General features: G+C 35.7%; 10 protein-coding genes and 1 long non-coding RNA gene across 23 annotated transcripts; 5 read left to right on the forward strand and 6 right to left on the reverse strand.

The window, feature by feature from the left end:
* Positions 1-34,392: 34,392 nt before the first annotated feature.
* On the reverse strand, positions 34,393-745,874 carry sano (CABIT domain-containing protein serrano). Of its 12 annotated transcripts, none has more exons than XM_073957405.1 (12): positions 744,090-745,873; positions 667,634-667,673; positions 561,167-561,189; positions 484,428-484,458; positions 419,183-419,216; positions 278,143-278,179; positions 183,619-183,671; positions 143,215-143,460; positions 63,646-64,735; positions 59,398-60,813; positions 54,812-55,763; positions 34,393-35,037 (listed from the first exon to the last, which is right to left on the reverse strand). In XM_073957405.1, the coding sequence occupies exons 9-11, from the start codon at positions 64,269-64,271 to the stop codon at positions 55,319-55,321; spliced, it is 2,487 nt and encodes an 828-aa protein (XP_073813506.1). In that variant the 5' UTR covers positions 64,272-64,735; positions 143,215-143,460; positions 183,619-183,671; positions 278,143-278,179; positions 419,183-419,216; positions 484,428-484,458; positions 561,167-561,189; positions 667,634-667,673; positions 744,090-745,873; the 3' UTR covers positions 34,393-35,037; positions 54,812-55,318. The 12 variants fall into 12 exon arrangements, with proteins under 12 accessions (XP_073813506.1, XP_073813510.1, XP_073813516.1 ...); XM_073957409.1 differs by lacking the exon at positions 143,215-143,460 and having other exon boundaries at positions 278,143-278,203; positions 744,090-744,168; positions 745,617-745,792; XM_073957415.1 differs by lacking the exons at positions 143,215-143,460; positions 278,143-278,179; positions 667,634-667,673 and adding an exon at positions 561,723-561,788 and having other exon boundaries at positions 54,812-54,913; positions 744,090-744,168; positions 745,617-745,874.
* LOC141386722 (uncharacterized) lies at positions 575,780-585,853 on the reverse strand. The gene is made up of 3 exons (XM_073955643.1): positions 585,795-585,853; positions 578,404-578,488; positions 575,780-576,058 (listed from the first exon to the last, which is right to left on the reverse strand). Exons 1-3 carry the CDS (start codon positions 585,851-585,853, stop codon positions 575,780-575,782), a joined length of 423 nt encoding a protein of 140 aa, XP_073811744.1.
* A 173,665-nt stretch (positions 745,875-919,539) lies between the features above and the next one.
* Positions 919,540-930,895, forward strand: Jheh3 (Juvenile hormone epoxide hydrolase 3). The gene is made up of 4 exons (XM_073989331.1): positions 919,540-920,111; positions 924,652-924,851; positions 929,735-929,939; positions 930,016-930,895. Exons 1-4 carry the CDS (start codon positions 919,923-919,925, stop codon positions 930,799-930,801), a joined length of 1,380 nt encoding a protein of 459 aa, XP_073845432.1. The 5' UTR covers positions 919,540-919,922; the 3' UTR covers positions 930,802-930,895.
* Positions 930,896-957,055: 26,160 nt separating this feature from the next.
* Jheh2 (Juvenile hormone epoxide hydrolase 2) lies at positions 957,056-977,792 on the forward strand. The gene is made up of 4 exons (XM_073988714.1): positions 957,056-957,433; positions 963,513-963,712; positions 976,573-976,771; positions 976,846-977,792. The coding sequence occupies exons 1-4, from the start codon at positions 957,239-957,241 to the stop codon at positions 977,626-977,628; spliced, it is 1,377 nt and encodes a 458-aa protein (XP_073844815.1). The 5' UTR covers positions 957,056-957,238; the 3' UTR covers positions 977,629-977,792.
* An 8,376-nt stretch (positions 977,793-986,168) lies between these two features.
* Jheh1 (Juvenile hormone epoxide hydrolase 1) lies at positions 986,169-1,003,387 on the forward strand. The gene is made up of 4 exons (XM_073990400.1): positions 986,169-986,891; positions 986,963-987,162; positions 987,360-987,570; positions 1,002,507-1,003,387. The coding sequence occupies exons 1-4, from the start codon at positions 986,682-986,684 to the stop codon at positions 1,003,323-1,003,325; spliced, it is 1,440 nt and encodes a 479-aa protein (XP_073846501.1). The 5' UTR covers positions 986,169-986,681; the 3' UTR covers positions 1,003,326-1,003,387.
* A 14,713-nt stretch (positions 1,003,388-1,018,100) lies between these two features.
* Positions 1,018,101-1,020,453, forward strand: LOC141387562 (microtubule-associated protein RP/EB family member 1). Its single transcript, XM_073957448.1, has 3 exons — positions 1,018,101-1,018,622; positions 1,018,699-1,019,236; positions 1,020,202-1,020,453. The coding sequence occupies exons 1-3, from the start codon at positions 1,018,487-1,018,489 to the stop codon at positions 1,020,350-1,020,352; spliced, it is 825 nt and encodes a 274-aa protein (XP_073813549.1). The 5' UTR covers positions 1,018,101-1,018,486; the 3' UTR covers positions 1,020,353-1,020,453.
* On the reverse strand, positions 1,020,354-1,021,870 carry LOC141387561 (coiled-coil domain-containing protein 130 homolog). 2 transcript variants are annotated; one of them, XM_073957447.1, is made up of 3 exons: positions 1,021,774-1,021,870; positions 1,021,068-1,021,669; positions 1,020,354-1,021,008 (listed from the first exon to the last, which is right to left on the reverse strand). In XM_073957447.1, exons 2-3 carry the CDS (start codon positions 1,021,638-1,021,640, stop codon positions 1,020,472-1,020,474), a joined length of 1,110 nt encoding a protein of 369 aa, XP_073813548.1. In that variant the 5' UTR covers positions 1,021,641-1,021,669; positions 1,021,774-1,021,870; the 3' UTR covers positions 1,020,354-1,020,471. The 2 variants fall into 2 exon arrangements, with proteins under 2 accessions (XP_073813548.1, XP_073813547.1); XM_073957446.1 differs by having other exon boundaries at positions 1,021,732-1,021,802.
* Positions 1,021,871-1,035,098: 13,228 nt separating this feature from the next.
* On the forward strand, positions 1,035,099-1,039,423 carry MetRS (methionyl-tRNA synthetase 1). Its single transcript, XM_073957462.1, has 9 exons — positions 1,035,099-1,035,373; positions 1,035,537-1,035,658; positions 1,035,756-1,036,390; positions 1,036,552-1,036,755; positions 1,036,819-1,036,923; positions 1,036,985-1,037,618; positions 1,037,715-1,038,232; positions 1,038,293-1,038,872; positions 1,038,936-1,039,423. The coding sequence occupies exons 1-9, from the start codon at positions 1,035,271-1,035,273 to the stop codon at positions 1,039,083-1,039,085; spliced, it is 3,051 nt and encodes a 1,016-aa protein (XP_073813563.1). The 5' UTR covers positions 1,035,099-1,035,270; the 3' UTR covers positions 1,039,086-1,039,423.
* Positions 1,039,424-1,060,797: 21,374 nt separating this feature from the next.
* Positions 1,060,798-1,061,674, reverse strand: LOC141405767 (uncharacterized). Its single transcript, XM_073990453.1, has 2 exons — positions 1,061,583-1,061,674; positions 1,060,798-1,061,514 (listed from the first exon to the last, which is right to left on the reverse strand). The coding sequence occupies exons 1-2, from the start codon at positions 1,061,637-1,061,639 to the stop codon at positions 1,060,888-1,060,890; spliced, it is 684 nt and encodes a 227-aa protein (XP_073846554.1). The 5' UTR covers positions 1,061,640-1,061,674; the 3' UTR covers positions 1,060,798-1,060,887.
* A 12,934-nt stretch (positions 1,061,675-1,074,608) lies between these two features.
* LOC141386587 (uncharacterized) lies at positions 1,074,609-1,075,778 on the reverse strand. Its single transcript, XR_012408409.1, has 2 exons — positions 1,075,674-1,075,778; positions 1,074,609-1,075,613 (listed from the first exon to the last, which is right to left on the reverse strand). It is a non-coding gene; the product is annotated as an uncharacterized lncRNA (long non-coding RNA).
* A 10,068-nt stretch (positions 1,075,779-1,085,846) lies between these two features.
* Positions 1,085,847-1,086,751, reverse strand: LOC141405319 (uncharacterized). The gene is made up of 2 exons (XM_073989526.1): positions 1,086,429-1,086,751; positions 1,085,847-1,086,367 (listed from the first exon to the last, which is right to left on the reverse strand). The coding sequence occupies exons 1-2, from the start codon at positions 1,086,483-1,086,485 to the stop codon at positions 1,086,029-1,086,031; spliced, it is 396 nt and encodes a 131-aa protein (XP_073845627.1). The 5' UTR covers positions 1,086,486-1,086,751; the 3' UTR covers positions 1,085,847-1,086,028.
* Between the last annotated feature and the right edge of the window lie 9,069 nt (positions 1,086,752-1,095,820).

Here is a 1,095,820-nt window from a genome sequence, read left to right on the forward strand (position 1 = left end):
GAGAAATCATTAAATGTTTACGTAAAGAAGGAAATTCATACAGAAAAATTACAGAAAAAGCTCAGAATCTTTAAAAACAATGGTGGAGGATGCAACTAAGTGAACTTCAAAGATAAAAGTCGTAGCAGAAATCCAAAAATTGGACCTGTAATAATAAATGCGTTGTTCGATGATTAAAAAAAGATCATTTTACCACATCTTTACAAATAAAAAAACTACTTAAATATTAATTTTGACGCATCAACAACTCATAAAACCCTCTGTGGTGGCCACATTAGAGCTCACAGTGTCAGAAAAGTATCATTTTAATCGACAAATTATACACTTCCCGCGTAGTGGTGTAGGGTTTAAAAATATTCAGCAAATAATACAGTTTGCTAGAAATCATATCGCTTGGCCTAAGAAAAATTGCGTACCATTCTTTGGTCTGATGAAATCAAATATATTTTTTTTTGTTCCGATAGAGGAGTTTATCAGGGTTGAAGACCTAAAAATCAATAATATAACCCAAAATATACTCTGAAGGCGGCTAAATATGGCAGAGGTAACAGCATGGTGTGTGGGCTTATTTTCTTACTATGCTGTGGGGTCTCTCAGGGACGTACGCAGGATTTCATTTCGGGGGGGGGGGGCCAACTTGACCAAAAATCATGAAAATTAAAAATGTTGTGTGTCGTTACGTAAAGCTATTTTAAAGGGGTTTTAATTGATTTTATGTATATTCAATATTGCCACAAAATATATACATTCAAAAGAGAGAGATCACAATATTTTAGATACAAGATTGAAATTTGGAACTGATTATAATATATTAGTCCTTGTATGAACCATATCAGACCACGTTCGGCATAGTTTCCTTACAAAAGTTTTTAACCAAATTCTCCAACAGAACTGAAGTAATAACTAAAAAATCTTTCAATTTGATATTACCCATATAGATGTACGTTTTGGTGTATCCCAGAATTTTCAACCACATTAGCTCTTATTTGACATTTTGGGTTCTAAATCCCGCAGCGAATAGTTTTCGAAACATTTTCTATATTCGAGGCTATTGGCATAGTTTTTAAAAATATCGTCAGTAATATGGATTTTGGAAATCATTTTGTTGGGAGAATTTCCATGCAAAAAGTGGTGAAAATAGATCCACGTTCGAACGCAGGGATTGCATTCGCGAATATGTCGATTAGATATATACAGTGTTTGGAGGATATAAACAGTTCGATCCGACGCCGTTTCTTCTGTAAAGTACATATATCACACATTAACTTCAGTGCCATTAAAAAAGTCTTGTATTATTGTAAGAAAATAATATTCTTTAATGTCATAAAAACACCAAAACTTTACTATTTTACCAGAAGTGATAGAGTCCGTGAAAGGAGCCGGGCGTTGCAATCTATGACTCATAGACTCCGAATCCAACTCGCAGTATTGTTTGAGACTACGCAGAAACATGGTCGAAAAAATATCCCTAAAAAGAGCTCGACAACATTTTAGCTAAATTCTGAAGAAATAGGTTAATTCGAAAAACTCCATCTGATACATCAATGGTTGTTGTTCCCGCTTATTTCTATCTTAATTGTACGACTAGATGTTTATGGACTCGATGACCTTTAAAACTTTCCAACGACCAATCACTTCTGTCGGCACAGCGGAGACAAACTGATGAAAATTCATAACTTTTGTTTTCTGTAAAACAAGTAAAAAGTAACAGTCGGGTTTGCCTACAGAGATATACCTTCAGCCTGTATGGGTTGAGACTTTCATATATAGACAGAGCGAATACGGGCTACATAGCCAATTTTTTTCTATAAATTGTGTAGCCAAGAAGTTTCAGAATTTCGTCTCCTGTTTTCGACGTATAAACTTTCCAACAATAATTTCGAAACATTTGGGGTGTATAACTTTACGATTGTTGGCGTTACGAATCAATGCTTATGTTGTGCTCAAAAATGTGACTTCTATGAAAGCGCAAAAGTTTTGCACTTTTGTGCAACCGATACCTGAAAGTGTCGACTGATATAGTCCATTTTGGAAGTGGACCTAATTTTGGAATTCAATCCTGACATACCATGGACTTACGCACTAAAAATACAATATCGCTGTAAACAAGACCGCAAGAAGTACCATTGGTCAAAAAGTGCAATGGCTCATCGAACAGCCCTTAAACTACACTAATGTTGAACTTTTGTGAGGGATGTATCCGAAGATGTTGTCCCAAATAGACCCTCTTGGTACTTGATATATGTACGTAATTTTAGGATGTTTATACTTTCGGTCAAATCGGATAATTGAAATTTAGTGTTGGAGGTATCTGAAGGAGTGAATCGATATAATCCATATTCGAACCTACTCTAGGTATCGCAAAAATCGAATTGGACTTTGCTCAAGATTTAAAGGAAACATTTTGAAGTCTGGTGCCCTAATGAAGTTTGGACAAAATATTGCGCGATCCAAAATTTGGACCAAATCTGCTGATCTGTTCGAGAGTTATAATGAGCACGAGCCTGGAACTGGAATAAATCGAATCCAAATTGCTTGACGCGGGTTTCGTCAAAACATATGATTAGTCTAAGAACATTTTTTCGATTAGGTACATTTTTATCGTGATGGTTCAATATCACGGTGCTCTTGAAGCAACGTTAAATGAAAGGAGTTTACAACTGGGAAGTTTTTGAGGATTCTGAAACAGCAATGTTCATAGATGAGAAAAATCCAAAAACAAGAAAAAATCGCTGGATCGCTGGAAATAAGTTCACATTTTTAGGTATATTTTAGGTTTTCGCGATTTTGCTTGGAAACAGCTAGTCCTATCGACATGGGGCTAAAGAAAATGTTGTAACTTTGAAAATTTGTTTGATTTGTTCCTAGGTTTTACCATTTTTGAGATATAGAAGTTCAGGTCACATTTTTGGGTTTTTGTTAGGTTTTCACGATTTGCTTCAAAACAGTAAGTCTTATCGAAATGGGACTACAGAAAGTCATATAGCTGTGAAAATTCTCTACAAGATTGGGATTCGTAATTTTTTTACTCGGTTGTACCATTTCTGAGATATATAAGTTTAAGTTAGAAAATTGTAGTCATGACATTGTTTTATAAGGAGACGATACACTCAGTGAATTGTCCCAATTTGAACTTCTATATCTCAAAAATGGTAAAACCCACGAAAATATCATATAAAAACAATATTGTAGAGAATTTTCACTGCTACAACATTTTCTTTACTTACATTTTGAAATGGCTTTTGGTTTCCCAGCAAAACCGTCCAAACCTAAAAAAAAACCCTAAAATTGCGATTTTTTTATTTTCTCATCTATGCTTCTTTCATTTAAAGTTGGTTCGAGAGCACCGTGATATACAATACAAATAACAGCATATTTTAATACAATACCATATGACCAAAGTTTAAGCATTAATTTCGTTTACGGTTGTTTGTTACTGATAGGAAAAAATTCAGATTGGCATGCTATTTATAGCAGATATTTGGTCTGCTCCTCTACTTTTGAACATGGTAAAACCGGCAAAAGTAGTAAAAGTTGTAAACTGCTCCCATATGCATTGTATGGTGTCTGAAGTAAAGGAACGCTTTTCGAGTAAAAAGTGGTAAAACTTGAAGATTCTTGCACGTAAAGGAACAGAGCTATTATCACTTTATAATGCACAACAATACATTTTTCTCCATTATTTTATTCCACTGTTTAGCAACAAATTGATATAAACTAGGAATACAAAATTTTGATTAAGGCAGTAAAATAATTTTCTAAATGGCAAGGCAATTCGATTAAAATTGACCGAGTTATAGCAAAATCGGGGAAAGATATATATAGGGGCTATATCCAAATCTGAACCGATATGGACCAAAGTTGATATTTTTCATTCCTATACCCTCATAAGTACTCGTGCAAAAATTCATCAACCTAGGTCAACGCCTTCTATTTTTGTCCACATTTGTATGGAAGCGGCAACATTGTGTGTCGTACATATTGTCCAATAGACATTTCATTTTATGTACTTCTAATCCGCACAATACTGAATTTGTAATAGTTTTCAATACAAAATGAGTTTAAAGCCTCAAGACCTTTTTATTCATTACAGAATTTCAAAACACTGACATGACAACTTGTTGACAAAGTACATTTTCAGTACAGAACCTTCAGAACAATATCAGTTTTCATTTGAAATTTCAAAAACAAAAATTATTTTAGAGAAAAAATCGTACTAATTTGTTAAAGCAGCTAAAAAAATTTTGTCGAACCAAACCATTTCGGGGGGGGGCCCGGGCCCCCCGTGCCCCCCCCCTGCGTACGTCCCTGGGGTCTCTATACAGTATTCAAAGTGTTTTTGAAATCACCAGATTACATTAAAATTTTGAAAAATATAATTCTTCCGTATGCTGAAGGGGGTGTGCCTCTCAAGTGAGTCTTCAGCAAGGTTAATGACCCAAAAATGACGGCAAAATAAAAAAGGTGTTCCAGGATAATTAAGTTAAGTTGTTAGAATGGCCCATACAATCCCTTGATTTGAACCCGATTGAAAAATGTTGGGGAATGAAGTTAAAAAATCAAGCAGGGGAAAGTGTCCATCAAATTATGGCGACCTTTGGCAACTTATACAGGTTGCGTAGGACGCGATACCAATAGAGAAGTGCCAAAATTTGGTCGACTCGATGCCCAGACGATGCGCTTCCGTTTTAGAAAACAAAGGATCGTCTACAAAGTATTAATGACACTGAAACACTTTATCTACCATTATTTAGTAAAAACCTGCATTCATTTCTTTCAAGTTGGGTCCTTATTAAAATATGTCATGAAGTGTCCTTATTATTTTTCACACACCAAACTACGACAACTCGCATAAAATATAAAAGATAAATAAAACATGGTTACAAGCAATCGAAATATTTTTATAATACTTTTCTTAACATTTTAAGAAAACAATAAATTTTATAAACTAATGTAATTTTCCCTTTTTTAGTCAGTTTTCAATGTAATCTTGGTTATGGATTGAAGTGTCCTTATTATTTTTCACACCACTGTATTCTTGATCAGGGTAAAATTCTTAGTCGATATAACCATGTCCGTCTGACCGTCCTTCTGTTGAAATCAATATACAGATAGCAATTTTTAAGATATAGCTTTGTAATTTGGTATAGGTATAGGTTCACGCCTTCATATAGCCCCCATAGAACGGTACCTCCCAATTTTCGGTATTTTGAAGGTTGTGGCCACAGCAACCCACCGAAATGGTTGAAATTTGGTATTTAGTCTTTGTTGGGGGTAAAAGCCTTTCTCACTGAAACTCGTCGGTATGGCCCCACGTTTCTGAAGGTTGTGACGTCAATATCCCACCAAAAGACTGAAATTGGTTATTTAGTCTTAATGGGGTTATAAAATATTCCAGAAGGGAGTTATCAGTATAGGTCCGCCGGTTCCTACATTCCCCATAGAAGCGTTCCTCTTGATTTTCGGAATTAAGGTTAGAAACATTGCTTTACCGAACTTGCTGAAATTTGGTATTTAGTCTTCTTCATAAGCGCATATAGTCGCAGCTTCCACGCAAATTAACTTTTAAGGCCAATATTTTTTGCCAAGTCTAAAAACATTTCATGTTATCTATAAGCATTTTATTTGTATATTGTACAACCACAATTCGCGAGTTATAAACGGGTAAACTTTGTCTTCAACTATGTTAATTTTCCAAAAATATTGCTCACATATACGACCAAAAATGTACCTTATCGAAATAATGGTTTTAGACCCCTAGTATGTTTGGACGAAATTCGTTTCAGACAATTTGGAGTCGATGTTTGTCCGTCCGTCTGTCTGTCTGGCCAGCTGGTGAGCGCAGTAAATCTCGATGAACCAATTCGAACCAAATTTTGCAATCCGTAATATTTTGCCCAAACTTAGTTTAAGTTCGAAAATGGGCTATATAGGTTCACACCCCTATGGCACCATGTGTAGTAAGTAGAGCGCACGATAACTCTCGAATCGATTCAAAACCTGGACCTCTTAATATTTTGCCAAAATTAATTTTAAATTCCTACCCCACAAAAGTTCAACATATTTGTTTAAGTGCAGTTTAGGATCTGTTGGAATATCCTTTGGTAATTTATACCGAAGCTACTCCTTGTGGTCCTGTTTACAACGATATTATTTTTTTCGTGTGCAGGTCCATACATCCTGACGTAGTGGTCCAAAAGCTCTATATTATACGGTGACCAACTGAAATGATTGAATAGCACGATATCTATCGAAAAGAAATAACTCCAAAAATAAGATCGACTTTCAAAATGGTACCTCCATCGCAACACGTTTTTGTTTTAATTCAAATCAATACATACACAGGCTGAGGGTATATTTCTGTCGGCGAAGCAGACTAATACTTTTTACTTGTTATACCCTACACCACTATGTGGGGAGGGTATTATAAGTTGGTTTTGACCAAAAAGTTTGTAACGCATCGAAATAATGGTCGTAGACCCATACTTATATACCAAAATTAATGTCTCGACGAGCTGATTCGATCTGGCTATGTGCGCCCGTCCGTCTGTCCATCTAAATCTTGTAATCACGCTACAGGTCGCAATTTGATTTTGATTAAAGTAGAAAATATCACCTTTACAACGATGTATAGTAGGTTGTCGTAGGTGGTCAAACAACGAAGATATCGCAACTTTTCATTTTTGCGATTTTAATTATAATGTCGAATATTACAGCTTTGGTTGCGGAGCTTCCAAAAACAAAGCCTGACTATGAAAGTAGAATATCCCAACTTTACAATGATGCAAAGTAGGTTGGCGTAGGTGGCCAAATAATGGAGATATAGCAATAGTCGGTAATTCATCCCATTTTTCAATTTTTTTTTCGAAATCGCGCTACCGGACCCAATTTTGATCGGATCTCCACGAAATTTTCGGGGTTAATGGGGGTCCCACAGAGGAAGAAGCCTATTGATTTTGATGATGGTCGGATAATATTCAGGGGTCGGAAAGGGCAAAAACTTATTTGGAGAAAACTTATTTGGAGAAAACTTATTTGGGGGGTAGATGGGGGCCCACAGAGGATGATTTTGGTGATAGTCGGATAATATTTAGGGGTCGGAATGGGGAAAAACTCATGTGAAGACAAATTCAAAGTTTTATTCTTTGTGAATAAATCGGCTTCTAGTAGGGGTATTCCAATGGCAAAGCCTGTCAATGGAAGAAGAAAATATTACCTTTACATTGATGTAAAGTAGGTTGGCGAAGGTGGTCAAACAAGAGAGATACCACAATAGTCGGTAATGCATCCAATTCTTCCATTTTTTGCAATCACGCTACAGGTCGTAATTTTGATCGGATGGTCGCAAAATTTTGGTTGCTTATGGGGGTCCCAGAGGGAAAGAGGCACCAAACATAATAGGTGGTAATCGGATTATATTCCCTAAAATAAATGTTTACAAGTGAAAAGCTTATGCACAGGGGTAGTGGTGTAGGGTATCACATGGTCGGCCCCGTCCCGACTATAGCCTTTGCTCACTTGTTTTTAAACCCTACACCACCCTGTGGTAAGGGTATTATGCGTTAGTGCATTTGTATGTAAGATGTCTAAGGAAAAGAGATAGACCCATAGTTCCTTCTAGGGATATGCATAGAATCACTTTCTCAGTCGATTTATGCATGTCCGTCCGTCCGTCCGTAGCAACGTACAGGTCGCATTTATTGTTCGATTTGGCTGAAAATTGAGGAAGATCATTTTTTTAGCCTAATGAAGAACGCTATTGTTTTTTGGTGAAAATCGGTTCAGATTTGGATATAGCTCCCATATATATTTTCGGCCGATTTGAGGTATTTGATTCACCAAACACGCTCTATCTGTCCAATTTTGATGAAATTTGGAATGAGTGATGGAATTAGGTTCATAGATAAATGTGCCAAATTATATCGAAATCGGTTCAGATTTGGATATAGCTCCCATATATATTTTCGGCAGTTTTTTGGCATTTGGTGCACGAAAGATGTTATATATGTCCGATTTCAATGAAATTTGGAATGTGTGACGGAATTTGGTCTAGAAATAAGTGTACCAAATAATATCATCGGTTCAGATTTGGATATAGTTCCCATATATATTTTTGGCCGATTTTTGGTATTTGGTGCACGAAACACGTTATATATGTTCGATCTCAAATTATATCGTAATCGGTTCAGATTTGGATATAGCTCCCATATATATTTTCGGCCGATTTGAAGTATTTGATGCAACAAACACGCTGTATCTGTCCAATTTTGATGAAATTTGGAAATTTTCGGCCGATTTTTGGCATTTGGTGCACGAAAGACGTTATATATGTCCGATTTCAATGAAATATGGAATGTGTGAAGGAATTTGGTCTAGAAATAAGTGTGTCAAATTTTATGGAAATCGGTTAGGATTTGAATATAGCTCCAATATATATTTTTGCCCGATTTAAGGTATTTGATGCACCAAAAACGCTATGTATGTCTAATTTTGATGAAATTTGGAATGTGTGACGGTGTTTGGTCTATAAATATATATGCCGAATTTTATCTGTTCACATTTGGATTTAGCTCCCATATATATTTTACCTATTCACAGTGGTGTAGGGTATCATATAGTCGGCCCCGCCCGACTTTGATCCTTTCCTTACAGGTTTTTTTTAGGATGACATTCACGGCAACACCCTAGCAAGTACTGCAACGAGAGTATGCCATTGTATTGCCACTAATGGCAGGAGGAAGCACCCTGTTGCAAATGTTGAATGTTATTCCATCGCGTTGCATTTATATTCGCGGGACACACTTTCGGTGCATAGCTTACCGAAATGTGCGATCAATAAGGTTTCTTTATCTGCATCCTAAGTGGATATTTTTTGGATTTCAGTCATTCACAAATGCCATTGCGAACATACCCGATGTAAAGATCGTACAATCGTCCGCAAACGTAACGGTCTCAAGGCCGTGTGCAACCCTTCAATGCTGGGAATGGTAGAGATTAAATAGCTACGGAGCTATCACGTCACCTTGGGGAACTGTTGTTTCAATCTAATAGATAATTCAAGGTTTAAAACGTGACGTGAGGGTAGTCTGCTCGAAGTCTTCAAGTAGTGTGGAGTCCTCAAAAAAGTCTAGCGCCAACAACACTGCCTTATCGCAAGAATTCTTCTGGTTAAGTCCTCGACTAAGATGCATTACCATGGAGATTCCGTCAGGATCCAACGGTTTGGTTTATTTTGCGTTCCCAATGACATTTGAAAGTGTGGGACAGTTCTTTGAAACGGCGATTGGTCAAATCTTTGAAACTACACCATTCCCATGAGCATACCATGCCCACGTCTTCAAATATGTTGGCATAACTTAATATATTTGCTTTTAAATTCCATACACATGTTCGAAATCGGTGTTACAAAATATAGTAATTTGCTTTCGTTGTTTATTTTTTTTCAGTGTATATTAAAAATGTACTCTGTGTCTTCTATTTACATCCTAAATGATAGAATAAAAAACGACGTCTATAAATTTGTCAGAACATTGAAAATGTTTTTCCCATCGTAAAAAGGCAATTAGTTGCATTTTAACATCATATTATAGGATGGATGCCACAGAATGAAGAAAAAAAACAACGATGTTGCATGTTATGCCAAAGATTATGCCATATCGGCCAACAGCTACATAACAACAGTCAATAACAACAACGATAATAAGCGGTCAACACATTTTTTGCCCCAGGCACATCCTTTTCAAGTGAAACATTTCAATACAGGCTTTTTTCGACATTCGACAGCTTGACGTCATCGTTGTTGTATGCGATAGAAATGTTGTAAACGCAGCAGCATAGAAGAGAAAACCAAGGGTCCAAATAATGTGTAGGTACTTTTTTTGTGCATAGCAAAAGGATATGATATTTATATAGCATAAAATGCTGGCATACATACATCTACGTACATACATATGTATGACAATGTCATGAATTATTGTTTAAAATTTTCAAATAATATTTTGCACGCATTGGAAATGATCGGTATGTTGCTTTCATGTTTATTTTCGATGATGTTAGGATGTCACTGTAATTTTGGGTATACATCTACTTCTATGTATGATATTACGACTTGAATTCTAGTGCAAAGGTTTCCTTAAATAGCCACCTTCTTCAAGCGAAAGATGTATTTGGAAATCCACTTTAATGTACAAGCGTATTTTATGATACCTTTCGATTTTAGTAATTTTGAAGGTTATATAACTTTGAAGACAAATAAACCCCTCTAAAGTTGACGACCACCGCAAATGTTCTAAGAACCATGATCTGTGAATCTACTACTGGAATGTCCGGAGTCTTACAGAGTAGGTAACTGCCTGATGTACAAAGCTGATTGTATTAGTGGAAGTTCGATGGAATCGCGCAGACGTTGTTGTTGTAACAGTATTTGATATGTTTGAACACACAGAAAAAATATTTTTTTTTTAAATAGTGGTGGTCAAATTTTTTATTTTGGCTGGCACCAAATAATTTTTGTGGCGCACATATTATTTTAAAGGCGATAATGTATATTGCCAATTTTGATTCTGTTCACCATATAAAACAACAAATCACAAAATCTTGATGTTAATATTTGCATAATTATCTGATGGTCAATCCAACACAATCTGCTTAACTTTTTCATTTTGACATATGAAGTGTCAAAAACTAGGAACCTTGCCCGATGCACGCACAACACCTGTTCACTGGCAAAAATAAATATTCTCTCATTAGTTGTTCTGTCGCTGAGTAAAAAGGTTGTAAATTTTGTTTAATTTTCATTTAAAAAAAAAAATGGTATAAAATTAGTAAAAACGGATTTCAATGAAAAAATGACGGTATTAATGACTACAATTAATTTGTGAATGAAGATATGAACATGTGCAGAAAGAAACATCAACAAGTGACAAAAAGATATCAGTGCCTGAGTGGTGTTTCATTCACTTTCGCTTCTTAAAAAAGAATCTCAGAATGTTTCGTGCAAATTTTGTACGTTTAGTCTATTAATAACACTGTGCTACAGTGAAAATTTGCAGGGGTTCTGATGCATAAATTCGGTATTGTGGGAGTCCATGGAAGACGAAAATACCTTTGGTTTCTTTGGGTCACTTCGTTTTTTATTTTATAACGGCAAATGTAGTGAAAAACAGGGTTTCTTGGTTTTTCAAATTAAAACGGTCATAACTTCTTTTTTCCACAACAGAATTTTACAGACTTACAAATGGTTATGTTATAGTGATTTAAGTGTGACGAAAACGCAATAAAAAACAGGAAAATGCTTTTCCTCGTGCTCTAGGCTGCGTGGGAGACACCAAACTGCGCAATGATTTACTTTAATCAAGAAGGAAATTTAGTTAGCTTTACAAAATGGAAAAACCAAAAAGTTAAAACACTAAAGATGGCATAACTCACGCATTTTTCAACCGATTTCATTGGTTTTCCACATTTTGTAAAGCTAACTAAATTTCCTTCTTGATTAAAGTAACTCATAACGCAGTTTGGTGTCTCCTACGCAGCCTAGAGCACGAGGAAAAGCATTTTCCTGTTTTTAATGGGTTTTTGTTACACTTAAATCACTATAACTCAACCATTTGTTACCTGATTTTTAAAATTTATGGCTTGTTCGAAAGACATTATTTTCACCTTTTAAATAAAAAATAAGCTGCAAAAGTCCGTTGTGGAAAAAAGAAGTTATGACCGTTTTAATTTGAAAATCCAAAAAAAACATGTTTTTCACTACATTTACCGTTATAAGATCAAAAAACTAAGTGACCCAAAGAAACCAACGGTATTTTCGTCTTCCATGGACTCCCACAAAACTGAAAATAGGCATCAGAACCCCTGCAAAAATTTTTTGTCAACTTTTGTAACAGTGTAATTAATTTGTCAACAGTGTAATTAATAGAAATCGTATGCAAGTGATCGAAATAACAAGGAAAAGAATGTATGTATAACATAAAGTTTATGTTATTTGTTACTTATTAGAGGTAACCACAACATGTTTTCGGCGGCTACCACGCCATTTTAAAATATTTCAAAAATTGTATTATTAGAATATGATAGAGGTAACCATATATCTATAATATATTTTTTTTTTTCAAAATATGGTGGCATGAATCAAATTTTTCTCTGTGTGCAGTTCACTAAAGTATTTCTGAAATTAATGCGAATTGTGAGCTTACTACTGAAGGGAGTTAGTTACAGAGGTTGGTGCAAACAGCTGTCCCAAATCCGCCAATTTACACCTCGAATCATAGTGTTTTGAATTCTTTGTGATAACTACCCATCTGTTTGGTATAAAAGCCAGCGATAAGATAAGACACAATTGGAGACTTCCTTCAAGGTGTTTTTAGCTCATTGGTATGCACTAAAGGTGGTAAACTATCGTTAGTCGGACTATCGTTCTGGTCACTGTCCTAAAGCTTTGTTTATTTCAGAACTAGAAACAATTATGTTTTAAATAATTCGAGACAGATAACCCAAATAACTTGGTTTGGTGGCCGACTTAACATTCGTCTTACGACAGCAATCAAAAAGATAGTCGGACTATCGATAGTTTGCCAGCTCTAGTATGCGCCCCTTATTCTGTCGCTGAGTTTTAATGGCGTGCAGAAAGTACTATTAGATACGTTTTTTAAAGACAGTTCAATATAGTGTTGTCCAATAATGGCTTAGGAAGATATTTTATCATGCTTCTCGGTCAGGAAGTATGGACTACCTGTAGGTAGTACAGAGTATGCCGCAAAAACTTTCAGCAAAATTGGCTGACATATGACCGTCCAAAGTAAAGAAACCGTCGTGTGTTGTGTGTAGAGGCGCAACTTTTAACACGTTTTATCGAAATGGCATTTTTAAAGTCGATGCCAACGATAGCTCGAATGGACCGATCTTCATATATTTTGGTGAGCTTATATTCTTGATCAGAATAAAATTTTAAGACGGTATAACCATATCCGACTTTCTTCCGTCCGTCCGCCTGTTGAAATCAAGAAACAGCTCTTAATTTTTAAGATAGAGTTTTGTAATTTAGTATATAATGCCTTGTTCATACTGGTAATTCGCTCTCTATTCGTTGTTCGAGCCCAAATTATGTATTAATTACTTAATTTTCCATACAAAATTCTGAGAGCGAAGAACTATTTTTGTACATTGTTCAATTTAAATTACTCTCCCAACGACGATAAAATATGTCCCATCTCTAACAAATGAGAGTATTTATTGAAATATGTACAACATCTCCTTAATATAATAATGTGGAAAAACCCACAAAAAATATTTGTTTGTATCCGAAAATAACGAAAGTCTGGGTTAAACTCGTAAAAACCGATTTTGAGCTATATCTCAAAAACAAGAGCTGATGGAGAAAAACTGGGGCCGGATTTGAAAATAACTCGCCGATTTCATCTAGAAACAACTGCAACTTCGGTTGAAACAAAAGTCCTGTTGACCAGTGTAATCGATGGAACGATTATTATACATTCAAAGCGTAGTTTATTTCGTCTTCTCTTTCATTGCAGTTACATTTCTTGACAATTGTTTTAAATTCGCATAAAATTCTAAAAACTAAAATCAAATACCTTCCTGAAAGTCTGTATATCAAAAGGTTATTTTGGTAGTTCTCTCTCTCTCTCGTTAATTTTGAAAATAGAAAATTTTAAAAATGTGTTGAAAACATCACAATTTTAAGAAAAAACAAGTAAGAAAAGGCTATAGTCGGACGGAGCCGACCATGGGATACCCTATACCACTATCCCTGGACAATCGCTCAATAATTGTGAAAATTTAATTATCAAATATCAGAGATGTAATGTATAATGCTTATGACCAAAACCAAAAAGTTATTTAGCATGACAAAGACATTTTTGTAGCAGGAAAGGAAAATTTAGTTCACACAAACTAAAATGTAATGAAACCCACTTATGTAGTACTACTACTTCCGTTGTTTAACTGCTACGTTATTGAAATTTTTACCAATTTCACACAAAAGTTTCAGTCCATTTAACCCGCTAAGTATTATCTGATCTTCACGTTGGTTTGTACGCTTCTTCTTCATCATAAACTCAAACTTTGTTTAAAATTTTGCGGGTTATTATTTTGACCTACAGAGCCGATACAAAATTGGTTAAAATTTTGTTTTTGGTCCATTTCATCCCCTGAACATTTCACGATCATCACCAAAAACTAATCATTTCTATTCTGGCCCGAACCCAACCTCCTTAAAAAATTCGTTACAATCGGTCCATAATTGCGGCCTTAAGCTTTTTTACAATTGTTAATGGACGGAAACACATCGCTAAATAATTTTATCTTGTCCAGATATGAATTTTTGCATACCAAATAAGCGGTCTAGGACAAATATTTCGTGGTGTTACATAAACTTTTGGAGAGACAATATGTAGCATGGGATAAAAATGTGGTTCTCTACACAGAACCTATTATATATTAGGCAGTAGACCAGTTATCTGGCAAACACTTTATTGCAATTTACATCAGAGGAAAGGTCAGTAGTTTTATTCCATATGTAGGCTTCTTTGCGAAATATATATGACCTCAAGGAATTAAAACATCGACCAAAAATAGAATTTTTATATTTCTCATACAAAAGTAATGGTCCATTTCACCCGCTAAAGAATATCAGATCATCATTCAAAATTGTAGGCGTCTTTTTCGACCTATACTCTTACCCAGTGCAAAATTTCGTGACTATTGATGTATAATTGCGACTTCTAGCGAGTTTATTATTACACTACAAACAAATAACGCAATATATTAGGCTGTAACTCTGTTATCTGATCATGCACACCAACATAATTGGCATCAATTGAAAGGTCAAGCGTTCCACTTTCAAGTATATCTCACTTGTCCGGAATTTCACTTCCAGGAATTAAGATATAAGCTGTATATTAAAAATTTTCGTAATTTTCACACAAAAGTTTTGGTCCATTTAACCCTCTAAATATTATCCGATCGCCATCTCCAATTGCATGCTTCTCCATTGTGATATTCTCTTACCTTATTCAAAATTACGCGTTGATCGGACTATTATTGAGACGTACAGAGCCGCTAGAAAATTGGATAAATATTATGTTTTTGGTCCATTTCACCCACTAAATATTTCACGATCATCACCAATAAGAATAGGGATCTATTCTGATCTGAACCCGACCTCCATACAAAATTTCGTGACGATCGGTCCATAATTGCGGCCTGGAGCGTGTTTACAATTTATAATGGACAGACGGACGGACGGACGGACGGACGGACGGACAGACACACATCTCAAAATCGCTTTATCTCGTCGAGATATGAAGATTGGTATACCACATTGGGGGTCTCCGACGAATATTTCGCGGTGTTACATGAATTTTTACCAAAACAAACTTATAATACCCTTTTCCACATTGTGGTATAGGGTATAAATAGAAAATATGAATGAAAAGAATAGAATATAACATAAAATAGATGTTTGAAGGAAAGAAAATAATTTTTCCAGTTCATATCAACTAATTTTGAATGTCTTTTGTCTGAAACTTCCTTTAAAATAAACAAAAAAAGTATGAAAATATGAACTATGTTGGAATGAAGTATGTACTATGTCGTATGAACGACTTAATTCGTATACGTAATTGTGAGAGCGAACAACGTAATTAAAGTACTGCTATGAACATGGCATAAGTCTCTATTACTGCTAGTATGTTCGGTCCACGTTTTGATATAGCCCCCATAGAACGGTGCCACTCGATTTGCGGTGTTTTGAAGGTTTTAGCCACATTATCACACCGAAATGGCTGAAATTTGGTACTTAGTCTTCGTTGGGGGTATACAACTTTCTCCCAGAAATTTGTCGGTATAGGTCCACACCATCATATAGCCCCCATTGAACGGTACCTCCCAATTTTCGGTATTTTGAAGGTTTTGGCCTCAATATCCTATCGAAGGGGCGTAAATTTGGTATTTAGTCTTCCATGGGGTTGTCAAATATTCCAGAAAATAATTATCAGCATAGTTGCACGTCTTCATATAGCCCCATAGAAGCGTACCTCCCGAACTTCGGTATTTTGAAGGTTAACGATATTGTTATACCGAAATAGTTGAAATTTGGTATTAAGTCTTCTTCATAAACGAAAGGAAACTAATTGTTCCATTTTACTTCAATACAACTCGTGGTGGAGGGTATACAAATTCGGTCCGACCGAAAGTTCACAATTTTTTTGAAATAGTTTTTTTTTGTTCCTTTTCGCTTAAAGACAAAATATACGATGATCGGCTTATCGTTTTCGAGCAATCGTTGGCACAGCAAAATGCTTTTACAAAAAAGGGGTTTCTCAGATAGTCATTTACCACAAAACTATGCAAAAACAAAAAAATTTCAAAGTAGTATAAGATGTGCTCTTTCAGATGAAAGAAAGAACTACTTAAAATATTGGTAGTTTATTTGAATACAACAAAATCATGAAAAATGAGTTTTTTTGTCTGCCCAAATAGGGTTAACCCCTTAAGAACAACAGGCTGCAAAAAATGTAAATCTGTCCGAGGCATGTCCTTAAACTGCACTTTTGCAAAAAAATTGCAATTTTGCGTATGAGGCGAACGATGTATTCCAGATACGGACCTGACATATTTTTCGAAGAAATATTACAATTGGCAAAGTTTGGACCAAATCGGTTACTCCATTCGAGAGTTATCGTGCGTATCATTTGAGCGAACAAATATTTAACTTTGGTGGTGGAGGAACCCTAAGAATTGACAGATATTAGCAATCTTCGAACTTGACCTAAGTTTTGATCAAATATTACGTTCGACAGTAATCGTGCGCACTGATGAACAGACTGGGCTAAATCGACTCCAAATTATACGAAACAGATTTCGTCCAAATATTCTTGGCCTCTCTAACATATGTCCCAAATATATTTTGCAGCAACCATATATATGTTTGCAACAGCCCCAAACAAAACATATGTTTGGATGCAAACAAATATATGTTTAGGTTCACACAAATATTTGTTTAGATGATATACATATAAATACAAACCCAAAATCCGCAAAAATACATACACATACACATTTATAAATGGTGGTGGTTTTTCTTTTATTGAAATGCATAGAAATACAAAACACAAAAGCAACAACAGACTCGTAGATACATAAAAATTCCAAATTCAAGAAATAGTGTCACATTTTTAGAAAGAAAAATAAATAAAAACTATTAATTATAAAATATAGAAACATCGTTGAACGCTTCCCGGTTGTTGTAAAATAAAACACATTCTCCTCAAAATTGAAATCATTAACGGGAAATTGGCATCTGGAATCAAATGATTATATAATGTAATAAATAGGTACATTCATATTTTAAATATATGCATGTATATGAAAAACGTACTAATATTGCATATTACCAATATTTAATGCGATTTCATCTTTGTTCAATAAAATATTTCCACTCACCTATTTGATTTAATTATTTAATTTATGGGCATTTAATTTACTAAAAAACGCCAATACTTTAAGAGAATACAAACCACTGATTTATTCACTCACGTTACCGTCTTCACTCAACGATTGTCTTGAGGAAACTGAAGAAAAATTAACTCTGTCTTTCTCGCAAAAAGAACAATAATAAATCGTACCATTCTTTTCTTTTCCTCTTCGCTTTCTAGGTGGGTTAATTGTGAGTTACATAAAAAAGACTGCTTGTGAAAGAATAGATCGCAACAATAACAACATAGAGCGAAACACACGTGTTTGGCCGCATACACACCACCAAAGCAAAAACGTCTACGTCTTCTATGGCACTAAACACACAGCTCTTAGACAAAAATCCTCTCTCCACTCATTAAAAATATGTTCATAAAAAATATGTTGGTACCCAAACAAATAAAATTGAGATATGTTACAAAATGTTGCAAACATATATTTGTTTGGACCCAAGCATATTTCTAACATAAATTGTTTTGCATGTATCAAAAGGTGTATAACCTCCGTAGCCCTTCTCAAGTTATAACCTCTTTGCGGAGTAACCCATATATTTAATATATCTACTTCATCTCTTAACTTGCTATGATGTGCTTTTAAAATCAATATCACTGCTAAACGCTAGAAAAACGTAAAACAAAAACCTGCAAAACAAACCTCGTCTCATGTAAATGGTCACACTTTGCTATCTCTCCAACATTAGCTTTGGCTATTTTGTAATCTTCGCCTGGTGATCAATACAAAAATGCTTTTAACACAAACACCGATAACAGGCTGTTGTGGTGTGGCGAGGACATCACATTCGTTTCTCTAATGTCAAGATACGAAATACTGAGTGTTCTATGTAAGGATTGAGCTACACAATCTGCAACAGAGTCTTCTTCATTGTAGCAATGCTGTTGTAAATGGCCACAATTGTTTATCGTTTGGGTCAGTCAGTGGACAAAGATGGTCGATGGTCGTCGCGTATCATTCTATTTTGCCTAAAGATAAACACGCAATTGCAAAAGACGACGACAACAACAACGACAAAGTCAAAGATTTTGCAGATGTTCCTTTCTATGGGTATTCATTCCCAGGACAAAACCTCCATGGTAGATCGATCGATCCGCTGTCTGCCGGCTGCATGTACGACTTTAAGGTACATACATACATATCTGGCTAGCGTGAATACATGCAATTACTTACGATATCAATTATACCTAAAATGGGCAATGATAACAGAAATCGAATCGCCAACGACATCAAAGATCAGTAAACTGTTAGCAGTGCCTATCGATCGATAGACCGACCTAATGGGAGTTTAAATATTTAAAAATAATTTTTTAATTGACCATAAATACCAGGTTATGTATCACATCATAAAAATCGTAATTTATAGGCGCCAAATGTATTGACATGTTTGTAAGTCTGTGATGTACATTAGGATTATGACTTTTTTAAAACCTCGTATCCCTGTATCATATTTTGATAGTTTTTTTACCTAAGATTTGATAAAATTTTAATAATAAGGCGATTCAATAAAAAAAAGCTCACGCACAGAGCTTTTTACGAGCTTTTTTCACAAACTTTTGAAGTCCCTATAAGCAGATATATGCCTGGAAACAAACATTGGAGCCACACGACATTACCAAAATGGCATAACCTTTTGTTTCTCACTAAATTTATCATCTCATTACATACATATATCTTATTATATATAAGAGCTTAGTGATGAGTAAGTGACTGACTGGCTGACTGACATATCATAGCGCAGACGAAACTGCTGAAGCTAAAAAGTTGAAATTTTGACTACGGGTTACTGTTGGCGTGTAGAGGTGAAATAAGACAGGGTTTTTGGAAATTCGTCCTAGAAGGTACGAAAAGTAGTAAAAGGTACTAAATATGGTACCCATTGTATAAACGGGAAGAGCTAAAATTCTGAAATTTGGAATGGAGAGTTAGAAAGATTTACTAAAGGGTTTTTGGAAATTCGAACTATAAGTGTACGATAACACTATAAGTTACTAATTTTGGTACCAATTGCATATTTTTAACGGATAAAGCTAGAATATTGAAATTTGGGATGGAAATCATGCTTGGGAAGTGGTTTTGGAAATTCGTCCTTATATGAACGAATAGTACTAAATGGTACTAAATTTAGTACAACTTTGATTTGAGTCAATGGATAGAGCTCAAAACCTGAAATTTGGAATTAAGTTTACTGATGGAGTATAGTACTAATTGGTACTAAATGTGGTACAATTTAGATTTGGGTGAATGGATAGACCTGGAAACCTAAAATTTGGAATTAAGGTTACTGTTGGAGTGTAGGATTGAGGAAGTTTTGGAAATTCGTACTTATGGGTTAGGAAAGTACTAAATGGTACTAAGTTTGGAACAATTTGGATTTGGGTGAACGGGTAGAGCTGGAATCCTGAAATTTGGAATTAAGGTTACTGTTGGAGTGTAGGATTGAGGAAGTTTTGGAAATTTGTACTTATGGGTTAGGAAAGTACTTAATGTGGTACAATTTGGATTTGTACTAAATGAAACTAAATTTGGTATAACTTGGTTTTGGGTGAACGGATAAAACTGAAATCCTGTAGTGCGATTCTCTAACTCATTTTTTGAGTTACCGACAATTGTCGGTAAAATTAAAATGCTTATAATTTCGGTAATTTCCGATGTTTTTCGGTAAGTTAGCGACGAATAAAAAGCAGTCGTAAAGTTCTACCGATAGCAAGAGTTATTTGAACTTTTCATTCATAATTTTGCGTTTTAATTTTACCGATTTTTGTCGGTAACTCAAAAAATGTGTTAGAGAATCGCACTACTGAAATGTGGAGTTAGGATTACTGTTGGATAGAGGAAGTTTCGGAAATTCGTACTTATGGTTTAGGAAAGTACTAAATGGTACTAAGTTTGGTACAATTTGGATTTGGGTGAACGGGTAGAGCTGGAATCCTGAAATCTGGAATTAAGATTACTGTTGGAGTGAAAGTACTAAATGGTACTAAATTTGGTACAATTTAGATTTGGATGAACGGATAGAGCTGGAATCCTGAAATGTGGAGTTAGGATTACTGTTGGAGTGTATGATTGAGGAAGTTTTGGAAGTTCGTACTTATGGGTACGAAAAGGACTAAACTGTACTTAAGTTGGTAAAATTTGGATTTGGTTGAACGGATAGAACTGGAATTGGAATTAAGATTACTGTTGGAGTGTAGGTTTGAGGCAGTTTTGAAAATTCGTACTTATGGGTACTGAAAGTACTAAATGGTACTAAATATGTTACAATATGGATTTGGGTGAACGGATAGAGCTGTTGCAGTGTAGTCGTACTTATGGGTACGGATAGTATTAATATTGGTACCATGTGGATTTGAGCGAACGGACAGCGCTGGAATCCTGCAATTTTAAATTTATTTATAAAATTCTGATTACTTTTGGCCTGTGGGATAGTTTTGGAAATTCGAACTTATAAGTATGAAAAGTACTAAATGACCCTAAATTTGGTACAATCTAGATTTGGATGAACGGATAGCGCAGGAATCCTGAAATTTGAATTAACATGTGAGTATGAAAAGTACTAAATGGTACTAAATTTGTTTCAGTTTGGATCTGGGTGAATGGATAGCGCTGGAATCCTGAAATTTGGAATAAAGATTACTGTTAAAGAGAAGGATTGGGGTAGTTTTGGTAAATCGTATTTATGGGTACGAAGAGTACTAATAATATAGGTTAGGTTAGGTTGAAAACATACATACACATAAGCCATGAAGTAGGCCTGTTGTGCGCTCTAGACTAGGTTTTTGAAGAAGGGGACTCTACTGTATTTTGTTTAAGGAACTCTGTTCCCTTAACAAAATCCTGTAATTGTTTCAGGTCGTCTACAATTACCTGATTAAGATCTGGTATTGTGTCGTTCCCTAAAAACTGGGATCTGATGTTTGCGAAAGCGGGGCATTGGCAGAGAAAATGCTCCAATGTTTCGTCATCTTCTCTACATGCCCTGCATACGCTGTTGTTTGCACAATTAATTTTGTGCAGATGAGCTTGTAAACCCAGATGACATGTAAGGACACCTGTAAGTCTACTCAACTCTGCCTTACCTAGCAGTAATAGGTTTTTAGTTTTTTCCTCATTTGGGTCTCCCCATAGGATTTTTGCGGTTTTCCCTAATTCCTCTCTATTCCATAGGGATAAGTGGGCATTTTTTGCCCAAGTTTTTAACTCTAGTCGAGACGCGTTTAGTGGCTTTGCGTTCTCTAAGTTTACTGTTGCTAATTCCCCTCCATTTTTTGCCAGAGAATTTGCAATCTCATTACCTCTATTCCCCGCATGTCCCGGTATATATTATACGCACCGAGCCATGTTGAGAATAGCTGTTGATCGAATTTATACAATCCAAGACTGTTTGTGATTTTACTGTCTTGGATGTTATTGCTTTGATTGCAGTTTTACTATCCGTAAAGACGTTTACAGTAGTTGGTCTCGTGTTGGCATTAAGCCAGTTCAGACACCTTGTAATCGCTCGGATCTCCGCTTGATGGACCGTATTGTGATCCTGCAAACGAAGAGATATTCCGGTCTCTGGTTCTTCAATAAAAAGACCCAGTTCCGTTCTCCCACCTAGCATGGAACCGTCTGTATAACAACAGTTTCCAGTCAGCATTTGTGCTAGAGTTCCGCCGATCCACGAGTCTCTGTCTGGAATTAACGCCTCGAATGAGGCAGCTACAATTGTTTTAGGTATACGGTCCGATACAATGTTATCTATTGACTCTCCCGTTGTTACCCGTAGAATGTTTTGATGGTATGTTACGTGGTCCTTACTGATCCACTCGTCCATCGCTTTAAGTCGGATAGCTGCGACAGCCGCTACATACCTTATCTGGATTTCTATTGGGTGTATATATAGAATAGTTTCTAATGCCCTCGTTGGTGTTGTCCTCATTGCGCCGCTTACACTTAAACAGCACATTCGTTGGACTTTCAGTAGTATTTTAATATTACACTTTTTATCCATAGCTGTCCGCCAGACTACTGAAGAGTATGTTAGAATAGGTCTAACTACGCTTTTGTATAGCCAGTGTGTCATCCTAGGATTAAGACCCCACTTGGAGCCTATAGCCCTTCTACAGGTTGACCAACATCTATAAACTTTGTTAGCTCTCTCTTGAATATGTTCTTTCCATTTAAGTTTCCTATCCAGGATTACTCCCAGATATTTAACTTTGTTGGGAATATTTATTGTCTTGTTTAGGAAAACTGGTTCTTCAAAGTGTCCCAGTTTTGTTTTCCTAGTGAACAGACATATTTCCGTTTTTTCCGGGTTTACGTTAAGACCTCTTGGTCTAGCCCAGTTGTACGCTAGTTTTAGGGCTGATTCAGCTCTTCTGCGTAGCAAGTTTGGATTCTTACCTCGAATGTTTCCATCTTATTTACCATATCATTTACCATAATCTCGGTTTGTGTATGGGTTTTCGATAGAAACTTTTTTATTTTTGATACATCATTTACGCTGTCTACCTGTTCACAGAAGAGTTTCCAGGAATTGCGCTTTGCTGTTCTAGTCATTTTGTTGTATTCTTTAAGTTTTGTGTGATGTTGTCCAAGAATACAGGCAAATTTTTAAGTCGAGCTCTGTTGTAAAGCCTTCGGACCTCTTTGCCTTTGTTTCGAATTTCACCTATCATCCAGGGTTTTTCGTAGGCAGATTTCCTCTCTCGAAGGGGACAACTTTCTTCGAATGACTTTACTAAGACCTCCGTTATTCCAAATTTTATCCACTTGGCTTTGGATTTGTTTCGGAAACTTATAGATTTCGGCGGTGGCCGTGTTAGTTCAAATCTTATATACCGATGATCTGAGAAGAAGTGCTCTTTCGAGACCCTCCAATTCTGCACATCGTTTATAAGATTTTCGGAACATATTGTTATATCTAATACCTCTTTCCTAATCTTGTTAACAAAGGTGACTTTATTTCCTATGTTAAGGGTTATTAGGTCGTTAGTATTCAAGAAATCTAAAAGGGCTTGGCCCCTTTTGTTAGTATTAGTAGTACTCCACGCAATGTGGTGTGAGTTAGCATCGCTACATACTAATACTTCGTTACCTGTTTGTTTTGCTTTCCTCACCAACCGCTGCAGCTCCGACGTAGGTGGTAGTGTCGGCGAGTCGAAAAGTAAATATACTGACGCAAGGTATATGTTGCCATTCCCCAGCTTCAGCACAGTTGTGTCCGATGTTGACAACTCTGGAGAGAAAAGAAAACTTAAGTTTTTGCGACATATTATACAGGTCGAGACCCTGTATTTGCATAAAACAGTTGGTAGTTAATATGGTTTAGTCCAGAGACCTTGTTCTGAATAGTCCAAGCCAATATGGAATAGTCCAAGCCAATATGGATCTTACCTGTATTAATTTGCTCCATCAGGGCCATGGTTGCCGTCTCGCTCCGATGGAGGTTTATCTGGATGACCTCAATCATTGGTCCTCCAGTAAACGGGCTTCTTGAGAGTCTGTGATTACAGCATCGACTCCCTTTTCATTTTTGCTGGGAGGCAAAACCTCTTCGCTGTTTGGTTTGGCTTCCTCGTTTTCGCCGATTACCGCCTTTTTACCTTTGAAGCGGACAGCGTTGGAGATGTAGATAGCCCTGCCCTTAGTCTTTGTCAGACTGACCATGGGGAGATGGTCAATTCCGACCACAAGGAAAGTTCCGTCCTCTTGCTCCTCCCTGTGGAAGATCTCCCATCTCTTCACTTTCAAGTCCTTGTTTTGGCGACCAAAGACTTCGAGCATGCGCTCCGTCTCGAACTTGCTGCACCAGCCTCTGATGAATACCGAAGTCTTTGTTAGTTGAGGAATTTGGTCTTTCCTCACCAACTTTAGTTTGCCGCTTTCCCATGGAGGTTTTATAACAATATAATTGTTTCACAATGATCCCAGGTGGGACAAGGGAGACTTCTCTCATATCAATGAGTGCACCCCGATTCATATTCATATCCTAAGACACCACTTGTAGAGAAGTTTTACAAGGAAATACTCAAGAAATGTCGCCAACATTACTGAGGGGTATTTTGCCACCGTTGAAAATTTTATGTTGGCTGGCCGGGGAATCTAACCCACGACCTTCTGCGTGCAGGGCGGGTGTGGGTGGCACACTAAGGGTACTAAATTGTACTAATTTGGTACAATATGGAATTGGACGAACGGATACAGCTGGAATCTTGAGATTTTGACTTACGATTACTGTTATTATTTTATATTAATGTCAGTATAGGGTTGAGGTATGTCGTTATCGAAATACGTACCATAAGTGTACGAATATTACTTAATGGTACTCAATTTGTTGTGGAATCTGTATTTTTTGGAAACTGTATTTTTGGAATTAGGGTTAGTATTGGCTTTTTAAATGAAAATAACAAGTCGGGCGGGGCCAATTATATGATACCCTAAATGCGTGAAATCAGGCGAAAATATTATGGGAGCTATATCCAAATCTGAACCGATTTGGATGTAATTTGGCTCATTTATTTTTATACCGAATTCAGTCCCACATTCCATATTTCATCGAAATCAAACATATATAGCGTGTTTGGTGCAGAAAATACCTGAAATCGGTCGAAAATATATATGGGAGCTATATCCAAATCTGAACCGATTTCGATGTAATTTGGCACATTTATTTTTAGACCGAATTCAGTCACACGTTCCAAATTTCATCAAATTCGGTCGTATATAGCGTGTTTGGTGCAGCAAATACGTTAAATCGGCCGAAAATATATATGAGAGCTATATCCAAATTTGAACCGATTTTCACCAAAAGCAATAGTGTTCTTCCTATGCACATAGGTTTCATTCAGGAAATTTTTGGCCAAAACCCTATTTTTGAAATTTCGAAATTTTAATTTTTTTTTGCACAGAATAATAAAAAACACATCAAGTCATCTGAAAATAATTAGTTTTTGTAAATAACGTTAGTATTCGTTGATTGGCGCAGTACCAAAGTTGACACTTTTTTATGTAAAAATAAAACAGACTTTGTGCTGTAAAATATACAATTTTTGTTGTATTGCGTCGTTGCATAAATATACAGAAGTGAGACCAAAGTTATTATGAATCGGGAAGCTGTTAATGAGTACTTTCATAACATTTACAAAAAGAACGATGAAATTTGTAAAATTAGCGTAATAAAATCAATGTTTTTATATATATTAAAAATTATTTTTTACAAATACTTTTTAAATATTCTTAAACTTTTAAAAAAATGTCCAAGTTTGTCCAACTCCAAATTGATTTCGGAAGATAGCTGGGGGACTGAACTAATAAATTGAGAAATAAATTCTTGCTCAAATTTGCCACAGATAAAATAAAGTGGATTTTTTTATTTCAAGATAGGAGAATTTTTTGTAAATACCTGTTGTGATTGTACGTAGTATCCAATTGAAATTGAACGGTAATACCCACATCTATCAACCAATTTTCATTAAAATTCATATTTAAGGGTTTCAGAGTGTAAAATACAAGTATGTATAATTTTTTGAAAATATGTCAATTTTTTGTCATAGCCCCCACATAAAAGTACCGTCCGATTTTAGATATTTTTTTGATTTTAGCGGCACTTTATGACCGATTCGGCTGAAATTTGGTATTTTGACCTCTTGGAAGATATGAATCCTTCGTACCAAAAATGATTAACATAGGTCAATGTTTTGGTTTAGACCCCACACAACGGGACCACCCTGTTCAACAAATGTTGGCAGTTTTTGGTCATTTTGGTCTATAAAACGTATGAATTGCTGTTTGTACACATTTATTATAAATAATAATTAATTTCAATACTAAATGGACGTTGAAATAGTTTTGGCCAGAAAATTTGGATTTGGGACCATTGTGCTATGGCTGAAAAATATATTACCCAATTTTTTGCTGAATCGGACAAAAAATGCTGCCTGTACGTTGCGAACAAAAATACATGGACAGACGGACAGAGTGATTATATGTATATCCCTAAAAGGAACTACGGGTCTATTTCGTTTCCCTTTGTATGTTAAATACAAATGCGCAAAGTCATAATACCCCTTACCACAGTGTGGTGTAGGGTATAAAAATTGGTATTAGTATAACAAAATTTTCAGTGTTCGCCATTTCCATATTAAAAATTGTTTATTTGTTTTTTATACCCTTTCCGCATACGAAGTAGCGGGCACTTTCCTAGTATCATATATGATTTTATTTCATATATCATATCAATTAAAAGTGGTTTGTGCGGGACCTTTTTTCATCATTTAAATACAATAAAAGTTACTATAGTCAATAATTGGCAAAAAGTAATTCATCTTTCGACAGGTAATATTTTTTTTCATAAAACCATTTTCATTTCGTAGTATTTTTTCAAAAAAAAAAAAAAAAAAAAAAATCTTTCAAAATGGTTTGTTCGTGGCCCTTTTTAAAAACCTTAATAGAATAAACGTTATTTTAGTCATTAATAGGCAAAAGTTCATTTATTCCCGCTACAGGAAATTATTTTTGAGAAAAAAGGTCAAAAAGTCATAACCCTAAAAAAGTCATAAATCTACGGCCACTCTGTTCAGCATATCGACGGCAGAGGTGGGAACAGCGTTGAATGTGATGGTCGAATTCCGACCACAAACTACCCCAAAATTCTAACAGTCACATTCGACAGTATGTTCACGTCGTCCGCGCATGCCACAGCTATCTGTCACAAACGGAGAGGTAGGAACAAGGTCCTCAAGTCCCTAGCCGATAGCACTTGGGGTGTTAGCCACATATAACGCACATCGTAATTTTGCCCAAACGCGCATCAAATTCCAAGAAGGCTTAAATGACTAAAGTTCAGTTTGAGGCATATTGGAAGATTGTTTTGACATTTTTACCGAAGGTTCTCTTGTTGTTGTAACAGCATATGATACATATGTTTGTAAGTTCGTTTTTCTGCTTAATCAGGCTTTGGCTCTATCTTCAGTTCTAGGAATGCTGCTGCTTCTATCAGTTGTAACCACAAAGTTTCTGGAGTTAGTTGAGTAGGTTTTGCAGGGCAAAGGTGCAGTGTTTCTTGTGGGTCAGAAGTTCTGCACGGTGTCATCAATCCTTGCCCTGTGGGAATGTAGGCGGCTGCACCATCCCTAGCGTTGTCGAGCCGAAATTATTCTGGTTTGTTGTGAAACCTAATAGTAAGTTTACATTTACGAAATCCACTCGATTTCAATTGTCAATTCCATTGATTAAGCGTCAAACGAAATCCAATGGATTTCAGATGAGTTTTCATTTGACGTATACGCAAAGGAATTGACAGTTGAAATCGAAAGGATTTCGTAAATGTAAACCAAGCATAACGCTCTTCAGCTGCGATAGTTGTACCACATTCACACGATAGTTGTTTATAGCATTTGCGACTGCCCCTGTGTAAATGTCACTCAATCATCAAGTCCCTACTGACATGCCTGGATATGCAAGTACTGCAAAAAAGCTTGCCATTGTGTTGCTATACTGGAAGAATCTTTGCCTCTTCATGTAGATGGTTCACTGATGACATGAGGAGGCACACTTTTGCAATTTAGTTTAGCAACTCTACGCCAGTAGTAGGGAGTATCCTATTCTCATCACGACGACGACTCACTGGTTCCTGTTGTAGATTCTCCCATGGGCGAGTTCAGAGCAGCCTCTGAGATGTATCCATTCCTGGCAACTATTGCTTCCTACCGAAGTTTGAGTGTGGTGTTTGCGAATGTGACAAACCGACCACATCCATAATGGTCCTCGGTTTTCTTCCGTCCCGGCATGTCCAAAAGAATCCGAAGCAGGCATTCCGGGATATGCTGCTTCCAACACAACAAAAAACGATACAAATTCAAACACATCGCTCATTTACTCCAAGAGTGGCATAACTCAAAAAATGCGCTTTTACTTTATTTTTTGTATAATAATTATTTTCAGAAACAGGATTTTCTGAGATGTGTCGCTCATTGAGTAAATGAGCTATATATACAAAAAGGTGGCGGGCGCTGGCCGGAATACGGGTGTTGTGTAGTTCCGGGTAAATCCAATATCGATGAACCCGCAGCTGTGGGATTCGGATACTCCTTGTGGTCCTCTTTACAGCGGTATAAAATTTTTCGCGGGAAATTGTATGCAACCAGGCTTAGTGTTCTTATCTGACTGGTAACCAACTCAAATACCTAGTGGGTACTATATCTATCGAAAGGAGTAACTGAAATTGTTCCAACCTTTGCACATCGTAATATTTCTTAACATAAAACATGTTTGAAGGTTGTCTATATCGGACAACTCCTTCGAGTATCTTCCCCACAAAAGTTTCAAATTTTCGCTTCTGGCAGGTTTGAATCTGGCGCCGCATAGCTTACCACGGATCGGCCTATTGCATTGTAGGTGGTCAACAAGGTTTTTTGTCAGCTCCCCAAGTGCTGCCGGCCAGCGACTTGAGCAACTTGTTCCTAGCGCTGATCTTATTGCAAATAGCTGTGGGTTGAGCGGACGAATTAAACATGCTATCGAACGTTACACCCAGTATTTTGGGGTAGTTAGTGTCGGAATCAGTGCACCATCGACCATTATGTTCAGTGGGAGTCTCATTTCAGCCATACATGTGGTGAACAATGTGGCAGCGGATTTAGCGGCGGATATTTTCACATATGTCATCGACGATATGACCCGACGCCAAGATCGTAAAATCATACGCATACATTACGATCTCTATGCCGTCTGGAGGTAGAGAAAGGTAGAGGGAACTCCCTGTTTCACTCTACTGGTTTTGGACTTCTGTTTCTGATTTCTGAACTGAAATTGTTCCAACCTTTGCACATCGTAATATTTCTTAACATAAAACATGTTTGAAGGTTGTCTATATCGGACAACTCCTTCGAGTATCTTCCCCACAAAAGTTTCAAATTTTCGCTTATGTGCAGTTTAATGATGGTAGACATTATAATATCCAAAGGAATGACTCCCAAAATTAGATTCAGCTCCAAGATGGACTATGTCAGTCGTCTTGTTCAGTTACCTCCCACACAAAAGTTCAACAGGTTTGCGCTTTATTCCAGTTTTACGCTACTTTTCGGATCTTGTTGGAATTTTTATACCGATACATATACATAATGTTTAGTTACAGGAACAAATTTTCTGTAATAGCTACCTCAGTAAAAATCATCATATGTATGTGTTCGGGATGCAACTTTACTTTTGAGATTTTGATTTTTTTGCCAGATTATACAATCGATTCCTTTGGCCACTTTAATAGCTCAAATTATCAAACATTTGCCAAATTAGACAAATACGAGTATATCCGACAGATAATGTGTTCGCATCAATTAGTTCCAATAGGAAATCGAAATCACCAATCAATTTCAGCTAAAATGTTGTACCAATTTTCCATCGCTGCTTCTTTGTGTCGATATCTAACAAATTAACAACAATAAAATAATTAACCAAAAACACAATGCAATAAACAAAAAAACAAAGAGCACTATCGCCGCGGTGCATGGAGATGGAAGGTTTTTTTTTTGTAAGGAAAGGAAAAAACAGCAAAAAAATACAAATAATTAAAGCGTCAATACAACTTGATTTGACCATAATTGGTGTTTAAGTGCATACAACAATACCAATAACACTTTAAACGTGACAACAACAACTACTAATATTGGCAACAACAATAGTTTTTGGAGAAAATTGTGTGCTATGAAACAGCAACAACTTAAAAACAGAGAGGCTGTAAAAATGCATTTGATTTGGTGATGTTATTTTTATGGACTTGAAGACACTAAACGGTGACTTAAACAGTTACTTTGGATCGGATACCAAGGTGGCGGCGGCGATTCGATTGTCAACATCATTGGCACCAGCAGCAGCGTACTATGGCTAAACAGCATTTTTGTTTTTACACAGTTCTTCGGCACTACTTTAAAAGCCTAAAATATGTGTTATTGTGGTATTTGACCCTCCTTCAAAATATAGAAGCGCGTAGCAGAAATTCTTAAGGCATGTTGTACATACAATACATACAGTGTGTCACACATCACTTTGCACACTATAAATAGGTTGTTGTTGTAGCAACTCATATATGTTCGTTCGTGTCTTATTTCAATTATCAGGTTCTGGTTCCTCTGTATCCAGACTCAAGAATTCTGCAACCTAGACTGGTTGCGTCCATAAGGAATCAGGAGACAGGTGAGTGGGGTTAGCTGGGCAGCTAAACAAATGCAGTGTATCGTGTGGTCCCAATCCACATGCTGGGCATGTGTTGGATGTCTTGGCGTCAATTCGGGTCCAATACGAATTGAGTCGGCTGCATTGTACGAATCTTAACTAGGCTGAATCCACTCGTGTTTGCCTTGGCAGCTGGCGTTCTTCTGCTGCGATGGATGGGGCTGGTCTCCAAGTACGACATTCACACGGTATCTCTGTACTGCCTGCGCAACCATGTCAGTGTGAATGCTATCCAAGCCTGCCTGATAGGCTCGTGGGTCTAGAGGTTCTTTTTTAAACCTTTGGACCTCTCTCTAGATCATGAAGATCTCTCCTGACGTGCCTGGGTGGAGGAAGCTTATCCATTAAATCGTGACAGGGATGCTCACTGCGATAGCACTCAAGCAGGTACTGCATTGACAACATCTTGTTATGTTGACGCACCGGTAAAGTTTTCGTCTCCTCATGAAGATGGTGCTGCCGGCCAGCGACTTGAGCAACTTGTTCCTAGTTCTGATCTTATTGCAAATAGCTGTGGCTTGCGCGGACGACTTAACATGCTATCGAACGTTACACCCAGTATTTTGGGGTAGTTAGTGGTCGGAATCAGTGCACCATCGACCAATATGTTCAGTGGAAGTCTCATTTCAGCCGTCCATGTGGTGAACAATGTGGCAGTTGATTCAGCGGCGGATATTTTCATATTCCTCAGATGCAATAACTGCACTAGGTCAGCTTTGTAGACATTAAACCTATCACATATGTCATCGACGATAGGACCTGACGCCAAGATCGTACAATCATATGCATACATTACGATCTCTATGCTATCTGTGGGTGTAGAATTTCAGAAAGGTAGAGGTTAAACAATTGCTTACCAAACGTTTCAAATATGGCTGGTGAGCAGTCTTCTCTATATCCTCGAACAGCTTGGCATGGTTGACGGTATCGAAAGCCTTCGATAGGTCAAGAGCAGCCATGACTGTTCGGTCGCACGGCCTTTTCTGGTTCAGTCCTCTACTGACATGTGTGGTTATGGTGTCTAATACTGCTTTTCCGAAATCCATGTTGAATAGGGTTATGACTTTTTGACATTTTTTCTCAAAAATTATTTCATTCCATTTTATTATAAAAAAAGGTTCCACACAAACCACTTTTAAATTTTTTTTGAAACAATAATATAATGTGAAAAAATTTTTTTCTCAAAAAATTATTTCCTGTTGCACGAATGAATGACCTTTTGCCTATTAATGACTGAAATAACTTTTATTTCACATAAATATTGAAAAAGGTCCTGCACAAACCACTTCTAATTTTTTATGATATATGCAATAATGATATACATAATATAAAATAATATATATGTAATAATACGACGAAAAAATAGTGAGAACAGTTATGTCATTTTGGTTGTCGTGTGCCCCTATATCTTGTTTTCAGTTAAATAGCTGCTTATAGTGACTTTAAAAAATGGTCAAAAGTTCTGAAAAATAAAAATTTTAAAAGCTTTTTGTGCGGAAGCTCTTTTTATCGAATCACTTTATAAATAAGATTTTACGTAATCTTATGTAGAAACTTATCACGCTATGATACAGGGATATGAGGTTGTAAAAACGTCATAACCCTAATGTTTTTTTCATCTATGAACATTGTTGTTTAAGAATCCGCAAAAACTTCCCATGTGTAAGCGGTTTTCATTTAAAGTTAGTTAAAGCGCACTGTAAATGACACTGTTTTATAAGGACGCGATACAGTCAGTGCATTGTCTGAATTTGAACTTCTATATCTCAAAACTGGTAAAATATCATAAAGGTCTATCTTTTCGATAATTTTCTCTGCTACAACATTGTCTTTAGTACCATTTCGATAGGACTCTGAAAAACCCTAGAAATGTGAATTTGGACCGCGATTTATTAAAAATCCCTCCGGCGATTTTTTTGTTTTTTGATTTTTTCATCTATGAACATTGTAGTTTCAGAATTCGCAAAAACTTCCCAGGTGTAAGCACTTTTCATTCAAAGTTAGTTAAGGAGCACCTTGTGTGGTATTCAAAGTTGATTTTGAACACATAATCAACACATTACCAATTTAAAATAAATGTTTATTATTGCACTTTTTTGTACTAAACCCGGAATTGTGGCAGCTTGTGTTTGATCATCTGATGCATCTACCTTTATTATCATTTGATTATGAGAACTTTGGTCATGCTTACATTCCACTTCCATATTAATAAAAACACACAAACATAATTAAAAGTTTTTATAATTTTTTGTTTATTTTATTTTTATCATAAAATATTTGTTTAATACACATAAAATGTTTATATATTTTTTATATATGTATGTAATGCTAAAATTATATAATGATCAATTATTAATAATACATAAACGACGACTGAAACAGTAATATAATCATATTTTTATTTTTTAATGATAATTTTATGAATTTATTAAGCATATACAAAATATGCCATATATGAAGTCTATATTGCTATAAAATAATAAAAACTGAAACTTAAAAACAACAAATTATAAAATAATAATATTGAATAAAATACATATAATATGGACATGTGAGAGATAATGGAGAAAAATGGAACAAAATTATTAAGGAAATTAATTTAAAATATTACTAAAAAGAAATTAAAATTAATAATGACGAGTTTGATTTTGTTTCTTAAATAGATTATTTATGATTTCTTTGAAAATGAAAATTTTGTTTTTCAGTGATTTTTTGATTATTTGTTCGATTTGATAGCGTATTAATATTTATGATAAATATTGCAATTATGTATTAAATATTTATTGCTTATTATTGGGTATTATAAGAAGTGGAAATTGAAGTTTATATTGAAACAGGGTGTGTAGTTGTGTATATCATATATTGAAGTATTTATGTAAGAGTTGTTTTATTTCTTTAATTACTTTGATTTTATTGATCATAATTGAAGTTACTTTTGATAGTCTGATTTTAATTACATTCTATGTAGAGTGGCAGCATAATAAAGGGTGTACCGGAAAAATGAGTGCATAAAAATGGAAAACGAAACGATTTTCACACTCGATCTTTTTGGAAAAATTATTTAGGGCAACTTTGAAAGTATGGTAAATATGGCATTGATTATAAAGGGTGAAGGCCGGGAAGACTATAATTTCGGATCTCGCCACAGATCATCATCAGTTCCCTTGTTATTTCGTTTGGAAATAATTATTTTACATTAACTCCTTCAACAAAAAAAACTTACCCCAGTGCCAATTTTTAATATTTCAGAAACAGAACAGAAGAATAATTAATTTTAAAGGCCGCATACTGGTCGGCTCTTAAATAAACAAATTCGATATTTTTATATTAAAATACAATTAATTTTGATGTACTCATTTTTGGGCACCCTAATAATTTCAAAATGTGTATGTATGCATTAAAGAAAGCATTTTTTTTGGACTTTTATTACTTTATTACTTGGACTTTTAGAAAATTAAATAAACAATTTTATTGCTGATTTTGAATGACATACCCCTGAAACTTATTGTTGTATCTATACAAAGAAAAAAAGTCGCATATATCCTAAGCAAATCTTAAATTTTATAAACTTAACTATGCAGCTCAGAGTTTAAACAAAACAAATTGTTTTTTTAGTTCTTTTCTAATCTTATCTAAGACAATGAAAGCATTTCTATGCATTCTATATAATTTTTCTTTTCTTTTTTCTCTTGTATTTAAAAAAACGTATTAAAATAAAATCACAATTTTCAAGACTTGATAAATGTTAATGAGAATTCATTTTTGTTAAGCATTTATTTTTCGTTTCATTCATAATTTTTTTTATTTACTTATGAGAGGAAATCTTTCAACTTCAGTGTAAGTCTATTTTAAATTTCCAACTACAGACTTAAGACGAAATTGGGATTTCCTCATTTCGTTTATATATTTTTTCATTTTAGTTTTTTTTTTGCATTGAACTTCTCTCTCCAATATGAAATATTTTTTCTTAGAGAAATATTTAAATGGATTGTTGGTTTTCAATTAGAAATAATTGCAAGCTTAATAAAAACAAGCTTTATTGCAGGACTGTATTAGTAATATGGGAATAATGGCTATGAAGGTTTTGAGGGAGGGGGGAGTTGCAATCTATATTTATACAGACATACATATATAACAAGTATAATTTTTTTATTTCAAACAAAAGGCACATTTACTTTTTTGTAAAACAATTAAAGCTTTCTTCAATTTGATCTATTTGAAATTTTGAACACAAATTTTGTGGATAAATTTATTTTGTAATCGTTTGTCCTTCCATTGCCATAAAGTTTTCCATGGATATGTTATTCAAAAGGTCTGCAAATAAATAAAAGAGAAGGTGATAAATTAGTGTTGATTGGAATAATAATTAATTAATTTAAGTGTTCTGTAAAACAAGTCAACGAGTGGCATACCCTCTGCTGTGCGGAGAGTAGAGGGTTTAAAGAACTTAATTTTCTATATAAATTTATGAAAACTATTTTTAACGATAATGATAAACTATAGTAAATTGAGTGGGAAGAAATTAATATTGAAATAGTTTATGCAAAGACAAGTATGAACAGCATTAAGTTCGGTGCCACGAACTGTATTGAAGTAAACAGGAAACCGGATTATTAATATACTAAGCTCTTTCTCTACGTTAGGGCTTATTCCGTTGAGGAACAGAATATTTTAACTGATAACAATCACTCCTTATTGATAATTCTATGCTTGGAGGTTTTTCACCCATTCGGATTCCAAAATACCAAGTTACATCCACTTCAAAATTGGATGTAATTGGATGTAATTTTTTGAATTACAAATTGAATGTTTCGATATACAAATGGAACAATTTGCATTACAAATGGAATAATTTGAATTGCAAATAAAACAAATCAAATAATAAATAAAATAATTCGAATTGTAAATGCAATAATTCGAATTACAAATGGAAAAATTAAAATTACAAATAGAATAATTCGAATTACAAATGAAATAATTCGATTTAAAAATTGAGTAATTCGAATTTCAAATGGAATAATTCGAATTACAAGTGGAATAATTCTAATTACAATTGGGTAAATTCGAATTACAAATGGAACAATTCGATTTACAATTTAAACGTGAACAGTTTTTATAATATTATTTTCATGACGTAGAGGAGGAGGTTTATTGATAAGACCAAATTATATTATTAATAAAGTGTAGTGAAACAACAAAATAAAGTGCGTCATTTTCCGCGTGATCAGTTTCGAATTACACATGGAATTCTCAAATTACAAATAAAATAATTCGAGTTACATCTGAAAAAGGTGTAGTGTTTTACACTCTGGAAAAATGTTCGGACTTATTCTCACTCCTGAATATCTCGTGTATTTTCTGCTCGCGTTTTTTCTGCTCTTTCTTCTGAAAATACACTTCTTCTCCCTCTTCATCCGATATTTTTCTTTGGAGCCTGGCACTGAGAACGTCTGCAGTTGACCAGAACAAAATAGTTTTGGCCTGTTGCAAATCTCCTCAGTGTATGTTGGCTTACATTTCCTAAGTATTTCAGTCATGGTGGTGGTTTTGGTACCCAGGTATAGATTTTGCGGCAGTTTGAAAAGAGTGGGCTATTCATTGCCAATGCGCTTCGACATTGTCAGGACATGGAGTGCCGTCTTCTAGCATGCGAGTAAGTTCAGCGGAGTAGGTCAGGGCTATCTTAATGTCATGGCCAGGGCAGCGATCATATGCTCACTCTAGGCGTTCGTAGAAAATATCCTTGGTCTGTTCGTCTTTCTTTTTGGTCGGGGCATGGACGCAGATGAGACTGATGTTAAACAATTTTGCTTTTATACGGATTGTGGCAATTCTCCCATCAACCGTAGTGAATCTGCATTTTAGCTTTCGCTAAATCCAACACCAAGCTTATGTTTCATTTCATGGCAGTTATGTATAATACAATGCGTAATCGTTTGTGATCTTTACGTTTGCCCGAGTCCATCGCACTTCCTATAAGGCTATAATATTAGCCATGACTTTACCAAGTACATAACGCTCATTTAATCAAAGAGTGGCATAACTCGAAAAATGCGTTTTCTGAGTTAGCAATTTCATTTTTTATGACTTCTACTTTATCCTGTGTCAAATTTTCGTACTGATATCTCTAAAACTCCACGAGTTACAGCTCATTTACTACGAGTTTCGCATAATTCAACACAAAAGTTTTTTGAGTTTATGAAGCACTAATACACTTCAAATCGTGCTTGATCTTGCACAGAAATTTAGCACTGATATCTGCTAGATGTTTGCAAAATATGTCCTTAGTATTTTATTTATTTATTTTAGTTTTTGTGTAATAATCTTATTAAGTGGGGAAGACAAATTTTAATAGCCAACTTAAAACGCGTTTTTCTCGAAACCGGATTTTTGGGATGTGTCACTCTTTGAGTAAATGAGCGATATATCAGCGCGCAAGCTGCATCTACTCTGCAAAGAGTCCGGTTATTTCAGGTGTAGATTCGCAGATCATGGAAAACCTTAGCGAGGGTCGTCAACTTTAGAGGGGTTTGTTTATCTTTTTCTTCTTTTTTTCATAGTAGGTTGCTCTTTTGTGGGTGCCAACGTGCCGCCAGGCAACATAAAATTTTCAATGGTGGCAAAATACCCCTCCGTAATGTTGGCGACATTTTCTGAGTATTTAAGCCATGTAAAACTTCTCGAAAAGTGGTGTCTTAAGACACGCCATTCGGACTTGACGATAAACTGCAGGTCCCATATTATTGAGCTAATATGAACCGGGATGCACTCATTGATATGAAGGAAGTCTCTCTTGTCCCTTTTGAGATGTTTGTGTAACAATTATTAATGCGGCTTTAGACCCGAAAAATTGGGTTAATATTTAGACTTCTCCAAACAGTTCAGTACCAAAAGAGGTTTCAGACAAGATGTTTGTGGAACAGTTATAGGTTGCTTTTGAATAGGTGTGGGCTACTAGTCCGATGCCCAACCGAAGTTTTTTTGTTCTTATGATCAATCATATGTTACAATGAATTAAGTTGTATACTCCCAACGAAGACTAAATGCCAAATTGTAGCCATTTCAGTGGGATATTGAAGCCACAACCTTCAAAATACCGAATATCGGAAGGAACCATTCCAACGAGGACCAAATTCTGAATTTCAGCCATTTCTGTGGGATGTTGAGGCCATAACCTTCAAAATCCCGAAAAGCGGTAGTTACCCTTCTATGGGGTCTATATGAAAACGTGGACCTATGCTGATAATTCTCTTCTAGAATATTGTATACCCCATCGAAGACTAAACACCAAATTTCATCAATTTTGGTTTGATAATGACCCTGAATCCTTCAAAATACCGAAAATAGGGAGGCATCGTTCTAGTTTGGCTAAATGAAAACGTGTACCTATACCAACAAAATTCTAATGGAAACCCAGTAAGGAAAGGATCAAAGTCGGGCGGGGCCAACTACATGATACCCTACACCACTGTGAATATGTAAAATATATATGGGAGCTATATCCAAATCTTAACCGATTTCGATATAATTTCGCGCATTTATTTCCAGACCAAATTCAGTCACACATTCCAAATATCATTGAAATCGGACTTATATAGCGTGTTTGGTGCAGCAAATACGAGAAATCGGCCGAAAATATATATGGGAGCTATATACAAATCTGGAACGATTTCGATATAATTTGGCACATTTATTTCTAGACCGAATTCAGTCATAGATTCCAAATTTCATTGAAATCGGACATATATAGCGTGTTTGGTACAGAAAATACGTGAAATCGGCCGAAATATATATGTGAGCTGTATACAAATCTGAACCGATTTCGAAATAATTTAGCACACTTATTTCTAGACCGAATTGAGTCACTCATTCAAAATTTCGTCAAAATCGGACGTATATAGCGTGTTTGGCGCAGTAAATACGTGAAATCGGGCGAAAATACATATGGGAGCTATATCCAAATCTAAACCGATTTTCACCAAAAGCAATAGCGTTCTTCCTATGGCTAAAAAATTTTAGTCCCCAATTTTCAGCTGAATCGTACAAAAACTGCGACCTGTACATTGCGAACAAAAATACATGGACAGACGTGCAGACGGACGGACATGCATAAATCGACTCAGAAAGTGATTATATGTATATCCCCAAAAGGAACTATAGGTCTATTTCGTTTCCTTTTGTATGTTACATGCAAATGCACAAAGACATTATTCATTCATTCATTCATTCATTTATTCTTTCATTCATTCATTCATTCATTCATTCATTTCGGGTTGATAATGACGTTGAAACCATCAAAATACCAAAAATCGGGAAGAACTGTACTACGAGGGGAACTAAAAAACTTTCTGGGCTAGGCAACACGCAGTGTTGCCAGGCGTCATTTAACATTATTTTTGGAAAGTTTGACAGTTTTTAGCCTATGCGTGCTCAGGACAGTTTGACATATGACCATGTACTGGGTTGTTTAAAGTGACTTGAAAAAATCACTTTGCAAAAAATGGAATTTAGTTGTAAATATTTTCGTCCGATAATTTTTCACAACTTTCGACGTCGATAATCACGGCAAGAGTGCATCGATCTAATTAAATCTTTGTATGTCGATGAAGGAGCATCCTATAGCACTATGAAAAACTGGTTTAATGATGGTTGGTTCCACCAACTAACATTTGATATTGCATGAGCACCTGGCCGCAAAAATGAATTTTTCTCGCTAGATCCAGCAAAATTAGTCAATCGCTCAAAAAGGCTCTTGTGGATTGGTGCAAAGAAATTTTGAATAAAATCGATTGCGGTACTTCAAACGACGTTTAAAAGATCGTCACAGACGACGAAACTTTGATCTATGCTTAGGAGCCCGAAACAAAAAAGTAATCGACCGTTTGGGGCTTTGAAAGCGAGCCAAATCCAACAAAAGTTGTTCATGAAAGAAGACCTTCGAAACAGATGGTGGCCTGTTTCTTCGGCAAAACTGACCGTGTGGCGACTACACGGCTTGAGACATGTAGGACGGTTAATTTTGAGTGTTACACTACAGTTTGTTTGCCTGAAGTCTGCTGAGAAATTCGAAAAATTAAGAAAAGAAGACGAGACGAAGGTGTCTCAATCAAGCCACTGTAAATAACCCAACATATGGTCGTAGTCAAAAGTCAGCGAAATTTAAGACTTTATGAGTCGGTGTAACATCATGGTCGCCGCGATCCAGGAAACAAACTTTACCGTCACATATAGCTTGCAACGGTGCCATGGTTACATCGTTTTGCTGAAGGATCGTAAAAGAACCGGAGGAGAAGGACTTGCCGGGCTTATACACCATTCTATCTAGTACAGATCTATCTCGCTTGAGCTTGACTACCGTGAGCCATACATGGAATTTATTTTGGGTAGCAGTGGGGACTGCCGAGGTGGACTTGCTTAATTTGTATAAACCGCCGATGAACAGTTATGCCCTGCGTTGTATGTCTGATAATAGTTCGCTTATGGAGGGCAATAACTTTCTGGGGCTAGGGGACTTCAATGTTCATCATGAGATTTGGCATTCCGTCCTAGGCAATGACCAGAGGGGTACTGCGCTGGTCGAGCAAATTGATAGCTCCAAATTTTGCTAGGTGAAAGAAAACTCCGACACGGATAAGAGGAGATTCCTACAGCTCGCCAGATATCGGCATTGAGACAAATAATGTGACAAATGACTTGTCGTGCCATCCCGTAAATTTCCTTAGCTCAAAACATCTTCCTATAACAGACCGACCGACTTAATAACCTTTGGACTAGCAAATGAGCGTTATGAGCATCATCAACTTACTCTTGAATGGACAGGGTAGTAGGCGAGCATAAGCGGAAAAAGTGGTCTAGCCACTAGCCTGAAGCAATGCAATGAAGACTTAAGATAAAAACCTAAAAATTTGAACTGAACGTCTATATCTCAAAAATGGTAAAACCTACGAAAAAACCTAAAGGTCAGTCTTATAGAGAATTTTCACAGCTACAACATTTTCTTCAGACTCATTTCGATACGACTTGCGGTTTCCAAGCAAAATCGTGAAAACCTAAAAAATCCCTAAAATTGTGAATTTTGATCGCGATTTATTTAAAAATCCCTCCGGCGATTTTTTCAATTTTTTTTATTTTTGTTATCTATGAACATTTCTGTTTCAGAATCCGCAAAAACATCCCATGTGTAAGCGGTTTCCATTAAAAGTTAGTTAAGGGGTACTGTGCATAATATTGTTTTATAAGGGGACGATACAGTCAGTGCATTGTCCCAATTTGAACTTCCATATCTCAAAAACGGTAAAACCTTCGAAGATATCATAAAGGCCAATCTTGTGGAGAATTTTCTCTGCTACAACATTTTCTTTAGACGAATTTACATAGAACTCGCGGTTTCCAAGCTAAATCGTGAAAACCTAAAGAACCCCTAAAAATGTGAACTTAAATCGCGATTTATTTAAAAATCCCTCCGGCGATTTTTTTTTGTTTCTTGATATTTCTCATCTATGAGCATTGCAGTTTCAGAATCAGCAAAAACTTCCGAGGTGTAAGTACCTTCCATTTAAATTTGTTAAGGCACACCGTGTCTACCTTTCTGAAATTCCACACACTTCATGCGGCAGAGGAATGGTAAGGTATGTGGATAATTGTATGATTTTGGCGTCGGGTCCTATCGTGGATGACATATGTAAAGGTTAAATGTCGACATAACTGAACTAAAGAACTGCATTCTTCCATCTGAGGAATATGAATATATCCGCCGCTGTAGCCACTGCCACGCTGTTCACCACATGGACGGCTGAAACGAGGATCCCCTAGGTCTTATAAGTCGATGGTATCCAGGTTCCGACCACAAACTACCTCAAGATATTAGCTGTAAAGTTCGATAACATGTTTAAGTTGGCCGCGAAAGCCACGGCTTTCTGTTGCGACAAGATCGGAAGTGGGAACAATGTCTTCAAGCCTATGGCCTCTTACAAAAGAATACCTCGGTCTGTGGTAAGCTACGCGGCGCTTTAGTGGTATGCAAATGTAAGCGTTACGAAGCTGCAGAATATTAAAATCTGCCAGAATGCAGCCCTGGGGACTGCACCAGTGGACCATCTTCATGAGGAGACGAAGAATTAACTGGTGCATCAGCACAACAAACTGATGTCAATACGGTGACTTCTTCTGTGTTACAGTGAGCATCCCTGTCTCATTCTAGTGAAAGGCTTTCCCCACCCCATTCACGTCAAGAATGATCTTCATGATCTGGGAAGATAGGTCAAAAAGTACAAACGAGGACATCTGGATCAACGAGCTTATCAGGTAGGCCTGAATAGCAATCACACTCAGGGTTGACGGATTTTATTCTACCTCCATCGCCAAACCGAAGATTCGTCAGTTAACGTTAAAAGTTATACTGCATTTAGCTTTTTAAACCCTCCACCATAACAGCCTTGACATTTATGTATAGTTGTGACGCTATTCATTTTCTATCACAGTATCTGCTACTATATATCGACGCCACCAGACAATAGTATGCTAATTCGACTTAGCATGTTTTCAAGTTCTTTACATTTTTATATTTATCGTCCTTTAACTTAAATTCTGTCAAATTTTGGTAATGATCGGACAATCCGAACAGAAGTTATAAACAAATATTTACTTAGCATAGTACTGAAGGTCAAAGAAATTTCCAAACTTTTAGAGCTTGTCCTGCAAAACTCGCTTTTCAGAATTAGCATGCTATTATTTGGAGGTGTCGATATGCGAATATGCATTATTTTAATTTAAACCTAACCTCAAAAAGGGGTAGAGTAGAAATAGCTGTGTAACTTCCCAAAAGAATAAACCACATACAAATTAGATAAAAAACATAAAAATATTGAATTTCGTTTCATTTTAATGAAGTAGTTGAAAATGAACAAAAACAAAAGACTTAAGACACGAACTTCATTTTCATTTCTTTGAAAAATTAAAGTAATTTCTCCAAATTCATTTTACTTAGTTGGACTTGTGGTACGTTTTATCCTCATTCTCATCTTTGTCATGGCAGTATTCTTTATTTTCGTATCGTCGTTGTGGTTGTGTTGAAAACAAACATCAAACAACGACAACAACTTCGCTAATATGTTAACATTTGCCATACCATGCCATTCATTGTTGGTTGCATCCCACCATCAACCAAGAAGCAACAACTTAGTCAACCAAGGAAGTGGAAAAATAGAAAAAATAAGACAAAATTAATGGAAAAACATCTCAACTCATTTGCGTTCTATTCGAAAACAAATAGAAAATCGGGACAATGAGACACGATTCAATTTACAAAATGTTGATTTTCAATATTCTACTCTTTGTCTTTTACTCTTTCGGTCTCTGTGTGTGTGTATAAATAAGATGGTGACTGAGTTTTGCCTTATGTCATTTTAAGATTTTATTTATAGACTGTAGATCGTGAAGAAGTAAATAATTGATGGTCTATGTGTAACAAGAATGAGCGAATTATTTTAAGATGAATTTTTGAAATAGAAAATGTTTAAAAAGAGATAAATCCAATACAATTTATTTATTGCAATAATAGTCAGTATATAATAGAATGCATTGATATTTTGTAATGGACCCGGCAATTTTTACAAAATGGAGAGTTTTAATTGGATTAAAATTAGATTAACAAGAAAAATGGACCTGTAAAACGTCCCTTAGGTCAAACAAGTTTCAAGCTATGAAAGTGCTTAAGACTCTATCTTAATTCTATGATGCCATTTTATTTGATATTTTCCGCATTTTGCTTTAGACATTGTCCAGCAAAAATACTCCTTACAAAACCCCCTACTAACCCATTATTTTAACAGTGTAGTAATAGAGCCCACAAAGACTACAAGTAGTAAAAATCCGAATTAACTGCACTTTTATGGGGAAGGTGTATGAAAGATTATCCTTAAATATTTGAGCTTTCAGAGCATAAATCTCGGATTGTTGTGGCTCGCCTAGAAAATAATTATATTTTTGTAGTCGTGATTGCAAGACCTACTCGCTATTTACTTAAATTGGATTTAAGTGAAGGTGCGTTGAACATTTGTGATTGAATAGTCCATCCATCAGTTTGGTTCAAGGATGGCCACCAACAACAACTTTCCTATGCCCGCAGGCGTACGAAACACACGTACACTATAAACACAATCGTTAGGTTGATGCATTGTTTACGTTTCCACTCACACTAGCGCAGGTTATAATCTGCAAATGTGTGTTTTTGGCCATCCCTGGTTTAGTTGGTCACCGTATTATATTTTGGCCTTTCGGTGCATTACGGCAGAATGCGTTTTTATCCCCAAAAAGTATAACGTTGTAAACAGAATCACACGGACTAAATTCGATAAAAATTTAAAAACGATCTTCGTATAGTCCGTAAACTGCATTTAAGCGAAACTTATGAACTTCTGAGAGGTATGTACCTGAAAAGGCAATCTAATGCAGACGTTCATGCAACTTGATACACGTTTAGAAGAAATATTGCGATTTCCAAAGTTTCGTCTATATTGGATACTCAATTGGCAAGTTGTCGTGCTTGTAAGTCATTCTATTTGGTGCTACGAAAAAAAGGGATTCCAGGGAATACTTTCGGTAATGATTTCAAAACTATCCCCGAAAAGTGGACATTACTTATCGATCCAGCAAAAACCCCTATTATTAAATAACTGATTTTTATAGGGTTTTTTGGTAGTCTTAACTACTTCCAAATTAAGCTAATAACTCATTATTTTCACAACAGCATGTCCATTTTTCAGAAAATATATATTTTCCTCTAAGAACTCGATTTAGAGTTGAAGTTTTCAATTTTTTTTTAATTTCCTCACAAATAATATTTGTTGCTTTCAAAAATTGTTTGTTTCGGATTGAAAGGGTTTTATTTTCATAATCAAAATCACTCACGCATACAGTGACTGTCACTGAAAATAATGCAACTTGGAAACGAGTTGAGATTTTTTAACAATTCAAAAAACAATTTTCTAGGCTAAAAAGTCTTCGTTTTTAAGACGGCATACAAAAATATCCCGATTACATTACCGTTATACTAAAATTTTACCGGAAAACTAAAAATGGGCATTTTTAAAATGAGCATTAAAAATGATGCACCACAATAATCGATTAATAATTTTCAAATTTTTCGCTCTTTATGCCATTATAGTAATCAGAATGGTTGAATAATTGGTTCCCTATAGTTTTCATTGATTTTGAAAGAAAAAATGATGTTCCTGAGGTAAGTTTGGCATGATTGTAATTAATGTCCCTTTATAGGCAATTTGACTAGAAATTTCTAGTTTTAGAAGTTATTTTCCAAAAAATGACTATGGGAAATCATTAAGGGTTATGTCTAGAGTACGTACAAACAATCTAATGATATATGAATTAGCCAGACTTGCCCTATATTATACTAGCCTTTAATGGCGTTGCCCTGATAGAGGCAAAAATCAGGACATAGAACAAAATTTTTTGCACTTTTCTCTGAAAATAGTTTTTAAAAATATTGTTAACAATGTCTTTCTTATGAAGCGTTTTGATAGCGACAGCTTATTTATTTAAACTCAGCAGTGGATTTCTGTAAATCAATTTTTGACTTCCCGCAAAAATCGGTAAAATTAAAATTCTTATAATTTCGATAATTAACGAAATTTTGCGGTAATTTAACAACCAAAATAAAGCTGTTCCTAATTTTGCGTTTTTATTTTACCGATTTTTGTCGGTAACTCAAAAAATGTGTTACAGAATTCCACTACAGGTGTGTTGGCTTCTTCCACAAGTAAAATATCAGTTTTACGCTAGATATGCTGATGTTCATCTGAACTATGAATTTTATACCAAACAACGCCCGCAAAAATGCAACAAAATTGAAAAAAAATCGAAAAAAAAAAATTGGAGAGATTCTATGAAACTCGTCGAAGGGCGTAGTATTGTTTGACTTAAATGGCAACAATGGGTGTTGAAATTTTTGTTTTTATAAAAGCAAACATGATCTCAACATTGTTAACAATGTTTCTAAAAACAAATTTCAAAGAAAAGTGCAACAAAATTTGTTATATGCCCTGATTTTTACCTCTATCACGGCAACGCCATTAAATACTAGTATAATATAGGGCAAGCCTGGCTGACACTGGACTTTCCAAATATCATTAAATTGTTTGTACGTACTCTAGACATCACACGGTGCTCTTGAATCAAATTTAAATGAAAGGTGCGTACACCTGGGAAGTTTTCGCGGATTCTGAAACTACAATGTTCGTAGATGAGAAAAATCAAAAAAAAAAAAAAAAAAATCGCCGGAGAGCTTTTTAAACAAATCGCGATTGAAGTTGACATTTTTCGGGGTTGTTTGGGTTTTTGCGATTTTGCTTGGAAACCGCAAGTCCTATCAAAATGGGAATAAAGAAAATGTTGTAGCTATCAAAATTCTCTACAAGATTGACCCTAATGATATTTTCGTAGGTTTTACAACTTTTGAGATATAGAAGTTGAAATTGGGACAATTCAAATTCAATTCAATTCTGTATCGTCTCCATATAAAACAATGTCATGACTGCAATTTCCCAACTTAAACTTATATATCTAAAAAAATGGTACAACCTAGGAAAATTACATAAGCCAGTCTTGTAGAGAATTTTCACAGCTATACGATTTTCTCAGGTCCCATGCCTATAAGACTTGCCGTATTCAAGCAAAATCGCGAAACCTTAAAAAAAAACATAAAAAACATAAACATAGGACTTGCGGTTTCTAAGCAAAATCGTGAAAACCTAAACAACCCCTAAAAATGTCAACTTGAATCGCGATTTATTTAAAAAGCGCTCCGGCGATTTTTTTGTTTTTTGATTTTTCTCATCTATGAACATTGTAGTTTCAGAATCCGCAACAACTTCCCACGTGTAAGCACCTTCCATTTAAATTTGATTCAAGAGCACCGTGATCACCGTTAATGATTTTTCATAGTCATTTTTTGGAAAATAACTTGAAAAACTAGAAATTTCTAGCCAAATTGCCTGCAAAGGGACATTAATTACAATTATGCCAAAACTACATCAGGAGCATCACTGATAACGATAGGGAACTAATTATTCTACCATTCTGATTACTAAAATGGCTTAGAAAGCGAAAAATTTGGAAATTATTAATCAATTATTGTGGTGCATCATTTTTAATGCTCATTTTAAAAATGTCCATTTTTTGTTGTCCGGTAAAATTTTAGTATAATGGTAATGTAAATGGAATATTTTTATTTCAGTCTACAAAATTGTTTTATGAATTGTTAAAAAATCTCAACTCGTTACCAAGTTATCAACGTTTACATTTTTTATTTCAGTTGCATCATTTTCAGTGACAGTCACTGTACATTGACAAATATTTCAAAATTTACTAATACTGTCGTGCATGACCACAGTATATGGAATACATAACTTTGTCATTCCCCATGAATAAAATACATTATTGAAATCGAAATACAGCCCGCGATATGTCACAAAACTTATCCCCAAAAATCAGTACAGGTCCATGTTTTAATATAGCCACCATGGAACGGTACCTCTCGATTTTCCGTATTTTGAATTGCTGAGATTTAGTCTTCTTTGAAATTTCTTCTGAAATTTGTCAGTACAGATTTACGTTTTGGTATAACCCCCATAGAACCGTACTTTTCGATTTTCTGCAATTTGAAGGTTTTTGCCTAATTATCCCATTGAAATGGCTAAAATTTTGTAAATAGTCATTGTTGAAGCTATAAAACATTTCTCCAGAAATGTGTCGGTGCAGGTCTACGTTTTGATACAGCCTCCATAAAACGGTACCTCCCGATTTTCGGTAGTTTAAAGGTTTTGGCCACATTATCCAGCTGAAATAGCTGAAATTTGGTGTTCAGTCTTTGCCTTTACATGTTGACGTTTTGATATAGCCCCAATAGAACGGTGCCTTCTGAGTTTCGGTATTTTAAAGGTTTAACACATTATTTAACTGAAATGGCTGAAATTTGATGTTTAGTTTTGCATAAACTAGAGAATAGAGAATTACGTTATTTTTAAGGTTTTCTATCGGGGATTTTAATGTTACTGCACGATTTTCTGTATATTAGAAGTTTTAGCCATATTATTCTACTGAAATGACTAAAATTTGGTATTTAGTCTTCGATATGGGAATTTAACATTTCTACATGGGGTCTATATTAACCCATCCATTTTTGGAGGATTTTTGCCATTTCAACGATTTTAGCTTATTTTTCGTACCAAAATAGCAGTAATTCAACATTTGAGGTTCCAATAAGGCGGACATTTTCTCCACGAAAAATTGGTTTAAAATTACACCTATATCTCGGTGCCTAACGATTTTTGCTACTTTGAGGACTTTAGCTACATTTTCCGTCCAAAATAGATCCAATTCGCCTTTTAAGTGGTTAAACAACTTCTCCACAAAAAATTTTAGACAAAGGTCACATTTTGGTTGAACCCTCAAACAACGGTTTCTCCCGACCGAAGCTGCTGTAATTTTGTACAGCAGGCTCTTAAGGCCTCGCCTGCTTGCCTTGCTTTCCCTCTTCATTTCTGGCATAACAAAAATAAAAGAATAAAGAAGGCCGAGCCAATTTCGAACTAGGTTGCCCTTTTCTTCTTTATTCTTTTATTTTAATTATGTCAGAAATGAAGCAGGAAAGCAAGGCAAGCAAGCGAGGCTGCTTATGTACCCAGGTCTTTAGATTGGAAGGTAAATAATACGAAGGAATACACCCGATGTGAAGATTTTTAAAGGATTTTCTACTGAGGTATCTGTAACTCGGTATTTCGGATTCTCATTGGGTGGAAATTTTCCACGCATCAATATAGTTTCATATATTGGTATTCGAGGTCTGATAAAAACATAACCGTTATAACCTGATCAAGTATAATATTTATTTATTCATCAATAACTATATTGTCCCCTTCAAAGTAATCCCCCTAAGATACAGTTCACGTATGCCAACGTTTTTTTTTCAATCCTCGAAACACTACTGAAATGCGATATGTGGTATAGCCAACAGCTTCTGTTTCGATTTTTCTCTTATCTCCTCAATTCTAGCAGAACGCTTCCCTTTCATCTGTGTCTTTAGTTTTGAGAAGAGAAACAAATCAGGGGGGGCCAAGTCCTGTGAATACGGTGGTGGAGGTATGATATCGGTTTTGTTTTTGGCCTAAAACTCACGCACAAGCATCGATGTGTGAGCTGGTGTATTATCATGTTGCAAAATCCTGACTGTTATACCCTCAGCCTTTAGGCTAATGAGGGTATATACACTTTGATACGACCAGAAATGTGCCTCATCGAAATAATGGTTTTAGACCCCAATTACATATGTTCAAAATTAATGTTCAACATTTTTCAGAAAAATGTTGATAACTTTCGAAGGGAGCAATCGATTTGGTATAAATTTTGTACATTTTATTATTTCTTCTAGATATGGATCGGGTTCGGATATGGACTATATCTATATCAGTTTAAGACCACCTCTCGCATCGTTTTGATTTTTTTTGCGGATTGTTCTTGCGGCCCGCCTTTACCGAGGACAAAGCCAGACTTCCTAAAATAATTACCAAAAAACTCCAAGAAACCCAGGCGGCATCAACTAAAATGTCAAATCCGTAAGATAACTGTCGCAGGAAGTTTTTGATTTTGATACTTTCTTAATTGCTTTTCCACAATTCTGTGCGTTTCTGACGAATTGCTTTGCGCAAACGGCGCATAACTTCAAGGTAGTATTCCTTATTGACCGTACGACTTTGTGGCAAGAATTTGTGATGCAGGCAAAACATTCATTGAACGTCATTGACATCTTCTCGGCCTTCCCTAAACCGGCCATACCACAATTAAACGGAACATACAAAAATGCACAGACAGTGTCTTTTATATGTAAGATCAAATTAGGCTCAAAACCCGATTTTCTTGAAAATTTCAAAGAATATACACGGAACACCCGTGGTGAAAATAGGCTATATATTTTTTTGAATTTCGGAGGGGGCGGGGAACTTTCGCCAAAGTCCTACCTTTTTAAAAACAATATTTTAACACGCCCACTTTTTTAAATATGTTTTATATCTAAAACTACTTTACCATTTTTTTTTTTGAAAATTTCAGAGAATGTATAGGGATGACCGCAGGTGAAAATGGGTTAAATATTAAGTTGAAATTCGGAGTGGGAGGGGTACCTCCACGCTCACTTTTTAAATATGTTATATATCCAAAACTACTGAACCAATTTTTCTGAAAATTTCGGAGAATGTACAGGGAGGCCCGTGATGAGGGGGCGGAGAACCTCTCCTATGTCCTATTTTTTAAAAACGCTATTTATGCAAAACGGAGGAACGTATCGGAGAGAAAATTAATTTGCGAGGCAATAGTGGTTGTGTCTCCGACCCTAGGAACTCATTTGGAGCCTAAAGACCCGACCACGCCCACTTTTATAAATATGTTATATATCCAAAACTACTTATCCAATTTTGTTGAACATTTCAGAGACTGTATAGGGATGACCAGTGGTGAAAATACATTAAATATTTGGTGAATTTCGGATGGGCCGGGGGAGGATCCCCGTCGTTTTAAAAACGCTATTTATGCAAAACTTGCCAAAGTATCGGTTAGAAAATTAATTTAAGAGGCAGCGGTGGTTGAATCTCCGACCCTCAGGAACTATTTGGGACCTAATGGCCCGACCACGCCCACTTTTTATATCTCTGAAACTACTAAACCAATTTTCGTAAAAATTTCAAAAAATGTACCGGCATGACCCCTTGTGAAAATAGGCTGCATATTTTGTTGAATTTCGGAGGAGACCCTACTTTTTAAAAACGCTATTTTTGCAAAACTTACGAAAGTATCTGTTAGAAAATTAATTTAAGAGACCACTGTGGTTGAATCTCCAACCCTAGGTACTTATTTAGGGCTTAAAGACCCGACCATGTTTTTTTTAATTATGCTATATATCCAAAACTACTGAACCGATTTTCCTGAAAATTTCAGAGAATGTACAGGGATGACTCTTGGTGAAAATAGCATTTATATTTTGTTGAATTTCGGAGGAGGCGGGGCACCTCCCCTACGCCCTATTCTTTAAAAACGCTATTTTTGTAAATTTTGCGAACGTATGAAATATGACGATGACGTTACTGACTACTGCAGACTCTGTGAGGATGAGGAAGAGGTGGAGACGATCGAGCACCTCCTGTGTCGATGTCCAGCTAAGGCTTGCAGGCGACATAGATTAGTGGGTGTTCACTTTCCACCATGTCTAACCTTCTATTCAACTGTGGAACCGGCTCAAATCTACAACATCATCAGAAATCTGAAGTGGCTGGGATAGCGCAACCTGAACACGTGAGCCGCATTTCCAAATTTCTTCCAACCATCACCACCCAAACTTTTTCTTCCTTAAAACTACTTTTCTTTTTCAATTTTACTCAATTACTTTATATACGTTTTCATTACTTCCTTTTTTATTTTTTGCTTCTCTTCTCTTTTTTTCTACCATTTTTGGCTTTACAGAACTTTCCTTTTATTTTCCTTAGATGATCACAACCCAGCAAAATTTTATGGAAGTGGTTCCATGAGATGCCATGATTTCACTGGATCTTTTGTATTGGTTCAAATGAAGTCGTGAAAGATCCGATTTTTTCATTAGCATTTGAACCCATTCGAAGGAAGTCGTGAAAGATCCGATCGTTTCATCAGCATTTGAACCAATTCAAAGGAAGTCGTGATAGATCCAATATTTTCCTTAGCATTTGAACCCATTCCATCGATCCAATAGAGATGAATTTTGTGTTTTTATTTTTACACATGTATATATTCTTTTATTGATCTAAATATGTACGTTTAAAGCAATGTAAGATTTATTATGCTAGGAAGTCCCAATCATTGAGCTAAAAGTAGAGTCGGACTGTACTCTTTGGTATTAGTCGTGTTCCTATAGGTGCCTGAGGTTACCACTTTTTACCCGCAAAGTGTTTTCTTACTTTTAAAAGCATACAATTTATATGAGAGCAGTTCACCACTTTTACCATGCAACAATTACCATTTTTAAAAGTAAAGGAACATACCAATTATAAAAGTTTCCTTGCCTGCTCTATAGAACCCTGCTCAACAAGTCGATTTGTAGATCCCAACAAAACAACAAACATTTCCAAAACGTTGTAAAATAAAATTCACGAAATAGTAATCTGCAGTTGGAGTCAATGTCGAAATCTGCACTGATGGGAAGTAAAATCCTTTTGTAAGATGAATCAAAACCTGTTGCGAAGGAAGTAAACTCTGTTGCGTGCAGCGGCGGTGTTTAGACTGCAACAGCTGGGACGGCCGGAAGTCAAGTTTCTCACTTAAATTTACAACCTGGCGCTTGCCAAACACATCGTTCCCGATGTCTAGAAAATAGGCCAGGTACTGAAGCCCGAAAAGGATGCCAGCAAAGGTGAATCTTACAAACTGATTTCGTTTTTGTCGCCCGTAGCAAAAGCACCCTTGTGGCTATAGTTCTTCCAGCATCATAAATAACTTTCCAGTTGCCGATCAATAGCATGGGATCCGTAAGCAGCACAACAACTGCGCTGAAGGCCATCTCCACACATATTAGCCGAGGACTCACTCAGAGCAAGCCGTGCTCATAATCTAGAAAGAGAAGTCTAACGTTACAAGAGAGAACCTCTAGATCAACAAGCCTTTAAACCAGGTTTAAGTAGCATTCACACGAATGCAGTCGCAGATGCAGTAAACAGTTATCGTGTGAATGCGGTCCTTGGAGAACATCCTCCATCTATCGCAGCTGAGAAGCGCCAGCTGTCAGGACAAACCAGAGTAGTTTTGGGTCAATACTCTCGGGGTGGTGCAGCCGTCAAAATTCCTAAAGGGCAAGTACTGATGACACCGTGGAAAACATCTGCCCAGCATACAGCACAGGCCCCCACGACACACTGCTCCTTTTCAATTGCCCTACCAATCCTGCTAAGAAACTTAAGTTTGCAGCTTTGTGGTTACAAACCGTATAAATAGCGAAATAGACACATTCTTACGACTGATAGACCCAGATTCAGATTAAGCAGAAAAATGAGAATACAAACATATTAACTACTGTTATAACAACGAGAACAAACTGCAATTATAGATGTAAACTTTATGATGATAAATAAATACATCTTTGTGTTTATTTCAGCTTTAGTCCATATTTTGTTGTATTCAAGTATTTGAATAACAACAAAATGTTTTACAGTGGATATGAAATTGATTAGTTGCGGGCGGAGGGTCGGGAATACTATAGTTTCAGTTGTCACCAAACAACTTCATCAGTTCCCTTTTCCGCCGACTCTGTATCGATAAACAGGTCAATAAGCCCATCCAGCAAATTAAACAAAATGAGAAATTTGCTATATGGCCCTAAAACTGATTACCCTACAATTTGAGTCGAACTAAAGAATTTTATATCCACCACTGTTTTTATGTCGTCTTTGCATGATAAATAAATTATAGTTATTTCATTAATTCCTTTGAATTAATAAAATAAAAAAAAATGAAAATCATTTTTCAATACAGCATTTTCCATTTTCCGAACAAGACGTGAAAATTACATGCGAAAGGGTTGGTGAAAATGACATGCCAAAGATTAGTGAAAATGCTATTCTTGGGAATTGGTTAAGATGGCATGCCAAAGGATTGGTATAGATGCCATGCCAAAGAATTGTTGAAGATGCCATTCCATCGAGTTAGTAAAGATGACATGCTTAGGATCTGAAAATGAATAGCATCTTTTGGGGGTCACGCTCTTGTAAAAAGAATGAGTGAAGATGCTGAAAAAATGACATTCCATTTCACTTGCACCCATTCTTGAATAGCATCTTTGGCATCGAACATTTTGCTGGGAATGGACCGGAATGTCTCCGAGTGACGCAGTCACAATTTAGTGACTGCACATCCCCAAACCTAACCTAAATATGTTATATCACCAAAACTTCTGAACCGATTTCCATGTCATTTTCATCCCTGGCCCTTGGTGGAAACAGGCTATATATTTTTTTGAAGCGGGTTATCACCTGTGCCCTATTTATTAAATGCTTCAGATCGATTCATGAAGGATTTAAGAAGCCATTTACGTTTAGATTTCAGACAAACCCTTCCCGTTATACTATTGCAGCAGATGAAATAAATAAATGCCTCAAGTCATCAGTTCCTTGCATTAGCGATGCGAGAAAAATATAATTGACTTAAGAAAAGGTAACAGAAAACTGTTGCAAGGGTCAGCTGCGCGGACTGGGTCAGCTAGTTTTTTTATATATGTAATATATGTAATAGACATATTTACAAAAATAAGAGAAAATTGCGAAAATCGAACATACCGTAACTCACGAAATTTGAAAATAACGGTTATTTTTTAAAATCAGACCTTGTATACATTATAAACCAGCCGAGTTTACGTATTTTAAAGTTTTTTTTCAGATTCTGAAGTGTTTAGCTAAGCCATCTCCACATAGTTTTTTTCGCAAACTGCAAGAGGATTAGTCGTGTCCCCTTTTCTTTCGACCATCCCCAACTCTACCCGCTAAAAGTTCATGCAAACAATATTAGATTTGTTCTCAACCTAGTGATGATGCATGTTAAAACTTTTGGGACTCTTTCGGTATTCCGTTTATGTTTTTATGCGTTCTCACATAAAAATACCCCTATTAATATTTTACAATATGTTTCTTTCTAAGAAAAAAAGAGGCCATAACCGAAACCCCAATAAAGATCATAGAATAGAACAACAACATGATTTAAATATGTACGCCATTATAATTTAATGGCCGGTAATAATTCATAGATCAAAATCAACACCTCTTTAAGTTTTTTTTCTGGGGTTTTTGTTCTTTTTACGACAGCAACAAAAAGTTTGTTTACGTGATTGGCATTAGTTTAGTTTATTGGCTGGGGCTCAGCACCACATGGGGCAACTATAGAAGAAGATGATTCACTTCTCTCTTAAGAATATTTGTTTGTTCTTAATCTGGCCGTCATTAGGTTTGTTGTTGGTTATCTTATTGTTGCTGTTGTGGTATTCAGTTGGATTTGCAAATTTACTCACCTTATAAATATGCACTCAAGTAATTCCTTCCTTCCTTCATTCTTTGCTGTGAACACTTAAACACTGATGTTTTCGAAGATGGTGGTGGCGGTGTTGTTGGAGCTGTTAATGATGGCAACATTTAGTCGAGAAAAAAGATGAAGAAGAAGAATTAGAGGTATTTGTAAATGCTACAACGAGGAGGCTAAACGATGACGATGGCGATGATGATGACAATGATGAGGTGGTAAAGCTGCGAAGCTGAGGCTAATAATGGTGATCTGTTGTAAATATGAGTAGGCGTTATAGGCTCAATACGTCTTGGTTATGCTAGTGTGTGTCGTTGTTGTTGTTTATTTTGCTTTGTTTTTGTTTTTAGGTTAATGAACAGACAGACCAGCCAGCAGACAAACTTTATGACAAACGTACACTACGAATGCCGCCAGTCTGTCACTTTGATAGCTCTAAAGTTCTAAACATTGCCGACATGCAATTGCTCTCTGCAATACTTCTTCTGCCATCTGATGACTACAAATACAATGTCGCCTGCTGACGATGATCAAAGTGATGGATGTAAAGTTTCTTTTTGGACTTTTCTTTGGATGGCCTTAGATCCCAGACTAAATTCGATAAACTACGAGGCCTCGATAGACGTCTCGTTTTCTTTTCGGGTAGCTTATTTGAATCACCCGATGTACGACCACCACTGCGCGATGAATCGAGGGTGCCTTCACGTGGATTGTGGGGGTGTGATGATGAGTGCAGCATGCCCGTCAAACCGCCAGTTGTACTGGAGCTTTTACTCAACGGTAGCGGTGCTGGATGGCAGTTGATGTTGTTATTGCTGTTGCTACTACATTTAAGTACTAGATCGGGTTGTGCGACTATGGATTGACCTTTGGGATTGGTTGAGATCGGCGGTGAAATGGAGGTGCTATCGGGTGTCAATTGCAGACTACTAAGACTTTTGTAACTAAAAAAATAAAAAAAGAGAACAAAGAATTATAAAAATATTGTGCAGGATTGGAAGGTCAAGATGCATAGCTTAATAGCTCCTTATCGTTTTAATTAAAATATAACTATGAAATGTCTTCCACAAGTGTTTTAATAGTTCATTCCGTTGTCCCACAAACTCCTAATAAAGTACCCAAATAAAGGTTTGGAAATGGAAAATATTTCAATACTTAAAACTGTACTTTAGTTCAGAAGTTTTCTTACCCCTTTGAATGCCTTAATGACCCGTTTCTGGAAGACGATTGGAAACCAAATTCGTCCGAATTACTATCTACCAACCCTTCTGAATATCTGGTAGCAGAAAGACCTGCCGAGACATCATCACTGCTGCAGCCGCTCGCCACATGCCTGCTGGTCGAATACACGAAGTGATTGCCAAGGCGACTGAAATTAGCAAATGAGGGTGATGAGCTTCGTCGTGCTAACAGCAGTGACCCCAGAGTCAGGGAGCTGACACTGGAAGTTAACAGGTTGTCGGTTAGCATAAGCCCAACAAATGGCTAAATCCTCTAAAGAGTTGCAATATTGGAGCCGGTATAAGTGAATTGTGGGCAACGGTTAAGTCACTCTCGATCCCTGGAAAGAAGGAAGATAGGACCTCAGTCATGTTTGGCGATGTTACGCTGACTGATCCGAAGAGGTGTACAGGTTTTTTCAATCGACATTTTGTCAAGTACCCCGGGAGGGATAAGGCGAAGAGAAGAGTACTACGTAGCATTAAATATCATCCTGCAGAGGATGAATCATCAGGAACGCTAAATCAACCCTAGTGTTGGGCTCTGATGGAATCTTCATGCTAATGCTGAAACAGCTGGATATGACTGAAGTCGAATATCTAATTAATGTTCTCAATCTGTCGCTAGCCACCTATGTACATCGTTGCAGAAGTCTGGAAAATAGACAGGGTGGTCTCGTAACTAAAGCCAGACAAGCATGCCAGCAAAGGCGAATCGTACAAACCGATTTCGACCGATGAATGTCATGGTCGATGGTTGCAGAATTCCGACCACGAACTACCCCAAAATTTTAGGGGTCACATTCGACAGCATGTTCTCCGGCAGGTCCTCAAGTCCAAAGCCGGCAGCACACTGGATGCAGATAAAGAAACCTTGTTGAGCTCATATAACGCGATATGGTGGTCTGTGGTAAACTATGCGGCGCCAGTTTGGTCTGCGAGTATAAGTGCAACTCGATGGAAAACTATTCAAACATGTCAGAATACCGCCCAGAGAACTGCAACAGGATGCCTCCTCATGTCTTCAGTTGACCATCTACATGAGGAGCCAAAGATTCTTCCGGTACAGCAACACAATGGCATGCTTTCCTTGCAGTACTTGCTTAGGTGTTACGTGATCAGCTAAGGAGCGTCAGCTTCCACGACAAATCAGAGTTGTTTTGGCTCACCTACGGCCCGCACAACACACTGCACCTTCTCAACTGTACTGCCAAACCTATTCAACTAACTCCAGTGGATCTATGGTAACAAATAGCTGTGGCTTGCGCTGCATAAATATGACACCGTGGTTTAGACCTAATACTTTGATGTAGTTAGTTGGCCGAATAAGAACACCATTGACCAATCCAGCGGGGGAGCCTGATTTCAGCATGGCTTGGGGAAGTCTTCTCTATGTCCTCAAACAAATTGACATAATTGACACTGCCAAAAGCCTCCAATAGTACAAGGGTTATCATGCTCTCTGTTCAGTCCTCAACAGCTATATGTGGATATAGCGTGTAATGCTGTTCTGATAATGCGCATTTTCCGAAATAAATGGTGATGTTGGGAAAGTGGAAAATAGCTTCTCATCATAGGAAGGAGTAGCGCCTCTAGAATCTTCGCTTCTGGCATCAGGTCTGTCTGTACGATTCGACTCTGCTTGCATCCTTGTCTGGCTTCACTAGCGGACCACAGTGCCAACTAACTGATGAGCCCCCTGAGGTGACTCTTATACGTCATAGCACACTTCTCTTCGCCATATCACTCTTGTGTGTTCTATAAACTACCGGATATAATAACACTAGCACCTTTTTGGATCTGTAAGTGCCAGCCGTTCTATCACCTCGCACCTTTTTTGGATTTGTAAGTGTAAGTCGTTCTATCACCCTTCTTTCCCAAGTTCCATACTGATTAAAATGTTCCCCACAATTTACTCAATGTTGTACCAATGGCGCATTGTTAATAACTCTTAGGTCTTCAGCGTTTGCGCGACGAAGCTTATCACGCTCATTTGCCAGTCCCGACACTTTACCTGGTCTAATTCCCAGTCTAACTCTTGGGTCTTTAGAGTTTGAATGACGAAGAACATCATTTGTTGGTCGCAATTCGGGTTTTGGACCTGCAGGTACGTATGTAGCGAGCTATTGCACTTGTGACGTTGACCTGGTAAATTGTCTCAGCTTCCTCGGGTAGGAATTGAGGAATTGGGCATTTCTCTGAAGCGGTGATTTGTAAATTATACGAAAGCTTGCCAATTAGGTGTTACTTAGTTCAGAAAAGTACGGGAATCGGAGATTATGAAGTCGAGTGGTCGGAGGCGATTATGGGAAGATGGACTGAGCGAAGCGACTCGTCAGGACTCGTCATTCATCAGACCTGGTGCCGCAATGGTGGTGTCTGGCGAGCTGTGGTAATCTCAACTTATCCTCACGGTATCAGACGGTTATTGCCCTCCAGAAGCGAATTAATATCAGGCTTCAAACGCAGGGCACAACTATTCATCTGCTGTATGAACAAATTAAGCACCACTACCTCGACATTCCCACACTTCACTGATACCCGCGTACATTCACGAGATTCAAAGTCATTACGTCTTTCATTGCCCACAGAGAAACTCCGTCAGCAACAATGAATTGGGCATTTCTCTGAAGCGGTGATTTGTAAATTATACGAAACCTTGCCAATTAGGTGTTACTTAGTTCAGAAAAGTACGGGAGTCGGAGGTTATGAAGTCGAGTAGTCGGAGGCGATAATGGAAGATGGTCTGAGCCAAGCGAAACGACGGGTTGCCAGGACTCGTCATTTATCAGACCTGGTGCCGCAATGGTGGTGTCTGGCGAGCTTTGGTAATCTCAACTTATCCTTAGGATATCAGACGGTTATTGCCCTCCAGAAGCGAATTAATATCAGGTATATAAGGCAGGGCACAACTATTCATCGGCTGTATGAACAAATTAATCACCACTACCTCCACATTCCCACACTTATAAACTTATAGCCGCGTACATTCACGAGATTCAAAGTCATTACGTCTTTCATTGCCAACAGAGAAACTCCGTCAGCAGCAATTAACCATGTCTTGAAGTAAAATATTAAATGAACGAACCTTAGTAGCTAGTCTCCCAAAAGGCCGACCCATCATTCATTCTATTGATAAACAAAAAAGCATTGACTAAAAATTCCAGCATTGCAGTGAATTGCAGTTCTATTGCGTTAGTTGTTCACACTATTCTGTGCTAATATTACCCATCATATGCTACATATCAAGATTACTTTTCTACAGAAATCACTAAGAGGTGCCTTCACTTCACTACAATTAAAATATTTACATTTTACACATCTTATGCTTGTCTTGCTACTACTTCCAACTACTTACCGAATATGAAACAGTGGCGATTGCGGTTCCATGCCACAATCTTTATTCAAAATGCCAGCACTTAACGGTGCTCCACCCACTACACCATTCAGTGGGGAGTGATGATGATTGCTTGGTGTTAATACGCGACCATTCGACCCATTACCATGGTGCGGATGATGATGCGTATGATGATGGGCCGCTACAGCTGCCACAACGGCTGCAGACGCCGAGGCGTTAACATTAACCACCGCCGACGCCTGATGACTATGATGATGGCTGTGATGTTGCGGATGATGATGACTACCATTAGAACTGCTTGTGTTGGTGTTGCCACCTCCACCGCCGCCCATGCCGCCTCCATTGCTGCTGCTGCCGGCACTGTGGGTATTCTTCAAGTAAAGCTTTGGTAGTGTGGGTCGCTGTCGTTTTTCGGGTAATTTTTTACCCGGAATTGTCTCGATAGGTGGTGGCACTGGCTTAATGTCCTCCTGGACATGACTGTGTTGGTAATGATTGACTACATGACCACTGGTGGGTGTTGGGTGATTGTGCGAATGATTCGGGTGGTGGTGATGATGCACGGCGGCGGTGACGGCCGGTGGCAGATGATGTGAGTGCGAGTGATGATGATGATGACTGTGATTGCTGCTGCTATTGTGACTGCTGTTCGTGTTGGTGTGCTTATTCGATTCTAGACTACTATAATTGTTGTTGTTATTATTGTTGTTGTTGCTAATGTTGCCACCGCTGTTATTTAAACTGTTGTTATTGCTATTCGAATTGTTGTTGCTGTTGTTGTGATTATGGCCATTTGAATTCGGGTTAACACGTATCAGACTACAGTAATTACCGCTACTATCGGTATATTGGGACTTAATTGTGGGCGTTTCATTGATGGGCTCGAATCGTGATAAAGCTTTCGTCAGTGGAGCCAAACCCCGCACATAGTCATATATGTGATCGATATCCTTATACTCTTCCGATATTTCGGCGGGTGGTGGATTTTTACTGTATGAATCACAGCTGGCACTACGTTTCAGAATATATCCATTCTCGAGCAAGCCATTGGCCACATATGCCACACCGGCCGCTGATGGCAACATAACCACGGGTAATTTATTACGACTACTAAATTTCGAGTCCTTTTTCTCTTTTTCCGACAGCTTAATATCGACAACTTGCAGGCGATCACGGGCATCGCACAGCAAACGCTGTGCCTTGTCCAGAAAGCGTGTATATTCGATAAAATGTTCCAGCTGATCCATGTTTTTGGCTCGTTGCAGTTTGATTTTTGCATTTAGCGGAACTGGCACCAGATCGTTGTCCTTTTGCAGGGGCAGAGCAAAGATGCGATCGATTTCAACACAGCCCAATAGACGCATTTCGGGAACGAATGGTTGTTTCAAACCTTTTGGTACGCTACCGTGTACTAATCTGTAAAGAAGAATGGAAAGAACAGAAAGGTGAGGGTCAAGTTCTTAAGAATATTGTAAAATATAGACATCTAAAATCAGTCTCCTTGAGGGCATATATGAATGGTGGAACTAAATATGCCAAGAACAGATAGTTTTACAAATAAGTAGCATTTTCGTAGGTATATAATTTTTGCGTGGGCAAGTCCGCGCTTACAGGGATAATAAGCTCTAAAAATAGGTCAATGTATGAATTTATAGGGCTTGTGGAGCGTTATGTCAGAAAACATGGACTTTCCATGGACGACAAGGAGTACCTTCCATCGTCGAATAGCACTTAAACTGCAATTGAAAGTTTGTGAGGGAGGTACTTAAAGCAGTTGTCCGATATAGAACTCCTTGGAACTTGATTCATGGTTGGAAGAAATTTTACGATGTGCAAAGTTTCTTCGAAATCGGATACTCAATTCGTAAGTTATCGTGCTCATCAGTCATTATTGATAATGCCGGTATGGTATTAGTGTTTTTTGGCCAATATCGCAGGAAGTATGGAATAGCACCCGAAAAAAATGTACCGTCGTAATAGAACAGGCTCCTAAACCGTAATTTTACGAAACATTTTTAAAAGATATTAAGATGTGCAATGTTTAGACCAAATGGGGTACTCTCTTTGAGAGTTATTTTAACAAAATATTTAAACTGTGAAGTTCTGGGGATACCCGAAAAAGAGGATCGAAATTACATATCTGCGCAATTGATCTAATTTTGGAAAAATATTAAGAAGTGCAAACTACTTCGATTGATCCGTTCGAGAGTTAACATACGCACCAGCCACCCGAATAGCCAAACCGACGACAAATTGTCCGAAAAGGATTTCGTGTAAACAAATTTGGGTTCAAACAAGGAAAAAGGTAGTTAAGTTCGTCCCGGCCGATCTTTTAATACCCTCCACAATAAATAGTCTAAATTAAAATGGAATAATTAATTTCTTTTCACAATTTTAGGTGGGAAAATTTTTCCTAATTTGTCTAAACTAATCTAAAAAATTTGTTCAGCCAGTTGAAAGGTACCACCTACGGGGCTATATCAAAGTGTGGACCTATCTTTACAGTGTCTGGTGGAAAAGTTTTGCGACTGCAGGGGACCTCAAATGTCAAATTACGGGTAATTCTGTCAAACAATGTACCTAAGACTCTCAAAATACCAACAAGTAAGAACGGCGTTAAGTTCGGCCAGGCCGAAATTGTTATACCCTCCACCATGAGTTGTATTGAAGTAAAATGGAACAAATAGTTTTCTTTCGTTTATGAACAAGACTTACTGCCAAATTTCAGCAACTTCGGTAAAACAATGTGGCTAACCTTCAAAATACCGAAATTCTGGAGGTACCGTTCATGAGGGCTACGCTTCCATGGGGGATATAGGAACCCGCGCACCTATACTGATAATTCTCTTTTGGAATATCTTATAACCCCATGGAAGACTAAATAACAAATTTCAGTCTTTCGGTGGGATATTGAATTCATAATTACGAAAATCGTGAAGTACCATTCTATGGGGGTTATACCGAAAAGTGGACCTAAACCGACGAATTTCAGTCAGACAGACTTTTGCCTCCAACGAAAACTAAGTACCAAATTTCAGCCATTTCGGTGTGATAATGAGGCTAAAACCTTCAAAATGCCGAAAATCGGGTTCTATGAGGGCTATATGAAGGGTTGAACCTATACCGACAAATTTCACACGGAACGTTTAATACCCAAATTAACACAAAATAACAAATTTCAGACATTTCGGTGGAATATTGAGGCCTCAAGCTTCAAAATACCGGAGATAGGGAGTTACCGTTCTATGGGCGATATACTAAGGCGTGAACCTATACCGATAAATTTCATGTGTACAAAATTTCAGCCATTTCGGTGGATTATTCTGGCCACAACCTTCAAAATACCGAAAATCGGGAGGTACCGCTTTATGGGGACTATATGAAGGCGTGGACCTATACCGACAAACTTCTGGGGCAAAGTTTGATGCCCCCAACGAAGACCAAGTGCCAAATTTCAACAATTTCGGTGTGATAATGAGGCTAAAACCTTCAAAATACCGAAAATCGGTATAAAAATCGGGAAGTATCGTTATATGGGTCCTATACCAAAACATGGACATATGTTGACGATTTTTAGAGAAGATATTTCGTGACCATTGAGAACCTCAAATGTCAAATTACAGTTAGTTCGTTAAAAATTGTAGCTAAAATACTCAAAATACCCAAAATCGGGAGGTACCGTTCTATGGGAGCTATACCAAAAAATGGACCTATGTCCATAATTTTTGGAATATAAGTTTATTGATCACTAGGAACCTTAAATGCCAAATTATAAATGATTTGGTTTGAAAATGTTACTAAATACGTCAAAATACCTGAAATCGGGAGGTACCTTTATATGGGAGCTATACGAAAACGTGAACCGATATAACCCATCATCGAACTTGACCTGCCTGCAAACAAAAGACGCATCTTCTCAATATTTTAGCGTCCTATCTCCGTTTTTGTGGATGCTAGAGTGATTACCACAAACGGACGGACTATCATGCATAGATCGACTCAGAGTTTTACCCTGATCAAGAATATATATACTTTATAGGGTCTAATCATTTGTGACAAACTTAATATACCTTCAATACTATGGTGGAGGGTATAAAAAACATTTTTTAGAAATACTGTTAAAACAATGTCGTATTAGAGGTCAGTTATAAAGGTATTATTCCCCTTCCGTTTCCAAAAAACCCGAATACTAAATGTAAATATAACAATATTATACATGTATTTTCTCCCTCAACCCCTCCCACTTACCTCACTACTATTGGCATTCGCTTAAGCAGCAGATTCTTCACTGTATGTACCCCACTAATACTATCCTCCTTAGCTATGGGTGAAAATTTCGCTTTGGTATCGAGTGGCAAATTAATGATCTCATCCTTGATATTCCTGCACTGTAACACTTTGCCATTATCATTCATGGTGGTTAGCAATTCACCAGCATGTATGGTCCGATTCATTTGTGGACAACGAAATGTTTCACGCACCAGCACCCGACAATTGCGCCGTTTCGATAGCTCCAATACCGATTCAATGCATCTCGTAGAACGGCCATCTTCACTGAGTAGCTCAAAGAAACCGGGATATGTTTCGGGTATAAGAACTTTAGCACCAACATTGGTCGGTTTGCGACCCTCTTTCAGTTTAATTGGCTGGGCTAGAATTTGATACTTTTTGCCGGAACTCAGAAACAAGGCAGTACTCTGAAGCGAGGGTGCCGAAAGCGTGGGTACTCCCAAATTTTGATGTTGACCTTTGACAATTTTCGCTACAGCCGGTAGTTTTTGTTTGGAAAAATCACGCAAATAAACCGGCGGCGATGTTGCTGTATCCCCAAAACGGGATGCGGCCAATATTATTTGGCCATCGGTAGCGGCCATATCGCGATTAAAGAATGATAGCAGTTTGTTTCGCGCAAAGTTAACATTAAATGAGGTGAGTAAATTTCATGGATTTTGCGTAGTATCGGCGTCCGCAGCACTGGGCGTGGACACAGCAGCAGTTACTACCGCAGGGCAGGAGGATGAGGTGGAGGAGGAGTAGCAGGAGGTGTTTTGGTGTTCTGCGATGACAAGGCTATTGGCGTTCAAAATATCTTGCTGGGTTTCGGGGTGATTGCTTCTGCTACTCGTCACACTTGGATAGGGGACTGGATATTGAGGATTTTGGTTGTTGGCGGCGGTAGTTGAGGTTAGGAAACGAGAGGATGTTTGTATGGCGTAATTGAAATACTGCATTCGGTTTGAATCTCAGTAAACAGTTGAGATATATTTACGCAAGCGACTAACTTCCGTGTTGTTTGAAACAGGATGTTGAATTTGTTGGTTATTTATCCTTTAGTATCCTGAAAAGAAAATAAAAAAAGCCACTGTTATCGAAAATATTTAAAAGAAAATATTTAAATTTTATTATATAATCTATAATTTTGTGGAAGGCTAAATTCAAAATTTCGCTTTCGAAATATTTTAATATAAATAGAGTAGAGAAGAAATTCTATAATTAAATTAAATTTTGTTGGGGCCTAAAATTTAAGGCGCCACTTGGAAGACCAGTCCAAAATAAATTATTAATTCTTCCTCATTGTTTCATTGAAAATTAAAATGTTTATATACGCAATTAATTATAAAATCACCACGAAGTGCTAATATTTTCATTATTCAAATTATTGTCGATAAATTATTTGTTTTTAATTTTTATTTTATTAATTTGAATATTCATGCGGAATATTTACAATTAATGTACAGCTGTTAACAGGTGCAATTAATAAAATTAAATTGTAAATGAGTCGTAGAGGCAATATGGAGGAAAAATAATTACAAATTACCAAATGCATTTAAGATTCAAAATACATTGATTAAATCTCCAAAACTCGTTTGGGAATATACGTAATTCCATAAAGTAAAATGGATGGTCAGATAAAGAAAATGTTTATCTCACCCATCCACCTAACACTGATCTATCTCACTTGAGCCCGCACATGGAATGTACATGAAATAACACCCCAAACGAAACTGGACCGCAATTTTTGGGGTGTTTTTCAATTTAAAAAATGGCCCCAATACAAGAAGGCCCCAAACTAGGAAATTTGGCCCCAAACAATATTACATTTATGCCCCAAAATTTTATTGGGGCCAAAATGCATTTTTGAAATTGATGTGCATTTGGCAAATGCATTATCACCCCAAACACCTATAATGCAATTAGTCCCCAAAATATCCACTTACGCCCCATTTTTTAAAAAATCGCGCTATTTTTTACAAAAATATTTTCAAAGTTTGACTAAATACAAAGTTTTTCTAAAAAATTGCAAATACTTTAATAAAACCGAAAAGCGCCACAGGCGAAAATATTTTTGACAAAATCGCGCGGTTTTTTACAAAAATATTTTCACAATTTTAGAAAATGCAAATTTTTCTAAAAAATTTCAAATAATTTTTTAAAACTGAAAAGAGTCGCAGGCGAAAATTTTTTGAAAAAATTCCGCGATTTTTTCGAAAATATTTTCACAGTTTTACATAATAAAAAGTTTTTCTAAAAATTGCAAAAAAATTATAAAACCGAAAAAAATATTAAAAAACCGCGGTTTTTTACAAAAATATTTTTGGTATTTAAAAAAATACAGAATTTTTAAAAAAATGCAAACACATAAAAATTTCCCGTTTTATTTATTTTTTTCAATTTAAATAATTAATATACTCTATGTACGAAATGTCTTCGTCGAATACCGTAGTCTGGTAAAATTCCGAAAATCCGAAATGCTACAGTTATAATTTAATTTTTAAGTACTTTTATGAGATCTGGAAGATTTTGTGGAAACTTCGGTATTGTTTAGCACTTAAGCCTTCCCAAATGTACAATTCCGTTTGTATTCTAAATTCTACTCTAAAATTTATACTCTAAAATATATAACTCTTAGATCAATAGAAAATAATGGAAAATTTCGAAAAGCAAAAAAAAAAAAACTTTGACATTAAGAAAAAAATCGTTGGGAGTTATATCCGCTTTTTTTAATTATGTGCGCTCGTTTTCTTCATAATAACTTTCGAAAATTCACCACCCTGTTAAACACTAGATTGCATTTGGGCAATAAACATGTGCAAAAAGTCCTCAATGAAAAATGCAATTAGACTCCAACATTATTTAGTACCCGATTTGATTTTCAAATTTTCGATTTACTTCTTGTAAAGACAAATTGGCCCCAAAAGTTTTGTCGTTGTTTTCCATATACCAGTTTGGGGCCTATTTTCATTTTCAATTTGGGGTGTTATTTCATGGAGCCTTATTTCTGTTCGCCGAACATTAGGGTTATGATTTTTTCACATTTTTTATCAAAAACCAGTAAGGAAAGGATCAAAGTCGGGCGGGGCCGACTATATGATACCCTACACCACTGTGAGTATGTAAAATATAAATCGAAGCTATATCCAGATCTTAACCGATTTTGATATAATTTGGCACATTTATTTCCAGACCGAATTCAGTCACACATTCCAAATATCATTGAAATCGGACTTATATATCGTGTTTGGAGCAGAAAATACACGAAATCGGCCGAAAATATATATGGGAGCTATATCCAAATATGAACCGATTTCGATATAATTTGGCTCATTTATTTCTAGACTGAATTCATTCACACATTCCAAATTTCATCGAAATCGGACGTATATAGCGTGTTTGGTGCAGCAAATACGTGAAATCGGGCGAACATATATATGGGAGCTATATCCAAATCGGAACCGATTTTCACAAAAAGCAATAGCGTTCTTCCTATGGCTTTAAAAGTTGTAGTCCCCAATTTTCAGCGAAATCGGTCAACAAATTCGACCTGTATGTTGCGAACGGACGGACGGACGGACGGACATGCATAAATCGACTCAGAAAGTGATTCTTCCTTTTGTATGTTACATACAAATGCACTAACACATAATACCCCTTACCACATAGTGGTGTAGGGTATAATGATTTCCTGTAGTGAGAGTGAATGATTTCAAATTTTTCATTTTTTCGATTTACTTCTTGTAAAGACAAATTGGCCCCAAAAGTTTTGTTGTTGTTTTCCATATACCAGTTTGGGGCCTATTTTCATTTTCAATTTGGGGTGTTATTTCATGGAGCCTTATTTCTGTTCGCCGAACATTAGGGTTATGATATTTTCACATTTTTTCTCAAAAATGATTTCCTGTAGTGAGAATGAATGAACTCTTGCTTATCAATGCCTAAAATAACATTCAAAACTTTTGAAAGGCTGTTGGACCTTGAAATTAGGTCCAAACTACCAATTACATCATTCAGTTCTGCCCAAGATGTCTACACTAAAGGCAAATCGGTGGAAACTGAACGATGCCGTCGGGTTGTTTTGAGAGGAATATGGAGTACTCAAACTTCACGTTAGCAACCTTTCCAGATATAGAAGGATCCTTTAATTCACTTATAGGCATAGTGATTTCCTATTATCAAGTGGATTGACGAAATTCTAAACAGCGGGGTAATCGATATCGAAGTCTGTCACCATAGGCACACCACAAGGTGGAGTTCTGTCACTACGACTACGGCTCCTGGTGAACAACAAAATGCTCTAGGTATTTCATAAACTTCGTATCAAAACCATCGCATATGCCGATGAGTCAGTTCTGATGATTAGTAGAAAATTCCCACAAACTATATCGGATCTCATGCTATGAACTCTAGTTAAGTTACCGGGATGGGCTGAAGCACCAGTTTTCACGAATAAGAAGAAAATTGACACTTTCGATTTACCAAAGCTGAAATGTGTCACCTTGGAACTCTCTTCCATAGGCTAACACGAAAAAGGAATAACTTAAAATAGGGATAGGTAAGTCGACTTGCGATTAATCGATTAATCGACTTTTTGCAGTCAAAAGTCTGAAAATCGTAATCGACTATTGTCTGGAGGGTAAATCGCATAATCGATTATCTTTTGATCGATTTTCGAGTATGCCCATAGATTGTTGACTTGGCGGGTTTACACTTTTAGCGGTTTTACAGTTTCAAAAATCGACGAACAGTCGATTATAATTGATTTTCTGCGGTTATGAAAAAGTCGAGTTTTAAGACAACTGAAATAATCACCATACCGAAAAATGGCATTTTTAGTTTTAGACCAAAATCGAAAAGTCGAAAAATAGATTATTGCTTTCCATTACCTATCCCTATCTTAAAACGCACCTCGAGTGGACTGATTGCGCAATAGCACTGATAGGCAAGTGTTGGAAACTGTCTATAGTTATAGAATAGGAAAAGGGATTGCAGGAACGCCCCTTAATCAACCATATTTTTTTTTTGTTGGATCCCGGGTCATTGCAACATTGCACTATAGGTCAAACAGCCCATTTTACTGGCCAAAAGTCAAATTTTGCATGTTGTCTTTTCACTTCTTTTGTATTGCATTCTTGTAAGAAACACATCAAAGCAAATAAAAATTTATTTTGTTTTTGCATACACAATTATACCGTTACTTGTCAAGCTGTCAAATGTGAATTTTTGAAGTGTTATTAACACGTGTTAATAAAGTATGTTTATTGTAAACGTTCAAAGTGAATAAAAAAACAAATTTTTAATATGAGCAACGAATTGAATAGTAAGTATATGATATATTTTTACCAATTATGTTTATATATCTTCATTTTTGTGTATAAATAGACATTAAATGCGAGTTGTCTTACGTTAATTAAAAAAATGAAAATATGTGAGGTTATGTAAGCTTTTAAAGTTTCGGCAACGTTTGGCAATGACAGTGAAAATTGAATTTTGTTGTCTGATTCATGCTGAATCTAGGAAACCATGTGCGGATTTGCGTAAATTTGCGTGAGTTTAATAATATACCTTTTTTTAGGTAACCATATTTTTAAAAATATCGATTTATTTGAAGTCTGGATTAAACCACGCTCCAAAGAAAAAAAGCAAGTAGCAGTGTTTAACCATATTGTTACCCAGATTGGAGTGGAAAGCATGCCCGTTGATTTAAAAGATAAAGTAAGACACTTTTGCAAATACTTATGTTTGAAGTGGGAAAAATGTGGCAGAAATACTTTGAATTTTCGAAATCAGAGCACCGAATGGTTTAAAAGTACTCTAGTATTGGAACACAAACCAACCGCAGGGGAAAAAAATGTGACGACTATCGGACGTCCGTGCCTTCAATTTAGTGAAAAATCGAATCGTGGAAAGAGGAGACAGGCGGCAGACGTCTCGAAGCGATTGGGCGATGAAACGGACCTCTTGGTATATTCTGCAGCAGCATCAGCTAGAAAACAAGGAAATGCTCCTTTGGCAAAAGTTTTAATAGAAACTATAAAAAGTCCATCGAGGCCATCAAAGTTAAAGAAGTTATTTTCCGAAGAGAGTCAAAAGCCAACAAAATTGACGGCAGACGAGGCACTGACCTTTTTATTGGACAATAATTTTACAAAGGACCAATATTGTGGCATACGGCGAGAAAGTAAGCTGCGGAACTGCGACATTTATCCGCATTACAATGAAGTTGGTGCTGCAAAATCAAAATGCCGACCAGTGGGCATAGAAGTAGCTGAAACGTTGGTAAAAGTTCCATTGCAATCACTTTTATTTCACACTGCATCAAGAATTGTAGAGATGCAAGAGGAAGTTATTAATCTCGTTATGAGTTCATTAAACACCAACTTCATAAATGCTGAATTGATTGTAAGTTACGGGTTCGATAGCAGTACGGGCCACGCCCAATATAAGCAATCGTACGTTCAAAAAAATACATCACAAGATTTCGACTCTTCACTTTTGGCTACAACTATTATTCCTCTGAGAATGATCTCTGCCGGAAATCTAATTTGGAACAATAGCACACCTCAATCGATTAGATTTTGCAGACCCTTAAAATTAGAATACACAAAGGAGACGACTGAAAACATTTTAACTGAAAATTTCGATTTGAAAAAGGAAATTGAGAATCTTCAAACCATACAAATACAACTTGGAGACCAAAAAATTGTTTGCTTTACTTTTAAATTATTTTTAACTGTCATAGATGGAAAGGTGTTGAACATTTTGACTGGGACTAAATCTAGCCAAGCTTGTCCCATTTGTGGTGCAACACCAAAGAACTTCATGAAAATGTCAAATTATACCTCAAACATATTTCGAGCTAAAGAATCAAGCTTAATGCATGGAATAAGCCCGCTGCATTGTTGGATACGATTTTTCGAATTTCTGCTTCATTTAAGTTACAAATCTGAAGTAAAAAAATGGCAAATTCGAAATGAAGACGACAAGCTATCAGTTCAGAGAAGGAAAAAAAAATATACAATCCGCATTTTGGGACAAGCTTGGACTCCGTGTCGATAAACCTAAAGATGGTGGATGTGGCAGCACAAATGACGGGAACACGGCACGTCGAGCATTCGTAGACCACGAAAGCCTTTCTGAAATCACTGGCGTAGACGTTAATCTAATATTTCGCCTCAAAATCATTTTAATTTCGTTATCATGTCAGTTTCCCTTGGATTTAAATATGTTTCAAACATATTGTTATGAAACAGCTGACATAATATTGGAGAAATATTCTTGGTTGCCTATGACTGCAACAGTTCATAAAGTGCTTATACATTCAAAGGAGGTAATGGAAAACTGTGTACTTCCATTAGGGATACTTGGAGAAGATGCTGCCGAGTCAAGACATAAATTATACAAGTCGGACAGGTTGCACCATGCTCGTAAGAGCAGTCGAATGAATAATATCTTAGATATATTTAATAGAGCCATACCTCGGATCCTTTAATATCGTCCATTAGTTTAAGCAAGCGTATGCAGCAACGAAAGCGTTTACAGCTTCCACAGGAAGTTATACAAATGTTAAAATGTGAAGAATTTGAGTATGGAATGCAGTCAAATATAAATCCAAATGTAGATGAAGTATACGAAGAGAGCGACGGTTGTAACGAAGATAGACTTCCTTCTTATGTAAATATTTTGAATAACATAGATTTAGATAATGAAATTGATCTCACTTAAATGTAATATATGTAATGATATTTAATATTTAACTGTTTTAATACAAAAAAAATCAAATAATATATTATTTATGAAATACACCAATAAACTCGTTTTTGTCGCCAAGGGGTTAATAGATTGGGGCCTTAAAGGATTAACTTCATTATAAATGTTGCTCCATAATCCTATCCGAAGCCAAAGAAAGATTTTCTGGAGGAATCCAAATACAATTTTTGAGTTTAGGACTTTTGGCCAGTAATATTGGCAGTTTGACCTATAGTGCGTGGTATGAAATGAAATGGCAAATGAACTGGCTCGGATCAGAGTCACAAGATGTTACAATCGATAACTCAGTCAAGCCACGTTTGTGCCAATTCATTCGGCTGGTGGAACAAGTCTATCAGGACAAGGCTAGCCAGATTTGGGTTTCCAATATAATCTGGCTATTCCTCTCCAAAATCAGGATCACATCTCTATTTTCTCTGAAGAAGAAAGATCTCAAATTAAAAGTTGGTATAATTACGGACCAATGCAATATTAGATCAATGTTTTACAAATGGGAAGGGAAAGAAAGTGCTAACTATTGCAGGCTATGTTAAGGTTCAGTCAGGTTCTTTTTGCCGATGGTATGAATTGATTGCAACGAGTAGAGTCTACCGCAACACTCTCTTAGTGCTCTTAGAGTGCAGTAGTTATGATTACAGCTGCAAAAGTGCACTTTTTTAAACTGATCCCTTTAATTAAAATGACACCAACCAAACTTAGAATATTCGCCTTTTAAACATATAAAAAATGAAAAAAATGTGATGTGTGATGCCTCCCTTATTTGACCACCTTCGGATCACTGAAAAGGTAAAATTTTCCTCTTTCATTATTAGGCTTTTCTATGACTATTTCCCCATATACATTTTTTGCCTGTTCCTCTCCTCTCTCTCTCTCTGGAACTTTTATCTCCAATAAAATTTTTGTGACGATCAAAATTGCGACATGTAGAGTTATTATAAAGTTTAGATGGACAGACGGACACACATAGCCAGATCGATTCAGCTCCTCGAGACATGGGGCTGCGACCATTATTTCGATGTGCTACAAATAATAGTAGTACGTGATTTAAATTACCAATTAAAATTAGTACATTTATTTAATTTTGAATTGCTAAAATTCTGAGGGTCACCTACATTTTCGTGTATAAAGTGACACAAAATGTTGTTACCCCAAATTTATCCCATTTTCCACAAGCCAAACTAATAACAAATCATTAATGATTTGCAAAAAAAAAAAATATTGAAGATCAAATCCACAACAATGTCCTAATTGTTTTCGATATTTTTTACACAAAAATTGACCTTGTTACTCGAAACACAATTTCTGTGTTGGCGAACACAAATATTTTATCTGGAGCTAATTGGTTAACAATAATTAAATCACTTCGTTTCTTTTCTTCTCTCTAAAAATAAGCCAATGTCACAATTTTAATGCCATAATGTTTTTATTTTGGCTATTCTTCAGAAATGACCTCGTCAAAAAGTAGAGCGTTAGATTGACTAATAAAATGGGACCAATCGAAACGATAACTGTTGTTTCTTTTCGAAGTTTTCACTATTTGAGTGTACGCTGTTTTTTTTTAAGATACGCTGGCTGACAAGCTGCATGTACGCAGCAATATCATTTAAGCCGTTTAGTTTAGAATTTGATCAAATCTTAAATACAGACGTCGTATCAAACATTTTTTTCTAATTGGTTGCTTGTGCTGTTTCGAATGTTTCTTAAATTTGGGACAATAAACAGCAGACACGTTCTTACGGCAACTTGAACAACCAGCATTCAAACAACAACAACTACATTATGATTATCATCACGAATATAGAATTGGCAAAGTTGCAGATCATCATCTTTTCCAAAATGTGCTGAAAGGGGGAAGAGGGGGAATAAAAACTTAAATGCTATCACAACAAACATCCCGAGTAGATATTAGAGAAGAAAATAAAGATGATAAAAATGGTGTTAGCGTGGTGGTTGAAGTAGATGAGAAAATAATAACATAACTTGCCCCAACTCGATCTTAGACACACTCACACTCACTCACCCAGTGGCCTGAAGATGATATGCTATTAAGAAGACCCCAAAAGAGATATTTAACGCTAACGAATAGAATTGTAAATGGGAATTGAACAAATAACCAGATACTGGACTTACATCGGTCCATTTCATAGCATTTCTCTGCTCTTGTATTCTGTAATTCGCTAAATCTTGTTTCATTGCATTGGCCAGTTGACTGGCTGACAGACTCTCCACGTAATGATGGTCATGATGATGATGATGACGAAGATGGTGTATGTCACGTTCATGCGATTTATTATGGTCACAAGGCAAATGATGGCAAATAAAAGTCATTTCATATTTGTAACAAATAAATTCATGAAACATCATCATAAAAATGTCGACAGTAAAAATATGACGAAGATACAGCGAAAAATGTCCCATGATGATGTGGGTGATGGACAATCAATCGCAAGGGCACATGAGTGTAATGTAAAATGCAATTATTTCTCAATTTTATTGAATTAAAAGAAATTTAGAGCAGTTGCTCCGCGCTTGCTTCCTTTTCTTATGCTTGGATTCCGATGTAATGGGGCTGGATTCTTTTTCTATGAAAATTTGAAATGAAAAATATTTCCTTTATAATTTTTTTTTTCACTTGATAGAAACAGAATTGAGCCCCTGTACTCAAATGAAAATCCAACACAGTCCCCTCAAAATGTTCGATGCCAAGAGACCCGCAATAGATCCAAATCATTTTCAGATCCTAAGCCTGGTATTACACCAACCCCATGGAATTGCATCAAGATGCCAAAGGGTAAAGATGCCATTCCACGAAGTTGATGATATAACATGCTTTGAAAGCACGTAAAGCAAGGAACTCCAAAGGGTGAGGTAAATTCACCACTGCACAGTGGTCCCGCCTGTATGGAAAGGAGTGCCTAAAATAGTTCTAATCGAGCTACCGCATCAAAATTTTAAACATAGTTTTATAACGAGCCCAAAAGAGAGAAAAAATTTTAATGAATGTAGGTCCAAATTTGGGTGTAGCCCCCATATAAAGGTACCGCCCCCATATAAAGGTACCGCCCCCATATAAAGGTACCGCCCGATTTTTATATTTTGACGATTTGAGCCAAATTTTCCAATCGATTTGGCTGAAATTTTGCATTTTGTGTTCTGAGGGAACAACATACCTCCTTGCAACAAATGTTCGTTACAAGTCCAAGTTTAGATATAGCTCCCATATAAACGTTACACCCGATATTAGGTATTTCGACTATTTTAGCCAAAGTTTCTTATCGAGTTGGCTGTAATTTTGTATTTTGACTTTGGAAGGAACATCATACATGCAAAAAAATTTCAATATAGATCCACGTTTAGGTATAGCTCCCATATAAACGTACCTCCCGATATTCGGAAATTTGACGATTTTAGCCAAATTTTCTAACCAATTTGGCTGTAATTTTGCATTTTGAGTTCTGAGGGAACAGCACACCTCCTTGCAAGAAATTTTCAATATAGGTCCACGTTTAGGTATAGCTTCCATATAAACATACCTCCCGATTTTCGCAATTTTGTCGATTTTGCATTGGTGGTATAATGGGAATAACTTGCAGGGTGGCAGATGGGGGTAGCTGGATTTTTTTTATCGTAAACTAGAGACTTTCCCCTGTATTTAAAAAAAATATATGGACTTTCCTTTACGGGGCCAACATTAGTAAAACTCAACATATATTTATAGTAATGATATTAAAAATAGCACAAAAAGTCATTTACAAAGAATTTATTTTTAAGGAAGTTAGAAAACGATTTATGATTTTTTTTTTCGTAAAAACATTGTCAATGCCATTAACTATAAGTATAATTTTAGAAATTGTACATTTCCCTCTTCACAATCTCAACTTCTTCGACTCAACATACTACCGCTGTAAATTGGCAAAAATAATATTGGATTATAAAAATTTAATATTTATTTCAATTTCAATCAAATTTGTAGCCATAAATTTTTCGATTTTTGTCCAGGGACGGAACCACCGTCCACTGCTTTGGTTCCTTATTATCAATGAAACCCTAATCAAACACGGCCACATGTGGATGAAGGTGGTTGCTTATGGAGACAATGTGGTAATAATCGTCTCTGGGTTGTTTCCGTCCATGCTGAGTGATATCATGAACGGAGCACTAAAGTCTCTGGATACTTGGGCCACAAGCTGGGCGTAAGAATGAACCCAAGGCACTCTGAGATGTTGCTATTCACTACAAAAACAAAAATGCAATGCTCAATTTTTAACTGCTACAAGGTCAATAAATAGCGATGTGGCCATTAGGGATCACGCCAAATACTTGAGCATTATCTAGACTCAAAACTCTCACAGAAACGTAACATGGAACTTCGTGCTTATAACGCAACCGTTGCATACTACACATGTCGCAAAATGTTTGGGAGCCGTGGGCCCTTAAACACAAAATTGTGTTGTGATTGTAGCACAGCATAATTAGACTAATATGTATCACTAGTGTGGTGGCCAATTTTGGAAAAGAAATCAACTAAGCAGCATGAAAAGATCGGCATCCATCGGGGTAGTAGGGACAGAGCGGGCTTTTTCGATTGAAGCCCTAACCATAATGATGCATCTTCTGTCAATAGATATAAACGTCAAGGCAAATGCGACGCCCAGTCAGAATGATGTCAAGTCAGTTGAAGAATAATAACCGACGCCTAGCTGAAAAGCTAGCGTTCTGGCAAGAGGACGCTATCGAATGATTTGAAACTAAGTATTCTAGGTCACGTTCACAGGTCACAAAACTATCCCTACTGCCTATAAAATCGAATCTAGCAACAACTCCAGCCTATGGCAATGAAATAATTTAACCATATCATTGCAGGATTAGACCTGGCAAATCGCCAGACCTGGCAAGTTGTGCAGAAGACTCAAGAGAAGCACATCGACAATTTCACCATTAGGTCGAAGATGGAAGAAGGAGCGGGATCAGTTGTGTACTGTGAAAATCTGTTGCAGGGTTGTTAAATTTTGTTGGGTACTGGGTACTGCAATGTTGAGGAAAATAAGATAGTTGATGAGTTAGCAAGATGAGGTTCTCAGACTTCTGACTGGTCAGTAACCTCCCTACTCTCACTTAGCAAGCCAGAGGTCCGGAATGCAGTAGGTGTTATTATGACAAAAAAAATGGTAGGACAACTGCATTGAGTACTTCAGGCCCTGAGAAGAAAGTCTGAAACGATCGAGCATAATCTCTGCCGATGTCCTAGTCTGATGAACAAAACACGCAGGTTTTTTGGTGGCTTCGATATTACATCCCTCTCACTTATCTTTCATAGAACCTCTGGCCATGATAAGATACTGTAGGTGGGCGGGTCTTATTAGGTCTAATTAAGCTCCATCAGCACCATCTGTTATGACTTCTGGTGATAAATGAAATACTTGTGTGTTTCGACCGGCTGAATACTAGGGTTCTAATATTTTTGCAAATATCAAAAATACCACCGCATAGCCGCGTAGAGAATGAAAAACTACTATGAAATACGGTGTCATTTTTTCTCTATCACAAAAAACAACCTTTGACAATATTGGCACAATTCTGGGCCATCGCTTGACATGGAAAACGCTACGTCGGTGATAGTGCTCCACAGTAATTTTAGTTGGTGTCTGCAGGGTTTGTTACAGCTTTTAGGCCTAAAAAAGTATGGACTTGTCCCAAAAAATATACCGTTGCAATAGGGTCCACGAGGACCACCTTCTGTAAAAAATTCAAACCCACCCGAGACATGTCTTTAATCTGTACTGCAAAAATGTTTTGAAATTTTGTGAGATAGTTACTTGAAGAATGTAGTATGTAGTCCGTATTCGCCTATTTCTGTATAATATACTACGAGAAAGACATTTTGTACCAAATCGGTTGATCCGATCCAGGTTTGGATAAAATATTTTGAGGACCAAATTTTGGTCCAAGTCGGTCCAGACTTTTCGTGCGCTCCATTCAGCAAGATTGACGGACGGACGTACATGACTAAATCGACTCCTTGGGGTCTAAAAAATTTATTTCGATGAGGTACATTTTCATCGGTTCAAATTGTGAATGCTGAGGGTATAAAACTCCATTTCTCACAATAAAAAGGAGAGACTTCCCTTATTTTAATGAAAGCAGGTCAATTCTTATTTTATGTAATTCATACTGGATCTCCTTCCTAACGCCGAGTCTGTGTGAATCTCCGAGACTTATAGAGACATTTTTCACAGTCCACGGTGCTCTTGAACCAACTTTAAACGAAAAGAGCTTACACCTGGGAAGTTTTTGCGGATTCTACAATGTTCCTAGATGAGAAAAATCAAAAAACAAACAAAAAAAATCGTCAGAGTGCTTTTTAAATAAATCGCGGTCAAAGTTCACATTTTTAGGGTTTTTTAGGTTTTCACGATTTTGTTTGGAAACCGCAAGTCCCTCCAGCGATTTATTTTTTATTTTTGGATTTTTCTCCTCTATGAACATTGTTGTTTCAAAATCCCCAAAAACTTCCCAGGTGTAAGCGGTTTTTATTTAAAGATAGTTAAGGCGATAAAGTCAGTGTATTGTCCCAATTTTTATATCAAAAATGGTTAAAAATATCATAAAGGTCAATCTGGTAGAGAATTTTCACAGCTACAATATTTTCTCTAATCCGTTTTCGATAGGACTTGCGGTTTCCAAACAAAATCGTAAAAATCTAAAAAACTTTAAAAATGTGAACATTGATCGCGATTTATTTAAAACGCGCTCCGGGGATTTTTTTGTTTTTGATTTTTCTCATCTATGAACATTTTAGTTTCAGAATCAGCAAAAACTTCCCAGGTGTAAGCTCATTTCATTTGAAGTTGGTTCAAGAGCACCATGAGTCGCAATACTCAGAAAACGTGGGAAAATTTAGCTGAGAGTTTTTTGGTAGATTTCTTTGTCATACATTGTACGATGTTGTGAAAGGTGGACGGACTAGTTAACCTCTGCATCCCCGTGGCAACTAGTTGGAATTGATCCAAAATATTGGCACAAGCGGAGAAAAAACATATGAAAACTATGCCCTATGCACTCTGAAGGTCTGCGATTCAATCACTGACCACAAGATCAACATTTTCGGCTGAGTTACATTTCCTGAGTCTTTAAGTCATGAAAAAGTTATCCAAAGTGGTGTCGTAAGACACACTGTTCGGAATCGACAACAAGTAAGAACGGCCTGGACCTGTATCGACAATTTTCTGGAGGAACGATTTATACCCCCAAAGAAGACTAAATACCAAATATCAGCCATTTCTGAGGAATATTGAGACCACAACCTTCAAAACACCGAAAACCGGGATGTACGTTCTATGGGGGCTATATGAAGGCGTGGACTATACCGAAAATTTTCATATGGAACGTTTAGTAGCCCAAGTGAAGACGAAATACAAAATTTCAGCCATTTCGGTGTGATAATGAGGCTAAAACCTTCAAAATACCGAAAATCGGGTGGTACCGTTCTATGGAGGCTATATCAAAACGTGGACAGATATAGCCCATTTGCAATACCAAACATCCTAGGAGTAGTAGAAACTTCTATACCAAATTACAAAGCTTTATCTTAAAAATTGCGAGCTGTATCATGATTTCAACAGATGGATGGACGGACAGACATGCGGACATGGTTATATCGACTTAGAAATTTACCCTGATCAAGAATATATATAATTTATAGGGTCTCCGATAAATATTTCAATGTGTTACAAACGGAATAACAAATAATTATACCCTCCATACTACATATGTATGGTGGAGGGTATAATTAGGTACCATATCATTGAGCCAATATGAAACGACGTGCACTCATTGATATACGAGAAATCTCCCTTGTCTCTTAAGAGATGTTGTGGGAACGTAGCGGCCACATAGCGGAATCTTATTCTTATCTGTGCCGCCCATATGGTCATTTTCACCCGAGCCAGTCCGTAGTATATTTCCACCCAACTAAAATCAAGTTCTAGGATGGACCATATCGGTTCACGTTTTGCTATACCACATATCGGATTTCTGGTATATTTGAAGGTTTAAGCTACAATTAAAATAATTCTTCAATGAAGAGCCCCCGAACCGTTTACCTCTCTATTATATCTAATAATTTCGGGTAACCAATCAGGTTTAATGTGATCTATTGGAACTCCTGTTAAGTTCATAGTCTACTCCATCTATGATCCACTCATCTATTCACTTTAGTCTTAAGCATATGAGCCGAGCCGCTTCACGACCTGTAGGAATTTCTATTTGCTAAATGTAAAAAATTGATTGAGGTACCCTAATCAAAGTAGTCGGTACAGTACGAACAACACAATCGTTTCTATATCGACACCTCCAAATAATAGTATGCTAAGTCTAAAAAGTGAGTTTTGCAGGAGAAGCTCTCAAAGTTTGGAAATTTTTTTGAACTTCAGTACTATGCTAAGTCAATATTTGTTTATAACTTCTGTTCGGATTGACCGATCATTACCAAAATTAGACAGAATTTAAGTTAAAGGACGTTCGACACCTCCAAATAATAGTTTGCTAATTCTGAAAAGCGAGTTTTGCAGGACACGCTCTAAAAGTTTGGAAATTTCTTTGACCTTCAGTACTATGCTAAGTAAATATTTGTTTATAACTTCTGTTCGGATTGTCCGATAATTACCAAAATTTGACAGAATTTAAGTTAAAGGACGTTAAATATAAAAATGTAAAGAACTTGAAAACATGCTAAGTTGACTTAGCATACTATTGTTTGGAGGCGTCGATATATAATTATATAATATTGTATATATTTCTCTTTCATAGATGTTCGCCAGACTTCTGATGTATATTTTTGATCGGACGTGGATAATCTGCCAGTGTGTTAACACTATATTGCACTTTACAGGTTGGCCTACCTCTGTGAGCTTTGATAGCGCTTTGTTGCATGTTGTCTTCTTATTTAAATTTCCTATTTAATATTAATTGCAGATAGCTTATCTTATTTAAAATACTGATTGTTTGATCCATAACTAACAATATCTCCTTCGTCCCTTCGGGGATGTTTTTATGAAAAAAAAAAAAACTAATTCAATGATTGAAGTGTTTCACTTTTGTTTTGAAGTTAGACCCCTTCTTCGAGATATATTTTTAAGGCCCATTGCTATTACATGGAATTCATCTTTATTTTTTGACGCATTAAATTTTTATTCTTAAATAACTTTCTCCATATTACAAGAATATATTTTTGTTGTCGTGTTATGACAGTTTTCACTCTCATTGAATACAAAATAAGGACATTGGGTCAAATGCATATGTATTGGTGCATTACATTTTTCTATTTGGTTCCAGGTTTCTTCACTTTTAAGAGCTTGGCACCATGCATGTATGTGTGTGCATGTGCATTTGCTCTTCGATGGCAGCATATAAGTGTACTTGAATATTGAAAATAAAATAAAAAGAAGAAAAAATGGATTTGGTTGTGAATTTGGGTTAAATTGTTCCCATCATTAAAGTTTAACGAGTTAATTTTCTGCCCCTTATTATGGCGATGGCGATAGATGCTCTGGTTTCGCGTTACCGCTGCAATTGAGACCAGTGAATGAATTGATGGTCGTTAGGTCGCTGCTATAAACCAATCTACAAACTTGCCGCCTTTTCCTTATTTAGATGTAATGTTGGAAGTGCAAATGCATGAGTAGTAAATCTTGGATGGGATTCATGTACTTGGTAGGGGCGAAAAAGGGGGAGGGGGTGAATTAGAGGACACAACGGCCTGCTTACACACGTTTTGTGAAAATTAATTGCTTATAGTATGAAAAAAAGAAAATCGTTCCTTTTTTATTTATACCACATTTGTGGCACCAGGGGAAAAATAAATTAATTTTCTCTTTTTCATCTTTAGTAGAGCACCGAGGAGACCTAAAGAACAGCAACAACAATAAGCAATTGCAACACTCACATCTACATTTAGTAGGAAAATTGTAGTTGTTTTTGTATTTTTTTTCTATTCCAGCTTTTCCCGTGAAAAGCCTTGTCGGTTGTGTTGACGTTGTTTTTTTGTCTCGTCTTCCTTCGCCGTAATTTGTGATCGTAAAAGGAATTGTGTGATGGCAGGCAGCATCAATGATGTTGTGATGTGATGCAGGCGACAGGGTAAGACGTTAAAAACGTCATTTCTCACGCTCTTCTCCTATTAGTCTTTACAAGCGACAATTGCTACTTAGGGATAGTTGTTGTCGTTGATATTCACTCTAGAGTAGTAGGGGTATGGAAGTATCATTCCTTTAGAAAATCTATTACAATTTTTTATGTTTTTTATTTCGTTTGCGTTTCTTCTCGTTTGTCTGTTTTTTTGTGACAAGTTATATATTGATGTAACATGAGCGGAGGTGTTAGATGGGATGAAGAGAGTTCGGAAAACATTAAAGTGTAGTTCGAAACGATGATGAGTTAAATATCCCAAAATATCGGGGAGATTTTGCAGAAATCGATGGAGTTTCGCCCAAACTTTCAGAGATTTTGAAAATGTTGTTTAATATTAATTTTAATTCATTTCTCGTTATAGTCGAGTTTAATGACCAATGATGCAAGTGAAGAAGGAAAGCCGAAGATTCGAACACACACAACCGTCACTATGTGACATGTTTCGCCTTTAGTAGAGGCTCTTCAGACATATCGTCTATGGAGCGGCTTCGCTATCATCAAACTTTTTCCCTTTCAAATGCAATTTGTTTTTTACAACGCTGAATATTTGTTCAATCATTGTATGGCTGTCATGACTGGGATTTGAACCCCAGCCTGGCTTAAGCTGATTTTATTTTTTATTTGAAAATTTTGCCTATTAGGGCGAAGATCATTTTTAATATTAATTTTAATTAATTTCTCATTAGAGTCGAGCTTAATGACCAATGATGCAAGTGAAAAAGAAAATCCGAAGATTCGAACCCACACAACCACCACTATGTGACATGTTTCGCCTTTGGTAGAGGTTCTTTAGACATATCGGCTGTGGAGCGGCTTCGCTATCATCTAACTTTTCCCTTTTCAAATGCAATTTGTTTTTTACAACGCTGAATATTTGTTCAATCATTGTATGGCTTTCATGACTAACGCTTAGCGTAGTCTTTGAAAGTTATGAGTTTGGCTCTGAACACCAACACGCCGCGACAACACTTTTTTTCATGTTTTCAAGGACGTGGATTCAAGGCATCAATTAACTTATAATACATAATCTAAGATATAGAACCCTATACATTTTAAAGATTCAGGATCAAGAACATATCACGTTATACATTCACCTATCATTGACGTCTTAGACGAAATAATAATACCTACGCAACTGTTTTCTCAACGCTAACATATTTTTCACAATCTCCCCCCGGCCTCTCTCTTGAAGGCTACAGAAAACACCACACAGCATAATTTATGCGAAAACGTGACATTTTCTAAGCTACTGGACAAAATTGATGCTCTTTTTTCCATCAGCAGGAGTTTTTCAGCTATTTGTGTTACTTTCAGGCAATCTTCTTTATACAAATATACACACACAACCACACATTTCTAAACTCCTAATAGAAAAATGAGGAGGAGGATGGTTGGTTGGGCTCCGGTACAGTATGCCCCTTATATTTTGTGGTGGCAAATGTAGTATGTCCCATGGTGAAGAATACTTTGCTGTTTCGTTTAAGTACTTGCTAAAGTTTTTCCATGATTTGCCTTGCCTTAGCCTTTAATACCAATTTCTTTTCTCATCATCGCCTGATATTAACCGCCGTTCTGTGGTATTGGTTTTTAGGAGCAGTAGCTAAGGAGCAGCAACCAACCAGTCATTCGTTCATCGTTTTGTTGTCGTTCATGTCATTTGTTTGATGACACACATTTTTTAATGCTGTTCATGCTGCATCGGTATGTCTGTCGGTTTGTCTTTCACCGTCATCATCATAGTTGAAGTCGTCGTCGCCCTGTGGCATATTGGAAATTAAAGTATCATGGTGGAATGTGTGGGGGTTGTGGAAGGTTTTATGATCGAGAAGTTTAATTATAAATGGCTTAATTAATTTTTGTCATTTTTGTGATGGTGGTTGTAGTTCATGGAGGAGCTATAGGTTTTTGGGGTTAGTTTTCATTTATGTGGTTAATAATTTTATTAAATTCGATGAAGTTGAAACTAATTTGTGATGGGGGATATAATTATGTAAGGATACTTTTGAATTTACACTCGAACTTCTCTATAACGTATGGATAGAACTCTTTTCCAAGCTGTTGTTATCCACTGGCATTGATGACGAAGAAGGCACAGAACAAATCCAGCAGTAATCCGGCAGGTCGTGTGACCAAACTGTCGAAGTCAAGTCACCAAGTCAAACATTGCCAGTTGTTCGAGGATATAGAGAAGACTTCCCTTAGAAATACGAAGTCCAAGGTGAGTAGAATAAAACAGAGAGTTCTCCAAGGCGGTGTGATTCCTCCGAAGATGTCTAACCATAGAAATCGTAATGTGTGTGAATGATTGTACGATCTTGGCGTCGTGTTCTATCATCTGAGGATAAACATATTGATCGATTATGTCCTCATTCGGACCACTAAATAACCCAAGATAATGGGTCGTCCGCGCAAGCCAGAGGTATTTGCGTCTAGATTAGAAGTAGGAACAAGGCTCTGCAACGTCGATACAATATCTACTTGTGTGTTACAACCGTGAGCCACCCTACCACGGTCTAGTGAAAAGGCTTCCCCCACCCAGCCACGTCAAAATAGATCTTCATGATCTGGAGAGAAAGGTCCAAAAATATAAGCAAAAACTTCTGGATCAACGAACCTATTAGGCAGGCTTGAATAGCATTTACACAAATGCAGTTGCGCAAATGGTACAAAAATACAGTGTGAATGCCGTACTCGGAGACCACTACCTACCCATCGTAGCAGAATAAAATCAGCTGTCAAGGCTAACACGAGAGGTTTTAGCCCAGTTAAGATCCGGACGATGCAGCCGCCTAAGATCATATTGATGACACGATACCCAACACATGCCCAGCCACAAACACAGGTCTTTTTAGTTACATAAGGCGCTTTCAATGATGTTAAGTCTAAATCCATCCCTAAAACTATCAACAGCACAGGAATTCCCTCTATCCAAGTGGAATCGATTGATGAGATCCTGAATTAGCACACCGCAGGGTGAGATCTCTTCCCCAACTCTGACTTTTGGTAATAAATTGCTGGGTGTTTCGAATAACTGAAAACTACAAGCTAGTCGGACCTGACGGAAGAGTCTCTGAACTGTCAGGCCGGGACATGACAATGGTCTTAGAAGAAACCCGGAGAAGACGGAAGTCGTACTATACACCAGAAAGATCACATCGATTTCCCGCCGCCAGTTTTCGATAGAATTGCATTAGAACTTTCTCTCGAAGCTAAATACCTCGGTACAACTCTGAAGCTGGAAAAGAAATATCGAGGAGCGAATAAAGAAATGCCTTATTGCACTCTACTTCTGCAAGAACTCCATTGATAATAGTTGGGAACTTAGACCACAACTCATACACTGGTTGCATGTAACCGTGGTTCTGCTCATCTTAACCTATGTTGGACTTGTGTGGAGGCAGGCACTTTGGAATAAAGCATTACTCTCCAAACTTTCAAGTGTGCAAATGGCTGCGTCAACTCTGATTTCAATATGATCATGGATCTCCTACCTTTGGATGTCCAGTGTTAAGCTGAAGGACGGCTATTAGACTCCGAACGTCAGGAACGTGGCGAGTTTCACTTTTATGGATATACGTACGTCTTAAACTGTATTGATAGTCAGCTTGAATCGGGCGACAGTAATCATATGCCCACATCTTTTAGGTTTGCCTCACCCTCAAAGTTGAGACTTTGGGGCTGAAGGTTATTCTCCTCAGGACGTTCGGACAATATACTCAGATGGATCCAAGATGGAGGATCCTGGCACTGGCACATGTGTTCACTTATTAAACACTCTTATAATATTGACGATAGCTGTAACCTCTTTCAAACAAAGATTCCTGAGGATTTAAACCGAGGCTCACAGGACCCGTTCTTGTTTTTGTTTTAACAGCTCTAGTCTCTGGGTTTATATCCAGTTCTAGGAGTGTGGCTGCTTCGATGTACTGTAAGCATAAAGGTACTGGAGTTAGTTGAGTAGGTTTAACAGGGCTGTTGAAAAGGTGCAATGTGTCATGCGGGCCTGCGCCGCAGGGCAGATTTTTAGTATGCTGTCATCAATCCTTGCCCTGTAGGAATTAAGTCGGCTGCACCGTCTCAGCTTAGCTGCGCTAGATGGGGATGTACTCCGAGACCGCATTCACACGATAGTTGTTTATGGCACCTACGACTGGATATGTGTGAGTGATATTTAAACCTGCTTCATAGAATTGCTGATCTAGCGGCTCTTTTATGTAACGTTGGACATCTTCGTAAATCTTGATCCCTCCTGATATGCCTGGTTGGTGGTCCAATCCACCATATGGTGATTAGGATGGCTCTCACGGTAAAACCAAAGCAAATACTGCAACGAGACTATGTCATTCAGTTGCTGTACCGGAAAAATCGTTGTCTTCACATGTAGATGGTCCACTGAAGACATGAGGAGGAACCCTCCAGTAGTTTTCAGGTCATGTTAGAATATTGTCTGTCTCGTTGTACTTTTATTCGCGAAACACATAGCGCTACACAGGTTGTTACAAACCGACGTATCGCGTTATATGTTGTCAACAAGGTTTCTGTACGCCAAGTGCTGCTGGATAGGGACCTGAGAACCTTGGTCCTACATATCAGCAGGTGGCAGAAATCTGTAGTATTCACGTAAACAATGTGTCGAATGTTACCATAGTATCTTGTTCTGCTTGAGTCCACGACCAACATGTGTGGAAATGGCAGGCAGCTTTGTTTTTGCCCTGTGTTGCTTACAGAACCCGTTTGATGATAGGCAACTGGATAGCTATTTCTAACGATAGTGGGAGTAAAGCCTCAGAATCTTTGCTACGGGAGACAAAAACGAAATCGGTTTGTAAGAATCACCTTTACCGGCATCCTTGCTTGGTTTCAGTAGCGGGACCACCCTACCCATTTTCAAGAATTCGGACCCGCGACTGTATATGCCGATAGTCAGACGCCCTAAAGGATTCAAATCATACTTGATTACAGAATGGCCCTGTGTAATATGCGCAATATCGGTTTTGCTTAGCTGAGCTCCAGGACATAATAATATAATGAGAACGAATTAGAAAATGAACTAGCTCTGGGTGGTTCTAAGTCGACCGATTTACCAATTGATGAATTTGTTTGGCGACAAAGTGTTACTAAATCACCAATCTTCGAGAGATCTTCTTTGAGAAGGCGCACCGCCAAAGCAATCTGGCCAAATATTTCTCTTCTCTCACTCGATAAGTTAGGAATGAAGATCACTGTGGGAATCATGACGGGTCGCTGTAGCATTATATCTCTAAATTCACTATGGGGTGACTATTGTAGATAAAGATACAGAAGAGATCGAGACGGTCGGGTATTTACAGTGCAATTTAATGAATAAATGTAAATATTTGCTGAAATTGTTGAATAAAACTTTAGGTAATAATTTCGGAATGTAGTTGTGCTAGAAAAATGTACGAAATGATTTATTTTTGTAAAACTTTGTGACATTAGCTGTGTTCCTTTACTTACCTGAGGTTACCATTTGTTACCATTTTTAACCTGCAAAGCGTTCCTTAACCCCGAAAAGTGGCAAAACTGGAAGCAATTTTTAAGAGAGTGAGAGTGGAGAGAGAGCGAAAATGGCTTTCTCTGCTACCACAGACTACCAGCAAAATTTCTGCAGGTAAAAATGGCAGAACTGATTTTTCGACTTTTCTTTGACGATTATTTCACAATGAAAAAGAAAATGGACGATAAACAGAAGAAAAAGTCGAAAGCTGACAAAACTAAATTAAAAACTGTGAAATAAAAAAACCGAAAATTGATTTTTTTATGTTTCTTTTTGACATTGCTGCCAGATATACCATTTTTCCGTTCCTTTACTTTTCTGGTAAAAATGTTCATGAGAGAGCAATTTTGACGCTTTTCTCTTTTACCACCCTTACCATTAAAAAAGTAAAGGAACAAAGCTATTGTTGTAACAAATTGCTAATGCATCTACCTTAGTAAATGTACGATTGGTGGTGCGAATAGGGTTTAATAGTTCGATTTTTTCATTCACGAGCAAATACTCGATCGAATCGAATGTCGTAATTAGACCCCAGATCTCAAAATTCATAAAAAGCCTCGATAGAAGCGGATCAGTACTTGTCCGGTGCTCTTATGTGGTACAAATTATGCTGGAGGAGTTTATGCAGATGTGAATACATAGTTACTCTTTTATGCCCAGGAACTCTAAAATATAACTTTACAAATGATCAAACGTCATCTGATTTCAAAGCTAGTGAAATTTACGATTGCTCAGATTGTTTTATAAACTTTGAATCGCTCGTTACTTCATTTTTGAATTTATAGATTGGAGGACTGATTCAATTGCTTTAATTTCAATTTCTCACATACCATCTCTGGATGTGCTATCGACCTACTAGAAATAAGCAAATAAGCCTCCTGACATACAATTACCACATACACTCACCTAAACTCATTCACTTGGCACACATGCATAATTATGCCACAAACATCAAAATAGATTTTGCGATAAGGTTCCTTTGACTTAAATCAGCCACACATTCTTAGCAATGTCACAGCGAATCACAGTCGGATGGTTAGTGATGCGTTTTGACATTGCCATTGTGGTTACCCTCTCTGCGCTGTGCTCTGTGTGGTGGTTTTTAGTAGAAAGTGGCACAATATTTGTTTGTGGTTTGCATTTCAAGATTTGCGTTCTTATTCATTTTTTTCTTTCTTTCTCTTCTTATGAGTTTAGCTCAATGTTTATTCAAAGAGAGATGTCTTCTGACTGGTTGGTATTTCAAGTTTTAATATTTAGCATTATTTTTCCTATTAATTTGTTGGCATATGTGTGTCTCTGTGTGTTTGTGGGCATATCTATTTGTTTGAAATTACTTTTGGTAATTGGCTTTTGGCAAAAGAATGCAAAAATTAAATGAAGAACAATTTAATCACCCGAATAATTCTTGCTGGCAATGACACTGCAATGCACTGCACTGTAATGACAATGGCTGCCACTGTAATTATGGAATTTGAATACTTTCCACATAGTCTTCCTCCTTTAGTTGCTAAATACAAGCGTGCTAAATAAATTGGAATCTTGATAGAAATCTAAAAGATTTTCTTCTTTTTTTTACGAAAGTTATTTGTGTCGTCTTATTATCAACAGGGGAATGCTTAACCGGCGTTGTCGACTGGCTATTGAATAACTGCAGTAGTCTGTCTTGCATGTCTTCAGAACTTACGGTTAATCAGAGGTGTTGTGAACATGAAAATGTGATTTATTTATGTAAATATTCCGCAATCATTTTAAGATAGGTTGACTGATTAATCGTTTACGGTTGGTTTTATTGCAAAAACAACAACAATATTTGCATAAATTTCCTACTTAGGTGTAAAAAGATTAAGGGGGTAATAAGAGAATGACATGGCTAGTTTAAACTTATAGAACCGCTAAATCAAATGAATTAGTGAAGTAAAGTTTGATATGAACAAGGATAAGGTGTATGAATTCTGAACCGTTGTAGTAATATGTATGTGATTTCCTTCACAACTACAAAATGCAAAAAATAGGACTTTCTATGTCAAAAACGCAAGCATCTTTAATAAGGTGAAGAGAATATATTTTGGGAGGGACAATATATCACGGAATAACTGCTCCGAGATCTTTTTTTTCGGTGCCGGGATAGAGAATCCACATCTATCTTCTCCGTACATCTTAGCCGCATTCAGAACTACTGCTGTAGGAATTATGCTTCTGCTTCCTGCGTCAGAAGATCTCCCAGCTTATCTCTAACTTCGTCGTCAGAGAAACCCCCGTAGTTTCCCCAACAATAACAAACGCAACACTTAACACCACATGCTGTTGTTTGCTACCCGAAAATGTATCGTTACTGCAATTCAATTGCAACTGTCTCCGCAACAAATTCAGCACAATTGTAGACTTTATGAGGCGGAGGAACATCATCGCGGTAAACAAAGGTCACCGTCGCCTGTAGCTTGAAACGTTGCGATGGTTACAACGTTTTGCTAAAGGATTGTACAGGAAGCGGAAGTGGAGGACTTGCCTTCGTTATACAGCAGTCCAGTCAAGTACAGACCTATCTCGCTTGAGCTGGACTCTAGTGACCCATGGAATTAATGGGGGTAGCAGTAAAGTTTGGCACTACCGAGGTAGAGCTGCTCAATGTGTATGCACCGTCGACGGTATATACACCTGCGTTATATGCACGACATTAGTTCGCTTTTGAAGGTTAATAGGCATCTGGTGCTAGGGAACTTCGATGCTCATTATGAGCTTTGGCATTCCGTCCTAGGAAATGACCAAATGGATATCAAGCAAATTTATAGCTACACAATTTGCACTGTGAACGAAAGCTCTCCTAAAAGGATAAGAAGAGATTGCCACAGCTCGCCAAATATCACCATTGTGGCCAGTCTGATAAATGACGTGTCTTTTTGTGTCATTTCCTTTGGCTTAGACAATATTCCGATCATCGACTCCACTAACAGACCACCCTACTTCTCATCCTCTGACCGCCGTTTTTTCCTGAACCGTGGAAGAGCTGATTGGCAAGTTTTCAGAGAATTAACCCTTCGGACAGTTGTCTCGGGTAGCTGGGAGAATTTTCCGGGAAATCATAACAGCTGCAGGCGCTCGTTACATACATGCTTGTGAAATGTCTGAAAGCAGACCACATTTTCCAGCAGGGGGGACTGGAGCATGATTAGCTTCGTCGTACGAACCCTGAAGACCCTAGAGTTAGAGAACTTACACTTGAAGTCAACAGGCTAACAGGCGAGCATAAGCGGAAAAACTGGCTAGAGGCAATGCAACATTGGTACAGTAAATTATTGGCAACGGATGAATCCTTCTCGAATCCGGGAAAAAAATATGAAAGAACAGCTGTTACTTTCAACAGCGTGACAGTGACAGATCCCTTTCATTTTAAACGACAATTTATAGAGCATACTGAAAGTGATAGGACGACGAAGAATGTGCAAAGGGTTGGGCTCACACAGAATCTTAATGGTAATTCTTAAGCAATTTGGGGAACCCGGAGTTGAATATTTGACTAGTGCCTTGATCTATCGTTAGCCACCCTTATTGCACCTGAAGCCTGGAAAGTTGGGAGGGTGGTCCCATTACTAATGTTTAGCAAGGATTCCAGTAGAGGCGAATCGTATAGGCCGATATTCGTCTTGTCATCAGAGACAAACTTTCAAGAGGCACTACTCCTCCTCATGATGAGCAGCAGTTTCCCAATATCAGCATAGATTCTGGAAAATGCATAGCACCACCACAGCAGTACGCGCCCTATCGACAAATATCAGTCAAGGCGGGGTGATATTTTCTACCTTTCTGAAATTCCACTTCCTCCACACGGCATAAAGATCGAAATATATGCGGATGATTGTTCGTTCTTGGTGTCGGGTCCTATTGTCGATGACACATGTGATAGGTTAAATATCTCCATAGAGGGCTTAGTGCACTTCTTCCATTTGAGGAATATGAAAATATCCGCCGCTAAATCCACTGCCACACTGTTCACTACCTCGGCATCAGAAATGAGGCTCGCACTGACCATATTGGAATCAACAGACCGGTCTGTGGTGCGCTATGCGGCGCCAGTGTGATATGCAAATGTTAGCGCTACGCAATGTAAGTATATTCAAAGCTGCCAGAATGCTGCACTGAGGACTGCAAAAGGGTGCCTCCTCATGAACCAGTGCTTTATTTTTCATGGGGAGACGCAGATTTTACCGGTACATCATCACAACAACATGTTGTCGATGCAGTACCTGCTTGGGTGCCACCGCCGTAATCACCCCAGTCACGATCCAGTGTGTGCTTTCCGCACGCTACTTCAGGAGAAATCTTTATGATCTGCAGAGATAGGTCCAAAGGTACAAGCTAAAACCTCTAGAGCAGCGAGCATATCAGGCAGGCGTGGATAGCATTCACACCGTAGCTGATGCATGCTGTACAAAGGTACCCAACCATCGTAGCAAAAAAACGCCGGCTGCCAAGGCAAACACGCGTGGTTTTAGTCCAGTTACGGACGATGGGCCCTAATTGATTGGACGCAGGCAGTTTAGGTTGCAACATTTTTGAATTTTTCAAATACTGTTGCAACAACAACAACTTTGGTTCGTGACCGTAAGAGGTTTCTGTACATATTCTTTCCAAAAAACTTTTTTACGAGCTAAATTTCCCAATCTTCGTTTATGACAAAAACATCAATTCGGTTTATTTTTAGGTCTTTCTCAAGGGGAGTCCTTAGAAAAAATTATAACTTATATAAAAGTAAGTAGAAAAAAAGTATCCGTCGGCTTTGCCGACAGAGGTATACCCGCAGCCTGTGTAAATTGAAACGCCTTTTTCTCAAAAAAACATATGTGTTTAGGAGGGGTCTTCAGAATTTTGGGCGTATGAATTTGCCGACAAAGATATGGATTCGGATAAAATCTCAAAAGTTTGTAAGTGTGTCTTATTTTATACATATGTCATTCCTCTCGATAGGACCATTCTATCAAGAAATATGGACTTGCCCACGAAAAACATATCGTTGTAAACAGGGTTACTAGGAGTACCTACCGTAAAAATATTAAGAGTATTCTCACACAGACCCTTAACCGCTCTTAAACAAAAATGTTGATCATTTGTGTGGTTTGTACCCTAAAGAATGGACCGATATGACCCACTTTTGAACATAAACTAAGTTTGGACAAAATATTTCGAGATCCAAATCGGTAGCTCCGTTTATGAGATATTGCGCTTACTATTTTATCAAATATTTTCGAACTTTTGTGTGGGAGGTTCCGGTGTTTGTGGACCTATTAGCACCATCTTAATATTACGAAGTCCAAAGTATGGACTAAATCGGTTACTGCCTTTTGTGGGGGAGGTACCCGAGGGAGTGGGCGGATATGGCCCATCTTCGAACTTAAACTACGTTTGGACAAAATATTAAGAAAGCCAAATTTTGGACCACATCGGTTCGAGAGTTATCGTGAGCTCCAGCCAGCCACAGCGATCAGTAAATTTTGCGAGCTGTCATTGCGTTTTGTAAACATTTTTCTCTGCACAGAGGAAAGCGATGAAGTTAAGCCAATGGGGGAATACTCCAGACTTAAGCAATCATAAAATATGTTTTGAATTTATTTTCCTCCACTAGAAAAAAGGGGTCATGCCATATCGTGCATACTCATCTTCTTTTATGCGCGCACAGAAAGGCATCCCTATCAAACCTTCTATCTTTCTTTAGAAATTGATGGCAAGATTGAATAAAAGTGAATTCCCTGCGTTTAGTACCTCAGAAACCAAAGTTAAACATACGTTACATCCCACAAAAAAGGTTGACCTCAAGTGTAAGTTTTATATTTAATATGCACTGCATTGCGTGGGGTTTGTGGTGGTCGCGGTGTTTGTTGTTGGTACACTTACAACACAATTTTTTTCTTGGTTTTCTTCTTCTTATTTACTTGCTTTTACAAAGAATTTTAACGACAAAAACAAGCCGAGCCAAAACAAAGTGTACGAGTATGATGGAAAGGAGGGATAAGCATTTATATTGTCGTGCATTGCATTACTTAAGTCTATTTTACACATGTTGCTTCTACAAAGAAGTAACAGCAGCAGCAACAACAACAACAGAAACGACAAATGTGCATTGCAACGCTTGAATATGCAATATATTCTGAGCCCATATGTCTTTGGTATATTGTCTCCTGCTTCATCTCCCAACTCCCCAGGTATGTTTTAATTTTACAGAAAAAAATATACACACCTTTTCTTCATAGGCTCGTGAATTTATACATGAATACATGCATACACGTTCATATGTATAAACATACATACATACTTGTATATGTTGCTTGTTTTGCGAAGCAGCAGGCATTATTCATTTTAACATTTTCAGATGTTGGTTGTTTCATTTCATTCCCCCGTTGATGTTTTTCCTTTTGTAGTTGTTGAGAGTGTGGTAACAACTGCATTTCAAAAGGCAGGATGGCTGGAATACGTGCTACATGTTCCAGAAACGCCCTGCCGCCTACCCTATTCGAAACTTTACTTTGGTAACTGGTGTGTGTTTTTGTTTTTTTTTTTGCATTACTATTCCAAAGCCCTGAATTTAAAAGGGGATTTCAAAAAGCTTCTTAACCTCAACTTACCTTAAACTACCTTCAGCCTGTTTTTCTTTCTTAAGACTCAAGATGCCTATAGATGACGATGATGGACTTGGTGTGGGTGTTCTTTCTGTTATTCAGTTTCCATTCTTTGTAAGTAAAAACCAAGTCGTTTTTTCTTTCCTTTGCTTTAAGTATAAAAAACAACTCAAGTGGTAGACGAGAAATAAGCTTGGCTAAGTCGTAGCTTGCCAAGTCGTGTTAAGTTAAAAGTGAAAATACTGGGGATACAAGGAGCTTATACAACGTATTCATTTCATCATTAATCACAGAGTAAAAGAGGATTCGGCACACCATTCATGCAACTTGATGTGCGCGACAGCAAAAAAAACGACGACAACAACAACAAACAGCCATCCATGCAACCAAAACAAAAAGCGAAAAAAACGAAACCCTAAGAAAGAAATTCGTGTGCTCTAAAGAACTTCAACAACAATATCTTGAGATTCTGTTGGGTTTTTTTCGCTTCTACGGCTTTATGTTGTCTAAAGTGACGTAGGGAAATATAATAGCTTGTATGCTCATTTAATATTTTTTCTTCAACATTCTGTTTATTTGTTATTTACACAGTGGTACAAAGAAGAGTGTGGTTGATGGTGAGAAAAATTTGAATTAATTTAGGGGATGTTCGTGAAATAAATGTATATACGTATGTATGTATGTCCCTACTGGAAATGCATACGAAACTACAAGTAAGAACGGTTTTAAGTACTATGTTTTATACCCATTCCGAATTCGAAATATTATGATACAGTTAGTCAATTTGGACGATGTACATATGTACCATCTTCAAAATTCGTAAAGTCTGGAGGTACCTTCATAATGGGAATATACAAAAATATGTACCAACATTGTTCATTTTCTACCCATTAAGAATCCGAACTAACAAATTGGAGTCACTACAGTAAACTAATCTTTTTAAAGACTTCACATCGAGCGGCATCGTAGTACATTTTAATCTGAAAACCCGCAATACTGCTTCTATTGGGTCTATATTAAAAAGTACATCTATACCCACAATTGTTTTTGTAACAGTGTTTTTATTATATGTAAGTTCATACTTCTGCTTAATCTGGCTTTGGGTCTATCTCCAGTTCTAGGAATGTGGCTGCTTTATGGGATGTAACCACAGATCTTTTGGAAATAGTTGAGTAGGTTTGGCAGGGCAGTTGAAAAGATGCAGTGTGTCGTGCGGGCCTGCGCCGCATGCTGTGCAGATGTTCTGCACTGTGGCATCGATCCTTGCCCAATAAGAATTTAGACAGATTCAACATCCCGAGCGTAGTTGAACCAAAACTACTCTAGTTTGTCGTAGTAGCTGACGCTCCGCAGCTGCGATAGATGAAGAATGTTCTCCGAAGACCGCATTCACACGATAGTTCTTTATGGCATCTGCTACTGCATCCGTATGAATGCTATTAAAACTTGATATGCCTGTTGAACTAGGGGGTCTCTCTTGTAACTCTATTTCTAGATCATTAAGATCTCTCCTAACATGCCTTGGTGGGGGTCCTATCCACCACATGGTGATTAGGATACATCTCACGGTAACACCCGAGCAAGTTCTGTAACGAGAGCATGCCATTGTGTTGCTTTCCAGTACATCATCTTCTTTCATCTTTGCCTCCTCATGTATATTGTCCACTGAAGACATGAGGAGGCGCCCTGTTGCAGTTCTCAGGGCGGCATTCTAACAAGTTTGAATAGTTTGCTATCGTGCTGCACTTATATTCGCGTACCAAACTGGCGCCGGGTTTCTTTATCTGCACTCTAAGTGCTGGGACTTGACGACCTTGTTCCTACATCTCAGCTGGTCGCAGGTAGCTGTGGCATACATGGACGGCTTGAACATGCTGTGGAATGTGACCCCTAGAATTTTAAGCCAGTTTGTGGTCGGAATTCTGCAATCATCGACCATGACCATGACAACTTTGTTCTCACCTCTGTCGTCCATTTGGTAAACAGAGTGACCGTATAGTTAGTGGCGGATATTTGCATATTCCTCGCGTGGAAAAAGGTGGTAAGATCGGTCAAATAGGAGTTTAGTCTTTCACAAATCGGGGAAGGTACCTGACGCCAAGGTCGTACAATCAACCGCATACGTTACGATCTCAATGTCGCCTGGAGGGGGCGGAATACAGGAGAGGTAGAGGTTAAATAGTTCCGGAGTTATCACCTCGCCTGCCGATATCTTCAGACAGCGTGAAGTGCTTGACAGTATCAAAGGCTTTTGATAATGTATAGGCATGTGTTATGCCCATATTGAATACTAAATACCGAATTTCAGTAGGTGGCAGAGGTCCGCAAAATGCCACTCGCTTTTAATGCATATTCGCGATTTCGTGCTTTTTTCATTGCTTGCTATTGCCATCTCTGTTTAATGCTATTGCTTGCTTTGCCTTTACTTTCATGAGTGTGTGCCAATTGCACACACACAACACACTACAAGAGCTCGTTGCCTTTTTTTGCACGCTGCCTTCGAAAAAGCACGTTGCATTACAAAAAGCAGTAGATATTTCTGGCCAAATTTACATGTTAATAAACATAAAAAAATTAATGTTGAGACAATAAAAACAATTACTAGTTTAGTTTATCCTATTATTAAAGAAACTCAAAGAAAAAGCGAAATTTGGCAAATGTATTCATTTATTCAAAGAGAAGATGGTACGACACTGTGTGGTGGTATGCAGTATTGTGCATACTGCATTTGCTAATCGTGTGAATACAAATGTAAAAGCAAGCAAGCATGCACTAAAGCAGTGAATCATTTTTTGGGGTGAATCTGCTTTTTGCATATTCATATTTTTTATATGCAAGGCACTGCACTATTCGCTTTTGGGAAAAGGCAATAGAGTGTGCCTTTTATATGCATTTTGCGGACCTCTGGTAGGTGGGATAATGTGTTAAAACCTTCAAAATACCGCAAATCGGGAGGTACCGTCCTATGGGGGCTATATCAAAACATTGGCCTATACTAACATATTTATAAGTGCACAACTTTAGCTTCAAAGAAGACCAAATACCAAATTTTAGACATTGCGGTGTGAAAATGTAGCTCATGCTTAAACCTTCAAAATACCGAAAATCCGGAGGTACCTTTCTATTGGGGCTATATCAACAAGTGGACCTATACCAAAAAATTTTGTGGGGGAAAGTATTGTAGTCACAAGTAAGATTAAATGGCAAATTTCAGACACTGCGGTGATAAAATGTGGTTAATGCCTTCAAAATACCGAAAATCGGCGGTACCGTTCTATGGGGGCCATATAAAAACGTGGACCTATACTGACAAATTTCTGCGGGAATGTGTTGTATGCCCCAAAGGAAACTTAATACCAAATTTTAGCCATTGCGGTGAGATAGTGTGACTAAGACCTTCAAAATACCGAAACTCGGGAGGTACTATTCTATGGGGGCTATATAAACACTGACAAATTTCTTGTAGCCCCAAAATAGGCTAAAAGCAAATTTTAGACATTGCGGTGAGAAAATGTGGCTTAAACTTTCAAAATACCGAAAATCCGGAGGTGCCTTTTATTGAGGACTGTATCAAAACGTGGACCTATACTGATTAATTTCTGGGGGAAAGTTTTGTAGTCACAAAGCAGACTAAATGCCAAATTCTTCACTTCCTTGAGACAATGAAGTAGAAATCTTCAAAATACCGAAAATCGGATTGTATCGATCTATCGGGGCTTTATCAAAACGTGGACCAAATTACTGGGGGAAAGTTTTATATGCACAAAGACTCTAAATGTCAAATTTCAGGAATTTCGGTGAGAAAATGTGGCGAATGCCTCCAAAATACCGAAAATCGGAGTTACCGTTCTATGGGGGCTATGTTAAGAAGTGGACCTATACCGACAATTTTTCTGGGACAAAGTTTTGTAGGCCCAAAGAAGATTAAATACCAAATTTCAGCCATTGCGGTGAAAAATGTGGCTTAAACCTTCAAAATACCGAATATCGGGAGGTACCTTCTCATGGGTGCTATATCAAAACGTGGACCTATACTGACAAATTTCTGCGGCAATGCGTTATATTCCCATTGAAGACTAAATACCAAAATTCAGCCATTTCGGTGAGAAAATGTGGCTAACGCTTTTAAAATGCAGAAGATCGGTAGGTACCTTTCTTTTAGGGATATGCCAACACTTGGACTTATACAGGGGGAAAGTTTTTTAGCTCCAAAGAAGGCTAAATACCAAATTTCAGACATTGCGTGTGAAAATGTGGCTAAGACCTTCAAAATACCGAATACCCGGAGATACCTTTCTATTGGGGCTATCTATATCAAATGTTTGTAGAAGACCAAAGAAGACTACATTCTAAATTTCAGACATTGCGGTGAGAAAAAGTGTCTAAAACCTTCAAAATACCGGAAATCGGGAGGTACCGTTCCATGGGGCTAATATCAACACGCGGATCTATATTGACAAACTTCAGGAAGAAAGTTTTGTTGCCACAAAGAAGACTAAATATCAAATTTTAGCCATTGCGGGGATAAAATGTAGCTAATGCCTTCAAAATAACGAAGATAGGGAGATACCGTTTTATGGGGGCTATATAAAAACGTGGACATATACTAACAAATTTCTGGGGGAAAGTTTTGTAGCCCCAAAGAAGACCAAATATCAAATTTCAGACATTTCAGTGAGAAAATGTTGCTAAAACCTTCAAAATACCGAAAATCGGGAGGTACTGTTTTATGGAGGCCATATCAAAACGAGGACCTATACTGACTAATTTCTGGGGGAATATGTTGTAGCCTCAAAGAATACTAACTTCAAAATTCAAGCCATAAGATAATGTGAGATAAAGTGGTTAAAACCTTCAAAATACCGAAAATCGGGAGGTACCATTCTATGGGCGCTTTATCAAAACGTGGACCGATATAGCCAGTTTTCAAGCATCCTTAGACTAAAATTAACTTCTGTAACAAATTATAAAACTCTATTTTAAATATTGCGAGCTGTATTTTGATTTCAACATACGGGCGGACGGACTGACGGACATGGTTATATCGGATTAGAATTTTATGCTGATGAAGAGTATTTATATTTCAGAATGAAAAATTTAATTGTACCCTGCAGATTATGGTGGAGGGTATAAAAATCCTTCTCGGCGGTTTACTTCAAAGTGGGAAGGCCAAGATTCCAACGGAACAATTATTTGACGGTTATGATAAAACATTTGCAAGTCTACTGTAGATCAAATGTATGCGGTATGACAGCCTTGGGCAGAAATGTCGTGAATTTCACATTTTTTTAAAAACAAAATACCATTTTCAGAGCCCCTATTTCCTGCAGCCTAACGTTTTTTAATAATTTTGATGGTCTTTCCACACAAATGAGTACACGCAGAGAAAAAATATTGTTGGAACAATCATATTCTAAGAGCAAAATAGTGTATTTTAAAATTCTTAAAATATGTATTGTTGGCGCAACAATATATTTTGTGTCATCGTGTTTGCTAATAAAAAATATATGGTTGAAACAACAATATATATTTGCAGATTTTTAAAATACACTATTTTGCTCTTAGAATATGATTGTTCCAACAATATCTCTTCTCTGTGTGTATGTTTTCTGTGATTGGAACTTGGAGCTTATTTTCCCCCAAAAAATAAAGCTTCATTTTTATCCCTTATGTATATTTGTTCCAGACCACTATGTTCGGCTGTTCTAAACAAAAATCGTGTTGTTTTCACTTAAAGTACTCCTTTAAAGAGTAAAGTAATCTGAAGTGGAAAGGCAAAAAATTCTGTTTCATAAGATGGATTTTTGGCTTTCCTGAACAACCGGCAGTACTTTTTTTGGTGCAACTTATTATGTAGTTCTTAAAGGTTTCTTGTAAAGGCACCTGTACAAGTTCCAATACTGTCGAAAGGACTTGTAGTGGCTCAAATTCTACAGAGTAGATTTTGAACCGAAATTATTGTTGCACAAAGACGAACAACAATATTACCTTTTGCAAACTACAACAAACACAACAAGTATTCTGACGATACTTACGTTTTGTTGTCTGTAAACAAAAGAAAACACTTTAAATAAATTCAAATTGACTCTGGCGGTCAAATATGTTGCTTTATTTAAACACAATAAGGTTTAAAGAACCACAAACAAAATTTATTGATCTGGCGATCTTCACTTTAGCACTTCAAGAAGAAGAGTGAGGTTTTTTTGATGCTAGAGATGGGAGGATTGGCGATGACAGGGAGTTATCGAGATCGAGAAGGTCAACCTCCATATCGTCATCGAGGGGGTTGGACCGATTCCCAACATGCCGGGCCCCTTGCACTGGTGCAACCATTAAGGCATTGGCAATTTTTTCCAGTACTTTGAAAAGTCTATCCATTCCGTCCGGCTGATTTTGATTGGATAGAAGAACTTGCGACTGTTGTTGCTCATTTTGTGGTTGCTGTTGTTGGCCGTTTTGTGGATGCTCCTGTTGCTTTGCTTGAGCCTCCTGCTGCTTGGACATTTTGCTTTTCTCTCGCTTTTGTTGTTTTTGCTTTGCCTTTTGTTCATAATATTTGGCCTTTTCCTGGTGATGTTTAGCCTGCTGCTCCAATTTCTTCGCTTGGTCCTGATGTTGCTGGGCTAGCTGCGCATTAGATTTTCTTTGTAGACCACTAAGAAGTTGTTGTTGCTGCTGTTTTTGCGCCGCTCGTTGGTCTTGGTATGGATGGGCTCTTGCCCCAGATACGTGTCCGGCTGCCAAATTACCACCTCGGTTTCTTGTTCCCATTGTTGTCCCCAATGAACGATGGAGCATGATGTTATGGCGAACTCCGCACATTCTACAACTCCCTGTCCATGTACAGTTACGGACAAAATGACCTTGCCCTAAGCAATTGATGCAGTACCCATAGGAAAGCACTACACCTTCCCTCTGCTCTACAGACATCAGCCTGAAGGCGGCACAAAACCTTAGGTGATGGCTACCAAAGCACACCATGCACTGCTCGTTTTTTATCATGTTCATGACGATATAGCTATAAGAAATGTATAGAAAAAAAAACAGAAAAAACCCATGGGAAAAGTAGGCGCCATTGAAGGCATATTATATTAGTCAGAGCCATATCATTTTACACACATATACATCTATTACTTTTCTACTGACAATCACGGACTGGAAGAACACATAACTTTACAATGGGACGAGAAATTATACCTGTTGTAGTTTTAACATCAACTACTCTTACGTGATCATCGTGCCCTTCATGCACTTTTACCACCCGTCCCATTTTCCAGTCATTCGGAGGCAGCAGCTCATCCTTAACTAACACCAAGTCATTTTCCTCTAGATTTCGCTTAGGATATTGCCATTTGTACCTCTTATGCAATTCCCGTATGTATTCCGTTTTCCATCGTTTACTGAATGAGTGATGAAGAGCTTTAACTTTTTCCCACCGATTTATCAAGGATAAATCATCCGCTGGCATCTCTGGGGCAAATATAAGTGGTCCCCCTCTTAGAAAATGAGCTGGGGTTAAAGCTTCCAAATCCTCTGGATCTTCAGATAATGGCGTTAGGGGCCTAGAGTTTAAGACGCTCTCTATCCTAACCAAAACCGTCGAAAACTCCTCAAAATTCAACTTAATATCTTTCATAACTTTCTTGAAATGTGACTTAAAACTCTTTACTCCTGCTTCCCATAATCCACCCATATGTGGAGCGCTAGGGGGAATAAACTTCCATTCGAAACCATTGACTATATACTTTTCCGAAATTTCTTTAGAAGATTTTTTTAGAAATTCTTGGTACTCCCTCATAAGAGCACTATCGGCACCTACAAAATTGGTTCCATTATCAGACATAAGACATCTGGGCAACCCTCTTCTACCTATAAATCTAGTAAATGTAGCAAGAAATGCTTCGGTAGATAGTGCTGAACACGCCTCAAGATGTATTGCTTTCGTCGCAAAACACACAAATATACATACATAACCTTTTTGGTATGGTGAATTTCTCAAAGTGCCAGATTTAATCTGGAAAGGTCCCGCAAAATCTGCTCCAACATATGTAAATGGAAGCGAAAGAGAAGTTCTCTCCAATGGCAGTGCTGCCATTATCTGTGATTTTACTTTTTTCTTGTATCTCGTACAAATCACACAGTTATGTATAAACTTCTTAACTGTTCTTCTCACTCTCGGAATATAAAATTGTCTTTGCACTGTGGACATCATAAGTGCTACATCTGCATGCATCAATGTTTTATGGATGAAATCCAAAAATATCTGACATAAATGAGAAGTATTGGGCATTATCATGGGAAATCGTTCGTCATATGCAATATTGGCATTAGCAAGACGCCCATTTACTCTAATTACCCCATTCTTATCCAAAAATGGATTCAATGTACGCAAAGGGCTCTGTCGTGATATTGGTTTTGACTTTTCTAAATCACTATATTCCTGTGGATAATGAAACCGTTGTGCCAATCGGACTAAAACTATCTTTGCGTGGTTCAATTCATCTTGCGATAGCAGTTTTCTATTTTCTAAATCTGAATTCTCATCTTTTCTTCGTTTATTTTTCATTCTATACATATATCCAACTATCCACAAAGTCTTATTGTAAGAAGAAAATTTTGTCATCATTTCTTTATAACCATCTTCCTCTACAATTGGTGCACAATGTACTTCAATGTTTCTCTTTTCTGGTGGATCTTTTAAAACAACATTATTTTCTGGCCAATTATTGCCAGGACTTAGTAGCCACATTGGGCCATTCCACCATAATGAACTGTTAGATAAATCTGCAGTATTAGAACCTCTAGTTCCAAGATCTGCAGGATTGCATTTGGTAGAAACATGTCTCCATGTTGCATTTTCAACATTTTGAAATATCATAGCGGTTCTATTCGCAACATACGTATTCCAAGTGGATGGATGTTTTTGCAACCATGCCAATACAATTGTAGAATCTGTCCACAAATGAACAGAATAATTATCAACATTCAATTTAGAGACGACATATTTTACCAAAGATGAGAGCAATACGGCACCACAAAGCTCTAATCTTGGTAAACTTACTTTCTTCAACGGAGCAACTTTACTTTTCGCTATTAACAATCTTACTGAAGAATTTGTTTCTGTGTTCGTACGAATGTATAATGCGGCACAACATGCTTTCTCATAAGCATCACAAAATCCATGTAATTGTACAGAGACCTCTAGGCAATAATTAATCCATCTTGGGATTTGAATCGAATCAATACTTGAAAATTGATCCACGAAATTTTTCCATTTCATATAAGTCGATGATGAAACTTTATCATCCCAATTAATACCTTCTAACCAAAGGTCTTGCAACAAAATTTTTGCCTGTATAATTATAGGCGTTAACCACCCTGCTGGGTCAAATAATTTTGAAACTGTTGACAAGATTTTCCTTTTAGTTATTGGGCTAGCCACCTCTAGTGACTGCGTACTATAGGAAAATGAGTCCGTAATGGCATTCCAACGAATACCTAAAGTTTTTGTTGAACTCATTTCTTCGATTCTTAAAAATTCTTCATTCAATAAATCTTCTGATCGGACATTTGAAAGCAGACTCGGATGATTTGCCGTTATCTTTTTCAACGGAAATCCAGCCGAACTCAACGTAATCATTAATTGTTTTTGTGCCTCCAAAGCCGAGGCAAGTGTATGACCTCCAGTCAATACATCATCAACATATATCTCTTTATTTATTATTTTAGCTGCAATTGGATATTTTTGTTTTGACTCTTCTGCCAATTGCAACAATGTGCGAATCGCCAAATAAGGTGCACAGTTAATACCAAATGTTACTGTACTTAATTCATAATCTTTAATTCCACTTCGACAATCTTTTCTAAACAATATTCTCTGGTATTGCCGATCAGAAGGATGAACAAATATTTGTCGGTACATTTTCTCAATGTCACCGTTAAACACATATTTATACAATCGCCAATTAAGTATTACAGCAACTAAATCAGTTTGTAATATTGGCCCTGTATGTAAAACATCATTTAATGAATACGAGCTTTTTGTCTTACTCGATCCATTAAACACCACTCTCACTTTTGTGCTAGTACTTTCTGGCCGAAAGACAGCATGATGCGGTAAGTAATACGAAAAATATTTTCCATCATTACAAATTTCTTTGGAGCTTGTGGGTTTCATATGTCCCAATGACAAATACTCATTCAACACATCATTATAAGATTTGTCAAGGTCAACATTTTTTCGCAACTTAACTTCCATATGTTCATATTGCTTCTTTGCTTTAAATCTGGACGAATCTAAATGTAATTCTTGTGGAAATTGATCTTTGAATGGTAATTTTACAACGAATCTTCCGTCTGCTCGACGGTAAGTCGTATTGACGTAAAATTCCTCACAATAATCGTCTGATTCTGTTGAAATAGGAACCTGACTAATTTCCTCTTGTTCCCAAAATTTTTTTAATAATGAGCTTATGTCATCCTCAGAATTAGTTTCTACTTGTAAGGACGCTAAACATATCTCATTTGCCGTTACTGGCCCATATATATACCATCCATATATTGAATTCTGAGCAATCATATTACCCAAAATATTCTTTTTAACTCCCTCTAATATTATGTATGGGATAACATCACTTCCAATTAGCATATCTACTTGCGCTGAAATCATGAAACCTGGGTCTGCTAACTTCAAATCTTTAATGCTTCCTAGGTCTTTTATTTTTATTGTTTGAGACGGCAGTAAACTAGTTAAATTCTTTACTATTAAAGCCTCTGTTTCAAACTCAATATCATTTATTTCTGAACACAACGTCAGAATACACTTTTTATTTGAATTAGCTACGACTGTTCCACTCAGCCCGCTAATCTTGAAACTTGCATTCTCAGTTTTAATACCAATTCTTTTAACTACCTTTTGAGTAATAAAAGTTCTCTTTGAGGCGGAGTCAATGAGAGCCCTAATTGTAAATATTTCCCCAGAATACTTTACTTTAACTAGAGCTGTGGGCAGCATAATGTCATCGTGACTCACTGACACATGTGTTTCCACATTAGAAGGTTGAGCTGCCGAACTAGACGAACATGGCATTTCTTCAACAACATCATCAGTAGTAACAAGAGCATTTGTTTGACGTCCATTTGTCGAACGGAAAGATGTTTGATTATCTCTTGCTACTGTTCTTGGCTGTGAAAATCTCTCTTGCACATTATTTGCTAAATGCAGTTTGGTATGGTGCTTCTTCTTGCAAAACATGCACCTATGTACACTAACACATTCTTGAGAGATATGTCCGCTTGTCAGACAATTATTGCACAACCTCTTTTCTCTGACAAATTCAATTCTCTGGTTTACATTCAAACTATTAAATCTTGAACAATTCTTTAATATGTGATTTCTACTACACATGACGCATCTATTGGATGACGTCGATTGCGCATTTTGATGCGCTGGAAAACCACTATTGAAGGAAGTGGAAGCTGCTTCATTTCTAAGACAATCTATTCGCTCAAGCACTCTATGTCTATTTTTTAGAAAATCTTCCATTTGTGACCATTTGGGTAGCTCTGAATGTGATTCGAGCGATTGTTCCCAAATGGTCAATGTTTCAACTGGAAGCTTAGTTGAACATAAGTATATCAAAATTGGGTCCCACTGATCTACTTTTATATTGTGGGCTTTCAAAATAGATAAACAGTCGCTAACAGTCGATTGTATTCTTTTGATGTCTCTACTCGATTCAACCTTTGCTGCCGAAAGATTGAATAAAATCTTTAATTGATTGTCTACGAGAACTCTCACATTCTCATATCGCACAGACAATGCTTCCCATGCCAAGGAAAAATTCTGATCTGATAATGGATAACGATCCACAATTCTCCCAGCTTCACCCTTTGTTTTGTTACGCAAATGGTAAAGTTTTTGAGCTGGCGTAAGTCTTGGATGATTACCATATATGGCCGTAAACATATCTCTAAATGTTGGCCATTCTTCATAACTTCCGTAGAAGTCTTGAGTGTCACAAGGTGGCACTTTAATACAGATCTCCGACATATCAAATGTTGTATTCGGAGGATAGACAGCTGAGCTGTGAAACAGTGATGGATTTGTAGCATCGCCTCTAGCGGTGTTACCTTGACTTTCAAGTTTTCTTTTCTTCATAATTTCCATTAAATTAGCTTTTGTTATTTCATATTTATCTTTAACTGCCTCAAACAGTTTTCTCGCTTTCCTTTTATACTTTTCTTCTTCTTCATCTTCTGCTTCTACCAAATAGACACTTTCAAATGCACTGCGTACATTGTGCCAATCTTCATCTATGGAATCTAACTTGGTTTCTATTAAAGAAACCGAAAAATCATTTTCAGGAGTCTTTCCCACCTTCTCACACGTTTTCATAAGGCTATCAGTTTCGTATTCGAACCTAGCACAAACTATAGAATCCATTTTTAGTAATATTAATTTATTTTGTATTATTTTATTTATTATGAAATGTATTTTATTATATTTATTATGATTTATGCACTTATTTATTTATTTTATTATGTTATTTATTAGTGTTATTATTTATATTACGCTTGTCAAACTATAATTATCGCTTTATTTATTTTTAAATAAATAAAGTGTAATTATTTCGTGATGATTTTAGGTGTTTGCAAGGTAATTTATGCGTTTTCTCAATAAATAGTTTAAATTATAAACTTTTATGAGAATTCAATATTTTTTATTATTTTGTAATTTTTTATTTTGTTTGTTAATTAATTTATTATATTTTATTGAATTAAAATTTATTTTGTATTGAATTTATTAGTTTTTATATTTATTATTACGAATTCAATAATTTGTGTTACGTTCTATACGTTACGTTATACAACCTTACGTTACGTTACGCTAACTACACAAATTTTCAATTCACACTTTGTGAGCAGTAGTCGATATGGCAACAATTGACTACTGACAGATCGATCAAACACAACAATAAAGAGATGGCAATACTCGTTTATGTCGTGAATGACAAATGGAAATAAATGAAAACAACAAATGAAAACAAATGTGCAAAATGCAAATAAAATGATGGAAAAAAAAATGAAAAAAGTGAGAGTGATGCTTTTAATGGTGTTTATGTATGTGTTATTATTTTTTTTAAATTGTAAAACCCAATAAACACACTTATATTTCAGTGTTTGAAACCAAACAAATGATTTTTTCTTTTTGGAAATGACTGTGTTGGTTTGTTGTGTGTGTCAATCACAGCAACAAATAACAAAAAGCCGCCAAATACGAACACAGACAAGCAAACACAAATTCTACTTTTTTTCTTGACAATTTCTAAGCAATTTTTATGCTTTTTTTTTTGGAAAAAATTTTGGCAAATCAGCCGATTCTTTATTTTAGGACTCGAAGGACCATGTACAAGTTCCAATACTGTCGAAAGGACTTGTAGTGGCTCAAATTCTACAGAGTAGATTTTGAACCGAAATTATTGTTGCACAAAGACGAACAACAATAGGTGTGTTCGTTTACGCAATAATTTGTACAAATTTGTACAAGTCCAGTAACTTCTTGTAAGCGACTAAGGTCTTTTGCATTGTACTGAGGAGTAAACGAACAGCATCCAGTAAAAATTTGTACAAATTCTGAGTAAACGAACACACATAATATTACCTTTTGCAAACTACAACAAACACAACAAGTATTCTGACGATACTTACGTTTTGTTGTCTGTAAACAAAAGAAAACACTTTAAATAAATTCAAATTGACTCTGGCGGTCAAATATGTTGCTTTATTTAAACACAATAAGGTTTAAAGAACCACAAACAAAATTTATTGATCTGGCGATCTTCACTTTAGCACTTCAAGAAGAAGAGTGAGGTTTTTTTGATGCTAGAGATGAGAGGATTGGCGATGACAGGGAGTTATCGAGATCGAGAAGGTCAACCTCCATATCGTCATCGAGGGGGTTGGACCGATTCCCAACAGCACCTTCATTTCAATGAAGGTAAAATCCCTATGTATGCATCATCGTCATCATCATAGTCACCGTAGTCGTCGTCTCAATTGAATGTGGTCGTCATCTTCTTAGCAGACTGCACCACCGCAAACCTTGGACAGACGGACATGCAGCCAGCCAGCCATGTCACCGTGACTAATGATGTCCACAACATGTGGAACCAAAATGAAAAACATTTTTTGTTCTCCGTTCTGCTCCATTCGATTCTGAAGAATTACTCCAAAAGACCGCAGTTGTTGAATGAGAAGACAGTTGGATAGATGCAAAAAGATTGACTGACTGCCTGTATGACTGGATGGATGGTTGGCTGAACAGAGTTGGACTATTCACATTTTACTTTTCAATTTCTTTGTTTATTTTTTACTTTTAGCCTCTGAGAATAACTGAAGTAAGCATTTGTTTGCACATGCAAAACAATTCTGACAAAGCTCTTGAAAAGTTGCAAAGTTATGCTTTTTTCTGTTTTGCTTTGGAGTGCGGATTTTACCCACAACAACAGTTGTTATCCCTTGGCTTTTGTTTTTTGTTTCGTTTTCCAATTCATTTCTGGCTCTATTTTCATTCGATCCTTTGAATGCGAATATGAGTGTGTGTGTATTTTGTAATTTATGCAAAAACATCTCATGTTCAGCATAATTAATTACACCGTGACTTTATACACAATGTTACATAAATGTATGATGCTATACGAGTTAATTAGGGTGTACCGTAATTTAAAACCAATAAAAATCTTTAAGTTGGACCGGCCCGAACATTTTATACCTTCCACAATAAAATATTCTGATGTAAAATGTAATGATTTGTTTCCTTTCCTGTGCACAATTTTAGGTGGAGCCCACGGATGCCCTAAATGCCTAAAATAGGTCAGAAAATTTATAAGATAACTAAAATTGGGTACCGTAATATGGGGAGTATTTCACAACATGGACCTATGATGACAAGTTTTTGGTGGAGAAGTTTTGTGACCACTGGGAACCTCAAATATAAAATTAGGATTAGTTCAGTCACATGTAGCTATAATCCCAAAAAACCGAAAATCGGGAGGTACAATTATATGGGGGCTATACCAAACCATGGACCTATGTGGAAAATTTTTGGCAAAGAATTTCCTTGTCCAATGTAGCTAAACCCCTTAAAGTATCGAAAATCCGGAGGTTTCTTTATATGGGGGCCATACCAAAATATGGATCTATGTTCAAAATTTTAATGGAGAAATGTTGCGACCACTGGGAACTTCAAATGCCAAATGTAGCTAAAATCTTCAAAATACCTAAAATTGGGAGGTACCGTTATATGGGGGCTATATCAAAACAGGGACCCATGTTTTAATGGAGAAGTTTTGCGACCACTGAGAACTTCAAATGTCAAATAACATGTAGGTTGTTCAAGAAATGTAGCTAAAATCCTCAAAATACTGAAAATCGGGAGGTACCGTTTTATGGGAGCTATAAAAAACATGGATCTATGTTGACAATGTTTGGTGTACAAGTTTCTTGACTGCAGGAAAACTCAAATGTAAAATTAGGGTTAGTTAAGTCACAAAATTTAGCCAAAATCCGCAAAAAATCGCAAATCGGGAGGTACTATTATCTGAGGGCTATACCAAAACATGAGCCTATATTAACAATTTTCGATAGAGAAGTCTTGTGACTTCTGGGAATCTCAAATGTCAAACTACGGAAAACAAAACGTACTCAAAATACCTAAAATCGGGAGGCACCTTTATATGGGGGTTATACCAAAACATGGACATATGTTCACAATTTTTAATGGGGAAGTTTTTGACCACTGAGGACTTGTCATATAGTTCGGTCATAAAATGTAGTAAAAATCCTCAAAATACGTAAAATACTCAGGTACCGCCATATGGGGGATACACCAAAACGACTCAGAATTTTACTCTGATTAAGAATTTATATAATTAACGGGGTCGCAAATGATTATTTCAATGAGTTACAAGCGGAGAAACAAACTTAATATACCCCTCTATGGTGGAGGGCATGTAAATGTGATACGAATGGAGGAATTTTCGGACTTCATTCTGACTCCTCCATATACTTATTTTTTACACTACTACTTTTCCATTTGTCAATTTTTCCTGCGAAAAAAAATTCTCTTCCTCCTATCCTCCCAATACATATCTCGCGAGGTAGATTTTGCTATTGATTGCAGTAGCCCTATATATGTATACCGTAGCAGCACGACTTTCCAGGCCATACAATGCATCCTTGGTGGAATTATTCTAGAATATCTACAGTTATGTAACAAGAAGACAGTGTGTTCTTCTATCGTCTTCTGAAAGTAAATCTTTTCGTCATCCATAAGACGTTCCGGTTTCTCCCAAAGGACCTTTCCGAATTCTAAAGGCCTCGACACATAAAATGGCATTCTTGCTTAAGTCATATCTGTTAAATGACTAAAGACCAAGTTCGACCTAATTCAAATGTGATTCTGAAATCTTTTTATTAGATCGAACTTGGTCTTTAGTCTTTTATCAGATATGACATCAGCAAGAATGTCATGCTTCTTATGTGTCGAGGCCTTAATTTTGTTTTTGTGGCAGGCTAAGCTTGGTAACTAGTATATATGTATATGCAATTCATTTGATAAATGCAAATGCGAAATTATGTTAGTTAATTGAAAATCCAAACTTTTCCTATAGCCCAACTCTTGTTTTCTAATATATTATTTTATTTTAGAATTTTTATTTTTTAATATAGCGTCACATCCCAATAAGAATGATTTTTCTGCATGATGTTCTTGTTGTATCTCTAGTGATATGTACATAATGATGTTGTTGTAGTGTTGTATTACATAAATTTTTATAAATTTTTATGTTGTACATTTTTGTTAGCAGCGTCTGTCTGATGTTGTAGCTGAAACAGAAAAAAAACACGAACATTTATTGTGGGCGGTAATTGTTTTACTGAACATCGTAACTCTTCATCATTGTGTGTTACTGCGTGTCACTTCACACATACATACAAATATTTGCGTTAAGGCGTTAGTGCTGTACACCGTTTATAACTCTATTCGACTCGCCAGGGGAATTTGTAATGCTGTAAAACGATTCCCATGAAATGTACTTAATTTTCAAATGAACACCGGGAAAAAGCCTACAGGGATTAAAACTGAATTGAACCCTAGCAGCATTCAAAAGTTGACACCACCTACAATAAATGTTTCATGTCGTCTTTTTTGTTGTTTTATTCATTGCTATTTTGATTGAAATTTACATTTTATGCCAGGTTATGTGCAAAACTTGGGGATAGTCAAGCCCAATAAAGGTTGGAACTAATCTGATGACATTAAAGGAAGGTGGGATATGCTAATGAAGTCAAAATTTTAAGTACATATTGTTAAGTATTAAATTAAATTTATTTTTCGAAGTTATATCAAAAAGGGTACACATTAATAAGGTTATTAATATTAACACTGTGCTACAGTGAAAATTTGCAGGGGTTCTGATGCATAAATTCTGTATTGTGGGAGTCCATGGAAGACGAAAATACCTTTGGTATCTTTGGATCACTTCGTTTTTTTTATTTTATAACGGTAAATGTAGTGAAAAACGCGTCTTCTTGGATTTTCAACTTAAAAAGCACATAACTTATTTTTCCCACAATGGACTTTTTTTATTTAAAATGTGAACATAATGTCTTTCGAACAAGCCATCATTTTTAAAAATCGGGTAACAAATATTTAGGTTATGGTGATTTAAGTGTGACAAAAATGCATCAAAAAACAGGAAAATTCTTTTCCTCGTGCTCTAGGCTGCGTAGAAGACACCAAACTGCATAATTATTTACTTTTCTCAAGAAGGAAATTTAGTTAGCTTTACAAAATGGGGAAAACTAATGAAATCGGTTGAAAAATGCGTGAGTTATGCCATCTTTAGTGTTTTAACTTTTTGGTTTTTCCTTTATAAAAGATTGGTAACTTGTGCGTAATTATTAAGTAGACAAATTAAAATTACAAGCATACGCCCGAAGGTACCAACTTTTATAAAGGAAAAACCAAAAAGTTGAAACACAAAAAATGCCATAACTCATATATTTTTCAACCGATTTCATTGAATGCGTTTTTGTCACACTTAAATCACTATAACTTAACCATTTGAAAAGAAGGTATGTCCGTTTTAAGTTGAAAATCCAAGAAACCCCGTTTTTACTACATTTACCGTTATAAAATCAAAAAACGAAGTGACCCAAAGAAACCAAAGGTATTTTCATCTTCCATGGACTCCCAAAAAACTGAATATATGCATCAGAACCCCTGCAATAAAATTTTTTCAACTTTTGTAGCACTGTGTAATTTTGTCTCTAATTATAATTCATTCTTATTTTCCTTCTTTGGAAGTAGGCAGCAGGACCTGAAGAAACCCGGTTTATGGGGTATATGCATGAGATATTTAGGAGTGAAGACATTGTGCTCCAAATACAGAGGCGTACGTTTTCACCACATGTCATACGAAAGGCTGGTCCATATTAATGAACATTAGAACTGCCAAATCCACCATCAAACCAATTTCAAAGTTACGAAAATCCTTTTGAATTTTCTAAAGAACTCGATCTATCTTTTGTTAGCTATAAGGTTGATTTCAACAGCCAGAGGTTGATATCTGCACAAGGCTTATGTGTCTCTGTAAAATGGTTGTAAGAGATTTCAGAAACTACAACTATCGATTCGTTTACTCCCTCCGATACATTTGCTTCTGCGCTTGTTTTGCTATCTGTGATTCGTATAGTTTGTTTACTATTTTCAATCAACAATCCAATTTTTGAACAACTCGTTCACCTTCGACCACTGACCCGTACAACCCGACTGATAACCTTCAGCCAGACTATTATAATATGGAGTATAAAAACCGATCGGCGCATACCATCAACCCGATCTTGAGCCTACTATCATAAGCTGACCGCCAATTATACGATATCCGCCAAATTACCCGCCATAAACCACCCCACAAACCTAATACATTACTTTCTTTTTTTACAAAAGTATTCCAATCATTTTCGAGTCGATACCCGTCGAGCCGATTATTACCTACCTGAGTAACATAACTCATCGACATCTAGCCAACCTTATCCCATCTGACTGATTAAATCATCAATCATAAGTCGTTGCACCAAACCAACTGTCATACCGATCGACACGCAGTCCACTAATACAAACTCATCGACATGACTACCATGACTAGTTCGAAGGCAGAAGACCAACTTGATCATAATCCTGCTGTACCAGCTCGATTGTCCATAATCAGAATACGGTCGAACAGAACGTTCAACTGCATACAGTTTCAACAAACTTATCTATCTTGGCCACCAATAGCGATGGTAGAGCAATATTCAGGAGGTTTAATCTCACTCCATTCCTGTTAGAACTCAATACATTGGATGTATGATACTATGGTCAGTATTGTCGGGGCATATGGATGTGTTGTAGGATAGCATTCGCTCTGTACCATGTCAAACCAAGATAATTGGATAGTGTATAACGCGCAGTTTCGATCCTCGTCACATGTGATGTCAAAGGCACTACGCAGAGTGAGATAAACACAATGTTGTATATCAAACCATTGAATGTCGTAGCCACAAGCGCTTTAAGGCTTAGGGAGATGAAGATGAGAGGCGAGTTGCGATTTTGGACAAGCTTCTATCCTTCACCAAGGAGGCTTTCTGGTTCCTCTGGAGTGATTGCATCTATTTTAATTAAGAGTTTTGATTCTAACTAGAAGTGACTGAACCCATGGAATACCACTTCCACAAAGCTTGGCTTAAACAGATAGATCCAAAATGGGAGAGGTCACTTGAGCTAGACTTTTTTCGTGGAGCTCGATGTTAGGAGATCATATCAATTGTATCAGTTGTACACAAGGCACAAATGTTACATATTTTAAAGGCCCTATATTATACAAGTGAATTTATTATATTAATTGGTTTTGAGGGTAGGGCTGTAGTCTTTGTCGACAGCCAAGCGGCCCTCTTGGCACTCAAAGAGTCGTAGAACTTCTTTCTTGATTTTAGTCAGCAAGTTCTGGACCAAAATTGCTCTAAGGTTCATTACGAGACACTGCTAAGTAAGATCAAGAACGTGTTGGTGAGATGAAAGCAATGTCGATTACTGTAGTCTTTGTAAGGGCGAAAGGAGACAGAGACCGCCAGCACCTACTATGTCAATGTCCAGTGCGAAATAACTGAAGTTCTTTTGGGCAAATATTTGCGGTGACTAAATGAAGGTCACATTAGGCAAATATTTTCTCCAGCGACAGTCAGTGTGCGCTTACTGAACGCAAGTGAGCATAAATTTCAAAGCATTATTTACGCTCACTTGGTATTTGCCTAATGAGACTTTACCTTAAGACTCATACCAATCAAACACGGGCCCTGCATATACTAAGTTTTATCTCTGTTATCTGACCACGTACATCAGCATAATTCGTCTTCCGAATATGATATAGGGCGGCGGAATGTATCTTCCAAGAATGAAGATATAAGATGTATATTAACAATTTTACCAATTTTCACACAAAAGTTTCGGTCAATTTAACCCGCTAAATATTATCTGATCAAATTGTTAACTTCTTCCTTAAATTGCAAACTTCTTCCTTAATGTAAATCCCAACATTACTTATTATTGTGTCCACAGAGCCGCTAGAGAATCGTATAAAAAGTTTGTTTTTGGTCCATTTCATCCCTTTTATATTTTGCGATCATCACCAAACCTCCATACAAAATTTTGTGACGATTGGTCCTTAACTGCGGCCTGGAGTTTGATTTCAATTTTTAATGGACGGTCGAACTCATCTCTTTATCTCGTCGAGATATGAATTTTGGTATACCACATGTGGGATCTACGACGAATATTTCGCGGTGTTACATGAAATTTCGAAAAAACAAACTTATAATACCCTTTCCACATTGTGTGTAGGGTATAAATATTTTCAATACTTTTCAATATCTTTTAATTTATGGTTCTGATATGGAATATCCTTTCCTCAAAAAGTCTTAGATGTTTATGGGGAAAATACTCTCAGCTACAAGCTTTAAACCAGGGGTGACCAAGAATAGAACGACAAAAAAATTACTATATTTTAGAAAACACAAGTATTGCAAATTTATTAGTAAATGCTTGTTTGACCAGCTGTTGAACAACAACAAACTAAAACATTTGTTCTCCTTGTTACGCTTGTTGGTTATAGGCATGTTATTTGGAAAATGTATATGCGAATTATATACAACCAAAATAAAATGATTTAAAAATCTTTAATGATTTAAAAGACTGTCAAATACGTTTTTTCTCTCTGAACACACAAACGGAAAAACATTAGTGAAACAAACGATATTCGCACTTTGCTGAAGCACCTGAGATCGAATTATTGATTTTGCAAGACAAGCATATTTACCACTGGAAAATTCTTAAAAAATCCATCGACCAATTTGCGAAGACAGAGAATTTCGGCGCCCTATTAACAGTAATAACACCTGCCGATAATAATACAGTACGGCCAATAAAATTACAGAGGTTAACCTGACTGCTTATTGTAGCTAAAGCGCCACATAAGTTTGATGCTGCTACCCAAAGACCAAACCCAAAAGATCATCGAAAGTTCTTAAAGAAGAATTTATCTCGAACAATTGTACTACATGGAGTAACCTAGAAAAACGAGGCGCTTCGATTGCTGTGAAGAAGGTTATATTAGAGCCAACCACTCATGTATGCAACTAAATAAGTGATGTCACATTTGCCTCTAGTGAACAATCTTTGCATAGCTACTTATTTGACGGAAGTTTCATTCTCTTTTTAGTACCACAGTAGTACGAGTCCACACCGATTCGTATTAGCCAAATGATATTGGACCAATTTTTATTGCCGAGTACGACACCACTTGTACGGAAGTTTTACTCGGCAGAAATACTCAGGACATGTGGCGAACATTACGCTGAGGTGTATTTTTGCCACAGTTGAAAATGGGATGTTGCCTGGCCTTGCCGCACTGGGTATACAGAATGCAAGGCGGATCACAGTAGTAACTTGTCAGAATTATTAAATGTCCTAAATAGGGATTGATGACGTATGGCAAACAGTTTAGCTTTTCTCTGAAAGTATCTGTAAAGTGCTTGAAATCACACGGTCTCGGCTTAGCTTGACCTGCATTTCTGTGCATTTTGGTGTATTATAAGGGATTTTTATAATGCTAAAGAGTACAAATAAATTCTAATCTTTCCCTTCTTCTCATTGCTTGACTACGAAACCTTCCACTAAATCTTAATTTGGTGTATCAAATTAAAGCAACAATAAAAATAACCTATTTTTTTCAGAAGAAATCGTTAATAACACCATTTTTTTAAACGAAAGCTTAGCCAATAAAAATTCTACCTAATAACCCTTTGTGACCGCTACCTATATCTCAATATTTATCAGATAAATAAACTCATAATTGAGCGAAGTAATCCAATAACAATCAACTTATAGTTTTATGGCACATTTATTCACCCCCTCCGCCAAAAAATAATATCATTTCCATTTCTCCTCACAGAATTTGGCCTTTAAATCGATGGCCTCGAATTTGATAAACTTTGGAGGTGGGGGATCATTTATAACTTTCTTTCATGAATTAGATATTGAATAGCGATGCGGCGTGGTGCGGTGCGGATGGAAAATGTAAATTTCATTGTCGTTTCATTTAAAGTCATATGACACACTTACTTCAATTTTTTGTTTCCACTTCTTTACGGTTTTTGGGGTCAATAAGTTAACAATTCCATATCGAATGATAACAAACCGAGTCCAAAATACACACAGGCAAACAGTCAGAGGAAACAACTGTTCCACAAAAAAAAAACTTACAAAGAATCAAATTTGAACTTTTGGGAGTAGCCCAACCCAAAAGAGGAGACATACCACACCATAAAACTAAACAAAAGCAACAACGACAACTTTGAGGCGAAAAAATTCCCATTGTTTTGTTTGGAGACAGTAATGAAACACCAACAACAATATACTAAGGGTTTTCCCTATTCCCGCTTTACTATCTGCAATGAAGCGCAACAACACCACTGCATACCAACAATTGTTGTGACATGGTCATAGACAAAGTCATGGCAGAAGACAATAACTTTCGTTGCCAGATTTGGCATAAGGCCCACAAAATCAAAAGCGATACTTTGTATGATACCCACTCACACACACACCCCTGGCTTCCTCCCGCATAACCATTTCTTTGTTAATGGTCACAAAAGAAGAAATGAATAAGAAAATACTTATCGTTTAAAAAGACACCTTCTCCTCATTCAAATTCTAAACAACAGCCAACTATACTATGTATGTGTGTGTCTGTATGTATGAGTGCATATTCTGTCGATACCATCCGCTGCCGCCCATCTAAACGTTCCGATCTAACCGAAAAGGCAAGTGTCACACAAACTGTTAAGCATGAAATTGAAAACAATAGAAAGAAAATCTTGAAAATATTTATTGAAGCTTTCCTCCATTGTACAAATGTGGATATGTATGTACGTCTGTGGTTAGGTTAGTTATGTTGGCTGGTAATAAATCAGTGTTGTCAAGTGTTTTGGTATTTAGTGAACACGCCAAAAAATGAATTGGTATAGAAATTATTCTTTTATCTTCCCAATAATTGGTAGATTCTTCAAGGTTAGAATATCCTCCCCTGAAGTAAATCAATGCCACAATGCGTGGATTGACTAACGGTCAGTAAGCAAAAGTCGTCCTTTAGTTTTCGATATTTTCTACAACTAAAAAGTCATGTTATGTTATGTTATCCTCCACAAGTTACTCTGGCTTGGCAAAGGGGTTCAAAATATTAGGGGGAGAGAAGTACCCTCCGCATTCTCGAAAGGAAATTAGATGTAATCGAAAAGTTCGTGCGATAAATGGAATGTTTAAAATATGACAACCAATGACTTCGCGTACCGAAGATGAGGAAAAATGTATAGGTTCTAAACCCATTTTCGGAAAAAATTGGGACCAAAGTAAAATGCTTCAGGATGTCCCTTCAATTATTTTCAGGCGAAACAAAGTAAGATATTATCGAGTATTGCAAAATCTCATGTATTCGGCAAATATGGAAACGACTGCGATAGAGACGAATTTTACTATAAATATTATTAGGCATAAACAACAACAACTAAAATGTTTAGTACTTAGTGTCACTGAAGTGCTCAGTTGTATATATGTTTAGTTGTTGTTGTATAGTGTCACGATCGTGACACGCACCCATCTCTAATGCAAGAACCTGTAAAGAAAAAGTACGTTTGAATCTCAAAGAAATAGAGGTCTTAAAGGACCATCGGCTCGGGCAATTTATCCAAGGCCATTGAAGTTTGTGAGCTTGATGGAAGTATGGAGTTGTGACAGTTTTATCTTCCGATGATAGAACACCGAAATGACTTTAAGGACATAAGAAGATTTACAAGCGGCAGTAACAAAGAATAGGTTGGCTTTTCAATAACTTAGAGGTCTTGATTGTACCTACCCCTCAGCCATTAATCCCTTTGGGCATTGTGTCCGTTTAAAAAATGTTATTAACCCATTTCGTCTAAGAAAAAATACTTTTTGTGGGAAATTAGGACCCAGTGATGTCAAAAAAAAATTAAAAAAAATCGGATTTTTCGTTTTTCCGGAAAATGGTGTTCCAAATTTCGAACACTGGCTCTTATCCTACATGTATAGAAGTTAAAAAATATTGATTTATTTGCTGTTTCATTGATTTATTTTATAATTTTTATATGAAAAAATGGTTGAAAACTTTTCCCCGAACTGTGTCAGTACTGGTCCACGTTTCGGATTACCTCCCATAGAACGATACGCCCGATTTTCGGGATTTCAGGGATTTAGCTGCATTATCCTACAGACATGGCTGTAATTTAATACATATTTAGTTTTCTTTGGGACTTCATAACTTTCCTCCAAAAAATTGTCAGTGCGGTACCTCACAATCTTAGGGGTTTTCAGGGTTTTAGCAGCACTATCCTACAGAAATGACTGATATTTAGTATTTACTCTTCTATGTGACTATAATAACTTTTCCCCACAATTTGCCAGTACATTTTTTCCACGTTTTGATATAGCCACCGAAATATAGGATAAGCACCAGTGCTCAAAATTTCGAACAGTCAACTTTGCACATATGTAAAGTCGCGCTTGCGCATGTAAATCATGTTCCTTATATTTTGTGAACCGGTTACATATATTGGCAATAATTCCCCATGATTATTTTTTAATAATATTTTTTTTGTCTAAGTCTGGAGTTTCCCCCATTGGCTTAACTTCATCACTTTCCTCTTTGCAGAGAAAAATGTTTACAAAACGCACTGACAGCTTGCAAAATTTTTACTGATCGCTACCAATATCATGATTTCATCCCGGCGAAGGGAATTATCAATTGGCTTTTCAGTTTTTGAAATGATGATTTTTTTTTTTTTTTTTTTAGTGAAAACCTGAACTCTTTAAGCATCGAGTATTCTCATGTTAATGAGAATGATGCTCACTTTTCGGCTTTCCCAAAAAACACCAAAACAAAATATTTGCAAGCTGACAGCACGATTCAACTAAGAAATCATCGATTTCTGTTAAGTTGAAATAACATCAACACAGTTACCTGTGAGTATGTCGTTGGAATTTTATTTACAAAATTCCGTTTTGCGCGAGCCTTCGCTGTTTTGTGTTTGTTTTGTTCTTAGTTGAATCGTGCTGTCAGCTTGCAAATATTTTGTTCTGGTGTTTTTTGGGAAAGCCGAAAAGTGAGCATCATTCTCATTAACATGAGAATACTCGATGCTTAAAGAGTTCAGGTTTTCACTAAAAATTCATCATTTCAAAACTGAAAAGCCAATTGATAATTCCCTTCGCCGGGATGAAATCATGATATTGGTAGCGATCAGTTAATTTTGCAAGCTGTCAGTGCGTTTTGTAAACATTTTTCTCTGCAAAGAGGAAAGTGATGAAGTTAAGCCAATGGGGGAAACTCCAGACTTAGACAATCATATGATTGAATCTTCAACTAAAACAAAACAAACAAATTTTTTTTTTATATATTTTTTGTAAATTAATTAAAAAGTATCCAAAAATATAGGTTTCAAAAATGTACCTCTACCATCGAGGGAAGGGGGTGTTTTCAAGGAAAGAATTTTTTTATTTGCTGACAGATAAGACATAATATATATACCAAAACTTGTTTAAAATTTTATTCATAAATATTTTTTTTTTTTAAAAAAGTGATTTTACTGTTCGAAAAATCGAACACCATGTACGAAATGGGTTAAGGTAAGGAGAATTTTGAACGGATAAAAATCTTCAATCGCGTTCCAAGGCCGTCTACTGATAGAAAATTTGAAGTTAAAGATGAATATAAGATCGTATGGAACCAACGCGTAGCCAGCTATCAATCTGTCCAAGGTTCCTAAATACCGGACGGAAGTCCCGCAACGCAAAAAAAGCATAATTTTATAAAAAAAAAACAAGTAAAAATGGTACTAAGTTTGCCCGAACTTTTTATACTCTCCACCATATGTTATACAGAAATTAGATTTCAGCAATTTCGGTGAGATGAGAAAGCTGAAATATAAAAACAACCGAAAATCGGGAGATAGCATTCTATGGGGTCTATATCAAAACGTGGACCGACGATTCAAAATTCAAATTCAAATTCTGCAGAATGTTTTATACCCCCAAAAAAGGCCAAATACAAAATTCCAGTCATTTCGGTGGTATCGAAAATAGGGTGGTACCGTTTTAAGGTTGCATTTTTGTCCGAACTAGCTGTAATTTGTCAATTGAGGTTCTCCGTGCTCCCAAAAATTGACAACATAGGTCCATGTTTTGGAATAACCACCATATAACGGTACCCTCCGATTTTAGGTATGTTGAAGATATTAGCTAAACTTTTTGACAGAACTACCTATAATTTGACATTTGAGGTTCATAGGGGTCACCACAATTCTTCACCATAATTTGTCCATATAAAGTTAGCTCTCGATTTTCGGTAGTTTGAGGATTATACCCAGCAAAACAAGTCCTCCCAAAATCATGGGTTTTGTAAGGGATTTTTGGCAGCCGTAACTACTCGCATGTCGCACTCAGTTTGCAGTTATTTTATGACCACTAGAATAACTAGTTATTCTGTGGCCACTAGAAGTTGAAAGAAATTCTATTTTTAGAACAGTTGATGTAGAGATTTTTTTTAATTTCATCACACTTCTTACTTTTATTTTACTTTATTTTATTTCGCTCGCTGTGCGAGTTGAACACACGAACCCTCTGATTTCTAGCCAAAGACACTACATACTATGCCACGCACACGAACATTAAGGGTTGCTTAAGAACTTAAATGTGCAGTGCACATGTGCACCACGAAGTGTTATTTTTTAATTAAAAAACTCGCGTGACGACAGTGAGCGTTGAACACACAACCCTATGATTTATAGTCGGACACACACTCACTGTGCCACCGTCCTCATTACTTAGTCAGGAGCAAAGTAAGTAGGTTTGCCTTGTAATTTTTTTAAGAAGTATCCCATTACTTTTCAGATTACTTTTAATGGGAAAATAAGCTTGTTTACATTATTTTGTAATGGGTTACGTAATGACTAATGGATCCCAATTTTTGCTGAGTAGCTACATTTTTTAACCGAACTGACTGTTATTTAACATTTGCGGTTCCTTTTGGTCAAAAATTTCTCCACCGAAAATTCCCAACATGGCCCATGTTTTGGTATAGCCTCTATATAAAGAACCCTCCCGATGTTAGGTATTTTGAAGACATCTGAAATTTAATATTTGAGGTCACAAAACTTCTCCGCCACAAATTGTCAACATAGGTCCATGTTTTGGTATAGCTCCATATAACGGTACCTCCGATTTAATTTTTTGTGTATACAAATTCATATGGGCAAAATGTGCCTTATCGAAATAATGGTTTTAGAGCCCAAATATGTTTGGATGATATCGTTTTCAGACAATCTGGAGTCGATTTAACCATGTCCATCTGTCTGACTTGCTGGCTGGAGCGCACGATAACTCTCGAACGGATCAGCCGATTCGGTCCAAAATTTGGCCTTTGTAATATTTTGTCCAAACTTAGTTTATGTTCGAAGATGGGTCATATCGGTCCACTCCTGCGGGTACCTTGCCCACAAAAGTTCAACATTTTTCGCAAAAATTATGCGCACGATAACTCTCAAAGGGACTTACCGATTTGATCTTTCTTTGCACTTCATAGTATTTCTACCAGATATATATATCAAGTTCCAATATGGACTATGTCGATCCACATTTTCGGGTACCTTCCACAAAAAATTTCGGAAAAAGTGCATTTTAAGACCTCTTCTCGAGTCGATTTGATTTTTCTTGTAGCAACTTGTATTTGACGCCCCCTTTACAACGGTACAAGCTTTTTCAGGGGCAAGTCCATACTTCCTGAGATAATGGCCCGAAAGCTGTAAATACCCGCTATGGCAGGGTTGATTCGTTCCAAAATTTTGCAGTCGTAATATTTTGCGCAAAATTAAAACAGGGTACCTCTCCCACAAAAATTCAAATTTTTTCGCTAAAATGGTGCGCATGATAACTCTCGAAGGCAGTAACCGATTTGATCTTTACACATCGTAATATTTCTAAGAAACATAGATCCGGTTCGAATATGGACGATATGTGAATTCCTTCGGGTACCTCATACACAAAATTTCGGAAAAGTGCAGTTTAGGACCTTCTCTCGACTCGTTTTGATTTGTTGCACTCAATCTCGAAATGTTGCTTTGGATCTCGAAATATTTTGTTCAAACTTAGTTTATGTTCAAAAGTGGGCCCTATCGGTCTAGTCCTTGGGGTACCACCTACACAAATGTTCAACATTTTTGTAAATACATATGGGGATTTCTGAGTGAAATCGGACACTTTTTCAAGATGAGGTTTTTGATTTCCTTTATTTTTTGCTGTGGTGATGCTGCTGATTAACAAAACATTTTAGTATATTTTCAGATTTTTTTTGACTAACGGTTCCAGAGATATCGCGCCTTGAAAAAGTCAAATTCTGTAAAAACTACATGCAATGAAATACTCATAACTTCTTTAATATTGGTCCAAATTGAAAAAATCTTTTTTTGTATGTTTTGTTGTTTTATCAGCTATTAAATAAAAAATAGCGAAAAAAAAATTGCACAGTGGGCTTGTATGCTATTTTCGCGATTTAATATTTAAAATCAATTTTTGAAGATGTTCGACCCCTTCGATTTTCTTTAAATTTTTTTGTATTAAACTACGTTCAATTACAAAAATTTTAAGTCCTATGTGGTAATGGGATTCGGACGATTACTATTTTTTCTGAATTTTTTAAAATTTGTCAATTCAATTTTTCCTTTATACCTTTGTCCAAAATTTATTATTTTATTAAAAAATTAAAAGTTTAGTTTATAAATATTTGTTTTGATTTTATATTTATGAATTTATCTCAAACATCTTAAAAACTGCGTCATTTTTCGATTTTGAAAATGCATCAGCGAAAATTCCATTAAAGCCCATTGTGCATTTTTTCTATTTTTTATGATAAATATATAATATATAATGATAAATATGCACTCTTAGCTTCAAAAATACAGGAAATGCAAATTTTGGACAAAGGTATTAAGGAAAAATTGTATTGACAAATTTTAAAAAATTCAGAAAATATAGTAATCGTCCGAATCCCATTACCACATAGGACTTAAAATTTTTGTAATTGAACGTAGTTTAATACAAAAAAATTTAAAGAAAGTCGAAGGGGTCGAACATCTTTAAAAATTGATTTTAAATATTAAATCGCGAAAATAGCATACAAGCCCACTGTGCAATTTTTTTTCGCTATTTTTTATTTAATAGCTGATAAAACAACAAATCATACAAAAAAAGATTTTTTCAATTTGGACCAATATTAAAGAAGTTATGAGTATTTCATTGCATGTAGTTTTTACAGAATTTGACTTTTTCAAGGCGCGATATCTCTGGAACCGTTAGTCAAAAAAAAATCTGAAAATATACTAAAATGTTTTGTTAATCAGCAGCATCACCACAGCAAAAATAAAGGAAATCAAAAACCTCATCTTGAAAAAGTGTCCGATTTCACTCAGAAATCCCCATATGTTTTTTCAGGAATTTTTTTTTTTTCAATTTACACCGGCTGAGGGTATATTGCCGTCGGCAAAGCCGACTGATACTTTTTTACTTGTTTTCTCTACATTTTCGGGCAAAATTGGATGTCCCTTGGCATTTATGGTTACCATTGGTTTAAACTTCTCCATTATAAATTGAGGACATAGGTCCCTGTTGTGATATAGTCCCCCGATTTCAGGTATTTTCAATTTTTTAGATGACCGAATTAGGTAAAATTAACCCCCTGTTAAAAACATATTATTTTCACACAAATTGTCAAATTTTGTAGGTCGATTTACTCGCTTTAGTGCAAATGTAGAGCGCCGACGAACGAACAAGAATTAGTTTCAAAGAAACAAGGGGTAAACATTTGGAGTATCCAGATTTTAATTAATTTTTCTATATACATTCAGAATATTTCATGATGGAGAGTATAAAAAGTTCGGCCCGGCCGATCTTGATTTTCTCACATATCAGTGAGTGTACCCCAATACATATCAGCCCAATGAAATCGGACCTACTTGTGGATAAGTTTTACAAGACTGAAATTGTCAGGAAATGTAATCTGCATTATGCTGTGCGATATTTTGGGATCGTTGAAAATGTTGTTTGGGAATCGAGCATTCACTTTTGAAGTTGCTTGTGGCATTATAATTACGATTCGACTTGCTCACTTTTCATTATACCGACGGGTACTGAAACATTCTTGATTGGCAATTTACTTTACACCAACATTGTCATTTCTGTGACTAAATGCAGTATTTACGCATGCAAAATAACATTTGGGCTTATAATCATCTTAAAAATGTAATGGGATTGGAAATTATTGAATGGCTTGTTTAAAAATGGTTACAACAGTCAAAATTCATTATCGTGGGCGTTATTAAATTTAACAATGTCTACCACAGGGCTCCCAATATTATGAATGCTCACAATGCCATAAATTAGAACATATGCAGACTAAAAATAACAATAAGTTAAGTAATAATAACAATTAAAAAAATAATAATAATTCATATAATAGTAATTTAAACGTTGTTGGTCTTTGAACTCAATTGTAAGACTCATCTTCAAAATATTTCCTCACCAAATCTTAAAATTCATTTTAATTTTATAAATAAAACGCTAAAATTTGACACATTTTTGAATTATTTTTGTCTCAAGCTACCCCTTTCTCATCAAAGGAGAAAAGAAAAAAAGAATCAAAACCATTCAAATGAATGGCAATATCAACACCACAAGAAACAGTCGTCATATGGATACTTTGTTGTTATTCTTTGTTGTTTCGTTACGCCCGATAAAAGCAGCCAAGAATGCTCGATGAATTCTAAATGAAGAGACAAAAAGACACACCATATCAATAATAATCAGACGTACAGACCGGGACAGACCAGCAGCAATCATATGAAATTTCTTAAAACCTCACTTCTTCGGTTACTTTTTCAAATATTCAAATTATTAGAATTTAACCTCAATTCCAGTGATGTTTGTTGTTGGTTGTGGTCTCGAGCATATGTGTGTTGCTTCTTTCTGTGTGTCATTTGGGGAGTGTGTTGTGTGGAGTGCATGTCCAAAATACTCTATGGAAATTATGATGTGCCGGCACATCGGACATAAGTATTTTTGACTTCCTGTGTTGAGGTATATTTTTTATGGGTGACCACAAAAATATATTAACAAAGAACATAAATTCTGTCTTTCTGTGTGTGTTCTTTGTAAAATGTTTAATTGTTAGAAGAAGAAGAAGCAGAACATGACGATGAACACAAAATATGGGAAAGGTTTGTATAATATATTGTTAACAATGCCAGAAATATACGTTATTTTTATGAATGATTTGTTATCAAAACCCATAATAATAACAGTGGTCTGAGACATGCTTTGCACAGTGTGTAGGATAGTAGAAAAGTGTAGACCATGGGAGAAAGGGAGTTATATTTTACAGTTTACATTCTGAAATTACTGAAAATCCTTTGCTATGAGCTAAACTTTTAACATGTATATACATTAGGGCGGCCCAAAAAACGAAAAAGTTCTTTTTTTCATTTTATCCAAAAACCTTATATATGAAATTTTATGGCGATCGGTTAACGTTAACCCGTGTCAGCAAAGGGATCTTTGCTTCCATAGTAATGTGTATAGGGCCAAAGTTGCATTTTCACGAAAATTCTCTAAAATCCGAATTTATGGTCCAATCGATAAACATTTTTACCACTTCATTGTTGTGGCTAAAAACGAATCCTACAAAAAATAGTGAAAATCGGATCGGATTTTGGTATAGCTGCGATAGTCCGATTTTATGTATTTTGGGCCGAAATCTGATCGATTTTCGCAATTTTTTGTATGATTCGTTTTTAGCCACAACCGAAAAAGTGTAAACGGCAATAAGGCCGTGTTGATGGTACGGATCAATTGAGGAAGTCGAAAAGGGTTCGATAATCATAAGGTCCAAAAGGCCCGCGATCATACTTCCCGATGGTCACAAAGCCCTAATTAAATAGGACAGAAATCCATTTTTTGGGTTGATAATAGTAGGTTTTTTGGGATTTTGAGTGCCTTCGGTATTTAAGACTTTTACCCATGGACAGATGTAAAGTTAGCTACGTGTATGGAAACGGCTTGACGTTATAATAAATTTCAAATACAATTCAATTCAAATTTTCTGTAAGTAGCGGAATTTAAAACATTCACCCCTGGAAAGACTAGCTAGGCGTTAAAAATTATCCCCACTTTGTAATTGTGAGGCGGATAATGACTTTATCAACCTCGGAACAAACCATAAAACAAACAACATCGATTTTGAATAAGAATAATAGTGTGCGACTGATGATACGTTGGATTACTGAGCAGTTGTAAAACAAAGCCACACCTCGCCAAAAACAGTGTCAAAAATACACCTCAGCGTAATGTTGGCGACTTTTCCTGAGTATGTCAGCCATGTAAAACTTCTCCATAAATGGTGTCGTAATCAGAGCTCCGAAATGCTTGCCCGAATTCGACTACATACATATGATCCCACAACTTCCTCGAAGGGACAAGGACAAGGGGGGACGATTCATATTGGCTCAATGATATGGAACCTACTTTTTAATGCCGAGTCTGAACGGCGCACAGTGTTGTGCCGTACTTGTAAGGGCATAGGAATGAAAAATTTCAACTTTGGTCCATATCGGTTCAGATGTGGATATAGCCCCCATATATATCTTTCCCCGATTTTGCTATAACTCGGTCAATTTTGGTCGAATAGCCTTCAAATTTAATATGTAATATTTTCTAAGGCCACTGAGTAGCTCTACCAGTTTTCACAAAAATCGGTTTAGATTTGGATATAGCCCCCATATATGTTGTCCCCGATTTTGCTAACTCGGTCAACTTTTGATGCATAGCCTTCAAATTTAACATGGTATGTTTCATCAGGCCACTGTTCAATTTTACCGATTTTGATTTGATTTCGAAAAAATTGGTACAGATTTGGATATAGCCTCCATATATAGCCTTCAAATTTAACTAGGGATGTTTTCTTAAGCCCTTTTTAAGTTTCACCGATTTTGACAAAAATCGGATTAAATTTGGATATAGCTCTCATATATATTTTCGCCCGATTTTATGTATTCGATGCACTAAACACGTATGTCGCCACCATTTGTTAATTTCTATAGCGGAAATTAAACTACGGATACCAAAAAATTTGGTCAAAATATTAGAAGATGTGGGCGTTGTGTTAACACGAAATTTTTCCTAATTTTGGAAAATACTTCATTTTTGGAAATTTCTGGAGAAAGAAATTGATATTTTTTGGAAGCAATAGCAGATATTGTGTTCATTGTTTTGTTAGGTAGGTAAGATTGTTGTCTTTAAGAACCGTTTCAATAAATTACCGTAGCGTTTACACGAAGTGTGCTATTTTAGTTTTCCTTAGGTACTTAATTTTACTGAAATTCCAAATTTAGTGGACTAGAACTTTTTGGGAACAGCACGGAACAATATTATGTTTTCACAGAAATATGTCCAAGAGTGTCTTCTTTCAGCCCATATATACTTGTGTACCTGACACGTACGCTTTTCCTTACCGTTTTCCGATAAGAATTATAGCTTTTTTACACAAATGGACATTTTATTTTATATTGTTATATGAGTATTTTGGAAACCCAAAAAGTATTTTTTTTAATTTTTTTTAAATTTTGTTTTTTGAAAAAAAAAATGTTAAAATTTTTTTAATTTTTTGTATTTTTATGGTTTTTTTTGGTGCTTGACCTTTTTTAATATAGTGGAATATTTGAATAACACAAAAAATTCATATTTTAATGCGAAATATGGAAAACCTAAAAATTTTAACTCGAAGCACTAAATGCCAAATTACATGCAATTTGGGCCGATAACGTTGATGAAAACTTAAAAATGCATGAAATCGAGCGGTACCGTTATATGGCCATTCCAAAACGTGGACCCATGTCAGCAATTTTTCATGGAGAAGTTTTTTCACTACTAGGAACTGTAAATGCTAAATAGCATACATATTGGGCCGAAAGCGTCGATAAAACCTTGAAATTTCTGAAAGAATGTGGTACCGGTATAGTGGCGCTACGGAGGCAAAACGTAGACCGATGAACATAATTTTTGGTGAAGTAGTTTTTTGACCACTGGGAACGTTAAATGCCACATTACATCCAAAATGAGTGGAAGATGTTTTTAGCCTCTGGAAACACAACAAATCAAAAATTCGGATCTGTTAGTCAATACAAAGTAATGTAACAAGATGAAACTACTACTAGGGTTGTGTGTTAACAATATAAAAAACAGTTGGTGCTGTACATGTAAGCGTTTAAACAACCCTTAATCTTCGTACGCAGTGTGTGGTATGGTCAGCTACTAATCAGAAGTTCGCATGATCAAATCAATAAAATAAAATAAAAATATAAAGTGTGTTGAAATTGAAAACAAATTCTACCTCAACAGATCTAAAATATAACATATGTATTTTTTAGGTTATTTATCATATTCTTGTAGTCATAGAATAACTAGTTATTAAGTGCGAGTTGCCTTTGTTAAAATATGGGTTATAAGGGTTTTGTAAGTAGTTACGATTACCAAAAATTACTATAAAACCCCATTATTTGGTAATGATAAAATCACAAACTACAACCAATTCTTTAAACCGTATTTTATAAACCTGCTTGAATCAAAATGGAATGACAAACTTAATATTCCCTCCGAATTCGAATCATGTAAAAATAAGTAAGAATGTATCAGTCACCTGTGCTGACGGAGACACACCCTCAGCCACTGACCAAAAAAAAAAAAACCAAACCAAACCGTATATAAAATATTGATTTTGTATCATGAGTTTGCTTTAAAATCTGTAGGTACCGTAATGTGGGGCTGTACCAAATCATTGACATATACCAAACATTTTTAGTAACCAAACTTCTTCATAAAGGACTCGAAATATTAAATTACGTTAAACTAAGTTTGGAAGATATTTTTGAAAAAGTTTTAGAGTTATATTGCACAATATCCACTTTAGTATGTGCAGGCAGGGTTTTGGAGCTATTGGGCCATTTTCTCGGGAAGTACTGACTTACTCCGGAAAAAAATTGTACCGCTGTAAATGAGGCAACTAGAACAACCTACTGAACAAAATAATCAAAACGATGCGAGAGAAACTCTTAAATTTCACTTTTTCCGAATTTTTGTGTGGGAGGTACCCGAAGGAGTGGACCGATATAGACCATATTCTAACCTGATACATGACTGAATGAAATAATACGATGTGCAAAGTCTGTACCAATCAGATACTGCGAGAAGTATCTTGCAAATTTGCCATTTTGTTGGTGCCGTCAGGGTTTCATGGAGCGTTTAGGCTAATATCTCAGGAAGTATGGACATGCGCAAGAATAAAATTGTACCGTCGTAAAGGGAGCCGCAAGGACAACCTACTGAAAAAATTCTGAAACGAATTTCGATGAGGCACATTTTCGGTCGTGTCAAAATGTATATTCCCTTTCTAGCCAATAGGCTGAGTGTATATCTATATGCAAAGAAGTATTCATAACTTCTTTAATATACATAGGTCCAAATAAAAATAGTTTTTGTGATTTTCTGTTTTTATCAGCACGGTGGGTATGGATGTAATTTTCGCGATTTAATATTTAAGTCCAATTCGAATAGATATATTTTTTTAAATTTTTCAAAATTTGTGAAACATTTGCTATTTCACAACAAAAATAAAAAGGGATGAAATTTGGAAATTAGTCTTCCTTGCGGCTACAAAACTTTCCACCAGAAATTTGTCAGGTACACCACGTTCCCATAGAACGGTACCTCCCATTTAAAGGGCTTCAAAACTTTCCACCAGAACTTTGTCAGTTTCAAGTTTTGAAATTATGTATTTAGTCTTCTTTGAGGTATTTTCAGGGTTTTAACCGCATTATCCTACAGAAATTGGTAAAATTCCGTACATAGTCTTCGTTTATAAAAAATTTCTGCAGATAATTGTCGTTATAGGTCCATCTTTTGATATACTAGCTCCCTTAATACCTGCCTTCCAAATTTCTTTATTTTGAAAGTTTTAATCGTATGAAATGACTGAAAATTAGCATTTAGTCTTCATTTGCGCTGAGAATGATCGGTACAGATCCACGTTTTGATATAGCCCCATTGAACCTACCTACCTCGGTATTTTGAAGGTTTTATCCACATAAACATATAAATAGGAAAATATCAATCAGCCAATCTTGTACAGAATTTTCACTGCTACAAAATTTTCTTTAGTCCCATTGCGATAGGAAAACCTAAAAAAACTGAAAATGTGAATTTTGATCGCGATTTAATAAAAAATCCATCCAGCGATTTTTTTCTTGTTTTTGAATTTTTCTCATCTATAAACATTGCTGTTTCAGAATCCGCAACAACTTCCCTGGTGAAAGCGGGTTGCATAACCATTGTAATACACTAGCGGTCATCTGAATAGGTTTGAATTTTTTCTTTTTATATGTTAAGGTATCTTCTGATGCAGGGACGTACGCAGGATTTCATTTCGGGGGGGGCCCAGCCTGACCAAAAATCATGAAAATTAAAAATGTTGTGTATCGTTATGTAAAGCTATTTTAAGGGGTTTTTGATGACTTTATTCACGAGGGGCACTAAAAACCTTCTGGCCTAAGCAACACGTAGGGTCGCCAGGCGTCATTTGACATTTTTTTGGAAAGTTTGTCAGTTTTTAGCCTCAGCATACTCTGGACAGTTTGACATACGACCATGTATTGTGTTGTTGAGGCTATTAGCATAAGTTTTAAAAATATCGTCACTAATATGGATTTTGTAAATTCTTTTGGTGAAAGAACTTCCATGCAAAAAGTGCGAATATGTCGAATAAATATATACAGTGTTTGGAGGATGTAAACAGTTTGACCCGAACATAACGCCGTTTTTTCTTTAAAGTGCATATATTACACACTAATTTCAGTGCCAGTAAAAAAGTTTTGTATTATTGTTAGAAAATAATATTCTTTAATTGCTTAAAAACACCAAAGCTTAACTATTTTACCAGAAGCGATAGAGTCAATGAAACCCAACTAAACATTCAGAAAGTTACATTAAAAAAATTATCAGGAGCTGGGCGATGCAATCTACGACTCATAGACTGCGAATCCAACTCGTAGTACTGTTTGAGGCTTCACAAAAACATGATCGAAAAAAATCTTTAAAACAAACTCGGCAACCTTTTAGCTATATCCTGAAAAAATAGGTTGAGTCGAAAAACTCCATCTGATACATCAAAGGTTTCCAACAACCAATCACTTCTGAAAATTAAAAATGTTTGATTTCTGGAAAACAAGTAAAATTAGCAGTCGGGTTTGTCTACATATATAGACATATAGAATACGGACTACATAGTCAATTTGTGTTCTGTAAATTGTAAAGCCAGGAAGTTTCCGAATTTCGTCTCCATTTTTGGACGTATAAATTTACCGACAATAACTTCGAAATATTTCGGGTGTACAACTTCTCTATTATTGGCGTTACCCACAAAATTTATTTGAAGTTGTTCTATGTGAAGTAGTGATTGAATAGCTTTTTTAGAAGCAGTCTACGCAGAGTCATTAAAAATGCATTCCGTTCTTCACATTTTGACAATGTCGGATTTGAATCCATTTCATAAAATTTTCACATTTTAGCAATGTTTACATTTATAATAACTTTTTGCAAAGAAAATTCTCAAGAACACAAGAAGCGATTTATTTCATGGTATTTTAATTACACTATGCAACACTGAAAATGCAAACAACTTCTAGTACGCATTTTTTGAAAGTACGTATTTAGACTACAAAACCCCTAGTAGGGTTTTGTCCTGTCAGATCCAGTTCGGATTTTATGGCCTCATCTAAACCGGGCTAAATCTACACTTTTTTGCATTTATCAGGCCTTTATCTCAGAAACGAATAGGAATTTGGCCTTGCTGTCTTTGGTAATATTGTAGCCCTAAACTAGTAGAGCACATCCTTTGAAAAAACCACATAAGAAAAACTCCATCTAGGTCATCATAATCTATAAAATATAGAACATTTTATATAATTGCTGAAATTCTGGTCAGTATCGGCTAAACTATTGGGAGTTGAACCAAGTAACCTTTAGCAAAAATCTTCCCAATAAAATTCCCAACCATTCTTTAGAACATTCTGAAACTCGAAAATGCTTATTTCATGTTGTTTCAGCGGTATTTTGCATCATATCTTTTACAACACGTATTTCAAACACAGTTCACACCAACAGTTTATTCTCGCATTTCGGATTTCACCACATATTTATAAATTGGTCATTGAAAAATATTATGAAAACAACGTGATAGAGGCATTTTACAGCAATAATATGTTCTGAAGTATTGTGTATTACATTCCAGGGAATATTTTTCCAAAAGGAAATATTCAGAAAAAATTTACGGTTTTGGAGATACGGTGCGAAATGTATAAAAATTGTAGAATTTTTGCATATATTTTGAAATTTGAGGCAATAAATGTAGTTTTTCGAGTTCATTATTTTTCCAAATATTTTATTCTTGTCTTTATCTATAAATTCGCTTCAGAGGTCAGAAAAAGATTCGCATTGGTTTCAGAGATATAGCCCCGAATTTCTTTAAAAACTCAATATTTTACCATGTTTAGATGGGGCCATAAAATCTGAGCTGGATCTGACACAACAAAACCCAACTAGGGTTTCTCGTCGTTGGGGCCCGTACTTTCAAAAAATCCTCAGTTCGAATTGTTTGCACAAGATCACCTTAAAAATGTTGCACAGTGTTACTCAGCAAAATGCTTGTATCCAAAAGATAATCATAGGTGCAAGAAATATCAGACTGCATATCTGTTTGTAGCCAAAAAAATGGTTAAATCATGAGTGCAAGTAACTAGGTCTTTTTAAGTGAAAGAAGTCATGATTTTTACAAGGGCATGGTGCAGCTAGGATGCAATCAATTTTAGATGTTTATCACTTATTTTGCATGATTCTATGCAAGAAGCGTTTTAAGATGTTTTTTTGGTATTTTTAAGTAATAAGAGCTAACTTTTTAGAATAAAATTATTTGATTTTTATTTGCACTCAGTCGCTTTTTAAAAATGATATATTTGAGATATTCCATTGTTTTATATTCATTATACTTCAATTTCATTAAGACTATCGAACTGTTATCAAACTACTGTTTTTTCAAACAAAAATTTTCTACAAAAAAACATGACTTTGTTAGTAATTTGAAAGAAACTATAGAAAGAGGCCATACATATTAATTAGAAGTTACCACAACTATTTTAAATACTCTTTTCCAAATGGCCCTGAGGTCTCACATCAGTGCAAATCCTCGCTTAATAGATTTTAACTTCTCCCATATCCTCAAAATGCATGCTTTCGAATCAATTTTTAAATTAATCGAAAAATCAATTCAAAATACATTCCATGGAAATATACATTCACTACAAAAAACTAATGCAAAATGTGCGCTTAAGAAGCAAATTAGACAGTATCCTCACTGCACCATGCCCTTGTAAGACTTCTTTCACGTAAAAAGATGTAGGCGGAAATCACTTGTACTCATGATTCAACTACTTCCTTGGCTACAAACATTTTGCTGGGTATGACCAAAAATGTGTCTTCGATGAAAGCGCAAAAGTTTTGCACTTTTGTACAGACGATACCTGAAAGAATAGACTGATATAGTCCATTTTGGAAGTGGACCTAATTTTGGAAGTCAAACTAGTTGGTTGGCGTAAAATTTAGAGCTTTTGGACCAATCCTGATATAACCATTGACTTACCCACGAAAAATACAATATCGCTGTAAAGAAAACCTCAAGTAAATCGATCTATATTCGAACCAGTAGGTCTCGAAAAAAACCGAATTGGACTTTGCTCAAGATTTTAGAGAAATAGTTTGAAGTCTGGCAGGGGAAGGGTCCAAAATATTGCGAGATCCAAATTTTAGACAAAATCTGTAGATTTGTTCGAGAGTTACAATGGTTTGGGAAATTGCAGTCATGACATTGTTTTATAAGGAGACAATACAGTCAGTGAATTGCCCCAATTTGAATTTCTATATCTCAAAAACAGTAAAATTTAGGAAAATATCATAAGAGAACAAGAATTCTCATTGCTACAACATTTTCTTTAGTTCCATTTGGATAGGGCTTGTGGTTTTCAGCAAAACGGTAAAAACCTGAAATACCCTTAAAATGCGTTTTTTTTTTATTTTCTTTCGTCTATGAACCCAGGTGTAAGCTTCATTCGTTTAAAGTTGTTTTAAGGGCACCGTGATATACAATACAAATAACAGCAGATTTTAATACAATACCAAGTAACCAAAGTTTGAGCATTAATTTCGTTTACGGTTGCTTTCAGCACGATAATGAATTTGTAATCCTTTTGAATACGAATTCCAAAACACAGGCATGTCATAAGGAAGGAATTCAGTTTTACTGGAAGTTTCTCTCAAAGAGCGTATTCAAACAAAAAATTTTAAATATTTCTTCAGACAGCTTGTTGATAAAGTACATTTTTAGTACAGAACCTTCAGAACAAAATCAGTATTCATTTGCAATTTCAAAAACAAAAATTATTCTAGAGAAAAAATCGTAATAATTTGTTAAAATAGCTCAAAAAATTTTGTCGGACCAAAACATTTCGGGGGGGGCCCGGGCCCCCCGTGCCCCCCCCTGCGTACGTCCCTGTTCTGATGTGCTCGTATTGCAGATCCATACTATTTACTTTTTGAGAGTCCTATACTATGCCAACATTTCCAAGAAAAAACTTGACTGTGTTGCCATATTTTCGGAAAATATCCTAATTATAATAAAAAATGTACAAAAAACTGTCCAATTATTGCGATCATCAGAATAGGTTTGAATCAAATAAAATTGAAAAATTGTACTACCCATGCAAATATTGCGCAGTTGTTTGGTTTAGTTTAGTAAAATGGAACATTCTGATAAATCCTACAACAAATTTGGCCCGCTTTATTAGGAACGTGGGTTCAATTCTCAACATGTAAAAGTTACCAAGAACTTTCAGATAAAATCAAGAAATATTCAAACAAAAACGTTTTATAAACTTACTTTAAATGACTTTTTGGTTTCGTTAGATCTCTTCAGAGCTTCGAAAATTGTCTGAAAGCAAATACCAAGTGTAGCCATATTATTAGGATCGATAAATTAGAAAGGTCATTGAAAATAGTTGGTATTTTAGTTCAAGTTTCATTTTTTAACTATCCTTGCAGTACAAATTTATGCATTATCATGCTCACAAATCCACCATAGTTGACCACATGTATCATAAATGTTCGAAAATTGGTCTGGAAGAATGTTTCTTCGACGACAATAAAGTAGAAAATTGTAATTCAAATTTAACTCAAAGGGACATGATATCACCGACTTTTATAGTATAGATCCCATCAGAAGATACCTTAACATATATAAAAAAAATCAAACCTATTCAGATGATCGCTAGTGTATAAGGAGGCGGTACAGCCAATCCATTGTCCTAATTTGAACTTCTATATCTCAATAACGGTAAAAACTACGAAGATATCGTAAAAATCAATCTTGTATAGAATTTCCATAGCTTTAGTCCCGTTTCGATGGGACTTGCGGTTTCCAAGCAAAATCGTGAAAAATGCCAACTTGAATCGCGATTTATTAAAAAAGCGTTGCAGAGATTTTTTTATGTTTTTTGATTATTCTCATCTATGAACATTGTAGTTTCAGAATCCGCAAAAACTTCCCAGGTGTAAGCATCTTCCATTTAAATTTGGTTCAAGAGCGCCGTGTGTAACTAGTGGAGGGGTTAAAGAAAAAGTTTAAAAATGTGGTTTAGTGAGCTGCGCGACTGTGTAACTCCCTAAATCATGTTCGAATACTGCACTCCTTCACCTGAATTTCAAAATTTTCTCCAGTATGTTTTTTATCCCATACTGACTGAGACAATTAAATCTATAAGAATCTATAATGCCACCAACTATGGCTATTAAAGTGACCATTTTTGCACATCGTAATCGGGTACCCACCACACAAAAGTTGAAACCTTTAATAAATTTTAAACTTAATTTCGGATAGTTCTCGCAGTACTCAATACAATAATGCAGGTAAGTAATGTTTTGGAGGTTATATCTCTATCGGCAAAGCCGGTTGATACTTTTTTACATGTTCCTTGCTACTCTTTTTAGATCACTGGAGCGGAAAACTCTAAGTAACGATTCTTTTTCAAATATTATTTGGATAAACGTTCATGTTTACTATTTTATGGTAATTTCTCTTTGTTTGTTGTACATACATATGTATGTATGTGTTTCTTTACTTCCAGCTGGATGATATTAATAACTACTGTCTGTCATTGTTGATGTTGCGGTTTTTGCATTTTAATTAATTTCTTCCCGGCCATATTTGATTGTTCTTCTTCTTATATTTCTTTAGTATTCCTTCTTTATGTGAGAAGAAGAAGAAGAAGAAGTAGAAAAGAAGCCAAATAACAAAAGTTATTTTTGGGGAGTCATTTGGCATTAAGGGGTTTACCGGCTATTTTCAGCTTTGCTTGGATTGCCTGAAACTGAAGACATTCACAACTAAAGAATTCCTTCATTTATGAATTCTCCAGCGTGATGACGATGATGATGACAACTAATGTATTCTTGATGTTCTAGGGGTTCTACGAAACATGACAACTCCTTTGTTTCTGAATATTATGTGGTATGGAATGGTTTGGTCTGTTCTGTACTGGTCACGGGTATAGATGATTTTATTATGAAATTTTTGAAAACCACCAGCAACAACAATGACAAAATTTTAATTTAATTTTCAACGGAAAGTATTATGGCCAACAACATTTTAACGGGCTTTTTCTTTGTTTGCGGTTTGTTGGAGTTACCTTTTTAGACGGTATTTTTGTGTTTTGTTTTTGGTTTTTATTGTTGGCGAATCGTGTTGTTATTATTATTTTGATTATTCTCTATAATTTTTAATTTTGTTGTTGTTGTTCATCAAAATTCATCATTCATTGTTATCATGAAGAGTTTGTTGGCGTTTACTAATGTTGGGCCTTTGTTGTGATAGACGATTATTTGCTATTTGTTGTTTTAGTTTTTTTTTTGCATTTTGTTGGACAATTTTTGATTTTTTCTTGTTTGTTTTTGTCTTTTAATTCAGACCAATGAACGACCTTATGACGTTTTACAATACTTTTTTGTTAATCTTGAATTTATAATCCCAAATCACCGCAATCAATCGTTCGTTAGGCACAACGATGATCATCAAACGTTAGTACGCCTGTTTCGATTGTTATCGTCGATTTGATTTATTAAATCAAATTTATTTCATATTCATGTCTTCTTTGAGATTTTTTTCTTTGGTTTGGATTCGATCGATTAGTTAAATAAATATTCCCATGGTTTTGTAGTTTTTTTTTTTTGTGTGGGGGTGTTATTGGTTTGGTTTTAATTTTTTGGAAGTTAATCAAATCTGGAGGTTGATTGGTATTGTTGTCATTTGTCGATTCTAATGAAAGCTTATTCGGAATTTGTAAACCAGTGATATGCAAGAATTTTGTTTCAAGGTTGAAATATTCAAAAATGAAAAATGTGGGTTGGATACATTGAATCTCTCTCTGCACAAAATTTGGACCAAATCTGTAACTCTATTCCATAGTTGTCGTGTATGTAATAAGATCAGCGAGAACTACCCAACATAAACATAAGAATTTATACGGGAATAGGTCTTAAATTGTACTAAGGTCTAAATATTTGAACTTTTGTATGGGAGGTACCAGAAGGTGTGGACCGGACTTTATTTTGGGAGGTACCAGAAGGAGTGGACCGGACTATATCTTCGAACTTAAAGTTTGAGAGAAATATTACGATGTGCAAGGGAGCAATGTCACTCACTCGTTTCGATAATTATTGGGCATTTTAGTTGGTGACCGTTGGATGTTTGGACCATTACATCAGGAAGAGTGGACAACGAAGAACATTATATTGCTATAAACATTCAATTGCCAAGGAGTTCCTGCGGTAAAATATTTCCAAACTCTACCCGAACAGGCCTTAAACTGCACCGGTCAATTCGTTATTGTACTCATCAATTAAATTAGTTTTTGAAGCTGTTGGACCATTATCTCAGAAATTATTGACTTGCCCTCGAAAAAAAAATTGTACCGTTGTAATAGGGCGAGGACAACATGTTGTAATAAAATTCAAAATGACATGAGAGCTGGTCTAGAACAGCACTTTTGCGAACTATTAAGAAATGTTTTATAACAGGAGTTGACCGATATAGTACATTTTCGAAACTGATTTGCGATGTACAAAGTACGGGGACTCCCTTCAGAAGTTATCGTGCACACCAAATTAGCCAACCCTTTAGAACTTTTGTGGAAGAGGAACCCGAAGGAGTGGGCCGATATGGCCCATCTTCGAGTTTTAGCTAAGTTTGGACAAAATATTACAAGTGGCTAAGTTTGGGGCAGAATATCTCCAAGGATGTTTCCAACTTTGTCGTCACAATACGGGACACCCCTGCATTCTCCCCAACAACAACAAACTCAGCATCTTACACCACATGTTGTTGTTCAACACCCCGGAAATACATAGTTCGTGGAATTGAATTTCAGTGGTCTCCGCAAGAAAGTCGGCGAGATTGTAGACTTTGTGAGTGGGAGAATCATCAGTGGAGGAGGACTTGCCTTCCTTAGACCCTAATATCTTCCTTGGGCTAGGCTCTAGTGACCCATACATGAAATGTATGGCGGTAAGAATAATATGTGGTAGAGTTGCTTTATGTGTTCATACCGCCAATGAATAGTTTTGCCCTGCGTCATATGCCCGTTATAAATTTACTTTTGGAGGACAACAGCCGTCTGGTGCAAGCGGACTTCAATGCACATCATTAGGTTAGGCATTCGGTCCTAGGCAATGACCGGACCGGGTACATTGATGGGCTGATAAATGAAGTGTCCTGGCAACCCGTTATTTCCCTTGGCTCAGACCACCTTCCTATCATTGTGTCCTTTAAAAGGCCACCCAACTTCATAACCTCTGACCACCGTACTTTTTTTGAATCACTAAAAATCTGATTGGTAAAAATTCAGAGAATTTATAAATCACAGCTTCAAAGAGCTGCCAATTTCCTCAAATCCTCGCTGAGAGAATATTTCGAGTTATCAGCACAGATGCAGCCACTCGCGTACATACGTGATGGTCCAAAACTGAAATTAACCAAATGTTTCTAGCAGAGGCTATGGGACTATCAAATGAGGGTGATGAGCTTCTTCGTACGAAGCCTGAAGACCCAAGAGTTAGGGAACATACTCTTGAAGTCAACAGGCTAGTAGGCGAGCATAAGCGGAAAAAGTGACTATACCACCTGATTGATTGTGGGCAACGGATAAATAACATTCGAATCCGGGAAAGAAGGATTATTGAACGGCTGTTACAAATCCGAAGAGGTGCGTTATTTTAACCGAATTTTTCGGGACATCAGCACAGATGCAGCCACTCGCTACATACGTGCTGGTCGAATACCCGACATGAACCAAAATTTTCTAGGAGAGGCGATGAGACTGTCAAATGAGGGTGATGAGCTTCGTCTTACGAAGCCTGAAGGCCCAAATGTTAACGATCTTACTCTTGAAAACAACAGGCTAGTAGGCGAACATAAGCGGACAAAGTGGCTATACCACTTGATTGATTTCGGCAACGGTTAAATAACATTTGAATCCGGGAAGGAAGAATGATTGAACGGCTGTTCAAGAAGTGTACGTGTTATTTTAACCGACAAATTATAGAGCACCTTAAGAATGATAAGGCGAATAGGTGTGTGCTACGCCGTATAAAAGCTATCTCAGCCGAGCAGGTTCTACCACAATTTTCTATAAGCCATGTTGCGGATGTCATCCGAAAAACCAAATCATCCAAATTGTTGGGGCCACACGACATTATACGCCATTTTCAAACATATCAGTCGAGGACTGAACAAGAACAGGCAGCACAAGCTAACAGTTATAGTGGACCTTGACCCTTCGAGGCATTCGGTATCGTGCTATGCCCAACAGTTCGAGGTAAAGAGAAGAGTTCCCTCAAGCCGTGTTTGAAACGTTGAATTATCGTGAATGAGAAAGTTCCCCAAAAGAGGTGATATCTCCTGGACTTTTTTAACTTCAACCTTTCTGAAATTCCGCCACCTCCAGATGGCTTGGATATCGGAATGTATGCGAATGTACGGATTATATGATCTTGGCGTTGGACAGTTCTTCGGTCTTAGGAATATAAAAATATCTCCCGGGACGCTGACAAGGCAACTTTGTTGAGCTCTTACAAAGCTATGGGAAATCTTCACACATGCCGACGTGAGGACTGCAACTGAACCATCTTCATGAGGAGGCGAAGATTTTACCGATGCATTAGACCAACAGGATGTTGTCGATGTAACTGCTTGTGTTATCACCGTAAGCATTCCTACGACAATGTAGTCGACAGGCTACTTCCACCCAGGCACGTTAAGAGAGATCTTCATGATCTAGAGAGGTACAAACGAGAACCTCTATATCAACGAGCCTATCAGGCAGGATTGTATAGCATAGGATTTTATTGGCATAGGTGTGCCAAACTCGAAGACCACCCGCCATCCATTCCAGCAGAAGAACTTCAGTGGTTGCAAAACTTTTCCAACAAAAATTGCCACATGGGTTAACGTTTGGTATATCTCCATAAAACGGTACCACAGAGAGATCAATACTTGTCGACACAGGCCCACGTTGTGGTGATAGATGTTTTCAAGGTTTTGACTGTCCGAATTTGCTAAAACAGCCTGTGCTCAGCCTGTGTTCACTCCAGCTACTACAAATGGTGCCATAGGGGGTTTACAGCATTCGGGCTATTCTCTCAGGAAACTTGTACCGTCCCTGAAAATCTTGTACCGTCATAATGGGGGCAGCGAATACAAGTTGCTAAAACAAAGATCAAAGCGATTCTAGAGCAGGCTTTAAACAGCATTTTTCCGAGATTTTGTGAGAGAGGTACGGGTATGTGTTGACGTATATAGTTCATATTCGAACCTGATCTATGTCTCGTAGAAATATTACGATGTCTCGTAGAAATATTACGAGATGTACAGAGTATGGTCCAAATCGAGAGTTATCGTGCGCACCATTTTAGTGAACAGTTTTGAACTTTTGTGGGGGAGGTACGTAGAGGAGTGGACCGATATGGCTCATCTTCGAACTTAAAATAAGTTCGGACAAAATAATAGGATGGCCAAATTTTGGACCGAATTAACAGATCCGTTGGAGAGTTATCGTGCACTCCAACAAAGACATATGGTAGGATATTTTACAACTGTCGGCCTATTGTCTCAGAAAGTATGGAATTGCCCCTGATAAACCTTGTACCGTCGTAATGCGGACAGTGAATACAAGTTGTTACAACAAAAATCAAAGCGATTTGTGAGCTGGTCCTAAACTGAACTTTTTCGATATTTTGTGTGGGAGGTACCCGAATGTCTAGAAGAAATTTCACGATGTACAAAGTATGGACCAAATCGGTTACTCCCTTCAAGAGTTGTCATGCGCACAATTTTTTTGATTCGAATTCGCTCAGACATTTCGTTACTAAATTTTGTCAACCACTTCATACAACTTTCGTTCGTTACGATTTCGGATCCGACATAGGACGTAGCGTCCGAATTTCGTACCGACCTCGTTACGATGTCGATACGATTGGATTGCTGGGTACCCTCGTCAGTTTAAAGGCTGAGAGTATAATCAGGCATTTGGGGCATTTGGGGCATTAGTACTTTCGTAACAAAAACAAAGTGAATTATTCCAAGAAGTTCGGCCCGGCCGAGCTTTACACTTTTTTATTTGTTTTTATTTAGAATACGATGGTTTTCGATACATCTTCCCACATTGTGTGTAACTCGTTTGTGTGTAGCTCGTTTTTACATGCCTTTCGTTTGGAGGCATTCTTTTTCAGTATAATGATACGAATAAGCCAGCGAAATCGCCGTAAATATGACAATGTCGGGAGTATATAGCTTGTCTATAGAACTTTCGAGGAGTTTAACTTTTTTGAAAAATCTCCTGAATTAAAACTCTATATGTATTCCATATGCCATAGACATTTTAAAAAATCAATAGAGGAAAAGAAAGTTTTTTGTTTTGCTGGAATGGCTCACTTAATGGAACATTAAAATAGTTTAGAAGTAGAAAACAGCGTATTTCAAAACAAACAACAAATCGAATAAACCTGATTTGCAAAAGTTTTGCATAAACTCGGTTCAAATCAAATAAAACAAAAAACTCGTATAAATATTTATAATAAGAGAGTTTTGTTTTTTTTTTTGTCGAATTTGGATTTCTGCAATTTATTCATTTCTTATCTCTCAATTTGGCAACTTAAAAAAATTATCAATAATTTAGCTGAATATAGAGGAGGCGTTTTATTTTTCAAACCCAATAATTGTGGGTTTTAAGTGCTCTCAGTTTTTTTCAGTTTTACTCCATGCCATTGCAAAAAATGTCATCAATAAAAATCGAAAGTTTTTTTTGTCACAGTTGAAATTTGCCAAAAGAAAGACGAAAAAAGTGTTTTCAAGTGGAAATTTCACTTGGTATTTTTTGGTTTATGTGTTATTACTTAATTTTTTATTTTCATTTGACAGACTGGTTATTGTTACACAAAACAACATAAATCCGTTGTGATTCAGTTGAAATATTAAGAAAAGGAAGAAGAAGCGGAAAACGAAGCGGAAAAAAGAAATGTATTGTAATACTTACAAATGAGATGACAACGAAATTTCGCTTTCATTTTTTTTTTCATTAATTTGACTGGCGACAGTTGTTTTGTTTTTTTTTTCGTCTTCTCCTACTTGATATTGCACACTCTTACTCACACACGCGCTCGTTCTTTTTTTGTGAGGAGATTTTCAAATTAACACTTTGATGTGGGTTTTGTTGTTGTTTGTTGTCGATTTTTTATTGTGATTTTTTTAAATAACGGCACATTAAATATTTCATAATATTCTGTAATAATAAGAAAGCAAAAAAAGAAAATAAATTAAAAAAAAAAAACGCAAAAACACACACGATGAGTGATATACAAAGAACTCATGGCTGAAGTTCGTTTGTTGTTTTCACTCAAAATATTATGTTATTTGTTGCTGTTGTTTGTTTAATTAAATACACATTGTTAAGGAATTAAAAACAAAAACACACACTAGAAAAAAATCTAACAAAATAAATGAAATTGATTTAGAAAAATTTATGGCGCTATTATATCTAAATTAAACATCACTTTCTCGTACAAAAAACAAAAATATTGAAATATGCTTATTGGTATTGCTTGAAATTTTTGGTCAGACTCTTTAATTGACATAATTCTGTATTCTTTTCTTCGTGGTGATTAACACTTATATCTGTTCTTGTCTATTGGCTTTTTCGTTAGCATGTTTTGTTCTTGTGTTTGTTTCTTAAGTCTTTTGTTTTATGAAGCTTTTGGGGTACATTGCCATCGGTTGGGAATTGTTATGGAAAAATTAATTCTTTTTAAGTTGGGATAATTCTTTTATCATTTAAATCTGTACCCGACCAACATTGAGTAAATTGTTATTGCTTATTGCTTTTGTGTCTTAAGCCTTTCCGTTAATTATTATTTTTTGTTTTTTTTTCAGATATTCATTGCCATTGCCACATATTATGAAATTCTTTCACAATTTTTAGAACGGCTGGACCGGTTTGGATAATTATTTTTTTAAATGTTCGTCACAACCCAACTTATATTTTTATGCAAAGAAAATTTGACTAGGCACACTTTTACACCCACTTTTTTGAATTTTAATATTTTCTACAAAACTACTGAATCTACATACTTTGTTGAATTGCGAAAGGTCGGGGTACTTCCTTATACCCTATTTCGTTGGTAATGGCACCAGTTAAGAACGACTGGACCGATTTGGATAATTCTTGTTTTGAAATGTTCGTTATAATTCAGCTTAGGTTTTTATGCAAAGGTTGCCCCCGATCAAGAAAAACGATATATTTACAAATCGACGATTCCAAACAATAGTATGCTAAGTCGACTTAGCATGTTTTCAAGTTCTTTACATTTTTACATTTTACGTCCTTTAACTTAAATTCTGTCAAATTTTGGTAATGATCGGTCAATCCGAACAGAAGTTATTAACAAATGTTTACTCAGAATAGTAGTGAAGGTCAAAGAAAACTGTAAACTTTGCAAAACTCACTTTTCAGACTTAGCATACTATTATTTGGAGGTGTCGAAATTTCCCTAAATGCTGAGATTCAACGGTCCGTCAGCCATGAAAAACTGAAACATATAAGACTCAATTAGGGGGAGAATTCGACCTAACCATTTTTTAATTTTTATAATTATATCGCTTTAGGATAAAGACAGATGACATAAGCGATAATAAATCCTAAACAGCGTCAATGGGCAAAAAAATCCGACAAAGTCTGTAACTACTACACTACATTCCTCATATTTTAACTGCATTTGGATGCAATCCAAAGAATCACATCCACTTGTCACCTTTTAACAACATCCGGATGCAGTTCAACGGAGTCGTGAAAAAGGCACTCCAATCCTCACAATTTAACAGCATCCGGATGCAGTCCAAACGGAGTCGTGAAAAAGGCACTCCGTTGCCTACATTTTATTAGCAGTTATTAGAGATCCCTACAAGAACATAAATCAGATTGTACATCTCTACATTTTCCAAAAAGAGATAAGCGTGTTAACATTTCCAAAAATTTTTTAATATAAAATAAAAAATATTTAATTTGCGAACATTTTTTCGGTAAGAAAATTTCCCAATGGAGTGCTGTTGGATTACATGTCGAAATCTTAACTGGTGATGGGAAGACAGTATCAAACTCATTTGGCAGATGAAGCAAGAACAGTTCAGCTTGGATTAAATGGAGAGCGGAGGAAACACGCATGGTTGCGATTGAATTCAATGGAGAATTTTCATAATTTGTGTTAATGCAATAAAGTTCTTAATATTTTTGTTTTACACAAATTATTTGTTCTCGGATATTTTTTAATAGCTTGCACACATTCCGCAGAATGTATCAAAACACGTGCTTTGGACTGTATCCTATTCTAACCCCAAAGGTTTAGTTAAAATGCAATGCCAAAGGGTCAGTTAAAATGCAGTGCCAAAGGGTCAGTTAAAATGCAGTGCAATGGAGTGCATCTTTCAGTAGTCACGCTCTTGTAAAAATCATGAGTGAAAATGCATAATTTGATGCACTTCCAAATCACTTGTACATATGATTTAACTGCCTTTTTTATTAATGTGAAGTTGGAATTTGTATGCGTCTTTTTATTCATAAATAAATAACATTTTGAAAAAATATGATTTTGTGAGGAGTACACCAAAAGGTGGACCTATGTTCGTAGTGTTGCGAATGTTAGTGATACGAGGAGCACTAGAAAACTATCTGGACTAGGTAACAGGCAGTGTCGCCAGGAGTCATTTAACTTTTTTTTTGAAAGTTTGACAGTTTTTAGCCTAAGCGTACTCAGGACAGATTGACATGCGACCACGTGTTGGGTTGTTTACAGTGGCTTGATTGAGACTTCCAAAACATGGCATTTAAACGCTTTTACAGCATATTCTGGCGACGAAAATCGCTGAATATGGCTTTCTTTCTTGATGTGCTGGTATCAAATGATGGCATTGCATCCCCAGTCAGGGCTGTACGGCGCATCACCCATCAATTCCACGTTTTGTCCGGTTTGAATAGAGATGTGAGAGCTCGCATTGACATGATACAGAACGATTCGTCTTCTCTTGTTCGTTTTTTGAATTTCTCAGGAGACTTCTGGCAAACAAATTGTAGTGTAATACTCAGAATTAAACGTCCTACATTTCTCAAGCCGTATAGTCACCACACAGTGTATGGGAATATAAAACAATGTCTACACGGGACTAAGTTAAATCTAATTCCGTAACAATAGCTTTTGTAAGGATCTTCCCTTTGAACACAAAAAAGTCATTTAAATGCAATGTGTTCAAAAAATGTATTTAAACCCCAAAAAATCTTATATCGGAAGGTACTGTAATATCGGAGCTATACTAAACCGGTACCACACACATAGTTCAATGCTACTGACTTGGCAAGACTATGGTATTTAATATACGTTACGGGTACACAAGATTCGCGACAGAGAATTGTCGGTACAGATCCAATTTTGGTGCTGCCTCCATAGAACGGTACAAACAACATGAATATTTCGAAGAGATAGAAAAAGAAATACTAGGATTTGCAAAATTTGGACCATAATTGAATTAATTCTCTTTACTGTTTATTCCCTTCGTGAACGGACATTGTTAAAGCCGTTGTTGGATTTGTTAATGAGCCTACTCCAAAAACCTCAAGCGTTTGCTTGGAGATCCTCTTAAAAGACATACTCGTTGTCTTGGATTGTTTCGAAATATTTTCCTGATGTATTCCTTGCGCTACTAATTTTCTTCTTCTGGAGTTACGGAGTTAATGAGAAAGAAGCACACATTTCTAATATGGATTTATCGGTCGACTCATACGGGTACTTTCGAAATTTTACGGTAAACTTTTTTTTCGGGTGTAAGTACATACTTCCTGAAATATTTTCCCAAAAGCTCTAAAAACCCTGTCGGCACAAACTTAAATGATTGGTGAGCATGAAATCTTACGAACTGAGTATCCGATTTTACCGAAACTTTGCATATCGTAAAATTGTTTCCAAACGTACATCAAGTTATAAGAGCATCTACATTGGAAAGATTTTGCGGATACTGCCCTCACTAAAGTTGGAGGATCGTTTACAAATTTTTACCGTAAGTACTTGTTGTGGTCCTGTTTATAGCGGTATTATTTTTCATGGACAAATCAATGCCTCCTGACATAATAGTCCAAAGGCTCTAAAAAATTCACTGTGACCAATAAACGTGCATCATAACTATCGAATAAAGTGATTGATATTGATCCAATCTTTGCGCATCGTAAAATTTCTTTGAAACTTAAATTATATTCAAATATGAATTATATCGATCTATTTACTTCTTCTGGTACCTACCCCACAAAAGTGCAAAATTGTTCGCAAATTTGCAGTTTAGGATCATGTCTAGGATAGTTTTGAAATTTTTACAGTACGTAGCCCTCGTGTCTCATATTACGACAGTATAATTTTTATCAGAGGTAAGTCAAATAGTTCAAATTTTCTCTTAAAGTTTGTCCTCGATTTTTTTGAATCCCAACTTGCGTCAAATTCGAAGATGGACTATATCGCTCAATATCTTAATGTACCTTCCCACAAAAATTCAATCATATAGGCATAAGAACGGGTTAAAATATCTTCGCGTATAAATTTTAAACTTTTTCGTGTTGTTCTGGCAGTATTCATTACTACAGTAATGTTTTGGAAAAACAACCTAAATTTGATTTGCTTGCTGACTTTTACTTATTTGTATATAAAAACGAATAAATCAAAAACAATAAAAAATCATTGTATATGCTGCAAAATTATACTGGATTCACACCTATATTTTAGGACTAACATTTGTGAGTAATGCCTTCATTATTCCTAAAAATCGGCTCTGAGGATAGTCGGTAAGCAACAAAGCAACCAAAATTATTTTCAAAATAGGTTTTGTCAAAATAGCAATAGACGCATTTATTCCTGAGTTGCGGTATAGTTCCCATGTGACGGTACTCCTTGTTATTATTTGTGAATATAAAACCTAGAAAAATTATGAATATGGGTCCAAATAGTCGTAAAACCCTATAAAAGGCCTTTTGGATCCGTGAGGGTGTAGATATATTATCAAGATCATTTTCGATTTTTTATCGCGGGCAGGCACCACTAGGGAGTCCAAAACCGAAATCGGTTACCCGGTTTTGAGTTATAAAATCGAAACCGGTTTTCGCCAAAAATGTCATTTTCGGTTAACCGAAAAAAGGTTAATTGTGTCGGTTAACCGGTTTTAAGAAAATAGTAATATTTTTAATATTAAACTAGCAGACCCCGGTCCGCGTTGCTGGCCCGTCGTAATGAGTTTTAATGACAACTTTTTATCGACTTTATGCTTGACAATTCAAAAATAGGTATTTTCTACCTCACTTCTTCGGTTCTTTGTCAAGCCGAGAAGGATTTCAAATTTATCAACAGATTTTGTCTGTAACCTTTCTTTTCTGTTACGGACTTTGTCGGATTTTTCGCCAATTTGTGCCTTTTAGGATTTAATATCGCCCATGTCCCTGTCTTTATCCTAAAGCGATCCCATTATAAAAGTTAAAAAAATGGTTAAATTGAATTCTCCCGCTTATTTAGACTTATATGTTTTAGCTTTTCATGGCTGATGGACCGTTGAACCTCACCATTTAAGTACACCATTTAAGTACATATATAGTTTTTCTTGATCGGGGGCGCAACCACCGTTGTCTCGAAAACTAATTTGCAACCTGATGCACTCATAACTTTGGCAAATATAGCGATTATAAAATAATAGGCCCCGAAATTCGTTTACAAATATATAGCATTTTGGACCACGGGACATTCCTGAACATTTTCTGAAAATTAGGTTCAGTAGTTTTGGAAAAATAAGTTTTGAAAAGAGTCGGCGTGGTCATCATCGGCGTGGTCATCAGATATAACATATTAAAAAAGTGGGCCTGGTCCGGTATTTTGGCTCCAAATATGTACCTAGGGTGCACACAACTTCATTGCCTACCAAAATGTATGCTGAAACCGATATAATCATGAGTGTGGCTTATACATATAGCGTTTAACAGAAAGGCATGGGGAAGGTACCCCACCTCTTCCGAAATTCATAAAATATACATAACAACGGCAAACATTGAGCTTTTGCTACAAATTTTATGGAAATCCCTTCAGTAGTATTGGAGTTATGACATATTAAAAAAAACAGGCGTGGTCGGGCCTATAGGCCCTAAAGAAGTACTTAGATTGTAGATTAATCCGTAAATTTTTATTCCGATACATACATAATTTTTGCAAATATAACGTTTTTTTTAAATATCGCATAAGGGAGGTACCCCGCCCCCTAGGGAATTCAATAAAATATGTAACCTGTTTTCGGGGGCGTGGTAAACTTTTCTTTCCAAAAAACCTAAGTTGGGTTATGACAGCATTTGATTTTTATTCATAAAGGTAAAGCGTTTTTTTAAATGTGCCTCTTCAAAATTCAAGAAAATATGCCTGTAGATTCCCTAACATTTTCAGGAAAATCGGTTCAGTAGTTTTGTAGATGAAACATATTTTAAAAAGTGGGTATGGTCAAGTCTTTGGTTCCTAAAAAGTAGGTAAGGTCGGAGACACAACCACAATTGTCTCGCAAATTAACTTCCAAATAGAAACATTCGTAATTATTGTAAATATAACATTTTTAAAAAAGTAGGGTACAGGGGAAGTACCCCGCCCTTTCCGAAATTCAACTGAATTTGTAGCCTATTTTAAGCGGGGGTCATCATTCCCTGGCAATTTCAATTCTTGTAGAAATGATAAAAATTTAAAATTGAAAAAAGTGGGCGTAAAAGTGGGCATGGTCAAATTTTCTTTGCATAAAAACCCAAGTCGAAAATAGGTCCAGCCATTCTCAACTGATGCCATTACCAACGAACGATAGTTGATTTTTATTTATAAAGATTTAAAAGTTTGGACAAATCGCGATTTTCGTGAAAATCCCTTCAGTAGTTTTGTAGATATAATCTAATTAGAAAGTGAGCGTGGTCGGATCTTAAGACCCAAAATTAGTACGTAAGGTTTGAGACACAATCGCCATTGACTCGCAGATAAATTCCAAACCGATACATTCGTATTTGTTGCAAATATTGCATTTTTACAAAAATAGAGCATAGAGGAGGTACCCCGCCCGATCCCAAATTCAACCAAATATGTAGCCTATTTCAACAGGGGGCCATCACTCTACGTTCCTTGAAAATTTCAGGAAAATCTATTGAGTAGTTTCGTAGATATAACATATTTATAAAAGTGGGCGGAAAAGAGGGCGTGGCCAATTTTTCTTTGCATAAAAACCTAAACTGGACTATGACTAACATTTCCACAAAAAATTATCCAAATCGCTCCAGCCGTTTTCAACTGATTCAATTACCAACAAACGACAATTGAGTTTTATATATAAAGATTAAAATTGTGTTCTTGAAAGTACTCGTAAACTAAACTTAACTACCACAAGGTACGGGCAGAGTTGTAAATATCAGTAGTGGAATTCTGTTCGAGTTGCCGACAAAAATCGGTGAAATTAAAATGCTTATAATTTCGGTAATTAACGAAATTTTTCTATAAGACAGCGACCAAACTGTAGTAGTCGTTAAGTCTTACCGATATCTAGAGTGCTGTCAAATTTAATTAAACCTTTTCATTCATAACTTTTAATTTTACCGATTTTTATCGGTAACTGAAAAAATGAATTAGAGAATCCCACTACTGATACCTTTAAATTTGAAAAATATCTTGTGTAAAATGTATAGTTATGCTAATCGACATACACTCCGGTTCATCTGAATAGAACCAACCAATATTTGCCTACAAATGCCGTTATATCTGACGATAGGAGTGAAATTGTAAATTATATTTTTGTGGACATGTAGAGCATATTGTAGCCAATATTTTCAATTTCTAACATGTTTCACATATGCGTTCTAACGGTACTTTTTTCTCGCTTTATGAAAAAATGCTAAAATATTAGCATGTTTTAATGGTTCACCAGGATAGAACCAACCTAAGAATTTGAACAAATCCTTTGTCAGATGTGGCAAACTTTTACAATAAACTATTTATAATTATAGAAAAAGGCCGTGAGTGTTGATTGCAAACCAATATTGCGCAAAAAATTGTATTAGGGTCTGGAAATTTGTTGAAAATCGATGCTTAGAGCTCCAAAAAATATTTTTATGAAGGATTCGGTAGAAACAATTTATAAAGTAAAAATTTTATGCTGAATTATGTTCAAAATTTTCAAGACTACAATAAAATTTCAAAAAAGTCACATTTGATAGGTTTATAAGTACGAAACGGAGGAAATATGGTATAGATTACTCAAAATTCTACCTTTCGAAACCAAAAGTTGGTATTTTATGTCAGGAAAGTGAATGCAAATCGATGGGTTCCGATCAGTTTCGTTGGCTGTGGACACCAACAGGTCTAAAAAATAAAAAAATTCCTACCGGCGAACGCTTCATGTCAACATCAAGGTCTTTGATTTAGAAGATACCACATGGTATGAATAGCACAGAAAAATAGGCGCACTTTTTTGTGTAATAACGGATCAGAATTTTTTTTTCGATACTTATACCATGAGTAAAAGATGAATAAACATCATAACCATCAAAATTAATCCCTTTCTTCTCGAAAAAAGTAACGTCTGCCTTCTCCTATCGCTAAGTTGTTTCTTCACATCAAATGTCTTGAAATCTTTTGAAATTCCTTGGATTTGCTGGCGACATAGAGCGCTTGGCGGTGGGAATTTTTTATTTTATAGACCTGTTGGTGTCCACAGTTAACGAAACTGAGCCGAACCCATCGATATGCATTCACTTTCCTGAGATAAAATACCAATTTTTGGATGGGAAAGGTATAATTTTTTGTTATCTTTACCATATTTCCTCAGTTTCGTACTTATAAACCTATCAAATGTGACTTTTATGTAATTTTATTGTAGTCTTGAAAATTTTGAACATAATTCAGCATAACATTTTTTCTTTATACATTGTTTCTACCGATTCCTTCATTAGAATATTTATTGGAGCTCTAAGCATCGATTTTCAACAAATTTCCAGACCCTAATACAATTTTTTTCACAATATTTGTTGGCAATGAACACTCATGGCCTTTATTTATAATTATAAATAGTTTTTTGTAAAACTTTGCCACATCTGACAAAGGATTTGGGTAAATTCATAGGTTGGTTCTATCCTGGTGAACCATTAAAACATGCTAATATTTTGGCATTTTTTCATAAAGCGAGAAAAAAGTACCGTTATAACGCATATGTGAAACATGTTAGGTATTGAAAATATCGGCTACTATATGCTCTACATGTCCACAAGAATATAATTTACAATTCCACTCCTATCGTCAGATATAACGCATTTGTAGGCAAATATTGGTTGGTTCTTTCCAGATGAACCGGAGTGTAGTTCAATTGAACGATCTATGAAAAAATCTGCGTATACTTAATATCCCAAGGCAGTTTGAATGACGTTACTCATACGTTTTTGAATTAGTACAGTAAACTAAGAACTTGTCGAATTTAAGGCTGTTAAGGGTAACGATAACAAAATACATGTTTGATTCCGCCACGATAATTTGAGGTTCTCAACACATGAGGGAGAATCCATTCTTAATAAAATGCAAACTTGATTCTTTTGGTACACGATTTTATATATGTAAGGGTTTTTACAATTTTTAGAGCACAATTTCAGTCTTAATTTTACTGTCCTCACTTCGATGTTGAATGTTAAATAACAGGGATATTATGAGATAATTATTTAATAAAGAAGTCGTTTTACTTAATTTACCCCTTTCTGCACATTTTTAATCGAATATATAAATTATGAGCAATTTTATACCTATTTTACAAAACCGGTTTAAACCGGTTAACCGGTTTTGAAATTTTTTTAAAATTAAAAATGTCGGTTAACCGAAAATCATTTTGTTTGGAAAAAACGGTTTTTTTGGACACCCTGGGCACCACTCAATGTTGGTAACATAGGTACTACTATCAGTCTTCTCTACATTGCATCAGGGTTATGACTTTTTTACAACCTCGTATGATATTTTGATGAGTCTTTACCTAAAATTAAATAAAATTTTAATTATAAAGTGATTTGATAAAAAAAGCTTCCGCACACAATGCTTTTAAAGCTTTATTTATCAGACCGTTGGACAATTTTTTGAAGTCACAGTAAACAGATATATAATTGAAAAAAGCCTTAGGGCCACACGACATAACCAAAATGACATAACCGTCATTCATTCGTGCAATAGGAAATAGTTTTTTGAGAATATTTTTTTATTTCATATTATTTTTTCACAAATATAAAATTTGAAATGAAAGTATTTGAATATTTAAATGGAGTGAAAATCATTTTAAGCATTAGTAGACAAAAGTTCATTCATTCTCGCTACAAGAAATCATATTTGAGAAAAAAGGCCAAAAAGTCATAACCCTAGTATACATATTCCTGATTGTATTTTAATATAGTTTAATACTTTATCTCTACGGGCCAATTCATATTTTTTCCTACATTTCGTTATTTTCTTCTTTGCAATTTATTTGAACAATTTAAAAAAGTTTACTTTTATAACTGAATTCGAATAAAATTAATTTCTTAATTGATATTTAAATCAAGTTTTTTTTTCTTAATTTACAACTCTTACTGTCTCAATTAACTAGCTAAATATTCAAATGAAATGTTTTGTTATTATTGTTGGTATTTGTTGTTGTTGTTTTTTTTTTTTTTGTAAATAATTTATTTATAAACGATCTACTTATTCATAAACCTGTTTATAGGCGATTAAGCAATACACGAACCTAATATTGCTTATGGCAAAGCAAACAGTACTTGATTTTGCTAAATCTGTGTGTTTTTTAATAATTATAAAGACAGTCCGCCAGCCAGATGTGGAATCTATTAACTGGTCATGTTTCATTTAACCTACAATAACTGAATGAATGCATTCGTCCATCCATCTATCTATCTCTACGATATCTCTTGATGAATTTGAAATAAAAACAAATATAATCACTTACCGTTTTAATTTTTCTTAGCTTTTAAATTATTTTTTTTTATTTTTTATTAAACATAAATTATTAATGTTCTTTCCTGATTATTGTTTATTAGTAATTTGCAAAAAAGCAAAACTTTTTAAGATTCTTAAAGTTCTTCAAGTAGTTTTTGACAAGTTCTTCAAGTGATTTATAATTGCAGAGATTTATTTCAAGCAATATTTTTAATTCTTGTTTATTTTAAGTTTTAACGAATTCTAAGTGTTTATTGTTCTTTCTTTTGCATTGATAAGTGTGTTTTTATTAGGTGTGGCAAATAGCTTAATGGCGTAAAGGAATGTAAAAGTAAGTGTTTATAAAAAAAGTTTTAAAATGTTTATGGTGATTGTGGCAATAGAAGTTCATGAAGTTCATCGTGGAATAGGGCAATGCCCCACGGATGTGTTGGTAATTATTGATTCAAATGAATTCTGCGTTGATGGGCAAAGTCAAAAATATTATATAACCGATATTCTTTTGAGTGCAGTAACATCAATATGAACTTATTACCAAATACGACATTCAAGGTTATACTGCATTCAGTAGCAATATTTTCACACGACGATTGAAAGGGAAGAGGAGATATGACTCTTGCACAAAAAGACGAGCAGAAAAACAATTACTTAAAAATGTTTACGTACGGGATCGAACGGAAGTTAAAAATTGCAACAAATATGGTTTTGTAGTAGAAACATTAAGCTGTAGAGACTATTATTGAAATTAGTTAACAGATATACATACTTAAGGCTGTAGAATATCACTTATCCAGTAGTATCGAAAACAATAAGGCCATGTAATTAATCCAATAGAATTTTATTAAATGTTATCACCCCATCAGAATGTGATCAAGACAACAATAGGTCGTCTAAAGATGGGTTGGTTACCAGCCAGTCAGTTTAAGATCGATTAGTGAATAGGTCCCTGGGGACATTTTTAAATGAGATGTATGTCCGACCTCTATATGTATTTCAATGAAATTTTGTGGAGAATCGTTTAAAAATGTGTATTTTTTTCAAATGTTTGTGATAGTTAGCTATTTTAGCGGGTAATGTCTTCGTTTCAAATCAACATATATTTCGTTATGTATGCAACATAACATTACTCCTGCTTCATAAAAATTATGAATTGAAAGCAGACGAAACCGTTAGGAGTCGACCACATAAGCAAAAAACGGTAGAAAACTCATGGGTATGATTCCCACGATACCCCTTTTTATTAGATCTGACTTACAAATTCCTACCTCAAAAGTGAAATAATGGTTTTATTTTCAAAATTGGGCATTTTTTTGGTACATTGGCGTTATGAATTTTCTTGTCAATGTTGGCAGAAGGTCTTCAGAAAAATATGTTGTGTGATTATCTAGTAGAAACACATCAGAAAAGGCTCCAACATATAAGTATAATAATCGAACATATTTAACCCAATTAGCGCCGAGAATTTTTTTGCGATAAAACATAAAATTTTATATGAAAATTATATTTTTGGGACATTTTAAGCATTTTTGATGAAAAGACTTGTACCTCTAAAATGCAATTTTGAAGTGTATTATAGGGACATTTTTACATGTCAATCCTTGGTTTTTGATAGGGAAAATACTTACTACATTCATAACAAATGCCTGATTTTATATGATTGCAACATTTATGATTAAATTTATATCGCTTATTTAAATTTATCATCAAAAGTCGTAAAAAGTTGATGTTTTTAAATTGCTTGCTTTTTAGGCCATATGCGTGGAATTGTATAGTCCAAATTATACTTTATAAGCATTGAATGACATGTGAAAAAATGACAAAAACTTGCGAAAATATCCGAGTTTTACGTCAATTTTACCACCATTGTGGCGTTTAAACGACCAATGGCTTTATGTGGGTAAAACGAGCGAGGGATGTATTAAAAAAATACATTTATTAATTATATTAACTAATTAATTTTATTTTATGTTTAAAACATATAAGCATTAATAAATACAAAATGGCGTTTTCATATACAATTTGCTTCAAGTAATTATAGGTACCTGGGGTAGGTCCCCATATAAGGACAAAGTTGTATTCACTAATCGAAAGGTTATGAAGGGGGCGACTCACTTAAAGGCAAATACATTAGCTAAAGAGCTAAAAGGTTCGAAGATTTGTCATATCGGCCTAATCCTTCAGGTACCTCCGCCACAAAAGTTCAACAATTTTAGCTCAATGGTGAGCACTATAACTCTCGAAAATAGTAGCCGATTTAGTAGGTTCGAATATGCATTATATGGGTTCTGTTCTTTGGAACGACGATAATTTTTATACCCTCAGCATTTATGCTAAAGAGGGTATATACACTTTCACACGGGTAAAATGTGCCTCATCGAAATAATTGTTTTAGACCCCAAGTATGTTTGGACGAAATTTGTTTCAGACAATTTGGAGTCGATTTAGCAATGTCCGTCCGTCTGTCGATCCGTCTGTCTGTCTGGCTGGCTTGTGCGCACGATAACTCTCGAACGGATGAACCGATTTGGTCCAAAATTTGGCCTGCAAAAAAAATTTGGCCTCTATCCCACGGCAGCCGGTTCTCTGTACCGGATTGACCCGGGACCACACAACATCAGCGTTCCGGCCAGCGGCTGCCACCTCAGTGTACATGTGTTTGTATTTGTTTCGTTTTTCTGTGCTGGGAGCGGCATATCCCGGAATGTCTGCTCCGGATTCTTTTGGTCCGTGCCGGGACGGAGGAAAACCCAGGACCAATATATTTGTGCTCGGTTTGTCACATCCGCATCTTCACCCATATCCAATCTTCGGTGAGATGCAATAGATGCCAGGAGTGGGTGCATTTAAGGGGTTGCTCTGGACTTGCCCACGCGAGGGACTACGATAGGGACTTTGTTGTTGCATGCTGCGCGAACACAGCTCCCAGTGAGTCGTCGTCGTCAGATTACGAAACTCCTTCGTCGTCGGATTACGAAACTCCTCCGCAGTCCCCCCAACAGCAGCCGCACGCGCAGCATTTAACACCAGCCGTTGTTGTTCCAATCACAGAAAATGCATCCTTTTTGCAATTTAATTGCAATGGGCTCCGAGGTAAGATCGATGAAATAGTGGACTTTATGAATCGGAAGAAGATCAAGGTCGCGGCGGTGCAGCAAACCATGCTGAACGACCACAGCTCAGTACGTTGTGATGGTTACAACGTAATAAGGAAGGATCGCACCAGATATGGAGGTGAGGGATTAGCTTTACTTTTGCACCAGTCTGTTCAATACAGACCTATCTCGCTTGAGCCTGCCTCTAATGACCCGTACATGGAATGTATGTGGGTAGCAGTCAGGTGTGGAACTGCCGAGATAGAGTTGCTTAACGTATACATCCCGCCGAGAAATAGCTGTATATCAGATTATAAGCCTGACATTAGCCCGCTTTTGGAAGGTCATAATCGTCTGGTCCTGGGGGACTTTAATGCGCATCATGAGATGTGGCATTCGGCCCTCGGAAACGACCAGAGAGGTATAGCGCTGGCTGAGCAGATTGATAGATCTACGTTTTGCTCAGTCAATGAGGACGCCCCTACCAGAATTAGAGGTCTGACAAATGACGTCACCTGGCAACCCGTCATTTCCCTTGGATCAGACCATCTCCCCATAATTGTCTCCATCAGCAGACCACCCGATTTCATCACCTCTGAATGCCGCACATTCGTCAATCATGGGAAAGCTGATTGGCCGAGTTTCAGAGAGTTCACCAATCACCGCTTGAGAGAATTGCTCAATCCTTCTGATGTTCGGGTAGCGGAAAGGACGTTCCGCGACATCATCAATGCTGCAGCCGCTCGCCATATACCTGCTGGTCGAATACTCGAAGTAAGACCAAATTTCCCAGCAGAGGCGACGGGATTAGCAAATGAGCGTGATGAGCTTCGACCCCGACGACCCCAGAGTCAGGGAGCTGGCACTGGAAGTTAACAGGCTGGTCGGCGAACATAAGTGGTTAAATCATCTGAAGAGTTGCAACATTGGAGCCGGTATAAGCAAATTGTGGACAACGGTTAAGTCACTCTCGAACCCCGGAAGGAGGGATGACAGGACCTCAGTCACGTTCGGCGACGTTACGTTGACTGACCCGAAGAGGTGTGCAAGTTACTTCAATCGACTGTTTGTCGAGCACCCCGAGAGTGACAGGGCGAAGATAAGAGTGTTACGTCGCATTAGATCTCTTCCTGCCGAGGATGAACCACCGCAGTTTACAATGGATGATGTTGCGAATGCCATCAGGAATGTTAAATCATCCAAAGCGTTGGTCGCCAGTCGTATGTGGAATTCAGGAACAAGAAATCCAAGCCCCGTAGAGTGAAACAGGGAGTTCCCCAAGGAGGGGTGATATCTCCGGAACTGTTTAACCGCCCCCTCCAGACGGCATTGAGATCGTAACGTATGCGGATGATTGTACGATCCTGGCGTCAGAGAGAGACTGTGAGAGTCTGAACTCCTATTTAACCGATCTTACCACCTTTTTCCACGCGAGGAATTTGCGGATATCCGCCACTAAATCGACGGCCACTCTGTTCACCACATGGACGGCGCAGTATAGAAGAGAGTTGAATATCAGGGTCGATGGTAACAGAATTCCGACCACAAACTGCCCCAAAATTTTAGGGGTCACATTCGACACCACTTTCACGTCGTCCGCGCATGCCACAGCTTTCTGCGATAAACTGAAATGTAGGAACAAAGTCCTCAAGTCCCTAGCCGGCAGCACTTGGGGTGCAGATAAAGAAACCTTGTTGACCACGTATAAAGCGATAGGTTGGTCTGTGGTAAGCTATGCGGCGCCAGTTTGGTCGCCGAATTTATGTGACACGCAGTGGGATAAGATTCAAATTTGTCAGAACGCCGCCCTGAGAACAGCAGCAGGGTGCCTCCTCAAATCTACAGTGGACCATCTACATGAGGAGGCAAATATTCTTTCAGTACGACAACATAATGAGATGCTATCGTTGCAGTACTTGCTCGGGTGTTACCGTGAGAGCCATCCCAATCACCATCTACTGGCCACCGATACACCCAGTCATATCAAGAAGGATATTCATGCTCTAGAGATGACGGTCCAACAATATAGGAGAGAACCTCTAGATCAACAGGCATATCAGGCAGGTTTGAACAGCATTCACACGGACACAGCATTCACACGGAACAGCATTCACACGGACACAAAATAAGGTCCGTCCGTCGGGCAGTCAGTCTATTGAAATCAAAATACAGCTCGCTTTAAGATAAAACTCTATCTGAGATTAATAATTTGGCTTAGAGGTCTATTACTCCTAGGATGTGTGGTATTGAAAATGGGCTATATCAGGTACAGGTTTTGATTATACATATTCCACATAGAACGGTACTCGCGATTTTCGGTATATGAAAGATTTTAGCCGAAATGACCGCAATTTTATATTAAGTCTTTTTGGGGCTGTAAAACTCTCTTCGAGAAATTTGTTAGTATACATAGGATCACGTTTTGGTATAGCCCCTATATAACCGCAACGCCCGATTTTCGGCAGTTTTATGTTTTTAGCCTCATTCTCACAGCAAATGGCTGAAATATAGTATTTAGTCCTATTTAGTGTTGCAAAACTGTCTTCCTGAAATTTGTCAGTGTAAGTCCACTTTTTGATACAGCCCTCAAAGAATGTACCTCCCGATTTTCAGTATTTTGATGGTTTTACCCAAATTATCCTACTGCGATGACTGGAATTTAATACTTAGTATTCGGTATGGATATAAAACATTCCTACAGAGAATTGTAGCTATATTATATTATTCGTCTATTCGTGTTGTTCTATGGCGTTGAAGTATGGCGGTACCTACGAGGGCAGTTCGGAAACTTCTTAGCCTAGCACAAAAAGTGCGGTGTAAACAGAAAAAAGTTAAGTGTTTTGGAAACTTCCATCTCTGTTATGAACACGTGTTAAATTTTGTTTCGATCTGGCAACTCCTTCATATAGAAACAGGTGTTCAAAAAAGACGCCTCCGCATTTTTTTTTACAATGGAAAAATTAGAAATGCGTGCTGTCATTAAATATTTACATAAAAAAGGTTTATCGAGACAAGAAATTCATAATGATATGGAGAATGTGTTAGGTGAAAGTGCTCCTTCATATGCAACAGTAAAAAATTGGGTTGCTGAATTTAAACGTGGTCGTACAAGCCTTGAAGATGAACCACGTAGTGGATGCCCAAAAACAGCAACAACAACAGAAATTGTAGCCAAAGTGCATGTTATGGTATTAAATGATCGACGAATAAAAGTGCGTGAAATTGCTAATATCATGGGCATCTCAAATGATCGAGTCAATGTAATTTTGCACGAAGACCTACAGATGAAAAAGCTTTCTGCAAGATGGGTGCCGCATTTGTTAACAGTCGATCAAAAACGCATAAGAATGAACATTTCTCAAGCTTGTTTGGATCGTTTTAAGCGAAATAAAATGGATTTTAAGCGTCGTTTCATAACTGTTGATGAGATATGGATCCACCACTATACTCCAGAGACAAAAGAACAATCCAAACAATGGACTGAAGCTGGAGGAAGTGCCCCAAAGAAGGCAAAAACAATTCAATCGGCTGGTAAGGTTATGGCAACGGTTTTTTTGGGACTTCAAAGGTATTTTATTGATTGACTATCTGCAAAAGGGTAAAACAATAAATTCAGATTACTATTGCTACCTTTTGGATCAATTAAATGTACAAATTCGAGAAAAACGTCCTGGCTTACAAACACAAAAAATAATTTTTCATCAATACAACGCACCAGCGCACAAGAGTGTTTTAACAATGGCTAAAATCAACGAATTAAAGTACGAGTTGCTTGATCACCCACCTTATTCTCCTTATTTAGCTCCCAGTGACTTTTACTTGTTCCCAAATATAAAAAAATTCCTTGCTGGCAAGCGTTTTACCTCAAATGAAGATGCAATTACAGTTGTAAACCACTATTTTGAAGACCTTGAGGAACACTATTTTAATCAAGGGATAGAATTGCTAGAAAAGCGTTGGACTAAGTGTATTGAAGTTTCAGGAGATTATATTGAAAAATAAAAATATTTTTGAAAAACTAACTATTCTCTTTCATTGATAGGCTAAGAAGTTTCCGAACCGCCCTCGTAGAGTGTTTGGATAGATAGTGTTTGGTACGACAATATTTCTTTTTACGGATTTCCCTTCAAACATAACACATTCAACATAATCTCAAACACATATGTACATACATATGTACATCTATTATTATCAACTAAATGGAAATTTGTGATAACTACCTTGAACTTTATTTCTTTTTTAGCAAATAGTTTTACGATCAGTTTTGTGGACACTAAAACAGAGTTTATTTTCATTACAATGACCTTTGTACGCAAATATATGGTTATCTTAAAAATTCTCTTACTATTTTATGATTTCTTTTAACCTCTAATAAAAAAAGACAGACATTAACTAAAGGCAATGACCAGTGATTTGGCTAAATGCTTATAGGCTCATAAAATAAGTCACCTTCACATTTGCCGGGAGAGGACAGACAGATTATTCACTTATTTGTTGTTTGAAGTTTAAATGTGAAGGTCTTTGAATTTTCTTCTTATTGTGTTTAACGGGGATATTTTATTAGAAGTCACATGAGTTTGGAATGTTGTTAATACATATAATGACGCTACTAAAAATATTGATTAACTGTTTATGGTAATAACTATTTTCAGTATTACGGAATTAAGAAAAAAATCAGATGAATCATTTACTTTTTTTTTGGAATTCGCCTGGGTGGTGGATTGCTTGCTAGCTTCTAAATATAAAACCTATATCAGTTATTTGATTTAGTTTTTGTGATTTTGTTTTTAATATATTCCGCATTGTAGTCGTTGTTGTTTTTCTAGTTTCCTCATTAGTTTTGGTATTAAGTTGAATTTCCATTTGCTGTTGATGTTTGTTTTTAGTTTTGCGTAGAAATTTGTATCGTGTTTGTTATACGGTTTGTTTTAAATTTATGAGAAGAAATCAATTTGTTTATTTTTTAAGCATATAAAACAGTTAACATTTTTTGATTTATTTCGTTGTTTGGGTTCATGAATATTTTAGGGTATTTTTTTAAATTGGAAACTATTTTCTAAATTTCTTTTAGATTGGCCTATATTTCTTTTTTGGTGGAATAGAAATGAACTGTTAATTTTTTGTGTAAATTAATAAGTAATGTGAATATTTGTTTTCAACACATTTGGTTGATAAAATTGTAGTTTGCATATGAGTCTGAAAAAAATTTAATGTGTTAATTATTGGCTCTCAAATATTCAATGTTAAGTTTTCTCAACTTGAAGCCATATTAAAATGAGATCTATGGAAAAATTTAGAGTTTCTATTGGTATTAAATAATTTGTATAATTGAGAAAGTGTAAGGGTTAAAAAATACAAAGATCGAATCTGGGAATTATTTTTAAATCAGGCAACAGTTTTTGTCCAGGTATAGCGTCATAGCTTTATTTAACTTTCGGGTTGAATTTTCTATAAGGTTGGAGGGGGTTATTGGTCACTGGAGCACTGAACAATAAAAATTTTATTTAAAGAACCGTCCACCGAAAATCCATCCTCCCCCAAATATTGTCTTTATGTGGCCCCTTGGTGGGATATTTATCAATTATATTATAAAAAAAATAATCATGTTTTTATTAATCTCAAATCTCTTCCGCCAAGTCAAGGTTTATTCCTTGGACAAGTTGAATATGCTAATTAAAGAATATGAATTTCTTTCAAACACGGTTTAATACCAATGAGACGTCGATGTTTTTAACCTACTCCGAAAGTTAAATACCTAGTTGCAGCCACATCAAAAGAAAAATTCTTTAAAAAAATGTCACATAGGGCGGTATCGTTTACCTTGCAATCTGAGAACCCGCTATCATAAACTAAACAAAACATTTCAGCTATTTCGGTTGAATAATGTGGCTCAAACCATTCTATGGTGGCTACTCGGTTCTCAGTGGGAATGTTTTGTACCTCCAACGAAAACTAAGTACCTAAATTTCAGCCATTTCGGTTAGATAATGTGGCTAAAACCTCCAAATACCGAAAGTCGGATGGTACCGTTCTATGGGGGCTATGTCAAAACATTGACCTGTGCCGATAATTTTCTGCAGGAATGTTGTATATTCACACCAAAGACTTTGTATGGAATTTTACCCACTTTTGTTGGGAAAATGCGACAAAAAGCCTGAAAATACCGAAAAAAGGAGTTACTGTTCTGTGGAGACTATACTAAAAGATGAACCCATAGTGACAAATTTCTTTGGAAAAAAGTAGACTTATTACCACATTTCGGTCATTGCAGTGTGATAATCAGGCTAAAACCTTCAAAACGCGAAAATCGGGAGGTCGCGTTCCATGGGGCCTATGTCAAAACGTAGTCCTATACTGACAAATTTCTGGGGAAAATTTTTGTAGCTCCAAAAAAACTAAGTACTAAATTTCAGTCATTGCGGTGTGATAATAAAGCTGAATGCTTGAAAAATACGAAAATATCAAAACATGGACCTGTCCTGACTAATATCTTGGGAAACGTTTTGTAGCCCAAATGAAGATTAAAACCAAATTTCGACCATTTCGGTGGCCCACGTTTTGATATATCCCCCATTGAACCGTAACTATCGATTTTCGATATTTAAAAGGTTTTACCATAATTAGTAAAACCTTTTAAATATCGAAAATCGATAGTTACGGTTCAATGGGGGATATATCAAAACGTGGGCCGGTACAATCAATTTTCAATACCAAAATCCCTAAGAGTAATATACTATTTTTTTCATAGATTCGTGATAAATGAGCTCGAAAACAGGTGGACCCGATCTTCATATATTTTTGTGTGCCTCTTAAGAACCTTGTCTTTGAACAAGGGAATTTTAAATATATAATATAATAATGGTTGACTGTGAAAATCAGAATTTAATTTTTTTTAAGAAAAAAAAATTGGACAGTTTTTGGCCATAAGTCCCAATTTACATTAGGCGAGTTTACTTGCGGCAATTGTCAGTTTGTAGGTGAGAGAGGGGGCTGAGAGGCAAAGGGTTACCATATGCCTCACCTCTCTCTCCATCAAACTGACAATTGCCACAAGTAAACTCGCCTAATGTAAATTGGGACTTAAACTGTAAAAATTAAAGAAAAATCGCACGTTTAAAGATTTTGATGTCCCTTATAAGCCCACAAAAAATATATGATCGGTGCAGCCGTTTTCGATCTGCAGTGGAATGTTACAATGCTGCTAGAGTTTCGGCAAGACGGGAATTCCCGGGAATGAGATAGAGAGCCCTTTATAAGGATGCCAATGCGTATTACCGACGCTTTCAGATTCGACGAGTATTTAGCAGTGGGAAATATTTGCTCTTCTTAACAAGTTCAGTGGTTCGAGTCGAGGTACTGCCAAAAATTCTCAATGAGAGAGTTTCTTTGGACACATATATATTAGGGCCAATAATTATCACCCTGCATTAACCCTTTGTAAACAAAACCAAAAATTTTCTACTTCCCAGTTGTAAGCACTTCTTATATAAAGTTAGTAAAGGCGCATCGTGTAAAATATTAAAAAAACAAAACCAAATTAGAACTCGTCATCCTGAATAAAAAAACGTCGACCCTAAAGATGCAAAGAATACTTCAAAAAACAAATTAGAACTCGTCACCCTGAATAAAAAACGTCGACCCAAAAGAGATAAACAATACTTCCTCATTGATATGGAACCTCCTTTGACATAAATATGAACTACTAGGCTGGTTGTTTAGGCCGCACCCTCCTAAAATGTTTAATTATACCCTCAGCCTTTAGGCTAACAAGGGTATATGAAGAAAAGACAAAATTTTTTAGTTTTCCATAAAAAAAAATTAAAATTTTTTTTTAAGCTACATGAAAGATTTCTGGTACATAGATTGGGAAAAAAATCCCATTCTTAAATCTTTTCGAGATACTAATTTTGGTTGTTGCGCGCAAAAGTTATGGCGGTTTCAATTCTGATAAAAAGAAGATTCAAATGAAACCAAAACTATACAAATCCGTTTAGCGGTTTGCATATTATAGCAAAAAACAAAAAATATGTTGATCAAATTTATAAAATTTTTGTAAGAGAAAATATTTATTAAAATTTATTTTGTGAGTTATTTGAACAAAATGTAAGAAAAATAGGTCGGAGTTTTTCTTCTATTTTAGTTAAATTTCACGCAATAAATCACATTTTTTATTCTAATCACTTCTCGAAAACACGCTAACATCTAGCAGAAGATATGGATATCTTTCAAATAAATGTTGGGTTCCTTTAAATGGGGTATAATCTTCGGGTAATGTTCATTTTGAAATGCGTGTAAATCGCGAAATCCTCAAAATCACTTGATGCGCATGCGGTTTACCAATACAGCGAATTCTTCTCTTTTAATTTGTACACATTTGCCAGGATTTACTTTGGCCGCTAAGATGTAGCATCGTCTGCAGTTTAGTGTATAACGCTTATATTTTGCACAAAGTGCATGCACTTTTTATGCGCATCCGATTTCACTATCAACCGTGAAAAAATACATCGATCTAAACATATTTCAATAAAATCCATAAAGAACCGTGGATGTAGCATCACACAGTATTTTTTGGATAAATCGGATACAGCTCCCATGCCACTAAATTTTTCAAACCGCTGTTTTCGCACAAACGCGAGTGATGATTCACTTTCTTCATTGAAATGGAAACGATCCACATAAAACGCGAATTAGTCAGCGATATTTTAAAAAACATTTTTCGCAAAATTTTCAATTTTTGCAGTAGCCATTTCCGCCGTTCTAGTAGATGGACTTTTACGATCTGTGATTCATATGATCCGAATCGTCGAAAAACTAAAATATCGCGGGGTACCAGCACACTCAAAACGATATTCTAAATACTGTACCCAAAAAATAGGTTTTTTAGAAAAAATATCGCACTAAATTTTGGCCTTTGGCAGTAGATTACTCTGCTGCTGTGTGGGCTACTTACTCAATATACATATCAGATTATGCGAAATCGCGAGTTCTTTAATCCTATTATTGGTTTTTCGAAATATCCGAATGCGCGTCCCAGTTACATAAAAAATACAAAAAAACACCTGAAATCCGGCTTCAAAATGTCAGCATCCATAAAAGGTGGATGCAGTGGAAATTTTGAAAAGTGATACATTAGAAGTGTAATCTTCATTTTGTATTCTCCTACTTTTACTTTGGACAGATGTCCGTCATTTGAATGGTTTAATCAGAAATCGAATAGCAATGTAAAAAACCTGTTTAGCTTCAACGTGTTTTTACCTATGTTTTTTCCTTTACGCGGTCGTAACTACCACGCAAATTAAATTTTTTTGCTAAATTTTTGAGCTTTGTACAAAAACATCTAAATTAATCCAGCAATAGTCATAGTTACTGGTAAACTACAATAGTTCGCGTATTATAATAGTGCAAACCTTGGCTTCATGGAAACTAAAAAATTTTGATACGGCAAAAAATGTGCCTCATCGAAATAATGGTTTTAGAGCCCAAGTATGTTTGTATGTCTGTATTTCCGATTTGAAGCAAATTTTAGGTATCGTAATATTTTGTCCAAACTTAGTTCAAGTTCGAAAATGGGCCATATCGGTCCCTTCCTTCGGGTACCTCCACCACAAAAGTTCAAAATTTTTCTGTAAAATGGTGTGGACGATAACTCAATTTGGTCCAAACTTTGCACATAGTATAATTCCTTCCCGATATAGATCGCGTTTGAATATGGACTATATCGGTCCCCTCCTTCGGGTACCTTCCACACAGAATTCTGATAAAGTGCAGTTTAAGAGCTCCACTCGAATCGTTTTGAATTTTTTAGTAGGTTGTCGTTGCGGCTCCCTTTATCTATCTATACATCCTGAGATATTGGCCTAAAAGCTCCAAGAAACCCTGACGGCACCAAACAAAATGACAAATACGCACGATAATTCTAGCACAGAGTTTATGATTGGTACAAACTTTGCACATCGTACTATTTCATCCAGTCATTTATCAAATTGGAATATGGACTATATCGGTTCTCTCCTTTGAGTACCTCCCAAACAAAAAACCACGTACTAAAATGGCTATTCTGCAATATAACTCTAAATTTTTTTGAAAAATTTCTTCCAAACTTAGTTTAACGTAAATTTATATTTGGAGTTCTCGATGAATTAAAACTTTGCTTGCTGAAAATTGTTGGTATATGTATGTATGTATGACAAGGATTCAGTAAGCCTCACATTACGATACCTACAGATTCCACGTACATATATTGAAGAAAAATCGTGATACAAAATCAATAAATTTTATTTACGCCATAATTATTATGTTTTTTTTTTGGTTCCGTCAGCACAGCTGACTTATACTTTTATACTTGTTTTGATAGATTTTAAGTTTGCCAAAGTTTGAACGAAATTGGAGTATCTTAACATGTGCCACTGGGGTCTCAAAGTTTCAATAGTAATTTGTATGGGGCCAAGGATGAATTTTTACGAAATTGCTTTAAAGGCCGTAATTATTGTCCAACCGATGAAACAAATTTACCATTTAATTTCTGTGGCTAAAAAGTAATCCTACAAAAATTGTAACAAATCAACAGAATTTTAATATAAGGCCATATTACGGGGTCCAAATTACCAAAAATTGGCTAAATATATGGTAACATGCGGCGCCTTCGTCACTGGGGTGGCTACGCCAGTGCCGATTTTCTCGAATACTACAAGTGCTATAAAAAATCCGTTAAAGGCAAAATTGTGAGTTTAATGAAGATCTATCATCTCCCAAAAGTTGGCAGTTGAGTCATAGGTATGATAGCGGACGCACGCTGTTTTGTGTTTTCAGGGTATTGGGAAAAATAATTATGGTAGGTATGTTTTGCGATATCTTCTTTATCTTTTGTGATATCAAAAACATTTTTTGTACCGTTAGAAGACAACTACTGAATAATATTAATCCCAATAATTCGCATGAAAAAAGCAATTACAAATGTCAATATATTAATATTATGAAGAATGTAAGGGGTGGGGCGCCTACGCCATGATAGGGCTGGGGTGGATTAATGTTAGAAATTTGTAATGTTTAGATTAAATTCTTTATGCCATAGATATACCACACTATAATGTGAATTTAAAATCAAATATTATCCTAAACGTATCTTGTTTTATTAATATTATGATTTTTGTACCTAAATTCAAGGTAACTAGTTCAATTAAGCACTAGAATCTGGTTCTTTTTGTAAATTTCAGAATCATTTTTGATTATTCAATAGAAAACATGTTCTTTTTTGCATAATGTTGATATTTAAGGCAGAAGTATGGTGAATTACAGTTTTAGAGTCCGTTGGAGAATGTTCAATATCGATGGCGAAGCTGCCCATGGGTGGGGAGGCTTCGCCACTTCTTAGACATTTTGTAAATTCTAAAATATAATATTTTAAAAACAAAATTATAACCATTTACATATCAATACTGATAGTCAAGATATGCTTATATTTTTACCAAAAATAATATTTGGAAAAACTTTCAAGGTGTCGATATGAGAACATTTTGAACAAAAACGTGGCGAAGGCGCCCCATGTTACCATATTATTAGAATCAATACCTTACCCGATTTTCATAAATTTTTGTAGGATTCGTTTTCTAGCCGTTTTCAATTTACTGGTAAAAATTTCTCATCGTTTGGACAATAATTGTGGCGAATAATGATAGCGAAGCCGCTCATATGTCTGATGAGCCTCTACCAAAGGCGAAACATGTCACATAGTGGTGGTTGTGTGGGTTCGAATCTTCGGTTTTCCTTTTTCACATGTAAAAATCACTGGTCATTAAGCTCGACTCTAACGAGAAATTAATTAAAAATAATTGTTGCCTTTAGAGCAATTTCGCGAAAATTCACCTTTGGCCACATACAAAATACTATGGAAAATTTGAGGCCCCAGTGGCACGTGTTAACATATTCGAATTATCTCAAACTTTGGCAACCTTAAAAACTGAATATTGTAGGTGGGTGCCGCCTAAAAAATCCAACATCGATTTTAATGAACCACAGTGTAATATAAATAATGACTTTTTGACCATTTTTTTAATGATTTCCTGTAGCGAGAATGAATGAACTTTTGCCTATTAACGACTAAAATAAAGTTCACTCCATTAAAGTATCGAAAAAAAATATTTCCAAATTTTATATTTGTAAAAGATTTTATGAAATAAAAAAATGTTTTTTTTTCTCAAAAAATTAATTATATTAATAACTAAGATAATTTTCTCCATTTAAATATTGAAAAAGGTAACGCGCAAATCAATTTTAATTTATATGATATATTAAATAATGTTATGTATAATATAAAACTATGTACATATGTATGTAAAGACTAGCATGTGCCCGCTACTTCGTTAGCGGAAGTGACACAATTATAAAGAAAATCTCAACATTAAAACTATTTTTTAATAGAAATTATTTTTGTTATTTCTGACCGATTTCTGAATTTAATATCCTAATTTTGTCTTCAACAGAAACTCATATGTTCAACAAACCAAACATTATTGAAAGAATTTTTGTTTTAATTTGAAATTGAAAATCAAAATTTTTACAAATTCATCGTTTGTAATCATTTTTTGTCTAACTGGATTTTAACGAAAGAAAATCTTTTGTGCGACACCTATTATGCGAAAACAAAATTATTAAAGAGACGTAAATCAGGATCGGTTGGTAGCTATAAAAATCAGTTGGTAGCCATACATTGTCGTTCCAATATATATTGGTTTACGATAATAACTAAACTACAAAATTTGAAATTGTTTGTGTTATTTTACGGTATTAAGAAATTATAGCATTTAATTTGACAAATATGTTGCCAACTAAGTACATAAGTAAGTAATAACAGTGAATAATAAGGATTTTTGTTATTGTTATTTTTTGTGGTTCCAGGAAGAATTTTGCAAAACCCGGCCTTATATCGCACATTTGCACCAACACACAGTACGAAATTTGGGAAGTTTAGTGGAACTTTAAGGGATTTTCAAAGTACATGAATTTAATTAAACTTTTATTGAATTCGTTAGCTAAGTACTCCACTGCAAATGGTCCATACTCAGTTTGCCGATTTACTTCACGAAACGACTTAAAAATGCACTTAAAGTTGCACTTTTGTTTTTTAATTTTTTTTTGTAAGAAATGTATTTTTGATTCATTAAAAATATGGAGTGGCGCGGACAAATGGTAAGTCAGTATGCCATGGTTTATTTTTCTTAATATTTTACAAAATAATTATGATATTTTACACTTTAAAAAAATGCAAAAAACCCTTATTGTTTTCGTGCAATTTTAGTCGGAAAGAAGTGATTTTTTGAAGTTTTCAAAATTTGTAATTTTTTATTTTCCGTGGTCATTTCAAAAGTGAATTACGTACATTCACATGTTAAGATATATATAATCTGAAAAATTGGATTCTCCTCTGTTCGCAAAGCTATAAAACTGGTGCGGTATCGCGCGGTCTTTGGAGATATTCAAGATTTTCTAAAAAGACATCGGGAATTTCATTCAGCTGCATTTTCCAAAAGAGGAAGGTAAACGCGACAATGAACGCCATTGTTGACTGTGTTTTGAAGAAATGGACTCACTAATTCTAACAATGATAATTTCTGTAAAATTAAGAGACCTCTCGCAATTTTTCATAATTTTGACCTCTAAATGTTGGTGATTTACATATAGTGCAACATTTTTAGATGCTGCGGTGCAAATACCAAAATACGTTTAAAATTGTAATGCAGTGCAGACCTGAACTTGACCTGAAAGACATTATTAACAAAATTAATGGTGCAGACCTGCTGAATGGACCAATAAACATTGTAGATACAAATGAAAACAAAAAATATTGACTTTTGTTAATTTTCTCGTTTAGAGTTAAGCTTGATGATCTGAAATTATTTGCAAGTGAAAAAGGAAAGCCAAGGACTCGAACCCACATAGTCACCAAATTACGTTACCTGGTTTCATTGGTGGTAAAGCAATGGCTTCTCTGTCCTAGAACTTATCGTTTTTCAAATGCAAATGTGTTTTTGTACATTAACGCGGATACTTGGCCACAGAAATGTCAAAGTCAGCGCAAAAAGCGTTTGTCATGAAGAATACATTTCTGTGGCCAAGTATCCGCGTTAATGTACAAAATCACATTTGCATTTGAAAAACGATAAGTTCTAGGACAGAGAAGCCATTGCATAGTCGATACGTCCGAAGATTTGCTTTACCACCAATGAAACCAGGTAACGTAATTTGGTGACTATGTGGGTTCGAGTCCTTGGCTTTCCTTTTTCACTTGCAAATAATTTCAGATCATCAAGCTTAACTCTAAACGAGAAAATTAACAAAAATCATTAAAAAAATGATCTTCGCCATAAAAAGGCAAAATTTCAAAAAATAAAAAACAGGCTGAGCCCGGCTGGGATTTGAACCCACGTCCTTGAAAAACATATCAAAAAATGTTGTCATGGCGTGTTAGCGTTCAAAGCCAACTCATAACTTCAAAGTCAGCGCAAAAAGCGTTTGTCATGAAGAATACATTTCTGTGGCCAAGTATCCGCGTTAATGTACAAAAACACATTTGCATTTGAAAAACGATAAGTTCTAGGACAGAGAAGCCATTGCATAGTCGATTCGTCCGAAGATTTGCTTTACCACCAATGAAACCAGGTAACGTAATTTGGTGACTATGTGGGTTCGAGTCCTTGGCTTTCCTTTTTCACTTGCAAATAATTTCAGATCATCAAGCTTAACTCTAAACGAGAAAATTAACAAAAATCATTAAAAAAATGATCTTCGCCATAAAAAGGCAAAATTTCAAAAAAAAAAAAAAAAAAAAAAAAATATTGACATTTTACTCCTTAATAGATGTGTAGGGTTGTGGGGCTTCACCCAGAAGTGGAACAGCTTTTGTGTGAGGAGGTTTTTTATTCGCTAAAATCTTAAAATTTACATTTGCATCAAAATCGGCTGCAATTTTTGTCTTTAACCTTTAAAATACCCAATATGAGGGAACCCGGCATGTGGGAGCTATTCCAAAACGCGAACCTATATTGAAAATATTTTGTACATAAGTTTTCAATCCGCTGAAAACCCAATATACCAATTTGCATCAAAATCGATTGAAAAATGAATGTAAAACGTAAAAACGGCAGGCACCGTTACATGAGCGCTGCAGGAAACCGCGGGTCTATGTGGCCCAATTTGAGCCCCACACTGTCCACTAATAAAAGAAACATTTGTGCAAAATTTTAGGAATCTACACCTTTTCATTTAAAAGTTATTAGTAAAGTTCCGCTAAAGTGCTCATATTTTGCAGTGTGCAACAGTGACCTACTGGTAAAATTTCAAGCTCCTAGCTTTTACATGAGCGCTACAGGAAACCGCGGGTCTATGTGGCCCAATTTGAGCCCCACACTGTCCACTAATAAAAGAAACATTTGTGCAAAATTTTAGGAATCTACACCTTTTCATTTAAAAGTTATTAGTAAAGTTCCGCTAAAGTGCTCATATTTTGCAGTGTGCAACAGTGACCTACTAGTAAAATTTCAAGCTCCTAGCTTTAGCCGTTTTAGCTGGGCGTTGATGATGAGTCAATCAGTCAGTCAGTCAGTCACTTATCACCAAACTCAAATACATATATAATAGATATGATAATACATTTAGTGAGAAGCAAACGGTTATGTCATTTTGGTTAATTGGTGTGCCTTAATTTCAGTTAAATATCTGTCAATAGTGTGCAAGATTTGTTTATCGAATCACTTTACAATAAAACTTTTATGTAATCTTAGGTAAAAACTCATCAAAATATCATGCAGGGATACGAGGTTGTAAAAAAGTCATAACCCTAATAAATAACCGAGTATGTATGGGGGTTTCTGAGTGAAATCGGACACTTTTTCAAGATGAGGTTTTTGATTTCCATTATTTTTTGCTATGGTGATGCCGCTCATCAGCAAAGCATTTAAGTATAATTTCAGAATTTTTTGACTAACGTTTCCAGAGATATAGCGCCTTGAAAAAGTCAAATTCTGTAAAAACTATGTACAAAAAAGTACTCATAAATTCTTTAATTTTTGCCAAAAAAATCTTTTTTTTTTGTATTTTTTGTTGTTTTATCAGCTATCTAATAAACAATAGAAAACAAATTCTGCACAATGGGCTTGGATGCAATTTTCGCGATTTAAAATTTAAAATCATTTTTTATCAATGATTGTACTCTTCGATTTTCTTGATTTTTTTTGTAAACTATTATTAATTACTAAAATTTTAAGACCTATTTGGTAGTGGGATTTGAAAGATTACTATTTTTTTTTTAATTTTTTAAAACTTGCCAATACAATTTTTCCTTTATACCAATGTGAAACATTTGTTACACTGTGCAACACTGAAAATGCAAACAACTTCTAGTGGTCATTTTCTGAAAGTACATATTGAGACTACAAAACCCCTATTTTGGTTTTGGGTTTTTAGATCGGTTTTGGATTTTGTGGCCTCATCTAAGCCGGGCTATAACGAACCTTTTTCCATTAATCCAGGCTTTATCTCAGAAACTAACAAGAATTTTGTTTTGCAGTCTTCAGCAATATTGTAGGCCTAAAGTAGTAGATTTTAATTGTCAAAGAGGCGAACTGGGAAAAACTGCATCTAGCGCATCAAAATACATCATTTCTGCAATTATGGCCAATAAAAGCTAAACTATTGACAGTTAAACAAAGTAACCTTTTGTAAAAATTGCCCAAATAATGTGCTCAGCAATTCTTCAAAACATTCCGAAACTGTAAAATATATATTTCATGTTGTTAAGGCGGCATTTCATATCATACTTTCTACAAAACATATTTCAAACAATGTTCACACAGGATGTTTATTCCCATATTTAAGACTTCAATGAATTGTTGATATATTTATCAAATATGCTAGAAATAAAGCGATAGACACATTTTACAACAATATAATGTTCCTTAAAATTGTGTACTAGTTTCCAGCGAATATTTTTCTCAAAGATAACGCTACGAATAAATTAGCGGTTTAGGAGATATGGTGCGAAATATATACAAATTATGGAATTTTTATATATTATTAAATTTGAGGCAATAAATGCAGTTATTCGAGTTCATTATTCCTCCAAATATGTTGTTCCTGTTCTTATCTACAAATTTGCTGCGGATGTCATGGAAAAATTCGTATTGGTTTCGGAGATATAGCCACTATTTGCTTTAAAAAATCAATATTTAATCATGTTTAGATACGGCCATAAAATCTGAACCCGATCTAACAAAACAAAACCCAAAGAAGGTTTTTGTCAATATGGTCTGTGCTTTCATTAAAACCGCATTATAACTTGTTTGCACGAATTAACCTTGAAAATGTTGCACAGTGCTATTTTACCAAAAAAAAAAAAATAAATTTTTCAACATTTGGGAATTTATCTTAAACATCTTAAAAAATTCGTCGTTTTTCGAATTTGAAAATCGTTAAGCTGTTATTGTACCAGCCGGACAATAAATTAACTAAATTGTTGATCAAAAGACTACAATTATATGAATGGGCATCCTAGACGAGTAATCTACCAAATTTTAAAGTGATATTTTCATCAGAAAATAACTATTTAAATACGAAAGAGGATTTGAATTTGAGATATTAAGTGGCCAAAGTTATCGCGGGCACAAAAAGCTTCATTCAGTAATACGCACTAATGCTGGTACAGTAATTGCAAAACCATTCTTTAAATCGCACAATGAAGACGTTTTTAAGATTTTTAAGCTATATTCCTAAATAAAACATTAAAAAAATATTTATAAATGAATCTATTTATTTTGTTGGTAAAATAAAATAATAAAGGAAAAAATGTAGTGACAAATTTTAAAAAATTAAGAAAAAAAGTATTCTTTCGATTCCCACTACCAAATATGTCTTAAAATTTTAGCAATTAATCGTAGTTTTATACAAAACAAAAAAAAAAAAAAAATCAAGAAAATCGAATAGTACAATCATTGATAAAAATTGAATTAAATCTCGCATCCAAGCCCACTGTGCAATTTTTTTTCTATTTTTTATTAGATAGCTGATATAAAAAAAAAACAAAAAATAGAAAAAAGATTTTTTTCTATTTCGACCAATATTAAAGAAGTTATGAGTATTTCTGTGCACATACTTTTTACAGAATTTTACCTTATCAAGGCGCGATATCCCTGGAACCGTTAGTCAAACAATGTCTGAAAATATACCAAAATGTTTTGCTGATGAGCAGCATCACCACTGCAAAAATAAAGAAAATCTTAAACCAACTTTTTAAAAAGTTTTCGATTTCACTCAGAAATCCCCGTAGTTATATTAATTAGGTAGGTTTTTTTCAGAGCAATATCCATTAAATAATATTAAAAATACTTGCGTAGGTTGCATTTATGATACGGTTTACGAAAAGATTACACTATAATGATGAACATATAGTATTAATTTTGAGTTTAACGCGGTTTAATAAAAATTTCAAATAATTTCAATTCATTATTTTTGACATATAATTGACACATAAATCACTTGTTTTTAATTTTTCTGGTATGTTATTTATATTTTATTTTTTGGCAGTTATTTTTTTCCATAACATAAAAATTCAACATTTTTTTAACAAAAAATAGTTGTTATAATAATATTCCAAGTTATTTGTTGGGAACACAATGCGTGCATGCACTTTGCATACAATTTATCGTACACATTCATTTAATTTACTTCTTCTTATTTATTTATTTATTTTTTTTTGAAAGAAAGTGATGTTTAATTTGATTGTATTTAAGCCATAAATGCGCTTTTGTTAAATTTTTTTCCAATTGGTATATTCCTTGGGGATGGTGAAAGAGTGTAAAACGCGTTTGTTGCTTAAGTCTTTTGTTTTTTCATATCGTTCACTTCAGCTTGAGCTGGTTATCAGCTTAATTTTTTAACTTGTTTGCAATTTTCATTAAACTTATATTGCCCATTAAATCTCAAACATAATTTAATGCAATTTTTGTCAACATCTTTCTGTGGAGATAATTTACACTTACAATAAGGTATTTAATAAATCTTTTATTTTTCCACAATTTTTATGAGATTCGCACAAAGTAAATTATTTGATTTTTATGTGTGTTTTCAATTTTATTTTTTTTTTGCATTATTTAATTTTTCAACAAAATTTCTCCCATCACTCACTTTATTGCCTTTAATTTCTTCGCTACGACTTAACTCGTCAACTTATTATTTTCTTCTTCTTATAATTCGTTTGACACTCTTTAAATTCTTTTACACAAAATTTCCGTCCGGTTTTTTAGTTACCGCAACCGCAATGAATGCTTTAATACACATTAATAAAATGGATTCTGAGTGAAGACTAAACCGACAGAACAACTGCTGACATTAGTTTGGCTGACTGGTTGGTCGGTTGGTTTGTTGGCTGTTTGGCAGACAGATAAGGTATTAACATTTTTCATTCGTTGTTGTCTTCTGCTTCTGATTATTCTTCTTCGTCGTCGTCGTTGTTAATGTTGTCGACGTAGTCGCTGTCGTTTGGTTGCCAGCAAACAGCGACAACAGCGGTGACGACAACAATAACAAATAACACCAACAACACTTTTGGAGGGGGGAAAGGGGAGGGGGGGTTATTGTTGTTTTAGTTCTGATGATTATTAGCTGTGATGATAATAATGATGATGTTGATATTCTTCTATACAACAACAACATAAACTTCAAATAACATAACACACATCACTAATGTTTTATACACTGGCTTAGGAACGCGTTTAAAAAATCGTAACACGAAACATGTACAAGATTACAACAAATATTACCAATGATAATATTGGCCTTACATTTGATGACGATTAAACAACGGCGATGACGTCGCACCAATGCGAAAAAATACCAAAGCACAAAAAACAAAACAACATTCAACCAAAACAAACGTTTATGCGCTTTAGGAACCGAGTGTCGTACGTTGTCGAAGTGAACCAAGTAAAACACAAAATTATAATGCCGATAGCAAAAGAATCAATGAAGCTTAACCACCGCACAACGGATGCCAAGCTAACGTTCGATCAATACACTCGCTCACTGGGCTCATATGTTGATGACGGCGACGACGTCGTGACTGAGAGAACCCCTGCGTTGCGCCACTGCTTAGGAATGTCAAGTGATGTCGTTTTCATTTCATTTATGATTATATCTAGCCATAGGCTTTGTTGGCTATAACCAGCAGACACATGGCTTTGTTGTGTTATTTTTTTGTGCTGTTTTATAAAAGTCGTCAAACTTTTTGTGTTGCTATTTTTGTTTTGTCGTGCTTTTTTCGTTTTATAAAACTGCTATGCGCACGCTCAGCAGCAGATACGTTTCGTTGAAGTTTAGCGTCACTGCTTCCTGGTTTATTCTCTTGGTTAAAACACTCTCTGTCTCTCTTTTGGTCTGTTAAATGTTGTTAACAGTCGACTGTTAACAAAACCAGTCTTTTGTCATAAATTGTTTTCTTGTCTTGTGTTTTGGTTTTGTTGTTGCTGTCTTTATATTTTTCTTCTCCCCCATTAAGTCTTGTATGGTTGTTTTTTTTTTCGTCAGTCGTTTATTGCAATGTCGTTGCTATTGCTCTTATTGTTGCTGTTGTTGTAATTTCTCAGTTTTGTTTTGAGCTTGAATTTCTAAGCAATTGTTTGATTTTGTCGATAAAAATCTTAATATTTCATTTAACACGGCTGCTGTTGTGGCTGGCTGCTTTCTTTGGACCATCTGATATGGATGCACATACGCACAAACATTCACACACATACTCACATAATACATATGCTTATATTCCTAAATAGTAGACTATTTGTTTTTGGACTAATCCAAATTGTTAACTCACTCTTGAAATTTCCATTTAATTGCAGTTTTGTTCACTATCAGTGTTTCTCAAATATGAATTGTTTGCAGGCCGAATATCATCGAATTAGTAATGGGTAGACACAGTATCAAGAAAATGGCTATGTGGTATCCCTTGCATGACTATGTGGTATCCGAATTTTGACATTTAGTACAGATATTTTTTAAGAATATATTTTCGAAATATTTACTTTTCAATAAAAAGTGTTTTATTGTAAAATTTTATTTGCAGTTCAACGGTTAGTTGATAAATTTGAGACCTTTTACGAAGTGATGAACCGTTTCTTTAATGCATTACAAATATTTTTTTACAACCAAAAATATGTACATTATTTTGCTCCCAAACATATATGTACATATGTTTGTTTTGTTTGCACCCAAGCCTATATGTATTTGTTTCTGCCTAAACATATATTTGTTTGCAGGACCCAAACATATGTTATGTTAGGGACTGTTGCCAACATATATACATATGTATCTTTCTTGCAAAATTTGGGCAAGATCCAAACAAATATTTGTTTGGGGCTGACTGTTTGGATCCAAACATAATTTTTTTGTGTCCAAACACATATATGTTTGCAACACTTTGTAACATATCTCAATTTTATTTGTTTGTGTACCAACAAATGTACCTCAAGACCTAAATGGTCTGTATCGGACATCTCCCTCACAAAAGTTCCAAATTTATGCTGGTGTGCAGTATAGAGGCTGTTCGAGGATAGTTTTGAACTCCTTGTAGTCATGTTTAATGGTTCAAAAGCTCTAAATAATCCTTCTGTAACGAACTTAAATGGCCACGATAAGTCAAATAAGTGACTGACATTGGTCTAAATTTTGCACGCATTGGTATTTTGGTGGATCAAAGCAACATTCCTGGTATACACAGAGGTTAGTTTTTTTTCTGTTGACTTGAAGTTTGTAAGGTAAAAATTTAAATTTAGTTTTTAATAACACATCTGTAAACAAAAGCTTTACAAAATATGGTTGATGCCGGGAGCAAGCATAATTTAGCAACTGTTATGATAATTAATAATTAAAATATTACTTTAACCATAATTTAAATTTGTTAATTCACCTAAATTACTAAAATTAAAAAAAATCCATTATAGTTTTAAGTTCACTTGTAAATGTTTTAAATTCTTTGTTGCATTGCATGTTTTTTATGAGTCTCAATAAACTTTAACTTTAACTTTTGCAAATTATAATTTTTCTCTCAAAGGTACATATAGTTCCAAGAAGGTCCGTATCGGACAACAACTATGGAAGTCTTTCTCACAGTCTTTATAGTTCTGATTACAATTTGAAATTATAACTCTGATTAAAGTTTTAGAAATTTTGAAGAAAATTGTAGAGTTATCTTGCACACTAGCCATTTAAGTATGTGCCGGGAGGGCACAGGATGTATAGACTATGGACTGGTATGGGGTTTAAACCCACTATTTCGATGAGGCACATTTTTGGTCGTATCTTTAGCCTAAAGATACGGAACTAGCCCTTATTTGACATTTACAAATAGTCAACATAGATCCACCGAAAATAACCAACGTAGATCCACAATTTGATATAGCTCCCATATAAAGGTACCCCCTGATTCAACACATGTTTATAGTATAAATTTATGTTTATGGTATAAACTTTATACCCTCCACCATAGTATAGAGGGTATATTAAGTTTGTTTTTTTTTTCGTTTGTAACGCATTGAAATATACATTTGCGACCCTATAAAGTATATATTCTTGATTAGGATAAAAATCTGAGTCGATATAGCATTGTCCGTCTGTTGTAAGCACTCTAGCGTCCGCAATAATTGAGATAGAGCGCTAAATCCACGTGTCATTTTTCCATAGGCAGGTCAAGTTCGGCCCACGTTTTGGTAACGGTACCTCCCGATTTCGGTATTTTGAGGATTTTAGCCACATTTTTGAGCGAACTACCTGTAATCTAACATTTGCAATTTCCTGTGGTCACAAAATACCTCCACCAAACAATTTTCAACATAGGTCTTCGTTATGGTATAGCCCCCTTATATCGGTACCTCCCGATTTTGGTATTTTGAGGATTTTAGCTACATTTTTGACCGAACTACCTGTAATTTAACATTTGAGGTTCCCTGTGGTCACAACAACATCTCCACCTAAAATTGTCAATATGGGTCCATGTTTTGGTATAGCCCCCCAATAACTGTACCTCCCCGTTTCCGATATTATGAGGATATTAGCTACACTTTTAAACCTCTTTTTTGCCATTTGTGGCTCATAACGGTCACAACACCTCTCCACTGAGAATTGTCAATATAGGTCCATGTTTTTGGTATAGCCCCCATATAAAGTTACTCCCCGATTTTAAGTGTGTTGAAGAGTTTAGATACATTTTTAGCTACCGCCCGATTTTCGGTATTTTGAGGATTTTAGCTAAATTTTTTGACCGAACTACCTGCAATATAACATTTGAGGCTAGCGCCCCAAAACAATTCCACCAAAAATTGTCAACATAGGTCCAACTTTTGGTATATCACCCATATAACGTTACCTCACGATTTTCGGTATTTTGAGGATTTAACTACATTTGTTGACCGAAGTATCTGTAATTTGACAGATACTTTGGTCACAAAACATCTCCCAAAAACTTTCAATATATGTCCACGTTTTGGTATAGCTCCCATATATCGGTACCTCCCGATTTTCGGTATTTTGAGGATTTATCTACATTTTTTAAACAAGCTACCTGTAATTTGACATTTGCGGTTGTCTGTGGTCACAAAATATATCCACCTAAAATTTTAAATATGGGTCCATATTTTGGTATAGCCCACCCCCCTATAATGGTACCTCCTGATTTCCGATATTTTGAGGATATTAGGTAAATTTTTAAACCGAACATTCTCTTTTTTGCGATTTGAGGTTTACAGCGGTCACACCACCTCTCCACAGAGAATTGTCAATATAGGTCCATGTTTTTGGTATAGTCCCCATATAAAGTTACTCCCCGATTATAGGTGTGTTGAAGAGTTTACCTACATTTGTTGGCCGAACTATCTGTAATTCGACATTTAAGATTCCCAGTGGTCACAAAACTTTTCCACCAAAATTTGTCAGCAAATGTCCACCCTTTGATATAGCCCCATATAAAGTTGCCGATCGATTGAAAACAGTTTTATATAAATTTTTTACCTTATTTAGGCAAAATATCTTCACCTAAACTTGTAAAAAGGAAACAAATAATTATTCTAATTTAGTTCAGAATATATTATGGTGGAGGGTAGAAAAAGTTCGGCCGAACTTAACACTTTTTTACTTGTTTAAATTAGATTAGATAATTTAGGCACTTAGGGTATAAGTGGTAAAAAATTTTGCACCTAAAATTGTGGACAGGATACTTTCCTGTAATTATACAATTTTAGTAAAGAATATTTTATATTGGAGGATATAAAATGTTCGGCTCGGCCGAACTTAGCGACTTTTTACTTTATATTATTGAGATGAACACAATGAACCACATATCTCGACATGAAGTGAAGTCTGCAACAAAGGGCAGCTTTGCTTTCTATAGCCTATACCCAGCAAAATAAATTGGGAATCGTGCAGTGTATATTAGTGCTTTCACAGAATTTTTTTAAACAGTTCTAACAGAGGCGTGATAATGGCACGGCATTCCAAACATTTTAAGGGATGACCCCCACTTTTAAAGCCGAATTTAAGCCATTTTTCATGATTTTTTCCAAGAAAACTGTAAAAGTTTTTTAGTAGATGTTTTTCATCTGAAAGAGCACATCTTAATCTACTTTACTTGTTGAAAAATATTATGTAGTTTTGTGGCAATATTCTGTCTACTAAACCCCGTTTTTATTAAAGCGTTTTGTGGTGCCAACTATAGGTCGAAAACTAATAAACCGATCGTCACATATTTTTTATAGGCTTATAAAGAACATAAAGACCTAGTCCTTCATTGATCGATTTTTTAAACAAATTTAGGTTTTACAGAAATGGTGGAACTAAAAAGTCATAATGTAAATTTTTGGCTTAAAAACGGGCATTAAAAAAATAAAATCGATAGATGAAGGACTAGTTTTTGATGTCCTTGATAAGCCCACAAAATTATATATATTCATTAGTTTTTGAGCTAGAGTTGGCACAGTTTTCAAAATGTAATTTCTATGCTATATAAAAATCACAACCAGTCGATCAGCTTGAAAGTTTTACCTCATATTCTATGCTATTTATACTTTAAAATAAGCCAATAATTTTTTTTTTGATTTTCTGAAATTTACAAGTGATCCCTTAATCCATTTCACCCATAAGTGTCATAAGTGCCGAAATTTTCCATCGTTATACAACCGCTAATGTGTGCAATATTGGGGATTTTTCTTACGTCATTTACTTTTTGCGTCCTTTGCAGCAAAAATGCAGTGAAATTACGTCACCACATTGCCTGCGTGGGTAGATATGAAATGTTTTTATTTCGATCCATATGACATTGACAGCTAGTGTAAACAACCTCTTAACAAACCGAAGCGATCGTTATATATTCTTGTGGGCTTATTTAGAACATAAAGATCTAGTCCTTCATCGATCGATTATTTAACAAATTTTTGGTTTCATATAATGGATATAACGTTTTACAATGGTGTATACTCTACCTATATCTTAATTTTTAATAATAGAAGTTTTAATACAACCGAGTAACATCCATTCATTTTAGTTTTTGGTTTCCGATGCAATTCGTTTTAACCAATTTGGGAATCTCTGTCCAGTTAAGATATTAAAGACAATTTTATGGCCCTTGTTTGGAGTTTACTAAAGCATCATCCTCAGTTATTTTTATTTGACTTAATTTTAATCAGACCATTTATGGTTGTCGAACATTCCCAGCTCTCATCGTTCGCACACAAAAACTTCTATAAATTCTACGATTCCCCTTTTTGGTGGCTCTGTTTTTGTTTTAATTGCTTGAAAAGTGAAATGATTTCATTTCATTTAATTTCTATTCTTATCTTTCTCTCACTTAGTCAGTCGACTTAGTTTGTAGTTGATGATGCCGAAAAGTGTAATATTTAATCATGGTTTGTGTTTTACTTTATGACTTGAGGAGGAATAATAATAAGCAAAACAAAAAGATTTCGATTCCGATTCTGTAACTATACCAACAGCAGAAGTTACAGCCACAATGGTAGCGGCAGCAGCAGCGGATTGTATTTAATTTAGTTTTGTTTTCTTAGAATAATTGTGGGTTTCGTCAATATAATTGTTATTTTTCTCACCGAATTCATTTCACGGCAAATTGCGGGTTGCATTACATTAACATGGGTGAGAACTTCTTGTTGGTTTTTCTTTTATGTAATATTTTTGTGTTTTGTTGCTGTTGTCGTTCTTGTTGTTGTTTGATTGTTTGTTGTATATTCGAAATGAACATTAAAATTCTTGAATTCTTACCTTGTGGTAGCTGCTTGCTAACCGTGTGGAGATTTTCTTTTGTGCTTGTAGTTCTGTAAGACAAAGAAGATAAGAGAGAAGTGGTGAGGGCAAGATAAATGATAAGTATAATTAAATTAGTAATTTAGTTCCAAATATAAAATTTCGAATTAACTATGCTTGAATGCAATGAAAGGGTCAGAGCAGAAACAACAAATAAAAATAATAACATTTCCTCAGGGAACAAGAACTGTGAGATATACAAAAATATTTTAAAAATAATTGATTCTAAAATGAATCACTAAAAAATTGGTGCTGTCTTTTGTGTGCAAGGTGTCTTTGTTCCGGCGGCTCACAGGAAAACAGTCATGTAAAATATGGAATTTTGTTTTAATTGATCCCTCTTTTTTTGGGAAAGGTGCAGTAATTCCAAATTTCCAATAAATTTACATACATATGCATATATGTATGTTAATATTATTTTCATCACTGCTAAAAATCCAATTCTTATTCATTGGGAATACCTCATCAAATATGTATTAAAAACTTTGCATTCAAACTAGTTACAATGAATTAGTACGTCAATGACGATGAGGCCGATAACTTAATGAATAAAACCACAAACGAGTTCTTGGTCATGATCTCAATACCAACAGGCAATGAGTCAAGAATGTTTAAAAGAACAAGTGAAAATAACGCAGAATTCTTTTCTTTTCAAAATTTCCATAATGAATTTGTTGTGTTCTGATAACCTCAATAAAAGCTTTTAATCATTTGGGATCATACACGGAATAAAGCCCCGGAGTGAAACAAAAGACAAACACTTTAAATGTAAGATAACCTTATACAAATACTTGTACATATGTATATATGTAAGCCTCGGGATAGCAAATTAATTTTGTGTAAACAATTAAGTGTCAACTTAATCTTTGTCATATTGACAAGTTACAACCAAAAATTAATGAATATACAAATTTTAAATATGTAAAATCGAGAGATATATGGGTTTCATACCAATATATGAACCAATATTGATGCGTGAAGGTTTTCTACCCATTAAGAATCTGAAATACCAAGCTACAGCCTCTGTTGTAGACAAATCCTTTAAGAGACTTCAGATCGGGCGGTATAGTTTTCCTTCCAATCTGAGAACATGCAATACGAAATAACAGCAACTTCGGTCGGGGAAAAACCTTTAAATGGAGGTTATACCAAAATGTCAACCTTTGTTTGTCTACAATTTTTGTGAATAGATTTTTTAAAGTTTTTTGTTGGAGAAATTATTGAAAAATAACTTCGGTGGATAATATCCACAAACAAGAAGCAAGGGAATTGATGAGATTCTGTGGCGAGAATCGAAAGTATAGTCTTCCCTGCCTTATCCCTTGGAGAACAATGCCAAATTTTCTCCACTAATAAATTAGTTGTTTAAAACAACAACAATGTGATCAAGGCAGGCTACTTTGAAAAACAAATTTGCAAAAGCTATCGCAATAATAAACGCCACCAATGATTATTTTAAACTTTAATTTTAAAATAATAGCTGTTTTGTGAGGGTCCGTGATATTAGACTGGTTTTAACTCAAAGGGAAAAAATCGATGTCGGATTTTTTTATGCAGCACCCCCTTAAAGTCGTTAGTTATGTCGCGCTACAGACCACATTCATTTTCCAATCGATGAAAAAATTTTACCAGATAAATGCTGTGGCTGCATAAAAAATCCGACTTCGGTTTTTTAAAACCACCCTAGTGGGTATACCTAACTTTTCGCGTGGAAATTTTCCGATCTCTTGGAACCTTAAATGTTCAATTACTGCTATTTTAGCGTTTTAGGTAAGAATATCAGGAGGTACCGTTCTATAGGGGCTGGATCTATACGTAAAAATGTCTTGGGAAAAGTTTAGTGGCTTCAAAGACGACTAAATACAAAATTTCAGCCATTTTCTAAAAGGTTGAAGATACTGAAAATCGGGCGGTACTGTTCCATCGGGGCTAGACCAAAACGTGGACCCGTACTGACAAATTTCTGGAAGATGGTTCGGCAGCCCTAAAGAAGACTAACTGCTAAATTTCGGTGTGATAATCTTGAAAATACCGAAAATTGGGCATCACAAATTTCATGGGTAAAGTTTTGTGAATAATTTTTGGTAGAAATGTATTTTAGCCTCCAGAAATACTAAAACCAACTTACACCTAATTAAATTGACGCGTCGCGTTATGCGGAGCCTTAAGTTGGGGCTATATCAAAACGTGAACCTTTATAAAAAAATAAAAATTCGCAGCTTGCCGGGCTCATGAGGTTTGAACCTGAATGAAGTGGATGAATTTTCACGATCTGTGGGCTACATAGTCAATATACATATCAAATTATGCGTAAACGCGAGTACTTTAATCCTATTATTGGTTTTTTGAAATACCCTAATGGGCGTCCCAGTTAAATCAAAAATTCAAAAAACTCCTAAAACCCGGCTTCATAATGTCAGCATCCATAAAAGGTGGATGCAGTGGAAATTTTGAAAAGCGATACATTAGAAGTGTAATCCTCATTTTGTATTCTTCTACTTTTACTTTGGACAGATGTCCGTCATTTAAATGGTTTAGCCAGCAATCGAATAGCAACGTAAAAAACCTCGTTAGCTTCAACGTGTTTCTATCTATTTTTATTAATTTACGCGGTCCTAACTTCCACGCAAATTAATTTTTTTTTTTTGCCAAATTTTTCAGCTTTGTATAAAAACACTTCATTTAATCCAGCAACAGTCATAGTTACTGGTTAACTACAATATTTCACGAATTATAATAGTGCAAAACTTGGCTTCATGGAAACTAAATTTTGTTGGTTTTCACTCATATACACTCATTAGCCTAGATACTTAGGGTTGTATTTATTGAAAAATGATTCTGGAAAGACAGATACTAAGTTGACTTTGATTTTAGAAATACATTATATCTGCTAATTTGCAATAATGTTCGTATACATAGAAGTTTTTAAACTCTACCTTTGTCTAGTCAATTTATCTGATATGCCTGATGAGCTGAATAACCACCAGTGCACAATAGTTCAGAATTGTTTTTTTCCTGGTCAAAACTCTATAAATTTTGAACACATAGAGATATTATCCGGTGTATCAAAAGCGATAAAATTTGGTCTAGTAGTTGCAGTGCAGGGACGTATGCAGGATTTGGACCGATACAAAGTTTTATGCTATTTTAAAAAAATTATGACGGGTTTCTCTAAAATAATTTTTATTTTTGGAAATTACAAATGAGAACTTATATTGTTCTGAGGATGTACTGTAATGAAAATGTACTTTATTAGCAAGTTCTCTAAGAAATACTGACAAATGTTTTGTTTGACTACTCTTTTTGAGAGAAACTTCCATTAAAATCTGAATTACTTCTTTCTTCTGTAGTGAATATAAAGGTTTTGAAGCATTAAACTCATACTGTATCCACAAAAATACGAGTTCAGTATTGTGTGGATTAGAAGTGCATGAAATGACATGCCTATTAGACAAATGTACGACATATCAAGGGTTTTCCATGGAGTTTGTCTCGAAAACCAATTAGAAAGTTGTTTTACTGCCTTAATCAAAATTTTGCATCCATATTTTGTTTAAATTTGGTGTTAAATAGTAGTAGAAAATAATGGAGAAATGGTTATTGTTGTGCGTATCCTGATTTTTTCCTATCATCAACAAAGTTGTAGCTGAAAACAACCGTAAACTAAGTTAATGTTCAAACATTGGTTAAATGGTATTTAAATCTGATGTAATTTGTATAGTGTATTGTACCCTCAGCCTTTGGGCTAACGATAAAAATGTACCTCATCGAAGTAATGGTCTTACACTTCTCTTATGTATTAACGAAATCCGCTTCAAATGATTTGGAGTCGATTTAGCCCAGTTTTTTATTTTGTCCAAACTTTGAGTCATATCGGTCCACTCCTTCGGGCACTTCCCTCACAAGACTTCAATATATTTCGCTAAAACTATGCGAAAAACAAGTAAGAACGCCGTTAAGTTCGGCCGGGTTGAAGTTGTTGTACCCTCCACCGCAAGTTGTATTGAAGTGAAATGGAATAATTAGTTTCCTTCGTGTATGAAGAAGACTTAATACTAAATTTCAGCAATTTCGGTAAAACAATGTGAGGCACCATTCTATGGGGGGCTATTTCAAAACGTCGATCTATACCGACAAATTTCTGACGGAAAGTTTTTAGGCTCAAAGAAGACTAAATACCAAATTTCCTATATTTCGGTAAGAGAATGTGGCTAAAACTTAAAAAATACCGAAAATCAAGAAGTACGCTTCTATGGGGATATAGGAAAACGTGGACCTATACTGATAATACTCTTCTGGAATATTTTGTAACTCTTGGAAGACGAAATAACGAATTTCAGCCATTTCGGTTGGATATTGACGTCACAATCTTCAGTATTACGAAAATCGGGAGGTACCGTTCTATGGGGGCTATATCGAAACGTGGACCTATACCGACGAATTTTATTCAGAAATGGGGCAATTTGAAAGCGTGGACGTGTACAGACATATTTCTGGCGAACATTTCTATATCACATTGAAGACTAAATACCAAATTTCAGCCATTTTGGTGGAATATTGAAGACACAACCTTCAAAATACGAAAAATCGGGAGGTTCCTTTCCATGGGGCTATATGAAGGCGTGGACCTATACAGACAAAGTTCTGGGGAAAAGTTTTATACCACCAACGTAGACTAAGTACCAAATTTCATTTCGGTGTGATAATGAAGCTAAAACCTTAAAAATACCGAAAATCGGGAGGTACCGTTCCATGGGGGCTATATGAAGGTGTGGACCGATACCGATACAATTCTGGGGGAAAGTTTTATACCCCTAAAGAAGACTACGTACCAAATTTCAGCCATTTTGGTAGGATAATGAAGCTAAAACCTTCAAAATAGCGAAAATCGGGAGGTACCGTTATATGGGGGCTATATGAAGGTGTGGACCGATACTGACAAAATTCTGGGGGAAAGTTTTATACCCCTAAAGAAGACTACGTACCAAATTTCACCCATTTTGGTAGGATAATGAAGCTAAAACCTTAAAAATACCGAAAATCGGGAGGTACCGTTCTATTGGGGCTATATGAAGGTGTGGACCGATACCGACAAAATTCTGGGGGAAAGTTTTATACCCCTAAAGAAGACTGCGCACCAAATTTCATCCATTTTGGTATGATAATGAAGCTAAAACCTTAAAAATACCCAAAATCGGGAGGTACCGTTCTATGGGGGCTATATCAAAACGTTGACCGATATATCCCATTTTCAATACCAACCATCCTGCAAGTAATAAAAACTTCTGTACCAAATTTTGACTTTCTATCTTTAAAATTGCGAGCTGTATCTTGATTTCAACAGACAGACAGACGGACGGACAGGCGGACATGGTCAAATCGACATAGAATTTTATGCTGATCAATAATATATATACTTTATAGGGTCTCCGACGAATATTTCCATGTGTTACAAACGGAATGACACATTTAATTATACCCTCCATATGGTGGAGGGTATAATAACAATCGAAGGTTTCAATCAATTTCTTCGAAATATTTAATAGGTTCGAATATGGATTTCACCTAAACTTTGAACATACTAAAATTTCTTCCAGACATACACATATCAAGTACCAAGAGGGTCTATATGGCACAACATCTTCGGCTACCACCTTCACAAAAGTTCAACATAAGAGTAGTTTAAGGACTGTTCGGTGACTTTTGCACTTTTATCGAAGTCAAATTTATGAGCACAACATAAGCATCCATTCGCAACGCCCACAATCGTGAATTTTATACCCCAAATGTTTTTATATTTTGGTCGGAAAGTTTATACCTCCAAAAAAGGACACGAAATTTTGAAACTCTCTGAGTATACAATTTTGGTTTTGTCGTCCGTATTCGATCTGTCTATAGATAAACGTCTCAACTCACACTGGCTGAGGGTATATCTCTGTCTGCAAACCCGACTGATACTCTTTTACTTGTTTTCAGAAAAAATAGTTATGAAGAAGCGATTAATTTTTGGGCATAGTCCTTGGAAAGTTTTTAATGTCATACAGTCCATAAACATCTACTCGAACAATTAAGATAGAAATAAGTCGAAACAACAACCATTGGGGTATCAGATGAAGCTTTTTTGAGTTAAATTATTTTGTCAATACTTTTTGCCGAACTTTTTTTCAAAGATATTTCTTCAGCCATGTTTTTGCAAAGCCCAGAAAGCCCTACTGCGATTCGGAGTCTATGAGTCGTAGTTTGTATCCCCCCGACTACTGATAAACAGAAAACATTTTTTATTTTTTCTTCATGTAATTTTCCAAATTTTTATTTGGCTTGCACGGACTCTTTCACTTCTAGTAAAATAGCAAAGTTTTGGTGTTTTTATGACATATGAAGAATATTATTTTCTCACAATAGCTGGATATACAACCAGATTTGAAAAAATGTGCCGTAGATAATTTTATATTGGAAATATTCGATACGGGTCTAACCTGCACTTGCAGATTCGAGTTATTCTTCTTTTTGTGGTATTTATTTCAATTAATTAATAATTGGTATACAAATAACATTAAAATGTTTTTAGATAGAATCAGAATCAGTCCTCGTGGTCAAACATATGTTCAATTGAGTCATCCCAATATTCGTATGGTTTATAGGACTACCCCACCCAGGAATGTCAGGAGGGATCTTTATAATCTAGAGAGAGGTCCAACGGTGTAACAGAAGACCACTAGATCGGCAAGACAAACAAAATTCAATAATTTAATTATATCAATATACAGTACAGTTCTTACATATCAGCTTGCAAATTTTACATATCTTTTACTCTTTGGCGGTAATCCAAAGCAGATTTAATTTCAAAGCTTTGAAATTTTATTTTAATTTCAGTACTTTTTAAATTGGAATCAAGTTTTTTTCAGATTTCTGATTTCTATTTAAACAATTAAACTCTTAATATATTTTAGTTATGTTTTTTATGAAATTATTTCATCATTCGTAATAAGATGTCCGTCCATCGAAGAGAAAGATATTAAAAAACACGCAGATATATCACAAAACGTCATAAAAATGTCACATAATAACCGCCAGAGAAAATCTATGGCTATGCCAACATAAAAAGACGAAACGAAGAAGAAAGAAATTCAACGACGGTAGCCATAAAACAACAAAATGATGATGACTTTAATATTCTGAAAACTGAACCGTTTTTTGATAATAAATCTTTGGAATTAAGTCAAGAAAATTTAAATAATAGCTACCGTTTATGTCAGCTTTGCTTTTGCTGTTTGTTGTTTTTTTATGACAAGTGACCAATTAACACGTGCGTTGTGTAGGGGTCAATAAAACCGTTGTATTTTTTTAGCACTTTAACCCACTTCCGATGCGGAAAGCACGTAAACGCTTAAACAACGGTTTATTATGCAGTTTTTTTAGGTTTCGATTCTGTGGAAGCAATTTATTTTTACCTCCAACGGAGACAATTGAAGTGACAGAAACAATGATGAAGAGGTTCTTTGAATGCTAGAACATGATAAATAATTTGTGAAATGACATAAAAAATATTGTTGTATATAAATTATACAATTTGTGACACTCCGTTTGAAAGGCGTCATGGAGTAGCTGTGATGTGAGGTGATCGCTCTCCAATCCCTTTTTTTAATAACATTTCAGATTTTTATACATTTCCTACTAAACTTTTGACGTCTTATCTTCTCTTCTAGTGTAGGGTATATTACATATAACAAGACTAAACTTGCCTGTTTCTTTTAATCTTTTCTTAAAGATTTCCTTGAATGATAACAAAGTTTAATGGTAGCAATATAAACTTCTAGATGCTGTTTCCCTTTCTCAACATTTCTACCGTATTTCAGTGAAGTTTTGTTTTCTTTAGGTCTGTTGTTGTTGATTCAAGAATTCATTTTCATTTATCGCTTTTGGCTATTTTAATATTGGGTATTGTTTTCAGTTGATTCCGACGTTGTCTCAGTGAATGTTGGATGCATTCGATGTAAAATGAAAATGAAAGGTAGGTAGGTATATGCTGTTGAAAAAAAACAACAACAACAAAAACAACACTACCACAGCGAAGCAAATAAAAGCAAAATTAAACCAAAAAACAAATATTCTCTAAAAGACGTTGAGTTCATCTTTTTCTTCTTGAGCAGCACATAAAAATAACACCAGCAAATAATCAATTGCAACTGAAGAAGGCTTTAAACTGTTTACTACTTACTGCAGCATCATCATCGGCAGCAGTGGTAACAGTTTCATGACCAACTACAACAGCAGCTCCATTGTGGGTTTTTGTTGTGATTTCCGATGCAGCCATGGCAAATGAACTTCAATAGAATTGTTGTCTGCTTTCAAAAACAGGGCTTCTACTTACAGAACTCCCTTAACCCTTATGTATTTAAAACAACAACAATATACATTCATTTTGCCTGAAAAATTTTACTGATATCATTATCCATTGCAATGTCGTAGGACATGCAAAGTTCTACATTTGCAAAAAAAAAAGAAAATAAAAATAGCACGAGTATTCTGAATTGTTGTGAACCTTTTGGGAAATAGAGCTTTTCAGTATTGTGCCCTTCCTTGTTAATTGAAAAGAATAGAGATTTTCGAAGGTTCCTATTTTGATAAAGGTTTAAGTAGTCACATTTTTTTCATTGTTTACAGTAGTATAGCAGATATATTTGAGAAGTTCGAAGGAACAGAACTTCGAAATTTAAATTTAACTGACTAAGATTCTCAAATTTTTGTGATCACCGCTTTCTAAAATACGTACGAAATTCAATGTTAAAACCAATTAGTTTGCGTACGTTACACAGTGGAAAAAAGTACCGATTCAGTGCGCCAAAAGTAAAAGTCTATGTTTTATTGTATGTTTGTCCATAAATTCGATATTAACAGCTATAAATTGACAATTTTACTTCATTTATTAATATATTTGGTAAATTTGTATTTTTACCGTAGAATGGTACCTATCGATTTTCGGTATTTTAAAGATTTCTACCACATTATCCAACCGAAACGGCTAGGATTTGGTATTTATTCTCCGTGGGAGTTATGCATACACTCCTATAAACATTTTCGGTATAGGACCATGTTTTCATATAGCCCCCATAGACCGGTACCACCGATTTCGGTAATTTTGGAGGTTTTAGCCATATTATCCAACCGATATAGCTGAAAGTTGACATTTAGTCTTCGTTGGTGGTATAAAATATTCCGACGGAGAATTTTCGGCACAGGTACACGCATGGATATGGCCCCCATAGAAAGGTACCGCTCTAATTTCAGCATTTTTACATAAAAAATGATATTAATAAAAATAGTAATAAAATAAAATGTTGCAGTTTGTTGCATCTAAAATTTTACAAATTAGTTAAGAACTATGTGTACTAACAATAAAATAAAAAATCTACGCGCCATCCCGCGACATCCTTAGTAATAGCTTTAACAAAGTGCTCAATTTGGAAAAAATCGGATGTCACATGTTTAAGTGTAAAATCCAAGCTGCAATAAATAACATCTTATATTCAACATTTTTTTAAATCACCTGCTACACGAAATGTTAAATTCAATATAGCTTTAAAATTACTTTGTAGGAAGAGTGCATGCGACGACCACAAATTTACTACTAAACTATATTATGAAAATTAGTTAAAAAAATTTCAACCAAAAACGGACCGTTATTCCGCTTAGACTGATGCAAAACAAAATATTTTAAATGCCGTTGCATTCTGTGGACACCTTAGATTAATACTGCAACAATAATTTTTAAATTGGCGTATGTGATTTTTTTTACTTTTGGCGCGCTAGATCGGTATTTTTTTCCACTGTGCGTTACTCGTAAGGAAGAATGTTCATTGTTATTTTAGAGACGACGAAATTTTTGAAAATATGTGGTGTATTTGTATATGTTTACTCTGCAACTTTATTTTAGTAACATTCTTATTGCTAAAGATCAAAAAGGTCAAGAGTAAATCTGTTTCAGAATATTTAGTGGATTTTGTCTGTGTGATTTTCTTGAACTGCGTAACCGATTCAGCCCAAATGTCGTACAGCCATATATTTCTACCAAACCTAGCTGAAGTTCGAAAATGGTATATCGGTCCACTTTGTGGTATGACATAAACATAACGGCAGCTACGGATTCCACGTATTGGAAATATTTTAACCAACAGAATTAGCTCCTTAGATCATGTTAGCTCGATTAGTTCAATTAATTAAAAAACTTTTATAAATAATGACCTTCACTGAAAGAAAAATGCTTCGTTGTATCAATGAACGGGTTTCATTGATGCTATGAAAAGTTCCATTAATATAACGAAATGTTTCTTTCATGCTATGAAACTTTACGTTATTTAAAATTTAATGATTTTTGGTTTCATTGTATAAACGAAACGGATTTCATTGATGTAATGAAACTTTTAATTTTTGTAAAGTTAAGAAAAATATGTACGTTTTGAATTCAAACTAAATAGAATGGGCAAAAAAGAACTAGTACGCAAACCATTTTTCAAAAAAATGGCGAAAAAATTATAAATTCGATGTTTTTGGTTTGCTCCAAAAATTAATGAAACAGTTTCATTAAATAAATGAAACATTTTTGAAATCCCTAATACTATCTTATCTAGTATTATATTATGTATAGGTATTATCACCTTTTTACATTTGTAATCTTTGTAAATCTGTTAATTTATAACATTTGTCTTCTAATTATTTTGTCTTTTTAAACAAATTATATTTTTGACAATCACAAAAAGAACAACATATTGGCTACATACATAAATATGTATGCATGAATATTTACAAAAACTAGCAGAAGCGGCACCAACTGTACACAAATTCGCTACTGTCGCCGACTGGCGTTGGTATACGTAAATATTCATTCGCATTAAAAAGAATGCTATTCTCAGTTCTTTGTTATTGTTTGTATTGTTGTTCATTGAATTCCAGATGTGCTTGTGTGTGTATTTATCAAGCAGAAAACACGTGTAAGCAAAATTACTTTCTCTTTGCAAAACAACCACCGTTTTCTTAGCTACATCAAACGATGATCAAGAACTTTGTTTTAGTTTGCGCTATACCACAATCAAGGGTGGATGACAAAAGTTATTTTACGTCTGGTGTTTTCAACTTCAAAAAGTGTGATGCGTTTAATATGAAAAGAAAATTTAAATATTGTTTTTTATGTGTTCAGTTGTTATTTTAAGTGAATTTTCATTTATATTTTTTCTTTGTAATGGAAGCATGCAATAGAAAATCTAAAGATGAGTGGAATGGCGGCGAAACTGCTATCATTGACCAACGAAGCACCTCAAATTTAGAAAAAGGAAATCTTGTATCCTAACAACGTGGAAATACACATTGAAGTGCCTAAAGTTTGCTGCATAACGGCAAAAATTAATGTTTAGAAAACTAGATAAATTACTAAAAAAAATTTATGTTTTTCAATTTTGCTTGCAGATGACAACGCCCAAAAGGATAATTAACTTCGCTGAAAGTAAGTATGAAGTGTTTAATGTTAAATGAAAATTCAAATATTGGTTAAACTATTTTGTATAGTTTTTATGTCTTCGTTTTTTTTGTCAATTTTCATTTATATTTGCAATGGAGATAAAAAATAGGAAATCTTATGATCAGTGGAATTACGGAGACTTCCCGTGGTCAATAAAGCACTACTCCCTTAAGAAACCAAATACTGTATCCCAACATCATCGACGTTCACAGGGGATGACACAGCGACAAAAGTTGAAGGTAAGTTATTGTTTAGAAAACCAGTTAATTTGTTAACAATTTGTTTATTATTTCAATTTTATTTACAGATGACAACACCCAATACAATTATTAATGTGGTTAATGCCTGAGGAATTAAAAAAAACTTGTTGTATTGTAATTGCTATAAAACGGAATAAACATATTCAGCATTGACTTCATTTTTGTTCATTACGTGAGTATGAAATGACTTCATAACATGAATGAAATCGTACGTTACATCAGTGAAATGTGTCATTGATTTTGAACCAACGTAAGGCTTCATTGCATAAGTGAAGAAGTTTCATTACAACAATGAAAGTATTTCATTGCATTAATGAAAAAGTTTCGTTACGACAATGAAAATATTTCTTAGCTTTAATGAAAAAGTTTCATTGCATCAATGAAGGATTTTCATAGCATTAATGAACAAGTTTCATTGCATTAACGAAAAAGTTGCATTGCATCGATGAAGGATTTTCATTGTTTCATTGCATTAATGAACAAATTCGGTAATTTTACTTCAATTAAACTCAATGAAACTTTTTCATTTATTCAATGAAGCTCTACGTTGGTTCAAAATCAATGACATATTTCATTGATACAACGTAGGATTTCATTCATATTATGTTGCTTTTTCTTTCAGTGTTCGTCCTAATAAGGCTGAGGTTTGAATTTGGGTCCTCTCCAACGAACCGACAGTGTTGCCGAGGTCTTAGCGTTCTAAGCCACTGCAAATCTATCATATCAAACTTCCGAAATGGAAGGCATTACAATTCATGAAGAAAAACCCCCTTCGATTTGTACATGTGTATGTCTAAGCGTTGCAAAGAAAGCACGGACAGACACAACGCGGAGGTTGGACATCGATGTCCACATGTACAAGTCTTCCATTTCGGTTACAAACACAACAGATAGCCACAGCATATTCCACTCAACTGGCCCAATTGCTTAATGAAAGCACTCCAATACTAACGAAGACAACGAAGATACCACAGATCCAATAAAAGAAGTTGGTATTGAATGTATACCGCCCGACCAAGATGAGGTAAAGACAGCAATAAACCGGCTAAAGAATAATAAGGCAGCAGGAGCCGATGGCCTAACAGCCGAGCTGTTCAAATCCGGAGGTGACACGCTGATAAGGTGTATGCATCAGCTAGTTAGCACCACCTGGGAGAAAGGCCGCATACCCGACGATGGAACGTGAGCATAACAAAGTCGCACTGAACTGACCTCAGTTGTGAAGAAAAGAACCACGCCCGCGTGTCGTCTTGGAAGTCACTGCAACTACACTTCTTGGAGATCATTTCCGCGATAATTCTTGGAAATAAAAAAATATTTTTTTATTTTTTCTATTTACTTTTTTATATTTTTATTTTTTTAAGTACGCTTATTTAGAGAATTTATTTTTTGGAATTTCCGCCTACATTTGTCATTTTAAAAATGTGGTGTTGTTATGTTGCCTGATTTGGGAAGCGAACCCGGACCTTCAGAGAGCAAAGCGAGTATGCTTACCAACACTCCACCGTCTTAATAAGGCAAAAATAAAAAATAATTTCAGCATGAGCCAGGCTGGGATTCGAACCTGGGTCTCCGACAACTGAGTGTCAAGGTTGCTGGCGTCTTAGCGTTCTGAGCCACCATCAACTTGTCAAAACTTTAGTAGACAATAATTGACGATCAAAAATCTTCTGATATAGGAGAACAATTACTAATGACGTAGGAATAAAATATTTGTGAACATTGAAAAATGGGATTACCAAGCAGGACTATAGGAAAAGTTTGGAGTTTCAATTAACTGACATAATTTCGCATATGCATTTATCTAATGAAGTGCGATATATGTATATACTAGTTCCCAAGCTTTGCCTTCGTCTGCCACAAAAACAACATTCAATACGCCTGAAGATCGGCTTAACCACCCATGAAACGTAGCGTAATGTTTGAATGCGTGGGACTTCGGTAGACTCCTAATTTTTCAATGTATATAATAGGTCTAATAAGCTCAACTCGAAAGAGAATTAATTAAATATCACTTTAAATGACGTTCGCCTTAATAAGGCAAAAATAAAAAAATATAAGCATTTTAATTTTACCGAATTTTGTCGGTAATTCAAAATATGTGTTGGAGAATCGCACTACTGCATAAAATTCTATGTCGACATAACCATGTACGCACGTCCGTCCGTCTGCTAAATTCAAGATACAGCTCGCAATACATAAGATAGAGCTTTATAAGTACAGAAGTTTCTATTACTCTTAGGATGTTTGGTGTTGAAAATGGCAATATCGGTCCACGTTTTGATACAACCCATACCTCGGTACCTCCCAATTTTCGGTATTTTGAAGGTATTTGCTTAATTTTCACGCCGAAATAGCTAAAATTTGGTATTAAGACATCCACCTTCCCCCAGAAACTTGTTAGTACAGGTCCACATTTTGATATAGCCCCCATAGAATGGCACCTCCCGGTATTCGGTATTTTGAAGGTTTTGGCCTTACTAAATGGAAATGGCTAAAATTACTTAGTCTTCTTTGGGGCTACAAAACTATCTCCCACAAATTTGGCAGCACAAGTCCACATTTTGATGTAGCCCTTATAGAACGATGCCTCCCGATGTTAGACATTTTAATAGTTATAGCCTCATTATCACACCGAAATGGCGGAAAATTGGTATTTAGTCTTTTTTGGGGATTCAAAACATTTCACCAGAAATTTGTCAGAACACGTCCACGTTATGTTAACGAGGCAAGCAATAATGCACTTTGTACTACACACGCAAACCTCACCAAGACATTCACAATATTTATCACAAAATCAGCCAGTTCGCGACGTGAACATTTTGGGGACCCAAAAATTTTTGTATATGAATATAAACAATTAGAAAAGTGTCATGTGGCTTTGCCGACTGATATATACCCTCAGCCAATGTGAAGTGAAACTTTCACATACGGACAGATCGAATGTATTTAAGGTCTCTTCAAAATGTTGTGGCCTTTTTGGACATTTGAACTTGCCGAAAAAAATGTGGATTAGGAATTAATTGCACTAAGACACAAATGTTGAACTTTTGTGGGGGAGGTATCCTTAGAGAGGGCCGATATGGGCCATTTTAGAAGTTAAACTAAATTTTGACAAAATATTAGGAGATCCAAAGTTTGGACCAAATTGGTTGCCCCATTCCAGTGATATCGTCCTAGCATTTTAGTGACATTTTTTAAATATTGGGGAGAAGTACCGGAAGTTCCGGAAGTTCCGGACCGGTATTGCTCCATGAAACTAAGTTTGGATATAATATGACGAAGACTAATGGTCTGTTCCAGTACTGCACATTTCTACACATTTTTACTATTTTTTTCGATAACATAAAGGAAAAATCGGTTATCGGAGTAAAAATGTGTAGAAATGTGTAGTACTGGAACATACCATAAGTGTTGGGCTCTACGACTGATACAACTTTTGGGCTGTTTTATTAAGAAATATGGACTTGCCCCTGAAAAAACTTTTTCCGTCGTAATGGAGGTAGCGAATGCAAATCGCTGCAACAAAAATCAAAGTGATTCGAGAGCAGGTCTTAAAGTGAACTTATCCGAAATTTTGTGTGAGAGGTACCGGATGGAGTGGACAAATATAGTCCATATTTGAACTTGATCAATATCTGGTAGATATATTAGGATGTGTAAAGTATGGACCAATTCAGTCACTCCCTTCAAGCGTTACCGTACGAACAATTTTTCCGAACATTTTTGAACTTTTGTGGGGGAGGTACCTGAAGGAGTGGACCGTTATAGCTTGTCTTCGAATTTAAACTATGTTTGTACAAAATATTACGAAGGCCAAATTTTGTACCGATCTGGCAGATCCGTTCGAGAGTTATCTTGGGCTCCATCCACTACACACGGTGTAATAGGGGTTTTTCGCATCTTTCAGGCTATTTTCTGGGGAAGTATGGACTTGCCCCTGATGAAACTTGTGCCGTCGTATGGAGGGCAATAAATACAAGTTGTTGGAACAAAAAACAAAGCGATTCGTTAGTAGTAGGTCCTAATCTGAACTTATCCGAAATTTTGTGTGGGAGGTACCCGGAGGATTGGACCGATTGAGTCCATATTGGAACCTCATCTAAGTCTAGTACAAATTTCACGATGTGGAAAGTATGGTTCAAATCGGTTACTCCCTTCAAGAGTTATCGTGCGCACAAATGTTCCAGCCAGCCAGACAGACAGACGGACGGACATTGCTCAATCGACTCCAAATTGTCTGAAACACATTTCGTCCAAACATACTTGGGGTCTAAAACCATTATTTCGATGAGGCACATTTTGCCCGTATGAAAGTGTATATACCCTCGTTAGCATAAATGCTGAGGGTATAAAGATTATTTCGAAATTTGCCAATGATAAAAAATTAAATAAAATTCTAAATATAAAAAAACAATAATATTATAAACAGTCAGCTAAGTGATAGCACCCAGCAAGCTCCTCCATCTTTCCAGCCAGTCGCTCTTGCAAGTACCACTTTTATCTGCCGGCTTTTCCAGGCTGTATCGTTTTTATTTGGTTGCATCTTAATACTGGGGGTACTCTGATCATCTTTCACTGGCTTTTTATTCTTACTTGTATCGAACATCTTATTCCTCCAGCTTAGAAAATCATCCTTCTGTGGCGGCTTCACTTTTCTGGCCTTGGGCATTTTCTTCTTCCCATCCTTTTGTTCTTTGGTTTTCATCCTTCTTTATGGATTTGGCTTTTTTGCGACTACCTTCACCAGAAGATCCTTCTTCCTCCATCTCGACAAATCTCGACCATTCTCCTTCACGTGAGATTTCCCTTCTTCTTTGCTTTTTGCTAGATGTCTCTTATCTGTCATCTTAATACCCTCGCTGGTATATACTTACGTAAATTCCATTGTCCAAATACTAAGGTTCAGACTTGGCTGCTAGACACACTTTCTTGAAAGCTGTTAACCCTCTGATCTCTATTCTCTCCAGCTGTTCGCGTTCGGATGCAGCCAGAAGTCGCCCTCTCTCTGCTTGCCAATTTGTCACTAAATTTTTCAATTAATTTCATCCGTCCTGCTTTTAATGCCTGACCTACTGATTCCTCAGCCTCACGCAAAGCATTCTTGACTTGTTCATTTAGACTTTTGGCAGGTAAAACTACATCTTCTTTATCATTTTTGAACTACACCATTTTTACATGTAATTCGAAGAATTTCAGTTGTAATTCGAAACATTTAATTTCTAATTTGATTATTTCATTTGAAGTTCGAAGCATTTCACTTGTAGTTTGAGAATTCCAATTGAAATTCGAATTATTTCATTTGTAATTCGAATTATTACATTTGTAATTCGAATTTTTCCATTTGTAATTTGAATTTTATTATTTGAAATTCCGAATGAGAAACTTCGATTTACAAATAGAAAAAATCAAATTACAAATTGAAACATTCGAATTACAAATGAAATAATTCGAATTACAAATGAAAAAATTCAAATTACAATTGAAATAATTCGAATTTCATTGCCTTGTCCTCCGCTTCCTTTATCTGCATGTCCATTACCGTGTCGAAGCATATCATTCGCTGGTTGTCCAATTTTTTCTTCAGGCCAAGGACTTCCAATTTGGCCTCTTCATATTTAAAGTTTAGATCTCCAATCACGCCACACTGAGCGCTCACCTTTGTTTCGAGGCTTACATTAGCCTCTTCAGCTCTCTTCCAGTCAATTTTAAGTTTCATATTCATGACTCTTAATTTTGCCTTTTAGCCTCCGATAATTTGTCCTCCACGTGCAGGTTTTCCAAATCTCGGTTCCTGTCATATTCTGTTTCCCTTTGACAGATGCGACCAATGTTCATTTTTTAAGGTTTGTTAGGTTTTTCACGATTCTGCTTGGAAACTTATGGTCGGATTCGGCAAGAAACGGGACTAAAAAATGTTGTAGCTGTGAAAATTCTCTAGTGGGCCACTATGATTTGTTCCTAGGTTTTACAACTTATTTAAAAAGCCCTTCAGCGTTTTTTGTGTTTTTAGATTTTTCTCATATATGAATATTGTAGTTTTAGAATCTCCATAAACTTCCCAGGTGTACGCTCTTTACATTTAAAGTTGGTTCAGGGGCTCTGTGAATGTAGTTCAAAATAATAATTGAAATTCGGAAATTATATTTAAAATTTATATGTTTTATTTGAAATTCAGAAATTCCTTTTGAAATTCAGAATTCGTCTATTGAAATCCAGATATTCTATTTTATATTCAGAATTGATTTTCACTAATTTCTGGTAATGGTACATCTATTTTATTTGAAACAATTCGAAACCTTTCCCTGCACCACTGTTTTTACAGTATGCAATTAATAAACCTTATGGTCCGCTTTGTTTTTCGACTGCACAAACATCGTACTTTTATTTTGTTGACATTTTGTTTTCCTTTTTTTGTTTTTGCTAGTTCTGCTCAAATTAGAAGAAACTAAGAAAAACCTAGTAGAACCGAAACCAAATGAAATATTTTTTTATCCAAAACTCAAAAATACAACAAAAAAGGTTTCAAATGGTGAATCGGAATAAAAACAAAAATAAGTTACAGCGCGCGTAAAGGCATCACGTCACGTTTCACGAATTCGCGGTAAACATGTAGCAAAATGATGCAGCAGCTCAGGCCGAAAAAAACAACTGGAGAAGAAGAAAACAACGCAGAAGATGATGAGGTCTTAAACCGATTCAAAATGCTTAAGGCATTCGCGTATTTTCAGAGCTATTCAAGTGTTGTTGTGATTTGCTTTTTGTTGCTATTTTTGAAAACTCAAAAGTTAACCAACAAAATAGACACAAAAAACTGAAAACGTTCAAAATTTCAATGGTTCTCTAAAATTTGCAGAAAATCTAAAAAAGAACAACTTTGTCTAGCATTTCATGGCCCAAGTCTGTTTTATTGCCAACACTTTTGGTTTTGAGGGACAAACAAACCAAGAAAAAATGTCCTTTTCCACTAAGATGTACTGCAAATGTTGTTGTAGTGATGCGACCGCTGCTGCTGGCTGCTTCATGCCACGACAATTCTATCGGTTACTTGGTTAAAGTGTCTTCTTTTGTTACAGCTGCTGGGATTTTTCTTTTTGTCGTCGTCGTCTTCTTCTTTTTTTTCGTTCTCTCCGCATTGTGGCAAACAATGGTAATTGTGGTTAAATGTGGGATTTACATGACATTAAAGAAAATCAAAATACTACGACAAAAACCAAACAGCAACAACAACAACAACAACACCATCCCATCCGACAAACAAACGAAACAAAACATCCATTGTAATCGGTAAAATGTCTTGCAGACTTCTTTTGGGGGCAAACGAGCCATCCAGCATTTTTGGGTGTGCTTCAGATGTTCTTGTCATTTTTGTTACATGGAACATGGAAAACAGGGAAGGGAGACGCAACGCTATAGCCCTAGACATATTTTCTAATGGAAAGTGGTATTTATCAAAGGCATCATACAAATGTAATCAGGTAATAGTGTGACCTAGGGTTTGAGGCAATTGTCGTTTCAACCTCTCAACACTAATTCATAGATGAATGCTGTTATCTAGCCTAAGTATTCTATTGGGTACTTATAATTCATTACTAGTTGGTATTAAATGTACATTGTCAAATATAGCCCAGATTTGAATTCAACGTTCGTGTTCGTATACATATTTGGGGATATATAAGGATCATGCAAGAAAACACGCGGCAACCTGTGGATACCGTGTCTTAGTCGATGCCGAGCAATTTGATTGGAATCCGTGAGTGAAACGAAAAACACTCGACTTCAACTCCTAAAAATACATTCTTTTGAATATATCAGGTGGATTTAATTTAATTTAGAGGAAGTTCCAAAAATTTAAAAATCTGATTTGTAGCGTAAATTCTTAGCATTTACTTTATTTAAATCAATATTACAAGAACGACTACTATTTTCCATGTTTATTTTGCTATCGTTTTTGTTGTACTCTCTCGCTCTCATATTTGTTTAGATCATTCAGTTTTAACTGAATTATTCTTCTACATTGTGACGTCATTCATTATTATCCCTTCTAATTCTTGCATTTATTACCTCTGACCCATTTGTTGGTTACATTCATTCATCTGATTGTATGTGTATTTGCGAATCGATTGAAATTTCACTTGACTATTATAGAATATCCTAGACTTAGGATTCTAAAGCTATACTTCAGCGAGTGAGTATAAATATCGGAGAATATCACGTGGTTGAATGAGTTTTAAATCAGACCGCGAACTAAAACCGTCAGTTAGAACCGAAAAATATTTGTACTCTTCTTCTTCGAAAGTTTACACTGTGAGGTAACCGTAGGGAGGGGTGGTTTTATTGCAATTTTTGGGAAATAGTCCAAATTCAGTGTCTACGGCAAAAGGCAAAAGTTTCAAATAAAAATAAAATCAACTGTCCTCGAACTTTTCTTTGTTCAAATGCATTTTAAAAAGGAAAAATTTTCAAATAAAAATAAAGTCATCTGAGCCAGACTGGGGTGTGAACCCACGTCCTTGAAAAGCAAAGGAAAAAAGTGACGTGTTTGCGTTCAGAGCCAAACTCATTAATTTCAAAGGCGGTGCTAAGCGTTTGTCATGAAAGCACGACTAAATGGGAAAATCCTCATTGTTGTTGTAAAAAAAAAACAAAATGCATTTGAAAGAAGAAAAGTTCGAGGACAGTGAAGCCGCTCCACATCCGATATGTCTGAAGTGCCTTTACGAAACAGGCGAAACATGCATGTCACATAGTGATGGATGTGTGGGTTCGAATCGTCGGCTTTCCTTTTTCACTTGCATTATTGATCATTAAGATCGATTCCAACGAGAAATTAAAAAAAATATTTAATTTTTTGGGAAAATGACAAGTTTTATGAGGATTCCGAATGCTTAATCGGCTGTCCTTTCAGATTAACAACATAGTGGAATTTTTGGTCCATTTTAACATAAAGTGTTGAAAACTACTTAGAAACGGACGATGAGTCTCTGAATATCCAAAAACTCGATTCTTAACCTTAACACCAATAAGTAAAAGAACACTGTAAAAACAAGTTAAGTTCGGCCGAACCCAACTTTTTATACCCACCACCATGAAGTATTCTGAACTAATATGGAATAATGAGTTTTCTTTCTGTTACGGAAGTACAAATGCCCACAATTTTAGATGAATACGTTTTTTATCACTGGCAACCCCAAATAACCAATTATAGCTTATTCGGTCAGCTAAAAAATAGAAAGTACATGATATCGGGAGGTACCTTTATTTGATATTCGTGGCCCTACGTCCACAACTTTTGGCGGAGAATGCCAAATTACAGCCGATTTAGGACGAAAATGTAGGCAATTGTTTCCAAATACCTGAAAACGTCGAAATACTCGAAATCGGGAGGTACCGTTCTATATGGGCTATTTCAAAACATCGACCTATGCCCAAAATACTTCAAATAGGTCATAACCGCTACATGGGGGCTACGAGTATACAAAAACATGTTTACTACTGAAAAGCTGCATTAGTTCCAAAACGTATGAGTATCATCATAAAATCTAACGTGTGATATTACGTATACGCTGTTAGTTCATATAAAAGACGTGGGCCCCTGGAACCAGGGATGCCAACTGTTCCGAGGTAAAAATCGCTACAGCCACATACGCACCATAGGCCTGTAGCGATTTTTACCTTAAAACAGTTGACATTCCTGCTAAAACAGTGGTTTTTGTACTTCAAAAATCACCACAAGTAGCGGGAAAACCACCAACTTGGCACCCCTGCCTGGAACTGCAAAAAACTTAAAAAAAACTACGTTTAATTAAAAATAAATTCCGTGAGTCTCCATTGGCAATAAATGTATATTAGGGTCATGTAATATGATGAAAACCGATGCTTAGAGCTCCAAAAAATATTCTTAGGAAGAAATCAGTAGAAACAATGTTTAGTCCAAATTTTAGACAAAATTGTGTTCAAGATTTTCAAGACCACCACAAAATTAAAAATAATTCCAATTTCTGCCTTTCCAATTCAAAAAATGATATTCTATCTGAGGAAAATGAAAGCAAATCGATGGGTTCCACGCAGTTTCGTTGGCAGTGGATATCTACAGTTCCGAAAAGTTACGAAAATTGTAGATGACAAAAGACGTTTTGGAAATTTCCAGCGCATATGTTTAGGATTTTGTGTGGTTCATAAACAGTGAACCCAAATATTCAAATGGAAGACCCAATCAGCACAATGTACAAAATAGCAAGAATATGATCGTTGTATCTCGGAGCTGAAGCTAATTTTGTGAGCCATTCCTTTCGATAGGATTTTTAGAGCTTTTGGGTATTATGTTAGGTGGCATAATCTATAATAATTGTTGTTCCCAGAAGGGACAAGAAAGACTTCACGCATATCAATGAGTGTACCCCCAGCGACAATTTTGAATTTTTGTGAGGGAGGTACCAAAAGATGTTCTCCAATATAGACCTTTGTGGACGTTGATGGACGTTTAGAAGAAATTTTACGATGTGCAAAGTTTCTATCAATTCGTATATTTAATTGGTAGCGTAGGTCAAAAGAAGAAGTCGTCAGGCCTGCAGTAATCGACATTGATTTCATACCCCCAACAATTTCTGGATCCAACACAGCAGTGACCCGTGATGTAAGAAAGAAGTTCTGTGACTCGATATAATTGGCCAGATAAGGCTCAAGACTATGCAACACACAAATTGTTTTGAGGCTTTTCAGAGTTGGCAGATTGATGAGGGAAAGTTAATATGTTGATATATGATGGAAGGTTATAGAACGAAAATTTAGGCTTCGTAAACAGAAAATCAGGAAATTCTTTTAAACGGACTAGAGCGATCTACGTGGGTTATATATAGGATCGAAGAATATTCCAGTATAGGGCGAACAAGCGTCGTGTATAAATTTTTAAACCCTTTTCCATAATATGGATGGATGGTATAATTAAATTTGTCATTCCGTTTGTAACACATCGAAATATTCGTTGGAGATCTTATAAAGTATATATATATTCCTGATCAGCGTAAAATTTTAAGTCGAAATAGCATGTCAGGACATGTCAGTCAGTCCGTCCGTCCGTCCGACCGTCCATCTGTTGAAATCAAGCTACAGCTCGCAATTTTTAATATAGAGCTTAATAATTTGGTATAGAAATTTCTCTTACTTCTAGGATGTTCGGTATTGAAAATCGGCTATATCAATCCACGTTTTGATATAGCCCCCTTAGAATGGTACCTCTCGATTTGGTACATAGTCTTCGTTGGGAGTTTAAAACTTTCCACCTGAAATTTGTCGGTTCTATAGGGGCTATACAAAGACGTGGATCTAGTCTTCGTATAGCTCCTATAGATCGGTACCTTCCCGATTTTCGCTGTTTTCAAGGATTTTTCCTCAATATCCCGCCGAACTGCCTGAAATTTGGCATTTAGTCTTCGTTGGGGGTATAACATTTCCACCTGAAATTTGTCGGTATAAGTCTACGTCGGTATAGGTTCATATAGCCCCCATAGAATTTAACCTCCCGATTTTCGGTATTTTGAAAGTTGTGACCTCAATGACTGAACTTTGGTTTTTAGTTTTCGTTGGGTGTATAAAACATTCCACCTGAAATTTTTCGTTGGGGGTATAAAACTATCCTATTTGTCGGTATAGGTCAAGGTGTAAATATGCCCCCAAACCTCACCGAAATGGCTGAAATTTGACAATTTGTGTTTGTTTGGGGGTATAAAACTTTTCATTTGAAATTTGTCGGTCCACGTCCACGTCTTCATATATACATATATAAAACGGTACCTTCTGATTTTTTGTATTTTGAAGGTTGTCGCCTCTATATCCTTCCGAAATGGCTAAAATGTGGTATTTAGTCTTCTTTCTGGAAGGAAACGAAATAGACCCATAGTTACTTTTGGGGATATACATATAATCACTTTCTGAGTCGATTTATGCATGTCCGTCCGTCTGTCCATGTATTTTTGTTCGCAACGTACAGGTCGCATTTTTTGTTCGGTTCAGCTGAAAATTGGGAAATATAATTTTTGTAGCTATAGGAAGAACGTTATTTATTTTGGTGAAAATCGGTTCAGATTTGGATATAGCTTCCATATAAATTTTCGCCCGATTTGAGGTATTTGCTGCACCAAACACTCTATATACGTCCGAATTTGATGAAACTTGGAATGTGTGACTGAATTCGGTCTAGAAGTAAGTGTGCCAAATTATATCGAAATCGGTTCAGATTTGGATATAGCTGCCATATATATTTTCGGCCGATTTGACGTATTTGCTGCAAAAAACACGCTATACACGTCCGATTTTGGAATTTGGAATGTTTGATTGAATTCGGTCTAGAAATAAGTGTGCCAAATTATATCGAAATCGCTTCAGATTTGGAATGTGAGACGGAATTTTGTCTAGTAATAAGGGTACCATATTATATAGAAATCAGTTCAAATTGATATATCAAGCTTTTTGTAGAAAATTAACTTATGTTGCAACTGAGGTATGGTGTATTGTAACTCGCGATCAGTTTTACTATACCATAACTTTTGACCGCATTTCGGTAAAATAAACTGTTTTAGCCCGATTCACCGAGGGGTTTCTTAAAATAATAATTTGAGCGGAAGCTGTGGTCGTCCTAATGTAAAAAAATCGGAAAAAATCGTTGAAGGAAACGAGTTTCATTATGTTATTTTCCAATTAGTGGTTTTACAACACAATGTAGAGCATAATGCTCAAAGGAGAAGTTACAGAGTACACTGCAGAGTTGAAGTTTCAAATGTATGATTTTTTAATATAGCCACTGTATCTACCTCAAACGGATGCTGACATTTTGAAACCTGAAAAATGAGGTTTTTTGAATTTTTGCTCTAATCGGGACGCGCATCTGGATCACAGTAATCTGCGCCCAAACACGAAATTTTTGTGCGTAAATTTTTCTCAAAAACCTATTTTTTTTGGTTTAAAACTTACAAACGTCATTCGATTTCCGTGGAAACCCGCGTAAATTTAGTTTTTTTACGTTCTGAATCTAACAAGCCACGACGCGTAAAAATTCAACCACTAGATCGGCGGATATGATACCCCTCAAATTTCGAAAATTTGCAAAAAATTATTTTGAAAATATCGCATATTAAAACGCGTTTTGGGTGTGCCAGTTCTACTTAAATAAATAGATCGATACGCGTGTTTAAACTGTGCGAAAACATATATTTAAAAACTCTCGTAAATCCAGAGATATAATAGATTTTTTCTAAAAATTGAGTGCGATGCTACATCCACGGTTCTTGATGGATCGCATTGAAACGGCATAGAATGATGTATTTTTTAATGGTGATTATTGAAATCGGATGCGCATAAAATGTAAATGAACTTCGCGGAAATTATGACCATTTTACTGTATTTTGCACTAGAGTTGTACAATCTAGTTCATTTGAAAGATCTAGTTCAATAGCTCAGCTCTTTAAACTGAACTAGGTCAGTAATCTAGTTCATAGTTCACTGTCCAGTTCAATCATTCGGATAAAAATCGTTCACCGGCTCTTAATCGGCCGTTTGATGAAAACGCATACAAACGCCAAATACAAACAAACAAAAGACTAATATAATTTAACTAGTCCATAACAAAAATATTACATTTGGTCTGTTCCAGTACTGCAAGAATCTACTAATTTTTACTATTTTTTCCGATAACACAAAGGAAAAAGTGTTATCGTAGTAAAAAATAGTAGATTCTTGCAGTTTCTGGAACAGAGCAATTTACATAGTTTTATTGCATTCTTAAAGAAAGATTAATTAATTTTAGAAAAAAAAACATCCTTCATTTAGGTGGCTGGCAAAAAAATCTTATGTTGTGTGTGTGTGTAGAAATTGTCATTGTGAAAAAGCTTTGTGCGTGTGTGTTTCTTTTTTTGTTTTCCGATTTTAGGTAATCGATTCGACATATTGTAATATGTTATGTCTCTATGTTTTTGTAGAAATCTTCATTTCCGGACAGCTATTCCATGTACCTTGATCCAAAACATAAACAAACTGATCACATTACGAAGGCACCCCTTAACATAGACGACGCCGTCACTTTATGTATTTGTGAACGACATGTTGAACTAGATTGTAAATCGTTCGTTGATCGTACGGTCACCGACTGATTATAGTTCAGTGAACTATTGAACTATAATGAACTATATCGACTGATCTAGTTCATACGCTCTTTTCAATGAATCGTTCAATTGAACTAGTTCGTTCATGAACTATACAACTCTATTTTGCAGCCTAATATGCAGCAGATGCTACATCGTGGCCGCCAAATAGAATTTGACAAACTGTACATCAAATAAGAGGGATTGATTCGCTGTGTTGGAAAATCGGATGCGCATCATGTCATTTTCATAATTATGCGGTTTATATGCGTCTCAAATGTTGTAATATTCAATATAACATTATTTTAACGTTATGCCACAATTGGAATTCCTTGTGATTTAATATAAGGTTCTAATAATATTATCCAATAGGAAAACTATAAGCGAAAAATTTGTTACAACGGAATGTAATCATTATTGCGTGAAATTTTGACGAAAATGCCCAAGAACTCAAAAATTTTTCTCCAACTTTTCCTATAAAACCATAAAAAAAATAAAATTAAAATAATATGATTTTAATTTTTTCGTAATATTTTCTTCGTATTTTTGCAAATAACATGAATACTATGCTCCAACCTTCACAACTTAGGTTTCATTTTATTCCTCAAAATGTCTGGATGCTGTTATAACTTTTTATATATTTTTCGTAACTATGAGCGCTATTGATTCAAAAATATGTTTGTATATACGTGAAATTATTTAACAAATTTAATTTTTCGCGAATCGATTGAGACTTTGCGATTATTTTTTGCATCATCACTCTTCTTCTTCTTCTTTATTTGCCATTCCGTATTCGGGTTTTAGCGATCATACAATTACATAATGATAATTTGGTATATTTAACAAATCAGTTTATTAATTTATATATAGGTTTCTGTTTTTAGCGGCATTCAGAAGAGTTCTTTCATTATGGTGTCCAGTCCAATCTTGAATGTTTTTGAGCCATGATGTTTCCCGTCGCCCTCTTGGTCTTCTCCCATCGATTTTTGTTTGGATAATAATTTGCAGAAGCTTATATTTTTCATGCCTCATAATGTGATCAAGATATGCGGTTTTTTGTGTTTTTATATTTTTTATTAATTGGCGTTCGACTATCATGCGTTCTAACACTTCGTCGTTTGTAATGCGCTCGGTCCATGGGATCTTTAAAATTCGACGATATATCCATATTTCAAACGAGTTCAGTCTTTTTTCATCTACAGCTTTCAAAGTCCATGTTTCCGCAGAGTACAATAAAACGGACCATATGTAACATTTTACAAATCGTATTTTTGTAGTAAGACTTATGTCGTGGCTAAGTAAAACTTTGTTATGTTTGAAAAAATTGTTTCTTGCCATTTCTATTCGGCATTTAATTTCTCTTGATATGTCCCATTTATCGTTGATTTGAATACCGAGGTATTTGTAGGTTGTCACTCGCTCTATTTCATCGTTATTTATCTTTAGTGGCGTATTATTGTCGGCATGATTCCTGCTTACTACCATATATTTTGTTTTCTTAACGTTGATTTTTAATCCGTATATTTCGCTATTTTGTGTTACTGCGTCTATTAATTTTTGTAGTCCAGCTATGCTGCTTGCTACTAATACGGTGTCATCAGCATAGCGTATGTTATTTATTAAGGTGTTGTTTAGTTGGATACCAATATTCTTTCCACGTACAGATTCTTCGAATATTTTCTCGGAATATATGTTAAATAAAAGAGGGGACAATATGCAGCCTTGTCTTACACCTCTTGAAATTGGAACATCGTCAGTTAATTCATTATCTACTTGAATGTTTGCTATCTGTTTCCAGTATAGGTTTTTAATGCAGTTTATGTCACTGTCTTCCAATCCGATTGAAAGTAGGATCTCTATCAATTTATCATGATTTACCGTATCGAACGCTTTTTCGTAGTCTACGAAACATAAGAATACATCTTTTTGTACCTCTCGACAATTTTGTATTAATACTTGTACAGCTAGTAACGCTTCTCGTGTCCCCATGCCTTCCTTGAATCCAAATTGTGTTTGTCCCATGTGTGCTTCGCAGATCGAATAGATTCGTCTATGTATTATTTTTAAAAATATTTTAAGAGCGTGGCTCATTAGACTTATTAGTCTATAGTCGCTGCAGGTCTTCGCATTATTTTTCTTGGGTATTGTAATAAATGTTGATTTGAGCCAATCTTGGGGATATTGTCCTGTTTTATATATATTGTTGAATAATTTTAAAAGAAGCTTGGTGTTATTTCCGTCTATTAACTTAAGTACCTCGGCAGGTATTTCGTCTGGACCCATTGCCTTTTTATCCTTCATTGACATAATAGCTAGTTGTAATTCATTCTCAGTAATGGGTGTCCCTGTAAAATTAATTTCATCCCCAGAGTTGGATAAGGATGTTCGTTGGTGATCGATAAATAATTGCTTAATATATTCTTCCCATAGTTTTTTCTTTTCTGCAGTTTCATAAATTGCTACTTTATTATCATTGTAGATAAATGTTGACGATCTCTTTGGATAAATACCAGATGTCTCTTTTAATTTTTTATGGAGATTGAAGTCGTCATGAAGTATTTTAAGTCGTTCAATTTCCTGACATTGCTTATTTATTTGCTCATTTTTTGCAGCACGTGTTGCGATTTTAATTTCTTGGTTTATCTCCCAATATCTTTCATAGTTTACATTTCTGTGTTTACTTCTTTCTTTCCGAAGTGCTCGAATTTCATCCGTTATCCATGGATCTTCTTTTTTGCGCATGTTGGTTCCGATTATATTTTTTGTGACATCTTTTATGGATTTTTTCACTTGGTTCCATAGGTTCTCGACATTACATATTGTTGCATTTATTTCAGTGAGGTCGGCATTTAATTGTTCCTTTATCGTTTGTTTCGTTAATGGGTCATTCAGTTTTTCAATATTGATTCTTGGTTCCGGCTTTTTCTTGCGAGTGGTAGCAAGTTTAATTCTTAAATTGCACATTAAAAGGTTATGGTCTGAGGGGACATCAGCACCAGGATAGGTAGAACATTTTGACACACACGTACAGTACCTCTTATTTATCAAAATGTAGTCTATTTGGTTTCTTACTATGTTGCCATTATTATCCTGAGGTGATTTCCACGTATAAAGTCGCCTAGGGTGAAGACAAAATAATGTATTGGTGATTTTGTATTTATATTCTTGGCAAAACTGAATCAATTTCTCTCCTCTTTCATTCCGTTTTCCCAGTCCGAATTTGCCTGTAACTTCAGCTGTTACTTCTTGCCCGACTTTGGCATTAAAATCCCCTTGGATTATTGTGATGTCGTGCGGTTTTGTCATTTTCAACAATTTTTCCAAGTCGTTGTAGAACTGTTCTATTTCGTCGTTATTGCTATCAGAGGTGGGTGCATAAACTTGTATTATGTTTATATTAATTGGTTTTCCAGATATTTTCACCATCATGACCCTATCTGATATTGGAACCCATCCAGCAACGCTGGCAGCTATTTTGTTCTTGATCAGAATTGCGACACCTCTTCTATGAATTCCTTCCGGGTTTCCGGAGTGATAAACTTTTATATCATGAGATACAAATTCTCCATATTCCGTCCACCAAGTTTCACTAATGCCCAACACATCTATCTGTAACCTTTTCATCTCGTTTATGGTATTGTCCAATTTCCCAAGTTCGTAAAGACTTCTGACATTCCACGTTCCTATGTTTAGTTTGGTTTTACCTCCGGGGATTCTTAGCACCCTCGAATTGCCGGAGACTGAGGGCCGTTTGTTATTTCCTGTATTCATTGTAATTGTATGGTTTTCAAGGGATTATACTTCAGTGGTTTCCCGTTGCCTTCTGAAGGGTTTATAGTTTTCCTTCTTTTTTGTTCAGCCGTTCCTCTGGAATACAGACGCTGTTTGTAGCCGCCCAATATGGGTCAGACGCTACCGATGAAAATGGAATGTGCTTGGCTTGCTCCAAACCGATATTCACATTTCGCTGTGTGTGTGCCGCTTTCGCAGTTTCTGCTACGCCACCCACTCTCCAAAGGCGACCATATTAGTCGACTCGACATCTGCCCGCCAGTGATACTAAGGGACCAGCTGCCGTCCCTTAGGCTAGATTTTGGTCACCCCCGGGTATTTTATTTCCCCGGTGTCCTGTATGTTGTTGAAACACACCGAACGTCCCCAATTCGCCAATGGGAGGGTCCCGATGGAGGATCTAGCAAGCCCCACACGGGTTGCATCATCACAAAGGTTACTAATTCGGTTAACGATAATAGGATATAACAGCTAACTATATTAAGCCGCGATTTTTTTAGAATTTTTTCTAATTATCATAATTAAAACGGTCATATCTTTTGCGCGCAACGATCAAAGTTAGTAATCATTGATGTAGTATTAAAATTTTATTTTGATTTTTTTGAAATGGAAAAGACAATTTTAGACATTTTTCCTGATATATCTTCTATATATGTCTTACATATTCACAGTGGTGGTCGGCCCCGCCCGACTATGATTCTTTCCTTACTGGTTTTAGTTAGTCTTCATTGGTTGTATTAAACTTTCCATAAGAAATTTGTCGGCGTAAGTCCACATTTTCTTATAGCCTCAGGAACGGTCCCTCCCTATTTTCGTTATTTTGAAGGTTGTGGCCTCAATATCCCACCGAGATGGTTGCACTTTGCATTAAGTCTTCGCTGGGAGTATAAAACATTCGAAAAGAGAATTGTTGTTATTGAACCGCGTTTTCATATAGTCCCCGTTGAACACTTCCTCCCGATTTTCGTTATTTTGAAAGTTTTAGCCACATTATTTAACCGAAATGACCTGAAATTTGATCTTAAGGTGTGACCAATCCACCTAATCTGCTTTTTATGGGTTCCTGGTTTGTTAAGTTCCATAGTTCTATGTTACTTATGGTGTTGGGCCAGAATATCCTGCATATGATCCTGAGGCATTTGTTTATGAATACCTGTAGCTTTTGCGTGACGGACAAGCCAGGATATACTGCCGTATTTGATTTTATACAAGCTTCAAATATCATCTGCATAGTCTAAGTCTTCGAGTTGTCGCGAGAGACCCCATCTTATGCCTCTTCTCTGAGAGCAGACTTCATTCATTATTTCATCCAGTACAATTGTGAACAGTAGGCGTGATAGAGGGCATCCTTGTTTTACTCCCGCGCTTGTGAGGAATGGTTGGTTGGCATTATCGTACATCGCTTTTATTATTCGGATTATTAATATAAAATTATTAATATAAAATTAGTTTTATTAGTTAAGATATTCTACTCCTCCAAGGAATAAGCCTTAACGCGGAGGAAGAGTTTACTTATTATTTTCATAGACCAAAGGAAACGAATTCTTCTTATTTACTTCAACAGTTTGACAAAATAATTTATTTCTACAATACAAATTGTCAACACATTTTGGTGTATGTTTTGGTTTTAAGCATGTTTAAAAACTCTACTGTTTCCTTCTGTTTTGAATTATCGTATATTGAGGTGTATGGCCACAAAACATGCATAAGCTTGTATCTTAAGTCTTTTGTTTAGAGTTTTCGATTATTAAATAAATATTCACCATTAGTATGGCTGAGACTATTTTTCCTTTATTGAAAGATATTTCTTTGGAAAACATTTTCACTTTCTATTTAGAGGGATGGAGACCGAGAGAGGGTGCTACAAATACAATATTTTTGTGTAAAGCAATAAGAAAACATACAGGCAGGCAGGCAGGCTAAAACTCCCCTTTCAAAATGAAAAATTATGTTCGGCGGCAACGTCTTCTACTATTTTACAAATTCAACCCGCATAAAAGTGTGAAATTTTCACTTCTCTTCTAGATCAGTTTTATGCTGCTTCCCATTCGAACTACATATAATAAGCATTAGTGAAGCAATCATTTGTTCTTCATTTGTTTGTGCTGTGGGGTGGTGTGGTGCGGTAACTGCCCCATTTCGAAAGTGTTAACAGCAATTGTTACTTGGGCTATTTGGTATTATTTGTTTCTGACTGTTCTTGTTGTTGGTGCTGCTGTTGCTGATATTACAATGACTCTTGTACATAATTTTTTTCTCTGTGTGTATATGTCTTTAAAATTTCTTTTCTTTTGATAGACGACGAGAGAGTACCAGGTAATTTGTTAATGTTCCATGTGCCCTAGGGTTATTGACAAGCCATCTTTCTTAAATGTTTGTCTGTTTTTTGATTTTGTTTGGCTATTTCTTTCAACAATGAAAGGTTCATTTGAAATGCAAAGTAGTACGTGTTGATGCTGTCGCTTGTGGTGGTCTGGTTATGAGCTTTTCAGATGTTCTATATTTGATTGTTGTTTTAGAGTTTGTCTTGTGGATCTTCTTCTAAAGACAAACTGCATGGAGGTTATCTTGGAATTGAGAAAGAAATAAAGAAAGTCAGTAATGACAAGCATTATTGTGTACTTATCTTTAAACTGTTCTATATAGTTCTTTGTTTATAATTAATTATCCAAATGTGTTGAGCAACACATGTAAATTTATGTATGTACATTTTTAGGTTGACGGTACTGTTGAAACTCTTCAATAATAACCCGCTTCCCTGCCACACATTTGAACCAGCACAAATATGTGTGCCTTCATTAACAATGGCAAATAACCGAAAACATTTTGGACATGTTTCATTTCGATTGACTTGCATTGTAACTCCATATCCGTATCTTATAAGTATAGTGAACACTGTCGTAGTCTTTTTTAATACAGTGGATCCGTAAAAATATTTTGGAGATTATCACAGGGTTGAATAGTTGAGTTTTGAAGTTGAATATAGAAGTTTGTTTAGAAAAATGGAATTAGTGCTCTAACTCCCTGTTTTTATACCCTATACCACAATGTGGAAAAGGGTATTATAAGTTTGTTTTGGTAAAAATTCATGTAACACCGCGAAATATTCGTCGGAGACCCCCAATGTGGTATACCAATCTTCATATCTCGACGAGATAAAGCGATTTTGAGATGTGTGTCCGTCCGTCCGTCCGTCTGTCCATTATAAATTGTAAACACGCTCCGGGCCGCAATTATGGACCGATCGTCACGAAATTTTGTAGGGAGGTCGGGTTCATATCATTATAGATCCTTATTCTTATTGGTGATGATCGTAAAATATTTATCGGGTGAAATGGACCAAAAACATAATATTTATCCAATTTTCTAGCGGCTCTGTAGGTCTCAATAATAGTCCGATCAACGCGTAATTTTAAATAAGGTAAGAGTATATCACAAAGGAGAAGCTTGCAATTTGAGATGGCGATCGGATAATATTTAGAGGGTTAAATTGACCAAAACTTTTGTGTGAAAATTGTGAAAATTATTAATATACAGGTTATATCTTAATTCCTGGAAGTGATATTCCGGACAAGTGAGATATACTTGAAAGTGGACCGCTTGACCTTTCAATTGTTGCCAATTATGTTGGTGTGCATGATCAGATAACAGAGTTACAGCCTAATATATTCCGTTATTTGTTTGTAGTGTCATAATAAACTCGCTAGAAGTCGCAATTATACATCAATAGCCACGAAATTTTGCACCGGGTAAGAGTATAGGTCGAAAAAGATGCCTACAATTTTGAATGATGATCTGATATTCTTTGGCGGGTGAAATGGACCATTACTTTTGTATGAAAAATATAAAAATTTTATTTTTGGTCGATATTTTAATTCGTTGAGGACATATATATTTCGCAAAGTAGCCTACATATGGAAAAAAAACTACAGACCTTTCCTCTGATGTAAATTGCAATAAAGTGTTTGCTAGATAACGGGCCTACTGCCTAATATATAATGGGTTCTGTGTAGAGAACCACATTTTTATCCCATGCTACATATTGTCTCTCCAAAAGTTTATGTAACACCACGAAATATTCGTCCTAGACCCCTTATTTGGTATGCCAAAATTCATATCTCGACGAGATAAAGCGATTTAGCGATGTGTGTCCGTCCAATAAAAATTGTAAACAAGCTTAAGGCCGCAATTATGGACCGATTGTAACGAATTTTTTAAGGAGGTTGGGTTCAGGCCAGAATAGAAATGATTAGTTTTTGGTAATCATCGTGAAATGTTCAGGGGACGAAATGAACCAAAAACAAAATTTTAACCAATTTTGTAATAACCCGCAAAATTTTAACAAAGTTTGAGTTTATGATGAAGAAGAAGCGTACAAACCAACGTGAAGATCAGATAATACTTAGCGGGATAAATGGACTAAAACTTTTGAGTGAAATTGGTAAAAATTTCAATAACGTAGCGGTTAAACAACGGAAGTAGTAGTACTACATAAGTGGGTTTCATTACATTTTAGTTTGTGTGAACTAAATTTTCCTTCCCTGCTACAAAAAGGTCTGTCACGCTAGATAACTTTTTGGTTTTGGTCATAAGTATTATACATTACATCTCTGATATTTGATAATTAAATTTTCACAATCATTGAAAAGAAGTTCCGTGGAAAGCGATTGTCCAGGGATAGTGGTATAGGGTATCCCATGGTCGGCTCCGTCCGACTATAGACTTTTCTTACTTGTTTTGTAACTTATTTTTGTTCGTTCGTATATATTCGTAATAATTATGGCATCCATAGCTCAGCCCACAGATGACATACAGACTTAACATTTCGTAGATGAGTTCCACATATAGTTAAGAATTCCTCATAGAAAAATCAGCGCTCTCCATTTGCGATAAGACAAGTAAATCGATCTACAAAATTTGACAATTCATGTGAGAAGAATACAAATTTATACAAAAGCAGGGGGTAAGATGTGAGACGGGTCATCTCTTGAAAACTTTAAATCTCGGAACGAAGGAAAACCCAGGACCAATTTATATGTGCTCAGTGTGTCACATCCGCATCCACCACACTCAAACTTCGGTGAGATGCAATAGATGTCGGCAGTGGGTGCATCTCAAGGGTTGTTCTTGATTCGTCCATGCGAGGGACTATGTTGCTGCGTGTCACACAGTGCGTGAACACAGGCTCCAGTGGGTCGTCGTCGGCATACGAATACGCGACTCCCCGCAGTCCCCCAAGCAGCAGACGCACACGCAGCTCTTAACACTAGAGCTGGAAAACTACCGATAGCCAGACTATCGTCTTGATCGCTGTCGTAAAGATTTGTTTATATCGGACTCAAAAGCAATTATGTTTTAAATAATTCGCGACAGATAACCCAAATAAGTTATTTTGGTGGCCGACGTAATCTTTGTTTCACGACAGCAATCCAAACGATAGTCAGACTATCGATGGTTCGCCAGCTCTACTTAACACCACCTGCTGTTGCTATAATCCCTGAAAATTCATCCTTTTTGCAATTTAATTGCAATTTACTCCGAGGTAAGATCGAGGAAATAGTCGATTTCATGAGTCGGAAGAATGTCATGGTCGCAGCGATGAAGGAAACCAAGCTCAACGACAACTGCAGCTTACAGCATTGTGATGGTCACAACGTACTGAGGAAGGATCGCATCAGAAATTTAGGTTTGTGAATTAGCTTTCTGTCTGTCTGTCTGTTTAGTACAAACCTACCTCTCTTGATCCTGGCTCTAATGGCCCGTAAGTGGTAGCAGTCAGGTGTTGAATTGCTGAGATAGAGTTGCCGAACGTATACATTCCGCCATTAAATAGCTGTACTCCACGTTATAGGCCCAATTTTAGCCCGCTTTTGGAAGGTCATAACCGTCTGGTCTTGAGGGAATATAAAGATCATCATGAGTTGCGTCATTCGGTTCTCGGAAACAACCAGAGGAGTATAGCGCTGGCTGAGCAGATTGATAGCTCTACGTTTTCCTCCGTTAATGAAGACGTCCGTACCAGAATTAGCGGAGAGTGTCATAGTTTGCCCGACATAGCCATCGTGTCACCTGGTCTGACAATTGACGTCACCTCGTATCATCTACTCATAATTGTCTCCACAAACAGACCCCCGATTTCATCACCTCTGAACGCCGCACGTTCACAGTTCTCTGAGTCTGAGGTCGCTAGAGATCGTACGACGAAGCTCAACACCCTGATTCGCTAATCCCGTCGTCTCTGCTGGGAAGTTAGAGCTTATTTCAGGTATTCGACCAGCAGAAATATGGCGAACGGCTAATGATGCCTCAGAAATTCCCCCCTGCTACCCGAACACCAGAGGGATTGGGAAGTTTTCTGAAGCGTTGGTTTGGTAAATTCCCTGAATCCTTCTCTCAACGGCGTTCAGATAATAAAAAGTCGGGTGATCTATTTATGTAGATGAGGATAGGGAGAGGGTCCTACCCATGGGAAATAACGGTTAGCCAATTCACGTTATTCGTCAGCCCAGCTGACACGATGCAAATATGTATGCTCATCAGTGATTTTAGTTGAGGTTTTTTGAATTACCCTAAAAGATGTTGCCTTCGTAATAGGGGTTGCGAGGACAACCTGCTGAAAAAGTTGAATTGGTCCGAGACATGTCATTAAACTGTACATTTGCAAAAAAATTAAGGTACCCAAAGGAGTGGAATGACAAAGTCCACATTCGAACCTGATCTCAGAAATATTACGATGTGTAAAGTTTGGACCACATTGGAACGCCTTCGAGAGTTATCGTGCGCACCATTTCGAACTTTTTGGTGGCTCGAAGGAGTGGACTGATATGGACCATTTTCGAACTTAATCAAAATTTGGACACAATATTACGAGATGCTAAAAAAAAACAATTCAGCTTGGACATAATATTACGAGGTGCTAAAAAAACAATTCAGTTGTTAAACGCGACAGCCAGTCAGGCGGACAGAGCAGAGTCATTCAAACATACTTTACCATTACCTCGATGAGACACTTTTTTGATGGTGGTTTTACAACAACATTTGCTGTTGTATTTTGTAGCATATTGTGGAATTTAATAATAAATATAATTGTTCCACAATCATTCCAGAAGGGACAAGAGAGGATCTCTCATATCAATGAGTGCACCACGAATCATATTAGCTCAATAATATGGGACCTATTGTCAATCGTAGAGTCCGAACAGTGTGTCTTAAGACAGCACTTGTAGAGAAGTTTCACATGGCCGAAATACTCAGGAAATGTCCACTTCATTCCCCATCTCATTTTCTTATACTGAGAAATTTCTAAAATTATGCAAAACTGTTTTCTTCATAAACCACTGTTTTCGGTGTTAGCTTGTCTGCTTGACTTTTTGTCTCTCTCTTGTTGTTATTTTTTTTTTTCGTTTTTGTTCAACAATCCATCCGCCCGTCTGTCAGCGCTTTTATTCGTAAACAGAGATTGTCAAAAATCGTTGTACGTGAGTAATGATTTAATTTGAAATGTGGGTCAAACGGCTGTTACTCGGTTTAGCCGAAATAATGTATAATTGATTCATAGCCATTTCATTTCACTTCTGTTCACTTCACTTCAATTCATTTCATTTTCAATTTTGGTATTCTTTGTTTTTGGCACTGGCGGTGTGAATGTTTAACACGGCTTCTTTGTCCACTGTGGCAGCTTAAAGCCCGAAAACAACAAAAAAAAAGCAAACAAGAAAAAAAGAACAAGAAAACAATAACCAAATCAGTTAGAATTTATGTGGCTGGCTCTGTGTGATATTCGGTTAAATGCTTGTTAATAAATTAAAGACCATGATTTTACATGTCATATTTAGGTCTTTGTAATGCAGCAGTATTCATAAAATGGTTGTTGGTGTTTTGTTTTTCTGGCTGCCGCTGCTGCTGTTCTATATTACCTACATACATACATGTGTATGTGTTTCCTTTCCATTCCATGTTCATATGTATGTATGTATGTATGCTGCCATCATGCATCTCTTTATGACAAAGACATTTTGAAATGGCTTGGCCCTAATTTGAAAGCATGTTTACTTCAATTTTGTGCATGTTAAAGATGCGGGAGATCAGAGCGTTTGTGGGGGAAGACATGGTCTCCACAGCAGTTTTGTGGAGCACAAACAGTGATGTTTTTTTCTAAGAAACAAAGTGAATCATCTGACAGAAGTGCAGAAGAAGAATGCCAATGACTTGACTGGACATAAAATGCGTTTAGGTAAATAAGTTTTCGTTGCTATCGATTGAATAGCAATAAAATAGCAAGTAAGAACGGCTTTAAGTTCGGCCGGGCCGAACTTATTATACCCTCCACCACGAGTGGTATTGAAGTAAAATGGAACCAATAGTTTCCTCTCGTTTATGAAGAAGATTTAATACCAAATTTCAGCAATTTCGGTAAAACAATGTGGTTAACGTTAAAAATACCGAAATTCTGGAGCTACCGTTCTATGGGCGCTATATCAAACGTCGGTCTATACCGACAAATTTCTGGCCTAAACTTTTTAGACTCAAAGAAGACTAAATTCCAAATTTCCGATATTACTCTACGATAAGTTGGTTAACACCTAATAAATACTGTTAATCAAGAGATACGTTATGGGGATATATGTAGGAGATAGGAAGACGTGGACCTATTCTGATAATTCTTTTCTGGAACATTTTATAACCCCATGAAAGACTAGATAGCAAATTTCAGTCATTTCGGTGGGATATTGACGTCACGTCCTTCATAATTACGAAAATCGGGAGGCCCCGTTCTATGGGGGCTATATCGAAACGTGGACCTATACCGACGAAATTCAGTCGGAAAGGGTTTTACTTCTAACGTAGACTAAATATTTCAGCTATTTCGGTGGGTTGTTGTGGCCACAACTTTCAAAATATCGAAAATCTGTCATTTCAATGGATTATATTATTATAACCTTCAAAATACCGAAAATCGGGAGGTACTTTTCTATGGTGGCTATAAGAAGGCGTGGGCCTATACCTAAACATTTCTGGGGGAAGTTTTCGTACCCCCAACGAAGACTAAATACCAAATTTCAGTTATTTTGGAGGAATATTAAGGCCACAACCTTCAAAATACCGAAAATCGGGAGGTACCGTTCTATGGGGATGTATCAAAACGTGGACCGATATAGCCCATTTGCAATACCAAACATCCTAGGGGTAATAGAAACTTCTATACCAAATTACAAAGCTCTATCTTAAAAATTGCGAGCTGTATCTTGATTTCAACAGACGGACATGGTTACATCGACTTAAAATTTTACCCTCATCAAGAATATGTATACTTTATAGGGTCTCCGATGAATATTTCGATGTTACAAACGGAATGACACTTTTAATTATATTATGGTGGAGGGTTTAAAAATAAACATTTTTATTAATTGTTTGTTTTGTTTATTGTTGAAGTTCAATCTCATTTTCGATTGTTTGAGTGGGGTATTCCCCCATTGGCTCAACTTCATTTATTACCCTCTATTACAGAGAGTAATGTTTTTCAAAACGAACTGACAGTGTTGCAAAATTTTACTGATCGCTACCAATATCATGATTTCATCCCGGCGAAGGGAATTATCAATTGGCTTCTCAGTTTTTTGACATGATGCCTTTTTTAGCGAAAAACCGAACTCTTTAAGTGTCTAGTATTCTCATATGAATGAAAATCACACTCACTTTTCGGCTTTTCCAAAGAAACACCAAAATCAAAATATTTTGCAACATGTCAGCACGTATCAACTAAGAATTCTTCGAATTCTGTGAGTTGAAAAGAACACCAACACAGATGCCTGTGTGAACTTCAACAATAAACAAAACAAACGAAAAACAGCCGAGGCACGGGCGAATTGGAGCTTTGTTAAAAACAAAATTCCAATAAACAACCACACAGGCATCTGTGTTGGAGTTCTTTTCAACTCACAGAATTCGAAGAATTCTTAGTTGATACGTGCTGACATGTTGCAAAATATTTTGATTTTGGTGTTTCTTTGGAAAAGCCGAAAAGTGAGTGTGATTTTCATTCATATGAGAATACTAGACACTTAAAGAGTTCGGTTTTTCGCTAAAAAAGGCATCATTTCAAAAAACTGAGAAACCAATTGATAATTCCCTTCGCCGGGATGAAATCATGATATTGGTAGCGATCAGTAAAATTTTGCAACACTGTCAGTTCGTTTTGAAAAACATTACTCTCTGTAATAGAGGGTAATAAATGGAGTTGAGCCAATGGGGAAATACTCCACTCAAACAATCGAAAACATTTTTATTAATTTAATATATTTTATTTAAATTTTTTTATTTAAATATTTCTTACAATTAAAAATTATAATAGACTTATAGCTAAAAACACTAGCGACTATGGTTATCGGCTGGTACATTTTATGTTTTATGGTTTCGTTTAATATGCTTCAGAAAATAGAGGTTAATCATTCAGTCACTAGTAATCACCGCACTGCAATCCAAAGTATAATGTATTTTAAGATTTAGTGGACATTTTAAGGGTTTCTGAAAAGTGGTGTCATGCTTAAGTGCTCCATCTGTCATTTGATTTTTTTGAGATGTAGTCACCTTTCTCGCGGTTATTCCCAAAGTCACCCACTTCCGCTGTAATGGGCGTTCAAAATACAGGGAAACAACTAACTACAAAAATATACACATATAAGGTTTAATAAACGACTTCCTAGAACATGCTAGGAGCATTTCTTTAAGGTGGAACAAATTAAATTCAATTAAACTATGGAACAAATCAACAAAAATGTATTTTATGTTATGTTGACAATTTCTGGTGGAAGTGTTGTGTGGCCACTTGTTACCTAAAATGTTAAATTACAGGTAATTCGGTCAAAAATGTAGCTAAAATCCTCAAAATACCAAAAATACCAAATGAATTTTAGAAATTTTGTATCAAAAATGATTTCCTGTAGCACGGATTAATAAAATATTGCCTATTAATCCGTAAAATAACGTTTATTCCATTGAAATATAAAAAAGTTCACGCACAAATCGATTTAAAAAAAACTATTTTTTCTGAAAAAACGTATGAAATGAAAAAACATTTTTTCTCAAACATTATTTCCTGTTGCACGAATCAATAAACTTAAGCCTACTTATAAATAAAATAAGGTTTATTCCACTCAAATAATGAAAAAGGTCATGCACCAACCATTTTGAAAAAAAAAATGTTTTTATTTTTGTAAAAAATTATATCTTTGAAAAAAAAAGCGATCACGAAAATTTTATGATTTTCAGATTTAAAGAAAATTAGTGAGAAACAAATGTTACGTCATTACGCTATTATACAGGGTTATGAGGTTGTAAAAAAGTCAAAACCCTAACCGTTCTTGACCTGCCTATTGAGAAAAGACGCTCAGGAACAAAAATATAGCACTCTAGCTCAATTATTGTGGAGCTAGACGGACAGACGGACATGGCTATAAGGACGCAGAGTTGCTGCAAAGGTACGTACCCGATTAAACTTTGCAAATGAAACACGAACAGATACAACACTGAAGTTGGACATCAGCATGATCCGCAGTATTCTTTCCAGATATATATCGGGTTCCAATATGGACTAAATCGGTCCACTCTTTCGGGTACCTCGCACCCAAAATTCGGAATAGTAAAGTTTAAGAGCTCCTCTCAGATCGTTTTGAAATATCATTCAACGGGTTGTCCTTGCGGCTCTATTTACGACGGTGCAATTTTTTCGAGGAAAAGTTCATTTTTTATTTTATTTGCAATTAACTCCTTGAGGAGCATGGGGCCTTTACAAGCTATTCTATCATTCGCAATCTGTTTTATTTCGTACCATCTAGTACCGCTGCTCTCTACTTCTTTCATCAGACTTCTTTTATAAGTGGTGTTTGGCCGGCCCTTCCTTCTGTGCCCCTTGGGATTTCAGTCTAGGGCTTGGCGGCATATCTCATCCTGTTCTTTTCGTTCTTGTATGTCCAATCCATTGTCACTTGCTTCTTTTTATGGTTATGGGAATCGGTTCCAAATCTCATTTTATATAAGTCTTCATTACTTTGACCACCATATTTTTAAAATGGATCGTAAGCATCTATTTGTGAAGCTTTGCAATTTGTTGTTCAAGGCTGCTGTTGCTAGCCATGATTCGCAGCTCTACAATAGTACTGACAGTACGTTTCATTTGAATATGTTGATTTTTGACTTCGCTAATATAACCGTCGGGGGTCCACCGTGGTGCAATGGTTAGCACGTCCGCCTTGCACTCAGAAGGTCTGCGGTACGAATCCCAGGCCAAGCAACATCAAATTTTGAACGGTGGCAAAATTCATCCTCAGTAATGCTGGCGACATTTCCTGAGTATTTAAGCCATAAAAACTTCTCTACAAGTGGTGTCGTAAGACACGCCGTTCGGACTCGGCGATAAAAAGTAGGTCCCATATCATTGAGCCAATATGAATCGGCGTGCACTCATTTATATGAGAGGTCTCCCTTGTCCCTTCAGGGATGTTGTGGGAACATATGTATGTATGTATGTATGTAATATAACCGTCGAGTCCCAGATGTTTCTTAATTGGAAGAAAGCTTTACCAATTCGGAATTCAATGTCAGTGTGTGCACTGTTTTTAGTCGAGATCGTGCTTCCCAGATAGCAGAATTTATTTACGAACTCTATGTATTCGTTGCCAAAAAAGGGATTGTTGTTTGATGGTCGTATTGCTAAAGCCTTTGTCTTTGCGATGTTAATCTTTAATCCGACTTTAGTTGAATGGGTAACTAAGCCGTCAACTTTTGACTGCATATCTGAGTGTCTGGTGTATAGTAGACAAATGTCGTCCGTATAGTCCAGATCCTCAAGGTGACGGCTTAAAGTCCATTGGATACCACGGCAGTTACCTGCATTGTTTCCTTCATCACGTTGTCAATTACAAGGAGAAATAGTAATGGCGACAGTAGACACCATTACATCACATCCCATTTAGAACGAAATGGATCCTATAAACATTGTGTAGAATCCGGTACTGGAATCCATCATACTGTGATTTAATGATGTTTATTAGCTTCGATTGGATACCTATCGCTTGTAATGGCTCCCATATTTTGTACCGGAATATGCTATCAAAAGCAGTTGTATAGTCCACGAAAGTCATATATATATATATATATATATATATATATATATATATATATATTGCTTTGCATTTCTACTGTTTGCTCAGCGATGATTCGTAGCGTATTTAAATGGTCTACGTATGACATGTTTACTCGGAACCCTCTTTTCAAAGACTTGCTTCTTTTTCATTGTTATTAATTCTATTAAGAAGAATTCTTGCAAGTATTTTGGATGGTATGGAAAGAAGAGAAATCCCTCTATAGTTTTTGCACTGAGAAAGGTCTCCCTTGTTCGTCAGTTTTATTGGAATGCCTTTTAACCAGTCGCTTGGTAGTTTTTCATCTCTCCAAATTTTGTGAAATAGTGGGTAGAAAAGCCATGATATTTTTGCGGGCCATCGTTTTTTTATTTCTGATAGGATATGGTCGTATCCGGCAGCTTTGTTGTTTTTGAGTGGTTCGGTGCTGAGTTGGTTGGTGGTTGATATGGATACATCGGATATGGTGATGGACTTTGAAGGATATTGCGGGGTGTCGTATAGTGTTTCCATGAAGTGTGTGCGCCAACGAGAGATTTGTTCATCAATGTTCGTTAGAACTGTCCCAACCTTTGATTTGATGGGGCGGTCATGTGGTTTACGTTTGCCTGATAGCCGTTTTGTTATATCATAGACCACTTTAGTGTCATCCCTATTGGCTACTTCGTTTAGTTGTATCGCAAGTTCATCAGCGTATGCTCTTTTGTCTCTTCTACAAGCCGATCTTGTTTCCTTGTTTTTTTATTGTGTATAATTTTTTAAGTTCAATTCTTTTATCCGTCGATTTTTCATTATTCTTTGATACGTTCAATTTTCTTCGATCTTCTATTAAACCCAAGTTGGTGGGCTCATGAATTCCTTTTTTCGGGTGTATAGTGTACAAGTACGTTTTCGCATGTTTGTAAGATATTATGTTTTATATATTCCCAGCATTCTCCTACGCCTTTGTTTGGGTCATTCTCATGCTCTAAAATCATATTAAAATCGTTTTCTACGGCTTCTTTATAACAAGTTTTTCAACATCAAACTTTGATGATGGACATTTTTGATGTATTTTTGATGGCGCTTACTTTCATTTGCAATATCGCGAGAAGTAGGTTGTGGTCAGAACCAATGTCAGCACTACGTTTTACTCGTTCATCACAGAGATTATGCTTCCATTTACGGCTTAAGCAAAAGTGGTCAATCTGGTTTTCAGTCCTCCTATCTGGAGATATCCATGTCGTTTTGTAACTACGATTGTGCTTGAAAAAAGTACCACCTACTACGAGACCATGTCTACCATAAGTTTCTAATTCCATTCTCATTTCGCAATCTTACTCCAAGCCTACCCATACAGTGTTCATAGGTAGTATTGTCTTTTCCTACCTTGGAATTAAAGTCTCCCATACATATTACTATATCTCCCTCAGGAAGTCCATACTTCCTGAAATAAAAGTTCCAAGAAATTTTGACGACACAAACTGAAATGTCATGCCCGCAATAAAACTCTCGCAGGGAGTTTCTGATTTGTCCAAACTTGGCACATCATATTATTTCATCTAGTCATGTATCAGGATGGAATATTGACTATATCGGTCCCGTCCTTAAGGTACACAGAAAATTTGGAAAAAGTGCAGTTTAACAGCTCATCTCGAATCGTTTTTAAATATTTTCCCAAAATTTCTTCTTGCGGGCTCTCTTACGAGGGCGCATTTTTTTTTTTTTTTGGGGCAAGTCCATACTTCCGTAGATAATGGCCCGCAATCTCCAAAAAAGCCTGCCGGTACTAACTAATGTGGGTAGCACGTAAGAAAACCCTCGAAGTGAGAAACCGAAGTGGTAAGAACGTTGTTCATCGTATTATATCATACGGCCTGAGAAATTGGCCGAAAGACTCAAAAGACCCATATAGACGTCAGACGTGTTTGCTTCTTTTCTTTAGGTCCGAGACTAAGCGTATACCTCTGTCGGCACAGCTGATTAATACTTTCTTACTTGTCTTGACAGATAAAAAGATTAGTCGGGTTTTGGTGTGCACTTCGTTTTTACTATTCGAAAAAGTTGATCAAATAAGAAGGTTTTGCTCACTGTTTTCTTCGACTGTAATGGCGTGGTGCATCATGAATTCTTGCACAAGGTCGTACGGTCAATAGGGAATACTACTTTGAAGTTATACGCCATTTGCGTGAAGAAATTCGTCAGAAACGCCCAAAATTGTGGAAAAATCAATAATGGATTATGCACCATGTCCGCTGGTGCGTTAACATCGATGCTTGTGGTTGAGTTTTTGGTCAAAAACGAAACCGTTATCATGCCTCAACCGCCGAATTCCCCGGACATGCCACCCCCGCCAAGAATATCAGCCTTGAACTTTACAAGCACATCCGCCCTTCGAATATTTGTTGATCATAGTCCTAAAAGTGTTTAAAATATTGGTTTTATTTCTTCAGTATTTCAATCGTGTTCTACAATAATTTTTAATGATACATGTTTTTATATATTCTGGTTATTTGAAATTTGTTTTCCCAATATGCTGAAATTAGAAAAAAATTGTTCCTTGACTTCAAGTTCTGATTTGGATTCTTATTTTTTATCCCACGACCTATTTCATATGAACTTTGTTCATTGTGATTCAGACACACACACACACACATACGAAGAACTAAACTTCATAGAACATTAGCAACGACAAATCTGAAAAATTAAATTCTTGACAGGTACTGAATATAAATGAGCTTCGTTTTCTTTCTTAGTTACTTTTCTTGCGTCGTTCAATGTGGCCATTGTAACGTTTTGTAACTACTATCGTGGGGCGTGCAACGAAAGAGAAAAAACACAATTCAATACAAAACACAGTTTACCAAACCATAAACGAACTAATGTTTTAAGGAAATCCAACCACCGCCCGAATGGGCCGGCACTTGTTGCTTCTCTTGGTCAGTTATTGGCGGAGGGGAATTTATGGGTAAGCGTAAAGAGCTTCTGTAATAAGCCGCTATGTTTTATTCCTTAGAACAGACGCTTAAGTCATACACAATATTCAGTTATTGCCAACAAAGGTCCAAAATGTTTTTCTTTTTAACGAACAGTCGATCAATGTTGTTGTCATATAGAAATGTCAGCACGTATGACTAGGTGTGTATGTGTATGGGAGCCAATGCATTCGATTAGTTCCTTAGATTGTTTTACTGTTTTTGTTGTTGTTCATTTGTTTTGTTTTTAGCTTAACAACAATGCGTTGCTGATAATTATGAAATATTCATATGGTGTCGGGCATAAAGGTACTTGTATCCACCCCTTTTTTTATTATCTTTTATATTTTATAATAAATGCTAAAGTTTTTGTTGTACAATACTTTGTTGTTACCTTCTGTCATTATTGCTGTGAAGTTCTTTTTGTTCTTGCTTTTATGTGTGTGTTTTTTAAAGTTCCTATCTAAAGAGGATGTGTGTTCATTACGTTCAGTTATTTGTTGCATTTTAATTATAATCAAAGAAAATTTCCAATTGCCGTTGCTTAGAATAATAGAGGGAAAGATTTAAAATGAGGGAAAAGAAAACTCATTAAGATTTCCATAAATACAACAAAATGTACATTCAATCAAATGACCGCAATAAAGAAAAAAACCTGTGCCAGTTCTTAGAAAGTGTGTGAGGTCCACCAGTGATATATGTATGTATATATGTAAAATATGGATATATGTATGTATGGATATACGTATGTATGTATGCATATAGAGGTACGTGCCTCAAAGGAGGCGAGTTGAGTTTAGTAGGGTGGTGTTATAATCACCATTGTATTTGTCAAAGCCTAGTCTATAATTATTGGATGTTGATTTCTTTATGTTCGACACAATTGTGTTTTCCTGTCATGTACAATAATAATCTTTGACGAAACGAAAGACTTAAGTCACAAACACGACAGGTGCAGTAATCTGTGGCGGCAACATATTGAAATTCATAGCATCTGTTGGCAATTGAAAATTAACTATGACCAGATAATATGAAATGAACTTAAAATAATACTAAGATAGAATCTTGAATATATTTGATGTAAAATAAAATATCAGAACAGCCAAAATTATTTAAAGCGGATGGTAGCGTAAATGATACAAAAACCAGTAGACATGAAAGAGCTGGAAATAGGCTTTTCCTAGAGATAGAAAACCTCATTGTCCAAAATGTCAATAATGTCAATAACGTTATTTTAAAAAATGTCCATTTGAAGGCCGAGATCATTTAAAATTAATTTTTATTAATTTTTTGGTTGGAGTTGAGCTGAATGATCGACAATTTTTTCGCAAATGAAGAGGGAAATCCGAAAACTTTCCCACACAATTACAAAATTACGCGACGGTTCCGCTGTTAGTTACGCAACTCATCAGGCATATCGGCTGTGGAACTTATACTTATACCGAGGTTATTGTAATATTGTAACTGCGAATATTGTAATTAAGAGACTAAGCTTGCCATTGAACTCTGCTTTTTCAATGAAATGGGTTTTTTGTAGCGATGGAGATTTTTCCGTTTCAATCTGCATGGCTTTCATGACAAACGCTTTCTAGCGCAACTTACGGAAGTTAAGAGTTTGGCTTTGAACGCTAAATCATTCGCTTCCGCGATTCGTTCACTTCCTGTGATTCGTTCACTTTATGCGATTCGTTCGTTTTAAGCTTTATAAGATCGTATTTTATCGTTCCAGGCGGAATTAATCGAAGGGCCCCAAAGAGACGACTGCTATACCAAGTCGCTTCAACCGGACAACACCAAGTATCATAAACCTATCTACAATAAGCCGAGTGTCTTCAACACGATTACACATGGCCGATTAACATCAACCCAACTACAACAAGCCGAGTCTCTTCAACACGACTACACCAAGCCGAGTATCACCAGTACGCCTACACTAGCCGATTCATTTAGCACGACTGCTATAACAGGGGCCCTATTCCACGAAACAAGTTATCGCTTTTCACTTTGCACTTATCAAAAAGTAGCTATTTTGAAAAGTGATAATTTTTTTGTTCCACAAAATTACTTTTCAGTTTCTCTTTATACTTAACAAATTTTAGACTTACTGTTCTCTTTCCCAAAGTTTTTGTGCCCTTTTGCTTAATTTTTCCGCCACCTTGCTAAGTCGTTCCGTTTGCACACACAACACTATTTTGATGTGTTCAAGAAATATGGAAACATAATTTACCACTTATGATAAGAACTCATAATGGTAATAAAATATTTATTTACTTAGGCTGCCGGAAATTCTAGTGGAAGACTTATTTTTAATTATAAAATTTTCCAACGCATCGACATGGGCCGAAAGTATGTACAAAAGCTATTTGTATAGGCCCCATACAAATTACTATGGAAACATTGAAGCCCCAGTGACACGTGTTAACATCTTTTAATTGTGCTCAAATTTTGGCAATGTTAAAATCTAGCAAAACTAAACATTTTAGGGGGGTGCCGCCTAAAAAATTCCGACATCGATTTTTTAAAAGCACCCTACTGTCCACTATTGTTTCTTTAATTCTCATATACGCAATATTTATAGGATTTTTACCTATTTGTCTTTATAATGTGTATTGTCTAATGGTTGACTTTTTTACCCAACTACCACTCTCCTCGTCGAACCGGCTGTCTCAAATAGTACTACCAACTACAATTTGCATATTTTTGTAAAAAATCGTTCGCATACTCCAAAAAATAGTAACAATTGTACCTAAAATGAAGATAGTCAAAAGAGAAATGACGTTCTCTGTCTTCTCTTCTAATCAAATTTATCCCCTCAAAAGCTAGCAGCAGGCTTGCTCATACTTTAGCTGGCATTACTATTAGAAAAGTTCGGGAACATAACTTCTAAATGGCATTAAACTCATTTGGGTCTGTTTTCCATAGATTTCATAACTTTAAATAAATTATTACGATGCCGTGTTTGCAACTTCATAATCGTTGCATAATAGTTTCTACTTAACTTCCTTAATACGTAATATTCTTAAGGCAATTTTAAATAACAAATTATATGGAGTTAGCTTCATATTGTAATTGAAAATTTGCGGTACGCATCAGAATTATAACTCTAGTACACAAACGTTTTTCTCGCTACGCACCGTAAAAGCTTTTAATCAATCGACATAATCAGAAATTTTAAAATAAACGGGCGTTTACCATTTAACGCATTACGGTAAGCGTGCGCGTGAGCATGCAGTGATTTTAGGTGCGATCACACGTTGCTTTCAAAAAGGTGTAATTTATAAGAAGAAGAACATGAAAAAAAAAAACACCCATTAAACTGAACAGCTATAAGAAACCAACAATTAAAATCTTAAATCACCATTATGTGTGGCTGTATTACGAACAAAAAAAACTTCACTTCACTTCAACAAAATATCGGATGATTTGCCAGAAACGTTATTAGATTTTTATCTGTATCGATCATTTGGAATATTTGCAACGCACCTTTTAATCTGATAATGCAAAGACGTGTTACGAATAAAATAACAAAACTCAAATGCTCGTCTTTTGGCCAAGCCTGTTAGAGCTGGAAAAAATGTTGCTTCAAGCATAACTCATGCAACCGCCGAATGTTCAAATATGTTAGTGTGATTTGTGCTACACATCCTGCTAGCTTGCCAGTCGTGTTGCTCTCTTCATATTCCATCCTTCCTTTGCCTCCCATGTATTGACTTGAAGACTTCCTTTTTGTCATAAACAACCATAAATTTGCAAACCATTCATCATCGTTAAAGATGTGAATTAATTTTGTTTATGTTCATCCACTTTATTGAGGTTTGGTTGTTGTTTTTCTGCTTCTTCTTCTTTCTCCGTTGTTGTTGTTATTGCTGTTCATAATTTCACAGCATGACGCCTTTGAGATTTTATAGTTCGTCACATACTGATTTATTGAAATCACATTTATACTGTAGCCGATGCGAAACAACAACAACAAAAAACTGGTATAAATAACCAGGTCTGAAGATTTTTATTGAGTCCGGTGGATGCGGACAGATGGACATCGAGTTGGATCGTGTGATTTTGCATAAAGCACTGAATTTAATTGTTGAGATGTTTGTGCGAACAAATGTTTCGATTGAAGCGCGGTATCAACATTTAATGCAGAGGAATAGGAACGTAAAATAATGGACAGCTTTAAACCGTTATTTTAATTACATAACAAGGTCATTTGCAAACATAGGGTTCTTTCTGTGAGAAGATAATGCAAGAGTATATTATTGTATCTAAAGACATTTGTTGGGTCCATAAGGGGTGGATATGGGGAATTGTGTAAGCACGCGAACCTGGAAAGCTTTGTAGTTGCGGACAGTATTTGCCGGGTGAGGTGTAGACAAGCAAGAACGGAGATAAATTCGACCGGGGCGATGCACCACGTAAGTAAGATGAAAAGAATTGTTTCTTATCGTTTAAGAAAGTATTAAGCTCTTCCGCCACCTAAAGGCTCATTTCTAGGAGAACTGCAATATGCTAGCTGAAGAAGGTTTCAACAAGGTTTAATATCAATAAGAGAGACATCGATGTATAGTATCCATTCATAATCCGAAGTGCCATGTTACAGTCCATTGCATTTGGACGATACGTATACAATAGAGTTGCGACCTTTTTACAACCTCGTATCCCTGTATCATGTTCTGATGAGTTTTTACCTAATATTAGATAAAAATCTTAATTAAAAGTTGATTCGAACCATCAAACCATAAAATTCTAAGACGATCTAGCCATATCCGTCTGTTTTAATCACTCTAGCGTCCGTAATACTCTAAATAGACCGCTTAAGTTCTATCTACATATATAGCCTCCATATAACGGTACCACCCGGATTAAGGTATTTTGAGGATTTTAGATACATTTTTTGACCGAACTAGCTCAAATTTGACATTTGAGGTTCCCAATGGCCAAGAAATTTTTCCACTAAAAATTGTGAAGATAGCTCAACGTTTTGGTATAGCTCCCAATTTAACGGTGCCTCCCGAATAAAAGTATTTTAAGGCTTCTAGCTATATTTTCTGACCGAATTAGCTGAAATTTAACATTTGATGTTCCCAATGACCAAAAAATTCTACACTAAAAATTCCCAATATAGGTCTAAGTTTTGGTATAGCCCCCATATAACGGCACCTGCCGATTTAAATCGTCAATATAGGTCCATGTTTTGGAATAGCCCCCATACACAGTGGTCCCACTTGTATGGAAAGGAGTGCCAAAAATAGTTATAATCGAGGTACCGCCTCAAAATTTTAAACATAGTTTTATAACAAGCCCAAAAGAGAGAAAAACAATTTTAATGAATGTAGGTCCACGTTTAGGTACATCTCCCTTATAAACGTACCCCCGATATTCGGTATTTTGACGATTTTAGTCAAATTTTCTAACCGAGTTGGCTGTAATTTTGATTTTGAGTTCTGAGGGAACAACATACCTCCTTGCAAAAAATTTGCAATATAGGTCCACGTTTAGGTATAGCTCCCATATAAGCGTTGCTCTCGATTTTCGAATTTTGGCGATTTTTCAGGCGAGGTATAAGGGGAATAACTTACAAAGTGGCAGCCGGGGCAGCTTGATTTCGTTTTATCATAAACTAGAGAATTTCCCCCTGTATTTTAAAAAAAAAATATGGACTAACGGGCAAAATTTGTAAAACTCAACATAAATTTATAGTAATGATATTAAAAATAGCACAAAAAGTCATTTACAAAGAATTTAATTTTAAGAATTTAAAAACATAGCATAGTTTATAATTTCACTCATAAACTACGAGTGCTTTGCGGATCTAATTTTCGTTTTTAAGGCACCGCATACAAGTCTCAAATTCTTCGACTTAACTTGACATATTACCGCTGTAAATTGACAAACATAATATTGGATATTAAAAACTTAATGTGTTTAGAGAATATTTCTTTCAACCGCAATCAAATTTGTCGCCAAAAACTTTTTAATTTTTGTCCACGGGCGGAACCGCAGTGCCATATAACGGTTTCCCCGATTTTCGGTATTTTGAGGATTTTAGCTACAATTTTTAACCGAACCAGCTGTAATTTGACAATTGAGGTTTTCAGCGGCACGAAACTTCTCCGCACCACCCCCCCCCCACCCAAAAGAAAAACGTAACATTTGTCAATGTTTTGGTATAGCCTCCATGTAACGGTTCCCTTCGATTTTCGGTATTTTCAGGATTTTAGCTTAACTTTTTCACCGAAATAGCTGAAAACTGTCATTTGAACTTCTCAGAAGTCCCGAAACTCCTCCACGAAAAATCGTCCACATAGGTTCATGTTACATCCCCCATATAAAGGTACCAACAGATTGAAGACATTTTTATACCCACAGCATTTATGTTAACGGGCAAAATGTGCCTCATCGAAATAATGATTTTAGACCCCAAGTATGTTTGGACGATATTCGTTTCAGAAAATTTGCAGTCGGTTTAGCAATGTCCGTCCGTCTGTCTGTCTGGCTGGTTGGTGCGCACGATAACTCTGGATGAACCGATTTGGTCCAAAATTTGGATTTCGTAATATTTTGTAATATTAGTTTAAGTTCGAAGATGGGCCATAACGGTCCACTTCTTCAGGTACCTCCCCCACAAATTTCGAAAATGTTCGGAAAAATTGTGCGAACGATAACTCTTAATGGTAGTAACCGATATGGTCCATATTTTACAAATCGTGAAATTTCTACCAACATATATGAGGTTGCATTATGGACCCTATCAATCCACACCCTCGGGTACTTCCCACACAAAATTTCGGAAGAGTTCAGGTTAGGACCTGCTCTCGAATCGCTTTGATTTTTGGGGTAACAACTTGTATTTGCTGCCCCTCATATGACGGTACAAGCTTCAGAGGGGGCAAGTCCATACTTCCAGAGAAAATAATCTGAAAGGTGTAAAACAAACTCCTATAACACCGAGTGTAGTGGTTGGAGCGCAAGATAACTCTCGAACGGATCGGTCGATTTGGTCCAAAATCTGGCCTTCGTAATATTTTGTACAAACTTGGTTTAAGTTCGAATATAAGCCATATCGGTCCACTCCTTCAGGTACCTCCCGCACAAATGTTCAAAAATGTTCGGAAAAATTGTGAGCACGATTAGTAGTGTAGGGAGTGAGTGTTTGGTCCACACTTTACACATCCTAATACATCTACCAGATAAAGATAAGGTTCGGATATGGATTATATTTGTCCACTACTTCGGGTATCTATAAGTTCACTTTAAGACTTGCTCTCGATTCACTTTGATTTTTGTTGAAGCAACTTGCATTCGCTGCCACAATTAAGACGGTAAAAGTTTTGTCAGGGGCAAGTCCATACTTCTTGAGAAAATTGCCTGAAAAATGTAAAAAAACCCCCTATGGCACCATATGTAGTGGTTGGAGAGCACTATAACTCTCGAACTGATCAACCGATTTCGTCCAAAATTTGACCTTCGTCATATTTTGTCATAGTTTTAATTCCTCCGAATATTTAAAAAGGTACACTTTAATGGTATGCACGATATCTCTTGAACAAATTTGGTGTAAACTTTGGATCTCCTAATATTTTGTCCAAATGTAGTTTAACTTCTCCTTTGGAAATTTATACCGATGCTATTCGTTGTGGTCCTGTTTACAGCGATATTATGTTTTCCGTGGCATACTGGTCCAAACGTTATGCGATGACCACTGAAATGTCTATGATTGATTTCTATCGCAAAGATATCACACCCAAAATAAGGTCCTCTCCCGTAATGGACTATGTCGGTCCATTCCTTTAAGTACCTCCTCTGCAACACTTTTGAACTTTAATCCTAATCCATATTTTCGACGGCAAGTTTAAACCAGTAAGGAAAGGATCATAGTCGGGCAGGGCCGACTATATGATATCCTACACCACAGTGAATATGTAAAATATATATTGGAGATATAGTTCAATTTGAACTGATTTCTATGTAATATGGTACACTTATTACTAGACAAAATTCCGTCACACATTCGAAATTTCATCAAAATCGGACGTATATAGCGTGTTTGGTGCAGCAAATACGTCAAATCGGCCGAAAATATATATGGCAGCTATATCCAAATCTGAACCGACTTCGATGTAATTTAGAACATTTATTTGTAGACCGAATTCAGTCACATATTCCATATTTCATCGAAATCAAACTTATATTGCGTATTTGGTGCAGCAAATACATGAAATCGGGTGAAAATATATATGGGAGCTATATCCAAATCTGAACCAATTTCGATATAATTTGGCACACTTATTTCTAGACCGAACTCAGTCACACATTCCAAATGTCATCAAAATCAGAAGTATGTAGCGTGTTTAGTGCAGCAAATACGTCAAATCGGCCGAAAATATATATGGGAGCTATATCCAAATCTGAACCGATTTTCACCATAAGCAATAGCGTTCTTCCTATGTCTAAAAAAATTATATTTCTCAATTTTCAGCTGAATCGGACAAAAAATGCGACCTGTACGTTGCGAACAAATACATGGACAGACGGACGGACGGGCATGAATAAATCGACTCAGAAAGTGATTATATGTATATCCTCAAAAGGAACTATGGGTCTATTTCGTTTCCTTTTGTGTGTTACATACAAATACACAAAGACATTATACCCCTTACCACAGTTTGGTGTAGGGTATAAAAAGGCCACGAAATACTGAAAAGACCCTAAATACATTCGATCTGACCGAGGATGAAAATTTAAATTCACATAGGCTGAGGGTATATCTCTGTCGGCAATGCCGACTGATACTTTTTTACTTATTTTACCTAATTTAGGCTTTTGGGGTATCCGTGGTCGAACAATTTGTACACCTAACAGGATACTAATTATTCCATTTTAGTTCAGAATATTTCATGGTGGATGGTATAAAAAGTTTGGCACCGCCGGATTTAATGTTCTTTACTTGTTCTATCGTCTCTTTACAGGTACTTCTACTTCACATATTTATAGGTTGGCGTTTTGCTGGGAGGAGAGTACATATTTTTGCACGTGAAATGTTTCTTGGAGAATGGAAGCACTAAGGCATGGTAGTCTTCCCACATATTATATCTGCAGTTGTGCGTGTTTTTGTGGAGTAGCAACGGTGTTTCAGAGGGTGTTGTTCACTCGCGGATATCATGCCAGCTCCCGGTGAGTGTAGCTTTGTTAATTGTTTGTGTTGTGTTGTCTGTTGCCGAGGTCCCTGTGGGCACTTTGTGTTCGTGTGGACAGCATGTTAAGTGTTAGGGCCACTGATCCAACTGGTAGTAGTCAGTGGCCACAAAGTTTAACCGGAGGCAAAAATCTGGCATCAAGGGGCGCTGATTTTCCGATCTAGCCTTGCAGCTGATGTAGGACCCCTTGTGGCGGATTCCCCGTGGCAGTGGTTCGATCAAAATCGTGGGTAGAGCTCCGGCTCAAATGTGGAATTGCATTATCAACCGAGTGACTGACCTCTAGAAGGGCGGGTTACATTCCTAACAAAGGAGGGGTTCAGATGCATATGTTTTTGAGCGAATTGGTACTCTCACTACAGCGGAGGCCGTTGGTAATCGCATTGTATTCGCCCGCTGTTAAGAATACCATGAAAAGGACCATTAAGTTATACGATATCATACTCTAATCTATCTTTAAGTTGCCGATGCCCTGTTCAAACTCGAAAAAAACCGACTCTAGATTACAAAGTGATCTTCATTAAACTTCTTATTCTGACCCAGTTGTTAAGATAATCAATAACAGATAGAAAATATCTGCAACATAAACATAAACACAGAAACTAATGTAGTTTGTAATAAAATGCAGTTTTCTTGTGTTCCCCCCTTTATCTGTTTCATAATAACTCTAAACATAACGACGATAATAATAATCGACTATTAAACATTCCATTTAACTAGTAATCTAAAAGCCTATTGTGCAAAATCATTTTCACATTACAATAAATTTTCCTGATCTTTTATAAAGAAAATATTGGCCTTGAACTTGGCAGCAGGCAGAAAGCACTAGGCAAGGTCATGGACCAACAAAGCACAATAGAAATGTTTGTTGTTGCAAGTGGAAAAACGTAATACTAATGGGAAAAAGCCGAACAAAAACTAACAGCAAACGGCGCTGCAGCACCGTCAGCAGCAGCAGCGGCAACGATGAACATTGAAACAGGCCAGCAATAAAGCGAAAGAATACAGAAAAACAACTTGACTCCAGCAAAAATATCAGCTGCAATAACGATCAGTATTCGTAGCAGCAAAACAAAAACTGAGACACAGAGCAATGATGTAACAACTTTGATTTAAATTACTTCTTTTTTGCTTCCTTCATTATTGACTCTCTTTCTATATCTGACTGATGGAAGACGGCAAAACAAAACAAACTCTGCAACTTACCCAGTAGACAAAGCCACCGATCGATGGACTGACTGACTTAACAAAGCCCAAAACAGCAAGTGAAACACCCCAAGAAGACCAAGGCAGAAGCGAAAATAAACAAAAACTCTGCAAATCACCTTAGAGAGTGAGGTACACATACACACATAGGAAACTCAAAACAAAGCCGGCGACTGCAAAAACAAAATAAGATCTTTAATTCGTACATAATTTAATAAAACGCTTAAACGATTAGATACATTAGGTTACCATAATAATATTTGAGATACAACAATAACAAATACAACGTAAACATAAAATAAAGTTAATATTACGAATAGAGGCAGAAAACAGTCAGTCAGCCAGCCAGGCAGCAGTCAGCATGTGGCCAAACAATAACAGGCTGAATAAAAAATCTTAAGAGGAACCAACCCCACAAGCCAATGAGTTATGACCAGAGCATTAGATACGGTCTGTATGGCATAAAACGTGGAACATGAAACTAAGTTGCACATGTTCCTAGCAGGGTTCCTTAACTTTTAGAAAAGTTCTTTTAAAAGTGAAGAATAAAATAGAAAGAATGACTAGAAATTTTATCTTTTTATTTTTAGACAAAAACTTTTTTAAAATTTTAGAATGGAATGGTAGTGAGATTTAATGAGAGAAAAATATATTAGCATTTTTTTCGCACAAAGTTATGTTTAATGACTTTCAATTCTTATATAATAATTTGAACTACATCTCCTAAATGTCCACAAAACAAAATTTAACGTTGATACATGAGAATTTTTAAGGCATATATGTATTTCGGAGACCAGTTGGAATATTGTTTTACTTTCTTCGGGGAGAGAGACCAAAACATATAAGAAAAGCCCCTGAGATGTGGCTAAAAACTTCAGAATATATATTTTGTTTCATCAACTTCTGTTGCACAGTGTAATTTATATAAGGCAAATTTTACCCCAAAATAATGGATTCATAAGCAACTATTATTGACAACAATAGCATTCGAATGATAAACATATCCGGTCAATCGGTTCATTAAAATCAGATTTAATATCTTAATATCCGCTGTTGTAAAGCTCAATAAAAATAATTTTTCGTGATTTTTGCTTTTAAGAAAACTACCAAACTTATTGGTCAATGTTTTCCATCTTAAAATTTTCATCTTAATCCAGAATGTACTTTGGGTGTTTTTAGGGTGACCGGATCTCCTCCGAAATTATATTTTTTCATACACTTTGTTTCTATTTGATGGAGCGCAAGATAACTCTCGAACGGATCCCCCGATTCGGTCCAAGGCTTGGCCTTCGTAATATTTTGTCCAAACTTAGTTTAAGTACGAAGATGAGCCATATCCTTCATCTACCTCCCCCACAAAAGTTCAAAACTGTTCGGAAAAATTGTGCGCACGATAACTCTTGAAGGGACCGATTTGGTTCTCACTTTATACATCTTAATATATCTACCAGATATAGATCGGGTTCGAATATGAGCTATATTTGTGCACTACTGCGGGTACCTATCACACAAAATTTCGGATATGTTCACTTTAAGATCTGCTTTCGATTCACTTTGATTTTTGTTGAAACATCTTGCATTCGCTCCTGCATTACGACGGTAAATGTTTTTTCAGGGGCAAGCCCATACTTCTTGAGAAAACAGCCCGAAAGATGTAAGGGCCTTCGTTATATTTTGTTCAAACTTAGTTTCAGTTCGAAGATGGACAATACCAGCCCAAAACTTCCGGTACTTCCCCCCAATATTTAAAAAATGTCACTAAATTGGTATGCACGATATCTCTTGAACGGGGCAACCAATTTGGTCCAACCTTGGATCTCCTAATATTTTGTCAAAATTTGGTTTATCTTCTACAATGGCCCATATCGGCCCTCTCTCCCCTCAAAAGTTCAAAATTTGTGCCTAGGTGCAGTTTAGGGTCTGTTCGAAAATCCTTTGGCAATGTGTACCAATGCTGTTCGTTTTGGTCCTGTTTACGGCGATATTATATTTTCCGTGGACAAGTACATGCTTCCTGGTTTACTGATCCAAAAGTTATACCTACTGAAATGACTAGTGGGCGCGACATCTATCGAAAAGATATGACTTCCAAAATAATATCCACTTCCATAATGGACTATGCCGGTCCATTTCTTCAAGTACCTCCTCCGCAACACTTTTGAATTTTAATTCTAATCACATTTTTGTTGGCAAGTTGAAAATACCCTAAATACATTCGATCTGTCAATAGATGAAAGTTTCAATTTACATAGGCTGAGAGTTTATCTCTGTCGGCAAAGCCGACTGATAATTTTGACTTGTTATTAAACCAGTGTGCCGTGACAACTTCTTAAGGCCCCCACTCATTTATCAGTCTGTGCCGTCAGTCCGAAGAACCCTTTCTGTTGTTTGACTGACAAGTGTGTAGCACGAATCATCAGTCAAGTCTAAAAATCTTTAATTTATCCTCCAAAAGTGAATGAATTCTACGTTTTTTGTGTCCCCACACCAATATTATTTTCTGTTTTTCAAAATTGTTTATTGACAATTTGAAAATAAACACAATTCACCCAGACTGTTATATATTTGCAGGCTTATGTAGAACACAACAATGCCCAATAGAAAATCGAATCTTCGATGACATTTTCGTCGACGATTCGTTGATGAAATTTCCGAAATTGTCGTGCACGACACTATGCATGACAATTTCTGGCAATGTGTCACCAGAAAAAAAACAAAAATACTCAAACGAAATATGCTATGAAATATTTGTACATATATCTAGAAACTGTTAATATTTTAATACGACTGAAATCGTTCAAACATTATGTGTTGAATTAAAAATTCGCGACATTTGTCTAAATAGCGGGAGGTAAGTGAAAAATAGTATGGTTGACATACATATTATCTTTAAAACAATGCTTTTTGTTTGTTTCTTTAACACAGGATTGAATAATCAACATAGAATTGGAATTTTCATTTGGAGTCTCATATATTGGAACGCGATCCTGGAAGCAATTAAAGGGAAGTGTATAAATGACATATATACATATATTTATACTTCACATGATTGTGCATAATGTTTTATTCTTTGCAGAATTCGCTTAAAGGTCTTGTCGTCCTAGGAGTTGTTGTTCAGAGAGTCTTGGACCGTTCTGGATTATAGACTACACAACCGCGGAAATGCTTTTATATTCCCAGTAGAAAGTGTCTTTAAGAAAACATTGATGACTCGTGCACGACACTTCCAATTCGTTGAGGACTCCTTGCAGACAGCCCTTTGGGATCGTTGATGACATTTTCACACAAGTGTCCCAGTATTCATGCACGACAACTTGGGCGACAGGGTAAGCGAAGCTGTCGTCGATGACGACTTGGAAGACAAAAAACCGTTATTTCGTTGACGACAGCTTTACAGACACTGTCTTGCTATTTGTCATTAACGACCCTACTAAAGACAATTTCGTTTTGTTGTCGTGTGTCAAATTTTTATTTTTATTACATTATAAAAATACGTAATTTTACATGTTTTGTCTTATGCTTGGTTTATATCTACGAAATCCACTCGATTTCAACTGTCAAAACCACAGGTCAAATGAAATCCAGATGAGATTTCATTTGACGTTTGAGCTATGGAATTGACAGTTGAAATCAAGTGGATTTCGTAAATGTAAACTTAGCATTACATTAATAAGAATTAGTTCCTAAATATTCTCCGATCCACCTTTTTGGAACTTATCTGCGCCTCATTTTCTCATCACAACCGACGTCCTTTATTTATGGATTCTGTAAAAAGAAAACATTATGAATCAATGATGTACCATAACCACTAATGTAATCTATAACCTTACCATATACCACTACCGCATCTTTTAAAACCGCTGGAATTTTCAGAATTCTCCATGACTTCAACCTACATACACGTTTTAAAAAAATAAATTTAATTATGTATAAAGTTCCTTAATATAATTGTTCTGACTTACCATTCTTTGACGTGATTTCATTGACTTCATTTCAGAATTTGATGAATTTATTATCTTGCATTTATTACAAAATGAAATTTTTATGTTTCAATCTACATATATGTGAACAATTATTTCATAGCACGCTTTTTAATTTTTTTGGGTTTGTTGCCACGACACATTGCAAGACATGGTCATGCACCTTGTCGTACATGACAATTTATAAAATTTCATCAACGATTCGTCGACGAAAATGTCATCGAAGACTCTATTTTCTATTGGGTTATGTAGTTTATTTTTACATGTACATAAAATTTATATTTTTTTTATGTTAATAAAATTTGAAAAACATACATATGTAAATGAAATTATCTTTTGTGGGGTCGTTGGTGACAAATTGCAAGACACTTTCTGCAAAGGGTCGTTAACGAAATGTAGGGTTTTTGTCTTCGAAGTCGTCGTCGACGACAGCTTCGCTTACCTTGTCGCCCATGTTGTCGTGCATGAATACTGGGACACTTGTGTGAAAAAGTCGTCAACGATCCCAAAGGGCTGTCTGCAAAGAGTCGTGAACGAATTGGAAATGTCGTGCACGAGTCATTAATGTTGTCTTAAAGACACTTTCTACTGGGTGTAGTCCTTCATCTATGTATGGGTTTCATAAAGTATTAGGTGCTACGGAAATGGTGTACAGTCAAAATTTGCCTTAAAAACGGACAACAAGTAAAAATGTAACGAGAATTTAATTAAAAAGGCGTTTAGTTTACCGGGACCGGCCTTATATTCCCTCCACCACGAGTTGTATTAAAGTAAAATGGAAGGTACTAAGCTTTCTTTACAACTTTATATCCCTGTACCATATTTTGATGGATTTTTCCTAAGATTAGATAAAATCTATTTTATAAGGCGATTCGATAAAAAACTTTTACGCATCAAAATCATCAAAATTTGTGAAGTCACTGTAAACAGAAATATAACAGAAAACAAGCTTTAGAGCAGAGTAAGGCAATGGACCCTCATTAGCGTAAATTTACTCACGTTCACAACCTGTGTAGACTCTAACTGGTGTTGAGATTGAATTAATTTACGCTCACGGGAGACCCATTGCCTTACATTGCTTTAGGGCAATGATCGGCATATATCAAATATATCAAACCGAAATATGATCATATATTGATGCGTGGAGGTTTTCTACCATTTAGAATCCGAAATACCAAGTTACAAACACTTCAGTGGAAAAATCCTTATATATGAACTTACATATCGTCGGTGTCATGCCTAAGTGTTCCATACGCTATTTTCCCGTTTTAAGATAATCGAATTTTAAAAATTGCGTTACAACTGCATGGAGCGGACTAACGAAAATATTTATATGTTTGACTTGAATTAGTGATAATATTATATAGAAAATATTTGCAAAAATTTAGAGGAATATCTGTTAAAATAAAAGTTAAAAGTTAAAGAGAATAACTTTTTAAAATAGAATTTTTGTCGATTTGTTCCATATCCACACTTATGACACAAATATAAAATATTGTTATCACATGGAAAAAATCGACAAACAAATTTTCCCATCTTTGCCACAATAAATTCTAAACTTCTAAATCGAAAATTAAAGTTATGTTATTAAACTTGTAAGTTTTTAAAATATTAATTTCATACCTGCAGAAAACCTAAGCTTCCTCGTCGAAACGTGGATATCTCGATAGAAAAAAGCCGACCAAAAATTCAGAAAGAGCATAGTGGAAAACCCTAGAAACCACCCGAATCTCAAAAAGTCAAAAATTACACCGACGATATATCTACGATTTTTGTGGACACGTTTTTAACTACTAGAAACCTTAAATTGCAAATTAGAGCTATATTGGTCGGAATGTTTTCGGCTACGTTTTCCTCAAAGTATCTAGAATCGTTAGGTATCGTGATATGAGGATATCTGGCGGATGTACTTGGTAAGTACAAAGCTGATTTTATGGCCTTACAGGAAGTGAGATGGAATAGGGCAGTCGTAAGGATCACAAACGACGTAGCTGCCATGAAACTCAAAATGAGCTAAATGTTGGATTATGGTAAATCGGAGGCTTAAAAATCTCGTATCCGAGTTCACTCCGGTTGATGAGAGATTTGCCACAATTCGACAATTCGTATAAAAGCAAGGTTTTTTAACATCAGTCTCATCTGCGCCCATGCCCCGACCGAAGAGAAAGATGAAAGGACCAAGGATAAATTCTACGAGTACCTAGAGAGAACATATGACTGCTGCCCTGGCCATGACATTAAAATTGTTCTAGGAGATCCTAAAGCTAAAATTGGGAGGGAAAATATCTTTGGTCCGACGGCCCGCAAGTTCAGCCTTCATGAGGTAACATGCGACAACGGAATGATGCTGATCGATTTTGCTGGGACAAAAACATCACCTCGACATAAACAAGCCGACTTGAATATCGCCAGATGGGAAAACATAAACCATATTGATCATGTTGTTATAGACGGAAGACACTGTGTTACATGTCCGATCGATTCGAGGAGCAAACATCAATTCGGCCCATTTCTCTGTAGCAGCCTTCATGTTAATGGAAAAGTGCGATTTAACACAGGACAGAACCTGGATGTCGAGAAGCTGCAAACACAACATATAGGACAAGCCTACTCCTCCAGTGGCAAAGAATAATCCACTCTGGAAGAGGTCATACGAGATGCTAATGAATATGTAACGGCGGTGCTGGATTAACGTGGATACCTGCTTTGACGGCTTAATCCCATGGTGGTCTCAACGCCGGGTTGGTTGCAAGCGACCAACCAATGCCCCCTGCACCATAGTGAGGTGCCAATTGAGTTCAAGTGTTTGGCCCTGTTTTTGTTGTTCGGCATGAAAGGCGTGTTAACATTTCCAAACATTTTTATAAAAAATAAAATAATTTGCGAAATTTTTTTAATGGAGTGCTATTGGAAGCTGTCGTAAGCTTTACTGGCGATGGGAAGACAACATGCAACAAGTAAGAAGGGCGTTAGGTTCGGCTTAGCCGAACTTGTTGTACCCTCCACCACGAGTTGTATTGAAGTAAAATTAAATAATTAGTTTCCTTTCGTTTATGAAGAAGACTAAATACCACATTTCAGCAAGTTTGATAAAACAATGTGGCTAACCTCCAATACCGAAATTCGGGTCGCACCGTTCCATGTGGCCATATCCAAACATCTATCTATACCTACAAATTTCAGGCGGACAATTTTTAGACCCAAAGAAGACTTAATACCAAATTTCGGATATTTCGGTAAAACCTTCAAAATACCGAAGATCAAGAGGTACGCTACTACGGGGGATATAGGAACCCGCGGACTTATACTGAAAATTCAATTCTAGAATATTTTATAACCCCATAGAAGACTAAATAACAAATTTAAGTCTTTCGGTGGGATATTGACGTCACAGCCTTCAGAATTACGAAAATTAGGAGTAATAGAAACATCTATACCAAATTGCAAAGCTCTATCTTCAAAATTGCGAGCTGTATCTTGATTTCAACAAACGGACGGGCAGACGGACATGGTTATATCGACTTAAAATTTTATCCTGATCAAGAATATGTATACTTTATAGGGTCTCGGATGAATATTTCGATGTGTTACAAACGGAATGACAAATTTATTTATACCCTTCATATTATGGTGAGGGGTATAAAAATATAAATACATATGTGCACTTCCGAATGCCGCGCTGAGAACAGCAACAGAGTGTCTCCTCATGACTCCAGTGGACCATCTACAGGAGGAGGCAACTATTCTTCCAGTACAGCGACACAATCACATGCATTCGTTGCAGTATCTGATTGGTTGTTCCCGTGAGAGCCGTCCCAATTACCATATCACTCTTTTACTACAAGAGTGACACATCTCAAAAAATCCAGTTTGGGGAAAAACGCGCTTAAATTTGGCGATTGAAATTTGACTTACCAACTTAAAATGATTATTACACAAAAACTAAAATGACTACATGGACCATATTTGCAAATAGCTAGCCAGATATAAGTGCTAAATGTTTGTGCAAGATCAAGCAAACATTTGTGTTGAATTATGTGAAACTCGTAGTAAATGAGCTGTAACTCGTCGAGTTTTTGAGATATCAGCATGAAAATTTGACACAAGATAAAGTAGAAGTCGTAGAAAAATAGAAATTGCTTACTCAGAAAACGCATTTTTTGATTTATGTCATAGGCAAGGATCGACGGCACTGTGCAAATCACAACACATGGCTTCTTTTCAACTGTCCAATCAAATATGTCATCCGTGAAAATTCGGGTGAATCACCGATGACATATACAAGGGAGTGACACACGCTTTCATCAATTCATTGTCATGGCATCTTGTACCAGTTTTTTGTCATAGATTTTAGCACCAGTTCATTGTCATTACATTTGGCACCAGTTCTTTGTCATGGCATTTTGCACCAATGCTTTGGATCCGGATTTTCAGCAATCACGAATAAATTTTTCAGTCCAATTGTGTAATTTGTTGAACTAATAGAAATACAATCACAGATGACTTCTGTAATCAGGGGGTGAATTCTTGTTCTATGAAATTTTAAATGAAAAATATTTTCTTTAAAATTTTTTTTTCATTTGACTTTTTTTCCTTTATAAATTTTACATTTTCATAAATACAGAATTGAGCCCAAGATATTATTTTTCTTTCTTTTTTTATTTAATTCTCAAGATTTTGTATTATATTGTTTTGCGAAGGCATATTTGTTTCCTTCGATGTATGCAAGATATTTTTTTAAACTTGCGTTTCGCTTTTTTCCAACAATAGCTGAATTATGTGCCAATACCAGCGTCAGACTCATCATTTTGGAAATCTAGAAATAATTTGAATTCTGTTATGATATCTTTAAACAACTTATTCTGTAATGGTTATCATGTTTTGGCGGGTCTCGTTTATACTTAGATGTCTTTTATAAACAACGTTTTGTTCCATTTCCAAACGCACCGATGTTCTAGTTTGCTTTTCCAATTTTGGATGCAATGTTTTTTGAAGTCATCTTCAACTTGGTCTTTCAGAGCTACGGCCTTCCCTTGGGCCGTCAAATGGATTTATCTATCCGGTTGACATGGCCCAGCCATAATTTTTTTATTGGTATGTTCCAATACTGCAAGAATGTACCAATTTTCGCTATTTCGATATCATAAAAAATGTTTACCGTAGTAAAAATTAGTAGCTCTTGCAAGTTCTGGACCAAACACTATATATATGTCGATCGGCTTGGTACAGCTCGTGGTTCATACGACATGGTCTCTTTCATACTTCTCTGTAATATCCTCAAAACGAAACAGGTTTCCTAACACAATATATATTTTTTTCTTTTGTTTCATAACAATTTGCATAGTATTGTTAATTAAAATAAGTCAATTTTGCCTCTATCGATCACTTTCATCTGATTTTGACTTTAATTTTCACGTTAACAGTAACTTTTGCAAGTAAACAATTATTCGGATACATGATTATTTGATCATTTATTGTAGGGAACTTATTAATTTATTTGAACTCATGACAATATTTTGACAAAGATCGGATTTTTCACCACTTCAATTGCACTCATGAAAATTCAATGAAAAAGAACGGATCTTTCACGACTCCATTCGAACTCATGATAATTCGATGAAGAAGATCGGATCTTTCACGAGTTCAGTTGAACTCTTGCCAGGGAAATCAAGATTTCACATGGAACCACTTCCATTTAATTTTGCTGGGTGCACCTTTGGAGGCAAACTTTTTGCTGGGTTATTAACAATATTCTGACAGCGCAGGATGATAGAAGTCCAAAAAATAGAAAACACGATTCTCGCCGTTTTTCCATATCTCAGGAAAACAAAGCCACACATCTTTCGGGGTCCATTACCTTGAAATTTGATAAGATAGGGAATAAGGCGATACAGGCATCATCTCTTTTTTGGTATTCTATCACGCTGCGGTGTCATGGTTACATGGTTATTAAAACATGATTCAAAAAATTACCCTCAGTGTATTTGTTATTACAACTAAATTCTTCTCAGTTATGCTATAATTGTTACACAGTTCTTAGTTTTCATTTTCTTCAAATTGAAAATTGTCTAATCACGGATGTGCCAAAAATTTTGCACCAGAAATGGCATTAAGATATTTACCAACAAAACATCTGACAAAGCCGCTTTAGTAAAAATAAAAAAAAAAAAACATTTCAATGTTACTTTTTTCACTTCTGATATGCGACAGCAGTAACAAATGAAAATATCAGTTAAAGAAAAACTGAAAGTACAATCACCGAGATAGTCAAGCATATTACGGGTGTCTGCTGCAGCACGAGTCACTTAAACCAACAAAAACATATATAGATAAAAGTAAGCTAGCACACACCTTTGATTACAAGTTGCAACAGCAATTTGAAGTTTAAGACACACACATACACAAATGTCGGAACTTTTATTTTCTAAGAGCAAAACAAGGCAGCGACAGCCTTAGACCATTGAACCTATCTGGGCAAGTGCATCTAGGTAACAATCTTGAAGCGCATGTGTACAAGAGGAATCAAAGTACGTAACCATGTTTAGACTCAGTTCTAAATGGTTGTCTAACGAAAATGGTGTGCTTTTGGCAGTTCAGCGGCAGCAGGAGCAGCCATAGTAATCATTATTAAACATTTTATTGTCCGTTTTTGGAGTAACAAAATATTTATTTTGGGTTTATTCAAGCTTTCGTTTTTTTTTTTGCTTAACAATTTCAACAAAATATCATGTCGTAATAAATTTGCTTGTTAAATAAGTTGGGTTTTACTTTATTTGCAGTGCTATCTGCATCCCCAATAAGCTTTTGGTAAAATTTGATAATATTTTCTATTCACTTTCGTGGTATGTTCTGAGCAAAGATCTATCTATTTATGTGAATAAATTTGTTTACATTTATTATTTTTAATGGGATCATGTGCCCATATAGGATACATCTGATGTGGATATTCTGTTCAAATATTTGATAACAATTTAATGATATTGACTGGCTTTAGATATTTAAAGTAATTGATCTTCTTTAAGAAAGTTAAGTTTGTAGGAGTTTCGCAGTATTAAAAAATGTGCATTAAGGTTAAAAAATTTTTCTTTAAATTTAGAATATCAGCACAATGAGTTCCCACTTTTGTATCCACATAAAAGTCAGAAGTTTTTCTTCAATATTGGTCACTTTTCTTCAAATAATTCTGTCTGAAGATTTTACTAAAATGATCAAAATACCTAAAATAGTACGGTACCACTATGTGTGGGCTATACCGAAATGTGGGCCAATTTCGGGCGATACCGCTATATGGGGGGATATTGTAAAACATGGACATAAGTCCACAATTTTTGGTAGATAAGTTTTTTGACAACTTGGAACCCTAAACCCAAATTATAGCTAATTATACCCTCCACCATAATATGGAGGGTATAATTAAATTTGTCATTCTGTTTGTAACACATCGAAATATTCATCGGAGACCCTATAAAGTATACATATTCTTGATCAGGGTAAAATTCTAAGTCGATTTAAACTTGTCCGTCCGTCTGTTGAAATAAGATACAGATAGTAATTTTTAGGATAGAGCTTTGTAATTTGATATTGAAGTTTCTATTACTAGGATGTTATTGCAAATGGGCTATATCGGTTCATGTTTTGATTTTTTAGTATTTAGTCATCGTTGGGGGTACAAATTTTCCACCTGAAATTTGTAGGTATGGGCCCATGCCTTCATATTGCCCCCACAGAACGGTACCTCCTAATTTTCGGTATTTTGAGGGTTGTGGCTTCAATATTCCATCGAAATGGCTGAAATTTGGTATTTGGTCTCAGTTGTAGTATAAAACTTTAACCCAGAAATTTGTCCGTACAGGTCCACGCCTTCATATAGCCCCCATTGAACGGAACATCCCGATCTTCGGTATTTTGAAGGTTGTGGCCACAACAATGGATGGAATTTGGTGTTTAGTCTACGTTGAAAGTAAAAACCTTTCCGACTGAAATCCGTCGGTATAGGTCGTCGTTTCGATATAGCCCCCATAGGACGGCACCTCCCAATTTTCGTAATTCTGAAGGTTGTAACATCAATATCCCACCGAAATGACTGAAATTTGCTATTTAGTCTTCAATGGGGTTACTAAATATTTCAGAAGAGAATTATCAGTATAGGTCCACGTCTTCCTATATCCTCCATAGAAGCGTACCTCTTGATTTTCGATATTTTTTAGGTTTTAGCCACATTATCTTACCGAAATATCAGAAATTTGGTATTTAGTCTTCTTTGAGTCTATAAAGTTTACGCCAGAAATTTGTTGGTATAGATCGACGTTTTGACATAGCCCCCCATAGGACGGTACCTTCCGAATTTCGGCATTTTTACGGTAAGCCCCATTGTTTTACCGAAATTGCTGAAATTGGGTATTTAATCTTCTTCATAAACGAAAGGAAACTTATTGTTCTATGTTGCTTCAACACAACTCGTAGTGGAGGGTATAACAAGTGCGGCCCGGTCCAACTTAACACCGTTCTTACTAGTTTAGTCTGATATTTCCCAACCTATAAGTTGACGTGCCTGATAATAAAATACGCATCTTTTCAAAATTTCAGTGTCCTATTTAAATTTTTCTGGATGCTAGAGCGATTACTACGGACGGACGGCAAGCATAAATCGACTCAGAACTTTACCCTGATCAAGAATATATATGTTCGCAAATGCAAAAATACGATAAATTGGCGACTAAAGCGACATCTCCGTTTTTTGATCATCTTCGTCAAACTACTTTAAATAATTTTTATTTCTACTTTCATTTTTAGGCTTTTGTTTTGGAATACCTCTAATAAGAAGGGTGACGTAGCCCAGAAATTATCTTGGTACTTCTTTAATCTCAATTGGACACTGACTTCTCCGTGGTGTCACATGCTGCCTTTAACACCAGTTAAAGGTAGTGAGCTTACATGTGCCGCGCGTTCAACTAGAAGAACGATAAAAAATTGGGTTGGACGTTGGTTATAGAGGAGTTAACATCCCCGTAAACATTTTAATGTTCGGGTTCTTTATAGAGAAGGTGCAGGTTACGCACTTGCAGATGTACAAAGTACACGGCCGGTATTACTGCCATACAGGGAATACGATGGATGAGGAAAGCGTCACAACAACACCTAAAAGTGGCACAACGTATTATAGCTGTCATGACATAAAGCATGAGTTTACTTGCGGATTTGTAGTTAGTCAGAGGTTAAAACTTCTGTTTCCAGTTTCACCACAGCGAATGAAAGACTTGCTACAATTCGGGTAAAGCGAAATTTTTCAACATCAGTATTATTTACGCTCATGCTCCCACTTAAGACAATTGCGAGCAGATCAAAGAAATATTTTACGAGCGCCCTGCCCATGACATTAAAACTATTTCAGGAGATTTTAATGCCAAAACCAGTAAGGAAAAGACCAAAGTTGGGTGGGGCCGACTAAATGATACCCTACACCACTGTGAAACATATACATATATTAGAGTAATATATAAATCTAAACCGATTTCAATATAATTTGGCACATTTATTCCTAGACCTACCTACTTCCGTTAAAAATTCCAAATTTCATGGAAATTAGACATACATGTGTACATTGCGTGTTTTGTGTTTCAAATGCCTCAAATCAGCCGAAAATATATACGGCAGCTATATCCAAATCTTAACTGATTTCGATATAATTTGGCACATATATTTCTAGGTATAATTTCATAACACATTTCAAATTTCATCGAAATTGAACGTATATAGCCTGTTTGGTGCTTCAAGTACCTGAAATCCAAATCCATATCTGAACAGCTTTTCACCAAAGCAATGGAATCGGACAATAAATGCGACCTGTACATTGCGAACGGACGGACAGACATGCATAAAGTGATTCTATGTATATCCCTCAAAGGAACTATGTGTCTATCTCGTTTCCTTATGCATGTTACATACAAATGCACAAAGACATAATACCTCTTACCACAGTGTGGTGTAGGATAGAGATAGATAGAGTTCGCAGGGGCAAAATAAATGTTCGTTAGCAGTACCAGATTTAAGCATGGGCAGCATTCATCTATCGTGTTGGATCTACGATACGGCACATAGGGCTACTCTACAATCAGTAACAACGCGTTGCACGAGAGAGGTATTGGGAGAACCCGCTAAAAATACCAAGGCTTCGATGGAGTACACAAGTGGAAGGTCAGATCGAAAAACACGATATTCGACAATGGAAAGGTAAAGTAACATAGGGGAATGGAATCTTTTCTTAGTTCAGCGTATAGGGGCAAGTGTTCTGTAGAGGGTCAACTACGAACGAAAATACCTAATCCTAAATACGAGGGCTACTAAATAATTTTTTGCCTAATAATGAAAACGCGAATATCTCAAAGTTATATGTTTGGGTACCAACATATTTTTTATGTTAGAACATATTTGTTTATGGGTGGAGAACATTTTTGTCAAAGAGAGTAACAACAGGGCTCTCGGAGCTTCGGAATGTTGGTTTATAATAAAGAGCTGTGGGCATGGTATAATAGGAGACGCAGACGTTTTGTAATGTGTATGCGTAAAACACGTGTGTTTCGTGCTATGTTGTTGTTAACCAACATAACAAGCGAAGAGGAAAAGAAAAAAATTTTTATTAATTATGTTGGTCTTTTTTCATCAGTGTTCTAGAGTAAGTAAGTATAGGTTCACGCCATAGAACGTACCTCCCGATTTTCGGTGTTTTGAAGGTTGCGGCATCAATATTCCTCAGAAATGGCTGAAATTTGGTATTTAGTCTTCATTGGGGGTATAAAACTTCCCACCCCCCCAGAAACTTGTCGGTACAGGGCCATGCCTTTATATTGCCATCCTAGAACGGCACCTCCCGATTTTCGGTGTTTTGAAGGTTGTAAAATGACTGAAATTTGGTATTTGGTCTTCAGTTGGGGCATTAAACGTTCCATATGAAATTTGTCGGCATAGTTCCACGCCTTAGTATAGCCCTCATAGAACGGTACCTCCATATTTCCGGATGGCTACTTAGTCTTCGTTGGGGGTATAACACAATCTCCCAGAAATTTGTCAGTATATGTCCACGGGGTGCCACCGTGGTGCAATGGTATGCATACCCGCCTTGCACGCTGAAGGTCGTGGGTTCGATTCCCCGGCCAGTCAACATCAAACACTTTTCAACGGTGGCAAAATGTCCCTCAGTAATGTTGGCGACATATTCTGAGTATATCAGCATTGTACAACTTCTCTACAAGTGGTGTCTTAGACACGCCGTTCGGACTCGGCGATAAACAGTACGTCCCATATCATTGAGCTAATATGAATCGGGGTGCACTCATTGATATGAGAGAAGTCTCCCCTGTCCCGCCTGGGATGTTTGTAGAACAATTATTATTATATATTATATATATGTCCACGCCTTTATATAGCACCCATAGAACAGTACCTCCCGATTTTCGGTATTTTGAAGGTTGTGGCCACAGCAACCTACTGAAATGGCTGGTAAAAACCTTTCTGACTGAAAATTGTCGGTATAGGTCCACGTTTCTATATAGACCCCATGGAACGGTACCTCCCGATTTTCGTAATTCTGAATATAATTCTCAATATCCCACCGAAAAACTGAAAGGTGTATTTAGTCTTCCATGTGCTTATAAAATATTCCAGAAGAAAATTATCAGTATAGGTCCGCGGGTTTCTATATCCCCCATAGATGCGTACCTCTTGATTTTCGTTATTTTGTAGGTTTTACCGAAATATCGGAAATTTGGTATTTTGTCTTTCCGCCAGAAATTTGTAGGTATAGATCGACTTTGTGATATAGCTCCCATGGAACGGCACCCCCGAATTTAGGTATTTTGATGTATTTAGGTTAGTCACATTGTTTTACCGAACTTGCTAAAATTTGGTGTTTAATCTTCTTCGTAAACCAAAGGAAACTAACTGTTCCATTTCCTTTAGTACAATTCGTGGTGGAAGGTTTAACGAGTAGAGTTGTTAAAAACTAGTTCGTTTGAACCTAGTTCACTATATAGTTCAATGGACACCGGTCATTTGTATGAACGAACTGCGAATAATTTATATAATCTCTTTGTTTTAATGATATGACTCATACGCAAACGAACTATGGTACTGAACTAGCTCACTAGATTTAAAAACTCTAATAACGAGTTCGGCCGAACTTAACGCCATTCTTACGTGTCTTTTTACGTGATAATTTGTAATAATAATTACGAAATGTTACTAAATGCTGTCTTTTTACACAAAAGTTCAGTAAAAGAGAGCGAAGTGAGAGAACAATTTTGACAGTTGTTTGCTGAGAAATTGCTAAAAGTTGCTGAGAGAATTTTTCCCAGCAACATTAAGAAAGTTCGATCAGCTGTTTTTTAATCATGCTAATGGTCAGCTATCAAATGTTTATCTGAATTTTTTTTGGAAAATATTGGTACAGCTATGTTTATTGTATATTTTATTAATATATGCATTAATTATTTTTTATTTATTTTGCTTAAAATTGATGAGCTTCTTCATTGCTTTGTAGTTAGTTTTTCTTACTTACATTGGCGCCAATGTTTTTGTTTTGGTAATCAACTGTTACCTTGCTGAAGTTTACTAAATGCAGTATTTTTACTTGTTTCTCTATTTTTGTATCAAAGAGTAAAATCTCTCTTACTCTCTGAAAAGAAGTTACTGAATAATTATTACTGAAAAGGTAAAAAGACACAACTAAAATTGTTTTGTCAAAAGTATTCTAGTTCTTCAGGTCCCATTGTGTATTTTGGAATTACACGGCGTTTATATTATAGACTTTTGCAGGGTTAACCTTCTTTATGAGGATTTATTTGAAATATAAGCAATGGAATTGACATCTAAAACCCAGTCGGTTTGTTAAATCCGGTTATATATAAACATACATATGAAGAAAAAATAAATTTTTTTGGGATATTCCAAACTTATATTTTTATAATTTTTATAACATTAATTTGAAACTTCCCTTGTGAGCGTTTACGAAATGGGAAGAATATTTATAAGGTAGCCAAAACCTCTCAACTGAATGACATTGTTAACAGTTATAAAGTTTTGATTAGACATTTTTGTACCAACACATTTAAATGGTTCAAATGGCGTTGTTTTTTCTACATATTTAGTACAAGCGTCACAACCTCAGTGTTCATGTTTTTTGTTGTCTGTAAAATCTGTCTAAATGATTAATTTAGCAAGAAAGGTTACTGCCAGCGTCAGGCCAACTTCATCAGTGGAGCTATTGTTTGTTTGGCTTTGTTTTGGGTTTGGAACAGAAACATTTAATTCATCAGAAGTTATTACCATTGTAGCGGGCAACTTACCGGTACATGGGTGTAGGTCCCTCCCTGCCTACCATATACACACTTCTTGACATACACATGTAGGTATGAGTTTGGTGTCTGTGTTCAAAATTAAACGAGATATTGTACGATTAAATTAAATGACATAAGCACAAAAAGAGCAACAAACATTACCAAATGTTTTTGTTGATTCGTGTATTGTCTGTTTGGTTTTTTGTTTTGTTTTTTGGTTATTCATAGGGGAGTATTGATAAATTTGATATTTGTCGCTTTGTTGTTTAGCATCAGCCACAACGGCAGCCGGCAGCAGCTGAGTAACAAAGTGTCAAAAAAAAAAAACAAAATTGAATGAATGCAAAACGTAAGTCATTCATTCATACACTCAGTTAGTTAGTTATTTATGTGAGTTGCGTTATTTTATCAATTTAACCATTCATTCATTCAAAGGTATCACAGCATTGTCCAAGTGTTTGGCTGCTGTCTGTCTGTCTTTCTGCGTTTGCCTGTCTATTGTGATCACACCTCAAAGAGCCTTATCTGCAATGACTTAATCAAAAAACCGAAATAAAATTAAAAATCAATTTAAAAAATATTTTTGATGATTATTTTTTGTGGGTGCCACCACCATAATGCTTTGATTCAACTATTATCGCATTTATGGCAACTACCAAAATAATAAAAAATAACGAAACACATTTTTTATTATTTTACCATTTGTGGTACTAATTGTTTGGCGATATCTGAAAAAAGGTGTTCCGATGTGTAAACTATAAAGTTCAAGTGTGAATGTCAAATATTTCTAAAGGACAACTGGTGTGATGTGACATACCATCACAGTGGTAGGTAGATGCAATGGTTAGCATGCCCTATTGGCATGCTGACCTTGGATTAGCTGGGTACTCAGTCCAGGCATTCCTTACATTTGGTGGGCAATTTATTAAAATAAGACAATATTAGTCATATTAAAGGAGGGCTTGGAATCTCTCTAAAATGTGTTATTCTTTTAATAAATATTTGTTCGGTCTACAACATCAGTAAATATGTACCAAAAAGCGTACCACAACAATGACATAGAGAGGGCATAACAAGTTGCCTATAAAATTTCAATTAATGCGGAGGAAGTACTTTTCCGATTCTCCGTTGCGCATTTGATGTTATTTTTGCGTGCTGCAAATACCGTTAAAATCAATCGGCCGGATTAAAGCCACTGATAGTGAATAATACCGGTAGCAATTGTTTTGTGTTGATATGTATTTTCCAATATGCATACATACAAACGCCAACACATTAGTGGACCACAATCAAGTGGATTGTTGACCACACAGATTTGACTACTGCTAACACTGTAAACAGTAGAGTGAAATTGGACAAAAAGTGAAATTATAATTTCACTTTGTCTATTGTTATGATGGGCTTTTGTCATATTGTTGTTTTGTGTAAATGTTGTTTTTTAATATTTTTGATACAATCATTCAGCTTACTGGTGCCCATTTTGGCATTTATGTATATCGAACATAAGTTGCATCTATCACCCTTGGAATAGTAAGTTCAGATTTTTGCAGTCGCTACCATGCCCGGCATGCAAGCTGTGGTTGGAAGTTCGAGGCATCGACAAGACAATGTCGAGTTTTCTACAGCCGCTAACTTTTTTCTTTTATGTAAAACTTTTCTACACATCTGAAGTAGAATTCTTCTTCGAGGTCATATATACTTTTTATACCCTCCACCATAGGATGGGGGTATATTAAGTTTGTCACTACGTTTGTAACTACTCGAAACAATCATTGTAGACCCCACAAAATATATATATTCTTGATCAGCGTGCAATTCTACATCGATATAGCCATGTCCGTCCGTCTGTCCGTCTGTGGAAATCACTCTAGCGTCCGAACGGATTGACGTAGATTGATGAAATTTTGGAAAAATATATTATATGTACGTAGGACTTTTGGTATTGAAAGCGGGCTATGTAGGTCCACGCTTTCGTATAGCCCCCATACAAAATGACGCGTGACGCGTCGTCGTTTTAAGGAATTTTTAAGATATTTGTCCCATTTTACCACCGAATTGGTTGTAATTTGGTATTTTTTGTCTCCAGAGGCCAAAAAACATTCCTACCAAAGTTGGGTTATATAGGTCCACGTTTTGGTATAGCCCCCATATAAGGCACCATATAAAGTACGCGTCATTTTAATATATTTTGAACGTATTAGACCCATTTGACCACAGAAATGGTTGTAATTTGGTATTTTGTGTCTCCAGAGGTCAAAAAACATTCCTACCAAAGTTGGCTTATAGGTTCACGTTTTCGTATAGCCCCCACATATGGCCCCTTATAAAGTACGCGTCATTTTAATATATTTTGAATGTATCAGACCCATTTGACCAAAGAATAGGTTGTAACTTTGTATTTTGTGTTTCCAGAGGCTAAGAAACATTTCTACCATAAAATGTTTGTATAGGTCCACCTGTTGATATAGCCCCCATAATACGATATCTCCCGATTTTCGATATTTTGAAGGTTTTAGCTCATTATCACACCGACATGGATGAAATTTGGTATTTAGTCTTCTTTAGGCTTATAAAACTTTCCCCCAGAAATTTGTAGGTATAGGTCCACGCCATCATATAGCCCCCATAGAATGGTACCTTCCGAATTTCGGTTTTTTGAAGATTGTGGTCAAATTTGTGGTGGAGGGTATAAAAAGTTCGGCCCGGCTGAACTTAACGCTTTTCTTACTTGTTATATCGACGCCTCCAAATAATAGTATGCTAAGTCGACTTAGCATGTTTTCAAGTTCTTTACATTTGTATATTTAACGTCCTTTAACTTAAATTCTGTCAAATGTTGGTAATGATCGGACAATCCGAACAGAAGTTATTAACAAATATTTACTTAGCATAGTACTGAAGGTCAAAGAAATTTCTAAACTTTTAGAGCTTGTCCTGCAAAACTCGCTTTTCAGAATTAGCAAACTATTATTTGGAGGTGTCGAACGTCCTTTAACTTAAATTCTGTCTAATTTTGGTAATGATCGGACAATCCGAACAGAAGTTATTAACAAATATTTACTTAGCATAGTACTGAAGTTCAAAAAAATTTCCAAACTTTGAGAGCTTCTCCTGCAAAACTCACTTTTTAGACTTAGCATACTATTATTCGGAGGTGTCGATATATTTTTTCATCATGGGAGCTGCATTATATCCCGGGTTTACTGTTCCGTGCAAGTATACAGGGAGAAGGCTGGTCAGATTTGGAACAACGAACCTGGCTGTAAGGTATCAAAGGCAATCTGGCCCAACGTCTCCAAGCGGAAGACTACTTCTCTATTCTCTATGAGAAAACCCGACCTGAAACTAATGGTTTGAATAATCACGGGACACTGCAGAATAAGATCAATGACTCGCAAATGGGATTGAGATGACTCCACGGACTATTGAAGATTATGCGAAGATGAAGAAGAAACAGAGACGATTGAGCACTTATTATGCCGTTGTCCAATGCTCGTGACCAGGACAATTCAAACAATGGGTGAACATACAAAAACATCTCTGACAACATTCTGCCAAGCCGAGCCGACAACACTGCTTCTTCTCGCCAAGGGTCTGAAGTGTCTTCAACATGAACGAAATACTATCTAAAATAATTTTTCATTGTCTTTCAATCCATAGTACTTACTTAATTATTCTTATTTCTTTCCTCTATACCTTCTATGAAAATTATTTATTTTCTTTTCTCCAACCCACACTATAGGATGAACACAATGGACCATAAGGTCTCCGAGTGGAGTGGCTGTCCAAAACGACAGCTGCGCGTCCTTTAACCTAACCTAACCACCTACTGTTCCGTGCTCTTTTGGTGCGTGGCGGTATAGAAAAGAACAGCGGTGAGTTGTGGATGTATGGAATGTGTGCATTTACGAGACTGCTTAGGTCGTGCCACTAGGACTACTTTCATATAAGTAATGTCGCAGTTTGTTGCTCCAAAACATCTCCCAGTTTGTCTCCTACCAAGTCGTCGAGTTTGTCATTTCCGCAGTCTCCCAACAGCAACAAAAGCGACGCCTAAGATATACACCAGTGTCTCCAGTACATACCTATTTCGCATGACTCTAGTGACCAATACATGCAATTTATGGGAGTATCCAAAAGTATGGGACTGCCGCGGTAGATTTGCTTAAAATATACATACCGCCCATGAATTGCTGTGTCTTGCAGTATATACCTGATATTAAGTCTGTTCGATAACCCAAAAGTTTGTACAAACTTTTACAACATGCTGTTACCGAACTTGTTCACTAAATGAGAAATGGGAAGTAGTTGCAAGTACTTACAAGAAGTTGCAAGTACTTTTTACTTGCGAAGTTATCGAACAGACCTATTAGCTCGCCTTTGGAGGGCAAGAACCGTCTGGTTCATCATGAGTTTTGATATTCTGTTGTCCTAGGTATCCTACAAACCGTTTTATCGCTTGGCTCATGCCACATTCCTTTCATCGTCTTCGTTAAGAGGCTATCCGGCATCAGAACCTCTTGATTTGGAATTGACCAATGTCCACTTGTCAATCCCTGTGATCCTCTGTAAGCTGAGCTGACCCAGAGGTTGTACCGTTACCGCAAATGAGCGTGATGAGCTTCGTCGTACAGGGAGGTAAAAAAGCCCTGTAAAACTGTATGTCCCAAACATATTTTGCAGCAAACATATATTTGTTTGCAATCAGTCCAAAACATAAAACATGTTTGGGTCCTGCAAACAAATTAATGTTTGGGTGCAAAAAAAATTTTGTTTGGGCGCAACAAATTTATGTTTGGGTGTAAACAAACATTTGTTTAGATATATGTACTAAAAAAAACAAAACCATAAGTTACAAAAAAACAAACACATGCACCAGTGGGCGCTTACTGAGAGCAAGGGAACGTAAATTTTAATGTAAAATACATTGAAATGTATGCTTACTTGCTCTCAGTAAGCGCTCTCTGGCTATCTCTAACATATACACACATTTATAATTGGTGGTGGTTTATTGAAAGGCAAACACAAAAGCAACAACAGACACATAGGTACATAAAAATTCCAAGGAAATACATAACAGACTTTAAACAAGTAAGAACGGCGTTAAGTTCGGCCAGGCCGAACTTGTTATACCCTCCACCACAAGTTGTATTGAAGTAAAATGGAATAATTAGTTTCCTTTCGTGTATGAAGAAGACTTAATACTAAATTTCAGCAATTTCGGTAAAACAATGTGAGGCACCATTCTATGGGGGCTATTTCAAAACGTCGATCTATACCGTCAAATTTCTGACGGAAAGTTTTTAGGCTCAAAGAAGACTAAATACCAAATTTCCTATATCTCGGTAAGAGAATGTGGCTAAAACTAAAAAATACCGAAAATCAAGAAGTAAGCTTCTATGGGGATATAGGAAGACGTGGACCTATACTGATAATACTCTTCTGGAATATTTTATAACTCTTGGAAGACGAAATAACGAATTTCAGCCATTTCGGTTGGATATTGACGTCACAATCTTCAGTATTACGAAAATCCGGAGGTACCGTTCTACGGGGGGCTATATCGAAACGTGGACCTATACCGACGAATTTTAGTCAGAAATCGGGCAATATGAAAGCGTGGACCTGTACAGACATATTTCTGGCGAACAGTTTTATATCACATTGAAGACTAAATACCAAATTTCAGCCATTTTGGTGGAATATTGAAGACACAACCTTCAAAATACGAAAAATCGGGAGGTACTTTTCCATGGGGACTAAATGAAGGCGTTAACCTATACCGACAAATTTAAAGGGGAAGTTTGAGTACCCACAACGAAGTCTAAATACCAAATTTTAGCCATTTCAGTGTGATAATGAAGCTAAAACCTTCAAAAAACCGAAAATCGGTAGGTACCGTTCTAAGGGGGCTATATGAAGGTGTGGACCGATACAGACAAAATTCTGGGGGAAAGTTTTATACCCCTAAAGAAGACTACGTACCAAATTTCAGCCTTTTTGGTAGGATAATGAAGCTAAAACCTTAAAAATACCGAAAATCGGGAGGTACCGTTCTATGGGGCCTATATCAAAACGTGGACCGATATATCCCGGACAGACGGATATGGTCAAATCGACATAGAATTTTATGCTGGTCAATAATATATATACTTTATAGGGTCTCCGACGAATATTTCGATGTGTTACAAACGGAATGACAAATTTAATTATACCCTCCATATGGTGGAGGGTATAAAAAGAAAAAAACAGAATGAAATTATTTATAAAAAGTCACACTTTAAAAAAAATTGTTTAGAAACATCGTTAAACGCGTCTCCTTAGTTGTGAAATAAAACACATTTTCCTCAAAGTTGAAATCATCAGCGGGAAATAGGCATCTGGAATCAAATGATTACATAACGTAATAAATAGGTACATCCGTATTTCAAATATACATATGTATGTTTGTGTATGGAAAATGCATTGATGTAATTACCAATATTAAATGCCATTTCTTCCTTGTCCAAAACAATATTTCAATTCACCTTTTAGATTCAATTTTAACATTTCTAATTATAAAATGTATTGGGCATATAATTACTAAAAAGCACAATTTCTTTAAGAAAACACACTGAATTATTCACTCACTTTTCCGTCTTTACTCAACGATTGCATTTAGAAAACTGAAGAAAAAGGGACATTTATTTCTTTTCCCCTTCGCTTGCTACGTTGGTTAACAACAGCAAACACGAAACACACGTGTTTGGCCGCATACACCCCACTATTTATTATAAAAGAGCTTTTCGCAGCCGCGAGAGCCCTGCTGTTACTCTCTTTGACAAAAATCCTCTCTCCACCCATAAAAAATATGTTGGTACCCAAACAAATAAAATTGAGATATGTTTCAAAATGTTGCAAACCAATATTTGTTTTCACACAAACAAATTATGTTTGGATCCAAACTTATATTTGTTTGCAACCAGTCTCAAACAAATATTTGTTTTGATCCAAACATGTTTCTAACATATATTTTTCTGTGTGTAATAACTCTGAACAGCCCAGGTTTAGGGAACTTACTCTTGAAGTCAAGAGGCCAGTAGGCCAACATAAGTGGAAAAAGTGTCTAGACCACCTGAAACAATGCAACATTTGTACATGGTTAACTAAAATGGGTTTAACAATTAAATTACTCTCGAATCCGGAAAGAAGGATGATAGAATTGCTGTAATTTTCCACTTCATGACAGTGACAGATTTGACAAGGTGCGTGCCTTATTTTAATTATTTTAATCTGACAGGACGAAGAGGAGTGTGCTACTCCGTATGGGAGCATTCTCAGCCGATGAGACACCAGTACAATTTATGATATGCGGTGTTATCCCAACATTAACATAAATTTCGGAAAATACACTGGTACAACAAGAGCATTACACGCCATATCCACACATGTCAGTGGTTATCTGAATAGGCTGTGTGACCGACTATGTGTGTGGTACTTTGTGGAATTCAGAAACAAGAAGTCGAAACCCCTTTGAGTGAATCAAGCAGTTCCCCAAGGTGGGTGATATCTTCGAGACTTCCTCCAACCTCCGGACGGCATACTGATCGTAATATATTCGAATTATTGCACGATCTTGTCGCCAGGTCCTAACTTCGATGACATCTATGATAGATTAAATGTCTAGAAAGGTGAGAAAGTCCATCTAAGAGAAAGTTTTCCATCTAAGCGAATATGAAAAGATCCGTCGATAAATCTTTTTCCACACTTTCCATCACTAGAACGGCTAACTACGCCCAAAATATTGGAATAACGTTCGATAACATGTTTAAGCCGCTCGCGCAGATAATTAATATTTACGATGATATCAGAAGTAGGAGCAAGGTTCTTAAGTCGCTGGCCGGCTGCTCTTGTGGTGCTGAAAAAGAAATATGGTTGACCTCTATAAGGCAACAGGTCGGTCTGATTAGGCGATTATTTTACCGGTGTACCAGAAGAAGATATTGTCGGTGCGTATTTTTTTGGGTGTTATCGCCATGACCACTCCTGCCACAATCTTGGACAGGCTTCTCTACTCAGGCACGACAAAGATATAAATAACGTATAGATCAACGAGCCTATCGGTACCAGATAACAGAAAAATCATACACGAATAAACATATTTGAGTTCCTACAAAAACATATCGCTCATTTACTCAAAGAGTGACATAACTCAAAAAATTCGTTTCTTAAGTTAGCAATTTCTATTTCGTCTGTTTTATATTGTGTCAAATTTTCATGTCGATATCTATAAAACTCAACGAGTTACAACTTATTTTCTAGGAGCTTGACATAAATCAACAAAACAGATTTTTAAATTTATGAAGCACTAAAACACTTCAAATCATGCTTGATCTTGCACAGAAACTTAGCACTGATATCTGGTTAGCAGTTTGCAAAAAATCGTCGAAATACTTATTTTATTTTTTGTTTAATAATCTTTTTAAGTTGGGAAGTCAAAATTTAATTGACCACTTAAAACGCGTTTTTCTCGAAACGTCATTTTTTGAGATGTGTCATTCTTTGAGTAAATGAGCGATATGTACGTTGACATCTATTTGCTTAAGAGGACAACATATGCTCACATCAGCTTCAAACGGGAGCTGTACAAAATGGGCCTACAAACAAAAGTTATTATTACACAATGTGGTGTAAAGTATGACGAATTTTATTATCTCCGAATATTTTTTGTGCTTAATTTCGTAACAATAAATCTTTAAACCCCCCATTGCATAAAACAATCCTTTATTAATCTTTAATGGGAATCGGAAAATATCGTATTTAAAGTAGCACCGCATTTATTCACTCACAATCATGCAATTTGTTTTCATATGTAAATTTAATTCACATCATAATGACAAACATACACACAAAATTGGGTAATCCCCAACGATGTCTTCCATCTAAATGTATTACAATTTTGTTTTAATTTCGATTTCCGAAGAAACGAAATTGTGGTGATACACCTCCGCAAGACACAATTTGAGTACGGATCTCAATATAAAGACAAGGTAAATGATGATGATGATGGTGGTGGTGGTGGCGATGGAGTACCACCAGTACACACCCATTTTCATTGTCATAATTATCATCAACAATGCCTACCAAAGACATTGTCACAATGGATCAGTGTTGATCGTCATCATCATCGTCGTCGTCAACCATTTATCCCCACAAGGAAAATGAAATGTAAACGTCCATAAATCAACTTTAATGGCACAATGTGACAATTGCATCGCAATGCAATTCACATTTCATTGAATTGCTTGTAATCATGTAGTGCATATTAATATTCTACGTTTCATTCGGTACTCTGTCTGTCTATCACTCCACAACATGGCTCTGGATGTGCCTGCAGCAAGCACATAGGCGGCGCAGGCGGCCGGAGCAGTAGTTACAGTTAAACGAGTAAATCGATGACACGAACATATAAATGCTTTTTGATTTGATTGCGCTGGCAGAATTATGGCTTAAATCGCCATCGTCACAATTACCATGTTCAAGCACAAAAGGCAAAACAACGTTGGATTACCAGAAACGTCAACGACATATTCAAACAAAATTGAAATATTGCAACGGCATTGTCATCTACAGTTATTATGAATATCAAGGTGGGTTCTGCAATTATGTTCGGTCAGATGTGTCATTTAATTGAGTTTTTTACTTAATCTCTAAAGGGATAGTATAGGAAATCACCTAGGTATAGTTCAAAACTTGGTAAAATCGACTAAAATGTCTCAAAATCATAATTTAAAAAATAAAATTATATTTATGAAATTAAAATAGACTTTGTTCATTCTTCTAGAATAACTCGGCGTGCTTAATTTATATATTTATTATATTATATATATCTTCTATACTTATAAAAGAGTTCAGTAATGATGACTCACTGATTCACTGACTCACTGACTGACTGACTGATAATCAACGCCCAGACAAAACGGCTAAAGCTAGAATCTTGAAATTTTGGGTGAGGGTCACTCTTGGTCCGAAGGTGTCAGATAAGGCTGGATTTTTGGAAATTCGAACTAGAACTGTACTAAAAGTACTAAAAGGTACTAAATATGGTACCCTTTGTATTAGGCAAACGCGAAGAGCTAGAATTCTGAAATTTGGAATTAAGTTCATTGATTAAGAGTTAGAAAGGTGTACCAATTGGTTTTTGAAAAATCGAACTATAAGTGTACGAAAGGTACTAAAAGTTCCTAAATTTAGTACTATTTGGTATTACGTGAACGGATAGAGCTAAAATCTTGAAATTTGGAATGAAAATCAAGGTTTAGAAGATGAGTTGATATAAGGAGGTGGTTTTGAAAATGTGTACTCATGTGTACGAATAGTACTAAATGGTACTAAATTTGGTACAATTTGAATTTGGGCGAACCGATAAAGTTGGAATTCTGAAATTTGGAATTACTATTACTGTTGGAGCGCAGGTTTGAGATATGGAGGTAGTTTTCGAAATTCGTACATATGGGTACGAAAGGTACTAAATAGTACCAAATAAGGTACAAATTGGATTTGGAGGAACGGTTGGAGCTGGAATCCTGAAATTTAGAATTAGGATTACAGTCAGGGTGTAGGATAGAAGTATTTTGGAAATTCGTACTTTTGGGCACGAAAAGTACTAAGTGGTACCAAATTTGGTACAATATGAATTTAAGTGATCGGATAGAGCTGGAATAGTGAAATTTGGAATTAAGATTACTATTGGAGTGTGGGATTGGACACTTTTGGAAATTCGTACTTATGGCAACGAAAAGTACTAAATGGTACCAAATTTGGTACAATTTGGATTTGGGTGATCAGATACATTTGGAATCCTGAAATTCGAAATTAAGATTACTTTTGGAGTGGTGGATAGAGGTAGGTTTGGAAATTCGGACCTATGGGAACAAAAAGTACTAAATGGTACTAAATTTGGTACAATTTGGATTACGGTAATCTGATGCAGCTGTAATTCTGAAATTTGGAATTAAGATTACTGTTGGCGTGTAGGATTGAGATAGTTGTGGATATTCGTACTTTTGGGTACGAATAGTACTAAATAGTACCAAATTTGGTACAATTTGGATTTGGGTGAACGGATATGGCTGAAATTCCGAGATTTGGAATAAGGAGTACTGTTGGAGTGCAGGATTGATAAAGTTTTGGAAATTTTTAATTATGGGTAGGAAAAGTACTAAATAGTACTAAATTTGGTACAATTTAGATTTCAATGATGGGATACATTTGGAATCGTGAAATTCGGAATTAAAATTGCTGTTGGAGTGTTGATAGAGGTAGGTTTGGAAATTCGTACTTTGGATACGAATAGTACTAAATGGTACCCAATTTGGGTTTGAGTTATCGGATGTATCTGGAATTCTGAAATTCGGAATTAAGCTTATTGTTTAAACATAGCACTGAGGTAGTTTTGAAAATTTGTACTTATGTGTACGAAAAGTACTAAATGGTACCAAATCTGGTACAATTTGGATATGGGTGAACGGATATAGCTGGAATCCTGAGATTCGGAATAAGGATTACTGTTGGTAAGTAGGATTGATAAAGTTTTTGAAATGTTTAGTTATGGGTACGATAAGTACTAAATGGTACCAAATTTTAATTTATGGGATCGGATACATTTGGAATCCTGAAATTCGGAATTACGATTACTGTTGGAGTGTTGAAAGAGGAAGGTTTGCAAATTCGTACTTTGGATACGAAAAGTACTAAATGGTATCAAATTTGGTACAATTTGGATTACGGTGATCGGATGCAGCTGTAATCCTGAAATTTGGAATTAAGATTACTGTTGGCGTGTAGCATTGAGGTAGTTGTAGAAATTCGTACTCATGGGTACGAAAGTACTAAATGGTACCAAATTTGGTACAGTTTGCATTTGGGTGAACGGATATAGCTGGAAGCCCGAGATTTGGAATAAGGAGTACTGTTGGAGTGTAGGATTGATAAAGTTTTGGAAATTTGTAGTTATGGGTAGGAAAAGTACTAAATAGTACTAAATTTGGTACAATTTGTATTTCAGTGATAGGATACATTTGGAATCGTGAAATTCGGAGTTAAAATTGATGTTGGAGTTTTGATAGAGGTAGGTTTAGAAATTCGTACTATGGATACGAATAGTACTAAATGGTTCCAAATTTGGATTTGAGTTATCGGATATACCTGGAATCCTGAAATTCGGAATTAAGCTTATTGTTTGAACATAGCACTGAGGTAGTTTTGAAAATTTGTACTTATGTGTACGAAAAGTACTAAATGGTACTAAATTTGGTACAATTTGAATTTCGGTGGTCTGATGTAGCTGCCATACTCAAGTTTGGAATAAAAATCCCTGTTGAATTGTAGGATTGATAAAATTTTGGAAATTTTTAGTTATGGGTAGGAAATGTACTAAATAGTACTAAATTTGGTACAATTTGGGTTTGAGCGAACGGATAGAGTTGGAATCAAGAAATTTGAAATTAAGATCACTGTTGGAGTGTAGGATTGAGATATGGAAGTAGTTTTTGAAATTCGTACTTATGAGTACGAAAAGTACTAAATTTGGTACAATTTGGATTTGAGCGAACGGCTAGAGCTGGAATCTTGAATTTTATAATTAAGATTACTGTTGGGGTGTAGGATTGAGGAAGTTTTGGAAATTCGTACTTATATGTCGAAAACTACTAAACGGTACTAAATTTGGTACAACTTGGATTTGAAAGAACGGGTAGAGCTGGAATCAAGAAATTACGAAAACTACTAAACGGTACTAAATTTGGTACAACCTGGATTTGAGCGAACTTTTGGGTTAGTTTTGGAAATGCGTACTTATGCTTACAAAAAGTACTACATTTTGTACAATTAGGATTTGGCTGAAATTATAGCTCTCGAATCCTAAAATGTGGAATTAGGTACACTTAGGGGTACGAAATGGTTCCATGTATTGGATGAACGGATAGATCTGGATTCGTGGGATTTGGAATTAAGATTACTGTTATCATTTGCTTATATCGTCCGATTTAAGAAATATGTGCAATAAATATACGAAAAGTTGTAAATGGCACAGGATTTGGTACAATTTGTTATTGTGTAAGCGAATTTTGAAATAATAGGAGGAGGTTCGTATTTATGTATTTACATGTAAAGTACTAAATAGTTCTATAATTGGTTTTGGGGGAACAGATATAGCTGGAAATGAGGATGGCGGTTGTTGGGTTAGGCTGTATTTGCACTGAGAACCTCAATATCTCAAAAAATGTGGATTGCTCTTGATGTGTAGGCGTGGTGAAAATCGAACTAAATTTGTACGTATTAGTACACAAAATGTTTCCACCATTCTATATTATATATTGTTTATTTGTTTTGTATATTTAACGCATACGAAGTAGCGGGCACTTTGATAGTAATATATATATTAATATTAATTATATATTTTGAAATATTAATTAATATCAGTGTTTTTTGGGGACAAACCGCCTGGGGACACGTCACGGTAATGAGTATTTTTACTTTGTGACAAATTTTTTTCATATAAATATGCAGAATATTTAATTTTGATTTTCGAGCCTCGTTTAAGGGCATTTTGTTTCACTTATTCCGTTTCTTAGAATTGCAATTTTTTCAATATTTTTAGCCCTAAATGCGTCGGGACACAGAAACAAGTCTTTTCGGAATATTGACCCATATATATTTTTTAATTTCGGCGTAGCTGTTAGAATTAGATTTATGGCAAAAGATTCCTTGCAATTATTTACATTACCATTATTATAGATCTGTTTCAAACTTCAAACATACTAATATTTCAATGAACCACCTTAATATTTGTGGCACATCCATCGATGATGATTAAACATCAATGTCTTTTGTCGTGTCGTTAGTGCAATGTTAATGGGTGTTGATAGCAGGATATGAAAATTGGGATTATAAAACATGGGCTTGACTGACATAGTAAAAAGAATATTAAATCAAAATATGGTATACTCAACCTATAGTGTGTAGACAATAGGTTTGGAAAATTAATGTTTAAGAACTAGTAATTCTTCACTCTTAAGGAAATAGTTCTGAAAATATAGCGATTCTTAATACATAGCTGTAATGGTTTGAGGAACGAAAGAAGGAAATTTCTTCTACTTGAATTAATCCCAAAATATAACTTTCAAACCAACTATTGGAAAATGCAGCCTCCATTGAAACATCTGGCAACGCACAGTGGACGCTGTCATTGGTCCATAGAAATATAGTCAGAGTCAAAAGAAAGTTTACACCTAACATTTTATTTTAAATTTCATTATTTCACTAAATACACATAAAATAAGAATGCATTTTTTAAGGTATTTAGTGGTGAATTAAAATCCAGAAAATATTAGCACTTTCAAGATTCATTAGATACTAAATGAGGATTTAACAAAATAACCCATAATATTACGAGTCAAAAGAAAGTTTACACCCCAGCAACGTGAACGCCTGGTTACATATGCAGCCTCGTCGCCTGGCTTTCTTGCTTGCTTCATTTCTGACATAACAATAAAAGAATAAACAAGTGAGCAAAGGTTATAGTCGGGACGGGGCCGACTACATGATACCCTACACCACTACCCCTAGGGCATCAGCTTTTCACTCGTAAACATTTCTTTTATGGAGATACTAAAGTTTTCACATATCTGGCTTTTATACCAAATGACTCAAGGCGAAAATAATTAATCAGAACATTGGTGGCGTTTTTTATTGGGATAGCTGATACAATTTTGTTATACCCTACACCACTATGTGGGGAGGGTATTATAAGTTGGTGTTGTCCAAAAAGTTTGTAACGCATCGAAATAATGGCCGTAGACCCATACTTATATATACCAAAATGATTGTCTCGACGAGCTGAGTCGATTGGGCTATGTGTGTCCGTCCGTCTGTCCATCTAAACCTTGTAATCACGCTTCAGGTCGCAATTTTGATCGGATCGTCACCAAATTTTGGGTGTTGATGAGGGTCCCGGAGGGGAAGAATCCTATTGATTTTGGTGATGGTCGTATAATATTTAGGGGTCGGAATGGGCAAAAAACTTATTTGGAGCAATAGTTAACATTTTATTTCAAAGCGAATATCTCCGCTTTTGTGTATATTTTGGGTATATCAAAAGCAAAACCTGCTGATGAAAGTAGAAAATATCACCTTTGCAGCGATGTAAATTAGTTTGTCGTAGGTGGTCAAACAACAGTGATATCGCAATAGTCGGTAATGCATCCCATTTGCCGATTTTTTTTTGTAATCACGCTACATGTCGCAATTTTGATCGGATCGTCACGTTTTTTGGGAGTTGATGAGGGCCCCTCAGAGGAAGAAGCCTATTAAGTTTGGTGGTAGTCGGATAATATTCAGGAGTCGGAATAAGCAAAAAGCTTATGTGGAGAAACGTCAACGTGTTTTTTCGTATGCGAATATCTCCGCTTCTTGTAAGAGTACATATTCCAAAAGGAAAGCCCGCCAATGAAAGAAGAAAATATCTCCTTTATATTGATGCAAAGTATGTTGGCGTAAGTGGGCAAACAACCGAGATATCGCAAAAGGCAGTAATATATCCAATCTTTCCATTTTTTGTAATCACGCTACATGTTGGAATTTTGATCGGATAGTCACGAAATTTTGGGTGCCACCGTGGTGCAATGGTATGCACTCCCGCCTTTCACGCAGAAGGTCGGGCGTTCGATTCCCCGGCCAGGCAACATCAAACATTTTTCAACGGTGGCAAAATACCGCTCAGTAATGTTGGCGACATTTTCTGAGTATTTCAGCCTTGAAAAACTTCTCCACAAGTGGTGTCTTAAGACACGCCGTTCGGACTCGGCGATAAACAGTAGGCCCCATATCATTGAGCTAAATATGAATCGGGGTGCACTCATTGATATGAGAGAAGTCTCCCTTGTCCCGTATGGGATGTTGTGGAACAATGTTTTTTTGTTTGTAGTCACGAAATTTTGGGCTAGATGGGGCCCCACAGATGAAGAAACCTATAGCTTTTGGTGATAGTCAGTTAATATTTAGGGGTCGGAATGGGGAAAAACTCATGTGGAGACAAACTTTAATTCTTTGTGAATATATCGGCTTCTAGTAGGGGTATTCCAACGGCAAAGCCTGTCGATATATTACCTTTACATTGGTGTAAAGTAAGTTGGTGAAGGTGGTCAAACAAGGGAGATACCACAACAGTCAGTAATGCATCCAATTCTTCCTTTTTTTGCAATCACGTTACAGGTCGTAATTTTGATCGGATGGTCACGAAATTTTGGTTTGGTGGTAGTCGGATTATATTCCCTAAAAGAAATATTTACCAGTGAAAAGCTTATGCACAGGGGTAGTGGTGTAGGGTATCACATGGTCGGCCCCGTCCCGACTATAGCCTTTGCTCACTTGTTTTTTTTTTCAAACTGGTCTGGCTTAATCCCATTGCTGTTGTTTTAATTTAAAAAAAAAAACAACAAATTTATTACTGGAAAAAGTTTGGCATTTTTCGCCAAGGTGTAAGGTAGGGAAGACTAGCTTCGATCCTCGCCACAGGATCTCATCAGTTCCCTTGTTTCTTGTTTGTGGATATTTTCCACCGAAGTTATTTATCTTTCAACTTTTTACACCCAAACATCAATTGTCAGCTCGAACAAAGAAAAAATTTCAATGCGAAGTTTTTCTTTGGCAACCTCACACAACCCCGACGAATGTGTTTGCAAAACCAACCAAACCATTTCCACTGTTATGTGTCGTTGAATTTCAACGAAGGCAACATAACAAAATGTTTTTAAAACAACAACAATGGGATTAAACCAGACTATTTTGAGAAAACAAAATTGTATCAGCTATCCCAATAAAAAAAAAATCCACCAATGTTCTATTTGAGAAACACAGGCACGGTTTTTATGGTTGGATATGGCTGTGACAAGCTACCAACAACATTTTGTTATGTTGCATTCGTTGAAATTCAACGACACATAACAGTGGAAGAGGTTTGGTTTATTTTGCATACACTTTCGTCTTGTGTGAGGTTGCCAAAGAAAAACTTCTCATTGAAGTTTTTCTTTGTTCACCTTTATATGTACTTGGAGCTGACGATTAATGTTTGGGAATAAAAAGTTTTTTGTTGAAGAAGTTATTGAAAAATAAATTCGGTGGAAAATATCCACAAACAAGAAACAAGGGAACTGATGAAATCCTGTGGCAAGGATCGAAACTTATCTTCCCCGCCTTACCCCTTGGCGAACAATGCCAAACTTTTTCCACTAATAAATTAGTTGTTTAAAAATATTAAAACAACAACAATGGGATTAAGCCAGACTAGACTTTGAAAAATTAATATTTAATTTTATATTTGACTGCGGTCGACATCTACTTGGTACTAATTGAAAGCCTCACTGGTTTTCTTGGTTAGCATTTTACATGTCTTTAATACACCAAATAGAAGCAGACGTATTTGTCATTAAGTTTCATCTCTGGGAATATGTCCAACAGAAGCATAAATTGGAAATTTAGATATCTCAGCGGCTTTTTCAGCATCACAAACATTTCGCCAATTTTGGTAACACAATTCGGAACATTTTTAAGCTCAGAATGTCTTTATTGCTGAGATACTCGACAGTACAATTCAAATAAAAAAGCACAAATTTTTTGTCCACATAAGTTTTTTTGCCCATTCCGACTCTTGAATATTATCCGACTATCACCAAACTCAATATGCTCCTTCCTCTCTGGCAGCCTTATTACCCACCCAAAATTTCGTGACGACCCACAAAGCGGAAATTTGTGTTAAAATTTGATCAAAAGCCCTAGAAAGGTCATTTATAATCGGATTGATATAAAATTTTGCACAAAGCATATCTTCTGTACAAGGGTTAATCCTATAGAAAATAATGAAAATCGGTCCAGATTTAGATGCAGCTTCCATACATTCGCATCTGATATGATATAAAAATGCACCAAAATCACTGAAATTTGACACATGCAACCTTAACCTCAAACAATCGGTACAGTCCCATATACATATATTTCATTCCAAATGTTATTTTTTGAAACTTACTTAAATTCACATGAGAAAAGCCGTGAATATTTCTGAATAATGCAAACATATTTGATAGGTGTTGGTTTAGTATGATAAATAAGAGTCCCGGTTATAAGGCGGAACAAAATTTAGTGTGAGTAAACCTTGCAATTCCATATAAAAATATTTCATATTTTAGTTGAGAAAAATTAGATTTTTTTCGGAATGGCGCAAATATGCGTAATTTTTTATGATTGAATCTGATATTTGAGACTCAAGCGCATAAAACATTAGAAGAAACTATTGTCGGGAAACGACGGGGAAATAGACTTTTTCACTATTGAAATTGTAGAAATCTTAAAAATTATCAAAAAAAAAAAAAAAAAAATTCATAAAGAGGATATGTATCACCATTATTAAAGAGCAAAGATGTAAGATCAATCTGAAAATTTTAAATGCTAATCTTGTTCGGAGACTGTACAAAAACAATAAATCTTGAAAAATATAAATTTTCGCGAAAATAATGTAATTTTAATGTTCACCTAATTTCTTAGTTTTCGCAAATTTAGTTGTTGTTTTCAGTATGGCTGTGTTCAATCGACTGCTGCATCGGATTGGTTAATCTTACAAAGTCGAGGATGGTTATAGCAAATGTAGAAATGTGTCTGGTTGCCTTTTATCAACAGTTTTTTTTTCATAAAAACACGATTTTCATATTTTGAGTTTTGAGCAACTTTAGGCCTATGTTTCCCCTCTGTGCGACCCTATCAAAATTGCGACCTGGATGGATTTCCGATTGTTGCGATTTCTCCGTTGTTTGACTACCTACTCCAATTACTTTGCAATAATGTAAAGGAAATCTTATCTTCTTCCATTGAAAAAATACCATCACGGTGCTTCAAAATACGTTTATAAGATTGGCACAGGTGACGAAGCTCGGATATATGTGTATGAGTCCGAAACAAAACAGCAAATGACCTTGTGGGTCTTCGAAGGTGAGCCAAATCCAACAAAAGTAGTTCATGGAAGAAGCACGTCGAAGCAAATGGTCGCTTGTTTCTTTGGCGAAACTGGTCATGTGGCGACTATTCTACTTGAGCAACGTACGAGGTCAATTCTGAGTGGTACACCATAATTTTTTCCCCGAAGTCTTCGGAGAAATTCGAAAAATGGACATTGTGCACCATGACAATGTGGGCTCTCACATATCGATTCAAACCAGCGCATTTCACCGGGCAAAACGTGGAATTGATGGGTCATCCGCCGTACAGCACAGACTTGACACCCAATTACTTCATTTTTTCGCACATCCAGAAAAAAGGTTTGGTCAACGATTTTCGTCACTGAAACCTTCAATAGCACCTTCTAGCGACGATAATCGTTGAACAAAAACCATATTTTGGAGGTGTCGTAAACCGAGTGAAAAAAGCATCGACAATAAGTTTGACCGCTTACGCCTCATGTCTATATCAGGGACGTAGTCAGAAATGTATCTCGACACCGTCTCAGATTTCAAATGATTATTTGATTTTGGTGTAGATCGCTAAGATCGAAAAATATTTAGTTATCAAAATTAACTAAATTTTTTGCATGGAATTCCGATGCATTTTCCTTTTGTCTTGACCGGTTTTTTACACACGGTAGTCCTTTTTTGAGAGAATGACATCTCACTTGCTAATTGAAATAACTTATCTTTCAATGGATCTTTGGACCAAATATTTTGGCGGTTTTGGGTAATCTCTTTCGGAAGGTCATAACTTTTGAAATAATATGTGATTTCGATGGATGGATGGATTCATTTTAATAGGACCTCTGTTGTATTGTGATAACATCCTGCTCTCACAAAATATACATTTTCATAGCTCTCCTCAACAAGTTTTATGTTCATTTTATACAAATTTATTTGTATAACGAAAATAGCAAAATTTGTTTACCAAAGCTAAAGTCGTACAACATGATTATATTTTTGCGTTCTGTTGTGGTTTGAAAATTATTAATTTTTTTTTTTTTAATTCTAATTTACATATCATCATTATTATTTCTAATAATACCACGCAAAGATGATGAATTCATAAATTTCCTTTAACACATCAACACATGACAGACACTCGATGTCCAACCGCACTTCAATATTAGCCACGATTTATTTGATCATAAATTTCTTATTATTATCTATGACAACTATTACCGCATGTTAACGTTGTTCGCTTACACGCCGTCCGTCGTCTTCCAATGGAGTAGAAATTATTATGTGGAAGAAGATTGACAGAAATCTGTCAGGGTATTGATAGGTGTCTCCACACTTGTTTTTTTTGTGTTATGTGGTATTGGCAGGTGTTTTTAGCCTCAACAAGTATGGATGTGCATTTTTATATAGGGGCGTTACATGAGCACGAATTGAATATGCGGAGAATTTTAATTTAATACTCATAAATATTTTTTTTTTCAATTTTCGTAAATCAGTGACGTGGGGAAAAAAATAATAACGAAGAACTTCCGCTTTTGGACAAAGAAAAAAGAATATCTAAAGAAACATTCAACAAGAGGAACTTTCGGATCTCCAAAATGATTTTTGCAAGACATAACTCTAATACTTTGGTGTGCCGCTATTTTACTTTTTCAATTAAGATCAGTTGTGGAGTACTAAAAAAGAATATCTAAAGAAACATTCAACAAGAGGAACTTTCGGATCTCCAAAATGATTTTTGCAAGACATAACTCTAATACTTTGATGTGCCGCTATTTTACTTTTTCAATTAAGATCAGTTGTGGAGTACTAATATTCATATTACAATATTCATAATGAACAGTTGTTTTTCATTCATGGGGCTACCTAATTAATTTTACAATTATAAAAACAGCTCGTATATTTTACACATTTCATTACATACTACACCTAAAAAAATTAAAATTTCATGTCGTGTCACTGTGATTAAAAATTCATTGATAACACTTACCTTAACAGCTTGTGTGGACGACAGACTGGCTCCTTGGCTAGAACGATAAAAAATGTTATAACTAACAAAATAAATGTTATTATTCAAAGAAACTACTATAAAGCTAATAAACTTTTAATGTCTGTTGTAAAAATTCAATTTAACAAAAAACTAATTAATAAATACCCCAAGGTGTCCGACTTCAAGCCAATGCTGACGTTTCAACTAGAAGCTTATTGGAAATGCATAAACATACAGCTAGTAATGTTGATGCACCGTAATCGATGATGAGTAATAAAAGACTTTCTTTGTGAGTATAAAGTAATGGAAGATTAAGCTACCACACTAAGCAAAATGTAAGGAATTCAGCATTGTTGGCTAGGGTATGCTATCGAAAAAGAATTAGAATGGATCGCTTTTTATGCCATTTTGAAATTAGACTATCTCGCTCTAAAAAATAAATAACTGAAATTTGGCATTTTGTCTTCTTCGGCATATGTTCATGTTCTCATATAGCCCCATAGAACGGCGCCTCCCGATATTCAATTAATTGAATATTCAATGCCAAAACTTTCGTATTTCGTCTTCATATAGCCCCCATACGTCCCGAAGGATGTGGCTTTAACATTCCACTGAAATTTGGTATGTTATCTTCGTTGGGGGTGTATAACTTTCCACTTCTTCATGTAGCCGCCATTGAAGGGTTCCTCCCTACTTTCCGTATTTTGAAGGTTGTGGCCTAAATATACCACCAAAATTAGACATTTTTCGGCATAGATCCACGTCTTCTATAGCCCCCATAGAGCGATACCCCCGATTTTCGGACTTTTGAATTCATGTTTTTTGTCAAATTTTCGAACCGAGATTGTTGTAATATGTTTTGTTCCAGAACCAGCTAGAATCTACTAATGATACTATTTTGGATACCATAAAGGACAAATTTGTTATCACAGTAAAATTTTTAGATTCTTGCTGAGAAACTGTGTGTTATCAGACGATACGAAAGCTTAATGCCTGAAACCGAACATGTTGCGTAAAATCTGTTCATTCTTTCTTAAACAGGGGCTGATCTCTTCTTCATTATTCAATTGTTGGGCGCTGAAGATATTGAAGAACTATCTGTAACTCTGAATGACTAACCAAAAGCTCTCAAATGTATCTCTACTCAGCATTGCTCGAAGCACCAGTGCTGTGAGCGTGGGATCAAAATTATGCGAGACTTATACAACTCCTGCTGTAAGAAGGACAATCATATTTATAGGCTCTCGGGGCTGCGGAATGCTGTTTTATAATAAAGAGCTGTGTGTATGGTTTAAGAAAAGACGCAGAAGCGAAGAAGTTAGGGTAAAAATGTGTGCTTGTGCTGTGGTGGTGTGTATGCGGCTAAAAACACGTGTGTTTCGTGCTTTGTTGTTGTTAATCAAAGTAGTAAGAGAAGAGGAACAAAAGAAAAACAATGGTATGAATTATGTTGTTTTTTTTTTCTTCAGTTTTCTAAATACAATCGTTGAATAAAGACGGTAAAGTGAGTGAATAAATCAGTGTTTGTGTTTTTTTTTTTTTTTTAAGAAATTGTCCTTTTTATAATATACTAGCGGACCCGGCGAACTTCGTCTCGCTATTAAGGAATAAAATTTCATACAAAAACTCAATTTTCGATTTTTCCAATTTTCCGACTTTTCCAGAGGGATTTTCCAAAATTTTCTTCCGCAAAGACCTTCTCCTCGAAAATGCGAATAACTGACAAAAAATTTTACAAAAATCGGCCTAGCCGTTCTCATTTTATGAATTACTATACATTTTTTACACCATTTTTATATATATAAGATATAATTGTTCCACAAACATCCCAGATGGGACAAGGGAGACTTCTCTCATATCAATGAGTGCACGCCGATTCATATTGGCTCAATGATATGGGACCTACTTTTTATTGCCGAGTCCGAACGGCGTGTCTTACGACACCACTTATAGAGAAGTTTTTCATGGCTTAAATACTCAGGAAATGTCGTCAAAATTACTGAGGGGGAATTTTGCCACCGTTGAAAATTGTTGCTTGGCCTAGGATTCGAACCGCAGAACTTCTGAGTGCAAGGGTGACGTGCTAACCATTGCACCACGTTGGCCCCCAATTGTCCTTTTTAGTTAATTAAATAACCAATACATTTTATAATTGGAAATTTTATAATTGAATCAAAAAGGCGAATGGAAATATTTTAATGGACAAGGAAGAAATCGCATTAATATTGGTAATAACATTAATACATTTTTAATATATGTACATGCATATATTTGTAATATCGATGTACCTATTTATTACATTTTATAATCATTTGATTTCAGATGCCGATTTCCCGTTGATGGTTTCAATTTTGAGCAGAACTTCTTTTATTTTACAACTAACGAGAAGCGTTCAACGATGTTAAAAGTTTTTATTTATTTATTTTTTTTTTTCTAAAAGTGTGACGCTATTTCTTTTATTTGCAATTTTTTATGTATCTACGCGTCTGTTGTTGCTTTTGTGTTTGGTATTTCTATACATTAAAAAAAAAAAAACACCACCATTTATAAATGTGTGTATGCCGGTGTAAGACAATGGGTATCCAGTGAGCGTAAATTTACTCTCGGTCACCACAAGTTAGAGTCTACACAGGTTGGGAGCGAGAGTAAATTTACGCCCACTGGAGACCCATTGCCTTACTCAGGTGTATGTGTTTTTGTGGATTTTGGGTTTGTATTTATATTTTATCAAAACAAATATTTGTTTGCACCCAAATATATATTTGATATTGGTTTACTACAAAATATGTTTGGGATACATGTTAGAGAGGCTTTCTTTTCATTCGTGTATGTATAGGAAGATTATTTACATGCCCTGCAAATCAAGCTTTTTAAGCAAACCCAATACGAAGACATGGTGACTTCGCATACGTGGACCGACTTGGTTCATTATGGAAGTGGATCTTATTTTGGGAGTCATATCTTTTCGAAAAGTAACGCGCCCACTAGTCATTTCAGTGGTTCATCGTATAATTTTTGGACCAGTATGCCACTAAGCATATATTTATAAACGGAAAACATAATATATTTCCAAAGGATCTTTAAACAGACTTTAATCTGCACTTAGCTACAAGTATCGAACTTTTTGGGGGGAGGTACCCTATGGAGAGGACCGATATGGGCCACTTTAGAAGTTAAACAAAAGTTGGACAAAATATTAGGAGATCCAAAGTGCATACCATTTTAGTGACATTTTTTAAATATTGGGTGGAAGTTGTGGACTGGTATTGCCCATCTTCGAACTGAAAATAAGTTTGGACAAAATATGACGAAGGCCGAATTTTGGATCAAATCAGTTCGAGAGTTATGGTGCTCTCCACCCACTACATATGGTGATATGGGGTTTTTTATACCTTTCGGGCTGTTTTCGCAAGAAGTATGGACTTGCCCCTGAAAAAACCTTTTACCGTCGTAATTGAAGCAGCGAATGCAAGTTGCTTCAACAAAAATCAAATTGATTCGAGATTAGGTCTTAAAGTGAAGTTATCCGAAATATAGTCCATATTCGAACCTGATCTATATTATTAGGATGTGTTACGTATGGACCAAATCAGTCACTCCCAACTTTTCCGAACATTTTTGAAATTGTGTGGGAGAGGCACCTGAAGGAGTGGACCGATATGGCTTATCTTCGAACTTAAACTTAGTTTGGACAAAATATTACGAAGGCCACAGTTTGGAGCGAATCGGTTGATCCGTTCGAGAGTTATCGTGCGCTCCAACCACTACACACGGTGTCATACACCGACGTAGCCAGGGGGGGGGCCCGGGGGGCCCGGGCCCCCCCCGAAATGATTTTCGATCCCATAGGATATTAGCTTATGCTACACATTTTTTTTAATTCTTGAATAAAATTTTAAAATGTTTTCAATGTTTCAAGAAATATGTAAAGTATTTGGATGAAGAATTACAGAGAATTATTTAACTACATTGGTTTACTTATGTCCAACATATTTGAAAGTATAAAGACTAATGAAAACGTTAGACTTTTTGAGCAATTTTCCGCATAGTTGACTGCAAGTGTTACTGAGTTCAGAACAAAATGCTTATTTGTATTTGTTGAACGTTTGTTGCATATTACGTGCAATACTATGGCTTATAAATTCTTGCGATCTTTTGTTTTTGAAATTTTTGATAAGAGCAATTCAACAATGAAAGATAAAATCGTTTTTTAATTTTGTGGTTTTAAATTTTTGTACATAGTTTCTAACACGTTTTTTTAATGAACTATATTAAACATCATAACAATTACAAATTCTTTATTATGTTTGAAATTTGCAAAAAAAAACTATATCAACCATTTTTTATGATATAATTCTGTTCCACCACAGTATCGCCCGTTGAGATTATTTGAAACTGGTCTCTTGCTACAAATTAGTAAATGCCTATTGTACAAAAAAGGATTTTTCTTTCGTATTTTTATGTTTTGTTCGACCTTTCGAATGATAATAAAATCAAGATTATTGAGGTTAAAGTTTATATTTTATTTATTGCATATTATTTCCAATATTTCGAAATTACATTGAATTTCATCTTCAGGGATTTTTCTGTCGATTACTCATTGAATTGTATTTTGGAAGTACTTTCAATGGATACACATTTCTAGAAATGTTCCTTTTTTCTTCTTCGCAAAGGACTTTGTGACGACAAACGAAATCAAACAAGTGACCAAAGGCTATAGTCGGGACGTGGCCGCCCATGTGATACCCTACACCACTACCCCTGTGCATAAGCTTTTCACTGGTAAGCATTTCTTTTAGGGAAAATAATCCGACTCCCACCAAACATAATATGCCTCTTTCTCTCTGGGACCCCCATAAGCAACAACAATTTCGTGACCATCCGATCAAAACATAGACAGTTCGACTCAGCTCGTCGAGACATTACCCAGCAAAATGTTCGATGCCAAAGATGCAATTGAATCATGGGTGAAAGTGATCTGGCATGTCATCTTTTTAGCATCCTCATCGATGAATTTTATATGAGCGTGGACCCCAAAAGATGCTATTCATTGTTGGATCCAAAGCATGTCATTTACACCAATGCTTTGGCATGTCATTTTCACCAATGCTTTGGCATGTCATTTCCACCAATGCTTTGGCATGTCATTTTCACCAACCCTTTGCAATGACATTATCATTACGACAAGAGTTTTAACAACGTTGGTTGTTGTTTCGAGTCTCCGACAACATCAAGCCTATTTTAAATAATTAATCTTATAAATTAAGCAAATTTGTATACATAAAAACACAAACTTCATCTCTATTGGATCGATGGAATGGGTTCAAATACTGATGAAAAGATCGGATCTTTCACGACTTCCTTTGCATGGGTTCAAATGCTGATGAAAAGATCGGATCTTTCACAACTTCCTTTGCATTGGTTCAAATGCTAATGAAAAGATCGGATCTTTAACGACTTCGTTTGAACCAATGCAAAAGATGCCATGAAATCACGTCATCGCATGAAACCCCTTCCTTCAAATTTTGCTGGGTTAATTTTGGTATATTTTTGGTATTTGGGTCTACGACCATTATTTCAATGCGTTACAAACTTTTTGGCCAAAACCAACTTATAATACCCTCCCCACATAATGGTGTAGGGTATAAAAAAACTTGTCGGAAAGAAATTCTTCGTCGTCAAAATCTCAACAAGTATCAGTCGGCTTTGCGGACAGGAATATACCTTGAGCCTGTGTGAACTGAAACTTTCAATTATGGACAGATCGAACAAAGGCTACACAACCAAAATCCCTTAACCCAAAGCTATGTATTAGGAGATTTTCAGAATTGTAATATAGATTTTATCATTGACCACAATTGTTGCGGTGAAGGTACCTGAAGAAATGGACCGGACCAACATAGGTTAATTTGGAAGTAGATATTATTTTGGGGATCATTCCTTTTAAAAGATATTGCGCCCACCAGTCATTTCAGTTCTTCACCAATGTGGTTCATTTGCGAGCTAAAACTAAGTTTGGACAAAACATTACTAAATCCAAAGTTTGGTCCAAATCTGTTGCTCCATTCAAGAAAAATCGCACATACCGCTTTAGCTAAAATTCTTGGAATTTGAGGGAAAACACCAGAAGGAGTAGACCGAAAATCACCATCTTCGAACTTTATATAAGGCTCGCAGAAATATCGCGATAAACAAAGTTTATACCAACGCAGAATCCGGTTCGAAAGGTGTCGTGCGCACATGGGAGGTGCCGTAGGTGTTCTTTACTGCTTTCGAGCCATTTCTCTGGAAGTATGGGCTTGCCCCTGATAAAACTTGTACTGTAGTAATAGGGGACCCGAGAACGCTTGTTGCAAAAAAGCAAAGCGTTTATTTATTTCATATTATTATGTACTTATAACTAAATTATTAGCATAAAGGAAGTGAAACCATATTTACTAATTATCCAGAGGGGTCTTAAACTGCACTTCTCTGAAAATTGTAGAAATACTCTGTGGAAGGATATCGAAAGAGTGGATCGATATTGTCCATATTCGAAGTTGATCAAAATTTGGACAAAATATCACGAAGGCCAAATTTGGGACAGAATCGGTTGATCTGTTCGAGAATTATCGTATTCTCCAGGCAGCCACCCAGATGGACGAACATAGCTAGGTGGACTCCAAATTTTCTGAAACACATTTCTTCCAAACACTCTTTGCCCTTAAAACCATTATTTCGATGAGGCACATTTGAACTAAAGGCTGAGAGTATAAAAAATGTAGATTGGGGAAAATTGTGTTTATAAATTTTTGATAAAAGAATGTACACATGATAGACCTTGGATTGGCGCCAGAATTTCATTTTAAAAGAATTCAAGACTGGTTGCCAGAGTTTTCCTAGTTCCTGATCAACTTATGAGAAGATCCACGATAGGAAACCAGAATTTCTATAAGAGAAGTCCGACGATTGTCCCGCGATTGGGTGCTAGAATTTCATCATGGATAGACTCACTATTGCTCAGCATTAGTTCTCTATCAAGAAAACCACTATCAGCTTTCAGAAATTCTTTGCGATAAGATCTACAATTGGACACCAAAATATACTTTGGGAAATAACTACAATTGTTTTCTTTATGACAATAACAGCGATTGAATTTCCGAAATTGACCATATTCTGACAGTGCAGCGTGATAAAAGACAAAAAAGAAGACACGTGTCTTGGCGTTTTTCCTTTATTTATATAACTCCTAAATATACCTGTAAATATAAAAAATACTACTGGATAACGTCATGATATCCGAACGTTCCCTCTGCATAAAATAAAAGAAAATGTCCTCAATAATCCATGTAAACAAAAAAGCCAAATCTTAAGATATTTCTAAGGTATTCCGATTGTACACTCCTTATTTTGGTCTTACCGAAGTGATATCACTGAATTACATAACATTCACTGTAGTTGTTAGTTATTTGATAAATGATACACCCAAAAATATATGCGATTATTAAAATATCCATTGTTTTGAACATATATTAACTCTGATATATTATCAAAAAGACAAGGGACATTGGTCAAGAAGTCTTACATCATTTTAATTAAAATATAGCAATGAACATTATTTCATCAGTAATATAAGTCTAAAATATAGATTACGTCTTTGCTAAATAAGAAATTTTCGCTAACATGAACTTTCAAAATTTTGGTCAGGTGGGCCCCCCCCGAAATGAAATCCTGGCTACGTCCCTGGTGTCATAGGTTTTTTTTGCAACTTTCAGGCTATTTTCTCAGGAAGTATGGACTTGCCCCTGATGAAACTTATATCGTCGTATAGGGGACAGTGAATACAAGTTTTTACAACAAAAAACAAAGCGAATCGAGAGCAGTCCATATTGAAACCTCGTCTGACTAAATTTGGACAAAATATTACGAAAGCTAAATTTTGGACCGAATCGGTGGATCCGTTCGAGAGTTATCGTGCGCTCCAGCCAGCCAGACAGACGGACGGACATGGCTAAATCAACTCCAAATTGTCTGAAAAGTATTTCGTCCAAAAATACTTGGGGTCTAAAACTATTGTTTCGATGAGGCATATTTTGCCCGTATGAATGTGTACATACCCTCGTTAGCATAAATGATAAGGGTATAATTACAACAGTCGAGGTACGATTTCGGTGTCGGTAGCCTAAACTTTCGAAAAGTGTAACCAATGTGAAACAAATACTTTATAGACAAATGTGAGGTTCTTGTTTATGTGAGGGTTGTTATATCAGAGTAACCTGAGGTAATTTGACACCTTGTCGCAAATTGTATTCATCAATATATCTGTGACATTTATACCAAAGTTACTCGGAAAATGTACGTGGAAATTACATACAACAAATCTACATAAAAAATTAAATATCGTTCGTTGGTAATGGCATCAGTTAAGAACGGCTAGACCGATTTGGATAATTCTTTTTTAGAATGTTTGTCATAACTCAATTTACGCCCACTTTTTTCAATTTTAATCTTTTCTACAAAAACTACTGAACTGATTTTTCTGTAATTGTAAGGAAATGTACAGCGATAGCCAGCGGTGAAAATAGGCTACATATTTTGTTGAATTTCGGAAGGGACCGGGTACTTCCCCTATACCCTATTTCGTTAAAAATGCTATATCTTTCTGAATAAAAATACAAATATCATTCGTTGGTAATGTCATCCATTGAGAACGGCTGGACCGATTTGGGTAATTCTTTTTTTGAAATGTTCGTCATAACCCAACTTAGGTTTTTATGCAAAGAAAATTTGAACACGCCCACTTTTTTTCAATTTTCCATTTTAATAGGCTACATATTTTGCTGAACTTCGGAGGAGACAGGGTACTTCTCCTATACCCAATTTCGTTAAAAATGTTATATCTACAGTATAATCTCGATAATTCGGACACCACATGTTTCGGCGGTGTCCGGATTATCGAATTGACCGGATTACCGAGTACTAAAATAACATATAATTTTATACGTTTAAATTATTAATAATGGACTTTTACTAGATAATAACCTGGCATATAAGGTAAACAATTCATATTAAGCAAATATTATGGGTTGCGACTATTTTAAGACTGGAAGCAGCTTCCCTGGCTAGCAAATTTACGTCTTATATTCCTCCAGTGCACTATAGGTAATTCGCCCAGTTTTTGAGGCAAAAAGTCGATTTTGCAACTTTTAATAATAATAATTTTTTAGTTGGCATTGAAAAAAGAACATGCCAAAATTTATTAATATGAATGATATTTTTTTAAAATAGCGTCATTATCGCGGTTTAAATTGTCGTCAAAGTGAGAATTTCGAAGAAAAACTAAAAAAATATATATTATAAGGCATTTTTCAATGTATTTAAAACCGCGGAAAAATAAACCAAATATAAATATATGTAAAATGGAATAGATTAGCAATTGCGAGAGGAATTTATTTAATATATAATATAGTTTAAACATTTTGGGTTGCGACAAAAAAACACCAAAAGTCAGAAATAAATATTTTATTTGTCTTAAACTCACTTCATATAGACTTATACTGAATTGGCCGTGTTTGGCCGTGATTTTGCCACCTCGAACACATTACTGAAAGTCTTCTGCGTTGGTATTACTAGGTTTCAAAACCCGATTTTGCCCGTTTTTTGATATTTATTAGATTTTATAAGGTTACTTCTCAATAAAAAGTCTTAAAATTGTGTAAGTTTGGTTTGAGGAAATAAATAATGAATATAAAAAATATTGTTGTTTACAATTTCATTTCAAGTAAAGTAGGTAATGGCGACAAATTGTCCGTTATATCCGTGGTTTTCTATAAACGGTGCGGCAGTAGTAAGCTTTATATTATCTCTCTTTTACATATTAATCATTGAAACCATTTAAAGGAGTACTAAACTCGTCTTTATTAACATATGTTCAAAAAATATACAACATTGTAATAACAATTCGTTTAAAAATCTTCTCGCGGGGACAACATTTTTGTTACTTAATACCGTGGTCGTTTTCAACAGTTTGTTGTGTATAAGAAAACTATTGATAATGGCATTGGAAGGAATAGCGTTGTAGTTGCTTATAACCGTTGTTCCTTATATCCGAATTTATCTGTAAAAATCATTGTTTTATCTCACTTTTACACATAAATAATTTAAAAAGTTAAAAAATCCCTTTACTCCGCTGTTATTAATTTTTGTCTCAAAAACAGGGCAAATTACCTATAGTGCAGTGTAGTCATCTTAAACTTCTCTACAACTGGTGTATATTCTTAAAAACTTTTTACCCGACAAATTTGAGCGTGAAAAAATAGTAACATGGTTGCCGCCTTCTGATTGGGTTGTAGGCCGACATTGACATTTCTTTCAATAAACTTGTATGTGTATCTCATTTTTCACAGCTCGCTATTTTACTACTTTTTCCATTCAAAAAGTACGGGAACACACATATTGTTTTAAGCTGGGTACACATTGTCAATGTTGAATGACAGCTTTGCGGTTGCTTGCTAGTGTGGCCGTTCATTTTTGTCATTCATCATGCAACCACAAAATATTTTGTGGTTGTTGGACAGTTATCGATAATTGAGAAAAGGGCAACGTAGTTCGAAATAGACTCGGCCTTATTTATTCTTTTATTTTTGTTATGTCAGAAATGAAGCAGGAAAGCAAGGCAAGCAGTCGAGGCCGCTTATGAACCCAGGCTTTTACGTTTTAAGTGATTTAAACATTTCTAGGTAAAATATCCTCAAAATACATTACATGCCCCCATGGAACATTCTCACTATTAGGGGCTAATGAACTAATTCCTTTAGAGGAAAGCACCACTCAACAACGATTTTTCAGGGAACCAGGCTAAATACTGTTGCTTATCATAGCCAGTCATCAATGGTTGAACGATAGGAAAATTATTTGACAGATTCAGATGGTTAATTTCATATTGACCAGTTGACAGTGGATATCTAGTAAGTCGAGATCTGAGCTGAAAACTTTGAAAAACTTACATTTTCTAATATTGACGTCCGGATTATCGAGGTAAGAAAAATGTGTAATGTCCGGATTACTGAGTCTACAATGTAAAAAATTCTAGTGTCCGGATTACCGCGTTGTCCGGATTAACGAGTGTCCGGATTATAGAGACTATACTGTATATAATAAAAATCAAATGTCGTTCGTTGGTAATGGCATCAGGTGAATTATGCATAAAGGCCATGAAAAGTTGTCATTAAAATTCATTACGACGAGCCAACAACGCGGACCAGGGTTCTACTAGTATAAAGATTATACCAAAGAAATTTATTTTTAAGTAATAATGAAAACAAAAATATCATAGAAAATGGGATAAACTAATGAAATCGGTTGTGCAATTTTTTGCATTTTAACTTTTTTGGTTTTTATGTAAGTCCGTCCTTTGGTTCATCAGTAAAATCGCTCTAGCATCCTCTACAATTGAGTCAGGGCACTAAAATTTGGAAAAGATGGGTATTTTGTTTGCCGACAGGTCAAGTTCGAAGATGGACTATATAGGCATATAAAGGTACCGCCAGATTTCAGGTATTTTTACTATTTTAGCTACACTTTCAGACCAAATTAGCTATAGTTTGGCATTTGGGTTTCCCAGTGATCAAGGAACTTCTCCACCAAACATTATAGACAAAGGTCTACGTTTTGTTCTTACCCCATATAACGGTTTTTTAATCCGTTGTGAAATAAAAGTTATGCCCGTTTAAGTTTGAAAATCTCATAAACTCCGTTTTTCACTACATTTCCCGCTATAAAACAAAAAACAAAGTAACCAAAGGCATTTTCCTTGTCCGTGGCCCAACACAATACAAATTTCAAATCAGAACGCCTGAATATTTTTGATCAACTTTTGTATCACAGTGTAATCGATAGATCGATAGATTTTTAATGTCATAGGCTGAGAGTATGTATATTTCTGTCGACAAGATCGAAGCTTTCTTACTTGTAGCATTTCTCATTGTTGAGGTTACCCTGTTACTTTTGTACTTGTTTAATTCCCCAATAACTCTGCCACTTTCTGCTTAATATAGGGTACTTTGCTACTTCCATAGGGAACCCAGCAGCAGCAACAACACCAACTAATTACGGAAGTGACTACAAAAACGTATTTATTAAAGAATGTTGCAAATGCCACTAACCCACTCGACTCTGTGGGTTATTGTTTATTCAATAGAAATTATGTGACATGTGGCGCCACAAGTGATTGTCTTTCCAGGCAGGTTTTTATGTAATCGCTAAACATAAAATAAATAATGTTTGTATCGAGACAACATTAATTAATTTTTTTTTTTCAAAGAGTTTCTTTGAAATACAACTTAAATTAATATTCACCTGTAGCGCTGCCAGACGGAGGCAATGGCTGAAAACATTTTTATCAAGATGTTGAATAGAAGCTAAAATTTTCCAGTTAAAGAATACTTTCTTTAAATTATTATATGTTGAGTTCATGTTACTTCATGTTAATAGTGCTAATTGATGGAGTAAAATTGGAAAAACTTTTTTGTCATACACATTTCTATGTCCTTCGCCGAGTTTTTATTTTTGTATTTTAAAACATGGAAATATGTAATTATAGATTCTCTAACATATATTTTCTGGTAAAATGCCCGTATCTCAATCGCAAAGTGCATAGTGTTTAAAATTTAAAGTGATTTGAAAATCGCAGCCACACAAATCACCGAAAGCCATTTTCCTGAAAATTCTTCAAACATATCGCTCATTTACTCAAAGAGTGTCACATCTCAAAAAATACAGCTTCAAGAAATAAAAATATCAATTAAATAGCTTGATGTGCATTATAAAATTCTGCGCAAAATCAAGCATGATTTGAAGTGTTTAGTGCTTCATAAACTCAAAAAACGTTTTTGTTGATTTATGTCAAACTCCTAGTAAATGTAACTCGATGAGTTTTACAGATATCAACACGAAAATTTGACTCAATATCATGGTAGAACAATATAAGGTAACAGCAATACCCAACTGACTGAACTGGGCTGTAACGTTAGTGTCAAATTCCATACAACATTTAATATATTTATTTCTATTTTCGATGTACATTAGGGATATATATTGTTTGAGGAAAAAAATTATCATCCCAAAAAAACTATTTCCCATGAAGACTTCTTCATATCAATGTCCAAGTCCGAACGACGTGCCGCACACTAAAACACCGCTTATAAAGGCGGTGAAAAATTTGTTAATATGTGTGATATTTTGTTAAATTTGAAAAAATTATAGCCCTAATAAACACGTGCTTCTTTGATTTCAAAAATAAAAGATTGAAACAGCTTCTCCCTTTTCAATGAATTTCCAGCTATCCCAATCATATTTGCAAGAATACTACTATCTGTGAGAAATTATGCATTTAGTGGAATGATGTGGAAACATTCAAATTGAAAATGTAACATATACCGGTGACACTAACATTACAAACAAAAACAAATATCTATGTGGTTGTTGTTGAGTTGTATTTGATGTAGTATTTACTTTACCTTATTTGTTCTACCATGACTCAAGATAGAGTAGAAGTCGCAGAAAAAACAGAAGTAACTAACTCAGAAAACAATTTTTTTAATTATGCCACTCTTTGAGTAAATGCGCTATATGTCCTGTAAATTGATTCATGACACTACGTACTTTTTTGTGTTTAACCGTGACGTTTTGTTATATCCACATGATTATGACATCCGATTTGTTTCTCAATTCCTTGGTTTATCTGTTAAAAAAAATTAAAAACAACAACAAACCGCTTCTCTTTGTCTCTCATACATCATGTTTTTTATATAAAGCAATTAACGTTCTTGGCAAATTAAATATTTGTTGATACAAATTCAATCATTGGCATTGAATTTGTTTTTTCTAACTGTCATTGTTGTTGTTGCTGCTGCTGCTGTTTGTTTCCCTTTAGTTATCATCGATAATTATACCGTGCTAGAGGATTCAAATTATAGGTGTTACCTTGAATTGTATGCAATCAAAATAATTTGATTTCATGGGTGTAGTTCACAATGTTCTCTGCACTCTTTTTATTTAGCTGTTTTCCTACTTGATTGCAAATTCAGTCTAGGTTTATTGCCGTCGTTGTAGCTGCTGATGGCAATAAACTCCAGCTATCTATTTACGTACATATATACTTACATACGGGTGTAATACAAGCAATAGCATTCAATACAAACCAAACTATTTATAATGGTTATAACACCCAGTCGAAAAGCTAGCAAAAAACAATTGCTAATGTTCGTTAACAGATATGGTTACAGAGATATGACGTTTTTTGTATGTATGTATGTATGTGGATGTAATTTTGTTACTTTTGCTGTGCTAACATTGCATTTGTTTGCAGTATAACTAATTTGACTGAAGTATATAGTCGACAGGCCCCTCTGCACTGATTCGTAATGCTTTAATACACGAACAAATATTGCCACTGTCAATGCTGCCAAAATCAAACTGCATGACAAATTATTACAATGTCTAAACAAAGAAATCACGAATTCTATAACATTAAATTATGGCATGTATGCATGTTTGTATATGTGAATGTACCAAAGGGCTACATATAATATTGTGGACAAATATTATATACGAGTATGTATATGTATACAAACCACAATGCCGCTAGCTTGAAAAGCACCACCATATTTTTTCTTTTATCTTCACTTTTTTCAATAATTCTAAAAAAAAATATTATATTAAGTATACCCCCCACCATAGTATGAGGTTATATTAAGGGGTTACCCTTACTTATCACTTTGTAAAACTTTAAAAAATTTTTGAAGACTTTTGAGAACATGTTCTACATACGCGCCTTTCTCGAAATGACTTTTTTGAAGTCGGTGCCAACGACAGCTCGAAAACGATTTGATCAATCTTCATATATTTCAGTAAGCTTATTAAATACATAAAAATCTTGTCTTTAAGCGAGACAATTTTTTTGTTTTATTTTTTTTTATCGATTTTTTGACTAAATAAGGTCCATTTTTCCATTAAAACCGAAATGTTGACTTTGACAGTTCACAATTTTTTAACATTCTGTTTCGCTTAAAGACAAGATTATTATGTTCTGTAAACGCACACAAAAATATATGAGGATCGGTCTGTTCGTTTTCGGGCTACCGTTGGCACCGCAAACGCTTTTACAAAAAAGGGTTAAGCAGACAGTCATTTACAGTTAACTTTGCAATATTTTTCAACAACAAAAATTCCAAAAGTAGTTTAAGATGTGCTCTTTTGGATGAAAAAAAATCTACTTAAGGGGTGACCCCACTTGTAAAGCCACAAAAAAATGCAAATTTCATGATTTTTTCCAAGAAAACATCTGAAAGGGCAAATTATAATCTAGCCCAGCAAAAAATCGGATCCATTAGTCATTACGTAACCCATTACAAAGTAATGTAAACAAGCTTCTTTTCCCATTACAAGTAATCTGAAAAGTAATGGGATACTTCTTAAAAACATTACAATGCAAACCTACTTACTTTGCTCCTCACTAAGTAATGAGGACGGTGGCACAGTGAGTGTGTGTTTTAATTAAAAAATAACAGTTCGTGGTGCACATGTGCACTGCACATTTAAGTTCCTAAGCAACCCTTAAAGTTCGTGTGCGTGGCATAGTATGTAGTGACTTTGGCTAGAAATCAGAGGGTTCGTGTGTTCAACTCGCACAGCGAGCGAAATAAAATAAAGTAAAATGAAAGTAAAAGTGTGTTGAAATTAAAAACAAATTTTCCACATCAACTGTTCTAAAAATATAATTTTTTTCAACTTACTTTTCAACTTCTAGTGGCCACAGAATATAATCATAAAATAACTACAAACTGAGTGCGACATGCCCTTGTAAAAATAATGGGGAAGAAAGGGGGTTTGCGAGTAGTTACGGTTGCCAAAAATCCCTTACAAAACCCATGATTTTGGGAGTTTCTAATTTTTTTTTACTTACTTACTTACTTAGCTGGCCCATTACAGAACATTTGTTCTATAGGCCGAACTAAGAAGAGATCTCCATTCCTCTCTATTTGTTGCTTTGCTCTCTGGAATACCGCGCCTTGTCATCTCATCATCCACTTGTTTGCGCCATCTATTCCTTGGCCTGCCAATTCTGCGTGCACCGCCATGTGGCATGTATTCATACGCCTTTTTAGTGGGTTCATCATCGCTCATTCTTTTGATATGGCCTAGCCAACGCAATCGCTGCATCTCGATACGTTTAACTTTTTTTTTAATTATCCGATTTCAATATGTCATTTCGAAAAGAACAAGTTTTAAGTTTTTATATTGCATACAAAACACAATAAATGTTTCCGTTTCAAAGCTCATATCTTAGACAATATTTTTCCGATCGACATGAAATTTTACCACATATTTTATGCTTTTTCTACTTTAAAATATTTCAAAAGTTTTTGGATTTTCTGGAATTCACAAATTAAATAATAAAAATACACTGTGCAACACTGAAAATGCAAACAACTTCTAGTGGGCATTTTCTGAAAGTACATATTAAGACTACAAAATCCCTAGTAGGGTTTCGTGTTTTTAGATCGGGTTTGGATTTTATGGCCTTATCTATAACGGACTAAAACGACACTTTTTTCAGTTGATCCAGGCTTTATCTTAAAAACTAATAAGAATTTTGCTTTGCGGTCTTCAGCAATATTGCAGTCCTAAAGTAGCAGAACTTATAGGTCAAACAGATGAACAACGAAAAACCGCAAATAGCGCATCAAAATTGATAAAATATAGGAACAATTACATAATTTCTGGAATTATGGTCAGTAACTGCCAAACTATTGAGAGTAGAACCAAGTAGCCTTTCGCAAAAATGTTCCAAATAATGTCCTCAAAAATTCTTCAGAACATTCTGAAACTGTAAAACACTTATTTCATGATGTTTATGCGGCATTTCATATCATACATTCTACAAAACATATTTCAAACAACGTTCACACAGGCTGTTTATTCTCTTATTTGAGATTTCAATGTATTATTAATATATTTATCAAATTGTCGTTGAAAAATATGATAGAAACAACGAGATAGAGGAATTTTACAACAATGATATGTTCTGAAGAGTTGTGTATTACATTCCAGCGAATATTTTTTTCCAAAGATAACATTAAAAAAAAATTGTCGGTTTTGGAGATACGCTGCCAAATAAATACATATCACGGAAATTTCAGATATATTATAAAATTTGAGGCAATAAATGAGGTTATTCGTGCTCATTATGTTTCAAAATACATTCTTTTTGTTCTTATCTACAAGTTTGCTGCGGATGTCGTGGAAAGATTCGTATTGGTTTTAAAGATATAGCCCCGATTTTCTGTAAAAGTCAATATTTAGCCATGTATAGATAGGGCCATAAAATCTGAACCCTATCTAACGAAACAAAACCCAAAGAGGGTTTTTGTCTATTGCGTCTGTACTTTCATAAAAACCGCATTTGAAAATGCTGCACAGTGATATTAAAAATAAAAATAATATTAATTTCTTTGAACAAATTTCCAGGATTTATCTTGGTTACTCTTTCGTATCAAGTGGACACCAACCTTTAACGCCCGTTAAATATAGTGATCTACCATGTACTCCGCGTTCACCCATAAGAACGATGGGCGTCAGGCTAGTAATTTACACTCATAAAAAACATTTCGCATTTTGTAGTTACCCGGAAGTAATTCTGGAGCATAAATTTACGTGGAAAATAAATGTAGGGAAACGGCCCAAAAGAAGTCTAAATACATTGTATTCCAGCACGAATTCCTTTGGCAAGAGCTAGACTGAGTCCACAGGTCATACATTGGAGTTTTATGGTCATTGTACCCACAGACGTATGCAAACGACATTTTTTGACATTTTACTTGCTAAAGTACACATTTTGTCCTCTGGACCCCCGAAATAGTGTCGAGATGCATTTTTGGCTACGTCCCAGATTGTACCCCCAATTCTTACCCATGTAGCTCTGGTATGGAGGAATGCATTGAAACATACCACTTATTTACATAAGCTACATAGATTGACATCACTGCCAAAAGCTCTCCACATGCTGCCAAAATACGCTAGATCTTGTAGTGCATCTAAGTGTGCTCTTCGGCTTAAAGACCTTAGTTAAAATAAGAATATAATATTATAATATATTCAGTGATTATATATCACTACAAAAACACTTGGAGGAAAAAATAAAATTGTAACGATATGTTGGGTTTCGGGATACTGTATGAAAATGAATGGGCAGATGTGATGAAGGATAGCGGATCGAAATCACACCCTTGTGTCACTTCATGCAGCTAGTAGAACAAACCTAAAATTACGCACGACTTTTGTTTCATTCGATTTCGTTACAATATCGGCGAGTTATTTTCAAATCGAGAAACGGTTTTTCTCCGCCAGCCCTTGGTTTCGAGATATAAGTCAGGACCCTATTTTACGATTTGATCATAATAACTATTTTTTGGGCGTGTTTTAAATATGAGTTTGTTAGGATCCAAAGAGCTTATACCAGACTTTGTAAAAGTTGCGTACTTTGTGTACCTCAATGTAGAATCACGCCATCAGAAAAAGCCATGGATGTCACATATTGCATGTCAAAATGTGTAGGAGCTCTGCGGCTATCTTCTTGTAGAAATAATATGAGCTATTTTGGCGAGGGTCTTGGAAATTACTTGTTAAATTCTAGACCAGCGTTGAAAAATTTTATAATTGTAGACTACAACAAACCCAGAGGTTCTCCAAATTCCTAATTTTGGCAGGAATATGAAAAGGGACACAATTTGTGAAAAGATTTACTCAAAAGGAAGGTCCTTAACTGAAGGGATTAAGGATTATTACATGCTTCAAAAGGACAATGGTGCTAAAAATATGGGTTTCTTTCAAGAAATGCCCATTTGATCAAACAGAACAATTTAAAAGTCGATCAGAACCACTTCATATTAAAACGTTAGTGCTTTTTCGAGCTTCTGAATGCTTCAGAGTTCACGAACAGTGGTTATGTCTCTATAAGTGCTAATTAATATCCTTCTGAGGATTGTAAATACAAATTAGTAAAATTTTGTTAAAATATACCTTTTGGTATTCGAACCGTATATTTCCTTTTGTATGCAAATATTACAAAGTTTTGGTTGTTATCACAGAAGACTACCTTCCTGTCTATAAAATAAAATAATTTATTTATTATATTAACTTTTAGTTAATACAATGTTAGCAGCATTGGCTACAATGGTCATCAACAACAAATAAAAATATCCATTTGTTGTTTTCGGTAAGCTACTCGTATAGTTCTTTTTAACCCTTATAAATTTTAGTTTAAATGCAGCATACTAATGCTACTACCCAGCAAAAATTCGGATCCGTTAGTCATTATGTAACCCATTACAAATTAATGTTAACAAAAACAAGTAAAAAAGTATCAGTCGGCTTGGCCGACAGAGATATACCCTCAGCCTGTGTACATTGAAACAATTTTTTCCCAAAAAAACGCATTTATTTAGAGAATTTTGGGCGTTTGAAGTGACAAAAATGTTGATTAGGATTAGAGATCAAAAGTTTTGCGGAGGAGATACTAAAAAGAATGGATCTCCAGCCACTACATATGGTACCATAGGGGTTTTTTACAACTTCAGGGATGTTTGCTCAAGAAGTATGGACTTGCCCCTAAAAAAACTTTTACCATCGCAATTGAGGCAGCGAATGCAAGTTGCTTCAACAAAAATCAAAGTGATTCGAAAGCAGGTCTTAAATTGAACATGTATCCGAAAATTTGTGTGGGAGGTACCGGATGGAGTGGACAAATATAGTCCATATTTGAACCTGATCTATATCTGGTAGATATATTAAGATGTGTAAAGTATGGTCCAATTCGGCCACTCTCTTCAAGAGTTATCGTACGCACAATTTTACCGAATATTTTTGAACTTTTGTGGGGGAGGTACCTGAAGGAGTGGACCGATATGGCTTATCTTCGAACTTAAACTATGTTTGGACAAAATATTACTAAGACCAAACTTTGGACCGAATCGGCAGACCTGTTCGAGAGTTATTTTGCCCTCCAACCTCCTCACACGGTGTCATAGGGGTTTTTTGCAACTTTCAGGCTATTTTTGCAGGAAGTATGGACTTGCCCCTGATGAAACTTATACCGTCGTATGGAGGGCAGTGAATACAAGTTGCTAAAGCAAAAATCAAAGTGATTCGAGAGATGGTCCTAAACTGAACTTTTCCAAATTTTTGTGTGGGAGGTACCCGACGGAGTGGACCAATTGAGTCCATATTAAAACCTGATCTAAGTCGTACACGCTCCACGATGGGCAAAGTATGGACCATATCGGTTACTCCCTTCAAGAGTTATCGTGCGCACAAATTTTCCGAACATTTTCGAACTTTTGTGGTGGAGGTACCGGAAGTAGTGGACCGATATAGCTCATCTTCGAACTTAAACTAAGTTTGGGCAAAATATTACGAAAGCCAAAATTTGAACCGAATCCGTTCATCCGTTCGAGAGTTATCGTGCGCTCCAGCCAGCCAGACAGACAGACAGACAGACGGACGGACATTGCTCAATCGACTACAAATTGTCTGAAACACATTTCGTCCAAACATACTTGGGGTCTAAAACCATTATTTCGATGAGGCACATTTTGCCCGTATGAAAGTGTATATACCCTTCATAGCCTAAAGGCTGAGGGTATAATAAATACGTACTTTAATCCATACTAAGTAATGAGTACGGTGGCGCAGAGCGTGTGTGTCCGACTACAAATCCGAGGGTTGTGAATTTAACGCTCACTGTCGACACGCGAGTTTTTTTTTTGTTAACAAAATAAAGAACAGTTAGTGGTGCACATGTAAGCGTTTAAACAAACCTTAATATATCAAATAATGGGATCAAATCCAGCAAAGAGAAAAATAAAATTAAAATTTGAAGTGTTCTAAACTGTTCTAAAACTAGAACATCCCAGCAAAATGTTCGATGCCAAAGATGCTATTCAAGAATGGGTGCAAGTGAAATGGAATATCATTTTTTCAGCATCTTCACTCATTCTTTGTACAAGAGCGTGACCCCCAAAAGATGCAATTCATTTTCAGATCCTAAGCATGTCATCTTTACTAACTCGATGGAATGGCATCTTCAACAATTCTTTGACATGGCATCTATACCAATCCTTTGGCATGCCATCTTAACCAATTCCCAAGAATAGCATTTTCACCAACCCTTTGGCATGTAATTTTCACGTCTTGTTCGGAAAATGGAAAATGCTGTATCAATTTTAATTTTTTTTTATTTTATTAATTCAAAGGAATTAATGAAATAACTATAGTTTATTTATCATCATAAAGTTTAAATCTATAATTGCAGTTTGTTCTCGTTGTTGTAGTTAATATGTTTGTATTCTCATTTTTCTGCTTAATCTGACTCTGTGTCTATCAGTCGTAAGAATGTGGCTATTTCGCTATTTATATGGTTTGTAACCACAAAGCTGCAAACATAAGTTTCTTAGCAGGATTGGTAGGACAATTGAAAAGGAGCAGTGTGTCGTGGGGGCCGGCCTGTGCTGTATGCTGGGCAGATGTTTTCCACGGTGTCATCAGTACTTGCCCTATAGGAATTTTGACGGTTGCACCATCCCGAGCGTATTGACCCAAAACTACTCTGGTTTGTCCTGACAGCTGGCGCTTCTCAGCTGCTATAGCTGGTGGATGTTCTCCAAGGACCGCATTCACACGATAACTGTTTACTGCATCTGCGACTGCATTCGTGTGAATGCTACTTAAACCTGGTTGAAAGGCTTGTTGATCTAGAGGTTCTCTCTTGTAACGTTAGACTTCTCTTATGAGCACGGCTTGCTCTGAGTGAGTCCTCTGCTAATATGGAGATGGAGATGGCCTTCAGCGCAGTTGTTGTGCTGCTTACGGATCCTATGCTATTGATCGGCAACTGGAAAGTTATTTCTGATGCTGGAAGAACTATAGCCACAAGGGTCCTTGCTACGGGCGACAAAAGCGAAATCGGTTTGTAAGATTCACCTTTGCTGGCATCCTTTTCGGGCTTCAGTAGCTGGCCTATTTTTCAGACTTCGGGAACGATGTGTTTGGCAAGCGACAGGTTGTAAATTTAAGTGAGAAACTTGACTTCCGGCCGTCCCAGCTGTTTTAGTCTAAACACCGTCGCTGCCCGCAACAGAGTTTACTTCCTCCGCAACAGGTTTTGATTCATCTTACAAAAAGATTTTACTTTCCATCAGTGCAGTGCAGATTTCGACATTGACTCCAACTGCAGATTACTATTTCGTGAATTTTATTTTACAACGTTTTGGAAATGCTTGTTGTTTTGTAGGGATCTACAAATCGACTTGTTGAGCAGGGTTCTCTAGAACAGGAAGGAATCTTTTATAATTGGTCTGTTCCTTTACTTTTAAAAATGGTAATTGTTGCAAAAATGGTAAAAGTGGTGAACTGCTCTCATATAAATTGTATGCTTTTAAAAGTAAGGAAACACTTTGCGGGTAAAAACTGGTAACCTCAGGCACGTAAAGGAACACGACTAATACCAAAGAGTGCAGTCCGACTCTACTTTTAGCTCAATGATTGGGACTTCCTAGCATAATAAATCTTACATTGCTTTCAACGTACATATTTAGATAAATAAAAGAATATATACATGTGTATAAATAAAAACACAAAATTCATCTCTATTGGATCGATGGAATGGGTTCAAATGCTAAGGAAAAGATCGGATCTATCACGACTTCCTTTGATTTGGTTCAAATGCTGATGAAACGATCGGATCTTTCACGACTTCCTTCGAATGGGTTCAAATGCTGATGAAAAGATTGGATCTTTCACGACTTCATTTGAACGAATGCAAAAGATCCAGTGAAATCATGGCATCTCATGGAACCACTTCCATAAAATTTTGCTGGGATACAGTGGTGGCCAATACATTTGCAACAAAATTGCACGTTTTAGAATATTTTATTTAAAATATTTTTGTGAAAGTTGAATAAGTTTTTTTTTGCAATTATTTATAGTTCATTGCTTCAAATATAAGAAAATAAAAAGTTTTGGAAATACATTACATGCCTTAAAGTTTAATAGTCAAAACATATGCAATTCAATCAAATCAATCCTATGCTAAAATCCTGAATATTTTGTAAAGTATAATTCTTTTATATGATTCAAACCATTTGTTTTTATTTTGGGAAGATTAAAAGTGAACGAAAATTTGAAACCGATATCATTCATACGCACTTCTTCGGGGGAGTGGCGAGTCGTACGGGAGAAGCATGGACATGGGTCCAAGGGTCAAAAACGTCAAAAGTAATAGACATTTCTTTACATTTTAGTTGTCAATTTAATAAAATTCTAAGTCTAGAGTGCAGTTGCATCATTTATTAGCAAAAGGCAAAAGTTTGGGTCTCGTAAAACATAGGTTCGTTGGAATTGGGTCCATATCAGACTGATGCACTTGATCTATTGAAGGTATAACGGGGTGTATCATTTTATATTCTTGATTCTATAAAATTAAAAAGTTTTAGAAAGCTCATCAGATTATAATTAATCACAAACATTGAGTATATAGACTCTTCCAAAAAAAGAAAACGCCAGTGAAAAGGAAAAATCTTTCAAAACGTATAGTACCCGCCACAGCCCATTAACAGTATATTATAACTATCGTGTTTTATAAACTTCTGAGTGAATTTTTGATTGTATTCTTGTTTTTCGAACAATAAATGACTTGTTTGCCATCTAATTCCATTATAAACACATTTTTAAAAATTGTTGGGATATCCCTCAGGCATACTAGTTTTAAAATGTTTTTTCTTTTGGTTACCATTATCATTTGATGAGCTTTCTAAGACTTTTTAAGTTTGCAGAATCGTGAATTTCCAATGATCCCGCCCGTTACAACTTCAATAGATCAGTATCCATTATTCTGATATGGTCCCAATCAGTACGATCCTATGTTTTTCGAGATCCAGACTTCTGACTTTTGCCAATAAATGATGCAACTGCACTCTAAACTTAGAATTTTATTAAAATGACAAATGAAATGTGAAGAAATTTCCATTACTTTTGAAGTTTTTGACCCTTGGACCCATGTCCATGCTTCTCCCGTACGACCCGCCACTCCACCGAAAATTATACTATTCTCCTGTGTTTGAAACATTTAAATATTTTGCAACAAATATGCGGAACTTTAAAACTTAAGCAACTAACAAAAAGTGTAAAAATTCTAAACAAAATTTCACACAAAAAATATCACACGATTTTAAAAGAATTCACAGAAAAAACACCAATAATCTCCGCAAAAGATTCCCAAAGCCTTCAGCCATAAAAAACGAGCAAACGAACGAAAGAACATTCAAACTAATGGACAGGGAACCAAATGCAATTGAATCGTTTAAAAAGGGTTCTAAAATCTTTAACAACCTTTTGTCGTTTTGCCATCATCGTCGTCTATTGTGGAGAGACTTCATAGCATTAGTTTTGTTAGATGGGCTAAGCGACCGACTGCGCGGATGGATAGCCAGTTCGCGTACATAAAAATTACATTGTTTCGAGAATCGTTAAAACAAAGTTAATGTTCGAAATTGTTGTGTTTACGGAAGTGATTTAAATGAACCGAAATAAATTTAATGATTTCTGTTCGTTCAGCTTTTTTTGTATTCTTTCTTTCTTTTCTTTTGATTCTTTTTATTGCGTTTGCCTATCACCGCCAGTCAGCCAGCCAGAGAATCGACCAGCACCTTTTTGAAATGGCAATGTTTGCAGATTTGTTGTTGCTTGTGCCCTACAATGACTGGCTGAAAGAGGAAAGGTTCCAAATTTTTGTACAAAGAACTTTGGAATAAAAAAGGAAACAAAAAATTAAGCCCTAATGCAAAAAATGTAAATAAAAGAGTGTTCTTTGGAAATATTCTAACAAAGATAGACCAACTGACAAACTGACTGAGTGACAGACCCGCAAAACGGCATCGACAGTGGCGGATGCAAAATTCAACAAATTGCAAACTGCTGCAGTTCTGAGACTTTGTCTAACAAATGAAAAAAAACACGATGGTGGTGGCGTTGGTGATGTACTGCTGGTTGCTTGGATGGCTGGCTGGCTGGATGGTATGCAAAAGGTACTCGACCAAAAGAAATCTGTTTTTGAACTTCAGCTTGAATCGAACCGTGAAGATTTAGATGATGATGGCAATGAAAGGAAATGGCTAAAACGTATTGCCACTTTTACATAGCCACACACACACTCAGCGAAATACGCCAGCTGACGTAGTCAGACAGTTGAGAAAAGATACTACAGTCAAGAATATCGATGGTATGAAGTTTGTTATAAAAAACAGCAACAAATAAAAACGAAGACATTTCAAGATGGATTGTTAAAATCAAAGCAGAAAAAATCCTCAAAAAAAAAAGAACAACTTCAATATCAATGTGAACAACAGAACTCGAAACACATAAAGAGTTCTGTTTTTATTCCATTTCATACAACTCTTGAAATAGTGTTGGATTGAATTCTTTTGGTTATTCCGACTGTCGATAAGAACACACAGTGTATTTAGAAAGTTTTTTCATGGTATATCTGTAATCCAAAAAAAACAAGTAAGAACAGACTATAGTCGGACGGGGCCGACCATGTGATACCCTATACCACTATCCCTGTGCACTAGCTTTCCGGGCTAGCTGTTATAAGATGTGCATTAGAAATTTTACCAATTTTCACACAAAAGTTTTGATCAATTTAACCCGCTAAATATTATCCGATCATACCGTTGACTTGCACGCTACTTCTTCATCTCAAACCAAAACTACGTTTAAAATTTCGCGCCGATCGGACTATTATTGCGACCTACAGAGCGGCTACAAAATCGAGCAAAAATTTTGTTTTTGGTCCATTTCATCCCTTTAACATTTCACGATCATCGCCAAAAACTAATCAGTTCTATTCTGGTCCAAACCCGACCTCCATTCTAAATTTCGTGACAATCGGTCCATAATTGCGGCCTCTAGCTTGATTACAATTTTTAATGGACGGACAGACGGACGGACGGACGGACGGACGGACGGACACACATCGCTAAATCGCTTTATCTCGTCGAGATATGAAGTTTGGTATACCACATGAGGGGTCTACGACGAATATTTCGCGGCGTTACATGAATTTTTGGGAAAACAAACTTATTATACCCTTTTCCACATTGTGGTATAGGGTATAAAAAAAAAAAACTGTTATGACTGTGAAAATATGTGCCTTTAAGAAACAATTTGAGGTGGAGATATTTTACGAAATAAATAAAGTCAGAAAATGTACGTAATATGTGTTCAATCGCGCAGCAACTTTATATGGGGCCCACAACAAAGTGTGGACCTATGTTGGAAATTTTAGGCGGAGAAGTTTTTGTGAACAATGGGAACCTCAAATGTCAAATTTCAATTAATTCGGTTAAAATTGTAGCCAAAATCCTCAAATACCGAAAACCGGGAGATGTCGCTGTATGGGGGCTATACCAAAACATGGACCTATGTTGACAATTTTTGGTGGAGAAATTTCGTGACTGCAGGAAAAAATGGAAAATTACATATAGCTCGGTCAACAGATGTTGCAAAATGCCTAAAATCGGAAGGTACTGTTAAATGGGGAAACACCAAAACATGTGCCTACATATGTTAAAATTGTTTTTGTGGAGAAGTTTTTTACCACTGAGAATCTCAAATGTCAAATTACAGATAGTTCGGTTAAAAAATGTAGCTCCAGACAGTTTTTCGAATTACAGATAGTTCGGTCAAAATTTCCGAAAATAGAGAGGCACCGTTATATGGGGGCTATACCAAAGCATGGACCTATGTTGACAATGTGTATAAGGGGGCTATCCAAAAACTTGGACCTATGTTGACAGTTTTTGGTGGAGATATTGTGTGACCACTGGGAACCTCAAATGTCGACTTACAAATAGTTTGGCAGAAAATTGTAGCTAAAATCTTCAAACTACCGAAAATTGGGAGGTACCGCTATATGGGGGCTATAACAAAACATGGATCAATGCTGACGGTTTTTAGTGGAGATGTTTTGTAATCACTAGGTCAAAAATTGTACCTGAAATCCTCAAAATACCGAAAATTGGGAGCTACCGTTATATGGGAGCTATTCCAACACATGGACCTATGTTGACAGTTTTTAATGGAGATGTTTTGTGATCACTAGGAACCTCAAATGTCAAATTACAGGAAGTTCGGTCAAAAATGGACGCTAAAATCCTCAAAATACCGAAAATCCGGAGGTGTTGTTACATGGGAGGTATACCAAAACATGGACCTACATATGTTGAGGGTTTTTGGTGGAGATGTTTTGTGACTACTGGGAACACCAAACGTGAAATTACAGGTAGTTCAGTCAAAAAATATAAAATCGAGAGGTACCGTTATATGGGGGCTATACCAAAACATGGATCTATGTTGACGGTTTTTGGTGGAGATATTTTGTGAATCCCAAACGTGAAATTACAGGTAGTTCGTTCAAAAATGTAGTTAAATCAACAAAATGCCGAAAATCGTGGGCTACCGTTCTGGTTGGAGGGGGGAGTACCAAAAAGTTGTCCGATATAGCTCATCAAAAATATAGCGCTCAATTATTGCGAATGCTAGAGTGATTACAGCAGACGGGCATAGTCTTAGAATTTTATCCTGATCAAGAATATATATGTATATGGAGGGTATAAAAACAAAAAAGTCGCCGGTGCGCTTTTTAAATAAATCGCGATCAAAGTTTAGATTTGTAGGTTGTGTTTAGGTTTTCACGATTTTGCTGGGAAACCGCAAGTCCTACCGATATTGGATTGGAGAAAATGTTGTAGATGTGATTTTCTACAAGATTGGCCTTTGTGATATTTTCGCAGGTTTTATCATTTTTGAGATGTAGATGTTCAAATTGGGACAATGTACGGATGGTATCGCCTCCTTATAAAAAAATGTACTGCACGGTGCGCCCTTCCTAACTTTTAATGAAAACCGCTTACACCTGGGAAGTTTTTGCGGATTTAGAAACAGCAATGTTCATAGATGAGAAAAATCCAGAAACAAGAAAAATCGCTGGAGGGATTTTTAAATAAATCGCGGTCAAAGTTCACGTTTTTATGTTTCTCTTTAGGTTTTCACAATTTTGCTTGAAAACGGCAAGTTCTATCGAAATGGGATTAAGGAAAATGTTGAATTTTTCCAGCAAAATCGTGAAAACCTAAAAACCTACAAATGTGAACTTTGCCCGCGATTTATTTTAATATCCCTCTATCGATTTTTTTCTTGTTTTTATGTTTTTCTCATCTATGAACATTGCTGTTTCAGAACCTGCAAAAACTTCCCAGGTGTAAGCGGTTTTCATTTAAAGTTAGTTAATGCGCACCGTGCCCTTTTTTATAAGGAGGCGATACCATTAGTGTATTTCCCCAATTTGAACTTCAATATCTCAAAAATGGTTAAACCTACGAAAATATTACAGAAGTCAATCTTGTAGAAAATTTTCACAGATACGACATTTTCTATAGTCCCATTCGATAGCACTTGTGGTTTCCAAGCAAAATCGTGAAAACCCAAAAAACCCTGAAATTCTGAACTTTGGTCGCGATTTATTTAAAAAGCGCTCCGGCGATTTTTTTGTTTATTAATTTTTCTCATCTATGAACATTGTAACTTCAGAATCCGCAAAAATTTTCCAGGTGTAAGCACCTTCCATTTAGAGTTGGTTCAGGCGCACCGTGCATAGTATAAATAAACAAAGAAAAAAAAAGAAAAACAACCCCCTCTGAAGTTGAAGACCCCCGCAAACGTTTTAAGCTATGTGATCTCCGAATATGCACCTGAATGTCCAAACTCTTTACAGAGTACGTGCAGTTTGCGCACTGGCGGATGTACTTGGTAAGTTCAATGCTGATATTATCGTCTTACAGACGTAAAGGTCTCGGACTTATGGTAAATCGGGAACTTTAAAACCAGATTTACATCGGTTGGTGAGAGAATTGCCACAATTCGTATAAAAGCAAAGTTCTTTAACATCAAACTTATAGGCGCCCATGCCCCGACCGAAGAGAAACATGAACAGACCCATGACATATTCTACGAGTGCCTAGAGAGATCAAATAACCGCTGCCCTGGCCATGATATTGAGATTGTTCTATGGGATTTTAATGCTAAAATTGGGAGGGAAAATATCTTTGGTCCCACGACAGCCTTCGTGAGGTAACATCCGACAACGGAATGTGGCTGATCGATTTTACAGCGGTTCAGATTCTAACAACTCGATATACACAAGGCTACGTGGATGTCCCTAAATGGGAAAACCACAAACCCGTTGATCATATTGTTATAGATGGAAGACACTCTTCCAGTGGTTTCGCTGCTCAAATTAAACGGACATCTACGTTTAATTTGAGCAGCGAAACCTCGGATCGGACCATTTCATTATAGCATACCAGGTACGCACTCGTCTTAATGAAGCGGAAACAGTGCGATCTAACACAGGACGGAATCTGGATTTCGAGAGGATGCAAACGCAACATATAACAAGCCTACTCCGCTGAGCTGACCCACATTTCTGTCCCGAAAATGTGGAGGAGAAATGACAAGGTATAGATCACTCTCTTCAAACTGCCGCAAAATTTATACTTGAGTACCAAAAACCGTCAGCTAAAAATCCACTACTGAAGATAGGAAAGCGGCATACAGAACAACCCTGCGGTCATTAGAAAAAATATCGGTAGGACATGAGTGAGGGAAAGCGTATTTGCAGGAGAAAGAAGAAAGAGCAAGAAAAACGTGAGCGTGATAATCTTGAGATGTCCAAGAGTTAGAATTAAGTCAGAAAATTTTACTAGACTAAATGGTATGGTACAGTCAGATTCTCCTGCAAATATGATGTACTTGACCTTGTAACTGATACAGATGCCGGGGAGCATTTCATCAAGCTCTTTATATTGAATGTAGGCGGCGATAAATATACCCCAAAACCAATCCCAAACGACGGCATTGAGTGTTTTCCACCTAGCCAAAGTGCAGACAGACAGCAATTAATCTGAAAAACAATAAGGCAGCAGGAGCTGCTGGGCAGCCTGCTTAATTGTATAAGAAAGATGTCGCCTTCTTGATAAGGACTATGCACCAGTTGATTAGCAAAATTTGGCTGGAGTCCCGTCTCACTTCGGATATTCGACCAGCAGATATATGGCAAGCGACTGCAGCAGTGATGATGTCTTGGAACTTCCTTTCTGCTATCCGAACATCAAATGGGTTGTGCAGATCTCTGAAGCGCTGATTAGTGAACTCTCTGAAACTATGCCAATTAGCTTTCTCATGATTGATGAAAAGTAATTATGGGGAGATGGTCAGAAGCAAAAGAAACAACGGGTTGCCAGGTGACGTCATCTGTTATATGGTTATATCAGGCGAGCAGTGACACCCTCCACTAATTCTGGACGTCCCTATCACATTGACCGTGAAAAACGTAGAGGTATCAATCTGTTCAGCCAACACTTTACCACTCTGGTCATTGTCAAGGGCCGCATGCCACAACTTCTGATGAGCAATAAAGTCCCCCCAGACCAGACGGTTATGACCTTTCAAAAGCGGGCTAACGTTGGGTCTATAAACTGGAGTACAGCTATTAATGGGTGCTTTATATACGTAAAGCAAGTCTATCTCAACAGTTGTACACTGGACTGCTACCCCAGGCTGATAGGTAAGATAGGTCTGTATTGGATAGACTGGTGCTAATCCTCCACCTTCACTTCTGGTACATAACCATCATAACGCTGTAAGCTGCAGCTGTTGAACTTGGTTTCCTGCACGCGACGACCGTGATATTCCTCCGACTCATAAATTCCTCTACGAGTATTTCCTCGATTTTATCTCGGAGTCCATTTCAACTAAGTTGAAAAAGGATGCATTTTCAGAGACTGGAAGAGCAACGACCTGTGTTCAGTGCTGCGTGTGCGATTAACCCACTTCCGATATCTACTGCATTTCACCGAGCGTATTGGATGCGAATGTGACAAACCGAGCACGTTCAAATTGGTCCTGCGTTTTTCTCTGTCCCGGCACGGACAAAAGAATCCGGACAGGCATTCCAGGTTATGCTGCTCTCAACACAGTAAAACGATGAAAATACCATTATACATACACCGAGGTGAGAGCCGCTTGCCGATAACAATCCGATGGAAAAAATTGGCGATTTTGAGAAAATTGTCAATATAGTTCTACGTTATTGGTTCCGCGGGGTTAAGGTACTTCGAACGTTTTAGTCATACATATGTATGAATTTTTTTTTAATTTTGTGTTCTCAGAGGATAGAAGAACTAGATCCACATTTGACTATAGCTCCCATATAAGAATTTTATTTTTTACTCATCAGTTTCCATATTACACCCTCCACCATACCATGGAGGTTATATTAGGTTTGTTTGTCTCTATCATCGAAATAATCATTTGCGACCCCATAAGGTATATATTCTCTTCGGATCAGGGTAAAATTCTGAATCTATCTCGGTATGTCCTTCGTAATAATTGTGCCATAGACAGGTCAAGTTCGAATATGAACTACATCGGCCCACGATTTTCATAGCTTTCTTTGTTATTGGCTAAGGAAGTCTGGACTTTCCCTCGAAAAACCTACTGCAACAAGATCAACAGGATGGGATAAACGTCTGAGTGAATGGAGGGGATCGATACAGTCCATATTGGAGTTTGATCTGTGTCTGGTAGAAATATTACGATGTGCAACATTTAAACCAAATCTATCGCTCCCTTCGAGTGTTATCGTCCGCACCATTTTAGTTATGTCTGAGTTTAATTTTACCCGAAAATATGACATAATAATATAGGAAGCCTTTCAGTGTCTCTGTTGTGACATCCTGCAAAAGGTCATACGAGACATATTGGGAAATATTGACTAATCTGCTTCAATAGAAGTTCCAAATATGTATATCCTCATACATATGAGCTACAACTTCCGGAATATTAGCAAGTGTAAGATTTAATATTATAGAATCTTTCGGGATACACTGTATAAGCAGTATCTCTAGTCGATTTTTAGTTAAAGAAGTTCCATAAACATCACAAGTTTCCATAGTACATCCATATATATGGCTTGTGTTTGGGATTTTTTCATTCTTTTCGGAAATGTTCTTCTGTTCTGTTTACTACACTTTATTCCAGAACTCTTCAGCGTTAGCAGATGATGGTGGTGTTGTTCTTTTGCAGAACTTCGTCGTTTACTGTGGCCTTTCTGTAGTTTTTGTTTTGTTTGCCAAACAAAAGTTGAAGGTGTAGAAGGCAATGAACTCTTCCAGTTCAAGTTGGGGCACACATATTCTGCTTGAAGTCGTCGTCCGTCTACCAGCAAGAAGAACTGAGCAAAAACAAAACTCCATAAAGTGGAGAGAAGAACGTTTCAAAATGTAATGTGATGATGTTGTTGTTGTTGGTGGCAGCGGTGTTGTTAGTGGTGTTAGCAGCTAGCTGTTGCTCACTCCCCTTGTGTATGTGTAGAATAAAAAAATGCTGGCAGTGCACAAATCTTGCTAATGTTTGTTGTATGGGCCAAGTCAAGAATTGTGATTTCTTTTCGTCTTCCATTTTCACTACGATGTCGTAGTCGTCGTCATCGTTTTCCTTGCCGTCTCGTCACCATCATCATCATCAGTAGCACCATTCAAAGCCGTCACCATTATTGTCTTCATCATCACCAACATCAGCGTCGTCATCATCATCAGGAAATCTGTGTTGTTCTTTTGTTGTTGTTTTTGTTACTAAAAAAAGAAAGAACCTTTTTTTGGTTTTGGCCCAAAACGAGTTAAAGATAGAACATCAAACTGTTGTAAATGTTCTTTTTTGTTGTTTTTGCTGTTCTTGAAGTTTTTAATTTTAATTCTGCAGCTGTTTTGTCTCTGTATCTCTGTGAGTGTGTGTGTGTATCTGTATTAGTTAGTGCCGTGAATTGTCTGATTGTTTCCTTAGGTCTTTTTCCGTTTTATTTAGTGCCAATTTAATTGATTGATTTTTATTCTTACTCAAAGTGATGTTGTTGTTGTTGCCGTATTTGATGCCATTCAACTAAAGTTTTGTCGATCCAGAATAGCTACGTTTCCTTCGTTTCTTTGCTGATTAGCTTTGATTTAATTTAGTTTTTGCTCCATTTGTTGCTTTTTTAGTCGTTTATTTGTGTTGAATTGCCATGTTCTAAACTTTCTTAAGAAATTCATTAGCAATTTTAATTAAACGGAATCTTTTGTTTTTCCATTTTCTACGGATTGGTTGTAAAAGTGAAAAACAGCTTACAAGGCATGGAAAATGGAAAAGACTTCTCTTGGGAAAAAAGTAAAGTACAAATAGGTATATGTACATAACTACATACAAATTTAGCGGGAGAGACGCTCCTATAATAAATTATGTCTGATGGATTATAAAATTCGGTATTTGCAGGTTTTACTAAAGTTGTAAATTAATTGATTTAAATCAGGGTATGCAGTTTTTAAACATAGTTACCCAAAAGCCTTGTTTATTATTGTGCAGAAGTGGGCAACTCTGTATAAAACAGGTTGAGATTCGTCGCCACCTGATTCTGGATGAGGCGTCCATTACCACTAAAGCTGTCCCCAATCCCATGACAGCTGGTTCTCTGTACCGGATTGACCCGGAACCACACAACATCAGTGTTCCGGTCAGCGGATGCCACCTCAGTGTACATATGTACATATGTTTGTATTTGGTTCGTTTTTCTGTGTTGGGAGCAACATATCCCGGAATGCCTGCTCCGGACTCTTTTGGTACGTGCCGGGACGGAGGAAAGCCCAGGACCAATATATTTATGCTCGGTTTGTCACATCCAAATCTACACCCACATCCAACTTTCGGTGAGATGCAATAGATGTCCGGAGTGGGTGCATCTAAGGGATTGCTTTGGACTTGTCCACGTGAGGAAATACGACCGGGACTACGTTGCTGCATGCTGTGTGCACACAGCCCCCAGTGACTCGTCGTTGTCTGATTACGAAACTCCCTTGCCGTCTGACTACGAAACTCCCCGCAGTCCCCTTAACAGCAACCGAACACGCGGAATTGTTGTTCCAATCCCAGCCGTTGTTGTTCCAAACCCAGAAAATTTATCCTTTTTGCAATTTAATTGCAACGGACTCCGAGGAAAGATCGAGGAAATAGTAGACTTCATCAGTCGGAATAATATAAAGGTCGCGTCGGTGCCAGAAACCAAGCTCAACAACAACTGAGCTAACAGCGTTGTGATGGTTACAACGTACTAAGGAAGAATCGCAGCAGAAGTGAAGGTAAGGGATTAGCTTTCCTATTGCACCAGTCAGCCCAATACAGACCTATATCGCTTGAGCCTGTCTCTAATGACCCATACATAGAATGTATGGGGGTTGCAATCAGGTGTGGAACTGTCGAGATAGAATTGCTGAACGTATACATCCCACCGATAAATAGCTGTATCTCAGGTTAGTCCTCTCTTGGTCATAACCATCTAGCCTTGGGAGACTTTAATGCGCATCATGAGATGTGGCATTCGGTCCTCGAAAATGACCACCCCCTCAGCGCTGGCTGAACAGATTGACAGCTCTACGTTTTGCATGGTCAATGAAGACGCCCCTACCAGAATTAGAGGAGACTTTCACAGTTCACCAGACAACCAACCATCGTGTCACCTGGATTGACAAATGACGTCACCTGACAATCCGTCATTTCCCCTGGATCAAACGAATACTCGAAGTAAGACCAAACTTCCCAGCAGAGGCGACGAGATTAGCGCATGAGCGTGATGAGCTTCGCCGAGCCAACCCCAATAGCCCTAGAGTCAAGGAGCTGACACTGGCATTTAACAGGCTGCTCGGCGAGCATAAGCGGAGCAAGTGGTTAAATCATGTGAAGAGTTGCAACATTGGAGATGGCATAAATGAATTGTGGGCAACGGTTATGTCACTCTCGAACCCTGGAAGGAGGGAAGATAGGACGGACATCAGTCACGTTTGGCCTCGTTGCGTCGACTGACCCGAAGAGGTGCGCAATTTATTTCAATCGGCAGTTTGTCTAGTACCCCAGTAGTGACATGACGAAGAGAATAGTACTACGTCGGATCAGATCTCTTCCTGCCGAGGATGAACCACCACAGTTTACAATGGATGATGTTGTAAATGCCATCAGGAACGCTAAATCACCCAATCTCCATGGTAATGCTGAAAAAGCTGGATGAGCCGGGAGTGAAGTATCTCACTAAAATTCTCAACTTGTCGCTAGCCACCATCATTGTTCCCGAAGTCAGGAAAATTTGTCACCTGTAGCAAAGACCCTTGAGGCCTTAGTCCTCCCCAGCGTCAAAAAATAGTTATCCGGTTGAGGATCATCAGCATGGATTCCGTATGTAGCACAGCACGAAAACAGCGGTGCACGCCATCTCCACACATATTTGTCGAGGACTCAACCAGAAATCGCCGTGTGATAGAACAGTGATGGTGGCGCTTGACTTATCAAAAGCCTTTGATACTGTTAGACCCTACACGCTGTTTGAGGACATTTAGCAGACAACACTCCGGCCAAGCTTGAAACGTTGGATAATCAATTATATGTGTGGACGATAGTCGTATGTGGAATTCGGGAACAAAAAGTCCAAAATAAATAGGGAGTTCGCCAAGGTGGGGTGATATCTCCGGAACTGTTTAACCGCTACCTCTCCGGTATTCCGCCCCCTCTAGACGGCATCGAGATCACAACGTATGCGGATGATTGTACAATCCTGGCGTCGGATACCTACCCTGATGACATCTGTAAGAGACTGAACTCCTATTTAACCGACATTACCACCTTTTTTCACGCGAGGAATATGCAGATATTCGCCATTAAATCTAATTCCTAAAATTCTTGGGGTCATATTCGACACTATTTCACATCGTCCGCGCAAGCCACAGCTATCTGCGAAAAACTGAAAAGTAGGAACATGGTCCTCAAGTCCCTAGCCGGCAGCACTTGGGCTGCAGATAAGGAAACCTGGTTGACTACATATAACGCGATAGGTTGGTCTGTGGTAGGCTATGCGGCTACAGTTTGGTCCCCGCTATTATGTGATACGCAATGGGTAAGGATTCAAACTTGTCAGAATGCCCCCCTGAGAACAACAACAGGTTGCCTCATCATGTCTTCAGTGGACCATCTGCATGAAGAGACAAAAATTCTTCCAGTACAGCGACACAATGAGATGCTTTCGTTACAGTACTTGCTCGGGTGTTACCGTGAGAGCCATCCCAATCACCATCTGGTGGGTAGGCCCGACACACCCAGGCACATCAAGAAAGATATCCACGAGGAAGAGGTCCAACGATACAGGAGAGAACCCCTAGATCAACAGTTATATCAAGCAGGTTTAAATAGCATTTACATGGACGCAGTTGCTAACGTCATAAGCAAATATAGTGTGAATGAAATCCTTGGAGTACATCCCCCATCTATCGCAGCTGAGGAGCGTCAGCCTTTTGAAGAGTTTTGTTTGCAACTGACACCAATTTTGTTTTCATTCTGGTTAACAACAATCCGGTTTGGTAACCCATAATTCCTCTGTTTTGTTATATGTATTCTATATGTATTGTCTTAATCTAGGATTACCTACCTAAACCATAGTTTGCAGTTGTTATCTTGTTAATATAAATACAAAGCCTGCGAGATATTTTCCAGTTAACTATCTACAATATCAATGAACGGAAGAGGAAACTTGTTTTCATTTGAGAAAGTAAAAAATAGAAAAATCCAACATCGTAACATAGATTTCTGATTGAAAAAAAAGAAAACTGAAGAAACCATGTTGCCTCATTCGATTTCGCATAATTGCAGCATACAATATCCATAACAAATTAGAGGTCCTGTCAATCAGATGTGAGTCTTAACTTAACAACTTGTTAAAATGAACGCTAAGACAAACGACTTCCGTTCGACAACATCTGGAAAGAACAATTTAATTTCATAGCGGAAGCAGCTAAAACTACACCTACCCACCACTAGAATTTGCGAATCCACATATAAATGTATGTATTATAAACAAACATCATTAAAGGTGACTGGGTTTGGTTTGGGATTTCCTTTTCACATTGCTGAAGGAGAAGGAAATTTGTGATTAAAGTATTATGTTCTTCAGAAATACGAAGAGTAAGGATCATAAGTTAACTTCGTAGGGTATAATGAATTAGGACCATTGAGATAAACAATGGATGGAGTTAATAACAGACAGGTATGGAATAATCTAAAAGTTTTACCATGTTACGTTTTGCTACTCTAAAGGCTTTATCAACAAACTTGTAAAATTTGGTCTCAAATGATACATAATTATACCCTCAGCATTTATGCTAACGAGGGTATATACACTTTCACCCGGGCAAAATGTGCCTCATCGAAATAATGGTTTTAGACCCCAAGTATGTTTGGACGAAATGTGTTTCAGACAATTTGGAGTCGATTGAGCTATGGCCGTCCGTCTGTCTGTCTGTCCGTCTGGCTGGCAGGTGCGCACGATAACTCTCGAATGGATCAACCGATTCGATCCAAACATTGGCTTTCGTAATATTTTGTCCAAACTTAGTTTAAGTTTGAAGATGGGCTATATCGGTCCACTCCTTCCAGTACCTCCCCCACAAAAGTTCGAAAATGTTCGGAAAATTTGTGCGCACGATTACTCTTGAAGGAAGTAACCGATTTGGTCTATACTTTGCACATCGTGAAATTTCTACTAAACTTACACGAGTTTCCAAAATTAACTGAATCGGTCCACTCCTTCGGGTACCTCCCACACAAAATTTCGGATAAGTTCAGATTAGGACCTGCTCTCGAATCGCTTTGTTTTTTGTTGCAACAACTTGTATTCATTGTCCCCCATACGACGGTACAGGTTTCATTAGGGCAAGTCCATACTTCCTGAGAAAATATCCTGAAAGATACAAAATGCCCCTATAACACCGTGCGAAGTGAATGGAGCGCAAGATAACTCTCAAACGGATCCGACGATTCGGTCCAAAATTTGGCCTTCGTAATATTTTGTCCAAACATAGTTTAAATTCGAAGATGAGCCATATCGTTCCACTCCTTCAGTTACCTCCCCCACAAAAGTTCAAAAATGTTCGGACACATTGTGCGCACGATAACTCTTGAAGGGAGTGACCGATGTAATCCATACTTTGCACATCCTTATATATCTATCAGATATAGATCAGGTTCGAATATGGACTATATTTGTCTACTCCTTCTGGTAACTCTCACACACAATTTCGGATAAATTTACTTTAAGACCTGCTCTCGAATCACTTTGATTTTTGTTGATACGATTTGCATTCGCTACCTCCATTACGACGGTAAAGGTTTTTTCAGGGGCAAGTCCATATTTCTTAGGAAAACAGCCCGAACGGTGTTAAGGGTACCTCCCCCACAAAGGTTCAACATTTGTGCCTTAGTGCAGTTAATTCCTAATCCACGTGTTTGTCGGCAAGTTCAAATATCCAAATAGGGCCACAAAATTCTGAAGAGACCTTAAATACATTCGATCTGTCCGTAGGTGAAAGTTTCACTTCACATTGGCTGAGGGTATATATCTGTCGGCAAAGCCGACTGACACTTTTTTACTTGTCTTGTATACAAAATATTTGCAAATCATATATAGTGGGTGAAAATTTTCAAAATTTGCATTACAACTTGAAGAGGTATCAGTCAGAGATATACCTTCAGCCTCTATGGACACCGGCTACACAACCGAAATTCTATTCCCCTAAATGTGTGCATTGTGGCGGTATTCAAAATTTAGCGGTATTTTTCAGAATAAATGCTTACGCTTGATTAATAAATTTGATTCAGATTTTTAGTAGGTCACATTCGGATTTAAAGCTTTTAGACTATTATATCAGGAAACATGGGGCTGGATTCTTGTTCTATAAAAATTTGAAATGAAAAATATTTCCTTAATAATTTTTTCATTTGACAGTTTTCTTCTTTATAAAATTTTCATTTCATATTTTCATAGAAACAGAATTGAGCGCAGTTGGGTTTTTCATTCTAAAATTTAACACATCCAATAAATAATTTGTGTCTTGTTTCTATTTTTCGCTACATAGTACCGTTTAAAATATGGGAAGTATAAAGTTTCACTGTACAAATTTTAAAGTTCATAGAATTTATAATATGTTTATTAAATTCAATTGTTATGTACCCTATCACATATTATGTCATACTCAGTTTGGCAAGTAGGTAATCCCCGAATTGAAAATATATTCTTACAAATAGATTCGTATTCGTTTAAGTACATACAAACGGTAAAAAAGTGTGCCTGGAATTGGTTTCCCTAATGTTTAATGAGACAATTTTGAAATATTACCGTATAAACAAAGTGTTGGCTGAATAGCGGCGCTTTGAATAAACTTTGTAAAATTTATTTTTATATTCCAGCAAATTTTGTATGGTATTAATATTATTGTTATGTATGTATTTATTGTGTGGGGGTTGTCTAAAAAATTGGTTAGTAATTTTTAAACCCTTCAATATCTTAAGGCGCTGAGGCATCAAAAAGTAATGTGTAATATATAGTAGTACTTATTATATTCTTGATATATATTTCTATGTTTATATTTCAATATGTATTACTTGAATTAAATACCGAATAAAAAAATTTATATGGGTGGCAATATCACTATATAGGCATATGTTGAAAAGCTTTGAATATAAATAGCTTTGTCACTCTTCAATAATTAAAATAGTGCTCTATAATTTGGTACAGAAGTTGTTTCCTAGGATGTTTGATATTAAAAATGGGTTAACTGGTTAGCCATAGAACGATACCTCCCGATTTTCGATATTTTAAGGTTTTAGCCCCATTGGCTTAAAGTTGGTATTCAATCTTCGGAGGGGCTATAAAATTCTACCGAAGAAATTTGCTCGATGTTCGTTATATTGAAGATTTTAAGCAATTTTATTTAACCGAAATAGCCCCTATATTTCTAAAGTGTTAGCCAAATTATCCGACCTAAATGGCTGAAATCTGGTTCAATGTAATTTGTGGCGCCAGATAACATAGAATTTTTCGGTTGCAAATATACCTCCACCGTAATGTAGACAACATTTCCTGAACCATATAAACTTTACAAGTTGTGTTTAAAGACTTAATGTTTGCATCGGCAATAAAAAGTTGTTCCCATATCATTGAGATAATATTAATCGGAAGGCACTCTCCTTAGCCTATGCGGGGTATATGTCGGGCAATATTTTGTATGGAAGTCATCTATCCACTGTAAACCTCAATACACGTTTCATAAAATGGGCACCACTCTTCTGAGGTCTATAGAATTTGAGTTTTTAGACCAATTTCTCAGAAAGAATGAACTTGACCCAGAAATAATTGTACTGTCGTAACTAGGGCCACATACACAACATGTTACAAAATTTTTAAAAACTATCCCAGACGAGTCTTTAAGCTGTACTCTTTCCAAACTTTGTGTGGGAAGTACACGGAAGAGTGATCCGATATAGTCAATATTCGGACATAATCCGAGTATGTAAGAAATAATACGATGTACAATGTTTGGACCAAATCTGTTTTTCCCTTAGAGGGTTATCATACGTAATACCCAGTTTAGTTGGTGCCGACAGGCTTTTTGGAGCTTTGGGCCGTTCATTTGCCTACAGATATCAAACTGATCAAATTTGTGTGTGGGAAATCACACAGTGGTAAAAATGGGAGTCGGAATTGGTTAGTTACCATATTTACTTTACGTTTTAAGTTCACTTTCTAAATATTGTTTTTCATGCCTGTAGCATCTCGCTACTTAATCTCTGTAGATTTGGACACTGCCAAAAGTTTGCCACAACCATTTTATCTTGATGACAACCTTGACCAAAAAAAATTCCGTCAATCTGGTAATTAGATAAATAGCCAAAAAAGTTAAGAGATAATGATTCTGTTAAACCAAAATACACTTGATCGATATTTTAATGATTTGGGTGTTTGAAGTTTTTTACTCGTTTTTTCTTTTACAGCATGTTTCTTTAAGTTGTCTGTGTAAACAAACAAAAATTCCCAACCAAAACCCAAAGGGTGTAGATATCAGGAAACGGTAACAATTTACCAGCTAATGGTCTTTACTACTACTTCCCATACTACTTTGTTAAACGAGTGTCAATTCAATTTGAAAACAAAAAACAATTTTGGTTTATGTCTTTGCCACTGTTTCTAATCATTAGCGGCTTTATTGTCGGTGCTGTTAAACAAGTCATTCTAAATGAACAATAATTCATTATTGGAACTTGAAAAGTTTATTTTTATTTTTTCAAATGAATTCTGCTGTTCTTATCACCCCACTAATGATGTTTTGAAATGTTTGAAAGAAGCGTAATTTGGATAAGTCTGTGGGAAAATTTTTTTATTAAATTTTATAAGAGCAATTAAATGGGGCCACAACCTGCGTCGAGGAAGAGACCGAGAAAGAGAAGGAGGTGTCAGTGAAACACCTTTTTATGAATATTTTTCAACCTTGTGAAAATCTTAATGGGCACAGTGGGCTTCATTTTTATTGACGAGCCAGTGAATTTATTGGAATAATATGTACATCTGTTTTCAAAATGGTATTCTAACACACTAACTATGAACATCATAGCCTTCACATAAACAAATGTAGATCTAGTTCACAATGTTCCAATATTCAAACGGGCATTGGCCTCCACTGCATATATAATTGTAAATTTGGAAATCTACAACAGACGTATGAATACTAGGATGACATTTTTACAAACTCCTATCCTTGCATCATATTTTGATGTGTTTGGGTATAATAACAATTCACACTGAGAGTTTGGCGCACTGTGGTTCAGAAATCTATTTTCCTGACCAAAACTCCAATTTTTGGTAGCCACCGATTGCCAATTTCCATATGCGATTCGATAGTAAGTATATTACAACTAAGGAAACCAAAAACTTAGGTAAACATATTGGAAGGTATGGGCGTGGTGTGCTTCTAAAGACGACAATTTTTTCGCAATTTTGGAAAATACGTCATAAATTATCGTAGCATTTAAAAGAAGAGAGCTATTTTAGTTTTCCTCAGGTACTAAATTTTATTGAAATCCCAAATTAAGTGGACTAGAACTTTTATGGAACAGCATGGAACAAAGTTCCTTTTTCACAGAGTGATACCTCAGACCATATATACTTATGTACTTATACTTACGCAACCGTCCGTTTAACACTTTTCCAATTTATTGAAATTAGATGGGTAAAAATAAGAGTTTTTATAAGAGTTATATGAATTTTATTAAAACCCAAGAAGTATTTTTTTAACTTTGGATCAAAATTAAAATTTTTTGAAAAATTTTTTTTTAAAAGAAAAATTGTAGATACAATTTTTTCCAAAATGTTGTTTTTTAATTTTTTTATGGTTTGTTTATTGGTGTTTGACCTTTTTTAATAGTTAGAACATATGAAAAACTCAAAAACACTCATTTTTTGATGAAAAATATGAAAAACTCAAAATTTTAACTTTGTCATTGAATTCCTCTGCAACTATCCAGGACCAATAGGGACATGGATGTGCTTGGTTTATCACACCCGCATACACCACACTTAAACTTCGATGAGATGCAATAGGTGTTGGGAGACGAGACTTCCGTGCAGTCCATTCCGACAGCAGCCGCACACGCGACAGCCGTTGCTGGTCCAATCCCTGAAAATGCATCATTTTTACAATTTATTTGCAATGTACTCCGAGAAAAGATCGAGAAAATAGTGACAGTGCCAAACTCAACCGCAACTGTAGCCTACATCGTTCTGATGGTTACAACGTACTAAGGAAGGATCGCACCAGAAGCGGAAGTGGAAATCAGATTCCTATTGCATTCGGTCCTCGAAAATTGCCAGAGATATATAGTGCTGGCTGAGCAAATTGATAGCTCTACGTGTTGCACGGTCAATCAGGACACCCTTTCCACAATTAGCAGAGTTTATCGCAGTTCGGCAGATATCGTATCACATGGTCTGGCAAATGACATCAACTGGCAACCCGTCGTTTTTCTTTGGTCAGACCTTCTCAACATAATTGTCTACATAATCAGAACGCCCGATTTCATCTCCTCAAAACGCTTATGATATTCGACAAGCAGACCATATACCTGCTGATTGGGTACCTGAAATGAGACCAATTTCCCCAGCAGAAGCGACGCGATTAGCAAATGAGCGTGATGAGCTTCAAACGGTACATGTGGCAAAATTATCTGAGGAGTTGCAACATTGGAGCCGGAATAAGTGAATTGTGGGCAACGGTTTAGTCACTCTCGAACCGTGGAAAAGAGGACATCAGTCACGTACTGCGAATGTCATCAGGAACGCTAAATAATCCAAAGTGTTGATCCCTGATGGAATCTTCATGGCAATGCTGAAACTGCCCGATAAGATTCAAGTATCGCACAGAAGTTCTCAAACCTGTTGTTCTCGAAGTCTAGAAAATGGGGAGGGTGGCCCCTCTACTGAAACCAGGCAAGTATGCCAGTAAAGGTTCGTTCGTAGCTAGGACTTTTGACTCCTCCCCAGCGTCCACGCAGTCGACCGTGGAATTCAGGAACAAGCCCCGTAGAGTGAAACAGGGAGTTCCCCAGGGTGCGGTGATATGATGAACTGTGTAACTCCTACCTCTCCTGTATTCCACTCTCTCCAGACGGCATTGAGATCGTAACGTATGTGATATTGGCATCAGGTATATACCCTAATGTAATTTGTAATATATTGAACTCCTATTTGACCAATCTTACCACCTTTTTCAACGTGAAGAATACGCAAATATCCGCAGAGGTGGGTACTACCCAAGTTTCTAGGGGCACATTCGACAGCATATTCACGTCGCACTATGTTGCGAGTTCATATTAACTGTTGCCAAAAATATAAGCAGTTATCGTAGGTGCATCAATTTCGGTACACGTTATTGACTTACAATATCCAGGACAAAAAACTGGGATGGTCGGTCCACGTTTTGATAAAGCCCCCATAGAACTGTACCACACAATTTCATTATCGCACCGATATGGCTAAATTTTAGTACTTAGTCTTCATTAGGGGTATACAAATTTTCCCCAGAATTTTGTCGGTATAGGCTCAGGCCTTCATATAGCCACCATAGAACGGTACCTCCCTATTTTCGGTATATTGAAGGTTGTGGTCTCAATATCCACCCGAAATGACTGAAATTTGGAATTCAGGGGGGTAACCCCTGAGTGGCGTGGTCACTGAAAAAGAGAAATAACATGTTCGTGCAAATATATGCAGCTGGCTCCTTTATGCATTTATGGTACTCACTTTTCACAACTCAAACAACAAAAATGTCGATATACACTTTTATACACATTTTTTCGCCATCAACTAATTTTAAAATTTACTTCACAAAAGTGATGAACTGAGTACTACATGTTTGGGTAACTGTAAACACCATATAATCAGTATTTACATACAAACAAAAGTGTAACCAAGTTTATTACAATCCAGGCAACTTAGAAATTATTTTTGTAGCGACCATTACTTTAAATTTTTAAATATTTACGCATAATATAATTTATTAATTTTTGGAAAAAAAAAAAACAAAAATACGGATTATCTACAATTGCAGGATTTAAAACCTCATACAGAAAAACTACTGGGAGGTACTTGGTTTTTACCATTTTTGGCCACGATCGTGACACTGTGCGTCGTCCGCGCATATCACAACTATCTTCCGCATGCTGACATGTATGTAGACACAAGGTCTCAAGTCCCTAGCCGGCAGCACTTGGATTGCAGATAAGGAAACCTTGTTGACCACATATAACACGATATGTCAGTCTGGGGTAAGCTATGCGGCGTAATTGTGGTCCACGAATATAAGTGCAACGCAATAGTAAAATATTCAAACCAGTCAGAATGCCGCCCTGAGAACAGCAACAGGATGCCTTCTCATGTCTTCTGGACGTATCAGTACCAAAATTCAGATTCCTTCTAACTTCTATGTTTTCTATCAATTCCCATCAATAAATTTGTACTAAGAGGTACTTGGTTTTTACCATTTTTGGCCACGATCGTGACACTGTGCGTCGTCCGCGCATATCACAACTTCCCATCAATAAATTTGTACTAAGAGGTACTTGGTTTTTACCATTTTTGGCCACGATCGTGACACTGTGCGTCGTCCGCGCATATCACAACTATCTTCCGCATGCTGACATGTATGTAGACACAAGGTCTCAAGTCCCTAGCCGGTAGCACTTGGATTGCAGATAAGGAAACCTTGTTGACCACAAATAACACGATATGTCAGTCTGGGGTAAGCTATGCGGCGTCATTGTGGTCCACGAATATAAGTGCAACGCAATAGTAAAATATTCAAACTAGTCAGAATGCCGCCCTGAGAACAGCAACATGGTGTTTTCTCATGTCTTTGGTGGACCATCTACATGAGGGGACAAAGGTTTTTCCAGTACAGGATGCTCTTGTTGCAGTTCTTGGTTGGGTGATACCGTGAGAGCCATTCTAATTACCGTATGATGGATAGGACCTCCCCACCAAGGCAGGTCCGGAAGGGTCCTTATGAGAGGTTCAACTTTACAAGAGAACCCTTAGATCGGCAAACCTATAAAGCAGGTTTGAATAGCATTCACCCAGATAAAATCGTAGATGTCATAAACAACTATCATGTGAATGCGGTCCTCGGAGACCATCTTCCATCTATCGCAACTGAAAAGTGTCAGCTACCACGACAAACCGCAGTAGTTTTTGCTCAACTACGCTCGGCTGCACGTCTTCCTATAGGGCAAGGATTGATGATACCGTGCAAAATATCTGCTCAGCATGTAGCACAGGCCCGCACGATGCACACTGTACATTATCAACAGCCCTGCCAAACCTACACAACTAACTCCAATATCTCTGTGGTTATAAACCATGGAAGCAGCCACATTCCTATAAATGGAGATAGACCAAGATCCAAATAAATTGACGAATTTTTTAGTAATACTAAAAATAACTGACAGGTTAGGTGGTACTTGCTTTATTAGCCCAGTCAAAATTACATTAAATTTAAATACCAAAAAATTCCAAAGAGCTGAATTTTGGTGGAGATGTAGGGATATCTACATGTAATCTCCTTAAAGTTTCCATTTATCCCATCGTGTATTTTTGATTTCCTATCGTGTTTGAGTAAAAAAAAAATTAATAGAGAACTAAAACAAGTAAGAACGGCGTTAAGTTCGGCCGGACCGAACTTGTTATACCCTCCGCCACAAGTTGTATTGAAGTCAAATGGAATAATTAGTTTCCTTTCGTGTATGAAGAAGACTTAATACCAAATTTCAGCAATTTCGGTGAAACAATGTGAGGCACCGTTCTATGGGGGCTATTTCAAAACGTCGATCTATACCGACAAATTTCTGACGGAAAGTTTTTAGACTCAAAGAAGACTAAATACCAAATTTTCTATATTTCGGTAAGAGAATGTGGCTAAAACTTAAAAATACTGAAAATCAAGAATTACGCTTCTATTGCGATATAGGAAGACGTGGACCTATACTGATAATACTCTTCTGGAATATTTTATAACTTTTGGAAGACTAAATAACGAATTTCAGTGGGATATTGACGCCACAATCTTCAGTATTACGAACATCGGGAGGTACCGTTCTAAGGGGGCTATATCGAAACGTGGACTTATGTCGACGAATTTTAGTCGGAAATGGGGCAATATGAAAGCGTTGACCTGTACAGACAAATTTCTGGAGAACAGTTTTATATCACATTGAAAACTAAATACCCAATTTTAGCCATTTTGGTGGAATATTGAAGCCACAACCTTCAAAATACTAAAAATCGGGAGGTACCTTTCCATGGGGGCTATATGAAGGCGTGGACCTATACCGACAAATTTCAGCCATTTCGGTGGAATATTGAGGCCACAACGTTCAAAATACCGGGAGGTACCGTTCTATGGGGGCTATATCAAGGCATGGACCGATACCGACAAAGTTCTGGGGGAAAGTTTTATACGACCAACGTAGACTAAGTACCAAATTTCAGCCATTTCGGTGTGATAATGAAGCTAACACCTTCAAAATACCGAAAATCGGGAGATACCGTTCTATGGGGGCTATTGAAAGTGTGGACCGATACCGACAAAAGTCTGGGGGAAAGTTTTATATCCCTAAAGAAGACTTCGTACCAAATTTCAGCCAATGTGGTAGGATAATGAAGATAAAAGATTAAAAATACCGAAAATCGGGAGGTACCGTTCTATGGGGGCTATATCAAAACGTGCACCGATATATCCCATTTTCAATACCAACCATCCTGCAAGTAATAAAAACTTCTGTACCAAATATTGGCTCTCTATCTTTAAAATTGCGAGCTGTATCTTGATTTCAACAGACAGACGGACGGACGGACAGACGGAAATGGTTAAATCGACATAGAATTTTATGCTGATCAATAACATATATACTTTATAGGGTCTCCGACGAATATTTCGATGTGTTACAAACGGAATGACAAATTTAATTATACCCTCCATATGGTGGAGGGTATAAAAATGAATTTTGCTACGAACAGCTTGTTTTGTACGATAGCAAACCCCATCCCTCCACCAACATTCAGCACTGCGGAAATTTATATTATGTCCGTCTTATGTCTAATATATGTATGTACGGCTGACTTAATAATATAAAATTTCCACCAAAATTACTAATAATTTCCAATAAAATATGCTCATATAAGTAAGAAAAAATTTCCAGAATTACCAACTACAATTAATTATCATTTTCAATGTCATTGGCAGACAGTGTGTTATAAACTATTACTAATTGATACATAATTAATGCCATCAATAATTGTACAAAAATAATTACAGGCGCATTTTATATTCTGTACGCCCCTTAGCAATTGGAAAGTCCAAAATGAAATATTGGCAATTTATAAACATCTTTAATTAAATCCAAAACATATATCTAAAATATATGAATGTAAATGTATGATTAATAGAAAAACTATTTTATTGCTTTTTGTATTTTTTTGTGTGTCTCTTCCCTAATAACTGCCAACTTTATTTGAAAAGTTAATGATGTTTAGCTAATTATTGTCTTTTAAGCAATAGATTATGGATATGAACATGGAACACATGTCTGATGATTACCCCATAGGTGGAGGATAAGCTTTTGATCGGGGAAAATATTACAACAACTACAAAACATAACGAACAATGAAAAACTAGTCATACATCATTTGACGACGACACATTCATTGAACAACATCACATCACTTCATGTCTTGATAGGGATGGAAATCATGAGACAGCACTAATGTACGTACGTAGGTATACTAAGTGTCCAAGTGTTGTGTGACCTTCAGAATGTTTGTTGTTTAGTTTTTGACATTGTTCAAAGCTATGACAGACAGACAGGCAGTCTGCCAAACAACAGCTACAGCTGCTGCTGCGGCTGGAAGATAGACAGGCAAGATAGATATACCTCACTGGTGGCACTTGGGTCCATCAGTATCTGTCCGTCAATAATCTAAAGGTCGCTGATGTTCACTTCACACAAGTTATTGTCGCTGTTGTCTAAACGAAAAAAAAACACACTGAAACTGAGGGCTGTATATGAAAACAAACTTAAAACGAAATGAAACACTGAAAAAAGTTGTTATTGTTGTTAATAATCTAAAAATAGTTAATTACACATTTACATTACATGACTTGAAGAAATTAACCAACAACCACGTGTTAAACGTTTCTATATGAACATACATACACATACTTACCTACATACGTACTTACATCTAAGTGGCCAAACAAATGTCATAGTTGTTATATTCTTTATGGCCACTTTAAGTATTGTTAATAACATTATTCATGTCATAGCTGTCGATACATGTTAAGCTTTTATACCCTACTCATCTAATTACACGTCGGACACATCAGCGGTGATGCTCATTAAATTTGGTCTCAGGTCCACATTGTATATAGAGATGGGAAGAGGAAGTATGGAATACTAGCAAAGAGCCCGCTACTTCGTATGCGGAAAGGATATAAAAAAAAAACAAGAAAAAACTCTTCGGCGCGCACTTCCTTTGCCTACTTATACGTATTCGACTCGTTTCCGTCTCTGGTCCTAACTGATTGCCAAAAATAAGCAAAAGTTTTATATGGCTGAAATACTTAGTAAGTATATGTAAAAATTACGCGGAGAACTTCAGCTTCTGCAAACATTGATTCGGATCTCCTCCTTGTAGCAGCAACTATTAACATATATGTATATCTATAGTTACTACCTCTTCGACTACAATGCTGATTATGAAATGTAAATGCGAATAAAAGGGGATTTTTGGGATATGTATATTTTGGAGCCTATTAAAAATGTTTATAGTGGTAGTAATGTATTTGTCTGATATTTGTAAGAAAATTAGAATAGAAAAAGAAGTTATTTCTTACACAATTCATTGAATCTATCTTTTGAAATTGATGAAATTTATTTATACCAACAAATTGCCCGCTACTTCCTATACGGAATAGATATAAAAACAAATAAATAATAATATTTAATATGGAAATGGCGAACACTGAACATTTAGTTGCACTAATACCGATTTTAACAAGTAAACCAAGGCTTATAGTAGGGACGGGGCAGACTATGTGATACCCTACACCACTACCCCTGTGCATAAGCTTTTGACTGGTAAAATTTAAAATATTAAAATTGGGATAGCTTAGCGCCTTTGCTCTGAATGTCTTCATTAACACAGGTCAATTTTGTTGAAACGCATTTAAGTGCATCGTCAGTACAATTCAAATAAAACAAGTTAAAAAGTATCAGTCGGCTTTGCCGACAGAGATATACCCTCAGCCTGTGCAAATTGAAAGACTTTTTTCACAAAAAAACTTATGTATTTAGGGGGTTTCATAATTTTGGTCGTATGAAAAATGTTGATTAGGATTAAAGTTCAAAAATTTTGCGGAAAAGGTACTTAAAGGAATGGATCGACATCGACCATGGGGGTGTCATACTTGGTTTTTACACCCTTCGGACTGTTTTCTCAAGAAGTATGGGCTTGCCCCTGAAACAACTTTTACCATCGTAATTGAGGCAGCGAATGTAAGTTGCTTCAACAAAAATCAAAGTGATTTAATAGCAGGTCTTAAAGTGAACTTATCCAAAATTTTGTGTGGGAGGTACGGGATGGAGTGGATATTTGTCCACTCCATATTCGAACCTGATTTATATCTGGTAGATATTATGAGAATGTGTGACCAAATCGGTCACTCCCATCAAGAGTTATCGTGCGCACAATTTTTCCGAATATTTGTGAACTTTTGTGGAGTAGGTACCTGAAGGAGTGGACCGATATGGCTTATCTACGAACTTAAAGTAAGTTTGGAAACAATATTACGAAGGCCACATTTTGACCGGAATCGGCATTTCCGTTGGAGAATTATCTTGCGCTTCCACACGTAAACATGTTGTCATTGGGTTTGTTTTTCAACTTTCAGGCTATTTTTCAGGAAGTATGGACTTGCCCCTGAGGAAACTTTTACCTTCGTATAGGGGACGGTGAATACAAAATGTTACAACAAAAACCAAGGCGATTCGAGAGCAGGTCCTAAACTGAACTTTTCCGAAATTTTGTGTGGGAGGTACTCGAAGGAGTTTACCGATTGAGTCCATATTGGAACCTCATCTAAGTCTGGTAGAAATTTCATAATGTGCAATGTATGGACCATATCGGTTACTTCCTTCAAGAGTCATCGCACGCACAAATTTTTCGAACATTTTCGAACTTTTGTGGGGGAGGTACCGGAAGGAGTGGACCGATATAATCCATATTTGAACTTAAACTAAGTTTGGACAAAATATTACGAAAGCCAAATTTTGGACCGAATCGGCAGGTCCGTTCGAGAGTTATCATGCGCTCCAACCACTACACACGGAGTAATAGGGTTTTTTGTAACTTTCAGGCTATTTTCTGAGGAAGTATGGACTTGCCCCTAATGAAACTTACAGCGTCGTATAGAGGACAGCGAATACAACTTGAGTAAACAAAAATCAAAGCGATTCGAGACCAGGTCCTAAACTGAACTTTTCCGAAATTTTGTGTGGGAAGTACCCGAAGGAGTGGACCGATTGAGTCCATATTGGAACCTCATCTAAGTTTGGTAGAAATTACACGATGTGCAAAGTATGGACCAAATCAGTTATTCCCTACAAGAGTTATCGTGCGCACAAGTTTTGCGACAATTTTTGAACATATGTGGGGGAGGTACCTGAAGGAGTGGACCTATATGGTCCATCTTCGAACTTAAATCGAATCTGGACAAAATATTTGGATACCCAAAATTTGAACCGAATCGATTGATCCGTTCGAGAGTTATCGTGCGAGTAATGATAGTATTATCATTACGAATATAAAAATTATATTTATTCATTTTATAATTTAATTTAATAATCTATTTATTTTCTTAAAAAGCTAAATAGCTAAATATCATTCCTTCTTCCCTTTATTTACATTAATTCAATTATAAACAGATATAACACACATTTTATTATAAATGATTTATGTATTTATTTGTTCTCTTCATTATTATAATATCAATACTTTGTATAATTCTACTTATCGACATATTTGAATTTACAATTATTCATAATTTTCATTTCCTGTAAAACATATTTTCCATATTTTCATATTTTGTCACTTTTCAATTTCCCTTCAAATAAATAAGTTGTTTTGTTCAATAAAATAATTTTAATTTTGAAAAATGTCGAATTTAAATAAAATATTTTAAAAACTGATAACAAACGGATTTATCAATTGGATTAACCATCAAATACATTACTGGCGCAGTCGATATAGGATGAACCGTTATTTCTAGAAGCTTAAGCTTTCGTGGATAAAAGGAAAGAATCAAGAAAATTCCAAATATTTTCAATAAAAATTTTTGGAGGGAAAACGAACGACCCAATCGGATGGACCTTAATTCAACAAGCTGAAGCTTTCTTAAATAAAAGGAACGTATCTTTAATTCAAAAAGCATAAGCTTTAAAGAATAAAAATACAAATCAATTTATTTTCAGTTTTCAATATCAATTTTGGAGGGAAAATTTACATTCGAAGAAACGAATTAATCAATATCCATTTTCAATTTCAATAGCAAATAACGAATCAATCAATTTTCAAATTGTTTCAATTACCAATTTTTGGAGGAAACAGGAAATAAATACATATATCAAAATGGAATCATCAAACAATCAAAATAACAATAACAACATCCAAACATGTTTTGTGCTCTCAATAAATGATGTTCTCAAGGATGCACAACGAATTAAAGAATTTAGAGGTGATAATAGTTACGCTCTTACGTCTTTTATAAGAGAAGTTGACACCGTTCTTGCATTGGTTGAAAGCAATGCTGAGGCAAGTAAATATATATATTCAACAGAATTATATTGAACAAAATTCAAGGAGAGGCTATCCATGTCTTAAGATCTTTGGGGCCTAATCCGATTTGGAAGGAAACCAAAACTGCATTAATTGCAAATTTCGGAATAAAGGAGACATATCATCAGCTTTTTCAAGAAGCTTTTGGAACCCAAAATCATGGTATAACAAATTATTATCGTATTTTATTATCAATTTTGTGCAAGATAAATGAAAAATATGAGTATGATAGTGATAAGCCAATAGAGTTCAGCCCTGCAAATGCAGAACAAATTATTTTAAAAACTTTTATTAATAATATTAATGTAAATTTGGCTTCAGTTTTAATTAATAGAAACGTCACTAAGTTAAGAGATGCTTACATTTTACTAGAGCAACAGGGTCTAATTAGGAATAGCGGTCAGAAAACATATAATAGCAATACTCATAACATAAAACATATTTCCAAGACATATCCCAACACACAATTCATACCACAAATCAATAATTATAATAATTTTTCGAATGCAAATTCAGGATTTAAATACAATTATCAAAAAAGAAATATACAGGGAAACTCCCATCAATTTTCAACTATGAAGATTAGCAATAATAGAAATCATAATTCTAATTTTAATAACCCGTACTTAGATCAAAATAGACCAGCAAATGCAATTTTTTCGAATAGGAATAATACAAATTACAATAATAATAATCAGCATCTCAGCTCACAAAATCATAGTTTTCAAACGAATTTTCGAAATAGTTACAACAATAATCTTAGATGGCAAAAAACCAATTTTAACAATCACAATAATTCCCATTACCATAATAATAATAGTGGCAGGTACAAAGAGTCAGTACCCATTGAAATGGATAGGGATAATTATCAGTACCCAGAGGAAAGGGATAATCATTTTAATTTTCATTTGAATGCTTCGAAAAGGCACTTCCCAAGCAGTATAAATAACGAAACTGGTGGAATAAACAATATTGTCAGTAGCCCTTTATATAATACCATTGATTTAAATATAGAAGAAAGAACGTATCAGCAAATAAGTCATATGAATGATGACTTCAGCTACTTGCATAACAATAATAATTCTTCGCCTGAAGGCAAAGGACCTGAATTTACTGACAGCATTTCTTTATCTAAAGATAAAGAAACTGAAGTTCATGACAATGTTACTTTTTCTGAAGATAAAGCAACAGAATGTCTTGACAATGTTCCATTCTCGGAAGACATGGGTACTAAACTTACGTACGATTTGCCTATAGGGATATTTAATGGCAGCATTCAGAAAGAAGATCTTAATCAATCAAAACATTGTAGTCAAAGCGAAAATAAGAGAGACGAGAAAATACAAAATCCACTAAATAAATACAATAAATACATTATTTCTAAAAATTTAAAAACAAGTGAAAATGAAGCACGGAAAAACATTGAATCGTCACATTGCCCTTATGAGTTGAAACATGGTGATTTGGATTTAGATAAATCTAAAAATGTATTTAACGAACACATTATTTCAAAAAATAATGTAGAAGTTAAACAAAATCTCGATTTAAATGATTATAGCACCGAATTTGTTGATAATAATTCATTAAATTCAGACAATAAATGTATAATTTATGGCAGAGATTCAGAAAAGGGTACAATCGTATATACAGCAGAAAAATCATTAAGCATAAAAGACAAAATGAGTAAAGCAATAGAATATTATAATAACAGCTTTCACTCAGTTTCAAAAGAGAAGAATTTTGCAAATGAATTTGGAAAGTGCAACAAAACAGCGATTTACAAGAAAACTCTGAAATATAGGAAAAATAATGTTAACAAGAAAAACTTAAATATGGAAATTTATAACGAAAGATTTATAATGATACGATTCATAAGAAATTATAAATCTGTTAGATATAAGGAAGAACCTAAATTTAGATTTAGTAATTTAAACAATGTTCACAATAATAATATAAGAAAACGTGAAGCCAAATATAAGTATTATGTAATATATGACAAATAAGTTCAATATTTATATTATATGAAATCGTTTAGAAATAATCTTAATAATGTATAAGTATTTTTTATTGTACTACACAAAAAAAAAACGACAACATTATATTATTGTTTAATGGGGGAGAGAAGTAATGATAGTATTATCATTACGAATATAAAAATTATATTTATTCATTTTATAATTTAATTTAATAATCTATTTATTTTCTTAAAAAGCTAAATAGCTAAATATCATTCCTTCTTCCCTTTATTTACATTAATTCAATTATAAACAGATATAACACACATTTTATTATAAATGATTTATGTATTTATTTGTTCTCTTCATTATTATAATATCAATACTTTGTATAATTCTACTTATCGACATATTTGAATTTACAATTATTCATAATTTTCATTTCCTGTAAAACATATTTTCCATATTTTCATATTTTGTCACTTTTCAATTTCCCTTCAAATAAATAAGTTGTTTTGTTCAATAAAATAATTTTAATTTTGAAAAATGTCGAATTTAAATAAAATATTTTAAAAACTGATAACAAACGGATTTATCAATTGGATTAACCATCAAATACATTACTTGCGCACCAGCCAGCCAGACAGACAGACAGACGGACGGACATTGCTAGATCTACTCAAAATTGTCTGAAACGGATATCGTACAAACATACTTGTGGTCTAAAACCATTATTTCGATGAGGCACATTTTTGGTCGTATCAAAGTGTAAATACCCTCTTTAGCCTAAAGGATGGGGGTATAAAAATGGAAAAATGGGACGTAGGCCACCTATCAGTATACTTCTTTCTCTCCGAGACCTCCATCAACCCCCAAAATTGCATGAGGATCCGATCAAAATTCCAACCTGTACACTGTGGTCCCAGCACGCGACATAAATACAAAAATCGATGTCTACAAATTATGATTGTAACTATTCAAATCTATCGTAGGCACATCAAATTTTAGTATTCCGGCTTTCTTTTTACAACTTCTAACAGTACTTGCTAAAGCAGAGCCACAGAAGTGAGCATTTCCATTTGAAGAAATTGAGATATTGAAATTTTCATTAACGTAGTGACAGGTTACAAGTGATATCACAAAAAAAAAAAACGGAATGTGTAAAATTACTGTAGTAAGAAATGGGAGTTAAAGTTAATGGTATTGTTATTGTTTTTAATTGATAACATCATAAAGCTGTATCTTTATTTTGTAGTAAAATTGATCTCTGTTGAAATGTACTTTTGTGAGTGTTTTTATTTAATATTGTGAAAAGAAATAGACTTTTAGTAACTTGGATCCTCGCGGATCCTCTAGTTATTTTTATTTAAATGTTCGTTGAAGCATCCAGAATTAGAAAAAAATTATCTCGTCTGCCGAAAGTTGCCGAGCGGTATTAAGTTTTTATTATACCGAGTATACTCGGAGTTTTGTGAGTGTTTTCAAGCAATCGGTGGTCTTATTATATAAAAAAGATGTTTTTAGGATTACAGTATGAATGTGTGTTTTCCCATTTGTACACGCAGAAAAATTTATGTTAGAAATATGTTTGGATCCAAACAAAAATATATTTGGGGCCGGTTGCAAACAAATATATGTTTGGATCCAAACATAATATGTTTGGGTCCAAACAAATATATGTTTGCAACATTTTGTAACATATCTCAATTTGATATGTTTGGGTAAAACATATTTTTTATGTTAGAACATTTTTTTCATGGGTGGAGAGAGGATGTTTGTCAACGAGAGTAATAACAGTGCTCTCGCGGCTGTGGGTATTGTATAATAGAAGACGTAGAAGCGAAGAAGGGGGCTTTGGTGGCATGTATGCGTCAAACTCGTGTGTTTCTTGTTTTGTTGTTGTTAACCAACTTAGCTGGCGAAGAAGAAATTATATGAATTATATTTTTTTTCATTCTTCAGTGTTTTAGTTGCCTTCGTAGAGTCAAGACGTTAAAGTGAGTGAATAAATCAGTGTTTTGTGTTTTCTTAAAGAAATTGTGCTTTTTAGTAAATTAAATTAAATTTTATAATTGAATCAATAAGGTGAATGGAAATATTTTATTGGACAAGGAAGAAATCGCATTTAATATTGGTAATTACATACATACATACTTATGTATATTTGAAATATGGCATATCCATATTTATTTATTACATTACATAATCATTTGATTCTAGATGCCGATTCCCCGCTGATGATTTCAACTATGAGGACAATTTGTTTTATTTTACAACTAAGGAGAAGCGTTCAACTACGTTTCTACATATTTTTCCTTTTTAAAAGTGTGACTATTTACAAATTATTTCAATCAGTTTTTCTTTTATTAAAGTGTGTTATGTATTTCTTTAGAATTTTGTATGTACCTATGTGTTTGTTGTTCTTTTGCCTTTCAATAAAAAACCACAACATTTGTGTGTATACTATAGAGATAGCCAGTGAGTTCTTATTGAGAGCAAGTGAGCACACATTTGAAAGTGTTTTACATTGAATTTTACGCACCCTTGCTCTCAGTAAGCGCCCACTGGTGCATGTGTTTGTTTTTTTTGTGCCTTTTTGGTTTGTATTTTTTTGCACCTAAACATATATATCTTTGCACCCAAACATAAATATCTTTGCACCCAAACATATATATGTTTGCACCCAAACATATATTTGTTTCCACCCAAACATATATTTGTTTGCAGACCCAAACAAATATTATGTTTGGGACTGTTGCAAACATATATATGTTTGCTGCAAAATATGTTTGGGACATATGTTAGAGAGGCCGTTTTTTGCGTGTATGTTGTTGAAATATGGTGTAGCATGATTACAAGGTTTAGGTGGACAGACGGACGGACACACATAGCCAGATCGACTCAGCTTGTCGAGACATTCATTTTGGTATATATATGGGTCTACGCCCATTATTTCGATGTGCTACAAACTTGTTGGCCAAAACAAACTTATAACACCCTCCCCATATAGCGATGTAGGGTATAACAAATGATCAATATTTAATATTTGAACATTTGAAATTTTGTTGTATTAATACCAATTTTAATTGATATTTATTTTTATTTAAGTACTATTGGTACCACTTTGGTTCGATTTTCAAAAATTCAGCCATACACATCAACAGCGCGCCACAACTTTTGAGGAGTTTTTTTTAAGGGATAAAATATTCTTGTAAGAAATACTCGCAAGACAAAATTTAGTACCCTTTAATACTTTTCGTACACTTAAATACGAATAAAAAAAAAACTACTTCCATACCCTAAACCTTCAACCCAATAGTAATCCTTATTCCAAATTTCAGGAAGCCAGCTCTACCCGTTTACCCAAAAACAAATTTGACCAAATCCTACAGTCCAACAATAATCCTAATTCCAAATTTCAGGGTTGCAGCTCTATCTGTTCGCTCAAATCCAAATTGTTCCAAATATAGTACTTTCGACCTAAACATACCTAAAGGCACGATTTTTCAAAACTACCTCAATCCTACACTCCAACAGTAATCTAAATTCCAAATTTCAGGATTCCAGATTTATCTGTTCACCCAAATCCAAATTGTAAAAAAATTGGTACCGTTTAGTACTTTCCGTTCCCTTAAGTACGAATTTCCAAAACTACGCGAACCCTACACTTTGAAAGTAATATTAATTCCATATCTAAGAATTCCTGCTCTATCTGTTCGTTCAAATCCAAATTGTAATAAAATTAGAACCATTTAGTACTTTCCGCGCCCATAAGTATGAAATTCCAAAACTACTCAATCCCACACTTCAAGAACACACTTAATTTCAGGGTTTCAGCTCTATCCGTTCACCCAAATCCAAATTGCACCAATTTTAGTACCATTTAGTACTTTCAGTGCCCATACGTAATGTTAATTTTAAATTTCACGATTTCAGCGCTATACGTTCACTCAAATCCAAATTGTACCAAATTTAGTACCATTTAGTCCTTTTCGTAAACATAAGTACGAATTTTCAAACCTTCCTCAATCCTACTCTCCAACAGTAATCGTAATTCCATATCTCAAGATTCCTGCTCTATATCTTTACCCAAGACCAAATTGTACCAAACTTAGTACCATTTAGTACTTTTCGTACCCATAAGTACAAATTTACAAAACTTCCTCAATCCTACACTCCAACAGAAATCGTAAGTTCATATCTCAAGATTGCTGATCTACATGTATACCCAAGTCCAAATTATACCAAACTTAGTACCATTTAGTACTTTTCGTACTCATAAGTACAAATTTCCAAAACTTCATAAACCAAACCCAAATTGTACCAAATTTAGTACCATTTAATACGTTTCGTACCTATAAGTATGAATTTCCAAAACTCCCTCAATCCTGCACTCCAACAAAAATCGTAATTATATTTCTCAAGATTCCTGATCTATATGTTTTCCCAAGTCCAAATTGTACCAAACTTAGTACCATTTAGTACTTTTCGTACTCATAAGTACAAATTTTCAAAACCTCATCAATCAGTAATCTTACTTTCGAATTTCAGGATTCCAGCTCTATCTGTTCATCCAAACCCAAATTGTACCAAATTTACTACCTTTTAATACGTTTCGTACCCATAAGTACGAATTTCCAAAACTCCCTCAATCCTATACTCCAACAGAAATCGTAAATCCATACCTCAAGATTCCTGATCTTAGTACCATTTAGTATTTTTCGTACTCATAAAAATTACATTACAAAAATTCATCAATCAGTAATCTTACATTCAAATTTCAGGATTCCAGCTCTATCTGTTTACCCAAACCCAAATTGTACCAAATTTAGTACTATTTAATACGTTTCGTACCCATAAGTACGAATTTACAAAACTCCCTAAATCCTACACATCAACATGATGTTAATTTCAAGTTTCCAGTACTATCTAGTACTTTTGGTAAACATAAGTACGAATTTCCGAACTTACCCCCATTTCTCATTCCTACACTACAACAGTAATCTTAATTGGAAATTTCAGGTTTCCAGCTCTATCCGTTCACCCAAATCCAATTCTAGCTCTTCCCGTTTGCCGAATACAAAGTGTACCATATTTAGCACATTTTAGCACTTTTCGTACCCTTCTAGGGCGAATTTATTTCTAGAAAAGTTTAGCCTTATCTCAGCCTTTCTAGCTTCAGCGTTTTTGTCTGGACGATGATATGTCAGTCAGTCATTCACTCATCAATAAGCTCTTTTATATATTCAGATTTAATCTAATAAGAATATTCCTTCATATCTCGTATATTCTAGAATCAAACAAATTTGCTGAAGCACGCGTTTTGAGTGGGGAGCCGGAGTTTACGAGTGGGGTCGGTTAATGAGTAGCAATGGAGGTATGAATATACACCCTAAGTATGTTTGGACGAAATCTGTTCAGAAAATTTGGGTTCGATTTAGCCCAGCCAGACAGACGGGGCTGGGCGCTTTAATTCTCGAACGGTTCAACCAATTTGCTCGACACTTTGTACCGCGTAATGTTTTGTCTAAACTTATGGTACGCACGATAACTTTCAAATTCTAATATTTCCCCCAGACATACACCAGGTTCAATAAGGTCTATATCGGTCGACTTCTTCAAGCAAGTTGTCCTCTATCACGCCAGTAATATTTTTTCAAGTGCAAGTCTTCCTGAGATAATGGCCCAAGACCTAAAAACTTACCGAAGCTAGTATAAGATTTGGCAGTAACATTACATACATTTTGACGACTTTACTCATTTTTATACCCTTTTCATTGTCTTTCTGTTTATAACACATTGAAATGTTGGTCGGAGGCCATATGAAGTACATTTTATTGATCAGTACAAAATTCTAAGTCGATATAACCATGTCCGTCTGCCCGTCCGTCTGTTGAAATCAAGATACAGCTCAAAATATTTATGAGCCCTATCATAAATATAATTATTTTTTACACAAGTTTCAATTACTGCTAGAATTGATTGGTATTGACAATGAACTATCGGTTCACGTTTTGATATAGCCCTTATAGAACGGTACCTCCTGATTCTCGGTATTTTGAAAGTTGTGAGCTCAATATCCTACAGAAATGGCCGAAACTTTCGTTGAGAAACTTGTTGGTTTTGATATAGAAAGGTCCGTTCTGATTTACGGTATTTTGAAGCGTCATTATCAATGAAATTTGGCATTAAGTCTTTGATGGAGGTATAAAACATTCCAGAAGGATTTTATCACTATAGGTCTACGTTTTCATATAGCCCCCATTGAAGGGTACCTCCCGATTTTCGGCATTTTGAAGGTTTTAGCCATATTATCGAATTGGCCGAAATTTGGTATTAATGATTGTATGGAGTTACAAAATTTTCCCTGCAAATTTTTCTGTACAGGTCCGCCTATTGATAAAGCCCCAATAGCACGTTACCTCCCGATTTGTCGGTATTTTAAAGGTATTTAGTCTTCTGTGATATGGTAGGGGTAAACATGTCTTTAAAGAATTGTAGGTATAGTTCCTCGTTTTTATATTCGGTACTTTGAAGGATTTTACCACATTATGGAACCAACATGGCTTAAATTTGGTATTTAGTCTTCGCTAGGGGTATACAAGATTTCCATCAAAAATTTTCTATATATGACCACGATTTAATACAGTCCCGACATAATTTTGCTGCAAATTTTTGCTTCTTTTTTATATCTACCACCACAGGCTGAAGGTATATTTCTGTCGGCATAACCGGCTCATGCTTTCTGGCTTGTTTTCTTTTGATTCACTTCAATTACTTATAAATATAATTACTATGTTTTTTAATTGTTTATTTTTATGTTTAATTGTTAACAAACGTGCTATAAGGCATATTAATTATCCAATAAAAAAGTAGTAACAATTGACATTTTTTAATTTTTCGCAAATAGTTTTCAAAAATAAACATCTGCAAAAATGTTATTGAATTTTAGAGAAACACATCCATAAAGATTTACTTACTAACTCACAGCCTTAAGGCTACGTAGGGTGCAATGTACTCTATGATTAAGTAATAATTTTTAAACGCATCATTAATCAATTTAAAAAAAAAACATATGACGATTACTAAACGATTTAGACATAAATTCAAACATTAAAGTTTAAACGTTTTTGATAAATGATCCCTGACTGATTTGAGTCATCAAAAATAGCAATCAGGTCTAGAAACATAGATAGTTTTTCTAATTCACAAGTTTCAGTATTATTTGGCAGGTGAATAAACTCGAATTAAAATATTAATCAAAAAAAGATTACAATCAGTTGAATCCACTCCTTGAATTCCAACTAAAATATACATTTTATTGTTTCTAATTAGATGTAGACTATGGCGATTATTAAAACTTTTTTACTTCAGAGGTTTTTTCAATTTCAGTTTAATTTTTTTTTCCAAAAATTTAGTAGAAAACTATTCTTATATTTATAGTGTTTTTATATCTACTTCATACTTATTTAGATTTATATCAATTAAAATTATATTTTAACCTGATTCATATGCAAGATTAGTTCAATAAAAATCCGTTAACTCTAGTTATAGGCCAAACCTTATAATCTCTAGAATATTGTTAACATTTTTCTGTTCTTTTAGCAAAGCCATGTTAAATAAGAAAATCCCCAGTCATCATTTCCGACAAGAATCGTTTATCATCTTCAAACATTTTTACCGTTTGCTCACATTTGACCTGTCTTAAAAAGACGAATTGTCATTTATTTGAGAGTTTGTGACTTTGTTCCTTATTTCTTCCATTTGGCTTTTGCCTCTTCGTTTTAATTAACCGTAAATGGTTATTGGCTTAAAGCATTCGTCATAAGCATTTAGCGAATTTGCAAACACAGAGGCATTGGCATTCTGACGATTTATTCTGCTATAAAGTGACGGAATAGCATCTACTGCTGCGTAAATATTTCTAAGATGATGCCAACCGACTTGTGGCAATAATTTTCTGTTTGTACTTTCCTGTTTTGTATGATGACGATGATGAGCTGAGCTGAGATGTATGCTACCAAAGTCAAGGTCATGACCATAGTGACCAAATGGTCAATTTGTTTCTAGCCAAACGTGAATGGTTTAGAGAGAAAAATTGTCTGTTTGATGGCAAAATAATTAATTAGTTTTTAGAATATTGGCATAACTCTGTCAATAGCATCATATTTAGCAGCAAAAGATTGTGTGGTTCCGCTTGTTTTAAAAAATAAAATTCATGCAGAATTATAAGAAGAAATTTTTTTCACTTCGTTTAGTTGATCATACAAATTATTATATAATTAATAAATTTAAAAATAGATAACTTATAATTTAATACTCAATTAAGATAATTTAGTCGTAATTCAATGTTGGCAAATATTTGTTGGATGAAAAATTGTTGATGCATAAATTCTCATTATTGGAAGATTGAAAAAATAAAAACAATTATGTCATTCTTATTTTATATTACATAAATAAAGTTGCTTCCCTTATGAATACTCGTCGCACAGTGCAAAATATGGGAAGTTTAGTGGAACTTTAAGGAATTTTGAAGTACATAAAATTAATTAAATTTTTATTGAATTCGTTAGCTAAGTACTCCACTGCAAATGATCCATACTCAGTTTGGCGATTTACTCCGCGAAACGACTTAAAAATGCACTTAAAGTTGCACTTTTGTTTCATAACTTTTTTTCAAAGAAATATAATTTGTATTCATTAACAAAATAGCGTGGTGCGGACAAATTTATTTTTCTTAATATGTTACTAAACAATTGTGATATTTTACTCTTTAAAAAATGCAAAAAACTTTTACTGTTTTCATGCAATTTTAATTGGAATGAAGTGCTTTTTGAAGTTTTCAAAATTATTTTTTTTATTTTCCGTGGATATTTCAAAAGTTAGTTCCGTACATTTCCGTGTTAAGATATGTATGATCTGAAAGCTTGGGGTCTCCTCTGTTCGCAAAGCTATAAAACAGCTGCGGAAACGTGCAGTCTTCGGAGAAATTCAATTTTTTTTAAATGACTTCGGAATTTTCATTTAATTGCATTTTCCAAAGTGGAAGGTAAACGCGGCAATGAATGCCATTGTTGAAGAAATGGACTCACTAATTCTAACAAATGATGATTTCTGTTAAATTAAGAATCCTCTCGCAATTTTTCATAGTATTGACCTGTACATGTTGGTGGTTTATATATAGTGCAACATTTTTGGATATACGTTAAAAATTGTAATGCAGTTCCAACCTGAACTTGATCTGAGAGACATTATTAATAAAATTAATGTTACGGAACTGCTAAATAGACCAATAAACATTATAGCTACAAATGAAAACAAAAAAAAAATATTGACATTTTACTCTTTAATGGATGTGTAGGGTTGTGGGGCTTCACCCAGAAGTGGACCTATGTTGACAGATTTTATGTGAGGAGGATGTTTATTCGCTAATATTTTAAAATGTACATTTGCATCAAAATCGGTTGAAAATTTTGTCTTCAACATTTAAAATACTAAACATGAAGGAACCCATCATATGGGGGCTATACCAAAAACGCGTATCTACGGTGCTTATATTTCGACAATGGTTTTCTATCTACGAAGAACATAAAATGCCAAAATACAACCAAACACATTGGAAAATGTGTCTGTAACATTTAAATAGGTCCCATCTACCGGTACGTTCAATGGGGGCTACACATAAACGCGAACCTATATTGAAAATATTTTGTACATAAGTTTTCTATCCGCTGAAAACTGAATATACCAATTTGCAGCAAAATCGATTGAAAAATGAATGTAAAACGTAAAAACGGCAGTCGGCGTTACATGAACGCTACGGGAAACCGCGGGCCTATGTGGCCCAATTTGAGCCAAACAATATCCACTAATATAAGAGACATTTTTGCAAAATTTTAGGAATCTGCGACCTTTCCTTTAAAAGTTATTAGTAAAGTTCCGCTAAAGTGCTCATATTTCCCACTGTGCTTCGTGGAGAATAGTACAATTTGCAGGTATTGTTTGTACGAGTATGTATATCCAATATAGAAAGACATACAGAATAAATACTTGTATCGTTCATTTACTAAAAACGAAAGGTACCATTCAATGAGGCTACATGAATTTAGGCGAGTGCAATATCCCGAGCGTAGTTGAGCCAAAACTATTCTGGTTTGTCGTGGCAGCTGAAGCCCCTCACAGCTTAACGCATAGCTTACCACAGACCGACCTATCGCTTTATATGTGGTCAACAAGGTTTCTTTATCTGCACCTCAAGTGCTGCCGGCTAGGGACTTGCGGCTCTTGTTCCTACTTTTCAGTTTGTCACAGATAGCTGCCGTCGACCACGACATTCAACTCTCTTCCAAACTGCGCTGTCCATGTGGTGAACAAAGTGGATTTAGATTTTGTGGCGGAAATCTGCATATTCCTTGCGTAGAAAAAGGTGGTACGATCGGTTAAACAGGAGTTCAGTCTCTCACAGATGTCATCAGGGAAGGTAACTGACGCCAGGATCGTACAATCATCCGCTTAATGTCCTCAAACACCGTGGAATGCCTGACTGTACCAAAGGCTTTTGAAAAGTCAAGCGCCACCACCACTGTTCTATCACACGACGGTCTCCGGCTGAGTCTTTGACAAATATATGTATGTGGAGATGGCGTGCAGCGGTGTTGTCGTGCTGTGCTGCTTAAGGGATCCATGCTGATGATCGGCAAATTGATAGCTATTTCTGATACTGGGAAGGACTAAGGCCTCAAGGTTCTTTGCTACGAGCGACAAAAGCGAATTCGGCCTCTTCAGATGATTTAACCACTTGTTCCGATTATGCTCGCTTTTAACTTCCAGCGTCAGCTGCCTGACTCTGCGGTCATTGGGTTTGGCTCGACGAAGCTCATCACGTTCATTTGCTAATCCCGTCGCCTCTGCTGGGAAGTTTGGTCTTACTTCGGGTATTCGACCAGCAGGGATATGGCGAGCGGCTGCAGTAGTGATGATGTCTCGGAACGTCCTTTCTGCTACCCGGACATCAAAAGGATTGGGCAGTTCTCTGAAGCGGTGATTGGCGAACCCTCTCCAACTCGGCGTTCCTATGATTGACGAATATGCGGCGCTCAGAGTTGATGAAATCGGGTTGTCTGCTAATGCAGACAATTATTGGGAGATGGTCTGACCCAAGGGAAATGACGGGTTGTTAGGTAACGTCATTTGTCAGGTCACGATGGTGACACGATGGTTATGTGTGGCGAACTGTGACACTCTCCTCTAATTCTGGTAGGGGCGTCCTCATTGACCGTGCAAAACGTAGAGCTATCAATCTGATATAGCCCCCAAAGCACGGTACCGCCCTAGTTTCGTAATTTTTAGCCGCAAAAATGGCTGATGTTTTGTATTTAGTCTTCATTACGACTACACAACTTTCCCTCAAAAATTTTCAGTACTGGTCCAATTTTGATATAAGTCTCATAGAACTATATCTCCCGGTTTTCGGTATTTTTAATGGTTGAGCCTCATTCTCACATCGAATCTGTACGACATCCCAGAAAACCAATCGTACCGACATCTTAACGAAATCGAAACAAAATTCGGACGTTACGTCCGATGTCTGATCCGAAATCGTAACGATATCTTAACGAAAGTTGTATGAAGTGGTTGACATAATTTCGGAACGAAATGTCGGAGCGACATCGTATCGATTTCGTAACGAAATCTGATGAAAATCCTTGGGAAATTCGGAAAAGAAATTTCTTTCCGACATTCGTTCCGAAATCGGAACGAAATCGGTACAAAATCTGAACTATTTCCGCCCCGAAAAATCGTTTAGAAATCGGAACGAAATCTGAACGACGTTGCATCCGAAATTGTTCAGACGTGTCGGACATCCGACATTTAGTTTGCTGGGATACTACGAAACTCGTGTATGTGTTTTCAAATTTGTTATTGTTTTGAAGCAAAAGCAAAGATAATAATACATATTTCGAAAACTAACGTTTGGATGTGTTTCGATAGCGCACATTTCTGTTTCGACACACACAAACAGGCTGTTAATCTTCTTTGGGGCAACAAAACTGTTCCCCAGAAATTTGTCAATAAAGGACCACGTTTTGATACAGCCCCCACAGGACGGTACCACCCGATTTTCGATATTTTAAACGATTTAGGCAAATTATTTAACCGAATTGACTGAAATGGCTGGGAATAGAACGTTCCTACTGAGAAATGTGTGTATAGGTACAAGTTTTAATATAGGCCCGATATATAAGGTACAACAGATGTTCGGCATATTTTTGCAATTTTGAGCTTTTATCTTGTTTTCAAAATGTGGACCCATTTTGATACCTCACGATTTTAACTACTTTGATGGCTATATCTACATTTTCCAATGAAAAGATCTCTGCTTTGCTTAAGTTTTCCAATAATTATAAAAGTTATTTTCAGAAATTGAAGGCCTACGTAGGTCCACATAAAACGGTACCACCCGACAGAGGTTGGTGTAATTTCGTATTCGGGTTCTCAGATGGCAACGACACTTTTTAAAGGTTTTTTTACTGAAGTCATATTTCCGATTCGAAATGGTTAGAAAATCTGTGTAGGTTCATATTTTGGTATAACCCCTGCCGATTTTACGTATTTTTAAAGAACAAATATGCCATCGTATTTCGGATTTTGAATCGGTAGAAAACATCGATGTCTCATTAGAAAGAAAGTTATATACTTCAGAATATTCCACTTTTCTTAGAAATAAGCCTTGCAGTGAGGGAAGAGCTTAGTACTTCCCATTTTCCCCCTTCTGATATTTTGCCTTGGTACTTTGTGTTGCTAATACTGAGGAGTCTATTTAATAGCCGCGATTTATATTTAATAGCTTTTCATCATTCCTTATCTTAGTACAGGGTGAAGTGACCTTATATGCCGCGATTTTCGTTGATTGGTGATTCTAGGTGAGATTCGAGGATGGTGGTCATTATATCGCGGGTGTCATCAACTTTACTGAAGTTAGTTTTTCTTCTTACTTTCTTTTTCAGCAACCAACATAAATCCTGACATGTTAAATCCGATCGGGATCGTTGCTAGGTATCGCCTACCCCCTTACATCACCTCACAACACTGTAACAAATTACATAGTACCTTCATTGTTGTTCAGAAATTGGATGACACAACATTAAAAAGTCAAGTTACTTTCAATACTTACATATGTAGCATACATATGTACATATTTAGTGCAACTAAAATAACTACAGTTTAAACGTTTTTTTATAAGTTAACAATCAACAGCTTCTTTATGTTTTAAGTATAGAAAAGCCTAAGTAAAACTAATTTCATATATCAGACAGAAATCTTGCCATTTGGAGAAATTTATTTTCAAAATATTTCACTTTCAGTTGGTTTGTGATTTTCACTTTCATTATTATAGGGTGTGGTGGTACGTGGCAATTTTTATGGTCAACTACTTAATTTGCCAATTTACAGCAGCGGTCTTGTGTTCATGGACATTGTTAAGATTCAACAAATTACGACTACAATTAATTAATACAACAACAAATACTCACTCAAACATAATTGACTAGGTAATTATTTTGTTACTATGCCAAATGATTTCACAGACCACTTGTCACCACCACTATGTAGCCAAGGAATAAAAATGAATGAAACACACAAACACCAAGTAATTCAGCAATCATCTTTGGATGAAAAAAATACTACCATGCCACAATACGAGTATTAGTTGTACATACCTGTAATGATCAGAAAGAAATAAACATTGAAATGTAAGAATAAAGTCAGCCAGCTTACTTTAAGTCAACAGCAAAATATAATTACTTAAAACCGTTAATAAAAATTAAGCTGTGGATTTTAATAAACTAAATTAACACAAAAAAATAAAGAACAAAAATTAGCAGTCATATTTTCATTAAGGTCTTCAAAATTTGACATAGCAAATTGTGATTATAACCGCACAAATAAAGTCAAATTATAAAAATAACAAGACCGACCCACAAGATTTAACTCGAACACAAATGTTTGTGACAAAATCACTGAAAAAAATACACACTCACACAAAATTACGCCTACAAATTGCCACAAAACACGCCAAGTATGACCCCAGAAGTACCTTTGTATGTAGCTAAGCTAATCGTACAGAAATAGTACTTTTCATAATTACCAAAAACGAATTCCAGTGCTAACGGATTGTTGTAATGAAACTAACATTTAAATAAAGGTATGAACGCATTACGATAGGCACATGAGATTCAGAATGAAATCGAATCCGGTTATTCGAATACAGCAGCCAATCGTTAAAGTCTAATTTTGGTTGGCCTGCCAAATCGTCCTCTTAATGGCAATTAATTAAAATTAGAAATGTGTTTTAGCAAAAATTATAAATTTAAAGAATTCATAAAAATTGTTGAATGAAAAGCAAAAATCAAACAAAATCAAAAATCCAAAATTTAGTCTTCGGAGAGAAGTCTCCCTTGTCCCACCTGGGATGTTTGTGGAACAATTATATAATATTTTGTAGAAACGAAGTTAAAGTTCGAAGATGACAAACACTTTTCGCTAAAATGGTGCGCACGATTGCTCTCGAAGGCAGTAACCGATTTGGTTCCTATTTTGCACATCGCAATATTTCAACGATACATAGATCACGTTCGAATATAAACTATGTATGTATGTATATCAAATCCTCCGGTACCTCCCACACAAAGTTTTAAAATAGTGCAGTTTAAGTGCTGTTCTCGAATCGCTTTGATTTTTTTGAAACAGCTTGTAATCGCAGTACCCATTACGATGGTACAAGCTTTTTCAGGGTCATGTCAATACTTCCTAAGAAAATAGCTCAAAGGCTGCAAAAAAACGCAATGGCGCCATGTGTAGTGTTTGGAGGGCACGATAACTCTCGAACGGATCAGCCGATTCGGTCCCAAATTTAGTTTAAGTTCGAAGATGGGCCATATCGTTTCAGTCCTCCAGGTATCTTTCCCACACAGAGCTCCGAGCGGGAGTACTCGCACGAGTAGAAAAAATAAATCGAGTATACTCTATTTTTACCCATACTCGCAAAGCATATTTCAGACTTGCTCGTTTTTACTCGCGAGTGAAAAGTGTTTGCGAGTAAGAGTACTTGAAGAGTACGAGCTTTGCAAGAAAAAAAGAGTGTGAGTGAAAATGCTCTAAATAGAGTACGAGTTTACTCGAAAAGTAAAATCGAGTATACCACCCTCTTCCGAACCTCCGATCACCCTCCTTCGAACCTCCGACCACCCTCCTCTGAACCTCCGATCACCCTCCTCGGAACTTCCGAACCTCCGACCCCTCCACCGAACCTCCTACCACTATCCTCCGAACTTATGACCACCCTCCTTCGAACTTCCGACCACCCTCCTCTTAACCACCGTTCATCCTCCTCCGAACTTCCGACCACCCTCCTCCGAACCTCCTACCAACATCCTCCGGACTTACGACCACCCTCATCCGAACCTCCAAACAACTTGCCCTTTTACCTTCAGTCCACAGCAACATCAAAAACTGTTCGCTACCACACACACACGAACACACAAAAGGTAAAAAATAAATTAAATTTTCCTAATCGATTTTACTCTTCGAGTAAACTCGTACTCTAGTAGTATTTTCGAATATTTTCACTCCCACCCTTATTTTAAACCAGGAGTACTCGCGAGTGCTCGCAAATAAAACAAAAGAGTGGAGAGTAAACTTCTTTTAAAACTCGTATTCTTCGAGTACTTCCACTCGCAGGTACTTTTCACTCGCGAGTAAAAACGAGCAAAGCGGACTATTTGCTCGCACTCTTCGAGAACCCCCACTCGCGAGTACTTTTCACTCTCGAGTAAAAACGAGCAAATCGGAGCTCTGTCCCACAGAAGTTCAAAACTTCTAGCTAATTCTCGAAGGCAGTAACTGATTTGGTCCATACTTTGCACATAAACCAGACATAAATCAGGTTCAAATATAGACTATATATTAGGGTGGGGCGATTTGAACACCACCACGGGCGCCTGGATTTCCATAAGTCTACGGTGAAAATCGAGCCCCCGGATTTCGACTTCTTTTCAAGGTTTTTTGGATATTTTGGCATATATGTAACAGACAAACCACTGAGATTTTCGATCCAACACAAAGACAAAAATTGTAGCCAAGACAATAATTAAGAACTCTCTAGTACATCGCAAAAGCATTGGAACTCTCCTTCAGGCAGTTATGGGCCCGAGAAAGTGCACATTTTTCGGAAAATATCGATAAATTACACTGTGCTACAAAATTTAACTCAAAGTCAGTGGGTGGAAATTTCCTTTTGGAGATGAAAGCCCTTGGTTAGTGTACTAAGAACGCAAAAGGAAATTTTCAGGATAGGTCAAGTTTCTGAGATATGGTTTGGCCAAAATATCCTTGAAAAAAATTTCAAGTCAAAATCCGGGGACTCGATTTTCACCGTAGACATATGGCCTAGTGGACCTTTTTGCTAAGTACAATCCCATGAATCAGAAACTCCAGGCGCCCACTATCACTTTTTTCCTTCCATACAAATCGCCCCGGCCTACTATATATGCCACCTCCTTCGGGTACACAAAATTTGGGAAAAGTGCAGTTTGATTTTTCGAATCAACTTGCATTTGCTACTCCCATTACGACGGCACAAGTTATTTCAGGGGTAGTCCATACTTCCTGAGGAAATGGCGCGAAAGCTGTAAAAAAAACTGATATATTGCCATGTAGTAACTGGAGCCCACGACACTGATATTTGGCCTTCGTAATATTTTGTCCAAACTTAGTTTGGACCATATTGGTCTTTTCCTTACGGTACATCCACCACAAAAGTTCAATTTTTTTGCCCAAGTGCAGTATAGGATCTGTTCGAAGATCCTTTGTAAAATTATACCGGTTTATCGAAAATAAATAACTCCCAAAATATGATCTTTTAATCCAAATTTGTATATTTTTGTCGGCAAGTTCATACGTACAAAAAGGGCCACCAAATCTGAAAACTCTCTAATACATAATTATTGGGGAAAACGATTTTGTTTGCGTAGCCGCTATTCGATTTGACATTGTCAATAGCTTCATGCTCCAATTCACACAGGCTAAGCGAATATCTCTGTCGATGGTTTCCGAGTACGGCATTCACACTGTACCTTTGTACTGCCTTCGCAACTGCATTAGTGTGAATGTAATCTAGAGGTTTTCGCTTATACCTTTGGACCACTCTCAAGAGATCATGAATATCTTTGGTAACGCGCCAGGGCGAGGGAAGCCTGTTTACCATACTGCGGCAAGGATGCTCACGGTGGTAGCACCCAAGCAGGTACTGTACCGACAATATCTTGTCGTGTTGATGTACCGGCTAAACCTTCGTCTCCTCGTGAAGATGGTAGCGCCAACGTTTGCATACCACATTGGCGCCCCTATTGCTTAAAAGGTTTAAAAGTTTCTTTGTCAGCACCCCCCAATAAGTGGTAGCACTTAAGAACCTTGTCCCTATTTCTGATCTTGTCGCAAATAGCTGTGACTCATGTTGTTAAAATATGAAAAATGAATGTCCTTCGTTGGATGGCATACGAATTTTGGTGCACGACTCCGTTTGAGCTGATTCAGAACCTGCCGTCAAAATACTACATTGCACGACTTCACTGTGCAGCGGTAAGCATATGTTCTGAGCCTACTCATGTAGCGTCTCTGTTAAAATAAAGGATATGGAATTGTTTCCTTCGCATGAGGAACTTTTGCATCTACAGCTTCCTATGTTGCAGGTGCAACTCGGATCACTAAGGTTGTGGATATATGTATGTATAGAGTTATTGACAATGAGTTTTCATTATACCTTGCAGTGATTGGAAACGTGACAGTTTTCTATAAATAGCGACAATGTTAATACCATGTTGGTTGGGCCATTGTGATAGATCGTTGCACAAAACCGTTCTCCCAATTTTTCAACAAAGCATTGACGTATCATGATCCCTATTGGATTTATTATAAACCACTTACAAAGGCTATTGCAAATATGACCCTAACCCACAAAAATTCACAGGTCACATGTGAATTTGAAATAAAATATTTATTTTTGTTGGACTCTTCAGCTATGAAACTAAAATGAAAATTTCATGAATTATTTCATTTTAGTGGATTTTTGCATTTCCTCACATTCAGTGGCACTGTAAAAGCTAAAGTAATACCAAAAAAGTTTCGGTCACCTTCATAATGCCACACAGTATTCTGCGGTACGTGTATGTAACTAAATACAAAAAATAACCGTTAGCGATAATAAGGTGGCTTAAAAATTGTAACAAAAGCAGCAAACACATTGTCACAGTCATCACCATCATCATCAGCGTTACCATCAGTGTTGTGTCAGTACCATTGCCAAGCACATCTGACGCCAGCCAACCACCTTCGCCACCAGTAACGTCCCCATCATCCGCAACACATGATGTCCCCAAAACGACAGAAATTATTTTCAATGTGTATGACATTAACCTAAAAGTTGTCGTCGCTGTTCGTGGCCATTGCCGTGGTTAGTTTTTGGTTACTACACACCAAATGACGATTAGCCAAAGCTTTTCATTGTACAGACCTAGATGACCAGAGCAATTGTTTTGGTCTCTAATGCTCATGTGATTGTTGTTGTTGTTTAATAGAATTCGACCATAAAAATCTTTCCCTCTCCTTCCCACACCACAACACAAAGGTTGAAATTAGTTTTAATAATGGCAAAAAATTATAGCACCACATTAGAGCAGGCGTATGGAAGTACTTAACTAACTGTTGTTGTTGTTGTGGTTGCTCTTTGCAGACTTTATGGTCGTGAAATGCATAGAAAAAACCAACACCACAAGTAACAACAACAACATAATAACAATTATTGTTATTACATTTGAGCAAGAAGTGTTTAGGTGCTCAATTAAATCTACAAATTAATGCGATTTTAGTTGACGACATACAAAAATGTTTTGAATTGTTTCTTCAATATAATTACTGCTACTATTAGTTGCTATACAATATTTGTGGTAATTATAAATTATATAACATATGCCCGTTTTAAATTCGAGTGAATTATGCCTTTCAACAATCATCCGCATAATAGGATTTAATGCCGACCCTGCCTAATGTCGAGTGGAAAACGATTTTAAAAAGTTCCGTTTTATTCGACAATACTAGAAATAATAAAAATAAGTAAGTTCGGCCAGGCCGAACATCTTATACCCTTCACTATGAGTAGTATTGAAGTAAAGTGGAACAATTAGTTTCCTTTCGTTTATGAAGAAGACTAAATACCAAATTTCAGCTAACCTTCAATATACCGAAATTCGGGTGGTACCGTTCCACGGGGGCTATGTCAAAACGTCGATCTATACCTACACATTTCTGGCGAAAAGTTTTTAGACCCAAAGAGGACAAAATATCAAATTTCCGATATTTCGGTAAAACCTTAAAAATACGGAAAATCAAGAGGTACGCTTCTATGGGTATACTGATATTTCTCTTCTGGAATATTTTATAACCCCATTGAAGACTAAATAACAAATTTCAGTCTTTCGGTGACATCACAACCTTCAGAATTACGAAAATAGGGAGGTTCCATTCTATGAGGTCTATATCAAAAAGTGGACCTATACCGACGAATTTCAGTCGGAAAGGCTCTTACCTCCAATAAAGACTAAATGCCAAATTTCAGCCATTTCGGTGGGTTGCTGTGGTCACAGTCCTCAAAATACCGAAAATCAGAAGGTACCGTTCTGTGGGGGCTATATGAAGGCGTGGATCTATACCGACAAATTTCTGGGAGAAAGTTTTATACCTAAAACGGGGACTAAGTACCAGACATTTCGGTGTGATAATGAGGCTAAAACCTTCAAAATACCAAAAATCGGGAGATACCGTTCTATGAGGCTATACTATGGCGAGGACCTGTACCGAAAACTTTCTGGGGGAAAGTTTTATATCCCCATCGAAAACTATATACCAAATTTCAGTCATTTCTGAGGAATATTGAGGCCACAACCTTCAAAGCACCGAAAATCGGGAGGTACGTTCTATGGGGCTATGTGAAAACGGGGACCTATACCGACAAATTTCATATGGAACGTTTAGTAGCTCAAATGAAGACCAAATACCAAATTTCGGTAGATTATTGTGCCACAACCTTCAAAATACAGAAAATCGGGAGGTAACGTTCTATGGGGACTATATGATGGCGTGGACCTATACCGACAAATTTTAAATGAAACGGCCAAATACCAAATTTTAGCCATTTCGGTGGAAAATTCAGGCCATAACCTTCAAAATACCGGAAATAGGGAGGTACCGTTCTATGGGGGCTATACGATGGCGTGGACCTCTACCGGCAAATTTCTGGGGGATAGCCTTTTACTCCCAACTCCCACCGAAGACGTGTTATAAAATTTCAGACATTTCGGTGTGATAATAAATCTAAAACCTACAAAATACCGGAAATTGGGTGGTACCGTTCTATTGGGGCTATATGATGGCGTGGACAAAAAAATGAAGGCCAAATACAAAATTTCAGCCATTGCGCTGGAAAATTCAGGCCACAACCTTCAAAATACCGGAAATAGGGAGGTACCGTTCTATGGGGGCTATACTAAGGCGTGGACCTGTACCGACAAATTTCATATGGAACGTTTAATACCGCAAATGAAGACCAAATACCTCTTCTGGGGGAAAGTTGTATACCCCCAACGAAGACTAAGTACCAAATTTCAGTCATTGCCGTTTGAGGCTTAAACCTTCAAAATACCGAAAATCGGGTGGTACCGTTCTATGGGGGCTATATCAAAACGTACACCAATATAGCCCATTTGTAATACCGAACATTCTAGGAGTAATATAAACATCTATACCAAATTGGAAAGCTCTATACGGACGGACGGACAGACGGACATGGTTATATCGACTTAGAATTTTACCCTGATCAAGAATATATATACAGTTGAACCTCGATTATCCGTGAATCGATTATCCGGGAACCTCCATTATCCGTGATAGAAAATAAATGTTGGACTTTGTTACATTTCCTCTATTTTTCGTTATTAACTTCATTACCCGGCGTTTAAAGGACACTTTCCAATTAATTTGATTATGCAAACAAAAGGTAAACAAATAAAAACTGGAAATTCTCCCGTATTACACAATTTGTGTATTTATGGTATCACAAGAACCATGGGACAAGGTCAATTCAGATGAATCTGATGATGATGATATTAGGTAACTTTTAAAATTTTAGTGGATTGCAAACTTAAAAAAATGCAGATTTTCATATTATTGTACGATTCTAAGCCACATTTACTTCAAAATATGTTCAAAAACTTCATAAAAGCATTGCCTCCACCATCACGGATAATCGAGGTCCGACTGTACTTTATATTGTCTCCGATGAATACTTCGATGTGTTACAAACGGAATGACAAATTTAGTTATACCCTCCATATTATGGTGGAGCGTATAAATACTTTATTTGTGAAATTTAATAGTGATTCATGGAGGTTGGACATGTTCAAAGTAAAAATTAAAATGTATAGATCAGGCAATCGTATATGGAATTTTTCATGAGCGAATATCCGATAATTGTATGAGGGTCATAGTGGACGATTTTAATAAAAGTGCTATGTTAGCATTAATGAGACATAGTTTGCTTTCTACCCATTCAGTATCCGATATGTCATGTTACAGTCATTCCATTTAAACGATGCGCTTACAACCTTCAAAATACGTAGAATCTGGATGTCATTTTATATGGTACTACCATCTTAAAATCCGAAAATTCAAGTCATAGTCACTTCAGTTGAAAAATCCTTCAAACAACTTTACTTCGATTGGTATCGTTGAACCTTCTAATCTGAAAACCAGCAACACCAAATTACAGCAAATTCGGGCGGGAGGAATCTCTATATGGGTTTATACCAAAATATGGGTCTAAGTCTACAATTTTTGGGGATACGTTTTCTAACCGCCATTTTCTAATCCCTTGGAGACTTAAGTGTCGAACTGCTGTTTTCTAAAATAAATTATAACCTAAAATCCTCAAAATAACAAAAAATCCTCAAAAAATATGCCAAAATTGGGGGCTATATTAAAACTTGCATCTATACCGACAATTGTCTGTAGGAGGAATATTGTATTCATATATCGGAGACTAATTCCCAAATTTCAGTCAAATTTCAATCAACCTTCATAATACCGAAAATCAGAAAATATAGTCCCCATTTCCCGAGTAGATTGAAAACCTGAATATGTACTGACAAATTTCTGGGTTAAAGTTTTGTGACCCCAAAGAGACTTAATACAAATTTTCTGCCGTGTTTGGTGTGATAATGATACTATAACCTTTATACTACCAACAATCGGTTCTATCGAGTCTATATCAGAACGTGAACCAATACTGACAAGTACAAGTAAATATCAACCATTTCGGTGTGTAATGAAGCTTGACAATGCGAAAACGGGTGGTGCCGTTCTATGGAGTCTATATCAAAACATGGAGCTGTACTTTCAAAAGCTTTTGTTTGTCAAAAGTTTGGTTATGTTGACTTTGAATTTAATGCTTATCATGAATATATTTACTTTATAGGGTCTACCATGAATATTTCGATGTGTTACAAATATAATGACAAAGTTAATTATACGCTCCATCTTATGGTGGAAGATACAAAATATGAGTCTGTTCCCGTTAAATACCGACATATTTATTCATAGGGTTAGAATAAATGCTGATCACAATTTATAAAGTTTTTGGGGGAAAGTTATAACCCATTCAGAACAGAAATGCATATCATAAATATATCTGATTCTATTAGGTGTATTCCACCGATGTAACCTACAATTCAAATAAGTTCGTTGAGTTTGCTTAAAATCATTGCTAACTAAATTATCGTCAGTCGTCAAATACAAAATATATAGCAAAGGTAAAAAGCTATCATAACACTGTGCGACAACAAAACTGAGCAGAGTATGAATGTAGAGCTAAAAACATGAGACACGTGTATCGGCGTTTTTAAAGTTTACATCGGAAAGTAACCATTTCTAGTTTTTTTTTCGAAATATTCGAGTTAAGATATCTTAGAATTCTTGCCTTTTCGGTATATAGTGTCTTTGGCAACTTCACAGAGAAGGATGTGGGGAATATTTTTGTTAAAAATTTTAACCAACATGCGGTCCATCAACGGTCTCCGCAACAATATCAATGAAATCCTTTATGAATCGGATGAAAATCAGGAACGCCGAGATCCAGGAAACAAAGTTTGTGGGACTGTTGAGGTAGAGTTGCCTAATGTGTACATTTTTTTGCATTTTTCTCAAAATGATTTCCGGTAGTCCGAATGAATTGACTTTTTCCTATTAATGGCTAAAATAACATTCATTCCATTTTATTATAAAAAAAGGTTCCGCATAAAAAACCACTTTGATTTTTTTTGTTTTTGAAAAAAATACTATGAAATGAAAAGAAAATTCTCAAAAAATTATTTCGTATAACCAAAATAGCTTTTATTGCATTTAAATGTTGAAAAAGGTCCCGCGCAAACCACTTTTAATTTTTATGATATATGAAAAAAAGTTATATAAAATATAAAATGATATATATGTAATAACACGATGATCATATTAGTGAGAAACAAACGGTTATGTCATTTTGGTTATGTTGTGTGCCCCCATACCTTGTTTTCAGTTAAGCATTTGCTTCCAAAAATGCTTAAAAAATGTCAAAAGTTCATAAATATAAAAACTTTAAAAGCTTTTTGTGCGGAAGCTTTTTTATCGAATCACTTTATAATTAAGATTTCATTTAATCTTAGATAAAAACTCATTAAAATGTGTTACAGGGATACGAGGTTGTAAAAAAGTCATAACCCTAGTGTACGTACCGCCGATGGATAGTTTTGCTATTCGTTATATACCAGAGGGTCCGACCAAATTAATACCTCCACATTTGCACAAACCAAATTTCCCAGCAGATGCGGCGGGACTAGCAAATAAGCGCGATAAGCTTCGTCGTACGAACCCTGAAGACCCAATAGTTGGAGAACTTACTCTTGAAGTCAACAGGTTATTAGAAGCCTGGTCCCGCTACTGAAGGGCAAGGTGAATCGCCTTCTCTCACTCTTGTCGCATGTAGCAAAGATTCTGGAGACACTACTCCTCCCCATGGTGAGAAGAAATTTCCCAGTTCCCCAAAATCAGCATGGATTCCGGAAAATGGACAACAGCATAATAAGCCATATCCACACATATCAGTGGAGAACAGATATAGTGGGTCTTGACCTATCGAAGCCCTTCGATACCGTCAACTATGTCAAACTGTTCGATTGTATAGAGAAAATTTCCCTCCAGCCGTGTTTGGAACGTTGGATAATCAATTATACTCGTATGCGTGTACGTCAGTCGTTTGTAGAATTCAGAAATAAAAAGTCTAAGTTAGGAGAACTGTGAAACAGGAAGTTCCCCAAGGCGGCAATTCCGATGACTAACTACCCCAATATATTTGCGACAAGCCACAGCTATTTGCGACAACATCAGAAGTAAGATCTTGTCTAAGGTGCTGACAAACCTTGTGGTAAGCTATGGCGCCAGTGTGGTATGCAAATGTTGGTACTACACAGTGGAAGAATATTCAAACCTGCCAGAATGCTGCGCTAGGGACTGCAATAGGACACCTGTGGGCCATCTGCATTACGAAGAATTTACCGGAACCTCAATACAACAAGATGTTGTCGATACCGTACCTGATTGGGTGTTAAAACGTTGTGCATCCCTGTCACGACAGGCTTCAGCTACCCAGGCACGACAACAAAGATCTTCATGATCTGGAGAGACAGGTTCAAAAGTATAAGCGAGAACCTCTAAATCTGCCTATCAGGCAGAATAGAATAGCATTTATACTTATATGTACAGTTGAGCAGGATGTGCAAAGAAAGGTGACCATCCCCATCCATCGCAGCAGAAGAATGCTAGCTGCCAAGGCAAATACTTTTCCCAAATTTTGTGTTAGAGGTATCCGAAAGAGTTGACCGATATAGTCCATGTTCTAACCTGATGCATGACTGGATGAAATAATAAGATGTGCAAAGTCTGCACCAATCACCTAGGAAAAAATTGTACCTTCGTAAAGGAAACCGCAAGGACAACCAACTGAAAAACTGAAAAAATTTCAGGACGATCCGAGAGAAGCTCTTAAACTTCACTTTATCCGAATTTTGTGTGGGAGGTACCGGAAGGAGTGGACCGATATAGTCAATATTTGGAAGGAATAATACGATGTGCGAAGTTTGGACCAAATCAATTTCTCCCTTCGGGAGTTATCGTTCACACCATTTTACAGGAAAATTTTGAACTTTTGTGGGGGAGGTATCGTAAGGAGTGGACCGATATGGCCCATCTTCGAACTTAAATTAAGTTTGGACAAAATATTACTTGACCCAACATTTGGTTCGAATCGGTTGATCCGTTCGAGAGTTATCGTGCGCACCAGCCAGACAGATAGATGGACATGGCAAAATCGACTCCAAATTGTCTGAAACGTTTCGTCCAAACATACTTGGGGTATAAAACCGTTATTTCGATGAGGCACATTTTACCCTTTCTAGCCTTAAGGATGAGGGTATAAAAAGGTTTATGTATATGATCGTTTTGTTGGTAGTATTTTTTTGCAATTTGTTAGAATTTTCAGGGTCAGCACACCCAAATTTCTCGACGCGGTTGGTTAAATCATTTTTAACCCTTTCGACCCCAACCTTGCTTATAAGCAACTTCGATTTTTAGCATGGTTTAATTTGAAACTGATATGATTTTCTCATCAAAACTCGCATTGGTTTGGTTAATTGAAGTTCTGAGAATAACGATCGACCTATTTATTATGCATTATTCACTATGAAGTCTAGCAAATCGCGCACTCTAAAAAAATAGTGCATAAAGTAAAGTTTAAAAAAAATATTTTCAAATAATAATTTTAAAAAACAAATTCGCATTGTTTTTACAAACAGGTATAGTTATAAAACAAAAATAACATTTTGAAAAAATGTGGCATTGTTCCTTTACAATATTTTTTTCTTTTTTGAAGTTGCTTATAAGCAACATTGGGCCACGGTGATAGTGAAAACCATTGAAATCGAAAATATGAAAAAACCACCTAAACGGCTCTGGAAACAAATATGCAAGCCATTCTGGAGTTCGACTGAAACAAGTCTTCTGATGAAGAGTGCGAAGATGAAGAAGAGTTTATGTAGAATGGTTTGAACGAAATTTTGGAGAGAGGTGAAGAAATAGAGATCAATTTGCTAGAAGATAGCACCATTGAACTACGTGTTGTAAAGTATCCAGAGAGAGTCGAGCGTCATGTTCCAGTTCCAAGCGCCGTAGAGTTACATACGACCTGCCAAATTCGTCATTGGGTGGTATGGGAGAAAAAGGTCGACGTCGTTTTAGCAAAACGGGAACACCTGTGTCAAAGTGTGGTGTTCATCTATGTTCAAATACAAGTAAAAATTGTTTTCTTGCCTATCATACTATGGTATTATTGATATAATATATAATATTATATCAAAAATGATTCTTACAGAATAAATAACAAGCAATTTGTATGTTCTTATAAACTTGTTTTAATTTATTAATGCCATGAAATACTACCTCAACGGCCCGTAGTTGCTTATAAGCAACTTCCAATATCTGGTTCCCCAATAACTCCCGATGTTTCAAATCTTCAAAAATCCTCAATTTGGAGCTAACAAGCTTTGCTATCACAAAAAAATAATTTTTAGACATTCGGTTCTGGAGCGGGGCCGAAAGGGTTAAAAAATCCAAATAAGCCCCCTCAGTCATTGTTTTCTCCAAAATCAGAATGTTACCAACGCATCTACGTATGTATAAAATGTTTGTTTTCCAGGGCTTTGAGAGTTTTTCGCAATACATTTTGGGACCAATAGTATAAGATATTTTCGTCTCATCAGAAAATTCTCTGCTGCAAATCTTTTTATTTTGCTAAGAGAGCAAAGACTTTTTCCTAGCCACTCGTGATGAATACTTTCTGCAAGGTAGCAATTTTTTGATTTTTTCTAGTGGCACGCTTAATGCAGAATCGTTCTCAGTTAGGAAAATCAATTTTCTGAAACTGTTTTGGGGTGTATCGTTCGTTATTCTTCTTTCATTTCGCGGGGTCAACACTTTTGGTCTGCCGATTCTCGGGCTGATTTACCATTTTTATAATTGGAATAGGCCAAATGTATAAAATTTTCCGAAGAGCGTTTACCGGTAATTGGGGTTTTCCTCATATATCGTCTTTGTTGCACGCTACTAATGGCAATATGTTATGACGCGTCAAAAAATTACATCACCAGATACCGTAAAAGTCATAAAAATCCTTAATTGCAAAAATCGAGGGGAACTGCACGATTTTATTCATTCTGCAATTATTTAGTTGACACCAAAAAATAGCTATCTGTACATTTTGCCAGTTTTATTATTTATTGCCTTGATGTTGTCTAAACAGGTAAATCAACTCATATGTACAAAAAACCCAATATTATTGAAAGAATTTCTTACAGTAATTATTGAAAATCTAATGTTTTGAAAATACATGAAAATACATTTGCAATAATTTAGTTCACTACTTGTATATAAATCTGACTGATTTCGATACACTTATTACTAAAACAAATTTCTTCATACATTCCAAATTTTATAAAAATTGGACAGATATGGGGTGTTTGGTGCAGAAAATACGTGAAATCGGTCGAAAATATATATATGAGCTACATCCAAATCTGAACTAATTTCGATATAATTTGGCACATTTATTTTTAGACCGAATTTAGTCACAAATTCCAAGTTTCATCGAAATCGCAAATACGTGAAATCGGCAGAAACCGATTTTCACCAAAAGCAATAGCATTCTTCCTATGGCTAAAAAAATTATATTCCCCAATTTTCACCTGAATCCGACAGTAAATGCTATTTGTTCGTTGCGAAGGGACGGACATAAATAAACCGACTCAGAAAGTGATTCTATGTATATGCCTAACAGGAACTATGGGTATATCTCTTTTCCTTTTGTATGTTACGTACAAATGCACAAAGACATGATACTCCTTACCACAGTGTGATGTAGGGTATACAAATAACCCATATTTGCCGCCTACTGGTGAAACGAAGGTAGAGTGTTAACATTATTTTGGGTTATTGGACATAACAGAACTTCATTGGAGTCAGTGCTGAAGCTTTTTGACGCTCAATTATGGAATCTCCAATTCTTCAAAACACATACACATACATGTATTGAATGAATAACTTATTTTTTTTTTCCTAAAATATTTTCTATAGTCCGAATATAATATAATACGATAATGTACAATATTTATCCTGATTATTGGTATTTTGCGATCACCAGACTAAACAGGTAACTTCCGTTTATTTTAATACCTTGTTAATATGTTTATTAATACTGGGTTTTATGTCATAGAAAACTTACATACAGTTTTTGGTGTTTTTGTTTTTTTTTCACCACCAGTTGATAATGCTGGCAAAAAGTTGGACACCCCACAGTTTTCGAAGCACATTTAATATTCTGACACACTTTGTTATCAAACAACCTTACAATGAAAATGCAGAACACTAGTGTCGTTGTTCTCGTATAGCAGAAAAGTCGATTTTTTCATGTTTCTATATTACGCGGCGGCACTAAACTACGTTGAACATGAGCATTTGATTCCCATGCAACAATCATATGGAACAAACAAACACATTGCAGTTGAATTCATGAATGTGAACTCGTTGATAACAATCGTTACATTTTCTTTTTTATTGTATTTCGGGTGTTTTCGCTTTTTATCCACTTCTTCATGTGAGTAAATATTTAACTTGGAATATTTTCTGGAAATTATTCAAATTCACAATGGCAACACATTCACGCAACGTTTTTTTTTTCTCTCGATGAACAAGTCTACCTCCTTTTTGCTCCACATGTGTTAGACTATTTTTATTTTTTTGGCAACAGTTGAAATGTTTCCTAGTTTTACTACCACAAAAATGGAACCAAAACGGAAAGCAGGCAAAAATAACAAAACTCAACAACTCCTGTTTGAGCATTTCCCCCCCTCCTTGGTATCAGTCATGACAACACCCTAGATGATGGTGTGTTTGTTGTTACACATATGAATATTATTCGCAGAGTGGGTAAGTGGGTATTGCCTACAATTTTAGCCTAGTGGTTTGAACAACTCAACCGACTCCTGTGCCAAAAATCTACTTTGGTTACGTTGTGTCATATATGAGTAAGTATGAGCTATGAGTTGTGTGCCAAGACAAAGAAACAACAACAAGAATAACAGTTACAACTTATGTTGCCAACAAGAAGTCGCTCATAATTTTGGTATTTCTTTTGTTTATTTCTCTATCGGTCCCAATGAGGCATGTCGATCGACATGTCAATATGTATAATTCGCCAACCCACTTCTGAGATTCTTGTTTGTGTATCTAATACATGATTGTGAATAAAAATGAAAAATAAAAAAACATTTGTTGTTTCCATTAACAAAAAATAAATAAAGGATTTTGGTGGTCGGTTTTTCGAAACACTTTTTGTAATAATTCATGGTTTGTGTGAGCTTTTGTGTCAAGAGTAACGCAACTTGTGATATGTACAAACAATATGTGGACACGAATTTCTTGTATCAAAATAATATGTTAGATGTATAGACCAGAGCACCATAAAGTTCGTCCATATACATATGTATGTATATGTACATTTATCCCAATGACCTGAAACTTATATTACCAAATAATTTTGATTCGGAATTAATTAAGGAAATGGATTGTGGAAAACATTGATTTTTTTAGACTTAAATTATATGTGGCCAAAGTAATAAATACATACGGACATCTAGTGTACAAGTTTGTTAGCTAATATTTTTGGCAACCTATTTACTGATATGAAATATGACTAGTGGCAGTTTTATTACAACTTTGCTGGCAATAAAAGTCCAATACAACTTGTCTCGTTTTTATTAATAATATATGACCTGCTTTACGAGCCCACATTGTAGTTTACAAATGCTATTTGTTTTGTTTGTTGATAGCACCTGCCGACAATTTTCATAAAATATCGTTTTACATGAGCCCGTCTATATGCATACATATGTCTGAAAATATGGGCATCATCCTGTTGATCTTTTAAATGACATTCAAATTTCAAAGATAATATTTTTCAAAAAAATATTTTAAATGTGTACTTGTACTCGTCTCACGAAGCTGGTGTCGGTGTCATATTATTTGTATACCCTCCACCATAGTATGGAGGGTATATTAAGTTTGTTTTTCCGTTTGTAACGCATTGAAATACTCATTTGCGACCCTATAAAGTATATATATTCTTGATCAGGGTAAAATTCTGAGTCGATCTGTGCACGTTCGTCCGTCCGTCTGTGGTAATCACTCTAGCATCCACAAAAATGGAGATAGAACGCTGAAATGTTGGGAAAATGCGTCTTTTGTTTGCAGACAGGTCAAGTTCGATGATGGGCTATATCGGTCCACGTTTTAGTATAGCCCCATATAGCGGTACCCCCGATTTACGAAATTTTGACGTTTTTAGCTACATTTTCGGACCGATGTAGCTATAATTTGACATTTAGGGTTCTTAAGTGTCAATAAACCTATATAACAAAAGTTGTGGACATAGGTCCACGTTTTGGTATAGCCCCCATATAACGGTACCCCCCGATTTACGGTATTTTGACGTTTTTAGCCAGATTTTCAGACCGATTTAGCTATAATTTGACATTTAGGGTTCTTAAGTGTCAATAAACTTATATAACAAAACTAGTGGACATAGATCAATATTTTGGAATAGCCCCCATATAACGTTACCGCCCGATTTCAGGTATTTTGACGATTTAAGTCGCATTTAAAGACCGAATTAGCTATAATTTGATATTTAGGGTTCTTGGTGACCAAAAAACTTATACTTATAAAAAATTATGAACATAGGTACATGTTTTGGTATAGCCCCATATAACGGTACCTCCTGATTTTCGGTATTTTGAGATTTTTACCTACAAGTTTTAACCGAATTATCTGTAATTTGAATATTTGGCATTTGAAATTCTTAGTGGACACCACACCTCTCCACCAAAAATTGTCAAGATAGGTCGATGTATTGATAAAGCTCCCATATAAAAGTACCTCCCGATTTTCAGTAATTTGATGATTTTAACTATAATATTAAACCGAACTAGCAATAATTTGACATTTGAAGTTCTTAGTGGTCACAACACCTCTCCATAAAAAATTTTCAACATAGGTCCATGTTCGGATATAGCTCCCATATATTTTAGCTAAAATTTTAAACCGAACTAACAGTAATTTGACATTTGAAGATGGTAGTGGTCACCACACATCTGCATCAATAATTTTCAACATATCCCCAATGTAACAATACTTCCCGATTTTCGGTACTTTGAGGATTTTACTTAAAATTTTTAACCGAACGTAGGCCCATGTTTTGGTGTAGCCCCAAAACAAACCTCCCGATTTTCCGTACCTTAGCTTTATTTTTTGGACGAACTTTCTGTAATTTAAAATTTAAAAGCCAACAAAAATTGTTCATTTAATTTCATATTTTCGTATAGCCCACATACCTCCGAACTAGCTGTTAATGACATTTGAAGTTCCCACGTTATGTACCGATTTTCGGTATTTTGAGGATTCTAGCTACAATTTTCAACCGAATTAGGAGTTATTTGACATTAAAGGCTCCCATCAAAAACTGTCAACATAGGTCCATGTTTTATTATAACCCCTATATAACGGTACCTCCCAATTTCTAGCCCACCAAAAATTGTCAACATACATAGTTAGATATAGGCACCATAAAAAAGGGCCTACCGAATGAAACATTTTATGTACATTATCTGACATTTTAACGTACCCACTTACAGTTGGGGACACGAATGAAAACTAATTATTCCATTTTAGTTCAGAATATTTTATGGTGGAGGGTATGAAAAGTTCGGCCCGGCCGAACTTAACGCTTTTTTACTTGTTTTTTTATTTTTATTATTACTTAAGCCTATAGATTACAAAAATCCTTACAGACAAATATCTATATAAAGAATTTATTAACAAGATTATTTATTAACAAGATTATTAATTCCCCAGCAATCGGTCTTTGCAAATATATCGTCAATATATTAAAACAAACGACCAAGGACTCGATATATAACATTAAAGATGCTAAGGAATTTAAACAAAAGATCAAAAACATACACATTGAATCGGACGAAATACTTGTCTCATTTGATGTGGTATCTCTCTTCCCTAGCATTCCAGTGAATTTAGCGCTAAACACTATTGAAGACAATTGGGGAGTTATAAAATCTTTCACATCAATACCTAAGGACCTTTTCATGGATATATTGACGCTTTGTATAAAGGATACAAGATATTTCATATTTGACAATAAATATTATAAGCAAAACAAAGGAATGCCAATGGGATCGCCGGCATCCCCAGTGCTGGCAGACATAGTAATGGAAAAACTATTATACTCGACAATAGAGAAAATGCATAATAAACCTAAAATTCTTACCAAATATGTTGATGACATATTTGCAGTAATCAAAAAAGACGACATCAGTGAAACGCTAGACATCCTCAATTCATATAATTCACAAATAAAATTCACGATGGAAATTGAAAATGACAACAGATTACCCTATTTAGATTCGATAGTTATCAAACAGGAAGGCAAACTAAAATTGGACTGGTACCAGAAACCCACAGCGTCTGGGAGACTGATTAACTTCACATCGAAACATCATAGAAGAACAATAATAAACACTGCTTCCAACTTTATTAAAAGAGTGCTAGACATTAGTGACTCAGAGTTCCATATCAAAAATATTGACAGAATCATAGAGATCCTCACCAAAAACTGTTTTCCTATTGAAACAATAAACAATCTTATAAAACGAGCAATAAGAACTGACACCTCTAAAATGCAAGAAATAAACCAAAAGATATACAAACCGATGACATATGTACGGGGTTTCTCTGAAAGAGTAAAACATTCTAAAATATATGACAACACCAAATACGAACTAGCATTTAAATCGAATAACACAGTCAACAGTTTATTCAGCAAATTGAAAAACAAAATAAATGACGAGGATAAATCCAACGTAGTATATCGCATTAATTGCAAGGGCGACAATACCAACATATGCCAAAAGGTATATGTTGGTACCACTAAAACCAAGTTAAAGACCAGAACATCATCACATAAATCTGACCATAAATCCCGGAACAAACCCCTGGAGCAAAAAACTGCGCTAGCGGCGCACTGCACCCTCACAGGACACGTCCCTGATTTCGATGACGTCAAAATATTAGCTCAAGAGAAAAACTATCACAAACGCTTCACTCTCGAGATGCTACACATAATCAACACACCTACAAACAAACGATTAAACTATAAAACAGACACTGACAATTGCGCTCAAAGTTACAGACACTTAGTAAATAAATACAGATTCACAAAACTTTAGTTAAAGAAAGTGTTTTGGGCAGTAAACATCCATTACTTCCTTTAAGTAAGTTTTTATTTTTATTCCTCTTAAGCAAACCTTTTGTAATGTGCAATTATTGTAGTTCCCTGAAGATGATTGGAGACTCCAATCGAAATATTGGAAATAAAGAAAACTTGAAAACATAGAACATCAAGTCTTTTTATTTATAAAAAAGCCTGTAGCCGAACAATACTAAAACAAAAGAAATCACAAGAAGGCAAACTATTGATAAACAACAAACATTATTAACAATTTAAGTATTTAGGAGTAATATTATTATATTTTTGACCGATTTTCAGAAAGATCACTGAGATGATAAAACTTATTAAATTCGACAAAGATTCGTCGCAAAGTTATAGTTATTAGCATAGTTAGAGGTGAAATAATTTATTTGAAGAAATTGATAATGACGAGTTGGCCTGAAAGGAACGTTAAAATAAATTCGTTCCAAAATAAATTCTGATTTTATCGTCTTCTGAGTGACATTTAGTACGAATGTAACATTTAGCATCGTGCGTCTACTTCTTAAAGTAGGTAATTTAATCAAGCTTAAGCGATATTCGTAAGATGACAATGTCTGTGGGTTCCAACCTCGATTCCTAAGACAAAATAACAAAAATTGCTTTTGTACAGATTAAATATAATTGAAGTATGAAAATGTATGGAATATGCTGGATCCCAAACTATTGATCCATATCCCAAAGGAGAACTAACAAACGAGATGTATAGCTGTTTAGTAACAACTGGATCAGAAAATTCCTTCCTCCAACGTCTGATAAGGCCACGGCTTTTATATGCTCTAATTGTAATCAATGAAATGTGTTCCCTGATGTCCAATCTACGATCCAAGAGGATACCAAGGTCATTGATACTATCGACAGATTCTAACATATTTTTACGATGAATTTTAAATGAGCGTGGTATGCTATTCATTTTTGGATCCAAAACATGTCATTTTCACCAATGCTTTGGCATGTCATTTTCACCAACCCTTTGCAATAACATTATCATTACGGCGAGAGTTTTAACAACGTTGGTTGTGGTTTCGAGTCTCCGACAACATCAAGACTATTGTAAATAATTAATCTTATATATTTAGAAATAAAAAACATAAAATTCATCTCTATTGGATCGATGGAATGGGTTCAAATGCTGATGAAAAGATCGGATCTTTCACGACTTCCTTTGCAAGGGTTCAAATGCTGATGAAAAGATCGGATCTTTCACAACTTCCATTGCATTGGTTCAATTGCTAATGAAAAATCGGATCTTTTACGACTTCGTTTGAACCAATGCAAAAGATGCCATGAAATCACGTCATCGCATGGAACCCCTTCCTTCAAATTTTGCTGGGTATGTTTACATCATCCGCATACATTAGGACATTAGAATAGTGTATTATATTTGGTAAATCGTTGATAAATAATGTAAACAATACTGGTCCAAGGTGACTACCTTGTGGTATACCAGAAGTTACATAAATTTTATTCGAAGTAGCACTACCAAATTTTAAAACTTGTACTCGATCGGTTGAGTATGACTTTGTCTAATTCAACAATAGACTACTGAAACCCATGCAATGTAAATTTTGTATCAATAAACCATGATTTACTTTGTCCAATGCCTTGCTGAAGTCTGTATACCCGCAATCAGTCTGACCCTTTTTATAAAACCAGCATTAACACGTGTATTCAATTCTAACAAATTTGTTACTGTAAAATGATTTTTTCAGAGCCCATGTGGGTATTTTGATAGAACAGAAGATACTTGAAAACATAACAGTTCAGTGATAAGTTTTTCGAAATTCGAGTAGATTATGAAAGTAGAGCTAAAAATATGAGACACGTTTTAAAGTTCACGTCGGAAAGTAACCAAAATAGGTGGGGCAAGTTCCGCCCATTTTAAAAATTTTCGAAATATTAGAGTTTAGATATCTTGGAATCCTTGCATTTCAGGTATATATTGTCTTTAGCAACTTTACTTAGGAGGGTGTGGAAAATATTTTTGATGAAAATGTTAACCCTCACGCGGTTCATCAAAGGGGTCTTTTTTGTCCTTTTTTCGAAAACCTTTCAAAAACGCATTAGAAATGTGATCGTATAAAATATAAAATAAAGAATATTCTACAAAATTTTACTATAGGTCTCAGAATACACCAAATCTGTAACTATTGTCTAATCGCCAGAAATCTCTTAAAATGAAAAACACGTTTTAGGGTTAAAGTCGGACTTCATCTGAGTTTATTCAAAATTGCCCCAAAAATATAATATGTATTAGAGAGATGATGTCAGAGACAAACATATTCTTCGGCAAATTTCACCAAAGAAATGAAATGTCTATTTACATTCTATAGCATTAAAATATCAGTATCATTTTTGCTGAAAAAACATGAAAATATTTCCCAATTTTCATTTGGAACATTTCCAAAATTCCCAAAAAGTAAAGGATTTTGTTAGATTTTGATACAGCATGGAATTATGTAAAATTAACAGTCCAAAAAGAAAGCAAATTATTTCAACCTAAAATATACAATTTTTTAATCTAATAATATAAGGAAATATCAATAAGATATTTATATTTTTCAATCACAACGACAATCTGTATGAAAATTTAAAAATTTGGCTCTAAAACCTATATATCAAAAACAAGTGCTGCTAAGAATGTTATATGTTATGGTTACATATTTCTTTTATTCAGAGACTCATAATGAAATTCCATTTGAAACATTTCTTTCTTTAACAATATTCCCAAAAAGTAAAGGATTTTGTTAGATTTTGATCCAGCATGGAATTATGTAAAATTAATAGTCCAAAATGAAAGCAAATTATTTCAACCTAAAATATACAAATTTTTAATCTAATTTTTTTAAGAAAATATTGTACGTAGATATATGGTTTATTCTGATTTTCACAGTGAAATTTTGTGTAGAATCTTTCTTCTATTGATACTTTTCACTCAGAACCAAGTTTTATATTACTTACATGCATCAACTAGAAAAAAGAAGGAAAAAAATTTTCATCAAAAAAATTTGGAAATATTTTCATGTTTTTTCAGCAAAATTGATACTGATATTTTCATGCTATAGAATGTAAATAGACATTTCATTTCTTTGGTGGCCTATAGTGAAATTTGACGAAGACTTTTGTCTCTGACATCATCTATCTAAAAAGCTGTTTTGTGGGACAATTTTGAATAAACTCAGATGAAGTCCGACTTTAACCCTAGAACATGCTTTCCATTTTTAGAGATTCCTGGCGATTAGACAAGAGTTACTGATTTGGTGTATTATGAGACCTATAGTAAAATTTTATGGCGAACAATTTTGTAGAATATTCGGATTTGATACGATCACATTTTTAATGAGTTTTTGAAAGATTTTCGAAAAAGGACCAAAAAGACCCCTTTGTTGAACCCCTTGAGGGTTAACATTTTTAGCAAAAATATTTCCCACACCCTCCTCAGTAAAGTTGCCAAAGACACTATATACCTGAAATGCAAGGATTCCAAGATATCTAAACTCGAATATTTCGAAAAATTTAAAAGTGGGCATAACTTTCCCCGCCTTTTTTGGTTACTTTCCGACGTAAAATTTAAAAACGACGATATACGCGTCTCATATTTTTAGCTCTACTTTCATAATGTACTCGGGTTTTCCCATCATTTTGAAAAAAAAATGAATTTTGTTGCACAGTGTAATAATACATAAAAAGTCATAGCCCTAATGTATACATATAATGTTGTAGCCATAATACAAGGCGTTTCTGTTAACGAAACACAATCCTAGAAGTTGTCTAGAATTGAATTAAAGTAAGTTTGATCTATCAATGGAATAAGTAGATCCACTGTATATTATACCTACATCCTTGGGAACGTCAAATTTATTATGCTCGACAAAATCATTTTAGAACCGTTAACACTGTAAAACCCAAAAAATAATAACTGGTAAAATCGGGCAGATTATGAAAGAGGACCGAAAAAAAAGAAGACACGTGAATCGGGATTTTGAAAGTTTATACCGGGAAGTAACCTAAATAGGGGGTCTAATATTTCGCTTTCTGAACTGTTTTGGAAATATTCGGAGTAAGATTCCTCGTAATCCACGCAATTTAGGTATATTGTGTCTTCGGCAATATTACTGAAAATCCAACATCAACTTTAGTAAAAAAACCCGAAATTTGATGTTGAATTTATTTTGCACTTTACGAGGGCAGTTCGGAAACTTCTTAGCCTAGCACAACAAGCGCGGTATAAACAGGAAAAAGTTAAGTGTTTTAGAAACTTCCATCCTTTTTATATGTTAAATTTTTTTTCGATCTGGCAACTCCTTCATATAGAAACAGGTGTTCAAAAAAGACGCATCCGAATGAACATTTCTCAAGCTTGTTTGGATCGTTTTAAGCGAAATAAAATGGATTTTAAGTGTCGTTTCATAACTGTTGATGAGACATGGATCCACCACTATACTCCAGAGACAAAAGAACAATCCAAACAATGGACTGAAGCTGGAGGAAGTGCCCCAAAGAAGGCAAAAACAATTCAATCGGCTGGTAAGGTTTTGGCAACGGTTTTTTGGGACTTCAAAGGTATTTTATTGATTGACTATCTGCAAAAGGGTAAAACAATAAATTCAGAGTACTATTGCAACCTTTTGGATCAATTAAATGTACAAATTCGAGAAAAACGTCCTGGCTTACAACACAAAAAAATAATTTTTCATCAAGACAACGCACCAGCGCACAAGAGTGTTTTAACAATGGCTAAAATCAACGAATTATACTACGAGTTGCTTGACCACCCACCTTATTCTCCTGATTTAGCTCCCAGTGACTTTTACTTGTTCCCAAATCTAAAAAAATTCCTTGCTGGCAAGCGTTTTACCTCAAATGAAGATGCAATTACAATTGTAAACCACTATTTTGAAGACCTTGAAGAAAACTATTTTAATCAAGGGATAGAATTGCTAGAAAAGCGTTGGACTAAGTGTATTGAAGTTTCAGGAGATTATATTGAAAAATAAAAATATTTTTGAAAAACTAACTATTCTCTTTCATTGATAGGCTAAGAAGTTTCCGAACCGCCCTCGTATAATCGATATTGCACTGACCGGCCGTCTGTACGAACTGATTGAAGTAGGTGGATACAATTTTGATAGAATTAATAGTAGGTCTGTACAACTTTTGATACTGAAAATGGGATATATAGGTCCCGCTTTAACGGGTGACGCGTCGATGCTTTAAAAAATTTTCGAAAAAAAAAAAAAAATTTTCGAGGTATTTTGGCAGAAAATTGTCCATAGGTCCATGTTTGGTATTTTTAAGTTTTTATCGACATCTTCGGCCTAAATTGATTGTTAGTTGGCATTTGGATTCTAAGTGGTCAAAATACTTCTTCCAAAATAAGGACTTATGTAGGTCCACGTTTTGGAATAAGTAGACCCATATTTGGCGTGTAGGGTTCGGAGTGGCCAAAAAACTGCTCCACCTCTACATTTTCAGTCTTAATTGATGATATTTGGGATTAAGTATTCCCGGTATTCAAAAAATTTCCCCACCAAAAATTGTTGGCATAGGTCCGGGTTTTGAAAAAGAACGGTATCTCTCAATTTCAGTTATTTTAAAGTTTGACCCAATTTGGATGTATTTTATAATTCCTAGTGGTCAAAAATCTCCACCAAAAATTGTTGACATAGGTCTACGTTTTTTGAATAGCCCTCATATACAAGGGTGGGTACCACCTGATTTCAGATATTTTACAATTTTTATTGTCGTTTTCGGCCAAAATTGGATTTAATCTGGAAAATTGGGTTTTAAGTGTTAAAAAACAAGTTAAAAAGTATCAGTCGGCTTTGCCGACAGAGATATACCCTCAGCCTGTGCAAATTAAAACACTTTTTCACAAAAATTTTGGTCGTATGAACCGACAAAAATGTTGATTAGGATTAAGTTCAAAAATATTGCGGAAAAGGTACTTAAAGGAATGGACCGTCATAGACCATGGGGGTGCCATAGGGGGTTTTTACACCCTTCGGGCTGTTTTCTCAAGAAGTATGGACTTGCCCCTGAAACAACTTTTACCATCGTAATTGTGGCAGTGAATGTAAGTTGCTTCAATAAAAATCAAAGTGATTCAATAGCAGGTCTTAAAGTGAACTTATCCAAAATTTTGTGTGGGAGGTACGGGATCGAGTGGACAAATATAGTCCATATTCGAACCTTATCTATATCTGGTAGATATTATGAGAATGTGTAAAGTATGGACCAAATCGGTCACTCCCATCAAGAGTTATCGTGCGCATAATTTTTCCGAATATTTTTGAACTTTTGTGGGGTAGGTACCTGAAGGAGTGGACCGATATGGCTTATCCACGAACTTAAACTAAGTTTGGAAACAATATTACGAAGGCCAAATTTTGGCCTGAATCGGAATTTCCGTTCGAGAATTATCTTGCGCTTCCACCCATGAACATGGTGTCATAGGGTTTGTTTTTCAACTTTCAGACTATTTTTTCAGGAAGTATGGACTTGCCCCTGAGGAAACTTGTACCTTCGTATAGGGGACAGTAAATACAAGATGTTACAACAAAAACCAAGGCGATTCGAGAGCAGGTCCTAAAGTGAACTTTTCCGAAATTTGGTGTCGGAGGTACTCGAAGGAGTTTTCCGATTGAGTCCATATTGGAACCTATTCTAAGTCTGGTAGAAATTTCATAATGTGCAAAGTATGGACCAAATCGTTTACTTTCTTCAAGAGTTATCGTTCGCACAAATTTTCCGAACATTTTCGAACTTTTGTGGGGGAGGTACCGGAAAGAGTGGACCAATATAATCCATCTTTGAACTTGAACTATGTTTGGACAAAATATTACGAAAGCCAAATTTTGGACCGAATCGGCAGATCCGTTCGAGAGTTATCTTGCGCTCCAACCACTACACACGGTGTCATAGGGTTTTTTGTAACTTTCAGGCTATTTTCTCAGGAAGTATGGACTTGCCCTTAATGAAACTTACAGCGTCGTATAAAGGACACTTGGAACCTCATCTAAGTTTGGTAGAAATTACACGATGTGCAAAGTATGGACCAAATCGGTTATTCCCTACAAGAGTTATCGTGCGCACAAGTTTTGCGACAATTTTTGAACATTTGTGGGGGAGGTACCTGAAGGAGTGGACCAATATAGCCCATCTTCGAACTTAAATCGAATCTGGACAAAATATTTCGATACCCAAAATTTGAACCGAATCGATTGATCCGTTCGAGAGTTATCGTGCGCACCAGCCAGACAGACAGACAGACGGACAGACAGACAGACGGACAGACAGACAGACAGACGGACGGACATTGCTAGATCTACTCAAAATTGTCTGAAACGGATATCGTACAAACATACTTGGGGTCTAAAACCATTATTTCGATGAGGCACATTTTTGGTCGTATCAAAGTGTAAATACCCTCAGCCTTTAGGCTAAAGAGGGTATTTACACTTTGATACGACCAAAAATGTGCCTCATCGAAATAATGGTTTTAGACCCCAAGTATGTTTGTACGATATCCGTTTCAGACAATTTTGAGTAGATCTAGCAATGTCCGTCCGTCTGTACAAAAAACATCTCCACAAAAAAATATGGGCATATATAAGTCGGCATTGTAGAATGGCTGTTTATAACGGTACCGCTCGATTTCTGGTATTTTGAAGTTTTTATCAACCTTTTCGGCCCAAAAAAGGATTTTTTTCGCATTTAGGGTTCGAAGTGGTTAAAAACGTTCCCACTAAAAATTGCCTACATGGCCCGCATTTAGTATGGCCCCATATGGCAGTACCAACCGATTTCAGGTATTTTGAAGTTGTTATCTACATTTTCGGACAAAATTTGATGTAGTTGCTAAATAGGATTGCCAGTTTTTAGTGGTCACCAAGAATTCTTGACATTGGTACTTTCGTGTCAGAAAGAAAACTAATTATTTCATCGGGCGTTATCATATCTTTATCGATAGCCATAAATTGGCCAAAATCTTGAATCAAGATCATAATTGCATTTAAAATTCTAATTGTCTCCATACTTATGGTTAGGACTTTCCTTTCAAAATTATTATTAAAAACCATTCTAAATCCTAATAAGATCAAAAAATAATTCTGGACCTTGGCGTCTTCGCTGTTAAAAATTTTTATGTGACCTTCATGTAACTGTGCTGCACGATTTAATATACATATTTTTGTTTTTATCTTGGTACATTTGTATTTATTTATTTATCTTGGCTAAAGCATACAAAAAGAACTCTTTCAACTTTGTTTCTCCCAAAAGTTTACGAACGTTGATAAAATACGGAAGGCCTAAAAACACCACAACTTCCCACATATGCACCCACGAATCTACATACAACAATACCAATATTAAAACTAATTGAATAATTGCATCATTTAATTACCCAATCAATGAAAAGTTTAACATTTGAACTCTGATAATTTCGACATACCGCAGATCGATCTGGATTTCTTTGCCATTGATCACAACATTTATTTTTGTTGTGTAGAAAACAATAACAAATCAAGCCAGCAAATAGTATTTTCTTGCATGCCTTTTCAGCAACTTGAACCTGAGTCATAATTGAACTCGTGGACCATGTGTTCGGTTAACTAGCCGCCACCACCACCACCAGCAGCATTGGCAAAAGTCATGTTGGAGCTGCTGTCAAACTGAAACCAGTCGCCATAATGTCATTGGGTTATTGGTAACGTTTGGTTTGAAGAGGTTTGTGAGTGTCTGTGTGTTTTACTGAAAAAGTAATTTGTTTGTGTTTTTTACTAACAATATTGGGCAATATATTAACCCTAAAAAGTTTTTTTTTTCAATTTATAAAAAAATGAACATAATAATTTTGCCATTGATTTTGTTCGATGTTTTAAAAATATTTGGGAGAGACAATATAACAAACCAAATTGATTGTTTGTGTTGCACACCTGGAACCGTTTGAATGCATGTCGTTCCATTTATTCATTGTGGAATTTATTTACTCATTTTTTGTCAATAAATTTAATACATCAATGTAAATAAATATTGAAACGGTGGAAAGAATAAAATTAGAATTATTGTTAAGTTGTTAACAAATATTTTATTTAACAATTGGGGCGGGGCATACCATTGATGCTGTCGAAGCTAACACATATTATGACCTGCAGCATAATGTCCGGAGTTCGGTTAAAGTTTGTGTAACAATTTCAAATATTTAAAAAAAGACAAATAATTAAATCGAATTCTCCCTTAATAAAAAAACAAACGCTCGATTACTCTGGGGGAAATATATCTTCTACTAGCTACTGCACCTGCATTATTCAGCAAAAAAATTAAAGTATTTCTATTTAATTTAGTTCCCATTTATCAAAAGTTTCTACGAAGCATTCAAAGCGTCTTGTAAAAAAATACATATTTATAATAAATTAAATAATTTGAGTCCCATAAAATGTAACATTAGAAATCTGCCAGTCACGCATTTTTGCCTAAAAACAATATTAACTTAGCCAAAATTATGTTTAATAATCCTAAAAGGTTATTATCCTTCTTTAGGGCCACTCAAATCAGTTGTTCCTGATATTCATGCCATCATGATTAATATGCCACAGAAAAAACGATAAATTCGAAAAAGGATGTTTTGCGTGTAGCCCCAATAAATAGCACTCCACCTAAATTGCCACTACCACATTTCCACAACTCTTAATATGGCACCCAGCTGTGTAGAGGAGTTTAATAAACTCAGCTGAGTGTCAGCACGCTATTCAATAATTTCTTAAAGGCATTTCGATTTGGTGAATTGTCAAAAAATCCATATAACGCTACACTACAAAGGCGAGAATTTTGAATACAAACAATTATGAATAAATACCACACTTTATAGGTGTGTTATAAGACACAGCCAACATTTGCTGTCAATTATATTCATATGAAAATTTATCAGTTTAAAATTATAATTCATTTTATAATCATTCGGGAGATCTACTGATTCCTGTTTTATATGCGTGAGGAATTGAATATACATATTTCAAAATATTCCAAAATCTTTCATTATAAGGGGGAATAGTTTGAATTTATTCCTTTGGGTGCCACCGTGACGCAATGGTAAACATGTGCGTCTAGCACGTTGAATGCTGTTCACAGGGTGAAATATGGAGGTACCGTTATATGGGACTGTACCAAACTATGGGCCTATATAGCCCATCTTTGAATTTGACCTGCCTCTGGAAATCTTCATGTGAAGACTTAATACCAAATTTCAGCCATTTCGATGGGATAATATGTCTAAAACCTTAAAAATGCTGAATATAGGGAGTACCCGTCTGTGGGGGTTATATCAAAACCTGGACCTCTGTCCACAAGTTTTGGTGGATAAGTTTTTAACCACTGAGAACCATAAATGCCATGTTATGCAATATAAATGTCATATTAGGCCGAAAATAAAATAAAATAAAATAAAATAAAATAAAATAAAATAAAAAATACCTGAAAACAGGTGATACTTTTATATGGGGGGATATATCGAAATATGGACCTATATCTACCATTTTTATACCCTCAGCCTTTAGGCTAGAAAGATTATATTCACTTTGATACCACTAAAAATGTGCCTCATCGAAATAACGGTTTTAGACCCCAAGTATGTTTGGACGAAATTCGTTTGGAGCCGATATAGCCTCGTCCGCCTGTCTGCCTGGTGCGCCCGTTAACTCTCGACAAATTTTGGGTATCGTAATAATTTTGTCCACCGTGGGGTGCCACAGTGGTGCAATGGTATGCACACCCGCCTTGCACGCTATAGGTCGTGTGTTCGATTCCCAGGCCAGACAACATTAAATTTTCATTAAATTTTTCCTGAGACTTTTTCTCGCAAGTTCATCTAGGCGGACGATATGGCGTTCGCAGTTCAAAACTCTAAGTTTCATATTTTGGAAAAGGCTTTAGAAGATGATCTATCAATAATCTCATCCTATTGCCGAAAATGGGATATAGCTGGGTGCCACCGTGGTGCAATGGTATGCACACCCGCCTTGCATACATAGGGTCGTGGGTTTGATTCCCCGGCCAGGCAACATCAAAACACTTTTCAACGGTGGCAAATACCCCTCAGTAATGTTGGCGACATTTACTGAGTATTTCTGCCATGTAAAACTTCTCTACAAAAGTGGTGTCTTAGAAACGCCGTTCGGACTCGGCGATAAACTGTAGGTCCCAAATCATTGAGCTAATATGAATCGGGGTGCACCCATTGATATGAGAGAAGTCTCCCTTGTCCCTTAAGGGATGTTTGTGGAACAATTATATATTATATTGCCGAAGATGGAGACTAAAACCCAGTCTATCGAAAACAGAAGTATGTTGCTTCCACCTCACGCATATTGATGCAGGAAAAAAACTCACAGTTCGCCTCAATGGCTCTGTTCTCTCCCATAACTTCAATCCAAAATACCTGGGAATAACTCTTGTCAGATCCTTTCGTTTAAACAACACCTTGATAAAACAGCCCAAAGAATCAAATCTAGAAACATCCAGAAACTCGCAGGAACGAATTGGGGTGCCTCGGCCAACTGTCTTTGAACATCTGCATTGTCTCTGGTATACTCAACAGCTGAATACGGAGCTCCTGTGTGGCTCAATAGTCATCACGTAAAACGAATTGACACCCAACTAAACTCCACCATGAGATTGATTGATTGACAAAATCAACACCGATAGAATGGCTTCCAATGCTATCGAACATTCAACCTCCAAACTTAAGAAGAAAACACGCTCTTCTCCAGGAGTATAACAAAATCACCAAAAATACCAGCATCTCCCTCAATCGAGATTTATCAATAGCATATGAAATCCAAAAAACAGAACATTTTAATACACAATTTCGGGTCGCAGCAGTCCTCTTTTCAACCCACAAAACAGAACAAATGAATTCGATCTACAACGCAAACCTTGGAGTAATTCTAATCGACTCCGCTCTTCCACATGGCCTTGTTAAGATAACGGGTTAGTAAGGGGTTTTCTTAGGAGTATTTTTGCTGGGATATAGTACATTGTCAATACCAAAATCTCCACAGACCTACAATACATTTGACCAAAATTTTATTCACCTACTTCTATCCGTTTGGACGCTGGAGTGATTTCCACAGTCGTGCATACGTGGCTATATCGATGTAGAATGCACGGTGATGAAGAATAAATATACGTTATGAAATCTAAAATGATTATTTCGAGGAGTTAATAAGGGAATGACAAACATAATATACCCTCAATTTTTTGGTGGGAGGGTATGCATATTTTTGTTTTATTTTTGGGACAATCCACTTAGCAATCACAGGGACTTTTTTTATTGAAAATGTCAAAACAATCCTTGTGCAACACCTTAAATTGCACTTGCGCGAAAGATTTGAACTTTCGTGAGGGAAGAATTGCATAGTCCATCTTCGAATTTGATTTAAACTTGAGAGAAATATTATGATGTGTAAAGGTTGCGCCAATGTGATTCAATCCTCTAACCATTCTAGTTGGTCACCATTGTATATTTTAGAGCTTTTGGTCCATTATCTCGGGAAGTATGGAAATGTCCACGAAAAACATTATATCGCTGGAAAAATTACCACCAAAATACCATTACCACCAAAATACCAACGGTGGAAAAACTCCCTTTGCGTAAAGTTTGGCGACATTTCCTGAGTATCTAATCTTTCCAGAGTACCTCCGTTGTCACTTCGGGGATGTTGTGGGAACATACATATGTATGTGTACCCTAGTTAGTCTAAGCTTGAGGGTATAAATAGTGCATATTCTGTTTAACTCGGATGTTAAATAAATGCATGATTTGTCTTAAAACATACCAATATTAATAATATGAACCTATGAATGAACTGTATTCAATGTACTTTTAGAATTATGAACTCAATTATCTTATTTGACATGTTCTCCCTTTTGATTCAAATCTAATTTTTCCTTCTTCTTTAATGATAATTTTATAACTCATCCATATACAACAACCAAGGCAGGACATTTTCTATGAGAACTTTGCCACAGATGGCCTACGCACACTACTGCACTTATAACGAACCAATTTCCATATATGAAGAATGAGACAACCGTGTGAATATTTTCCTTTGGGAGCCCAGTCAACAACGAATTTCAATTATTATGCCAACATGAATATACCTCCAACACCTTTATTTGAAATGTTATAGGCCAACCACAATGGTCAATTGCAGATTGTGGAAAAGACAAAGGGTATCATTCATAAGTATGAACGCGACTCATTTTCTATAAGTTGATGTTTTTTTCGTTTTTGCGTAGATTGGCGAAAACCAATCTCAGACTCATAACCTTTATTCTGCCTAGACTCCTTCAAGATGTTTCGTCAACAACAATAAATGTAAAAAGTGGGGAAAAAATAACAACGACTGACTGTCCAAAAACAAACATCAAAGCAAAACCCAATTCCCAGAAGTAACCTATCGATCGAGCAAGCAAGCGACAGACAGACAGACCGGCAGACCAACAAAGAATCCATTGGCACCAACAACAACAGCAACAACTCCAATTCACTCCAGGCCATAATTCTCCAAAGTACGAGTACACTGGTAACATATTGAAATTCAATGTGAATATCCATGCGACTGACGACTACATGATCGGAGATGTCAAAGATCTCTGGGTCAGTAGAATTTTTGTTCACACAATATTCAAGAAGAAACAACAACGGCTACAACAAATAAGCGAAAACACACATTAAAACCGCAAAACCCAAAGATGAAATTTCTTTTGGAGATGTGGCTTTTTTTGAAATATTTTTTGTTGGGGGGTATTTTTGTCTTCCCTGCGGCCGATTGAATTTAAATGTGTTTGTTTGTGTCATAAACACCATGGCAAAACAACGGTCATCACCATAAGCACACAAAAGAAGCCCAAGTGGCCGACTAAGAAGTGATGATGATAGAGATGATGTTGACGATGTTCTTCGGCTGACAATGTGATGCTTGACCACAATAGAAATCTATGGAACGGAAACGACCAAAAGTATAACCTCTGTCTTTGTGGGTATGTGTTGGTGGTGGTGGATATGTTGTATGTCGTCAAAAAATGTTTTTGGTATGTTAGTGTCATTGCATGCAAATAATTACCCGTGAGAGTATGTTTCAGATTTCATTATCCCACACCCATGTGAAAAGGCAGGCACACAGACAGACAGGCTGACTGACTGACGGCAAAGAACACAAGAATCCAGTCGAAATATTTGTAAATTAATTTTAATTCATACCAAATTACAATGTGACCCACAAAAACGTTGACCACAATACAATGATGTTTGTTGTTGATGTTGTTGTTGGCCAAAAGAATATTTGACATACCACAAACCATATCATTTTCTTAGATTATCATCTGTTTCATTTTTTCGTTGAAAATTGTTAGACTGAATATAAGAGTGGGTGGAATAAATAGGAAGAAAATATGTATTTGTCTAAACTTGTTAATAAAAACTTCAAAATACCTTTTTTGACCACTAGGAACCCTATGTAACAAATTATGTCTAATTCGGTCGGAAAGTGTAGCTAAAATGTCCAAAATACCTCAAATCGAAGGTACCCTTATATGGGGACTATTCCAAAATATATATAATTCGATCAGAAAATGTAGCTAAAAATATAGCCCATCTTCGAACTTTGCCTTCAAACAAAAGGCACTTGATTGCAAAATTTTCGCGTCTTATCTCAGTTTGTTTGGATGCTAGAGTGATTAACACAGGTGTTCGGAAAAACATACATACATATATTAATACAGAATTTTACCCCGATCAAGAATATATATTAAGGCGACCCTTATTTTATTTTCATTTTTTTTTTTTTTTTTTTTTTTTGAATGGCAAATCCTCTAAAGTTTTTCAATTCATCCAAAACCTTAAATATTCAATTCTTTGGCGAACGGTTAAAGATCTTTATTTGCATAGTAGTTTGTAGGTTCCATTTAATGTAAAACATTCCCCACTTGAATATACAACTGCTCAGAGCTGCAGAGAACGAAGAGGAATCAGCCTCTTATGTCGTGTACAAAAATTTTGTCACTTTCCTTTTTGTATCGAAATCGTAATATTCTCATCTCAAATTACCTCCCTTCGTTGTGGCCATGAAAGAAGAAGCAGATGATAATAACGAAACAAATGTAGGTTAATAACCGTATTTATTACATTTTTATTGTTATTCATACGGTCGGTCGACATACGGTCGACTTGTTGTCTGTCATTACATTGTCGTGTAAATAAGGAAAGTAAATGCGATGAAAACAGTTTCACTTTCCTTCAGACTTTCGCACATCTTTTTTTTCGTTTTAAGTAAATACATACATAATGGTAAGTCAGTCAGTCAAATCTGAATAGGTACTTACGTGTGTATGTCAATGTACAATAAAATAAATTTATTGTTTGACATACATATATGTGTATAACGTTAATGTAATATGCAGTTTAATATAAAGTTGTTTATTTTAAACAACAATAAAAAATAATAATTTTATTTACCATAATTATTACAAGTCTTAGAAAAATAATTTATAAAACCATTGTATTTGATCAAGTGATGTATACGATTTCAAGGCAAGAATACTCGGGTCAAACCCTTCAGCTTAATGTTAGCTTACATACATGGGGGACTATTGCGAAAATACTTGTTTTTGGGGTCGAAATCGGCAAAGTGCGAAAATGGGTTTAAATAAATATTTTTAAATAAATATTTTTATTTTTTTTTTGTTAAATTTAAACGGTGCCACATATCGATCTGAAAGTCAACAAATCTGCTCTCTGTGTAATTTGCAAGAAGTAGAAACAATTACACATTTTCTTGGTCGCTGCCCGATTATCAACATGTTGAGAAAAACATATTTTCAGAAAATTCAATTAAATGAACTTAAAGTTATTTTCGTACTAAATGGTGGTGAAGATGTTTCCTGGTATCGACTATACAAATATATAAATGAAGCTTTAAAATACAGACAATTTTTAATAAACGAATTTAATTACTAGTTATAATTAAAAACTCAAACTTCCAGCAAACGATTCATAAGGATCATGCTGTAAAAATCTTGTTTGTTCAAAACCAAATATTCACTTTAGTGTAAGATTTTCATTTGTAACGTTTATGAAAAAATAAAGATACAAATACAATACAAAATAAATATTTTTCGGCTACTACTGTTTTATAAGACTATTTTATGCATATGTTAGCGGTGGGCCATGTATTTTATATATTTTTTAAAAACCACGGGAATGACAGTAGTCACACGGAAATTACATTTTTCCGTTGTATTTCTAAAAATTTTTTTGAGTGTGCCATGTTGTAATTGTTGATATGTTTAATAACACTGTGCAACACTGAAAATGCAAACAACTTCTAGTAAGCATTTTTTGAAAGTATATATTGAGACTACAAAACCCCTACTAGGGGTTTGTCCTGTCAGGTCCAGTTCGGATTTTATTGCCTCATCTAAACCGGGCTAAAACTGCAATTTCTTGCATTTATCTGACCATTATCTCAGAAACGATTAGGAATTTAGCCATGCTGTCTTTGGCAATATTGTAGTTCTAAACTAGTAGAACTTATATTTGAACAGACAACATAAGAAGAACTCCATCTAGGGCATCAAAATCGATAAAATATAGAAAATTTTACATAATTGCTGAAATTCTGGTCAGTATCGGCTAAACTATTGGGAGTTGAACCAAGTAACCTTTTGCAACAATATTCCAAATAAAGTTCTCAGCAATTCTTCAGAACATTCTAAAACTCTAAAATGCTTACTTCATGTTGTTTCATCATATATTTTACAATACGTATTTCAAACACAGTTCACACCAACGCACTATAGGCAATTTGACCTGTTTTTGAGGCAAAAATTAATAGCGGTGGATATGTGGGCTTTTTATATATTTTTAATGCTTTATATGCAAAAGTAGGATAAAACAAAGGATTACACCTTAAAATTCGGATATAGCGAACATCGGTTATAAGAAACTACGTTTATAGCGAAGAAAGTTTTGTGTTTCCAGAGAATTTTTCTGAACATTTGTACACACATTCAACTTCTTAAGACTATCACGATTAAAACAAATAAAAATTTTTAACCCGCGAGTAATTTTTTTTACAATTTGTTAGGATTTTCAGACCCGCATTTAGGCACAAGCGCCAAGCGACGAATTTAGGCACTGTTTCAAATATTTTAACATATGATATTTAAAAGTAAGCTTTAATAAGAATTTTACAGACGAAATTTTCTTTTTCCTACTCCCTATTCTCATTTTACCTATTTTATTCGTTCCAACCCATTGAACGCGGTTAAAACAAAAGAAAAACGGTTACAATGAACTAAAGTACTGATCCGCCGATTTTTATAAACATTGATATGTTTAAAATATTGATTCGCGAAAAGATCTTTTTATATATTGTTTTTTAAGGGACCAAATAAATCACGCTATCATGATTCCTAGTTAATACATATTACGGCTACAATTAACAAAAATGTTGACCACAACACGTCTGTACATTTTTAGAACACATGGTGAATTTTTCTTTATAGAAAATGTCTTTTTAGTTCAAATCGGATGCTTTTTTGCTTTCTTTCACCAAACAAAAAAACTAAAATTTTTTTTTGCTGCAAGGAGGGCACATCCAAAAAAGTGATATAACTCAAAAAACGCAAAAAATCGCACCTTGGTAACTATGTAGTTGATTCAGAACACTTTGTTGAAGATATTCCCGGTGGCAGAATTTCGGACAAAGTTGGACAATTTTGTAAAAGTCTATAAAATAAAACTATAATTTTGTAAAAAAAAAATAATTCTTATATTGTATCCTATATGACGATTTCTTCTGTTGTAACAAACATTTTGAAGAAAATTATTTCTTAAAACAGAAAGTACACACCGCCACCATTCCACTGAATATCATATCATTGTATTTGATTATTATCAAACTCTTACAAATTGCGTTTAAATTCTGCTCTGAGTTTTAATCTTTTTTAAAATTTTTTGTTTTGTCTTCGAAATTTCGATTTTAACTTCGAATTATACCGCGATTTTTGAATATTTTTGAAAACAAATTGCACATCCATAGAATTTGACATGTTCCTTCTTCGAAGCAAATTAGAAAACTCGCGTTATTAAAAGTGTAAAAATCGACTTTTTGCCTAAAAACCTGTCCAAATTACATATAGTGCAACGGTTTATTCTCGCATTTCGGATTTCACCACATTATTGACTTCTTTATTAAATGGTTGTTGAGAAATATACTGAAACAACGTGATAGAGGCATTTGTATTGTGTATTACATTCCAGCGAATATTTTTCCGAAAGAAAATATTAAGAAAAAGTTAACGGTTTTGGAGATATGGTACGAGATGTATACCAATTATGGAAATTTTTGATATTTTATAACATTTGGGGCAATAAATGTTGTTTTTCGAGTTCACTATTTCTCCAAATACTTTATTCTTGTCCTTATCTACAAATTTGCCTCAGAGGTCCGAAGAAGACTCGCATTGGTTTCAAGCTAACATCAAATAGCTTTAAAATGTCAATATTTAACCATGTTTAGATGGGGCCATAAAATCCAAGCTGGATTTGGCACAACAAAACCCAACTACGGTTTTTGTCGTTTGGGTCTGTACTTTCAAAAAATCCTCAGTTCAAATTGTTTGCACAAGATTACCTTAAAAATGTTGCACAGTGTAATGCTATAATAAATTTATTAAATAATTATCATAGATTGAATAATCTCAAAATTTATATTGAAAATGTCATTCCCGTGTTCCTTTTGTCATTACCGTGGCTAGAAAATACCCACGGTAATGAGCACACTGTAATGATGGAAACGTGACTATTCTTAGATTTAAATGTGCAAATCTTAAATTTTTAAAATAAAATATAAAATAATTTAATACAGATTAAAAAATTAACATACATATACCATCAATTTGGAAATTATAATATAAATAACGGAAAAATACTCAGCACGGGAATGACAAATTTTCGGGAACATACATACACAAAAACACTAAACACTTCAACAGTTCTCAAACAACTTCACTTCTCTCGATTATCTTTAAAACTAACGGGAATTGTCATTACATTGGCAGATTACATATAACCAAACCCGGTTAAAAGCATTTATTCTTAATAAACACATTGGCGCACGGAAATGACAAAAAATTAGGGACACGAATAAAATGTCTCAAAATCATAATTTAAAAATAAAATTATATATGGCGAAAACCAAAAATCCTTTGCAATTCCATTTGAAAAAAATTAAAAAATTTTTTTGCGAGCAACAATTATTGGCATAGAGGTTAAGAAAAAAATTCTGGTTTCAAATCTGTTCGCGTTCACAAAATTGGACGATGCGCGCAAAAGTTATAGCGGTTTTTATTCTCATATAAAGAAAAAATATTTAAAAATATCTTATTTGTTGTTATGAGAAAATGTATGCATAAATCGTTAACAGCATTCCATATCTATTCGTAGATGTTAAATAGTTATTAAATTTATTATTTTCGCGGAAAATCACTAAAAATACAAACACTCAAAAAATAAATTAAAAAATATATGTGGAATCTAGACAATGCGTAGAAAAATATGATACCAAATTTATAGAGATTGGGTACATAAATGGCATATTATAGCAACAACAAAAGAGAAAAACTTATTGTTGCAAATATATTGTTGCAAATATATTTTTTGGTTTGATTCGAAAAATTAGAAACAATATTTGGGAGTTCTCCAACTATTTCGCTAAAATCCCATACAATAAAACTGTGGTACAAAAGTGGACAAAATTTTTTTGCAGGATTTCTGATGCACAAATTCGGTTTTGTGGGAGTCCATAGAAGACGAAAATACCTTCGGTTTCTATTGGTCACTTCGGGTTTTGATTTTATAACGGTAAATGTAGTAAAAAGTGGGCTTTCTTGGATTTTAAAATTTAAACGGACATTACTTCTTTTTTTCACAGCCGATTTGCACATTATAAAGGGGAGAGTTATGCGTTTCGAACAAGCCATAGATTTTTAAAATCGGTTAACAAATGGCTAAGTAATATTGGTTTAAGTGTGACAAAAACGCATTAAAAACAGTAAAATGTTTTTCCTTGTGCTCTAGACTGCGTAAATGACACCTAACAGTACAATTATTTACAGTTAGCAAGTAGGAAATTTAGTTTGCTTTCCAAACTGGGAAAAACCAACAAAATCCGTTGAAAAATGAATGCGTTATGGCATTTTTTGTGTTTCAACTTTTTGGTTTTTTTCATATTTTCCTTCTATTCTATTGCTTGTTCGAAACGCATTACTCTCCGCTTTATAATGAAAAACAGTGTGTGCAAATCGGTTGAGGAAAAAAGAAGTAATATCCGTTTAAAGTTGAAAATCCAAGAAAGACCATTTTCACTACATTTACCGTTATAAAATGAAAAACCGAAGTGACCCAAAGCAACCAAAGGTATTTTCGTCTTCTGTGGACTCCCACAAAACCGAATTTATGCAAATTTTCACTGTAGCACAGTGTAATTAATGTCTACTGCTAAAACTTCATCAAGAAATATGGTTTACCATCGTGAAAGGTTAATTGCTTACTGTGATAACTTATAAGGATAGGAAATTAAGTGTAATATTGAAATTACAATCATTCAAAAAATGTAGAAATTAAAAATCCTATTATTCGCGAATTAGTAAAACTCAGTTGATGCACATCCGTTTTTGGATACAGCGAATCTATATCTTTCAATATCTATGCATATTTCGATGTTTCACTCTGCGGTCAATGTATGTCGTCAGTTGCATCACACAATGCAAAAAACATTAAAGTGGGTAAAAAAAATAGAAGAGCAATTACTAATGATGTAGGAATAAAACTTACCACAGTATTTGTGAACATTGAAAATGGGATTACCAAGCAGGACTATAGGAAAAGTTTGGAGTTTCAATTAACTGACATAATTTCGCATATACATTTATCTATTGAAGTGCGATATATATACTATTTCCCAAGCTTTGCCTTCGTCTGCCACAAAAACAACATCCTAATACACCTGAAGATCGGCTTTACCACCCGTGAAACGTAGTGTAATGGTTGGATGCGTGGGACTTCGGTAGACTGCTAATTTTTCAATGTATCTCTAAAAGGCCTAACAGCTCAACTCGAAAGAGAATTAATTAAAAATCGCGCACTTTGCATACGATTTTGATGCGCATCCGGTTTCAGTAGCACCCATCAAAAATACGTCTATATACACATATTTCAAACAGATTCTTCGAGAACCGCGGATGTGCCTCCGCATTCTATTTTTGGTAAAAAAACCCATATTACTCGCGAACCTCTGTAATTTATGACACGCGTTTTCGCAAATATTGTAATCGTGTATAAAGGATTCCATTTACGTAAAAATTTAAAGAAAATCGCGGTTTAGTACGCGGATTTGTCAAAATAAATTTTTGCTGATTTTCCTATTTTCAGGGTATCTATATCCGCGGTTTTAGTGGATGGATTCGATCGCGGATGGGGTCATTAGATCCGTCGCGTAAAAAACTAAATTCACGCGGGGTAAAAAGGAAATTGAATGGCACTTGTAAATTTTTAACGCAAAAAATAGGTTTTTTAAAAAAATTCACGCATCAAATATTGGCCTTTAGACTCCAATTACTAGGATGCTGTAAGGAGCACACCCATGAGATATGCATTAAACAACGTTAAATCGCGAGTTTTATAATCCTATTATGAGTTTTGAATATTATCTTGTTGCGCGTCCGAATTATTAAAACAATTCAAAAAACCCCGAAATTCCGGCTTCAAAATGTCAGCATAAAGTTTAGGTGGATGCAGTGGATATATCGAAAAATGATACACTAATATCATATTGCCCATGAAGTATTCTTTGAGTCTTTCTTTGGGCATATGTCTATAAAATGTAAGGTTAAGCCAGAAATCGGAAGGGAGCATGAAAAAACTTGTTGGCTTCAACCCATTTTTACCTATTTTTCTACATTGATTCCAACACAGCTTCCACGTAAATTAATTTTAATGGTCGACCTTATGGAATTCCTCCTAAAACACTTCATTTTAAATAATTTCAATCATACTATATAGAATATGTTAACAGTTCGCGAATTCTGAATGGGTGAAACTCGTATTCATCGATTATAAAATATTTTTGGTTTTCACCATATAATAAATTAAAATAGACATTGTTCATTCTTCTAGAATAACTCGGCGTACTTCATTTATATAATATTTTTTTTTTTGAAATATTATTGAATATCGTTGTTGAGCACAAAACGACTGCACCTTTTTTTTTTTGGATTTTCGACCCTCATTTAAGGGCATTTTGTTTTACTTATTCCGTTTCTAAGAATCAAAATGTTTTCAATACTTTTAACCTTTAATGTGTCGGGACACAGAAACAAGTCTTTTCGCAATATTCAACCATATATTTTAAAAATATTCCGTCTGTTCAAAATTATAGAAGCTGTCCTACGTACAAATTTTCGACAATAGTCATATGACCTTTATAGTTGTAATTACTCACTTAGCGTATGAACATATCGCTCATTTACTCAAAGAGTGACACATCTCGAAAAATCAAGTTTCGAGAAAAACGTGTTTTAAGTTGGCGATTGAAATTTGACAACATAAAAAGATTATTACACCAAAACTAAAATAACTACTTGGACCATATTTTGCAATCAGATAGCCAGATATCAGTGCTAAATTTCTGTGCATTATCAATTATGATTTGAAGTGTTTTGTGTTGAATTATGCGAAACTAGTAGTAAATGAGCTGTAACTCGTCGAGTTTTAGAGATACCAGCATGAAAATTTGACACAAGATGAAGTAGAAGTTGTAGAAAAATAGAAATTGCTAACTCAGAAAACGCATTTTTGAGATATGTCGCTCTTTGAGTGAATGAGTGATATGTACTTGAAAGTTGGAAATCAAATGTGCATGTGCATTTCGAAAACTTTACACATCTCAAATTTTTAAAAATTATGAATTAGTAACATAGTCGTCATTTAGTGTACTTCTATCTTTGTTTTGACAGGGAAATTATGAAATGTATGGTTTAGGCCCAAATCGAGTGGAAAAAATATACACGTTTGCTACAACCCATTTTTACCTACACTAGTGAACTTAACCCATTTAAAGCCACTAATTGTTTAAATGATGCAAAAGTCTCAAAAATATCCTTTCGTTATACATTTAAAGTTTCAAGCAAAATGAAAATTCTCGGCGCTATTTGGGTTAAGGCCCACCAAAATGTTATTTCACTGGTCGAATATCCAAAATAAGAAAAATTTCCGAGCAGAGTTGACGTTACTAGCAAATGAGGAGACCGAAGAGTTGGGAACTTACTCTTGAACTCGCGGAAAACGTGGCCAGACCATCTGAAGCAATGTAACATTGGTGCGGTGTTAGGAAAATTTTGGGGGGTGCGCGTGTTATTTTAAGTGGCACTTTATAGAGCGCAACGAGTGTGATAGACCGAAAAGTTAGCTCTACACTTTACAATGGCCAATGTTGCACAATTCATCCGTAACGCGAAATCATCAAAATCATAGAATCTTAATGAGTATTTAACAATTATCCTTAGCCTATTGGTAACCACCCATATTGTACCAGCAGCCTGGAAAGTTGGCAGGATGGTCCTGCTTCTGAATTGTTTTATAAGGGGGCGATACAGAATTGAATTGAATTTGAATTGTCAGAATTTGAACTTCTATATCTCAAAAACAGTAAAACCCACGAGAATATCATGAAGGTCAATCTTGTAGAGAATTTTCATAGCTACAACATTTTCTTTAGTTCCATTTTGATAGGACTTGGGGTTTCTAAGCAAAATCGTGAAAACCTAAACAACCCCTAAAAATGTCAACTTAAATCGCGATTTATTTAAAAAGCGCTCCAGGGATTTTTTTGTTTTTTGATTTTTTTCATTCCATTCCCAGCCGTATGTAGAGAAGACCTACAATCATGTTTGAATCGTTGGATTATCAAGTATAAGTGTGGAAGCCAATTTTTTGGAAGTTCAGAAATAAGGAGTCTAACACCCGTAGAGTGAAACTAAGACTGCCCCAATGCGGGATTGTATAACCTCTAACTTTCTGAAATTCCATACCACCCAGACGGCATAGGTATCGTAATGTTTGTGGAGGATATAATTAAATTTGTCATTCCGTTTGTAACACATCGAAATATTCATCGGAGACCCTATAAAGTATGTATATTCTTGATCAGGGTAAAATTCTAAGTCGATATAACCATGTCCGTTTTTACATCGGTATAGGTCCACGCCTTCTTTCTTTTGAAGGTTTTAGCTTCATTATCACACCAAAAAGGCTGAAGTTTGGTATTTCGTCTTCGTTGGGGGTACAAAACTTTCCACCAGAAATTTGTCGGTATGGATCCACGCCTTCATATAGCCTCCGTAGAACAATACCTCCTCATTTTCGGTATTTTGAAGGTTGTGGCCACAGTAATCAACTGAAATGGATACAATTTTGTATGTAGTCTTCGTAAGGGGTATTAAACTTTCCCCCAGAACGGTACATCCCGATTTTCGGTATTTTGAAGGTTGTGGCCACAATAATCCACCGAAATGGCTGAAATTTGGTACTTAGTCTTCGTTGGGGTATAAAACTTACTGCCGGTATAGGTCCACGCCTTCATATAGCCCCCAAAGAACGGTAGCACCCTATTTTCTGTATTTTGAAGGTTTTAGCACACCAAAAAGGCTGAAATTTGGTATTTCGTCTTCGTTGGGGGTACAAAACTTTCCACCAGAAATTTGTCGGTATGGATCCACGCCTTCATATAGCCCCCAAAGAACGATAGCTATCGATTTTCGGTATTTGGAAGGTTGTGGACAGAATAATCCCCAGAAATTGCTAAAATTTTTGGGTGCCACCGTGGTGCAATGGTATGCACGCCCGCCTTGCACGCAGAAGGTCGGGGGTTCGATTCCCCGGCCAAGCAACATCAAACATTTTTCAACGGTGGCAAAATACCCCTCAGTAATGTTGGCGACATTTCCTGAGTATTTCAGCCTTGAAAAACTTCTCCATAAGTGGTGTCTTAAGACACGCCGTTCGGACTCGGCGATAAACAGTAGGTCCCATATCATTGAGCTAAAATATGAATCGGGGTGCACTCATTGATATGAGAGAAGTCTCCCTTGTCCCGTATGGGATGTTGTGGAACAATGTTTTTGTTTAATTGCTACAATTTGGTATTTAGTCTTCGTTGGCGTATAAAACTTTCCATATGAAATTTTTCGGTATAGGTCCACGCCTTCGTATAGCCCCCACAGAATGGTATTGTGAAGTTTGCGGCATCAATATTCCACCAAAATTGTTGAAATTTGGCTTTTGGTCTTCATTTTAGGTACAAAACTTTCCATATCAATTTGTTGGTACAGGTCCCAGAGGTCCGCAAAATGCATATAAAAGGCACACTCTATTGCCTTTTCCCAAAAGCGAATAGTGCAGTGCCTTGCATATAAAAAATATGAATGTGCAAAAAGCAGATTCACCCCAAAAATTGATTCACTTCTTTAGTGCATGCTTGCTTGCTTTTACATTTGTATTCACACGATTCGCAAATGCAGTATGCACAATACTGCATACCACCACACAGTATCGTACCATCTTCTGTTTGAATAAATGAATACATTTGCCAAATTTCGCTTTTTCTTTGAGTTTCTTTAATAATAGGATAAACTAAACTAGTAATTGTTTTTATTGTCTCAACATTAATTTTTTTATGTTTATTAACATGTAAATTTGACCAGAAATATCTACTGCTTTTTGTAATGCAACGTGCTTTTTCGAAGGCAGCGTGCATAAAAAAGGCAACGAGCTCTTGTAGTGTGTTGTGTGTGTGCAATTGACACACACTCATGGAAGTAAGCAATAGCATTAAACAGAGATGGCAATAGCAAGCAATGAAAAAAACACGAAATCGCGAATATGCATTAAAAGCGAGTGGCATTTTGCGGACCTCTGATAGGTCCATGCCTTCATATTGCCCATAAAGAACGGCACATCCCGATTTTCGGTATTTTGAAGGTTTTGTGGCCACAATCTTCAAAATACCGAAAAGCCGCCTCCGATATGGCTGAAATTTGGTATTTAGTCTAAGTTGAAAGTGGAAACCTTTCCGACTAAAATTCGTCGGTATTGGTCCACGCTACGATATTGCTCCCACAGAACGGTACCAATCAATATCTCACCGAAATGACTGAAATTTGTTATTTAGTCTTCCATGGGGTTATAAAATCTTCCAAAAAAGAATTATCAGTACAGGTCCACGTCTTTCTATACCCCCCATAGCAGCGACCTCATAATTTTCGGTATTTTGAAGGTTTTACCCACATTATCTTACCGAAATATCGGAAGTTTGGTATTCAGTCTTCTTTGGGTCTTAAAACTTTCTGCCATAAATTTGTCGGTATATATCGATGTTTAGATATAGCCCCCATAGAACGGTACCTCCCGAAGTTCGGTATTTTGAAATTGCTGAATTGGCATTTAGTCTTCTTCATAAATGAAAGGATACTAATTGTTCTATTTTATTTCAATACAACTCGTGGTGGAGGGTATAACAAGTTAGGCCCGGCCAAACCTAACGCCGTTCTTACTTGTTAATGGGCTACCAAAAGCATGTGTCATCTGTCCCGGTTTTACTAGCTACCCCAAATCTTTGGTGAACTACATAGTAACGGGTCAAATGAAAGGCAAAGTTATTTGCTGCGTTGACCATAAGTAAATTCTTATTTAACTCTTGCTTTTGTTTGGCATTCTTATCTGTCGTATGTTTCGGGTGTCACTTTTGCGCCAAAAAGAAAAAAAAAATTGTTAAAAAATGTATACAATTTATTTTATTGGGTCAATCATGACATAATTTTTGGAATTACAGCAGCAGTGGCAAACCAAACAAAAAATGACAACATATGTTTGCCAAGCCAAAACCTCTTAAAGCCACAGTATCAACGATACGTACATGAATATGCAAAAATAAACAGATGTTTCGATGACGTGCCTCTCTGTTTGAGTCCTTCCACATTCTGTGCAACAAGAAAACATATTAAAAGAGTAGTATGCAATTGTGAATTCTAATAATTTGCAGCGGAATTTCGATACCCTGGAGTAAAAAGGGCAAGGCATTTTTTAAGGAATTATGTAGATTCTAAAAGAGGATCTCAAAGCGTAACGTTTCATTTATAAACTGTACTTACCGCTTTATAGCTTTTATGAGAAATTAGTTCTTGCTCCTGATATGCCATTACCTTGTAATGCATAAGCATTTATACATGACTACCAATTCGTAGATGGGTCACTAATTTTGCAATGAGCAGGTTTAAAATAAATTCCAAATCCATATTCCAGCATGTGGTGGAGTTACCCATAAGTAAATTTGTATGCCAGTCTCTTTGTATGACACCATAACTTTTTTGTTGAAGAAAAAATGTAATTTTTGGCATCATAAACAAATCCGCAGCAAAATTTATCACTTTTCCTGCTTTTTTCTGCCTAGTTCTCTGCTATGATCTGCATATTGTGCATATACTTTTTGTTGTTGTACCCAGTTTCCAACAAATTATTATCCGACAGTTTTATGAGTGTTTAGGAGGAAAATTGTGGTTTCCAGTTTGAACCGCACTGATTTTAAAGTTTTTGCATAATCCCAAAACTACACTGTTTTCAGGGTGTTAACATCAAATGTGAGGGACAAAGGATTTCCAAAATTCACCGCCGCGTCATCTGCAGGCGTTTACTCGCTGTCTGACAGGCAGGCAGGCAGTAATTCCAGAAAAGAAAGGAAAACAACGAAACATTTGTTTTGCTTGCATTTTTCCTGCCATTTGTTACTTCAGACTTTATCGCGTCATTACAATTTGAGGAGTTGTCTACAGCACAAAGAAAGCTTTTGTATTTTGTTGTTTTTGTTACAAAAAGGGTGTCAAACATTTGCATGGAATGCATTTTACAAATGAAAGTGAAATTAAAGTATGGCATAAATTGTTTACTTTTTTGTTGGCCAACGATATGCGTAATGTGTTGTTTAAATTTAAAACATTTAAAATATACATGAATTCAAGTAGGCGGCTTAGTTTTAACTAAGCGGTAAGCTTCTGAATTACCTTTATGGTAAACAATCAGTGGGCTATTGTGTATTCAAGAGAAGAGTCTGTTGAACCATTCAATTTCATAGAGCTTTATAAGTTTATAGTTCTTCCTATTACTCCTTGTATGTTTTCTATTGAAAATGGTTTGAATATACTTGTTTTTGCGTAATACTCGTATGTATAATTTTTTACATACAACTGAACATTTTTGTAGGATGCAGGGGTGGTACCTGGCCACCATTTCCGACAAATGTAAAGGGGAAGATTGGGTACCCCCAACGAAGTTTCAATACCAAATTTCAGCTATTTTGGGGTAATATTTAGGCCGCAACCATCAAAATACCGAAAATCTGGACGTACAGTTCTATGGGGGCTACATGAAGGCGTGGGCTTATACCGACAAATTGAAAAGGGGAAGTTTTACGCTCCCAAAAAAAATTATATACCAAATTTCAACCATTTCGGTGGAATATTGAGGCCACAACCTTCAAAATACCGACAATCGGGAGGTACCGTTCTATGGGGGCTGCATGTAGGCGTGGACCGAGACCGACAAAATTCTGGGAGAACATTTTATACCCACCACGAAGACTAGTACTAAATTTCAGCTATTTCGGTGTGATAACGAAGCTTAAACCTTCAAAATACCGAATATCGGGAGGTACCGTTTTATGGGGGCTATATGAAGGCGTGAACCTATACCAACAAATTTCAGGTGGGAAGATTGGGTACCCCCAACGAAGTTTCAATACCAAATTTCAGCTATTTTGGGGTAATATTTAGGCCACAACCATCAAAATACCGAAAATCTGGTGGTACAGTTCTATGGGGGCTACATGAAGGCGTGGACTTATACCGACAAATTGAAAAGGGGAAGTTTTACGCTCCCAAAAAAAAATATATACCAAATTTCAGCCATTTCGGTTGAATATTGAGGCCACAACCTTCAAAATACCGACAATCGGGAGGTACCGTTCTATGGGGGCTGCATGTAGGCGTGGACCGAGACCGACAAAATTCGGGGAGAACATTTTATACCCACCACGAAGACTAGTACTAAATTTCAGCTATTTCGGTGTGATAACGAAGCTTAAACCTTCAAAATACCGAATATCGGGAGGTACCGTTTTATGGGGGCTATATGAAGGCGTGAACCTATACCAACAAATTTCAGGTGGGAAGTTTTATACACAACGAAAACTAAATACCAAATTTCAGCCATTTTGGTAGGATAATGAAGTTATAACCTTAAAAATACCGAAAATCGAGAGGTACCGTTCTATGGTACGTGGTCCGATATATCCCATTTTCAATACCAACCATCCTGCAAAAAGTAAAAACTTTTGTACCAAATATTGACTCTCTATCTTTAAAATTGCGAGCTGTATCTTGATTTCAACAGACAGACGGACAGACGGACATGGTTAAATCGACATAGAATTTTATGCTGATCAATAATATATATATACTTTATAGGGTCTCCGACGAATATTTCAATGTGTTACAAACGCAATGACAAATTTAATTATACCCTCCATATGGTAGAGGATATAATAAGCTATTACTTACTCCTTCAAAATCCATTATAATATATTTCAATACGTATTAGTTTCGCGAACTTTTGAATATATTTACTTGCAAGTAAATTGTAAGTTGTATTCACAACAAAGAATATTAGTCAAATTTTCCGACTTTTGGCTATTTTTAACATTAAGGTCCATGTCCTAGCTGTCAGAGTTGCCATATGTTGTACCAAAAATTTGACATTCAGTTTTTATACCCTACACCACTATGTGGGGAGGGTATTATAAGTTGGTTTTGGCCAAAAAGTTTGTAACGCATCGAAATAATGGTCGTAGACCCATACTTATATATACCAAAATGAATGTCTCGACGAGATGAGTCGATCTGGCTATGTGTGTCCGTCCGTCAGTCCGTCCGTCCGTCCGTCTGTCCGTCTGTCCGTCTGTCCATCTAAACCTTGTAATCACGCTACAGGTCGCAATTTTGATCGGATCGTCACCAAATTTTGGATGTTGATGAGGGTCCCGGAGGGGAAGAAGCCTATTGATTTTGGTGATGGTGGGATAATATTTAGGGGTCGGAATGGGCAAAAAACTTATTTGCTGAAAAAGTCAACGTTTTATTTCAAAGCGAATATCTCCGTACCTATAAGGGATATATTAAAGTCAAAGCCTGCTAATGAAAGCAGAAAATATCACCTTTACAGCGATGTATGGTAGGTTGTCGAAGGTGGTCAAACAACGAAGATATCGCAATAGTCGCTTATAGAACCCAACTTTTCATTTATTCGATTTTAGTTCTAATGACGAATAGCGCAGCTTTTGTTGGATACTTTCCAAAAACAAAACCTGGCTATGAAAGTAGAAAATCCTGTCTTTACAATGATGCAAAGTAGGTTAGCTTAGGTTGCCAAATAACGGAGATATCACAATAGTCGGTAATACATCCCATTTTTCCACTTTTAAAGAAATCACGCTACAGGTCGTAATTTTGATCAGATCGTCACCAAATTTTGGGTGTTGATGGGGGTCCAGCAGGGGAAAAAGCTTATTTATTTTGGTAATGGTGGGATAATATTTAGGGGTCGAAATGGGCAAAAAACTATTTTGGAGAAAAAGACAATGTTTTTTTTTCAAAACGAATATCTCAGCTTCTATAGGGGGTATGCCAAAAGCAAAACCCTCTAATGAAAGCAGAAAATATCGCCTTTGCAACGATGTAAACTAGGTTGTTGTAGGCAGTCAAACAACGAAGATATCGTCATAGCTGCTAATAAAACACAACTTTTCATTTTTGCGATTTTAATAATAATGACGTATATGACAGCTTTGGTTAGGGACCTTCCTAAAACAAAGTATGACGATGAAAGTAGAAAATCCCATCTTTACAATGATGCAAAGTAGGTTGGCGTAGGTGGCCAAATAACGGAGATATCGCAATAGTCGTTAATACATCCCATTTTTCCATTTCTTTGTAATCACGCTACAGGTCGCAATTTTGATCGAATCGTCACGAAATTTTGGGGGTTAATGGGAGTCCTATATATGAAGAAGCCTATTGATTTTGGTGATGGTCGGATAATATTCAGGGGTCGGAATGGGCAAAGAACTTATTTGGAGAAAAAGTCAACGTTTTATTTCAAAGCGAATATCTCCGCTTCTATAACGGGTATATCAAAAGCAAAACCTGCTGATGAAAGTAGAAAATATCGCCTTTGCACCGATGTAACGTAGGTTGTCGTAGGTGGTAAAACAATGAAGATATCGTAATAGCCGCTATTAAAACACAACTTCTCATTTTTGCGACTTTAATAATAATGACGAATAGCACAGCATTGGTTGGGGACCTTCCAAAAGCAAAGTCCGACTATGAAAGTGGAAAATCCCATCTTTACAATGATGTAAAGCATGTTGGCGTATGTGGCCAAATAACGGAGATATAGCAATAGTCGGTAATACGTCCTATTTTTTAATTTTTTGTAATCACGCTACACGTCGTAATTTTGATTGGGTCGTCACGAAATTTTGGGTGTTAATAGGGGTCCCACAGAGGAATAAACCTTTTGATTCGGATATTTTTCAGGGGTCGGAATGTGATGGTTGATGGTTGGCATACATCCCACTTTTCTATTTTTTTATTTGAGTTATTCTGACGATGCACTTATACGCGTTTCAATAAAATTGACCTGTATTAATGAAGACATTCAGAGCAAAGGCGCTAAGCTATCCCAATTTTAATATTTTGAATTTTACCAGTCAAAAGCTTATGCACAGGGGAAGTGGTGTAGGGTATCACATAGTCGGCCCCGACCCGACTATAGCCTTGGCTCACTTGTTTTATTTTGGGCCAATGGGTAGATCCACTGTGCGCTAGAACAAATTCAATGAAACATTTTTTTCAGTGTTGAGTCTCTTTTTAAACCAAATAATAAATTATTGATATATTTTATATAGAAAGCAAACAACTATTCTGTATTGTTTTAATTACATTTAATATATCTTATATTCAGTAAAAACCTACCGACCCTTTCGTATTTGGAGAGGATATCTCCTGTTGTTTAAACTTAAAACTATATTTAACCTAAAACTAACTACAAAAACCTACGTCCAACCTCCACGTAACGCCCTCTGAGTGAAACCAAATCAATAGAAGATTCTTCGCCAAAAGGGAGTTATATGAAGAATGCAACTTAACCTTAATGAATTCCAGATGCAATATGCATGTAGAAATCTGCACATTATGTATTATTTAGTTTCATAGACAAATTAATACCAAGTGCTGATATGTAATTTGTTTTTTCCCAAGGAAAACCAATCTGTTCTCTTACGATATCCTGAATTAATGAGTTGGAGTGAATAATAAATCTATTCACATATTTTTTTATTCTTTCCATTGAATACACAGATAATGGGGTTTCTCCCGCAGTTTTTCATAAACTATTAGAGAAACGCTTATTGAATGCTTGAAAATGCTTCCCAACACAAAACCGAAGGACCTTTCTCTATAAGATTTCCATTTTCTTAATAAGGATAGATGCAATTATAAACCAGATTTGAAGGGCTTAAAGTAGAACAGGACTAATTCATGTTTTATATAACAATAGCTTCGTTCTCACTGCTAACGACTTACTATTTAAAATCTCACCGAAAGAAACTTTTATACGATATGTATTCCCTATGAGGCTTCGAGCATTCTCATTGAATTTAACTAGTTTGTTTGAAATGAACACCTAAATATCTGGGGCTACTAAAGTAAGATTTCAATGAAGCAATAACAATATGAGGTGAAAATTCCAGCTGTATCAGTTTATAAAAAACACCATTATGATATGTACGATCGAATGCCTGTTCAACATCTAGACCAACAGCCACTGTACTAAAATAGGCTTAATGCAAGGAGACATCCTATCATGTGATCTCCTCAACATCTTGCTGGAGAAAGATGTTCGAGAAGCGGTAGTGATTATAGGTAGCACCAGTTTACGCAAAAACCCACATATTACTTGCTTCTACCGACGACATTGACATCATGGGTCGAACATCATGGTAGTTAGCAGTTAGTAAAAGATTCAAAAATCTCACTATATAATATCACGGTTGCGGTTGATCTTAATCACCACCTAAGAAGCAGTAATTTGGTGTTCAAATTTTATAATGCTCAACAAACTTAACCGAAAGCAATCGTAAGAAAGTAAAACTTTTTCTAAATGTCCTAAAATGCCTTAAAATAGAACAAAACTATGTAATAGAATGAATTCTTATTTTCGGTCTTTGTTGTTTTTTCATAGTAAATTGTTTGAATTCCAGCCATGACTAACTTCAAATTAAAATTGTATGTAGGCTAAGAATTATGCTTTAATCCGGCATTGTATACAACAATGTATGGTTTTTGTCAAAAGCAATTTTTATCAAATCTGTTGACTGCATTTTAATAAACTGCAAGAATAAATTATTTCTGCCTCAATTAATGGAACCAAAGGAGAAAAAACTACTTTGCATACAATGTAATCGTCGCCGATCATAAAACTATAAAAAGTAATGAATTCTTTAAACACACACAAAAAATTTTCAAAACAAAGTTTGTTTTCGTAAACGAATAATAGGATGGTTTTCATTTGTTTTTTTTTTCGGGGCAGTAATGTAATCTCATATTCGCCTATTCTTTTAGCTCGGGTTGTGGGAAAAGTTTTCGTGCTATTCTATTTACAAATTTTTCTGGAAGCCACATTCGCAAATTCCAATGTTTTAGTTGTTGATCACGAAATTGTTTTTCGCTCTATTTTCTTACGCAATTTTGCTAGTAGTTAAACATACCTGGGGCCATTTGGCTCTGAATCGTAGATTTTCTATCCCAGAAATATTAAAAGTTTCTCTTTCAACAATTGTTTAAACAATATACCAAATCTTAGTATTGGATAATAAAACGTGTCTTTATTTCAAACTAGCAGACCCCGGTCCGCGTTGGTGGTCCGTCGTATTGAGTTTTAATGACAACTTTTTATGGACTTTATGCTTTACAATTCAAAAATAGGCATTTTCTACCTCACTTCTTCGGTCCATTGTCAAACCGAGGAGGGTTTTAAATTTATCAACAGATTTTGTCTGTAACCTTTCTTTTCTCTTACGGACCGTGCCGCATTTTTTCGCCCATTATTGCCGGTTAGAATTTATTATCGTCCGTGTCCCCTGTCTTTATCCTAAAGCGATCTAATCATAAAAGTTAAAAAATGGTTAAGTAGAATTCTCCTGCTTATTGAGACTTATATGTTTAAGTTTTTCATGGCTGATGGACCGTTGAATATCACCATTTAAGGAAATTTGTAAATGTATCGCTTTTCTTGATCGGGGGTGCAACCACCCTTGTCTCGTGCACTCATAATTTTAGCAAATATGGCGATTATAAGACAATTGGCCCCCGAAATTCGTCTACAAATATATAACATTTTGGACCACGGGACATTCCTGAACATTTTCTGAAAATTGCATTAAATTAGGTTAAGTAGTTTTGGAAAAATAATGTATTGAAAAAAGTGGGCGTGGTACGGTAGAGTACTCACAACCCCATTGCCTCCCAAAATTTATGCTGAAACCGATATAATTATAAGTTTGGCTTATACATAAAGCGTTAAAAAAGGCGTGGGAAGGTAACTCACCTTCTCCGAAATTCATAAAATATACATAACAACGGCAAACATTGAGCTTTTGATGCAAATTTGATGGAAATCGATTTTTACAGAAAAAAAATAAATTGAAAATTGAAAAAATGGCGTGATAAAATTTTCTTTCCATAAAAACCTAAGTTGGGCGCATTTTCAACTATGGCAAAGGGAAGTACCCCGCCCCTTCGAAATTCAAGAAAATATGCATCCTATTTTCACCGGGGGCCATCACTCTACATTCCCCGAAAATTTCAGGAAAATCGGTTCAGTAGTTTTGTAGATGTAGCATATTTTAAAAAGTGGGAGTGGTCAATTCTTTGGTTCCTAAAAAGTAGGTAAGGTCGGAAACACAACCACAATTGTCTCGCAAATTAAGGGCCTGTTTATTTATATCGATAAGAAAAAGAAAACTAAAGATTGGGTGTGTTTCATGCGCACACATTTTCCTTTCGAAATATATAAACAGGGGGTAATTTCCAAACCGATACATTCGTAATTATTGCAAATATAGCATTTTTAAAGAAATAGGGTATAGGGGAAGTACACTCCCCTTCTGAAATTCAACAAAATATGTAGCCTATTTTCACCGGGGGCCATCGCTGTACATTCCCTGAGATTTTCAAGAAAATCATTTTAGTAGTTTATGTAGAAAAGAATAAAATTGAAGAAAGTGGGCGTAACAACCTAAGTTGTGTTATGACGAACATTTCAAAAAGAATTATCCAAATCGGTCCAGTCATTCTCAACTGATGCCATTACCAACGAATGACATTTTATTTTTATTATATAGATATTTCCTATCAAGAGTATATTTTAAATTATTACCATTTATTCTTTTTATTTTCTTTTTACCCTAATATACAAAACTCACATACATATTTCCAGCAGAAACAATCAAAAGCACAATTTCAAAGTCACACCCTTTTTGTATAGACGCTGAAGAAAATTGAACGAATATTTTGCCCCCCACAAATTGAAACTCGGATTTAACATTGTGGTGACATTAGTGTTTCTTTGGCTTTTGGCTCGCTTCATTTCAAAGGCGCAAACGATGATTAATACACACATATACACACCAAAGGTTCCATTGACAAAGCGAATTATACCCCCATACACAATGCATATACGTTTATTTTTTCTTTAAATTATCATAATAGTACGGCACTAAGTGAGTAAGTTTGCATGTTCATACGAGTATAAACATACAAAAACTTTTTGACTAGATTGAATGAAAATGAAATAAAAAAATACAAATCAACAAACCACAATCAAGGACAAAAGATTTCGAAAAATTGTTGCTCAAAGACCAAAGACATATTTTAACAATGAACTTAAGAGCTTAACAAAGCGTCAAAAACAAAAACAACTACAAACAGATTTAAATCCTGCTCTAGGCTGAGTTTATGAACCAAAACAACTCCAAAAGACTATAAGCTTATTTTTTGAAGGCATATTAAAAAGAAAATTGCTTTCCGAAGCACAAAGTCACAAATTGGCCTATAGAACAGTAACAACAAAAAGCGAACGGAAGGACGGACGGTCGGACGAATAGCGCGCAATAGCTTTGCTACATCAAACCGCCAGCGGTACAACTTGGAACTGTGACACTATCAGCAAACTGACAACAAAAAGTCAACGTTTAACATAGTTGCCGCTCGACGACGACTAGGTGACTTTACAGTGATTTATAAGCATTACAAAGAATTATCAGCCGATTCAGACAAATATGTTGATGGGATTTATTTACTTTTTTTCTCTTCCAATTTTTAGTTTCGGATGTAAATTGTATTTGAATGGAAGTACACAATGAAAGAGGTAGGTTTTATGTGCTAGGAATATACAACAGAAAGTGGTACAATAGACTGTTACGGCATTTTACCATGTAATTTTTGAAACAAAAATTTGCGAAAATTTCTATTTTTAAATCTTAGTAATCATTTCGATTTATAATTTATTTAATAATTATAATCATGTAATTTTTTTAAAATGGCATGATATAATCATCAATTCGTTCATAAAGGTGTTGGATGCATGTGACACATAAAATAGTGGGTTAACATAAAGCAAATAAATGGATAAGATATCAAAACACAGCTTGCGGTCGAACACAATAATCGAGGAACTCCACCGGGAGGGGTGATCGCACCACTACTATGGCTCCTTGCTATCAGTGATATATTAATTAATCTTGACCCATGGTGGTTGCATTTACGCCTAATTCTGAGATGTTCATCTCTTGTTTGTTTCCGCCTGAAATGAGGGAAGTCACTGTATACTTGGGCTAAGTAGTAAGCCTAGGTAAAACTTAGTTGGTAATATTCACCACAAACTCCAAATATATATGCTTTAATCTGCCACTTCTACGGGATCAAGAAATGTCTCAGCCAGATCAAACCAAATATTCGGGTGACATTAACCACATGCGAATTTACATACACATGTTAGTTTATGCAGGATTTATTTCGGTAATTATAAATTACCATGATCCAAATTACAATAAGGTAGCAGGTAATTATCGTAACCACTTTCTAATATATATGTCGGTGGAAACCCCAATGTATTAGTTTTTGAGGAAGAGGTGCACTTACACTGATAATTCTCTTCAGGAATATTTTTCAGTAATTTTTTTGACGTCACAACATTCAGAAATACGAAAATCGGGAGGTACCGTTCTATGGTGGATATATCGAAACGTGTGCCTATACCGACGAATTTCAATCGGAAATGTTTTTAGCGCCAACGTAGACTAAATAGCAAATTTCAGACATTTCGGTAGGTTGTTGGGGCAACAAACTTAAAAATACCGAAAATCGTGAGGTACTATTCTATGGGGGCTACATGCAGGCGTGGAGCTTTATCGACAAATTTCTGGGAGAAAGTTGAATACCCCCAACGAAGATTAAATGTCAAATTTCAGTCATTTCGGTGGGTTGTTGTGACAACACTCTTCAAAATACCGAAAATCGGGAGGTACCGTTCAATTGGGGATATTAAGGCGTGGACCTGTAGCGACAAATTTCAGGGGGAAAGTTGTATACCCACAACGAAGACTAAATACAAAATTTGAGCCATTTCGGTGGAACACTGAAGCCAAAACCTTCAAAATATCGAAAATCGGGTGATACCGCTCTATGGGGGCTATATCAAAACTTGGACTGATATGCCCACTTCCAATACCAAACATCCTAGGAGTAGTGGGAACTTCTCCACTAAATTAAAAAGTTCTATCTTTAAAATTGCGAGCTATATCTTGATTTCAGCCGACTTACGGACGGACAGACAGGTTATATCGATTTAGAATTTTTCCCTGATCAAGAATTTATATACTTAAGTATTTAGGGGGGTTTTCAAAATATTGGGCGTATGAACCGATAAAAGTATGTGTTTACGTCAATGTAAATAAAAGAAAATAGAAAAGAAATAAAAAGGCAGTATTTTCGTTTTGATGATATTTGACTAGAAGTCAAATGGATTTTATTCAATAAATAAAATAGGGTTTTGGTAACGATATTACCTTGAATATTTGCAACGATCTTGCAGGAAAAGCTTACTATAAAGCGCCCGTTTCAACGATCCGATGGAAAGTGAAAGTAGATGATGAGAGGTGGGGAAATGTCAAACAACTCAACGAAAGAATTATCGTTAAAATCTGCGATGTAAATGTTACAAGGGTGTAACAATAAGGAGCTTGCAGATTTTGACGATAATGTAGACCACAACAGATTGGCCGTTGTAAATGAAACTAATAATACAAATAAACTATTTAACTTAAACATTTGGCGCCCACCTTTCAACATCGTAGGGATGTTGAAACAAAAATAATACAAATTATTTAAAAATTTTTTTTTTCATCAAATTCATTTTTGTTTTGTTTTTTCTTGTTTTTAATTTCATTTTTTCAAAAAACACTTATAGACTAAACGATGGGCCATTAGGGACCCCCGGGCCATTAGGGACCCCGCGGAAACTTATAAGCTAAACGATTGGGCCATTAGGGACCCCCGGGCCATTAGGGACCCCGCGGAAACTTATAAGCTAAACGATTGGGCCATTAGGGACCCCGCGGCAATTATGGCCATTTGGGACCATTTTATTGGCTGGGCCATTAGGGACCCAGTCATATATACATATATATGTATGGTCATTAGGGACCATACAGGTGCGTTGGGCCATTAGGGACCCCGCGCTATAGGATCATTAGGGATCCTCAGCTGCTGCATACCCCGGATAAAACCCAGCCAAATATGCTATACTGGGCCAAGGGTAAGCCTGGAAACATCTGTACTCGGCCGGTCATTATTTTGCCATACAGCTCTGGACCCAATATCAATGCCACACGTCCCACTATATAAAATTGCGGATCTGCTAGAGGTAGACCCAGGTAAGACTCCTTAACCCTCTCCGGCACTGCTTCAGGAGGCGTCGAGACATGTGCCAAGTCACAGACCCGAGCCGTCACAGCAACCGATTGTGCAGGATCGTGCATAGAGGTGATGGTAAACCGACAATAAGAAATGTCGTCAATTTTGGAGCAGGGAAGCTGTAGACTGTGCACTAAAGACACACAAATTTGGCTTTGTCTAGCACATTGGTCAATAATACCACGGACGGGGATAGACGACTTAGCAGTCACTAAGCGAACTACCAGGCTGGGCGAAAGGGGAACCACACCTACTAGTGGTAGGCTTCCAAAGGAAGTTGTGGTGGAAGCGATCGAAAGACTGCTTCCTACGGACGGACGAGAAGCAGACTCATTTTCCGGACGGACCCTGGGCTTCTTATGTGGTTGATGCTTACGATCAGGACGAGAAGTAGGAATTTTTGATGGCGTATGGTTGCCATCGTGTAGCAAGGTATGATGCTTGTCGTTACAAATACGACAACTGCTCCTACTTCTACAATCCTTTGCCAGGTGAGACTGTGCCAGACAGCGAGTACAATAGCTATACTTCACCACTGCCCTATGCCGTTTCTCCACAGGTAATCTTCTGAATTTGTTACAGAAACGTAGTGGATGTCTACCATCACAGACTCTGCACTTAAAACTAACCAGTCTATCAGAAGTCGGTGGGGCTGCAGTGACAGTCGACGCTGTGGAAGGTGTTGGTGGCAAAGGAACCACATTTGGAGGGTTAGGAGCGACATTACTCATCGAAATGTCAATGATCTCGGGAACAATGGACTGGGACGCTACATTGACAACTGGGCTGGGGACGGAGGAAGGCGTCACGGCGGGAACTGGAGTGGAAGGACCCGTGGCTCTATCAATTTCCGCCATCAATTCGTCGTAGTCCTTTAGTCCATCAGCGAAAAATGACATTTTGTCCATATTACTAAAGAGAAAAACTAGGTTAAAGATATCGAAAGTTATTCGGTCAAGACGACCAATTTAGTTATAGGCCGCCTTACAACGGTGTTCTCAATGCGAACGTCGGCGACGCGAACATGCCCATCGGGGCCGGGAAATACGTTTTCGACCCTACCTAGTTTCCACGACGTTGGAGGAAGAGTTTCGTGCCTAATCACGACGATATCATCTTTTTGAAGGTCACGTTGCGGAAATTTCCATTTATACCGCATGTGAAGACTTTTTAAATACTCCTCCTTCCATCTCAAACAAAATTGATGAACTAAAGCCTGAACTTTTCGAAACCTGTTCACTATTGACAAGGGCTGTTCAGTGATTAGGGGTTCTGGAGGAGCGAGCAAAGGGGCACCGATCAAGAAGTGTCCTGGAGTCAAGGCAACGATGTCAGTAGAACTATCTGACATAGGACAAAGCGGTCGAGAATTCAGACAAGCTTCGATTCTCGCTAAGACAGTAGCCAATTCTTCAAAAGTGTAGCGGAGAGTACGAGCCTGCTTTCGAAAATGCAATTTGAAACTTTTTACTCCAGCTTCCCAGAGTCCACCCATGTGTGGAGCCCCAGCTGGAATAAATTGCCACGATAGGCCTTGAACTGCATAATTTGAAGAAACAGTTCCTGAGCATTCTCGAAGAAACGTCCTAAAATCTCTTTCTATTTCCCTGGAAGCCCCGACAAAATTCGTACCATTGTCCGACAATACGGACCGAGGACAACCACGACGAGCAACAAACCTATGAAATGCTGCCAAGAAATTTGCAGTCGATAAATCTGAGACTGCTTCCAAATGAATCGCTTTCGTAGAGAAGCACACGAAAACGCAAACGTACCCTTTGGTAATTTTACAGGCACGACCCGTAAAAGATTTGACATCGAAAGGCCCAGCGAAATCTACACCAGTTGTAGTAAAAGGCCGATTAATCACGGTTCGTTCCGGCGGAAGCGCAGCCATAACTTGGCTTCTAGATCGCTTCTTTTCTAATATGCAAACTCTGCACCGATTAATCACCGAACGAATCATACTTTTCAATCGAGGAACCCAATATTCAATTCTAAGAATCCTCAACATCAATTGATTTCCTCCATGAACGGAAATCTTGTGGACAAATTCCACTAAAAGCTTTACCAAGCGACAATGATAGGGCAGTATTATCGGATGCCTTTCCGTATACGCAAGAGTAGGTGAGTTAACTAATCTTACATTCATACGAATTATACCATAATCATTCAAGTAGGGGTTAAGAGGAACCAAAGGACTCTTGCTATTAAGCGGATTTCTTTCTAATAAATCCCTATATTCGTCCGCATAGTACATTTTTTGTGCGAAAATTATCAATCTAGTACGGGCGAAATTGATTTCCGACGAAGCAATAGTGGTGTCGGTGTAAACAAAATTACTTCTATGTCTTGGATGAGTACGATGGAAGAATCTAAATATATACGAGACAACACGAAGAGCTCTACCCAAGCAAGAGAACCTAGCAAGAACGTCCTCAGAGCTCGTAATGAAAGAGGCATGACTTTTCACCGAACGCTTTTCATTATCGGTTTCAAGTGCCGACAGATCACGAATTGACCATTGAGATTTTTGATCACTAAGCCAATGTGGCCCATGCCACCAAAGAGAGGAATTGGCTAGATCAGAAGGAGCAAGACCGCGACTTCCCAAATCAGCGGGATTATCCTCAGATTTAACGTGGTACCAATTGTGATTACCAACGTTTTCTTGGATACGACAAACGCGGTTAGCTACAAACGTAGTCCAAGTCGAAGGAGTTTTTCGTAACCAGGAGAGGACTATAGTTGAGTCCGTCCAACAATAAACCTGACGAAACTCAATATCAATTTCCCGAACTATAGTTTTTAGAAGCTCAGAAGCCAAAACAGCACCACAGAGTTCTAAACGTGGCAGAGAAATTGATTTTATGGGGGCCACCCTAGTTTTACACGATAGTATTTAACTTAAACAGTATGGATAGGATTAAACCTCGAAAGTTTGAACGAAATCGATTGCTACGTCTATGAGATATCGCGCGTACCATTTAAGCGAATATTTGCGAACTTTTGTGGGGGAGGTACCGAAAGGCGTGGACCTATAAGCACCACCTTTGAATTTCATCTAATATTCGAAGAAATATTACAATATCCAAAGTGTGGACAAACGCAGTATTCGGTTCGAGCTCTCCGGCCACTACATATGGTGCCATAGGGGGTTTTTACAACTTTCGGACTGTTTTCTCTAGAAGTATGGACTTGCAACTGAAAAAAACTTTTACTGTCGTAATTGAGGCAGCGAATGCAAGTTGCTTCAACAAAAATCCAATTGATTCGAGAGCAGGTCTTAAAGTGAATTTATCCAAAATTTTGTGTGGGAGGTACCCGAAGGAGTGGACAAATATAGTCCATATTCGAACCTGATCTATATCTGGTAGATATATTAGGATGTGCAAAGTATGGACCAAATCGGTCACTCCCATCAAGAGTTATCGTGCGACAATTTTTCCATTTGAACTTTTGTGGGAGAGGTACCTGAAGGAGTGGACCGATATGGCATATCTTCGAACTTAAACTAAGTTTGCACAAAATATTATGAAGGCCACATTTTGGACCGAATCGGCAGATCCGTTCGAGAGTTATCTTGCACACTATCCACGGGGTCATAGGGGTTTTTTTTGCAACTTTCAGGCTATTTTCTCAGGAAGTATTGACTTGCCCCTGATGAAATTTTACAGTCGTATTGGGGGCAGAGAATACAAGTTGCAACAAAACAAGTAAAAAAGTATCATTCGGCTTTGCCGACAGAGATATACCCTCAGCCTGTGAATATTGAAACAATGTTTTTTCCCAAAAACGTATGTATTTAGGTGGTTTTAAAAATGTTGGGCGTATGAACCGACAAAAATGTTGATTAGGATTAAAGATCAAAAGTTTTGCGGAGGAGAAGGAATGGATTGACCATTAAGGAAGTGTGTCTCCAGCCACTACATATGGTGCATAGGGGGGTTTTACACCCTTCGGGCTGTCTGCTCAAGAAGTATGGACTTGTCCCTGAAAAAAACTTTTACCATCGTAATTGAGGCAACGAATGCAAGATGCTTCAACAAAATTAAAAGTGATTCGATAGCAGGTCTTAAAGTGAACTTATCCGAAATTTTGATGAGTGGACAAATATAGTCCATATTTTAACCTAATCTATATCTGGTAGATATATTAGGAGTTACCGTACGAACAATTTTTCCGAACATTTTTGAACTTTTGTGGGGGAGGTACCTGAAGGAGTAGGCCGATATGGTTTATCTTCGAACTTAAACTATGTTTGGACAAAATAGTACTAAGGCCATATTTTGGACCGAATCGTCCGTTCGAGAGTTATCTTGCGCTCCAACCACCTCACACGGTGTCATAGGGGTTTTTTGCAACTTTTATGCTATTTTCTCGGGAAGTATGGACTTGCTCCTGATGAAACTTGTACCGTCGTATGGAGAGCAGTGAATACAAGTGGCTATACCAAAAATCAAAGCGATTCGAGAGATGGTCCTAAACTGAACTTTTCCGAAATTTTTTGTGGGGGGTACCCGAAGGAGTGGACCTATTGAGACCATATTGGAACCTCATATTAATCTAGTAGAAAGTTTACGCTATACAACGTATGGACCAAATCGGTCACTCCCTTCAAGAGTTATCGTGCGCACAAACTTTCCGAACATTTTCGAACTTTTGTGGGCGAGGTACCGGAAGGAGTGGACCGATGTAGCTCATCTTCGAACTTAAACTAAGTTTGGGCAAAATATTACGAAAGCCAAAATTTGAACCGAATCGGTTCATCCGTTCGAGAGTTATCGTGCGCTCCAGCCAGCAGGACAGACAGACAGACAGACAGAAAAAAAATGTATATAAGCTTTTTTGACAAACTTTTAAAGCAGATATATAACTGAACATAAGCTTTAAAACCACACGACATATCCAAAATTGCATAACCTTTTGTTTCTCACTAAATTTATCATCATATAGTTACATACATATCATTTAATATCATACTAATTTGTTGAGATTTTTTTCAAAACAAATTTTTACATTCTTGACAAAGATTGCTGTAATTTGATATTGCGTTTAGTCAGAGGAGAGGAAGAATGACGATGAGCTCTTTTAAAGAGTGTTGCTACTGCTGCTGGTGTTTCTACTGAACTGGTTCTAACTTGGTATTTTGGAATGTCAATTGGTAGAAAACATACAGAAAAATATCACTATAAAATGATTATAATCAATTAAGATAGTATTCTATTCCAAGTTCGGCCCGACCGAACTTATGACTGCTCTTACTTGGTTTGTGCTAAAATATTTTTTGTGCTGTCACAAATATGTTCATACTTTACGCAAATTCTGCATATTTATTGTTTGCCATTATGCCAAAATTTAAAATATAGACACGTATTCCAAATATAATTTCAATGAAACAAATTTTTCTCCAATCAGAAATTTTCTACCTTCTCCAACAACATATACACAATCCGATGTCACTACTTACCCTACAAAATAGTTCCCCTATAATTAAAAGGTACTCAAAATCTCCATAACTGAAATTCATATTTTGACATTCCACTATTCAATTTGACAATTTCACATTTATCCTTGAAATCTGTTTGCGTGACTGCGTTACTGTTTTAAGTAGATTCATTTCCAGATCTGTTGATGGTCAAAAAAGTCGTCATTAACTTGTGGTCGCTTACAGCCATTACATTGTCCTACATTGACTTCATTACGATACTGTGTAATGTGACACATTTGCCTGCCAAATGGCCAGTTATGAGACATTAGTTTTTCTCAATGGAAATTTATTGAACGAACGAAACAACAGTGGTCACCATACGGCCAGGTTTGGTGTTAGTCTATTTCCAGGAATTATCACTTTCAAAAATTAGTTGTCAGTCTAGTGTATCCACCACAATATTCCTTATCTCTGACAGGCCTGCCATACCTCACTCGTGTTTGAGTATCAGTGTTTCTTTTTTGTGCAATTCGTAAGCAATCGAGAATGTTGCTGCTGCTGCCAGGCTAGAATTTTTTATTCAAATTGTGTCAATTACGCCGACAGGCAACAGCAGCCAAGTTGTCGTTTGGTTGATATTGTTGGTGTTGTTGTTAGTACGAGTATAGCTTGGGGTTTCCTTTGCGTTTTTTTGCTGCTGTGTTGTTTGAAACAGTTCTAAAGTTGTAAAGCAAAATGTGTCTTATGTGTCGATGACAAACTGTTAGAACATGTTACCAAATGGCCTGTCACATATCTGCTCATGTGCATTTATACTCGCTTGGTTCTGTGCGCGTGTGTTTGTGTGTGAAAAGAAATAGTAAAGTTTTTGTTGCAGAATTGTCCAAAGATTTACCGGTATTATTAAAAATACACGCTTGTGTCTTAAGTCTTTCGTTTTTGAATTATTTTAAAATTCCGCTTTTAGTGCAGTGAACGTGTGTCTGTTGGCCTGACTCTAATCTCTGAGCCTGTACCATGCGATATGATTTGAAAAATAAAAACACATATCTTAACTAGTTTTCCATTTACGTCTACTCAATGCCAAGTTGTTGTTGTTGCTGTTATTGCTGCTGCCGCTGAGCGCCATTGCCGGTGAATATTTTTCCGTCATTTTCATTATTAGTTTTGTTTTTATTACTGCTATTGGCTTTGACCAAACTAGATTAATTGCCATTCCACGGTATCAACAATGATAGCAGGGATTTGTTGCAGAAAACGATATCAAAGCCCAGAGCACAAACAGAAATTTCGTTGCTTGTTAGGTTAATGTCAACAATTGCCTCGGGATATTAACATTGATTTGTTTGAAACAACAATTTTTGTTTTATTTTGTCTCTCTCTCTCTCGGGTCCAATTGTAAGATAACCAAATGAATTGAAATTGGAACAAATCAAATTGCAATGGAAAATGCGGGTATGGATATTGGTCATGTGCTAAGGTATGACTAAGTTTTGATTTGTGGCTTTCACACATTGGCTATGTACTAATGTTTATAACGAGAAAACAAAACTTCATAAGTTTTTTATTCATACACTAGTGGACCCGGCGAACTTCGTCTCGCAGTCATTAAAGGTACATTGAAGTTGATTATTTGCCCTGCAATTCATTTATTGTCGTGGTTATTGCGAGCCGAATTTGAAATGAAAATACTTAAGTTCGAATACATTTTATATTTGTTGTTATGTATGTATAAATTTTTTTTATATCTTCAAGCACAATGGAAGGTATAATTAAAGTTGTATTCCGTTTGTAACACTTCGAAATATTCTTCGGAGACCGTACAAAGTATATATTATTGATCAGCATAAAATTTTTAGTCGAAATAGCCGTTTGAAATTAAGAAACAGCTCGCAGAGCTTTTATTTTGGTACAGAAGTTTATATTACTCCTAGGATGTTGATATAACACATTTTCAAGGCTAAATCGATCCATGTTTTGATATAGCCCTCATAGAACGCCACCTCCCGATTTTAGGTGTTTTTAAGGATTTTAGTCACATTTTCTCACCGAACCGGCTTAAAAATTTGGTATTAAGTCTTCTTTGGAGCTACATAATGTTTCCCCATAAACTTTTCAGTATAGATCCACGTTTTGGTATAGCCTCCATAGAAGGTACCTCCCGATTTTCAGTATTTTGAAGATTTTAGCCACATTATCCTACCGAAATGACTGAAGTTTGGTATTTAGTGTTCGATATGGGTAATAATTCATACCGAGTATTGTAGGTATAGGTAGTGGGACAACAAACATTATTCATTTTAATACACTCCACCATAAGATGTTTGCCATTCCGTTCATTCATTCATTCATTACAGCACTACATTTTGTCTGAGAATAAAGTATATACATATGTATATTTTTGATCAGCATACACTTCTAATTCGATTTAACTATGTCCGTCTATCGGTCTGATGAAATGAACATAGAACTCACAACGAATTAAATTTTATTTAGTCATTTGCAGTAATCCTAAGATAATTTTCTAACTGAATTAGCTTTAATCTCACATTTAAAGTTTCCAGTTGTCAGAAAACTCCACGAAAATTTGTTGGCATACATCCCCATTTCGGTATACCCTAAACATTTGTTTAAAAAAATTTAGACATTGGTCCATATTTTCTTCTGACCGAAAGTGCAGTAATTTGGTATTGTGGATTGTCAGATTGGAAGGTACAACCATGCCGGTCGATGCGATTCTCAGTGGGTAGAAAACCTCGACACAGAAAATGATCAATATAGGTTCTTATTTTCGTATATATCCCAATTGAAGGAACCTCCAGTTTTTATGACCTTTGAAGGTTGTACGCGCATCGTCCAAATGGAATGAACGTAACATGGTATTTCGGATTCAGAATGCGTAGAAAATATTGGTGTCTCATTCGTATTAAACCTGGTTTAAAAGAAAGTTAGCAGTTAGCATATTCCACGGCTCCTGGAAATAAGCCGTAGAGTTTAGTATTTTCAGAATCGAACAGAAACTAATGGTTCCGTTTTATTAAGGTACAACTCGTGTTAAAATTAAATTAAAATTTTCGCAATTAATTTGCACAAAGAATTGTTTGAATAAAATGAAAACTGACATTTATTGAATTAAATAAAACAATTTTTTAGAAAAATTGACATAGAGATCTTTTAAAAAGTCAATAGCATGTGGTGCATTTTCGCCAAAAAACTGTAAAAAAGTGACACGATATAATCCGAACGCAAAAGCTGGAGAGAAATGTGTGGAAAAATTGACATTCTTCAAAAAATATTTTTGCACATTTTTCGCAGATTTTCGCGATTTTTTTAGGTTTTATCCTTTTCTGCCATGAGACCATTCCGAATTGGTGCGAATTGTCAAAATCTGTTCAGCCGTTCTTTAGTTATAAGCGTATATGGTCATATACATATGGTAAAAAACCAAAAATGAATCCGAGTTTCACCCATACAGAATTCGCGAACAATTAACATATTGTATATAGTTTGTCTGAAATTCTTAAGAAATGTATGTGGACCATTAAAATTAATTTTCGTGGAAGTTGTGTTGGCATCAATGTAGAATAATGGGTTGAATCCAACAAGTTTTCTTATGTTCCCTTCCGATTTCTGGCTTAACCTTACATTTTATAGACCTATGCTCAAAGAAAGAATCACAGAATACTACATGGGCAACATGATACTACTGTATGATTTTTCGATATATCCACTGCATACGCCTAAAATTAATGCTGACATTTTGAAGCCGGAATTTCGGGGTTTTTTGATTTTTTTTTTTAAATAATCCGGGCGCGCAACAGCATAATAGGATTATACGTAGTTTAATGTATAACTCATGAGTGTGCTCCTTACAGTATCCTAGTAATTTGATTCCAAAAGTCAAAATTTGATGCGTGAGTTTTCCGAAAAACCTATTTTTTGCGTTTAAAATTTACATGTGTCATTCAATTTCCTTTGAACCCGCGTGAATTTAGTTTTTTTCGCGACGGATCTAATGAGCCCTTCTGCGATCGAATCCATCCACTAAAACCGCGGAAAAAGATACTTTGGAAATAGGAAAATCAGCAAAAATATATTTTGACAAATCCACGAATTTCTTTAAAAATTTTTACATAAAGGAATCCTTTATACGCGATTATAATATTTGGGAAAACGCGTGTCATAAATTACAGAGATACGCGATTAATATGGGTCTTTTACGCACAATGTAATGTGGAGGCACATCCGCGGTTCTTGAAGAATCTATTTCAAATAGGTGTATATTGACGAATTTTTTAAGGGCGCTAATGAAACCGGATGCGTATTAAAATCGTATGCACATTGTGCGACTTGTACCCACTTTAAGGTTTTTGCATTGTGTGACGCAACTGACGGCACATAGGTATTGAAAGAGATTGATTCGCTGTATCGAAAATCGGATGCTCACAACCGACTTTAACTAATTCGTGAATAACAGGCTTTTTAGTTTACATATTTTTTAAATGATTGTAATTTCAGTAAGCAGTTAAGCTTTCGCGATGGTAAACCATATTTTTCGATGAAGTTTTAGCAGTAAACATTAATTATTGTATGGAATTTTAGCGAAATAGTTGGAGAACTCCCAAATATTTTTTTCTAATTTTTCTAATCGAACCAAAAATATTTGGAATAATATTTTAACAATAAGTTTTTTCTCTTTTATTGTTGCTATAATATGCAATTTATAAAGCCAATGTTTATAATTTTGGTTTTATATATTTTCGGTATTTTGAAGGTTTTAGCCTCATTATAACACCTAGATGGCTGAAAAATGGTACTTAGCCTTCGTTGCGGGTATAAAACTTCCCCCAGAAACTTGTCCGTAAAGGTCCACGCCTTAGTATAGCCCCCATAGAACGGAACCTCCCGATTTTCGGTGTTTTGAAGGTTGTGCCTTCATTATTCCTCAGAAATGGCTGAAATTTGGTATTTAATCTTTGTTGGGGGTAGAAAATTTCCCCCCAGAAACTTATCGGTACATGTCCACGCCTTAGTATAGCCCCCATAGAACTGTACATCCCGATTTTCGGTGTTTTGAAGGTTGCGACCTTAATATTCCAGCGAAATTGTTGAAATTTGGTATTTGGTCTTCACTTGGGGTATTAAACGTTCCACATGAAAATTGTCGTTATAGGTCCACGCCTTAGTATAGCCCCATTTAACGGTTCCTCCCTATTTCCGATATTTTGAAAGTTGCGGCCCTAATATTCCAAGGAAATGGCTTAAATTTGGTATTTTGTCTTTACTGGGGGTATTAAACGTTCCATATGAAATTTGTCAGTATAGGTCCACGCCTTAGTATAGCCCCTATAGACTGGTACCTCCATATTTCCGGTATTTTGAAGGCTGTGGCCTCAATATTCCACCGAAATGGCTGAAATTTTTACTTAGCCTTCGTAGTATAAGAATTTCCCCCAGAATTTTGTCGGTATGGGTCCACACCTTCATATAGCCCCCATAGAACGGTACCTCCCGATTTTTGGAATTTTGAAGGTTGTGGCCACAGCATCCCACCGAAATGTCTGAAATTTGATATTTAGTCTTTTGTTGGAGGTAAAAGCCTTTCTGAGTGAAACTGGTCGGTATAGGTCCACGTTTCGATATGGCCCTCATAGAACGATACCTCCCAATTTTCGTAATTCTGAAGAATTTTTAAAAGATATAAGGTTATAAAATATTCCAGGATAGAAATATCAGTATAAGTCCGCGGGTTCCTATATCCCCCATATAAGCGTACCTCTTAATTTTCGGTATTTTGAAGGTTTTACCGAAATATCGGAAATTTGGTATTTAGTCTTCTTTGAGCCTAAAAACTTTCCGCCAAAAATTTGTAGGTATAGATCGACGTTGTGATATAGCCCCCATAGAACGATGCCTCCCGAATTTCGGTATTTTGAAGGTTAGTTAGCCACATTGCTCTACCGAACTTGCTGAAATTTGGTATTTAGTCTTCTTCAAAAACGAAAGTAAACTAATTGCTCAATTTTACTTAAATACAACTCGTGGTGGAGGGTATAACAAGTTCGGCCCGCCCGAACTTTACGCCTTCTTACTTGTTAATTTATTTTTTAGAGGTTTATACGGACTCTGAGGTAGTATAATTTAGATTTGCTCCCAGATTTTTTTTTTAATTTTTTTGATTTTCCGGAAAAATAAAAACAAATTTTAGAAATAATGGTACATCTACAGTTGGATATCAAATGCTGTTACGGATAATGCATACATTTTTGTTAATACAACAAATAAAAAATTTTAAAATATTTTTCTTTATAAGAGAATAAAAACCGCTATAACTTTTGCGCGCATCTGCCAATTTTGTAAACGCGAACAGATTTGAAACTAGAATTTTTTCCTTTACATGAATTGAAGATGTGCTCTCAAAAAAAATGGAATTGTAAAAGAAATTTGGTTTTTGTAAAAAAAAAATTTAATTTTTTTCAAATGAAATTGTAAAGGAAATTTGGTTTTTACCATATCCCAGCTAGCATTTGGAAGACTGCCTGCTCTATTGAGTTCTTCTATAAGACTAACTGCCTGTTCATGTATGTCGCACGGAAACCTGTACGAAAGGAAAGCAGTCACTCACTTCCGTCTAAAAATGCGTTCATGTATTTCGCAAACTATCGTGCGACTGCCGTTACGTATCCTATGCGAAATACTACTAATTTGAATGTACATTTGTACAACTATGTTCCATAAATGAGAGCCAAATGAGAAATGAAAACAAAATCCACATATACATACAAATATTGGAATATGTGTGATTTGTTTTGTTTGAAAAATAAAATGTGTCGGTATTTTGAATTATTTTATTTAATTGATTTCTTCAAAATAATGAATGAAACCGCCATTATAACGTGTCTGTAAAATTTTTATTTTGTTTCAAGAATGTGTTGCATAAATTTGTTTTAAGATTTTTGGTGTTATTCGCGAGTTTACGTTCTAGTCGGCAGCTACAAAGCAAGTGAGTGATTTTGACATTCTCTTTCTATAAGAGACAGTCCTTTCGAAATACATAAACCCAAATTTAATGGAAAAGTGTACGTTTACGTGTTATTTCGTATGGCTTGTCGGTCGCATAGATTTTCGTTTCGAAGGTGTTTACATGAACAGAAAATGATTTTTTTCCACTTCCGAAGCGCAAGAAACCTTTCGGTCGACATACATGAACAGGCTGTAAATTCAAGATGGTTTCATAAAACCAAAAAGGCGCTTCTAGCGCTATGTATGATTGATGTATATATGTATGTGTTAATATATGTACCCAGCTAGCATTTGGAAGATTGTTTTTTCAAAAATCATATTGCGGAGTCTTTTTAGAGTCCCTGTGGTGATCAAAAACTGATTAAGTCGTTTGTATGATCAGAAAGGGACTCGAAAGTGACTCCCTGTAGTGATTAAAAAGAGTTCAATTTAAAATACAACAATAAATGTGTAGCAATCACAAATTAGTCATTGAAGTGTTTAAAATGTGACCATTTTTTGTTATTTATTGTCACATTTTGATCATCTGGAAGATTGAAAAGTGCTTAATCAAAAAAGGGTCATGCAGGTGTTTGAAAAGTGATTATAATTATGAATCTTCTGATCCTATTTTGAACAGTTAGGTGATTAAAAACTGATTGCTTTGTTTTATTTTTATTTGGTTGTAAATAAAAAATAAAATTCTCATATACACTTTCTACAAAACTTTGATATAAATGTAACGTATAATATTAAGTGTATATACAAACACAACACATGTTCAGGTTTTGCCAAGTGAAATGAAGAAGCAGTATACTCACCGCCCAACATAAAGGATAATTAAAAGTCATAACAAAGCAGAAAAAAAACGAAGGAAAGGAAAGAAAAGGAGAATAAATGGAAAATTCTTTTAGTTTATTTCGTTTAATAAAAATAGTCATAAATGACTCCCTAAAGATTCATAAACGATTATAAACATGACCCAAAAAAGACTCGAAAAAGAGTCCCAAATTATTCAACAAATCACCAATAAATGATTGAAATGCGAATCGAAAAAGACTTTATATACCATCAGAAAATGGGCAAAAATGACTCGAAACTAATGCTGAGAAAGACTCATTTTTGATTTGCTTAGACGAGTCGCCTGAGGTTATGTTTTCCTACCGACAAAGGAGTCATTTATGATTAGAAAATGAGCTCGTATTCTAGCTTTTTAATCGTGCAGTCGGATCAAAAAAGACTCGAATTTGATTAAAATTTTCAAAAAATGCTAGCTGGGATGTATGTTTTCAAAATATTTGTATGCTTACACTTACCTTGAGTTGTTTTTTATATACAACGTTAAGTTATCTGAAAAGTAAAGAAAAATCATTATTTTATTATATAGCATCTTCAGGTCAAAAATTTCGTATTATATGCTTAGATTAAAAATAATGGAACGGAACACTTATTAATTAAAGCCAATAACATTTTGATGGATTTACACGGTGCTCTTGTACCAAATTTAAATGGAAAGTGCTTACACCTGGGAAGTTTTTGCGGATTCTGAAACTACAATGTCATAGGTGAGAAAAATCAAAAAACAAAAAAAAATCGCCGGAGCAAATTGACAATTTAAAGGCTTTCTTAGGTTTTCACAATGAAGGAGGCTATACAGTCAATCCATTGTCCTAATTTGAACTTATAGAAGTCAATCTTGTAGGGAATTTTCAAAACTACATATCAATAGGTCGTGCGATTTCCCAGCAAAATCGTGAAAACCGAAAAAACCCTTAAAAAAGTCAACTTGAGTTTTTTAAAAAGCACTACGCCGATTTTTTTTTTGTTTTTTTATTCTTCTCATCTATGAACAGTTTCGGAATCCGCAAAAACTTCCCAGGTGTAAGTACCTTCCATTTAAATTTTGTTCAAGAGCACCGTGTTAAGCCAATATCGGAATACCAATCAGGCAAAACGTCGAAAATACAAGTAAAAATGATTTTATAACCTCCACCACGAACTGTCATTTGTCAAGGCATTTTCACCAACTATTTGAAACAGTTTAACAGCCGTGGACGTATTTTCAAATCTCCGATTGGTTCCAATGTGATGAAAAGATCGGATCTGTCACGACTTCCAATGCAAAGGTCCTATAATATCATGGCATCGCATAGAACCACTTCCTTCAATTTTTGCTGGTATACAGTTAAATATTAATTTTTTCTTAATTTAAATATTTTGTAATGCGCGTTTTCAATTAGCACTGGGAATATTCAAATTTTCCCTATTTGTTTTTAAAAATTCAATATTAATTGTTTAATACATATACAAATCCATATTTCTCCTCGTTAACTAATAGAAAGTTATGTTTAAAGTTGATGTCTAGTATAAATGGAAGTTCCCAAAATGAACGAGTAGGTAGCACCTGAAGTGTTGCCTCTATGAAATCTCTTAAAGCCACTCTTCAAAACGTCAACTTTCTTTGAGTCAACGACAAAATATTTACAGCAATTACAAGCTGTTAAAACTGCAATGCATCATAGGCGATTGGTTCTGGTAAACAAAACATAGACTTTGCTTTATATTTTAACAGGGGTGGGGCAGAAAGAAGTGTTTGCTATTTAAAAGGCCCAGTCAGCAGTAGTGAAGAAAAACCCCATAAGTTATAATATAATTAAAGTCATTTGAAGCACACTTCAAATTGATGTGTTTTCAATGGTGCGAATATAAACAAGTCTCTGCATGAAGTTGAAGTTTATTTTTGTATTATAAAGCAAAGCAAAGTGGTTTAATTGAGTTTTTTGTCTTGTCTTCGTTTTTGACTGGTTTGCCTAAATCTATTCATATGTCTGTGGCTTATGTCGGTCTGTCTGCCGGCCTGCTCATGTCTGCCTAGACTTAGTTCCAGACAAAGCAATTCAACTGAAAGCGAACAGAAGGAGTCGAGTTGTTATGTAGTCGGCAGACAGACGAATATACCTACTGACATTCATAATTTTAGGCCTTTATTAAGAAAACGCTTGTTAGGCGTTTAACACAAATTTTGCCTTGAAGCAGTATAATGTATCTTATTACACTTTATTTTGGTATTTCTTTTTTGTTTTGTTTTTAGTTTTTTTGAACAGCATCATGAAATTGGCGATCATAAATCTACACATACTTGGGTGTATAGCATATGACTTCAATGAAATAAGAATCAGTTGATTTCAAAAGAAAAAAACTAAAATAATAATTCCGATTACTAGACACGAATTTTAAGGAACTAGACAATTGACTTCTGGATCTGAAATATTAACAAATAAACACTTTGATTCAAAAATATATAAGCCGTTATAAGAGTTAAGATTTATAAAAAACGTTGAGATATCTTACTTTCCGAATAAAATTTTTATTTTATTTTCATATTCTTTTTAGATGGTAATAATATCACAACCATAGGCTGTGTATATGTTGGATAAATTTTTCAAATATCTTAAAAAATACAAAACCACAATTTTAGCTTGTGTGATTTTAAATGAAAGTATTTATGTGTACCTGAGTACACGTTCAACAATGGCTTTACAATAAAGCCGATGATGAAAAATTGTTTGGTACATTTTTAATTAATATTTGAAACGCTCCCTTTAAGGTGTTTCCCACATTCAATGCTAATCGTTGGAAGCCGTTTACATGATTATTTATTGAACATAACAATTAACTAGTACATTGATACATTCACCCATAGATCATATCCAAAAACTATTATTTCGATTATTTTTTAATGTAAACCAATTTCGAGGAAGTAAAAAGGTGATACGTTCGGTCTATCCTACACTTTTGTAACGTTTTTTCCTTTCACATAAGTGGATAAACTAATTACATATTTGAAGATTTTCAGGAGTTGGGTTTAGTCTCATAGTAGAGTAGTAGTCTTCTAAACCCAGAAACCCCTAAATATAAAATTTACGTTAATTTACTTGGGAAATCGGAAAATTTGGAGAGATTCAGTTTTGGAGGAATGTATCAAATCGAATTGTTCGCAGTTGGAAGTTTCTTATCCACTGAAAACCTAAAATGACGAACTAACGTGGTTTCGGTGTTAAAATATGGCTAATGCCTTACCAATAGGAGGAATCGCAAGGTTTCGTTAAATGGAAGTGGACCCATGTTGAACACTTTTTGCAAGAAACTAAACAAGCTAACTACGATTGAGACATGTTACTTGAAATATTAAACAATCTTAAAATTTGGCTGTACAGAACTTTTCTTCCATAAGTCGAACTAAAAAAATATTTTCATTTGCAACTTTCATATACTTCTTCTTTTTCCAATTGTGAATAACATGTTTTGAGATATCATTCGTTATCCAATCGGAATTTTGGGCTTCTTCTTCTACCTCTTAAATACTTCTCTATATTCATCGTTGTACAACTGGCCAGTGTATTTTTTGTATAATTTTTCTGTATTATTTTTCTTTACTGCCTTATCTGCTTGTGTACTCAGACGTCGGTAGTGCGATTCTGTAACTCATTAACTACAGAATTAACGACGAATGTCGGTAGTTAACGATAATTTTCGGTAAGTGCTATTCTGTATACAAACTTGAACGATTTTTTCGGTAAATTATGTCGTTGACTACCGAAACTGATTGTTAAGCTAACAACCAAAAAAGTGGTTGTTACGGCTTAACGACAGTACATTATTGCAATATTTACCTGATTTCTTTTAAGAAAGACGTTTTTATTTGAACAAATGTTAATAAGGCCGGTATTCAAGGTAAATTCCGCATTATTGACCTATGTTGACAATTTTCGGTGGATAAGTTTCGTGACCACTGGGAACCTCAAATGACAAATAACAGGTGGTTGCTTCCAAAAAGTAGTTAAAATTCTTAAAATACCTATAATCGGGGGCAATACCAAAACATTGACCTATATTTACAATTTTTAGTGGAGAGGTGTTGTGACCACCAGGAACCTCAAATTGCAAATGACAGATAGTTCGCTTGAAAATTGTAGATAAAATCTTCAAAATACAGAAAATCGGGATCCACGAACTCATGCCAAATTTTAAACCTCATTCTTCGTCTAGTTCTTCTTTTAATTGCTCTAATCAGAATTTCCTTACAAAACGCCATAACCGAAAATATGATCCTACCTTTGTAATTAGAGATAAGACAACGCCTTAAATACATACATACAGGATTCTACCACATTTATATTTTTATATTACACACACATGTGATGTGAGCTATAAGAAGTGCCCTTCTGAATGATGATTCCCATTACATACATCTATAAAATATAAATTATGCACCTTCTGTTGCTTCATTAGATTGCAGGCAAACGTATTGCTCTAAAAGACAAGTTCCTGTCCACTTCAAAGACATAAAATGAAGATATTCTGTATTTTTGGCTTGCCGATCTATTACATAGTTGCTAATGACATATTTATTCATATCCTGGAATAAAACCACCAAAATCTATGTTAATCATGTATTGTTCATTTTCCTTCTAGAAGTACTCACACACACATTTGATGCTTTCATGCCCACGGCAGCGGGTTCCTTCGTACCGGATTGACCCGAAACTACAATAGTGTTTCAGCCAGAGGCTGCAACCCAGCATCAAACCTAAGCTTCTACGTAGGTTTATATGCTGCTACAACCACAACAACAGCATTTGATAGTTTAGAAGTTGAAGGTACCCTGGTGTAACGCATTGTTGGGGTACTTGCCGATACCTATTTTCGGCACATTCCTCCAAAAAGCAGTCCTTTTTTCCTCCTTTAGGCGATTTTTGCTCTATAGTTGCGAAGGAATTATCTTTTTAACACAAAAATTCATTAATAAATATTGAAATATAATATTTGACAATTTCTACAATCGCTAACATAAAGTTACAGAATAGCGCATTCTCTAATTCAACCGAATATTTTCGTTAATTACCGACGTCGGTGATATTACGGTGCTATTTAGTCATTAGTCGGACATAATTCGAGGCTGTCAGAAATAATATGATGTATAACTTTTGGACCAAATCGGTTTCTACCATCGAGGCTTACCTTAAAATCACCCAGTTTAGTAGTTTGCAAAAAAATTCAAAACGATCAGAGACGAGCTATTAAACTGCACTTTTCATACAATTATGTGTGGGAGGTACCCGAAGGACGGGGCCAATATAGTCCATATTTCGACCTGATACACGACTAGATGAAATAATACGATGTGCAAAGTTTGGTCCAAACTCAGAATCTGCCTACGAGAGTAATCTTGCGGATTTGCCATTTTAGTTGGTGCCATCAAGGTTTCTTGGACCTTTTAGGCTATTTTCTAAAAAAGTATGGGCTTGCGCCAGAAAAAATTTTACCGTCGTAAAGTGAGCAGCAAATACAACCTGCTGAAACGATCCGAGAGAAGCTTTTAAACTTCAAATTTTCCGAACTTTGTGTGCGAGGTGCCAAAGAAGTGGGCCGATATAGTCCATTTTCAAGCCCGATCTATATCTGGAAGGAACTAACGGTGTGCAAAGTTTGGACCAAATCAATTGCTCCTTTCGGGAGTTATTGTTCACAACAACGATCCGAGAGAAGCTTTTAAACTTCCCTTTTACCGAATTTTGTGTTGGAGGTGCCTGAAGGAGTTTGCCGATTTAGTCCATATTCGAACCCGATCTATATCTGGAAAGAATAATACGATGTGCCGAGTTTGGGCCAAGAGAGTTATCGTTCACACCATTCTACAGAAAATTTTTGGACTTTTGTGTGGGAGGTACCCGAAGGAGTGGGCCGATATGATCCATCTTCGTACTTAGACTAAGTTTGAGCAAAATAATACGAAGTGCAAAATTTGGTTCGAATGGGTTAATCCGTTCGAGAGTTATCGTGCGCACCAGCCGGCCAGACAGATGGACGGACATGTCTAAATCTACAACAAATTTTCTGAAATGAATTTATATCCAAAACAGTTGTTTCGATGAGGCACATTTTTGGTCATATCAAAGTGTATATACCCTCGTTAGCATAAATGCTGAGGGTTTAAAAAAAACTTTGCTGGAACAAAAAAAAAGTTGGATATGTTTAGAGCATTATTTTCTATTGTTTTTTTTTCGATTTTTGATGCTGCAACAGATGAATACATCAAAGAAAGTGTAGATTTATACGTATACATTGTTTCTGACAAAATAACAAGATTTGAAACGTAAATTTTGACAATTACAGAACTTTGATTCATTTATGTAAAACAAGTAAGAAAGGCGTTAAGTTCGGCCCGGCCGAACTTGTTATACCCTCCACCACGAGTTGTATTGAAGTAAAATTGAATAATTAGTTTCCTATCGTTTATGAAGAAGACTAAATACCAAATTCTAACAATTTCGGTAAAACAATGTGGCTAACTTTCAAAATACCGGGAGGTGCCATTCTATGGGCGCTATATGAGGCATTGACCTGGACAAATTTCGGGGGGAAAGTTTTATACTACAAACGAAAACTAAATACCAAATTTCAGCTATTTCCATGGGATATTGAAGCCACAACCTTTAAAATACCGAAAATCGGGAGCTACAGTTCTGTGGGAGCAATATGAAGGCGTAAATTTATACCTACAAATTTCAGGTGGAAAGTTCTGCACCCCTTACAAAAACTAAATACCAAATTTCAGCCATTTCGGTGGAAAATGAAGCCACAACCTTCAAAATACCGAAAATTGGAATGTACCTTTCTATGGTGGCTATTTGTGGACTATACCGACAAATTTCATATGAAAAGTTTTATACCCCCAAATGAGGACTAAATACCAAATTTCATCCATTTCGGAGGACTATTGAGGTCACAACATTGAAAATACAGCAAATCGAGAGGTACCGTTTAATGGGGGCTATATAAAGGCATTGGCCAATACCAACAACATTCATTCAGAAAGTTTTAACCCCAAATGAAGACTAATCACCATATTTTAGCCATTTCGGAGGAATATGGATGCCGCCACCTTCAAAATACCGAACCATTCTACGGGGGCTATATGAAGACGTTAGCTTATACCGACAAAATTCTGAGGATAAGTTGTATACACCTAACGAAGACTAGGTACCAAATTTCAGGCAAAATACCGAAAATCTCGGGTTATCGTTTTATGGGGGCTATAATAAAACGTTAACCGATATAGTCCATTTGCAATACCAAACATCCTACGAATAATAGAAACTTCTATACCAAATTACAAAGCTCTATCTTAAAAATTGCGAGCTGTATTTTGATTTCAACAGACGTACATCCATCCATCAAAATCTCTTTAATCTGAGGCTAAGGGCAAAAGCGAGTTGCTGTTATTGCATATGTACGAATGTATGTATATCGACTTTGAATGAAACACTGAGTGAGTACGACACCAACAATGAATGCTTGGTGCCTATCTTTGTAGAATATCATTTTCATTTTCAATAAACTATCACGTTTTTGTACTTAAGTTGACATTTATTTGCGTCAAAAGACCACTAAAAATCTAACCCAAAAGTCAAAATTTGTGATTTTGTGATTTTGTGAAGAAGACACAGAGGAGAACAACATTTGCAAAATTGTGTGCTTAGATTTAATGCAAGCTACTAAAATATTAACATGGTTAAATGCACTGTGTTAATTTTGGACGAACAAAAATGTACATATATATGTTCAATTATGTTCTTCATTCATTTCCATTTTGCTTTTTATATCCTCAAAAGCCCTAAATGTTGAGCACCCCAGCATTTAGTGGAAAATATTGAATGCGAAACGAGAACAAAGTTTATCATCAATTTAATGTCACTTCCAATGCTGCTGCTGCTACTGCTGATGCTGTGGTGCTGGTGGCTCTTACAGCTACGTGACATTTTTGAAAGGAAAATTAAATAAAAGATAAAGATCCCTTTGTGTGTGCACAATTTTCTCTTTTCCATGTAAAGTTCTTCATCATTTTCTTGTGCCACAAAATGAGATTTTTTCCTTTGTTAATGCCACAGATAGGAAGGATTCATGCACATGACGTCTAATGCAGTGTCGCGTCATAATCCTCTACATCCAATGCTACCGATTATGATGCCTTGGCCTAGTGGAACAATAACGTTGACTATCTTAAAGAAAATTGTAGAATATATTATGCTGCCGTTGAATGCATACAAAACGTTTCTGGGCTGCAGCACAGTGGTAGTGCGTGACGATTACTATTGTTGATATTAGTTCCCAACAAATTGGGAAGAGCGTGGAATATTTTGGCTGGGGAATTATTATCTCTGTTATATTAAATTTCTTAACTTTGTCTATTGTAAACATACTGTGTATAACATTTTATGCACATACATTCACTGTGATTTGTCCGCATTGCCTTTGTATGTCTGTATTAACTTATTTGCATTTTCTGTGTAAGCCTTGACTTGGTTTTGGCACTCCTTCTACTGGAACACAACAAACAAAAGCCACATAGAGACACGAAAAAGAAAAATCGATTTCGATGCTTATCACAAACTCATGCTGCTTAACCTGACAGCTTGTCATAATTTTGTGATATTCATCGTATTCATAGTTTGGAGGCTGGTTTTTGTTAGTGAATCGTTTGTAGAACTATAAACGGTTGTGTACACCAAGATGACACCATTGAATTTTGTCTACATGTTGAAAAATTAAATTTTATTTTTTGAAATAGAGATAAGTATGAAATCTTAATTTATTGAATAATAGGAAGAATATGTCAGGACATTATTCCCAAATCAATTTAACGCCCAACTGTTAGGACTTATTTCCGATGTTGGTAATTTAAAATCGAAATAATGGTTTTAGACCCCAAGTATGTTTGAACGAAATCCGTTTCAGACAATTTGGAGTCGATTTCGCAATGTCCACCTGGCTAGAGCGCACTATAACTCTCGAACGGATGAACCGATTTGGTCCAAAATTGGATTTCGTAATATTTTGACCAACCTTAGTTTAAGTTCGAAGATGAGCCATATTGGTAAAAGTTTAAATTTTTCAGGAAAAAATTATGCGCACGATAACTTTCAGAGGGACTAACCGATTTTGTCCATACTTTGCACATCATAATATTTCTACCACACATAGATCATGTTCGAATATGGACTATCGGTACACTCCTTCGGGTACCTCCCACAAAAAATTTTGGAAAAGTGTAGTTTAAGACTGTAGAGACCAGCAAGGTAATTTGGTAACTGATACAGATAGTGTACTCAGGATATGGAAAGAACATTTTTCAAAACTGTTGGTAGAAGACGACGAAGATACCACAGTCCCAATCCCAGAAGATTGTATTGAATGTATACCGCCCAGCCAAGATGAGGTAAAGACAGCAATAAATCGGCTGAAGAAGAAAAAGGCAGCAGGAGCCGATGGCTTACCAGCCGAGCTGTTCAAAACCGGAGGCGACACGCTGATAAGGTGTATTCATCAGCTAGTTAGCACCATCTGGCAGGAAGAACGAGTACCCGACGATTGGAACCTGAGTATCCTGTGCCCCGTCCACAAGAAGGGAGATAAGACTGTATGCTCTAACTATAGGGGCATAAGTCTACTCCCTATTGCCTACAAGATCGTGTCAGGGATATTGTGCGAACGACTAAAGCCTATGGTCAACGAGATAATTGGATCATACCAATGCGGCTTTAGACCTGGCAAGTCCACCATTGACCAGATATTTACCCTGCGGCAAATCCTGGAGAAGACCCAAGAGATGCAGATCGACACTTACCACCTTTTTGTCGATTATAATGCAGCCTTCGACAGCCAGCTGCGTTCAAAGGTATTCCAAGCCATGTCTGAATTTGGTATCCCCGCAAAGCTCATCCGGCTTTGTAAAATGACTTTAACTGACACGAGGTCCTCAGTTAAAATAGGAAAGAACCTCTCCGAAGAGTTTGGTACCAAAAGAGGTTTCAGACAAGGAGACAGCCTTTCGTGTGATCTCTTTAACATCCTGCTGGAAAAGGTTATACGAGAGGCAAACGTCACAAGAAGTGGCACAATCTACACCAATAGTCACATGTTACTTGCTTATGCTGATGATATAGACATCATGGGACGATCAGTGGAAGAAGTAACTGATACCTTTATGAAGGTCGAAGGAGAATCTGCTAAGGTGGGTCTGGCGGTAAACGGTGAGAAGACGAAGTTGATGGTATCGACGCGCAATGCGTCCATTGAGCTCGGACCGACTGTGGAAGTTGGTTCCTATAATATTGAGGTAGTAAAAGACTTCGTCTACCTCGACACATCCGTAAACACAACAAACGACAGCAGTTGTGAAACAAAAAGAAGAATTGTATTGGCCAGCAGATGCTACTTTGGTTTAAGTAAGCAGTTTAAAAACAAAGCCACATCTCGTCAAACAAAAATAACGCTCTACAAAACACTGATACTACCCGTGCTGATGTATGGCTCCAAAGCCTGGGTACTTGCGCAAGCAGACATGGCAGTGCTTGGTGTGTTTGAGAGAAAAATTCTTCGAAAGATCTACGGATCAATATGCGTTGACGGTGAATATCGACGTCGCATGAACCACGAGCTGTATCTGCTATACAACGACATCAATATTGTTAAACGTATCGATATGCAGCGATTGCGTTGGCTAGGCCATATCATAAGAATGAGCGATGATGAACCCGCTATTTTTGATGTAACAACTTGTATTCGCTGCCCCACTACAACGGTATAAGTTTTTTCAGGGGCAAATCAATACTTCCTGAGAAAAAAGCTCGAAAGCTGTAAAAATCCGAAAAGGCACAATAAATAGTGGATTCAGCGCATGATAACTCTCCAATGGTTAAACCAATACGATCCAAAATTTGGTGGTTGTAATATTTTGCGCAAACTTAAATTAAGTTCTATGATGGGCCATATCGGTCAACTCCTTTGGGCTCCTCTCCAAAATTAGTTCAAAACTGTTCGCTAAAATGTTGCGCACGATAACTCTCGAAGGCAGTAACTGGTTGGGTGATATTTCTACGAGACATAGATCAGGTTAAAATATGGACTTCGTGTACCTCCCACACAAAATTTCGGAAAAGGCAGTTTAGGACCTCTTCCGGAATCGTTGTGATTTTTCTTGCAACAGGTAAAAGCTGTAAAAACCCCTATATCCACCATTTGTAGTGGCTGGTGCGCAGGAAAACTCTCGAACTGCAGTATTCGGTTGGTCCACACTTTGCATATCGTAATTTTCTTCGAATATTAGATAAAATTGGAAGGTGATGTTTATAGGTCCACTTCTTCCGGTACCTCCCCTAACATGGTACGCGCGATATCTCACAAACGAAGCAACCGATTTGGTCCATACTTTGTATCTGGAAATATTGTGTCCAAACTTAGTTTATGTTCAAAAATAAGCCCTACTAATAAGTCCACTCCTTGGGATACCATCCACACAATTGTTCAACATTGTTGTTTAAGCGCGGTTAAGGGTCTGTTCGAGGATCCTTTGGAAATTTTTACCGAAGGTACTCCTAGTGGCCCTGTTGACAGCGATAATATATTTTTCGTCTAAATTATATTGTTATCAACTAAAATGACGGGTGGGCGCGATATCTATTGAGAGGAATGACTCCCAAAATAAGACCCAATTCCACAATGGACTATGTCGATCCATTCCTTTTGGTACCTCTTCCGCAAAACTTTTGAGCTGTAATCCAAATCCAAATTTTTTTCGGCAAGTTCATATGCCCAAAATTCTGAAAACCCCTTAAATATAAAAGTTTTTTTTGGGTATATATCTCAGCACAGGCTGAGGGTATATATATATATCTGTCAGGAAAGCCGACTGATACTTGTTTACTTGTTTATTATACTTGTTTACTTGTTTTTATCAGTCGGCTGTGCCGACAGAGCCATATCCGCAGCCTGTGTGAATTGAAACTTTCATCTATGGACATATATTGCCCATTTTCGAACTTGGACAAAAAGTTTGGACTGAATCGGTTGCTACATTTTAGAGATAGAATGGGGTGGACCGATGAGCACCTTCTTCTAACTTTATCTAAGATTAGCAGAAATATTAATCATTCCAGACGGGACAAGGGAGACTTCTCTCATATCAGTTCACCCCGATTCATATTAGCTAAATGATATGGGACCTACTGCTTATCGCCGACTCCGAACGGCATGTCTTAAGACACCACTTGCAGAGAAGTTTTACATGGCTGAAATGCTCAGGAAATGTCGCCAACATTACTGATGGGCATTTGCCACCATTGAAAATTTGATGTTGTCTGGCCGGGAAATCGAACCCACGACCTTCTGCGTCCAAGGCGGGTGTGCATACCAATTTTGGACCAACGCATATTTATTTGCCGCGCGCCACAGTCGCTTCGACGCCGCTTTCGTGCCATTTTATAGGGAGGTATGTATATTCGTCTTTTTCGCTTAACTCCTTGAGCATAGGGCCTAAACAAACATCCTACAGGATGATCTGTCATTTGCTATTGCTTTTATTTCGCTCCATGATTTTCCGGTGAATTCTTACTCCTTCAAAAGACTTCTTTTCCGTGCTCAAGACGAGGTGAAGACACCAATAAATCGTCGGAAAATAATAAGTCTGTAGTTGCTGATTATTTACCAACTGAGCAGTTTAAGATTGGATGCGACACGCCGATAAGGTAAAGACAGCAATAAACCGGTTAAAACATGATGGCAGCTACTCCTGCTCTGATTGATTGAATTTTGACAAATAATGTTGTAGAATATTTTGATCTGATACGATCACATTTTAAAGGAGTTTTTAAACGTTTTTGAAAAAAGGGACCAAAGAGACCCGTTTAGTGACTCGCATGAGGGTTAATTTTTTTCATAAAAAGATACCTCGCATTGTTGTCAGTAATATTGCCAAAGACACTTAATACCTAAAATGCAAAAACCTGTAGAAATGGGCGGAATTTACCACGCCTATTTAGGTTACTTCCCGACGTAAACTTTCAAAACGCCGATACACGTGTCTTTTTTTTCGGCCCTCTTTCATAATCTGTGCCGGGTTTCTTGTAATTTAAAAAAGGTTTAATTTTGTTGTACAGTGTTTTTATAGCTGTTTCATGATCTTTATGAATGATCTGTTCCTTGAATGTTCTGATATTGTATAAAGTTACTTACTGAGGACGATTTTTGTAGTTGATTGTTTTCTTGAATTTTGAACGGTTTAGTATTTATGGACGGACCAGAACCCGAGAAAAAAGGGTAAAAATATTATTTGTTTAATGTTGTTTTGCTCTTCACGGTGCTTTTGAACCAACTATAAAGGAAAAGAGCTTACAGCTTGGAAGTTTTCATTCAAATATTCATAGATGAGAAAAATCAAAAGACAAGAAACATCGCCGGGGCGCTTTATAAATAAATCATAATGTAAATAAATCACATCAATAAATCACATATAAATTAATCAAACAACAAGCCCTATCAAAATGGAGCTAAAGAAAATGCTGTAGCAGTGAAAATTCTCTACAGGTTTGTCCTTTATGATATTTACATAGGTTTTACCATTTTAGATATAGAAGTTCAAATTGGGATAATTCAACGACAACCGCTTACGCCTGATAAGTTTTTGCGGATTTTGAAACAGCAATGTTCATAGATGAGAAAAATCCAACAACAAAAAAAAACGCTGGAGAGATTATTAAATAAATCGCGGTCAAACTTCACGTTTTTATACCCTCCACCACCATATGGAGGGTATATTAAGTTTGTCATTCCGTTTGTAACTCATCGAAGTAATCATTTCCCAGCAAAAAAGTCCTCCCATAACATTGAGGTTTTATAGTACTTTTTGGTAGTCGTAACTACTTACAAAACCCCCTACTAACCCATTATTTTAACAAGGGCATGTTGCACTGAATAACTAGTTATTATATGACCAATATAACCACTAGAATATCTAGTTATTTTATGGCCACTGGAAGTTGAAAAATAAGCTATAAGTTAAAAAAATATATTTTCTATTTTTAGAACAGTTGAGGTGGAATTTGTTTTCAATTTCAACACACTTCCTATTTTTTATTTAATTTTTTTTATTTTGCCATCGACTGGATTTAAACACACGAAGTTCTGCTTCTGCACACGAACATTAATGGTTGTTTCAACATGTACATATGCTTACATGCGCTGCAGCAACTGTTCTTTGATTTAAAAAAAAAATACCTGGCCGACGGTGAGCGTTGAGCACACAACCCTTGGATTTGTAGTCAGACACACAAGCTCTGTGCCACCGTACTCATTACTTAATAAGGAGTAATATAAGTCCCAATTTACTTTTGGCGAGTTTACTTGCGGCAATTGTCAGTTTAATGGAGAGAGAGGTGAGGTATATGGTAACCCTTTGCCTCTCAACACCCTCTCTCACCAACAAACTGACAATTGACGCAAGTAAACTCGCCTAATGTAAATTGGGACTAAGTAGTTATTTTTGTATACATTACTTCGTAATGGGTTACATAATGACTAACGCATCCGAATTTTTGCTGGGTTGCCACCCTTAAAGTATATACATATATTATTGATCTACGTAAAATTCGAAGTCGATTTAGCCATGTCTGTTGTAATCACACTATCTTCCGAATAAGTCGAGCTACACGGCTGAAATTTTGTACATATCGCTCTTTTTCTCAAAGAGTGACATAATTCAAAAAATAAGTTTTCTTAGTTAACTGTTTGGAAAATATGGTCCAAGTAATTATTTTAGTTTTTGTGTGATAATCTTTTTATGTTGGGAAGTCAAATTTCAATCACCAACTTAAAACGCTTTTTTCTCGAAACTAAATTTTTTGAGATGTGTCACTCTTTGAGTAAATGAGCGATATGTGTTTTAGGTCTGAACTTAGATCAAGTTCGAAGGTGGGCTATAACGGTCCACGATTTTGTATAGCCCTCATACAACGGTACCGCTCGATTTCCGGCATTTTGACGATATTAGCTACATGTTCCTGCCGAAGTAGCGATAATTTGGCATTTAGCGTTCTCAGTGATCAAGATACTTCTCCACCAAAAATTATGATCATAGGTCTTCGTTTTGGTACAGCCCCCATATAGCGGTACGGCCGGATTTCAACTGTTTAAACGTTTTAGACACATTTTCAGACCGAAGTAGCTATAATTTTACATTTAGGGTAACAGTGGCTTCTATATTTTAAATATGGTAAAGCCTACGACAATATCATAAAGGACAATTTTGTAGAGAATTTTTACTGCTACAACATTTTTTAATTCCATTTTGATAGGACTTGCGGTTTCCCAGCAAAATCGTGAAAACCTAAAAAGCCCTTAAAATGTGAACTTTGACCGCGATTTATTTAAAAAGTTCTCCAGTGATTTTTTTGTTTTTTTTTTCTTTTTAATTATTTTCATCTATGAATATTGTAGTATCAGAAACCGTAAAAACTTCCCAGGTGTGAGCCCCTTTCATTTAAAGTTGGTTCAAGAGCACCGTGTATTTTGCCCTTTAAGAACCGTTTCTGCAGACCATAACCCCAGAAAAATTGCAAAAGGAATTTGACTTACGCAATTTTGACCTGGAATATAAAGAGCTACAACTTTGTGAAAGGTATATCCATAAGCTTTCAAACGATACCCACTTAGTAGTAATCGGTTAAGTAGAACCGGGTTAAACCCGGTTTTTATATCTGGTCCTTCGGACAAATACCAGGCGAACCGAATCCGCTGCTCGTGAAAATTATACATTTCCGTAATCAGCGCAAAAAACCTTTGGACAAAAATTCAAAAAAACTGAGATTTTTCGTTGGAGTAGTTCCAGTTGGGGTTACGTTTACACACGTGGCTTAAATGGGCTAACTTAGCATAAAATGGTTCTTACATGGAATGAATAACTCTACTAAACACTCTCCGGATTTTTTGGATTTTTAAATGATAGGTATAATAACGTTCTTTACGGATACATATACTTTTTTGTAGACAGAGCTGTTTATCCCGGTTATTTTAGCCAGTTCCCATGAATATGGACATTAGGGCAATGACTTTTTTCTCAATAATGATTTCCTGTAGCGGGAATGAATGAACTTTTGCCTATTAATTACTAAAATAACATTTATTCTATTTAAGTATTAAAAGAGGATACACACAGACCATTTTAATTTTTTTTGAAAAATTTTATGAAATAAAAAAATGTTTTTTGAAAAAATTATTTGCTGTTGCACGAATGAACTACGTTTTGCCTATTATTGACTATAATAACTTTTATTCGATTAAAATATTGAAAAAAGGTCCCCCACTAACCACTTTAAATTGATATTATATGAAATAAAATTATATATGATATAAAATGATATAAATATATGTAACGATATGATGATAAATTTAGTGTGAAATAAAAGGTTATGCCATTTTTGTTATGTCGTGTGGCTCCAAAGCTTAATTTCATTTATTTATCTGCTTAAAGCTTGTCAAAAAGCTCATATAGAAAATAATTCAAAAGACTTTGTGCGTTAGCTTTCTTATCAAAACGCCTTATACTTAAGATTTTATCTAATCTTAGGAAAAACTAATCAAAATATGATACAAGTATCGATGGAAAGTTTTAGAATATTGCTTCTAATGACAAACCTTAGCTATCCACCAAACTTCAGTTTTATTTTGCTATTTCAATGTCTATTTTGACTGGACATAGGTTCTATGATATATTTGCGTTATATCAGTGCTGCTTTAGACCTGACAAATCCATCATTGACATCACTCGTCTTTGTGTCAATCATAAAACAGTCTTCAACTTTCAAAGATATTCCAAGCTATGTCTGAATTCGGAATTCCAGCATTCGGTTTTTTTCAGATTTCATTAATTGAAAAGAGGGAAAGAACCTTGGAATTACCAAAACCAGTTGACTGATACAGTCGATCTTCGACCTTTACGAATTTCGGTCCAAATCGGTTACTCCTTTCGAGAGTTATCGCTGGCACCAGCCAAACAGACGTGTGAAGATATATATCATTAGTGTAAACAAATGTATCGATGTACACAATTTAGATCTATCGAACAGTATATTCCCTCTTTAGGCATAGGCGGTTAAGGGTACATAAATATCTCATTATATTGTGAAAGGTAAACTCTTTGAATGAATTTCCAAACACTAAAAACATTTCATGTTTGCATTGCGATTTACTTAGAAAACACAAAAAAAGAACAACTCATAAAAACAAGAACATCAATCAACTAGTGGGAGAAACGCACACGCCTTTGTGCCCACACAAAAATGTCAGGACACTCTCTACCTGTTGTGTTATCGGAGCCACAATAGAAAGGCTTTCGTGGGCAGTAATAGAAAGAATCAACCAACGATCATTCACTGGCTAAATACCGCAAAGAAATTCTTACTTGGCATCACATCAAGCGATTTGTTTGTCCATTAAAAGTATGCTAATGACCTTAAATGCTGTAATGTGATCAACATCAGCCGCATTTAGCATTGAAGAAAAGTTGCACAATGGAACACCGAACAACAAATACAACAATTGTTACAAATACTAGCGGCTTGCTGGATGGCTGACTGGCACACCGACACACATCAATTATATACGCCCACATGGCGTTAGGCATTTCATTTGCTTGAATTACTCTTGAACTGGTAAAATAGCTTGTCTCCAAAGCTCCTCTTTGCAGCTCCCCGACCGACGTCCATATGTTTATATAATATCTAGAGGGGCATGGCATTTCGAAACCGTGGACAGAAAGTGTTCTTTTTATTTACACCTTTCTAAAGTTGTTAGGCGTGTGTGTGTTTGTGTGCCTGTTAATTTCTATTTCTGTTATAATTTTTGTTCTCGTGAATAAGGGGAAGAGGGGAGGCAGAAGTGGTGGACTCCGAGAGTAATAGTAGTAGAAGTCGGAATATTTAGATAAAGAATAATGAAGTGAATGCCATGTTCTTTCTAGTGTGTATGTCTGTCTGCATGAAGTGTTATTATAAATGTAGAGTTGATAGACATGCCGTTATAAATTCAATTGTTACAAATTAACTGCTCGTTTGTGGGTTTGTGTGAGATGTTTAACTTCACACTCGAATGATTTGATTTACACCGTGATGGTATAATGCTGGAGATCATTATAGTAAATTAATGTGTGCGTGTGTGTGCGTGCGTGTTGGAGTAAGATTGTTGGTATGTATTTATTTATCTTGGCTAAGTTGCTACCAGTGTTGCCACTTAATAAAATAATTTCATACCAACATGTAAATATCCAAATCTAACCATTTTCATTTTCATAGGAAAACACGCACATCTCTTTATGGAAAACGGTGACATCGGTGTTCAATGTTTAGTATGTCCGCCTTAATTCCTGAAAGCCTGGTTTCGATTTCTAGGTTAGGCAATATCGAATTTTCTGGAAAAATCACCCTCAGCAATTGGTGACCTTTCCTGAGTATCTTAGCCATGTAAAACTTCTATACAAGTGGTGTTAAGGACACGCCGTTCAGACCGGCGATAAACATTGAATAATTTGAATCGGGGTACACTCAATGATATGAGAAAAAATCTCCCATCTTCAATGATAAAGTCCTTTCTGAGATGTATGTATGTGGAACAATTTAGAACGGTACTTCCCGAATATCGGTATTTTGAAGGTTAGCCACATTGTTTTACCGAAATTGCTGAAATTTAGTCTTTAGTCTTCTTCATAAACGAAAGGAAAAAAATTGTTTTATTTTACTTCAATACAACTCGTGGTGGAAGGTATAACAAGTTCGAACAAGTTGATTTTTCTCATCTATGAATATTGTAGTTTCAGGATCTGCTAAAACTTCCTTGGTGTAAGCACCTTTTATTTAATGTTGGTTCAAGAGCACCGTGTTATATATGTACTTACTTATTTAGTTGACTCTCTACAGCACATTTGCCTTATAAGCCTGCGTGTACCGCTATGCGGCCCATATTTATACGTCTTATTGCGGGTTCTTCATCGCGCATTCTTATTACATAGTCCAGACAGCAAAATCGCTGTATCGCGATAGGTTTAACTATAGTTATGCATTGGTGCAAAAGGCCATGACAATGAACTTGTGCAAGATGTCATGACAAAGGACTGGTTCAAGATGCAATGACAAAGAACTGGTGCAAAATGCCATGACACTGCATTGGTGCAAAATGCCATGACAATGAATTGGTGAAAGCGTGTGTCACTCCCTTGTAAATGTCATCGGTGATTCACCCGAAATTTCACCGATGACATGTAACTTGGCTAAGTTGCTACCAGTGTTGCCACTTAATAAAATAATTTCATACCAACATGTAAATATCCAAATCTAACCATTTTCATTTTCATAGGAAAACACGCACATCTCTTTATGGAAAACGGTGACATCGGTGTTCAATGTTTAGTATGTCCGCCTTAATTCCTGAAAGCCTGGTTTCGATTTCTAGGTTAGGCAATATCGAATTTTCTGGAAAAATCACCCTCAGCAATTGGTGACCTTTCCTGAGTATCTTAGCCATGTAAAACTTCTATACAAGTGGTGTTAAGGACACGCCGTTCAGACCGGCGATAAACATTGAATAATTTGAATCGGGGTACACTCAATGATATGAGAAAAAATCTCCCATCTTCAATGATAAAGTCCTTTCTGAGATGTATGTATGTGGAACAATTTAGAACGGTACTTCCCGAATATCGGTATTTTGAAGGTTAGCCACATTGTTTTACCGAAATTGCTGAAATTTAGTCTTTAGTCTTCTTCATAAACGAAAGGAAAAAAATTGTTTTATTTTACTTCAATACAACTCGTGGTGGAAGGTATAACAAGTTCGAACAAGTTGATTTTTCTCATCTATGAATATTGTAGTTTCAGGATCTGCTAAAACTTCCTTGGTGTAAGCACCTTTTATTTAATGTTGGTTCAAGAGCACCGTGTTATATATGTACTTACTTATTTAGTTGACTCTCTACAGCACATTTGCCTTATAAGCCTGCGTGTACCGCTATGCGGCCCATATTTATACGTCTTATTGCGGGTTCTTCATCGCGCATTCTTATTACATAGTCCAGACAGCAAAATCGCTGTATCGCGATAGGTTTAACTATAGTTATGCATTGGTGCAAAAGGCCATGACAATGAACTTGTGCAAGATGTCATGACAAAGGACTGGTTCAAGATGCAATGACAAAGAACTGGTGCAAAATGCCATGACACTGCATTGGTGCAAAATGCCATGACAATGAATTGGTGAAAGCGTGTGTCACTCCCTTGTAAATGTCATCGGTGATTCACCCGAAATTTCACCGATGACATGTAACTTTCTAGCAAAATGTTCGATGACAAATCATGAGTTGAATCATGGGTGCAAGTGACATGTCATAGGTGAAAATTTAGGTGAATCACCAATGACATTTACAAGGGAGTGACACACACTTTCACCAATTCATTGTCATAGCATTTTGCACCAGTTCATTGTCATAGCATCTTTCACCAGTTCATCATCATAGCATCTTGCACCAGTCCATTGTCATGGCTTCTTGCATCAGTTCATTGTCATGGCTTCTTGGACCAGTTCATTGTCACGACTTCTTGCACCAGTTCATTGTCATGGCTTCTTGCACCAATGCTTTGGATCCGGATTTTCGCCAATCAGAAATAAAATTTGCAATGCGATTATGTAATTTGTTGAAATAATAAGAATACAAGGCACAGATGATTTGTATCGTCAGATGTTATTTTTCTTTATTTTGTATGTAATTTTCAAAATTATATATTATATTAATCTGCAATATCATATTTATCTCTTCCGATGGCTGCAAGATATTTCTTTCAACTTGGGGGGTTCCGTTTTTCCAATATTCGATAAATTAATTGTCAGTCTCTGAACCAAGCTCAGAATTCATTCTAGTATAAATTTGAATTCTGTTATGTTATTTCAAAAGAAAAAACTTATCCTGTAATAGTTACCTTGTTATGGTCTCTTTCATACTTATTTTGCTAATCTTCTAATTTGCTTCTCTAACTTTGGATGCCATGTTGTGATATCATATTGAACTTGATCTTTCCATTTGAGTTTTGTTCTTCCCTCGGGTCGCATAACGTCAAATGGCTCGTATTAATATACCGGTGGCATCTTTATCTATCCTGTTGATATGGCCTAGTCAATCCAATAACTGCAGCTCGATATGTTTTAATATATCGGTGTTGGTCGGCTAGTGGAGCTCGTGGTTTATAGACCGGATCTCTTTCATACTTCTTTTTATATCCACAAAACGAAACAGATCATATTGTTCCATGAACCGAGCTAGGAATATATTTCCAAACGCACCAATTTTCTACTTTACTTCTCTAATTTTGGATGCTATGTTTTGTGGTATCACATTCAATTTGGCCTTTCCATTGGAGTTTTGTTCTTCCCTCGGGTCGCATAACGTCAAATGGCTCGTATTCATATGCCGGTGGCATCTTTATCCATCCTGTTCACATGGCCCAACCAATCCAATAATTGCAAGCTCGATATGTTTTACTATATCGGTTTTGGTCGGCTGGTGGAGCTCGTGGTTTATAGACCGGGTCTTTTTCATACTTCTTTTTAATATCCACAAAACGAAACAGGTTTCCAAACACAAAATATATTTTTCTTTTGTTTTATATCAATTTCCATTCTATTTAAAAAAAAAAAAATTTATATACTTTAATATAAATTTTGCCACTATCGATCACTTTCATCTGACTTTTATTTTCATTTTAACAATTACTTTTGCAAGTACACAATTATTCGGGTACATGAGTATTTGATAATTTATTGTGCGGGTACTTATAAATTTATTTAAACTCATGACAATATTATGACAAAGATCGGATCTTTCACCACTTCAATTTCACTCATGAAAATTCGATGAAAAAGATCGGATCTTTCACGACTTCAATTGCACTCATGAAAATTCGATGAAAAAGGTCGGATCTTTCACGACTCCTTTCGCACTCATGCAAAAGAACCAATGAAATAATGATTTCACATGGAATCACTTCCATTTAATTTTGCTGGGTTGCACCCATGATTTGTCATCGAACATTTTGCTGGGATGTATCCCTATATGCCGGATTTTTCTCTTCGGTTGTAGCACGACAATCCTGGTCATACCATGGGTTCCTCGTTGGAGGTTTCTGTTATCGAAGTATAGAGTATGGTGCAGTTTTTATGGAGTGTGCAATACTTTGCCACTGTGCTGATATGTTATCGGGACGAGGAGTGGTTTGATTAAGCAATTGGGCAGTTGAGTGAAATGTGCTACAGCTTTTTGTTCTGATTGCAGTTTTATTTTCTAAGTTAGAATGCTCGTGGAACATTAAACGACCCACCCAAATAATTTTTATGGTTATGTATGCTAGCAAAATTACTTATTTGAGTACTATTCCGACCAAAATTAAATAATGGCAACACCAACAACATTACTAACTGTTATAACCTTTTGTTCATGGGTGCGTACAGAAAATGCTCTTGGAGTGTTTATGTACTATGTACTATTTGCTCGAGTTTTGATGATTTCCTCGAGTTTACGCTTTAAACATTTATGTATTTGCTCTTGGTTTTGTTATTTATTTGTTAGGTTGATTTTCTATATTTACTTGGAGTTGTGTGCATTTATTAACAAAACAAACAAATATATAGTTATATTGTATAAAGACATGTGCTTTTGTTTACAAAACTTAACTTGGTAATTAAATCAGTGGCGGTATGTTAACACATGTACATATGTTTGTTACAAATAATGCAACATGACTTTTTTATGAACAGGCTTTAAAAAATTAGAGTTATAATTAATACATTTATGGGAAGCAACAATTTATTATTGTTACACTAAATGCAATCTATGAGTTTTAAGACGCTAAAACTTTGACTAAAATAACCAATAACGATCATTTTGGTGGATTTGTTAGAAAAGAAAATCGAAGTTAATGTCCGCGTGTCTAAGACTTCTGGATAGATGTGGAAACATAAGGGTATTAAAGCCCCAGGTAATATAAATGATCGGTAACACGATGTATTCGGTGTTCGGCTGTAGATAATCGGGAAAACGATGTCCTCGTTTTTCGGCTGTGGATGTTGTAGATGTTCGGGAACCGTTAGTCTAGGGCAACGGTCTACTATCTACCATGCGCTACTGATTTTTATTTACGGAAAACTGAACCGAAGTCCTTGAATAACTACTGAAATAAATGTCCAGTGTAACTTCTGACACAAAAGCCCAGTGGAACAGCTGATCCGAAGCCCGAATGGAACTGCTCACCAGAAAGCTCTGTTTATATATCGGCCCCCACAATTTAAAAGTATTGCCAACGCAATGACTCAAAGGAGTAGGCACTTTCTGATTTTGCAACCGCTGGAGGTTGTTGTTGTAGGACGCGGTTATGTTCATACTCTTCTAGAACGTGCTGGACTGCGCAGGTATGAATGTCCTTCAACGATGCAACGATGGGATCCTGATGTCGGGACTGCATTGTCGGATGTCCTTGGGTGGTTGTACTGATGTACTGACTGATGACATGCCAGCAGGAACAGTTTTCTTTGTTTTCTATTAGCTATTAAGATGACAGGAACTGGAAAAACCTATAAAACTAAAATACTGCCCGCTAATGAAACTAATTGGTGATGTGTCGGGAAGCTGACGAAAATGTTTTTTAAACAAATCGCGTCTGAAAAAAAATATATTGATTATTAAGAAAATGCAGAGTTTTTGTAAAAATGTGGAAATACGTTCTCAAAACGAAAATATTTTTGTAAAAATCACGCAATTTTTTCAAAAATATTTTCAAAATTTAAGAGAGTACAAAGTTTTTGTAATAATATGCAAATAAATTTTTAAAAACAAAAAGCGCTGCATGCGATAATATTTTTGAAAAAATTGCGCGATTTCATACAAAAATATTTTACTATTAAAGAAAATACAGAGTTTTTGTAAAAAATGCATATACTTTAAAAATGGCTAAATTTAAATAGTTTTAAATTTTTTCTTGCTAACGAAAAATTTCGGAAAGCAAAAAAAAAATATTTTTGGAAGTTATGTCCGCGGACCCTGAAACTGTGGATTCTGAAAATGCAAACATTTTGGGCGTTATGTCCGTGGGAGTTATGTCCGGGCGGGATTTTCAAATAAATCGCGGTCAAAGTTCAAATTTTTAGGGTTTTTAGGTTTTCACGATTTTGCTTGAAAATCGCAAGTCCTGTCGAAATGGGGCTAAAAAAATGTTGTATCAGTGAAAATTCTCTACAAGATTGGCCTTTATGTCTTTTTCCTAGTTTTTACCATTAACTAACTAACTAATTTTGAATGAAAGCCGTTTACACCTGGGAAGTTTTAGCGGATTCTGAATCTATAATGTTAATAGATGAGAAAAAAACTAAAACAAGAAAAAATTGCTGGAGGAATTTTAAGCCTGAAACCTAAAATAAACCTAAAAATGTGAACTTTGACGGCGATTTATTTAAAAATGCCTCCATCGATTTTTTCTTGTTTTTGGATTTTTCTCATCTATGAACATTGCTGTTTCAGAATCCGCAAAAAACTTCCCAGGTGTAAGTACCTTTCATTTAAAGTTAGTTAGGGAGCACCGTGGCACCTACAATGGTCTTTAGATTTCGAAACTGTTTAGACATGTGTTGTTAAAAGTAAGTTGTTCAATTCAGGATGATTCGTTACTGGAATATTTCTGTTAGAGTATTTTTAGGCCACTAGGACCAACTGATAAAAATTTCAGTTCGATATATAATCTAGAATTATTTTTGTCAATCCTTTCCAAAATTTACTAGAATTGTACCAATCTCGTTCCGGTTCACCATGTCGTTCAATGAACTCCGGTTGTTTGCATGACAAAACTGAGCGTACTTAATTTCACACGTTGGTGTGTATGACGTTACTCATACGTCTTTGAACGAGGACAGTGAACGATGAACAAAAAAATGCACAAAAGTAAACATAGTTTCCTTGGCCACTCTCTATCTATCTGCCTCTCTTCTTAAATGCGAAAAGTACAATAAAACTCTAAACAAAGCATTTGGTGGAAACAATGCAGTAAATACCAAATAGAATAGCTGCGGAATGCAGGCTGTGGCTATGGAATATTTAGTTGCTACTACCATGGTCACAAAAGAAAAAGGTGATAAAATTATTGTCAAGCCTTTACAAGTAATACTGCAGTATCAATATAAATGCTTCCGGGGACAGAAATGAAAAATGATGATGACCTAAAATCACCTTAGTCATGAACTTAAATAAAATTCAACGTGACAACATTTAGCCACTTAAAGCAGTACATTTTAAATGGAATGCGCTAAGAAGTGTATGTAGGTATGTTTTACGGATGTATGTATATGTTGACATAGAAACATTGTCACAGAGATGTCATTGAATTTAATTTTCATTTCTCATACAACAATGTTTAGTAAACTAGGCGTAAGTTGTATTTTCAAAGAAAATTCGAACTTTTTGTAATTTTAAATTTCCATTAAATCTTATGCCTCAAAGTCCTATTAGTATGACCCATTGCTGTAACATACGTAGCATATATTACATGTATTAATGAAGATTTCAAAACAATCAAATGTTATTTTTCTTGTTTAAAGAATCATCATCATCATCGCCGCTACCATCATCATCATCTTACTCTACTGGCATACTGTTTGACAACAATGAATATTACGTTATGTCGCTTTTGATGGCTGTCATTGTCAGCTTGTTACGTTACGATTGGGGTATTGGACAAAGAACAGCCAGCATCAGTTAGATCACCGCTCATTATTTGGTGATGTACACCAAATTTATGGGTTTATGGGTAAAGCAACGGTAAACCATCCCAAAAACAACGAAAAAAAGTAAAAAAATAAAAAAAGAATCTCTGAATATCACCATCACCATTGTTACCGGCAGCGACCCACAGGCACAGTTATGGCCATAAAAGCGGTGTCATTCTTATGGACAGACAAAATTTCGTGCATGCATACCCACATATCTGAATACATACGAACATACATTTGTACATTTATACCGGTATATATGTGTGATATAACAAAGCTTATAAACAATAGGACCGTAATCCTTAGGGATTTGACTGGATTCTGAATGTTGCGGAAACATTGTATGGTGGTGACATTGTTAGAGAAGTTCAAATGGTTTGTCATAATGGTACACTGCAGTTAATGCAGATGGATGACACACTGGAACATTTGCATGATTTATACATACATTGTTACCACTGGGGAGATTTTATGGAATATGTAATAAGTTCCAGTGACATAAAGAAATGCTTAAACTAGCCATAATCATTAGGAGGAGAAAACAAGTAACAACGTCCTTAAATATAGTCAGTATGTGTAGAATACATCCACAGAAACTGAGTTTTGAAAATGTATACATATATATGCATATGCAATAAATGTTATTATTTTAATATGATGACTTGATAAATAACAAGAAATCAGTTGAGATTATATGTCCTTAACCTTTAAACCTTAACCTTAAATCTTTAACGTGCTACCAAACCAAAATCAAAAGTGAAATTTTAAAATTGCCACCACGAGCACGCTTACTGGACCTTATCCTCTGATATTTTAGGCGTACGTACTCGATTTTTTAACGTACTCTATTTTCATTGGAGTAAAGTACGTCCTCTATTTTGGATTTGTTTTACGAATGCATGTGACTATATATCGCTCATTTTCTCAAAACTATATATCGCTCATTTACTCAAAACGAGAAATACGCGTTTTATATTGGCGATAGAAATTTGAGTTCTCAAAAATAAAATAACTACTTGGACTATATTGTGTAAAGTGCTTATTATTATTATTATTACTTTTTTCGAAAATATGGCATAATTTTCTGAAAAATATCCGCCAATAAAACGATCAGCATATATTAAAATCTTGTCCTTAAGCGAAACGGAATTGAAACATTTCCATTTTTAAAACAAATTGTGAACAGTCAAACTCAAAATTTAGATTTTAACAAAAAAAATGGATAATTTTTCGCTATAAATCCATCAAATGTTAAAAATGTCTCCCGCATAAGACCAAGATTAAGATCCTATCATCCGTTTTCGAGCTACAATGGGCACAGTATTTACAAATTTCGTTTTGGCGCAGAGCGCCTCATATTAAAACTTGCATCTATACCCGCAATTCTCTGTATGAATGTTGCATACCCAGATTAAAAACTGAATAACGGCATTTTGGTGTGATAATGAAACTTAAAACTTGCAAATACCGAAAATCCGAGCTGTAACGTTCTGTGACAAATTTCTGTTACGAAAGTTTTATAGTCCAAAAGACATACATAATAATGAAGCTTAAAACCCTGAAAATACCGAAAATCGGGAGGCACTTTTCTATGGAATCTATAACAAACCGTGGACATATTGAAACATTTCCAAAAATCGGGCGGTACTGTTTTTTTCAAACGAGGACCAGACCTGACAAATTTCTGGGGGAAAGTTTTGTAGCAACAAAGAAAACTAAATTCTAAACTACAGCCATTTCTGTAGGATATAGCGGCTAGAACCCTAAAAATACCGAAAATCGGGCGGTCCCGATCAATAAGTGGTATATCAAAAAGTGGATCTGAACTGAAAAATTGCTTGATCTCCCACAAGGGAGACCAATTACCAAATTTCAGCCCTTTCGGTGTTATAATGAAGTTAAACCCTGAAAATAGGAAAATTGGTAGGTACCGCCCTATGGGGGCTATACCAAAACGTGCACCAGTACTGATACATTTTTGGGAGAAAGTTTTACAGTCTCAAGGAAGACTAAATACCAAATTTCAGTAGGGTAATGCTGCTAGGACCCTGAAAATACGGAAAATCTGGCGGTAACGTTCTATGTAGCAGTACTAACAATTTTCTGGAGGAAAGTTTTGTAGCCCTAAGGAAGACTAAATAAAAAATTTCAGCCATTTAAAAAATCGGGAGGTGCCGTTTTCGAGAAGCTTTATCAAAATGTGTACCTGTACTGACATATTTCCGGCAGAAAGTTATGTGTCCCCAATCAAGACTAAATACCAAATTTAAGCAATTTCGGTGTGATAATGGGGGCTATATCAAAACGTGCTTTTTTTAGTTAATTTCTCGGTGTAATCGAGCTTACTGACCGTTTATTTTTGCAAGTGAAAAAGAAAAGCCGAAGATTCGAGCGCACACAACCACCACTATTTGAAATGCATGCTTCGCCTTTGGTAGAGGCTCTTCCGAGATATCGGCTGTGGAGCGGCTATTCTGTCATCGAACTTTTATTCTTTCTAATGCAATTTTACAACAACAAACGCTTAGCGCTGTCTTTGAAAGTAATGAGTTTGGCTCTGAACGCTAACACGCCGTGAAAACACATTTTTTTCTTGTGTATTTCAAGTTTCTCAGGAAGTATGGACTAGCCCTTGAAAAAAACGTGTACCTTCGTAATGGGGGCAGCGAATTCAATTTGCTACAACAAAAATCAAACCGATTTGTGAGCAGCTCTTAAACTGGACTTTTTTTGAAATTTTGTGCGAAAGGTACCCGAAGTAGTGGATCAATATAGTCCATATTTGAACAGGTCACTGCTTCGAGAGTTATCGTGCATACCATTTTAGAGAAAAGTTTTGTACTTTTGTGGTTTAGATTATTCAAAATATTACGAGGGCCAAATTTTTTGCTTAATCGGTTGATCCGTTCGAAAGTACAATTACAAATAGAATAACTCGAATTATATATGAAAAAAATTTGAATTACTAATGGAAAAATTTCAATTACAATTGAAATAATTCGAATTTCAAATAAAATGCAAAGAATTTTAAATAAAATTCTCGAATTACAATTGAAATGTTTCGAATTGTAAATTGATTTCTCGAATTATAATTAAAATAATTCGAATTTTACCTGAAAATGTGTAGAACCACATCTATCATATCAAAGTCTAGTCTTCAAATTGATGTCTCCTGCAAAGACAAAACGTGAGAAACACTCTCTCCCATTGTCAAGTTCTTGCCAACTGGTGAGAGGAGATGCCATAGCGGAAATACATTTGCAAAATTATTGGTATAACAATTTGTTTATAGATTAATAATTTCACTTGCTCTCTAAGCCAATCTTAACATGTGTTTTATATTTTGTTGACCCAGGAAAGAATCCAATGTAATCGCAATGCAACATTGTTGTTGCCCCTTTCTTCGAACATCTTCATAGCACAAACGTATTTTACTCTTCAAGTTTGGTTGCCTTCTCTGTTTCATAGTTGGGTAGTTGGTTAGTATCATTGCAATTCCGTTAGTAAATGTCAAAGTCATTGTTGCCGCTGCATGCAACACCATTAAATGTTGTTTAACTTTATGTAATACTCCATGCATTACAATTTTATTATAGTCAAATACTACGCGCATATTTCATAAGACTCTGTCTGTCGCAGCAGCGGCTTCAGTAATAATGCCTCCAGCAACAAGAACACAACAACAAATAATAACTCAGATGGAGACATTGGCAAAAATTCTGTGGTTGTTGTTGGTTGTCGCAGTTAAACAGCACACCATCGCCAAAACAGGAAAATGATATAGCATTAAAACAGCTAAAACAACCACAACAACAATGACGACAGCACCAACAACACCAATGACAATGCAGACCAAGTGCGTTTACAGTAATGACAGCAATGCGATTAGTGACCATATTTGCGTCTAAACTACATGTCGTTGATATCAAAGATAAAGTGGTGCAATGTACGACTGCGAATCATCTGAGCATTCTCAGTTTAATGCCAGTGGATGGGACTGTGTGTTTTTGAAAAGGGATAAGAAATTTATTTCAATGAATAATACTATATTTTTATATAAATATATAAAAACCATATACAGTATAAACAATATCTACTTATTTTGGCTGAAATCTATTATATGGCTAATTGCGAAAGGAACACAACTCAGATCAGCTGATCTCTCTTTTCAGATCGGGAACCTTGGCCATAGTGAATTTACACTCTAAACAACTCTCTTAAACCTGGCACAATAAAACTATGGCACCCACACAACGCACTCAAACTTATTGAATATCTGATGAGGAATGGAAATTTATCGAAGTTAGGCTCTAAAATTGCGTCCAAAATCGAACTCCAACAAAAGCATAGAGCAGTGTATATTTAAGTTGTTTTAACAGTTTCCGACGAAACAACCGATTCTAAAGCTTTAACATTTGATAGAATCCTTTGGTCTACATATGGAGACATGGGTACAAATGAACACTTTTCGAACCAATTTGGTATGGGATCTACTAAACTCCAAATGGAGGTGATGGTATAAGGTCTGAAGACCCAAATACCTAAAAACGTAAAATACAAAAATTCGGCGAAATTATTTATAAAATATGTGCTATACCAAAGATTCGACCGACATGACCCATTTTTTGTACAAGTGTCTCTTTAAGCAATCCAAAGTTCTCTATAAAATTTCGAAGCTTTATCCCTAATCTTGGGAAGTATATCGCTATATAAAGGGATCTAAAAAAGCTCTAAAACAAAGTTTGGCCTGAGAACCCAAAACCGTTTAAGGATTATCATCTACTAAACGAATACTACACCTTTTTCAGATGTAATTCGAATTATTTTAATTGTTATTCGAGAATTCTATTTGTAATTCGTAACATTTCATTTGTAATTCGAGAATTCCATTTGTAATTCGAATTATTCCATTTGTAATTCGAATAATTCCACTTGTAATTCGAATTATTCCATTTGTAATTCGAATTATTCCATTTGTAATTCAAATTATTCCACTTGAAATTCGAATTATTTCATTTGTAATTCGAATTATTCTATTTGAAATTCGAATTATTCCATTTGTAATTCGAATTATTCCATTTGTAATTCGAATTATTCCATTTGTAATTCGAATGATTTCATTTGTAATTTCAAGTAAAATAATTCGAATTACAAATGGAATAATTCGAATTACAAATGAAATAATTCGAATTACAAATGGAATAATTCGAATTTCAAATGGAATAATTCGAATTTCAAATGGAATAATTCGAATTACAAATGGAATAATTCGAATTACAAATGGAATAATTCGAATTACAAATGGAATAATTCGAATTACAAATGGAATAATTCGAATTACAAATGGAATATTACGAATTACAAATGGAATGTTACGAATTACAAGTAGAATTCTCGAATTACAAATGAAATGTTACGAATTACAACTAAAATGTTTCGAATTACATCTGAAAAAGGTGTATAACCCCTACTTGAAATTTCCCACACACCAGATTAGCTTTGGCAAAGCTTTGTCAGCATTGACAAATTAGTGTGAAGGATCACGATTCTTAAATATATGTGTGAGGACTAGAAGATATTACATTGATTTCATATGCAAAATTTACTCGAAGTACCACTTAGTACTTCAAACATTCAACATCGTCCTAAATATTTCAATTCAAAGAATACATAGCAATATGCATTTGCACTATGTAACGTGATTTCAATATCATAGAATAAATGTTTGATCACAAATCTTCAATACGCGTCTGCGAGACAAAGTTCGCCGCGTCCACTAGTATCTATATAAATAAATATCAAATGTCGTTCGTTGGTACTGGCATCAGTTGAGAACGACTGGACTGATTTGGATAATTCTTTTTTGAAGTGTTCGTCATAACCCAACATAGGTTTTTATGGAGAACAAATTTGACCACGCCCACTTTTTTCAATTTTAATCTTGTCTACAAAAACTACTGAGCTGATTTTCTTGAAATTATCAGGAAATAGGCTACATATTTTGTTGAATTTCGGAAGGGGCGGGGTACCATTTCTGTACCATTGGGAACTCCAAATGCCAAGTTTCAGTCAATTCGGGTTGAAAATGAAGATAAGTACTTAAAATACCTGAAAACGGGTGGTACTGCTATCTATGTCCAACATTTTTGGCGAGGAAGTTTCTGTACCATTGGGAACCTCAAATGCCAAACTACAGCCAATTCGGCCTAACCCTGAAGATAGAATCCTTAAAATACTTTAAATCAGGTGGTAACGCTATATGGAGGCTATAAGAACAATTGTACCCATATTGGTTTTGGTTTCATATTCATGTATTGTCATCCAAATCTGAAATGTGTGTCAAGTTTTAGTTCGAGTAGTCAACTGCAACTGTGTGGGAAATGAGTTATTAGATTTGAACTAAACAGTCACCAAAGCAAGTTAAATAAACCACTGTAAAAATCAAATGTCGTTTGTTGGTAATTGCATCAGTTGAGAACGGCTGGACCGATTTGGATAATTATTTTTTTTAGTGTTCGTCATAACCCAACTTAGGTTTTTATGAAATTTTCAAATTGAATTTTTCTACAAAAAGTACTGAACTGATTTTCCTGAAAATTTCAGGGAATGCATAGGGATGGCCCCGGTGAAAATATGATGCATATTTTCTTGAATTTCGAAGGGGCCCGGTACTCATCTTTGCCATATTTAAAAAAACGCGATATCTTTTTGAATAAAAATCAAATGCCGTCATATCCCAACTTAGGGTTTTATGGAAAGAAAATACAAACCACTGAACCGATTTTCCTAAAATTGTCAGGGAATGTACAGGGTTGGCCCCCGAAAGCAGTATACATATTTTATTGAATTCCAGAGGGGGCGGGGTATCACCACTATGTATTTAATATTTAAAAAATCACAATATTTGCAAAAATTACGAATGTATGGGTTTAAAAATTTATGAATCAATCTACAATCTAGGTAATTATTTGGGGCCTTAAGACCCGACCACGCCTACTTTTTAAAATATGTTATACTTACAATACTACTGAACCGATTTCAAAGAAATTTGCAGCAAAAGCTCAATGCTTGCCGTTGTTATGTGTATTTTATGAATTTCGGAGGAGGTGGTGTACTTTCCCCACTCCCTTCTTTTAAACGCTATATGTATAAGCCAAACTTATGATTATATTGGTTTCAGCATAAATTTTGGGAGGCAATGGGGTTGTGTGTACCCTAGGTACATATTTGGAGCCAAAATGCCGGACCGCGCCCACTTTTTTTAAATATGTTATATTTTGAAAACTGATGACCACGCCCACTCTTTGCAATACATTATTTTTCCAAAACTACTGAACCTAATTTCATGTAATTGAATGTAATTTCAGAAAATGTTCAAGAATGTCCCGTTGTTCAAAATGCTATATATTTGCAGACGAATTTCGGGGGCATATTTTTTATAATCGCTATATTTGCAAAACCTATGAGTGCATAGGCTTGCAAATTAATTTTCAAAACAACGGTGGTTGCGCCTCCGTTTAAGAAAAAACGGTATATTTACAAATTTCCTTAAATTATGAGGTTCAACGGTCCATCAGCCATGAAAAACTAAAACATATAAGTATCAATAAGCGGGAGAATTCGACTTAACCATATTTTTAACTTTTATAATTAGATCGCTTTAGTAAAAAGACAGGGGCATGGACGACAATAAATCCTAAACACCATCAATGGGTTACAGACAAAAACTGCTGATAAACTTAAAAATCCTTCTCGGTTTGACAATGGACCGAAGAAGTGAGGTAGAAAATACCCATTTTTGAATTGTTAAGCATAAAGTCCATAAAAAGTTGTCATTAAAACTCATTAGGGGCCAGTAACGGGGACGAAGGTCCGTTAGTTGTATATAAAAACGTTAGGACATGTACCGACACATTTCTGGCGGAAGGTTTTACCTCCAACGAATACTAAATAAAAAATGTCAGCAATTCCAGAGGAATATTGAGGCCACAATCTTCAAAAAACTGAAAATTGGGAGGTACCGTTTTATGGGGGCTATAGGAAGGCGTGGACCTATACCGACAAATTTCATATGGAAAGTTTTATACCCCAAATGAAGACTAAATACCAAATATCAGCCATTTCGGTGAAATATTGAGGCCACAACCTTAAAAATATCGAAAATCAATACCGGCAAATTTCATGTGGAAAGTTTTATGCCCCAAATGAAGACTAAATACCAAATTTCAGCCATTTCGGTGGAATACTGAGGTCAAAACCTTCAAAATACCGAAAATCGGGAGGTACCGTTCTATAGGGGCTATATGAAGGTGTGGACCTGTACCGACAAATTTCGTATGGAAAGTGTTATACCCTAAAAGAAGACTAAATACCAATTTTCATAATTTTTAAGGAATATTGAGGAAACAAGCTTCAAAATACCGCAAATCGGGAGGTACTATATGAAGGCGTGGGCCTTCAAAATACCGAAAAAAAGGTTAGTACCGTTCTATGGGGACGGACAGACAAACATGGTTATATCGACTTAGAATTTTACCTTGATCAAAAATATATATACTTTATAGGGTCTCCAATGAATATTTCGATGTGTTACAGACCGAATGGCAATTTTAATTATACCCTCCATACTATGGTGGAGGGCATAATAAATTTTAAATTCTTAGAGGTTCTGTGTTGTTGATTTGGTTCGGTTTCATTGGTAGTGTCGTGAAATAGGTATTGTTTGTAACCATATAGACCAGAGTCTCCCAAAGGATTTGGGCCCTTTAAATTTATAACCTCGCTTATGAGTCCACTATAATTGAAAATATGTTACTATTACTTTCTTACATCAGGAAATCATTGATAGAAGCTGTGCCCTAAAATCTGAAGCCATCCCTCACATGCTAGCACACACATTACACTGAAACAAAACGTGTGCGAATAAGTGTGTGTATGAGTGACCATATGCGACATCACTTAGCTATTGCTTTTGGCTATAACTTTGGCTTTGACAATGCTGTTAACAATCTAAACTTGGCTATATACTTGGCAATACGCCTGCATGGCGGGACTGTGTGTCCGGTCTTGGTGCATGGCATTGTTATTGCATGGTTTTTGGATATTTGCTTGGAACTATTTGTTGCTTACTTGCACTGCAGTTCTAGTCATAGTTGGTGCATGACTTCTCCAGCATCGTCGTCATCTGCACAGCTTGTTTGGCCAGTTTGCGGTTTGATGGTTACATATAGTTTTGTGTTCCAGCTGTTTGTTGTTGTTACGTTTTTATTCGGTTACAAGAATCTTGTTGTTGTCACTATTGTAATGATATATATTTTTACAAAGAATATTTTTGTAGTTGTTGTTGTTGTTTGGCATTTTCTCTTTCTCTGCAAAATCTCTTTGCAGTTTTGTGTGTAGCTGCTCGTCATAGGGAAGAATGCCTTCTGCTGAATCATTGCGGTAGTTAAAAAAATTGTACTGTTGTTATTGTTTAGCTATTATTGTTGTTGGTTTTGGTGGGGTGTTATTTTTGGTCTATGGAAAACATATAAATTTGTTGTTCAGACATTTTGTTTGCTCGAACATGACTTTAGTCGTTTCAATGAACATTGCTTTGCAATGCATTGCATTTTGGCCAAAGCGCATAGAACAGCATCAGCAACTATAACTATAAAGCGTGCGCCTTGCAGCATATGGCGTGTGCGTGTTAGCGTTAGGCTACTGCAGTTGCAATCACATTCAGCTCAACGTTCCGTTTTTTCTCGGTATGGATGGTTGTAACGCGCTGGTGTGGTAGGTGCACGCGCTGTTCTCTTGCAGAGAGGATGGAGATCATGCTAAAGTGTAATTAAATTCAAAACACTGACATAACCATAACTTTTGGCTTGAACTTAGAGGGGGCTTTGAAGGCAATTTAGAAATAACCAGTTATCTTTGGCTTTATAACAAATTTTTATTACCTACACTACAAGTTCTGCCATGATTGCTTGTGATTGCGATATGATTTTTCTTCAGACCTACTCCTCCTCCACCACCACCTCTTTCTTGTCATCATCAACGTCATCATAGTCATTGGTGGCTTTTCTGTGACTAGTGTTGTTGGTGTTGTGAGTTTTGGATTTCTTTTCGTTTGATTTTGAGGTTTTTGGTACGTGCTATTAGAAACCAACAAAAAAACGTCATGAAGACAGAAAAAATTGAAACTTGAAATCAAGTTTATACAACAAACAAGAGACAGACGGAAGGGCAGACAGACAAACAACATATTGGCTTAAATTCAATAACTTGTTTTTTTTTCTTCTTCTACTTCTTACATTCATTACGCCAATGATTGCTGTAATAAATCCTAACAAACGAGGATGGCTGTGCTGCTTTGTGGTCTAATGGAAAAATAATATTCAATAATTATCGACAAAGAAAAAAGCTCTGGAAGAAGGGACTTGTTCAATTCAATTCATTACTAATCTTTGATTGATATTTTTGGAATTTTCGATATTCACATTATTCAATTAAATTCTTCGCAAATTAGAACTTTCATGACTTTTGCTTTACTGAAATTTTGTTAATTTATCATATTGATTAGAAAATATAAAATGAAATAGTGATCTCCATACAAGGTTTTACGGAAGTTCGTAAATCTAAGAGGATAATGGGACAAGCTGCATGGTATGTGGAAAATGTTGGCATTTTTCGGATGGCGTCTCTAAAGTGGGGTACACACGATCAGTTTTGACTGCCAGTTTTGCTCAAATAATCGGTTGCCGGCATGCTTGTATAAAGAGTGTAATGTTAGAAACTTTAATGAACGATTAATTACTTGCTGGTTATGCGATAACAATGCGCACTTTAAATGTGCCGGTTTTAATGGGAAACAGTTTGACCACATTACGGATAGAACTAAAGGTCTGCGTTGGTCTTGTCCGGATTGTAGAGATCTTGAAATAAATTTTCATCGTCTATTTAAAGAAACTAAAACTGAATTTTTAAACCTAAAAAAAGATTTTAATGCTGTGCTTAAAAATTTTGATAAAATTGAAAAACTGGTAAATAAGTTTGAATTCTCTAATGATTCTCCAAAGAGGAAGAAGTTGTCGGCCATAGTTGTTGATAATTCCGGCGTAAGTTCGGAAAATTTGATTAGTTTAAATTCTCCGTCTGCCTTATCTTCTCCAGCTATGGCCCATAAATCTACCGATTTGAACAATCATAAAACCGCATTTCCTGTTTTAAAAGCGAAGGAAAAGTCTGTTACTGCAGATAACAATCCTATCGCTTTTGTAAATAAACCTCCTCCTGCTATTAATAAATCTGTTACTGCAGATAATAAAAAAAGGTCTAGCAATAAAGAATCTGTTCCTGCAGATACTATCACCCATTCAAATTCCGGTAACCAAACTTCTCTTGTTGTTAATGAAATTTCTGTTCCTGCAGAAAGCAATAACTTAACTGAATCTGCTATACCTTCGTTTACCGATCAACTTATTGTTGTCGCGCCGCGTAAAACCATATTTATTTCCAGGTTACATGCTGCTACCACGACCGAAAACATTCGATCGTATTTAAAGTCAAAAATACCAAATCTTCCTGATAATGATATACAAATTTTTAAATTTAATCCGTCTCAACCTCGCGATATCTCCTCCTTTAGAATTGTTATTCCTGGTAAATGGTTCAGTACATTGATCGATAATACTTTTTGGCCTGATGATCTTGTAGTAAGAGAGTACGTATTTAGAGAAAGAGTGAATCGTGCAAATCTTATTACAATTTCATCGAGTTCAAAAAACTAGACGATAATATTAACCTGTCTTTTCTATATCAAAATTTTAGAGGCTTAAATACTAAACTTAGAAATTTATATATAAACAGTTTTCATTGCGATTTCAAAGTTATAGTTTTCACAGAAACTTGACTAAAACCAGATATTAATGATTCTGAAATCTTTTCCGATAACTATCAAGTTTATAGAAAAGACAGGTTAAATAAAACCGGTGGTGGTGTTTTGATTGCTATTCATAACTCTATCTCTTCTGAACTTGTTGATCCTCAAAGTAACTCAAACGATGAATTCATTTGCGTAAAAATAAAGCATCTCGGTAATTATATTCTTATAACCTGCTCCTATATTGCTCCTAATTCAGATATTGAAATTTATACTAGGCACGCTGATCTGATAGATAACGTCTCGAAAACACTCTCTGAATCTTGTACATTAATTTGCATGGGCGATTTTAATTTACCTAACGTTTCATGGGTAGCGGGTGATAATAAATTAGATTTCATACCTGCATTAAGTAATACCGCATTTGCTATTTTTTGGGATAAGATTTATGATAAATGCTTATATCAAATTAATAATATTGTAAATGTCAAAGAACGGATTTTGGATTTAGTTTTTTCAACCACTTTAAACATTTCGTTAAATAGATGTTCTCCACTTGTACTACCTGAGGACAAGTATCATCCTACACTTTCAATCGACCTTGAAGTAAAAAATTGTTCAAATGAACTAAAGCCTCTGAATAACTCGACTCCTACATACAACTTCGCTAAAGTCAATCTTACTCAACTGAAACCCATGCTACGTAATACTGTATGGGATTTTAGTGATGATTTAGACCTATGTGTGTCAAGATTCTATAGTCAACTTGACACTGCATTTTCCACAGCCGTTCCTTTAACAATGAAAGCATTTGACCGCGGTCCTGCCTGGTTTACACCGAAGTTAAGACGTTTACGTAACATTAAGAACAGACTCTTCAAGAAGTTTAAGAAATGCAACAGCTCAATCAATTACTCAAAATACTTAATTGCTAGAAATGAATATAATATTGAAAACTCAAAATCGTATTCGATTTATCTCACCAAAATCAAATATGATTTAGAAAAGAATCCTAAAAGTTTTTATAAATTTGTGAACTCTAAACGTAAAGTTCAAACGTTTCCCAGTTGCATGAGATATGGTTGTAGAGAATCTTCTGATAGTGTAGACATCTCAAATATGTTTGCTGATTTCTTTGAATCATCTTATTCCTCTATAGGATTTAATGGTCAATATAACTTTTCTATTGAAACATTTAATAATTTTCCCTGTATCACTTTAACTGAGAAAGAGGTTTTAGCGGCTTTAAATACATTACGTATTTCAAATAAACCTGGACCGGATGGGGTTCCCACATCCATTCTTAAATCTTGTGCGAATGAATTTTATTTACCACTTACTAGGATTTTTAACGAATCTTTACGCCAAGGATATTTTCCACTCCAGTGGCGGTCTAGCTATATTATTCCACTTCATAAGTCTGGAAAAAGATCTTTGGTTGATAATTATAGATGCATAGCAAAATTAAGCGCCATTCCTAAATTATTGGAACTATTAATATCTCGCAGATTAAAACATTTCATGAAATCAATAATTTCACCTCTTCAACACGGTTTTATTCAAGGAAGATCAACAACCACAAATCTCTTAGAATTGGTTACGCATGTGCATAAGGCATTTAGTAATAAGAATCAAATTGATGTTATTTATACTGACTTTAGTAAAGCCTTCGATACGGTTGTACATAAACTGTTGCTTTACAAACTTAACGTAATGGGGTTTCCTTGCGTTTTCTTAAACTGGATATCCACCTACTTAGAAGGTCGTACACAGAATGTGTTATTTAATAGTTGTTTATCGAAAAATGTTACTGTCTCGTCTGGTGTTCCACAAGGTAGTCACTTAGGACCTCTTCTGTTCGTACTATACCTTAATGATCTCCCTTCTGTTATACGTTTTTCTAAAATGTTGATGTACGCTGACGACGTTAAATTGTTCCATCAAATAAAAACTTCAAGCCATTCACTTCAATTACAATTTGATTTACATTCTTTAGCTAACTGGTGTGGCGTCAATGGAATGTCCTTAAATCTTAAAACATGTAAAAAGCTTTCACTATTTGGGACTCAACATATCTGCACTGAATACCATGTTGGTTCATACAAATTAGAAAATGTTTTGTCATTCGTTGATCTTGGTGTAATATTGGATAATAAACTAAGATTTCATCTTCATATTGATTCCTGTGTTAATAAAGCCAAGTCATTATTGGGATTTATTAAGCGATGGTCCAAAGAATTTCAGGAACCTTACGTCACCAAACGTCTATTCGTTAGCTTGGTTCGTCCGGTCTTAGAATACGGCTGTATTATATGGAGTCCTTCTTATAAGTGTTATTCAGATAAAATTGAATCTGTTCAAAGTCAATTCCTTTTGTTTGCTCTCCGCGGCTTAAATTGGAATACATCTGTACCGCTCCCCCCTTATGAAAGTCGTCTTATGTTAATTGACCCTCCTACACTCGAGAGAAGACGTTTCATGTTGAAATCAATGTTTATTATAAAACTGACTCGTGGATTAATTGATTCTCCATTTTTATTAGGCGAAATAAATTTTAATTTCCCGTCTCGTTTAACTCGTAATTTTATCCCAATAAATTTGCCCCTCGTTAGAACCAATTATGAAGCTAATAATCCCATGAGAGCTTTATGTGAATCCTTTAATAATATATATAATAGTATATCGTTTACTGACCCTTTAAACTTGATAAAAAATGCTATTATGCGTATGTAGTGAGTGCCAGACACGTATGCATGATTTGTGATTTAGTACTTCTTCATCTAACCTTATTAAAATTAGTTTTAGTGTATTAATACATGTTTACTTTTACTGTATGCCGGCTGATTTAATATGTAGCCGGTCATCCCATCATTCTACTAACCCTCCATAGTCCGGTCTATGGGGTGTACGCGTTCCCTACGATATAGGGAGGTGGCCCCCTCGGTCGGGTGGGGCGGGAAAGAGTGGCGTGGGACCGAACGAAAAAAAAAATTTTTTTTTGTCAGTCATCAGGCAACCACAAAATATTTTGTGGTTGCTGGACAGTTTGACATTTATCGATATTTCCAAAAAATTCACAGTCAAAACGGATCGTGTATACCCCGCTTTACATAAACATGTTTTACAGCTCAGTTGACAAAGAAGCTGCCCAGCAAAAATTTGGATCCGGTAGTCATTACGTAACCCTTTACAAAGTAATGAAAACAAGCTTCTTTTCGCATTACAAGTAATCTGAAAAGTAATGGGTTACTTCTTAAAAAAATTACAAGGTAAACCTACTTACTTTACTCCTCACTAAGTAATGACGACGGTGGCGCAGTGAGTGTGTGTCCGACTATAAATCCTAGGGTTGTGTGTTCAACGCTCACCGTCGGCACGGGATTTTTTTTAATTAAAAAATAACAGTTCGTGGTGCACATGTGCACTGCACATTTAAGTTCTTAAGCAATCCTTAATATTCGTGTGCGTGGCATAGTATCCCAGCAAAAATTCGGATCCATTAGTCATTACGTAACCCATTACAAAGTAATGTAAACAAGATTCTTTTCAAATTACAAGTAATCTGAAAAGTAATGGGTTACTTCTTAAAAAAATTACAAGGCAAACCTACTTACTTTGCTCCCCACTAAGTAATGAGGACGGTGGCACAGTGAATGTGTGTCCGACTATAAATCCTAGGGTTGTGTGTTCAACGCTCACTGTCGGCACGCGAGTTTTTTTAATTAAAAAATAACAGTTCGTATTGCACATGTGCACTGCACATTTAAGTTCTTAAGCAACCCTTAATGTTCGAGTGCGTGGCATAGTATGTAGTGTCTTTGGCAAGAAATCAGAGGGTTCATGTGTTCAACTCGCATAGCGAGCGAAATAAAATAAATAAAAATAAAAGTAAGAAGTGTGATGAAATTAAAAAAAAATCTCTACATCAACTGTTCTAAAAATAGAATTTTTTTCAACTTACTTTTCAACTTCTAGTGGCCACAGAATAACTAGTTATTCTAGTAGTCATAAAATAACTACAAACTGAGTGCGACATGCCCTTGTAAAAATAATGGGAAGGAAGGGGGTTTGCGAGTAGTTACGGCTGCCAAAAATCACTTACAAAACCCATGATTTTGGGAGGACTTTTTTGCTGGGTGGTAATAAAAGGTATAACCCAAAGGGACATTTTGGACATCTTTCATAATCAGTGCTCTTAAAGGATGAAAACTGTAAAATTCACAAATATTATGAAGTCTTCTATATGTTCAGGGGTACACGACAGTAACGAGGTGCGGACAAATGGTTTTTATTGGTTCGAGGATATGAGAACAATATCTTTCACTCATATTGACACGATATTAAAAACCCTAGTGTAGAGAAATTTTGTAATACCAAAGTTGTATATAATATATGAGCAGGGTTCTGAAGCGTTCGCCCATATTTATGAATAACATGTTGTTATATTTGACTCCTATATATCTAGGATCACTCACTGACTTCAAATCCATTAAGTAATTACAGAAACAAATTCGAAAGAAAGCTTAATAGAGGCCTATTTTATGCCGAAATTACCCGAAAGCGGTTTGGACCAAAACACACGTTGATTTATTATGTGCAGGCTTCAATAGGATGACAAGAAGTTTAAAAGCCAAAATATGTTTTTATTTTGTTAAAGAAATAGAAAATGATCGAACTAACAGCGAAACCGGTCACGTAATTTGGTGGCTGTGTGGGTTCGAGTACTTGGCTTTCCTTTGTCACTTGCAAAAATTTCGATCATCAAGCTTAACTCTAAACGAGAATATTAATAAAAATCATTAAAAATGATTTTCGCCCTAACAGGCACAAATTTTAAAAAAATAAATAGAAGATTTCTTAGGTTTGGCAAAAGTGTCAACTTTATTTTGATTCGTAAAATGTTGGGTTATTTTGGTAATCTTCGTTTGTTCCCTAATGGAACTTTAGAAGAGCCTAATATTTTCTGAATTTTAATCCACTACTAAATACTTAAAAAAGTTAAATGCATATCTTATATGTATAATAATCTTATATGTATAATAATGCAATTTAAAACTTTTTGAGAGGCGTAAAGTTTATTTTGACGCTCACTGTATATCATTTTCCATTTATTATAATGTCAAATAACAAAAGCAATTTGATTAGTAAAATGTGTTAAAAATTCTATAAACACGTTCTTAAATGTCATATAATTTCCAATAAACAATCAATATTCATAGAAAATAAATTATGTGTATGTATGTAAATTAAGATGTATCTAATATACATTTGGTTTTTTCCATTATTAGGTTATTCACATCAATTTTCTTTGCAGTTGGAGTACCTATAAACTGAGTTGTATAATGAAACAGAAGCTTTATGAAACGAACGCATAATCAATGGGAATTGAGTGTTAAGAAAGAAACAGCAAACAAATTGTTTGAATGAAAAGACATAAACTGACGAAACAGTTGCACACTGAACCCCTGAATAATATATGACAACTGAACAATGCGTATAGCTGTTATTTTTATTCGAAAATCTCTATAAAATTAAAGGCATGGAAGCAGCCGTTGTTTTATACAAGAGATGCGGTCCAACAACAATAAATCACTGACCAATTAATTATAACTTTACTTTTATGGATGATAGTCTTTAATTAAAAATTCATTAATTCATTGTGGTCTTTATTTTATGTGCGATCAAAATGTTTTTCACACACATATCAATTGGGAACAGCATTCGGATAATTTGTGTACGAAAGCAATTTGTTGTTCGATAATCAATTTACATTGCAATTTTTAGAGTTTTGTTCAACTTGTGTTTAAAACGGAAATGGATTTTCTTGTCCATAATTAAATAAAAGTCTATATTTTACACAAGAAATATGACCAGCATTCCACGTTGTAGATTTGTGATAAATATGTTGTAGAAAAATAATGTGCTTATCTGTTAGAATTCTCTGCAATTTGTTTAAGCGTTTAATTTTGTTTTTTAAGATTTTTATCACTTGGCTAACAAGTTTCTCTGAATGACCCACAAATTATGTTGTCTTGAAGTTGTTTTATTTGTCTGCAACTCTTAGTTGAAAGTGTGATTTAGATCAATTTTGTGGCCTGATTTCTTTTGGATCATAAATTAGTTCTGTTTTCTTCTTCTATCAAATTAATTGTGAGAATTACAAAATTTTTCAAAGTGATGTTAAGAAATTACATGACTGATAAAATAAAAACTAAGAAATTTCTCAGAAAACTTTTTTAAATCTTACAAAAATTGTTGACTTGTAAACATCTTAACATAATATAAGATGACTGTATGATTTATACAATATAAAATATGAAATTCATTCTTATTTTGAAAACTATTTGAATAAAGCTGATGTTTTGTTGGTAGAGCCAAAGATGAAATCCAACAGAAACATCAAGGAGTAGAAGGTAGTGGACTGTATTTTGTTTTATAAATTATTCCTCATAGCCAATGAGGAATAATTTACGGTGAAATGAGAGATGAAATGAAACACAAGAATTAGAATTATAAAACTTAATGTTATTTTGAATTCCATATTTTTTAATGTTTGAGGCAAGAAGAGATGCTTACCAGTCGGTTAGTGCAAGAGAAGTGATTTTATTAGAAGAGAAGAAAACTGGTAAAACATAGATAAGCATACATTCGTTAAAGATAATTGACACGGCATAGAGGAGAAAATTAGTAAATTAAGTAACGTACAATCAAATACATATATGATGACTTCACTAGATATAACTAATTAAGGTTTACATTTCGGAGATAATAAAAGTAAGTACAGTGCGTGGCATAATCATTTTGACAAGTTTGAAAAACTTTTGTGTTCGGGTTTTTTACCGGATTATATATAATTGTTCCACAAACATTGGTCATAAAAGATATTTGTCATAAAATAAAAATATTAAAATTTGGTCATTGAATCAGCCATGTAAAACTTATGTACAATTGGTGTCAAAACGTACGTCTTTCGGACTTAGCGATCAAAAGTAAGTCCCATATCTTTGAGCTAATGTGACTCGGGACCCACTCATTAATATGCAAGAAATGTCCCCTACCCCTTTTATTGAAATGACCATTCAAACCTGGAATATTCGTTGCTGTAACTAAAATCCAAAAAATTGATAAATTACTTGGAATGGCGACTATTGCGACATTGCAGCTTTTTTACAACCTATGCAAATCTATTTTGTCTCGTTCTAAAGATGAAATTTTCTAGATTCGTTGACAGGCATTCGGAATTCCCCTAATAGAAGCGGTGATATCATAATCCATAGCCATTTAAGATTTTTTACAACATTTTGACCATTATCTCTCGAAGCAATAGCAACAATAAATAGCTGTAAACAGAATTACAAAGTTTACCTTCGTTAGAAATTTAAAAACGATCCTCGAACAGCCCTTAAACTGCACTTGAACAACAATTTTGAAGATTTGTTGTTGTAACAGCATATAATATGTTTGTAAGTTTGTGTATCCACTCAGCATTTATCCTAATGGTGGTACTCATCGAAATAATGGTTTTAGACCCCAAGTATGTTTGGACGAAATCCGTTTTAGACAATTTGGAGTTGATTTAGCCATGTCCGTCCGTCTGTCTAGCTGGCTGATGCGCACGATAACTCTCGAACAGATCAACCGATTCGGTCCAAAATTTGGATTTCGTAATATTTTGTCCAAACTTAGTTTAACTTCGAAGATGGATTATATCGGTCCACTCCTTCCGGTACCTCCCCGACAAAAGTTCAACATTACACATCCTAATACATATATCTACCAGACATAGATCAGGTTCGAATATGGACTATATTTGTCTACTCCTTCGGGTACTTCCCACACAAAATTTCGGATAAGTTCACTTTAAGACCTGCTCTCGAATCACTTTGATTTTTCTAGAAGCAACTTGCATTCGCTGCCTCAATTACGACGGTAACGTTTTTTGCAGGGACAAGTCCATACTTCTTCAGAAAACAGCACGAAAGGTGTAAAAATTCCTTATGATAACATATTTAGTGGATGGAGCGCACGATTTGGTCCAAATTTGGGCTTCGTGATATTTTGTCCAAACTTTGTTTCAGTTCGAAGATGGGCATTACTGGTCCTAAACGTACAGAAATTTCCCCCTGTATTAAAAAATGTCCCTAAAATGATATGCACAATATCTCTTGAACGGGGCAACCAATTTGGTCCAAACTTTTGACCTCCTAATATATTTAGTTTAACTGATAAAATGGACCACATCGGTTTTCTCCTTAGGGTACAAAAGTTCAATATTAGTGTCTAAGTGCAGTTTAGGGTCTGTTCGAAAATCCTTTGGAAATGTATACCGATGCTGTTCGTTGTGGTCCTGTTTACAGCGATATTATGTTTTCCGTGAACAATTCCATACTTATGTCAGGAAGTGGCCCATTGGCCGAAAAGTTGTCTCTTTCCGAGTCATAAAATGCAATATTATCTCCATGCATTTTCAGGGACTGTTGTTAAGTGCTGCATGTGCGGCTGGTTTTGGGGAAACGGCGGGGAGAGTTTCGTATACTGATACACTAAACACTGAGGGGTAGTGTTCACGCAGCATGCAGCAACATAGTACCTGCCGTAGTCCCTCACATGGACGAGGCCAGAGAAACCCCTGAGATACACCCTGTCCGGCATTTATTACATCTCACCGAAGTTTGAGTGTGGAAGATGCGAACATTCATATTAGTCCTGAGTTTTTCTCTGTTACGGCACAGATCAAAAGAATACGGAGATGCATTTCGGGATATGTTGCTCTCAATATAGAAAAACATACAAACACAAACATATGTGCTATGAGGTCGGAGTCGAACACGGGTTTTGTGTCGTTCCGGGTGAATTTGGTATCGAAGAGCCCAACGCTTTAGTATTGCAACATTTGTGAGGCACCCGAAAGTGTTGACCGTCAGCAGGTCTAGGAACTTGATGTACGTTTGGAAGAGATTTCACGATGTGTTAAGTTTCGGCCACATCTAAAAGTTTATTCGTTAGTAATCGTCTTCATCAGTCATTTTAGTTGGTGCCGACAGGGGTTTTCAAAGCTTTTGGCCACTTTATCAGACTATCCTAAAACTAAACTTGTACTCAAAAACGTTGAAATTTTGTGTGAGAGGTACCCGAAGAAGTGAACCGATATAGTCCATATTTAAACCTTATATATGTCTGGAAGTAATATTACGAGGAACAAATTTTGGACCAAATTGTTTTATCCGGTCGATAGTAATCGTGCGAAAATTTGTCCACTTTTGTGGGCGGATCAGGAACGAGTGGACCGAAGATGGAAATATCTTCGAACTTGATCTAATTTTGTACAAAATGTTACAAGGACCAATTCGGTTGATTCGTTCAAGAGTTATAGTGCCCTAAACGCGCTAAATTGACTCCAAATTGTCTGAAACATATTTCGTCGTGGTGTAAAACCATTACATCGATGAGCCACAATCAAATCATTATTGTATCAAATCACACATAACTTCTTTAACCTAAAGGCAAATGTTATAATATCAATCCTAAAAAACGCCACTTAGAGTATTATCACAACATTATGATATTTAAACCCTACACCACTATGTGGGGGTTTTGGCCAAAAAGTTTGTAACGCATCGAAATAATGGTCGTATACCCATACTTATATATACCAAAATGACCCAATAGAAAATCGAATCGTTGATGACATTTTCGTCGACGATTCGTTGAGGACATCTACGAAATTGTCATGTACGACAACTTGCATGACCATGTCTTGCATTGTGTCTTGGCAACAAACCCAAAAAATGCTGAAGAAAGCTAGCTTTGAAATAATTGTACATATATTTATGAAAATATTCAATTTTCTATTTGTAATAAATTTAATATTATAAAATCATAAAATTTGGAAACCGCGTCACGATGTAAACAATTATTATTCATAAAAAGTGCATTAAATAAAATCGGTAAGTAAAAGTAAGTAATTACATTAAAAATAATTGTAGTTATTCTTTAAATACGTGTATGTAGGTTGGAGGCATGGCGAACTTTGAAAATCGCAATATGAAGCACGTGGTATATGGTAAGATTTTCGAATATATTAGTGGTTATTTACAACAGTCATTTATATGCATATATTTTTTTGCAGAATACACAGAGTGAGCGAGATCGCCCCCTCAGTCGGCTGGGGAAAGAAGTGAGGGGCGGTAAAGCTGGAAGAAAGTGCTGACATGCGGGAATTAAGTACAATTAATTTAAGATAAAATTTGTAGACATAATATCGTATTTTATAATTTAATAAAAATAAAAAATTGACACACGACAACAAAATGAAATTGTCTTTAGTAGGGTCGTTAATGACAGATAGCAAGACAATGTCTTTAAAGCAGTCGTCAACGAAATAACGGGTTTTTTGTCTTCCAAGTCGTCATCGACGACAGCTTCGCTTACCATGTCGCCCATGTTGTCGTGCATGAATACTGGGACACTTGTGTGAAAAAGTCGTCAACGATTCCAAAGGGCTGTCTGCAAAGAGTCGTGAACGAAATGGAAATGTCGTGCACGAGTCATCAATGTTGTCTTGAAGACACTTTCTATTGGGGAATGTCTCGAGGGGAAGAATGTAAAATATGTTGTCGTAGGTGGTCAAATAAAGAAGATATCACAATAGTCGCAAATAAAACTCAACTTTTCATTTTTGCGATTTTAATTATAATGGCGAATATCACAGATTTGTTTGGGGACTTTCCAAAAGCAAATCCCGACTATGAAAGTAGAAAATCCCATCTTTGCAATGACGTAAAATAGGTGGCCAAATAACGGAGATATTGCAATAGTAAACACATCCCATTTTTCCATTTTTTTAAATCACGCTACAGGTCGCAATTTTGATCGGATAGTCACGAAATTTCGGTGGTTGATGGGGGTCCCGGATGGGAAGAAGACTACATATTTTGGGGATGGCCAGATAATATTCAAGGGTCGGAATGGGGAAAAACTTTTTAGAGAAAACGTCCACGTTTTATTCAAAAGCAAATATCTCAGCCTCACAAAGGGTATATCAAAAGCAAAACTTGAAAATGAAAGTAGAAAATATCACCTTTCTAATGAAGTAAAGCAGGTAGTCGTAGGTGGTCAAACAACCAACACATCGCAATAGTCGCTAATGACATCCAACATTTCATTTTTGTGATTTTAATAATAATGAGGAATATCACAGCTTTGGTTGGGAACTTTCCAAAAGCAAATCCTGACTATGAAAGTAGAAAATTTCTCCTTTATAATGATGTAAAGTAGGTTGGCGTAGGTGGCCAAATGGGGGAGATATCGAAATAGTCCGTAGTACATTCCATTTTTCCATTTTTTAACGGGGGCCCATGGTCGAATAATACTCAAGAGTAGGTATGGGCAAAAAAGAGGCTAAATATTGTTTTATTGGTTCACCTTAATTTTTTTGAGTTTCCAGGATGAGTCAGTAGGGATGTAAGCTCAGGTGGGAGCGCCATAGAAACCTGCCAGTCAGACCCCTACAAAACCTAATCACATCACTACAAAACTGTTTTTTTTTTTCAACATTTTTCAAATCAATCATTCGTTATATTGTTGAAATTACAATTATAAATAGATCCAAAAATGCAAAAAACTGAACATGATTCGGCGTAATCTGGTTGTTAAACAGAGTCAAATGAACATTAAAATATTTTAGAAAAGCAAACAATACGCAAGACATTTGCTAGAACATTTTGTTTCGCAATTATTGATGAGATTCTATTGTTAACCAACCTAAGAAATTGCCAATAAATTTACACAATTGTTGTCCAAACTTCAATGATATATCCTAGATTGGTGCACCCGAATTGTCTATACAACATATTGTTAATACATGATAAATGTTAGAGCTTTTGTTGTTTTGTTTAAAGCACATATTGGATACGCAGCGGTCGCATCAAAGAAAACAAAAAGAGCCGAAACCATGTATCAGTATCGATCATGTGAACATAACTAATTTGTATGCAAATTCTTTCTAATTTTTTCCTACAAATTACAAAAATTAACACCAACACCATGCAGAATACATCAAAAAGTCAATGAGCCATTTAATCAACACTTCATCATCAATAACAGCTGGATACTATTTAACCCAATATGTTGTTCTCCATCACTTACTTTTACACACATTCATCCATATGGACGGACAGCTAGCGCAGCAAAGAAAGTACTTTTTTATGAAAGGCAACCATTCAATGCTTAACAGCTTCAATGAATTTCATTAGACTTTCTACAATTGAAGAGTATTTCATTTGTTTTCTTCTCTATTTTGGCATTTTGCTGGACGACAAGAAACCCCACGCATTTTATTTAGGCCCCCGGGTCTATGTGAGCAAAGATGATTTTCTTCTTCTTTTGCCTTTATGCAAAGTTATCCAATACTTGTGTTCAATAAACATTAATCATTATATTAAAGCATGGAATTTCTATTAAATCGGTTATATTTTCAGTGTATTTTAGACACGTAAATTAGGCGGCCAACACTGACGTTTGCGAAAAAAAAATATTTTCGATTTATGAAAGGCATGAAGGATGGATACACTAAGGCTTAAATACAAAGTCCCAGATGCATGTTTATTTAATTTTTATACGCTCAGTCTCATGATGTAAGCAAGGTCAACCCCTAATGGTACTTCTTCCTGTCATATGTTGTTGTTTATAAAAAAAGTAAGAACGGCGATAAGTTCGACCGAGGCGATTTTTTATACCCTCCACCGGGAGGTACCGTTCTGTGAGAACTATATGAAGGCGTGGACTTTTACCGACAAATTTCAGGTGGAAAGTTTTATACCACCACTGAAGACTATATACCAAATTTCAGCTGTTTTGGGTAAGATAGTGAGGGCACAACCTTCAAAATACCGAAAATCGGGAGTTACCAGATTACAAAGCTCCATCTTAAAAATTGCGAGTTGTATCTTGAGTTCAACAGACGGACGGGCATGTCGACATAGAATTTTGTGCTGATCAGGAATATTGCTTTATAGTGTCTTCGCCGAATATTTCGATGTGTTACAATCGGAATAACATATTTAAGTATACTCTCCATATTATGGTGGAGGTTATAAAAAAAGGAAATCCTATTTTATTAGTGTACCATTGAAGGATGTGGGTCAAATATTTAACGACTCCCTTGTGCCTTGTATTGCTTCCTTTGATCAGAGCTCAATTTGAAAATACTAATAATAATCATAATAGTAAAGGAGGGGGCATTTATTTTTACTGAATATTTATTGAATTTGTCAGTATATCAATTAGGTCCACTCCTTACAAACGCTTAAATATATGCTATGCTTGAACAGTAAAAAAATCTAAATAATTTACTTAGTAAACCAAAAGGCGTATCCCACATTTTTAGTAGAACTTCAGTGAAAATTACAGCTCTCATCGTGTTTTATACAACAGAAAAGCTTATTTTTGCCAATTCGTTAAAATTATTATGACAATTTCCAACAAAATTTTGATAGACAGCATAATAATTTTACGCTAGAATTATCGAGAAAAACACCATGTAGCCAACAATAACAAACTCAGCCAGCATAAAAACATCATAAACCCTCATTTAAGTTGGTTGGTCTAAAATCTAACAAAACATCCAAGGTACCATATTCAAATTACATTCTGAACAAAAAATTGAGAAGAGAGAAAAAAGCCACATTAGAATTATAATATTAATGATCATCAATCATCGTCAGCGTCTGCCTGGTTGGTTAGTTGGCTGGCAGGGGTTATGCCATACTTGTAATAAACAAAGATAGATTGACAACAACATTGCTGTAAACGTCACAACAACAACTACTGAGGCTTGATCTAAAAGCAAATTGTCACAATTTTTTGTAAGGCAAAACTTGATATTCTTTATTGAAGTGTGTATTTTTTCGATTTAGTCATTTTTTACATACTATGTGCATATGTTTGGTATGATACATACATAGGAGACGCTGCGATGGACATGAGGCCACATAAATGTAATCGCAAACTGAAAAAAACTAATGATATAATAATGTACCAATTACATATAAGATGGGAAAACGCGAGACTCGCATCGTCAGGTTATTACCTTGAAAAAATTACTATGGAAATATAGAGAAATATAAGCCACGATTTTCGAACTCGCTGGTATTCGAAATCGGTGCGTAAACAATTAAACAAGGGTTCGTCAGAAAGCGCAAATTAAGTGTAAATTTAAACCAACAAATGAATTTTTAGAAGAATATGCACGAAATTTTAGATTTTCACTCCTATTACTAGGAAGCTGTACAGAGTACATCACGACCTATCGCACTGCACAAAGGCTGATGTTTAATATATTATCCCAGGACCAAACCATTAAATTTGAAGAACTCAATGGAGATGTTAAAACAGCTGGATGAAGTCGAGTACTTCACCAATGTACTACACTTGTCGTTAAGCACGCCAATGGCCCTTGAAATCAGAAAAATTGACAAGGCGGTCCCGATACTGAAATCAAACAAATCAAACCAGTCATGGTAGCCTTAGATGTATCAAAAGCCCTTGGGACCAGTCCGTTTTTCCATTTTCTTTGAAATAAACATTGTATTATTGCACTGTGCAACATTTTTAAGGTAATCTTGTGCAAACAATATAAGCTATGGATTTTTTGAAAGTACAGACCCAAACGAAAAAAACGCTAGTTGGGTTTTGTTGTGGCAGATCCAGCTTGGATTTTATGGCTCCATCTAAACATGGTTAAATATTGAATTTTTAAAACAATTTTGGGCTATGTCTCAAAAACCTATGTGAATCTTTATCTCATCTCTGAAGCAAATTTGTAGATAATGGCAAGAATAAAATATTTGTAGAAATAATGAAATCGAAAAATTACATTTACTGCCTCAATTTCCATAATTTGTATACATTTCGCACCATGTCTCCAAAACCGTAAATTTTTTCTTAAGGTTTTCTTTTCTTCAGAACATGCCATTGTTGTAAAATGCCTCTATCACGTTGTTTTCAGTATGTTTGTCAACGACTATTTAATAAATATGTCAATAATGTGGTGAAATCCGAAATGCGAGCATAAACTGTTGGTGTGAACTGTGTTCGAAATGCGTGTTGCATCAGCAAAATACCGCCGAAACAAAATGAAGTAAGCATTTTAGAGTTTCAGTATATTCTGAAGAATTGCTGGGAACTTTATTTGGAAGATTTTCGCAAAGGATTACTTGGTTCAATTCCCAATAGTTTAGCTGATACTGACCAGAATTTCATTAATTATGTAAAAACGTCTATATTTTATCGATTTTGATGCCCTAGATGGAGTTTTTCTTATGTGGTCTGTTCGAAAGATAAGCTCTACTAGTTTAGGACTACAAGACAGTAAGGCTATTCCTTTCTGAGATAAAGGGTCGATAAATGCAAAAGCCTGCAGTTTTTGCCCGGTTTGATGAGGCCATAAAATCCGAACTGGATCTGACAGGACAAAACCCTACTAGGGTTTTTGTAGTTTCAATATGTGCTTTCAAAAAATTCATACTAGAAGCTGTTTGCATTTTCAGTGTTGCATAGTATTATTGATCTGGAAAACATTTAGAACCGATATATGTAGATGTGTCCGTCCGCACATCAGTTATAATCACTGTAGCATAAAACCAAATTGCGATAAGGTGCTAAAATGAACCTATGCAGGCTAGGGTTATGACTTTTTTACAATCTCATATCCCTGTATCATAGCGTGATGAGTTTTGCCATAAGATTACATAAAATCATAATAATAAGGTGATACGGTGAAAAAACCTCACGCACAAAATGATTTTAAAATTTGAATTTATCAAAATTATAGACAATGTTTTGAAGACACTGTAAGCACAAATACAATTGAAAATAAACTTTAGACCACATGAGATAATTAAACTGACAAAACATTTATTTCTCACTAATTTTTTTCAATTCTAAAATCGTAAAAATGTCGTAAACGCTTTTATTTAAAGATATAATTTTTTAACAAAAAACAAAAAATTTAAAATTTTTTCAAAGTGGTTTCTGCATGACATTTGTCAATATTTGAATGAAATAAACATTATTATAGTTGTTAGTAGGCTTATATTTATTCATTCGTGAACAAAAAATACTTTTTGAATGTTTTTTTTATTTCATTAATTTTTTCAAAAAATTATATTTTTAAAATCGATTTGTGCGTGAACTAGAAACGCTAGCGTAGTGATTATTAGGCAAAAGTTCATTCATCCCTGCTACAGGAAATCATTTTTTGAGAAAAAAATGTCAAAAAGTCATAACCCTAATGCAGGCAGGTCAATTCCGAATATGGCCTACATATATCAACCCACTTTTTTGTATAGTCTCTATATGGGTGTTTTACAAAAACGCCGCACAGTGTTGCCGCTTCCATACAAAAGTGGACAAAAATAGAAGGAGTTCACCTAGGTTGATGAATTTTTGCTCAAGTACTTATGATGACATAAGAATGACAAATTTCAATTTTGGTACATATCTGTTCAGATTTGGATATAGCCCCCATATATATCTTTCCCCGATTTTGCTATAACTCGGTTAATATGGATTGAATAGCCTTAAATTTTAATATATGTTATTTTCTTAGGCCCCTGAGTAGCTTTACTGATTTTCCCAAAAATCGGTTCAGATTTGGATATAGCTTCCCTATATATCTTTCCCCGATTTTGCTATAACTCGGTCAATTTTGTTCAAATATCCTTCAAATTTAATTTAATTTTCTTATACATGAAATCAAACGAAAATATATGTATATCCAAATCCGAACCATTCGGAAAAATTGATCAAGGGCATATGAAAATATCGCATATCAAATTTGAAGGCTATTCAATTAAAATTGACCAAGTTATAGCAAAATCTGGGATAGAAATATATAGGGGCTATATCCAAATCTGAACCGATATGGACCAATTTGACCTTGACGATTTTGATCTTGAAGATGAGGTTGAATGGATTTTATGTGTTCACAATTATTATTCCTCAAGACGAAAGCTACATCATTGCTTCCACGAGTAAACCCAAATTCTAAGCGATTCAGAAGATATGAGGCTGACAAAATGATCCCTTTTGACATCAAGGCCTCAGGTTTTTCGGGGCACATAACCGTGAAAGTGATAGGAAAAATCGTCGGGACACTTGTCTTCTTATTGTTGGTCTTCTATCACGCTGCTGTGTCAGAATCAGGGTTTCGGAGTCCAGCAATTTTGTTGGAGTTGGAGTCAGAGTCTGAGTGGAAAAAAATATCTCGACTTTTTCTACGTTATAGAAATATAACATTAAATTCGGCACACCAATATTTTGCAAAATTCATTATTTACTTTGAATGAAAGCTATAAGAAAACATTCATACAAACGGTATATTATACTATAAGTTAGAGGACAATTCACAGGATATTTACTATCCTCTGAAGTCTACCCTATTCATCCCTAGTTTGTTGGTCCGATTGACACTTTAAATTTTTGCAAACAAAAGTAAGGTTTCTATGTAAAGTTTCTCACAAAGGTCCACTGGTCGTCTGATATTGTTTGTATGAAAAGTCATCCTTGTATTTTATTAAAGGAAGACATTGTGGGCTCTCTGAGAAATACTACTGTATACCCTGTGTTTCAAAATGGAAGTCAAGGAAGGTCTGGGGTGGTAAATTCCCTATCGGAAAAAAGCCCCTATTGAGTATATTAAGAACTTTACAAACCCTGTGCCATCTTATGAATCACGTTGCACTTTAATTCATTTACCGTTGCTATACAATCGTAGATGTTTACAAACTATTATGTTTCTATTTAAACTTATTAACGGATCTATAGACAGTCCACATCTTTTAGAACTAATACTCGTATGTCTTCATGTGCCTAACCGTTCTTTAAGGAATACTGAGTACTTTTATATACCTTTCCATAGAACTATGTACGCTATGAATGAACCAATATTAAAAGCCCTTAGAGAATTCAACAGAATTAATATGCGATTTAATTTAGATTTCTCATATAAATACCTGAAATTTAAACAATTGTTAGAAAATATATATTATTAAGCATTAGTCTGTAAGGAACATATATCTTCCATAGACGAAATAAATAAAATAAGAACCCCTGAAATTATCGAGTTATGTCGTAATGAATTTTTTGATTGACCCCCAACAATGATTGACAAAATAGCTTGATATATCTGTTTGGAGATATTGTCTCATAATTTTGAGATGACATGTTTTCAGTTAAATAGTTTAATATTTTGTCCTTCTAGCTCAGTTCCTGCCACGTCCTTTTTGTTCATGAACTGAAAGAGTAACACAAGATTAAATTTTATAGAAAAATGTTCACCAAAAATTTTATTTGGGATCGGGTAAAAGTAATAACGGACACCAAAGTTCAAAATGTGTGCGCTGAACTTTAGTTTAAGGGGTGATCCCCACTTAAAAATTTCTGAAAAAAGAATAAAACATCATAGAATAAATGGTCAAATTTTCAAGTCGATCGGAACAATATTGCCCTAGATATCAGCGTGTTTTTCTCGAAATGACATTTAGAAATCGGCCCAGAAAAATATATGACAATCGGTTTATTAGTTTTCGAGCTAGATTTAGCACAGCATGAAAAATGGCTTTTATTGGGCTTTACAACTGGGGGGTCTCCTTTTAAGGCTAAGCAAATTGGTTTACATCCAGTTTAAAACTTGGCCATGAATTGCTTATTAATTTTTATCGCATTTAGTACTTATGATTTGTATTTTCATTTCATTTCATATTTAAATATTTCGTCCAGAATACACTCGTGCAAAAAAACCGTAAAACCGGCAAAAAAAAAATTCTTATTCTTTTGTAAGGGATTTTTGTGAGCCGTAACTACTGACAAATCGCCCTAATAACCCATTATTTTTAACAAGGGCATGTCGCACTGTATTTGAACACACGAACTTCTGCTTTGTAGCCGAACACACTACATACAAGGCTACGCACGCGAATATTAAGGGTTGTTTCAATGTTCACATGTGCACCAAACAAAAAGTACCCGGCCGGCGGTGAGCGTTGAACACACAACACTCTGATTTGTAGTCGGACACACTAGCTCTGTGCCACCGTACTCACAACTTAATAAGGTGTAATTTAAGTAGTTATTTTTGTTTCCATTACTTTGTAATGGGTTACATAATGGCTAACAGATCCGAATTTTTTGCTGGGTAGAAACTTCAACTCTCATGTGTATTCTTTAACTTCTAGAGCATTAAGATCTACATTGTGTTGTAAAACCACTAATTGAAAATTAAGGTAAAAAACTCGTTTCCTTCACCAATTTTTTTTTCGATTTTTTACATTAATACGACAAAATCTTCCGCTTAAATTGTTGTGTTTAAAAATCCATCGGAGAATCGAGTTAAAACACTCAGTTCAAAGGTCATGGTATATTACAACTGTTCGCGAGTTACAATACCCCATACCTCAGTTTCAACATAAGTTAATTTTCTACAAAAAAACTTGATATACACTTTGATACGATTAAAAATGTGCCTCATCGAAATAACGGTTTTATACCCCAAGTATGTTTGGACGAAATGTGTTTCAGACAATTTGGAGTCGATTTAGCATTGTCCGTCCGTCTGTCTGTCTATCTGGCTGGTGCGTACGATAACTCTCAAACGGATGAGCCGATTTGGTCCAAAATTTAGGTATCGTAATATTTCAAGTCCAAACTTAGTTTAAGTTCGAAGATGGGCCATATCGATCCACTCCTTTGGGTACCTCCCCCATAAATGTTCAAAATGTTTCTGTAAAATGGTGTGAACGATAACTCTCGAAGGGAGCAATCGAATTGGTCCAAACTTTGCACATCGTATTATTCCTTCCAGATATAGATTAGGTTCGAATATGGCCTACATCTGTCCACTCCTTCGGGTAACTCCCACACAAAGTTGGGATAAAATGAAGTTTAGGAACTCCTCTCGGATCGTTTCGATTTTTTTTTCAGTAGGCTGTTCTTGCGGTTCCCTTTTTGATGGTACAATCTTCTTTTTGCGCAAGGTCATGCTTCCTGAGATATTGGCCTAAAAGTTCAAAGAAACCCTGACGGCACCGAACAAAATAACAAATCCGCAAGATAATTCTCGCAGGGAGTTTCTGACTGGTGCATACTTGGCTCATCGTATTATTTCATCCAGTCATATATCAGGTTGGAATGTGGACTATTCGGTCCACTCCTTCGGGTACCTCCCGCACAAAATTCGGAAAAAGTGAACTTTAAGAGCTCCTCTCGCATCGTTTTGATTCTTTTTGCAGTATGTTGTTCTAGCTGCCTCATATACAACGGTAAAATTTTTTTCCGGAGCAAGTCAATACTTCCTGAGATAATGGCCCAAAAGCCCCAAAACCCTGCCGGCACATACTAAAATGGCTTCTGTGCAATATAACTCTAAAACTTTTTCAAAAATTTCTTCCAAACTTAGTTTAACGTATCACGGTGCTCTTGAATCGAATTTAAATGGAAGGTGCTTACACCTGGAAAGTTTTTGCGGATTCTGAAACTACAATGTTCATAGATGAGAAAAATCAAAAAGTAAAAAAATCGCGATTCAAGTTGACATTTTTAAGGTTTTTTTAGGTTTTTAACGATTTCCTTGGAAACCGCAAGTCCTATTGAAATGGGACTTAAGAAGATGTTGTACCTATGAAAATTCTTTATAAGATTTGCATTCATGATATCTTTGTAGTTTTTGCCATTATTGAGATATAGAAGTTCAAATTAGGACAATGGATTGACAGTATCACCTCATTATAAAACAATGTTATAAAAAAAACCTTTACACCAGGGAAGTTTCTGTGGACTTTGAAACAGCTATATTTATAAATGAGAAAAATCCAAAAACAAGAAAAAATCGCTGGATGGATTTTTTAATAAATCGCGATCAAAGTTCACATTTTTAAGTTTTTTTATGTTTTCGCGATTTTGCTTGGAGACCGCAAGTCCTATTGAAATGGGATTAAAGAACAATTTTTAGCAGTAAAAATTTTGTACAAGATTGGTTCCTAGGTTTTACCATTTTTGAGATATAGGGGTTCAGATCAAACTTTCAGATTTTCTTTTATAGGTCTTCAGGATTTAGCTTGAAAACTGCAAATCCTTTCGAAATAGGACTAAAGAATATGTTGTTGCTGTAAAAATTCGTTACAAGATTGGTTTTCGTAATTTTTTCCTAGATTGTACCGTTTTGGAGATATATAAGTTTACGTTGGGAAATTGCAGTCATGGCATTGTTTTATTAGGAGGAGTTAGGTCAATTTATTGTCCTAATTTGAGCTTCTATGTCTCAATAACGGTGAAAACTACGAAGATATCATAAAAACCAATCTTGTAGAGAATTTTCATAGCTACAACAATTTGGTTAGTCCCATTTCGTAGGGACATCCGGTTTCCAAGCAAAATCGTGAAAACCTAAAAAAACCCTTCAAAATGTCAACTTGAATCGCGATTTATTTAAAAATCGCTCCGGCGATTTTTTTAGTTTTTTGATTTTTCTCATCTATGCATATTGTAGTTTCAGAATCCGTAAAAACTTCCCAAGTGTAAGCACCTTTCATTTAAATTTGAGTAAAGAGCACCGTGGTATGTCATTGATTGATTATATGTCATTGATTGTGTATAGCCCCACATTATGGTACGTACACATTCTAAAGCAAACTCGTGATACAAAATCAATATATTTTATATACGGCATAATTATTGTGTTTGGTTTGGAATTGCATTTTTTTGTCAGTGGATGATGGTATATCTCCGCCAGCACAGCTGACTGATACTTTCTTACTTGTTTCAATATACATATGCATTTTACTTCATATTTATGTTCTGTAGTTGAGTATTATATCCAACGAATGCCTTTTCTAAAGAATATGTAAGCAAAACCAACAGATTTGCCTATATAGGCCAAAATATAGTAAAAAGTTAAAAATTTGTGCACATTTTATTAAATTTAGTGTTACAGGAATTCACTCTCGGAGTCGAACCGGAGTCGTGAAATAAACTGGTCTGGAGTCGGAGTCGTGCCAAAAATACCTCGACTCCGAAACCCTGGTCAGAATATGGTTAAAAAATTTCTTGTCGCATAGTGTTACATTAGCTGTAAATTGGAAATTTGGGCTCCTAGTGGTCAAAATATTTCACCACCAGTCCGTGAAAACAGGTCCACGTTTTGGTACAAGCCCCATATAACGGTAGCGCCCGATTTCTGATATTTTAAAATTTTTATCTATATTTTCGCTAAAATTTTCTGTAATTGAATAATTTGGGTTGATTAAAAAACGTCCATACGTTGTAATACAGCTCAATATAAAACGGTGCCGTCCATTTTAAAGTTCCCAGTAATCAGAAAATTTTTCATTGAAAATTATGGTCTAGGTCTGCGTTTTATGAGAATTTGGAGGTGGGTTATTGTGGCCACAACCTTTAAAATACCGAAAATCGGGAAGTTCAGTTCTATGGGGACTATCTGAAGGCGTGGGCCTATACCGAGAAATTTAGAATGTTGTATACCCCAAGAAACACTAAATACCAAATTTGAACCATTTCGGAGGAATATTGAGGCCGAACCCTTAAAAATACCCAAAATCCGGAGGTACAGTTTTATGGAGGCTAAATGAAGGCGTGGAGCTATACTGACAAATTTCTGGGGAAAAGTTTTATACCCGCGAAGACAAAATTTCAGCCATTTCCATGTGATAAAGAGGCTAAACCCTTCAAAATGCCGAAAATCGGGTGCTACCGTTCTATGGGGGCTATATCAAAACATGGACCGATATTCCACATTTGCAATACCAAACATCCTAGGAGTAATAGAAACTTCTATACCAAATTACAAAGCTCTATCTTAAAAATTGCGAGCTCTATCTTGATTTCAACAGACGGATGGACGGACGGACAGACGGACATGGTTATATCGATTTCGAATTTTCCTTGATAATGAATATATATGCTTTATAGGGTCTCCGATGAATATTTCGATGTGCTACAAACGGAATGACAAATTTACTTATACCCTCTATAATATGGTGAAGGGTATAAAAACCATCTTTAATGATAGATATCTCAAACTTGGTAATACAATTTAAAGATCGGCAAGGTTGCACCTTATTCTATGCTTGGTTTAAATGTCAAATGTGCAGCCACCTAAGTACAAGTATTATATACCAGACTTACCCACGCTCATCTCATGGAGACTTCTATCTCACACCTCGTATTGGAAAAAAGTAAACATATATGACAATTCTTTTTATAAAATTTTAAACTTTTTTCTTCAATTGTCCCAGCAAATTTTCTCCGTTTAATGTGATTTTCTTGAACCTATCTCAACTTCGGTGCTGTCTACTGTCACGTTGTTATTATTTTTTGCTTCTCTAGCTATTTATTGCATACGTGTAACGGTATTTGAGTGTGTTCTATTCTAAGTGGCGAACGATGATGATTCAAATGGAGTTCTACAGTGCGGGCAGAGTACAACAGCTTAAAATGATGATAGTGCTGGATGGTGTGGTTGGTGTAACACTCATACTGTTACAATTGGCAAATTGCATCGTTTATCGGCGCAAAAGAAAAGTTTACACGAGAGTACACTATTCACGGCAATATTGACATTAAAAGCAATGTAGTCGTTAAAGTTCTATGTAATGAGGTAAGAAACTTTGCATGTTGAGAATATAGTATACTAAAATATGGTTTTAGTTATGGTTCCAGATGTCTGACGGCCTTGAAGTCTATGCTGAGTTCGGCTGCAAAAACAAAATATTTTGTTGAAGCCGTCTGACTACGTTGTTAATAAAACAGAAGGTATCTGTGAGAAATAGAATATTCACCACTTTTGACTTACTTTATGCTTAGTGGACCCTATCTTCATTTATACAGCATTATTAGATATGGGTTTATTAGTAAGTTTATGGGAAGAATATGATTTTGTGTAGGGTGAATTTAAACTCCAAACTATTTAAGAGGAAAAGGCGGAAGCTATTTTGTAAGTTAGCTAGAATAAGATACCAACTCATCTTGAAAAAGAACCAGCAGCAACAACACATACAAATGTATGTTGGACGATAAGAGTTTCCTCATAGCTGAATGGAACCGAAATGAGACAAGAAAAAACCCCATATACGGGAGAGTGTAACTACATTGTCCACATGTCTGTCCATCTGTCTATCTATCCGTCTGTCTGTATACTTGTCTAATGATAATGACGCTTGTTTTCTTTATCATTATCCCAAACTAAACCGTCATCGTAAACACTACCATCATCATCATGGTGATTGTGGTGAACAACTTCATGTGGCTTTGACTTTGGCTCTGACAGTGGCCAAGGCTACAAAATTTACTTTGCATAACATCAGCAGCAGCGGCAACAAAAACAACATCAACAGAAACTATTGCAAACGTTTCAATTTCAATCAAATTAAGATTTTTGTAGGAGGGGTTTTCCCCCAATAAAATTGTTGTGTTTACATAGTGTGAGGCAATGAGGAAAAAGAGTCTCCTCTGCTCAACATAGTTGTGGTGCTGTTGTTGCAACAAAACCCTAGCGGCTCTGCAGACATCATCACTAGCCGGCGGAGAGTGTGCGATGCGTAATTACTTTTATGGTCGTGAAGAACGTTTTTATGCAAAATAGACGCTTATTATATGCCAAGCTCTAAACACATTGTTTTTTGTCAGTCTTTCCCTCTCTCTCTTTCGCTGTTGGTCTTGCTGCATCGTATCATTATTTGATTCGCTTGATAGAATCAGGAAGACTTTAGTTTGGTTATTATATCACAAAGCAGACAATTTATTTGGCACAAAGTAGTGATTGATAAACTGTCTTCAATGTTGCAACTGGCCTGTAATCAAATAAAATATATTGTTGACAATCTTTTGAGAAAAAAGAAAAACTTCGCTATCATCATCATAAAATTGAAGCAGTTTTCCCCCATTTAAATGGTCTACTATTAACAGTTTCAAACAGGTAAAGATAGTGGAATGTTTAAAGAAAAACTATAATTTAAAGAGTGACATTAACCGGGCAACTTGGTGGAAATAAATTTGATTCGAAATATTCAGAAATTCAGTATCAAGAACTTTGTATCAAATTGCGGTGAATACATACACTCCACGTCAGTAGAATAGACCACCTAAATGTTTGTTAATGTTAGCTTATTTATCCCAAAACGAATGAATCTGCTTTTTTAATCTTGTGGGGATTTAAAGTCTATGACGTTCCGTATCAAACACAGGAAATATTATGTTTCTAGCTCTTTGCGAAATGATTTGCTGATCAATTTTCCCATAGTACTATGAAAAATAGGCATTTATTTTTGGTCATCAGGATAGAACAGTCACTTTATTTAAGCGAACTTTTGAGATATTTATGCCGAATTTTCTTTCAGACGATGGATCGCAAATGACTATTCCAATACGTTAAAACGGAAAAACAATCTTAATATACCCTCCATACCACAGCGGTGGGTGGCACTTACATGGGAAGTTGTGACAAAAGTCCTTCTTTATAAGATATCGAATTGAACTGGTTGCCTAAAAAATCTATAACAAAAAGATTGCAGTCCTAGGTTTAAGTTTTCACAAGTTTTCATTGCGGCCCAAGATACAATTATAATAGCACACTAAACATTATATTGAACATACATATAAAGAAGGATAATATAATGACTGAAAAATATTCCAAAAATATAAATTCCGTAAAACGTCAAAAGAGTTTTGAAACCAATAGACCCTTGGCTTCATCCTGGTACTAGTGCTTTTGGTGAAAATCGGTTCAGATTTGGATATAGCTCCTATATATATTCGCCCGATTTGAGGTATTTGGTGAAACAAACACCGAAATTCCGCCCAATTTTGATGAAATTTGGAGAATGTCAACGAATTCAATCTGGAAATTAGTTTGCCAAACTATATTATAATCGGTTAAGATATGGATATAAATCCCATACATATGATCGGCCGATTACATGTAGTTGGTGCACCAAACACCCAAATTCTGTTCAATTTTCTTTTATATTTTCAGTCGATTTCAAGTATTTAACGCACCAAACACAAAATTGAACAGATTTTTTAATTAATCTGGGAAAATGTCATGCAGTTTAGTCTAGAAACAATTTCGCCAAATTATATTGAAATCGTGGTGGTGTAGGGAACTTTGATCCTTTCCTTACTGGTAAATTCTTAAAATGATGACATGATTTTTGTAGTTGGGCGCATCCACTGTGTATACTATGGTGGAGGGTATAAACAAGTTTTGAAATAGGGCTCGTACCACAACAATCGGAACATAACAGGTACTAGTATTAGTAATTTAAATATTGTTACGAACATAATAGGTGGATATAATTTAGATAAAGTTCGTAAATTTGTATTAAGCATTTACTTTATTTGAGTCACTTTTACAACAACAACTACTGTACAGAACTTACTACAATCGTGCAATTATCGCTTAGTCACTATTTTCCATATTTATTTTGCTATTGTTTTTGTTTAGCTTAATTATTCTTTCTACATTGTGACGTCATTCATTACTACACCTACTACTTTCCCGCATTTGGATTGACCATTGTAGGACATTCTATACTGAGGATTCTAGAACAGGCTATGCTACAGCGGGCGAGTATAAATACAGGAGAATATCAGGTGGGTGAGCGAGTTGTAAATCAGAACACGAATTAAAACCGTCAGCTATGCAAAACATTAAGTAAACTGATTTAAGTGGAATCGCGTAGAAATAATTGAAGTCAATTTGGTGGAAACATATCGGGAAATAAAACAACGCCTACACAGGTTAAGTTGAACCTAATTCCGTAAGAATATTTTGAATTATCGCATCCACCGTGGAGGTAGCATTCTCGGCTTGAACACAGAAGCTCGTGAGTATTTTAGTGGGGCTGCCATCGTGAACTTATCTCAACTGCAATATGATGAGATTCTCAAATTATGTACGAGTTACGCTGCACAATGATGATACTGACCACAATTGCACCACCACTTCGCCCTGAACGGTGGCGAGAAGTTCGTATAACGGTGATGGACCAGGCGAGCCTTTATATAGTATCCGGTGGCGCCTAAATATATCCAAAAGATGTACATCTGCGAATGAGAAGGAATGATTCTGCCCTCTTTTGAAATAATTTTGTTACAAATAAGAAGGCTGTTTCTGTTTTTTTTTTTTAAAAAATTTATCTGATGTGTTCTGCCGCAGTCCACTACTTCTGGTATTCATTGTCTTTTAAAACGAATAATAAACGGTAGTTGTTATAGGCAATACCTTTGTGACTCAAATCGCAAAACTATTTGTTGGAAGTAGCATTGCAGTGTCCAGTAGTCATTATTATATGTAATAATTATAATTACACAATGTTTAACTGACAGACTGACGTATGACAATTATATTCCTTGTTTACTTGACAAATATTCAAAACTTCTACGCAAATCCATAGTCTGATATAAACAAATAACTTTCACCCCACACACGCACACATACTCGCATACGACTCAAAACGCATTTCATCTTTGAAGTGGCAACAATGAATGGTACTTGACACTCATTAAAACTCTCAGCTGCCACAACGCCTAAAAGAAATCTTGACCCTAATAACGACGACATTCCATGGCATGAAATATTCACAAGACAGCCGCAGCAGCCGCCAGTAGCAGCTTGCTTTGTTACTACGTAACGTTCGTAATTATAGAACTTGGCACTTGTCTAAGAGATATTTTGCGCCTTAATTTGATTCGGCTTGAAGAACAGGTTCACAATAGTTATAATTACACATTCAAATGTCCAAAGAACTCTCAGAAGCCGACTAACCGACATAGCATGTAGGAGGTGTTTTATTTATTATACAGATTGTTCAGAGAAATAATTCAAATGAAATCAAAATATTCAACCAAGTGGCAAGAAAATAACTTTCACTATAGCAGCCTTAAGGCGAAAGCGAAATATAATGATGTTATGTAAACAAATTCTAGGGCCATCAACTTACCTCGTGATGATGTTTCTAAATGTTATCGAATCTGAAAATAAATAAAAATAAAATGAATCAAATATGGTGATAAATACGATAGACTTCAATAAAAGAGGTAAACATTTTATTATTCCTTTTTTCAATTTTGTAAGCATCATCCCACATGATTGGCAAATCGTAAATAAAACGATCGTTTGGCTATTTGAAGGTGAAAGTAATTTAAATTTCAAATCTTCTTAGACATGCTTCTAGATTTTAAACAATATTTACCGTGGTAAAAGAGTTGAGACAATAGATAAATCTTACATAATTTAGATCTGGAGATTTTGGTGATGTCAAAAAAACTAAAAAACTAACACGGTGCTCTTGAAGCAACTTTAAATGGAAGGTGCTTACACCTGGGAAAGATTTTGCGGATTCTGAAACTACAATGTTCATAGATGAGAAAAATCAAAAAAATCGCCGGAGAGCTTTTTAAAAAAATCGCGATACAAGTCTGCATTTTTAAGGGTTTTTTAAAGTTTTCACGATTATGCTTGGAAACCGCAAGTCATATCGAAATGGGACCAAAAAAACTGTTGTAGCTATGAAAATTCTCTACAAGATTACACTTTATGGTATTTTCGTAGGTTTTTGCGGATTTTGCAATGTCCCATCTGGGATGTTTGTGGAACAACTATATATAATGTTCATAGGTTAGAAAAATCAAAAAACAAGAAAAAAACGCTGGAGGAATTTTTAAATAAATCGCGGTCAAAGTTCACATTTTAAGATTGTTTTTAGGTTTTCACGATTTTCTTGGAAACCGCAAGTCCTATCGAAATGGGACTAAAGAAGTATGTATGGACGATATTCCTTTCAGACAATTTGGAGTCGATTTAGCCACGTCCGTCTGCCTGTCTGTCGGTCTGTCTGTCTGGCTGGTGCGCAAGATAACTCTCGAACGGATCAACCGATTCGAACCAAATTTTGGGTATGGTAATATTTTGTTCAAACTTATTTTAAGTTCGAAGATGGCTCTTCTGGTACCTCTCCCACAAAAGTTCAACAAATTTCTCTAAAATGGTGTGAACGATATCTCTCGAAGGGAGCAATCGATTTGGTCCAAACTTTGTACATCGTATTATTCCTTCCAGATACAAATCGGTTTCGAATACATACTTTACCGGTCCACTCCTTCGGGTACCTCCCACACAAAATTCGAAAGAAGTGAAGTTTAAGAGCACCTCTCGGATCGCTTTTTAATTTGTTTCAGCAGGCTGTCCTTGTGACCCCCTTTACAACGGTACAAGTCCATACGGGGACAAGTCCATACTTCCTGAGATAATGACCTGAAAGCTCCAAGAAACCCTGACGCCACTAACTAAAATGGCAAACGCTCGCAGGGAGTTTCTGAGTGGTCCAAACTTTGTACATCGTATTATTTCATCCAGTCATGTATAAGGTTGAAATATGGACTATATCGGTTCTGGTACCTCCCACATAAAATTTGAGAAAAATGCAGTTTGAGGACAAAAAAAGTCCTGCGGGCAAACAAAAATGTCTGCAAGATAACTTTTAAACTTTTTCATTAATTTCTTCCAAATGTAGTTTAACATAATTAAATATTTCGAGTTCTCTATGAATCAGAACTCAATGTGTTGGTATAACCCCACATTGTGGTACCTTCAGATTATATTTTGGTCAGAGGCTGAGGGTATACCTCCGTCAGCACAGCTGACTGATACTTTCTTACTTGTTGTTTTCTGATTTTTCTCATCGACGAACATTGTAGTTTCAAAATCCGCAAAAACTTCCTAGGTATAAGCACCTTCCATTTAAAGTTTCAAGAGCACCGTGCTAAACAAGTAATTGTGTAAAAAAAAAACAATTTATTGGATTTTTTGCCTTCCACAAAATGGTATATTTTGTCATTCAGTATATGTACAGCTTTACTCAATTCAGTTACAATTAAACTGACGATTTTAAGTCGCGGTCGGAAATACTACTCCATTCGCCCAGCCGCGAACCTTAAGTTTTATCAGAAGCAAACCTTACCAAGGGGAACCATGGATAGAGTGAGTAAAGCCTGTAACCCGCAATATTTGACCCCGAAAAACTCTAAGCTCTCACGGAAAATTGAACAGCCCACGACTTTGAAAGCGTCGTCTTTAGGACAATCGCTTGATATCCCCCAACCAATAAGAAGTACGGATGCAACCTGGCAGGCAAGCAAAATAACAAGCAATGTGTGGTATCACTGGCTTCAAAAGAGCTGGGGAAATCTAACGACGGAAATACTGCTACGCACCCAAACTTACGCTTACAAGCGAGTACGATCCTCTGAGGAAGACCACTTCAATTTAAAGAGACCAATGAAACCACAGACTTTAAGGTTCGAGGGGTCAAAATACGTGTCCACCAAAAATTGTGGACATACGAGGGCGGTTCGGAAACTTCTTAGCCTATCAATGAAAGAGAATAGTTAGTTTTTCAAAAATATTTTTAATTTTCAATATAATCTCCTGAAACTTCAATACACTTAGTCCAACGCTTTTCTAGCAATTCTATCCCTTGATTAAAATAGTTTTCCTCAAGTTCTTCAAAATAGTGATTTACAACTGTAATTGCATCTTCATTTGAGGTAAAACGCTTGCCAGCAAGGATTTTTTTTAGATTTGGGAACAAGTAATAGTCACTGGGAGCTAAATCAGGAGAATAAGGTGGGTGGTCAAGCAACTCGTACTTTAATTCGTTGATTTTAGCCATTGTTAAAACACTCTTGTGCGCTGGTGCGTTGTCTTGATGAAAAATTATTTTTTTGTGTTGTAAGCCAGGACGTTTTTCTCGAATTTGTACATTTAATTGATCCAAAAGGTTGCAATAGTACTCTGAATTTATTGTTTTACCCTTTTGCAGATAGTCAATCAATAAAATACCTTTAAATCCCAAAAAACCGTTGCAATAACCTTACCAGCCGATTGAATTGTTTTTGCCTTCTTTGGGGTACTTCCTCCAGCTTCAGTCCATTGTTTGGAGTGATCGTTTGTCTCTGGAGTATAGTGGCGGATCCATGTCTCATCCAAAATCCATTTTACTTCGCTTAAAACGATCCAAACAAGCTTGAGAAATGTTCATTCTTATGCGTTTTTGATCGACTGTTAACAAATGCGGCACCCATCTTGCAGAAAGCTTTTTCATCTGTAGTTCTTCATGCAAAATTAAATGGACTCGATCATTCGAGATGTCCATGATATTAGCAATTTCACGCACTTTTATTCGTCGATCAATTACAATACAATTTCTGTTGTTATTGCTGTTTTTGGACGTCTACTACGTGGTTCAACTTCAATGCTTGTACGACCACGTTTAAATTCTGCAACCCAATTTTTTACTGTTGCATATGAAGGAGCACTTTCACTTAACATATTCACCATATCAATATGAATTTCTTGTCCCGATAAACCTTTTTTATGTAAATATTTAATGACAGCAGGCATTTCTAATTTTTCCATTGTAAAAAAAGTCGCGGATGCGTCTTTTTTGAACACCTGTTTCTATATGAAGGAGTTGCCAGATCGAAACAAAATTTAACATGTGTTCATAACAGAGATGGAAGTTTCCAAAACACTTAACTTTTTTCTGTTTATACCGCGCTTTTTGTGCTAGGCTTAGAAGTTTCCGAACTGCCCTCGTATGTCACGGAATATTCCCCATATAACTTTACCACACGATTTCAGATATTTTGACGTTTTGAGCTAAATTTACAGACCCAATTAGCTATAATTTGACATTTAGCGTCACTAGAAGTAAAAAACTCATCTACAAAAAAATTCTGACGTTTTTAGCTACATTTTAAACAGAATTAGCTATAATTTGGCATGTAGGATTTTTAGTGGTCGAAGACTTCTTCGCTAAAAATTGTGGACACGGGTCTAAGTTTTGGAATAGGTCACACATAACGTTAACGCCCGATTTCAGGTATTTCAACGTTTTAAGCTACTTTCTCAGAACCGAATATCAATAATTTTGTATTTAACGTTCGAAAGAGTCAAACAAACTTCTTCTCGAAAAATTGTGAACATAGGCCTACGTGTTGAAATATCCTCAACGGTACAGGTATTTTAAAGTTTTTGCCTACATTTTTTGCCCAGATTGTATGTAATTTGGCATTTAGGGTTTTTTGTGGTCAGAAAACTTCTCCTCCAAAAATTGAGGACATAGGTCCGCTTTTTGGAGTAGTCCACATAAAACAACATCGCCCGTTTTTTGATATTTTAGAAGTTTTTACCTACATTATCTGACCGAATTAGCTATAATTTGGCCCCTATATAACGATACCGCCCGATTTTAGAAGTATTGACATTTTCAAACCGAACTAGCTATAATTTTGTACTTAAATTAACTAAAAAGACGAATCATTCAAAATTTTGTATTACGGGTTTCAAAAAACTTCTCCACCTAAACTAATTACACTGTGCTACACGAAAAATATTCAAGTGTTCTGATGCAAAAATTCTATAGTGCTGGGGTCCATGGATAACGAAAATACCTTTGCTTCCTTTGGGTCACTTCGTTTTTTTGTTTTATAAAGGTAAATGTAGTGAAAAACGGGGTTACTAAGATTTTTCAATTTTAAACTTGCATAACTTTTATTTTTCGCAATGGATTTCTATTGGTTTATCTTTCGAACAAGCTATAAGGTTTTGAAATCGGTTAACATATCGCTAAGTTATAGTTGTTGAAGTGCGAAAAAATCGCATCAAAAAACGGGAAAATGCTTTTTCTTGTGCTCCAGGCTGCTTAGAAGATACCAAAGCAGTATATTTTTTATTTTCACCAAAAAATTAATAAAGTTAGCTTTCGAAAACCGGAATGAAATCGGTTGAAAAATAGATAAGTTTTGCATTTTTTTGTGTTTTTACTTTTACTGTGGTAATGCTAGAGTGCATTCAAATAAATGTTGATAGGAAGCTGCAATTTTGGAAAGATGGGTCTATCGATTCGGGGCAGGTCATGTTCGAAGATGGACTACATCGGTCCACGTTTTGGAATAGCCCCATATTGCGGTACCCCAAAATTTCAGGCATTCTGACGATTTTAGATACATTTTCGGACCGCATTAACCATAATTTGACATTTCAGGTTCGAAGGGGTAAAGAAACTTCTCCGCCAAAAATTATGAACATATGTAGGTCCACGTTTTCATACAGCCCCCATATAAAGGTACTCCCAATGTCAGATATTTTGACATTTTTAGCTACATTTTCTGACCGAATTAGCTATAATTTGGCATTTAACCCATTTCGTACTTGGTGTTCGATTTTTCGAACAGTAAAAACACTTCTTTTCAAAAAAATATTTATGGATGAAAAACGTTAAATTTTAAACAAGTTTTGGTATATGTATAAAGCCTAATCTGTCAACAAAAAAAAAACCCTCCCTCCCCCTTGATGTAAAGGGCAGATTTTTGAAACCTATACTTTTGGATACTTTTTAAATTAATTTTAAAAAATTATAAAAAAATGAAATTACAAAAGTAATCATTGAGAATTATTGCCAATACATGTAGTCGTTTCACAAAATATAGAGAACTTGATTTACATTCGCAAGCGCGACGTGCAAAGTTGACTGTTCGAAATTTCGAACGCTGGTACTTAACCTACATATTGATGGGTATATAAAAACTTGGAAATGTACTGACAAATTGCGGGGAAAAGTTATTATAGCACCATATAAGACTAAATACTAAATTTCAGCCATTTCTAAAGGATAGTGCGGCTTAAATCCTGAAATACCATTAAATCGTTAGGTACAATTCAACGGAGGCTATATAAAACGTGGACGTATGCTGAAAAATTTCTGGAGGAAAGTTAAGTATCCTCAAAAAAGACTAAATATGTATTAATATACAACAATTTCTGTAGGATAATGCAGCTAAATCCTTGAAATCTCCCGAAAATCGGGCGGTACCCTTATATTGGGGGGCAACCCAAAACGTGGACCAGTGCTGACACATTTCGGGGAAACGTTTTGTAGGTCCAAAGAAGTCTCAATACCAATCTTCAACCATTTTTTCATACAAAAATGGTGAAATAAATCAATAAAACGGCAAATAAATCAATTTTATTTTACTTCTATTTATATAGCTTAAGCGCCAGTGTTCGAAATTTTGAACACCACTTTCCTGGAAAACGAAAAATAGGAAACATTTTTTGAGTTGATTTTTGACATCAGTGGGTCCTAATTACCCTAAAAAATAAATAAAAAATTTTTCTCGGTACGATATGGGTTAAGGTTCTCCATGATCAAGAAACGTCTCAACAAAAAATTATGGACATTGGTCCACGATTTGTAAAAAATTCGATATTCCTGAAATCGGGCGGTTCCGTTATATGGTGGCTAGAACAAAACGTGGACCTATTTCCATAATCACTAAAAACCCGAAATGCCAAATCGTCAAAATTCCTGAAATCTGTTAACCAATTAAATAACAATTAAATGGCTTGTTCGAAAGATATTACTTGCCCCTTAAAAAAAGAAGACCAATAGAATTTCGTTGTGAAAAATAGAAGTTATGACCGTCTAAAGTTGAAAATTTTAGAAACCCCGTTTTTCACTACATTTACCGTTATAAAACAAAGTGACCCAAAGTGACCCAAAGGAACCAAAGGTGTTTTCAATACGATAGAATTTTTGCATCAGAACGCTTGAATCTTTTTTTAGTCAACTTTTGTAGCATAGTGTTATCAAGGGAGGGTATAAAAAGTTCGGCTCGGCCGATATTAATGCGTTTGTATTTATTTTGAGTTTTGACGCGATATGTGTTTCGTAATAATAGAATCATATGAATGATATACAAAACATTGGCTCTGCTGTGCGAAACCATGTTCTACATTTCCGAAAACAAAGCACGGTGCGCCTTAACTAATTTTAAATGGAAGGTGCTAATACCTGGGAAGTTTTTGCAGATTCTGAAACTACAATGCTCATAGATTAGAAATATCGGAGCGATTTTCGAATAAATCGCGATTTAAGTTCACATATTTAGGGGTTATTTAGGTTTTCACGATATTGCTTGGAAACCGCGTGTCCTATGTAAATGGGCCGAAAATGCTGTGAAAATTTTCCACAAGATTGACCTTTATGATGTTTTCGTAAGTTTTACCGTTTTTGAGATATATAAGTTCAAATTGAGACAATGTACTGACTGTATCGCCATATGTCATTACTGCAATTTCCCAAATTAAACTTATATATCTTGAAAATGGTACAACCCAGGAAAGAATAAATCATCCAATCTTGTAGAGAATTTGCACAGCTTCAACATATTCTTTAGTCCCATTTTGATATGAATTGCGGTTCCCAAGCAAAATTTTGAACAAAAACCATTGTTCCACAACATCCCATACGGGACAAGGGAGACTTCTCTCTTGAAGACTTAAGATAAAAACCTAAAAAATTGAACTGAACCTCTAGCCTAAAGCCTAAAGGTCAGTCTTGTAGAGAATTTTTACAGCTACAACATTTTCTTTAGACTCATTTCGTGCAAACCTAAAAAACCCTAAAATTGTGAATTTTGATCGCGAGTTATTTAAAAATCCCTCCGGTGATTTTTTCTGTTTTTTTTTATTTTTCTTATCTATGAACATTGCTGTTCAGAATCCGCGAAATCTTCCCATGTGTGAGCGGTTTTCATCAAAAGTTAGTTAAGGCGCACTGAGCTTGATATTGTTTCATAAGGAGGCGATACAGTCAGTGCATTGTCTCAATTTGAACTTCAATATCTCAAAAATGGTAAAATATTATAAAGGTCAATCTAGTGGAGAATTTTCACAGCTACAACATGTTCTTTAGGCCCATTTACATAGGACTCGCGGTTTCCAAGCAAAATCGGGAAAACGAGCATTGTAGTTTCAGAATCTACAAAAACTTCACAGGTGTAAGCACCTTCCATTTAAGTTTGGTTAAGGCACACCGTGAAAGCCAATACTTTAAAATCAATTATAAAGATCCACCGGTTTTATTTTTTCAAAGCGTTTGGTCCTCGCTTTTTAATTATGGCGCCTGTATTGAATATTTCAGTCATTTGACCATGTGCGTAATCATTATAATCAGATGTTATCCTTTTACTCTGTGGGCAACAGAGAAAGAATGATTTTGGACGAAGGAATTTTAAAAATACCTAGGGTTATAACAATGAAAGGGCATTACAAATGCACCTCCAAAAGGAATGGTATAGGCAACTCTACATGCAATATTATTTTTTTCTGTTTTGATATAATTTAAAATGAATGTCAGTGTTAACGCACGTTTAAACGTTTGGTTTTGATTGCCTACAAGCCATAAACACAATTCATACACCTAAGAGGGGCATATCAATTTTAATGATGGCTCAGATCATAAACAAAAACAAAAGACTTAAACAACGAACCTGTAAATCAAAATATTGTGCACAAACAAAACATCGGTGGGGTATTTATTTATGTTTATTCCAAAGCAACCTCCTCGTTCGTATTCGTTACACTCATTCTCCAATATATTGATTTATAGTTTGTCAATTGTTGGTTTCTTTGGGGTTGTACTCCACAACAACAACGACGACAACAACAACAAATAATAAAAACAAAGATTTCTCAAAGCAATTAAACCTCCATGTGGACCACGTTCTTTCCACTTCTTCCTCTTCTTTTGGAAGTTCTTTTTCTTCTATTTATAGCCACCCAATATTGTAGTGGGGTACTAAGTCAAGAAGAACGACGACGGCGATGACGACGGATGTCGTTTTGCCCAAAGAAAACGGTACGGCTGGCCGGAGACGGAGATCCAACAGGAAAATATGAAGTATTTTTGTGCTTCGGTACTTTTGGTTTATCTTCTTAGGCGATGGAGTCTGAGCCTTAAATACCACAAGAATTCTGGTATATGAGCCCAATGGTATTTAAAATGAAATAATAGCTCAGAGCAATGCAGCCCGTTCATCTGTCTGTCTCTTTTTGTGTAGTGGAGGAACATTCAAATCGTTGTGCCAATATTTCTCTACACACAATATTGCCGGGCCAAAGAGATTTTCCTTCAATATACTGTGTTTTTGGGATTTGTTTAATGGATTTCTGTTGTTGATGTTCTTTTTTTAATTTTTTCTGTTACCCCAATCGGGTTTCCTTGGACTTTTTTCCATTATTTTTGTCTCTTAATAGTTGTGCACCAATAATTTATGGCCTTATGGTAATAAAATAAATTTCTGCCACTAAAATATTTACCTCTAACGGTTGTTTAGCGGTTAAGGTCACAATGCAGTGTTTGATCTCTGGCAGACGAAAGAACGCCACCAATGAACGACAACAATAACAACATCAACAGCAACAAATAGCAAAACTTTAATTGCACTTTGAACAAAACAAAATAAAATATTTCGGGAGATGTGATGGCAAAGATACACATTGGAATGTCAAGTGATCAGTGGACTTTCACAAGGCAAACAACGGCCGGATTGAAATGGAGGAAAACAACGACAAAACATGATGGCAATGCATGAAGAAGACCGACAACTGGAGGCTATCGTCGGTAATATCAAAGTGTTATCTATAGATGGCGCTGCAACAAAGTATTTCCAACAAAAGCGAACAATTCGAAAATGGCACAATCAAACATTCTTTTTGTTTTTGTGCGGAGATTGGAAAACAATTACAGTATGGCGAAGACAATTGGAGGATGGAATACCAGACCATTACATTTTTCGAAGGGACAAATTAATCTATTATCAATGCACAGAACAGGTGGCGTCTTGGGAAAATTTTAAATTATCCCAAGAGCATACTTATTTTTAATGAAATTGGTTGTAATCTTAACGTAACGACATCTTAACAATTGACTAGACCTAACATAAACTGCCGGCATTAAAATGCTACATACGGACGTTAAAGTACATATTTTATCGGGAGAAGAATTTAAATTTGGAAGAAGGTCAGAATTAAATTTACCACCCTATCGTTATTTAACCTAACCCGGTTATTACACATGCAATTAACATGCAGACAGTTGTGTATACAAAATATAGTCGAAACTTCTTTTTTCCGACTAGATACTTGCATGTGTAAAAGTTCGGAAAAACTGAAGTTACTTTCAAAGCACTTGCATTGATTACTGATAAGGAAATTTTCTCAGCAGTGGAGTTGTAGGTTGGCGTGGTAGTCAACATGTGTGTATTGGTATTTTTCGAACTGTCACTTGTATGTGTAAACGGGGGGTCAATATTGAAGTTATATAACCTTCACAATTTTGGATCAAGTACAGTTTATGGAAATTTCGAGAATCGTTTTGAAATTTTTACCGAAAGTAGTCCTTACGGTCCTAATTACAATGATATATTTTTATCGTGGGCAAATACTCAACGCAAATCGAGAAGCCTTTAAAAGTTAATTAAAAGGTGCCGTGATATAAATCGCAACGGACATAACTCAAAAGTCAATTTTGAGAGTTATTTCCGCGCATAATACCAAAAGAATCCAAAAATAATTTTTCGAGTAATATCCGCTCAGAGGACCGCGCCGATTAGGGCTTTAAAAACTATTTTGTTTGTACACCCAATAGAAATTCAGGTATGGTATGAGGCAGCCATCGCAGCTAAAAGGCTACAGTCGATGAGCGAGTGGATCGGTAAAGACAACCAAACATACTAAAGGTCACAACGGGTGAATTTATAAATCAAATAGTATCAGACCGTATATCTGAAACTAGTGAAGTAGCATTGTAAGAAGTTCTAATTCCGGACAGAGACACGTGGATCGATGGAGCTCTAGCACAGATTCCCGCTGTAAGCTGCGGGTTTACGGATGGGGCTGTGCTAGGGGGGAGAACCGGACCAGGTCTTTATATCATGGATCCTTCAGGCGGAAATCCAAGCGATAACAAAGTGTCCGATGTGGTTTGACACTCACACAAAGTCTACCACTGCAAACATCCTTACGATCAGCGAAACAGCTATTAAAGCTATAACAACCAAAAAAGTGAAATCTAGAACTGTCTTATAATGTATAAAGTCTGTAAACAACTATTCCGAACATGGTACGGTAAACGCTATATGGGTACCAGGGCATACATGGATTAGGGGTAACGAAATAGCAAACTCCTTGGCAAAACAAGCCGGGGAACAACATACAGTTAGCCCTTAAAAGCGACGCGTCTAGAGATAAAGGCATGGGCAAAAAATCCACATCTCTCCATCTGAAGTAGTGTATAGAAGGGAAAAGATACAAAAATCCTATGGGGGGAACTCAGACGAGGATAAAACAAAGGAATTAATTTTACTGAGTAAAAAAAGATATCAGTAGACTGACGGGCGTCTTTACAGGACACCTGGGGCTACAAGCGCACCTGCACAAAATAGGTTGTGCAGAAAAAGGTGAATGCCGAGCATGCGGAGAGGACGACGAAACGTTTGAACACGACCCCTGTCATTGCCAGGCTTCACAAAGCTGAGAACCCAGCTACTAGGGAGCGACATAATACGTGGACTCGACCAAAATTAGGACAATCGAGTTCAAAAATTTAAGAGACTACAGTGGTCGACATTCTTTTAAGCGCAAGACAAATTTTTGTGTATGTTTGTATATACTCGCGAACTAAATAAGTTTTATTAAGGTTTTCTTTATAAAACGATTAGTTTAATTATAATGTTAGAAAATAAGAGAAAAATAAATTCAATACTGACACAGAAGTGATTAATCGTGGACATTTTTCTAAACAACCTTAAAAATTGGGCGACATTCGTTTAAGCGCACACTACTTAAAACACATTAAATAAGCTTTATATCAAATTTAAACCAATAATGTCAGTAATTATTATTATATAAAATTTAGTATCCTTAATGATAAAAAACGCAAATTGGAATTGTTCTTATATGATTTTTTAAAGTCAAAATTCGACTATAACACGTTACCCGCCTATTTTGTACCGTTGAGTATTGAAAACTGTTTTTCAGCTGTGTGCGGTGTAGCGGTGAGAGTGTCTCATTGTATTCATCTTCAATATCGCGCAGAACTTTAAATTGACCGAGAAAATATATGGCGTTTTAAAATATATCTCGAAGGATGGAGTACAATTTCGTAAGGAATATACAGAAATTCCGCTAACCTAAACTAACATTGCACACAAACGCGACTTATTGGCCATTACATGAACTTTTACTGGGTTTTTAAGAATAACAATACACATTATATGGCCAAAATTTCAATGTAACACATATTTATAAAATACAAAAAAAATAAAAGGATAGAGTTTCAACATTTAAGTAACGTTGATAAAAAATGTAAGAATTTTAACAAAAATGGCTAGAAAAAAATTAAATTTAGCATGTTTAGAGCTTTAAAAGTAATACTTTCACGATTTATGTAAAAATATAATAATTACATCCCTGCATTATTTTATTAGTAAAAAGTCATATTTTGCGGGGTGTTTTTTCTGTACAAATACGTGCCAGATTGGTTTCGTATAAACAAAAATGAAATCGGAAAGTGTCCATGCACCTGTAAATTTCCCATCATAATAAAATATGCGTAGTTTTCAGCGAGACAATGCTTCCATCCCTGGGCCCAACTAAGAAATAATGACAGAAGATCAATGTATTATCGTGAACAGATTAAAGTGTTGATTTAATTCAGCATAAAAACCATGTATTATTACCTCAGCTATTGTTTGCACTAGTGAAATACACTGCGCAACAATCAATGATCCAAAATAAGCAGTTGAGGAGTGTTGGTACAACTTTTAGCTGAAAGCGTGTCACCATTTTATAACAAAAATTGCGATTCCCGATTTCCCCATGGAGGAAAGCTTTGGCCCTGCTAAGAAATAATTTACCATAAATGTTGGCTTAAACTTGATATTAAGTCCATATTTTGTACTTTTAAGTAGCATGCGCTTATACGAATGTCTTACTATTTTAAGGTTTTTGTAGAGAATTTTCCGCGATTAGTTGTTATGAAGCTAGTTTTGTGCCTAATTCGTTAAATTGTACTAAGACTAACTGTTTTATAAAGAAACCCCTAAATAAATGTAGTTTAGTTCGAGAATAACCAAAAAAGATGGGTTGCGCTTAAACGAATGTCGATCACTGTATGTCAACAAAATAGTCAGGAATTTAGGTAATAAATTCTTAAATTCTAATATACAACCTTATCCTTACCCAAAATTTGAGCGCACAACAGGCCTCCGTATGGCTTAATTGTATGGTGATCTTGCATCACCATTCTTTACAGCCTAACCTATGTCCGGTCACTCCACTAAAATGGCTGCTGCAAATGACAACTATCGAAGTTAGCCTAAAACGGCAGGGTTAACCTTCTCTATAAGGATTTATTTGATGTTTGCGCTATGGAATTGACATCTGAAACCCAGTGGGTTTCTTAAATCCGGTTAAGTGTAAACGGGGTATAAGTATTGTAAATCGTAATATTTCCCTCAAATCTACATATATCAAGTTTGGAGATGTACTATATCTGCAAAAGATAAATACTTTTGCGCTTATTTGTTGTTGATGGCCACGCGTTGATTTTCTGTCGGAGATATGTCACCGAAACGTTCCAAACGCCTTGTTCACAGAGCTACGAATACTCGCTCGAATTCCACTTGATAGTGAAACTCTTCTCGAATTCGAGCAAGTTGAGGTTGCAACTTGCCCCCTCCCCCCACCAAACAAAAACTTACCTCACCAACACCTAAAAAATTTCACTCGCGAATAAATCCTAGCTCTGCTTACTGACACCTTACCAAAAAGTTCAAAATGTTTGCACTTATGGCGGTTAAGTCCAGTTTCTTACTGCAGGTACCCCTTGTGGTCTCTATTACCACAATATAATTTTATTTTCTAAACACATCCATGAAGGGTTGAAGATTTTATTCGTTAAGACTGTGTTGGATGGATCTTTAAGTGGTATAATTAAGCTTGCTCATCCGTTATGGGGAGCATAACCTGGTCCATTTATATTGGAGCATAACACTGTTGAGAACAGTCGCGGACAACGAAATAAGAACACATTTAAAATTCAAAGTCCAAAGTTGGTTTTCAATATGAAAAATGTGCTAAAATTTCCCTCAGTGTATTAAAATAGCGGTTGTTTTCATATCAGATCATTTTCCTCTAAATCTGAACATATTTCCAAACCTTTGAACGGCAGACTTGTTCGCGGAAAACCCATTTTATTGAACAAAACATCAAGGTTTTTATAAAATACTTTGACGTTTGTTTGTTTTGTTTATTGTTGAAGATTCAATCTCATTTTCGATTGTTTGAGTGGAGTATTCCCCCATTGGCTCAACTTCATTTATTAGCTTCTATTACAGACAAAAAACAGCCGAGGCACGGGCGAATGAATGGAGCTTTGTTAAAAACAAAATTCCAATAACAACCTCACAGGTAACTATGTTGGTGTTCTTTTCAACTCACAGAATTCGAAGAATTCTCAGTTGATACGTGCTGACATGTTGCAAAATATTTTGATTTTGGTGTTTCTTTGGAAAAGCCGAAAAGTGAGTGTGATTCTCATTCATATGAGAATACTAGACACTTAAAGAGTTCGGGATTTCGCTAAAAAGGCATCGTTTCAAAAACTGAGAAGCCAATTGATAATTCCCTTCGCCGGGATGAAATCATGATATTGGTAGCGATCAGTAAAATTTTGCAACACTGTCAGTTCGTTTTGACGTTTTTCATAATTATTTTGAAAATGTTCCATCTTATCAACATCCAAAGCACTCGATTGTATCCGTCGAGGTTGTCTGTGTCATATTCTATCTTATTGTGAAGAAATATGACATAACTGCGCCACTCCTATTGATATTCCGAGATGTTTCAACGATTAGAAAGCCATGCTTTATCGACTGAAAGAAAATTCGGCGTTAATATCTCAAAAATTCGGGAAAATAAAGTGACTGTTCTATCCTGATGACCAAAAATAAATGACTATTAATAAATGACTAGTACTATCGGAAAAATGATCAGAAAATCATTTCGCGAAGAGCTAGAAACATAATTTTTTCTGTGTTTGATACGGAACATCGTAGACTTTAAATCCCCACAAGATTAAAAACGCAGATTTATTCGTTTTGGGATAAATAAGCTAACATTAAAAAACTTTAGGTGTTTTAGTATACATTTTATCGTATTATATAAAAGAGCTTAGTGATGAGTATGTGACTGACTGACATATCATCGCCCAGTCGAAACCGCTGTAGATAGAAAGTTAAAATTTTGACTGTGGGTTTCTGTTGGTGTGTAGGGGTGAGATAAGGATGGGTTTTTGGAAATTCGTCCTAGAATGGTATGAAAAGTACTAAAAGGTACTAAATATGGTACCAATTGTATTGGGCAAACGGAAAGAACTGGAATCCTGAAATTTGAAATTAAGATTACTGTCGAAGTGGGACAGAGCTGGAATCTGTATTTTTTGGAATTATGGTTAGAATTGGGGTGTAACGTTGGTGTCACTGTTGATGTGTAAGGGTGAGATACGGCTGATTTTTTTACAATTTAACTACAGTGGTACGAACAGTACTTAAAGAAAAATACATACTGTTATACCATCCACCATAATATGGAGGGTATAATTAAATTTGTCATTCCGTTTGTAACACATCGAAATATTCATCGGAGACCCTATAAAGTATGTATATTCTTGATCTGGGTAAAATTCTAGGTAGATATAACCATGTCCGTCTGTCCGTCTGTAGAAATTAAGATACAGCTCTCAATTTTTAAGATAGAACTTTGTAATTTGGTATAGAAGTTTCTATTACTCCTAGGATGTTTGGTATTGCAAATGGTCTATATCGGTCTACGTTTTGATATAGCCCCCATATAACGGTACCACCCGACTTTCGGCATTTTTAAGGTTTTAGTTTCATTATCATACCGAAATGACTGAAATTTGGTACTTAGTCTTCGTTGGGGGTATTCAACTTTCCCCCAGAGTTTTGCCGGTATAGGTCAACGCCTTCATATAGCCCCCATAGAACGGTACCTCCCGATTTTCGTAATTCTAAAGGTTGTGACGTCAATATCCCACCGAAATGACTGGTGGAACAATTCGCTTTGTAGAAAAAGCTCTTCCAATATTCGAGATGACTGAAATGATAAGACATAAAACATTCAGTTTATCTATTAGACTGGATTAAAGTCTTTGGTGAGTATATTAAGAACCCAAAAGAAAATTATGTGATTTTTTTAATTTCCACCCAATATGCTTAAGAAAATAGATTTATATCGTCGTTTGGCGTTATTGTAGCTTCGTTTCTCTTAAGTCTATTAGTATGCCGATTTCTGTGTTATCTGTTATCCATTTAGGTAAATTCCTTCCATGTCCTTTTCGTCCTTTTATTGAATTGTAGTACAAATTCTGCAACCATGTTGCTCAGAAGATTTTAATTACGGTTCTCAAGGACAGCTAATCGACAATGTCGATTTGTTGTCTCTGAGTGCAGTACCTAAATAAATGAAAGAAAAATAATAGCGGTTAAGAAGCGACCAAACCGCAATACTCGTCCCAGTATCTGCACCCGTGCACAAAACACATTTGAAACATTCAAAATGTATAAAGGAAAACAATTAAAAATTGACAAATTGCAGGATCTTGGAGAGACATCCATATGATGGACGTCCCTGCTCGAATTTTCATGGAAAATATGTACAGTGAGTCAATTAAGTATTTTGCCTCTTTAGAAAATTGAAAAAATATAAATAAATTCGTTTAAAACCATCAAATTAGTGGTCAGAAAGTCGAATATTTATATGTAGTATGTTTGTGGATATTTTAGTATCCAATATCGGCAAGAACCGCTGCGAAAGGCTTAATGGTCTTCTAGATATTGGCAAAAATCTATAACAACACAAAATATTTTACCTCAAAAAAGTATTTTGCCTTTTACATATTTTTTGAGAAAAAGACATTTTTGGTACACGCTAAAGATTTTTATAGTAACCGTTGGAGATTATCACATTATACAACTGTTTCGGCACCAGTTCCACCACCTTGCGACATATTTTCGCGGTTATTTTCTCCAATTTTCCTACACTAATTTCTTTGACAATATGTTTTATTAATTTTGGTCATTACCGACATTAATCTCTAAGAAAATCAGTGAAAAATGATTCGCCGCTATATTCAAATCCTAACAAAAGCGTAAAAAATAAATAAAAAGGTAAGATGCATCGCAAATAGTGAAAGAAATTACAGTTTGGAGCTATGAAAATCAAGAACAGAGGCAAAAAATTATTAAAAAAATCGCGAAGATCCTTCCTGACCGCTTCCAAAAATTAATCGTGTCTTCAAAATCAATCTCGGAACCAATGTCTTGGATGAAGTGTCCACAAGGTTCCAAAATCCAAAGATAGGTTCCAAATCCAAAGAGCCGAAACAGTTGTATAATGTGATAATCTCCAACGGTTACTATAAAAATTTTTAGCGTGTACCAAAAATGTCTTTTTCTCAAAAAATATGTAAAAGGCAAAATACTTTTTTGAGGTAAAATATTTTGTGTTGTTATAGATTTTTGCCAATATCTAGAAGACCATTAAGCCTTTCTTGCAGATATTGGATACTAAAATATCCACAAACATACTACATACAAATATTCGACTTTCTGACCACTAATTTGATGGTTTTAAACGAATTTATTTATATTTTTTCAATTTTCTAAAGAGGCAAAATACTTAATTGACTCACTGTATGTTTATATAAAGCAAATAAAGCAATTTTTCTTTCTTTAATTATGCGAAACTAATACCCCACTAAACTCTGGACCAAAAAAATGCCAATTGTATGATTTTTCTTCCAAATGAACCTCATAAGATTTCATCTTACAAATGTCTGACGACTGCCAGCTACATCAACTGCCAGCGATATACAATTAAATGTGATTGATTTAAAATTAGTCAAACTTGACACATGAATATTTCTGTTGTCGATGTCGTTGTTGTTATTGTTTCAGCTTCGAACAAATTGAAAACAAAAGCTTTAAACTGAAAATGAAAAACGTGTTCCAATTGTCTTACATTTTATTCCATCCGTTTTGTTGTATAGTCGCCGCCGTTGTTGTAGTCTAAAGTTGATAGTGACAAACAAAAGACTTAAGACACGAACACGATCAATCGAAATAAGGCATATTGTTGAATATTTGTTTACACGCGGTTGTGTGTGTATGTATTTTAAAAGGGTATATGAAAAGAGTAGAACATGATCGCAAAATATGTACTGCATATTTTTGAGTGATTTATGGGTCGACAATCAAAACTATTTTTTGATCAATCACTCAGTCAGTCAGCCAGTCAACAACGCCTTAAAGGTGAAATTAAATACGAATAAATAATGACTAACGACTAAGAAAACTTAAGCAACGGAATGGCATAGCAAACTGCCCTCCTAGTTCCAATAGTTTCACTGAATGCACGAATAACGCATTTATAGTTCAAAAATGTTTCATTGACATTTCTCAAGTTCTTTTGTGAGCATCCGTTCTGTGTGTGTTCTTTTCAAGTTTTGTGTTCACTTTTTTCTGCTGACTGCCTCACCGTCATTATTATCATACAGATGATCATCAAGCGTATCATTATTATTGCTAACATCAACGGAGTGTTGTAATTATCATAGAGTGTCCTTCTGAGTTGGTAAAAAATTCTTGAACGTTCAATGACTTTTAGAATGGTTCATGCATGTATAGTTTGTGGTTCACGTCGAACTCGACTACCATAAGTGGAATTTTACACCTTTTTCCCTCTTAACATCATTATAGCCAGCCAACACTAGCACCAGCACCACAATCGGCACAAAGAAAACGTAACAAAAGTTCTTTGCCAACAAAAAACCACAAATGAAAAACCAAAAAAAAGCTAACAACTCGTACAAACATGGCAAAAAACGAACCCTTAAAAGGTTTCAATGTTGACTTAAATGCAAAATGTAAAAAACGACAGACAGACAAACAAACAAAACGACTGACACACACAGATGGATATTTATAAAATACAAACTAAAGTTTTCTGCAAACACCAAAGCAAAAACAAACAAAAAAAAGATACAACAATGAAGAAGCAGCCATTGCAAACATACTACAAACTGACTACAGCTGAAACAGGAACATCACCAGTAGACCAACAACAACAACTAGTACAGGACCATATTAGGTCTGCTAGGAACAAAACGAAACTTCAAATGTGAAACGCTTTACAATGCTTCCACCAGTGCAACCCGTACCCTGTTTATCTAAATGCCATAGAATTAACTATGAATTCCCTGCTGGAACTTATTAACCAATTTTGGTTTTCCCGTTTCGCCAGTGTTATTGCTGTGTTGCTGTTGCTGTTCCTGTGCTGGGTTTCTGGTTTGAATGATTGCTTCTACCACCAACCATCCACCAGTGAAACAGAAAACACCACCAACATCACCATTTCTGGGATGTGATGTTTTGTTGGTGATATTAAAATGAAAAGACAATGCCAGGAAGCAGAACAATGGTAAGGCACAAAACAATTCAACGAAAATGATGGATGTTTTTGCAACCACATGTGTCCACCACATGAAATGAGGTTAATACCCCGCAGGATACCATTTCTAGTAGCTTTAGATCAGATATGTTGTTCTTATTAAATGCTGCTCGAAAATCTAAATTGATTTTTGAGAGATGAGATTTATTTTTAGGAAATTTATATAGCTATTTTGGTCCATATCCAAAGGCATACATTTAGGGCAGTATTGTAAGCGCACTACAATATGTGTCGGTAATATAAATGTTTGACATAGGAAAATACAAACATATTATGCGACTGTAACGTATCAGAATTCTAGCTGCTATTTGTCCGAAAAATCGAACAAAATTATTGGATTTATTTCAAGTCGATTGGAATTTGACTGAGATATGAGCATTAAAAGAGATAAATTCGTTGTTATTGTATGTGAAATAAAAACTTGAAAAGACTTTTTCTCGAAATATTATTTTTGAAATCTGTATTTACTCTAATAGACCTAATAGATCGATCGTGGGCTTAAAAACGGCCATTTTCGTTGTAATAAAACAATCTATGGAAAATAAAAAAACTAAAGCCATGAACCATGGTATTCCGCCCTTAGGGTTTTGGGTTTTCCCGGTTTTTGTCATTCCCGGGAAACGGGAATCAAAAAATCGCCATTCCCGGGAATCCGGGATTTCCCGGGAAATTTTAAAATACGAGAGTGGATCAATATTTCCGTGATTTTTTATCTTCCCATAGTAACTTATACGAAATATAATATTTTCAAAGAGTTGCGGCCCAAAAATGGATGACACGTTTTCGCTCTATCGATTAAAAACGAAATTAAGGCCCGGATTTTGCCCACACTGACCATTTCCATTACTCAATTACACTGTACAACACACAAAAAAATTACAAGATAATTCGGCCAGATTATGAAAGAGGACCGAAAAAAAGAAGACACGTGTATCGGCGTTTTGAAAGTTTACGTCGGGAAGTAACCTAAATAGGCGTGGCAAGTTCCGCCCATTTGTACAGGTTTTGAAATATTCGACATCAGATTCCTTGGAATCCTTGCATTTTAAGTATGAAATGTCTTTGGCAATATTAACCCTCATGCGAGTCAATAAAGGGGTCTTTTTGATCCATGTTTTCAAAAACGTTTAAAAAGTCCTTTAAAATGAGATCGTATCAGATCAAAATATTCTACAAAATTATTTGTCATAAAATTTTACTGTACTCTAAATCGTACCTAAACGCCAGGAATCTGCCAAAAGTAAAATCACGTTTTAGGTTTAATGTTGTACTTTATCTACGTCAAAGACAAAAATATTCTCCATAAAATTTCAATATAAGTCGCCGAATAAATGAAATATATGTTTACAATATATATAAAGAAAATATATACATCAATGTTGCCAACAAAACACCCAAATATTATTTGAATAAATTAGTTCTGTTCTTTTTTCGGTTTGATGCGTGAAAGTAACATGAAATTTAGTTTTAGACGAAAGTTGTTAAAAGAAGAAATATTCTACACAAAATTTCACTATAAGTCCCATAACAAACTATATATCTAAGTAAAATACTTTGTTAAGAAAATGACGTTACAAAATTAGATATTATATGTAGGTAGAAATTATTTGTTAAACTTTTAGACTCTTAATTAAAATTTATTCCATACTGAGTCAAAATCTCCTAATCAGTCAATTTTATCAGAGCAGAAGTAGCTGTCATCATTATAGTATTTAGGAAATCATCCAAAATCATGGATGTTAGGACTCGTATGTCAGATATATATTCACTGGATAATAGCCGTAGACTATCCCCGAATTTTCACATACAATATCAGGAACCTACGACTTATCCTGGTGACTTAATTTTAGTTTATAGTACTAAAATACGTAATTTTACAAAGTCCGATCTGGGTTGTCAATATTTTCCCTATATATATTCACCATAGATATTTCAAAAACAGTTGGGATCGAGCACACATAATCTTCTGAAAGAATTCATTATGAAAAAAACATCAATAAAATATATTTTGTGACCGCAGATAACGAAAATGTGAATAAAAACGGTAGAATATGGTCCTAAATCATATATAAAAAGCGAAAGCTTCGGGAGATGTTAAATAGTATAGCTACAAATTTCTTTTGTTCAGAGACTCATAATGAAATTTGATTTGGAATATTTCTTCTTTTGGCACAATCCCCAAAAAGTGAAGTATATTAGGAGATTTTGACTCAGTATGGAATAAATTTTAATTAAGAGTCTAAAAGTTTAACAAATAATTTCTACCTATAATATCTAATTTTGTAACGTCATTTTCTTAACAAAGTATTTTACCTAGATATATAGTTTGTTCTGAGACTTATAGTGAAATTTTGTGTAGAATATTTCTTCTTTTAACAACTTTCGTCTAAAACTAAATTTCATGTTACTTTCACGCATCAACCCGAAAAAAGAACAAAACTTATTTATTCAAAAAATATTTGGGTGTTTTGTTGGCAACATTGATGTATATATTTTCTTTATATATATTGTAAACATATATTTCATTTATGCGGCGACTTATATTGAAATTTTATGGAGAACATTTTTGTCTTTGACGTCTTCTATCTAGAATGAAGTTTTGTGGGATAAAACTTAATAAACTCAGATAAAGTACAACCTTAACCCTAAAACGAGATTTTACTTTTGGCAGATTCCTGGCGTTTAGGTACGATTTAGAGCTTTGGTGTATTCGGGGACCTATAGTAAAATTTTATGACATACATAATTTTGTAGAATATTTTGATCTGATACGATCTCATTTTAAAGGACTTTTTAAAAGTTTATGAAAACATGGATCAAAAAGACCCCTTTATTGACTCGCATGAGGGTTAATTTTTTTCATCAAAAGATACCCCGCATTGTTGTCAGTAATATTGCCAAAGTCACTTTATACCTAAAATGCAAGGATTCCAAGGAATCTGATGTCGAATATTTCAAAAACTGTACAAATGGGCGGAACTTGCCACGCCTATTTAGGTTACTTCCCGACGTAAACTTTCAAAAGTGTCTTCTTTTTTTCGGTCCTCTTTCATAATCTGTGTGGGGTTTATTGTAATTTTAAAAAAAGTTCAATTTTGTTGTACAGTGTTATTTTAATGTATTATTCAAATTTTTAGTAACTTAGTTTAGAATCTATTGTTCTGTAAATTAAATTTTTATACTCGTATCGGCTGATATGATTTGTACCCGGTAGTTTTATCCCGCCATTGACCGGTCCATGGTGTGTACGCGCTCCCTACGTAAGGGGAGGTGGCCCCCTCGGACGGCAGGTGCGTGTGTGAGAGGCGTGGGAACGAACGAACAAAATAAGAAAAAAAGCTAATAAAATCGCTCTGTGGAAAGTGATTTGGCTCAAACATTGAAGTTATTGATCAGAAATACCAATTTTATGGAACTCGAAAATCGTATGTTTTATTCTTATGCTTAAGATTGCTTGAGACAAGAAAGAAAGTATCAGTCAGCTGTGCCGACTGAGAAAATAAGCAAACACAATACTTCTGACGTTTCTAGGGGCTTTTTTGAGTTTTTGAGTCAATTTCTAAGGAAGTATGGATTTGTCCCGAAAAAAATTTGTAGCGTTTTAACTAGCCGCACACAAAACAAACTGTTAACTGCCAAACTTTCAAAAGAGAGAGTGTGGGAGATTTCTCCCTTCGACGGTTATCTTACGTAGTATCGGCCGGTTTTTTCATATTTTGTAACATTACCTCAGGAAGACTGGACTTACCCTCCCAACAAAAGTTGTGCCGTCGTAACAGGGCAATCAAGTAGAACTTTTTGGAAAGAATTGCAAAACGATTCGAGATGAGCTGTTTAACTGCACTTTTCCTAAATTTTGTGTTGTAGGTACCCGAAGGGCTGGACCGATATAGTCCATATTCCAACCTGATACATGACTAGATCAAATAATACGATATGCAAAGTTTGGACCAATCAGAAACTTCCTGCGGGAGTTATCTTGCCAATTTTCCATTTTAGTTGTTGCTGTCAAGGTTTCTTGGAGCTTTTAATACATTATCTCAAGAAGTATAGACTTGCCCCCGACAAAATTTGTACTGTCGTAAAGGGGTCCGTAAAGACAAATTGCTGAAAAAAATTTCAAATCGATCCGAGAGGAGCTCTAAAACTTCACTTTTTCCGAATTTTGTGTGGAACCGGTTCTATGCCTGGAACTTATATTACCATATGCGAAATTATGACCGATTCGGTTATTCCCATCGAGAGTTATCGTGCGCACAATTTTAGCGATAGTTGTTGAACTTTTGTGGGGAAGGTACCGGAAGTAGTGGGCCACCGATATGGTCCATCATCGAACTTAAACTATGTTTGAAAAAAATCTCGAATGCCAAATTTTTGTCGAAATTTTTGTGCGCACCAGCCAGCAAGCCGGACCCTCTTTAGCCCAATGGCTGAGGGTATAAAAATGGGACTTTAAAATAGAAAATATTCTTTCGCACTTAAATAAAACAGAATAAAAATCTGTCGTTATAGTCCATGTTTTTGGTACGGCTCTTATAAATGTTTCCCTGAAAACACTTTTGTAGATCAAAGTTATTTCCAAATCTTTTCTAATTTATTGATTCTGTAAAATCTAATCGAATTCTGATTCTATGGTAAAAAATGTTAGGGGTATAGGTTATTCATTCATTCAATACTAGTTGTGATAAATGTAAAAAATATTTCCCGATTTCCCGGGAAATATGATTTTGTTTCCAGGGAAAATCCCATAACCAAAAAACCGAGAATTCCCGGGAATTCCCGGTGCGGGATTTCCCTACCCAAAACCCTATCCGCCCTAGATAATGACCTACCATACAGAACAAAGAATTCCGGACATACGCCATTGTGATGATGTAAGTTTGGGTGTTGGGTTTTCTAAAAGTTTTGCGATCAGATATTCCTGATATAAAGCGTGGCCTGTAAAAAAATTAAAACGATCAATTTCGAACGATTATGTCCTTAACCTGCACACTTGCGAAAAAATTGAAATTTTGTGTGGGAGATACCTAAAAGAGTGAACCTATAGAGTCAGTTTTTGAAAATGATTCAAGTATGAAAGAAATATTAATAAATATTATTAATATATTAGGATTATTATGTCAGGAAGCAAGGCCTTGCCCACGAAAACCATCATATCGCAGTAAACAGGACCACAAAGAGTACTTTCGGTAAATATTTCTAAACGATCCTCGAAGAGCTCTTATACTGCACTTAACCAAAAATAGTTAACTTTTTTGAGGGAGATACCCGATAATGTTCGCAAATATAGAACTTGATGTATGTTTGGAACAAATTTTACGATATGAACATTTTCGGCCAAATCGGATACTCAATACGTAAGTCTTCGTGCTCATCAGTCATTTGAGTTGGTGCCGGTAGGGTTATTAAGAGCTTTTGGGACATTGTCCCATTTGCACTGGTTCAACTTTTTTAGTCCCAAAAAAGTTGAACCGGTGTAAATGGGGCCGTGAGTTAGAGAAACAATTATTTTATTTTATAAAAAGACACAGAAGTACGATAAACTTTTCCGAAAAATTTGGACTTACTTTCTCACATTCACAAAAGCCGCATTATTTCCATTCATTTCTCAATAGATTTGAGGTTATTGTTTTTAATCCGATTATAATCGATACTATTGATAGTGCCATCGAATTTTTGCCAGATCTACTGTGAGCACAGCCTGCTTGAGTTGACCAATATGGCCCAACTTTGAACTTGATCTTATTTTGGACAAAATATTACGAGGATCTAATTTTTGGCCAAATCGGTTGATCCGTTCGAGAGTTACCGTCCTATCCTGCCAACCAGACATACGTTCGCACATGGCTAAGTCGACTCCAAATTGTATGAAACGGATTTCTTGGCATCTAAAACCATTATTAATTTTATGAGACACATTTTAATCGTACACAGCATGGAAGCTCTCAAAATATGAAAGCAAACTCGATTTATAAATATGTACACGTAGAATCATGGAAATACAATATAAGGTAACAGCAATACCCAGCTGACTGAACTGGGCTGTAACGTTAATGTCAAATTCCATACGATACTTAATATACACTCCGTTTCATTTAAAGAGCACATTTCAAATTGTTATTTGTTACTTCATTTTAGTTGATAATAATCGAATATCCGCGGATATGTTTGTATATCCTGTTTTGTACACTTATGAAGTATCTTTCAACAAAAAGTGTTGCTTCGATAAAGTCCCGTTATATATTTTTATAATTTCCTTTCAAAAAGCCCAAAATTTGTACGGTTTGAAGTGTTTCACCGAAATAGCAGATTCTTTAATAATTTGAGTACGACTGCAAATTTTGACAGCTAAAGTTACGATTGTTTAAAATTGGAACGAATAAAAGCCATTTCAAGTTTAAAACGCAAAAATTGGCCAAACGATGTCGTAAGACGTTTTGAAGGCTGTGGTCTTTAATTGCCTATAATACGTTAACTTGCCACAAGTTGACAGTTTCTTGTTAGATTTATAAAGAACTAATAAAAAGCGAATGACAGAAGAGAGATGGTGCAAAATAAACTTGAACTTCTATTGAAATTTGGGTACAGTCCTTCGTGAAACTTGAAATTCCTACGACTTCTATTCCATAATGGGGTCCAAAGTTGGAATTAAGATAAGTTGATCGTTAAAATATCGGGTGATTTTTATTGCCTTGGATCTGAGCCAACATACTATAAAGAAAAAACCACATCCTTCTTATACACAGAAAGAAAATAGTTTGAATTTATGGAGCAGACATAAATTGGAAATATTCGTAAATTTAGTACAGCTCGGCAATATTGATGGTCTATTTAGTTCTTCTCTTTCCGGAGATGCAAAAAGTAATAAATTTTGCCATCGGAAACCTGCAAATAATAATTATTTACTTCGGGAAGCGACTACTTGCATTTCCGTATAATATTTATTATAGTTGCCTCAGAAATTCAACCTATTTTTTCTGTGTATAGAAAGGATCTGTTTCCCGAAACATGATATCGTTTTCGAACTTTCGACGAAGAAGAGAACAACGTGCTTGAGTACACACGAAAAAAATTTGCCAAACATTGGACAGTGATAGTCGTTTTCGGAAGATGTTCCGAACATTCGAATAATATCAGTAACTGATTTTCGATGTACATTAGGGATATATATTTTTTCAGGAAAAAGTATATCATTCTGAAACAAGTGAGCCAAGGCTATAGTCGGGTCGGGGCCGACTATGTGATACCCTACACCACTACCCCTGTTCATAAGCTTTTGACTAATAAAATTCAAAATATTAAAATTGGGATAGCTTAGCGCCTTTGCTCTGAATGTCTACATTAACACAGGTCAATTTTTTTGAAACGCATTTAAGTGCATCGACAGTACAACCCAAATAAAAAATGGAAAAGTGGGATGTATGCCAACCATCAATAGGCTTCTTTCTGTGTTAGACCCCCATCAACCCCCAAAATTTCTTGAGGATCCGATCAAAATTTCGTAGTGTGATTGCACAAAAATGGAAAAAGGGATGCATTACCGACGATATCTCTGTTGTTTGACCACCTATGACAACCTACCTCACATCTTTGTAAAGGTGATATTTTCTACTTTCCTTGCCAGGTTTTGCTTTCGATATACCTCCTACAGAAGGGAGATATTAACTTTGAAATAAAACGTTGGCCTTTTTTCCAAATATGTATTTATGTTTGTCACATTCCGACCCCTGAATAATATCCGACCATTATCAAAAATCAAAAGGTTTTTCCTCTGTGGGACCCCCAATAACATACAAAATTCCGTGACGATCCAATTAAAAGTGCGACCTGTAGCGTGATTTCCAAAAAAGTGGTAAAATGGGATGTATTACCGCATATTGCGATATCTCCGTTATTTGGATACCTACGCCAACCTGCTTTACATCATTGTAATGATGGGATTTTTTACTTTCATTGTCAGACTTTGCTTTTGGAATGTCCGGAACCAAAGCTGTGATATTCGTCATTATTATTAAAATCGCAAAAATGAAAAGTTGTGTTCTATTAGCGGCTTTTGTGATATCTTCGTTGTTTGACCACCTACGACAACCTACGTAACATCGTTGCAAAGGTGATATTTTTTGCTTTCATCGGCAGGTTTTGCTTTTGATATACCTCTTTTAGAATCAGAGATATTCGCTTTGAAATAAAACGTTGACTTTTTCTCCAAATAAGTTTTTTGCCCATCCCGACCTCTGAATATTATCCGACCATCACCAAATTTAATAGGCTTCTTCATCTGTGACCCCCATTAACCCTCAAAATTTCGTGACGATCCGATCAAAATTGAGACCTGTAGCGTGATTTCCAAAAAAGTGGAAAAATGGGATGTATTACCTACTATTGCGATATCTCCGTTATTTGGTCACCTACGCCGACCTAGTTTACATCATTGTAAAGATGCTTTCACAGCTAGGCTTTGCTTTTGGAAAGTCCCCAACCAACGCTGTGATATTCGTCATTATAATTAAAATTTCAAAAATGAAAATTTGAGTTTTATTTGCGACTATTGTGATATCTTCGTTGTTTGATCACTTACGAGAACCTACTTTACACCATTGGAAAGGCGATATTTTCTACTTTTATTGTCAGGTTTTGCTTTTGGTATACCCCGTATAGAAGCTGAGATATTCGCTTTGGAAAAAAACGTTGTCTTTTTATCCACATAAGTTTTTCGCCCATTCCGACCCCTAAATATTATCCGACCATCACCAAAATCAATAGGCTTCTTCCCCTCCCGGACCCCCATCAACATCCAAAATTTCGTGACGATCCGATCAAAATTGCGACCTGTAGCGTGATTACAAGGTTTAGATGGACAGACGGACAGACGGACAGACGGACGGACGGACGGACTGACGGACGGACACACATATCGACTCAGCTCGTCGAGACATTCATTTTGGTATATATAAGTATGGGTCTACGACCATTATTTCGATGCGTTACAAACTTTTTGGCCAAAACCAACTTATAATACCCTCCCCACATAGTGGTGTAGGGTATAAAAACTATTTCTTATAAAACTTCTTCATGTCAACGTAACCTAATCCAAGTCCGAACGACGTGTTGCACACTAAACACCGCTTACAGAGGCTGTAAAATATTTGTTAATATGTGTGGTATTTTGAAAAAATAAAGCCCTAATAAACATGTGCTTTTTTGATTCGATTCTCCTCCGATTCTCCTTTTTCAATGAATTTTTAGCGACCCCGCACATTTTTGCAAGAGTTCTGCTTTCTGCAAGAAATTATGCATTTAGTGCAGTGATGGCCAAAAACCCATATTTGAAGATTATAACTTGCGCTAGTGTGAGTGGAAACGTAAACAATGAATTAACCGAACGAATGGTCCTGCAAACAGATATATGTTTTGGAGCAAACAGATATTTGCCTAGATGAAATATAAAAACAAACCCAAAATCCCCAAAAACATACACATACACACATTTATAAATGGTGTTGGATTTCCTATTATTGAAATGCATAGAAATACCAAACACAAAAGCAACAACAGACGCGTAGGTACTTACACAATTCTACGCTTCTCGTTAGTTGTAAAATAAAACACATTCTCCTCAAAATTGAAATCATCAACAAAAAATCGGCATCTGAACACAAATGATTATATAATGTAATAAATAGGTACATCCATATTTTTAAATATATGCATGTATATGAAAAATGTATTTATGTTAATACCAATATTATATGCCAATTCTTCCTTGTCAAAAAATATTTCCATTCACCTTTTTGATTTAATTGTACAATTTCCAATTATAATTATGTATTGGACATTTAATTTATTTAAAAGCACCATTACATTAAGAAAACACAAAACACTGATTTATTCACTAACTTTACCGTCTTTACTCAACGACTGCCTTGGGGAAACTGAAGAAAAAATGTTCTCTGTCTTTTTCGCAAAAAGAACATAAATAATTCATACCATTTTTTTCTTTTCCTCTTCGCTTAACTGTTACAGAAAAAACAATGACTGTTTGTGGATGAATAAATCGCAACAACAACAACAAAGAACGGAACACACGTGTTTAGCCGCATATCGCATACACACCACCAAAGCAAAAACAAAATTTTTCACCCTTCCAAAATTAGACGTAGGAAGCGTGATTGGTTACCAAATACCTAAAACCGGGCGATATATGTATATGAGAGCTATATCCAAAACTGAACCGATTTCAATTGGACAATGAACAGATTTTCACCAATAGCAATAGCGTTCTTCCTATAGCTAATCTTCCCTTATTTTTAAACGAATCGGATAATAAATGCGACCTGTACCTTGCAAGCAAATGGATTTGGACAGACGGACGGACATGAATAAGTCGACTCAAAAAGTGATTCTACTAGTATAACTATGGGTCGATCTCCCCTACTTTTGCATGTTACATACAAATGCTCAAAGACATAAAACCCCTTACCACAGTCAAACAATTTGATTTACTCTTGTCAGAGTGAACAAAAATTGCGATGCATAAAACCCTTCAAATTTCATCTTCAAGGCCAAAATCGCCAAGGCTTATTTTCTTTTATACTTTTTTCTTGGGTTGTGGCTTACAGATTGCAAACCAATTAAAATTAAAAACAACTACGACCCATTCAGGATATCCGAATTTCTACTGAAAAATTCAAATTTTGGCAACTTGAAATGTATAAAATCGTGATGAAGTGCTTCTAACTCCTGGAAAAACCTTTTTAGAACTCCTTTGTAAGTTTATCGGCCGACGTTTAGTATTGAACCCATATAACAGTACCTTCCGAATTTAGGTATTTTGTGGATTTTAGCTATAAATTTTATCGTAATTTGACCTTCGCTGCAGACACGAAACTCATCCAACAAAAATGGTCAACAAAGATCCATGTTTAGGTATAGCATCCATATAACGGTACCTCACGATTTTCGGTATTTTGAGGGGTTTAGCTGCATTTTTTGGCTGAACTACCCGTAATTTGACATTTCTTCCAAACTTAGTTTAACGTAATTCAATTTTTCGTGTTCTCTTTGAATCAGAAGTTTGCTAATTAATTTTTTTTGGTATGTGTCAATCACCGTATAGTCCCACACTACGGTGCCTATAGATTCCATGATACAAAATCAATATACATATTTATTGCGTTTGCTTCTTTTTTTTTGTTCAGAGAAAGAGCCAGGAGCAAGCTCGGTATACCATTACAGTTTCTATTTAACATGTTTCCCCAGTTTATAAAATAAGCTAGTTACTGCAATGATTATTTTACATTCACATATTGTAATTAAAACAACACGTAATAGCTTTAAGTTATTATTTTTTATGCAATTGTGAACTTCTTAATATTTTTCGAAAAGACTCAATAAAAAAATTGAAATTGAATTGTTCAGAGACAGAGGGTATATCTCCGTCAGCAGAGCTGACTGATACTTTCTTAATTGTCTAAACAATAGCTCTAATACTTAGTAATACATTGTCTGTCTAATATAGTAAAGATGGATAGATATTAAAATAAAATTTTAGAAGCCAAACAAATAAGTTTCCTACATTTTTGTACTGTTCTTTTTACAAACTTAAACATCGGATAAACTTAATATCCTCCTCCATCAACACTTATCTCTACATCAAATTTCCTGCAATAAAATGATAATGTATTTTAAATTTCTGCGACTTTATTGTAGTCTGTATCTCTATCCTGACTTCTGCTTGTTTGCTTGCTAGCTTTCTCGTTTGTTGTTGTGCTGTGTCTCTTGTTGTTTTTGCTGTTTTACATGTAATTATCATTATTAGCAACATTTTGTTATTTTACAACCGTACAATTCAACTCGGTTGCTTTATAAGGAAAGTACGTTTATTGTTACTGTTGTCATTGTTTTTATATTCCTTTCTTGCGTTATCAGTGCTTACAAATGTAGAAATAGCAAAAGAAAAGAATTACATGTTATGTATTTTATACGATCAACTAGCTTTAGCTAAGCAGTAATACTGCTCAGCACTATGGCAGAAAGGTAAGAGTATTTTGTATTGCTTTTTAGGTTGGTGTAAATTCGTTTAAGGTTCGCTGTGCTCATAGGTTGGATGGGTATCACCAGGAAAGCCAAAAATAATCCATGGCCGGTAAGAATACCATATCAGAATTGTAGATAGTTCCGATACTCCAAAATTCATCCATTTATGCAGGCAGGTCTGCTGTTATGTCAGCGTGTTTCGTTTCCCGACACACTCATACCGAGTGGAGTGTGCGGACAAGATTTTCAAGTCGATCTGGAGGTATGACGCAAATAAAAAAGTCGTCGACCCTAGTATTGAAAGAACGACACTGTAGTTATAATTTACCTACCCACCGCAACCGTTTCGCCCGCAACAATCCCATTTTACAAACATAAAGTGGCAACATATTGGCCATAACTTTGTGTTAGCAAATAAAAAAGTTATCGTAAAATGGCTGTTTCTCATTTGTTGCTATTGTTGTCGGTCGCTATTATTTTCGAGCTGGTGTTAGTCCAAAGTCAACAAAATATTCTGGTGTAACGCTATTACGCATTTTACCATGTATGCATGTGGCTAGTCAACTCTTTGACACCCACTACAAACATGGTAAGTAACGTTGTTCTTTTTTTTCTAAAAGATTGTGTATTCGAGTACACGTGTGTTTGTATATGAAGACTATAGTATCTACACACGTTTTTGTTTTTATTCGTCGTTCGTATGAAAATTGCAGTCAAATCACTGAATCGTAAAAAAATAGTATTTTTCCAATATTTAAGTACTTCAGGGACAAGCTTCATTTCAGCCTTTAACATTTAATTTTCGAAATGAAACCTCTTCCACCGAAGCTTGGTAAACAGTTGTAACGACGTATAATGAAAGGAATCATATTATCTCAACCTTCAAAATTGAAGCTTCCTCATGTGATCTTAGGTTCTTGAATTCGAAAAAAACCTTATCGAATTAATAACAGTTTGGTTATTGACATTTGGGTAATGAACATTATATTGACCCATATTTGAAATGAATTTATATTCAACGAATTCACAGTTTATTTCCCAGAAACATCCCAAAAGCTTCAAAATTCCGAACGTACATTAAGCTGGAGGTTTCCTCACTGAGCACGAGGGCTGTACGGTCCAATGACCTATCAATTCCACGTGTTGGACCGTCAAATAGTTTCCAGTTTGAACCGATGTGTCCGATCTGGAATTGTTAAGTATTTATTACAATATTTATTAGCCTTGTCCGGTTTTCGAATTTCTCCGAAAACTTCAATTAACTATCCTACGAAACGAAGAAACAGGCGACCATGTGCATCGAAGTGCTTCTTCCATTGCTGTTTTGACGATACGTACATAAGGGTTATGACATTTTGATTTTTTTCTCAAAAATAATTTCCTGTAGCTATAATGAATGAACTTTTGGCTAATAATGGCTGAAATAACGTTTATTCTAGTTAAGTATTAAAAAGGACACGCACAAACCACTTTGATTTTTTTTTTTAAATATTATGAAATTAAATAAAATTAATTCAAATATCGCTGTACTTGACTTTCGTCAACAAAGTGACATGGTTGCCGGCGTCTCAGCGTTCTAAGAAACCATAAACTTGTCAAAGTTTCCAATGACAAATTTGATGATCAAATCCCTGCAAACCAAACTGTCCGAAAACAAACCGAAATAGGTCCGAAACTCTGTTTTTGCTTCCGGTTCTTATCCAAGTTCTGACCTAATTCGGTCCGAAAATTATACGGAGTGGTAGAAATGTTTTCGGACCGAAACTTCGGCAGAAGATGGCATGTTTCTTCCGGCATTTCTTTCTGAGTTCGGTCCGAAATCGGAAGAAAAGTCATGGGAAATTCGGAAGGGAATTTTTTTCTTTCTTGCCATATGAAAATGAAAAAGTAAAGTAATCCTAATTATAATGGAATAATTAGTTTTATGACCTAAGGAGATTACATAGAATAAAAAAATAATTTAAAAAAATTAAGTTTCAGTGTTTTATTTAGAAGTGCACTTAAAACTAAAAAATAATTTGTCGCTTAGCCTCAATATATACATTCTTTCTCATGATAGAATCTCTCAAATAAAACGCTTGCCGTTTAATTTTGCCATCATTCATAATTTAAATGCAAGCGTTTTAGTTGGGAGATTCTATCATGAGAAAGAATGTATGTATATATTGAGGCTAAGCGACAAATTATTTTTTAGTTTTAAGTGCACTTCTAAATAAAACACTGAAACTTAATTTTTTTAAATTATTTTTTTATTTTTAACTTTTTAGTAAATACATTTTTTGACCACTGAAAACCCCAAATGCCGAATTACAGTCCATTTGAGCAGAAAATGTAGATTAAAATGGTTGAAATTGGTTGGTACCGTTATATGGAGGCTATATTAAACCTTTCTAGTGGGGAAGTTCCTGGACTATTGAGAACTCCAAATGCCAAGTTACAGCAAATTCGGGCTAAAAATGAAGACAAAATACTCAAAATACCAGAAGTCGGGTGGTACCGTTATATGGGGGCTATAGGAAAAAATGGACCCATATTGGATTTGGTTTCATATTCATATATTGTCATCTAAATCTGAAAAATATGGAAAGTTTTAGTTCGATTGGTCAACTGCAACCGTGCTAAAAATCTGTTACCAGATTTTAAAAGGGGGTCAAGTTAGACACCTTTAAGACACTGTAAGAATGGACCAATATTAGTTTTGATTTCATATTCATGTATTGTCATCCAAATCTGAAAAGTGTGCAAAGTTTAAGTACGATTGGTCAACCGCAACTATGTGAAAAATGAGTTACCAGATTTGAAAAGCAAATTAGATAAAACACTGTAAAACAGTGTAAAAATGGACCAATATTGGTTTTGATTTCATATTCATGTATTGTCATTCACGTCTGAAAAGTGTGCAAAGTTTTAGTTCGATTGGTAAACTGCAAATGTGTTAAAAATGAGTTACCAGATTTGAACTAAACACACACCAAAGCAAGTTAAATAAAACACTGTAAAAATTGATATCTAGCCAAGTCCTACACACACATCAATCGCTATGCGTCGATCGTTTCGTTTACTGGTTAGGTTAACATCCTCAGGCATATTATATGTGTTTGTTGCTAGACAATTTTCGCCATTTGGACCCCCTATTTATACATCCAAGATTGCAAATTTGAATTTGTGAATTTCAAATTGAAGCTTTTTATTTCCAAAGACGAGTCATTTGTCCCCCTTCTATTCCAGAAATCAATTTTTCACTATTACATTTATATTACAGGCGATGGCTTTTTTTCCATCGTAGACTGTATGTCTTTCACATCGAAAGGTTTTAAGTGGATTGTGGTTCGATCAAGGATACCCCAAATGCCTAATTATGTAATCTACTCTAAAAAATATGTTCAGCCAGGTGAAAGGTATCACCAATGGGGGCTATATCAAAGTGGTGAAAATGTTTTAGAATTGCTGGGAATCTCAAAATTCAAATTTCGGACAGTTCCGTCAAACATTGTAGCAAAGATCCTCGAAATACCGGAAATCGGGAGGTACCGTTATATGGCAGCTATATCAAAACATGGACGGACCTATGTTGGCGATTTTTGTGAAGAAGTTTCGTGTCCACTGAAAATTCAAATTTTAAATCACAGCTAAAATCCTCAAGATACCGAAAATCGGCGATACCGTTATATGGGGGCTATGCCAAAACATAGGCCGCAATTATGGACCGATCGTTTTTGCATGGAGGACGGGCTTAGGCCAGAATAGACACCTGTTATTATTGGTGATGATCGTGAAATATTAAGAGGGTGAAATGTACCAAAAACATAATTTTTATCCGATTTTGTAGCTGCTCTGTAGGTCGCAATAATAGTCCGATCGCCTCGAAAATTTAAATAAGGTAAGAATATATGACAAAGAAAAAAATTTGAGATGGTGATCAGATAATATTTAGAGGGTTAAATGTACCACAACTTTTGTGTGAAAATTGTGAAAATTTTTAATATACAGCTTATATCTTTATTCCTGGAAGACACATTCCAGGTAAGTAAGCAATATTTTGAAAAGGAACTCTTGACCTTTCTACTGCTGCCAATTGTGTTGGTGTACATGATCAGTTAACAGAGTTATTTGTTTGTAGTGTAATCATAAACACAATAGTCACGAACGGGGTAAGAGTTTATGTCGAAGAAGATGCCCACAATTTTTGAAGATAATCTGATATTATTTAGCGGGTGAAATGGACCATTACTTTTGTATGAAAAATATAAAAATTTTATTTTTGGTCCATATTTTAATTCCTAGAGGGCGACGTAGGGGATGGAAGATACCAAGCAACGGTCCTGACCGGTTTTAACATGGCAAAGCCCAGGATTTATCTTGTTCCCTCTTTCATCCCAAGTGGACACTGACCTCCCCGTGGTGTCACCTGGGGAACTGCCTTTAACACCCGTTAAAGGTAGTGAGCTAACATGTGCCGCGCGTTCACCCATAAGAACGTTAAAAACTTGGGTTTGGGCGTCGGGTTAGTAACCCTCCCCTAGAAAAAACAGCCTAGTATGAAAAAACGAAAGAAAAGAAAAACAAACCCCTCTAAAGTTGACGAACCCCGCAAACGTTTTAAGGACCATGATCTGCGAATCTGCACCTGGAATGTTCGCACTCTTTATAGAGAAGGTGCAGTCTTCGCATTGACAGACGTACTTGAAAAGTACAAGACCGATATTACTGCCATACAGGAAATACGATGGATTGGGAAAGGCGTTACAACAACACCTAAAGGTGACGCACTGTATTATAGCTGCCATGACGTAAAGCATGAGTTTGGTTGCGGATTCGTAGTTAGTCGGAGACTAAAACATCTGGTATCCAGCTTCACCCCAGTGAATGAAAGACTTGCTGCAATTCGAATAAAAGCTAAATTCTTCAACATCAGCTTTATTTGCGCTCATGCTCCCACTGAAGAAAAGGACGAACAGACCAAAGATATATTTTACGAGCGCTTAGAAGAAACATATGACCGTTACCCTGCCCATGACATTAAAATCATTCTAGGCGATTTTAATGCCAAAATTGGAAAGGAGAATATCTTTGGCCCAACAGTCGGGAAATTCAGTCTCCACAGTGAAACATCTGACAATGGTATGAGGCTGATAGACTTTGCAGCTGCAAAAAACATGGTAGTTAGCAGTACCAGATTTAATCATCTCGATATTCATAAGGGTTTCTTGTTTTCTGATCTGGAGACAGCCAGAAACAAGAAACCAAATTGATCATGTTGTGATAGATGGAAGACATTCATCGAGCGTGTTGGATGTACGATTGTTCCGAAGCACAAACATTGATTCGGACCACTACCTTGTTGCAGCAAAGGTACGCACCCGCTTAAACGTAGCAAACAAAGTACGAACAGACACAACACGAAAGTTAGACATCGGTAGGAAAAAGGGAGAGATGGAAAAGCGGGAGTGTGAAAAAATCGAGATGTACAGGAGCCAGAATGAAGTCCGAAAATTCTACCAAAGAGTCAAGCATCAAACTGATGGCTTTGGTACAGGCACATCCTCCTGTAGAGACCAGCCAGGTAATTTGGTAACTGATACAGATAGTGTACTCAGGATATGGAAAGAACATTTTTCAAATCTGTTGGTATCCAATAGCAGCGAAGACGACGAAGATACCACAGTCCCAATCCCAGAAGATGGTATTGAATGTATACCGCCCAGCCAAGATGAGGTAAAGACAGCAATAAATCGGCTGAAGAATAATAAGGCAGCAGGGGCCGATGGCTTACCAGCCGAGCTGTTCAAAACCGGAGGCGACACGCTGATAAGGTGTATTCATCAGCTAGTTAGCACCATCTGGCAGGAAGAACGAGTACCCGACGATTGGAACCTGAGTATCCTGAGCCCCGTCCACAAGAAGGGAGATAAGACTGTATACTCTAACTATAGGGGCATAAGTCTACTCCCTATTGCCTACAAGATCGTGTCAGGGATATTGTGCGTACGACTAAAGCCTATGGTCAACGAGATAATTGGACCATACCAATGCGGCTTTAGACCTGGCAAGTCCACCATTGACCAGATATTTACACTGCGGCAAATCCTGGAGAAGACCCAAGAGATGCAGATCGACACCTACCACCTTTTTGTCGATTATAAAGCAGCCTTCGACAGCCCGCTGCGTTCAAAGGTATTCCAAGCCATGTCTGAATTTGGTATCCCCGCAAAGCTCATCCGGCTTTGTAAAATGACTTTAACTGACACGAGGTCCTCAGTTAAAATAGGAAAGAACCTCTCTGAAGAGTTTGGTACCAAAAGAGGTTTCAGACAAGGAGACAGCCTTTCGTGTGACCTCTTCAACATCCTGCTAGAAAAGGTTATACGAGAGGCAAACGTCAAAAGAAGTGGCACAATCTACATCAATAGTCACATGTTACTTGCTTATGCTGATGATATAGACATCATGGGCCGATCAGTAAAAGAAGTAACTGATACCTTTATAAAGGTCGAAGGAGAATCTGCTAAAGTGGGTCTGGCGGTAAACGGTGAGAAGACCAAGTTGAGGGTGTCGACGCGCAATGCATCCATTGTTCTCGGACCGACGGTGGATGTTGGTTCCTATAATATTGAGGTAGTAAAAGACTTCGTTTACCTCGGCACCTCCGTAAACACAACAAACGACATCAGTTGTGAAATAAAAAGAAGAATTGTATTGGCCAACAGATGCTACTTTGGTTTAAGTAAGCAGTTTAAAAACAAAGCCACATCTCGTCAAACAAAAATAACGCTCTACAAAACACTGATACTACCCGTGCTGATGTATGGCTCCGAAGCCTGGGTACTTGCGCAAGCAGACATGGCAGTGCTTGGTGTGTTTGAGAGAAAAATTCTTCGAAAGATCTACGGACCAATCTGAGTTGACGTTGAATATCGACGTCGCATGAACCACGAGCTGTATCTGCTATACAACGACATCAATATTGTTAAACGTATCGAGATGCAGCGATTGCGTTGGCTAGGCCATATCATGAGAATGAGCGATGATGAACCCGCTAAAAAGGTGTATAAACACGGACCGCTTGGCGGTGCACGCAGAATTGGCCGGCCAAGGAATAGATGGCGCAAACAAGTGATGATGAGATGATGAGATGAAAAGGCGCGGTATTCCAGAGTGCGATGCAACAAATAGAGAGGAATGGAGATCTCTTCTTAGTTCGGCCTATAGAACAAATGTTCTGTAATGGGCCAGCTAAGTAAGTAAGTAAGTAAGAGGGCATATACAGGCAAAGAAGCCTATATATGAAAAAAGAACTACTGACCTTTCCCTTGATGCAAATTGCAATAATGTGTCTTCTACATAGAGAACCACATCTTCCTATCATTCTACAAATTGTCTCTATCACGGAAATTACGTGGAGTCCTAGCGTGTTAATTGTCCAGTTGGATTTTCTATACATATATTGCATCATGGTGTATCTTCGCCACCTTTTTCTTTTCAAAATGTACTCGGTGTCTTATGTCGGCCTTGTATATCTATTTATATTAGGTGTATTCCAAAAAACCTGATATTCAAAGAAAATATGTAGCAGAAGGGGCTAAACAATATCTATTTTCCAATTTAGGAATTTTCATTAGAAATATATAAAATATAATTGTTCTACAAACATCCCAGTAGGGACAAGAGAGCCTTCTCTCAGAGCAATGAGTGCACCCCGATTCATGGGACCTACAGTTTATCACCGGGTCCGAATGGCGTGTCCTAAGACACCACCTTTATAGAAGTATTACATGGCTGAAATATTCAGAAAATGTCGCCAACTTGAGGTATTTTGCCATCGTTGAAAATTTGATGTGGCCTGACCTGGATTTTCTACACATCAAATTTTCAACGGTGGCAAAATACCCCTCAGTAATGTTGGCGACATTTAATGAGTATATTAGCCATTTAAAACTTCTCTACAGGTGGTGTCTTAGGACAAGCCGTTCTCACCCGGTAAACAGTAATATATCATTGAGCTAATATGAATCGGGGTGCACTCCCTGACCCTTCTGGGATGTTTGTGGAACAATTATTATATTATTATTTAACCTTGATGTGATAAGGTGGCAGAATCCACAAAGTTATTTCTTACAATAAATTCATTTGTTTCAAAAAGGAATTTTGATTTGCTGAAATTCCCAGGGGTAGTGGTGTAGGGTATCGCATGGTCGACCCCCTCTGATTATAGCCTTAGCTTACGGGAAAGTAAGTAGAGCTAAAAATATGAGACACGTGTATCGGCGTTTTTAAAGTTTACATCGGGAAGTAACCAAAGTAGGCGGGGCAAATTCCGCCTATTTCAGGTTTTTTTTTCAAAATATTCGAGTTAAGATATCTTGGAATCCTTGCATTTTAGGTATGTAGTGTCTTTGGCAAATTTACTGAGAGGTATGTGAATGTGTGAATATTTTTGTTATCTTTTCGTTTTGTTACCTCTACAATTATGTTTTGAATAAACTCAGATGAAGTCCTTTAACCCTAAAACGTGTTTTTCATTGTTAGAGATTCCGGCGATTAGATAAGATTTACAGATTTGGTGTATTCTGAGACCTATATTAAAATTTTATGGCGAACAATTTTGTAGAACATTTCATATTTTCGAAAAAAGGACTTCAGTGAATTTGCCAAAGACACTAAATACCTAAAATGAAAGGGTTCCAAGATATCTTAACTCGAATATTAAAAAAAAACTAGAAACGGGCGGAACTTGTCCTGCCTATCTTTGTAACTTCCCGATGTAAACTTTAAAAACGCCATTACAAGTATCTCATATTTTTAGCTCTTCTTTCACAATCTGTCCAGTTTTCCTTGTAATTTTTTTGTTGTCGCAAAAATTTATATGAGAATTTTATAGCCAATGACTTTGTTTTTCGACAACAACCAAACAAAAAATCACTTAGAAAATCGATTAGAAATCTGAACAAAGATTCGTAGATTCTCCCGAAATTGTTCAGAGGATTCGGACATCCAAAATTTGGTTTGCTGTAAGCATCTGATACAGAAGGACAAATACATATCAAGGTGCGAAAATTCTGTCATAGTATTTGTAATAAAGCATTGCAAAATAGGGTTGCCAGCCAATTCGAACTATAGGAAAATTTTGTAATTACATAACTAACATTAATTCGTATATACAATTTTCGAATGCTGGGGTTTCCAAGCTTAGCTTTCGTTCTCCCACAAAAATAACATTCTAATATGCCTGATGATCGGACTTAATCACCCGTGAAACGTAGCATAATGGTTAAATGTATGGGACTTCGGTGAACTCTTAATTTTTCAATGCACCTCTTAGGGCAAAACAGTTCAACTCGAAAGAGAATTAATTCAAATATCACTATAAAAATGGCCTTCGGGTTAATAAGGCAAAATAAAATAAAATCATTTCCAGTTGCACGAATGAATGACCTTTTGCCTATTATTGACTATAATTACTTTTATTCCATTTAAATTTAATTTTTATGATATATGAAATAAAATTTTATATAATATTAAATGATATTTTGTTGAGTTTTTACCTAAGATTGCATAAAATCTTAATTATAAAGTGATTCGATAAAAAAGCTTCCGTGCAAAAAGCTTTTACAGTTTTTATTTTTAAGAAGTGTTTACAATTTTTTGAAGTCACTATAAGCAGATATTTCAGTTTTTTTATCGAATCACTTTATAATTAAGATTTTATACAATCTTAGGTTAAAACTCAACAAAATATCATACAGGGATACGAGATTGTAAAAAAGTCGTAACCCTAGTATTGATATGATATGATTTAGTGAGAAACAAAAGGTTATGCCATTTTGGATAAATCGGTTGGCTCCAAAGCTTTTTTTATAGCGACTTCAAAAAGCTCTTATAGAAAAATGATTTAATCTAATCTCATCAAAATATCATACATCTATGCGAAGTTGTAAGCAAGTCGTAAGCCAAATGTACATACATATACATATATATAAGGAAAAAGCATATAAGAAGACCAAAACCTACTGAAGTTAGGAAGTTCCGAATAGTTCTTCCATAATATTTATTTATTGAATCCAAACTTAGTTTTCTTTTTGAATGTTTGACATCTTAGAAACCCCATTACTTTGGTCGATCATTTTTGTAATAAACAAAATCAATACATTTTCCCTAAATTTTCATACTTTTCTTCTCACATTGTTTTGCATAGGTCTATTTATTCAATTTTGTATGCAACTGCATATTTCTTTTTGTTATTTAGAATAAATTATTAACACTCGATGACGCATAAACCAGCTACAACGTAACCACAAAACAATTCTCTCAAAAGCAACAAGTCTTTTTCAGTAAAAAACAATAATATTTCTTTAGACGTGAATTGTTTTCTTTTATTGTTGTTTGTTTTCTTGAAATGTAGTTGACTTTTGTTGGTTGTTATGGTTGTTGAGACTAGGGCCCCATAAATAACTTTCGTTAGAAACCAGACGTTAACTTCATGTGAGAGTGTGCGCATATACGTATGTACATATGTGTATTCAAGTATTTTTCTGCTGCCAGCATAATTGCAGCTATATTTGTTGCTTGTAAACATTTTTTTGCTAAACAAAATAAAATTAAGTTACAAAAAAAGAAGTGCCGCCATAAAAATTACCAAAGACAAATCCAAAAGAACACAAAAGCGGCTACAATTGTTCTAATGTGCAATTCATTGCATTGCATTTCACAGTGAAGGCAAACAAACAGTTGTAAAGAAAGAATGCGTTTGGCATCAAGCAAGAAAAAACATACACACATACAAGCGAACCTTCAAGCCCCATGAATAAAACAAATAATACCCCTTCTCCAGATAGCTTTCAGTCAGACAAAAAAAGACATTAGTTGAAACTATAGCTATTGTAAACCTATAATTAAAGTTTGAAAATAGAATAAAAACTTTTGATTTGAGATGCCAGGCACGAGTCGTTGATTTGTTGATAATGGTTACAATGGGTTAAACAGAAAACACAAGATTTGATATTCCTGTGAGGAGGGGTTAAGGTTGAATTTGGATATCCCGCACACTTAAAGAATGCACTGAGAATAATTGTTTCTGAAGGGTGTGCTATGCAATGAAAAATATACGTTTCATTATTATTATATCATGAATAGATGTATAATTTTTTCATCAATTTACATCATCTCGGATAATTTCTTTCAAATCCATTTAAACAACTTACGATATTTCTATACGGGTGTAAAGTTCTCATCCAGTTTGCAGGTTTACATTACGCGATCGTTCTCAATGTTTCGGTCTCATACAACGACTGGATTCGATTCATACTATTCCGCTCCTAATTAGCGAAATTACATATCGCTCATTTACTCAAAGAGTGACACATCTCAAAAAATCAAGTTTCGAGAAAAACGCGTTTTAAGTTGGCTATTGAAATTCGACTTCTCAAATTAAAATGATTATTACACAACAACTAAACTAACTACTTGGACCATATTTTGCAAACAGCTAGCCAGATATCAGTGCAAAATTTCTGTGCAAGACCAAGCATGATTTGAAGTGTTTTAGTGTTTCATAAACTTAAAAAACTTTTGTGTTGATTTATGCGAAACTCGTAGTAAATGAGCTGTAACTCCTCGAGTTTTAGAGATATCAGCAAGAAATTTGACACATGATAAAGTAGAAGTCGTAATAATAAAAATTGCTAATTCAGAAAATGCATTTTTTGAATTATGCCACTCTTTGAGTAAATGAGCGATAAGTACTTGTAATACCTGTTTGAAGTAGAATAGTACGATCCATGGACAAAAAACGTACTATGGGGTGGGTGTTTTTCGACAGAGATATACCCGCAGCCTATGTGAATTGAAACTTTCATCTACGGACAGATCGAATGTTCTTTTCAGAAATTTGTGGCCCTTTTTGGACACTTGATCTTGACGACAAAAAGGTGGATTAGAATTAAAAGTGTTGCGGAGGAGGTACTTGAGGAAATATACCGACATAGTCCATTACGGAAGTGGATCTTATTTTGGGTGATATATTTTTTCGATAGATTTCGCGTCCACTAGTCAGTTCAGTGGGTAATTTTATAACTTTTGGACCAGTATGCCCGGAAGCATGAACTTGTCCACGGAAAACATAATATCGCTGTAAACAGGAACACAACGAAAAGCATCGTTATACATTTTCAAAGGATGTTCGAACAGACCCTAAACTACACTTAGACACAAATGTTGAACTTTTGTGAGGGAGATCCGATATGGGCCATTTTAGAAGTTAAACTAAATTTGTTTGGACCCAATTGGTTGTCCCCCTAAAGATATTTCGTGCATATCATTTTAGTGTCATTTTTTAAATATTGGGAAAGTACCCAAAGTTGTGGACCGGTATTGCCCATCTTCAAACTGAAACTAAGTTTGGACAAAATATGACGAAGGCCAAATTAAGAACCAAATCTGTTGAACTGTTCGAGAGTTATAGTGCCAGCCTCTACATATGGTGCCATAGGTTTTTTTTACACCTTTCGGGCTATTTTCTCAAGAAGTATGGACTTTCCCCTGAAAAAAAAATCTTTTACCGTTGTAATTTAGGCAGTGAATGCAACTTGCTTCAACAAAAATCAAAGTTATTCCAGAGAAGGTCTTAAAGTGAACTTATCCGAACTTTTTCGAAGGAGTGGACAAATATTGTCCATATTCGAAACTGATCTATATCTGGTAGGTATGTATATTAGGATGTGTAAAATATGGACCAAATCGGTCACTCCTTTCAAGAGTTATCGTGAATTTTTGAACTTTAGTGGGGGAGGTACCTGAAGAAATGGACCAATATAGTTTATCTACATAAACTAATTTGGGACAAAATATTAGTAAAGCCAAATTTTGGAATAACCGTTCGAGAGTTATCTTGTATTCCAACCACTACACACGGTGTCATAGAGTTTTTTTTTTTGCAACTTTCAGGCTATTTTCTCGGGAAGTAAGGACTTCCCCCTTTTGAAACTTGTAACGTAATATGGAGGCCAGTGAACGCAAGTTGTTACAACAAAAATCAAAGCGATTCAAGAGCAAGTCCTAAACTGAACTTTTCCGAACTTTAATGTGGGAGGTACCCGAAGGAGTGCACCGATTGAGTCAATATTGTAACGTCATCTAAGTCTGGTAGAAATTTCACGATGTGCAAAGTATGAACCAAATCGGTTACTTCCTTCAAGAGTTATCGTGCGCACAAAATTTCCGAACGTTTTCGAACTTTTGTGGGAGAGGTACGGGAGGGAATCGACCGATATAACCATATTCGAACTTAAGCTAAGTTTGAACAAAATAGTACGAAAGCCAAATTTTGATCCATTCGAGAGTTATCGTGCGCTCCAGCCAGTCAGACAGACAGATGGACGGGCATGGCTAATTCAACTCCAAATAGTCTGAAACGGGGTCTAACACCATCATTTTGATGAGGCACATTTTACCCATATGAAATTGTTAGCATAAATGCTGAGGATATAAATAGGGAAATGCAAAAAAGTTACGAAGGAGAAGAAAGAGATGTTCATGACCTAACCATCGGGGCTGGAAGCGACTTCGAATCTGATAGCAACAGCAAATCAAATACAACCGTTATGGAAATTCCCACAAATGATGTTCACTAAATGATTAACGAAGTGAGCGAGAGTATTGTAAAGCTTACAACAGAAATTAAGCATCTGCCAGCGATGCAAGTTTAAGAAGTAGCCGGAGAGAATGATTAAAAGACAGCAGAATGCATTCAGGGCCACCAAGCACACGCCTTCCACTTTATCGGAAGCGGCGAAAAGGATAATATTTCCAGAAGAGCAAAACACTGCGAAACCATCGATGAAGAAAATAAGTAAAACAGTATCAGTCGATATATACCCTCAGGCTGCGTGAATTGAGACATCTACCTCTGGACAGGTCGAATACCGGCTACACAATCGTAATATTTTTCCCTAAAAATTATGCTTTTAGTGGGTTTTCGGAACTGTGTGGCCTTTTTTTGGGTGGTATGAGCTGGCCGATAAAAATATATAGATATTTTAGGGTATGCGAAAGTTTTTCTAAAAAAGTTGATTTGGATTAAAGCGTAAATGTGTTGAATTGTGACGGAGAAGGTACTTAAATGTACGTACCAAACAGGCCAATTTGTGAGTGGATCTAAATTTGGGTGTCATTTCTTTCGATATTTGCCGTGCAATCCAGCCATTTTAGTTGGACACCCACGAAAATTATTATATCGTTGTAATCAGAATCACAAAGATGAAAATGAAAATTGCAAAACAATCGTCGAACAGTGAGAGATGTAGCTGAAGAAGTTGTCCGCTATATAAAAATCTTCGAACTTCATTTAAGTATCAGAGAAATCTTACGGTGTGCAAAGGTTGTCAGGTTATCGCACTCACAAGTCATTTTTGTTGATCATCGTAGGGTTTTTTAAGCTTTTGGACCCCTTTATCGGGATGCATGGACTTGCCGCTGTAATACGTTATATCATTGTAAACAAGACAGCACTGCTGTACTTAATCGAAAATGTTTAGCTTTTGTTAAGAAGGTTCCCCAAAATGTATTCCAATATAAATCTTCTTGAGTATTGGAAAATTGGAAGAAATTTTACAATGTGTAATTTTTTTCACCCAAACCGGATACTCAATTCGTAAGTAATACTGCTCACAAGTCATTTTAGTTGGTGCCGGCATGTTTTTTTAGAGTATTTGGGTTAGTTTACAGTTGTAAAAAGGCCGCAAGCACAACCTGCTGTGCTCTTATACTGCACTTATGAAAATAAATTGAATTTATGTGTGGGAGGTACTCGAAGGACAGACATACTAACAGGTGGACGGCATGGCCAAATCGACTCCAAATTGTCTGAAATGGATTTGGTGTCTAAAACCATTATTTCGATGAGGCACATTTTCATTGCGTCAAAGATCATCCTACCTTGAGCAAACGGCGCACACTGGTCGAAACCACTGATCTAGCTGCGCGAAAGTAAAAAAATCGAACTATAAAATTGTGAAATATTTTCCATTGTATCGATTGTTGTTGTAAATATTCACTCAGTTATTCACTATCAAATACAAGAATTTTTGTTGCATCAAATTTTAACAAATTGTAGAAAAAAAATAACTTCATATTTGTTTAAATGTTAAATAAATTCGTAATGGAACTGGACAAGCTTTATTTTTAATTAATAGCAGAGGGTGTGATTTAAATTATAAAAATTAGTTTGTGGCCTGGAGGTACTTAGTTATATAGCAATAAATTTTCAAAAAATTAAATTTTTTAGTGTTTTTATGGGTTGTACGCGCTTGTTCCATAGAGTGCATCTTGTAAACATGGCCGAACTTGGGTTCGATTATTTTTTGGGAAATGAAATTGGACTCTCTCAATACGGAATAACCACATTAGGGCTGCAAATATTTGCAAATCTTTTGATGACTGCATAAGGGATTTTGCATGAAATTCGTACAAATTTAGCTGTGCATTTGTATGGGAGCAAAATCAAAATATGGACCTATGTTGAGAAATGTTTGCAAGGAGGAGTTCTACCCCCGGAGACACTATAATACCATGTTATAGTTAAATATGTTATTAAATATGGGATAACAAGTAAAAATTCAACGAATCGGGGGTACCATAAAAGGGGCTACATCGAAACATAAATCCGTATTGAAAATGCTTTGTAAGAAGATTTTATACGCAGTGAGAACACGGCATGCAAAATTACAGCCAAGTTGGTTTAAAAATGTGGTCATGATATTCAAAATACCTTAAATTGGGAGGTACATGGGGGCTATATCAAAACGTGCACCTATATCCATAATTTTTGGTGGAAATATTTTGTGACCACTAGGAACCCTAGGTACCAAATTACAGCTAATTTGCTACGAAATTGTGGCTTAAATCCTCAAAATACCGAAAATCGGAAGGTACTTTTATATTGGGGCTATACCATAACATTAGCCGATATTGTTCATATTTGGCCCATTATTACCCCCAGGTACAAGCTGAGATTCAGTGACGTATCTCAATTGGTTTGTAATTTCGCGCCGCTAGATCAGTGCTTTCGACCACCGTGCGGCGGAGTAAATTAAAGGATATGACAGCAAACTCGAGACGAAAGACATTCTCGAAGTCTTATTAAACAAATCTAGACTTTGGACATGAAGACATGCGATCTTTTCTATTGTGAGGCCTTATGGTGGGACTCGATAATCTCTGCTTGGCCCGTCTGACAAAGACTAAGGACTAGAGCATTCATTACTTCTCAAATGCCGTCTGTTTTAAAGTAGACAGGACAAGAACCGGTGAGTACGAGGTTGCCAAAAACGACAGACAAGACTTTGGATGTGAAGAGGATGACAATCACCTCACTGCAACGGCAACGGAAGCCTTGATGTAACAACAACATAAGTATTAAAATATTTTCAGAATATTTTAAAATTTTGACTATATGATAAATAGTTAACATTGACATTTCTAAACATGTATTACACATTTCAAGTTACTTTATAAGAAAACAAAGACCCACAAAAGCTCCAACCACAATGAAAGGGTTAAACTGGATTTAATTATTTCAGTGAAATTCAAGTAGCATTAATAAACATTAAAAAACATGTTTTAATTTGTTGTTGTTTTTGTTGCTGTTGATGCTTCAGCTGATTCTGATGATGAGGCTGTTAATGCTGTTCATGTTGTTGTTGTACTAATGTTGTAGTAGTTTCTCACTGCTGATCACTGCTGATAATTAAGTTGGAGCATACTTAGATGTTGTTAGATTCCTGTCATGTATGTTGCCATGTATGTCTGTAGGTAGGTGGGTACAAGTTCCGAGTACTCCGATTGTGGTTGTTCTCAATGGCCACTACTACTGATAGCTGGCTTGGTTTAGAGTATCTTTTACTTCGTTTTGTTTTGTTTCAATAAAAAAGTAGAAAAAACAGTGAATAATGCTGGCTACCAGTTTTATGTGTTAGATATAATAACTTGTTAATGTTGTTGGCTGTTGGTTCCAGTGCAGCCTTAAATGCAGAAACTATTCATGCTGTTGTTGTTGCTGCTGCTGCAAATGCATATTAACAACAATGTAAATGTAAAATCCATTGAAACAGCAGCAACAACTACTTTAAGAGGAAAATTACTACTAAGCAGAAAAAAAGAATAAAAGATAAATACTCTTGAAGTAAAATAATACTTTAGTAGTAAACAACAAACATAGAAAACAGCATACCACAAACAATAATAACAACAAGAAAATAAAAACATTTAAAATAAACAACATTGCAATGTAATTCAATGCAATGGAAATGAAAAAAATACAAACAAAACAAATTCTATTTTAATAAAGTCGTTGTTTAACTGACACCTGGATAGTGCTTAAGGTGAGGTCTATTACCCGCTTATACACATTGGTTTAGATTATGTGTATTTATGCGTTGGTATGAATACTAAATTACTCATATTGAAAGATATTTTTTATTATTTTAAAGAATAATTTTCGGAAATAATCAGACCATATCAGAAGTGTGATTCTCTAACTCATTTCTGAGTTCTCGACAAAAATTGGTAAAGTTAAAACGCAAAAAATGTGTTAGAGAATCGCACTAGAGTTCGGGTTTAGTACCAATAATTCACCAAAGACCAAATCAATATTCTCTGGAAAATTCTTTAAGGTCTTTTTCTTCTATCTTGAGAATGAGTCCGCCAAAGTAAATATGAAAATTAAAGATGACCAATTAAAGGCCAATTAAGAAAGATGAAAATTACTACCATGAATTAATCAACAATTGATGCTAAAAGCCATATTTCGCCAATAATTAAAACAATTAAAAAAACGTATTGTACCCTAAGCCGTAAATTTGGCGAAATTTTGTTTAAACCAAATTCCGTCACATTTTCCAAATTTCATCAAAATTATAGAGACATAGCTTATCTGATGCGCCAAATTCCTAAAATCGGTCAATTTCGCTATAATGTGGCAAACTTATTTTTATATAGAATTCCATCACATATAGAATTCCATAACATAGGACAGAAATTGTGCTCTAAGAATACTAAAAGCCTTTACAAATATAAAATTGTGTACCAAATGAATATAATTTACGTTTTAATAATTAATTAAAATTATTGTGAAATACCTCAATCAAGCGTACATTTTGTTATCGTTACCTTTAAAACCTGACATTCTACGAGTACTAACGATCGTGTTAATTATCCACAGACTTCGCCTAACAAGGCTGATCACTGTGAATATTAGACAGCATCGAAAACCTCGGCGGTATGTTGAATAATTACTATTTTGGACCAAACGTTCCTTTTAAATTGTAGCTACTGTAGCTCTATTCCTAGTTCACTGTACTAGTTCCAAAACGTATGAGTAACTTTATACAAACTAACGTGTGATATTAAGCATACTCAGACTTTTCATACAAATGATAGAGACCATGGGAACTTCGTAGATTGACACAACCCTACATTTCATACAAAATATTTTTCAAATTTAAAGGTATCTGACATTTATAACTTGGCGGTACCTTGTGTTAGTTACATTTAGTTTACTTTCAAAAATTCAATTGTAATGAAATATTAAAAATATTACTATTTTTTAAAACCGGTTAACCGACACAAAGAGCCGTTTTTTCGGTTAACCGAAAATGACGTTTTTGGCGAAGATTGGTTCCGGTTTTGGACACCCTAGACATAATAACCTTTACCAAAATGTGGTGGAGGGTATAAAATAAGATATGAAAGTTTCCATCATAAATTTTAGGACCACTGAAAGACCAAATCACCATAGTCCACTAACGCGGACTTCTTGAAACACTCGGGCCAATATAGAGGGAAGTATAGAGAATGAAATTAGAACATTGTATCAAAGACCACAGGGTTTATTAACCTTAATGTCAGAGGTATATGAGGAAGTAGCCGTACACCTACTACAACCCCAGCGACTACTCACTGTTAAAATTTTAACAGGAAATATGAGCTAGCTCAAAAACAAGTACTTTGGGTAAAAAACTATGCTCTAACTGTCCTTAATCTGGACATAAGCGAATATTTCAAAGTTTCAACCAATTCAGATACTCAATTATCAGACATATTAGATTGTGACGGCAGTGATATTTTGGCCATTACCTCAGGAAGTATGGAAGTGGCGGCACTTACATGGGAAGAAGTGAAAAAAATACATCTAGATAATATATCGAACTGACATTTTTATCAATGGGCCCTGGTGGCCTAAAAACACTCTAACAAAAACATTGCAGTCCTAGGTCCAAGTTTTCGCGAGGTTCCTATGTGACGAACCATCCTAAATTGAAGTATTTTACTGTTACCAAAACATTGGTCAATCGAATTTTCTGTAATCTGGTACCAGGAGTTCTTATTGCATACAAAACCTCCCCGCAAAATTTATCAGCATTGGTCCATGATTTGGTATATTTCTTATATGATTTATATCTCGATTTATTTTACCAAATATCCGAACCGAATATCTTTTAATAGTGAACTCATAAAGAAATGTGATATGGGTCCACATTTGACCACACCCTACATTTAAGGTTGCCAACCGTTTTTTGGTATTTTTAAGATTTAATCACCTTTTTCTGCAGAATTACCTGTAATTAAAGAGAAATTATTTATTAAAGGGAGTTTACAGTGCGGCTCCAAGTTATCATGATAATTGTCATTATACCCTCAGCATTTATGCTAACGAGGGTATATACACTTTCATACGGGCAAAATGTGCCTCATCGAAATAATGGTTTTAGACCCCAAGTATGGTTGGACGAAATGTGTTTCAGACAATTTGGAGTCGATTGAGCAATGTCCGTCCGTCTGTCTGTCTGTCTGACTGTCTGGCTGGCTGGAGCGCACGATAACTCTCGAACGGATGAACCGATTCGGTTCAAATTTTGGCTTTCGTAATATTTTGCCCAAACTTAGTTTAAGTTCGAAGGCTATATCGGTCCACTCCTTCCGGTATCTCCCACACAAAAGCTCGAAAATGTTCGAAAAATTTGTGCGCACGATAACTCTTGAAGGGAGTAACCGATTTGGTCCATACTTTGCACATCCTGAAATGTGTACCAGACTTAGTTAAGGTTTCAATATGGACTTAATCGGTCCACTCCTTCGGGTACCTCCCACACAAAATTTCGGAAAAGTTCAGTTTAGGGCCATCTCTCGAATCGCTTTGATTTTTGTTTATTCACTGCCCCCAATACAACGTTACAAGTTTCATTAGGCGCAAGTCCATACTTCCTGAGAAAAAAGCATGAAAGTTGACACCGTGTGAGGTGGTTGGAGCGCAAGATTCGGTCCAACATTTAGCCTTAGTAATATTTTGTCCAAACATAGTTTAAGTTCGAAGATAAGCCATATCGGTCCACTCCTACAGGTACCTCCCCCACAAAAGTTCAAAAATGTTCGGAAAAATTGTTCGTACGATAACTCTTGAAGGGAGTGGCGAAATTGGTCCATATTTTACACATCCTAATATATCTTCCTGATATAGATCAGGTTCAAATATGGACTATATTGGTCTACTCCATCCGGTACCTCCCACACAAAATTTCGGATAAGTTCACTTTAAGACCTGATATCGAATCACTTTTATTTTTGTTGAAGCTTTTTTCAGGGGCAAGTCCATACTTCTTGAGAAAACAGCCCGAAGGGAGTAAAAACCCCATAGGCACCATATGTAGTGGCTGGACATCCACTTCCATAGTGGTCAATGTCGATCCATTCCTTTTAGTATCTCCTCCGCAAAACTTTTGATCTTTAATCCTAATCAACATTTTTGTCGGTTCAAACGCCCAAAATTTCTAAAAACCCCTAAATACATACGTTTTTTGGGGAAAAAATTGTTTCAATATACACAGGCTGAGGGTATATCTCTGTCGGCAAAGCCGACTGATACTTTTTTACTTGTTTTATAAGCCTTTTTCTTTGAATTAAGTTGAATTTCGAAAAATTTGAAATGTTTAGAAGCGCACCCACTGCTTTGATACCGTGCGTAAACTTATAATTCAATGTGATCATGTGACATACCGTTAGATAGAGGCATCCGTGTGCATTTCTTCCGCCAGCTTACATTCGATGGTCGTAGAAAGGCTCGTGTCGATCCGCCGTGCTTCAAAATACGTTTATAATATCGTCAATTATAACCAGTAAGGAAAGGATCATAGTCGGGCCGACTATATGATACCCTACACCACTTTGAATATGTAAAATATATATAGGAGATATATATAAATTTGAACTGATTTCTATATAATATGGTACATTTATTACTAAATAAAATTTCGTCACACATTCCAAATTTCATCAAAATTGGACAGATGATATAGGGTGTTCGGTGCAGCAAATACGTGAAATCGGTCGAAAATATATATGGGAGCTATATCCAAATCCGAACCGATTTCGATATTATTTGGCACACTTATTTCTAGACCGAGTTAAGTCACACAATCTAAATTTCATCAAAATCGGACACATATAGCGTGTTTGGTGCAGCAGTTACGTTAAATCGGCCGTAAATATATATGGGAGCTATATCGAAATCTGAACCGATTTCGATGTAATTTGGCACATTTATTTTAAGACCGAACTCAAACATATATAGCGTGTTTGGTGCAGCAAATTCCTGGAATCGGGCGAAAATATATATGGGAGCTATATCCAAATTTGAACCGATTTCGATATAATTTGGCATCGGGGCTCAAAGACATTATACCCCTTACCACAGTGTGGTGTAGGGTATAAACACTGTAAAAATAAAACACAATCCTGAACATATCCCAAAACTGCACAGTTTTGTATTTTAAAATTTTAGGTGGGATTTACCCGGAGGAGTAGATCCAAGTGTGGACTATGTTCGTACTTGATTTAAGTTCGAAAGAAATATTATGATGCGCGAAGGTTGGACTAATGACAATGTCACTCTGTAAAGTGACCGCTACATTATGGCCCTACCTACTATAAACACTACCACCCTAATGTATCATTACTGCAGTAGAGACAACAACACCATACACTTTACACATATCACTTGTATTACCTATTTCTGATTTGTTTTACCATCACTAAGAGGAATGTGAACTTCAGTGTATTTCCTGTTGACTCACCTTACAAATAATTCTCATTCACTCCGTAAACCCCAAAGGATAAGATGTTGGGGTTTCGTCGCAAAATTTTGCCGAGTGTTTGCGTTAGACGAAGCTCAAGAAAAGACGTGTGGCATTGACCGCAGACAAATCCGCTTGGAACGAATACAACAACAGACGTCAGCCTTACGATTCGTATGCTGCTTGCGATTCGTCCGCTCCTTGCGATTTATTCGCTCCTTGCGATTCGTTCGCTCCTTGCGACTTTCCCGCTCCATGCGATTCGTTTGCTATTTGCGACCCATTCGCTCCTTGCGAGTTGTTCGCTCCTCACGATTTGTTCGCTCTCTGCGATTCGTTCGCTCTGTTACCTAACTATACTCGATTTTTTCTTTCCAGAATAATACCGCGATCGGCGCATTACCACTCACCCGAATGACACGCAGCCGGAATACCGATCCGATCCAACGAATGCCGACCTGAGTGTTGCCACCCAAGTATTCCCGGACCGAGTGCTACCACCGAGTTTTCTCGAACCGAGTATTACCGAACGAGTTCTGCCGAGCCGAGTCACAGTGGATCCACTTGTATGGAGAAAGTGGCCAAAAATATTTCCCGTGTAAATATCAAGCTAATGCGCTGGTTACAGCTTTGTGCTGCTGCGAAGAGTGTTTTAAGAAACCACCATCGTAACATTCTCCCCCCTTTCCCCTCTGGAGGGGGTATACGGTAAGAATTGTTTTATGCTGTTAATACAAAATGACATGAACAAAGATCCCGATTATCTTATGATGGAAAAATAGGCTTGGGGAAAGAAAACAATCTCGAAAACAACATAAAATCCAACCAATTTAGCGAATTAAAAAAAATCAAAATTTTTGTCTGAAAATTGGTAAAATTTTTAATATAGATCTTATGACGTTCTTCCTGGAAGGAACGCACCGCCAACGTAAGACAAGTTTGGAAGAAGATTTCTTCATCTTGCCACTGATAGCAATTATGTTAATGTACGTGGTCAGATAACAGAGTTATACGCTAATATATCCATAGAAACCCTATTCTATGGCAACTTTAGTCAGCGGCCCACCATTTATAGTCTGGCACTAGATGGCAGCTGATTTTAATACTGAATAATCTTAAACCTATGAACTACTTTGGAAAATTATTCCCGAGGTGGGCACTGGTGGGCATCATGACTAAAACCTTAGGTCAAATTTAAGTATATGATCGAATTGGCATTACAAAATACAATAAGAAAATATGCAGCTAATTAGAATTCCACAACACGCTAAAACACTATTTTTTAATGAAAATTAAGCTATTACCACCCCCTTCAAAATCCACTATAATATTTTGCTATACGTATTAGTTTCGCGATATTTTGAATATATTTACTTACACTTAAAAAATATAGGTTGTACTCACAACAAAAAATATTAGTCTAATGTTCCGACTTTTGAAGCTATTTTTAAGAAGATCGCGTTAGAATGAAACAAAAATTAATATATTTTTTAAAAGGTCCATGTCATAGCTATCAGAGCTGCTAGATGTTGTACCAAAATCTTGACATTAATTTTTTTATTTTTGGCCAATGGGTGGATCCACTGTGCGAGTGTGCCATTCTTAGTATTGTCGAGCCGAGTACTGCTGAGCGAGAACTTCCGATCCGAGCATTGCCGAACCGGGTGTTACCGACTGCAAACGCCCGATTACCAACCAGATCACCATGCAGCTGGCAGCATCCACCAGAAGCTGCTCCCTAACGTAACATCAGTCAACTAACACACAATACAACTCGAACCAATCTCAAAACCATTGAATACTGATGTTTATGTAATTGTATCAATAAACATTGAAGCACAATTAACCGTTGTCTTTACTTAGCGTTCACGGGTCTTTAAGTCAACTCTGGCAGCGGCTGAGCTAATTTCAGCATTTGATAAAACCACCCGTTATAACTCCTTTCCATAGTTATCAGGCACTTTAGTGGGTCACCATTGATTTTTTTAATGATTTTTCCCGATTATGTCAAGAGCACGGACTTGCCCACGAAAAACATTATATCGATGTAAACATGACCAAACGAAATACTTTCGGTTAGAATTTGCTAAAAGCCTTTAAACTGCATTTAAACAAAAATTTTGAAATTTTATGAAGGAAGTACCCTTAGATGTTTTCCAATATAGACATTCTTGGAACTTGATGTACGTTTGGTCCTGGCAGGGTTATTTAGAGCTTCGGGGACATTATGTCGGGAGTATGGACTTACCCCCAAACGAAATTGTACCGTCGTGAAAGGCGCCTTGAGCACAAACTTCTGCAAACAAATTCCTGCGGATCCAACAAGAGCTCCCGTACTGCGCTTGTGCCAAAAATGTTGAAAATTTGGCTGGGAGGTATTCGAAGGAATGGAACGATGTAGTCCATATTCAAAGCTGATCTATACCAGGAGGAAATACTGCGAAGTGAAAAGTCTAAACCAATCTGTTACTCCCTTCGAGAGTTATCATGTTTATCATTCTAGCGAATAAACGATGTTCTCCTGAAGTTACTTTTCAAAATAGAAGGCCCTAAAGAAGTATCATATTTCATTTGATTTCAAGCAAAACAGATGAAGCAAACTTTTCATCTGCCTACTACCTGACTTATGAAAATCCTACAACAAAAATATGTAGCTTAAATTACATACATATTTATCTTTTACTCTCTTCGTTAGTTACCAACGAGATGAAAGTAAAAGTACAAAATTAGCAATACAAACAAATTTAAAATAAAGAGCCCCTGGTTGTTGCACTTGATGATTTCATTAGCTCTAATGGCAAAAACATGGTGAAAATCGAATTCGATATCATGATCTTGGATTACGAAATGTAAACAGGTATGTGCAAAAGCAGAAAGAAAACAACTTGTATTCGAATTGCAGCCAAGAGCAGATTTGTGTTGTTGGCAAAATTGAAAATTAATACATAACGAACGACCCCCTCAAAATACTTTTACTTTCGAAAGTCATAAAATCAACCAAGTTGAAGAAACAGCAATAAATGATTTGTTTTGATGCTAAGGAGTCAAACAATGAAGATGTTTGATGAAACTACTGGTATTGACTTCAACCATTTAGATGTTGGCAATTTTCAACAATAATATTTTGGTTTATTTGAAATTTTTGTCTGTTAGGGCGAAAATAATTTTAATAATATTTTAATAAATTTCTCGTTTGAGTTGAGCTTGATGACCGATGATTTTTTGCAAGTGAACCCACACAACCACTATTATGTGACCGGTTTCGCCGTTGGTAGCGGTTCATCAGACATATCGGCTGTGGAGTGGCTTCTCTGTCATCGAACTTATACTCTTTCAAATGCAATTTGTTTACTGTGGTGGATATTTGTCTACTCTATCTGTATGGCTTTCACGACAAAGGCTTAGCGCAGTTTGGCTCTGAACGCTAACTCGCCGTGATAACACTTTTTTCATCTGTTTTCAAGGACGTGGGTTTTTACTAAAATAATATTTTTATTTATTTATGGTTTCACTAAATGGCACGGCAATGTTTAGAGTTTTACTTAAATATTTAATATATTACACCTTTACTGGAGAACAAATGCTAAAAACGCCTTTTGAAGGTCCTCAGGAAGTCCGCAATTTCTGTCGATCAATTGCTTCATCCCATTTAAAATATCTGTCAACACAATTCAATTTATCATATTGAAATTTATTACGGAATTTCCAAGTAGCAAGTTATGAACTTGTCAGCCAGGTTTCCATATATTAGACAGATTACTTTCATTGAAACTAAAAAAGATGCTATTAAATTTTGGATTTTTTGGTGTTTGTCACATAACCGTATACAACGCTAAACCACTTCCTTGCTTGGAACGGTAATACTCAATAAAACTTGTTGAAATTGTTCTGACTGCATAAGAGTACTAAATATACTACGACCTGTAGAACATTTCTTGGTTATCTTTCTGACAGTGAAACTTGCTCCCAACAAGCTACCAAATATGAAAAGCGCTAAGCAATACGACTCTTTTTCATTTATTTGTTTTTATTATTTATTAAAATTAATTACTATTTCATGCCATTAACACCCACAATAGCCGAGTAATTCGAAAATTGATTAAATTCCGAAAGCCAGCAACAACAACAAAAGCAACGAAAAAGGCAACGTAATATTTTTAAACTTTCACAACCAACTATACACAGCACGTTGGGTATTTTGCAGCGATTTGTTACTCTTGTTTCGGCTTTAAATGATCGCCACACAATTTTGGTCAACAGAAGTTGCCGCAGTAGCCGGTTTCGTTTTTTTTTTTATTATTTGCACAGCTCTTCAGGAGGCAATCATATCTAAGCAAAATAATAAAAACTCTTCTAACTGTTCTTCTTGTTGCAGCTTTTTTTTTGTTCTTTCAGATCTTGACGCAATCTCCATTGGAAAGCCACGGCTATTATTGGCTTAGCCGGCAAATATCAGCATTGTACAAAAAAATGTTTGAAAAATAAATCCATATAAAAATTGTGTTTAAATATCGGTAATCAGCCTACGCAAACCACTCAAAGAGAACCACTCATTTTATGTTTGCCTCATAAATAAAACTTATAAAAGTAACGAATCGATTTTTTTGCCTAAACATAAGAGCCGTTTAGTGAGAATAGCTTTTGTCTTGGAAGATAATATTGTTGGAGTTATATTAGTGTGTGTGTCTTGATCTAGATAAAACATCTGGGGTCATGTAAATAGTACAAAAGTATTATCAGGGCGGTATACATTTTGGATAGTAATAACAGAACCACGCTCTATCGTGTAGTGTAGTTAACGCACTTGTAGATGTATATTAGGGCATAGGTGGTCAAAATTGCTCTTAAATAAGATGTAATAACAAAACAAAAAACAATTTTTTGATAGCCCTACCACCTAAATTTTTCCATTTGATCCAAAACTTTTGAAATTTTTGGCGATCCAGTAACCCTAAGCCGTGCCCGTGTTTCCATAGTAATTTGTATAGGTCCAAAGATGCATTTTCACGAAAATTCTCTAAAGGCCGCATTTATGGTCCAATCGATTGAAAAATTTTACTCGTTCATTATTGAGATTAAACAAGTAAAAATGTATCAGTCGGCTTTGCCGACAGAAATATACCCTCAGCCTGTGTAAATTTAAACACTTTTTTCCCCAAAAAAACGTATGTATTTAAGGGTTTCAAAATTTTGGGTGTATGAACCGACAAAAATGTTGATTAGGATTAAGTTCAAAAGTTTTGCGGAGGAGGTACTTAAAGGAATGGACCGACAGAGACCATGGGGTGTCATAGGGGGTTTTTACACTTGAAAAAACTTTTACGATCGAAATTGAGGCAGCGAATGTAAGTGGCTTCAACAAAAATCAAAGTGATTCGGTAGCAGGTCTTAAAGTGGACTTATCCGAAATTTTGTGTGGGAGGTACCGGATGGAGTGGACAAATATAGTCCATATTCGAACCTGATCTATATCTGGTAGATATATTAGGATGTGTAAAGTATGGACCAAATCGGCCACTCCCTTCAAGAGTTATCGTGCGCACAAGTTTTCGAACATTTTTGAACTTTTGTGGGGGAGGTACCTGAAGGAGTGGACCGATATAACTTATCTTCGAACCTAAACTAAGTTTTGACAAAATATTACGAAGGCCAAATTTTGTACCGAATCGACAGATCCGTTCGAAAGTTATCTTGCGCTCCAACCATTACACACGGTGTCAAAGGGATTTTTGCAACTTTCAGGTTATTTTCTCAGGAAGTATGGACTTGCCCCTGATGAAGCTTGTACCGTCGTGTGGGGGCAGTAAATACAAGTTGTTGCAACAAAAATCAAAGCAATTCGAGAGCAGGTCCTAAACTGAACTTTTCCGAAAATTTGTGTGGGAGGTACCCAAAGGCGTGGACAAATTGAGTCCATATTGTAATCTCACCTAAGATTGGTAGAAATATCACGATGTGCAAAGTATTGACCAAGTCGGTTATTCTATTCAAGAGTTATCGTGCGCACAAATTTTCCGAACATTTTCGAACTTTAGTGGGGGAGGTACCGGAAGGAGCGGATATAACCCATCTTCGAACATAAACTAAAGCTTCGTTCCAGAACTAAAAAGTTTTTACACATTTAACACATTTTGAACATTTTTCCCCGAAATGCGTTCCCGTACACCAAAAAAGTTGCAAAATGTTCACTTCTCTTTGAACAAAAATGGCGCTGAATGGCTCTCTCTTTAGAAACTTTTTACACGACAAATTTGAGCGAGCAAATATGTGCAACATGTTCGCCGGGTTCCGATTGGCTGACACGCCGACTTTGACATGTGTTCCAGTTTTTTTTTTAGTTTCTCCCATTTTTCCGTTCCCGTACATTTTGGAAAAATGTGTGTGTTGGACTCATTTTCAACAGATTGCTCTTTTGCCACTTTTATCTTTAAAAAATTACTGGAACGAAGCTTAAATTTGGACAAAATATTGCGATAACCAACTTTTGGACTAAATCAGTTCATCCGTTCGAGAGTTATCGTGCGCACCAGCCAGCCAGACAGACAGACAGACGGACGGACATTGCTAAATCGACTCAAAATTGTCTGAAATACATTTCATCCAAACACACTTGAGGTCTACCCTCGTTAGCAAAAATGTTGAGGGTATAAAAACGAATCCGAATTTCGATATAGCTCCAATATGCATATTTGGCAGAGTTTAGATATTTTTTCACTAATTTTTTAATTTTAGCATTACCAAAACCCGAACAACTGCACTTGTTATACATAGTATTTTTATCATTTTCAGAGAGTAGCGAATAAACGTTAAAATTTCAATGTATAAACGAAAAAAGAGCTGACAAATACAATTCAGCACAAAGGTATCACCTCAAGATTTCTTTTCATTTGACAGAAATTACACTAATTTTTCGTTAACATAATTAAAAAAAGAGTCAGTTGGCTTTGTCGACAGATATATGGCAAATAACAAAATTCCTTTGCAATTCCATTTGAAAAAAATCAAGGTAAATTTATAGAAGGTATGTGCATGAATTACAACAATTAACAAATTTACAAAAACAACATTGTTGGTATTGAAAATTAATTGTCAAAGAAAATATTGAATAATAGGGTCGTTCCAAAAATTTTCTCAGGAAAAACATAAATATATTTTGAAAATCCTCCAAAATAGAACAAATTTGAATGACAATGTAAATATAAAGCATTCAGAACTGTCGTAGGTCATTTTTATTACACGTTCAGGAAGAAAAACAATATTTTATGGTAGCAAATTTGGAAGTTTCAAATTTCATGAGTAGACCCTATTACATTTTGAAAACTAAATTTACAAAAAAGTAAGAATACAGCTGATTGTCACTTCTACCTTGTATAAATGTACCTTGAAAAAAATTAAAAAATTTTTTCGCGAGCACATCTACTATTTTTGGTATAGAGTTAAAAGAAAAAAATCTGGTTTCAAATCTGCTCGCGTTCACGAAATCGGCCGATGCGCGCAATAGATATAGCGGTTTTTATCCTCTTATAAAGAAAAAATATTTTAAAATTTCTTATTTTTTGTATTGAGAAAATGTAAGCATATATCAGTAACAGCATTTGATATCCATCCGTAGATGCACCAAAATTTCCAAAATGTGTTTTTATTTTCGCGGAAAATCAAAAAAAATTAAAAAAATCTGGCAATAAATTCAAATTATACTAACTCAGAGTCCGTATAAACCTCTAAAAACTAAATTAAAAATACGTACAGAAACTAGACAACGCGTAAAAAAATGTGAAACCAAAATTATAAACATTGGCTTTATAAATTACATATTATAACAACAACAAAAGAGAAGCAACTCATTGTTGGAAAATATTGTTACAAATATATTTTTTGGTTTGTATCGAAAAATTAGAAAAAAATATTTGAGAGTTCTCCAACTATTTCGCTAAAATCTAATACATAAATTAAAGTATTCTGATAAAACTTTTTCAAAATATATGGTTTACCATCGTGAAAGCTTAACTGCTTACTGTGATTACTTATAAGGATAGGAAATTAAGAGTAATATTGAAATTACTATCATTTAAAAGATATGAAAATTAAAAAGCCTGTAACTCGCGAATTAGTTAAAGTCTGTTGATGCGCATCCGATTTTGGATAAAGCGAATCAATCTCTTTCAATATTTATGCATATTTCGATGTTTCACTCAGCGGCCATTGTGTGCCGGCAGTTGCATCATGCACTGCAAAAAACCTTAAAATTGGTAAAAGTCGCGCAATGTGCATACGATTTTGATGCGCATCCGGTTTCATCAGCGCCCATTAAAAATACGTCAATATATACCTATTTCAAATAGATTCTTCAAAAACCGCGGATGTGCCTCCACATTCAATTTTTGGCGAAATACCCATATTACTCGCGTATCTCTGTTTTTTTATGACACGTGTTTTCGCAAATATTATAATCGCGAGTAAAGGATTCCATTTATGTAAAAAATTTTAAAGAAAATCGCGGTTTAGTACGCGGATTTGTCAAAATATATTTTTGTTGATTTTACGATTTTCAAGGTATCTATATCCGCGGTTTTAGTAGATGAATTCGATCTCGGAAGGCTTCATTAGAACCGCCGCGTAAAAAAACTAAATTCACGCGGGTTTCAAAGGAAATTGAATGACAGTTGTAAATTTTACACGCAAAAAATATGTTTTGTAAGAAAATTCACGCATAAAATTTTGGCCTTTCGACTCCAATTACTAGGATGCTGTAAGGAGCACACTCATGAGATATGCACCAAACGACGTAAAATCACGAGTTTTATAATCGTTTTATGAGTTTGGAATTTTATCTTCTTGCGCGTCCGGATAATTAAAAAAATTCAAAAAACCTCGAAATTCCGGCTTCAAAATGTCAGCATCAATTTTAGGTGGATGCAGTGGATATATCGAAAAATCATACACAGGTGTCTTATTGCCCATGGAGTATTCTGTGATTCATTCTTTGGGAATAGGTCTACAAAATGTAAGGTTAAGCCAGAAATCGCATGGGAATGTAAAAAAACTTGTTAGCTTCAACCCATTTTTACCCATTTTTCGACATTGATGCCAACACAGCTTCCACGAAAATTAATTTTAATGGTCGACATTATGGGATCCCTCCTAAAACAATTCATTTTAAAGAATTGTAGTCATACTTTATAGAATATGTTAACAGTTCGCGAATTCTGAAAGGGTGAAACTCGGATTCATCGATTGTAAAAAATTTTTGTTTTTCGCCATATACCCTCAGGCTATGTCTACCAGTGTTCTGCAAAATGACACTCGCTTTTAATGCATATTCGCATCTTCGTTGCTTTTACATTGTTTGCCATTGACATCACTGTTTAATGGTATTACTTGCTTTGTGTTTTCTTTCATGATAATGTGCCATTGGCCCACTCTCTCTTTATGGTGCCTATGGTAATGGATTGTTTAAGAATTTTGGCCCTTATCAGCTGTTGACGGCAGTGGATTAAAAAACAAGTTAGCCAAGGCTATAGTCAGGTCGGGGCCGACTATGTGATACCCTACACCACTACCCCTGTACATAAGCTTTTGACTGGTAAAATTCAAAATATTAAATTGGGATATCTTAACGCCTTTGCTCTGAATGTCTTCATTAATACAGGTCAATTTTGATGAAACGCATTTAAGTGCAGATGTACGCCGACCGTCAATAGGCTTCTTTCTCTGTGCGGGGGTTGATGGGAGTCAACCCCCAAAATTTCGTGAGAACCGATCAAAATTCCGACCTGTAGTGTGATTGCACAAAAAATGGAAAAAGGGATGCATTAACGACTATTGCGATATCTCTGTTGTTTGACCACCTATGACAACCTACTTCACATCGTTGTAAAGGTGATATTGTCTACTTTCCTTGCAATGTTTTGCTTTCGATATACCTCTTACAGAAGACAGATATTCGCTTTGAAATAAAACGTTGGCGTTTTCTACAAATGAATTTTTTCACATTCCGACCCCTGAATAATATCCGACCATTACCAAAATCAATAGGTGGGACCCCCATTAACACCCAAAATTTCGTGACGATCCAATCAAAATTGCGACGTGTAGCATGATTACAAAAAAATGGCATGTATTACCGACTATTGCGATTATTTGGCCTCCTACGCCAACCAGCTTTACATCATTGTGAAGATGGGGGTGTCTGCTTTCATAGTCAGACTTTTCTTTTGGAAAGTCCCCAACCAAAGCTGTGATATTCGTAATTATTATTAAAATCGCAAAAATTAAAAGTTGTGTTCTATTAGCGGCTATTGCGATAGCTTCGTTGTTTGACCACCTACGACAACCTACGTTACATCGTTGCAAAGGTGATATTTTCTACATTCGTTGTCAGGTTTTGCTTTTGGTATATCCCTTATAGAAGCGGAGATATTCGCTTTGAAATAAAATGTTGACTTTTTCTTCAAATAAGTTTTTTGCCCATTCCGACCCCTGTATATTATCCGACCATCACCAAAATCTATAGACTTCTTCTTCTCCAGGATTGAAATTGCGACCTGTAGCGTGGTTACAAGGTTTAGATGGACAGATGGACACACATAGCCATATCGACCAAGCTCGTCGAGACGTTCACGTTGGTATATATATGTATGTATCGGTCTACGACCATTATTTCGATGCGTTACAAACTTTTTGGCCAAAACCAACTTATAATACCCTCCCCACATAGTGATGTAGGCTATAAAAAAGCGAACATCGACCATACAAAACTTACGAAATTCGATCAGACCTCGTATACAAACATGGGTGAAATAAGTAAGAAAGTACCAATCAGCTGTGCCTACAGAAATATACCCTCAGCCTCGGACCTACTGAAAAGAAGCACACATACTCGTAATACTTCTGACGTCTATAGGGTTTTTTGAGTTTTTGGGCACATTTTTCAGGACGCATGCATTTTCCTCCGAAACAATTGTACCTAGAGCCACATACGCAACATGTTTAAAAACGATCCGAAAGATGTTGCCAATATTCGGACATAAATCGAGGCTGTATGATATAATACGATGTACAAACGATGGATACAATGGACCAAATCGGTTTCTCCCTTCAAAGGTTACCTTACGTACTACCCAGGGCCCGCAAGAAAAATTTTTTGGAAAACATTTCAAAACGATCCGAAAGGAGATCTTACACTTCACTTTCTCTGAATTTTGTGTTGGAGGTACCCGAAGGAGCGGACCGATATAGTCCATATTCGAACCCGATCTATGCGTGGAAGTAATACTACCGTATGTAAAGTTGTGACCAAGTCCCTTTGAGAGTTATCGTGCGCACCATTTTAGTAAATATTTTGAACTTTTGTGCTAAGCTTATACAAAATATTGCGAATGCTAAATTTTGCACCAGCCAGTCAGACGGACGGGCATTGCTCAATCGACCCCAAATTGTCTGAAACAGATTTCGTCCAAACATACTTGGGGTCTAAACCCATTATTTCCATGAGACACATTTTTATACCCTACACCACTATGTGGAAAGGGTATTATAAGTTTGTTTTGGTAAAAATGCATGTAACACCGCGAAATATTCGTCGGAGACCCCCCCATATGGTATACCAATGTTCATATCTCGACGAGATAAAGCGATTTTGAAATGTGTGTCCGTCCGTCCGTCCGAAATTTTGTATGGAGATCGGGTTCGGAGCAGAATAGATCCCTCTTTTTATTGGTGATGATCGTGAAATATTTAGCGGGTGAAATGGACCAAAAACATAAATTTTGTGTCTTATATCTTTATTCCTAAAAGAGACATTCCAGGCAAGTAAACTATACGTGGAGAAGGAACGCTTAACTGTGTTGGTGTACATGATAAGATGTGTGTTCGTTTACTCAAAATTCGTAGAAATTGTTACTGGATGTTGTTCGTTTACTCTACAGTACAATGCAAAATTACTTAGTCGTTTGCAAGAAGTTACTGGACTTGTACAAATTTGTACAAATTATTGAGTAAACGAACACACCTATGATAACAGCGTTACAGCCTAATACACCCAGTTATTTGTTTGTAGTGTAATCATAAACACGCTAGAGGTCGCAATTATAGCTCAATAATCACGGCTTTTTGCACGAGGTAAGAGTTTAAGTAGAAGAAGATGCCTACAATTTTGGATGATGATCTGATATTATTTAGCGGGTGAAATGGACCATTACTTTTTTATGAAAAAAAATATTTTTGGTCTATATTTTATTTCCTGGAGGGCATATGGGAAATGTTGCCAATTCTTTCATATTCTATTTCCAAAATATTGAATTTTTTCTTTTCGCGCTACATCAACGATTTTTGGTACATAGATTGAGAAAAAATTCCCCAGTACAAATCCGCTCGCCAGCAAATTTTTGGTTGTTGCGGACAAAAGTTTTCGCGGTTTTTCTTCTGCTTTTAAGAAAAAAAATTATAAAGACGATAATTATTTTAATGAGCACAATTGTCATTAAAAAGTTATCACGAAGTGATATCAGTGAGTATTATTATGCAATCATATTTGTAAAATGTTACTCAGCATTCGCGGAATTTACAAAAAAAAATTTAAAAAATTTCAAATGTAATCGGACTTTTTTCAAAATATAGGTCCATTTACCCGTAAAAAATTACAAAAAAATAGCTTTAAATAAAAACTTCGCGGGGAATCAAATGAGACCAAATTTATAATGATCGGGATATTATTTACAGTATTATAGCCAAAATAAGCACATATTTGTGTTACAAAAAATAAATTTTGGTTTTAAAAATTAGTTTTAACATGCATTCCAGAGTTTAAAATGTCAGAAAAAATCAATAGGAGTACTTCTTTTTTTCTTGAAACTCCCAAGAAAATGGGCGGATTTTACTTTATCTACATTCACATAGAAGGTTTCAAATTGAGGAAAATCATCGGATTGTTGAAATAAATCATTAGACTTCTTAAACGGAAATAGAGTTCAAAGAAACCGCTTTAACTTATATGCATTATTAAAATATGTGTAAATCGCGTAATTATCAAAATCGTTTTGTCCGCATGTGATTTCCATGAACAGCAAGACCATATCATTTAATTTGTATATATTTTTCGAAATATAATTTGGACGCTGCTTTTTAGCATTAAAAAACCTAGAAATTATCGCAAATTTGCTCAAAGTACAATAAATTTTGTTTTGCATCCGGTTTCAGTGTCACCACGAAAATCTACATCGATATATATATATATATATATATATATATATATATATATATATATTTCAAGGCGATCAATCAAGAACAGTGGATGTAGCATCACACACTATTTTTTTAGATAAAATTAATGTAGCTCTCTTATTAGTGAAGTTTTTAAATCTCTGTTTCTGCAAAAACGGAGATGCTGTACTAGTTTTTTCATTGCATTGGAAACGGCCCGCAGAATACGCGATAAAATGCGCGATATTTTCGAAAACAATTTTAGGTGATTTTCCTACCCTGGAATTTCTCGTATCTCGGGTTTTAGTAGATGGAATCTCACGATTTATTAGATCCGCTACGTAAAAACCTAAAATTTGCAATCAAGTACGAGTAAACAACAACAATAACAATTGTAAAAAATAGGCCCGAAAAATATGATTTTTAGAAAATTGTTCCCACAAAATTTTCGTATTTGGATATAGTTCTCTGTGAAGCTGTGTGGGCTACATTGCACAGTGGTCCCACTTGTATGGGAAGGTGCGACAAAAATATTTATAATCGTCGAATCAATCTGATTTTTTCAGTATATGCTAAAAATAAGTAAAAAATACTTTAGCCAAAAAATCATCAATATGGGTCCAGTTTTTCCTATAGCCCCCATGTAGCGGTACCACCCGATTTCAGGTATTTTGAAGATTTTATCTACATTTTCTGTCCTAATTGGCTGTACTTTGGTATTTGGGGTTCGCAATGGTCAAAAACCTTCTGTTCCAAAAATTGTGCGCTTAGGTCCAGGTTTCGGTATAGCCCTCATATTACGGTACCTCCCGATTTCAGGTATTTTGAGGATTTTATCAACATTTTCGGCCCGAATTGGTTGTAATTTGCAATTTGGAGTTCTCAATGATCAAAAACCTTCTGCGCCAAAAATTGTGGTCTTAGGTCCAGGTTTCGGTGAAGTTTTTATCTACATTTTCGGTTCAAATTGGTTTTAATTTGCTATTTGGAGCTCATAATGGTCAAAAAACGTCTCCGACTGGTATCGTGGACAGGAAAGGAAACAAATTATTCCATTTGAGGTCAGAATATTTCATGGTAGGGGATATAATAAAGTTCGGTGCGACCGAACTTTACATTTTTACTTGTTGTTCATTTTATATGTAGCATCATACATACATATATCAAAAATATACAAATGTAAAAAATACACTCATAAGTAGATCCCATAACAAAAATGTCTAAATTATTAAAGAAAAAACTCAAAACAAACAATTAAAACACAAAACAAAGAAGAAACTGAGCATACAGTAATACGGCATATTCACTGAAACGACCAGAGGCATCGTCAGTATTTTTAAAGTCACGCACGGAAATGCAAATATATGCAGCTGGAACCAAATTTTTTGTAAACTTCACACTATTACGAACATTCTTCAAAAAATTTGGAGAGTGGCGAAGAATGGCGAAGTTAGTAAAACTCAACCTCAATTTTTAGGACTTGGAAAAAAAAATCCGCAAAAAGTATTATAAAAAATGTGATTTCCAGCACATTTTATGCGAATAATGTGTGCATATTTTTATGTAAAAGTAATTAGGAAGCCTTGTACTAAAACTTCCATTTCGAAAAAAAAAAAAAATAATTTTATACTTTCAATTTTGAGTTATTTGCCTTGTAAGAAGTCACAACCTTACTGATGTTTTTAAATTTTTTAAGAGATCATACGTAAATGTCAACTTCTTCTGTTTTGTCTTGTTAATTAACGTTATAAATTACAAAAACAGTGCTGGAATATTAAAATATAATATGTTTAGAGATAATTTGCTGAATTGTCGCAGAGATTTGCTGATATCGATTTTTCGATTTTTGTCGCAGGTTGGGACCAGTGTGCATTGACGACACATATATCAAATAACTCAGTATCGCGATTTCTACAATCCTATATATGATTTTTTGAAAAAACTTTTTGAGGAACGAAATTAGAAGAAATTTTCAAAACACACTTAAAATCTGGCTTCAAAATGTCAGTATCACTTAATGGTAAATGCAGATCAAATTTTGAAAAGTTATACATTGCTAAGATGATCCTTATTTAGTTGGCTTCTACATTTACTTTGACAGGAATATCGTGAAAAGTGTGGTTTAATCACAAATCGAGAGAAAACAAAAAAAGACACGTTGGCTTCAACCAATTTTTACACATTATTTAACATAAATGTAGTCACAACTTCCACGCAAATTAACTTTTAAGGCCAATATTTTTTGCCAAGTCTAAAACTATTTCATTTTATCCGAAAGCATTTAATTTTTATAATATACGAGCTATTAAAGGGTAAACCTTGGCTTCAACTATGTTAAATTTTCAAAAATATTGCCCATATACCTGCAAAGTAGCCTACATAAGGAAAAAGAACTAATAACTTTTTCCTCTGATGCAAATTGCAATAACGTGTCTGCTAGATAACGGACCTACTACCTAATATATAATGGGTTTTGTGTAGAGAACCACATTTTCCTATTCCCAGTTTTTGCATTATTGCAAATTACATGGTGCCCTAGCGTTTTAGTTGTCCAATTGGATTTTTATACATAAATTGCAGCATGGGTCGCTTTGCCACCTTTTTTCAAAACGATTCTCCAGCCAGGCAGCATCAAATTCCCAACCGTGGCAAAATACCCTGCAGTAATGTTGGCTACATTTTCTGAGTATTTCAGCCATGTAAAACTTCTCGACAAGTGGTGTCTTAAGACACGCCGTTCGGACTCGGAGATAAGCTGTGGGTCCCATATCATTGAGCGAATATGAATCGGGGTACACTCACTCATTGATATGAGAGAAGTCTCCCTTGTCCCTTCTAGGATGTTTGTAAAGCAATTATTATATTACTATTTAAGCTTGGTGTGATACGGTGCCAGAATCCACAAAGTTATTTCTAACATTAAGTTTATTTGTTCCATAAAGAAATTTTGATTTGTAGAAAGCTAATTCCCGGGGTAGTGTGGTAGGGTATCACATGGCCCCGTCCGACTATAGTCCTGACTTACTTGTTGAGCGTATTAAAGTGTATAACCCATTTTAGCCTAAGGGCCGGTTTATAGGAAATTAACAGGTTCTAGGATGATAACAATTTGGGTAAAGCCTAAAATCTTTAATATCGGTCTCATCTGTGATCATGCGTTGGCTCTGCCTTATGACACATGTTTTGGTCAAATTATATACAAAGAACTAGAAGACCCCGGTCCGCGTTGCTGGCCCGTCGTAATGAGTTTTAATGACAACTTTTTATCGACTTTATGCTTGACAATTCAAAAATTGGTATTTTCTACCTCACTTTTTCGCTCCATTGTCAAACCGAGAAGGATTTTTTGTCTGTAGCCTTTCTTTTCTCTTACGGACATTGACGGATTTTTTTGCCAATTTATGCTTTTTAGGATTTATTATCGTCCATGTCCCTGTCTTTATCCTAAAGCGATCTAATTATAAAAGTTAAAAAAAATGGTTAAATCGAATTCTCCCGCTTATTGAGACTTATATGTTTTAGCTTTTCATGGCTGATGGACCGTTGATCCTCACCATTCAAGTAAATTTGTAAACATATAGTTTTTCTTGATCGGGGGCGCAACCACCGTTGTCTCGAAAACTAATTTGCAACCCGATGCACTCATAAGTTTAGCAAATATAGTGATTATAAAATAATAGGCCCCGAAATTCGTCTACAAATATATAGCATTTTGGACCACGGGACATTCCTGAACATTTTCTGAATATTAGGTTCAGTAGTTTTGGAAAAATAATGTTTTGAAAAGAGTGGGCGTGATGTGATCATCAGTTTTCAAGATATAACATATTAAAAAAAGTAGGCCTGGTCCGGTGTTTTGGCTCCAAATATGTACCTAGGGTGCACACAACTTCATTGCCTACCAACATTTATGCTGAAACCGATATAATCATACGTTTGGCTTATATGTATAGCGTTTAACAGAAAGGCATGGGGAAGGTACCCCACCTCTTCCGAAATTCATAAAATATACATCACAACGCAAACATAGAGCTTTTATCGCAAATTTTGTGGCGTGGTCGGGCCTATAGGCCCTAAAGAAGTACCTAGATTATAGATTAATCCGTCAATGTTTAATCCGATACATGCATAATTTTTGGAAATATAACGTTTTTTAAAAATATCGCATAGGGGAGGTACCCCGCTCCCTCTGGAATTCAATAAAATATGTAACCTGTTTTCGGTAGGCGTGGTAAACTTTTCTTTTCAAAAAACCTAAGTTGGGTTATGACAGAATTTGATTTTTATTCATAAAGGGAAGGTTTTTTTTAAATATGCCCCCTTCAAAATTCAAGAAAATATGCCCGTACATTCCCTGACATTTTCAGGAAAATCGGTTCAGTAGTTTTGTAGATGTAACATATTTTAAAAAGTGGGTGTGGTCAAGTCATTAGATTCTAAAACAGTGGGTAAGGTCTTCCGAAATAGATACATTCGTAATTATTGTAAATATAACATTTTTAAAAAAGTAGGGTATAGGGGAAGTACCCCGCCCCTTCCGCAATTCAATTGAATTTGTAGCCTATTTTAAGCGGGGGCCATACTTGTACATTTCCTGGCAATTTCAGGAAAATCGGTTCAGTAGTTCTTGTAGAAATGATAAAAATTGAAAATTGAAAAAAGTGGTCGTAAATTTTCTTTGCATAAAAAACCAAATCGGGTTATGGCGCACATTTTACAGAAAAAATTATCGAAATCGGTCCATCCGTTCTCAACTGATGCCATGACCAACGAACGACATTTGATTTTTATTTTTAAAGATTTAAAAGTTTAGACAAATCTCGATTTCCTTGAAAATTCCTACAGTAGTTTTGTAGATATAACCTAATTAGAAAGTGGGCGTGGTCGGATCTTAAGTCCCAAACTAAGTACGTAAGGTTGGATACACAATCGCCATTGACTCGCAAATAAATTCCGAAACCGATACATTCGTATTTGTTGCAAATATTGCATTTTTACAAAAATAGGGCATAGGGGAGGTACCCGCCTGATCCGAAAGTCCAAAAATGTGTAGCCTATTTTTATCGGGGACCAACCCTGTACATTCGCTGAAAGTTTCAGGAAAATCGATTCAGTAGTTTCGTAGATATAACATATTTAAAAAAGTGGGCGTTGTCCAGTCTTAATGCCCCAAATAAGCACGTAAGGTCGGAGACACAATCGCCATTGACTCGGAAATTAATTTTCAAAGCGATACATTTGTAATTGTTGCAAATATTGCATTTTTACAAAAATAGGGCATAGGGGAGGTACCCCGCCCGATCCGAAATTCAACCAAATATGTAGCCTATTTCAACCGGGGGCCATCACTCTACGTTCCCTGAAAATTTCAGGAAAATCTGTTGAGTAGTTTCGTAGATATCACATATTTATAAAAGTGGGCGGAAAAGTGGGCGTGGCCATATTTTCTTTGCATAAAAACCTAAACTGGACTATGACTAACATTTCCACGAAAAATTATCCAAATCGCTCCAGCCGTTTTCAACTGATTCAATTACCAACAAACGGCAATTGAATTGTATATATAAAGATTTAATTCCATCAGATATCATCTAGTTAAAACCGATGATTTTAATCTCAGCACACAGAAGATGATACCAGTTAGCAGGCTGTCATATTAGATCAAATGTTTCTATCTGAAGAGAAGGGCAGGCATTGATCAATCACTTCGTTCCAAAGCTTTAAGCATAGTACACACGGTCCAACAAAACTGACAGTCATCGAGGTCTATTTTGTTAATATCAAAGTCTAGCTGAATAATTACTTTCCTAATCACTAAATTATACCTTAAATGTTGTATTTCAATCATTTTTAGCTAACAAAAAGTTTTTATTTGCCAGAAAATTGCCGTAAAAGTACGTTGACTGTCAGTTTTGTTGGACCGTGTGTACTATGCTTTAGTGAAAAACCTGCCCAAAGTTATGGGCTGGATATGGCTTACGATGATGATATCGGTTGTATAAGTTCAATATCGATTGACATATTCTGCTGCTATATAGTTGAGCATAGCTATTTTAATTATATGTATAGCATGGCAAAGTCGATATCAGCAGCATAATATCACCACATTATAAGGCGCAATAAATCTTTGGTAGCGTGGGCAACTCAGCGTACGCCAAACGTCAACGATTCCACAATGTATCTTTTTTTCTGAATCCAAATTTAAGAAAAAATCAAATAACAGCTTTATGCTTTAGGCTCTAGTTTGTAAACAGTTACTTGTTTTATATGTTACACTAGACAAATACATATCGAACTCTATTCAGCAACAACAACGCTTTTGTTTTGTTTCACTTTCAGATTCTATTTCAAACTGATTTGAAATTTCCACGATAGCAAAACCAAAAGAGAAACAAAAAAGTTAATAAACGTTTGCAATTTATTAAATACAATTATTTACGTGAACTCACTTCCATGTGAGGGAACTGAGACTGCACACTTGGAGCTGTTTGTGTTTATTTGTCAATTTCATTAGTTATTTTTTTTCTTTTTGTTTTGAGTATTGAGTTTGGTTGATGTTTAGTGAATTTGAGAGCTCTGACTGTTTCAATTTGTGTCTAGGTGGGAAAACCCGTAATTGTTGTCTATCAATCACTACACCCAAAAATGAAGCATTTGCTGCAAACAACAACAATGTTAAGACAAGCACACAACGAATCATTCCAAAAGCTAAGTAGTCTCATTAAACTGTAAATTCTGGTGGTGGTGATGATACAATACCATGAGACTGATGACTTCCTTTTGTTTGTTTGTAAAGTAGTTAGAATTTAATTTAACAAAGTGCAAAATGTCATATTACGTTTAATAGCATAATTAACTAATTGTATAGTGTGGGGGAGATAACGTGTAGAATTATATTTTTGAGATAAATAGCAATACGGAGGATGGTTTTCCATTCAGCAAAGAAATAATATTCACAAATTAAATTTTAATTTAATTCTAGAATCTAAAATTGTTAAAATGTGTACTGTATTTATAAAAGGGTGTTATTTCCACTTTGCATATTTCTTTCATTGAGCATAAAATTATTAGTTATCGTAACCTAAGAACGATCAGACAATTCAATAATTGTATTTAGACTTAAATGTTAGATTTGGATAATCCAGTTCCTAGTTCACTGTACTAGTTCTAAAACGTATGAGTAAAGTCATAAAATATAACATGTAATATTACGTATATGCAGTTTGTTCATACAAATGATGTGGGCCATTGGAACTGCGTAGTGAACTAGAGAATTCCATTTGGCACAACTCTATTAATAAATGTACCGATTGACTAATCATCTAGAAATGTAAAGTTTTAGTCGATAAGACCAAAAATTGGACAATACATTATATGGATTTATTTTAATTATATCGTGACTACTGAAATACTACTTTCACTTGTTTACAAAATTTTCAGAACTCTCATTTGTCTTGTATCAGTCAATCAGTGCAAGCAAACACGTTCTTACTTGGTAGCCGGCATTAAAAGCCAATAAAAATGTTTATAATTTTCACCTAAGACATGGCATATTTGTTTACATTGTCGGCTTGTTTTTTTACTGTTTCTTTTGGTGATTGGCCATAATATGATGTCTTACTTATGGTCGACCATTGACCATATTAGCCAATGAGCCAAAATGACGCCAAAATTCTTGTTGACTTCGTTTACACATTGAAGTTTTCAATACTGAAAACTTTTGTTTGGCATTAGCCATTATTGGTTCGTCGTGTGCTAAGTGACCCAATTATGTTCTGAGCAGGGTTTCGGAGTCGAGGTATTTTTGGCTCGACTCCGACTCCAGATGAGTTTTTTTCACGACTCCGGCTCCGACTCCGGGTCGATTCCGAGAGTGAATTCCTCTACCACTAAAAATGAAAAATTTTGGCCTATATAGGGTAATGTATTAGTTTTTCCTTACATATTCATTAGAAAGGGCATTTAATATTGTTTCTGCCGAAGCTTGCATTGAAAAATACCAAAGTTAGAATGTTTTTGTCGGTTTTCCTTTTTTTGCTCGAGTATATTCTGGACGGAATTCTCTCGCGTGAGAAAATCTTTAAGCTTTCAAAATATGTGAAAATGAAGAGGCAATATAAATTATAAGCAATTCATGACCAAGTTTCAAACTGGATGTAAGCCAGCAGTGTGCTTAGCCTTAAAGGAGACCCCAAGTTGTAAACCTCAATAAAAGCCATTTTCCATGATTTTTTCCGAGAAAACTATGTAACTTTTTGGCAGATATTTTTAATCATCTGAAAGAGAAAAATATTACGAAGTTTTGAAACCGTCTACGAAACCCTGTTTTTATTAAAGCATTTTGCGGTGCCAACTCTAGTAAACTAATAAACCAATTGTCATATATTTTTGTGGCCGATTTCGAGAAAAAGACAGTTTATATGCGGCATACAAATTAAAATAAATTGATCCCATCCAACGCTCATACTAAGGCAATATTGTTCAGGTCGACTTAAAAATTTGACCACATATTCTAAGCAATTTAAACTTTTTACTTTTTTCTGAAATTTATAAGTAGGGATCACCCCCTAAACTAAAATTCAGCGCTCATATTTTGAACTTTGGTGTGGAGTGGATAATTTTATTGAAATATTTGAGATATATAGTGTACACCATCCAGCACGTAGGCAGGTGGATATTTTCTGGAACTAAAAAATTAGCACACGATGAGATTTCGTGCATGAAAATATTCTACAAAAATGTTGCTAGGAAAATTGTATGTAGGCTCGGTTCACTAGGACAAGAAATCGATATTTTCATGTTTTCATTGTCCTTTGTCACTTTTGCCCGACCCTTTCTCATAAAAACTCTATGATTATGTATTTCATTGAATTTCGTATATGCTATTGACTGTGTAGAAAACTCGGATACATATGAACTATATCTGTTCCTGGCGGACAGATCCGGTTATTTGAATGTCTACATCTAAAGCCCTCATTGAGTATATAATGAATCCTAGAAGAAAGATTCGCCGTTTGTCAGACTTCTGAGTTATGGCGGGATAAATCTGTCGTTGACCAATAACGAATTTATGATGCCTAATTCAGTGGCGTAACCACCCGAATTTGATATACATATAGTTAATAGATTATGCGAAATTTAGAGAAATACATAAACATACCGTTTTTTTGAGAAAGTAACGGATAAAACTGATAAAGGACAATGAAAACGTAATTTTCGGTGGAACATTTTTGATATAAAGCTAGTTTCTCAATGATTGATGGGACTCAATAAAAAAATCATTATGTCATGACTCCGAAATTTCATTCCCAAAAGGAATTGTCCTCCCCCAGATCTTAACTTCCATTTTGTGTCACAGGGTATTCAGTAAGATTTTCCATAGAGACCACAATGTCTTTAATAAAAGACAAGATGAGAATACCAATATACCTTTGTGAGAAGACCTGTAAGACTTCTGACGAAATTGATTAAAGGTCCAATCTTAATTCGATTGCCATAGAACTTTACTTTTGTTTGCAAAAATGTAACGAATCAATTGGATCAACAAAATGGGATGAATAGACTACACTTCAGAGGATAGTAAATATCCTGTGAATTGTCCTTTAACATAGTATAATATATAATTTGCATATATATTTTCTTATACCTTTCTTTTACAATAAATAATTATTTTTAAAACAATTTTCTTGTTCCAAATTTAATGTTATATTTTTATAACGTGGGAAAAAATTTGCCCGGAGTCGGAGTCGAGTTATTTTTTTCGACTCAGACTCCGACTCCGACTCCGACTCCAGCAAAATTGCTCGACTCCGACTCGTAGACTCCGACTCCGAAACCCTGGTTCTGAGTTTGCAAAATAAATTTGGTAATAAACAAAATTACTTACCCGTTATAAATAGATTTATTTATCTGCAAAAAAATGAAAACAAACATTAATAGTTGAAATATAATAAATGTGTGTAAACAATATAACATATAGAATGGGAACAGAGATTTGTTTTACAATAATTAGGCCAATTCGAACCATAAAAGTAAACATAAAAATGTCATTATACTCTAAATTAGTGAAGTGAATGGAGTCCATGGTAGACCTAGTATATAAGGCAGCAGCAATAATGTAAAATTCCGTATATTTCTTATATTTTTATTTCCATTTTCGATGTATATTAGGTATATATATTTTTAAGTAAAAAAAATATACCATTCAGAAAAAAAACTATTTTCCATAATGACTTCTCATTTCAATGATATGATATTTAACCTTCTCTAAGTCCGAATGACGCACTGTGGGCGAAATTCAAATCTAGCGGCGCAAAATTCCGCAAACTAACTATAAGTTATATGAAAGTAAAAAATGGTGTCTAATTCTACACATTTAGCTGAACCCAAAAATAGTAAACAATTTAGTATTTTATTGTTGTTGACCATTATAGGGTACTTACATCCGAATGTTTTATTCGTGACTGCTAATTCGATTTTTTTGGCATTTGTTTTTGTCGTCAAAAATTCTGGAAAAATTAAAGTAAACAGTACTTAATTTAAATTTTCCAATAGTTCACAGTGCACAGTGGTCCCACTTGTATGGGAAGGTGCGACAAAAATATTTATAATCGTCGGATCAATCTGATTTTTTCAGTATATGCTAAAAATAAGTCAAAAATATTTTAGCCATAAAATCATCAATATAGGTCCAGTTTTTCCTACAGACCCCATTAGCGGTACCGCCCGATTTCAGGTATTTTGAAGCTTTTATCTACATTTTCGGCCCTAATTGGCTGTACTTTGGTATTTGGGGTTTCCAATGGTCAAAAACCTTCTGCGCCAAAAATTGTGGTCTTAGGTCCAGTTTTCGGTATAGCCCTCATATTACGGTACCTCCCGATTTCAGGTATTTTGAAGATTTTATCAACAGTTTCGGCCCGAATTGGTTGCAATTTGCCATTTGTAGTTCTCAATGATCAAAAATCTTCTGCGCCAAAAATTGTGGTCTTAGCTCCAGGTTTCGGTATAGCCCTCATATTACGGTACCTCCCTATTTCAGTTATTCTGAGGTTTTTTATCTACATTTTCGGTTCGACTTGGTTGTAATTTGCTATTTGGAGTTCTTAGTGGTCAAAGAACGTCTCCGACTGGTATCGTGGACAGGAAAAGAAACAAATTATTCCATTTGAGGTCAGAGTATTTCATGGTAGGGGATATAAAAAAGTTCGGTGCCACCGTACTTTACATTTTAACTTCTTTTTCATATTTTATGTAGCATCATACATATATCAAGAATATACAAATGTAAAAAATACACTCATAAGTAGATCCAAAAAGATCCCTTTTAAGAAAAAAATTAAAACAAACAATTAAAACACAAAACAAAGAAGAAACTGAGAATACAGTAATACGGCATATTCACTGAAACGACCAGAGGCATCGTCAGTATTTTTAAAGTCACGCACGGAAATGCAAATATATGCAGCTGGAACCAAATTTTTTGTAAACTTCACACTATTACGAACATTCTTCAAAAAATTTGGAGAGTGGCGAAGAATGGCGAAGTTAGTTTTACTAACCTCAATTTTTAGGACTTGGAAAAAAAATCCGCAAAAAGTATTATAAAAAATGTGATTTCCAGCACATTTTATGCGAATAATGTGTGCATATTTTTATGTAAAAGTAATTAGGAAGCCTTGTACTAAAACTTCCATTTCGAAAAAAAAAATAATTTTATACTTTCAATTTTGAGTTATTTGCCTTGTAAGAAGTCACAACCTTACTGATGTTTTTAAATTTTTTAAGAGATCATACGTAAATGTCAACTTCTTCTGTTTTGTTTTGTTAAATATCGTTATAAATTACAAAAACAGTGCTGGAATATTAAAATATGATATGTTTAGAGACAATTTGCTGAATTGTCGCAGAGATTTGCTGATATCGATTTATCGATTTTTGTCGCAGATTGGAACCAGTGTGCAGTGGATCCACACATTGCACGATGGGGCCAATAGCAGGTTTTCGAGGCAAAAAGTCAATTTTTGAAGTGAACAATTTGAAAAAAATAATAACGGATTTCGATTCGAAATAAAAAATAAATCAATCTGGTAACATCACATTGCGACATACTGATCTGGCAATGGTGACATATTTTCTTATGCATAATTTTCCGACATTCATTATAAATATTTTAGGCGCCAATAAGAACATTTCAACATTTTTATATTTTTATACCCTCAGCCTTTAGGCTATGAAGGGTATATACACTTTCATACGGGCAAAATGTGCCTCATCGAAATAATGGTTTTAGACCCCAAGTATGTTTGGACGAAATGTGTTTCAGACAATTTGGAGTCGATTGAGCAATGTCCGTCCGTCTGTCTGTCTGTCTGGCTGGCTGGAGCGCACGATAACTCTCGAAGGTATGAACCGATTCGGTTCAAATTTTGGCTTTCGTAATATTTTGTCCAAACTTAGTTTAAGTTCGAAGATGAGCTATATCGGTCCACTCCTTCCGGTACCTCCCCCACAAAAGTTCGAAAATGTTCGGAAAATTTGTACGCACGATAACTCTTGAAGGGTGTAACCGATTTGGTCCATACTTTGCCCATCGTGGAGCGTGTACCAGACTTAGATCAGGTTTTAATATGGACTCAATCGGTCCACTCCGTCGGGTACCTCCCACACAAAATTTTGGAAAAGTTCAGTTTAGGAACATCTCTCGAATCGCTTTGATTTTTGTTTTAGCAACTTGTATTCACTGCCCTCCATACGACGGTATAAGTTTCATCAGGGGCAAGTCCATACTTCCCGTGAAAATAGCCTGAAAGTTGCAAAAAACCCCTATGACACCGTGTGAGGAGGTTGGAAGGCAAAATAACTGCCGATTCGGTCCAAAGTTTGGCCTTAGTAATATTTTGTCCAAATATAGTTTAAGTTCGAAGATAAGCCATATCGGTCCACTCCTTCAGGTGCCTCCCCCACAAAAGTTCAAAAATGTTCGGAAAAATTGTGCGTACGATAACTCTTGAAGAGAGTGGCCGAATTGGTCCATACTTTACACATCCTAATATATCTACCAGATATAGATCAGGTTCAAATATGGACTATATTTGTCCACTCCATCCGGTACCTCCCACTCAAAATTTCGGATACATGTTCACTTTAAGACCTGCTTTCGAATCACTTTGATTTTTGTTGAAGCAACTTGCATTGCTGCCTCAATTGCGATGGTAAAAGTTGTTTCAGGGGCAAGTTCATACTTCTTGAGCAAACATCCCTGAAGTTCTAAAAAACCCCTATGGTACCATATGTAGTGGCTGGAGATCCATTCTTTTTAGTATCTCCTCCGCAAAACTTTTGATATTAAATCCTAATCAACATTTTTGTCAGTTCAAACGCCCAAAATTCTTAAAACTCCCTAAATACATGCGTTTTTTGGAAAAAAATTGTTTCAATATACACAGGCTGAGGGTATATCTCTGTCGGCAAAGCCGACTGATACTTTTTTACTTGTTTAAACATGGAAAGCTCTTCAATGGGTATGTAAAATAAGATAGTGTTAACAAATAATAAAAATGTTATTTGTGGTAAATGTATTTTTGAGTTAAGATGTTATGTCTTTTTTTGGAGTATTTTGCTTTGTTATCCATGTGTTCTCTGGAGTATAACTTTTGAGATCTAGGTAGATCTAGGATATTATATATATGTGGTGAAAGGTATTAACGTGTACTATCATTTTGTGAAAAAATTAGCTGCGCCCAGTTGCGCCTTTTCATAAAAATCTGATTTCAGATGTCGTAATACTTAAAAATATGGACATTTTAATGTTTTGGTTGGAGAATAATCGGAAACCCATTAAAGTTATCAATAGGATTTCGGATAATTTAATAGACGTATATAATAATATATATATAATAATATATAATTTCAAAGATATCGCAGACAAACTTGACTTTTGTGGCGGAATCTTAGCCGATTTTTACTAAATTTGGAACCCATTTTATTAACTTATAACAGACCACAGACAAAACCATGAAATGTATATAAGGGAGCTATTTCTATATCTGAACCGATTTCAATATAACTTGACAAACTTATTTGTAGTCCGAATTCCGTAACATTTTCCAAATTTTATTGTAATTTGATGGAATTTGCATGCATAGTCAATCATTTGCCTGAAATCGGGCGAACATATATATGGGAGCTATATCCAATTCTGAACCGATTTCAATATCATTTGCCAAAAATGTTTCTAGACCAAAATCCGTCACACATTTCAAATTTCATCAAGATTGGACATACATAGCGGGATTGGTGCCCAAATACCTAAAATCGGGCGAAAATATATATGGGAGCAATATCAAAATCTGAACCGATTTCAATATAACTTGGCAAACTTATTTGTAGTCCTGATTCCGTGGTATTTTCCAAATCGCATAAAATTGGGCAGAATTTGCGTGTTTGGTCCATCAATTGCTTGAAATCGGGCGAACATATATACGGGAGCTATATGAACCGATATGAACCAAATTTGGCATATTAGTTTCTAAGCCTATTATAAACATCTGTACAAAATTTGGAAGGTCTAACTTGCCCCAGTGATTTGTTGCCTCGCAACATCGTGCATTGGCCAAAAATAAAAAAATGAATGTCAACATTTTGGCACAACATCTGGCAACTCTGACAGCTATGGCATGGACCTTTTTAAAAGTATATTAATTTTTGTTTCATTCGAAAGCGATCTTCTTAAGAATAACTTCAAAAGTCGGAACATTTGACTAATATTTTTTGTTGTGAGTACAACCTATATTTTAAGTGTAAGTAAATATATTCAAATATGAAGGAGGAGGTAATAGCTTAATTTTCATTAAAAAATAGTGTTTTAGCGTGTTGTGGAATTCTATTTTCTTAGTGTATTTTGTAATGCCAATTCTATCATATACTTAAATTTGACCTAAGGTTTTAGTCATGATGCACACCAGTGCCCACCTCGGGAATAATTTTCCAAAGTAGGTCATTGGTTTAAGTTTATTCAGTATTAAAATCAGCTGCCATCTAGTGCCAGACTATGGGGTGGGGCGCTGACTAAAGCTGCCCTATAATAGGGTTTCTATGGATATATTAGCGTGTAACTCTGCTATCTGACCACGTACATTAACATAATTGGTATCAGTGGCAAGATGATGAAATCTTCTTCCAAATTTGTCTTACATTGGCGGTACGTGCCTACGAGGAAGGACGCTATAAGATCTATATTAAAAATTTTACCAATTTTCAGACAAAAAATTTGATTTTTTTAATCCGCTAAATTGGATGGATTTTATGTTGTTTTGGAGATTGTTTTTGTTTCCCCAAGCCTATTTTTGCATCATAAGATAATCGGGACCTTTGTTCATGTCAATTTGTATTAATAACATAAAACAATTCTTACCGTATACCCCCTCCAGAGGGGAAAGGGGGGGAGAATATTACGCTCGTGGTTTCTTAAAACACTCTTCTCAGCAGCACAAAGCTGTAACCGGCGCATTGGACTGATTTATACACTCTAAATATTTTTGGTCACTTTCTCCATACAAGTGGATCCACTGTGTAGCTTGGAGGTGCTGATTAAAAAAAAATGATTTACTGTTGTAAATATTCAGAAAAAAATAAATAATCTTTAAATATAAAGACACCATTTTTCGAAATTAAGTATATTATACAAACTACAACAAATTTCAATCACCGGCATTTGCGTTTTTCTTAAAGTACATACTCCGAGGTGATTACTTCGAAAATTTCGATTTCTACTATTTGCTACCCTTTGTCTAATCTTTCAACAGGTTGCACTCAAGGCTCCTCAAGGCCTGGTGCGTACGACTACTCTCGAGCCTCGTTGGTCCACACTTTTCATATTGAAATATTTTTTCGAATATTAGAGACAATTCGAAGCTGGTGTTTATAGGTCAACTTCTTCCGGTACCTCCATCACAAAAGTTCGAAAATATTCGCCAAACTGGTATACGTGATATCTCATAAACGGAACAACCGATTTGGTTCAAGCTTTGGATCTCGAAATACTGCATCCAAACTTTGTTTATGTTCAAAAGTGGGCCCTATTAGTCCACAACATGGGGTACAAGCCGCCGAGGACCCTTTTGAAATTTTTAACATACGTATTCCTAGTGTGCCTGTTTACCGCGATAACGGAACAACCGATTTGGTTCAAACTTTGGATGTCGAAATACTGCGTCCAAACTTTGTTTATGTTCAAAAGTGGGCCCTATTAGTCCACAACTTGGGGTACGAGGCTTCGAGGATCCTTTGGAAATTTTTTACATACGTATTCCTAGTGTGTCTATTTACAGCGATAACATGTGTTTCGTGGACAAGTCCATGTTTCCTGATATAATGGTCCAGTGGCCAATTTTACGAAAAACCTGGAAATTAAAACTAAATGACCTAACCTTGGGTTCTTATGTTTCGGGTCGCTGGTTTAATTTTTCATATTTGTAACCCTCGGACGGTCATTAAAGGGGTATTTTTGGTCCCTTATCCTATAAAATGTGATCATTTTAAATATTCTACAAATTTTATTTTATTAAGATCACTTGGAATCCTTCCACTTTACTGCCAACCTTACTGACAAGAATGCGAGGAATATTTTTCTTATCAAAATTAACCCTCGTAAGAGTCATAAAAGTTTTTTTTTTGTCCCCTTTTCCACAAATCTTTAAAATCTACTATAAAATGTAATGGAATCAGATCAACAAATTCTAGAAAATTTTTGACCATACAATTTTACTATAGGTCCTAGAATACATCAAGACTCTTAACTATACCCAAACACCAGAAAGTGGCCCTATACTATATATTCTGACATTCTGAATCAAAGAAAATCTGTACATATTTGCAAGAGAAAATATCACATTAAAACAAAAAGTGCAAATATGTGCAGGATGTTTCGATGGAAATTGGTAAAAAAACTTTCCCCTTGTTATGATATGATAAGGTACACAGCCCAACTCGATCTTACTCACAACTATTTTCATCATTTATTGTGAAAAATGACCTATAAAAAATCAACAAATAAGGGCATCAATTATTAAAAAACGCGCAGTTCATTGGCGACACTGAACATTTTAAATTCGTTTCACATACCTTTACATTACAATTGCAAAAAAAATATTTAAAAGCCGTTGTTTATTTTGGATTTGAAGTTTAATTTATGGATGTGAACTTTTTGCAAGCTGTGACTCATTGAGCCAGAGGAAGCTGAATGTTGCATTTAACAACATTATTCGTTATATCTATGGATTAAAAAAGAATCAATATGTGTCTCATCTTGCACAGTCCCTTTATGGTGTTAGTTTCAATACACTTCTGCGGATAAAGTCTCTATTATTTCTACATAAAATTATTGTTAAGAAGAAACCAATATATCTCTTTGAGAAATTACAATTTACACGGTCCTTCAGAGGCAAAAAACTAGTTCCATTTATTCGTCGATTCACAGTATCTGATTGGCAGTTCTACATTAACTCTATTAGTCTTTGGAACTCTCTTCCCCACGAAATTCAAACAAATTCAAACCATCAGCAACGCGTTTTCTTTTAAAAAACAACTTTTCAATCTTTTTCGTGCCTAATTTTTTTATATAATTCCTTTAATAACCATTGTTTTTCTTTTTTGGAATATTTACATACTGTTAAATTAAAATTTATAGATTTAATTATTTTAACTTATGCTTTTAAATTACCTTTGTAATATTATAGTATTAAAATAAGATAATTATTAAATAGTAAATTGGATAGTTAATGATACAATTAAACCTGTACTGTAATTATAAGTTTTATCTTGTTGTGCAGGTGTTCAAGTAAATAAATAAATAAATATTATAATATTTTCATAAACAACATAAATATTTATTTTTTATTTTTGCCTTATTAAGGCGAAGGCCATTTATAGTGATATTTAATTAATTCTCTTTCGAGTTGAGCTGTTAGGCCTTTAGAGATACATTGAAAAATTAGGAGTCTACCGAAGTCCCACGCATCCAACCATTACACTACGTTTCACGGGTGGTAAATATTTGCTTTAATATTCACTTACTAAACAAGAAACGTATATATTTTTTCATAACTACACGTAGTGGGATCCTATAAACAATATTTGATACTATTTAGAGTAAATTTATAATTTTTTTCGTTTTTTATACCCTACACCACTATGTGGGGAGGGTATTATAAGTTGGTTTTGGCCAAAAAGTTTGTAACGCATCGAAATAATGGTCGCAGACCCATACTTATATATACCAAAATGAATGTCTCGACGAGCTGAGTCGATCTGGCTATGTGTGTCCGTCCGTCAGTCCGTCCGTCTGTCCGTCTGTCCATCTAAACCTTGTAATCACGCTACAGGTCGCAATTTTGATCGGATCGTCACGAAATTTTGCACGTTAATAGGGGTCCCGGAGGGGAAGAAGCCTATTGATTTTGGTGATGGTCGGATAATATTTAGGGGTCGGAAAGGGCAAAAAACTTAGGTGGATAAAATGACAACGTTTTTTTCCAAAGCGAATATCTCAGCTTCTATATGGGGTATACCAAAAGCAAAACCTGACAATGAAAGTAGAAAATATCACCTCTTAATGATGTAAAGCAGGTGCTCGTAGGTGATCAAACAACGAAGATATCACAATAGTAGCAAATAAAACCCCAATTTCCATTTTTGCGATTTTAATTATATTGACGAATATCACAGATTTGGTTGAAAACTTTCCAAAAGCAAAGTCTGGCTCTGAAAGTAGAAGATCCCCTCTTTACAATGATGCAAACTAGGTCGGTGTAGGTAACCAAATAACGGAGATATCGCAATAGTCGGTAATACATCCCATTTTTCTATTTTTTTGGAAATCACGCTACCGGTCGCAATTTTGATGGGATCGTCACGAACATTTGAGGGTTAATGGGGGTCTCATAGATGAAGAAGCCTATTGATTTTGGTGATGGTCGGATAATAATTAGGGGTCGGACTGGGCAAACACTTATTTGGGGAAAAGTCAACATTTTATTTTACAGCCAATATCTCTGTTTCTTTAAGAGGTATATCAAAAGCAAACCCTGGCAAGGAAAATAAAAAATATCACCTTTACAACGATGTAAAGTAGGTTGTCGTAGGTTGTCAAACAGCAGAGATATGCAATAGTCGATAATGCATCCCATTTTCCGATTTTTTTGTAATCACGCTACAAATCGCAATTTTGATCGGATCGTCACGAAATTTTGGGGGTTAATGGGGGTCCCACAGAGGAAGAAGCCTATTTAGTTTGGTGATGGTCGGATAATATTCAGGAGTCGGACTAAGCGAAAAGCTTATGTGGAGAAAAGTCAACGTTTTTTTATGCGAATATCTCCGCTTCTGGTTGGAGTATTCCAAAAGGAATACCCGTCAATGGAAGAAGAAAAGATCTCGTTTATATTGATACAAAGTATGTTGGCGTAAGTGAGCAAACCGAGATATTGCAAGATTCAGTAATATACCCAATATTTCCATTTTTTGTAATCACGCTACAAGTTGGAATTTTGATAGGATAGTGACGAAATTTTTGGGGGTAGATGGGGGACCCACAGAGGAAGAAGCCTATTGATTTTGGTGAAAGTCGGATAATATGTAGGGGTCGGAATGGAGAAAAACTCATTTGGAGACAAATTCAAAGTTTTCTTCTTTGTGAATATATCGGCTTCTAGTAGGGGTATTCCAACGGCAAAGCCTGTCAATGGAAGAAGAAAATAATACCTTTACATTGGTGTAAAGCAGGTTGGCGAAGGTGCCCAAACAAGGGAGATACCACAATAGTCGGTAATGCATCCAATTCTTCCATTTTTTGCAATCAAGCTACAGGTCGTAATTTTGATCGGATGGTCACGAAATTTTAGTTGCTTATGGGGGTCCCAGAGAGAAAGAGGCATATTATTTTTGGTGGTAGTCGGATTATATTCCCTAAAATAAATGTTTACCAGTGAAAAGTTTATGCACAGGGGTAGTGGTGTAGGGTATCACATGGTCGGCCCCGTCCCGACTATAGCCTTTGCTCACTTGTTTTTTTGATAAAGACGTGTTTACTTTTTACTTCTTTTTAGAGTTTTTGTGTCATTAAATCAGTAATTATGGACTTTTCTACGAAAAAAATTGTATCGTTTTAAGCCGCGAAGACAACTTGATACAAAAAAACAAAAACATCTGATAAAATTCTTTATACTGCACTTTTGTGTTGGAAGGAATGGATCGATATAGTCCATATTAGAACTTGACTGACAACATCAACTGAATGTAATATAACGATGTGTAAAGTCTGGACCATATCGGTTATTCCCTACGAAAGTTTTTTGGGTTTTGGGTTACATAAAGGAGTGGACTTGATTTAATTTTGCGCAAAATATGAGATGTAGAGTTTGTAGCAAATGGGTTCGTCAGTTCGCAGGTTATCGTGCGCACCATGTAAATAAATATACGGACTCCAAATTGTCTGAACCGGTTTCGTCCGCACATACTTGGAGGTCTAAAACATATTTAATGAGGCACATTTTTGATCGTTTTAAAGAAAAATCGATGTTACAAAAATTTTTTTTTTTGTAGGGAACCCCCTAATTTTTTTTGTTTTATTGCCAAAGTTTGAGCACAATCGGATCAACGGGCCCCGTTGCACTGTGGTCGAACTTGCATGGGAAGAGCGGACAAAAATACTTCCTGTGCAGATATCAATATGAAATTTTCGGTAAAGGCTAGTTTAGTAACATAAATAAAAAGGAGCAAAAACAATTCAACATAGGTCCAACTTTAGGTATAGCCCCTATAGAACGGTACCCACTGATTTCTGGCATTTTGGGAGTCTTGACCACATCTTTCAATGAAATTAGCTGAAATTTGGCTATCGGTATTCCCTATTGTTAGAAAACATTCTTGCTAATTTTTTTTGAATTAGGTCCTCGTTTTGATAGGGTTCCCATATAATGGTACCGCCCGATTTTTTGAATGTTGAAGGTTTTATATAAGCTCTGTTCCTTTACTTTTTTAATAGTAGAAGTGGTAAAAGAGAAAACTGTAAAAATTTCTCGAATTTGCTCACTCCCTCTCAGTTTTACCAGAAAAGTAAAGGAACGCAAAAATAGTAGATCTGCCAGCAATGTCAAATGACAAAACAAACATGGCTGCTTAAAAAAAAATAACAACAAATGAACAAAATAAACAACTATAAAAATACCAAATTATCGAAATGGAAATGGATTACGGTAAGAAAATCTTAAAAATTACATACATATCTTCAATTTATTATAAATTCTCTATTATTTTAGACAATAATCTAATTGAGTACGTGGTTGATGTGGACATCGCCGATGTAGAAAGTCCATGCAAGCAAACGTGGCTGGATGCGCCAATCAAATTAATGCTCGCATCATTGGAAGAACTTCTTCCAAAAGTTGGGAAAGCTGCTGCAGTAAAAAATAAGAAGGAAATGTGGCAAATTATTGCCGATAACTTATCGGCCAATGGGTAAGGTAAGATAAAGACCAGGAACTTTATAGGAAAACGCTAAAATACAAAAACACATCTAACGGCACGTGATAGAGATTGGATTTTGGCCTTCTTGCTTTCCCTCAGAAATTTGTGGGTGCAGATCAACATTTTGATATAGCCCCCATAGAAATGTACTTTCCGACTTTGAAATTGTTGCTGTTTTTACTTCATTATACAACCGATATAGCTGATATGTAGTCTTTGTTAGGAATATGCAATATTCGACTGTAAATTTGACAAGATTATCCAACCGAATAAAGGAGGTATAAATTGACTGTGGTTGATGATTAATCAATCAACATTAAACTCACGTTTCTTGTGAAAATTGCCTTGAATTAAATGCTGGATTCTGGTATATCTCACAACGACCATTTTATGAATATAAATAACAAGTAAAAAAGTATCAATCGACTTTGTTGACAAAGATATACCCTCAGCGTTTGTTAATTGAAATTTTCATCTGCTAACAGATCGAATGTACTTAGGATTTTTTCAGAATTTTGTGGACCTATTCGGAAATTTGAACTTGCCGACAAAAAAGTGGATTAGGATTTAAGTTCAAAAGTGTTGCGGAGGAGATATTTGAAGGAATGGACCGACATAGTCCATTATGGAAGTGAATTTTATTTTGCTAGTCATATTTTTTTGATAGATATCGCTTCCTCTAGTTATTTTAGTGGGTCATTTGGACCAGTGTACCAGGTGAATTTGCCACGGTAAACATAATATCGCTGTAAACAGGGCAACAACGAACAGCATTCGGTATACATTTCCAAACGATTTTCGAACATACCCTAAACTCCACTTGCACACAAATGTTGAGCTTTTGTGGGGGAGAAGATCGATATCGGCCATTTTAGAAGTTAAACTAAATTTGGACAAAATATTAGGAAATCCAAAGTTTAGACCAAATTGTTTGCCCCTTTCAAGAGTTATCGTGCATACTATTCAAGGCAATTTTCTTAGGAAGTATGGACTTCCTCTTGATGACCCTTGTACCGTAGTATAGGGGGGAGTAAATACTAGTCGTTACAAGCAAAATCAAAGCGATTCGAGAGAATGTCCTAAACTGAACTTTTCCAAAATTTTGTAGTGGAGGTACTTGAAGGAGTGGACCGATTGAGTCCATAATGGAACCTCATCTAAGTCCCACGATGTGCAAAGTATGGAACAAATCGGTCACTCCGAACATTTTCGAACTTTTGTGGGGGAGGTGCTAGAAGTAGTGGACCGATATAACCCATCGGTTATCGTATGGTCATTCCGCTCCGAATTGACCGTGATTGTCGTTTTCAAAGAAGGAAGGTCCAATCACACTTTCGGACCAAAGACCGCACCAAACAGTGACTTTTTCTGGATGCAATGGCCTCTTTTCAACTACCTGAGGATTCTCAGAAACCAAAATACGACATTTTTATACCCTCCACCATAGTTTGCCATTCCGTTTGTAACTACACGAAATAATCATTGCATAGAGCGATAAATGTGCTTCAAAAGCAGAAAATTTTGTTTCAAAATCACGAAAATCAATCAAACAAAAAATCGCCATTTTTGTAGTAGGTTTTGATAATTTTTATGCATTTTGTGATAGTTAAGCTATCCATTTTCGTAAATGTTAGCCTTTCAACGGAAAATAAAAAAATTGGTTTAACAACTTTAGATATTCCTTTTCGAGCGAACAAGTGAAGATATAAGAAAATAAGGGCCAACAATTCGTTGAACGGACGAAACAAGATGACATGTGCCTATGAAAAGTGAGTATTCAACTCTTTATTTTTCAACAGTATTTAATATTTTCATTTGTTACATAGCGAGCTCGAAAAACTGTTGGGGGACAAAAAAACCGGGTAAAAATTCCAATACTGTTGAAAATTTCGAAGTTAGTGGTAAGTAAATTTTGTCGTTACTACTTCTTATTTCTAATACGTAACTATTCCTAATATGTGGTCTGTTCTAGACCTACATCTAAATTTACTATTTGTGATTTTTTTAAATAGTAGATTCTTGCAAGTTTTTGAACAGCGCAACTGCTTTCTGACATTTCAATAACGATAACTACGGTTATAATAACCTTTGTATGTATGTTTTTTTTTTTTTTTTTTTTTTTTTTTTTTGTGTCAGACACAACGTCAACTTCAAAATACAACACCAAGGACATCAAAGGTAAATATATTGATTATTGATGCATACTTATATATTGTCTTTCCTTGTTGCAGAAAAAGGATATAATAATTCGAGAAAAGAATGTTAACAAATTTTGAAGGAGATTGCTGAAGAAAAGAAAAAGCAACATTCGAACATTATCAAGATAATGGAGGCGAAAGAAGAAAGAGCATCAAAAAAGCTGGAAATTCTTCTCAAAATTGCGTCACACATATGCAAATAATATGTCTCCGTTTTTATATAAATGCCAAATGATATACTTAAACAACATGAATGTTTTCTTTTTTTAATATTTATTTTTCCGTGAATTACTAAAAGAACTGATACTACTTGCAAATACAAGTACACAAAATTTTAACATTTCGTAAACAGATGTTAAAAACTGTTATTTTAAATTACTCTAGTTTTGTCTAGTGATATAGATTTATATTTACATTGCAACGATAAGTTGCAATGTGTAATAGTATAATTCATATATTGAAACGTATTTTTATTGGAGTACAAATTGCATAAAAAATGCTTTCTTATTTTAAATATTGTTTTGAAGTCGCAATTCAATAGAATAGTTTTCGTTTTAATACGATTTTTTATTACTTATTAATTTTACTATTTAACTACTAATGTTGTAATGAATTTATAGAAAATACATACATATAGAAATCTCGAAAACTTTTTGTATTGTTATGTATATAAAAATATACTATGAAATGAAATAATAATAAAATAATAAATATTCAAACATTCATAGTTAGTTTTTTTTAGTTATTACTATACTAAAATATACATTTTCATATTTTTATTGCTCTTGAAGTTGTTGGCATAGGGAATCCCTGAGAGCAGAACTGGAGACTATGCCTTGATGAGGCTCCAACTCATCTTCTGGTTCGTCATCATCATTACTTTGATACGTAAAGTCCTCTTCATTGGCTAGTTTGTGTAAAACACAACATGCTCTTAAGAAATGGCATAATTTTTCTATCCTTCTCATCTTACAATAGTAAAGTTGCCTAAATCGTTGTTTTAGGATTCCAAAAGTATGTTCAATTGCCACTCGACCGGAACTGAGTTTAATACACTGTGAACCGAAATTTTGGGGGGTGGAAAATTCCTATTGGAGATGAAAGCCCTTGGTGAGTATATACTGAACCCCGAAGGACAGATTCGCCGTGAGTCGAACTTTCGCGATATGGCGTGATGAATATTTTGCTGGAGACCCTAAAAGCCATATGGAATCAGCCTTATATCTTTGTTCGCTGTTATTTAAGCTTATATTTAAGGTGACATGTCTTCAGTCAAATCAAATGAGGATTTTTTTCGTAGAACATTTCGACTTTCTAACTCGCTTCCTTCAATGTCCTTTTCGTCCTTTATTTCAAGAACCGCAATGAAAGTGGCACAAGATGACATTTTTCAGCTTCGGAATATTCTACAAAAATGTGGCTCGGAAGATTTTAGGTACGGTTCCCAAAGAGATAAAATCGATAAAATCTTGTTTAAGCGGTCGTTTTTTACTTTTACCCGAATCTTGCTCTGACAACCCTATATCCATTTATTTCAATATATTATTGTTAACCTATTGATGACCTAGAATTCTCAGAGTCATTAAAACAGTTGTATCTTGTTTTGGTAAGCACGTTAATTTCATTATTTATTTGGAATAAAGACCCGGATATCCGAATTATGGAACCGGTTATTCTGATATTAAACCCGAATTTTTATCCGGTTTTTATGAACCGATTAACCGTATATGTATATCATTTGAATGCTATTAAAATTGTCAATCAGATATGATTAATATGCATTAGACGTTTTAAGCGGTTATGGTGCTGGAACAAAAAAACCGTATTTTTGAACCGTTTCTTAACGTTTGCGAGGATACATTTCTGTGCGTGAAAAAAATTATGATCATGACCTGGGGGGTGGAAAATTCTTTTTGGAGGTGAAAGCCCTTGGTGTGGACATACAAAACCCTAAAGGGCAGATCCGCCGTGAGTCGAACCTTTGTGTTATGGCGGGTTGAATTCTGGGATGGTGACCCATTATGGCAAGCGTAAAAAGTTACGTAACTGAATTTCAAGTGGGTTTAAGGTGCTACAGGGACAGTATGTGCTAAGTCAAATCGATTTAAGACGATTTCTGTAGAACATTTAGTGTCTTACTCTTATCCTGCCTTGTTGTTTATGTCCTTTTTGTTGAAGAAGGTATAAAAATATTCTTTAAAGAAAAGGAAAGATACAATTTCAGGGTTAAAATCCTAAAAAAAACCTCAGCCGATTTGGCTAGGGCATATCACGAAAATAATCTTACGCCGACATAGCACATACTGTCCCAGTAGCATATCACGAAAATAATCTTACGCCGACATAGCACATACTGTCCCAGTAGCACCCTAAACCACTTGAAATTCAGTTACGTAACTTTTTACGCTTGCAATAATGGGTCACCATCCCAGAATTCAACCCGCCATAACACAAAGGTTCGACTCACGGCGTATCTGCCCTTCAGGGTACTGTATGTCCACACCAAGGGCTTTCACCTCCTAAAAGAATTTTCCACCCCCAGATCATGATCATAACTTTTTTACGCACAGAAATGTACCCTCGCAAACGTTAAGAAACGGTTCAAAAATACGGTTTTTTTGTTCCAGCACCATAACCGCTTAAAACGTCTAATGCATATTAATCATATCTGATTGACAATTTTAATAGCATTCAAATGATATACATATACGGTTAATCGGTTCATAAAAACCGGATAAAAATTCGGGTTTAATATCAGAATAACCGGTTCCATAATTCGGATATCCGGGTCTTTATTCCAAATAAATAATGAAATTAACGTGCTTACCAAAACAAGATACAACTGTTTTAATGACTCTGAGAATTCTAGGTCATCAATAGGTTAACAATAATATATTGAAATAAATGGATATAGGGTTGTCAGAGCAAGATTCGGGTAAAAGTAAAAAACGACCGCTTAAACAAGATTTTATGGATTTTATCTCTTTGGGAACCGTACCTAAAATCTTCCGAGCAACATTTTTGTAGAATATTCCGAAGCTGAAAAATGTCATCTTGTGCCACTTTCATTGCGGTTCTTGAAATAAAGGACGAAAAGGACATTGAAGGAAGCGAGTTAGAAAGTCGAAATGTTCTACGAAAAAAATCCTCATTTGATTTGACTGAAGACATGTCACCTTAAATATAAGCTTAAATAACAGCGAACAAAGATATAAGGCTGATTCCATATGGCTTTTAGGGTCTCCAACAAAATATTCATCACGCCATATCGCGAAAGTTCGACTCACGGCGAATCTGTCCTTCGGGGTTCTGTATATACTCACCAAGGGCTTTCATCTCCAATAGGAATTTTCCATCCCCCAGACTTTGAGCTCCATTTTGTTGCACAGTGATATTAAACTGTTTTGGTTAAATGGCCATTATCCTTGTATGGGGTTACTACATATCTGCTACATGTGTAAGCAGAGTCCCCAAGTAGTAAAAATCTTCAAAATGTCAATAATTTTAAAATTAAAATAAAATGATAATTTCAATATATCTTACCACCACATTTAACTGCAAGATTTTTAAATATGGGTGAATTTTGGAACATCCAACTGTCATGAGATGAACCCGGGTATCCGACGAAAATATTTATAAACTTCTTTTTTTCGTTGCATATTCCTTGCATTTTGATCGAAAAGTGTCCTTTTCGATCAACATAGTCGTTACTGGTTTCCTTTGGTGTATCAATGGTTATGTGAGTGCCATCTATACACCCTATAATAAAGTTTTGTTGTAAATTTGTGATATTGCATATTAAAATTTCACAAATTCACCTATTGCTCGGGAAAAGCCACATTTCACTTTAAAGAAGTCGCTTGAGGCCTGTTTTTCGTCTTCTGTTGGCCACTTTATGAGTTGAGGGCTTAAATTGCTGAAGAAGTAAGTCACACGTTTAATAATGCGACTTACTTTCGAAATGGTTACATTAAACCTGTCCGACAGATCTCGAAAACTGCAGGCTTCATGACCTGCGAACCACAGAAAAATGGCCAAATTAGCTTCACTGGGCAGTCGTTTTTCTTGTCGAATCTCACAGCAGATCTCACAGCTGATTACAATTTTTTTTCCATTGGTGACCGACTTGTGTCAAATCCATTTTGATATGTTTTGTTGGGATTGATTGCTCACATCATGACAAATATCGTCTGCTCCGTCGGAAAAGGTCGTAAGTCCACTTTTTTTGGAAATCGCGTTTTTGTTACAGGATCATAGTACAAGTCAAAACACGTCGTATGATACAAAGAAAATGGTAGTATGTCGCGTTTTTCTAAATGTTTTGCCCTTGTCGGAAAAGGTCGTAAGTCCACAAAACGTACAAATTTGAATACGAAAATGTCGTAAGTCCTCAGGAAAATGTATACTTTAAAAGAATACTACAGCTAATGTAGTTCAGATATAATGTTTAACGTCATCCATGGTTGGGGTACAATGTAAAGAACTAGCCTACACCTTTGGATTATAGTCGGATGATATTTGGCGGAGCCTGTGGACCAAACTTTTGAACAAAAATGTGATAATTTCAATATTGCAACGAAAATTTACATTCGAAATCTATTTTCCCCTATAAGCGAACTGATTATGAAAGATGGACTTCTGGCCTTTTCTTTGATACAAATTGGGATGCTGTATGTGTTCAAATACGTCATATATTGAAAAATTTGTAAAAATAATCAAAATTTTTACTGTTTTTACTGTCGTATATCTTACTTAACTTTATCAACTGGTAATTTGTGGTTTCTCTAGGGAAATTTATTCACATAACGAGATTAGTTTGTATTCTGAATTCATTAAAGTAATACCTTCTAACGGACGGGTAAGTGCAATGTTTATATTATTAAATGATTCTAAAATAATAATTGATTGAAATGATATTAAAGAAGAAGGCATCATGATGTTTGCTAACAAAGAGCAGTATGAATTTGGAATGGAATTAGACGATGGTGTCATGAAAGCTCTAATGATAAACTTTCTAAACGCAGGAAGACGTTACATGCTGAAGATTCTACATGGTTTGCAGACAAAAACAAAAGATGCAGTGAGTTGGGATATTCAAATTAGTTGGGATATTCAAGGGAATATCAATAACAATTAAGAACGTCGTTAAATTCGGCCAGGCCGAACTTGTTATACCCTCCACCATGAGTTTATTGAATTTTACTTCAATTAGTTTCCTTTCGTTTATGAAGTAGACTAAATACCAAATTTCAGCAATTTCGGTAAAACAATGTGGCTAACCTTTAAAATACCGAAATTTGGGAGGCACAGTTCTATGGGGCTATATGAAGACATGGACCTACATAGACAAATTTAGGGGAGAAAGTTTTATACCCGAAACGAAGAATAAATACCAAATTTCAGCCATTTCGGAGGAATATTGAGGCCACACCTTCAAAATACCGGAAATCGGGAGGTACCGTTCTATGGGGGCTATATGAAGGCGTCAATACCAAACATCCTAGAAGTAATAGAAACTTCTATACCAAATCACGAAGATCTATGTATCTTAAAAATTGCGAGCTGTATCTTAATTTCAGAAGACGGACGGACGGTCATGGTTATACCGACTTAGAGTTTTACTCTGGTAGGGTCTTATTGCTAAAATATGTACCCAGGATTGGGGAAACGGAATCGTTCTTAAGTTTTAAGTATATAGCGCATTTAAAAAATAGGGCACAGGTGTAACCCGCTCCTCCGAAATTCAACAAAATATATAGCCTACTTCCACCAAGGGACATCCCTGTGCATAATCTGAAAATTACATGGAATAAGTTCTTAGGGTCGGAGATTCAACAACCGTTGCCTCGCAGATTAATTTTCTGACCGATACTTCATAACTTTTGAAAAAAGCGATTTTTAAAAAATAGGGCCTGCCCCCGCCCACTCCCAGTAAAGCCTATTTTCACCTCGGTTGTTCCTTGTATATTCTCTGAAATTTTCAAAAAAACGGTTCAGCCGTTTTTGAGTCTATGCGGAACATACACACATTGTCTTTTATATATAAGATTTCACACAAACGTTTTGGTCCATTAAACCCGTTAATAATTATCTCATCACCATGTTAAATTGCAAGCTTATTCTTTGTCTTAATCTCAAATCATTCTTAAAATTTCGCTCCGATCGGAATATTACTGCGATCTACAGGACAACCACAAAGTCGGGAAAAAATTGTGGATTTGGTACATTTCACACCTTTCAATCATAACCAACATATAATGGGGTCACTTCTGGTAGGAACCCGACCTCTCCACAAAATTTCGTGACGATCGGTTCAAAATTGAGGCCTGGAGTTTTATTACAATTGTTAATGCATAGACGGACACACATAGTTAGATCGCTTTATCTCGTCAAAATATGAAAAAATGGCAAGGGGAGGGGGTCTACGACGAATACTTCGCGATGTTACACGAATATTGGACAAAACAACCTTTTAATACCCTTTCGACATTGTTTTGTAAAGTATAAATATTTTATTTTAAAAACGTCCGTAAATTGTAGGAAAAGGTCGTAAGTCCCTACAAAAATACAAAACTGTACAAGGAAAAGGTCGTAAGTCCAAAGACATTCAATTATCTCCCAAACGCGACGGAATTTTATCAAACAAAGTACAGGTATTGAAGTGGAATAAATAAACGAAAAATACTGCCTTTACCACCATAATAAAATCTTTAATACAGACAGCGCTGGAATGTTTTTTCCTTCTCCTGAAAATAGAATTTTCATTTTAAACAAAAAGAATTGTAATCGAGAACGTGCTAGAAATGATTTCAAATTATGGTAAAAATATCTCATAACTCCAATAATTCCACATAATAGCGTAAAATGAATATCTTAAACGTGAAATAAATGGACCGTTAAACATTACATGAATGAAATAAAGGACAAAAGGGCAACTAAGCCCTATTTGTCTGGCTGGAGCTCGCAAAAAATATAGAACAGATCAACCGATTCGGTCCAAAATATGGCCATCGTGATATTTATCCTAATTTAGATCAAGTTTAAACATATTGGTCCACTCCCTCGGGTACTTGCCCCACAAAATTTCTCGCTAAATTAGTGATTTCGACATCTCTCGAAGAAAGTAACCAATTTAGTCCATACTTTTAAGATCGTAATATTTCTACTAGAGCTAGATCAGGTTAAAACCTCTTCTCGAATCGTTTTGGTTATTTTTGGAACATATTGCTCTTGGAGTCCTGGAAAAATGGGTCGAAAATGTAAAAACACCCATACGATCATCATGCATTGTGGCTGGTGCTCACGACAATTTTTGAACCAAATACTGCGGTGGCCCAAACTTTGCATATCATACTATTTCTGTCAATCTTAGATAAAGTTGGAAGAAGATGGTCCACTCCACTCCAAAATTTAAAAATTTTTTATTATTTTTTCGAGGATCCTTAGCATTTTTTTCCGAAGCTACTCCTTGTGCTTCCTTTTACAGCGATATTATGTTATTCAAGGCCAGGCTTCAGATTTAAGTAGTTATTACCGCTGTGCAATGTTAAGCATGCCTGTGTGCCACATCCCGGTATGTTTGGTTAGATTTAGACGCAGCTATACAAGGGAAGAATATTGAAACCTGCCAGAATTGTGACCCGAGGATTGTAGCGTGCTACCTCATGACTTCAGACAATACAACAGGATGTTGCCGATGCAGTACCTGCTTGGGTGCTACCGCCGTGAGTATCCCTGCCACGATTTAGCATCATCACCCGGCCACGTAAGGAGAGATATTCATGAGGTTAAAGGTATAAGCGAGAACCCTTAGACGGACGATACTATCAGACAGGCTTGAATAGCATCCACACTTATTTATTCGCGCAGACAGTAGAGTGATACAGTGTGAATGCCGTACATGGGGACAACTCCGCACCCATCGCAGTTAAGATCTGGACGATGGAGAAGCCTCAATTTTGAGTCTGGATACAGAGGAACTGGAACCAAATATTTGAAATAATACCTCCACGAACATATTTGCGTTGCTAAAACAAAAACACCTGTAGCATCAACGTTTTTAGCAGATTCGAATACAAAATATTTGTTTTTTTTTTGTTGAAAATTGAATATGAAACAGACATAAACAAAACTTGAAGTTTGTATTGAACAACTCAGGTTTAGGGCTTGATATAAGTCGGCCCAAATTTTAAAACATTCTCCAATGGACAGAGTCCAACACCGGCTACGGAACTTTGAAGGTCCATATCTCGGGAAGTATGGACGAACTTCCTCGACACAAATTGAATATCGTTGTAATCAGGGTCAGAAAGGCTAACCATACCATAACAATCCCACGGCAGCGAGTTCTATCGTACCGGATTGACCCGAATCCATACTTTTTCGCCCAGCGGTTGCCAAAAAAAGCAACAACCTATATATTTGACTAGGTGATCCGCGATCAAGCTGACCTGTCTTAAGCCACCACTTGAGGTAAACGTACGTGTCCTAATTACCTCTTCCCATTTCCACCAGTGTTTGCAAAGCTTATTCGTCATCGGAATCCTCCAAAAGAAATTCATTATCACTGCTGGAGTCGTCGTCCAATAGAGCGTTCAATAATATTGTCTCTATTTCACTGTTTTTTATTTCACTGGATTAATTTTTTTATTTTCCTGTTTCTTTTTAATTTGTTTTGCGCGTTTTTTGTTTTTGTCTTAATTGTCAAATAAATGTCAAATCAGCAGTTTGACAGATTTTCCACTTTTTACACCACGAAATTTGTCGAGCAGAAAGTAGTAAAAGAGAAAGCAATTACGGCTCTCTTTCCTTTCTCACTCTCTTAAAAATAGCTTCAAGTTTTACTACTTTTTGGGGTTAAGGAACGCTTTTCAAGTTAAAAATGGTAAAACTGGAAGAAACTTTCGCGTAAAGGAACAGAGCTATAAATTATTGATTCGAAATGGCCGAAATGCCACTAAATCTTTCCTGGAGGTAGTCTACCCCCCAGAACATTGTCGATTAATGTAGGTCGATCCTTTGATTTTGTCGCCATAAATCGGTAACGCCCAATATTCGGTATTTTTAGGGTTCTAGTCTTAATAATCAATAAAAATGGCTGAATCTTCCAAATTTTACACTGAGAACCAACCATCCTTCATATAACTGAACCGCAAAGTGTATTTTCTATATTCTTAAAAAGCTAAAATGTATCACCTGCACATTTAAAAAAAATTAGAGTTGGGCAATCTCGTTCCTTTTGCGGTTCTATCTTTTCCGTTCCGTTCCGCAAAAGGAACTAGGTCGTTCAGTTAGTTCCATAGTTCCTGTTAGTACCAACCTTTATATGTAAACCCACACTCATACTCGTTCACTCAGTTCATATCGTTCGTGCTTCTTCTTCATCAAAACAAAAGAAAAATAAATTGTATTCGGCTTTCTTCATGGTAGAAAACAAATATTTAAAACAAATTTACAATCGCTTTGCTAATTAAAAATACTTCAATTGATTTTTTAATTCGGCAAAGATAGTAAGAAATGAAAAACAAAATGACACTATGAGATTTCTTATTCACGAATAAAAGACAGGGAGAGAGAGTGACAACTGATGTTAAATGAACTGATGGAACTAACTGAAAAAGAAGAGCAAAAAAATGGGGGAAAAGGGAACGAGGGAGCAAAAGGAACTAGATGAACCGCATGGTCGGACCTAGTACCGGTCGTTTCTTTTGTGGAGTAGTTCATTTGAACTAGTTCGTTCCGGAACGACACAACTCTAAAAAAATGACAAAAACTTGAAAGGTACCCTTAGTATTTTGGGAACAAGTTCCAAAAGTTGCGGAAAGATGCAGCTGATATTTTGAAAATAGAATCCACAGACTACTTCTTATCTTCTAAAAAAATTTCGTTGGGTGGAAAGAGGGGGAACATAACTAAAACTTTACATGAAATTTAATTATACTGAAGAAATGACATTACAAAAGTCCTTCAGTTAACACACGTATTCAATAATTAATCCCAAAAATTAGCAAACACAAAACTGCATAAAAATTAAGTTAATACATTGTTTTTCAATATTCGAATTAAGTTTGGTCAATATAGAGTTAATTTAGTTACTTTCACCAAACTTTTGCACTGAATTCACCTTGAAATCCAACCTGTTAAAATGTCTCTTTTTCGATGCTATTCTCAAAGAGTACAGTAGAAGTAATCCATAAAAAATTTATTTTAAAGAAATTTATCATGTTAGTACTAGATATGAACACATTTGGTACCAAAAATTTGACTTTAACTTTTTAATTTTGGCTAATGGCAGCGACCACTGTGATGGTATAAAACTTTCCCCAGAAAAGTGTCGGTACAGTTCCACGCCTTAATATAGCTCCCATAGAGCGGTACCTCCCGATTTTCGGCGTTTTCTAGGTTATGGCCACAATCCATCGAAATAACTGAAATTTGGTATTTAGTCTTCAATTTGTCGGTACCGTTCTATAGGGGCTATATAAAAGCGTGGATGAATTTTCACGAAATTGCTCTAAAGGCCACATCTATTGTCCAATCGATGAGAACCTTTTACCAGTTCATTGCTGTGGCAAGAAACCGAATCATACAAAAACTTATGAAATCGGGTAAAATTTTGGTTATGCTCCAATAGTATATTTGGACAATTGGGGCCCTATAATATAGCTATATTTTAAAATACAACCCATTTTCAAATTTTTTTGTTTAGCCACAGAAATGAATGAACTGGTAAAAATTTCTCATCGATTGGACAATAAATGTGGCCTTTAGAGCAATTTCGTGAAAATTCACCTTTGGCCCGATACAAATTTCGGTGGAAACTTCGAGGCCTCGGTGGCACGTATTAACATTCCGATTGTGCTCAAACTTTGGCAATCTTAAAATTTTCGATTGTTTGAGTGGAGTATTCCCCCATTGGCTCAACTTCATTTATTACCCTCTATTACAGAGAGTAATGTTTTTCAAAACGAACTGACAGTGTTGCAAAATTTTACTGATCGCTACCAATATCATGATTTCATCCCGGCGAAGGGAATTATCAATTGGCTTCTCAGTTTTTGAAATGATGCCTTTTTTAGCGAAAAACCGAACTCTTTAAGTGTCTAGTATTCCCATATGAAGGAGAATCACACTCACTTTTCGGCTTTTCCAAAGAAACACCAAAATCAAAATATTTTGCAACATGTCAGCACGTATCAACTGAGAATTCTTCGAATTCTGTGAGTTGAAAAGAACACCAACACAGTTGCCTGTGAGGTTGTTTATTGGAATTTTGTTTTTTTTTTTTTTAACAAAGAGTTCGGTTTTTCGCTAAAAAAGGCATCATTTCAAAAACTGAGAAGCCAATTGATAATTCCCTTCGCCGGGATGAAATCATGATATTGGTAGCGATCAGTAAAATTTTGCAACACTGTCAGTTCGTTTTGAAAAACATTACTCTCTGTAATAGAGGGTAATAAATGAAGTTGAGCCAATGGGGGAATACTCCACTCAAACAATCGAAAATGAGATTGAACTTCAACAAAAAACAAAACAAACAAAAAACAGCCGATGCACGGGCGAATTGGAGCTTTGTTAAAAACAAAAAAACAAAATTCCAATAAACAATCTCACAGGCAACTGTGTTGGTGTTCTTTTCAACTCACAGAATTCGAAGAATTCTTAGTTGATACGTGCTGACATGTTGCAAAATATTTTGATTTTGGTGTTTCTTTGGAAAAGCCGAAAAGTGAGTGTGATTCTCATTCATATGGGAATACTAGACACTTAAAGAGTTCGGTTTTTCGCTAAAAAAGGCATCATTTCAAAAACTGAGAAGCCAATTGATAATTCCCTTCGCCGGGATGAAATCATGATATTGGTAGCGATCAGTAAAATTTTGCAACACTGTCAGTTCGTTTTGATAAACATTACTCTCTGTAATAGAGGGTAATAAATGAAGTTGAGCCAATGGGGGAATACTCCACTCAAACAATCGAAAATCTTAAAATCTAAAAAAACCAAACACTTTAGGGGTGTGCCGCCTAAAAAAATCCGACATCGATTTTTTTTCTTTGAGCTAAAACCAGTCTATTGAACATATTCTCGATTTTGTGAAACTCTGAGTCGATCTAGCAAAATCCATATGTCCGTCTGTTGTAATCACTCTAACATCCACAAAAACCGAGATAGGAAGCCGAGATTTTGAAAAATGTGCCTTTTGTTTGCAAGCAGGTCAAGTTCGAAGATGCGATATATCGGTCCACGTTTTGGTAGAGACCCCATCTAACGATATCGCCGATATATTTGAGACATTTATAAAACTTTTAGTAACATTTTCTGACCGAATTAGCTTTAATTTGGCATATATGGGATTCCTAGAGGTCAGACATTTATAAAACTTATCTACCGAAAATTAAGAACATAGGTCTATGTTTTGGTATAGCCCCTATATAACAGAACCCCCAGTATTAAGAAGTTTTCAAGAATTGAGCTACATTTGTTGACCGAGCTACATATTTGTAATTTGACATTTAAGGTTCCCAGTGGTCACAAATCTTCTCCACCAAAAATTGTCAATATAGGTCCATGTTTTGCTATAGTCCTCATATAAAGCTGCCGCCGATATACATAAAATATCTCCACCTAAAATTGTGGACAGGAAAGAATACTAATTATTCTATTTCAATTTAGAATATTTTATGGTGGAAGGTATAAAAAGTTAGGGCCGGCCGAACTTAACGATTTTTACAGTGTTTTATTTAACTTGCTTTGTTGTCTGCTTCTTTAGTTCAAATGTAGTAACTCATGTTTAACACAGTTGAAGTTGACCAATCGAACTAAAACTTTGCCCACTTTTCAGATTTGGATGACAATACGTGAATATGAAACCAAAACCAAAATAGGTCAATTTTTTACTATAGCGCCCATATAGCGGTACCACCCGAGGTATTTTGAGGATTTTTTCTTAATTTTTAGCCCGATATGTTTGTAAATTGGCATTTGGAGTTCCGAATTGCACAGAAACTTCCAAGATTTGGTATAGCACACATATAACGGGACCACCCGATTTCAATATAGATAAAGTTTTTATCTATATTTTCGGCATATATGCTTATTGAGGCAAAGGAAAAATATTTTCTAGTTTTTAGAGCACTGTAACTGAATTTTTTAAATTATTTTTTATTTACTTGTTATATCCTCTCATTTGGACCAATCACCCTATACTATCGCTATCGCAAACGATTCGTTTTCGAATGTTTTTCGATAGTTTTGCTGATATTTTGTTCGAGAACGAATTGAAAACGATTCATTCGTCGCTCAGTTTGTGTTAGGAAACCCCTCGAATTCGAATATCGTTAATAATATTATTAGCGAATGAAAGATGATAGTTTCTACGATAGTGCCGAAAAAGCATTTTTGGCGAAGTTACGGTGTTATGACGTGTTTAACTTTATCTGACGTCTCTTGATATTTTTGTTATGTACCTTTTTTCTTCTTTGTAATGTCTGCGATACGATGTGCGGTAACTGTTTATAAACATTGTTGTTTTGTATTTTGTGACCCAGGCATATGTTGTGTTTATCAACACTTCTTGTTTATATGATACCAAATCCAAAATTTCTGGCCAAAACTACTTCAACGTCCATTTTGTATTGAAATTAATTATTAATTATATTAAATGTGTACAAACAGCAATTCTTACGTTTTATCGACCAAAATGATCAAAAACAGCCAAAATTTGTTGAACAGGGTGCTCCCGTTGTGTGGGGTCTAAACCAAACATTGACCTATGTTTATAATTTTTGGTACGAAGGATTCATATCTTCCAAGAGGTCGAAATACCAAATTTCAGCCGAATCGGTCATAAAGTGTCGCTAAAATTCACAAAAAAATCTAAAATCGGACGGTACTTTTATGTGGGGGCTATGACAAAAAATGGACGTATTTTCAAAAAACTTACACATACTTGTTTTGTACACTCTGAAACCCTTAAATATGAATTTTGAGAAAAATCAGTTGATAGATGTGGGTGTTATCGTTCTATTTCAATTGGATACTACGTACAGTCACAACAGGTATTTACAACAAGTAAAAAAGTATCAGTCGGCTTTGCCGACAGAGATATACCCTCAGCCTGTGCAAATTGAAACACTTTTATCACAAAAAACTTATGTATTTAGGGGGTTTCAAAATTTTGGTCGTATGAACCCACAAAAATGTTGATTAGGATTAAAGTTCAAAAATTTTGCGGAAAAGGTAGTTAAAGAATGGACCGACATAGACAATGGGGTGCCATTGGGGGTTTTTACACCCTTCGGGCTATTTTTTCAGGAAGTATGGACTTGCCCCTGAGGAAACTTGTACCTTCGTATAGGGGACAGTGAATACAAGATGGTACAACAAAAACCAAGGCGTTTCGGGAGCAGGTCCTAAACTGAACTTTTCCGAAATTTTGTGTGGGAGGTACTCGAAGGAGTTTACCGATTGAGTCCATATTGGAACCTCATCTAAGTCTGGTAAAAATGTCATAATGTGCAAAGTATGGACCAAATCGGTTACTCACTTCAAGAGCTATCGTACGCACAAATTTTCCGCACATTTTCGAACTTCTGTGGGGGAGGTACCGGAAGGAGTGGACCGATATAATCCATCTTTGAACTTGAACTAAGTTTGGACAAAATATTACGAAAGCCAAATTTTGGACCGAATCGGCAGATCCGTTCGAGAGTTATCTTGCGCTCCAACCACTACACACAGTGTCATAGGGTTTTTTCAACTTTCAGGCTATTTTCTCAGGTAGTATGGACTTGCCCCTAATGAAACTTACAGCGTCGTATAGAGGACAGCGAATACAACTTGCGTAAACAAAAATCAAAGCGATTCGAGACCAGGTCCTAAACTGAACTTTTCCGAAATTTTGTGTGGGAGGTACCCGAAGGAGTGGACCGATTGAGTCCATATTGGAACCTAATCTAAGTTTGGTAGAAATTACACGATGTGCAAAGTATGGACCAAATCGGTTATTCCCTACAAGAGTTATCGTGCGCACAAGTTTTGCGATAATTTTTGGACATTTGTGGGGGAGGTACCTGAAGGAGTGGACCTATATGGCCCATCTTCGAACTTAAATCGAATCTGGACAAAATATTTCGATACCCAAAATTTGAACCGAATCGATTGATCCGTTCGAGAGTTATCGTGCGCACCAGCCAGCCAGACAGACCGACAGACAGACGGACGGACATTGCTAGATCTACTCAAAATTGTCTGAAACGGATATCGTACAAACATACTTGGGGTCTAAAACCATTATTTCGATGAGGCACATTTTTGGTCGTATCAAAGTGTAAATACCCTCTTTAGCCTAAAGGCTGAGGGTATAAAAAATTCTCCCACCTTAAAAAAGAAAAATCCACTTTATTTTAACTGTGGCAAATTTGAGCAAGAATTTATTTCTCAATTTATTAGTTCAGACTAGAGTTGTGCCAAATGAACTATATGGAACTATCTAGTTCACTTCGCAGTTCCAATGGCCCACATTTTTTCTTTGAACAAACTGCGTATACTTGCTATCGCACGTTATATTTCATGATGTTACTCATACGTTTTGGAACTAGTACAAGGAACTAGGAACTAGATTACCCAACTCTAGTTCAGACCCCCAGCTATCTTTCAAAATCAATTTGGAGGTGGACAAACTTGGACATTTTTTTAAAAGTTTAAATATATTTTAAAAATATTTGTAAAAAATAATTTTCAATATACATACAAACAGGGATTTCACTACTCTAATTTTAAAAAAATTTTAGTTCTTTTTTTAATATTATGAAAGTACTCACCACCAGCTTCCCGGTTCATTATAACTTTGGTCTCACTTCTCTATATGTATGCAGCGACACAACACAACAAAAAGAGTCTATTTTACACCATTTTTTTGTTTTTTTTTTCAATTAAGTGTCGACTTTGACACCGCTCCAACTAACGGCATCTATCGGTAATTACAAAAACTAATTATTTTCAGATGACTTGATGTGTTTTTTTTATTCTGTGCAAAAAAAATTAAAATTTCGAATCTTCAAAAATAGGGTTTTGGCCAAAAATTTCCTGGTTGAAACTTATGTGGATACGTAGCATTTATATCGAAACTATTTGAAAAAAGCAAATGGGAATTTTATACGAACTACATAAAATTATTTTTTAAAACAAACAAATTTCCGAATTACAATATGTTTCTCGAAACAATTTTTCCTGTAAATAAAAAACATTCGCCAAATGTTCGAAAATGATATCGTTTTTAAACTTTTGACGAACAAAAGAACAACGTGCTTGTGTACACCCGAAAAACATTTGCCAATCCTTCGAATGTGATATCGTTTCCGAAAGTTGTGCCGGACATTCGAATAATATCCGCATCTGGTATGGGGGGATGTTTCTCGAAACAATTTTTCCTGTAAATAAAAAACATTCGCCAAATGTTCGAAAATGATATCGTTTTTAAATTTTTGACGAACAAAAGAGCAACGTGCTTTTGTACACCCGAAAAACATTTGCCAATCCTTCGAATGTGATATCGTTTCCGAAAGTTGTGACGGACATTCGAATAATATCCGCATCTGGTATGGGGGGATTTCACTTAATTTCTAGATATGGTAAATTATTATTCCTGTAATAATATATATTACGGTTTGATTTAACTATTCCCCACACAGCAATAAGAACCAAACTTTTATGCTTTCCTTCAAAATTGCAAAAATAAAAACAAGCAATTGATTTTCAACATCAGTCAACAGAGTTATGTGAATTTCAGGTAACTACATTAAGTTCCAAAAAAAAAAAAACATTGACTGTTTTGTTTCGTTTTCATGTTTTCAAGAGTTCTTTTTTTCTGGTTCAAAATAAATCCAAATATCAAACAAATCAAAGCCTTTGATTGATTGTTGATTTACACAAATAAAGTGCTTAACAAGTTACTAATTGCTTAACAACTTCTTGTGGCTAATAACTGTTATTAGTTTTGGCCAATACCAATAGCACCAGTAATAGTCATCAAGCATCAAGCTAGTCAGACAACAAGTCAGCAGGAGCTGCAAATGCCAGTTATGCATCGCTTAACATGTTCCGAGTACCACCCAAAAGAATAGAAATGAAAACTCGAATTCGGGCATTGGAATATTCCGACAAATGCTTCAAAACAAACTTTAACCGAAATGGAAGTCAGTCAGTAGTTCACAAATAACAAAAGCAAATTTGTGGTTGTTGTAAGAGAAATATTATTTCTTGCGCTTTGAATTGTGCTTTGCTATTGAATGAATGCTATCGTTTTTATTCGGAGTTCTTTTTTCCGGCTGTTGTTCAGTCTGAAAGCGCCAAACCCACACTCCAATTATAACTATGAGGAGGATGGCGATGATGACGGCCCAATGGCAACAATGAAGACGGCGGTATTACTTCTAGAAGAAGAAAACAAAAAAAGAGCTACTAAACAGCCGTTTTTTTATGCCACTGGTCTGACAGTTTCATGCTGAGGGAAATAAATGCATATTTCGGTTATACTGCTCCAGCAACAGGGTGACCTCTGTGACAACATGTTTGGCAACAAAAAAAAGCAAAGCCAACAAAAAACGCTCGAAACTAAACAACAAACAGTAGTAGGTATTCGCCCAGCTAATGTAATGTTGCACAAACAAAAATAAATATCGGCCATAATATGCATGTTGGAGTGGTCGTCGGTCTAATGGGGCGGCGGTAAACGGCTTTATGAAGCAACTGGAGCAGCATTTTCATTTTGTTGCAATCGTTGTTAGTTGTTGCTGCTGTTGGTGGTGATGATGATGCTGCTGCTACTCTTGCTTGCTGTCGTGTCTATGACTATTGTTGGCCACATTAGCATTAACTACCATTATCATTTATGGCCCCAGGCAGAAGTGTCCGTTATTGTTTGATGCGGTGGTACTACAGTGGTGAATATAAATGTTATGCATAAACCACTGTGAAGATACTAAAATAACAAAATTATTGATATTATGGATTACTACATCATATCATCAATGCTATATGGATATGGGATGGCGTAGGGGATGAAAGATGCCAAGCAACGGCCCTGGCCGGCTTTAAAATGACAAAGCCCAAAGTCCCTCTTTCACCTCAAGTGGACACTGACTTCCCCTAAAATTATTCTAGGCGATTTCAATGCCAAAATTGGAAAGGAGAATATCTTTGACCCGAGGAGCAAACATAGGCAGGGACTACCACCTTGTTGCAGCAGAGAAATAAAGTTCGACACAACACAGAAGTTGGGCATCGGTAAGCTGCAATCACAACATATACCCAAAATTGCTTAATCAATGCACTGCTCGTCCCGATAACATGCAAACAGCCGCAAAATCCATACTTGGATACCTGTGACCTCCACTAAGGAACCCATATTATTACCAGGAGTGTCGTGCTGCTACCGAATGGGAAAATGCGGCATATTGCTCTACTATACAATCAGTAGCAACGGAGCACACGAGAGAGGTGCCGGGAGAAAAGGCAAGAGGAATAACGTCTTTTCCACAAGAAAACGAGAGAAATGAAAAAGCGGGACTGTGAAATAATCGAGATGTACAGGAGCCAGAATGAAATCCGAAAATTCTTCCAAAGAGTGAAATATTAAACTGAAAGCTTTGGTACAGGTACATCTTCGTGCAGAGACCAGCAATGTAATTTGGTAGCTGATACAGATGGTGTGCTCAGGATATGAAAATATAATTTTTCCAAACTATTGGTATCCAATACTAGCGAAAACGACGAAGGCCAAGATGTGGTAAAGACAGCACTAAAGAGGCTAAAGAACAAATAATAAGGCAACAGTAGCCGATGGCTTACCAGCCCTTCAAAACCGGAGGCAAAACGCTGGTAAGGTACCCCACGATTGGAACCTAAGTACCCTTATCCCGTCCGCAAGAAAAAGTCTGTTCCATATTGCTCATAAGATAGTGTCAGGTATATTGTGCGAACGTCTAAAGTCTATGGTCAATGAAATAATTGGGCCATACCAATGGGACTTTAGACCTGACAAACCCACCATTGACCCTGCGACAAATCCTGGAAAAGATTTGTCGATTATATAGCATTCTACGGCCGCCCGTTCCGTTCATAGGTATTCCAAGCCATACCTGAATTTAGTATTCCCGCAAAGTACATTCGGCTTTGTTCTCAGTTAAAATAGGAAAGAACCTCTCCGAACAGTTCAGTGCCAAAAGAGGTTTCAGGCAATGAGACGGCGTATCGTGTAATCTCTTCAGCAATCTGCTGGAAAAGGTTAGCATAGATGCAAACGTCAAAAGAAATGGCGCAATACACACCAATAGCCATATAGTTATTACTTGCTTATGCTGACTACACACAGTGGGAAAATACAGTTAATTGTCGATACAGGTCCACGTTTTGATATAGCCTCCATCGAACGGTACCGCCCGATTTTCGGTATTTTTAAAGCCATTTCGGTTGGATGATGTGGCTATCCAAACGAAATGACTGAAATCTGGTTTGAATATACATTATTTATAGTGAAGAGTTCAAAATCATCCCATCCTGCTCTTTTTAGTAATAAACAACTTGTATTATCAGTTTGTTCGGAGACGCTTTACTACTTTCATTTTCGTACTTCCCCCTACGTATGGCTAATGTTTTCAATTTTTATTTTGTTACCTCCTATGCTATGATAAATTCCAACTTATATCTGATATTTAGTATCAAAAATTTTCCCAGAATCTATAGAATTTTTAATGTTATCGACCGTTGATCTAATATGCCGTTACTTACTATGCTTATTCACATTAAAACTTCCCCAACTTTTTACCGCCAGTGTTTGGTAAATTCATATAATTGTTTAAAATATGCTAACAAATCGTATTTGCTGTGATTTTTGGTTTGGTTGGTGCAATAGTAGGCGAAACAGTAGTGTTGGTGGTGACCGACAAATTGTGCCACCACTAGCATGGCTCTAGCGTAAATAAATGTTACATTTTTTTCCAACAATTGAGCAAACATACAAACGGACAGGAGGTTAGACACATGGATAGACGGACGACATGACATTAGTTAGTTAGCTGCTGCTGCAGTCGTTGCTGTTAGTTAAATGGAGGAACAAGCAAACAAATAGACGAAGAAGAAACAAACAAACGAACATAAATGCTCTAATTATAAATGATGCTCATATGCAAGAATGCATTCATTTTTTGTACTCCTTCTATTGCTAAGCTTCATTTTCTAAAGAAATGCCTTTCGTGATTTTTCAGTGAACTTCATCATCATTGGCTAACTTAGAACTGATGTGATTGTTTCAGGGGCCTTTTTCAGAGGATAGGAAACAAGAAAAAAAGCGTTTAATTCAAATTAACTGACCATGACCAAAACAACCATGAGAGAAATCGTAGAATCTTTGAAAATTTGTAGAATCTTTGCAAATCCTTATCATCGATAACATGTGTGAGTTATCCTCCATCATAGCAATATGAAAATATCCGCCGCTAAATCCACAGCCACACTCTTCGCCACATGGACGGATGAAATGAGGTCTTCCTTGAACATACAAATGATGGTGCTCTGATTCCAACCACTAACCACCGCAAGATATTGGAAGTAACAGTAGGTTTAAGTCATCCGCGTAAGCCACAGCTATTTTCGAAAAGATCAGATTTGTTTTGTAGCTTGCGTGCATACAACACACTGTCATAAATTGCCATTGTGTTTAATATATTCACATTTATGGCTTCGCTCTTCTTGGTCGGCACTGTTCTAGATCAACGAGCCTATCAGATAGACCTGTATAGTAGTAACACCAATGCAATTGCGCTGACATTATAAAGATACAATTTGAATGAGGTACTGCCAAGGCAAATGCGAGTGGTTTCAGTCTAACTAAGATCGGAACGATGCAGCTGCTCAATTCATATTAGTCCCGAATTAATGGCACTATACCCAATGTGTCAATGAAATGATTGGACCCCTTCAGTGCGGCTTTAGACCTGGGAAATCCACCATTGACCAGATATTTACCTTGAGACAAATCCTGGAAAAGACCCAAGAAATGCAGATCGACACCTTCCATCTTTTCGTCGATTATAAAGCAGCATTCGACAGCCCTATACGTTCCAAGGTGTTCCAAGTCATGTCTGATTTTGGTATTCAGACTTGTAGAATGACATTAACTGAGACGAGATCCTCAGTTAAAATAGGAAAAAACCTTTCCGAAGAGTTTATTACCAAAAGAGGTTTCAGACAAGGAGACGGCCTGTCGTGTGATCTATTCAACATCCTGCTAGAAAAGGTCATACGAGACGCGAAGGTCAAAAGAAATGGAACGATATACACGAACAGCCATATGTTACTGGCTTATGCCGACGACATTGACATCATGGGTCGATAGGTAAAGGAAGTAACTGACACCTTTGCAAAAGACGAAAGAGAATCTGCTAAAGTTGGTCTGGCAGTAAACGGCGAAAAAGCCTAGTTGATGGTGTCGACGCGTAATATGTCCACAAACCCCGCACCATCTGTGAATGTTGGTACCTACAATTTTGAGGTAGTAAAGGACTTCGTCTACCTCGGCACCGCCATAAACACAACAAATAACATCAGTTGTGAAATACGAAGAAGAATAGTGTTGGCTAACAGATGCTACTTTGGGCGGAGTAAGCAGTTTAGGAATAAAGCCACCTCTCGTCAAACAAAAATAAGACTTTACAAAACACTGATACTACCCGTGCTAATGTATGGTTCCGAAGCATGGGTACTTGCTCAAGCAGATAAGGCAGTGCTTGGTGTGTTCGAGAGAAAAATTCTTCGAAAGATCTACGGGCCAATCTGTGTTGACGGCGAATATCGGCGTCGTATGAACATCGAGCTGTATCAACTATACAATGACATCAATGTAGTTGAACGAATCGAGATACAACGATTGCCATGGCTAGGCCATGTTATAAGAATGAGTGATGATGAACCCGCTAAAAAGGCATATAAATACGGACCGCATGGAGGTTCTCGCAGATCTGGAAGGCCAAAGCTTCGTTGGAGCGAACAAGTGAAACGAGATATCACAAAGCTACATATCCCAGATTGGGAAAATACAGCAGCAAACAGAGAGGATTGGAGATTTGTTCTTAGTTCGGCTTATGGAACAAATGTTCTGTAAAAGGCCAGCTATGTAAGTAAGTAAGTACCCAACCGTACGACACGCTGCATTTGTTTAACAGCCCTGACCTGTCTCCTGATTCTTTATGGGCACAGCCGGCCAAGGTCGCACAATTTTTGAATATGGATACGGAGGAACCCGAACCAGATAACTGAAAAAGATAAACCACCACATCAAATAACAAGTCCTATTATTGTAGCGACTGACGCCTTTGAGGGTTCGTTAGAAGAGAATTCTGCTGCATTTTCATAACCAACAAATCCGTTATAACCTGGATCCATGTAAGAACCATACTAGTCCGACGTTCCAGCGTAGCAAGTTCTTATTTAAATTCCTTCAAGCTTTGATGTGAATTTGTTGATTTTTTGACCGTCGACAAAAAATCCTATTGAGTTTTGTATGTGAAGCTGGAGACGTATAGTAAGTACAATCTTCCTTTATGGTCAAAATCTCAATCTCAAAAAAATACAGCAGTCCTTTGGTAGTTTTGTGGTATAGTATATATATATATATATATATATATATATATATATATATATATATATATATATATATGTGTGTGTTTGATTCTTCCCAGAAGACACCCGAGCAAACTCCACAAATTATCTTAGAGCCTTGGTGTCATCCATTACTCCATTCCCAGCAAAATAAATTGGAAGTAGTGCAATGTGGACTAGTTCTTTCACGGCACACAGTGTCACGACCGTGGCCAAAAATGGTAAAAACTAAATACTTCGTTGAACAAATTTATTGATGGGCAGTGATAGAAAACATATTAAATAAGAAGAATCTGAATTTTGTTACTGATACGTGAAGTAGTTTTTGCTATATCAGTATTCAAATCCGACAATTTTTGTTAATACGTATTTTTGTGTTTTTCTTCCTAAAATTAATAAATTATATTATGCGTTAATATTTAAAATTAAAAAGTAACGATCGCTGCAAAAATGGTTCCTAAGTTCTCTTGGGATGTAATAAACTTGGCTACACTTTTGTTTGCATGTAAATATTAATCTTATTGTGTTTACATTTACCCAAACATGTATTACTAAGTTTATTAATTTTCTGAAGCAAATTTTAAATTGAGTGGAGTGGGAAAAAAATTGTATAAAAGTGTATATCGATATTTCTTGCTGTATGAGTAGTAAAAAGTGAGTACTTCAAATACATAAAGGTCCCAGCTGCAGAGGTTTGCAGACGAATGTGTCATTTCTCTTTTTCAGCGACCACCTCACTGAGAGGATACCCCCTTTTTTAATAAATCGTTTTGCGGTGTTGGCTATAGCGCGAAAACGAATGAACCGATCATCAAATATTTTTGTGGGCTTATTAAGTACCTAATAATCTTGCTTTAAAACGAGATAATTTTAAAAATATCAATTTTTAAAAAAAAATTGTGAACAGCGAAAATCAAAATTCGATTTTTTACAAAAAATTGGCCGTTTTTTGACCACTAATCGGTCAAAAAAATTTTTTAAAGGAAATTTCTCATATATAAATACAAGAGTTTGATATATTCAATATGCTCACAAACAATATGAGGACTAAACACCAAATTTCAGTCATATCTGGTGGATATGGAGGCCACAACACTCAAAATACCGAAAATGAGGAGGCACGGTTGTATGGGGGCTATAGGAAGACGAGGACCTATACCGACATATTTCTTGTGCAAGGTTATAAGTCCTCCAACGGAGACTTAATAACAATTTTCAGCCATTTCGGTGTGATAATCAGGCTAAAACCTCCAAAATACCGAAAATCGGGAGGTACCGTCCTATGGGGGCTATATGAAGGCGTGGACCTATGCAGACAAATTTCAAGGTGAAGATATAATGCCCCCTATGAAGACTAAATACCAAATTTCAGCAATTTCGGTGTAATAATGAGGCTAAAATCCTTAAAATACCGATAATCGGGAGGTACCGTTGTATGGGGGCTATATCAAAACGTGGACCTAAGCCCACAATTCTCTGTTGGAATGTTTCATACCTCTGCCGAAGACTAACCACAAAATTTGAATACTTTCGGTTGGTCATTGTGTCTAAAACATTCAAAATACCGAAAATCGGGAGATACGGTTCTATGGGGGCTATATCAAAACGTGGACCGACCAACCCAATTTTTTGTCCTGAAGATTGTAAGTTAATAATAGGTACGTGTACCAAAATTGATGCACCTACGACAACTCCTTCTATTTTTGGCCACAGTTAATATGAACTCGCGACATTGTGCGGCATGTTTAGATGCAGTTCAAACGGAATCGTGAAGAAGGCACTCCATTCCTCACATTTTAACTGCAGTTGGATGCAATCCAAAGAATCACATCCACTTGTCACATTTTAACCACATCCGGATGCAGTTCAACGGAGTCATGCAGTCCAAACGGAGTCGTGAAAAAAGCACTCCGTTCGCTACATTTTATTAGTAGTTGTTAGAGATTCCATCAAGTACATAAATCAGTTTGTACCTCTCTACAGGCAGCGGCAAGCGTGTTAACATTTCCAAAAATTTGTTAATATAAAATAAAAAATATTTAATTTGCGAACATTTTTTCGGTAAGAAAATTTCCCAATGGAGTGCTGTTGGAGTACATGTCGAAATCTTAACTGGTGATGGGAAGACAATATCAAACCCATTTAGCAGATGAAGCAAGAACAGTTCAGCTTGGATTAAGTGGAGAGCGGAGAAAACACGCATGGTTGCGATTGAATTTAATGGACAATTTTCATAATTTGTGTTAATGTAATAAAGTTCTTAATATTTTTGTTTTACACAAATATTAAATGCACTTTATTTGTTCTGGGATATTTTGTAATGGCTTGCACACATTCCGCAGAATGTATCAAAACACGAGCTTTGGACTGCATCCCATTTTACCCCCAAAGTGTTAGTTAAAATGCAATGCCAAAGGGTCAGTTAAAATGCAGTACCATAGGGTCAGTTAAAATGCAGTGCCGAAGGGTCAGTTAAAATGCAGTGCAATGGAGTGCATCTTTCAGTAGTCACGCTCTTGTTAAAATCATGAGTTAAAATGCATATTTTGATGCACTTCCAGATCATTTGTACATATGATTTAACTGCCTCTTTGGAGGCAAACTTTTTGCTGGGTTCTTAGAAAGGGCTACAGCGTAGGTAGAGTGGGCTATAGTCGGACGCGGCCGACCATGAGATACCCTACACCACTTCCCCTGGATATTCTGCCCACACACAATTAAAAGTATGGCTGTAACTCTGTTATCTGACCTCCTACATTTCTTTACATATGTAAATTTCACGGGTGGAACATATATTCCAGGAACCAGAACATAGTAACTATTCTGAAAGTTTTACCAATTTTCAAGAAAAAGTTTTTGTCCATTTAGCTCGCTAAATATTATCCGATCATCATGTCAACTTCTACATATGAATTTTGATATACCACATGGATTTTCGGAAAAACAAACTTATAATACACTTTTCATATTTTGTGTAGGGTATAAAAATATAATATATAAATATAAATACCATAGGGCGCCCTTCTCTGCTAAAACTGGCCCTCGGTTTGACAAAACCCAACCCCATATTGAATGGCAGCTTTTCATGTTCCCTCTAATGGACATTCAGTTGACATTTGTCTTTGTCCCTGTTGCATTCATTGTCTGTCTGTTTGTGAATCATACAAAACCTTCTTTTTAATTCAAACAAAAAAATAAACAAAACAAGACAGATGCGCTGGTTGTTTTGCATGTGCCTGTTGTCATTTTCCAACTGCTGTCATTTGCTCAAATTGTCGTTTTTTATTGCCAAGCACGTTACACCTCTGAGGAACTAACGCGTCAGTAAGTTTATTTTCTTTAAATGATAAATATTTGACCTACATTTTAGTTAATGTTTACAAAGCTTTCATTTTTTTGTTGGTGTCCCTGCTGACACAGTTTCATAAATTTGCTACATTTTCGTAATTAATTGACAAATTATACTTTCTTAAGGTACGACAAATTATACTTACTGACAAATTATATTTTCTTAAGGTACGAGAACGTTGAGTTATTTTTTTATTCATCCTTTAAAAGGCGTTCACTCTAAATTCGAACTATATAACTTACAGTGATAAGACAATGAAGTATTATGTCTCTTTATAAAATTACAATGTGTACGCTGAAAACTATCACGCTAAACAAAACACACGTTAAAAAAAGTTCAGCCCAGCCGAACTTTTTATACCCTCCACTATGTGGAGAACATTCGAAAAATATCAGCAACTGGTATGGTAGGAAAGAAGAAAAATGTACATAACAGAAACATTAATGAACATCGGATAAAGCTAAACTTTTGATAAAAACGAAACTCAACCAAAAATGTTTTTTTTTTCATCACAATATCGTAAAAACTATCGTCAATTCATTCGCTAATAATATATTTAACGATACTTCGAAATGGAAGGATTTCCTGCCACAAACTGAGGGACGAGTGCATTGTTTCCAATTCATCCAATCATCCAAAATTCAAATTCATCCAAAAATCAGCAAAACAATTTAACGATATCGTTTTCGATAGATACGTTATTGGGGGTATTGGCAGATGTACCCGAAAAATATAAGGCCGATATTACTGCCATAAGAAGGGCGTCACATGTCATAAAGAATATGTTTGGTTGCGGATTTGTAATTGGTGGGAGGTTAAAACATCTAGTCTCCAGCGTCACCCCAGTGTATGAAATACTTGTTACAATTCGCATAAAAGCAAATTGTTTTGACATCATTTTATTTGCGCTCATGCTCCCCCCACTAAAGGCAAGGGCAAACAGACCAATGATATCTATATATATAAAAGAGCTTAGTGAGTGAGTGAGTGAGTGAGTGACTGAGTGACTGACATATCATCGCCCAGACGAAACCACTGAAGCTAGAAAGCTGAAATTTTGACTGTGTGTTGCTGTCGGTGTGTAGGGGTGAGATAAGGCTGGGTTTTTGGAAATTCGACCTAGAAGTGTACGAAAAGTACTAAAAGGTACTAAATATGGTACCCTTTGTATTAGGCAAACGGTAAGAGCTAGAATTCTGAAATTTGGAATGAGGGTAACTGATGGAGAGTTAGAAAGATGTACCAAAGGGTTTTTGGAAATTCGACCTATAAGTGTACGAAAAGTTACTAAATTTGGTACCAATTGTATATTTTGAGCGGATATAGCTACAATCTTCATATTTGGTATGGGAATCAAGGTTGGGAAGTGGTGTTGATATAAGGAAATGATTTTGGAAGTTCGTACTTATGTGTACGAGTAGTACTAAATGGTACTAAATTTGGTACAATTTGGATTTGGGTGAACGGATAGAGCTTAAAACCTGAAATATGGAATTTAGATTACCGCTGAAGTGCACGATTGAAATATGGGGGTAGTTTTGGAAATTCATACTTATGTGTACGAAAAGTACTAAATGGTACCAAATTTGGTACAATTTGGATTTAGATAGACACGGAAACCTGAAATTTGGAATTAATATTACTGACGGAATGAAGGATTTAGGTAGTTTTGGAAGTTCTTACTTATGGGTACGAAAAGTAGTAAACGGTACTAAACTTAGTACAAATTATATTTGGGGAACGAATAGAGATGGAATTTAATTACTTTTGGAGTGTAGGATTGAGTTAGTCTTGGAAATTCGAACTTACGGGTACGGAAAGTACTAAATGGTACTAAATTTGGTACAATTTAAATTTAGTTGAACGGATAGAGTTGGAATCCTGAAATTTCGAATTAAGGTTACTGATGGAGTGTAGGATTGAGGTAGTTTTGGAAATTCGTACTTATGGGTACGGAAAGTACTAAATGTACTAAATTTGGTACAATTTGGATTTGGGTGAACGGATTGAGGTGGAATCCTGAAATGTGGAATTTAATTACTTTTGGAGTGTAGGATTGAGTTAATCTTGGAAATTCGTACTTATGGGTACGGAAAGTACTAAATTTGGTACAATTTAAATTTAGTTGAACGGATAGAGTTGGAATCCTGAAATTTCGAATTAAGGTTACTGATGGAGTGTAGGATTGAGGTAGTTTTGGAAATTCATACTTATGGGTACGGAAAGTACAAAATGTACTAAATTTGGTACAATTTACATATATTTGGGTGAACGGATAGAGTTGGAATCCTGAAATTTGGAATTAAGATTACTGATGGAGTGTAGGATTGATGTAGTTTTGGAAATTCATACTTATGGGTACGGAAAATGCTAAATGTACTAAATTTGGTACAATTTATATTTCGGTGAACGGATAGATTTGGAATCTTGAAATTTCGAATTAAGGTTACTGTTGGAGTGTTGGATTGAGGAAGTTTTTTGAAATTCGTAATTTTGAGTACGAAAAGTACTAAATTTGGTACAATTTGGATTTGGGGGAACGAATAGAGCTGGGATCCTGAAATTTGGAATTATGATTACTGTTGGATTGACTTAGTCTTGGAAATTCGGAAAGTACTAAATGGTACTAAATATGGTATAATTAAATTTAGGTGTACGGATAGAGCTGGAATCCTGAAATTTGGAATTATGATTACTTATGGAGTGTAGGATTGAGGTAGTTTCGGAAATTCGTACTTATGGGTACGGAAAGTACTAAATGGTACTAAGTTTGGTACGTTTTGGATTTGGGTGTACAGATAGAGCTGGAATCGTGAAATTTATAATTAAGATTACTTATGAGTGTTGCATTGAGGTAGCTTTGGAAATTCGTACTTATAGGTATGAAAATTAATAAATGGTACTAAATTTGGTAAAATTTTTATTTGGGTGGACGGATAGAGGTGGAATCCTGAAATTCGCAATTACTGTTGGAGATAGTTATTGAAATTCGTACTTTCATACGAAAAGTATTAATAGTATTATAAATAGAAATGGAATTCGGAAATTTTGTATTATAGCCGCTGTTGGTGTGTAGGGTTCGATATGGATGTGGTTGTGGATATACATACAATTAGTGTACGAAAATAACTAAATGGCACATAATTTGGTCCAAATTGTTATTGTGTAAAGAGGTAGAGCTGAAATTGTGAAATTCGGAGGAAGTTTTGCAAATTCGTACTAATGTATACGAAAAATACTAAATCGCGGTTTGGATATAGTTTTGGATAAAAGGAAGTAATTTTTGGAACTTATACATACTATAAGTACTAAATTTGGTACCAGTTTGGTGTTGCATGATGGGATATAGGTGGAATTTCGAATTGTTGTATGAGGGATTGCGTTGGTGTTTAGATACGGATTTTTTGAAATGCATACAAATTCAAAAATTAGGCTGAGGGCTGGTTGATTTATTGAGAAATACGAAATGTACTAAATGCAATTAAATTTGACGTTGGGTGTAGCAATGAAGATGGAATTATATCATTAGTGCGTGAAAAGTACAAAATTGCAATAAATTTGGTATAGACGCGAAATTCTGATATATTATTGATTTGTCAGGTTCATTGTTAGAGGTTGTCTTACAATAAATGTACTAGAAGTATTAAATAATACTAAATATTGAAGCACTGGTACTGGGTTAATCGATAAATGAAATTTGTTATGAGGATAGCTGTTGAGATTGGATCAGAATGTTTATTTAAATCCGCCTTTAAATGTATGAAAGGTTTCTACATGTAATACCATTGACATTGGGTGAACAAGTAGAGCTAAAACTGTAACATTTGAGCTAATGTCCTGGATTTTAAAAATTGTACTGAATAATGTACTATTGTTTCTAGGTTAACACGAATTCGGTTTCTAAATAATGTACTGAAATCAAAAAGTCAAACGTACCTTTTCAACAAAATTGTTTTTATCTTTGTTGTCTTTTCTAAACGTTATTGTTAGTTCATTTGAAAAGGTAGATCTATGCGGCTAATGTTTTACAAGAAGGTTTTTACATCCTGAGAAAAAAGGCTAAAATACAATGGCTCAAAATTAACTGTTATATAGGGTAACATCTTCTGAATAAAGTTTTTCTACATTTTGATATCACATATTCTAAAATTCGGTTGGAAAATGTGGATAAAATTTTCAAAATACCCACATCGTTCTAATAAAACATGGACTGGAATTTAAAATGTAGCCCGCTGTTGAAGTGTAGAGTAGTACTTGAAAGAAATTAAATATCAATTCAAATAGTTATTAGTACATCAACATTTTCAGTGTTCTCCATATTAAATATTGTTTATTTGTATATTATTCCTTTTCCGCTTACGAAGTGGCGGGCATTTTGCTAGTATTTAATAAACGCTTAGAAGAAAAAAATATGACCGTTGTCCTGCCCATGACAATAAAATTATTCTAGGCGATTTTAACGCAAACATTGGAAAGGGGAATATATTTGGTCCAACAGTCGGAAAATTCAGTATTTCAGTCGTCAGGAGCAAATACAGACTCGGACCACCATCTTGTTTCAGCAAACGTGGCAAATAAAACACAAACCGACAAAGCACGGAAGATGGACATCGGTAAGCTGCAATCACAACAGATAGCCACAGCATATTCCACTCAACTGGCCAAACTGCTTAACTAATCCACTCCTCGTCCCGATAACATATCAGCACGGTGGCAAAGTATTGCCCACTCCACACAATCGAGATTTACAGGAGCCAAAACGTAGTCCCAAAGAGTGAAACATCAAACTAATGGCTTTAGTACAGGAACAACCTCTTGTAGAGATGATCAGGGTAATTTAGTTACTAATACAGACAGACTGCTCAGGATATGGAAAGAACAGTTTTCCAAACTGTTGCTATCCAATACTGGCTACGACGACGAAGATACCACATATTCAATCCTCGAAGATGAGATTGAATGTATAACGCCCGGCCAAGATAAGTTAAAGACAGCAATAAGCCGACACAAGAATAATAAAGCAGCAGGAGCCGATGGCTTGCCAGCCGAGCTGTTCAAAACCGGAGGCGACACGCTGATAAGGTGCATCAGCTAGTTAAGACAATCTGGCAGGAAGAACGCATACCCGACGATTGGAACCTGAGCATCCTGTGTCCCGTCCAAAGACAGTGTGCTCTAACTATAGGTGCATTAGTCTGATCCGTATTTTCTATAAGATTGTGTCAGAGTCAACGAAATAATTTGGTCATGGTAATGCGACTTTAGACCTGGCAAATTGACCATTCATCCTGGAAAAGACGCAAGCGATGCAAATCGACACTAGACATCTTTTTGTCGATTACACTTTGCTATAACAAAAACTGATAAGATTATCAAAGTAGAGACACGTGTATTGGCGTTTTTAAAGTTTACATCGGAAAGTAACCAAAGCAGGCGGAGCAATTTCCGCCCATTTCTAGTTTTTTTTCGAAATATTCGAGTTAAGATATTATGGAATCCTTCCATTTTAGGTATATAGTGTCTTTGGCAACTTTACACGAGGAGGATGTGGCCAATATTTTTGTTAAAAATGTGAACCGGTTCATCAAAGGGTCCTTTTTTCGAAAATCCTTCAAAAACTCCTATAAAATTTGATCATATTAAATCCAAATATTCTAAAAAATTGTTCGTCATAATATTTTACTATATGTCTCAGAACACACCAAATCTGTAAGTCATATCTAATCGCCAGGAATCTCTAAAAATAAAAAAAACACGTTTTTGGGGTTAAAGTCGGACTTCATATGATTTTTTTCAAAATTGTCCCTCAAAACATGGGTGCCACCGTGGTGCAATGGTATGCACACCCGCCTTGCACGCTTAAGGTCGTGGGTTCGATTCCCCGGCCAGTCAACATCAAACACTTTTCAACGGTGGCAAAATACCCCTCAGTAATGTTGGCGACATTTTCTGAGTATTTCAGCCTTGTACAACTTCTCTACAAGTGGTGTCTTAGACACGCCGTTCGGACTCGGCGATAAATAGTAGGTCCCATATCATTGAGCTAATATGAATCGGGGTGCACTCTTTGATATGAGAGAAGTCTCCCCTGTCCCGCCTGGGATGTTTGTGCAACAATTATTATATTATATGTCCCTCAAAACATAATTTTAGAGAGATGACGTCACCAAAGAAATTAAATGTATATTTACATTATATATTAGTATAAATTTTGCTGAAAAAAACATGAAAATATTTCCCAACTTTTTTGATGAAAATGTTTTCCTTCTTTTTTCGAGTTGATACATGAATGTAATATGAAATTTGGTTCTAGGTGAAAAGTGTCAAAAGGAGAAGAATTCTACACAAAATTTCACTATGAGCTTCAGAATAAACCGTATATCTAGGTATACTATTTTCTTAAGAAAATTAAATTACAAATTTATACATTTTAGGATGAAATTATTTGTTTTAATTTTGGACTGTTAATTTTACATAATTCCATAGTGGATCAAAATTCAACAAAATCCATCACTTTTTTGGGATATTGTTAAAGAAAGAAATGTTCCAAATCAAATTTCACTATGAGCCTCTGAATAAAAGAAATCTGTAACCATAACATATAACATTCTTAGCAGCCCTTGTTTTTGATATAGGTTTTAGGTCCTATTTTATAATTTTTTCCAGATTGTCGTTGTGATTTGACACTACCAATATCTTATTGATGGGTTTTCGTTATAAATTCATACAGAGGATGTGGTGCGCTCCATTTAAACTGCCTTTGATATATTTGTGATGAATATATGGCGAAAAACAAAAATCCTTTGCAATTCCATTTGAAAAAAATTAAAAATTTTTTTTGCGAGCACATCTACAATTTTTGGCATAGAGGTTAAGAAAAAAATTATGGTTTCAAATCTGTTCGCGTTCACAAAATTGGACGATGCGCGCAAAAGTTATAGCGGTTTTTATTCTCATATAAAGAAAAAATATTTAAAAATATCTTATTTGTTGTTATGAGAAAATGTAAATAGTTATTAAATTTATTATTATTTTCGCGGAAAATCAACAAATAATACAAAAAATTTTAAGTAAATCCAAATTATCCTGTCCCAGAGTCCCTACAAACCCTCAAAAAATGAATTAAAAAATATATGCGGATCTAGACAATGCGTAGAAAAATATGATACAAAATTTATAGAGATTTGGTACATAAATTGCATATTATAGCAACAACAAAAGAAAACAAGTAAGAAAAGTCTATAGTCGGACGGAGCCGACCATGGGATACCCTATACCACTATCCCTGGACAATCGCTCTCCACAGAACTTCTTTTCAATGATTGTGAAAATTTAATTATCAAATATCAGAGATGTAATGTATAATACTTATGACCAAAACCAAAAAGTTATCTAGCATGACAAAGACAAGGAATGGAAAATTTAGTTCACACAAACTAAAATGTAATGAAACCCACTTATGTAGTACTACTACTTCCGTTGTTTAACCGCGACGTTATTGAAATTTTTACCAATTTCACACAAAAGTTTCAGTCCATTTAACCCGCTAAGTATTATCTGATCTTCACGTTGGTTTGTACGCTTCTTCTTTATCATAAACTCAAACTTTGTTTAAAATTTTGCGGGTTATTATTTTGACCTACAGAGCCGCTACAAAATTGGTTAAAATTTTGTTTTTGGTCCATTTCATCCCCTGAACATTTTACCATCATCACCAAAAAACTAATCATTTATATTCTGGCCCGAACCCAACTTCCTTAAAAATTCGTTACAATCGGTCCATAATTGCGGCCTTAAGTTTGTTTACAATTTTTAATGGACGGACACACAACGCTAAATCGCTTTATCTTGTCGAGATATGAATAAGGGGTCTAGAACGAATATTTCGTGGTGTTACATAAAATTTGGAGAGACAATTAGTAGTATGGGATAAAAATGTGGTTCTCTACACAGAACCCATTATACATATATTAGGCAGTAGGCCCGTTATCTAGCAAACACCTTATTGCAATTTACATCAGAGGAAAGGTCAGTAGTTTTTTTCCATATGTAGGCTACTTTGCGAAATATATATGTCCTCAAGGAATTAAAATATCGACCAAAAATAAAATTTTTATATTTTTCATACAAATGTAATGGTCCATTTCACCCGCTAAAGAATATCAGATCATCATTCAAAATTGTAGGCATCTCTTTCGACCTATACTCTTACCCGGTGCAAAATTTCGTGACTATTGATGTATAATTGCGACTTCTAGCGAGTTTATTATTACAAACAAATAACGGAATATATTAGGCTGTAACTCTGTTATCGGATCATGCACACCAACATAATTGGCATCAATTGAAAGGTCAAGCGTTCCACTTTCAAGTATATCTCACTTGTCCGGAATGCCACTTCCAGGAATTAAGATATAAACTGTATATTAAAAGTTTTCACAATTTTCACACAAAAGTTTTGGTCCATTTAACCCTCTAAATATTATCCGATCGCCATCTCAAATTGCAAGCTTCTACTTTGTGATATACTCTTACCTTATTTAAAATTACGCGTTGATCGGACTATTATTGAGGCCTACAGAGCCGCTAGAAAATTGGATAAATATTAGGTTTTTGGTCCATTTCACCCGCTAAATATGTCACGATCATCACCAATAAGAATAGGGATCTATTCTGATCTGAACCCGACCTCCATACAAAATTTCGTGACGATCGGTCCATAATTGCGGCCTGGAGCGTGTTTACAATTTATAATGGACAGGCGGACGGACGGACGGACACACATCTCAAAATCGCTTTATCTCGTCGAGATATGAAGATTGGTATACCACATTGGGGGTCTCCGAAGAATATTTCGCGGTGTTACATGAATTTTTACCAAAACAAACTTCTAATACCCTTTTCCACATTGTAGTATACGGTATAAAAACTTATTATTGGAAAATATTGTTGCAAATATATTTTTTGGTTTGATTCGAAAAATTAGAAAAAATATTTGTGAGTTCTCCAACTATTTCGCTAAAATCCCATAAAATAATTAATGTGTACTGCTAAAACTTCATCAAGAAACATGGTTTACCATCTTGAAAGCTTATTTGCTTACTGTGATAACTTATAAGGATAGGAAATAAAGAGTAATATTGAAATTGCAATCATTAAAAAAATGTTTAAATTAAAATGCCTATTATTCGCGAATTAGTTAAAATAAGTTGATGCGCATACGTTTTTGGATACAGCGAATCAATCTCTTTCAATATTTATACATATTTCGATGTTTCACTCAGCGGTCAAAGTGTGCCGCCAGTTGCATCACACAATGCAAAAACCTTAAAGTGGGTAAAAATCGCGCAATTTGCATACGATTTTGATGCGCATCCGGTTTCAGTAGCACCCATCAAAAAACGTCTATATACACATATTTTAAACAGATTCTTCAAGACCCGCGGATGTGCCTCCACATTCTATTTTTGGTAAAAAACCCATATTACTCGCGAATTTCTGTAATTTATGACACGCGTTTTCGCAAATATTATAATCGCGTGTAAAGGATTCAATTTACGTAAAAATTTTAAAGAAAATCGCGGTTTAGTACGCGGATTTGTCAAAATAAATTTTTGCTGATTTTCCTATTTTCAGGGTATCTATATCTGCGGCTTTAGTGGATGGATTCGATCGCTGATGGACTCATTAGATCTGTCGCGTAAAAAAACTAAATTCACGCGGGGTACAAAGGAAATTGAATGGCACTTGTAAATTTTAAACGCAAAAAATAGGTTTTTTAAAAAAGTTCACGCATCAAATATTGGCCTTTAGACCCCAATTACTAGGATGCTGTAAGGAGCACACTCATGAGATATGCATTAAACGACGTAAAATCACTAGTTTTATAATCCTGTTATGAGTTTTGAATATTATCTTGTTGCGCGTCCGAAACACCGAAATTCCGGCTTCAAAATGTCAGCATAAATTTTAGGTGGATGCAGTGGATATATCAAAAAATGATACACTAGTATCATATTGCCCATGAAGTATTCTTTGAGTCTTTCTTTGGGAATATGTCTATAAAATGTAGGGTTAAGCCAGAAATCGGAAGGGAGCATAAAAAAACTTGTTGGCTTCAACCCATTTTTACCTATTCTTCCACATTGATGCCAACACAGCTTCCACGTAAACACTTCATTTTAAAGAATGTATATCATACTATATAGAATATGTTAACAGTTCGCGAATTCTGAATGGGTGAAACTCGGATTCATCGATTGTAAAACATTTTTGGTTTTCGCCATATATCTTTGAAAAATATGGAAAACCCAGATCGGGTTTACGTAGTTATGATAAGCCATTGGTTGCTTATATTGTATGTGAAAATACGTGGGAGGTTTACGGCTATGGTCCAGGGGAAATATAGGTGTCATTAGGGTGTCACATGTACAATTTGTCGTGGTCCAAAATAATACAATGATGGCAGTAACTCCTGTTTTGGTCACATTTACGGAAATAACCCTAGAAATTTACATAAATAGCTGTATCGTGGATTACCATTTACAGATTTGGTGTATCCTGAGACCTATAGTAAAATTTTATGACAAACAATTTTGTAGAATATTTGGATTTGATACATTTTAAAAGAGTTTTTGAAAGATTTTCGAAAAAAGGACCAAAAATAACCCTTTGGTGAACCGCATGAGGGTTTAAATTTTTAGTAGAAATATTCCCCACATCCTCCTCTGTAAAGTTGCCAATGACGCTATATACCTAAAATGCAAGGATTTCAAAATATCTTAACTCGAATATTTCGAAAAAATCTAGAAATGGGCGGAACTTGCTCCGCCTACATTGGTTACTTTCGATGTAAACTATAAAAACGCCGATACACGTGTCTCATATTTTTAGCTCCACTTTCATAATCTACACGTTTTTTCCATCATTTTGAAAAAAAAATTGAATTTTGTTGCACAGTGTTATCTATGTTTGAGGAGTTATAACTTTATAGTAATTCCATATATCGACAAAACTTTTTCAGGATTGTCTTATTTGAATTGTTCTCAATATAATAAAACGATAAAATTATAAAAAACCGACAACACATTTTTTTGATTTTTGTCCACTGAGGCACTATTGTGCGTCGCATTATTCATCGTATTTGAGACCACATTGTCGTATCATTTATATCACAAAGCATACGCATGATTGGCTAGGCTAAACGACATAGAAAACAGAACCCCCCCTTGAACTTGAAGACATTATTTATAATTACAAATTCCTAACATTTTTATATTTATACAAAAATAACTGCCTTTTTAAATAGTCTAAAGGCAACGACTTACATTATAGAGTGGGATATAGCACAAACAGTGTATTATATTTCCAACAAAACTTCAACAAAATACCACCAATAACTTACATACTCTTACCTACATATGTATTCGTTTTTATTTTTTGTTACTGAAATTCAGTTTCATTAAACGAAAGTGAAGTGGATAATTTTATAGACAAAGTTTCCAAATTGAATTCGCCAATCAAAGTTAAATAACTCACAGATAACATGCAGACGTTCCCAGTGTTCGCCTTCTTTTATTTTTTTGATTTGTTGCCGCTGCCATTACATTTGGTATTTTGTAATTGCATCGTATTAAAGTAAAGTTATTGCACAAAATGCAACATTTTGCATGTTGCATGCAACGCTGTGTATCAACGGCAGTGGCAATATCAACATTTGACTTTATGAATTGTTTTTTAATATTTCCTGAATGTGATTCGTCTTCGTTTTGGATTTTTCCTTTTTTATACCCTCCACCATAGTATGGAGGGTATATTAAGTTTGTTTTTCCGTTTGTAACGCATTGAAATACTCATTTGCGACCCTATAAAGTATATATATTCTTGATCAGGGTAAAATTCTAAGTCGATCTGTGCACGTCCGTCCGTCCGTCCGTCCGTCTGTGGTAATCACTCTAGCATCCACAAAAATGGAGCTAGGACGCTGAAATTTTGGGAAAATGCGTCTTTTGTTTGCAGGCAGGTCAAGTTCGATGATGGACTATATCGGTCCACGTTTTGGTATAGCCCCCATATAACGGTACCCCCCGATTTACGGTATTTTGACGTTTTTAGCTACATTTTCAGACCAATTTAGCTATAATTTGACATTTAGGGTTCTTAAGTGTCAGTAAACTTATATAACAAAACTTGTGGACATAGGTCCACGTTTTGGTATAGCCCCCATATAACGGTACCCTCCGATTTACGGTATTTTGACGTTTTTAGCTACATTTTCAGACCGATGTAGCTATAATTTGACACTTAGGGTTCTTAAGTGTCAATAAACGTATATAACAAAAGTTGTGGACATAGGTCCACGTTTTGGTATAGCCCCCATATAACGGTACCCCCCGATTTACGGAATTTTGCCGTTTTTAGCAACATTTTCAAAACGATTTAGCTATTATTTGACATTTAGGGTTCTGAAGTGTCAATAAACTTACATAACAAAAGTTGTGGACATAGGTCCAAGTTTTGGTATAGCCCCCATATAACGGTACCCCCCGATTTACGATATTTTGACGTTTTTAGCTACATTTTCAGACCGATTTAGCTCTAATTTGACATTTAGTGCTCTTAAGCGTCACTTAACTTATATAACAAAACTTGTGGACATAGGTCCACGTTTTGGTATAGCCCCCATATAACGGTACCCCCGATTTACGGTATTTTGAAGCTTTTAGCTACATTTCAGACCGATGTAGCTATAATTTAACATTTTGGGTTCTTAAGTGTCAATAAACTTATATAACAAAAGTTGTGGACATAGGTCCACGTTTTGGTATAGCCCCCATATAACGGTACCCCCCGATTTACGGTATTTTGACGTTTTTAGCTACATTTTCAGACCGATTTAGCTCTAATTTGACATTTAGGGCTCTTAAGCGTCACTAAACTTATATAACAAAACTTGTGGACATAGGTCCACGTTTTGGTATAGCCCCCATATAACGGTACCCCCCGATTTACGGTAGTTTGACGTTTTTAGCTACATTTTCAGACCGATTTATCTATAATGTGACATTTAGAGTTCTTAAATATCAATAAACTTATATAACTAGTGGACATAGGTCCATGTTTTGGAATAGACCCATATAACGGTACCTTGGTATAACGGATTCCGGTATCCCCATGTAACGGATTTTCGGTATTTTGAGAATTTTACCTACAAGTTTTAACCGAATTATCTGTAATTTAAACATTTGACATTTAAAATTCTTAGTGGTCACCACACCTCTCCACCAAAAATTGTCAAGAAAGGTCGATGTATTGATAATGCTCCCATATAAAAGTACCTCCCGATTTTCAGTAATTTGATGATTTTAACTACAATATTAAACCGAACAAGCAGTAATTTGACATTTGAAGTACTTAGTGGTCACAACACCTCTCCATAAAAAATTTTCAACATAGGTCCATGTTCGGATATAGCTCCCATATAACGGTACCTCCCAATTTTCAGTAATTGGCAGTTTTAGCTAAATTTTTTAACCGAACTAACTGTAAATTGACATTTGAAGGTTGTAGTGGTCACCACACATCTGCATCAACAATTTTCAACATAGCCCCAATATAACGATACTTCCCCATTTTCGGTACTTTGAGGATTTTACTTAAAATGTTTAACCGAACGTAGGTCCATGTTTTGGTATAGCCCTAAAACAAACCTCCCGATTTTTCGTACCTTAGCTTTATTTTTTGGACGAACTTTCTGTAATTTGAAATTTAAAAGCCAACAAAAATTGTTCACAAAAAGTTCATATTTTCGTATAGCCCACATACCTCCGAACTAGCTGATAATGACATTTGAAGTTCCCACGTTGTACCAATTTTCGGTATTTTGAAGATTCTAGCTACAATTTTTAACCGAATTAGGAGTTATTTGACATTAAAGGCTCCCATCAAAAACTGTCAACATAGGTCCATGTTTTATTATAACCCCTATATAACGGTACCTCCCAATTTCTAGCCCACCAAAAATTGTCAACATACATAGTTAGATATAGGCACCATAAAAAAGGGCCTACCGAATGAAACATTTTATGTACATTATCTGACATTTTAACGTACCCACTTAAAGTTGGGGAGAGGAATGAAAACTAATTATTCCATTTTAGTTCAGAATATTTTATGGTGGAGGGTATGAAAAGTTCGGCCCGGCCGAACTTAACGCTTTTTTACTTGTTTTTTTTTTTTTTTTTTTGTTTATATCGTGTACAATATCTGACTGGTTGATATTTAACTGGTTGAACTAATGCACCCCGGGGCCGACGTCATAAACGAAGTAAAAGTTTACAATGAATAAATGAATGAATAAATTATTTATTGATGGCATCATGTCACCAGTGCAGATGTTTTGCGAATTGTTTCGGAAGTACATATGTATGTAGTTACGTATTATCATGATATAGTTCAGATATTTCGACGTATAATAATATAATTGGCACATGCTTGTCAACCTCAGATATCATTGAAAATAGTAACATTGAAACGAAAATAATTTCGATTGATTTTTGCTTTCATTGAAACTCTTTTATGGCCTTCATCATAAAAATTACGATCTTTTAACATTTGTTAAATGACAACTATTTGAGCGAACGTAATATGTGTGAAATGGACAAATTAAAAGTAAAACATACGTATGAATATTTCATGCATTCGTGTGCTATGGTCTTACCTATTAAACTTTCCCATTTTCTTTTAATAATTGAAACTAATGTCAGTTCATTGTTTAGAGCGTGACCGAAACTAAACTTTGAATTGTGTTAAGCACAAGAACGAAGTCGTTTTGCGTAAATAACTATTTATAGGAGTGGCTTCAATATGCTTTGGTGTATTTCCACTTGTGATATTAAAAGTATCAAAGGAAGTGGATTAAAATTGCATATGCCTGTCCTGAAAGTGCTGTATGGAAACAAGTGTATAAGCCTGGGACGGTCTCGCCCATGTGATACCCAATACCAAAAATTATTATGTTTGGTGAAACAACACTTTTAATTTGTATACCCTACACCACACGGTGGTAAGGGTATTATGTTTTTGTGCATTTGTATGTAACATCCAAAAAGAAGCGAAAGAGAGAAGACGCATAGTTCCTTTTGGGAATATACATAGAATCACTTTCTGAGTCGTTTAACTCGTATTTTTGTCTGTCCATGTATTTTTGCAATCAAAGAACAGGTCCGATTAAAAAAAACTCAGAAGATTTTTTTTGTCCAAAGAACCCTAATTACGCTACGCACAGTGGTTCAGAATCGTTTTTTCCTGGTCAAAATTCTGTAACTTTTGAACGGATAAAGATATATTTTGTTAAACAGATAACACAATCAGCTTTCAGACGAATTATAAGCGGTCAAGTTTGGTCTGGTAGCTGCAGAGAAATTCAAGGTCAAAGTTAAACTTTTGAGTTTTTTAACTATTTTTTATCAAAATATGAGTGTTTTTGTGGTTTTTATATCTTCCTATGTATTAAAGATGGTCAAACACCAACAAATAAACAAAATAATTACCAAAAAAATTAAAAAAAAAATTCGAAAAAATGTCGAAAAAATTTTTTTTTTCAAAAATTTGTAAAAAAAAATTTACAAAAAATTTAAATTTTTTCAAAAATGTCTTCAATTTGAAGCATTGTGGCGTTTTTTATTGGGATAGCGTTTGCAATTTTGTTTTTTCAAAATAGTCTGGCTTAATCCCATTGTTGTTGTTTTAATATTTTAAAACAACTATTTTATTAGTGGAAAAGATTTGGCATTGTTCGCCAACGGGTAAGGCAGGGAATACTATAGTTTCGATCCACGCCACTGGATCTCATCAGTTCCCTTGTTTCTTGTTTGTGGATATTCTCCACCGAAGTTATTTTTCAATAACTTCTTCAACAAGAAACGTTTTATACCCAAACATCAATCGTCAGCTCGAAGTATAAAGGTAAGCAAAGAAAAAAGTTCAATGAGAAGTTTTTCCTTGGCAACCTCATACAACTCCGACGAAAGTGTCTGCGAAACAATTCAAACCTCTTCCACTTGTGTGTGTTGTCGAATTTCGACAAATGCACAAAATAGTTGTTTTAAAATATTAAAACAACAACAATGGGATTAAGCCAGACTATTTTGAAAAAACAAAATTGCAAACGCTATCCCAATAAAAAACGCCACAATGCTTCAAATTGAAGACACTGGCAGGACGTGTGTTGTTTTTGCTGTAAAGCAGACCAACCAAATTTTGGTGTGTGCATTTGTCGAAATTCGACAACACACACAAGTGGAAGAGGTTTGAATTGTTTCGCAGACACTTTCGTCGGAGTTGTATGAGGTTGCCAAGGAAAAACTTCTCATTGAACTTTTTTCTTTGCTTACCTTTATACTTCGAGCTGACGATTGATGTTTGGGTATAAAACGTTTCTTGTTGAAGAAGTTATTGAAAAATAACTTCGGTGGAGAATATCCACAAACAAGAAACAAGGGAACTGATGAGATCCAGTGGCGTGGATCGAAACTATAGTATTCCCTGCCTTACCCCTTGGCGAACAATGCCAAATCTTTTCCACTAATAAAATAGTTGTTTTAAAATATTAAAACAACAACAATGGGATTAAGCCAGACTATTTTGAAAAACAAAATTTTTCAAAAATTAAAAAAATTCTCCTTGGGGTTTAATAAAACTTATATAACTCGTATAAAAACTCATATTCTCAAAAAAGTTGTAATTTGTGTCAAAAAACTGTAATTCATATGGAAACAGTATAGAAAAACACACATTTTTACCCATGTAATTTCAGTAAATTGAAAAAAGTGTTAAACGGACGGAACGGATACAAAAGTATATATGGGCTGGAAGAGCAGACTTTCGGGCATCTTTCCGTGAAAACAGAACTTTGTTCCATGTTGTTCCACAAAAGTTCTAGTCCACTAAATTTGGAAATTCATAAAATTTAGTACCCGAGGAAAAATAAAATAGATCATGTTGTGTAAACGCTACGGTAATTTACTAAAACTATTTTTAAAGACCACAATCCTATTTACCTTACAAAAAAACAATGAACACAATAACTGTTACAGTTTCAGAGAAATAGCTTCGTCTTTAGGGACACGCCACGCCCACACCTTCCAATATTTAGGCCTAATTTTTTGGTTTCCTTAGTTTCAATATGTTTACTATCGAATCCCATATAGAAATGAAATATCTTTGACAAAACAAAATTTTGATTTTTGGCCAGGAAAATCGATTCCTGAACCATTGTGCTACGTATGTCCAATATTAATGAAAATATGTGTGACGAAATTTGGTCTAGAAAAAATTTTAAATTATAGTGAAATCAGTTCAGATTTGGATGTAATTCCCATATATACATATCGCTCATTTACTCAAAGAGTGGCATAACTCAAAAAATGCGTTTTCTGAGTTAGCAATTTCTATTTTTTCTACGACTTCCACTTTATCTTATGTCAAATTTTCATTCATTTCATTTCATTTGATATCTCTAAAACTCGACGAGGTACAGCTCATTTACTACGAGTTGCCAATAATTCAACACACAAGTTTTTCGAGGTTATGAAGCACTAAAACACTTCAAATCATGATTTTTATTTTAGTTTTTGTGTAATAATCCTTTTAAGTTTGGAAGTCAAATTTCAATCGCCAACCTTAAACACGTTTTTCTCGAAACTGGATTGTTTGAGATATGTCACTCTTTGAGTAAATGAGAGATATGTTCGTTCGAATTTAGCTATTTAATGCACCAATCACGATATATCAAGCTTTTTGTAGAAAATTAACTTATGTTGAAACTGAGGTATAGGGTATTGTAACTCGCGAACAGTTGTAATATACCATGACCTTTGAACGCACTTAGGTAAACTGAAGTGTTTTAGCTCGATTCACCGATGGATTTTTAAAAATAACAATTTACGCGGAAGCTGTTGTCGTATTAATGTATAAAATCGGAGAAAATCGTTGAAGGAAACGAGTTTTTTATGTTAATGTCCAATTAATGGTTCTACAACACAATGTAGAGCTTAATGCTCAAAGGAGAAGTTAAAGAATAACACTTCAGAGTTGAAGTTTCTAATGTATGATTTTGATTTTTTAATACATCCACTGTATTTACCTCAAACGGATGCTGACATTTTGAAGACTGCAAATCGGTTTTTTTGAATGTTTGCTCTAATCGCGACGCGCATCTTTTTAACTATAACATGATCACAGTAATATGCGCCCAAACCCGAAATTTTTGTGCGTAAATTTGTCTAAAAACCTGTTTATACCCTCAGCATTTATGCTAACGAGGGTATATGGCAAATAACAAAATTCCTTTGCAATTCCATTTGAAAAAAAAATTAAAAAAATTTTCGCGAGCACATCTACGATTTTTGGTATAGAGTTAAAGGAAAAAAATCTGGTTTCACATCTGCTCGCGTTCACGAAATTGGCCGATGCGCGCAAAAGTTATAGCGGTTTTTATCCTCTTATAAAGAAAAAATATTTTAAAATTTCTTATTTTTTGTATTGAGAAAATGTAAGCATATATCAGTAACAGAATTTGATATCCATCCGTAGATGCACCAAAATTTCCAAAATGTGTTTTTATTTTCGCGGAAAATCAAAAAAATTAAAAAATCTGGCAATAAATTCAAATTATACTAACTCAGAGTCCGTATAAACCTCTAAAAACTAAATTAAAAATACGTACAGAAACTAGACTACGCGTAAAAAAATGTGAAACCAAAATTATAAACATTGGCTTTATAAATTGCAAATTATAACAACAACAAAAGAGAAACAACTCATTGTTGGCAAATATTGTTACAAATATATTTTTTGTTTGTTTCGAAAAATTAGAAAAAAATATTTGAGAGTTATCCAACTATTTCGCTAAAATCTAATACATGAATTAAAGTATTCTGCTAAAACTTTATCAAAATATTTGGTTTACCATCGTGAAAGCTTAACTGCTTACTGTGATTACTTATAAGGATAGGAAATTAAGAGTAATATTGAAATTACTATCATTTAAAAGATATGAAAATTAAAAAGCCTGTAACTCGCGAAATAGTTAAAGTCGGTTGATGCGCATTTTTGCTGACTTTCCTATTTTCAGGGTATCTATATCCGCGGTTTTAGTTGATGGATTCGATCGCGGATGGGCTCATTAGATCCGTCGCGTAAAAAAAACTAAATTCACGCAGGGTACAAACAAAATTGAATGGCGCTTGTAAATTTTAAACGCAAAAAATAGGTTTTTTAAAAAAATTCACGCATTAAATATTGGCCTTTAGACTCCAATTACTAGGATGCTGTAAGGAGCACACTCATAAGATATGCACTTAACGACGTAAAATCACGAGTTTTATAATCCTATTATTAGTTTTGAATATTATCTTGTTGCGCGTCCGAATTATTAAAAAACATCAAAAAAACTCCGAAATTCCGGCTTCAAAATGTCAGCATCAATTTTAGGTGGATGCAGTGGATCTATCGAAAAGTCATACACAGCTATCTTATTGCCCATGAAGTATTCTGTGATTAATTTTTTGGGAATAAGTCTATAAAATGTAAGGTTAAGCCAGAAATCGCATGGGAACATAAAAAAACTTGTTGGCTTCAACCCATTTTTACCTATTTTTCTACATTGATGCCAACACAGCTTCCACGAAAATTAATTTTAATGGTCGACATTATGGGATCCCTCCTAAAACACTTCATTTTAAAGAATTTCAGTCATACTAAATAGAATATGTTAAGAGTTCGCGAATACGGAATAGGTGAAACTCGGATTCATCGATTGCAAAACATTTTTGTTATTTTTTACCATATACACTTTCATACGGGCAAAATGTGCCTCATCGAAATAATGGTTTTAGACCCCAAGTATGTTTGGACGAAATGTATTTCAGACAATTTGGAGTCGATTGAGCAATGTCCGTCCGTCTGTCTGTCTGTCCGTCTGCCTGTCTGGCTGGCTGGTGCGCACGATAACTCTCGAACGGCTCAACCGATTCGGTCCAAAATTAGGCTTTCGCAATATGTTGTCCAAACTTAGTTTAAGTTCGAAGATGGGTTATATCGGTCCACTCCTTCCGGTACCTCCCCCACAAAAGTTCGGAAATGTTCGGAAAATTTGTGCGCACGATAACTCTTAAAGAAAGTAACCGATTTGGTTCATACTTTGCACATCGTGAAACCTCTACTAAACTTAGATGAGTTTCCAAAATGGACTCAATCGGTCCACTCCTTCGGGTACCTCCCACACAAAATTTCGGATAAGTTCAGATTAGGACCTGCTCGCGAATCGCTTTGATTTTTGTTGCAACAACTTGCATTTATTGCCCACCATACGACGTTACAAGTTTCATCAGGGGCAAGTCCATACTTCCTGAGAAAATAGGCTGAAAGATGCAAAAAGCCCCTAAAAGGCCGTAAATAGTGGATGTAGCGCAAGATAACTCTCGAACGGATCTGCCGATTCGGTCCAATATTTGGCCTTCGTAATATAAATATTGTCGAAACTTAGTTTATTTTCAAATTTGGGCCCTGTCTGTCCAATCCTTGTGGTACCACCCACACAAATATTTAACATTTTTGTGTGGTTAAGGGTCTGTTCGAGGATCCTTTGGACATTTTTAGCGAAGGGTTTCTTAGTGGCCTTGTTTACAGCGATATTATCTTCTTCGTAGGCTAGTGTGATAAAAAGCCCTATCAATCGTTATCCCCGCAAATTTTTGAGCTTTAATCCTATCCATACTTCTGTCGGTTCATACGCCCAACATTATGAAAACCCCCTAAAAATATATTTTTTTTTTTTTTTTTGGGAAAAAAGTATTTCAATCCTCACAGGCTGAGGGTATATCTCTGATATTTGTTTTGCTTGTTTTGGTTTAAAAATTACAAACGTCATTCGATTGCGACCTCTAGCGTGTTTATGATTACACTACAAACAAATAACTGGGTATATTACCCTGTAACTCTGTAATCTTATCATGTACACCGACACAATTGGCATCAATAGAAAAGTCAAGCGATCTTCTTCCAGTACCCGGAATGTCTCTTCCAGGAATAAAGATATAGGTTGTATGTTAAAAATTTTCAAAATTTTCACACAAAAGTTGTGGTCTATTTAACCCTCTAAATATTATCTGATCACCACCTCAAACACAACCTTCTTCTTTGTCATATACTCTATTTAAAATTTCGAGGCGATGGGACTAATATTGCGACCTACAGAACAGCTACAAAATCGGTTAAAAATTTTGTTTTTGGTCCATTTGACCCGCTAAATATTTCACGATCATCGCCAATAACAATAGGTGTCTATTCTGGTCTGAACGAGACCTCCATGCAAAATTTCGTAACGATAGGTCCATAATTGCGGCGTGGAGTTTGATTACAATTTATAATGGACAGACGGACGGACACACATCTCAAAATCGCTTTATCTCGTCGAGATATGAATTTTGGTATATCACGTTGTGGGTCTCCGACGAATATTTCGCGGTGTTACTTGAATTTTTACCAAAACAAACTTATAATACCCTTTGTACATAGTGGTGTAGGGTTTAATAAAATTAGCGGGTTTTATTCTCTTATAAAGATTATTTGTTGTATTGATATACTTTCGTAGATGCACCATAATTTCTAAAATTTGTATTTATTTTCCCGGAAAATAAAAAAAAAAATTATTGTAATTCTAAATTATACTACAACAGAGTCCGTATAAACATTTACAAAATAAATTAAAAATACGTACAGAATTTAGACAACGCGTAAAATATATAAAACCAGAATTATAAATATTGGTATTATAAATTGCATATTATAGCAACAACAAAAGAGAAAAAAACTTATTGTTAAAATATTATTACAAACACATACATATATTTTTTTGGTTCGATTAGAAAAATTAAAAAAAAATGTTTGGGAGTTATCCAACTATTTCGCTAAAATCCCATACAATAATTAATGTATACTGCTAAAACTTCATCAAGACATATGTATGGTTTACCATCGCGAAAGCTTAACTGCTTACTGTGATAACTTATATTACTCATAATTTATGTGTAATAATGAAATTACAATCATTCAAAAAATATAACAATTAAAATGCTTGTTATTCGCGACTTAGTTTAAGTCGGTTGATGCACATCCGATTATACAGCGAATCAATCTCTTTCAACACCTGTTTATGACACCCTTTTTCGCAAATATTATAATCGCGTGTAAAGTATTCCATTTATGTAAAAAAATTAAAGAAAATGGCGGTTTAGTACGCGGATTTGTCAAAATATACTTTTGCTGATTTTCCTATTTCCAAGGTATCCATATCCGCGGTGTTAGTGGATGGATTCGATCGCGGAAGGGCTTATTAGATCCGTCGCGTAAAAATACTAAATTCACGCGGGGTCAAAGGAAATTGAATGACACTTGTAAATTTTGAACGCAAAAAATAGCTTTTTTAAGAAAATGCACGCATCAAATTTTGGCCTTTAGACTCCAACTACTAGGAAGCTATAAGGAGCACACTCATGAGATATACATTAAGCGATGTAAAATCACGAGTTCTATAATCCTATAATGAGTTTTGAATATTACTTTTTTTCGCGTCCGGATTATTAAACAAAATTCAAAAAAAAAACCCCGAAATTCCGGCTTCAAAATGTCAGCATCAATTTTAGGTGGATGCAGTGGATATATCGAAAAATCATACACTAGTATCATGTTTCCCATGGAGAATTCTGTGATTCTTTCTTTGGACATATGTCTATAAAATTTAAGGTTAAGCCAGAAATCGGAAGGGAACATAAAAAAAACTTGCTGGCTTCAATCCATTTTTACCCATTTTTCTACATTGATGACAACACAGCTTTCACGAAAATTAATTTTAATGGTCGAAATTATGGAATCCCTCCTAAAACAGTTCTTTTAAAAGAATTTCCGTCATACTAAATAGAATATGTTAAGAGTTCGCGAATACGGAATGGGTGAAACTCGGATTCATCGATTGTAAAACATTTTTGGTTTTTACCATATACTGTTCAAGGCGCCATAGTTGTAATGTGGAAGACAAACTCCTATAATGCTAATACACAACATGACACATTAAAAATATACTACAATTACATACTTCATAAAAATTTATTTAAACTCGCTTAAGCTAGATCCTCCATTACAACTTATCTCCTCATTTGTGTACTTATGCTATTGTAGAAATTTACCAATAAAAAAAAAAAACATTGTTCCACAACATCCCATACGGGACAAGGGAGACTTCTCTCATATCAATGAGTGCACCCCGATTCATATTAGCTCAATGATATGGGACCTACTGTTTATCGCCGAGTCCGAACGGCGTGTCTAAAGACACCACTTGTAGAGAAGTTTTACAAGGCTGAAATACTCAGGAAATGTCGCCAACATTACTGAGGGGTATTTTGCCACCGTTGAAAAATGTTTGATGTTGCCTGGCCGGGGAATCGAACCACCGACCTTCTGCGTGCAAGGCGGGCGTGCATACCATTGCACCACGGTGGCAACCAATACCTAGAAGAATAACTTAATAACATATTCTAATAATCTAAAAATATTCCTTAAAAGAAGTACATTCAAAATTCTTTAATTTCTTTATATTAAATAAGTGCATATAGTACATTCCTTGCAATATACTACGAATTCGTATATTTCACTCCTTTCATTAAATTGTGTTATAGAAGAAAAGCAGTTTCCTTTTCTGTAATCAATTATCGTTCATTCGAACCAAAAGTGTATTCATATTATTGGCGTATCATCAAACGTCCACTAACCTCATTCTCATGGGAAAATATCCAAAGTAGACAAAAGAACACACAGTTAAAACAACAACAAAAAAAAAAAGAAAAATCCATCCATAGTCCATCTGGCATTGGTATAAAACAAAAAAGTCGACCATTTCACCAATAATAACCAGGTTTCATCAGCCATATATCGTTGATATCGCCATTCGTGGTCATATCGGTCGTTATCTAAGCCACCACATGTGAGATAATGTTCGCTGAACTGAAAACCAGTTGAAAGCCAATACAATTTCAGATATTGTTGCCGGTCAATACACAATTAGAAGAACAGCAACAATTACTTATATGAGTTTTGCTCTTGCAATTGTTTTCTTTTTTTTTTGTTTTGTTTTGCAATTATGGTTTTTTGCTATTATTTTTAGCTAAACAATTTCAAGAGATAATAACTTTCTACATTTTATAGTTTTTACATACAAATTATTTTCTGGGAACAATTGATTCGCATTCAATCCAATGTTTTTCTAATTTATTGAGAGTGATATTAAAGAAATTAACATTGACGTGTACATTAGGATTTACCACGGAAATCTGAAAGTTTAACGTTCTGAGCAATGCTATAATACTTAAACTCCAACACTTGTGAGTATACAACAATCAAACAATGTTTTACTAATTTGGAAATGAAATGCAAATGTGTATAGAATTGGTAATAATATCCATAAATATGTCCCAATTTACATTAGGCGAGTTTACTTGCGGCAATTGTCAGTTTGATGGAGAGAGAGGTGAGGCATATGGTAACCCTTGGCCTCTCAGCCCCCTCTCTCACCTACAAACTGACAATTGCCGCAAGTAAACTCGCCTAATGTAAATTGGGACTATGCTACAATAGACTCGAAGTTAGCAAGTAAAATTCCAAAGTATTGAATAATTTTATTTGCCTCGGTACTGCCTTCGACAAAAGGAATAAAGCTAGCTTCGAGAAAATAATTTTAATACTGGGTTGAGGATTGATCTAGAACTACTCAATCAAACCAGAAAAAAGTAAACAAAATACTTATGCTATCCGTGTTGGAACAGATACTTGCGAAAACAGCCCTATCTGCGTAGACGGGGAATATCGAAAAACACAAAACAAGTTATATGAGTTATGAGTTCTGTCTTGTCTGTCTGCCTGAAGCGCAAGATAACTCTCGAACAGTGTATCCTATTGGGTCCAAAATTTAAGGGATGAACGATACCAAACAACGGTCCTGACCAGCTTTAACGTGGCAAAGTTCAGGACCTTTCTTGGCGCTCTTTCATCTCATGTACACTGACCACCATGTGGTGTCACCTGGGCAGCTGCATTTAACACCCGTTAAAGGTAGTGAGCTAACATGTGCCGCGCGGTTGCCCATTAAAAAGTTAAAAACATGAGTTGAGCTACTAACCCACCCCACTCCAAAAAAGCCGTAATATGAAACAAGTAAGAACGGCGTTGATTTCGGCCAGGCCAAACTTATTATACCCTACACCAAGAGTTGTATTGAAATCTATACCTGCAAATTTCTGGCGGACAGTTTTTAGACTCAAAGAAGACTAACTACCAAATTTCCGATATTTCGGGAAAAACTTCAAAATACCGAAAATCAAGAGGTACGTTTCTATGGGGGATATATGAACCCGCGGACCTATACTGACAATTCTCTTCTGGAATATTTTATAACCCCATGGTATACTAAATAACAAATTTCAGTAATTTCGGTGGGATATGGACGTCACAACCCTCAGAATTACGAAAATCGGAAGGTTACGTTCTATGGGGGCTATGTCGAAACGTGAACCTATACCGAGGAATTGAAGTCGGAAAAGTTTTTTTTTTATGGGGCCTAAATGAAGGCGTGGACATATACCGACAAATTTCATATGAAATATTTAATATGAAGACCAAATACCAAATGTCAGCCATTTCGGTGGAATATTGAGGCCACAACCTTCAAAATACCGGAAATAGGGAGGTGCCGTTCTATGGGGGCTGTACTAAGGCGTGGACCTGTATCGACGAGTTTCTGGGGGAAAGTTTAATATCCTCAATGACGACTAAATACCAAATTTCAGCCATTTCTGATGAATATTTAGGCCACAACCTATAAAACACTGAAAATCGGGAGGTACGTTCTATGGGGGCTATATGAAGGTGTGGACCTATACCAACAAATTTCTGGGGGAAAGTTTTGTACCTCCAATGAAGACTAAATACCAAATTTCAGCCATTTCTGAGGAATATTGAAGCCACAACCTTTAAAACACCGAAAATCGGTAAGCACGTTCTAGAGGGGCTATATGAAGGCGTGGAACTATACCGACAAATTTCATATGGAAAGTTTGGTACCCCAAATGAAGAACAAATACCAAATTTTAGCCATTACGGTGGACTATTGTGGCCGCAACCTTCAAAATACCGAAAATCGGGTGGTATCGTTCTATGAAAGCGTGGACCTATACCAACAAATTTCTGTGGGAAAGTTTTGTACCTCTAATGAAGACTAAATACCATTTTTGAGGAATATTGGGGGAGGCGCGACAGCAACACCTAAATTTCTAAACATCAGCTTTATTTGCGCTCACGGTCCCACTGAAGACAAGGACGAACAAAGATATATTTTACGAGCGCTGAGAAGAAACATATGACCGATGTCCTGTCCACATTAAAATTATTCTATGCGAATTTTATGCCAAGATTGGAAAGAATAATATCTTTGACCTAACAATCGGGAAATTCAATATCGACAGTGAAACATCTGACAATGTTATGAGGCTGATAGATTTCGCAGCGGCAAAACATAGTAGTACCAGATATAAACATTTCGACATTCATTTATACGGAAACCTGTCTGCCTCCAGACCAAACCCCAAGATAACAAATTGATCACGTTGTGATAGGAGTGTTGGACCACCACCTTGTTGTGATATTCACATCATATTCCACTCAACTGACCAATTGGTTACACCAAACCATCTCCGTCCCGATAATATATCGGTACAGTCCAAAGTATTGCCCACTCCATGCAAACAGCGGCAAAAATCCATACTTGGATACCAGAGACCTCCACCAAGAAACCCATGGTATGACCAAGAGTGTCGGGTTGTTACCGCAGAGAAGAATGCGGCTTGCAGCGCACAACAGAAGTATCGAGAGAAAAGGAGAGCGAAGGAAAAAGGGAGAAATGAAAAAGCGCGAGTTTGAAAAAATCGAAATGAACAGCAGACAGAACGAAGTCTGAAAATTATAACAAGCGGCCACAAAATAAACTGATGGCTTTGGTGCAGGCACATCCTCCTGTAGAGAGCAGTAAGATAAAGGTAACTAATACAGATTTTCGAACATAAACTACGTAAGTTTGGATAATATTACGAATTGCAAAATCTGGTTCGAATCGGTTGATCCCTTTGAGACTTAGCGCCCATAGTTTAAAATCAATATATTTTATAGCGGTCAGAAGTAACGGATTTGTGGTGGGAGAACCCGACCACATTGAGGCTGAGGGTATATCTCTGTTAATTAAATTACAAATATTATCTGGCTATGTCAAGTTGAATTAGAACCCACTGACGCTGAAGCGGAAGGCCAAAATAAGATCAGTAGTGCGATTCTCTAACACATTTTTTGAATTACACTGTGCAACATTTTTAAGGTGATCTTGTGCAAACAATTCGAAGTGAGAATTTTTTGAAAGTACAGACCCAAACGACAAGAAACCCTTGTTCGGTTTTGTTGTGTCAGATCCAGCTCGAATTTTATGGCCCCATCTAAACATGAAACCGATGCGAATCTTCTTCTGACCTCTGAAGCAAATTTGTAGATAAGGGTAAAAATAAAATATTTGGAGAAATAATGAACTCGAAAAACTACATTTATTGCCTCAAATTTCAAAATATATGCAAAAATTCCACAATTTTTATACATATCGCACCGTATCTACAAAACCGTTAATTTTTTTCTGAACATCTGAAAAATATTCCCTGGAATGTAATACACAACTCTTCAGAACATGTCATTGATGTAGAATGCCTCTATGCCGTTGTTTTAGTACATTTTTCAACGACGCACACTGGTCGAAACCACTGATCTAGCGGCGCGAAAGTCAAAAAATCGAACTATAAAATTGATAAATATTTTCCATTGTATCGATTACAGACACTTTGCAGACAAAGATTTTGTTTTTTCATTTTTGTTGTTGTAAATTTTCACTCAGTTATTCACTATCAAATACAAGAGTTTTTGTTGCATCAGATTTTAAAAAATTGTTGCAAAAAAATTGGCTTCATATTTGTTTAAATGTTAAATAAATTCGTAATGAAAATGGACAAGATATATTTTAAATTAATAGCAGAGGGTGTGTTTTACATTATAAAAATTAGTTTGGGGTCTGGAGGTAATTAATTATATAGCAATAAATTTTCAAAAAAAATTCAATTTTTTAGTGTTTTTATGGGTTGTACGCGCTTGTTCCATAGAGTGCATCTTGTAAACTTGGCCGGACTTAGGTCCGATTTGTTTTTGGGGAATGAAATTGGACTCTCTGGATACTGAATAACCACATTCGGTCTGCAAATATTTGCAAATCTTTAGATGACTGCACTTTTAAAATAAGGGATTTTGCGTGAAATTTATACAAATTTAGCTGTGCATTTGTATGGGAGCTAAATCAAAATATGGACCTATCTTGAGAAATGTTTGCAAGGAGGAGTTCTACCCCCGGAGACACTATAATACCATATTATAGCTAAATATATTATTAAATATGGGATAACAAGTAAAAATTCAACGAATCGGGGGTACCATAAAAGGGACTACATCGAATCATAAATCCGTATTGAAAATGTTTTGCAAGAAGATTTTATACGCAGTGAGAACACGGAGTGCAAAATTACAGCCAAGTTGAATTAAAAATGTGGTCATGATATTCAAAATACCTTAAATTGGGAGGTACATGGGGGATATAACAAAACGTGGACCTATGTTTATAATTTTTGGTTGAAATATTTTGTGACCACTAGGAACCCTAAATACCAAATTACAGCTAATTTGCTATGAAATTGTGGCTTAAATCCTCAAAATACCGAAAATCGGAAGGTACCGTTATATTGGGGCTATGCCAAAACATTAGCCGATATTGTTCATATTTGGCCCATTATTACCCACAGGTACAAGCTGAGTTTGCGCAACATTTCAGTGACGTATCTCAATTCGTTTGCAAGTTATGAATTTCGCGCCGCTAGATCAGTGCTTTCGACCACCGTGCGACGATTTAATAAAAATGCCAATAATGTAGTGAAATCCGAAATGCGAGAATGAACTGTGTTTGAAATACGTGTTGTAAAAGATATGATGCAAAATACCGCTGAAACAACATTAAGTAAGCAGTTTAGAGTTTCGGAATGTTCTAAAGAATTGTTGAGAACTTTATTTGGAAGATTTTTGCAACAGGTTACTTGGTTCAACTCCCAATAGTTTAACCGATACTGACCAGAATTTCAGCAATTATGTAAAATTTTCTATATTTTATATATTCTGATGCCCTAGATGGAGTTTTCCTTATGTGGTTTTTTCAAAAGATAAGTTCTACTAGTTTAGGGCTATAATATTGCTAAAGACAGCAAGGCCAAATTCCTATTCGTTTCTGAGATAAAGGCCTGATAAATGCAAAAAAGTGTAGATTTAGCCCGGTTTAGATGAGGCCATAAAATACGAACTGGATCTGACAGGACAAAACCCTACTAGGGTTTTTGTAGTCTAAATATGTACTTTCAAAAATTGCATACTAGAAGTTGTTTGCATTTTCAGTGTTGCATAGTGTTACCGACAAAAATCGGTAAAATTAAAACGCAAAATTATGAATGAAAAGTTCATATAAAAGTTGACAACACTCTTTCTATCAGTTGAACTTTACGACTGTTTTTTTATTCTTCGAAAAACGTCGGTAATTACCGAAATTATAAGCATTTTAATTTTACCGAGAATTGTCGGTAACTCAAAAAATGAGTTAGAGAATCGCACTACAGGTCTCCAATTGAAGCAGCGCATAAACAAGAGACGCTACCTTTGCCTTCAAGTAATCAAGTTATTCCACGGTCTACACATTTTAAAGAAAATTGCTAGTGACATTCTTCTGGCGATCTTAATTTAAAAATTCTGTCATTGTCCAAAATTTATTTTCTTAAACAGTTTTTTTTATATGTATGTAGATAATAGTTACCTTATGATAGTCCATAGAAGTTTGTGTTCAAATCCAAGGACCGTATTTGCATTGTGTTACATCTACCTCTGTTTATTCGTCTATTATTGTCTCCGATTTCGTAGGAAGGCAATAAACGAATTTGCGTTTATCACTAAAAATATTGCCCGTATTATTTATTGATCTTTGTATGTATCTTTTATTCCAACATTTGGTCATTATATGATTACATTATATTTATATACTTATTTTGCCGCGATAATAATATAAAGATTATGGTTACAAAGGCTAATATTTTCTGTGTTGAAAATGTCTACAATTCATATTTAATTTCTGACAATTTCTGGCAAGCTTGTTTTGAGAAATTTTTAAACTTTTTTAATAACTTTTCGGAAACTACATACAATTACAAGAGTTGTTATGCCCTATTGCAAAGAAATCCGCTTTTTTAAACTAATTTTAAAGTTATCAGTTTTTCTGATGGCGATGGGAACAACAAGAATAACACTACAATACTGTGACAAAAAATGGGAATCAAGGTCTGGTTGTTGGAAATTTCCTTTCCGGTGTATATTACGAAAATAAGAATTTTTTGTTGTCTCGCTTAAAAAATTTACAGAATTTTGCAGGTTAAAAATTGAAATCCCTGTGCAATGCTGTTTAAACATCATCAACACATGCACTACTTATATAGAATCAATCGAAACCACATATCACAGCGTTTGTACGCAGGAAGTAATAAATCCATTCTGGTCTCGATACAAATTTGTTCTCAAACTCGTTAATCCGTTTGTGTGTTCATGCGTCCGTCGTACGTAGTCGTAGTGTTGATAGATTTAACGGAAATTCAAGAGAACAGCTGCATCGCAATGATTATGATGGCTAAAAACTGGACGAATGGAGTCAGCCGTTTTGCCACATGCGTCCATCCCTCAACAAATGCTGTATCTTTTAGATTTACGTACTACATATGTATAATATAAATTGTTAGTGTGTTTCTTCGGTGCATCAACCAATCGTCCCATTAATCCATTCATCTAATTTTGAGGCTTCCCAATGCGATAGGGTATTGAATATTCTGTTCTGATTTTAAATTGTCTGTGTGGCGTTCATTGTGAATAAAAACGTGTAATTATACAAAATTTGAACATTTTTTTAAATTGGTTTTATGTTTATCAACGTTGTGCAATTACACATCGGTTTCAGACTGGCTGATGATTTACAAGTTTGAAAAAATTAATGTTAAAAGAGACAAATTGATATAATGAAATATTGATCAATTGTTTTGGGCGCTGTAAAAGTTTCAACCAATTGGAAAAAGAGCCACAGATTATAAAATTCGTCAGAACAAACACCTGAATTATGGCGTAATAAAGTCTATGCCCCTTTAGGATAACGAAGGTATACACTAGGGTTATGGCTTTTTGACCTTGTTGTCTTAAAAATTATTTCAGAAGCAAGAATGGATGTATTGTTGCCTATTAATGACTAAAATAACGTCTATTCTATTTAAGTACTCAAAAAGGTCACGCAAAAAATAATACTACGAAATGAAAAAAAATCTCAAAAAATTATTTCCTGTTGCACGAAATGCTACATACATGATGCTACATTAATGATTTTTGGCACATAGATTAAGAAAAAAACCGTCATTCCAAATATGTTTTTGTAAATAACATTTACACAGTTTCGCGCAAACGATATGACCATTTTAATTTGAATGTTACGAAAAAATTCTAAAAAATCGCGGCAGGATATAATAGCCTGTTCTATGTCATTAGCGCTAACTGAATTCCTTCTGTTTGCGATGATACAAAAATACTCCCGAAATGCCTAAATGGATTCGTGAAAATCAAATTTATGACAAATTTTACGTATTTGCAAACATATTTTTTGAAATTGTAGCTCATATGCTTACAATATATTCCATCTTTTGACCACTAATTGGATGGTTTTAAACGAATTTATTAAAATTTGTTAAATTTTCTAAAGAGGCAAAATACTTAATTGACTCACTGTATATATAAAAAAATACAACAGCATCCAGGGATTATGAGAAATAAAATTAAACCTATGACGTGAAGATTGGGGCTATACTATTCATGTTATTTACAAAAATACAAAGAAAATTTTAGGGAAAAAAATACAAATTTTAAAAATTTTATTATTATTTATTTTAATTTCGTTATTTTCTGATTTTATAGGCAAATTTTAAGAAACAAATTTTCGAGTTCTTTCTCTTTTTCGTCAAAATTTCGTGCATTAATGAAGATATATATTATAGTTTTCCTATTGGCGAACATTTTTAGATCATTTTTAAAATAAAGTTAAAATAGACCATAACACTTGAAAGGCATATAAACCGCGTAATAGTGGAAATGACAACAAGCGCATCTGATTTTCGAACGCAGTGAATGAATCCATTATATTTGATATACACTTTGTGATGTTATATTGGCGACCAAGATGTAGCATCAGTTGTATATTAGGTTCGAAAAACAGTAAAATGGTAACAATTTCAATTTCAATGATCACCATTAAAAACTACATCATTCTATGAAGTTTCAGTGCGATCCATCAAGTAAGAAATCGATTGAACCTGGTGCTTCTTATTTCCATGTATTTGCCGCCGCAAATTGATCAGCTTCATTCCGTTGTCGAATGTTACCTTATGAAGACCCCCAATTTTAGCATTAAAATATCCTAGAACAACCAGGGCAGCAGTCATATGTTCTTTCTAGGTGTTCGGTCCATCATTCATTTGTTCGTTTTTCTCTTTGGTCGGGATGTGACTGATGTTAAAAAACTTTGCCTCTATACAGATTGAGGCAATTCTCCCATCAATCAATCCAAACAAATATGGTAGCATGAGGCCTATGCCAGCGACGATTTTTTCGAAAACCACAAATCCGTTAAAGGGAAAATTGTGAGTTTAACGAAGATCTATCATCTCCCAAAAGGTAACTGCCCAGGTGATACGGGGAGTTCAGTGTCGACTTGAGATGAAAGAGGGACCAAGATACATAAGTGCTGGACTTTGCCATGTTAAAAGCAGTCAGGACCGTTGCTTGCTATCTTCCACCCCCTAGGAAGTTGTTTATTGAGGTAAATTTGTGGAATTGGTTGTTGGCTTGAATTTTAATATCTATAGACAAAAACCCGAGAAAAAAATTAGAATGGAATTGGACTATAACGATTTTACGTGTTCACAATCTTTATTCTTAAATGCAAGAGCTACAACTTTGCTTTCACAAGTACATCAAAATTCTTAGCGATTTTGTAGATATGAGACAAACATAATTATCCCTTTTGACAAAACGATGATCTCTTTGTGCAAGTGATGAAGAAAACACCGGGACACGTGTATTCTTATTTTGATTTTCTATCACGCTGCGGCGTCAGAATATATTTAATTTTCCATGACACAAAAAATTGTCACAGTGTTATATTCAAGGCCCAAAACAGCAGCAATGTCCAACCAATAATATGTTAGTTAGAGTGGAAGTCAAAATTCTATAATGATATTTGTCAATATGACAATTAAAATATACAAGAAATAGTTAAGGGAAATTTGTTTATATTCGGTTAAGCTAGGTATACTCAAGAAATAAAAGCCAAAGTTACCCTTAGTGGGTTTTCCACTGTAATACGATTCTCTGACTCATTTGTTGAGTTACCGACATCGATAACATTAAAACGGTAACATTAACCCCCATTATTACAAGTCTTCTTTTGTTATATTTTGGATTTTCCGAACAGATTTATAGCGTTCCGGTTAACTTAAAATTAAAAGTGAATTTCAAGGAGGAGCTTCAAGTCATTAATTTTCAATGTGAAAATTATATTTTTAATGCCTCCAAATTAGTTTATTTTGCATTTTCAAATCCATCCGATAGTAAAAGAACACATGTAATAACCCAGCAAAAAAAGTCCTCCCAAAATCATGGGTTTCGTAAGGGATTTTTGGCAGCCGTAACTACTCTCAAACTCCCTTTCTTCCCCATTATTTTTACAAAGACATGTCGCACTCAGTTTGTAGATATTTTACGACCACTAGAATAACTAGTTATTCTGTGGCCAATAGAAGTTGAAAAGTAAGATGAAAAAAATTTTATTTTTAGACAGTTGATGTAGATTGATTAGTTGATTTCATCACACATCTTACTTTTATTTTACTTTATTTTATTTCGCTGTCTGCCCGAATTGAACCCACGAACCCTCTGATTTCTAGCCAAAGACACTACACACTATGCCACGCACACGAATATTAAGGGTTGTTTAAGAACTTAAATGTGCAGTGTACATGTTCACCACGAACTGTTATTTTTTAATTAAAAAAAACTCGCGTGCCGACGGTGAGCGTTGAACACACAACCCTAGGATTGATAGTCGGACACACACTCACTGTGCCACCGTCGCCATTACTTAGGGAGGAGTAAAGTAAGTAGGTTTACCTTGCAATTTTTTAAGAAGTAACCCATTACTTTTCAGATTACCTGTAATGCGAAAAGAAGCTTGTTTACATTACTTTGTAATGGGTTACGTAATGGCTACCGGATCCAAATTTTTGCTGGGAATGGCCCTAAAAGTTATACTTTACTGCTACAATAGTTTTTACTTTGCTGCCAATCGTTTTATTGCGAATTTTATTTTCTTGCAAAAAAACTAAAATATTTGCATCTTTGTCAAATTTTCAATGCAAATTACACTTTTAACTGCTAATCGTCTAAGTGCGAATTGTATTTAGTTTCCAATAATATTTGGAAAAATTAACGCTTTTCATTGAGAAATTTGTATTTACCACCCAAAACCAAAATCACGTCATGCGACAGTTGCTAAACATATGCAGAGTATATAACTAAAAAATACCACGCCAGTATTGGTATTTTTGATATTTGCAAAAATGCAGAAAAGTTAACCCTAATGCACAGGACTTTTTTTGAAGAGAAGAAAACTGTTTTATTTACTCAGACACTCACAAAAGCCAATTCAATAGGCCTGTTCGAAAACTTCACAAGTAAAAAGTACTTGCAAGTTCTTGCAACTGCTTCTCATTTCTCGTTTACGGAACACGTTCGTTATCGAACAGCATTTTGTAAAATTTGTACAACAGATCGAACAGACCTAATGTTTTATTGTGATAATATGTACCATGGTGTATAATATAAGGTGTTTGCATGAATTACAAAAACTAACAATTTTACAATAACAACATAATTTTATGGGAACTAAATGTCAATGGCAACGTTTGAATACTAGCGTCTTTCCAAAATAGTTCAGAAAAATTTACAAGAAATAAATAAAAAGATTTAAAATTTAATTCAAATTGGCATCGAAATTACTCTATACATAATGTGATACATTCTACACTTCATATATTAATTGTGCGGCACTGAATAGAACAGATTGGACATATATTTATTAAATTTTGGAATATTCGGGGCAGATCCTAATATATTCTGACAATTCAGTTTATGAAAAAAGTTCAAAGCCGTGATTGTCACTTACACCTTATATTATTACTAGACATCGGATTTTGCATATTTGCATATTTTTTATTAATAAAGATACGAAAATTCTGATTGGACCAAAATTCGTTTTGAAGAAAACTGAATGCAATGACAGGCTCATATTTTTTATTTTTTTGCATATTTGCATATTTTGCATATGCACAAAATATGCAAAAAATATGCACAAAATATGCAAAAAATATGCACAAAATATGCAAAAAATATGCAAAATATGCAAGTAATTTTTTGACGAAAATCGTCAAATTAAATTTGGGAAGTCATCAGAAAGTGTTCTAAATTAAGTTTATTGCCGTTAATCTTCGACTTCTTAGCAGATTATTATGTTATTAATTACTATTCCGCCTCAGCAATAAATCTGGACTAAAAGACTTAGAAAATTTCCTATAACCCAACCTTCTTATTACAACATAAGTTGCTTTCTTATACAAATTTGTTCAAAAACTAAATCTGAAATGTCAAAATGAACTTATCCAAATGTGTTGATAGTTTCTGCTCGGCCAAAATTATCTGACAGAATAACAAATGAGCTAAAAATTAAGACTAAGAAAATATTGAATATTACATAAAATCTCTTATATTTTACTAAAAACATATAACATATAAAAAACATATACAGGGCAATCATGAACATTTCCCTCTGAATTTTCCGCACGGAAAATAAATTTAAAACGTGAAATTCTTTTAAAATCAATATTTGTTAAAAGTTGAAAACTACTAGATTCGCTTCATTATGGCGTATTCTAGTCGAATCGACAAAAAATTCCCTTTTTGGGCATAAATATGGAAATAAAAAAATGTGAAATTGGGGAAAGGAAACAAATTCCACACGGAATCTTTATTCATGATTGCACTGATAACTATATTTTAATACCCTATGGGTATTATGTCTTAGTGAATTAGTGTACAACACGCAAAAGGAAACGAAATAGACCCACAGTTCCTTTTGATGATCTGCATAGATTCGCACTTATCCATCTGGCCATGTCTGTTTGAAAACAAAGTACAGGTCACATTTAAAGACCAATTCGCATAAAAATTGGAAATTTTTTGGCCCTAGGGCGATCCCTATTTATTTTGTTAAGAATCGATTCAGATTTGGATATTGCTCCCATATACATATACAGTATAATCCCGATAATCCCTACACCGCAGGTTTCGGCGGTGTCCGAATTATCGAATTATCCGGATTAACGTATAGTAAAGAAAATAAATTATTTTCTATGATTAAATCACTCGTGGTAGTTATAAAGGATGTTTTTTTAAGCCCGATAGAACTTGAAATTGTAAAAAATAACACAAAAAATTAAATTGTAATCAAAATTTTTTTTATTCGAAAGATCAATACGTGACATTAACATTTGAAAATGATTTCGGGCATATGGGCACCGCGGCTGTTCTTGACGAAGTGCATTCTGGACGTCCAATTTTTGGCCACTTTTTCTAGCACTGCTGGCCGTATGTCACGAATAACACGAACAATGCTGGCCTCCAAGGCATCAATTGTTGCTGTTTTATCAGCATAAACCAGTGACTTCACGTAGCCCCACAGGAAATAATCGAGAGGTGTCAAATCGCACGACCTTGAGGCCAATTGACAGGTCCACTTCTCGAAATCAACTTATCGCCAAATTTTGATTTCAATAAGTCGATGGTTGCGTTCGCCGTATGGCACGTAGCGCCATCCTGTTGAAACCACATCTCCTCCGGATCAATGTCATCCATATTTTCAAACAAAAAATCATTGATCATGGTGCGGTAACGATCTCCATTGACCGTAACGCAAGCTCCGGCCTCATTTTTGAAGAAATAAGGTCCGATTATGCCGCCAGCGTGAAAACCGCACCATACGGTGCATTTTTCTGGATGTAATGGAGTCTGGAGTCTCTTGTGGATTGGTCTCACTCCATATGCGGCAATTTTGCTTATTAACAAACCCCTTAAGCCAAAAATGCGCCTCATCGCTGAACGCTATACAAATGACGAAGTCGTCTATAAGTTGCGCGAATCGACGACTGATTTTCAAAGTAAATTTGGATAATTTCGTAGCGTTGTTCAAGCGTAAGTCTATTCATGATGATTTGTCAGAGTATACTGAAACAAATAAAAAAAAAGTTTCATCAAAATTTAATTTTTTGTGTTACTTCTTACAATTTAAAGTTCTATCTAGCTTAAAAAACACACTTTATAATAATATTTTTTTTAAATTGTAATTGCTAATACCGAACTTTTAAATAAAATAAAGAATAAAGATTTTTCTACACATGTTGGACACATGGACATGTTTATTGACATTTGCCGTATTTGTTCCTTTCCATACTTTTTACCAATTTACCATGAAAGAAGACACAATTTTCCCAAATTACAGAAAAAGCCAATCAGATTGCGAAGGTTGACCTAGAAATATGGCGTTTTTAATGTTTACATCAGGATGTAAGCAAAACAAGGGACAGATGTGAAATTTATTTTTTATACCCTCAGCCTTTAGGCTAAAGAGGGTATTTACACTTTGATACGACCAAAAATGTGCCTCATCGAAATAATGGTTTTAGACCCCAAGTATGTTTGTACGATATCCGTTTCAGACAATTTTGAGTAGATCTAGCAATGTCCGTCCGTCTGTCTGTCTGTCTGTCCGTCTGTCTGTCTGGCTGGCTGGTGCGCACGATAACTCTCGAACGGATCAATCGATTCGGTTCAAATTTTGGGTATCGAAATATTTTGTCCAGATTCGATTTAAGTTCGAAGATGGGACATATAGGTCCACTCCTTCAGGTACCTCCCCCACAAATGTTCAAAAATTGTCGCAAAACTTGTGCGCACTATAACTCTTGTAGGAAATAACCGATTTGGTCCACACTTTGCACATCGTGTAATTTCTACCAAACTTAGATTAGGTTCCAATATGGACTCAATCGGTCCACTCCTTCGGGTACCTCCCACACAAAATTTCGGAAAAGTTCAGTTTAAGACCTGGTCTCGAATCGCTTTGATTTTTGTTTACGCAAGCTGTATTCGCTGTCCTCTACACGACGCTGTAAGTTTCATTAGGGGCAAGTCCATACTTCCTGAGAAAATAGCTTGAAAGTTACAAAAACCCTATGACACCGTGTGTAGTGGTTGGAGCGCAAGATAACTGTCGAACGGAGCTGCCGATTCGGTCCAAAATTTGGCTTTCGTAATATTTTGTCCAAACTTAGTTCAAGTTCAAAGATGGATTATGTCGGTCCACTCCTTCCGGTACCTCCCCCACAGAAGTTCGAAAATGTTCGGAAAATTTGTGCGTACGATAACTCTTGAAGGGAGTAACCGATTTGGTCCATACTTTGCACATTATGAAATTTCTACCAGACTTAGATGAGGTTCCAATATAGACTCAATCGGTAAACTCCTTCGAGTACCTCCCACACAAAATTTCGGAAAAGTTCAGTTCAGGACCTGCTCTCGAATCGCCTTGGTTTTTGTTGTAACATATTGTATTCATTGTCCCCTATACGAAGGTAGAAGTTTCCTCAGGGGTAAGTCCATACTTCCTGAAAAAATAGCCTGAAAGTTGAAAAAGAAACCCTATGACACCATGTTTATGGGTGGAAGCGCAAGATAATTCTCGAACGGAAATGCCGGTTCCGGCCAAAATTTGGCCTTCGTAATATTGTTTCCAAATTTTGTTTAAGTTCGTAGATAAGCCATATCGGTCCACTCCTTCACCAAAAAACCAACCCCACAAAAGTTCAAAAATATTCGGAAAAATTGTGGACACGATAACTCTTGATGGGAGTGACCGATTTGGTCCATACTTTACACATTCTCATAATATGTACCAGATATAGATCAGGTTCGAATATGGGCTATATTTGTCCACTCCATCCCGTACCTCCCACACAAAATTTTGGATAAGTTCACTTTAAGACCTGCTATTGAATCACTTTGATTTTTGTTGAAGCAACTTACATTCGCTGCCTCAATTACGATGGTAAAAGTTGTTTCAGGGGCAAGTCCATACTTCTTGAGAAAACAGCCCGAAGGGTGTAAAAACCCCCTGTGGCACCCCCATGGTCTATGTCGGTCCATTCCTTTAAGTACCTTTTCAGCAAAATTTTTGAACTTTAATCCTAATCAACATTTTTGTCGGTTCATACGAGACCAAAATTTTGAAACCCCCTAAATACATAAGTTTTTTGTGAAAAAAGTGTTTCAATTTGCACAGGCTGAGGGTATATCTCTGTCGGCAAAGCCGACTGATACTTTTTTACTTGTTTTTTGGCAATTAAGATTCCTTGAAATCTTTGCCTTTTAGGTGTATAGTGCATTTGGCAACTTTAATGACAATATTGTGGCGAATATTTTTTTAATATATTTATTTATATCCTTTACAACAAGACTAATGTGTAAAAAAAGGTGTTATATCCTTGTACCTGATAATTTTTACTAAATGTTGCTGAAACAATTTTTACAGCAACTCCATTAAACAACTGTCAAAATTCGAAGCATTTGCAGTAATTAGTACAAATTATCGAGTACACGGGTAGGTATAAGTTAATTAATTATATATACAAAAGGGTTATGACTTTTCAACTGTGTTATCAAACTTGTTTTCCTGTAGCAGGAATGAATGAACTATATTTTTTTAGCATTCCAAATTATTTTCTAGCAGAAATATGTGAGTGATTTTGCCATGTTAAAGATAATTCTAAGGTTTTTGACTTATTTTACCACTATTACGCTATTGTGTGGTTTTTCTGAGTGAAGTCATTTTGCACTAATCATTGGGTGTTCTTCATTTTGCTTATTATTCATTGTGGTAACAAAAATGCATTACTTTTCGCCGAGGAGTGAAAATTTCCCAATTCTGCATTAGGCGGTTGTATGCGTACAATATAGATCGATATTATAAAATTATGTATTTTTAGTGCATTCAACTAAAACCATGTCATCAATATTAAAGCGGCAGTTAGAGCATTTTTCCAAAGAAGCTTTTTGATCACAAAGAACAAAAATTGCCAATTTATGTCTGCATATACTGAATAAAGGACTAAACACTATAAAATATATTCAAAACTAATATGTGGATATTCAAAACGTATACTTCTAATTATAGTTATATTCCAGAACCTGGAATCGTAAATGGTACTCCAGTACTTTTTCCCATTTTGTGCAAAAAACGAACCCTTTTTCCAAAAACTAGAAAAAACTGCGCTTTCATCTAAACTAAAAATTGCGATGACTAACTTTAGCTCCTTTGTTTTACTGCTAGACAATTTGGCCGAGTAGAAACTATCACCATATTTGGACACGTTGATTTTGACACTTCTGATTAAGTTTTTGAACATTTTCCATTACCTACATTTGTATAGGAAGCAAGTTATGTTGTAATAGGAATGCTGGATTATTTGACATTTTCTCACATTGTGAAAACTGATTTAAGTCTTGTTAGTCTAGATTTATTGCTGTGGCGGAATATCTGGAGAGTCTCAATAACATAATAATCTGCAAAAAACTATGTTAAACGGCAAAAAATTTAATTTAGAATGCTTTTTTGATGATTTTCTAAATTTAATTGACGATTTTTGTCAAAAAAACACTTGCATATTTAGCATATTTTTTGCATATTTTTTGCATATATTTTGCATATTTTTTGCATATATTTTACATATTTTTTGCATATTTTTGACATGACCCCAAATATCGAAAAATTGACTCTCAAAACGCCTAGATCCAAAATTTGAGTACAATCGGATAAGAAATAAAAAACATGCTAAAATCCGATGTCTAATTATTACACCATGATTTGTACCAAGTTATATACGATAACTAACATATTTACAAAAAACACTTTGTTTGTTATTGAAAATTAAATGTCAAAGAAAATATTGAAGAATAGGGCCGTTCTAAAAAATTTCTCAGAAAAAAAAATTAAATACAGTTTGAAAATCCTCTAAAATAGAATAAATTTGAATCAAAATGCAAATAAAAGGCATTCAGAACTGTTGTAGGTCATTTTTATTACACGTTTAGGATGAAAAGAATTATTTTATGGTAGCAAATTTCGAAGTTCCAAATTTCATGAGTAGGTCCTATTACATTTTGAAAACCAAATTTACAAAAAAAGTAACAATACAGCTGATTGACACTTCTGCCTTATATAAATGTGCCTTGATTTGTACACAACCGACGATATTATGGATAAAAACTAAACAAGCTTTTTTAGTCGTGGGAACTCTTTCTACAAATTTATAATTGGTCTTTTCCGTCCGTCCGTCGGTTCTTTATAAATTGTAATCAAACTCCAGGCCGCAATTATGACCGATCGTCACGAAATTTTGTATGGACGTCGGGTTCAGAGCAGAATAGATCCCTCTTTTTATTGGTGTTGATACTGAAATATTTAGCGTGTGAAATGTACCAAAAACATAATTTTTTCGATTTTGTAGCTGCTCTGTAGATCGCAATAATAGTCCGATCAACGCAATTTTAAATAAGGTAAAATTATATGACAAAGAAGAAGCTTGCAATTTGAGATGGCTATCAGATAATAGTTAGAGGGTTAAATGGACCATAACTATTGTATGAAAATTGTCTTTATTCCTGTAAGAGACATTCCGGGCAAATAAGCTATACATGGAAGAGGAACCCTTGACCTTACTATTGATGTCACTTATGTTGGTGTACATGATAACAGAGTTACAGCCTAATATACCCCGTTATTTATTTGTAGTATAATCATTAACACGCTACAGGTAATCACAGATAATCACGAAATTTTGCACGAGGTAAGGGTTAAGGTAGAAGAAGATGCCTACAATTTTGAATGATGATCTGATATTATTTAGCGGGTGAAATTGTCCATTACTTTTGTATGAAAAACAAAAAAATGTTTTGATCTATATTTTATTTCCTGGAGGGCATATATCGACAAAGTAGGCTACATCCAATGTGTTCTTCTTTGTCTTTGTGCCGAAGTTTTTCGGCAATTTACACACATACGACCCGAATGCATAGAAAGAGCGTTCGAAAGAGAGATAATGGTTTCATTTGTTATTGTTTTGTAGCTTGCGTGCATTCAAACACACTAAGTTGCCAATAGTTTGACTACATACACATTTTGGTCTGTTCTCTTTTTGGTCACCTATGGACTACATATGGAAATAAAAATACTGATTTTCCCCCTGATGCAAATTGCAATAGCGTGTCTGCTAGATAACGGGCCTACTACCTAATATGTATATAATGGGTTTTGTGTAGAGAACCACATTTTCCCATTCCCAGTTTTTGCATTATTGCAAATTACATGGTGCCCTAGCGTATTAATTGTCCAATTGGATTTTTATACATACATTGCAGTATGGGTAGCTTTGCCACCTTTTTTTCAAAACGATTCCCCAGCTAGCAACATCAAATTTTTAACGGTGGCAAAATACACTCAGTAATGTTGGCGACATTTTCTTAGTATTTCAGCCATGTAAAACTTCTCTACAAGTGGTGCCTTAGGACACGCCGTTCGAACTCGGAGATAAGCTGTTTGTCCCATATCATTGAGCGAACATGAATCGGGGTACACTCACTCAATAAAGAAATTTTGATTTGTGGAAAGCTAATTCCCAGGGGTAGTGGTGTGGGGTGTCACATGGTCGGTCCCGTCCAAAAAAAAAAAATTTTTTGTTCGCTAATTTACCGAATAATATCGTTAATTACCGAAATTATAAGCATTTTAATTTAACCGATTATTTTCGGGCTCCGTTGACAATTTCTTTAAAGTATAATGTCAAATTCCATTACATGTTATCCAATTAAAATAATTTCATCATAGCAAATATCAACTGTCTTTTATACATATTAAACATTTTCTGAAATTTTTATTTCGTGCACTTTTCTGTAGCAAATTCTGATTGACATTATTATGCATCAACTAACTAATGAATAGACGATAAACAAATTGCTTACAATTTGTTGTATTAGTTGTTCTCTATGGGTCTGTCAATCTCAGTTCTTTTCCATTTTGCTTCTTGCTGCTTCTCCTTCACTTGCAACTCAATCACGATTCATAGTCATCGTCATCGTTTTCAATTCAATTGCTTTTGTTTTGCTGTGAAACAATGGCTAATAAAAATTCTCCAGAGTATTAATTTGTAAACTTACAAAGTGGAATCGTACGTAAACTGGACAGAAACAAAAAAAAAACACAAAAACAAATAAATTGTAATCAGATTGTTTTACATTTTGATTGATATTCTCAAATGATTATTAAAATTTTATTACATCCATATTTGGCAAATGTACGTCATATTGAATTCTATCTTAAATCTAGCATTGATGTAATTGGAATGTTTCAGAAATTTCAGAGCATATTTAAAATTAAAGTTAGATTTATTAGTTCCGTAACTGCAAATGTTAGAAGTTTTTTTATCATAGCAAATTGAAAGTTCCTTAATAGAATTATCAGGAAGATCAATCTCCGCTAATTAAATATATTTTCTTTCTCGTCGAAAAGCTTCCACTAGGCATTCCGCTGAATCGCTTTCTGTCTAGGATACATAAAAACTGCTTCCAAGACTAATGTTGAAAAGCTTCGTTTGCAACAGTGAGTTATCAATTTTCTTCCTTGGAATCTAGAAGAATTGAGGACGTATTGAGGACATATACTAAAAGATTGAATAATTCTTTCAAAAATATGCCTTAAACTTAACACACTTAGACATTATATCCCAAAAAAAAAGAAAAAACAGACATACATACATAAAATATTCAATGAAAAAAAACCATTCCCTAGAAAAAATAATCTTGATCATAGAACCATTTGTAAACCTTTCAATTTCCATTTCACTATCACGACATCATCAGTTATTCCATGCCATAAAAAATTGCCATCACTACAATGTTGCAAAACACTTAACCAGGCTAAGAACAAGAAAATCCCAACGCATACAACATTGTAAAGCAAATCATGAGTTAACACAAAAAGGATGATAAATCTTAATCTGCAATAAAGTATCCATTGTTCCACTTCTTCTTCGTTGTCGTCGTCATATTCTGTTGTTGAGTTCTATACTTCTTAACTAAAGAATTAAGAGAAAATTGAATGGAATGTAAAAAACGTTCGGTATCTTGTTATTTCCTTTCAATTGTCTTTCTTGTTGGTCACATAAAGTCTACAATTAACATCGGTAGGTTACATCATTTCTTCAGCAATTAGTTAGCCAGGCCTTCAAATGCACACTCACAGCTTTGTACTATGTACTGTACTGTATTGACCAGAAAGATATGGATTTATACGCATTATCTGCAACATTGTAACACAAAGAATTTCTCTGGAAATTATTAAGTGATTTTCTTTCTTCTTATGTGGAAATGTTTGTCATTGTCCTAAATATCAGCCAGACAGAAACCCAATTCACAATGTTTTGTGGTCCAGTTTGTTATAGATGTTACTTAAGTAAATAAATGTTTTGTGTATAAGGATGTATCGAAAATTCTTAAAGTAAATAAAACACATTAATTGCAATAGGGACTTTAAAACTTTGATTGATCTTTTAATAAAAAAAATATTTGAGACACAACTCCTTTCAGTAGAGCAAAAATAAATTTTTATGGTTATTTGTTTTTTTTTTCTAATTTGTTAGTAATATCTGCACCATTATGTGGACCTTATTGAAAATGGTAATCAACCAATTTATTCTACAAACTTAATTTCAAAATATTTGATTTTATTTCTTAACCTTATACGTCGACATATGTATGTGTTTTTATCTAAAAATCATTTTGTGTCGCTTTTTTATATAAACCCTATTGTACATTTATCTTCCATTAAATCACTTTATTGCGAAAGCCTTTTAAAGCAAAATATCCAAAAAGATAGTCAATAGTTAATATAAATTGGAGACATTATGCTCCAAGAAATAGTATCTTCATTGATACTATGTATTACTGTGTAATTTGTGGCCCCGTCCCTGACTTAAAGTGAGAAATGACAGCAGAAAAAAACATTACTCGAAAAGGATTTATTTTCTGATGGTAGGCAAAGCAAAGGCAACATTTTGTAAATTAAATATAAATTCTTTATCCAACATGTTTATTGTCCTAATAGATTGCTATCATACGGTGCGCCTGAACCAAAAAAAAGTGAAAAGTGCTTACTGCAATTTGTTAACTGTGACCAACTGGATATAACGATTTGTTTATTTATTTTTGATGGGATTTTTTTAATTTCCGACATCTTCAGGGGATTTTTATACCCTCCACCATAATATGGAGGATATAATTATACTTGTCATTCCGTTTGTAACATATCGAAATATTGGTCGGAGACCACATAAAATATATATGTACATATACTCCTGAAGTGCGATTCTCTAACACTTTTTTTGAGTTACCGACAATAATCGGTAAAGTTAAAACGCAAAATTGTGAATGAAAATATCAAATAAAAGTTGACAACACTCTTGCTATCGGTAGAACTTTGCGACTGATTTTTATTCGTCGCTAATTTACCGAAAAACATCGGTAATTACCGAAAATATAAGCATTTTAATATTACCGACAATTGTCGGTAACTCAAAAAATGAGTTAGAGAATAGCACTACTGCTCAGCATAAAATTCTAAGTCAATACTACCATGTCCGTCTGTCTGTTGAAATCAAGATACAGCTCGCAGCTTTTAAGGTAGAGCTTTATACTTTGGAATAGAAGTTTATATTACTCCTAGGATGTTTGGTATTGAAAATGGGTCATATCGATCCACGCCTTCATGTAGCCCCATAGAACGGTACCCCGATTTTCTCTATTTTGAAGGTTGTGGCCAAAAAAATCCATCGAAATTGCTGAAATTTAGTGTTTAGTCTTCGTTGGGGGTATTAAACTTTCACCTCCAAATTTGTCGGTATAGGTCCACGCCTTCATATAGCCCCCATAGAACGGTACCTCCCGATTTTGGTATTTTGATTATTGTTGTCACAATAACACACCGAAATGGCTGAAATTTGGTACTTAGACTTCGTTTGTGGTATTCAACTTTCCCCCCTAAATTTGTCAGTATAGGCTCATGCCTTCGCACTCGTCCTAAAGTTGCCGCAAAAGTGCGATGTAGCACAGGACGGAAGAGCAATGGTAACGATGGTGGAAGAGCAATGGTAACGATGCAAACTGCAGTAAGATCTATACATGGGTACAAGAGTCACCACATAAAAATCCATGGTTAGATCAGCTACTAAGAAAAAAACGCGGCAAACAGAATAACCTTGCAGTCAATAGCAACACGAAGCACTAAGGAAAGATATCGTGTAGCGTATTTTCAGAAGGAAGAAGAAAAACCAAGCAAAATGTGAGCATCAGAAAATCGAGATATTCAGGAGTCAGAATGAAGTCCGAGCCACCATGGTGCAGTGATAATCACGTCTGCGTCAGAAGATCTGCGGTTCAGTCCACGACCAGAATAATAAAATAATGTTGGCTTACACTTGCTGCGTTTTACAGCCGTAAAAAATTCTCTGCTAGTGTAGGAAGATATGTATGTATGTTTAACACCAGACTTATGGATATAGTACAGGCACATTCTCCCGCAAAGATAGCGTACTGAGAATCGGGAAGGAACATTTCATCAAGCTTTTGGTATCGAATATGGGAGGCGATGAAGATACCCCAGAACCAATCCCAAACGACGGCATTGAGTGAGGTCAAGACAGTAATTAATCGGCTGAAGAACAACAAGCCAACTGGAACTGATGGACTGCTCAGTCTGCTATGTCCCGTGCACACCAGAAAGGAAAAAGACGGTTTGTGCCAACTACAGAGGCATAAGTGTCCTACCCAATGCAAATAATGTTCTGTCGGCTTCTGACGGCTAAAACCTATTGTCGATGGAATAATCGGGTCATATCAATGCGGTTTAAGACCTGGACTACAGTAGACCAAAGAAATCTTCACTCTACGTCAGATCCTATAGAAAACCCATGAAAAGTAGATCAACACATACCACCTCTTCGTCGACGACGCCTTCGACAGCCCAATAAAGTCAAAGGTGTTCCAATCCCCTTCTGAGTTTGGTACTAATGCAAAATTAATTCGATTATACAGGACGACATTGGAAAGAGCCTCTCGGACAAAGTGGCATCTATCGTGTGATCTGTTTAACATCCTATTGGAAAAATCTTAGATAAAAATCTCTCTATATACAATAAAGATAAAATGTTACTGGCCTCCGCAGATGACATATCGTCGGTGTCATGCTTAAGTGTAACATATGTACCTTACTAGATTCTAAACCATGCTTTTTCAGCTTTTTAATAGGTTTTCATCTATCTCCTATAGTTTTTGAGATATTCTGATGTCAATATGTTCCATATCCGCTTTGTGACGCATAAAAACCTTGTCTTTTTGTTCCATATCCACAAAGCCTGGCGTATGGAACAAAACATCTTTCAACTTATCGATGCCGTGAACAACAATGGAACAAAAAGAGACAAAATAGAATTGTTCCGCCTCAATAATCATGGCTTTTGGAACAAAATATTGCCCAATTTTGTCAAGTTACGAACAATGTGGCGTATGGAATAAATTGTTTTAAATGACTGGGTGTAAAAACTGAATAATAATAGTTTTTATTTTAAATCTAAATATTTTTGAATAATGTAACGATATATGAAAACCACAATTTATTGTCGCTTAAGGTAACGCCTCGCACAAAATATTCCTTAGTTGTAAGAAAGATGTTGATGTAAGCCCTCAAAAATATACGCAGATACTTTTATTCGTCTTGAAGATAGTGTGGACACCGACTACAAAAATGGTATTTTGAGAAAAAAAACCCCGTATAAAGTTTGTATGTTACATTAGAAATGCAAAAATGTATTAGAAATGTAAAAAATCAAATTTTTCCCAATATTTTACGCTACTTATATAGTTCAAATAAATAAACGTTAAGGACGCCTATAATAATGGTCCTAAATGCATATATTTGCTCATATAAATGTTTAATTTGAAGCCGTGAATTTTCAACCTCAAAGTAACACTTCACATAAGGGAGGTGGAACACAAGTGATAAAAAGTGGTTCTGTTGAAATGTGACAAAACGTATTCCATGTGACACAAACAGCAAAAAACACGAAAAAAGGTCATATGGAACAATTCAGCAACTTTTTTCAATTATAAAAACCGGCCAAAACTTATAGGCTATCCCAGATATCTGACTAAAATAAACTCCTGATATATTCTTTGAGTTTAGTTAAGTAGAACTGAACTCTTAAAGTTTTGGATTTTTGCACAAACATTAACTTGAGTTTTTCTCGAATCAGCTAAATGGCGTATGAAACACTTAAGCATGACACCGACGATACATATGTCTATGACGTAGGTCGATCAACGTAAGCCGTAACAGCCATCTTTGGTAAAAATGGAAAAGAATCTGTTAAAGTGGGTCTGGCAGCCAACGGCGCCGAAGTTTATGGTATCAACACGCAAGAAGTGCAGTAGACTCGGACCAACTGTGGATGTTAATAACTCCGATTGCGAGGTAGTAAATGACTTTATTTTACTCGGCACCACCATAAATAACAATAATAATGGAATAACCGGGTCATACTAATGCAGTTTATACCTGGGAGATCTACAGTAGGCCAAATCTTCAATCTACGCCAAATCCCAGATAGGACCAAAGGTCAATAATCCGATCGGTGCGTTTGGAAATATATTCATAGCCGTCTAAGTGTTGCAAAATACTAATAATTGCTTAAATGTTAATATTGTTAGATTTCAGTTTACCGTGGGTATAAAAAACCTAGAAACAAAATTTTAAAACGTTCTCCTAGAGTTGTACAATCTAATTCATTTGAAAGTTCTAGTACATATAGTTCAACTATTTTAACTGACTAGTTCAGTAGTTAAATCATTCGTTCAAAATTAGTTAAATGGCCATCAAATTTAATATTCTATATTTGCTAAGGTCTCTGATCAGTTTTACCGATCTTGACAAAAATCGGTTCAGATTTGGATATATAAATCGGTAATTTTTTGATGAATAACCTTTAAATTTAACTTGCAATATTAACTTAGGCCCCCGTTCAGTTTTAACGAGTTTGAAAAAATTGGTTCAGGTTCGGATGTGTGGTGCTCTTCGCCACATCGAGCACACGCGTCTTCGGATGGACATTCATAACTTTTATGGGACCGAGCAAGGCAATTGAAACAGTACCCTAGGCGTCGTAATTCTCTCCTACGTTGTCCAATATCCATGTCAAGGAATTTCCTACAAAATCAAAATCTTAATGAGTGAAAACGTTCGCAAATAAGGCATTTGTGAATTTGAGGATTACGGGGTGCCCTGTTAAAAAGGAAATGAATTAGTTATTTCTGTGATATAACCAAATGTCGTGTAACAGCAAGGGAATGAATGTTCAAGGTAATGAGATGAGAATGTTAGAATATATTTTGATTAATTATGATCATTATGAGAGAAGAGGGGACATAATCTAGTTATATCTCTTGTTATGATCCCCGTAGCAGTACGAATGTCCACTACTCTTACCATGCCGTCAATACCATAATGTAGCTTCTTTATTCGACCAAGTTTCCATTCGCAAGGTGGTAACTGGTCATCTTTTATTACTACTAGTTGATTAAGTTCGATATTCTCGGTAGTGGATTGCCATTTATATCTGCGCTGTAATTCTGTGATGAATTCATTTTTCCATCGACGAGCAAATTGATGTTGTTGAGTTTTAAGTTTTTCCCATCTATCGGTGGGGGATAAATCGTCGGAGGAATGTTCGGGCAACGCTACGATTGGAGCACCTCGTAAAAAATGTCCCGGTGTTAAAGCTAATAGATCATGAGAGTTATCAGTCATTGGGGATAAAGGGCGGGAATTCAGTACTGCTTCAATACGTACGAGCAACGTATTAAACTCTTCAAACGTGTATTTTTGGTTTTGAGCAACTTTTTTGAAGAGAGATTTAAATGACTTAACACCTGCTTCCCACAACCCTCCCATGTGTGGTGCGTTTGGAGGGATAAACGACCATTGAAGACCTTGGGGTGTGTACTTTTTAATTACGTCTTCCGCAGTACTTTTTAAAAATAGTGTGAACTCGTATCGCAACTTCCTTTCAGCTCCAACGAAATTTGTTTCGTTGTCAGACATTACCTTGAGAGGTAATAAAAATGAGTCGGAGGAAAGGCTTGAGCACAATTCTAGGTGAATAGCTTTCGTGCTAAAGCACACGAATACGCAGACATAACTTTTCTGTTAGATTGCTTGTCGTACATTGCAAGTTTTTGTGGAGAATGGGCCGGCAAAGTCTAGTCCTGTGTACGAAAACGGGAGTGAAAATGTGCTTCTCTCTAAGGGAAGGGCTGCCATGATTTGGTATTGAACTTTCTGCTTGTAAATAATGCATGTTTTGCAATTCCGTATACATTTTTTAATTGATGATCGCAGCCGAGAGATGTAATATTCTTCGCGAATGGTTCGTAACATTAAACTATTTTCTGCATGAAGCAAAGCGTCGTGGATGAAACTGATATATAATTTGGTATATTCCGCATCCTTGTGAAGTATTATGGGATGACGTGAGTTGTAGGAGAGATCCGAGTTCGAAATTCTTCCGTTTACGCGAAGTATTTCTTGCTTATCGATGAAAGGGTTGAGAGGAAATAGCGAGCTTTTCTTATGAACTTTATTCGATTGTTTGAGTCCAAAGTATTCGCGACTGTAATATTGCTGCTGTGCTAATCTAATCATTCGAGTTTTTGCTTCTAAGAATTCTTCGTGAGATATTAAATGAGAGTGGTAATTAGTCATTCTACGAGCAGCTTTATAGAATCTTAGTACGTAGGCAATAACACGAATAGCTCTATCCCAACGTGAAAATCGCTTTAGAAAATCTTCGTCGGATTGCGATGTGTGGAATACTTCGATTTTCCGAGCTTCAGGGGGCTCTTCATTTATGAGAGGGCTTTTAGGCCATTCTTCGGGAGGATTGCTCAACCAGTTTGGGCCATGCCACCATAACGAACTGTTGAAGAGTTCTTCTGGAGTGCAACCACGAGACCCCAAGTCTGCTGGGTTATCATTCTATCGGACATGACACCAGGAATTATTACCAACGTTTCGAATGATTCTTGCAACTCGATTAGCTACGTAGGTTTTCCAAGTATGCGGAGGCTTGTCTAACCAGCTAAGTGTAATTGAAGAATCGCTCCAGAGAAATATTTCGTAATTATGCAATGGTAGTCCGACAGTAATGTGCTTAACTAACTGTGAGAGAAGAACTGCTCCACAGAGCTCTAGACGAGGAAGACTTACTGGATCTATTGGAGCTACTTTGGTTTTTGATACAAGCAATTGTGTGTGAATAGAACTTCCAAGACTTACTCTAAGATAAATAGCAGCACAAAACGCCTTCTCAGAGGCGTCACAAAATCCATGTATTTGAGAAATACATGTAGGGGAGAAATTTACCCAGCGAGGGATATGGAATTGAGAGATTTGAGCTATGGATTCTGCAAATTGGTTCCACTTTTGCAATGTGTGTGGCTTAACGTTTTCGTCCCATTGTGTACCTTCTATCCATAACTGTTGAAGCATGATTTTGGCTACTACGATTACTGGAGATATCCAGCCAGCGGGATCGAAAACTTTTGAAACGATTGATAGAATTTGTCGTTTTGTAATAGAGTTAGTCGTTGAAGGGGCTTCGACTTTATAAAACAAAATATCCTGCATTGCGTTCCACTGAACGCCTAGTGTTTTAGTGCCACTAGTTTCGTCGAACTTCACATCCAAATCTGAACTGATTTTTGTGAAAATCGGTAAAACTACTAAATTTTTTAAACCGCTGTTTCGCAAAAACGCGATTGATGTATAAGTTTCTTCATTGAAATGGAAATGAACCACATAACACGCGAATTGGTTCGCGATATTTTCAGAAAATTTTCGCAAATTTTTCAATTTTTGCAGTAGCCGTTTTCGCCATTCTAGTGACTGGATTTTCACGATCTATGATTTATATGATCCAAATTGCCGAAAAACTAAAATATCGCGGGGTACCAGAACACTCAAAAGGACATTGTAAATACTGTAGCCAAAAAATAGATTTTTTAGAAAAAATATCGCACTAAATGTTGGCCTTTGGCAGTAGATTACTGTGATGCTAGTCAATATACATATAAAATTATGCGTAATCGCGAGTACTTTAATCCTATGTTTGGATTTTTGAAATACCCGAGTGCGCGACCAAGTAAATATAAATAAATAAAAAATACAAAAAACACCTTACATCCGGCTTCAAAATGTCAGCATCTATAAAAGGTGGATGCAGTGGAAATTTTGGAAAGTGATACATTAAAAGTGTAATCTTCATTTTGTATTCTTCTACTTTTACTCTGGACAGATGCCAGTCATTTGAATTGTTTAACCAACAATCGAATAGCAACGTAAAAACCGCGCTAGCATCAACGTGTTTTTGCCTATGTGTATTCATTTACGCGGTCATAACTTCCACGCAAATTCAATTTTTTTGCTAAATTTTTGAGCCTTGTTCAAAAACACTTAATTTGATCCAGTAATAGTCATTCTTACTGGTAAACTACAATAGTTCGCGTATTATAATAGTCCAAACCTTGGCTTCATGGAAACTAAATTTTTTGTCCTTTACTCATATATGGGGGCTATATCCAAATACGAACCAAGTTGAAATTTATCATTCCTATTCCCTCATAACTACTTGCGCAAAAATTCATCAACCTAGGTCAATTTCTTCTATTTGGTCCACTTTTGTCTAGAAGCCGCAACACTGTGCGGCGCAACTTTATGCATATGTGACTGATATGCTGAACTGGGTATCTTTCATTGATCGTACGGTGGTTGATCAATGATCCTACTTCAATGAACTATAATGAGCTATATCGACTGATCTTGTTCATATTCACTTTTCACTGAATCGTTTATGAACTATACAATTCTAACAAGGACTACCTGCGGTAACCATATTAAAACGGTCCCCAAACAGTCCTTCTATTGATATTAAGCGAAAACTTTAGTTTGCTCATATATAGCCCTTTTTTCAGACTGGATCCATGTTGCACCAAATTGATAGCGCGATTATTCTAATGACTTTGCTCATACCCAAAATCGAGTAAAAGATTTTATTATCGAACTCAGTGTCACACACTTTTATGAAAGTCCATAACATTAACTATGGAGGAAGGAGATTCTGATGGTCCGGTCTTAATGTCGCCCATCAATACATGCATACGTACATACATATGTATGTGGAAATGAAAATGCTAATATTCACATCAATGCGCAGACAGGATATGATATTTATCGATAATGGTGTAAATGGTTAAATACAGGGCGTCGCTAAATATCACATCGCGAAATAATCAACTATGCAGTATAACTTTCAATGATATAATCCCGGTTTAACTAAAACAAGGACCAATAGCAACAATACATTTGATAAAAAAAAAAACCTTAAACATATTTAGAAGTGGTGTTTAACGAAAATAAATAGTAAAAAATAATGGAATTCTATTTGGGTACCCCCTGTATCAGCTTATGAAAATATATGTAAAGGTTCTGTCGATTTGCCCTTATGCATGTCTAACGAAGGAATAGCATTATGACAAAGCTTTTGGGAGATGGCTATAAAATAAACGAGTATGAGGAGACTATTTAAGTCCCTTAAGTGCAAACGGCAATACAATCTCACAAAAAAAGCATGAAACAATACACAATGGCTTGGAATGGTTTACAAAGGGAAAATGAAAAAAAGAAACAAATCTTCTGGTTATCTCAAGAGAGCAGAAATATTTGGTACTCGTATATCCCAGTGTGCACTCACAATATCAGCGGCAACAATTTCTGTAATCCCTTTGGTGAATTTTTGATGTGAACGTCTGTTTAAGTGGAGTGTTGGTTGGTTGGAGCACAATTGTCATTTTCATATTCTGAGGATTTCTATTCGCATAACTACTGACTGACATTGCTGTTGCTGCTGCTACTGCTGTTGCTACCACTGGACCATTCAATTCGTTCTGTCTGTCTATCACAGTATCGTGGTGTCTGATTGTTTGTCGTGCTGCCAGTATAAATTTAGTTTTACATTTTACATAAATGTCGCTCAAATATTTTTATTGCACTTGATGATGATACTCCTAACTATTTAGGATGGTGGTGCCGGCTGGCACAATTCAGACAGTCATCCTGATGGACAATGCATTTCGGTTGCTTGAAACGTATTCTGCTCGGAAAGAAGACAACGAAAAAAAAATCGCACACAACGATATAATTTAAATGCTACAAAAGAAGGAGCAAAACGCATAGAAAAAGGGAGAGAGCATATGATACTTAGTAAAAGGTTTAGTATCGTTATCGTTACTAATATGATTTAGTTTTGCTTAAAACGGATGCTATAAAAAAGAGATGTAATGCATTAATTTCGTTATGGGAAACATATACATAGAGCTCAGGAAGGTATTAATATGCGTTTGTATTTAGCCGTTGTCAAAGTTGATAGGAAGACTTTTTTTTTTTTTTTTTGAAATCCAATTTTGTATCGCCTCAAAATAAAAGACGCATCTGCTCAAAATTTTAGTGTACTATCCCACTTGTTCTCTCCATCAGAGCCTTGGTCTTCCAGTTCTGCGTGTACCGCCATTTGGCTCGTATTTATTCGTCTTTATAGCGGGTTCATTGCCGCTCTTTCTTATGACATGGCAATTGTTGCATCTCGATACGTTTAGCTATACTGATGTCGTTGTATAGCCGATACAACTCGTGTTTCATACGACCCACAGTGGTTTAGAATCGTTTTTTCCTGGTCAAAATTCTGTAACTTTTGAACGGATAGAGATATTTTAATTTTGTTTGGATCTACTGATGTCTTTGTATTGCCGATACAGCTCGTGCTTCATACGACCAACAGTGGTTCAGAATCGTTTTTTTCTGTCAAAACTCTGTAACTTTTGAACGGATAGAGATATTTTCATTTTTTTTTTGTTCGAAAGATAACACATTCAGCTTTCCGATAGATACATCAAACGCGATCTGATTTCTAGTAGTTGCAGAGATTCAGGGTCGAAGTTAAAATTTTGAGTTTTTCAATATTTTGCATCAAAATATAAGTGTTTTTGATTTTTTTATATGTTCCAATTTATTAATGGTTAAAACCAACAAACAAACCAAAACGACGACAAGTAAAAAACATTAGGTTTGGCCGGGCCAATAGTATTAATTATTTTTCTGATAGTGCAAAGATTGTTCGACCACGGTGCCTAAATTAAGTCAAACAATTTAAAAAGCTACCATGAAATACTCTAAACTAATATTGAAATATTAGTTTTCTTTTTGTTAAGAAAGTACCTATGGCCACAATTTTAGGTGGAGAAGATACCTGACTACTAGAAACCCTAAATGTCGAATTATAGCTATCAACATACCTGAAGTCGGACGGTACCGTTATATGAGGGCTATAAGAGAGCGTGGACCTACGTACATAATTTCTAGTGGAGAAGTTTCTTGGTCACTGGGAACCCTAAATGTCTAATTATAGCTAATTCGGTCTGAAAATGTGACTAAGAAGTCAAAATAGCTGAAATCGGGCGGTACGCTATGTGGGAGCTGTACCAAATCGTAGACCTATGTCCATAATTTTTGGTGAAGTTTCTTGGTCACCGAGAACCCTAAATGCCAAATTATAGCTAATTCGGCCAAAACAGGTAGCTAAACACATCAAAATATCGGAAATCGGTAGGTACCGTAATATGGGGGCTATAAGAAATCGTGGTCCTATGTCCATAATTTTTGGTGGAGAAGTTTCTTGGTCACTGGGAACCCAAAATGGCAAAACGTCAAAACGTCAACTGATATAGGCCATCTTCGATCATGATCTAAGTTCAGACCAAAACCACATGTGTTCAGCCGTGTAGCTCGACTCATTAGGAAGATAGCGTGATTACAACAGACAGACGGACACGGCCAACTCGACTTTGAATTTTACTCTGAACAAAAATATATATACTTAAGAGGGTCGCAAATGATTATTTCGATGTGTTACAAATGGAATGACAAACTTAATATAGCCTCCATATTATGGTGAAGTGGCATAAAAATGTTTATAAAAATTTCTTCTGCTGGGGGATGTACCAAAACATGTGGACTACTTTTGGTAGACCATTTTTGTTGCAGAAGTTGTTTAACCTCTGGAAACTCCAAGTGCCACATTGGAGAAAATTTGGGTGGAAAATTTAGCTAAACACCTCAAAATACCTTAAATCGGAGGTATATTGAGGCCACAAATTTCAAAATACCGAAAATCGGGAGGTACCGTCCTATGTGGGCTATCTGAGGACGTCGACCAATACCGGCAAACTTCGGGTGGAATGTTTCATACGCCTATCAAAGACTTAATAAAAAATACCAGCTATTTCGGTGGGGAATTGAGGCTATAACCTTCAAAATACAAAAAATCGGGCTGTGCTGTTCTATGGGGGGCTATATCGACGCCTCCAAACAATAGTATGCTAAGTCGACTTAGCATGTTTTCAATTTCTTTACATTTTTATATTTAACGTCCTTTAACTTAAATTCTGTCAAATTTTGGTAATAATCGGACAATCCGAACAGAAGTTATAAACAAATATTTACTTAGAATAGTACTGAAGGTCAACGAAATTTCCAAACTTTTAGAGCTTGTCCTGCAAAACTCATTGTTCAGAATTAACAAACTATTATTTGGAGGTATCGAACGTCCTTAAACTTAAATTCTGTCAAATTTTGGTAATGATCGGTCAATCCGAACAGAAGTTATAAACAAATATTGACTTAGCATAGTACTGAAGTTCAAATAAATTTCCACACTTTAACTCACTTTTTAGACTTAGCATACTATTATTTGGAGGTGTCGATATGAAGGCGTGGTCCTATACCGACAAATCTAACGTGGAAAGTTTTATACCCCTAACGAAGACTAACTACCTAGCAAAATGAATTGGAAGTAGTGCAATGTGAACTAGTGTTTTCACGGCATGTTTTGATGCAGTTCAAAAGGTGTCGTGCAAAAGGCACTCCATTCCTCATATTTTAACCGCATTTGGATGCAATCCAAAGAAGCGCATCCATTTGTCACATATTAACAACATCCGGATTCAGTGAAAAAGGCACACCATTTCTCACATTTTAACAGCATCCAGATGCAGTTCAAACGGAGTCGTGAAAAAGGCACTCCGTTCGTTACATTTTGTTAGCACCTGCTTAGAGGTCCCTACAATTAATTCGGTTAGTAGATCCCTACAAAAATAGAAAAGAGTGTACACATTTCCAAAAAATTGTTACTATAAAATAAAAAATATATATTTTGAAAATTTTTCCTTTTCAGATCATTTTTAGTATTAATTCTTAATTAATTTCTCTTTGGAATCAAGCTTTATGATCAATAATGCATCTGAAAAAGGAAAGCCGACAATTCGAACCCACACACCCACCACTATGTGACATGCATGTTTCGCCTTCGGTAGAGGCTCTTCAGACATATCGGATGTGGAGCGGCTTCGATGTCCTCCAACTTTTCTTCTTTCAAATACATTTTGTTTTGTTTTTTACAACAACAATGGGGATTTTCCCATTTAGTTGTGCTTTCATGACAAACGCGTAGCGCTGCTTTGAAAGTTAAGAGTTTGGCTCTTAACGCTAACACGCCGTGACAACACTTTTTTCCTGTGTTTTTCAAGGACGTGGGTTCAAACCCCAGCCTGGCTCAGCTGATTTTTATTTATTTTGAAAATTTTGCCGTTTCAGTCGAAGATCATTTTTAGTATTAATTTTTTATTAAATTCTCTTTGGAGTCAAGCTTTATGATCAATATATAATTTGCGAAAATTTTTGCGGTAACTCACGAGAAGAAAATTTCCTAATGAAGTGCTGTTATAGTACATGTCGAAATTTAAACTGGTGATGGGAACCATTTAGCATATGAAGCAAGAAAAGTTCAGCTTGCATAAAATGAAGAGCGGAGGAAACATGCATGGTTGCGATTCAATTCTATGGACAATTTTTATAATTTTTAATAATGTAATAAAGTTTTTAATATTTTTGTTTTACACAAATAATATATGCATTTTATTTTTTCTGTTTGTTTTTTGCAATGACTTGCACACATTTCACAGAATGCCTGTATAAAACACGTGCTTTGGACTGCATCCTATTCTACCCCAAAAAGTTCGTTAAAATGCAGTGCTAAAGTGTCACTTAAAATGCAGTGCTAATAGAGTACCTCTTTCCGGGGTCACGCTCTTGTAACAAGAATGAGTGAAAATGCATAATTTGATGCACTTCCAAATCACTTGTACATATGATTTAACTGCCTCGTTGGAGGCAAAATTTTTGCTGGGTATCAAATGCCAGTCATTTCGATGGGATATTGAGCACACAACGTGCAACATACCGAAAATCGGGAGGTATCGTTCTACGGGGGCTATATGTAGACATGGACCTATAACGACAATTTCAGGTGGAAAATTTTGCACCCCGAGCTAACACTGATTACCAAATTTTAAATATTTCGGTGGGATATTGAGGATGCGACATTCAAAATACCGAAAATCGGGAAGTACCGTTCTATGGGGGGTACATCAAAACGTGGCAATTTTTGTAGCCCAAAAAACAACTAAATACCAAATTTCAGAATTTCGTATAAATCACCGGAAGTCGTTCCGATTTTCGAATAAAACTTTCAAAAATATTCATATTTTTTCCGAATATCGGATCAAACATTCGATAATGTTCCGAACTTCGGATCAAACATCAGATAATTTTCCGAATTTCGGATCAAACATCCGATTTTTCATCATCATGTCATCCGATTTTCTGCCCATTTTCGAATGTTCCTTTTGAGTTTTGTCCGAAATTGTGTAGAGTATCGAAAATTACTTCAAAAATTTCAATTATTTTATTCGACGTTTAAAACGATTTCGTTTAGAATTCGGAAAGAAATTCGAATTTTTCTTCCGATTTTTTTTTTTCGACAAAAGTTTTTCAAAATCGTGGGTACCTTCACTTAATTCTGTTTCGACTTCGGAACGAATTCGGCATCAGAATCGGAAACTTGTGCAGAGTTTCGTTCCGAATTCGGAAAAAATAAAAAAACTCTCTATTTTCCACTCTCAATAAGTAATTCCATTTGTATTATTAACCATCTTCTTGCTGTTAAACTTTGCAGAATTTTGAATTTATTATCAAATAAATTATTTACATTTCCCTTTCAATGAATTTATACAAACTGTAACTTTCAACCATTACATTTTTGAACCCAGTGTTTTGATATTCTTATCTAAATAATTAATAATCCTTTTGATTCAAAAATATTCGTATCCTTCTATACAATTTTGTTTCGACAGTATTTGGGATAAAAATGCATTGCTCTAAGCCACTGAAATGCAACAAAGTTGCTTCTCTTAGCAAACAAAGAAACGACTACTTCAACAAATTATAAAAATAAAACTTTGAGGTATGTAAGTATTTTGTTGCAAGTTTTTGATTCTCCCTCAAAAACAAAAACGGAGAAGAAGGAGAACTCTATAGTAGAGTTGCAAGAGGAGGAATGAATCTATGTTGTATAATACCAAAGCAATGAAAAATTGCTTTGAGATGAACATCACACTCTGGCCAAACGTAGCTTGATTGCATTTAAAAAGATACAAAATTTCTAAAACAAAGTTGCAACAATTTGTATTTTTTGATTCGAAGGTACTGTTGAATGGTGTCTTTGTCGAGAGGGCATTCAGCACACACAGATACATACATACATACTCACAAAGTCTTCACAAAAAGTAAGTCCGTTCCAGAATTGAATTTTTGAGAACATTGAATAATTCTTTACTTGGCCATAGCTATTATTACACCAAACAAACCCCCCTATGCCTCAGCTTCTTTTGCCTGGCTCTTCTTGCCTGGCCTCGTCTGCCTATGCTGTTAATGTTGCAGCCAAAGATTTATAATTAAATATGAACATTACCTACCTGCGTACAAAACGACGAAACAAAGCGTACAACACGAAAAAGGAACACTGAATTAATTGCAACTTAATTCGTGCTTTGCCGCAAACGAATTTGTTGGGCAACAAATTTGATGGGGTTTGATGGTGAAGGTTTGTGGTGTTCTTTTGACATCAAACTTTTAGATTTTTATTCTTGGCGTTTTTTTTTTGTTTGTTTCACAATTCGTTTTTCTTGGCTAAACAAAGATTTATGTTTTCTTTGGAAACGTATGGCGTAACATTTTTTGTTTTATAAACAAGACATGAATATAAATCATTTAAAGATTCTTAAGAATGCTATGGAAGTGTTTTCTAGTTATGATTTATTTGATCGTTTCCTAATAATATGCTATTAACATAATTAAAAAAAAGAACTATATTCTATTGTTGTTTTCTAAAGAAATATGTATAGCATGAGGTAAGATATTACTTTAAATAAAAATAATCTAAAAACAACAATTTAAACTCCATGGAACATAGGGGAGTTATGACTTAAATAATATTGGAGCAATAGATGTTTTTGGTGGCTGCGACATATATCAGCGGGCAGCTCAGCGGGTCTGAGCAGTCTCGGAGTAAATGTCTATGAAGCTGAGTTTTTTTTGGAACGAGGTGGCGATATACAACATCACTTTCAGCCCAATATCACTTTGGTATCCCACTCTCAGCTTCAATAGGATTTGACGTAAGGTGAAAATCTGGTCAAACATTAGGTTTTTCAGTCATAAAGCAAAATTTATGTTGCCCAATTATTTCATTGGGCATAGAATTTAGGCCTTCACGTTGTATGTTGGATATGATTTTACAGGGGATGTGAAGCCCCTCCCTTTTGTGGACCCTTTTGCCAACTGGAGCTAACTAGTTGACACCTCTAACTTTTCTCCGGTAGCAACGCGACTGATCGCACCATGGCTTCAAAGTATTGTTGTTGTGACTGTTTGCATGTAGTGGACAATATTTTGCTAACCTGTTGATTTATTGGATTAGGATTGCTGTCAGAAATTGGAGAAGTTCGTATTGCGTCAGATCGTATAGTATGCACTTCATTAATTAGGGTATTTACTTCGTACTTTGCAAGTACATCACCCAGTACTAGACTGTACCTTCTCTATAAAGTTCTTTATAATAGTCCGTAAAACTTTTTCGGGAATCGTCATCGTCTTTACACCCTGCACCATAATATGGAGGGTATACTTAAATTTGTCATTCCGTTTGTAACACATAGAAATATTCATCGGAGACCCTTTATTCTTGATCAGAGTAAAATTCTAAGTCGATATAATCGTGTCCGTCTGTCCGCCCGTCCGTCTGTTGAAATCAAGATACAGCTCGCAATTTTAAAGATAGAACTTTGTAAATTGGTATAGAAGTTTCTATTACTCCTAGGATGTTTGGTAGTGCAAATGGGCTATATCGTTTTGATAAAGCCCCCATAGAACCGTGCCACCCGATTTGAAGGTTTTAGTCTCATCATCTCACTGAAATGGCTGAAATTTGGTACTTTGTCTTCGACGGCGGTATAAAACTTTCTCCCAGAAATTTGTCGATATAGGTGCACGCCTTCATATAGCCCCCATAGAACGGTACCTCCTGATTTCCTGTCTGTTGAAATCAAGATACAGCTCGCAATTTTTAAGATAGAACTTTGTAAATTTGTATAGAAGTTTCTATTACTCCTAGGATATTTGGTATTGCAAATGGGCTATATCGGTCCACGTTTTGATATTGCCCCCATAGAACCGTACCACCCGATTTCCGGTATTTTTAAGGTTTTAGTCTCATTATCTCACTGAAATGGCTGAAATTTGGTACTTTGTCTTCGTCGGTGGTATAAAACTTTCTCCCAGAAATTTGTCGGTTTAGGTGCACGCCTTCATATAGCACCCATAGAACGGTACCTTCCGATTTCCGGTATTTTGGACTGAAATTCGTTGGTATAAATCCGCGTTCCGATATAGCCCCCGATTTTCGTAATTCTGAAGGTTGCGACGTCAATATCCCACCGAACGACTGAAATTTGTTATTTAGTCTTCCATGGGGTTATAAAATATTCCAGAAGAGAATTACCAGTATAGGTCCGCGGGTTTCTATATCCCTCATAGAAGTGTACCTCTTGATTGTCGGTATTTTGAAGGTTTTAAGCACATTATCTTATCGATATATTGAACTTTTGGTATTTAGTCTTCTTTCCGTCAGAAATTTGTATACCTACAAATGTTTTGATGTTTCGATGTTTTGATATTGTACCTCTCGAATATCTGTATTTTGAAGGTTGGCCACATTGTTTTACCGAATTTGCTGAAATTTGGTATTTAGTCCATATTTACATTAGAGAATTTTCCTTGCGGCGATTGTTAGTTTGTAGGTGACAAGGGTGTTGAGAGGCAAAGGGTTACCATATGCCTCACCTCTCTCTCCTACAAACTGACAATTGCCTATGTCTTCTTCATAAACGAAAGGATACTAATTGTTCCATTTTACTTCAATTCAACTCGTGATGGAGGGTATAACAAGTTCGGCCTGGCCGAGCTTAACACAGTTCTTACTTGTTTTTGCAAAGAATGCGTTACTAAAGCAACGAATGTACCCATGGCTTTTACCGTTATCACAAGGGAACTCGGATTGTCCCAGAACCATACAACATACGTGTTTCGGATAGCGTCTGTCATCTCAGTGTACATATGTTTGTGTTTGTATCTTTTATCTGTGTTGGAAACAGCATAACCTGGGATGCCTGCAGAAACGGAGGAATATCTAGATCCAATATTGATGTGCTCGGTTTGTCACATCCACATCCATCACTCGCAATCTTCGGTGAGATGCAATAGATGTCGTAATTAGACGCATTCCGGGGGTTGTTCCGGACAAGGCCAGGGACTTCGTTGCTGTATGCTGGGATTGTATCCCAGTGAGTTTTTGTTTTAACAGTGTTTTATTTTATGTTTGTGCGTTCATTTTCTGCATAATCTGGCTCTGGGTCTATCTCCAGTTCAAGGAATGTGGCTGCTTCGATGGGTTGTAACCACAGATCTACTGGAGTAAGTTGAGTAGCTAAAACTATTCCGGTTTGAAGTGACAGCTGACGCTCCTCAGCTGCTAAAGATGTGGGATGTTCTCCGAGGCCCGTATTCGCACGATAGTTGTTTATGGCATCAGCGACTGCATCCGTGTAAATGCAATTTAAAACTGAATGCTAGGTTTTTGATCTAGAGGTTCTCTTGTAACCTTGGACCTCTCTTTCTAGATCATATGGTGGTCCTATCCACCATATGATGATTAGCAAGGCTCTCGCGGTAACCCCCTGAACAAGTACTACAAAGAAAGCATGACATTGTGTTGCTGTACCGGACGAATTTTTGTCTCCTCGTGTAGATGGTCTACTGAAGACACGAGGAGACACCCTGTAGCAGTTCTCAGGGTGGAATTCTGACAGGTTTGAGTATTTTTCCATCCCGGACCATACTGGCGCCGCACACCACAAGCCGACCTATCGCGTTATATGTGGTCAACAAGGTTTCTTTATCTGCACGCCAAGTACTGCTGCCCAGGGTTTTGAGGGTATTTTTGCTACGTATAAGCTTGTCACAGATAGCTGCGGAATGCGGGGACGACAATAACATACTGTCGAATGTGACCCCTATTTTTTGGGGTAGTTTGTGGTCGTAATTATGCTACCATCGACTATGACACTCAACTCTGTTCTCACCTCTGCCGTCCAAGTGGTGAACAGAGTGGCCGTACATTCAGTGGCGGATATACATATTCCTCGCGTAGAAAAATGTGGTAAGATCGGTCAAAAAGGAGTTCAGCCTTTCACAAATGGCACCAGAAAAGGTACCTGACGCCACGATCGTACAATCATCCAAGGGATAGGTAAGTCGACATTCGATGAATCGATTATCTTGTGATCAATTTTCAGGTTTGCCTATAGATTGTTGACTTGGCGGTTTTACAGTTCCAAAAGAAAACTCAAAAATCGACGAATAATCGATTTGCTGCTGTTATGAAAAATTCGAAAGTCGAGTTTAAAGACAACTAAGATAATCTCCAGACCGAAAAATCGCATTTTTAGTTTTAGACCAAAGTCGAAAAATCGATTATTGTTTTCCATTACCTATCCCTAAATCATCCGCATACATTAGCAGTAAGGTGTGGAACCGCCGAGGTAGAGTTGCTCAAAGTATACATCCCGCCGATAAATACCTGTACTCCAGGTTATAGGCCCAAAATTTGCACGCTTTTGGAAGGTCATCACCGTCTGGCCTTGGGGGATTTTAACGCTCTTCATGAGTTATGGTATTCGGTCCTCAGAAACGATCAAAGTACTAGCTGAGCAGATTGATAACTCTACGTTTTGCACGATTAATCAGTACGCCCCTACCAAAATTACTGCTGCAGCCGCTCACCATATCGTGCTGGTCGTATACCCGATTTGATATCAAATTTCTGAGCAGTGACGACGGGATTGGCAAATGAGCGTGCTGAACTCCGCATTGAAGTTAACAGGTTGGTCGGTGAGCGTAAACGGAAAAAGTGGTTAAATCATCGGAAGGGATGCAATATTGGAGCCGAAATAAGTGAATTGTGGGCAATGGTTGTGGTGGTCCCGCTTCTTATTTCAGGCAAGGATTCGCACGTAGCAAAGTCTCTGGAGCGTAAGAAAAGCTATCCAGCATGTGTTCCGTAAGCAGCAGCTCTCCATTTCCATACATATTAGTTGAACACTCAACCAAAATAAGCCATGCGATAGGACTTATCGCGTTATCAGAAGCTTTTGAGACTATCAAACACTCCACACTGGTTGAGGATATCGAACCGGTAAAGTTTGAAATGCTGGAAACATTTTTAAGGTGATCTTGTGCAAACAATTCGAACCGAGGATTTTTTGAAAGTACAGACCCAAACGACAAGAAACCCAAGTTGGGTTTTGTTGTGTCAGGTCCAGCTCGGATTTTATGGTCCCATCTAAACATAGTTAAATATTGAGTTTTTAAAGAAATTCGAATCTTCTTCTGACCTCTGAAGCAAATTTGTAGATCAGGACAAGAATAAAATATCTGGAGAAGTAATGAACTCGAAAAACAACTTTTATTGCCTCAAATTTCAAAATATATGCAAAAATGCCACAATTTTTATACATTTCGCACCGTATCTCCAAAACATTTAAATTTTTCTGGATATTTCCTTTTGGAAAAATATTCCCTGGAATATAATGCAGAACTCTTCAGAACATGTCATTGTTGTAAACTGCCTCTATCCTGTTGTTTTCAGTACATTTTTCAACGACGATTTAATAAAAATTTCAATAAAGTAGTGAAATCCGAAATGCGAGAATAAACTGTTGGTGTAAACTGTGCCACCGTGGTGCAATGGTATGCACGCCCGCCTTGCACGCAGAAGGTCGGGGGTTCGATTCCCCGACCAGGCAACATCAAACATTTTTCAACGGTGGCAAAATACCCCTCAGTAATGTTGGCGACATTTCCTGAGTATTTCAGCCTTAAAAAACTTCTCCACAAGTGGTGTCTTAAGACACGCCGTTCGGACTCGGCGATAAACAGTAGGTCCCATATCATTGAGCTAAATATGAATCGGGGTTCACTCATTGATATGAGAGAAGTCTCCCTTGTCCCGTATGGGATGTTGTGGAACAATGTTTTTTTTTATGTGAACTGTGTTTGAAATACGTGTTGTAAAAGATTTGATGCAAAATACCGCTGAAACAACATGAAGTAAGCATTTTAGAGTTTCAGAATGTTCTAAAGAATTGTTGAGAACTTTAATTGGAAGATTTTTGCAAACGGTTATTTGGTTCAGCTCCCTTTAGTTTAGTTTGTAGTCTAAATATGTTCTTTCAAAAAATGCATACCAGAAGTTGTTTGCATTTTCAGTGTTGCATAGTGTAATATTGGTTTTATTTTCCAAGTTTTTCAAGAAGGATATTTCTTCTAGCATTGGAATCGTGCAATAGTCTTTATCAGAAAAAATCTCTTCTATCAGGGATTATCAGCGATTTTTATAATAGTTTTTTTAGTTATAAATAAATGTCTTACCTCTACGCCTTTTTCAATAGTAACAGCCGGAGATATTCACCTGCAAAAAATAAAATATTATAATTATTACTACATTCATAATTACTTTTTTTATTTTAAATAAAACAAGTTAGTGCCTTTAATACAAACAAAAACGTCACTTTACAACTTCTTCTTCAGTCATTGACCCCTTCTGGTTTAGTAGTCCTCCTTTGCAATAGCCCAACTAATTACATTTTCATTGTCCATACAACCAAGCCATAAAAATGACAAATAATGGCTCAAAAGGGATGCAAAACAAAAGCAATTCAAGTGAAACAAGCCGCAAGGCCACTTCAAAAATTAAAAACATAGCCACAACAAGTGTACTGAGTTACCACAGCAGAAGCAGCTGTAGCCACAGTAACTCCGACAAGAATAATTAAAATTTTGTTAAATTAATTTGAACATTTGCCCCTTCATTTTATTTGTGTTCGAAACCAACACAAAACTAACAAACAAACAAGCCAAGTCCGGAGTTCCTTTCGAGTGGTGGCTTTTCATTGGAGACTTTTTATTTTTGTACAACAACTTTTTAGCCATCACCTCCTTATGATGCTTGTGTTGGCAGTTGAAACACCTCTTAAAATCGAAAAGTAAAGTACAACACAATAGTTGTGGTCTCTGGGCCATTATAATTGTCAGTCGTTTTGTTTATTCGTTCGCCATTTATCCATATAAAACAACTAAAAAGCGTTAAGTTCGGCCGAAATTTTTTTATCCTCCACCACGAACTGTGTTCAAGTAAATAGGAACAATTAGTTTCGTTTCGTTTATGCAAGTACTAAGCTCTTCCTCTTATTCCTTGCTTCAGCTGGATACCTTAACTGATGATAATCTACTACCCGTTTGATTCTACCCATTGAGATTCCAAAATTCCAAGTAACATCCGCTTCAAAAGGAAAATGTAGCATAAGCGTCATTGTAGTTTTTTTCCAAAACTTGCACCAATAACTTAAAATTTCCCAATTTAGCATTTTTTGTATCCTCTGACAATACACAATATTAAATTCTTTTACAAAAACCCTAGAAATATATAAAATTGGGCATTACGGTGGTCAAGACTTGAACCCTTTTTCGAGTATGTAGGAGAACATCGACGTTTTTTTAAACGCTAACTAAAAGACCTATACGCCAACAATGGCCCATTCTCAATAACATACTGTGAAGGATAGATAATTTTGTGAGAGTGGATGAAGGTTTTCAAGCGAATGTGAAAAACAAAACTTCGATGGACAGATTAAATAATAGAATATTGGTTTTAAAAGTTGGTACATTGCAGAAAATCAAGGCGTTTGGATGTATTCTATTCCAAGATTGCCTTCAAGAACAAATATTTTGACATTGTAATTGAAGTAAGTTATGTGACGGTGAAATGTATTTCGACATAGAAAATATCGCAACAATGAATTAATGAAAGTATCAAATAAAACAATTAAAAAAGCATCAGTCGGCTTTGCTGACAGAGACATACCCTCAGCCTATTTAGGGTCTTTTCAGAATTTTGTGGCCTTTTTGGACATTTGAACTTGCCGACAAAAAATTTGGATTAGGATTAAAGTTCAAAAGTGTTGCGGAGGAGGTACATAAAAGGCATGGACCGACCTTTTTTGAGAGTCATATATTTTTGATAGATATCACGCCCAATAGTCATTTCAATGGGTCAGCGTATAACTTTTGGACCACTATGCCGGGAAGCATGGACTTGTCCACGGAAAACATTATACGGCTGTAAACAGGACCACAACGAACATTTGCAAAGGATCTTCGAACAGACCCTAAACTGCACTTAGACACAAATGTTGAACTTTTGTTGGGGAGGTACTCTTAAGGATAAAATTTATATCGGTCATTTTATAAGTTAAAATAAATTTGGACAAAATGTAAGGAGATCCAAAGTTTGGACCAAATTGTTTGCCCCGTTCAACAGATATCGTGCATACCGTCTTAGTGACAGTTGCCCATCTTCGAACTGAAAGTAAGTTTGGACAAAATATGCCGAAGGCCAAATTTTGGACCAAATCGGTTGATCAGTTCGAGAGTTATCGTGCTCTCCAGCGACAAAATATGCCGAAGGCCAAATTTTGGACCAAATCGGTTGATCAGTTGGCTGTTTTATCAAGAATTATGGACCTGCCCCTGAAAAATCCTTTACCGTCGTAATTGAGGCTGCGAATGCAAATTGATTCAACAGAAATCAAAGTGATTCGAGAACAGGTCTTAAAGCAATTCGAACTGAACTTTTCCGAAATTTTGTGTGGGAGGTGCCCGAAGGAGTGTACCGATTGAGTTCATATTGGAACCTCATCTAAGTCTGGTAGAAATTTCTTGATATGTAAATTATGGACTAAATCGGTTATTCCCTTCAAGAGTTATCGTACGTACAAATTTTCCGAACATTTTCCAACTTTTGTTGGGGAGGTACCGGAAAGAGTGGACCTATATGTCTATATATAACTTAAACTAAGTTTGGACAAAATATTAGGAAATCCAAATTTTTGGACCCAGTCGGTTGATCCGTTCGAGAGTTATTGTGCGCTCCAGCCAGCCAGACAGACAGACAATCATGTCTAAATCAACTCCAAATTTTCTGAAAAGGATTTCGTCCAGTCATACTTCTTATTATTACCTGTATTACTGATTGACTGGTCAAGCCAGTTACCTGTATAAACTTATGTATATTTTATAATAGCCCTGTTCCTTTACGTTCAAGAATCTTCAAGTTTTACTACTTTTTACTCGAAAAGCGTTCCTTTACTTCAGACACAATACAATTCATATGGGGACAGTTTACAACTTTTACTACATTTGCCGGTTTTACTATTTTCAGAAGTAAAGGAACAGACCAAATGTAACTTCTGTTGAATTTCCTCTTATCGTTCATAAGCTTAACACCACATGTTACATCGCCACAATTACATGATGTTGCATACAAATTCTCAATGTCGCTTAGTTACTTACTGGTAATTCAGTATACACCGGCTTTTGCAACTGTTGCTGTTGTTCACTTTTAATTACAAAACACAGTGTGAGGGGTAAACTCCCTGCTCCTTGTTGCAGTTGCTGCAACTCTTGGCTAGTTGATGAGATTGTGCACCTCTTTGTGTAATCATCATTAAAGTTCCTACTTTATATCGCTAATTTATGTACATATAAAATACTTATTGAATACATTTTCCTTCTTGGCCGCCCTTTTGTGCAATTAGCTATATTCTATAAAATTTATGAAAATATATAACTTATCTGTTAATATTGCAATCATGAGTCTGGTCAAAGTCATGAAATGGGAAATCTTTTATGAATTGTATAATTTACAACAGGTTGGGTAAAAAAGCGATAGAGGAAATGGAGAGAAAATAAATGAAATAAATGAAATTTCTATCTTAACTAGAGAAATATTGTCTAGGTTATGTTATGTACGTTAGGTTGAGAAGAGGGGTGATGAAAATCGCCACAAGTCCATATGAACTTACATTTAGAACATGTCAAATTATATGGACATTCAATTTGTTTTTCAAAATATTCAAAAACCATTATATAAAGTCAAAGTCAATATCAGAATTTCGAATTCAGAAAGACATTCAATCGAATGGCGGCAGTGTGTATTTTATTTTAAGATACGAGCGCATGCGCTCACACCAATTGTTGAAGCACTTTTTCCACTCCGATTGAATCACCTCCAAAACTTGGCTTTTGAGCGCTTCAACAGCATGTTCTGGCTATCCACTTTTTTTCGGGCTCATACGCATAGATCCATGATTCGTCATCGACGCGTCGCGACAATGAGACTAAACCTTTTTTTGTGTTCATGCAATATCGAATGTATGCTGGTGGAAAAAACTGCGCAAGGATGACTCTATCACGCGATATATAACATGGCGATTTTGTATTATCAGTTCACGAAAGGCATCAATCTTTTTTGGCGCAACGTCTTTTTTTGGACGACCTTCGTCTTTAAACCACTTGCCCGCACGATTGAATTCATTAAACTGAGTTTTCACAGTGCTATATTGCTTCATCGCCATACAAAGTTGTAGGTTCATCGAAAGTTTTGAAAATTATCGCACGAAAATGTTCATAAGTAATTTCAATTTCTTTTGCTAATAAATTTTTTGAAGTTACTGTAGAGCATCCCGTGTCCAGTCCACGGGAACGGGAAGATAAGACGGGAAGAAAAGACTATGTGCTCTAACTGCAGGGGCATAATTAGACACCCTACTGCTTATAAGATAGTGTCAGAGTTATTGTGAGAACGACTAAAGCCTATGGTCAACGAAATAATTGGGACATACCAATGCGGCTGTAGACCTGGCAAATCCACCATTGACCACCCAGCAAAATTTGAAGGAAGAGGTTCCATGCGATGACGTGATTTCATGGCATCTTTTGCATTGGTTCAAACGAAGTCGTGAAAGATCCGATCTTTTCATTAGCATTTGAACCAATGCAAAGGAAGCCGTGAAAGATCCGATTTTTTCGTCAGTATTTGAACCCATTCCATCGATCCAATAGAGATGAATTTTGTATTTTTATTTATACAAATTTTCTAAATATATAAGATTAATTATTTAAAATGGGCTTGATGTTGTCGGAGACTCGAAACCACAACCAACGTTGTTAAAACTCTCGTCGTAATGATAATGTCATTGCAAAGGGTTGGTGAAAATGGCATGCCAAAGCATTGGTGTAAATGATATGCTTTGGATCCAAAAATGAATAGCATCTTTTGGGATCCACGCTCGTATAAAATTCATCGATGAAGATGCTAAAAAGATGGCATGCCAGATCACTTGCACCCATGATTGAATGGCATCTTTGGCATCGAACACTTTTTCTGGGCAGATATTTACCGTGCGGCAAATTCTGGAGAATACCCAAGAGATGCAGATCGGCACCTACCGCCTGTTTGTCGGTTATAAAGCAGCCTTCGACAGCCCCCTACGTCCAAAGGTATTCCAAGCCATGTCTGAATTTGGTATCCCTGCAAAGCTCATACAGGTTTGTAAAATGACATTAACTGATACTCGGTCCTCAGTTAAAATGGGAAAGAACCTCTCCAAAGAGTTTAGTACCAAAAGAGGTTTCAGACAAGGAGACGCCTTTCGTGTGACTTATTTAAAGTTCTGCCGGAAAAGGTCATACGACATGCAGATTTTAAAAGAAATGGTACAATTTACACCAATAGCCACATGTTACTTGCTTATGCTTACGATACAGACATCATGGGCCGATCAGTAAAATAAGTAACTGATACCTTTAAGAATGTCGAAGGAGAATCTGTTGGGAAGTGGGTCTGGCAGTAAACGGATAAAAAGGACTAAGTTGATGGTGTCGATGAGCAATGTGTCCATAAAGCTCGGACCAACAATGGAAGTTGGTTCCTATTATTTTGAGTTAGTAATAGACTTCATCTACATCGGCATCGCCATAAACACAACAAACTACATTAGTTGTGAAATAAAAAAAGAATTATATTGGACTTAAGATAATACTTTGTCTTAGGTGAGCCGTTTAAAAATGAAGCCACATCTCGTAAAACAAGTAAAAAAAGTAACAGTCGGCTTTGCCGACAGAGATATACTTTCAGCTTATGTGAATTGAAATTTTCATCTACGGACAGATCGAATGTATTTAGAGTCTTTTCTGAATTTTGTCTATTTGCGAAGTGGACAAGTTGTCATTTGAGTGGGTCATATCGTATAACTTTTGGACCAGTATGCCAGGAAGCATGGACTTGTCCACGAAAACATAATATCGCTGTAAACAGGACCACAACGAGCAGCATTTTCCAAAGGATCTTCAAACAGACCCTAAACTACACTTAGACACAAATGTTGAACTTTTGTGGGGGAGGTACCCTAAGGAAAGGACCAACACGGGTCGAGATAAACTACATTTATACAAAATATTAGGAGATCCAAAGTTTGGACCCAATTGGTTGCCCCGTTCAAGAGATATCGTGCATACCATGTAAGTGACATTTTTTAAATATTGGGGGGAAGTACCGGAAGTTGTGGGCCGGTATTGCCCATCTTCGAACTGAAACTAAGTTTGGACAAAATATGACGAACGCAAATTTTGGACGAAATAGTGCTCTCCATCCACTACATATGGTACTATAGGGATTTTTTACATCTTTCGGGCTATTTTCTCAAGAAGTATGGATTTGCCCCAGGAAAAACTTTTACCTTCGTAATTGAGGCAGCGAATGCAAGTTAGAAAATATCAATGAGATTCGAGAGTAGGTCTTAAAGTGAACTTATCCTAAAATTTGTGTGGGAGGTACATGAAGGAGTGGACAAATATAGACCATATTTGAACCTGATCTATATCTGCTTATCGGGCGCACAATTTTTCCGAACATTTTTTAACTTTGGGGGAGAGGTAGGTAGCTGAAGGAGTGGCAGATAGGGTTTATCTTCGAAGTTAAACTAAGCTTGAACAAAATATTACGAATGCCAAATTTTTGACCGAATCGGCAGATCCGTTCGAGAGTTATCTTGCGCTCCAACCACTACCCACGGTGTTATAGGGTTTTTTGCATATCTAAGGCTATTTTCTCAGGAAGTATTGAGTTACCCCTAATGAAAATTGTACTGTCGTATGGGGGCAGTGAATACAAGTTGTTACAACAAAAATCAAAGCGATTCGAGAGCAGGTCCTAAACTGAACTATTCCGAAATCTTGTGTGGGAGGTACCCGAAGGAGTGAAACCGATAGAGTCCATATTGGAACCTCATCTATGTCTGGTAGAAATTTCACGATGTGCAAAGTATGGACCAAATCAGTTACTCCCTTCAAGAATAATCGTACGTACGAATTTTCCGAAAGTTTTCCAACTTTTGTTGGGGAGGTACCGGAAAGAGTGGACCCATCTTCGAACTTAAACTAAGTTTGGACAATATGTTACGAAAGCCAAATTTTGTACCGAATCGGTTAATCCGTTCAAGAGTTTTCGTGCGCTCCAGCTAGCCAGACAGACGGACGGACATGGCTAAATCAACTTCAAATTGTCTGAAACGGATTTCGTCCATACATACATACATACTTGGGGTCTAAAACCATTATTTCGATGAGGCGCATTTTACCCGTATGAGGGTATAAAAAAAAAACAACGCTTTACAAAACACTGATACTACCCGAGCCAATGTAGGGTTCCGAAGCCTGGGTACTTGAGCAAAAGATAAGGCTGTACTTGGTGTGTTTGAGAATTAAGCACACAGCTATAGGCGTCTGATCAGAAAAATAAATAGAGTGGAATAAGAACAGAATACTGCAGTAACAAAAAATATGACAACGACACAAGGTCGGCGTTGTTGGCTGGCGATGTTATTGTTGTAATAGCTTTAAGTATTTTTTGTAAGTGCAACAACAAGCAATAGCTTGTATGCATAAAAATAATAAAAATGTTTTCCTATAGATCCTGATGATGTCTTTCGAAGACAGACGAAATATCGATTTAAATAACAAATAAAAACAACAAAAACAAAGACCTCGAGCTCGGTTTTATTTAACATATATTTATAATAATCAAAATAAAGGTCGAACTAAATAACATAAAGAATGAGAAAAATTCTTGGAAAGATCTACGGCCAAATTTGCGTTGACGGTGAATATTGACGTCGTATGAACCACGAGCTGTGTCTGTTATACACCGACATTATTAAAATTAAAAGTATCGATATACAATGATTGCGTTGGCTAGACCATGAACGATGATGAACCCGCTAAGAAGGCGTAAAGCAACAAACAAAGATATCTTTTCTTAGTTCGGCTTATAGGACAAATGTTCTCTAATAGGCCAACTAAGTAATGAAGAAATGTAAATATAGCACAATGAAAATATAAAATTTTATGAATTAGTGCTAGTGGTACAAAGAACATCACGGTGCGCCTCTACTAATTTTTGATGAAAACTGTTTACACCTGAGAATTTTTTTTTCGGATTCTGAAACTACAATGTTCATAGATGAAAAAAAAAAACAAGCAAAAATCGCCGAAGGGATTTTCAAATAAAAGGCGGTTAAAGTTAACATTTTTAGAGCTTTTCAAATTTTCACGATTTTTCTTGGAAACCGCTAGTCCTATTGTAATGAGAAAAAAAAATATTATCTACAAGATTGGCCTTTATGACTTTATCCTAGCATTTATCGTTTTTGATATATAGAAATTCAAATCGGGACAATGCATTGACTGTAAAACAATGTCATGCACGGTGCGCCTTTACTAACTTTTAATGAAACCCGCTTACACCTGGGAAGTGTTTGCCGATTCTGAAACAGCTAAGAAAAATTCAAAAACAACAAAAAAACAACAATCTTGTAGAGAATTTTCACTGCTACAAAATTTTTTAAAACCTAGAAAAACTCTAAAAATGTGAAGTTTAACCGCGATTTATTTGAAAATCCCTTTGGTGTTTTTTCTCATCTATGAACATTGTGGTTTCAGAATCCCAAAAAATTTCTCAGGTGTAAGCATATTTCACTTAAGGTTAGTTAAGACGCACCGTGACATTACTTGAAGTACAATGTTTGTGTAACCAAAACCAAAATAATAACCAAACCAAATAACAAAAAAAAAAAAAAAACAACAACAAAAAAACAAAATAATAACACAGTATTAAGTTTTAAAATCATTTGTACTGATATATTTTTGTAAATCTTGTTCAAATTGCTTATAGTCGGAATATAAGGTGGTAGACAATTCCAAAGACGGATATCTGATATCATCAGTGCTCCGATTTACTCGCGATTGATAATTTGGGGGCGATGTGGTAATTTTATTTGGGTGGATTTTTTTTTTTTGGTGGGGGTGGGGTAAATTTTTGTTTTGTGGTAAGGAGTGGGCAAGTTGCCCCCTCAACTCGCTGGAATTCGAGAACAGTTTCACTCGCGAGTGGAATTCGATCGATTATTCGGAGCTCTGGATATCATGAATTGTTTCTCCGATTTGGAGCTTTTGAATTTTAATATTATAACTTTCTTGCTTTTATTAGACGGTGCAAATTGTATGCGGTTTATTGGGTATGATGTCTCCTTCTTGGTTAGAACTTTGTCCAAAAATATGAGACTCCTATATTGGAGATGGTTGCCACTTCACGTATTTTATGGACGGACTAGGGTGTAAATGGGGTGAACAAAATGCTTGAGGCGTAAAGTGAGAGGTGAGGTGTGTCTCTGAACATACCCGATTGAATATTTTATACGAAAACTCAGAAATGCGAACGATACGGTTTTTATTAAATACATATATTGCACTATTGTTGAACGTGACTTTTTGGCTTATTTTGTAAGAGAATTGCTAAAATTTGGTATATGTGTTGGTACAGGTCAAAGGCAAAGGAACCTATTTTGGTATAGACCCCATATAACGGTAATTATGGATTTCACCAATTCACATTCACATTTTCCAAACGATATATTCGAAACATAGCTGTTCGGTATCGGTTCGTTTTTGACATTTGTGTCTTTGTGCCCATGAATTCAATGTTATAGCCATTGTAGACAAGAAGAAGGTACAATTATTATTTTTCGCAACTTTATATACAATTTTACATATCTGCTCAAGTTGCACAACCTCCTTCTTAATACAATTTTCATGTTTGACTTAAACTAAACCTTTGGCATTTCGTCCACATGTGTTTTAAGGTATGTGTGGTGAAGCTTTCCATTTCGCTTCGCGTGAATGCAAAATGTACTTTTAATTTTGTTTTTTCATGATTCTATTTTCAGATGGGCATTTTTATTTTTATCTCACACAAATGTGTGGAAATTCTATTTTTAGTCAAGGTAATTTAAACAGGAAAAAACGAGCGAAAAAGAAACTGCATACAAATATTTGCCATTTCTTAAGTAGTTCTCTACGGTGCAGTGTCCACGCTCTTATGGTGACGGACTATGTTGTTAGTAGTAACATGCAGTGCCAATAACCTTGCCATAGTTTGGAATAAAGGAACTGCAGGCATACAGCTACAATCATACATATATATCTAGGTACGTATGTATGTACAATGTTCTTGTTAGCACTTAGGTGGATTTTCATCTTTTAGGTGAGAACATCGGAATCTTTTATTATATGAAACAATGTTGGCAGAGGACCCTTGTTAAAGTAGATAAATATTAGCATATTTTAACAAAGGCTGGAGAATAGGAATATAAAATGTTAATGGTCATCAAACTTTACTGACGTTGGACTATAAAGCTGAAGTTGATGTTGGTTATAAAAAGATGTTGTAAAATTAAAGGAAAATACTGCAAAGTTTATTAGCAGAACCTTATTCAGGAGAGACTGATTATAAAAATTTTATTAAAAATTCACAATAATAGTGTAATATTTTAGAATGGTTTTTAATTATTCATTGGTATAATTTAGCAACCTTTAAAATTGAATTCCAACAATATGCTTGGCATGGTAAAACCTTTGTGTGTAAAATGGTAAATTATTTTTTTCAAGGTTTTCTGATTAGATAAAATTAAAATCTCATCAAGTCTGCTATTAAGACTGTGGACAACGAATCTAAAAAAAATTGAGATTTGAATTTTGAGATCGCAAAAATAGCAATAATTCCAAAATACATTTTAAGCAAAAGTAGTAACTTCTCTGCAATCACGGTGCTCTTGAACCAATTTAAAATGGAAGGTGCTAACACCTGGGAAGTTTCTGAAACAACAATGTTCATTGATGAGAAAAATGAAAAAAAAAAAATTGCCGGAGCGCTTTTTAAATAAATCGCGATTCAAGTTGACTAAAAAAATATTGTAGTTATGAAAATTCTCTACAAGATTGACCGGTATGGTATTTTCGTAGGTTTTACCGTTATTGAGATATCAAGCTTTTTGTAGAAAATTAAATTATGTTGAAACTGAGGTATGGGGTATTGTAACTCGCGATCAGTTTTACTATACCATAACTTTTGACCGCATTTCAGTAAAATAAACTGTTTTAGCACGATTCACCGAGGGGTTTCTTAAAATAATAATTTGAGCGGAAGCTGTGGTCATATTAATGTAAAAAAATCAGAAAAAATCGTTGAAACAAACGAGTTTCATTATGTTATTTTCCAATTAGTGGTTTTACAACACAATGTAGAGCTTAATGCTCAAAGGAGAAGTTAAAGAGTACGCTTCAGAGTTGAAGTTTCTAATGTATTATTTTTTAATATATCCACTGTATCTACCTCAAACGGATTTTGACATTTTGAAACCTCAAAAATGGAGTTTTTTGAATTTTTGCTCTAATCGGGACACGCAGCTGGATTTCCCTAAAAGCATATTATTTTATTGTAGTACTCGCGATTTCGCATTTTTTAATGTACAACATGAGGGTGTAGCCCTCACAGGATCACAGTAATCTGCGCCCAAACACGAAATTTTTGTGCGTAAATTTTTCTCAAAAACATATTTTTTTTGGTTTAAAATTTACAAACGTGATTCGATTTCCGTGGAAACCCGCGTAAATTTAGTTTTTTTTACGTTCTGAATCTAACAAGCCACGACGCGTAAAAATCCACAAACAAGATCGGCGGATATGATACCCCTCAAATTTCGAAAATTTGCAAAAAATTATTTTGAAAATATCGCATATTAAAACGCGTTTTGGATGTGTCAGTTCTACTTAAATAAATAGATCGATACGCGTGTTTAAACTGCGCGAAAACAGATATTTAAAAACTCTCGTAAATCCAGAGATATAATAGATTATTTCTTGATGGATCGCTTTGAAACGGCATAGAGTGATGTATTTTTTAATGTGATTATTGAAATCGGATGCGCATAAAATGTAAATGAACTTCGCGGAAATGATGACCATTTTACTGTATTTTGCACCCTAATAATGTATTTTGCATCTATGAGCATTGTAGTTTCAGAATCCGCAAAATTCGTTTCAAAGGAATAACCGTTAATTTTACGAAATATTCCTCATACATGAAAGAAAGTTGAAGATGTATAATGTGACCTATTATCATCTTAAGCAGATGACATTCACCAAACCTTGTACGCAGTCGAATATTTACCCAATATTGTCGACTGTAAATTCTACTACTCCATACCTCCAATATGACCTTTAATCTAAAATTCGGCACAAAACATGATGACAGTCACCAAAAATTGAAAATAAAAAAATAATAAAGATACCTTTAAATAGATCAAAGCAGAAAAAGGAACAAAATAAGCAATCAGCAAAACATTTTCTACCCTCAAGGTAGAAATAGCTGGCCAACAAAAATAAGATTTTTGCTTCATTTCAATTTGATTTTACGGCAACGTCACAACGGCAACTGCAGGTAATCTATAAAAGAATCAATGAAAAGTAAGACAACCTCACATCAAAGACTAAAGAAGCGAACCAACAAAATATAATAAAATTTGAAAAAGTTTGACTTTTTCTGGTATTTCACTAGTTCAGTTGTTGTTTTTTTTTTTCAATGACCATCACTGTCGTTGTTGTCAAATTGATCACGAAAAATATTATTTGGCTTGTAAAGTTATTTGCAGATTATCAAGGGAAGCATACCATAATTTCATAATAAAAATCACAAATGGGAATTTTATTTTGTCATATGTAAGGAAATCGTTCATAGATTTTACTCTGGGCAGGTTTGTAAAAATATTTCCCATAAATTCCAAGACAAATAGGACCGCTGATCCCTGTTGTTTATCCCAGTTTGTGCGGGAAATAGATGGACCATTGACCAATATTTACATTTTTTCGAATTTTGTTGTCTTTTATATCCTCTGACAACACACAATATCAAATTACAACAATCCCGTTTCGAAAATTTTACAAAAAACTTCGAAATACATAAAATTTAGTAATACCGGTTCAGGGAGTCTAGACCACAGCCGACCAAGAAGAGGGCACACAAAATTCTCAATATTTGCAACTTTTGACAGTGTGTTAGTAACGTTGTATGCACGCATGCTGCAAAACAAAAACAAATCAAAACATTTGTGTGCTCTTTCGTTGCGTTCGGGTCGTGTGTGTGTGTGAATTGCCGAAAAACTTCATAACTTTAACAATATCAAAGCACGACATTGGTCTAGACTAAAACATCGAGATATATGGATAGTTTTTTTTTGCACATTGCAATTACTTTGGTAGAAAAATGTGACTTAAATCTGCAAAAAAAAAAGTTTACACCGGATGGTACCCTTATTAGGAGCTATATCAAAACGTGGACCTATACTGTCTGATAATGTTTGGTAGCTATAACAAGGACTAAATACCAAACTTCAGTCACTTCGGTTGGATATTGGCGGCTATATGAAAACGTGGACCTATAGTGAGAATTCTCTTCTGAAATGTTTAATACCCCCATTGAAGACTAAATGCTAAATTTCGGTTTGATACCAGCGCTGAAACCGTCAAAACACCGAAAATCGGGAGGAACCGTCCTATGACGGTTGACGGTGAAGACGTGGATCTATACAGACAAATTTTATGTGGAAAGTTCCATACCACCACCGAAGACTGAGTGCAAATTTCAGGTATTTCGGTGGGATATTTAGGCTACCCTTCAAAATTCCGAAAATCGGTAGGTCGTTCTTTGGGGGCTATATCAAAACGTGGACCGATATAGCCCATTTTCAATACCAAACATCCTAGGAGTAATAAAAACTTCTATACCAAATTATATTGCTCCATCTTAAATATTGCAAGCTTTATCTTGATTTCAACAGACAGGCGGACGAACGTACAGACTGACATGATTATATTGAATTAGAATTTTATGCTGATCGATCTTTCTACTTCTTTTTCCCAAAAGGAACTAGTTCCTTAATATGGTTCCATAGTTCCAAATAGTTCCGATACAAATATAGTTCACCCGATTTTTATCCGTCATCATTCTTTTCGGTCCAAACTGTTGCGGGACCGAAATAGTTCGCGAATCTTTCTCTTTTATATTTTTTTGTTTTCTTCGTTCCAAATAGTTCTGAGAACGAAGTGTTTTCATGGATTGGTGGATGAATTGACATACAAATAAATAAATTGCAGCGACTAAACAGCAACGTTAAGAGAACGAAAGGAACTATATAAACGTAAATGCTGGATGTAGTTCCAATACTTCCTTGTCCGGAATAGTTCCTTAAAACTAGTCCGTTCCGGAACTACACAACTCTAGTAAATTATACGCTCCATATTATGGTGGAGGGTACAAAAAAAGAAAGGAAAGTTCGAGTATCTAACTCATATCTACATAGTAGTCGGTGTCTCCTTGTTTGCAATAAGGGACACCTGCAAAGTAGATGTTCGACAGTCTATATCTCTTCTGCATGTTCACATAACCTAGCATAATCAATGTCACTCTCATCCCATTTTGAAGTTACAGATCTCACACTGCAGTGACCCGAAATAAGTCCCACAGTGATTTTCATGCCTAACTTATCGTCGTAGAACGACGACTAGAGACTACTGGCCAGATTGCTTTGGAGGTCCTGAATCCAGGTTCCAAGAGCCATCAACGATGTGCTTTCTCCAGATAGATCTCTGGAAGTTTGCCGATGTAGGTGGTTTCACAATATGTATATTACGGGGGCTGCTCGATAACTTTCTGGCCTAGGCAACACTGCGTATTGCCAGGCGCCACTTTAACTTGTTTTAGAAAGTTTGACAGTTTTTGGCCTAAACGTACTCAGGACAGGTTGAAATACGAGCATGTGTTGTGTTGTAAATAGAAAAAAATCTCTTTGCAAAAAATGGAATTTTCTTGTGTACATTTTCGTCCGATCATTTTTCACAATTTTCGACGTGGATAATCACGTCAAGAGCGCATCGATCAAATTAAATCTTTGTATTACGATAAAGAACCATTCTATAGCAATATGAAAAACTGGTTTAATGAATTCAATCGTGGCCGACACTAGCCGAAAAACAAAGGTCGTGAGGGTCGTCCAAAATCGGGAGTTGTGCCAGAAAAAAATTAAGCCTTGCGTGAAAGGAAAATACATGATCGTCGTGTTATATATCGTAAAATAGAGGCATCTTTGGGTATTTCTTCCAACTAACATTTGATATTGATATTGAGTGGATTTTTCTCTTTAGATCCAGCAAAATTGGATAAACGCTCAAAAAGAGGCTCTTTTGGATTGGTTCAAGAGAATTGTGAATAAAAACGATCGTTGTGCTTCAAACGACATTTTTAAGATCGTCACAGACGACGAATCCATGCGTATGAACCCGAAACAAAACAGCAATCGACCGTGGAGGTCTTCGAAGATGAGCCAAATTCAACGAAGGTTAATCATGGAAGAAGCACCTCGAAGCAAATGGTAACCTGTTTCTTCGACTAAACTGACCATGTGGTTACTATGCGGCTTGAGGAACGTAGGACGGTTAATTCTGAGTGGAACACTACAATTTGTTTGCCTGAAGTCTCCCTAAAAAATTTGAAAAACGAACAGAAAAAACGAATCATTGTGCGCCATGACAATGTGAGTTCTCACACCTCGATTCAAACGAGCGCCTTTTTTTTACCGGAATTGATTAGTCATTGACTTGGAAGAAGCATTCTTTTTCCGTTGTACAGTGGTATTTTGCGTTCTCTGGTGAATGTTACCCTTCTCTGAGATGACCCCATTGTCATGCTCACCTTGTATAATGCACTACCACATCATCAGCATAGGCCACCATCTTAGCTCTCAGCTGGTCGAAATTCACAAGAAGCTCATTTATCAATAGAAGCCAGAACAGAGGGGAGAGAACCCCCCTGCAGTATGTCGTTGTTGATAGTTTTCCTCACGGAACTCTATCCAATGCACGAATTGATGATCCTATTTTTCAGCATCTTTTCGATCCACTCCACTAGGACGCATGGAATTCATGTCTAGCTGAGAGCAGTATGGATGGATTCCAGCTTCACATTATTGTGGGGAAGAGAACCTCCGAAAACAGATCGAGAGTTTATAGTCAGAAGTTAGTCCAAGAAACTCCGCTAAGCTTAATACTACTATGGGATCCTTAGCTTCTTTAACTACATATCGACACCTCCAAATAATAGTATGCTAAGTCTAAAAAGTGAGTTTTGCAGGAGATGCTCTCAAAGTTTGGAAATTTTTTTGAACTTCAGTACTACGCTAAGTCAATATTTGTTTATAACTTCTGTTCGGATTGACCGATTATTACCAAAATTAGACAGAATTTAAGTTAAAGGACGTTCGACACCTCCAAATAATAGTTTGCTAATTCTGATAAGCGAGTTTTGCAGGACAAGCTCTAAAAGTTTGAAAATTTCTTTGAACTTCAGTACTATGCTAAGTAAATATTTGTTTATAACTTCTGTTCGGATTGTCCGATCATTACCAAAATTTGACAGAATTTAAGTTAAAGGACGTTAAATATAAAAATGTAAAGAACTTGAAAACATGCTAAGTTGACTTAGCATACTATTGTTTGGAGGCGTCGATATATATACTCACTAAAATAGACTTAAGACCCCCACTGGCTCTACTGTATTATCTTCTGTCTACCTTTCGAAGATTGGCTAAATTTTTATTCCACAAAACCGGTTGGGATTTCTTCCCAGGTAGGAGATTGGACAGAAGTCGTCATAGCAAGTCAGGAGAGTATTAGTTAGAGAATCCACAGCTCCCTAGCTTGTGTGAGAACTATAGTACCACAAGTAGATATATGGAAAAGTATCATCCTGTGACCAAAGAAGGAGCACTTTGAACACCTTTGACACAAATTAAGACGGAATAACGAACTGATCTATCCTAGGCTGAAAATTTTTAAAAATGCTGTTCAATTGAAACTCATTCAAACATTACTGAATTATCGCTTCCTTCCCACAGAAATTCATTTTACAATTTGATAAAGCAAAAAATGACGTACCAACGAATCACCCCGGGCATTTGAAGGTTTTCTTCTGCCCAAGTAAATTGGTCAGCATACCAAAAACAAAGCCAAATTGAAAAGAAATAACAAAATGTAAAACAGCAATGGTACTAAAGCCAATTACAATAGAAAAATAGCAACAACAACATCGAATACACTCTAAACTCCATTTGAGTCCATTTAGCCAACTTATTTCGATGTTAGAAAACAAATTAGCTTCAAGTAATATTTGAAACATTTTGCAATCTTCATCATCGCTTCAATATCTTCGGATAATTGTTATTATTGCAAAAAACTGGACAAAGCAAGCGCTGGGTAGGCAGACGAAAGAGAAGTGGTGGTGGTATCGTTATAAGAAGATGGAAATACAAAATGGTAAATAAACAATAACACTTCTGTCGTAAGTCAGGTTAAAGGTTACAACGGTGGATAACAGCGCCCCCAATCTATTGATGGCTGACTGCTTGGCTTTGAGTTGGCTGATGATTTTCAAACGTAGTGACTTCAATTGTGTTCAAGCAAACACCAAATACAAATTGTATTTTCTTTTTTTCGTTTATTTTACGTATTTGTACAAGTATTCCTCCGCCAAATACCTCTCTTTGTTTAAAAACTAATTTATCATAAATGATCGTTTGAAACAAAAGAATTTTCGTATATGAACAGTTGGTTATTTAGAATGTACACTTATGTCCAAAACAAACAAAAGAAAAATAAACTTTTTTTTTTGTAATGATTTAGGTGCAGCTCATCTTTCATCTTTCTAGCGGTAATTTGTAATTATCAGCAGTAAAACAAAAATTGAAAGTCTCAATGTTGCAATATATGTTTGATTAGATATTGAATTTATCAGTGGAAAGCGTGGCTTGTTTATTTTGTAAGGATTTGTTTAACCTCTAGAGACATAAAATACCAAATTACAACCAATTCGGAAGTCAAATGGGTTTAATACCCTCAAAATTCCTTAAGGTGATACGTCGCGTCATACCTATACCAAAACAAGGACCTATATAAAAACGTGACACTTTTTATGGGGGCTATGCCAAACGTGGGCCTATATACCCAATTTGTATACACTCATGGAACGGTCCCTCCCGATTTTCGGTATTTTAGAGGTTTTAGACTCATTATAATTTGGTATTTAGTCTTCGTTGGGGGTATAAAACTTTCCCATTGAAATTTGTCTGTAAGACGCCTTCATTAACCCACCCCCGGCACGGTACCTCCCGCATTTCGGTATTTTGAATGTTTTATCCTCATTATCCCACCGAAATAGCTGAAATTTGGGTTTTGATGCAAGCTTCTTGATCAAAGTACTAAGAGTTTGTTATATAATTGTAAACATTGTATTTTAAAGGTTGTTCACTCATTATCCCACCGAAATTCCTCAAATTTGGTTTTTAGTATTCGTAGTTGGAATAAAACTTTCCAACTTTGCTCCACGTCTTCATATAGCCCCCATAGAACGGTCACTCCCAATTTTCGGAATTTTGAGTTTTTTGACTCTAATTTAGTCTTCATTGGAGTTACAAAACCTTCCTCCAGAAGTTTCTCGGCACAGGTCAACGTCTTACACAGCCTCCTGGCTATAGGAGGGACTGTCAACATCTTTAACACCTTAGCAATAGAACAAGCTCTAGATAACTTGGAACTATTCATCAGTAGCTGCTGCAGAGTAGATTCATTAGTGCCACACTGAAAAATAACATGCTGTCAAAGCATCTAAATCGATTAACTCGATAAGATGCTACAGTTGCTTTCACCACTCCTTTGGCCCCTCATCAACAAAATCCTGGTCAAATTTAACCACATAGGGATTAAGGTTGTTTCTTATGCAGACTATGTGGTGATGTTTCCCTCTGGTTTATTTCTTTCCATGTTGTGCGACACCATGGACGGACGCCTGAAAACAGTGATTAAAGAGTGAACCTAGGGAGATCTCAGATAGTGCTTTTCTCTACAAAACCCAATGTGTAATCCGCAATCTAATACGAATTCGAGGTCAACTATTACCTCTAGCTACTTCACTTTCCTAGTTCCCAAACGTATTTTGAAGGTTGTGCCCTCAATTTGCCACCGAATTGTCTGAAATTTGGCGTTTAGTTGTCCATGGGCGTATAAAACATTCCACTTGCTCTACGTCTTCATAAAGCCTCCCATAGAACGGTTACTCCCAATTATCGGTATTTTGAGTTTTTTGACTCCAATTTAGTCTTCGTTGGAGTTACAGAACCTTCCTCCAGAAGTTTCTAGGTACAGGTCAAGGTTTTATACAGCCTCCACAGAAAGGTACTACCGATTTTCTTGCTTAAAGATACAAAAAATCAGATAGTATAGGTCCATGTTTTGGTATAGCCCCTTGGAATTTTGTGTTTCCAGAAAATAGAAAACTCTATCGCAAAAAACTATCCATATCTATATACAGGTTAAAGTCTAGCCGGTGTTGCCAATTTAATGTATTTCGCGGGATTTTTGTCAAACTTTCAAACCGAAATTGCTAGAATTTAATATTGTGTGTTACTAGAGGAAATTTGGAAATATGGGTTCATGTTTTGGAAAGATCAACGATGAGCTCTTTTGAAGGGAATATTATTAGTTAAGATAATCTGCTCCTGCAAGGAATAGGAGGAAGAGCTTAGTACATACTTGCATAAATGAAAGGAAACTAATTATTGTTGTTGTGGTGGAGGTGGAGGGTATAAAAAGTTAAACTTAACACCGTTATTACTTGTTAATACCAACATTTTATCCACTTGCTTCACCCCGTTCGGACGCTAAGGTGATTTCCACATACGGACATGCCTATATCGATGTAGAATTGCACGCTAATCAAGAATTTATATACATATATTTTGTGGGATCATAAAGCATTACTTCATGGAGCTACAAACAGAATGACAAACGTAATATACCCTCTATTATATGGTGTAGCCTATAAAAAAAACTGATAAATTTCTCCTAAGGACTTGTAAACTTTGTAATCGTTAATGAATCAAAAAAGAGTAACAAATTAAGCGAAACAACACTAATAAATGATTAAAACAGGATTCGAAAAAGACTTGTATACCATCAGTAAAGGGTCGAACATGACTTTAAACACATGTAAAGGAAAACTCATATGTGATTTGTTTAGAAGAGAGAGGGAGGTCAAAATCATATCCCGACAAAAGCTTATTTTATGTTGTTTAACCGTGCAGTAGAATCAAAAGGGCTCGTATTTGATTACAGATTTCGAAAGTGCTGCTTAGTAAAGTATAATCGTATAGAATAAGTAAATAAAAATAAAGCATGATAAGACTCGTAATCTAACCCGCGTTATATTTCGTACAAATTGTATCGAGGAATAAAACGTGTTCACGGGGTTAAGTTAAACATACTTCCGTAACAATTGTAACAATACTTCCGTAACAATACTTCCGTGTTACCGGGGGCCAATTGACATGTTTTTGGAAAGTTTGCCATGTATTGTGTCGTTTACAGTGACTTACAAATAGGGTGTCCAAAATACGGGGTTTTCCAAAGAAAACGGTTTTAGGTTAAACAAAATTTTTTCAAAAATCAGTTTTCGGTTTCAATATTTTTCAAAACTAAAAATAGGCACAAAATTGTTCATAATTGAAAAATATTTGATTAAAAATGTGCGGCAATTGGTAAATTAAGTAGAACGACTTCGTTATTCTATAATTATCTCCTAATTTCCTTCTTATTTGACATTCAACTTCGAAACCTCAAACTATTGTGAAATGCCTGAATCAAACATACATTTTGTTATCGTTACCCTTTATAACCTGACATACGACTTAAAATCGTGTTAATTATGCATAGACTTCGCTAATAAGGCTGATCATAGCAAATATTAGACAGCATCGGAAATTCGCAAAAATATTACTATTATTTTAAAACCGGTTAACCGACACAAATAATATTTTTTTTCGGTTAACCAAAAATTGTGTTTTTGGCGAAAATCGGTTTCGGTTTTGTAGCCCAAAACAGGATAAACGGCCTCGGTTTTGAACACCCTACTTAAAAAATTCAATTTGTAAAAAATATTAAATTTATTTTTGAACATTTTCGTCCTATTATTTTTCACAACTTTCAAGTGCATCGATCAAATTAAGTCTTTATATGTCGATGAAGGACCGTCCTATAGCCCTATGAAAATCTGGTTTAAAAAACGAATATCGTGAGGGTCGTCCGAAAGCGGGCGCTCTGCCAAAAAACAAGTAAGAAAATATGAGACGGTATCCAAAGGAGTGGAGCCTCTGACCACAAATATACCAAAAATTTTTAGTAAGCAAACTTCTGATTCAGAGAAATTACGTTTTTTTGGAACTAGTCATTTTAGTGTGTTTTGAGCTTTTGAGTATTATCTCAAGAAAATTTACAAAAAATTCAAACAGATCCGAGACGAGTCTTCAAACTGCACTTTTCCCACAATATGTTTCCCACACCCGAAAGATGGGACCGATATAGTATATATTCCAGCCTGATACATGACTGGATGAAATAGTACAATGTGGAAGTTTTGACCTTGACTGAAGTCAAGAGCCTATATAGTTCAAGGACCGATCTCTATCTGGAAGGAATAAAATAATGTTCAAAAATTGGACCAAATCGATTGCTCCTTCAACAGTTATCTTTCACCCCATCTTCGAACTTAAACTAAATGTGGGCAAAATATTACGAAGTGCAAAACTTGGTTCGAATCGGTTAATCCGGACAGACACGGCTTCATCGACTCCAAAATGTCTGAAACGTATTTCGTCCAAACATACACACGGGGGTCTAAAACCATTATTTCGACAAGGTACATTTTTGGTTATATGAAAGTGTATATCAGCAAAAATGTCTAAAATCGTCTTTTTCATTTCAAAAAAATAAAAAAAAAATTGATACTACATCTATGATTTTTGGTACATAGATTAAGAAAAAATCGTCATTCCAAATCTGTGTTCGTTACCAACTTTGATCGTTGCGCGCAAAAGATATGACCGTTTTAATTATGCTAATTAGAAAAAAATCTAAAAAATCGTGGCTTAATATAGTCAACTCTTATATCCTATGCGATGATGCAAAAAAAAAAAATTCGAAAAGTTTCAATGGATTCGCGAAAAATTAAATTTGTTAAATAATTTGACGTATTTACAAACATATTTTTGAAACAATAACGCTTATACTTACAACAAATATATAAAAAATTATAGCAGCATCCAGACATTGTGAGGAATAAAATGATACCTAAGTCGTGAAGTTTGGAGCTATAGTATTCATGTTATTTGCAAAAATACAAAGAAAATATGACGAAAAAAATAAAAATCATGTTATTCTAATTTTATTTTTTTTATGGTTTTATAGGAAAGGATGAAGGAAAAATGCTTGAGTTCTTCGTCATTTTCGTCCAAATTTCACGCAATAATGAAGATATTCCGTTGCAACACATTTTTCGCTTATAGTTTTCCTATTGTCGAATATTTCTAGAACATTATATTATTAAATCGCAAGGAATTCCAATTGTGGCATAACATTAAAATAATGTTATATTGAATACTAGCATGTGCCCGCTACTTCGTTAGCGAAAAGTTCACATTAGTAGAAAATGGGATGCAAACAGACTTTTTATTTACCCCGTTGATATTTTTAAAATTTATAAAGGAAAATATGAAAAATTTGTTCAAATTACAAAATTCGATTCCTAACATAACTAAAACTAATGGTACATAATAATACTTCTCGTACACTTATGTATGTCGTGTTTCTGTAAGACGATTCGAATTCAAATTCGTTCGTATTAATACCAAACACATCAATAGTGACACTCACACCAAATTTCAGAATCCCAATTACATCCTTTCACCCTATACAAAATTTAGTGATTTTTGCAAATTATTTAAACCAAAGCACCAGCAGTGACCCTAATATCAAAATTCCAGTTTTATCGTTTCATCCAAGTTGTACCAAGTTTAGTACCATTTATTACTTTCCGTAGGATTATAGTACTTATAGTTCTTAAACGACCTCATTATCTCAACATCACTCACCAATGGTTACCACACTACCAAATTTCGGAACTCCAAATATATCCCATTCCACGCTTATAGTTCCCATTTTCTCCTCATATCAACCCCACTTATCACCTATGACCCAGTTGTATCCCTTCATCTAATACCAAAATTATTCCAAATGTTGTACCATTTAGCATTTTTCGCACACTTATAGGATGCATTTACACAATTTCAGAATGTCAGAAAGACCCAATATCAAAATTTGTACTATGTATTAATTTCGGCCCTTTATGGTACAAATCATAAATCCAAATTTCAGGCTTCCAGCTCTATTCGTTCCTCCAAATCCAAATTGTACCAAATTTAGTACTGTTCGTACCCATAAGTACGAATTTCCGAAACTATATCTATATCTCAAACCACCTCCTTATATTTACCCTAATTCCCATACTTGATTATCATTCCAAATTTCAAGTTTTTAGCTCTATCCGTTCACATAATACCAAATGGTACCAAAATTAGTACATTTTAGTACTTTCCGCACATTTATAGTTCGAATTTCCGAAAACCCTTCGGTACATCTATCCTGCACACCATAAGTGACTCATTCCAAATTTCGGAATTCTAGCACGGGTTTCCCCCAATACAAATGGTACCACATTAGGTACCTTTTAGTACTTTGCGTACCCTTCTAGTCGGAATTCCTAAAAACCCAACCTTATCTGACACCTTCGGATCAAGAGGAACCCTCACACAAAACTTCAAGTTTCTAGCTTCAGCTCTTTGGTCTGGGCATTGATCAATCAATCAGTCAGTCAAATGATACCAAATTTAGTACCATTTAATACTTTGTGTACACATAAGTACGAATTTCCGAAACTGTCTCTATATCCAACAGTAATCTTTATTCCAAGTTGTACGGTTCCAGCTTCCAACTTTATCCGCTGTTCCAAATCCAATTTGAACCAAATTTAGTACTTTTGGTACACATAAGTATGAATTTCCAAAACTATCGAAATCCTTCACATTCTCCCTTCCAACAGTAAACTTAGTTCAAGTTTTAAGGATTTCGGCTATATCTGTTCAATCAAATGCAATTTGTACCAAATTTAGTACCATTTAGTACTTACAGTATAGTACATAATTATGAATATCCAAAACTAACTCCATACATCTATCCTGTACTCCAACAGGACTATTGTACCAAATTTAGTACCGAAACCTACCTCCATGTGTAAAATCTGTAGAGTAATCATAATGCCAAATTTTAGGATTCCGTACATAAGAACGAATTTCCAAAACTATCCTACACTCCATCAACAATCTTAGTTCCAAATTTTAGGTTTCCCGCTCTATCCGTTCAACCAAATCCAATTTGTACCAAATTTAGTACCATTTAGTATTTTTCGTACACATAAGTACGAACTTCAAAAACTACCTCCAAACATCTATCCTATACTACAACAGCAATCTTAATTCCAAATTTCAAGTTTCCAGCTCTATCCGTTCATTCGAATGTAAACTGTACCAAATTTAGTACCATTTAGTACATAAGTAAACATTTCCGAAGCCATTTCTTTATATTATCGCCACTCCCCAACCTTGATTCCCATACCAAATTTCAAGATTCTAGCTATATACGTTCAATTAATACAATTGGTACTAAATTTAGTAACTTTTAGTACTTTTCGTACCTTCATAGGTCGAATTTTCAAAAATCCTTTGGTAAATCTTTCCAACCCTTCATCAGTGATCCTCATTCCAAATTTCACAATTTGCCTAATACAAAGGGTACCATATTTAGTACCTTTTAGTACTTTTCGTATACATAAGAATGAATTTCCAAAACTACCTCATTCCTAGACTCCAACAATAATCTTAATAATCTTAAATTCCAGGATCCCATCCTTATCCGTTCAATCAAATCCAAATTGTACCAAATTTAGAACCAATTAGTACTTTTCATACACATAAGTATGAATTTCCAAAACAACCTCGATCCTACACGCCAACAATAACTTTAATTCGAAATTTAAGGATTCCGTCTTTATCCTTTCACCCAAATCCAATTTTTGTACTAAATTTAGTACCATTTTGTAGTTTTCGTACACTTGAGTACGAATTTCGAACCTATTTCCACATCCCAATCCTATACTCCAACAGTAATCTTTTTTCCAAATTTCAGGATTCCAGCTTTATCCGTTCACCAAAATCCAAATTGCACCAAATTCAGTACCATTTAGTACTTTTCGTATCCATATGTATGACTTTCCAAAAATACCTCCATATCTCAAACCTACACTCTTACAGTAATCTTAATTCCAAAGTTTAGGATTCCATCTCTTTCCGTTCATCCAAATAGAATTTGTACCAAATTTAGTACCATTTAGTACTTATCGTACACATTTTTAAAACCACCTCTCATATCAGCCCTACTTCCCTTTCTTGATTTTCATTTCAAATTTGAAGATTCCAGCTCTATCCGTTCACATAATACAAAATAGTGCCAAGTTTAGTACATTTTAGTACTTTTCGTACACTTCTATTTCGAATTTCTAAAAACCCTGTGGTACATCTGTCCTACACTCTATTAGTGAATCTCGTTCCAAATTTCAGAATTCTAGCTCTTCTCGTTTGCCTAATACAAAGGGTACCATATTTAGTACCTTTTAGTACTTTACGTACCATTCTAGTTCGAATTTCCAAAAACCTAGCCTTATCTGACACCTTCGGACCAAGACTGACCCTCACCCAAAATTTCAAGATTCTAGGTTCAGCCGTTTGGTCTGGGCGTTGATGAATCATTAAGTCAGTCAGTCAGTCAATCACTTTACTCTTTTATTAATATAGATTACAATATTTGAAACGTATATAAACAGCGTAATAGTGAAAATGACATGATGCGCATCCGATTTTCCAACACAGCGAATCAATCCCTAATTCGATGATAACCTATAAAAAATACATCATTTGATGTCGTTTCATTGCGATCCATCAAGAACCGTGGATGCAGCATCGCACTTAATTTTTAGAAAAAATCAATTGTATCTCCGGATTAGCGATAGTTTTGAAATATATGTTTTCGCACATTTTAAACAGGCATATATCTCTATTTATTACAGTAAAAACTACGCTCCCAAAACGCGTTGCAATGCGCGCAATTTTCAAAAACATTTTTTGCAGATTTTCGAAATTTGAGGGGTATCATATCCACCGGTCTAGCGGACGGATTTGGACGCGTCATGGCTTATTAGATTCATGGCTTATTAGAAACTAAGTTCACGCGGGTATCACCGACAATTTAATGACAGTTGCAAATTTTGAATCAAAAAACAGGTTTTTTATAAAAATTTACGCACAAAAATTTCAACTTTAAGCTGAGATTGTTGTGAACCTTTGAAGGCTACACGCCCGAGTTATACATCAAAAAATGCGTAATCGCGAGTACTTCAATCTCATAAACAGTTTTTAAGCGAGTACAGTTGCGCGTCCCGATTAGAGCAAAAATTCAAAAAACCCAATTTTTCAGTCTTCAAAATGTCAGCATCCGTTTGAGATTGATGCAGTGGTTATATTAAAAAATCATACATTAGAAACTTCATCTTCAAAGTGTATTCTTTAACTTCTTCTTTGAACATTATACTCTACATTGTATTGTAAAGCCACTAAATAAAAATTGACTTAAGAAAAATCGTTTCCTTCAACGATTTTTCCTATTTTTTTACATTAATATGACCACAGATTCCGCTCAAATAATAATTTTAAGAAACCCTTCGGTGAATTGTGCTAAAACAGTTTGTTTTACCTAAATGTGTTCAAAAGTTATGGTATATTACAACATTTTTTGGTCCCAACGAGGACAAAGTACAAAATTTCAGATATTTCAGAGTGATATTGGAGCCTCAGCCTTGGGATGACGTGGAGCAATACCGTCAAATTTCAGATAAAATGGTTGGTATCACCAACGAAGACTAAATACCAATTTTCAGCCACTTCGATGAGATATTGTGGCCACAATCTTTAAAATACCGAAAATCGGGAGGTGCAGTCCCGTGGGGGCTATATGAAGGAGTGGACCTATACTGACAAATTCCAGGTGGAAAGTTTAATACTCCCAACGAAGACTAAATATATCAAATTGCGAGCTGTATCTTGATTTCAACAGACGGACGGACAGACGGCCATGGTTATATCGACTTAGAATTTTACCCTGATCAAGAATATATATATAATTTATAGGGTCTCCGATGAATATTTCAATGTGTTACAAACGGAGTGACAAATTTAATTATACCCTCCATATTATGGTGGAGGGTTTAAAGCATTGTTGGCCAGCAGAGAAAAAAACATAAATTCCCATGCACGCGGGTATTAGTAAAACATTTGACTAAAACTACTAAAGAAGCCAGTGGATGGGTGGTGCGCACGATTTGAATCAAACTCTGCATCTCTCGATAGCTGTAACTTGAAATGTGGGTTTTCTATGGATGCGAATCATATGTACCAACGTTTGTTGAACTATGACACTATTTTGTTGTACCATTCCCTTTTGATTTCAGTTTTGTAGGAACATATATAACCGTACCTAGCGGTTTTAGTTATTAAAGGATTTAAGGCACAGGAATTATCCCTGCCAAATCTATTGCCAAGAGCTCACATTTATTTCGAACGGGGGAGGGGTTGCTTCTTTTCTCTTTCGAGAATATAAAGAATCCATTTAAACTGACAAAATGACCCATCCAGTAAGGTAAATGTTTCGAATTTGTTAACAATTGTTGAAATACGAGTACATTAAGCACTAACATCATTGAAATGCAACTTTCTATTGCACTATGAAAACCACTTCTAATGTGATCAATTCAAAAGATTCAGGTTTTTGTGTAGCGCAGTGTTATTCGCTGATGATCACATGAAAACGGTAATGTAATATTACTTACCTCGAATCAACCGTAAATCACGAGACCCAAAACACAAACTTGAATTTAAGACTCAACATTCAAATGGCCCACAAATGTAAAAGTGTTGACAAAAAATATCGCCAGCCATCATTATAACAGTAAGCCAGTAAGCTACTTTGCCTATTGAACTTTTATGTTAAAGCCATGACTATGTGGGGACTTGTCGGAAAAATATGCTTAACAGATGTACTCCTAAACGGTAGAATGTTGAATATTCAGTTAACATTTGCTTTCAAAGAAAAAGAAAAAAGAACTAACGATAACCACAAAATAAAACAACATTTAAATAACATTTATATTATTTAATGCCATCATCACCAACACCGAGGAGCAAAATGCCATTTGTGCCATCGTGCAGCGTGTATACGTTATTTTTTCGACAACAACAAATACACAGAAAACTCAAATCAACTTTAGTGCGCTATCATGTAATCGATTTTAAGTTATGTGCAGCAAAAGTCAGTCATGGCAGTCTCGTCGTAGCATCTTCTTTTCAATGGATGTTGTTTTTTGGTGTTTTGGTTTTTCTTTTTTGTATTTTTGGCCTAACTTGTAATCTTAACCAATTTAGCAGGTAGTGTTTGTTGTTTCAACAGTTTAGTTGTAACCATGATCGGTTGCTGTGGGGGCACGAATCCATCTGCCAGTCTGACTTAATAATGTTAGATTATGTAATGAAATGTTGAACTTTATAAACGAAGCCAATTACAGCTTCTCGCAAAAGTTCAAATCATCATTGTAAACTTTCACATCAATCACTTTGGTAAAAGATTGTATTGAAGGGGGATAGATAGAAGTCATTCTCGCTAGGCTATTGCAAAGTTAATCTGTTTCATTTCTTCCCACTAGATAAGCCTCACACAATCATAGGCTAGGCCTATATTGTCACAAAGCCTCACAACATTCCATGTGACAAAGAATTGGAATGGGAGCCTTAATGATTTCATATTTATAGATACCATATTTTGTCATTACCTTTATCGCTAGCTGAAGCTCACGTCAACTTTTTAATTGGTTTCCATCAAAATGGTCGCCACCGAGACTGCAGTACAAAATTAAACAAAACTCCTGATTTGATCAAATTTCATCGTATTTTTCTTTAAGGCAGACAAACGACACTTTTATGAATTGCCATTGTCGTTGTTGTTGGTGGCTGTTGTTAAGCCTTTTCATGTGTTCATTGACTTTGTTCCGAAATATGGGCAAAATAAATTTAATACCATTGGACATTTTACAATGGCCCAGCATCGATCAAATTTCATTTTATTAATGACGAAATATTTTATCTAATTTTTTTCTCTTAGGTTTTATGTTCAAAGTTTTATGAATAAGCATAAAGGAATTCGTAACTGCCAATATCCACAAGGGGTGGGTATAAGGGTATGCTAAGTCATAAAAATATTTCTGGAGTATTTTAACTTTCAGTTAAAGTAATGACATAAAAATTTAAATTTTTAATACTTTATTTTGGGCATATCTACCTTGAGTTTTATGGGAATAATTTGGAAATTTTGCTCTGTGGTTTCGCTTGGTTAACTAATATCTTTGCAATAAAATGTGTGCAGGAAATCGAGCGTATGTGGAAATTGTTAAAAGCACATAACTGTTATTATAAGGGATCTTTTCGGTATCTTAGCGATCAACAGAAAGCTGCTGACTTACCACTAGCAACAGTACTGCTAACATTTATTTATAATTTTGTCCGTTATTAAAAAAACGTAAGAAAGTTCCACTACAGATCTAGAGAATTACAAATATCCAAATGGTAATGTATGCCAATTGCGGAGCCAGAAAAAAACCTATCATGCATTTGGATTCACCCAAAACAAAAGAGACAACGACAACATGTGAAACGACTCTGCCAAATCTCTTGACCAGACCTGTCGGCATTACATTGCCATTCCTCTTGGTACTGTCACTTTTCTTGACTTTCGAATACTGGTCACCATTCAATTCGTAAAATTTTCACGATTTGAATGCACTCTTTTCTATAAAAATTAGCTGCCGGAGATAACTTCCAACGGACATAACTCCCTATCGAAGGTTGCGACTAATGTCTCCAAAAAGTTAAATTTCTTTAATAATTATTTTTAGGGAGTTATAGCCATTGAAAGAGATAAGTACCGGGATCATTCTTCCCCGCATAAAGAAGACTAAATAATAAATTTCAATCATTTCGATGTGATAAGGGGCTAAAACCTTTAAAATATCGAAAATCGGGAGGTACCTTACTGTGGGGGCTATATTAAATTTTTGTGGTCCAAAGAAGATTAAATACCAATTATCAGTCATTTAGGGAGGTACCGTTCTATGACGGCTAGCTAGTACTTAAAAATTTCTGGGAGGAGACTAACAACCAGATTTTCATGCCATTTCGGTGTGATAATGAGCCTAAACCTTACAAATACCGAAAATCGGGAGGTACCTTTCTATGGGAGCAATATCTACACGTGGACCCATACTAATATATTTCTGGGGAAAAGTTTTGTAACCCCAATAAAGAATAAATACTCGTACCAATTTTCAGCCTTATCATTGTGAGAATGGGGCTAAAACCTTTAAAATACCGAAAATCAGGAGGTATCGTAGCGTAGACCTGTACTGACAAATTTCTGGGAAAAAGTTTCGAAGGCCTAAAGAAGACTAAATACCACCCATTTCGGTGTGCTTGTAAATTTCAGCAAATCCAAATATTTTTTATTGTCTTCTTTCAAAGTAGACATATCGTCGGTGTCATACTTAAGTGTTCCATACGCCAATTTTGACATTTTGAGATAAAGTTACCTTACAAGGTTTTGAACTATGCTCTTTCAGATTTGTTAGTCGGTTTTCCTCTATCTCTTAAAGTTTCTGAGATATTCAGATGTCAGTATGTTCCATATTCGCTTTGTGACCCAAAAATCTTGTCGTTTTGTTCCATATCCATAAAGCCTGGCGTATGGAACAAAACAACTTTGAACTTTTTAGTTCCATATCCATGTCGTTTGGCGTATGGAACAAAAAGAAACAAAAACGAATTGTTCCGCACCAAAAAAAAAAATGATGGAGTTTGGAACAAAAAAATTGCCCATTTTTGCCAAGTTACGAATAATGTGGCGTATTGAACAAATTGTTTTAAAGGACTTGGTTTAAAAACTGAAGAATAATAGCTTCTAAATCCAAATATGTTTGAATATTGTATAGTTATATGAAAACGAAAATTTATCAATCGTTTAAATAAAAAATTCCTAGTTTAAAGACAAAATTTTGATGTAAGTCCATAAAAATATACGCAAAAACGTTCATTCGACTTGAAGCTAGTGTGGACACCGACTACAAAAATGGTATTATAAGAAAAACGCGTTTAAATGTTTTATGTTACCTTAGAAATGCAAAATATCAATCCGGTTTGTCCGATCGAAATTTTTACCACAAAAAAATAGTGATAAGTGGAGGCAATCCCTTAAAAAAATTTTAAGGAAACCTATAATAATGGTCCTTATTGTATTTATATGAGAAAAATAAATATTTCTTTTAAAGTCCTGATTTTTCAATTCCACAGTAGCACTTCATGTAGGGGTGGTGGAACACGATTGATAAAAAGTGTGTGGGTTGAAATGTGACAAAACGTGTTCCATGTGACAAAAACTGCCAAAAACTTGAAAAAAAGATTCCGTGGAACAATTCAGCAACTTTTTGCAATTATAAAAATTAGCCATAACTTGTAGACTATCACAGATATCTGACTAAAATAAACCACTGATATATTCTATGAGTTTAGTTAAGTAGAACTGAGCTCTTAAAGTATTGGATTATTGCACCATTTTTATCCTGTATGGACTTAAACATTAACTTGAGTTTTTCACAAATCAGGCAAATGGCGTATGGAACACTTAAGCATGACACCGACGATATGTGGTAAAATATTCAAGTCGATCGGAACAATTTTGCCTGAGATACGAACCTTGGAAGCGAAAAATTTATTGTGTTTGTATGCAACATAAAAACTAACAAATAAAAAACTATCAGTCGGTGTAAACTGAAACTTTCATCTATTGACATATGAAATCTAATAACGGCTACGCCGATTTTGTGGCCCTTTTTGGAAGTATGAACTTGCCGACAAATAAATATATTTTGTTTGAAGCTTAAAAGTGTGCGGGGGATGTACTTGAAGAAATGGACCGACATAGTTCATTTGGAAGTGTATCTTATTTTTGGAGTCATTCCTTTCGACAGATATTGTGCCCACAAGTAATTTCAGTTGGTCACCGTATAACTTGGAGCTTTTGGATTGTGGTAAGGGGTATAATGTCTATGTGCATTTGTATGTAACATGCAAAAAGAAACGAGATATATGGGTCTATCTCGTTTTGGGGATATATATCGAATCACGTTCTGAGTCGATTTATGCATGTCCGTCCGTCTATCCATGTATTTTTGTGATCAAAGTACAGGTCGCATTTATTGTTCGATTCATCTGAAAAGATTGTGAACCGAAATTTTGGGGTGTGAAAAATTTCTTTTTTGGGGTTATAGCCCTTGGTGTGTATATACGGAATCCCAAAAGAACGGATCCGCCGTGAGTCGTACTTTCGCGATATGGCGTGACGAATATTTTGCTGGATACCCTTTAAGCCGCCTGAAATTAGCGTTATATCTTTGTTCTCAGTTATTTTAGCTTATTTTTAAATTACATGTGTTCAGTCAAATAAAATGAGGATTTTCTTGTAGAACATTTGGACCTTCTAACTCGCTTCTTTCAGTGTCCTTTTCGTCCTTTATTTCAAGAACCACAGTAAAAGTACCACAAGATGATATTTTTCAGCTTCGGAATATTCTGCAAAAATGCCGCTCGGAAGATTTTAGGTATGGTTCCTTTTTTCACTTTTATCCGAATATTGCTCAGCCAACCCTATATCCATTTATTTCAATATTTTCCTTTTAACCTATAGATGACCTAGAATTTTTCGAGTCATTACAAATATTGAGCCCAATTGGATCTCGCTTTGCCGAGCACGTTAATATCGTTTTTTTTTTTGAGTACAGATCCGCTTATTCTAATTTTGGAACCGGTCCTTAATTTTTATTCGGTTTTTATGAACCGATTAACATACGTCATACGTATTACGCGGTTATTGTGCTGGAACAAGAAACCCGTATTGTTGAAACTCATAGGAGGATACTTTTCACTACGCGAAAAAATTATGATCTAGGTCTGGGAGGTAAACAATTCCTTTGGAGGTTCAGAGATAATCTTGAGTATATTTAGAAACCCGAAGGACAGATCCGTCGTGAGTCCAACATATTAACGGCAAAGCGAGATCCAATTGCGTTCAATATTTGTAATGACTCCGAAAATTCTAGATCATCAATAGGTTAAAATGAATATATTGAAATAAATAGATATAGGATTGCCTGAGCAAGATTCGGCTAAAAGTGAAAAATGGCCGCTAAAACGAGATCATATCGATTTCGTGTCTTTAGTAACCGTACCTAAAATCATCAAGCGACATTTTTGCAGAATATTCCGAACCTGAAAAAATCATCTTGTGGTACTTTTACTGCGGTTTTAGAAATAAAGGACGAAACGGAAGCGAGTAAGAAGGTCGAAATGCTCTACAAAAAAAATCCTCATTTGATTTGACTGAAGACATGTCATCTTAAAAATAAGTTTAAGCAGCAGAGAACAAAAATATAACGCTGGTTCCAGACGGTTAATAGGGTGTCCAGGAAAAAATGCATCACGCCATAACTCAGAAGTTCGACTCACGGCGGATCTGTCCTTTGGGGTTCTGTATGCACCCACCAAGGGCTTTCATCCCCAAAAGGAATTTTCTACCCCTCAGACTTTGGGCTCCATTTTGTTGCACAGCGAAATTGGGGAAGGTAATTTTTTTGACATGGGAAGAACGCTTTTGCTTTTGGTGAAAATCGGTTCAGATTTGGATGTAGCTTTCATATATATGTTCGCCCAATTTGAGGTATTTGGTGCACCAAACACCCAAATTCTGTCCAATTTTGATGATAGAAATAAGTGTGCCAAATTATACTAAAATCAGTTCAGATTTGGATATAGGTTCGCCCGATTTGAAGTATTTGGTGCACCAAACACAAATTCTGTTCATTTTTCACTTATATTTTTTGCCGATTTCAAGTATTTAACACACCAAACACAAAACTATACAGATATTTTGATGAAATTTGGAAAATGTAGCGCAATTTGGCTTCCCGACTTCAATGCTTTCCTTACTGGTTTTATGTTACCATCAACGCAGCTTCCACGTAGATTATTTGTTATGGTCCATATTATGAGATCGTGGCTAAAACCCTTAAACTAATATTAATATATTCATATTGCTTAAAATATATTTACAGTTCGCGACTTCAACGATTGTAAAACTTTTTTGAATATTACGAAAACGTGTGTTTTTTATGCCAATAATTTAAATTTTGAGTTTTTTGGTCCATCATTTGAGTAAAATCCAATATTTCTTAAGTTTTATGCCTTGTTCATACTAAGGCTAATTCGCTCTCCATTCGTTATTCGAACCCAAATTACGATATAATTATTTCATTATCCATACAAAATTTTGAGAACGAACAACGATTTTTGTACATTGTTCAATTTAAATTACTCTCCGAAAGACGATAAAACATGTCCCATCTCTAGTAAATAAGAGAATTTATCGAAATAAATTAATTATGACAGGAAAAATAAAAAATAAAAATTTATTAGGCCGATAGCCCTAGTTGCTAGTGCTATTTTTATAATTTTTTATTATGATTTTTAACTGTAATAAATATTTCAAAAATAAAATAAAATAAAATAAAATAAAATAAAATAAAATAAAATAAAATAAAATAAAATAAAATAAAATAAAATAAAATAAAATAAAATAAAATAAAATAAATAAAAATTTATTAAAAACCCAAATATTTTTAGAAAAACTGCAAAACATGAACGAAAAGTAAACGGTTTAACGGCTAGTATACATTTAAGCCATAGCAAATTTTGTCTTCTCTTTCATTGCAGTTGCATTTCTTGTCCATCGTTTCATATTCGCGTACATATCTAGAAAGTTGTTTTGCAGGTCCCTCTCTCCTTAATTTTGAAAATAGAAAAATTAAAAAATGTTCTGAAAACACCAAAATTGTGAGAAAAAATAGAAAACATGAATGAAAATAATATAATTTAATATTCAGCAAATATCTGAAAGAAGGACAAATATTTTTTCAGTTTATATTAACTAATTTAACTTGTATTTTGGCTGAAATTTTCTTTAAAATCAGTAAATAAGAAGTGTGAAAATTTCAATCGTGTTGCTATGAACTGTGTACCATGTCGCATGAACGGGTTAATTCGTATACATAATTATGAGATGGAACAACTAGGGATAGGTAATGGTAAGCAATAATCGATTTTTCGACTTTTCACTTTTGTCTAAAACTGAAAATGCGATTTTTCGGTCTGGCGATTATTTCATTTGTCCTAAAACTCGACATTCGAATTTTTCATAACCGCAAAAAATCGATTATAATCGACTATTCGTCGATTTTCGAGTTTTTTGAAACTGTTAAACAGCCAAGCCAATAATCTTTGGGCAAACTCGAAAATCGATCATAAGATATTCGATTATGCGATTTTCCCTCCGGACAAAAGTCGACTACGATTTTTAGACTTTTGATTGCAAAAAGTCGATTAATAGATAAATCTAAAGTCGACTTACCTATCCCTAGGAACAACGTGATTCAAATGCTGGTATGAACATGACATTAGAGAAGTTAGAGAAGTTTTTTAGTCATTGAGAACCTCAAATGTGAAATTGCAGCTAAGTCGGTATATACAAGCCTCAAAATACTTTAAATCGGAAGGTGCCGTTATATGGGGGACTACACCAAAACGTGGACCTATCTTGACAGTTTTTAGTGGAGAAGTATTTTGGTCACAAATATCAAATTTCAGCTAATTCGGTAAAAAATTTAGCCCATCTTGAATTTGTACTCGTGTGAAAAAATTTAGCGTTCTATACCAATTATTGCGGACGTTAGAGTGATTACAAAATACTGGCAGATCAAGAATATATATATACTTTTTATGATCACAAATGATTAGTTCGATAATATACCCTCCTCCTCAAAAAGTGACCAAAATATGTCAGTGTCTAAGTTTTGTTTCATATTTTTAATAAAATTTCTTAAATAAAAAGAATCTACAAAAGTTCCGTGCAACTTTTGTGCATTATTCCATTTTGTTAATGACCCCACATTTAATTAATAGAAATCGCATTTAATCTTAGGAGCTCACACGAGTTATTAGAGTTTTTTTCACCTTACCAATTAATTCCGCTTCTTGGTTGGATATATCGGATATCGAAATAAATCATCTTCAATGGTCAAAATTGAATTCTAACCACAAAGAGAATCGTGTATCTTTAATTAAAATATTAACAGGAGCAAGACATATCACATATCCAGAGTGAAACATCTGACAATGGTATGAGGCTGATAGACTTTGGAGCTGCAAAAAACATGGTAGTTAGCAGTACCAGATTTAATCATCTCGATATTCATAAGGGCACCTGGCTGTCTCCAGATCAGAAAACAAGAAACCAAATTGATCATGTTGTGATAGATGGAAGACATTCATCGAGCGTGTTGGATGTACGATCGTTCCGAGGCGCAAACATTGAATCGGACCACTACCTTGTTGCAGCAAAGGTACGCACCCGCTTAAACGTAGCAAACAAATTACGAACAGACACAACACGAAAGTTAGACATCGGTAAGCTGCAATCACAACAGATAGCCACAGATTATTCCACTCAACTAGCCCAATTGCTTAATCAAAGCACTCCTCATCCCGATAACATATCAGCGCAATGGCAAAGCATTGCCCACTCCATGCAAACAGCCGCAAAATCCATACTTGGATACCAGAGACCTCCACCAAGGAATCCATGGTATGATCAGGAGTGTCGTGCTGCCACCGAAGAGAAAAATGCGGCATATAGGGCTACTTTACAATCCGTAGCAACGCGTAGCGCACGAGAGAGATACAGGGAGAAAAGGAGAGAGGAGAAACGACTTTTCCGCAGGAAAAAGAGAGAGATGGAAAAGCGGGAGTGTGAAAAAATTGAGATGTACAGGAGCCAGAATGAAGTCCGAAAATTCTACCAAAGAGTCAAGCATCAAACTGATGGCTTTGGTACAGGCACATCCTCTTGTAGAGACCAGCAAGGTAATTTGGTAACTGATATAGATAGTGTACTCAGGATATGGAAAGAACATTTTTCAAATCTGTTGGTATACAATAGCAGCGAAGACTACGAAGATACCACATATCCAATCCCAGAAGATGGTATTGAATGTATACCGCCCAGCCAAGATGAGGTAAAGACAGCAATAAATCGGCTGAAGAATAATAAGGCAGCAGGGGCCGATGGCTTACCAGTCGAGCTGTTCAAAACCGGAGGCGACACGCTGATATGGTGTATTCATCAGCTAGTTAGCACCATCTGGCAGGAAGAACGAGTACCCGACGATTGGAACCTGAGTATCCTGTGCCCCGTCTACAAGAAGGGATATAAGACTGTATGCTCTAACTATAGGGGCATAAGTCTACTCCCTATTGCCTACAAGATCGTGTCAGGGATATTGTGCGAACGACTAAAGCCTATGGTCAACGAGATAATTGGACCATACCAATGCGGCTTTAGACCTGGCAAGTCCACCATTGACCAGATATTTACCCTGCGGCAAATCCTGGAGAAGACCCAAGAGATGCAGATCGACACCTACCACCTTTTTGTCGATTATAAAGCAGCCTTCGACAGCCCGCTGCGTTCAAAGGTATTCCAAGCCATGTCTGAATTTGGTATCCCTGCAAAGCTCATCCGGCTTTGTAAAATGACTTTAATTGACACGAGGTCCTCAGTTAAAATAGAAAAGAGCCTCTCCGAAGAGTTTGGTACCAAAAGAGGTTTCAGACAAGGAGACAGCCTTTCGTGTGACCTCTTCAACATCCTGCTAGAAAAGGTTATACGAGAGGCAAACGTCAAAAGAAGTGGCACAATCTACACCAATAGTCACATGTTACTTGCTTATGCTGATGATTAGACATCGGATTTTTGCATGTTTTTTATTTCTCATCCGATTGGACTCAAATTTTGGATCTAGGCGTTTTAAGGGTCAATTTTTCGATATTTGGGGTCATATCAAAAACATGCAAAAAATATGCAAAATATATGCAAAAAATATGCAAAATATGCAAACAGTTTTTGGCCGAAAATCGTCATAAAAGGCGAAAATTTTTCAATTAAAGTTGAAAAAACCATCAAAAAATACATAACAGTGTTCTAAACTAAGACTGTTGACTGTATAACATCGTTGTTTTCAGCAGATTATTATGTTATTGAGACCATTTACAACAGCGTGGTGTAGGGTATAAAAGTATGGTATTGTTATACAATTTTTTTATTATTAAACTAGCTGACCCGGTCCGCGTTGCTGGCCCGTTGTTTGGGTTTTCCGTGTAAACTTTAGTTATCTATCCAGCATTGATACACCCATAATTAGGCATCCCTCTAGAAACTTCATAATATAAATCAATGTTTTGACATAAATTCCATGTAATGGTATCCCCCAAATTTAAGATATAAAATCTCATTTATTATACCCTTAAATCGACAGTTTAAAGCACTTTGTGGCCCACATATAATGGCCGGTGCACGTCAATAAACATTGCTATATATTGGATTGTTGGTCTCGGTTGGGGTCGTAATTATTACTGCAGAGAATTGTTAGTATAGGTCCACGTTTTGATATAGCTCCCATAGAACGGTACCGGCTGATTTTCGCTATTTTTGAGGATTTAACATCATTATCACATCGAAATGGCTGAAATCCTGTTTTAATATATTTTAAAGAGGAGAGCATAAATATTCTGATCGACCGAAAGACACGCCTTTTTATTTGCGCTTGGTATGTAACAGTTATAGGTTCACGTTTTGATATAGCTCCCATAAAACAGTACCTCCAGATTTTCAATAGTTCAGAGATATAGCCACTGTTGGGGGTCGTAAACAGTCTTGCAGAGAATTTTCAGTATACGTCCTCGTTTTGATATAGCTCCCATAGAACGGTGGCGCCTGATTTTCGCTATTTTTGGTGGATTTAACCTCATTCAGCCCGAATGAACGTAACGCCTTTTTTCTTCGCGCTCTATATGCAATAGTGGTAAAATACCCCTCAGCAAAATGTATGTTCCTTCGGGATATGTATGGCAACATTTATATAATTCGAGATTTTGCTGTATTTAAAAAAATGTATCTTTATCTAGCTATTCCAAGGATTGAAATCAATGCTCATGAAGTTTCACTTCCCATATTTTGAGAATTTATCCGTAATTATAATATTTTCAAAAATCGAACACGATCGCGGTATTCTGATTCCAATGATGATATTGTATTGTATATCAATAACTTTTGTCTGATTTCCAATCGATCTTTCTGGAATTTCGATCTTGTGACATCTCAAATTATCGGGATTTTACTGTATTCCAAAATGTGGAGTTGATCGCGCTATCCCACTTATTGTTTAGTGTTCAGCGTTTATAGCGTTTTTTAGGCACGCTTACAAAATTATGTATATTATCTGAAATAATAAATGTTTGCAAATTTTGTGATGACCGCGTTATTTCACTTTTCACGATATTTCACTTCCGCGAAGACCATTCAGGGTCAAGACAGTAATTACAGTAGTATTGCAAACAATCTGTAAACAATACGTTCAAAAATATCATGGACTTCAGATTTAAAAAAAAAAAATTTGAAGGAGAACCTCCGGTCACTACACTTAGCCGTATTAAAATAGCTCACGACCGCGCTATCCCACTTGTTGAAGCTAGTGTTTATATCATTTTTGTGTCACGCTTACTAAAATTATGTATATTAATTGAAATAATACATTTTTGAAAACTTTGTGATGACCGCGATCATTCAGGGAAAACAATCTGTAAACAATACGTTCAAAAATATCAAAGATTTCAGATTTTCTTAAAAACATTGTGGGGGAGCACCACCTGTCACTACTCTTAGCTTACGACAGTTCTAATTAATTGAAATAATACATTTTTGTAAATTTTGGGATGACCGCGATATTTCACTTCCGCGACGACCATTCAGGGTCAAGACTGTAAGTACCATAGCATTGTAAACAATAAAACAATATATTAAAACGTATCTTGAATTTCGCGGTTTTCTTAATTGTGGGGAGGACCACCGGCCACTACACTTAGCGGGATAAAAAAATAGATTACGACCTACTCTCAGACCTAAAAACTCCACATACAAAATTTCATAAGATTTCCCAATCATTTTTGCGGAATTTCTATATAGTGACATCTCATGTTATCGGGATTTTACAGTATTCCAGAATATGGCGTTGACCGCGTTATCCCACATTTTGAAGCCAGTGTTATAGCGGTTTTGTAGTCATGCTTACTAAAATTAGGTATATTATTTGAAATAATACATTTTTGAATAATTTGGGATGACCGCGATATTTCACTTCCGCAACGACCATTCAAAAAAATATATAGCCTATTTTCACCACCGGTGTTCCCAGTACATTATCTGAAATTTTCAAGAAAATCTATTCAGCCGTTTTTGATTCTATTCGGAACATACAAACATACAAACAAACAAACATACTAACATACACACATTGCCTTTTATATATTAGACTATGCAAAAATATAAAATTTGATAGAATATCAAGCGCTCTATGTAAAATTCAATACTTTCTTTGTAATAATTTGTAGCGTTGGGCTGGTTATTGTTCAAAGGGAACAAATCGATGTCGGATTTTTTAAGGCGGCAACCGCATAAAGTTTTTAGTTGGGTCAGATTTTAAGACTGTCAAAGTTTGAGCACAATTGGAATATGTTAACATGTGCCACTGGGGCCCTGACGTTATGAAAATCTCGATTTTTTTTGGCTATTTAGCGATTTCGGCTACCCATTTCTCTGGAATGGTTAAAGCTTTTTGTCCATATTAAGCATTAAATTAAAGGCCATTCTGTTCTTAACATTTCTTGCTGAACAACAAACTACGTAAGTATTACAGAATTCGAGATATTAAAGGCAATGTCCCGAAAAACGTGACTAGGTACGCCTTTGTGCGAAAATGGAGACTATTAAAAAAAACATTTTCTTCATTTTTATCAATTTTTGGAATGAAAACAAATGTCTTTGACATTTTGTTCTAAATTAAATTTATTCGAGAGTCAGACATCATGTGGTTTTGGAGCTATCTGGGTACAGCTGACTACTTGAAGAACGCTCTGCTATGTAGTTCGCAACTTTCAAGTTGTTTACCATACTTTGCGCCTCGGAGTTAATGTTTAATCTCTTGAACAACAAGAATTATGCCAGATCTTTTTCTAGGATTTTCGGCAGTTGCTCTTTTGGAAGTTTGGATCGAATATTTCTGAAGAAATTTGAATCTTTGCTTTGTTAAGATTTTTGTTGCCTTTTGGCTCTTTACGGCGTTTTGCACCGTTGGATCAAACAATGCCAAGCCAACAAGTTCAGGACTAAGATCCACAGGTGATTTATTATTTTGTTTTTTCCTTTTTCTGATACTTGTTTGTCTATGTTTTCGTATTTCAATAGATTTTCAATGAGGTCTAGCTCTTGTTTTTATGCTAAACGTAATGTAGAATCTGAAGAACCATCTGTCCCGAAAACAATCAAGCGTGGCTTCAAGAAAATCGTAACTATGCAATTGTCATTGGTGCTGGACCCCTGTAAGGTGTATAGGAACGTTACTAGTATCATTATGGCTACAGTAGAAGCTATCGGAGAGGATCCCTACAAATATAAGATCTCTAGAAGCTTTATCCGTGAACAGTGGAGAATAAACCGTGAAAAATAAAAGCAACAGCTTCAAGGAACGAGGCTATTTGTGTGCACTGGCATGGAAAACTATTACCAAATATTCTCAAAACAGAGAAGAAAAAACGGGTTGCTGTTCTGGTATCACATGGGGATAAAGAACAACTCCTATGTGTTCCTGAAACTGACAGTACCTCATGGGAGTCACGGGGTCCACTAGCTCGAGCAGATATTAGAGAGCTTCTGTACCACCGTACAAACTTGTTAGAAAATTGTTAAGAGAGATTTTTGACTGCAAGTTTGGAAGCACATCCGGACATCAACCAAACATATTCAAGCGATTTCTATAAGAATAGTCTGCGATTGACAAATCCAAGTTCGAAGTAGGCGAGAGTGTTTTAAAACTACTGCCCATCCCACTTCCCAAGAACAAGAGGCCGTAGAAGCACCTTGCGTTTAAATCGTTCGAGACTGGACGCCCCCAGAATGATTTTTTTCTATTTTATTTATTTATTTGGTATCCCACACGACAACAACTGAGTGTTATAAGTGAGAGTTTGTGTTATTGATTTTACAAAACGTATAATGAACAAGATAATGTTTATATAGATATAATATAGGATATATTGGGTAAACATTGTCAATTGGTTAAAAAGAAATAGAGACAATAGATTGAGTTTAATACAAAAAATAGTGAAAAGGATATTCAGAAAATTTTTTAGGTCCAAAACAAGACCTAAACCGCATTGAAGATTTACTTAATACGAAAGGCATTCACAAACAAATATCAGATAAAGGAAATAGCAAAATGATAAATCATATGTGGTACCTTAGTCCTAAACTTATTGTGCAAAAACCGTAAAGATCCAAAAGACGACAAAAATCTTAACAAAGCAAAGATAGAAATTTCTCCAGAAATAATCGATCCAAACTTACAAAAATCAACTGCCGAAATTCCAAGAAAAAGGTTTACAAGGCATAATTACAAGCTAGACTTAATTGTTGTTCAAGAGATTAAACTTTAACTCCGAATTTCTTGAAAAAGATTATGCAACTTGACAACAGAACATCAATTACCAGGAGGGGTAAAGGATGGTAAATAACTTGAAAATTGTGAGCGACATAGCAAGGAGTCGAGTTCATCACCACGTTGTCATCTGTACCCAGATGGCTCCAAAACCACATTATGTCAGTCCCTTCATGTTCACAGATATATCCCGTGTAAGCAACATTTTATAATTTCAACGCATAGGTAACATTACTGAGTCAAAAACGGCCGTGTTACTTACACCAAGGATTTTACCTGGTTAATCGTTGCCAATGTTTTAAAAGTTGTAAAACACTTCTATGTGGCAAAGATTTTGCGAAATCATTAATGAAAATCACCAATATTACCACATCATTTCAAAATGTCACATAATGGTGGTTGTGAGGATTCGAACCTTCGGCTTTCCTTTTTGACTTGCAAACATCATCGGTCATTAAGCTCGACTCCAACGAGAAATGAATTAAAATTAATATTAAAATAGATCTTCGCCCTAATAGGCAATATACGAAGGCCAAATTTTGGCCGGAATCGGAATTTCCGTTCGAGAATTATCTTGCGTTTCCTCCCATAAACATGGTGTCATAGGGTTTGTTTTTCAACTTTCAGGCTATTTTTTCAGGAAGTATGGACTTGCCCCTGAGCAACTTGTACCTTCGTATAGGGGACAGTGAATACAAGATGTTACAACAAAAACCAAGGCGATTCGAGAGCAGGTCCTAAACTAAACTTTTCCGAAATTTTGTGTGGGAGGTACTCGAAGGAGTTTACCGATTGAGTCCATATTGGACCCTCAGCTAAGTCTGGTAGAAATTTCATAATGTCCAAAGTATGGACCAAATCGGTTACTCCCTTCAAGAGTACGCACAAATTTTCCGAACATTTTCGAACTTTTGTGGGGGAGGTACCGGAAGGAGTGGACCGATATAATCCATCTTTGAACTTGAACTAAGTTTGGACAAAATATTACGAAAGCCAAATTTTGGACCGAATCGGCAGATCCGTTCGAGAGTTATCTTGCGCTCCAACCACTACACACGGTGTCATAGGGTTTTTTGTAACTTTCAGGCTATTTTCTCAGGAAGTATGGACTTGCCCCTAATGAAACTTACAGCGTCGTATAGACGACAGTGAATACAACTTGCGTAAACAAAAATCAAAGAGATTCGAGACCAGGTCCTAAACCGAACTTTTCCGAAATTTTGTGTGGGAGGTACCCGAAGGAGTGGACCGATTGAGTCCATATTGGAACCTCATCTAAGTTTGCTAGAAATTACACGATGTGCAAAGTATGGACCAAATCGGTTATTCCCTACAAGAGTTATCGTGCGCACAAGTTTTGCGACAATTTTTGAACATTTGTGGGGGAGCTACCTGAAGGAGTGGACCTATATGGCCCATCTTCGAACTTAAATCGAATCTGGACAAAATATTTCGATACCCAAAATTTGAACCGAATCCATTGATCCGTTCGAGAGTTATCGTGCGCACCAGCCAGCCAGACAGACAGACGGACAGACGGACAGACAGACAGACGGACGGACATTGCTAGATCTACTCAAAATTGTCTGAAACGGATATCGTACAGACATACTTCGGGTCTAAAACCATTATTTCGATGAGGCACATTTTTGGTCGTATCAAAGTGTAAATACCCTCTTTAGCCTAAAGGCTGAGGGTATAAAAAGCCATGAAAATCATATTTCAGTACAGCATTTTCCGAACAAGACGTGAAAAATTCATGCCAAAGAGTTGGTGAAAATGACATGCCAAAGATTAGCGAAAATGCTATTCTAGGGAATTAGTTAAGATGGCATGCCAAAGAATTGGTATAGATGCCATGCCAAAGAATTGTTGAAGATGCCATTCCACCGAGTTAACGAAGATGACATGCTTAGGATCTGAAAATGAATTGCATCTTTTGGGGGTCACGCTCTTGTAAAAAGAATGAGTGAAGATGCTAAAAAAATGACATTCCATTTCACTTGCACCCATTCTTGAACGTTTCAGTAAAGCGGAGTTCAGATGTGTAATGGAAACATCGAAAAACTGAAAAAATTTGTAAAAATATGTCATACCCCGTCGAAAAGATACTCTTAGCCAGCGAGGAATAGAGAGGGTTGCACAAGCGACCCGACTTCCTCCGAAATGAAAACTTTTCATACAAATTTTGAACATTTTGCTTCCAAAAAGTCATGTTTGGTCCAGTGGAACGGTACCTCACTATTTTCAGTATTTTTAAGGTTTTAGCTTTGTTATTACACCGAAATGGCTGAAATTTGCTATTTAGTCTTCATTTGGGGTATAAAACATTTCGCCTGAAGTTTGTCGGTATATTTTCATGTCTTCATATAGTCCACATAGAACGGTACCTCCCAATTTTCGGTATCTTGAAGGTTGTGGCAAAAATGTCCCACCGAAATGGCTGACATTCGGTATTTAGTCTTCATTGGAAGTACTAAACATTCCACCTGAAATTTATTGGTATAGGTCTACGCCTTCGTATAGCCCCCATAGTACGGTACCACCCATACAAAATGGCTAGAATTTGGTATATAGTCTTCGTTGGTAGTACAAAACATTCCAACTAAAATTTGTCGATATAACATCCGTAAAACAGTCCTTCCCAATCTCGGTATTTAGAAGCCTTTGGCTCCAATATCCCTCCAAAATGGCTAAAATTTGGTATTTAGTCTTCGTTGGGGTATAAAATTTTCCACCTGAAATTTGTTGGTATAGGCCCACGCCTTCATATAGCCCGCATAGAACGGTACCTCCAAATTTTCGATATTTTGAGGGGTTTGGCTGCAATATCCCACCGAATAACTGAAATTTGGTCTTCGTTGGAAGTATAAAACTTTCCACCTGACATTTATTATACTTCCTCTGGAAATTTCTTGGTACTCCGGTATTCGATATCGGTACTCTCGATTTTCGTTATGTTTAAAGTTTTTGCCACATTATCCAACCGGAATAAGTGAAATTTGATTTTAAGTTGGTCATCGCTAAGGTACAAAACATTCCAAAAAAATATTGGAACTTCTACCCCCTAAATTTTTTCCATTCGACCCAAAAACCTTTTATATGAAATTTTATTACGACAAAATTTTGTGTAGGATTCGTGTTTTAGCCACTTGGAAACAAAGATCGTCAGGCGCGGGTTGACCTTAACTGATTGTCAAAAAATTTCATACATAAAGTTTTTGAGTTAAATGGAAAAATATTAGGGGGAAGGATAGGTTTTGAGTCAGCCCAATTTGAACTATATCTCCAAAATGTTAAACCCTACGAAAATATCATAAATGTCAATCTTGTAGAGAATTTTCACAGCTACAACATTTTCTCCAATCCTATTTCGGTAGGACCAAGCAAAATCGTGAAAACACCATAAAAATGTGAACGTTGACCTTGATTTATTTAAAAAGCGCTCCGGCGATTTTTTTATTTTTCTCATCTATGAACATTTTAGTTTCAGAATCCGCAAAATCATCCCAAGTGTAAGCGCCTTCTATTTAAAGTTGGTTCAAGAGCACAGTGACATGTTTAAATTTAGCCGGTATTACCCAATTTTACGTATTTCGAGGTTTTTTTGTTGTCAAATGTTCGAACCGAGGTTGCTGTAATTTAATATTGTGTGTTGCCAGAAAATTGTAAATGTTGGTCCATGTTTTGGAAAGAACAGCGATGACTCTCAGCAGAATATTAATATGATTCTCAGCAGAATATCTTAACTGATGATACAAGGAATAAGAAGAAGAGCTTAGTACTTTCATAAACAAAAGGAAACTTATTGCTCCTATTTACTTCAATACAGTTCAAAACAGTTCGTGGTGGAAAGTATAAAATGTTCGGGTTTCGAATTTTTGCGTATAAAATCGAATATAACTATGTTCAAATAACCCTCTGTTACTCCGTGGTTATCAGCATTAACATAACAGTTTTCCGCCACATAGCAAACGCTTTCCATATGAGTGAACGCCTTGAACTTCCGTTTTGTGTTTTTTAACTTCAAAACTTAATAACACAAAAACTACCTGACAATCGAACCACTCAGCAGTGCAATGTGTGTAGACGCAGTTAATTTTCATAGCTTCATATCCGAATACTTAATAAGCATTCTTAATTGTAAGTAACATTTTGCAAAATACTTCAGAGGCATATCAGGGTTCAAGTTGAAGGTACATACGCATATATTTTTGCTGAGTTACATTCAACGTGATGTTTTACAGTAGCTTAGCAAACAGAAAATAAATGATGGTATGATGTGCTGTTATTTAAGTAGTGTGCACTCGAAACATAGGTATGTATGTCTTAATTGACTAAGTGAAGTAGTAGTTACATACTTATATATACTCATATATGCTTAAAAATTAGGATGTCCCTAATAGCATTTTTAGAATAGTGTACGCTCAACATCTCAAAAAATCGGTTGGAGAATCGCACTACAGGTTAAGTTTCCTTTTGTTTATGAAAGTACTCAGCTCTTCTTCTTATTCCTTGTATCATCAGTTAAGATATTCTGCTCCTGATATCTGGTTACTACGTCACCTGGTTATTACTAAATCGTAAAAATAGAAAAATTAAATTTTGAAATATTGAAGTGTTTCTGAAAGTGTTGTTGCTTTGACACTGTGTTTACTTTTTTTGTCACTAGTGGGCCCGCAGTGCGGTGACTATTGATATCGTTAGTCGATCGTCATAATTTTTCATCTTTAGATTTTTTGGATCAAATGAAAAAAAAAATAGAGCATTTTAATTTAAAAATTATTTTTGGAACACCTTAATGTACACATACCATAATCAGTACTGAACTTTGAATTATTTTTACTGGCTGCGAAAAACTAATTTGCATAATTTTAAATGCAGTAAATGTTTGATAAAGCGTGTTAACATTCAATGAATGCACTAGCATGTACATACATTAGGGTTATGGCGTATCCATGTATCATATTTAGATGAGCTTTTACCTTATAATATGTAAAAACATAATTATAATGTGATTTGATAAAAAAGCTCATGTGCAAAAAGATTTTAAAGTTTTTAAATATGAACTTTTTTAAAAAAATTTTGGAGTCACTTTAAGCACATATATAAGTCAAAACAAGCTTTAAAGCCACGCGACATAACCAAAATGACATACATACATCATATCGATTGAAAGTAGTTTGTGGGTGATTTTTTCAATATTTAAATGGAATAAAAGTTATTTTAGTTATTAATAAGCAAAAGGTCATTCATTCGTGCAACAGGAAATAATTTTTGAGAAATTTCATATTATTTTTTCAAAAAATATTTTCTTCAAAGTGGTTTGTGCGTGACCTTTTTTCGATAAATAAATAGAATGAACGTTATTGTTGGCATTAATAGGCAAAACTTCATTCATTCTCGTTACATGAACCCTAATGTACATACATTTTGCGTAAATTAACAAATCGATTTTTTTCAAATTAGGCATTTCTTTGTTAATATAATTTGTTCTTTCCATCGCTATATGGTTTGTTTTGTTTCAATGCACTTAAGCATTCGCTTTAACTTAGTCTATATTTCATGCCAACATTCCTCAGTGTGAGTACAGCAAAAAAATATTTTTTCGTGGTTGTATCAATTAATTATTTTTTTCTTCCATTTGAAGTCAACGTAATGGAAACAAGGGCGAACGTAGAATTTTATTTACACGTTATAAAACTCTTCAAAGGATAAAAAATTGTCTTCATTATTTCATTGCTACTGAAGGAGTAACATTCATTGTTCGCAATCGATTTACTTCAACGTCATAAATATCACTTGAACCCCTTTTTAAAACAATGAAATAGGGGTAAATACACACATTTTGTTTTAAAACTGCAAAGCAAGCGATGAAACCAAAGAACTTGGCTCATTTACCGTTGATGATCAAGAAATAATAAAAGTAACAAGTAAAAAAGTATAAGTGGGTCGATTGAGATATACCCTCAGCAAGGGCGAATTAAGACTTTCATCTGAAAACAGATTTAATACCGGCTACAAAACCAAAATTCTCTTCCCCAAAAATTATTTCGATAGATATCGCGCCAACTATTAATGTCACTTGGTCACCTAGAATTTTTAGAGCTTGGAGCTTTATGTACGTTTCGAAATTTTAGGATGTGCAGTGTTTCAGCCAAATCGGATACTCAATTCGAAGATTACCGTGCTCATCAGTCATTTTAAGTGGTGCCGGCGAGGGTTTTATGAGCTTTGGTCCATTATATCAGGAAGTATGGACTTGCCCACTAAATGAATAGTTACCTATTACTATTGTGGGGTAGGTACCCGAAGGAGTCAGTGAACCAATCCATCTTAGAACTTAAACGAACTTAGACGGACAGTCCTTAATTGACTTCAAATTGTCTGAATTTTATTTCGTACAAACATACGATGAAACACATTTTTATACCCTTCACCATAATAGGGTATAATTAAATCTGAAATTCCATTTGTAACACATCGAAATATTCATTGGTATATATTATACAAAGTATATATATTCCTGCTTAAAACCATGGAACGAATAGTCGACACCATGATTAAGAGCAAGATTCCAAACGATATGCTTAAATACAAACAACATGCATACGTTAAAGGTAGATCAGTGGAAACCGCATTACATGAGGTTGTACACCACATCGAGAGCACCTTCGACAGGAAGATGTATACACTGGCGGTATGCATTGATATCGAGGGTGCTTTCAACAACGTCAGCACCGAAACCCTTATCTAATCCTTAGATATGTTTCAGGTGAATCGGGCCATCAGGGACTGGATAAGCCACATGCTAAGGAATAGATGGATAAGCTACGGGCTACGTAAAAATAAAGGACGTAAAAATAAAGGACAAAGTTGGTCAGGGTACGCCATAGGGGGGGATTTTATCCCCACTCCTATGGGTCACTACCATAAATAGCCTATTAAGGACTTTAACCGATGAGGGATTTGACCCAGTCTGTTATGCAGACGACGTTATAATACTTCTAAGGGGTAAGAATCCAAACTTGCTATGCGGAAGAGCTGAATCAACCCTAAAACTAGCGTACAACTGGGCTAGACCAAGAGTTCTTAATGTAAACCCGGAAAAAACGGAAATATGTCTGTTTACTAGGAAAACAAAACTGGGACACTTTGAAGAACCAGTTTTCCTAAACAAGACGATCAATATTTCCAACAAAGTCAAATATCTGGGAGTAATTCTGGATAGGAAACTTAAATGGAAAGACCATATTCAGGAAAGAGCCAATAAAGCTCATAGATGTTGGTCAACCTGTAGAAGGGCTATAGGCGCCAAGTGGGGTCCTAATCCTAAGATGACACACTGGCTATACATAAGCGTAGTTAGACCTATTCTAACATACGCTTCAGTAGTCTGGTGGACAGCTATGGATAAAAAGTGTAATATTAAAATACTACAGAAAGTCCAACGAATGTGCTGTCTAAGTGTAAGCGGCGCAATGAGGACAACATCAACGAGGGCATTAGAAACTATTCTATATATACACCCAATAGAAATCCAGATAAGGTATGAAGCGGCTGTCGCAGCTATTCGACTTAAAGCGATGGACGAGTGGATCAGTAAAGACCACGTAACATACCATCAAAACATTCTCCAGGTAACAACAGGAGAGTCAATGGATAACATTGTATCAGACCGTATACCTGAAACTTTTGTAGCTGCCTCATGCGAGGCATTAATTCCAGACAGAGACTCGTGGATCGGCGGAAATCTAGCACAAATGCCGACTGGAAACTGTTGTTATACAGACGGCTCCATGCTAGGTGGGAGAACGGGACTGGGTCTCTTTATTGAAGAACCAGAGACCGAAATATCTCTTCGTTTGCCGGATCAAAATACGGTCCATCAAGCGGAGATCCGAGCGATCACAGAGTGTCTGAACTGGCTTAATGCCAACACGAGACCAACTACTGTAAACGTCCTTACGGACAGTAAAACTGCAATCAAAGCAATAACATCCAAGACAGTAAAATCACAAACAGTCTTGGATTGTATAAATTCGATCAACAGCTATACTCAGCATGGCACGGTGCGTATAATATGGGAACCGGGACATGCGGGGAATAGAGGTAATGAGATAGCAAATTCTCTGGCAAAAAAGGGAAGGGAATTAGCAACCGTAAACTTAGCGAACGCAATGCCACTAAACGCGTCTCGGCTAGTGTTAAAAATTTGGGCAAAAAATGCCCACTTATCCCTATGGAATAGAGAGGAATTAGGGAAAACCACAAAAATCCTATGGGGAGACCCAAATGAGGCAAAAACTAAAAACCTATTACTGCTAGGTAAAGCAGAGCTGAGTAGACTTACAGGTGTTCTTACAGGTCACCTGGGATTACAAGCTCATCTGCATAAAATTAATTGTGCAGACAACAGCGTATGCAGGGCATGCGGAGAGGATGATGAGACATTGGAGCATTTTCTCTGCCAATGCCCCGCTTTCGCAAACATCAGATCCCAGTTTTTAGGGAACGACACAATACCAGATCTTAATCAGGTAATTGTAGACGACCTAAAACAATTACAGGGCTTTGTTAAGGGAACCGATTTCCTTAAATAAATTATAAAAGAGTCCCCTTCTTCAAAAAACTTAGACTAGAGCGCACAACAGACCTACTTCATGGCTTATGTGTATGTCCTCCAGGACATGTGGCGATTACTCGCCCCTCTTTTCATCCTAACCTAACCTAACCATATATATTCTTGATCAGGGTAAAACTCTAAGTCGATATAACGATGTCCGTCTGTTCGTCCGTCCGTCTGTTGAAATCAAAATACAGCTCGCAATGTTTAAGATAGAGCTTTGTAATTTGGTATGGAAGCTTCTATTACCCCTAGAATGTTTGGTATTGCAAATGAGCTATATCGGTCTACGTTTTGATATAGCCCCCATAGAACGGTACCACCCGATTTTCGGTATTTCCTCCGAAATGGTATATTCCTACGAAATGGCTGAACATTGTAGTTTTAGAATGCACAACATTGTAGTTTTAGAATCCACAAAAACTTCCCAGGTGTAAGCCCCTGTCATGTAAAGTTGGTTCAAGAGCACCGTGTGTTTCCTGTAGGGCAATTTCGTGAAAATTCGCCTTTGGCCCCATACATTACAATACAAACTTTAAGGCCCCAGTGGCACGTTTTAGCATATTCCGATTGTGCTTAAACTTTAGCAGTCTTAAAATCTAACAAAACTAAACATTGAATTTTTAAAACCACTCTAATAAACATATATAAAATAAGAGCGAACATTAAATATTTGTTTGGTTGAAAAGGTGATTTGTTGGTCATGATTATTCAGCTTCTTAGTTGAAAACTGATATTGTTTGTTTTATCTATGGCCCCTCCGAGCTAGATAAGACCATCAAAGCATCAAAATTATACTTCTTAAATTTCAAAAAAAAAAACTTATATATGTACATATTTCGCATTTTATTAAAATTATTCCATGTTTTATTCTTTTTATAGCCTGACATATCTGTGCTAATTATTTTTTAAAACAAAAAACATTGTGTTCAACAGAAATGTATTATTAAATATTAATTATGTGCAAAATGTCGAAATGATTGACAGAAATTATCTAATATTCAATATGTTTTGTTTGAACAAATCTAAAACACAATAGAAAATACCAAAAAATGCACGAAAGAAATAAGCAAATAAATTAAAGAATGTTAACACATTTTTAAATGTCGCTATTGGGGCAATTTTTCAGCCAACTAATCAAACAACTAGTGTTTGTTCCATAAGACAAGTTTCAATTCTTGTGCCAGCTCTAATTTACGAGAATAGCCAGCCTCCCCGATCTTTTGTGCGATCTAATCTATAATAAAATTTATAAGCCAACAAATCACCAAAGAAACCCAAATCACAACGAAGCAAAAGCCGAAAACGAAACAGTCAATAACCGCATTAATCTGTTTATTAAAGCCATATTAGCACAACACCGACACATACATACTCACACAAATTGGTATTTATTCTGTGGAGTATTGAATTAAAGCGAAAGAAAAAACTAACGACAACAAACGTCATTATTCCCGCTACAGTAAAATACATATAAAAAACTAATATGTAGCTGTTTTGAAATCATTTCTCCTCCTCATGCTGGCTGCTACTGCTTGTAACGAGAGTTCGAAAGGCAATTTCAGTGAATTGCAACGTGCCACAGATCAATTGTTGGCAGTTTGAAATACGATCGATTTGGGCAATGTGACATGGTAACATAACAACAGCCGATATAACAGCGAGAACAACAAAAGTACATATGTATGTATGTATGTATGCATATGCAAGCCAAATTAATTTATGCAACAAAAATGCATTCATTTGGAAATGATTTTCAAATGCAATTAAAACTGACAAATCATGTTTAATAAATCTGCAGAACGGGTCATTTTCACAGTGTTCAATATTCCATGCGGAACACGGTGTTTCGTTAATGAAAATCTTATTCGAATTTCATTAAGGAAGGAAATTTACTTCGAAAATATTTCTTTACTCATATCGGATGCAAATTCTATATATTCCATAACCCCAAGTTGTACTTGCCATTCGAGATCAAAACGTGCACCTGTACCGAAAAATTTCTGGTAAAAATTTTAAACCACCGACAAAGGCTAAATTTTAAATTTCAGCCATTTCGGTGGGATATTGAGGACACAATCAATAAAAAAACTGAAAATTGGGTACCGTTCTATGGGGGCTATATGAAAACCTGGTCGAATTTCAGCCATTTCAGCTTGATTTTGAGGCCAAAACATTCCAAATCGGGAGGTACCGCTCTATGGGGGGCTATATGAAAACGTGAACCTCAACGAAGACTAAATTTCAGCCATTTCGGTTGAATATTGAGGCCACAATATTGAAAATACCGAAAATCGGAAGGTACTGTTCCATGGGGGCTATATGAAGACGTAGACCTATACCGAAAAATTTCTGGTGCAAAATTGTATACCACAAACCAAGAAGCAATGCCAAATTTCAGCCATTTTGGTTGAATATTGAGGCCACAACCTTCAAAATACCGAAAGTCGGGAGGTACCGTTATATGCGCGCTATATGAAGACGTAGACCTATAGCGACAAATTTCTGGTACAAAGTTGTATACCACCAACGAAGACGCAATGCCAAATTTCAGCAATTTTTGTTGAATATTGAGGCCACAACCTTCAAAATACCGAAAATCGGGAGGTACCGTTATATGCGCGCTATAGGAAAACGTGGAGCTACACCGACAGATTGCTGATGTAATGTTGTATACTCCCAACGAAGACTAAATGCCAAATTAATTTTAGCCATTTCGGTGGAATATTGAGGACACAGCCATAAAAATACCGAAAATCGGCAGGTACCCTTCTATGGGGGCTACATAAAGACGTGGACGTATGCCGACAAACTTTGGTACAGATTTGTATACCCCCAATTCATTTCATCCATTTTGGTTGAATATTGAGGCCACAACCAACAAAATACCGAAAATCAGAAGGTACCGTTCTATGGGGGCTATATGAAGACGTGGACTTACATCGACACATTGCTGATGTAATGTTGTATACTCCCAACGAAGACTAACTGCCAAATTAATTTTTGCCATTTCGGCGGAATATTGAGGGCACAACCATAAAAATCCCAAAAATCGGCAGGTACCCTTCTATGAGGGCTTTAAAAAGACGTGGACGTATACCGAAAAACTTTGGTGCAGAGTTGTATACCCCCAATTAAGACTAAATACCTAATTTCATCCATTTCGGTTGCATATTGAGGCCACAACCTACAAAATACCGAAAATCGGGAGTTACCCTATGGAGGCTATATGAAAACGTGGACTGATATAGACCATTTTCTATACCTAACATTCTAGGAGTAATGTAGAAGAACTATGTATTCAATGAATATTTATATAACTGAATAATACTACCAGGGTTTCGGAGTCAGAGTCTACGAGACGGAGTCGAGCAATTTTGCTAGAGTCGGAGTCGGAGTTTGAGTCGGAAAAAATAACTCGACTCCGACTCCGGGCAAAATTTTTTCCACGTTATAGAAACATAAGAATAAATTTGGAACAAGAACATTTTTTTAATCTTTATTTATTTAAAAAAAATTATAAGAAAACATATATGCAAACGGTATTTTATACTAATTTAAAGGACAATTCACAGGATATTTACTATCCTCTGAAGTGTAGTCTATTCATCCCTATTTTGTCGATCCAAATGATTCTTTACATTTTTGCAAACAAAAGTAAAGTTCTATGACAATAAAATTAAGATTGGACCTTTAACCTCTTTCGTCAGAAGTCTTACTGGTCTTCTCACAAAGGTCTATTGGTATTCTCATCCTGTTTTTTATTAGAAATCATCCTTGTCCTCGATTAAAGACATTGTGGTCTCTATGTATTTCGGTAAATTTCGCATAATCTATTAACTATATATGAAATTCAGATTAAATTCATTGTTTGTCAACGACAGATTCATCCCGAAATATCTCAGAAGTCTGACAAACGTCGAACCTTTCTTCTAGGATTCTTTATGTACTCGATGAGGGCATTAGATGTATACATTCAAATAACCAGATCTGTCCGCCAGGAACAGACATAGTTCATGTGTATCCGAGTTTTCTACACAATCAAGAGTTTTTTCTACACCATAGAGTTTTCATGAGAAAGGATCGGGTAAAAGTGATAAAGGACAATGGAAACATGACAATATCGATTTCTTGTCTTAGTGGGCCGACCCTACATAAAATTTTCCTAGCAACATTTTTGTAGAATATTTTCATGCTAATTTTTTCGTGTGCTAATTTTTCAGTTCCAGAAAACATCTGTCTGCCTATGTGACGGGTTGTTTACACAATATACATATTTCAAATATTTCAATATAATTATCCACTCCACACCAAAGTTCAAAATGTGAGTGCTGAATTTTAGTATAAATAGCATAGTATAAATGATCAAATGTTTAAGTCGATCGGAACAATATTGCCATAGTATAAGCGTTGGATGGGAACAATTTATTTTATTTTGTATGCAGCAAATAAACTGTATTTTTCTCGAAATCGGCCACCAAAATATATAACAATTGGCTTATTGATTTATTTCGTAGACGGTCTCAAAACTTCGTATAATTTTTCGCTTTCAGATGAAGAAAAAATCGCGCAAAAAGTTACGTAGTTTTCTCGGAAAGAATCATGAAAAAAGGCTTTTATTGAGCTTTACAACTGGGGGTCTCCTTTTAAGGGTTACATCCAGTTTGAATTGCTTATAATTTTTATTGAATGTAGTCCTAATGATTTGTGTTGTCCCTTCATTTTCACATATTTTGAAAGGTTAAAGATTTTCTCACGCGGAAGAATTCCGTCCAGAATACACGCTCGATTTCCAACGAGTAATTAATTAAAAATTAATACTAAAAATGATCTTCGCCTAAAAAGGCAAAATTTTCAAAAAAAAACTTTCTAAATTTGCCATTTTCAATGTAAGATTCGGCCGAAACAATATTGATATGTTCGAATGTATTCGAACGAATGCCTTTTCTAATGAATATGTAAGGAAAAACTAACACATTAGCCTATATAGGCCAAAATATAGGAAAAAGTTAAAAATGTGTGCACATTTTATTCATTTTTAGTGGTATAGGAATTCACTCTCGGAGTCGACCCGGAGTCGGAGCCGGAGTCGTGAAAAAACTCGTCTGGAGTCGGAGTCGAGTCAAAAATACCTCGACTCCGAAACCCTGAATACTACGAACTTTTCCCAATCGATAATATTACATGTCGATTTGAATAAAGTTTAATACATATTATATCCTATTGGTGTAGGAATAGACGGCAAAAAATAGTTGGTGCCGGAATCTGACTACAAAAATAACTCAATCCCGCAAGTTTGATTTGGGTTATACCTTTTTTGTCATTTATGGTTTGAATGAGAAAAAAATGGTCTCATGTCTAAAAAACATAAGGTGAACCATACAGATGAACATGAGGGTATATGGCATATTTATTACAATCAGCTACCACTTAAGCATTTTCATTTGATTTTAATTTCCATTTAGTGAGAGTTTTATATTTCACAAATGTGGTTTTGTTGTTGACATGACATTAATTGTTACGATAATTGATTTTGAATAACAAATTTATGTTAATGGAATTTAAACAAAACTAATTCATCATCGGTTTTTTATATCAAATGATAAATTACATATATATGTACTAGGGTTATAACTTTTTTGCATTTCTTGCATATATCAAAAATACCACAATATAAGCGTGTAAAACATGGAAAAATATTAAGAAATTCGTTATCACTTTTCTCCTATCGTTGAAAAAGTTCCCGCACCGATTGCATACCAGTTTTCCATTACAGTTATTTCTTGTATTTCTGTTATTGCGTTAATATGCCATTTCTTATTAATATTGAATATAATCTGAAATATCTCCGTAAGTCTAATATAAATAATCGCGATAATAAAGCATTTAATTTAACCAAAATAAATCATATCTATACATATATATGTTTGTTCAGAAAACCAAAATCAAATTTTTTACTAAGAAAAGAAAATACTGAAGAGCCCTTAGGAATCCTTGTCGGTGCGAGAACTTTTTCAAAGAATAGAATTAAAAAACGAGATTTCGTTATCAGGACAATTTTCCGCACATGGTACTGGCAAAGTATTTTTATACCCTCAGCATTTATGCTAACGAGGGTATATACACTTTCATACGGGCAAAATGTGCCTCATCGAAATAATGGTTTTAGACCCCAAGTATGTTTGGACGAAATGTGTTTCAGACAATTTGGAGTCGATTGAGCAATGTCCGTCCGTCTGTCTGTCTGGCTGGCTGGAGCGCACGATAACTCTCGAACGGATGAATCGATTCGGTTAAAATTTTGGCTATCGTAATATTTTGCCCAAACTTAGTTTAAGTTCGAAGATGAGCTATATCGGTCCACTCCTTCCGGTACCTCCCCCACAAAAGTTCGAAAATGTTCGGAAAATTTGTACGCACGATAACTTTTGAAGGGAGTAACCGATTTGGTCCATACTTTGCACATCGTGGAGCGTGTACCAGACTTAGATCAGGTTTTAATATGGACTCAATCGGTCCACTCCGTCGGGTACCTCCCACACAAAATTTTGGAAAAGTTCAGTTTAGGAACATCTCTCGAATCGCTTTGATTTTTGCTTTAGCAACTTGTATTCACTGCCTTCCATACGACGGTATAAGATTCATCAGGGGCAAGTCCATACTTCCTGAGAAAATAGCCTGAAAGTTGCAAAAAACCCCTATGACACCGTGTGAGGAGGTTGGAGGGCAAAATAACTCTCGAACAGGTCTGCCGATTCGGTCCAAAGTTTGGCCTTAGTAATATTTTGTCCAAACATAGTTTAAGTTCGAAGATATCGGTCCACTCCTTCAGGTACCTCCCCCACAAAAGTTCAAAAATGTTCGGAAAAATTGTGCGTACGATAACTCTTGAAGAGAGTGGCCGAATTGGTCCATACTTTACACATCCTAATATATCTACCAGATATAGATCAGGTTCAAATATGGACTATATTTGTCCACTCCATCCGGTACCTCCCACACAAAATTTCGGATACATGTTCACTTTAAGACCTGCTTTCGAATCACTTTGATTTTTGTTGAAGCAACTTGCATTCGCTGCCTCAATTGCGATGGTAAAAGTTGTTTCAGGGGCAAGTCCATACTTCTTGAACAAACATCCCTGAAGTTCTAAAAAACCCCTATGGAACATATGTAGTGGCTGGAGATCCATTCTTTTTAGTATCTCCTCCGCAAAACTTTTGGTATTTAATCCTAATCAACATTTTTTGTCAGTCCAAACGCGCAAAATTTTTAAAAAAAAAAATTGTTTCAATATACACAGGCTGAGGGTATATCTCTGTCGGCAAAGCCGACTGATACTTTTTACTTGTTTTGTTTATAGCCCTAATACGAATGCATGTTCTTTTCTAAAGTTTAAAAGGATATGTGTGTAATCTATATATATAAAAGAGCAGTGAGGTGAAGTATTCACTGACTGACTGACTGATTCATCACCGCCCAGACGAAACCGCTGAAGCTAGAAAGTTGAAATTTTGGGTGTAGGTTGCTGTTGGTGTGTAGGGGTGATATAAGGCTGGGTTTTTGGAAATTCGACCCAGAAGTGTACGAAAAGTACTAAAAGGTACTAAATATGGTACCCTTTGTATTAGGGAAACGGTAAGAGCTAGAATTCTGAAATTTGGAATGAGGGTGACTGATGGAGATCTAGAAAGATGTACCAAAGGGTTTTTGGAAAATCGACCTCTAAGTGTACGAAAAGTACTAAAATTTACAAAATTTAGTACCAATTGTATATTTTCAACGGATATAGCTAGAATCATGGAATTTGGTATGGAAATCAAGGTTGGGAAGTGGTGTTGATGTAATTAAATGTTTTTGGAAAATCGTACTAATGTGTACGAAAAGTACTAAATTTAGTACAAATTATATTTGGGTGAACGGATAGAACTGGAATCCTGAAATTTGGAATTAAGATTACTGTTGAAGTGTATGATTGAGACATGAGGGTGATTTTGGAAATTCGTTCTTATGTGTACGAAAATTACTAAATGGTACTAAATTTAGTACAATTTGGATTTGTGTGAACCGATGGAGCTGGAATCCTGAAATTTGAAATTACGGTCAATTGTGGAGAGTAACGAAGAAATCTTTTTGGAAATTCGAACTATAAGTGCACGAATAGTACTAAATGGTACTAAAGCTGGAATCCTGAAATTTGAAATTACGGTTAATTGTGGGGAGTAACGAAGAAAACTTTTTGGAAATTCGAACCATAAGTGCACGAATAGTACTAAATTTAGTACAATTTGGATTTGGGTGAATGGATAGAGCTGGAATACAGACATTTGGAATGAGGGTCATTGATAAAGAGTAACAATGAAAGGTTTTTGGAAATTCCAACTATAAGGGTACGAAAAGTATTAAATGGTACTAAATTTAGTACAATTTTGATTTGGGTGAACGGATTGAGCTGGAATACAGACATTTGGAATGGGGGTTACCGATGAAGAGTAACAATTAATTGTTTTTGTAAATTCGAACTATAAGGGTAAAAGTACTAAATGGTACTAAATTTAGTACAATTTGGATTTGGGTGAACGGATAGAGCTGGAATCCTGAAATTAGGAATGCGAATCACTAATGAGGAGTAAAAACGAAAGGTTTTTGGAATTAGAACTATAAGTGTACGAAAAGTAATAAATGGTACTAAATTTAGTACAATTTGGATTTGGGTGAACGGATAGAGTTGGAATCCTGAAATTTGTAATGAGGGTCACTGATGAAGAGTAACAATGAAAGGTTTTTGGAAATTCGAACTATAAGGATACGAAAAGTACTAAATGGTACTAAATTTAGTACAATTTTGATTTGGGTGAACGGATTGAACTGGAATACAGACATTTGGAATGAGTGTCACTGATGAAGAGTAACAATGAAGGTTTTTGTAAACTCGAACTATAAGGGTACGAAAAGTACTAAATGGTACTAAATTTTGTACAATTTGGATTTGGGTGAAAGGATAGAGCTGGAATCCTGAAATTTGAAATTAGGGTCAGTGGTGGAGAGTAACAAAGAAAGGTTTTTGTAAATTCGAACTATAAGTGCACGAAAAGTTCTAAATGGTACTAAATTTAGTACAATTTGGATTTGGGTGAACGGATTGAGCTTGAATCCTGAAATTTGTAATGAGGGTCACTGATGGAGAGTAACAAAGAAAGGTTTTTAGAAATTCGAGCTATAAGTACACGAAAAGTACTAAATGGTACTAAATTTAGTACAATTTGGATTTGGGTCAACGGATAGATCTGGAATCCTGAAATTTGGAATGAGAATCACTGTTGAAGAGTAAAAATGAAAGGTTTTTCGAATTCGAACTAAACTTAACGAAAAGTACTAAATAGTACTAAATATAGTACAATATAGATATGGGTTAACGAATAGGGCCGGAATCCTGAAATTTTGAATGGGGGTCACTGATTAAGAGTAAGAAAGATGTACCAAAGGTAGAAAAGTCCTAAATGGTGGTGAGTTTAGTATGATTTGGATTTGAAGAGCTGGAATCCTAAAATTTGGAATTAAGGTTACTGTTAGAATATAGAATTGAGATATGGAGGAAGCTTTGGAAAATGGTACTAATGTGAACGAAGCAGTACTAACTGGTACGGAATTTGCTGTATTTGCGTGAACAGATTACTGTTGGAGTGAGGATTGAGGTAGTTTTGGAAATTCATACTTATGGAAACGTGCTAAATGGAACTACATTGGCTATAAATTGAGGTTAGGTGAACGGATAGAGCTGAGATATGAAAGTACATTTTGGAAAATCGTGTACGAAAAGTGCTAAATGGTACAAAATTTGGTACCTTTTGGTATTTGCTATATGGTAGAGAATTTTGTACAATTTGTGACTTTGTAAAGGGTAGAACTGGAATTTTGAAATTCGGTACTAGATTAGCAAATTGGTGTTTAGAGTGGTGGTAAGGAGGAGGTAGGGAGGAGGTTTTGAAAATTCGTACTTATTTATACAAAAATACTAAATAGTACTATAATGGGTTTCAGGAGAACAGATAAAGCTGGAAAAGTGAATTGGGGTTAGGATATATGTTGAATATAAGGAAGTAATCTTTTAAAATACACTAAGTCGAGAGGTACCGTTATATGGGGATATACGAAAACGTGGATTTTTATGGTCATTTTGGATTTTTATGACCATTTTGAATGCCGAAAATTTAACGGACCTATTCGGGTTCTTGGCGAAACCGCTAAAGCTAGAACCTTGCATTGTAAATGTGCGTGATTGTTGTTGTGAAGGCGTGAGATAACGTTTAGTGTTTGGAAATTCGTACTGGAAGGGAATGCTGTGTTAGTAAAGGGTTAAAACCAGGAGTCAAATCTGAAATTTGCAATATGATACGTAGTTTTGGAAATTCGAAATAAAAAATATGGTAGTTGTGTAGGGATGCGATACTTCAGATCTTTTTTGTAAACTATGACTACAATCGAAAAAAATATTGGTAATAAAAATAGGTCTTAGTACAACAGAATCTCCAGTATTCACCATTCCCGTATTAAATATTGTTTATATATATTTTGTTCCCTTTCCGCATACGAAGTAGCGGGCAATTGCTAGTCTATATTAATAAAAGAGTAAAGTGATTGACTGACTGACTGATTGATTCATCAACGCCCAGACGAAACGGCTGAAGCTAGAATCCTGAAATTTTAGGTGTGGATCACTCTTGGTCAGAAGGGGTCAGATAAGGCTGGGTTTTTGGAAATTCGAACTGGAAGGGTACGAAAAGTAATAAAAGGTACTGAATATGGTACCGTTTGTATTTGGCGAACCGGTACAGCTAGAACTTTGCAATTTGGAATAAAGGTCACTGATGGAGTATAGGAAAGATGTGCTAAAGGGTTTTTGGAAATTCGAACTATAAGTGTACGAAAAAGTACTAAAGTGTACTAAATTTGGTACCAATTCGTATTTTGTGAACGGATAAAAATTAAAGATTAAAATTTGGTGTGAGAATCAAGGTTAAAAGGTACGGCTGACATAAGGAGGTGGTTTAGGAAAAGTGCACACATGTGTACGAAAAGTACTAAGTGGTACTAAATTTGGTACAATTATGATTTGGGCGAACGGAAAGAGCTGAAATCCTGAAATTTCGAACTAAGGCTACTGTTGGAGAGTAAAATGGATGTAGTTTTAAAAATTCGTACTTATGGGTACGAAAAGTACTAAATAGTACTAAATTTGGTACAATTTGGATTTAGGTTGAACGGATAGAGCTGGAATCCTGAAATTCTACAGTTGGAGGGTAGAATGGAGGTAGTTTTGAAAATTCGTACATATAGGTACGAAAAGTACTAAAGGGTACTAAATTTGGTACAATTACGATTTGGGCGAACGGGAAATTTGAATTAAGGCTGCTGTTAGAGAGTAGAATGGGGATAGTTTTGAAAATTTGTACTTGTGGGTATGAAAAGTACTAAATTTGGTACAATTATGATTTAGGCGAACGGATAGAGCTGGCATCCTGAAATTTGAATTAAGGCTGATGTTAGGTAGTAGAATGGAAGTAGTTTTAAAAATTCGTACTTATGGGTACGACAAGTACTAAATGGTACTAAATTTTGTACAATTTGTATTGAGGTTGAGCGGATAGAGCTGGAATCCTGAAATTTTTGAATTAAGGCTGCAGTTGGAGCGTAGTATGGAAGCAGGTTTGAAAATTCGTACTTATAGGTACGAAAAGTACTAAAGGGTACTAAATTTGGTACAATTACGATTTGGGCAAACGGATAGAGCTGGAATCCTGAAATTTGAATTTAGGCTGCTGTTAGAGAGTAGAATGGAAGCAGTTTTGAAAATTCGTACTTATGGTACGAATAGTACTAAATGGTACAAAATTTGGTACAATTACGATTTGGGCGAACGGATAGAGCTGGAATCCTGAAATTTTGTACTAAGGCTACTGTTGGAGAGTAGAATGGAAGTTGTTTTGAAAATTCGTACTTATGGGTACGAAAAGTACTAAATGATACTAAATTTGGTACAATTATAATTTAGGCGAACGGATAGAGCTGGAGTCCTGAAATTTGAATTAAGGCTGATGTTAGATAGTAGAATGGAGGTAGTTTTGAATATTCGTACTTATGAGTACGAAAAGTAGTAAATGGCACTAAATTTGGTACAATTACGATTTGGGCGAACGGATAGAGATGGAAACCTGAAATTTGAATTAAGGCTGCTCTTAGAGAGTAGAATGGAAGCAGTTTTGAAAATTCGTACTTATGGGTACAACAAGTACTAAATGGTACTAAATTTTGTACAATTTGGATTTATTTGAGCGGATAGAGCTGGAATACTGAAATTTTTGAATTAAGGCTGCAGTTGCAGGGTAGAATGGATGTTGATTTGAAAATTCGTACTTATGGGTACGAATAGTACTAAATGGTACTAAATTTGGTACAAATACGATTTGGGCGAACGGATAGAGCTGGAATCCTGAAATTGTATACTAAGGCTAATGTTGGAGAGTAGAATGGAAGTAGTTTTGAAAATTCGTGCTTATGGGTACGAAATGATGCTAAGTTTGGTACAATTATGATTTAGGCGAACGGATAGACCTGGAATCCTGAAATTGTGAATTAAGATTGATGTTGTAGTAAGGGATGGAGATAATTTGGAAATTCGTACTTATGGGTTACAAAAAGTAATAAATTTGGTACAATTAAGATTTGGGTCATCGGATTGAGCTGAATTTCTGAAATTGGGAATAAAACTTGCTGCTGGATTATAAAATGGCTACTGTTTGATTGTAGAATGGAGATGTTTTGAAAATTCGTACTTAATGTTACGAAAAGTACTAAGAGGTACTAAATTTGGTACAATTTGAATTTAGGGTGAACGGATAGAGCTGTAGCCCTAAAATTTCTAATTAACATTGATGTTAGAGTATGGGATTGAGATAATTGGGAAATTAGTAGTTCGTAGGCTACATTTGGAGTGTAAAATTGAAGCAATTTTGAAAATTCGTACAAAAAGTACCACATTTGGATTTGGGTGAACGAACAGAGCTGAAGTAATGAAATTAAAATTAAACTTGCTGTTGGGGTGTAAGATGGAGTTAGTTTTGCAAATTCTTACTTACGGGTAAGAAAAATACTAAATTTGGGTGAACGAATAGAGCTGGAAACCTTAAATTCGTAATTGAGATTAATGTTGAAGTGTAGGATTGAGGTAGTTTTGGAAATTCGTACTTATGGATACGAAAATCACTAAATTTGGTATAATTTGGATTTGGGTCAACGGATAGACCTAGAATCCTGAAATGTGGAATTGAGATTTCTGTTGGAGTGTAGCATTGTGGTAGTTTTGGAAATTCGTACATATGGGAACGAAAAGTAATAAATTTGGTACAATTGGGATTTGGAATCTGGAATCCTGAAATTTGGAATTGAGATTACTGTTGGAGTATAGGATTAAGGTAGTTTTGGAAATTCGAACTTATGGGTATGAAAAGTACTAAATGGTACTAAATTTGGTACAGTGGGTATTTGGGGGAACGGATAGAGCTAAAATCCTGGAATTTGGTAAGACTACGGTTGGAGTGTAGGATTGAGACATGCAGGTAGTTTTTGAAATTTGTACTTATGGGCACGAAATACACTAAATGGTACAACTTGAATTTGAGTGCGCCGATATCGCTGGAATCCTGTTTTTTGAAATTAAGTTTACTGGTGAAGTGAAGGATTAAGGTAGTTTTGGAAAATCGTTCTTATGGGTACGAAGAGTACTTGATGGCACTCAATTTGTTGTTGGGTGTAGGGACAGTTCTGGAATCTGTATTTTTTTGGATTTAGTGTGAGTATTGCTGTGCAATGTTCGAGTCGCTGTTAACATGTAAGGCTGATCTTTTTGATCTTTTGAAAATCGAACTAAAGCGGTACGAACAGTTCTTAAATATTAAACAATAAATACTGATTAAAATTGGTATAAGTACAATTAAATTTTCAGTGTTCGCCATTTCCATTATATTGTATTATTGTTTTTTGTTGTTTATATCCTTTCCGCATACGAAGTAGCGGGCACTTTGCTAGTATGTTTATATTTTTTTAATTACTTTAACGTTTTAGGGAATTAAATTTGGTCATGACAGTTACACCTATGAATGCTGCTAAAGTTGCTGTGGGAAAAAGAGCTGGAAGGGTTCAGGGGCTCCGAATTGGCAGATATTGAATCGAATTATTTCCTTATCCAGTCAGTAAATGGCTCACCCATAACATGGGTGTCAACTCCAGATTCAGATGTGGCAGATGTGTTGAAGCTCATCCGGAACACAACTAACTAATAAAATAAATTTTGCAAAAAAAAAATTAAACTAAAATAGGGGTGCGAGCTTCTACCATTTCTACAGTTTTAGAAATGTTTGATTTAAAATTACTTGGAATCCTTGCATTGTAGGTATATTGTATCTATTGCAAATTTACTGACAAGAATGCGAAGAATATATTTCTTAAAGTAATTAACCCTCGTGTGGGCCATAAAAGGTTTGGTCCCTTTTTCCACAAATCTTTAAAATCTCCTATAAAATGTGATCGTATCAGATCAGAATAATCTAGAAATTTGATCGTCATCAAATTTTACTATAAGTCCTAAAATAAATCAAAATCTATATCTTACCTAAACACCAGGAAGTTACCCCGTACTATATTCTGACATTCTGAATCAACGAAAATATGTACATATCTGCAAGACAAAATATTACATAAAAACGAAAAGTGCAAATATGTGCACGATGTTTCGATGGACATTGGTAAAAAAAACTTTCCGCTTTTATGAAATGATAAGGTACACAGCCCAACTCTATCTTACTCACAACTATTTTCATCATTTATTTTGAAAATTGACCTTGAAAAAAAATCAACAAGAAAGGACATCAATTATTAAAAACCGCGCACTTCATTGCGACGCTGAACAGTTTAAAATCGTTACACATACCATTCATTACAATTTTAAAAAAATAAATATTAACAAGTAAGAAAAGCATTAAGTTCGGTCGGGCCGAACTTTCTATACCCTCCACCACAAATTTCAGCCATTTCGGTGGATTAATGTGGACACAACCTTCAAAATACCGAAATTCGGAAGGTACCGTTTTATGGGGGCTACATGATGGCGTGGACCTATACCTACAAATTTCTGGGGGAAAGTTTTATACGCCTAAAGAAGACAAAATACCAAATTTCAGCCATCTCGGTGTGATAATCAGGCTAAAACGTTCAAAATATCGAAAATCGGGAGATATTGTATTATGGGGGCTATACCAACACGTGGACCTATATAAACATTTTATGGTAGAAATGTTTCTTAGCCTCTGGAAACACAAAATACAAAGTTACAACCGATTCTTTGGTCAAATGGGTCTAATACATTCAAAATATATAAAAATGACACGTACTTTATAAGGGGCCTTATGTGGGGGCTATACCAAAACGTGGACCTATATAACCCAACTTTGGTAGGAATATTTTTTGACCTCTGGAGACAGAAAGTACCAAATTACAACCAATTCGGTGGTAAAATGGGCCAAATATCTTAAAAATTCCTTAAAACGACGACGCGTCACGCGTCATTTTGTATGGGGGCTATACGAAAGCGTGGACCTACACAGCCCGCTTTCAACACCAAAAGTCCTACGTAAATATAACATATTTTTCCAAAATTTCATCAACCTACGTCAATCCGTTCGGACGCTAGAGTGATTTCCACAGACGGACAGACGGACGGACATGGCTATATCGATGTAGAATTGCACGCTGATCAAGAATATATATACTTTGTGGGGTCTACAATGATTATTTCGAGTAGTTACAAACGTAGTGACAAACTTAATATGTTTATTTAGGATATTTTAATAAGCAACTTAAATATTGAGAATTAAGATTCCAAATAGGGTCGCTTTGACCTACTTTATACCCACTTACTAAACAAGAAACGTATTAATTTTTTTGTAACTACACCCAGTGGGATCCTCTAAACAATATTTGACACTATTTAGTGTAAATTGATAAAAAATTGTTTCGAGTTTTGGCCAGGTTCTTCGGAAAATTGGCAACTGTGCATCGCTTTGGTTCAGGCACACTATTCATACAAAAATAAGGTTTCTGGATTATGCGATGGGCGTTACTCTAGTTTCTATACTTCGACTGGGGAGTAGGTAAGAACTTGTATTGTAGCTTAGAAAAGTCTAACAGCCTGTTTAAGTATGTCGATACGAAAACGTACGTGAATGAAATACATACATCAAAACTTTAGTTTTCGAAATATTGTTTTCTTTGCTTTTGCTTCAAAACAAAATACAAATTTGAACAACACACACGAGTTTAGTAGTATTTCTTACGAATCCATTTTCTTATCGACATACATAAACAGACTGTAAAGCTTATTCAACTTTACAATACAGTGACGGCGAATTTTCGGTGCTCGTACAAACATAACGACAACTGTCGTGCTTTTCAGACAAAAGTTTTTGCAATACTGAAAGCTTTAGAACTAGTATTAGTGGGAACGACAGACTTTGCAGATAGGATAGTTACGGTATACGTGGATATGCAGCTCTAAAGGCGTAAGGATCCTTCACTATCTATACTTCCAAAAGAGTTGAGTAATGATGACTCACTGACTGATAACACTATGCAACACTGAAAATGCAAACAACTTCTAGTATGAATTTTTTGAAAGTACATATTTAGACTACAAAAACCCTAGTAGGAGTTTGTCCTGTCAGATCCAGTTCGGATTTTATGGCCTCATCTAAACCGGGCTAAATCTACACTTTTTTGCATTTATCAGGTCTTTATCTCAGAAACGAATAGGAATTTGGCCTTGCTGTCTTTGGCAATATTGTAGCCCTAAACTAGTAGAACTTATCTTTTGAAAAAACCACATAAGAAAAAGCCCATCTAGGGCATTAAAATCTATAAAATATAGAAATTCTGGTCAGTATCGGCTAAACTATTGGGAGTTGAACCAAGTAACCTTTTGCAAACATCTTACTTCATGTACTTTTTTAGGAGCAGAGCTCGAATTCTAAAATAAGTGTCACTGTTGGTGTTCGGCGTTAAGACATGGTGGGGGAAAAATAGAGCTGGCAATGAGAATCAAGGTTGGAATATAGGGTTGATATAAGGAGTAATTTTTGAAATTTATACCCGGGTGTACCAAAAATACTAACTTTTGTACCATTTTTAAATGCGTACAAATTCTGAAATTTAGTATGAAGATCGCTGTTGACTGAGCTATAGAGGTGCTATTGAAAATGCCTCCTATTAGGTACGAGAAGTACAAAATTTTGGTTTTGGGTGTAGGATTAAAGCTGAAATTATATAACATGGAATAATACTATTAGTGTACGCAAAGTTCTGAAGAGTAATATACAAAAAATATTTTAGAATTACTAAAGCGCTTTAGAGATCTTAGTTGGAAACTTTTTTCACCGAATCGAACTAAAACACGCATGTTTGTTATCAGAATGTAATGTCATAGGTATTGGGCGAATAAGTAGGGATAAAACTGTAAAACTTGAGATAAGGCACTGGGTTTGAAAAATTGTATTGAATATTGTACAATGATTTTATGTGAATGCGAAGACGGTTTTTATTCATCAACAAAATTGTGTTTTATTCTGAACGCTTAGAAAGTATGGAAGCGTAGACCTATGCTAAAATTTTTTTGCAGGCATGTTTTTACACCCAGAAGACACAAATACAGCAGCGTGGATTTGTAGGGGTGAGATACGTCCATTTTTTGGAAAATCTAAACAGAGTGTTACAAATAATCCTTAAATGAAATTACATATCAATTGAAATAGGTAGTAGTACAACAAAATTTTCAGAGTTCACTATTTCGGTATTAAATATTGTTTGTTGTTTTTTATTTCCTTTCGGCATAAAAAGTGGCGGGCGCTTTGCTAGTTAAATATAAGACTGTTCAAAATTGTAGGTATATCTTAAGAAGTTGTAATATAGCCGTTAAGTTGTATTGTTAAGGGAAAGGATACTGTTGATAAATTTGAAAGACGAGGCTCCCAGTCATCTGGTGTTGGAGTGGAAGACATTGTCAATCCACCGCTTTGATTCTTCCTCAATAAACTCTGTAATAGCTAAGCAGAGCAACCGGTAAGTATTTGGATAATCACAGGGCGTAGAATTTGGCAATCACAGGAAGTAGAACCGCGTCCCTTCTCTTACTACGTAAATCAGAGATCAGAATCGATTTACTGGTCATTGCAACATTATATCTAAGACAAATAAGTGGGAGGACAAAAACATTGAGTATGGCAGACTATGTGAGAATGTGGAAAAGACAGAAGCAATCGAGCACCTTCTCTACCGGTGTCTTAGATTAGCTATAAAAAGCCACAGGCTGTTTGAGGTGCACGAGACAGTATCACCCTTTTATTTTTTTTCATAGACCATGCACCACTGTTCACTTATTACAGAAGCCTAAAGTGGCTATAGGGCAGGTCATCCTAGACACCTAGACTAACCTCTCTATTATATCTACTCTCCCCCTATCTTTTCCTGTCCTACTCCCTTCCTTTCCCACTCCTACTTCTTTTATCTTCGAGTGAAGTGGCTGTAAACAGTCATGGTAGCCGAGCATTCTATACTTGAAATCGGACGGTACCGTTATATTAGGGGTGTACCAAAAAGTGGAGCAACATATGTCTAAAATTTTTGGGGGAGAGGTTTTTGACCAGTAGAAACCCTATATGTCAAATTATATTTAATTGTCAGAAAATTAAGCAAAACCTTCAAAATATTTGAGATCATTCGTAGCGGTATATGGGGTCTATTCCAAAACGTGGACATACTTATGTCCACAATTTTTGGTGTAGAATTTTGTTGAGCCCGAAAATATCCATTTAAAATGCAAATACCTGAAAAAATCTAGCTAAAATTTAAAAATGTAAAGTTATTTGAGTCTATTCCAAAACTTTGGCCTTAGTCCACAATTTCATGTCTAATATGAAACATAAGTGCCACATTATTGCTACTTCGGTTAGAAAATGTAGTTAACATCTCTAAAGTACTTTAAATCGGGCAATACCATTATAGGGAGCTATTCCCAAAAGAAGGCCGATATATCCCATAACGAAACCAGAACTGCCTGCAAACAAAAAACACATCTGCCCACAATTTCAGCGTCCTATCTCAATTTATTTGGATGCTAGAGTGATTATCTTGGACGGGCGGACGGACCGACGTGCATAGATCGTCTCAGAATTTTACCCTGTTCCAGAATATATATTATTTATAACAATAAATAAATTGAAAAACTATCTTAATATACCCTCCATACTATGGTGGAGAGTATAAGCATCGAACCAGCCAAACACTAAAGGGCTTTTTACTCAAAGAAAATGACACACAGTGCGTATAACTATTACAAAAAGTATACGCCACAGAGTCGTAAAAATATTAACAATTGGTAGCATCAACATTAATGGCCTGTTTCTCTAAGACGCACGGTGGGCGAAATTTAAATCTAGCGGCGAAAAATTCCGAAAACTGACCAAGAGCTAAGTAAAAATCATTAATCCAGTATTTTTTCAAACATACTGGTAGACCAAAAAGCAATCAGTATTGGATTTAATGGATATTGGCCATTATAGGTACATTTACTAGGAGTTTTTTTTTTTTTGCAAGTGATAAAATTGACTTTTTGATAACTTGTATCTTCGCAAGTTATATGGGCAATTGAAAATAAAGATGACCATAATTTATTTTTTTCAGATAGTTTGGAAGTAGTGTTTATTAAATAATTATTGTAGCGTTATTTGATGTTGTAAATATTCTGAAAAAAAACTTTGAACGTTTATATGAGATTTTTTTCTACTTAGAGCATTTTGAGTAAAGTGCAACTTATGGGAAATGCCGGGAAGCACTATCGGACATTTTTAATATTAAATTACGTACTCCGAGTTATCTACTCCAAAAATTTCGTCTGCCTTTTTTCATGTTATCAACAATTGTATAAATCCTTTTTAAAATGAAAATACGTAATTTAAAGTAGTGCACCAAAACGTGAGCTTAAGTGAATAATGTTTGGTGTGTAGATGTTTTGTCTATTGAAAACCAGAAACACAAAATTAGTGTTATCATACCTATACATGTTAGTAACATCTGTACCAAATTATAGCCGCTTACTTCAATTAGCTTAGGAGTTATTAATTTTCCCCGCTAGATTTGGATTTCGCCCACAGTGAGAAGATACGAATTCAAATTCGTTCGAAATGCTACCAAACTCCTGTTGGTGTAGAAAACTGTTGTTTGATTGAAAACAAAAATTAATCCACTATTTTTCATAAGTTTGGTAGTAGTTCGAACGATTTTTTATTCGAATTGTCTTAGTGAAACGGGCCATAAATTTTGATAAGACTGTGCGACACTGAAAAACGGCAAGGGAAACTAAGCAGATTATGAAAATAGAGCAAAAAATATAAGACACGTTTATCGGCGACACGTTAATGTTTACATCCGGAAGTAACCTAAGAGGCTGTTTTTTCGAAATATTCGTTTATATTTTAATAAAATATATTGTATATTTTTCCATATGTTGACATTTTCCTAAGGTGTTTGTTCCATGAAAAAACACTCGTTTTATTACAATACTCAACTGATGCGCTTTGTTTCTGCTGCATATTACTGCAAAAAGTAGTTTTCTTATTAATGTTCTGCAGTATATGTGATAGAAGACCACAAGATCTTTCAAAGGAGTGCAATGGGTCCTTTAATAAAAGGCAAGAATGAACTTCTCATTTGAAGAAAAGATGTGATGACTAAATGACCTACGAGGGCAGTTCGGAAACTTCTTAGCCTAGCACAAAAACCTCGTACATACATAATAATAAATTTTGCTTGCAAGACTTTAGAGGATTAATTGAATCAAAAAAGTTCGCGATATTTATTTTGAAATCAAGGTAGAGATCGGTAGAGCTCAAATGATAGTAACTATATTCTGATTCGTTCCCTAACTGAGTGAGTCTTTCCTCACATGTTTTCCCATAGTTTTGTTCTTTAATGTAACCAAACGAGCCACCAAAATTTAACGATCATATCTCTATCATATAAGAATAAAACTAAGAGTGTATTAATAAATGTGAAAAAATGCTCGGAGTCGGTGTCGAGTTATTTTCCTCTACTCAGTCTCCAACCCCAGCGAAATTGATCGGACTCCGGCTCCGACTCCGAAACCCTGTTCACAGCACACCAAATCTGTAAATCTAATCTGAAATCTAATCTATCGGCCCAATCCTTCGGGTGCCTCCCACACAAAATTTCAGAAAAGTTCAGTTTAGGACCTATTCTCAAATCGCTTTGATTTTTGTTGTAACAACTTTTATTCATGCCCCCTATACGACGGTGCAAGCTTCATCAGGGGCAAGTCCATACTTCCTGAGAAAATAGTCTGAATGTTGCAAAAAACCCGCATGACACCGTGTGTAGTGGTTAGAGCGCACGATAACTCTCGAAGGGATCTGCCAATTGGGTCTAAAATTTGGCCTTCGTAATATTTTGTCCAAACAATGTTTAAGTTCAAAGATAAGCCATATCGGTCCACCTCACAAAAGTTCCAAAATGTTCAAAGAAATTGTGCGCACGATATCTCTTAATTGAAATGACCGATTTGGTCCATACTTTACAAAACCTAATATATCTGCCAGATATAGATCTGGTTCGAATATGGACTATATTTGTACCTTCGGGTACCTCCCGCACAAAATTTCGGATAAGTTCACTTTAAGACCTGCGCTTGAATCACTTTAATTTTTGTTGAAAGGACTTGCATTCGCTGCTTACGATAAAAGTTTTTTCAGGGCAAGTCCATGGTTCTCGAGAAAACAGCCCGAAAGGTGTAAAAAAAAACCCCTATGGCACCATATGTAGTGGCTGGAGAGACGATAACTCTTGAACTAATCAACCAATTTGGCCTTCATCAAATTTTGTTCAAACTTAGTTTCAGTTCGAAGGTGAGCAGTACCGGTACACAAATTCCGGTACTTCCCCCAATTTTTAAAAAAAGCTCACTAAAATGGTATGCGCAATATCTCTAGAATGAAGCAACCAATTTGGATATCCTAATATTTTGTCTAAATTTTTTTCTAAAATGGCCCATATCGGTCCTCTCCTTAGGGTACCTCCCCCACAAAAGTTCAGCATTTGTGCAGTTTAAAATCTGTTTGAAGATCCTTTGAAATATATACCGATGCTGTTCGTTGTGGTTCTGTTAAAAGCGATTTTATGTTTTACGTGGACAAGTCCATGCTTTCTGGAATACTGGTCCAAAAGTTATACGATGATTCACTGAAATGACTAGTGGGCGCGACATCTATCGAAAATATATGAATTGTCAAGAATAAAGTCCATAAAAACACAGCAAAATTTTATGGAAGTGGTTCCATGAGATGCCGTGATTTCGCTGGATCTTTTGCATTGGTCTAAATGAAGTCGTGAAAGATCCGATCTTTTCATCAGCATTTGAACCCACTCGAAGGAAGTCGTGAAAGATCCGATCGTTTCATCAGCATTTGAACCAATTCAAAGGAAGTCGTGATAGATCCGATCTTTTCCTTAGCATTTGAACCCATTCCATCGATCCAATAGAGATGAATTTTGTGTTTTTATTTTTACACATGTATATATTCTTTTATTTATCTAAATATGTACGTTTAAGATTTATTATGCTAGGAAGTCCCAATCATTGAGCTAAAAGTAGAGTCGGACTGCACTCTTTGGTATTAGTCGTGTTCCTTTACGTGCCTGAGGTTACCAGTTTTTACCCGCAAAGTGTTTTCTTACTTTTAAAAGCATATAATTTATATGAGAGCAGTTCACCACTTTTACCATTTTTGCAACAATTACCATTTTTAAAAGTAAAGGAACAGACCAATTATAAAAGTTTCCTTGCCTGCTCTAGAGAACCCTGCTCAACAAGTCCATTTGTAGATCCCTACAAAACAACAAACATTTCCAAAACGTTGTAAAATAAAATTCACGAAATCGTAATCTGCAGTTGGAGTCAATGTCGAAATCTGCACTGCACTGATGGGAAGTAAAATCCTTTTGTAAGATGAATCAAAACCTGTTGCGGAGGAAGTAAACTCTGTTGCGTGCAGCGGCGGTGTTTAGACTTCAACAGCTGGGACGGCCGGAAGTCAAGTTTCTCACTTAAATTTACAACCTGTCGCTTGCCAAACACATCGTTCCCGAAGTCTGGAAAATAGGCCAGCTACTGAAGCCCGAAAAGGATACCAGCAAAGGTGAATCGTACAAACCGATTTCGCTTTTGTCGCCCGTAGCAAGGACCCTTGTGGCTATAGTTCTTCCAGCATCAGAAATAACTTTCCAGTTGCCGATTAATAGCATAGGATCCGTAAGCAGCACAACAACTGCGCTGAAGGCCATCTCCATATTAGCAGAGGACTCACTCAGAGCAAGCCGTGCTCATAATCTAGAAAAAGAAGTCTAACGTTACAAGAGAGAACCTCTAGATCAACAAGCCTTTCAACCAGGTTTAAGTAACATTCACACGAATGTAGTCGCATTCCTATAGGGCAAGTACTGATGACACCGTGGAAAACATCTGCCCAGCATACAGCACAGGCCCCCACGACACACTGCTCCTTTTCAATTGCCCTACCAATGCTGCTAAGAAACTTAAGTTTGCAGCTTTGTGGTTACAAAGCATATAAATAGCGAAATAGCCACATTCTTACGACTGATAGACCCAGAGTTAGATTAAGCAGAAAAATGAGAATACAAACATATTAACTACTGTTACAACAACGAGAACAAACTGCAATTATAGATGTAAACTTTATGATGATAAATAAATTATAGTTATTTCATTAATTCCTTTGAATTAATAAAATAAAAAAAAAATGAAAATCATTTTTCAATACAGCATTTTCCATTTTCCGAACAAGACGTGAAAATTTCATGCCAAAGGGTTGGTGAAAATGACATGCCAAAGATTAGTGAAAGTGCTATTATTGGGAATTGGTTAAGATGGCATGCCAATGAATTGTTGAAGATGCCATTCCATCGAGTTAGTAAAGATGACATGCTTAGGATCTGAAAATGAATTGCATCTTTTGGGGGTCACGCTCTTGTAAAAAAATGAGTGAAGATGCTGAAAAAATTTCATTCCATTTCACTTGCACCCATTCTTGAATAGCATATTTGGCATCGAACATTTTGCTGGGAAGTTGTCATTAAAACTCATTACGACGGGTCAGCAGTTCGAAGCGGGGTCTGCTAGTTTTGAATAAAATTAGATGAGGTACGACTTTAATAAACCCAAAAACGTGTTTTCAATTCTTAGAGGTTCCTGTCGTTTAAGATTTGAAGGTATGGTGTATTCTGAGACCTACAATCAGATAAGGCAGTGATTAGTGTGTTTGAGAGAAAAATTCTTCGAAAGATCAACCGGAAAATATGTGTGGGTTGACGGTGAATATCGACGTCGCATGAACGAGCTGTATTAGCTATACAACTACATCAGTATAGGTAAAAGTATAAGAATGAGCGATTATGAACCCGCTAAAATGCATGCCGCATGACGGTACACGGAGAACTGGAAGGTACACGACGGAATGGAAATCTTTTCTTAATTCGGCTTATCCGTTGAAAATAAGGCAGTACTTGATACGTTTGGGAGCAAAAATCATTCAAACATCTTTGGTCAATCTGCGTTAGCGATGTACACTATATTTATAGGAACAAGGTGCTGTATCGAGTCAAAGCGATTTCGTGAATATTAGAAGGAAATTGTGGTATTTAACATTAGAGAAGAAAAGTTACAGATCAGTTGGATAGACATATTTTCTTAGTTCGGTTTTTAATCCATGTTCTATATAAGACCTAAGTTAGTTACATTCTTCAAAGTTTTCAGAATTCTAATTATATCTATGTAGCATATATGTATGTATTTAAATGGACATATGAACCATATTTAACTATACAATAAAATGAAAAGTACTTATTCCCGTTTTGTCAGTAGTAAAACAAAAAATTTCATATTTTGTAATGGAAATTCGGAGTATATAATGAAATATATTTACCTTTTTATGTTGAAACTGCTAATTCCTCATTTGATGGATAAACGCAACATATTGTTACTGGCTCTTTAGTACCTACTTACTGGATACATATATTTAGAATACAATTTTTCATTTGTTTCGAAAGGAAAACATTTTTACACAAATGAACACAATTTTTTAAATAGAAAAAAGTTTAAATTAGAAAAAAAGTAAACTATTATTTTCACAAACGAAACCGAAAAGAAATTCTAAATGCATTCAAAGACGGAAGTGGAATTCGGAACTTGTTACAACCGCGGCCGCCGTACACAAAAAGAGATTTGCTTCAAATCATAACTTCAATTCACTTCAATGGCAATGAGACTACAGAAAGAAGCTGGCTTTTGCTAATCCGAAAGGCGAGAAATTGTTTGGCTGCTTTCAACTTTTTATTGTTGGTATTGTAGAACCGCAAAAGACAAAAAAAGAACAACAACGTCAAGAAAATAGCTTGTCTTAAGAAAGAGTTTCGTTTTCACTGGTTTTCATTAGTGCAGCAACTTAAAAACAAAACAAAAGCAGCAACAACAAAAGAAACGAAGGAGAAAAAATGCCGTAAAACATAAAACTCTGAAGTATGTCGGTTGATGTTGTTGATTGTGACGATGATGATGTTGATGTTGTTGTTATTGCAACTGCTAGTGTTAATGTTTATGTTGTTGTCTTTGGTGTTGCTGATGTTGTTAAGGTAACACAATTTGAGAAATTGTTCACAAAGTAATAACAAAAACAAATCAACAAATGTTTATACGAAAAAAATTAAAGCAGATCACACAGACGCGCTCATACACACCGGCAAATACACAGCCCCACACACACACACACAGTTCAACATGCACTTGGGCGACTATGTCTACTCAGAAGATTCATGAAAAATTGTCATGTGCATCCGTCAGATACATTTCACAGAGCGACAAGGTTTCGGTCGTCATTACTGTGGCAGCCGCAAAAGTTGCGCCTGCGCTTTATTGCTCTAGCTTGTTTATGGAAAGCGGTGTAAATAAAGGTGGTATATGCAATTGGTCTATCTGTCAGTTAGTCAGTCAGTCAACCAGACAGTCTGCCAGTGAGACGTTGTATGAAATGAGGGTATTGTTTTACTTTTTTTTTTTAAATGAGGCTCAAGTTGCCACTTCTTTCTATGGGTGTTTTTTCGGATGTTTGTATGCTTGAGTTAGGCACACTCATACACATATAAATTAACTTATCATTTGTGACTTCTTTCTTTATTTTCGCTGTACGTAAACACAGCCGTTTTCAAGGCTGTTCGACTTGTACTTGGCTTGCCTAAACACAACAACAATTGGTCTCAGTGAGAAGATGCGTTCTTGGGGGATTCTCATTCAAGCTCTAATCAATTTCTTTAAATTTTTTTCAAAACACAAACATAGTGAAGCCAGTTTTCTAACACTAGTATTTGTTTGTTTTCTCTATATATTTATCTAAAGGGCCGGTTTCACATTTATTATATTTTCTTTCCCCTCTCCTCTTTCTCCTCTTCTTTATTACTTTGTGAAGGGAACAAATCGAATTTGCAAAATTGGCAATTTTTCAAATTTCATTTATATTTTGACGATTTTCAAATTTGTGAGATTTGAAACATGTGTGTGCAAAAACCAAAAACACGACGAGCGCGCACGCAAAAATGTTGTACACCTTCCGTTGCCGTTTGCAAAAGCTCAACTGATTTGTGTTGGCTGACTGTTTTGTTTGTTGTTAGTCGGGTGTCGTGTATAAGCAAGCATTCGACGTCAGAGTCTGTTAACAACAAACCAGCAACAATGAACTCAGCCAGGCAGCCAGCCAACCAAACATCCATCCATCTATTCATCGTCTATCCAGTCATTCCTATCCAAGCCAACTGGTTGTACGGCTTTATATTCGCATCTGCTGGTCTTAAATGGCTTACAGAGAGTCATAATGGGGTATAGTTATACTTATGGGTAATATACAGCCTGCTGCTAAGAAATAATATCTGTAACAAATATTTACTAAGGATTTGTGTTGTATATTGAGACTGATACCATACGTATTTGTATGTTTTATACATGGCAAGGACACCATCTCCTTAAATTGTTAGGAAAATATTATTGTAGTTCCTTCGAAATTTTTTCTATAATGTTATACCAAATTTATTTAAAAACACACAACTAAGAATCTCAATATATTGTCTGTGGCCTGTATGTTGCTGTACTGATTTTATTTTCATGCAATGTCTGCTCTCTGTTGCATGTCAAATACTCCCATTGCTTTTAGTTATGATTTCAGTTAACATACCACCATTGTTAGATTCCAAAATAGAGTTCATTTTACTATTACTACTAGGAATGTTCCAAACAGTTTTGGTCGAAAATTTGGACTAGTTTGGTTCATCATGTGTAGTGCACAGAGCGAGATTTAAAAACGAACAAATAAAAAATGGCGTTAAACTCGGCTGGGCCAAACTTTTTATGTCCTCCACCATAGATTATATTGAAATAATCTTCTAGTTTTATCTTCAAAATACTGAAAATTGGAGGTACCGTTCTATAGGGGCTAAATGGACCTATTCCAGCATATTTTATAACCTTAACGGATATTAAGAACCAATTTTAGCTATTTAGATTGGATAATGTGGCTAACTTCCGAAAATTAGGTGGTACCGGGGGTACAAGGGGTACAAAATGTTGTCCTGTACCGGCTAGTATCTGTGAGAATGTTTATTTACCCTTTCGGAGATTCATTTTTGTTCTTTTTTGATTTTAGAAATATATTTTTTCAATATTATATATACTTAAGTCCACTATATGAATAATCAAACTTAATTTTTTAATAGTTTGGTTGGAAAAGTTGTCTTGGATACTATGCCATATGGCACAGAATGTATTTAAAGGACAAAAACAAAACTAAAATATATAGATTTTTAATTTCAATTTTATCTTATTGTATTGTTATAGAAGAGCAGGACGTCTTCTCATAAAAGGGCAACGCAGGGCACGATGTTCTCTTATAGAATGGGAGGACGTCTTCTGATAGGAGGGAAAGAAGTCATCTCATAGAAGAGCAAAAGGTCTTCTCATAGAGAAGCAGGGGATCTTCTTATATAAGAGCAGGTGGTTTTCTCACAGAAGAGCAGTAGACCTTTTTATAGAAAGGCTGGAGTCCTTCTCATAGAAGAGCAGGAGGTCGTCTCATACAAGAGAAGGTCGTCTTCTCATAGAAGAGCAGAAGGTCATCTCATAGAAGAGCAGAACGTCTATAGAAGAGCAGAAGGTCGTCTCATAGAAGAGCTGCAGGTCCTCTCATAGAAGACCAGAACGTCTACTCATTGAAGAGTTGAGGGTCTTTTTATAGAAGAGCTGGGGTTCTTCTTACAGAAGAGCAGGAGCTCTTTCCATAGAATATCTCAATATTCTTTTAGAACATTGAAAGCTTCTTTCCAGCAAAAATTCGGATCCATTAGTCATTATGTAACCCATTACAAAGTAATGTAAACAAAATTAACTACTTATATTGCTCCTTACTAAGTTATGAGTAGACAGCGGAATTTTATGCAACACCTATTTTGGTCCGATTCTTATCAAATTTGGGACAGGGCATATTTTTGGCTTTTGATTAAATTGCAATCGAAACATATGACATATGCAAAATTATGAAAAATGCATAAAATTTGCATATAAAGAATTTATGCAATTTCTTATGCATCAAATATTTCAAAAATAGGTACAAAAATGTTGTGTGTACAATTTTTCTGTTTAAAATTCTCTTCAGACAAGTCAATAAAATAGAGAAATGTATAACCACAGCCACAACCTTCAAAACACCGGAAATCGGGAGGCACCGTTCTATGTGGACTATATGAAGACGTGGACCTATATCGACAAATTTCAGGTCGAAAGTTTTATACCCTCAAGGAAGACTAAATACCTAATGTCGTTAATTTCGGTGGGATATTAAGGCCACAACCTTCAAAATATCGAAAATCGGGAGGGACCGTACTATGAGGCAAATGGCCATATATGCATTTGCATAGGATTCCGCTGTCTAGTTATGAGTAAGGTGGCACAGACCGTGTGCTTCCGACTACAAATCCTAGGGTTGTGTGTTCAGCGCTCACCGTCGGCCGTGTACTGTTTGTTAACAACACAAAGAACAGTTGGTGGTGCAAATGTAAGCACATGTAAGCGTATAAACAACCCAGCAAAGAGCAAAATAAAATAAAAATATGAAGTGTGTTGAAATTGAAAACGAAATTCCACGTCAACTGTTCTAAAAATAGAATGTATATTTTTTTAGCTTATAGCTTATTTTTCAACTTCCAGTGGCCATAGAATAACTAGTTATTCTAGTAGTCATGGAATAACTTGTAACTCAGTGCGTCATGCCCTTGTTAAAATAATGGTTTAGTGGGGGGTTTTGAAAGTAGTTGCGACTACCAAAAAGTACTATAGAAACCCATTACGTATTTAGTAAGGATTTTTTTGCTGGGTTGTAGAAGACCTAGATTTTTCTCATAGCAGATCTGAGGTCTTCTTATAGAAAAACTTGAGGACTTCTTATAGAAGACATGAATGTTTTCTTATAGAAGATCTTGAGGTCATTTTTGGAACACCTGCATGTCTTGTTATAGAACGCTTGAATATATTCTAATAGAAGACCAAAAGGTCGTCTTATAGAAGACCTGGAGATCATCTTATATCATTTAAAAGAAGACCTGGAGGAGTTATTTTAGCAATCTGTAGGAGAAAATCTGCAGGATCTGGAGTTCTCCTTATGGAAAATATGGAAAATATGGATATCTTCTTATAGAATAGCTGGAGGTCTTTTTATAGTATAGTATAGAAGATCTGGCAGTCAAATAAAGTGAAAAAAATTCGTTGGGAAAAATCAATGTCATATGTCATAGTATAAAAAAATCTGAACTATGTTTCGGAAACTACTTATTACAGAAAGTTAATTAAAACAGAATTTTTGTTAAAAAAATTTATAAAGGTATAAAATGTGTTTTTGTGCAAATTATGAATCGCACGAAGGCCGCTCGCTCTTCGTAGCATAACAATGTGTAATGTCCACCAATCAATTTTTTTGTTGATTTATCTTTAGATAACACTTCAAAGAAAAATACAAAGTTATCAGCTGTTTCTGTTATTCCCAAATTCCCAAAAAAACGGTATCATATTATAAAATTTGAGGCAATAAATGTAGTTATTTGAGTTTATTATTTCTCCAAATATTTTATTCTTGCCCTTATCTACAAATTTGCTTCAGAGGTCAGATGAAGTTTCGCATAGGTTTCAGAGATATAGCCTAGAATTGCTTTAAATGTTTAGATGGGGCCATAAAATCCAAGCTGGATCTGGTTTTTTGTCGTTTGGGTCTGTACTTTCAAAAAATTTTTAGCTCAAATTGTTTGCACAAGATTACCTTATAAATGTTGCTCCGATAATTATCGGAGTCATTAGGAATATTGATCATAATTGGGTCTTGTTTTCCCGAACATGCTAATCTCATTGTTTTTTGGATATTCAATGTTTGGTTGTGTATATCAGTGGAAATTATCACTCAGATAAAATTAACTTAAACCGTTTCTTAACACTTGTGAGGGTATATTTCGCTGCAAGATAAAAAAATTATGTAACTCAATTTCTAGTGGTTGTAGAGTGTTTCCGGTCAAATCGGCTAAGGATTATTTTTGCAGAATATTTCGTACCTCTAACTCTTATTCTTGCATTGCATTGTGTTGCCGTAAAATCAGTTTAGATGAAATATCACACTGTAAAAATATAAGAAATGGCAACACTACATACTACCAATTTTCTCAAAATTTGCTCTCTTTTAAAGTCACGGACTTAGTATTTATTTGCGAATATACAGTAACGCAGTAGATAAAAAGCCAACATTTTTCTATTAACAGAAAATGTTAACTTCAATGCAACTTTGTAAACCGAACATGCGCCTTAGATGTATCAATGTTTTATTACATTTGCTCTTTTCTCATTTAAACTCATCTCACCACGGAAGTATGGTACAATTTATTTATAACAATTTCAATTTATTTTCAAACTGTGTTGGGGTGAGATAAGGCTGGATTTTTGAACTGGAAGGGTACGATAAGTACTAAAAGGTGCTCAATGTGGTACCCTTTGTATTAGGCAAACGGGAAGAGCTAGAATTTGGAATGAGGGTTACTAATGGAGAGTTAGAAAGATATACCAAAGGGTTTTTGGAAATTCGAATTACAAGTGTACGAAAAGTACTAAAAGTTATTAAATTTTTTATAAATTTTGTATTTTCAACGGATATAGTTAGAACCTTGTTATTTGCTATGGGAGGGAAGTAGGATTTAGGAAGTTTTGAAAATTCGTACTTATGGGCATGAAACTTACTGAATAGTACAATTTGGATTTCGTTGAACGCATAGAGCTGGAACAATTTGGATTTGGGTAAACGGATAGAGCTGCAATCCCGGAATTAAGATTGCTGTTGGAGTGTAGGATTGAGGAAGTTTTGGAAAAACGTACTCGTATGTACGAAAAATAATAAATTGTACTAAATTTGGTACAGTTAAATTTGGGTGAACGGATAGAGCTGGAATCTTGAAATTTGGAATTAAGGTTACCTTTGGAGTATAGGATTTAAAAGGTTTTGAAAAATCGTACTTAGGTGTACGAAAGGTACTATGTAGTACTAAATATGGTACAATTTAGTTTTGGGTGAACGGATAGAGCTGCAATCCTGAAATTTGGAATTAATATTATTGTTGGAGTGTAGGATTAAAGGAGTTTTGGAAATTCGTACTTACGGGCACGAAAAGTACTAAATGGTACTAAATTTGGTATAATTTAGATTTGGGTAAATCAATAGAGATGATAGTACAATTATGATATGAGCGAACGGATAGATCTACAATCCTGAAATTTGAAATTAAGATTACTGTTAAAGTAAAGGTAGTTTTGGAAAATCGTACTTAAGGGTGCGGAGAGTACTTAATGGTTCTAAGTTTGGTACAATTCGATATTGGATGAACGCATACAGTTGAAATCCTGAGATTTGTAATTCAGATTACTGTTATTATTTTGTATTAATGTCAGGGTTGTGGTTGTCCAAATACGTACCATAAGTATAAGAAAATTACAAAATGGTACTCAATTTGCTGCTGGGTATAGGGACAGAGCTGGAGTTAGGGTGAGTATTAGTGTGTAACGTTGGTATATGGACGTGTTTAAGAAATACGTACCCAAGTATTTGTGGGAATCTCCGCCAAAAGTTGTGTTCATTGGCCCTCGTTTTGGTATAGCCTTCATATAACAATTTTAAGTAATTTGAAAACTTCTCCCCTAAAAATTGTGTACCGTATAATGTAAATATCCCTTAAGTATTTTCAATGTTTTAGTTACATTTTCTGACGAATTAACGGTCAGTTGATAGTTACCTAGCCTATAGTTTGCAGTGGCCAAAAAATGTCTTTAAAAAAATTAATTTAAAATTAAATGGTAAATTAATTTAAAATTAATTGGTTCATTGGGCCACGTTTTGGTATAGTCTTCATATAACGATTTCAAGTAATTTGAAAACTTCTCCCCTAAAAATTGTGTACCGTATAATAAAAATATCCCTTAAGTATCTTCAATGTTCTAGTTACATCTTCTGACGAATTAACGACCAATTGGCAGTTACCTAGCCTATAGTTTGCAGAGGCCAAAAATATCTTTAAATAAAATTAATGTAAAATTAAATGGTAAACTATGATTGTCCTCAATAGACAGATCCGCCGGAGTTTTGAGTTATGGCGTAATGAATTTCTTGCTGCATTAGCAATATATTTTTATTCGCTGTTGTTTAAGTTGTTGTTGTTGTTTATTTTTGAGATGACACATCTTCAGTCAAATCAAACATACCCTCAGCATTTATGCTAACAAGGGTATACACCCTTTCATACGGGCAAAATGTGTCTCATCGAAATAATGGCTTTAGACCCCAAGTATATTTGAACGAAATTCTTTCAGACAATTTGGAGTCGATTTAGCACTGTCCGTCCGTCTGCCTGGCTGGTGCACACGATAACTCTCGAACCGATTTGGTCCAATATTTGGTTTTCTTATTATGTTATCCAAACTTAGCTTAAGTTCGCAGATGAGCCATATCGGTCCACTCCTTCAAGTACCTCCCCCACAAAAGTTCGAAAAATTTCAGATTAGGACTTGCTGCCGAATCGCTTCGATTTTTGTTGTAACAACTTGTACTCGCTGCCCCATACTTCCTGAGAAAATGGTCTGAAAGCTGTGAAAACCCGCTTTGGCACCATGTGTTGTGGATGGAGCGCGCAATACCTCTCGAACGGATAAATCGATTCGATCCAAAATTTGGCTATCGTAATTTTTTGCCCAAAGTTGATTCATGTTCTAATATGGACCATATCGTTCCACTCCTTAATGTACCTCCCCCACAAAAGTTCGAAGATGTTTGGAACAATTGTGCTCACGATAACTCTTAAAGGTAGTAGCCGATTTGGCCCATACTTTACACATCGTAAAATTTCTACCAGACATAGATTATATCCCAATATGGACTCTATCGGTCCAGTCCTTCGGGTACCTGCCACACAAAATTTCGTAAAACTGCAGGCTAAGACCTCCTCTCGAATCGTTTTGATTTTTCTTGCAACATGTTGCACTCAAGGCCCCTATTACGATGGTACATGTTTTATAAGTGGCAAGTCCATACTTCTTGAGAAAATGAGCTGAAAACTGTAAAAAACCCCTATGGCCAGCACGTGTGTGGCTAGTGCGCACTACAACTCCCGAGCCGAATATTGAGTTTATCCACACTTTGCATATCTTAATAATTCTTCGAATATTAGATGAAATTCTAAAATGGTGCTCAAAGGTCCACTCCTTCCGGTACCTCCCCCACAAAAGTTCGAAAATATTCGCTAAAATGGTGAACGCAATATCTCATAATCGGAGCAATCGATTTGATCCAAACTTTGGATCTCGGAATATGTTGTCCAAACTTAGTTTAGGTTCAAAAGTAGGCTCTATCGGCCCATTCCCAAGGGTATCACCCACACAAATGGTAAAGGTTTTTGTTTAAGTGTGGTTAAGGGTCTGTGCGAGAATCCTATGGAAATTTACCGAAGGTGCTCCTAGTAGCTCTGTTTACACCGATATGATGCTTTCCGTGGGCAAGCCCATGTTTTCTGATATAATTGTCCTATCGAGAAGAATGATTCCCAAAATAAGACACACTTCCAAAATAGACTATATTGGTCCATTCCTTTAGGTGCCTCCCCGGCAAAACTTTTGAGATGTTATCCTAATACATATCTTTGTCGGCAAGTTCATACGCCCAAAATTCTGAAAGAAAATTTAAACAAAAACGGCGTTAAGTTCGGCCGGGCTGAACTTGTTATATCCTCCACCACGACTTGTATTGCAGTTAAATGGAACAATAGTTTCCTTTCGTTTATGAAGAAGACTAAATACCAAATTTCCGATATTTCGGTAAGAAATGTGCCTAAAACCTTCAAAATACGGAAAATCAAGAGGTACGGTTTCATGGGGGATACAGGAGGACGTGGACCTATACTACTAATTCTCTTCTGAAATATGTTATAACCCCATGGAAGACTAAATAAAAATTTTCATTCAGGTAGGACATTCAGTCAGGTAGGACATTGGCGTCACAACCTTCAGAATTACCAAAATCGAGAGGTACCGTTCTATGGGGGCTATATCGAAACGTGTATCTATACCGACGAATTTTAATCGGAAAGTTTTTTCCCTCCAACGTAGACTAAATACCAAATTTCAGCCATTTCGATGGGTTATTGTGGCCACAACCTGAAAAATACCAAAAATCGGGAGGTACCGTTCTATGGGGGCTGTATTAAGGCGTGTACCGACAAACTTCTGGGGAAAAGTTTTATACACACAACGAAGAATAATTACCAAATTTGAGCCATTTCGGTGGAATATTGAGACCAAAACTTTCAAAACGCCGAAAAGTTTTATACCCCCAACGAAAACTAAGTACCAAATTTCAGCAATTTCGGTGTGATTATGAGGCTAAGAACTTCAAAATACCGAAAATCGGGTGGTACCGTTCTATGGGAGGTATATCACAACGTGGACCGTTATAGCCCATTTGCAATACCAAACATCCTAGGAGTAGCAGAAATTTCTATACCAAATTACAAAGCTCTATCTTCAAAATTGCGAGTTCTATCTTGGTTTCAACAGACGGACGGACAGACGGACATACTTATATCAACTTAGAATTTTACCCTGATCAAGAATATATACTTTATAGGATCTCCGATGAATATTTTGATGTGTTAAAAACGAAATGACAAATTTAATTATACCCTCCATAATACGCTGGAGGGTATAAAAAACCCTTAAAATTTGGCTTCAGAACATCACCATAATTTAATGGTTGATGTAGAAAACGTGAAATGTGTGGTTTATTTACAATTCGAAAGAAAACATAAAAAACACTTTTGCTTCAAGAAATGTTTATCCACTTATTTATCCATTTTGTTACATAAATATAGCCAAAGGTTGCACGCAATTTTTTTGACCGCGTCCAAAAAATTTCATTTTAATAAATTCTATAATAAACATCAATTCTCAAAAACATTTGGAATCTATTATGCTCTGTCCGTTCGTCTAGCCGGCTGGCTGGCTGGAGCGCAAGATAACTCCCGACCGAATCAATCAATTGGATCGAAATTTTAATTATGGTAATATTTTGTCCAAACTTAATTTAAGTTCGAAGATCGGTCATATCGGTTCACTCTTTTGGGTACCTCATCTACTGAAATGATGCTCATGATAACTCTCAAAGGGTGTAATCAATTTTGTCCAAACTTTGTAGACTGCAATGATTCCTCCAGACATACATAGAACTACATATGTATATTGGCCAAATCCTTAACGTACATACCTCCAAAACATAATTTCAAAAATGTTCGTAAGAGTGCAGCTTATGAGCAGCTCTGGGATCGTGTTGTTTTTATACCCTTCACCATAATACGGAGGGTAGGTATATTAAGTTTGTCATTCCGTTTGTAACTCATCGAAATAATCGTTTGGGACCCTATAATGTATATATATTCTTGATCAGCGTAAAATTCTTAATCGATTTAGCGGTGTCCGTCCATCTGTTGTAATCACGCTATCTTCCGAACGAGTTGAGCTACAAGGCTGACAGTTTGGACACTTGTGTTTTTAACCTGAACTTAGATCAAGTTCGAAGATGACTGACTTCATAAATGCAACATTTGTATTGCATATTTATTTTGACAATCTAATATGAAAAGACATAAAATTTGTATTTTTCAATTTTGTTTTCATTTCCAATATTTCAACTATCTTCGATAGTCATCATTAGGGATATCTTCTTTTGTAATTATTTTCCTGTGCTAAAATAGCTACAAACAACAAAATCAAAACTTAAGACTAGACTCAGCGCCCACATATCGGACCAAAAATGCAAAAATAAGCCACTGGAGCAAAAAACTGCCCTCGCTGCTCTCTGTTCAAAAGAGGGAAACACGCCATTTTAAAACCGATACGGAAAGCTTATTATTTATAGTAACATAATTGAAAAACACAAAAAAGGGTTTTTGGAAATTCTTTGTCAACAGAGCAGGATGGAATTCGCGGTTACATTGGCGGTCTTTTTAAGTAACAGAAATCCCTGATGATGACTATCGAAGATAGTCGAAATATTGGAAATAAAAAACAAAATTGAAAAATAGAAATTTTATATCTTTTCAATTTTACTGACCTCAAACCAAATAAACAGAAGAAGAAACTACAGATCAAAGTTCAACAATACGTCTGTGTCGTGCTTTAGTGTTCCATACGCCATTTTCCTGTTTTGAGATAATCGCATTTTAATGTTTGCGTGCTAACAGCTTGGAGCTGACTGAAGAAAATATTTATGTTTTTGGCAAGATTTATTTGTAATAGTATATAGAAAATCTTTGCCAAAAGTTAGAAAAATATCTGTTGGAAAAAATAGAGAATTTCTTAAAAATAGAATTTTTGTCGAATTGTACCATATCCACACTTATGATGTTAATATTGTAAACCACATGGAACAAAGTGACAAATAAATTTCCCCATCTTTGCCTCAATAAATTCAAACCTTCTAAATCGAAAATTAAAGTTCTGATTTTTGGAATATATTTTTATACCCTCAGCATTTATGCTAACGAGGGTATATGAGAAATGTTTCCAATTATTTCATATTCCATTTCCAAAAAATTGAATTTTTTCTTTTCGCGCTACATTAACGATTTTTCGTACATAGGTTAAGAAAAAATTCCCCAGTACAAATCCGCTCGCGAGCAAATTTTTGGTTGTTGCGGACAAATGTTATCGCGGTTTTAATTCTGCTTTTAAGAAAAAATTATTATAAAAACGCTAATTATTTTATTGAGCACAATTGTCACTAAAAAGTTATCACGAAGTGACGTCATTAAGTAGATTGCATAATATTTACAAAAAATTTACAAAAAATTTATTAAAAATTGAATTTACAAAAAATTGTCAAAATTTTAAATGTAATCCGAATTTTTTGAAAATATAGGTCCATTTACCCGTCAAGAATTACAAAAAAAGTAACAGTTTTAAAGAAAGACTTCACGGGGAATCAAATGAGACCAAACTTATAATCATCGGGATAGCAGTTAGGATATTATAGCCAAAATAAGCACATATTTGTGTTACAAAAAACAAATTTTGGTTTTGAATAATAGATTTCAAATGTATTCTAGAGTTGAAAATATTGGAAAAATTCTATAGGAGTACTTCTTTTATTTTTCTTGAAACTCCCAAGAAAATGGGCGGATTTTGCTTTATCTACATTTACATAGAAGGTTTCCCATTGAGGAAAGTTATCGGTTTGTTGAAATAAATCATTAGACTTCTTAAACGGAATAGAGTTCAAATAAACCGACTTAACTTATATGCATTATTAAAATATGTGTAAATCGCGTAATTATCAAAATCGTTTTGTCCGCATGTGATTTGCATGTACAGCAAGACCATATCTTTTAATTTGTATATATTTTTCGATATATAATTTGGACGCTAAGATGTAGCATTGGCTGCATCTTAGAATTAAAAAAACCTATAAAACATCGCTAATTTGCGCAAAGTTCATACAATTTCGTTCCGCATCCGGTTTTAGTGTCACCATGAAAATCTGCATCGATATATACCTATTTCAAGGCAATCAGTCAAGAACTGTGGATGTAGCATCACACACTACTTTTGGGATAAAATGAATGTAGTTCCCTTATCAGTGAAGCTTTTAAATCTCTGTTTCCGCAAAGAGGAAGATGCTGCATTAGTTTTTTTTATAGCAGTGCAAGCGTAGAGATGGACAGTGGGTAAATACCCGGTAAATTAGGTAAATTGGGTAAATACCGGGTAAATACCCATTTGTGGGTATTTATTTGGGTATTTACTATATTGAATCGCTAATACAACATCTTAGACCCTATTTCTGGGTTTAGGTTATGAAATCGATTCAAAATGGATAGTTTTACAATACTTTAAACAAGTGGATAAATACCCGAGTATTTACCCAAGTGTTGGGTAAAAACTCATTAACTGCCGAACCATTTGACGTAGGCTGACACAATTTGGCTCAAATCTTACTTATATCAAGAGAATATCTAGCATTGAAAATGGGGTCTCTGGGTCCATGTTTTGATATAGCCCCCATATAACCGTACCTCCCGATATAAGGTATTTTTTGCCTATTTGTCTCATTGTAAAACCATAGTGGCTGAAATTTGGCACAGTGAGTTCTCAATATGTAGAAAATATCCTTGCAAAAAACTGTCAATATAGGTCCACGTTTTCTTATAGCCCCCATATAAGGGTACCCCATTTTGAGTATTTACCCAAATGTTGGGTAAAAACTCTTTAACTGCCGAACCACTTGACGTAGGCTGACAAAACTAGGCATAAATCTTTCTTAGTCCTTGTTTTGATATAGCCCCCATATATCCGTACCTCCCGATTTAAGGTATTTTTTACTTATTAGCCTCATTGTACAATCATATTGGCTGAAATTTGGCACAGTGAGTTCTCAATATGTAGAAAATATCCTTGCAAAAATCTGTCAACATAGCTCCACGTTTTCTTGTAGCCTCCATATAAAGGTACCCTGATTTCGAGTATTTACCCAAATATTGGGTAAAAACTCTTTCACTGCCGAACAACTTGACGTAGCCAGACGAAATTTGGCTCAAATCTGACTTATATCAAGAGAACACCTGGTATTGGAAATGGGGTCTCTGGGTCCACGTTTGGTATAGCCCCCATATAACCGTACCTCCTGATTTCAGAAACCCATAATGGGACTACAAGAAAACGTGGACCTACGTCGAAAATTTTTTGCAAGGATATTTTGTACATACTGGGAACTCACTGTACCAAATTACAGTCAGTATGATTGTAAAATGTGGCTAATAGATGAAAAATATCCTAAATCGGGAGGTACGGTTATATGGGGTTATACCAAAACATGGGCCCAGGAACTCCATTTACAATACCTTTAATACTATTTATATAAGAAAGTTTTGAGCTAAATTTTGTCAGCCTATGTTAAGTGGTTCGGCAGATAAAGAGTTTTTACCCAATATTTGGGTAAATACTCGAAATCGGGGTACCCTTATATGGGGGCTATTAGAAAACGTGGACCTATATTGACAAATTTTTGCAAGGATATTTTCTACACATTGAGAACTCACTGTGCCAAGCTACAGCCAATATTATTTGTAAGATGTGGCTAATAGATGAAAAATACCTTAAATCGGGAGGTACGGATATATGGGGGCTATATCAAAACATGGACCCAGATACTCCATGTTCAGTACAAGAAGTTCTGTTGACATAAGAAAGATTTGAGCCAAATTTTGTCAGCCTACGTCAAGTGGTTCGGCAGTTAATGAGTTTTTACCCAACACTTGGGTAAATACTCGGGTATTTACCCAAGTATTTACCCACTAGTTTAAAGTATTGTAAAACTATCCATTTTAAAACGAATTTACAACCTAAACCCATGAATAGGGTGTAAAATGGTGTATTTGCCATTCAATACAGTAAATACCCAAATAAATACCCACAAATGGGTAAATACCCGGTAAATACCATCTCTATGCAAGCGGCTGACAGAATACGCGATAAAATGCGCGATATTTTCAAAAACAATATTAGGTGCTTTTCCTACCTTGGAAATTCTCCTATCTCGCGTTTTAGTAGATGGATTTTAACGAGTAATGATTTATTAGATCCGCAACGAAAAAATCCAAAATTTGCAATCATGCACGAGTAAATCGAATGCCAATTGTACAAATTAGACCCGAAATATATGATTTTTAGAAATTTGTTCGCACAAAATGTTCGTATTTGGATACAGATTTCTCTAAAGCTGTGTAGGCTACATTCACGACACATATATCAAATAAATTTGAATCGTGAATTCTTCATTCCTTTATATGATTTTTTGAAAAACCTGTTTGCGGAACGAAATTAGAAGAAAATTTCAAAATACACTTAAAATCTGGCTTCAAAATGTCAGCATCATTTAATGGTAGACGCAGATGAAATATTGAAAAGTTATACATTCTACTTTCACTTTGACAGGAAAATCGGGAAAAATGTGGTTTAATTACAAATCGAGAGAAAACAAAAAAAGTCACGTTGGCTTCAACCCATTTTTACCCATTTTTTAACATAAATATAGCCACAGCTTCCACGCAAATTATCTTTTAAGGCCAATATTTTTTGCCAAGTCTAAAAACACTTAATTTTATCCAAAAGCATTTAAATTGTATTATATACAACCACTATTCGCGAGTTATAAAGGGGTAAACCTTGGCTTCAACGATGTTAAATTTTCAATAATATTGACCATATACACTTTCATACGGGCAAAATGTGCCTCATCGAAATAATGGTTTTAGACCCCAAGTATGTTTGGACGAAATGTGTTTCAGACAATTTGGAGTCGATTGAGCAATGTCCGTCCGTCTGTCTGGCTGGAGCGCACGATAACTCTCGAACGGATCAACCGAATCTGTCCAAGATTTGGCTTTCGTAATATTTTGTCCAAACTTAGTTTAAGTTCGAAGATGGGTTATATCGGTCCACCCCTTCCGGTACCTCCCCCACAAAAGCTCGAAAATGTTCCGAAAATTTGTACGCACGATAACTCTTGGTCCATACTTTGCAAATCGTGAAATGTCTACCAGACTTAGATGAGGTTCCAATATGGACTCCATCGGTCCACTCCTTCGGGTACCTCCCACTAGAGATGTACAGTGGGTAAATACCCGGTAAATTGGGTAAATTGGGTAAATACCCATTTGTGGGTATTTATTTGGGTATTTACTATATTGAATCGCTAATACAACATCTTAGACCCTATTTCTGGGTTTAGTTTAGGTCCACGTTTTCCTGTAGCCCCCATATAAGGGTACCGCGATTTCGAGTATTTACCCAAATTTTCGGTAAAAACTCATTAACTGCCGAACCACTTGACGTAGGCTGACAAAATTTGGCTCAAATCTTACTTATGTCAAGAGAATATCTAGCATTGAAAATGGGGTCTCTGGGTCCATGTTTTGATATAGCCCCCATATAACCGTACCTCCCGATTTAAGGTATTTTTTGTCTATTTGCCTCATTGTACAATCATAGTGGCTGAAATTTGGCACAGTGAGTTCTCAATGTGTAGATAATATCCTTGCAAAAATTTGTCAATATAGGTCCACGTTTTCTAATAGCCCCCATATAAGGGTACCCCGATTAAAGTATTTTTCATCTATTAGCCAAATTTTACAACCAACTTGGCTGTAATTTGGCACAGTGAGTCCGCAAGGAGTATAATATATCCTTGCACATATTTGTCAACGTAGGTCCACGCTTTCTTGCAGCCGCCATATAAGGGTACCCCGATTTCGTGTATTTACCCAAAAGTGGGTAAAACCTCTTTAACTGTCGAACAACTTGACGTTGGCTGACAAAATTTGGCTCAAAACTTTCTTATATTAATAGTATTAAAGGTATTGAAAATGGAGTCACCGGGTCCATGTTTTGGTATAGCCCCCATATAGCCGTACCTCCAGATTTAAGGTTTTTTTATCTATTAGCCACATTTTACAACCAAATTGGCTGTAATTTGGCTGACATTGTCATAAAACGACATGTAATTTTACTACATATACTCGTATGAACGCACACATTGCGTTAAATTATGTAATTCTTGTAAATTTTGGTTTTTAATGAAAATAAATTTGTAATATACCATAATAATTTTTTTTTTGTTTTCTTTGCAAATGTCAGTTGGCATATTAGTACTAACGAAATGTCGATTCCAGCGCAGCACAAGTGGTAACACTGCACAAATTTGGCAAATACTGCACAACGTGACTCGTCTTGTTGAATATATGATCTCGAGACGATGTCTATAAAAAGACATACCGCATTTATGAAAAAAAGACGTGACACAAGCCAGCCAATGTTTCAAAAGATCAAAAAAACCTACTGCCAGTAACTAAAATGGCTGCGCACGAAAATTCTTTGAATGAGTAACCGATATAGTCCAATATTCGATTTTGTAATAGACTATGCACAAAGATGTACTAAATCGTGCCGCTCCTTCTATTACCTCCCACCTCCATGTCTCCATCAACTATGAATGGTTGGTGAGGATTAAAACTCTTAAATGGAGTAGTACATTTAATTAGAAATTGCACACTGTATTTTTATACCCTTCACATATGTATATTAAGTTTGTCATTCCATTTGTAACTCATCGAAATAATCATTTTAGACCCTACAAACTATATATCGTCTGCTACATATAAGTCTGTAACAAAAACGCGATTTCCCAAAAAGTCGACTTACAACATTTTCGTTCGAAGCAGACGATATATTATTGATCAGCGTGCAATTATACATAGATATAGCCATGTCCGTCCGTTTGTGAAAATCACTCTAGTGCCCAAACAGAATGAAGTAGGTAAAACTTTTGATATTGAAAATAGGCTATATAGGTCCACGTTTTGATGAAGCCCTATACAAAGTGACGCATCACTCACTTTGACCACCGAATTGATTGTAGTTTCGTATTATGAGTTCTCAGAGGCTTACAAACATTTCTAACGCCCCACATAAAGTACGCGTCATTTTAAAGTATGTTGATGGTATTAGTCCCATTTGACTACCGAATTTATACCAAAAATAGTTTATATAGGTCCACGTTTTTATATAGCCTCCATAGGACGGTACATCCCGATGTTCGGTATTTTGAAGGTTTTAGCTATATTATCCTACCAAAATAACTGATATTTGGTATTTAGTCTTCCTATGGGTAACATATCGTTCCCCGGAAATTTTTCAGTATAGGTCCACGTTTTAATATAGTCTCTTTAGTACGGTGCCTCCCGATTTTCGGTACATTGAAGGTTTTAGCCTCATTATCACACCGAAATGGCTGAAATTTGGTATGTAGTCTTGTTTGGGGGCTACAAAACTTTCCCCCAGAAAGTATATGTCCACGTTTTGGTATAACCCACATAGAACTGTACCTCCCGATTTTCTGTATTTTGAAGGTTTTAGCCTGATCATCACACCGAAATGACCGCAATTTGGTATTTAGTCTTTATTGAAACTTCAACACTTTCCCCTAGAAATTTGTCGGTATCGGTCCACGTTTTGATGATCTCCGGATGTTCGATATTTTAAAGGTTTTAGCCGAAATGGCTGAAATTTGGTATTTATTCTTATTAAAAATTACTACAGAGAATTGTGGGTACAGATGCCCGTTTTAATATATATGTGAAAGGGGTAGAAAATATCGACATCTCATTGTAAATAAACCTTGATTAAAAGAACGTGATATCATTCAGTACGCGTGGCAATATGTATTACTTAGTATCCGTCTAACAACAAAACCACACCCACAATTACGTAGAGTTTCATTGCATATATGGTACAAAATGTCACCCACATTGCGCGACCTTATCAATAAACCAAGATGACACCATGGCCTTGACGCCGTCCCGTTCAATCGCATTTCTTGAAATGTGGTAAGATCAGCTTTGTACGTTGCGAGCGCTATCGACTAAATATCCGGAAGTACGTAAATAAATTTATTCTACTGGTATATCTAAGGCAAAATTTATAAATTGCCAAGATTGTAATCCGCAATCGATTGTAAAAAAAGTAATCATGTAAGTAAAAACTTGCAAGTTTTCAGTGAAGAACTTTCAAAAATATTTGGTAAGAGACAACAATTTTTAAAAATTGTTTACAAATGATTGAATATCTCGACAGACTTGGTATATCGGAATAAAGGTTTCATAGCTTAAATTTGTTCTTTTTTACTAAAAATATCATACACCACATACATATGTATATACCTCCGCAATTAAAATTGGCACGTAACAAGAGCATTGCTTCCCATTAGAAAATAGTCGCGACATTTCTTTACTAATATTTAATGTGACAGTAGGTATTTACTTTATCAGCATGAATTGAAATTCAAGACGAATCAAATATGGCTTTGACCTTTAACACAGTGTAGCGGTTTACACTTTACTGGTTGGTTGTCTGTCTGTCTGCCACTGACCAGATACCATAAAAGTTCATGGCTACCAATAGAATCAAGCACAACACCCTGACTTCGGTGAATTTGATTTGTGACAATGTATCTTCATTGGCATGACCGACCATCAATCGATTGGTCGATCGATCGATTGGTGCAACGGAACAACAACTGAAATTTGTGTATGTATGTTTGTTGGTGTGCCTCTGGTACAAACACTACAAGTATATGCTGGTAGATATGATATGTATGGCTGTCTGTATGTCCGTCTATCCATCCGCACGTAAGTACATCAGGGTATTAAGTAACAATAAACCGGTGTTTGCAACCAGTTGTTGACGTTTTTTTCGCTTTGCTGTTAATATTGCTGGTGCTTCCAAATGTCCTCCTCACTTACCATGTATCTTAATTGTTGTTTGGAGCTTTGTTGCTGTTCCTGTTGTTGGTGATGACGATGGTGGTGTTGTTGTAGTGAATACCAGTGTTGTTGATATTGTCGTGGTCATAGCAGATGATGTTGCTGTAAAGTGCCCATCTCTTTTTTATTAAAGATCCACGTTATTAAAATGTTTTTTTTTTTTAAGAATTAATATAACTTGTATTTGCAGCTCTATGTGTGTAATTCTGACAGCATTAAAGGGACAGTGCCGGTTCAAACAGAAGAGAGAGTGTATTTTAGTTGTTAGAGGCACAGGTAATATAATTTGTAGGTGAAGGTTGATAGACTTCATAACCTGTTGAACATTTGTTTGAAGTACTCGAAGGACTGGACCGATATAGTCCATATTTTATGCTGATCTATGTCTGGAGGAGATTGTCATGCGTGCCACCCAGACCCTCTTAAACCTAAAGACCCTCCACCATAGCGTCCGCAATAATTGAGATAGAGCGTCTTTTCTCCATAGGAGGGTCAAGTTCGAAGACGCGCTATATAGGTCCACGCTTTGGTATAGGCCCCATATAACTATACCACCCGATTTAAGGTATTTTGAGGATTGTAGCTACATTTTCCACTGAAACTATCTCCAAGTTGGCACTTGGAGTTTCAAGAGGTCAAAAAACTGCAAAAAACTGTACCAGAAAATGGTGGAGATAGGTCCACATTTTGGTAAAGGCCCCATATAACGGTACCTCCCGATTTATTTTGAGGCTTTTATCTACATTTCCTGACCGAATTAGCTGAAACTTGGCATTTGAGGTTGCCAAAAACCGCAAAAATTCTCCACTAAAAATACCTAAGATAGGTCCACGTTTTGGTATAGCCCCCATATAACGGTACTTCCCGATTTAAAGTATTCTCAGCCTTTTAGCTACATTTTCTGACCGAATTAGATGTAATTCCATGTTTTGAACTAGCCCCCATATAACGGTACCCCCGATTTTGGTATTTTGAGGATTTTAGCTACAGTTTTTAACCAAACTAGCTGTTATTTGGCACTTAAGGTTGTCACGAAACTTCTCCACAAAAATCGTTGACATAGGTCCATGTTTTAGTATAGCCCCATATAACGGTGCCCCCGATTTTCGGTACTTTGACGATTTTAGCTACCATTTTTAACCGAACTAGCTGTAATTTGACACTTCAAATTTTAAGCGGTCACGAAACTTCTCCACCTAAAATCGTCAACATAGGTCCACGTTTTGGTATAGTCCCCATATAACGATACCACCCAATGTTGAAGCATTTAGCTTAAATTTTTTACCGAACTAGCTAAAATGTGACATTTGAGGTTCTCAGTGGTCCCGAAACTTCTTCACCAACAATCTTTCAAATAGGTCCATTTTTTGGTATAGCCCCTATAGAACGGTACTCGCAGTTTTCGGTATTTTGAGGATTTAAGCTTCAGTTTTTAACCGAACTAACCGTAATTTGACATTTGAAGTTCTCCCGAAATCCATTCGAATCCGACCGTATTAGTCAAAACTGCGACATTAATCGGGGTTTAAACCATGGCCAAATAATGTAATATTATGGAACCCAAACTCAAGGCTTCAATGAGAAAATCATTGCACCCTGGTGACACCCATAGGAGGGTCCTGTATTAAATTGTTCGAATTGTAGGCAGTCCATAACCTACTGCTGTCATTTTCTCTACGTGGTCCTCTTTATGAGTGGTATCTACACTCCCGCAAATACAGTGAACATTTTTCCTATATGATGGCTTGAGCACTAGAATACACCTCAACATGTCCAGAGCCACAAAAATATATTGGAATATACGTAAGTTAACAACAACAGTGTCAATTTCCACAGAATCGCCAGACGTTTTCCCTTGTTACCCACAAACTTTTACAAAACCAAGCTCTTTTCAGTCAAAACTTATAACACGGCCCTGTAATGTGACGTCAACTTGCCAACCACCAATATTGGCCTTCTTCACTATCTGTCTTTCTCGATATTTAGAAGAAGAACAACATCGAAACCCCCCAACCACATACATATTACACACATGTGTACATGATTTTACACATGTATGTGTGCTGATTATTAAAGCCATTTGCTATTTTTGTAAAAAAAGTGTCTAAATTTAGAATAACATTCGAGTTTTTTTGCCTCTTCCTATACTTTGTCATGACGGCGACATAGCTATCGTGTTTGCCAAGGAAGTGGTGTAGTCACCAACCAGCATGGTGCGGACAAGAAGGTGCTGAATTAAAGTTCATTTCATAGTTTTGTGTAAATATTAACATGTTGCTGCTGCATAAGTCGCATCAACTGCTGCGTTGCGTCGTCCAGCAACTGGTGCTGCCACTGCAACAGTGCCTGCCTATCAGCGCCTGCCGTTTGCTTTACATGATTGTTATTGCTGTTGTCCCTTCATTCTAAGTGGTAGCACTTTGTTACTACAATTTGCCGCCGCCCGCAATCCCTTACCACCCTCCTCTTCCTTTGCAGAACAGAACTACCAATCTAAATGTTTGTACTTCATTTACACATCAATGTCTGGCTGGCGGGAGTACTCAACAAGAATAGTGGCTGAGTGGATAGCTGGCTGGTTTGGGGTTTCGCATGAAAATTGTACTTGAAATTTCATTTACCGGATCCATTATGCAACCGACCGACCGACCAGTCGGCAAGCCAGCGACCGCACTACGCTTTCTAAAAGTGCTTCCTTCCACCGAGAACGTTGTATTCGACTCAGTAGTTATCGTTGCTTTTGTTGGTAATATGAGAGGAGGAAGAAGCCGCAAACACAGGCAGGCAGTCAAAGTGTTTTTGCTTTCTGTTGTGTTTGTTTTTATTCGCAAAAAGCCGGTTTGTAATGATTGCGAACAATTTGCCTGTAATTGTGGTGAGCAACTGTAATCTACATAAATGAGAGGAAAACTCTTTGGGAAACAACATGGCTATGTTATTTAACATTCAATTGCAAACTGTTATACAGAGTAACAGAATGAAAAACGAAGTGGGGAAAACAACTGCATACATTTTTCCTTTAAGATAACCATTATAACAAAAATATTGCCAGACTTTTATATTCAGATTTCATTTACGTACGATGTATGGAACTAAAATCATTTAGGATATTTCCGCCAATAGTTACTAAAGGTAAGGTCACATTAGGCAAATATTTGCTCCAGCGACCGACTGTGTACGCTTATGGGTACTTTACACGATATGTTATTTTACATACGTATTGTCACATTGCATATATATTTTGTATATAAAAAGTGACAACTCATAAGTAAAAAACATATCGTGTAAAGTACCCATTATTGAGAGAAGTGAGCATAAATTGCAATGCATTATTTACCCAGCAAAAAGTTTGCCTCCACAGATGCAGTTAAATCATATGTACAAGTGATCTGCAAGTTCATAAAATTATGCATTTTCACAAGAGCGTGACTACTGAAAGATGCACTCCATTAGCACTGCATTTTAACTAACCCTTCGGCACCGCATTTTAACTATCCCTTTGGAATCGCATTTTAACTAAACCTTTAGGGTTGAATAGGATGCAGTCCAATTTGCATCCAAAGCACGTGTTTTGATGCAGTGCTTTGGATTGTATTTAAAGGCACTCTTCGGAATGTGTTTTTATGCAGTTCAAAGATGCAATAAAAATGCAAGCCATTGCAAACTATCCCAAAATAATAAAAAGAATTTATTGTTTGTGTAAAACAAGAATAATAAGAACTTTATTGCACTATTTTCTGAAAAGTTCAGTTTAGGACTTCTTACCGAATCGCTTTGATTTTTGTTGTAACAATTTGTATTCACTGCGCCCCTTACGACGGTACAAGTTTCATCAAGGGCAAGTCCATACTTCCTGAGAAAATAGCGTCAAAGTTGCAAAATAAAACTTATGACACCGCGTGTAGTGGTAGGAGCGCAAGATAACTCTCGAACAGATCTGCCGATTCGGTCCAAAATTTGGCCTTCGTCATATTTTGTCCAAACTAAGTTAAAGTTCGAAGATAAGTCATATCGGCCCACTCCTTTAGGTAACTCCCCCACAAAAGTAAAAAATGTTCGAAAAAATTGTGTGCCGGATAACTCTTGTAGGGAGTGGCCGATATGATCCATCGTTTACACATCCTAATATATCTACCAGATATAGATTAGGTTCAAATATGGGCTATATTTGTCCACTCGTTCGGGTACCTCCCACACAAAAATTTCGGATAAATTTACTTCAAGACCTGCTCTCAAATCATTTAGATTTTTGTTGAAACAACTTGCATTCGTTGCCTCAATTACGATGGTAAAAGTTTTCTGAGGGGCAAGTCCATACTTCGTGAGAAAACATATGTAGTGGCTGGAGAGCAGATAACTCTAGAACTGATCAACCGATTTGGTCCAAAATTTGGCCTTCGTTATATTTTGTTCAAACTTAGTTTCAGTTCGAAGATGGGCAATACCGGTCCACAATTTCCGGTACTTGGACTGGTCATGAATCATCATCAAATACTGTTTTTGTTGCATCGTTCACATATATTTGCTGGTGGGCCAATACCCAAGACAATTAAGACATATGTTTGTCCTTGTAGAACAACTTTTTACGGAAATTCCAACAAAGTTTTAAAGAATGGTTGCGACCACAGAGAAGGCAAAGGGAAAGGAAAAGACATATACAATGAGAAACTTGCATTTTTTGATTTGATCATTGGATTAGTAGTTTTTTGGACATTTCTTCTTCAGGCTTATGATCTGGAACGGATTGAGGAGCAGTAGTGGGAAGCAGGCACACCTTAACGATTGGGCGAGCAATGAGACCGTTTTTCGTTTTTATCTCCACTACTCGAACGTTATTCTCTTTTCCGGTGAAAGTTTGAGTGATTCGTCCAAGACACCACTCAGTAGGAGGTAGCAAGTCGTCTTTGGTGATGACCAGATTACCTTCCTTAAGATTATTTCTGCAAGTTCTCCACTTGTATCTTCTTTGCAATTCAGTGACGTATTCTGCTTTCCATCTCTGACTAAATATGTGATGAAGTGTTTTTAACCGCTGCGAGACTCAGGGGGAGCTGTTAGAGGAGCTCCTCCTAAAAAGTGACCAGGTGTCAGGGGCATCAATTCATTTCGATCTTCCGATACTGAGCTGAGTACGACTTCAATGCGTATGAGGGGCGTCGTAAACTCTTCAAATGTAAAATTCCAATTTACAGTGACCTTTTTTAGGTGAGACTTCATACTCTTCACGCCCGCCCCAATGGGCCACCCATGTGGGGTACATTAGGGGGAATGAAGGTCCAAGTTCCAAGTTCGTTCCTCTCTTTCATCAGTGTTGGCACTTGTGTTATCGATAAATCAGTGTTGACACTTTTGTCAGTGTTGGAAAATTATTGACTATCGATATTAACGATACTAATTAATTTAAAATTATGAAAATTTGATATTGTTATTAATTTTTAAACAAATTATGGCAAAAATCATTAAAAAAATGATCTTCGCCCTAAAAAGGCAAAATTTCAAAAAATAAAAAACAGGCTGAGCCCGGCTGGGATTTGAACCCTCGTCCTTGAAAAACATATCAAAAAAATGTTGTCATGGCGTGTTAGCGTTCAAAGCCAACTCATAACTTCAAAGTCAGCGCAAAAAGCGTTTGTCATGAAGAAAATACATTTCTGTGGCCAAGTATCCGCGTTAATGTACAAAAACACATTTGCATTTGAAAAACGATAAGTTCTAGGACAGAGAAGCCATTACATAGTCGATACGTCCGAAGATTTGCTTTACCACCAATGAAACCAGGTAACGTAATTTGGTGACTATGTGGGTTCGAGTCCTTGGCTTTCCTTTTTCACTTGCAAATAATTTCAGATCATCAAGCTTAACTCTAAACGAGAAAATTAACAAAAATGTCTTTAATTACACTGTGCTACAAAAGTGGACAACATTTTTTTGCAGGGGATCTAATGCATATATTATGTTTTGTGAGAGTCCATAGAAGACGAAAATACCTTTGGTTTCTTTGGGTGACTTCGTTTTTTTTTGATTTTATAACGGTAAATGTAGTGAAAAACGCGGTTTCTTGGATTTTCAACTTAAAACGGACATAACTTCTTTTTTTCACAACGGACTTTTGCAGCTTATTTTTTATTTAAAGGGTGAAAATATAATGTTTAAAAATCTGGTAACAAATGGTTAAGTTATAGTGATTTAAGTGTGACAAAAACGCATTAAAAACAGGAAAATGCTCTTCCTCGTGCTCTAGGCTGCGTAGAAGACACCAAACTGCGTAATTATTTACTTATAGTTTGTTCGAAAGACATAATTTTCACCTTTTAAATATAAATAAGCTGTAAAATTTTGTTGTGAAAAAAATAAATTATTCCAGTTTTAAGTTGGAAATAAAAGAAACTCCGCTTTTCACTACATTTGCCGTTATAAAATCAAAAAACGAAGTGACCCAAAGAAACCAAAGCTATTTTCGTCTTCCATGGACTCCCTCAATACCGAATTTATGCATCAGAACCCCTGCAAATTTTCACTGTAGCAAAGTGTTATTATAAACGGTTTTTGACGATTTTTTCGTAGTTTTAATTAGTGAAAATTTATTTTTTTGGGGGTTTTTACATAACTTTGTTTTCGATTAAATTTTAATTTGTCGATGGTACCAAATGATCAAAATTGGGGACAATGCAAGTTTTCATTGTACATACCTGAATTTCCTTCTTTTTTTGTACCTTCTTAAATGGCTCTCTCTTTCTCTTGTAGAAATACTCTCAGCAACCAGACTGACACTTCTTTGGGATGATTTTTTTTTCGTTTTGGGATGAATTTTTTCCTTGGTGGTCGGATAACAATGATGACTTGATGAATTCTTTTTGTTGTTGATGACAGGTTGTCGTCGTTTTGCAGGCTTTTCCTTTGCAACAACGGCAGACCACAATATGTTGAGTTAGGGAAACTTCTTTTTCTGGATTAATGCCAGCAATTTTAAAACTTCTTCTTGTTGGGATGACGAAGAGATACGTGCACTAGATCGCTCCAAAACCTAGTCTTTACTATGAACGCTCGAAGGACCGTGAAGAATTCTGGTTTTTTGTTCTCAGAATTCTGCTGTTGGGTTCCCAGGAAAGTGAAACATATATTCAGTTTCTTAAAGCACCTGCTCTATTGAGTTCTTCTATAAGACTAAATTCAAGATGTTTTCATAAAACCAAAAAGGCGTTTCTAGCGCTATGTATGACTGATGTATATATGTATGTGTTAATATATGTATGCACAAATATGCAAAATGAACACGTATTAGTAACAATTAGAATAAATAAGATATGAGATGAATATGTATACACATTTTGAGAGAGTACTAAATTATGGAATTCATGGCACTTAGTACTAATCGATACCGATAATAACAAATGAATACTTAATATTGATCTTAACCCTATGATGAGTCAGGGGGATATCACTGCTGTTGAACACTGATTTTCCTGAAATTGTCAGGGAAAGCACAGGGGCAGCCCCCGGTGAAAATAGGCTACAAATTTTGTTTCGGAGTGGGCGGGGAACTTCCCCTATACCCTATTTTTTAAAAATGTTATATTTACAATAATAATTTTATATTTACAATATAAAAATGTATTTGTTTGGTTTATTTGCGAGGCAATTGTGGTTGTGTCTCCGACCTTACCTACTTTTTTAGGACCCAAAGGCTTGACCACGCCCACTTTTTAAAATATGTTACATCTACAAAACTACTGAACCGATTTTCCTGAAATTTTCAGAGAATGCACAGGGATGGCCCCCGGTGAAAAAAGGATGCATATTTTCTTGAATTTCGAAGGAGGCGGGGTACCTCTCCCATGCGATATTAAAAAAGCGCTATATTTGCAAAAATTACGCATGTATCGCTTTAAAAATGTACGGATTAATCTACAATCTAGGTACTTCTTTGGGACCTAAAGACCCGACCACGCCTGTTTTTTTAATATCTCTAATACTACTGAACCGAGGTAGGGTACCTTCCCCACGCCCTTAATTTAAGCACTATATGTCTAAGCCAAACTTATGATTATATCGGTTTCAGCATAAATTTTGGAAGGCAATGTGGTTGTGTGTACCCAATATACATATTTCGAGCCAAAATTGGGGACCACGCCCACTTTTTAAAATATGTTATATCTTGAAAACGGATGACCACACCCATTTTTTAATACAATATTTTTCCAAAACTACTGAACCTAATTTCATACAATTTTCAGAAAATGTTCAGGAATATCCGGTGGTCCAAAATACTATATATGTCGTCGGTGTCATGCTTAAGTGTTCCATATGCCATTTCCCCGTTCTGAGATAATCGCATTTGAAATTTAGCGTCAATACTGCGTGGAGCGGTCTAAAGAAAATATTTATATGTCTGACTTGAATTATTGACAATATTTTATTTTAAACTTGTAAGTTATTAAAATATTAATTTCATACCTGAAGAAAACCTAAGCTTCCTCATCCAAACGTGGATATCTCGGAACCTAGAGTAGATAGGGAAAAGGCGATCAAAAATTCAGAATTAGCATACCGGAAAACCCTAGCAGGGACGTACGCAGGGGGGGGGCACGGGGGGCCCGGGCCCCCCCCGAAATGGTTTGGTCGAACCAAATTTGTTAAGCTACTGTAACTAGTTATTATATGTCTTTCTCATAAAAATGTTTGTATGTTTGCAGATTTCAAATTAAAACTTTTATTTTCTTAAGACTCTGAACAAAAAATGTACATCATTAACAAGTTTTGTAAGAAAGTATTTTAAAATTTTTTATTTGTATGGTGTATTTGAGAGAAACTTCCAATGAAATCTGAATTACTTCTTCATGTCATATCTTTCCACTATCAAATGCGAATTCCTTAATGAATATACTCCAAGTTTATTCATATTCGAACTAAATAGAGCTCTCGAGGCTTAAAACTCATCCTGTAAAAACAAAAATAACGAGTTCAGTATTGTGGGAATGGAAGTAAATGAAAAATGTCTTTTGGATAAAATGTATGTAGGGTCGGTCCTTCGTGGACTACATCTTGAAAGCCAATTAGATATTTGTTTTACTGCCATCGCCAAAACTTTGTTATTCGATCTTAGACAAATTTGCTGCTAAACAGTATGAGAAAATATTGAAGACAAATGAGTTTTTGTGCGTCACTTGATTTTTTTCCTTATCATCACCGAAGTATATTTGTAGCTTCAGACTTTAAGGTTACGAGATTATATATACAAATAGGTCTCATCAAAATAATGATTTTAGACTCCACATATCGAACCTAATACGGACTATCTCGGTCCACTCGCAAAATTAATTCCAAAAGTACATCAAGTTCCAAGAGAATATGTTTGGACAATATCTTCAAGTCCTCATACAAGTCTAACATAACTGCAGTTTAAAGACTGTTCTAGGATCCTTTGGACTTTTTGTAGTCTTGTTTACAGCGATATCCTATTTTCGTGGACAAATTCATGCTTCCTGACAAAGCTCTAAATACTACGGTGACCAACTAAAATAGCTTATGGGCGCGGTAACTATCAAGAGGAGTGTATCTCAAAATAAGATCAATTTCTAAAATTAATTAGCTTATTATTAGCGAATAATTAAGTGGGGTTCAATAAGGATCGATTGTTATTTGTCAAAACTATATAGAAATAAGTCCATCAAAGTGTTTGTCATCGAGTACAAAAACTTCTAACCGTACAATTAAAATTTTAAAATTTCGCTCCGATCGTAATATTACTGCGATCTACAGGACAGCTACAAAGTCGGGTAAAATTGTGTGTTTGGTCCATTTCACACCTTTCGATCATAACCAACATCTAATGGGGTCACTTCTGGTCGGAACCCGACCTCTCCACAAAATTTCGTGACGATCGGTTCAAAATTGAGGCCTGGAGTTTTATTACAATTGTTAATGGGTGGACGGACACATATAGCTAGATCGCTTTATCCCGTCAAGATATGAAAAAATGGCAAGGAGAGGGGGTCTACGACGAATACTTCGCGATGTTACACGAATATTGGACAAAAGGAATTTATAATACCCTTTCCACATTGTTTTGTAAAGTATGAATATTTTATTTTAAAAACGTCCGTAATTTGTAGGAAAAGGTCGTAAGTCCTTACAAAAATACAAAACTGTACAAGCAAAAGGTCGTAAGTCCAAAGACATCCAATTATCTCCCAAACGCTACGGAATTTTATCAAACAAAGTACAGGTATTGAAGCGGAATAAATGAACGAAGAATACTGCCTTTACCACCATAATAAAATCTTTAATACAGAAAGCGCTGGAATGTTTTTTCTTCCTCCTGAAAAATTTATTGAGAGGGACTTACGACCTTTTCCGACGGAGCAGACGATTTACTGCCTTAAATTTTATAATATATCTAAGAACTCCATAATTTGTATAGATTTCGCACCATATCTCAAAAACTGTTAAATTTTTCTTAATGCTTTCATTTGGAAACATATCAAAGACAACGGCAGCCGATATTCTTAAAAATTCGGCTAAGATCATCGAAATAGTAGAAATCTTGCTATAGCAAAGACAACGGCAATTCTTTGTGGTTGTAAAATTCTGCGATAAACTATAACGTGGGCATGTATGATTAAAAACTTCAACTTTGCGGATTCTAAAACTACAATGTTCATAGAGGAGAAAAATCAAAAAACAAAAAAAATCGACGGAGCGTTTTTTAAATAAATCGCGATTCAAGTTGACATTTATAGGGGTTGTTTAGGTTTTCACAATTTTACTTAAAAACCGCAAGTCCTATCGAAATGACACTGAAGAAACTGTTGTAGCTGTAAAAATTCTCTACAGGATTGACGTTTATGATTTGTTCTCAGACTGTACCATTTTTGAGACAAATAAGCTCAGTTTACATTTTTAGGTTTTTTTGTTAGGGTTTCGCGATTTTGCTTGAATACAAGTCTTATCGGCGTGGTACCTGAGAAAATCTTATAGCTTTGAAAATTCTCTACAAGACTGGCTTATGTAATTTTTCCTGGGTTGTACCATTTTTTTTAGATATATATGTTTAAGTTGGGAAATTGCAGTCATGACGTTGTTTTATAAGGAGACGATACAGAATTGAATTGAATTTGAATTGTCCCAATTTTAACTTCTATATCTCAAAAGTTGTAAAACCTACGAAAATATTATTAAGGTCAATCTTGTAGAAAATTTTGATAGCTACAACATTTTTTTATTCCCATTTTGATAGCACTTGCGGCTTCCAAGCAAAATCGAATAAACTTAAACTACCCCTAAAATGTCAACTTGAATCGCGATTTTTTTAAAAAGCGCTCTGGCGATTTTTTTTTTGTTTTTTGATTTTTCTTATCTATGAATTTTGTAGTTTCAGAATCCGCAAAAACTTCCCATGTGTAAGCACCTTCCATTTAAATTTGATTCAAGAGCACCGTGACTACTCTGCAAATATTTAAAATTGTATCCTAAATATTTTGAATTCTTTCTATTGAATTTACATACTTTGTACCAGTATTTCATATAAAATTCGAAAAATCGAAACTTTTTGGCTCATTTTGAAGTACATTAGAAAGGAATATGTGCCAAAATTTCCAGTCCATCGGACAAAAATTTACCGAGATATTAGCTTTCGAAGGGAAACATTTATTGTGTTTTGTATGTAGCATAGACACTAAAAACGTCTTTTTTTTGGCACTTTTGAAAGCGGTGCTTTTTTTGTTAAAATCGAAATTTTGATTTTAACTGTACAAAATGTATGAAAATTGATTTTTTTAATTCCGTTTCGATAATGGAAAAGATTCTTAGGTTCGTAATGATCCAACAAAAATATATGCTGATCGCAAACTGCTTTAGTAAAAACAGTACATTTGTCAGAAAGATTTTTCAAGGTTTAATAGATGTCTTATAAAAAAATGCATGCAAATGGCTTTTCTGATGCTTATAAGTGGCCATAACCCCTTTAAATAGCTTTACGTAACGCTACACAACATTTAATTTTTTTATGATTTTTGGTCAAGTTGGGCCCCCCCCCGAAATGAAATCCTGCGTACGTCCCTGAACCCTAGAAACCACCTTAATCACAAAACGTCAAAAATGGCGTATGGAACACTTAAGCATGACACCGATGATTTGTAGACGAATATCATGGGTCTATTGTTTTATAATCGATATATTTGCTAAACTCTTGAGTGCATCGGCTTGCAAAATGCTTTTCGATGCAACAGTGGTTGCGCCCCAAACAAGAATAACGATATATTTGCAAATTTCCTTAAATCGTGAGGTTCAACCGTCCATCAGCCATCAAAAACTAAAACCTAAGTATAAGTCTCAATAAGCGGGGGAATTCGACTTATCAATTTTTTCAACTTTTATTATTAGATCGTTTTAGGATAAAGACCATAATAAATCCTAAACTGCATCAATGGGCGAAGAATCCGACAACGTCCGTAATTGAAAAGAAAGGCTACAGATAAAATCTGTTGATAAATTTAAAATTCTCCTCGCTTTGACAATGGACCGAGGAAGTGGAGTAGAAAATACCTATTTTTAAATTGTCAAGCATAAAGTCCATGAAACTCATTATGACGGATAGCGAAGCGGACCGGGATCTAGCCAACACAATCGTTGTATCTCGATACGTTTATCTATACTGATGTCGTTGTATAGCAGACACAGCTCGTGGTTCATACGACGTCGATATTCATCATCAACGCAGATTGGTCCGTAGATCTTTCGCAAAAATTTTCTCTCATACACACCAAGCACTGCCTTGTTTGTGCATGTACCATGCTTCGGAGTCATACATCAGCACCGTAGTTTCAGTGTTTTGTAAGGTGTTACTTTTGTTTGGCGAGATGTGGCTTTGTTTTTACTTTTTTTTACTTAAGCCAAAGTAGCATTTGTTAGCCAATATATTAATTCTTTTTATTTCACAACTGATGTTGTTTTTTGTGTTTACGTTGGTGCCGAGGTAGACGAAGCCTTTCACTACCTCAAAATTATAGGAACCAACTTCAACAAATGGTCCGAGTTCTATGGACGCACTGCGCGTCGACATCATCAACTTGGTCTTCTCGCCGTTTACCGCCAGACCGACTTCGATCTTCACAAAGGTGTCAGTTACTTCCTTTACTGATCGTCCTACGATGTCTATATCGTCAGCATAAACAAGTAACATGTGGCTATTGGTGTAGATTGTGCCATTTCTCTTAACGTTTGCCTCTCTTATTACCTTTTCCAGCAGTATGTTGAAGAGATCACACGAAAGGCTGTCTCCTTGTCTGAAACCTCTTTTGGTATAAAACTGTTCGGAAAGGTTCTTTCCTATCGATCGAGGATCGAGTATCAGTTAAAGTCATTTTACAAAGCCGTATGAGCTTTGCGGGGATACCAAATTCAGACATGGCTTGAAATACCTTTGAAAGTAGGGTGCAGTCGAAGGCTGCTTTATAATCGACAAAAGGGTGGTAGGTGTCGATCTGCATCTCTTGGGTCTTCTCTAGGATTTGCTGCAGGGTAAATATCTGGTCAATGGTGGACTTGCCAGGTCTAAAGCCGCATTGGTATTGTCCAATTATTTCGTTGACCATAGGCTTTAGTCGTTCGCACAATATCCCTGACACTATTTTGTAGGTTGTAGGAAGAAGACTTATGCCCCTATAGTTATAGCATACAGTCTTATCTCCTTTCTTGTGAACGGGGCAAAGGATGCTCGGGTTCCAATCGTCGGGTACGCGTTCTTCCTGCCAAATGGTGCTATCTAGCTGATGCATACACCTTATTAGCGTGTCGCCTCCGATTTTGAACAGATCGGCTGGTAGGCCATCGACTCCTGCTGCCTTATTATTCTTCAGCCGGTATATTACTGTCTATAACTCATCTTGGCCGGGTGGTACACATTCAATACCATCTTCTGAGATTGGATATGTGGTATCTTCGTCGTCTTCAGTACTATTGGATACCAACAGTTAGGAAAAGTGCTCTTTCCATAACCTTAGCACATTATCTGTAACAGTTACCAAATTACCTTGCTGGTCCCTACAGGAGGATGTGCCTGTACCAAAGCGAACTTTGGTGGAATTTACGGACTTCATTTTGGCTCCTGTACATCTCGATTTTTTCACACTCCCGCTTTTCCAACTCTCTTTTTTCCTGCGGAAAAGACGTTTCTCCTCTCTCCTTTTCTCCAGATACCACTGTCATGCGCAACGCGTTGCAGCTGATTGTAGAGTAGCCCTATATGCCGCATTTTTCTCGTCAGTAGCAGCACGACACTCCTGGTTATACCATGGGTTCCTTGGTGGAGGTCTCTGGAATCCAAGTATTGATTTTGCGGCTGATTGCATGGAGTGGGCAATTGTGCTGATATGTTATCGGGACGAGGAGTGCTTTCATTAAGCAATTGGGCCAGTTGAGTGGGATATGCTGTGGCTATCTGTTGTGATTTCAGCTTACCGATGTCCAATTTCCGAGTTGTGTCTGTTCGTACCTTATTTGCTACGTTTAATCTGGTACGCACCTTTGCTGCAACAAGGTGGTGGTCCGAGTCTATGTTAGCACTCCGGAACGATCGCACATCCAACACGCTCGAAGAATGTCTTCCATCTATCACAACGCGATCAATTTGATTTCTTGTTCTCTGATCTGGAGACAGCCAGATGCCCTTATGTATATCGAGATGCTTAAATCTGGCAAACAACCATGATTTTTGCCGATGCGAAGTCTATCAGCCTCATTCCATTGTTCCATGTTTCACTATTGAGACTGAATTTCCCGACTATTGGGCCAAAGATATTCTCCTTTCCAGTTTTGGCATTAAAATCGCCTAGAATAATTTTAACGTCATGGGCAGGACAACGGTCATATGCTTCTTCTAAGCGATCGTAGAATATATCTTTGGTCTGTTCGTCCTTGTCTTCGGTTGGAGCATGAGCGCAGATAAAGCTAATGTTGAAGAATTTTGCTTTTATCCGTATTGTAGCAAGTCTTTCATTCACTGGAGTGAAGCTGGAGACCATATGTTTTAAACTCCGACTAACTACAAATCCGCAACCAAACTCATGCTTTGTGCCATGGAAGCTATAATAGAGTGCATCAGCTTTGGGTGTTGTTGTGACGCCTTTGCAATTCATTTCCTGTAGGGCAGTAATGTCGACCTTGTACTTTTCAAGTACATCTGCCAATGCGTAAACTGCACCTTCTCCAGGTGCTGATTCGCAGATCATGGTCCTTAAAACGTTTGCGGCGGTCGTCAACTTTATGCGGCGGTCCGTCCGTCTATGGTAATCACTCTAGCATCCATAAAAAGATGCGTCTTTTTTGCATTCAGTTTAAGTTCGAAAACGGGCTATATCATACCACGGTTTGGTATAGGCCCGATTTCCGGTATTTTGACGTTTCTAGCTACATTTTCAGACCGAATTAGATATAATGTGGCGCTTAGGGTTCCTTGTGATCAACAAGCCAAAAATTGTGAACATAGGTCCACGTTTTGGTATAAGCATTATATAACGGTAACGGTGCCGTTTTTAGCTACATTTTAACATCCAAATTGGGCCGAAAGCCTCAAAAAACGTCGAAATACCTTAAATCGGACGGCTCCGGTAAATGGGGCTATTCCAAAACCCGAACTAAAGACCATTTTTGGGCAGACTATTGAGATTATTCTAAAACATCGACCTGTGGACATAATTAAAGCTAATTCGTTAGAAATTTTACCTAAAAACTCCAAAACGTGGACCTATGTCTAACATTTTTGTAGATCCATTTTTTTGTCTATTAGACCCCAAATTCCAAATAACAGTCTATTAAGACCGAAAATGTAGATAAAAACTTCAAAATACTAATAATAAAACTAGGGTGATGCATTTGTATGGAGCTATGGGAGCTAAAAAGTTTTCTTACCTCTGGAACCACAAAATTCAAATTACAACCACTTCGGTGGTAAAATGGCACAAATGATTATTTCGAGGAATGAATGCTGGAGGATATACAAATTGGTAATATTTCCCATGCACCCTCGTTAACCTAAAGGCTGATGTTATAAAAAAGCTCCCACAATATGCCAATTGTACGGATTGATTGTGAACAGTTGGGTGAATTTGTTTGTTTTTATAAAGCCATTTTTTGCAGATTCCACCATCAACGTGTGTCGGCGATATCAATGTCGGTTACTCAAAGTGTTGACATCTTAATGGAACGGAAATTGATATAACATTCAGTCAACAATTCTGTTTGTATCGCCACCATCGCCGCCACCAATCAGCCAATGCGACATCGTCTACAACTACAATAAATTATGGACAACTTACAAGTTTTCCATACTAAATGAGACAATTTCCAATTCATGCTGAAGAAGACATACAAACAAAATACAATATTAAAGAGTCTGTTCCCAATTGTGATGAGATTGGATCGCTTTCAAATGGGACGAGTTTGTGTTTACTAAAAAAAAATAATACATAATGGAATCATGAGAGGTCTTCTGGAACGATGGAGGTACCATAGGGCGTATTAATTTATTTTATTAAGGATGATTATAGGATGAAAAAAGTCAGGGTATGGAACATACGCGTACTTATTTATTTCTGCTAGATAAGAAAACAATCAATATTATTATTAGTATAGGATTTCGTTAACATTTTGGCCTCTTGTTGTCCTTGGTTTGGGTTGTCAGTTGATCAGATGCAGCGTTTCATAAGGAGCTGATGTTCGGCGTTGTACCGTAAATTCTGGACAGCTGCCTAGTACATTATCTTGATGTTCAACGGTTGCACCATTTGAATAACTGTCAAACTTGATGATGATAGGCTTATTGATCTACAAGCTATTTCCTTCATCTTTTGACCCATCTATAGATCACAAATATCCTTCCCGACCTGTCTGGTGGTAAAATTTTAAAAGATAAAGATGATCAATTTTCTGAAGCTTTTATTGGTGAATCATCTGAAATTTTGTAATTTGCCTTTTTCATGGTTAACGAAACTAATGCGATCAGAGGCATATGAATGGAGATGAGATAAGGAAATGACGGGTTCAAGAGTCAAGTCAATTGCAATATGTCACGTCGATCGCTATGTCCGGCAAATTGTGATATACCCTCAGCCATTGACCAAAGAAAAAAACAACAAAACCAAATCAAACACAACAATTATGCCGTATATAAAATATATTGATTTTATATCAAGAGTTTGCTTTAAAATCTGTACCGTAATGTAGGGCTATACCAAATCATTGACATATTCCAAACATTTCTAGTAACAAAACTTCGTCATAAGGGACTAGAAAAATTAGATTACCTTAAACTAAGTTTGGAATTTAGAACAACCTACTGAAAAAAGAATCAAAACGATTTTGTGTAGGATGTACCCGCAGAAGTGGACCGATACATGACTGGATGAAATAATACGATGTGCAAAGTCCGTACCAATCTGCAGTCTGCAACGACAGCCTACTGAAAAATTTCAAAAAGATCCGAGAGAAACTCTTAAACTTAACTTTATCCGAATTTTGTGTGTGAGGTACCCGAAGGACTGGACCCGATCTACATCTGGAAGGGACATACGATATGCAAAAGCTGGAACAAATTCCCTTTGAGAGTTATCGTTCGCACCATTTTACAGAAAAGTTTTGAACTTTTGTAGGGGAGGTACCATAAGGAGTGTACCAATGTGGCCCATCTTCGAACTTAAACTAAGTTTGGACAAAATATTACGATACAAAAACTTTGGTTCGAATCGGTTGATCCTACCGAGAGTTATCGTGCGCACCAGCCAGACAAACAGACGGTTAGACGGACGTTCATGGCTAAATCGACTCCAAATTGTCTGAAACAAATTTCGTCCAAACATACTTGGGGTCTAAAACCGATGAGGGACATTTTTATACCCTACACCACTATGTGGGGAGGGGTTTTGGCCAAAAAGTTTGTAACGCATCGAAATAATGGTCGTACCCATACTTATATATACCAAAATGAATGTCTCGACGAGCTGAGTCGATCTGTCCATCTAAACCTTGTAATCGCGCTACAGGTCGCAATTTTGATCGGATCGTCACGAAATTTTGGATGTTGATGGGGGTCCCGGAGTGGAAGAAGCCTATTGATTTTGGTGGTGGTCGGATAATATTTAGGGGTCGGAAAGGGCAAAAAACTTAGGTGGATAAAAAGACAACGTTTTTTCCAAAGCCAATATCTCAGCTTTTATATGGGGTATACCAAAAGCAAAACCTGACAATGAAAGCAGAAAATATCACCTTTCTAATGATGTAAAGTAGGTGCTCGTAGGTGATCAAACAAGGAACACAACACAACTTTGGTTGGGGATTTTCCAAAAGCGAAGGATGACTATGAAAGTAGAAGATCCCGTCTTTACAAAGTTGCAAACTAGGTCGGCGTAGTAAACCAAATAACGGAGATATCGCAATAGTCGGTAATACATCCCATTTTTTCTATTTTTTTGGAAATCACGCTACAGGTCGCAATTTTGATCGGATCGTCACGAAAATTTGAGGGTTAATGGGGGTCTCACAGATGAAGAAGCATATTGATTTTGGTGATGGTCGGATAATATTTAGGGGTCGGAACGGGCAAACACTTATTTGGAGAAAAGTCAACATTTTATTTCAAAGCCAATATTTCTGTTTATTTAAGAGGAATATCAAAAGCAAAACCTGGAAAAGAAAGTAGAAAATATCACCTTTACAACGATGTAAAGTAGGTTGTCATAGGTGGTCAAATAGCAGAGATATGGCAATAGTCGATAATGCATCCCATTTTCCGATTTTTTTGTAATCACGCCACAGGTCGCAATTTTGATCGGATCGTCACGAAATTTTAGGGGTTAATGGGGGTCCCACAGAGGAAGAAGCCTACCGATTTTAATGATGGTCGGATAGTATTCAGGGGTCGGAATGGGCAAAAACTTATTTGGAGAAAAGGTCTACGTTTTATTTCAAAGCCAATATCTCTGTTTCTTTAAGAGGTATATCAAAAGCAAAACCTGGCAAGGAAAGTAGAAAATATCACGTGTATGTAAAGGAGGTTGTCGTAGCTGCTCAAACAACAGAGATATCGCAATAGTCGGTACTGCATCTCATTTCCCGATTTGTTTGTAATCACGCTACAGGTCGCAATTTTGATCGGATCGTCACGAATTTTTTGGGAGTTGATGCGAGTCCCACATAGGAAGAAGCCTATTGATTTTGGTGATAGTAGGATAATATTTAGGGGTCGGAATGGGGAAAAACTCATTTGGAGACAAATTCAAAGTTTTATTCTTTGTGAATATATTGGCTTCTAGTAGGGGTATTCCAACGGCAAAGCCTGTCAATGGAAGAAGAAAATATTACCTTTACATTGGTGTAAAGCAGGTTGACGAAAGTGGTCAAACATTTTTTGCAATCAAGCTACAGGTCGTAATTTTGATTGGATGGTCACGAAATTTTGGTTGCTTATGGGGGTCCCAGAGACAAAGAGGCCTATTATTTTTGGTGGTAGTTGGTTTATATTCCCTAAAAGAAATGTTTACCAGTGAAAAGCTTATGCACAGGGGTAGTGGTGTAGGGTATCACATGGTCGGCTCCGTCCCGAATATAGCCTTTGCTCACTTGTTAGTCGTATCATAGTGTATATACCCTCTCGAGCCTAAAGGGTAAGGGTATAAATATCCATAAACAAGTAAAAAGCGGTTCTTATACCATCCACCATAAAATATTATGAACTGAAACGGAAAAAATTTTTATACCCTCAGAATTTATGCTAACGAGGGTATATACACTTTCATACGGGCAAAATGTGCCTCATCGAAATAATGGTTTTAGACCGACCCCAAGTATGTTTGGACGAAATCCGTTTCAGACAATTTGGAATCGATTTATCAATGTCGGTTCGTCTGTCTGACTGGCTGGTGGGCACGATAGCTCTCGAAAGGATGAGCCGAATTTGGCTTCCAAAATTTGGCTTTCGTAAAATTTTGTCCAAACTTAGTTTAAGTTCGAAGATGGGCCATATCGGTCCACTCCTTCAGGTACCTCCCCCACAAAAGTTCGAAAATGTTCGGAACATTTGTGAAGGGAGTAAGCGATTTTGTCCATACTTTGCACATGGACTCTATCGGTCCTCTGCTTCGGGTACCTCCCACACTAAATTTCGGAAAAGTTCAGTTTAGGACCTGCTCTCAGATCGTTTTGATTTTTGTTGTAGCAACATGTATTCGCTGCTCCCATTACGAAGGTTTAAGTTTTTTTCAGGGACAAGTCCATACTTCCTAAGAAAATAGACAGAAAGTTGTAAAAATCCCCTATGGCACAATGTGTAGTGGTTGGAGAGCACGATATTTCTCGAACGGATCTGCCGATTCGGTCTAAAATTTGGCCATCGTAATAATTTGTCTGAAGTTACTTTAAGTCAGAAGGTTAGCCATATCGGTCCATTCCTTTAGGTGCCTCTCCCACAAAAGTTCGAAAATATTCCGAAAATTTGTGGCCACGATAACTTCTGAAGGAAGTAACTGATTTGGTACAAACTTTACACATCGTAATATTTCTACGAGACATTGATCAGGCATGAATATAGACTATATATGTCAACTCCTTCAGGTACCTCCCATACAAAATTTCGGAAAAATGCACTTTAAGGCCTGCTTTCGAATCGCTTTTAACTTTGTTGTAAGAATTTGTGTCCGCTCCCCCATTATGGCGATGCAAGTTTTTTTAAGGGCAAGTCCATACTTCCTGAGAAAATAGACCGATAACTGTAAAAATCCCTATGGCACTATGGCTCTCGAACGCATCAGCCGATTCGGTCCAAAATTTGGCCTTTGTAATAGTCCACACTAAGTTTAAGTTTGAAGATTGGCACTATCGGTTAGCACCTTCCGGTACCTCCGCCCACCCCAAAAGTAAAAAACGTCACTATAACAGTACACGCTATATCTGCTGAACGGAACAACCGTCCAAACCTTGGATCTCCTTATATTTTCCAAATGTAGTTTTACTTCAGAAATCGGTCTTCTCCTTAGGGTACCTCCCCCACAAAAGTTCAACATTTTTGTTTAAGTGCAGTTTAGGATTTGTTCGAAGAATCTTTGGAAAATTATACCGATGCTATTCTTTGTGGTCCTGTTTAATCCTCAGTTATACGTGACCAACTGAAAAATCTATAAAAAGGAATTCATTCATTCCTTCAAGTAAACATCCGCAACACTTTTGAACTTTAAACCAAATATATTTTTTGTCGGAAGATTTCAAAAAGAGCTACAAAATCCGTAATCCGTAGATTAGATACCGTCAATTCACACAGGCGTATATATCTGTCGGCAAAGCCGACTGATACTTTTTTACTTGTTTTCTTTTCTGTCCACATTTTTAGGCGGAGATATTTTGTGACCACTGATTCCTAAATAAGATAAAAACTGAGTATAAAAATGTCTTCAATCGGTAGGTACCTTTATATGGTGCTATATCAAAGTGTGGAAATATGTTGACAATTTTTGGTGGAAAAGTTTTTTTGACCACTGGGAACTTCTAACGCCAAACTACAGGAAGCTCGGTACCTATATTGGCAGTTTTTGGTCGAGTAGTTTTGTGACCACTGGGAACAATAACTGTTAAATCACAGGTAGTTCGGTCAAAAATTTAGCTAAAGTTCTGAAAATACCGAAAAGCGGCAGGAACCGTTTTATTGAGCTGTACCAATATATGGGCCTATGTTGGCAGTTTTTGGTGGATATATTTTGTGACCACTAGAAACTTCAACCGCCAAATTACAGGTTAGTTCGGTTAAGAATTCTAACTAAAATCCTTAAAATACCGTAAATCGGTTGTTACCGTTAAATAGGGGCTATACCAAAACATGGACCTATGATGACAGTTTTTGGTGGAGGTGTTTTGGGACCAATAAGAAACTCAAATGTAAAACAACAGGTAGTTCGGTCAAAAATGTAGCTAAAATCCTCAAAATACCGAAAATCGGGAGGTACCGTTAAATGCGTGCTATACCAAAACGTGAACCTATGTTGACAGTTTTGGGTGCAGATGTTTCGTAACCACTGGGAACCTCAAATCTTAAATTACAGGTAGTTCAGTTGAAAATTGTTGCTGAATTCTTCAAAATACCGAACATCGGGAGGTACCGTTATATGGGGGCTATACCAAAACGTGGATTTTTGTTGACCGAACTGCGTTTAAACCCCATAAGAACAATAAAAACTTGGCATGACGCACTGTATTAGATCTGTCATTAAAATGCGAAGCAAACCCAGTCAGCTTCTAAAGAATTATTTACTCTGACCAAGACACCTACAGCGGGATTCTTAAAAATGCTTTCTTCAGTTATTGACCTCCCTATTGTACTTTCCGACAAATGTACATACATATGTTTTTGTTTTCGTGTGGGAGAGATGAACAGTTATAACATTTGTTGTTGTGGTTGTTTAACTGTAATTACGAAGAATAGATTTTCTTAAGGTCTACTCTGTTGAAGTTTGCAATTGATGATGTCTTGAGAATTCACAACTTAATTGTGATCATAAATAATGGCATCTTTAAGACACTGACATCCTCCACAACATTCATATACGTACGCTTCCACACTCTCCCGCTCCCTCCGAAACACAATCAGATTCAGCTTAAGTACCAACAACAGCAACAATACAAAATAAATGATCATGTCAAAGGAAGGAGCTATATCTGAAACAACACAATAACAGTTAACTCCTTTGCAGCGTACAATGAACTGAACAGCAGCCAACTGTGTCTGACTGCACTGGGATGGCATGGAAAGGCCTCCATGCGACGAGTAATGGGAGACACATCTTTTTATGTGACTTAAATTGCGGTAATTTCTAGTTTGCCGATACTTCTTTTCATGGCCATTTTTCATTCTTCGGTTGTTGATATCGCTGTTACACCGAAGTGGAAAAATAGAACTTCCTTATTGCAAGGTCATCATTTAATATGAAAAAGGGTGTTTACAGCCTCCACCAATTGCTAACTGCTATTCGTTCTACTTCTACTTCTTCGTCTTCGACTTTTCATTTGTGTCCCATATGAAAAATTGGGTAACAATTCGTGTATTGTTGCCAAAACATCATAAGTCGACTGCAGCAGCAGCATCTAAGGAAAGTCCTCCATAAACGAACATTGTCGATGTCCATGGTTAGAGTTGTGGTGAATTTGTGGTGTTGGTTGAACGTGTAGTAGCATTGTTGTTATTAAACAGTAGTTTATGGCCAAATGCTTTATGACCAAAAACTTGTCTAATTGGATTTTAACGAGTTATGACTTTTGGGAAGTACCTACTTGGCGTAAAAATTACATCTACAAGTTGTTTGTGTATCCAGACATGTAAGTGAGTTTTGTTTTCAATGCAGTTACAAATTACAACAACCAATCAATGGCTATGAATAACGAACAGGCTGCCAATATTATAAGATATATGATATACTTGGTAGATCACACAGAACTCGAGACCTTTACCAAATATTCATTCGAGTGAAATTAAATGCCATGGAATAAGATAAAAGAATTGCGTTTTGTTTTGATATTTTGTTAGATTTCAAACTAATTAACAGAAGAAACAAATGTTATAGAACTAAAACTAAATACCTAATCAACACCTTTTTCAGATTTAATTCGAATTATTTTAATTGTAATTCAAGAATTCTATTGGTAATTCGTAACATTTCATTTGTAATTCGAGAATTCCATTTGTAATTCGAATTATTCCATTTCTTATTCGAATCATTCCATTTGTAATTCGAAATATTCCATTTTTAATTCGAATTATTGCATTTGTAATACAAATCACTTTATTTGTAATTCGAAAAAACTATGTATAAATTTAATACAAAAATATTTTGAAATTTTTTGATTTCGAATTTCAAATAAAATAATTCGAATTACAAATGGAACGATTTGTATTACAAATGAAATAATTGGAATTACGAATGGAATAATTCGAATTACAAATTGAATAATTCCAATTAAAATTGGAATATTTGGAATTACAAATAAAATAATTTGAATTACAAATGGAATTCACAAATTACAAATGTAATGTTATGAATTACAACTAAAATGTATCGATTTACATCTGAAAAAGGTGCAGTATCTCAAACCGGGGGGACACCTGACTTTAAACTCCATAAAGCTAACATTTTCTGTGTGGGTTCGTAAATTACTCTTAAACAATACTATGTTATTAATAAAACACTGTAAAAACGACAACAAATTACAGGGAAACCAACTTAGGTATCGAAAACAAGAATGTGATAACAAGGCATATAGTCCGGTCAAAATAGACATTGAAATAGCAAAAATTCCCACAGAGCTGAATTTTGGTGGAGAGCTAGGGTTTGCCATTGGAAGCAACGTCCTAAAAGTCCCCATCGATCCCATGTGTGCAAAAAAAAATTATTCGGGGTCAAAGGTCAAATTTTAAGGGTTTTTTAGGTTTTCGGATTTATTTTTTGAAAACAGTTGATCTAATCAAAATGACTAAAGTAAATATTGTAGACAGAAAAATTATCTACAAGTTTGACCTTTATAATTTTTTTCCTAGGAGGAACCATTCTTGAGATATAGCTGTTCTAAAAAACACATGATTTTTATGCACTTATAAGGGAAATATGCACATATTCAGACGAACCAGCTAAAATAAGCGAAGTAATCGGGTTCTGTCCCCCAAAAAATATATATTTTCTTGAAGAGCGAAGTTATAGCTATCTTCTAAAAAAAGATCCAACAAAATCGGAGCGTGTTTAGTAGAGTTATTCAATGTTAGAGTCATTTTATGCGAAAATAGCCCATTTAACCTACATGTGTAATCGAAAGCCCAACGGGAACGACCCCAACGAAAACTCTTCGATTTTTTTCAAGTTTTGTCCGAAGGTAGGGTTTGTTGCGCTGATTACGGAAATGTATAATTTTCAACGGTTGCGGATCCGGTTCGCCGGTTATTCGACCCGAAAGGCCAAATTTAAAAACCGGGTTAGACCCGGTTCTACTGAACCGATTACTGCAAAGTAGATATCGTTTGAAAGCTTACGGAAGTATCTAACACATAGTGTCGTTACTTTAACCGGTTCGCCTCATAATGTACTTACGCGGCTAATTCTTTATTTGACCTTTAGATCGCGATATCTCGAAAATGGTAAGTCTTTTTTAAGAATCATAGAGACCACTCTTGTAGACAATTATTGAATCTACAACTTTTACTTTAGCCGGCTTTTGCTAAGTCTTACCGTTTTTGAGAAAAATTAAAAAAAAAAACTGAATAATGCCTCCAAAAATGACCTTTGACCCCGCATAACTTGTTTTGCACACATGGGATCGATGGGGACTTTTAGGACGTTGCTTCTAATGGCTAACCCTAGCTCTCCACCAAAATTCAGCTTTGTGGGAATTTTTGCTATTTCCCCCTTATACGCATGTCTATTTTGACCGGACTAATACCCATGTTTACAATTTTAAGTGGAGATGTTTGCTGAGAACCCCATATGCCAAATTACAGCCAATATAGACCTAAAATGCAGACGAATCTTTAAAGTACCTATGTCTACAATTGCCCACAATTTTTGGTGGAGAACTTTCTTGACCTCTATGATCCCTAAGTGTCAATTTAAAGATTATTTGGTAAGAAAATATAGTTCAAAAATTTAAAATACCTAAAATCGGGCCCCATATAATGGGGCTATACCAAAATATACATGCCCACAATTTTTAGTTGAGAAATTTTCAACCACTGGGAACCATAAACACCAAATTACAGTCAATTTAGACAAACAAAGCTTCAAAATACCTGAAATCAGATTGTACATTTATATGGAGGCTGTACTAAGCCGTAAACCTATGTCTACAACTTTTGGTTGAAAAGTTTCTTCACCACTGGTCAAAAACTAAAGTTTAAACGTTTAAAATAGATAACGGGAGGTGCCGTTATACAAGGGCTACCAAAACGTGGACCTTTGTCGACAATTTTAGTGAAGAATTACAGGCAATTTAGATCGAAACTGTGGATAAAAAGTTCAAAATGAACACTACTACCAGATCAATCCCACGGCAGCGTGTTATATATCCCGTCGATAAATAGCCATACTCTAGGTTATAGGCATAACATTAGCCCGCTTTTGGAAGGTGATAACCGTGGTAAAAATTAAAGTTAATTCATCTGAAGAGTTACAACATCGGAGCCGGAATAAGTGAATTGTTAGCAACGGTTAAGTCACACTCGAAACTTGGAAAGAAGGAAGATAGGACCTCAGTCACGTTTGGCGAAATTACGCTGACTGACCCGAAGAGATGCGCAAATTATTTTAATCGACAGTTTGTGGATCACCCCGAGAGTGACAAGGCAAAGAGAAGAGTACTACGTCGAAATAGAGCTCTTCCTGTTGAGGATGAACGACCACAATTTAAAATGGAACACCATATCATCCAAAGCGTTGGGCCCTGATGGAATCTCCATGGTAATGTTGAAACAGCTAGATGTGCCGGGAGTGGAATATCTCAATAAAGTACAAGCCGCTTTTGTCGACTCCCTTCAGACTTTAGTCCTCCCTAGTGTCAGAAACAGTTATCCAGTTGCAAATCATCAGCATGGATTCCCTAAGCAGCACAACACGACAACAGGGCTGCACGCAATCTCCACACATATCTATTGGTCGAGAACTTTACCAGAGGAAGCCTTGTGACTGAACGGTGATACCGTGAAACACCAAAGGTGGGTGATATCTCCGGAACTGTTTAACCTCTACCTCTCCTGTATTCCGACCTCTACAGACGGCATTGAGATCGTAACGTATGCGATCTTGGCGTCAGGTACCTTCTCTGATGTCATTTGTGAAAGGCTGAACTCTTATTTAACTGATTTAACCACCTTTTTCCACGCGAGGAATATACAAATATCCGCCACTAAATCTACGGTCAATCTGTTCACCACATTGACGGCAAAGGTGAGAACAGATTTGAATGTCATGGCCGATGGTAGCAAAATTCCGACCACAAACTACCCCAAAATTCTAGGGGTCACAATCAACAGTATGTTCACGTCGTCCGCGCATGCCACAGCTGTCTGGGACAAGGTCCTTAAGTCGGCAGCACTTGGGGTGCAGGTAAAGAAGCGTTGTTGACCACATATAACGCGATAGGTCGGTCTGTGGTAAGCTATGCGGCGTCAGTGTGCATCCTCATGTCTTCAGCGGACAATCCACATGAGGAGACAAAGATTCTTCAAGTACAGCAAAGATTCTTTCCGTAAATTCCAATAGGGCAAGGATCAATGATACAGTGCAAAACATCTGCCCAGCATGCGGCACAGACGCACCACACACTGCACCTTTTTAACTACCCTGCCAAAGCTACTCAACTAACTCCTGTAGATCTGTGGTTACATCCACTCTAAGCAGCCACATTCTAAGAACTGGATACAGACTCAGAGCCAGATTAAGCGGAAGAATGAACTTAAAACATATAATAAAAAACACTGCGAAGCCCACAGAAAGAGAATTTGGGGAAACCGGGTTATGTGCCTCACAAAATTATTATCCCGTGCATCCTTTGATAGAATACGGCAAAGTAAGTTGGAACATGGAAAATGCGAACATAACCAGGAAACATTGGCAAAGACCGGGCAAAGTTGATATACGGCAAAATAACAGGAGAATGTACTTCGACAATGTACGAGTGAAACTAAAAAGTTCCAGGCATAGGTAATACGCAAAGTTACCCGAAACCATTTTGCATATCCTTAAAAAAGTTTGAAATTTTTTAGCATAACCGTTCTCAGTATTGTTTGACGTACGACCACGTGTCGAGTTGTCTACAGTGACTTGAAAAAATTTGTTTGAAGGACCCAAACAAAGGTTATGTTTGGGATTGGCTGCAAACAATTACATGTTTGCTGCAAAATATGTTTGGGACATATGTTAGAGAGGCCTTTTTTCCTCCGTGTACAAATAGAGTACACCACGTGGAAAATAGTGTACTGTTCTTAAAAATGTGATCCCTAGACCGACCTAAAAAACAAAAAAAATGGTCGGAACTCCTACCCCCTAATTTGTTTCCATTTGACCCATTCGACGCCGGGAGATCTTTGTTTCCATAGTAATTTGTATGGGGCCAAAGGTGCATTTTCACGATAAATTTCTAAAAGCCGCAGTTATGGTCCAATCGATGAACATTTTTTATGCCGGGCATACACTATGGGCATGCAGGACAGCAACCGATGAACCCTTGTGTAAGTGTGTGATTGAATAGTGTGTGGCATTCCTTCAATCCATATTGCAAAAATGATGAATTTTCCTCCAGAACTCGATTTTGGGTTGAAGTTTTCCAAATTTTTAATTTCCTCACAAATAATATTTGTTGTTTTCAAAAATTATTTATTGGTTACTTGGAAAATAAACAAAATTCATCGGATTGAAAGGGGTTCATTTACAAAATCAAAACTATTTTGATTTCAATCCTGCCAAAACTACTCCCAAATACATTGACAAAAACTTCAAAATTTACTAATACTATTACAAATGCTGTCCTGCATGCCCATAGTGTATGCCCGGCATAAAAAACGAATATAGCTATATAGGGCCCAAAATACCTAAAATCGGCTTATCGAAGCTATAGCAAAATCCGATCCGATTTTCACAATTCTTTGTATGAATCGTTTTTAGCCACAACAATGAACTGGTAAAAAATGTTCATCTATAGGACCATAACTGCGGCTTTTAGAAATTTTTCGTGAAAACGAACCTTTGGTTCTATCTGAACCCGGTATTAGCCACTGTGAGTTCTTGCTAGGGTTCTACTCTCTTTTTCCAACAACTTCGACATCATGTTTCAATATCTACAATCCATCGAATTACAACAAAAAAACCCAATGAAGTAATTTTTAAAAAAAAAAGTTGTTGTTAGATGTTGGTCAATAATATTTCTTTACGACTGTGTGTTTTTTGGCTATGTGATGCCTGTGGTGCATACATGTCTGTAATACAGATTCTGAATGTTTATACCAATTTTATGATCTTACTAGTGAATATTAATTCACGTTTTATATCAAAGAGTACAATTGTAAATACTTTTAGGTTGGCATTTTCTTATTTGATTTGAATTCAAATCAAAAAAGAAATAAAAATGTTATTATCGTCATAAAACCGATACAATTCGATGCAAAAAAGTTACGAGAACTGTCAACCGTAAAAAGTGTTACAATAACACGTCGTAATTAATTTTGGCAAGTTGTAAGAAAGAAGAAGAAGGCATATTTGTGACGGCAATAAAGAAATGTCCGCCTAGCTGGTTAACATTGTTGCTGTTGATGGTGTATTTCAATTGGCTGTCTGTCGCCATAAAAGCACACTTCATTGAAATGATTTAGTCCAGGATGCAAATGATGACATTAATTGATTGCAATGAAGCAAACAGCCAATTCTGTGGCTTTGGCAATTAAAACAAAGCGAATTTTATTCAAAATTACATGCAGTTAATCTTAATAAACCGTTACAGCATTTAATTTTGAATGAATAAATTTGGTAATTTCAAAAAATGTGTTCCACATTATTTTATGAAATTTTAAATTAGGTCAAAGTTATACCGGAATCAAAAAACAAAATTATTTAAGTGAGCTTTTTATATCCTCCATCAGAGTAATTTAATTTATTCATCCGTATGTAATGCATCAAAAAAGACGAGGCTTTAGTTTATTTTGTCTACCAAATTAGTCGTAATTTGGCATTCAAAGTTCTCAGTGGTTAAAAATTAATGGACAAATTATGATCCACGTTTTGGTGTAGTACCCTCATAAATTTATCGCCAGATTTGAGGCATTTTTAAAGGTATAACTGCATTTTTTAGCGCAATTTATTTTTTACGTTCTAGTGGTATGCAAACTTCTCTACTACGTCACGGTAAAGCCCACATACAACCGTATCTACCGATTTGAGGTATTTTGGACCTTTTGTTCCGAATAATTTGCATGTAGATTTGAATGGAACCCCAGGAACAATATGGTTGTGATAGGTTTGTCACATCCTCATCCAGCACGCTCAAGCTCAAGCTACCCCTGAGACACTTTCACTCCCAACATCTACTGCATATCACCGAAGCTTGAGCGTGCTGGATGAGGATGTGACAAACCTATCACAACCATATTGTTCCTGGGGTTCCATTCAAATCTACATGCAAATTATTCAGAACAAAAGCTTTAACAACACAATACTGAGAACAATATACTGAGAAAGGATCACACCAAATGTGGAGGTGTATGACTAACTTTCCTGTTGCACCAGACTCTAATGACCCATACATGGAATGTATGGGGGTAGCAATAAATTGTGGAACTGCCGAGGTAGAAAAATAGCTGTAGTCCATGTTATAGACCGAGTGGTCTTTGGGAACTTTCACGCACATCATGAGTTGTGGCGCTTCATCCTAGGTAATGACCAGAGGGATATAGCGCTGATAAAAGCTCAACGTTTTGCAAGATCGTCGTTACTCTTGGATCAGACCATCCCCCTACAATCGTCTTCATCAGCAGACCACCCCACTTCACCACCTCTGATTACCGCACTTTCATCCATCATGGGAAAACTAATTAACAAAACATAACAAAAAATTGCTCTTCTGATGTTTGGATAGCAGAAAGAACGTACTGGGACATCTGCTGCAAATGCTAAATATATACCTGCTGCGCAATTTCCCGAAATGAGACCAAATTTCCCGGCAGAGGCGGCAACACTATCGAATAAACGTACTGAGCGTCGAACCAACCCAAGTGATCCCAGAGTCAGGGAGCTGACATCGTAAGTAAACTGGAGGGTTGGTCAATGAGCAAAAGGGGAATAAGCGGCGAGATCATGAAGAGTTGCAACATTGGAGCTGGGATAAGTGAATTGTGGGCAAAGGTTAAGTCGCTCTCGAACCCTGGATAGAAGGAAGATTAAAGACGAGACTAACAAGTTATTTACACCGGCAATTTGTCGTGCACCCCGAAAATAAATGATGTTGCAAATGACATTAGGACCACCAACACATCCAAAGATTTGAGCCCTGGCGTAATATCCAGGTAATACTGAAACAGTTGAATAGACCGGGATTCGAGTATATAATCAAAGTTCATAACCTTTCGCAAGCCACCTACATCGTGCCTAATATCAGGAAAATAGACAGTGTGGTTCGCTTCTGAAGTGAGGCTAGGATGCAAAGGTGAATAGCACTGAACGATTTCGCTTTTGTCGCGTATAGCACTTACTCTTATGACAGCCACACATACCAGTCGAGGACTTAACCAGAATAAGCCATTCGACATGTCAGTATTGTAGGCGCTCAACTTAACAAAAGCCTTTGATACTGTCAAGCACTCCACACTGTGTGAGGACATCGAGCTGACAACCCTTTGGCCAAGTTTGAAATGTTGAATATGTGTAGAGGCTAGTCCAATTCAAGAACAAGAAGTCGAATTCAAGAACAGGGTGGGGTAATATCTCCGCTTCTATTAACTCTCTACCTTTCCTTGGGATCGGTTATTTTCCCCTAATCTTATTAGAGCAAGTTTGAACTCCTATTTACCACCTTTTCCAGGTTATGCCCTCCTATTTATCGCCTATTTACCACCTTCTTCCAGAATATGTCAATATGTCTGACACTAATTCTACGCCCATCTGTACTCCACCTGAAATGCAGTGATCAGCACAGAATTGAATGTCCTGGTCGATGTAACCCAATTTCGACCACGACATAAAATCTAGGGCTCACATTTAATAGTTTGTTTAAATCGTCCGAGCATGTCAAAACTATCTGCGACAAGCTGAGATGTAAGTTCAAGTTTTAGCGGCCAGCACTTGGGGAGTTGACCACATATAACGCCATAGATTGATCTATGGTGAGCTATACTGCGCCAGTGTGTTCCGCGCATGTAATTGCAACGCGATGTAATAATATTTAAACCTGTCACAACTGAGAATTGCAACAAGGTGACTCCTAACGTCATAATCTTCCTCACCACCTTGAGGAGTGGAAGATTCTTCCAGTACGGCTCACATTCGATTCACTGCTATATGCCACTGCTATATGCGACAAACCGAGATATAGGAACAATATCCTTAAGTCCATCGCCGACAAAACTTGAGTAGTTGACCGCATACAACACCGTAGATCGGTCTGTCGTAAGCTATGCGGCGGAGTGTTGTCCGTGCGTATATGTAAGTGCTGAACAAAGGAATTATATTGAAAACTATCAGAACACCTGTAACGCGGTTTTGTCGTCGGCTGGGGTAAGTTCATTCGCGTCCTGGATCTCCAAAGGGACCCACTAAACCTTACGAAATTAGAAGACTGGTATTCTCCCTTTCCATGGGGACTATCGGGTTCTTTATTGTTTAAATAATAGTTTACAATCTACTTGTGTTTAAATGCGATAAAAATATAATCAATGGGTATAGATTAGGATTGTTCTTTGGTGTGGAGATAGTTCAGGCAGAATGGATGGGGGTTTGGCAGCTGGGGTGTTAGCGGTGAGTCGGCGAGTTCTGCTCTAGACGATTCATTGGTAGTTATGTTTGCTCTAACGGCTCGGCTAAGCAGTTGTTGAACGGCTTGTAGATAATTGGGGATGTATTGGGTGTTTTGATGTAAATAATCGGGAACACGATGTAATCGGCTGTCGTGTGTGGACGATCGGGAACATGATGCATTCGTTACGTTGTAGGTGATCGGTGATTCGATGGATTCGGGGAACAGGTTGTATTCGGTGTTCGGCTGTAAATGATCGGCGATACGATTGATTCGGTGTTCGGCTGTAGATGATCGGGCCACAATGTGTTCGGCGTTCAGCTGTTGATAATCAGGATTCGGCGTTCGGCTGTTGATGTTCGGGAACACGATAGTTCGGCGTTCGGCTGTTGATGCTGGAGAACACGATTTATTCGGTGTTCGCCTGAAGATGAAAGGGAACACGATGGGTTCTGGGATTAGTCTGGTGTTATGGTCTATGTTCTATGTTGCCTTAAAAGACAACTATCATGTGAATGCTGTCCTCCGAATGCACACAGCAGAGAAACGCACGCTGACATAACAAACCAGAGTAGTTTCGGCTCATCTACGTTTTGATAGGACACGAAAATATTTGCCATCATAGAGTAAAGGCACACACACAATCAAATCATATGATGTCACAACAACATTTCAATATTAATTTTGAAGACTTTGCTTCGTTTTGGCGCTTGTTTGGAAAATTGTAATTTGAATTTCATGTTATCAATGAATGACAATTTTTTTTAAATTTTTCAAGAATTTTGGTGGAGGATTTCATATTAATTTCATAGGTGATGATCAAGGAGCGCCAATGACTCACACGCTCAATTAAGGGTTCATAGGCATTTCACCGGATTCTTTGAATTGTCTGCTGCTGTTTACTTAGTTCGCAGCTAGTCAGTATATATGTATACGGGGATTTCGTTTCACTATCCATTACGTATGGACGCGACCTGTGTGTATCACTCAATTTGACACTTTTCCAAATATATAAGTTTTTCTCCTTATAAATAATAAGAACAGCTTACTCCTTCATCTTTATAATTTTTTTTTAATTTAATAACTCCGATGTTCTACGTATTTTACTTCATAAAATAATCGGGTGATCGCAATCTTTTTCAAATCTATGCAACACTCATAAATCTGCACTATTCTTCTAATCATTAATTTTGTTTATGTAAGAGAAATTTTGACGGCAGTGTGGACATTTGTTAACCTATTTGTTTAAATTCTAAGATTTCCTGTTGTTCATTTCCTGTCGTACGAAGTTGTTGCTTCTGCAGCTATGTACATTAGTGAAATCAACTTTGCAACAAACAAACTAATAAATATAACCAACAACAACTGCTCGCCGTTCATATTGTCGTCGGTCGACCTTAACTTTGTTGGTGTTCACAACAAACATTCATACCCGGCAATGTTGATTTGATGTTCTTTCGTACGTTCTGTCATTCATCCGACGCTTTAACTTGGTTTGAGAAAATCGAAGAACCAAAACACTTGTCTGATTGCATGTCAAATGCTAATAATGTAATTTTCTTCCTGTTCGGTTAACTTTTCGTCCCTCTGGATATTGACCATAGTAATCTTTTTGGATTCTCGATTCAGGCAAGGAAGTCATAGCTTTTGCACTGAATCGGATTAATCTTTAATAATTCGCGTGCAAATTATAATAAAGGAAGAGAACACTGGTAAAGCAACAAATGAATGACGCGAGCAACGACGACGATTGAAGTGAATGAATGACCAAAATGATGGTCATCATATGGTCATAATACACTGGATTCCAACGTTAACTGAGTAGTGTAGTTTTTTAAAAATTGTATAACGTTGTTTTCAATTCATGTAAAACTTTAATTGTTATGATCTGATATATGGGAAGATGCAATAAAATTGGGGAGCTGCCTTTAACAACCGTTAAAGGTAGACGTGGACCTATACTTATAGTTCTCTTTTGGAATAACAAATTTCAGTCTTTCGGTGGGATATTGACGTCATAACCTTCAAAATTACGAAAATCGGGAGGTACCTTTCTATGGGGGCTATAGGATGCAGCAGACCTATTTCGACAAATGTAGGAGGGAATGTTGAATACCCCCAACGAAGACCAACAGGCATGTCAAATATTCCGATCGGAATGGTTTCAATTCCGTAATTTCATTTCGATGGTTTTTCGATTTCGATCGATTAGGTGAATTCCGAAAATCTTATTATTTAGTATAAATATGGCAACATAAGAGAAATCAAAAGAAACAAAACAAAAACATATGATTAGAAAACACCGCAGTACCAGAAACTTCTATACCAAATTACAAAGCTCTATCTTAAAAATTGCGAGCTGTATCTTGATTTCCACAGACGGACGCACGGAAGGACAGACGGACATGGCCTTGACCAAAAATAATGAAAATTTAAAATGTTGTAAAGCGTTAAGTAAGGCTACTTTAATGATTGTTAGTTGATTTTATATGAAATATTGGTACAAAGTATATAAATTCAATAGAGAGTTCACAATATTTAGGGCACAAAATTGCACAGAGTATAAAATATAAGTCCTCGGATATTTAGAATTAAAAATAGTCAATATCGTACGGTATAGTCGCCATGTAAAAGTTACGTTTTCAGTGGTCGAATAGAGTTATACAGAGGTTTGATGTGTTATGTTCTACCCGAACATAACGCCCTTTTTCTTCTTTATCGAGATACCTTAACGACTTCTATGAATACGGTGCGCATGAACAATTTTAAATGAAAAATGCGTACACCTGGGACGTTTTTGCGGATTCTGAAACGACAATATTCGAACTCGGAAACCAATATCCCAAACCAATAAGATAAGTAGGAAAAATTCCATGATTGATGTTCCGGCTGTATTCTCTACTTTTGATATAATGTTAAGAAAGAAGCTTTATAACTAATTTTATCAAGTGCAATTATAAGACCTTAAACATTATCGAAGATTTCTTAAATAATCTATCAATTAAGTCTGAAAATTTGAAACAATTTTCAATCCTCAATAACAAATATTTACATTTTATAAAATATTTTGAAGGTAAGCCTTTCTATTTTGGTTATCCATTTAAGACGGATCATTCTGTGGACTTAACAATATCACGTGCGAAATATTGACATTCTTGCGAAGGAATCGCTGTTGTTATTAGTCTAGTCAAATTATATGGAAATCCTTATCCACGTGAATTCGCCATCGACACAACAAATTGTTCTAACTGCTGTATCCGTCTTCAAATATTTCTTGCAATTCAAGAAAACTTGGAACCGAAATTTTAACCCTGTGCCTAAATTTATCGCCAACCATCAATGATTGTAATGATACAATCGCCTTAAAACAGACGTTTCATTGAATAACAAGATTGGTGTCGCATCACCATTTGTCTCACGCAAATATTGCCAGTATCCATTATAGCCAGTCATGTGAGTGAAAAGTGTAGTCTCAATCCACCAAGGCCGAAACCACTCCCTCGAAATTCATTGGAGTCATCATAGATTTACAAAATTGGGTACGTCTGTCTGATAGCTTCTTCTACGGAATTTATAACATCTCTACAAATTGCATCTGCCAGGGAGTCTGAAATATTATTTCTTGTAGTGGTAAAAGACATAGCTAAAAGAAGGCTCCCATTGTGCACACTTCCTCTACGTTCCTGATGTTTTCAAAAGTATTTAAAAATGGCATCATTGCAAAGACCCCGGTCCTGTACATTACAACAACCAAAATATTTTCCCCAAAAATATGTATTCAGGGAGAATGTTGTGGCCTTTTTGGGACGAACAAACTTGCCAATAAAAATATCAAAAAACAAGTAAGAAAAGTCTATAGTCGGACGGAGCCGACCATGGGATACCCTATACCACTATCCCTGGACAATCGCTCTCCACGGATATTCTTTTCAATGATTGTGAAAATTTAATTATCAAATATAAAATATGTAATGTATAATACTTATGACCAAAGCCAAAAAAGTTATCTAGCATGACAAAGACATTTTTGTAGCAGGAAAGGAAAATTTAGTTCACACAAACTAAAATGTATTGCAACCCACTTATGTAGTACTACTACTTCCGTTGTTTAACCGCTACGTTATTGAAATTTTTACCAATTTCACACAAAAGTTTCAGTCCATTTAACCCGCTAAGTATTATCTTTTTCTTCGTCATAAACTCAAACTTTGTTTAAAATTTTGCGGGTTATTATTTTGACCTACAGAGCCGCTACAAAATTAGTTAAAATTTTGTTTTTGGTCCATTTCATCCCCTGAACATTTCACGATCATCACCAAAAACTAATCATTTATATTCTGGCCGAACCCAACCTCCTTAAAAATTCGTTACAATCGGTCCATAATTGCGGCCTTAAGCTTGTTTACAATTTTTAATGGACGGACACACATCGCTAAATCGCTTTATCTCGTCGAGATATGAATTTTGGCATACCAAATAAGGGGTCTAGGAAGAATATTTGGAGAGACAATACATAGCTTGGGATAAAAATGTGGTTATCTACACAGAACCCATTATATATTAGGCAGTAGGCCCGTTATCTAGCAAACACTTTATTGCAATTTACATCAGAGGAAAGGTCAGTAGTTTTTTCCTATATGTAGGCTACTTTGCGAAATAAATATGTCCTCAAGGAATTAAAATATCGACCAAAAATAAAATTTTTATTTTTTTCATACAAAAGTAATGGTCCATTTCACCCGCTAAAGAATATCAGATCATCATTCAAAATTGTATGCATCTTTTTCGACCTATACTCTTACCCGGTGCAAAATTTCGTGACTATTGATCTATAATTGCGACTTCTAGCGAGTTTATTATTGCACTACAAACAAATAACGGAATATATTAGGCTGTAACTCTGTTATCTGATCATGCACACCAACATAATTGGCATCAATTGAAAGGTCAAGCGTTCCACTTTCAAGTATATCTCACTTGTCCGGAATGTCACTTCCAGGAATTAAGATATAAGCTGTTTATTAAAAATTTTCACAATTTTCACACAAAAGTTTTGGTCCATTTAACCCTCTAAATAATATCCGATCGCCATCTCAAATTGCAAGCTTCTCCTTTGTGATATACTCTTACCTAATTTAAAATTACGCGTTGATCGGACTATTATTGAGACCTACAGAGCCGCTAGAAAATTGGATAAATATTATGTTTTTGGTCCATTTCACCCGCTAAATATTTCACGATCATCACCAATAAGAATAGGGATCTATTCTGATCTGAACCCGACCTCCATACAAAATTTCGTGACGATCGGTCCATAATTGCGGCCTGGAGCGTGTTTACAATTTATAATGGACAGACGGACGGACGGACGGACGGACAGACACACATCTCAAAATCGCTTTATCTCGTCGAGATATGAAGATTGGTATACCACATTGGGGGTCTCCGACGAATATTTCGCGGTGTTACATGAATTTTTACCAAAACAAACTTATAATACCCTTTTCCACATTGTGGTATAGGGTATAAATATTATTGTGGACGTTCCGAATGAATGCAAACGTTTTGCCAATAAATTTAATTTAGATTAAAGCGTAGAAGTGTTAAACAGTTCCGGAGACGTTACTTGTAGAAATGGAGCGGCATAGTCCATTGTGGAAATGCAAATTATTTTGGGAGTCACTCATTTCGATTGATACCGAGGTCACAAGCTATTTTAGTTGGTCAACGTAGCATTAAGAGCTTTGTCACGAAGCATGGACTTGCCCATTAAACTTCACTAAACTGCAGTTATGTTGAACTTTTGTGAGAGAGGTACCTGAAGATGTTGTCCATTCATATTCAGTGGGAACTTGATGTACGTTTGGAAGAAATATTACGATTTTTGAAGGAGTGAACTGATATAATTCAACAAATCGAGAGGAGTGGAAATCTTTTTTAGTTCGGCTTATAGGATAAATGTTCCATAACTAAGTCATATTTTGGGTACATTTCGCAAGTTTTTTTTTTGTACTGGAAAGTAAGTATTTGAACAGAGGTTAATTTTCCAACTTTTTTGAAAAGGTGCAGTTTTTAAAATTCACCGAAGGTTTTTCCGCACGATCTTCACGTTCACCAAATACCAATGGGTGAAGACTTTTAGCTGTACTCTGTAACTCAATATCATTGGTGTACTATACACTACCATCGCGCACTTTTCTCACACCTACAATACAAATAACTCCATTCATTTACTCATTACCGATTGTATTAAATTTACTGTCATTTAATACTTTTCATACAGCTGTAGTATGAATTTCTAAAACCACCACCGCATCTAAAACCATTCACACCAACAACGACTCTTTACCAAATTTCACTAAATTTGGTAGCATGTTGTATACTTTGTATACTTGGTACTAGAGGTGGGCGCGTGTCGTGCCGTGAGTAGTGCGTGTTCGTGCCTTCTCGAAAAACGCCGTGTTTGTGCGTGTCGTGCCGGAATGCATTTTTGGCAGTGCGTGATCGTGTTTTTTAGTTCGACACGGTTTTGCACGACACGACTGAACACGATCTGCACTATGTGACACGATCGTGCTAAATTTTAGGTCTCCCTTTAGAAGTCGTGCAAGATCCCTTACTAAACACAAACATCGAACAAGAATATAAAACCGACCAAAATATGCCTAAAATTATTTTCTTCGTTTTTGTAGTCTGATACTTATTGCCGTTTTGTTATGGAGAGGGAGGCCAGAGTATGAGTGAAAAAAGATGTTTGTTTGCCATTTGTTTTGTTCATGAGAGAAGCAAATACAAACACTACTCTGATGGTTAACGCAATATACTCTCTTTGCAAATCAGATGTTTATCTGACTGCATTATCTGTTATGGATGATGTTACTGAAAAGCATCCTCTTCCCGAATTGAGAAAACTGATTGACTGCCCAAAAAACGTTGTAAGATATTTTAAACAACAAATTGTCGAAAATGTTAAAACAAGATATAAGAACACGTTGGAATTCAACATATGATATGCTTGAGAGCATATACCAAGTCCAGAATGAGATTAAGAGTATTTTGCTACAAAAGAATGAGTTGGTCGTATATCTGACTTAAAGTTTTCATTGCTAGAACTTCTACTGGGTTTTCATAAAATATTCAAAGAGTGTTCCGATACATTAATATCGGAAAAGTACCCTACTATGCACATTTTTGCCCTTTGGTCTAAAAAACTTTTGAAAGTCTGCTCAATTGATACCATTGACTATCAATTCATGAAAGATTTGAAAGCTAAAACTAAACAATCATTGCTTAAACGCTTTGAACCAACAATGACATATCTTATAGGGACGTTTTTATTTCCGCCGTTTAAGAAGATGATTTTTTATTAGCTAATGTAAAAGCAATGTTACTTGGTATACAAAGTGAGAACATATGATGAGCAGGAATTACAATGTCACATTTGCACGATTTATAAGGGTTTTTGGATCAAATTGGCAAAAAGACTAAAAATGAAAAAGTCTCCAATTGATACGGAAAATGATACATATTATCGAGTGCCGTATCTAGCCAGACTGATGTTTTAAACTTTTGGAAACAGTCTAATCTAAAATATTTAAAACAAATAGCCAGGAAATTTTTATCTATATACTCGTCAGCTCAGCAACGAGCGAGAGATTTTTTTCCACATCTGGAAATATTCTCAACGAAAGACGTACTAGACATTTCATCATCTTTTTTCTATTCATATGCTTACAACTAATCGATTACAAATATATGTACATTTATCGTTATCAAAGTGTTATCGATATGTGTTATTATTTACAATAGCTGTGTTCATGTACTCTTTTCGACCACAAAAACAAATAAATGTACACCTATATCGATTTTTCCTTTTTTGTAATTTCGTGCGTGAGTGTGAGTGTTCGTGCCTTCTCGAAAAACGCCGTGTTTGTGCGTGAATGTGCATAAACATTTTGGTCCGTGCTCGTGCATGTTCGTGCCTAATTTTTTAGGCACGCGCCCATCTCTACTTGGTACTAGTCTCAAAATTAACCTTTTTATACCCTCAGCTTTTATACTAATGGGCAAAATGTGCCTGGTCGATATAATGGTTTTAAACCCCAAGTATGTTTGGACGAAATCCGTTTCAGACAATTTGTAGTTGATTTAGCCATGACCGTCCGTCCGTCTGTCTGTCTGGCTGGCTGGAGCGCAAGATAACAAGTCCATACTTCTTGAGAAAATAGCCTGAAAAGTGTAAAACCCTTATGGCACTATATGTAGCCACTGGAGAACACTATAACTCTCGAACTGATCAATCGACTTGGTCCGAAAATTGGCCTTCGTCAAATTTTGTCCAAATTTAGTTTAACTTCTAAAATGGCCAATACCGATCTTCTCCTCAGGGTACCTCCCCCACAAAAGTTCCACATTTGTGTCTATGTGCAGTTTGGGTCTGTTAAGTCGAAGATCCGTTGAAAATGTATACCGATGCTGTTCGTTATTATCCTATTTACAGCCATATAATGTTTTCCTAGGACAAGTCCATGCTTTCTGACATACTTGGCCAAAAGTTTTACGATGACCCACTGAAATGTCTAGTGGGCGCGATATCTATCAAAAACATATAACTCTAAACTAAGATCAACTTCCATAATGGACTATGTCGGTCCATTAAATTAATTACCTCCTCCGCAACACTTTTGAACTTTAACCCTAATCCACATTTTTGTCGCCAAGTTCAAATGTCCAAAAGGGTCACAAAATTCTGAAAAGACCCTAACTACATTCGATATGTCCGCTGATGAAAGTTTCAATTCACATGGGCAGAGGGTATATCTCTACGTTTTTAACATGAATCCACTATCTCCTTAACTCAACTCTAAAAGATTTCAAGATCTATTCGATTTGTACCTTTCGTACAGCCTTAAATGTGTTTCCCAAACCACTCCTTATCCAAACCCTAAAAATTTTAAATTCCCCGTCTTATTTCTACACCAAATTCCATATGTAGTGCCATTATGTACTGTTCGTTAAAGTTTTTTAAATCCATGTACATATTGAAACCCTATATTTGTGCCAAATTCCAGAGTTCCAGCTATATCCCTTCACCCATTGCGTAACTTAAGATATGCATTTCCAAAGTAGCCTTCTTATATTAAACCTGCACTCCAGCAATTACCCCAATATGTACCAAATTTCAGAATTCCAGGTCAATCCTTACAGCCAATACTAAATTTAGTATCATTTACTACTATATAATTACACATGTTCTAAGTAAATAAACAAGGTCTAACCCTTAATCCATTACAAAATTGTACCATATTTAGTAAAATTTTATCATTTCTGTCTTACATCAACCACACATCCCAACCTTCTCAAATTTAAAGATTTTATCTCTATCCTTTCATATAAAACCAAATGACTTCAAATGTAGTACATTTTTGTTCGAATTGGACAATCTATCCTAAACTCAATCAATGTCCCTCTTTCCAATTTTCAGAATTGTAGCTCTACCTTTTCGCCAAATATACCAACAGGCCAATAGAAACCTTCACTCAAAATTGCAATGTTTTAGCTTCGCCCGTTTCGCCTGAGCACGCTAAAGAATTTAAACAGGGTGGCAAAATTGGATCTTATTTTCTCAGATATTCAGTTCTGACACCCAACCAAGCCCTTTTGGGATTATTCTTATATTGCCCTTTTTACTCGGGCATTTTCACCTGCGTATTGGTTGTAGTACTGTGCAATCATCAAACAATGTATGTAACATCACACCCAATTGTAGTCACTGTGCTTAACAAGCTCAGAAAGAAGAAAATTACTTTACTTTTAATATTTGCAAAGCCATTAGGGAGTAGTTTCAACTACCCTCCGTGGTTATGGTCAGAAAGGATTACGATGATAACCAAAGTACTTTGCATTGCTGTTTGTTTTCTCAAAGTCCAGAATATAGACAGAGATACATCATTTTTGCAAAATTGTAAGACATTAGCAAAAACAACAGTAACAACATTAAACATTGATTTGCATTTCCTTCACTTTTACTGCTGCTGCTCCTGTCGATGCTGTTGAATTGTTACTCAGCGGCAGTCTGGGGTGTAAACAAGAAAAACAAACAACCAACCGACAGACAGACCAACAACCATGGACATTTATAGACAAATTCACATTCTCCCATGCTTATACCACCGCCTCAATACACAATAATAATTGTTGTTGTCTTGTCCCAGGAATGGTAAAATTACGGCCTAACAACTTCTTTGTTGTCCAGCTGTTTCTTAGCATTTGTTTTGCTTCTACTTCTTCTTCTGTACTACCAATTTAGATCTCCAACCTGTTTGATATCAAAACAACATTATCATTTATCCTAATATAAGGGGAGGGGAACTGGGGAGAGGGCGAGATGTGGAAAAAACCGAAGTATTTTTTTCTGATGTGCGGCTTATTGTTCCTGCTTGTTCTAATCCATCCAGCAGTTGTTTGCATTGTCTATGACCAACATGCCATTAGTGTCCATTTAGCCGCAGAGTCGTGCAGGCAATTATTGATGAACAAGGTGCTATAATAATGATAGAATGTTTGATTAGCCACAATTCAAATTCACTTGTTGTCGACTGCGCTTGCGCAATGAGTCTTTTGTTTTCATAGTTTCTTCAAAGAAAGTTCATTTGCATGTCAGAAATGAAAATTAGAAAAATTTTTGGTGAGTATGTTAGGTTTAGAACAACATTTTGTAACGTTTAAAAATATATTTGTTAAATTGTGTGTATAAAGAAGAGTTGTATTATTTTGCCTTCTATGAATCTAAGAATTGAAAAAAAAAACATTCTGTTAAATCTTTGGGAAAACAGACAGACTCAGAAGGATATAAAAATGAGACTTCACACCTGAGGAAAGATAATGAACTCGATGGTTTTAAAGCCAACTGCAATTTAAATTCATTAACAACAGTCTTATATGGGCAAACATTTGTAAAATTGAGTTTCCATTTAAAAAAAAATGATTCTATATCAATGAATGAAACAAATAAGAAATGCGTTAAGTTCGGCCAGGCCGAACTTGTTATACCATCCACCATGAATTGTATTGAATTATAATGGAACAATTAGTTTCCTTTCGTTTATGAAGAAGACTAAATACCAAAGTTCAGCAAGTTTGGTTAAACAATATGGCTAACCTTCAAAATACTGAAATTCGGGAGGTACCGTTCTATGGGGCCTATATCAAAACGTCGATCTATACCTTCAAATTTCGGGCGGAAAGTTTTTAGACTCAAAGAAGACTAAATACCAAATTTCCGATATTTCGGAAAAACCTTCAAAATACCGAAAATCAAGAGGCACGCTTCTATAGCGGATATACGAACCTATACTGATAATTCTCTTCTGGAATTTTTTATAACCATATGAAAGACTAAATAACAAATTTCAGTTTTTCGGTGGGATATTGACGTCGCAACCTTCAGAATTATGAAAATCGGGAGGTACCATTCTATGGGGGCTATATCGAAACGTGGACCGACGAATTTCAGTCAAAAAGGCATTTACCTCCAACAAAGACTAAATACCAAATTTCAGCCATTTCGGTGGTTTGCTGTGGCCAAAACCTTCAAAATACCGAAAATCGGGAGGTACCGTTCTATGGGTGCTATGTGAAGGCGTAGACATATGCCGACAAATTTCTGGCATAATATTTTATACACCCAACGAAGAATAAGTACCAAATGTTAGCCATTTTGGTGGAATATTGAGGACACAACTTTCAAAATACCTGAAATAGGGAGGTACCGTTCTGTGGGGACTACCGGATCGATTAAAAGCACTCCTCAGGCTGATTTAAACATAATCTTAAATTTCCAACCTTTGGACATCCTAATCCAGTTTCAGCCGACGAGAACTGCTTTTAGACTCCGGGAGCCAGGATCTTGGCGTGGTTCACACTTCCTAAAACTAATTAATAGTCGACTTGAGTTAGGTTGCGTAAGCGATTATATGCCTACCTTCTTCAAGTTTGACTCCTTAACCGATATCTTCCCAAACAGGGACGCAAGGGCTGAGAGCATATCTCCTCTGGACGGTCTGGCAATATACACAGACGGGGCCAAGATGGAAGAAGGTACTGACGCTGGCGTCTACTGCGAGAATCCACTAATTAAGAACTCATACAAGCTCAACGATAATTGTAGTGTTTTTCAGGCGGAGATTCTTGCTATCAGGAAAACAGCTGAACTGGTTAAAGGTCTTGAAGGCAGTCTTACAGGTCCGGTGACTATATATGTCGATAGTCAGGCGGCCCTCAAGGCCCTCAAGTCATGGACCATAAATTCAAGAGCTATTCTTGATTGCAGGAACGCTCTGCAGGATATACACGATATCGTAAAGCTATGTTATGACTTATCAGTTGATGAAACCGTCCGGCCACCGATGTGCTACTACACCTATTTCAGATGTAATTCGAATTATTTTAATTGTAATTCGAGAATTCTATTTGTAATTCGTAACATTTCATTTGTAATTCGTAACATTTCCTTTGTAATTCGAATTATTCCATTTGTGATTCGAATTATTCCATTTGAAGTTTGAATTATTCCATTTGTTATTCGAATTATTCCATTTGTAATTCGAATTATTCCATTTGTAATTCGAATGATTTCATGAGTAATTTTAAACAAAGTAATTCGAATTACAAATAGAATAATTCGAATTACAAATGAAATGATTCGAATTACAAATGGAATAATACGAATTTCAAATGTAATAATTCGAATTACAAATGGAATAATTCGAATTACAAATGGAATATATTGAATTACAAATGGTATAATTCAAATTACAAATGGAACAATTCGAATTACAAATAGAATTCTCGAATTAAAAATGAAATGTTACTAATTACTACTAAAATGTTTCGAGTTACATCTGAAAAAGGTGCACATCGGCAAACTTCGGGAAATCTTCAATGAGAGGGCACATTAAACATGGCTATTGGAACATGGTTGTAGGGTATCAAAGGCGATCTGGCCTGTGGTCTCTCGTCGAAGAATGGCGTCCCTCCTCTCACTTGATAAGTTAGGGATGAAACTCGCGGTGGGACTTATAACAGGTCACTGCAGAGTGAGATCTCTAACCTCAAAATGGGACGACAGTGCACACAAGGATTTGCCGAACACTGGGTAGATATGAGATAGACACTCTGACCTTCTTGTCTAACATAGATCCCATTGTTCTACTCAACTTTGCCAAACATCTGTCATGGCTTAGCAAGGGTCCTTAACTACTAAATATTAACAAACTCCTTTCTTCAATAAGCAAATCTATGTATTGTTACCAAAGACCTCCGCAAGGAACCCACGATATGCCCAGAAGTCTCGTGCTACTACCGAAGAGAAGAATTTTACATAGAGGACTACTTTTTGAGGAAAATAGAGAAAAGCGGAAATGTGAAAAATCAAGATGCAAAGGAGTCAGAATAAAGTGCGAAAATTCATCATCCCGGATAGGTTGGAGATGATGATGAAATAAAAATGATGATCGATTATTATCCTAGTTATTGCTTGATGAGTTAAAAAGGAGATAAGGTATTAATGATGACGATGAGTTTGTGGATGTTGTTCGTTGGGTTAAAGATGAAGAAGAGGAGATTTCCAAATTATTACCGTGTTTTTGCTCGATTGTTTTGTTGAGAATAGATTGAAGGAAAATTTAGTAGTTATGTACCTTTGCCAAGCCATGATATGCTTGAAAAAGTTTAACAGGATAATGGGATCTATGTTAGATAGGAAGATGAGAGTGCCTATCTCATATCTATCTAGTATTCGGTGTCTTCTTGTTCGACAGTCCATATCTCTTCTGCATCTTCACATAGTCTATACTGAGGTCAATGTCACTTCCATCCCATTTTGAAGTTGGAGATCTCACTCTGCAATGACCCGCTATAAATCCCACAGTGATGTTCATACCAGACTTGTCGAGTGATAGGAGGGAGATCGTTCTAGGACAAGAGACCACATGTAAACTTTCAGATCTATAGACCTCGAACTAGTTCATCTGCAAAGTTCAACAATACTAAATCAAGGATTGCTCGAGAATTTATGTTACAAGACTTGAGAACCTTGAGAACCGCTTCTCCATTTACATATATAGCCACCGGTCATGTAAGATTGGCTACAAGCCGTTTCACTAACTCTGATGCAAGAATCTTTGCCAGAAATACACTACAGCTATCATTATGCTTATATGAGTGTTTAATTAATGGGTTCTCGCAGAAAACGCCGACCCGTCTGTCTGTGGACCCATCTGTGTATTTTATTTCCAAACCGTCCAGAGGAGAATTACCTTGAGCCCCTGTGTCCCTACTAGGAAAAATAACGGATAAGGATTTAGACCAGATATGGTAACATGGGCCTGCTTCGCCAGCGCCGATTTTATTGATGCTACATCAAGATAGTCCAAAATAAAGTTGTTAGTTTATCGAAGATAGTATACAACTTTCCCTTGAACCATTTTAATGTAGCATTGACAAAATCCGCGCTGGCGAAGGGCACACCAGTGGCGTAACTGTCCCGTGTTTCCCTATTCCTCCCAACCAGATTAAGGTTATCCGAGGTGAAGGAACAACTCAATCGGGGAATACAGCTTATGTCTGAGACACTGACAAACCTAGACTACAAATTGAATTTGAACAAGTAAAAAAGTATCAGGGTTTTCAAAATTTTTGGCGTATGAACCGGCAAAAATATGGATTGGATTAAAGCTCAAAAATTTGTGGGGGATATCGATAGATGGAGCTTTTGTACCATACTAGCCTACAAACAAAAAAAAATAATATCGCTGTAAACAGGGTCACTAGGAAACCACCGGTAAAAATATCCAAAGGACTAATGAATAATAAGCAGGCCGCAAAGACGACACCCTGATATAATGCATACACCTTATCAGGGTGTAGTTTCCTTCTAGTTAGCAGCATCTGCCAAAATGAACGAGTACCCGATGATTGGAACATAAGCATACTATGTCCCGTCGACAAGAAAGATTTGTGACTGTGTGCCCAAACTTTAGGGGCATAAGTCTCCCCTATCACATGTACTGGTTATTAGGAAAGGAAATCAAGATATAGGAAGAATGGGGACTTTATTCTTAGTTCGGCTTGTGGGATCGATAGCTCAGGATGAGAGCCGATAGCTCAGGATGAAAAAAGAATAAAAAAAAGACAAAACAAACAAGTGTATCAGTTCAAATATATTTTCAATGTTTATTGGTGGTAAAAATGAGTTTCTTGGTACAAGAAACGTTTACCTTTCGAATGACGACTACGAAACTTTGGCAATAGGAGTGTGACTCCTTCGAAAGTTAAAAAGTGTCTTTGCCAAGAGGGCGAAATAGCGATCAAAGGCCGTGACAATCAACTCTGACTGCAGCATTGGAAATAGCCCCTGAGCATCCGAACTGAGCGAATAAGACTTCCAGGAGAGGTAGTAGAAAAGAGCGAAACTCTCTCCTACAATCCGAACTAGGCGAATAAGGATCCTGGAAGAAGTAACCAATGGATCTAACTTATACAAAATACGGTTTCCTGTATAATGTCGAAGCCATACAACAGTTTAACTTCAACACTTCCATTCATTGTAGCAATGTCTGGCGAAAAATAGGTCGATTCCAAAGTCTTGCCGTGATGCGGTTTTCTTTGGAGCTGACTTATCTATCCAAATATCATACATATATATTTTCAAAAATATTCTCTTTATCGCAAAACGGATTGTGTTTGATTTTGGCGCAGTCTCAATTGTAACTTTCTTTGTTTTTCCTGCCCTCTTAGGTTAATTCTTTCTCGAAATTATCCGAGGTGAAGGAACAACTCAATCGGGTCTGAAACACTGACAAACCTAGACTACAAATTGAATTTGAACAAGTAAAAAAGTATCAGTCGGCTTTGCCGACAGAGATATACCCGCAGCCTAAGTGGATTGAAATACTTTTTTTTCCCAGAAAAAATCTTATGTATTTTGGCGGGTTTTTTAAAATTTTTGGCGTATGAACCGGCAAAAATATGGATTGGATTAAAGCTCAAAAATTTGTGGGGGATATCGATAGATAGAGCTTTTGTACCATACTAGCCTACCAACAAAAAAAATAATATCGCTGTAAACAGGGTCACTAGGAAACCACCGGTAAAAATATCCAAAGGATTCTCGAACGGACCCTTACCAAACAAAAATGTTGAACTTTTGTGTGGTTGGTACCCCAAGGGTTGGACCGATAAGGCCCAAATTTGAACATGAACTAAGTTTGGACAAAATATTTCGATATCCAAAGTTTGGACCAAATCGGTTGCTCCGTTTGTGAGATATTGCGAATATCTTCGAACTTTTGTGGGGGATGTACCGGAAGGAGTGGACCTATAAACACCACCTTCGATATCCGAAGTGTGGACGAACGCAGTATTCGGTTCAAGCCACTACATATGGTGCCATAGGGGTTTTTTACACCTTTTGGACTGTTTTCTCAAGAAGTTTGAACTTGCACCAGAAAAAACTATTATTGTCATAATAGAGGCAGCGAATGCAAGTTGCTTCAACAAAAAACAAAGTGATTCGAACATCTCCTAAGTCTGGTAGAAATTTCACGATGTGCAAAGTACGGACCAAATCGGTTAATTCCTTCAAGAGTTATCGTGGACGGACCGATAAAACCAATCTTCGAACTTAAACTAAGTTTCGACAAAATATTACGAAAGCCAAATTTTGGACCGAATCGGTTGATCCGTTCGAGAGTTATCGTGCGCTCCAGCCAGACAGACAGATGGACGGATATAGCTAAATCAACTCCAAATTGTCTGAAACACATTTCGTCCAAACATACTTGGGGTCTAAAACCATTATTTCGATGAAGCACATTTCGATGAAGCACATACGTTAGCATAAATGCTGAGGGTATAAAAAGGCCCAACTTTTTCTAACAGTTTTGAAGGGCATTTTCTAGCCAACCTATACGACACTTTGTTATTTATTTGCTACTGTACTTTGGTCACCTGCGACATGTGTATGTACGAAACAATAAATTCAAACTAAACAAAATACACTTAATAAGAATCAGAACCCATGTTTGTTATGTAGAATTCATACCTGTTCATTGCGATTACCATACGTGGATTTAAAAACTATTTAACGAAAGAAACTATTTAAAGCTAAAAGCGGTTAATAGCTATCGTTGGCTTTTCAACTATCCACACTTGTTCGTTCGTTCATCTTCTTCATCATTATTTGCGTGCAGCGTGACGCAAATCGATTGAATTGTAGGAGCAATAGGGGTATAGTGTCCGATGAATGCCATGACCATTATAAAATCGACACTAGAATATCGTCGTAAAGCAACGGCATTCCACCACAAATGATCATAAAAATCCATGACAGTAAAAAGTCAATCAATGTCCGCTGTGGTGGTTCTGGCTGCCATAACTGGCTATTGTTGTTACACGATACTGGAAAGAGGATATTCTTGAAAACACTTAACTTTAGACTGGAAGTAGCACTTTCATGGTCATAAAAATGTGGACACTGAGTGGTGCTGATGATGATATGGCCAGAGAGGGCGAAAGAGATTCTTCGTCGTTGTTGTTATTACTGGTAATTGCACAACATGCATTGGCTATAAACGTGAAATTGCAAAGGTGTTCACGTTCAGAACACACCTCGTTTTTGACCTCACACAAAGACCCACGGTTCACGATAAGGAATATTCAATTTCCTTGTTCAATTAAATGTGACCATTTCCCATAAATAATGTTTGTGATAATGCGTTTTAGAGTGGAGTGGAGAGGACAAAGCAATTTGGAAAGAATATAAGTACATATCTTTGGAACACCCACATTGAGAAATTCTGATGACATAATTGTTAAAATGATTATCTAATGTATATCTATATCTATCTATCTTCCCATATGATTACTCAAGGCGACAAAGCGGCTGCTTAAGACAAATGGGATAAACATATTTTCAGGTTCCAGACATGAACAACATTGTAACACATTTTAATCACAAAATATGGTAAAAACCATTTGAAAAAAATATTTTTTTCGAGCACATATACGTTAATGAAAAAATTCTGGTTTCAAATCTGTTCGCGTTCACTAAATTGGCCGATGATCGCAAAAGTTATGCAAAAAAACTTGTTTGTTTTTTTTTTTTTTAAATACTCTGGCTTATTCCCATTGTTGTTGTTTTATTATTTTAAAACAACTAATTTATTAGTGGAAAAATTTTGGCTATGTTCGCCAAGGGGTAACGCAGGGTAGACTAGTTTCGATCCACGCCACTGGATCTCATCAGTTCCCTTGTTTCTTGATTGCGGATATTCTCCACCGAAGTTATTTTTCAATAACTTCTTCAAAAAAAACTTTTTATACCCAAACATCAATCGTCAGCTCGAAGAATAAATGTGAACAAAGAAAAAAACTTCAATGAGAAGTTTTTCTTTGGCAACCTCACACAACCCCGACGAAAGTGTTTACAAAACAAACCAAACCTTTTCACTGTTATGTGTCAGTAGCACCGATCAATATACGCCTATTTCAAATATATTCGTTTAGAACCGTGGATGTGCCTCCATATTGTACTTTGGGTAAAACACCCATATTACTCGCGTATCTCTGTAATTTATGACACACGTTTTCATGAATATTATAATCGCGAATCAAGGATTCTATTTATGTAAAAATTTGAAAAGAAAATCAGGGTTAAGTGTGCGGATTTATCCTATTTCCAGGGTATATATATCCACCGTTATAGTGGATGGATTCCAACGTGAAAAGTCTCATTAGATCCGTCGCGTAAAAACACCAAATTCACGCGGAAATCGATGGACATTGAATTACACTTTTAAATTTTACAAGCAAAAACTAGTTTCAAACTTTCGACTTTGGACTCCTATTACTAGGACGCTGTTAGGGACACACTCATGAGATACACACCAAACCATGTAAAATAATGATGAATGTATAATGAGTTTTGATATTAGGTCGATGCGCGTACCAAATATTAAAAAATTAAAAAAAACCGCAATTCAGGCTTCAAAATGTCGGCATCAATTTTAGGTGGATGCAGTGGATATATAGAAAAATCGTACACTAGTATCATGTTGCCCATGGAGTATTTTTTGATTCTTTCCTTGGGCATAGGTTTATGAAATGTAAGGTTAAGCCAGAAATCGGAAAGGAACATTAAAACACTTGTTGGCTTCAACCCATTTTTACCCATTTTTCTACATTGATGCCAACACAGCTTCCACATAAATTATTTTTAATGGTCTACATTATGAAACCCCTTCTGAAACACTTCATTTTAAAGAAATTCAGTCATCTTGTATAGATTATGTCAACAGTTCTCGAATTCTGAAAGGATGAAACACGGATTCATGGATTGTAAAACTTTTTTTCCAAATAAAATAGAACTACACACCTTCTTTAAATGCAAATGCTGTTAGGATCAGGGGGAGCAGTTCTACAGTGCCTTTTAAATAACGCAAACAATGGTTGGAAAATTTACGTAAAACTCGGTTATTTTCGCATACTTTGGAGGGTTTTTTCATTTTGTTATAGCATTGTCTGTTATAGCATTGCCTTTTGTTTAAAATGTAAGCAATTAAAAAAATAGATTTCTGTAATTTTCGATTTTGAATGAAAATTTTAAAATGTGATACAAATTTAATCATATACATTATATACATATACAAAAACCCAGGGATTTGTTAAGAAAGTGTAAGAATATTTTTCTCAACCAAAAACCAATGGATTGGAATGTAAGTATACACCAAGCCCAAGGCACTAGGGTAAAGTATCCCAACTCACTAGAAGTGTGAGGAATATCAACCATGGTACGATGAAATGCAATAGTTATCTAAAAGTTTTTCATTCCGTTTGTAACTCCTCGCAATAAACATCTTAGATCCCACAAAGTATATACATTAGGGTTATGACTTTTTGACATTTTTTCTCAAAAATTATTTCGTGCAGTGAGAATGAACGAACTTTTGCATATTAATGCCTAAAATAACATCATTCCATTTTATTATAAAAATTGTTCCACATAAACCACTTTGAAAAAAATAATTAAAAAATATGAAATGAAAAAGAAATTTTTTATCAAAAAATACTTCCTGTTGCATGAATTATTGACCTTTTCATGACTATTAATGACTAAAATAACTTTTATTCTATTTAAATAAGGTCCCGCACAAACCAATTTAATTTGTATACCCTCCACCATAGTATGGAGGGTATATTAAGTTTGTTTTTCCGTTTGTAACGCATTGAAATACGCATTTGCGACCCTATAAAGTATATATATTCTTGATCAGGGTAAAATTCTGAGTCGATCTGTGCACGTCCGTCCGTCCGTCCGTCCGTCTGTCTGTGGTAATCACTCTAGCATCCACAAAAATGGAGATAGAACGCTGAAATTGGGAAAGTGCGCCTTTTGTTTGCAGTCAAGTTCAATGATGGGCTATATCGGTCCACGTTTTGGTATAGCCCCCATATAACGGTACCTCCCGATTTACGGTATTTTGACGTTTTTAGCTACATTTTCAGACCGATTTATCTATAATTTGACATTTATGGTTCTTAAGTGTCAGTAAACTTATATAACAAAAGTTGTGGACATAGGTCCACGTTTTGGTATAGCCCCCATATAACGGTACCCCCCGATTTACCGTATTTTGACGTTTTTAGCTACATTTTCAGACCGATGTAGCTATAATTTGACATTTAGGGTTCTTAAGTGTCAATAAACTTATATAACAAAAGTTGCGGACATAGGTCCACGTTTTGGTATAGCCCCCATATAACGGTACCCCCCGATTTACGGTATTTTGCCGTTTTTAGCTACATTTTCAGACCGATTTATCTATAATTTGACATTTATGGTTCTTAAGTGTCAGTAAACTTATATAACAAAAGTTGTGGACATAGGTCCACGTTTTGGTATAGCCCCCATATAACGGTACCCCCCGATTTACCGTATTTTGACGTTTTTAGCTACATTTTCAGACCGATTTAGCTATAATTTGACACTTAGGGTTCCCAAGTGTCAATAAACTTATATAACAAAATTTGTGGACATAGGTCCACGTTTTGGTATAGGCCCCATATAGAGGTACCCCCCGATTTACGGTATTTTGACGTTTTTAGCTACATTTTCAGACCGATGAACCTATAATTTGACATTTAGGGTTCTTAAGTGTCAATTAACTAATATAACAAAAGTTGTGGACATAGGTCCACGTTTTGGTATAGCCCCTATATAACGGTACCCCCGATTTACCGTATTTTGCCGTTTTTAGCTACATTTTCAGACCGATTTAGCTATAATTTGACATTAAGGTTTCTTAAGTGTCAATAAGCTTATATAACAAAAGCTGTGGACATAGGTCCACGTATAGCCACCATATAACGGTACCCCCAATTTACGGTATTTTGACGTTTTTAGCTACATTTTCAGACCGATTTAGCTATAATTTGACATTTAGGGCTTTTAGGGCTTTTAAGCGTCACTAAACTCATATAACAAAACTTGTGGACATAGGTCCACGTTTTGGTATAGCCCCCATATAACGGTACCCCCACATTTTACGGTATTTTGACGTTTTTAGCTACATTTTCAGACCGATTTATCTATAATGTGACATTTACGGTTCTTAAGTGTCAATAAAATTACGTAACAAAAGTTGTGGACATAGGTCCACGTTTTAGTATAGCCCCTATATAACGGTACCCCCGATTTACGGTATTTTGAAGTTTTTAGCTACATTTTCTTAAGTGTCAATAAACTTATATAACAAAACTAGTGGACGTAGATCAATGTTTTGGAATAGTCCCCATAAAACGTTACCGCCCGATTTCAGGTATTTTGACGATTTAAGTCGCATTTCTAGACCGAATTAGCTATAATTTGATATTTAGTGTACTTAGTGACCAAAAAACTTATATTCGAAAAAATTATGAACATAGGTACATGTTTTGGTATTCGGTATTTTGAGATTTTTACCTACAAGTTTTAACCGAATTAGTTGTAATTTGAACATTTGACATTTGAAGTTCTTAGTGGTCCCCACACCTCTCCACCAAAATTGTCTGAAATTTTTGGAAAATGCGTCTTTTGTTTGCAGGCAGGTCAAGTTCGATGATGGCTATATCGGTCCACGTTTTGGTATAGCCCCCATATAACGGTGCCCCCCGATTTACGGTACTTTGACGTTTTTAGCTACATTTTCAGACCGATTTATCTATAAATTGACATTTAGGGTTCTTAAATGTCAATAAACTTATATAACTAGTGGGCATAGGTCCATGTTTTGGAATAGCCTCTATATAACGTAACCGCCCGATTTCAGGTATTTTGACGTTTAAATTCACATTTCTAGACCGAATTAGCTATAATTTGATATTTAGGGTTCTTAGTGACCAAAAAAACTTATATTCGAAATAATTATGAACGTAGGTCCATGTTTTGGTATAGCCCCAAAACAAACCTCCCGATTTTCCCTACCTTAGCTTTATTTTTTGATCGAACTTTCTGTAATTTGAAATTTAAAAGCCAACAAAAATTCTGCAACAAAAATTGTTCATTTAAGTTCATATTTTCGTATAGCCCACATACCTCCGAACTAGCTGTTAATGACATTTGAAGTTTCCACGTTATGTACCGATTTTCGGTATTTTGAGGATTCTAGCTACAATTTTTAATCGAATTAGGAGTAATTTGACATTAAAGGCTCCGATCAAAAACTGTCAACATAGATCCATGTTTTATTATAACCCCTATATAACGGTACCTCCCAATTTCTCGCCCACCAAAAATTGTCAACATACATAGTTAGATATAGTCACCATAAAAAAGGGCCTCCCGAATGAAACATTTTATGTACATTATCTGACATTTTTACGTACCCACTTAAAGTTGGGGACAGGAATGAAAACTAATTATTCCATTTTAGTTCAGAGTATTTTATGGTGGAGAGTATGAAAAGTTCGGCCCGGCCGAACTTAACGCTTTTTTACTTGTTATTATATACTAGCAGACCCCGGTCCGCGTTGCTAAGACTTAGATGTTTTGATTTTTCACGGCTGATGGACCCTTGAATCTCACGATTTAAGGAAATTTGTCTCAAAGATTAATTTTCAAGCCGATGTACTCATAAGTTTAGCAAATATTGCGATTATAAAACAATAGGCCCCCGAAATTCGTCTGCAAATATATAACATCTTGGACCACGGGACGTTCCTGAATATTTTCTGAAAACTTCATGCAATTAGGTTCAGTAGTTTTTAAACATAATGTATTGAAAAGAGTGGTCGTGGTTATTAGTTTTCAGTATATAACATAATTAAAAAGTGGGCGTGGTCCGGTAATTTGGCTTCAGATATGTACCTAGTATACACAAAACCCCATTGTCTCCCAAAATGTATGCTGAAACAGATATAATCATAGGTTTGGCTTATAAATACTCGTATAGCGTTTAAAAAATGCGTGAAATTCCGAAATTTATAAAATACTAGCGGACCCGGCGAACTTCGTCTCGCTATTAAGGAATAAAATTTCATACAAAAACTCAATTTTCGATTTTTCCAATTTTCCGACTTTTCCAGAGAGATTTTCCAAAATTTTCTTCCGTAAAGACCTTCTCCTCGAAAATACAAATAACTGACAACAAATTTTACAGAAATCGGCCTAGCCGTTCTCATTTTATGAATTACTTTACATTTTTTACACCATTTTTATACCCTACACCACTATGTGGGGAGGGTATTATAAGTTGGTTTTGGCCAAAAAGTTTGTAACGCATCGAAATAATGGTCGTAGACCCATACTTTTATATACCAAAATGAATGTCTCGACGAGCTGAGTCGATCTGGCTATGTGTGTCCGTCCGTCAGTCCGTCCGTCCGTCCGTCTGTCCGTCTGTCCATCTAAACCTTGTAATCACGCTACAGGTCGCAATTTTGTTCGGATCGTCACGAAATTTTAGATGTTGATGGGGGTCCCGGAGGGGAAGAAGCCTATTGATTTTGGTGATGGTCGGATAATATTTAGGGGTCGGAATAGGCAAAAAACTTATGTGGATAAAAAGACAACGTTTTTTTCCAAAGCGAATATCTCAGCTTCTATACGGGGTATACCAAATGCAAAACCTGACAATAAAAGTAGAAAATATCGCCTTTCTAATGATGTAAAGTAGGTTCTCGTAGGTGATCAAACAACGAAGATATCACAATAGTAGCAAATAAAGCCCAAATTTTCATTTTTGCGATTTTAATTATAATGACGATTATCACAGTTTTGGTTAGGAACTTTCCAAAAGCAAAGCCTGGCTATGAAAGTAGAAGATCCCATCTTTATACCGATGTAAACTGGGTCGGCGTAGGTGACCAAATAACGGAGATTTCGCAATAGTCGGTAATACATCCCATTTTTCCGCTTTTTTGGAAATCACACTGCAGGTCGCAATTTTGATCGGATCGTCACAAAATTTTGGGGGTTAATGGGGATCCTACAGAGAAAGAAGCCTATTGATTTTGGTGATGGTCGGATAATAATTAGGGGTCGGAATGGGAAAAAACTTATTTGGAGAAAAAGTCAACGTTTTATTTCAAAGCGAATATCTTCGCTTCTAAAAGGGGTATATCAAAAGCAAATCGTGCTAATGAAAGTAGAAAATATCACCTTTGCAACGATGTTACGTAGGTTGTCGTAGGTGGTCAAACAACGTAGATATCGCAATAGCCGCTAATAGAACACAACTTTTCATTTTTGCGATTTTAATAATAATGACGAATATCACAGCTTTGGTTCGGGACCTTCCAAAAGCAAAGTCTGACAATGAAAGTAAAAAATCCCACCATTACAATGATGTAAAGCAGGTTGGCGTAGGTATCCAAATAACGGAGATATCGCAATATTCGGTAATACATCTCATTTTTTCCACTTTTTTGGAAATCACGCTACAGGTCGCAATTTTAATTGGATCGTCACGAAATTTTGGGTGTTATTGGGTGTCCCACAGAGGAAAAAAACCTTTTGATTTTTGATAATGGACGGATATTATTCAGGGGTCGGAATGAGAAAAAAAATATTTGGAAAAAAGACCAACGTTTTATTTCAAAGTTAATATCTCCCTTCTGTAGGAGGTATATCGAAAGCAAAACCTGGCAAGGAAAGTAGAAAATATCACCTTTACAACGATGTGAAGTAGGTTGTCATAGGTGGTCAAACAACAGAGATATCGCAATAGTCGGTAATGCATCCCTTTTTCCATTTTTGTGCAATCACACGACGAAATTTTGATCGGATCCTCACGAAATTTTGGGGGTTGATGGGGGTCTCACAGAGAAGGAAGCGTACATCCCACTTTTTCCACTTTTTTATTTGAGTTGTACAGAGGATGCACTTAAATGCGTTTCAAAAAAATTGACCTGTGTTAATGAAGACATTCAGAGCAAAGGCGCTAAGCTATCCCAATTTTAATATTTTGAAGTTTATTAGTCAAAAGCTTATGAGCAGGGGTAGTGGTGTAGGGTATCACATAGTCGGCCCCGACTCGACTATAGCCTTGGCTCACTTGTTATATATATAGATTCCTCCGAAATTCATATACATAACAACGGCAAACCTTGAGCTTTTGATGCAAATTTCATGGAATTTGGTTCTGTGGTATTGGACATATAACATATTTAAAAAAACAGGCGTGGTAGGGTCTTTGGGCCACAAAGAAGTACCAGGATTGTAGATTAACTCGTACATTTTTAAGCCGACACATTCGTAATATTTGTAAATATAACGTTATTTTAATATACCATAGTGCAGGTACCGCAATTTCAACAAAATCGGTTCAGGAGTTTTTTAGATGTAACATATTTTAAAAAGTGGGCGTGGTCACGTTTTTGGGGTCCCAAATAAGTAAGAATGGAGACACAACCACAATTGTCTCGCAAATTAATTTCCAAACCGATAGATTCGTAATTATTGTAAATATGGCATTTTTAAAGAAATAGGGTACAGGGGAAGTACCCCGCCCCTTCCAAAATTTAACAAAATATATAGCCTATTTTCACCGGGGGCCATCGCTGTACATTCCCTGACAAATTCAGGAAAATCAGTTCAGTTGAAAATTGAAAAAATATGGCGTGAAAGTGGGCGTGGTCAAATTTTCTTGGCGTCAAAACCTATGTTGGGTTATGACGACCGTTTCAAAAAAAGTATTATCCAAATCGGTCAAGCCGTTCTCAACTGATGCCCTTACCAATGAACGACATTTGTTTTTATTTATATAGACTAGCTGAACCCGCTACCAAGACTAAGATTGAATATAAATGAATTAATAATTATATCGACATTATTTTTTCTGCATTTATATCCTTTGATACGACCAAAAATGTGCCTCCTCGAAATAACGGTTTTTGGACGAAATTCGTTTCAGAAATATGGAATCGATTTAGCCATGTCAGTCCGTCTGTCTGGCTGGTGCGCACGACAACTCTCGAACGCATCAACCGATTCAATCCAAATTTTTATTTTGTCCAAACTTAGTTTAAGTTCGCAGATGGGCCATATCAGTCTACTCCTTCGGATACATCCCCCGCAAAAGTTCAAATTTTTTCTGTAAAATGGTGTGAACGATATCTCTTGAAGGGTGCAATTGATTTGGTCTACACTTTGCACAAGTATTATTCCTTCCAGATATATATCGGACTCGAATATGGACTATATCGGTCCACTTCTTCGGGTACCTCCCACACAAAATTCGGATAAAGTGAATTTTAAGAGCACCCCTCCGATCGTGATGAAGTTTTTTTCAGTAGGTTGTCCTTGCGACTCACTTTACGAAGGTACAATTGTTTTCTTGCGCAAGTCCTTCTACTACTTCTTGAGGTATTAGCCTAAAAGCTCCATGAAAAACTGACGGCAACAACAAAATGGCAAATCCGCAAGATATTTCTCGCAGTGAGTTTCTGATTGGTACAGACTTTGCACATCGTATTACTTCATCCAGTCATTTATCAGGTTAGACTATGGACTATATCGGTCCACTCCTTCGGGTACCTACCACACAAAATTTGGAAAAAGAGAAATTTAAGAGCTCTTCTCGCATATTTTTGATTCTTGTTTCAGTAGTTTGTTCTAGCGGCCTAATTTACAACGATTCAATTTTTTCCGGAGTAAGTCAATACTTCCTGAGATAATGGCCCAAAAGCTCCATTAGCTGAGGGTATATCTCCGTCACCACAGCTGACTGATACTTTCTTACTTGTTTAATGCATAAATGTAGGGGATATAAAGGAGTTTTTTATTCATTCTGGGCTTTGTATCGAGCTTATGCTGTGGGATTTTTGTATGTGGCAGGGAGCAAACCCTTTCCAACTATAAGTACTCCTTCGTAGGTAAGATTTTCAAATTTCATTTACATTAATAGTAATTCATGGGATTTATATTTTCCAAGTGCCAAATTATGTATTTGATGATGACTCGTGCTGACTTCAAAGTCGCTCCCTAAAATAATGAATCACAAATTCAATATTTTATTGTTATAAAAGGCTAACTTGAAATCTGAACCGTTTTCAAGATAATTTGGCGATTTTTCTAATCCAAATTCTGCACACATTTTGCAAATCTCAACCGATTTTAATATAATTTTATTTTTTGGTGCATTAAACACATGAAATCGGCCGAAAATATGTATGGGTGCTGAATCCTAATCTGAACCGGTTTAAATATAATTAGGCAATTTTATTTCTAGACCCAATTCCGTCGTACATTCCAAATTTCATTGAAATTGGAAATGGGCCGAAAATATATATGGGATCTATATCCAAAATCTGAACCGATTACAATATAGTTTAGCGGGCTATGGGAGCTATATAAATTTAAACCGATTTTAATATAATTTGGCAAATTTATTTCTAAGACAAATTTCATCACACATTCCAAATTTCATTGAAATTGGTCATACATAGATTGTTTGGTGATTAAAATAAATGAAATCGGCAAAAATATATATGGGAGCTAATCCAAATCTGAACAGGTTTTAATATATATTGGCATATTTAGTTCTAGGCCCAATTATATCACACATTCAAATTTCATCGAAATTGGATATACATACAGCGTTTGGTGCAAAAAATACATGAAATCGGGCATAATCAAGAAGTTATACTGTCGCAGTATTTAGAGTTTTTGCTTTGCTTTCGGTGTCTGTTTGCTAGTAAGAAAACATCAGCCGTCATAATTCAGTATTCGATAGACGTCAAAGTATAAACATAGTATACTTTCTCAATCGCTAGATAACCTGTTCGTAGGTCAAGAACTCTGCACACATCCCATTGCATAACATTATTAATGGTGACAAAAAATATATACATACAATACGTTAACTTTTTACGTAAAGCACGGCCAACCAGCTAAATCAACATTGAATCCGAACATACTTACATAGGTCAACATAATCCTTGATATTTGGTCGAAACAGAAGGTTGAAATTGAAAGCGATTCGAAACAATGCAGATTACATTTGACTGATTTGGAGAGAGCACTCAAGAAAAAAAAACGACCAGAATACGACCCAAAAACAAAATCCAGTAATTAAAAAAAATAAATCCGTTAGTTAGCCCCCCTTAACAATATTTATTTACACAGAAGTCAACGACAATTACAATCTAAGAAATCATTGCCACAATTACTTCGTTTGGAACAACTACTATTTTTCTGTTGGAGTTCAACCAATTCCTCAGTCTATTCATTAGTAATGGACACCAGCAGATTGTGCGTTACTAATGACGTCTTGGCATTTTCCGTTTTCCAGTTACTTATGAAGACATTGTATGAAATTTAATTTATTTTAATAGCCATGCCAAGATCACATTCAACATTTCTATTCTCATCCTTGTTACGATTAACCATCTCTAGAAATAAAATGTAGCTACTGCATCTCAAACACACATGGCCCGAAGGCTAGGGTATTATTAAATCCCAAAGTAGCTGCAACATGTTGCTGGCTGCTGACTTCTGATTACATCACATGAGTGTGCGGAAAATGTGGGCAGCAGCAGAAGCTAAAGCACGTCTGTATTACTTTCTATTCTTTTCGGACAATGATTTGGGTTTTTTTCTCTGACCATCTGTATTGTATTGTATGTTTTGTGCCTTAGAAGATGATGTTTGTTTGATGAACTCTGGACAAGATCAAAATATGATTTGAAAGTTAATAAGTTTTAATAAGCAATTAACTAGCATCTATCTCGTTTTCAATCATATGGAAGGGGTAATATGAGTGTGTATGTATAGTTAATACTGCATAGGTCATTAATAGGCCAATAGTAATATGGATGCGTGCAGTTACGGTCAAATTGCAGTAGCAAGTACAGAACTGCAGCAGCCACGTTTAATGTGGTACTTGAAAGATAAACACAATATATTTGCACTGCTACTCGCTTTATTTCTTTCTTGGTGTAGAAAGGCATCGAACTTTATATACCCTTTATATTTTATAGCTTAACTATTCTTCCCAATAACTGTAAAACTAGCTTTAATGAATTTAATATCTTAAAATTTGTTTACAACATTAGAGTATCTAATGTTACACCTAGGCAGAACATATCTTATATGCCTTCTTCTTTATCCTTCAACAGTGGCAAATTAAAAGTATAAACATTAGAATAGCACCGTTTCTGTCTAAAAGAAGTGTAGTGCAGTTAGTTGCAAACATGAAATTACCAATGTAATCGCTACTTAGGATTGACTGATGGCACCTTTGTACCTTCTTCGCATGTTCATATACTCGCACACCACATTTTATATGCAATTTTTACTTTTTTTTAGCATTTTCAATAATATGTATTTTTCTTTAATAAAATATACTATTTAAACAAAAGTGTAAGATCATCGTCTTATTAAACGTACCATATAGCTTTTTAATCTATAAAAAGTTCATATAAGCCAAAAAACTTAGTAAGGAAAGTCTGGTACCAATGTCTCCATATGACCCTTTATGAACTATTGACTCACTACCTCCAATGTCTCTACTGACTCACTACCTCCAATGTCAACACATGGTTCCTCAGGAACTACTGACTTACTACTGACATACTAGTTCCAATGTCAGTACTGACTTTCGAATGACACGTTCATACAAAATGTCTATAGAAAATTACATTAGTTGTCTACAGTTTGTCAGCAGTACTGTTGACAGTGTCAGTAGTAAGTCAGTATAGATTCACTATTGACATTTCCTACAGGGTATGTACATATATTTCCCTATTAAGTGTTATTGCAGTGGTGGTTTATCTTTCATTAAATTACATTGCCATTTTATACGTACATACATACATACATATGAAAATGGGTTTGTTCAAATTTTCTATTAATATACTAATAAACTTTTGAAATTCTTTTCCAGATTTGTTTACCTTTCCTTCGTATAATAAACAGAACTGTGCAACCCCAAAAATATTAAAAGAAAACTTGGAATGATTACACTGATTACAAAGGCTGTGGTGGAAAATTCCTTTTGTGGATAAAAGCCCTTGGTGAAGATATTAAGAACCCAAAAGGAAAAATTCTACTTAGGTCAAGTTTGCCAATGGATTTGACGACATTACAACCGATATGGGCAATAAAGCAGAAACTCGAGACTTTTGGATTTCATCATTACACGCGATTTCGCCTATACTTATATTTGTAACACATCGAAATATTCGTCGGAGACACCAAAAAGTATATAGGGGATTTCTGAGTGAAATCGGACAATTTTTCAAAAAGTGGTTTTTGATTTCCTTTATTTTTTGCTGTGTTGATGTTGCTCATAAGCAAAACATATTTTCCAGAGATATCACGCATTCAAAAAGTCGAATTCAGTAAAAAATGTGTTCAACGAAATACTTATAACTTCTTTAATATTGGTCCAAATAGAAAAAAATCTTATACCCACCACCATAGTATGGAGGGTATATTATCTTTTTTTCGTTTGGAACGCATTGAAATAATCACTCATCAGGGTGAAATTCTGAGTCGATCTATGCTTGTCCGTCCGTCCGTCTGTGGTAATCACCCTAGCATCCACAAAAATGGAGATAGGACACTGAAATTTTAGGAAGATGCGTCTTTTGTTTGCAGGCAGGTCAAGTTCGATGATGGGCTATATCGTTCCACGTTCTGCTATAGCCCCATATAACGGTACCGAATTAGCTACAATTTGACATTTAGGGTTCCTAGTGATCGACAAACTTATATTCCAATAATTATAAGCATAGGCCCATGTTTTGGTATTGGCCCCATATAACGGTACCCCCTGTTTTTCTGTATTTTGAGGATTTTAGCTACATTTTTTTAACAAACTACTTGTAATTTAACATTTAAGGTTCCCGGTGGTCACGAAACATCTCCACTAAAAATTGTCAGCATAGGTGCACGTTTTGGTATAGTCCCCATATAATGGTACTTCCCCATTTTCGGTATTTTGAGGATTTTAACTTCATTTTTTATCGAACTATCTGTAATTTAACATTTGAGGTTCCCTTTGGTCACAAACTATCTTAACTAAAAAAAAAAATTTAACATAGGTCTATCATTTGGAATATCCCCATATAACTGTAACTCCCGATTTTCGGAATTTTGAGGATTTCAGCTACATTTTTTGATCGAACTACCTGTAATTTAACATTTAAGGTTCCCTGTGGTCACAAAACATCTCCTCCAAAAATCGTCAACATAGGTCTACGTTTTGGTATAGCCCCATATACCGGTACCTCCCGATTTTCGGTATTTTGAGGATTTTAGGTATCTTTTTTACCGAACTACCTTACTATAAAATTTGAGGTTCGATGTAGCCACAAAGCATCTCCACTAAAATTTTTCAACATATAACGGTACCTCCTGATTTTCGGTGTTTTGGGGATTTAACTACATTTGTTAACAGAACTATCTGCAATTTGACATTTGAGATTCCCTGTCGCCACAAAACATCTCGGCCAAAGAATGTAAATGTGCATACGACCATGTTTTGGTATAGCCCACATATAACGGTACCTCTATTTTGGGTATTTTGAGGAATTAACTACATTTGTAATCGAACTTCCTGTTATTTAACATTTTAGTTCGCCTGTGGTCACAAAACATATCCACCTAAAATTGTCAATATAGGTCCGTATTTTGCTCTAGCCCCCCTATAAAGGTACCTCCCGGTTTCCGATATTTTAAGGATATTTGCTACATTTTTTAACCGAATTTTCTCTGTTTTGCCATTTGAGGTTCATTGCGGTCACAACACCTCTCTACTGAGAATTGTCAATATAGGTCCATGTTTTAGGTATAGCCCCCATATAAAGTTACTCCCCGATTTTAGGTGTGTCAAAGAGTTTAGCTATATTTGTTGGCCGAACTATCTGTAATTAGACATTGAAGGTTCCCAGTGGTCACAAAACTGTTCCTCCTAAATTTTTCAACAAATGTCCACCCGGCCGAACTTAACTATTTTTAACTTGTTTGTTGTTTCATCTAGCTGATGAATAAAAAATAGAAAAACTTTTGGCACAGTGGGCTTGGATGAAATTTTCTCGATTTAATAATTAAAATCAATTTTTGTCAATGATTGTACTCTTTTATTTTCTTAATTTTTTGTATTTAACTACGCTTAGTTACAAAAATGTTAAGTCCTATTTGAAGGTGGGATTCGAATGATTACTATTTTTTCTAAATGTTTTAACATTTGTCAATAAAGTTTTTCCTATATACCAAAAATTTGTTATTTTACCAAAAAAATAAAAAGTTGCATTTATTAACATTTGTGTTGATGTTTCATTTAGGAATTAATCTTAACAAGTAAAAAGGCGTTAAGTTCGGCCGGGCCGAACTTTTTATACCCTCCACCATAAAATAGTCTTAATTAAAATGGAATAATTAGGGTCCTTTTACAATTTTAGGTGGAACAACTTTTCGACAATGGATAGACTCCTACTGCCTCCCAATATTGCTTAAATTACACTGTGAACACAAATGTTGGGGCAGAGATAATTCCTTTTGGAGATGGAAGCCCTTGGTGTGTGTATATTAAAAACCCCGAAGAACAGATGCGCCGTGATTCGAACTTCCGCGTTATGGCGTGATGAAGTTTTTGCAAGAGACCCTGTAAGCCATCATGAATTAGCATTATATCTTTGTTTGCTGTTTTTGTAGAGCACTTAAGCAACAGTGAACAAAGATATAACGCTAATTCCTGATGGCCCACAGGGTCTCTAACAAAAATTGCATCACGCCATAACGCTGAAGTTCGACTCACGGCGGATCTTTCCTTCAGGGTTCATAATATACTCACCAAGGCCTTTCTTCCCCAAGAGGAATTTTCCGTGCCCCAGACTTTCACCTCCTTTTTGTTGCACAGTGGTATCTAATCTAATCTAAAAAAATGTGTTCAGCTAGGTGAAAGGTACCACCTACGGGGCTATATCAAAGAGTCAACCTATCTTTAAATTTTTTGGCGGAGAAGTTTTATATCTGCAGGGAACTTCAAGAGTCAAGTTGTGGGTAGTTTCATCAAAACAATGTAGACCCTCAAAAATGCACCCATGCTGACGAATTTTAGTGAAGAAATTTCGTGACCACTGAAAATTCCCGAAAATCGGGAGGTACAGTTATATGGGGGGATATACCAAAACATGGGCCTATATTGACGATTATTTTTGAATAGACAAAATTGTAGCTAAAATTCTCAAAATACCGATCATTACAGCTAGTTCGGTTAAAAATTGCAGCTAAAATTCTCAAAATACCGAAAATCGGGAGATACCGTTATATGGGGGCTACACCAAAACATGGACCTATGTTGACGATGTTTCGTTGGAGATGTTTTATGACCACTGAGAACTTCAAATGTCAAATTACGGCTATTTCGGTTAAAAACTGTAGCTAAAATTCTCAAAATACCGAAAATTGGGAGGTACCGTTATATGGGGGCTATACCAAAACATGGACCTATGTTGACGATGCTTGGTGGGGATGTTTCATGACCACTGAGAACCTCAAATGGCAAATTACAGCTAGTTCGGTTAAAAATTCTAACTAAAATTCTCAAAATACCGAAAATCGGGAGGTACCGTTATATGGGGGCTATACCAAAACATGGACCTATGTTGACGATATTTGATGGATATGTTTCATGACCACTGAGAACCTCAAATGTCAAATTGCAGATAGTTCGGTTACAAATTGTGGCTAAAATTCTAAAAATACCGAAAATCGGGAGGTACCGTTATATGGGGGCTATACCAAAACATGGACCTATGTTGACGATGCTTGGTGGAGATATTTCGTGACCACTGAGAACCTCAAATGGCAAATTACAGCTAGTTCGGTTAAAAATTGTAGCTAAAATTCTCAAAATACCGAAAATCGGGAGGTACCGTTATATGGGGGCTATACCAAAACATGGACCTATGTTGACGATGTTTCGTGGAGATGTTTAATGACCACTGAGAACCTCAAATGTCAAATTTCAGATAGTTCGGTTAAAAATTGTGGCTAAAATTCTCAAAATACCGAAAATCGGGAGGTACCGTTATATGGGGGCTATACCAAAACATGGACCTATGTTGACGATGCTTGGTGGGGATATTTCATGACCACTGAGAACCTCAAATGGCAAATTACAGCTAGTTCGGTTAAAAATTCTAACTAAAATTCTCAAAATACCGAAAATCGGGAGGTACCGTTATATGGGAGCTATACCAAAACATGGACCTATGTTGACGATATTTGATGGATATGTTTCATGACCACTGAGAACCTCAAATGTCAAATTGCAGATAGTTCGGTTACAAATTGTGGCTAAAATTCTAAAAATACCGAAAATCGGGAGGTACCGTTATATGGGGGCTATACCAAAACATGGACCTATGTTGACGATGCTTGGTGGAGATATTTCGTGACCACTGAGAACCTCAAATGGCAAATTACAGCTAGTTCGGTTAAAAATTGTAGCTAAAATTCTCAAAATACCGAAAATCGGGAGGTACCGTTATATGGGGGCTATACCAAAACATGGACCTATGTTGACGATGTTTCGTGGAGATGTTTAATGACCACTGAGAACCTCAAATGTCAAATTTCAGATAGTTCGGTTAAAAATTGTGGCTAAAATTCTCAAAATACCGAAAATCGGGAGATACCGTTATATGGGGGCTACACCAAAACATGGACCTATGTTGACGATGTTTCGTTGGAGATGTTTTATGACCACTGAGAACTTCAAATGTCAAATTACGGCTATTTCGGTTAAAAACTGTAGCTAAAATTCTCAAAATACCGAAAATTGGGAGGTACCGTTATATGGGGGCTATACCAAAACATGGACCTATGTTGACGATGCTTGGTGGGGATGTTTCATGACCACTGAGAACCTCAAATGGCAAATTACAGCTAGTTCGGTTAAAAATTCTAACTAAAATTCTCAAAATACCGAAAATCGGGAGGTACCGTTATATGGGGGCTATACCAAAACATGGACCTATGTTGACGATATTTGATGGATATGTTTCATGACCACTGAGAACCTCAAATGTCAAATTGCAGATAGTTCGGTTACAAATTGTGGCTAAAATTCTAAAAATACCGAAAATCGGGAGGTACCGTTATATGGGGGCTATACCAAAACATGGACCTATGTTGACGATGCTTGGTGGAGATATTTCGTGACCACTGAGAACCTCAAATGGCAAATTACAGCTAGTTCGGTTAAAAATTGTAGCTAAAATTCTCAAAATACCGAAAATCGGGAGGTACCGTTATATGGGGGCTATACCAAAACATGGACCTATGTTGACGATGTTTCGTGGAGATGTTTAATGACCACTGAGAACCTCAAATGTCAAATTTCAGATAGTTCGGTTAAAAATTGTGGCTAAAATTCTCAAAATACCGAAAATCGGGAGGGACCGTTATATGGGGACTATACCAAAACATGGACCTATCCCCATATCCTTTGGGATATAAGTTTATTGATCACTAGGAACCCTAAGTGCCAAATTATAGCTAATTCGGTCTGCAAATGTGGCGAAGAACGTCAAAATACCTCAAATCCGGAGGTACCGTTATATGGGGGCTATACCAAAAAGTGGACCGATATAGCCCATCTTCGAACTTGACCTGCCTATGGCAAAAAGACCCTCGGGTGCAAAATTTCAGCACTCTATCTCAATTATTGCGGACGCTAGAGTGATTACAACAGACGGACAGACGGACAGACGGACGGACAGACGGACATGGCTAGATCGTCTTAGAATTTTATCCTGATCAAGAATATATATACTTTATAGGGTCGCAAATGATTACTTCGATGTGTTACAAACAGAATGACAAACTTAATATACCCTCCATACTATGGTGGAGGGTATAAAAATCTTAAAAACTTCTTCGTTTTGCGATTTTAAGAATGGTTTAGCAATTAGAGTACCAGCATTAGTGGATATTACTAAATGAAATTTGTTTGTACCCGCGATAGATTTAGCCATTTCATATCGCAAATTCAATAAATGTAACATTTTTTTGTAAAATAACAAATATATCACACTTGCATAATGAACAAACTTAATATACTTTATAATATTTCGAATCCCACTACCAAATAGGACTTAAAATTTTTGTAAATAATCAATACAAGAAATTTCACGAAAATCGAAGAGCACAATCATTGATTAAAATTGATTTTAAATATTAAATAGGGAAAATTGCATCCAAGACCACTATTTTTTATTAGACAGCTGATAAAACAAAACAAAAAATACATTCTATTTGGACTAATATTAAAGATGTTATGAGTATTTCTTTGCACACAGTTTTTACTGAATTCGACTTTTTCAAGGCGCGATATCTCGGCAACCGTTAATCAAAAAAACACTGAAAATGTACTGAAATATTTTGCTGATGAGCAGCATTAACACGGCAAAAAATTAAGGACATCAAAAACCAACTTTTTGTAAACGTGCCCGATTTCACTCAGAAATTTGTTCCGTCCGTCTGTCTGTTGATATTATATTTTATATTTTATCGATTATCGGAATTTAGAAGTTTTTGGCCTTAATATCCCAATGAAAAGGCTGAAATTTGGTATTTGGTCTTCGTTTTGGGTATAGAAATTTCCACCTGAAATTTGTCTACGCCTTCATGTATCCCCCATAGAACGGTACCTCCCAATTTAAGGTATTTTGAAGGTTGTGGCCTCAATATCCCACCGAAAATACTGAAATTTGGTATTTAGTCTTCGCTAGGGGCAAACAACTTCCCACCTAAAATTTGCAGTTATACACAGAAAAAACAAATTCATTCAATTTATGAATAGTGTTCAAAAATTGTTTCCAATGTTCAGATTTTTATATTGTATGAACCTAATTCATAAAGCAATAAATAATGGTTTCTTTTTTGAATGAAACATAAACATGGGATATGTTTATATGTATATATACATATTATTTAATTTTGTAATTAAACGTTTCTTCGGAATTGATTTTTATACCCTCAGCCTTTAGGCTTTTTTACAACCTCATATCCCTGTATCATAGCGTGATGAGTTTTGCCATAAGATTACATAAAATCTTAATTATAAGGTGATTCGGTGAAAAAACCTCACGCACAAAATGATTTTATTATTTGAATTTATCAAAATTATGGACAATTTTTTGAAGTCACTGAAAACAGATATATAATTGAAAATAAACTTTAGAGCCACATGAGATAATTAAAATGACATTAAACGTATTTCTCACTATTCTGAGAATTCTGAGAATCGTAAAAATGTCGTAAACGCTTTTATTCAAAAATATAGTTTTTTAACAAAAAAACAAAAAATTTTAAATTTTTTCAAAGTGATTTTTTCGCGACTTTTTTAATATTTGAATGAAATAAACGTTATTATAGTTATTAGTAGGCTTTTATTTATTCATTCGTGCAACAAAAAATAATTTTTTGAAAAAAATTTTTTTTTTCATTTCATATATTTTTTCAAAAAAATATTTTTTTAAAATCGATTTGTGCGTGAACTTTTTTTATATTTCAATGGAATAAACGATAGCATAGTGATTAATAGGCAAAAGTTCATTCATCCCAGCTGCAGGAAATCATTTTTGAGGAAAAATGTCAAAAAGTCATAACCCTAGTATATACACTTTGATACGATGAAAATGTGCCTCATCGAAGTACTGGTTTTAGACCCCAAGTATGTTTGGACGAAATGTGTTTCAGACAATTTGGAGTCGATCTAGCCATGTCCGTCCGTCTGTCTGTCTGTCCTGCTGGCTGGAGCGCACGATAAGTCTCGAACGGATGAACCGATTCGGTTCAAATTTTGGCTTTCGTAATATTTTGCCCAAACTTAGTTTAGGTTCGAAGATGAGCTACATCGGTCCACTCCTTCCGGTACCTCCCCCACAAAAGTTCGAAAATGTTCGGAAAGTTTGTGCGCACGATAACTCTTGAAGGGAGTGACCGATTTGGTCCATACTTTGTATGGCGTAAACTTTCTACCAGAGTAATATGAGGTTCAAATATGGACTCAATCGATCCACTCCTTCGGGTACCTCCCACACAAAATTTCGGAAAAGTTCAGTTTAGGACCTGCTCTCCAATTGCTTTGATTTTTGTTGTAGCAACTTGTATTCACTGCCCCCCATACGACCGTACAAGTTTCACCAGGAGCAAGTCCACACTTCCTGAAAAACTAGCCTTAAAGGCGCAAAAAAGCCCCTATGACACCGTGTGTAGTGCTTGGAGCGCAAGATAACTCTCGCACGGATCTACTGAGTCGGTCCAAAATGTGGCTTTCGTAATATTTTGTGTAAACTTAGTTTAAGTTCGAAGATAAGCCATATCGGTCCACACCTTCAGGTACCTCCCCCAAAAAAGTTCAAAAATGTTCAGAAAAATTGTGCACACGGTAACTCTGGATGGGAGTGAGCGATTTGGTCCATACTTTACACATCCTAATATATTTACCAGATATAGATCAGGTTCGAATATGGACTATATTTGTTTTGTTCAGTCCTTCGGGTATTTCCCACACAAAATTTTGGATTAATTCACTTCAAGACCTGTTCTCGAATCACTTTAATTGTTGTTGACGCATCTTGCGTTCTCTCTCAATTGCGACAGTAAACGTTTTTTTCAGGGGCAAGTCCATACTTCTTGAGAAAACAGCCCTAAAGTTGTAAAAAAACCCCTATGGCACCATACGTAGTGGTTGTAGAGCTCGAACCGAATACTGCCTTCGTCCACACTTTGGATATCGTAATATTTCTTCGAATATTAGATGAAATTCGATGGTAGTGCTTATAGGTCCACTGCTTCCGGTACCTCTCCCACAAATGTTAGAAAATATTTGCTAAAATGATTAGCGCAATATCTTACAAACGTAGCAACCGATTTGGCCCAAATTTTCGATCTCGAAATCTTTTGTCCAAGCTTAGTTTATGTTTAAATTTGGGCCTAATCGGTCCAATACTTGGGGTACCACTTATACAAATGTTCAACACATTTTTGAAGTTGAGGATCCTTTGGACATTTTTACTGAAGGTTTCCCTAGTGGCCCGATATTATGCTTTTCGTAGCCTAGTATGGTACAAAAGCCCTATCTATCGATATCCCCCGCACGTTTTTGGCTTTAATCCAATCCATATTTCTGTCGGTTCATACGCCCATACATTTCTTTTTTTTTTTTTTTTTTAAAAAAAAATTTCAATCCACACAGGCTGAGGGTATATCTCTGTCGGCAAAGCCGACCGATGCTTTTTTACTTGTTCCTAATGAATCTATACGAGTTTCGGTATTGCCCAATTTTATGTATTTCGATGGTTTTTTGTCACATTTTCGAACCAATATTGCTGTAATTGTACCATTTAAGATTTTTTTGAAGATTTTAGTCACATTTTACTACCGGATTGGTTGTTAATTGAAATTTTGTGTTCCCAGAAAATAGAAAACTTACTTGCAAAAAAACTTTCCATATAAATATATATATATATATATATATATATATATATATATATAGGTTTTTGTCTAACCCAATTTTATGTATTTCGATGGTGTTTTGTCACATTTTCGAACCAATATTGCTGTAATTGTGCTGGTATTTTGCTTAGCCAGAAGATAGAAAGAACAACGATGATATCTTCTAAAGAGTGTTGCAACATTTTCCTTCTGAAGTGGATGTAAACTGGGATTTTGGAATCTCCTCAAAGAAATTTTACTTAACGTAGAGAAAGAGCTTAGTCGTTACTTATTGTTCATATTTACTTCAATACAGTGGAGGTGTAGGGTATAAAAAGTTCGCCGTTCCTACTTGTTTTAAACAAATGCATTTTTTAAATATATGAGTTTTTATATAAGTTTTATGAAAAAAAAAATTGAATTTTTGGAAAATTAAAATTTTTATAATTTGTTATAGACAAAAAGATATAAAAACACAAAAACACTAATATTTTGATGACAAATATTACAAAAAACTCAAAAGTTTAAATTTAATTCCTCTGCAAACCAAATGTCGGATGTAAGACACATATCTGAACAATTTAGGAAGCAAAATCGATCAGAATTGTTTCCGATTCCTATACGATTTTTCGTAAAGAAATTCGTTCAGATTTCGTTCCGATTTTGGAGGAAATGTGGAAAGTAAATTTCCCTTCGAATATACCAATGTTTTTCTTCCGATTTCGGTACGAATTCGGAGCGAAATGTCGGAAACAAATTTTCCTCCGCAAAACAACTACCGTTTGTATGTATCTAACAACAAGGGGTTGGTTTCATTTTTGGTTGTTGCGGAAAAACAACTTCGCTAGAATTCATTTTTCAATACAATCTCTGGCCTAATGAGTTCGATTAATTGAATTAATTAATTAGAAAAACAAAGTGATTGGTTACAAAATTCGCATATACAATTTTTAAATATTTTAAATAAAAATTAAACAACTAATAATTCCAGCTTGTGCTGATAGACTCAACAAAGTTTACATGATTCTACTATAACATCAAAATAATATCAGTGAAAATCATTAGAAACGTTTGAAATATTACAATCTTCCAATAAAGAACATAACAAAGAAAAATTGATCAATAAAAAGGGAGTCAGAGAAAAAGGTTTCCCTTGGATATTCATGCGACATTTTTCCGAAATCGTTCAGAAATCTTTACGAAGATTCAATGGTACCTCCGATTTTCATACGACATTATTCTGAAATCGTTCAGAAATTTTCCAAGGAATTCCTTCAGATTTCGTTTTGAATTAGGACCAAAATCGATCCAAATCCGTTTCGACATTTCGTTCCGAAATTATGTCAACCACTTCACACAACTTTTGTTAAGATATCGGTACGATTTCAGATCCGACATAGGACGTAGCTTCCGAAATATGAAAATACCTTTATCCGTTCAAAAGTTACAAAATTTTGACCAAGAATAAATGATTCTGAACCACTGTGCGCCCTAAGATTGCCGGCCAAATTAACTTCGATAACTTACAGCCAGGGGGGCTACCGTGGTGCAATGGTTAGCACGTCCGCCTTGCACTCAGAAGGTCTGCGGTTCGAATCCCAGGCCAAGCAACATCAAATTTTCAACGGTGGCAAAATTCCCCCTCAGTAATGCTGGCGACATTTCCTGAGTATTTAAGCCATGAAAAACTTCTCTACAAGTGGTGTCGTAAGACACGCCGTTCGGACTCGGCAATAAAAAGTAGGTCCCATATCATTGAGCCAATATGAATCGGCGTGCACTCATTGATATGAGAGAAGTCTCCCATGTCCCATCTGGGATGTTTGTGGAACAATTATAACTTACAGCCAGGTACGTCTTGCCAGATCCTTGCGATTTTATCAACGAATTTGCTAAGGAAAAGGCTAAGCGGTGGTTTCACACATCCCACTGCCCTAAAGTCCGTAGACTGGGAGCCTTGTCTTGCCAGTTCATCAACTATATCATATCCCTCAACATTACCGTGCACTGGTACCCAGCAAAACTTAACGGCCATGTTACAAGTTTGCCATTTTTTAACTTTTATATGTACATACTATATTTTGCTGCATGTTTTCGAAGCTCTACTATGTATTAAGTATATTTCATCCCACGTACTCACAAAACATGTATGTACGTTTAAAAAATCAGTAAGAAGCTGTCAAGACATTAGAGATATCGATGTCATGGTCATCCTGAAATCGATTTAACCTAGTAACCGTTGACTTTTCATGAATTATTGTCATCATTTAATTTTTTTTTAAAGAAGAAAAAACTGATTTGAATATTAGTAAAAATGAACTTGACACAAGTCGAAAAAAAGAATTGTCATTTTTTATGTCATTTCACAGAAATATAATTTGTGTCACCAGCGACGTTGTAGACTATGCAGCAAAATGTTCTTTAAGAAACAAAACATAGTTTCAAGGTCTCGATGAGCAGCACTTTGCATTTTACTAATGCAATAACAATGTCATTGGTATTGATGCAACTGAATAAAGCCTTTTATCTGCGCAGATTATGATGAAAAATGTACAATGTAAAAATATATCTTCTCAGACCAAAAAAGAGCAAATAATAGATTAATTCTTTAAAAACTGAGGAAAACTGAAATCAATTTATTTTGTGATCATAACATTAACAACGTTTTGGATGATTTGTATGTTAGATAGATTACTTACTTTGGTCTATTACATAACATTTGTCCTATAAGCCGAACTAAGAACAGATTTCCATTCCTCTCTGTTTGTTGCTTTGCCTTTTGGAATACCACATTTTTCTATCTCGCCGTTCACTTGTTCGCTCCATCGAAGCCTTGGCAAGCCAGCTCTGCGCGTACCGCCATGTATCATCATCGCTCATTCTTAAGACATGGCCTAGCCAACGCAATCGTTGTATCTCTGATGTCGTTGTATAGCAGGTACAGCTCGTGGCTCATAAGACCTCGATATTCACCGTCAATGCAGACTGACCCGTAGATCTTTCTAAGAATTTTTCTTACAAACACACCAAACACTGTCTTATCTGTTTGCGCAAGTACCCAGGCTTCGGAACCGTACATTAGCACGGGTAGTATCATGTTTTGTAAAGCGTTGTTTTTGTTTAACGAGATGTGGCTTTGTTTTAAACTGCTTACTAAAGCCAAAGTAGCATCTGTTGGCCAATAAAATGATTCTTCTTATTGATTTTGTTTGTTGTGATTTTGTTTGTTGTGTTTATAGCGGTGCCGAGGTAGACGAAGTCTTTTATAGGAACCAACTTTAACTGTTGGTCCGAGCTCTATGGACGCATTGCGCGTCGACACCATCAACTTGGTCTTCTCGCCGTTTACCGCCAAACCCACTTTAACCTTCCTAAAGGTATCAATTACTTATTTTTCTGATCGGCCCATGATGTCTATATCATCAGCATAAGCAAGTAACATGTGGATATTGGTGTAAATTGTGCCATTTCTTTTAACATCTGCATCTCTATAACCTTTCCCAGAAGAATGTTGAATAAGTCACACGAAAGGCTGTCTCCTTGTCTGAAACCTCTTTTGGTAATAAACTCTTTGGAGAATGAGCTTTGCGGGGATACCAAACTCAGACATGGCTTGGGATACCTTTGCTGTCGACGGCTGCCTTTTAATAGACAAAAAGGTGTTAGGTGTCGATCTGCATCTCTAGGGCTTCTCCAGGCTTTGCCGCAGGGTAAATATTTGGTCAATGGTAGATTAGCCAAGTATGGCTCAATTATTTCGTTGACCATAGGCTTCAGTCGTTCCCACAATATTCCTGACACTATCATATAATCAATAGGGAGCAGACTTATTCGCCTGTAGTTAGAGCGCACAGTCTTATCCCCTTCTTGTGGACGGGACAAATAGTTCATCTTGCTAGCGTGTGGTCTAGTCGATCTCCCGTGTAAAGTTGGAGTTGGTTTTTATGTTTCGTGTTGGTAATTTGTCGGAATATGCCCCCTAGAATTTAAAATTTGGACCAAAAATTATTTTTTTTTTAATTTTATGCATGAGGCAATATGTGTGACATTTGATCATTACAGTTCAAGCGATACAAATCCACGTCACGAGAGATGTCCAACCGGTGAAGACTCGTGGTGTTCACATCAACGGGCTCGGGCAAGAAAAGAGGCTTTCATACACGATTACAGACCACTTCCATCAAATGTTTTGGATGCTATTAGACCTATATACAACGATCCAAGTAAAGAATCTTTACGCGAAAGATGCGTCGGCGGCTTCAATCAAAATAGCAACGAAAGCTTCAATCAACTTATTTGGAAAATTTGCCCCACAGTGGAGCAAGTGGAGCACTCGTTGTAAATTTAGCACCTCACATTGCGATTGGTCTTTTTAACGAAGGTACAAAATCATTGTTATTTTATTTGAGCTCGATCGGAGTGAGCTGTGGACAAAACGCACACGAATATGCTAAAAAAATCGAACAAACACGAATTGCACTGGCAGAGAGACATGCGGCCGAGTGCACTCGTGAAGGAAGAATGTTGCAAAGGCAACACCAAATTTCCATTTTACAAGCTGCATCGTCGGCGGAAAAGCTCCTGTATGGACCAGGAACAGATGACTCCTTGTAATTTATTTTAATTGTACTGACGATACACATATACTGTTTTGCAGAAAAGAGCAGCTCTGGTCTATATGAAGGCGTGGGCCTATACCGACTATACCTATACCCCAAATGAAGACTAAATACCAAATTTCTGCCATTTCGGTGGAATATTGAAGCCACAACCTTTAAAATAGCCGATTTTCGATGTGTTACAAACGGAATGACAAATTTAATTATATCCTCCATATTATGGTGGAGGGTATAATAAATTAATTTGCAGCAATGTAGTAGGAATGTGGCAGCAACCGAATAATGAACGAATCGAACGAGAAAGATCGAAGTGAGTGTGAAATTAACTGATGGAGATGGACCAAGACACATTTAGTAAGGTAGTTGCAACAGCCCGGCTGATTGTATAGTTTGACATTTCAAAACTCTAATTCACTTTACATTAACAACACATTTGACAGCACACATAATAGTAAAAAGTGGTACAAAATACCAATAACTTTGCACTAAAATAATTATTTTTTCTCCAACGACAACAAAAAATTGAATTGTAGCTTAGATTCGTTAAATTAAATTTTCCCTAAATCCAACATCTCACGGGGAATAATTTTTTTTCGCCTTGTTTACAAATTTTCCAGATTATGCTCTGTAAAATGTTGCATCTGTAGTGGTAATTCGCCGTTGCAACTACCTTATGAACTATAAGAATGAAAGTGTATATGTGCGACAGGATCTGTGCATATGAACTAAAGGAACTATACGAACGCAAGAGCTGGATATACATAATTCAAATAGTCCTTTGTCCGGAAGATTTCCTTGGAACTAGTTCGTTCCTGATCTACACAACTAGTGAAATATTTCTGAAATTTCCGTCAAATTTATGAAGGAACGAATGGTAAAAATTTTTAAAATAGTAGACTCTTGCAGGTTCTGGAACAGAGCAAATGTGTTTGAAATATTTTTTCTGGGAACGCAGCCATCTGGCTTTGTGATATTTAATATTAGTGACTCAGGAAAGCGTTGAACGATCCATTATCACAATAACCATCTGGTTATTATGAAGAGCTATATGCCAAAAGTTGTCATTTACATTAAAGTCCAACGGTAACTATTTTTCTATAAAAGTTTAAAATCTTAATTCTGCTATTGGTCTTCAAATATTCTAATACTTGAATACGTAAAAATGTTCCTAAGAGCGCTGTTAGTAATATTCTCAAAGATTTTACATTAGGGTTATAACCAAAAAATACCATCTCAGCACAATGTGGGGAAATTTGTGCTGATAACGAAAACACGTTTTTTAAGTCGATTCGGTAAAAAAGTTTCCGCACCGACTTCGATTACTAAAGCCCTTTAGATATTTTTTCTATTTAAAAATTAAAATTTGCTTTGTATGAATGAATATTTATAGAAAACAAATACGACGTCGCATTTATTGCCCGATTTAGCTGAAAATTGGGGAATATATTTTTAGCTATAGGAAGAATGCTATTGCTTTGGTGAAAATCGGTTCAGATTTGGATATATTATATATGTTTGATTTCGATGAAATGTGGAATGTGTGACTGAATTCGGTCTAAAAATCAGTGTTCCAAATTTTATCGAAATTGGTTCAGATTTGGATATAGCTCCCATATATATTTGCTGCACCAAACACGCTATATTTGTCCGATTTTGATGACAATTGGAATGTGTGGCAAAATTCGGCATAGAAATAAATGTATCAAATTTAATCGAAATCGGTTCACATTTGGATATAGCTCCGTTCTCCCAAATCCAAATTGTAAACAATTGGTACCATATATTTGTTTGCAAGCAGTCCCAAACATAATATATGTTTGGGTCCTGCAAACAAATATATGTTTGGGTGCAAACAAATTATATGTTTGGGTGCAAACAAATACAAACCCAAAAGCCACAAAAATAAAAACAAACACATGCACCAGTGGGCGCTTTCTGAGAGCAAGGGAGCGTAAATGTCAATGTGAAACACATTGCTCACTTGCTCTCAGCAAACGCTTACTGGCTATCTCTAACATATACACACATTTATAAATGGTGGTATTTTATTGAAAGGCATAGAAAAAAAGCAAAAGCACAACAGACACATAGGTACATAAAAACATTCCAATGAAAGACAAAACATACTTTAATAAAAAAAACTGAATGAAATAACTTATAAAAAGTCGCACTTTTAAAAAGAAAAACATTATATAGAACCATCGTTGAACGCTTCTCCTTAGTTGTGAAATAATACACATTGGAACAACAAAGCGAATGCTAGGCACACGAATGGGAGAACATAAAGAAGACATACAAAAACAAAAGGAATCCACTGCTTTATCACAACATGTTTTACACACCGGTCATTCACCAGATTTTGACAACATAAAACAAGTAAAAAAGCATTAAGTTCGGCCGGGCCGAACTTTTCATACCCTCCACCATAAAATATTCTGAACTAAAATGAAATAATTAGTTTTCATTCCTGTTCCCAACTTTAAGTGGGTACGTTAAAATGTCAGATAATGTGCATAAAATGCTTCATTCGGGAGACCCTTTTTTATGGTGCCTATATCTAACTATGTATGTTGACAATTTTTGGTGGGCTAGAAATTGGGAGGTACCGTTATATAGGTGTTACAATAAAACATGGTCCTATGTTGACAGTTTTTGAGCCTTTAATGTCAAATAACTCCTAATTCGGTTAAAAATTTTAGCTAGAATCCTCAAAATACCGAAAATCGGTAATATTATAACTAATTCGGTCTAGAAATGTGACTTAAAACGTCAAAATACCTGAAATCGGGCGGTAACGTTATATGGGGGCTATTCCAAAACATGGACCTATGTCCACTAGTTATATAAGTTTATTGACACTTAAGAATCCTAAATGTCAATTTATAGCTACATCGGTCCGAAAATGTAGCTAAAAACGTCAAAATACCGTAAATCGGGGGTACCGTTCTATGGGGGCTATACCAAAACGTGGACCTATGTCCACAACTTTTGTTATATAAGTTTATTGATACTTAAGAACCCTAAATGTCAAATTATAGCTACATCGGTCTGAAAATGTAGCTAAAAACGTCAAAATACCGTAAATCGGGGGGTACCGTTATATGGGGGCTATACCAAAACGTGGACCTATGTCCACAAGTTTTGTCATATAAGTTTATTGACATTTAAGAACTTTAAATGTCAAATTATAGCTACATCGGTCTGAAAATGTAGCTAAAAACGTACAAATACCGTAAATCGGGGGTTTTATAGGGGCTATACCAAAACGTGGACCTATGTCCACAACTTTTGTTATATAAGTTTATTGATACTTAAGAACCCTAAATGTCAAATTATAGCTAAATCGGTCTGAAAATGTAGCTAAAACCTTCAAAATACCGTAAATCGGGGGGTAGCGTTATATGGGGGCTATACCAAAACGTGGACCTATGTCCACAAGTTTTGTCATATAAGTTTATTAACATTTAAGAACCCGAACTGTCAAATTCTAGCTACATCGGTCTGAAAATGTAGCTAAAAACGTCAAAATACCGCAAATCGGGGGGTACCGTTATATGGGGGCTATACCAAAACATGGACCGATATAGCCCATCTTCGAACTTAATCTTCCGACGGCTAAAAAAATGGTATTCCCCAATTTTCAGCGAAATCGGTCAACAAATGCGACCTGTATGTTGCGAACGGACGGACGGACGGACGGACGGACGGACATGCATAAATCGACTCAGAAAGTGATTCTATGTTTATCCCTAGAAGGAACTATGGGTCTATCTCGCTTCCTTTTGTATGTTACATACAAATGCACTAACACATAATACCCCTTACCACATAGTGGTGTAGGGTATAAATATTGGACAAAGAGAAAAAGGAAAAGAAGATACTTATGATTGAAAGTCTAAGAATACAACAAAATATTGACAAGACTATGAACTTGAAAGAGGATACAGATAACATTAGTTCGTGCTATGGAATCGCAATAAAGTAATCGGTCTGTGATATTAGTTTTTAAGTCGTGTTGTTGCATTAAATGTTTAAGATAAGATCAATGTAAATCACGTCTTAAATTAATATTGTAATTTTACTATATTGTTGTTTTGACATGAAATAAAAAAACTTTATTTTATTTAACAGACGAGTTCCCCAGAAGAAGTCGACAAAACTTCGACGAAACGTCGAGAATAAACGCAATAAACTTTTGTTTTATTTGCAAACATCAACATAGGTCAGTAAGCTAAATAAGAAAAACAACATAAAAACTCATTCTGACCAAAAACACAAAAACACATTTTCTTTAAAGTTCAAATCATCAGCGGGAAATCGGCATCTGGAATCAAATGATTATATTATGTAATAAATAGGTACATCCTATGTATGTATGTATGTATGTATGTATATGAAAAATGTATTGATGTAATTACTAATATTAAAGGCGATTTCTCCCTTTTCGAATAAAATATTTCCATTCACCTTTTTGATTCAATTATAAAATTTCCAATTTTAAAATGTATTGGGCATTAAAAAAATGTTCTAACATAAAAAATTTGTGGTACCCAAACATATACTATAATTGAGATATGTTACAAAATGTTGCAAACATATATTTGTTTGGACACAACATATATTTGTTTGCAATCAGTCCCAAACAAATATTTGTTTGGATCCAACCAAATTTCTAACATATACATTTGCGTGTATTCGTTTGCCCAAAAGCAAGTTGTACTAAATTTTGTACCCTTCATACACATAAGTACGGATTTCCTAATCTATCTCAATATATCAGTACAACAATCCAACAGTAATCTTAATTCCAAATTTCAGGTCTCCAGCTCTATCCGTTCTCCCAAATCCAAATTGTACCAAATTTAGTACCATTCAGTACTTAATGTAACTAAATTTGGTACAATTCGTACACATAAATACGAATTTCTATGTTCATTTGGGTCTAGAAATAAATGTGCAACATTATATCGATTAGTTTACTTTATAACTGGAAATGTTCATTTATGGTTATGATGCTACATAGAGGGCCGACCTTTTGACCTAAAACGGTGGCCTACAATGTCAACATAAACGAAAAAGACCTTTTCCCAATTTTTTATACTCATTTGGTCTATACCAAAATGTGTAACAATACTCGCAATATTTCATGCTCATGTTTACACTTTTAAACATTCTATTAATAAATACCTTTCTACCACATTTGAAGCTATTACAAGTGTGATGTTCACCCACATTGTATTGTACATTGTTATCATCAAGTGCCCCCCAAGAAGTTTGTTGACACTTATCTTGATGATGCCGCCAAATGTGTTCGCAATGACCGACAACCGGCAACGGAAGTTATTATCACAACTTAGAAAACAATTAAAAAGCAATTTGCCAACTTAGGAGCGTCAACGATATTTCACTCAACCAAAAACAACGAAAAAGAAAGCAACAACAGCAACAACAGTGCAATTTCACAAGTGAAATGAATGCTTTCTTTGTTAATTGCAGCTTTTAATAGTTTGTCTTGGCTCACGCCGTTTTGTACTCAACCATGTTAAACTCATCAGACATTTATGCGCATTCTACGTACATTGTCGTTATTCTTTTTCAGGGGGTCCCCTTCGATTGTATTTTGTTTTTACCACTTTGGCCTTTTTGTTAAACAAATGAACAAAACGACATTTAAATCATTTTGTACAAACAAAAGAAACGTTTGACATTTCGCCCGTTTACACATACAACAGATATTAATGCCCTGTGCAAATAGGTTTTTGTGCTGGTGTTTATTTCATTCATCCGTCGTGATATTTCAGCTTCAAATGTTTTTACAATCCACATTAAACATCCGAATAGATGTACATAAATGTAAATTTCAAATAGGTATACCCATGGTGCAAGAAACAAGGCGATAAAATAATACCAACTGATGTCTTCATTTGCTGTCAAAACATATTTTGGCTTAAATGTCGTTTATGCGCACCTCCCAGATTGGGCTGAAACTTTTACAGTAGATAGCTAGAGATGGTATATACCGGGTAAATACCCATTTGTGGGTATTTATTTGGGTATTTACTATGTATATTGAATCGCCAATACAACATCTTACAATCTATTTCTGGGTTTAGGATGTGAAATCGTTTCAAAATGGGTAGTTTAACAATACTTTAAAGAAGTGGGTAAATACTTGGGTAAATACCCGAGTATTTACCCTAATATAGGGTAAAAACTCTTTATCTGCCGAACCACTTCACGTAGGCTGACGAAATTTGGCTCAAAACTTTCTTATATCAATAGTATTAAAGGTATTGAAAATGGAGTCTCTGGGTCCATGTTTTGATATAGCCCCCATATAGTCGTACCTCCCGATTTAAGGTATTTTTCACCTATTAGCCACATTATACAATCAAATTGGCTGCAATTTGGCACAGTGAGTCCTCAATGTGTATAAAATATCCTTGCAAACATTTGTCAACGTAGGTCCACGATTTCTTATAGGCCCCATATAAGGGTGCCCCGATTTCGAGTATTTACCTAAAAGTGGGTAAAAACTCTTTAACTGTCGAACCACTTGGCGAAGGCTGACAAAATTTGGCACAGTGAGTTCTCAATATGTAGAAAATATCCTTGCAAAAATTTGTCAACATAGGTCTACGTTTTCCAATAGCCCCCATTTAAGGGTACCCCGATTTGAGGATTTACCCAAACCTTGGGTAAAAGCTCTTTAAGTGTCGAACCACTTGACGTAGGCTAACAAAATTTGGCTCAAATCTTTCTAATATCAATAGTATTAAAGTATTGAAAATGGAGTCCCTGGGTCCATGTTTTGATATAGCCCCCATAAAGTCATACCTCCCGATTTGAGGTATTTTTACCTACTAGCCACATTTTACAATCATACTGACTGTAATTTGATACAGTGAGTTCCCAATATGTATAAAATATACTTGCAAAAAACTGTTGACGTAAGTCAAGTTTTTGTAGTAGCCCCTATATGGGTTTCTGAAATCGGGAGGTACGGTTATATGGGTGCTATATCAAAACGTGGACCAAAAGATCCCATTTTCAGTACGTGAAGTTATTTGATAAAACAAAGATTTCAGTCCCTGCGTCAATTGGTTCGAAAGATAAATAGGTTTTACCCAACTTTTGGGTAAATACTCGAAATCGGGGTACCCTTATATGGGGGCTATTAGAAAACGTAGACCTATGTTGACAAATTTTTGCAAGGATATTTTCTACATATTGAGAACTCACTGTGCCAAATTTTGTCAGCCTTCGTCAAGTGGTTCGGCAGATAAAGAGTTTTTACCCAATATTTGGGTAAATACTCGAAATCGGGGTACCCTCATATGGGGGCTATAAGAAAACGTGGACCTACGCTGACAAAATTTTGCAAATTTATTTTATACTAATTTGGCACAGATTTCAGCCAATATGAAAAATACCTTAAAATGGGAGGTACGGTTATATGGGGACTATATGAAAACATAGACCCAGAGACCCCATTTTCAATACCAGATGTTCTCTTGATATAAATAAGATTTGAGCCAAATTTCGTCAGGCTACGTCAAGTGGTTCGATAGTTAAAGAGTTCTTACCCAACATTTGGGTAAATACTCGGGTATTTACCCAAGTATTTACCCACTTGTTTAAAGTTTTGTAAAACTATCCATTTTGAAACGATTTTCCAACCTAAACCCAGAAATAGGGTGTAAGATGTTGTGTTGGCGATTCAATATAGTAAATACCCACAAATGGGTATTTACCCAATTTACCCAATTTACCGGGTATTTACCCATTGGGTATTTACCCATTGCCCATCTCTATAGATAGCCCTTCGCACCCAGAATACAACGGTACATAGTTTTCGGGGGGAAAGTTCATACGTCCCGTGGGGAATATGGGTATTGTGTTGAAGCCTATGGAGGGTACTTGTGGTCATGCGACCTATTTTTACATCTGTTTATAGGAGATTGTATTAAATTCCTGGTCGAAGCCGGCTACTTAGGAAACTTTCAATTTAAAAGAAAGTGTTGATCGCATAGCCCACATTTGAACCTCTCCATAGGAGAAAGATTAAAATCCCCGGCCGAAGGCCGTCTGCTTAAGAACACAGTTTTATTATGTTGACGTATAATAATTTAATAAATTATTATTAAAATTTTAATTACCATTTTTAATTATTGGCGGCATTGGAAAGTACCCTTCGTGAGCTTTAAAACTTTCACACATTCACTTTCTGAGTTGGTCCGTTCGCCACGTACAGGTCGCATATATTGTCCGAATCAGCTTAAAATTGGGGAAGATATCTTTAGCCATAGGAAAAACTCTAATTTTTTTGGTCAAAATGGGTTCAGATTTGGATATAGCTCCTATATATTTATATGTTCGTCCGATTTGAAAAATTGGAGCACCAAACACGCAAATTCTGCCAAACTTTGATGAAAATCGTAAAATGTCACGGAATTCTAACTAGAATTAAGTTTGCGGAATTATGTTGAAATCGGTGGATATAGTCCGATTCATAGCCCGATTGAGGTACTTGGTGCACCAATCGCGCTATGTACGTTATATCGCTCATTTACTCAAAGAGTGACATAACTCGAAAAACGTGTTTTCTGAGTTAGCAATTTCTACTTTTTCTACGACTTCTACTTTATCTTGTGTCAAATTTTCATGTCGATATCTCTAAAACTCAACGAGTTACAGTTTAGTTACTAGGAGTTTGGCATAAATCAACAAAAAAGTTTCGGAGTTTATAAAGCACTAAAACATTTCAAATCATGCTTGATCTTGCCCAGAAATTCAGCACTTCCCAAAAGATGGTCCAAGTAGCTATTTTATTTTTTGTGTAATAGTCTTTTTAAGTTGGGATGTCAAATTTCAATCGGCAACTTAAAACGCGTTTTCTCGAAACTTAATTTTTCGAAATGTGTCACTCTTTGAGTAAATGAGAGAAATGTTGATGAGCTTTTACCTAAGAATGCATAAATGGCCTGTTTCTCTAAGACGATTTGAATCATGGTACAATTACCACGGTAGTGGTATCGATAATTTTAAATATGGTATGTCAAAATTTTCTTCATGTTGTTGGGAAAATTACAACAAAAATATTTTTTTATACCCTCCACCATATGGAGGGTATAATTAAATTTGTCATTCCGTTTGTAACACATCGAAATATTCGTCGGAGACCCTAAAAAGTATATATATTATTGATCAGCATTAAATTCTATGTCGATTTGACCATGTCCGTCTGTCCGTCCGTCCGTCCGTCAGTCCGTCCGTCTGTCTGTTGAAATCAAGATACAGCTCGCAATTTTAAAGATAGAGAGTCAAAATTTGGTACAGAAGTTTTTATTACTTGCAGGATGGTTGGTATTGAAAATGGGATATATCGGTCCACGTTTTGATATAGCCCCCATAGAACGGTACCTCCCGATTTTCGGTATTTTTAAGGTTTTAGCTTCATTATCCTACCAAAATGGCTGAAATTTGGTACGTAGTCTTCTTTAAGGGTATACAACTTTCCCCCAGAATTTTGTCGGTATCGGTCCACACCTTCATATAGCCCCCATAGAACGGTACCTCCCGATTTTCGGTATTTTTAAGGTTTTATCTTCATTATCCTACCAAAATGGCTGAAATTTGGTACGTAGTCTTCCTTAGGGGTATACAACTTTCCCCCAGAATTTTGTTGGTATCGGTCCACACCTTCATATATCCCCCATAGAACGGTACCTCCCGATTTTCGGTATTTTGAATGTTTTAGCTTCATTATCCTACCAAAATGGCTGAAATTTAGTACGTAGTCTTCTTTAGGGGTATAAAACTTTCCCTTAGAATTTTGTTGGTATCGGTCCACCCCTTCATATAGCCCCCATAGAACGGTACCTCCCGATTTTCGGTATTTTTAAGGTTTTAGCTTCATTATCCTACCAAAATGGCTGAAATTTGGTACGTAGTCTTCTTTAGGGGTATAAAACTTTCCCCCAGAATTTTGTCGGTATCGGTCCACACCTTCATATAGCCCCCATAGAACGGTACCTCCCGATTTTCGGTATTTTTAAGGTTTTAGCTTCATTATCCTACCAAAATGGCTGAAATTCAGTACGTAGTCTTCTTTAGGGGTATACAACTTTCCCCCAGAATTTTGTCGGTATCGGTCCACACCTTCATATAGCCCCCATAGAGCGGTACCTCCCGATTTTCGGTATTTTGAAGGTTTTAGCTTCATTATCCTACCAAAATGGCTGAAATTTGGTACGTAGTCTTCTTTAGGGGTATACAAATTTCCCCCAGAATTTTGTCGGTATCGGTCCACACCTTCATATAGCCCCCATAGAACGGTACCTCCCGATTTTCGGTATTTTTAAGGTTGTAGCTTCATTATCCTACCAAAATGGCTGAAATTTGGTACGTAGTCTTCTTTAGGGTATACAACTTTCCCCCAGAATTTTGTTGGTATCGGTCCACACCTTCATATAACCCCCATAGAACGGTACCTCCCGAGTTTCGGTATTTTGAAGGTTTTAGCTTCATTATCCTACCAAAATGGCTGAAATTTGGTACGTAGTCTTCTTTAGGGGTATAAAACTTTCCCTTAGCTTTACTAAAAATGGCTGAAATTTGGTACGTAGTCTTCTTTAGGGGTATAAAACTTTCCCCCAGAATTTTGTCGGTATCGGTCTACACCTTCATATAGTCCCTATAGAACGGTACCTCCCGATTTTCGGTATTTTTAAGGTTTTAGCTTCATTATCACACCGAAATGGCTGAAATTTGGTATTTAGACTTCGTTGGGGGTACTCAAACTCCCCTTTAAATTTGTCGGTATAGGTCCACGCCTTCATATAGCCTCCATGGAAAGGTACCTCCCGATTTTTCATATTTGGAAGGTTGTGTCTTCAATATTCCACCAAAATGGCTGAAATTTGGTATTTAGTCTTCAATGTGATATAAAACTGTTCGTCAGAAATATGTCTGTACAGGTCCACGCATTCATATTGCCCTATTTCTGACTAAAATTCGTCGGTATAGGTCCACGTTTCGATATAGCGCCCATAGAACGGTAACTCCCGATTTTCGTAATACTGAAGATTGTGACGTCAATATCCAACCGAAATGGCTGAAATTCGTTATTTCGTCTTCCAAGAGTTATAAAATATTCCAGAAGAGTATTAGAAGCGTACTTCTTGATTTTCGGTATTTTTTAAGTTTTAGTCACATTCTCTTACCGAAATATAGGAAATTTGGTATTAAGTCTTCTTTGAGCCTAAAAACTTTCCGTCAGAAATTTGTCGGTATAGATCGACGTTTTGAAATAGCCCATACAGAATGGTGCCTCACATTGTTTTACCGAAATTGCCGAAATTTAGTATTAAGTCTTCTTCATACACAAAAGGAAACTAATTATTCCATTTTACTTCAATACAACTTGTGGTGGAGGGTATAACAAGTTCGGCCCGGCCGAACTTAACACCGTTTTTACTTGTTTTATAAAGGGATTTGACTTTTCATATTCGAACAGCTGGTGTGACCTCACTACCTTGGTAATTGTGTCATGATTCGAATTCAAATTCGTTCGAAATACTACCAAACTCCTGTTGTTGTAGATTGAATACATTCATGTAAGACGGCGTTTGCATTAGAGCTTTTTGCCGTGTTAACCTACTGTATGAGGATTTATTTGACGTTTGCGCTGTGGAATTGACATTTGAAACCCAGTGGGTTTATTATATCCGGCTTGCTGATATTTTTCGCACGTTTGCCACAAGTTTCGAAAACGATATCATTTTCGAACATTTGGTGAATGTTTTTTTAATGGTCAATTAATTCTCTTTCAAGTTGAGTTGTTATGACCTAAGGGGTACATTAAAAAATTAGTAGTCTACCAAAGTCCCACACATCATCCGTTCACGGGTGGTTAAGTCCGATCATCAGGCATATTAGGATTTGTTTTTGTGGCAGAAAATGCTAAGCTTGGTAACTAGTATATATATGCCTTTGATTTTGATAAATGTCAATTCATTCGCTTATAGTATTATTACCGATATTCGAAATCGAATGTTTTCCTGAGATGTGTGATTTGTTTTGTTTGAGAAAATAAAATGGGTCGGTATTTTTAATTATTTTATTTAATTGATTTCTTCAAAATAATGAATGAAACCGCCTTTAAAACGTGTCTATATAAGTTTTATTTTATTTCAAGAATGTGCTGCATAAATTAGATTTAAGATTTTCGGTGTTATCCGCGAGTTTACGTTCTACTCGACAGCTACAGAAAAAGTACTATTGTACTGAATTTTAAATCTTTGCTATAAAAACATATGTGTCTATTAGGGCTGTAACCAAAAAGTACCATGTGTGATTTGACGAAATGTATGTATTGGACGTATGTAAAATTTTCGGATATTGAAGATTATATATATTCAATTTCAATAATAAATAGCTTAATTAAAAGCGATATGCTATTATAATGGAAAACATATAAGAAAAAACTGCAATTAAAAAACTTGTATTCAATCGGTGCGGAAACTTTTTAATGATAGGGAAAAGTGATCATGCATTTCTCGATATTTTCCATGCTCTATACGGCTATGTGGTTATATTTTTGATATTTGCAAAAAAACAGAAAAGTTATAACCCTAGTGTCTATTCTGAACGGAAGATTGGACAATACAGTGCGCACTAGCCATTTTACTGGCACTAGAGTTTTTAATCTTTCGACTACGAGTATTTGTTACAAACATTTCCAAACGATCCGCAAAATGGCGTTAAATAGTTTTGCGGTGAAATTTTTTGAACTTTTGAGGGAGAAGTACCCGAAGAAGAGGACCGATATAGGCCATCTTCGAATTTTGTCTCTGATTGACAGTAATATTATGATATGGAATGACAAGGATACTTCGTTCAAAATTTTTCGCCACTACACCTGCCACCTGAAAAAAAAACTTACCATCGTAATAGGTGCCGCGAGAAAACTATCCGGGACATTCCGACATAGAGGATATCAAAGCTGAAAATGTTATTGCGAAAAATTTTCCCCCGAATTGTGCATCCAATGGGACTTTAAATGTTCTTATACAAAAATAGGGTACAAAGACACTTTCGTCAAACATTCTAGATGACTCAGGCACAAAAGCAAAATAGTTTGGGTGAATCTGAGACGATGATATAAGTCTTCCCAAAATAACTTTAAAAGAACCAATAAAGATTTCCACAAAGTTGTTGGACTTTTTAGAGATCAATGGCTGCCTCGGTATTTCAGCACAAGATGAATTTTAATTTAACCGAATACCAAAAAATCTTGCCATTGAACGTTTTTATGTTTCTTTAAGGGGGTTATCCCTAGTTGTGCAGGCCAAACAATCTAATTTTTCATGATTTTTTGAAGACAACTACCAATATTTTTAAGTACATCTTTCTTTGACCTGAAAGAGCACATCTTAAACTACTTTCGTCATTTTTGGTGCTAAAAAATAAAATACCTGCGAAACACTTTTTTGTAAAATCGAAAACGGCTGAACCGATCAACATATGTTTTTGTGGGCTTATTATGTACCTATAATATTTTAAAAAGTCGAAATTTCGATTTTAACGAAAAATTGACCTTTTTTGTCCAAAATCGGTCAAAAATTTAAAAAAATTGTCTAGCTTTAAGACAAGATTTTTGTGTACTTAATAAGCACACCAACTTAAAACTGATCGGTCCCAGCCGTTTCGGAGCTATCGTAGGCATCGACAATGTCATTTCGAGAAAAACACAACGGTTTCATCACTTTAAACGGCCATGTCTCAGACAATTTTGATCCGATCGACTTGCGGCATATTCTATACTACCTGTACTTCAAAATAAGACACTGCATTTTTTGAATTTTTAAAAGTGATAACTAGGGGTAACTCCTTAAATATAAATTCAATAAAATAAAAAATAAAGCTCTTAACCATTGTTGTATAAATTTGTACAATACTATGCAATTTTTAAATGAAAATAGGTTTTAAAACTGTATTAAAAAATTGACTCCAACATCCGGGAAAATATATTATCCGTAATGCCTCCGGTTCCGACCATCACGGATATCGAGGTTCGACTGTATTATGGTAATAAAATTACCGAAAAAGTTCATCTTCTAACTTAAGCTATGTTCGGTAAAAATATGAAATTTTGAACTCACAGTAACTCACATTCCAAATATCAGAATAATTTTACCCTTTCATTTTCGTACTAAAAATACATTTGTTTCACACCAACACATCAATAGTGACCGACATTCCAAATCTTCTAGTTTTCTAAATTACAGGGTACAACATTTAGTACTTTTTGGTATTGCGCACAGTACGAAGTTAAAAAAAAACAGTCTTATCTCATCCCTACTTAACTTTTCGTATCATTCAATGACGTAGCTGAGTGACGGCCCGGCCCAATGGACCCCGCTCAACTTTTAGACATGTTTTTGTATATTTTGTTTGACCCCCACTCCAAATTTCAGAGTTCTAGTGCAAAAGTTTACTTTTTCGTATTATTAGAGTTCGAATTCCCCAAATACCTTCATACATTCTGCCAAATCCCAAGAGTGATCCTCATACTAAATTTCAAAGCTCCTGCTCTTAACGATCCGTTGGACAGAATTTTGTGGTTTACAGTAAGAATTTTCAAAAATTATTTCATACGTTCTCCCTAAACATCATAAGTGCCTCCCACAACAATTTTTAAAGTTCAAGTGATACCGAATTCGTTTATTTTTAATGTTGCACAGTGTTATTTAAGCATCTTATTCGCTACATTTCTTATATGTGGATTGGGAATTTTTAAACATTCTATTCTGGGAATAACTTAGGTTTCAGTGATAAGAAAATACCACACTTTTTAAGACGTCACTTTTTCAATACAGATGCTGTTCACATTTTCTTATCTGCAACAATGACTATAGAAATACTTATTACTTCATAACTTATTTTTGTTATGAAAAAAAACGCTCTGTATTTTCCAAAATCAATTTCTGTTTGCTTTTTCCGTTTAATCGGTATAGAAACAAACAGTGAGTGTTCCATGACTCAGTGCTACTGCAACGTTCGTGGTTTAAACGCATCGCTCGTCAAACGCTGATTCAATTAAAATGAATTTAAATATTTTCTTTATTTTCTTGTTTGTCAGTTTGTTCTCTTTCATCAAATGTGAAATTGCACCGCTAAGCGACAGAGATTTCTTTCAAGTGGTGTGTAACATAATTTGACTTTTTCAAATATGCAGATAGATATACATACATACATCTAGAATCTAATCAATTGCATTCCTAGGATAAACCACTAAGGCGCGTCAAAAGATCACAGGATATTGAAACATCATTGGAGAACGACGAGTGTAGCAGTGAACGAGAGAAAAAGTTCTTTCCAGTGTGGGATGATGCTAAGGGCGAATATAGAGATCAAGGAAGTGAAAATCAAGAAAAATAATTCCCAACACAAGATGTAACACCAGAATCTACAGTCATAATATTATATGTTCATACTTTAGAAATAATAAGTATACACACATCTCAACAAAACTACCAAAGTGAATCTAACATTTTTATAAAAATACTAGCTGAGCCGGTCCGCGTTGCTGGCCCGTTGTTTGGGTTCTCCGTGTAAACCATAGTAATGTATATGCATACATATTTATCTATCTAGTATTTATACCGCCATAATTAGGCGTTCCTCTAGAAACATCGTAATAGGTGTGTCTTTTTACGCGATAATTTGTAATAATTATTACGAAATGTTACTAAATGCTGTCTTTACACAAAAGTTCAGTAAAAGAGAGCGAAATGAGAGAACAAGTTTGACAGTTGTTTGCTGAGAAATTGCTAAAAATTGCTGAAAGAATTTTTCCCAGCAACCTTTAGCAAGTTCGATCAGCTGTTTTTTAATCATCTGCAAATGATCAGCTGCTCAATGTTTATCTTATTTTTTGTGGAAAAATACTATAAATATTACGACTCAGGTTTATATATTGATTATTTTATTAATATATTAATTATCTTCTATTTATTTTGCTTTAAATTGAAGAACTTTTTCATTGCTTTGGAATTATTTTTTCGTTCATGCATTGGCGCCAATGTTTTTGTTTTGGTTATCAACTGTTATCTTGCTAAAGTTTACTAAATGCTGTCTTTTTACTATTTCTCTATTTCCGTATCAAAGAGTAAAATCTCTCTTACTCTCTGAAAAGAAGTTACTGAATAATTATTACTGAAAAAGTAAAAAGACACAACTAATATAAATCAATTTTTTAGCAAAACCCCCATGTAATTGTCTCACCAAATTTGAGATAGAAAACCACTTTATTTATACCCTCCACCATAAATGTATTGTTTATTTAACTTTGTGGCCACATAGAATGGTCGGTACACATTTTGGTAGTGATATAGCATACATAGAACGGTAATTCCCGATTTTCGGTATTCTGAAGGGTTTAGCCATATTATTCAATTAAAATGGCTATAATTTGGGTTGTTGGTCTCGATTGGGGTCGTAAATAAAACGGTTCCTCCCGATTATAGATAGTATGGAGGTTTAGCCTAATTATCCCACCGAAATGGCTAAAATGTTGTAGTTGGTCTCCGTAGGGTTTCGTAAACATTCCAACAGGTGCCGGCTGATTTTCGCTACCGAAACCACCGAAATATCTGAAATCTGGTTTTAATATATATAAAGCGGAGAGTATTCAGTGTTGGTCACACAATTAGCACACCCCACAACCAACATTTATTTTGCCTAAAAAGACCTTCAAAAGTAGTTGTATTTAATAAAGTATTTGTACTAATATATTCTCAATAGTATGCTTAAAGAATACAACGCAATACAGAAACTGAAACATAATTGTCAATTTGAATAACCTCCAAAAATGTAAAAAATGTCCTAAATTCACTGGACGCGTAATTAGCACACCTTAAAAGAATCACTAATATTGTGAATAGTTTCAATATTTTCGTCCATATTCAGTTTTAAATCTCTTTCGTTTGGGAATAAGTTCCAGTCTGCTAGTTATACTCTCCTCCAGTCTCCGAAATTTTAGTGTCAGAAGGGAATTATATTGGGTACACCTTGGGTCCCAAGGACTGATGGAAATGTCAGTTTTTTAGTGCTTTTTATCGATTTTTTCACATGTAACAAACTCATTGAGGCAAGTAGTTCATAGAAACATCAAATAAAACATCATATTCTTGTTCATCTTTGTAAATTTGCGAATAGTGGGATGTACCCACCAGCAGTGTGCATCTGTAAAGTCCGTTTGACACAAAAATTTTCATTAAAAAACTGTAATATGATGCGTTGAGCTATAGATTTTATAAATACTTATCCATCTGGACTGAATTTTACCGATATGTCGTGATGTATGTCACGATAAACCTATGTTCATCTCTATGGGACCTACACAAATTTCAATAATTTTCTAAACAAAAGGCAAATGGGAGATAGTCTAGTGAGAACGCAAGGTAATATGTTTCCCGGAGCTTAAAACGATTAAATTTGGAATCAATAATCAAGAAAACATTTATCTTCAATAGTATATGCATCCTTTCATGGATTTTAACCAATTTCAGCAAACCTCAAAATCTCTTATGGTCAGAAAGGGGTTATACCTTTAAACATACCCACGTGCCACGTGTTCATCTAGTTCATTGACAGTTTTGTAATGATAGGTCCTTGGTGTTATTCAGACGTGTAATTTTGAATTGCAAATGGTGTTATAAGTTGATTTTTCTTCACATAAGGGTGCATTTTATTGATCTTCTTTCTATAAACCCCTTCCAAATCGAACATTTTCTTGAATGAATCATCGACCTTAAACACTTTTTGAATAGATTTTGCACTTTATATTTAAATTTCGGTAATCGGTTAACAATTCCAATAATTTCTGATCCAGTTGTACATTTGTTTTTAAAGTTTTGGCGACTTTCTGACGTTTAAGTGTACATTACAAAAAATGGTCCGTTATTGGGATATATTTTGAGATTCCGGGGTGATAAATTATTTTTTCCTTCAAAAAATGATTTGTTCAATACGTTTTGAATATGAATTAACATCAATATAAATTAATTTTTGTATATTAACTGAATTAAATTAAAAAATCTTATGGTGTGCTAATTAAATGTCCCCTTGATAATTTGGGCGTCTTCACAAAACTTTTATTTTCAAAAAAACACTGATAATACTATTCACTTATATCATTAAATCTGTTAAATACATTATAGAAAAGGATTTTGTTTACGAAAATATTTCAATTTGTCCTATCAAAACTCTTAGCTGACTGAAATCATTTTGCACCAAAGGGGTGTGCTAATTCTGTGACCAACACTGTATATATTCGGCCCGGTCGAACGTTTTATTTCGCTCAGTGGCAAAATACCCCTCAACGTAATGTAGGCGACATTTGATGAATATTCGTGCACTCGTTGATATGATAGAAGTATCTCGTGTTCCTTCGGGGATATGTATGGGAACATATATAATTCATAAAACTGACTTCAATAAATTGTAGTTGGAATTATCGATATTTTGTGTATTCAGCTTTATCTAGCTATTCCAAGGATTGACATCAATGTTCATGGCGTTCATGAAGTTTCACTTTCCACATTTTTAGACGTTAATGTTTTAATCAATCGGACACGATCGCTGTATTTTGATTCCAGGGATGATATAACCACAATTACCATTGTATTGTATATCAATATGTGTAAGCTGCTATTAGACATTTTGAATAACTTTGTCTGATTTCCCTATCGATTTTTCTGTAATTTCGATCTAGTGATATATCAAGTTATCGGAATTTTACTGTATTCCAAAATGTGGATTTGTTCGCGCTATCCCACTTACTGAAGCCAGTGTTTATAGCGTTTTTTAGTCACGCTTACTAAAATTAGGTACATTATTTAAGTGTTCTGATACAAAATTCTATCGTGTTGGGATCCATGGACAATGAAAATGAATTTAGTTCGTTTGGGTCACTTCTTTTTATTTTTTTATTACGGTAAAAGTAGTGAAAATCTGGGTTTCTTACATTTTCAAATTTAAACGGGCATATCTTTTTTTTTTCTTCACAACGGATTTCTATTGATGCTTTGCCTTTTAAAGGGGTGAATAATATCTTTCGAACAAGTTATTATTATTGGAAAGGAGAATATCCTTGGCCCAACAATCGGCAAATTCAGTCTCCATAGTGAAACATCGAACAATGGAATGAGGCTGATAGACTTCGCAGTGGCAAAAAACATGGTAGTTAGCAGTACCAGATTTAAGCACCTGGCTGTCAAAGATCAAAGAACAAGAAGTCAAATTGATCACGTTGTGATAGATGGAAGACATTCATCGAGCGTCTTGGATGTACGATCGTTCCGAGGTGCAAACACAGACTCGGATCACTACCTTGTTGCAGCAAAGTTACATACCAGATTAAACGTCAAATAAAGTACGAACAGACACAACACGGAAGTTGGACATCGGTAAGCTGCAATCACAACAAATAGCTACAGCATATTCCACTCAACTGGCCCAATTGCTTAATCAAAGCACTTCTCGTCCCGATAACATTGTACTGATGGCAAAATACTTCCCACTCCATGCAAACAGCCGCAAAATCAGTAATTGGATACCAGAGACCTCCACCAAGGAATCCATGGTATGACCAGGAGTGTCGTACTGCTACCGAGGAAAAAAATGCAGCATATAGGGCTACTCTACAATCAAATGCAACGCGTAGCACACGAGAGAGGTATCTGGAGAAAAGGAGAGAGGAGAAACGTCTTTTCCACAGAAAAAAGAGAGAGGTGGAAAAACGGGAGTGTGAAAAAAGAGATGTACAGGAGCCAGAATGAATGTGCTAAGGATATGGAAAGCACATTTTTCCAAACTGTTGGTATCCAATAGTAGCGAAGTCGACGAAGATACAATACGGATAAAGAAGATGGTATTGAATGTATACCACCCGGCCAAGATGAGGTAAAGACAGCAATAAACCGGCTGAAGAATAATAACGCAGCAGGAGCCGATGGCCTACCAGCCGAGCTGTTCAGAACCGAAGGCAGGAGGAACGCCTACCCGACAATTGGAACCTGCGCATCCTGTGTCCCGTCCACAAGAAAGGATATAAGACTGTATGCTCCAACTATAGGGGCATAAGTCTTCTCCCTATTGCCTATAAGATAATGTCAGGGATATTATGCGAACGACTAAAGCCTATAATCAACGAAATAATTGGACCATACCAATGCGGATTTAGCCCTGACAAGTCCACCATTGACCAGATATTTACCCTGCGGCAAATCCTGGAGAAGATCCAAGAGATGCAGATCGACACCTACCACCTTTTTGCCGATTATAAAGCAGCCTTCGACTGCCCTCTACGTTCAAAGGTATTCCAAGCCATGTCTGAATTTGGTATCCTAGCAAAGCTCATTCGGCTTTGTAAAATGTCTTTAACTGACACTCGAAGAGTTTTGTAGCAAAAAAGGTTTCAGGCAAGGAGACAGCCTTTCGTGAGATTTATTCAACATCCTGCTGGAAAAGGTTATTTGAGAAGCAAACGTTAAAGGAAATGGCACAATCTACACCAATAGCCACATGTTACTTGCTTGTGTTGATGATATAGACATCATGGGTTGATCAGTAAAAGAAGTAACTGATACCTATGAAGGTCGAAGGAAAATCTGCTAAAGTTGGCCTGGCGGTAAACGGCGAGAAAACCAAGTTGATGGTGTCGACGCGCAATACGTCCATAGAGCTCGGACCAAATGTTGAAGTTGGTTCTTATAATTTTAAGGTAGTAAAAGACTTCGTATACCTCGGCAATGCCGTGAAATAAAAAGAAGAATTGTATTGGCCAACAGATGCTACTTTGGCTAAAGTAAGCAGTTTAAAAGCAAAGCCACATCTCGTCAAACAAAAATAACGCTTTACAAAACACTGATATTATCCGTGTATGGTTCCGAAGCTTGTGTTGAAAGAAAAATTCTTCGAACCAATCTGCGTTGACGGTGTATATCGACGTCGTATGAACCACGGGCTGTATCTGCTATACAACGACACCAGTATAGATAAACGCATCGAGATGCAACGGTTACTTTGGCTAGGCCATGTCATAAGAATGAGCGATGATGAACCCGCTAAAAAGGCGTATAAACACGTCCCACAGGCTTCGATGGAGCAAACAAGAGAAAGAAGAGATAATAGAGAGAATTAGTTCGGGTTATGGAACAAATTTCCTGTAATGGGCCTGCTAAGTAAGTAAGGTTGATAACATAAAGTATGCTATTTGATTCAGAACTATGTTCTAATATTTTACATCTGCACAAACCGAAAGTAATATCTTGATTATTCTGCGTTTCCCATATTATTTTAGTGTTTACCTATGAAAAGGAAAACTACTCAACTCATAATTTAAATCGTAATCATAAGACTAAAAAACTTGATAAACATCTATTTAGTTAATAAAAATTAGAAAAAAAACAACAAACACGTAGTACATCTTTTAATGTTTTTAATGGAATAGCAAAGTAAAGCGTAGCACAAATGGGAGTTATGTATTTTAAAAATTTAACAGCGAATTTATTATAAAATACTTCTCAAAATTGTTACTAATATGGAAATGACAATAATTCAATATATTACGTGAATTAATTTATTTCAGTCTTACAATTTTCAGATTAGAGTATAATCGAATTCTAAATTCAAAATAGTTCACAAAATAGTTACAATATCTTGAAACATTAACCTGAGTTCCTATAAAGTGAAAATATTGTTAAACAGACATCTATTTGACGAAATCAGGAAAAAGTCGAAGTATTTAGGTGGATTATACCAATTTGACTCGGACAATAAGTGGACATTGAAAATTAATGAATAACTGCTCACGTTCATCCATTAAAGTTCATCTCCATTCCATCGTACGCCTCTGTTACTTATTTCTTAATGAACAAGAATCACTTTCGTTAATTTCGCTTTTAATTCCTTTAGAACATGCCCATACATTCGACCTGATCATGATGCGGTTCATTTGCTATGTGGCTTTAATGGCTAATGGCGGGCTTGCTGGCTAACTGGTCGGTCGCTAGGTTAATAATCGTCAAGGCCATCGTTGGGTAATTGAGTAATAATTCTGAAAGATATTAATGGTTGTATCTACAGTAAGCTGTCGTTGTTGGTTTTTTTCAACACTTCTATTATCAAATAAAAACAAATTTCATCAAAGGCCGAACATGACGATAATGTTTCTTGCTTGCTTCATCAAATTCTTTCATAACTCGCATCTTCAAGATGGAAGGTAAATAAAACCTCAAACAACAAAAATATGAAAAACTGGCATTAAATAAATCTAATAATTACCAAGAAAGGTTCTATCTGGGGAGTAAGGGGTTAGACAAGACAAACCATCTACAGTTCGATGAGCTAAAAACAATGAAGCCACACAACCAACTACAGCCATATTCTTTTGCTGACTAATCAAAATCAAATGTTTTCATTTAAGAGGAATTTGTGCCCAGTCATCCTGCGTGTTTGCCATTATCGGATTAAATGCTCACACACCTCTTTGGTATGTCTAAGTGAAGATGACAACGTATTGTAGGGAAGCACACAATTAACAAATTATATAAATAATTTTATAGAAGTTAAATAAAAACATAGAAATGTTTTCCCTTCCGGGGCTATTAAACTTCCAACAATAGTCTGAATGTAGGTGCTACTTTTTCCAGCTAAAATTCTTAAAATTGGATTTTCATAAATAATTTTCATAGGTTTTTTGTACCAAGATTTTGTAAAGACCCAAGAATGTGCACCTAGCTGATAGTGATTAAAATAACAACTAGCAATTTTAATGGACATAGATGTGTATGTATGTTCATTACTAAAGGAATGGCAAACCTAATGTAACTTCCATTTCATATTGCTGTGTATAAAAATATAACAGCGGCAAAGAAAAAATTGCTAAGAACTGAAAATTCATTATTGAATCGGCAAATTTTCCTGGAGTCAGAGTCGAGGCATATTTGACTCAAGGCAAAACAAGTAAGAACGGCGTTAGGTTCGACTAAGCCGAAAATGTTATACCCTCCACCACGAACAGTGTTGAAGTAAATAGGAACAATTAATTTCCTTTCGTTTACGAAAGTACTTAACTTCCTCTACGCTAAGGGCTATTCCTCAAAGGAGAAGAATATCTTAACTGATGATAATGGAGATTTCAAAATAACAAGTTCCATCCACTTCAGAAGAAGCATGTAGCAAACCCCTTTTAAAGAGCTCAGATGGTGCGTCGTTGTTGTTTTTTTTTTTCAAAACATGGACCAACACTTACAATTATCCGAATTGAACTTTAGTATCCTCTGACAACACACAATACCAAATCCAAAAAATTAACAAAAAATCTCAAAATACATAAAATTGGACAATATCGGTTCATAGGGGCGCTAGACTATCGATATTTTTTGCGCGTAAGTTGCCTATCTTCTGGAAAGATAAAATTGCAATTAACAACCAATTCGGTAGAAAAAATGTGACTAAAATCTGCAAAAAAATTTAAATATGGTGGTTATACCCTATGGACCTGTACAGTCCGATTTTTGCAAAGGAGGTTTGTACCTGTTATAATGTTTTGTACCCCTAACGAAGACTAAATACCAAATTTAAGTCTTTGCCTTTGGATATTTAGGTCACAACATACCGAAAATCGGGAAGTAGCCATCTATGGGGGCAATATGAAAACGTGGACCTATATTGGTAATTCTATTCTGGAATACTTTATACCCCCATCGAAGACCAAATTTTAAATCTCATCAATTTCCGACAGATAACGACGCTAAACTTCAAAATACCGAAAATCGGGAGGTACCCTTCCATAGGGTGCTATATGAAGTCGTGAAAACATACCGACAAATTTCAGATGGAAAGTTCTATACCCTCAATGAAGACTAAATTGCAAATTTCAGTCATTTCGGTTAGATATTGAGACCACAACCTTCAAACTCCCGAAAATCAGGAGGTACTTTTTTATTGGGCTATATGAAAACGTGGGCCAATATTTGCAAATCTATTCTGGTATATTTTATACCCTCATCGAAGATCAAATTCCAAATTTCATCCATATCGGACTGATAACGAAGTTGAAACCTTCAAAATGCCGAAAATCGGAAACTACCCTTCTATAGTGTGCTATCCCAGCAAAATGTTTGTAGCCAAAGAAGTAGTTAAATCATGAGTGCAAGTGATTTCGGACTACATCTTTTTACGTGAAAGAAGTCATGATTTTTACAAGGGCATGGTGCAGTGAGGATACTGAAGCACACATTTTGCATTAGTTCTTTGTAGTGAATAAATCATAACAACATATGATTCAACTACTTCTTTGGCTACAAACAAAGATGTAGTTCGAAATCACTTTTATTATTTTTTGTATACAAATTACTTTTTATGGATGCAAACATATTGCTGTTATTAGAATTAACAAGAAACAAATTATGTTCTTTGTCTTTTTAAGTTTTTTTTTTGCAAAATTTTGAAATTTCTAAAATGTGAAAATTTTATGAAATGGATTCAAATCGGACATTGTCAAAATGTGAAGAACGGACTGCATTTTTCATGACTCTGCGTGGACTGCTTCAAAAAAAGCTATTCAATCACTACTTCACAAGGAACAACTTCAAATAAATTTTGCTGGGATATGAATTGGTGGGCCTATACCGCCAAACTTCAGGTGGAGAGTTGTATAGCCCCAACGAAAACTAAATGGCAAATGTCAGTCATTTCGGTTGGATATTGACACCAAAACCTTCAAAATACCAAATATCGGGAGGTATCCTTCTATTGGGGCTACATAAAAAAGTGGACCTAAACTGGTAATTCCCTTGTGGAATGTTTATACCCCCATTGAAAACCAAATACCAAATTTCGTCCATTTTGGTTAGACAATGATGCTAAAACCTTTAGAATACCGAAAATCGGGAGGGACCTTTCTATGGGGGCTTAATGAATTCGTGGACCTGTACCGACATACTTCAGGTGGAAACTTTTATATCCTTAACGAAGACTAAGTGACAAATTTTAACCATTTCGGTTGGATATTGAGGTTAAAACCATCCAAATAGCGAAAATCGGCAGGTACCGTTCCTTGGGGGCTATATCAAAACGTGGACCGATGTAATCCATTTTCAATACCAAACATCCTAGGAGTAATATAAACTTCTATACCTAATTGTAAAGCTCTATCTTAAATATGGCGAGCTGTATCTTGATTTCAACAGACAGACGAACGGACAGACAGACATGGTTCTATCGACTTAGAATTTTATGCTGATCATGAATATACAGTTAGTCAATTAAATTATTGCAAACGATGCATTTTTAAAAATTTAGATTTTCAATTAGAAATTACTACAAGAAATTCTTTTAATAATACTGTGCAACATTTTTAAGGTGATCTTGTGCAAACAATTTGAACTGCGGATTTTTTGAAAGTACAGACCCAAACGACAAGATACCCGAGTTGGGTTTTCTTGTGTCAGATCCAGGTCGGATTTTATGGCCCCATCTAAACATGGTTAAATATTGAGTTTTTATAGAAATTAGGGGCAATATCTCTGAAACCAATGCGAATCTTCTTCTGACCTCTGAAGCAAATTTGTAGATAAGGACATGAATAAAATATTTGGAGAAATAATGAACTCGAAAAACTACATTTAATGCCTCAAATTTCAAAATATATACAAAAATTCCACAATTTTCACACATTTCGCACCGTATCTTCAAAACCGTTAATTTTTTCTGAACATTTTCTTTCAGAAAAATATTCCCTGTAATGTAATACACAACTCTTCAGAACAAGTCATTGTTGTAAAATGTCTCTATGCCGTTGTTTTCAGTACATTTTTCAACGACGATTTAATAAAAATGTCAATAATGTAGTGAAATCCGAAATGCTAGAATAAACTGTTGGTGTGTGTTTGAAATACGCGTTGTAAAATATATGATGCAAAATACCGCTGAAACAACATGAAGTAAGCATTTTAGAGTTTCAGAATGTTCTAAAGAATTGTTGAGAACTTTATTTGGCAGATTTTTGCAAAAGGTTACTTGGTTCAACTCCCAATAGTTTAGCCGATACTGGCCAGAATTTCAGCAATTATGTAAAATTTTCTATATTTTATAGATTTTGATGCCCTAGATGAAGTTTTTCTTATGTGGTTTATTCAGAAGATAAGTTATACTAGTTGAGGGCTACAATATTGCTAAAGACAGCAAGGCCAAATTCCTATTCGTTTCTGAGATAAAGGCCTGATAAATGCAAAAAAGTGTAAATTTAGCCCGGTTTAGATGAGGCCATAAAATCCGAACTGGATCTGACAGGACAAAACCCTAATAGGGTTTTTGTAGTCTAAATATGTACTTTCAAAAAATGCATACTAGAAGTTGTTTGCATTTTCAGTGTTGCATAGTGTAATGATGGGGTTTTTGTACATATTAGTTGATTTACCTGTTTATGACAATATCATGGTAATAAATGCAGAAATCGGTAGGAAATAGCAAAAAGAACATGCAAGAAGTGTAGGTACCTAGTTTTTTGGTGTCAACTAAATACTGAATGAGCGTGCAATGAAAACTATGTAAAGTAGATTGTCATAGGTGGTCAAACAGCGATCGCAATAGTCGCTAGTAAAACTCAACTTTTCATTTTTGCGATTTTAATTATACCCTCAGCATTTATGCTAACGAGGGTATATACACTTTCATACGGGCAAAATGTGCCCCATCGAAATAATGGTTTTAGACTCCAAGTATGTTTGGACGAAATCCGTTTCAGAAATTTTGTACTCGATTAGCAATGTCCGTTCGTCTGTCTGTCTGTCTTTCTGGCTGGCTGGAGCGCACGATAACTCTCGAATAGATGAACCGATTTGGTCCAAAATTTGGCTTAATTTAGCTTAAGTTCGAAGATGGGTCATATCGGCCCACTGTTCAATAATGTTCGAAAAAATGTGCGCACGATAACTCTTGAAGGGAGTAACCGATTTGGTCCATATTTCGCACGTCGTGAAATTTCTACCAGACATAACATAGACCCTATCGGTCCACTTATTCGGGTACCTCCCACAGAAGATACCAGAGATGTTCAGGTTAGGACCTGCTCTCGAATCGTTTTGATTTTTATTTTAACAACTTGTATTCGCTGCCCCCATCAGGACAGTACACGTTTCATCAGGGGCAAGTCCATACTTCCTTAGAAAAGAGTACGAAAGCTGTAAAAAAACCTCTGTTTGGAGGTTTTTTTATTGGCCAAAAAATAAGAACTGATCTCTTATGACATGCCCTTGTTAAAATAATCAGAAAGTATGTCAATTTATAATGAGTATTTTTGCTGGGTTGAGTTGGTTATGGTCGGATAATATTCAAGAGTCGGAATGGGCAAACAATTTATGTGGACAAAAGTTCAAATTTTTATTCTTATGCGAATACCTCCTGCTTTAGTAGTCGTATTCCAAAAGGAAAGCCCTTCAATGGAAGAAGAAAATATCACCCTTGTTATGATGCAAAATAGGTTTGCGCCTATCCAACTTTCACATTTTTTATTTGAATTGTACTGACGAGTATCTCAGTTTAGACATGATTCATTTCAACAATAACGACTTTGAGCTTGAAGCTTTAAAATGGTCCCAATTTCGTTGAAAAAATCGCTTAGATATCCCAATTTCCAATTTATGGAATTTTAGTTCCATGTCAGATATTTCTGCTTATGTTGAATATATTCCATGGAGAGAGCTTGATAATGAAACTAAACCATCTGAGCTTTAAGTTAATACAAAATGTGGCATATATGGTAAAATATCAGAGATATTGCAAAAGGCGTTAAGCTAGTACAATTTTAATATTTTGAAGTTTTTACTTTAATGAAAAATACCTCTGCATCTATTTGGAGTATTAAAGACATGTGAAATGCAAATCAAGAAGACCAGCAACGCTTTCAGTCTGTACCAAGTAGATGTCGACAGAAGAATATATTTTCATTGTCAGGTTTTGCTTCTGACATACCCCTGATAGACGATGAGACATTTGCTTTGAAATATCCATTAATCACCATAATTTCGTGACGATCCGATCAAAACTGCGAGCTGTGGCGTGATTTAAAAAAAAAATGAAAAATGGGATGTATCGCCGACTATTGCGACATCTCCGTTATTTAGTCACAAACGCCAACCTACTTTGCATCAATGTAAATTATGGAATTTTCTACTTTTGCTTTTGGTACACCCCTAATAGAAGCTGAGATATTCGCTTTGAAATAAAACGTTGACTTTATCTCCAAATAAGTTTTTTTGTCCATTCCCACTCCTAAATATTTTTCGACCATTACCAAAATCAATAGGCTTCTTTCCCTCCGGGACCCCCATCAACACCTAAAATTTGATGACGATTCGATCAACATTGTAGCGTGATTACAAGGTTTAGATGGACAGACTGACACGCATAGCCAGATCGACTCAGTTCGTCGAGACATTCATTTTGGTATATATAAGTATGGGTCTTCGACCATTATTTCGATGCGTTACAAACTTTTTGGCCAAAACCAACTTATAATACCCTCCCCACATAGTGGAGTAGTGTAGAAAATGGTAAATCAGCCCGAACAATCGCTGAAAATACATCTCTTAAGCTGAGAACGGTGTGCAACATCATATACCGTGCTGAGAGAGAAGGAAGGCGTACCTGGTAGACCAAAAGCTTTGACCCCACGAATTAAAATAAAAATAATTAAAGAAATCAACGACACACGACAAAAATATAGAAAAGCGATTCAGATTTGAAACAGGAGAATGGATGACGTTATATTTTCTGATGAGAGGAAAATATGTTATACTATCACGATGGACCGCAAATAGTATGGCGAAAACCTCTTATAGCCCTGAAAAACAAAAATTTAATACATACCCTAAAATTCGGAAAACTATCGATTATGGCATGGCATTCTATATCAAGCAGTGGCGTTGATAAAATCCTTATTTTGGAGGAAACAAAGACAAAGGAGTTTTTTTAGAGATTTTAAAAATTTATTTAACAGGCATCGTCAAATATTTCATCTACTTGGATGAAATTTTGAAGCGTGTCCGTTTTATCGCAGTCCAATCATAGAGAAAACAAGTAAGAACGGAGTTAAGTTCGGCCGGGCCGGACTTGTTATACCCTCCACCACAAGTTGTGTTGAAGTAAAATGAAATAATTAGTTTCCTTTCATGTATGAAGAAGACTTAATACTAAATTTCAGCAATTTCGGTAAAACAATGTGCGGCACCATTTTATGGGGGCTATTTCAAAACGTCGATCTATACCGACAAATTTCTGACGGAAAGTTTATAGACTCAAAGAAGACTAAATACTAAATTTCCTATATTTCGGTAAGAGAATGTGGCTAAAACTTAAAAAATATCGAAAATCAAGAAGTACGCTTATATGGGGATATAGGAAGACGTGGACCTATACTTATAATACTCTTCTGGAATATTTTATAACTCTTGGAAGATGAAGTAACGAATTTCAGCCATTTCGGTGGGATACTGACGTCACAATCTTCAGTATTACGAAAATCCGGAGGTACCGTTCTATGTGGGCTATATCGAAACGTGGACCTATACCGACGAATTTCAGTCAGAAATGGGGCAATATGAAAGCGTGGACCTGTACAGACATATTTCTGGCGAACAGTTTTATATCACATTGAAGACTAAATAACAAATTTCATCCATTTTGGTGGAATATTGAAGACACAACCTTCTTAATACGAAAAATCGGGAGGTACCAGGACAAAATTCTGGGGGAAAGTTTTATACCCCTAAAGAAGATTACGTACCAAATTTCAGCCATCTTGGTAGTGAAGCTTAAACCTTAAAAATACCGAAAATCGGGAGGTACCGTTCTATTGGGGCTATATCAAAACGTGGACCGATATATCGCATTTTCAATACCAACCATCCTGCAAGTAATAAAAACTTCTGTACCAAATTTTGACTCTCTATCTTTAAAATTGCGAGCTGTATCTTGATTTCAACAGACAGACGGACGGACTAGGTCAAATCGACATAGACTTTTATGCTGATCAATAATATATATACTTTATAGGCTATATGAAGACGTGGACCTATACCGACAAATTTAAAGGGGAAGTTTGAGTACCCCCAACGAAGTCTAAATAACAAAATTTCGGTGAAATATTGAGGCCAGAACGTTCAAAATACCGAAAATCGGGAGATACCGTTCTATGGGGCTATATGAAGGCATGGACCGATACCGACAAAGTTCTGGGGGAAAGTTTTATACCACCAACGTAGAATAAGTACCAAATTTCAGCCATTTCGGTGTGATAATGAAGCTAAACCCTTCAAAATACCGAAAATCGGGAGGTACCGTTCTATGGGGGCTATATGAAGGTGTGGACCGATACCGACAAAATTCTGGGGGAAAGTTTTATAGCCCTAAAGAAGACTACTACCAAATTTCAGCCATTTTGGTAGGGTAATGAAGCTTAAACCTTCAAAATACCGAAGATCGGGAGGTACCGTTCTATGGGGGCTATATGTAGATATGTGTGGACCGATACCGACAAAATTCTGGGGGAAAGTTTTATAGCCCTAAAGAAGACTACGTACCAAACTTCAGCCATTTTGGTAGGATAATGAAGCTAAGACCTTAAAAATACCGAAAATCGGGAGGTACTGTTCTATGGGGGCTATATCAAAACGTGGACCGATATATCCCATTTTCAATACCAACCATCCTGCAAGTAATAAAAACTTCTGTACCAAATTTTTACTCTCTATCTTTAAAATTGCGAGCTGTATCTTGATTTCAACAGACAGACAGACGGACGGACGGACAGACGGACATGGTCAAATCGACATAGAATTTTATGCTGATCAATAATATATATACTTTATAGGGTCTCCGACGAATATTTCGATGTGTTACGAACGGAATGACAAACTTAATATACCCTCCATACTATGGTGGAGGGTATAAAAAGTAAATAAAAACTTCAAAGTACCTGAAAACGGGCGGTATCTTTATAGCTCTGAAGAATCTTCAAGTTTTACCACTTTTTACTCGAAAAGCGTTTCTTTACTTCAGGCACCATACAATTCATATGGGAGCACTTTACAACTTTTACTACTTTTGCCGGTTTTAACATTTTCAGAAGTAAAGGAACAGGCCATATATGGGGGCTATACCAAAACGTGGACGTGGAATTTTTGATAAAATGTTTTTTGACCTACAGAGACCCTAAATGCCAAATTGTATCTAATCCGGTCTGAAAATGTAGCGAAAAACACTTAAATACCTCAAATCGGGAGGAACCGTTATATGAGGGCTATACCAAAACTTGGAGCTATATCCATATTTTTTTGTAGATATATTTTTTGACCTCCATGTATCCTAAATGCCAAATAATATCTAATTCGGTCTGCAAATGTGGCGAAAAAACTCAAAATACCTCAAATCGGGAGGTACCATTATATGGGAGCTATATCAAAATTTGGACCTATATACATACTTTTTTGTAGATATGTTTCGTGGCCTCCAGGAACCCCAAATGCCAAATTATAGCTAATTCGGTCTGCAAATGTGGCAAAAAACGTGAAAATACCTCAAATCGGGTGGTACCGTTATATGGGGGCTATACCAAAACTTAGACCTATATACATAATTTTTTGTAGATATGTTGTTTGGCCTCCAGGAACCATAAATGCCAAATTATAGCAAATTCGGTCTGCAAATGTGGCGAAAAACGTGAAAATACCTCAAATCTGGAGGTACCATTGTATGGGGGCTATATCAAAACTTGGACCTATATACATGATTTTTTGTAGATATGTTGTTTGCCCCCCAGGAACCCTAAATGCCAAATTATAGCTAATTCGGTCTACAAATATGGCGAAGAACGTGAAAATACCTCAAATCGGGAGGTACCGTTATATGGGGGCTATACCAAAACTTGGACCTATATACATAATTTTTTGTAGATATGTTTCTTGGCCTCCAGGAACCCTAAGTGCCAAATTATAGCTAATTCGGTCTGCAAATGTGGCGAAGAACGTCAAAATACCTCAAATCCGGAGGTACCGTTATATGGGGGCTATACCAAAGAGTGGACCGATATAGCCCATCTTCGAACTTGACCTGCCTATGGAAAAAGACCCTCGGGTGCAAAATTTCAGCACTCTATTTCAATTATTGCGGACACTAGAGTGATTACAACAGACGGACGGACAGACGGACATGGCTAGATCGTCTTAGAATTTTATCCTGATTAAGAATATATATACTTTATAGGGTCGCAAATGATTAGTTCTTTGTGTTACAAACGGAATGACAAACTTAATATACCCTCCATACTATGGTGGAGGGTATAAAAATATAGACACATAGCTTTCATTTTCTGTTCCTAACTGATGTCGCACAAGGTGATGTTGGGGATAGTCGTCTGACTCACGGCTAACTGGGGCTAGTGAAATCACTCGACAAAACAATTTATTCGTTTTTCTACAATTTGGCGACTATCTTTGTATTTTTTCGACTTCATCAAGTACTCTATAAGTCAAATTAACTAAAATGTCCTTTTCGCTGAATAATAACTTCATAAATGTTTATATTTTTATGATTTTGGTTTGAGTGAAGCTAGTAACTTTTACTCAACCCATTAACAAATATCTGAGACATCAATTGCTTCAAATTTTTTCGAAGATAAGAGCGAAAAATGTGTAGTCTATTAGTCTATGGTCCATCTTGAAATAACAACCAAGCATATGCCTCATTTTGTGATATTAACACAGATATAGTCCAAAATATATTTATGCAATTATGCATGCGATTAATTAACACTGTAATCTTCTTGAAGAAAGTACTTTGTACAACTAGTTTGCCTTCGAATACAAGTGTAAATTCATTCCCTGAATAAAGGATTAACATTTAATTAACTTTTGAAATTGTGTTGATAGACGATCGACACGAACTATTGGTGTCTGTCTCCGATAGTTTGCGAAACAACAATTTAAATCCACTTCCACGGCAAAAAACAATACAGCAATTACTTTATGTTGCATACTTTTAGGCATACAGGAAAACAAAGTACTCATTAACCCATTAACTATTGTTGAACATTCATGATTTGCCCAGCCGACTATTGCAGCAATTTGCAATTGAAATTTTGCTTTGATCGTCGTCTTTGAAATCGTGGCTAGGTACCACTAACTGCTTCCGACTATCCTTCTACTGGTGAAATAAAAAAGTTAAGCTTTTTCCTATTGACGACACACCTTCGATGGCGTTCCCATCAGTTATCCAGCTGGCCTCTGTTTCATGCCTGCACAATTTACTTTTATAAAGTTTACACTTCAATTTGAGAATAATTGCGGCAGGTTGCACTTAGACAAAGTTTCTTTTTCACATTTACTTCGAATATAATGAACCTGTCCGCAATTCGCCATTGCCGTTGTTTAAGAACTTCCGCCCTGTTTATGCTGAATTTCGAGGAAATGTACTAAAAATACTTGTTTTGCATGGGTAGGATTATTACAACGTACATACATGCACACATATCCCGATGAACGATTATCTCACATGCTAAGGACACATTCCTTTATGCCCAAATGTAAAAGCTTTCATGCCATTATGCTGTTCTAAAGCATAAAGGATTGGTATTAAACATTACTTCCACTGCATGCAAATTCCAAATTACAGTTAAGTCTTGAAAAATAAGTTAGAATGTATAACGTGTAAACATCATGTTGGCATCTAGGATATTGTATATACATATGTACGTATGTACGTATGTACATATGTAGGCTAAGATTTATTAGACAATTTTTGAAGTAAAGCTTTAGAACAAATAATAAGGATAAAATTTCTTTTAAGAAACAACAGACGTATTGAAATGGGACTAGAGAATATGTTGTAGCTGTGGTAAGTGGTAGTATGTCTTTGTGCATTTGTATGTAACGTGGGAAAGGAAACGAGATAGACCCAGAGTTCCTTTTGGGGATATACATAGAATCACTTTCTGAGTCTATTTATACATGTCCGTCCGCTTGCCCATGTATTTTTGTGATCAAAGTACAAGTCGTATTTATTGTTCGACTCAGCTGAAAATTGGGGAAGAACGCTTTTGCTTTTAGTTAAAATCGGTTAAAATTTGGATATAGCTCCCATATATATGTTCACCCGATTTGAGGTATTTGGTGCACCAAACACAAATTCTGTTCATTTTTCACTTATATTTTCGGTCGATTTCATGTATTTGACGCACCAAACACAAAATTATACGGAAAATGTAACAAAATTTGGTCTTAATTTCTCCAAACTATATTGGAATCGTGGTGGTGTAGGGTATTATATAGTCGGCTCCGCCCGACTTTAATGCTTTCATTACTGTTTTTTCCTAGGTTTTACCATTTTTGAGATATTAAAGTTCAAATTGGGACAATACACTGACTTCATCGTCTGTTTATATATTACGAAGAAGGCGATGGTGTCTATACATTGTCCCGGCGGACAGTGGTTCAGAAATCGATTTTCCTGGCCAAAACCCGATTTTTTTTTTGTCGTCATTGATTGTTAATTTCTACATGGAATTCGATAGTAAACATATTGAAACTAAAGGAACCAATAAATTAGGTCAACATAATATAAGAAGCGGCGAGTTCATTAAAACGAAAATTTTCCCCACTTTTGGAACATCGTTTACACGGTGTGAGATATTTTATTTTGGAATTAATTCTCTTTCGAGTTGAGCTGTTATGACCTAAGAGGTGCATTGAAAAACAAGTGAGCAAAGGCTATAGTCGGGAAGGGGCATAAGCTTTTCACTGGTAAACATGTTTTAAGAAAGCTTTTATACCAAATGACTTAGAGCTAATTGAACCAAAATAATTAATAATTTTGTATTTGACAATGTACTTAGTACTGATTGAAAGCTTTGCAGAAGAGAAAAAAGAGAAGCAGAGTTATTTGTCATTAAAAACATACTTCAAAATATAAAAATTGGGATACCTTAGCGCATTTTGCATTTAAAATAAAATTCCACAAATTAAATATAGGGATATTTGAGCGTCTTTGTCTATATCTCAAGTAGAGGAGGGCGCGTGTCGTGCCGTGAGTAGTGCGTGTTCGTGCCTTCTCAAAAAACGCCGTGTTTGTGCGTGTCGTGCCGGAATACATTTTTGGCCGTGCGTGATCTTGCTTTTTTGTTCGACACGGTTTTGCACGACACGACTAAACACGATATGCACTATGTGACACGATCGTGCTAAATTTTTTGTCTCCCTTTAGAAGTCGTGCAAGAGACCATACTAAACACGAAAATCGAACAAGAATATAAAACCGACCAATAAATGCCTAAAATTATTTGCTTCGTTTTTGTAGTCTGGTACTTATTGCCGTTTTGTTATGGAGGGGTCAGAGTATGAGTGAAAAATGATGATGTTTGTTTGGAATTTGTTGGAATTTTGTTCATGAGATAAGCAAACACTAAAACTGCTCAGAGGGTTAATGCAATATACTCTCTTTTCATAAAATATTCAAAGAGTGTTCCGAAAAATTAACCTCGGAAAAGTATGCACATTTTTGCTCTTTGGTCTAAAAAACTTTTGAAAGTCTGCTCAATTGATGCAATTGACTCAATTCATGAAAGATTTGAAAGCTAAAACTAAACAATCATTTCTTAAACGATTCGTACCAACAATGCCACATCTGATAGGGACATTTTTATTTCCGCCGTCTAAGGAGATGCATTTTTTATTAGCTAATGTAAAAAGCAATGTTACTTGATATACAAAGGGAGAACATAGAGTTTTCTAACGATGAGCAGGAAATTACAATGTCGCATTTGCACGAATTTTTAGAGTTATTGGATCAAAATGGCAAAAAGACGAAAAATTAAAAAGCCTCCAATTGATACAGAAATTGATACAAATTATCGAGTGCCGTATCTAGCCAGACTGATGTTTTAAACTGTTGGAAACAGTCTAAACTAAAATATTTAAAACAATTAGGAAATTAGGAAATTTTTGGCTATATCCGTCAGCTCAGCAACGAGCGGGAGATTTTTTCCACATCTGGAAATATTCACAACGAAAGACGTACTAGACTTTTGAGTTCTAACTTGGACAAACATTATAATAAGAATATAAAAATTAGAAGTACACATGGGGATTTTTTATTTCCTTCATTTTTTGCTGTGGTGATTCAGCATTTCAGGGATTTCGCGCCGTGAAAAGGTCGAATTCTGTGAAAACTATAAGCCAAGAAATACTCATAACTTCTTTAATATTGGTACGATTTGAAAAAATCTTTTTAGTATGTTTTGTTGTTTTATCACCTATTTAATAAAAAATAGAGAAAATAGAAAAAAAAATTGCACAGTTGGCTTGGATGCAACTTTCGCGCTTTAATATTTAAAATCAATTTTTAACAATGATTAACACCTTCGATTTTCTTGAAAATGTTTTGTATAAAACTACGATCAATTACAAAAATTTTAAGTCCTACTTGGTAGTGGTATTCGAATAATAACTATTTTTTCTAAATTTTTTAAAATTTGTCAATAACGTTTTTCCTATATACCACTGCGCAAAATATGTTATTTTACCAAAAACATAATACGTGGCATTTATTTACATTTGTGTTGTTGTTTTATTTAAGAATTTATCGTAAACATCTTAAAAACATTTTTATTTTGCGATTTTAAGAATGGTTTAGAAATTGGTGTACCGGCATTAGTGGGTATTACTGAATGAAGTTTTTTGCCAGCGATATGTTTAAACATTACATATTTAATATTCAAATCCTCTTTCGTATCTAAATAATAATCTTCTGGCAAAATATTTAATATTTGGTAGATTATTTGGCTCGGATACTCAGTCCCCGAGTCGTAGTTATTTGATCGTCAGCTTAGTTAGTTTATTATCCAGCTGGTACAATAATTGCTAATCAATTTTCAAAATCTAAAAATAACTCCGTTTTTACTATGTTTAAGATAAATTCCTAAATAAAACAACAAAACAAATGTTAAAATTTTTTTTAATTTTTTGGTAAAATAACAAATTTTTCAAACTGGTATAAAGGAAAAATTATATTGACAAATTTTAAAAAATTAAGAAAAAACAGTAATCATTCGAGTCCCACTACCAAATAGGATTTAAAATTTTTGTAATTGATAGTACTTTTATACAAAAAATTCAAGAAAATCGGATGGGTTATTGTTAAAAAATTGATATTAAATATGAAATTGCGAAAATTGAGTCCACTACGCCAAATTGTTTTCTACTTTTATATTAAATACAACAAAATTTACAAAAATGGATTTTTTCAAATTGGACCAATATTAAAGAAGTTATGAGTATTTCTTTGCACGGAGCGATGTCTCTGGAGATATTGATCGAAAAAAATCAGAAAATATACTGAAATGGTTTGTTGATGAGCAGCATCACCACAACAAAAAATAAAGGAAATAAAAAATCTCATGTTGAACAAGTGAGCAAAGGCTATAGTCACTGGTAAACATTTCTTTTAGGGAATATAATCCGAATACCATCAAACATAATATGCCTCTTTCTTTCGGGACCCCCATATGCAACCAAATTTCGTGACCATCCGATCAAAATTGCGACCTGTAGCGTGTTTACAAAAAGATCGGAAATGGGATGCATTACCGACTATTGCGATATCTCTGTTGTTTGACCACCTACGACAGCCTACTGTACATCGTTGTAAAGGTGATATGTTCTACTTTCCTTGCCAGGTTTTGCTTTTGATATACCTCTTAAATAAACAGAGCTATAGGCTTTGAAATAAAACGTTGACCTTTTCTCCAAATAAGTTTTTGCCCATTTCGACCCCTGAATATTATCCGACCATCATTAAAATCAATAGGCTTATTCCTCTGTGGGACCCCCATTACTTACTTACTTAGCTGGCCTTTTACAGAACATTTGTTCCATAAGCCGAACTAAGAAAAAATCTCCAATCCTCTCTGTTTGCTGCTGTATTTTCCCAATCTGGGATGTGTAGCTTTGTGATATCTCGTTTCACTTGTTCGCTCCAACGAAGCTTTGGCCTTCCAGATCTGCGAGAACCTCCATGCGGCCCGTATTTATACGCCTTTTTAGCGGGTTCATCATCACTCATTCTTATAACATGGCCTAGCCATCGCAATCGTTGTATCTCGATTCGTTCAACTATATTGATGTCATTGTATAGTTGATACAGCTCGATGTTCATACGACGTCGATATTCGCCGTCAACACAGATTGGCCCATAGATCTTTCGTAGAATTTTTCTCTCAAACACACAAAGCACTGCCTTATCTGCTTGAGCAAGTACCCATGCTTCGGAACCATACATTAGCACGGGTAGTATCAGTTTTTTGTACAGTGTTATTTTTGTTTGACGAGAGGTGGCTTTATTCCTAAACTGCTTACTCAGCCCAAAGTAGCATCTGTTAGCCAACACTATTCTTCTTCGTATTTCACAACTGATGTTATTTGTTGTGTTTATGGCGGTGCCGAGGTAGACGAAGTCCTTTACTACCTCAAAATTATAGGTACCAACATTCACAGATGGTGCGGTGTTTATGGACATATTACGCGTCGATACCATCAACTTGGTTTTTACGCCGTTTACTGCCAGACCAACTTTAGCAGATTCTCTTTCGACTTTTGCAAAGGTGTCAGTTACTTCCTTTACCGATCGACCCATGATGTCAATGTCGTCGGCATAAGCCAGTAACATGTGGCTGTTCGTGTATATTGTTCCATTTCTTTTGACCTTCGCGTCTCGTATGACCTTTTCCAGTAGGATGTTAAATAGATCACACGACAGGCCGTCTCCTTGTCTGAAACCTCTTTTGGTAGTAAACTCTTCGGAGAGGTTCTTTCCAATTTTAACTGAGGATCTCGTCTCAGTTAATGTCATTCTACAAAGTCGAATGAGCTTTGCAGGAATACCAAAATCAGACATGGCTTGGAACACCTTTGAACGTATAGGGCTGTCGAATGCTGCTTTATAATCGACGAAAAGATGGAAGGTGTCGATCTGCATTTCTTGGGTCTTTTCCAGGATTTGTCTCAAGGTAAATATCTGGTCAATGGTGGATTTGCCAGGTCTAAAGCCGCACTGATAGGGTCCAATAATTTCATTGACCATAGGCTTTAGTCTCTCACACAATATGCCAGATACTATCTTATATGCAATAGGGAGCAGACTTATGCCCCTATAATTGGAGCACACAGTCTTATCACCCTTCTTGTGGACTGGACATAGGATGCTCACGTTCCAATCGTCGGGTACGCGTTCTTCCTGCCAGATGGTGCTAACTAGCTGATGCATACACCTTATCAGCGTGTCGCCTCCGGTTTTGAACAGCTCGGCTGGTAGGCCATCTGCTCCTGCCGCCTTATTATTCTTCAGCCGGTTTATTGCTGTCCTTACCTCATCTTGGCTGGGCGGTATACATTCAATACCATCATCTGGGATTGGATCTGTGGTATCTTCGCCGTCTTCACTGCTATCGGATACCAACAGTTTGGAAAAATGTTCTTTCCATATCCTGAGCACACTATCTGTATCAGTTACCAAATTACCTTGTTGATCTCTACAGGAGGATATTCCTGTACCAAAGCCATCAGTTTGATGCTTCACTCTTTGGTAGAATTTTCGGACTTCGTTCTGTCTCCTGTACATCTCCATTTGTTCACACTCCCTCTTTTCCATTTCTCTCTTTTTCCTGCGGAAAAGACGTTTCTCCTCTCTCCTTTTCTCCCGATACCTCTCTCGTGCGCTACGCGTTGCTACTGATTGTAAAGTAGCCCTATATGCCTCATTTTTTTCTTCGGTAGCAGCACGGCACTCCTGGTCATACCACGGATTCTTTGGTGGAGGTCTCTGGTATCCAAGTACTGATTTTGCGGCTGTTTGCATGGAGTGGGCAATATTTTGCCATTGTGCTGATATGTTATCGGGACGAGAAGCGCTATCATTAAGCAATTGGGTCAGTTGAGTGGAATATGCTGTGGCTATCTGTTGTGTTTGCAGCTTGGCGATGTCCAACTTTCGTGTTGTGTCTGTCCGTGCTTTATTTGCAACGTTTAGACGGGTACGTACCTTTGCTGCAACGAGGTAATGGTCCGAATCTATGTTTGCTCCTCGGAACGATCGTACATCCAACACGCTCGATGAATGTCTTCCATCTATCACAACGTGGTCAATTTGATTTATTGTTCTTTGGTCTGGAGACAGCCAAGTGCCCTTATGAATATCGAGATGCTTAAATCTGGTACTGCTAACTACCATGTTTTTTGCCGCTGCGAAGTCTATCAGCCTCATTCCATTGTCTGATGTTTCACTATGTAGACTGAATTTCCCAACTGTTTGTCCAAAGATATTCTCCTTTCCAATTTTGGCATTAAAATCGCCTAGAACAATTTTAATGTCATGGGCAGGACAACGGTCATATGTTTCTTCTAAGCTCTCGTAGAATATATCTTTGGTCTGTTCGTCCTTGTCTTCGGTTGGGGCATGAGCGCAGATAAAGCTGATGTTGAAGAATTTTGCTTTAAATCGAATTGTAGCAAGTCTTTCATTCACTGGGGTGAAGCTGGAGACCAGATGTTTTAACCTCCGACCAACTACAAAACCGCAACCAAACTCATGCTTTGTGTCATGGCAGCTATAATACAGTGCGTCACCTTTAGGTGTTGTTGTGACATCTTTCCCAGTCCATCGTATTTCCTGTATGGCAGTAATATCGGCTTTGTACTTTCCAAGTACGTCTGCCAATGCGAAGACTGCACCTTCTCTATAAAGAGTGCGAACATTCCAGGTGCATATTCGCAGATCATGGTCCTTAAAACGTTTGCGGGGTTCGTCAACTTTAGAGGGGTTTGTTTTTCTTTTCTTTCGTTTTTTCATAGTAGGCTGTTTTTTTCTAGGGGAGGGTTACTAACCCGACGCCCAAACCCAAGTTTTTAACGTTCTTATGGGTGAACGCGCGGCACATGTTAGCTCACTACCTTTAACGGGTGTTAAAGGCAGTTCCCCAGGTGACACCACGGGGAGGTCAGTGTCCACTTGAGATGAAAGAAGGACCAAGATAAATCCTGGGCTTTGCCATGTTAAAACCGGTCAGGACCGTTCCTTGGTATCTTCCATCCCCTACGTCACCCGTGGGACCCCCATTATCTCCCAAAAAAAAAAATTTCGTGACGATCCGATCGAAATTGCGACCTGTAGCGCGATTTTGAAAAAAATTGAAAAATGGGATGTATTACCGACTATTGCTATATCTCCGTTATTTGGCCACCTACGCCAAGCCGCTTTGAATCATTGTAAAGGTGGGATATTCTTCTTTCATAGTCAGGCTTTGCTTTTGGAAGATCCCCAACCAAAGCTGTGATATTCGTCATTATAACTCAAATCGCAAAATAAATAGATGGGTTGTATTAGCGACTACTGCGATTTTTTCTTTGTTTGACCACCTACGACAACCTACTATACATCGTTGTAAAGGTGATATTTTCTACTTTCATTGGCTTTTGATATACCCATTATAGATGCGGAGATATTCGCTTTGAAATAAAACGTTGACTTTTTCCCCAAATATGTAAGTTTTTTGCCCATTCCGACCCCTGAATATTATTATGACGATCCGATCAAAATTGCGACCTGTAGCGTGATTACAAGGTTTAGATGGACAGACGGACGGACTGACGGACGGACACACATAGCCAGATCGACTCAGCTCGTCGAGACATTCATTTTGGTATATATAAGTATGGGTCTACGACCATTATTTCGATGCGTTACAAACTTTTTGACCAAAACCAACTTATAATACCCTCCCCACATAGTGGTGTAGGGTATAAAAAGTGTCCGATTTCACTCAGAAAACCCCATATGAATATTTTTTGAACAAATAAATGTACACCTATATCGATTTCTCTTTTTTGTAATTTCGTGCGTGAGTGTGCGTGTTCGTGCCTTCTCGAAAAACGCCGTGTTTGTGCGTGAATGTGCATAAAACTTTTGGTCCGTGTTCGTGCATGTTCGTGCCTAATTTTTTAGGCACGCGACCATCTCTAATCTCAAGTAATATTGGCATGGTAGAATAAGAAAAGGTAGCAGCAATACACAGCTGGCTGAACTGGGTTGTAACGTTAGTGCCAAATTTCATATGACATTTTAAGCCTTTACCTAATTAACAGCGTGTTGCGTGTGCGTTCAAAAAAACAAAAACAAAATACATGTATTTGTTTTTGTTGTCAATTTGAAATACATGTATTTTGTTTTTGTATTTTTGAACGCACACGCAACACGCAGTTAATTAGGTAGAGGCTTTATACATTTATTTCTATTTCGATGTACATTAGGGACATATATTTTTTGAGAAAAAAAATATATCATTCCGAAAAAACCATTTCCCAGAAAGACTTCTTTATATCAATGATATGTAACCTCCTCCAAGTTCGAACGATAAGCCGCGCAGTAAATCACCGCTTGTAGAGGCGATACAACGTTTGTTAATATGTGAGGTATTTTGTTAAAATTTAAAAAAATAAAGCCCTAATAAACATGTGCTTAAAATCAAAGGATTTCTAAAACAAAACATTGAAACAGCTTCTCCTTTTTCTATGAATTTCCAGCGACCCCAAACTTTTCTGCAAGAATTTTACTTTCTGCGAGAATTTATGCTTTTTTTGTTTTTCAAAATAGTCAGGCTTAATCCCATAGTCGTTGTTTTAATATTTTATTAAAACAACTTTAATTTATTAGTGGGAAAAAATTGGCGATGTTTACCAAGGGGTAAGGCAGGGAATACTATAGTTTCAGATCTCGCCACAGATCTTCATCAGTTCCCTTATTTCTTGTTTTTCAACAAGAAACTTTTTATACCCAAGTGTCAATTGCTAGCTCAAATAGATACGTGCGCAAAGAAACACTCTGATCGAGAATTTCTTTGGCACTACCTAAACTCTAGCAACTTCACTTGCAAACAAATCCAAATTTTTCCCACTGCTATGCGTTCGTCGATTCTCGACGAAAAAGCACATAACTAATTTGTTGTTATTGCATACTACAGCAATAAGCAACATTTTGACGGTGCCCGGTCTCACAATTAGGAGGGTTGGCGTTTTTTTGTTTGGGATGACGACTTCTATTTTGTTTTTCAAAATAGTCAGGCTTAATCCCATAGTCGTTGTTTTAATATTTTATTAAAAAAACTTTAATTTATTAGTGGGAAAAAATTGGCGATGTTTACCAAGGGGTAAGGCAGGGAATACTATAGTTTCAGATCTCGCCACAGATCTTCATCAGTTCCCTTATTTCTTGTTTTTCAACAAGAAACTTTTTATACCCAAGTGTCAATTGCTAGCTCAAATAGATACGTGCGCAAAGAAACACTCTGATCGAGAATTTCTTTGGCACTACCTAAACTCTAGCAACTTCACTTGCAAACAAATCCAAATTTTTCCCACTGCTATGCGTTCGTCGATTCTCGACGAAAAAGCACATAACTAATTTGTGCTTTTTCGTCGAGAATCGACGAACGCATAGCAGTGGGAAAAATTTGGATTTGTTTGCAAGTGAAGTTGCTAGAGTTTAGGTAGTGCCAAAGAAATTCTCGATCAGAGTGTTTCTTTGCGCACGTATCTATTTGAGCTAGCAATTGACACTTGGGTATAAAAAGTTTCTTGTTGAAAAACAAGAAATAAGGGAACTGATGAAGATCTGTGGCGAGATCTGAAACTATAGTATTCCCTGCCTTACCCCTTGGTAAACATCGCCAATTTTTTCCCACTAATAAATTAAAGTTGTTTTAATAAAATATTAAAACAACGACTATGGGATTAAGCCTGACTATTTTGAAAAACAAAATAGAAGTCGTCATCCCAAACAAAAAAACGCCAACCATCCTGAGAATTTATGCATTTAGTGGAATGACGTGGAAACATACAAATTGAAAATGTAACGAATTTTCATTCATGTTTTCCAAAATATTCAACCAAATGTGAAAAATTATTAGTTTTTTAAATTCCAATAATTTATAGACATTTCCTTGTTTTGTTTACAAATACATCTGGCAGTAACGTTACAAACAAAAACAAATTCCTTTGTGGTTGTTGTTCGAGTTGTATTTGTTGTAGTATTAACTTTACCTTGTATTTGTTCTACCATGTAATATTGGTAACAAAATTGGGATCAATAGAAACATCAGAATGTCATGATTGTTCTTTTGTTGAAATTCACCTAACAAAAGCTGGGACATTCGTCATTAAAATTGAAGTAAGTATGGCATACCATACCAAAAATATTCATCTTTGTAATGGTGAATTTTTCTTCCAATTCCATTGACAGGCTTTGCTTTTGGAATACCGCTACTAGAATAGCGAAGATATTTTCATATTTAAACATTCCGACCCCTGAATATTATTAGACCATAACCAAAATCAACAGGCTTCTTCCTCTCTGGGACCCCGATTAACCCTAAAAATTTCGTGATGATCCGATCTAAATTGCGATCTGTAACGTGATCATAAACAAATAGAAAAATGGGGTATATTACCGACTATAGCAATATCTTCGTCGTTTGACCAACTACGGCACCTACTTTGCATCACCCTAAAGGTGAGATTTTCTACTTTCATACGCATACTTTGCTTTTGAAAGGAAACCAGCCACAGCTTTGATACTCGACATGACAATTGAAATTCCAAAAACTAAAACTTCGGTGGGATTAGCGGCTTTTGTGATATCTCCGTTGTTTGTCCACCTACGCCAACCTACTTTGCATTGTTGTAAAGGTGAATTTTTCCACGTTCATTATCAGGCTTTGCTTGGAAAACTCGTAATAGAAGCGGAAATGTTCGCGTTATAATAAAATCTTGTATCTTTCTCAACATAAGTTGTTTTCCCATTCCGACACCTAAATATACCAGGTTCGAATCCCAATTATAGGAAAAGAGTGGAATTAAATTACTGGCATTAATTCGTATATACAATTATCGAATGATTTACGTATAAATGCTAGTTTTTCAAACTAAACTAAACTTATTTTTAGTTCGAAGATGGGCAAAATTCAAACGTTCAAATTTTTTCGCTAAAATGGTGCGCACGATAACTCTAGAAGGTAGTAACTGAATTGGTGATAAATTTGCATATGGTAATATTACTTTCAGGCATAGATATGGACTATATCGATCCACTCCTTCGGGTACCTCCCACACAAAATTCGGAAAAGTTAAGTTTAAGATCTCCTCTCGGATCGTTTTGAATTTTTTTCAGCATATTGTCCTTGCGGCCCCCTTTGAGATGTTACATTTTTTTCAGGGGCGAGTCCATACTTTCTAAGATAATGGCCTAAAAGTTTCAAGAAACGCACCAACCAAAAACGCAAATCCGCAAAATAACTCTCGCAGGGAGTTTATGATTGGTCCAAACATTGCACATCGTATTATATCATCTAGTCAGGTATGAATATGTTGGAATATGGACTATATCGGTCCCTTCCTTCGGGTACCTCCCACACAAAACTTACAGACTGTTTTACTATGTCGAACGAAAATGAAAACGAAAGAAAAGTTACCTCGTGTATGATTTTCAAATTTTGTAGTTGTTTCGAAGCAAAAACAAAGTCAATATTACCATGAAAAGCTAAGTTTAGGTGTTTTTCGTTTGCATTCATTTTCTTTCGACATAGTGAAACAGGCCCTTAGGAAAAGTGCAGTTAAACAGCTTATTGAGTTGGATGAATAAAACCACAACAATTTAATTGTTTAAAAAGGTTTAATGTTTATTTTTCAAAAAAATTATAAAGTCAAAGGTAACATGATGAAATAAAAATAATAATTTAAAGTAAATAGTATTTTCAAGACGCCACAAGCTCATCTCGGATCGTTTTGAAATTTTTTCCAAAAAGTTTTCCTTGCGGGCAAGTCCATACTTCCTCAGATAATGGCCCAAAAGCTCCAAAAAAGCCTTTTGGCGCCAACTTAACAGGCCAAACGTTGTACATCGTTTTATTCCTTACAGCCTCGAATTATGTCCAAATATCACTACATAGGTCCACTCTTTCGGTTACTTCCCACACAAAGTTTCGAAAGGACTCGTCTTGGATTGTTTTTTAATTTTTGGCAACATGTTTTGTATGCGGTGCCAGTACAATTTTTTCTGGGCGAATCCATGTTGGACCCAGAACTCAAAAAAACAATATATAAAAAGTAATGTGTTTGCTCCATTTCTTTAGGTTCGAGGCTTCGTGTATATCTCTGTCGACACAGCTGACGGATACTTTCTTACTTGTTGATTCCCCGAAAACCTGATGTGTTATCTGTAGAACAAAGAAATTTTGAAAATATCTGTATCCGTTTAATCAGGAAAAACGATTCTGAACCACTGCACAGTGGATCCACTTGTATGGAGAAAGTGGCCAAAAATATTTCTTGGAATCCGCAAGTCTTATTGAAATGGGACTAAAGAAAATATTGTAGCTATAAAAATTCCCTACTAAGATTGATCTCATAATATTTTCATAGGTTTTGACGTTTTTGAGATATAGAAGTTCAAATGGGGACAGTGCATTGACTGTATCGCTACCTTATAAAATAAAGTCATACGTGGTGCGCCTTAACTAACTTTAAGTGAAAACCTATTACACCTGGAAAGTTTTGCGGATTTTCAAACAGCCATGTTCATAGGTGAGAAAAATAAAAAAGCAAAAAAAAATCGCTGGAGGGATTTTTAAATAAATAGCGGTCAAAGTTAACATTTTTAGTTTTTTTTTTAGGTTTTCACGATTTTGCTTGGAAACCGCAAGTCCTATCTTAATGAGACTAAAAAGGTTGTACCATTTTTGATATATATAAGTTTAAGTTGAGAAATTGCAGTCATACACTGTTTTATAAGGAGACGATACAGTCAATGAATAGTCCCAATTTGAACTTCTATATCTCACTAACGGTAAAATCTACGAAATTATCATAAAGGTCAATGTTATAGAGAATTTTCATAGCAGCAACATTTTTGTTAGTCCTATTTCCATAGGACTTATGGTTTCCAAGCAAAATCGTGAACACCTAAAAAACACTTAAAAATGTCAACACGAATCGCGATTTATTTACAAAGCGCTCCGGCGATTTTTTTGATTTTTATCATCTATGAACATTGTAGTTTCAGAATCCGCTAAAAATTTCCTAGGTGTAAGCACCTTCCATTTAAAGTTGCTTCAAGAACACCGTGTACGTACTCACAATTTTTGGTGGAGAAGCTGTTGACCACTAGGAGCCATAAAACCAAAATTTGGGACGAAAATCTCGATAAAACCTTCAAAATCCCTGAAATCGGGAAATCGGGGCTATGTTCACAATTTCTGGTGTAGAATAATTTTGACCATTAGGAACTATAAATGTCAAATTACATCGGGAGGTACCAGTATATGGGGTCAATTCCAGAACATAGGCCCATGTCAAAAATTTTTAGTGGAGTAGTTTTTGACCACTTTGGACCATAAGTGCCAAATTACATCAAATTCGGGCTAAAAATGCAGATAAACACTTCAAAATGCCTGATATCGAGCGGTACCGTTATATGGGGGCTATTCCAAAACGTAGACCTATGTTCATACATTTTGGTGGAGATACTTTCTGATCACTAAGAACTACAAATGTCAATTAAATCCAAATCGTCGATAAAAACTTCAAAATCCCTTTTATCGGGCGGTACCGTGGACCTATGTATGTCAACAATATTTGGTATAAATGTTTTGTAACATCTGGAAACAGATTTGGTATGCAAATGTGTTTAAGACCCTCAAAATACCTGAAATCGGGCAGTACCGTCATATATACCAAAACGTGGATATATATATACACAATTTGTTTATTGCCGAGTCCGAACGGCGTGTCTTAAGACACCACTTGTAGAGAAGTTTTTCAAGGCTGAAATACTCAGGAAATGTCGCCAACATTACAGAGAGGTATTTTGCCACCGTCGAAAAATGTTTGATGTTGACTGGCCGGGGAATCGAACCCACGGTGGCACCCAATGACTATATCGATGTACAATTGGCCGCTTATCAATAATATACTTTATGGGTTCTAAACTGATTACTTCGATGAGTTACAAACGGAATGACAAACTTAATATACTTTCCATTATACAGTGGGGGGTGTACAAATAACAAAATCACTTATTACTTTGAGTAAACTAGCAATTCGACGAACTGATTTCATCATAACACCTTCAAAACTAGTATACGCCTACCTACCTAATATTCCAGCAAAATTTTATTCAGGTGGTTCCGTGCGAAGCCATCATTTCACTGGATCTTTTGCATTCACATCGAGTCGTGAAGGTTCTGATCTTTTCTTCAGCATTTAAATGAACCCTGCGGGGAAATAAATTAGTTCAAAAGTAGTTTATAATTAGTTTAAAAATAACCACAACTGGTTATTTTTCGATTATTTTCCATTACGCCAACTAACTATTTTAACATGGGGATGAGCTAGGCAGTAGACAATTGTCCATCTCTGCATTACTTTTAACTAGTTATAAACCAACTATATTTAACTAATTTATATCTATAACTATTTTTTTACTTTTTGTAGTCAGTTTAAAAATGTTGTTTTTGTCTTCAAGAGAGTGGAAAAAACATTTTTTTAATTATTATATTTTATTTATTTTTGATTTCTTTTAATTTTCTCTTTTGCTTTTATCTTTGACTTAATGCAGAGATAGTCAGTTGTCAATTTTTTTTAGTTTTCAATCTGATTGATCTATAGATGACTTTTCATCCAATTTGTAGTTAGTTGTAAGAATAATGCATTTATCTATCACTAACTATTTTTTCAACCGGTTGAGAATAGTCCCGCGGGGAATTCCATGAATGCTAAATACAATTTCAATAACATACATATTTTATATGTATTGGTGTTCATATTAAATTAATACATATCTCAATATTTTTTAAACTTTTTGGGGCTAAATAGATAAAATAGATATTTTATAGAACGGATGTTACTATTATAAGCTAATATTAAGGTAGTTCAATATTTATTGCATCAAAGAATAAAAAAATAATTACATAAGTATGCAAATTTTACATCAGAAGCATTCCTGGATTTGTTAACAAAAACGACTTCAGTTCTCTTTTAAAAGTATATAAGTTAGACCTACGAGAGCTTAGGTCTGAAAAAAAATTAAGATCGTCTAGATCCTAATTAAGATCTTCTAGATCTTGTACGCGTTACTTTGTCGAAAAGGAACGCGGACCCTTTTAAACCCGGAGTTCAATTATCAAAATTGAACTTAAGTGACACTTATCAAAAGTTTCGCCGCTCCCGAATTAAAAAACCGTTTGTTGATTTAAGACGACTTTATTCACTGACAGTTGGTAAAAGAGTAAAGTTAATGTTGTATTACAATCATAAATAGATTACAAATATTTGCTTATTTGACATTATGATTTTCCATGAAATCATGTCACTTAGCTTTTAATAATTTGTTGTTACCAAATTCTATTAAATTTGTCTGCACGCGTCGAGCATTGCATTGGTTGACCGGAAATTGCATTTCTTGGGTTTATTGAAATCGGACAGACGAAATGTTCTGCAAAGCAGTTTCATTGGGTTGGCTGCTTTTGCAACGGAAGTGTATTTTCTGATTTATTAAAATAATTAATTGGAATTTAATATTTGGGGCAGATGAATGTCTGCAATGTGCTTTTGCAACGGAAGTGTATTTTCTGATTTATTAAAATAATTAATTGGAATTTAATATTTGGGGCAGATGAATGTCTGCAATGTAGTTTAATTGGAATTGAGTTTAACAGAGTATGCAACTTTATTGTTGCTGAGCTTTAGTTTTATTAGGTAAAACAACATATTATGTGTTAACTCCTCCCCCTTTAAAAACGATTGTCCTCAATCGTTAGAAATATGGTAGGTCATCCACTTTTTGTGGCCCTGGTACTTGAACTTTGTTTTGAGTGATTGGGAGGATCTGTGTTAACCCGTGACTAGGGGCAATTGTATGAAAGACTACGTTTTGTCGTTTTTTCATGAAAAACCCAGTTATCAATAGACATATAGCAAAAATTGAAAATAGAGAGAAAATTGTATATTTGGTAACAACTGCTTCTGACTTGAGTTCATGGATGGACTTAGTATTATTAATATGCAAATGGTTTAACATTTCCAATGATAAAAGATTTATAAATTCATCTTCGACAGGCGTTTGTTGTATTGCTGGTGGATTAATTCTTGATAATGGAGCTTCTAAATTTTTGTACAATTTGTCATTAATGCGTAACGTTGCATTGTGGAATTCTATCAAAAATGTTCCATTTAAAGTCTTGTTATTTACTGTTCCACTGAAATCATTAAGAAAAATGACACCGGGTGAAATATTTTCTATCGGAGGAATATGATACGCGTTAGTTATTGGACAGGATGAATTCGATCCGTGTAGTAACGGTGGGATGCAAGTATCGTTGGAAATATTTACCAATTGGTCATTTTGACAAAATTTTACATGTTTTGTTACAACGCATTTGCTTTTTACGCCAAATATACTGTTATTATTTTTTATAATTTCATTAAACTTAGTACTTATAATTCTATTATTTCTTTTTACAGGTCTGATTAAAAAAGTATGGAATATTTCTTTGCTAGTTAGAGGGATTACAATAATATATAAAAGTTTTTTCTGATTGTACAATACTTTAATTTTTGCAAATTCTAGGGCTTCTTCTATTGATGTAATAATAATGTTATCTTCTTTTATTTTTTCAAATGCAATTTTCATTTCTTCTTTATTTAACAAAAATGAGTTTACAATATTTTGTTTTGCCCATTGCATTGCGAATTTAATATTAGTTAGTTCTTCTTTTGTGAATCTAAGTTTTATCTGCATGCTGAGTGCAGCTTCATTTACATAGTTAGTATCTTGTTTTACTATTTTTGATATTTGATTTGTAATTTGGGTAAGGTTTTGTAATCTCTCTGTGAAAATATCATTTATGATTATTTGTTGATTATTATTTCGGATTGTTTGGTCTAAATCATTTTTAATCAATTCAAAATCGTCGTGATCTGGAGATCCCGCGATATATTTCCAGGCTGTGCCTATCATATTAATGGCTCTTTTTTTCCTGTATGCTTCTACTGGCTCTATGGATTCGAGGATACTGTGTATTTGTGATATTTCGTGCGTAAGGAGTGGGAAAAAAGGATTGGATTTAGGTATGGCTTGTGTTATTTTCCATTGTATGTCATTAACGAGGTTCCTGTATCTGTCTATGTCTATGATGTGGATAATGTTAAATGTTCCATCCTGTACTTTAGCTGGACCATTGTGAATTGGTACAAGATATGACTGTGTGAAGTTAAAAACATGCATGTTGATTTTTGAAGAGGTGCAAAGAAATGCTAGGGTTCTGTAAAAAGAAATATAAAGAAGGTCTCAGTTTTTAATGTTGCTTTTATGTACTACTTTTCCCGATTCTGTAAGAATAGTTGTAGAATGGTTTTCTTTTACTATCTCTTTTTTAAATCTTGGAGACAATTTGGTCCCTAGACGCTTATGGATTTTTACATAAATTTCGTCACCTGGGTCAAATTGTTTGATCGGTTCCCGATTTTTATTATGGGTTTTAAGGTCAGCTACCTGTTTGTCTCGTAATCTTTGGATATTATCTTGTCTTGCTTTATCATACATTTCGGGGTCTATGCTAACTCGTCGTCCGAAAAATACCTCGAGTGGTCTTTGTCCTGTTGTGCTATGTATAGTATAATTGTATTCGTAAATTGCTCTGTCCAATAGTTCAAGAAACGTAGGGTATGTCCGTTCAGTTCGAAGGCAACGCATAATTTCAGCTAGGGTTGAGTGAAATCGCTCAACCTGACCGTTCACGACACTCGCGTATGGTGGAGCTTTGTAGATTTCTATTTCCAATTGGTCTTGTAACATAAAAATTATTGATGCCGAATTAAAGGATTTCTCATTGTCAAAAACTATAATTTTTGGAACACCGAATAAAAATACTAATTCTCGTAAAGGTTCTCTTATATCTTCAATGGCTCTTGACTTAATAATTCTACCCTGCGCGTATTTTGAAAATTTATCCAATGCTGTGAGGACAAGTTTATTCTCCGTTTTGAAAATATCAATGTGAAGGATTTCTCCAGGATATGAAGGTATTGGTGTTTCCCTTAGTTCAGGCTTCGGTGGATGCCTGTCGTATTTGTTTTCTTTGCAAACAGTACATTGTTTTACGATCTTGTTAATTTTATTGTTCATACTGGGAAAATAATATTTTTCGAGAATCTGTATTTTATTTTCTCTGGCATTTCTATGAGCTCTTTTGTGTGTGCTTATAATTATTTCATCCTGTTGGTTACTATCTTTAATATCTTCAACTTGGAGGTTCGTAAATCTAATGCGGTATTTTGCAAAGTGCTGTGGGAAAATTTCTTGAATTTTTCCCATTAATGTCTCGGGTGCTTTGATGCCATTGAGTACAGAGGGATTTAAGTAATTTTTCAGAATTTGGATTAACTGATCAGAGGTATAATCTATTCCTGGAAGTATATGCCTGTGGATGGTTGGGAATACTATATCGAACTGATAGGAGTTTGTTGCACTAGGGTCAAAGATTATCTGATTCTTAAAAACGTTTATTGGTGCTTCGACACTATAAATAAGGTTATGTGAGGAACTATCGTCACTATGTGTCATTTCCGACATAGAATTAACTTGCGATACTTCAGGCACTCTAGATAGGGCATCTGCCACCACGTTACTTTTTCCTGGTTTATAAAAAAGCTCGTAGTCGTATTCTTCCAATATGGCTTTCCATCGCTTCATCTTGTTATTATTGTTTTTATTACTGAGAGCGTAGGTGAGTGGCTGGTGGTCTGTGTATATTTTTACTTTTGCTGTTCCATATAAAAAATTCCTAAGACTGTCAAGGGCCCAGACGATAGCAAGCATTTCCTTTTCGTTCGCCGCGTAATGCTCTTCTGCCTTATGCAGAGTTCTTGATATAAAGGTAATGGGCTTGTCTCCTTGAGACAAAACTGCTCCGAGAGCATAATCTGACGCATCAGTTGTTAGCTCGAAGGGATTGTCATAATTTGGATAGTACAACAACGTATCTCTTGATAGTAGAGAATTTTTTATCTTTGTAAATGCTTCCTCCTCTTCGGTATTAAATTTTATAGAAATTTTAGACGACTGTTTTTTTGATATTCGACCCTCTTCACCTCTCAAAAGTGACGTCAGTGGTTTTGCCAATTTTGCAAAATCTCTTATAAAACGGCGATAATATCCCGCAAGGCCTAGGAAGGATCGAAGTTCTTTAATAGTTCTGGGTTGGGGAAAGTTTGCAATGGCTTCAACTTTTTTTGGGTTTGTTTTTATACCTGCCTCGGATATTATAAATCCGAGAAATTCCACTTCTTGTTTAAAAAAATGACACTTGTCCAATTGGACTTTCATATTTGCTTCTTCTAATGTTTTGAAAACATTATGAATATCACGAATATGGTCCTCTTCGGATTTGCTGTATATAACTATGTCATCGATATATACGTAGCATATTCTCCCTATATGTTCGCGGAGAATATCATCGAGAGCTCGTTGAAATATCGACGGGGCATTTTTTAAACCAAATGGTAAGCGAGTGAACTCGTATTTGCCATTATTAATAGAAAATGCAGTTTTTTCCACATCAGAGTCTTTTAACGGAATTTGATGGAAGCCGCTTTTTAAATCCAACACAGAAAAGAATTTGCTATTTCCTAACTTCCCTAAAATATCGGATATTTGAGGAATCGGATATCTATCTGAGATTGTGACAGAATTTAGTTTCCTATAGTCTATTACCATCCTGTATTGTTTATTCCCTTGGGAGTCAGGCTTTTTATCAACTATCCATACAGGTGAATTGTATGGTGATCTTGATGGTTGTATGATTCCATCGTTTAGCAACTTTTCCACTTGCATCTCTACTTCACGTTTTAATGAAGCCGGATAAGGGTAAAATTTGGTATACACTGGAGAATCATTTGATGTACGGATCTCTCCAACTACCTTAGTTGTGTAGGTTAATTTCTCGTCTGGCTCTGCGAAGAGCTTAGAGAATTTATCTATTAAGAGATTCATGGCTTCCATTTGCCTAGGGTTCATATGGTCGTCAAGTAATTTTATAGCATTTACACTTTGGCTAACATGTTGTTTAAGTCGAACCTTGGTATGCTGGCGAACGATCATATAATTTTTATTTGTGTAAATGACTGCGTCTAAGGCTTTTAGACTGTCATTACCTAGAATGCCATGGAAAGATTTTAGACTAGGCATTAAGTAGAATTTAAGTTTATCATCTAATTTGAAAAGGTTTATGTACGTGTGTGATATAATTTTTACATCGCCTGCTACAGATTTTGCGAAAAACGGAATTTTGTTTGGAATTATTTTTTTTACTAAGTCCGGTTGGATGTAATTTTTACTAGATCCTGTGTCAATTAAAATTTTTAAGATTTTTCCGCTCTCCGTTCGACATTCAAAATATGGAAGCGAAGAGCTTGTCATTCTAAAAAATGAATGTCATCAAGCTCCGAATCTGTTTCATTGTCTGGTATATTACTTTCAGAATAAGGGTCATAGGAATAGTTTTCCTGATCTTGGTCGTAATTTTGTGACGTTTCTTGTTCTGTAAAATAATCCTCATAACTAATGTTGTCGGGCTCGAACGTATCTGGTGTATCTGTATTTATATGGAATGTTCGTTGTGCCTTCGGTGGACTAACGTTATGGTTTGACGATGGATTAGGGGGTCTTTTACCGAGGAATTGATGTTGATGTGGTCTATTTGAATAATTGATTTGCTGTGAACGAATACTACGATCGACATCCATTGGTTCCGCTGGCTTTGGTGCCGTTGGGCGTGGTGGAGGCTGTTTCGGGTGGCCGAAACTTGGTGTACCAATATTGTAATTATTGTTCATTTTAGGAAGATTATGTGGGTTAGGTATGTAGGCTATGCTTGGGTGGAACTCTTGTTTGTTCTTTTGAGAATTATATTTCTGGGTCGGAGATGTTTGATGATGGCTTTTTTTAATTGGCTGAATATTTTGATTTTGGGCATGATTAGTGCGGAATTTCTGGTTTTCCAGTTTGAGGCACAAATGAAGAGCCTGGGGTAAATCCGCAGGTTCTCTCATTCCTAGCAATCTTGGTAGATCCCCATTTAATCCTCTTACAAATGTATCGAGGGCTTTGTTTCGATAAGTTTGTGTTAGTAGACTTAGAGCCTCATTTCCAGCCTCTAATCCTCCTAGTTTGTTTAGTATCAAAGATAAATGTGAATAAACTGCCTGATAAAATTCTTGAACCGTTGAGTTTCCTTGAATTAGACCTGTCATTTGGTATTCTAACGTTGATACATCTCGTTTGTCGGCGTAGTGTAAGGTAAGGCACTTGGAAATTGCTGGCCAATCTAAAGGAGTGTTGTACGACTCTAGTGCTATGTCTGCATTACCTACAATTTTATTCCTAATTACGTTCAAAATACCATAGTATTTCGGAGTACCTTTCAGATTTTCATAGATTTTTAAAATTCTTTCCACACTTTTTCTCCAGGAGTTGAACTCTCCTGGTTTTCCCGAGAATTCCCTTAGACATTTAACAATGTCAGGGATTTTGTCTAAATCTCCTATATTGCCTAAATGTTCCGCGTCGATAGATTGGTCTACCGTGCTTGTATGAATGGCGTGCGGGTTTAACGCAGCCTGTATCTGGTTATTAACAATTTCGAGAATAAGATTTTTAAGGTCTGTCAAGTTTATTTGTCCTTCGTTCCTGTTAGGTTGTGTTGGGGGATGTGAAGGATTTGGGGGGGGGACATTTAGGATGGGTGGTCGCACTAAATTATTGGGATTTGCCATCTTAATAAGAAGCTAATTTTGCCAAGTACAAATTTAGGATATTTCACAGAGATTTTTATTGTTTATTTTAAGATGAATCGACTATTTTCTTTTTCTTATTTTTTCAGAGAGGACTTGAGATTGTATTAATTCAAATATATATGGTTTCTATTTCTATATCTATTATTGTAAATAGTAATTATATCTTACGATAATAACAGCAAAGTTGTCATCTTGGGACTGTGGGTATATAGTGGGTTTCGCTTCAATATCTCGGCTTCTTAGATTTCTTCCTTCCTTCAATATTTGGCTTATTGTGGCACTGCCTCGTTTTAATATCTCGGCTTATTAGATTTCTTTTCACTTTTTAATAGTTGGCTTATTGTGGCACTGCCTCGCTTCAATGTCTCGGCTTTTTAATATTTCGATTATTGTGGCACTTTAGATTTGTTTCCACTTTTTACTTTTTAGTTTAGGTTTTTGTTTTCAATGTTTTTGTTCCTTAAAACATTTACTTTTTTGCACTTTTTTTATTTTTACTTTTTAATAAAGGTTTTTCAATGTGTTTATTTATTAGATGTTTTTTTTCTCTTAAGTGTTCACTTTTTTTGCACTTTTTGTACTTTTTAGTGAAGGTTTTGCTTTTTCAAAGTTTTTTTCTAATTATTAGATGTATTCTTTTTAATGTTCACTATCATTTATTTTCACTGGTGAAGCGGCTTGCGTTCAACGCGTCCCTTTTCTTAAGTACTCGGGGGCCTCTTTCTTCACACTTTTTTTAATTTTGCTCGGGCGCCAGTTAGACCTACGAGAGCTTAGGTCTGAAAAAAAATTAAGATCGTCTAGATCCTAATTAAGATCTTCTAGATCTTGTACGCGTTACTTTGTCGAAAAGGAACGCGGACCCTTTTAAACCCGGAGTTCAATTATCAAAATTGAACTTAAGTGACACTTATCAAAAGTTTCGCCGCTCCCGAATTAAAAAACCGTTTGTTGATTTAAGACGACTTTATTCACTGACAGTTGGTAAAAGAGTAAAGTTAATGTTGTATTACAATCATAAATAGATTACAAATATTTGCTTATTTGACATTATGATTTTCCATGAAATCATGTCACTTAGCTTTTAATAATTTGTTGTTACCAAATTCTATTAAATTTGTCTGCACGCGTCGAGCATTGCATTGGTTGACCGGAAATTGCATTTCTTGGGTTTATTGAAATCGGACAGACGAAATGTTCTGCAAAGCAGTTTCATTGGGTTGGCTGCTTTTGCAACGGAAGTGTATTTTCTGATTTATTAAAATAATTAATTGGAATTTAATATTTGGGGCAGATGAATGTCTGCAATGTGCTTTTGCAACGGAAGTGTATTTTCTGATTTATTAAAATAATTAATTGGAATTTAATATTTGGGGCAGATGAATGTCTGCAATGTAGTTTAATTGGAATTGAGTTTAACAGAGTATGCAACTTTATTGTTGCTGAGCTTTAGTTTTATTAGGTAAAACAACATATTATGTGTTAACTTATATACGAGGCTGGTTCTTATTGCGATCAGGTAGATTGTTAAATTCCAAACATACATTATGATCTATGACTGTTTACAGATTTCTAGACGACATCTTTTCACTCTTAAATTTGAACGGTTCCTGGTGTTTACCAATGTTTGATTAATGCTAAATTGAATTGAAGTTGGACCAATATTATTAATAGCCTTATACATATATGTTAATTCAATCGGGACCGACACTCGTCAAAAACGAAGGTCGTGAGGGACGCCCAAAATCGGCAGTAGTACCAGAAAAAATTAAACCGTGCGTGAACGGATAATGCAAGATCGCCATGTTATATACCATGATATAGGGGCATACTTGGACATTTCTTCCACCAACTAACATTTGATATTGCATAAACAGCTGGACGCAATAACGAATTTTTCTCGCAAGATCCACCAAAATTGCACAATCGCTCAAAAAATGGTTTTGTGGATTGGTGCAAAGAAATTGTGAATAAAAACGATTGCGGTGCTTCAAAGAACGTTTATAACAACGTCACAGACTACGAATCTTGGATCTATGCCTATGAGCCCGAAACAAAACAAGAATTCACCGTTTAGGTCTTTTAAAGCTAGCCAAATCCAACGAAAGTTGTTCATGGAAGAAGTACTTCGAAGCACATGGTCGCCTGTTTCTTCGGCAAAACTGGCCTTGTGGCGACTATACGGCTTGAGATATGTCGGAAGGTTAATTCTGAGTGGTACACTATAATTTGTTTGCCTGAAGTTTTCTGAGAAATTCGAAAAACGAACAAGAGAAGACTAATCATTCCGCATCATGGCAGTGCGAGCTTTCACACATCGATTCAAACCAGCGCATGTTTGACCGGGCAAAACGTAGAATTGATGGGTCATCCGCCCTGCAGCCCTGATTGGGGATCCAATAATTTCATTTAATTCCAGCATATTAAGAAAAAGAGGCGCGGTCAACGATTTTCGTCGCCAGAAAATGCTGTAAAAGCGTTCAAAAACCATGTTCTGGAGGTGTCTAAATCGGAGTGGAAAAATTGATTCAACAATTGGTTTGAGCGCATGAAATAGTGTATAATTCATGCTGGAGACTACTTAAGAAAACAACAAAACTATTTTTGATTGTAAATATTTGCGTCTTCATTGTTAGGCCAGATAGTTATCGTGCATCCCTCGTGCTAGCTGTAAAGATGCATTATTGAGATTGAAATAACATAACAATAATAAAGGAAATGTATACAAATGTCGGCGATTTGTCTGAATTTTACGAAAGTAAATTTAAGTTGGTGTTTATTTGTACAAGTTGCCATGGTGGGAAATATAGTGGCAAAGACAGGAATAAAAGTACGAAAAAGTACCTTTGATTTGAATTCATAAAAAATAATTATTTTATTAAATTTATTTATTGTCTTACTTAGCTGTAATGACGTTTTTCATCATTTGACATCATTTCAACATAGTAAGTTTAGGTAAAAAAAGTACGATTGGCTTAAAAATCCTGCCAATAAAACAACATCTACACGGGATTAAGTCTGTAAAAATATGATATTTTATAAGTATGTATACTAAAACTACATCGTATACATAGAGTAATACCTGTAAACACTAATGTTACATTACAAACACACCTTCATGGTTTCATTAAATTAATTGTTTATTGAAGAAACAATTGAAAAGTTAAATTGCCCGCAAATCGGTTGAACAAAGTTTCCTGGAAAACAATTCTGGACGTATCCTTATTTCTCTGCAGTTTGGCGATAATTACAATCACGCAATCAATCAGACCGCAAAGTGGAAAATACACTTAAATTATCGTTTCTTATTTGTAAAAAGCAATGTGACATTTCAGTATTTAATAACTTTTTCAACGTTGGACAGTGCAACTTCTCCCAACTACTTTTACGAAAAAACTTTTCTTTTTCCATCCAAAAATGCCACAAGTTTTATTGTGGGCCAAAATTCGAAGTTTCTATTGACAATCGTCAAACTGTCTAACTACCAGCTTCTGCAACTCTGTTGAATTTAGAATTACGAAACGCTTATTGGATGCTCTCATGTTAATCTGCTAAATATAGCATTCAATTATATTCTTTCTCTCACATTTGTCTCAATAAGTACTGCAAGCTTATATTTAGCAACATTGTCCCGAGTCATTGTGAACTAAAGCAATGTTATTTATTTAGATTGATCAATTAAACTATAACACACATTCTTACTTTGTTATTAATTGGTAATGTATTTGTTGAAATTAATAATTAAATAGTTACATTGTTGTGGGAGCACGTGTAACAACGGGTCAAGATTTAACAGATAAGTAGCAATGTCGTCACGTTTACTTTTTTGTCTAGATGGCGCAGAGATTTCTGACACACTTTTTGAAATGCAAGCAGTTCTCACTCAAAACTATATGTCCGATAATTGAAAAATGTAAGTTAAACTAGTTTATTATTATAAACCAAACCACAATGTGGAGAGAATATAACCCATTTTAGTGGAGATGATAAAACGATGTAGTACTAGTATGTCCACCAGCCTCACAGTGTGACTTTATTCAATTTTAGGTGGTCAAAATTAATTATTATACCCTCAGCATTTATGCTAACGAGGGTATATACACTTTCATAAGGACAAAATGTGCCTCATCGAAATAATGGATTTAGACCCAAAGTATGTTTGGACGAAATCCGTTTCAGACAATTTGGGGTCGATTTAGCAATGTCCGTCCGTCTGGCTGGCTGGCTGGTGAGCACGATAATTCTCGAACGGATTAACCGATTCGGTCCAAAATTTGGCTTTTGTAATATTTTGTCCAAACTTAGTTTAAGTTCGAAGATGGGTTATATCGGTCCACTCCTTCCGGTACCTCCCCCACAAAAGTTCGAAAATGTTCGGGAAATTTGTGCGAACGATAGCTCTCGAAGGGAGCAACCGATTTGGTCCATACTTTGCACATCGTGAAATTTCCACCCGACTTACATGAGGTTTCAACATGGAATCAATCGGTCCATTCCTTCGGGTACCTCCCACACAAAATTTCGGAAAAGTACAGTTTAGGACCTGCTCTCGAATCGCTTTAATTTTTGCTGTGTCAACTTGTATTCACTGCCCCCATACGACGGTACAAGTTCCATCAGGGGCAAGCCCATACTTCCTGAGAAAATAGCCTGAAAGTTGCAAAAAAAACCCCAATGACACGGTATGTTGTGGTTGGAGCGCAAGATAAATCTCGAACGGATCTGCCGATTCGGTCCAAAGTTTGGCCTTCGTAATATTTTGTCCAAACTTAATTTAAGTTCGATGATAAACCATATCGGTCCACTCCTTCAGGTACCACCCCCACAAAAGTTAAAAAATGTTCGGAAAAATTGTGGGTACGCTAACTCTTGAATGGAGTGACCGATTTGGTCCATACTTTACACATCGTAATATGTCTACCAGATATAGATCAGGTTTGAGTATGAACTATATTTGTGCACTCCATCGGGTACCTCCCACACAAATTTTCGGATAAATTCACTTTAAGGCCTGCTCTGGAAACACTTTGATTTCTGTTGAAGCAGAAAGCCTCCTTTACGACGGCAAGAGGTTTTTCAGGGGCAAGTCCATACTTCCATAGAAAATAGCATAAAAGGTGCAAATAACCTCTTTGACACCGTGTGTAGTGGTTGCAGCGAACGGATCAACCGATTTGGTCCAAAATTTTATCTTCGTCATATTTTGCCCAAACTTAGTTTCAGTTCTAAAATGGGTAATATCGGCATTTCACGCAACATTTAAAAAATTTCATTTGGTATGCACGATATCTCTTGAACGGGCAAACCACTTTGGTCCAAACTTTGGATCTCGTAATATTTTGTCCAAATTTACTTTAACTTCTAAAATGACCGATATCGGTCTTCTCCTTAGGGTACCTCCCCCACAAAATTTCAACATTTGTGTCTAAGTGTATAAGTCTATACCGATGCTATTCGTTGTGGCCCTGTTTTCAGCCATATTATGTTTTCCGTGGACAAGTCCATGACTCCAAAATTTATACGATGACCCACTGAAATAACTAGTGGGCGCGATATCTATCAAAAAGATGTGACCCCCAAAGTAAAATCAACTTCCATAATGGACTATGTCGGTCCATTCCTTCAAGTACCTCCTCCGCAACATTTTGAACTTTCAAACAAACGTACAAACATTTTTCTACTTTATATATATGTACTAGCAAAATACCCGCTACTTCGTATGCGGAAAAGGAATAATATACAAATAAACAATATATAAATCATGAAAAAAATTATTATTCAGAGGATGTTACCCTATATATAGCAGTTAATTCTTGAGACATTTTTAGGCCTTTTTTCCATCTTCCAACCCAACGTCAAATTTAATACCATTTAGTACATTTCGTATTTCTCAATAAATCATCCAGCCCTCAGCCTAATTTTAGAATTTGTATGCATTTCAAAAAATCCGTATCTAAACACCAACACAATCCCTCATACAACAATTCCACCTATGTATATCCCTTCATGCAACACCAAACTGGTACCAAATTTAATACTTATAGTATGTATTAGTTTCAAAAATTACTTCCTTTTATCCAAAACTATATCCCAACCGCGATTTAGTATTTTTCGTATACATTAGTACGAATTTCCAAAACTTGCTCTCTATCTCCACTCTAAACGTCAACTGCTATGCTAATACCGGATTTCACAATTTTAGCTCTACGCCTTTACACAATAACAATTTGGAACAAATTCTGTGCCACTTAGTTATTTTCGTAATTTTCGTACACTTATTGTACGTATATCCACAACCACATCCATATCTCAACCCTACACACCAACAGCGGCTATAATATCAAATTTCCGAATTCCACCTCTATTCATAATACCATTAATACTTTTCGTATGAAAGTTCGAATTTCAATAACTATCTCCAACAGTAATTGCGAATTTCAGGATTCCACCTCTATCCGTCCATCCAAATCTAAATTGTACCAAATTTAGTAGCATTTAGTACTATTCGTACCCATAAGTACGAATTTCCAAAACTTCCTCAATCCCACACTCCAACAGTAACCTTAACTCGAAATTTCAGGATTCCAGCTCTTTTCGTTCACCCAAATATAAATTGTACGAAATTTAGTACCATTTAGTATTTTCGGTACCCATAAGTACGAATTTCAAAAACTACCTCAATGCTACACTCCATAGGTAATCCTAATTACAGATTTCAGGATTCCACCTCTATCTGTTCACCCAAATCCAAATGTACCAAAATTAGTACCATTTAGTACTTTCCGTACCTATAAGTACGAATTTCCATAACTATCTCAATCCTACACTCCATAAGTAATCTTAATTCCAAATTACAGTATTACAGCTCTATCCGTCCACCTAAATTTAAATTGTACCAAATTTAGTACCATTTAGTATTTTCCGTACCCATAAGCACGAATTTCCAAAACTACCCCAATGCTACACTCCATAAGTAATCTTAATTACAGATTTCAGGATTCCAGCTCTATCTGTTCACCCAAATCCAAAATGTACCAAAATTAGTACCATTTAGTACTTTCCGTACCTATAAGTACGAATTTCCATAACTACCTCAATCCTACACTCCATAAGTAATCTCAATTCCAAATTACAGTATTCCAGCTCTATCCGTCCACCTAAATTTAAATTGTACCAAATTTAGTACCATTTACTACTTTCCGTACCTATAAGTACGAATTTCCATAACTACCTCAATCCTACACTCCATAAGTAATCTTACTTCCCAGCTCTATTCGTTCCCCCAATTCCAAATTGTTCCAAATTTAGTACTTTCCGTACCCATAAGTACGAACTTCCAAAACTTCCTCAATCATACACTTCATCTGTTATCTTAATTCCAAATTTCAGCACTCCAGCTCTATCCGTTTAATCAAATCCAAATTGCGTACCATTTAGTACTTTTCGTTCCCCCTAAGTACGAATTTCCAAAACTTGCTCAATCCTACACCCCAATAGTAATGTTAAATCAAAATTTCAGTATTTCAGCTCTATCCGTTCAACAAAATTTATATTGTACCAAATTTAGTACCATTTAGTACTTTCCGTACCCAAAAGTACGAATTTCCTACATTAACTCAATCCGACACTCCAAAAGTAATTAAATTCCAAATTTCAGGATTCCAGCTCTATCCGTTCACACATATCCAATTTGTACCAAATTTAGTACCGTTTACTACTTTTCGTACCCATAAGTAAGAATTTCTAAAACTACCTCAATCCTTCACTCCATCAGTAATCTTAATTCAAAATTTCAGGTTTTCATGTCTATCTAAATCCAAATTGTACCAAATTTGGTACCATTTAATACTTTTCGTACACATAAGTACGAACTTCCAAAACTACCCCCATATCTCAATCGTACCAAATTTAGTACCATTTAGTACTTCTCGTATACATAAGTACGAACTTCCAAAATCATTTCCTTATATCAACACTACTTCCCAACCTTGATTCCCATACCAAATATGAAGATTGTAGCATTTCCAAATTAAATGAAACCTTTTCCAAATTGAATGAAACTTTTTCCAAATTGAATGAAACCTTTTCCAAATTGAATGAAACCTTTTCCAAACTAAATGAAACCTTTTCCAAATGAAATGAAACCTTTTCCAAATCAAATGAAACCTTTTCCAAATCAAATGAAACCTTTTCCAAAACAAATGAAACCTTTTCCAAATTGAATGAAACCTTTATTTTTATTGAAAGAAAAAAGCCAAAAATTGTATGGGGTATCAACAATTTTTTACTTAAATTCTAATCATAAGTAATGACCTAAAAGTGCAACTCGCTGCATGTTTTGCTTCTTTGAACTTAAACTTTTTATAATTTTTGGGCATCAATTAAGGTTATAGCGTAATAATGCTAAAGAGAGAATTAAGGTTTAAAAAATTGCTAATATATAATAACAGGGACTAATTGTATTACCTAATGAAGTGGTTCACGATTTGCTGCTTGTGAAATTTTCAATGGACATTCTCATTACATAATTGGAGCAGTCCTGTTTATTGAGATGTTGGTTGCTATGCTCAATCACGTCAACGATATTACGATCTATTGTCTGATCGCTTAGTACCACTCTGGTACACAATTTTATTTTTGAAATTTGGGTTCAACATTGCTGAATATGGCATTAAAAAATTCAAATTACACCGGTTTAATTCTATCGTTATGTGCATTCGTTTACTTATTAAGTTATTGCATAAAAATTATCCTAAAAAAACTTTCAAAAATAAAATTGTGTGCCAGAGTCGTACTACGCGATCGATCGGACAATAGATCGTGATACCGTTGACGTGATTGAGCATTGTATCGAACAGCTCAAACAACAGACCATGATTACAAAATCGATTGGTTGTCAATCAGGGTCGTACCTAACATTTTCTGAGCGACATTTTTGAAGAACATTTCGCAGCTAAAAACGTCGTCATGTGGTACTTTTATAAAATAAGTGACGAAAAGGACATTGAAGGAAGCGAGTTAGAAGATCGAAATGCTCTACGAAAATAATCATTATTCGATCTGACTGAAGACAAGTCATTCCATAAATAAGCTAAAACAACTGTTAACAAAGATATAACGTTAATTTCAGATGCCTTATATGGGCTTCAGCAGAAACTTGATCAAGCGATAACTCGGAATTTCAGCTCACGGCGGATCTGTCCTTCAGGATTCTTAATATACTCACCAAGGGCTTTCATCCCCAAAGGGAATTATCTCTGCCCCAGATTTTCACCTCCATTTTGTGTCACAGTGTTATTAGGAATTTTTTAACCTTAATTGATGCCAAAAAATTATGAAATGTTTATGTTCAAGGAAGCAAAACATGCAGCGAGTTACATTTTTATGTCATTACTTAAGATTAGAATTTAAGTAAAAAATCGTTGAAAATCCATTTAATTTTTGTATTTCTTTCTCTTTTAAAATATTCTGGCTTTTTTCTTTCAATAAAAATAAAGGTTTCATTTGATTTGGAAAAGGTTTCATTTGATTTGGAAAAGGTTTCATTTGATTTGGAAAAGGTTTCATTTGATTTGGAAAAGGTTTCATTTGATTTGGAAAAGGTTTCATTTAATTTGGAAAAGGTTTCATTTAATTTGGAAAAGGTTTCATTTAATTTGGAAATGCTATATATCCGCTCAAAATATACAATTGGTACCAAATTTAGTAACTTTTCGTACACTTATAGGTCGAATTTCCAAAAACCCTATGGTACATCTTTCTAACTCTCCATCAGTTACCCTCATTCCAAATTTCAGAATTCTAGCTCTTCCCGTTTGCCTAATACAAAGGGTACCATATTTAGTACCTTTTAGTACTTTTCGTACCCTTCTAGGTCGAATTTCCAAAAACCCAGCCTTATCTCACCCTTACACACCGACAGCAACCCACAGTCCAAATTTCAGCTTTCTAGCTTCAGCGGTTTCGTCTGGGCGATGATATGTCAGTCACTCACTCACTCACTCACTAAGCTCTTTTATATATATATAGATATAGATACTACATAGCCCAGAAAACAAATATATAATTTAAAATTCATAGCGCCAATGATTCGGCCCTAACCTAAAAATCGTAATGAAGACTGCTAACGAAATATCATTCCCCTGATGACGAAATTACTGCTTAAAGTAAAATTGCGTTGGTGAAAAAATGGCTAAAAACAAGGGGTAAAAAAGGGTAAAACCCTATAATTGTAAGCAAACTTTTCCTCGACTGTTTGCTAGACGTAAAAACACGCCGTAGCACCTAGGTACAACACGAAAAAACTTCATAATCCACAAATAGCTAAGCACACAAAATGCGTGTTGTCAACGTGCGAACCAAATTCTCTACACCAACAAGCCGTGGTTAACTGACGAAACTATCGGAGAAATCGCGAAAGGAGCGGATGCTACGTTGGCGTGATTTCTTCTCCGCAGAATTATTGAAATACAGTGACGAACCCATCGCTGAAGCTCTCACATCGATTGTATAAAATATCAAAGAAACATCAAGCAGGCTTCAGACCAGGGAGATCATGTACTGACTACATCAATACAATACGTATTATTATCGTACAGTCTATCGAATTTAACAGCAGTTTATACCATCTTTTTGTGGACTTTAAGCGAACTTTCGACACGGTATACAGGTCAGCACTGTGATATGCGCTGCACTGCAATGGAATCCCACATTAAATTATAAACCTCATTCGAATTATATACATATGCGAAATCTAGATTACGTTTTAACGTCGAAGAAAGCCCGCCCGTTGAACTGAACTTAGGGATGTAGCAAGGTTGTATCCTGTCTCCCACTCAGTTTCTACTGGGAAAATCCAAAATCCAACGCTAACCAAATTATATGCCTAATGGTCACAACAATCGAAAGGATTGTCAAATGATATAATTTGTTTCTATGTTTCCAAATTACAAAAAAAAAAAAACGATCAAAAAATTTGCTGCGACTAGTTGGCACGACTCCCAAAATTAAATCCATTTCTTCTTTTGTCGCCTGCCAAAGCGGTGAATGAAAATTTTGAATTTTGTAATGTATGATGCGGTAGGGGCATCTACATTAAAAAGAAAAGCCGCAGCAGGTCTATACAAATATATTATGAACAATTTTAAAGTTTGAGTTATTGTCCCCGAGGCACCGATTTTATGAAAATAATGTTTACTTTAGTCTAGCCGTGCATAAGAATCATTATTTTGAAACACTATGTTATAAAAATATTCATATTTAATCGAGGTATTTTATTGGCCAACAAAACATGGACTTTAAATGGGACAATGTTAACGGTACAATAACCCTTTGGGGATCAATCCTGTAAAGTTTGTTGTTTGTCTGCAGAATTGAAGGCATCGACATCCGATAATCAAAAAGTTTTTTTTAATTGTGTCTGATTTTGGTTTTAAAGTAAATATGCCATGAAATTATTCGGTGTCCTTACCTTGAAAATTCGATAATAGGCTGTGGCATTTTTTACTGAAAATTTTTTCAGCAAAATCACATAAAATATTCTTCACTTGACACGAATCAAGGAATGTATTTTAATTTTCACTTCCACTGCCAGACGTTGCCGCGACTTTAACAGTATAATTGCTTATACAAAAATTGTTTGCGGAGGCAATAAAAGAAAAAAAAAACAAAAAGAAAAACAAAAACAAAACAACAGCAGTATCAATTTCGTTATAATAAAAATGATTCAATCCTTTATTGAATAAATATTGTTTGGGAAACAATATCTGTACCTTTTGTTTACAGTTTACGAGTATGTGGACGAAAATCCAATAGTGGACGAAAATGCAAGTTATTTCTTTAATCGAACGACAACCCTTTATTTGCTAAAGAGAGAATAAAACGAAACAATGGACACTTCTCATTAGAATTTGACATCTTTCACTTTGTGCGAAAACACAAAGTTGCACTTCTGCTAAATGGTCAAGTTCTAACGGAAGAAATGAAACATCATAATTTGAAAAGTGAATAGAACTATTCGTAATTAAACAAAAATAAAATTCATTTTATATGGAATTGGCATGTTAAATCCATTGGAATTCATAAATCTAAACCTACTATAAAATACAAAGTGTGAAATCCTACTTTTGGCCAGTAAAATGACCTGTTTGCACTGTGTCATTAAAATGCCATAAAATCTTAAGTGGCACAAACTTCCAGCTGTGTACACACAATCAACTTGCTATCTCGGTTATCGCTGCATGTGAGGTTTTAGAATAATGATCAAATCAATAGATAACACAAAACAATTTGTTAAAAGTATTTCTAACTATGATATGTTTTCTAAACTCCCACTCTTGGTAAACCATACCCTTTTCGAATTATTTAAATTACAAAGAATGAAAGGCTTAGTTTGTTACTAATAATCGCATAAATATATATTAAAAACCCAAATTATATCTAACATCTACATATATCTAACACCCGACGCGACTTACTAAATTACCCAAATACATTATAAACGAATTCACATTTAAAACTCAAAACCGAGAGATAAAATTATTTAAATGTTTTTACATTCGTGTAAACAATTAATTTAGCTTAACAATATACTTTGTACCCTCGACGTATTTCGGTAGTATTAAGAAGAATACATGAGAAAATTTCTTTGGTCGCACGGTGGCGCAAAAGTAATCTTCCGAAGTTTTTTGGCTGTAATTAAAAAAAAAAAATGAAAAACTTTGAATTTTCTTGTGGACTATTTTTATTTGGCCTTTTAATTTTTTTACATCAAGTCGAGAATATGATATCAGATAAATGGCCGCCGCCACAGTTTATTGTCATTTGAGCCCTTTTTATGGCATTTTACATCACTTTGGCCAAAACTTCCGGCGATAGGTCCTAACATTCTTGGCGGATATTGTCTTTAAGAGCTGAAAGAGTCTGAGGCTTGTTGACATAAACCCGCGACTTCAAAAAGCCCCACAAAAAGAAGTCTGGAGCGCCTCATCACTCATGATTATTTTTGATGAAAAATCATCTTCCTCTTGGTGGTGATTAAGGATGGATTGATCGTATGTTAGACGCGATTGGCGGTCAGCGTTTAATAGCTGATGCACCGTCTGAATAGCTGATGTACAGAAACATCTTCAAATATCGTACCAATTGTTATTATCACCGACTGATTATTGGTCAAATAAATAGTCACCAATATTCCGCGCTCTGGAGCAGTGTAGCGTAACATTGTTTATCAACGTGTATTTCGCATGTGTTTACTACACAAATGTCAAAACAGAACTGACATTAGGGGCCAATCGCAAAAATTATAGCATTTTCTGATAGGAGGATTACTTTTGCGCCACATTGTAGGTAAAGGTGTAACAGTTATTTCGAGTAGTTTCGAATAATTTTGTTTTTATTTCAAATTAAATTGTAAACGAACAATTTCTTTAGTAACTCCTAGTGCTCCTAACATTGTTTCTTGTAAAACTCATATCTCATCCAAAATCACCTTCTATTAATAAATAATTGATACGGAAATTCCCATATACCTTGACTAAATTGAAAAAAGATAAAAATGTGTCAACAATTATAATCAGCTACCACAATTCATTGTTTTCCCCCGCAAAACATAGGGTATGGAATACATATTTTACAGTTCATAAATCCAGTGGTGTACAATAACAAAACAGACAAAAATAAAATAGTTCAAATACTGATAAGATAACCAACACCTATGCCCCGTAATATCAATCAATATGTTTGAAATTATCTACTGGTCATTGATAGGCTAATACTTGAAGATTTTCATTTTTGGACAAACACATTTTTTCCATCGAACAAAATTGAACCCGGTGCGCTTTGCTACCCCGACTAAGATAAAATATGTATAATGGAATGCTATAATTATATTAAATTTTTTAATATTTTTTAAGGTATAAATATAGGAGATATGAAGGCGTTCTCTACCTATTCAGGGCTGTTTTGGAGCTGCTACGGTATTTTTGTATGTTTCAAGAGGTAACACTCCTCCTAAAGCCTTTTCAACTATAAGTATTCCCAAGTAGGTTATATGCTCTTACCCTATTAATTTCTCTTACTACAGATTGGATTTGGATCTACCTGAGTGAATTCAATTTAGAATAGAACCAGGTTTGAGAACCTTAAGTATGAAGATAGTTGTAATTTATTTTATACATGGGAATTATGATGATATTTAATATATGATATTTAATTGCTGTAGCCTCGATTCCTTCCTTCCCAACTATAAGTACTTGTGTATATAATGATGACTTCTAAGTCTCTTCAAATTTCATTGAAATTGGACATACGTAACATAAACATGAAATCGACCGAAAATATATTGGGAGCTATGTATATTCCGATATGAACCGATCTCGATATAATTTGGCACATTTATTTTTGGACCAAATCCCGTTTCACATTCCAAATTCCATTGCAATTGAACATACATAGCGTATTTGGTGCATAAAATACAGGAAATCATCCGAAAATATATACGGGAGCTATATTCAATTTCAAATGTCATATCGTCACCCATAGAAATTTGCAAATGTCATATCGTCACCATAAATGTCCCCTTTAAAGAAGAGAATTAAATTAACATAAGGATGACCTGAAATCTGAACGGTTTTCAAAATATTTTTTCAAACATTTTTTAGTCTAAATTCTGCACACAATTTACAAATCTCGACCGATTTCCATATAATTAATATATAGTCCCAATTCCTTTACACTTAAAAATTTCATTGAAATTGGACATTCATAGCGTGTTGGGGCATCAGATACCTCAAATCGGACAAAATTTTACATGGGAGCGACATCCAAATCTGGACCGATTTCGATATATTTTTGCACATTTATTTGTAGGCAAAATTCCGTAAAAATTCCAAAATTTATTGCAATCGGGCATGTTTGGTGCGTCAAAAAGATTAAAAGACTTGTATTCAATAAAATATAGCCTTTTTAAGAACGACTTTTTGCCGTAATGGCGAAATAAAAGAAGTAACTGCTATTTTACACCGCTATGTGGTATTTTCGATATTTGTAAAATATACAAAAAAATGTATGACTCTAGTTCACATATTTTTAATCTGCATAAAATGCCAATTCGATGTCCCTCAGTCTGCCCGTCTGTAGAAAAGTAGACAAAGCTCTCAACATTTTTGATATAGTTTTTAATAAAAATTATACAGCTCCTAAGACTTTGGACGGGTCTGCAAGAGGAACGAAGTCTTTTGAAAGTCTTTTGATAATTGAATAAAAATGTATTTAAATAATTTTAACAATTAGTTAAGTTAATTATAGTAACACGAAATTGTAATTATATAATCGGGAACATCCAAATACAAATTGCCAGATGAAGAAGAAGAGGTGATTTTGTTATTGAAGATGATTTTATCGGTCGTTGTTTTAAAATAGACTCCATAGAACAATACCATATTTTCGGTATTTTGAAGGATCGAAAATTAGATGTATACCACTATGTTGTAGAAAATTGTTGGTATAGACCCATAGTGTCCGTAAAACAATACCTACATATTTTCGATATTTTGTTGGTGTTACAATAAAAGCGTGTGCAATTTTCATCTTGGTCTTCGGTAGAGGTACAAACATTTCTCGCGAAGCTCCACGTTTCCGACACCGCCCGAAAGCGGTATTTTTGGAGTTGAGCATCAATCACTGGGCTGTGGGTATTCTTGATCACCTATGTATATACCATTGATTGCAGTAATTTCGAATTTTCAGACTCGTTACTTACGGTTACAAAATTAACATCGGAATGTATTTGCTTTACCAAATAATAAAATAAAAAAACAAAAAAAATTAAACTTGAATATAATATTTTAAGACAATCGCGAAACAAAACTGTTGTAAATTGGTCGAATTTTTGATCCACGTACGAACTACATTTGAGTTTTATATAATAGAAGTCGCGGCATTGAAATATGTTAGAACATGTAGCAACAAAATTACACCGAAATATATTTACTTTCGGAAATGTAGGCATTTTCTTACTTAACCAATAATAATAATAATAATTGCCTCTCTCGAAACCACTAATATTCGTTGACAATTTGTATCTTTTTAATTTCCTTTAAAGAATTTCAATGAAAATTAAATTGATTGTCGTAAATAAAACATTTTAGAACTTTCAAATGTTGATAAAACTAAAGCACAAAATGTCACAATTTATGCATATCATAAAAAGTCAGAATTTTTTAATATTCCATTTGAAAAAAATTAAAAAAATTGTTGGACGCTACATGAATGATTTTTGGTACATGGATTGAGGAAAAATGCCCATTCTCAAATCTGTTCGAGATACTAATTTTGGATATTGGGCGCAAAAGTTATGGCGATTACAATTCTGATTATTAGAAAAAATCTTATAAAAACGCTATTCATTATATCGAGAAACTTTGTTAATTTATGGCTTTCTACATATGTACATGTTTACTGAGTTCCATAACTTTAGTGAAAAAGTTGTAAATTTTCGCGGAAATTAGGAAATAATTCAAAACAATTGGTAGTTTGCAACTTGTTTTAATAAAATTTAAGCTGTTTATGCATCCGAAAACTATATAAAAATATATACGTAATCTACACATCGCGAAGATTCAAATGAAAATGAAATCTATACAAATCCGTTTAGTGGTTTGCATATTATAGCAAAAACAAAAAATATATTGAGGAAATTTATAAAACTTTTGTAAGAGAAAGTATTTATTAAAATTTATTTTGTGAGTTAGTTGAAGAAAATGTAGTAAAAATAGGTCGGAGTTATTCTTCTATTTTAGTAAAATTTCACGCAAAAAAACACATTTTTTATTATATTCACTTCTCGAATACACGCTAACATCTAACGGAAGATCAAGTTCAAATAGATTTTGGGTTCCTTTAAATGGGGTATAATCTTGAAATAAAACTCTATCGGGTAATGTTCATTTTGAAATGCGTATGAATCGCGAAATCCTCTCAAAAGCTTGATGCGCATGTGGTTTACCAATACAACGAATTCTTCTCTTTTAATTTGTACACATTTGTCAGGATTTACTTTGGCCGCTAAGATGTATCATCGCCTGCAGCGTAGTGTGCAAAAACGGTATAACGCTTATAATTTGCACAAAGTGCATACACTTTTTATGCGCATCATCCAAGAAAAAATACTCGATCTAAACCTATTTCGATAAAATCCATCAAGAACCGTGGATGTAGCATCATACACTATTTTTGGGATAAATCGGATACAGCTCCCATGCCACTAATTTTTTAAACCGCTGTTTTCGCAAAAACGCGAGTGATGTGTCAGTTTGAAAAGGAAACGATCCACAGAAAACGCGACTATTTCCGATATATTTCCAAAAACATTTTACGCACATTTTTCGGTTTTTGCAGTTGCTGTTTTCGCCATTCTAGCGAAAAAACTAAAATATCTTGGGGTCCCAGCACAATCAAACGGATATTGTAAATACTGTACCCCAAAAATAGGGATTTTCAAAAAAATATCGCATTAAATTTTGGCCTTTGGCAGTGGATTACTCTGATGATGTCTGGGCTACATGGTCAATATACATATAAAATTATACATAATTATACATTAGTAGAAATTTTGAAATGAGATAGATTGGAAGTGTAATCTTCATTTTTATTCTTCTACTTTTACTTTGGACAGATATCCGTTATTTAAACGGTTTAACCGTCAATCGAATAACAACCCAGCAAAAAAGTCCTCCCAAAATCATGGGTTTTGTAAGGGATTTTTGGCAGCCGTAACTACGTACAAACCCCCTTTCTTCCCCATTATTTTTACGAGGGCATGTCGCACTCAGTTTCTAGTTATTTTATGACCACTATAATAACTGGTTATTCTGTGGCCAATAGAAGTTGAAAAGTATGGTGAAAAAAATTATATTTTTAGAACAGTTGATGTAGAGAATTTGTTTTTAATTTCATCACACTTCTTACTTTTATTTTACCTTATTTTATTTCGCTGTCTGCCCGAATTGAACCCACGAATTTCTAGCCAAAGACCCTACACACTGTGCCACGCACACGAATATTAAAGGTTGCTTAAGAACTTAAATGTGCAGTGCACATGTGCACCACGAACTCTTATTTTTTAATTAACAAAAACTCGCGTGCCGACGGTGAGCGTTGAACACACAACCCTAGGATTTATAGTCGGACACACACAAACTGTGCCACCGTCCTCATTACTTAGTGAGGAGTAAAGTAAGTAGGTTTGCCTTGTAAATTTTTTAAGAAGTAACCCATTACTTTTCATATTACTTGTAATGCGAAAAGAAGCTTGTTTACATTACTTTGTAATGGGTTACGTAATGACTAACGGATCCGAATTTTTGCTGGGAACGTAAAAAAACTCGTTTGCTTCAACGTGTTTTTACCATTTACGTGTTTTTATTCATTTAAGCGGTCATAGCTTCCGCGAAAATTAAATTTTTAGCCACATTTTTGAGCGTTGATTGAAAACACTTCGTTTGATGCAACTATGGTCATATTTCATGGTACACTGCAATATTTCGCGAATTATAACTGCGCAAACCTTGGCTTCATCAACGTTAAACTTTTTGACTTTTCGTCATATACACTTGAAATTTGAAAAAGGTGGAAATAAGCAAGTCGACAACGAAAGCCTCCAACAAAATGTGAGGAAACAATTAACTATCTTCAAAATATATTTTTGCAAATTTTAGCGGATTTTTCGCCCTAAAAAATTTAAAAAAAAAGTGGAAATAAGCAAGTCGACAACAAAAGCCTCCAACTAAATGTGAGGAAACAATTAACTTTCTTCTAAATATATTTTAAACGGGATTTCGGTCATAACTAGGGACGGCGATCCCGAAATCGCCCTAAAAATTTTAAAAAAGTGGAAATAAGCAAGTTGACAACAAAAGCCTCCAACGAAATGTAAGGAAACAATTAACTTTCTTCTAAATATATTTTAAACGGGATTTCGGTTTTGAAAGAATATTGTACAAATTTGTCATACAAAATTCGAAAATAAACGAAGGGAGAACGCAGCTGTGATAAATACTTCAATTGAAAAGCTAATGCGTTCCTCAAAGTGAGACGTCGCAAAGTGGAAACCCATATAAAGTTCTGTGATTGGTTCCAGGGTTAAAAAAATGAACATTTAAAGATCTTATTGTAATAAGAATCATCTTGCGAATTCACAATACTATTTTCTTATTTTACTTGTTACAATTTATTTAATTTTTCAATGAAATTTTAATTTTTTACATCACAAAATACTCCCGGGTTAAGGAATTTCCAAATCCCGAATCCCGGGATTTTTAGAAATTCGTACTTATGGAAAAGTGCTAAATGGAACTATATTGGCTATAATTTGGATTTAGGTGAACGGATAGAGCTAAGATATGAATTAGGCTTTTGGAAAGTCGTGTAGGAAAAGTGCTAAATGGTACAAAATTTTGCATTACCTTTTGGTATTTGCTATATGGTAAAGGATTTTGTACAATTTGTGATTTTCTAAAGGGGTAGACTGGAATTTTGAAATTCGGTATTAGATTGGCAAATTGTGTTTAGAGTGGAGGTAGGGAGGAGGTTTTGAAAATTCGTACTTTTTTATACAAAAAGTACTAAATAGTACTATAATTGGTTTCAGGGGAGCATGTAAAGCTCGAAAAGAGAATTGCGGTTGGGATATATGTTGAATATAAGGAAGTAATTTTTGAAACGTTTACCTATGTGTACTAAAAGTTTGTTAATATGTATTGTGTAAACGGTTAAGGGGAGAAATACCTACTATAGGGGATCGAAAAGTACTAAATGGCACTAAATTTGGTGTTGGGTGTAGGAACAAGGCTGGGATTGTATAATTTGGAAATACGCTATTTGTACAAAAAATACTAAATGGAAAAATATTTGTTATAAAGATCACTCTAAAATTTAAGATAAAGTTCTGAGTTTGAAAAATTTTACTGAATATTGTTCCATTGATTTTATGTTAACGCGAAGGCGTTTCTAAATTATGTACTGAAATTAAGTAGTCAAACGCGAAGTATCTTTTCGGAAAATGTTCTTTTTTCTGACCGGTTTAGTATGTTAATTTGGAAACGTGGTCCAATGCGACAATTTTGATACTTAGAAGGTTTTTACCCCCTGATAATAAAAAGGCCAAAATTGAAATGCCTTAAAAAAATTACCGTTTTATATGGTTAACATAAACGTGTACATTAAGTAAAATTTTTGTAAAAAAGTTTTTCTAACCTTTCATGCCACAAATTCCGAATTTCGATTGGAAAATGTGCATACAATCTTCAAAATACTCTAAATCTTCAAAATATCTCTTCTAAACGTGGATTGAAGTGGATATTTTTTAAATGAAACATTTATATCCTCTGAGTATGCAAGGTCCAACTTTAAAGAAAATTGGACAATATATAGAGTTGTTTTATTTTTAAAATACACTAAGACGAGGGGATTTTAATGGCCAGTTTGCCAAAAATTTTACGGACCTATTCGGGTTCTTGGCGAAACCGCTAAAACTAGAAACTTAAATTGTGAATGTGCGTTATTGTTGTTGTGAAGGGGTGAGATAAAGTTTAGTGTTTGGAAATTCGTAGGAAAAGGGAATGCTGTGTAAGTGAAGGTGTCAAACCAGAAGTCTAGTCTGAAATTTGCAATATGAGTCGCTGTTGTTGTATGTCTGTGATATGTTTTTGTGTAGTTTTGTGTATGTTGTGTAGTTTTGGAAATTCGAAATAAAAAATATGGTAGCTGTGTAGGGGTGCGAACCGGCAGATTTTTTTTTTTTATTTTTGAAATTCTAACTACAGTGAACAGTACTAAAAGGAATTAAATCGATAAAATATTGGTAATTAAAATAGGCTTTAGTACAAAATAATCTCCAGTGTTCACTATTTCCATATTAAATATTGTTTATATATATTTTATTCCCTTTCCGCATACGAAGAAGCGGTCATTTGCTAGTACCAAATAAAACGATGGTCCTTTTAGATTGCGTTTCTACAACGCTTTATTAACTTTACTCACACAAGACTTTACGCTGCTAAGCGCATAGCTTAACTCCACTAAGCACTAAGTTTTACCCTACTTAGGTTACTCTAAGTAAACACTAACTTTTACACTACCTGGCTTACTCTTTACTCGGCGGATGCTTTTAATTCGCAGTCTGAATTACAAATCACCCATCCACATTCTATTCTCCCATGTTAATCTTCGCTCCCTGAAGCATGAACTGCTCTAGAATTCTGAATCTAGGATGTTCTACAATGATCAAGGGAAATGTTAATCGATTCGCAACTCAACATACAAACAGACGGACGAATTTTAACAACAGAGACAGAGCTAATGAATACGAGAGACTAGAAGGGATAATAATGAATGACGTTACAACGTAGGAGTATAATTAAGCTAAAAATGAATGATCAAAACAATTGTGAGAGAGAATACAACAAAAACAATAGCAAAATAAACATAGGAAATAATGAGTGAAATTCTATACAGCAGTTGTTGTAAAATTAACCGCTTAATTAAAATTTACGCTGCAAATAAAAATTTGAAATAACGGTAATTTATTCAAAGTAAATCCACCAGTTACATTCGTAACAATATATTGAACGATGGGCGATTTATTGATAATTTCTTGTTTTGCAATAAATGGTTCACTTCATGTGAGCGGCACTGTATATGTATGTAATCCTTGGGCAGATAAGGAAGATGTTGAAGAATTTAGCTTTTAATCAAATAGGTGTATATACGACATGTTTCAGCCTCTGACTAACTACAAAATCACAGCCAAAGTAATGTCCTGTTTCATGCCGGCTTTAATGCCTTTCCCGTTCTGAAGAAGTAACTGTAAGGATGTAATTTCGACACTGTAATTTGCAAGTAATTCCAGCAGTGCGGTTTCGAAAATCATGGTCACGTCGTCAAATGAAGTACTTACACAAAGCTTTCTTGTCGTTTTTATTGGCGATAGTTGTAAACAATCAAAAGATAGTATTTCTGTTTGTAGATCTGGGCCGTTCCTTGGTATCTATTACCCCCTACTTCAAACACTTTAAAAATTCTTAAAATTTTATTTCGAGTAGATACAGACATTATGACGAAATTCCATTCCATGGTGAAGGATACATACCCACACCAATATTTCAACCATCCCATGTGGTTTCTCTTTCAAAAAGTTATATTATTTATGTGTGAACGAGTCCATATGTTCCAAACAAATTAAATATAATAGCCTCTATTCGTTTTTGTAGTTAGTTACGTATTAAAATACAAAGCGGTGCCGATACAAGCGGATAAAATGAAAACGCTGTTGTTTGATTAAACTAGAATATCAAATAAAATTAAGTTTATAAAATCCAAATAAAAATACTTGTTACCGTCAGTATGTAAGCTAGTGTAAAAAACAACAAAAATTAAACTAAAAGATAAAGCAACAAGCAAAAGTCATCCAAATCTATTTGAAATCTAATTGTGGACACATTGCTTACGCAGTCAGTTTGTCCAACGCTTTAGAGACTCTCACACACGGTCGCTGTCGGCAAATCGGTAGTTCGTTGCTCGAGTGGCATTTAGTCTCTCTATCGGTAATAGAACTAACATTTCATTTAGCGGGTGCACGGTCAAAGCATGAAATTCCTAATATTTGTGGCACTGCTCGGTGTTCTCATCGGTTTCGGTTATTTAAAATTCGATGAAGTGACACGTCCACTGCCACTACCAAAATTCGATACAAACAAATATTGGGGTCCTGGAGATGGATCCACATACAAAGAGGATAAAACCATTAAGCCATTTACAATTAAAGTTGAACCTGAGGTTAGTAAGAAGATTGTGTGTCATTTAAAGTGAAGAAATTACAAAATAAAAGAATTGTGTTTGTTTGTTTGTCAGTTCAGTGACAATTCTGCAAAAAAAGAAAAAAAGTTTGCAAAGTAATTAATTTTAAATTGCTAAAAGAAAAATGAACAACAAGAAGTACAAAACTCTAGAGAATAAAATTCTACGTTATTGTGTACAAATATGTAAAACCCCTTTTATACACTCCACCATAATATGGAGGGTATAATTAAATTTGTCATTACGTCTGTAACACATCGAAATATTCATCGGAGACCCTATATTCTTGATCAGGGTAAAATTCTTAGTCGATATAAACATGTCCGTCTGTCCGTCCGTCTGTTGAAATCAAGATACAGCTCGCAATTTTTAAGATAGAGCTTTGTAATTCGGTATAGAAGTTTCTATTACTCTATTGGTATTGCAAATGGACTATATATATTTTGATATAGCCCCATAAAACGGTAATACCCTATTTTCGGTATTTGAAGGTTGTAACCTCAATATTCCACAGAAATGGCTGAATTTTGGTATTTAGTCTTCGTTGGTGGTATAAAACTTTCCCCCAGAAAGTTGTCGTTACAGGTCCACGCCTTCATACAGCCACCATAGAACGGTACCTCCCGATTTTCGGTATTTTGAAGGTTATGACCACAATAATCCACTGAAGTGGCTAAAATTTAGTATTTATTTGGTCTTCATTTGGGGTATTATGAATGTTTTTCGGTATAGATATGAATTTTTTCGGTATAGATCCACGCCTTCATATAGACCCCAATAGAACGTACCTCCCGATTTCGGTGTTTTCAAGGCTGTGGCCCCAATATTCCTCAGAAATGGCCGACATTTGGTATTTAGTCTTCGTTGGTGGTATAAAGCTCAAACAGGAAAAAACAGGAAATAATTTTTTGAGATTTTTTTCTTTTCATAGTACATACTTTTTTCAATGTGGTTTGTGCGTGACCTTTCTAAATCCCTAAATAGAATAGACGTTATTTTAGTCATTAATATGTAAAAGTTCATTCATTCTTGCTACAGGAAAGCACAATTATTGGTGCCGACTTTAAGGATCACTGGGAACACTAACTGTCAAATTACAGCCAATTTAGACTGAAAATATTGTTACAAACACAATTAGCGCTCAAGAAGTTTTTTTTTTTGGTCACTATCTAATTGCAGGTAGTCAGACACAAAATTTAGCTAAACCCCCCAAAATACCGAAAATCGGGAGGTACCGTTATATGTGGTCAATACCAAAGTGTGGACCTATGTTGACTATTTTTAGTGAAGAAGTTTTGTTAAAACTGGGAATCTCAAACGCCAAATTACAGGAAATTCGATCAAAACTCTCAAAATACAGAAAATAGGAGGTACCGTTATATGGCGCCAATACCAAAACATGGTCCTATATTGAAATTCTTTGGTGGAGAAGTGTTGTAACTACTCTGAAACTCAAATGTCAAATTACAGTTCGGTTAAAAATTGCCGGCAAAAATCTCAAAATGCCAATTATTAGGAGGTACCAAAACATGGACCTATGTTTACAATTTTTAGTGAAAAATAACCGAAAATCGAGACGTATCTTTACCGAGCCGAACATCTGGATGTACAGTTATATGGGGACTACATCAAAACATGGACCTATATTGACAATTTTTGGTAGAGAAGTGTTGTGACCACTTTGAACCTCAAATGATAATTTACACGCTAGGGTGATTACAACAGACGGGGAGACGGACATGGCTAGATCTAGATCCTGGTCACAAATGATTACTTCAATGCTTTACAAAAGGAATAAAAACTTGATATACCCTCCATACTATGGCGGAGGATATAAAAAAGCTCTAAGTGCAAACAAGTAAGAAATGCGTTAAGTTCTTGTTTTACCCTCCACCACTAGTTGTATTATAGTAAAACTGAACAATTAGTTTCCTTTCGTTTAAGAAGAAGACTAAATACCAAATTCCAGCAATTTCGGTAAAACAATGTGGAACGTAAAGGTTTCAAAATACCGAAAATTGAGAGGTACCGTCCTATGGGCGCTATATGAAGACGTGGGCCTGTATGGACAAATACCAAATTTCAGCCATGTGGGTGGAATGCTGAAGCCACAACCTTCAAAATACCGAAAATCGGGAGGTAAACTTCTATGGGGCAATATGAAGGCGTGGACCCGCACTTACAAATTTCTAATGGAAAGTTTTGCACCCCCAACGAAGACTAAATACCAAATTTTAGTAATTTCGATGGATTATTGTGGCCATAACCTTGAAAATAACGAAAATCGGGAGGTACCGTTCTGTGGGGACTATATTAAGGCGTGGACCTGTACCAACAAATTTCATATGGAAAGTTTTATACCCCAAATTAAGACTAAGTGCCAAATTTCAGTCATTTCGGTGAAATATTGAGGTCACAACCTTCATAATACCGAAAATTGGGAGGTACCGTGTTATGGGGTCTATATGAAATCGTGTGCTTATACCGACAAAATTCATATGGAAATTTGTACACCCCAAACAAAGACTAAATACCAAATTTCAGCCATTTCGGAGGAATATTAAGGCCGCAAATTTCAAAATACCGAAAATCGGGTGGTACCGTTCCATGGAAAGTTGTATACCCCAAATGAAGATTAAGTACCACATTTCAGCTATCAAAATACCAAAAATCGGGAGGTACCGTTCTATGGGGGCTATATGAAGGCGTGGACCTATACCGACAAATTTCATATGGAAAGTTTTATACCCCAAATGAAGACATAATAATAAATGTCAGCCATTTCGGAGGAATGTTGAGGCCGAAACCTTCAAAATAACTGAAATCTGGAGCTACTGAGGCCACAACCTCTTAAATACGGAAAATTGGGAGGTACCGTTCTATGGGGGCTATATGAAGGCGTGGGCCTATACTGACAAAATTCTGGGGAAGAATTGTATACCCCAACGAAGACTAGGTACCAAATTTCAGCCATTTCGGTGCTATAATGAAGCTAAAACCTTCAAAATACCGAAAATCGGGTGGTACCGTTCTATAGAAACTATATCGAAACGTGTGCCTATATAGCCCATTTGCAATACCAAACATCCTAGGAGTAATAGAAACCTCAATACCAAATTACAAAGCTCTATCTTAAACATTGCGAGCTGTATCTTGATTTCAACAGACGGACAGGGTTATATCGACTTAGAATTTTACCCTGATCAAGAATATAAATATACTTTATAGGGTCTCCGATGAATATTTCAATGTGTTTCAAAAGGAATGACAAATTTAATTATACCCTACATATTATGGTGGAGGGTATAAAAATAGTATTGTCCGGATTACCGCGTTATCTAGATTATCGTGACTATACTGTACATAGTTAATTACTTACTTAGATGGCTTTCGTTCTAAACAGAACGTTTTATTACATAAGCCGAACTAAGAATACGCACCGATCTTTTACTTTAGTTCTCCAATTTTGGATGTCATGTTTTGAGATATCATCGTCAACTTGATCTTTCCATCGGAGTTTTTACCTTCCCTTGGGGCGTATACCTAATATAATATTAAATGGATTGTGATTGCATGCCTTTCCGGCAACTATTGGACAAAAATTGCCGAAGAATTTTTCTCTGAAAAACACCCATGCTTCGGATCCATACGGTATGGGTAGTATCAGTGCATGGTAGAGTGTGATTTTTATTTGACGAGAGGTAGTTTTTCTTTTAAGCTGTTTACTTAGACCAAAGTTGCATCTGTTGACAAATATTATTCTTTCCTTTATTTCAAAACTGATGTTGTTTATTTTTTATGCTTCTGCGAGGTAAATTATGTCAGTAACTACTTCAAATCTGCATTGATATGACCCGATTAATCAATCAATTGTCTTCATTTTCGTAAACCCAAACCTTACTTAAAATTGGTTTTTGGCAATTTCAGTCCCTAAATATTTCACGATCACCACCAAAAAACGTATCGTTTCTATTCTGGTCGGTATCCCACCTCCATAGAAAATTTCGTGACGATTAATTGTGTCCTTATGAACACATCTCAACTCGACGAATATTTCGGAAAAACAAACTTATAATACCCTTTCCACATTGTGGTGTAGGGTATTATTAGGTATTTCGGTTTCCCAATGGTCAAAAAACATCTCCACCTAAAATTGTGTGCATTGGTACTTTCGTAACAGAAAGGATTCTAATTGTTCCATATTAATTCCGAATATTTCATGGTGGAGGGTAAAATAAGTTTTGCCCGACCGAACCTAACCCTTTTTACTTGTTGATATCTCCCATGGAGCAATAAAAGAAGATAGAATATATTCGAAAATGTAACAAAAATATAACCCTACAGAAAAGGTAATATAATACTCTGCCCACCTTAGTATAGTCTTTTGCAACTCTTTCAAAGATAATATCGGAGTTCAGCCCATGATATTTCTATCGTTGCGACGCGTCGGTCCAACCGAGTAACATGTTCTATTTTCTTTATACATTTTGTCATTTGGTTGTTACTTCTTTTCTTTTAGATCATTACAGATCTACAAAAACAATTAAACCGTACATTAAAATTAACTGAACCTTTGGAAGGTGTGAAATTTGAATATGGCTATAACACTGATGCAATGTCACAGGCTGTGGCTTATTGGCGTGATACTTATTTGGCTAAATGGCCCGAACGTGAAGCTCTTCTCAATAGCTTGCCACAGTTTACAACGGAAATCCAAGGGTAAGTAAATTGATATTAATATTTTGTAAATAAAATGTACAATTTATATGCGTGAAATGTTTTTTGCAATTCAATAAATGTATTTTCGTTTTTTTTCATTACAAAAGCTTATCATATGTACATTAAGGCGGCCCAAAAAACGACAAACATTTTTTCCATGTTTTCCATTTGATCCAAAAACTTTCTATATGAAATTTTATGGCGATTGGTTATCTTTAACCCGTGCCACCTGAGCGATCTTTGTTTCCATAAAAATTTGTATGGGACCAAAGATGAATTTTCACGAAAATGTTTTAAAGGCAGCATTTGTGGTCCAATTGATGGAAAAAATTTACGTTAGTTTATAAATCAAACGGAAAAATGTTAGGAGGTCGGCCTTTATTTATTTATTTATTTTTTTTTTTTTGCCGCCCTAATATACATACATATGTATATAGTGAAAAAAATTTTGGCACACAGGTAGCTTTCAATTCAAGGGAAAAACGACGGTATTTTTGAAAGCAAGTCTTCTCAAATGGGCCTTAGAATGAATTGATGGCTATGTAATAATCTGTCTGTCGACACGATAATTTACAATTGTTACCAAATGTTACTGGATTTTATTTATTTGAAGATTTTGCCTTTTTAGGCGAAGATCATGTTTAGAATTAATTTTTTAATTAATTTCTCGTTGGAGTTTGATGATCAATAATGTAATTGAAAAAGGAAAGCCGACGACTCGAACCCACACACCCACCACTATGTGACATCCCAGCAAACCAATCGTACCGACATCGACATCTGTAGTGGAATTCGAGTTACCGACAAATATCGGTAAAATTAAAATGCTTATAATTTCGGTAATTAACGCAATTTTTCGGTAAGTTAACAACCAAAATAAAGCTGTTGCTAAATTCTACCGACAGCAACAGAGCTGTCAACTTTTATTGATACTTTTCATTCATAATTTTGTGTTTTAATGTTACCGACTTTTGTCGGTAACTCAAAAAATGACTTACAGAATTCCACTACTGATCCGAAATCGTAACGAAAGTTGAATGAAGTGGTTGACATAATTTCGGAACGAATTGTCGAACGCTTATTAGTTGTCTGTTAATATATACTCGTACCACAATTCATTTTTTTTTTCAATATTTTTGTCCCCTCTGCAAAACTAGAGATAGAACGCCGAATCTTTGAAAAGATTCGTTTTATGTTTGCAGGCAGGTCAAGTTCGAAAATGGGTTATATCGTTTCAAGTTTTGGTATAGCCTCCATATGTCAGTACCCCCCGATTTGAGTTATTTTAACGTTTTTAGGTACATTCCAGCCAATTTCAGCTAATTTTGCGTTTTTAACAAAATTTTCTGACCGAATTTGGCATTTAAGGTTCTTAGATGTCTAGAAACGTATATACCAAAAAGTATGGACATAATTCCATGTATTGGTATAGCCCCCATTTCAGCTATATTGACGTTTTTAGACCGAATTAGCTATAAATTGACATTTAGGGTTCCTAGTGTTATAGGTTCTAGTGTTTTAGAATTGACTCCATATAAGTGTACAGCTTTATTTGGGGTGTTTTGACCGAATTTGCTATAATTTAATTTAATAATAATTTAAATTATAAAAAATGGAATTCCGGAAATGCTTCGTTCAAATTTCTCTTTTTTCGATCAACGCGTAAGCCCCAAATCATACTTCCACGGTTTGGGTCGCTGATTTATGATCGTTCATTTGTTCTTCGAGTAGCTAGGTTATTTTTATTTATTGTTGTCTTATTAGGACGAAGGTTATTTATTTATTAAAGTTTTTAATTAATTGAATTAATCGATCTAACATGACCTAAGGAGTTTTATATTGAAATAGTGAATTCTAGCGAAGTCCTACACACACAGCTACGATCGTTTCGCTGGTGGTTAATTCAGCTCATCAGGCATATCGGATGTGAATAGCTAGAAGACAAAGGCGGAGTTTTAAAACTTCTATTTATGCAGACATTATTGCAAATTTGCAGATATGAAGTATTTTTCTTTCTCCAAATTTCTGCTAGACGATTATGGCCGAATAGCTTATTTACTGACATTTTCTTGGCTGTTAGGTCAATTTTAACATTTCCGCTATAGAGTTCCCAATTTTTCCGTTCTCATACTTTTTTAATAAATCTGTATGGGGAAGCAATTTATAATTCGCTCTTTTCCTATTTAACCCCTCCACCATAGAATTGATTGTATATTAAGTTTTTTTTCCTTTGTAACGCTTTAAAATAATAATTTGAAACTCCATAAAGTATATATGTATATTCTTGATCAGAGTAATGTTTATTATACCCTCCACCATAATAGGGAGGGTATAATTAACTTTGTCATTCCGAACATCGAACTATGTGTCGGAGACCCTATAAAGTATATATATTCTTGATCAGCATAAAATTATAAGTCGATATAACCATGTCCGTCCATTGAAAATAAGATACATCAAGATACAGATCGCAACAATTAAGATAGAGCTTTAAAAATCTGTCAGTAAAGGTCTACGTTTTAGTTTAGCCACCATAGAAAGGTTCCTCTCCATTTTCGGTACTTTGAAGGGCTTACCTTCATCTTCACACCGAATTGGCTAGAATTTTGTATTTAGTCTTCCTTGGGGCTTTAAAACTTTTCCCCAATAATTTGTCAGTACAGGTCGACTTTTCGATATTGTCACCCCAGAAAGTTGTCAGAACACCTCTATGTTTTGATTTAGCCCCCATAGAACGGCACCGCCCGGTATTTTACGAGGTTTAGCATCAATCTCACACCAAACTGGGTGAAAATTGGTATTAAGACTTCTTTAGGGCTGCTTTAAGGAGCTATACAAGAAGTCTGACCTTAAATAACGGCATTTAACACTCAAAAATTATTTTTTGTTTCTAAAGTATATCTCAGACACCCTCAGACAAATTTTGCTGCTAATTCCATCAATTGTACGGTAATACACACATTTCCTTGGGGTGTATGTAAACTTTTGTCCCCCTCCTTTTTTGTGTTTTTATACATATTTGGTAAACATTCATGTAACACCGCCACCCAATGTGGTATACCAATATTCATATCTCGGCGAGATAAAGCTATTTTGAGATGTGTGTCCGTCCGTGTGTCCGTCTGTCCATTATAAATTGTAATCAAACTCCAGGCCGCAATTATGGACGGATCGTCACGAAATTTGGTATGGAGGTCGGTTTCACATTAGAATATATCGCTATTTTAATTGGTGATGATCGTGAAATATTTAGCGGGTGAAATGTACCAAAAACTTAATTTTTATCCGATTTTGTAGCTGCTCGGTAGGTCGCAGTAATAGTCCGATCGCCTGGAAATTTTAAATAAGGTAAGAGTATATGACAAAGAGGAATCTTGCAATTTGAGATGGCGATCAGATAATATTTGGAGAGTTAAAGGGACCGCAACTTTTGTGTGAAAATTGTGAAAATTTTTAAATACAGCTTATATCTTTTTTCCCAGGAAGAGACATTCCGGGCAAGTAAGCTATACTTGGAAGACGAACGCTTGACCTTTCTATTGATTTCAATTGTGTTGGTGTACATGATAAGATAACAGAGGTACAGCCTAGTATATTGTATTATTTGTTTGTAGTGTTATCATAAACATGCTAGATTTCGCAATTATAGCTCAATAGTCACGAAATTTTGCACTAAGTAAAAGTTTAGGTAAAAGAAGATAGTTACAGTTTTGAATGATCTGATATTATTTAGCGGATGATATAGACCATTACTTTTGTATGAAAAATACAAAAAAAAAATATTTTTGGTCTATATTTTATTTCCTGGAGGGCATATGCCGGCAAAGTAGTCTACATATGGAAGTAAAACTTCTGATCTTCCCCGTGATGCAAATTGCAATCACATGTCTGCTAGATAACGGGCCTACTGCTTAATATATAATGTGTATTGTGTAGAGAACCACATTTTCCTATTCCCAGTTTTTGCATTATTGCAAATTACATGGTGCCCTAACGTTTTAATTGTCCAATTGGATTTTAATATATATATACCAGCATGGGTAGCTTTGTCACCTTTTTGCAAAACGATTCCCCAGCCAGGCAAAATCAAATTTTCAACGGTGGCAAAATATACTTCAGTATGATTTGCGGCATTTTCTGATTATTTCAGCCATATAAAACTTCTCTACAAGTGGTGTCTTAGGTCACGCCGTTCGGACTCAGAGATAAGCTGTGGGTCCCATATCATTGAGCGAATATGAATCGGGGTACACTCACTTATTGATATGAGAGAGGTCTCCCTTGTCCCTTCTGAGATGTTTGTGAAACAATTATTATATTATTATTTAATCTAAGTGCGATACGTTACCAGAATCCACAAAGTTTATTTGTTCCATAAAGAAATTTTGATTTGTGAAAAGCTATTTCCCAGTGGTAAAGGTGTAGGGTATCACATGGTCGGCCCCGTCCGACTATAGCCTTGGATTACTTGTTATTTTTAATTTACCGTTATTTGTATTATGGAATAAACTTTTTTTGTATTAAATATTGTTTATTAGTGAAAAGAATTTCATAAAAATCATAACCTACCCTAAAACTCGAGATTTATGGGATGTAAACTTTTGTCCCTAACTGTATATGCAGTTTAGTTCGAGGCCTTTTATTTTCTATTGCATGTCTAAAATTATATAATGGATGGATTATATAAAATATGGATGTATAGATCCATATGAATCTCGTTAGGTCCACTCTTTTCGATACCTTCCAAACAAATCCTTAAAATCCATAATGACCGTATTTAATTTTTAAGAATATTTAATTGAAAAATATGTTACAACGTAGCTCTGACCTAACCTGTAATATTTAACATAACCTACGTATTTTGTTCCTATTTTCCTTTTTAGTTTGAAAATCCACTTCATTCATGCCAAACCCACTGCTGAAGCTATGGAAAAGAAAAAGGTTTTACCACTTCTCTTGCTGCACGGCTGGCCCGGCTCTGTTAGAGAGTTCTACGATTTTATACCCATTCTAACGGAACCAGCTGAAATGAATGATTATGTTTTTGAAGTTATTGCACCATCATTAGTTGGTTATGGCTGGTCTGATGTAAGTACAACGAACTGATATCATTCATCATAGAAGAGATATTTTAATATAACTTTCCCCATCCTTATGTTTTCAGCCTGCTCGTAAAGTTGGATTTAATGCTGCTGAAATGGCCATTGTTATGCGCAATCTTATGTTGCGTCTGGGTTTTGAAAAATTCTTGGTACAAGGCGGTGATTGGGGTTCGATTATTGGTAGCAATGTTGCTACCCTATTTCCGGAAAATGTTTTAGGCTATCATTCCAATATGTGTGTACTACAAACTCCTCTTGCCATAATGAAGACCATCGTAGCCAGTTTGAAGCCTGAAAAATTCCTGCCATCCCGCTTTTTCCGTGAACATCACTTCCCTCTGTCTGAAAAATTGAAATTCTATTTGGAAGAAAGTGGTTACTTCCATATACAGGCTACCAAACCTGATACTGTTGGTACTGCGCTTCAAACCAGCCCCATTGGCCTAGCCGCCTATTACATTGAAAAATTCCAAACCGCAACTGGCGTAGTTCACAATCAAAGATTTGATGCCATTAGCAAAGTCTTTACCTTCGATGCTGTTTTGGACAATGTCATGATTTACTATTTGACCAACAGTGCAACCACCGCTGGACGTTTCTACAAGGAGAATATGTCAAAGGCCTATTTGGATTTGCAATTGGAACGTGTCCAGACACCAGTTCCAATGGGCTGTGCTCGTTTCCGTTACGATCTACCACCTGCACTTGATTGGCAATTGTTGGACAAGTATCCGAATTTGATTCACAGCAAGTATTTCAATCAAGTTGGTCATTTTGCGGCATTAGAAGCTCCCGTTATGCTATATATTGATTTTGCCGAATTTGTAAATAAAATTGAATTCAAGTAAAGCGCGCATTTATTAGAATTATTTGTTAAATTTTCTTTTTTTATACGAAATATTTATTGTTAAAAATAATTTAATAAATGAAAATTGTTTGTAATAGTTGTTTGTAATCATAGTTTGTATTTAAACAAAAAATCAGTATGGAAGTATTAGAGTGGGTTGGTTATACTGCTATGTTCGCTTCATTCCTTACTTCCTAACTCTTCGGCTTATTCTTAAGAAGCTTATAAGTTTGTTTCATCATAAAATTTCGCAAATGTTGTGACTTTTTATTACAAAATCTTTTACAATAGGAAAGTACTTCATTTTGAAGGAAAGACGTACGTAGGGGGTCCAATTGTACCAATTATGAGCCAATTTGCGTTGATGGTGAATACGGAAGTCGCACAGGTTCAGAATCGTTTTTCCTGGTCACAATTCAGCATCTTTTGAACGGATAATGATACTTTCCTTTTTTGTTCGATGGATAATATAATCACCTTTCCAAACATTCGGATTAGGTCTACACTATTTTCAGAAGTAATTCGTATTATTTTAATTTCAATTCGAGAATTCCATTTCTAATTCGAAGCATTTCAATTGTAATTCGAAAATTCCATTTGTAATTCAAATTTGTCCATTTGAAATTCGATTTATTCCATTTGTAATTTGAATTATTCCATTTGAAATTCGAATTTTTCTATTATAAAATTTGTTTACAAATGTATATTGAGAAAAAGAATACTATATCTTATATTTAGAAAAATTATTGAAAATTAATTTTTTTATTTTGTTAAAAATAATTAATTATAAAGACAAAAATGGCGATTAGCTTAAGGAAAAATATTATAATACTATAATGAAAACAGAAGTATTTAAGATATAATAAAAATAGTAAATTAAAATAAAATAACGGTAGTAATACAATTTGAAAATAATAGCATTTAGGATCCCACTAAAATATCTTCAAAAGATAAAACTAGTTCTTGAAATGTTGTTGAATGAACAATAGTGCTACCACAATCACCTACATTAACACATTGAATAGCGTTCCGAACCAGCTCTTCCATATATTGCAACCGTTGTTCGCCCATGTTTGAAGGTGATACCTGAGGAACTTGAATGTTTGTTTTCACATGACATTTTATTTTTGACCATATGGTCTCTATCGGATTTAGTTGGGGTGAATATGGTCCCAATCTTAATAAAAGTGCAGGCGATTCTTCAAAAACTTATTCATATATGCTGTGACAAGGGGCGTTATCACAAACGACTAATAAATCATATAAGTCGTTACCCAGTTCCTCCCTATTGTCAAGAAAGGAGCGCATCCACCCATTCGCATCCGCAGCCCGAAATGAACGTCGGCGAATATCCATTTTGATTATGCCGCTTTTCCCAATTGCTCCAATAACATGTTTATTTTGCTCCCTAGAAGGGTACTGACGGATCTTGCTCCCACTTTGGACCAACCAATCTAATATAATTGTTTAGGTGAGGGAGGGGAAATCCATAGGCTTCGATAACTCAGTAAAGGAATGATGAGCAGTGGGGGTGAAATGAATAAAATAAAACAATAAAAGCAGTATCAGTTTCAATGTAATAAATGATTGCCGTTTATTGGTGTATTTCTTTTCAAACAACAACAAAGATTACCTTGTAATCTGGGGTGGCGACAGAGGCCGGTTAGTACACGCAAAAAAAAACGGCCTCTCTAACATATGTCCCAAACATATTTTGCAGCAAACATATATATGTTTGCAACAGTCCCAAACATAATATATGTGTGGGTCTGCAAACAAATATATGTTTGGGTGCAAATATATATATATATATATATATATATATATATATATATGTTTGGGTGCAAAGATATTTATGTTTGGGTGCAAAGATATATATGTTTGGGTGCAAACACAGATATGTTTGGGTGGAAACAATTTTATGTTTGGGTGCAAACATTTTATATGTTTAAGTGCAAAAAAGTACAAACCCAAAAGGCACAAAAAAACAAACACATGCTCCAGTGGGCGCTTACTGAGAGCAAGGGAGCGTAAAATTCAATGTAAAACACTTTGAAATGTGTGCTCATTTGCTCTCAGTAAAAACTTACTGGCTATCTCTATAGCAGCGACGACCACAGAAATACAACCAAAGCGAAGACATGTATGAACGTATGAGTGAAAAAAGCAACAACCACATTATGTTTTTGTTTGTTTTCATTAATTTACACTGTACGTGAGAGAGAGAAGCAAATGCAAAAACAACTAAGTGGGCGCCCTCACTATACGATCTAAGCAAAGAAGCACGTCCCTGCTCTATAGTATACACACAAATGTTGAGGTTGTTTATTGAAAGGAAAAAGAACAAGAAACACATAGGTACATACAAAATTCCAAAGAAATACATGACACACTTTAATAAAAGAAAAACTGATTGAAATAATTTGTAAATAGTCACACTTTTAAAAAGGAAAAATATATAGAAACGTTATTGAACGCTTCTCCTTAGTTGTGAAATAAAACAAATTGTCCTCATAGTTGAAATCATCAGCGGGGAATCGGCATCTAGAATCAAATGAGTATGTAATGTATTAAATAAATATGGATATGCCATATTTCAAATATACATAAGTCTGTATGTAATTACCAATATTAAATGCGATTTCTTCCTTGTCCAATAAAATAATTCCATTCAACTTTCCGATTCAATTATAAAATGTATTGGGCATTTAATTTACTAAAAACACAATTTCTTTAAGAAAACACAAAACACTGATTTATTCACTCACTTTACCGTCTTGACGCTACGCTGGCAACTAAAACACTGAAGAAAGAAAAACCAAAATAATTCCTACCATTTCTTCTTATCCTCTTCGCCCACTACGTTGGTTAACAACAACAAAACAAGAAACACACGAGTTTGACGCATACATGCCACAAAAAGCCCCATTCTTCGCTTCTACGTCTTCTATTATACAATACACACAACTCTTCATAATAAGACAGCATTCCACAGCCGCGATAGCACTGTTATTACTCTCCTTGACAAACATCCTCTCTCCACCCATGAAAAAAATGTTCTAACATAAAAAATAGGTTTTACCCAAACATATCAAATTGAGATATGTTACAAAATGTTGCAAACATATATTTGTTTGGACCCAAACATATTATGTTTAAATCCAAACATATAATTGTTTGCAACCGGTCCCAAACATATATTTGTTTGGATCCAAACATATTTCTAACATAAATTTTTCTGCGTGTAGCAACAAAGATTACCTTCTGTAATCGGGGGTGGCGACGGAGGCCGGTTAGTATAACACGTAGACGTTATGTTAAAGCGCGACAAGTGAACTATACAAAGGTTGGTCGACAAGTGAACGCAGAGGTTCTTGCAACCGCAGAGGATTGCAGCGATCGCAGAGGATCTGAGTCGATTTATACTACTACATTTACATATTCCAATGAGAGAAAACTCAACAACCACCGCTCGTTACCATCAACACTCTACGGTCTCCGCAGAGGGAACTTGCTGAGGTGATGCACGATGATGTCAATCAGCATCCGTGATCGACTGAGCTCGGTAAGTTGAGTTGGAATGTATCAAACCTAATGTTTTGGTACAGCCCCCTTATAGCGGTACCTTCCGATCTTCGGTATTTCGGATATTTAAGCCACATTTTCCTACTAAATTAGCTGTAATTTGGTACATAGGGTTCTTAGTGGTCACAAAACATATCCACCAAAAATCGTGGACCTGGGTCCACGTTTGGGTATAGCCTCCATATAACGGTACCTTCCGATTTACAGTATTTTGAGGATTTAAGCAAAATTTTCCGAAAATTAATTATTTCGCCTGCAGTAATTAATAATTTAGTATCCTTTATGCCTAAAAGATGTGATTGTGTCATCCAGAATAGAGGATAAGCAACAAATTATTGATTTCAATAGTTTTTGCTGTACCTCAAATAAGGGGGGGGGGGGGGGGGGGTGCTTTAGTTTTGTCCGCTTATATTTGCGACCTAAAATGTTTTTTGAATTTTAACTTTTGTTTATTAAATTCTGATCTCCTTGTTTTTGTATTTTTCAATTATAAAGATATGAATAAATAAAAAGAAAAATAAAAAATAAATTTATTATTTAGTTTTCATAAAAAAATTATCATTTCAAAAAAATTTACTGAGGGGGTGCTTTAGTTTTGGCCGATACTGTATATATATTGATTTTGTATCACGAGTTTGCTTTAAGATCTGTATGTACCGTAATGTGGGGCTATACCAAATCACTGACATATACCAAACATTTTTAGAAACCAAACTTCTTCATAAAGAACTCGAAATATTAAATTACGGTTAACTATGTTTGAAAGAATTTTTTGGAAAAGTTTTAGAGATATCTTGCACAATAGCCATTTTAATATGTGCCGTCAGGGTTTTGGAGCATGGACCATTATCTCAGGAAGTATTAACTTACCCCGGAAAAAATTACCGTTGTAAATGAGGCCGCTAGAACAACCTACCCGAAGGAGTGAACAGATCTGGCCTATCTTCGAACTAAAACTTAGTTTGGACAAAATATTACGGTACCCAAAATTTGGTTCGAATCCGTTCGAAAGTTATCATGCGCACCAGCCAGCAGAATTTCGTCCAAACATACTTGGGGTCTAAAACCGTTATTTCGACGAGGCACATTTGTGGTCGTAACAAAGTGAATATGGTAAAAATCAAATTTCATTTACAATTCCATTTGAAAAAAATTTTAGCGAGCACATCTCCGAACTTTGCTATAGAGGTTAAGGAAAAAATGCTGGTTTTAAATCTGTTCGCGTTCACAAATTTGGGCGATGCCCGTAAAAGTTATAGCGGTTTTTATTCTCTTATAAAGAAAAAATATTTTAAAATTTCTTATTTGTTGTATTGAGAAAATGTATGCATATATCAGTAACAGCATTTGACATTCATCCGTAGATGCACCATAATTTCTAAAATTTGTTTTTATTTTCGCGGAAAATCAAAAAAAAAAACAAATAAGAAAGTATAAGTCAGCTGAGCCGACAGAGATATACCCTCAGCCACGTACCCGAAGAAAAAAGTTAACACAATACTTCTGTAGGTTTCTTAGCTGTTGGGAAAATTTTCCAGGATGGAAAGGGCCGCAAAAAACTACATGTTGCAACAAAATTCAGAATGATCCAAGACGAGTGCATTTTTTCAAAACTTTGGGTAGGGTGTACCCATAGGAGTGATCCGATGTAGTACATATTCGGACCTAATACAAATCTGTAGGAAATATTTTTTTTCTTTATTAGTCTATATATAATATGTTGTACTTAATTTTCTGAATTTAAATATATTACAATTTTACTTTTCAATTTACAAAGTTTGAGCTAAATCGATTTCTCTCTTAAAGGGTTATTTTACACATTAGCCTGTTTGGGTGGTGCCGGTAGGATTTTCTGGACCTTTTTGGGTCATTATCTCAGGAAGTATGGACTTTTCCACGAAAAAAAATTACAACGTCCTAACGGGGGCCGCAAGTGCAACCTGCTGCGTCACAAATTATTAAGATCAGAGAGGAGTTGTTAAACTATACTTTTTCCAAATTTTGTGTGGGAGGTACTCAAATGAGTGGACCGATATAGTCCATATTAGAACTCGATCTATGCCTGAAAGTAATATTACCAATAGCAAAGTTTGGCTCAATTCGGTTATTCCCTCCTAGAGTTATCATGCCCACAATCTTGGTGAACAATTTTGAACCTTTTTGGGGGCGGTAACGGAAGGAGTGGACCGATATGGTCTATCTTAGAATTTAAACTAAGTTTTGACAAAATATTGAAAGACCCAAAATTTTAACCAAATACGCTGATCCGTGCGAGAGTTATCGTGCACTCCAACTATGACAAATGGTATTATATGGGTTGTTTGCAGTTTTCGTGCTGATTTCTGAGGATATATGGACTTGCTCCTGAAAAACATTATATCGTCGTAATGGGGCTAGTGAATACAAGTGGCTGCAACAAAAATCAAAGCGATTCGAGAGCAGGCCTTAAACTGCACTTAAGCAAAATTTTGTGTGGGAGGTACCCGAAAGATTGAACCAATAGGGTCCATATTGGAACCTCATCTATGTCTAGTAGAAACGTCACGATGTGCAAAGAATGGACTAATTCGGTTACTCCCTTCAAGAGTTATCGTGCGGATAATTTTTCCGAACATTTTTGAACTTTTGTGGGGGAGATACCTGAAGGAGTAGGCCGATATGGCCCATCTTCGAACTTAAATCAAATCTGGACAAAATATTTCGATACCCAAAATTTGAACCGAATCGATTGATCCGTTCGAGAGTTATCGTGCGCACCAGCCAGCCAGACAGACAGACGGACGGACAATGCTAGATCGACTCAAAATTGTCTGAAACAAACATACTTGGGGTCTAAAACCATTATTTCGATGAGGCACATTTTTGGCCGTATCAAAGTGTAAATACCCTCTTTAGCCTAAAGGCTGAGGGTATAAAAAATAAAAATCTGGCAGCAATTCTAAATTATACAACCTCAGAGTCCGTATAAACCTCTAAAAAATAAATTAAAAATACCTACAGAATCTAAACAACGCATAAAAAGTATGAAACCAAAATTATAAACATTCGCTTTATAAATTGCATATTATAGCAACAATAAAAGAGAAAAAAACTCATTGTTAAAACATTATTCCAAATATATTTTTGTTTCGATTAGACAAATTAGAAAAAAATATTTGGGAGTTCTCCAACTATTTCGCTAAAATATCATACAATAATTAACGTATACTGCTAAAACTTCATCAAGAAATATGGTTTACCATCGCGAGAGCTTAAATGCCTACTGTGATAACTTATAAGGATAGGAAATTCAGAGTAATATTGAAATAACAAGCATTCAAAAAATATGAAAATTAAAAAGCCTGTTATTCGCGAATGAGGTGAAATCAGTTGATGCGCATTCGATTTTGGATAGAGCGAATCAATATCTTTCAATATCTATGCATATTTCGATGTTTCACTCAGCGGCCATTGTGTGCCGTCACAATGCCAAAAATCTTAAAGTGGGTAAAAGTCGCGCAATGTGCATACGATTTTGATGATCATCCGCTTTCATTAGCGCCCATCAAAATTATGTACGTCAATATACACCTATTTCAAATAGATTTTTCAAGAACCACGGATGTGCCTCCATATGTTATTTTGCGTAAAAGACCCATATTACTCGGGCATCTCTGTAATTTATGATTCGCAAATATTATAATCGCGTATAAAGGTTTCCATTTATGTAAACATTTTTGAAGAAAATCGCGGTTTAGTACGCGGATTTGTCAAAACATATTTTTGCAGATTTTCCTATTTCCAAGGTATCTATATCCGCGGTTTTAGTGGTTGTATTTGATCGCGGAAGGGCTCATTAGATCCGTCGCGAACAAAAACTAAATTCACGCGGGGTTCAAAGGAAATTGAATGACACTTGTAAATTTTAAACGCAAAAAATAGGTTTTTTAAGAAAATTCACGCATCAAATGTTGACGTTTAGACTCCTATTACTAGGATACTGTAAGGAGCACACTCATGAGATATACATTAGGGTTATGACTTTTTTACAACCTCGTATCCCTGTATGATATTTTGATGAGTTTTTTGCTAAGATTGCATAAAATCTTATTTATAAAGTGACTAGCTGAACCCGGTACACTTCGCTACCCCGACCAATATAAAATATAATGGAATGCTATATTTATATTGAAATTATTCTTTAAAATACTTTAATGCATAAATATAGCAGATATGAAGGCTTTCTCTACATATTCAGTGCCGTGTATGGAGCTTATGTTATGGTATTTTTGTTTGGTGCAGGTAGTAAGACTCCTGCTAAATCCTTTCCTACTATAACTACACCAAAGTGGGTGACATTTGCAAATGTCATATCGTCACCATAAATGTCCCTTTTAAAGAAGAGAATTAAATTAGGAATAACGTTGAGATTGAGAACGTTTTTCAAAGGGCATATATCAAGCTGTTGTGACACCTTAAATTACTATTAGGGTAACTCCCACTTGCATTGACACTTTTTAATCCAATAATAATAATGAGGATAAGGACATGTCTTAAGTAAATATAGGTATCTGTTTCCCCTTCGCCCATCCCATGTAAGAAGTCTCTCAGATATATGATATTTAATAATTTTAGCCTTGATTTTCTCCAAATAAAAGTACACGCATACTGTAATGATGACTTCTACTGACTTCAAAGACACTTCCTTAAATAATGAATCAGAGATTCAATATTTTATTATTCCTTATCTCTACTCATGTTGAGTAATGTTGGCGACATTTCCTGAGTATTTCAGCCATCTAAAACTTCTCTATAACGTGGTGTCGTAGGACACGCCGTTCGGACACGGCAATAAACAGTAGGTCCCATATCATTGAGCTAATATGAATCGGGGTGCACTCATTGATATGAGAGAAGTCTCCCCTGTCCCGTCTGGGATGTTTGTGGAACAATTATATATATATATATATATATATCTACTCATGTAACCTGAAATCTGAACGTTTTTTTTCAAAATATTTTTTCGAAAATTTTTAGTCCCAATTCTGCACACAATTTACAAATCTCTTAAAAACTTCATTGAAATTGGACATTCATAGCGTGTTGGTGCATCAGATACCTCAAATCGGCCAAAATTTTATATGGGAGCTACATCCAAATCTGGACCGATTTCGATATATTTTGGCACATTTATTTGTAGGCAAAATTGCGAAACAAATTCTAAAATTTATTGCAATCGGGCATATTTTGCATGTTTGGTGCGTCATATGGATTAAAAGACTTACATATATTCAATAAAATATAGCTTTTTTAAGAACGACTTTTTGCCGTAATGGCGAAATGAAAGAAATAACAACTTTTTTACACCGATATGTGGTATTTTCGATATTTGTTAAATATACAAAAAATGTATGATTCTAGTTCACATATTTTTAATCTGCATAAAATGCCAATTCGATGTCCCTCAGTCTGCCCGTCTGCACAAAAGTAGACAAAGCTCTCATCATTTTTGATGGAGTTTTTAATGAAAATTATACAGCTCCTAAGACTTTGGACGGGTCTGCAAGAGGAACGAAGTCTTTTGAAATCCGCCAGAAACCGAAGGCTTTTGATAATTGAATAAAAATGTATTTAAATAATTTTAACAATTAGTTAAGTTAATTATAGTAACACGAAATTGTAATTGTATAATCGGGAACATCCGAATACAAATTGGCATATAAAGAAGAGGTGATTTTGTTATTGAAGATGATTTTATCGGTCGTTGTTTTAAAATAGACTCCATAGAACAATACAATGTTTTCGGTATTTTGAAGGTTCGGAAATTAGATGTATACCACTATGATGTAGAAAATTGTTGGTATAGACCCATAGTGTCCGTAAAACAATACCTACATATTTTCGATATTTTGTTGGTGTTAGGCACATTGTACAATAAAAACGTGTGCAATTTGTATCTTTGTCTTCAGTCGAAGTACAAACATTTCCTGCCGAAAATGTTCGGCGAAGCTCCACGTTTCGGCATAGCACCCATAGAACGACACCGCCCGAAAACGGTATTTTTGGAGTTGAGCATCAATCACTGCGTTGTGGGTATTCTGGTTCACCTATATACCATTGATTGCGGTAATTTCGAATTTTCATACTCGTGGTACCAGAATATGAACACAACCGCATAAAAGATGTTAACATCGGAATGTATTTGCTTTCCAACATTTTAAGACAATTGCGAAACAGTTGTAAATTGGTCGAATTTGAGTATTATATAATAAAAGTTGCGGCATTGAAATATGATAGGACATGTAGCGCCCACATAATAAGCTTTTGTCGTTACTTACGGTCACAAAATTAACACCGAAATATATTTACTTTCGGAAATGTAGGTATTTTCTTACTAAACCAATAATAATAATTGCCTCTCTCGAAACCACTAATACTCGTTGACAATTTGTATCTTTTTAATTTCCTTTAAATAATTTCAATGCAAATTAAATTGATTGTCGTAAATAAAACATTTTAGAACTTTCAAATATTGATAAAACTAAAACACAAAATGTCACAATTTGTGCATATTAGTAAAAGTCTGAATTTTTTAATATTCCACTTGAAAAAAATTGTTTGACGCTACATTGACGATTTTTGGTGCATGGATTGAGGAAAAATTCCCATCTGTTCGAGATACTAATTTTGGATATTGCGCGCAAAAGTTATGGCGGTTCCAATTCTGATTATTATAAAAAATTTTATAAAAACGCTATTCATTATATCGAGAAACATTGTTAATTTATGGCTTCCTACATCTATTGTATAAAACTCAAATGGCGTTCGTACGTGAATTGGTAGTTTGCAACTTGTTTTAATAAAATTCAAGCTGTTTATGCATCCGAATAATATATAAAAATGTGTACGTAATCTAAACATCGCAAAGATTCAAATGAAAACTATACAAATCCGTTTAGTGGTTTGCATATTATAGCAAAAACAAAAAAAATATATTGAGGAAATTTATAAAATTTTTGTAAGAGAAAATATTTATTATAATTTATTTTGTGAGTTAGTTGAAGAAAATGTAGTAAAAATAGGTCGGAGTTTTTCTTCTATTTTAGTAAAATTTCACGCAAAAAAACACATTTTTTATTATATTCACTTCTCGAATTCACGCTAACATCTAACGGAAGATCAAGTTCAAATAGCTTTTGGGTTCCTTTAAATGGGTTATAATCTTGAAATAAAACTCTATCGGGTAATGTTCATTTTGAAATGCGTGTGAATCGCGAAATCCTCAAAATAGCTTGATGCGCATGTGGTTTACCTATACACCGAATCCTTCTCTTTTAATTTGTACACATTTGACAGGATTTATGATTTATATGATCCGGACCGTCAAAAAACTAAACTATCTTGGGGTCCCAGCACAATCAAACGGATCTTGTAAATACTGTACCCCAAAAATAGGGGTTTTCGGAAAAATATCGCACCAAATTTTTGCTTTTGGCAGTGGATTACTCTGATGCTGTATGGGCTACATGGTCAATATACATATCAAATTATGCGTAAGGGGGATGCAGTGGAAATTTTGAAATGTGATACATTAGAAGTGTAATCTTCATTTTGGGCAGATATCCGTTATTTAAACGGTTTAACCGTCAATCGAATAACAACGTAAAAAAACTCGTTTGCTTCAACGTGTTTTTACCATTTACTTGTTTTTATTCATTTACGCGGTCATAGCTTTCGCGAAAATTAACCCAGAAAAATTTGAAGGAATGGGTTCTTTGCGATGACGTGATTTCATGTCATATTTTGCATTGGTTCTAAGGATGCCGTGAAAGATCCGATCTTTTCATTAGGATTTGAACTGTCGTCGTGATGTTGTCTTACATTTCCTGCATATCAGACAACTAAAACTTCTAAACAATTGGTATTGTATGAAGCTCGAAATGTCTGCAATAAAAATGAAGTCCCAATCATCGAGCTACAAATAGAATCGGACTGCACACATTGCTATTTTAAAAGTTCCCTTGTCTGTTCTAAATCTGACATGAAACAAAATCAATCAAATCTCGCTTCTTGAAATTTGAAAAAAGTTCGAAACGAAAAGGAACAAGAATCTGAAAATAAAGAAACGACTTTTGGAAAGAAACAATTAAAAATAAATTAATAAAGCATAAATGATATTTTTCAGAAAAAGTCTCTCATCCCCGTTCGTTACATTTTGTTCTTAGAGATCCCTAAAGCAAGCCGGGTTGTAGATCCCTACATATTTTCGTCACTAAACAAAAGAGTATAAATTTCCAAAATGTTATAAAATAACAAAATTATAAAATAAAAGTAATTTACGAAATAAAAATACTTAAAGGAGTCCATTTGGAGTCCATGTCGAAATCTGAACTGGTGATGGGATGATAATAGAAAAAACCTTTTGTAAGATGAAAGAATATCAGTTGCGGAGAACGGAGGAAGTAATCTTTTGCGTTGCTGCGGTGGTGATTACATTGCAATTTTGGATGTAAACTTTTTGCTGATCAATTAATTGTAGTTATTTCGTGAATTCGTTTGAATTAATAAAGAGTTTTGTTTGTCCATATTTCAATAGAGCATTTCCATTTTCCAAACAAGACATGAAAATGTCATGTCAAGGGGTTGGTGAAAATGACATGTCAAAGCATTGGTTAAAATGACATGTCAAAGAATGGGTGAAAATGACGTGTCAATGCATTGGTTAAAATGACATGCCAAAGCATTGGTGAAAATGACATGTCAATGCATTGGTTAAAATGACATGCTTAGGATCCAAAAAAGAACGTCATCTTTTGGGGGTCACGCTCATATAAAATTCATGAGTGAAAATGACAAAAAGATGACATGCCAGATCACTTGCACCCATGATTCAACTCATGATTTTTCATCGAAAATTTTACTGGGTAACTTTTTAGCCAGATTTTTGAGCGTTGATTAAAAACACTTCGTTTGATGCACCTATGGTCATATTTCGTGGTACACTGCAATATTTCGCGAATTATAACAGTGCAAACCTTGGCTTTATCAATGTTAAATTTTTTTTTTGACTTTTCGTCATATACACTTTTCGCTAAAAATTTGAAAATGGTGGAAATAAGCAAGTCGACAAAAAACCTCCAACAAAATGTGAGGAAACAATTAACTTTCTTCAAAATATATTTTTGCAAATTTTAGCGGATTTTTCGCTCTAAAAAATTTAAAAAAGGTGGAAATAAGCAATTCCATAACAAATGCCTTCAACGAAATGTGAGAAAACAATTAAGATTCTTAAAAAAATATTTTTTGCACATTTTCGCGGATTCTTCGCGATATCTCAAAAATAAAATACGTCAGATCCTTCCTTGGATAAATACGAACATTTTAAGACAAACGCGAAACAAATCGGTTGTAAATTGGTCAAATTGGTCGAGTTTTTGATTCACGTATGTATATACACTAGAGATATAACTTTTTGCACTTTTTTGTAAATATCAAAAATATCACCACATAACCGTGTAGAGCATGGAAAACTATTATGAAATACGGTGTAAAAGTTTCCGCACCAAATGCATTGAAGTTCAGTAATGCATTTTTATACCCTCCACCATAGTATGGAGGGTATATTAAGTTTGTTTTTCCGTTTGTAACGCATTGAAATACTCATTTGCGACCCTATAAAGTATATATATTCTTGATCAGGGTAAAATTCTAAGTCGATCTGAGCACGTCCGTCCGTCCGTCTGTGGTAATCACTCTAGCATCCACAAAAATGGAGATAGGGCGCTGAAATTTTGGGAAAATGCGTCTTTTGTTTGCAGGCAGGTCAAGTTCGATGATGGGCTATATCGGTCCACGTTTTGGTATAGCCCCCATATAAAGGTACCCCCCGATTTACGGTACATTTAGGGTTCTTAAGTGTCAATAACCATATATATTAAAACTTGTGGACACAGGTCCACGTTTTGGTATAGCCCCCATATAACGGTACCCCCCGATTTGCGGTATTTTGACGTTTTTAGCTACATTTTTAGACCGATTTAGCTATAATTTGACATTTAGGGTTCTTAAGTATCAATAAACTTATATAACAAAAGTTGTGGACATAGGTCCACGTTTTGGTATAGCTCCCATATAACGGTACCACCCGATATACGGTATTTTGACGTTTTGGCTACATTATCAGACCGATGTAGCTATAATTTGACATTTAGGGTTCTTAAGTGTTAATAAACTTATATATTAGAAGTTGTGGACATAGGTCCACGTTTTGGTATAGCCCCATACTGCGGCACCCCCCGATTTGCGGTATTTTGACGTTTTTAGCTACATTTTCAGACCGATGTAGCTATAATTTGACATTTAGGGTTCTTAAATGTCAATAAACTTATATAACAAAAGTTGTGGGCATAGGTCCACGTTTTGGTATAGCCCCCATATAACGGTACCCCCGATTTACGGTATTTTGACGGTTTTAGCTACATTTTCAGACCGATTTGGCTATAATTTGACATTTAGTGTTCTTAAGTGTCAATAAACATATATAACAAAACTTGTGGACATAGGTCCACGTTTTGGTATAGCCCCCATATAACGGTACCCCCCGATTTGCGGCATTTTTACGTTTTTAGCTACATTTTTAGACCGATTTAGCTATAATTTGACATTTAGGGTTCTTAAGTATCAATAAATATATATAACAAAAGTTGTGGACATAGGTTCACGTTTTGGTATAGACCCCATATAACGGTACCCCCGATATACGGTATTTTGACGTTTTTAGCTACATTATCAGACCGATGTAGCTATAATTTGACATTTAGGGTTCTTAAGTGTTAATAAACTTATATATTAGAAGTTTGTGGACATAGGTCCACGTTTTGGTATAGCCCCCATATAACGGTACCCCCCGATTTGCGGTATTTTGACGTGTTTAGCTACATTTTCAGACCGATGTAGCTATAATTTGACATTTAGGGTTCTTAAATGTCAATAAACTTATATAACAAAAGTTGTGGACATAGGTCTACGTTTTGGTATAGCCCCCATATAACGGTACCCCCCGATTTGCGGTATTTTGACGTTTGTAGCTACATTTTCAGACCGATTTAGCTATAATTTGACATTTAGGGTTCTTAAGTGTCAATAAATTTATATAACAAAATTTGTGGACATAGGTCCACGTTTTGGTATAGCCCCCATATAACGGTATCCCCCGATTTACGGTATTTTGACGTTTTTAGCTACATTTTCAGACCGATGTAGCTATAATTTGACATTTAGGGTTCTTAAATGTCCGTAAACTTATATAACAAAAGTTGTGGACATAGGTCCACGTTTTGGTATAGCCCCCATATAACGGTACCCCCCGATTTACGGTATTTTGACGGTTTTAGCTACATTTTCAGACCGATTTAGCTATAATTTTACATTTAGGGTTCTTAAGTATCAATAAACTTATATAACAAAAGTTGTGGACATAGGTCCACGTTTTGGTACAGCCCCCATATAACGGTACCCCCCGATTTACGGTATTTTGACGTTTTTAGCTACATTTTCAGACCAATATAGCTATAATTTGACATTTAGGGTTCTTAAGTGTAACTAAACTTATATAACAAAAGTTGTGGACCTAGGTCCACGTTTTGGTATAGCCCCCATATAACGGTACCCCCGATTTACGGCATTTTGACGTTTTTATCTACATTTTCAGACCGATTTAGCTATCAATTGACATTTAGGGTTCTTAAATGTCAATAAACTTATATAACTAGTGGACATAGGTCCATGTTTTGGAATAGCCCCCATATAACGTTACCGCCCGATTTCAGGTATTTTGAGAATTTTACCAACAAGTTTTAACCGAATTATCTGTAATTTGAACATTTGACATTTGAAATTCTTAGTTGTCACCACACCTCTCCACCAAAAATTGTCAAGAAAGCCCCCATATAACGGTACCTCCCGATTTTCAGTAATTTGATGATTTTAGCTACAATATTAAACCGAACTAGCAGTAATTTGACATTTGAAGTTCTTAGTGGCCACAACACCTCTCCATCAAAAATTGTCAACATAGGTCCATGTTCGGATATAGCTCCCATGTAACGGTACCTCCCAATTTTCAGTAATTTGGCAATTTTAGCTACAATTTTTAACAGAACTAACTGTAATTTGACATTTGAAGGTTGTAGTGGTCACCACACATCTGCATCAACAATTTTCAACATAGTCCCAATATAACGATACTTCCCGATTTTCGTTACTTTTAGGATTTTACTTAAAATGTTTAACCGAACGTAGGTCCATGTTTTTGTATAGCCCCAAAACAAACCTCCCGATTTTCCGTACCTTAGCTTTATTTTTTGGACGAACTTTCTGTAATTTCAAATTTAAAAGTCAACAAAAATTCTGCAACAAAAATTGTTCATTTAAGTTCATATTTTCGTATAGCCCAGATACCTCCGAACTAGCTGTTAATGACATTTGAAGTTCCCACGTTATGTACCGATTTTCGATATTTTGAGGATTCTAGCTAAATTTTTAACCGAATTAGGAGTTATTTGACATTAAAGGCTCCCATCAAAAACTGTCAACATAGCCCCATGTTTTATTATAACCCCTATATAACAGTACCTCCCAATTTCTCGCCCACCAAAAATTATCAACAGTTAGATATAGGCACCATAAAAAAGGGCCTCCCGAATGAAGCATTTTATGTACATTATCTGACATTTTAACGTACTCACTTAAAGTTGGGGACAGGAATGAATATTTTATGGTGGAGCGTATGAAAAGTTCGGCCCGGCCGAACTTAATGCTTTTTTTTTATTTTTGCCTTATTAAGGCGAAGGCCATTTATAGTGATATTTTAATTAATTCTCTTTCGAGTTGAGCTGTTAGGCCTTTAGAGATACATTGAAAAATTAGGAGTCTACCGAAGTCCCACGCATCCAACCATTACACTACGTTTCACGGGTGGTAAATCCGATCTTCAGGTGTATTAGGATGTTGTTTTTGTGGCAGACGAAGGCAAAGCTTGGTAACTGGTATATATATCGAACTTCATTAGATAAATGTATATGCGAAATTATGTCAGTTAATTGAAACTCCAAACTTTTCCTATAGTCCTGCTTTGGTAATCCCATTTTTCAATGTTCACAAATACTATGGTAAGTTTTATTCCTACATCATTAGTAATTGCTCTTCTATATCAGAAGATTTTATTTTTTGATCATCAATTATTGTCTATTAAAGTTTTGACAAGTTGATGGTGGCTTAGAACGCTAAGACGCCGGCAACCTTGACACTCAGTTGTCGGAGACCCAGGTTCGAATCCCAGCCTGGCTCATGCTGAAATTATTTTTTATTTTTGCCTTATTAAGGCGAAGGCCATTTATAGTGATATTTTAATTAATTCTCTTTCGAGTTGAGCTGTTAGGCCTTTAGAGATACATTGAAAAATTAGGAGTCTACCGAAGTCCCACGCATCCAACCATTACACTACGTTTCACGGGTGGTAAATCCGATCTTCAGGTGTATTAGGATGTTGTTTTTGTGGCAGACGAAGGCAAAGCTTGGTAACTGGTATATATATCGAACTTCATTAGATAAATGTATATTCGCCTTAATAAGGCAAAAATAAAAAATAATTTCAGCATGAGCCAGGCTGGGATTCGAACCTGGGTCTCCGACAACTGAGTGTCAAGGTTGCCGGCGTCTTAGCGTTCTAAGCCACCATCAACTTGTCAAAACTTTAGTAGACAATAACACTGTGCAACAAGGTTTCTGTGCGGTGGAAAATTCCTTTTGGAGATGAAAGCCCTTATTGAGTATATTAAGAATCCAAAAGGAAATTTTCCCCATAGGTCAAGTTTCTGAGATATCGCGCGATGAATTTTTTGAATTTTCGCCTATGATGCTTGAGAAAATAGCTTTATATCTCTGTTTGCCGTTATTGTAGCTTCGTTTTGAGATTACATGTCTTCAGTCAAATCGAATGGCGAATCTTTTTGTAGAACATTTCATTCTTCTAACTCAATTCCTTTCATGTCCTTTTCGTCCTTTCTTTCTTGAACCGTAGTAAAAGTACCACAAGATGAGATTTTACAGCATCCAAATATTCCACAAAAATGTTGCTCAGAGAATTTTAGGTACGGTTCTCATTGACAACTAATCGATATTGTAACGTTTTCATTGTCTTTTTTGACATTTACCCGGTTTTTGTTCAGAAAAACCCTATGTTTTGTTTTTCTGTATATTCGTTATTTGTTATGTATTGGTAGGTAGACATACCCATTGGTTATCGCTTATATTGACATATGGGATGTATCTGAAATATTTACCATATATAGCTCCCGATATGCTGAACACGTTAATGACAAATTTTCTTGGAAAATAGATCCGGTTAACTAATATTTTGAACCGGATATAGCGATATAAAACCCGGATTTTGTACCGATTTTAAGTAACCGATTAAGTTTATATGTATACCATTAGAAAGCTAATAAAATTGCCAATCAGGGAAAATAAATTTTTTGACAGCATCTTACCTGGGTTCGGTGCTAAAACAAAAAACCCGTATTCTTGAACCGTTTTTAAGGCTAAATATCACTGCTCGTAAATATGAAGATAAAAGCTTGGTGGGTGAAATATTCTTGTTGCCGATGAAAGTCGATGAAGTAAATATTATGAACCCGGAAGGACAGTTATGCCATAGGTCAAACTTCTGAGTTATGGCGTGATGCATACATTCTTGATGAACTTTAAGAGCACAACAATAAACCCGTAACATAAATTCCATTTCGCTATAACTCAGAAGTTTGACCTATGGCATAACTGTCCTTCCGGGTTCATAATATTAACTTCATCGACTTTCATCGGCAACAAGAATATTTCACCCACCAAGCTTTTATCTTCATATTTACGCGCAGTGATATTTTGCCTTAAAAACGGTTCAAGAATACTGGTTTTTTGTTTTAGCACCGAACCCAGGTAAGATGCTGTCAAAAAATTTATTTTCCCTGATTGGCAATTTTATTAGCTTTCTAATGGTATACATATAAACTTAATCGGTTACTTAAAATCGGTACAAAATCCGGGTTTTATATCGCTATATCCGGTTCAAAATATTAGTTAACCGGATCTATTTTCCAAGAAAATTTGTCATTAACGTGTTCAGCATATCGGGAGCTATATATGGTAAATATTTCAGATACATCCCATATGTCAATATAAGCGATAACCAATGGGTATGTCTACCTACCAATACATAACAAATAACGAATATACAGAAAAACAAAACATAGGGTTTTTCTGAACAAAAAGCGGGTAAATGTCAAAAAAGACAATGAAAACGTTACAATATCGATTAGTTGTCAATGAGAACCGTACCTAAAATTCTCTGAGCAACATTTTTGTGGAATATTTGGATGCTGTAAAATCTCATCTTGTGGTACTTTTACTACGGTTCAAGAAAGAAAGGACGAAAAGGACATGAAAGGAATTGAGTTAGAAGAATGAAATGTTCTACAAAAAGATTCGCCATTCGATTTGACTGAAGACATGTAATCTCAAAACGAAGCTACAATAACGGCAAACAGAGATATAAAGCTATTTTCTCAAGCATCATAGGCGAAAAGTCAATAAATTCATCGCGCGATATCTCAGAAACTTGACCTATGGGGAAAATTTCCTTTTGGGTTCTTAATATACTCAATAAGGGCTTTCATCTCCAAAAGGAATTTTCCACCGCACAGACCTTGATTTCAAATTTGTGGCACAGTGTAATTGATGATCAAAAAATAAAATCTTCTGATATAGAAGAGCAATTACTAATGATGTAGGAATAAAACTTATCATAGTATTTGTGAACATTGAAAAATGGGATTACCAAAGCAGGACTATAGGAAAAGTTTGGAGTTTCAATTAACTGACATAATTTCGCATATACATTTATCTAATGAAGTTCGATATATATACCAGTTACCAAGCTTTGCCTTCGTCTGCCACAAAAACAACATCCTAATACACCTGAAGATCGGATTTACCACCCGTGAAACGTAGTGTAATGGTTGGATGCGTGGGACTTCGGTAGACTCCTAATTTTTCAATGTATCTCTAAAGGCCTAACAGCTCAACTCGAAAGAGAATTAATTAATGCTTTTTTACTTGTTTAATTTTATCTGTTATAACAACATATTTGCTTTTCATTAAAATTTTTTTTTTTGTAATCTAATTTAAAACCATTATCAAACCGTTCTGGACCAATTTGGTCTCAAATCGCGCCATTTCGGAGCATATTAGGAACTTTTGACACTATTTCAATTTTTGGTTTTTCTTTATAAACTCGTGAATTTTATGTGGTCATTTGCAACGAATTCGCGAAAGTTACAGACCGTTTTTAATGACTTTGTCTGTGAAAATTGTGCTTATTTTCTATAAATATTTATTCAAACAAAGCAAATTTAAAATTTTAGGTAGAAAAAATATCAAAAAGGTTTTAGTAATCACAGTCGGTGCGGAAACTTTTTTCACCGAATCGATCTTTGAAACGCGTTTTCATTATTAGGACAAAATTCCCCACATGGTACTGGTGTTGTATTTTTGTAGAAAACAAATACGATTCTCACAGGCAAAGTCAACAAAAACAGCCTGTAACTTCCGCGAATTCGTTGCAAATGACCCCATATTCTCTTGTCCGAAAGGTACAAAAAATATATGGTAACATGGGGCGCCTTCGCCACGTTTTTGTTCAAAATGTTCTCATACCGACACCGTTAAAGTTTTTTCAAATATTATTTTTGGTATAAATATTAGCATATCTTGACTATAAGTTTTGATATATAAATGGTTATAATTTTGTTTTTAAAATATCATTTTTGAGAATTTACAAAACGTGAAAAAAGTGGCGAAGCCTCCCCACCCATGGGGCAGCATCGCCATAGATATTGAACTTTCTCAAACCAACTCTAAAACTGTAATTTACCATACTTATTCCTTAAATATAAACATTATGCAAAAAAGGAACATGTTTTCTATTGAATAATCAAAAATTATTTTAAAATTCACAAAAAGTAACCGATCTTAGCGGTTAATTGAAGTAGGTGACTTGAATTTAGGTACAAAAATCATAATATAACTAAAACAAGATACGTTTAGGATAATATTTAATTTTAACTTCATATTATAGTGTGGTATATCTATGGTATAATGGATTTAAGTTATACATGACATATTTCGAACATTAACCCACCACGCCCCTATCATGGCGTAGGCGCCCCACCCCTTACATATTTAATAATATCAATATATTGGCATTTGCAATTGCTTTTTTCATGCGATTTATTGGGATTTATATTCTTCAGTAGTTGTCTTCTAAAGGTATAAAATGTGTTTTTGATATCACAAAAGGTAAAGAAGATATCACAAAAAATACCCACCATAATTATTTTTCCCAATACCCTGAAAACACAAAACCACGTGCGTCCGCTATCATACCTATGACACAACTGCCAACTTTTGGGAGATGATAGATCTTCATTAAACTCACAATTTTGCTTTTAACGGATTTTTTCTAGCACTTATATTTTGGGAGAAAATCGGCGCTGGCGAAGCCGCCCCAGTGGCGAAGGCGCCCCATGTTACCATATACATAAAATTCACGAGTTTATAAAGAAAAACCAAAAATTGCAATTGTGTCAAAACTTCCTAATATGCTCCGAAATGGCGCGATTTGAGACCAAATTTGTCCAGAACGGTTTAATAATGATTTTAAATTAGATTACAAAAAAATAAAAATTTTAATGAAAAGCAAATATGTTGTTATAACAGATAAAATTAAAAAATGCATTACTGAACTTCAATGCATTTGGTGCGGAAACTTTTTTCGCGATAGAGAAAAATTTACACCGTATTTCATAATAGTTTTCCATGCTCTACACGGCTATGTGGTGGTATTTTTTTGGTTATAGTCCTAATATACACGTATATATATCGACACCTCCAAATAATAGTATGCTAAGTCTAAAAAGTGAGTTTTGCAGGAGAAGCTCTCAAAGTTTGGAAATTTTTTTGAACTTCAGTTCTATGCTAAGTCAATATTTGTATATAACTTCTGTTCGGATTGACCGATCATTACCAAAATTAGACAGAATTTATGTTAAAGTACGTTCGACACCTCCAAATAATAGTTTGCTAATTCTGAAAAGCGAGTTTTGCAGGACAATCTCTAAAAGTTTGGAAATTTCTTTGACCTTCAGTACTATGCTAAGTAAACATTTGTTTATAACTTCTGTTCGGATTGTCCGATCATTACCAAAATTTGACAGAATTTAAGTTAAAGGACGTTAAATATAAAAATGTAAAGAACTTGAAAACATGCTAAGTCGACTTAGCATACTATTGTTTGGAGGCGTCGATATAATTAAATTATTATAATACGATGATAAAATTAGTGAAAAACAAACGGTTATATTATTTTGGCTATGTCGTGTGCCCCCATGCCTTGTTTTTAAAAGCTTTTTATGCGGAAGTTTTTTTTATCGAATCACTTTATAAATAAGATTTTATGCAATCTTAGGTAAAAAAAACTCCTTACAGTATCCTAGTAATTGGAGTCTAAACGTCAACATTTGATGCGTGAATTTTCTTAAAAAAAAAAAAAACATTTTTTGCGTTTAAAATTTACAAGTGTCATTCAAGTTCCTTTGAACCGCGCGTGAATTTAGTTTTTGTACGCGACGGGTCTAATGAGCCCTTCCGCGATTAAATCCAACCACTAAAACGATATATACCTTGGAAATAGGAAAATCTGCAAAAATATATTTTGACAAATCCGCATACTAAACCGCGATTTTCTTCAAAAATGTTTACATAAATGGTAACCTTTATACGCGATTATAATATTTGCGAATCATAAATTACAGAGATGCCCGAGTAATATGGGTCTTTTACCAAAATAAAATATGGAGGCACATCCGTGGTTCTTGAAAAATCTATTTGAAATATACGTACATATTTTTTATGGGCGCTAATGAAAGCGGATGAGCATCAAAATCGTATGCACATTGCTATTGTTGTTGCTATAATATGCAATTTATAATATAAAGCCAATGTTTATAATTTTGGTTTCATATTTTTTTACGCGTTGTTTAGTATCTGTAGGTATTTTTAATTTATTTTTAGAGGTTTATACGGGCTCTGAGGTTGTATAATTTAGAATTGCTCTCAGATTTTTATTTTTTTTTTTTTATTTTCCGCGAAAATAAAAACAAATTTTAGAAATACATACGTCTGAATGTCAAATGCTGTTACTGATATATGTATGCATACATTTTCTCAATACAACAAATAAGAAATTTTAAAATATTTTTTCTTTATAAGAGAATAAAAACCGCTATAACTTTTTCTGTTGCACGAATGAATGGCCTATTGCCTATTAATGACTAAAAGAACTGTTATTCCATTTATATACATATATGTATATATATATAGTTCCATAGTAATATAAATTGGACCAAAGACCATGCTACTAAATCAATGAAAAAAATTTACCAGTCGAATGGGAAAAATTAGGGGTGAGCCTTTGAAAAAACTTTTCCTTCTTCGGGTCACCCTAATGTATAGCAGTGCTGCTCAAGACTTTTCAGAAACACTATCTTCACGGCAAGAGCAATAAAACACACATGTGTTTGCCAGATAGTGTTTTTGCAAAGTCAGTGCACCCCTAATATACACACAATATATGTATTGTAAACATGCTTAAGTAAATTCTGGAAACCGGCATGAGATAGCAAAATGTTCAATTGTATACAAACAAGCAATGCCGAGTCATTTCAGCAAAAAATTACCGGCGTTTTGTTCTCAACAGGAATATAAGGGAATTTTGTTATTGTTCTTTCATTGATCGAGTTCTCCCCAAAAATAATAATCTTAACAAGCGAATGTACAAAGATCGTGATCATTCGCTCCACACAGCTCACACGTATCGCATTTTACCAACAACAAAACAGAAAAGCTTTTGTGAGTAAAAAATGTGCGGAGAGAATACAGGCATAATAGCAGTGTTTTTTATAAATTCGTAATACGAAGTATTTCTCAACAACGATATTATCGGTCTCTTAAAAATTTGTTCATACATATCCAATTTGTTGGGCTTCTCTCTTTGTTATTTAAAAAATGCATAATCTTGTGATTTTAATCAAGGGAACATTTTAATATTTCAAATGATATACATATAGTAATATGTGCATATGTCAAAGAAACACGAATATTATTATATACCTAGGAGAGGCAAATGTTTTCAATATTAAATTCGTCATTGAACAAGGTTAAATTTGATTATCTATATTTTTATAAAATAAATATTAGGAATCACTTTAATATTAATACAAAACGTTTGTTTGAATAGGTTTGACCATGATCTGAAGACACACCAAGCCATCTTACATCAGATGCAACGTTAACCGATCGTCATAATATTTCATATATAAGGTTTTTGGATCAAATGAAAGATATTTTGGTGGTAGGCATTTCACAAAAAAAAAATGTTTTTCGTTTTTTGGGCCGCCCTAATATACATACGAGGGGAACTAGAAAACTTGCTGGCCTAGGCAACACGTAGTGTCATTCTTAGCGTTCTAAGCCACCATCAACTTGTCAAAGCTTCCGATGACAATTATTGATCATCAAATATTCTGATACAGAAGAGCAAATACAAATAAAGGTGGAAAAAGCTGCCATACAATTTGTAATAAAGCATATAGGAAAGTTGGAATCAAATAACTTGCATTAAAATAAATAAATAATTCGAATATAAAATTTTCGAATGATTTGTGGTATAACAAAAATAACATTCTAATATGCCTGATGATCGGACTTAAACACCCGTGAAACGTAGCATAATGGTTGTATGTGTGGGACTTCGGTGGATTCCTAATTTTTCAATGTACCTCTTAGGTCATAACAGCTCAACTCGAGAGAGAATTAATTGATTTTAATTGTATGAACACCAAGCCGCAAAAATGGAATATTGGTCAATCGCTCAAAAAAAGGCATTTGTGGTTTGGTGCAAAGAAATTGTGAATAAAACAATCGCGGTGCTTCAAACGATATTTATAAGATCGTCACAGACGACGAATCTTTGATCTATGCTTAGGAGCCCGAAATAAAACAGGAATCGACCGTTAGGTCTTCGAAAGCGAGCCAAAAACCAACGAAAGTTTTTCATGGAAGAAGACCTTCGAAGCAAATGGTCGCCTGTTTCTTCGGCAAAACTGACCATGTGGCGACTATACGGCTTGAGAAATGTAGGACGGTTAATTCTGAGGGTTACACTACAATTTGTTTGCCTGAAGTCTCCTGAGAAATTCGAAGAACGAACCAGACAAATCGAGCTCTCACACATAGATTCAAACCAGCGCCTGTTTGATCTGACAAAAAGTGGAATTGATGGGCCATGTACCGTACAGCCCTGACTGGAAATACAATAAATTCATTTGATTCCAGTACATCAAGAAAAAAAGGCGTGGCCAACGATTTTTGTCGCCAGAAGATGCTGTAAAAGCGTTCAAAAACCATGGTTTGGAGGTGTCTCAACCAAGCCACTGTAAACAACCCAACACATGGTCGTATGTCAAACTGTCCTGAGTACGCTTAGACTAAAATCTGTCAAACTTTCCAAAAAAAAAATTCAAATGACGCCTGGCGACACTGTGTGTTGCCTAGGCCAAAAAGTTTTCTAGTGTCCCTCGTATATGGGAGCTATATGAAAATCTGAATCGATTTCAATATAATTTGGCAAACCAAATTCGGTGACATTTTCCAAAAATGTTCAGGAACCGATTTTAATATAATTTGGCAAAAAAATATTCTAGAGCGAGTTTGATGCACCAAATATGTACCTAAAATCGGGCGAAAAATGCATGGGAGCTATATTAAAATCTGTACCGATTTTCCCCGAAAGCAATAGCTTTCTTCCTATGGCTAAAAATGATCCTTATTTTCAGCTGAATTGGACAAGAAATGGGGTCTGTGACACAAAAATACAACGACAGACGGACAGCTGTAGGGTATAAATAATTTATCAGGGTAGACTAATGTCGAATTCACATTAGTAATGCTGAGCAAAATAATAAAAGAGATTATTTAAGGGAGAATTAATATTAAATTTTTCTTGATGTTCTATTCTTTTTTTAATTTATTTGCAACATAAATGTTGTCTAAAATAATCCATGAAACAAATTATAAAAATATAAAAAAATATATACAGAAAATCCCTACAACTTGCTTCTGTGCTGGCACATAGGCGTGCTCAGCCCTGACATTAGACATATTTCAATACAATCTGTTATTTATATTGTCAAGTCATTTGTCAAATATGTGACGTAGGTATATATCGCAAATACTTTCTTCAGGAGCTAGTGTAAATTAAGTTTCAGTTGGAATAAATTCTATGTTTCCAAGAGGAATAAATAAAGGAACCAAATGAACTTTAGTCGCGATTTCAACAAAACATGGCTAATGTGTTTCGGCGATAAACAAATACTGGCACTCTCCTCTTTTTTTCTCTTATTTAATTTATTCGCGCGAATATAAACAAAAACCGCTTATACAGACATGTGTGTATGTATTTAGCAATGTGTGGATGTTTGTGCTTTTTTGAAAAAAAAAGTTTTATTTTATTAATTTTAACCAGAAACAACTGTATTGAAGTCATGTTTCAGTTGTTTTTACCTACTCGAAGTGTTAGGTACTAATCTTCTCCGTGCGTAGCGGTGTTCCCCCATCGTCTCATTCGCAAGAAAACGGTCGCAAACAAATAAGAGGTAAACGAGTAAAGTAGACAAACGATATTCCATCCTGCCACATAGCTAGCCATGGGTGTTATGATCAGAGTTCTAATTGCGGGCCTTTGCTTGGGTGTGGCCGCCCTTATCCAAAATTATCGTTTACTCAAAATGCCCATTCCTGCGCCTAAATTAGATGTCAATGAGTATTGGGGACCAGGTAGTGGTGCTGACTATAAAGAAGATGTATCAATTAAACCATTCGACATTGCTGCTAAACCGGAGGTGAGTACTAGAAATGATATTGCTTGCGGTTGTAGGGCAATTAGCAGGAATATCTTGTTTTAAATATTAGTAAGAGTTTCTATATTGGAAGAGGTGGGGGAATTACGCTGACAATAAGGGTTGTAAATGTGTTTTTTTTTCAGGGATGAAAAATAGATTATTAGAAGATTATAAAACAAATACGATCTTGCCTCTGCTCTACCGAAAGTTTGTCTCTTTCAAGGGATAAAATGATACAAAGACAAGCATCGGGTAAAAAAACTTTCTTATAGTGTATGTTAATGTGAAAATGAAAATATGAAGCTTAAACAATGGTCATTTAGGTAAAACTAGCGAAAACTATATAACAAATTTCAGTCATTTCAGTTGAATAATGTAGCTGAAATTTTCAAAATACCGGAAATCGATAGTACCGTTCTATGTGAACTGGATCAAAACGTCGACATTTCCCGACAAATTTTTGGAGAAAAGTTTTGTTACTCCAACGGAGACTAAATACCAAATTTCAGTCATTTCGTTGGAGTAATTTTGCTAAAATCTTCAAAATACTGAAGATTTGGACCTCTACGACAAATTTCTGGTGGAACATTTAGTACCTCCAAGGAAGACTAAAACCAAATTTCCAAAATACCAAATTTTAGTCATTTCGATTAAATACTATGGCTAAAACATTAAAAATGCCGAAAATCGGAGCTCCCATTTTATGGGAGCTATATGAAGACGTGGAAATACCCCAAAAAATACCGAATTTCAGTCACTTCGATGCGATATTGAGGCCACAAACTTCAAAATATCGCAAATCGGGAGGTATCGTTTTAAGTGTGCTTTATCAAAACGTGGACCGATATAGCCTATTTTCAATACCTTCTATAAAATATTATAAAGCTCTATCTTAAATATTGCGAGCTGTATCTTGATTTCAATCAACAGACGGACGGACAGACGAGTATGGTTATATCGACTTAGAATTTTATGCTGATCAAGAATGTATAAACTTTATCTGTAGAGTCTCCGGCGAATATTTCGATATATTACAAATGTAATGACAAATTTAATTATACCCTCTATATTATGATGGATGGTACAAAAATATTTGCACTTATTGTTGTCTTATTAGCACGAAGGTCATTGTTTGTAATTTGTTTACACCCTAATGTGCAAAGGTAAATTAAAATGCCACAATATGTTGCAACAAAATATATTTTCTGTGTCTCATGCATTTTGCAACAATATTTACACACAGACACAGATGGTTAGCTTAAACAACTTGGCGAATATTTTAGTTGATTGGTAATTTTTTTGTAACCAACTGCATTAAAACCTGTCTTGTGGATAAGAGTTTTCAAGAGGAACGTGGAACCAAATAATTACAGGTCTTCTGTGAATATTTTAATTGAATGAACAATTGTTATATGACATACTTATGCCAGATGTACCATTCATTCATATATATCTACATACATATGTACGACTGTAGGCATAATACAATCATAATAATTGAACCATGGGCTGTAGGTGTGTATATTTACATGACTTCAATTGAAACTATGACGATTTGTCATGAACTTGACATGGTTTTGAATCCATAATAGCCAAAACATAATTTCCATAGGGAAAGTTCCAAATTTGTCATTACCATTTATTATTAGCCCTAATATTGTTAGGGTGGCATTAAGCGTGACCGAATAGCATGGTCCGACTGCAGCACAGACCAGTACATTCATACAATTCTACATAATGTCTTTGCTGGGAATGTTTAAGAAATGTTAAAATTAGATGTATGCCTCAAATTTGCAACTCCATACATATTTGGAAAATCAGAAATAAAATAATTTTTAGTTGCTATTTTGAGCATTATTAATTTCGACAAAGTTCCGTGACTACGTAAGCTATAAAAATATAGACAAAGATTCTTGTTTAGTCACTGTAACTGACCAATAATGACTTTAAAAACTTAATCTCAGCTAGATATAGTGTGTATTGCTACTAAGATAGTAAATAACTATCTTACTTATTTACTATCTTAGTAGTATCAACACAATAATTATTAACAGTCATGTTATTTCACGAAATAACTCTCTTGAATATTTCATGCATACATATACATTAGGACTATTATTATTATTTCATTGTTCCGACAATGAAAACGCGTTTTAGTCCGATCTGTTGATGGTTCCGCATCGAATGGATTTCTAAATACCTTTTTGATAATATTTTCTTTACAAAAATTTTGATTTTATTTTTTTTTGAACAAACATTTCATTTAAAATAAACTCTTTTTATTCCGCTATTTAACGAAAATTATGTATTAGACTTATGTAGAATGATCATATATGTACTTATTCGTCTTAATGAAAAATAAAACAAATAACTGCAATGAAAAACTTGCATACAATCGTTGCGGGAAAAGTGACAACGCATTTCTTAATATTTGTCCATGCTCTACACCGCTATATGGTGGCATTTTCGATATTTGCAATGAAGTTGTAACCCTAATATATGCACATAAATTTTGTGCTTAATGATTTGCTTGCGATACGTTCACTGACCCTTTCACTAAAGAGCTAGGGTATTTCCTAAACATGTTTAGAGAGTGAAACAAATTTATTAAAATCTTGAGTCATTTTTATCTATCGACCATCTCTTAATTATGCAAATCTCCATCTATGCTTATTAACCCACATTTTCGTATTTTGTTTTAATTCTCTTAATTATTTTTTGTGTTTGTCTCCCTTATCTAAGGTTTATTTTTAGATTGAAATCGCTACTGTATTGGGTTAGGTCAGGCAGTTATATGAAATCTTTTATAAGATGGTGTTGATTACTTCAATGATATTTTGATTAATTTCTATTAGGCAATCCTTAAAAATTTTCAATTACTAAAACATTTAGTAAACGCAGCAGTAAATATTTATTTACAAAACTCCTTAGGTCATGAAAGCTCAATTAATTCAATTAAATAAAACTCTCACAAATAAATGACCTTCGCCCTAATAAGACAACAATTAAACAAAAATTCATAGCATGAGCCCGGCTGCCCCGGCAGAGGTTTGAACTTGGGTCCTCTCCAACAAGCAGACAATGTTGTCGAGGTCTTAGCGTTCTAAGCCACTGCCAATCTATCATACTTCCGAACAGGAAGGCATTACAATTCATGAAGAAAAAAATCTTCGATTGTATATGTGTGTGTGTATTTAAGAAGGATTCTATGAAGACCAGAGACACTAGGCTGACTTGATAGTAAAAAGGCTTCAAAAATACTTCACAACTGCAAATTTGCAATATGTTTAGTATATATACAAGTTTTCAAACTCAGCCTTTGTCTAGCACCACATCTAAATGTGCCTGATAAGCTGAACTAAACCACCAGCGAAACACCTTTTTAACTGCCCCGCCAAACCTACCCATCTAACTCCAGTGGTTCTGTGGCTACATCCCATCGAAGCAGCCACTTTTCTGGAACTGGAGATAGACCCAGAGCCAGATTGAACAGAGGAACGAACAAATAAACATAACAAAAACACTGTTACAACAACAACAACCAGCGAAACGATCGTAGCATATTGGTTGGATGTGTGTGGACTTCGCTATTTATCACTTTTTCAATACAAAAATCCTTAGGTCATGAAAGCTCAATTAATTCAATTAAATAAAACTCTCACAAATAAATGACCTTCGTCCTAATAAGACAACAATTAAGTAAATATTTATATTTTTTATCCCAAGGTATATTATATTACTCCTAGAATGTTTGGTATTGAAAATTGTCTATATCGCTCCGCGCTTTGATATACACCCCGATTATCGATAAACATTTTGAATATTTTAGCCTTATTATCCCACTGAATTGGCTGGAATTTGTATTCAGTCTTCATTGGGGCTACAAAACTTTCGCTCAGAAATGTTCGGTACAGATTCCCGATTTGAAATAGCTTCCACACAACGGTGCCGCACGATTTTCCAAATTTTTAAGTTTCACTCTCATTGTTCAACCGAAATCGGCTTTCAATATAACTTATGGTGGAGGGTATAAAAACATTGGCCCGTCCAAACCTAACGCTGTTTTTCGTTGTTATATCCTCTACCATTACGTTTGTAACACATCGAAATATTCGAGTCTGTCTGAAGTTTATAATTTAGTACAGAACTTTATATTACTCCGAGGATGTTTCGTGATGAAAATGGGCGTATATAGCGGTTCACGTGTTTATATTGGATCCATGAAGGTTTGGGATAATGTGGCTACATTATCCCACCGGAATGGCTGAAATTTGATATTTGGAGTTCATTAGGGGTATAAAACATTCCCACAGAGAATGGCCAATACATGACCACGTTCTGATATAACCCCCAAGGGTATAATTTTATTTATCATTCCGTTTGTAAGACATCTAGATAAAGTACATATATTCTTGATCAGGGTAAAATTCTAAGTCGATATAACCATGTCCGTCTGTCCGTCTGTCTGTTGAAATCAAGATACAGCTCGCAATTTCTAAGATAGAGTTTTGTAATTTGGTGTAGAAGTTTCTATTACTCCTAGGGTGTTTGGTATTGCATGTGGGCTGTATTGGTCCAAGTTTTGACATAGGTCCCATAGAACGGTACTTCCCGATTTCCGGTATTTTGAAGTTGTAGCCTCATTATCACACCGAATTGGCTGAAATTTGGTACTAAGTCTTCGTTATAAAACTTTCCCCCAGAATTTTGTCGGTATAGGTCCACGCCTTTATATAGCCCTATAGAACGGTACCTCCGGATTTCCAGTATTTCAAAGGTTGTGGTATCAATATTCCACCGAAATTGTTGAAATTTGGTATTTAGTCTTCATTTGGGGTATAAAACTTTCCATATGAAATTTGTCGGTATAGATCCACGCCTTCATATAGTTCCCATAGTTGTGGCCTCAATATTCCTACGAAATGGCTGAAATTTGGTATGTACTTAGTCATCGTTGGATGTATAAAACATTCCCCCAGAATTTTGTCGGTATAGGTCATCGTCTTCATATATCCCTCATAGAACGGTTCCTCCGGATTTCCGGTATTTTAAAGGTTGTGATCACAATAACCCATCGAAATGGTTGAAATTTGGTATTTAGTCTTCTTTCCCCTCTAAATTTGTCGGTATAGGTCCACGTTTCGATAGAGCCCTCATAGAACGGTACTTTCCGATTTTCGTAATTCTGAGGGTTATGACGTCAATATCCCGCCGAAATGACTGAAATTTGTTATTTAGTCCTTCCATGGGCTTTATAAAATATTCCGGAGGAGAATTATCAGTATAGGTCCACGTCTTCCTAGATCCCCCATAGATGCGTACCTCTTGATTTTCGATAAGTTTGATATTTAGTCTTCTTTCCGCCAGAAATTTGTCGGTATAGTTGAAAGTTTTGATATAGCCCCCATACACAGGAACCTTCCGAATTTCGGTATTTTGAAGTTTAGTCAAATTGTTTTAACGAAATTGCTGAAATGTAGTATTTAGTCATCTTCATAAACGAAAAGAAACTAATTGTTCCATTTTACTGCAATACAACTCGTAGTGAAGGGTATAACAAGTTCGCCCCGGCCGAACTTATCGCCGTCCTTACTTGTCTATTTTCACCGGTCGGGTCTTTAGGCCCCAAAAAAAGTACGAAAGGTCGGAGAAACAACCAGCATTGTCACGAAAATTAATTTTCAAATCGATACATAAGTAATTTTGGCAAATATAGCACTTTTAAAAATAGTGCATAGGAGAGGTACTCCTCCCCACCAAAATTCAACAAAATATGTAGCCTATTTTCTCCGATGGCCCCATCTGTATATTCCCTGAAATTTTCGGGAAAATAGGTTCAGTAGTTTTGTAGATGAAACATATTTAAAAAGTGGACGTAAAAGTGGGTTTGGTCAATTTTTCTTTCCGCAAAAACCTAAGTTGATCTATGACGTACATTTCAAAAAAATTTTGCAAATCGGTCCAGTCATTCTCAACTGATGCAATTACCAAAGAACTACATTTGATTTTGTTATTTACTTAATATTTGTTTATCGCTCCACTTGTATAACTTTTTCTAATTATTTCTCGTATTTTCCAGATAATTGAAGATCTTAAATTACAACTACAACGACCACTAAAACTACATGATCCATTGGAAGATGTCGGATTCGAATATGGTTTCAACTCGAAATATTTACAAAAAGTTATCAAATACTGGCGTGATGATTATTTGGCCAAATGGTCGGAACGTGAAAGTTATTTGAAAAAATTCAATCATTTCCAAACACAAGTTCAAGGGTAAGTTCAAATCTCGAATATTATGAAATCAACAGTTAATAAAGAGAAATGACAAAATATATAAATAAAAACATCAATAGAGCAAAACGAATGACTGGTAGTAGTGGTAGTTGGCTGTTGGAACCATTTGGTTAAGTAATCTGTCATGACTAATTTTGTTAAAACCACATGTTAATGAAGTGTTTTAAGTTTGAATTTTTTTCCATTTTTTTCTTTAACAAACATAATATGCATCTATGGTTTTGAATTGAAAATAAGCAAATTTGTTGCAATTTCAAAGCTAATATGAGTTTTGTGTTAAAGATGAGGACTTGTTTTTATTTTTCGAATATAGGAAACTTCAACATTCTGACTTAATAACAGTCAAATATAAATAAAGCATCGTATTAGGAATATTAGAAAAATCTTGCCCTTATCTGTAATAACGAATTATGTTCGCATTTACAAGACATGTAATTCGACATTTCCAAAGACATACTATATTTTTCGAGTGTATAAACAAAGAGGGTAAACAAATTTGGTTTTCTAATTTTGTATGCATGGAAGAATCTGTGTACTTTGTTTACGACATTTGCACATTTGCGTATGGTGGGGCCATTGACCACTAGATGCATTTTTGGATTGGTGTAGGTTAATCCATACGACAAATCATATGATATGTTAACAATTTTGATATATTTACAACTTTAATACCAAATAAATACAAATATTAATAAGTTCATTTAATGCTAATTTGTGGTTTATAGTTCAAGGTGCGCACACACTTAGCTTATATTCGCACCAGGTAAACCAATTGGCACGTTTTATTTTTAATATTTTCCGCCAATCTATAAAAAACAGTAGCCGCTATTTGAATTTCAATTATAGATTTGACAAAAGTACAACTGATAAAATCTGATAAGAAACGTGCAGAAACATATCAAAGATTCAGGAAGATTCTATAAACTTTGGGATAGGTAATTGTTCATGAATCAGTTGTTATGCCATAAAACATGCTTGAGTAGTTAATTTGCTAAGCTGATAGGGAAGGAAGGTAGAAAAATTGAGACGTATTAAAATTAGCATAATTAATAGCTTGTCGTTTTTGGCAAATGTGGGAACAATTGAAACCTTCGATAATGAAATCCTATGCCATAATAAAGCAATAAAAAAGCAAAATTGAATGTCATAAATATTTGTAGTTGGTAGCCAGCTGTATCTGCTGAACTAAAAACACCAGGAACAGAGATTACAAGTAATTTTTAATTACTTAGTAATTTCATTTTATGCGTACAACAAAACGCTTCCCAGCAAAAAAACCTTACTAAATAATGGGTTTTTATAGTAGTTGGTAGTCGTAACTACTTACAAAACTAACCCTTTATTTTAACAAGTTCATGTCGCACTGAATTACTAGTTATTCTATAACCACTAGAATAACTAGTAGGGTTATGACCTTTTGACATTTTTTCTCAAAAATTATTTCCTGTAGTGAGAATGAATGAACTTTTGCCTATTAATACCTAAAATAACATTCATTCCATTTTATTATAAACAAGTAAGAACGGCGTTAATTTCGGCCGGGCCAAACTTGTTATACCCTTCACCACGAGTTATATTGAAGTAAAATTTACCCTTTTTGTTTATGAAGAATACTAAATAACAAATTTCAGCAATTTCGGTAAAATAATGTGGCTCACCTTCAAAATACCGAAATATGGGAGGTACCGTTCTATGAGGGCTACATCAAAACTTCGATCTATACCGACAATTTTCTGACGGAAAGTTCATACCCAAAATGACTATAGAAGAAGACTAAATAAATACGTTTATAATACCGAAAATCAAGAGGTACGCTTCTATGGCGGATATATCGACGCCTCCAAACAATAGTATGCTAAGTCGACTTAGCATGTTTTCAAGTTCTTTACATTTTTATATTTAACGTCCTTTTACTTAAACTCTGTCAAATTTTGGTAATGATCGGACAATCCGAACAGAAGTTATAAACAAATATTTCCTTAGCATAGTACTTAAGGTCAAAGAAATTTCCAAACTTTAAGAGCTTGTTCTGCAAAACTCGCTTTTCAGAATTAGCAAACTATTATTTGGAGGTGTCGAACGTCCTTTAACTTAAATTCTGTCTAATTTTGGTAATGATCGGTCAATCCGAACAGAAGTTATAAACAAATATTTACTTTGCATAGTACTGAAGTTCAAAAAAATTTCCAAACTTTGATAGCTTCTCCTGCAAAACTCACTTTTTAGACTTAGCATACTATTATTTGGAGGTGTCGATATGTAGGAAGACGTAGGCCTATACTGATAATTCACTTCTGGAATATTTTATAACCCCATGGAAGACTAAATAACAAATTTCAGTCATTACGGTGGTATATTGACGTGACAACCTTCAGAATTAACAAAAATCATGAGGCCCGGCTACATGAATGCGAGGAAAGCTGTATACCACCAACGAAGACTAAATACCAAATTTCAGTAATTTCGGTGGAATATTGAATCTACAAACTTCAAAATACCGGAAAATCGGGAGGTACCGTTCTATGGGGGTTGTATGAAGGCGTGGACCATTACCGAAAAATGTAGGGGGAAAGCTAAATACCGCCAACGAAGACGAAATACCAAATTTAGCCCATTTCGGTGGGTTATTGTGGCCACAACCCTCAAAATACCGAAAATCGGGAGGTACCGTTCTATGGGGGCTATATGATGGCGTGGACCTATACCGACAAATTTAGAACGGAAAGTTGAATACACCCAACGAAGTCTAAATACCAAATTTTAGCCATTTCGTTGGATTATTGTGGCCACAAACTTCAAAATACCGAAAATCGGAGGTACCGTTCTATGGGGACTATCTGAAGGCGTGGACCTATACCGACAAATCTTATATGGAAGGTTTTATACCCCAAACGAAGACTAAATACCAAATTTCAGCCATTTCGATGGATTATTGTCGCCATTGTGGCCTTCAAAATACCGAAAATGGGATGCACCGTTCTATGGGGGCTTAATAAAGGCGTGGACCTATATCGACAAATTTCATATGAAAAGTTTTATACCCAAAATGAAGACTAAATACCAAATTGAGGCCACAACTTTCAAAATACCGAAAATCGAGGGTACCGTTCTATGGGGGCTATATGAAGGCGTGGACCTATAACGACAAATTTCTAGGCGATAGTTTTATACACCCAACGAAGACTAACCCCCTGTTTTTGTAACTATTTTTTGTTCGTTCGTCTATATTCGTAATAATTTAGATATCCATAGCTCAGCCTCCAGATGACATACGGACAAAATATTTCGTAGACGCGTTCCATATATAGTTAAGAAATCCTCTTTTAAAAATCATAGTTCTACGTTTAAATCGATCTACAAAATTTGACAGTTCGTGTGAGAAGATTAACAAGCGTTAAGTTCGGTCGGGCCGAACTTTTTGTACCCTCCACCACAAATTGCAGCCATTTCGGTGGATTAATGTGGGGCTATATGATGGCGTGGACCATTACCGAAAAATTTATGGGGGAAAGTTTTATACCCCCAACGAAGACTAAATACCAAATTTCAGCCATCTCGGTGTGATAATGAGGCCAAAACGTTCAAAATACCGAAAATCGGGAGATATCGTCCTATGGGGGCTATATCAAAACGTGGACCTATATAAACACTTTACGTTGGAAATGTTTCTTAGCCTCTGGAAACACAAAATACAAAGTAACAACCGATTCTGTTGTCAAATGGGACTAATACATTCAAAATATATTAAAATGACGCGTACTTTAAATGGGGCGTTATATGGGGGTTAAACCAAAGCGTGGACCTATATAAACCAACTTTGGTAGGAATGTTTTTTGGCCTCTGGAGACACAAAATACCAATTTACAACCAATTCGGTGGTAAAATGGGACAAATATCTTAAAAATTCCTTAAAACGACGACGCGTCACGCGTCGTTTTGTATTGGGGCTACACGAAAGCGTGGACCTACATAGCCCGCTTTCAATACCAAAAGTCCTACGTACATATAATAGATTTTCCCAAAATTTCATCCACCTACGTCAATCGGTTCGGACGCTAGAGTGATTTCCACAGACGGACAGACGGACGGACATGGCTATATGGATGTAGAATTGTACGCTGATCAAGAATATATATAGTTTGTGGGGTCTACAATGATTGTTTCGAGTAGTTACAAACGTAGTGACAAACTTAATATACCCCCATCCTATGGTGGAGGGTATAACAACTTTTACAAAAACAGGGGGTAAGTACCAAATTTCAGCCATTTCTGAAAAACCTTCTAAAACCTTCAAAATACCGAAAATCGGGCGGTACCGTTATATGGGTGCTATATCAAAACGTGGGCCGATATGGCCCATTTGCAACACCAAACATCCTAGGAGTAATAGAAACTACTATACCAAATTACAAAACTTATCTTAAAAATTGCGAGCTGTATCTTGATATTGTTACGTGCCATCAGGGAGGCCATACTTAGGGCGGTCCCAACCCATACACCTGTAGCCCTAGGGGACGAACAATTATAATTTATAAAGGACTACATGATCACAAACACATGGTACACCTAGAACAAGGAAGCTTGGTGGATTTGCTCCTACACGTCGCCCGCCCATCCTTGACCCTTAAATCCAAACTACCAAAAACTTCATAAGGGCCCCTTTTTCCACCGACACACGCCTCAGGCTATGTTCACCTACTTTCCTCTCATTAGCAAAAAAACAATTAGAACATCATATCGATTTTAAAAAAATTCAAACAAGAGAATCATTTATTACATATATCATTTTTGTTGTTGTCTTAAACCTAACATTTAAACATACATAGAACACGTCGATTTATGGAACACTAACTCCGGAAACACTTTTATAACCGAGTCATTAGCTCGGATCACCCGTAATAATTCGTAGAAAAATGATGCCAAATCTGGCCTTTAATCTTAAATCAACTACACCTTCCTAACAGAGCTCTTTTAGGGGGTCTTCGGACACACTGAGTCGTCCACACAAAAACCAATAAAAACACGATTATAAATTCTACGTAATTTTGGGACAACCCTACACTCGAAATTCAATTAAATAGGGGTTAATGTCCTTCACAAAGAAAGTTGACTTATTTGTAACACTTAATAGACAGCACTTCACAACACAACTCAACCTAGGTTATACACCTAAATAATAGATTTTTTTCTTATAATAATTTTTTGGAAATTATTAATTTTTTTTAGTCATCAAATTATTAATTTCCTTTTTTTGTTATCTTAACAGACGGACATTGTTATATCGACTTAGAATTTAACCCTGATCAAGAATATATACTTTATAGGGTCTCCGATGAATATTTCAATGTGTTACAAACGGAATGACAAATTTATTTATACCCTCCATATTATGGTGGAGGGTATAATAATTGAAGTGGAAGCTGTGTTGGCATCAGTGGAGAAAAATTGGTTGAAGCCAACAAATTCCGATTTCTGCTTTAACCTTAAATTTCATGGACCTATGCTCAAAGAATGAATCAAAGAATACTCCATGGACAACATGATACAACTGAATGATTTTTCAATATATTCACTCCATCTAACTAAAATTGATGCTGACATTTTGAATTTCGGGGTTTGTTATTTTTTTTTAATAATCCGGACGCGCAACTAGAAGAAATTCAAAGCTCATAATAGGATTACAGAACTCGTGATTTTACGTCGTTTAATATATATCTCATGAGAGTGCTCCATACAGAATTCTAGTACTAGGACCCCAAAGTAGAGCTGGCAAACCATCGATATTCCCAACATTAGATATTTTCGATATAATGGTTTAAAATATCGATTGCTATCGATATTATCGTTAAGTTGTCATCGCCATTAATTTGGAGATGAAAATGGCGGAAATGTCAAAGATTTTCTTGAAAAGCAGCGAAATTTCTATTTATTTCAATGGATTTCAGGTTAATCCGATAATATCGATAGGCAAAACTATCTATCGATATTGAATTTTTAAATAATAATCGATATTATCGATAGTGCCATCGATTTTTTGCCAGCTCTACCCCAAAGGCCAAAATTTGATACGTAAATTTTCTAAAAAAAAAATTTTGTAAAATTTACAAGTGTCGTTCAACTTCCTTTGAAACCCGCGTATATTTAGTTTGTTTGGATCTAATGAGCCCTTCCACGTTCGAATCCATTCACTAAAACTGTGGATATAAATACCTTGAAAATAGGAAAATCTACAAAAATATATTTTGACAATTCCGCGCACCGAGATTTTCTTTAAAAAATTTTACATAAGCGGGTCTTTTACCCAAAATAGAATATAGAAATAGGTGTATATTAACGTATGCATATTGCATTACTTTTATCCATTTTAAGGTTTTGTGTATTGTGTGATGCTACATTTTCACGAAAATTCTCTAAAGGCTAACAAACGGATCCTACAAAAATTCGTGAAAATCGGATCGGATTTTTATGTAGCTCCAATATGCAAATTTGGCCGATTTTGAGCCCTATAATAACTAATATTAAAAGCCGATCCGATTTTCATGAATTTTAGGAGTATTCGTTTATTAGGCACAAAATTGATATGGTAAATTTTTTCATCGATTGGAAAATAATTGTGGCATGTAGAGCGATTTTTTGAAAATTCGCCTTTGGCCCCATACAAAGTCCTATGGAAATAAAAATCAGTCTGCGGGTACGGCCATAACAATGAACTCGCAAAGTTTTTTCATCGATTGGACCATAATTGCGGCCTTTAGAGAATTTTCATTAAAATGCACCTTTGGCACCATACAAATTACTATGGAAAGAAAGATCGCTAAGTTGGCACCGGTTAACGTTAACCGATCGCCATAAAATTTCATATATAAGGTTTTTGGGTCAAATAGAAACAAATTAGGAGAAAGGAAATTCAATCAAAAAATTTTTTGTTTTTTTTTGGCCGATCTAATGTATATACTTTAAAATTACTGTTTTTAAGAACATACCCAAGTCTACAGAAAGAGCTACCGGAGGTACATGCCATCCATCAATATTGGCAATAAAATAATAGGATCTTCTTGGCTTTATTCTTGACGACAGGTTCAATTCCTGCGTCACATGGACTATGTGCTGTCGAACGCTAAAAAGATATATTTTGCCTTCCAACACTGAAAGAAAATTACGTTGTTTCAATGAACAATGATTTTGAACCAACGTAAGACTTCATTGTATTAATGAAGAAGTTTCATTGAGTTTCATAAAATAATTTTCATTATTGTTCATAGTATTAATGTGAAAGTTTCATAGCAATAATAGAACTGTAAGTTCTAACTACTTTATTGTATAAAATCTTCTTACAAAACATTTTCAACACAGATTTATGTTTCGATGTAGCCTCTTTTATGGTACCCCCGATTCGTTGAATTTTTCTTGTTATCCCATACTTAATAACATATTTAGCTATAATGTGGAATTATAGTGTTTCCGGAGGTAGAAATCGTCCTTGCAAACATTTCTCAAGATAGGTCCATATTTTGATTTAGCTCCCATACAAATGCACAGCTAAATTTGTATGAATTTTATGCAAAATCCCTTATTTTAAAAGTGCAGTCATCAAAAGATTTGCAAATATTTGCAGCCCTATTGTGGTTATTCCGTATCCAGAGAGTCCAATTCCCCAAAAAATAATCGAACCTAAGTTCGGCCAAGTTTACAAGATGCACTCTATGGAACAAGCGCGTACAACCCATAAAAACACAAAAAAAAAATAATTTTTTGAAAATTTATTGCTATATAACTAAGTACCTCCAGATCCCAAACTAATTTTTATAATTTAAATCTTACCCTCTGATATTAATTGAATTTAAATCTTGTCCAGTTTCTTTACGAATGAATTTAACAATTAAACAAATATGAAGTTAATTTTTTTGCAAAATTTTTTTAAAATCTGATGCAACAAAAACTCTTGTATTTGATAGTGAATAACTGAGTGAATATTTACAACAACAAAAATTAAAAAAAAAAACAAAATCTTTGTCTGCAAAGTGTCTGTAATCGATACAAGGGAAAGATCAGCGGTTTTGACCAGTGTGCGACGCTTTAAGGAATTTTGAATGTATTTTCCTCATTTGACCACCCAGTTGGTTGTACTTTGGCATTTTGTGCTTCCTGAGGTAAAAAACATAAGTACCAAAACTGGTTTATATAGGTACACGTTTAGGTGTAGCCCACCACAGATCAGTATCTCCCGATTTTAGCTGCATTATCCTACAGGAATGGGTAAAATTCGATATATAATCTTCTTGCAAAGAATAGGCTCTACAGAAAAGTACCCCCCGTTTTTCGATATTTCGAAGGTGTTAGTTTTAGCCCGAAATATTTGAAGTATTTGATATGGGTATAAAACATGTCTACAGAGAATTGTGGATATAGATGCACGCGGGTTCTCCGATTCCAAGATACTACGTTACCGCCCATTGTGAAGCCATTTAAAGGATTAGTTTACTGTAGTGACTATTACTTGGTATTTAGGATTCTTAATGGGTAGAATAGCTTCAATGATCAACATTGGTTCATATTACGGTATATTCCCTATATAAAGGTACCTCCAGATTTTACATATTTTGAAGGGTATTTCTGATTCTGAATTTGCAGAAACATGAATGTCTCATTGGTATTAAAACTTGTTTTAAAGAAATCGACATCTTTCAGTTAGAGTGACAGTTAGTTGTTCAATTTTACTTCAATGCAAATCGAAGTTGGGGTATTAAAAGGTTCGGCCCGGCCGAACTAAACCAATTTCTTACTTGTTTTTATACCCTCCACCATAGTATGGAGGGTATATTAAGTTTGTTTTTCCGTTTGTAACGCATTGAAATACTCATTTGCGACCCTATAAAGTATATATATTCTTGATCAGGGTAAACTTCTAAGTCGATCTGAGCACGTCCGTCCGTCCGTCCGTCTGTGGTAATCACTCTAGCATCCACAAAAATGGAGATAGGACGCTGAAATTTTGGGAAAATGCGTCTTTTGTTTGCAGGCAGGTCAAGTTCGATGATGGGCTATATCGGTCCACGTTTTGGTATAGCCCCCATATAACGGTACCCCCCGATTTACGGTATTTTAACGTTTTTAGCTACATTTTCAGACCGATTTGGGTATAATTTGACATTTAGGGTTCTTAAGTGTCAATAAACATTTATAACAATACTTGTGGACATAGGTCCACGTTTTGTTATAGCCCCCATATAACGGTACCCCCCGATTTGCGGTATTTTGACGTTTTTAGCTACATTTTTAGACCGATTTAGCTATAATTTGACATTTAGGGTTCTTAAGTATCAATAAACTTATATAACAAAAGTTGTGGACATAGGTCCACGTTTTGGTATAGCCCCCATATAACTGTTCCCCCCGATTTACGGTATTTTGACGGTTTTAGCTACATTTTAAGACCGATTTGGCTATAATTTGACATTTAGGGTTCTTAAGTGTCAATAAACATATATAACAAAACTTGTGGACATAGGTCCACGTTTTGGTATAGCCCCCATAGAACGGTACCCCCCGATTTACGGTATTTTGACGTTTTTAGCTACATTTTCAGACCGATTTAGCTATACTTTGACATTTGGGGTTCTTAAGTGCCAATAAACTTATATAACAAAAGTTGTGGACATAGGTCCACGTTTTGGTATAGCCCCCATATAACGGTACCCCCGATATACGGTATTTTGACGTTTTTAGCTACATTATCAGACCGATGTAGCTATAATTTGACATTTAGGGTTCTTAAATGTCAATAAATTTATATAACAAAAGTTGTGGACATAGGTCCACGTTTTGGTATAGCCCCCATATAACTGTTCCCCCCGATTTACGATATTTTGACGGTTTTAGCTACATTTTAAGACCGATTTGGCTATAATTTGACATTTAGGGTTCTTAAGTGTCAATAAACATATATAACAAAACTTGTGGACATAGGTCCACGTTTTGGTATAGCCCCCATAGAACGGTACCCCCCGATTTACGGTATTTTGACGTTTTTAGCTACATTTTCAGACCGATTTAGCTATACTTTGACATTTGGGGTTCTTAAGTGCCAATAAACTTATATAACAAAAGTTGTGGACATAGGTCCACGTTTTGGTATAGCCCCCATATAACGGTACCCCCCGATATACGGTATTTTAACGTTTTTAGCTACATTATCAGACCGATGTAGCTATAATTTGACATTTAGGGTTCTTAAATGTCAATAAACTTATATAACAAAAGTTGTGGACATAGGTCCACGTTTTGGTATAGCCCCCATATAACATTTCCCCCCGATTTACGGTATTTTGACGGTTTTAGCTACATTTTAAGACCGATTTGGCTATAATTTGACATTTAGGGTTCTTAAGTGTTAATAAACATATATAACAAAACTTGTGGACATACGTACACGTTTTGGTATAGCCCCCATAGAACGGTACCCCCCGATTTACGGTATTTTGACGTTTTTAGCTACATTTTCAGACCGATTTAGCTATAATTTGACATTTGGGGTTCTTAAGTGCCAATAAACCTATATAACAAAAGTTGTGGACATAGGTCCACGTTTTGGTATAGCCCCCACATAACGGTTCCCCCCGATTTACGGTATTTTGACGGTTTTAGCTACATTTTCAGACCGATTTGGCTATAATTTGACATTTAGGGTTCTTAAGTGTCAATAAACATATAACACAAGTTGTGGACATAGGTCCACGTTTTGGTATAGCCCCCATATAACGGTACCCCCCGATATACGGTATTTTGACGTTTTTAGCTACATTATCAGACCGATGTAGCTATAATTTGACATTTAGGGTTCTTAAATGTCAATAAACTTATATAACAAAAGTTGTGGACATAGGTCCACGTTTTGGTATAGCCCCCATATAACGGTACCCCCGATTTACGGTATTTTGACGGTTTTAGCTACATTTTCAGACCGACTTAGCTATATTTTGACATTTAGGATTCTTAAGTGTCATTAAACTTATTTAACAAAACTTGTGGACATAGGTCCACGTTTTGGTATAGCCCCCATATAACGGTACCCCCCGATTTGCGGTATTTTGACGTTTGCAGCTACATTTTCAGAACGATTTAGCTATAATTTGATATTTATGGTTCTTAAGTGTCAATAAACTTATATAACAAAATTTGTGGACATAGGTCCACGTTTTGGTATAGCCCCCATATAACGGTTCCCCCCGATTTACGGTATTTTGACGGTATTAGCTACATTTTCAGACCGATTTAGCTATAATTTGACATTTGAAGTTCTTAAATGTCAATAAACTTATGTGACAAAACTTTTCGTATAGCCCCAATATAACGGTACCCCCCGGTATTTTGACGTTTGTAGTTACATTTTCAGACCGATATAGCTATAATTTGACATTTAGGGTTCTTAAGTGTAACTAAACTTATATAACAAAAGTTGTGGACCTAGGTCCACGTTTTGGTATAGCCCCCATATAACGGTACCCCCGATTTACGGCATTTTGACGTTTTTATCTACATTTTCAGACCGATTTAGCTATCAATTGACATTTAGGGTTCTTAAATGTCAATAAACTTATATAACAAGTGGACATTGGTCCACGTTTTGGAATAGCCCCCATATAACGTTACCGCCCGATTTCAGGTATTTTGAGAATTTTACCAACAAGTTTTAACCGAATTATCTGTAGTTTGAACATTTGACATTTGAAATTCTTAGTGGTCACCACACCTCTCCACCAAAAATTGTCAAGAAAGTCCCCATATAACGGTACCTCCCGATTTTCAGTAATTTGATGATTTTAGCTACAATATTAAACCGAACTAGCATTAATTTGACATTTGAAGTTCTTAGTGATCGCAACACCTCTCCATCAAAAATTGTCAACATAGGTCCATGTTCGGATATAGCTCCCATGTAACGGTACCTCCCAATTTTCAGTAATTTGGCAATTTTAGCTACAATTTTTAACAGAACTAACTGTAATTTGACATTTGAAGGTTGTAGTGGTCACCACACATCTGCATCAACAATTTTCAACATAGCCCCAATATAACGATACTTCCAGATTTTCGATACTTTGAGGATTTTACTTAAAATGTTTAACCGAACGTTGGTCCATGTTTTTGTATAGCCCCAAAACAAACCTCCCGATTTTCCGTACCTTAGCTTTATTTTTTGGACGAACTTTCTGTAATTTGAAATTTAATAGTCAACAAAAATTCTGCAACAAAAATTGTTCATTTAAGTTCATATTTTCGTATAGCCCGCATACCTCCGAACTAGCTGTTAATGACATTTGAAGTTCCCATGTTATGTACCAATTTTTGGTATTTTGAGGATTCTAGCTGCAATTTTTAACCGAATTAGGCTCCCATCAAAAACTGTCAACATAGGCCCATGTTTTATTATAACCCCTATATAACAGTACCTCCCAATTTATAGCCCACCAAAAATTGTCAACAGTTAGATATAGGCACCATAAAAAAGGGCCTCCCGAATGAAGCATTTTATGTACATTATCTGACATTTTAACGTACTCACTTAAAGTTGGGGACAGGAATGAATATTTTATGGTGGAGGGTATGAAAAGTTCGGCCCGGCCGAACTTAATGCCTTTTTACTTGTTTTGTTTTAATTTTGCACATTTGAGCGAAAATCATTTTCAAATTAATTAAAATAATGCTGAATGAACGGTGATAGTAAGCTTATGGCAGCATTATAGTGTAAAGTAGCATTGTGGGACTCCATTATAGCACTACAAACGTGCATCTCATTAAATAATTAAATATTAACACATTATTATTTCTACATTTTTCAGATTGAAAATTCATTTCATCCATGTGAAGCCCCAAAAGACTGAAGGCAAAAAAGTATTGCCCCTACTTTTGTTGCATGGCTGGCCCGGCTCGGTGCGTGAATTCTATGACATTATTCCCTTGTTGACAACACCCAATGACAAGAGTGATTATGTTTTTGAAGTTGTTGCTCCCAGTTTGGTTGGTTATGGTTGGTCACAGGTATGTTCAAATTTGTTACAAGGAAACCTTTTAAAAATCACATTTATAATATGTTATTTTCACTTCTCTAATAGGCTTCCGCAAAGAAAAACTTTGGCCCGGCACAGATGTCCGTTGTTATGCGTAATCTTATGTTGCGCTTGGGACACAACAAATTTGTTATTCAAGGTGGTGACTGGGGTTCCATTGTTGGTTCCAATCTGGCTTCTCTCTTCCCCGAAAATACACTGGGCTATCACTCAAATATGTGCGGTAATATGGGTCCTGTTAGCATGATTAAAATGGTTGCTGCTAACTTCTTCCCAAGCTTTTTCTACGAGAGCCAACATGCCAAATTTTTCAAATCTTTTGGTGACTTCTTCGGCTATATGATCGAAGAAAGTGGTTATATGCATTTGCAGGCCACCAAACCCGATACAATTGGTACTACTCTGGCCCACAATCCCGTTGGTTTGGCTGCTTACATCATGGAGAAATTCTCCACCTGGACTAATGTTGAATTTAAACATTTACCCGATGGTGGACTTACAAAACGTTATACACTCGACAGCCTGCTCGACAATGTTATGATCTATTATCTGACAAATTCCATTACCACTTCACAACGTCTTTATTCCGAAGCTTTCACTAAGGCCCAAATGGAGTTACAACTGGATCGGGTTGCAGTTAAAGCACCAACAGGCTGTGCTCGTTTCCTCCACGATCTGTGGCACAATACCGATTGCCAGTTGAAAGACAAATTCTTGAATTTAGTTCATAGCTCATACTACGAAGATGGTGGTCACTTTGCTGCCATGGAGTTGCCACAAGTATTGTATAATGATTTCATTGAATTCGTTAAGAAAGCTAATTTATAAATTTAATCATCATTTTGTTAATTATAAATTATTATTTTCTATTAATGTAATTGTGGATGTGATTAAAATATTTCATAGTTTTAGTTGGTTAATTTTGGCAGTTTTATACGATATTTTTGTTTGTTCAAAGAATTAAATGTATTTTATAAAACCCCCTAAAGAAATAAGTATTTTATTATTTTCGGTTTATTTAGAAAACAAAGATTTGAAAACCACCCACCTCTCAATTCGATGCAGAGAAAATGGTTTTAGTAGTGTTCTATACAACTTAAGGTGAGGATTTGTATTCAAAGCAAATATTTCATTCATAATGTTCCGACGATAAAAATGACGCTATACCTTTCAGGAAAGATAAATCAACAATTATAAATTTAAAATTGAAGGTCTTGCTAAACTTAAATAAGAGAACAGATGTTATATTAATGGAAACAAACCAAAAGGCGTTAAGTTATATGAATGCTATTCTCAAACAATTTTGGCGTAGAAGTTCACCTCTAATTTCGGACGAAAATGTCCATAAAAACTTAAAAATTCCTGAAATCGCACGATACCGTTATATGGGTGCTATTCCAAAACGTGGGCCTAAGTTCATAATCTTTATGTTGTTGTTGTAACAGTGTTTATGTTCATGTTGTTTGTATGTTCGTTCTTCTGTTCAATCTGGCGGGGCAGTTGCAAAGGTGTTTTGTGTCGTGCGGGCCTATGCCGTATACTCGGCAGATGTCTGGCACGGCGCGGTCGATTTCCGCGCAATAAGAATTTAGGCGACTGCAATATCCCGAGCGTAATTGAGCCAAAACTACTCTAGTTTGTCGTGTCAGTTAATGCTCCTCAGCTGCGATAGATATGGGATGTACTCCGAGGACTTTATTCACACTTTATTTGCTTATGGCCTTAGCAACTGCGTCCATGTGAATGCTATTTAAACCTGCTTGATATGCAGGTTTCCTGTATCGTTGGACCCCCCTCTCTAGAGTGTGAATATCATATCTGATATGCCTGAATGTGTCGGGCCTAGCCAACAGATGGTGATTGGTGGTGATGGCTCTTACGGTAACACCCAAACAAGTACTGCAACGAAAGTATCTCATTGTGTTGCTTTACTGGAAGAATATTTGCCTCCTCATGTAGATGGTCCACTGAAGAATTGAGGAGTCACCCTGTTGCTGTTCTCAGGCCGGCATTCTGACAGGTTTGAATCTTTTTCCAATTCGTATCACATAACATTAGGGACCAAACTGGAGCCGCATAGCTTACCACAGACTGATGTATCCCATTTTTTATGGTTATCAAGGTTTCTATATCTGCACCCCAAGTGCTGTCGAATGTGACCCCTAAAATTTTGGGGCAGTTTGTGGTCGGAATTCTGCTACCGTCGACCACGATATTGAACTCTCTTCCAAACTGCGCTGTGCATGTGGTGAACAAAGTGGCTGTAGATTTTGTGGAGGAAATCTGCATATTTCTCGCGTGGAAAAATGTGGAAAAAATGCTAAGATCGGTTAAATAGGAGTTCAGTCTCTCACAGATGTCATCAGAGAAGGTACCTGACGCCAGGATCGTGCAATCATCCGCATACGTTACGATCTCGATACCGTCTGGAAAGGGCGGAATACAGAAGAGGTAGAGGTTAAACAGTTCAGGAGATATCACCCCACCTTGGGGAGCTCCCTGTTTCACTCTACAGGGTTTGGACTTCTTGTTCCTGAATTCCACGTACGACTGGCGTCCACACATATAGTTGGCTATCCAACGTTTCAAGCTTGGCCGGAGGGTTGTCTGCTCAATGTCCTCAAACAGCGTGGAGTGCCTGTCTGTATCCAAGGCCTTTGATAAGGCAAGCGCCACCATCACTGTTCTATCACACGGCGGTCTCTGGTTGAGTCTTTGACAAATATATGTATGTGGAGATGGCGTGCAGTGCTGCGCTGCTAACGGAATCCGTGCTGATGATCGACAACTTGATAGCTATTCCTGCTACTGTTGAGGACTAAGGCCTCAAGGGTCTTCGCTACAGGTGACAAAAGCGAAATCGGCCTGTACGATTCGGCTTTGCTGGCATCCTTGCCTGGCTTCAGTAGCGGGACCACCCTGCCCATTTTCCAGACTTCGGGAACAATAAGGGTGGCTAGCGACAGGTTGAGAACTTTAGTGAGATACTCTACTCCCGGCTCATCCAGCTGTTTCAACATTACCATGGAAATTCCGTCAGGGCCCAACGCTTTGGATGATTTAGCGTTCCTGATGGCATTCGCAACATCATCCACTGTAAACTGTGGTGGTTCATCCTCGGCAGGAAGAGATCTAATGCGACGTAACACTCTTCTCTTCGCCCTGTCACTCTCGGGGTGCTCGACAAACAGTCGATTGAAGTAACTTTCACACCTCTTCGGGTCAGTCTACGTAACGTCGCCAAACGTGACTGAGGTCCTGTCATCCCTCCTTCTGGGGTTCGAGAGTGACTTAACCGTTGTCCACAATTTACTTATACCGGCTCCAATGTTGCAACTCTTCAGATGATTTAACCACTTGTTCCGCTTATGTTCGCCGACCAGCCTGTTAACTTAAAGTGTCAGCTCCCTGACTCTTGGGTCGTCGGGGTTGGTTCGACACTACCCGAACATCAGAAGGATTGGACAATGGGTGCAATACCAAAACGTGGACTTGTGGGCTTGCTTACACTAAATACAACATTTCAGACATTTCTGTAAGATAATGTTGTTAGAAGCCCACCAGGGATGCGGGGGCTTAAATATTTTAGTGATTTTATAAAATGGCGTTAAATTTCAAATGAATTGAATAATTGCAGCCAACATTTTTTAAAAAAATCTTAATGCGATGTGGATCTAATAAAATAAAAAAACAAACATACAATTTACAGTTCCAATCAGTAGTTATAATTTTTTGAAATTTGAAAGTTCAGTCATTTCTGTAAGATAATGTTGTTAGAACCCCACCAGGGATGCGGGGCTTAAAGCCACAATTTCCTTCACTCAATATCCGGAAATGCCGGGTTACCAGGCTAACGTGTGTCTATCGACTTTCAATGTTTGAAGTTAGGGTACCAACTGTATTAGAACAGAGCCTCGTTGATATCTGGGCGTCTCGATGGTGTACGTGTATTCCCCTCTGTAAGAATGATGCATGGATTTCAAAAAATTTTAAAAAGATAACCCAAAGGTGACAACTTTGCACCCACGCTCATGGAGATATCCAATCAAGAGTCGATGGGGCAGTCAATTCGGGAGGGGACAGACAAGGGGTACCCAATCTGGATGTAGTCAAGCATGATAGTCTGGCTGAACAAAGCAAACAATTACTAGGCACTCTGGAGCAGACTTTGCTAGCCCTAAGACTCAGTCAGGGCAGTATTTCTACTGAGACCGTGGACAGTTTATCCCATAACGAACTTCAGACCACAGTCGTCCCAGCGACTGTAGTCATCTATCTATAAACTGTCCTCGGCTCAATAGAAAGCGCTAACACTTTGAAGATAGGTCAGTCGAAAACCCAGGAGGACTGTTCATTCGGTGCAGCCGCTAGAACTAGCCTTTCGATGTGGGAGACAATTAAGGAAGGAACCTCGACCCAAAATTGGTTGATAATGTTCCCACCTCCCTCAACTAGTGCCGTAAATCGGCTGGCTAACGATAAGAAATCTTTTCGTTGGTTGATGCTCTACCTCAAGAAGTTCAAAGACAGGTTTATCCAGATCAACCCCAAGGTGGTCAGTAAATTCGAAAGAAGATATCCTCAGTTGCCCAAGTGAAATCCTGATCTTAACAAGCTCTGTCTCTCTCATCACGATGTCCGCAGAGGCCAAGTTGAGATCAATGTTAACATCAAACCCAATAGCTCATAAAGGTCACATTGGGAGTGATGGTGACCTGGCTCAACGCCCCATTAATTATTTACTCCGCAACACCTTTTCGAAGGAAGGCTCTGCCACCACAAAGCAAAACACCACTTAATGTTACAAAAGGAGTAACAAAGCTAATATATCCTCCATCTTATGATGAATGGTATAAAACGCGCCTCATCGAAATATTAGTTTTAGATTCCACACATGTTCGTAAGAAATTCATTTCCGCAAATTGAACTCGACTTTGCCTTATCCGTCCATTTGTCTGTCTGATGCGCACGATAACTCTCTAAGGAATAAATCGATTGGGTCCAAAATTTCCATTTCGAAATTTTTTGCTAAACTTAGATGAAATTCGAATAAGAACCTTTGTGGTCCACACTCTTGCGTACCTCCCCCACAAGAGTTCAAAATTGTTCGCTAAATTGTTGCGAGCGATAACACTCTACGGGAGTAACAGATTTAAACCAAACTTTGTATTTCGTAATATTTTGTAAAAACGTAGATCAAATCCGAATAGGATCCATATTGGTCAACTCCTCCGAATACCACCTCAACAAATTTCCAAAAATATTCGATAATGTAAAGACAGTTCTCGGATAGTTCTGTTTTTTTTTTGCGGCACATAGTCGTACATGTATTTTCGGGGGAAAGTCCATACTTCCTGTAGTGGGATTCTCGAACTCATATTTTGAGTTACCGACAAAAATCGGTAAAATTAAAACGCAAACTTATGTTGTTATCGGTAGAAATGTACGACTACTTTTTTATTAGTCGTTTACTTACCGAATAATTTTGTTAATTACCGAAGTCCATGATTCCTGAAATAATGACCCAAAAGCTCTCAACAATCCTTAAATGGCTGGTTATAACTATCGAAAGGAATGACTCTCAAAATTAGATCCAGTTCCAAGATGGACTATATTGGTCTATTCCGCAAAAGTTCAACACTTTTGTGCTTTATCCCAGTTGTCTTAAAGAGGGTTTTCTCTTCTCGGATCATGTTTAAATTAAAGAAGCGGAAAATTGTATATGATAAAAAACAAAATTCTTTTGCAATTCCATTTGAAAAAATTTAAAAACTTTTTTGCGAGCAAACCTACGATTTTTGGAATAGAGGTTTAGAAAAAATCTTGGTTTCAAATACGTTCGCGTTCACAAAATTGGCCGATGCGCGCAAAAGTTATAGCGTTTTTTATTCTTATATAAAGAAAAAATATTTAAAAATTTCTTATTTGTTTTTATGAGAAAATGTATGCATAAATCGTTAACAGCATTCCATATCTATTCGTAGATGTTTAAATATGTACAAAATTTATTTTTTTATAATATTGAGGCAACAACCATCAAAATACCGAAAATCGGGAGGTATCGTTCAATGGGGGCTAACTGAAGACATGGACATATACCAACAAAATTAGAGGGAAAAGTTAAATACCGCCGCCGAACACCAAATACCAAATTTCAGCCACTTCGATGGATTACTGTGGCCGTAACCTTAAAAATACCGAAAACCAGGATGTACCGTTGTATGGGGGCTATATTAAGGCGTGGACAATGGGGCCTATATGAAGGCGTGGACCTATAATGACAAAATTTGAGGGGAAAGCTAAATACCCCCACCGAACACTAAATACCAAATTTTAGCCACTTCGATGGATTATTGAGGCCATAAGCTTCAAAATATCGAAAATCGGGTGGTACCGTTCTACGGGGGCTATATTAAGGCGTGTACCTGTACCGACAAATTTCTGGGTGATAGTTTTATACCCAAAATGAAGACTAAATACCAAATTTCAACGATTTCAGTGGAATATTGAGACCACAACCTTCAAAATACCGACAATCGGGAGGTACCGTTCTATGGGGGCTAAATGAAGACGTGGGCCTATACCGACAAAATCTCCAGCGAAGACGAAACACCAAATTTCCGTTATTTCGGAGGAATATTGAGGCCACAACCTTCAAAATACCGAAAATCGGGAGGTACTGTTCTATGGGGGCTATATAAAGGCGTGGACCTACAACGACAACATTTCGGTGTGATAATGAAGGTAAAACCTTAAAAATGCCGAAAATCGGATGGACCGTTATATGGGGGCTATATCAAAACGTGGACCGATATAGCCCATGCAATCCCAAACATCCTAGGAGTAATAGAAACTTCTATACCAAATTACAAAGCTCTATCTTAAAAAGTGCGAGCTGTATCTTGATTTCAACAGACGGACATGGTTATATCGGCTTAGAATTTTACCCTGATCAAGAATATATATACTTTATAGGGTCTCCGATGAAAATTTCGATGTGTTACAAACGGAATGACAAATTTAATTATACCCTCCATGGTTGAAAAATTAGAAAAAAATATTTTGGAGTTCTCCAACTATTTCGCTAGAATCCCATGCAATGATGAATGTATTCTGTCGCGCTATGTGTATACGATTTTGATGCGAATCCGATTTCAGTAGCACCCATAAAAAATACCTTTAATTACACATATTTCAAATACTTTCTTCAAGAACCGCGGATGTGCCTCCACATTCTATTTTTGGTAAATGCTTTATCGCAAATATTATAATCGCGCTTAAAAGATTCTATATACGTAAAAATTTTCAAGGAAAATCGCGGCTTAGTACGCGGATTTGTCAACATGTATTTTTTTTTCCTATTTTCAAGGTAAATATATCCACCGTTTTAATTAATGGATTCGTATACGGAAAGGCTCATTAGTCGCGTAAAAGAACTAAATTCACGCGGGGTTCAAAGCAAATTGAATGACACTTGTAAATTTTACAGGCAAAAAATAGGGTTTTTAAGAAAATTCACGCATCAAATTTCGGCCTTTAAACTCCAATTACTAGGATGCTGTATGGAGCACACTCATGAGATGTACATTAAACAATGTAAAATTACGAGTTCTATAAATTCAAAAACAAAACCCCGAAATTCCGGATTCACAAGTAAAAAAGTATCAGGCGGCTTTGCCGACAGAGATATACCCTCAGCCTATCTGAATTGAAACTATCATTTACGACAGATCGAATGTATTTAGGGGCCTTTTTGGACATTTGAACTTCCCGACAAGAATGCGGATTAGGATTAAAGTTAAATGTGTTGCGGAGGAGGTACTTAAAGGAATGGACCGACTAGTCCATTACGGAAATGGATCTTGTTTTTGATAGATAATGCGCCCACTACTCATTTCAGTGGGTCATCGTATAATTTTTGGACCAGTAAGCCAGGAAGCATGGACTTGACCACGGAAAACATAATATGGCTGTAAACAGGACCACAACGAGCAGCATCTGTATACATTTCCAAAGGTTCTTCGAACAGACCCTAAACTGTACTTAGACACAAATGTTGAACTTTTGTGGGGGGGGGGGTCCAGCGAGGAGATTTGGTCATTTTGAAAGTCAAACTAAATTTTGACAAAATATTAGGAGATCAAAAGTTTTGAACAAATTGGTTGTCAAGAGATATCGTGCATACCATTTTAGTGACATTTTTAAATATTCAGGGTGAAGAAGCGGAAGTTGTTGCCTATCTACGAACTGAAACTAAGTTTGGACAAAATATGACGAAGGCGAAACCCCATAGGTCTAAAAACCTTTCGGGTAATTTTCTCAAGAAGTATGGGTTTGCCCCAGAAAAAAACTTTTATCGTCGTAATTGAGGCAGTGAATGCATGTTGCTTCAACAGAAATCAAAGTGATTCGAGAGCAGGGGCTGGATTCTTGTTCTATGAAAATTTGAAATGAAAAATATTTCCTTTCATTTGATTTTTTTCATTTGACAGTTTTTTCCTTTATAAAAGTTTTCATTTCACATTTTCATAGAAAAAGAATTGAGCCCCAGGATTTAAAGTTAACTTATCCAAAATTTTGTGTGGGAGGTACCCAAAGGAGTGGACAAATATAATCCACATTCAAACCGGATATAGATCTGGTAGATATATTAGGGTGTGTAAAGTATGGACCACATCGGTCACTCCCTCCAAGAGTTTTTCCGAACATTTTTGAACTTTTGTGGGGGAGGTACTTAAACTAAGTTTGGACTAAATATATTGAAGGCCAAATTTTGTACCGAATCGGCAAATCCGTTCCAGAGTTATCTTGCGCTCCAACCACTACACACGATGTCATAGGGGTTTTTTGTACTTTTCAGACTATTTTGCTATTGTTTTGAGCAGAAATGTATTTTTCGCATTCTCAAGCAAAACGCCAAAAGCATGGTTTAATAATAAAGGTTAGCTAAAGCTTCCTGTCAATTTAAATTTTTTTCTTTCGACTGTTCCTAAAACGTCAGAACAATATACACAATCTTTGTATGTGTGTGTGATGTTTGAATAATATGCCAACAATTTTAAAAACAATCGAATTCAATGATTTTCAAAATTGTTTTTAGAGCATTTGTATGGAAGAAATCCTTCACCTTATTATTGAAACAAACATTTTATCATATCCACAACTCGATTATGTGGAGAAACCTTGGCCCTTCATACATTTTTCGCGTTTTTTATAAAATGCTCAAAATTGGTATTTTGTAAACAAACCCACTTGTTGCCTTTTTGTTTACTAATTTTGAAGTTTTATGAATTCAGGAAAAACTAGGGTTCTATAGATTTTTTTCATTTAAATCTACCTCTTTACTTATACCATGGCCAAAAGAATTTGATAAGAATAAATCAAATCATCGGACGCACTGGGCCAACGAATAGACGGACGAAAGAGGTACACGTATCATAAATAACAGTGACAAAAAATGCTACCCACAACAATGAACAAATACAATATTTTTTGTGGCTGGTACGAGGTACGAAGTGGGGAATGTCTGTCTGTCTATGTGATCGCCTATAGAGATCGTTTATGGCTTAATGCACTTATCATACGATAACAATATTCAAGTCAGAACAGATACGTCGTCACTATTTGTGTTTAGGAATAGAACTGAACCGAACTAAACAGCAGATGATAACCAGTGAAGGGAAAACAAAAACAAATAAACAAAACTTAAATCCAGCTAATAATGACGGACGATTAGGGTTGTAGTAGCACAAACCAAACACATCGACCTACTATTGTTAAATGCTATTGGATGGCAGTTGTCTACAATACCTGGAACATATCGGTGGCACGCTTTGGTAATAAATTTTAGCGGACACGTCACTTAAAAACAGGTGATAACAATGTCGCCAATTACACGTATCCTGATACTTATGCTCGCCATGGGCGGCGGAATGCTCTACAAGAAACTTTCCGATCTAATGGGTGATGTAGCAGCACCAGAATTGCCCTTAAATCAATGGTGGGGTGATGAAGAAGAACCAAAAGACTGGCAAGCCTATTTGGCAAATTCATCAGAAGTTATTGGCAATCGGCTAATGTATTCTGATACGGTAATAATTTAAAACTTATTAGTTAATTATCGAAAAATGATTGATTGTGGCTTCTGGGTTCTTTCTATTAGACCCTGGACGACGTGAAATCGCTGCTTAATAGAACATTACATTTGACGGAACCTTTGGAGGATGTAAATTTTGAATATGGTTTCAATTCCAAGTTTTTGCAAGAACTTGTTGAATATTGGCGCGACGATTATATGCCGCGTTGGCGTGAACGTGAAGTATTTCTGTGGCAGTTTAATCATTTTACCACCGATATTCAAGGGTAAGAAAAATGTTTTGTGTTCTGTGAACATGTGTCCAAATGGGTCTTATCATCATCCGGCAGTATCATTTATTCATTTTTGTTGTTATTGTTAATGTTAGCTGTCAACAATTATTTCTTATCATATACATAGATGACGACTACGACCAACTAACGTCTTAAAATAATATTTGTATTTGTAATTCTTAAAAAAACAGGCTACGTATGCACTTCCTCCATTTGATGGTCTATGATGAATACACCGTAGATAGACACCATTATCCAGTTCTCCTGCTCCATGGTTGGCCCAGTTCAATTCGTGAATTCTACAGTTTAATTCACAAATTACATCAAACGAAGAAAGACAAAAACAACAAATATATATTCAATGTTATTGTACCAAGCTTGCCAGGTTTTGCTTGGTCACAGGTGAGCGTAATCTTTTAATCTTATATTTTTAATATATTTTAAATTGTAGACTACTTTTTTGTATATATGTACATATGTATGTCTGACGTGTCCTTAACCATGTCAATTGTAGTCACCTCACAATCCAGTCAGATGCGCATACACATATTACTAGAAAATCAAACTGCTTGAGTTGGAACGGAATATGATTCCGCATTCAGCATAAATTACTGCCGGGCCGAACTTTTTGTACCCTCCAAAATGCTTTGTATTGAAGTAAAATCATGGCACAATTACCAAGATAGTGGTATCGTAAAATTTTGAATATGTGATGTCAAAACGTAAATATAGACATTAGGCAATTTTCCTTGCGGCAATTGTCAGTTTGATGGTGAGAGAGGTGAGGCATATGGTAACCCTTCGCCTCTCAACACCTTCTCTCACCAACAAAGTGACAATTGCCGCAAGGAAAATTGCCTAATGTCAATATGGACTTTATGTTGTTGGAGAAATTACAACAGAAATAATTTTTTTATAAAGGAATCTGACACTTCATATTCGAACAGCAGGTGTGATACCTACCTTGGTAATTGTGCAATGAGTACAATGGAACAATAAGTTTCCTTTTGTTTATGAAAGTTCTAAGCTCTTCCGCCACGTCAAGGCTTTAAGAGAAGTGAATGCTATAAAATTGAACTTTTGTGGGGGAGGTACCCGAAGGAATCAACCGATATCTTTGAACTTGATCTAAGTTTGGATAAAATATCCGTTCGCGAGTTATCATGCACACAACTTAGACGGACGGACTGATAGGGCTAAATCGTATCCCCGTATCGTATTTTGATGAGATTTACCTAAAATCGTAATTATAAGGTGATTCTATAAAAAAACTCACGTACAAAGTCACTTGAAAATTTTACTTGTTTTAACAAGTAAGCTTTGGAGCTTGAAAATAAATGAAAATAGATTTGATTGTGAATAAAAAGTGTCTATACAACTTTCAATAATTGACAAAACAGAGACGTACAATGGACCCTCACAGTTGGTGCATATGGGTGAATATTGCGAAAAGACTTGTTTTGGGGGTCGAAAACGGCAAAGTGCGAAAATGGGTTTAAATAAATATTTTTCGGCTTATACTGTTTTATAAGACAATTTTATGCATTAATTAGCGGTGGGCCATGTATATTTATGGATTTTAAGGATTTTTTTCAACCCACGGAAATGATATTTTAATATAAAATTTTGTCCCTTTTTTGTTTTAATTAACTATATCTTTGGCTTTAAAATCGGTCTACATTTTTATATATGTAGTTCCATGTATATTTTACATATTCACAGTTGTGTATTGTATGATATAGTCGGGTCCGGCCAACTTTGTTCCTCTCCTTATTGGTTATTTTTTTCTCTGCATTTCTAATTTTGTTGATGGTTCCATGTAGTATTTGATGGTATGTTTAATAATGCATTTATTAAATAATTATCATAGATTGAATAATCTCAAATTTACATTTACATGAGCACACGGTAATGATGGAAACGTGATTATTTTTAAATTTAAATCTGCAAATCTTAAATTTTTTTTAAAATATATAAAATAATTTAATACAGACTAAAAAAATGAACATACCTATACCATCAATTTGGAAATTATATTATAAATAACGGAAAAAATACTCCCCACGGGAATGACTAAATTTGAGGAACATGCTTAAAAAACACTAAACGGAATACAAACACAATAGACAGCGATGGCGTAATTGAACACTAAAAACAAACATGAAAACAAGTGAGCCAAGGCTATAGTCGGGTCGGGGCCGACTGTGTGATACCCTACACCACTACCCCCGTTCATAAGCTTTTGACTAATAAAATTCAAAATATTAAAATTGGGATAGCTTAGCGCCTTTGCTCTGAATGTCTACATTAACACAGGTAAATTTTTTTGAAACGCATTTAAGTGCATCGACAGTACAACCAAAATAAAAAATGGAAAAGTGGGATGTATGCCAACCATCAATAGGCTTCTTTCTGTGTTAGACCCCCATCAACCCCCAAAATTTCGTGAGGATCCGATCAAAATTTCGTAGTGTGATTGCACAAAAATGGAAAAAGGGATGCATTACCGACTATTGCGATATCTCTGTTGTTTGACCGCCTATGACAACCTAATTCACATCGTTGTAAAGGTGATATTTTCTACGTTTGCTTTCGATATACCTCCTACAGAAGGGAGATATTAACTTTGAAATAAAACGTTGGCCTTTTTCCTAATATTTTTGTTTGTCACATTCCGACCCCTGAATAATATCCGACCATTATCAAAAATCAAAAGGTTTTTACCTCTGTGGGATCCCTAATAACACCCAAAATTTCGTGACGATCCAATTAAAATTGCGACCTGTTGCGTGATTTCCAAAAAAGTGGAAAAATGGGATGTATTACCGACTATTGCGATATGTCCGTTATTTGGATACCTACGCCAACCTGCTTTACATCATTGTAATGATGGGATTTTTTACTTTCATTGTCAGACTTTGCTTTTGGAAGGTCCGGAACCAAAGCTGTGATATTCGTCATTATTATTAAAATCGCAAAAATGAAAAGTTGTGTTCTATTAGCGGCTTTTGCGATATCTTCGTTGTTTGACCACTTACGACAACCTACGTAACATCGTTGCAAAGGTGATATTTTCTACTTTCATCAGCAGGCTTTTTATATACCCCTTTTAGAAGCAGAGATATTCGCTTTGAAATAAAACGTTGACTTTTTCTCCAAATAAGTTTTTTGCCCATTCCGACCTCTGAATATTATCCGACCATCACCAAAATCAATAGGCTTCTTTCTCTGTAGGATCCCCATTAGCCCCCAAAATTTCGTGACGATCCGATTAAAATTGCTACCTGTAGCGTGATTACAAAAAAATGAAAAAATGGGATGTATTGCCGACTATTGTGATATCTCCGTTATGTGGCCACCTACGCCAACCTACTTTGCATCACTGTAAAGATGGGATTTTCTACTTTCATAGTCAGACTTTGTTTTTGGAAGATCCCCAACCGAAGCTGTCATATTCGTCATTATTATTAAAATCGCAAAAATAAAAAGTTGGGTTCTATTAGCGGCTATTGCGATATATTCGTTGTTTGATCACCTACGAGAACCTACTTTACATCATTAGAAAGGCGATATTTTCTGCTTTCATGCCCAGGTTCTGCATTTGGTATATCCCATATAGAAGCTGAGATATTCGCTTTGGAAAAAAACGTTGTCTTTTTCACCAAATAAGTTTTTTGCCCATTACGACCCCTAAATATTATCCGACCATCACCAAAATCAATAGGATTCTTCATCTGTGTGACCCCCATTAACCCTCAACATTTCGTGACGATCCGATCAAAATTGAGACCTGTAGAGTGATTTCCAAAAAAGTGGAAAAATGGGATGTATTACCTACTATTGCGATATCTCCGTTATTTGGTCACCTACGCCGACCTAGTTTACATCATTGTAAAGATGGGATCTTCTACTTTCACAGCCAGGCTTTGCTTTTGGAAAGTTCCCAGCCAAAGCTGTGATATTCGTCATTATAACTAAAATCGCAAACATGAAAATTTGAGGTTTATTTGCGACTATTGTGATATCTTCGTTGTTTGATCACCTACAAGATCCTACTTTACATCATTAGAAAGGTGATATTTTCTTCTTTCATTGTCAGTTTTTGCTTTTGGTATGCCCCATACAGAAGCTGAGATATTCGCTTACAAGGTTTAGATGGACAGACGGACGGACTGACGGACGGACACACATAGCCAGATCGACTCAGCTCGTCGAGACATATAAGTATGGGTCTCCGACCATTATTTCGATGCGTTACATTTTTTTGGCCAAAACCAACTTATAATACCCTCCCCACATAGTGGTGTAGGGTATAAACAATAGCCAAACAAATACAACAAATAGCAAACCAAACGATAAAGGTAGAAACACAATGACCTTTGTTGCTTACAGACAGGTACTACCTAACAAAAATGCGATTTTGGATTTCTTTATTCCTTTACACAAATTCAGTCTTGGACAAAGACATAAATACAACAAGATAAGACATTTTGTTTGCTATCATTCTTCAGTGAATGGCTTTTGAATTTAACAAATGTTATATCACCATATGGTGATATAACATTTTTTTCTTTTATACATTTTTACGTATTTAACCGAATTTACCGATCCAATTGACATAGAATTATTCTTGAATAGATCCTTGAATTCATAAATTTCGTTTCTGATACCATTACATGAAATGTTCCTCCTTGGTTGCGATTTTGAATTAACTGCAACCTGTTAAGGGTAATGTTTCTATACAAAGTTTCATAAACATTTTTTTTGTTGCATGCATTTTGTCATGTCTTAGTTGTATTTATGTCTTTGTCTTGGACAAGCATGAGTTTCTCATTGTGTTCTCACCTTAATGGCATGATTATGCCAAATCAAATGGAAAGAAAAGCACATCGATAACATGTAAAAGTTATCGCGGTTTTACTTCTGATTTTAAGAAATAATATTATAAAAACTCTACTTAATTAAATAAACACAATTGTCACCAATAAGTTATCACGAAGGGACGACAATGAGTAGATTACATAATATTTGTAAAATATTTGTAAATTCGCGGAATTTACAAAAAATTACAAAACTTTAAATGTAATCTGACTTTCTTCAAAACATAGGTCTATTTAACCGTCAAAAATCACAAAAAAATACAGTCGAAATCGCTTATAACTTCGTCGTTTATAACGTCATATCGCTTATAACGACGAAATCCAAAAGTCCCGAATTTCTGTCCTTTATATTCCAAACAAATAAATATCGCTTATAGCGTAATATCGGTTGTAATGTCGGATTTTGCTATCGGTTATAGCGTCGAACCATACGAGGAAGAAACATTTTTCTCAATATTTGTATTTTTTTTTTTTTTGCATAACATGTTCGGGGTTAGACAACTGAATTACGACTTTCATGTAGGCGTCAATAAAGCTTGACTTTTTACCACCCAATGCTACATATGTTTTACAACCCATAGACCAATGCGTAATAAAATCATTAACATCGCTTTACCGGGATCGACAGATACCCAATATCCTGGCAAGAATAGATAAAGAAGAAAGAATTAATGGTCCTTTTAACAATTCTGAAGGCATTTGTCTCAATTCTCATTTCTCCCAACACGTAGAAGAGTTAAATTTAAACTTTTGAATTCCAAAAAAGCCAACACTAATATAACAGGCTATTTTAAATAAGACCAAATCCTATATTAACGTAATTTGTCTGCTGAAGAATGAATTTAATGTCCTTAGTTTTTTACTATTTTGTTTTTAAGTCTTTTATACGTATTTATGTATATAGAATGAATAAGTACAAAAATTGAATTGAATTTATATATTTACTTAACAAAACAACGCATTTGCACCCAAAAGACACTGTACATAATATAATGTGACCTCTTTTATTAATATCGTTTATACCGATTATCGCTTATAGCGTCCGATTTTGGTCGTTCCCTTGACCGACGTTATAAGCGATTTCGACTGTTTTTCTAAATATATCAAATCAAATGAGACCAAACTTATAATGATCGGGATAAGAGTTTGGATGTTATAGGCAAGATAAGCACATACATACATATTTAAATAACAAAAAATAAATTTAGGATAGAGTTGAAAGTGTTGGAAAAATCTAAAGGAGTACTTCTATTATGAGAGTGCAAATAAACCGTTTTAATTTATGTTCATTATACCCTCAGCCTATAGGCTAGAATGGTATATACACTTTGATACGAAGAATGTCTGTCTGTCTGGCTTGTGCGCACGATAACTCTCGAACAGTTCAACCGATTCGAACCAAATTTTGGGTATAGTAATATTTTGTCCAATCTAAGTTTAAGTTCGAAGATGGGCCACATCGGTCCTCTCCTTCTGGTACCTACCCACAAAAGTTCAAAAATTTTCTGTAAAATGGTCTGAACGATAACTCTGAAAGGGAGCAATCGATTTGGCCAAAACTTTGCACATCGTTTTATTCCTTCCAGTAGTGCGATTCTGTAACTTTTTTTAATAACGAACCGACATCGGTAGTTAACGAAAATATTCGGTTGAGTTAACGAATGTGCTATTCTGTAACTTTATGTTACCGATTGTAGAAATCGTTAGCACATACCGACGAATATCGATGGAAAGACAAATTGTCAAATAATATATTTTAATATTTATTAATGTATTTTTAAATTAAAAACATTATTTCTTCGCAACTGCAGAATATAAAACGCGCAAAGGAGGAAAAATATCTTGTTTTGGAAGCAAGGTGCATACAATAAGTGTCTACAAGTATCCCAACAATGCGAAACCCAGGAGTAACTTCAACTTCAAAAACGTCAAGTGTGTATGTGAGTACTTCTAGGAGGAACAATGCATGATTCTCATAGATTTTGGTGGTTTTATTCCAGGATATGAAGAAATATATCATTAGCCTCCACCGTAATAGTTCGGCGAGACAAATTATAGAATATCCCCAATTTATGGTTTTGAAGTGGGCAAGAACTTGTCTTTTAGACCAAAAAATATGCGTGTGCATCTACACCGTCTTTGGTGAAGCAAGAGAAGCTGCATTATTTATGTCTACCACACATTCATATATTAAACGTATTACTGACAAAAAAAATTTAACAGATTTATGTAAGGATCATTGGTCAAAAGGTCACTTCCTATTATAGTGAATTGTATTTTATACATGCATGATTTAAAAATTATAAATTTGGTAAAATCCCTCCTATATGTATGTGAACCGCTGTTTTATTTTTTCTAACTACAAAGGTAGGGTCATATTTTGGGTTGTGGTGCTTTGTGCGAAAATTCTGAACAGCGCAAAAAAAGGAAAAAATTGAACTTTGAGGTTTCACATAATTAAGCCCCTTCGGTGACGTTCGTGGATCCACGTTACCGCCTTTTGAGTCATTTATTCATTTCACGCCCATATTAAATGGAACTTCTCATGACCTATAGTTCGGAAATCCGAACTTATAGCATTTTGGCTTCAATACGACATTAAAGCCAACAAACGCATATTGGAAAGATAGTGTTAACGGAAATAATATAAATCTTACATAACCACAAATAAATCTTACATAACCATACCACACATGTGTTCTTTTGAAGCGTTAGCTTACGATTTACCTCTATAAAAAATAAGACAGGGAAAGTTATGAGTTAATCGAAGTTCTACAACTTTCTCTTTGGTGGTCTTTATGCAGCATCGATAAAATCTGGTCTGGCGAAAGCACAACAGTGTCGAAGCTGACCCATGTTATCTTACATAGTTAACCCTTTTGCAAACGCTTTAGTAAGATTTTTCTCAATAAGGCAGAATTTACCTTGTGTGCCCTCCTCATTAACATAACATATGCTCATATAAAAACGCCGTTTTTAAAAGAAATCAGCAAAATATTGCAATAATGTACTGTCGTTAAGACTTAACAACAACTTTTTTTTGGTTGTTAACTTAACAATAATTTTCGGTAATTAACGACAAAATTTACCGACAAAAATCGTTAAAATTGGTATACGGAATAGCACTTACCGAAAATTATCGTTAACTAACGACATTCGTCGTTAATTCTGTCGTTAAGGAGTTACAGAATCGCACTACAGATATAGATCTGGTTTGAATATGAACTATATCTGTCCACTCCTTCGGGTACTTCGTACACAAAATTCGGATGAAGTGAAGTTTAAGAGCTCCTCACGGATCGTTTTGGAATTTTTTTATGGCTCCTTTTTTTGTGGCTCCTTTACGACGGTACAATTTTTTGCCGGAGTAAGTCAATAATTTCTGAGATATTGGCCTAAAAGCTCCAAGAAACCCTGACGGCACCAACCAAAATGGCAAATCCGCAAGATAATCCTCGCAAGGAGTTTTTGATTAATGCAGGCTTTGCACATCGTATTATTTCATCCAATTCAGTATGGCATTGAAATATAGACTATATCGGTCCACTACTTCGTGTACCTCCCACACAAAATTTGGATAAGGTGAAGTTTAGGAGCTCCTCTAGCATCGTTTTGATTCTTTTTCAGTAGATTGTTGGAGCGGCCTCATTTACAATGGTACATTTTGTTCCGGAGTAAGTCAATACTTCCTAAGATAATGGCCCAAAAGCTTCAAAACCCTGTCGGATATTGTGCAAGATAACTCTAAAACTTTTTCAAAAATTTCTTTCAAGCTTATTTTAACATAATTTAATATTTTGAGTCCTTTATGAGGAAGTTTGGTTGCCAAAAATGTTTGGTATATGTCAATGATTTGGTATAAGCCCACGTTACGGTACCTACAGATTTTAAAGCAAACTCGTGACATAAAATCAATATATTTTATATACGGCATAATTATTGTGTTTGGTTTGGTTTTGTTTTTTTTTTTTTTTTTTTTCTTGGTCAGTGGCTTCAGCACAGCTAACTGATACGTCCTTACTTGTTTTTATTTCATTTCATTCCGCATGTGATTTTCATGTACAACAAGACCATATCTTTTAATGTGTATATATTTTTCGAAATATAATTTGGAGGCTAAGATGTAGCATCGGCTGCATCTTAGCATTAAAAAACCTATTAAACATCATTAATTTGCGTGCATACAATTTTGTTCCGCATCCGATTTCAGTGTTTAATATAAATAAATAAAAAGAAAAATGCAAAAAAAATGTATAACTTTCATAAAAAATTATCATTTTTAAAAAAATATACTGAGGGGTGCTTAAGTTTTGGCCGATACTGTACACTCGTTAGCCTAAAGGCCTGCGTACATAAGCTGCTTTGCCTGATTGCCTTGCTTTGCTGCTTCAATAAAAAGATAAAAGAACAAAGAAGGCCGACCCAATTTCCAACTGATGGCAACCCAGTTCGAAATTTCGTCTTTATTCTATTATTTTTATTACGTCAGAAATGAAGCAGGTAAGCAAGGCAATCAGGCAAAGCAGCTTATGTACGCAGGCCTTAAAGGCTGAGTGTATAAAATCATTTTTCCTGACATTAAGTCTTCAGTATAAACTTTCCACCAGAAATTTGTCGGTAAATGTCCACGTATAGCCCCCATTTTGAAGGTTTTTGCGCCATAATCAAACCAGAATAGCTGACATTTTGTATTTAATATTCAATGGAGATATAAAACTACTTATCTAGAAGAGAATTGTTGGTATATGCGCATATCTTTGTATATCCCGTATATCTACATTATTTGTCTAAATTTGCTGCAATTCGGAATTGTTGGTTCAAACTAGTCAAAAAAAAAAAACTTCAACAAAAATAATAGACATAGTTTTGGTATAGCCCCATATACCTGTACCTCATGATTTCGAGTACATATTTTTAAGATTTTATCACTGTAAACGTTGTGGGCATAGATGAAGCTGACCGGTATTTTAAATTTGTGGGTTCCCAGTGATCAAAATGCTTCTCCACCTAATATTTTGGGCATTGGAACTTTCGCAATTGAAAGAAAACTGATTAACCCAAATTATTTCAGAATTTTTAATTTTTTCACCTTTTTTACTTGTTTATTTTTGTAGCTCATTTACTGGAGTTTAAACTAATATTATGATGCAAAATTAATATTATGATACAACATATAAAAAAAAATCAAAAGTTAAACTTTGACCTTGAATTCCTCTGCAACGACTGATTCCAATTTGGTATTTATTAAAAGTTGCAGAATTTTTATCTGAAAAAATAAAAACGATTCTGATCAACTGTGCTACAGTTATCGATTATTCTATCGTGAATCAGTTGTAGAATAGCATTACTGATACGCCAAATATTTAACGTTAGTAGAAAAAAATCTCCAAAATATAAATATTCTTGTCACGCACGCTGATATACATAATACTATAAGAATATTATTAATTTTATTCGTGTTCAGTTAAAATATGTTATTACGTAGCCAGTACCACAAATGTATTATGGGGATGCTTTTTTGCATGGATACAATTTGATAATAATAAGTTATTTTCCATAGACTGCACGAATCTAAAAGTTTGATATAAAAATATCAACGCCTGTTCCAGAACTTGCAGGAATCAACAAATTTTTACTACTATATGCTCTGTTCCAGAACCTGCAGGACATTACTACTTTTTACTACGATAATAATTGTTGTTTTATGTTATCGAAAAAATATTAAACATTAGTAGATTCTTGCAGTTCTGGAATAACCCAATAACAATTTTTCCTTTATGATATTGAAAAAGCCAGTAAGGAAAGGATCAAATTCGGGCGTGGCCGACTATATGATACCCTACACCACTATGAATATGGGAGGTATATATAATCTGAACTGATTTCGATATTTTATGGTACATTTATTTCTAGGGCGAATTCAGTCACACAGTCCAAATTTCACCGTAGTCAAACATACAGTATGCAAAGTTCATATTCGTACACCCCTCAAAAATTAATAAAATCGTTATTAATACCATATTTTTTATGCAAATATGAAACAATTGATGCGAATTGCTATAAAGAAGAATAATTTAAAAATATCAAAACAAATTTTGAATTTATTACGTCATTTAGGTATAGATGGCGCCTGTGTGGGTGGCAAAGTTCGTATTCGTACACCTAGAAACACCATATATTTGGGTTATTTAAGGATTTTTTAAGCAAAATACCACTAATTTGTATTCTTATCGTCTTTTGCAATGCCTGTGCTGTACAAAAATGTAATAATAACGATATTTTATTAAAAAATTTGCAAGAATCAAAAGTTGGACGATCATTCGAAATATTTAAGAAAAATGTAATAGATATGATTAACTATGGAAATTTATTCCCGAATTTTGGACGAAAATAGCTAATAGCAGTCCTGCAAAAATATTTGTGGTCTCATAAGAAAATAAATGTTGCCAGAGTTTGGAATTGCAACGGCAAATTCATTGAAAAAGACGAAAATAACAAAAATTAGTGGTATTTTGCTTAACAAATTCTTTAATATGGCGCTTCAAGGTGTACAAATACGAACTTTGCCATTCACACAGTCGCCATCTATACCTAAATGACGGAATAAATTCGAAATTAGTTTTGTTATTTTTAGAAGTTTTTTCTTGAATTGTTTTCGGGAATTGTTAACGTACCGTGTTCAATGTGAACGATTGTGGTCGAAATGTTAAAAATTGAGTACGTCTGTGCTCATATTGACACCATACGGTGTTGATTTTGAATCAACTTTTTCCCCTTTGTGCACTAGCTCAAATGACTGATGAACACGAAAACTTCCGAATTAAGTATCCGATTTGGCCGAAACTTTGCATACAATCCTAAAATTTATTTGAAACGTACATTAAGTTCTAAGTAGGTCTATATTGGAAAACATAATCGGGTACCTCCATCACAATTCTTCATAATTTTTGCTTATATGCAGTATAAGACCTGTTCGAATATCTTTTGCAAATTTTTACCGAAATTACTTCTTGTGGACCTGTTTACAGCGATATACATATTGTTACGAATGTAACTGATAGGGTTAAGTTAGTTTAGTTTAATTTCCGTTAATTTAAACATTTGAATTGTAACGTAAAGTTTTTATTACGCAGTTACTTTATTTAAGCAACAACAACTACCATGTAGAACTCTCTTCATTATTCTGGATGTTACTTTACCTTTCATTAATGTGCTTTTATTTTGTTTTGCCATAGTCATGTAATTATTGTTTAGTTTGTCACTTCTTTATTTCTTGCATCTGTTTGTTGTTGTAGTTACGTCATTACTGTGCTTGTCGTCCAATTGTATTCCCCCCATGTATGTATGAGAGTATGGTTGTTCGCTTAGTGCGAATGTGTGTCTGTGTGTTCGCTGCTCAGATTCGAGGTGTTGCCATATGTGTTCTAGAGGACTCTAGAACAGGGAGACTTTGGGGTATAAATACAGGGGAACTGGTAATGACAAATGAGTTGTGTTTTAAGCGTTGAACTGAACAGATCGGTAAAAGAATAGCTGCGTGCTAACTAGAGACAAGCTGCGTGCTTAGTAATTAAAGTCGGTTACGAAGAAGTGTAATAAAGTAAATAAAGCATTGTAGAAACGTAATCTAAAACGAACCCTGTTTTATTTGGTACAAATCGTATCGGGGAATAAAACAACGTCTACACGGACATTAGTTAAATCTAATTCCGTAACAATTGGTGTCGGGAAGTGAGATTACGATAATCCTACAATGAACTTAAAATTCAAGGATCTACAAGAGGAACACTTGAAGAAGTTCCTATCTAAGCTTGGGTTGCCAACTACCGGAAGTAAGGCTGTGCTACAAAAACGCCTTTTGGAAGAGTTAAAGTACCGTGAAGTGGACATCGACAAATGTGAGTTTGATATTAGAGATGAGGATTCAGAGGCGGTTGCAAGTTATACGGAGGTTGCCAAAGTGATTACAGCAACGTTGGCGAAGGAATTTAGTAAGAGAATAGAAGAGGAATCTATTGCAATAAATGAAAGCTTCAAATGTCTGACGGAGGAATTCGACGAAAAATTGGAAGAATTAGAGGCAAAAATCAGCGAAAGACTCGATAATATTACGCAAGTTATTGGAAAGCGATTCAAGGTTATGGAAAACCATTTAAAGAAATTGGATAGGCAATTTCTGGCCCACGACGAGAAGATTGTGAATCTGGAAAAGAAAATGCCTGAACTGGAAATCAAAGGAGGACCAGTGCGAGTTATTGATAACACTCTGAAAATCAAGCCTCCTGAATTCGACGGATCTACATCGTTTGATGTCTTCAAATTACAATTCGAGGCGGTGTCTTCGAGAAATTCGTGGAACGACAACGACAAAGCGGTTCGACTAGTTATGGCATTGAAGGGCGGTGCTGCTGACGTATTACAGAATATTCCCGCCGCTTCTAGAAACAACTATGGAGATATAATTGCAGCTCTCGAACTTAAGTACGGTGGCGGATATAAGCAAGAGACAATGGTGAAACCCCAGGCTTGCAATGTGCAGAGGCTGGAAGTTGAGGACAACAATCCTCAGACCGTTGTCGAACTAATGAAAGATGCACTAATGCAGGTAATAGGTAAAGTGAAACGAAGGGCTGGCAAAACGAGAAGAACTTGCTACAACTGTCGGAAAGCTGGACACATTGCACGAGAATGCATATTGCAACGACCAAGGCTCAGATCCACCTCACCGCCTTCAAAAAGCGACGACCAACCGGTGGCCAAGAATCTGGAAAGAGAGACATCAGGTGAATCAAATAAAATGAATTCCGTCAATCACGAGGCGCCGCTGGCAGAGGATGAAAACGATGGTCCCACAATTTCTATAGCCATAGTCCAGCAGGTGAATCACAACCTAACGGTTAAAGGCTTCGTCAATGGTGTATTGCGTACCTTGACATTGGACACCGGTGCAACAAAGTCCATTATTAGACCGGATTTGGTAAAAGGGAAGGTATTGCCGTTAAATGGAGTCAAATTGCGGACGGCCACAGGCGAGACTACAACGGTGCATGGAAAGGCCTACCAAAGGCTGAGCATGGGTAGAAAATCGGTAAATTTCGATTTTATAGTGGCCGATATTGTGGACGAAGTTATACTTGGCGTGGACTTTATGATTGCCTTCGACATCAACCTGGACATAAAGCACCGTGTGATGACTTGGTCCAATGTGGAAATACCGATAAGTGTGGGCTACAACGAGAAAAGCAAACATCGCCCAAAGGCAGAATCCGGCGAGATCGCTGTCGATGTCCGTACGCTGAAGGTGGAAGCCGCCGACAATTGGCCCGTAGGAAAGCGGAAAAATCCAGCAACGAGGACGAGAAAGCGAAGATGTGCGTCGAGGAAAGGTCCATCGAAAAGCGGCCGTAGAACAAGAAAGGACAAGTCCGATGACGACCAGCTGGCACTTAGGAGGGTGACCGAGAAAGAAGATATAACGTCACGATACCTGGAGAGAAAAGAGCGAAAGTCCAAAGCTAATGGCGTAGAGGGTACATCTAAATCAGTTGCTACCACTACGGAAAGAGAACTGTGTCAAGTCCAGAGGAACAGGCTTAAGCGGGAGGCAGTGTTACCAATGCCCATACCACCGAGAGGGAACTGTGCCTATTCGGGACGAACAGGCTTAAGCGGGAGGCAATGTTACGAATGTAACTGATAGGGTTAAGTTAGTTTAGTTTAATTTCCGTTAATTTAAACATTTGAATTGTAACGTAAAGTTTTTATTACGCAGTTACTTTATTTAAGCAACAACAACTACCATGTAGAACTCTCTTCATTATTCTGGATGTTACTTTACCTTTCATTAATGTGCTTTTATTTTGTTTTGCCATAGTCATGTAATTATTGTTTAGTTTGTCACTTCTTTATTTCTTGCATCTGTTTGTTGTTGTAGTTACGTCATTACTGTGCTTGTCGTCCAATTGTATTCCCCCCATGTATGTATGTGAGTATGGTTGTTCGCTTAGTGCGAATGTGTGTCTGTGTGTTCGCTGCTCAGATTCGAGGTGTTGCCATATGTGTTCTAGAGGACTCTAGAACAGGGAGACTTTGGGGTATAAATACAGGGGAACTGGTAATGACAAATGAGTTGTGTTTTAAGCGTTGAACTGAACAGATCGGTAAAAGAATAGCTGCGTGCTAACTAGAGACAAGCTGCGTGCTTAGTAATTAAAGTCGGTTACGAAGAAGTGTAATAAAGTAAATAAAGCATTGTAGAAACGTAATCTAAAACGAACCCTGTTTTATTTGGTACAAATCGTATCGGGGAATAAAACAACGTCTACACGGACATTAGTTAAATCTAATTCCGTAACAATATGTATCGATGAGGGTTGGCACCAAAGCTCTTGTAACATCTGTATTATAAACACACCAGTATATATCCATACGTAAATAATGTACTTTCCTTCATTTCAGGGCACTTCAAAACGTGGCCTTGGTCCAGCACAAATTGCCGTCATGATGAGAAATCTTATGTTACGTCTGGGATATAAAAAATTCTTTATTCAAGGCACAGATTGGGGTTCGATAATTGGTTCACACATTGCTACACTTTTCCCAGAAAATGTTCTTGGCTATCATTCAAATATGTGCACCGTTATGAGTCCCAAATCTTTGACCAAAGGATTAATAGCTGGCACATTCCCTAGCATATTTGCACCTAAAGGATACGAGGACTTCTTTTCCCCAGTATCGGAAAAAATACATTATCTCTTGGAAGAGACTGGCTATGCTCACATACAATCAACCAAACCCGATACTTTGGGTACTGCGCTACATGATAATCCAGTTGGTTTGGCTGCCTATATACTTGAAAAATTCTCCACATGGACTAATGCTACCTATCGTCACTTGCCCGATGGCGGTCTCAAGAAACGCTACAAATTAGATGCCCTATTGGACAATGTCATGATCTATTATTTAACAAATTCCATAACAACATCGTTGCGTATTTACAAGGAAGCTACATCGGAGGAACAGAGGGCTCTTAAATTAGATCGCGTACCCACTCATGTGCCTACTGGTTGTGCCCGTTTTAAGAGTGAAATGATGCACTTCATGGATATCCAGTTAAAAGATAAATATAAAAACCTAATACACAGCACCTACTACAAGGAGGGTGGTCACTTTGCTGCCATGGAGGTGTCAAATGTTCTATATCAAGATTTTATTGAGTTTGTTAAAAAAGTTGAAAAAATCAAACAAATTACTGGATACAAAAGAGAAGAATTGTAAAATAGCAATGAATTTGTAGTTTTATTAAATAAAAAATGGTTTGTTATATTTTATTTTAAAAATTTTAATAAAATAAAATTGTAGCCATTTGATAAAAAAATCAAAGATTCAAGAACTGCAAGAATCTACTAATTTTTACGATAACATAAAGGAAAAATTGTTATCATAGTAAAACGTAGTAGCTTCTTGCAGGTTCTGGAACAGGCATTCAATCAAAAATTTAACGATTTTCCGGCGATAAAAAAATGATCATATTGACAAAATTCGATAAAATTATTTGTTCACAAAGTAAACAGTTTGCTCTTGAGAGCAAGTTTGCTCTTGAGAGCTAGAACATGCGACAAACGTTGAAAACCATTTTAACAATAGAAATTTATTAATAATCGTAAACAAATTTCAATAAATTATTTGTTAGAAATCGTTTATCGATCGCTTTCTAGTAACATTTTCATGTTTGATAAACATTTTCCCAATATATTCGTAATATTTTATCGCCATTTGACAAAATTATGGTGATAAAGGTATTAATCGAAATTTCCGGGGTTGCTTTTTTCTGTGTAGCATGTCAAGTCAATCACAACTGTCAAAACGTTGGTAAAAACAACAACCAGTAATATTTTGAAACAATTTTCTGTACAAAACACAGCTAATTTTGTGAAGCTGTGTCTTTCTAGACTATGCTGACAGGACGTTCGGAATTCGATATTTAAATTACAAGATCCTATATCATTGAAATAAAACTATCAAATTGTTCAAACATTGCATATAATAATTAAAAATGCGGCTTTATTACTTTTTATTTATTTTCTTCTTTTTCTGACCACAAGACAGCTGATAATCACAATAAAATCAACTGCAAGTGTAAAATACTCTTATGATGTGTCATACTTCTACAAATCATTAATGGCAATGATTCGTAGTTTCCGGTTAATTATAACCACAGATCGATAAATGGACATGTGCATGTATGTATATCTAAAGAGCAGTACACATTGTCAGTTTTGAATGTCGATATTTCGCAGTTATCGATAACTGTCCAACCGTCCAGCAACCACAAAACATTTTGTGGTTGCATGATGAATGACAAAAATGAACGGCCACACTAGCAAGCACCAACAAAGCTGTCATTCAAAACTGGCAATGTGTACTCAGCTTTAGACCCTATATAGAAGTCTTTATGATAAAAATATCATATTGGACAGAGTTGGAAATGTAAACATTAAAATTTCTTCATAAACAAAAAAAGAAAACTGCCAACTGAAATATGTGTGTAGTATAAACCTAGTAAATAAGTGACCTGAATTGCCCTTCCTACACATTCAGTGACGTTCTCATTTCAGTAGTTTATATGCATTTGTATTTATACAAATTTAAAGTTACAGAAATGTCTTCAACAAGGGGGTTTATTTCTGCAGAATACGTGTTAATACATAACAAGCATTTGTATAGTGGTCACGCCAGAGAGGAATATAAAGGGGATCCCTTCCAAGAGAAAAATAATAAATTCTCAAAAGTGAAATCTGTCTGTAAGATGCACTTTCATTCACCTTCATTGGCACCTTTTGGATTTGCAAAATCATCCTTGGCAAATTGTGGTGGTTCTTCTTAGCTGGATGATATCTAATTCGAAGTTATACATTATTGTCCTCTCTCTCTGGGGTGCATGATAAATATAAATTTATATCAGTAAACATAAATTTGTAATCAGTAATAATTTCCTATGCCCGTCAACAAATGAACACCTTAAGTACTCAACCGGTGTAATAATCAACTGCTCGAGGACATAGAAAATTATGTTTACGTATGTATTGTTGCCCATTACTGATCTACATATGTATACAGTCCCTGGCAAAATTATTTTGACAACATCTACATTTGTTTTAAAATGCATATAATTATTGTCAGTATATATAAAACGCGATATTAACAGCTTAGCTTTTTTCTTTGATCTCTCAGCTAAATAGAAATTAATGGAACAAAGAAATTCCAGCTTCATTTCTGCTTAGGTAGGCGGATGTTTAAATAGGGAGGCAAAAGCAAAAGGGCATAAGTATTTTGACACGTCATAATTATGTTACTTTTGATACATAGTCGTAATTTTTGGTACCAAAATTAATTTTTTAGCGAAGTTATTGACATTTCAGTATTGCAGCCATAGATTTTTAGTAAAAATAGGTAATTAGCATACTGACAGATAGACCGACTTCCGTATTGTCAGTTGCATGAAACTAGGGGTTCTTAAATTGATTTCCCCACTACTGCAATTTCATAAAATTACTCTAGTATGGAACTCGATTTAAGAACCCCTAGTTTCTTGCACGAATACAATGCAACTGACAATACGGAAGTTAGCCATATTGGAATAGAACAAAAGGAAATCAGATGTATACAAAGTTTATATTGGAGTCAGACTGCGAGCCTTGAAATAAACGGCGAAGTAACAGACGAAGTCCCCATATCTAAAGGTGTTAGACAAGAGTGTATATTATCACCCCTCCTCTTCAATATATACTCCCAAAGAATATTTCGTGAATCTATTGAAAAAGAACGCATGGACGTAAAAATACACGGCAAAATGGTAAGGCCGCCATCAGACCATCTGCTTTTTCACATGTATGACATCAGCTGTTCTGCATATTAGTATACCCAAAGTGACAACATACATGTGAAAAAGCAGATGGTCTGATGGCCGCCTAAACAATATACGATACGCAGATGATACTACCATAATTGCCAGCAGCATATCTACTTTACAGAAACTCCTAGACAAACTCACGCACATAAGCGAAATATATGATCTCAGGCAGTGGTGCTCAGAAGAGTTCGTGTATTAGTAGTGGTAAGACACTCTCCCTATTACTAAGCAATGGGAAATGAGAAATAAAGAGAGAATTCGTGTGGTTTGTTTTTACGCTACCGTAAGGAAGTGATCACCATAGATCTCAGGATAAATATAAACAAGTAACAAGTAAGAAAAGCGTTAAGTTCGGTCGGGCCGAACTTTTTATACCCTCCACCACAAATTTCAGCCATTTCGGTGGATTAATGTGGCCACTACCTTCAAAATACCGAAATTCGGAAGGTACCGTTCTATGGGGGCTATATGATGGCGTGGACCTATACCTACAAATTTCTTGGGGGAAATTGTATACGCCTAAAGAAGACTAAATACCAAATGTCAGCCATATCGGTATGATAATGAGGCTAAAACGTTCAAAATATCGAAAATCGGGAGATATTGTATTATGGGGGCTATATCAACACGTGGACCTATATAAACATTTTATGGTAGAAATGTTTCTTAGCCTCTGGAAACACAAAATACAAAGTTACAACCGACGCGTACTTTATATGGGGCCTTATATGGGAGCTATACCAAAACGTGGACCTATATAACCCAACTTTGGTAGGAATATTTGTTGGCCTCTGGAGACACAAAGTACCAAATTACAACCAATTCGGTGGTAAAATGGGCCAAATATCTTAAAAATTCCTTAAAACGACGACGCGTTACGCGTCATTTTGTATGGAGGCTATACGAAAGCGTGGACCTACATAGCCCGCTTTCAATACCAAAAGTCCTACGTAAATATAACATATTTTCCCAAAATTTCACCAACCTACGTCAATCCGTTCGGACGCTAGAGTGATTTCCACAGACGGACAGACAGACAGACAGACGGACAGACGGACGGACATGGCTATATCGATGTAGAATTGCACGCTGATCAAGAATATATATACTTTGTGGGGTCTACAATGATTATTTCGAGTAGTTACAAACGTAGTGACAAACTTAATATACCCCCATCCTATGGTGGAGGGTATAAAAAGTCGTTAAGTTCGGCCGCGCCGAACTTTTTATACCCTCCACCATAAAATAGTCTTAATTAAAATGGAATAATTAGGGTCCTTTCACAATTTTAGGTGTAACAACTTTTCGACAATGGATAGACTCCTACTACCTCCCACTATTGCTTAAATTACACTGTGAACACAAATGTTGGGACAGAGATAATTCCTTTTGGAGATGAAAGCCCTTGGTGTGTATATATTAAAACCCCCGAAGGACAGATGCGCCGTGAGTCGAACTTCCGCGTTATGGCGTGATGAAGTTTTTGCAAGAGAACTTGTAAGCTATCATGAATTAGCATTATATCTTTGTTTGTTGTTTTTGTAGAGCACTTAAGCAAAAGTGACCAAAGATATAACGCTAATTCCTGATGGCCCACAGTGTCTCTAACAAAAATTTCATCACGCCATAACGCGGAAATTCGACTAACGGCGGATCTGTCGGGGTTCATAATATACTCACCAATGCCTTTCTTCCCCAAGAGGAATTTTCCGTGACCCAGACTTTCACCTCGATTTTGTTGCACAGTGTTATCTAATCTAAAAAAAAAAAAATGTTTTCAGCTAGGGGCTATATCAAAAAGTCAACCTATCTTTAAATTTTTCGCGGAAAAGTTTTATAGCTGCAGGGAACTGCAAGAGTCAAATTGAGGGTAGTTTCATCAAAACAATGTAGACCCTCAAAAATCGACCCATGTTGACGAATTTTAGTGAAGAAATTTCGTGACCCGAAAATCGGGAGGTACAGTTATATGGGTGAATATACCAAAAATAGACATATGTATATTGACGATTATTATTGAATAGACAAAACTGTAGCTAAAACTCAAAATACCGATCATTACAGCTAGTTCGGTTAAAAATTGCAGCTAAAATTCTCAAAATACCGAAAATCGGGAGATACCGTTATATGGGGCCTATACCAAAACATGGACCTATGTTGACGATGTTTTGTTGGAGATGTTTTATGACCACTGAGAACTTTAAATGGCAAATTACAGCTAGTTCGGTTAAAAATTGTAGCTAAAATTTTCAAAATACCGAAAATCGGGAGGTACCGATATATGGGGGCTATACCAAAACATGGACCTATGTTGACGATATTTCGTGGAGATGTTTTATGACCACTGGGAACATCAAATGTCAAATTACAGCTAGTTCGGTTAAAAATTTTTACTAAAATGCTCAAAATATCGAAAATCGGGAGGAACGGTTATAAGGGGGCCATACCAAAACATGGACCTATGTTGACGATGTTTGGTGGAGATGTTTCATGACCACTGAGAACCTCAAATGTCAAATTGCAGACAGTTCGTTTACAAATTGTGGCTAAAATTCTCAATATACCGAAAATCGGGAGGTACCGTTATATGGGGGCTATACCAAAACATGGACCTATGTCGACGATGTTTGGTGGAGATATTTCATAACCACTGAGAACCTGAAATGACAAATTACAGCTAGGTCGGTTAAAAATTGTAGCTAAAATTCTCAAAATACCGAAAATCGGGAGGTACCGATATATGGGGGCTATACCAAAACATGGACCTATGTTGACGATATTTCGTGGAGATGTTTCATGACCACTTAGAACCCCAAATGTCAAATTACAGCTAGTTCGGTTAAAAATTGTAACTAAAATGCTCAAAATACCGAAAATCGGGAGGTACGGTTATAAGGGGGCCATACCAAAACATGGACCTATGTTGACGATGTTTGGTGGAGATATTTCATGACCACTGAGAACCTCAAATGTCAAATTGCAGATAGATCGGTTACAAATTGTGGCTAAAATTCTCAAAATACCGAAAATCGGGAGGTACCGTAATATGGGGGCTATACCAAAACATAGACCTATGCTGACGATGTTTGGTGGAGACATTTCATGACCACTGAGAACCTCAAATGGCAAATTACAGCCAGTTCGGTTAAAACTTGTAGCTAAAATGCTCAAAATACCGAAAATCGGGAGGTACCGATATATGGGGACTATACCAAAACATAGACCTATGCTGACGATGTTTGGTGGAGACATTTCATGACCACTGAGAACCTCAAATGGCAAATTACAGCCAGTTCAGTTAAAACTTGTAGCTAAAATGCTCAAAATACCGAAAATCGGGAGGTACCGATATATGGGGACTATACCAAAACATGGACCTGTGTTGACGATGTTTCGTGGAGATGTTTCATGACCACTGAGTACCTCAAATGTCAAATTTCAGATAGTTCGGTTAAAAATTTTTGCTAAAATTCTCAAAATACCGATAATCGGGAGGTACCGTTATATGGGGACTATACCAAAACATGGACCTATGCCCATATCCTTTGAGATATAAGTTTATTGATCACTAGGAACCCTAAGTGCCAAATTATAGCTAATTCGGTCTGCAAATGTGGCGAAGAACGTCAAAATACCTCAAATCCGGTGGTACCTTATATGGGGGCTATACCAAAGAGTGGACCGATATAGCCCATCTTCGAACTTGACCTGCCTATGGAAAAAAGACCCTCGGGTGCAAAATTTCAACACTCTATCTCAATTATTGCGGACGCTAGAGTGATTACAACAGACGGACAGACGGACGGACAGACGGACATGGCTAGATCGTCTTAGAATTTTATCCTGATCAAGAATATATATACTTTATAGGGTCGCAAATGATTTGTTCGATGTGTTACAAACGGAATGACAAACTTAATATACCCTCCATACTATGGTGGAGGGTATAAAAAGACAAAATATATGGTTGTCAGCAGGAGAGATTTGATTCTTGGCACAACGCTACTTATAAATAACGAGAGAGTCGAACGAGTAAAAACCTTTATTTACCTTTGTGTGTTAATAAACGTCAAACGAAATCAAACGTCGAATAGAGATTACCAGAGACACCTTTTTAAATATAAAACCGTATTAACAAATCACGACGTAAAATATAAGATTTATGAAATGCTACATTTGGTCTGTGCTATTATAAACCTGGACAATCAAAAGTGCAGATGAAAAGAAAATCGAAGCGTTCAAATTTAGAATTTTAAAAATAGAAAAATAGAATTAACAATGATAGTCAACTCCTGCATACTATAAAATCCCGAAAAATCTCGTACTTGGGTCACCTTATGAGAAATGAAAAATAAAAATTTCTGCAAAACATTATAAAAAGCAAAATGGAAAGAAACCGAAACAGAGGCAGGAGAGAGGTATACTGGCTAAAAAACATTCAAGACTCGACGGGATACAGAGATAAAATCAATTTATTAAATGCTGCTAAAAATCAGGAGCTTACCTACAACTAAATAATATCTATATTTGAAATATATGGCCTGTTCCCGTACTTTATAAAGTGGTAAAAGTCGTAAAAGTTGTAAAAGTCGTAAACGATTTTCATATAAATTTTGTGTACGGGAACGCAAAATGTGTAAAACTGGTAAAAATTGTAAAAACTTTTTAGTTCTGGAACAGAGCTATATTTTAAAATATGTAAACAATACTATTGTATGATCGCTTTACATCCGAATACCGGATACGCAAATAAAGAAGAAGAAGGGAATGTTGATGTCAAAAGTTGTAACGAAATATAAAATGACAGTTTCGGTAATAAAGGTAACTAATAATCAAATATTGCTGCGGTTATCTGTTTATTTTTTACAAAAAACGCCGTAAATATGCACGATGTAGGCAGAAAATGTGAAATTGCAGACGTTGCACTCCGGTAAATAGGACAGAATTAGAATCCCCATCTTGGGAGCAATTTCGATGTCAAAACAAGCTCTCTATTAAGACTAGAACCCCAAGACATTAGAAAAAACGATTCATTTGTCCCCCTTCTATTCCAGAAATACATTTTTCAATATTACATTCATATTACAGCCAATGGTTTTTTCCATAGTAGACTGTATATGTCTTTCACATCGAAAGATGTTTTAAGTGGATTGTGGTTCAGAACGCTAAGACGTCAACAACATTGTCTGTTAGTTGGCGACGACCCAGGTTCAAATCCCAGCCGGACTCAGCTGAATTTTTATTTCCCATTATTTATTTGTGAGATTTTAATTAATTTAATTAATCGAGCTTTTTATGACCTAAGGAGATTACATTGAAAAATTGATATCTAGCGAAGTCCTAGACACACATAAACCGCTATGCGACGATAGTTTCGTTAGCTGGTTAGGCTAACATCCTCAGTCATATTAGATGTTGTTGTTGCTAAACTTAAAAATAAAAATTCAGCTGAGCCCGGCTGGGATTCGAACCTGAGTCGTCGCCAATAACAGACAATGTTTTTGACGTCTTGGCGTTCTGAACCACAATCCACTTAAAAAATCCTTCGATGTGAAAGACATATACAGTCTACGATGGAAAAAAGCCATTGGCTGTAATATGAATGTAATATTGAAAAATTGATTTCTGGAATAGAAGGGGGACAAATGAATCGTCTTTTGAAATAAAAAGCTTCAATTTGAAATTCACAAATGCAAATTTGCACTCTTGGATGTATAAATAGGGGCTCAAAATGGGGAAAATTATCTAGCAACAACAACATCTAATATGCCGGAGGATGTTAGCCTAACCAACTAGCGAAACGATCGTCGCATAGCGGTTGATGTGTGTGTAGGAATTCGCTAGATATCAATTTTTCAATGTAATTTCCTTAGGTCATAAAAAGCTCGATTAATTAAATTAATTAAAAAATCATTTACTTTTGTTTGAAAATTTTGCCTATTAAGGCGAAGATCATTTTTAATATTATTTTTTTAATTAATTTCTCGTTAGAGCCGAGCTTAATAACCAATGATTTTTGCAAGTGAAAAGGAAATCCGGAAATCCGAAAATTCGAACCCACACAACCACCACTATGTCACATGTTCCGCCTTTGGTAGAGGCTCATCTGATATATCGGCTGTAGAGCGCGGCTTCGCTATCATCTAACTTTTCTTCTTTCAACTGCAATTTTTTATCATTTACCCCACACATTCATTGTGGCAGGGCATATTTTGGACAGATTAAAATATATTTGAACATAATTCATCTAAAAATGCACATTTCGTGAAGCTTGTGTTAAAATTTCAATATAATTTGGTAAATTTATTTTTAGGCCCAATTCCGTCATACATTCCAAATTTCATTGAAATTGGACATAGCGTGTTTAATACATAAAATACATGAAATCGACCGAAAATATATATGGGAACTATATCCAAATCTGAACCGATTTCAATATAATTTGGCAAATTTATTTCCTTCACATATCAAAAAATTATCTGTTACCATTCTAAATTTTTTGGGAGTACCTCTGATTCTGATGCTATATCTCCGGATCATTTCAGGAAGAGCAGTTTTTGAGTCCATAAACATCAAACAAACAAATGTACAAAAATGTTTCTACTTTATATATATGTAGATTCTGTGATGTTTTGACACTTTGAAGGATCTTTCATAACAACGATCGAAGTGTTATGTATTAATTTGCAGAACACTGCCACTATGGTAAGTTTTGTGGAACACGTTTGAAGCGTATTTCGGGTTCAAACTTAAAATTATATCTTTCAAGTATGACATTTGTAAGATATAAAATGTTCTTAGTCTCATAAAAAAATCGAAATCCGCAAAACATTCAGAGATAATGAGAGAAAACCATCGAAAATGTTGTTGAATGATAAATTTCTTGAATATTCTTATATACTTGAAATATCGATCCGTAAATGGGTCCCTAACGGTACAGATGTGTGTGAAATATATTACTTTTACCGTATTTTTACTGATAATAATCAAAAGTATGAATAACACATTTTTAATTGTTGAGGTCTAAAAACCAATAGAACAATTTTGTCAAAATATTTATTCCACGCAGTAAAATTTTATTTCCATTACAAAGTACAAAACTACATTTGAATTGTTAAAATTTATTACTAATTTTAAGAACTCTAGTAAAGGATTAGCCAGAATATTTTTAACATTTTTGTAGAAGACTAATCCGGTAAAAAACCAAACACATCATTTTTTTCAAAGTTGTCCAAATAATTATGGCAGGGATGACTATGTCAGTCATCAACTATATGATCTGTTACAGAACTGCAAGAATCTACTAGTTTTTACTATTTTTGTTTCTTCGATATCATAAAGTAACAAGTAAGAAGTCGTTATGTTCAGCCGGACCGAACTTTTTATACCCTCCACCATCAAATATTTTTAACAAAAAGGGAATACATAATTAGTTTCCTTTCCTGTCCACAATTTTAAGTGCAAACATTTTTCGACCACAGATACCCCAAAAGTCTAAATTTTCTAATCTAAAACAAGTAAAAAAGCCTTTGTGGAGTGAAACACTTTTTTCATAAAAAAAAACTTTCGTATTTCGGAGTTTTTCAGAATTTTGGGCGTATGAAGAACTTGCCGACAAAAATATGGATTTGTCCGCCAATAAATCTCAAAATTTTTGCGGGGGATGTAGCTAAATGAATGGGCCGACATAGTCTATTTGGAAGAGGGTCTTATTTTGGGCTGATTGTCAGCTGATTGCTTCCTGGTTTTTGCTGGCAAGGTGTCTATTTACTTTTTACAATTTTCTTGCAAAAGAGAATAAAAACTCTTTATTCTCTGATAAAGTTCTTGCTGGACAATTCTTGCTGGGATAGTAACCAGACAGACCTAAAGTAACTGCTTAATAAATTTTTACGCTACAATTCAAATTTTTAAATTAACGGAAATTCAACTAAGTTAACTTAAACCTATCAGTTACAATCGTAACAATATATTTTTCGTGGGCAAGTCCATGTTTCCTGATATAATGGCCCAAAGGTCTAAAATATATGGTGACCAAATTAAATGACTGGTGGGCGCAATATCGATCGATATATTGTTACGATTGTAACTGATAGGTTTAAGTTAACTTAGTTGAATTTCCGTTAATTTAAAAATTTGAATTGTAGCGTAAAAATTTATTAAGCAGTTACTTTAGGTCTGTCTGGTTACTATCCCAGCAAGAATTGTCCAGCAAGAACTTTATCAGAGAATAAAGAGTTTTTATTCTCTTTTGCAAGAAAATTGTAAAAAGTAAATAGACACCTTGCCAGCAAAAACCAGGAAGCAATCAGCTGACTTGCCAAAACAGAACAATTTGTCCGCCAATAAAGGAACCAAAGGGAACAAAAATGTTGTATTTTATTTAAAATAAAAAAGAAAATGACCCAAAAAAGGAATTTTTCCACTTTGCAACTTTGTTCTCCGAAAAAGCAATAATATTAAGCTTGCTATTTCCACAATAAATTTGCTTTTAATTTTCACAAACATAAATCACCGAATAATTGCTTTCGGGAAGAAGAAGAGTTACAAGTACTTGCTAGAAAGAAATTTGTCCAGCAAGAATTTGCAAACTTTCAGTAAAAGAACTGTCAAAATGTCTCTCTCGATTCGCTCTCTTTTACTGGCTTTTTGTGTTAACAGACGACTTCTAGCAACAATTGGTACAAATTGTTACAAGTTTTAGGGTAACCACACAGACCTTCATCAACCATCGTTAGTACAACTCAAAAATGGAAAAGTGGGATGTACGCCAACTATCAATAGTCTTCTTTCTCTGTGAGACCTCCATCAACCCCCAAAATTTCGTGAGGAGCCGATCAAAATTCCGACCTGTAGTGCGAATGCACAAAAAATGGAAAAATGAATGCATTACCGACTATTGCGATATCTCTGTTCTTTGGCCACCTATGACAACCTACTTCACATCGTTGAAAAGGTGATATTTTCTACTTTCCATTTGATATATTGATATTTTCTATATTCATTTTGGTATATGTGTATATGTATGGGTCTACGACCATTATTTCGATGCGTTACATACTTTTTGGCCAAAACCAACTTATAATGCCCTTCCCACATAGTGGTGTAGGGTATAAAAAGGATAATTTTTTTTTCGCGCTACACCAAAGATTTTTGTTATATAGGTTAAGTAAATCCCCAGCGCGTTGTTGCGGACGAAAATTATGGCGATTTATTTCGGCTTTTAAGAAAGGAAATATTATGAAAACGCTAATTCTCTCGAAGTGACTTCAGCGAGTAGATTGTATAATGTACCTATGTACAATTTTCCTCAAAATTCGTGGGTAGATGTGAAAGGTTTTGGGTATATGTATACATATCATATACATATATATGACATTGATGGCTTGTCTGAAATATGTCTAAGGAAAATGTATATATGTACGTTTATCAAATCATACAATGATATATTATGCAAACAGATAAATGTAAAGGCCTCGAGTATCTCGAGCTACAGTTTGTGAATTCTGTACAATACCTACAAGAAACGCACCAAACTTCCATCAACAGTTTTTTTTTTAATTTCGAAGCACAGCAGCATATCAACATATAACCATAACTAAAAAAATACCACGCCAGTACTATGGGCGGAATATTGTCCTGATAATGAAAACGCGTATTTTATTTCGATTCGGTTAAAAAAGTTTCGGCACCGACTGCGATTTAAAGTCCTTTGGATATGTTTTCTTTTTAAAAATTTAAATTTGCTTTGTTTGAATAAATATTAATAGAAAAGTAATAGAAATATTAAAAGAAATCACAGGCAAAATCATTAAAAACAGTCTGTAACTTTCGCGAATTCGTTGCAAATGATTACATATTAGCTTCGTTCCCGTACTTTTTAATGGTAAAACTCGTAAAAGAGAGAACGGCAAAAAATTTGTTCTCACACACACGTTTTTTGAAATAGTTCGGGAACGGAAAAATCGAAAATACGTCAAAAAAACTGGAACAAATGCTAAAGTCGGCGTATCAGCCAATCAGACGCCGGCAACCATGTTACTATTTTTTTACTCGCCCAAATTTGTCGTGTAAAAAGTTTTTAAAGAGAGCGTCATTCAGCGCCATTTTTGTTTAAAGAGAAGTGAACATTTTACAACTTTTTTGTGTACGGGAACGCTTTTTCGAGTAAAATGTATAAAAGTCGTAAAAATTGTAAAAACTTTTTAGTTCTGGAACACACCCAGCAAAATTTGACGGAAGGGGTTCTTTGCGATGACGTGATTTCATGTCATCTTTGGCATTGGTTCAAAGGAAGTCGTGAAAGATCCGATCTTTTTATTAGGATTTGAACCAATGCAAAGGAAGTCGTGAAAGATCCGATCTTTTCATCAGCATTTGTACCCATTCCATCTATCCAATAGAGATGATGTTTGTGTTTTTATTTACACACCTGTTTATTTTCATTTTGGTATGTTCCAGTACTGCAAAAATCTACTAATTTTTACTATTTTTTCCGATAACATAAAGGAAAAATTGTTATCGTAGTAAAAATAAGTAGATTCTTGCAGTTTCTGGAACAGACCAAAGTTGTTAGAACTGTCGTCGTGATGTTGTCTTACATTTCCTGCATATCAAACAACTAAAACTTCTAAACAATTGGTATTATATGAAGTCCCAACCATCGAGCTAAAAATAGAATCGGACTGCACACATTGCTATTTTAAAAGTTCCCTTGTCTGTTCTAAATCTCACATAGAATGAAATCAATCAAATCTCGCTTCTTGGAATTTGAAAAAAAAAGTCCGAAACGAAAGGAACAAGAATCTGAAAATAAAGAAGAAACTACTTTTGGAAATAAACAATTAAAAATAAATTAATTAAGCATAAATGGTATTTTCCATAAAAAGTCTCTCCTCCCCGTTCGTTACATTTTGTTCTTAGAGATCCCTAAAGCAAGCCGGGTTGTAGATCCCTACATATTTCCGTCACTAAACAAAAGAGTATAAATTACCAAAATGTTGTTATAAAATAAGAAAATTATAAAATAAAAGTAATTTACGAAATAAAAATACTTAAAGGAGTGCATTTGGAGTCCATGTTGAAATCTGAACTGGTGATGGGAAGATAATTGAAAAAACCTTTTGTAAGATGAAAGAATATCAGTTGCGGAGAACGGAGGAAGTAATCTTTTGCGATGCAGCGGTGGTGATTACATTGCAATTTTGGATGTAAACTTTTGAATAACTAAACTGATAAATTAATTGTAGTTATTTCATGAATTCGTTTGAATTAATAAAGAGTTTTGTTTTTCATGAAAACCATATTTCAATACAGCATTTCCATTTTCCAAACAATACATGAAAATTTCATGCCAAGGGGTTGGTGAAAATGACATGTCAAATCATTGGTGGAAATGACATGCCAAAGCATTGGTGGAAATGACATGTCAACGCATTGGTTAAAATGACATGCTTAGGATCCAGAAAAGAACGTCATCTTTTGGGGTCCACGCTCATATAAAATTCATCGATGAAGATGCTAAAAAGATGACATGCTAGATCACTTGCACCCATGATTGAATGTCATCTTTGGCATCGAACATTTTGCTGGGCAGCTATTACCTTGTCCGATAGGTGCAATAAATACAAACATAAAATTCGCGAGTTTATATAGAAAAACAAAAAATTGCAATATTATCAAAGGTGCATTAAATGCTCTGAAATATCGCGATTTGATAACAAATTGAATGGTTTGATACTGATTTTAAATTAGATTAAAGCTATTAATAAGTTATTACGAAAATCGTATATTTCATTATAACAAATAAAATTAAATAATGCATTATAGAACTTATGTAAATGCATTTGGTGCGGAAACTTTTTTCGCGATAGAGAAAAAATGACACAGTATTTCATAGAAGTTTTTCATGCTCTACACGGCTATGTGGTATTTTTGATATTTGCAAAAATTGAAAAAAAGTTATAACCCTAATCAACATGATATCATCCCCATTATAATTGTTCATATGTACTACGTACTTACATATGTACTTATGTATATATGTCAGCTATGAACAAAGCACAAATACTACAGTCACACATATGTATGTATAATTTTGTGCATCATTGATATATGTAAATAAAAATTTAGCCACCACTGTAGTTGAGTGTTGTTATTATCCTCTGCCTTTCGCATGGATTTTAATTTGCACTGATCTTTTTCAACCAATCACAAATCCCATCTCTGTACTCGTCATTTGCGAGAATCCTAAGAATAGCAGGAACATACAAACATCAAGAAAAAAAGAGTTTGAAGCACTGCATACCAACCAAACAAAAACAGATTTCATATTGATCAAAGTAGGAGACATAAGCAGATCTCGAAAATACTCTGCCGGCACATACTTACATACTTATTTACATAACTATTTGATCGTGAGGGATACCGTTAGAAATTCATCCTCTATCATTCATCGCCATCCATAAATTTTAGAATTAAAATATAATTACAGAAGAAAAAATAAAATCCACATCCACGTTTCATCATGCATAAAACCGAACTGAAACCTACAGTGACCCTTACAAGTGCCACTGTGGATAAAATGTCACGTCACGATATGTTGGAATGGGTTAATAGTACAGTTCATGGCCAACACAAGAAGATTGAAGAGCTGTGCTCTGGTGAGTACTGACAACAAAATCTTTTCGATGGTTGCAATAAGTAACTGCATGATTAATGTTCTATTTTATCCTTTAGGTGTGGCCTACTGTCAAATGATGGAATTATTGTTTCCCAATTGTATTGGTGTAAAGCGTATCAAAACCACAGCCAAATTGGAACATGAATTCCTTTACAATTTAAAGCTATTCCAAGCGGCATTTATCAAACTCAATTTCGATAAATCTGTACCCATTGATCGTTTGATTAAAGGAAAATTTCAAGATAATTTTGAATTCTTACAATGGTTCAAAAAGTTCTTCGATACTCATTCGGCGGGCAAAGAAAATTTAAGGGTTCCAGCGGCCATAGCTGCGGCTGCACAAAATGCCCCAAAACCTATAAAGAAACCTGGCAGCCAAACACTGGGTAACGCAAAAGCATCGCCTACTGCGCCTACTGCAAAGCCAGACACGTTAAAAACTCCCAAAGGTGCGCAACCACAGGGCGAACGCCAGGTGTCACCGTCAACAATACGCACACTGCAGGAGACCCAAGAGCAATTGGCAGAACAAATTCTATCGGTGGAGCACGAAAGGGACACGTACTATAAGAAATTGGCTGAAATTGAAGTGATGTAAGTACAAATAAATTTAATAGTACGTTTATATAAAACCGGACTTAACAAATCCACTGGGGTTTAGATGTCAATTCCATTATATATATGTACGTAAAACAAATCCTCATAAAGAAGGTTAACCCTAAATAATGCTATAATATAAATATGGCCTAAGGCATCAGACTAGTAATCAAGGAAAGCTTGGCTGACATTCGTTACTTGCTTTACAAGTAACTGAAAATATGAGAACTATTATGTTTCTTAACGCCGTTGTACTTAACAACTGCGAAGCTACGTGTTTCAAAACGTGAAAAATACGTATTTTCAACGCAGGTTAAAAGCATACATGTATCATTTTTATTTCTGATATATTTAGTTGCATTTTCAAGGAACAATGTATGAGTGTGCAAGTGAAATATTTTAACGAAGTTGAAACGACACAAAGCAAATGACGATACGGAAGTCCACCCTTATGTCTTTTGACTGACAGTCTAGGGCTCTGGATCTATCTTCAGTTCCAGAAATGTGGCTGCTTTGATAAGATATTGAAAAGATGCAGTGAGTCCTAAGGGCATCTGGGCACAGGTGGTATTATCGATCTTTGCCCTATAGACGGCTGCACCCCCGAGCGTAAACTACTCTGTTTTTTGTGACAGCAGACGCTTCTCAGCTGCGATGGATGGGGGATGGTTGCTTAGTACAGTTGGGTAATCTAGTCCACTTTACCAGTTCCAAAACGTATGTGTAACCCCCTGTTTTTGTAACTATTTTTTGTTCGTTCGTCTATATTCGTAATAATTTGGGCATCCATAGCTCATCCCCTAGATAACATACAGTCCTAATTCTTCGTAGACACGTCCTATATATAGTTAAGAATTCCTCATCCAAAAATCAGCGTTCCACATTTACGCTAAGGCGAGCAAATCGATCCACAAAATTTGATTTCTAAATGTATTGTTTTTCATATACATATGTATTTTCAGCCTCAATGAATCAGTTCAAAATAACATCTACGTTGAGTGGTGTAATCGTGCCCTAACCATACTTTATGCGACAGATGATACTCCCCCAGCCGCTGTTGATGATCTTGCGGAAGAAATCATGCCAGCATTATCATTAGAAACTGATATATGAATTGTTTCTTCATTAATTTTTTTATTTTTTCTTAATTTCTCTTCTTTATAATAAAAAAGTTATGTTGGTAAAATATATACATATAAAAAATAAAAATACAATGTTTTTCCTGTACTTCTTCATTCACTATCGTTGTCCGACTGTTGAGATGAGGATGGAGAATTTGAACTGGCATAATCACAGACTAAAGCTAAACTTTTGGGTAAGTCAACCAACACTGGATCAGTTTTTGGTTCAGTACTAACTTCTTTATCTTCCGCTATTGCTTTCACATCATCACTTTCATTATGTACATCTAATGTTGTTGATGTTGCTTTCTTAGCTTCTGTTTCATCTTGATTTTGGTTTGTTTGGTTTTCGGCTGAATTCAGCTTCCTTTTTATACCCAATTGATCATATTGCAGGTGAGAACTTAAGGCTTTCTGCCTTTTCAACCCGCCAAAAGTTGTCTGTGTGGCACTGGGCAAGGCGGGTTTCATTAGGATATCTAGACGCCTCTCCTCTTCGCGTTCATAAGCGGATTTACTTTGCAATTTCATTAGCGAAGCCATTTGACGATCCTGTTGCGTTTCGGGCAACAAATCAATTTCCAAACTACTTTTTGCCAATAACTTGTCATCGATTTCCTTCAGTGCCTTAAGTTCCTTTTTCTTGTTCTGCAATTAAAAACCATTATCAATACCATTATTACATTCGATCTCAAACTCTTACATACCCTGAATTCTGATCTTAATTTGGAATTTGCTTCGTAGCAATCATGCCAAAGTGTTTTATTACGATCAATCAATTTCTCTAATATGGGCTTGGCTTTTTCTCCTGCTACTATGTCCTTAGCCTGATGTTCCAATTTATACATGGCATCATCGAACAAACGTTTTTGTACTTCCTTGGTTTCCGGCACCACTTGCTCATTTTGTGTTGGATCCCATCGATTTTCTTGTCTTCTTGCTCCAGACAATATCACATAATCCAAATTGCCAGGATCTGTTTGTATTTCAAAGTGATTATCGCACAAATGACACTTCATGCGAAACTTGTAGATTGGCGTGGAATAGTACATGCCCACCTTGGTCTTTTCAGCGTTATATCGTACACCCATTCCAATGTGATTTTTACAGCCATCACACCAAATGTTATAGGGCATCTCAAAACGTATGATGATGATGCCCAGATGAATTTTACGGGCCCGTTCCCGCAAGGCATGAGTACCCTGGAACTTATTGAGTCCTCCTTTTCTTGGGTCATAATCCGGAGGATAGTACTTATTCTGTCCTTTGCGTTCTCCCATCTTTCCAAGATTTCAGGAACTTTGCTCAACTGCAAAAACAGATTTTCATCAGATAAAATATTCAATTAAGTATTAGCCTTTGGTACATTACATTTAATACATTTAATAAATAATTTAAATTAAATATACGTACAGAAAGACTCAAAAGAAAGAAAATGCGATAAACATCGGGAGCAAAACAAAATCCATAAGCCCTGATAGGGTTTTAAAAATCGAAATAAAAAACAGTAGTGTCATAAAAATTGAACTGTTATGCTATGTTTACATTTGCCTATTTGTCTATTTCAGTACTATTTTCCCCTTTTTTGTGAAAATTGTTATCGTAGTAAAAATAGTAGCTTCTTGCAGGTTCAGAAACAGAGCATATTTTTGTAAATTTGATTTAAATAATAAACCTAATAATCCATTTATACGTATGAACTTAACCGGATTAACCCAGTGGGTTTGGGTTTCAAATGTCAATTTCATAGCGTAATGCTGGGTTTACATTTACGAAATCCACTCGATTTCAACTGTCAATTCCATAGCTCAAATGTCAAATGAAATCTCATCTGGATTTCATTTGACGTTTAACCTATGGAATTGACAGTTGAAATCGAGTGGATTTCGTAAATGTAAACCAAGCATAAACTTCAAAAAATCCTCATCAAGGTTATATAGTTGTTCCACAAACATCCCATAATGTCATGTTCATACCAGAATTATAATCACGTTGTTCGCTCTCATAGTTACGTACACGAATTAACTCATAAGACATCGAACACAATTCATAGCAACAGGATTCATATTTTCATACTTTTTATTTACTGTTTTTAAAGAAAGTTTCAACCAAAAGTCGAGTAATATTAATTGATATGAACTGAAAAATATTTGTACTTCTTTCAGATTTCTATTTATTATTAAACTATATTATTTTCATTCATGTTTTCTATTTTTTCTCACAATTTTGATGTTTTCATTAGATTTTTTAATTTGTCTATTTCCAAAATTAACGAGAGAGAGACCTGCCAAAATATATTTTTGGTATACAGACATTCTGGCAGGCATTTGAATTTTGCTTCAAGATTTGTACGCGAATTTGAAACGACGGACAACAAATGCAACTGCAATGAAAAAAGGACAACATTTGCTATGATTTTAGTTTATACTAGTCGATAAACCATTTACTTTTCATTCATGTTTGGCAGTTTTTCTAAAAATGTTTGGTTTTTAATAAATTTTTAAATTTTGTATTTTTCATTTGTTAGAGATGGGACATATTTTATCGTCGTTCGGAGAGTAATTTAAGCATAGTACAAACGGTCCAACAAAACTGACAGTCATCGAGGTCTATTTCGTTAATATCAAAGTCTAGCTGAGTAATTACTTTCCTTATCACTAAATTATACCTTAATAGCCCGTTTAGACTAGACATTTTAAATCGACTCGATTTCTAAATCCATCTTTCAAATCCTAGTTGTTTAGACTAGTCTAAAATGATATAAGATGCCAGTCAGCTGATTTGTGTTTACGTATACATACGCGAATTTGCAAAAACAATTGCTTGAAAATTAAAAATGGAATGGAATAATGCAAAAAATAATCTGACAAATTGCTATTAAATATGTTGTTTACAATTTATAGCTTCGTTCTCGTACTTTTTAATGGTAAAACTCGTAAAAGAGAGAACTGCAAAAAATTTGTTCTCACACACAAGTTTTTTGAAATAGTTCGGGAACGGAAAAATGGAAAATACGTCAAAAAAAAAAACTGGAACAAATGTCAAAGTCGGCGTATCAGCCACTCAGACGCCGGCAAAGATGTTACTATTTTTTGTCGTGTAAAAAGATTTTAAAGAGAGCATCATTCGGCGCCATTTTTGTTTAAAGAGAAGTGAACATTTTACAACTTCTTTGTGTACGGGAACGCTTTTTCGAGTAAAATGTGTTAAAGTCGTAAAAATTTTAAAAACTTTTTAGTTCTGGAACACAGCTTATATTAAATTAAAGCTACATCCATTTTATTTTTATTTAATATTTTTCCGCTTCTGTTTGGTTTTGTGTGTTTGTGTTTACAGTTATTTGAAAAATGTAAATAATATTCCCAGCAATATGGAAAGAATCCTACATTGTTCCCCTTTTTAAATCAGGTAGTAGAGAAGATGTGTGCAACTACAGAGGCATCGCCAAACTTAATGTCATAACAAAATTATTTGAAAAACTGGTGACTGATTTGATATCCTTCCAAGTATCTTCTATTCTTTCGAGATACCAACATGGATTCCGTAAAAATCATTCTACTGTAACCAATATTATAGAACTAACCTCGCTGGTCAATGAGGGATTTAGATTCAAAAAACAAACCGACTGCGTGTATACCGACTTTAGCAAGGCCTTCGACAAAGTCAATCACAGTCTGTTATTGCTAAAGTTACATCGCATGGGTTTTAGTAGTTGCTTGATCAAATGGATAAAGTCATACCTACTTGGTAGAGTACAAATTGTTAAATTTGGTAATGCTACTTCCAACAAAATTTTTGTAACTTCTGGTGTACCTCAAGGGAGTCACCTTGGACCCGTAATGTTTTCGCTATTCATCAATGACATGCCAAATGTTATACGCCACTCAAATGTTCTAATGTATGCAGATGACATCAAAATATTTTACTCTTTTAAAGTTCCTTCCGATCAACTTAATTTGCAACAAGATCTCAACTGTTTTTACCAAAGGTGTAATATAAATTTGTTAGAACTAAACATTAAAAAATGCAAACTTATGTCATTCTATAGGATACAAAAAATTGACTCAAATTATTATTTGAATGATTGCATGTTGGAACCTGTGGCTTCTATAACAGACCTGGGTATCCTTTTGGACCATAGATTGGACTTTAGAAATCACATTTCGTTAGTCATAAATAAAGCATATAAAAGTCTGGGCTTTATCAAACGATGGAGTAAAGAGTTTTCAGACCCATCTGTTACTAAGCAATTATACATTTCCCTTGTACGCGGCACATTGGAATATGGATCGATAATATGGGATCCCGCGTATACCATCCATTGCAATGCAATTGAATCAGTACAAAAACAATTTTTGTTGTTCTGCCTTAAATATCGTGGTTGGAATGCACAAACCTTACCATCTTACGAATATCGTTTAAATTTGTTGAAACTACCTACTTTAAAAAGCAGACGTTCGATGTTAAATGTCACATTCTTATTAAATGTTATACAAGGCAAAATAATGTCAGAGTTTATTTTAGATCGAATATCTTTAAATGTACCTTTTCGACCATCTCGTCAATATAATTTTTTTCAGGTGAATTACTACACATCTAATTACGCTAATAACGACCCTTTACGGCGTCTTTTTGTCGAATTTAATAAATTTTACCATCTAATAGAATTGTCTGAAAATCGTGACTAGATAAAAAGAAAATTAATTCTATTCTTAAATTAATTGTAGTCATTGAAATGTATATATGTATGTAGTATTTAATTTAGTCTGTAAGGATTTTGTAATCTATAGACTTAATAAAATAAAAAAAAAAAAAAAATACGGTTATGACTTGTTTACAACCTCACATCCCTGTGTCATGTTTTGATGAGCTTTTGCATAAGATTAGATAAAATCTTAATTACAAGGTGATTCGATAGAAAAAAGCTAACGCACAAAAAGCTTTTAAAGTTTTTATAGACTAGGTTTTTTGGAAAAAACATTTGGAGTCACTTTAAGCACATAAATAACTCAAAACAATCGTTAACAAAATCGTTATATAGTAATTTGGGTACGAACAACGAATTGAGAGCAAATTAGCCTTAGTATGAACAAGGCATAAGGGCAAGCGAGACTTCTCTCATAAAGGTTATCCCGGGAAATACTCTAGTGCAAAGGTCGTTTACATTGTATTCTATTTAGTAAATTATGATAAAGGAATTAAGTCGCTGGTCAGACTGGCAAGGTCTTGAAACCAATTTCGTTAAAGTTTCTTTTCAAGTTTCGTTGGTGTCCACACACGTTAACGTGAAATTGAAGACTTTTGCGTGTCCTCTTTATTTTACCATTCGCGTTTGTTGTGTTTCTTATACCAATAAAAACAAAACAAGTATAAATAAACTAAAACAAAACAAAATAATTAACATTAATTTAACTATTAATATTAATTTAATATTAATAGTTAAATTTTCAATCTTTCATTAATCAAATGTTTTTATTAAATATTTGTATGCTTGTTTTGTTGTTAACGCTTGCTTGAGAAAAAAGAAATGAAAGAAAATGAAAAAAAACATGCAACGAATAACAAGAAGAAGCAACACAACAAACACAGGAAACCATGTACATTGGTTTCACTACTTCATACCCCTCGCCTATAAACTTGACGTCGTCATGTTGAAATCGTGCTAGTCTGACCATCGGGTTGTTACTTTTTATATACAAAATGTATACGCAAAGTGACAACCCATATGTAAAATACATAAAGTACCCATAAGGAATACAACAAATAAAGTTAAGCATTTCTGACCACATAGACAATTATATAAATATACAAATATATAAATTAAACTTCTATATCATATGTAAAGATAACTTTTTAAACCATTTAGTCTCGATGTCATCTGCCACTATTTATTATACTCCACTGTCGCTACACATTTGGATTTCAAAATTATCACAGATAATTGTGCTGTGTCATTGTAGAATAAGAAAAGGTAGCAGCAATACACAGCTGACTGAACTGGGTTGTAACGTTAGTGTCAAATTTCATATGACATTTTATACATTTACAAAGACATAAATACAACTAAGACTTGACAAAATGCATGCAACAAAAAAATGTTTACAAAACTTTGTATAGAAACATTACCCTTAACAGGTTGCAGTTAATTCAAAATCGCAACCAAGGAGGAACATTTCATGTAATGGTATCAGAAACGAAATTTATGAATTCAAGGATCTATTCAAGAATAATTCTATGTCAATTGGATCGGTAAATTCGGTTAAATACGTAAAAATGTATAAAAGAAAAAAATGTTATATCACCATATCGTGATATAACATTATAGCTCTGTTCCAGAACTAAAAAGTTTTTACAATTTTTACCACTTTTACACATTTTGCGTTCCCGTACACAAAATTTATATGAAAATCGATTACGACTTTTACAACTTTTACGACTTTTACCACTTTATAAAGTACGGGAACAGGCCATATGTTAAATTCAAAAGCCATTCACTGAAGAATGATAGCAAACAAAATGTCTTATCTTGTTGTATTTATGTCTTTGACATTTATTTCGATGTACATTAGGGACATATATTTTTTGAGGAAAAATATATATCATTCGGAAAAAAACATTTCCAGAAAGACTTCTTCATATCAATGATATGTAACCTCGTCCAAGTTCGAACGATAAGCCGCGCAGTAAATCCCCGCTTGTAGAGGCGATACAACGTTTGTTAATATGTGAGGTATTTTGTTAAAATTTAAAAAAAATAAAGCCCTAATAAACATGTGCTTCTTTGATTTCTAAAACAAAACATTCAAACAGCTTGAATTTCCAGCGACCCCAAACTTTTCTGCAAAGAATTCTACTTTCTGCGAGAATTTATGCATTTAGTGCATGGTAGAACAAATACAAGGTAAAGTTAATACTACAACAAATACAACTCGAACAACAACCACAAAGGAATTTGTTTTTGTTTGTTACGTTACTGCCAGTTGTATTTGTAAACAAAACAAGGAAATGTCTATAAATTATTGGAATTTAAAAAACTAATAATTTTTCACATTTGGTTGAATATTTTGGAAAACATGAATGAAAATTCGTTACATTTTCAATTTTTATGTTTCCACATCATTCCACTAAATGCATAAATTCTCGCAGAAAGTAGAATTCTTGCAGACAAGTTTGGGGTCGCTGGAAATTCATGGAAAAAGAGAAGCTGTTTCAATGTTTTGTTTTAGAAATCAAAGAAGCACATGTTTATTAGGGCTTTATTTCTTTAAATTTTAACAAAATACCTCACATATTAACAAACGTTGTATCGACTCTACAAGCGGGGATTTACTGCGCGGCTTATCGTTCGAACTTGGAGGAGGTTACATATCATTGATATGAAGAAGTCTTTCTGGGAAATGGTTTTTTTTTCCGAATGATATATTTTTTCTCAAAAAATATATGTCCCTAATGTACATCGAAATAGAAATAAATGTATAAAATGTCATATGAAATTTGACACTAACGTTACAACCCAGTTCAGTCAGCTGTGTATTGCTGCTACCTTTTCTTATTCTACCATGCATTTAGTGGAATGATGTGGAAACATAAAAATTGAAAATGTAACGAATTTTCATTCATGTTTTCAAAATATTCAACCAAATGTGAAAAATTATTAGTTTTTTAATTCCAATAATTTATAGACATTTCCTTGTTTTGTTTACAAATACAACTGGCAGTAACGTTACAAACCAAACCAAATACCTTTGTGGTTGTTGTGCGAGTTGTATTTGTTGTAGTATTAACCATGGTACAATAATTCTTAGGTAGGACACAGCTAACAGCTGATTACAATTTTTTTTTTGTTATGGCTTAATCTGTCAAAACCGTTTTGACATGCAGAGTTGATATTTATTATTGATCAAAAAATAATAATAAATAATAATCAACTCTGTTTTGTTTTCATTTCAACATTTCGTTCTTCTTCTTCTTTGTTTACTCATCCGTTATCATTCATCAAAACAATTTTGACGTTTTAAGCCATAGCGACAGGGTTGTATTTTTTTGGCGATTCTCATACCTGGCCTACCTATGAATTATTGTACCATGGTATTAACTTTACCTTATATTTGTTTTACCATGGTGCTGTGTTTAGAATGATTGATATTGGAAATTAGCTGTGCCGATTCTCGATTTGGTAAATCCCCTAAAGAACGTCAATTTAGAGTAATATTTTGGCATTTTGATTCTGAAAAAAAAAACTTTTCATCCTGCAATGAGATGTACCAAATGCAACTATACCACTCAGTTAGGGTTACTATTATTAAGGCCTGGGTACATAAGCTGTCTCGCCTGATTGCCTTGCATTTCGTCTTCATTTCTGACATAATAAAAATAAAAGAAAGGGGTGAGTACATAAGCTGCCTAGCCTGCTTACCTTACTTGCTTCTGATAAAAGAATAAAAAAGAAAAGGGCAACCAAGTTCGAAATTTGCTCGGCCTTCATTATTCTTTTATTTTTATTATGTCAGAAATGAAGCAGGAAAGCAAGGCAATCAGGCAAGGTAGCTTATGTACGCAGGCCTTAAAGGAGGCCGCGCAAATTTAGAACTGGGTTGCCCTTTTCTTTTTTATTCTTTTATCAGAAGCATGATCGAAAAGTCAAATCCTTTTATAAAAAAATATTTTTGTTGTAATTTCCCCAACAACATAAAGAAAGTTTTGACATAACATATTCAAAATTTTACGATGCCATTTAGATGCATCAGCCAACAACTACAACAAAAACCAGTTCAGTACTGTGAAATGTCAAAAATGTTTTCCAAAAATAAAACGATTAACACAATTTTTTCAACAAAATTTTGTTAGGCAGATATTAATAAACGCATTATTACAAAAATCCGACAAAAATTCAAAATTTTTCGTTTAAATGTTGTGTTTTCAATTACAACTTTTTTGGTTTCAATATCGCGACGTCAGGTTTATTGGCGAGGGATATGAAGTAGTGAAACTGTGTTTGTTGTGTTGCCTCTTCTTGTTCTTCGTTGCAAGTTTTTTCTTCCAGTTTCTTTCATTTTTATTTTCTCAAGCCAACGTTAACAACAAAACAAGCATAAAAAGATTTAATAAAAACATTTGATTAATGAAAGAGTGAAAATTTAACTATTAATATAAATTTAATTATGAATGTAAATTATTTTGTGTTGTTTTTTAGTTTATTTATGTTTGTTTTGTTTTTATTGGTATGAGAAATTCAACAAACGCGAATGGTAAAATAAAGAGGACAAAAATCTTAAATTTCCCGTTAACGTGTGTGGACACTAACGAAAATTGAAAAGAAGCTTTAACGAATTTGGTATCAAGAAACCTTGCTAGTCTGACCATCGACTTATGTACTCAGGACTTTATGCTTGGTTTACATTTACGAAATCCACTCGATTTCAACTGTCAATTCCTCTTCTTTCGGCATACAGAAACAGGCTGTATATTTGCTTTGATATACAAAGTTGATTTTAATCAACCAAGACTAAAATTTACAATTTCTATCCTATAATTCTTTATTTGCTTATTAGTTAGAATTATGCTAAGTTTACATTTACGAAATCCACTCGATTTCAACTGTCAATTCCATAGCTCAAACGTCAAATGAAATCTCATCTGGATTTCATTTGACGTTTAACCTATGGATTTGACAGTTGAAATCGAGTGGATTTCGTAAATGTAAACCAAGCATTAATAGCGAAATGTGCTAACATTTTCAATATTAAAGAATAAATTTGTAATTTGCCATATGGTTCTTGAGACGAATTGAATTTACAACAACTTCATTTGACCTTTCAAATTCAATCAGATGGGCTGATACATCTACCTTGGTAATTGTGCTATGAACAAAAATCAGCAGCAAAGACATAAAATATAACAAGATGGGACATTTACATTGCTACTATACATCGGCAGATGTCGCTGGAGGTCTAACATAATGTTATTTTCCAATATGCTGACATAAAATTATGTTATACTTGTTTTTGTTGCCGTCGTGTTCTGTTAGTTGTCTGTATACACAAACACCCTCTATGATTTAATAGTAAAATTGAACTGCATTGTGCACTATGTCCAATCTTTAAGCTGGGTACACATTGTCAGTTTTGAATGACAGCTTTGTTGTTGCTTGCTAGAGTGGCCGTTCATTTTTGTCATTCATCATGCTACCACCAAATATTTTGTGGTTGCTGGACGGTTGGACAGTTATGCCTAGTCTAATAGTACCCAGCAAAAAGTTTACATCCGCGGATGCAGTTACATCACTAGAACAATTGCCGCTGGAGTACATCTTTTCCTATGAATTCACCTATGAATTTTACAAGAGAGCGCGCAGCTAGGATGCACTCCATTTTGCTTCCACGGCTCACAGCTAGGATGCACTCCATTTTTGATCCAAATCACAGCCTTTGATGTAGTGTTTTGGATTGAATTTAAATGCAGTCTAATGTTTGGTTTACATTCGGCGTCTTTTCGTGATTTCGAAGGCGTTTCGTGATTTCGCGCGGAATCAAGCAAAAATTATCATGATTTCGCATACAAAAATGAAATCATCTCATTTCGTGATTTCAGCGAAATCAACATCGAAATCACAGTACACATGATATACAACACTGTTTGTGACTGAAAAAGTACCAAAAGTTGCAACACTTTTCACGTATCACAATAAACAAGGTAGATGGTCAATTGCTGCAACAAACAAGTAAGAAAAGCGTTAAGTTCGGTCGGGCCGAACTTTTTATACCCTCCACCACAAATTTCAGCCATTTCGGTGGATTAATGTGGCCACAACCTTCAAAATACCGAAATTCGGAAGGTTCCGTTCTATGGGGGCTATATGATAGCGTGGACCTATACCTACAAATTTCTGGAGGAAAGTTGTATACGCCTAAAGAAGACTAAATACCAAATTTCAGCCATCTCGGTGTGATAATGAGGCTAAAACGTTCAAAATATCGAAAATCGGGAGATATTGTATTATGGGGGCTATATCAACACGTGGACCTATATAAACATTTTATGGTAGAAATGTTTCTTAGCCTCTGGAAACTCAAAATACAAAGTTACAACCGATTCTTTGGTCAAATGGGTCTAATACATTCAAAATATATTAAAATGACGCGTATTTTATAAGGGGCCTTATGTGGGGCCTATACCAAAACGTGGACCTATATAACCCAACTATGGTAGGAATGTTTTCTGGCCTCTGAAGACACAAAATACCAAATTACAACCAATTCTGTGGTCAAATGGGTCTAATACATTCAAAATATATAAAAATGACGCGTACTTTATATGGGGCCTTATATGGGGGCTATACCAAAACGTGGACCTATATAACCCAACTTTGGTAGGAATATTTTTTGGCCTCTGGAGACACAAAGTACCAAATTACAACCAATTCGGTGGTAAAATGGGCCAAATATCTTAAAAATTCCTTAAAACGACGACGCGTCACGCGTCATTTTGTATGGGGGCTATACGAAAGCGTGGACCTACATAGCCCGCTTTCAATACCAAAAGTCCTACGTAAATATAACATATTTTCCCAAAATTTCATCAACCTACGTCAATCCGTTCGGACGCTAGAGTGATTTCCACAGACGGACAGACGGACAGACGGACGGACATGGCTATATCGATGTAGAATTGCACGCTGATCAAGAATATATATACTTTGTGGGGTCTACAATGATTATTTCGAGTAGTTACAAACGTAGTGACAAACTTAATATACCCCCATCCTATGGTGGAGGGTATAAAAAATTTAGAATCAAAATTTGTTAACAATGTGAAAAAAATATTAGATTTCTTTGGTACAATGCTATTTTTCATTGCATTCTCGTACTTTTTTAATGGTAATGTTAGAAAAATTGCTTCCCCATACAAATTTCTTAAAAAATAAGGAAACGAAAAAATGACGGAAATTGCAAAAACTGCAGCAAATCAACGTATCAACTATCTTATTTAGATGATAATGAACATGTTGCTAGTTTCTACTATGGCAAAATTGTATGGCAGAAAACAGGAGAATAGGGTGTTATTCGGCACTATTTTTATTTAAAGAGAAGTGTAAGTCTTGCTAGACTTCGGAGTACGGGAACGGGTTATATACACAATTAATACGATATATAGATAATTAATTTTACGATAATTTTTGAAATAAAGTTGTAAAGTTCTATATTTTCGTATATTTTTGATGACTAATTCAATTTGCAACAAATTGTTTTGAAAATTCATGTTCGATCAGCTGCGCATATGCATCTACCTTGATCATTGCGATATGTTTGAAATCAACAAAAAATAAGTGTAAACACCGGGATGTATTTCAGAATTTCGTGAAATCCAGTGGATTTTAGAGCGCAAGTGTAAACTTGGCATAAAGATGTTATAAAATGCAAGCCATTGCAAATATCGCAAAATAAATAAAATACATTGCTTATTCGTGTAAAACAAGAATATTAACTTTTTGTCTGTTCCAGTACTGCAAGAATCTACCAATTTGTACTATTTTTTTCGATAACATAAAGGAAAAAATGTTATCGTAGTAAAAAGTAGTAGCTTCTTGCAGGTTCTGGAACAGAGCATTTATTGCATTAACACAAATTATAAAAACTCTCCATTAAATTTGATCGTAACTAAGTTTACTTCCTCTACTCTGCTTTTTATGACATCGAAATTGATATTGCTTCATCATACAAATGGTTTTTAATTTTTCCTCCTACTTCAGTTCAGATTTCCAAAAAACTCCAACTACACTTCAAAAATAATTAGCGTCTCGTGAATTACAGCAATGTTCATAACTTTAGTTTGTATTTCTTTATTTTTTATAAAACAAATTCTTAGAATTTTAACACTCTTTCTTGTGTTCAGAAAAAAAGACTGCGACTGTAGGGATCAAAAAATTGGCTTGCTTGGCTAGGGATCTTTAAGCGAGTGCTTCCAAAATGTATCCAGCGCAGTGCATTTTCATAACTCCGTGTGGACTGCGTCGAAAGATGTATTGAAATCATAACTCTGCGTTGCACTACTTCCAAACTTTTTTGCTGGGTACGGTTACACTAGAGTTTTTGCCGGGTAAACCCACTTCGAGAGGATTTATTTGACTTTTGCGCTATGGTATTGACATTTTAAATCCAAACCCACTGGGTTAATCCGGTTAAGTGTAACCGGGGTATAAATGAGATTCTATCCACATTCTTAATCATGATACAATTAAATAGGTAGATGCCTCAGCCCAGCTGATCGAATCTAAAACGTCAAAAAAAAACTAGGAATTCGCCATGAAAAATCAAAACAAAAAACCATATGATTCGGTAAGTAAGAGATAGCATGTGAGACAACAAGAGACCATTTGGCGAAATTTTTGACATTTTACATTCCAAAAAATGTTGCTTTGTTGTAGCAATTAGCCGTTGTTTCTACCTATTTAATTGTACCATGTTCTTTATCCACAAAATAAAAGGGAATTTAAACTGAATTTAGGTATTTTAATATGGCAGTGCTGTAAAAGAGAGCCCGTATTCATGTAGGAGAGAGACACATGGTCTGTTCCAGTACTGCAAGAATCTACTAATTTTTACTATTTTTTCCGATAACATAAAAAAATGTTATCGTAGTAAAAATTAGTAGCTTCTTGCAGGTTCTGGAACAGAGCAACAATTTGCATTGCAAACATGGTACAATTACCAAGGTAGCTGCATCGGCGAATTGCTACAAAAAAGCAACTTTTTTTATCATGTAAACTGTCAAAATTTTCGCCAAATGGTCTCTTTTTGTCTCTTTTTATCGCTTGTGTTTGTCTATAAAGTGAACACATGCTATCTCTTACTTACCGAATCATACGGTTTTTTGTTTGGAATTTTCATGGCGAATTCCTAGTTTTTTTTTTACGTTTTAGATTCGATCAGCTGGGCTGAGGCATCTACCTTGGTAATTGTACCATGATTGCTAACAACAAAACAGTTGTTTAACAGGAAACAGCTGTTTCGTAAATGCAGAAACTGTCGTCTGTCAGGTTAAAATTAAATACACATCTTAATGCAAATTAACGTTGCCGTCTGTTTAGGGTATTAATTAAAAATATATAGTTTTTTTAACCATTTATTTTCACTTTTGTTATTGTTTGAGTACTTTTGTTGTTCTCCATCATACAACAACAAAATAAAACAGCTGCATTTTTCGGTAGTTTATGATAAGAAAGCAGAATCGCTTATATAGTATGGTGTTTTCGTGCGTTTTCACTTTTGTTATTGTTTGAGTACTTTTGTTGTTCTCCATCATACAACAACAAAATAAAACAGCTGCATTTTTCGGTAGTTTATGATAAGAAAGCAGAATCGCTTATATAGTATGGCGTTTTCGTGCGTTGTTTAGAATAAATGACTCAGTTATCGTCATTTATTTTTGTATGGTAAATGACGAAAAATTATGCTTGTGTTAGCAAATAAGAGACGAAACAGCCCTAAAACATGATTTTTGTTCTAATGTAAAAAGCTTATAAAATGTAATGCTACATTTACATTTACGAAATCCACTTGATTTCAACTGCCAATTCCATTGCTCAAACACAAATTGACAGTTGAAATCCATTTGATTTCGTAAATGTAACCTTTTTGTTCGGAATAAATAGTCGACATTTTGCAAATATCCTATATGTACTGTAGTTATCGACAAAATAATCGATTTTTTTACACAATCGATTTTTATGAAAAAGAATCGAGTAATCGATGCAAATGACATTTTTCATATTTCAATTGAACGAGAACTTGTCTAATTGGCAGAAAAGTTATATTTGTTCTACGGGATTTTTTTAACCCTTTTTGCCACGTTATTTACTGTATTAAACCGGTAGATATTAATAGATATTGATATTTGGAACTCCAGGTCAATATGAAAATTTACACAAATGAAGGGAATCCCTTTGGTCTAAAGCTTCAGCTTTTGGCCAAGTTCGCAAAACGTGAGGTGGTTGTAGAAAAAGTTAACCTAAATGGTACGTGTATTGAAAAGGGGAGTAATTTTACATTCTGTGCAGGGGGGAAGTGTTTACATTTTTCAATTAGGGCATATGGTGCGCGGCGTATTAATTGATGGAAATGGAAGAACATAGAACTTCTACTTCAACAAAATGATGAAATAAATTTATTACATTGCAGATGCGAATGCAAAGGACTTTCTTTTATTGCCAACATTCGAATTGGACAATGGCATCAAGTTGTTTTCCACAGATGCTGTTGCAAAATATCTCTTTCCTGATGAAGGATTACAGAGGGATGAGGTAAGATAATAATTCATTCTTTGAATGAAATATACTTTTTGTCTTTACCACTGACCTTGTCAAGGTTAAATTAATTTCTATCTCACATTAATTGCAGTGGCTGGAGTGGTCTACTACACTGTTGGCGCCTGCTTTGGTTCACAAAATGGGTGTAGGTCATCGTGCCAATCAGAACGCCTCACCTGTCCTCAATGCTCTTGTAAAGAAATTGGAAGATTGTTTATCGAAAACACCATTTCTTACTGGAGAAAAACTATCGGCTGCCGATATCTCTGTATGGTCACTGTTGGCTCCAGACGGTACGCTCAAGGGTGCTCAACAAATTGACAATCTTCTGGTGTGGTATAGAAAAATCAGTGCTATGCCCGAAGTGAAATCAGTTCTTGCATCTGAACCATTGAAAGATTTGACTTTCAATGCTTTGCAGAACTCAAATCGTTTTGGCGGTCTTTATCATGTTCCTTTGAAAGTGCCTGCTTCATCAGCAGATGCTGGTAAACTTTTGGCTGAAGCTGGATCTAATTTGGCTGATACACTGACAGAGGAGGAAATAGCGTCGGCTCGTAATAACTTTGTCTATAACAAACCTATTGAACGTCAAGAACCTCGTACAGTTCTTCCAAAGGCTGGTGAACGTAATGTGTTGATCACATCTGCATTGCCATATGTAAATAACGTACCGCATTTGGGTAACATTATTGGCTGTGTATTATCGGCTGATATTTTTGCAAGGTAAGAAGACGCCATGCCAATGTTGAAAACAAAGTCTATGGCTAGTTCCAACTCTGGGAATTGTTTTCGGTGTTTTGAAAGTCAGTAAATTTATTACAAAATAATTGCTGTATTATAATAGTCCATTACAACAATTGATTTCTCTTTTTATTTTCTTTTAGATATTCACGTTCAGTTGGTTACAATACATTGCTGATTTGCGGCACAGATGAATATGGCACTGCTACTGAAAACAAGGCCTTAGCGGAAGGCTTAACACCCCGTGAAATTTGTGACAAGTACTTCGAATTGCATAACGGTATTTATCGGTGGTTTGGCATCGGATTCGATTACTTTGGTCGCACAACTACTCAGGAACAGACAGAGTAAGACAAATGGATTTTGTGTTAAATCCTTTACTTAACCTGTATATTTTTACGTGTCTTCAGAATTGTCCAGGAGGCCTTTAAAGATGTCTATAACAACGGTTATATTCTGACCGAAAGTGTCGAGCAATTGTTGTGTCAGAAATGCGACAGATTTTTGGCAGATCGGTATGTTAGAACAAAAACCTTTCCCCAATGAAAATTCTCTAAACTTTTGCTTCTCCTATAGATTTGTTGAAGGCACATGTCCCCATCCCGGTTGTGGCTATGAAGATGCACGCGGTGATCAATGCGATAAATGTGGCAAATTAGTTAATGCCACAGAGTTGATTAGACCCCGTTGTAAAGTTTGTAATACTGCTCCTGTTATACGTTCTTCCGATCAACTTTTCCTCGATTTGACAAAAATCGAACCTAAATTGCGTGAATGGATTGAAAAATCTGAACAGGGTTGGACAAATAATGCTCGTGTCATTACCCGTTCATGGCTGCGTGAAGGTTTGAAACCTCGCTGTATTACACGTGATTTGAAATGGGGTATTCCAGTGCCACACAAAGGATTCGAGAACAAAGTATTCTATGTGTGGTTCGATGCGCCATTCGGTTATGTGTCGATGACAAAACGTTACACCAAAGAGTTCAAGCAATGGTGGCAGCCAGAAAAGGGTGTGGATGTAGAATATTTCCAATTCATGGCTAAAGACAATGTACCATTCCACTCGGTGGTATGGCCTAGTGCACTATTGGCTATAAACAAGGGTAATACTATGGTTTCACATATTATGGCAACAGAATATTTGAATTATGAAGACGGAAAGTTCAGTAAAAGCCGCGGTATTGGTGTCTTTGGTAATGATGCTCAGGTGGGTTAAACGATTTATGCTACAATTTCACCTAGCTTTAAGAAAGTAATGTGAGCCGCACAAAAAACTTATTTGCTTATTTATAAATATTTTTAGGATACGGGTATTCCTGCTGATGTATGGCGTTTCTACTTGGCTAGCGCCCGTCCTGAAGGCCAAGACTCAAGCTTTAGCTGGAATGACTTGGCAGCCCGCAACAACTCTGAACTTCTTAATAACTTGGGTAACTTTGTTAACCGAGCCCTAGTTTTCTGCGAAAAGAACTTCAACGGTACCGTGCCAGCTATGAATCTCACCAATGACGAAGAAGTTCTGTTGGCTCTAATAAATCGTGAATTGCGAGGCTACATTAGTTCTCTGGAGAAAGCTCGTTTACGTGATGGTATTCGTCACTTACTATCCATATCACGACATGGCAATGGCTACATGCAAAGTCAGCAACCTTGGGTATTGCTGAAAGGAACTGAAGAACAAAAGGCCAGAGCTGCAACAGTCATTGGTATTTGCGCAAATGTTGCATGCTGGTTGGCTAATCTTATATTCCCATATATGCCTTCCACTGCTCGCACTATGTTCGAACAGTTAAATACTAAGCAAACATTGCTTAATCCAGAGTAAGTTTACTCGTAACATTTTGCGATGAATAGATTTAAATATATTTTTTCCATTTTTAGGAAACCCTATGTTTCAATTTTACTTCAAGCTGGTCACAAGATTGGCAAACCTGCTCCGCTATTTGCCAAATTAGAACAGTCCTTCATTGAAGAAATGAAAAAGAAATATGCCGGCCCTCAAGTTACTGCTTCTTCGCCAGCCGCTGGCCAATCTGTTGCCGATTTGGAGAAGGCTGTTCAAGAGCAAGGCGAAAAACTGAGACAGTTGAAAACAACAACAAAAGACAAGGCAGTTTTACAACCAGAGATCGATAAACTTTTGGGTTTGAAGAAACAATTAGCCGATGCCCAGAGTAAACAAACTTCCACGGCTGGTAGTGAAAACAAACAGAATGGTGCTACCTCAGTTAAAGATTTGGAAGCTGCAGTTCAAGCACAAGGTGAAAAGGTGCGGCAACTCAAGGCCCAAACAAAAGACAAATCTGTGTGGCAACCAGAAGTTAACATACTTTTAGATTTAAAGAAACAATTGGCTGCAGCTCAATCAGGTGTTTCAACTCCTGCCACAACAACACCTGCACCTGCTACTGCAGTGGATGCCAATCAGGTCAAAGAACTTGAAGACAAAATAGCTAAACAAGTAAATACTTTTTAAATATCTTCCTCTTGAATTTTCAACAATTTCTTCTTTCAATTTCAATAGGGCGAAAAAGTACGTACTCTCAAGGCTGCTGGTGATGCCTCGGTATGGAAACCCGAGGTTGAAATCCTATTGGCTCTCAAGAAACAATTGTCTGCATTGACCGGTGCTCCCGATGCAAGTGCTCAAGGCAAAAATAAGAAAAAGAAATAAATGCATTTCCTAAGTAATTCGCTTAAAGATTTAAAGTCCATGTGTTCTTTATATACCTATAACCATATTTCGTTCGTTTTCACAATACCAAGTCATAACCCTACGTGTATAAGACAAGCCGATTTGAAGACTTAATTTCTCTGCATATGATTATTAAACATTACATTTGTATTCGTTGTTACAAATATCTAGTAATTTATTTATGTCTTTGTCTGTGAAATTCATTTAATTATAAACGATTTTCATACATTTTTATACATCATGATGATATTATCTTTTAATTTATTTCAAATCTTTTAATTTTTGAACTGCTCAATAAAAAATTTACATTATAAAAATAATTATTGCGGTTTATTGGGCATGTGTAATGGTTATACTTTGTCCTATATTATTGTTGAATTGAATGGACAATCGAACAAATGTGAGGTATCGTAAAAGCTTTAGAGGAAGTAAGGGCACGTGTAGAGTTGAGGTAAAATACGTTATTTTTAGGAATTGAGTGCGTACATAACCGGACTGAATTTATACCAGAGTGGTTTCCTTAAGAAGTTCAGATCATTGCCAGAAATTTGGAAGGTGTCGTTCATAGAAGGTGACACAATAATACCAACTGATGTCTTCATTTGCTGTCAAAAAAAAAAAAAAAAAAAAAAAAAAAAAATAAAGAATATCTGTGTACAATATCTTTAAGCTTCGCGGAGAATATTCAGGGGCCTAATTACGACATTCGATCGAGTACTTGCTCGTGAATGAAAAAATCGAACTATGAAAACCTATGCGTTCAATAAGGAACATTAAGAAGGTAGATGGTAAAAAATGTGTTTATTTTAAAGCAAAAACTAAAAAAACAAAATTATGAATGAAAAATGTAAATGTTTGTTGAAATCTTTTGTTCAATCCATATACTAATACTTTTGGGTAATAAATTCGGAATGAAGTTGTGCTAGAAAAGTGTAGGTACGAAATAATTTATTTTTGTAAAACTTTTTGATATTAGCTCTGTTCCTTTACGTGCAAGAATCTTTAAGTTTTACCACTTTTTCTCGAAAAGCGTTCCTTTACTTCAGACACCATGCAATTCATATGGGAGCAGTTTACAAATTTTGCTACTTTTGCCGGTTTAACCATTTTCAAAAGTAAAGGAACAGACCAATTGTTGTATGAAAGTGCTAATGCATCTACCTTAGTAAATATACGGTTGGTGGCGCGAATAGGTTTTCATAGTTCGATTTTTTATTCACGAGCAAATACTCGATCGAATCGAATGCAGAGGTGGAAGCGAGTCGATTTTCGGTCGGCGGCGCGGTTCATCGGCTCAAATCGGCTAAAAATCGCCGCCGTCAACTCGACTGGAGATGGCGCGCGCCGATATTTTTTAATCGATTCAACGGAAAAAACGCTGATTATCATTCTAGTTGTCAAAATGCATTACTGTGAATAAAATCACATACAAAACGTAAACGAGAAATCACAGTAATGCGTTATTTTTAACAAATTTTGACTTTTAGACTGATTTTGAGCAACTGATGTAACACCTTCTTACTCCGCCATGATTTACACGTACCAGCGCAACCAAAATGACTGCTGAGCAATAAAACTTATCCGATGTAGCCTAAACTTTATATATCGTAAAATTTCTTGCAAACATACCACAAGTTCCAAGAGTTCGCAAGGTACCTCATTCACAAAAGTTCAACATTTTTGCTTAAGTACATTTTAGAGACATGTCTAGGATCGCTTTTAAATATTTACAACGGCCGTGCGGCTCATATTACGACAGCATGATTTTTATGGCGTTTTAGCCCATGCTGACTGAGATAATTGCCCTGTATAAATCCAACTGCCACCATTTGTTCCTTTAAAATTTTAAAAGCAATAAAATGTTTAGATTCTTCGATAGTACAACAACAACATCAAGAGTATTTCCACTCCACGATCTCTCAAAACCCCACTTTTCTGTACGGCAAATTTTGTACTACAAAATATGCCAAAATTAGCCGCCAGTCGGTAAACTAGTCGGCGCGCCGCCGCTGATTGGCTACCGTATGAACTGCAGTGTTCGGAAACAAACAGTACCTTATCATAAGGTACCGTACATGTACACAAACACTAAAAAAAATTATAAAGTTAATGTACACGTACACAAACATTAAAAATCCATTTTAGTGTTTGTGTACGTGTACCCAACGAGATTCGAAAAGTTCGTTAAACACACATGTTTGGTACGCAACCTCCATCGTAATGTAACAACCACGTACCCAACCGAAAAGGTTGCGTACATCAGCGCGTACATTAAAAAACCACGTAGAGTACATCATAATGTACCTTTAGAAAGAAAGTGTTGGTAGGATACACTTACATTTGTTTGGTTAATAATGTATTAAAAATATTAATTTTAATTTTTGTGGAATATATACAAATGAAATACAAGTAAATATAAATGAATATGTATCTTCAATTAATTAGGACAATAAATGTCATAAATACTTATGCAAGAAGTTAGGAATGCCTAAACAAAACGTATCATTTGTATTGTGAAAACAGGTGGTTCATTTTCAAATTTCAGCAATGTCAAGAAAGCATTGAAGAACAGTTTCAAGTAAATTATTTTCAGTATCAACATCATCTTACAAAAAGAAATGCTACAACACCACAATAAGAATTACTTTTTGCTTTTTTGTGTTTTTCCTAATTATGAATTGCCAAGGACTGGTACCTAGGTGTGAAGGCAACATCCGTTCTTTGGGTCTGCTATATTTTTAAAGTTTGTTTCTAGGTAGAATTATCGGAATTTTGGTTGTGATAAGTTAGAAAGTCAGAATTAGGTAGAAATATTATTCCTCGCACACCAAAACCATAAAGTACCTGTCCCTTCTTTTTAACATCATAAAAATTATGAGTTAAAAAATTTTAAACCACAATATTGGTTTTTACCTTTCTTGTGTGTTGTAATAAATTATAAACATTACCACATGAATGATCTAGTTTTTGAGTTTGTCATACTCGTAGTCTTATTGCATAATTTATGGAAAATTTCGCGAAATCCCTTTGGAATAGTTGCAGGTAATTAAATTTTTTAAGAAAGTTAATTTTTTGCAAACTATATATGCAAAAGAACCCCCGCAGATGCTATTTAGTTCATTTTTAAACGTTAAGTGAAAATAATTATAAAAATGCCAAGACCAAAAAATGTTGTTCTTCGTGATATGTTCAGTACAAACGAATCAAATCAAACAGTGTGTAATTTACAAAATTGCGTCAACAATGTTTTAAATTGTCATTCCGCAAATTTAGAGCAGAATTTGAAAAATGTGCATCCCGATTTGTATGCGTACTATATTGATCAAAAGCGGGAAAACGTAAAAGAAAAAAGTGACATCAAAGTATAATTAAAACAACTGTGAGTCGTCCTTTACATATGGACGAAGATAAAGCCTTCAAAGTTCTTATAGAACCTATTTTAGTGTACGGATAACGGTAAATGAACATAACGTAATGGAACGAATTATCGCTTTCTCAAAAAATATTAAAACGGAAATCTCAAACGATCTTAAAGGGATATTATTTTCCCTTAAGATGGATGTCGCAACAAGGCTGGACTTAAGTCTGCTGGGTATTAATGTTCAATACATTAAACATGGTAAAATCGTTTTTAAAACTTTGGCTATAAAGGAACTTAGATCAAGTCACACTTCTGAATATTTAAAAACAGTTATATTGGATGTTCTAAAGGAATATGATGTTGATTTATGTAATATTTTAACGATTACAACCGAGAACGGATCAAATATGCTCAAAAAAAAAAACCCTGAACTCTGAAATGCAATTGTCGATAGTAATGATGCCGTGGATTTCGAAGAAGATGAAGATTATATCGATTGCCGAATAGCTATTGACACAATTGAATCAATTGATTTTAACATCTCATCCAACACAATTACTAGCATTCGTTGTGGTGCTCACACTCTCCAACCGTGTGTAAACGATGTTCTGAAACAGTCGGCAATAAAAGACAATGTCGATAAGATACGATTCGTGGTAAAAAAACTTAGAAGTAAAATGATTTTAAATTGTCTATGAAGTGAACTCTACAAAAAACCTATCATTGATTGTGCATCACGTTGGAATTTTCAACATATAAAATGATTGCAAGAATCTTGGAAATGAAGGAATTTATAAATACACTAAGCAAGGATTATCCTGATTTATTTCTTGAATCTGAAGAATGGTCTTTCGCAACTGAATTCTTGGGACTATTTAAACCTATTTACAATGCTACCGTTAAGTTACAAAGCGAACAATTGTGCTATAGTGAACTATACATTATTGTTATGGATATAACATTTCAAATTGACGCTTTACCGGATAGCAATATGAAAACCCTTCTCAAGGAGTCCTTGAAGATAAGGTATAACGGTAAATGAACATAACGTAATGGAACGAATTATCGCTTTCTCAAAAAATATTAAAACGGAAATCTCAAACGATCTTAAAGGGATATTATTTTCCCTTAAGATGGATGTCGCAACAAGGCTGGACTTAAGTATGCTGGGTATTAATGTTCAATACATTAAACATGGTAAAATCGTTTTTAAAACTTTGGCTATAAAGGAACTTAGATCAATTCACACACACAAAATTTTAGAAAATGAACTGTTTAACGCAGATGTGTTCTTGGATCCACGAATCAAAGTATACTTAACCTGCGAACAAAAACAAAGGGCTAAGAACTACAACAACAGTACACAATACAAGCCACTCAATATTAGAGGAAACTCCATCACCGAGCAGACCACATGCCGCCAAATCTTTTTCCGATTATCTGCAAATGATAGATCCTACCACAGAAATTCCGAGTTCATCTAATTTATACAATTTAGAAGCTGATTTTGCCACTTATGAGCGGCAATCAAGATTACCACTAAATGAAAATATAATAGCATTCTGGTACTCTCAGAAAACCATCATCAGTGAGATTGCTAATATTGTACAGGCAATACCGTCAACCCAAGTAAGCGAGGAACGCTTATTTTCTGCTATGAAATACATATTATCTGACCAGCGCAACCGCATGTCAGCAACAAATCTTGAACATACATATATTAATAGTAAAAGTCAATGGGGATTTCAATTATGAAAGTTGAGCTTTCTTCTGTTAAATTCTATTTTCTTTAGTATATAATCTGTTACATATGTTTTCACATGTTAATCTTTTATATATTCGTTAATTTTTTATAAAATAAATAAATGTTTTCATATTTACTGGTTAAATATAAATATATATACATTTGTATTTTATTTATACGATATTCACTCTTATTTTTATGGTTGTATTTTTCCTCATGCCATTCATATTTAGTATTTCTTTATAAACATCACTCAGGTGTACGCAACCTCTTCATAAACATCACTTAGGTGTACGCAACCTCTATTTGTTTTTTAGGGTACATAATGATGTACGCTACGTGGTTTCGGTTGGGTACGTGGTTGTTCCTTTACAATGGTGGTTGCGTACCAAACATGTACGCTATGAATATCGTTGGGTACATGTACACAAACGCTAAAATTTTTTTTAAAGTTTGTGTACATGTACGGTGCCTTATCGTAGTGTAACTTTTCATGCTAGGTACGCTACAAAACGTTATTGTACGGTACCTTAATGTAAGTTTTCGAACGCTGATGAACTGAGCGAGCGAGTCGAAAAACGGGGTCGGCTTCGTTGTCTGATCGAATGTCGTCATTAGCCCCCAGGCTAATTCCATTCCATTCCGGAATGGTTTCAATTCCGTAATTTCATTTCGATCGTTTTTGTTTTAGCTTCTTCAGATTCCGATCGATTTTGTAAAATCGGAAAACTTCATTATTTAGTATAAATATGAAATTAAATGTAAATTTGTTAACAAAACAACATTTTTAGAGTGTTTTACCCCCTGTTTTTGTAAAAAAAAATGTATGTTCTCACACGAAATGTCAAATTTTGTAGATCGATTTACTCGCCTTAGCGCAAATGTGGAACGCTGATTTTTGAATAAGGAATTCTTAACTATATATAGAGCCTGTCTACGAAGAATTAGATCTGTATGTCACTCCTTTCAAGAGTTATAGCGGGTACAATTTTTCCGAACATTTTTGGACTTTTGTGTTGGAGGTTCCCGAAGGAGTGGACCGATTGAGTACGTATTGGAACCTCATCTAAGTCTGGTAGGCGTTTCACGATGTGCAAAGTATGGACCAAATAGGTTACTCCCTTCAAGAGTTATTGTGCGCACAAATTTTCCGAACATTTTCGAACTTTTGTGGGGGAGGTTCCGGAAGGAGTGGACCGATATAGCCCATCTTCGAACTTAAACTAAGTTTGGGCAAAATATTACGAAAGCCAAACCTTGGAAAAATCGGCTCATCCGTTCGAGAGTTATCGTGCGCACCAGTCAGCCCGACAGACAGACAGACGGGCGGACATTGCTAAATCGACTCCAAATTGTCTGAAACACATTTCGACCAAACACTTTGGGGTCTAAAACCATTATTTCGATGAGGCACATTTTGCCCGTATGAAAGTTAATATACCCTCGTTAGCATAAATGCTGAGGGTATAAAAACAATCACCTTATTAATAACCTCTTAAGACAATATTTGTATACGTTTTGTTTAGCTTGAATCAATTGAAAATATATTGATTTCATATATACATACACGTACTTATAAATATATACTACATATGCATATGGTAAAACCATTTATATTCATACATATTTTGAATTATTGCCTTGGTTTATGAATTGTTAATTGTTTTGTTGCACTTAAAATGTTATTTTTTAACTTATGCTTGTTAAATATAGCAATAATTTGAACTGAAATAAACGTTATTTAATTTGCCGATTTTTTGCCGATTTTGAAAATTTTTTTGCCGATTTTGCCGATTTTGGCACCCGAAAATTGCCGATTTTCGACCAAACTTATCTGGCATCCCTGCTTGCGATAGATTTCTCACTTAGGCTAGGTCTAATAGTAGAGGTTACTGCTTCACACGGAGGCAGTTGGTCTTTTGTGTTTATCCTGCATATGTTGAAGATGATGAGACAAAGATGATTATAGAATTTTAAGTGTTGTTGCTTGATAAAGATGAAGGTAATGATGGTGAGAGAGTTTTATGGTTATTATAAGTTGGATTTAAGTTGAAAATGGGGAAGAAGAAGTTTCCAAAGTATTGCCGCGTTGTTGAGCGATGGTTTATAATTGGCCGATTTGGATTTGGAGAATTTTTTCTAGATAAAATTGGGTCACATTTTCCTAATTTCATCAAAATGTCTGTCCAATTTTCTGCTTAGTGCGTCAAATATATGAAATCGGGCGAAAATATATATGGGGGCTTTATCAAAATCTGAACCGATTTTCAAGGTCAGAGAATCTATCTCATATAGACCCAGTAGTCCGTGTATTTTTGTTTGCCACAAGAGGCACCTACAGAGTAGATGCGCGATAGTCTCTACCCCCATTATTACAACTTTCCTTTTGTTATTTTTCGGATAAAACAAACAGATGCAGAATCGAAATGGTATATAATCGGAGTGCCGTTGATGATATATATAGTTTTGATTCGCAAAAGCCCCTTATTTGAATAATATTTTTAAAATCCATTTTCAATTTCATTAAAATATTCACCAAATTATAGATATACGATTTCGATTTATGGCAAAACGAGTCGAATCGTTTTCCATCACATACCCGATAGTTTTCTGTTTATTATAAAGTTAAATGTGAACATTAAATTTTATGGAGGACATTTGTACCATTAATGATTAATGTGAAATTTATATTTTAAAGCCGCAAAATTTTTCTATTTTGCCTTTTAAAATTTATCAGATGACTAGTGTGGATCATCTGCAGCAACATAACTTGTTGCTCACTCGACAGTTCCTGCTAGCATTCCATCAGCCAACGCGTCCTCGACACAAGCCTGACATCCAGGAAGTCATTCCATCGAACTTCGACGATCGTCACTGGTTGTATCGCTGAAGACACTTTATACCCGAGTAGTCCAGCAAGATGTAGATGGGTATGACACAATCCCATACTACAACAACCTCACGCCTCCTCAAATCTTCAGTGGACCATCTACATGAGGAGGCAAAAATTCTTCCTGTAAAGCAACACAATGAGATGCTTTCGTTGCTTGGATGTTATCGTGTGAGCCATCCCAATCACCATCTTGTGGGTAGGCCCGGCCCATTCAGGGAGATCAGGAAGGATATCTATGCTCTAGAGGGAGAAGTCCAACGATACAGGAGAGAACCCCTAGATCAACAAGCATATCAAGCAGGATTGAATAGCATTCACACGGACGCAGTTGCCAAGGCCTTAAGCAATTATAGTGTGAATAAAGTACTCGGAGTACATCCTCCATCTATCGCAGCTGAGGAGCGTCAGCTTCCACGACAAACCAGAGTAGTTTTGGCTCAACTACGCTCGGAATATTGCAGTCGCCTAAATTCGTATTGGGCGGAAATCGATCGCGCCGTGCAAGACATATGCCCAGTATGCGGCATGGGCCCGCACGACACACAACACCTTTTTAACTGCCCGTCAAACCTACCCATCTAACTCCAGTGGATCTGTGGCTACATCCCATCGAAGCAGCCATTTTCCTGGAACTGGAGATAGACCCAGAGCCAGAGGAACGAACATATAAACATAATAAAAACACTGTTACAACAACAACAACCTCCAGCGATTGCGGACGTTGAACAGTCCTTACCAAGGGTCACAAGTTTAACCCTCGCAGAATTAAAATCTTGCTGGTCTATCATCCTCAACTCATACTAGACCAGAGTTATACAAGGCGTCGAGGATATATGCCCATTGTGCAGGCAAGGCCCACACGACACAGTACACTTATTTTCGTGTTCGGCTAATCCCACAGACCTGCGCTCCATTGATTTGTGGAGTCGACTAATTAAAGTGGCAACCTTCCTAAATCTCCCGCCCCATACTTCACTTCCCCAACCAAGTTAATCCTACAATTCCACACGTTGTTTCCACACAAACACCCTCACACCAAACAAGTTCGACTATCAAACCATTTAACATTAATCTATTCCAGGGAAACCCGTAGGTTAAGATGGACAAAACCACGGTAACATATAGCCAGTGTATGACTTGTGGTGTAAATCCCCAAATTTTCCCAATAGAGTTTTTGGGGGAGTAGATTACAATAAGACCTTTCTTCGCCCGCTCCTCGGTGTTATTTTCCATGTCCAAGATTGTATGAAGATATTTAGATTCAGGAGAAAGTACAATTGCATTTGGTATTTTTGAATTCTGGTATTTTCAGTTTTATGGTGAATGGAAGACCTTCCGTCTTCTCCGGCTTGACTCCAAGATCATTGCTATGGGCCCAGCTTGTCAGTTATACCAGAGCACATTGTATAAGGTCGGACTGGGTTGGTAAAAATTTGCCGAGATTAAATCACCACATAAGTTTTCAGTTGGTCGAAACACACAAGACAATTTCATTTAACACCAGAAGCCACAGTAGAGGTGAGAGAACCCCCCTGCGTTGTGCCTCTGTTAACAGTTTTCATCGCGAAACTTTATCTGTGCGTGAAATTTTAATCCTGATTTTCAAAATCTCATCGATCTATTCCAGCAGGATGCAGGAAATTCTTGTGCTGTTGCGAGCCTTATGATTGGTTTCATTACATTTTTGAAGTCCCTCTTTGTATCGAGATAGGCCGCCAAGGTAAAGATTGAATTTTCCATATTTTTTCGACGTGTCCAACCACCTCATGTAAGGCTGTTTCTACTGATTTAACCTTGATGTAGGCGAGATGTGCCCTAATTTTCATATACAGTAACATTTTAATATTCTTTAATAGAGAGGAAGGAAAACTAGTTGTAGTAGTCTTTAAGTAACGTGTAATTTGGCTTCTCCGCTTTGGGAATGTGCGAAAAACACAGGCACAGACCTTAAAAATCTACGCCATCTAATCTAACTTCCTCTATAAACGCACTAAAACTAAGTCAACAGTTCCGTTTAGGTTTTATGATTTTCCGTAGCAAGTTTCGTCTTACTGGCTTTATTGTAGTATTTCCTATCTACTTTACGAATATTGGCTAGCTGTTTACTACATCAAACCGGTTGGGATCTCTTCCCCGGTTAGGGAATCCACAGCTCCCTGGACGTGGCTTCATTATAGTCGCATCTAAGGACTACCGAACCTATGCTCCCCAGATCCTGCTCCAAAACCTACTGTGTGACCTTGCCTGGTTGGTCGCTGCACCGGTACGACATGTTGATCGAGGGCGGTATTAAAGGTCTGTTTCAATCCGTAGCGTTGTGATGTCGCCTTTACTGTACACGGTGCTCTTGAAGCAACTTTAAATGGAAGGTGCTTACACCTGGGAAGTTTTTCCGGATTCTGAAACTACAATGATCATAGATGAGAAAAATCAAAAAACAAAAAAAAAAAAAATATCGCCGGAGCGCTTTTTAAATAGGTAAATCGCGATTCAAGTTGACATTTTTAGGGGTTTTTTAGGTTCTCAAGATTTTGCTTGGAAAACACAATACTATCGGAATAAGACTAAAGAAAATATTGTAGCTATGAAAATTGTCTACAAAATTGAGCTTTATAGTATTTTCGTAGGTTTTACCGTTTTTGAGATATATATATATGTTCAAATTGGGACAATACATTGACTGCTTCGTCTCCTTATAAAACAGTGTCATGACTACAATTTCCCAACATAAACTTATATATCTCAAAAATTCTACAACTTAGGTATAAGACACGAAAGCCAATCTTGTAGAGAACTTTCACACATTTCTTAGTCCCATTCCGATAGGATTTGCAGTTTTCAAGCAAAATCCTGAAGACGTGAGAAAAATCTTAATGATAGATCTGAACTTCTATATCTCAAAAACGGTAAAACCTACGAAAATATTATGCAGATCAATCTTCTACAGAATTTTCACTGCTACAACAGTTTCTTCAGTCCCATTTCGATAGGACTTGCGGTTTCCCAGCAAAATCGCGAAAACCTAAAAATGTGAATTTTAACCGCGATTAATTTAAAAATCCCTCCAGCGTTTTTTTCTTGTTTTTGAATTTTTTCACAGCAATGTTCATACTATTTCAAAATCCTCAAAAACTTCCGAGGTGTAAGCGGTTTCACTTAAAGTTAGTTGAGGCGCACCTTGTATGACATTGTTTTATAAGGTAGCGATACAGTCAATGCATTGTCCCAATTCGAACTGCTATATCTCAATAACGGTAAAACCTACGAAATCTTGAAAACCTAAAAAAAACCCTAAAGTGTCAACTTGAATCGCGATTAATTAAAAAAAGCCTTCCGGCAATTTTTTTTGTTTTTTGATTTTTCTCATCTATGAACATTGTATTTTCAGAATCCGCAAAAACTTCCCAGGTGTAAGCAACTTCCATTTAAAGTTTCTTCAAGAGCACCATGTGAAATTAAACAGAAGATTTGCATTAAGGTTCTTTTTAGCAACTATACATGCTCTAACATTGTCCGCATTCAAGACAGAGAGCACAGTATAGGTCTAAGGCCATGTCGTGCTTTGATATTGTTAAAGTTACGAAGTTTTTCGGCAATTCACACACACACGACCCGAACGCAACGAAAGAGCACACAAATGTTTTGATTTGTTTTTGTTTTGAAGCATGCGTGCCCAGTAAACCAAATGTCTGATGTCCGACACGTCTGAACAATTTCGAAAACAAAGTCGTTCAGATTTCGTTCCGATTTCTAAACGATTTTTCGGATAGGAAATAGTTCAGATTTTGTACCGATTTCGTTCCGATTTCGGAACGAATGTCGGAAAGAAATTTCCTTTCCGAATTTCCCAAGGATTTTCTTCAGATTTCGTTACGAAATCGGACCGAAATCGATCCGATGTCGCTGCGACATTTCGTTCCGAAATTATGTCAACCACTTCATACAACTTTCGTTAAGATATCGTTACGATTTCGGATCAGATATCGGACGTATCGTCCGAATTTTGTTCCGATTTCGTTACGATGTTGGTACGATTGGTGTGTCATTCGAAAGTCAGTACTGACAATGGAACTAGTATGTCAATAGTAAGTCAGTAGTTCCTGAGGAACCATGTGTTGACATTGGAGGTAGTGAGTCAGTATAGACATTGGAAGTAGTAAGTCAGTATAGACAATGGAGGTAGTGAGTCAGTATAGACATTGGAGGTAGTGAGTCAATAGTACCAGATTTTCAATACTAAATTTTTTAGCTTATTTGGAACTTTTCATAGATAAAACAGCTATATAGTACGTTTAATAAGAAGATGAAGCTACACATTTATTTAAATACTATATTTCATTAAAGAATAAAACAAATAATATTGAAAATGCTAAAAATGTACAAATTGCGTATTACAGTATTTTTATCTTTTTAAATGGCTAAGCCAAAGATTCCACATAAGTAAAAATTAGTAAATAAAGACAATGTTTTCAAGGCTTCTTAAACATTTTAACATATAAATAATAAAAAACGTTTTCGATTTATTTTCTTGGCCAAGTCGCACCAATGACTTGTCTGCTTAATATAGTTCTTCTTCTGTTGCACTTAACGTTTTATCAGGCGATTCGCTGAATGTTGATATAACATCTAGGAATTGAAAAGAATAAACATGTATAAATAAACATAAATAAAAAATATGTCCTTAAATTTGCTTGCCTATTACAGCTGTATAACATTGGAAAAATCTCACAATCGATTTTTGCCAAATAATTCTTCAACATTGTAATTCATTATTATGTTGAGTTGCATTCAGCATTTCCAGCGAGACGGGACAATATATACATCAGGCTCCACAATCTTCTCTAAAGGTTCCTCATAATGTCTAATTGTCCAAATTTCACCACAAATGTTGTTAGTCGCCTCAGAATACGTACTTTGCTATAGAATTGTTTATTTTTCACATGTCTTTTATATTTTCTTTTGCTCATACTTGTTTTTGAAATTATATGCTTTAAGTTTTCACGATATTTTATTGATTTTTACAAAAACACTTTTTCACCAACCGCAAAAATTATTTTACGCCAAACAATTAAGAAAATTAAAAAAGGATGCTTCGTTGGGCTATCATCTGTCAATATACACAATGCTTCTTCTTATTAAGGTAAAGGTATCAATAGTTGACAACCTGGTGACAAAGTGTTGACTTTGTCACCATATTAGTAGACAAAGTGGCGACATGTCAACACATGACCCCACACTTCCTACAGGGTAGCTTCATCCTCCCATGTCAATGATAAATTCTCCCAAATGTCGTCCGAGATGGTCTCTTCCCTGAGACTAATGAGTTTGTTGAGTACGCTTATCTTCGGGTTTCTTGGGGGTTTTTAAGTAAAAATTTGTATATCCATGAGATATTGATTCATAGAGGGACTGAAGTCAAACGCTACATAGCCTCCTTACAACAACAAGGACTTGAAAACTAAGCCTATTACTCATTGAGGTGCCCAGGTATCAACAAGGCTCCATTCAAATACAGTTGTAACACTACTGCAAATCTCGAAGAACACCGATACATCTTTTAAAATTTTACTTATGCTTACTGCTTATTCAGCCCCTGCACGAAATGTGTTAAATGTACTGACCATCTGATGCTGTTTTCCTTTTGGTTAAATTTGAAAGATAATTACCTATTTTACTCAGCCAAAGTGGCTCATAATAAGTGCATAAAATTTCAATACATATTTAATTTTAATTATCAATATGCGAACATTTTTTAATTACCGCCTGATTTATGACTGAGCTGCGGTTGTAGTCGTAGTTGATACCTCACTATTTCGTCCAACAAATGTGTTAAATTCACCCCGCATTGCGTCGTTTCACCTAGTGTTGTTTTCGAAGTTGCGTCGTTGCTTAGTTAATACCAATATTCACTATGCGTCGTTCGATTTTCGATGTTGCGTTGTTTTAGGTTTAGTCTAATCGTTTTATACCCTCCACCATAGTATGGAGGGCATATTAAGTATGTTTTTTTCGTCTGTCCGTTTGTTGTAATCACGCTTTATTCCGAATGATTTGGGATAGAAGGCTGAAATTTTGTGCACATGTGTATTTGGTCTGAAGTTAGATCAAGATGGGCTACATCGGTCCAAGTTTTAGTATAGCCTCCATATAACTGTTCCGCCCAATTTCAGGTATTTTGAGATTTCTTCTACATTTTCAGATCGAATTAGCTATAATTTGACATCACAGTTTCCAGTGATATAGAAACTTCACCAGAAATGATGAACATAGGTCCACGTTTTATTATAGCTCTCATATAAAGGTACCGCCCGATTTCAGGTATTGTGACTGTTTTACCTAAATTTTCCGGTAAAATTAGACCAAAATAGCTATAATTCGGCATTTTAAGTTGGAAGAGTTTAAGTAATTTCTCCACCTAAAATTGTGGGCATAAGAAAAAATAATTTTTTACATGGGTTTCCGGAGAAAATCTTAATTCGCTTTGAGTCGTGTTTGTTTGGAACGCATTAATGAAGCAAAGCGAGGTCTTGGTGTAGAATCTGGATTCTCATTCGGGCGTTAATTTTCATAGCGCCTTACAAATCCAAATGGTCTTGGTCCAAATAAACCTGGGCGTTACTCTTGTTCTGGTCTACATCCAAATCTGTCAAACAATCCTCCAAAGTTTAGACGCTTAGAAAGAATACCATGTGGACCGTGGTGGCCTGAGGGTCCATGATGGCCTTGTGGTCCTGGGCGGTCAGGTGATGATGGTGACGACTCACCATCCTCTTCTGATGGATCAAGTGTAGTTGTTTCAGCCTTTTCGTTCGGAAAATGTTTTACTTTACAATTTTTGTTCATAACTTATATTCGAACAAGTTGTAATATTTCTGACTTGGGCTTGGCTTACAGCCGATAGGGCGAAAACCCCAATGACTATCAGAAACTTCATATTGATATTGTTGAGAAATAACATTTCTAGCTATAGTTATACGTTCTTAACCTACATAAATAAAAATTTAGTGGAATTACTTACATTCTAGTACATACGTATGTACATATATGCGAAGTATAGGGACTGGTGTAGCCGATTACGCTGTATTCTATCATTTTAAAATTTTTCATTTCTTACATACAAATGAACTCTAAAGAAAAAATAAAAATATGTTATTTTTATTTCTTCGGCCTTAAGTCTATTTCAAAGTACATACATATCTCCAGATAATGACATCGAATATTTTAATTATTTTTTTTTGTTTTTCTAATTAACTATACTGTACTGTACTAATTTTGGATGTAATTTTCCTATTTCCCTTGGTGGTTACTTTCAATTTTTTAGTATCCAGAGGGCAAACAATTAAATGGATTTTGAATTTGGTAAAATAGAGAGTGCTGATTAGATCAAAAATCCATAAAGAATTTTGGCAAACTTTGGACAATAATTTTAAGATTTCCTTGCAAGAGTAACATCTTTAAAATAAATATAGGTTAATGTTCCGAATTGAACACATAAGGTATGGTGTAGGGTATTACAGTAGTATTCCTCCATACAATTTTTTTATAAAGTGTAAATATATTTACTAATTTAGTCACCAGATGAATAATATTGATTAAACTATATATGCGTATGTACATATGTGTATTGATACGTGTACATCAATATATTGCAATTAATATTACAACTGGACAAATATTTATGTATAATTAAGGAAACTTTTGGATTTATTTTATTATTCATAATTAATAATTCAAAAACTATCTTGGATTGTACAAATTCGACCAACAACTACACCCAGTATGGCTCAGTGCTTATAATATCCTATGAAGAGAGCCAAACGAGGATAAAACTGAAAAAAGTTGTCACCCTACTGGTCAAAAAAAAAAAAAACATTGTTTCACAACATCCCATACGGCACAATGAGTGCACCCGATTCATATTTAGCTCACTGATATATATATATATATGGGACCTACTGTTTATCGCCGAGTCCGAACGGCGTGTCTTAAGACACCACTTGTGGAGAAGTTTTTCAAGACTGAAATACTCAGAAAATGTCGCCAACATTACTGAGGGGTATTTTGTCACCGTTGAAAAATGTTTGATGTTGCCTGGCCGGGGAATCGAACCCCCAACCTTCTGCGTGCAAGGCGGGAGTGCATACCATTGCACCACGGTGGCACCCCACCCTACTGGTCACAAGTACATATTTTGTGTTCAAAAACAACAAAAAAGTTTCTTGAAACAATTCGTCTTGCGTAAAGAAAAAACATTTGCGAAATGTTCGAAAATGATACCTTTTTCGAACTTTTGGTAAAGACAAAATAGTAAGAACGGCGTTAAGTTCGGCATTACCTTAAACCACGAAGTAAATAGGAACAATTAGTTTCCTTTCGTTTATGAAAGTAGTAATACCCCGGTTACACTTAACCGGATTAAGCCAGTGGGTTTGGGTTTCAAATGTCAATTCCATAGCGCAAATGTCAAATAAATCCTAATAATGTGGGTTAACCCGGCAGAAAAAAACTCTAGTGTAACCGTGCTATAAGTTACTCCTCTATATTAAGGTTTATTCCTTGGATGAGCAGAATATCTTAACTGGTGATAATCTGTTTACATTGGTAATTTTCTTCGTGGAGGTTTTCCGAACTAACAACTTACATCCACTTCAGAAGGAAAATATAGCAAAACCCATTAAAAGAGCTCAAATGAGGCGTCATCGTTGTTCTTTCTGAAATATGGATCAATATTTACAATTATCCGAATTGAGCTTTTGCATCCTCTGACAACACACAATATCAAATTACAGCAATCACGACTTGAAAATTTAACAAAAAATACTCGAAATGCATTGGGCAATATCGGTTCATGGGGCTAGACTAAAACCTGGATCTATGTTTATGAATAGTTTTTGCGAGTATGTTTTCTATCTTCTGGTAACACAAAAATCCAATCGGTAGAAAAATGTGCTAAAATCTTCAAAATATCTTAAAAGTACGTCGTGCCGAGAAATTTCGGGAGGAAAGGTTTGTAACTGCAACGAAGACTTAATTCCAAATATCAGTATCTAAACATTCAAAAGCTAAAACTTTCAAAATAACGAAAATCGGGGGTACCGTTTTATGGGGGCTATATGAAATTTGACCTACACCGACAAATTTCAGGTGGAAAGTTGTATACCCCCAACGAAGACTAAATACCAAATTTCAGCCATTTCGGAGATATTGAGGCCACTACTTCAAAGTACCAAAAATCGGGAGGTACCGTTCTATGGGGTCTATATGTAGCACATTTTCAATACCAAACATCCCAGGAGTAATAGAAAATTCTATATCAAACTATAAATCTCTATTTTAAATATTGCGCGCTGTATCTTATTTCAACAGACAGACGGACGGACGAACGTTCAGCCGGAAATGGCTATATCGACTTAGAATTTTATGCGGATCAAGAATAAATGCACATTTCTGAGTAAAATCGGACACTTTTTCAAGATGAGGTTTTTGATTTCCTTTATTTTTTTGCGATGGTGATGCTGCTCATTAGCATAACATTTTAGAAGCCTTGAAAAAAGTCAAATTCTGTAAAAACTATGTGCTATGTAAATTCTCAGTTGATTTAGCTCTATCCGTCCGTCCGTTTGTTCTGAGGGCTAAAATTTACACATATGTGTATTTGGTCTAAATTTAGTTCAAATTCGAAGATGGTCCACGTTTTAGTATAGCCCACATATAACAGTACCGCTCGATTTCAGATATTTTGACCTTATCGCAACATTTCAGACTGAATTAGCTATAATTTGACATTTAGTGTTCCCAGTGATGTATAAACTTCTACACCAATAATCATGAACATAGGTCCACGTTTTGTTATAGTCCTCATAGTCCGGCACAGCCCGATTTCAGGTATTTTGACTGCTTTAGGTACATTTTCTGGACAAAATAGCTATAATTTGGCATTTGGTGTTTTCCTAGTTAGTTGTTCAAGTAATTTATCCATCTAAAATTGTGGGCATAAAAAGTGGATTTTTACCCTGAACCTATCTCCAAATTTTACATGGTTTCCATAGAATATATGTCCAAGATTGGGTATAGTTACCATATTCCACCCAATTTCAAGCATTTTGAAGTTTATTTCTACATATTCGGTAGTAGTCAAAAACTAATCTCTACCAAAAATCATGGAATTGGGTCCACGCTTTGGATTATTCTAATATAAGTCCACATATAATGGTACCCCCGATTTCAGGTATTTTGACGTTTTTATCAACATTTTCTGACTGAATTAGCTATAATTTGACATTTAGGATTCCTATTGGTCAGACAACTTTTCCACCTTAAATTGTAAGCTTGGCTCCACGTTTTTGAATAGCCCCCACCATATGCCTGTACCGTTCGATTTCAGGTACTTTGAAGTTTTTGTCGAGATATTCGCCTCAAATTGGATTGCATTTACTGTTCAAAATGATCAAAATCTTAACCACATATGTCAATATTTTTGAATAGCTCCCATATACCGGTACCCCAAGATTTCAGGTATTTTGAGGCTTTTATCGACATTTTCGTCCCAAATTGGATGTTATTTGGCCCATAGGGTTTAAAGTGGTAAAGACTATTCTTCAATAGATTCACGTTTTAGAATAGCCCGATTTCAGGTATTTTGATGTTCTGATCGACTTTTGAGGTCCAAATTGGATGGCATTTAGGAAAACCCCCATTATAATACATTTTGTTCAGAATATTTTATTGTGGGGGGTATAAAAACCCAGTCGTACTTGTTTATAATTCATGACTAGCCACTGGTAGGAACACTATTGGATGTAATAATACATGGGCGGAATGCTCGTGGTACACCCGGAGAAAAAATGACGCCAAACGTGGTCAAACTGACCACATCCGTTTTTGGTAGAAATGAGCACGCCGAAACCACTGATCTAACGGCGCGAAAGTCAATAAATCAAACTATAAAACTGAGAAATGTTTTCCATTGTATCCATTACAGACACTCTGTTGACTAATATTTTGTTTTTAATTTGTTGTTGTAAATATTCTCTCAGCAAGAAACTTTGCTGCATCAGATTTTATGAAAATTGTTGCAAAATATCTAACTTCATATTTGTTTAATTGTTAAATAAATTCTTAATAAAACTAAACAAATTTTATTTTTATACCCTACACCACTATGTGGGGAGGGTATTATAAGTTGGTTTTGGCCAAACAATTAGTAACGCATCGAACTAATGGTCGTAGACCCATACTTATATATATCAAAATGAATGTCTCGACGAGCTGAGTCGATCTGGCCATGTGTGTCCGTCCGTCCGTCTGCCCATCTAAACCTTGTAATCACGCTACAGGTCGCAATTTTGATCGGATCGTCACGAAATTTTGGGTGTTGATGGGGGTCCCGGAGGGGAAGAATTGATTTTGGTGATGTTCGGATAATATTTAGGGGTCGTAATGACAATGAAAGTAGAAAATATCACCTTTCTAATGATGTAAAGTAGGTTCTTGTAGGTGATCAAACAACGAAGATATCACAATAGTCGCAAATAAACCCCAAATTTTCATGTTTGCGATTTTAGTTATAATGACGAATATCACAGCTTTGGTTGGATACTTTCCAAAAGCAAAGCCTTACTATGAAAGTAGAAGATCCCATCTTTACAATGATGCAAACTAGGTCGGCGTAGGTGACCAAATAACGGAGATATCGCAATATTCGATAATACATCCCATTTTTCCATTTTTTTGGAAATCACGCTACTGGGCGCAATTTTGACGGGATCGTATCGAAATTTCGAGGGTTAATGAGGGTCTCACAGAGGAAGAAGCCTATTGATTTTGATGATGGTCGGATAATATTTAGGGGTCGGAATGAGCAAAAACTTTATTTGGAGAAAAAGTCAACATTTTATTCCAAAGCAAATATCTCAGCTTCTATAAAGGGTCTACAAAAAGCAAAACCTGGCAATGAAAGTATAAAATATCACCTTTACAACAATGTAACGTAGGTTGTCGTAGGTGGTCTAACAACGAAGATATCGCAATAGTCGCTAATAAAACCCAACTTCTTATTTTTGCGATTTTAATAATAATGACGGATATCACACCTTTGGTTGGGGACCTTTTAAAAGCAAAGCCTGACTAAGAAAGTAGAAAATCCCATCTTTGAAATTATGCAAAGTAGGTTGGGGTAGGTAGTCAAATAATAGAGATATCGCAATAGTCGTTAATGCATCCCTTTTTTCTACTTTTTCTGCAATCACACTACAGGTCGGAATTTTGATCGGATCATCACGAAATTTTCTCACAGAGATAGAAGCCTATTGATGTTGGTGATGTCGACAGTAGTCAAATATAAAATTAAATATTAATTATTTTGGTTCAATTCGCCTTTAGTCATTTGGTATAAAAGCCAGATAAGTGAAAACTCTCGTATCTCCCTAAAAGAAATGTTTTCGAGTGAAAAGATTATTCACAGAGGTAGTGGTGTAGGGTATCACATAGTCGTCCCGGTACCGACTATAGCCTTTTCTCACTTGTTAATTAATAGAGAAGGGAGAAATTGAGGCCTGGAGTTAGAAATTGAGCCTGGATAGAAATTCAGGCCTGGAGTTAGATAGTTATATAGCAATAAATTTTCAAAAATTATTTTTCTTGTGTTTTTAGTGTAATATACTTTTGCTAAATGGAGCGTAACTACAAAAGTTCTCTAATGTCAAGTCCAATTCTTTTTCGACAAATTAAATTGGACTTTCTAGATTCCGAATAATCAACTTTTGGCTGCAAATAGCCGCAAATCTTGCTGATAAATGCATGGAAAATGTAGCTTAAATCCTCAAAATACCAAAAATCGGGAGGTACAGTAATATGGGGGCTACGTCAAAACGTTGACATATGTATGTTCACAATTTTTGATGGAAAAGATGTAAAACCAACGAGAAGCTCCAATGGCATAATTCAGCTTATTTGGTCTGAAAATGCGGACAAAATCCTGAAAATACCAAATATTGGGAGGTACCGTTATATGTAGACAATATCAAAAAGTATACCTATGTCCACAATTTTTGGTGGAGAATGTTTGTGGCCGCTGGGAACTCCAAATACCAAATTACACCTAATTTGGGCGGAAAATGTAGCATAAATTTACCAAGATACAGAAAATCTTGAGGTACCTAAAAAGGGGACTATAGCCAAACGTGGACCTATGTCCACACTTTTTGGTGGAAAAGTTTAGTGACCCCTAGAAACCCTATGTACCAAATTTCAACTTATTTGGAAGGAAAGGATTGCTTAAATCCTCAAAATAGCGAATATCAGGAGGTACCGTTATATGGAGGCTATAGCAAAATATTAGCCGATGTTGTTCATATTTGGAGAATTGACAACGTACCGTGGTCAAAGTGAGTACGATTGTGGTCGAAATATTAAAAATTGAGCACGCATGTGCTCATATTGACACCATTCGTGGTCAGATTCAAAAAGAGACAACAGCCGTGGTCAAAAAATATTGTTGTCCCCATACGGGGTTGATTTTGAATCGACTTTTCTCCCTTATACATTAGGCCTAAATAACATATTTCAAGTGAACCTAAATTTTAATTCGATTGACAAATTCAGGCCCTTAACGATCTGTGCTGAAATGTGGGAATAACATTTCCCTTTTGGTTATATCCGAGTGTCATTAAAATTTATGATAAACAAATTTCCATTTTACTTAGCCAAAGTGGCTCACACTAAGTGCATGACATTTAACTACATATTTTATTGTAATTTCCAACTTGCGAACATTTCGTCCTAATTAAGGAGCTGCGGTGGTTGTAGTCGAGGTTGCTGTCTCACTATTTCGTTCACCAAATGTGTTGTTTTCACCAAAATGATTGCCAGATCCAAAATCATATAGAACTGGTAAACGTCTACGTGGATTTTCATTTAGGCGTTCATTTTCATAGCGGTTTACAAATCCAAAAGGTCTTCGTCCAAATAAACCTGGGCGTGACTCTTGTTCTGGTCTACCTCCAAATCTTTCAAACAAATCTCTTTCCCTCTGTCCTGGGCCGCCGAAAAGTCCTAGTCCTCCAAAGTTTGGTCTAAAAGGACGCTCAGGACGAAGTCCATATTCGCGAGGACCATGTGGACCGTAGTGGCCTGGAGGTCCATGGTGGCGTGGGGGTCCATGATGACCTGGGGGTCCATAATGACCTGGGGGTCCATGATGGCCTGGGGGTCCATGATGACCTGGGGGTCCATGATGACCTGGGGGTACATGATGACCTGGGGGTCCATGATGACCTGGGGGTCCATGATGGCCTGGTGGTCGTGGGCGGTCAGATGGTGGTCCTGGTGGTTCAGTTGGTGGTGATGGCGGTGGTGACGACTCTCCATCGTCATCTGATGGATCAAGTGTAGTTGTTTCAGCTTCTTCGTTCTGAAAATGTTTTATTGTAGAATTTTTTGTTTTTAATTTATATTCGAACATCTTGTAACATTACTTACTTGGGCTTGGCTTGCAGCCAATAGGGCTAAAACCCCAATGACTACAATAAACTTCATGTTGATATTGTTAGGGAATAAGGTTTTGTAGAGGAATTTATACGGTTTTAATGTACATATGTAGCAAAATTACGTACGTATGTATATGTATACGTTTGCGGCGTATGGACAGGTGTGGTCTATTACGCGATATTTTCTCATTTTAATATTTTTCATAGAAAAGAAGATACACATAATACATATCTACATACATATGTATGTACAAATGAACGCTATGGGAAAATAGAGTTACATTAATTTTTAATAAGTTAGGGTGGAAAAGCAAGGTAATATGTTTCCTTTATCTCTTCATATTATCTCTTCGGACATTAATCTTATTCAAAAGTGTATCTTGAGAGTAGCTTCAAATATTTTAATTTTTTCGAATTAAGTCTACAAGTAAACTAAATTTGAGTGTAATATCCATTTTTTTCGCTGTTGTAGATATTTGTGCAACTCAAATTAAAACTTCGTTAAGAGTATAGAAATAATTTTGATTTTTCAATTCCTTTAACAACAAATATTTTTTACATGTGAGCCTGGCTTTAAGAATTCCATGCCAACAGTATCTTCTTCATTACACGTATAAATTAATGTTCCGAAATGAACACAAGCATTTAAGATATGGTGTAGGGTATTTCAATATTATTCCTCCCTTGCATTTGTTTATAAAGTGTAACTATATTTACGCTATTCTCATTTCATCACAAGATTAATAATATTAATTAATGTCAATATAATGTAATTAATATTACAATTGGATAAATATTTATGCATAATTAATAGACAGCGGAATTTTATGCAATCCCTATTTTTGGTCCGATTTATGTCAAATTTTGGGACTGGGCATATTTTTGGCTTCTGATTACATTGCAATCGAAACATATGACATATGCAACAAATATTTCAATAATAGGTACAAAAATATTTGTGTGTACAACTTTTCTGTTTAAAATTCTCTTCAGACAAGTCAATAAAATAGAGAAATGTATAACCACAGCCACAACCTTCAAAATACCGAAAATCGGGAGGCATCGTTCTATGGAGGCTATATGAAGGCCTGAACCTAAACCGACAAATGTTAGGTGGACAGTTTTTTACCCCCAAGGAAGACTTAATACCAAATTTCAGCCAGTTCGGAGGGATATTGACGACACAACCTTTAAAATACCAGAAATCTGGAGGTACCGTTCTATGGGGGCTTAAGAAGACGTGGACCTATACCGACAAATTTCTGGTGGAAAGTTTCATACTCACAACGAAGACAAAATGCCAAATTTCAGTCATTTCAGTGGGATATTGAGGCCACAACCTTCAAAATACCGAAAATCGGGAGGTACCATTCTATGGGGTATATATGAAGACCTGGACCTATACCAATATATTTCAGGTGGAAAGTTTTTTACCCCCAAGGAAGACTTAATACCAAATTTCAGCCATTTCGGAGGGATATTGAGGGCACAACCTTTAAAAGTACCAGAAATCCGGAGGTACCGTTCTATGGGGGCTATATGAAGTCGTGGACCTACACCGACATTTCGGAGGGATATTGAGGGCACAACCTTCAAAATACCAGAAATCTGGAGGTACCGTTCTATGGGGGCTATATGAAGACGTGGACCTACACCGACAAATTTCAGGTGGAAAGTTTTATACCCACAGCGAAGACAAATTGCCAAATTTCAGTCATTTCTGTGGTATATTGAGGCCACAGCCTTCAAAATACCGAAAATCGGGAGGTACCATTCTATGGGGGCTATATGAAGACGTGGACAAGTGCGGACAAATTTCAGGTGGAATGTTGGGGTGGGAAATTCAAGTTGGAGGTGATTGTAATCGTTTAGTAGATTAAACCCCCAATAAGGTTTTGGGTTTTCGGGCACAACTTTTTTAGAGCCCCTTATATATAAAGTTAACCATAAGCATGGGACCCAATGATTTATACGGTATTCGGACTTCAAAGCCTTTATTATACCCTTCTGACCTCACCTTCATCACTTCTATTTGGAATTTTCCACCAACAAGACAATATCGCTTGGGCTATTTTTAGCCAAATCGATTGGAAAATGTGGTCAAGACCGTCGAAATAGGTTAAATTAGGAGTTACCTTTATATGGGCGCAATTCCGAAATATGGAAATTTTTTTGAAAATTTTCTGCGATTTCTGATTTTTTCCAGAGATGGTAAAAACTGAAAATACCAACATTTGGTGAAATTAAAAATTATAGGTTAAATTAATATAAATATATAAACATATGTATATAAATATAACAAAATACTTGCTATACCAAAAAGTGGGCCGACATGAAACATTAGTTGTACCAATGACTCCAAGGGCGTAGCCAGGATCAAATCTAGGGGGGGGTACCTTTTTTTTTGTGATGTGTATAGTTTTTACATACAAAATTTTAAAACCTTTATTTAGGTATTTTCTTTTCGTTATGAAAGTACTGTGCCCACAATTTTATGTGAATTTTTTTGACCACTGCGTAAACCAATGGCTTCAAATTTGGCGGTATCGTTGTTTAGGGGCTATACCAAAACGAGGATCTATGTCCGCAACTATTGGCGGAGAAGTCTTTTGATCACTACGAAAACTTAATGTTAAATTGCACCCAATTTAGAGAGAAAACGTAAATAAAAATTTTGAATAGGAAGTACCCGAAGGACTGGATTTATATGGACTATATCCGACTTGTTGAAATATTGTAATACGATGTGCACATTTTGGACCAAATCGATTGCTCCCTTCGAGAGTTTTCGTTCACATGACATTGGATGCACATCCTCTTGTGGTTCGAGCATAGCAATTTCTTAACAGATACATATAGCATACCTAGAATATGTTAATAATATGCAATTTAACGTACACACGAAATCGCTTAAGACAACATTGTTTATAACGTAATGTCGTTATCCAAAAGACGATTTGAATCGGAATACCCTAAGAATGCGTGATGTCTCTGTTTATCTGTTTCACCCATTTCGTCGTACTTGGTGTTCGATTTTTCGAATAGTAAAAAAAATTTTTGGATGAAAAAGGTTAAATTTTAAAGAAGTTTAAGTGAACGAAAAAATGATTAAGGAATAGTATTGAGTCTTCTTTGGGCCTACAAAACTTTCCCCCGGAAATGTGTCAGTGCTGGTTCACGTTTTGGATTACCCCTCATAGAACGGTACCGCCCAATTTTTCAGGGTTTTAGCTACATTATCATATAGAAACAGAAGTAATTTAATACATATTTAGTCCTCTTTGGGCTTACTAAACTTCTATCCAGAAATTTTTCAGTACTGGTCCATGTTTTATGTAGCCCAACTAGAACGGTACCTCCCGATTTTAGGGGTTTTCAGGATTATAGCCGTACTATCCTACAGAAATGGCTGAAATTTAATATTTAGTCTTCCATGGGACTATAATAACTCTTCCCGCTAATTTGTCCATACATTTCCACGTTTTGATATAGCCACTGACATTTATGACAATTTCGAACAGTCAACTTTGCACATATGTAAAGTCCTGCTTGTGCATCTAAATCATCTTCTTTATATTTTGCGAAACGGTTTTATGTATTGGCAATAACACTGTGCAACACTGAAAATGCAAACAACTTCTAGTGGGCATTTTCTGAAAGTACATATTAAGACTACAAAACCAATAGTAGGGTTTCATGTTTTTAAATCGGGTTTGGATTTTATGGCCACATCTATACCGGGGTAAAACGACCCTTTTTCAATTGATCCGTGCTTTATCTCAGAAACTATTAAGAATTTTGCTTTGCGGTCTTAAGCAATATTGTAGTCCTAAAGTAGTAGAACTTATATGTCAGACGCATATAGCGCATCAAAATTGATCAAATATAGAAAAGATTACATTATTTCTGGAATTATGGTCACTAACTGACAAACTATTGAGGGTTGTACCAAGTAGCCTTTCGCAAATAAAAAATTTCTTCCCTTGAAAACTTCCCCTCCTCCTCGATGGTGGGGGTGCATTTTCTAAGCCAATATTTTTGGTTATTTCTGTCATTTTTATTGTAAAATGTTATTTCATTTGCTTAATATTATTTAATAGATTGCAAATAAAGAGAAATTAAAAAAAAAAAAATATTTTTGGATACTTTTTTAAATTAATTTTAAAAAATTAAAAAAAAGCATGAAATTTAAAAAGTAATCATCGTGAATTACACTGTGCAACATTTTCAAGGTAATTTTGTGCAAACAATTTCAAATGCGGTTTTTATGAAAGTACAGACGCAATAGACAAAAACCCCCTTTGGGGTTCGATTTTTATGGCCCTATCTAAACATGGCTAAATATTGACTTTTTAAAGAAAATCGGGGCTATATCTTTGAAACCAATATAAATCTTTCCATGACATCTGCAGCAAACTTGTAGATAAGAACAAGAAGAATGTATTTTGAAACATAATGAACACGAATAATTTCATTTATTGCCCCAAATTTTATAATATATCTAAAATTTCCACTATTTGTATATATTTGGGAAAAATATTCGCTGGAATGTAATACACAACTCTTCAGAACATATTATTGTTGTAAAATTCCTCTATCGCGTTGTTTCTATCATATTTTTCAACGCCAATTTGATAAATATATCAACAATACATTGAAATTTCAAATAAGGGAATAAACAGCCTGTGTGAACGTTGTTTGAAATATCTTTTGTAGAAATTCCGCCTAAACAACATGAAATAAATGTTTTACAGTTTCAGAATGTTCTGAAGAATTGCTGAGGACATTATTTAGAAAATGTTTGCGAAAGGCTACTTGGTACAACCCTCAATAGTTTGTCAGTTAGTGACCATAATTCCAGAAATAATGTAATCTTTTCTATATTTGATCAATTTTGATGCGCTATATGCGTCTGACATATAAGTTCTACTACTTTAGGACTACAATATTGCTTAAGACCGCAAAGCAAAATTCTTAATAGTTTCTGAGATAAAGCACGGATCAATTGAAAAAGGGTCGTTTTACCCCGGTATAGATGTGGCCATAAAATCCAAACCCGATTTAAAAACATGAAACCCTACTATTGGTTTTGTAGTCTTAATATGTACTTTCAGAAAATGCCCACTAGAAGTTGTTTGCATTTTCAGTGTTGCACAGTGTTATTGCCAATACATAAAACCGTTTCGCAAAATATAAAGAAGATGATTTAGATGCACAAGCAGGACTTTACATATGTGCAAAGTTGACTGTTCGAAATTGTCATAAATGTCAGTGGCTATATCAAAACGTGGAAATGTATGGACAAATTAGCGGGAAGAGTTATTATAGTCCCATGGAAGACTAAATATTAAATTTCAGCCATTTCTGTAGGATAGTACGGCTATAATCCTGAAAACCCCTAAAATCGGGAGGTACCGTTCTAGTTGGGCTACATAAAACATGGACCAGTACTGAAAAATTTCTGGATAGAAGTTTAGTAAGCCCAAAGAGGACTAAATATGTATTAAATTACTTCTGTTTCTATATGATAATGTAGCTAAAACCCTGAAAAATTGGGCGGTACCGTTCTATGAGGGGTAATCCAAAACGTGAACCAGCACTGACACATTTCCGGGGGAAAGTTTTGTAGGCCCAAAGAAGACTCAATACTATTCCTTAATCATTTTTTCGTTCACTCTGGTCCATACTTTGCACATCGTAATATTTCTACGCGACATACAGTGGCGGCCATATAATTAAGAACGACATCGTATTAAAAAGTATTTGACTTGCTACGTTCCAAATATTTGAATATTTATATGGAACAAAATTTGTAAATAAAGTACATGGTAAGCACTTTCAAATAAAGCCAAAACATGTTTTAATTCTCCCTCGTTTATACGAAAGAACCCACGATTTATTAAAATAGTCATAAATTGACCTGGCCACATAATTAAGAACGATATAAGTAAAGGTTACTTTAAGGTAATTTTCATACACAATATGTGAATATATCGTTATGTATTTTAGAAATCGGTTACTTTGATTCATTTTTAGTATCAAATGTCCTTCAATGGTACATATTATTGAGTCTAAGTTTGATAATAAGGCATACCTAACGTTTTCAAATATTTGCCTATAATTTGACGAATTTATTTTCTTTTTGGGATCTAAAGCCACAGTTTTGGCTTCCTATCACTCCCTCGATGACGCTCTGAACGATTCGCTGTGATTGTCGTTCCATAATCGGCGCTCATTTACCCTTAAATTGTTGTTTACCCCACTTCTTTGAGGCCTTTACGAGGGAATTGTCTGGGAAATAATTCCGTAAGAGCCATTTCCACCTTATAAATCGATCGGATTGTTGTCTGCAGGTAGTAGACAGGAAATGAAATTATAATACGAGGGCAGTTCGGAAACTTCTTAGCCTAGCACAAAAAGCGCGGTATAAACAGAAAAAGTTAAGTGTTTTGGAAATTTCCATCTCTGTTATGAACACATGTTAAATTTTGTTTCGATTTGGCAACTCCTTCATATAGAAACAGGTGTTCAAAAAAGACGCATCCGCAATTTTTTACAATGAAAAATTAGAAATGCGTGCCGTCATTAAATATTTACATAAAAAAGGTTTCTCGGGACAAGAAATTCATAATGATATGGTGAATGTGTTAGGTGAATGTGCTCCTTCATATGCAACAGTAAAAAATTGGGTTGCTGAATTTAAACGTGGTCGTACAAGCATTAAAGATGAACCACGTAGTGGACGTCCAAAAACAGCAACAACAACAGAAATTGTAGCCAAAGTGCATGATATGGTATTAAATGATCGACGAATAAAAGTGCGTAAAATTGCTAATATCATGGGCATCTCAAATGATCGAGTCCATTTAATTTTGCATGAAGAACTACAGATGAAAAAGCTTTCTGCAAGATGGGTGCCGCATTTGTTAACAGTCGATCAAAAACGCACAAGAATGAACATTTCTCAAGCTTGTTTGCATCGTTTTAAGCGAAATAAAATGGATTTTAAGCGTCGTTTCATAACTGTTGATGAGACATGGATCCACCTCTATACTCCAGAGACAAAAGAACAATCCAAACAATGGACTGAAGCTGGAGGAAGTGCCCCAAGGAAGGCAAAAACAATTCAATCGGCTGGTAAGGTTATGACAACGGTTTTTTGGGACTTCAAAAGTATTTTATTGATTGAGTATCTGCAGAAGGGTAAAACAATAAATTCAGAGTACTATTGCACCCTTTTGGATCAATTGGCTTACAACACAAAAAAATAATTTTTCATCAAGACAACGCACCAGCGCACGAGAGTGTTTTAACAATGGCTAAAATCAACGAATTAAAGTACGAGTTGCTTGACCACCCACCTTATTCTCCTGATTTAGCTCCCAGTGACTTTTACTTGTTCCCAAATCTAAAAAAAATCCTTGCTGGCAAGCCTTTTACCTCAAGTGAAGATGCAAGGGATATTAATCAAGGGATAGAATTGCTAGAAAAGCGTTGGACTAAGTGTATTGAAGTTTCAGGAGATTATATTGAAAAATAAAAATATTTTTGAGAAACTAACTATTCTCTTTCATTGATAGGCTAAGAAGTTTCCGAACCGCCCTCGTACGTGTCTTGGCGTTTAACGATATCACATGCACTTTTGCTGTTATGTGCCCCCAAAAAATTAGGTTTGATTTACTGCCACAAATGCGTTTCATGCTTAAACTAAAAAAGATTAGCATATTATTCCCACTGAAATGCATAGATGTACTTAATTCCCTAAAAATTGCATTTAAACTTTTACCCAAACACCGATGTATCTAAAGATAAATTGTTTTTTTGGCTCTCCTGAAAAGTTGTATTTTTTAAGATTCGAGTTTGAGGAAGTAAGGCAGGTCTTGCTACGTCCCTAAAAAATAATTAAAAAAATTAAGTTTCAGTATTTTATTTATAAATGCACTTAAAACTAGAAAATAATTTTTCATGATAAAAATTGTGACAATGTTAAACGACAAGCGTTTTATTTGAGAGATTCCATCATGAAAAGTTATTTTCTAGGTTTAAGTGCATTTATAAATAAAACAATGAAACTTAATTTTTTAATTATTTTTTTATTACAGTGTTTTATTTAACTTGCTTTGTTTCATGTCTGTTTCGTTCAAATCTAATAACTAATTTCACTGTGCTACAGTGACATAGGTCCAATTGTGGACATAGGTCCAGGTTTTGGTATAGCCCCCATAAAACGGTACCACCCGACTTCAGGCAGTTTAAAGTTTTTATCTACATTTTCGGCCAACATTGGCTGTGATTTGGTTATGGGGGTTTTCAGTGGTCAAAAAAATTGTATTTACTATAAAACTTAAAAATGAGAAATAATTGAAAAAATTAACATACAGTGTTTTATTTATAAATGTACCAAATACTTGAAAATAAATTTTCCTTTAGCATCAAGTAGTATATTCTTCTTCATGATGGAATCTCTCAAAAAAGCGCTTGCATTTTAATTTAAAATGGCGACAAAATTAAACGGCAAGCGTTTTATTTGAGAGATTCCATCATGAAGAAGAATACATATACTACATGATGCAAAGCGAAAAATTATTTTCTAGCTTTTGCTACATTTATAAATAAATCACTAGCTATTTTTTTATTATTCTTATTTTATTTGTATTCTTATTTTATTTGTAGCAAAGTCACAAATAAAAAATATTTAAAAAAAAAAACAATATTTAATATGGAAATGCAAATTTTGTTGTAGTGATACCTATTTTAATTTATATTTAATTTCATTTAAGTACTATTCGTACCCCTTTAGTCCCGATTTACATTGGGCGAGTTTCCTTACGGTAATTTTTTAAAATTTTATAAAATTGCCTCTTGAGCAATTCTTTTCGGGCATGTCTTGTTTTTAAAACAATGAAAATTATCTAAATTACAAAAAATATATGTAAAAAGAATTGTCATTACGTTTCTCTCCTACAAACGGAGACTTGCCGCAAGTAAACTCGCTTAATGTAGATTGGAACTTTGTTCGAATTTCTACATAACCAGCCATATTTTAAATCAATCCTCAATCCCACACCTTGTATCAAATTTCAGAATTCCAGCGTTATCCTTTTACCCAATTCCAATATGTATCAATTTAGTACTATTTCGTAAACATAAGTACTAATTTCCATATCCCAATCCTTCACTCCAACAGTAATCTTAATTCCAAATTTCAGGATTCCAGCTCTATCCGTTCACACAAATCCAAATTGCACCAAATTTAGTACCATTTAGTACTTTTCGAACACAAAAGTACGAATTTCCAAAACTACCTGCATATCTTACTCCTCCAACAGTAATCCTAATTACAAAATATCAGGATTCCAGCCCCATTGTCTCACCAAAATACAAATTGTAACAAACTTAGTACCATTTAATAATTTTCGTACACATAAGAACGATTTTCCAAAACTCCATATATCAATCGAAGACACTAACTGTAATTTTAATTCCAAATTTCATTTTCCAGCTCTATCCGTTCGCCCAAATCCAAGTTCATACCATATTTAGTACCATTTATTACACATTAGTAAAAATTTCCAAAACTACCACCATATTTCAATCCTACACTACAACAGTGATTTTAATCTCAAATTTCAGGATTCAAGCTATTTTCTTTCCGCTCACCCAAATCCAAATTGTACCAAATTTAGTACCAACCTTGATTCCGTTCACAAAATATAAAATGATAGAAATTTTCATATATTTTAGTACTTTTTTACACTTATATTCCGAATTTTCAAAAACCCTTTGGTACAACTATCCTACACTCCATCAGTGGCCTTCATTCCAAATTTCAGAGTTCGCCGTTTCGCATATTTAGTACCTTTAAATACTTTTCGCACCGTTCTAATTTGAATTTCAAAAAACCCAGCCTTTATCTGACACCTTCGGACCAAGAGTGAGCCTCACTTTCGAGATTTTAGCTTCAGCGGTTTCGTCTGTGATTGACATATCATAAGTCATTTACTCATCACTAAGCTCTTTTATATATTAAGACTAGCCGACCCGTTCCGCGTTTCTGCTCATTGAAACAGTTTTATGTTACCTTTTCTTTTCTTGCATCGCTAATTAGTCGGGATCTGCAAGTATGTATAAATAAAAAGTCTTCAGAAACGTTGGTTTCGATATGCAATTTTAATATAACGCGACAGACCTGATGACTTGAGGATGCATTTATCTCCTCTGCTGGAATAGTATAACTGGAAGTGTTTGTCTTAAGTCTAAACGTGAATTGCTTCTTAAATCCTTTAAGAATCGATTTAACATTTCTAGGGAATTTTTATGTGCCATCGTACATTCGTTCCAGATGATAACTTCTATTTAATATTGCATGCGTGTCCTTCATTCAAATGAATGCCCAGTGGCAACTTAAGGGCCGACTTTGTCGTCCTTCCAACTTCATATAATCTATCTTATATACTTGATGAAGCTATAGCTATCGATATGTTGCCTTCTAATCTAAACACTTGTTTTCCAATAAGACCAAAGCTTCAATCAATTTCCATTGATTTATAACATATTTAAGAAAATGGGAGTGGTCGGGTCTTATGGCTAAAATATGTACCAATAGTCGGGGAAACGGGCACGTTCGTAAGATTTACACACGCAAAAAAAAAACGACCTCTCTAACATATGTCCCAAACATATTTTGCAGCAAACATATATATGTTTGCAACAGTCCCAAACATAATATATGTTTGGGTCTGCAAACAAATATATGTTTGGGTGGAAACAAATATATGTTTGGGTGCAAACATATATATGTTTGGGTGCAAAGATATATATGTTTGGGTGCAAAGATATATATGTTTGGGTGCAAACAAAGATATGTTTGGGTGCAAAAAAATACAAACCCAAAAGGCACAAAAAAAAAACAAACACATGCACCAGTGGGGGCTTACTGAGAGCAAGGGAGTGTAAAATTCAATGTAAAACACTTTGAAATGTGTGCTCACTTGCTTTCAGTAAGAACTCACTGGTTATCTCTATAGTATACACACAAATGTTGAGGTTGTTTAATGAAAGGCAAAAGAACAATAAACACATAGGTACATACAAAATTCCAAAGAAATACATAACACACTTTAATAAAAGAAAAACTGAAAAAATTTGTAAATAGTCACACTTTTAAAAAGGAAAAATATATAGAAACGTAGCTGAACGCTTCTCCTTAGTTGTGAAATAAAACAAATTTTCCTCATAGTGGAAATCATCAGCGGGGAATCGGCATCTAGAATCAAATGATTATGTAATGTAATAAATAAATATGGATATGCCATAATTCAAATATACATAAGTATGTATGTAATTACCAATATTAAATGCGATTTCTTCCTTGTCCAATAAAGTAATTCCATTCAACTTTCCGATTCAATTATAAAATGTATTGGGCATTTAATTTACTAAAAAGCACAATTTCTTTAAGAAAACACAAAACACTGATTTATTCACTCACTTTACCGTCTTGACTCTACAAAGGCATCTAAAACACTGAAGAAAGAAAAAACATATTATTTATATCATTTCTTCTTTTCTTCTTCTCCTGCTAAGTTGTTTAACAACAACAAAACAAGAAACACACGAGTTTGACGCATACATGCCACCAAAGCCCTCTTCTTCGCTTCTACGTCTTCTATTATACAATACACACAACTCTTCATTATAAAACAGCATTCCACAGCCGCGAGAGCACTGTTATTACTCTCGTTGACAAACATCCTCTCTCCGCCCATGAAAAAAATGTTCTAACATAAAAAATATGTTTTACCCAATCATATCAAATCGATATATGTTACACAATGTTGTAAACATATTTTTGTTTGGACCCAAACATATTATGTTTGGATCCAAACATATATTTGTTTGCAACCGGTCCCAAACATATATTTGTTTGGATCCAAACATATTTCTAACATAAATTTTTCTGCGTGGACATATAGCGCATTTAAAAACTAGAGCACTGGGGATAACCCCCTTCTCAAATTCAACGAAATATATAGCGTATTCAATTCATTTTGAAACCGATGCGTTCGCAAGGTTTACAAAAATAGTGTTTTTAAAAAAAATATGGCCTAGGGGAGGTTCCGTGCCCCTTCGAAATTCAAAAAAATATGTAGTCGATTTTCACCCTATACATTCTCTGAAATTTTCAGGAAAATCGGTTCAGTAGTTTCAGAGATACAACATATTTAAAAAGGCATGGTCAGGTCTTTACGCTCTAAGTAAGTAACTAGGGTCGGAGATTCAACCACCGTTGCCTTGTAAGCTTTAGCGTTTTTTAAAAATAGGGCATAGCGGGTACCGGCTCCGCGAAAAATGGCCCCAGGAAATATGGCCCCAAAAGGCATTGTGAAAAATGGCCCCAAATTCGGGGTGAAACTGTATAATGAATTTTGATCCCAATATACCTCGAACAATTTCGTCCCAAAATAATGAAATATTGCCCCAACAATAAAATGAAAAATTGCCCCAAGTTCAGGGTAATTTTGCCTAATGAAGTTTTACCCCAAAATAAAAAAAATGCAATTTCGCCCCAAAAATTTTATAATTTTTATTGGTAATATAAAAACAACCAACCATAGTATCGTTCACATTTTTAATGCAGTAAGGACAAATAAAATGTTTCGATTTACCCAATGTTGAACAACACTTTAACTGTTTGCATGGAAGCATCACAACAATTTAAAAATTGTCCTTCCATAAAATCGCGCGATTTTTTAAGTTTCTCTAGTGGCTTCTCCGATTTATTAATCATACAATCTTTCCCCCGCATAGTGGTGAGAATGTTTTAAAAATCGCGCGATTTTTAAACATTCTCACCAATGCTCATTCACAATTTTAAAATCAATTTTAAAAAAAAACAGATATTATGAACTGTTTGAAATCGATTTTCATCTGTAATTTTATATATATACTCGCGCGATTTTTAAAACAATCTTACCAATGCTCCTTTAGAAGTATTACAAATAAAAATCGATTTCAAACCGTTCATAATATCTGTTTTTTATTATAATATTTCAGTTATCTTATAAACATACTAACATCAAATGCTCTCCAATACGCACTCTATAATTTTCCTTTCCTTTTTTTAATTACAAATTCAAACTTCTTACGACTTTCACAGAACATCTAAGAATAAATGGTTTGCAAAGTTGATATATTTTACAACGGAGTAAAACGTAAATTGCTATTGTACGATTTTTGTAAAATTTAATTTTCATTTTTGAAAAAAATCTCAGAAACGCAAAAGGCCCCAAACATCGACAGAAAATAATTTTGGGGCTTTTTTGCATTTTTAATGTTTGGGGTCATATTTCATTTTTATTGAAATGCAATTATGCCCCAATTTTTTGGTGCAAAAATACCCCAAAAATTTGTGAAAAACTGCCCCAGATTGCGTGTTGTTGTAATATATAAGATGAGAAAATATTAAATATGTTGGAACCCTTTAAATAGACTTTCAACCATTTTTAAAAGGTAAAAAACTTGTCTATCTACTGAAATATACAGAAAGAAAAAAATAAAAAAAAAAATAGTAACCAGCAGCAGTTGTAGAAGTTGTTTCTGTAGTGGCATCATTAACAATTATACCCTGACCATAGGTATCACCAAAAGTGTTGCCTCCAAAGTTATGTCCGTAACTGTAGTCAGAAAAATTTTTGCCTTTTACTTTGCCAGAACCAAAAACAAAAGCAACTTGAACACGATCATTGTTACCATCTTCTGGGCCGTCATTTGGAGAATCCTTAAATGCATTCCGTAAAAACTCCAATGGCCTTGGAACAGGTAACCTTTGTCCAGGCTGGAAAAATCCTAGTGGTCCTAGCCGGTTATGTTCTGGTTCATGTCTATTATGTCCTGGTCCGGGTCTTCCATGACAAGGTTTACCATGTTCCGGATGTTTGGGTGGTGATGGTGGATGTGGAGCAGGGGAAGAGTCTCCATCGTCTTCTGATGGATCCAAAGTCGTAGCTTCATTTTCTTCATTCTATTGAGGTACACTTAAATATATAGAAATATTACAAACTCATTGACGAAAAATACTTACTTGACCGTGGCCCACGGCCAAGAGAGCCAAGAGACCAAGATTTACAAAGTACTTCATTTTGCTTGTTATGAATGAGAACACGTTCTGGTTACTTCTATTTACAGTCTGTCGCAAAAGTTAGTATACACCGTTGAAACCAAAATGTATTAGGGATAAATATCACTATAACTTATTGAAAACAACAAACAATTAGTTTTATTTGATAGACAAGAAGGTTGTCTTCCGTAATAACAATTAAAAGTGCGCAATATTTGCATACATTAGGAAATGTACGGTTCGAATCCCAAAAAGACCAAAATTTATGTCGCAAAAGTTAGTATACAACGGAGAATTCTCCTGGAACTGTGTAAAAAATTCTTGATATTTTTGAACAAAATGAAACTAAATCTGTACCTAAGATCATAAAGAGCATATTAATTGGTTTTAATGGCAGTTATAGTACTTATAGTGACAAGTCCAACGTACACTGGATCGTAAAATCCACAAAAATTGGTCTCGGCAAAATTCCGAGTGTTATGTCCTGTTTATGAATTCTAAAGCCATGAAATGCTCAGAAAGGCTCTAAAGTTTCCATATGGGGTGATCTTGATCGAGTTTCGACTTGTCCCTTTTGAAGAAACGGGACTTTCTTGAAGGAAGCCCATACGATTGAGGCCGATGTCCTTTTGAAACATGTAATAATCCTTAATCCTTACTCAAAAGGACTTTCCTTTTCAGTTAATTTTCTCACAAATTATGTCCCTTTTCACATTCCCACCAAAAATAAATACTAGGAGAACCTCAAGTTCTGGTTTAAGCTCTACAGTGATACTCCACCACCACAGAAGGATATGATAGCTAATTTAAAATTTTAATACAGAGCTTTCTCTGCTGTTATAACGCATGGATTGTGCAAAAACGTTCTGAAAAGCTGTGTTCGCTTCACTTAGGACCAAAATACAACTAAATGGATCAGTTAGAAGTAGTTCATTAGGCATTAGTAGTAAGTTATACACTAGGGATACAAGAATCATGTCCGATACTGCTGAAAGGCCGGTAGGACAGTATAACTGTACGGCTTACAACGGACCTTGAGGTTCTCCTACTATTTACTTTTGGTGGGGATATGAAAAGGGGCAACACTTGTGAGAAAATTGACTCAAAAGGAAAATCCTTATGTGTAAGGATTAAGGATTATTACATGTTTCAAAAGGACAATGGCCTCAAAAGTATGGATTTCCTTCAAGAAATTTTGGTTTTTTCAAACAGGACAAGTCGAAACTCGATCAAGATCACCCCAAATTGAAACTTTAGAGCTTTTCTGAGCATTTCATGGCTTTAGAATTCATAAACAGGACATAACACTCGGAATTTTGCCGCTACAGTTGTTGTATTTGTAGATGACCAATTTTTGTGGATTTTACGATCCAGTGTACGTTGGACTTGTCACTATAAGTATTATAACTGCCATTAAAACCAATTAATATACTCTTTATGATCTTAAGTACTGATTTAGTTTCATTTTGTTCAAAAATATCAAGAATTTTTTACACAGTTCCAGGAGGATTCTCCGTTGTATACTAACTTTTGCGACATAAATTTTGGTCTTTTTGGGATTCGAACCGTACATTTCCTAATGTATGCAAATATTGCGCACTTTTAATTGTTATTACGGAAGACAACCTTCTTGTCTATCAAATAAAACTAATTGTTTGTTGTTTTCAATAAGTTATAGTGATATTTATCCCTAATACATTTTGGTTTCAACGGTGTATACTAATTTTTGCGACAGACTGTATATGAATTATCCGTAGTTGGATTGGAACTATTTAATTGTGTTCAATTCTATTAATTTGTCCACAAAAAAGACCCGTTATAGTTACTTGCATTGCATCATTGCAAGGTAACATTTGTTTTTATTTTTAGCGCAAATAAGTAGCCCAGCTATGTCAATATTCACAAGTTCGATTTTTTAATAACTTCCAATTTAAATAAAAATATTTGTTTTAAGGATGCTGAAATGCTGACGCAGAATATTCCCGGAAGAAAAATTACAAAAAAATATTACAACATAGAACATTCCATCGTCGATAATTTTCAAAAGAGACTACACAAAATGAATTATGAACTACATATGAAAATATGTCGTCATAGTAAAACCAGAAAGGAGAGAATCAAAGTCGGCGGGGCCGACTGTGAATAAGCCAAATATATATGGGAGCTATATTCAAATCTCGACCGATTTCAATATAATTTGGGCACTTATTTCTAAACCAAATTCCTTCACATATTCCAAATTTCATTAAAATGGACAGATATATCGTGTTTGGTTCATCAAATACCCCAAGTCAGCCGAAAATATATATGAGAGCTATATCCCAATCTTATCTGATTTCAATATAATATGGCACATTAATTTCTAAACCAAATTCCGATACAATTTCCAAATTTCATCAAAAATGGATAGCGTGTTGTTTGTATTAAATAATTATTATATTATAATTAATTCTGATACATTTCAAATTTAATAAAAATTGGAGTGTATGTAGTGTATGGTTCATTTAAATAGAACAAAAAAAAATCTACAAATACCATTACCTTGATGTTGGCATAAAGCGTTCGGCGGTGGTATTTTAGTTACTTTTCGGATCCATTCATTTTCCTCAGAGAGAATATCATTTTTTGAGTTGGAACGGCAGAAATTTGAATAATCTTTGCCATATTTTCTCTGTTTTAGGGCCATTATTACATGTGCTCTTTTACTATCTGATGGATTTGAAAATGCAAAATAAACTAATTTGGAGGCATTAAAAATATAATTTTGTAACATTGAAACTTAATGACAAGAAGCTCTTCCTTGAAGTTCAATCATCACTTTTAACTTTAAGTTAACCGGAACGCTATAAATCTGTTCGGTAAATCCAAACTATAACAAAAGAAGACTTATAATAATGGAGGTTAGACTTATAAACCTATCAAATGTGACTTCTTTGTAATTTTGTTGTGGTCTTGAAAATATTGAACACAATTTTATGTAAAATTTTGACTTCATAAATTTCCTCGTAAGAATGTATTTTCGAGCTGAAAGCATCGATTTTCGCCATATTCCAAGACCCTAATACACATTTTTTTGTCCAATATTTGTTGCCAAGGGGCACTCACGTCCTTTATTTTTAATTATGCTTATTTTTTTTCTGTAAACGCTTACCACATCTGATAAAGGATTTCTGACATTTTTTCATAATGCGAATAAAAATTACCGCTATAACGCATATGTGAAACATGTTAGATATTGAAAACATTGGCCACAATATACTCTTCATGTCCCTAAAAATAAATTTTACAATCCCTCTCCTATCGTTATATATAACGGTATTTGTAGAAAAAATTGGTTGCTTCTATTCAGATGAACCGAAGTGTATATAGCGTGATTCAGGGACGTAGACAGGATTTCATTTCGGGGGGGGGGGGGCCCACCTGACCAAAATTTTGAAAGTTCATGTTAGCAAAAATGTCTTATTTAGCAAAGATATAAACCTTATTTTAGACTTATTCTACTGATGAAATAATTTTCAATACTAGGAGGGTTGGCGTTTTTTGTTTGGGATGACGACTTCTATTTTGTTTTTCAAAATAGTCAGGCTTAATCCCATAGTCGTTGTCTTAATATTTTATTAAAACAACTTTAATTTATTAGTGGGAAAAAAAATTGGCGATGTATACCAAGGGGTAAGGCAGGGAATACTATAGTTTCAGATCTCGCCACAGATCTTCATCAGTTCCCTTATTTCTTGTTTCTCAACAAGAAACTTTTTATACCCAAGTGTCAATTGCTAGCTCAAATAGATACGTGCGCAAAGAAACACTCTGATCGAGAATTTCTTTGGCACTACCTAAACTCTAGCAACTTCACTTGCAAACAAATCCAAATTTTTCCCACTGCTATGCGTTCGTCGATTCTCGACGAAAAAGCACATAACTAGTTTGTTGGTATTGCATACTACAGCAATAAACAACATAAACCGGGCACCGTCAAAATGTTGTTTATTGCTGTAGTATGCAATACCAACAAACTAGTTATGTGCTTTTTCGTCGAGAATCGACGAACGCATAGCAGTGGGAAAAATTTGGATTTGTTTGCAAGTGAAGTTGCTAGAGTTTAGGTAGTGCCAAAGAAATTCTCGATCAGAGTGTTTCTTTGCGCACGTATCTATTTGAGCTAGCAATTGACACTTGGGTATAAAAAGTTTCTTGTTGAGAAACAAGAAATAAGGGAACTGATGAAGATCTGTGGCGAGATCTGAAACTATAGTATTCCCTGCCTTACCCCTTGGTATACATCGCCAATTTTTTCCCACTAATAAATTAAAGTTGTTTTAATAAAATATTAAGACAACGACTATGGGATTAAGCCTGACTATTTTGAAAAACAAAATTTTCAATACTATTTTTTAGTTCATATGGCGCAAGACTTCTTGGCCAATTTTATCTTGTTTGTAGAACTTTTTTGACAATATGTCACAGTTAATATATGGTCAAAGCAAAGAATATATTAATAATGCCATATAAATCACAACTACAGTGAATGTTATGAAATTCAGTTATATCACTTCGGTAAGGCCAAAAGAAAGCGAATACAATGGAAAAAACTTAGAAATATCATAACATTTAATTTTCAAATATCTTAACAATTTAATTTTCAAAAATATGCAAAAATCTGAAGTCTACATATCGCAAAGCATTTCTGAAGGCCGAGAACTAATACTGAGCAATAGTTAGTCTATCCATCAAGAAATTCTAGCACCTAATCGCGGTTATGTAAATGACAAAATCTGTCGCCAAATCGTGCATCTGTCAATAGACTAATTTTGGCGTCCAATCGTCGGACTTCACTTATAGAAATTCTGGATCTTCTCATAAATTTATCAGGAACAAGGGAAACTCTGGAATCCAGTCTTAACTTCGTTTAAAATGAAATTATGTCGCCCAAGCCAAGGTCTATACATGTATACATTCTTTTAGCGAAAATCCATAAACACAATTTTTCCCAATCTATATTTTTTATATTCTCAGCCTTTAGCCAAAATGTGCCTCATCGAAATAATGGCTTTAGGGCCAAAGTGTGTTTGGAAGAAATCTGTTTCAGAAAACTTGGAGTCGACTTAGCTTAGTTCTCAAACAGATCAACCGATTCGGTCCAAAATTTGGCCTTCGTGATATTTTGATCTATCTACTCTTTCGGGAAACTTCCGCAGAGTATTTCAAAATATTCAGCAAAGTGCAGTTTAAGACCTCTCTGGATAAGCTGTGTAAGCTTAAGACCTCAATGGTCATGGCTTCACTTCCTTTATGCTAATAATTAGTTATAAGTAAAAATATGAAATAAATAAATTAATAAATAAAAAACTCTCTGCAAACGCTTTGCTTTTTGCAACAAGTGTTCTCAGGGCTCCTATTACTACCGTACAAGTTTTTCAGAGGCATGTCTATACTTCCAGAGAAAATGGCCCGAAAGCTGTAAAGATCACCTAAGGAAATCATGTGTAGTGGCTAGTGCACACGACAACTTTCGAACCGGATACTGCGTTGGTCCAAACTTTGTTTATCGCAATATTTCAGCGAACCTTATGTACAAAATTCGAAGATGGTGCTTTTCGGTCTACTTCTTATGGTATTTTCCCCCCAAATTTCAAGAATTTTAGCTAAAAAGGTATGTGCGAGTTTTCTTGAACGGAGCAAAAGATTTGGTCCAAACTTTGGATTTAGTAATATTTTTTCCAAACTTAGTTTTTGCTCGAAAATGGGCCATACTGGGGTACCTCCCTCACAAACCTTCAAAATAGTTGTTTAAGTGTAGTTTAGAGCGGTATTAAGTATTTCGTGGGCAAGTCCATATTTCCTGACATAAGAGTCAAAAGGTGAAAATTATACTGTGGCGAACTGAAATGACTGGTGGGCGCAATATCTTTTAAAAGGAATGACTCCCAAAATATGATCTATTCCAAAAATGAACTATGTCGGTCCGGTCCATTTCTCAATACCTCCTCCGCAACACTTGTGATCAATGATACAAATCCATATTTGGTTTGCAAGTTCATACGTCCGAAAATGGCTACAAATTTCTGAAAATCTCCTAATGCATAGTTTTTGGATTTTGGCTGTGTAGTCGCTATTCGATCTGTCTATAGATGAAAGTTTCAATTCACACAGGCTCAGGGTATTTTTCTGTCCGCAAAGTCGAATGGTACTTGTTGAGATTTTGACGAAGAAAAACCTGTTTCCGATCAGTTTTTAGATTTCGTTTGTCGTCACAAGGTCCTTTACCTAAGTAGGAAAAATTAACATTTCTAGAAATGTGCATCCATTGAAAATACTTCCCAAAATACAATTGCTGTGGGTTTCTATAACGTTTTCTTCTGGTTTTATTCAAAGAGTAAACTACAGAAAAATCTCTGAAGATGAAATTCATTGTAATTTTTAAATATTGGAAATAATATGTAATAAATCAATATATACAAAGTAGAAAAATCTTTGTACGTTTGTTTGTTTGAAGTTTATGGACTCAAAAACCGCTGAACCGATCTTCCTAAAATGTTCAGAGTATATCACTACATGGCCTGAATGTAACATAGGCTATAAACTTTTCTGAAATTCCGCGTTGATCCGAAGATATAGCACACAATCGGAGGTACCTCCAAACAATTTAGATTTTTTATACAAGTATCTATAGAATGGTAAAATGGTCTAGAATTGAAATCGGTTCAGATTTGGATATAGCGCATAATATATTTTCGGCCATTTCATGTATTTTATGCATTAAACAGCTATGTATGTCTAATTTCAATGAAATTTGGAATCTGTGACGGATTTGGATATGGCTCCCATATATATTTTTGGCCTACAAATAAATTTCTCAAAATATATTTTACCTTATTTGGGGTAGCGAAGCGCACCGGGTTCAGCTAGTAAAATACAAACATTGACCTCAAGCTCAATAATCTTGATCTTATTAACATTCGAAAGGTCGAACAAAACATAAAAATTTGACAGAAAAATCCTATTGTCCAATAGACATTTATGACACTTAAAACCACAAAGATTAAGCGCGGTTCCACATTTTATTGTTGAATTGCTCTTATAAAAAATTTCAAAAACAAAATATCGCAAAAATGTTTTTCTGGATGTTGTTTATAAGCCAAAGTATTGGACCTAACAATAAACGTATTGTTCTGAACTCAGTAACACATTCAGCCTAAAATTCCGATTAAACGCTTAAACAACACCTTAAAACTTAACAAGAACTATGCATAAAATTACTCAAAAAGCCTAACTTGTTCATTATTTTTATGTTTTCAAATATGTTGGACAATAAGTATACCAATGTAGTTAAACAATTATCTGTAATGCTTCCAACTGCTTTACATATTTCTTGAACAATTTAAAACAGTTTACAAATTTACTCAAAAATTAAAAAATGAGTAACATAAGCTAATATCCTATGGGATATTATGGGGGGCCCGGGCCCCCCCCCCCCCTGGCTACGTCGGTGGCGTGATTGGTACATCGAATTACTGACTTAGCTGGCCCATTACAGAACATTTGTTCCATAGGCCGAACTAAGAAAAGATCTCCATTTCTCTCTATTGTATAGCAGATACAGCTCCGTAGATCTTTCGAAGAATTTTTCTCTCAAACACACCAAGCACTGTCATGTCTGCTTGCTCAAGTACCCAGGCTTCGGAGCCATACATCAGCACGGGTAGTATCAGTGTTTTGTTAAGCGTTATTTTTATTTGACGAGATGTGGCTTTGTTTTTAAACTGCTTACTTAAACCAAAGTAGCATCTGTTGGCCAATACAATTCTTCTTTTTATTTCACAACTGATGTCGTTTGTTGTGTTTACGGAGGTGCCGAGGTAGACGAAGTCTTTACTACCTCAAAATTATAGCATATTCTCCTTCGACCTTCATAAAGGTATCAGTTACTTCTTTTACTGATCGTCCAATGATGTCTATATCATCAGCATAAGGAAGTAACATGTGGCTATTGGTGTAAATTGGGCCACTTCTTTTGACGTTTGCCTCTCGTATAACCTTTTCCAGCAGGATGTTGAAGAGATCACACGAAAGGCTGTCTCCTTGCCTGAAACCTCTTTTGGTACAAAATTCTTCGGAGAGGTTCTTTCCTATTTTAACTGAGGACCTCGTGTCAGTTAAAGTCATTTTACAAAGCCGGATGAGCTTTGCGGGGATACCATATTCAGACATGGCTTGGAATACCTTTGAACGCAGCGGGCTGTCGAAGGCTGCTTTATAATCGACAAAAGGTGATAGGTGAGTCGATCAAGACTTATGCCCCTATAGTTAGAGCATACAGTCTTATCTCCCTTCTTGTGGACGGGGCACAGGATACTCGGGTTCCAATCGTCGGGTACTCGTTCTACCCGCCAGATGGTGCTAACTAGCTGATGAATACACATTATTAGCGTGTCGCCTCCGGTTTTGAACAGCGCTTCTGGTAAGCCATCGGATCCTGCTGCCTTATTATTCCTCAGCCGATTTATTGCTGTCTTTACCTCATCTTGGCTGGGCAGTATACATTCAATACCATCTTCTGGGATTGGGTCTGTGGTATCTTCGTCGTCTTCGCTGCTATTGGATACCAACAGTTTTGAAAAATGTTCTTTCCATATCCTGAGTACACTATCTGTATCTGTTACCAAATTACCTTGCTGGTCTCTACAGGAGGATGTGCCTGTACCAAAGCCATCAGTTTGATGCTTGACTCCTTGGTAGAATTTTCGGACTTCATTCTGGCTCCTGCTTTTCCATTTCTGTCTTTTTTCTGCGGAAAAGACGTTTCTCCTCTCTCCTTTTCTCCCTGTATCTCTCTCGTGCGCTACGCGTTGCTACGGATTGTAAAGTAGCCCTATATGCCGCATTTTTCTCTTCGGTAGCAGCACGACACTCCTGATCATACCATGGATTCCTTGGTGGAGGTCTCTGGTATCCAAGTATGGATTATGCGGCTGTTTGCGTGGAGTGATCAATACTTTGCCATTGCGCTGATATGCTATCGGGATGAGGAGTGCCTAGATTAAGCATTGGGCTAGTTGAGTGGAATATGCTGTGGTTATCTGTTGTGATTGCAGCTTACCGATGTCTAACTTTCGTGTTGTGTCTGTTCGTACTTTGTTTGCTACGTTTAACTGGGTGCGTACCTTTGCTGCAACAAGGTAGTGGTCCGAGTCTATGTTTGCTCCTCGGAACGAACGCAACACGCTCAATTGATGCCTTCCATCTATCACAACGTGATCAATTTGAATTCTTGTTTTCTAATCTGGAGACAGCCAGGTGCCCATATGAATGTCGAGATGTTGAAATCTGGTGCTGCTAACTACCATGTTTTTTGCCGCTGCGAAGTCTATCAGCCTCATACCATTGTCAGATGTTTCACTGTGGAGACTGAATTTTCCGACTGTTGGGCCAAAGATATTTTCCTTTCCAATTTTGGCATTAAAATCGCCTAGAATAATTTTAATGGGCAGAACAACGGTCATATGTTTCTTCTAAGCGTAGTAGAATAACTCCTAGTAGAATAACTCCTAAAAATGTTTCTCCAATTTTTCGTATTAAACCAAAAAATATATTTTTGAAATAATATTCCCACAATAAGTTTTTGTCTTTTGTTGTTGCTGTAATATGCATGTTATGACCCCAATCTTTATAATTTTGGTCTCACATATTTCTATGCGTTGTCTAGATGCTGTAGAGATTTTAAATTTATTTTTTTTTGAGATATATATGGACTCTGAGTTAGAATGAATTAAATTTACTCTAGATTTTTTTCATTATTTGTTGATTTTCCGTGAAAATAAAAATAAATTTAGAAATATTTTAACATCAGCGGATAGATATAACATTCTGTTAACGATTTATACATATATTTTCTTATTAAAACCCAAAGGGAATTTTTAAATATTTTTTCATTATAAGGGAACAAAACCCCCTATAACTTTTGGGTGTAGCATCCAATTTTGTGAACGCGAACATATTTGAAACCACAATTTTCTTCTTAACCTAAGTACCAAAAATCGCGGATGTGCTCGCAAAAAAAAATTTTTTTAATGGTATTGAAAAGGAAATTTGAAATTTACCATATACCCTCGTTAGAATAAATGCTGAGGGTATAAATACAATAAAATAAGATTTATAGATATTTTATTTTGAATTACATATTTTTTAGGTTGCTTGCTATTAATTCCGTAGTTATTTAACTGTAATAATCATAACCTGCAGTTGTAGTAGTAGTTTTCTCCTTAGGGTCAACTATTATGCCCTGGCCATAGGTGTCTCCAAATTTATTGTTCCCGAAATTAATCAGAAAAACTTTCTCCTTTTACTTTGCCGGAACCAAATACAAATGCAACTGGAACACGTTCATTCTCATTGGGTTTTGGACCCTCCTCTGAGGGATTGGGATTAGGTTTCACAGGTGCAAAAACATTTCTTAAACGCTCAAGTGGCCTTGGCAATGGTACTCTGTGTCCAGGTTCGAAGAATCCAAATCCTGGTGTTGGCCAATGTGGTCTTCCGGGTCTACCATGGCCTGGTCTACCGTGTTCCGGACGTTTGGGTGGTTGTGGTGATGGAGCCGGGGAAGAATTGTCATCGTCTTCGGATGGATCCAAAGTCGTAGCTTTATTTTCGTCATTCTATATAAAAATTGATTTCTGCATCAAATATAATAAATAAAATTTTAAATTTAATTCTTACTTGAGCCTGGCCAATGGCCAACAAAGATAGAAGTCCCAATAAAATAAAGTACTTCATGACACTTGCTTTTGATACTACACTTAATCAATTACATCGACGCCAGATCTATTTATATGAATACCAATATTACTTGTGACTTTTAACTAGTTAAGACTTCAATTGTGGTGAGTAATAAATAGATCGTATAAAGGAACCTTATGAGTTACGTCAGGTCGAAAGTAAAAAGAAATAAAGATGGACGTTTCAAGCTACATCTGTGTCAACGTTGATGAAACTGAACATTAAGTGACGCCTTAGTAGATGCATAGTACAAATAAACAGATCTGGTATGGAATAAAACAAATATTATTCATTATTCAATGAATATAATTCTAAACTTCAAAACATTTACTTTAAAACATGGACTGCAAAATATTTACCTTTGACCGTATGCTTTATACAAAACTGTTAACACTGCATAAAAAATTCTGAATTGCGACAACGAATGAATTGCAAATGAAACATTGCAATGGTTACATTGAATATCCAATACACTTCCCCGCTTACATTTTTCTTTTATCTCCACATTTTTACCAAGTAATTAAAAATATGATTGTGTTGATGCAAGGACATAAAATAGTAAGTATTAGACAAAACGCATATTAGCCCAGTCAAAATGACATGCGTATAAAGGTGAAATAACAGAAATTTCCACTAAACTGCATTTTGGTGGATATCTATGGTTTGCCATTAGAAACAATGTCCTAAAAATGTTCCCATCGACCTTATGTGTGCAAAAAAAGTTATTCGCGGTAAATGTAATTTTTTGAGGCTTTTTTAGATTTTCCTTTTTCAAAAGCGGTAAGATTTAGCAAAAACAGGCTAAAGTAAAAGTTGTAGATTTAAAGTTTGTAGGAATCGGTTCAGTAGAACCGTGTCCAACGCGGTTTTTGAATAACCAGATCTTGATGAGTTATGAGATTACATAAATTGTTAATTATGTATAATTATAGCCTCCACCATAAAATATTCTGAGCTAAAATGGAATCATTAGTTTTCTTTCCTTTCAATAATTGTAGGTCGAGAAATGTTTGTCCACGGAAACTCCAAATGCTTAAATTATGTTATGAAATGTTTCTAAAAATGCCTTCAATCGGGCGGTACCTTTACCTTAGAGCGACATTAAAGTATGGACCTTTGTTGACAATTTTTGGTTGAGAAGTTTTGTGACCACTTTGAACCTCAAATGTCGAATTACAGAGGTATTCTTATATGCGGGCTATAGCAAAACATAAATCTATGCTGACAATTTATCGTGGAGAAGTTTTGTAAACACTGCCGCACAGTGTTACGGCCGTGGCCAAAAATGGTAAAAACTAAATACTTCGTTGAACAAATTTATTGATGGGGAGTGATAGAAAACATATTAATTAAGAAGAATCTGAATTTTGGTACTGATACGTGAAGTAGTTTTTACTATATGAGGATTTAAATCCGACAATTTTAGTTATTACGCATTTTTGTGTTTTTTTCTTCTAAAATGAATAAATTATATTATGCGTTAATATTTAAAATTAAAAGTAACGGTCGCTGCAAAAATGTTTCCTAAGTTCTCTTGGGATGTAATAAACTGGGCTTCACTTTTGTTTGCATGTAAATATTAATCATATGGTGTTTACATTTGCCCAAACATGTATTACTAAGTTTATTAATTTTCTGAAGCAAATTTTAAATTGAGTGGAGTGGGGAAAAAATTGTATAAAAGTGTATATTGATATTTTTTGCTGTATGAGTAGTAAAAAGTGAGTACTTCAAACATATAAAGGTCCCAGCTGCAGAGGTTTGCAGACGAATGTGTCGTTTCTCTTTTTCAGCGACCACCTCACTGAGAGGATACCCCCTTTTCTAACAAATCGGTTTGCGGTGTTGGCTATAGCGCGAAAACGAATGAACCGATCATCATATATTTTTGTGGGCCTATTACATACCTAATAATCTTGCTTTAAAACGAGAGAATTTTAAAAATATTAATTTTTAAAAAAATTGTGAACAGCGAAAATCAAAATTCGATTTTTACAAAAAATTAACCGTTTTTTGACCACTAATTGGTCAAAAAAAATCTTAAAGGAAATTTCTCATATATAAAGACAAGAGTTTGATATATTCAATATGTTCACAAACAATATGAAGACTAAACACCAAATTTCTGTCATATCGGGTGGATATTGAGGCCACAACACTCAAAAGACCGAAAATGAGGAGGCACGGCTCTATGGGGGTTATAGGAAGACGAGGACCTATACCGACATATTTCTGGTGGAAGGTTATAAGTCCCCCAACGGAGACTTAATACCAATTTTCAGCCATTTCGGTGTGATAATCAGGCTAAAACCTCCAAAATACCGAAAATCGGGAGGGTTATATGAAGGCGTGGACCTATGCAGAAAAATTTCAAGGTGAAGAAATAATGCCACCTACGAAGACTAAATACCAAATTTCAGCAATTTCGGTGTAATAATGAGGCTAAAATCTTTAAAATACTGATAATCGGGAGGTACGGTTCTATGGAGGCTATATCAAAACGTGGACCATAATTCTCTGTTGGAAAGTTTAATACCTCTGCCGAAGACTAACCACAAAATTTGAATACTTTCGGTTGGTCATTGTGTCTAAAACATTCAAAATACCGAAAATCGGGAGGTACGGTTCTATGGGGGCTATATCAAAACGTGGACCGACCAACCCAATTTATTGTCCTGAACATTGTAAGTCAATAATAGGTACGTGTACCAAAATTGATGCACATACGACAACTCCTTCTATTTTTGGCCACAGTTAATATGAACTCGCGACATTGTGTGCCGTTATGTGGGGGCTATACCAAAACATGTATATGTTGAACATTTTTGGTGGAGAAGTTTCGTATCAAACTATGATTTTTCAGTCAAAAAATTTAGTTAACATCCGGAAAATTCGTAAAATATGGAGGCGCCGTACTTCAAAATATTCATTCCAAAAAATTTACCTGTGAACGAATACCTTATAAAAACTACGGTCGAACCGCTCTATAGCGTAGCACTTGAGGACCGACGAATTACTATGTGAATAAATTTGATATCTTGTTGGTAGAGCCAAAGATGTAATCCAACAGGAACATCAACCAGTAGAAAGTAGTGGACTGTATATTTTTATGAATTACTCCTCATAACCAATGCGGAATAATTTGCGGTGAAATGAGAAGAGAATAAAAACACAGGAATTAGTACTACTATTAAATGTTTGAGACGAGAAGGGATGCTTACCAGTCGGTTAGTGCAAGAGAAGTGACTTTTATATCCTCTGCCGATTCGTTCCAAAATTTGGCCTTCGAAATATTTTGTCCAAACTTAGTTTAATTTCGAAGATAAGCTATATCGGTCCACTCCTTCAGGTACCTCCCCCACAAAAGTTCAAAAATATTCGGAAAAATTGTGCTCACGATAACTCTTGAAGGGAGTGACCGATTTGGTCCATACTTTGCACATCCTAATATATCTGCCGGATATAGATCAGGTTCGAATATGGACTATATTTGTCCACTCCTTCGGGTACCTCCCACACGAAATTTCGGATAAGTTCAAATTAAGGCCTGCTCTTGATTCACTTTGATTTTTGTTGAAGCAACTTGCATTTGCTGGCTCAATTAGTACATAAAAATTTTTTTCCAGGGGCAAGTCCATACTTCTTGAGAAAACAGCCCAAAAGGCGTAACACCCCTATGACACCATATGCAGTAGCTGGAGAGCACGATACCTCTCGAACTAATCAACTGATTTGGTTCAAAATATGGGCTTCGTTATATTTTGTCCAAACTTAGTTTCACTTCGAAGATGGGCAATACCGCTCCACAACTTCAGGTACTACCCCCCAATATTTAAAAAATTTCACTAAAATGGTATGCACGACAACTCTTGAACGGGGCAACCAATTTGTTCCAAACATTGGATCTCCTAATATTTTGTTCGAATTAAGTTTAACTTTTAAAATTGACCATATCGGTTCTCTACTTAGGGAACCTCCCCCACAAAGTTCAACATTTGTGTCCAAGTGCAGTTTAGGGTCTGTTCGAAGATCCCTGGAATTGTACACCGATGACGTTATGGTCCTGTTTACAGCGATAATATGTTTTCCGTTGACAAGTCCATGCTTCCTGCCATACTACTCCACAAGTTATACGATGACTAGACAGCGGAATTTTATACAACCCCTATTTTTGGTCCGATTCATGTCAAATTTTGGTACTAGGCATATTTTTGGCTTCTGATTCAATTGCAATCGAAACAGATGACATATGCAACAAATATTTCAATAATAGGTACAAAAATGTTTGTATGTACAATTTTTCTGTTTGAAATTCTTTTCAGACGAGTCAATAAAATCATGGTAGAACAAGAAAAGGTAGCAGCAATACCCAGCTGACTGAACTGGGTTGTAATGTTAGTGTCAAATTCCATACGACATTTTATATATTTATTTCTATGTTCGATGTATATTAGGGATATACATATATTTTTTGAAGAACAAAATTTTTCATCAGAAAAAAAACTATTTCCCATAAAGACATGTAATCTCGTCCAGGTCCGACCGACATGCCACACACTAAAACACCGCTTATAGAGGCGGTACAATATTTGTTAATATTGAAAAGAAAAAAGCCCTAATAAACATGTGATTTTTGTTTTCAAAAGCAAACGATGGAATCAGCTTCCCTTTTTTCAATAAATTACCAGCGACCCCAAACATTTCTGCAAGAATTCTACTTTCTGCGAGAAATTATGCATTTAGTGGAATGATATGGAAACATTCAAATTGAAAATCTAACGAGTTTTCATTCATATTTTTTAAAATATTCAATCAAATGTGAAAAATTATTAGTTTTTTTAAATTCCAATAATTTATAGACATTTTCTTATTTTGTTTACATGTACGTTGACACTAACGATTACAAACAAAAACAAATTTCTTTGTGGTTGTTGTTGAGTTGTATTTGTTGTAGTATTTACTTTACCTGGTTTGTTCTACCATGCAATAAAATAGAAAAAGTATAATCACTGCCCCAACCTTCAAAATACCGAAAATCGGGAGGTATCGTTCTATGGGGACTATATGAAGGCCTGAACCTAAACCGAAAAATTTTAGGCGGAAAGTTGTTTACCCCCAAGGAAGACTAAATACCAAATTTCAGTCATTTCGGAGGGGAATTGAGGCCACAACCTTCTAAATACCAGAAATCCGGAGGTACTGTTCGATGGGGGCTATATGAAGACTTGGGCTCATATCGAGAAATTTAAGGTGGAATGTTTTATACCCCCAACGAAGACTAAATACCAAATTTCAGATAACTTTAAAAATACCGAAAATCGGGAGGTACCATCCTATGGGGGCTATATGAAGACGTGGACCTATCTGGCAAATTTCAGGTGGAAAGTGTTATACTCCCAACGAAGACTTATACAGCCATTTAAGTGTGATGTTGAGGCCACAATCTTCAAAATATCGGAAATTGGGAGGTACCGTTCTATGGGGTTTCATATCCCTAACGAAGACTTTATACCACATTTCAGCCATTTCGGTGGGATTTTTAGACCACAAATCCTCGTATATACTTTTGCATATGCTCGTTTTATGCAAATATGTAGAAATATGTCAAAATATTCACGATATGCAAAAATTTCTGGGCCTAATTCGTTTTATTTTGCGATAAAACGAGTTTCTGTCTAATCAGATTTTCTCTACAACCATCCTAACCATATATGCATTTGCATAGGATTCCGCTGTCTAACGATGACCCACTGAAATGACTAGTGGGCGCGATATCTATCGAAAAGATATGACTCCCAAAATAAGATTCACTTCCATAATGGACTATGTCGCTCCACTCCTTTAAGTACCTCCTTCGCAACACTTTTGAACTTTAATCCTAATTCACATTTTTGTCGGCAAGGTCAGATGTCGAAAAAGGGCCACAAAATTCTGAAAGGACCCTAAATACATTCGATCTGTCCGTAGATGAAAGTTTTAATTCTGGTCAGTATCATCTAAACTGTTGGGAGTTTAATCAAGTAACCTTTTGCAAAAATCTTCCAAATAAAGTTCTCAGCAATTCTTCAGCACACTCTGAAACTCTAAAATGCTTACTTTATGTTTTTTTTCAGCGGTAGTTTGCATCATACAACACGTATTTTAAATATAGTTCGAACCAACAGTTTATTCTCGCATTTCGGATTTCACCACATTAGATTGATTTTTCTTCCTACTGAAAAATTTCTAAAAATGGACTTACGACCTTATCGTGCGTTGCAGACGACTTGTTTGTCAACTATCAACTATTTGTCGATTCACTGCATTTCCAATTAAATCCTTGAAAAACACAAGAAAAAAGTTTGTCACACGTTCAGAGCCAAACTCATTACTTTTAAAGGCAGCGCTAAGCGTTTGTCATGAAAGCACAACTTAATGGGCAAATATTGTTGTAAAAATTGTTGTTGTAAAAAGAAAAGTTCGAAGACAGAGAAGCCGCTCCACAGCCGGTATGTCTGAAGAGCCTCTGCCAAAGGCGAAACATGCATGCCATATAGTGGAGGTTATGTGGGTTTGAATCTTCGGCATTCCTTTTTCACTTGCCTCATTGGTCATTAAGCTCGATTCCAACGAGAAATTATTTAAAAAAATTGGACATTGGTGGCGTTTATTTAATTGGGATAGCTGTTACAATTTTGATTTTTCAAAATAGTCTGGCTTAATCCCTTTTGTTGTTTTAATATTTAAAACAACAAGTTTATTAGTGGAGAAGGTTTGGCATTGTTCGCCAAGGGGTAAGGCAAGGAAGACTAGTTTCGATCCACGCCACTGGATCTCATCAGTTCCCTTTGTTTCTTGTTTGTGGATATTCTCCACCGAAGTTATTTTTCAATAACTTCTTCAACAAGAAACTTTTTATACCCAAACATCAATCGTCAGCTCGAAGTATAAACGTAAACAAAGAAAAACATTCAATGAGAAGTTTTTCTTTGGTAACCTAACACAACTCCGACGAAAGTGTTTACGAAACAAAGCAAACCTTCTTCCACTCGTATGTGTCGTTGATTTTTCAACAAATGCACATACCCAAATGCTGTTTGGTAGCTTATATACCAACAACACACAAAACCGTGCCAGTGTTTCTCAAATAGAACATTGGTGGCGTTTATTTAATTGGGATAGCTGTTACAATTTTGATTTTTCAAAATAGTCTGGCTTAATCCCTTTTGTTGTTTTAATATTTAAAACAACAAGTTTATTAGTGGAGAAGGTTTGGCATTGTTCGCCAAGGGGTAAGGCAAGGAAGACTAGTTTCGATCCACGCCACTGGATCTCATCAGTTCCCTTTGTTTCTTGTTTGTGGATATTCTCCACCGAAGTTATTTTTCAATAACTTCTTCAACAAGAAACTTTTTATACCCAAACATCAATCGTCAGCTCGAAGTATAAACGTAAACAAAGAAAAACATTCAATGAGAAGTTTTTCTTTGGTAACCTAACACAACTCCGACGAAAGTGTTTACGAAACAAAGCAAACCTTCTTCCACTCGTATGTGTCGTTGATTTTTCAACAAATGCACATACCCAAATGCTGTTTGGTAGCTTATATACCAACAACACACAAAACCGTGCCAGTGTTTCTCAAATAGAACATTGGTGGCGTTTATTTAATTGGGATAGCTGTTACAATTTTGATTTTTCAAAATAGTCTGGCTTAATCCCTTTTGTTGTTTTAATATTTAAAACAACAAGTTTATTAGTGGAGAAGGTTTGGCATTGTTCGCCAAGGGGTAAGGCAAGGAAGACTAGTTTCGATCCACGCCACTGGATCTCATCAGTTCCCTTTGTTTCTTGTTTGTGGATATTCTCCACCGAAGTTATTTTTCAATAACTTCTTCAACAAGAAACTTTTTATACCCAAACATCAATCGTCAGCTCGAAGTATAAACGTAAACAAAGAAAAACATTCAATGAGAAGTTTTTCTTTGGTAACCTAACACAACTCCGACGAAAGTGTTTACGAAACAAAGCAAACCTTCTTCCACTCGTATGTGTCGTTGATTTTTCAACAAATGCACATACCCAAATGCTGTTTGGTAGCTTATATACCAACAACACACAAAACCGTGCCAGTGTTTCTCAAATAGAACATTGGTGGCGTTTATTTAATTGGGATAGCTGTTACAATTTTGATTTTTCAAAATAGTCTGGCTTAATCCCTTTTGTTGTTTTAATATTTAAAACAACAAGTTTATTAGTGGAGAAGGTTTGGCATTGTTCGCCAAGGGGTAAGGCAAGGAAGACTAGTTTCGATCCACGCCACTGGATCTCATCAGTTCCCTTTGTTTCTTGTTTGTGGATATTCTCCACCGAAGTTATTTTTCAATAACTTCTTCAACAAGAAACTTTTTATACCCAAACATCAATCGTCAGCTCGAAGTATAAACGTAAACAAAGAAAAACATTCAATGAGAAGTTTTTCTTTGGTAACCTAACACAACTCCGACGAAAGTGTTTACGAAACAAAGCAAACCTTCTTCCACTCGTATGTGTCGTTGATTTTTCAACAAATGCACATACCCAAATGCTGTTTGGTAGCTTATATACCAACAACACACAAAACCGTGCCAGTGTTTCTCAAATAGAACATTGGTGGCGTTTATTTAATTGGGATAGCTGTTACAATTTTGATTTTTCAAAATAGTCTGGCTTAATCCCTTTTGTTGTTTTAATATTTAAAACAACAAGTTTATTAGTGGAGAAGGTTTGGCATTGTTCGCCAAGGGGTAAGGCAAGGAAGACTAGTTTCGATCCACGCCACTGGATCTCATCAGTTCCCTTTGTTTCTTGTTTGTGGATATTCTCCACCGAAGTTATTTTTCAATAACTTCTTCAACAAGAAACTTTTTATACCCAAACATCAATCGTCAGCTCGAAGTATAAACGTAAACAAAGAAAAACATTCAATGAGAAGTTTTTCTTTGGTAACCTAACACAACTCCGACGAAAGTGTTTACGAAACAAAGCAAACCTTCTTCCACTCGTATGTGTCGTTGATTTTTCAACAAATGCACATACCCAAATGCTGTTTGGTAGCTTATATACCAACAACACACAAAACCGTGCCAGTGTTTCTCAAATAGAACATTGGTGGCGTTTATTTAATTGGGATAGCTGTTACAATTTTGATTTTTCAAAATAGTCTGGCTTAATCCCTTTTGTTGTTTTAATATTTAAAACAACAAGTTTATTAGTGGAGAAGGTTTGGCATTGTTCGCCAAGGGGTAAGGCAAGGAAGACTAGTTTCGATCCACGCCACTGGATCTCATCAGTTCCCTTTGTTTCTTGTTTGT

This window comes from Musca autumnalis, unplaced genomic scaffold, assembly GCF_047663935.1.
Source record: "Musca autumnalis isolate F117 unplaced genomic scaffold, ASM4766393v1 scaffold_5, whole genome shotgun sequence".
Classification (NCBI taxonomy): Eukaryota; Metazoa; Arthropoda; class Insecta; order Diptera; family Muscidae; genus Musca; species Musca autumnalis.

Excerpts from the sequence above, each read along its gene's own strand:
- LOC141405319 (XM_073989526.1), bottom strand. The coding sequence starts at position 1,086,485 with ATGAAGTACTTTATTTTATTGGGACTTCTATCTTTGTTGGCCATTGGC. Across the intron at positions 1,086,368-1,086,428 it reads TGGCCATTGGCCAGGCTCAA|AATGACGAAAATAAAGCTAC; the intron begins GTAAGAATTAAA and ends ATTTTTATATAG.
- Jheh2 (XM_073988714.1), top strand. The coding sequence starts at position 957,239 with ATGGGTGTTATGATCAGAGTTCTAATTGCGGGCCTTTGCTTGGGTGTG. Across the intron at positions 963,713-976,572 it reads TTCCAAACACAAGTTCAAGG|ATTGAAAATTCATTTCATCC; the intron begins GTAAGTTCAAAT and ends TACATTTTTCAG. Across the intron at positions 976,772-976,845 it reads TTGGTTATGGTTGGTCACAG|GCTTCCGCAAAGAAAAACTT; the intron begins GTATGTTCAAAT and ends CTTCTCTAATAG.
- Jheh1 (XM_073990400.1), top strand. The coding sequence starts at position 986,682 with ATGTCGCCAATTACACGTATCCTGATACTTATGCTCGCCATGGGCGGC. Across the intron at positions 987,163-987,359 it reads TTTACCACCGATATTCAAGG|GCTACGTATGCACTTCCTCC; the intron begins GTAAGAAAAATG and ends TTAAAAAAACAG. Across the intron at positions 987,571-1,002,506 it reads CAGGTTTTGCTTGGTCACAG|GGCACTTCAAAACGTGGCCT; the intron begins GTGAGCGTAATC and ends CCTTCATTTCAG.
- Jheh3 (XM_073989331.1), top strand. The coding sequence starts at position 919,923 with ATGAAATTCCTAATATTTGTGGCACTGCTCGGTGTTCTCATCGGTTTC. Across the intron at positions 924,852-929,734 it reads TTTACAACGGAAATCCAAGG|TTTGAAAATCCACTTCATTC; the intron begins GTAAGTAAATTG and ends TTTCCTTTTTAG. Across the intron at positions 929,940-930,015 it reads TTGGTTATGGCTGGTCTGAT|CCTGCTCGTAAAGTTGGATT; the intron begins GTAAGTACAACG and ends TTATGTTTTCAG.
- LOC141387561 (XM_073957447.1), bottom strand. The coding sequence starts at position 1,021,640 with ATGGGAGAACGCAAAGGACAGAATAAGTACTATCCTCCGGATTATGAC. Across the intron at positions 1,021,009-1,021,067 it reads AATTAAGATCAGAATTCAGG|AACAAGAAAAAGGAACTTAA; the intron begins GTATGTAAGAGT and ends TTTTAATTGCAG.
- LOC141387562 (XM_073957448.1), top strand. The coding sequence starts at position 1,018,487 with ATGCATAAAACCGAACTGAAACCTACAGTGACCCTTACAAGTGCCACT. Across the intron at positions 1,018,623-1,018,698 it reads GATTGAAGAGCTGTGCTCTG|GTGTGGCCTACTGTCAAATG; the intron begins GTGAGTACTGAC and ends TTTATCCTTTAG. Across the intron at positions 1,019,237-1,020,201 it reads TTGGCTGAAATTGAAGTGAT|CCTCAATGAATCAGTTCAAA; the intron begins GTAAGTACAAAT and ends ATGTATTTTCAG.
- MetRS (XM_073957462.1), top strand. The coding sequence starts at position 1,035,271 with ATGAAAATTTACACAAATGAAGGGAATCCCTTTGGTCTAAAGCTTCAG. Across the intron at positions 1,036,756-1,036,818 it reads ACTACTCAGGAACAGACAGA|AATTGTCCAGGAGGCCTTTA; the intron begins GTAAGACAAATG and ends ACGTGTCTTCAG. Across the intron at positions 1,038,233-1,038,292 it reads CAAACATTGCTTAATCCAGA|GAAACCCTATGTTTCAATTT; the intron begins GTAAGTTTACTC and ends TTCCATTTTTAG.
- sano (XM_073957408.1), bottom strand. The coding sequence starts at position 64,271 with ATGGCCGCTACCGATGGCCAAATAATATTGGCCGCATCCCGTTTTGGG. Across the intron at positions 60,814-63,645 it reads CGAATGCCAATAGTAGTGAG|ATTAGTACACGGTAGCGTAC; the intron begins GTAAGTGGGAGG and ends TCTTCTTTACAG. Across the intron at positions 55,764-59,397 it reads TCGCCACTGTTTCATATTCG|TTACAAAAGTCTTAGTAGTC; the intron begins GTAAGTAGTTGG and ends TTATTTTTTTAG.
- LOC141386722 (XM_073955643.1), bottom strand. The coding sequence starts at position 585,853 with ATGTTAATACGTGCCACCGAGGCCTCGAAGTTTCCACCGAAATTTGTA. Across the intron at positions 578,489-585,794 it reads AAATTTGTATCGGGCCAAAG|ATTTTTACTACTTGGGGACT; the intron begins GTGAATTTTCAC and ends GACATTTTGAAG. Across the intron at positions 576,059-578,403 it reads ATGGCCATTTAACCAAAACA|TGTATTAAACTCAGTTCCGG; the intron begins GTTTAATATCAC and ends TTCGGTTCACAG.
- LOC141405767 (XM_073990453.1), bottom strand. The coding sequence starts at position 1,061,639 with ATGAAGTTTATTGTAGTCATTGGGGTTTTAGCCCTATTGGCTGCAAGC. Across the intron at positions 1,061,515-1,061,582 it reads TGGCTGCAAGCCAAGCCCAA|AACGAAGAAGCTGAAACAAC; the intron begins GTAAGTAATGTT and ends AAACATTTTCAG.